This window comes from Balaenoptera acutorostrata, chromosome 14 (assembly GCF_949987535.1).
Source record: "Balaenoptera acutorostrata chromosome 14, mBalAcu1.1, whole genome shotgun sequence".
In the NCBI taxonomy this organism is placed as follows: Eukaryota; Metazoa; Chordata; class Mammalia; order Artiodactyla; family Balaenopteridae; genus Balaenoptera; species Balaenoptera acutorostrata.
This window is the reverse complement of record NC_080077.1, coordinates 34,736,296-35,553,360: the sequence shown is the minus strand read 5'-3', so window position 1 is coordinate 35,553,360 and position 817,065 is coordinate 34,736,296. Positions and strand designations below refer to the sequence as shown.

The 817,065-nt window shown below is 36.1% G+C and overlaps 2 protein-coding genes, 1 long non-coding RNA gene and 1 pseudogene across 7 annotated transcripts; 2 read left to right on the top strand and 2 right to left on the bottom strand.

Moving 5' to 3' along the window:
* Nucleotides 1–12,122: 12,122 nt before the first annotated feature.
* THEMIS (thymocyte selection associated) lies at nucleotides 12,123–175,662 on the bottom strand. Its single transcript, XM_057527630.1, has 6 exons — nucleotides 175,572–175,662; nucleotides 140,904–141,062; nucleotides 117,362–117,820; nucleotides 89,262–90,310; nucleotides 18,009–18,162; nucleotides 12,123–12,271 (listed from the first exon to the last, which is right to left on the bottom strand). Exons 1-6 carry the CDS (start codon nucleotides 175,660–175,662, stop codon nucleotides 12,123–12,125), a joined length of 2,061 nt encoding a protein of 686 aa, XP_057383613.1.
* A 37,325-nt stretch (nucleotides 175,663–212,987) lies between these two features.
* LOC103007620 (ADP-ribosylation factor-related protein 1-like) lies at nucleotides 212,988–217,388 on the top strand (annotated as a pseudogene).
* Nucleotides 217,389–235,161: 17,773 nt separating this feature from the next.
* On the bottom strand, nucleotides 235,162–797,902 carry PTPRK (protein tyrosine phosphatase receptor type K). 5 transcript variants are annotated; one of them, XM_057527724.1, is made up of 31 exons: nucleotides 797,549–797,902; nucleotides 672,927–673,049; nucleotides 589,720–589,991; nucleotides 509,282–509,363; nucleotides 506,662–506,777; nucleotides 488,607–488,781; nucleotides 452,073–452,366; nucleotides 353,357–353,659; nucleotides 346,229–346,338; nucleotides 344,569–344,770; nucleotides 340,951–341,056; nucleotides 331,080–331,353; nucleotides 328,021–328,057; nucleotides 278,365–278,503; nucleotides 270,090–270,250; nucleotides 268,227–268,262; nucleotides 263,780–263,964; nucleotides 261,996–262,083; nucleotides 260,822–260,898; nucleotides 258,038–258,074; nucleotides 256,315–256,412; nucleotides 255,767–255,883; nucleotides 250,833–250,987; nucleotides 248,031–248,166; nucleotides 247,690–247,839; nucleotides 246,630–246,803; nucleotides 243,594–243,725; nucleotides 243,328–243,453; nucleotides 240,557–240,720; nucleotides 239,887–240,022; nucleotides 235,162–236,628 (listed from the first exon to the last, which is right to left on the bottom strand). In XM_057527724.1, exons 1-31 carry the CDS (start codon nucleotides 797,643–797,645, stop codon nucleotides 236,575–236,577), a joined length of 4,356 nt encoding a protein of 1,451 aa, XP_057383707.1. In that variant the 5' UTR covers nucleotides 797,646–797,902; the 3' UTR covers nucleotides 235,162–236,574. The 5 variants fall into 5 exon arrangements, with proteins under 5 accessions (XP_057383707.1, XP_057383708.1, XP_007190887.1 ...); XM_057527725.1 differs by having other exon boundaries at nucleotides 278,365–278,500; XM_007190825.2 differs by lacking the exon at nucleotides 268,227–268,262.
* LOC103020653 (uncharacterized) lies at nucleotides 763,771–776,365 on the top strand. Its single transcript, XR_451816.3, has 4 exons — nucleotides 763,771–763,871; nucleotides 764,111–764,263; nucleotides 766,508–766,597; nucleotides 776,247–776,365. It is a non-coding gene; the product is annotated as an uncharacterized LOC103020653 (long non-coding RNA).
* Nucleotides 797,903–817,065: the final 19,163 nt, after the last annotated feature.

The window sequence follows — 817,065 nt, the reverse complement described above, 5'->3', positions numbered from 1 at the left end:
GCCGAGAAGGTAATGGCTAAGGAAAGACCTAAATGAGACAAAGATAAAAGCCATGTAGATCTCTGGGGGGAAGACTATACCACTTAGAGAAAATAGCCTGTGTTGGTGTTGAAGATGGAGCACCCCTAGCGTTTCTGAGGAACAGTGGGAAGCCAATGTAGCTAGAATAGAGAGAAAAGAGAAGTAGAGAGACCATTGGAGGACTTTGAAGAAAAGAGTTACATGACATGACTAAGGTTTTAACACATTCACTCTGGCTGTCATGTTGAGAATGGACAATACTGAGGCAAGGGCAGAAGAAGATTGACTGGTTAGGAAGCCAATAACAAGAATCCCGATGAAAAATGATGATGGCTTGGACTAGGTTGATAGCAGTGAACAAGGTAAAAAATAGACAAATTCTAGATACTGTTTGAGGATAAAGCCAATAGGGTTTGCTGATGGAGTGGGTGTGATGAAGAGAAGGGGAGAAGAAGAGACAGGTTGTTCACAATTCTTCTACTGAATTACCTTTCAAAGTGTCATCAAAGATCCCTGTATCACAATCACCCAAAAAACATGTTGAAAGCAATTCCTAGTTCCTTTCTCAGAACATCTGAATCAGATTCTCTAGAGCAGAGGTTAGCAAACTTTTCCTCTAGAGGGCCAGACAGTAAAAATTTTAGGCTTTGCATATGGTCTCTGTCAAAACTACTCAGTTCTGCTGATACAGCACACAAGCAGCCACAGGCAATGTGTAAATGAATAAGCATGGCTGTGGTCCAATCAAACTTTATATAAACTTGAAATTTGAATTTCAAATAATTTTCATGTGTCAGAAAATATTTTTTTTTCAACTTAAAAAAAAAAAAAACCCCAAATATTTTTAGCTTGGGGTCAGTACAATAACAGGCAATCGGACAGATTTGACCCACCACCAGAGGTTGCCAACCCCACTCTAGAGAGCACATCCCAAGAATATGTATTTTTAACATACTCATTAAGTGACTTTTTATGCACAAGAACTTAGAGACTCACTGAGATGAATTTTGAAAGTCATCAGTTCCTTTTTGCTTTGCTTAATTCGTTGGTCAAAATAAAGATGGGTCTCATGAATGAAGTAAGAACCAGAATTGACTGAAATAACGGATTTAAAAAAAGATTGTCACTTGCCAATAAGAAAAAAGTTTAGAAAAAAAAAAGGGAAAGGAAATTTAAAACGATAAGATTAGAAGTTATTAATAAGGAAAATTAGGAAATTGGGGAGAGGCTCAAGAGCTTATTATTTATAGGAAAACTCTACAGTTTCAAAAAATGCATTTACCATTAAAAAGGATCAATCAATGACTTGCACGTGACTCCATAAAGGTGAAAGGCAGAGGTCACCATATCGATCCAATCCCTTGTTCTACCCAAGTTAAGATACTGTCACTGGTCTTAAGAAAAATATTATTTTGCCATGTGAAAGAATAGTACCTATCATAATTTGCACTCCATGCACAGAGCTCCTGTCTGCTGTAGGAGCCCTGTATCAGGTCTCAGGTGTTATGCGTTTACACCATGACATCTCTTTTTCTGTTTTATCATCTGATGCTTCAATTGCTTTTCTTTCAGGTATTGCACACAAATCATAAAATCATATGGGAGAAATAAGAAAAAAGATATTTACTTAAACAGACTTGTTAATCATAATCATACTACTGAAAGAAAGATCATTCTGGGCTTAAGACGATTGATTTTGTTTCTTCATTTGGTATCTCTCAACTTTATCTCTACTTTGCTGCCACAATCTTTGCTGACAATCTTTGTCTCAAGATTTAACTCACCAAAGTTTTATTTCTAAGACTGAATCAAACAGAAATTGACAATTTTTATTTTAGAGAAAATAATTTTTAATAAACTCAAATGCAGTTTCAAGTCTGAATAGATAGACCTAAAACTATTAGCAAATAGCTTTTGAAGTTTTTAAAGAACTTATTGATGAAAAAAAATAAGTTTATAAGTATCTAGCGAGCATTATGAAAAATATGAGTAGTAATGAGAAGAGAAAGGAAATGAAGAGTAAGACAAGACTTCAACTAGGCTATCTCAATAAGGTGTCTTGGTCTCATATGTCTAACTAACTCCTAAAGCTGAAAGATATATTTCTTCAAATTTCTAATAGATTCTTTTATAAACTAATATGAGACATGGTTAATATTATGCCACAGCAATCAATATGCAGTAGGTGCTAAATGAAGGCTATAATAATGATAAGAATAATTTTCTAGTGTCTACACTGTGACAGTCTCATTATAGAATTTCATGTGAGGCAGGTATTTTTATCTTTATTTTACAGATAAAGAAACAAAATCCCAAAGAAATTCAACATTCTTTGAATTAGAGTTCGGTCTTGGGTCTGTCTGGTGGCAAAGCCTGCACATTTCCTCTATACCACACCATCTCGGCGAATGTTTCCCTAGTGGATAATGTTCCTGTCCAGCCACAGACTGAGGAGAGAATGAAGTGGAAAGAAAAGAAAAGAAAAGAAAAAGGTTACATTGCCTGGAGAATTGTTTTTCCCTTTCAATATGGTATATTGTTTTGCTTTTATAATTAACATTCTGCTGATGAGATCTCCCATTGGTGAAGGCTGACGAGTCAGATTTTCCAAGAAAAGCAAGCACTGCAGGAAATAAATTAATCTCTAGGGAAGAAGAGGGGCAAGGCTGTCAGTACTCACACAACTGCCTAATAGGAAATGATATTTCAGAATTGTTCAAAGAATGAAATGACTGCGGTTCTCCTTCCAGCATATTCTTAAACATTTAAGCCTTCCAAAAGGAGGGAAATAGGTTGCTATAAAATGAAGAGCAATCTTATAACATTTTACTTTAGGCTGTCAGTATTTCTAAACTGAAAACAGTATTCCCTGAAAATGTAAGGGAAATTCTACTGGTGTCATTATTTTGTTTACATTATGAAAAATCTGCATTGATGTTAAGTAGAAGAACAAAAGATATACCAGATTTTAGGATTACCAGTTTGAAATTATCCAATATCTTAAACAATGATTTATTTAGTCCTTAGGAGTAAAAGTAATAATTGTGCTTAGAATTACACATTATCTAGAATAACAGTGAATTATTGAAGTCCACATTTTTTAAAATTGAGAAGCAAGGATATATTTTACTATTTCTAAAGTACCAAACTCTTGATAACACATATACAGTCATTCAGTCAAGGTTTTTAAAATAGAACCTTGTCTAATTCTCAAAATAGTTTTAATAGAGAAGTGCCTTATGCCAGGAAGGGCAGAGAGTCCCATACAGGATAAATTCAAGGGGAAACATGCCAAGACACATGTTAATCAAACTATCAAAAATTAAATACAAAGAAAAAATATTAAAAGCAGCAAGGGAAAAACAACAAATAACGTACCAGGGAATCCCCATAAGGTTAACAGCTGATCTTTCAGCAGAAACTCTGCAAGTCAGAAGGGAGTGGCAGAACATATTTAAAGTGATGAAAGGGAAAAACCTACAACCAAGATAACTCTACCCAGGAAGGATCTCATTCAGATTCAATGGAGAAATTAAAACCTTTACAGAAAAGTAAAAGTTAAAAGAATTCAGCACCACCAAACCAGCTTTACAACAAATGCTAAAGGAACTTCTCTGGGCAGGAAACACAAGAGAAAGAAACGACCTACAATAACAAACCCAAAACAATTAAGAAAATCGTAATAGGAACATACATATCAATAATAACCTTAAATGTAAATGGATTAAATGCTCTAACCAAAAGACATAGACTGGCTGAATGGATACAAAAACAAGAGTTGAACATATGCTGTCTACAAGAGACCCACTTCAGACCTAGGGACACATACAGACTGAAAGTGAGGGGACAGAAAAAGATATTCCATGCAAATGTAAATCAAAAGAAAGCTGGAGTAGCAATTCTCATATCAGACAAAATAGACTTTAAAATAAAGACTATTACAAGGGACAAAGAAGGACACTGCATAATGATCAAGGGATCAATCCAAGAAGAAGATATAACAATTGTAAATATTTATGCACCCAACATAGGAGCACCTCAACACATAAGGCAAATGCTAACAGCCATAAAAGGGGAAATCGACAGTAACAGAATCATAGTAGGGGACTTTAACACTCCACTTTCACCAATGGACAGATCCTCCAAAATGAAAATAAATAAGGAAACACAAGCTTTAAATGATACATTAAACAAGATGGACTTAATTGATATTTATAGGACATTCTATCCAAAAACAACAGAATACATTTTCTTCTCAAGTGCTCATGGAACATTCTTCAGGATAGATCATATCTTGGGTCACAAATCAAGCCTTGGTAAATTTAAGAAAATTGAAATAGTATCAAGTATCTTTTCTGACCACAACACTATGAGACTAGATATCAATAACAGGAAAAAAATCTGTAAAAAATACAAACACATGGAAGCTAAACAATATACTACTAAATAACCAAGAGATCACTGAAGAAATCAAAGAGGAAATCAAAAAATACCTAGACACAAATGACAACGAAAACACGATGACCCAAAATCTATGGGAGGCAGCAAAAGCAGTTCTAAGAGGGAAGTTTATAGCAATACAATTGTACCTTAAGAAACAAGAAATTTCTCAAATAAACACCCTAACCTTACACCTAAAGCAATTAGAGAAAGAAGAACAAAAAACCCCCAAAGTGAGCAGAAGGAAAGAAATCATAAATATCAGATCAGAAATAGATGAAAAAAAATGAAGGAAACAATAGCAAAGATCAATAAAACTAAAAGCTGGTTCTTTGAGAAGGTAAACAAAATTGATAAATCATTAGCCAGACTCATCAAGAAAAAAAAGGAGAAGAGTCAAATCAATAGAATTAGAAATGAAAAACGAAAAGTAACAACTGACACTGCAGAAATACAAAGGATCATGAGAGATTACTACAAGCAACCATATGCCAATAAAATGGACAACCTGGAAGAAATGGACAAATTCTTAGAAAAGCACAACCTTCCGAGGCTGAACCAGGAGGAAATAGAAAATATAAACAGACCAATCACAAGCACTGAAATTGAAACTATGATTAAAAATCTTCCAACAAACAAAAGCCCAGGACCAGATGGCTTCACAGGCAAATTCTATCAAACATTTAGAGAAGATCTAACACTGATCCTTCTCAAACTCTTCCAAAATATAGCAGAGGGAGGAACACTCCCAAACTCATTCTACAAGGCCACCATCACCCTGACACCAAAACCAGACAAAGATGTCACAAAAAAGGAAAACTATAGGCCAATATCACTGATGAACATAGATGCAAAAATCCTCAACAAAATACTAGCAAACAGAATCCAACAGCACATTAAAAGGATCATACAACATGATCAAGTGGGGTTTATCTTAGGATGCAAGGATTCTTCAATATACGCAAACCAATCAATGTGATACACCATATTAACAAACTGAAGAATAAAAACCAAATGATCATCTCAATAGAGGCAGAAAAAGCTTTCAACAAAATTCAACACTCACTTATGATAAAAAACCCTCCAGAAAGTAGGCATAGAGGGAACTTACCTCAACATAATAAAGGCCATAGATGACAAACCCACAGCCAGCATCGTTCTCAATGGTGAAAAACTGAAAGCATTTCCTCTAAAATCAGGAACAAGACAAGGTTGCCCACTCTCACCACTGTTATTCAACATAGTTTTGGAAGTTTTAGCCACAGCAATCAGAGAAGAAAAAGAAATAAAAGGAATCCAAATCGGAAAAGAAGAAGTAAAGCTGTCACTCTTTGCAGATGACATGATACTATACATAGAGAATCCTAAAGACACTACCAGAAAACTACTAGAGCTAATCAATGAATTTGGTAAAGTAGCAGGATACATAATTAATGCACAGAAATCTCTTGCGTTCCTATACACTAATGATGAAAAATCTGAAAGAGAAATTAAGGAAACACTCCCATTTACCATTGCAACAAAAAGAATAAAATGCTTTTTGTCTATCTAAGGAGACAAAAGACCTGTATGCAGAAAACTGTAAGACACTGATGAAAGAAAGTAAAGATGATACAAACAGATGGAGAGATATACCATGTTCTTGGATTGGAAGAATCAACATTGTGAAAATGACTATACTACCCAAAGCAATCTACAGATTCAATGCAATCCCTAGCAAACTACCACTGGCATTTTTCACAGAACTAGAACAAAAAATTTCACAATTTGTATGGAAGCACAAAAGATCATGAATAGCCAAAACAATCTTGAGAAAGAAAAATGGAGCTGGAGGAATCAGGCTCCCAGCCTTCAGACTATACTACAAAGCTATGGTAATCAAGATAGTATGGTACTGGCACAGAAACAGAAATATATATCAATGGAACAGGATAGAAAGGCCAGAGATAAACCCACACACATATGGTTACCTTATGTTTGATAAAGGAGGCAAGAATATACAATGGAGAAAAGACAGCCTCTTCAATAAATGGTGCTGGGAAAAGGACAGCTACATGTAAAAGAATGAAATTAGAACATTCCCTAACACCATACACAAAAATAAACTCAAAATGAATTAAAGACCTAAATGTAAGGCTAGACACTCTAAAACTTTTAGAGGAAAACATAGGCAGAACACTCTATGACATAAATCACAGCAAGATCCTTTGTGACCCACCTCCTAGAGAAAGGGAAAGAAAAACAAAAATAAACAAATGGGATCTAATGAAACTTAAAAGCTTTTGCACAGCAAAGGAAAACATAAATGAGATGAAAAGACAACCTTCAGAACGGGAGAAAATATTTGCAAATGAAGCAACTGAGAAAGGATTAATCTCCAAAATATACACGCAGCTCATGCAGCTCAATATCAGAAAAATAAACACCCCAATCCAAAAATGGGCAGAAGACCTAAATAGACATTTCTCCAAAGATGGTATACAGGTTGCCAACAAACACATGAAAGGATGCTCAACATCACTAATAATCAGAGAAATGCAAATCAAAACTACAATGAGGTATCACCTCACACCAGTCAGAATGGCCATCATCAAAAAATCTACAAACAATACACACTGGAGAGGGTGTGGAGAAAAGGGAACCCTCTTGTACTGTTGGTGGGAATGTAAATTGATACAGCCACTATGGAGAACAGTATGGAGGTTCCTCAATAAACTAAAAATAGAACTACCATATGACCCAGCAATCCCACTACTGGGCATATACCCTGAGAAAACATAATTCAAAAGGAGTCATGTACCACAATGTTCATTGCAGCTCTATTGACAATAGCCAGGACATGGAAGCAACCTAAGTGTCCATCGACAGATGAATGGATAAAGAAGATGTGGCACATATATACAATGGAATATTACTCAGCCATGAAAAGAAATGAAATTGAGTTATTTGTAGTGAGGTGGATGGACCTAGAGTCTTACAGAATGAAGTAAGTCAGAAAGAGAAAAACAAATACAGTATGCTAACACATATATATGGAACCTAAAAAAAAAAAAAAGAAAAAATATTTCTGAAGAACCTAGGGGCAGGACAGGAATAAAGATGCAGATGTACAGAATGGACTTGAGGACACGGGGAGGGGAAAGGGGAAGCTGGGATGAAGTGAGAGAGTGGCATGGACATATATACACTACCAAATGTAAAATAGATAGCTAGTGGGGAGAAGCCGCATAGCACAGGGAGATCAGCTCGGTGCTTTGTGACCACCTAGAGGGGTGGGATAGGGAGGGTGGGAGGGAGATGCAAGAGGGTGGAGATATGGGGATATATGTATATGTATAGCTGATTCACTTTGTTATAAAGCAGAAAGTAACACACCATTGTAAAGCAATTATATGACAATAAAGATGTTAAAAAATAAAAATAAGATTGAATTAAAGCTCAGTATGAAGACTTCTTTACCTTCCTATAAATCCATTCTTTCTTTCTAGCTTCCATGTTGACCTCGGTGAAGAGCTTTTCCATGGAGCTTGTTTCCTGTTACCTGTTTAATTTTCCATAATAAGAATGTCCCTAAATGTGGTGAATCATTCCTATGTGGGTCTTATTTAGAGGTGAACAACAGCGCTATGACTCTATGATATCAGAATAGGCCATCTAATCACATGCTTTCACAATTGACAGGGCACAAAAATTTCCTGGGGTACCTCATATTTTAATGAGGGAAATATAACTCAGAAAAGTAAAATGGCCTGTGGAAAGACTGCACATCTAGGATGTACAGAGCTGGGACTAGACCTTATGGTACCTGCATTTTGTTTTCTGGCCCAGGGGTCTTCTCACTACTTGACAAGTCTAATTAATGGAAGATGAGTCTAAAGATGTAGGAATAATTAGAATATAGTGGAAGCTTCAAAAGCAAGGAAATTCCATTAGAGAATGTTGATCAGGAGAGTATAAAATTTACTCAGTAGAGAACATTTATGTAGAGTAAAACCAAATAGGTATATTTTAAAAGATTATCCTTTCTGGCAAAGATCGCAGTTTCTAGATAGACACATAAAGAGGAAAAAAGAAAACGGCCTTCTATTTAGCCAGTCAGATCACCAGAAGCAATGTCTGCAATTAATGTGTGACCTACATAATAACCAGATCCTTCTCACAACTAAATGATAATCCTCTGATACCAAATGACTTTGCCCGGGCTAAAGGAAGTCACCTTGCCCACAGTCATGCCCCCTTCTCAAAGGCAGCTGCTTCCAATGATCGACTGAAGCAGGGGCTATAAAAACCTGGTCCCCTCGCCCTAATACAAGACAACTCTGAAGAGCCACGCCAGCTCCAGAGCTCCCTGTGTGATCAGCTGAGGTCTTTCTTGTGACTCTGTTATGATTTCACTTCTCCCTTTGTTCAGACCTGCTTTCGGTTCCTCTGCCTTATGTGTTGTTGCTGAGAGCACTTCTCAATAAACTTTTCACTTGCAAGTTCATCCTGGGAACTGGACATAAAACAAACAGCTGAAAACAAACATTTGCACTTAACACATGTCATCTACCAACAATAGCACTGTCACTGATTAAACAGGGAAGTTCTGTGCTCTTCCTGAGCTACTGCAGCTGAGTTAAGGAGGGGAAGGGGTCCATTAGGGAGGCTCAGGGCTTCCACGTCTCTGCACAATTGTATTGTTTCTTAGACTCAGAGGACTCAGTGACTCATCTCCAAAAGATTTCTAATCACTTCCCATATCCATAGAATTCACAGAGGCCATGAAATTCCCAAGAGGATATAGTTCTCAAAGGAAAAAAGTACAGACAGAAACTCAGAGACTGCAAGAGCCACATCAGGTGGTCACAGCCAGCACTTTGCAAAATATACTGTCAGGAAGCAAATTTCTCCTTAGCCATCAACTCATAAATATGCAGAAGTTAATTAGAATAGCTATGATTCAACTGGAGTTTATTATGTACTATACTAACTTTAACCTATTTTATCTAATGTAGTTGTCAAAATAGCCTATGGTGTAGCACTATTACTAACCCAAGTTTACAAATAAAGAGATAGAGACATGGTACACAGCTGGCAAGTAGGGGAGCCAAGGTTTAAACCCAGCAGTCTTAAGTTCAGACTCCAAAAGTTAACCACTTAATCATCCTACTTTTAAAGAACTGTTCTTTTAGTAATTTATGGACAAAACAACGTGCAGACTTAATAACAATGTTCCCCAAATAAGACATGGGCCTTGTTGAGCAAACAGAGTGAATCAAGGACCCAGAGAGGAAGGTCACCCATGAGATCTGGTGAAGCATTTTCATCAGCTTCTTAACTGAAGAGGAGCTGGGACTGACAGCACCAATCCTGAGGTAGAGTTTCCTGTGCTCCTGGCTTCAACAGAGCAAACTCTCATTAGATAACGTGTTCAGCCATTTACAGCGAATCTTCTAGTTGTTTATGGTGAATTTCAAAATAAAGACTTCCCTTTAGTATAATTATTAGATACATATCTGAAATGGTTCCACTTCATCTAACTGAAAGAATAAGGTCTGGGTGTCCAGAAGGAGCAAAACTGGAGATACAGCTCCCCTGTCTTAATACGGTTTTTTTTGTTTTGTTTTGCTTTGTTTTCTCTGTGATATGCCACAGAGCCTCTAAAACTGCCATTCTCATCCAAAGAGAATTTAGGAAATGACTGACTTATGTCTAAAATTTAAAAAGAGGAGAAAGCTCAGAAAGAGTATGATTTGCTTATCCTGAACTCCAAGGTGGTTAATGAATATTCACAGATGAGCTATCCATTCCAAGTACAGTAAATGTTAAGTATAGATCAAAAGAGTTTTTTTAAAAAAAATTAATTAATTAATTTATTTATTTATTTTTGGCTGTGTTGGGTCTTCGTTTCTGTGCGAGGGCTTTCTCTAGTTGCGGTGAGCGGGGGCCACTCTTCATCGCGGTGCGCGGGCCTCTCACTATCGTGGCCTCTCTTGTTGCAGAGCACAGGCTCCAGACGCGCAGGCTCAGTAGTTGTGGCTCACGGGCCCAGTTGCTCCGCGGCATGTGGGATCTTCCCAGACCAGGGCTCGAACCCGTGTCCCCTGCATTGGCAGGCGGATTCTCGACCACTGCACCACCAGGGAAGCCCGAGTATTTTTTAATGAAGAAAATATACTATATTTCACAAGACAAAAATGAATTTTGAAGAATTATATTTTTGCTTTACTTTTGTATTTTTATGTATGGAAATGTCATTCAATTATAACTCATAATGAAGATAGACTCCATAATTTATTGTAATTTCAAATGGGAAAGCAAGTGAAAATGTTGCCCAGATCCACATACTAGGTAATTTTTAAATAAATGCATGTTGAAATTAAGGTAAGAAAGGAGATTTCATTTTACTCTCTTGAGTAAACTTAGTAAGTCTTACTACTAACCATCACTACTAAGTGATGGTTAGTAGAACCATCACTTTAATTTCAGGTCCTCTTTTTTTCTTAAACCATCACTAATAGGCAATAGGTTCAAAGCAGTTTCTGCCCTGGTCTGTAACATACTCTGCACTATTCATTCAGAGCGCAAACCTGGGGCTGTCACATAGCATCCCAGGAAGATGCACACCCAGGGGAAGATCAGATAATAAGTTTTCCTATGATTGAAACAAAAACTTTGATCTCAGCAATTGTGTTATCTGGTACCTTTTAGGATCCATAATCTTAAGGAAAAAATAGTTTCCAATGAATTAATAATAGCCTGAGACTCAACACAGTGCAGCAATTTTCACTGCAGTAGTTGTTTCTTTTATAGTCACACTTGGTTAGTATTTGAAATTTGGAGGAATTGCAATATGCATGGTTTTCAAAGCCCTTTACAGAATTTCATTTTTATCATTCAGAAAGAGTCAATGAAAAGGTAATAAGAAAAGCTCTATGGGATATTTTTATAGGAGTGTCAGAAGCCAGTAAGTTAACTACATGAAAGAACCCAGATTGTACAGACAGAGTTTCAGCAGAAACACTTCAGAGACTTTGTATGTAGTATTTTGACTTTCACATGCCCCGGGAGGAAAAAAGAGTGCTGGCTACAAAATCAAATAAGGAGGAGAAAAGAACAAATCATATGCTTAAGAATAATTACAGTTTCAACTTTTCTACAAATGAAATGTGAAGTTTTAAAGATGAAGTGTAATGAAATTGAGCTTCTTTGGTGTGTTTAAAATATTGCCAAGAAAGAAAATTCTCATTTCCGGTGCTAACTCATCCGAGATTTCCACAATATGGAAGTTAGTCTGGGTAGCTTAATTGAATGATATCAACTTCTCCACAAGTCCATTTGCTCTTGTTTTGTTTTTAGTAGAGATGAAAAATATCAGATCGCCATCTCTATAAACTAAACTACTATAATTCAAGTCTGCATTAGGTCACTCATCTGACACTTTTAAAATTAAAAGCATCTCAATTATTTTGACCTCTTCTCAAGCCATTAAACCTTCTTGTTAATTTTAGCACACATTTAAAAATATTATTGTCATGATAATAAAAGCAATATTAAAGTAGAACACTTCCTTGGCCATGAAAACCATAAATGAGAAGAAAAATCTAATAACAGCAAACAATGAACAGACCTATCATCAATATGAGTGCTAAATACTATGCTTCACTTAAAACTAAATTTCAGTGAGGGGTCCGGATCGGAGCCGGAGAGTCCCAGGCACTTGTCTCCTCAGTGGATTCCTCTCCGCCCCGCTGCCGCCCCGCGCCGCGGGACGGGGGAGACCGGCCATCCTTTTCAGCTGTGTCTTCTTCACTTATAATACTTATCCCTGAGGTGGGAGAGCCAACTTCAGAACACTGGTCCACAAGAGACCTCCCAGCTCCACGTATTACCAAACGGCAAAAATCTCCCAGAGATCTCCATCTCAACATCAAGACCCAGCTTCACTCAACGACCAGCAAGCTACAGTGCTGGACACCCTATGCCAAACAACTAGCTAGACAGGAACACAACCCCATCCATTGGCAGAGAGGCTGCCTAAAATCATAATAAGGCCACAGACACCACAAAATACACCACCAGACGTGGACGTGCCCACCAGAAAGACAAGATCTAGCCTCATCCACCAGAACTCAGGCACTAGTTCCCTCCACCAGGAAGCCTACACAACCCACTGAACCAACCTTAGCCGCTGGGGACAGATACCAAAAACAACGGGAACTACGAACCTGCAGCCTGTGAAAAGGAGACCCCAAACACAGTAAGATAGGCAAAATGAGACGACAGAAAAACACACAGCAGATGAAGGAGCAGGCTCAAAACACACTGGACTTAACAAATGAAGAGGAAATAGGTAGTCTACCTGAAAAAGAATTCAGAATAATGATAGTAAGGATGATCCAAAATCTTGGAAATAGAATAGACAAAATGCAAGAAACATTTAACAAGGATGTAGAAGAACTAAAGAGGAACCAAGCAATGATGAAAAACACAATAAATGAAATTAAAAATACTCTAGATGGGATCAATAGTAGAATAACTGAGGCAGAAGAAAGGATAAGTGACCTGGAAGATAAAATGGTGGAAATAACTACTACAGAGCAGGATAAAGAAAAAAGAATGAAAAGAACTGAGGACAGTCTCAGGGACCTCTGGGACAACATTAAACGTGCCAACATTCGAATTATAGGGGTCCCAGAAGAAGAAGAGAAAAAGAAAGGGACTGAGAAAATTTTTGAAGAGATTATAGTTGAAAACTTCCTTAATATGGGAAAGGAAATAGTTAATCAAGTCCTGGAAGCACAGAGAGTCCCATACAGGATAAACCCAAGGAGGAACACGCCAAGACACATATTAATCAAACTGTCAAAAATTAAATATAAGGAAAACATATTAAAGGCAGCAAGGGAAAAAAAACAAATAACACACAAGGGAATCCCCATAAGGTTAACATCTGATCTCTCAGCAGAAACTCTGCAAGCCAGAAGGGAGTGGCAGGATATACTTAAAGTCATGAAGGAGAAAAACCTACAACCAAGATTACTCTACCCAGCAAGGATCTCATTCAGATTCGATGGAGAAATTAAAACCTTTACAGACAAGCAAAAGCTGAGAGAGTTCAGCACCACCAAACCAGCTTTACAACAAATGCTAAAGGAAATTCTCTAGGCAAGAGACACAAGAGAAGGAAAACACCTACAATAACAAACCCAATACATTTAAGAAAATGGGAATAGGAACATACATATCGATAATTACCTTGAATGTAAATGGATTAAATGCTCCCACCAAAAGACACAGGCTGGCTGAACGGATACAAAAACAAGACCCATACATATGCTGTCTACAAGAGACCCACTTCAGACCTAGGGACACATACAGACTGAAAGTGAGGGGATGGAAAAAGATATTCCATGCAAATGGAAATCAAAAGAAAGCTGGAGTAGCAATTCTCATATCAGACAAAATAGACTTTAAAATAAAGACTATTACAAGAGACAAAGAAGGACACTATATAATGATCAAGGGATCGATCCAAGAGGAAGGTATAACAATTGTAAATATTTATGCACCCAACATAGGAGCACCTCAATACATAAGGCAAATACTAACAGCCATGAAAGGGGAAATTGACAGCAACACAATCATAGTAGGGGACTTTAACACCCCACTTTCACCAATGGACAGATCATCCAAAATGAAAATAAATAAGGAAACACAAGCTTTAAATGATACAGTAAACAATATGGACTTAATTGATATTTATAGGACATTCCACCCAAAAACAACAGAATACACATTTTTCTCAAGTGCTCATGGAACATTCTCCAGGATAGATCATATCTTGGGTCACAAATCAAGCCTTGGTAAATTTAAGAAAATTGAAATCGTATCAAGTATCTTTTCCGACCACAACGCTATGAGACTAGATATCAATTACAGGAAAAGATCTGTAAAAAATACAAACACATGGAGGCTACACAATACATTACTTAATAACGAAGTGATTACTGAAGAAATCAAAGGGGAAATCAAAAAATACCTAGAAACAAATGACAATGGAGACACGACGACCCAAAACCTATGGGACACAGCAAAAGCAGTGCTAAGAGGGAAGTTTATAGCAATACAAGCCTACCTCAAGAAACAGGAAACATCTCGAATAAACAACCTAACCTTGCACCTAAAGCAATTAGAGAAAGAAGAACAAAAAAACCCCAAAGCCAGCAGAAGGAAAGAAATTATAAAGATCAGGTCAGAAATAAATGAAAAAGAAATGAAGGAAACAATAGCAAAAATCAATGAAACTAAAAGCTGGTTCTTTGAGAAGATAAACAAAATTGATAAACCATTAGCCAGACTCATCAAGAGAAAAAGGGAGAAGACTCAGATCAATAGAATTAGAAATGAAAAAGGAGAAGTAACCACTGACACTGCAGAAATACAAAAGATCATGAGAGATTACTACAAGCAACTATATGCCAATAAAATGGACAACCTGGAAGAAATGGACAGATTCTTAGAAATGCACAAACTGCCGAGACTGAACCAGGAAGAAATAGAAAATATGAACAGACCAATCACAAGCACTGAAATTGAAACTGTGATTAAAAACCTTCCAACAAACAAAAGCCCAGGACCAGATGGCTTCACAGGCGAATTCTATCAAACATTTAGAGAAGAGCTAACACCTATCCTTCTCAAACTCTTCCAAAATATTGCAGAGGGAGGAACACTCCCAAACTCATTCTACGAGGCCACCATCACCCTGATACCAAAACCAGACAAAGATGTCACAAAGAAAGAAAACTACAGGCCAATATCACTGATGAACATAGATGCAAAAATCCTCAACAAAATACTAGCAAACAGAATCCAACAGCACATTAAAAGGATCATACACCATGATCAAGTGGGGTTTATCCCAGGAATGCAAGGATTCTTCAATATACGCAAATCAATCAATGTGATACACCATATTAACAAATTGAAGGAGAAAAACCATATGATCATCTCAATAGATGCAGAGAAAGCTTTTGACAAAATTCAACACCCATTTATGATAAAAGCCCTGCAGAAAGTAGGCATAGAGGGAACTTTCCTCAACATAATAAAGGCCATATATGACAAACCCACAGCCAACATTGTCCTCAATGGTGAAAAACTGAAACCATTTCCACTAAGATCAGGAACAAGACAAGGTTGCCCACTCTCACCACTATTATTCAACATAGTTCTGGAAGTCCTAGCCACAGCAATCAGAGAAGACAAAGAAATAAAAGGAATCCAAATCGGAAAAGAAGAAGTAAAGCTGTCACTATTTGCAGATGACATGATACTATACATAGAGAATCCTAAAGATGCTACCAGAAAACTCCTAGAGCTAATCAATGAAGTTGGTAAAGTAGCAGGATACAAAATTAATGCACAGAAATCTCTTGCATTTCTATACACTAATGACGAAAAATCTGAAAGTGAAATTAAGAAAACACTCCCATTTACCATTGCAACAAAAAGAATAAAATATCTAGGAATAAACCTACCTAAGGAGACAAAAGACCTGTATGCAGAAAATTATAAGACACTGATGAAAGAAATTAAAGATGATACAAATAGATGGAGAGATATACCATGTTCCTGGATTGGAAGAATCAACATTGTGAAAATGTCTCTACTACCCAAAGCAATCTACAGATTCAATGCAATCCCTATCAAACTACCACTGGCATTTTTCACAGAACTAGAACAAAAAATTTCACAATTTGTATGGAAACACAAAAGACCCCGAATAGCCAAAGCAATCTTGAGAACGAAAAATGGAGCTGGGGGAATCAGGCTCCCTGACTTCAGACTATATTACAAAGCTTCAGTAATCAAGACAGTTTGGTATTGGCACAAAAACAGAAATATAGATCAATGGAACAGGATAGAAAGCCCAGAGATAAACCCACACACATATGGTCAACTTATCTTTGATAAAGGAGGCAAGCATATACAGTGGAGAAAAGACAGCCTCTTCAATAAGTGGTGCTGGGAAAATTGGACAGGAACATGTAAAAGTATGAAAATAGAACACTCCCTGACACCATGCACAAAAATAAACTCAAAATGGATTAAAGACCTAAGTGTAAAGGCAGACACTATCAAACTCTTAGAGGAAAACATAGGCAGAACACTCTATGACATACATCACAGCAAGATTCTTTTTGACCCAGATCCCAGAGAAATGGAAATAAGAACACAAATAAACAAATGGGACCTAATGAAACTGAAAAGCTTTTGCACAGCAAAGGAAACCATAAACAAGACCAAAAGACAACCCTCAGAATGGGAGAAAATATTTGCAAATGAAGCAACTGACAAAGGATTAATCTCCAAGATTTACAAGCAGCTCATGCAGCTCAATAACAAAAAAACGAACAACCCAATCCAAAAATGGGCAGAAGATCTAAATAGACATTTCTCCAAAGAAGATATACAGATGGCCTACAGACACATGAAAGAATGCTCAACATCATTAATCATTAGAGAAATGCAAATCAAAACTACAATGAGATATCATCTCACACCGGTCAGAATGGCCATCATCAAAAAATCTAGAAACAATAAATGCTGGAGAGGGTGTGGAGGAAAGGGAACACTCTTGCACTGTTGGTGGGAATGTAAATTGATACAGCCACTATGGAGAACAGTATGGAGGTTCCTTAAAAAACTACAAATAGAACTACCATACGACCCAGCAATCCCACTACTGGGCATATACCCTGAGAAAACCATAGGTCAAAAAGAGTCATGTACCAAAATGTTCATTGCAGCTCTATTTACAATAGCCAGGACATGGAAGCAACCTAAATGTCCATCGACAGATGAATGGATAAAGAAGATGTGGCACATATATACAATGGAATATTACTCAGCCATAAAAAGAAATGAAATGGAGGTATTTGTAATGAGGTGGATGGAGTTAGAGTCTGTCATACAGAGTGAAGTAAGTCAGAAAGAGAAAAACAAATACAGTATGCTAACACATATATATGGAATCTAAGGGAAAAAAAAAAAAAAAAGGCCATGAAGAACCTAGTGGCAAGACGGGAATAAAGACACAGACCTACTAGAGAATGGACTTGAGGATATGGGGAGGGGGTGGGGTGAGATGTGACAGGGTAAGAGAGTGTCATGGACATATATACACTACCAAATGTAAAATAGATAGCTAGTGGGAAGCAGCCGCATAGCACAGGGAGATCAGCTCGGTGCTTTGTGACCACCTAGAGGGGTGGGATGGGGAGGGTGGGAGGGAGGGAGATGCAAGAGGGAAGAGAAATGGGAACATATTGTATATGTATAACAGATTCACTTTGTTATAAAGCAGATGCTAACACACTATTGTAAGGCAATTATACTTCAATAAAGATGTTTGAAAAAAAAAAATTTCAGTGAGATTCGCAGGTCAGGTGCATCACTTTGACTAAGTCATATATTCCAAATAAAATGGCAGTAAGAAGCTGTACATTGTGCATTTGTCATAAAGGCAGTTAAAACCAATATCATGTGGCTTAACCGACCTGTGGTTGCATTGGTGTCTGCTACTGCAGTTTCCCCAGTCTTTCTCTTCTCTTTCTCCAGATCAGCCAAATCATTTTGACAACCAACTGGTACTTTGGAATCCAGGCCAGCTTGATTTGAGTGCAGTTTCTTGGATCTGTCTACACGGAGGCTCTGAAATGACACAGGCCAGGGTGATTGATTTCACAAGTAAATTATCAGTCCAAACTAAATGTTTCCCAGAGGTAGGACAAGGATAAACATTTATCATATGGCAAGTTATTTCTGTATATCTGAAACAGAACATTCTATATGTCAAAGTGAGTTACAGATTATATCTTCATCAATTATATCTTCATCACCTATTTTGGTAATCTAGGTGTTGAATTTTTTAGGCAATCTAAGTGACTAAAATAAGAAGTCATCTCAGACACAGAATATCATCTTCAAAGAAAGACCGTTTGTGTATATTACTTTCTTCTTGTGGAGCTTATAAAATATTTTTATTTAGAACTTTTTCGCTCAGTTTTTATTCTTATAGTTTAGTAATCCAGCATTTCATTACATATTACATAATTATTTATTATATAATGAACAGGATTCATTTTGTATTATCTGTACCTTTTATATTATAAAACTAATCATAATATTTACTTTAAAATAACCCACATTTTTATCAGCGTTAGCCGAATTTGATAAAGCCCCTCTAGTAAATTTTAGAATGATAATTCATCCTAACAATGAATTATTAAGGCAAAACATCAATGGACTCTAAAACACATCTCACATATAAGAAATGTCATAGTGTTTGATGTAGTACTGACATATTGTATTCTTCAAAAGAATCATCAGATAGGAGCAAACACTAAAGACCTAAAAAGGAAATTGAACTTTCAGCACATTGCTTCATAGCGAAATTCAGAAAAGAAGTTTTTCAGTTTGAATCTGATTACAAAATATTCAGATTCATAGAGTCAAAAGTAGCCAGTCAATTTTGGCCATCCACACTAGCCGTTTTGGTTCCCTAAAGGATAGCATAATGAACAACTTTCCTTAAGTTTCTCTTATAGACCGTGTACAGCATTCAATTCATTAAATATTCATTAAAAGCTAGAATCAAAGGCTTTTAAAGCTTGGAAAGAGCCAATAAGGAAATTAGGGTCCAGAATGATTAAACAATTTACCCAAATTAACAGAATGAACAGTGCCACGCCTCAGGGATATGTCTCCCAACCCTTAGTCCAGTGTTCTTCCCATCACTCTGTGATCCATTTGTTCATTTATTCATTCAATGTGGTGGACCAGTTGCACCAGTGGCCCCAGTTCTTCACTTCTCTCTGTATCCATGTCCTTTCTGTGTAATCTTGCAGTGCCCTCCTACTGTGACTTTTGACTTGTCCATGTGACTTTTTCTGGACCAACGGAATATTGACACATGTGACACAGAGAGTTGAAAGATGCTTGCACAATTGGTTTTGCTCATTCTTGTCCTTCCCCTGTGCCATGAGAACATGCCTAGACTAGTCTTCTGGAGGTTGAGCAGGACAGAAAACAGAATCACGTTACCCTAGTCATCCAAGCTAAGACAACCAACAGCCAGAAGAGACTCAAATATTTGGGCAAACCCAACCCAGATCAGCTAAAACTAATTCAGGTCAGCTGAACCCCAGAGCCTCATGAAAAATGTGTTTTTTGCTGGGTGCCACTAAGTTTTTCTGGTGAGTATGCAGCATTGTGTGGCAACATATAACTGGTACATCCCAGATACTAGGAGTATTGTGGGAATATAAACATAAATATAACTTAGTCTCTAAATTGTTCAACTACAATTTCTTAAACTGTTTAAGCAGAGAATTAAGAGTGTGGTAAGTCATTTGTAGATAATTCTCAAATTCCTTCTTTAATGACAAAAGAGGGAATCCTGCCGGTACTACCAGGGACAACTCAAAAGATCAGAGTTTGAATGTTGATATTAACTAGAACTAACCCACTACACTTGTTTACATTTGACTCATCCACAGCCCACAAAAAGCTAAGTCCATCACTTGATATGAATTTTAAAATTTATTGTCAAGCATGTACTACCACATACCTTTGAAAAAAAATACTTTTCCTGATTTTGAATTAGATACTTTGGAAAAAATATTATTATTTCAAGTTATTAGATGAGTATTAAATCATAGTTTCTCAGTACTGAGCAATAAACTAGATTAAAGAAGGAATGTAGCTTCCTGCTTTTTCACACCAAATTCAATTGATGATATTAAAACAGTGAGGAATTGAAAATGTTAGAAAAAGTTCATTCAAATTATGTAATTTATAGTATATCCCAGACTTCAGAGAAGAAACGCAGAATTTAAATAAAATTGTTAAACCTGAAAGCTTAACATGAAAGGTTGAGGAGAGAAAATGAACTCTTGGTCAGAATGGATCAAGTATTGCAAAGGCCTGGTGCTTCTTGGTGCAAACCTCTGGCAGGTTGGGCATTTTATTTATTTATTTTTCTCTCTCTTTTTTTTTTTTTTCTTTTTAACATGTTTATTGGAGTATAATTGCTTTACAATGGTGTGTTAGTTTCTGCTGTATAACAAAGTGAATCAGCTATACATATACATATATCCCCCAATCTCCTCTCTCTTGCGTCTCCCTCCCACCCTCCCTATCCCACCCCTCCAGGTGGTCACAAAGCACCGAGCTGATCTCCCTGTGCTATGTGGTTGCTTCCCACTAGCTATCTGTTTTACATTTGGTAGTGTATATATGTCCATGCCACTCTCTCACTTCATCTCAGCTTACCCTTCCCCCTCCCCGTGTCCTCAAGTCCATTCTCTACATCTGCGTCTTTATTCCTGTCCTGCCCCTAGGTTCTTCAGAACCATTTTTGTTTTTAGATTCCATATATATGTGTTAGCATACAGTACTTGTTTTTCTCTTTCTGACTTACTTCACTCTGTATGACAGACTCTAGGCCCAACCACCTCACTACAAATAACTCAATTTTGTTTCTTTTTATGGCTGAGTAATATTCCATTGTATATATGTGCCACATCTTCTTTATCCATTCATCTGTCGATGGACACTTAGGTTGCTCCCATGAGGTTGGACATTTTATAATATTAGCATTTAATGCTAATATTAGCATATTAGCATTTCAACAGTTAAAAATCCCACTTTGCTAGAGGTAGTCCCCACATTTTGGTCTCCTCTAATGAAGCTCTGTCAGGCTTTCCAGGCTCTTCTTTGCTTTAGTTATTACAGCCAAGCTCCTGTTCCCAGGCCCTAGTGAGGCAGTCATCTCTTAAGCTACTAACCCTGACACGTTCTCCAATCCTTGTTTCCTTAGCCCTTCCCTCCAGGTCCCTGAGTCTTCAAACCATCTCCAGGTATTGATTTTCTGCTACAATAAAATTCCCATAATGCTCCATTTTTTAGTGCCAATTGCTCTCCACTGAGCACCAGTTCCCCACCCCCACCCCACCTCCCACTCTGCCCTCGTCTCTCTCTCCCTCTCTTCTTTCCTATCTTTCAGATCCTTCCACTGTGCCTTTGGAAATTTCACCGCATACTTAACTTTCTTTCAGAACATTTCCTCTACCTTCCAACCTTGACTAAAATTCCACTCTCCACTGAGGACAGCACTTCTGTTGCAAATGAAGATGGCTGCTTATTCCTCAACACCCTAGATACCCTCAGGCTGATGGTACTCTGGCACCTAGTGCTGTCCATTGCGTCCTTAGCTCCTTGCAAAAAATCCCTGCTGCTTTGACATTCTTGCCATCTAGCTATGCACTATCTCCTTTATTGTTGGTATCATTTACCTACTAATCTCTAGTCACAATTCATCCTTCATAAAAAGACTGGATTATTGTTTTCTCTTCTAGCCCCATGATCCTGAATGATGTTCACATCTACACAAACATTCCATTCAACACCTTGACTGGATCTCCTTATTACAAATGAACTTTTCATTTCTCTACCTTAGCCTTTCACTCCCAGAGTCACGTCTGAAACCTGACATAACCTGAACATTTTCCACTTTCAAAATCACTAAATGTCCTCCTCTCTCACCTAATCTCCTGTCCTCAAGTAGAGTGTCTCTCTCTACTCCAGGGAATGCTCTCACTTCCTAGAGTGCTTTTGCCACCAAGACTATACTTGGATATCATTGGGACCTCAGATCCACTAGCTTTCTAGAATCTTTTCCTTGTTTTCTCTACATAGCATCCATCCTAGTTCTAAAACTTAAGTCTGGTCTGTAATCTGTCAGACTTTACCTTTTTCCCATCAGCAGTATTTGCTGTGTCTAGTCACCTCCCTATGCTTGGCTTCTGACCAGTCATTCTTAGTCTTTTTTGCTGGTTCAACCTCCTTTACCTAAACATTGACTGTAAAAGTTTCTCAAGGTTTTGTTACTGATCCAGCTTTCTTTTTACCATCCCTAGGTAATCCCAACAATCACGTGGCTTAATTAACCATCTACTGTGTATGTTTATGATTCCAGGGGTGGGTGGGGAGAGATTTATGAAATGGGATGAGGCAGGGGTTTGTATGCCATGACAAGCACTCTGGACTCCAATTCTAATGTCCTTTAGCTCTACAATCCCACCCCTCTCCCCTCCTGTCTTGTGGCTCAGCTATTTCATTTGCCTAGAATATTGTTCACTAACTCTTCTTCCTTAATTTTACTAAGTCTGGGGCTCCTACAAGTTTCTCCTCAGCAATTTTCACAAATGCAATTAAATAATACCTGGCTTAAGGTTTAGTGTCTATCTTCTGATTAAAATAGAAATCCACTGAAAATAAAGACTATGTCTTTCCTATTCACTATTCTTAGTCCTTATTTCAGCATTTAAATATAGTAAATATTAAATAGCTATATATTAAATGAATGAAGAAATGCATGAATAATATACAGACTTAATTTTTATGACTTTTAAAGAAAAAGAGGCCAGCTTATCAATGACCAATACATAGTCACATGTTCACATGTTAGGAGTGATAGCCACTCACTCCTAACAGTCAAGCTTATTATATAGTTGAAAGGCACACACATTTTTAACTTCTTTTATCCATTAAAAAAACACATCGCAAATCCCATGCTTTTAAATGAACTCATTGCTGCAATCATTGCAAACACTATGGTTATGTAACATCGCATACATATGTGTGATTCAAGTTAGATTGGTCACTATCTATGGAAATTATAAATCAAATAATGGTGATGCCAGGCAAAGTGAGAACTTAAGAACTGAGTGTGTATACACATATTCCCGAGGCATGAGCTTGTGGCCTGACAATAATAGAAGAAATAAAACCCTCTGTCAGGCACTGCTGCAGTGATGTCAAGCTTTCAACCTGAAGATCAAGTCCATAGAAAAATGAGAAAAATAAGATGTGTGCAAAGAATAGAGAGGAACACAGATAAATTTGAACTGGCAGGCCTCGGACCTTTGTGACCACTCTATAGTACTTGAAAAATAGATCCTGTTCATTTTGTGTAATTTCCATTTAACTTGTCATTAGAAATGAGTCATTAACATCCTGTCTGCTAATATAAAATGACTATTAAATTATTTTTCATGTTATTCTTGGCTTGGAGTTTGAGTACGGCTTTTAGTGTTCCTGCTGAAAGCAATGATCCAATTACAAGGTACTGGATATTTTCCTCATGTACAAAGAAAGGAACAAATAAACACTGCCCCCAAAAAGTCAACCCAGATGTCTATGAAAAAATTTGAAAGACTTTTTCAAATCTACCTTTCATCTCATACCTCAGGCCATGTTGCTGGGTAAAAATTACCCTTTTCCAAACAATTTATTGAGATTCCCAGTTCATGATTACATTCACTTTGTGTCTTTTCTCCCCAAGGGTAAATAAGGCTTGCTTTTCAAACTTAGAAAGCCGCATAGGGACTGTCTTGGCCCAGGGACTAAACATCATCCACATTTAAAACAACATGAAGTATCCCAGATAATGTACTTTACTTTTTACTTTGCAAAAAATCAATCACTCTCCTAACAGACTAAAAAAAGTGACCTCCTTCTCTGCTTATATAAACAACTGCTCCTTTCCACTGCCTGTACTTTTTCATTTCAGAGTAGTAAACTCAAGGGATAGCTGAGAAGAAATTTCAAATGATATTCAGGAAAAAATTTCTCATGAACTTTCTTCCTCAGAATTAAATTCTACTTAAGACAAAAACAATAGTAACAATAATTCAGAGCCTATACATTAAAATAAAGGATCAAAATCCAATCACAAGAAATACAGGTTTGCTGTGCACATTCAAATTATCATTCCGGGAGAACATGTAATCCTCTATATAGTCTTTCTAATGTGTGTGCGTGTGTGTGTGTGTGTGCGTGCATGTGTGTGTTTGCATGTGTTTTGTTTTGTTTGTTATATGGTTGAATCACCATAAATAATTTAGAAGGTTATCAAGTGGTTTAGAAAAAGTAATAAATTCTCATTGTGCACTATACAGATTCAACTAAATGGAGACAAATGTTTGGGGTTTTTTCCTGAGGAAAATATTTAAACAAGCAAGAATATAAACTGAAAAATAATCTAAAATTGATCAATCCATATAAATAGTCCTCTCTTTCAGACGATAATCTGAGGCTTCACACAATTATCCATGTATACAAATTAACTGCCTTTTCTGCAAAGAAAACATTCTTCATACCAATTGAAAGAGACTGCTTTTGGGCTTGTTCCGCCCAATTCCAAAGACAAGCCACCTTTGACACCGTTTCCATCCCTTCCAGCCTTAGGCTGTTTGCGGGCAGGGGGTGGGAGGGCCTGGGGGTTGCCCAGGCCTGTAGTAGGCAAGCCTCATTTCTTCAGCCCATCAGAAGTCCATCTCCACCTTTCCCATTCCCAGAGCTTCAGGCTGTGGCCTTCCTGGGTGAGACCCTTTGCTGGCATCACTTACCCTCCTCAGCCAGGGCTCTTCCCCCCTCAACCATGCACACCTTCTTCTTCCATTGGGATCACACTGGCCGGGCTCTGAGCTGGCGACTGACTGGGGGCCTCAGCAACAGTCCCAGGTGCATGCATGTGGCTTGACACTTAGATGCTCTTGCACCTGATTGTGATTAACAGGTGGGACCAAGCCCGCTTTTCCCAGCCTGCTCCATGTATCATCAGAAGCTCAGACATTTAAAAGAGCTGGGGTTTTCTATTTGCCTTGCCCTTTTCTTTGGGTCAGAGAAGAGACAATTGGCCCATGGAAAAGAAAGATGCCTGTATCTGCTTCCCTAGTTGCCCTGATAAGAGATGAGAACCTTCCATCTCTGCCCTTCAAGGACCTCCTCTTCCTGCTGGACTTGCTGGGACCAGATCCAAAGAAGACTATCCCTTTTGGAACTGTGATTAGAGATCTTATCACCCATCATACATCATACATCACAGATTATACGACGTTTTCTGGGAAAGAAGCCCTTCATTTACTATTAAGCCTACTTTAAACCTTTAAGCCTACTTGCAAAGACCTGTTTCCAGAACATATTATGTACTAAAGGAAGATATTATAACTACTCACATATTTCAGTTGCATCGTTCTCTCTTTGCTGAAAACTGGCAACTAGACAATTTGACATCTAGAAGTCTCACCATCCTGATTTGATGTTGATTTGGCCACTGCCTTGGGAAAAATCAAATCCTAGCTTACAAATGCAAGAAGAACTCAATATAATCACACACCTTGATTGAAAGAAATTTAAGAATTTTCCTCCAGACTCTCAGGGCAGAGAACCTCTTTACACTGTTTTGTCGAGCTGAATTCAGTCTACTTCTTGCCACTCTAATATTCTATGAATTTAGCCAAAGATGAAATGGACACGAGGTAAATGCTTAACCAACATATCTTTATTTTAAAATAAGGTCAGAAGAGACAGCTAACCTGTACATTTGTTATTCTTAAGGAAATAAATGAGAAGTCTGACTGCCCTCAAAGATGTTTGCCTCATTAGATAATGGACAAGTGTGTGAACATGTTTGCTATTTTAGAGCTGCTGTGACAAGTGCATCCCCTACAAAATACCAAGGTTGCCTTACTTATAGCGTTGCTATTATGAACACTGGACTAGCTCTTTGTGTATAAATAAATTTTCTTCTTTTTCTTTATTTTGTCTTCCTGAAAATTTTAAAATAATTAATTCACATTATTATAACTTTCACGGCTCCTATCTTAATTGGAAAATCCTAACTCTTAGACTCTGTAAGGGTAATTTGTGGCCAAAGGGCAGGAAAATTAATCTTAATTTGAATTGGAGAACAGAAATTCCAGCAACATAAATTATGTGACACACTTTTTTTGTTTAGATTAGTTTTTGGTGAAATTAGTTTTGAATCAGTAGACATATGAATAGCATTTGAAAAATGTCCAGCAGAGCAATGCTTGCTGCAGATGGCAGATGGGGACTGCAGTGTACCATATAATAGTTCTGTATCTATAAAAAGAATTCTAAATTCATTTCTTAAAAATTACATTTGAAATCTTTTTAACCTTCTGGGTGTTAGAACACAGCCTTTCACATGAGTCTTTGAAAGGCATCCATCCTGGCAACCTGATTTAAAGCATTGCTATACTATTATTTGAGCTAGCAACAATTTTGTTGAGTACAATTTACTATTTCTTCAGCTATTTGCGTTATATGAAATGTTAAATGGCATTCTTGCCATCAAAGTGTTGCTAAAATGTCAAAATCCCCTGCTATTGTGAACAAGAGACCAACATAGGATGTAGTCCTCGAAGGCTGCTTCCCACCTCCTCACCTCAAGCCTGGCAACATTCCTTTGAAACCCTTTCCCATGAAGGCTGCCTTTCTGACCTCTTTCTACTCACACACCCTATTCCCCAAGCCCTTTATAAAGCATTGTCTGGCACCACCATCCAACAACTTCTCTAAATTTCTACACAATCCTGGCATGACCCTTCCATCATCTCCAGGATCCTCTCCCACTTTGCTCACAATGCCCTCTTCGGCTCCTGCCCTGCTCCTTGCCATCCCACTACCAGCATGACATCAGAGGACTTTCGTGCTCACACCTCTGTGGAACTTAATTTTCTACTCTTTTTTAACCTCTTGTAAGTACAGTCAGAACTTGGACTTCATTGTTCCTCAGAATTTCTCCATCATCAAGATCTTGAGTTCTAGCACTCCCCTCTGTGCTCACACTTGCTTAGCCCTGTTCTTTCCTCTCAGTCTTCAAGTCACTTCTTTCTATCAGCCTCCTCCTTGCCTCACTTGTTTTCCTACCCAAGGGGTCCTTAGAACCCACATGTTAACAGTTTTCTCACTGTGGTTGTGAGATTCTCATGTTCCATTCCACTCTCTTTGCCAATCCCTAATAGTCACTTTCTGTTCTCTCACCCACAAAGAGGTAGCTCATTGCTGGTTTAAAAAAAAAAAGTCTTATAATTTTCCTATTTGTCTCTGACATAAGTTCACGTTGCCTGGTGACATCGGGTCCTCAGTGTTGCTCAGAAATCTGAGGATCTCTGCTTCAGTTCCTTGCGAGGCATCCATAGACGATGTTCCAAAATCTTTTCCTCCTTTATCAAGCTCACAGTTGCAACCTGGCATTCCTCAATCATAGGACGTTATGTAATCACTTAATTTATTGATATCATGGCCATCTGAAATCAATTTCCACAGCTTTCTTGTCTTTTCTTAGAAAGTCACAATCTCTCTTCTTTCTTACTGACTTACAAAGCGTCCTGCCCTCTTTATAAAGTGCCTCTTCCTCTGACTGTGACCCTTTCTCTCCCACTTTCCCCTTGACTCAATTACTCTGCCCACTTCTACTGTATTCTCTGACTCTGCCTCTCCATTTCTTCATTCGTTTTCTGCCAAACTTTAGTGAGAGTGATCTATTCTTACTGCTCCTTTTCCTTCCCTCCCACTCACATATTAACTGGTATTTACTGCATGGAATCTGGTTTCTGTTCCTACCACTTGATTAAAAATATTTTCACCAATAATGTTCTAATCATCAGTCATAAATCCTATGGCCTTTATTCAGACCTCATGGTTCCCGAGCTTTCGGCTGCACATAACTGTTTACCACCTCACCTTTTTTTTAATACGTTTTTCCCCTCGGTCTCCAGAAACACTGTACTCTCTTGGATCCTCGTTCACTCATCTCTTTCTCCACCTTTTCTCTTTCTTACCGACCTCTAAATCAGTGATCTCTAAACCATTCTTTTTTTTTTTTTTTTTTTAAAGTTAATGGGTTATTTATTTATTTATTTTTGGCTGTGTTGGGTCTTCGTTTCTGCGCGAGGGCTTTCTCTAGTTGTGGCAAGCGGGGGCCACTCTTCATCGCGGTGCGCAGGCCTCTCTTGTTGCGGAGCACAGGCTCCAGACGCGCAGGCTCAGTAGTTGTGGCTCACGGGCCTAGTTGCTCCGCGGCATGTGGGATCTTCCCAGACCAGGGCTCGAACCCGTGTCCCCTGCATTGGCAGGTGGATTCTCAACCACTGCGCCACCAGGGAAGCCGTCTAAACCATTCTGATCGCGTGTTCATAACAAAAAAAAATTTAAGTATAAAACATAAATTTGATGCATGTGCCAATACCTAAAAGTACATATAGTTATGTGTATTTACTCTACTAATTCATCGTATGCATTATAAAACTCAAAGTAGAAACTTTAAAAATAATAAAGTTGAAGTAAAAATATTTTAAGCAAAATTTTATTTATTAATAATACTGAGAAAAATGATTGAATAGTTTTCATTATTTTCTAAATCTTGGTTTAACACTTTGTGTTATAGCAATTCATTTGTTTCCTTCACAATCCAGTTGATTTATAAACTGAGTTTAAATGGTTAAACTGAGTATAAACCACAGAAAATGATGCTTCACAAAAATACATTGATCCAAATGGGAAAAGTACATTGTTAATGGCTCTCACTAAATCATGAGGCATAGTTTTCAACAATGTCTACTAATTTTGCAAAGATAATGTTGAAGTTAGCTAGTAACACCCTATCTTCCCTAATGTACAACTGTTTTTAAAAACTAAACAGATTTGAGTTGATAGTTAATTAATTAATATTTTAACTATTGTGTTCAAAACCCACTGAAATTCTTTGGAAGAACTTGTAAATGGTTAAAAATTTTGTTTCTAAGTTTTTAAAGTTTGTAAGATGAGATGTTTTATATGTTGCACATTGTTTTCAGGAATGAAAGCACATAGCATTCAGAAATATTTCAAAACAATACATTTTTAAAATCTTCATTATAGATGATTCTTTTATGACAGTTATTATTTGTCCTTTTAATTGAAGGGCCAGCTCAATTGTGAACGTGTGTGTGTGTATTCCTCTAGGTTACAGACTATCAACAGGCACTTGGAGTCATGGATTAGGTAGGCAAATTTGAACACTTGACTTTTTGTAAAATAAATCTTAATACTAATAATCTTCAATTTTGGAAAAAATAATTTGTCATAATTTATAAATAAATCTTTATATGGCACAAGAGAATACCATAATCATTCCCCACCTCACAAAGTTTAATGAGGATACTACTATATTTTTTACTTTTGTTTCTATAAATTAACCATATTCAAAACATCCTGCAGGACTTTGTAAACTTCTGGCTACAATTTCTTTGCTATAGTAACTTGCGTATAATGACACTGGGAATGCATTTCATATGTGGATTCATCACTCTAACCTTCCTGTAGGATCACTTTTAAAACTTCTAGACAAGGCAGCTCCTCTATCCACTAGATGGACTTAGTTCACCCATAAATCAATGGTTTCACTAAAGAAGTTATTAAGGTATAGAATCATGGCTTCTCCATTGCATCAAAAAATACATTATGGGTCTCATTACTGAAGCACAATCTAGCAAATATAATAAACATGCATGTCAGGAAAAAACTGAACTCTCTTGCAACTTTATGGAAAATCTCCCTCACTGAGTCATTTGTTTGTACAAATAATAATAATAGCTAACATTTATTTTGTGCTTACTAAGTGTCAGGCACTAGTCTATGCCTGTTACATGTATTAGCATATTGAAACCTTCAGCATTTTTTGTCTATACATCTTCTAAGAGTATTTTCATAAAATGAAATGGTTTTAATTTGTCACCATATTGCTTTTTTGTATTACATTAGTCATTTTTAGGAAGAACTAGTTTACACAATAATATGTAATTCTTTTCTTTACTACTATTGGAAAAACTCAAAAGAGTTATTAACATTAATTTTAGTGAATTTTAAATATAATGAAGTACTGGATTTAGAATAACATAATTATAAACAGCACTGACTATAGACAATTGTCTTCATATTCTTACTGCTTAGTTTTAAAATATATTGTTAATCACTAAGGTTTCATTTTCTCAGTTGCTAATGTCACATAACACAGTACAAAATATGGTGAAGTTCGTTGTCGCTTAGAGTGGTTGTAAATCCTTATTTCAATCTTTCTGATAATTTCAACTTTTTGGCTGACATATTGATGGGGATGATTAACTCATCTTTTTTTTTTCCTTTTAATGTGGCTGATGGAGAAATATTAGAAGTGTGAAAATTGTCAGTTCTATTTTTTGTTTTGCTTACATTATAAGTACAATATTTTAATAAATTTATTTACTAAGGTATATAATACTTTCAGAAAAATGCACACATAATGACAGCTCAATGACTTGATACAGATTGGATGCACCTATGTAACCACTATCACCTATGTAAGATCTGAAAATAGAATGTTAATAGCACCTCAGCAGCTCCCTCATGCCCCACCCACTCACATTTCCAATTCCTCTTCTCCAAAGCTAAACACCATCTTGACTTCTAATATCATAGATTAGTTTTCTTTCTTGTTTGGAAACTTTATATACTGTGAATAACAGAGTATGTTCTCTTTTGTGTCTGGATTCTTTCTTTTTATCCATAACTACATAGAGTATTCTGTTGTATGAATATACCAAAATTTATTTATGTACTCTACTATTGAAGAACATTCGAGCTGTTTCCAGTTTTTAGCTATTACAAATAATACTGCTATAAATATTCCAATGCATGTCTTTTTGTGCACATATATACACGTTTCTTCTGGGTGCACATATACTTACATTTCTGTAGGCACATAATTGTTAGGTCATAGAGGGTGTGTATGCCCAGCTTTAGTAGATCTTGCAAAATGATTTCCCACATTATATTCTTATAAGGAGTATATGAGTTTCAGTTTCTCCATATTCTTGCTAAGATTTGGTACTGTCAGTTTTTTTATTTAACCACTCTGTGATTCTGTAGTGTTATCTTACGGTGGTTTTAATTTACATTTCCCAGATGGCTAATGAGATTAAACCGTTCTTCAGTGTTATATTGGTCATTGTGAAGTACCTATTTTGTGAAGTAAACATTCAAGTGTTTTGCCCATTTTCTCTACTGTGCTGTCTGTATTTTTATCATCGATTGGTAAAAGTTTTTTATATACTCTGAATACAAGTCTTTTTTACTATCCCTTATTTATTTTATAAATAGACTTCCTCACTCTGTAGCTTATCTTTTCACTCTTTTAATGTTGTCCTTAGTAGTATAATCTTTAATCTACAGTATTTTTTCTGTAATTTAAAAAAAATTGTCCATTTTGTGAGATTTGGTTTTGTTTAAACTGGAAAATACACTTCTCAAATACCTTGACCAGGTTTATCAAATCTGCAGTGTAGTGCAATTTCCTGAAATCAAGGGTGCCACTGTGTACCTAGGCAGGGTCCCATCTTAGGGATACCCACTCTCTGGAAACAGAAACAAGATCCAGTGGCCAGAACTGCTCTATAATTTGAGTTAACAATGATCATCAACAGCTGCTAACTTTATAAAAACAAAACAAAACAAAACTCCCCAAAACAAAAGACAACCAGATGTTATTTATCTCTTGCTAGAAATACATAGCACTTTTTTTTTTAAATATATATATATTTTTTTTAATTTTTTTTTTTTATTGATTAATTGATTGATTGATTGATTGCTATGTTGGGTCTTCGTTTCTGTGCTAGGGCTTTCTCTAGTTGTGGCAAGTGGGGGCCACTCTTCATCACGGTGCGCGGGCCTCTCACCATCGCGGCCCCTCTTGTTGCGGAGCACAGGCTCCAGACGCGCAGGCTCAGTAATTGTGGCTCACGGGCCCAGCCGCTCTGCGGCATGTGGGATCTTCCCAGACCAGGGCTCGAACCCGTGTCCCCTGCATTAGCAGGCAGATTCTCAACCACTGCGCCACCAGGGAAGCCCCATAGCACTTTTTATAGAGTAGTCTTTCCAAAAAGTCAAATCTGTATCTTTCGAGCTTCAAGATTCAACTATCAATGCACAAAAAAACACATCAGAACATCTTGAAAGGAAGCCCACTCACAGGCAAAGCAATCTTAGAATGTATGGCATCTAGAACATATTTCATCTAGAATATATCACATGTGGTAGACCAGGAAAAAAAAAAAAACCTGATATACAGAAATCCTAAGTGAAGTGTAAGAAATCTAAAAATAGAAGGTTTTGGAAAACAACAAAGGGCCCTAAAATATCACAGTTAATTCCAGTTTCTACACAAGTTGCTCTATGTAACTGGCAAAAGAAAAAGCATTTCCACTCCTGCTTCCCAGCAACCACAGGGAAACAATCGGCAAACTTCATGCTGTGGAAAACTATAGATCTAACCCAGTTTCTCCAACAAGTTGAGAAAAAACAGGAAGAAATCTATAGATTAAAAGAGACTTGAAAACATGTCATTCAATTGCAATGTATACACCTTATTTAGATCCTGATTCAAACTGTAAGAAAACATTTATGAGACAACCAGACAAATTTGAATTCTAACTTGCTATTTTATAACAATAAGGAGTTATTGCTAATGTTTTCAGGTATGACAACGATATTGTTTGTTCTAAGAATCCCTACATTTTAGAGATATCCACTGAAGTATTTGCTGATGAAATTAAGTAAAACTATGTCTGCTTTTTTTTTTCCCCCTCTCCAAAATATCAGTGGGGCTGAAGAGTGAGGGATATAGGTGAAACAAAACTTGTCTTGAGTTGGTAGTTGATGAAGCTGGGTGAGGGATACCGGGAAGTTTATTATGCTATTCTTTCTATGTTTGCATGTACTTGAAATATTCCAGAATAAAAAGTTAAAAAGTAGTTTGGCCTAACTTGAGATCAGGACAATAATAAACTCATGTACAATGTGAGTACACATGAAAAATATAGTGAATTTCAGAAAATAGGCTATAGTTTCTTAAATCTTCTTATCTCTCTAAAGTTGAGGTTGGTGGTTAGTTCTTGGCCAGGATGATATAGATAGGTCTCCTACAGTCTCAGAGGAGGAGAATTTCAGAGACCTGACTCTACTGCTCTAGGAGCTACACAAGAAATTGCAGTTTGGACAATGTTGCAGGGAGGGGGGAAGGGTCAGGGAGCAAGGCTGCAATCTAACAACAAGGCGGAGCGAAGGAATAAAAATAGGCTGCCTGGTGGCGTGTTCAAAGTCAACACTGGGGATCATGAGAGGCACCTCGAAGAACAAAAACTAGCCAGACAACTTCTGAATCAGGTGACACTGCGTTCAAGAGGCCCTGTGCTGTAGACCAGGGACAATCTGCCTTGCATATTGAGAGCCTCGGAAAGCCCTAAATGACAGTCACCAGGGCAGCTCCTCTGAACGGTAGGCATTAACAGGTGATGAAGCTGTTTCTTACATGGGCAACTCTGTGTCGCCTGCTCTAAGATGTGGAACACAGAGATGTATTTATTTCATGATGATCAGTGTTTCTCCCAAGGGACTCCAGGAAAATCAGCTAGTATGCATTCTTCTTGAAGATTTTGGGGGCACTAATCTTCTAGGCATTCATCAAACTGCATACATTCTTGGTTAATGAAATCATCAGTTAGTCCAGTCATATGGATCTGGACCACTCCGGGAGGATTTGTTAGTAACGCAGACCAGATCCTCCAATATGGCCAGTTCAACATTCATGATGGCATTTGTTCTTGGCTAATTATAGTGAATAAAGAGAGAAGAGAAGAATGTTTGGACCCAGGTGTCTTTTCCACCTATATCTGAAATTCTCACTTAAAAAAACCCCTGGGCTTCCCTGGTGGCGCAGTGGTTGAGAATCTGCCTGCCAATGCAGGGGACACGGGTTCGAGCCCTGGTCTGGGAAGATCCCATACGCCGCGGAGCAACTAGGCCCGTGAGCCACAATTACTGAGCCTGCGCGTCTGGAGCCTGTGTTCCGCAACAAGAGAGGCCACGATAGTGAGAGGCCCGCGCACCGTTATGAAGAGTGGCCCCCACTTGCCGCAACTGGTGAAAGCCCTCGCACAGAAACGAAGACCCAACACAGCCAAAAATAAATAAATAAATAAATAAATAAACACTAATTTAGACATGTCATATCTCTTTTGATATTTCAGTAATTCATGTCTAAAGTATTATACTGAGAGGAAATTAATTTTACTATGTATAATTTTTACACTGAGTGGAGAGACCTTAATTTCATACTAAGAAAATATTGAATATGGAGTACAGTTAACATACACACACTCACACATGCATACATACATACCATTTGAAATTCTACAGAAAATGCTTCAACTCACTTTCACATTACTCTGAAAAAAGAGTAATTCAGTAGAGAGTAAAATTGATGATAAGGGATATTTAAGTGATGTATTGATATGAGCTTTATAAAACAAAAATCTAGACCCAGGGTCATATAAGCACTTTTAAAATCTCTACACAAGTACATGATTTGTCATTATCATGTCAAGTTGAAGCTCAGTTGAAAGAGAAGCCATGAACCAAAACTGATAAATGAAACTCAAGTACCAAAAGATTAAAAAATAGCCTCAAAAGCAAACAAGACAAGAGAGTCTAGGCTAAAGGCTCATCATTATGATTCAGACCTATGTTCACATTACTTTTATTACTTGCTTTTTATTTATTCCTCTATATTCTTCTTGACCTCTAATGCAATTGTAGTTGTGTATTATGTCACCCTTATTGTCATTAGAAGGTTTGTTTCAGTTTCTGAAAATCAGAAAATGATGAGTAAGGAAAACTGAATAACCAAACGGGATAAAAGAAAAATATCTATCAGTGCCTTTCTTTTTCATGTCAGAGAAAAAGTAAAAGAGGAGAACAAAAAGCAGGAAGGGACTCGCAAAACAATAATAGTGTTTTGGTTATTAATTAAAACACTGCTCGGGGGTGTTTGATTTAAAATATCATTTTACTCTTTGCCTTACTTCACTCAGTATGACAAGTCAGACAGAGAAAGACAAATATCATATGATATCGCTTATATGTGGAATCTAAAACAGGGTACATATGAACTTATCTACAAAACAGAAATAGAGTTACAGATGTAGAAAACAAATTTATGGTTACCAGGGGCGTAAGGGGTGGGGGAAGGAAAATTGGGAGATTGGGACTGACATATACACACTACTATATATAAAATAGATAACTAATAAGGACCTACTGTATAGCACAGGGAACTCTACTCAATACTCTGTAATGGTCTATATGGGAAAAGAATCTAAAAGAGTGGAGATATGTATATGTATAACCGAGCCATTTGCTGTACACTTGAAACTAACACAACATTGTAAATCAACTATACTTCAATAAAAATTTGAAAAAAAGAGCCTTAAAATTTTAACTCTTGAAAAAAAATAAAAAATAAAGTAAAATATCATTTCACTCTTGCTTTAAAAGTTAGGTTGTAAGCAAATATTGATAAAGCAACAGGGAGGTTGTGACTGTGTTTTAGTAGTAATCTTATATTCCCACCAGATGGCAGTCTTCCCTGACTCTTCGCAGCTATCTTCCAGAGTCTAGCTGTTCATTGCTGACAAAGCAATGACATTACATCTATGTACTCGGATGGAATATGGGAAATCTGCCAGAACTCCATGGCTCCAAGATTAAATGTCTCATTTGAAGAGAGGCTTCCATGGGCAGAGGTTTTTAGTTTTTCAAGTGATATGTATATCTTCAGGACAAAGGGTATTTACATAAACTCTAGGCTTACATTGAGTTTCTCAGGATCACAGTTGGCACCTTTTCTTGATGTTCAGGATGCCAAGAGGCTGGTAAATGCACTAGTGAAGGTTTCGGAGTATTGTATTTCTCAAAGCGGAGCCAAGTAAGAAGTGTTCAAATGCCACCCGTATCTCAAGTATTCTCATCTAATCTCAGCTCCTATAGTGTTTACTTAAAACATTTTCATTTCCTTGGCAAGGAGCTATGTAAATACATTCAATTTTACCTCTTTTATACATATGTCCCTGAGACATTTTGACTAATGTGTTAGGTTGCAGAATTTTACTCTCTACATGTACACGAATATATCATAAACTAATTCTAGAATAAAGGGCTTATCTCAATGATCAGTGACATTTGCATTCAGAAATTACAGCAATGGAGAATTTATCCATTCTTTGCATTGCTAGCGAGAACCTTATTGCATTTTCAAACTTAATTATTTTTTATTTGTACCTATAACAAATTCACATCCCTGACAGGGGTATTAGTGGACTACTTTTTCAATACGGGAATTCACACAACCCCTATACTTTACATAGGGAAGAGATCTGGAATATTCTCACAGGGGCCTTGGGAGAAGAATCTTCTCAGTCAAGGGCATGATGGTGACTGCAGGAAGCAAATCTGAGGTTGGGCTCTGTCCTTTTCTCCTTGGGTCTTTCCTACTGAAGGGTAGCAGAACATGTAAGTTCAAAATACGACGGTAGGAGTTCAGGACATGCCACCCCAAAATATGTTGCTTTGGTATATTGATTATTTTGATCTGTGGGCACTTGAAAAATAGCAAATGCAGGGAGAGACTGTCTCTGGACTGCCCTTATCTGACTAATAGACAGATCCTCCAAAAGGAACTCAATTGTCATAGATTTCCCTCCCTAGGAGTTTCATCAACCAGGTCGGGATTGGCTCTTATCACAGAAGAGACCAGAAGTCGACAACACATTCAGAAAAACTTTGTCACAAACTGTAATAGCTCCCATCTATTCTTCTAAGGGCCCCTTCATCTTTCCTAAAAATCATTTACTCTCCCCTAAGGGGCCTATGTCGCCCTCCCCTTTCCTGATTAAGATGCTATTTAAACCTAAATTCTAAAGCTACCTCTTTGGGATACTCAGCTACCCTGGGTATCTCCTATGTACACATGAGGTCTACATGTTAATAAACTTCTGTTTGCTTTCCTTTTGTTGACCTGCCTTTTATTACAAGGGTCTCAGCCGAGAATCCAGAAAGTAGAGGGAAAATATTTTTCCTCCCCTGCACTGTTCACATCAACAGAGAAAAGTTCAACTACTGAACAAAGCTATGGGTAAGTCCCACCCTGCCCCAGATTCTCATTCTCTCCCCATCACCCCACTTCACACAACATGTCTGCTGCACATCTAGAGAATTTAAATTATTTTTCATATACATAATATAAAGCAAATGTTAGAATTCAGTATAAATTTAAGTAAAAAAAAAATTCATTACCCAGAACTAAATTCACAGTCATCCACAGAGAATGGGATTGTAATCTAGTTGCCAAACAATGTAGCATATGTGGATACAATCATGCATAGAAAAGGAAAATTTCCTCTGGATGGGGAATTGGGGACCAAATCAAACAGGGAAACAATGCAACAAGGAGAGGCTCTGGCATTGTTCATGAGAGTTGAAAACAGAGATATTTCTATTTTGTTCAACAGTGAAGAGTCATAGGTTTCTCATATAAAATTAGAGTTTTCAATTTAACTTCTCCGGTATTTAAAATTCCTCTATAAGCCCTATTCTATAGCCCAAAGGACAAATTCCGGACTACTTTCTGTGACCATTAAGATTATTTCTCAGCCCCATTTCATGCCTCTTCTTCTGTGCTTTGCTTTGTCATCGCACTAGCAGGCCCTGACATTGCTTATTTTCGAGTCCACCCTGCTACATAGTGTGCTGTTGGCAGTCTCTCTGCTTGTTCACCTTTGAAATTTCCAGTGAGTTCTTAATAAATATGTGATGGATTAGTTAATCAATTAATTAACTCATGGTTGGTTTTCTGACTAGCCTATTTCTGCAAAATTCTAAAATGCCTGGGAAATAAATGCCTATTCATTGTTCCCTGAGAAGCCCTGAGATACCTGGGTCTGATATTCATTCCGAAGCTCTGCTGTAGCAAATTTCCACAAACTGGGTGGCTTAAAACAGCAGAAATTATTCTCTGAAAGTTCTGGAGGTCAGAAGTTTGAAATCAAGGTGTCAGCAAGGCCATGTTCTCTTCAGAGACTCTGGAGGAGGAGCCTTTTTTGACAGCTGCTGGTGGCTGTTGATATTCCTTGGTGTTTCTTGGCTCATAGCTGCTTCATTTCAGCACCTGCCTCCATCTTCACATTGCCTTTTCCACTGTGGTTCTGTGTGTCTAAAGTTCCTCACTTTCTCTCTCTTATAAGATATGTATGATGTCATTTATGGTTTCCCTGTTAATCCAGGATAACCTCCTCCTCTCAAGATCCTTAACTTGACCACATCATTGCCATACAAAGAAATAGTCATTCTTTTGTCATACAGGGTAAGGGTTAAATTATCATGTGACTAAAATGTAGACATTTTTAGGGACCACGTGTAGCCCACCAAAACCTGAGAGCAAATAATTAACCATATGAGGACACTAAGTCCAAACTGGGTTCAGGGTATCTGTCACGAACACAATATTTTCTTGGATAGACCTAAGCCTAGGTGTTTCTATAACTCTGAAGAATAACTTTTACATATAGTACCCAGATGAATTGCTGTTGCTAAGTGAACTACAAATGAACTGACACCTCCTAGAGAACAAGAGGATGCAGAGACAGAAGTGAAGACCCTGGTGATAAAAGAGTAACTCGGGAGACAGATCTGATCGATGCCTTCTGGTCCTGTATATTGGACAGGCCAGTGCTGTGAACACCTGGGGATGGAGACCTCAAAATATGCAGTCCAAAGAGAAGCATTTGTGAGCTAGATCCAAAAGGTGGATAAGAAGCCCAAGACAAAAAACAAATTTTCATTTCCATGGAACAAAGGAGTTGAGATAGCAAGCGTGAGCAAACTGTGGGGCAAAAATAAATGAAAGTTACTTCCAACTAACTCCAAAGGCTAAGAATAAAGAAAAAAACAGCCAGTGGGAAGGAGGAGGTGGAATGTGAAACAGGGAGGGCCTGGGCAGCCTACTTAATGCTGTAAACCTAACACGTTGTTCCAAACTAAAATGAGGCTTTGTATAAATCTGCAGTCTGCCACTTTGCCAATATTCTTGTACTCTACGATTCTGTTATACTAATTGTTAAAAACATAAAGTAGCTTCAATATCATTAATTGAAGGGCTCACATTCAGCTGATGTGCACTGGTACCAAGCAGATCAGCATCTCTTTTCAAGTAAGACATGGTCTGAATGGCCAGTGCCCATGTCCATTTTCTCCAGTATCATCTGATTGTATGCATGGCCATGTCAGGACAGGGCTGGAAAAAGAACCACTGGAGAAGGGATCCTTGGACCTTGAGGCAGAGATTCTCCCCTGATTCCTTCAGGGGAAGGAACAGAAAAATAATTAGAGCTTTGGCAATAGGAACCTAATTATGGTTTTTTTTTCTGCTTAATGGGTCTTTTCTGGGAAGCTGGGAATATCTTATCACAAAGGACATCTAAAATCACTTAAAATACCTGTGAAATTAGGTGCTAGAAACTCAAACACCTTCAGAGCCCATAAAACAGGGCTGAAGATGAACAATGGGAAAAAAAAGTAAGGACCATATTTGTGACCAACTCCAGAGCTGAAGTTACCAGTTTGTGACCCTGTTTAATGACAGTAGCTTGTCAGACAAATACTACTGAAGTTTGGAAGCCTCTAGTGGATTTGAACATTGCTAAAACTTTTTATTGGATGTAAATTTCAAATTGTTCATAGTCATAGCCCAGTGGTTAAAAAAATAGAACAAAAGAGATTAATAAGGTTATTTTTTATAACCTTATTATTAATAAAACCCAATTGCACAGCCAATCCAATTGATTCTCCCCAAAATGCCTCTTAATTGGCCTAAAACCTCCCAATGGAATTTTAAAATGTTGATCATATGTAAGACCTGCCTCATTTTGCTGCATTGCTATATAAAGACATGAAGGCATAAACAACCTGACCATTTTTTTTTCTTTTGCTATTTAAAAAGAGAGCTAGTATGGTTACAAATGGCTGTGGAGAAGGGGAGGAATTATTTATTGAAGCAATCTGTGATGGACATAGCATTAGATCTCCAGAGAGCATTTATGAGTTACTAGGATTCCAAAATGCAACTATAAACCATTTCCTGCAATATTTTTTAAGAAATTCTAATAAGAATTTAGGAGGCATTTTATGATGTATACATGTGTATATATATAAAAATCAAAAGCTTAAAAAAAATTTTGCCTTTGTAATCATGTTTGAAAATATTTTCACCTTCTTTTTCCCCTCATTGTATATATAGACATTTGCACATATTTGCTTGCCCACACCTAAAAAGTACTTAAATTTTATACATATCATCTATGAGAATCAATAAAACCCTACAAATACTGTAACTCTGTAGGAAAGTCAGCTTTAAATCTGCAAATATACTATCTAACCTCACTATTTTCAACAAACATGTGGTTAATGGAGCAGCAAAAGATAACAGTCCACAATACATAAATTATAAACATATGGATAAGCTTACCATTTCCTTTAAACTTTGCTATTAATTTTTCTGGTGTGTTTTCAGTACTTTTAAAGGTCAAATAACCTACAGCTCATTTAAATATAAAATCATGGTTTTTATTTCTTTTGATATTTCTTCTGATCTTGAAAATAGCTCCTAGAATACCATTGTTTGCTGTTGCTTATCAAATTGCATTTGCAACATTATAGACTTAGAATCATAGAGGGAGGAAGAATCTCCCAGACATATTATGCACTCTTTTCCATAACAAAATAAAAATGCAAAATGGAGTGAATGAGGAGGATAAGCCAACAAAGGATTTACAACTGTTCTAGAATAAAATGTTAAGGCTTAAAGCATACAAAAATCTAGAGATGCAGCAGAAAGTATTCAGCTAGGAATTTAGAAACTGATTTTACAACCAGCTTCTCCCAATTCCCTAAGTGACATGTGGAAGTCGTTTATGGTTACTCTGCCTTTCAGTTAATCCTTAGCTATGCCAACTCATTCTCATAACAGACCTGCTCATCTAATCAATTTCTCAATCTGCAAAATAGGAATAACAGTCACTGGCTGACCAAGATAAGGGTCAAGGTTACACGAGGCTGCTCAGGCTCGATGGAACACAGAAGAAATCACTGGAACACAGATACTTTCCCATCAGGTGACAGTTGATCCCCAAGCAAATAATAAACTGACACCAGTGAAAAATGCCAAAAGAAGTGGTTGCTGCAGAACAAGTAAATGAAAACAATTTAAACAAGTTCTTCGCAGAGAAGCCAAGAGAATTACATGAAATAGAGGGGAGAAAAGTATATGGATCATTGTGGAAAACAGCATGGTGGTTCCTAAAGAAATTAAACACAGAATTACTATATGACCTAGCAATGCAACTTCTAGATATACATCCAGAAGAACAGACAGCAGGGACTCAAATAGATGATTGTATGTCAATGGTTATAGTAGCATTATTCACAGTAGTCAAAGGTGGAAGCCAAGTGTCCATTGACAGAAGAATGGATAAACAAAATGTAGAATATTATTCAACCTTAAAAAAAGAAATTCTGACACATGCTACAACATGAATGAATTTTAAAGTTATTATGTAAGTGAAGTAAGCCAGACACAAAAGAACAAATATAGTATGATTTCTTATATGAGGCACCTAGAGTAGTCAAATTTACAGAGGTGGAAAGTAGAATGGTAGTTGCCAGGGTCTGGTGACAGTGGCGGGGGATAATGGGGAGTTATTATTTAATGGGTACAAAGTTTCAGTTTGGGAATATGAAAAAGTTCCTAAGATGGATTGTGGTGATGGTTGCACAACAATATGAATACACTTAATCTCATTGAATTGTGTTCCTAAAAATCAATTAAAATGGTAAATTTACTTCATGTATATTTTATCACAATAAAAAAATGACATGAAGAATATTTCTTCCTGAGTTAAAAAAAATCATTTATTAAAAAGGCTAACAAATAAAAGATCAAATTACTCTTAAAATAATATACAATGTGTGAAAAGACGATTCACAAAAGAAAGGAGAAAGAGAAAGTGGCTACTCTCTTGAGGAAGGTCAGCATCCTAATAAGTGGTCCAGAGGAGACTGAAGGAAGGGCAAGGCAAGAAGCACCAGTAGGTGACTGTCTTCTCTAGGTTAAAATAATAATATCTCAGCTCTGGTGCTAGTTTCACATTAAAGCCTCTTAATTTCAAGTTTGTCACTTGTATGCTAATCTGGGCACCAAACACTGCAGATATGAAGTCTAAGACTGAGAAAATGTCATCACCCTCAATTTTTCTCTTATCCAAAGTTAAATTAAATGCAAAAGTCAGCTTAACATTTAGAAATTCGTGGATGTGAATGGAATGAAAGAAAGAAATTCATGTTAGAAATATGCTTGGTGTTTAAGAGGAGTTAAAGAATGAGATATCTGGGAAAAGAATAGGGCAGAACTGTAATGTTCAGAGGATGAGCTATTCAGTCTTTAAATGTAATGGGGATGGAGTATAAAGGTTTCTCAAGATAGACTCTCTTAAGAAAGATGCACAAGCATTTTCTAGTTGCTATGGTATTAGCTTTGTGGACAGATGCTGAATTCAAACAAAACTACAGACATCTTACTGTGTCCCAGGCTGCTTGTCATATGTGTGATGATGAAGATGAAGATGATTAACTCAATTTCTTTCATAAATCTTAACCCAAATTTCTCAGGTACACAATGTATCATAAAAGCAAATCTTGCATTTAGAATAAGTTATGTTGAAAATATGAATAAATAGTGAAAAGTAGTGTAAGTTTTTCAATATTATTCTAGTCATTTCTGTATTATGCCTACAAGTGTTTCCATAGGTAAAAGTACAACAGCTCACTAGGCTTTACTTTTAACAATTTAATATGTTACCCTTTGAAAATTGCTTTTGGCACCGAAAAAAAACTAGATAGTAAAGACAAATAACTGAGATCTGGAAATAAAGCTTTTATTAAATCATTGAAATTGACCAACTTTCCAAAATCTTATATCAGATACAATAATCAGAGTTGCCCCTAGAACAGACTTTTCATTGCCTGCTCCTGGCAATTATTCTTCAATAAGTTACAGAAGCTGAAAATGTCTTTATTGGATTTTCCAGAATCATCTGTTCACTGACCTCAGAAAGTTAAACAGTGGTTGATCCTTTGGAAATTTTCAGCAGAAACAAAATTTGTCTGTAGTAGTCTCTTTTTGCTCTCTTCCGCCTTCAATTTCCGAACTCCCCTTAATATCCTTATATTACCCCAGATCCTTCATATTGTATTAAATGTACAACTGAAAAGTATGGGGAAAAGACTAACAGAAAGAAACAAAACACAGTGGAACTTATGCCAAGATGGCTCCTGAGCTTTAGAGATATTTAAAAATAGTCCTCTAACTTCACAAAGCAATCAAGCAAGGTGACCAAAAAAGCACTCTCACACATACTAACTTGAGAGAGCTTAAATTATTCCCCAACTCTTATGGAAAGTGATTTGGAAATAGGTATCAAGGCTTTTAAATATTACTATAACCTTGACCCATAATTCTACTTGTGGGAAATAAGCCTAAGAATTAATCTTAAATATAAAATGTTTTATAGAGAAAAATTAGAAACAACCATTCAAATGACAATTAAAATTCCAAATAATGCAGAATAATTAGGGAAATTGTGGTGAATCCATAAGGTAGATAGTCATTTAAAAAGATGGCCTATAATACTTATAAATATCTTTATGCTATAATTTTGTATGGAAAAAACAACAATGCAGGTATGTTATACAACGAACTTGCACTACTGCATCAAACTATAAGTACTTAAAGGTATTATGTTAAGTGAAATAAGTCAAATAGAAAAAAATACAAATATTATATGGTCTCAGCTCTAAAGAACAAAACAAAAACAAACAGACAAAAAACACCACTAAGCTCATAGATACAGAGAACAAATTGGTGGTTGCCAGAGGCGGGGTGTTACAAGTGGGCAAAATGGGCGAAGGGGGTCAAAAGGTATAAACTTCCAAGTATAATATAAATAAGACATAATTATGTAATATACAGCATGGTGACTATAGTTAATAATACTATGTCACATATTTGAAAGTTGCCAAGAGGGTAAATCTTAAAAATTCTTATCGCAAGAAAAAAGTTTTTAACTATGTACTGTAACAGATGTTAACTAGACTTACTGTGTTGATCATTTCACAAAATACACAAATATAGAATTACTATGCTGTACACCTGAAACTAGTGCAATGGTGTATGTCAATTATACATCGATTTTTAAAAAAGAAACAAGGATGTTAATGTAAGTTCTGTTACTACTACGTAACATCTAGAAAGTCACAATTTCTCAGAAACTCATTTTCCATGTTAACCTATAATAATATAATTATGAAATGCTTTACTTAATTAAAATTTGATATTCATACCTCAAATTATTTCATAGTTAAAGCAGCCTGAATTGAAAGCCAGGAGATTAAATGTCCATTCTCAGTTTGACTCCTTTTTTATTGATTCCAGGCTAGACAATGTATTAGGAGCAAATAGCATATCTGTATATGAAGGATCCTTATACAGTAGCATAAGATGAACTTTAAGGTCTCACTCAGTTTAACATTCCATGATTCTTTCAGTATGGCCTCTATAACAATTTCATATGTCAGAATATTGCCATTGGTAAAAAATTTCCTCATATGTAAAACTTGATCCATCCCTGAGGATGTTATACCTCTTTGAATCTAGAGCTCACTGCAGGGTGAAAGCTATTTTTCCTTTATCTGGAAAAGCACGTAATAATTCAGTCTATGCCCCTCACCGTGTGAGCAACTTCTTTAGTCTCCATTGTTTAGATATGACAAGAGCATAAGGATATGTGGTGATTATAAACTGACTGCAAGCAAAGCAACTGAACTCGATATTTATTCCAACCCCAGGATTGATGCTCTCTATGTCAAGTTAATGGGGAAGAAAAGTCTTCATGAAACTAGATATGAAGCACTGCACATCAGCAGCTTATTTTGAAAGAATATTTGAAACAGAAAAGAATGATTTATACTCATAAAAGGGCTGTATCACATTTTCACTTCTCCCTCAGGATTTTTGCTTCATGTCCCATATGCCTTCACAGGAAGTGGCATCACTAAGGTAGCAGTAAACTTGCAGGTGAGTCTGAAATAGATGCCTTGATAGGACCGGAGATTTTTTTAGAGAATTTTTGAAAGGAGGTTAAGACTCCAGTTAAGCAATCTTATTCTATAAGACCCCGACAAAGCATTACCAGGCCATAGGGTTAAAAGTTCCTGGACCTTACTAGATTGAAGATGAAGTTTAAGCTGTAAAATAGGCCTTATCCCCGGGACTGATAGCTGAACTGGAAGTTTATTAGAGCATAATCCATCATGGAGAATTGCAGCCAGCTCCACTGACCATAAAAACACCATGTTCTGAGTATTACAGAATATAGAAATAGATTTGGAATTTTGGGTAGATCAAGGTATTAATAAAAAAGCACTTTGCTTGATCTTTTCTGGGATACTAATAAAAAGTCATTCCTAACCTCTGCTCATTTCTTTATCAAATGGGAGCACTATCCCCCAGAGCACTTGGAAATACTTGTCAAAAATGTTTACACAAATAAAGTGTCATTGGCCTCATTGTAATCACTGTTATTAGGAGATATTACCACACTTCTGTCCAGGTCTCAGTCAACTAACTCCATGGGACCTGGGTTGTAATGAGAAAGCTGTCCTTGCAGGGGAGAGAAGAAATTATTGGTATCCTTTCCTAAGTAATAGCATATTCTGATCACCTGCAGTTGAAAAAAATTTTTCTCTTAAGTGAGAGAAATGACATATTATGGTTTATATATCATCTTTTTGAGTCAACCATAGTTTTCGTCATAGCCTTGACCTACATGGAAAGTATCACCTCATATATATTTCAAGTACTGATTTTGTTTATATAGTCAATCTGAAAAAGAAAACACAAAACAACTCATTAATTGTAGGCACAATTTTATTTATGCCTAATCACAAATTCTAAATCAGGATGTCAATGCATCATTAATATAAGAGCTATTCTCTTAGTAAATGTTTGGATTTAGATTCTCAAATGGTAGCACAAAACATGGTCAAACTCAATCTTTTTATCTGATTTAAGGCAGGAAAAATCTGTTTGTTCCAAGACTGGATAATTACTGACACGATTTTAAGTTAATGGTTGAAATTTATGGGAAAGTTAAAATATGATAAAGAGGCAACTTAATATTCATTGCACATTACTTAAATGCTTTACAACACACAGATTACATAAGCAGTCCCCACCCTACAAAGGGTTGTAGTCCTACACTTGGGTAAGTGATTCAGAGAATTTTTCTATAAAAGTATTAACCATATGTCTAGACTTCTGGACTTTCTCATAACAGTTGTTTTAATGCAGCTGAACTTTAATACAAATGATATTTTCAAACTGATATTTAATACATAATTTTTACAGTGAAATGTGTATGAAGTTGCAACTCATGATGCTATGGTGCAATGATGCTGTTACGGACCCAGATTCTTGCTTCTCTCCACTCTGCCATTCTTAGCATGTTAATTCTGTCCACTGTCCAACTCTGGTCATAGTCACAAGATAACTACTAGCAGCAACTCCACAAAATGTTTCTTTGTTCACATCCACTGTAAGACAGAGACACCTCTCCCTCAACTAAGGAATATAATTTCCTCTCTTTGGTCTCACTGGGCAACCTTGAATCATGTGCCCATCTCCTGACCAATAATGGTTGATATGAAAATTGCTTTAAATGAATCATAAAATAACCTTGGAGCTTGGAACAGAAGTTTTAAAAAGAGTGTTATATTAGGAAGAAGGAAGACAGCAGTGCATTCTGGACATTCAGAATGCTGCTTCAGGGATTTGGGAAAGACAACCCTGGAGATAACAAAAACAGATGAGGAAAGAATGGTGAATTGTGGCAACTGTTCAAATCAGTTGAATTGTTTATAAATTACCTACTGACAATTTGGGGAATTTTCATAATGTGCATAATGAAATATGTATGTAGGGCTATGCTTCTAGCAAATATTGTAACTACCTGGAAAACTTTCCCAAGAAATCAGGTTAAGTGTTACCTTAAAACTTCATCACATTCATTCTTTTCAAAAGACCTCCTTAAAAAACTGTATGACAGCTTGTTATTTTGGTAATAGATTCTTTAAAGAAAAGTCTTGGTCTGCTGGTATGCGAGGCCTCTTTCTTCTAAAACTGCCAGCGTGTACAGAGCACATTTCTTCCAGGAACACATAATGCTCCCAAACTACATCTGGCATTAGCATCATCATCACCAATTAGATGCAGGCAATGCAATTCAAGGTTATAGCACATGAGAGGCACTAACTCCCTAAATGAAAAAGACCTAAATACTTTTCAAATTAAATGTTATTCTAAGAGATTGGTTAGTTCGACTTCCTGGTCTAAGCAAGTTTTGGATTTATACTGAGACAGCTATGGAGATATCAAGGAACAAGAATTGTGAGTTTTCCAATAAAATGTTTAACATTTCATGTTGTGATCCAAAATAAACATTTTTTTCCAACACCCTACAGAATGCTGGAAGAAACCATCTGGCATATCAAGATACCATTTAAAAAAAAATTTTTTTTTTACTTTGATATCAACTTACTCTAACTTTTAATTGTGCATTGTACCAACAATGTCCACAATCAAATGTCCACATTGTACCAACAATGTCCACAATCAAAGTAGCAGCACTTAATCAGCAACATTCTCACCCTACATGTCATGCTTTAGCAATCAATAGTCAACACTAACTCATCCAAGTACAGAAAAGGATTCATGGTATGTAACTAAGGTATGTCATTAAATTATCTTCCTTTTTTGAAAAAAGAAAGACTTTATCATCATTATCTTTAAAAAATTAGGAATTTCATTTCAATCCTGTTCAATGTAACCTCTTAAAAATCTACATATAAAACTACCAATATGCAAGCAGGTACTCATCTGTATGACTTTGTAAGAACAACTGTACAGGGCGGCTGTCAGGTTAAAAAGGTAGCACACAAAAATCTCATTAACTTGCAGATCAATGCCACAAAAGCAACTGTGAAATCTTGGACACATTTTACTATACCTAACGTTATTACTAATCAGTTTCACTTTTAGAAGCACAAAAGATGGAAACTATTGTGACATTTTCTAACAGAATATTTCCATGACGAAATTCAATTTTATTCAACATGGCTGAATGCCCATTGCCTCTAATGGCTACTTTTGACAAGATGATAATAAAAATAATAAGATGAGAATGATCAGTATACAGAACATTTCAGAAAGCATTCTGGCACTTTTAAATGAAGCTTTTGGCTTTTTCCTCTGACTCCCTTAACTGTCACTCAAATGCATCATCTAGTATTTTTCACTAATTATTAACTGTTTACTAAAATGACAGCTACCTCATTTAGCTGAAGAAATAAAGTCTAGAGTGATAGTGTATTTTGTAGTATTTTAATATACTCGTCAAATTAATTCTAAAAGTGAGTTCCATCAGAGTGGCTCACTATTTAGCTCTTATGGGGGGAGTGGTAATGTCACTTTGAACTCTGAAATATGCCTGCTCTGCAGTCCAATTATTTATATCCTAATAGAAAATGCCATAACAATTTATCTTGGGTTTTTCATCTATTAAGTGGACAACATATAATGACTTTTCAATTCAGATATTTCCTCATTAAAATGCTTCTGCCAATTTGTGACATTTTGTGGCAAAAATAATAATAAAATGGTGCCATGATCAAAAAATGGTCACCACTTTATTTAGAAGGAAAAGTAGGAAATCAAAAATATCTGTACTGCAAGTCAAAAGAACATTCTTTTATTCTGTAATAGAACTTTCCAACAGAACTTTCTGGGATGACAATAATGTTCTATATCTGTGCTATCCATTACACTAGTCACCGGCCACATGTGGCTATTTGAGCACTTGAAGTGTGACTAGTTGAACTAAGAAACTCTATTTTTAATTTTAGTTAATTTAAATTTAAACAGCCCCACATGGCTAGTGGCCATATTAGCTATGATGTACGGTATAATATGTTATTTGTTTCTACAATTATACTTGGAGTTACTGATGATGTATCTAGACCTTAGAAAAAATACATAAATTTATATTTTTGAATAGACGAAAATGTACTTAAAATGTAATCATCTCTAAAGGCACTAATATGTTTAGGTACTTTATATGTAAAGAGAAATCAATTCACTTATCACATAGATAGATAACAGATAAGATATACACACATACATGCATGTGTGTATGTATATATATATATATATATATATATGAGTAAAGTGTATTAGCTTAAATTAGTTAGTTGTGGTATCAACAATCACGAGCTCTTAGTGGGTTACAATATAGGTTTATTTGTTATTCCTGTTATATGCTTTTCATGGTTCAGCTGTAGCTAAGCTCTGAGACCAAGGTGAAGGAGTGGCTACTACCTAGGACTTACTAATTTATTGGCATAGGGAACAGAACAATGGTAGAACCAAGTACAGGCTCTAAAAGCTTTTGCTTGGAAGTGGCATATGTCACATGTGTCACATTTCATCAGCCAAGTCAAGACACTTGGACCAGTCTGATACCAGTGGTACCGAGAATATTATCTTCCTTCAGTAATAACCTGGTAAAGAACAATCAGATAGAGAAGGGCAGTAAATATTTTGACAATAATACAACTTATTCTCCATAGACACATATAGATGTAGATATAGATATATCCACAATATGTACATGTATATACCTAAGCATATATGTATATATACATATATACTTAGCTTCATCACAAAAGAGATCTGAATTGATTACAATTATATATAAAACCAACAGAATACAAAAAATTAAGAATTGAGAATACAACAAAATTAGAGTCAAAAAAGAGAGTATACAAACATCAAATCATAGGTCCTCTACAGTTGACAGAGTTGGATTGTAAAAAAGATTCTGAACTTCCTAGTTTACTAAATGAGGGCAACATTATCAATTCTAACACTTACATTAATCTTAAGATAAAAATAAATCAATTTCTTAGAGAAATATATGAAAATTTATGAAAATTCTATATGACAATGAAAGAAACTAATTCCTTAACAATTACCTCAAAATAAATACATATTTTAAATATATATCACTACAATAAATAAAGAACTCAAAGCCTAGCAGGCTTTCAACAGATATTTATTGAATTTAAAAAATAACAGGAATGTCGTGTTTCTTACAGCAGCAACACAAAAAGTCACTTAATGTGTAAAAAAGCTCAAAAAAGTAGAATATATTTTACAAGAAAGCAAGTATATGAATAATTGTGTGACTTGATACAAAGAAAAAGTTTAGAGTATATCGAAGAATGAATGGACTACAGATCATTTAGGTAATCATTCTTAAAAGAAAGTATTACTGGATCATTTTATGAAAAATGAAACTGGCTCTTTATTGGTAACATGATCAGAATTATAATAAAAGTTTACAAGACTTTTTAGTCTAAATTTTATATTTTTAAGCAGATACTTAGGTAGTTGGTGCAATTCTATGCACAATTTAAGGACGTATAAAATACTTAACTAACAAAAGAACTCAATGCTAGCGATTCAAGGAGTCTTGAAAAAAAGATATACTAAAAGCCTGAAGTCATATTAGATTTTCTCTTTTAAAATGACTATGTGTTACTTACAGAAAATGGTTATATTTTCAGAATTTAGGAAGAGTGCCTTTATTTTAATTAGTTAAAAAAAAGGAGTTTAATATTTAAGTATAAACTGACATAGGGTAATTAAATTAATACTTTAAAATAGAGGAATGTGATTGCAAAGAAATTTCTGTTTATCATTATTAAATAGAACATAGCACAGTACTCTCATAAATGTTAATCAAATTAATCAATGAATAATATTTATAAATAAATTTTGAGATTTGCTCAGTTATCAGTTACACATATATAGACTGAAGACACTCAAAATTACATCTCCAACTGTAATCTCTTCCCTAATCACTGGACTTCAATACATAATACATATTCAACTATCCTCCAACGGGTATAGCTGTATGTCCAAGGCATTTTAAACTTATATCTGAAACTTAATTGCTTCCCTCCTCTCAACCATGTTTCCTTACCAATCTTCTCTATCTCAGTAAATGGCAAGTTCTTTCTTCCAACTGCTCAAATTAACAACCTTGGAGTCATCCTTTTCTCTGTCTCATATATATCAATGAATTATGATGGCTCTATCTTCAAATATATCCAGCATCTAACCACGTCTCATCACAGTCATCCCTACAGCTCTGCTCCAAGCCACCATTACCTATTCTCAGGATTATTTAAAAGACTTTTTAAAATTTTTGTCTTTACCTTTTACGATCTCCTCTTCATAGAAAGCTAAAAGGATCATTTCAAAATGTAAATTAGATCATGTTACTTCCCTGTTCAAAACCCTCTATTAGCATCCTATCTTATTCAGAATAGAAATCTAAAGTTATTATCATTGCCTACATGATCTGGCTCCCTGCTAAACTTCAAACTTAGTATTCTACCTCTTATATTTACTCCAGCCATAACAAGAACTTTATCATCTCAAGGCCTTTGCATTGTCTGTTCCCTTGGCTTCTGTTCTTCTCCCAGAAATACACATGACTGCTCACTTCATTCCTTAACCACTCTAATTAATTAAAATAGCTGCACCCACCCTCCCACATCATTTTTCTCTACCCTATCTAAACAGTTTTCAATATTTATCAATCACTGAAAATTATATTCGGCATTGACCTTTGACCTTGCTAAGTTAATCATTTCTATCATCCCTTCTACATTATCTCTTCTTGCTGCTATTTCTCTCTCTAAGCATTTCTAGGCTAAATAAACAGAAGTAGGGCATTCAGTGTTGTCCACCAAACTTACTAAAATCATAAATATCAAAGGAAAACCTAATAGGCTCTTTATTGCACCGAAAAAAAAGGGATAGATAACTTCTAATGATTAGATAATCATAGAGTCCTTACAAAAGTTTGAAATATCTAAGTTGGAGGATAGGTCTTTGGTCCTAGCTTTGCTACTCTCCCTACCCATCGTGACCCATGAAAAAAAATTAGCTCATTCACTTGCAAATAATTGAATATACATAATTAGAGATGACTTCCTTTAGCTTAGTTTATTCTGTCTTTATATATATCTGCATCATCCAATATGTAACTAATAGTCTCATTGGCTATTGAATGCTTGAAATATGACTCGTATGAACCGAGATGTGTGTAAATGTAATATACACACTAGATTTTTTGAACTTAAAAAATGTAAATGATCTCGTTAATAATTTTATATGATTACATATAAATCAATGAAATTAATATTCTGTAAGTACTGGGTTAAAGTATATAAATCAAATTAATTTCACTTTTTTATTCTTGTTCTTTTTTTGATATGGTTACTAGAAAATTTAAAATTGCATATATGGCTCATATTTGTAGTTCACATTATATTACTGTTGGACAGATAATTCTTAGAGGGAACATAACAGATAAATCTTATTCCTAAAAGCTGGCTTAATTAGATTTAATTAAGAAAGATAAATGAGAGCATAAAGTTATCAATCACCAGTTTAGAAAAACACAGAAAAGAGTGCAACATAATCTGTATCCTAAGATTGGCTGATAAAGGCGATTGCTAACACTGAGTGCTTACTAAGTACCTGGGATTGTGTAAGCTTTATCTCACTTAATACTCACAAAATCACTCAGGACCAAAGTTATTTGCTGTATATTTTTCCATTTGGCATATTTGTCATTTGCCAAATATTAGCTTGTCTTTCTCTTTCATGTGGCTGAAGTCTACAAACTTGGGGATTTTCTACTCTAGTAGCTTCCCTTTCGTTTTGAGTAGAATTAATATTAAATAAATGTTAAAACATTAAAAAGTAAAAGTGCTTATGAAATGTATGCATGTAGGAGAATACTGTGATCAACAAGATTAAAGTATAAAATAAACTGCTCATTAAGTGTGTATAGAGATATCATAGCCTCAATGAGGGACTGAATGGGACTCTAGTTCATTAACACCTTCCCTTGTCTTCCTTCACCTTGACTACTTAAGGCTTTATTGTCTAAAATAATGCCCCTGGTAAGGATTCAGTACAGACACCCTGTGTCTGGCTCTACATGCTGGCTCTATCCTAAGGCAATGGCGATCATTGGTAATCACACCGTGACTCAGTGACAGCTTGTGTATTGCCTTACTCCGCACATTCTCTCATTTGATTTCTGAATATCTATATTTTCTTACTTCTTACTTAAAATCTCCAGAAACTGTTCCAACACTGCTTTTCCTGAAGAGATGAATATAAATGTTATTGTTTGTTTTGTCCTCTCTCTTTCCTTCCACATTATAATAAAATTAGACCCCCCCAACTGCAGTAGGAGTTTATACTTCATTTTGTTCTGACATCTCCATTTGTATGGGCCACCATGGGGAGGGGAAAGGGGGAACCTCATTAACTTTGAATTTCAAAGCTTCACGTAAACTACAAGTGTCCTATAAATCTATTCCTGCTACAGGAGACCCTAGCATTCTCAAGGGATACTCCCTGAGACTTTCAAGAATTTTCAAAGTCAAGAATACTATTATAGTACATAATTACTTCTTTAAAAATTCAGTAATACAGAATGAAAAAAAAAGATAAGTGGTTTCTTCAGACTCTTAACGGTCCTACAAACACAAGGCCAAAATCATGCATAAAGCTATTTGAGGGTTAAGAATTGCTACTTTCTTAGGTCTCTTTACTACTCACCAACATTATCAGTTGGCTATTTTCTGAGAAATATTTCACAAAGCAACAAAGTTTTCATCATGGAGTGTAGCTGTGTAGAAGATGATGAAAAGAGAACAATAAAAGCCCAAGTTGAGATGGATGGCGAAGCTAAGTACAGCACACTAGCTTCAAAACGTAAGAGATTCAATTTCAGTTGTGGTAAATTGCAAATTATTACATATTATTGTGCCTAAAGATTGTTAGCAAAATAATGAAGAGACTTTTTAATGCCAAATGAAAGAATTATAAAAGCAGTTTAATCAAAAGTATACTGAGTATATTTGAATGCTAACTGACCATTACAGTATTCCTTAAAAAAAATTGTAATTATCCTTAAATAAATCCTTATTGATACACAATCTAGAGCAAGGTTTTATTGAGGTGCTAATGTAGATGAAAATGGATCAAAATTTAGCCTGCAAAATTCAGAGCATCTGCCCTCATGACTTTCAATTTGTGGGACCCATCTGAAATCACTGTTTAATTTTCTCTGTCCATGGCACCTTAACATGAGAATTCTAACAAACTCTGAATCATCATCCAGTGGGCCCATTACATTGCAGTCTTAGCTCTTCTTAAGAGCGTATATCTTTATGACTCCCACCAGGAATCCCCTAAGTGAATTTCACACATTCCATATATTTTTTATTTCTCTGATACAGTAATGAATAATTTTATTGAATGTAACATAAACCATGAATTGAGTAGTATTTGGAAATCTTTGTTTTAAAAAATGTTTAATTTATACTATTGGTAAAAATAGTAGTTATTAGATACACAGTTGGCCTCTTTTCTATTCTACTTCCAGAAATAAGAGAATTCCCTTTCTCAGGAAAGTAAAAATGTAAAATTTATTCAACAGGTCCAATAAATTGGTGAGTTATTTATTAATGGTTTATGATAGAACCCCCAAAGGTCCATAAATATATCTTCCTATTTCCTCTTACAATCTCTTTCTCTGAGCACATGCACACAAACACACAAATTGTCTATTTAGTTCTGAGCTTAGCTACTTAATGATTTTTCCATTCATACAGATTATAAATTGGTAGAGGAATATGATGCTTCTTTCGTTTAATTAAAGAAGTGTACTTTCAGAGCAAAATAAATGTTAACTAACATTATTTGTATTCCAGGGATTCATCTTCCATTCCTTCTAACTAACTTAAATGCCATGCTGTGTTTCTGGATTCGTTAACAACTCCAGGCACATTTCTCTCCACTTGCCTCTGTCAACCCAGCAAGCTGTTCCTTCTGACTTCAAAGTGTGAATATTTTTGCTTCATCATCAGTTTTGTAGTCTGAAGGGAGACTTGGCTTACCTAAAAAGAATCCATACTTTGCAATGAAGACAACAGAATAGGGATGCTAATCACCACTTCCTTTTAAAATATGAGTATGCCTCATCCTCCAAAAAGAAAAAAGACAAGGGAACTTTCTTTTTTTGAAGGAATAAAGGCAAAATGTGAAAGAGACCTTCAAACAGTATTAATTGCATTTTTAAAATTCAGAATATTAAAATTACACAACACAATTATCAGCTGAATTATTTATGCATTCAGACAATTATTCAGATCAGAAATTTAACAGTTCCAATAATATTATCATGTTTCTAAACAAAAGTTCCCAAGTTACTCATCGTTTCTACAAAGTTACTTGGATAAAGCTCAGTGTTGAGTGTAGAAGTACCACTTTGGGCTCCTCTTATTGGCTTTGCTTTCTGCTAACAGGTTCTAATAGTTTTGGCAGTCCTGGTCTTACTTAGCTCCTGTGGCACAGAATCAGTCTTTCTTGCTTATCATATGGCTAACCCTGAAGAATCTTTTAACCTTAAACAATACAAAGTTGAGCTCAATTTAAAATGCAAGTATTACAGTGTTTCAAACATATCACAAGACAACGTTCATCTCTAATTCACTTTGCAGACCTTCCTTTACCAGGTGGCGTTCTGAATTCTGGTCAGCTTATGGCTCTACAGGGACATGGAAACATTTACTTATATTTAGAAGAATTATTTGATTTGCTAAAGCTACATTTCAAGTGAAAAGTTTAATGAGGAAAAAAATAGAGTGGAATAAAACTAACGTTTTTAAGGATTCCGTTAAATTGGGTTAATCATTTGAGTTAGTGCTCCCTGGCTTTCTTCACTTTGTTCTAATCAGTGACTGAAGATGTTGTTTTAAATTTCTAAGTTTGTTTTATTTATTATGAATAAATTAAAATAGGTATAAATTTCTGAGGACTTATGTGCTTGGCAGCATATGAAATATTTTCCTACAATATCTTCTTTGATCTCCCCCAGGAACGTACTAGGTCCATTTTACAAGTGAAGAAAGAGAGGAACAGAGGTGAAGCAACATGTTCAGTGTCACTAAGTCCATACACTCAGGCTTTGCTGTCTATTGTCCATCATGCTTATTGTTCTGGATTACAAAGATTTTACTTATACCCCATTAGATAATGGACCTTAAAAATTACATTTATATTCCATAGCAATCACTAACCTCACTTTGAAAGTTGGAATTATGAAAGTATTTGATTATTGTTTACCTAAGCATAGTTTAAAACCAAAAAAGGGATTCTTTCAAGTTGTACCTTAAATTTTTCCCATTCTTTTTATTTCTGTGTAATTACAGAATTAATATATGCAGAGCCCTTACTTCATTATTTTTCCCTCCTCCTGCCCCAGGGTCACTATACTCAGCATGGCATGCCTGTATCACATCACATATATGTATCAGAATACATATATGGTCATACGTGAATTTGTAGTTTTGTTTTGTGATTTTTTTAATAAATGGAAAAATGTGTACTTTGTTTTACAATTTGCTTTCTTCACTTAATAATATATCTTGAATACTTTTATTTTACAATACATCTACATCTGTCTCATTCTTTTAAAATGTAATTTGCAGCAACATGGATGGACCTAGAGATTATCATACTAAGTGAAGTAAGCCAGACAGAGAAAGACAAATATCATATGATATCGCTTATATGTGGACTCTAAAAAAAATGATACAAACAAATTTATATACAAAACAGAAATTGACCCACAGACATAGAAAACCAACTTATGGTTACCAAAGGGGAAAGGTTGGGGAGGGGTAAATTAGGAGCTTGGGATTAACATATACACACGACCATATATAAAATAGATAACCAGAAAGGAAGTTATAGCACAGGGAACTATACTCAATATTTTGTAATAATCTATAAGGGAAAAGAATCCGAAAAAATAGATATATATGTATGTATAACTGAATCACTTTGTTATACACCTGAAATTAACACAACATTGTAAATCAACTATACTTCAATAAAAAAAATTTAAAAGTAAAAAATAAATAAAATAAAATGCATTATGGATATTCTTAGATTATATAATCATCTCCTATTAATAGATATCTATATTGCTTCCATATGTTCATTATTTGAAACAATGCAACAATTTTTATACTTATGAATGCACATATGGAGGGATTTCTAAAGCCAGATAATGGTAAGTGGAATTGCCAGGTCAAAAAGTATTCATACAGGGCATAAGAGAACCTGTTTCCTCACACTTTTTTTTTTTTTTTTTTTTTTTTTTTAATTAATTAATTTATTTATTTTATGGCTGTGTTGGGTCTTCGTTTCTGTGCGAGGGCTTTCTCTAGTTGTGGCAAGCGGGGGCCACTCTTCATCACGGTGCGCGGGCCTCTCACTATCGAGACCTCTCTTGTTGCAGAGCACAGGCTCCAGATGCGCAGGTTCAGTAATTGTGGCTCACGGGCCCAGTTGCTCCGCGGCATGTGGGATCTTCCCAGACCAGGGCTCGAACCCGTGTCCCCTGCATTGGCAGGCAGAGTCTCAACCACTGCGCCACCAGGGAAGCCCCCTCACACTTTTTGATTAACTTATTATCTTTCTTTTTTTCCCCATTTTTGCCCCTAGTGAATTAAAATATCATATTTTTAAATTTGCATATTTGTGATTTTTAGTGAGATTAAGAAGTGTTTCACATATTTTTTGGTCATTTGTATTTCTGTAAATTTGCTATTCATATCATTTGCCCACTTTTCAGAGAGAGTGTTTACCTGTTCACTAGGGATTTTTAAGGAAGAGTCCTTATATCTGAGCTTAAAAAAAAAAATGTTTCTTTATAATTTAATTACCTAATGATTAAGCTCTAGAGGTTATCCTCTGGAAAAAACTTGGATGTGATAGTTTGTTTCTGTATAGCCAGAATCACTTAAATATTTTCCTGTTTCTGTCATTCCATTCTTCTCTTTAGTAAGTATACTTGCCAACAGATTCTAATTCCTAAGGCTTTTTCTTGGAAACAACAGCAATAACTTTTAAATCTAATGTCATTATGATGTGTACACTCTCAGAGAAGTCTAAAAATGTAAAAAGTTCTAGTGAATAATTTAGGAGTCTAATCTTTTCATTTAGGTAGCTCACTTAAGGGGGGGAGGTTGGAGAATACTCAGTCTCCAGGGAATTCTTGTTCTATAAAAAGTAAAATTTGTTTATTACACTTCTCTTGGCTCTGCCAGTCATGAGCTACTTAGCATAAAAATGAAGTTATGCTAAATCAAGTTGATAGTACTGGATAAATTCCAGAGTTCAATGTCTGTGTGTGTATAAAGATATGTTGATTCAAACTAAATACCAAAAGCCTGTAAGTTACTTTTTGCATGGTTTTGAGGATGAAAAATAATTAAGAAGCTAGAGGTAATCCCAAGATTTTGCTGATAAGAGAATAAAACTTTGGCCTGAAATGCAGTTCCTTGAGGAATAAGGCAAAGAATGTAGCTTTTTGTAATGGCCTCCTATAATTAAGCTAATGTGGAAGCATTGAGACCTATCAGCATGTTTTTGGAGTACCAACTTATTAAAGAATCGTTGTTTCTGATCATCACACATACTCCTAATATATTTCAGCATGACTAGTATGCCAAGTTCTAAGCTAGAAACTTCCAAAAGATTAATTTACATTTTTAGAATATGTTTGAGTCTCTTTATCTCATTTTCCATCATTAAAACAAAAACACTATTAAAAATACTTAGAGATCTCTTTAAAATACTTTATGCATTAAAAAAAAAAACTATCTGCTTTCCTGTGACTGATAGCAGATACAAATCTAAACTTCCACTAAAGGATGTTAAAAGATTTTTTTAAAGACAACAGAAAGATTATGAATATTTTCATCACATATGTGACATCTGGTATCTTCTTCACTGCCAAGATCTATAAATGGCTTAAACTTTCATTTAACTTTGTAAAAAGCAACCTTAAGAAAGAAGCTAGGGCTTCCCTGGTGGCGCAGTGGTTGAGAATCTGCCTGCCAATGCAGGGGACACGGGTTCGAGCCCTGGTCTGGGAAGATCCCACATGCCACGGAGCAACTAGGCCCGTGAGCCACAATTGCTGAGCCTGCGCATCTGGAGCCTGTGCTCCGCAACAAGAGAGGCCGCGATAATGAGAGGCCCGCGCACCGCGATGAAGAGTGGCCCCCACTTGCCGCAACTAGAGAAAGCCCTCGCACAGAAACGAAGACCAACACAGACATAAATAAATAAATAATAAATAAATTTTAAAAAAAAATTTAAAAAAAAAAAAAAAAAGAAAGAAGCTAAACAACCAAAAGCATAATAATTAATACAGCAACAGCTGTACAAGACTCAGTGGCCATGTAATTATATACCAGAGAAAAAGAGTTAACCTTAACTCAAGTTCAAAGTGAGAAAATCATAATTAGCCAATTTATTCATTTTTATTCTATAAAATCTTATCTTTAGTGGCTTGTATGAGTGTCTCAGTTATCTATTACTGCACAACAAATCACCCCAAGATTTAGTGGTTTAAAACAACCCCATTTTATTATCTTCACCATTCTGTGAATCAACTAAGCTCAGCTCTATGGGATGTTCTCTGGGTCTACAGCATCCAAGGTGGCACACTGTGTGTCTGACACTTTGGTGGAGAATGCTGGGCTCTGCTGGGATGTTATGACGATTGAGCATCCCAATGGGCTCTTCAACAAGAGAGCCAATTTTTGTACCTGGCAGCTCAGGGCTCTCCTAAAAAGCAAGGCAGAACCTCCGAAGACTTCTTCAGGCTTAGACCAGGAACTGGCTCAATGACACCTGTACTACATTTAGTTGGTTAAAGCAAATCACAAGGCTAGTGCAGATCCAGTGTGATAGAGGACTACAGAGAGACTTGAAGACCAGGATGTGTGGTTCATTGGGGGAGGTTATGAGTATAGCTAAACGACTCCATGGTATTGTTGTCTTGGCCTCCATTTTGTTTGGCCAAGCAGCCTGTGAGGGGCTTAAACTAACATCAGGCCTTCATGTAAGCACGTGTCCTAGATGACAGCCTGCAGAGTCCCAAGCAAATGTTAAGTTCCTGATATGACTTCCCCAAAGGCCCTTGTGATAAAGTCTCCTTTGCCTCCTAGGTCTTTCCCTTATGCACCCCACAGATAAGACCCCCATGGAGCTTACCAAACTTCACTTTTTTGGTTTGGCCAGTCCAGGATTAGATCAGAAACCCCAAAGCACCCCACTGGGACCCCAATAAAGGCATGTGCCCCAGTTCCTGCCAGCTCTCTCTGCTGCATCCTGCCTTGACCTCGTTATGTGGTCCCCCCAGGCTTGCCATGTACTTTCTCCAGGACCTGCGAGTAATAAATTTCTCAGTCTTAATTCTCTTGCAATCTTTTGTTGAACCTCAGCTCACCATCCAACAAGCTGGGACTCTATTTAACAAACGTTTATTTAATAAAGTCACAACAGGGGACATCTTTGGAAAGTAGCTACCACTGTTATTCCTCTGGCCAAAGATGATGCACAGTCCTCCTGCTTTCAAAAAACACTCACAAAACTCCCTAAACCCTCAAAGTTGCATCCCATTTCACCATCAGGATCACACTTTAAATCCAGGATCACATGATGTAAATCAGACCCAGGTGAAATTGACGTTAGTCGTGGGTACCTCTTCTTGATCTGTAGATCATGAAGTAAACAAGCTATGTGACCCCCACATACCCAACATACAATGGGGAGACAGGATCAGGAGAACTACAGTAGATACTTCCACTCAAAAAGAGGGGGAAAGGGCTTCCCTGGTGGCGCAGTGGTTGAGAATCTGCCTGCTAATGCAGGAGACACGGGTTCGAGCCCTGGTCTGGGGGGATCCCACATGCCACGGAGCGGCTGGGCCCGTGAGCCACAGCTGCTGAGCCTGCGCGTCTGGAGCCTGTGCCCCGCAACGGGAGGGGCCGCGATAGTGAAAGGCCCGCGCACCGCGATGAAGAGCGGTCCCCGCACCGCGATGAAGAGTGGCCCCCACTTGCCGCAGCTGGAGAAAGCCCTCGCACGAACCGAGGACCCAGCACAGACAAAAATAAATAAATAAATAAATAAATAAAATTTAAAAAAAAAAAAAAAAAAAAAGAGGGGGAAAAATTGGAGTAACATAGGGGTCACTGGTCTGAAAAAATTCTGAGATCCAGGCGAGCACAGTTGCCATTTCACTTTGCTCAGAAGGCAAATATGTTGATTAGGACCCAAATATGTTCCCTGGTGGTGGTCTTCTTGACTACTGGCCCCATACTCAGGACTCATGACACTACCCTCTGAGACATCGTCTTTCCTTAAGAAATGGTTCATGTTTGCCGCTGAGCAGTGTTCTCAGTCTCTTTCCTGCCAGGACAAAGTTTGAGGGCTCAAAAGCTTTTTCTGTTTTGAATAATTTGTTCCTTTCAGTCCAAGCTGGTATAATTCTTTTCAAAACCTGTGGGTTTGTTATATATAAATTATAATCAAATTCATTAGACAAAAATGATACCCATATATTTTCTAGGTGGGATCTTTATTTTGGGTCAATTATGAGGATGCAAAGGCTCACAGCAGAGAGGGTCAAAGAGGCATGTCCTCAAGATTCTTAGAAGTAATTTCTACTGAGAGGAAAAATGAGACACTCTTTTACAATTTCCTGAAGTCTCAACAGAATTACAGTCACACCTTTGGTCTGATCTTGAACTGGAGGCCACAATACTTTACTAGCAACACTCTGGGTTTGCCATTTTTCCCCTAAGAAAACAAAACTTTTAAGAATATTCCATCACACCCCCAAATTACTTCATGCCTTTTTTTCAGTGAATGTCTCCCACCCCTGACAACATACGATCTGCTCTGTTATGATAGATCAGTTTTCCCTTTCTAGAATTTTATATAAATTAGAATTATATAGTATTTACTCTCTAATGCCTGTCTTCTTTGGCTCAGCATAATGCTTTCAACATTAATTCACGCCTTTGCATTCCTTTTCACTGCTGAGTAAGGTTTCATGGTGTGACTATACACCAATGTGTTTATCCATGCATCTGTGAAATAACATTAGATTGTTTCCAGTTTGGAGTTACAGTAAATAAAGACTCTATAAATATTCTTATACATGTCTTTGTGTGGATATATATGTTTTCATATCTTTTTGGTAAGTACCTTAAAATGGAATGGGTAAGTCTTATGGAAGATTTATATATAATTTTTTTAAAACATCTGTCATATAGTTTTCTAAAAAAATTGTTTCACTTAATTCCCATCAGTAGTGTATGAGAGTTCCAGTTCCTCCACAAGCACATTAAAACTTGATATCGTTAGTCTTTCTAACTTTAGCTATTTGGAAATTCGTAGTGATTTAACTATTAATAATGATGATTTTAAATGTAGGGCATTTTTTCATATATTTATCGACCATTTAAATGACTTCTTTTGTAAAATGTCTGGTCAAATCTTTTTTCTCTCTTTTTTTCAATTGTGTTTGTGTGTTTTATTGTTGAGTTGTAACTTTTTGGAATGTATAACAGATACAAACACTTTGTCAGCTATAAGAACCTCTAATACTTTCTTTCCGACTGGGGCTTTTCATTTTCAATAGAGTATCTTTAAAGGAGAAGAAATTTTTAAATCTGAAGATTTTTTCCTTAAAATACAAAACAGAGAAAAGATATATGATAGCATAACCTAATAAGGACTAAATCATCATACAAATAATTATGTTTTTAATAAAAATAATAAAAAACAATTTTGGCTCTTTTGAGGATAGCATGCTAATTTTCTTTTAGACTATGAAAATTTATTTAGTGCTGGATCAAGAACTAGGTGAGTGCTGCTTACCAGATGATGGATAAACACCGCTGTGCTAGGGCTATGCTCTGTTACCCACAGATTCTTTGATATCTTGTATTCAATTAATAATTATTTACATGATAAAAGGGCTGGCTTTTTAAAAATATTACTTGAACTTTCTGAGTAGGATAATTCATTAAAGATTTCTCTTTTACTTTAGAGCATTTGTGGAAAGGACACAGACATCCATGAGTTTTGCAATTGTCTCTGGAGGAGCAACTAGGTTTCCTAACATATTAATCATCAGAATCTATTTGTCATGAAATCAAGACTGTAGGAATGCTGTTTAATTTACTATTACAGTGGTGGGAACTTGACAAATACACAAATGCAAACACACTAATGGGGTGCTTTCCAGAATTTTGTTGAGTATGTACCTACACTGAATGTAGAAATTTCAATGCATTCTTAATGCTGGAGGAATTACTGAGGGAGTAAAATAATAATATATGTAATAAATAATATATGTAATAATAATTGAAATAATAATATATATGCTAATGCTCCAAAGTAGCAAACCAGTTGGCACTATATAACAAACAGAAGCAAATATAAAAGAAAGATGCTTTCTCACAATTTTCCCTATAGCACAGAATATAGGAAATGAATTTGAGACTAAATTAAGATTTAGAAATGAGTGAGCTTTCCTTTTGTTAACTGCTTCTCACTCCCAATGGTGGCTATTTGTATAACCAATGAATACATATTTCCATTCTTCTACTTTCAACCTGAGTTATTATATTTAAAATGTATTTTCTGTAGACAATAGTTGGGTCTTTATTTTTTATTGTCTGAGAACTTCTGCCTTTTATTGGCATGTATACCCATTTACATTTAATATGCTTATTGATTATCATCTCTTTCTAGGAATCTAATTATCAGATAAAATCTGAAAATTTCTTACATGTTTAAACTTTTTTAATTTGCCAGCACCTTTACATAGAACAGGCAGAATGCTAAAGGTATACCAAGACAGTGATCTTTTTTGTCTTATATAAACCATTTCTTCTTTGAAACAAAATCACCAGAGTATAAGGTTTCACTTTCTATATTGTACAGAGCATACAGTTGCATTTTATTTTTTAGTAAGTTACAGAAGGCAGTACTTCATCCAACCAGATTAGTTTTTTCTTTCTTTCTTTTTTTTTTTTTGCTTCTCTCCACCTTTATTAAAGTATAGTTGGTATACAAAAAGCTGCACATAATCAATACATACAACTTGGTGAGTGTGACATAGGTATACACTCGTGTTACTATTACCACAATCACGGTAGTAAACATATTCATCATCTCTGAAAGTTTCCTTGTGACCCTTTGTTTTTGTTGCTGTTTTGTGTTAAGAACACTTAACATGATATCTACCCTCTTAACACATTTTTAAGTAAACAATACCTTATTAACTATAGGCACTATGTTGTACATTAATCTCTGGAGTTTGCTCATCTGTTTTAACATTTATCCATTGAGCAACTCCCCATATCCCCCTCCCCCATCACTGGGTAACTACTATTCTATTATCTACTTCTATATACTTAACTACTTTAGATGCCTCAATAAGAGAAATCAAGAGTATTTGTCCTTCTGTGACTCACTTATTTCACTTTGTATGTCTTTCAGGTCCATCCATGTTGTCACAAATTCATGTATTTCCTTCTATTTTAAGGCTGAATAATATTTCATGGTATGTATGTATCTTCTTTATCCATTCATCTGTCAATGGATATTTAGATTGTTTCCACATCATGGTTATTAAGAATAAGATTGCAACAAAAATGGGAATGCACATATCTCTGTGACAGCCTGATTTCATTTTCTTTGGATATATACCCAGAAGTGAAATTGCTGGATCATATGGTAGTTCTATTTTCAATTTTTTGAGGAAACTCCATAATGTTTTCCATAGCAGCTACATTTTACATTCCCACTATAATGTACAAGGGCTCCAATGTCTCCACAACTTCAACAATATGTAATATTTTTTCTTTTTTATAATAGTCATCCTAATAAGTGTGAGATGATATCCCACTGTAATTTTGATTGGCATTTTCATGATGATTAGTGATGTGAGCACCTTTTCGTATACCTATTGACCATTTGTATGTCTTCTGTGGAAAAATGTCTACTCAAGTCCTTTGCCCATTTTTAAAATCAAGTTTTTTTTTTGTTTTTTTTTTACTATTGAGTTGTTGGAGTTCCTTATATATTTTGGAAATTAAGCTCTTATCAGATATATAGCTTGCAAACATTTTCTCCCATTCCATAAGTTGCCTCTTCACTATGTAGAAAGTTTTCTTTGCTATGCAGATGCTTTTCAGTTTAATGTAGTCTCACTTTTTTGTGTGTCTATTTTTGCTTTTGTTGCCTGTGCCTTTGGTATCGTATCCAAGAAATCATTGCCAAGACTCATGTCAAGAAGCTTTTCCTCCATGCTTTCTTTTTGGAGTTTCAGATCTTACATGTAAGTCTTTAATCTAGTTTGAGTTAATTTTTGTGTATGGTAAAAGCTAAGAGTCCAATTTAATTTTTGCATGTAGATATACAGTTTTCCCAGCACCGTTTATTGACAAGTAGGCAACCTTGCCCACTTTCCAGATCTCAGAGAAAAAGCTTTCAGTTTTCACCACTGAGTATGTTAGCTACGGGCTTTTCATTTATGGTCTTTTTTGTGTTAAGTTCTGACTATACTTAATTTTTTGAGAATTTTGTCATAAAAGGGTCTTGAATATTGCCAATGCTTTTTCTGCAACAACTGATATGATTATGCAATTTTTGTCCTTCATTTTGTTAATATGGTGTATCACATTGATTGGTTTGCATATGTTGACCCATTCTGGCATTCCAGGGATAAATCCCACTTGGTCATGGTACATGATCCTTTTAAAGTGCTGTTTAATTTGGTGTGCTAATACTTCATTGAGGCTTTTGGCATCCATGTTCAGCAGTGCTATTTGCCTGTAGTTTTCTTTTCTTGTGGTATCTTTGTCTGGCTTTAGTATCATGGTGATGCTGGTCTCATAAAATGAGTTTGGAGGTGTTCTCTCTATTTTTTGGAAGAGTTTAAGAAGGATTAGTATTAATACTTCTTTATTTATTTTTAATTAATTTTATTTATTTATTTACTTTTGGCTGCATTGGGTCTTCGTTGCTGCGTGCAGGCTTTCTCTAGTTGCAGCGAGTGGGGGCTACTCTTCGTTGCGGTGCACGGACTTCTCATTGCTGTGGCTTGTCTTGTTGCAGAGCACAGGCTCTAGGCACATGGGCTTCAGTAGTTGTAGCACACGGGCTCAGTAGTTGTGGCTCGTAGGCTCTAGAGCGCAGGCTCAGTAGTTGTGGTGCACAGGCTTAGTTGTTCTGTGGCATGTGGGATCTTCCCAGACCAGGGCTCGAACCTGTGTCCCCTGCATTGGCAGGCAGATTCTTAACCACTGTGCCGTCAGGGAAGCCCCCAGTACTTCTTTAAATATTTGGTAAATTCACCTGCAAAGCCATCCTTGGCTAGTCCATGCTTTTGTTTCTTGGGAGGTTTTTGATTACTGATGCAATCTCCTTATTTGTTATTGGGTTGTTCAGGCTTTCTACTTGTTTTGATTCAGTGTTAGTAGGTTGTATGTTTCTAGGAATTTAATTGCCCAATTTGTTGGTTTATAATTGTTCATAATAGTCCCTTATGATATTTTTATTTCAGTGGTGTCATTTGTAATATCTTCTCTTTTAATTCTGATTTTATTTGAGCAGTCACTCATTTTTTCTTAGTCTAGCTAAGGGTTCATCAATTTTGTTTATCTTTTCAAAAAACCAATTCTTAGTTTTATTGATTTTTTTTGTATGTTTTCCTATTCTCTGTTTAATTTATTTCTGCTCTAATCTGTATTATTTTCTTCTTTGTGCTAATTTTGGCTTAGTTGGTCCTTTTTATAGTTTCTTGAGGTATAAAATTGAGTGGTTTATTTGAGATTTTCTTCTTTTAGTGTAGGTGTTTTTAAACTTCCCTCTCAGTATTGCTTTTGCTGTATCTCATTTTGGTGTGCTTTCATTTTTGTTTGTCTAAGATATTTTCTAATTTCTCTTTTATTTTTGACCCAATAGTTGTTCAAGAGTATATTGTTTAATTTCCACTAATTTGTGAGATTTTCCAATTTCCTTTTGTATTGATTTCCAGTTTATTTCCATTGTGATCAGAAAATATACTTGAGATAATTTCAATCTTCTTAAATTTGTTAAGACTTGCTTTGTGATCTAGCATGTGATCTTTCTTAGAGAATGTTCCATGTGCACTTGAAAAGAATGTGTAGTCTGCTTGCTGTTGGGTGGAAAGTTCTGTGTATGTCTGTTAGGTCCATTTGGTGTTTAGTGGTGTTCAAGTCCTGTTTTCTTAGTGATTTTCTGTCTGGGTAATCTATCAGTTATTGAAAGTGGGTTATTTAAGTCTCCTATTATCATTGTATTGCTGTCTATTGCTACTGTCAGATCTGCCAATGTTTGCTTTATATATTTAGATGCTCTGATGTTGGGTATATATATATATATATTTAAAATTGTTTTGTCTTCTTGTTTAACTGATCTTTTTATCATTATGTAATGATCTTCTTTGTCTCTCTTGTGACAATTTTTTACTTAATGTCTAATTTTTTGATATATAAGCTCAGATAAATATATCTATCTGATATAAGTATAGTCACCTCTGCTCTCTTTGGTTCCAATTTGCATGGAATATCTTTTTCCATCCCTTCATTTTTAGTGTGCCCCTCTGATGGCTGCAAGGTGACTGGTTTTTAAGTCGGCCACAGAGATGAGGAGAGGAGAAAGGGACTAAAGCCAGTTTGGGATGAGTTTTTTGGTACTAATAACTAAAAGAGTCTAATTATCATAGGGTTTACCTATGAAAGCATTTTTCTTTCCAAACCATCAGATAGCAAAGGCAGTCACACAATATCAACATATATATAAAATATCCATGGTACACATGAAAAGATTACATGAAATTAAGTAAAAATGTTGATTCTTAAGAAATAAATTTTTTTTCAGAATGATATATAATTACAAAGTTTTGTGTGAAGTGTATTTATCTCCCCTAGATCTGATTTGATGTAATCTTTAACATATAAAAATACTTCAAAAATGTAATAAGTAAAATATCTCAGTTGAGTCTTAAAGATGAAGAACATCTGGTAAACCAACATAGGCATCTTTGCTTGCTTATTCAAAAATCAGAGCCTTGAGAATACTGACTAAAAAAGTACATCCCAAAGGAAAACATGAAATGAATATTTACATGACTATTATGCTCAATATATTTATAAAATAGAGAGCAACTAACTGATGATTTTTCATAGATAATTATTATTGCTAAATAGTCCAAATTATCCATTTTAATTGTATATTAAACCCATTCATGTAATTCCAATTTACTTTCTCTGACAGGCTCAAGTTTGCTGACATTTAAGTCACTGAAAGAGCCCCATCTTCTAACATCCACTCACCCTTGGGAGGAGATCTCTTAAGGAAGCATCTTTGTTTGTCATTAAAATATTTCATAAAAACTTAATGACTTGATAACTCTAGGTATCTCATAAAATATAATAAATTTTATATTTTCATCTTGAGATAATCCTCTCAAAAAGATCAATTTTGTAAATCACATTGGAAAAAAGTACATAAATAAATGTAACAGGCTTATTTTTCTGAAGTAACAAAAGGCATAAGTACCCTGTTTTAGTGTGATTTTTCAGCCTACATATTTGAACAGTAAGTATAATCATAATATCTCCAACAGGTTGGTCATCTGTTATTGTTTCGAAAAGCTTTAGGGAATATTCAATGTAATGGAATGTAAATCATTAGCAACTGCTGTGGTATGAAACTTTGTATAATATAATCTATAAATCTATCTACCCAGATAAATGAATTCAGAAAAAATAAAATGTGATTATATTGTAAATATAAAACCAAAATTTAAAAGGGATAAGTCTGTTAATATCTGAACTTATGTATTTAAAATGAATGTAACTGATCTTGTTGGTCAGTGTTCATTGGGTGTTATGTGCCAAGTACTATTCTCAGTGCTTTTCCTCAATGGATTTGCCTAATACTCACAACAACTTTTCTGAGGCATGTTATTATCCCCGTGTTACAAATGTGAAAACTGAGGGGAAAATGATGTTAACTAATTTGCCCAAGGTCAACAGTTAGGAATTGTGGACTAAGGACCTCCAAGTTGCACTCATCCAAAAAAGCAATGAACACTGGCAAAAATCATCAGAATCAACTTTCTAAGAACTCTAGAGATTAATTAAATATTTTGCAAGAATCCAAGAAGTCATTATTCAAGAAAAATGACTGAATCTTGATGAGAACAGTGTGCTTTGTAGGGTCTTGACTTGCTTTAGTCCTATTTCTCTCTCCCCAGCTCTGTTGTAGCCTTGAAAACCAGCAGCCTTGCAATCACAGTAGATGTGAAAGCCAGCAACCTTACAGCCAGCAGAGTGGCACACTGGGTTTTGAGTTCCTCAAAAAATTAAAAATAGAACTACCATATGATCCAGTAATACCACTTATAGGTATTTATCCAAAAGAATTGAAATCAGGATCTCAAAGAGATATATGCACTCACATATCCATTGTAGCACTATTCTTAATAGCCAAGATGTGAAAACAAGCTAAATGCCCATTGATAGATGAATGGATAAAGAAAATATGGTCTATATATACAGTGGAATACTGTTCAGCCTTAAAAAAAGAAGGAAATCCTATGAAATTGTGACAACATGGATGGACCTGAGAAACATTATGCTTAGGGAAATGTCAGGCACAGAAGGACATGCACCTCATTATTCTACGTTTATGAAGTATCTGAAGTAATCAAATTCATAGAATCAAAGAGTGGAATGGTGGTTGTTAGTGGAAGGAGGGGAAAATGGGAATTACTAATCAATGGACATAAGTTTCAGTTAAGCAAGATGAATTAGTTCTGGAGATCTGCTCTATGACATAGCACCTATATTCAACAATTTTGTATTATACACTTAAAAATACGTTAATAGGTAGCCCTCTTGTTAAGTGTTCTTTCCACAATAAAGCAATTTTTTTTTAAAAAAAGAAAAAGCCTCATTCTTAGAGCATTACCACTATTACACCAATCTGGCAGCTCTCTGGCAAAGGTCCTTTTGTAGGACTTGCCATTCCTTGACCTGACTCCACACACTCTCTGGGAATAGCCCTATCACTAGGACTTTTATTGAAAACAACCATCAGCAATTATTCAGCATTGCATCTTCTTGAAGCTGTGATACCCGTTGTGGCAATCAAAATATAAGATATCAGGTTACCCTTTCATATTCTAAATCTCCTAACTTTCTTGTTTCATTTACCTCTGGCTCTCTCCATCACCCTTGCATGCAGATACACACACATACACACAAACACATGTATACCATACATACCACATCACCTTCTTTTAACCAGAAAGCAAAAACCTTGCATAGTTACTCATGCAAAAAAAAAAAAAAAAGCTCCAGAGATCACCAATCCACCGAGTATGCCAGCATGACACTCTGCTACACTCATGTCACCATGTTCTTTATATGACATCATATCTGTACTTAAACGTATTATGTTTCAGTGCAATTTAAACTCATCATCACAGCCAGGGAAATGTTTTCACCTATCCATCTGAACAGTCCTGCAAGTATGTGTGTATGAAGAACTCGATATGTGTACACACATTATTTCTGGGATCACTTTTTTGAATGTATCATAGAGAACAAATGACACAGAATATCTTAACAACTAATATCATAAAATGACTCTCATTCCTCATCAATACAAACATCACTATGGCATGAGCCTCATGACGGGAACACATCAGTGTTTAATCTGAAATTGTGATGGGTCTGAGACATTACTTATAAGATGAGAAGTCAGACTACCAATGTGATAGGTGGGTAGATAGGTAAATGGTAGGTAAATGGACAGATAGGTAGGGAGATAGATAGATCAATCGATTGATCGATCAATAGATAGATAGATAGATAGATAGACAGATAGATAGACAGATATCCTGAGAGGAAACACAAAGTCTACAGATCAGAACACAGTTTATCATTTACAGAGCATCTTAGTACTGGCAAGGCTATGGCAACATGATATTACCCTACACATACAGAGGGATTGTACCACAGACTCACAAAAGCGTGACACTTAGAGATTTGGCTGGCACAGTGGTCCATCCTCCCATCTGAATAGGGAGAGACTTTTACTCTGGGATATAAGCGAATATGTACAGGAAAGAGAAGTTTCATAATCCCTCTGAAGCAATATACTACCTCTTTATTCCAGGACATGGTTGTTCTTCAATCATCCTTTAACCAAGTTTGCCATTTGTCTTTCCTCAGAAAGTTTGGACCCTGTGGTAGCACAATAGCATTCACAGAGACTTGCCTTCCACTAACCAGATCTAGGGATTGAGGCTAAACAGTCTAGCGACCTTTCCTGATTTATTCTACAACTCTCTATTATTGAATAATAAAAGGTTGGGATACTAATGTAAAGGGGAAAAAGGTAAGATGCTTTCTTCATCATTATTGACATTTTCATGAAAGAAATCAATGATATTCATTATTATTGTCTTAGTCTGAACTACATGAACTTTTTTGAGAGTAATCATTTACTGGCAGTAACATGGTACTAAAATATATTTTTAGACTGTAGTATTCTAATTGAAAATAAGTTCTTTTTACATTTTATTCCTATGTCTTTTCTTGAAAAGATACAACAAAAATGATCATGTCAGCAGAGATTCTCCCTTTTTATCACTGAATAGACAGTACATTTTTGTATGTTATAAATTCTGTTCAGACAAGGTTACCTCACTCAATCCTCATTACCCTCTACCTGCTTGCCCAGAATATGACAAAATATTAGAGAAATAAAATTGACTTTATTTATTTTGATATAGTAAAAATATTTTCAAATAAATTTCAAAAGTATAATAAAATGGTCATAATATCTAGGTCACACTGTAGAAACGAAGCTTTGGTGTCTTCAGCATTGCTGATGTTAATAATTTGGGATCCACTTAGGGCCATAGTGATTCTTTTAAAGCATAACTCATATCATACCACATCTCTGCTCCAAACCCTTTGGTGGTTCCCTATCTCAGTCATAGGAAAAAAAGAGTCCTTTCAATAGCCTGTAATAACCTACATGGCCTGACCATCCTGGGTTATGGTTGTTTTTGTTTGTTTGTTGTTTGTTTTGTTTTGTTATACCTACATATTCCAACCGATAGACAGTTTGATAAATAATTGAGTATGATTAGCATGTAGCTTAGAAATAAGTCCTAAAGTTATTTAGCTTTGCACTGAAACTACATGAGTTCTGTATATAATTCAAGTGTTTTTCTCTGGTAGATATTTCAAGTACCTTGAAAATTTGTTCTCTTGTTCAGCCCTAGACAAAGACTTACTTAGCATCTTTTGAGGATAGTCATACACTCATTTGAAATATGGTATTTGGTGCACAGACTATGCCGGTCTAACAAAGGAGGTATGTATATCAATATTAATTTTAGCAAGTAAAGTAGTAAAATAAAAAATAAAATGCTAAGGAATTCCAAGGAAACTACGGCCAAGATAACTTCATTACTTGGTCCGAACTGGAAAATTCTCCTAAGTAAAGTGAGGAATACCCAGAAACTTAGATCTGCTCTCTCTCAGAGGAAGATGGAACAGAATTAGAGAGTCATTAATTTTATAAAGTTCAAAGAAAAGTTGGTAGCAACGCCAATATACAATCCAAGTGTATTGGCTTACCACAGTCTTTGTTCTTCTGGTTAGCACACAGAACTACAGAAACAGTGCAGATCCAAAGAGGAAAATGGTTTACAACATCCTTCTCTCCAACAATGTGTAGCAACAGCATTCTTATATAAAAACAAATATGTGCTTGCTTCTAAATTTATGTTACTGATGTACCTCATCACAATGCCTTTTACCTAAAGGAAATAACTTTATTTCAAATCATGAAATTTGCATATAAAACAACTGAAATTGAGCTTTTTAGGTGAGGTCATAGTAAGTCCCTTTCGATATGTTAATTTTTAGACGTGTTATTTTTTTAGGATTTTGTCTTTACAATCACCCTGTGATGAAGGTACTATTGCTCTGTTTTGCCAATGATGGAAAAATCAACATGGATTCCATGCAAGGAACAATACAGCAAAAAACTGATAGAGTCATTCATACACTACCTTTCCAGGAGGCATCATGGGACCATAAGAAGCACAGGGGCTCTGCTGATGGGAGAGCAGGAAGAAAACTTCGCCCTGACACTGACTGCAAACTGGGAACCTTGGGCAAGTCTCCTGAGCTATAAAATGGTGATAATGGTACCTATATCACAAGGTTGTGTTATAGGGGTCAAATGAGATGGAGTACACAAAACCACTGTGTGTTATTATTATAGTTGCTAGGAAAGACACAATTTGAAAATTTTGTAACATATTTATCAATAACCTAATGTTAGGAAAATTCTGAGAATCATCATTTTGAATTGTTTCTGGCTCTCTCAAAATGCTTCTCATTCTGAACTACTCCCTGAAAAGCCTATGTTGCCAATCAAATCTGAATTACTGCTTACCTATACAGACCACCCTCTTGAACACTGATTACCTTTTAACCATGACTCAAGATTCAGTTTTCATAATAGGAAATAACAGTTGTACAGAGTGGTCTGGCAGGGCTTTATAGAACAGCTTCAATCAGGCTGACATGTGCTTTTATTAACCATATTTCCTGTAGCTGCACAGACAATGAGAAATCCACTTCTGTGAGCTGAACCAATTATAACTAAGCAAGTATACTTTTTCCCTGCCCTGGTCATGATGTTAACTGTTTGATTAGGACGGTCTTGTGCTTTTAGCTAAATGGGAGTAAATTTCTTTCCATTTGCAAGAACAAGCTATTTCTGCCTTTCATTCCATAGCCTCTTAGTGTCTTAATTCTGGTCTCTCAATGCCAGATAAAGTCACAAATGTAACACCCTTGAGATGGGGAAAACAATATTGTTATATTCCTTTGAAAACAAATTAAGTTAGCATATGGAAGGACTAAGCTGCACCATTGCATAGAATCAGATGCATTGCATGATCTAGGTGAGAACACGAGACAAGTTACACACAAAGAATGGGTTCTAGTGGGCAACATGGGGATGGAATTGGTAGCCCTAGAAAGGAATCTCAAGAAGGGTGTCAAATACAGGGAAACTTTAAGATGAAGCGGATAAAAAGGTGATGGAGATATTGCCGTATGAATGTCTAATGGAGTGACACAACCACAATAAAACAGGTTTTGGAAGTGCAGGACTGAAATAGGGAAGGGTGGTTCTGAAAAAGGCAGTTCCTGGGAAAATCTTCCCAGAGAAGTACAAAAAGAGAAAAGAGAAAACAGGGGCCAAATCTTACTAAATGCAGAATTAATAAGCCAAAACAGGCCCCATTAAATCAAGCATTCCAGATAAGGGCTCCTCTTATAGGCAATGTCACCAGGGAGACCACCATCCCCCCAAAATACCATAAGCTTATTTTTGGATACTTCAGTTTCTTCTCTTTAAAATTATTTACTAATGGCAAAGCAACCTGTTGATATTTCATGGAACTCAAATGAAGATTTTCAGTTACTTTTAACTCTTTACTGACCAGTGTATAAATATGGAATCAGAGATTTGTAGAATACTTCAGCTCAAAGAAATGGTACTGATTATTTACTCCAACCTTATTGTACAGTCAAGGATGCTAAGATTACCCCAGATCACATGAAAAATTAGTAACAGAGCCAGGACAAGAATCATGTTCTCCTAATTTCCAGATTTTTTTCTGTTTTTTTTGTTTTTTTAAATCATAGCCATCTAAGATTAAATTTTCAATATTTTTAAAAGAGAATTATGTCCATATAAAGTCCAAGAGAAGAAAATTATGTTATTAAGAGAACCCAGGTAGAAATAAGCTAAATTTAAAAGGTCAGCAGTAGAGAAGTTATAAGATGAAGATTCCTTATTGAAAGTAAGAGGGAAAAACGCAACCCAGAAGACATATTTTTGGCTTTGCACTCGAAATACTTCTAGAACTCATCATTTCTTATTACCGCCATTGCTACCACCCTGGTTCAGGACAGCATGTCCCCCAGTTGCTCTCCCTGCTTCCATTCTTGCTCCCTTACTGTCTAACAGCATCACAAAAGTCAGAATGAGTTTAAAACGTTGTCAGTTTATGTCATTCCCCTACTCAATCCTCCAATTGTTTCATGTCTCATGAAAAGTTAAGTGAAAAATTGCTTTATTGTGGAAAGAACACTTAACAAGAGGGCTACCTATTAACATATTTTTAAGTGTATAATACAAAATTGTTGAATATAGGTGCTATATCATACAGCAGATCTCCAGAACTAATTCATCTTGCTTAACTGAAACTTATGTCCATTGATTAGTAATTCCCATTTTCCCCTCCAGTTCCACTAACAACCACCATTCCACTCTTTGATTCTATGAATTTGATTACTTCAGATACTTCATAAACGTAGAATAATGAGGTGCATGTCCTTCTGTGCCTGACATTTCCCTAAGCATAATGTTTTTCAGGTCCATCCATGGGCAGTTATTCTCTGAGTTTCAGTTTCCTTGTCTATAAATTAGGCATAAGAGTAACACTCATAGGGACACTGAAAGGATTTAATGAGAATTATTTAGCTATTTGGAATTTAGTAAGTCCCCAGTGAATAGTTGTTAAAAAAAATAAAAATAATAAAATTCCATTTTCAAAGATTGGGAACTCAGGAAAGAATCAAGTCTTTGCAAACTACAAATTCAGTATGGCTGAAGTGTAAATGTGAGGCAAGGTACGGAGAGGAGGAAGGCTTTAGAAATAAAGATGATAAAATATTCAAAGGAAAACCACAAAGAGCAGAAGAGTTACTCAGTAAGATTTTCCCTTTACAATGATCAATATATCAGTGATTTGTATAATATATTTGATAGTGTGACCAGAAATAAAGGTTACTATATTTACTATAAAAAAAATCTGCATACAAGTGGATGCACTCAATTCAAACCTGTGTTGTTCGAGAATCAACTGTAGTCAAAAGATGGTCTCAATAATCCATACAAGAAATGATGAAGACCTGAAGTAAGGCGGTATTTATTTAATAGATATTAAAGAAGTAGAATCTATAGAATTTAATGATTGATAAGTGGGAAGATGAAAAAAAAACAATTGTTCCTAGGTGTCTGGTTTAGGCTACTCAGTAGATGGTAGTGGCATTTGGAAAGATAAGAAATACAGGAGGATTAAATGTGATTAATGTTTTTAAAGACAGTATAGTAGTCGTATTGTTCACTAGTATCAGGTTTCCTTCTACTTCTAGGAATAAGGGAAGGTTACACTTTCTCACCCCAATTAGACATGGACTATACTTTTCTTTGGCTAATTAAGTGTGTGCAGTGGATAGAGCTAGAGCTAGAGATCTCTCATCAGTGCCTTATTCCCAGGTCACCATTCTCTAGCTTCCTTTATTTACACAGTGACAACCCGCCATGTTCCAGAAAAGGAGCCTCCATCAGTGAGGGTCCTTAATAGAGGATGCTGTGTTTCAGAAAATTTTCCTTTGACAATTTACAGTCCCGTGAAACTTTAAGTTATGTACAAATTAAGTACATGGATGATTTCTACAATTTTTTGTGAAGAAAAATAAAAGCATCAATCAGTCGTGGTTTGAATTTTGATTCTAAAATCACAAGCACTTTCAATGGCATTGAGTCTCTTTAAATATTGTTCATTATTTCTACCTGAAGGGTAATAATCCATACTTTTGGTCTTGGAAAGTTACACAATGTTGATGAGCCTTAATCACCTGTAGAATTGAGATAATAATTTTGGGACTACCTTCACTGGATTTTTGTGAGAATTAAATGAGTCCATACAATGTAAAAAAGTTCAGAATGGTGACTGATTCATTGTAAGCATTTAGTTAATAAAGTTCTGCAATTGTTTATTTTTAGGCTTTTTATGTACTTCTTTTGTCCCTTGTATGCTGGACTTCCTCACAGAAGTCCATCTTTTTTTCTCATGACCTACACACTCTCCAGCTTCATATAATCCTCTCACAGAACTTCATTTACCATTTATATTTGCTGACACTTGAATCATCAACTTCAGCCTGGAATTCTTTCCCAAGCTACAGACCGTTGTTAACTTCACACCAGACACCTCATCTCAGACATCTCACAGATATTTCTGAGCATACTTTAAGATAAACTCTCACCTTTTCCCTGCAAAACCATCCTTCTACCTATGTCCTGTGTTCCTGAGTTAATGAATTTCATCACCATCCACTCTGATGCTTATGTCAGAAGTCTGGATATTTTCCTTACACAGTGCCTTTCTTATTCCCTACATGTCATCAATCACACATCCTACAGATAGCATCACCTAAAATTCTCTTGAATATTTCTCTTTCAGTCACAGAGGCAATCATCTTCTATCTCTTATATTAGTACTTTAGCTTTCTAACTGGTCTCCCTGCCTCTATTTGAATGGATTATTTGCTTTATAATTAGAGTGTTTTTCTAAAATAGACATTTGAATAACTTTATTGAGGTATAATTGATGTTGTCACCATTGTAAGTGTACAATTCAATGCATTTAATAAATTTATAGTTGTGCAACTATTGCCACAATCCAGTTTTAGAACTTTTTCATCACCCAGAAAATTCCCCCATGCTGCCTGTTTGCATTTCATCACTACTCCTACCCCCCATCCTAGGCAACCACTTCTCTGTTTTCTGTCTCTATAAACTTGCCTTTTCTAGATGTGTTGTATCTAAAATAGAAATTTTATTGTATTTCCCAACTGGAAACCCTACAATAGCCTCCATTTTTTCTTTTAGAATGTCCAAATTCCTTAAAAAACAGAGCAGTTTAGAAAGGACCAGTCTTTTTTTTTTAAAATATGGAATACAACTGATTTTGTTTTTCTTCATTCTTTGGTGTACTAAAACAATGAAATGCAGTATTTCTTTTTAACAGTTAGGAGGATAAACAGAAAATAAGAACTAGTTTCTTTCAAGTGCTAAGATAAACGTTTAAGCTGTGGGTTTCATGGGGCACCAAAGTTTATTGTCAAAGAAGAGGTGAAAGTAACAAAAAAAGTACCTCTTGGAAAAACAGAAAAAAATAAATGATTAAAGGGAGGAAAAATCAGTAATGGTGGGTGAGGTCTCCAAGAACATGGTAATAAGCCTTAGGAAATTAGCTAAGAAGAGAGAGGTCCACAATCATGTAATCACCTGACAGTGGAACCAGGTAATAGATAGGTCGAGTAACATGAAAACTGAGTTCTGTCCATTGGGAAAGCGTGGTGTGGCAGGAAACCTAATAAGTCGGTATTGAGAAAGTCTCATTCTCCATCTGAAACAGAGTGATTAAGAAGTGAACTGAACAAATTGTGAACCCTGGGCTAAGAAATTAGGTAATGATCCACCTTTTACATCTGACCCTCTTTGGTCTTCTACCCTCATATTAATCACTTTTTTGCTACAGCCATTTTAAACGTCTCCTAGATCCTGATAAGGTTCTATCTCCATACTATTGCCAACACAGGATGTTCCTTCTGGCTAGATCACACTAAACATCACTTTACATCTGACTATTTCTACTTGTCTAAACTTACATATTTCAATCCAGATATTAAATATCATTTTCTGAGCTCAACCCCACATTTCAATAGGAAATCTTAATAAGCTGTCTTCCAAATCCCTATACTGGCCCCCTAATAGGACTCTTCTCTCCAGTTTCCATACTGTAATTGTCTGTTTTCCTGTGTCTAATCCATTAGACAGAAAGTCCACTGAGCACAGATACTGCATTTCATTCACCTAATGTGTCTCCAGTGCTTATCACAGCAAATGGCACATAACTAAGCCTTTGTGTCTATGGAACTAAAATAAGTGTAAACAATTACAATAATTATTTTTAACATTTAAAAATAATTATTGATATAAATAATTTAAAAGCATTGTATGTACAATGCACAATTAGAGTGACACTTAAAGAAATGCAAGCCAATAGATTTTTAAATCTTTCTCCTCAATCTTTTATTGCAATTATATAGTTCTAGTTTTCCTCTATGTATCAGTAATGTGCTTTGATTTTTCTTGGCTTATTAAGAATGTTTCCATTATTCTGAGATCCTTTACCCATTAACCCTTATTAGTCTTTTTCCTTTTATAGGTCCATAGCTCCCTTAATGAAGAAAAGGCTTCTTGTTCTCTCTGGATCTGTGTTATCACTGACTTGATGGGAAATTTCAGAATTACTAGTCCTAGTCCTAGTCTTAGTTCTAGTTCCTGAAGTTTATTGCAGCTAAACCTGAATTGTTACTGAAGAACTTTCTGCTGATGCTGGAAATGGCCTTAGACCTTCCTTAAAATTCTAACTTCTCAGATAATTCAAGGTATTCTCCAGCTTTTTCCCATTACTGGATCAGAAAAAAAAAAAAAATCCTGAGCGCAATAAACCCACATTTACAAGAATAACATGCTAGAAGGAACCGTCTTTCTTTATGTCATCACTTCCCTGACCTTTGACATCTTCTAGAGGTACGTGAAAAGTGTTAACTGCTATAGACCAGACACACTGTTATAGGCTGGCATCTCTCAAAGACTGAACTTTCCTTAAAAGATGACATCCAAGCACATTTAAATAGATTTTTTTAAAAACAGACAGATCATTTCCAGTTGCTTTCCTTAATAAATCCTTACACATGACTAATTCTACTGAGCCATTTTATATGTATAAAATGAGAAATTTGTGAGTATAGACAGGAACTTAAAAAGTGAGCATGGATAGAGAAGAGATTAAGGATTGTGTTCCAAGGCACTTGAACACTTAGACATGAGGAAGACCAGAGGAAGAACCAGCAAGAAGTTCAAAAGAAAATTCAACCAGTGCAGCATAAGGAAACCAGGAGGGCATGATTTTCCAGAAGACAAAGAAACAATTTCATAAAGTAAGGGGTTTGCAACTGTGCCATTCACTGCTTAGTATCTAAATAATATGAGAACTAAGGATTGACCATAAAATTTGGCAACCCAAGTGTCACTTGTAACCATGACCATTACATACTTCTCAGCCTCAATTACCTCCCCTGCAAAAAATAACAGGACCCATTTCATGAAGCAGTGTGAAGGATTAAATAAGATAATAATACCTGTAAGCACCTAGCATAATATCAGCAACAGAGGAAGAGCTCAGTAATGGGCAGGAGGTTTTTTAATTACTGATACAGACCAAAGCTGTCTGTATCATAGACCTTATGAAATTTTATTGAACACAGGATGCCTGACAACCCTGTGAGAGAGAATTTGGCTGGAGAAGAGTCCAGTGTGAATGGAAAAAGCAGAAATGATTACAGCTCAGGGAAGAAGCTGGAACCAGAGACAATGAGGAGAAAAATAGCTTGGGTAGGGCAATTCCTATCCTTGGATAGCAAATAAAGGAACACACCTCTTATGACTTTGTGTTTTATCCTATCTCACAACTGGTAATTGCATACTTTTTAAACATTAGTTAATATTTGGAAAGCATTTGAAAACAACAAACTTCCCTTAAGGACAAACGGTATGTAAAGTTCAGTCATCTAAATAAGCATAATGTCACAAGTTAAAACTCCATTCTTATCTCCTACAATATATATTGTCTAACTCCATAATTTTACAATCAGTCCTTTTACATTTTGTATCTGCATAAATAACTATAGACTTATTATACAGTTCTTGTGGTCTTTGATATATAAAATTATTCCATTTTGGCTAATTTTTTTTAATTAGTTAATTTATTTATTTATTTTTGGCTGTGTTGGGTCTTTGTTTCTGTGCAAGGGCTTTCTCTAGTTGCGGCAAGCGGGGGCCACTCTTCATAGCGGTGCGCGGGCCTCTCACTATCGCGGCCTCTCTTGTTGCGGAGCACAGGCTCCAGACGCGCAGGCTCAGCAGTTGTGGCTCACGGGCCTAGTTGCTCCGCGGCATGTGGGATCTTCCCAGACCAGGGCTCGAACCCGTGTCCCCTGCATTGGCAGGCGGATTCTAAACCACTGCACCACCAGGGAAGCCCCATTTTGGCTAATTTTTTAGTCAATGGCTTTCTGATTTTATAAGATTTCTAATTTTTTCCTCTCCTCATCAGATTTAAAATTAGCTATGTACTTGGTTCATCGTAAAAGTCGTAAACGATGGCATGTCTTACAAAATAACTAAAAGCAATTTGTGTTAGTAGAAGTGTTTTTCATCATGATCAGCATGACCAGGACATCATGATCATATTGAAGTTAGAGTCTGGATGAAGTATAATGAAAAATAATTTAATGCTGTAAAAGGCTGGTTGAAAGTTTGCCCTCAAATAATGCATTTGTATGAATCATTTCTTTCTCTATAAATTTTTTGAAAAAAATACTAATTTTTGGAAGTCTATCTTATGCATTCTTTCAGAACCATCTTACGCTCATTTTCTATCTTAACATTTACACAGGAAATTTGGTTTGCAAAGCAAAGCATATGCTCTCATTTATGTAGGTCTGACATCAGTGATTTAAAGTAATGGTTGACTTGCAAGAAACGTATTTGCTCAAATATATAGCTTATGTCTTATTAATTTATTTCGAGGCAAGGTTTTTATTCTAAAATAAATTCAGAACCGATAAATATAGTAATGAAAAACTCAGATAAATCAGTTTTGGAAACTGCAAAACCAGTTGGAACTTACCTTCTCTAGCTTTCTCCAACTACTCTTTGGATTTTTTTAAAACTTTAAAAGAAAATGAAGGTAGTGAGCTCAAAAAACAGCAGTTAAATATCTAGTGAGCCCACACTCAACTCAAAGATTCTAGACACTAAAATCAGTATAGGGATTATAGGAAGTTGGCAAGTCAAATGCCCTCCCTTCATACATACTGTGCATCGAACATTCCAAACTGCTGATTCTTCTGTTATGGCTGCTCATTTCTAAACAGCTTATGGACATTTAAGAAAGTGAAAACTATTCTAACCTTTGTAAAGGCCAAAAATTTAATGTGAAATTATTTACTCCAAATTTCATTCAATGATTTTGTAAATCCACTGGAAAAATAAATACCTTTTAATTTACATTTTTTGTGGAGCTAAAAAGTAATGCTAACACTGAAAATATAATAATCACATATTTGGTGGTATTTTAGTTCTTGACTCCAAAGATGGGAGAGAGAAGCAAGGAACAATATTAACTAATGTTTTTCATCAGCCCTTCCTCACTCCCCCAGTGAGAGCATTCTCAGTTGGTAAAAAGCTCAAAGACAGGTAAATTCTTGATTCATTCAAGTATTTCCAAGCAGGAGTATACTTCAACCACCCCAGAATGGAAACAATGTTCTCTGGACAAAAACTCTTTAGAGAAAATAATTTTTTTTATAAGTTTGATAGCTTGTTCACTTAACGCTTGTAATTTCCTTAAAATCAGGCAGTATTTTCTAATGTCTTACTTTAACCAATTATTTTTCATTTAAAACTCATCTAAACCATTCTTCGGCTATTCAGCTAGAATATTAAGGTAGTACATGTCATAACTAGAGTAAAAGTTTGAAAGTTCTGATTACCCTCCCACTTCCAAAAGCACCAAAAGAACTTATAAATATTCTGTGTTTCCCATTGGGCACAGATTTCTACCTGCAAGGTTTCAGTTGGAACTTGAGTTTGGCTAATTTTCAACTCAGCACTTCCTTTATTCATCCTTTGCCCGTTTCTCCCATCTTTTTCACTTCTTCCTACTATAGCTGGCTGTTTACAAGCTAATGCCATTTACTAGACCACAAACCGCAGGCAATTCAAAAACCATGATGTAGTAATCTGCCCTAAGAACAGCTTAAATATCTGCTAAAAAAAAATTGTATCTCACAGTTAAAATTTGTCTTTTTAAAGGAAGATCATAGATTCCCTTTACTTTCCTTGTTATTTGGATTTAAACCCCCAATTTTTTAAGTATGTCTATGCTTCACATTCTTTGCCTTTGGTGTTTGAAAATGGCTGAAATGTTAATTTTCTCTGTTCACAGGGAAACAGACTTTCAGCTTCTATGTTAGACCAAGAGGACACACCAAGAATAGACAGGCATCAGTCTTCAGAAGTGCAAAGTTGGTAACAAATCCGAACATGCTTAATGTCTTTACACCACATCAGGTTAACAAAAACAAAAACAAATCACACCCTTTGGGACTATATGCTATAGACAACAAATGAGTGGATGTCTCTAAAGATCTAGATTTAGCCTAGGAGTGTGGGTATCTTTACCACTTTTCAGTCACTCTAACTGTCACACCAGATCAGAAATGAGTCTTAGCACCCAGCAGCAGCTGCTGAAGTGTTCTCTCTCTGCACTTCCCAGAAACTATTGCTTTCCTTCTGTCTTTTTCAGCTCTCACGCTAATTCTGGTACAAGGTTTGTTTTCTGCTCAATTCACAGTACCTTCCCATAACTGCCTCCCGTGCTCTTTGCCTTAATGTCTCCCATGGGTGTTCTTCTCCGACAAAATCTAGAAATTCTGGCAGCAAAGTGGACACTTGGGCATTAAATGGCCAAACAGAGTTAGTGAAATGCAAGATTTCTGGTCCCAGATGCAGTCTCCGAAGGAGTGGAATATCTCATCTTTCAACCAAAGGTTTGTTTTTCTATCTGGTTATAGACTTTTTCATCAGAATACAGAAGTTACATTTCTCCTATGTGGCACTCAGAAGTCATAGCCATATATATCCAAGACAGGCAAAAACCCCAGCGAGAATATGCTCTTTCAAACTATCTGAAACTAATTCTGACATAGAAACTAACCACCAGGGAAGGAGAGTTTACCCCACAACATTGCTATTTAGAACAGAATTTTAGGCCCAGCCTCATTTATTTAGTCACTTTATAATATTGTTTTCATCTGATCAAGTATTAGAAGGTACTATTTTTACACTGTTATAAGCCTAAGAGGAAATTTGAAGGGTCACTTGATACATTCTCATCCCTTTTTTTAGACTTCGTACATTATTTTCCCAAACAGTTAACGAGCACATTTAAAAAACAAGAATAAAATCCTTCAATGTCAAACTTCATGGGCCTGGAAATGTGCAATCAATTCTGTTGAAATCCATCCCCCATCTCATCTGCCCCTGCTTATATCCAAACCACAATTCTCAAATTTCTAATACAGTTGTTTTTTTCTTATTTAGGTATTAGAGAACAGTTGACAATCTTACCTTGGAAAACAATTCTTTCTATTTATCCTAGTTCCAATAACCTGTCCTCAGATAGTCTTCATTTCTAAACTTCTTAGGTGAATGTGTAGGGTTCATAACCAACAATGGATACCTACTACAGGTGAATTTGGCTAACACTGAGTACATTTAGTTTCTTAATTAGACAGCCCTTACAACTATCCTATTGTGAAATGCAAGACATGATCTAGTAAAGCTAATGACACCAGGAAGACAAAAGTAAACTATATAATGAAGTATCTGATATTCTTCTCTACATATGTAATAAGGTATTTTAATAAGTTAAGCCAGTTTGAATAGTTAAACCCTGAATAACTGTTACAAATTGTTCTCTGAATTTAAAGCAATATTCCACATACAATCCAAAACCTTAGAGGCTGGTTTTCAGTGGCTGCTTCCTGCCTGCAAAGTGCTAAAAAAAAGTCTTATCCAACCACTTCAAATGCATACATAAATAGAAGAGCTTTAATGTAGATATCAGAAGAAATATAAAAGAAATATATAAAAGGATGACTGTGATCATAAGAAATGGTTGGTTGCAAGACTTTTCGAGTACACTATGCAGAAACTGACAGAGCTTCTGTTTAAATTTCAAAAACGATCTATTAAGTGGAGTCCTACCTTCATGGTAAGACAAATTGTTGAAAATAAGGAGGTCAGTAGGTCTGCACACAGGTAAATTATAGCATCCTCTGACACTTTAAACTGATTTCAGAGAAAATATAGCTCTTTATCGACCACACCAGAAATTATGAAACTTATCATAAACAAAGAATCATAGATTCTCAATCAATTGATAAACTTTCAACCAAGCAGAAATCTCCTGACACCATTACTGACCTAGGGTTTCCTAGCTTCTGCTGAACCCTTTTCAGGGATAAGAAATAAGTCCCAACATATTACTCCAAAATTGTCCTCCCTTTCACTCTCAGCTAGTGTTGTAATGGAAAATAAGAATGCAATCTTTGCCACAAAATAGTTCTTTAAATGTGTAAAGAAACTAATATCATCTAGTACCAAGTCATTCAAGTTTAGACTATCACTCAGTTCCCTAAACCATTTACAGAAGGAAATGGCTCCTGGACTTTTTAACATCTTAACAAACAACTCTTAATATCTTAACAAAGTTCAGGTAATCAATATTCTTTAGGAGTGGGACTCAGAACTAGACACAAGAATCCATACGGGGCCTGAAAAATGAACAAGTAGTTAGGAATTATTAAGTTGATCTGGAATCCTACGTGTATGAATTTAGTCAAAGATTGCATTTGTTTTCTTTCAGTAGCTGGAGATAATAGGAAATAGATGTATTGGTCTCCGCCCCTGGTTCCTGGCACCAAGCTCCTGAAGCCCTGGTAACTTCCTGAATGATAAGAGCACTAGGAGCATCTTCTTTTTTAATATTTGGTCTTTGACCCCAGCTTCTGACACAGGGCTCCTACATCTCCTGGAATTTTCTGGGTGATAGGAGTGTCTTTTGTTCTAATGAGGCGACTCTGGGTAGGCTCCCGGATGGCTCCTGGATTGGGGCTGGCCACCAGAAACACCAAGCCATAATTAGAAGCTTGGAATTTTCAGCCCCAATCCCCATTCTCCAGAGAGGGGAGAAGGGAAACTGGAAAAGGAGTTAATAATCGATCATGCTTACATGAGGAAACTTCCATAAAATTCCCAGAAGTACACGGTTCAGAGAACTTGCAGGTTAGTGGACACATCCACACACCAGGGGGGTGGTGTATCCTAACTCTATGGGACAGAAGTTCCTGAGCTCTCGGGACCCTTCCAGACCTCACCCTTCATGTCTCTTTATCTGACTGTTCATCTGTATTCTGTATCATATCCTTTAACTGGTAAATGTAAGTAGGTGTTTCCCTGAGTTCTGTGAGCCACTCTAGCAAATTAATGGAACCTGAGGAGGGGGTCCTGGGGACCTCTGATTTGCAGCCAAGTCAGACAGAGGCTGTCGGTAACCTGAGGACCTACTACTTGCAATTGGCATCTGAAGTGGGAAGCAGTCTTGCAGGAGTGAGCTCTTAACCTGCGGGACTGAGCTCTTAACCTGTGGGATCTGATGTTATCTCCAGGTAGACAGAGTCTGAATTGAGTTAAGTAATTGCAGGACACCCAACTGGTGTCAAAGAATCGCTTGCTGAGGGAAAATTTCCATGCATCTGGTGTCGGAGGTTTTGTGAGTGTGGCAGTAGTGTGAGAGTAAAGGAGAAACATAGGAGGAGGACTGAAGGTTTTTCCAAGCAGTAACCTAGATGAAACGTTGTTGTTTTGTGAGTTTCTCTCCTAATAAAATGCGTAGATCATTTTCAGTTGACATTCTTTCAAAGGGCATTTAAAATTTATTAAATTTATTTTTTTCTACGAATGGTTTCTTAGAAGTTTAGGATTTTTGATCTCTTCCTTTCTGATTGTAATAGGCATCTACTTTTTTATATCTCCAGACCTTCACATACTGTTATTTGAGACATATTTCTATTATTTGAGTCAACTACTCCTTATTCCCTTCCCCACCAATCCTGGCTGTAGCTGGGGCAGACAATGAATTGATTGAACCAAGAGATGGGCATGTGATCCAAAGTCCTTCCCTTTTTAAAAATTGGAACTAAACAAAGAGATTATGTTCTTCTCTAGTGATGAAACTACAAGATGCAGGAACTGTCAGAAGTAATGTCCAATGTGTGATGAAAAGGAAGACCCACTCTGGCTGTGTTCTACATCCTGTTTCCAGTTGTCCCTGAAGCCTAGCTGTATACCCTGAGGTTCTCCAAGGGTACCTGAGCTACTACTTTCATTAAAAGGAAAAAGGGAAAAAAAGCCACTTTGGCAGCAAAACAAGTCCTAACTTAAATACAGATTTTTCTATCTAAAGTTTTTATTTATTCCTCCCTCCCAGTCTTATGTCCTATGTTAGCTTTCTATTGTTGCTGTAACATAAACTTGGTGCCTTAAACAATACGAATTTATTATCTTGGAGTTTTGTAAGTCAGAAATTCAACAGGAGTCTCATTGACTAAAAGTAAGGTGTTAGCAGAGCTGTGCTCCTTTCTGGAGGCTCTAGGGAAGAAAGCTTCCTTGTCTTTCTCGCTACTAGAGACCGTCTGCATTCCTTGGCTCAATAAACCTTCAAAGGTAGCAACGCTGCATCTCTTTAACATTCTTCTGTAGTCACATCTTTCTCTGACCCTGACCTTAAGTGAGAAAGATATTTTAAGGACTCTTGTGATTAACTTAGACCTACCTGAATAATCCAGGATAATCTCATCTCAAGGTCCTTAATTTTAAGTACATGTGCAAAGTCTCTTTTACTAACCAATGTAGCATATTCACAGTTCTGGAGGCTTAGGTATAGACACCTTGGGTGGGGGTGAGAGGATGGGGGTAGGGGGATGGGACATTATTCTGCTTCCCACTAAAAATGACAACAGCATTCCATCTCTCACATCATTCAATTCAGTAATAAAAATATATTAAATAGGAGAAGCCAGGCACTCTCCACATTAATAGCAGCCTGTTAATCAACATTATTTGGAAAGAGTTGTTTAGTTTAGTTTCAAAATTGATTTTCCTGGAAAGGAAATTTCTGCTGGTTTTATCTTTTCCTGAGGATGAGTTTGAAGATGTTTACTGGATTTCCCCAGCATACAATCAGAATGCAATCTTTGAAATGTAGAATTAAATGTATTTCCATACCCACATCCTTGAAGCCTGAGGCTGCTATCATTCCTGAGTATAGAGAGTAAACACAGCATCTCTCTTTGTTTTACTAATTGCTTTGTTTCCCCAAGCTGCTAGCACAACATCTGCCAGAGCAGAATGCACTATTTCCACACACCAGAGAACCACTGCCTGCCAGATAAACGACTTAAGCTCCGTGGTGTAAGGGCAAGTGCTTTCCAGGCACTCAGCAGGCAGTTTTTAAGAGGCAAAAACTTTAAGCAGAAATGAAGCTGAAACCCCTCCCCTCCCATCTTCAGAGTGGTTATGGAGTTGTGGATTCTGTAATGATCTCATACTGCCTGCAATTTTATTGATTTTGTTTTTCAATAGAACTGTTAAAGATGACAATTCTCAGACAGGCAGAATGTGGGCAGATGCCCATGTTCTCACACAGTTCTGCCAAGATATTTTTACATCTTTCCACACATAAAACAAAATGAAGACATGTGCTATAGATGCATGCTACTGGTACCCCCGCCCCCAGAAGAAGGGAGTTGATTGTGTGCTCATTTCCTGGATGAAGTATTAAAACAACTCCACCTAGAAAAACATGAACAGCACTTCCAAAATAAAAGAGGTTTGCTTCTGAGGCACCTTATAAACCATTCCTAATTACCAAAACACACTGAAACAGCAGTTTGTAATCATGTGTCATCCCTGCTAGTTCTAATTCCTAAACTTCTTGTCACATCTACTGGTTAAGCATCAAAATACAAAACGCTGTAACAGCTTAGGCTCTGTTGATGTTCAATCATCTACTGTGCACCAGAAAGGCTCATTTCAAATATGGCATGAAAGGAAGAAAAGTAAGCAAAAACCAGACTCAGAAGAGACTTGAAATAACTTGCCCCCAGAAAAACACTCAAGAGGAAAAACTGCAAAATCATAGCCTTACCTTGGGAGACTTGGGCAGACCCACTGTCTTTTCTTCTGCTAAGCTGAGCAGGCTAAACTTTGTTTCCTCCACGGAGGGATGTTTGGGAGGGCGAGGTGGGGGGTACGAGAAAGAGTTTTCATATCTCCGCATCATATAATACTGTTCTTCAGGGATCTCTTCGACCAGAGTCCTGACTAGAAATGATCCTGGATCCCCAGACAAATTATTAACTAACTGAACAGTCATATTCACGCGGCCAGCAGGAATTTCCCAGCACTCCTTGGGGTTGGCAAAGTCACTTATGAGTAGATAAGAGTCTGTGATAGCTTCCTCCAACCGTAGTCCTGGTGTAGCAGCCAAAATGTCTTCTTCAGTGAAAAGATCTCTCACAGAAACCTTCACATTGAAGGGCAAGTGGAACTGTGCACAGAGCTCAGAAATCTGGTACTGCTTCTTATCATGAATCACCTCTACAAAACCTCCTTCCATGTACAAAGGGAGCAGTGCTGCCTCATAGGATTTTTTGAGGATTTTTTCACAAGCCAGAACGTTCACCACTTTTTTGATCCCTTCACAGAGGACTTCCGTCGTCTGTGAGTGATGCACTAGAAACTGGTCCCCGGCAGATACAGATGACAGCTCGTCATGGGGGGAATGAAAGGCTTTGGTGGCCACCACGTGGAGAGGCTCCTTTTCACTCTTTGCTATCTCAAGGTCATAGGGGGTTGGGAACTCCCGAGGTCGCCGCTTGAATTTGCCTTTATAGCTAGGGGGGATCAAGAAGTGTCTCTTAGGAAAATTGCTTCTAATTTCTGAAGCTAAGATCCTTGATGCCTGGCACTTTTTGTGGATCACAATGGTTTTCCCAGGTTGTAAAACGTTTCTGGGTAGCTGGTTTCCTTGGGGCGCTTCTATGACTTCAGCCACTATGGGGAACTCTTTACTGGTCATTTCAAAAAGATCTTGTGTAGATAACAGCTGAAGAAACCAGTTGGAATCATAACTGTCTGTAATGTCTTTGACTTCAACATCTAAACTGGGGAGGATACGGACTATATCCTTTCTAACTGGAAAACAAAAAAACAAAAAGACATTTTGTGTATCAAAATGTTGCTCTGAAGTAGTATTAAAATCAGTCCAGGGGTACCATAAATAAATTTCATTAAAAAAAAATCTCAGATGCTCATGATATAACATTTCTTATGTATGACTTTCCTTTTTTAAATTTAAAAATGAAATAGATGGTAAATAAAAACAATACCCATAAATCTGCCTAGTTTTAGAAGTAGACATTAACCAGTATCTTGGAGCCCTGCAAACCTCACCAAAATCACATCCTCCTCACTGCAACCTAAGAGTAATCATTCTCCTGATTTTGGTGTTAACCATTCCCTTGTTTTTCTTTGTAGTTTTATCACACATAACATACATGAATATATGTGCACGTGTTTAAACATATATGTGTGTGTTTTCCCAGAAAATTTATTAATCATTTTAGGTCATGCTTTTGAGGTCCAGATATTGCATGTAAAATTATCCTAGAAGAAAGATTGGGTACTCCAAGCAAGACTCTTCCTGCAAAAGGCCCAAGACACATTCTATATACAAATTCTATCCTGTGGGATATAACTGTATTGCAAAATCTTGGGATATAAAGTACTCAAGATTAATATATGGAAATGGATACCAAAATGCAGTCTTTTTCCAATGTGAAAGCTATTTCTTTCTCTGCTGGTGCTATATTAACATCTAGTTAGAAAAGAAGTGGCATAGGATGGGTTACAGTCAAAGGAGCCACTCAGGAACCCTAGATTTGCTGGTAGAGTGCTTACCAATGTATTCTTTGCCTAATGTGTCCCTGGGGACTAATGAATCTCTGTATTCTTTCCAAGAGCCCACTGTCTCAGAAGTCTTTCTTTGAGACTACAGAGACACTTAAAATATTGTCCTGAAATCCTCTGCTCTCCATATACTGTCCCACATAGTATCCTTATAAATGGTCTTACATTAAAAAATAAAGTTATATGTTAATATCAACAGGATTTTATAATGGTTTATATTTTCTTGACAATTTCCTAACACTTAATGTTTTATAGCCTTTTCACAATCTACCATTGTTTCCCAGTATATCTAGCCACCCGTCTGTCAATATTCTTTCTTCCCTGTATGCTTTTTTACTTGATTTTATTTATTTATTTATTTATTTTTGGCTGTGTTGGGTCTTCGGTTCGTGCGAGGGCTTTCTCCAGTTGCGGCAAGCGGGGGCCACTCTTCATCGCGGTGCGGGGACCGCTCTTCATCGCGGTGCGCGGGCCTTTCTCTATCGCGGCCCCTCCCGTCGCGGGGCACAGGCTCCAGACGCGCAGGCTCAGCAATTGTGGCTCACGGGCCCAGCTGCTCCGTGGCATGTGGGATCTTCCCAGACCAGGGCTCGAACCCGTGTCCCCTGCATTAGCAGGCAGATTCTCAACCACTGCGCCACCAGGGAAGCCCCTTCCCTGTATGCTTTTGAAAATTAATAATTTGGAAGATTTAGAAGACAGAATGTTTCTCGTATAAAACATTGCCTATATTATTACATTTTATATTACTGTTTATGCAGCCTCTGAAAACTATAATTTGTGTCATATTACTTGCACATGCTGTGTAACAGAGTTCCTAAAAACACAGTACGAAATTGCATTATTTTATTTTCTTGAACATAAAATAGAGAAAAGAAAAAAACCGATGGTTGCCTATAGGCTGAAGTTCAGTAAAAATTGTAAAGATTCTCCATTAAAAAAAGAACGGGGGCGGGGGGAACGCTAAAAAATACCTTTACCAGTTCACTTTATAAAGTTTAGCAAACCCAAACCTTTGAGATTGCTGCCACAAGTTTCCCTGAACCCCAAGGTAATTTTAGAAACTTTAAAACCACACTTATTTGAATCAAAATGAACTGTGTGGAGAGATTAACCAAGATGGCGGAGTAGAAGGACGTGCTCTCACTCCCTCTTGCGAGAGCACAAGAATCACAACTGGCTGCTGGACAATCATCAACAGGAAGACACTGGACTTCACCAAGGAGGATACTCCACGTCCAAGGACAGAGGAGAAGCCACAGTGAGACGGTAGGAGGGGCGCAATCAGAGTAAAATCAAATCCCATAACTGCTGGGTGGGTGACTCACAGACTGGCGAACACTTATACCACAGAAGTCCACCCACTGGAGTGAAGGTTCTGAGCCCCATGTCAGGCTTCCCAACCTGGGGGTCCGGCAACGGGAGGAGGAATTCATAGAGAATCAGACTTTGAAGCCTAGTGGGAATTGATTGCAGGACTTCGACAGGACTGGGGGAAACAGAGACCCCACTCATGGAGGGTGCACATAGAATAGTGTGCGCATCGGGACCCAGGGGAAGGAGCAGTGACCTTGGGGGAGACTGAACCAGACCTACCTGCTAGTGTTGGAGGGTCTCCTGCAGAGGCGGGGGCTGGCTCTGTTTCACTGTGGGGACAAGGACACTGGCAGCAGAGGTTCTGGGAAGTATTCCTTGGCGTGAGCCCTCCCAGAGTCTGCCATTAGCCCCACCAAAGAGCCCAGGTAGGCTCCAGTGTTGGCTTGCCTCAGGCAAAACAACCAACAGGGAGGGAACACAGCCTCACCCATCAACAGTCAAGTGGATTAAAGTTTTACAGAGCTCTGACCCCCACAGCAACAGTCAGCTCTACCCACCACCAGAGCCTCCCATCAAGCCTCTTAGGTAGCCTCAACCACCAGAGGGCAGACAGCAGAAGCAAGAAGAACTACAATCCTGCAGCCTGTGGAGCAAAAACCACATTTACAGAAAGACAGACAAGATGAAAAGGCAGAGGGCTATATACCAGATGAAGGAACAAGAAAAAACCCCAGAAAAACAACTAAATGAAGTGGAGATAGGCAACCTTCCAGAAAAAGAATTCAGAATAATGATAGTGAAGATGGTGCAGGATCTCAGAATAAGAATGGAGGCAAAGATTGAGAAGATGCAAGAAATGATTAACAAAGACCTAGAAGAATTAAAGAACAAACAAACACAGATGAACAATACAATAACTGAAATGAAAACTACACTAGAAGGAATCAATAGCAGAATAACTGAGGCAGAAGAACGGATAAGTGACCTGGAAGACAGAATGGTGGAATTCACTGCTGTGGAACACACTAAAGAAAAAAGAATGAAAAGAAATGAAGACAGCCTAAGAGACCTCTGGGACAACATTAAATGCAACAACATTCGCATTATAGAGGTCCCAGAAGGAGAAGAGAGAGAGAAAGGACCAGAGAAAATATTTGAAGAGATTATAGTCGAAAACTTCCCTAACATGGGAAATGAAATAGCCACCCAAGTCCAGGAAGCGCAGAGAGTCCCATACAGAATAAACCCAAGGAGAAACACGCTGAGACACATAGTAATCAAAGTGGCAAAAATTAAAGACAAAGAAAAATTATTGAAAGCAGCAAGGGAAAAATGACAAATAACATACAAGGGAACTCCCATAAGGTTAACAGCTGATTTCTCAGCAGAAACTCTACAAGCTAGAAGGGAGTGGCATGATATACTTAAAGTGATGAAAGGGAAGAACCTACAACCAAGATTACTCTACCTGGCAAGGATCTCATTTAGATTTGATGGAGAAATCAAAAGCTTTACAGACAAGCAAAAGCTAAGAGAATTCAGCACCACCAAACCAGCTCTACAACAAATACTAAAGGAACTTCTCTAAGTGGGAAACACAAGAGAAGAAAAGGACCTACAAAAACAAACCCAAAACAATTAAGAAAATGGTCATAAGAACATACATATCGATAATTACCTTAAACGTGAATGGATTAAATGCTCCAACCAAAAGACACAGGCTTGCTGAATGGATACAAAAACAAGACCCATATATATGCTGTCTACAAGAGACCCACTTTAGACCTAGGGACACATACAGACTGAAAGTGAGGGGATGGAAAAAGATATTCCATGCAAATGGAAATCAAAAGAAAGCTGGAGTAGCTATACTCATATCAGATAAAATAGACTTTAAAATAAAGAATGTTACAAGAGACAAGGAAGGACACTACATAATGATCAAGGGATCAATCCAAAAAGAAGATATAACAATTATAAATATATATACACTCAACATAGGAGCACCTCAATACATAAGGCAACTGCTAACAGCTATAAGAGGAAATTGACAGTAACACAATAATAGTGGGGGACTTTAACACCTCACTTACACCAATGGACAGATCATCCAAAATGAAAATAAATAAGGAAACAGAAGCTTTAAATGACACAATAGACCAGATATCTTTAATTGATATTTATAGGACATTCCATCCAAAAACGGCAGATTACACGTTCTTCTCAAGTGCGCACGGAACATTCTCCAGGATAGATCACATCTTGGGTCACAAATCAAGCCTCAGTAAATTTAAGAAAATTGAAATCATATCAAGCATCTTTTCTGACCACAACGCTATGAGATTAGAAATGAATTACAGGGAAAAAAACGTAAAAAAGACAAACACATGGAGGCTAAACAATATGTTACTAAATAACCAAGAGATCACTGAAGAAATCAAAGAGGAAATCAAAAAATACCTAGAGACAAATGACAATGAAAACACGACGACCCAAAACCTATGGGATGCAGCAAAAGCAGTTCTAAGAGGGAAGTTTATAGCTATACAAGCCTACTTCAGGAAACAAGAAAAATCTCAAGTAAACAATCTAACCTTACATCTAAAGAAACTAGAGAAAGAAGAACAAACAAAACCCAAAGTTAGCAGAAGGAAAGAAATCATAAAGATCAGAGCAGAAATAAATGAAATAGAAACAAAGAAAACAATAGCAAAGATCAATAAAACTAAAAGCTGGTTCTTTGAGAAGATAAACAAAATTGATAAGCCATTAGCCAGACTCATGAAGAAAAAGAGGGAGAGGACTCAAATCAATAAAATCAGAAATGAAAAAGGAGAAGTTACAACAGACACCACAAAAATACAAAGCATCCTAAGAGACTACTACAAGCAGCTTTATGCCAATAAAATGGACAACCAGGAAGAAATGGAAAAATTCTTAGAAAGGTATAACCTTCCAAGACTGAACCAGGAAGAAACAGAAAATATGAACAGACCAATCACAAGTAATGAAATTGAAACTGTGATTAAAAATCTTCCAACAAACAAAAGTCCAGGACCAGACGGCTTCACAGGTGAATTCTATCAAACATTTAGAGAAGGGCTAACACCTATCCTTCTCAAACTCTTCCAAAAAATTGAAGAGGAAGGAACACTCCCAAACTCATTCTACGAGGCCACCATCACCCTGATACCAAAACCAGACAAAGACACTACAAAAAAATAAAATTACAGACCAATATCACTGATGAATATAGATGCAAAAATCCTCAACAAAATACTAGCAAACAGAATCCAACAACACATTAAAAGGATCATACACCACGATCAAGTGGGATTTATCCCAGGGATGCAAGGATTCTTCAATATATGCAAATCAATCAATGTGATACACCATATTAACAAATTGAAGAATAAAAACCATATGATCATCTCAATAGATGCAGAAAAAGCTTTTGACAAAATTCAACACCCATTTATGATAAAAACTCTCCAGAAAGTGGGCATAGAGGGAACCTACCTCAACATAATAAAGGCCATATACGACAAACCCACAGCAAACATCATTCTCAATTGTGAAAAGCTGAAAGCATTTCCTCTAAGATCAGGAACAAGACAAGGATGTCCACTCTCACCACTATTATTCAACACAGTTCTGGAAGTCCTAGCCACGGCAATCAGAGAAGAAAAAGAAATAAAAGGAATACAAATTGGAAAAGAAGAAGTAAAACTGTCACTGTTTGCAGATGACATGATACTATACATAGAGAATCCTAAAACTGCCACCAGAAAACTGCTAGAGCTTATTAATGAATATGGTAAAGTTGCAGGATACAAAATTAATGCACAGAAATCTCTTGCATTCCTATACACTAATGATGAAAAATCTGAAAGAGAAATTATGGAAACACTCACATTTACCACTGCAACAAAAAGAATAAAATACCTAGGAATAAACCTACCTAAGGAGGTAAAAGACCTGTACTCAGAAAACTATAAAACACTGATGAAAGAAATTAAAGATGATACCAACAGATGGAGAGATATACCATGTTCTTGGATTGGAAGAATCAACGTTGTGAAAATGACTATACTACCCAAAGCAATCTACAGATTCAATGCAATCCCTATCAAATTACCAATGGCATTTTTTACGGAGCTAGAACAAATCATCTTAAAATTTGTATGGAGACACAAAAGACCCCGAATAGCCAAAGCAGTCTTGAGGGCAAAAAACGGAGCTGGAGGAATCAGACTCCCTGACTTCACACTATACTACAAAGCTACAGTAGTCAAGACAATATGGTACTGGCACAAAAACAGAAACATAGATCAATGGAACAAGATAGAGAGCCCAGAGATAAACCCATGCACCTATGGTCAACTAATCTATGACAAAGGAGGCAAAGATATACAATGGAGAAAAGACAGTCTCTTCAATAAGTGATGCTGGGAAAACTGGACAGCTACATGTAAAAGAATGAAATTAGAATACTCCCTAATACCATACACAAAAATAAACTCAAAATGGATTAGAGACCTAAATGTAAGACTGGACATTATAAAACTCTTAGAGGAAAACATAGGAAAAACACTCTTTGAAATAAATCACAGCAAGATCTTTTTTGACCCACCTCCTAGAGTAATAGAAATAAAAACAAAAATAAACAAATGGGACCTAATGAAACTTCAAAGCTTTTGCATAGCAAAGGAAACCATAAACAAGACGAAAAGACAACCCTCAGAATGGGAGAAAATATTTGCAAACGAATCAACGGACAAAGGATTAATCTCCAAAATATATAAACAGCTCATTCAGCTCAATATTAAAGAAACAAACACCCCAATCCAAAAATGGGCAGAAGACCTAAATAGACATTTCTCCAAAGAAGACATACAGATGGCCACGAAGCACATGAAAAGATGCTCAGCATCACTAATTATTAGAGAAATGCAAATCAAAACTACAATGAGGTATCAGCTCACACCAGTTAGAATAGGCATCATCAGAAAATCTACAAACAACAAATGCTGGAGAGGGTGTGGAGAAAAGGGAACCCTCTTGCACTGTTGGTGGGAATGTAAATTGATATAGCCACTATGGAGAATAATATGGAGGTTCCTTAAAAAACTAAAAATAGAACTACCATATAACCCAGCAATCCCACTACTGGGCATATACCCAGAGAAAACCGCAATTCAAAAAGACACATGCACCCCAATGTTCATTGCAGCACTATTTACAATAGCCTGGTCATGGAAGCAACCTAAATGCCCATCGACAGACGAATGGATAAAGACGATGTGGTACATATATACAATGGAATATTACTCAGCCATAAAAGGGAACGAAATTGAGTCATTTGTTGAGACGTGGATGGATCTAGAGACTGTCATACAGAGTGAAGTAAGTCAGAAAGAGAAAAACAAATATCGTATATTAATGCATGTATGTGGAACCTAGAAAAATGGTACAGATGAGCCGGTTTGCAGGGCAGAAGTTGAGACACAGATGTAGAGAATGGACATATGGACACCAAGGGGGGAAAACTGTGGTGGGGTGGGGATGGTGGTGTGCTGAATTGGGCGATTGGGATTGACATGTATACACTGATGTGTATAAAATTGATGACTAATAAGAACCTGCAGTATAAAAAAACAAACAAAACAACTAATACTAAACTTTCATTGGGTTATTTGTATGGAAATATGTTAATATAAATGTTTCAGACATTACATGAAATTTCTAAAAATCTTATATGTTCTGGTATAATGTCATAAGTCATAATCCTAGTTACTACTTTAAAATGTATATCTCAGAAATAACTAATTTTCTTGTCAACTGCATTATTATGAACTTTCATCAAATGTTTAACTGTGGTTATTTTTAAGTCTTTTGTCATTTACAGACAGTTCTGGGTGTACTCTGATGCTTTTGCAAATATGTTCCTATAAAAGGGTTTCATCTTCAAGAAATTCATGGAAAAGACTCTGACAAGTACAGGTTTCTGGTAACTGACTGTACTGCTGAACTGAATGAATAATCATTTTCAGAACTTTAATGAAAAACTGATGAACTCATAAAAGTGCTAACAAAAGATCAAGATGAAAAAAAAATTAATTACATGGGACTGAGTGAACTGATGAGGATGAGTATAATTTTTGTGACTTGCTGTTTGAAAAAAAAAAAATCCCACAAGGACTCAGAGGCAAAGAATATAGAAATCAATTTTCACTGCAAAGTAAAGGAGCTGTTACAGTGGAGGATTACTGGACTGAATGTCAATATTATGACATAGCATGAGTGTGTTTCATGTTTGGCAATTGCAATCATTGTTGCTTTTGTTGTGGTCATCCATGTACAATGCTTGGTGTCAGTCTATTTATCTCTTGTAAAAATAAAATACAGTGTGTGTGTGTGAAAAAAAAAAAAAGAAAGCAAATGCTAGAGTTACCAAAAGCAATCTGGAAATCAGTATCTTTGTCACATATGTAGAAAATATATTAGCTGGCCAACGGCAGAATATATGCAAAAGTACTGTGGATTAAAACCTTCCCACATTTAAAAAAAAAAAAAACAAAATGAACTGTGTTTAAGAATTGTAGAGCTAGGACTAGATGGGTTCATAGACTCAGGTCATTTCTCAAGTTGAGGGAACAACTTGACACTGGTAGAATAGATGCCATTAACAACTTTCTGAGGGCTTTAAATTGACCATAGGGACCCTAATGCAAGCTAGATCCCAGTCTGTATTTGGGCACAATGGGTACGGTGGGGAAGGAATTGTCTTAATAACTTAGGACAACTTTATTGCCAGAGAAAGCCTCCGGGCCAGGCTATCTAACTTCTGTTAAATTTTTATGTACCCAATTCCTGACCTATCTTCAATACTTCTGTACCAAATTCACTGAAGATGTGCTAGCCTATCTCATCCTACTTGATATATCAGCAGCATTTGACAGAGTAGATTCGACTCTTTGCTAGAGTTACCTCACTTATTTCCTTCTTATAATTCTTCTCAACTTTCTTTCTGGTTTCTTCTCCTCTACATACCACCCACTCTCCCCCCCACACACACACCTTTTAATGTTTCTTGGTTCTCCTCCTTTCTCTGTCCACACTCACACCCACATGATCTTACACAGTCTCATGTTTTTAAGTACCATCTGTATGCTGATGATTCCCCAACATGTATCTCTAGCCAAATAATTCTCCTGCACTCTAAATATCTATTTAAGATCTCCACTTGGCTATCTAATAGATGTCTCAAAATTAACATGCTTAAACTGAAATTCTGATCTTCCCAACCCAAACCTAATCTATCTCTTGCTCATTCTCCTTGTTTGGTGCAGAAATCTGAGACACCTTAGCTTCTCTCTCTTTTTTCCTAACACTCAACATCCATTACCTCAGAACCACTCTGATCTAAGCTACATTATTGCTTGCCTGGTTTATTGCAGTGGCTTCCTAAACAGTCTTCTTACAGTCAAATCTTTGTAGGGAAGCCAGACAGTCTTTTTAAATGTTAAATTGATCATATCTTTCTCCTGTTCATTGCCCCACAGTGGCAGTCCTTTTCACTTCAGTAAAAGTCAAAGCACTTAACCGAGGTCCTAGGTACCACGTTGATCTCATCTGCCACTGGGTTGCCTCATTCTAATTTACTGCTCCCTCCACGACCTCCTTGTTGTTAATCAGGTTTTCAAAAAGCCTGTTTCCTCTGCCTGCCACATCCTTCAGCCCGATATATTTATGGCCAACACCTCTTCTTCTTCATGTCTGCTTAAATGTCATCTTCTCCATGAGACTTCCCCAAAATGTGCTTCCCATAGTCTGAATTTTTGTTCCCCTCCCCCAAATTCATTTGTTAAAACCTAATCCTCAATGTGATGGTATTTGGAGGTGAGACCTTTGGAAAGTAATTAGGTAATGAGATTACTGCCCTTATAAAAGAGACCCCAGAGAGCTCCCTTGCCCTTCTGACATGTGAGGACACAACGAGAAAACAGCCACCTATGAACTAGGAAGTAGACCTTCACCAGACACCAAATCTGCCAGCACCTTGATCTTGGACTTCCCAATCTCCAGAACTGTAGAAATAAATTTCTGTTGTTTATAAGCCATCCAGTCTATGGCATTTTGGTATAGCCACAAAATGGACTAAGACAGTGCTCTATTTAAAAATGCAACTATCTCTGTCCTTTGCCCTTCTCTGTTTCTCTATTTTCAATGTCATCCTTTACCTTCAATCATTCCATATAGTTTGCTTATTTATTATTATCATTATTTATTGTTTGTTTCCCCAAAATGGAACTTATGCTCCACAGGGATAGGAGTCTTTGATTGTTTTGTTCACCAACATATCCTAGTGTCTAGCATGGTCCTTAGCACATAGTAGATACTCAATAAATGAATTGAATGAATGAAAAACAATTGCCAGAACAATGTTCTTGGTTGAGCTGTAAAAGTTGTGATCTAGTAAGCAAGTGGAGTTCCAAGTAAAATTTCACTGGGGGGAGAAAAGTTTCTACTGCTAAAACTCCAGCTATACATCATAGAAGGTATTGTATATTTCATTTAAAACTTGTTGCTTTAGGTTGTAGTTTATCTTACTCAATGACTTATTCAATACAATAAATAGTTTTATTGTTTAATTTCTACAAAATAATAATCTAGACATTTTAGGGTATAAAATTATCATGATGCATACCCTTTAAAAGAATATTCAATACAGGGAAATAGCACATGCAGTGAAAATCAACAACTCTTCTTAGATCTATCAGATAATTGAAGTCACAGGAAAAACTGTCACCCCCAAAACTAGAAAGATGGGTGAATACAGAAAGTTACAGCTTATAGGGGGCAGAAACCACTGATGGAGCCAGCGAAGGTAAGAACACTTTAAGAGTAACTGACTAACTGCTGGAGACTAAGCATGGACAAGCTTGAGAGATAAAACTTCTGGAGGGCCAGGCTTAGCAGGATCCCCCCACAGTTTCCTGAGTTTACGTCCAGGAGCCCCACCAGGTTCTCAGAGTGAAGATCTGAGAAAATTCCCCTCATGCTTTAGGCAGGGTGACGGGAAAAGTAACCATTTTGAAATACACTCAGATCACTCACTTCTCCTTAAAAAAGGCCTGAGTGAAGGAAAACTATTTTACCACAGCCTAACCAACTTGGGTTTTACCAGTCTAATAACTGATGTGGGGGAAAGGAATTACCCAATTCCAGCCCCCGATAGACATTCTGTCTCACTAAGGAGATGTGGGGAGAAAAGCTGAGAAGCAGGGTCAGTAAAAGACTAAGACCTAATTACAGGATTATAGCCTGCTTCCCCTCCCCTACACCTCACCAACCATATCAAGAAGACTTCTATAAAATAACATGAGATTACAATGGAAAGAATGGCACTTATGATCCTATTTAAGAAGGGATCTCTAGGGAAAGACAACAGGGAAAACAATAAACAAGGACATTATGTAAAATTTTAGCTTCTGACACCTACAGGTACAGTAAACAGTGAACACAGCCTAACTCCTAGCCTAAAACCTCACACTAAAGGCCTATTTACCTCAGTTTCTTTTACCCTATACATCATGCCTAGCTTTCAACAAAAAATTACAAAGTATGTTAAAAGGCAAACAGCATAGTCTGAAGAGACAAAGCAAGCATCAAAACCAGACTCAGATATGCAAGAGATTTTGGAATTATCAGACTGGCAACTTAAAATATGATTAATATATTAAGGGCTCTAATGGAAGAAAATGCAAGAAAAGATAGCTAAGGTAAGCAGAGGGGTGGAAACTCTAGGAAAGAACTACAAGGAAATGCTAGAAATTAAAAACACAGGAAAATAATTAAAGAATAACTTTGACATGTTCATCAATAGGCTATACATGGCTAAGGAAAGAATCAGTGAGCTTGAAGATAGATCAATAGAAACTTCCCAAACTGAAAAGCAAAAGAATGAAAGACAACAACACAGAATTTCCAAGACCTATGGGACAATTACAAAGGTTGTAATGTACACGCATAGGAATTCCAGAAGGAAAAAAGGAGAGAAAGGAACAGAAGCAATAATGAAGTAATAATGGCTGAGAATTCTCCAAAATTAATGAAGTTTAGAGAACAAAAAGCAGGATAAATACAAAAAGTCAACACCTAGGCATATCATATTCAAACTGCAGAAAATCAAAGAAGAGAGAAAAGTTGAAGAAGCCAGAAGAAAAAACCCACCTTGCCTGTGGAGGAAGGAGGATAATAATTACACTGGACTTCTCTTCAGAAACCATGAAAGCAGAAAGAGTAAATGGCATATTTAAAGTGTTGAAAGAGAAAAAATTACCAACCTAGGATTCTATATGTGACAAAATTATCCTTCAAAAGTCAAGGGTGGCAGAATATGCCATCCCAAAATATATCACTTTGGTTTAAGGATTATTTTGAGCTAAGTGCACTTGAAAAACAGCAGATTCAAAAAGAACATTCTAATCTCCCTTTTCTCCCTGAAAACAGGAGTTAAAAACTCTCATGTTAAAGATGCCCTCAGTACCAGGAGAAAGAAAACACTCTTCTAACAGGGAGTCAAAGCCAAGAGAATTCTGTACAAACAGACCTTGTTAAAATAATCTGTATCCTCTTAGGCCTCACCTCATAGTTTACTTTTCCACAATAGCTCAGTTCTTCAACCCAATTTAAAAGCATGCAGGTTTCACCATTTCTTTGGGTCTTCATTTTCTTATGAGGGCTTCCATGTCAAACTTATGCAAATTTGTATGCTTTTCTCCTCTTCATCTGTCTAAGGTCAGTTTAATTCTCTGGCCCAGCCAAAAAAACCCTAAGAGGGTAAACGTAAAATTTTACCTCCCCTACAAAAGTGAAAGAGAAATAAAGACTTTCTCAGACAAACAAAAGTGAGGGAATATGTCAACAGTAGACCTACCTTGCAAGGAATATAAAAGAAGTTCTTCACAGAGAAGAAAATATGTCAGAAACTCAGATCTACATAAAGAAAGAAGAGTATTAGAGAAGGAATAAATGAAGGCAAAATAAAATGTTTTATTTTTCTTATTTTTAATTGATGTAACAGATAACAGTTTGTTCAAAATAATAATAGCAACAATATATTGGATGATTATAGCTCATGGATAATGAAATGAATGACGGCAGTGTTACAGAGACCAAAGAGAGTAATTGGGAATACTCTGTTATAAGGTACCTGCCCTAGCCATGAAGTTGTATAGTGTTAGTTGAAAGTTGGACTTGGATTATATATGCATATTGCAAACTCCAAGGCAATGACTAAAAATATTTTTAAAGTATAATTGATATGCTGAGGAAGAAAGAAAATGGAATCATGTAAAAGGCTCAATTAAAACCATAGTAGGCAGAAAAAGTTGAATAAATAACACATCTAGTTTTGGGATGGGGATAAAGATAGATATTAGGAAAGAGGTGGCTACAACATGAGTCTTTAAGGATGGAGAGATATTACAAGCCAAGATAGGATAGCAGAAAGAATATCATAGGTGGTAAGAAAACCACAGGCATAGATAAGGAAGCAGACTAAATAGGATATAGTCAGTGATTAACATGTAATTCAGCCTCAGGATTTTAAACTAGAGCAGGGAATCGGGACCGGAGACGCACTGAAAGTAAGACTATGTCTGAAGATGGATCTGCCCCTGGAATATTTGAGATTAATAACAACCAAATTAAATAGATTTTGGCAGATTAATTTGACAGCACAATGGGAAGAGAAGCTGGATTCAGAGCATTTACCTTTCTCTACTAACTGCCATGAAGCCCATAGATAACCAGTATACTGACAACTCACTGTACTTAATTGTTTTTGCATCAACTTCAAACTTTATATATTTTACTGTTATGTTAGATAATACATTAAAACAAAACCCTTCTTATTGCTTATACTATTCTCTTTACTCTTGCACGTTTTAAGTTCTCCATAGCCAAAAGTTAAAATAAAAACATTTTTAAAACGTTACCTAGAGGTTATTTGCCCTGAGGCCCATTGGTGGGGCGAATGGTGGACTCCAGGAGGGCTCACACCAAGGAGTACTTCCCAAAACTTCTGCTGCCAGTGTCCTTGTCCCCAAGGTGAGCCACAGCTGCCCCCACCTATGCAGGAGACCCTCCAACACTGGCAGGTTTATTGTTAAGATTGAATGAGAAGACCAGTCCCTCCCATCAGGAAACTTGCACAAGTCTCTCAGATAGCCTCATCCACCAGAGGGCAGACAGCAGAAGCAAGAAGAACTACAATCCTGCAGCCTGTGGAACAAAAACCACATTCACAGAAAGATAGACAAGATGAAAAGGCAGAGGGCTATGTACCAGATGAAGGAACAAGATAAAACCCCAGAAAAACAACTAAATGAGGTGGAGATAGGCAACCTTCCATGACAATGAAAACATGACGATCCAAAACCTATGGGATGCAGCAAAAGCAGTTCTAAGAGGGAAGTTAATAGCTAGACAAGCCTACCTCAAGAAACAAGGAAAATCTCAAATAAACAATCTAAACTTAAACCTAAAGGAACTAGAGAAAGAAGAACAAACAAAACCCAAAGTTAGCAGAAGGAAAGAAATCATAAAGATCAGAGCAGAAATAAATGAAATAGAAACAAAGAAAACAATAGCAAAGATCAATAAAACTAAAAGCTGGTTCTTTGAGAAGATAAACAAAATTGATAAACCATTAGCCAGACTCATCAAGAAAAAGAGGGAGAGGACTCAAATCAATAAAATTAGAAATGAAAAAGGAGAAGTTACAACAGACACCACAAAAATACAAAACATCCTAAGAGACTACTACAAGCAACCCTATGCCAATAAAATGGACAACCTGGAAGAAATGGACAAATTCTTAGAAAAGGACAACCTTCTGAGACTGAACCAGGAAGAAAGAGAAAATATAAACAGACCAATCGCAAGTAATGAAATTGAAACTGTGATTAAAAATCTTCCAACAAACAAAAGTCCAGGACCAGGTGGCTTCACAGGTGAATTCTATCAAACATTTAGAGAAGAGCTAACACTCATCCTTCTCAAACTCTTCCAAAAACTTGCAGAGGAAGGAACACTCCCAAACTCATTCTATGAAGCCACCATCACCCTGATACCAAAACCAGACAAAGATACTACAAAAAAAGAAAATTACAGACCAATATCACTGATGAATATAGATGCAAAAATCCTCAACAAAATACTAGCAAACAGAATCCAACAACACATTAAAAGGATCATACACCACGATCAAGTGGGATTTATCCCAGGGATGCAAGGATTCTTCAATATACATAAATCAAACAATGAGATAAACCATATTAACAAATTGAAGTATAAAAGCCATATGATCATCTCAATAGATGCAGAAAAAGCTTTTGACAAAATTCAACACCCATTTATGATAAAAACTCTCGAGAAAGTGGGCATAGAGGGAACCTACTCAACATACTGAAGGCCATATACGACAAACCCACAGCAAACATCATTCTCAGTGGTGAAAAACTGAAAGCATTTCCACTAAGATCAGGAACAAGACAAGGATGTCCACTCTCACCACTATTATTCAACACAGTTTTGGAAGTCCTAGCCATGGCAATCAGAGAAGAAAAAGAAATAAAAGGAATACAAATTGGAAAAGAAGAAGTAAAACTGTCACTGTTTGCAGATGACATGATACTATACATAGAGAATCCTAAAGATGCCACCAGAAAACTACTAGAGCTAATCAATGAATTTGGTAAAGTTGCAGGATACAAAATTAATGCACAGAAATCTCTTGCATTCCTATATACTAATGATGAAAAATCTGAAAGAGAAATTAAGGAAACACTCCCATTTACCATTGCAACAAAAAGAATAAAATACCTAGGAATAAACCTACCTAAGGAGGTAAAAGACCTGTACTCAGAAAACTATAAGACACTGATGAAAGAAATTAAAGATGATACCAACAGATGGAGAGATATATCATGTTTTTGGATTGGAAGAAGCAATATTGTGAAAATGACTATACTACCCAAAGCAATCTACAGATTCAATGCAATTCCTATCAAATTACCAATGGCATATTTTACGGAACTAGAACAAAAAATCTTAAAATTTGTATGGAGACACAAAAGACCTTGAATAGCCAAAGCAGTCTTGAGGGAAAAAAACGGAGCTGGAGGAATCAGACTCCCTGACTTCACACTATACTACAAAGCTACAGTAATCAAGACAATATGGTACTGGCACAAAAACAGAAACACAGATCAATGGAACAAGACAGAAAGCCCAGAGATAAACCCATGCACCTATGGTCAACTAATCTATGACAAAAGAGGCAAGGATATACAATGGAGAAAAGACAGTCTCTTCAATAAGTGGTGCTCGAAAACTGGACAGCTACATGTAAAAGAATGAAATTAGAACACTCCCTAACACCATACACAAAAATAAACTCAAAATGGATTAGAGACCTAAATGTAAGACCGGACACTATAAAACTCTTAGAGGAAAACATAGGAAAAACACTCTTTGACATAAATCACAGCAAGATCTTTTTTGATCCACCTCCTAGAGTAATGGAAATAAAAACAAAAATAAACAAATGGGACCTAATGAAACTTAAAAGCTTTTGCACAGCAAAGGAAACCATAAACAAGATGAAAAGACAACCCTCAGAACAGGAGAAAATATTTGCAAACGAATCAGCGGACAAAGGATTAATCTCCAAAATATATAAATAGCTCATGCAGCTCAATATTTAAAAAAAAACCCAATCCAAAAATGGGCAGAAGACCTAAATAGACATTTCTCCAAAGACATACAGATGGCCAAGAAGCACATGAAAAGCTGCTCAATATCACTAATTATTAGAGAAATGCAAATCAAAACTACAAGGAGGTATCACCTCACACCAGTTAGAATGGGCATCATCAGAAAATCTACAAACAACAAATGCTGGAGAGGGTGTGGAGAAAAGGGAACCCTCTTGCACTGTTGGTGGGAATGTAAATTGATACAGCCACTATGGAGAACAGTATGGAGGTTCCTTAAAAAACTGAAAATAGAACTACCATATGACCCAGCAATCCCACTACTGGGCATATACCCAGAGAAAACCGCAATTCAAAAAGACACATGCACCCCAACGTTCATTGCAGCACTCTTTACAATAGCCAGGTCATGGAAGCAACCTAAATGCCCATTGACAGACGAATGGATAAAGAAGTTGTGGTACATATATACAATGGAATATTACTCAGCCATAAAAAGGAATGAAATTGGGTCATTTGTTGAGACGTGGATGGATCTAGAGACTGTCATACAGAGTGAAGTAAGTCAGAAAGAGAAAAACAAATATCGTATATTAACGCATATATGTGGAACCTAGAAAAATGGTACAGATGAACCGGTCTGCAGGGCAGAAATTGAGAAACAGGTGTAGAGAACAAACGAATGGACCCCAAGGGGGAAAAGCGGCAGGGGGGTGGGGGTGGGGGTGTGATGAATTGGGCGATTGGGGTTGACATGTATACACTGATGTGTATAAAACTGATGACTAATAAGGACCTGCTGTATAAAAAAATAAATAAAATAAATTTTTCAAAAATTAAAAAAGGCTTCCCTGGTGGCGCAGTGGTTGAGAATCTGCCTGCCAATGCAGGGGACATGGGTTCGAGCCCTGGTCTGGGAAAATCCCACATGCCACGGAGCAACTGGGCCCGTGAGCCACAATTACTGAGCCTGCGCGTCTGGAGCCTGTGCTCTGCAACAAGAGAGGCCGCGATGGTGAGAGGCCCGCGCACCACGATGAAGAGTGGTCCCCACTTGCCGCAACTAGAGAAAGCCCTCGCACAGAAACGAAGACTCAACACAGTCATAAATAAATAAATAAATAAATAAATATAAGAACGTGAATTTCTAAAAAAAAAAAAAAATCTTAAAAAAAAAAAGTAATCAGCATAAAATAATCCTTAAAAAAAAATTAAAAAAAAAAGTTACCTAGAATTTGGAAATGACATACTTAAGTTTTCAAACTGAAATAGGCTTAACTAATTTTTATGACAAATTTCATTATATCTGTGTCCAAAAGAAAGATAAATCAACATTTTTTGTTTTGGTTTTCTTATAAACAAGAAGTTACATGCTCTTATAAAAATATTTTTTAAAAATAAGAGGGGAGATAAAACATTACAATCTTTATCAGCTTTAGACTACCACTGCTTACATTTTGGTATATCCAGTGTGTGTGTGTGTGTGTGTGTGTGTGTGTGTGTGTGTGTGTGTGTGTGTGTGTGTGTGTGTGTGTGTATTATACATTTTTAAACAAGCATTTTTATCTTACAAGTAACCCTCCCTCCCACCACCAGAAATGAAAATGGTTATAGAAAATGAGCTAAATTAGAAAATTTCCCAAAAAAGTTATCTTGACTTCAAACTGATAAAGAGATAAGAAGACAGCAACTCGGAGCATGAGAGACATTCCTGATGGTCTTTATTACAAGTTTTTCAGTTTCAAACTAATCTAAAGTAAAAACAATATATACTCATGCAACCTTAGTTTACACTTCCCAAATTTTCTTCCTGGGTAAACATGAATTGTTCTGGCTTGGGTACGTTTTCTGGTTTTCCAAAGGGAGCTCTTGTGAAAAAAATTTCCATTCCATCTTCTCTAAAAAGGTGCATTAGTTTCTTCTCTCTGCTTCTGAGTCATTTCATTAAACATTGTCTTTCTGCCTATTCTTTCAGGGAAAGTCCCTGTACAGTTAGGGCTAACGTTAGTCATAATGTGATGCTTTTCTGCATTTCCCACTGCAACAACTCTTTTTAGCCAAGTGTGAATTTGGGGGACCCCACTAAAAATTATCTTTAAAGAGAAAATAAAGGTATACATTTAAGCTTGGTTAATGTTAGGCAATGCATGTTTCCTTGAACAGCTAATACTCAATTCTGGAATACTCTTTGTCTCAACTCAGCATTCAAGGACCTATACTTTGCAATTAGGCCTGAATTAGCAGTACATGGTAGGAAATCTACTGAGACAATCTTATTCAAGTCTTGAAGCAAGATGGTTGTTTCTACATATTTTTTTCTTAACAAATTTTGTAAATCCTAGCCTGCAGTTTTTCTCAATTTCTAGTTTCTCCTATATTATTATTATTATTAAACAATTCATGTATTTTTTGCAAATTTTCACTTTCTAAGTTTTTTTAATTTACTTTCCAAGACTATAGTTATTTTTCTCTAAAGTGCTTTCATAAATTTTGTCTCCAGCTCTCATTTATTCTGTGAATTGTTTTGTTTACATTTTTGCATCACATCATACTCTTCATTATACAATGGTTATTCGATGCACTAATAATTTCTGAACTTGCCTCATTCTAGACTTTTAAATTAAAATTTGCTTTGTAGTTCATCTATTTGGTCTCAATTTTCTTTACAAATATTCTGTGAATTAATTTTTTTCCATTTATTCAGTTTCATTTCAACTTAAGAGAAGCTACACAGTGAATTTCCATTTTGTTGGGTGGTCCTCCTCTGGTTCTACTTCTGTTTGTATTTATAATTAGATAAAGTTCCTTTTGGATCACTCTCCAACATGTGTAGCAGAAAAAAAATCATCAGGACTTTCCTTGAGCAATCTTGCATTTGATATGGCTTTATTTGTAACACTACTCTGTCTTTTACATTTTCATTCAGTTTATAAAAGCTAAGAAAAGTGAAGAGCCATTTTCTTATACTGAATGATACAATTAACATGTTTTCTTCATTGATGTGTCAACTTGACTGGCCTGTTGCAGCCAGCTATTTAATCAAACACTGATCTAGGTGTTGCTGTGACGGTATTTTGTAGACATGGTTACCATCCAAATAACTTGACTTTAAGTAAAGGATGTTACCCTCAATATGTGGATAAGCCTCATCCAATCAGCTGAAGGTCTAAAGAGCAAAAACAGAAGTTTCCCAGAGAAGAAGAAATTCTGCCACAAGACTGCAGCATAAACTTCTGCCTGGGTTTCCAGCTTGTCAGCCTGTCCTATAGATGTAGAACTTATTAGCCCCCATAATTACATTAGCCAAGGCCTTAAAATTAATTAAATAACTAATTCATATATAATCATGTATAGATAATATAATACAATTATATATAATATATAATATCAATTTATATAATATTATATACTTTTTCGCTGGAGAACCCTGAATGATCAAACGTTAATTATTGGTAGTTTAAGAATAAATAAATAAATATATATATATATATATGTATATACATAATATATACACACATATATAGTAAAAACTGTACTTTGCTTGCTGTTTGATGTTTTTATTAGCAGTAAGATTTCTGCCTAAAGGAAGAAAATGAAATGGAAGCTGGCTAGAGCATCCACGGGTTCTAAAGACCATGTTATGTCACAGTACTTTCATGGAAACATTAGGAAAAACATCACTAATAAAAATTGAACCTGTTATATAAGTGATATCAACTTTGGTGCTATAAAGTGAATATTCATTCTCCTTAGCTATTAAGTTCATAAATATGTCATTGTAACAAATCAAATCTGGATATGGTGGGTGAGAAAACCTTCTTGATACCTAAATAGGAACTTTGTACTGTACAACATATATAGACAGAAGCAATTATTTTAGTTGCTTCATTCATTCATTCATGTATTTAATTTATTGAATAACGAACATTTACTTTATCTCAAGCATTGAGAAGATAAAAAGAAATACATAAGAAATTGACTCAGATACTTCCATAAATTACTAAAAATTATGTTGTGTTAAAAAGATTAAGTTTATAAATTACACTTATCACTTAGTAATATTAGCAACCAGTCCTTTCAGGGTTATACTAGGTCCAGGAAAAACTCTGGCCTAGGACCAATTTCAGTAAGTAGTGAGGTTTATGGGTGAAATATGTTGCTTTTCAACTCTTTCTTCCCTCAAATTTGCCATAGGGTAAAAAGGAGAAAAAGAAAGAAAAAAGAAAGAGTTTCAATGAATCTAAAAGATGTCTGCAATCCTTAAACTAGATAAAGATTGAACTCAGATGGAAGAATGGTCAATGATTCGGTAGAATAGAAAAAGGAAAGCCTATGTGCCTAAGGAGTTCGAGTCCAGTGAAAAGTCAGCCTTTTTTGCCCCACACAACTCCCAAAAGGTTTTTGAATTGGAGGCATAAAGACTCTCTGAAGGTGGAGGAGAAGGTGGAGGAGAAGGTAGAGGACAAAACAAGGGCATTATGTGAATGTTTGAAGTGTGGTTAAATCAGGTCTTCAGCTTTAATTTGGGGAAGACAGGTGACAACCCCTCCCACCTCTCTCTCTGCAGGAAAGAGTACAGGGTCGTAGAATCTGGAAAGTAGGCATAGGTAAGCAGGGGAGAAGCATGGAACTGAAAGCAAAGAAGGGAAGTCTAAATCTATGGGGGAACAGTGAAAACCTCAGCAACTTCCCCACACAGTTACAATAGTTTCATAACCCCCAGGAGGTATCAAGAAGATTCTTTTCAGATGAAATTGAACAAGTCCTGGAGGAAAGACTCACAGGATCTGAATTTGGGGAATTCTCCAGTGAAAAAGCCAACAAAATGAAACCTAAAATTCATAAAACAAAGAGCTCGTATATCAATAGTGCCTCACTTGTAAATTAAATTAAAAATGTGTCTAACATGTAAATATGAACAAGTGGGAAATAATCACCAAGAATTTGAGGAAAACATTTAACAAGAATGACAGACTAAAACTTTAAAAAAGGCCAAAAGAGGCAGATAAAATGCAAGGAACAGTAGAAAACTTTAAGAAATAGTAGTATATTCTCAGAGAGATAAGATACTGAGTCCTTAAAACAAGAACGTGTTAACAGTTAAAAAATGATATAAGAAATAACTTTTAGAAATTAAAAATATGATAGCTGAAATTAAAAATTCATTAAAACAGTTGGAAATGTAGTTAAGAAATTTTCCCTGAAGGTAAACCAAAGACAAAGAGACATAAAATAAAGAAAATAGTTCTACATTAGTATGGGAGCTTCAACATGAGATTAGAAGTTACAGAAGGAGAGAAGAGAAAAAACAGTTGAAAGGCAATTATCAAAGAATTTATCCTAGAAATGAGGGACCTGAATTTCCAACCTGAAAACTTTCCTCACAATGAAAGAACAGACCTACCACAAAGCACATGACTGTGAAACTTCTGAATACCATGAATAATCTCTCAAAGGAAATATTGGAAACAATAAGTTATTTGAGTCCAGAAATTGCTAGTAAACACAGAAGCAAGTCAAAGAGTAACCACCAGGATGGTGTTAAACCGAAATCCCAGGACAACACTGTAATGGACTAAATGTTTGTGTCCCCTAATATTCATATGTTGAAACTCAACTTCATAATGTGAGAGGGTCAGGAGGTGGCATCTTTGGGAGGTGATTAGAATTAGATGAGGTCATGAGGATGGAGCCCTCATCAATGAGATCAGAGCCCTTATACAAGGCACCAGAGGCTTTGCTTCCCCTCTCTGTAAGGATACTGTAGGGATAAGGATACTGTAAGTCCGCAATCTGCAACCTGGAAGAGTTTCCTCACCAGAATTCCACAGTGCTGGCACCCTAATCTCAGACTTCCAGCATCTAGAACTGTAAGAAATAAATTTCTGTTGCTTATAAGCCACCCAGTTTATGGTATTTTTATAATGGTATCCCAAGCTAAGACAAGCACCTATGTATTAGTTCTAGAGAGCCACAAATGCAGACTGGAGCATGAGGTTGGAGGGTTCCAGGAGGAATACTTCAGGATAAAAAAAAATAACAGAAGAGGTAGATCTTCTGATAGTTTGGGCTCTGGAAAATTGCGTTGAATGGCTTTTTTTGTTTTCTTTTACGAAGATGTTGGAAAATACTTCAAGACTTAGGAGAGGATTGAAGAAAACTAAGAAATGAAATAGTAAGGTCATTATTACAGAAAAATAAAGTTATACAGAAATGGAATTATGGTCATTATCTACCACTTGATTCAGCAATGAACTGTCACAATAATAAAACTGCAAATGCTTAACCATAACTTATCATATACTGAGAGAATGGGGAAAGGGAAGAGGAAGTAGGAATATAAGACCTATAATTAAATCTTCATCACCACACATGTAAGTCAGTAGTTACTGTCTAAAACTGATCACTTGAAAAATAGCAATATCCATATATTATTGGAAATGTGAATGGAAATACAAGAAAGCAGGAGCAAAATATTTAAAGGAGTTACCTCAGAGTAGCAGAATGTGGGGGAAATTTGGGAATGGTCAAGGGCACAAGGTTTGTTGGTAACTTTGTCTTTTTACTACTATTTGACACTTTTGACTTTGATAAAAATGGAAATTATTTTTGAAAATACATGAGAGAAAGACAAAGTCTCAGAATACTAAAAGATCAATGTATTTTTTTCTTCTACTCATTTGTCACCTATTATACAATATTCAGATACTGCCTTTCTGATATCACCATTCTGCTCGTGTGATTTCAGCCCTCTGTTTATAAATGAATTATGTCATATACTTGGGCAGAAACTTTTTCCCAAATTTGAATGGCACTAAGTTTTTCTCCTAAAGCAAAATGCAACTTTCCAACTCTTAAAATTTCCACTAGTAAAGAACTACTTATCAATCAATACACCAAAACATAACTCCATTAAAAAGTTTTAAAATCAAGATTTTTTTGAAGCCGCTTTAAACGGCTGGCTCCATTTTTCATTTGCAAATATTATGCATTCCATTTGTTACACTAATATGAATTTTATCTTCCTGTTAAAGGCACAAACAGATTTTGCTATGACTTATATGAAACCAGTAGTTAGAGGTCTTGGATAGTTATTTATACCTCTTTTCCAAAGAGATTTAGTTTTTAAAAAATCACTAAGTGTAGGGTAAGAGTTAGAGGGGGTTGGCCTGTGACCGAGAGTTTCCAGGAACAAATATTCCATTTAAACACTTTGTGCTACATTTCTTTTTTATAAAGCCTAAATTTTCCCGTTAGTAACATTAAAAACTAGTACTAGGAGTAGAATATCTTATATTTCCTCTTTTCTCTATTTACTTGCTATGTACTCTTTTCCACAAATCAATATTTCATTGCTTCCTATAGTTCTCAGTCTTTTCCATCTTGCTTTCCCCCCTAAGGTTTCTCTAAAATCTCCAACCCCTGACAGACCTATTCTTTTTCTTGTCACTTTAGAAAAGAAGGACTCAAGTCAAGAGGAGTTTGAACTGTGCCTGACACTCAAAGTCACTGGAAAACAACTTAGCAGGCAACATGCCCTTGACTTCAAGGCAAGTATGAATCCTCAATATAAGAAAGAATCATGTAAAACAAGACCACAATTGATCAAAAAACAGTTTACATTTTATACTTAGAAGAAAAATGCCTATAACAACAATAATTTTTTAAATTTGACTTTTTGTGTTGGACACCCATCCTCTATTTTCAGGAAATATTCTGTAGTCAGTATACATGCAAAGCAGTCTCATACAGTATCTGTCCTGAAATTGCTATACAATGAGAACTAATGTTTAAAATAATCCCTAAGAAATTAAAGGTCCAAAATAATTAAAATCGAAATTCAATTTTAATATCATTAAAGAATGGAAATTGGACTAAAACATTTGGGGAAGGATTTTACTTCATCTAAAGGCTTTCTTCTGGGACCTTAGCTAGCATGAAACCATATTTAAGTCCATCTAAACACTTCTGTTAATATCCCCTGCTCTTCTGTCAATGTTTATATGTAATAAACTGCACCACCATTCAACCAGCAGATCAAGCCAGAAGCCTGGGAATCAGGTTAACTTCTTTCCCCTTCCAATAGACCTTCAGATCTGGCTAGCTGTACTTCTGAAATACCCATTAAGAAGAGCTGTCCCTCTTATATCACTATTGTATTAACCCCCCAGTACTCTGCCACAGAACCAGCGGCCTCACTACACTTCTCCCACCTTGTTTCTCCAGCTGAAAAACCATTATTAATTTGCTCTTTGGACAAATGTTAACCCCTTCACATATATTTCAAGACCCTCCATGACCGATTCCACTACCCCCTTGCATGTTTTGATCTCTGTCTCAGCCTGCCTCCTCTCTTTTCTCACACCAGGTGCACTGGAACCACCGTCTCTTGCTTACCTGCTTTCCTGCAAACTGCGTCTGCTTCCTCCAATGTTGTCCCCTCTCTCTCAGCCTGCCCATCTCCTATTCACCCTTCAGATCTTAGTTTAAATGTCATTTCCTCAGTGAAGGCCTTCGTGATCCCTAACCTAAATTCATTAAATGCTATAATCATCTTGTTCATGTGCTTAGGTTCTGGGTTCGCCTTCATTTGCATCTGCATGATAGGAGATGCCAATGGTTTTAGAAAAATAACAAAATTTAAAATGACAAAATGCTATCCATTATTTATGAAAACTAAGGAAAACTCAGTTATCAATTTTGATTGTACGTTCTGGGAAAGCTGACAAAACACTAATGTGAGGTCTAAAGTTTGCTTCGACTTCAATTTTTTGTCAACTGAAAAAAGTAATCATGCTGTGGCCTCAATTTTTTGTAGTACAAAAAAAATCACTACTTGAGTGGAATTCCTTACCTACACCTTTTGCTCAAATGAATTAATAGATTTCTGGTTAAACAGATGTATGTAACAAAATTTAACACAGCTCTAAAACCTACTCAAAAGGCACGTCAAGTTTTTCACAATTGCATGTGACCAACAATATTAATGGGAGCAGAGATCAATAGAATTTGAGATATCCAAGGGGTACTCTTTGACCAAACATTTTTACATATTGCTTTTTTTCTCGGGTGTATTACATATAGTATCTTAATAGAACCTTATTTCATTCTCAAAACAACTCCAAGACATAGACGAAAGGGATATCATCATCCCCTTTGTATAGACTCAGTCTAGATGGCTCACCCAAAGCCACCACCTATTAAGTTATTGACCAGAGTTAGAATCCAGGACTTTTGACTGCAAATACAGAACTCTTTGTTCCATACTTGTCATGCTTATGTGCCATAAGCTTAAAAAGTCAAGGTGTTAATTTCTTTAGGATTACAATGCTCTCTCCAGCTATTCCTATTTTAAAATGCAAAAATCTTATGAAGATTACATACTAAAATACACTTATGTGGGAAGAGGGAAAGGGGGAGGATCAGGATGGGGTATGGGATTAAGATATACAAAGTACTATGTATAAGATAGATAAGCAACAAGGATATATTGTACAGCACAGGGAAATATAGCCATTATTTTGTAATAATTCTAAAGGGAGTATAATGTATAAAAATATTGAATCACTATGCTGTACACCTGAAACTAATATAATATTGTAAAACAACTATATTTCAATAGAATCCTTTTAAACCCACACTTATGTGTGAATTAATTTGTCATATCATTTTCCCTTAAGTCAGAAGGACTCCAAACTAATAGGAGGATTTATGACCAATGAGGGATGGTGGGAAAAAAAAAAGAAAAACGGCTCTCACAAAAGTAGGAGTAAGGGACACATAAAGAAACTTTATACTCTTACCTCTTTTTTGACCACCTCCATACACGAAAGTTTCTTTCTAGCCAATTAATTCTCTATTCTAAAAAGTAGCTCTTTTCTGATCCTGTTTAACTGGCAGTGATAAAAATAAGTATTTTAATCTGTCTGTGCCTGACAATTACAGCATTTTACATTTGGATAGCACCACACAATTTAAAATATTTGCTTACATACATTACTGAATTTGAGTCTTGCAACAAACACATGATTTGCTTATTTATAGATGAGAATCTAACTCTCAGTGGGCTTAATGGACAAGTCAGGGACAGAGTTCCATTCTTTAGACTAAAGCTTTTCTCTTTCCCAAACCCCACAATCATGTTCATAAAGCATCATTCTCAGGGGATACTTACATTTCATCACACCTTGAATTTCATAAACAGGCTTGAGAATCACAGCACCATAAAAGCCTTTAGGGAATGGATTTGTTAAGTCCCACTTATTTGAAAAGTCTGTAAGTTTCACAGTTCGTGTTCTGTTCTTGGGGATCTTCCATTGGACAATTTCCTTTAGGGTGTAGATATGTTCATCATCACACTCATAGAACTCTCCTTCTTGTGACAAAGGCAAAGTAAATGAGTGATTTTGATGATTCCTTAGCACACCACAGTTCACCATTATTTCTCCATTGATCTCTTCGACTGAGTTGAGCATGATTTGCTCACCATGCTTTATGATGAGATTCTCTAGTTTTATATCCTTCTGATGATAGAAGCAAGGATGTCCCAGTCTACTTGGTCCAATATGGATGGTTCTTGTAATTTCTTCCATAGTGAGGTATGGAGTTTTATCAGCCACAATCTTAAAAAGACCTGAGAACAGAATTCTGTGAATTAGAAAGTTCTCATAAGAAAATCACAGCGAGAGAGTTATAAAACAAGTAAAACGTAGCATTTAAAAGTAATGTACCTTTTTCAAGATTAGAGATATTTGTTTTAATCTTGAATTCTTCTAGGTAAAAATTTAATATATTTTCAGTAGGTTACTGGATTGTCAGATCCAGACAGGCCACATAGATGGAAAGGGGAAAACAGCGTGAAATAGAAAAGGCCCACTTCCTGGAGATGCAATCTGCATGAGATACTGGCTATCTCCCAACCACATGTGTGATCTTGAGCAAGGCATTTAATCTCTCAAGATCGCATTTTTAATTTTTAAAATGAAAGGATTGGATTAGATCAGTATTTCCATATATATTCTCTGGAAACACCAAGATTAAAAGATATTCCAGAAGGAAACTGTTTCATGGTCAAATTAACGATTGCACAGTTATTACCTGGAACTAGACCATGGTGATGGTTGTAACGCATTGTGAATGTACATAATGACACTAAATTGTACACTTTAAAATGGTAAATTTGATGTTATATGCATTTTACCACAATAAAAAGTATCTACATATTTCCAAGTAATTTAAGATTTCTCAGAAACTTCAGATGCACTGTGACTCACAAGAGGGGAATATAACATGCAGAATTTCCAAATTTCTTTCATTCTAAAACTCTTGGGGAAACATACATAAATAAACTACAAAATAGTATGTCACGATATATTAGTGATCCACATAACTCTCCTTGAGAAATGCCAGGTTAGGTAGTTGTTCTGCATTGAATACACTTGATTATATATCATTCATTCTTCTCATTACTTTTCTAATTTTGCCATAGTTTCACTATTTGAAATATTTCAAATTTTTTCCTCTAATACTATTGGGATAGTCACTGATACAATGAATTTTTGTTCTTTAAGACACAGCTTTTTATGCTTGCATGTTTAAGTTTCATTCTTCTCTTTGAATTATTTTGCTTTTATTTTATAAGCACATCTGTTTTGTAGCACTTTCAGAAATTTATTTATTGAATAAATTTTAATAAATTCCAGAGAAAATAAGAACAAAGGAAAAATTAGGTAATTGCTTTATTAACCCCAAAGTAAATTAAGACAATTATTATATAATAGCATACACTAAGAAGGCAGTGTGTAAAGAATCCTACTAGAATGATATAGCTTGTAAAAGTTATTTATTCATTTAGTCAAAAATACAGTCCAGTTAAATTTATCTATGTATCAAATTATTATTAACCAGGTTACAATGTCTCTTATGTGTATTTTGGGTTATGGTACAAAGATTTATGATGTTATTTTTTAGTCGATCTTTGCTCAAACAAAAAAAATACAGGATTTTGGTTACTTTTAAATATAAATGTTCTGAAAAAGTGGGTGATACAATCCTGGCAAAGGCTGAGGAAGGTAGCATGTGCAATCTGTCCTGAAAACCTTTATAAATCAAATAGTGTTCATTCCCTGCATGGTGTGCTTGAAGACAGTAAGGCAAAGAAACATTTACTTTGAAGGAACTTCTTATTTTATTATGTCTTGTATCAGGGAAAATCCAATAAAACAGTACTCTCGAATTCTCCACAGTAACTGAATTTGTGTGTGTGTGTGCACGTGCCCGTGTGCAAGTGCATGCACATGTTTAATCTCATTTGTTTCCATGTGAAGATTTATTTCTAAGAGTCCACAGTCATCATCAGGGTATAAAAAATTCAGCAGTTTTTGTGAAATAAGTTTAAATAATAGCTACCTAGAATCTCATAAGCGTAAAGAAACATGGTTTCATTTCTATCCTCGCTATATTGATGACATAAGTCACAGAAGAATTAATTCAGCATCTTCTTTCCTGGGGAATTGGGTTCACCTAAGGTAATAACAGACCCAAAATGTTATGAAGTAGAAAAAGCCTGAAACCCTAAGGGCCACTATTATTTCAAGTTAATCACACACTTCAGAGCTGTCTTGTTGGATGTCTCTATTGCAAGAAAAATCTATCTAAGAAATCTGTGTGTTTTCCCTTAGAAGATGATTAAGGACACAGTTTAGCATACTAAGTGGCAGAGTACAGGAAAAATATTTTATTAACTTATTTCTTTATATGTTATTGCAGCCAGTCCAAAGAGTCCCTTCTTACAGTCACTCGATACCATATAAACTAGGGCAAGTATATACAGATATATATGTATATATACATATATATATATGTGAATGATGTCATATTGGAACTTTAATTTCAGAATAAACTATAGCACCATAGATATGATCAGCTTTAAATTCAACCAATTTTTTCTCCATCTTTTTCTGAAAGAGTGTAAAAATAGTTTTATACTAGAGAAAATATAATTTATTATTTTTTCAAAACACAAAACAAAACATACTTCAGGAGCTGAGTGATCATTAGAGAGATAATAAAATAAGCCAATATGTAATCCTCACAATGTAAGTTAAAAAGCAGAAAGAAAATAGATTTCTATTTCCAAATTTGATTGTCACCTATTAAAATGGATATTAGTGTTATTTTTACCTAGGAGAAATTGTTCATAAGGAGTATGTTCCTTGAGAAACAAAAATTATAAGGAAATGCAATTAGTTGATCTGTTGAAAAACAGTCAATAAGTAAATTTAGTCTTTAAGATCTTGTCCTTGAATCTCAGGCTTTTGGGGAGTTTATATTTTTATCCAATTCTTAATGATCTGCAATCATTATTATTAATAGTAAGAGTAATAAATGAAATTTGCTTAAAAAGTTACAAGCTTAAACAAATTTTTTCATATGCATCATTTATATTCTTTCAAGAACAGTAAAACAAATATTATTACTGGGGGATATAAAAACGGTCATGATTTTCATAGTCGTGGCTATAGAATCTCAAGTCAGACCTTTTAAATCCAAGTCTCATAATCTTACCTCCACCCCAGGCCACCTCCCTGTCACACAAATGACTTACAAGGACATTTCCTATGAGAACATGTTTATTCCAGTTCACAAGATATGTATGTGGTCTCACAGGTTGGCCCTCCCTTTGCATTGGTCAGCCTTTCCAGACCCTCCAGTATGAGAAGAGCAAAAATAACTTCCTGGTTCACCGTGCAGAATTTACACTCATCAGATTTTTTTCTACTTTTTTCTCTATCTCATCAATTCTCACACAAATAGGGAGTAATTTAAAAAATAAAAAATTTCCACCTGTGTATCACAATACTATTTATATACATAAGATCATTGTGTAAGATGTTATGTGTGAAAAGAGTTCACAATCTTTTTTCTTTGTCTAATCTCTAGCTTGCTTTCACAGTTCCAACCAAACATATTCCCTCTATCTCTGAGATAAGGAATCTTAGAGTGAACTTTATGTACTAATTCTCATCCTCCTCTCATATCATCAAAATTAGGATTATTAAAATATTAGCAGCTTAGAATGTGCTGGAAATTTACATATCTGATAGAATTCAATTTTCCAAATTACAATACGAGGTAGCTAGAAATAAAAAACAAACACTTCACAAATAACCACAGGAAAGTTTGAAGAGATACCATAAATTCTCTATCATCACACAGCTCATAAGATACAAGTAGGATTTTGTGCCTCTAAAGCTCAAGGGCTTAATCATAGGGTTACACATTTAAGCCTTTCATTATTATTGTAAATCGTAAATTGTTTGTCCAGCCTTTCACCCTCCTTTTGGGTGCAGAAATTCTTAGAACTTTTTAAAACGAGCAACATAAGAAAGTGAACTTCACTGATATTTGACATTGATTGGCACTAGTCTCATCTCCTCATACATCAGATGGCCACGTGCCTGGAGGTACAGGCACGTGGGAGGCCTGGGAACTGCACAAGCTGAAGGGGTTGACAGAGCTGTCCACAAGATCATGTTCTTTGAGTGTGCTGCAGACCACCTGGCCATATGTAAGTGGGTTTCCAGAATACATTATCACAGTTTTTTTTTTTTTTTAATTTTATAGCTACTTTATTTATTTATTTCTTTATTTTTGTCTGTGTTGGGTCTTCGGTTCGTGCGAGGGCCTTCTCCAGTTACGGCAAGTGGGGGCCACTCCTCATCGCGGTGCAGGGACCGCTCTTCATCGCGGTGCGCGGGCCTTTCACTATCGCGGCCCCTCCCGTTGCGGGGCACAGGCTCCAGACGCGCAGGCTCAGTAGCTGTGGCTCACGGGCCCAGCTGGTCCGCGGCATGTGGGATCTTCCCAGACCAGGGCTCGAACCCGTGTCCCCTGCATCAGCAGGCAGACTCCCAACCACTGCGCCACCAGGGAAGCCCCAATCACAGTTTTTAAATAAAGTAAATCTCACAAAATGGATAAATGGCTTCACACGTTTCTTGCAAATAAATCATGTATTGAAAATAAAACTAATATAAACACAAGTGAACAAAAAAAAAGGACGAAGTCGACATTTCTACTCTCACTCAATCTCTTCTTTAGCCATATTATGAAATAAAACAATGACACTCTCGTCTAATAAAATATGAAGAGTGGCTGAAACTTCTTTAACAATTTAAAGTTATCAAAATGTGGATTCACATCCACTATCATCATAAAGAAATTTGCCTTTGAGATATAGATTAACAACACATCAAATATACATGCATATATACACATAGCTGCCATAATTTTAAATACATACATATATATTTGAGATACTGCTCAAAAATTTCTAATGGACTGAGCTATGTGAAGGAGAAGATTTAGAGAGAAATCAGACTGCTACATATTTTTGATCATGTGTCTTGTCTCTCTGACAATAAAGCAAAGTGTGTTTCACTTATTTTTGTGAGTGTATGCCTCTGCCTCTTCAAAATGGCACTTTGTCCTGCAATCAAGTTCCTAAGCATCCTTGTTACTTTATACTTGCCTATATAGGTTTCTCATTCCACATTTTCCTATTATTTTGTTACATTTCCAAGACAATTCTTAGGTCAGCACATCCTACAAAAACTATCTTCTTCAAGACTATCCCAAATCTGGTATTTTGACTAGAATCTTAGCTCAAGCACCTCTATTTAATTTCAGATTAAAACGAGATGCATGAAATACCCTATCAAAGCAAAAAACTCAAAATTCTTGAGCAAAGTAATGAAACATATAATAATAATAATGTCCAAACTGTGAGAAAATTCTCCAGAGTTCTGAGATTATTGAAAATCATCCACTAATGAGTGATTCAAACAATCTTGACAGAAGTCTCCAAGAGCAGAAACAAGGAATGTGAGGAAAGTCAAATTCATAAGAAAATTTTGTGTAGTAATTTAATGGAGTATTTAGGAGGAGGAGAAGACATATCTAAGATGGTGACCAAGTTTGTTAAGTGTTTTAGATGCTAAGTGTGGCTGTAGAATTCCTATGTGTGAATGTCTTTACATGTATAATGAAATCAGAATTATCTATAATAGCTATTAACAATTTTTAATAGTTCTTTTACCTGGCAATAAAAAGAATAAATCGTAAAATCTTTTGATTCATTTTTACCTCAATGGTTCAACCACTGCATGAAAAAACCTTTATTTTCCCAGTAAGGCCTTGAAAGGAGTGATATGCAATATCTAATACATTTGAGATATTTAACAAATAATTTACATTAATAATGTTAGACTTTGAAATCAAATGATATAATTTGATATCAATGCCTAAATCTCTGTTATAATCATGGCTTTACTATTAAAAGTGCCATACATCCTTGTTCATGTTAAATCTTTCTCTCTCCTAAGCAGTGAGAATGAGCAATAGACCTAGGATGAGGCGAGAAGATGTCAGAAATTCTTCTTCTCATAAACCTTGGCAAGAGCACAGTTCTCTGGACTCTTACAGTTCTCCAGAGCACTGCCCCTTGAGAAGACACATAGAGGTATCAGGACTGGAAAGAACGCCCACAGACATTAGGTCCCCCAAATCTCTCACGAGGCTTTATTAGGAGACCGTCAAAATATCACACATTTACTACTCCTGGCTCTTGCTGACTTTAGGCAATAGAATTTTCAGGCCCAGCAACACACTACTATCCCAACAGGAAAGTGAAGTGGTTAAAAGTATGAATTTTTGATTCAAACAACCTGGGTTTAAGTTTGGTCTCAGTCCTTTCCCCACTGTGTAAACTTGAGAACTTAAACTCTCAGGGTTATAATTTCCTTTTCTGTAAAATGGAGAAAATTGTTTCATCTACCTCATAAAGTCATTGTGATGATTAAATGAGTCAATACATGTAACATGCTTAGATAGCACTTGACACAGAGCAAGCACTGAAAAAGCAAAATACAAGAAATAATAGCTATTCTTTCATATCATTTTCTTTCACTCTGGAATTCTAAGCCATTGTAGGATGGTTATAACATCAGAGAGATGAATACTTACAGGGCCAAAGAGGATCCAGTTTGGATCAAATTAGATGAGACAAAATATGTAGAATCCACAGTTCAGTATCTGACACAGGCTGAGCAAAAAAAGTTACCAGCTACCATTACAGATTTTGCCAGAGTGTTTGATTATGGAAAAGAGCCTCAGGTGACCTCTTTAGGTGGACTGCCTTTGGGGAAATATTTCCAGGTGGCTTTGAGGAATTTGTCTGACTCCAGGCTTTGATAAATTGCTTAGAATTTAACCACCAAAATTTTATGTCCATAATAAGCAGATTATAGGGAGATGTAAGCACATTTTAAATGCAAATATTGTGCTGGTTGTAGTTATTCACAAGGTATATATTATACACAGTTGCTGAAGTTCCCTTGAACAAAAGAAGCAGCAAAATGCCAAGGCATTTTTGAAAATGTGTTTTATTCATGGCTCTGAAGGGTAGTTGAAGCCAACTGAGGGAGGAGTGTACCCTCCCTCTATTTTAATGATCTTAATTTTGCTAATGGAATGTTAGTGGAAAGAGTTTGGGAGCCATGTGGTGCTGATTGCGTTGCTCAGTATTGATGTTGCTTGCAAATTAAATGTACCTAAGTAGCCACCTGTTTATGCTTATGATTATATAAAACCCCATATGTTTCCCTCTCTACACATGGGAGGTAAATATTGAAAAAATTATTCTGGTGTGAAGGGTGAAAACAGCAGCAATTCTTCTATAACTGTCAACATACGCTGTGGTGTTTCCTTTAATGTTGTGCTTTGTCTGACATATTTGCTGATTTTTACCATGCAGTGTTCAAAAAAATCTGTTACCCATGATTATGCAAAACAATTAAAAATCAGTTTACATTAAATTCAAATTAGGAAGAGAGATAATTTTCCAACGTAACCATAAGTTTTAAATGGATTTCAGAGCTTAAGATTTAAATAGATTTTGATCTGCACAATAAAGAAAACCAAACTTTTTTTTCCTAAATTCGCCAGCATATATAAAGGAACATTTTCTTCCTAAGCGCATCCTTTTGATCCCATATTACTAGGCAACCAAAAAACTAACTCGAATAACATAAATTTGAAAATCCCACCTGAAATTGGCAATAACTCTTCAACTGGCAAGCCCACCATCATTTCCACTGGATTGGCTCTGGAAAACAGTTTGCTGGACCTCATACAGAAGATCTGACTGGGTATTTAGTCAGCAAGAGCTCATGAGCAGTTTTTGAGATAAGTCTTGTTAGAGCATTGGGAGATCCGTCGCAGGTAACACCTTTGGAACTAGTTCAGACTATTCAGAGATTGGCCCCGACTATAGCTTGCAGGAAAGATCAGAGAGACTGGATTTGCTGTTGTTGATCACTTTAGACACTACAGATAGACAAACTGGAGCTTCATATGGTTAATATCTGATCAAGAGGGATTTAAACGTCAACTGTCTAGCAGCCTAGACGTGACAATCTCTAACTTCCCAATAAAGTATTGCAAAAAGACACAGAATATGTTAGAAAAAGATGAAAATTTACCCCATCATCAAAAACTAAGCATAATAGACCAGCTGCCCCCAAAGGCCAGAAGAATTTATTTTCATAATAAGGAAGATAGAGCTGAAATGAGAACATTAGAGGCCTAACCATGCTGGGTCTCATGAAACAAAGAAACCTCTCTAAAGATTTTTAAAGATATTTAACAATCACTGAGTACCCTCTACAGCCCAAAGTTTGTAGTAAGCACTTAACAGTTACCTCTTTTCATTTATTTAAACTCATGTTGCTAAAAAAAAAAAAAAACCTGAGACAGAGACACTAAAAACCATTAAACTGTATACTTAAAACAGCTGAATTCTATGCTATGTAAATTATAGCTCAGTAAAGCTGTTAATTTAAAAAATGGGAGTGAGGAAGGATGGACAGTTAAGTAATAGCTTGAAAAAAGCAGATAGATGGGCCCTGTCATTAGTTCCTGGTGGGATGTAAATTGGCAGAATCTTTACTGAATGTGATTTGGCAATATGCATCAAAAGCTTTAAAAACATTTTTACTTTTGAAGTCATAATTTTATGTATATGAAACTATCATAATAATCAGAAATGCAGGCAAAACTTCAGTTAAAAGTCTGTTCATTATAGCATAAATTGCATAAATGACCATGTTTGGAATGGATTTATTAATTATGGTATAAGCATATGATGGACTATTATATAGAAAATAAAAATTATGTTTTGAGGAATATTTAATGATATAGGCAAGTCCTCAGAAATAGGCTTATTTCTCATTATATTAAAACATGTCTGGGGCTTCCCTGGTGGCGCAGTGGTTGAGAATCTGCCTGCCAATGCAGGGGACACGGGTTCGAGCCCTGGTCTGGGAAGATCCCACATGCCACGGAGCGACTAGGCCCGTGAGCCACAATTACTGAGCCTGCGCGTCTGGAGCCTGTGCTCTGCAACAAGAGAGGCCGCGATAGTGAGAGGCCCGCGCACCGCGATGAAGAGTGGCCCCCACTTGCCGCAACTAGAGAAAGCCCTCGCACAGAAACGAAGACCCAACACAGCCATAAATAAATAAATAAATAAAAAATTAAAAAAAAAAAAAACATGTCTGTATGTGTGTAGGTGCACTACTGGAAAACAATAGAAGGAAACCAAATATTAATGCTAAATAGCTCTGGTGATGAGATTATAGGGTGCTATGCTCTCACCCCTGCATTTTCTTCCCTTTTCTAATTTTCTACAAGATAGATGTGGCATTGGTAAATTTGGGAAAAATCAACACATTTTATAACTTCAAAAAGTTGTGTTCCTTATGTCCATACAAAAATCTACACATGGACGTTTATAGCAGCTTTATTTACAGTTGCCAAAACTTAGAAGCAACTAAGATGTCGTTCAGTAGGTGAATGTATAAATAAACTGTGGTACACCCAGACAATGGAATATTATTCCGCGCTAAAGAGAAGTGAGCTAGAAAGCCATGAAAAGACATAGGGGAACTGTAAATGCATATTACTAAGCGAAAAAAGCTGATCTGAAAAGACTACATAGTCTATGATTCCAACTGTATGACACTTTGGAAAAGGCAAAACTACAAAAACAGCAAAAAGATCAGTGCTTGCCAGGGGTTGTGAGGGAGACAGGATGAACAGACCGAACACACAGGATTGTTAGGGCAGTGAAAATGCTCTGTATGATGCCATAATGGTAGATACATGTCATTTGTCTAAACCCATAGAACATACAAAAACAAGAGTAAACTACAATGTAAACCATGAACTTGAATGATTATGAGGTGTCAAGGTAAATTCATCAGTTGTAACAAGCGTACCACTCTGGTAGGGGATGTTAACAATGGAGGAGGCTATGCATATGTAGAGGTATATGGGAAATCATGGGAAATCTCTGTACTTTATGCCAATTTTGTTGTGAAAGCCTAAAATTGCTCTAAAAAATAAAGTCTACTGAAAAAAATCTTTTGTTCCAATGACAGAACCTCTAAACCTCTGATATGTAATTATGTATAAATACAGTAACGTGTTTTGCCAATGTCCACTTCAGGAAATGAAGACCTGAGTAGACAATTTGGTTGGACAGCCTGGTTCCCCTCATGAGAGCTCCTCCATGGTGATACTGTTGAGGCAACACCATAAAGAGCTTTGAAGGAATTGTGCGTGAAAGAGAAGGAGATGGTAAGTGCAAAAAGTGATGAGATAGATTTTTAGAAGATGTGCACAAAATATTAATACTATGAGAACTTATAGAACAGTGCCAGTTGTAGAAAAGCCTATTTTAAAATGATATTTCTGACAGAATTCTGTTCTGATTCTAAAATGTACATGGATGGGTAAAAAGAACATTTTGACCTAGAACTGCAGTCCATTTGTGTTCCAGATAATATATATTTTAGTTATCAAAAGACCAAAGACTTAGAAAAGAAATCTGATCATGTACTGAAGTGAAGAAAACATAGGCCAAAAAAAAATGGAACTAAAAATTAGTGTAAAAGTCTGAATTTGTTGTGCATTTAGATTACTTCACATTTTCTTGCATCGTATATGCAGAATACCCCTTTTTGTCTAGGAAAATATTTTGTATAATAAGCATAGATCAATCTATTTTGCTTAAGTGAGCACAGTGGGGAAGAGATGCCTTAAGAGAGGTTGACCAAGAAAACTTGGAAGAATGGTCCATGATTCCTTCAATAGAAAATTGTCCAAAAAGCAGGGAGCCCTATTTAGGGCTTTTCTGAATCATGTGTCATCATAACATCCAGATGGAAAAATAAGAGCAAATTCTGCCCTGTAGCTTACTTCTTTTAACATAAGTCATTTAAAAAACAGAAGACAAAAAGTTATTTACTATAAAGCTATCAAATATATTTTAAATATTTTTACATAATTTTCCTATCAGGTCCCTTTATAAACTGATATTATAGTCAAAAAATAGCTACAATCATAAAATGGCTAAATGTGAACGACTTAAGTCATTTCAACGGTACATGAAATATAATAAATCACCATTGAATGTAATATTACATGTTTTCCATCGATTAAGTACATAGTTTCCCAAATGAAACAATGAGAAAATTCGTTTTGAATTTTAAGTGAATTATTATTAAATATATTTAATGTATGAATGTACATACATTATGTATGTATTAGGTGTTTTGGTATCCATGCGTAAAGGAGCAAGTTTCATAAATTTTAATCATTTAACCTTAATCAATTTCTTGAAGAAATAATTATATTATTAATCCAATTTTGTCATTGGTTATTCTTACTACTTTCCTATATTTTTCACATTTATAATTAAAATGATTTTGGAAACAGTCTTACTGCTAAGGGATATAGATATGTTGGGAGATAATCCTCCACAGCATTTCTACATGCCTCAGAAACTGGAGGTAAAATATTTGTTTCCTGACCAGTATGGAAATGATAGGGAGTATCTCCTTCCTGAGAGGCATTCTAGGATACTAAAGTCTCCCTCCTCTCCTCCAAGGAGATTTTCTTACATCCCAAGGTAATAAAGACATGTTTTCTTCAAGGGCAAAGAATGGCAGATTGGCCATCAGCCTCTTATACTTTGGGGATTTCCTAAACTCAGTGTTCCTCCACTGTGCGTTGGGCACCCACCTGGCCTGTTCTATCTCACCCATGGGAGATGGGGCTCAAGGGGAACCATTAAAGCATGATGCTCATGCTGTCTGCTGTACCATGAGGAAGCAACTACTACATTCATATGGGCTTATTGTTTCATTACTGATCTAATTTATGAAGTGTGGCAAGTCGGCCTGGCAGCTGCGAGGCTACTTAGAGATGGCTTGACCTCTTGACAGATGAAATCCATTTTTCCATTTATCTGGTAGAAATTAATTTATGTAGGAAGCACTGCCTAAAGTTTGTCTTTAAAGCATGACTCAAATCCATTAAACATATGAAGGAAATTTTATAGTTAATAAATTTTCTAACATTCATTTAAAAATTCCTATGTCATGTTATTTAGGAGTAGCATTAATTTAGATTTTTTAACATTACAATGCTTACTGCATATAACAGGAAAGTTAGAAAGGATGCCACGTATCCAGGGGATTTGTGGATCCCCATTATAACACTGATGTTGGTTGACAAAAAGACCATCTCACTCTTTTCTATGATTAAGGAAGAAGTGCTTCAGAGCACAGACTCTGGAACAGTTTAGATCTGTATTGGTGCTCTCCAATACAGTACCACAGTTGGAGCACTGTATTGAGCATTTGAAATTTGGCCACTTGAAATTTGCATGGCCAGACTTGATATGTTCTGTAAGTGGAAAATACATGCTGGGTTTTAGACTTAACATGAAAAGAATGTAAAATATCTCAATAATTTTTCTATTGATTAGATATTAAAAGGATAATATTTTAGATGCATATTTTTAACTAAAATACATTATTAAAATTAATTCACTTTTTTTTGTTTTTTTATTTTTAAAAATATCTGTGTTAGGTAGCCTCTAAGATGGCTCTAGTGATTCCTGTCCCTGCCGCCTGGTTGTCACACCTTTGTGCAATCCCCTCCCAGATTGCACCAGCATGTGTCTGTCTGATCAAAAGAATATAGCAGAAGTGATGGTATTTCACTTCTGAGATTAGGTTATAGAAGACTATGGTTTCCATCTTGGGCTTGCTCTGATCACTCATTCAGGGAAAACCCTACGGAGTGGACCATGTGTCGAAGAAGTGAAGTTCCTGGGATAGCCACATAAATAATGTTGGATGAATACACATTATATTTCTATTGAACAGTGCTAGTGTAGATTTAACATAACCACTTACTTAACTATGTGATCTTGGGCAAGTTACTTGACCTTTCTGTAACTCTGTTTTCTCATATGTAAAATGTGAATTCAATTAGTAACCTATATATACATAAAAGTGTTTAGAACAGTTTTTTTTGTTTTGGTTTTTTTTATTTATTTATTTATTCTTGGCTGTGTTGGGTCTTCGTTTCTGTGCGAGGGCTTTCTCTAGTTGCGGTGAGTGGGGGCCACTCTTCATCACGGTGCGCAGGCCTCTCACTATCGCGGCCTCTTTTGTTGCAGAGCACAAGCTCCAGACGCGCAGGCTCAGTAATTGTGGCTCACGGGCCTAGTTGCTCCGCAGCATGTGGGATCCTCCCAGACTAGGGCTCGAACCCGTATCCCCTGTATTGGCAGGCAGATCCCCAACCACTGTGCCACCAGGGAAGCCCCTAGAACAGTTTCATATGCAAAAGTATTAGAAAGGTGTCTGGCACATCATTAGGATTCTCATTTGAGAGTGTGATGTGGTCAGGATAGACTGTAGAGTAGTAGAGAATGTTCCATGTCTAAGCTCTACTATCACATTTCTTACACATTTTGTTGCCTCCAGCAACAAAATTCCTCCACAATAATAAAATTCATAAAATATGATCTAAAATTTCAAACAGAAAAATATCTTCAATCTAGCCTTGTAATTTTAATGGTGGTTTTATAGATGCAACCACAACCTTCCTTGAACATATGGTTTAGAGATAATATGTAAACTTGCTGTTTAGAAATAAACTCTGTCCATCAGAAAAAGATGTATTGAAACTCTTTCAGGATATTTCTTATGTCTAAAGAGAAAGCGTTTATTATTCATGCTTAATAACACTATTAAGGAGGAACAAATATTTCCAAGAAGTAATCCAGAAATTTGGAACTTCATTATAACCCAAAAATTACATGATTTACTGATCTATGTGGACAACGCAATCAACTACCAAATATCAGAATGTATTTTTGTTGTGTTTGGCAAGAATGGCATGTTTCCTAGCTCATAAAAGGACTTAGCTATGAGGGCTGTCTTCTAAAATAACAAATTATGCTTTTAAAGCAGTATGTTTATTTCCATAAAGAACTGAAATGATTGCTTTTTATTTAATATATTGAACATTTTTTGAGGGGACATAATAAAGATATATGGAAACATAACATTAATATAGGATATGCAACCAGTTATGTATATTGCAAGTTTAGTTTCCCAGTCACATTTTAGTGAAAAATCACCTTCCAGTTTGTTCCCTTAAAGAGTCCTTGCCAAATTAACAAAGCTTTTCTTTCTTAATTGTTGCTTGAGTTTTCATTTGTTGGAGCTGCATCTATAAAGCTATATTTACTGGTTGAAGGTTGGATATCTTTCTTCAGTAGAGCATCTTTATTTGCAAAGAAAGGGTACCCTAGGTACCCTTTCCAAGGTTATGGTCATCTTCATCAAAACTTTTGAACTACCAATAAGAAATTAAGGATCTGTGTTCATATATTTTACTTCAATACAGAAGGGTGGATGATGTCAGTGAAATGGTGGAATAAGGACCTTTGAAAATTGTCTCCTCCAAAAAGCAGTAGAGAAACTGGTAAAAAAAAATCATCAGGATTAATTTTTTCAGAACTCTGGAAATTAACCAAAGAATTGCAGCAATCTGGAGAACATTTATTAATGAAAAAGTAGCTGAATCTTGGTAAGAACAGCAAACTTTGTGGCATTTTAACTTGCTTGTATTCCCATTCTTCCAACCCCCTTCAACTCCACAGTAGCCTTGAAAACCAACAGCCCACAATCATGGCAAAGCCAGCAGCCTAGCAGTCACAAGATGGAGGAGAAAGAAGTTGGAGTTCCTTCAAAGATCATTCTCAGAAAATTGTCATTATTTGATATGTCTGGTGACTTCCTGGAAGGTTCTATTTGTAATGCTGTCTCTATTTGATCTATTTTGAGCTCAGTGAGTGGAAAATACTTTTCCTCAGAGCATTTGTCAGAAACAATGAGAGGCAATTATTTAATTTTTGTGGCTGCCTGCAGTGGTGTATAACAGTTGGGGGAAAAAAATGGGCTAACCAAAAAGCCTAAAAGGAAAAGCTGAGGAATGAGATGTCCGTAAGGACATTGAGAAGTTCCAACATATTCCTGGAAATCTAGAAGACCACATACATGTATATGACTGTGCACATGCCCAGAACTGTGTGCATGCTCAAGAAAGACCTGAGAAGTCTGTAAGCTCTCAAATCTTGTTGACTTTGAAGCGCTCCATGAACAGGAAGTAAAAGCTAAGCAAGAATTTTCAATTGCCTGGTTGAGTGTTGAAAGCATGCCTCCAAATGAACACAGAACCTCTTAACAAAGACTGGAGACTTCTTGGTTCCAGTTGTTTAAGGAAATATCTGTCCAGACATTCATTGCCCACCAAGCTAATTGAGCAGAGACTTCAATGACCACACATGACTAAGAATGCAGACTTTACAGATTTAGTTCAGAAAAGTCACTAAACAACCAGCAAAAACAAGCCCTGAGGAGGAAGGAGAATGCAACTTCTAGAGCTGACACATTATATTGTTGAAAATATCCAGTTTTCAACAACAAACTGTGAGACAGGCAAAGGAACAAGAATATCTGGCCTATAAACAAGGGGAAAAAAAATCAATCAATGGAAACTGCTTCTGAGGAAGCCCAGACACTAGAATTCCTGGAGAAAGAATTTAAACAGCTATATTAAATACGTTTTAAGAACTAAAAGAAACTATGTTTATGAATGAAAAGGAAGTATGGAAATACTTAATAAAGTATTTTATTAAGTCTTAGCAAATAGAGAATATAAGTCAAATTTGAAAACAGGTCAATTGAGATTATCCATTCTAAGAAATAAAAAGTATGAAAAGAAATAAACAAAGCCTCAAAGACCTATGAGACACCATCAAGCATATAATACACCCTCTTTTTTTTTCCTTTTTATTGGCCGCACCCCACCACTTGTGGGATCTTAATTCCCTGACCAGGGATCGAACCCACGGCCCCTGCATTGGGAGCATGGAGTCTTAAACACTGCACCATCAGGGAAGTCCACCATTAAGCATATCAATATGTGAATAATGAATGCCTCAGAAGGAGAGGAGAGAAAAAAGTGTAGAAAAAAATATTTCAGGAAATAATGGCAAAAACTTCCAAAATTTGGTGAAAAACATTAATTTACACATTTAAGAATCTCAACATACTCCAGGTAGAATAAACTCAGAGTTCCATGGCTAGACACATCATGATTAAACTGCTGAAAACCAACAGTTAGAGAATTTTGAAAAAAGAAGAGAAGAAAAGATTCATCATGTACAAGGGTTTCTCATAAGATTAAAAGCTAATTTCTACTTAGAAACCATGGAGGACAGAAGTCACTGGGATGACATACTTAAAAGTGCTGAAAGAAAAGGACTATTAACCAAAAATTCTCTGTCCAGAAAAAAAAAATCCTTTAAAAATAAAGGAGAAATTAAGACATTTCCAGATAAACAAAAACTGAGAGAATTTAACACTACCAAACCTGCCATACAAGAAACACTAAAGGGGGTCCTTTAGGCTGAAATGAAAGGACACAAGTCAGTAACTCTATTCCATGTGAAGAAACAGAGTATCAGTAAAAATAACTCTGAAAGTAAATTAAAAGAAAATTTAAATGTATGTTTTGTTTTCAATTTTTTTCTCATATCTTATTTTAAAAACAATTGCATAAAAAATAGTTACAAATCTGTGCTGATGGGCACACAATGTATAAAGATGTAATTTTTATAATAATAAAAATTTGAACCAAGGGGTAAGAAACAGAGCTATATGGGAGCCAAATTTTATATGCTATTGAAATTAAATTCATTAATCCAAACTAGATTGTTATAAATTAAGTCATTAATTGTAATCCCCAGGCTACCACTGATAAAATAACTAAATATATATATGGGTATTTTTAAAAAACCACCAGATTTCTGGTTTCTGGCATGGCATATAAGGAGTTTGGAAGTTGTCACTCTGTCCTAAAAAAAAGTGAAAAGCTGAACAAACTGAAATATCAACAACTATTCCTAGATATATCAGAGAAGTGAGATCACAGGACAAACTACTGCCTCCAAAACTGGAGAGACAGACAGGCAAGTACAGAGAATCTCAATTTACCACAGAAGAAGTTGCTACAAAAACCAATACCAGGGTAGACAAATACGACCTGTAATTGATGAATTGCTAGAGGCTCAGAGTGGACAAGTCTGAGAGTAAAAAATTCCAGGAAACTTAGTCATAGGGGGGCCCACAATTTTTTAAGTTTTACCACCAAAAACTTAACCAGGCTCTCACAGTGAATATCAGAGAAAAATCCCCTCATGCTTCTGGTGGGGGGAAAGTAAAAGAAACCATTTTGAAAGAGGCCAGAGCATTCTGTTCTTAATAAGACCTGCCCTCGAGAGAAACTATTGGTGTTTTATCAGGACTCATTGACCCAGAGGGATGAAAATACACAACTAACACCCACTCTAGCCTTCCACTTAGGGAAAATACGCAACAAAAGCCCACTCTCACCTTTCCACTTGGGGAAAGGGAAATACCCAGCTTTAGCCTGCTCTGGTCTTCCACAGGGGAGAAGGGAAATACCCAACTCCAACCCACTCCAGCCATCCCGTTCCACCTAAAGATGCAGAGAATGGGACTGAGAAGCATTTGTGAAGTTCACAATTCAGAGGCACAAGCTCACAAAAATACTATAACAATCATAGGACTAGAGAATGTTTCCGCTCCTGCCACACTTTATTGCCACATTACTAAAGGCCTATTCACTACAGCTCCTTTTAACCAGTACATGATGCCTAACCATCATGAAAAAAAAGTACAAGGAATACTAAAAAAAGCAAAAAAAGACAATTGAAGAAACAAAGCAAGCACAGAATCAGACACAGATATGGCAGCAATGTTGGAACAATCAGACCAGGAATTTAAAACAATTATGATTAATACGCTAAGGGTTCTAGTGGATAAAGTAGAACTGATGGGCAACGTAAGCAGAGAGACAGAAGCATAAAAGAAAATCAAAATGAAGTGCTAGAGATCAAAAACACTGTAATGGAAATGAAGAATGCCTTTGATGGGCTCATTAGTAGACTGGACATAGCTGAGGAAAGAATCTCTGAGCCTGAGGATATATCAATAGAACTTTCTAAAACAGAAAAGCAGTGAGGAAAAAAATATAAAACAAAAACACAGAACAGAATATCCAAGTACTGTATGACAACAACAAAAGGTGTAACATATGCATAATGGAAATATCAGAAGGAAAGAGAGAGAAGTAAGAACAGAAGCAATGGGCTTCCCTGGTGGCGCTAAGAATCTGCCTGCCAATGCAGGGGATATGGGTTCAAGCCCTGGTCCAGGAAGATCCCACATGCCACAAAGCAACTAAGCCCGTGAGCCACAACTACTGAGCCTGCGCTCTAGAGCCCACAAGCCACAACTACCAAGCCCACGTTCCACAACTACTGAAGCCCACACACCTAGAGTCCATGCTCTGCAACAAGAGAAGCCACCGCAATGAGAAGCTGGCACCGCAACGAAGAGTAGCCCCTGCTCTCCACAACTAGAGAAAGCCTGCGCGCAGCAACGAAGACCCAACAAAGCCATAAGTAAATAAATAAATAAATAAATAAATAAATAAATAAATAAATAAATAAATAAAAGAAGAACAGAAGAAATAATGATTGATAATTTCCCCCAAATTAATGCCAGACACCAAACCACAGATCCAGGAAGCTCAGAGAACACTAAACAGGAATTTTTTTTAAAACTTCATAAGAACATCATATTCAAACTGCATACAATCAAAAATAATGAAAAAATCTTGAAAAAGGTCAGAGGAAAAAAATCTTACCTATCATACTTGTAGAAGAACAGAGGTAAGAATTGCATTTAACTACTCCTCAGAAACCATGCAAGCAAGAAGAGAGGAAGGTGAAATATTTAAAGCGTTGAGGAAAAAAAACCCCACCAACCAAGAAATCTGAATCCTAATATCCTTTAAAAGTGAAGGAGAATTAAAGACTTTCTCAGACAAACAATGACTGAGGGAATTTGTTCCAATAGACCTGCTTTGCAAGAAACGTTAAAAAACGTTCTTCAGAGAGAAGAAAAATTGTATGTCAGAAACTTGGAATTACATAAAGGAAAAGCAGCAGAAAAGGAACGAGTGAGGATAAAGTAAAAACTTTTATTTTCTTATTCTTAGTTAATCTTACAAATTTTGCTTGCTCATAATAATATCAACAATGTATTCAATTATAATCTGAAAGGATCAATAAAAAACTCCTAGAACTAATAAGTATAGCAAGGTTTCAAGATACAACGTTAATATACAAAAGTCAATCACTTTTATTTATACTAGCAATGAACAAGTGGAATTTGCAATTAAAGGCACAAAACCACTTACATTAGCACCAAAACAATGAAATAGGTATAAATCTGACAAAATATGTACAAGATCTATATGAAGAAGACTACACAACTCTGATGAAAGAAATGAAAGAACTAAATAAATGGAGATATATTCTACCTTCATGAATAGGAATATATAATATTGTTTAGATGTCAGTTCTTCGCAGCTGCATCTATAGCTTTAATGCAATGCCAATCAAAATCCCAGTAAGTTATTCCATGGATACTGACAAACTGATTCTGTGGTTTACATGGAGTGGCAAGAAACCTAGGATAGCAACATTAAAGGAGAACAAAGCCAGAGAACTGACAAGACTTACTATAAAGCTGCAGTAATCAACACAGTGTGGTACTGGTGAAAGAATAAACAAATCAGTGAAACAGAATGGAGAGCCCAGAAATAAACCCATCTAAATATAGTCAACTGATCTTTGACAAAGGAGCAAAAATTGTAATTTCAACAAATGGTGCTAGAACAATTGTACATTCACATGTTAAAAAAAAAAAAAAAAAGAATCTAGACCCAGGTCTTACATTCTTCACACAAATCAACTCAGAATAGATCACAGAGCTAAGTGTAAAATGCAAAACTATAAAACTCTTAAAAGATAATGTAGCAGAAAATCTAGATGACCTTACGTTTGATGATGAATTTTCAGACATGACACCACAGACAAAATCTATGAGAAAAATAATTGATAAGCTGGACTTCATTTTTAAAAAATTGCTCAGTGAATAATATTGTCAAGAGAATGAGAAGACAAGCTACAGTCTGAGAGAAAATATTTGCAAAATATTTGCAAAGGACATACCTGATAAAGGGCTTGTATCCAGAACACACAAAGATCTCTTAAAAGCCAACAATAATAAAACAAATAACCTGATTAGAAAGTGGGCAAAAGACCTGAACAGATGCCTCACCAAAGAACGTGGCATGGCAAATAAGCATATGAAAATATGTTCAACATTATACGTCATTAAGGAATTGAAAATTAAAACAATAATAAGATACCATAATTGTATGCATATTAGAAGAGCCAAAATCCAAAACACTGACAACATAAAATGCTGATGAAGATGCAAAGCACCAGGAATTCTCATTCATTGCTAGTAGGAATGCAAAATGATGCAGCCATTTTGGAAGACAGTTTGGCAGTTTCTTTAAACTAAACATATCCTTACCATATGGTCCAGCAATCATGTTCCTTGGTATTTACCCAAATCAGTTGAAAATTAATATTCACACAAAAACCTGCACATGAATGTTTATAGGAGTTTTATTCATAATTGCCAAAACTTGAAAGCAACCAAGTTGTTCTTCAATAGGTGAATAGCAAAATGAACGGTGGTATATACAGACAATGAACTATTATTCAGTGCTAAAAAGATATGTTACACACCATGAAAAGACAGTGGTATTTTGATATTGAGGAAGCTGTGCAAATTTGAGACAGGTAGTATAGTATATGGGAAGTCTCTGTACCTTCTGCTCAAATTTGCTAATGAACCTAAAACAGCTCTAAAAAATAAAGATTTTTTTTTTAAAAAGGGAAATAAAATTGTACACTAGAAAATATCTATTTAACACAAAAGAAGGCAAAAATGGACAAATAGAGAAACACAAAAGACCTAAGACATATGGAAAACAAATAGCAAAATGGAAGATGTACATCTTACACTACCAATAATTACACTAAATATAAATGGATTAAATAATTAAAAGGCAGAGGTTGACAGAATGGATTTTAAAAAAAAAGCCCATCCAACTATATACTGTCTACAAGAAACTTACTTGTAGAGCCATACTTCAGATTCAAAGACACAAGTTATTTGAAAGTAAAAGAATAGAAGAAGGTAGACCATGAACATAGTAACCAAAAGAGAACTGGAGTGACTACAGTAGTATTAGAAAAAAATAGATTAAAAAAAAATTGTTTAGAATATTATATAATGATAAAAGGGAAACTCCACCACAAAGAGGTAACAATTATAAACACATATATACCTTACATCAGAGTCCCCAAATACATGAAGCTAGAGCTGACAGAACTGAAAAGAAAAACAGACAATTCAACAATAACAGTTGGAAACCTCAATACTCCACTTTCTAAAAGGGACAGAACTAGACAAAAGATCCACAAGGACATAGAATACTTGAACAATCCTATAAACCAACAGACATCTGTAGAACACTCTATGCTACAACAGCAGAATATATATTCTTCTCAAGTGAACACAGAACATTCTCCAGGATAGGCCATATGTTAAGCCATAAAACTAGTCTCAAAAGACAAAGTATGTCTTCTGACCACAATAAAATAAAAATAGAAATCATAACCCCCCAAGAAACGGAAAATTCACAAATAAGGAAGGATGGCTTAAAAACATATTGGATTCTTTGAGTTTAAAATCTAACTGGGAATCTATTGCTATATAGGATGGGGTAATGAGGAGTAATTAGAATTAAACAAGGAGTAAGATTTCAGTTGAAAGGGATAAAATATTGGATCACTTGGAATAATCCTCTCCTCATACAGTTAATTTATTTTAATTTTCCAAACCTCAGCTCAAGAATAACATTCTCTGAAAAGCTTTCCCTGACTCCACCAATGATGATAATAATGTTAATAATGGTAATATAAGCTGACACTTTTTTATAGCCCTTGTTATATGGCAAGTATCACTCTAACCAATCTAAATATATTTCAATATTTAATCCTCCCAACAACACTAAGAGATAGTATTATTATTCCCATTTTACATGAGAAGAGGGTAAATAATTTGGCACGGTTACCTAACTAAGAAGTAACAGAGTTGGGATTCAAATATAATGATTCCGAAATCCATGCTCTGAAGCATAACCAACTGGAGTTAGATCCATCTTATCAAGACTCTCACAGAACCCATGCATACTTCAGTTATACCATAAACTACATTATGTTGTAACAGCTTACTAGATTGTCCTCTTTCACTAATCATTCATTCATAAACAATTATTCAACCAACAGGAAATTATTGAGCACATTCCCTGTGCCAGAAAATGTGCTTGTTCATAGAAATAAAGCCACATATGTCATATTTCATTTGTCAAAGAGTTTTAGTCTCAAGCAGAGTTCAGCAAACTGTAGTTCACAGGCCAAATTCTGTTGGCCACCTGTTTTTGTAAATAAATTTTTATTGAACCACACCTGTGCTCATTGGTTTATGTAGTATCTGTAGCTTCTTTCATGTTACAACATCAGAGTGGAGTAGTTGTTATGGAGACCATTTGGCAGGCAAAATCTAAAATATTTACTATCTGGTCCTTTACAGAAAAAGTCTGCCAACCCTGGTCTAAAGAATAAGACAAATAAGAAAATCATTAATTACTACCCAATAAGGTGCATGCTATGGTGCCCAAGATACTATGGGAACATAGAGATATCTAGATTAGATTATAGAGTCAGCAAAAGTTTTCTAGGAGACCTGATATCTGACCTAATCTTTGAAGATTAACTAGTTAAAGAAGAGCAGCCAAACTTGTCAGTAAGGCCAGACAGTGAAGTTTAGCAGTGATCCAGGGAGCTAGGAATAAAGAGGGTAAATATGTTTAGGAAATATTAATTAGTTCTATATATCTTATGAAAATATATCTTTAATTTCTTCATTCCCACTATCTGACACAACTAATGGTGCATATAGTTAAACTCACTAAATATTTGTTATCAGAAAATATTAAGTCCTAAGTAAACAATGTTTACTGAAAAGGGGAGAAAATATTTGCCTATTAGTCCTTAAAATCACTAAACTATAAGAATCCCGATTTTTTCATCCACTGCCCTAGAGTAAATAAAAACAAAAACTACCACTTTTTCATTGTTTTCAGTTGTAGAGACGTATATAACATTTAAGAATACAGTTTTACAAATGAGAAATGCTTGCAAAATACTGTACCTGGAAAATTCATAGGCAGTTCAAATGGTTGTGGAGACTCACACCCTTCAGTGTGCTCACAAATTTCAGCTATGATCTTCTTAATTTTGAGGCCAGTAATTTTAATCACTTCTCCTGTTGACAAACAGCATTCATTTCCAAACATTTCATAAATAGAACCTGGAAAAAAAAAACAGCTTTTAAAAAAATAATTCAATAATGAAGAACAAAGTAGGAGTCAAAAGTCTCATATGAAGTGTTTTTATTCAGTTCCTCTCAGATACCTGCTAAACAGGAATTTAATCAAGCTTGGCAAAATATACAGCATGTACCAGGAAAAATATTAGATTTTCACTTCATCCACTGGGCAAAGTGTAAACAATCTTATTTTTGTTATTATTGTAAATTGGATTTATGGTCCTCAGCACCTTTAGCTCACCTTTCCAAGGTCAAGCTACAACCATGTCTTCCCCTGCTGGGATTTATGATCTTTTTTTGGCTAGGTCATAGAATTAAACTCACATGAGTCAACAATGATCTGAGTTAAGTACTGCAAACAAGGTTGTAATACAATCTAACATCCAAAGACAGAGCATTTGTACACCAGGGCTTCATATTAAGAGCACCATATCTATTTATAAGACCTAGTTCTCTTCATCATCATGAATATAACATTTTGTCCATTTTATCTCTTGTTTTTGACAAGCTAGAAACAACTCTCAACATCTTTATGGCAATAGGGGGCAGACAAACCCAGATAAACTGAAAAGCTTCATTTTAGTTCAGGATTTCAGTCTCTTTCCTAACAAACCTTTTATCATAGATGTCAAAGCTAAATTTTTCATCCATTTATTTCCCTTTTATATCTCCTGATGGAGGAACACTGAGCAGTGAAATAACCAAAAGATTAGCAACAGGAAAGAGGAGAAGCAAAAGTTCTGGGTAATCTACCCCCAGTAAAAAGGAAACAACCCCAAAACTACATCTCTGGGATATTACCGCTTTACAATAAAGCAGTAAACTAGAGGTTGATGTAAATAAACATTGAAGAACTGTGGGGTTTGAAACATATCAATTTTTCCTTGCTTCCAATATGATTTATACCCTCTTTACCACACTAAAATGTAAATAATATGAGCACAAGATTTTAGGTTTGTTGGTTGGTTTTCTGAATTCTTCTGTTGAAACACCTCTTCATAGAATCTTGCCTGATATATAGTAAGTACCTGAAATATTTTTATAGCATTAATGGTTATCATAAAAGTTATTAAGCCCAGCATTCAATCTAGCTTTAAACAACTCTGTGGTTGTATCAAAGTCTCTACAGAGAGCAGGGGGCACACGCAAATTCAAACAATTTAAGGAGATTTTAACAAAGGGACAATTTACACACAGGCACAGACAGTTCTAGGCAACACAAGAACATAAATGTCCTGATCTCACTCTTTTTCCTCCACTGAATCATCTGCCAGGGCACCCCATTGCCCCAATTCAGCCAGAAGCCAGAGGACAATGGAGCTGCTGACTCCACAGAAGTCAGCCTCCCAGGCAGAGTGGAAATGAAAATTAGCACACCAACCTTACTGTCTATTATTTAATGAGGATCATTTTTGCAGACATGCTAGTATATGAGCTCCTTGTATACTTCTAAACTCCCTCCTTTTCTCATACTATTGCCTTAACTACACATGCGTTCATACTTTTTATTAACTCCAATACATTGTGTTGTCAGCCATCTCAAATCCCTCATGGAACAAACTGGTATATTAAAAAATAATAATAAATCCACAGTGACATTTTCTTCCAGTGAACTCAGAATAATTATTTTCTATGATCCTCATTCGGCAATTAATCACATAGTAACATTTTACTTCTACAGTATTATCTCATCCTGTACTTAACCTTTTACAACTTTAGTTTCTGTTACTCCCAATTCAATTTTAAGCTTCTTGAAAAAAATATTGCATTATATTATTGCATAACTACCAACACATCAACCTCCCTTCCTCATTCATTCAGCAAACTTTAATGAATACCTACTATGTGTCAGACATTGCAACTGGCAGTAGTACAAAATGCATATGCCTTCCCCGTAGAAGCACTGTTTTGAAGGGAACAGACAAGTAAGCAGACAATTGAAGCAGTTTATGAGAAAGTTATAATATAGAAAATACAGGGCATTGTGGGAGTAAATTGGAGGCATTTAATTAAGCAATTATATGGGAAAGAGATTAGGGAAAGATTTGTGGAGGAGATGACAGCCAAGCTGAGTTTTAAAGGAAGCATCACAAAATGTTAGGACAGGCAGAGGATATAGTATTTGCAAAGGCAGTGAGAAGCGAAAGAGTCTGATACATTCTGGAAACTTCACATAATTTGTTATGTCTCAAATATAAAGTAAGAAATGGGAACTGGTAAGAAAGGAGACTGGAGAAGTAGAGGGAATCCAGATCGTGCAGTGTCTTTATAAAATTACCAGTAGGGCTTCCCTGGTGGCGCAGTGGTTGAGAATCTGCCTGCCAATGCAGGGGACACGGGTTCGAGCCCTGGTCTGGGAAGATCCCACATGCCGCGGAGCAACTAGGCCCATGAGCCACAATTACTGAGCCTGCGCGTCTGGAGCCTGTGCTCCACAACAAGAGAGGCCGCGATAGTGAGAGGCCCGCGCACCGCGATGAAGAGGGGCCCCCACTTGTCGCAACTAGAGAAAGCCCTCGCATAGAAACAAAGACCCAACACAGCCATAAATAAAAAATAAATAAATAAATAAACCCAAAGTTTAAAAAAAAAATTACCAATAAACAAAAAAGCCAATCAAAGTCTGAAGCAACCTCAGAGTCAGAGAATTTACATTTCCAGTTATCAGTGTCCAGGAACTAATGACAACTTAATGAGAGGTCATATGTATCTAGGCGCTTGCTATCCAAAGTGTGTCCTGCTGCATCACCTGGGAGCTTGTTAGGATCTTAGCCAGACCCTAGACCTGCTGAATCAGAACCTGCATTTTTAACAAGACCCCCAGATGATTCATACGTACATTAAGGTTTGGAAAGCACTGGCCTAGACAACAAATGTATAACTGAAATAATCTCTGTTCTGAGATTGTTGCAAAACTCACCAAGAGAGAGAAGGACATGTCAGGTAGAGGAAGCACTCAGCGTCACTGAGATGGAGGATGTTGTAAGTAAGGACAGGGAAAGGGAAGGATTTTAAATAGCAAAGTGACATGGTAAGATTTTTCTGTGTCACACGAAATAGAATGTAATTGGACCTATCCTGTTTCAGCGGAAGTCTGTTCGGCTTAATTTCAACGTAACAAATGTCTAATTGCAGATGTAATGTATAGCAAACTGACTCACTTGGAATGCCATCTTTCTTTCAAACTTTCCATTGGAATTCAAAATTAAAAGATGAGTTTATGTGAGATTACATATCAATTCACAGGGGATAGAAGCCAGAGAATTCTAAGAGAAAATTCTGTGAGTTTTAGTCACCACACAAAAGGCTTTTGACACCTCAGGTCTCTTTCTAATCATCCCTCTCGCTTTGAAAAAAGAAAATCACTTTTTTCAGTCATGTAAGGAAAAGAGCCTCATGGAAATGTTAATCTTTAACATTTATCTTTAATTCTTTGTGACTTCCAATTTTCTCTAAGCAAGAAAGCTATTAATTCATTTTAATAAAGAGAGAGGTCAGTGACACCCAACTCTAGAAAGTTATGTCCATGATAGGCGACAAGAACATACAGCAAATCTCAAACCCCTGAAACTTGAAGAGTTCTTGTACATCGTTATCATCATTATAGTGTCTCTTAAAATACATTTTTTTCAGTGAAAATATAAAATGGTTAATTTAAAAAACAGCCAACTTTCATAATCTCAGAACAAGTACATATAATATGCCTAATTGCCTTTTAAAAATTTGCTGAGATGTGTGTCTGAACTATGTGTTTGTGTAAATATAGATATAAAAATAGTTTTCATTTCATTTTTAACCATAAGACATGCATTTTGAATATGCAAATCTAGAATCTATTAAATCTTTACAGACTGATTCTTTCCAAGTCAGAGCATATGTGTTCAGGATAAGGCCAAACATCAGAGAAAGCTGAACAAAGCAGCCTGTTTTCAGTGATCAAACATTGCCCCTGAAGGCTGTAATGAAAGAGTCATGTGCCTCTGAAATCACCTTTTCTGTAATGCTACTTTGCTCAATAAAAATGACACATTAATATCCTTTTATGAGCCCATCCCTTACTTGACAATCCATATAAGCAATGCTGTGATCACATGGAAGAAACCAAAACAATTGGTTCCATAGATTTTCTTCCTTTTCCTCTACAAAGTTGAAAATGTGTGGCAGTCAGGGAAGAAGAAACTTACATTGTTTAGAGGCTTTTTTCCCTTTACTCAACATATACTCATTTCTTCCATTCCCCACCCCACCATCTCCAACCCCCACCATACCAGCCACTCATCCCATCATCAGCCTGTCAAAGTTCAACCAATCCTAAAGATTCAGCTAATATTCATTGTCTTCTTCAAAGCCTTCCTTTATTCCCACCTAAGTAAGAATTAATTCTTTCCTCTGTGCTCCAATAGTACTTTGCATGTATCTCCATTATAGCCCCTATGTGATCATTATCACAGTCTGCTGTTAGGGTATTATTTTCTGACCATTGATATTACGTATACTTTAGAACTTATTATGATATCCTAAAGAAGAGACATCATCTTAACTATATTTATACCCCTCCTCACATACACACAGCTAGTTGCACAGTTTTGTCAATTAGTGGATCCTTAGTGAATGTTAAATTACAGCTTAGCTTTACTGTAAAATGACAATAAATTATTGTGAATACAGTAGGAGTCCTTCTCCATTAACAGTTTAAAGCATAGTCAACCCAAGGCTTTGGCATGGGTTATATCCTCATTTGGTATAACTAATAACAAATGTACAAGCATATGTGAGATTAGCTGGTCACCTTGTGAATTCCCTAGACAAGGAATATTAAGGGCAGGTAATTCTATAATATGAATCTCTGCTTGTTAAGTTTGCCATTTTTCATTATGTTTACCATTTTTATATTGCTGGACTTGAGGATGAGGCTCATAGAATGATCTGAGATATGTTTGGAGGAGTTAGGAATTTACTCTGTAAAGTAGGATTGATATTGTATGACAGTGTCTATAGACTGGGCTTGCTAGTAGAGATTTATCCTTGCTCCTCATAAACAATTGTGATTATTCTTTATTATTATTACATGGCCAGTATTCCATAAAGAGACTATCTCCGTCTCCTGTAAGGCAAAGTCATTCCCATGCACTACATGAAGAATATATCTAAAAATAGATGAACATGATATTTGAATGTAGTTTGCACATAAATAAGCATAAAACAGCAAGCTTGCAGCTTTACTAGGGATGGATTCTACCAGTTAGATACTGGGTATACCGCTGAGAGGTATATCCGAATATTGATCAAAAATGATCTTTCAAGGTCATAGAGACTCTCTTCCCTTCTGCCAAAATATCAATATAAAGAGGGCAAAACAGTAGCACCAAGTATTAAGGAAAATGATGGCCAACACCAAGTAGAGCTAAGGTATAATCTCTCTTACTTCTAAGAATATGGGGGGTTTTAATGTGAATTTAGGGTTTGTGTTATCCTGGAAATCAAGTTTAGAGACAGAAATATGCTAGAAACTATAGTGAATATTGGTGAGTCTTATAAAATTTGAACATGGGGAAGCAATGAAAACCACAATGGGTGGAAAAGGGTGGAGCCTGAGAGTCAATAAAGCAGGTTAAAATCATAGTGAGCCCAGAAACCAGAAAATGTCCAACTTTTCAACTACTCTGAGTGAACTGTGAGGCATTTAGATGATTAAGTTTTAGTGGTTGAGGAAGAAAGAGTAACAGTTTCATTCACCAGCTAAAAATTTGATGTTTGTTTAATGGTGGAATCAATTTAATAGATTAAATAAAACTGTACTTAGAGGGTTTGTAAGTTGGTGTTACGATAGAAGTCATCATCACAGCTTTGTGTCAAGAAGTATCAGACCAAACGGATTTGAGATGTATGAAATGAATATCCCTCCTACATATCTATGAAACATTTCCTTATGACGATGGAACAAATCAGTGATTCTGCATCTCCCGACATTATTATTGGCCAAATATTCCCCACGTTTTACCCAGATTTTAATTCTCAAAATTACATCGTAATTAATGTTATAATTTCTTATATGAACAATGTTGCATTGGGAGTTGGTTTATTGTTTTAGGAATGACTTGATTTCAAGTACATTTTTTATACTTTAATATAAATACTTGTCTATGTTTTATATCCTAAATGTTAAATAAAGCTATCATAGACCTCCATAGCCATTTAAAATCATAAAATCAATGCACTGATTGAATTGTTTATACATGGGCTCCAATGAACTATAATGTGTTTATCCAAGGCATACAAAATGAAGCTTCACTATATTATAAATTTTCCCTAAGTTCATTAGCATTGAATACTTCATTAGCTATTCTGCTTATGAAATATGAATTTTGAAGTTATTTTATGTTCATTGATTTAAATAATAAAAAAATGCTTGAATTTTGTATGTCTTTATTTTTTATTTTATTTTTATAATAATTCATTTGTATTACATTTTATTAAAGTACCAGTCCATAATGGATTGGGAAAAGAAAATAAATTGGACCTTCACTACAGATAGTTTGAGAAGCACTTCTCTAAATGGTTAAGTACAAATATGACCACAGTCAGTCAGCGCAGGGAAACAGGCTGTAGCCTCAGGGAGTTAGAGAGTTAGAGTAAAATTTGAACATACTGGAAAAAGGAAAGTTATAGCCTAATACACAAAATCTTAGTCAGTATTATTAACTCATCTATCTCAATGCCACCAGCAGCCTGAGTGCCCTGACTAAAAGACACAGGAAGTTTAATCAACTTGACAGTAATAGTCCTAATTGCAAATTACTACATTGGCATTCTGATTTGTATATTATACTCTTCTGAGTTGTATGAGGCAGTGCTTGGACCTAATTGAGCCCGGACACTTTGAACTGTTGGATCTACACAGTAAGAACCAAAGCCAGGAGCCAGGTGAAATCCCCTAAGAGATGAATTTTGTGAGTTCTATCTATCTAACTTGCCAGGTATTCTCCATGAGAGAGATGGCAAATATCTATACTATATTCTACCATTCTCCCTTCCCATCAGTAATCAACCATGGCACATTTCCAGCTGAATCCAGATGAGGTCTAATAATCCTCATCAACATAAAGTTCCTGGTGACTATCCATCAATTGAAGATGGCAAGCCAGGTATAAATTATTCCAGCCCAGTCCTGTACTATGTCTTTTCTTGCTTTCTTTAAGTCCTCTTGGGTGATATTTATTTTTAAAGATTTTAATCTTCAGATTGGGCTAATTTACCCTCAAAGGCTTAGTAAAAGAAATCTGGCAGAAGAATACAGGGTCCCTCAATCCATCATTTTTTTCCAGGCAGCTGTCTGAATTGAGGCATAAAACATCTAACTTGATAATAATCACAACTTTATATAGCCCAATGGCAGCTGTAGGATGGGTTTCAATTTCATTTTATATTTCTAAGCCAAGTGCCATTAATTCTAACGATCTCTTGAATCACTAGTCTTAGTGTCAGGAGCTTAAATACCATCACATCCTACTAACATATTAAAATGACTGAGTGTCTATACAACATCTCTACCAACTATTTGTCCAAACTATATCTGAACAGTTTCACTGATGGAATTCCAATTATTTTAAGGTGACCCACTCTACTTTTGAGCAATTCTGTTAAAAAGCTCTACATTTTAAGTGTAATATGTGTTCTTATAGGATATACACATAATTAGAACAATTTTTACCCTTAGAATCATACAGAAAACAACTATTTAATTCTTATACATAGCAGCCTTAAAATGTTTGAAGATAGCCTTCACCAGTTGCTCTTCATAACAAATCAATCTGTCAAACGGTTGAAATATGTTCAGGGCCACTGCTTACAGCATAGGTTGCCCATTATAAAACTACTAGAAGTACAAGTTATAAGGATGTCAGTGGCATTTTGGAGTTGTGTGACAAGGTATCATGCCCCTCAAAAACACACATGCCCTTGACTGTTTCAGAAGAGGTTTGATAGTGCCTTTTGGGTATGTTCTAAGGTGGCTGCTTCAGCTCCTACCATCATGTTTGAAATTCAGCTAGTGAGAAAGAGAGATAAAGAGAAGGAAACATTCCTTTTGTTTCAGTGGCATGCAATAGAAATTTCACGTGTCAAATACTATCACAACCCATTGGCCAAAACTTAATCAAGTGGCCACTTTAAGCTTCAAGAGAGCTGTGCAGCATCTTTAGCCAGGCAGTTGCATTCACAGCTGAAAGCTCTATTACCACAGAAGACCGAGAGAACAAATATAGTTAGGGGGGCAGCTAACAGTCTCTGATCCAAAAGGTGAGGGAAAGGTATGTATATTTCAGGATTTAAATTAGGTTGCATGTGCCTATAAAACTTACATTGTCTTATGAAGAAAAAACTGTATATTTTTATTTGAAACACCAAAGACAGGAGGTCTGTTGCTGAGGTTGAGACTGCAGGATGAAATTTCAGGGTTGAACTTTATCTCCCTTAAGAGATACAACTGTTACACACACACACACACACACACACACACACACTTCTCTCCATTCATTCCTAGGCATTTAATTAGGTAAAAATCACAGATAAGAATGGCTTCTCTAGAGTCAGTTTCAAAACCAGGATCTACATTTGATAAATGTGTGACTTCAGGCAATATCTTCTTCTACAAAATGGGGATAGTGCCTCAATTTCTTTATCTTTAAAATGAGGTGGTAATTTTACCTCTGATAGTTGCTTTGACGATCAAAGTAGATAATCAATTTTTAAGTGCATAGCCCAGAATCTGGCATCTATTTAGGATCCAGTAAATATTAGCCATTATTGGTGTCATTATTATTATTTCATATGATGTTGTTTAAGACCGAATAATTCAGTAAAATGTTATACTATTGAAACTGGTGTGATTTTCTTGGTTAAGATGAAAATATATGTCTTCTTATGGATAGGGATGGGGTTTTCCCTGAATAAAAAATTGTTATTTTCTTTGTCATCCTAAGAAAGAGAAAATTACAAAAGTGAAAATAGAAACTTGAGAAGATGGACTTGGGCTGGGAATAAAGATACATCAAAGGTCAATTTTTTCCCACCTTGTACCAACGAACCTTGGTATGCCACAAATGGGTTACAAGTATGCCAACATTTTGAAATCCGTCTTCCTTGAGGTGACCAACTAAGATAGGTCTGGGATGACTAGTGGCTTTGGCTGGTGGCTCTGGCTGCAAGTTACCTTGTTTATTTACCCCACCCAAACAAATACAGTTGACCCTTGAACATCGCTGGGGTTTGGGGCGCCTACCTTCCAGGTAGTTGAAAACCTGCCTATACTGTACAGTCAGCCCTCTGTATCTGTGGTTCCACATTAATATAATCAACAAATTAACTGAATACATGCTATGTGCCAAGCGAAAAAACTATGGTAAGTACTACTGATATAATGGTGACCAAATGATATGTAGTCTTAACCTTCACGAAATATTTAATACACTGAAATAAAAGGCATTAATCAAACAATCATACAAATATATGATTACGAAATGATAATTACTATGAAAGAAAACTGCATGTACTAGGAGAAAGGGCCTGGGTTTGGGTTCCATGAATAGTACATTTGTATTATATTTATTTATAAAACCATTCAACAAGTATTTATTGAGTGCTAGGTGTATTAATCTCAAGTTTATAGTAAAGTCTTATTAAAAGGCTTCAACTGGGACTTCTGTTTCTGGGAAGATGAAGTAGACATACATTTTCCTAACCTCATGTATTCCAGACTTGAAGCTGAAGATACTAGCAACCTAGAAATGCCAATGGGTACAGACAAAAAAAAATCTCCAATAAATCCTGTTCTCTCTAGCCAAAAATCCAGGGAAGGAACAGCCTAGTAAAACAGAAAACTTTTTGACAGTAATCACTCTACTCAAGCCAAATACCACAGAAAAATGTTTGGTTCCACAACCACCTACACCAGGAAAGGCTGAGTAGAGTCATTAGAATCTCACACACAATGAGTATAATAAGACACTCACCCACCCTTTGCTGAGGTGGTGTCAGAAAAGGCAGAGTTGAGAGATGGGACTTGCATCTTTGTGAGATAGTAATAACTCCCATTTTCTGTCAGGTAAACCAAGTGAGGAGCCTGGACTTCCAACCCTACCAAGCAGTACTGAGGCACACTTTCTCCTCCCCTTGGGGTGATGTCAGAGGATGTCCAGTGAAAAATTAGGACTTTTACCACTACCCAATGTAATAAGGCACCACCCCATCACAAGGTGTAACTGGAGGCCATGTGTGCAAGAGTAATAAGCACTATTATCCCTCCTATCAAGAGTGGTATCAGCGAAAGCCTAGTGAGGAGCCAGTACTCCCACTCTGACCAGCAGTCAGAAGGATCCCTTCCTTTTTGAGTGTCAACAGAGGCTGAAAGGGGAAACTGGGCTTCTAACCCCATTATTATGGCAATAATGAGGCCATACACCTAACCCCCTGTTGGAGAAACAAAAAACAGAAACCAAACAGAAAACTAAATATATAATAGACTTAAGCCTTGACATATCAATAGTTACATTAAATGTAAATGATCTAAATACATCAATAAAAAGAGATTGATAGAGTGGATTAAAAAAAACATGACCCAAATATATGCTATCTACAGAAGACTCCTTTCAAATATAACAATATAGGCAGGTTGAAAGAAAATGGATGGAAAGAGATATATCACACAAAAATTTATCAAAGGAAAGCAGGAGTAGCTATATGAACATCAGATACAGTAAACTTTGGAGTGAAGAAAATTACTAGGGTCAGAGACAGATAGTACATAATGATAAAAGGGTCAGTCTACGAAGAAAATACAGCAATCTTAAATATGTATATATCAAACAACAGAGCTGCAAACTATGCCAACTAAAACTGATATAACTGAAAGGAGAAATAGACAAATCCACAATTATAGTTGGAGACTGTAACATCCATCTCTTGACAACTGATAAAATATTAGATAGATTATCAGTAAGGATATAGAAGAACAAGGACACCTTCAAACAACAGGATCTAATCTACCTTTACAGAACACTATACCTAACACAGCAAATACACATTGCTTTCAAGTGCCCATCAGAACATATACTGAGATATCCTGTGCCATAAAACAAATCTCAACAAATTTAAAGAACTGAATCATAGTATTCTTTGACCACAATGAATTAAACTAAAAATAAATAACAGAAAGATAATAAAAAATTCTCCAAACACTTGAAAACTAAATACCATACCTTCAAATAATCTGTGGACCAAAAGAAAATTGCAACATCTCAAACCACAAATTTTCATAAGGATAAGGAAGTATTGAGGGGAAAATATATATTACTAAATGCTCATATTAAAAAAGAGCAAAATCTCAAATATTCTAAGCCTCTTCCTCAAGAACTTGGAAAGAAAAACATAAAAAAAGAGAAAATCAATGAAGCAAAGAGATGATTCCTTGAAAAGATCAATAAAGTTGACAAACCATTAGCACTTCTGAAAAAGAGAGAAGGTACAAATTACAAATAAGAGGACTAAAACAGAGGATATGACTACAGACCCTCCAGACGTCAAAAAGGAAAAAAGAGAATCCTACAAACAACTTAGCTTACAATTCAACAATTGAGGTGAAACGAACCAGTTCCTCAAAAAACCACAATATACCACAACTCACCTAAAATAAAATGAATAATTGGTTCAGTCCCATAACTATTAAGAGAATTGATTCATAGTTACAAAGTCCTAAAAAAGAAATCTCCAGCCCCTGGTTGTTTCACTAAAGAATTCTATAAAACTTATCAGGAAGTATTTTCATCAGTTCTACACAATCTCTTCCAGAAAGCAGAAGAAAAGAAGAGTATGTACCAACTTATCTTATGAATCTAATACTACCATTATACCAAAACCAGACAGACATCACAAAAAAGAAAACTGCAGACCAATATCCCTCATCAATACAGACAAAAAAAAAATCCTTCACAAAATTTTAGCTAATAGAATCCAGCAACATATAAAAAAAATTATATATCATAACCAAGTGTGGTTAATCCCAAATATACAAGGTTGGCTCAATATTCAAAAAGCAATCAGTGTAATCCTCTATATTAATAGGCTAAAGAAGAAAAAGCATATGACCAAATAAATTGATGTAGAAAAAGCATTTGACAAAGTTAAACACACATTCAAAATAATAAAAAGAACTCTCTGTAAAAGCCAGTGTGAAAAAGATGAAAAGACAACCTACAGATTAGGAGAAAATATTTGCAAACCATGTATCTGATAGAGAATTTATATCTAGAATTTACAGAGAATTTTCAAAATCAAATAGTAAAAAAATCAATCCAATTAGAAAATGGGCAAAAGGCATGAACAATCATTTCACTGAGGAAGATATACAGATGGCAAATGAGCTCATTGTTAGCCATTACTGAGCACAAATTAAAACCACAATGAGAGTCACTACATACCTATCAAAATGGCTAAAATAAAAAATAGTGACAACAACAAATGCTGTCAAGGGTGCAGAGAAACTGAATTACTTGTACATTATTGAGGAGAATGTAAAATGGTAGAGCCACACAGAAACACAGTTTGGCAGTTTCCTAAAAAAAAATAACAACATGCAACTACCAGCATTTCACTCTTGGGCATTAATCCCAGAGAAATAAAAAATTATTTTCACACAAAAACTTGTCTACAAATGTTTATAGTAGCTTTATTCATAATAGCCCTGAACAGGAAACAGACCAAATATTCTTCAACATATGAATAGTTAAACAAATTGTGGTACATTCATACTATGAAATACCCCTCAGCAGTAAAGACGAATGAACTATTAATTCATTCAAAAATCTGGATGAATCTCCAGAGAATTATGCTGAGTGAAAAAGCCAATCCCAAAAGGTTACATACTATATGATTCTCTTTATATAACACTTTTGAAATGGCAAAATTATTAAAATGCTGAATAGAATAATGGTTAAAAGGTGTTAAGGAGGAGATGGTGGAAGTGGGAAATGGATGTGGCTATAAAAGGGCAACACGAATCACAGGATGATAGAAATGCTCTGTATCTTGACTGCATCAATGTCGATATCCTGGCTGTGATGTTGTACTAGATAGCTTTGTAAGATGTTACAACCAGGCGAAACTGGATGAAGGATACATGGGATTTCTCTGTATTATTGCTTACAATTTCATGGGTCCACAATCATCTCAAAATAAAGGGTTTAATTTAAACATATGTGTGTGTTTGTGTGTGTGTGTGTGTGTGTACTATGCGTGTGCTGCAGTGCAACTTCTCATACCAGTGTCAGGCTGAGAAAGCCTCAGTCAAATACAGGAACACATGCAGACAAAGGGAAGCAGTAGAAGGAGCCTGAAGAAAATGAATAACCCCCAAACTGCAGTTGAGTCCTTAGGAGGGTCATGATAGCAGAAATAGAGGCAGTGGGTTATACTGATACTGGAAAAGATGTGAGCCTCTTCCTACCTTTGGGACTTCCAGAGGGACTCTAGAGCAGCACTGCCCATTAGAACTTTCTGCAAGGATGGACATATAATTTGAGCTGCCCAGCACTGCAGCTAACAGCCACATGGGGCTCATGAGCACTTGAAATGTAACTAATGTAACTGAGGAACCCAAAAATTTGTTTACTTTAATTAATTTAAATTTAAATAGCCACATAATGGCTAGTGGCTACCATATTGAAAAGCATTTCCTTTTTCTACTAAAAGAAAAAAAAAGCTTATACGAGAGCCTAGGTTTTGTTATTGGTAAAGTGCTTCAGAGCTTGGGTAATTTGGGCATCCTTGTATCACCTTGATTGTCCTCTCATACTAATGATGTCAGCAACAAACAACTTAAAGTACAGTCTTTTACATATGTAGTAGGTGATGTATGATTATGGCCAAACGGGGTCGATGTGGAAGGCTGGTTATTAATATTCATGGGACAGGCATTCCAGAAAGTAAAAATATCACTTTTCAGATTTAAACAAATTAATATGTATTAAAGAATTATCTGACATCTAGCGTCTTTCCAAGATGATCTGATTACAAAATAAAAAGCCAATGGTCGGAGAGAACTTAGAGCAGATTTGAACTGTAGGCAATATATTGCTATGGTTCTAAGAAAGTTCTCCTAAGAGCTGCTTGCAGAGTAACAAAAGACAGGAGAGGCAATGAGAAGTTACCAGGTGCCATGGGGTGTTAAGTATGCAGTGAAGAGAGCCCGAATATAATGGCAGCTGCAAACACTGAAATGGCCCTTCACAAACTGGTGAAAGAAAACCAGAAAAATGGGGCCAAAATGACTCCCAGACCACGATGCTGGGACACTAAGAGAAGGCTGGTGTACTAAAATGTGGAAAAACTGGGAAGGAAACACCGTGCTCAGTTTCTGATATATTGTTTCTAACGTCAAATGGTCATCCTTAAGCAGAGATGGTCCTATCCAGTTCCTCTTAAACAACTGTTTGCCAGCAGGCTGCACCAGAATTAATTGGGGAAAACTTTAAAATACAGATTCTAGGGCTTACTCCAAAAATTCTAAGTCAGATTCTCCAGGGTAGAACCCAGGAATATGTTTTCTTTTTTTAAAGTTCCCTAGTAGATTCCAAAGTTTACTTAGGTTTGAGAAATACTGTTATAAATCATGAAATAAGTAAAAGAAAATCAGAACTACATATGTCAACCTGGGAAATGATACAAATTTGGGAGTTAGTTAGTTAAATCTTCAAGAATAAAAACAAAACAAAAGCAACTCCGGATGGATCTACTCCCCTGAGAGTGAGAATAAAGTATCTGGGACACGTGCAAAGATAAATATTTAATATTATTACCTGAAATACGTCAGCATAGACAATGAAATACACATGTATGTGTTCAATACTTTTAACCTATAGCCCTGAGGAAGGGATGAGAAAAATGTTAATATTTGAAGTACACTAATCAGAAATATAAACCCAGGGTGACTAGTTAACACAAAAAAGATTAATCATAAGTTCATACTCTTAAAACAACTATCACAAGTGTCACCTACATTTATCTCATATTAACATAGTTTTCCTAATTAGAATAATGAATACCAGTCTTAAGATTGCCTTATTGGTGAAATGAGTGGTGTTTAAAATGTGTTGATTAGTTTCAAATGTAACACAGGAGCTCCTCTTCCTGCAAAGGGGTATAAGAATCTAGTGGGCCCAATACAGGCCCTGGGCTTCACAATCCTGGTTCAGCAGTTGATTCAAAGCAGTTTTGTCATCTAACTAGAAAGATAGCTGGAATATTGCTGCAGAAGTCTCTAATGAACCTTGCATGCAAGGTGCTGTCAGAGTATTTAAAAAGACAAATAGATGGGACTACATCAAGCTGACACACAGGTCATATAAGTGTTTTGATGCCTGCTTGCAAGTAAACATCTTACATTTGACAAAATTTCATTGTATGAGAGACCACGTACTTCCAAGGATTGAAGGCTACCAAAATCTACCAGAAATAACCTAATAATGGTGAATGACAAAATCCATTCTGGTCAGTTTGCAACAAAAGTCATTTTCTCCAGAAAGTTTGGCATGACTTTTTTTTTTATCAGTTACTCTTAATAAATAGGATGAAATTAATATTCACCATGGGTTTATTTCAATAAATAAGAGCTGCTAAATTTTACTGAGCATTGAGCTTGTGGTTTTTTAAAACATGATGTTCCCTTGAATAATTCTGCTTTGTTTTTTAGAGAAAACCGAATTAGAGAACCAACCAGCATGAAGCCCAACAGTAAAAATACAATGCTGCAGGTCATTTGTCAGATGAATGGCATCTATCAGTAGATAATTTCACTGTCAAAGTTTTAATGAGAACTTGCAAACGAATGGCTTATTGTTCCAAGTAAGAAGAGAAGAGAAGAACAGCAGAAATTAAAATTTCCATTCTTACTTCCATCTTTAGTGGTTTAAAGCACTCATTTAAACTTTAAAGCACATTGCAATAAGAAGTTGTTTACTAAATGTCATCTTTAAAGAAGTCTTCTTCAAAATAATGTTATTTCTATACCAAGAAAGTTTCCTTAGGTATATTATCAGAAAATTCCGATGTTCTAATTAGTAGTTGACCAAAAGTATATCATATATCAATCCAGGAGTGATCACACAACCCGTCAATCGTTTGTTAGTGTAGAGCACCACATGACACACCTTTGTAGCTGTTACGTCTGACTTCATGAGGATTCTTGACTTCTTTGAGAGGGCTATGGTGACTTAATGAGCTTTGTTACTGCAAATTCAGCATACTGCCAGGTATTCAGCAGCCATTCAGTGAATTAGCTGAATAAATGGATATTCTTGGAGATTTATTTAATCATTTGATTATTTATGTTTCCTTATAGTTAAGTATCATTAAGAAAGATAATTGTTGATCCTGTTATTTGAAAAAGAAAGTTTTGTTCTTTTTATTAATAATCAGTGGATAGAATAATTGCACAAAGACTTTGTGGATAGGTCTCTGCCTCTATAAAATGAGGAGGTTAATTTTGTTGATCCAGAATGCTGTCTTATTCTAAAAAGTGATTTACTAGAAATGTAGAAAATCACTTTTTTTTTTTAATGGACAAATTACGAGAGGGCAGGGTATAGAGTAAAGAAAACGAAAATGGATCCTTGGGGCAGTCAGCTGCTTCTCCTGTCGTGGATCTGATGCACCGGGAGAGACCAGACCGAGGCAGCCAGCGTGGGGACGTCAGCATCGCAATCGCACAGCCTGTGGCTGACCTTCCAAGCTGGGAGCTGCCCCCTCCGCGTCCGATCCGACGCGTCTCACTAAGCTGGTCTTCCAGGATTTACAAACCTCCCTCTCCAGGCCGGTCCCGCCATGGCGTATTTTCCTACCTGCTAACGGAAGCTGCACCTGCATTAACCTTCCTCGGGCGGCCATGATTTACACCCGACCCCGGAGCCCGCTCCCAGCCCGGTCACTAGGGTCACAGCCACCTCCTAATCCTGATTTTTTAAAGCATGCAGTGCGTGTATAGTCGACCTGGAATTCTTTTAGGTGTCTTCTCTATTATTATCTTAATTATATGTCCTTTCTTTGAGAGAAAAACTTGATAGCAGTGGATGTTATTTTATACGCTCCCCCGCCCCCCCCCCCCCGCTTCTGTTTTACTACAGCACATAACTGGTACTCAAAGTACATTACTGTCAAAGAGCATCTGTAAACGTATCCAGTTGCATATGACTAAAGTACAAAGGAGAATGGAAGGGAGGCAGGGAGGGAGGGAAGGAAAAGAGGAAGGTCCAGCCTGTGTCTGTTCTAAGACAAGTTCAAATTTTTATTATTGTCAAGTTTCTATTATCTCTCTGAACATGCTAAATCGTTGCTGAATTTTTTTTTAATTACTGGAATAAATACATACACTATAATATATTTAAATAGGGATTTATTTAAATTAGTAACTATGTTACTAATATTCAAAATCAGAGTGGTCTCTGATAATGAACACAATTCAAAACTCACATGATTTGATTTCACAAGTTCTGGGAAAAACTGTTTTAAATATGTTTTAGGGCTTTCCGGATGTCAATAAAGAAGTAACCAAAAAAAGTCCTTTGGTCTGTGGTTAGAATTCACACATCGTTTACAGGGCAGGTGTTCTTTCCTTAACTGACACAAGTGCTGAATCACTAAAACCAACCCTTCTAATCTAGAGTAAAACGGTTTAGACCTAATTATAACAATCAGAAAATCAGAAAGTTAATTTCATTATGTAGATTAGTAGAAGCCGTCCCCATTTCCTAATAAATTATTTTTCTTTAAAATAACAACAAAATCTTCTCAAATAATGTCTTTCGCCATTTAAAAATATTATTTCACGTGAAAAAGTTCTGTTTCATTTAAGTAAATTTCATCTAACAGCTTTGCTAAAATCTTAGTTTTAAAAAGGTGCAATCTTTCCAAATATTTATTAGAAGTAGAAAAAGTAGATGTCCCAATTAAAATGTAGTTTTCAAATTCAAGACTTTGAATACTGCATCAAAGATAGACATTTCTAAAAATAATTTTTTAGATTTTTTTTAACACCTTACTTGAAATTACCTTCTCTCCCGTTCTCAGTGCTTACTCACCAGTCATTTAGCAGGGCCTAACAAAATTTATTAGTATTATAGTATACAAAAGTATAAAATACTACATGTAAGGCAGTTTTTTCATTTTCTTTTCCTTTAGTAAGTGTTTTTCAATGTTAAATAATTGACTGATAATTTGTACCTATTCAAATGAATTTGGTAGTTAATAACCCTAACCAAAATGTCTATTTCACAGCAGTTGAAAATCTAGCAGCCAATAAAAAATACAAGTTTTACTTAATTTATTGCTTAGTCACTTCTTTATACTTATAAGATGAAGGAAGTATATGAATAATCTATATTTATATGATTATATGTAAAAACATAGGCTAGCTCTCCATTTTTTTATCTTTTTATTGCATAGTCAAGGTTGGTACTTAACAATTAAGTTAGAAAATTTTAAGTATGAACATTCTACAATAGATGTGAATAACATGTGCCATTGTACAAAAATGCCCACATTTTGGAACATTTCCACTTAAGTAAACAACACAAAAATTTTGCTGGCAGTTATTTTCCTCCACAGCTTTTGAAAATAATACAACTGATATTATCTTATCTGAGCTTCTTTTGCTTGTTTTTAATGTACCTATTTTAGGGATTTTTCTTAAAATAAGGCCTGCTTCAGCTAAGTTTTAGGGAAAAATGTGTTCCATTCAAGTACAAACACAAAACTGCCCTAAACTTTAAAAATTCTTTTACATTTTTAAACTTCAAATATTTTGATTCTATTTTTAAAAATGTAATGTTTAATTACACTGAAAGGGTAATTCATTGATCTGTAGTGTATGGCCTAAAGGCAATCTAAGAGCCAAATTGTACAGTAGCTACAATTTGGCTCTTAGAAGTGTTAAGCCTTAGATAAAAAATGATTCCAAAGTTTTTATAGGAAAAAATTCAACATCATTTCAAATAAGATTATGCCTTAATGAATGTAATTTTTGCATATTACCAAATCAACATTTTTTCAAATAAAACTGAACGTTTAGGTTTGCCAAATTCTATTCTGACAGTCATTTTAGTGTCCAACCTGCCACTGACACAAATAGAGCAAATTTATATTTATTTAATAAATCATATTATCAATTTTAAATATTGGGATATAATGTTTTACTTAATTTTAAAGCTTAGATATAAAAAGTATTCAACTTTCACTCTCTGTGAACTTAGGTCATCCAGAATCAAGAGCAGTTTTAAACCTGTGAAGCTCAACAGAATATGTTGTAAATATGTAGCAAATTTTACTTTAGAAATGTAATTCTTATCCTTAATAAATCGTGACAAATATAAGCTCATGTAGAGAAATACTGGTGCTGTTTTCAGTTAGCTGAAATTCTTTTTTAAGAATGTGACAGGCCATTATTTCATTAGATTTTTACATAATTTTATTTCTCTTGAGTCTGTATGAACCAATATCAATATTGTGAATTCATATTAAAAAGTGAAAAAAGTTTTCTTTTGTCCTAATATTTAAAGCCTATGAAATATGAATAAATGCAAGTTGAATACAATGCTATAATTTTCAAATTTTCACTGATTTTACTACCATATCCCTAGCTGATTAAATTAAGACTGAAGAAAATTAAATTCAATTAGCCATAAAAAAATTATGTTGGCATTAAAATAGCACAATTTTTTGCCATATGAACTCATATATGCATCAAATTAATAAAAGTCATGTTCATATAATGCATAATTCACTATGTATCATTATTCAATATATTTATCTAACTGGTTTAATTTTTTAATGTCATATTTCAATACTTATCAAACTGCAATTATAACCAGTAATCACTAATAAGGTATTAAAAGACAAAACAAATGTTTATCTCATACAACTTATTTCTTGTGTATGTTTATAATCCAACTGTATAGTCAAACAGTAAATAGTTATAAAATTTCTAAAAACATTGATGGTTCTCTAAGGATAGGATTCACTATAGAATTTTGTAAACTCTTCAGGTAGGCAAAGCAAGAATAAACTTCACTATGAGTTTTATCCCTGGGGCAAATAGGCAAACAGGTGACTTGAAAATGGAAATAATAATGATAATTTCAGCAGATAACTCCAAGGATTAAATATCTTTATAAATACAATTAATTAAAAAATTTAATAAGATTAAATATATATGTGTACTTGTACTAAATTTGTGTATAGATGAGACTATATAAAGTATTATTTAATTAAATTGTGTTAAATTAATGTGTTGTATTAGATATATTCACATATATTTATGTATAGACATATACATATATAAAATACATTTATACATGTATTACATATGCTTACACACCCAAATCTATACAAAGACACCTGGCCCATAATAATCCTTCAGTATTTAGAGCTATAATCATAATCACTAAGCTACCATAAACTATGTGCTGATAACAAACATTTATCTCTGACACTCTCTCATTCTAGTGCTCTAATTCATTTATTTTCATTGACAAACTAGCCCACTTTCTCCTGTTTCTCCTCCAACAGAGACTTTTTTTTTCTTTTTTCTTTTTTTTTTTTTTTTTTGGCTTGACCAACGCCTCCTATATCCATATTTTCCATGTTGGTGTTCTTTGAGATCCACATATTTCTTCTGACCTGACACATGGACTACAGGGCAATCCCTGAAACAAACTTCTTTCATGCACTTACTATTCTGTAATATTAAATCTGAGAATTTTACTATGCTTTTTACTTCAGACATACATTTTTGTGGGCTATTGTTCATCTGCATCTGAATGTCCTACAGGAGCTTCATACTCTCTGGAATGTAACTGAATCATGCCTCTATCTCCAAAACGACTGCTGCTCTTGTGGCAAGTCTTACAAGTAATATTTTTATCACCTACCACGTTTACTTAGCCCAGAAACCTCCAGTCTGTCATCAACTCCTCCCTCTTGCTCACAGCTTCTCATAAACTGTCAAGTTCAGAATATTCTACCCAAAAAGACCACCGATCCTGTCTTTTCCCTTCTATTTGTAGCTGCTATTAGCTCCTTGTTGTTTGTCTCATATCCATCTAGTAAACCTCTACTGGAATGGATGTCTAATCTACCATCTGAGATGATTTTTTTGCTTTAAACATTTCAGAAATTCTTTAGCTTTATCTACAATTTTCAAATTTACAATGAACATGATTTACTTTTTTACAGTCAGGAAAACCCATTATAAAAATAATATCCTTTTAAAGGTTCCTATTGATTACAGCATAAAAATATCCTTATTATAGTTCAGAAGCCACTTAAAATATGACCACAAATTATCTGATCACCTATTATTCCCTGAGCTGTTCTTGGACCATATTTTGAAATTCCAAACTTGTATAATGATCTGAACACTTTTCTCTCATTCTGAAATTTTCTTATTTGCCTGCTCATCTTCTATATAGGCTGCAGAAAAAAACCCACCACCTCTTGGTAAGTTTTATGTGTGGTAAGCTGTTTGGGTGGTAAGTTCCCAGTGTTCTCAGAACAGTTTATATCTATTAAAGCACCTTTCACATTGTACCACAAATATTGATTTTTTAAAAATCTATCTTCTTTCACTGGCCTAAGGAGTCCTTAAGGGCAAGAATCAAACTCTATTCATTTTGTAGAAGGAAGGATAGAAGGAAGAAATGAAGGGAGGCAGATATACAATTTAAAGGAATAATTTCCATGATTTTAACATATTTTGGCAGGAAAAAGAAATATGATATTTACTATATTCAAAACACAATATTTAAAAATATTACCTCCTCCAAATCTTACTTTTCCCAAGAGGGAAGAACATTTTCATGGTATTTAAAAATTGCAATAAGAAGCACTTTTGAACATTATATTTATGGGCTTATTTAAGCAAAACTATGCTCTGACTTCTGCAAATGTACACGTGGTTTCATCATTATTCTTTTTGATAAACAGAAGAAATGGCTAATGGAGTCTCTAGTCATAGTGAAGAGAAGAGTTCTAGCATTGCTTTAGTTGTTTTTGCTAATGTAGATTGATATCTCCAAGTTCCCAATTCTTCTAAGAGTAAAACTCGTACAATATCCAAAAGGACCATATATGGTTCTCCACCATTTCCTCTCTGATATCATTTCTGTTCACTCTCCTCCTCCTTCCAGCCTTACTGGTTTCTCACTTTTTCTGGAATATGCCAACACACTCTCACCATAACACTTCGCTAAAGATATTCTCTCAACTTGGAAAGCCATTCACCCAGGTATGTTTGGTTAACTCCCTCACCTCTCTCAGCTAGAGAGAGCTTGTTGTACTTAAATCATCCCCTGCATGCTTTGTAACTGTGTAGAAAGTTGATTAATTCTTCTGTTACTTGGAATTAAGGCTTTTGAAAATTCTGGCTAACTCAAATGGATCTTAGATCTAAAGATAAGATAAAACTCTTGTAAAAAAAAAAAACTGTGCAGTAATGGTTAACTATTACTTGGGGTGCTCAAACTCTGCACATTTCAAAGAAAGGACTAGCCCTTGCTTGGCTCCTGAGAGATAACATCTAAGCCCTTGGAATATCCTGCCAGATAGAGTGTTTCTATATATCTGGGATCTTGGGCCACACCAGATAGTTTATGCTAACAATGTGATCTATGGTGAATGCCTGTTTTTGTTCACTTGGGGTCCTGGATCATACCACTTAATCTCTAGAGGGCCTAGAGACCCAGTAGCTAAGGTCAGTCACACAAATCCTCAATGCCTATGTAACTGCTCCCATAAAAACACTGGACACAAAGGCACAGATGAGCTTCCCTAACTGGAAATACTTTGTCCTTGTTGTGACACATCATCACTAGGAGAATTAAGCACTATCCATGTATCTTCACTGGGAGAGGATAACTGGCAGTTCATGCCTGTTTTCTCATACACCTTGCCGTATATGCCTTTTTCCTTTGCTAGCTTTAGTTTCTATTCATTCCCTGTGATAAACCGTAACTCTGAGTATAACAGGTTTTCTGAGTTCTGTATTTCTAGAAAATCAACAAGACTGGGAGTGATCTGGTAGGCCCCCAACACAAAATAGGAGGAAATTTTTGTGACTTTGGGTTAGGTAACATGATAACAAAAGTATGAGCCCTAAAAAAATTGATAAATGGGCTTCTAAATTTAAAACCTTTTTGTTTCAAAAGATAACATTATGAAAGTGTAAAGACAAGCCACAGAAGGGAATAAAATATTTTTGATTATATATCTGAAAATATTTGCAAATCAAATATCCAGAATACAGAAATAAGTCTTATAGCTCAATAACAAGAGGACAAAGATTGGCAAAAAATTTGAAGAGACATTTTATTTCAAAAAAGACAAATAAATTGCTAATAAGCACAGGAAAAAATGTTCAACATCACCTGTCATTAAGGAAATGAAATTAAAACTACAATGAGATACCTTTGGCTATAATACAAAAGACAGTACCAAGTTTTGGTAAGGATTTGGAGAAATTGGAATCCAAATACATTGTAAATGGCAACGTAAAATGGTACATTATTCATGTTATCTTCAAAAGGGAAATAATACAAATGACCTTTAACGTGTTGGATAAACAAAATGTGGTATATCCATACATAAAATACTATTTAGCAACAAAAACACACCAGAATACTAATATATGCTCCAACATAGATGAACCTTAAAAACATTAAGCTAAGTAAAAGAAGTTAGTTTCAAAAGACTACATACTGTGTGATTTATTTTATATGAAATGTCCAGGAAAGGCAAATTTATAGATAGAAAGCAGAGCAGTGGTTGCCTGGGGCTGGAAATGTAAGCAATAATGATTGGCAAATAGATCAAGGGACTTCTTTGAGGTGACGGAAATAGTCTAAAATTGGTGGTGGTTGCACAACTCTATAAATTTACTAAAAATCATTGAATTGAACACCTATAATGGATGAATTTTATGGCTTAAAAAATTATACATCAATTAAGCTATAAGAAAAATCTAATGGGAAAGGATAAAAAATAAACAATAAATAATACCTACATGATATATAAGAAGAAGATAGTGTTTTGGTTCCAAAAAAATGAAGAATATAATAATGAGGATAGGGAATATAGCGAAGGAGGAACAGAAAATTTGCAGTATTAAATAGGGTGGTCAGGTAAGTCTCATAGAGAAAGGAGTTAGCCAAGTTGACATCTGGTTGAAGAGCTTGCCAACCCAAGGGAAGAGTGTGAGCAAAGCTTTAGGGCTGGAGCATATCCTCAAGTTTGAGGAACAGTGAGGAGGTCAGTGTGGCAAGAAAGAGAAGATTAGTAAACAATAAACTCAGAGAAATAATGGGAGTAAGGAGAGAAAAATAAAAGGCCTTATTACCCATTGTAAGGTCCTTATATTAAGAAAAAATGGGAGAGCCATAGGAGGTTCTTTAACAGAGGAATGGCATAATCTGGCATACCACTTAAAAGCATGACTCTGAATGCTATGAGAATAGACTTCAGGAGTGAAAGAGAAGTAAGGAGACAAATTAGGTGGCTATTTTGATAATCCTGGCAATAAGTTATGATGATTTGAACCAAGGGGGAAGATGGAGGTTGCAGTGCGAGTGGTGATATTCTGGATAAAGCATGGGGGGAAAACTGGCATCAATTTTTCTCCTTTTAAAAGTTAATTCATACTTTTATAAAAATTAGAAGATAATACATCAAAATGTTAATCATGTTTCTCTCTATTTGATGAAGTTATTGAATATTTGTGCTTCTACTTTGTTCAACTTTCTAGCCATGTGCACGTATTATTTCTATAGAGAAAAATAGAATTTTTTTCAATATCCAGTTCATTGAACAAGATCATAATGCAAACAAGCTTTGTTTTTGCAAAAATTTTAAGTCAACACCAAACTGGTTACATATATGAAGTAAATAGTGTTAGATGGTAATGTTAGCAATATGCAGAATAGTCAGAGAAGCAACAGATATTTCCTGAATACAGAGCGGCAAACTCACCTTTCCATAAACATGCGGTAACATTATTACCAACTAACTTTCCTGGCATTATAGGACTCTCTCCAGAATGTCTAATGTCTAATTTGTTTAACTGATAGTAAGTGCAGTTCCAGTCATAATAAATATAACTTGTATCAGTAAGGAAATTTTGTTATGCTGAGATAACGAACAACCTCAAATTCTCAGAGATTTAAGTAACAAAGGTATATTTCTCATTTCATTACATGTCCAGTTCAAGTGGGTGAGGGCAGGGTCTCTAATAATTATAGTTACTTAGGGACCCAGACTGTTGAAGGCTCCATTTTGACATGATCTACCAGGATGAAGTATGTTAAATTATGAACTAGTTCTTAAAGCATCAGTCCAAAATGATACACCTTATTTCTGCTCTCATTACATTGGCCAATGCAAGTCCTATGGCCACAAAAGTATAGGGAAGTCCAATTCTATGATGTACTTGAAAGAAAGAGAAAAATCTATGATAATTATTTTTACAAGATGTGAGATAAGAGAAGAAAATATTAGACCTTCAATTCATACTCATTTTTACATAAACAAAATTAACCTATACTAATATTTAATACAAAGGTTTTCTAAAATTTAATTTTAAACTCCATTAGTGTTTAATAATAAAGAAATCTTAATTTATTCCTACATAAGATGGTCACATGACACATATAGTCCACAATATATTGAGACAGATTGGGAATTCCAAAAAAATGAGAGTTAAAAGTATTGTCCTAATTCATTCATATACTTGCAATACCTCCATATAATGGATTTTACATGTGTCAAGTAAAGTTGTTTTAAGAATTACTATAATCTAATTTCAACTCGCATAAAATAGACAATAACTTTGTAAGATGCCTACAAAGACATTTGAGAATTGAAAATTGCAGACCCTATCAAGAAGATGGCAGAATGACACTTCTATTCCTAGTACAAACTTGTCATCAGCTACATACAATTGCTGTCTAAAGAAACTGCCAAAACCAGATTTATAAAGAAGGTTACTTCACATATGGATTGATGGCCACCAACATTAATGATAAATCTTCCCTAAGCATATATTTTATATGGTATATATATGCTGTATACTGGACCTTTATAAGATATCTTTAAGAGCTATTATTTACAAGTACTGAAATAAATACATTAGAGCTATGTCTTTGAATCACTCTATCACGATATTAAATCAACATTTTTACAAGTATTGAAGTATTCAGTAATGGAAATGTTTAATATTTTCAATAATGTTCAATAATAGTTAATATGTTATAACAAAGTTAACTTTTGTGAGAGAAAATGGGTTTTATTATTAATAAAAATTTAAATTACATTTAAATTTTAAATTTTTAAATTTAAATGTTTATGTTTAAAATAATGTTTATTTAATGTTTAAAGTACTATTAATTTTATATTTACTTTATCCTCTTACAATTTTAATTATTTTGTATGCCTTAGAATGACCATAAATATCAATAAAGAAACTGATATTTTAAGGTTTATATTATAAATAAAAATAAATTATATATAATTTATTTTTTCCACCGAAACTCTCTCTCCCCAGATCTTCACAACTTTGTCAAATGCACAAACCTAATCATTTAGGTCAAAGTCCTCCCATGAATCCTTTAGTCTTCCCCTTCCTCACACCTCATATCAAATCCATTAGCAAGTCCTGACATTTCTACCTCCAAAGCATATACTAAATTGGTCATTTCTCTTCCAGCTGAATGAAGGCACCATGATCTCTCTTCTGGATTATTACATGGTCCTAATGTGTCTCAACCCACTTTTGCCCCACTAACACCAGAGCAGCCAATGATTCTCCTAAAAAGGTGATCAGGTCCTGTCAATCTCTTGCTGCAAACTGGTCATTAGCACTGATAAAATCTAAACTCCTTGAAATGCTCTTGCCCACTCCTTAAACCTCTTCTCGTAAGATTTCCTCTCTGCTTTCTTCTGTATGTTCAAGGTACAGGGATATTTTTCTCTTCCTCAGACTAAGCCCCTTTTGGTCCCCAAATGTTTCCACTAGCTGTTCACTCTTTGAAACACTCATCTCCCGGATATTTTCTTGTCTGATTCCTTCTAAACATTCAGGTCTCTGCTACTAAATCAGCTCTTTAGAGTGGCCTTCCCTGATCATTTTATCTTAGAGGTCTCCACCTGCTTCCCCAGCCCCACTCTGTACTAAATTATGTGTTCCATGGCCTTTAAGGCCTACAAAATTTGTACATCCCCACGTCCTCAGCCTCATCTCCCACTACACTTCCCTTCAATTGCTCTGCTTTATCCTCACTGTCTCCTCTTTGTTTCTTAATTAGATGAAGAAATCTGTTATGTGGTTTGCACTTGCTCTGTTCTCAGCAGAAATGTTCTTCCAGAAATGTGCAAGGCTCATTTGCTTAGTTTATTCTGGCCTCTGCTCAAATTTCATCTCATCAGAGATATCTGCCCTGATCACCCTATCAAAAGATCATCTCTTCCCCTCTGCTTTGCTTTACTCTCTACCTATTTAGATCTTCATGGTACTTGTGTATATTTTAAACCTGTGGGTTGTTTGTCATTTGTTCCAGCCACTGGAACATAAGCTCCAATAGGGTAGCAGCTTACCCCATCCCCTCCATGATTCTAGCCTTTTGAATAATGCTTGATAATGTGTTATTGTAATTTATATAAGCTAGTCCATGCTGAGGCTCACTTGATGTTTGTCTATAAAACATGCTGCTATGATCATTGTAATATAATCATTTTTGCTTTTTGTAATTATATTTTAAGTTAATTTCTAGAGGGCAGATGTTTATGAACATGTTATATGTGGATGCTTATTGCCCAGTTGAGACCTAAAAAGTCTGTAACCGTTTACACACCCACAGCCTGTGCCTCCCCTCATTTCTGCACATTCACACCTACATTGGGTTTTGTGGATCTTTTTAATATCTGTGACCTAAGAAATGATTGAGTGATTTATTGCTTTATTTGCATTTTATTGTTAGTAAATTTGAAAAATTTTATATGATTCTGGCATGTAAGCTGCCTTTTATATCTTTCTCCCATTTAAAAATTTTATATTCATGTTTGTTTATTGTTATTTAATAAATTCTTTATACACTGAGGATATTTACATTCTATCTGCTATATATATTGTGAATATTTTCCCAGTTTGTAGTTTGTCTTTCATCCACATTTGTGTAATTTTTTTCGAGAAGGAAGTTTTCTATTTCATAAATTCAATGTTTTCATTTTTTAGAGTCCCTAGTTTAATATTCTTCTGTGGCTTCTTTGAGCATTTTTATTGTTAATATTTTAACTTTTAATATTTTTCCTCCATTTTAACTTATGTTGGGATATGCAGCAATAGGGGAATTCAAATTAGTTTTACTTTTTAGAAATGGTTGATCAGTTTTCCTCATAATATGCCAATATTATGGTAATCACAATAATAATAGTTAAGATTTACTGCAAGATTTCTATTAGTCAGCCATTTTGCTAACTATTTTATATACAATAGCTCAATTGATCTTCACATCAAAAAAAAACTTCACATCAATTTTCAAGGTTATGATGAAGCTTTCTTTTTTCTTAAGAGAGGGACAAAACAAATGTTGAATGTTGTAAGTTGACCATGAAGTCATCTCTCATGTGTAAACAGTCAGGAGGCCAAGTCCTGAGTTTATAGCACACAGATCTATGCCTTATCTCATGAGGTAGGGCAATTCAATAAGTGCCTGAGCAACATGCTATTGAGTGTATCATGCTGCCTATTATCACTGTTGTTGTAAACTGGGAGTATTCAATCCAGTACCACAGAACCTTACATGACTTCATGTCGCCTTCCTCAAGTTCCTTCAAACCTCCATTCCCCAAAAATCTCCTGTCATGGAGTCATCACCACAGCATGGGTGAAACCTGGTTCCCCTGCCTGCACCAACACGAGAAGCATGAAGAGGAGGAAGAATATGTTTCCTTGCACTTAAAACAAGAGACACCAAAAAAATGGAAATAAATGCTTAGAAAAAAATATTCCAAAAGAAAACTGGAGTAGCAATATGATTATCAAACAAAATAGGACTTAATAAAAAGCTATATAGGAAAAAGGATGATAATAATAGAGTTGAAGATATAACCCTCATAGCATAAGCGCATGCAATAACTAAACCTCAAAAATATGATGGAACAAAAGATAGAAAGAAATTAGGAGTGAACTAGAAAAATGAACTGCTGAAGGACTATTTCACATAACCCTCTCAGAAAATGACAGGTAAAGCAGAAGAAAAATAAGCAGTGAGAGCAAGATCTGAACAAAACAATTAAAAACAAGCTATTTGGTATATATAGAGAGACAGTGTACTAAACAACAAAACATGCTTTTTTGAGCTCATATGAAATATTTCCAAAATAGGACATGTTTCATGTCATAAAGGAAGCCTGAATCAATTTCGAAGGAACAATAATATAATACAGACTATTGTTCTCTAACAACATACAAGAGAATTAGTAATTAAAAGCAAAGAACAGCTAAAGGAAATTTTATATTATCAGTAAATAAAATAAATAGCCATTGGATTTAAAAGGAAAAAGTGTTCTTAGAACTGAGTAAGAGTGAAAATACTACATGGCAAAATTTATGGGAAACAAAGAAATATTTAGAGAAAAATACAGGTTTAAGCACACTTATCAAGAAGCAAGAAACGTTTTTAAAATGACTGTGAATTAAACTAGGAAGCTAGAAAAGGAGCAAGAGAGCAAACAGAGGACGCAAGAAAATAATGAAGATCAAGTCAGAAATCAATGAGAGAAGCAAAACAACAGAGAATTTTAACAAAACCAAATTCTGATTTCCCTCCAAAAAATTACATGTCCAGTAGTTCTTACAGAATTCTACCAAATTAAAGGAAGAGTTTAAAGCCCATTTCGTTTTTTTGCAAATACCTCAGAAAATAGAAAACAACAAAATCTATGTAGCTCATTTTAGAAAGCTAGTGTTATCTTGAATCTAAAATAGTAGATGAGTCTATTAGCTCATTTCAATTACGATCAAATGCAAAAATCTTAAATATAATATCAAACTCCTACACTGTATTTCAAATGTATATATGTATAATATGAAAGGATCCTTCAATTTGAAAAGTCTTTAAAGGTAATTTACATTAGCAGACTAAAGAAACCAAACCACGTTATTATCTTAGTCAATGATACAGTATTAAGTTCAATACCTATTTATTAAGAAAATACCTAGAAAGCAAGGAATAGATAGGAACTTGCTTAATTTAGTGATAGTTAAAGACCAGTTCTAGAGCATTACACTTAATGGAGGAATTTTAGACGCATTTTCTTTATGATTCAGAATTCCCATTATTTAACACAGTACTGGAGGCCCTGGACTATACTATGAAGGTAAGAAAAAACAGACAGTTGTTGAACATAGTAGGGAAGAGACACAACTCGATATTTTCTAATGACATCAATATCTATTTAGGAAAACCAGAGAAATAAAAAAGATAAACTATGAGAATTAATGAGAGTTCATCAGTACTGCTAATAATATTCACCTGCATTTTTCCATTTCAGTGGTAACCAGTGAGAACAGAGGAAATACGATATCTGTCAATATAGCAATATAGTATGTGTACGTGTCTGCACTCTAGGAACTAGCTTAGAATACACAAGATCTCTATGGAGACATTTTTTTAAACTTCTAATACATAATCCAAAAAGTGAGCTTTTTGTTTGTTTGTTTGTTTTAATGAGAGATAAACTATGCTCATGGATGGGAAGACCTTACTGTTTAAAAAACTGAAGTCATAATTAAAAACATGTCTACTTTAGAAATCCCAGCTCAGAATGGCTTCATTTGGAATTCTACTAAATATTTAAATAAAAAATGACATCTAATTTATATAATATCTTTAGAAAGAGAGAAAAAGACTTAACCCAAGAAGTTCTATAATTTCAACGTAACACAAAAACCTTGGTAGGATGTTATAAGAAATAAAAATTATAAGCCAATTTCATACCCTAAAAGAAATACAAAAGTTCTTTAAAATTAATAAACTGAATTCAGTGATACATCACCAAATTGATTTTATTCCACAAATAAATGGCTTAACATTCAAAAAAAATCAATGTAAAAAATCATATTATCACCACAAAAGTTATAGAAAAATATTTGATAAATTAAACATACATTCATGACTTCTTAAAAAACTGGTAGAAAACTAGAAACTTCTTTAAACTAAAACAAACATTATATTTAATGATAAATTATTAAAACTTTCTCTCTATGGTTGTGAGTGACACAAGGAGGTCCTTTATCATTACTCTTATTCAATATTATACTAGAAGCACTAGCTAGTACTTCAACTGAAGGAAAATAAAGTACAATCATTGGAAAGAAGAAATAAGATTCAATCAATATACAGAGAAAACTTAAATGTGTATATAGCAAATCTAAAATAATCTAAAGATATATTCTTAGAATTCAACAAACACAACAAAGAAAAAATGAAAACTTCAAAAGATACCACTTATAATGGAATTTTAAAAATCAAATAACTAAGAATACATCTGAAATAGAAATGTAAGAACTCCACAAATAAAAATTATAGAATGTTATTGACAGAAGCGAAAAGAGATCTATTCATATAACTAGACAGATATACTAGGCTCGTGGATCAGAAGACTTCATTTAAAATGATGTGAATTCTCTCTAAACCAATGCACTGCTAATAATAAATGGGAGAACCAATTTTACAGTAGTAGTTCTCAAACTTGGCTGCATTTTTAATCATAAGGGAGATTTTTTTAAAACCCAGTGCTTTATCAGTATGCCTTATCACTTACATAATTAAATCCTTGTCTTTTGAGGAGACAGCCAGGCTCTGAAAGTTGCTAAGAAAGTAAATCTTAGACGTTCCCATCACAAGAAAAAAATTGTAATTACATGTGGTAACAAATGTTAACTAGACTTACTGTGGTGATCATTTTGCTATACATACAAATATTGAATCATTATTTTGTACACCTGAAACTAATACAATGTTATATCTAAATTAAATCTCAATTATTTTAAAAAGACTGATAATATCAAGTGTTGTCAAAAAAATATGGGTTAATTAGAGCTCTCATATTCTGCTGGTAGGAATGTAAAGTGGTATAACTATTAGTACTTAGGAAACTTGTTTTCCATTAACTACCCAGGCTGAACGTATTCACACTGTGTCATGTGGCAATTCCACTCATTTATACACCCAATTGAATGCTATACACATGTGAACACACATGTACAAGAATGTTCATGACAACATTACTGTTGACATCTCCAACTGGAAATAATCCAAATGTCCATTAGTAGTGGAATGGATAAATAGTGATATATTCATCCAATGGAATATTATACACACTGGAATAAATAAACTATATAGAAGAGCATGGATTAATTTTACAAAGATAATGTTGAACAGATATGCCAAACATAAAAAGATACATATTATAATTTTCCATTAATATAAAGTTCATAAATGGGCAAAATTCATGATAATGGTTACTTTTGGGGAGGAACGTGGATAATGATTGAGAAAGGGTATAAGATGGAACTTCCAGAATACTTGTAATTTTCTATTTCTTGACCACGATGGTGGTTACATGAATGTACTTAATTTGTGAAAATTCATCAAGGTGTATGCTTCTTTCTCTTAATTGAGGTATAACATAATAGTAAAGTATTAAAAGATAAAGATAGTCTGAATACATGGACAGACTATGTTCTTTTGTAAGACTTAGTGTAAAACTCAATTCTTCCCAAGTTAATCTATAAAATCAATATAATCCAATACAAATTCCAGTTGGATTTTTAAAGTAATCAGTTGATTTATTTAAAGACATGTTTGAAAGGTCTATGAATAGCTACATCAACTTAGAATAAAGGAGTAAAAACAAGAGATTGGTTTATACATGAACTATTATTCCAGAGCCATAGTTACAAAAATAATGCTTCAACACAATTGAGAAAACACAGACCAAAGAAATAGAAGAGATATTTCAGAGACAGACCAACCCAGATGTGAGCATAATTTTAAGACAGCAACACAAACCAAAGGGGAAAGGATAACTAGCTTAGTAAATGGTGCTGGGAAATTGTGGTTACTATACGGAAAAAAGCTAAAATTGGATTCCTCTGCCCTTCATGGCATAGTTTAAAAATTAAATGTGAAATATAAAACTGTAAAGTTGATATAAAATAACAGGAAAATATCTTTGTAAACCGAGCATGAAGAACTTTCTTACGAGAAACCTCAAAAGCACAAAAAAATGAGACAAAAAAAATGACTTGGGGCCAGCTTAAGAACAAAGATACATTTCATGATATTATATATATGGAAAAATATGGTCTGGTTCAAAATAATCAATTTACAAATGAATTAAACAAAACGGTCTATATAAAACTGAAGGCTGCCTGCACCAATTCATTGCCTACAGGTGTGTGTATGTGTGCTTTTGTGTGTGTGTGTGTGTGTGTGTGTGTGTATGAACTGGGTCTGACATTTGTCAAGCTTTGTTTTATTTCATAATATAATACCTAAAAAATTATTTTGTCTATAAAAGGAAAAGATTTGCCTACCAAAAATTCTTCATCTTCCCAGTAGTTTGTCTGTATTTGACTCTACTACTGACTCATTCTACGACTCTTGGAACCAAAAATGCATTTTTGCCCAGAAAATGACTCTGCCTTACATGTATTCAAACCACTGCTTAAATATTCTAGGGTATGTGTTGTAGGTCTTAATGCTCTTTTACTGAATTAATACAGTAAGTTACACCAAAGCACACTAACTTATTCAATAATCTTAGTTGAACTCTGACTTTAGAACTCTGCCATAGATTCTTTAAAAATTATCTTGTAATTAGTAAACATTAACTTCTATACCTTCAAATAAGAATGCCATTATTTCAGAAATTGGAAGTTAGGCCACTACAGAAAGAGTGAGAGAAGCGCTGATACAAGCAACTTTTAGAAGTGGTTAAGAGTTTGGTGAAGTTTTCTTTCTAAATGCTGTGCTTTTAATAGTTGCTTTTTTTTAAACTATATTTTATATTCTAGAAACATAGATATGGAAAACTTAACTTTTCACTCGAGTTACAACCAATTTCAAAGAAAAGGCAGAAATAATTCATCATTCGTGTTGAACTATTTGAAGGCCAAGAAGCTTCACTCAATTCCTAGTCCCTATCCACCCCCAGAGTCCTATCTCGTTTCTCCGTTCTCCAACACTATTGGGTCTCTACCATTCCTCAGTTAATTACTTTCTCTGATGACCACCTTTCCTCTAACAGAATTCATATATTCTGTTAAAAATTACCCTAAAATTCCCAAGAGTATATACCTCATGAGCACTTTCTAGCCAGAGATAGGAAGGTGCTTACCTTCAAAATAGAAGCCTGACTGAATTTCTAGGACCCTGGGGAGGGTCCTGAGGTCAAGGGAGTGGATGAATTCTTCCAGCGACAATGCCATTGCTTTGGCTTGGGTCTTGTGCAGACCTGGTACTTACAGAAGCTTTTGGCTTCTGGGTGTCACTTGTCTGCAAGTGTAGTCTCACCTCATCATTCCTTTCTCAGGCAGGAATGTCACACTGGAGCCTGACTTGGGTGGAGTAGCTCTGTGTGGGGAGGGCAGTGAGGAGGCAGGGGATAAAAGGTGTTACAGCTCTTTTTAGTTCTCATTGTGGCTTCATTTCCTTCTAACACTGAAGTAGAACAGGATGGGGGTGTGGTGAGCATATCTGAACAGACACTGCCAAAAAAGCGAGAATTGACAAGTAGCTCTCTTTGTCTGTCGCTGGTCCAGGTGTGCATCTCAAGCAGGGGCTAGGATGTTTGAGGTCACAGTTGCTTGTGGCTTGTCAACCAGGAAAGAACAGGAATTCAGGACTGAAGTCTAATCTTAAAAAGGGCACCGTATTAATTCTTTATCTCTTTACTTCACTTCTAAAGTTTGGCTCTGTGCTTTATTTGCATACTCTCAGTGCTTTTATATTAAATTTGGTTACAAAAGTGCTTTGTGTCAGCTCTTTTCAGAAATCTGATACTCTGAAGAGAGAGGATCGAAACCACTTTTTATTCTTCCACATTAAAGCTGAATATTAAAGGAGAGTGGGGGAGGAGTGTACTATGCAAAGTGATACAGTAAATTAATATTAATTTTCTAATCGCCGCACTATAGTGAAAGTATCTAAATCCGTTATTAGGAAACCTGAATTTCCTGGGTTTAGCTCTGCTTTTGACTTACAGGTGACATCAGCCTTGTCTTCTCTGTCCCTCATTTGTCTCATTTATTTAATGGAGAAAAAGTTAGAGTCAAATAAATGGTACAATTTCTTCCAAGGCCAAAATTCTACAATTCTGATCATGAGGTCCAAATTTGCAGTGGGGAGGGGTGAGGATGACCAAAGTCAAAGGAAGAAAGAGAAGCCTCATAAAAGTAAATCTCTTAAAAATATTCCACTCTCTAGTCTTTGTATTTAAATAAGACAATATTTTAGAGCTAGAGTATACAGTTCAAGGTGATATTTTTTAAGTCTCTTTAAGGGTGACTAAAAGAACACTGGTTGGTATAAATACAGTGAAAGAAGCTAAGAAGCTGCATATTCTCCCTATAAATTGGACTCCAGGCTCCCTGTCTAGAAACTGTTTTAGCCTTAGGCTGCAAAGAGCATAGCCAGATAGAGAGGGTCAGAGCACATCCCAGCTCCACTTTCACGTACATATCTAAGAAAATAAAAAGCACTGCCTTATTTTGATATAGAGCTTATAAAACTCTTTCAGTTCTTAAAATCATATTTGATACTTGCAATAATCTGCCTGGCATCATTTCTTTCTTTACAAAACTAAAATTTATAAGGCCACATCAATAGTTTTTTCACCAGTAGCTTCTACTTCCTCATTTGCAACTTTTTTGCTCAAAAACCTCCTAAACTTGATCAGTCTGCCTTCTGCACCCCTTCTCCCAAGCTTAGGCCCTTCAATCGACTACAAAAATTGTTTACAGCCTAACTGTATCTCACATGGTTGAATATATGAAAAGAGCTGCTATGGACTGCTCCTTTAAAATTGTACATCTGTTAGAACTGGTACCACAGCAAATTTCATTTGATATCTAAACCAAACTGGACTTCACTTGATTTTTTAAATATTTTCCCACATCAACTTTCTATCTTACTAGTCAAAGAAGCTATTTCAAAATATTACCAATCTTTTACAATTGTCTTTGCTACTCCTGCTTTTGCTCTTTCAACAAATGATCTTCCCTTTCTGTTACATTCTGCTTCTTTCTTTCTCTCAATCTTAGTTAACGACACTACAATTCTCTCACTTTCTCAAGCCAGAAGGCTGCATCATGGGAGATGCCATATCCAGCCTCCAAATCCCTCAAGCACTATAGGTGGCAATAATCAATAACACTCACTTTGTGCTTGCTCTGTATCTCCACTATTACTACTTTAGTTCGGATCATAATCACTTCTGACACTGTAGGCAAAGAAATCCTGACATGAACAGCCAAGATGAAATTGACAAATAAGAATAATAAGAGTACCTGAACAACAAAGTAGTAAAATCAATTATTAAAGTTTAATAACTGAAACAGCAGATTACAGGTATAATAATAGTCTGATCAATGAGAATTCAGAAATAAAGCAAGGCATTGCCAACTAAAGACGGTCCCTCACCACCCAGTTTTACAAGAACTGAGTCATTAGCCACTGCAGTTGTTGGTCTTCAACACATCCTGAAAGGAGTTCAGGACGGAGATCAGGAATGAGGCAGTCGGTGCTGCGGGAAAACTGTCAGAACAGGCCTTCAGATAGTTAGGTATTCTCAGGAGAAAATTTTAAGAACTCACTGTCTTGCATCTTCCCATTCATAGAAAAGTACTAAAATCATTAACTGAAATATCTGTTCCTCATGACTAGCAGCAATCTTCCACTGAGCTGTGTGCTTGATTGCACGTGCGCCTTCTCCAGAATTACATATATGCTGACCTCCCACCCCACCCCTTCTGAGAAGTTCCTCAGAGCTATCTGAGAGGCTGTCTCCTGTGCTATAGTCCTCAATAAGTCCTCAAATAAAACTGAAACTCACAGCTCTCACGTTTTGCATTTTTATTTCAATCAACAGTATAGGTAATAATTTACTATATGAAAAAGATGAAATTTCAAAGCAGTAGGGAAAAATATTTCATCCAACAAATAGTGGTTAAATAATTTTTAAAATAAGTTTCCCAAAATTCTATGCAACAAAATTAAATTTATATCAATTGAAAAATTAAATTTAAGTAAAAATAAAGCAAAGGAAAAAATAGAAAAATATCTGAAGAAGTAAGGAAAGAACTATTTCTTAGCATCAATGGAAGTCTTAAAGGAAAAGACTAATAAATTTGACAACAGACATATGAAATACTTCTATAAATTAAAAATGAGCTTTAACAAAACAGAAAAAATACTTTAAATAAAAAATGTCCTGGATCTATAAAGATCACTTATTATTCACACAAAATAAAAATATTTAAGGACTTCTGCTTCTGGCTATGAGCTTGGATTTGACCAACTCTTCCACCAAGGACAACTTGAGAAGTGGATAATTTTTTTAAACCTGTTTTAAAGAACAAGAGAGCCATCAGGGCAGTCAGGACTTGAGAGTCAAGATCTTGAAAGGCAGGGGAACACAAAGTGAGGGGAATCCAATATTCTACACTTCTTTTCCCCTCAAGGCATTTGTGGATTAGTAGTTGGCACCAAGAGAGAAGCTGAGAAGCAAAGCAAAAAGTGGTAGTAAAGAGATTAGTTCAAGATGGTGGAGGAGAAGGACGTGCACTCACTCCCCCTTGTGAGAGCACCAGAATCACAACTGACTGCTAAACAATCATCAACAAGAAGACACTGGAACTCACCAAAAAAGATACCTCACATCCAAAGAGAAAAGAGAAGTGAAGTGAAGGTTCTGAGCCCCACATTAGGCTTCCCAACCTGGGGGTCCAGCAACAGGAGGAGGAATTCCCAGAGAATCAGACTTTGAAGGCTAGTGGGATTTGATTGCAGGACTTTGACAGGGCTGGGGGAAACAGAGAATCCACTCTTGGAGGGCACACACGAAGCAGTGTGTGCATCAAGACCCAGGAGGAAGGAGCACTGACTCCATAGGAGACTGAACCAGACCTACCTGCTACTGTTGGAGGGTCTCCTGCAGAGATGGGGGCGGCTGTGGCTCACCACGGGGACAAGGAAACTGGCAGCAGAAGTTCTGGGAAGTACTCCTTGGCATGAGCCCTCCCAGAGTCCACCATTAGCCCCACCAAAGAGCCTGAGCCTCCAGGGCTGGGTCGCCTCAGGCCAAACAACCAACAGGGAGGGAACTCGGCCCCACCCATCAGCAGACAAGCAGATTAAAGTTTTACTAAGCTCTGCCCACCAGAGGAATACCCAGCTCTACCCACCACCAGTCCCTCCCATCAGGAAGCTTGCATAAGCCTCTTAGATAGCCTCATCCACCAGAGGGCAGACAGCAGAAACAAGAAGAACTCCAATCCTGCAAGCTGTGGAATGAAAACCACATTCACAGAAAGATAGACAAAATGAAAAGGCATAGGACTATGGACTAGATGAAGAAACAAGATAAAACCCCAGAAAAACAACTAAATGAAGTGGAGATAGGCAAACTTCCAGAAAAAGAATTTAGAATAATGACAGTGAAGATGATCCAGGACCTCGGAAAAAGAATGGAGGCAAAGATTGAGAAGATGCAAGAAATGTTTAACAAAGGCATAGAAGAATTAAAGAGCAAATACCTAGAAGAATTAAAGAACAAACAGAGATGAACAAAACAATAACTGAAATGAAAAATACACTACAAGGAATCAATAGCAGAATAACTGAAGCAGAAGAAAGGATAAGTGACCTGGAAGACAGAATGGTGGAAATCACTGCCATGGAACAGAATAAAGAAAAAAGAATGAAAAGAAATGAAGACAATCTCAACCTCTGGGACAACATTAAACCTACCAACATTTGCATTATAGGGGTCCCAGAAGGAGAAAAGAGAGAGAAAGAACCTGAGAAAACATTGGAAGAGATTATAGTCAAAAACTCCCCTAACAAGGGAAAGGAAATTGCCAACCAAGTCCAGGAAACACAGACAGTCCCAGGCAGGATAAACCCAAGGAGAAACACACCAAGACACATAGTAATCAAACTGACAAAAATTAAAGACAGAGAAAAATTATTAAAAGCAGCAAGGGAAAAACAACAAATAACATACAAGGGCCCTCCCAGAAGGTTAACAGATGATTTCTCAGCAGAAACTCTACAAGCCAGAAGGCAGTGGCACAATATATTTAAAGTGATGAAAGGGAAGAACCTACAACTAAGATTACTCTACCTGGCAAGGATCTCATTCAGATTTGATGGACAAATCAAAAGCTCTACAGACAAGCAAAAACTAAGAAAATTCAGCACCACCAAACCAGCTCTACAACAAATGCTACAGGAACTTCTCTAAGTGGGAAACACACGAGAAGAAAAGGACCTACAAAAACAAACCCAAAACAATTAAGAAAATGGTAATAGGAACATACATATCATTAATTATCTTAAATGTGAATGGATTAAATGCTCCAACCAAAAGACACATGCTCGCTGAATGGATACAAAAACAAGACCCATATATATGCTTTCTATGAGAGACCCACTTCAGACCTAGGGACACATACAGACTGAAAGTGAGGGGAGGAAAAAGATTTTCCAGGCAAATGGAAATCAAAAGAAACCTGGAGTAGCAATACTCATATCAGATAAAATAGACTTTAAAATAAAGAATGTTACAAGAGACAAGGAAGGAAACTATATAATGACCAAGGGATCAATCCAAGAAGAAGATATAACAATTATAAATATATATGCACCAACATAGGAGCACCTCAATACATAAGGCAAATGCGAACCGCTGTAAAAGAGGAAATCGACAGTAATACACTAATAGTAGGTGACTTTTACACCTCACTTACACCAATGGACAGATCATCCAGACAGAAAATTAATAAGGAAACACAAGCTTTAGATGACACAATAGATCAGATAGCTTTAATTGATATTTACAGGACATTCCATCAGAAAACAGCAGATTACACTTCTTTCTTAAGTGCACATGGAACTTTCTCCAGGATAGATCACATCTTGGGTCACAAATCAAGCCTCGGTAAATTTAAGAAAACTGAAATCATATCAAGCATCTTTTCCAACCACAACAGTTTGAGATTAGAAATAAATTACAGGGAAAAAAACGTAAAAAACACAAACACATGGAGGTTAAACAATACGTTACTGAATAACCAATACATCACTAAAGAAATCAGGGGCTTCCCTGGTGGTGCAGTGGTTGAGAATCTGCCTGCCAATGCAGGAGACACGGGTTCGAGCCCTGGTCTGGGAAGATCCCACATGCCGCGGAGCAACTAGGCCCGTGAGCCACAACTGCTGAGCCTGCGCGTCTGGAGCCCGTGCTCCGCAACAAGAGCGGCCGCGACAGTGAGAGGCCCGTGCACCACGATGAAGAGTGGCCCCCGCTCGCCGCAACTAGAGAAAGCCCTCGCACAGAAACGAAGATTCACAGGTGAATTCTATCCAACATTTAGAGAAGCGCTAACACCCATCCTCCTCAAACTCCTCCAAAAAATTGCAGAGGAAGGAACACTCCCAAACTCATTCCACAAGGCCACCATCACCCTGATACCAAAACCAAACAAAGATACTACAAATAAAGAAAGTTACAGACCAGTATCACTGATGAATATAGATGCAAGAATCCTCAACAAAATCCTAGCAAACAGAATCTAGCAACACATTAAAAGCATCATACACTATGATCAAGTGGGATTTATCCCAGGGATGCAAGGATTCTTCAATATACGCAAATCAATCAATGACTGATACACAATGGTGTATGTGATACAACATATTAACAAATTGAAGAATAAAAACCATACGATCATCTCAATCGATGCAGAAAAAGCTTTTGACAAAATTCAAAACCCATTTATGATTAAAAACTCTCCAGAAAGTGGGCATAGAGGGAACCTACCTCAACATAATAAAGGCTATATAAGACAAACCCACAGCAAACATCATTCTCAATGGCGAAAAACTGAAAGCATTTCCTCTCAGATCAGGAAAAAGACAAGGATGTCCACTCTCACCACTATTATTCAACATAGTTTTGGAAGTCCTAGCCACGACAATCAGAGAAGAAAAAGAAATAAAAGGAATACAAATTGGAAAAGAAGAAGTAAAACTGTCACTGTTTGCAGATGACATGATACTATACACAGAGAATCCTAAAGATGCCACCAGAAAACTACTAGAGCTAATCAATGAATTTGGTCAAGTTGCAGGATACAAAGTTAATGCACAGAAATCTCTTGCATTTCTATACACTAACAATGGAAGTTCAGAAAGAGAAATTAAGGAAACAATCCATTCACCATTGCAACAAAAAGAATAAAATACCTAGGAATAAACCTACCTAAGGAGGTAAAAGACCTGTACTCAGAAAATTATAAGACACTGATGAAAGAATCAAAGATGGCACAAACAGATGGAAAGATATACCATTTTCTAGGATTGGAAAAATCAATATTGTGAAAATGACTATACTACCCAAAGCAATCTACAGATTCAATGCAATCCCTACCAAATACCCAATGGCATTTTTTACGGAACTAGAACAAAAATCTTAAAATCTGTATGGAGACACAAAAGACCCTGAACAGCCAAAGCAATCTTGAGGGAAGAAAACGGAGCTGGAGGAATCAGACTCCCTGACTTCACACTATACTACAAAGCTACAGTAATCAAGAAAATATGAACACCGACACAAAAACAGAAATACAGATCAATGGAACAGGATAGAAAGCCCAGGGTTAAACCTACACACCTATGGTCAACTAATCTATGACAAAGGAGACAAGGATATACAATGGAGAAAAGACAGTCTCTTCAATAAATGGTTCTGGGAAAACTGGACAGCTACATGTAAAAGAATGAAATTAGGACACTCCCTAACACCATACACAAAAATAAACTCAAAATAGATTAAATACCTAAATGTAAGACCAGACACTATAAAACTCTTAGAGGAAAACATAGGAAGAACATTCTATGACATAAATCACAGAAACATCCTTTTTGACCACCTCTTAGAGTAATGGAAATAAAAACAAAAATAAACAAATGGGACCTAATGAAACTTAAAAGTTTTTGCACAGCAAAGGAAACTATAAACAAAACGAAAAGACAACACTCAGAATGGGAGAAAATATTTGCAATAGAATCAACGGACAAAGAATTAGCCTCCAAAACATATAAACAGTTCATGCAGCTCCATATTAAAAAAACAAACAACCCAATCAAAAAATGGGCAGAAGACCTAAATAGACATTTCTCCAAAGACATACAGATGGCCAAGAGGCACATGAAAAGCTGCTCAACATCACTAATTAATAGAAAAATACAAATCAAAACTACAATGAGGTATCACCTCATACCGGTTAGAATGGGCATCATCAGAAAATCTACAAACAACAAATGCTGGAGAGGGTGTGGAGAAAGGGGAACCCTCTTGCACTGTTGTTGGGAATGTGAACTGATACAGCCACTATGGAGAAGAGTAAAAAACTAAAAATAGAATTACCATATGATCCAGCAATCCCACTACTGGGCATATACTCAGAGAAAACCGTAATTCAAAAAGGCACATGTACCCCAATGTTCATTGCAGCACTGTTTACAATAGCCAGGTCATGGAAGCAACCTAAATGCCCATCGACAGATGAATGGATGAAGAAGATGTGGTACATATATACAATGGAATATTACTCAGCCATAAAAAGGAACGAAATTGGGTCATTTGCAGAGATGCAGATGGACCTAGAGACTGTCACACAGTGTGAAATAAATCAGAAAGAAAAACAAATATCGTATATTAACTCATATATGCAGAATCTAGAAAAATGGTACAGCTGAACCAGTTTGCAAGGCAGAAATAGAGACACAGATGTAGAGAACAAATATATGGAGGGTGGGGTGGTGGTGGGATGAATTGGGAGATTCGGATTGACATATATACACTAATATGTATAAAATAAGTAACTAATAAGAACCTGCTGTACAAATAAATTAATTAAGTTAAATTAAAAAATAAAGTGATTATTGCTAAGTATGTCAAAAAAAGGGGGGGGGGGGTGGTAAAGGAGGAAAGAAGCCGAGTTTAGTCTTTAGCAGCTGCACATAGCTAGGGAGACAATAATTGGAATTTGGGGCTAGCAAGGCAGCCAGGGAAACTCAGAGGTATGAGTGGTTCAGCACCACGTTTCCCCTTCAGGGTTTGGTCCGTTCAAAAGCAGCACAGGGTTGACTGTATGAGACAGCAGCTAGAAAGTTTCTTCTGTAAGAAGCTGAAGAATCCAGCAGTGCTTGTCAGAATCTCATAGAGCTGGGAAGACAGGGCCTGCAGGGAGCGGCTCCAGCAAATGCCCTGTGTCTTCAGCAGGGGCCCCAGAAGACTGCTCCCTAAAAGACAGAGTTGACTATGAATAAAATAGGCCTCACAAAAATCGAAGCCCAGACTAAATTGAGATCAATCCCTGATTGGATTAAGGTAATCTGCCCATTTTAGCTGCCAGATAAAAGCTTCCTTAGGAGAAAAATAACCAGAACTCCAGAACTTCTAAATTTTTTAAAGATAACATCTAAGAGAAGGAAGGAAGGAAGGAAGGGAGAAAGGAAGAAAGAAAGAAAAGAGAGACTAAGCATGTCAGAAGACAGGACAAAGTAAAAAAAGAAGAGGCCATTAAAACAAACCCATCGGGGTCTCAGATATAGGAATTACTGGGTGTGCAATTTTAAATAATTTTTATTAACATGTTCAAAACTATAAGACAAGAAGGAGGAATTTCAGAAGAGAACCGCCATTCATAAAAACTATTCAATGAATATTCTAGAGTTGAAAAATACAATAATTGAAATTAAGAATTCAATAGTGATTTAACAGCAATGTGGACATATATTAGTAAGAGAAGATTGTTGAACTGGAAATAGGGGGAGTAGAAAATATCTACACTCTATCTACAGAGAGATAAAAATTAAGGGACCATTAAGAATAGGATATAAGGGATATTTCCACCATATTTAAAAGGTCCTTAAGTGCATGTAAATTGAGTCATAACATGAAAGGAGAAAGAGAATAGAGGGAGAAGCAATATTTCAAGAAATAGTGGTTGGAGAGTCTCCAAAGCTGAAAAAGACATCCATCTTTAGATTGAAGAATTGCCAAGAATACCAAAGAGGATAAATACAAAGAAAAATATACCGAGGAACAACATACTAAAACTTTTAAAAACCAAAGTCAAAGAGAATTTCTTAAATGCAATACGAAGGGAAAAAATCATCACCTTCAAAGAATTAACAGTAAGACTATAGCTGACTTATTTACAAAATCCAATAATGCCAGAACACATGGAATAGCATCATTAAAATGCTGAGAGAAAATGACTACCAATTTAAAATCCTACATCCAGAGAAAATGATCTACAAAAGTTAAAGCAAAACAAAGACATTTTCTGACAAAAACTAAAAAAATTTGTCTTCAGTAGACCTGCACTAAAACAAATTCTAAAGGGTGTTTTTCAGGTAAAATGAAAATAATCTCAGACCGAAAGTCAAAAATGCAAGAAGGAATGAAGAGGGTAAATACATGGGTTAACTAAATATCGACTGTACAAAACTATAATTTTAATGGTTTAAAAATTTTTAAATATATGCAAATTAGTTATAGTTCGTGTGTATATTGTAACATAGAACAATAATGCAAAAGAAAGAACTAGTAAATGAGTTTAAATATCCAAGTTTCTAGGCTTCTAGAGAAGTTGTAAAAGTAATTGTTAGCACTGGACTGAAATAAGGATGCATGTTATAATTTCTAGGAAAACCACTAAAATATAGTAAATGGAATAATAAAACTATTTTTTGATTAATCCAGAAAAAAAGGCAAGGAAGGAAAGAAAAAGGACCCTAAAATAGTTGGCAGATAATAAGGTGGTAGAAATAAACTCAAATATATTCTTTGTTGAATTAATTTAAATTAAATTAATATACAAATAAATATTAAATTAACAGTGAGTAATAAACTAATATTGGCAAATTGCATTTTGAAAATATATGTTGCTTTAAAAAGATATACTTTAATTGTAAGTACACAGAAAAGTCTAAAGGTAAAGGGATGGGAAAATCTATACCAAGAAAATATTAAGCAAAAGAAAGCTCAGGAAACTACATCAATGTCAGATAAAGTAGATTTAAAGACAAAAAGCATTATTAGACAGAAAAGGAACTTAATGAAAAACTGATCAACTCACAAGGAAGATGTCAGGTCTAAATCTGTAATGCACCCAATAACATAGCTTTAAAGTATCTAAAGAAAAATTAACCAAATTAAGACAAAGAATCCACCTTCACAGTAAGAAACATTTACATATATATTCAATAGCTGATGGAACCACTAAATATTTAACTCATGAAATCCACATTGCTGAGGGTGCAGAATATAGTCACTCACATATACTGAAAACTGATGTGATCTATCTTGAAATCCATTTGCTCTAGTAACTTATATTCAAAATAATTCGATCTAGTATAATCAGATATGCAAAAAAATTTATATCATTCATTGAAGCGCTTATTCTTTTTAATGGCCAAAAAAAGGCAAAAAAAACTTAAAGTACAAGAATGGGGAAGTACTTACTTCAATTATCCACATGACTATACTATGCTGCCACTAAAAAAAATTTCAAGGAAAAAACTGTTATGAGAAAATACTAACAATATAATGCTAAAAATTGAGGATAGAGGAGAAGCAGCATAAAAAAAAAGAGTAGGTAACAAATTTTATATTCTAATGTGTGTGAGTGTGTGTTTTTAGAAGAAAAAATTTTAAAGATTAAAAGTCAATGAACTACTAAGGTGTTTTTTTCTCTTGAACAAATAAAGATTACTTTCTTTTTAAATTCTGTGGTTTCTAGCACCTTTTTTGCACTGTTTACACCCAAGCCACCTATTACCCTGTTTCTCTTTATTATATCCTGTGGACATTTTTTATTCCTTACCTTACCTTCATATTCACAATTATGGCCTTTTCCTTGAAATATCCTTTTTTTGGCTTTCCTCATTTTTCATTCTATTTTTCTACCTGCCACTTCTTGGTCTTTTTTACAGCCTCCTTTCTGTCTGCTTTTTAAATATTGTAGTGTTTTCACTCACAACATTTGTCTTGGGTATTCAAATGCAAATTTTATCTTAAAAGTAATGTAAAAGGTAATATAAAGCACTGAAAGGTCTGAGTTCAAGAAAACAAGGCTGTTGCATCTCCAGCTTTTTCAAATTTTTCAAGAAAAATTTAAGATGGTGTTTTTCTTGTTAACTTACCTTTATATGTTTGCAACTAATACTCATTTTAAAAAATGATGCCCACATTATTACTTTTATGTGGAATTACCTGATCTCTACTAAATGTGTGTAACTTATTCTCAGAAAAGGGAATGCTAGCCAAAAATAAATATGACTGTAAGAAGTGGAATTACTTATTACAAAGGGTTTTGTAATCAAATTACAAAAGGGTTTCCCATTATGATCTTTGATCCTTTGATCTGAACTGGTATGGTGATGGCTTCTAAATATGTGTCTCTGGCCTCAGACTCTTTTCTGAGATCCAGATCTACATAAAACCTTTTGGATATTTTTCAAACCTTAAATTCAACATGCCCCAAATTGAATGTTTCATTCCTCTTGCTGTCCCCACTCCCAACCTCCCCACCCCCCATACACACACAAACACCACCCTCCATCCCACTTTCCAAGCCAGAATCCTGGGTCTTATTAGTGACACTTTCCTCTCTGCCGTCTGCTCTACCAAATGATCACTGAGGGAATCCAGGTCTACTGCTGGGACATTTCTCAAGTCTTCTACCTCTCCCCAAGCCTACTGTGCCTATGTAATGAAGGCCACCACCATCTCCTGCCAATATTAGGGAAAAAGCTCTTAGACTATCAAATTTTTAGAGCCTCCTTCCTCCCTGTTAAGCCTGAGTAATCATTCTAAATTATGAATCTTACCAAGTCATTCCCCTTATTAAAACTCTTCAGCATTTTATTCTTCAGTGGTTATTATCTGAAGTCTCTCCCTTGCAATAAATAAATTACAAGTGACAGCAACTCAACTCAAACAGCCTGCTCCACAGGACTTGTGGCCAAATTGACCCCTTTATAGACGAAGCATCCTGTGCATGAAATTTGGTCCTTTCTTTTAGGAAAAGAGGGAACAAATACTTGTGACTGAAAGGTTTTGTTCTCAAGTAAGCCTCATCAAATGTCTAATGGCATTTCTCTCAGAAAGATGCATTTCACATCATTCCAATAATTCAAACATGCTTCTAAAGTTCCTGTTGAAAAAAATCTATTTCTGTTGAGAAAACTCTCTGAGCTTGCTCCTCAATGCATTTACTAAAGAACAGAGATGGACCTGCCCATCAACACACCTCAAACGAGATATTAGAGTTATAGTTAGTGTTGTCATTGCCAATGATTTCTGCCCTAAGGAAAGTAATGCTGGAAAAAAAGAAAAATAAAGAAAAGCTAAGAACAAGCTTTGCATAAAATGTCCATTCCTTTGCTAATCTCTCTGTAGCTACTTTGTTAAAATGTGAGAACTACCCGAACACTAAAAAAAACAAACAAACAAAAAGAAACAAAAACCCCTCACTGCATGAACTACAAAGCAGGGATTTAAAACCAGTATTTTAATATCTGAATATGACATACTATTCCTTTGAGTGAAGACTCAATCTTAGAGATTATTTTGACTGATACATAAATCTCTTCATTTTCTAAAACTTTCTCTTCATTGTTTATTCTGAAAAATCAAAAATTTGGCCTTGCCTAGAAAAGAGGAATCACGCCCTGATTTTTGCTTAAAATGTGGAATGTATTGGTTCAAGTCATTGATGAATTAAGAAGTAATTCTAGCTACAGGATGGCTGCTTCTGGAGAGCTACACAATATTATCAGGGCATTAGGCTCAGCTTTCTTCTGCACAGGTTGCATTTCAGGTTGTGTTGACCCCTGGCAACTCAAGACCTACATCTTCATAGATCCAAGTGCAATGGAAAGAAACTACAGTCATCCCTCAGTATCAGCACAGGATTGGTTCCAAAACCCCTGATTGCCATACCCAAATCAGATGCTCAAGTCCCTTATATAAAATGGCACAGTACAATGAATACAGTTGGCCCTCCATATCTGCAGGTTTCCCATTCACAGATTCAACCAACTATGGATGAAAAACCTGTGGATGTGGAGGACTAAATGTACTTTCTTTTTATACCAGGAGAAGTCCCAAGATAAGCTCTGATTGATTCAACTTGTATTACATGTCTATCTCTAAACCAACTACTAGGACTTAGGAAATGGAATACACTAGTTTCCCAGATCAAGTTCATGTGCTCTACTCCAGATTTTATTAGGCAGTTGCCCCACAAAAAAGTCACAAAAAACAGAGTTGGGAGAGAACTCTCAAAGGAAAAGCAGTGTGATATTACCCAAAAAAGGAGAAATCGGTGTTCGATGGGCAAAATCATAGTATGTCTACCAAAAGTGTTCCCAGTGCCATAAATGGCTCCCTGTTTCCAGTACTTTGATCACCTTGCTTTTCCATCTCCAAGTGGAGATGTAATTGTGTACATTTTTAATTCAGAGAAATGAGTACAAATTATTTTAATAATCTAGAAAGAAAATTAAAATCTGCTATAAAACAACCTATTTATCTTGTCAAAATCCACATGGGCATCTTTAAAACTGCACATCTTTAAAAGGATTGCTGGGCTTCCCTGGTGGCGCAGTGGTTGAGAATCTGCCTGCCAATGCAGGGGACACGGGTTCGAGCCCTGGTCTGGGAAGATCCCACATGCCGCGGAGCAACTGGGCCCGTGAGCCACAATTACTGAGCCTGCGCGTCTGGAGCCTGTGCTCCGCAACAAGAGAGGCCGCAATAGTGAGAGGCCCGCGCACCGCGATGAAGAGTGGCCCCCGCTTGCCACAACTGGAGAAAGCCCTCGCGCAGAAACGAAGACCCAACACAGCCATAAATAAATAAAAATTTAAAAAAAAAAAAAAAAAAGGATTGCTAAATTAAAATCTTTCACCTTCCCCAGTGACTCTCTGTGTAAGTAACTCACAACCTTCATCATGGCCCCACTTTCAAAGTAGCTTATGCCTCCTAGCATTTTTATTCTCTCTTTGGATAAAGCTCAAGGCAGGGCTCATAATTCTTCCCAAGTAGGTTTATCATTCTGGTCATCCTGTTTTCTACCCTAATGCTTAATGCTTGTTCTTTCAGCAAACATTTGTTGACCCTTCCTCTGTGCCTTTGGTTATACAGGGCACTGAGAATATAAATAAGCCCTTAGATAGGTTACATTTTAGCAGACGATGCACACAAATTAAGATCACAACCCAGTGTATAAAGTTGTATAAAGTTCTCCGTAGAGATGAGGAGCCTACTTTATGGGAACACACAGGAGGGACACCAGACCCAAGACACGTGAAGAGTTAAGACTGGGTTTCCCTAAGGAGAATGTTCCTCAGGTTAAGCCGCAGTTAGGTAGCTAAACCTGCTCACCTTGCGGAGGCTTTATTCAAATGGATGGATTTCTTTGCACGGAGTTCTGCCTCTGGCCAGACAGTGCAGAGCAGGGGCAGCAGTAGAAATACGAATCTTGGGGAGAGGAATGACGTGGATGTTGGCATCATCATATGAATTCGTCGCTGGCATTTCTCCTTGCCATAGTTCTCAACCCCTCTCCTCAGAACCATAATGACTAATCAAAAAATAAAACCCCTCCACTAATAAAAGAGACTCCATTTTTTCTCTCCCAATGGTGCAAGTTCTGTGATATAACTCTAACGTTTTCTTCTGACGATATAACATTATTTAAAAACTTAACTGCAATATGCTTGCAGAAAGGATATCCCCACTTCTAACAGTTCTTTTTTCTTTTTCACAAATTTCTTATATCTGAAAGATAATCGAGGATGTCATGTTTCAGTGTGGTAATATCTTACAGTCTCTGAGAAACAATTCAGTCCCAAGCATTAATAAAAATAAATTTTTAAAATATTTAAAATAATTTACAATACTAATTAAACACTGATAGGTTGCCAACCTCTTTAAAAAGTCAGGACTTTTCTTTCTGAATTTGGACCTAAAACTAAAAGAATGTATTAAATATAAATTCATTATAAAAATTAAATATATTATCAAAATAAAATATTAAAATACATGTTAAATGTAAATTATTTAGCTTGGTAAATTTAACTTAGATTATGTATTTCTTTAACCCAAGTCAGTTTTTTGAGTAACAGACCTTTCTCTTCACCTGAAATTATTCTTTATAAACAAGTTCTTTTTGCACCTGTTGCCACCGGATTAAGGCTGGGAGGTAACAGGTGACCAAAACTCTGTAATATCAATAGCAAATTGATTATGGGGAAAGTGATAGAGATAGCAACAAAAACATACAAATGTAAAATAACAACCCCCACTAAAAATATATTATTATTTTTTGCATATACATATGCTAAAGAGAGAATGACCCAGGATTCCTATTTCCTGAAGTATTTAAATAACTGAAGAACCTAATTTTCTCCCTTGGCAGATAAGCAATACAGACTGAGATCATTATGCCTCTCAAAATTCTTCTATTTTACAAAGTAAGCACATGATACACAATTTGACTGAAATAATTTTCAAAGTTGGAAAAGTTACAGATTTTTGTGACAAGAAAACCCAGGGCAGGAACTACTTATGGAAAGAAGGCAATTTGTTGAGAAACTACGTTCCCTTACCCCACCCCTGTCAAGTAAAAATCTCAAAGAAAGGGACTGAAAAGGTAGCAACTGGAGAGGTTTACAGATTCACTTTGTACAAAAAGAATGACTTTAGATTCCATTACTTTCTAGTGCATCCAATTTCTTTAAGAAAAATTTTTTCCGTTTATGTGAAATAGCTAAGAATAAATGAAGTAAAAGGCTTGTTACAGATGATGATTCTTCACAAAAATTTATAGTCATAGTTCAAATTACCTTCTCAGTGACTATGTTTTCCAATTAAACTCTGAGAGCACTGTAACTGGCCTCATTATTTTGAGAGCTTATTGTTTTAGGAGACGTATTTATTTCATTCTTTATCTTCAAGAGTTTGTTATCAGGGAAGAAAATTCTTAACATCATGAACAGTAACAACCACATTATATGAGTATTTGTTTTCTGATGGTATGTATTCAAAAGTAATTTAATATTTTTAATCTATTTCCTGCAAAACTATTCCCAAAATAAAACTGTCTGAGTAGAACAAGGTGTGGGGAGCCAGTTCCTACCATCACCATGCCACAAAGAAGATCATTAGAGGACTTCACATTTAAAATGGAACTTATAAAGTAGAGCAACAATCATTTTTTGTATTTAAATAATTAATTTTAGAATAGGTTGTAGATCTACAGAAAAGTTGCAAAGTTAGTACAGAGATTTCCTGTAACCTCCACACCCATTTCCCCCACTGCTAACATTTTACATTGCTGTGGTGCTTCTGTCACAAGTTAGAAACCAATATTGCGATTAACTAAACTCTGTACTTAATTAGAATTTTATTAAATCTTTACTAATGTACTTTTTCTGTTCTAGAATCCCATCCAAGATACCTATTCACATTTAGTCGTCATGATTCCCTAGGCTCCTTAAGCTGTGACAGTTTCTCAAACATTCCTTGTTTTTGATGACCTTGCAATTTGAGGAATACTGGCCAGGTATTTTGTAGAATGCCTCTCAATTTGGGTTTGTCTGATGTTTTTCTCATGGTTAGACTGAGCTTATGGGCTTGGGCAGAAAGACCACAGAGATGAAATCTATTCCCACTTCATCATATCAAGGATTTATGCTGCTAATATGACTTGTCACTGATGATGATAACTTTAATCATCTAAGGTAGTGTGTTTACCAGGTTTCTCCAATTTACATTTCCCTTCCTTTCATACTATTCTCTTTGGAAGCAAGTAATTAGCATAGTCTACCCTTAAGGGGTGGGAATTTGCATTCCAGCTCCTTGAGGAGGGAGTAGCTACATAAATAATTTGTAATTCTGCTGAATGAGAGATTTATAAAATGTCTTCTCCTTCATTTATTTATTAACTCAATCATGTATTTACATCAGTATGGATTCATGGATATTTATTTTATACTTTGGGTTATACTTTAATACCACTTTGTTTTATAAACTTTGTAGCTCAAATTGTTCCAGTTTTGACCATTGTAAACATACATATCTATAAATATTTCTATATGCATTTGTCTGTATCTACATAAAGCTAGACATGAATTCATACTGATGTCTCCAACTCCAAACCAGTACTTCTAGTTTATTCTAGCCTTCTCCCCTTGCTCATTTGTAACCTTCCACTCCAAAAAGGAGAAATCTGCCTCCCACTATCTGCCATTCAATTACTTACTTGTTCAATCCCAGTATACATGTACAGAGATTTCAGATACGTTAACCCATGCACAGAACCACTTATTCTTCCAGGAACATGCCGCTAATCCAGTGGAAAAAAGATCATTATTGTGTGCTTTTCTCAGCAGTCTGGCTGGGTTATTCATCCATCCCTGAACAGCCTCAGCAGCCAGGAGACTGAAATGCTCTGACTGGCCAGGTTAGGTCTGAAGCCCATTCGGACACTGAATACAAAACACCTCGATGAAGAGTGAAATAGGAAGTGATTCCTCCCTTGGAGAAAGGCAAAGAGATGCTGGGTGAGAAAGAAATAATAATGTCTCCTACACTCATCTTTTAAGGTTCAGCTCTAATTCCTTTAGCTCTATGAAACCTTTTCTGATCTTTCAACCATTTTCAAAATCCTCTCTTCTTTCACAGAAGTCTCATTAGCCAAACATCTCTTATTAAGTGGTCTTTTGCGTACTTTTTTCTGTTTCTAGATTGTAAATTCCTAAGGGAAGTATTTGTGTCTAATTCAGCTACATGTGCTTCATAGTTCCAAGCACTGTGCTAAGAAATATTTTCTAAACGAAGAAATGAACAGCTTTCACATATTTGTATTTAATTAAATTATCTGAAACTGAAGCAGGTTAAGTTCTACTTCACCCTCCTCTTCTTTTTCTCAAGATGACTGAGTAAGGTCAAGACCAGACCTGGTCACAGGCCAATGCTAGGGCGTCTGTCTCAAGCAGAGACTCTCAGTTGAAGTAGGACTATAAATCCAGGCTTTGAATCTCCAATGCATTATTTAATCTGTCTTTGAAGCAAATATCAACCACATTAAGAGGTTAAATATTTTTTTTTCTGAATAAGATTTTATAGCTCATACCTTAGAATTCAGTCACGTGTACCATATTCCTGGACTACCAGTATTGAATCAGTGGTGACAATCAAGGACTGTGTGTTTCTTAGGACCTAATCTCGAGGAAATATTTTTCTCAGATCCCTTACTGAATAGTGGAGAAATGGTAGATGCTAAGTCTTATACTATTATTCCTATAAGGGCATATCTGTGAAGATACTAAGAAAAAATTATATTCCTTTTTTTTTTTTTGGTTACTTTGGAAATCCCTATGGCATGAATCCCTTATGCTATATATCATTTCACATAACAATAGAATTTTAAAAGTGAAAGGATCCTTTTCTACAGTAGTCAGGACATAGCTGTATAACCTCTACAAAGTTCAATTTTGTTTGAAATAATTCAGTATTACAGATAAAATTCCAAGTACAATATTTTATAAATGTACATGGTTTGGTTATCAGAAGAAGTGACTTGAAACACAACTTGACTTTATTTTACAATTACCAGTGAACCCAAAGAACTGCTAATTGTTGGTGCTGAACCATTTTTAGAATCAACTCTGTATTACTTGTTTCCAGCTTTATTGAAGTATAATCGAGAAATAAAAATTTAAGGTGTACAACACGTTTGATAAATGCATACAATGTGAAATGATTACCATAGTCATTAATTAACACAATCACAAACATATGCATCATCTCAAATAGTTACCTTTTTAAATTTTTTTGTGGTGAGAACACTTGAAATCTACAAATTTCAAGTATATAATACATAAATGTAGTCACCATTCTGTACATTAGGCCTCCAGAACTTACTCATCTTATAAGGGAAAGTTTGCACCATTTGATCAATATGCCCCTTTTCCCCCGACCCCCCAATTTCTCGTAACCATCATTCTATTCTCTATTATAATGAGTTCAAGTTTTCTTTTTCTTTATTCCACATGTAAGTGAGATTATGTGATATTTTTATTTGTGTCTGGATTATTTTACTTAAAATAATGTCCTCCAGGTTCATCCATGTTATCACTAATGGCAGGATTTCCTTCTTTTTTAAGGCTGAATCATATTCTACCATATATATCACATTTTCTTTATCTTTATCTGCATCCACTAATATACACTTACATTGTTTCCATATCTTGTCTACTGTGAATAATGAGTGGAAGTACAGATATCTCTTCAAGATCCTGTTTTCATTTCCTCTGGCTATATATGCAGAATTGAGATTGCTGGATCATGTGGTAGTTCTATTTTTAATTTTTTGAGGAACCTCCATATTACTTTCCATAATGTGCCAATTTCCATTTCCACCAACAATATACAGGGTTCCCTTTTCTCCACATTCTCAGCAGGACCTGTTATCTTTTGACTTTATGATAGTAGTTGTTCTAACAGGTTTGAGGTGATATCTCATGGTGGTCTTGATTTGCATTTTCTGGTGATTAGCAATGCTGAGTATATATTTTCATTTACTTGCTGGCCATTTGTATGTCTTCCCAGGAAAAATGCCTATTTAGGTCCTTTGCCCATTTTTTAATTGGGTTGTTTGGTTTTGCTTTAGTTATGAGTTGTCTGAGTTTCTTATATATTTTGGATATCAACCCTTATCCAATAGACATTTTGCAAATATTTTCTCCCATTCTGTAGGTTCCATTTTCATTTTTGTTGATGGTTTCCTTTGGTGTGTGGAAACTTTTTAGTTTAATGTATTCCCACTTGTTTATTTTTTGCTTACGTTTTTGGTATCAGATCCAAAAAAAAATCATTGTCAAGACCAATATCAAGGAGGTTTTTCCCTATGTTTTCTTCTAGGAATTTTACGGTTTTAGGCCTTATGTTTAAATCTTTAATTCATTTTGAGTTTGAGTTTTCTTTGTAAGTGTCCAATTTAATTTTTTTGCATGTGGCCATCCACTTTTCCCAATACCATTTATTGAAGAGACTATCCTTTTCCCATTGTGCATTCTTGGCTCCTCTGTCAAAAATTAGTTGACTGTATATGTGTGGGTTAATTTCTGGGTTCTTTATTCTGTTGCATTGCTCTGTGCCTGTTTTTTATAAAAAGTACCATACTGTTTTGATTACTATGTCTTTGTAATGTCATTTGAAATCAGGAAGTGTAATGTCTCCAGCTTTGTTCTTTTTGCTCAAGATTGCTTTTGCTACTTGGGTTGTTTTGTAGTTCCACACAAATTTTAATATTGTTTTTACTATTTCTGTAAAAAATGTCATTGGAATTTTTATGGGGATTGCACTGAATTTGTAGACTGCATTGGGTAGAATAGACATTTTAACAATATTAATTCTTCTAATCCATGAACTCAGGATATCTTTCCATTTACATGTGTCTTTGATTTCTTTCATCAATGTTTTATAGTATTCAGTGTACACATCTTTCAATTCCTTGGTTAATTTTTTTTCCTCAACATTCTATTCTCAACTCTATATTATTTTAATTTTACATATATTGAAGTCCCAATATAACAGTACATTACTGATGGATCCATCTTTTGCCCTATTTATAGAAAATGTACTTTTAGAAAAACCACAGAAAAACCTTTTAAAGCTTTTGTTGGGGTGTTGAATGGGGCTTAGTATTCCTCCCCTTTAGGAACAAACAAAACTGAAAGCAAACATAGGAAGCAAAGTGATGATGGCAGTATGTTATCTATTTGTTGTTTGTTTGGTACAGCTAGGGTAGAGAACAGATCTGTGAATATCGGCTAAATTAGAGCCTCCAACCACCTTCCTCCAAGTCCAGAGTTTGGAGCTGACAGTTGAGAGAGTTTAAGTTCCAGATTCTAAACTTTAGAAAATTCACAACCTCCTTCACAAGTCATACTTTCTGGCTTACCTCTAGAAAACAGGTCTTGGGCTCTGACTTGGCTGTGCTTACTAATTAAAGTGGGGCAAAGAAAGATAAAGTAGGCCACCTGGGGGCAGGAGAGAAAGAGAGAGAAAGAGAGAAAGAAAGCGTGAACCACACAGGAACCTTTATCCCAATCTTACCAGAAAAGGATTTTTTCCTGTGGGAGAAGCAAGTAAGGAAGATGAATGAGCAAACTTTTTTCCAGCATTTAAGATAGACTGCAGAAGTTCCTATTTTTATGGAAATGGGCAGAGTCAGAAAATTAGCTTTATATTTGTTTAATTTAAAAATTATTTCATATTTTGAAACCTAGAGAAAGTGTTAGAAAGAATTTCTATTTTTTTAACATTACAATCAAATTCTTTTATTGGAAAAAAAAATAAACTTAGGGAAAGAGTTAGAAGGATGACCAAAGTTAGAACCATATCCTCTCTGTGGAAAACTTAAATGTTGAGAACAATAAGATAAAGAGAGCAAGAAAAATAAAGTGAATGAAGTTCATTCATTTCGGTGGTTAACAACACTAAGACAAGATAGTTAATTACTTCCTGCTGCACTGTTAGATTCTAAATCTGATAATTCCACCTTCTAGTAGTCAGTGAACTCTCTAATAAGCTTAAAATAAATTTCCTTTTTACTTAAACCAGATTCAATTTCTGTTGCTTGCGGCCAAGGACCTTAAATAACATACTACCAGGCAATTGTTTCAGATTGCCCCAAAGCACAAGATAGAGACCATTAAGTTGTTGGACCAGTCAAAACATCTAGGCTCAGGTTCACTGAAAAGAAATTGAGACTCTCCGGCCAGAACTAGAATCCAAGAGTTTGATTCTGTAAAATCACTGGGTTTGAAATCTAGTCCATAAAGTCCAGGAAATGGAAATAGACAGAAGCAAATGACCAAAAAACTTTTAAAGAGTTTTATTTCTAAAGAAAACAAAGCCTGACAAATGACAAAGTACTGGATTACTCAAACTCTAAACTAATCCCAAATCTCACAAACTATAAAATAAGGTTTACAAAAGTGGGATGGTCTCCAAATCCTCCCAAAGCTATCTCAGATGTGGTCTGGAAGTCAGTCAAGAGAGCAGAATGGAGTTGGTCCTCCAGTTATACTTTGGGACTGTAACACACAGTAGCTGCTTCTGCTACCAACCTCTGTGTCATCTAGAGTCCTTTGGTTGCAAGTAACACTTATAAATGCTAATTAAAGCAATATGGAGGAATGTACTAGTGGAATAATGTACACAGAATTGACAGGATGCTAAAAGCAAGACAGGAACCAGGGCAGAAGAATCTGGAATGTATGAGCATTCTACCTAGTCTTTCACATTAGTCCTCCAAATTGGCAGTTCTAAGTGCTTCCTTGTGTCAAAGCTCCTCAGGATGATCATCGTTTAACATCCTTTTGATCTATCTGCCAAGCCCTTGCTCTTGGAATCATTAGCTGGGGTGCCTCCCAGCCATAATTGTATTGTATGATCACTTTCTGGACCATAGTTGATTGAGGAGGGACCAACATCCGTCCTCAAGGGATGAGACAAGCTGGGCCAATCAGATTCTTTTCCCCAGAATTTTAGATTTTGGACTAAAGACATGCTGGAAATTGGGAATTAAGTGTCTTTAAAGATAGAACTTTTGCAGAACTAGCCACAAACTCCTGCTTCTGAGATCTGCCTTTCCTGGTTTCCACATTTCAAAGGCCTAATGATTTTTAACATTTCCTTGGATCTTATGAGGTATCATAATATGCTTCTAATACTTTTCTCCTTTCTGCTGAAGTTAGCATGACTCACCTTATCTCACTGATATCTGAGAGAACCTTAACCACTAGGCTGTTAAAGTTCTCACTCCAAAGTTCAGTGATGGTTGTTAAGAATCATGCATGACTTGACTAAACTTAGAAGTCATTCTCTATTGGCCATTTTCTTAGACAGACCTTAATGGCAGTATAGACAGTGCCTTATCATTAAATCCAAACTGGCACTTAAGACTCCAAAGGACAGACTCCCACCATTAAAAGTAAATGAATAAACCCATAACACATGCCCTATGATTAGCATTTTAATCCTAAAGAAAGAGAAGGATTATCAACCTGACTCTGCTGGTAATGGCAATCTTTTTTTTTTTAAAGAAATTCTTATCTAAACTGTGTCTGGCTACTTGAATTGGCTAGTTGAAGGAAGAAAACCCTGAGACTATATATATATATATATATATATATATATATATATATATATATATAACTTGTGGTAACTATGGCCCTCAAAAGTCTTATGTAGAAGGTACTATTCTGCAAAGAGCTGTACATTTGCTCACAGAGGCTGATGTTAAGAATTATTATCTACGTAAGGGCCCTGGAGCAGCCCAGGTCTCCTCTCCTGAAGGGAAGAAGGGTGCCATGAAAGGCCCCTCCCCCTCACGCCCACACACCAGCAAAGGAGACCAACGTAAATATAAACCTTGTAAAGGTAAATATAAACCTTGAGTCTTCAGAATGCTCGATTTGTGAACCTGGTATGTCTACAAAGGGGGGTAGAGCTCTAAAATCTTGATGTGGTTAAACTCAGATTGGACCAGATTCAGTATTTCCTGCTGTGTTAGCTGAAAGTAACAGCAACCAATTCCAGTTAGATTAATCTGAAGAGTAAAATTATTATAAGCTTTCAGAATTGTTTAATGGCAAGCTTGCAGCTGGGGATCAGGTAAAAACTGGAACCACAAATCAAAAAGCCATCTGGAACTTAAAATGTTCGCTCTCCATCTTTCATTTTTATTTCCTCTGCATGTCACAAAAGAGTCTAAGTAACCCTCTCATGTTCACTCAGCTAGTTTGTAATAGAGGTGGAACTGAAATCCAAATCTTTTGACTTCTGGTTTTGAGCAATTTTCTACTTCACTTTACTCTCTGTTTTGAGAGCAACTATAATCAGCTATGCAAATCTAATGTCTTCCATGTTTTATAATTGGTAAATTGCACTGAATGAATACATAGCAAATGAGGTTGAATAGTTTCATGAAGGTCCACACATTTCCTTCCTCCTTCCTGTCTGCCTCTTTTCCAACACAGTGTAGTAGGTGGTGCTATTGACCATGAAGTCATTTAGTTCCTGTACTGCACCTCACCAGGCAGACCCTAAGCAAGTCATTTAAACTCTGCAAGTCTTGGCTTTCTCATCTTTAAAACAAGATAGTAATTGTATCACTCACAGAGTATTGCCATAAGAGTGAAATGACATATCACACACACCCGCAGTGCACCAAGCACATGGTGAACCTTTTGATGGTTCTAGAACTATTAGTATCTCTATTCCCATGTCAGTCCTCCAAACAGCTCTGCCATCTCATCTCCAGTTCTAAACACAAACACCACGGCCTTGAGCATTCTCAAAGTAGGGGTATTTATATTGATGAAAACAATCTTTTCGTGTTTTCATGGAGGAAGAAGTGAGGTGAACAGATGAATTGACACTCATTTGTGACCTAATCCACGTGTCAAAGTCTCGTTTCCCAAAGAGAACGGCTAGTATTTCTGAGCAGCTGTCAAACCTCCTTGATTTACACAAATGCAATAACACCTGCTGAATTAACCTGTGGCATCTGTCAAAACCCACCTCTGCCAAAAACAAATCTTTCTCCTCCTGGCATGCTGAATAAGAGACAGAGATGCATTAAACATTTACTGAGACACTTCAAGATAGTCTCGGGTAACAGGAAGTGTTGTGAGACTTATTTGGCATACTTTAAGTGCATATGAGACAGCAGGAGACACACAAGGAATGTTCCTGAGGTTTTTTCTTTCAATCAGCTTCCTCTGTGGCTTTTACACTATAATTTATTTTTAAAGAGGCATCATAGTTTTCTGGGTGCCATAATAAAATCTAAAATAAATGTTTTCACCCAGATAAGCACTATTAAAAGGAAAGGATACTGAATTCATTTAAATACATTTGCAAAAGACTGATTTTCCCAAGGGAGGGAACATATCCTATTTCTTTAATTATTCTTGAAGTTTTGCCTATCAACTGACAATTTCCTACAGAAAGGAAGCAAAACAGCCTGGCTTTCCTGACAGCAAAGAGCTATAATAATACTAGAATGAAAACGGACTTGTCACTTTCCTTATCTGTTCTAATGCCTGAGTTACTAGGAGTCAGAAATGAAATAACCCCCACTCTAGTGAACACAGTTGCTAAGAATATATTAAACTGAAAGTTAAATTCAAAGTCAACTTCTTCTAGTTTTTGAAGATCAGTGTATGCAGGCTTAACTCTAAGCAACAGGCATGATGAGTTATACAAAATTAGAGAAAATATAGTCATATTTTCTTCAATTTTCCAACTACTTTTCTACTCTTCTCTAAAGCCCAGCACCTGCCATCACGGCTGCTAACAGCAGGGTATCTGGGTGATACATAAGCACCTGATTAAGCGCTCCACAACCCTTGCACTAAGCCTAGGTCACCAGCCCCAAATCTTTCAGTCTTAGCACAGTTCCTCTTTAGACGCTGTGGTTTCTTCCTTGTCATTGAACTTGGTTCAGGTCTTCATGAACTGGTCCTCTGCCAAAAGCAATGATTTCTCCTGAAGAGTGGTGATCGTTATACAACATTGCGAAGGTATTCAATGGACAGCACTGTGAAATGTGCACTTAAAATTGATTAAAAATGGCAAATGTTACATTGTGCATATTTTACTGCAAAAAAAGTAATTATCTATAACTTTTATTTCTAGGCAGCAGAGGGGGCTTGCTTCCCAGAGGGTCCTGGCCTTTTTTTTTCCAACAGGTCCACCATCTCTATATTTTTGCATGCCAAAGGCAAAGGCTTTTTGTACTAATCACAGGTATACAAAATAAAACTGTGCCTTTATACCCTTTCCCTTCTCCTTCAAAAGATGGAATGTAATTTCCCCTTGAATGTATAGGGGCTCTCGAAACCAGCTGAATATGGGAGGTACCATGCTGTATAAATTGTGAGGATAGATGCCTAAAGGCATTTCACCTTCTTTCTTGCTTGCTCAAACTCTCATGCTGCTTCCCTCACCTACCACATAGGCAGTCCAACTACCCTGAGGCCACCATGCTGTAAGGAAGCCCAAACCAACCCACATAGGGAGACCAATAAAGAAGCCCTAAGACCACAGGAAGACAGAGGGATGCAGCTCTCACCTTCTCCGGCTTCAGTCACTGACTGCAGCTGCATGAGGCTCTGAATCAGAACTACACACTCAAGCCCTTCCCAAATTTACCACAGCAGAGAATAAAATTATTGTTGTTGACCCATAAGTTGTAATGCAGCAATAGAGAACTAGAACAGAATTTAATACCTGAAAGTGGGTACCACAATAAAAACCAAAAATATGTGACACTGGATTTGAGACCAGGCAGAAGCTGAAAGAGCCTTGAAGAGACTATTTAGGAAAGCCTAAAAGGCCTGGAGAAAATTTTAGTAAGGTTTTAAAAGACCTCAAGGAAGCTGTCTGTGGAAGCTTGAAGGAAAGTAAGGAAAATATTATTAGAAGGCTAAGGAAAGGAGATTCTTTTATATAGTGACAGAAAACTGAACAAAGCTGTCATCTGAAGTAACATGGAAAACAGAGAATGTACCTGATGAACTTGGTGATCTAACTAAGGAAATTTCCAGGTCGAACGTTGAGAGCGCTGCCTGGTTTCTTTGAGCTGCCTACGGTAAAATGAGAGAAGAGATGAACTGAAAAGCAATTATGCAGGTTTTGAATTGGATTTGAAGAGTATGCAAAGGCCCTCGAAACAGTCCTTTCAGCTGGCAAAAGCCGCTCAAAATAAGAAAGGGTCCCAAGCCAAAGATCAAATCCAAAATGTGACTATGGAGTATCAGAAAAACCTAAGGCAGGGCCTCTTGGCACCTTTTGGACAGACAAAAAGGCTGAAAAAGACCTTAAGGGCATGCCTTTCAGTTAAACAAAAGGATTTCTGTGAACCTTAAGAGCACTGTCCCTCAGCAACGTCACAGGTAAACTGAAGGTAGAAAAGGGATCCGTGGGTGTGGCTTTTGTCTAATGAAATAGATCAGAATTAATACACAGGAAGCCTATAATGTTTTAAAAGAATTGTGTTCGAGAATACTGAAAATTAAAAGAGGGCTTTGGACTTTTAATTTCCAAAGACTGAAAGCAGGATGAGAAAACTAATCAAATGCAAATACAAGCTCCAGGCTCATCTTGTATATTTCCTGCCCCAATCCTACAATCGGTCATTTCTCCAAGGAGTCCTAGTTCCTTTTATTGCAGGATGGTACTAGAAGCCAAGATCTGAGTACTAGGTGTACTCATTGCCTCTGGGATGTCATTGTTTCTAGGCTTATTCAGATGACAGAGCAAAGAAATATATCTATGTGTACAGAGTCCCTCATGTACATGCATATTTATAAATATTTCTATATATATATATCTGTATTTCTATTAAGCTAAACATGAGTTCATAGTGATGTCTTTAATGCTAATCTATTACTGCATGGATCATTCTAGCGTCCTCCCCTTGCTTATTTCTAACCTCCCACACCAACAGTGAGAGACTGGTTTTTACAACCACCATCCATTTAGTTCTTTCCCATGTGGGTATGGGATATAATTCTGCACTGCTATACATGTATATTGGTATTGAATGGTTAAGTAAATGGATGACTAATTTTAGGACTGGGGCAGGAACTATACAGGATGAGCCTGGAGTATTTCGTTGTGCCAGAAAGGAAGTACTCAAACACAACAAAACACAAACACACACACACACACACACACACACACTGATAGGGTATTTCAAAGGGACACAGAAACCAACTGAAAGAATCTCAATGGCCAAATCTAGAAACAATTTGAAAAAGAATATCGGATTATAACCCCAAGTAAAAAATAAATACTCATGAGTCCATACTGATATAAACAAATGTTTGAATACATAAATAAATGAAGGAAAAGACAAATATCTTATTCAGAACAACTGCAAATAATTTATGTAGATATATTCCCCCCTCCCCCAGGAGGTAGAGCATAATTCCCCAAGCTTTGTGTCATGTTTATAATGACCTCCTTCCAAAAAGTACACTTTGGAAAGGGGGAAAAGTTAACTCTACAGTTGAGAAACCTAACACTACCTTAACTAGATAATCAAAGTCAACAGTGATGTAATGTTGATCGCATGTACCCTTGATATAATGAAATACTAATAGCACTTCACCTCTTGAGTTTTCTTCCCCAAACCTATAGCTCTAGTCTAACAATGAGAAGACCATCAGACAAACCACAATTGAGGGACATTCTACAAAATATCTGACCAATACCCCTCAAAACTGTCAAGGTCATTAGAAACAGGGTAAGTCTGAGAACTGTCACAGCTAAGAGGAGCCTAAGAAGATGTCACAAGTAAATGTAATACAGTACCTTTGATGGGATTCTGGCACAGTAAAATAACATTAGGAAACAACTAATAAAATCTGAATAATGTCTAGAGTTTAGTTAATAATTGTGTATCAATATTGATTTGTTAATTGTGACAAATGTACATAAGATGCAAGATGTTAATAACAGGAAATTGGACATACATAACAATTTTCTGTATGATCTTTATGATTTTTCTGTAAATCTAAAACTATTCTAAAATAAGAAGTTTATTTAAAAGAAAAGGAATTACAGAAGGAACTGGATCATCCTAAGGGTATCACAGGGTTGCTATACCAATCCAGGATTACCTACTGCTAGATTTTTTATTGCATTGAGAAAATTTCTGTGTTGCCAATTACTCTTGATATAATTTTCAAATCCTTCCTATTAGAGCAAGAAAATGAAAAATGAGTATACTGGGTCTCAGAGGTGTGAGAGAAGAATGACAGGACTGAGAAAAGGAAGAGGCATAGAAAGAACTAAGTTCTTTCTGAAGCTGGGCTATTATCTTCTAAGAACCCAGATTCTGATATCATATTTGTGTGAGTAACTACACATTTTTACTTTTAACTGAAAGAATGATTCACCTTCCACAGCTGAAGAAAGATCTCTAATTGTTGTTGTGGGTTGTAATATGGGAAAGAAAAGGATATTAAAAAAAACAAACAAAACAAACAAACAAAAAAAACATGCTGGGCAGAATCTAAAAACAACCTGAGGTAGCAAACGAAGTTTGGTGGGGACCAGTGGGAAGAACAAAGTTGATAGAGTATTTGGGAAGGGATTTTTAAGATGTGGTGTGTTAGAAGGATAATTGGATATAAAAGGTGGTGTCACCTCAGTCAAGAATCCCTGTGTTACCTGTGATCCTCAGAGGATTATTCTTGTCTGGATGGCTGGAAGCCCCTAGCATCTGCAGGGCAAAGCGGGTGATATACCTGGCAGTCCTTTTGAGATTTTGTATATTTCTGAGCAGGGGACACAGAGGCCCAGTTCATGAGTGAATGTCTCGGAAGACTCCCCAGAAAGAGTCTGGGCCTCTTTGGTTAACTGGGTGGTTCACTAGTGACTGTCCAAGGTCAAGGATGCCACATCCACATCATCAATTAAATGGGCAATTAAGAATTGCATTTAGGTTAGAAACCCAGATACGTGTAACTGAGGAGACGCAAAATCAACAAAATAGAAATGTAATGAGATCAGAAATAAAAAGCAGAATGTGGTAACCAAGTAAAGCCCACGACCCCAGCAGTGGAGGTACAGTGAAGCGGAGAGGAGATTGTAATTTTTGTTCAGGGGTTATTAAGAAGAAACACCTGAAAACAAACCACTGCAAAGAGGATTTATTATCTGTTTGCTTCTGGTTATTACTCACTCTCTAGAAGCCCCTGAAGGTCATATCTACATCATTTCCCACAGGGTTTTAATGGGGTGGATATGGAGGTGAAATTTTGGTCCCCAAATTTGACACTCTAGGAATGGAAGGGATTCTAGAGACAAACTTTCATTTTATTTCCTTTCTCGGAAAACCCCATGTCTCATTTCATAAATTAAAAACTTGGCGTGATATATTTAATTGTAATTTCTTCCTCGGCCCATGTAAAGTTCAATCTGAAACAATTTCAGAGTGTTTCATTTTAATGACTGAAATGTGTATTCAATTCCTATAAAAATCCAAAGCTCCATTCCGAATGCAGTTGACATTCTCCAGCACATCATTTAAATTTCTCCTAGTAATTTTCTGCCTTCTGTGAGACAGTGATATTACACTGCCTCAAGGCATTTTGCATATTTTGTTGATTTTAACATTTAAAGTCCTGGCGGTTTTTACTCTCTCATTATGTCCCTGTTCATGTCCCATATTTTTCTCTACTCTTCTCTAAGAAGCAGTGAGGAAGTTGAAATAATTTGTGCAAGTTTAAAAAGCAATTTCTCAGAGATGGGGACAGAAGAAGGTTTGAGACAGAAGCATCAATGAACATATCAAGAGTCAAGGAGGGCTTCCCTGGTGGCGCAGTGGTTGAGAGTCTGCCTGCCAATGCAGGGGACACAGGTTCGAGCCCTGGTCTGGGAAGATCCCACATGCCGTGGAGCAACTGGGCCCGTGAGCCATAACTACTGAGCCTGCGTGTCTGGAGCCTGTGCTCCGCAACAAGAGAGGCCCGCGATAGTGAGAGGCCCGCGCACCGCGATGAAGAGTGGCCCCCGCTTGCCGCAACTAGAGAAAGCCCTCGCACAGAAACGAAGACCCAACACAGCCAAAAATAAATAAATAAATAAAATTTTTTTAAAAAAGAGTCAAGGAAGTTTGTTCTGGTTATGATGGCTATGAAATAACTGAATTCTTCTACCTACTATGTAGAAGTCTTCAAAATAAAATGGAAGCTGAGGTCTAGAATCACTTTCAGCATTTAGGGAAAGAAAAAAATTATAAAACCACTACATTATTTGAAATTTCTTAGGCAAAAGAATAGGAGAGACATGGGGGAAAACGGTAGAGTGCTCCAAGTCTCTGACTTTTCAAAAGTAAACTCTTAAGTGGAGAAGAAACACTTGAATGAAAATAGGAGAGAAGAATAAGCCAATCTGATCAAAAGGCAATGCCAAGAGCCATTATGCCTATTAAAATTTTCCAAATACCTCCATTCCAATGTATTAGTATGAAAAGGAAGAACCTGTGTCATATTTAAGATATGTATGTATTGTATCTTTTACCTATATATTTTCCATTGTAATATCTAGAACATGACACATGCTCCCAGGTACTTGTAAACTTTAACTAGTAGTATTCTTTGTAAATATTTTTATTTTTAATCTTTACCCCTCATTTCTCCTCATCCATTTGCTTTCTTTGGCCTAGATCTTTTTCATTTATCCATCCATTGATCCACCTATCTAACACTTACTGAGAAACTCCAGTGTGGTAGATTAAAGATGGCCACACATTCTTTGACACTTTTCAAATTGAGATCTGGTGAGGTGGCGGGGATGTCTATTTTCCTTTCTTTTGAATCTAGATGGGCTCTGCAAAAGCTCTAACCAATTAGAATAACTGACTGGGCAGAATTAATGTTGTTCCTTTTTTGAGCCAGGCCTTGAAAAACTGGTAGCTTCTACTTCGTATTTTTTGAAATGCCTGTCCTGGGGGGAAGTCAGTCACCTTGTGAGAAGGTTAATGCCCTTGAGTCTCACTGTATGAGGAAGCCCGGGCTAACCACACACAGAGGCCATGTGGGAGAGATGGCTGATGGGCCCTAGTGACAGACACGTGAGTGAGGAAGCTTTTTGATGACTCCAGCCACAGGCCATCTGACTGCAACCACATGAATGACCCTAAGAAACAACCAACCACTGAGTCTGTCAACACCCAGAAAAGACAAAAGATATATTGTTATTTTAGCAACTAAGTTTTGGAATGGATTATCATGTAGCAATAGATAACCAGAACAGCCATATCCCATGTAGAATGCTGGGAGGATACAGGGAAAAGTAAAACAAGAATCTCTTTCTCAAGGAAAAAGTAGAAAAGTTTTAATTAACATTATGAGAAGTACTTTAAAAGTGACTAATTCTACAGGAACATAGAGGAATAAAGGATTAATTATAGCTATGGTCAGGTTTTGTAAATGTTCATTGTTGAAGTAAAAGAGAGGTGATTGAACTGTGTGAATTATTTAAATTCTCTGAGACGCAGTTTCCTTATTTATAAATCTTGTAAGGATTAAGTAGATTAATCATGTAAAATGCTTAAACTATGGTCTGGCCCATGGTAAATGATCAATATATGTTAGCTGCTATTATTATTTTATTATTATTATCATCATCATCATCAACAGCAGCAGTAGCAGTGACAAGCATCTCCATCCCAAGATGTAAGTGAAAAGACCAATAACTCTGACAAGTTGGTTCTGCTGGCCGTTGGTGGTAAAGGAGTCCATAGTTACGCTTCTGCCTCTCACACTAATGTTCTTTTGAGCATCTCTGATCTTCAACAGCCATCAAATATTTGTATTGCTGCTAGTCACACTAGTCTGTCTAAAATCATTGTTTCTAAATGCTGTATAGAGGAAAGACACTATGGCATAATGTTTAATCCTGTTTTGCACATAAACTGGCTGTGTGACTTTCTGTGCTTCATATGCCTTATCTTTAAAACAAAAAAAATTGTTTATCTACCCCAACAAGTTGTAGTGAGGATGAAATGGGTTAATATATACATGTGGAGTCCTTAGCACATAGTGTTGAATAAATGTTAGTTTTTTTATTATTATTATTATTACTATTACCGCCACTGGCAAGTGAAAATAATACAGTCCCCACTATATGCTAGCTATTCTTATATATCACTAATGAGCCATTCAACAACATTTGACCATAATTGTTACCATTTCTGTGAGAAAACTGAGGTTCAGAGACAAATTATTTTCCCACTGTCACCTAGCAAGATACTGATAAAATCACACTTTAATCCACATCTAGCTGATTCCAAATCTCTTTCCTTTTCTTTTTTTTTTTTTTTTTTTTTTTTTTAAATTTTATTTATTTATTTATTTATTTTTGGCTGTGTTGGGTCTTCGTTTCTGTGCGAGGGCTTTCTCCAGTTGCAGCAAGCGGGGGCCACTCTTCATCGCGGTGCGCGGGCCTCTCACTGTCGCGGCCTCTCTTATTGCGGAGCACAGGCTCCAGATGCGCAGGCTCAGTAATTGTGGCTCACGGGCTTAGTTGCTCCGTGGCATGTGGGATTTTCCCAGACCAGGGCTCGAACCCGTGTCCCCTGCATTGGCAGGCAGATTCTCAACCACTGCGCCAACAGGGAAGCCCCTCTTTCCTTTTCTACTATGTCATTCCTTCTTGAAAAAATATTCATTGTTTACCTGAAATTCAAATTTAACTGGGTGACATAATTATCTGACAATCCAGTGTCTTTACATATTTTGTATATAGCTGTTAAACCTGAAACATTTTTTCTTTTTTGCTAACCACTGAAAATCAGAGATCTAGCCTTTTGACACTTATGTCTTCATTTGTTAGATGAAGTTTAGTTGAGGGAAGGAACACATTTTTGTATTAGATATATCCTACCCTTAGACCCAGAGATTATTACCCAAACAGATCGAAAGTGTTCCTTGGAGAAAGGGACTTTGTCTAACTCGAGTTTGGGTCTCCCAACACTATATATAACATATACGGGCTCTCAAAAAAATGCTCATGGAATCAAAACAGCAGTCAAGGGTTCTTAGGAGTCCTTCAGAGGGAAGATGTGTACAGTGAGAAAATGTTTAACAAATGGTGTGCACAGCAAACATGAAGCAGCAGGAACCTTGTGTAGCTGTTTGGCAAGTTAGAAATTAACAGTCATCTTTCTTCTAATACAACCAGAAGAAACTTCAAATCCACTTATCCAAGCCTTAGGGGTAAGTATTGTGACTACTCCCTATTCATGATGAAGCTCTAAATAGACAGACTTGACTGATACTAGCATATCTGGAATATTATATACTATGGCCAAAGTTTGATTCAAAGTTGTATTATAGTAGGAAAGTTTCTTCACCATCATCATCACGATCATCATCATCATCATCATCATCATCATCGTCATCATTATCATGTGATACCTATTTGCACACTGCATCATCTTCAGGATTACATTCAGTGAGAAAATCATAAAACTAAGGAAACCTTTTGGAGAGAGAAAGAGAAGGCCTGACTAAGGTTTAGTTACAGGGAAGGACAATGGAGAACCTAAAATAAAACTACCGCAAGAGACAGAAGCAGTGGATTGAAATAGAGGAAAAGGAAAAAATAAAATGTTTGATCTCTGAGCTGAAAAAACTGGAAGGCAAGTGGGGGCCACTCTTCATCACGGTGAGCGGGCCTCTCACTATCGCGGCCTCTCTTGTTGCGGAGCACAGGCTCCAGACGCACAGGCTCAGTAATTGTGGCTCACGGGCCTAGTTGCTCCGCGGCATGTGGGATCTTCCCAGACCAGGGCTCGAACCCGTGTTCCCTGCATTGGCAGGCAGATTCTCAACCACTGCGCCACCAGGGAAGCACCCCCCCAGCCAGTTTTTGCATGGAGATCTCTTGACACAGTATCTCCAGAGGAGTGGGGTTTATCCCCTCTGCCCAGGCCAGGAATCTGCTCAAGCAGCCATCAGCATGGCAAGAAGAGTGGAATAATCCAACTACATCTCTGTGAACTTGACCATCTTGATACTTGACCATCTTGATACTTATTTACTGTGGACAATTCTTCTGTTTTATGTGATCTTGTGTAATTTACTTAACATCTCTGTGCCTCTATTTTCTCACCTGTGAAATGAGGTTAATAATAGCACCTATTATTCGCTGCATGTCTGTTATATAAGCTAAGCTTAAAAGCAATGTAATAAATTCTTGCTGTTAATATTACCTATTTTTCACTGTAAACACTGCATTATGCAGTGACAACACTTTATTGTAACAAAAGAAGCTGTAGCCTTGGGAACCCAAAACAGTTTTGGCTTTGAACTTCTCTGACACTACACTGAGGGATGAGAGGGAGCTTCCCTCTTTGAAGGCCCATCTACCTGGGACAACAGGAGGAAGCACTCAAGCCTTGCAGTCCACCCCTATAATTCTCAGGCCTACAGGTCCACCAGAGTGCCAGAGTACCATAAAAAACCAATAACATGGTGGGTGCAGAGCATTCTCCAATCTCAGGGCATACACTGGGGGCCGGTACCAGCTCTGAGATCTCGGACTGAACAGCACTGGCAAACCTGGCCAACGCTAAACACACAAGATTCCTGAACATGGAAGGGGAAGAGGGAGTCTCTGACAAGGGCAGGCATCTGTTTGACCTTTATGCTTTGGTCACCACCTCAAAGTAAGATACTCTTCACCCAATTAGTCGCAGAAAATACAGACATACCTCAGAGATACTGTGGGTTCAGTTCCAGACTACCACAATAAAGCAAATGTCACAATAAGGGGAGTCACACAAATTGTTGGGTTTCCCAGTGTATATAAAAGTCATGTGTACACTATGCTGTAGTCTATTAAGTGTGCAGTAGCATTACACCTAAAAAACAGTGTACGTGCCTTAATTAAAAATGCTAACCATCACCTAAGCCTTCAGCAAGCTGTAAACTTTTTGCTGGTAGAGGGTCTTGCCTCGATGTCTATGGCTGCTGACAGATCAGGGTGGTGGCTGCTGAGGGCTGGGATAGCTGCGGTAATTTCTTAAAATAAGACAACACTGAAGTTTGCCGCATCTATTGACTCTTCCTCTCACGAACAATTTCTCTGTAGCATGCAATGCCATTTGATAACATCTGACCCATAATAAAACTTTCAAAACTGGAGTCATTCTTCTCAAACCCTGCTGCTGCTCTATTAAGTAAGTTTATGAAATATTCCAAATCCTTTGTTGCCATTTCAACAATCTTCATATCACCTTCACCAGGAGTAGATTCCATCTCAAGAAGCCACTTTCTTTGTTCATCCATAAAAAGCAATTCTTCATCCATTCAAGTTTTATCATGAGATTGCAAGCAATTCAGTTGCATCTTCAGGTTCCACTTCTAATTCCAGTTCTCTTGCTATTTCCACTTCATCTGCAGTTATTTCCTCCAGTGAAGTCTTGAACCCCTCCAAGTCATTCATGAGGGTGAGATCAACTTCTTCCCAACTCCTGTTAATGCTGATATTTTGACCTTTTCCCATGAATCACAGATGTTCTTAATGACATCTAGAATGGTGAATCCTTTCCCGAAGGTTTTAAATTTACTTCACCCCAGTCCATCAGAGTAATTACTATCTATGGCAGCTATAGTCTTATGAAATATATTGTTAAATCATGAGACTTGAAAATCAAAATCACTCCAAGCTTAATCCATGGGCTGCAGAATGGATATTGTGTTAGCAGGCATGAAAACATTATTCTCATTACACACCTTCATCAGAGCTCTTGGGTGACCAGGTGCATCATCAATGGGCAGTAATATTTTGGAAGGAATCTTTCCTCTGAGCAATAGGTCTCCCCAGTGGGTTTCAAATATGTAGTAAACCATGAGGTAAACAGATGTGCTGTCATCCAGGCTTTGTTGTTCCATTTATAGAGCACAGGCAGAGTAGACTGAGCATAATTCTGAAGGGCCCTAGGATTTTTCAGAACGGTAAGTGAGCACTGGGTTCAATTTAAAGTCACCAGGTACATTAGGCCCTAACAAGGGAGTCAGTCTGTCCTTTGAAGCTTTTAGGCCAGGAATTAATGTCTCCTCTCTAGCTATAAAAATCCTACATGGCATCTTCTTCCAATATAAGGCTGTTTTGCCTACATTGAAAATCTGTTATTTGGTGTAGCCATTCACGCAGTAAAGCATGCTTTAAATTTTTAGCAACTTAAATATGGTTGGGGTTAGAAGTTTGATAACAGCATCATGTAATATTTGCTCTTTTAAAAACATCACAGAACAATTCTCTACCCTTTGAGTAGACCTTGGTTAAATTGCAAGTAATTTATTTGGAAAAATAAAAAACCGAAAGAACAGAAATAATTCTATATTTGTCTTTCGACATTTTCTTCCTCCTGATGATTTATCTTAGTTTTGTTTTGCTGACTCACCACTTCTTTGAGTGTTGTGACCTTAAGGCAACTACTTTACTGTTTTTTGCTTTTTTGTTTTTAGAAAAATCCAGTCTCTTGGTTAAAGCACATTCACAGTGGATTATTTTCTTCTTTTCCCCATCAGTTCTCAATACAAATGCAGTACATTTCATAAAATGACAGTACCCACTGCTCTTTTCAACACTTTCAGAAATACATTTAGTGGTATGTTTGTGGATGACAAAATGATGTCAACGCATTTATCAGTCTGCCTTTCTACTAAATTGTAGATCAATGCAGGGCATTTGATGTATACCATGTATTTTAAGTGCTGTCCTCAACACTTCTGAAAATGGGTTATACCAAAAGCTTTAAGCATGAATTCATGACACTCTATTTAGAATTGGAAATCCACAAATTTCAGACTAGCTTATTCTATATTGATTCTCCTGTGGAAGAGATATAATGTTTAGAGACTACGTTGGCTAGAATTTTCTCTCTTAAAAAACAAGCAAACGAACCAAATAGCAAAAATCATTTTTTGTTTCAGAGAAACCCTTACAAGTGTTCCTAAGAACAAATAAATAAGACTCATCAAATAGGACTTCTATTTCTACTTCTGTTTATGATGTGTGATATATACATGCATGTATATGTATATACACATACATATATACATATGTCTATACGTATGTCTATATGTATGTATGTATATACCACACACACATATATAATTTTGAAGGTGCTGGAGAACTGCTGAAGCACAGAACTTGAGGAGCAAAGTCCTACAGCCACCACATAAGTAGTCCAACTGCCCTGAGGCCACCACGCTGTAAGAAGCCCAAACTAGACCACGTGTAGAACCCATATGGAGATACTCAAGACTACATGAAGAGAGAGGCCCCAAGATTACATGAAGAGCCAGTGTCCAGCTGTTGCAGCTTCCACTGTTCTTGCTTCACAGCACTGACTGCAACTTCATGGAATACCCTGAGTTGAACCTTTCCAAATTTTTTACCCACAGAAACTGTGAGAGATAACAAAATGATGATTGCTGTTTCAAGCCACAAAAAGAAAAAAAACCAAAGGAGATGAAAAACATACTTCCTTCAGGGAATCTGCCAATTTCTGGAACACAGTGAGAGACCAAGATTCTGTACAACGGGTCTAGTCAGGGGGCAACTGCAAGGAGTCAGAGAACCCACAGAGAACTTCTGAAAATATCAAGGTGCTGAAGAGACAAAACTCGGAGTTCAAGACTGCATGCAGCCAATATTCAAAACTAACAGGTAGGTTTTACATTTTATCAGCTGCTCTTTTCACATAACATGCACAAAAATGGCTAAATGGAAAAAGGCTGATCATAGCAAGTATTGGTGCGCATGTGGAGCGACTCAAACTCTCATATGTTGAAAGTGTTACAGCCACCTGCACGTCTATTTGGCATTCAGTATCTACTAGTGACAAATATGTATATTCCACTCCTAGATATAAACTTGGATATACACTTAGCAGAAACAACTACATATGTTCATGAAAAGGCATGTACACTAGTGCATAGCAGCACTCTCCTTAAAAAAGTAAAAAAGGAAACAATTCAAAGGTTCATCACAGCAGAATGAATGAATGATCTTACATTCATACAATGAAATGCTACGCAGTAATGAGAGTGAATGAACTCCTTCTACATGGAATAGCACAGTTTAATCTTACAAACATTATGTTGATTGAAATAAAGCCAAACACAAAAGAATTCCTTCTTTTTGATTTCATTTATATAAAGCTCAAAAATAGGCAAAACTAATCTATACTGTGAGAAGTTAGGATAATGACTACCTTGGAAAGCATAGTGACTGGAAGTGGTCATTAGTGGGGTTCTGGGACGCTGCCAATGTTCTATTTCTTGATCAGGTTGCTGGTTATATGGGTATTTTCTCTTGGTGAAAATTTATTGAGCTGTACACTTATGATTTGTGCATATCTCTAATAAGCTGTATGTCAATAATTATTCTTTTAAAAATAAGATCTTGCTCCTATACTTTCATTGGTTTTCATTCTGGGAACCCTCCAGGTTTTCAGTGAACAGCTATGAACTATCCCATCCTGGCTCTGGCAGGCGAAGGAAAAGTAATCATTTTGAAATACATCTGGAGCATTCTCTATAACAAAGGCCTACTCTCCAGGGAAAAAGACTCTACCAGCAACTTACCCTAGGTAGAAGGAAGGGTCTTCACCCAACTCCAGCTCCCTCTAGACTTCCTGTCTCACCTAAGGGGGAAAGAAGAGAGCAAAGAAACACTTATGAAAGTCAAAACCCAGGGACACAGGCCCACTAAATGACTGACTTTTAATCATAAGATTATAGATCACTTTTCCACCCACACACCCTACTACCACACCAACAGGACTCCAGTATAATAACAATAGATAACACTGAAAGAGCTGCAAGGTGCAGACTTTATCTAAGGAGGAATTCTTAGGGAAGCTTCCAAAAACAGGGAGACAAAAACAAGTACACTCCAGGAATCTGAAGCCAGTGGCACCTACGGCTAGAGCAAACATTAAACACAGCCCAACCTCTAGCCAGATTAACATAGAACCTCACACTAAGGGCCTGTTTATAATTCCTATTATCTCATGCCTGACCTTAAACAAAAAAAATCACAAGACAAGCTAAAAGGCAAGAAAAAGGAAGGTTTCCAGGCTGGACCAATATATATTTTTAATATACAGTATAAACTCTCTCCTGAATAACTGAATTAATCTACTCGATTCAAGGTAATTTTTTCCTTCATTGGGCATACGGCTTAGTTATCTGTTTGAGTTATAAATAGTATCACACTTTTGGAGATTGTAATACCGAATTTAATTAACACATTTTCTGCTAACATGCTGAATAACATTCTTTACCTCAGATCACTGCTCAAATGTCACCTCATCAGTGAGTCCTTACATCACTTAAAATAGCAGCACTTCTCCACACCCCTGATCCACTCCCCCTGTTTATTTTTCTTCATATCTGACACATTATAAATCTTATTCGATTGTTTATTATTTCCCTCCCCCCGCTAGAACATAAGCTTCACGACGGCTGATTTGTTCATTACCTCTCCCCAAAGTTCCTATGACAGTTAAGTGTTTGGTAAATATATGTTAAGTAAACGAACAAACATACACTCCATCAACATTTATTTATAGTGAAATAAAGATACCAGATTACACGATGGTGGCTCACCCTGATTGAATTCTTACCGTGTACGAAGAACTGTGCTGGGGACGGCCCTCGTGCCGTCGGGCGCGCGGTGGCCCCAGGGGCCAGGGGTGGGTGCAGGACGTCACCTGTACAAGGACATGCTTCTGAAGGACCAGTACTGCATCCTGATCCTGGGTCTGGACAACGCGTGAGGACTACTGTCTTGGAGCGGTCAAAAACCCGGTTTCATACGAACTCCAAGGGGATGATTCTGTCCAAAATCACCACCACCGCGGGTCTAAGCCTCTGGCACTGTGGACGCAGGAAAGGCTTGCCTCGTGCTGTGGGGCTTAGCGGGGGGCAGGAAGAGCTGCAGTCCTTGTGGGACAAGGACCAAGCAGAGGGCCACGGCGTCCTCTATGTCATGGCCTCCACGGAGGAGGAGAGACCGTCCGGGTCCAAGCGTTGGAGAAGACGGTCACGAGCGAGGCGCTGGGCCGCGTCCCCATCCTGGTGCTGGCCAGCAAGCAGGACGTTGAGACTTGCCTCTGGATCCGCGACATCCAGACTGCGTTCAGGGACTGCACCTCCAAGACCGGGCGGGCGTGCCAGCCTGACCCAGGCCTGCTCGGCCCTCACAGGTAAGGGGGCTGCGCGAGGGCGTCGGTGAAGCGCGCCGTGCGGAACGTGCGCCGGCCGCCGGCAGCGGGACGTCACGCAAGCGCAGCCACGCCCCCTGGCGCCCACCGCTCATCCCCGGAGCCGCGGGAGCTCCTGCCCGCCCGGTGCCACCCATCCTGGGGCCTGGGGTTGCTTTGCCTTGTGGTTTTTCCATTTGCTCTGTTTAAAAAAAAAAAAAAAAAGTGTGTTAAACAGCTATAGCTTTTACATGGATTACCTTATTGAAGCTTCACAACAACTCTATGTAGGTACTATTATCTTATCCCTTTTGCAAATGAGAAAGCTAAAGAACAAAGAGATAAATTATCCACCATACCCCAGAGATAAATTGAATTTTTTTTTTTATCTTTCAGAATTTTGTCTAAATTACCAACCTTATAAGTCATAAATGATAGGAACCCACTCAGCCTAAAGAAGGACCAATACACACATCTCTGAGGGGCTTTTTTGAAGGTATGTCAAATAATTCTGCCATCATCAGACCATCACCCACATCCAGAGAAGACCAGAAGTTAGGAAAGGGTTTCTTGGAAGTAAAAATAGTTGTCTTTTCAGATAGTCATTACTATGTTGAAGAAAAGGGCTGTGGCTTTTCCCATCTTCCTTTCTTCTTTTCACATTCCTCTTCTCCTCAAGAGCTGTGCTGCCCAAGAGAATAATCCAGAGATGCTCATCTCACTCCCATATTTGCTAAGCGTCAGAAACTCATAGACCCTCCCAAGCTTACTGCACCAAGCTGGGGTGCAGTGAGAGAATTCTCAGTAGCTTAACCTGTGTCCTCTGGAGTTTGGGAGCATACACAGACATAGAATCATATATCTACCTCGTATCTGGATAACGCTGAAGTTAAATGAAGCAGCCCCTTATTGCAGGGCCTGAATGTAGGGAGCCATAAACAGTCACAACTCCCAACAGTCTGCCATGACAGAGCCAGGATGAATCTATGTTGAAGGTCCCCATTTATGAAGGTGGATGGCTGGCGCAGTGGAAGCTCAAAAGTGAGAGACTGTGGAATAAACCCACCAGGTGTAGGGTCTGAGTTGGGCATGACAAGATGTCAGCCAGAGAGGACATCGTCGATATCATTAAACCATGCGGTGCAGAAATCCCCACAACTCCGCCAAAAAATGAAATGCAGCACAAGCTGGCATTTGGATGTCTGTCCCAGAGCAGGCATTGACAACCTATCAACAGTAGCCAAGAGAAAATAAAATTGCAGGACCAAAGAAGTAAAAAGTAAATTAAAAGCTTACACTTTGGTTCTAATCTCTTTTCTCCTTCACTGTGCTGCTTCAGATTTCTTTCATGTCAGGTAAGAGGGAGGAGGAATAAATGAATAGGCCCTCCACTAATTCAAGACCACAAGCCGCAGGTCAGCGTGAGTTAGGATAGGGAAGGGAGTTGCTTTTAAAAACTGGATTAAGATGTAAGTCATGTTGTAGTCTGTTGTGGAACTTATAACACATAAACTCCTTTTAATTGAAAGTTCTCAGGAAGCTATGACATCTGTCTGCCCTTCTTCATCAAGGGATGAAGAAGACTAGATCAAACCAAACAGGTTGAAAGCAATAGTGAAGAAAAATTAAACTTTCCTGCTTGTACCCTACCAAGATTGGATTATTCTGTAAACATGTTACAGTGATAGCACTCGTACTTTATCTAGCCTTAATATATCTAAAAATAAATAATTAAAAAGGAATATAACATAATCCTCATGATCTCTAAAAACACTGAAATATGGCAAAATCTGGGCTAAGAATCCATTTCGTATTTTGGTACCAAGGGTCTAGATTTGCAGTGTCAGTCCTGGCATAAATGGGTTATTTTTGGCACAGAGTCCACAGTTAATCTCAGTGAACCAGTTTGCATCTGCCCCAACAGCAATATGTGGAATCCGAAATATGCAGTAAAGACCAACACAACACAATAGAGAAGACACAGTGTATCTAATCTGCTAAGATACCATAAGATTATCAAGATTATGTATGAAGGGACAGCAAAACACCTACTTAGACAACAAAATAATAACCACAATCATTGATTGAGTGATGTCAGTCACCATACAAAGTACTTTTCTTAGCTCATTTAATCCTATCAACCCATGAGGTAGGTTCATTATCTTTCCCATATATTTAAATATGAGGAAACTGAGGCATAGGGAAATTTAAAAACTTGTTTGTCATCCAGCTATTAGGTATCAGATAGGACTTGAAACCAAACATTTAGGATGCAGTCTATGCTTTCTCTAATTTTTATGTAAAAGAGATGTCTCAAGTGGCAAAATGGAACTACTTAAAATTCTTTATAAGTGGTTATGAAATTATAAGAGAGTTCCCCTGTGTTTCCTTAAGAACCAGAACTCCTAGTGTCAGAGGTATCAGTTTTGAAAAATTTCCTCTGTCCAAAGTTGATTATAGCATTATTATAAAATCCTCAGTGCTTGTCTTTTCTGGGTCTTCAAACCTGGTATGGTGGGCAGGGATTTCTTTAAAGTCAAATTTAGCTGGAGGGGAAATATAAATCATTAAAGGTGGACTGGCCCCAAAGGCTTAGTGCTTCTGTTCTTTTATCTTTCCACTTCTTGTAATACAAATATTACAAGATTACATATTTCTGCATGTTTTCCTTTTTTTAAAAGCCTAAATATATATTGGTTTCATATTTTGATTATTACTTTAGTAAGTTTAGTAACTTTTTTCATACTTTTGATTATTACTTCAGTTGAAATAAATGTTAAGGGCTCAAAACTAATGCATTCATTCTCTCAGCTACTAGGAGTGTTGCTGCCAATGGCTCTCAACTGAGTTCATCTCTAGAATTATCCTTGGTTGAAAGAAATAGCCTTAGTCAATATTAAAACACTTCCTTGAGGGCCGCTTGAATTTAATGAGTAGTCAAAGTTGTGGTACAAAGTTCTTGATCCTCCTGACTCAACTGAGACAATTCTGAAGGGCTCTCCCAGTTTCAGAAATGTCCATAGGATCAGGTGAGGCCTCTGTTAGAAATAATCACAGTTCGGTTTCATCCTCTGCCCTGTTTTACCTTCCTCATCCCTCACTTGTGTTGTTCCCCAGTAAAAGCACTCCCCAATAAACCTGCATGCAGATGCTAGAGTCTTAGAATCTATTTACTGTGGAATTTAACCTAAGAGATTTGGTACTAGGAGTATACCTAGGAAGCAAACTCAGAAATGTGATTTTGGATCCAGATCCACTGCTGGCTATGTGGCAATAAAGACCCTATCATTTGCAGTGCAATTCTTAGAATTTTTACCAATGGTGAACTGGAATGAGATACTGGTGAAACAGTGCAGACTGCCATGTCACCCACTACTGTGGCACCAACACTCTTCTCTCATCAAGTAGCGATAGCTAAGTGAGAAGTGACCATCTAAAATTGGAGGAGAAAAGGCCAAGCTAAATTCATAAATTGGTTGACTCAGCATATGGGTATAGGCTGAAAATAGACAGCTATTTCACTACAGCCCCACTTAGTGGTGGCCTTGAAAGACAGTGGCTAGAGAAAATTATAGCACTCAATAAAGTTTTGGGCAGTGCTCCTGGTCATTGACTTTGTACGGAAAGAGAAATAGTCATGTATGAATATACATTGATTCATGGACAGTGACAAATGGCTTGGCTATTTGTTTGGGGCCCTGGTATGAGAAAAATTGGAAGACTGCAAGGAAAGATGTATTGGCTGTATTTATCAAGGGGGATACGGAGTATGAAGATCCTTGTATTGTATATTAATACCAGAGAATATCCACTACAACCAAGTGGACAGAATTCAACAGCTAATTGATGCTTACACAGCCTATGTCCTTAGCCACTGGCAAATTTCCAATCTGACAGCAACTGAGACCAATACTGAGCCTCCAATATGGTACAATCCCTTGAGGAGATGAACCAGTCATCTGGTGGCAAGTTGAGTACATTGGATTCCTTCTACACTGCAAAAACCAGTGATTTATATTGACTGGAACCAACAATTATTCTGAGTGCGGGTTACCTTTATTGCTTTCAAGACCTCAACCAGTATCACTATACAAAGATTTACAGAGTTTTTAATCTACCAACATGGGATCCCTCAAAACAACAAACAAAACCAGAGGAAACATTTTAAAGAAAAAGTGGTCCAGTCATGAGCACGTGGTCATGGGTTCCATTGGTCCTGTTACATTCTGTGTTACCTGGAAACTACCAGCTTGGTGGGGTGATGGAATGTGCAGATGAGACACCAGCTTGGATAATGGGGCACCATCCCTCATGATGTGACACATCCCCCAAATCAACATCCGTTATATTGTGCTGGGTCCCCAATATATAAACACCTGGACACAGGAACCAAGGAGTGCAGATAAGAGTGTCTCTAATGATAATCAATCTCAGAGACCTACTCGGAGTTTTGCTTCCTATAGCTTTAACTCTAGACTCCATGGCTCTAGATATTCTGGTTTCCAGACAGAGAACCCTTCCGCCAGAGGACACAGTAAGAGTCCCACCAAACTTTAAGTCAAAATTGACCGCTGGACACTTCAAACTTCTTGTACCCAGAGTTCAGCAGGCAAGCAATGGTGGCACCATCATGGCAGGTATAATTGATCCTGATATTCATAGGGAGGCAAGGCTGCTGGTACATAATAGGGACAAGGAAGAATTCATTTGGCATCCACGTGGTCCACTGGGGCATCTGTTGGTTCTCCTATGTTCATTATTGACAGTAAATAGTCAAGTACAGCAGTTATTGCTTGGGAAATGCACAGGACTAGGGGCTCTCATCCCTCATGGATAAGAGTCTGCATCACTCAACCACATACGCCATCAAGACCAGCAGAGAGCTAGTCAATGGTGAGGTAAATCTAGAATGAGTAGTAAAGGAGGGAGATGATGTATATCCCTGAACTTAGCTGCAGCAGTGGGGTCTTCAGTTTGTGCTGTTAACTCTTCTCTTGCATGTTTTCCTGGTAACGGAGGCCAACCAGAATCCTGGAAGAGCTGATTTCAGATGGGATAAATTCATTATGTGAAGTAAATGCATACAAGAGACACCCAGGGGTGAACTGTAATAAATGCTGCGGTGTACCTCCCAGGTCCCTCCTCGGAGCCTATGTGCCCATTCCCCAGTTGTCAGAAGTGTTGACTATTGACAGCTCTTAGCTGAACCCTTCTCTGAGAATTACCCTTGGTTTGTGGAAGCTTCCTCATCCAAGGTTACGTCCCTTCCCTCTGGGTAGCCCGGTGCCAGTGATTGGTTGATGCACGGGTACAAAACCTAACCTCTTTGCTTCTGTTGGGGCAACCTGCAACTCTGAAGGGCCATCCCAGCTCTGTTGCAACTGCATCATGGTTAAACTTTTCCCTCTGCTCCATCCTGCTTTCTTCACCCCTCTCATATGCTGTTCTCAAGACCACTTCTCCAATAAACTGCTTGCATGCATGTCTCTCAAGACCTGCGTGTCAAATTTCAATTAGCATCCTTTTCTTGCCTTCTTCATGAGATAAGATTGCCAGTGCTGGATACTGAAGACACAGCCTAGGAGATGTGGTACTTACTCATCTACTATTAAAAAGTGCCATAACCTATTTCCTTTGAAACCCCCGCAGCGGCTCTTTTTAATATGAAACAATGTAAAGTCTTTACCAAAGCCACCAATTTCCTGTATCTTTAAGCCTCTTGTCTCATTTCAAGAACCACAAAAACACTATCATTAACAAAAGCCAGCAGTATTTCTCAACCTAAATTCAAATTGGATATTTCAGTTTGTTTACTACAAAAACCATCTCCAGAAGTGTCTTTATGGTTGCCGGAATAATGTTTCATTGCCAACAAACTAAAATCAAAACCCTTGCCATGGTAGGTTCTCCACTTTGTCTTTAAATTAATCTCCACTATACTCTGCTCCAGCTACACTGGCTGATAAACAATTCACTAAGATGTCTTGTGCCATTGTTGGAGTGCCCTCCTCTCTCACCACTCTCCCACCCGCTAGTGAATCCCATCTCTCATGTCATCTCTTTCATAAAGTTTTCATGACCAACAGAGGTCATGAAAATGTTTCCCATAGTTCATGGGAGAAAGACACTAATCCTTAACACAGCCTAGAAGCTTCTGCATTATATGGCCTTTCTCTCTCTCTCTCTCTGTCCAGCTTTCTCTTGCATGTTGCTCTCGAAGTTTCAGTCCTACTGGCATTTTTCTCTTTATAGCACCATATTCTTCCTTCTAAAGGGTTATTTGCATACCAGCCCTCATTCCTATAACACTTCCTTTGGCCTGAAAGTTCCAGTCCTTTGCCTGGTTAATTCTTATTCTTTCAGATCTAAGATCAGTCTTCACTTCCTCAGGGAAACTTTACCTGATTTCTCAGAATAAGTAAGAATTCCTTTATTGTATGCTCTCACAGAACACATAATTCCAGTTATGGCAGCAGCTATGTGCTAGCTACTCTCTTTCCCTCAGTGATTCAGTGCTTTTCTTATTGGCTCAGAAAGGTTTGGGTAGAAGATCAGAAATACTTAATGTAGATACTTCCAGGAAGAAGGAATTAAATATGGGAATGCAAAGCCCACACAAGTCTTTGGAAGGGTGGGAAGAGTGAAGCCTAGGGGAAAATGCCATTCAAATTCAGGATACGATAAAGTACAGGAGTCACTTGTGATCTCTGCTGGACCTTTGTGGCTAATTCACAAGAGGAAGCCCAGAAGCTGCTAGCGACACCTCCTATCAGCTGTTTGCCAAAGCTCATGAAGTTTCCTAACACCTCACAGGAGAAAACTTCTGCTTCTTTTCTTCCTTCTAAATCTCCTATGAGAACCTCTCGTTAGTGGAATCTAATCTACTAGGAATTTTGGGCAACCTAGGCTTCCAGATCAGAGTCAACAAAATTTTTCTATAACGGGCCAGATGGTGAATATTTTAGGCTTTGTCAATGTAGTGTGAAAAGTAAGTACATAGAGACACTGAAATTTGAATCTCAGATAGTGTTTGCATGTTATAAACTCTTATTTTTCTTTTGATTTTTTTCCCCCCAACCATTTACATTTGTAAAAACCATTCTCAGCTTTGAGCAGTACAAAACAGGTGGCAGGCTGAATTTGGGCCACAGACAGTTGTTTGCCAACCCTTGTCCTAGACCCTGCAAAACAAGAAAGCTGGAAATGGTGCTGACATGTCAACAATCTGGCCACTGACTAATAAGACCACGATGATTTTAGGATCTCAACAAGGCCAGAAGAGTTAGGGAAGAGAAAGTGAAGAGCAGGAGGAGATGTCAGCGGAGTCTGAGCCATCACTCCTGAAATTTACTTGTGGTTTCTTGACCCGCTCAGGCTCAGTCTTGCACATACATACATACCAATCACATTTCATAAGGGAATGAATGCTGTTGCACACATCCAACTTCATAATGTCTTCAGTTGATGGTAGACATTCTTATAGTCCATTCTTAGAGTCACGTGCTGTTCTACACCATATTGGGCTGTTTCTTTTCTATTAGAGCCTAGTAGTAAACACAAAGCAGCTTTGCCACTGGAAAATAGTGGTTGGCAGAAGAGGAAATAGGCTTCCTTCCAAAACCTCAGGGATCTGCTTTGTGATGTTACTATTGCTGGCACATACTTCATCCCTTTCTGCCACAAATTTTTCAAGTACTACTCGGTCTTCTGGGTCACAGACCTAAGTGGCAGGTCACCTTGTATAAAAACTTGGACCTGCTGCAGACCCTCTCTTGCTCCACATATCTCTTGCAAGAGGAAGCCTTACAAGTTACCTTGTAGATGGATCAGAGCAGTATGCCCAAATATAATGCCGTAGATAAGTTAAGTCCTAGGGCTCTTTCCACTGTGGGCTGTGCAAAGTGAGGCAACTTGTCTCTCATTTAAGAGGGAATGTCTTGATGTTTTTATACCATTGTCCTACTAGAAACTTCATAACATCAGAGATCTGTGAACTTTCACATGGTTGCCTCCCTTCCTCAACTACGCTTTTTCTTCCTAAGGCATCTGGTTATTAGTTTCTTCCTGATGTCCCAACATGATACCCTGTTCCATGTCAAGGTAATCAAGGTCCCCCCAGACCAGAATATCAGCTATTCAAAGCCGTGGTCTGTGACAATGATGAAAAGAGCTTATACCAGAATGTAAATCAATGCACTGCTCCCTCATCGAAAAAGTCTTGCTAAGAAAAAATTGTCAGCTGAACAGAACAGTGTACTTAGTGTCATAGTTCACATTCTGGTGCAAGCTCCCTAATTCATTGGGAACTTGTAAGAAACATGGACCAGAAACTAGTTCACAAATGACACTTGGTGAGGATCACTGCTCTAGTCTAGACTATAATATGACAGAGATCAGACATTGCTTTGATAAAAGACAGCAAAGGTGTACTGCTGAACCCCTGGGCAAAGGTGAGATGTTGCAGGTTATACTTGCTGATGGAAACTAAAGGAAAGACATTTGCTAGTTCAGTAGGCACATATCACATGCCAGAGGCAGACTTGTTTTAATAAAGATACCAGCTATTGTTTGCCTCATATTACCAAGGTCCCATTTCCCCTTGGTGAAGAGTTCATCCACGCACTCATCAAATGTATAAATGACCTAATTCTGTAATCCAGTTTGATGGACTGTGTCTTAGGGCAACTTCTGGAACCAGTTAGTGTATCAGTCAAGATTTGGACAAGAAATAGATGGTGTACTCAAACAGTAAATTGAAAGATTTTTTAAAAAAGACTGTTTATAAGTTTTAGCAAGTTTAGGGGACCAACAAAGATTGGTAAAGCACCCAGGAAGTAGCAAGGGATGAAAGTCATTATCAGCTTGAGACCCAAAGGATGAAGCAGTGTTACTAGAATTTGGAGAGCTGAAGTCAGAGGTGAAATGTTGCCCTCGAAAAGGTTGGTAGAGGGCAGCCACTATAAAAAATGTGGACCAGCAGGGGGAAAGCACCACCACACTGTCCTCCTGCCACCTGGTCTCCCATTGGTGCCTGGCCTTGGCCAAACCCAACACTAAGTCAGAGAGCAAGGAGGTACCAGTGATGCTGTCCCAAGAGGTCAGCTTCCCAGGACACACAACCAGGTAGAGAAGGGCAGAGGATGACTCTTAAAAGATCAGTAGAGAAAAATATGCACTCTTGAAAGGCAAATAGAGAATAACATACATTCCTCCACGAGAGAAAATTTTGATAAAATAGGTTATATGTCTACAATCAAAGACCATATAGAAATTTTCAAAATTGAACTAGCTTTCCAAAGTAAGTAAATCTCAAGAATATAACAAGTGAAAAACAGGAAGCAGCAGCAGGATACCCACACTATAACATTTATATAATATTTAAAATCCAATAAAACCATATTTTATGGATACATAAATATGTAAAAAAGTTTAGTCTAGCAGTAACCACTGCAGATGCAGTTCTGTATACATCACTGTTACGGGATGACTATGTCTGAAAATATCTTCATTCCCCCCTTACACTTGCATAGTTTGGCTGGGTGTGTTAATTATCTATTGCTGCGTGTTGTGGCTTGAACTGTGTCCTCCAAAAAGACATGTTGAAGTCCTAACCTCCAATACCTCAGAATATGAACTTATTTGGAAATAGGGTCATTGCAAATGCAATTAGTTAAGTTAAAATGAGGTCGTACTGTAGTAAGGGGAGCCCTTAATCCAACGTGACTGGTTTCATAAGAGAAGAGACACAGGAGGAATACCATGTGAAGATGTGGGTAGCAATTAGAGTAATGCAGCTGCAGGACAAGGGGTGTTAAGGATTGCTGATAACCCACCAGAAGCTAGAATATGCAAGGAAGGATTCTCCCCTATAGGTGTCAGAGAGCACATGGCCTGGCCAACACTTCAATTTCAGACTTCCAACCTCCGGAACTGAGACAATAAGTTTCTGTTGTTTTAAGCCACCTGGTTTGTGGTTATTTGTTACAACAGCCTTAAGAATCTAATACAATCTCAGGATTCTTACTCGGAGTAAGTAACATGTTTCTCGACTTTGAGTCTCCATTAGGTATAGGTGGGTGATGCCATCTTTCAGTCAAGGGCAGGCTGTTCTTCTCCTGCCCTGATACAGTTCAGGCTCCAATATGCAGACACAGTGTGGTCTAAGAGCCCACAGTCAGCCCTGTGACTTCAGTTTGGGGCTGGCCCATCTTCCCTGACACCCCCAGGTTACACAGTTTCAGCCCCTACTCGCTGCTGTGGCGTTCAATATGCTTTTTAGGAAAGCCTCTGCATTTCTGATTGATGAGATTTTCATTTCCAGTTTTCATAGTAGCTTCTGCGCTTATATGTTTATATGTTGCTGTCATTTATGTGTTTGGACTGGAATGGAGGAAGATTTTGCTTATATTCCATCAGTGATATTGAACTGGATGAATTGCCATAGTCTCCTTAGACCCAGATTTAGTTTTTGTTTCTCACGGTCCAGAGTCAAATTACTCACTAAACAGTTCATTGAATTCATGAATACTACGTATGAAGTGCCAAAGTACTTAGGGGAATGAGCTACCTAGTGTACTCAAAGGAAAATCCTGGAAAGTTCCCAGGAGCAGATGCCTGTGGGTTTCATTTATTTGTCTGCTTTTTTTTTTTAGAATCAGAGACACTGTATGATGTTGTGAGGAAAACAGAAGGAAAAAGAGGCTTAGATTCTAGATCTGGCTTAAATTACACATAATAAACATTTATTGAAATCTGCCATGTGTAATACAATGCATTAAGCCATGGATTTTACATTTTGAGGGTGGAGAGAATGGAGGACAAAGATGAATAATATATCCAAACTCTTGGCTCTGGTTTACTAAGCCCACATGCCGTGGACCACTCTTGCTGACCTCACATTGTACTAGTCTGCTCAGTGGGCGCCAGCCTCACTGGCCACTTTGTCTTCCCTGTACACATCCAGCTTCTTCCTATTTGGGGGTCTTGGATTGAAAGGATTCTTTCCCTTATTATCTGCAGCTATCCAGGTCACTTGAAACATCGTCCAATTTTGTCACATATTTAGGTTCATTCACCCACCACCACAGGTAAGATACCAAATGGTTCCATTACCACAAGGATCCTTTATGTTGCCCTTTTATAACCACACTCACCTCCCATTCACCCACCACACCCACATTCCTAATTCTTGGTAACAAGTAATATATTCTCCATTTCTAAAATTCTGTCATTTCAAAATGTTATGTAAGTAGAATCATATAGCATATACCTTATTGGGATTGGCTTTTTAGCATGTACCCTACTGGGATTGGCTTTTTTCACTTATTATAATTCCCTGGAGAGTCTTTCAAGTTGTTGCCTATATCAGTAGTTTTTTATTTTTTATTGCTGAGTAGTGCTCCATAGTAGGGATATACCACAGTTTGTTTAACCACTTACCTGGTATAGGCTCTCTGGGCTGTTTCCAGTTTTGGGTTATTACAAATAAAGCTGCTATGAATATTCATATGTGAACATTAAGTTTTCATTTTTCTGGGATAAATGCCTAGGAGCATAATTCCTGGGTTGTATGTTATTGCATGTTCAGTTTTATAAGAATCTGTCATGCTCTTCCAGAATGGCTCTACCATTCTATCAGCTATATATGCCTGGTCCAGTTTCTCTGCAACCTCGCCAACTTTTGGTGTTTGATGTTGTCACTAAGGTTTGTCTTAGCCATTCTGATGCATGTGCAGTGACGCTCATTATGATACCCATTTTCCTAATGGCTACCAATGTTGAACATCTTTCCAATAAGCTTGTTATCTGTATATCCTCTTCAGTGAGATGTCTGTTCATGTCTTTGGCACATTTTTAAATTGTGTGTTTTTTTTTTTACTGTTGAGTTTTGAGACTTCTTTATATATTCTAGATGCTGGTCCTTTTACTGGATATAATAAAATTTGTAAATATTTTCTTCTAATCCTGGCCTTCATCCTCTTCACATGGGTTTTCACAGAGCAAAATATTTAATTGTGATGAGGCCCAAATTATCAATTTTTAGTTATAGGAATCATGTTTTGGGGGCTAAGTCTAAGAACTCCGCTTAGTCCTAAATCCAGAAAATCTTCTATTTTTTTTCTATAACCAATACTGCCCTCTTCCGATTAATATAGCAATATAGATGCCTCAGTAATGGATGGAATGATTCCCTCCCCCACACATTTTTATTCTTTGTCAAGATTATTTAGCTATTTTAGCTATGCCTTTCCATATGCATTTTAGAATAAGCTTGTCTATATCTAAAAAAACTGTTTAGAAAATTTTTATAGAAACTACATTAAACCTATAGATCAATTGAAAAGAACTGTCATTTTTACTATGTTGAATCTTCCAATCCCTGAACAAATGTATCTCTCCATTTGTCTAGGTATACTTTGATTCCTTTTATCAGAATTTTGTAATTTTCAACATGTAAATCCTGTACATGTTTTGATAAGTGTATATCTATGTATTTCATTTTCTTAGGAGCAATGATAAATGGTATTGTGTTATTCAGTTTCATAACTTTTATTTTTAATGTATAGGAATGCAATTGACATTCTTGTGTTGATCTTGTATCCTGTGAATTTACTTAACTCACTTATTTGTTCTAGGATTTTTGTAGGTTCTTTGGGATTTTCTACATAATCATGCCATCTGTAAACAGGAAAAGTTTTATTTTATATTTCAAATTTGTATGGCTTTTGTTTCTTCTTCTTGCCTTATTGCAAGCTAGAAATTCCAGTACTGTGTTGAATAAAATAGTGATATTTTATTTGCCTTGTTCTCAAGATTAGGGAGAAAGCATTCAGTCTTACACTATTTTTTATGAAGTTAGCTGTAAATATTTTTTAGATGTTATCAAGTTGAGGAAGTTCCCTTCTAGAGAGCTTTTATCATCCATGAGTGTTGGATTTTATCAAATGGTTTTTCAAATTAATATAATCATATGCTTTTTTTTCCTTTAGCTTGTTGATATATGATGCATAACATTGATTGAGTTTCAAATGTTGAACCAGCCTTGCATACATGGAAATCATCCCACTTGGTTACGTGCATTTCTTTTTACTTTATTGGATTCAGTTTGCTAATATTTTGTTGAAAATTTTTATGTAAAATTCATGAGATATATTTGTTTCTAATTTTACTTTTTTTGTACTGTCTCTGTTGAGTATGGTATGTTAGCACTTAAATCTGCCTTTTTATTATTATTATTCTGTTTATTTTGTCTAGTTCTTATTCCAGTTTTGCTTTCCTTAATTTCCTGTGTGTTGTGTAAACATGTTTTAAGATTTTATCTTCATTCATATATAGTGTTTTTGAGTGTATCTCTTGGTGTAGTTTTCTCAGTGGTTTCTCTGGGCATTACAGTATAAATATATGACATTATAATCTAGTGGTATCATTATTTTACCACTTACAGTAAAGTCTGGAAACCTTACTTCTATTTAGATCCCTTTTTCTTTCCTACTTTTAAATATTACTTTCTTGAATGTCAGATGGTATTGTAATTTTTGTTTCAATCATCAAATATAATTTATAAAACACATACATGGGGAAAGGGATATTCTATTGTATATACCCATAATTCTGCTCTTTCCACTGTTCTTCCTTTCTGATGCTTGAAATTTCCTCTTTTTTTAAATTATTTCTTTTTTTGTTTGAAGAATTTCCTTTAGCCATTCTCTAAGGAAGGTCTAACGACAAAGGTAACGAAGACCAACGGTGGGCAAAACTTAAAATATTTATTATCTGACCCTTTACTGATAGACATATGACTCCTCTAGGTTTTACTTTCTTAAACTTAACAATAAGGGCATTGGATTTGATCATCTCTAATATCCCTGTAACATCCATGATTTCATGTGGATTTCTTATGTGAAGGTATTTTTTTCCTCAATGACCACATTTGAGCACTCAGGCAATACAGAACTTAACACTGGAAAGCAAGTAATTAACAAATACTTACTCACTATCATTCCAAGAATATAACATGAAGGTGAAGAGAAATCCAGTCTGCTGACTGTGCGCCAGGTAATTAGATTTATGGAACTGGAGTTCAGGTTCCCACCGTGGGCTGGCAAGAGCCCAAAATGTTTTGCACCTGCCATGTAAGTCAGCATGTACCATCACAATCTGGAGTGTGGTGCTTCCACAGATGCTTTACTGCACTTGTGCTAAAACAGTTCAGGCTATCCCATGGCTCACAGAACAAGGGCTCCACTTTTGAGCTCTCAGTACTATTATTTCCAGAAGAATTATTTTCTAGTCATCATTTTGGGGGTGCTTATTAGGTGAAATGTGTGAATTACTTTCTGAAATATGCTCTTCTGAATTTAGTCCAGGTAGGAGGGAGCGGGGACATCGACCTTGTTTTTCTTCACCTTAAGAGTTAAGATTCAACTACATATATTTTTAAAATAGAAAAATATGTGAGAAAATAAGGTAAATAGGAAACCAAGAACAAGTATGAAAAACAGTTATGATAGCTATTTAGAGACAACTAAAACTCATGTTTCTCTAAAACACATTTTTAGAAAGTCGGAACAGTAAAACAACAATTATTCTACAATGGAGGTCACAAACTTAGACAACCAGATGCAGCCTTCTGACAGGTTTTGTTTTTCATAGAGTTGGGCCAGGGGTATATTTTTGTTTTTGAATGTAACTGGTTGCTAATATTCAAAAATTTTAAGAGTTCACATAAAAGTTTAGATTTCCACATCCTCTTGAGAGATGAGACACTGTTGGGTTGTATTCTCATGCGGCAAACACTGCTGGGAGATGAGGAGCGTTCTCTTTGGGCATCACTTGTACTTTCGGGTCCAAGTGGGAGTTGGCCTCCCCACATCGTTGCCTCTGGTCCCCATGTCAAACAACAGTTGTCATTTATCATCAGTTTCATGCTATTGTGTTTCTTGTAGTAGAGCTGAAGATGGCAGAATATCTACTATCCATATTTCAGTCAAAAGTAAGAAAAAGCCAAATGGACCAAAAGGAATATGTGTTTTAGTAAAAATGGGAAGCAGATATATTTTTGTTGAGATGAAAAATACCCCTATAGAAATCCATAAATTGAAGATGTCTGTTGTAATAATACAAACTGAATGACCATTCTGAAATATACCTGGCCTACTTCTCTCACTCACAATACCCGCTGGCTCCGCAGACATCTCCTCTTTCTCAACAAATAACAAGTGGATGCCATGACGATCTTGTTTTCTCTACTTTTCCAGTTTGATTTTGTCTCTTAGACTATGCAACATAGTGGGAACACATGGCCTTTGCCCATCTGTACATTCAAACAACTATTTAAGGAAATAACTCATTGGTGATTCAATTTAGATATTTTTGTTCTTCATATTCTGTATCTACAGAGATTGCATCTAAGTACTGAGGGTTTGTATTTTTGTCTTAAATGCTATATTTCCTCTATCTGAATTAAGACTGATAAAACTGATAAGACTAATAAGACTAAGTTGAAATGAACACAACTACATCAGAATAAATCAGCACACAATTTTCTGGGTTAGATTTCAGGTATCGTAGCTCCTTTTCTACAACTGGCAAGTGCATCACGAGAGATAGTATCTGTCATAAAATCTCCCTACCATTCCCACCCCGAGCAGATCTGAACATTAAAGAAAGAGCTTTCAGATATTCAACAGGGACTTTATGTTTGCTTCAACAGTTTAGAAACCCCTTCCATTGGTTTCCTTCGGGATGTGGTAACAACAGTGTCTCTCTGGTGTTTGTTATCTTCCAGGTTAGCATTTCAATTCACTTTGGAGGAAGCTGGAAGTGCGGAAGTGTTATATATCTACCACATTTCCATTGATTTTTGGACAATTTATATTCCAGAAGCCACTGATAGCTTATTTAAAGCAGATCCCGAGATAGAGCTTTTCTTTTTAGTTTCAGAGAGATAATTTTCTAATACTCTGCAGACCACTTAAATAGATCAGAGTTGTGAACAAATTCAGATAATATCTCTCCCACTCCAAGCCTCCCTAAGCTGTGGGGAGACTTTATGAAATAATATGCCGGGAACTTTTTTTACGGACACCATTTTCTGGCAACAGAGCAGATTTGAGAGGGAGCAGCTGTTGATGGCTGATCTCCAAGCTTATTACATGAGGACCTGGAACCCAAGAGATGGCGAGGTGAATACTGAATGAGCACATCAGTAGAGAGGTAAAAACGTCTCCTCTCCCTACTGGTCCAGTCAGAAATATCTTCCTTTTTGTTTATCTCTCAATGTCAGAGATCATTTGGCTGCAACACATTCATGCAAAACCCTTTTCTTTCTTCAAAGACTAAACATTAGAAAAAGGCTAGGCAGCACAGACAAGAAGGTTAACACTTATTTTCAAGATTGGTTAAAACTCGAATTCCCAGTTGCTGTGTGTCTCTGCCCACCCACTTCCAACATTTCCCTAGTGATAATATAGAGGAAGGGGATCTATAAAATTCCACGTCATGATAGCCATTTAAGGAATAACTGACATAGAGATAGGAGGCCTTTAACTGTGAAAAGCAGAGCACATTTTAAGAGTTCTACCAAGACATCTCCTGCCTAAAGGGACACAGCTGAGTGGGACATGGCCATGCATGGGACTACTCCACAACGGTATAAAGTATGAATTTTTGAATAAGAGTATTAAGAAAAACAGATTTAAAATCCCACCCTTCTCCCCCAGTACAGTTGTCTCCAGGTGCACTGGCCTCTGTGGTGGTGCCTGAACAAAGCAAGCGTGACATTTTTATTTTCTGTTAGAGAGAAAGAGGACTCTTTTTGTTCTTTGCTTGAATTTTGGAGGCCACACGGACCTCTGAGTTTTGTGGTAGGCGGTACTCAGGGTGATTTTGGTTATGTGTGGGTTTAATCCTGTGAATAGAAATGAAATCAGGGTCATGCTGCAAAGCAGAATCCTTCAACATCATGAACATTACTGGGTAATGCAATCTTGAGTGAGTTTGTGGATTTTTTGTTAAATGCATCCGTGTTTAAATGAAAATTAGTCTTCCTAGGAAAAGATAAGTTCTCTTATCTAAATTCTTACGAATGAAAGTCACAAATGTTCTAATAATGTACACAGCAAGTGGAAGTTTAAAGATACCCATAAAGATAATACTTTATGAGAAAATCAATTAATGAGGAACAATAAGACTGAAGTGCCAAATTTCCCTTGCCATGCCATCAGGGAAGCAGTGTGTTTACTGGAAGAGAGTGAGCTGCTAAATCAGACTCAGATTTAAATCTGTTGACAAATCACTTACCTTCTCAACTTCAGTTTTATCATTGGTAAAATAGGGATGACAATTACTATCTGTCAAGTTTGTTATAAGGAAGAAATAAGGAAATGTATATAAAGGGATAGTAACATATAAATATAGTAACTCAAAAAAAAAATCAATGTCAATCCCCTGGCTTTTTTTTCTTTCCACTCATTTGGAGTTTTTGAAATTCAATTTAAAGAACAAAAGTGAAAGAAATTACTGCTTGGACATCAGTTTTTTTGTGTTTTTTTTTTGGCTGTGCCACGCAGCATGTAGGACCTTAGTTCCCCCACCAGGGATTGATCCCACACCCCCTGCAGTGGAAGCGTGGAGTCTTAACCACTGGACCGCCAGGGAAGTCCCAAGTTTTACTTTTAATAGATTTTATGTGGTCTACTTGTATCAATGAGAATAAGGTATTTATTTGGGAGTGAAGGTATGAAAATTAAGGGGAGAAAATGATGTGCAAACAATAACTGTTGTAATTATAAAAATTTTATTTCACTCTTACTTTAATTAAATCTTCATAAGCACCATGTCATGAACTGGCAATCTAGAAAGAGGATACTGGAATGCTTTAGTCAATAACAAACTGCAAGCTGATGATATGAAGTTACAGCTACACGGAGCATGTGTACAAGACCACATTTAGAAAGGTTCACTTGAGAATCCCACGATGATGCACAGAACAGGATTCTGGCATCGATTTGTTCACACTTCCTATGCTCAGAACCCAAAGCGTGTGCATGTACACATCAAAAGAAACACTGGATCACCTTGACAGTTTACAGTTTGCTAACACTTGACCCTGAAAGCATAAATGTTGCCATCTTGATTTCTTGACCAGTGCGTGGTCATAGGCTGAAAAGACCAATTCCTTTAAAATTTAAATTATGCTTAAAGGTTATGTTCAACATTATGCAAGTCATCAGCAAGGCCTTTGAATGTGTCCAATTCTCATATATGATCACCAAACCATTACTGACCTAAGAAAATCGTGGAAAATTATATATTTTCAGCAAAATGTTTTAATTTGGTCCTACATTAAAAGACCCAATTGCCAAGGTGTTTTACATAAATTTAATTCACAAGCATGTACACAAGAGATTCACTATAAAGAACATTGCTTCCTGGTTTATGAATAAAAAGTTTATCCTCTACTTACACTAACCATACAAAAAATAATCTACAAAAATTGTTTACAGTTGATTTTAGTGAAAGAAAAAGCTTTCTTCAGAAAAAAAAAATGATTGTGTGGTGGTAGTAGTTTAGCCATCAAAAAAGGAATGTTAAGTAACCAATAAATATAATGTGCTTTCTCCATATAGACATATTTACACTTGAGTCTTTGGCTTATGTTGTTTTCTAAAAAGAACTTTAAATGATCCAGCCATCATTGCACATTAAAGGAAAATAAGCCAGTTATATATATTTATATATTTATATAGAGATCTGCTACACTTGAAACATATTAAAAAATGAACTTTCCTATGAATGAATTTGCACAGCTTTTCTTTCTTCTTCCTTGAAAGATTTAACATCTTTTATCTGAAAAAGGGAGAAAAATGCCACAGAGAAAGTATTGATTCATGCAACACGTGGTGGCTGCTCTACCAAAGCCAGGAGAGAAGAGGCTGCGTGTTCACTGGACAAACACTAAGAAGTTCTCATTTGCATCTGCTTCTTATTAAATAAAATTTATGTGGCACGAAATGTTGATGCTTTCGTACAATAATAGAAACTGAGTCCTTTTTATTAAGATACACAACTTCATAAGAAAAATACTTTTACCTCTCAAATGTAAAAGCCTCCCACCCCCCACATTAGAATCTTTCTACACAGGTGTGACACGTACAACAGCTGCTGGCTCAACAGATGAATGGGCTCTGCTTGGATGCACTTTGAAGTCTCCCCCAACTAAGATGACTCCAGGTACTCCAAAGCTACGTCGTAGCAGAAACGGTACTGCTCCTGAAAGATGTTAAAACAAAAGGGTGAAGCAAAGTTAAGAAAAAGGAGAAGAATGGAGAATAATAGCTATCAAATGAATACTTGCATTCAATTTAGATTTTTCAAGAATTACAGATTTTTTTTCTTTATACAAGTTTAACATCTAGGCATGCATATTTTACATTTGAGTCTAATGATTGCTGTTTAAGAAAAAGGAACTTGATGTAAAAAGATATGTTCTCTTTGCCTCATATTTTATATCAAATTTAAAAAATCTGCAGTATTATCTGATTATAATAGTAATACCTGATCAGTACAGAAAAATTTCCAAGTATAGAAAAAGATAATCAGAAAAAGTTTCTATAAATCTGTTATCAGAAACAACTGTTTTAAAATACTACCTTAGTGTTAATTCAGTCCATTTTTATGCATTGTTGAAATAATAATTACTTTAGAATAAATATTAATTGCTTATCTGTGTTTGGGGATATAACTTTATATTTTATTTTCTGTTGTTTAGCATTGTTATGTATCCTTTTCTTATGTTATTTAACACCTCTTTTAATACTTCATAAAAGTCTAATATGTGGATTGAGTGTAATATTGCATTTATTTTTTTCTTTACTATAAATAATCCTAGAGTGAACATGCAAATATTTTTCTCCGCACTTCAGATATTTTCCTTAGTGGTATTAAAAAAAGCCAGTCATTTCAGACTGCCACTCAACAATTCCAAATTCTTAATTTCTTCTTCCAGTTTTATTGAGATATAATTGACATACAGCACTGTATGTTTAAGGTGTACGGCATAACGATTTGACTTACATACGTGAACATCCAAATTCTTAATTTTTGACACAGTTTTTGGTCTATCAGAGAATTTAAGTAAATTTTTCAAAAATGGTTAGTGGTTCTTAAATATTTTTGAGCTTACTTTTACCAGAAAAATTTATTTCTTCTGCGTTTATTTAAGACAACTTGGTTGACAAAAATTTTTGAGTTAAAACTGCTTTTCCTCTAAGTCCATCTGTGTGTCGCTCCATTATGAAGAATTTAGAAAAATTCAGACTGCATTACAAATTATTACTTGCAATATGTATTAAAATCTTCCCAATTCAGTCCAAGTGGGTAAAATTCAGGCTGAATTAGAGAACAATCTAAAACGCGTATTATTTCAAAAGAGAACTTCCAGGTGTCTCCAGCAATAAATGAGGGAAATAAAAACTTTCCCCAAGAGGTCTTTATCAATCCTACCCTAATTATCAAGTAGGTGTGATTTAAATTAGCCTACCACTGTGGCAAGTGCATCTCAAGAACCAAAAAGTGCTTGGGAACTGTTACATCTCTTTAATCAGTCTCTAGCAATTTGGTTTACTCTCTAAATTTTCTTACCAAACTCGTCAGTTCAATTCAACAGCACACTGAACTAATCATTAACCTTGATTAAACACAAATTGGGTGTTTAGTCAGGATTCATGGGACATGAATGTAAAGGTAAATAGTAACTCTTAAGAATGTTCTAGAATGGCAGAGTTTAATCATAGACTTTTTTTTTTTTTTTTTAAGGAACAGTGAGAAATCAGAGTTAAATTTGGAAGTATGATTTGAATGTTGTGGCCAGGAGTGATCTTATTGATGATTTTGGAAGACTTGATCTGAGAGATAGAGGCAGAGTTTACATTAAAAACTCTTCAGATAGCAGAGAGTTTAAAGACCTAACCATTACCCGCCCATTTTGTAAAAAGACCTCAGAGTTCTACCTCAAAAATTCCTCAAATCTATCTCCCCACTTCCTCCAGCTCCATTGCCAACACCCCAGTCAAAGCCAGTATCATCTTATCGGGACAACAGCAATACCTAAGGTATGAGCTGGAGTAGAGGGGCTTTGAGGACTTGTAGAAGGGGAAGAAGTCTGTGAAGTTCTTCAAAGTGAAACAGTATAAATGTAACTCTTCAGATTTTGTCTCAGGAAGCAATGCACCTCCTGTGTGAACAATCCATGAGCAGGAAGTGGTGAAAATACTTTAAAGGTTTATTGAATTGCTCACTTTTGTTATCTGATCATCTTGATAAATGTAGGGCAAGCAACAATGATGTCTTGGTTTTTCTGGTTTACTTTTCTGTGAGCATAAACTACACAGCTGCCCCTGACCTTATCCTACCATGCACATATGTATAACCCACAGCCATCACTTTAGAAGTCGAATGTGCTAGAGAAGTTTAACTTTCTTCCTCTGCATACAGCTTCAACCAGAAGAGCTCCTACATACACATACCTCCCTGCTCTTATTTTGTAATCTGTGTTGTGATTTTGTGAGCCCTGGCTAATTCAAATAATATCACATGAACTACGTTCTAAAATTGGTAAAGCTGAAACTGTCAATGGCGATAGTTTAAAAAATTATAATTTGACCAGCAATGAAGAATTATAGATAATGACTAAAATAAATTTCATTTGCCCTTTAGGTGTCTAAAGTGCTAGATGCAGGGCTTCCCTGGTGGCGCAGTGGTTGAGAATCTGCCTGCCAATGCAGGGGACACGGGTTTGATCCCCGGCCTGGTAAGATCCCATATGCCATGGAGCAACTAAGCCCGTGCACCACAACGACTGAGCCTGTGCTCTACAGCCTGCGAGCCACAACTACTGAGCCCGCGTGCTGCAGCTACTGAAGCCCGCGCGCCTAGAGCCCGTGCTCCGCAACAAGAGAAGCCACCGCAATGAGAAGCCCACGCACTGTGATGAAGAATAGCTCCCACTTGCTGCAACTAGAGAAAGCCCATGTGCAGCAACGAAGACCCAACACAGCCAAAAATAAATTAAAAATACAAAGAAACAAACAAAAAAAAACTGATATAAAAAGTGCTAGATGCAACCTATGAGTATATCCCTCAAAATGTTTTACCAGTTAACTCAATATTGTTTAAGAAATAAAAATAAACAAGAATAAAACCTAGCTAGCAGGATTTTCTTATTATAGAACCATTTACCAAATTTTACTGTAGCAAATATTTATTGCTCAAAAGAAACAAACAAAAATCCTATACATTTCCCAAGTTAAATGAAAGTAGTTTTCTTCATCATTAGCAGTTTAGGCAATATGTGATTATGTTTATGTGGGTAAAGAGGGATACTTGGCAATTCATCAATTAAGCAGGAAAGTCCCCACAAAGACACATTTATACATATGATTCGCTATGTGTGTATCAAGTCAAATCAACAAGTAGGTATATGATTGACTAATCTCTACCCTCCCTTCTGCGTTCAAGACTGTGACTCACCGGGGCTTCCACCATGTTTGGCTTGCTGTTCCTTAGCGTCTTGACAGCATGGAACACATCGACAACATTTTGCCGTTTCACCATTTCAACAACGATGCCTATAGCACAGAACATGCCACTTCGCCCACCACCATTTCTAAAAGCAAAGAAAGCAAAGGCATTTTAGAGTGAAGCTTTTGGTGACCATAGGTCACACAATCATATGTTTGGGAAAAGAAAACATTATCTTTCAAATTTTTTCCCTTTGTGTTTTAATTTTGCTTCACATGTGTGCATGTATGTGTAGAGAGCAGAAAGGAAAGATACTTGAGGATGACATTAACTCAGTAGCTTATACTTAGGGACATGTTATAGGCATAGATGGCTGCAACCTAGATACTTTGAGATTTTGATAGATTTGTACACAGCATAAATCAGAAAAGTTATTCAGAGTAGTGTTCAAAAGAGTTTAAACTATATAATAACTATACAATAATCAATTTAAAAAATACAAAAGTTTAAGTTAGTAGTGAATTATAGAATCAAGAAACAGGAAGATTGTTTCAAAAGAATATCTAGTCAAGGTCTGTAAGATGGGAGTTGGCTACTCTTTAACATAGAAAACGTGAAGACTAATGAGGAAATGACCACCAAGACCCCCCAGATGGCCAAGCCAAGCCACCACACTCACAGGCAGTGGATGATTGTTCGGCCCTCCCCGTCCTCGCATTCCTCCTGCCATTTTTCCACCTGCAGTATCAGCTTCAAAAATGACCGTTTGGAGCCAGGCACTTCTCGATGAGAAGCCCACCCTAGATACTGAAACTGCTGCACCATCAGATAACCTTCCTGTGGCTGCAGAGGGAAAAGTATTTTTATGTAAATAAGTTGGGGCTAGAATTTTTACTAAAAAGTAAAAGGTTCATATCAATTTACACCATGACATAAATGACACTTACAATGGATTGAATCTAGCTGATGCAAGTCCAGAATATGTACATACCAGTGCAGAAACATTCTAAGTTACATGAGAATTATCCGTTATACAAGCTTCTCCCTCATGCTCCATATCCAATAATCAATTCCTATGTTTATACTTCTTAAATAACTTTCAAATTCACCTCCTCTTTATTGCCACTGACATCATTGCACTCTCAATCACAAATCATAATAATCACTTCTTAGTTGATCTCCCTGAACAAACTTTGATCTCCTTTCAAACCATTCTTACTGAAGGCATCATGATTATTTTTAAATGCAAATATGATCTTGTCACTTCCTGATTTAATGGCTTCCAAATGATCTTAGCATAAAACCCAAATTGCTGCCATGGCTTAAAAATACCTATATGATAAGGCTCCACCTCTTTCTCTAACTTCCCTTTATTCTAACAACCTATTCAAGTTCTAGACACACTGGCCTTCTCTTAATCTATTTATCAAGTCATTTCTTGCCTTGGGAACTTTGCACATACTCTCCCCTTCGCCTTGAACATCTCCTTCTTGCTTGCTTTTCTCAGTCCCAAACAGAGTGATCAACTTGTCTTGGGTTTGCCTTGGACTTTTCTGGTCTTTGCACTGAAATTCATGTGTTCTAGGAAACCTCCCTGTCCTGTGTAAACCAAGGTAGCTGGCTATCCCATGCCCAGAGAGCTCCTACAAATTTTTCAAATTTTGACTTAAATATCACTACCTCAAAGAAGTCTTCTCTGATCACCCAGCTATGTCAGATCACCCAAATCCTCTGTATTTTGTACTTTTTCTCTGTAAAATTTCATTTATTTGTAAATGATTATATAAGTTTTTTAATGTTTGTCTTCCCTGACAAAATACAAATTCTTTAAGGACAAGATAATCTCTTTTTCCCTTAAAATCTCTATCCTAGAACCTAGCAAAATACTTTCCAAAGAACAGTATTGTTGAATAAATGAATCAAGACCTTAAACCTTCATATGAAAATGTAAGGAAGAATTTGTAATGCACAAGTAAGCCATATCATAAGGCATCAGATCTGAAGCTTCACATGGCAAGGGCTCAGCATCTTTTGGTAGGACAATCTATACTATCTAGTATAACACCCAACCTCTAGTTGGCGCATACTAAATATTTGGTGAGGTGAATGATATTAAATAATGAGAATGGGAACAGAAAGAAAAATCACGCACTAATAAGGACCAGAACACCAAATATAGAGGAAGATAAATATGCTGACCAAAAAAAAATGTAACGCAAATTTCAGTTCCTGTTCCTAGAATATTTTTCATATAAACAGCTCAATTAACAGACAGGTCTTACTTTCTTAGTTTAGCAGCTACGGTTTCTCAGCTAAAATATTACTAGAACCATAATGTAACAGATGTGCAGACATAATGAGATTCCTTTAAATTAACATCTAAGATATGCATGAATATTATGACATGATTGAATTTATCCTTTTTTTCTCCACTGAAATGAGCAATAGAATTGGATATGAATTTCTTCTCTACTTATACACATATAGACTTATTAACCAGAAACACATATAGCCATTTTGATGTGAGAAACACTGAAACATGACAATTCTAATCACACACTTAAAACAAGACACATACATAGAATTGCTGCTCTAAAAAAGAGTAACCTAGCTCTTTAAAAAGACCATAATTCCATAGAAGTTACTACTGCTTTCTTTTCAAATTCTGCTTGCTATGTGGTTACATAATCTAAACAGTTTTTATTAGTACTTTTTGGTTTTTTGAAGGAGAGACCCCACACAATTTGTCACTGATGGCAAAACACATGAAGTGTCAAGGAAAGAAAGACTTCTGAAGGACACAGTTGCTACTTAGCTGCTGGGAAAAGGCACAGTGGTAGCAGCACTCGATCTAGCTATAGATTTGGGCAAAGCCAGATGCTGGGACATTTAGAAAGATGAAATTGTAGATGAGCTGTAGGAGGAGAATCGGTGATGGCTGTGATTTACTTTTTCCTTCATGCCTGGGGCCCTCTCTTACAAGCAGAACTGGAATAGTGACACGGAACCCTTCTACAATGGCTAGTCCGACTTATCACTTCCTCCTGTCATCAGTATTATATTCTTATTTTTCAATTGCATGCCTCTTCTGGGTTGGATTATCAATGCTAATAAAACATGCAGTCAACCTCGAGATAAGTCTACTTATACTCAGGGGCCAGGCACAGACAATCAAAGTCACTTGAACCTAGGAATCTGAATTTAGATTTCCATATAGAATACAATAGGCTAGTAACTGACCAGGAAACCTAGCTTCCAGCATTTCTGCTTTCCTGTTTTTAGAATGCATTTTTATTCTAGTGCTAAGGCATGAGATGATTACTAGCCTTGGGAATGATTATATAATGCTTATTAGTTTTACTCTCTCTTTTGTCTGAATGGAAACATACCCCATCATGATTATGGTCACCTGGTTCTGGATCAGCTCAGTTAAAATCATTAATGACTTACTCTTGTTAGATTGCATATCCTAAAAATCCGGTTTATCACATCACAGTCCATTGAACAAGACATACATTCCACTTGGATAGGGCCATATCGTAGCATCCCTTCTTCTGGCCAGTACTGAGGGCAGCCCTAGATGATGAATGTTTTGAAAGAAAAAGAAAATGAGCATTATTTTTTCTAACTAGGGTAGTATAAAGCAGATTTTACCATTTTATGACTACCTTATTAAGTTGTGCGTAAGTACACAAAAGCAACCTATAACCATTAACCTGGGACAAGTCGACTTCATTTAACATCACAATGGAGGTACAGCCATAATCATACACTAATCTCCAGAAGTCTTTCACAGTGTTTGGCAGAGGGTACTGTGTGACAATGAAAGCAGCTGGTTGCCTGTAGCTCTGTGAAAAAAACAAGGTAGATGGGGAAACATAAGAACTTCAAATGAATAATTAGTTGTACAAACAGATTCAGTACACTTCAATGTAGGGCCAGTAAGACACAACAGCTTCATATGGAGATGGAGGTTAAGCCTGCTGCTTAAGCCATGGAATAACAGGTTTGGACCATTGCAATATACTGCAACTAGTAATCAGTCAATCTGTTGTATGACTTTGATGCCTCAGCAGTAATTTAAGCCAATAATTTGTTTTATTTTGTTGATAAAAGTAAATATAGCACAAATACCAAAAAAAAAAAGAAAAAAAAAGAAAAGAAAACTTCTTGAGGCTAACATCCTTTGTGAGGTACCTGTTGGACTGTTTCAGTCTTCCAAAGTCTAAGAGGTTAAAGGCATAAAATTCCCTGGCATGTGTGTGTGTCTCCGTGTATCTATCTATGTCTATCTGCTATCAGCTGTGAATGGAACTTTTTGGCTCTCCTCCACTCCAAATAAGAAAAACCACATGTGCCTCAAACTCTTGTGCTTTTATATTATATCGACATTATCAACACATCTTGTAGGCAATCCACTTTCCATAGTTTTCTGGGCATTCTAATGTATATCAATGATCAGAATGATGGTTTCAATCATTTAAGATTTTTCAAGTGCCAAAGAGTAAAACCAATGCATTTCCTGGGCCCACATAAGAGGGAATGTCTCCTTGTTTACCAAATGCCCCTTGATTGGGACACAGCTCATTATCTCTTTCCAGAAGGAGAGGATAGGCTCATCTGGCCAGTCAATCTGTCATTCTACAGACTAATGATCTGCACTAAAAAAGAAATATATATTTCTATGAAATTAATGATTTGTAAAAATATAACTAGACAGTTGCCTGAGATGGATTTCTTTAATGCTGATAAAAATTGTCAGTGATCTCCTAACTCATTTGTATCATACTACTCTTTAAGTCCTTCAAGTGTCTTAAACCAGTGTAGAAATTGACCTTTAAACTTCATAGATCCTATCACCATTTGGGAAATGCTGCTAACCATAGCATTTCACTCCATGGAAGACTTCAGGATAAATCTGAGGAGATAGTAATTCACCGGCTGCTTCTACATGACCTTAAGACCTCACAAAGTCACACCCATAGTTGGGGTGAGTACCCTCCTAAAGAGGGTATGAAAGCTCATGGGAAAGGATCAGAAGAAAGAAGTAAGCTTCCCTTCCAATTAAACGTCTGCTCCATGGGAAAGTAAGTCAAAGGCTAAAAGCCTTTTATTCCTGTTTTGAGTCACAGGGGAGGGGATATAGATGAGGAGCAGATGATGTGGGAGAAGACTGAAGATTTCCTTTTTCCTTCCTCTCTAAGTGCAAGAGCACATCTAAGGCTTTGAAATCACAGGATCCTTGGCCTTACCTCCTAATTCTTCACAGGTATGGCGCAGGGTATATGCCCCTTTCGATGGGGGTAGAGGGCAGGAGAAGGTGGGGAGTGTTGACTAGTGAGCCCACTCTTATAAGCCAAACCCAACTGAAATTTCTGAAGCCCTAACCACACTACTAAATCCACAGGGCAGTTTCACCTATAAAATATATCTGTGTTGAATCACAGGGAATTAAACAGAGAATAAGAACAGGTAGAATACAAGCTTCAGTCTTCATATTGACTAGAAAACAATCTGAAAATTAGGAAAAAATTTGAAAGAAATGCCAAAGACAAAAAGTGCCTCAAACACATGCCTCATCAATATTCTTTCCTAATATTTTCTTTTTCCCTTTTTCACACGGCCTTTTTTCATCCAAATCTAAACTGGCTCAGAAACAAAAAGTTCTGTGTGTTTTCTCTGTATTTAGTATGTTTGCCTTTCCAGACAATTAAAATTGGAAGAAAAAGTACAATGAGGATCCAGTGTGATTTCAGGAGATATGAGTAATGACAAGGCAAGACTCTGGTCACAGCAAGAGTGGCATCTTTCTACTTGAGCTTGCCTTTAAACTATTCCACGCATTAGAATAAAAAGATCAAAGCAACTGGGTGAAAGTTAGAATTGGAATGTGGGCTTTTCTAAGTCTCTACTATCAGAAGCTAATTTTGGAAACACAATAGGAGCAATTACTTAGAAAGCTTCATTATTAGTCATCCAGGAGTGAACCCTGACTTCTGATTTCTCCTTACTACAGTTCCATAGCCTAAAGGGCAAAAACTAGAGATGCTTATGAATGAAGGTGATAAACTAAAAGGATTCTGAACTTGAAACCCTTCTTTCTTCTTCCCAAGGTAAGCAAAACAAGGTGGTCAAAGACTAATTTAAAATTCTCTTTCCGTATTGTTCTGTCTATGGGATGCTAACATGCTGAGTACATGCTCTACCATCTACAGTGTAAAGATTGGGGTGGGGTAAGAGAGTTCCTTCATTATGATCGATGTGTTAACATGATATCTTCCATGCCTTCCTTAGTTATTTATATCTAGTCTCTATTAATTAATAACCAATATAACAAGTTAGCTATAAATTATTGGAACATTAAATGTCAGAGATAAAAATTTCCAAACTAACACAATTTCAGTAGAATATGGCATTCTGTGATTTTAAAACTTCGAAATAGATAAGTATGATTCTCTTTCCTGAAAATAATTAGGATAAAAACTATCACCTGTAGATATTTCTTGTACAGAGATTTTATAATAATTGACAACCAAGTGCCAAACTTATAGTCAAGTCTAAAATTTATAGTGCCTAAGAATCACTGTAAGGGAAATTCAAAATCATTCTCTAAAAAAATTTGTATTTCAATGTAAGTTTCCAATTTTCCTTTTTAGGCCATTTAAATTTTCTTGAAAAGAGAACTAGCCAGTGTTCATCAATTTTGCAGCTTTTCATGACACTTTACACTAACAAAGAGAGCAGTCTCTTACGTCCATAAGAGCAGCATTGATGTAGTTACTACTCTCCCCATCAATTGTAATTAAAAAAGGCAGACATCTGTCAGGTGGCAGCATGTCCATGAAACGGTTCTTGTCATGGTTCCTTGGCAGGCAAGCTATACTGCAGTCCTCAGCTTGTAGTCGAGGGGTGACTGAATTCAAGGTCTGAAAAGAAAAGGGAACCCAGGTTAAAAGACAGTGACCCATTTAATAGCATAACACAGATCTATCAAGCATTTTGGAGGCCAAGTAGAAAGTGAAGGATTTGTGCAAGCCAATGGCATTTGCCACGATGACATGCTGATAGACTTTGTAGTTAAAGCTAATGAAGCCAGAGAAGTGACAAAGAAACAATACACACATTGTACAATGGGCCTCTTCTTAAAAGGGAAAGGGATGCTAAACAACACAGCAACCTGCAAAATGTATTGCCTAACCAAAGAAAATGCAATCAGAGTGGCCCATGATGATGACCCATCATAAAGTTATCATTTGTAATAACATTTTAATATGCCATATTTGAAGACGTGCTATTGCATGTTGGAAAGAGCACTGGGCAAAGAATCAAAGTATTAGGTTTCTAGAGTTATTCTTGACTTCATAGTCACATAGCTTTAGGGGTGTTTTAAGGGCAATGAAAACACTGGGGATTATTTAGAGACGATATTTAGCACAAACTCTATCTATTATTATTAATGTTCTTGATCTCATGTTGTGAGTAACACAGAAGGTTAAAATCCATAAGACTGCATTTGGAAAAAGGTTGTAAACACACCCAAATTACCACTAAATTTGACTTTTATGATACCTTTTCCCACACTTTTCCCTGAGTCTGAACTCATTTGCCCTTCAAGATACAGCAGATATGAGCTCATTAATACAAAAGTGACTCCGTAATACGTATAATGAAAGAGACGGGTATTATATTATACTTAAAATAGGGTCAAAGGTTATAAATTTGACTTGAAAGATGTTTCTTAGAAGAATTAAGACTGCCCAGAACAAATTGTAATAAGTTGTTCATAAAAGAAGCCGTAGAAATAGTAAATACCTGGAATTCATCTTTGAGATGTGAAGAGTTTGTCTGGGAGTCTATTCTAATCATATCAAAATATGCAGCTTTAAATTCACAGACAGGTATGGCAGTTTCTCCACATAAGCAGGCTTCTAAAATGGCATCATGAATAAAAATGTACTGTTCCTATCAAAAGAAAGAAAAAGAAAAATTTCATAATATTTAATATAAATGTTCTGTCATCAAAGAATTTTTTCTATATGACTTGATGAGCTAATATCGATTCTATGTGAAAAACACCTAGTATTTAGTTTGATAAATATTGGAAAGCAAACAACAAAAAAAGGCCACTAGAGGTTAATCAGCAATCAACACACCTCTGTCTGGACCATATTGATACGACGAGATCTTAAGGCTTTGACACAGTTGTAGATGTCAACAACACCCTCTCTTTCAGCCATGTCCAGCATGATGTCAATCACAATGTAACAACCAGTTCGTCCAGCACCAGCACTGAAAAATAAACAGACCTAAAGAACTGCAGGAAGCATGTCTATGAAAATTGAAAGATCCTTCTGATTTTCAAATAAGTGGAATCAAACTGATTTAACAAAGTACAAGACATAATTTGTACTTACTGTGTAAATGCTTATTAATGAACAAATAACTTCATGTAGAGTATCTACTTTGGTGTAAACTGAGGATTGGAACAAATGAAAAGATACAAGCTTTGCAAATCAAACTGTGTTTTGAAAATAATGTATATATGTCACTCAAGTTACATAGCTCTCTTACAGTCTTCACTTTGCATAAATTTCAAGCTCATAGAATTGATCAAGGAGTGGATTCGTGCTTTAAACTTTCACCTGAGACTGAGAGACTCACACTCACGTGGTTGTGGGCACTCAGGCAAAATGCAGGAATGCTGTCTTAGTCAGACAGACTCTTGTCAAGGCAAAAGAACATTAATTCCAAAACCTTTAAATGGAAAATCTGAGGAGTCTGAATTCGGGGGAAGTGTTAATAGTGAGGGTGGGGAAGAAAACGGCGGTTATCAATGGGGAGGAGACCAACAGTAAAAAGAATATTTTAATGGTAATCCAAAGAGAAAATGAAAATGAATTGCGAGGCATGAAATATAATTCTTAACAGGTCACAAAGATGCCACTATCTTACTCTATTTAATTCAGTAGTTGAATCATAATTCACTGTTGATTATTTTACCCACTGGAAATATTTCTCCAAATATTTCTCCAATTATAAATAGAAGTCAACGGAGCAAACATGATATAGTTGGGATTTTTACAGGAAATTCACTTTGTAGTTAGCTTCCTCTTTTCCATAAATTCAGATACCCAAGTATAAGTAGAAAACGACACTTCTGTTTCAAGTGAGTATCTGAGAATCTTGGAGCACTTCTGAAGCAAGCAATTCATAGGAAAGTAAACCTCTATGATAAGTCAGGACACCGCATAATTGAAAACCCATTTATCTCATTTTCTAAATGCATAGATAGACTATTAACATTATTTCTTTGTTGTCCAGATTTGGTCATTTCTCTTAAACTTACTGTTATTTAAGAAATTTAAGTAAAAGGTATTGTGGCTATCTCTATTTCTTTTTTTCGCCTACCATCTTCTCAATCACTGTTCCCAGGGTTTGAGACAAGAAAGTAATTGAAGAGTACATCAGATTTCTTGAGGAGGATTGAACAGATTTTTTTTGCAAGGTACACAGTATCTGATCCTAATGGGCCGCCTTACTTTTATTGTATTCTCTGTGCTTTATTTTTCCCCTTTTATACATGGTCATTTAAATACTGAATAGGCTGGATTTTCAGAAAGAAAAAAAATGCTTAAGCACAACCTATTATGTAGCTTGGAGGGGATAGTATTTGAAAATAGTGTGCAGCATTTAGGAAAAGCTTTTCAGATTCAGTACATATTTTTCTGTTCATATCTCAAAATGAGGCCATGTACTTTGCTTTTAGTGTCTCCAAGTGCTTGTTTTAAGAGAAGTTTCTAATCAGAAGAAAGTCTGGATAATCACATTTTTCTGGCATATATTTGCTGGATTTTACTGATGTAGTCTTCAAGGTTCTCTGATGGATGGCTTTTTAAAAAAAAAAAATTCTTAAGTAGCTGTCTTACAGCACAAATTCTTGCAATTTAGACCATTTAATAACTCTGTATGCCTCATATTTAGTTGTTTTTTTTTTTATTCTTAGAAGCTTTATTCATACTAACCAAAAATTGGCACCAAAGCCAATATTCATCAACAGGAAAATGGATAAACAAATTGTGATATATGTCCATAAAACAGAATATTATTTAGCAGTAAAAGGAAATAAACTACTGATAAAAGCAACACACTGGATGAATCTCGAAAATATTAAGTTGATCAAAAGAAGTCAGACACAAAGAAGACATAAGTATGATTCTATATATGTGAAGTTCAAGGCCTGGCAAAGCAAATCTGTGGTGATAGAAATCAGAATAATGGTTGCCTCTGTGTGGGAAGGACAATAAACTGGAAAGGGTATGAGAAAACTTTTAGCAATGATGGAATTGTTATCTTTTTTTTTTTTTTTTCACACACACACACCGTATTTTATTTTTACCAAATTTAGTTTTAAAAGCTGGGATTCTATTGGGAATTTACTAGATAGGCAAGAAATCTCTATCTTTACCTACCATTCCATAATATAATATGGGATTTGCAAAAGTGATTAAAAAAAAAAATCCACCACAACACACACACAGATGTTGCCACTAAAAGGCAGAGTTTCTACACTTGCAATTATAGACAATACTACACACATTACGATGAATATATTTATTTCTGAAGTTTCTATTTTATATCTTCCTTAGAGTTAACTTTTATTTTATTACTGTTTTACCTTATCTGTAATACATGAAAGCTGAAACCTTGTAAGCCAGCAGTCCCCAACCTTTTTGGCTCTCTCTCTCTCTCTCTCTCTCTCTCTCTCTCTCTCTCTCTCGCCTGCTGCTCACCTCCTGCCCTGCGGCCCGGTTCCTAACAGGCCGCGGACCAGTACCGGCCCAGGGGTTGGGGACGCCTGTTGTCAGTATGCATTAGTTTTTGTGGTTACAAACCTTGTCTGGATATTTTTAAAAAGCTGGCTGCACACAGTCAATGCCATTTGGACTACCACTTACCTGCAATGCACAACGATGGGGCCAGCGCTGGGAGGGTTGGAGAACTTGACCCGTCGGATAAAGGAAAGAAGGCCTGTAGCATGGTAGGGTACTCCATGGTCAGGCCAGCCGGTGAAATGGAACTGTTTAACTTCACGCATCTCACTGTATCCCCTCTGTGCAAACAGGTAAAGAAGTGTTTTCAAAAGGACCAAAATAGAGCCATTAAAGACAACCACGAGTACTAGACCTGACTGACAATGAAAAAAATGAGAAATTTATCAAAGATCATGCTTTTTCTGAAAAAGGATGCCGACATGGCCTAGGAGCTTACCTTTATTGTCAGACAACTGCCAAAGAGAGAAAATTAGAAGTCTTGCTCAGTTCTATAAGTCTGGGTAAATTTTATTTACCTTGACAGTCTGTTCCTTACTTGGAATGACAACACATAAAATGATTAGGGGAAAAGGAAGAAATGGGAAGTTAAAATGCTGCCCTACTGACCCAATGCACTGAGTTCTCAAGTGGTGTATAAAAGCAACTTTCTACTTCTCACCTCACAAAGAGATTTTGATGCCTTGCTTATCCATGTTGAAAATAGTTTTGAAGCATAGCATGTAGGGATTTTCCAGAACAGTACTACTCTAGATTGGTTTGTAAAAATATACAGACAACTAAACTGTTCTTTGGGCAGACTATTTTCCTAAACTCTGTGAAATAATTCAGCACACAGAGGATTATTTATGGCAACAAAAATACAAAATGAAAGAAGCAAAGCATCCATTGTTGTGTCTCTCTCCTGTTGGGTTAATTTAAGAGAACCCTTTCAATACACATTTCAAAGCTCTTCCCCTCCTTTTTGTTAAAAGAAGCCTGTAGATTGTAGCAGCAGTGCTTGGAGAATATAGATGAAATGCTGCGTAATTTATTTTTAAGAATCCACATTTGTAGCCCCCCAAACCCCACTATGATCCATATATTTCCAACTCTACTGTGAGATATCTGTGAATCTCAGTCTCACTTGTTCCTCAGAAAAGGTGGGAAAATTGCATTAAATAAATGAACTAAATTGAGAAAGTTTATCTTTAGATTCCATCTTAAACAGACTAATACCACCCAAACCTTGGAAGCCAGTGATCATATCTTATAATTCTTTTTCTTCCCCGTTCCTAGTACAATACCATACACAAAGCAGGGCTCAACAAATAAGTATAATAGTGACAATGATAAACCTCACCATGGAATTGTGCAAATAAAATCACTTTCTTAACTACTTTTCAAGTCAGCTCCAGTGAGGAATGCCATAAATTATTCAAAGATCTGACTTTAGACGATCACTTCATCTCCTCTGCGTTGATCCTTTTGCTGGAGTTGCTGTAAGGACCTTGCTCTTTTTAGAAAATTTTAATATCTGGCAATGCATGTTCCCTTATTGTTCATTTTACTTAAATATTCCTGAGTAATTTTCAAATATGTGATTTAAAAAAAAATCACTCTTTTTCAGTATTTTTTCTAAATAACAAGAAAATAAATTAAAAATAAAACCCCAATAATGTTACAATTAGTATTGTGTCAAATCCATAACAAGGTATTAATGCCAAGTATTCCCATTCTGAGACATGGTGCGTGTTTCCATTTATTCACATCTTATTCTGTGTCCTTCAATACATTTTTGTGGTTTTATTCACTTAAGACCAGTATCTTTCTTGTGAAATATATTCCTAGACACTTCAGAATTTTTTTATTATTGTGAAAGGTTTTTTAATATCTATATCTGTTTATTGCTAACATGAAGAAAAGCTAGGATATGAATATTTATCTTGAATTAGTCACTTAACTAAATGCTTATTAGTTCCATTTAAAAACATTATCTCCTGTTTTCTTGGTATAAAATCATTACACCTTAAAATAATTTTGTCCCTTTTAATAGTTTTGCTGTTTATTCCTTTTGTTGTCTTATTTCATTTCCTAGAGCTTCCAAAAATGTTGAATACTAGTGAGGATGATTATCCACATTGCATTTCTGACTATAACTTCAATGCCCCTAGTTTTTCATTCCCTAACATGCATGCAACTGATTATTGTTGAATCACCTTTATCATGTTTAGCAAGTCTCCTTATTTTTCTAATATAATTAGAGTATGACTATAAATGTCTTTTAAATAAAATTAAGTGCATTACAATATTTATTAATAAAATCATATGGTTTTGCTCCTGTAATGCACTGAAATAATGAAATATCCTGCTAGATTTCCTACCACAGTTGTAAAATCCTTGCATTCTTAAAAAACAATCATGAAAGATCATGTTGTGATCTTTTCTTAATTCACTGCTGGATTCAAATTTTCAGCATGTTCTTGAATGAAATTGGTCTGCAATGTATGTGTGTGTACATACTTGAGAAAGGGAGAGAGAGACTGAAAGAGAGAGAGAGACAGAGAGAAGAGCTTGAGAGAGTCCTGTTTCTATGTGGTTCTGTTATCACAGTTATGCTAGCTTTTAAAATACATTTAGTTGGTTTTAATGATTTTCTATGGCCTAAATAGTTTGATTAACTTAGGCATTAGCTATTCATTAGTTATTCTTTAAAGGTTAAAGAAACCTCAGTTATGAAACTGTAATGCAATTTTAATGGCAAATTTTAACACTCATTCTATTTTCTTTTACTATCTGTTCAGATTCCTAACTCTCTTTGAGTCAAATTTTGGAAGTTATTATTTGCTAGAATATCAGTGTACCTAGACTAAAATCTGTCTCCAAGTTCACACGTACTATTTTTTATAATTTCCCTAATAGCACTGTAACTGTAGTTATACACCTTTTGTGTTGTCTAATGTTGCATATTTTGTTTTGATTGTTCTTCATTTGGAATTGACAAGTGGTTTAGTTACTTTATTCCTCTTTTCAAGGAAATAGCTCTTTGATTAAATTTATTCTTTTTTGTTTGTGTTTCAGTTTTATATTTAATTTTTCCTTTGTTTTATTGACTTTTTTTCCTGATTTTCTAGTTTTATGAATTTTCACAAGATTTTAGACTGCCTTTCAAAATACAAATCATTTTTTAGTATATATTTTTCTCATAAGATAACTTGTGGGAAATTTTGACGTGAAATTGTTTATCTCTACAGTATAATTTTAGTTTTAAGACTATAGTTCAAAGATTATTCAAAAGAGGCTTTGGTGATTTCTGAGCCTAATTTGGGGGATCGTTGGTCAGTGATTTGTTTTTATTTTCCATTGGATTTTGGAAACGTCTTGAGTTTTTGTTATATATTCAGATTTCCTTTATAACTAAGTTCATGATTGATATTTTATAAAACTTTAATGAACTTACAAGAAGAATGTATATTCCAAATTCTCTCTTTCCATAATAATGGGATCTAGTTATTCATTAAATCATGCTTGATGGTTCTTTTCTTGAAATCTCCTATATCTTTGCTTATTTTTTTCTACTTGATTTGTCTAAGAAATTTTCATACATACTTTATAGTTGTGATCATCATAATTATGTTGTTCTGTATGATGGTACTTTCCATTTAATATTTCCCCTAATTATTTTTTATGATGGTAAAATTACTTATAAGTATCATTTGTAAAGAGTGGTATTTCCAGATCATAGATGTATAATTTAACTATCTATTGTGGACAGTTATGGTTATCTATAATTTTCTATGACTATATATGAGTCATTGTATTTTAAATAAATTTCTTAGGATAGATTCATAGAAGGTAAGTTTCTTGGTCAAAGGACATCAATATTTTAAAGTTCTGTAGATACACTGCTTTACTGATTTACAGAGGGTTTATGCCAATTTAAGTACGATCAGCTACATATGAAAATATCTGTCTCACCATATCCTTAAAACCAATGAGGATTATAATTCTTTTTTAAAAAGTTCTGGTTGATTTCAAAGTACGAAATGGTATATCATGAGGTTAAACATTTTCAATAGGCTGCTTAGCAGTTGCTTTTTTGGGGGGGGATTCTATTGTTTCCTTTCTATTTATATTAATGCTATGAATTAAGAATATTAAATAATCACAGATTTTTTTTGTTGTGTGTGCATCTTTTAATTAAAAATTTTTTGATACAGATAATTTTATACTTTTGTGTGGTCAAATTTATTAAACTTTTCTGCAACAATGTATGTTATTGCTCCTACATCTTACTTCAGTCCACTTACACTGCCCACTCTGCTTCAGTCTTTCTGATCCTGTTAAAAAAAAGTCAGATCATGTTACTCCTGGGCTTAAACCCTCCAATGGCTGGCTACTTTTACCTATAATACAAACTAAAATCATCATAGTAGCTCATAAGGGCTCACATATCTGGCTCTGTTATTTCTCTGACTTTATCTCATATTTCTTTCCCCTTCACTTACCCATCTCTGAATACCCTAGACTCCTGGCTGTTTCTCATGGTGAGAGGAATATCATGCCTCTAGGTCTCTGAAATGACTCTTCCCTCCATCAGGAATATTCTGCCTGGGACAACTTCCCTGGGTTATAATCCTTCCCTGGGATATATAATAGTTATATCACTCACTCCCTCATTTCCTTCAAGCCTTACTCATGTTACTTTCTCAACAACTCTTTTCCTGATCATTCTGTTAAAACTGTAGGCCATTCCTTCCTCTACCTCAGCAATTTTCCCTACTTCCATTCCCAACATTATTTTTCTCCATGGTACTTTTCAAAATATATGATGTATTTGTTTATTTGTTAATTTTTATTGTCTTTCTCCCCTCAACAGATTATAAGCTCCACAGAAGCAGGGATTTAATATGTGTCCCAAGATTTAGAAACATGGCCGGCACATGTTATGCTCTCAAATAAATATCTGTGGAATGAATGAATGAATAGATATGATAGCATCATCAAGACAAATCTTTAACATGGATTTAAAAAAAAAAAGTTTCAATATACATATTTTTGTAGAACTTTAGCGTACTTACCCTTTCCAGGGTGAATGTCCTGACTACATATTCAGCAAGTGGTTCCATTTCTACACAAGTTACTTTGAAGTCACCATAAACTTCAGTATCATCAGGCCAATACTTATAGCACTTAACCTAAACAACAAAAAGTATATATAGGTGAACCTGAGTATATAATACACATTAACCAAGATGATTTAATTTCGGTGATAACTCTTCAGGTCACAATTAAAAGACAGTGTAAAAATCTATAAATGAGATAAAATAATCTGTTACACAATAAACAGAAAGATTTTGTGTAATTTCATAAAAACATACAAGCCTGATAATGCAATTAGATTCTAGTATAAAATCAAAGCTTATTTTATTTTATTTATTATTTTATTTATTAAATAAGAAATAATTTCTTAGCAATCAAAGCCTCACTTAGGAGCACTCACTTGAAATGGTATGCCTAAGAATTTGTTTTCAAACAATTGAATGATATTCTATTTTAAGTGTGTTATGTTTTGCTATTCAACTTACAGTCATATTCTGTGACACACAGATTTTTTTGTGCCTCTTACCCGGCCAACTTCAACTAAATTTGTAACCATCACAATGCAGGCAGACTGCTCTTGCCAGATCATTCTCCAGAAATCATATACTGTTTCATGAACTGGGCCTATAAAAAATTAATTTGAATATTATGCTATCAGAGAAATTTTGTAGTTATTAAGAAGTTTAGATAAGATAAAAAGCAATATAAACTAAATGACCCAAAGAAGAAAAATTAAAGGTCTAACACAAAATGTCACTGAAAGTACTTAAATTCAGTTCATATCTAAATACACACTAAAGGCAAAAACATAGGCATGTACAAGTTTGTTTGTTTCAGTTTGCCTTCTATGTTTTCAAATTCAGAAGAAGAAATCACTAGTTTTTAGGGTACTTATAACTGTCTCTAAGTTACTTTAATGCATCTTCATGTACACGTCAAAATAGGAAGTCTTACACCACCATCAACCAAACAGCACATATTACCAAATAAATATACACACATCATTTATAAACAGTGCATGTTTAGGGGTTAATGAAGAACTATCATACATATAAGGACACATTCTAATCTTACAGTATCATCTCTGAACTGCAAAACCAGCTACTGGGCTCTACTCTACCCTATACCATGACACCAGAATATTATTCACCATGGATGATGTTTCTAACTTTTTTTTTTTTTTAATTTTTATTTATTATTTATTTATTATGTTTATTTTTGGCTGTGTTGGGTCTTCGTTTCTGTGTGAGGGCTTTCTCCAGTTGCGGCGAGTGGGGGCCACTCTTCATCGCGGTGCGCGGGCCTGTCACTGTCGCGGCCTCTCTTGTTGCGGAGCACAGGCTCCAGACGCGCAGGCTCAGTAGTTGTGGCTCACGGGCCCAGTTGCTCCGCGGCATGTGGGTTCTTCCCAGACCAGGGCTCGAACCCGTGTCCCCTGCATTGGCAGGCAGATTCTCAACCACTGCGCCACCAGGGAAGCCCTCTAACTTTAAAGAGTTTATAATTAAACTCAATTACACCAAAGATATGTGAAAAACACTTAGAAATGACCTCTGTCAAAAAAGCAAATTAACTTTTGTTTTACTTTCGTCTTTTATAAAATAAGATGTGCAGGTTTCTCTTCTGATGGTCAGTGGTCAGTTTGGGGAGATAACTAGAGTAGTTTTGGTGTTATTGTTAGTGTACTTTTATTTCCCAGTATGCCACTATAACAAGATTTCTTTACTGTCTTTTTATTTTCCACGAAGAATGAACTCGACTAAGTTCCCTTTAGCCCTTTGTTTTGTCTTAGTCTTGACTTTAAAAAAATTGTTGCAAGACAGTCCAGTATCTCATTATAGCAGTGTTGGTCTTGGGTACTATTATGTGCAGGCCGACAGACTCTGTTGCAAGAAAACAGGCACCTTACACAAGATGAGATCTAACTTGCTTTCATCAAAAAATAAGTAATTTCTCTGCCCATCCCTGTTGACTAGTGTGCTCTGGGACATCAGGATACTAAGAACCAAATCTCAAAACTACCAGCAGCTTCTCTTTTACTTTTAATTAAAAAAATAAATCAAGGTTTAATTTATATACATTTTAAACGGATAAAACAATTTGTATTATACAAATGAATAAAAAGCAGTGTTAATCAGAAAAGCTGATCTTTTTTTTTCAGTTAATTCAGATAAAATTACGAAAAAAATCACATGGATGATTTAAGCAAGTTTGGTTACTCTATTACATTTAAAAAGGCAAAGTTTTACCTTGAGTTGCAATGTAGTGGCTCGGTCTCTGGTAGCCCTAAAATAGGAGAACAAATTGGTCATCATTTTATATCAGTGTCAGAAATAAATGAATGAAGGCATAAAAAGATGAAGACAACCACCTGTTAAGATTAAGTTACAGTAAAAAGTCCAGAAATGAGTAGTGAACTCATAGTTCACTTCTCAAACCTAGGTTATCTGAAAGGTAAAAATAAAGCAAAAATTAAATATTTTAAGGGCTCTGATTAAAATATATATTACATAATTGAGTTTTGTTTGCTAGGAAATAACTTCATAGATTTTGTTTGGTTTCACTAAAATGTTTATGCCTTCATGTTAATCTTTAGTCATTCATTCCTGGCAAAATTGTGTTCAAAAATACTAATTCTTATTTTATCATCCAAAAGTACAACACACTGCATTACAAATAGACAACGACATATTAGAACCATAAAAAAATAACAACATTCCAATGTTAGAGCTGGACAATGCATGTGTGCATCAAGTCAAAGTCCTGCTGAGATTTTTTAGAGGATATTTCTGCTCTATAATATGTTCAGGAATCTGCCACAACTATTTTGTGTGTGCTGATAATATTAATTTACACACACATAATTATACGTACACACATATATAGGGAAAGAAATCTTTTAAAAAATGCATCTTATCCTGAACAAAAGGTTTAGTATTTCTTTCTTTCTTTTTTTTAGTGTGCCTTGAGTTCTATGTGGTTAAGCACTTAATATTGTTTCAATAAAGAAATTATTCCAGATAAGGGATAAGTTGTTAGCTGCTTTCAACTGGTTTGAATTCCAAAAGACCATGAATAGCAAAAATGTTAATGGTATAATAAGGTTAAGCTTTGACTTTGTTGTGTCTTGAGCAAAGGGCTTTAGTAAAAGCCTGAGTTAGCAATCTGGTCCTAACCAAAATATCCATAAGACATTTGGTCCATGTCAAGGTTCTTGATATTTACAGGATCCCTTGGTTGTGTCCAAAATGTCCACAAGACCCTTAGTGTATGCTGAAAGGTCCTTAAAATTTGGTTCTATCTAAAATGTGCATGAGCTTACTAGGTCCATGACAAATGGTTTTGGATGGCACCAAATATCAAAGACTTTTGGCATGGACCAAATGTCTCCATGGACATTTTGGACAGGATGAAATATCAAGGACCTTTTGGCATGGACCAAATGTCTTACGGATGTTTCGGATAGGACCAAATGTCCTGCCAGGGTCTTGGCAGAAAACCAAGGTTAAGCTAAATAGGTAAGAACAAGTACAAATTTGTCAGAGAACTGCTGATATTTTTATTCTAGAGAGTAGACTGTTAAGTTTAGTTTTCCATGTTGAGATGTCTGATAAATTTGAAATATTGAATGAGAGTAAAATGATGATCAGAAATTTAACCAATATACTCAGAGACTATACTTAATAATATTCATTAATTCAAATATATAAATAATGACAATTCACAAAATAACAGTAAAACATGAGTTTAATAAATGTGATAAAAATTATTTCTTATTTATAGAAATTAGAAAAAGTTGGGTCCTCATTTTCATATCTTTTATATATCTAAAAATGTACCATATATGCTGCAATACTTGATATTTCTACCTTTTGCCTTACAATTAATGCATATTTAGAATTAATTAATTTCAGAACACCTAGGTTTGGATTATTTTTTTAATAAAATAGCTTAAGTTTAATGAATGCTTAATATGTGCTAGGCATTGTGCTAAATGCTCAACATGAATTACTTCATTTAATTCTCACAACAAAATGATGAGGTTAGTGGTATTATTATTACCCCCACTGTAAAGATGAGGAAACTGAGGCACAGAGATGAATCAACATTCTCACAATTTCCAGTGTGATTCTGAACCAGGAAGTATGAACAGAGCCTGTCCTTCTTATATGTAATGTAATATATTGCCTCCTTAATATTTTATTTTATTTGATAATTACTTTCCATTAAATAAAGAATTTACATGTAGATATGTTTGTAACCAAAACTGAACAGCAGAATGTATGATCAAAACAAACTTTCATTTGTATGATTCAATATATATGTGTGATATGTGTATTTTACAAATGCAATTTAGTAATTATTTTGCCTAAGTAATTTTAATACTTTACAAACCAATACCACACACCACAAAATAGTCTCCCTACCCATTTTTAACATCAGAAGTCAAATGTGAAAAAGTAAAATTTCAGAAACACTAATACACATCATACTATCCAGCTTCTCACATATGTTTGGGGAAGGGTAAGGAATAAAAACCAGAAACAGAAACCATCAACAAATAAAACTCGAGTACATAATAAATTGTCAAAAGCTAAAAATGGTCCTGTTTTTCTAAACATAGAAAAGGGAAAGAGGTAAAATAGATCTTTACACATGTAAAGGAGTTACAAAAAAATGAACATAGGTATACTGTATGAGGCTAATTAGGGGAAGCATGCAGAGATAACTAGTAGTAAGCATTAGTAGTAACTGTAATTGAGTAGTTAACATTAAATATTTATAATAGGGTGCTGTTATTTACATATAGTGGTACTTACATCCCTGTACAGCCAAATCTACAGCCCAAACCAAAGTCAGGTGTGAAAGAAAGCACAACAACGTCAGTAAGTACTAGGACGTAGAACAAGGAAAAGTGTACAGTTTGTTCTTTATTTTAAAAAGCTAGCAATCACTTTATAGGTAATAACAAGCAAAAAGATTTACATATATAAGCCAACAAATTGGGCATACTGAAGGATAAAAATACTTACATCTATATAGTTGGCATTAATGTAATCTGAAGAAGGATCATCCTCAACAGGTTGCAAAATTACTCTGGAGTGATCATCTAAATTTTTTAAAGGATAAAAGAAAAGCTATTAAATTTTCCCCCTGTTCTGAGACAATGACCCTAGTAGAGACTTAAAATAATTCAGTGGTTAACAACTGATTATCCATAATATACTTTCAAAATTTCCTTGGATACCAGTCATTTGAAGAAATGCAAGAACATTAATGAGTTCATTACTTATTACAATGATAATATTCTGTTAATAAAGCTTCAATGGCTAGCATCTTTATAGTCGGGAAGCTTTTAGGGGACATGATAATGTCTGACAAATTATCATTTGAGTCATAAATTTTTCTAATGAACTGAACTTGCCTTAACTCCTAATTTTGCTTGTTAGGCATGATTTTATATGGGTGGGATCTTTTCTCCCCTTACTTTACAGCAAATGAGCCACAGAACTAGGGAGTGAATTTCGAACCCCTGCTCTCAACTTCTTATTTTGTGAGAGTCAAGGTTAAATTCTGATGTATTCAAAAGACAGTGTAAAATAATTTAAATTGAGAATAAAGTGGTCTAAGTTAATTAGCAGTTAGTTACAAGCTAAACTATCTGTTACTTTTCTTACTGCCCCTTTGGTTTCATATGATAATCAATTTATTTATCTCATGAATACATTGTAAAGACTTCATTAGGAGGAAGTCCCTTATTATAAGTAACATGGAACACCTGGGGTTCAGGCACTGGCTCCAAGAAAGGAAATATGGTATATGGAAAGAATAACACTCCCACCTTGAATATGTTTGGTGGAAGAGTTATAGCAATTTATCACTGAAAAAATCCTTCGTATTTGTTATTCTAATATTTTCAGCTGTTAATGACACCCCCATGCATTTATGTGCAAACATAAAATCAAGCGGCACGTTATCTCCACAGGGTGAAGAGTCTGAGTCAATTAATTAATGAGGATGATGACAATTTCTGAATCCTTGCCAATAGCCAATGCTGTTTTAATATTAAATAGATTATTTTATGAACAGATGTGCCACCCTCTGGGATTTTTTTAAAGTTTAAAACCATATAAGGAGGAATTGCAAATTACTCTTTATCTTCTACACACAGTATTTACTTTCACCAAGAATTGTAAGAGAACTTACATGCTATAATGTTTCCATATCGGTTTTTTGCTCTATTTTGATCTTTTTTAGCTACATCCCAAGATGCTGACTGTCCTTCAAAGAAGCTCTAGAAAAAAAAAGCAAAATTAACAAGCACACTGAATTTTATTCCTTTTCTTGAATCAGGTCTGTCTGTTCTGAAGACCAAAATAGTAAAAGCCATCTTCTCAGGGAGGAAGGGAGTACTGCAGCAGTAAACAAGTTCAATTTTCAGACCTCAAAGCTTGTTTGTTGGACTCCTACTTGTTCATCTTGGATTGGACTGAGTTCAAATTAAGGACAAGAAACAACTTTAGGGGGAAAAAAAGGACTTTGAAAGTATTTCAAATTTAAGATCACCATAACTTTGTGAGATGGAACTAGAGGAAGCATCAAAAACTTCAAAACTACTTTTAATGAGCATCTTTCAAAAGTATGCTTCCTTTAGCATTTCTAACAGGAAAAAGAAAACCTGTTTTCTCCCATAATTATTCATTAAATCGTGTGCAATACACCACATTTCAGTTTCTTTGAAGATCGTGGAAAGGACTGAGTCTCTACAAGAGACCATATGGAAATTAAAAAGAGTCACTATCTCCAAGAATCTTGGAACAGATGAAATTGTTGATTGGTTTAATTACCATATGCAGCAATTTAAAATATGGGTATAGATTTCTTTTTGCAGAAAAACTTAAACTTTGCTCAACACAGGAAATGGGGTCTTCAAAGAGTCAACCGTCTTTGAAGTGAGGTACACAAGAATATACATGTAATGAACAAAAAAAAAAACCAAAACCCCAGCTCTGGCAGAATATTGTAATTCCTTGCACGGTTTTGTTTCCACAGCATAGTGTTTCCTGCATATATCTAAAACCAACATTCAAAATTCAAAAATAAATTTATTCACTCCCAAACTAAGGTATAACAAGTAATCTTAAATAAAAGGTAGTGTTTAGAAGATTCCTTACGAAGTTAGATGTATTTTAGGTGGTCTTTCAAAGTAAAGTACTGCTTGTTCTCTTTTACTTTACATATGTGTGTATAGTGGTGGAGGAACTTTCTTCTACACCCCAGACTGATACTTCTCAGTAATTGAAAAGTGTCAGAGGGACTGTTTCTTTTTTGCTATACTATGTTTATTGGGATGTTTAGTTTAAATCACTTCCTTTGTAGTATAATCTTGGTATTTTGGTTTGAGTAGCAAGGGGCAATAAAGATGAAAGAAGAATTTCCCATGTCCTTTTTTGGGCTTCTTTTTGTTGCCTGGATTTTCCATGCTCTGTTTTTCTTCCCAGTCCCCCTCAACCTATAATCCTCAAAACAAAACTCAGAGTGACAAGTAGTACATTTAGGGCACAAAGCTAGATCTTATTTCTCAACAGAGGGTCAACAAGCAAAGAGGCAGAAAAGCATCCATTGCTTAGGTCTTTCAAATAGCAGAACCTGCAATGATACAATGGGACTCAAGGTATCTTGCTATGGATTTTTGAGTGGGGGAAATATAAAGTCTAACAAAGTGGTTTTTAAATAACAGTCAAATAAATTATGGGATCCAATTTTTTTTATTTCTTAAAATGAATTTTGACCCAGATATATCCCCAGGAAGTACCCTTTTCTTTCAATCCATCTACCTCCCTCTCCTCATATGTACACTTGATTGTACATTTGCAGAGAAAGGATTAGACAGTCTACAGAGTATTCCACTGCTTGCTATGTTAAAGCTGTTAAATGGTGCTGGGTATCATGGTTAGAAATGAAATTCAACATAGTATTGAAACTTTCACCTCATATTCCTCTTTGAACCCATAGCTGTCTGATGTCTTCATGAGATTAATGTGCTGCAGTAAGTCGGCTACCCTGATGGCTGGGTGCAGCTGTCCCGTCTGGTAAGGGGATTCTGTCCCCTCACACAGGTAGCGAGGTACATCTAGAAGACGACTGGATTCTGCTGTAGCACTGTGGTTCTCATCTGCCATTTTTCAGATTCCAGAAGATTAAAAAAAAGACAAAGTTACCTTGTTTAATATATATCTATGCAAATAAGATTTTAAGATCTTATGATCTTTCTGATAATAGGAGGAAGGGAAAGAAATATAGTATAGACCTAGGGCAGCATCCCTATAAAGACAAAGCCCTTTACTTCAGCTCAAGGTGGGAGGTCAGGGTATATCATGTGTATATCAGTAAGACAATACATGCTGTGAGATGTAGAGAGAGACACCTGATCCACTTTTAAAAACTATAAGTGGGAGATTTTGCTGAGTTCTGACTTTTTCTTGTACCTGCAGTCAGAGCAGTATAGAGTGGGACCAGAAGATCAAGTTGCCAACTGGACAGTGTTTTCATTGTTGATTAAATTGAACAAATTCTTTCCCACCCATATCCCAACCTCCCTCTAGGCAACCCATCCCCACAGGGCTGCTCTTCTTGCCCTGTGGCCGTACTATGCCCTTCCACCTCCGGCTTTTTACCACAATACACTCCCAGACTGGGAAACATGAACATTCTACAGAATCAGCCCCTGGGCCCACTACGTCTGCTAGCCAGGTTACATGTGCATTTATACTTGATCTCCATTCCCTTGGTTTATTATTATTGTTGTGTTTTTATTGCTGATACATTTTGACTTTTCTGGCTACTGTATAAAAGAAACGGGGGTATGTCTCTGGGGCAAAATATTTAGGAACTTCCTCTGGAATTCTTCCTCGGCCCATCGAGGCTGAGCTACAAAGCACCTGCTTTGTGTTCCCATGGCCTCCTGTTCTCCTACATTCATTTCACTTACAGTGTATTTTAATCATTTACTTACTGATCTATTTTCCTCACTAAACTCTCAATACTTAGCATGTAGAGACAACAGTCATATTTTTCTCCTTATTCTTAGTGCCTGGTGCAAAGCAGTCACTCAATACATATTTCAATGACTCAGTTAGTTAAAAATCCGTTAAATCCCTCACCACCCACATTTAAGTATAGGCCCCACCTCAACTGTGTTGTTAGCTTAAAATGAAAAGAAACTCTTAAGTCTCTGTCATAAGAAGGAAGAAAAGAACAAGAACATTTTACCTCTGAAAAATAAATATTATTTTAATGACCACAGTACTAATCATTACAATGAGAAGAAGCATGCTTATAGTCAGCACATTTAAACTTACCATGTTAAAAAAAAAAACAAATGTTTTAAGGGGTGTTACTTTAGAAAACATTACACTGCCATACTCATTAACAGAGGAGAAAATACACTCTTAGGGGAACTTTTGTTTTAATGATAATGCATACTGTAGAGAACGATATTTAGTTAACAGTTAAACATATTTCAAGTGCTGGTACATTTGCCTGTTCTATCACCAACTCTACAAATAGGATATGGCAAAAAATGAATTGTTGTCCCCATGATAAACATGTTTTCTTCCTGGAGAAGGAAAAAAAAAAAAAAAAAGAACCCCACAATCAGATTTGTATGCTTCTATAATTTAGCTTGATTGCATTTACTTTACTTTCTCTTATTAGGATGAATGCATTTTTTCTTTTTGAATTTACTTCTAAAACTCTACATTGAACTAAAAAAACAAAAAAACAAAACTCTGCTGGATTCTTTTGTGACCTAAAAACACCCAAATGAATTAATGCTCTTTACTCTGGTTTCCCACCCCTCTACACACAAACATTTGCTAGCAAACATGATTTATGAGAGTTTCCTGTTTTTTCTATGAGACAACACTCAATTGATCTATCTTTGCTAAAATATTGTAATCAATACACTGACATAAAGAATATATACATCTCCCCAGTAAAATTAAATTCAGAAGCCACCGATTTGGGCACTATCACAGAATATAAAGCTTAGGATGAGAAGTAAAGAGAACAACGTCAGGGAGGCAAAACTCAATGACCCAAGCTGGAATAAGGTAGTCAGTGCTCTGTGAAGCAGCCCCAGAGCGCACATTGCACCTGCTGGAGCAGTGGAATATTTACATTTGTAAAAGGCTCAGTGAGAAACACGGAATTCACCCATATTCCAAATCTTACATGATTATGTCTCAATATGAAGTAGACAGTGCCTTTTGTTTTGCATTAAGCTTTAATACAGTAGTACAATGAGCAGTATTTTTTAAAATAATCACACATGAATTATTAATCTCTATACATTTCTACCTCATTAAATTACCTAATAATGTGACTAGAAGTAAGAGTACATGTACTAAGCATTATCCTTATCACACATTTAAGAATAACTTCAAATATTTCCTTGATGGAAAGGTTTCCTAGAGTTCTTTGTAATACACTTACCAGTTATAGGGACTTTAACCCAATGAAGCAGTAGAACACAAAAAACAAAAATATGAATCAATACAAAAATTTCTAACTTCTTTTTAAATCAGTAAGCAGATATTAATATCAAGCAATATTTGAAGTGACTTCAAAAATTGCTTTATAAATACAAAATCAACTGGATGCAAAACAACTGTAAACACGGTGATTCCAAGAATGATGAAAAAATGCAACAAATCATTTCTAAATCTGGTATGATTAACGAGCTTTTTAGCTTTTAAGAAGAAATATAAAAAAAAAATCAGCTTGACTTTCAAAGTGAAATAAAATGCACAATGACCGTTTAAATGAACAGATTTTATAACTCTATTGTGTTAACTCTAGCCTTCCTTAAACAAAAATATCCTCTTTCATAGGGAAAATTATTACAATAATCTTTTAAACTTTATACATTATCTCCTTTTCTCTTTACTAAGCTCTGAGGAAAAGGTATGGTAAGAAATATTATATTACTTTACAGATGGAGAAGCAAAGACAAAGGTATTTTCATGAGTTCATACTGTGAGTCCACAAGAGGACTGAGACTTAGACCCAATTCTACATGTCCTTGAATATTACTGTAATGAAATTTTAACAGTGAGGTAACTATCTTTTTCCTTGAGTTTTTAATAACTTAATTGAATTTAACTTATTAGTTTGATGCTGACAGCATTCTACAGTGCTCAACAGAAGATGACATTTTCAGAGGCATTTGATGCCTCCCAAAGATCATGATTCCTGGCTCCTTCCTACGTGATCAGACCATCCCTTGGGGCAAGTTCCCCAGCTCACTTCCCTGCCATTACTGGTGTGGACATCAAAGGGAGAGTGCAATCAGAGACAGATTCTTTTAGAATATATTTTTATATTATAAAATTATAATTTTTAATAATTATTTTAGTGAAAAAGAGGTATATTTTGCTTAACTGAGTTAGTTGTATTGTTCCAACATATTTTTAAAATATAATTAAACATTGAATACATGGATAATAAAAACATGCGTAAGCTAATGTTTTATGTTCAAAGAAATTTAAATATAAAACATGAGAACTGGGAACTTTTAAGATACATTTATCTGGCAATTTCTACATTTCTCTGGTTAAATCTTAAATATTAGAAGCACGGGGATCAAACTGATACAACTTGCGAACATACGAGCAAGCTGGTCATGAATCATTGGTGTATAATCAGTCAAGGAATAGAGTACAAATTGAAATGAAACTCATTCTATTCTTAAACATACAGTTGGATTAAACATTATTTTAATTTTAGAGCTGAAAAGGTCTTATTCATCACTAGCAATATCAGTTGTCTTAGATGTTATATAGTGGTAAATCTTGGCTTATTCTAAATTTGTTGAAAGATAACACTTATGTAAGATGCACGTAGAATGCAAAACTCCATATCAATATTGTAGCAACTTTACCTCCATTTATAAATTCTTAACAAAGACAAAACTAAAGCACATGCACACATTCCTAATGTTTACTTGGAAATGTGTTCTTTAGTCGCTATAAAATTAGGAGGATTTAGAAAATCCCTTTAAATCAGGTAGATTTTTATATATAAACTAATTATTCAGGTAGCACTGGCCCCTGAAATGTGTGCATTTGGGTTCATTCTACTTACTTGCATATATAAACATTAGTTATATATTGGGGGCCCTTGTACTTTCACTCCAAATCTAACAGAACCAAGAATGAAAGAATATGTTGTTTTAAAAAAGCATACCTTACTAATTTGAAATGCACTAGATCTAATTGTGTTGACCACAGTTGCTCTCTTTGATAAAACCAGGACTATATTTTCAAAATCAAACTGCTTCCTGTGCTGTAAATAATTACTGCGTAGACAAAGCTATAACCCATGCAAGGAGGGGTGATCCATGCAAAAAAGGATGACAAAGAATTAGGGCCTCACCTAACACAGCAGTCGGCACAAGTGGATCATTGGGCACTGTAGGAAAACAAAGCTCATGAAGGAACATATTGCCCTAAAGTTGTATTTTATGCTCTTTTTTTGCTTTAAAATAGATTTATCATTTCTTAAGAAATATAACTATTAAACTTTCTTTGATTACTATAACCTGCAAAGGTAAAATACTCTTTTTCAAAGCTTGGGTTATCTCAAAATACCAGGAAAGGTGCATCTATAAATATATTTCAGTAGTCAGTTCAATTTTAAAAGCCAAGAAGATTCAGCATGACATTATAAAGATTATAAAATTAAGGGGGAAAAACATGTATTTTAGATTTATCAAGTGTGAGGTACTTAGAGAAGTAATTATCTTATATTCATTCCAAATAAATTTTTTTAGTTAACTTTGGGAAATAGATTTAATCCTTTCTCCAAGTTCATAAGTGTATATTTACAGTTATACTGCTAAATTCAAGCCTCCTAATAAGGTACACAGTCAGTAGATAGAAAAGCTTTGGAAACAAAAATCCTTTCAAATCCTTAACTGATTAATTTTTAAATCAAGTGGTTAGAGAGATGATACATCTATATTTTTAACAAAACTTACTTTCAACAATAATAAGATTTTATGTTTTTCTCTATCATTTATCTTATAGTGAAATGAAAATAAAATAGATCAGAAAAGCTTTATCATTATCAAAACTAAATCCAAAATGACTCATTACAACATTTCTAACTAATAATTTGGTGTAGATATATATGAGAGAAAATGATGGCCAATAATTACTAAAAGTTTTCACCAAGCTGAACATTTCAGAAAAAAATCCCTTTCTGAAAAGCCATAAATGCATACAAGCTACAAATACTTTATTTTCTCAATCTTACCATTCCATATGTTTATAATCTGTATCGAAAATAATACTTCTATTGTTTACTTCTTTCCTTATACATGTGCTTCCCAAACTGAGGTAAACATATCTCTGGGATCTGTGACAAAATGCCTCTGTGTACACAAAGCCAAGGATAAACAAAATTTGCCTTCTTCAAGTACCAATTTTACTTGGGGATTTGAAGAGACAGTCAGGTAATTTAACTTAAAGTAACAAAATAAAGACAGTGCTATAGAACAAGATATAAAAATCACAGAAAATTCGAAGATAAACAATAATACTGATTGTGAAGCAGTATACTACTTCAGAGGAAATATTTTAAGACAGTATTTTAAAAGATCTGCCTTCATAGATCAACATGAGGTATTCTTAACATGGATGGGTGAATGGATGGATTTCACCGTTCCCTGCCAATCCCTCAATTCAAGTAAACTTTTGGACATCACACGAGATACTTAAGAGTATGTAGATTCCTCTTTCCCCTGGTTAAATTTTTATTACTGAAATTCTCCAGAAGTCTATAGAATAATTAAATAGAATAACTTTCTCATGCCAATAACTCCCAGAAAGAATTATGATATTTCTTATCTCAAAAGGAACTTTATCTTACACAAAGGAAGACTCAAATGGCAAAACAATTATAAATAAATTCTGACATGAACTAATTTTGTGTAGGCAATCAAGTATATTTTAACCTAAAGCAATAACGTAAGATTTGGTGAGTGGTATATGGATATGTCTTATAACATAGTAATAAAATTCACACCGTTTGAAGTTCAACTAAATCCAATATCAAGACTGAAAATAAGCTTTCTGATAAACTCCATAATATTCTATATCACTTTTTCTCTTTCCAGCTACTTTTCCCATCTCTCTTTCTTATTTCCCCTCACTATTCAAAAGGTAATGTGTTGAATTCAGAGAGACATTAAAGAACTTTAAAAATCTTTGATTAAAATTTTGATGAAGAACTTACATCTTGGACTAAAATTATGTTGGTCCATGAAGGTGATGGAAAGAGGGTCTTCTGCATGCAGAGTGCTCTGATCAGCATAACTTCGATCCATAGCATTCACCATGTGCGTCATCTCCTGCCGGGTGTTCCCCAGAGCATCTTTGCGTTTTTTAGCAAGCTTGCTGCCAAGACAAACACCAAAGGGAAACCTTAGCGTGAGGCTTGAAGGAGAGTTGACACCCGCAGTAAACAGTTCAGGGAAGCCAGAGGATAAAAATACAGATTTGGTTTAGAAACTCTAAAAACATGTCATAATTTCAGGAATTAAGTTTGACATCCAAACGATATTTGTTGATTGCTATAAAATTGTTTTGTCATATGGATATTTCAACATTCAAGCTGTCAACCCAAATGCCTCATCACTTCTTGTATTTTATCATTAAAATAAAATATCATAAAGCATGACTATACTTTATTAAAACAGTAAGTAAATACTTCCTTAGTAGAGTTGCTCAAGGAAAACTTAAGCTAATGCTAAATTTTGGTTTTCCTCCTGGGTGATTAACACGCTTGAGCAACTTTTAGAAGTTCTTCTGGGGGAATAACATGACTACTTTTTCAAGTTTATTTTACTATAGTCATCCAACTAAAATAGATAAAGAAATCCCATTCTTCACTCTTTGTTCTACTGTTCAGTAAAAATGCAACATGTAGAATTAACATATGTAGCAATATATTTATAACATTAATCCAAACCTAACCTAGAAACTTGTAGAATCAACCACAGCTAGATACAATGCAAATACTCAGGAATATATGGGAAAATTATATACTTTATAAGAAAAGTACTTTGAGAAAAGTTTGGAAAATGCTATGCAGAGATATTATACAAATGATCATAATACTGAATGACAAACTTGGTCAAATCCTAAAAATGTGTTTCAGAACCCCATGGCAGAGTACCAAGTACAGAATGGCCTTACGAATGCAGCAAGGCAAATGACACAGGGGATTTGGAAATTAGCAGAGTTAGACTTTTGAGCTACTCAAACACTGATATCTTTATCTTACATACCAAGGATGTGAAATACATTCTGGTTCTTTGTGAATGTTACACATGATACATGCAATTAAAAACCTATTAAAGGCATATAAAACATTTATCTCACATTAAAAAGACGCTCTAAAAAGAAATAAAGAAACTCTAAATGCCTGTAGTAGCCAGATTATGTTTCTAAGTTTATGGCAGCAGTTTACGTTGCTTTGGAAGTATTTTTTAGTTGTTTTAAGAGTAACATTTCTCAGCTGGATTATTAGCTAGGATAAATTCTTCTGATTCTCATGAGTATCTGTACTAGAGTAAATATACTACAAATACCTAAAAAAAAAAAGACTTATTTAGTAGTTGTGTTTATGTCCAAAGGCTTTTCCTTTAGAAAATTAATCTGGTGATTTGAGAGCTACTCATGTATAGGATATTTTTCTTGAGAATTATAGTACTTGGCCTCAGGGGTACATACCCAACAGTACCCGATATATTGACATAGCAGATCTGATACCTAAGTAAGATAGTCATAAACTAGGCTTTAGGGATGGAAATGGCATTAATTTTTTTAGAAATAATAATAATGATAAGGACAGTATTATCAGTAAGAAAACAATGACAAAACTGTAACAAGAACTACCACCACCACCATCATCACTACCACTACACCATCACAACCACTGTCACCACCACCATCACTACCACTACACCATCACAACCACTGTCACCACCACCATCACTACCACTACCCCATCACAACCACTGTCACCACCACCATCACTACCACTATACCATCACAACCACTGTCACCACCACCATCACTTAGTAGCAATATTTGCTCTATTCACTGAAAGATCTCTTATCTCTTTTTTCTAGGTTAGGGGGCAAAAACCCTGTAAAACCCCTACAGGTTTCACACAGGGAATATAAATAGTGCTGTTGCCAGTGATGAGACACCACATGGTAGGGTGGGGACTGCAGAGAACTAGAGAGCAGTTTAGGGGGCAACTTGCCTAAGTGAGTATTGACATTTGATCCCAGAGTTGAGTTTCTCATTTTAAAATTATTTTTAAAGAGAAGTCATGACTCTGAATATTTATGTTAAATTTCCTTATTCAAGTGGTTCTATTTTTTGAAAGAGTGTGTGGGGCAAATTACACATCAGCAGGTCATATGTTAGTCTATAGGCTTCACTTTCCAAACTTACCTCTAAGACATTTCCAAACTTACCTATAGGATATTTGTTCTTTGACCTACAATGTTTTTTTACCTCTAATATCTGGTTAACTTCCATTCTGTCTTGCCTCATCAGGGAGACTTCTCTGACTGAACCCAATACAACCTGTCTCAGGTTAGGTTTCCCTGGTAGGTATTTTTATAGCAACATGTTTTCTGCCTATAATAACACTCAACACATTATTATTGTGAGTATCCTTTTAATTGTTTTCCCCACTGTATGTTCCATGAAGGGAAGAACCGTCTGTATATCCCTAGCACTTAGAGCAGTGTCTGGCATATAGCAAACACTCAATAAATACTTGTTGAATGGATGAATTAGGTCTGGTATGTGCTTGGCACTTGTCATTTGTTAACTCAATTAATTCTCAGATCAATGAACTGAAAAAGGCATGAGAATTCTAATTGTATAGATGAGCTCACTCAGGCTCAGACAAGTTAAATAACTTGCCCAAGGTTATTAATCTAATAAGCAGTAAAGAATGACCTGGTTCCAAGGCCTAAGCCCCTGTACTATATCCAGTTATTCACTTTTTTTTTTTAATTGCCACATTACCAAGTGTACTGTAATATGAAGCATCCACTGCTCTAGGAGTTAAACATTAGTTGTTATAAATTTGAGAATAATATCAATGTAGCGCAAATGTTTTGCCATTTTAAAGTTTAAGAAATAACTTCCAATCTTTGTTTCTTGGATAAGAGGAAAGGATGAATTCATTCCTCAAAAAATTTGAGAGATTGAAGTGGATAAAAATAAGACAACTTGAAATTTGGATGAAAAATAATGTAAAAAATTTGAAGATGGATAGTTCAAGGCAAGTGGAAAAGATGTTTAAATTTTGAGGCTTTATTTAAAACATATAATTTAAACATATTTTATGATTGAGGAAAAATAAGAAGTAATGAACTTGTCAAATGCATGACAGGCAAAAGTTTTCATGGCACTGAAGGACTTTTCAGATTCACAAACCTTTGTTAGTCGACAAATTATGGGTGAATATATATAACCTTTGTTAATATCTGCCAACTGTACACTATCACCTTGGTTCTTATACCTTAATCCTCACAACAACCCTGTGAGGTAGGCTTTAATTCAGGTTATTACAAAAGAAATAAAAATCAGCATTAGAGTTAAGTGTTTTGATCAAGAACTGACAGTTTACTATGATGATGCCAATGAATTTTAGTTCAAAGATCACACCTGGTTTTCTTTTAAGTTTTACTCTATTTTATTTCTAGTTTTATTTTAAAAATGTCTAATTCATAGTAGCTTCACTACATCTATTTAAGCAGGTTTTAAAAACATAGGTCTGTGGCATTTTTTCTAATTATGATTGATAATGCCAGTAACCCTAAGTATTACAATGACAGTATCAAAACCCACCACATAGTCTAGAATAGAGAAATGCTACCTATCAACTAAAAAGGCAATCCCATTCTAACATTATAGATAAATGGATGGCTAATGGTAAGCTTATTGATGTTCTCATAATTAAACATTTATTGATTCCTGCATGTTTGATGCTTTGTCTCTCTCTCAACAACCAGCGTATATAATGTACACTTCAGGACAGTTAAGCAAATCATTTTGCAACTCCTTGAGTTTGACAGATGTGCAAATGACTTTCATTATCAAAGCAGCCAACAGCATAAACTTCTGCAGGTGGATTTATGGGTGGGCTATAAAGAGGAAAAGTGCTCCATCATTGTATGAAATGGTACATTTAATTACCTTTGGCTTCATCAAACATGATTTAACAAGGATATTATGATTCATCACAATAAGCTAGGAGCACTGCTACTTTACACCTGCTTATTTTAGCAGATTTTAAGAAGCCAAATGTTTATAATATTTAAAATGTTGGCAGAATTCCGTTATAGTCATTGAGACGCTTACCAAAATTTTTAGTAAAGCTAGCTTAAATTTACCTAGTGAGATAAATATTGTGGGATATATGCCCCAAAAGTACTTAATCACCATCTTTAAGTCTCAAAATTTGGTGGATCAAATATTGATCAAGCACTGACCAAGAAAACTTTGTTGTATCATTCCTTTGGATTGGATGAATACCCTGGAATTGAAGGTAATAAACTGAAAATGATTAGTGAAACAGTGGACAATACTCGCCTTCGTCATCCAAAGTAGCATTTCATACCTAAGCATAGGAAGAGCTAAAACTTTGGAGGACAAAAGGAGATATGTGACACCTAGGTGTGTTTTGTGTAGGTTGACAGGTTTTCTTTTTCTTTTTTTGGTCTTGGTTTTACAAAATCATTGTCCTATTTAAGTCATAATAAACAAACTCAAAATTTCTTCTCTAAAAAGAATTTTTTATTTCTTTGTCACTGCAACATTATGCTTTTAGCAGACCAAAAGGTGTTCTGAAGTTATAACCCATCCTGGATTCCTGGAAATGTGGAGAGAGATGTTATCACAGTAAGACCTGACCTGATTCACATTCTGTGAAGGCATTTTGAATGTTCTTCTATGAATACATCACTTGGCTCATTTTGTCAAACATAAGTGTTATGTAAAGATAGGTATTAGTGAATTACAAACCCTATCTCTACTTAACCAGATAGTGAGACATCATATTGATAAGGTACAGGTTTGACTTAAGTAAATAAATGATGCTTTAGGCTGTAGACTATGGCTACTTATGGAAAATTGTAAATAAAAATTAAAAGTAGCTGAACATACAGAAATACAATATCCCTTTTTAAAAAGATTAACAAAATAGGTTAATAGGTAAACTTTATAGTTTCAGAGTCCAGGAAAACATATTTTTTGAAATGTCACCAAAATTGCAAACATTCTGTTTTTTGGTTTGGGTTTTATTTATTTATTTTTTTGAAAAGGGATACTGCATCTTTAACACATGTAAAGTCATATATCACCCATTTTCTACTTACAGGTAGTAGGAGTAAGAATAGTAGCTCCTCCTGGCAAGCAAATCACAGACAGTGGAAAAAGAGAAGCAATGGTGAATGAAAAGCGTGACTCTGTCACATTCAATAAAGCAGAAAAATGTGCGTTAAAAAATAAAATAAAATAAAATAAAATTCATGTTTTTTTGGTTTGTATTTCAATTTGCTCATGCATTGGTTAGATATCTTTTGCCATGCAATTAAACAGATATGCAATAGAAAATAAAATATAAAATACATAATTTGGAAAAAATAACATGCTGACTTTTTTATAGCCAAAAAAATTGAAAAATTAAATGGATTGTGTATTTTCAACATGCAGTTAAGCGTAATATCATCCATTACCATCTAAATGTCATGACAGATGGAACAGCTGTGTATAGAACTTCTACACTAAATTGACTATTTTTTTTTTAGATACAAAACATAAAGATCTATTAGGTTAATATAGAATATATGCAGAATGACACCTAAATTTCTATAAATAAGTCATTATATCTTATTAATACACAGGTACATAAATATATTATGTGAATATACATATGCACCATACACTATATATGCACAAAGATATTTCTACAGTAGATGTATGTGACCATGATATCACACACAAACATTTACTGTACTGAAGCATAATTTCAAATTTATGTTTGGAATTATTAATGTATTCATGCTGCAAATTTAAAATAATACATAACCAATGAAAAAATGGCATACATTTGGAAATAATTCAACAGTGATTAAATTAAAATGACATTGCGTTTTGAAAGATGCAATATCCCTTTTCTTAGCCTAAAAACTTACTTTATATATACCCTTAGCTGTAGAATTTTACTAAATTAAATTCCAAACCATTTCTTTATACAACAACCAAAAATACACAGATTTTTTTTTCAACATGAGAAATATACCTACGTATACTATTCCCAGTGAGGGATAAAGTTTTGAAAAACTTAACAATTTCCCACAAAAATAAAGATCCTAAGGGGCTAAAATAATTTGCTTTTCCATTATTTTTACTATAAATTTGTGTATTAGTATATAATGTAGGGAAACTACATTATATACTAAAATTGTTAACTTTGATATTAACCAATTCTGTTATATATCTATGCTTTTGTGTATGTATAATAAACATATTTGTGATTGTCATACACAATATATGTGTGACACACTACATACAACTAAAAGTCATTACAAAGTTTCTTAGGTAAGTAAGGGATTCTTAGTTATATTATACACTAGAAGGTAATATATCTAAACATGTAACTTCATCTATCTATAAAATTGCAACTTTTCTAGTCCTAGAGGTAGTGATGAGGAAGAGAAACAAAAGCCCTAGCATACTTTCTAGTAGAAGACAATCAATTAAAGCATAATTATGAAAACTCAAACATTAAACATTTTAATAGAAAGGCTCATTTATCCAACCATTTAAAATATGAACCAGAAAAAGAATTTGATGCATTAGGCAATTTTAGAGAGTTGTCAGAGCATTTTACCCACACAAAAAAAATCATGCTTAGAGATTGTTTTGGTGTACTTTAGAAAATTTATGTTTCAGTTTTTTGGTTATTTTTAAAACAGACGGCCACAGATAAGAAATGTTATAATAATAAGTAAGTGTTTTCAAATAATTAACCAATAAAATCAGTAAGTTTAACCCAATTCTAACTGAGTGAAGACATAACCAGAGGCCATTTTTATGTTTTCATATCCAATCTGAAGTGGCTGAGATAATTTTAACTCTAAAGCAAAGTTTAATTAACTCTCTAAACTGTTTAGTTTAACTCTCCAAATATAAATTTAAACTAAATAGAAACATAAGATCTGAAAGTTATATTCAAAGATTTTATTGATCTTGATTGGCAAATTTGTGTTAGTAAAATACTTAAATCTTCCTGTCTCAAATATGATGTATTTTCCAACCACAGAGGTAGACAACAGCAAAAAGAGAAAGCACTATTGGGGAAAGCACGTATGTAGCTAATTTAACACAAAACACTACAATGCATACCTAATGTTTCTAATGCAGATGTGTCTTCTCCAACATATATATCTCCAGGGGATAATTGTAAAGAGGCAATACATTAAAATAAACTCTCATGGAATCATTAAACATGTAGTATGAGTCTTATCTATATTATTAATGATTTATTTTGAGTACAAAATAACAATCAAAATAGTACATTATATGATTTAATATAATGTAAGCAACATCTTTTATTACATTCAATATAATTAATGAATGACAAACACTTCTATACACCAAAGTATTTTAGGACTATACTCTGTAAAGATTTGTTTTTAAATCCTTCCAAATTTTAATATTATTTAAAACATACGATTGGAAAGATTGGAGAGTTGTATTAATTTCTAAAACAATGCCTTACAGATAATGACACTTTATGGAATAGGAAAAAGTTCAAGTTATAAAAACTGTATTCTTTGAAATGTTTTCTGGTAGAAATATACCTTAATCTCCCAAATAGAATTCAATTTAAATTCCTGTAGGTCTTAATATCTTCATATAATTCCAGAAGATGGCGATATTGGTTGATATAGTATAAAAGACTAATGCTCAATTTAAAAAAATTGACTCTTCATATTAAAGTGCTGAAATATTTAGTCAGTGAATATAAATATACAATTTTGTAAAATAATGCCCATATTCTTCTTATCTTATTTGTAGCCAACATTTAGAAAAACAGAGTAAGAGTACAAAATAATTCATAGACCATAACCCAAATATCATAATAAACTCTTATTTTGCCATTCGCAATACATAATGCTTCAAAACATAAGATACGTTAATAACTCAAGTGTTCGAGGAATTTAAATTCATACATTAATTTCAAGGTTAAATTGACAAAAAGTATATTTTATATCCAAAATTAAACTGCAAATAACCAATAAGAATTTATTTACAAAGCATAAGAAATAGACCCAGATGCTGGCAACATTGTTAAAATTCAATTCTTGTTGTTTGTTCTAATTTAAAAACACTCAGGGAACAAAAAAAGTGCATCAAAACTAGTGACAGTGACATATGGTAAGTGAGTGGGACAGAACAAAATCAGGTCTTACCTCTTTTTTACAATTAATATGACAACTAGGAGCAAAAGGATGAACACCAAAATCCCAGCACTAATTCCTGCTATTTTCACCACTCTGTCTGTCTGCTTGGCTGGGTCTGGAATCACTTCTGGTTCTTCTGTTGCTGCTGCTAAATGAATCAAAAAAATAAGTTACTGAAAGCAGCTAATTATCACAGAAAGGAAAATTATTCCCAGCTAAAGATTACTACCAAAAGACAATTTATTTTATTTGAATAAAGATAACTCAAAAATATAAATACAGTAGCATGCTAAACTCCAGCATGAGAGACTTACGGTAAAGGGAAACTTTTGAAGAGAGATTTTGTTAATATAAAAAAATAAAAACTTAGAAATAACTATCAAAGGGAATGGTGAACTGTTTTTCTCCAAGTATCCTTAAAAGTAAGAACACAGGAGTTTTAGCAAATAGTACAGTGGAAAGAGACAGGGTCAAGTTTAGAGATTCATTCTTTTATCACTTCATTGAATAATCACTTCACTAAAATGCAAGGTGTTGTGCTTGGGCTTTAAAAGCAGTGTCAAGGGCATTTGTCTGGGACACAAAGGGTTAGGTTAAATAAATGCCTAGTCTAAGTGCTGGAGGTGTGAGTTTATGATGTGGTGGGATAGGGAGGGTGGGAAGGAGGGAGATGCAAAAGGGAAGAGATATGGGAACATATGTATATGTATAACTCATTCACTTTGTTATAAAGCAGAAACTAACACACCATTGTAAAGCAATTATACTCCAATAAAGATGTTAATAAATAAATAAATAAATATTAAAAAAAAAAGATTTGAAATAAACAGTTGGTTTGGAGGAAGACAAGAATAAGCAAAGGAAAACAGATTCATTAAGGAATATTTCACATTCTCTTAACAAATAAAAGCCAGGTAATAAACTTGGGAAACAGAACTTTGAGAAGATGAAAATTTTTTTTTTTAATTCTTTGTAATCGTCTCACTTTCTTTCTTTCTCAAAGCCACCACCATCCTCCACATACATACACAATTAATATTATAAATCCTACTCAATTTACAAGCTCCAGTAACCCTTGGAAGACATCTTCCTTTTACCTCATTTGCCGTGAAAACTGGCAAGGAAAGCATTATTATCTACATTTTACAGATTAAAAAACCTGAGGCTTAGAGATATAGGACAGATTAGAAATTGCTCAAGAACAGAGACAAAAATCTAACATATCTTCTGTCTTCTAAAGCAGCATTTCTCAATGTTTCCAGATCCATGGCCCCTCTTGCCAAGAATCTGTGTGACAGAGGACAGGTGATTCTTAGAATTAGGCACATTTGGGAAACTGTCTTAAAGTAGCCATCAGTGTCAAGAGATGATAGCTGAATGAACAAACAAAAGGATCCCTAAATCTAACCTCAGACCTTCCTAATGGATAATTTGATAATTCCCTTTTTAAATTAACCATTTTTCTACATACCAGTCCTTTCTTCTTTAGCTTCTCTCTCTTGGCTTCTTTACCCCCAACCTCTGCTTTCACCCCCAGTTCTGCACATTTAAATATCCACTTCAGTTTTCCAACCAGCCACAGTTTCCTCCCAAAGGGGATGGACACAAGGTCGTTAACTTTTAATTTTTCCAAGTAGGAAATTAAAAAGAACTAATATATCTAATATCAGTGTCATTTCATAAAATGGCGATTTAAAGGTAAACCAGTAGGAAACATAGTTTGAAGAAAAGTGTTAGGGAGAACACAGTTAACTTTGGAAAATAATTCACTATAACTGTCTTAATTTATCTATTTCAATTGGATAGGATAAAATCCCCATGGACCAGTATTTGGTAACTATAATTCTCAAGAAAGAAAAGCAAGCCTTCAGTTTGTTTCTTCTGGTAAGCAAGGGAGTTTTCCTTTCTGACTTGACACTTCCCATTACATCCAGGCTTCAGGGAATTTCCAATCTCAAATAGAGGTAGTTCAATGCTTACCACATTTCAAACTACATATTATGTTTCAGTTCATCAAAACATGCATTAAATATAATGGAGATCTCTTCTTTCCCAAGAGCAACTTTAGAAATACATACGTATATCAGTGTGTGTGTATGTATAAATGTATGTGTGTATTTATGTATGTATACATATATATTCAATAAAAACAGGGGGAGTATATTTCAAAGTTGGATATAAAGCTAAAAAGAGTATATTTATTGTTTGTAATTCTCAAATTGGATTGGTTTGACACAGTTACTGCTTGAAATAGGGAGACAATGATGTAGAAATCTCTAGAAAAAACTTTAGGGCATGCAACGAATCATCATTATTCACTACTTAAAGCTTACGCTCATAAGTTTCTGTGCTACATGTGGCTTTCAAAGGGCAATGATAATGATCCCTTCGTGATTTTCTGACTTAACTCACAGAATTAAACTTTCTGAAAGTCTTTGTAAGATTATTTCTTGTTCAGTGAGGTAAATATATTTTTAATATAACATTTTAATTCAATTAAACACATGCTATTATAGAATAACTTTACAAAGATATTATGCTGTAAGTAGCATATGTTATATTTCATAAGAATCTTCAGAACTGCTAAGCTCCACCAGAAGCAGACAACCCTCACAATATACACAGGTGCAAAATGGACTATCATCACGAAGTACGAATATCCAGCCTTAATACTAACTGTGATTAATTATTATATAAAAAAAGTGACATGTAGGTGATGGCTAAACAATTTCAAATACAGAAGATGAAGAATTTTTTAAAAGTCTCATTAAATAATATAGATTTGCTAATAAATTAATCTAAACATATTTCCAGAAAAGAAAAGCCAAATCTAAAAGTAAATTTCTGACTAAGGATACTGATAACCTTGCAGGTGTATTCAGGGTGCAAAGTAGTGAAACATTTATAATCTATTATGTAAAACAGTGTTACTACTATAAAGTCATAGAATATATGTACTTGTAAAACAATGGACTTCAATTAATATTTACCAAGTGGTTAAGAAAGAAAAAAACACCAAGTTCATTCATTTGAGTTGGGTAAGATTGCTAGTTTGTCATGATTACAACTCTGGTGCAAAAGAGTTATTCGTCAATGCTTCAAATCATTATAAATCTTGAGCATTGAAGGCTAATCAAATTCTCCAGGAACATATGATTTGGTGGTTGTTTTCCCTTGATTGTGAATCCTCCTCAAAGTCTTTAGCTATGAGTTATTATTATTATTACTAACAGCATTTTTATTAAATGTCTGTATAAATTTATTACATTAGATACCTTAATCACATGTATTTCTCCCAGTTCTTGCCCTGCTAAACCAAGGAACATAAATATCCTATTTAAAATCATTCAACCTTAGAAGATTCATTAATGGAAACACAAGCACTAGCCCCTAAGTGAGCATTTTCTATTTTCTTCAAAGAGAGCAAAAAGCTATTATAGTGACTGCACCCCTGAGCCCCGTTTATAATTTATGCACGTACACAAAGGCAATGTGGAGCACCTTTTTCAGAAATGCTTTCCTTTGCCATAAATCTTTACCTTTTTTATCTGCCAAAGAATATTCAAAGAATCCCCAGTGTTCTGAAGCCTAGAGCAGCATAATTTTTTGGACAGTGGGAAAAAAACTAAGGCAGTATTTTATTTTTATGGAGCAAATTTATGAGATGCATTTTTTGGGCAAAAATAATTAAAGCAACTTTATAAATTGTGTCCTTGCTCCCACTACTTAAAAAGAATTTACCTAAAAAATTTAGGTAAAAGGTTTAGGTAAAAAATATACAAATACCTAAAAATACATAAATTTAATTAAAAATTAAAATTACACAATAGCTGCAATCATACAAATGCAATCCATCTTCATGATGGATATTAGAGATAGAAGCCTCTAAGTACAATATATTAGGTGATCTCACAGCGGCTTTAGAGACACCATCGTCCTGTAAATTCTGCATATTCTCCAGGTATTTCACTAATGCTTTCTTTTCTCTTCAGTTATAATTCTGAAAAATTGTTCACACTCACTTTCCAATCATTACTTAAAATCCTATAATCAGGCTTATGTCTACCAATGCCACCAACCCACCATCACCACCATCTCTAATGACTTACTGGTTACTGAGTTCAATGTACAACTTTTCTTATTTCATGCAACCTCTAGATAGCATCTGACATTGCTATCCACTCTTTCTGTGAAACAGTCCTTTCCTAGGGCTTCCATTACTTGGCCATCTCCCAGTTTTCCTATGACTAGCTTTTCCTTTCCAGGTCTCCTTTGTGAGTCCCTCCCTTGTTTCCCTTAAAACTGGGTGCTGCTTTGAGTTCCTCAGCGACAACTTGAACCTCTTGATACAGTTTTCCATGCTTTCTGGCTTGGTAATTTCATCCACTTCTGTCACTTCAGTTGCCATCCATGCTGGTCACTCTCAAATCAATACACAGTAGTCACCCCTTAACCAGTTTCACCTTCCATAGTTCCAGTTACCTGTGGTAAACTGTGGTCCAAAAATATTAAATGGAAAATTCCAGAAATAAACACTTCATAAGTTTTAACTTGCATACTGTTCTGAGTAGCATGATGAAATCTCGCACCATCCCAATCCTTCCCACCCAGGATCCCCAACCATCACATCATCTGCTCCTGACATCCAACCATCGACTTCCTCATGGCTCCATGATTCAGGATCACCTGAAGCAGATGATCCTACTTCTGATACATCGTTAGAAGGTCAATAGTAGCCTAACACTAGGACACAATGCTTATGTCATTTACCTCACTTCATCTCATCAGGTAGGCATTTTATCATCTCACATCACTGCAAGAAGAAGGGTACATACAATAAGATATTTTGAGAGAGAGAGAGAGAGATACCATATTCACATATCTCTAACTAAGGCCTCCAACCTGAACTCCTGACCCATATAGTCATCTGATTCTTGTTATATGTCTGCACCTCAATGTAGGAAAGTCACCTTCAACACACTATATCCAAATCTGAACTCATAATCTTACCCTCACACCGGTTCTTCCCCTAGTGTCACCTTTCAGAAAATGACACAACTTTCTACACAGTGTTCAAGCCAGAAACCTGAGCATCATTCTTGCATCCTCCTCTCCTTACCTCTAGGATTAACATATAATTTATCATCCAAACTGGAATGCTTTTGAAAGTAAAGGGGGATACTCTTAATAATTATGACAGGACAAAAGGCAAAAACTAGAATTGTCCTGGGCAAACTGGCATGTATGATCACTTGACTTTTTTTCCTCATACAATTAGTTTCAAAGTACTACTACTTCCTAAATATCTCCTGTCTCTACTTTTTCCATCCCCACTGCTACTACCTTAACTCTGGTCAACATCATCCTTCACCCAAATTATACAGCTGCCACCGGTCTTATCTCCCTGACTGCATTCTCTAAGCCTAATCCACATCAAAACCAACATTGCAGCACATAGTCTTTCTAAGACTGTACCATGTCACTCCACTAATTAGAACCCTCCAACGGCTTCCCACTGCTGTTAAAATAAAGTTCATTAAAGCAGGGACCATGTTTATTTTGCTTACCATTGTATTTCCAGTAGGACCTGGAAAGGAGCAACAGTACAAAGTATTGGTTGAATAAATGAAAGAATAAAACTAAACCTGTCTATGGTTGATTGTAGTGGCATAAAGAAAATCTGTTGTCTTTTTTAAAAAACACAAGGATATATTTGACCAGACATATATCTTGTTTTTTGGGGTGTTGGCATAAGACGAACTTGGTACATACATTTCTAAATTGTCTCTAGAAATTTCGACCCCTTCTGCTAGCCATTCCTTCACAAGGCTAACCTTTTCTACCATCTGCCACATCTACCACCAAACCCAAGTGCAGGGAAATTCCAGCATCATGCGAAGTACAGGAGATTTGATATCAGCAAGACTCTATTTTAATTCTGAGTTCCTTCTCTTATTTGCTGTGTGGCAATAGCAAGTTAGCATCTCTTAGAGTTAATCTCATCAAAAAGTAAAAATAATAACAGTGCCTATGTTATATAGCTTTTAGAAATAGTAAGTGACATAATGACAGGAAATATTTTTTATAAACTGAAACACTTGTAGTGGAAAGCAGAAGTAGATGCTGCTGCCCTGGGTAGAGATGGCCTGGATGTTAGCCCTTTGGGTCCATCATATAAAAATTAAAAATTATGAATAGGGGAACTGACATTACTGAAAAAGTTTTTAAAAAATCTTAGCAGTCTATTGTATAAATATATAATGATGAGTTTTGTAAAGTGCATGTTATTAATTAAATAGTCTGCCGCAGTGGATGTCTAAGCCTTAAGGGCATCTTGAAGCATGCATTATTTAACTCAGTGATTCTTTGAAGTCACTTGCTTCATCATGTCATATGATCTTATGAAAATTGTCTTAGATTATTGAATAAAACACAGGGTCTATCAGAGTTTTATATTAGTGAAAAGGGAAAACAGCTATATGTCACACATTTTCTTTAAACAATAACTAGAATATAATTTTTGTTCTTGTTTAGTAAAGATATGGGTATTATCTGAAAATTTCTGAGGTGGAAAATAACAGTGCAGAAGTCTATGGAGGCTTTAAACAACTATGAAATTAAAGTATAGATTAATATTACAAATATTTAAACTTAATTTCACACTGCTTAAGGCAACTTTTTGTAGTCTTCGATTCTCTAAATTTGTTTTTAAAACCATAGTTCAAAATGTTATATAAAATCCTGAAGAAATAATAGAAATACTTTTTGAAAAAGCAAAAGAAATAAGTATCACATTTCAAGAATGTACTTAAGGGCTTCCCTGGTGGCGCAGTGGCTGAGAATCTGCCTGCCAATGCAGGGGACACGGGTTCGAGCCCTGGTCTGGGAGGATCCCACATGCCGCGGAGCAACCGGGCCCGTGTGCCACAATTGCTGAGCCTGCGGGTCTGGAGCCTGTGCTCCGCAACAAGAGAGGCCGCGACAGTGAGAGGCCGGCGCACCGCGATGAAGAGTGGCCCCCGCTTGCCACAACTAGAGAAAGCCCTCGCACAGAAACGAAGACCCAACATAGCCATAAATAAATAAAGATAAATAATAAATTGCCATATCTTAAAAAAAAAAAAAATTAAAAAAAAAAAAAAAAAAAAAAAAAGAATGTACTTAAAAGTCAAAAACCATGTAAAATATTATTTTTTATTTCACGGTAATTTAATGAAGGGCAAATATTTAATTTTACATATGGATTTTCCATTAAGCTTCCCCTTTCAATTTATTTAATTGGGTAAAGTAGAGACTTAGTGTGCTCTCTTACTTCTTAAACACAGTGGAGTCTGTCTACTAAGTTATCTCTGACATCTGTCCTTAATTCTCCATTCCATCTTCTCACTGCCTCAGATCAAGACCCAGTCATCCTGCTTTTTCACTAAGGCTTTCTGCTTCCCATGTAGGCCTCCTCAGATTTATCCTCTCTATTGCCACCAAAAGGAGTTTTCTAAGATGCAAATGTGATTAAATGACCCCTTTAACTGCTTTCCATTCAAGAGGAATGGCAAAAGTTCTCGGTATGGCATATAAGGCCTTTCAATATGAGGCTCTAATCAACCTTTTCAATCTCATCTACTGGCAATTACTTTAGGGCAGGGGCCACCAACCCACCCGGGCCGCCCAGCAGCAGGTGATCTGCGGGCGAGGGAGTGAAGCTTCAACTGCTGCTCCCCATTGCTTGCATTACCTCTTAAACCAACCCCTCACCCCACCCCGTCCATGGAAAAATTGTATCCCACAAAACCAGTCCCTAGTGCCACAAAGGTTGGGGACCACTGCTTTAGGGTATCTTACAACCCAAATCAGTTAAAAGCATCAGCCATTCCCCAAATACTGAAATACTCCTCCATCTATTCCAGGGTTTGGCAAACTGTTCTCCCTTGGATTGCATCCAGCAGATTTTGACTGCAACTATTATATGATTGCAAATATTCCACCTTACAAGATAATGCCAAATTGTTACTGATTTAACATACCCACAGCAGTGTATATAAACTCTGTTTAAATTACATCTTAAAACTTTGTATTATCAGACTTTTGTAATTTTTGCCAATTTAGTGCTAGAAAATGATATCTAATACGCATTTGATTACTAAAATCATCTTTGAGATACTTATTTGAAATATTTATACGTACTTCTTTTCTGAAATGCTTGGTGTACAACTTTGACCCATTTTTTCCATTTGGGTTTCATCTTTTTCTTATCTGTTTATAGTAATACTTTATGTGTGGATACTAATCCTTTGTCAGTTATAAGTGTTGCAAATACCTTCTAGTGGGTGACATTTGTTTCACTTTAAATATAGTATCTTGATGAATAGCAGTTCTTAATTTTAGTGAAGTCAAATATATTAATCATTTATTTGAATTCGTAAAAACAATCTCTTCTTTTTTCTCTAAAAGTTTTAAAACTGTGTATTTCATATTTAACCCTGGCTCTATCTGGAATTGCTTTCTGAGTATAATATACAGTAGGAAGGTATTTCAGGCCCCTCCCCCTCACATAAATATCCAGTTATCTGTGGACAAGTTTTCAATTGATCCAATGATCTACAAAACCACTTCTGTCCTATATCCAAATTATATAAATGGAGGAATTCAGTTTCCAGATTTTCCATGATTTCCCAAGAGGCAATATTCTGTACTGACATAACATGGTTTTAAGTACTGTAGCTCCATAGTGTGTTATAATATATGATGGGCATGTTTCCATGCCTAGTCCTCTTCCTCTGAAGTATCTTGACTGGTCTTTATGTTTTGCCACAGGTAACTTCTTCAGATTAAAGTCCAGCTGATAAATGATCCCTTCACTTCTGTTAAAGCTGCTGTCGTAGTAGTCCAGCCACAGCCAAAGACTTATTTTTCAATTCGAACAATTGTGCTTCTCTTCCTAAAAGTTCCATTTGGTTCTTTGCAAATGGTTCTTTGTTTAGCAACTCCTGATAGTATCTTGCTAATCTTTATGATTTCCACTTTTGTTTCTTTAAATATTTTGTACACGGCTCTTAGTGCTTTTGTATTCTGTACCTGACAATCCTAACCCCTGCAGTCCTTTGGGAATTAAGATCTGTTTTTTCTGCTATCCCTCACAGTGAATTACTTTCATGAATGCTTGGGGACCTTTGATTGTGAGTTAATTGCTTTATGATAGTCTGTGAGAATCCTGCAGACCTAAATTGATCATGCTTTCATCTAAAAAAGAGAACTTGTTTCAGCTTCTGCCAGTACCCATGAGGTGACACAGGGCTCGGACCATCTCTGCACCCCTCAAAAGTACCAGCTCTATATTTTTGTTATAAGAAAACAATTGATCTGGGTTTCAGTCCCAGCTCTCCAACTCACTAGCTGGGTAATCTTGAGTAAGTTATTTAACCATGGCATTCCTAAGTTTTCTTATCAGTAAAATAGAAATGATAAAGATACCTAGGTTCTAGGTCGATGGAAAGATGGCATGTGCTAAAATACATAAAGTCTTTAGGACAATACTTGGTACATAAGGTCTCAGTAAGTGTAATAATTAAATAAAACATAATTAAATTCAGATGAAACTCTTTTACCAAATCTAGATTTTTGAACCATAGCTAATACATGTTCAAATAAACAGCATCAAACGGAGAGAAGTCTAATTTCTAAAAATACAGAGTTATTAACATTACTCTTTATCACATCCCATATTTGTTGAATACCTCAGGGGTACAAAAGACTGTATTAGGCTAAAAACCAGAAAGATGAACAAATAATCTTCTTTTAGAGAGTATATAATCTAGAAGCAAAATGATAAGTACTTAAATAATTGTACTTATTAGCAGAATATGCCAAGTACTAAAAAGAGGAACAACCAGGGGTCCTGAATAGGGGCATAAAACTGTATCTGGTTTGTTGACATCCTAAAACATTTCTTAGAATTATTCCACATCAAAGTCCAACTCTGATTTTTAGATAAGGAAAAAACTCAGAAGAGGTGAATGGCTTTTTCATGGTCACAGTATTAGTTATTGACACAATTAAAAATATAGTTCATGCTTCCTGACTCCTATCTAGCACTTTCACTTGGGAGAAATGTGATTAGCCACCTATTTTAGGAATATTTTTTGCCACTGTGAACTCAAAGAGAGAGCGAGAGAGTGAGAGAAAGAGATCAGAGAGGTTATCAACTTCAATCACTACCTAAACATAAAGGAGTAAAGTTGGAGAGATAAAAATACAAATAAATTGGCAGTCAAACCAAATCCTTTCTAGAAAAAATCAGTCATGAGTAGATAGATGGATGAATGGAATCTTAAATCCAAGAAGAAGGCATGGTTTTCCTTCCTTTCATTAATAAATGAATTAACTGTTGTCCCTGGCATGTACCTGGCACAATTCTAAGCTCCGAAGATTCACCACTGAACAAGACAGAGAATATCTCTGCTCTCATGCAGTTTACATCCCTGTGTTGTGAAGCAGATGAGACGCAAGTAAACAAGCATCATCTGATAGTGGGAAGTTCTACACTGAGAATTAAAATAGGGGATGAGGCAGAAGACCATGGTGACCTCTTTAGATTCAAAGGTGAGGGATGATTTCTCTGAACAAAACTTGGAGGTAGATAGTGTGGCTTTTTACTGAGAAAAGGAAGAGGGTACCATATCAGTAGCAAAATGTTTTGAATGCCTTTTCTCTGTACTAGGTATTAAAGGGGGTTCAAAGATTATAGAGCTGTCTACCTGATTTAAAAAAAAAGGTTTTTTTTTAAACCTCAAGTAATACAGGTGATCAAAGAATAACAATAGAGTGAATTAAAATTAACTTGGGGAAGTAAAAAAATAAGAAGACAAATAATATAATGCTATGACCCTGGGGAATAATGAGCTGGCCAACATTTATGCCAAAGGTACAGGAAGTGGAAAGGAAAGTGTAAATGGTAAGGAGCTACACTTTCCACATACTAATTATTACATGTAGGACATCCAAGTAGTAGTGGCCTATTAAGAATAAAGTAGATTGAGCTGAAGATTACTGAGAAATAAGAGGAATAAATTAAAACAAACAACGCTGGATCATGTATCCAACGCACAGTGTTTATAAAAGTAGGCTACAGAACAACTAAACCTGAACCTTAAAGTGAAATGTTTATAAAGTGATAATGTAGATATCTGGTGTTGTCGGGGGAAGAAAGCTTCATGGTAATGTCAGTGATTTTTTTTTTCTCCTATAAACTACAAGATCAGGAAAGTCTCTTCTTCAGGGAAAAATCTGGAATATTAAAATCCAGGCACTGCATTTAATTAAAAGGCAAATGCACTTGACATTTTTGTTGGCACAGAACTCAGAATGCCAGATCTGGGCCAGTCATCCCAATATGTAATTTAGAGCACAAACAGGAAACACACACATGCACGCGCACACACACACACACACACACTTGAATGTAATATAATTTGAAATAATAGAGAAAGAAACAGAAACCAAAGAAAACCTTTATTAGTGCTCAAATGTGGATGTTATAAGGATGTGATGTAGTCTAAAATAAATATGACCTACCTTTAACCTATTTCCATTTTCATTATTTGTAAAATGGTGTTAAGATTAGCTGCTTTTTGGCTGCTTTTAGTTATGAATCCCACTTTCATTTTCAGCAGGTCATTTTCCACCAAGCCTTGGAAAATTCATTAATCTGGCATATCTCAGGAGAGCATGCAACGTGGTTTAAATCATATTAATAGAGGTTGCAGTGCAATTTTCACAGGTGTTTATTTACTAAATTATAGCCTGCCTTAATACTGTACAGAGGAGCCAGATTAAAAAGTGATTTTATTTGAGTTCCAACTTTTCTAAGATAATTGAGTATAAAGTCTAAATTATTAATAAATGTTTTAGAACTTGAGATTGGTTTTAATCCTAAAATATCTTTTGGCTGTGAGTGAACAGTTAGGAGGCGCATTTTTAAATGGTTCTTGATGGTCTAAAGTTATCTAAGCCCTGGCTATATTTCACAATTTCTACTTCTCAAAATATCTAGCAAACACTTAAATCCAAGATACTTTAATCAATTACATTTTGTACACTTCTAGATAATAAGCCTTTTTTTTTTTTACACTCAAAGCCCTCCCCTTGTCTAAATAGGACCCTTTCAATAGAAAATTTCTATCTCCTCAATGAAGGCTTCCTCTGTTCTTCAATCTCACCCTCTTCTGAATTTCTATGCCCTTATAGATTCTGTTTCTTACCTGTACTGTAAATCACAGCCTAATAGAGGTAGGGTGGAGTTTTGGGAGGAGCAAGGTTAACATTCACTGATTATATGAACTCGGGGGAAATTAGACATCTTCTCTGAATATCAGTTTCTTTTATGAAATGGGGCAATAATACTCTTTCATACATATTCTAAGGAGTAAATGAGATAATCTTAAAGAAAGTTCATCAAGGTTTGTTTCCTGTGTGTTTTCCATATCTTTTCTTCTTTGAGGGCATACACCAGCATCTCTCTCTCTCTCTAGCAAATAGTAGGGATTCAGGAAATACTTGATCTCCAAATCCCTCATAATGAGTTAGAGATTTAACCACGACACTGTTTGGGAGATAGAGTTTTATAGTGTAAATGCAAATAGGCTACCTAACCTTTTTGCCTATTATTTTAAAAGGTATGTATTTGGTATAAATTCATTCTCAGAAGAAGAATGCCCATCAGTGGTGGCTTCAGCTCTCCCATACCCTGAGAAATATCCTCTTTTCCTTTATCCTTTATCCTCGCTTTATATTCCACTGTGACTAATTTTTAAACCACGGTGGGTTTTTTGTTTTGTTTGTTTTGTCTTTTTGCCTGTTTGCCATCCCAACTGTTGGTCCCTTACTTTTCTTCCCTTAAGATCTCATTCTCAGAGCTCTCGAACAAGTGGCCTCATTTTTCTTTGACCTTTAGTATATTTGCTTTTTCAATTACCTCCAAGCTCACTGAATCCACTGCTCACATACTTCTTCCACTTTCTGTTTTGAATTCCTTAAAGCTGGTTTCTAAGTACCTCACTCCAAATGAGTCCTGCTACTGTCAAGGACTCCTAGCTTATGGGCAAAAAGAAAAATGTCATTTATTCTGAAGAGATCTCTGAGGCACTGTCCCCCAGTATCACCAGATCCCACAGCTGGGTTCCCAGTCCTCAATACTCGCTGGCAGATCTGCTCTTCTTGGACAATGCTGATCAACAACTCTTCCATTAACCTCAATGTGAACTTGCTCTTTTTTATGGGCTTATCTGAGCCTTAGATTTTATAAGCATATTTCTTTTTCAGTCCCCCCAACCTAATACGTTTTTATATTTTGGGGATATAGAAAGCCAAACGTTTCAAAGGAAAATTGTGCTCTTCTACAAAGTTTATACACACTTGGTAGATGATGTGCTGGATCCTGTCTAACCTTAAGTACTGGAGATCACTACATAAACCAACATGCTCTGACACAGAGATAAGACACTTACTTCATAAAATCCCATCCTCAATACACTGTTCTTCTTTAAGAATACTGAACTTCTCTTACCCGTAGCGAACTCAATAGTGGGATTAGCAGAAGCCAGGAAAAGGGCAACAGAGGTAAAGCAAAGATTAAAATCTGAACAACGAAGTATAATTTGAGGAACTGTGATCATTAAAGATAGTCAATAAATTATTAATAATAACATCATGTGCATATTAACAATTATTCCAAGATTCTTAACTGAAGATTGATTTCTAATTGCCTTGACAAAGAACAAGGTGAAATTACAAGCAAAAAATCAGGTAAAATCATAGGCTCTACTCTGTTTTTCTTATTGGTTTTTGCAGCATAATAATTCCTTCAATTTTGCAAGAATAAAGATTAGTGTCTGTTTTAACTCTTTCATTTCCTTCTTTCAACTTCTTTTCCTTTCATTTCCTCTAGATAAGGTTCACTTGGTTTGCTCCACATCTCTTTTCCATATCATATTAGATCTGCGAGATGTCTCCAACAGCTTAGTCTTGAGTCTGCAGAAAACAAGAGCAGTAGTGTGTGTGCATGTGTGTGTGTGTGCCTCACACAAGCTCTCCACTCTCACCTGCACACCCATGTTGCACCTGTGATTTCCAAGCTGCATTTATAAGGTGTGAACTGGCAAAATTCCACCCACTACTCTTTCATCAGAAGTGGACAGAGAATCAAAAGGAATTCAATCCAAATCGACACAAGACGGCTGGCCCCATCCCTCTCTGGTAGCAAAATGAATGAGCCTTCACAAGGAGTGTGAATTCGCTTGTGAACAGGCAGTTCTCAGGTAGCACAAACTTTTTGCTCAGTCATGGACATGTTTACCTGCTACCAATGGATAGTGGGAATGAGTAGGTCTGATTATTCTAAATGATGAGCCCCAAAACATGCTGATAGGAGACAAATTCAATCCTGGGTTTCAACTGTGCTGTGTTCGAAAAAAATATTCTTCTCTTTGCAAGGTATCCTTATATCACAGGGGATTTCATAAAAGGAACCAACCATGACACAACTCTCCCTGGAAAGGAAACTGCACTGGAATTAGGTTCCTCCAGTCATATCATAATCCACCTGAATTCACCTTCTCAACATCCTCTAACCTGCTTCATAGACCTGAAGAAATAGAACATCTGGCTAATGACTGAGGGCTCCATTTTGTAGCAGGAAAGAAGGATGCCAAGTGTGACACATTCTTCTGTGGGCACATTTGATGGTTTCTAAAAGAAGGAGTGAGAGTCTGAAGACTCTCAGAGTAGCTTTAAGAAGGAAAGAATGGAGAAGGAAGGAGAGGTGTCCTTAAAGGAAACCTCTTGTGGAAGGTCTAAGTATAGAAGCATGCTTCTCACTGATGGTAAAGGAACTAAGTATACTTAAGTCAGCTATAATTCCCCTATGTATCCCTTCTTCACCATTACAGTCTTCCTTCAGGACAAGACCTTGAATAACCATGTTGCTTGCAGTTTGAACCATTTAATCTAGTGGAACAAAATGGGGTGGTACATGGGTGGGAAGGGATGGGCCTGATTTGCTCCATTTCCTCGGATCTGGAAAGCCAGTTGGCTTTTAAAATGGATCAGCAAACTATGATCTTATAAATCCTCTTGTTTTCCAGTAACATTTTTAAAGAAAAAGACAAGATTAATGATTCCCTTTTATGTTTGCAATACAATAAATGTATAAATTTAGTATCAAGTTTTAAAAAGTGTTATTTTAATAGGGTATGAAGCTAGAATTACATTTTAACTAATCTCTGAAAACTACTAGAATTTATCAGAGAATTTACAGGCAATTTTACGCAGCACACCATGGTAAGAATAAACATATTTTACTGCTCTGCATAGCTAAGTGAAGAGACCCACCTCTGCACAGGAACAGAGAGGGTGCCCAGCTATACTAGTGTTCCAGTTAAGAACTGAGACAGAGGCAGGGAGCTTCTATCAGAGATCAGTGGTTACCACTCACTTGGGAATCTGTATGACTTAAACGTGTATACTGAAACCAGTACCCCTCTTTAGAGAGGACCAGACAACCTCAGACCCATTCATCTGTTCTGTAGCCCTTCCCTACTAACTTCTTATTGGTTCCATCTCTCTGGAGAACTCTGAGTAATACACTACCATTCATATTATTTCCAGCACTGAATTTGCCCCCAGCATGTTTGAACGTTCTATATTTTGCTATGGTTTACTATTAAAACTCTTCTGGGAAGTATTCTTTTCAAAAATATGATAAAAACAAAGAAACAATCACTTCTCAAGTAGTATATTTTAAAATAGAACCATTTAATCTCTTATTTTTGCAATCAGAGAACACCTCTAGGGCAATCAGATAATTCAGAGATTTTAGTCTCTGTCCATCCATATTTTTGTTTTCAAAACAGGCATTGAACCTACTCATGAAGTTCAAAGCTACTTAAATATTCCAAGTCATAACAGTAACTCAATCCTTTAAATACATAACATTTTAAGCCATATGAACACACTAAAATATTTCTTTGTAACAGCTGTGTAAACATCTGGATAAATCATATCCTATCATGTCACCATGTACTTTAGCAACTGAAAGTCGATTCTAAGCACATGACCACAACTACTTGCAATGTAACAGATGATGTTCTCAATATAAGACTATGTTGCTATGGCATCAGCAAACCACAATCTTATGAATCCTCTTGTCTACCCAGTACATTTTTTAAGGGAAAAGAAAATATTAATGGTTACTGTTATATGTTTGCATTTACAATAAATATAAATTCAGTAGCAGGAATGGAAATTAATAATTTAATAGTTTTGTAGTACATAAAATTAGAACTACATTTGAACTGATCTATGATAATTCCCAGAATTTACCAGTAGACTTTGCAGTACTGCCACTACATTTTTGCAGGTCATTAGCATGTATCAATAAAATGAATATGAAAGAATAAAATGTAACAGCAATATTTACCTTTTCAAGGAAGGCCACACAGTGCTAGTTTATTTTGCAGTACAACAAGCATATCTCTGACGTATATGGAATAAATTCTACAAAGCTAAAGGAATTTACCAGCCCTTTTAAATTACATTATCTCAAGCTATTTCCAAGTCCCCAACAAACATTGAAACAGAGTTTTGTATTCTGGGTATGTGAACTTGGCTAACAACAAAGATTTGCATAAGACATTCTTTCCCTATGAGGCCAAGTTTTGTTTTTCTTCATTAGTTTCTATAAATTCTTATTCCAAAGTCTCTGATTCAGACAGATTGTTTTCTCCAACTCTTGTAATATCAAAGTTATCTAAGCTGAACCTCAAAGGAGACAAGATATTCTTATAAATCTTTGCTAAATTGTCCTACCTTATAGAGAAAGACTACATAAACACATTTAAATAAAGATGAATATCAATGGTTTGTAGTTTAGAAAACACTGGTTATATCCTTGCTCAAAAAAGATAAAATGCCGACTAAACAGCTACACCTAAGAGAAAAGTTCATAAAATAATTTTCTATCTACATATTCGCTTCCAATGTTCTCTGTAACAAATTTACCACAACTTAGTGGCTTAAGACAACACCCATTTATTCTCTTACAGTTCTGGGGATCAGAGGTCCAAAAGCAGTATAACTGGGCCAAAATCAAAGTATTGGCCTGTTTATGCTCCCTCCAAAGGCTCTAGGAGAGAAGACCATCCTTGGCTCCTCCAGCTTTGGCGGCTGTTAGCATCACATCACTCCAACCTCTGTCTCTGTGGTCATGTTGTCTTCTTTTCTGGGTGTCAAGTTTTCTTTTGCCTCTTTCTTATAATATACACATGATTGGATTAGGGCCCATCCAGTTAATACAGGATAATCTCTTGTCAAGATCCTTAACTTAATTATATCTGCAGATATTCTTTTTCCTTATGAGGTAACATTTATAGGTTCCAGAGATCAGGACCTGATAGTTTTAGGTGGCCATTATTCAGCCTATTAAAATCTGTATGCTTTCTAATGTGTTTTAAAGAATATTTTTCAAGATAAACGTGGTAGGTAATCAAGAGAATCCCAAAGGAAAGAAATCAAAGTGATGGTGCTGAGTGGCAGGGAACAGAGAAGACAAAGATGACAATTTGCCACCTTTGACAGTGCTTGTCGCAGGTCTGCTTCTCTTCATTCCCACTGTTTAGTTATTTGTTTTTTTTGCTAACAGAACCTCTCCTCATTCTGCACATACTCACACACACAGTAGCTACAGAAGGGCCTGTGATGTGCTTCAAAACTTTATTATTCTATGTGTACATGTACCAAAATGGTCCTTCCTTTAAATCAGGTAAGATAACACAATGCAGTCATAATAGCTGTTTCTCAAGAGCTGAAGGGCTATATTTGGAAAAGGTATGAGAATCATTCATATACTCCAACCTTATTTTCACAAAGCCCTTAATATAATGAAAGGAGTCCAATACCCTAATTCCTCTCGTTTCTTCACATGTTCTAAACTCATTGCATCTCCAGCTGCGGTCCTGCTCTATCCCTTTGCTGCAAGTCCAATCTCCTTTGTTCCTTCAATGTCTATCTCAAATCCATCTTTTCCATGACGCTTCCACCACTTGCTCTGGTAACAAGTTACCACTTTATATATGAAAATCTCATGGTCTTTTTTTAAAAAAAATCTTTTTAAAATTAGAATCTCACTTAACGGTCTTTTAAAAAAAGGTCTGGATTATTCCTTGTTTCATACTTCATTAAATATACATACATTTTCCCCATTACACTGTGAGCTTCTTAAAGGCAAGGACTGTCTTACTCATATGGATCTATCCATCCATATGTTGCTAAAGAGACGTTCACATGGCTGAGGTTCAATAACTGTTCAATTAATTAAGCTTGTTCTCTACTTTGGGCAAAGTAGTTCTGACTATATGACTTTGCTTCCCCAGTCAAATTATAAAGGAGAAAGATGATCTTTTCTTAGTAAAAAGGATAGTTACTATAAGACACATAATATATATTTCTTAAGGATTTGAATGACTAAAGAGGGGCAAGATTTATAATTGAAATTGGTTATTTTAAATAGCTACCCAGAATAAAAATTATTGTTTCAAAGAAGAGAAATAACTGTTAAAGGACTACATTATAGCATATGCTTTAGTCTTTCAAATGATATCATTTCTCTGGGGAAAAAAATCTCTTTCAAAGTGTACGTTCAAATAATATGTACTATCAAAGAGTACATACATCATTTTTGAAATTTCAAAATATAGGAGATCATAGACAAATTTATTTTATCCAAGCCAAGAAGTATAGAGTCTTTATTTGTTCAACAAATACTTGAATACTTTTACATGCCAGGTGCTGGATAGATGCTGGGGATGTATCAGCCCGTAAGAGTTAGAACCTATCTTTTTAGCTTAAAGGGGAAAAGACAGTATACAACTAACTGTGATAAATCTTCCGACATAAAAGATAGGGTATTATGAGAAGATTCTAATCTAGTTTGGGGAATAAGAAAAGGATAATTATACTGAGGCTTCAAGGGTGTGTGCCAGTGAGACAAAGATGTTGAATGCATAGATACTGCTGTCATAGGGCTGTAACTATGCAGAGAGGTCAGAGATAAGAGAAATAGGTTTACGAGCATCCTACTATAGAATGTTAGTATACTGTAGTATAGTGACTGCAGCCACACGAAAATCTTGTAGCAAGAGTACAAGGAAGAGGGCCCAGATCCAAGCCCTGAGTAGGGGTTAAAAACAAAGGTAACAGGGTGGGTAAACATTTCAGACAGGTTCAAAGGCCTTCTTGCGACAAGCAATTAAAGACAGCTTAGTGTGGCTAACTAGTGGGAATTGACACAAGGCCGCACTTGAGAGCTAGGTTACAACCAGATAATGCAGGGCTTTGTAGGCCACACTAAAGATCTGAACCTTTATTTTAAGAGCATTTGGAAACCACAACGAGTATTTCAAACAAGTGTCGTAAACAGATTTTCATTTTTAAATGTTCTCTCTGGTTAGAATATGAAGAGTCAGTAGGAAGAAGGCAATGGCAGACCGGAAGGACCAGCTATGGTGATACTACAGCGGTGCACACAAGAGATGAAAGTGGCTTTGACTGAACTAGTAGCGGTGGCCATGGGGAAGAAAAACAGACAGATTTAAGAAATGTAGGTAGTGGATTAATAGTGTTTGATGATTGGTTGGATAGGGGATGGTAGGAAGAGAAAAGAGTCAACCATAATTCCCAAGTATTTGAACTACTCAGTGGATGGTAGTGATATAAACTGAGATAAAGAACACTGGAATAGAGGCAAATTGTAGGGGGGAAAGATCAGATTAGTTTTGATCTTCTTGAGTCTACGTGCCAGTGAGAAAGAGATATTAGAGCTACAGGGCTGTAACTCGGAAGAGATATCTAAGAGATACAGGTTTGAAAGTCATCCTAAAACAGAACATGACTGCAGCTATGGTAAAGTCTTGTACAGCAAATCCAAGTGAGAGGAGAAGAGGGCCCCTATCCAAGCCCCAAGAAACACCAAAAAAGGAGTAAAAGCTGGCAAAACATGCTAAGAAATTGTGGATGGAAAAAAACTCCCAACAAACCATGATAGTAGGTTATTATGGAAGAAGCCAAGGAAAGCAAAACTCTTGGTTTAGTCCTATTCTAAGTTTAGATAAACAGGGGAAGTATTTACCCAAAAGGTTATTTTTAATTGTTATTTTTCAGTATGAGAACTAGAGGGCAAGGAACATGTTTATTTGGACATTTTCAAATTGCACAAAAGACTTAAGTTCTTTGTAAAGTGAAAATATATATATATATTATTTTAAACCTCATGCATGGAATAAATGAGTTACTAAGTATGATACATCTAAAGCCTATAATCCATTAATAGATAGCAACTAGAAATTGACAAGGAGCATTTTGGGGACAAATTTGATAAAGCAGTTGACAATATATCAATAGTTCTCCAAAAGTTTATGGTCCATGAAAATTTTATCTACATATGTGGTTCTGTATTATAATGATGAAAATCATATTATGTCTAGCTTGTATTTTTATCAGATCTCTCTGTAAATATCTTAGAATGAGTTTACAGGTTTGTTTTACTGTTATTAGAATAGCCAAAGAACCAGGTATGACACCGTTTTACAGGTCAAAAGGGCAGCAGGAAAAATTGCTGTGTACTCTGGCCAAGTTACTCTGCTTTGTTGAGACCCAATTTTCTCAACTTTAAAATGGGATAAATCCTGCTCTTTAGGTTTGTTTTGAAGATCACTGAATACATGTTTAGATAATTGAATATACATCTGGAAGTGCTTTGCACATAGCAGGAACTTAATATATAGATTAAGTATTAAAATTATGGAGTAAAAAATTACTGGCATGCAACATACAACACACTTTGGCAAGATTACATAATTTTGCAAAATATTACTAGCATTTTTTTACATAGAGTGTCTCATGCAAACCTTTTAAAAATTATTTTTAAAATGGAACAGGGATTCAGTGGTAGATGAGGAAGCTATTAATCATTTTATATTATTTCCCTTCCCTTTGCAATAAACAGAACACATCTTCACACTGAAATTGTGGCTTACCCAACATTCTAAACATCTCCCCATTTCATTCATTCAGTTTGTATTTGTTAATTCATTTAATAAATGTTTTTGAGCACCTGCTGTGAAAGCGGCTGAGGGCAGACTCAAGGGGGACCCAAGCCCTGCTCTCATGGAGCCTACAGTCCAGAAGGGGAGACAGACGTTAAACAAAAAATTATAACTGAGTTCAGTGCCACAAAGGAAAAAGACAATTCACTTCTTTTCCAGACTTGACTTATTTTTCACAGTGCCCAGAGAACTCTGGATTCTTGAGGGACCTCACCACTTGTCTCATAATTTACAACAATCACTAGTCTGGCCCCATTAATGTACACAGCTAACACTTTCACTAGCAAGAGAAGAAAATACCTAACATCACCATGTGATGACTAAAGTATTTTCACTTATTCATCGTATCTTGGAATAGCGCATATATCATTTTTCTTAGTAGCAGACTCTACTAGCATGATTCCCAATAGACAGAATTGTTTGTCCATCTAGCAAATAGGTAATTATTGTCTGGCTGTTCATTAGTTCATTCATTGAAGAAATATGTACGCTGGGCAAAAATGTAAGTCAAATGGTATAGTTAGCACATGAAAATGAGTTAAGACAGCGCCTGCCTTCAAACAGTTCAATGAATCTTTCAGGAAATTGTGTGCCTAAAAGTCAAAGTGTCCTTCTAAAAATTTTTTTCACAACTTCCTCTGTTGAATGAATGATAACTTAAGAGCTTCTTAAATGCCAAGTTCTTTTGATATATTATTTCAATCAACTTTCACAAGCACCTATAAGGCTGGTGAGGCAGGTATTTGTATCTTCCTTTACAGATGAGGATGAAGACACAGAAGCTGGTATCACCTCTTCCCTGGTCTACCTGGCAGTGCTTCCCTTATTGAAGTTTCTGATTCCAAGTCCCACTCATCTCTATCTATCTCCAGCATTCATGTGTGGTTTTCCTACTATTGGCCTGTTTAATATCTTACAAAACTTTCAGAGAAAATGAAAATGAGAATGTAAATTAAATAACGGTATTTAGCCACCTAAACTGAAAACATATAATGTGGGACAAGCTCATGATACAACAGTAAGTACAAATAATAAGAAATTACAATTGTTACAATTATGGAAAATATTTATGTAAGCATTTGATAAGAGGAAGGAAACAAGCAAAAATGATAATAATTCTTTAAGGATATAGTTTCAAAACATTTCATGTTATAAAATTGTTTTAATAATTTTTTAAAGCAGAGGAGAAAATGAAACCCTAAAGAACTATTGATAGCTGGCTCCTGATCTCAAGATTAAGTTTAACCCTGAGTCTTACAGTCCTCCTATAACCCTGCATCAACAAGCCTTTTAGCCTAATTTCTCTACATAGTTTTTCCTGAACATTCCATTAACTTTGCTCATACTGGTCCCTATTCTAGATAAGGTCTCTGGTCTTTCCACCAGCCGATCGCAAGTGTCACTTTGTACAGCATTCTTTTTTCTGTCTTGGCACATTCTATCACAATTATTAGCTCATCTGTCAGGCTCTCTCACTATTCACAATTCCTTGAAAGCATGAGCCACATCTTATTTTTTTCAATGTGGCAGAGGGTAGGTGTGCAACATAACTATGTTAATTGAGTATTTTTGTACACTTCCATCAGTGAGAACCTCTTCTATTTGATATGATGTTTTGACAGTTTCTGATGGCAGGTTAGGATGGTAAATTGATTCCACTTTGACATGGTCATAATTCTGCTCCCCAATTCTGCCAACTTCCTAATTCTTTTAGTGAGCTAAGAATTCAGATTCAAAGTAAGGTTAAAATTGTGCTAGACTGCTTGTGACTTCAATTATCCATATTTCAGAGTGAGGACTTGCCCAATGCAAGGTCAAATTTCTTACTTTGCCCACTCTTCAAAATACTTGTGAGCGTGGTGTTCTGGATATGCTGGAGACTGAGGATGGAAGAGAGAAGATGACAGGATCAATGCTCTTCAATGCATCACTGCTTTGGGTTAGGTTCCCGAGAAGCAGAGCCTGAGAGAAGGATTCGGGTGCACATGATTGAAGGGAGTGCTCTCAGGAGAAAAGGAGAGAGGGAAGCAGGATAAGACAGGTAAGGCTGTGGTCTCAGCTGGAGTCTAACTTCAGACTGACCCCGAGGGGAAGCTCAGGAGAGTGAACTGCCCCAGAGCCAATCTCACCTTGAAATGAGGGAGCTGGCTTTTTACCTTCATGTCAGTTAGTTATCAGCTGTAAGCTGACAGAGTTGGGAGGTGAGCACATAAAGCCCTGGGAAATGTAAATGCTTTTAAACCAGAAATGATTCTGAAGAGCAGAGGGGAGTTGTGAGCCACTGGCAGCTACCACTCACAGAAACTTGGGAATGGGTCCACACGCTTGGTAAAAGACAGAGCACCAAAAGTGACAAGAATCATAAAAAAATACAACCTTCAAGTGACAGCATAACCAGCTCTTTAAAAAAAGAATATAAAGCAGCAAGAGACATTTTGAAAGATACACATCATAGGATTTCTAACTTAGCCAGCAGTGTTTCTAGCTCAGCCAGAGCTGTTCATATTTATCTGTATATCCTGACATTACCTGTAGAAGGTCCTTAAAACCTGATTCTTCCATTAGGTGACTGTGTCATGTGAGACATGGATGTTTCTTAGTTCCTGTTTCTAGCTGTGTGTCTTGAAATTGCTTCCTTGGATTATTTTAATCTTATCAAAGCCTTCATATGTGTGACTCAAACTGAAAAAGGAAGGTTTCTTCATTTCCACAGAATCAATCCTACATGGTTGATCAGATAGCAGTTGGATTATTCTCTTAAAAGCAGCTCATTCTCTGCACAAAGCACGTGCACATCAGGTTTGCTTCTTATTTCCCTAAGTCAGAGATCAAGTTCAAGAAAAATTTCAAGCTGACATGAAAGGAGTTCTCCTCAAAAGTCAAAAATGTCATTTGCTACAGGCTACACAAAACTTTTCACATGGAAATTGTTATGAACATCTGAACATTGCATGATTGAGTCACAGCATTCATTTTTCTCCCCTAACAAATATTTACTAGACAGTTACTAGGTCCAAAGAAAGACACTAAAGATATGTCTGGCAGATAAACTAAAATAAGATGAAACTCCATGTTTGGAAGTGATGTTAGACATCACCATATCATCAAAACTTTTAATAGCAAGGAAATTTAAAAAAAATTTTTAAATCCTATGTAGAAGCCCAAGAAAAGAAATAAATGAGAGGGCAGACACAGTAGCTGAAGCAGAGATAAGGAACTTAAGCTTTGAATGCTCTGACTTCATCTTGCCCCACATCCTCGAAAACCACTCATCTAACTGGATGTACAGTTTAGGTAACACTGTTGACTGGTGATTTGGCTAAGGCCACACAACTTGATTCGTAGAACCCAGATTATCTGATTCCAAAGCCTGGTACATTTTCCTTCACATCACAGCTAAAGGTATAGTTCCTGTCTTCTGAAACTTTGCACCTTGTCTGGAAATAAAATGCACAAAATCACAGTACAAGTTGTGTGACTATGTAAATGCTGCAGAATAAATGTTGGAAATTCAGAAGAGGAGAGATGTGAAATTGAACTCTCCTGAGTCATTTTCAGAAAAAAACTGATGCAGTAATTTCAGTGTTGGTATAAAACTTCTGTATGTTCTATGTAAGACTAGACTGTGGTAATTACCTTTATTGTGGGGTTTTGCAGGGAGCAGACAGATAATGAGAAAAAGCCAAGTACTCGAAACTTCAAATTCCAGTTTTAAAAATTGCCTATGCTTCTGTTCCCCAATAACCCATTCCTCCAAATGTTTCTGCAATCAAATTGAGCCCAGCCTTCTTTTCTCATCTTTCCTTGTCTTTTCCTTTGTCTTTCAATTTGTAGATTTTGAACTAAGTTAAGACAGCTTAAGAAACACTAAAATTTAAAGTGACTAAGAGATGAATCACCCCCTACTTTCTTTCCCTATAAGAAAAGCACCTGACCAGTTGGTCTAGTGGCCTGTCTGAATCAGTATCCTGGAGCTCAGGCCCTGTCTTTTCCTGCACCCTCCCCCCAGGTCAAGGCCTTCCAGGTGCGACAAGCTACCAAGCTGCGCTTGACTCAGCTTCCAGCTGGCGGCAGTCTAGTAGCAGTCACAAGAGCAGGGACTTCCTGCGGAAGGCGGGCTTTATTTGAACAGTTCAAGCGTTTCTTGTTTGTTGTGCCTGCTCCCATCTCAAAATCCTGTCTGATTTTGACCTCTGACCCGTTCCTAACTTCCAGCTTCTGCAGAAGGCAGACTCTGGGCGGCGTCCTCAGCTTATGCCTCTCACCTCCAGCGTGTAAGCTCTGCCTCCCAACTTAGTCTTCCCTGCAAGTCAGTACTGGTTGGTTCCTGCCCCACCCCACCCCTGCTTCTGGGTTGTGTGCTGTTTCTCAGCCTCCTTGTGGTTTCCTCCTTCTGGCTTCTGGCTCTGTGTGATGCGTCATGCTGATTCCCACAAGCTTAGCCAGTCACCTAATGAAGATCAGTAACAGGACTTTCCCTATTTTGTTAAAGGTTTGTAAAGGCCACCGCTCCAATAGCTTCATCAAGTCATACTTCTAGGAGAGTAATTCTAAACTCTGATTATAATCCAGGGAATTTTCAACCAAATATAAAGGTCATTATTTATAATGTCTTACTTGCCTATAAACTGATGATAATTAGATTAAAAAACCAAGCATCAAATATCAACAGTCAAACTATCAGGGTGAAAACATACAGCTCTCTAATAGGATGAACAGATGCAGTAATTCTGGTTTCCAAGGGTTGAAAGGTTATGTAGGTTCTTCAGTTTTTTATATTTTAAATCAGTCCCATGAAGAAAGGAGTCAGTAGCATCTGGCACAGATGTAGGTCTGGCTGCTGAAGGAAAATCGGCAGCAGTGAGGTTCACCAGGTGAAAAGCAAAAGCACAGTCACGACAGGACTGCGGGCACCTGGCACTAGGTCTTATTCCCTTGGATAATAAATATATTTTTTAAAGATTGATTTTGATAACCCAGAAGTGTACCTTAAACTAGTTCTAAGCTATGTGATCTTTCCAGAAAGAAAGCAGCTGAGTTTTTATGTCTGAAACTGATGGGAATGTGGGTGAAGACAATACGGGGCTTTTGGGAAATGGAGAAAGTAAGAGATGTGAAGAAGATAGGAAAAGACTGAACACATTTTCAGTCCTTCTAAATCGTTTCCAGTTGTTTGTATTCCCTGCTTAGTAACTAAGAAAAGAACTACAGACTTTGGTACATAAGGGGAGTACTTAGGACCTGACACAGATGCCAGAGCTATGCTCTTAGTCTGAAAGTGGATTTTGCTGGGAAATGTCTGGAGATACTGAGGTATACTGGCTAAACTGTGGTAGAAAGTAGCAGTTGTTGAAGTCAGATTTAGAGCATGAAAATCCAGCTCACAAATCTCTTTCCAAAACGTTTAGGACTATATTCGAACTTCATGAGATCATAGCTATGTTCACAATTTTCACCTTGCCAGATTTCTGAGGATTTTAGAATAGAACAGCATATGTCTGCTATTACTGCATTAAGATAAATTTTTGTTTTATTTTACTGACACAGATTTAGAAGTTAAATGAAATGGTGGTTTTATATTTAATGAAAGATTTTGTGCTATAAGGTAACACTGGTGATTAAAGGTCAGTTTCACCAGTCAGGAATAGTATTGTACACAATATTGGATCTGATTAGGGTCCTATGAATGCTAATGAGAATTTGAACCCCTCAGGTATCACACGTCTTCACATAAAAAGAAACACTCCTTTACACATATGACCAGTTTTTTGAATCCAGATGGGTTCTCCAGTACAAGCTATGCCCTGGTCAAAATGTACACACGGTAACTAAACCATTTTCAAAATTATGTTATGCATATTATTTTTTTATACAAAGGGCAGTGCATTAAAAAAATAAAATAAAATAAAAACAGAAAGAACTATGTGCACAGTTAAAGCCATTAAAGACTAAATGTGTCTCACTTCAGAGAAAGGCAGCTAAGGCAGCCCAATCAACTTCTTTAGGTTTTCAGGAAATAATCCAACAACATGATTGAAAAGCTATAACATGCATTCAAATTGATGGCCTTTTTGTGATCAGCAGCGTTTCAACCAAAGTGTTTGGTACAAGCTACCCTCTGGTAAAGGAAAAGAATCATTGAAATCCTCACTGAAGAAATATATTTACTTGTTTAGATTTTATATTTGCATGTTTAACAAACACATTTTATTCATTCACTCATTCATTCATTCATGTAGCTAGTACAAAAATAGTAAATATCCGAGGCACTGTAAAGTAAATGAGGTGATGTAGAGACTGATACCAAAGAAGACAAGGGATCTGAGTTGTGTGAAACCTATAGTCTCCACAGATTTCAAAACAGGCCTTCAAAAAAGTTTTTAACATTTTTAAATGTTAACAGTTTTAGCATTTAAAACTGTTAAAGTTTTATACTTTACAATTCCTCTTTGGAGAGTAGAGTAGTTGTGTCAGATGCTATTTTTGTTTTGTTTTTAATCTGAAGAAAAAGGATTGGGAAATCAGCAGTAGATGGGCAAGATGTGATGCTGAAACATGAACTCGAGATATGTAAAGTATATAGTTCCTTAATATTTGTGGACTGATTTGAGTGAAATGTTTAAATCAAAGTGGTATAAAGTGAAAAATTGGTAGAGAAGCACATATGTGAAGGAATGTCGTGTTTTGTGGCTATGTGAGCTGTGTGACAAAGAAATAGCAGCAAGAAGAAAGAGGAAAGTGAAATACACATGATTTTGAAATCACTTATTTAATGTTGCTTGTGCTGGTTAAAAAAAAAATTAGGGAGTTCTCTTTTTTTTTTTTGCTGTTTAAAATGCTGTCTTCCCACTCAAAGGACATTACTTATTAAAAACAATTATATTAATTCTCTTTTCATGAAACATTACCAAATCCTTCAGTGAGTGGTTTCTGCCAATACATCTGGACACATGATGGCAACATGGTAATGATACAAGGAAATTCAGATTTTCAATTTATAATCTACCACTTGAAGATATGCTCACTAAAATGTATCATGTCCAAGTGTGGCATGTCTGGGTTCTATTTTGGGAACTCGAAAAAGAAAATATTCTATGATTCTGTGCTCACAGAGGCTCCACAGCAAAGCGTTCCTTGGAGCAACCAAATAGAGACAAATGCCAAAAATATGCACTGGTATGGAAGGTTAAGTTCTATAACAGTGGTTCTCAGTGGGGCAACTAGTGACTTCTGGAAGCACCTAGAAAATGTGTAGGGACATTTAGGTCTCCCAATGATTACAGTTGAGGCTCTATAATATTTAGTTGTGGGAGGGCAGAGCAGTCTGCATTAATACATGTTGCAGTCTGTGATTCTAAGAATAGCAGCAAACATCAGAGTATTCCATATGTTTTTTGTGTGGTTGTGTCCAATCACTTAGGTAATGAAGTACACACTATCTTAAGTTATTTCCTTTAGCTCTTTTATATATTAGTGTTGGGAAACTTTATTGATTACTTTTAAAAATTATGTATGTTCGTACACTGAATGGATTTTGTTTCATGACAGTAAAGAAGGCCTTACCAAACAGTTGTTATTTTGAGGACTAGTATGGTTTGGGAATCTCTGTTCCATACAAATTCCTCAAAATATGAACAAAAAGAGGTCCAGGCAATTAAGGCACAGGGAATCCAAGGGCTGAGGGAGAATGAGTTCAACAAAACCACTGAGTTTTACAAGATCTTATATTCTGTGGTGGCCACAACATGGTCCAACATGGAGGAGCAGCTCCATTCAGGAGATCTTTGGAGACAAATAGTTTTTCAGATAACCAAACACTAAGTTGGCTGCTAGTAACATAGTTGTATAAAGAACACTACCTTTATAGGTAAGAAATCATTACCAAAAAAATATTTAAGAGGGGAAATGATAGATATAAGCCATAGACAAAAGAGAATATAAATAACCTTCATCAATGGAAAATGGCAAGAAAAAGAATGTAGAAAAGTAGGGTGTCAGTGCCTATGGATCAGTAAACATATCTCATTCATCTTTGTTCTCCTGAGACTGTTTATACTTAATACACAGCATGACACATTCTTAATAACATATTGAAATAAATATAGGAAATAAAGAATTAACAAAATGGCCAAAAAAAAAAAATAGGTACCTCACAAAATTATAAAGGTTCCTTGAAAAGGACTACCGATAATCCCTTTTTTTCTCTTTTTAAATTAATGACCTGATTTCTTTCAGTCTTCCTCCTAACTCAGTCTTTTAGTTGTGAGTCTTGTTCACAGTGCCACTCGCCCCCACCCTTTTATCTTGAGCTGATCAGATTTTTCTGCCTCCTCTCAGTAAGCAGTCCTGTGTATCTGATCACTAGACCTGGGTCTCTGATGCTCATAGATCCTCTTTGGGAGAAACAAGAGACATTATATACTAAGTCGTTTAAGTCATCCCAGATAAAGACTGAATTAATTTACACCTCAGGGGAAATTTGAAACTGGAGTCTCCTATCCTGAGGTTCTTCTACTTCCTGCAGAAAAGTTAATTTAGGTCATTTCCTGATACCCTGCATGATGAGCAACTGTTCCTGTGAATGAATCCAAATAAAAGCATGAAGAAAATGCAGGGCAAGTCAGTCTTCTGAGAGAGTTCTCCACCTGAGGCTCCAGACTTCTCAGAGTCTCCTGGACCTTGGCCTATCAAGGCTTAAGATGCTTACTTAAAATATTTAGAAAATCAAATTTAGATTTTATTATTCATATGACACTAACACATGTAAGTCTAGCATAATTAGGATTTTAGTACATATTTATCTCAATGAAGTCTTTATTTTGATACAGAAAAATAGAGAGAAGGAAGTCATGTTTTAGGCATCTGCAGAAATCATTTTTAGCATCATTTCAGTAAATAAATATCTTGTGATCGTGACAAGAGATCAGGGAGATGAGCACATCACAGGTTATTTGGGCAGGTCTAAAACTGAATTCCTCTGAAACAGAAGTAATCCACAGTTTAGCAGTGTGAAATATTCTTATATTTTCTCTGCAATATATTACTTTAGATGACTGTATATATCATGGTGAGATTTCGCTTTGTTTTTTAAGAATTTTAAAACAATTATTATATTGAGAGTAAAACTGTAATTTTTGCTTTACAATAAATTTCCATGTGGTTTTAACACCGATTCCCCAAAACATATGTTCTTTATCAACAAACAGGATATACAGCTTAGATGTTTTACAGCAATGTTTCACAGACATCATATATTGAACACTGAAAAAGATTTCTATCCAAACATCTGGTAAACACAATTCAAACTGAACTTAGCTGGTGATATGCATATTTTTCTAACTTTTTTTCAGCTTGGATATATATCTTAAAAGAGATGTAACCATTTTTTTTCCAGGAGAAGTTTAAAATACTAATGTACTTTATGTATTTTTTTATGATTGTTGTGACATTTGTCTTGTTGTCACTCTGCAAAGTATTGTGTGACTTTTTCAAATAGCTACTTTAAACTGGATTAAAAATTTTTCTTAGCAGTGAATTTAAAAATACTCTCCACATTTGCCTCTGCCAACCAGCTTACCAAATGAATCCTAACTTATTCCTGTGGCTACTCATGATTTCCTCCACTTTAATTATTTTTTGACACATTTTGTTTGCTTTTAAAGAATAAAACAAAGGACACTTTTCACAACTTCTATGAATACTTCCCCACTCACTGTGAGAATGTCTGAAGAATTCTGAAATCAGACGGTCAGTGATTAATAAAAGCATATCATAAACCAAGATGGTTTACAACCTATTGTAGCTCAGGAAATGTTACAAAACCGCTATGCACTTGAAAATATTTCAAAGCAAACTGAAGTATTTCCAGGTTTTCTCAAAGCAGCAGACTTCAATAAAAGACTTTGGAATGTTTGTTAATTTTTTTCATTCATCAACTTGAAACAAAATTCACCACATAAATAGTTAAATGTGTTCCTGTGATCATCTCTTCATTCTTTACAGGATGGTTTTAAAGCAACAATCAGTGGTATCATTATGTGGATCATTTAACAATAAAACCCATTAGACAAGCAAAATCTTAAAATACTGGTATCAGTTAGTAGTGATAAGTATATGGAGAAACCAGCATTCTAATATACTGTTTGAAATGTATATTATATAATTCTTTTTGACTGTAATTTGTAATATTTTAACATATATATATGACTTAGAAATATCACTTTTAGGAATTTGTCCTATAACAGAAAATATAAACATCTTAGCCAACAACGTTTAATTCACTATTGTATGTAATAGTAACACTTTTGAACATCCTAAATGTCCACCAATAGGGGAAGGATTAAACATACATTCACACAATGGAATATCTGTATTTTCTAAATTGAAAATATGTCCAAGACATTTTAAGTTAAAAAATGCAAGCTTCAGGGGGGGACTTTCAAGATGGCGGAGGAGTAAGAAGTGGAGATCACCTTCCTCCCCACAAATACATCAAAAGTACATCTACATGTGGAACAACTCCTACAGAACACGTACTGGATGCTGGCAGAAGACCTCAGACTTCCCAAAAGGCAAGAAAATCGCCACGTACCTGGGTAGGGCAAAAGAAAAAACAAAAAACAGAGACAAAACAATAGGGACGGGGCCTTCACCTCTGGGAGGGAGCTGTGAAGGAGGAAAAGTTCTCACACACTAGGAAGCCCCTTCACTGGTGGAGACGGGGAGTGGCGTGGGGGAAGCTTCAGAGACACAGAGGAGAGCGCGGCAACAGGGGTGCCGAGGGCAAAGCGGAGAGATTCCCGCACAGAGGATCGGTGCCGACCAGCACTCCTGAGAGGAGAGGCTTGTCTGCTCACCTGCTGGGGCAGGTGGGGGCTGGGAGCTGAGGCTCGGGCTTCGGAGGTCAGACCCCAGGGAGAGGACTGGGGTTGGCTGCGTGAACACAGCCTGAAGGGGGTTAGTGTGCCACAGCTGGCCAGGAGGGAGTCCGGGAAAAACTCTGGAACTGCCTAAGAGGCAAGAGACCATTGTTTCGGGGTGTGCGAGGAGAGAGGATTCCTTCCCCGTCTGCCCACAGAAGGTAGAGCACCGCCTAAATGAGTTCCACAGACAGGCGCGAGCTGCGGCTAGCAGCGCAGACCCTGGAGACGGGCATGCAACGCTAATGCTGCTGTTGCAGCCACCAAGAATCCTGTGTGCAAGCACAGGTCACTATCTGCCCCCCAACCACAACCCCAGAGCCTGTGCAGCCCGCCACTGCCAGGGTCCCGTGATCCAGGGACAACTTCCCCAGGAGAACACACGGAGCGCCTCAGGCTGTTTCAACATAATGCCGGCCTCTGCCGCCACAGGCTAGCCTCACATTCCAATTATAACTACCATACCCCTCTCTTCCCCCCAGCCTGAATAAGCAAGAGCCCCCTAATCAACAGCTGCTTTAACCCCGTCCTGTCTGGGTGGGAACAGATGCCTGAGGGTGACCTAGAAGCAGAGGTGGGGCTAAAACCAAAGCTGAACCCCAGGAGCTATGCGGACAAAGAAGAGAAAGGGAAATTTCTCCGTGTAGCCTCAGGAGCAGCAGATTAAATCCCCACAATCAACTTGATGTATGCTGCATCTGTGGAATACCTGAATAGACAACGAATCATCCCAAAATTGAGGCGGTGGACTTTGGGGGCAATTGTAGACTTGGGTTTGCTGTCTGCAACTGATTTGTTTCTGATATTCATGTTTATTTTAGTATAGTTGTCAGTGCTTGTTATAATGGGTAGATTTGTTTATTGGTTTGGTTGCTCTCTTTTTTAAAATTTATTATTCAAATTTTTAAATTTTAATAATTTTTAAAAATTTTATTATTATTTTTTCTTTCTTTTTTCCTGCCTTTTCTTCTGAGCCATGTGGCTGACAGGGTTGTGGTGCTCCGGCCTGGTGTCAGGCCTCAGCCTCTGAGGTGGGAGAGCCAAATTCAGGACACTTGACCACCAGAAACCTCCCTGCCCCACATAATATCAATCAGAGAGAGCTCTCCCAGACATCTCCGTCTCAGTGCTAAGACCCAGCTCCACGCAACGGAGAGCAAGCTCCAGTGCTGGATGCCCCAGCCAAACAACTAGCAAGACAGGAACACAACCCTGTCCATTAGCAGAGATGCGCCTAAAATCGTACTAACTTCAAAGACATCCCAAAACGCACCATCAGATGTGGCCCTGCCCACCAGAAAGACAAGATCCAGCCGCACCCACCAGAACACAGGCACGAGTCACCTCCACCAGGAAGCCTACACAAGCCACTGAACCAACCTCACCCACTGGGGGCAGACACCAAAAACAATGGGAACTACAAACCTGCAGCCTGTGAATAGGAGACCCCCAAACACTGTAAGTTAAACAGAATGAGAAGACAGAGAAATATGCAGCAGATGAAGGAGCAAGGTAAAAACCCACCAGACCAAACAAAGGAAGAAGAAAATAGTCAGTCTACCTGAAAAAGAATGCAGAGTAATGATACTAAAGATGATCCAAAATTTTGGAAATAGATTGGAGAAAATATAAGAAACATTTAACCTATAAGAACTAAACAGCGAACAAACAATGATGAACAACACAATAAATGAAATTAAAAATTCTCTAGAAGGAATCAGTAGCAGAATAACTGAGGCAGAAGAACGGATAAGTGACCTGGAAGATAAAATAGTGGAGATAACTACCACAGAGCAGAATAAAGAAAAAAGAATGGAAAGAATTGAGGACAGTCTCAGAAACCTCTGGGACAACATTAAACGCACCAACATTTGAATTATAGGCGTCCCAGAAGAAGAGAAAAAGAAAGGGTCTGAGAAAATATCTGAAGAGATTATAGTTGAAAACTTCCCTAACATGGGAATGGAAATAGTCCATCACGCCCAGGAAGTGCAGAGAAACCCATACAAGATAAATGCAAGGAGAAACACGCCAAGACACATATGAATCAAACTATCAAAAATTAAATACAAAGAAAAAATATTAAAAGCAGCAAGAGAAAAGCAATAAATAACATACAAGGGAATCCCATAAGGTTAACAGGTGATCTTTCAGCAGGAACTCTGAAAGCCAGAAGGGACTGGCAGGACATATTTAAAGTGATGAAAGGGAATAACCTACAACCAAGATTACTCTACCCAGCAAGATCTCATTCAGATTCAACAGAGAAATTAAAACCTTTACAGACAAGCAAAAGCTAAGAGAATTCAGCACCACAAAACCAGATTTACAACAAATGCTAAAGGAACTTCTCTAGGCAAGAAACACAAGAGAAGGAAAAGACCTACAAAAACAAACCCAAAACAATTAAGAAAATGGTAAGAGGAACATACATATTGATAATTACCTTAAATGTAAGTGGATTAAACACTCCATCCAAAAGACAAAGACTGGCTGAATGGATAGAAAAACAGGACCCATATATATGCTGTCTATAAGAGACACACTTCAGACCTAGGGATACATACAGACTGAAAGTGAGGGGATGGAAAAAGATATTCCATGCAAATGGAAATCAAAAGAAAGCTGGAAGAGCAACTCTCATATCAGACAAAATAGACTTTAAAACAAAGACTATTACAAGAGACAAAGAAGGACACTACATAATGATCAAGGGATCAATCCAAGAAGAAGATATAACAACTGTAAATATTTATGCACCCAACATAGGAGCACCTCAATACATAAGGCAAATGCTAACAGCCATAAAAGGGGAAATCGACAGTAACATAATAATAGTAGGGGACTTTAACAGCTCACTTTCACAAATGGACAGATCATCCAAAATGAAAACAAATAAGGAAACACACCTTTAAATGACAGATTAAACAAGATGGACTTAATGCATATTTACAGGACATTCTATCCAAAAACAACAGAATCCACTTTCTTCTCAAGTGCTCATGGAACATTCTCCAGGATAGATCATATCTTGGGTCACAAATCAAGCCTTGGTAAATTTAAGAAAACTGAAATCATATCAAGTATCTTCTCTGACCACAATGCTATGAGACTAGATATCAACTACAGGAAAAAAACTGTAAAATATACAAACACAGGGAGGCTAAACAATATGCTACCAAATAACCAAGAGATCACTGAAGAAATCAAAGAGGAAATCCCAAAATACCTAGAAAAAACTGACAATGAAAACACGACGACCCAAAAGCTATGGGATGCAGTAAAAGCAGTTCTAAGAGGGAAGTTTACAGCAATACAATCCTACCTCAAGAAACAAGAAAAATCTCAAATAAACAACGTAACCTTACACCGAAAGCAATTAGAGAAAGAAGAACAAAAAAAACCCCTAAAGTTAGCAGAAGGAAAGAAATCATAAAGATCAGACCAGAAATAAATGAAAAGGAATGAAGGAAACAATAATAAAGATCAATAAAACTAAAAGCTGGTTCTTTGAGAAGGTAAACAAAATTGATAAACCATTAGCCAGACTCATCAAGAAAAAAAGGGAGAAGACTCAAATCAACAGAATTAGAAATGTAAAAGGAGAAGTAACAACTGACACTGCAGAAATACAACCAATCATGAGAGATTACTACAAGCAACTATATGCCAATAAAATGAACAACCTGGAAGAAATGGACAAACTCTTACAAAAGCACAACCTTCTGAGACTCAACCAGGAAGAAATAGACAATATAAACAAACTAATCACAAGTCCTGAAATTGAAATTGTGATTAAAAATCTTCCAACAAACATAAGCCCAGGACCAGATGGCTTCACAGGTGAATTCTATCAAACATTTAGAGAAGAGCTAATACCTATCCTTCTCAAACTCTTCCAAAATATAGCAGAGGGAGGAACACTCCCAAACTCATTCTACGAGGCCACCATCACCATGATAGTAAAACCAGACAAAGATGTCACAAAGAAAGAAAACTACAGGCCAATATCACTGATGAACATAGATTTAAAAATCCTCAACAAAATACTAGCAAATAGCGTCCAACAGAACATTAAAAGGATCATATACCATGATCAAGTGGGGTTTATCCCAGGAATGCAAGAAATCTTCAATATATGCAAATCAATCAATGTGACACACCATATTAACAATTTGAAGGAGAAAAACCATATGACCATCTCAATAGATGCAGAAAAAGCTTTTGACAAAATTCAACATGCATTTATGATAAAAACCCTCCAGAAAGTAGGCATAGAGGGAAGCTACATCAATATAATAAAGGCCATCTATGACAAACCCACAGCCAACATTGTTCTCAGTGGTGAAAAACTGAAACCATTTCCTCTAAGATCAGGAACAAGACAAGGTTGCCCATTCTCACCATTATTATTATTCAACATACTTTCGGAAGTTTAGCCACAGTAATCAGAGAAGAAAAAGAAATAAAAGGAATCTAAATCAGAAAGGAAGAAGTAAAATTGTCACTGTTTGCAGATGACATGATACTATACATAGAGAATCCTAAAAACACTACCAGGAAACTACTAGAGCTAATGAATGAATTTGGTAAAGCAGCAGGATACAAAATTAATGCACAGAAATCTCCTGCATTCCTATACACTAAGGATGAAAAATCTGAAATAGAAATTAAGGAAACACTCCCATTTACCACTGCAACAAAAAGAATACAATACCTAGGGATAAACCTACCTAGGGAGACAAAAGACCTGTATGCAGAAAACTATAAGATACTGATGAGAGAAATTAAAGACGATACAAACAGATGGAGAGATATACCATGTTCTTGGGTTGGAAGAATTAACATTGTGAAAATGACTATACTACCGAAAGCAATCTACAGATTCAATGAAATCCCCATCAAACCACCAATGGCATTTTTCACAGACCTAGAACAAAAAATTTCACAATTTGTATGGAAACACAAAAGACCCCAAAGAGACAAAGCAATCTTGTTTAGGATAAACAGAGCGGGAGGAATCAGGCTCCCTGACTCAGACTATACTACAAAGCTACAGTAATCAAGACAGTATGCTACTGGCAAAAAAACAGAAATATAGACAATGGAACAGGATAGAAAGCCCAGAGATAAACCCACGCACTTATGGTCACCTTATCTTTGATAAAGGAGGCAAGAGTATACAAAGGAGAAAAGACAGCCTCTTCAATAAGTGGTGCTGGGAAAACTGGACAGTTACATGTAAAAGAATGAAATTAGAACACTCCCTAACACCATATACCAAAATAAACTCAAAATGGATTAAAGACCTAAATTTAAGGCCAAACACTCTAAAACTCTTAGAGGAAAACATAGGCAGAACACTCTATGACATAAATCAAAGCAAGATCCTTTTTGACCCAGCTCCTAGTGAAAAGGGAAATAAAAACAGAAATAAAGAAATGGGACCTAATGAAACTTAAAAGCTTTTGCACAGCAAAGGAAATCATCAACAAGATGAAAAGACAGCCCTCAGAATGGGAGAAAATATTTGCAGATGAAGCAACTGACAAAGGATTAATCTCCAAAATATACAAGCAGCTCATACAGCTCAGTATCAAAAAAACAAACAACCCAATCCAAAAACGGCCAGAAGACCTAAATAGACATTCCTCCAAAGAAGATATACAGATTGCCAACAAACACATGAAAGGATGCTCAACATCACTAATCATTAGAGAAATGCAAATCAAAACTACAATGAGGTATCACCTCACACCAGTCAGAATGGCCATCATCAAAAAATCTAGAAACAATAAATGTTGGAGAGGGTGTGGAGAAAAGGGAACCCTCTTGCACTGTTGGTGGGAATGTAAATTGATACAGCCACTATGGAGAACAGTATGGAGGTTCCTTAAAAAACTAAAAATAGAACTACCATATGACCCAGCAATCCCACTACTGAGCATATACTCTGAGAAAACTATAATTCAAAAAGAGACATGTACCACAATGTTCACTGCAGCACTATTTAACAATAGCCAGGACATGGAAGCAACCTAAGTGTCCATCAACAGATGAATGGATAAAGAAGATGTGGCACATATATACAATGGAATATTACTCAGCCATAAAAAGAAATGAAATCGAGTTTTTGTAGTGAGGTGGATGGACCTAGAGTGTCTCATACAGAGTGAAGTAAGTTCCAAAGAGAAAAACAAATACCACATGCTAACACATATATATGGAATCTAAAAAAAAAAAAAAAAAAAAAAAAATGGTTCTGACGAACCTAGGAGCAGGACAGGAATATAGATGCAGATGTAGGGAATGGACTCAAGGACACGGGGAGTGGGGAGGTTAAGCTGGGACCAAGTGAGAGAGTAGCACTGACATATATACACTACCAAATGTAAAATAGCTAGCTAGTGGGAAGCAGCTGCATCACACAGGGAGATCAGTTCAGTCCTTTATGACCACCTAGAGGGGTGGGATAGGGCGGGTGGGAGGGAGATGCAAGAGGGAGGGGATATGTGGATATATGTATACATATAGCTGATTCACTTTGTTATACAGCAGAAACTAACACAACATTGTAAAGCAATTATACTCCAATAAAGGTGTTAAAAAATGCAAGCTTCAGACCACTCTCTTAGGATGATGGCAAATTTTTAAAAAATCTATCTTTAGGTAGAAACAGAAATATAGATATGCCTCTATGATCATAAATAAGTCTGGAAAGAGATCCCCACATTAGGTAAATATGTAAAATTTTATATCTACAACACAACCTTAGGTTGGTGACTTGTTTCATAAAATCTGAACAAAAACACCTCCATAGTTTTCATACAGGAAGATGTTTGTTTAATGCAGGTTCTTAGTTAATTCTAGATTATAGCAAGTCTATAACATAGACTGTAAATATCCTACCAAAATGAAAAGAGAAGCAGCCTATTTCCAAGAACAGATCCTGGCAGAGTTGAGGAATCTCCCTGAAGAAGATGATAGCTCATGATTTAAGACAGATGTGGCCAATGACTATTTTTACCCCAAACCTGCTCTGCATAGTAACTGCATACAGGTGTCCTGCTCTCCATCCCACAACCCTCTCACTTGAAGCTCAATATCTGGCTGAGTGCCTGACAGAGAGTAAGCACACAATAAATACATTGTGGATGGATGACCAAATTCCCAATGTTTAGCAGCTGGTGGAACAGGTAGGTGTAGGGAATTAAGCAATGGACAAAGATGTAGTCCAGGGATGACTATTGGCCACAATGATGATGTGAAACTTAAATTTAAAAAAATCACAGACCAACAAAAGTAGTTGTTACCACGAGCACTTCTGAAAATCGATATGGTAGGAAGCCTATAGAAAAGCTGAATTATGTGAGGTGAAGTCTTAGCTGCATACCTCCTAGGACCTTTAGTTTTCTTTCTTCCTTATTTCTCCACAAAAATTTTCTTATTTGCTCTTGTCTTTAGTGCACTGTTATATCACCACCAATGAACCACGTTTACTTCAAACTATCTCCCCTACTGGCTGAATATGTCAGAAGAATACCTGGCCAATACAAAGCAGCTTTTTATAAAGGAGTCAGAAATGAGATGATGGTATCAGGCAGAGCAGAGGAAAGTTTTACTAGTAGAGTGAAATCCTACCTCAAAGGCATAGCCTAGTTGGATTTTCACCTGGGAAAGAATAGCAGCAGAGAGACCAAGAAAGCAGGCGGTATACAAGAATTGATGGTTTCCTCAAAGGCAAAGACTGGGACTTTAAAGGCACAGATGTAAAGCCAGGTGTTGTAAATAACAGCAACAGCCAGCAAAGAAAATACTGTCTTTTTGAATTTACAATATGGAAGGCACACCTGCACACACAAATCTATCAGGAAGAGTAACACTGGTTTAAAAGGACAATTTGTATATTTAATGAAAGGCCAGTGATACTTAAAACTGTAAACTTCCTTCTGCTACCACCAGGGATATACAAAATGTGGTGATAATCACTTTGTCACCTCTAGCATCATATTTACAAACATGAATTTCTGCATTTCCTAAAGAAAGGACGCGGAAGTGGTAATCTCTTTGCCAGTAAATTCAGCAGGGGTTCTTGGAATAAAGAGTAGACAATGAAAGAAGTGAACAAGATTCCGAATTTTAAAGTTCAGTTGAAATTCGAGTAAAAAACGGAAGGTGACAAATCTAGAACTATTTCGATGTTTGGGTGATAACATTCATTTTCTGTCTTTAAAATGAAAACACACTAAATTATACGTGTTCAAGTATGGGGCATTTTTTTATATCTCAATTTCACAAAATCTGAGAAATTTTTATTTTTAAAAGAAATTAGAATTTTACCATGATTTTTACAAGGGTAATAGGTGCTACATAATTTACTTGAGAAAACTGATCACAAAAATACCCACCTTACCAATCTAAAAGTTTTAAACACATAAAACAAATTTAAAAATGTCATTCACTGTCTTTTCCTCCTATCAATCACACATAGTGGTCACTGCTCATTCAAGAAAGATCCAATTAACTTTCTACTTTAATGCCATTTATTAAATCAGAGAGATAATCTTTAAAGTAATCCACATTTCATTAAAAACTGAATAGAATGCATAATTTCAGACACTAAACTGATAGGGGATAAAGAATACTTTGTGTATTATGGAGCAATAATCATAAACCAATGCTCTATAACACTCTGCAAATGTGTTTCAATGAGGCCAAACCGGATTTTAATCTTTTATTCCTACAATCGGATAAATACAGAAAAAAAAGAGAGGCAGAGCTCATGTTACCATAATACTGCAATAAAACTAATGTAATCCTTTTGATGTGGGGATTCACTCTAAAGACCTGTTTTTAATTACTAAGAATAAAAATAATTTAAGTTTTCTATTGTTTAGCATTTGCCTTGTTCAAAATCAAAGGATTAAAATAGGGAATCTGTACTGCCACTATATAAAGATAATAATATCAACAAATAATAAATGTGTGTGTGTGTGTGTGTGAACGTGTGTGTTTGCAGAAAGGTTGCACCTTCAACAGTGCTTAGAAATCTCCTCACCTACATATCCAAATTCATCGTTTACAAATTTTGCTTCCCATATAACTGCAGGACACAATTCAGCTAAATTTCTGGCACATAAAAAGGATCCTTTATTCTTCCAGTTTCCAGCAACATGTTCCTCGTTTTCTTCTGAGCCCTTGTCAGTAGACACTTCAGCATTCACGTTTCTACTGACAGTATGTTAAAGGCAATTCAAGCTTTTTCTGTCCTGCTCCTCAAAATTCTTCCAAGCCCCTGCCTCTGCCCACTTCCAAAGTCATGTCCATATTTTTAGGTATTTGTTACAGCAGGACCCCACTTCCAGGCACCAAAATCTGTATTAGTTACTTTTTATGCTGTAACAAATTGCCACGCATTCGTGAGTTAAAACAACACAAATTTATTATCTATGGTTCTAGATGTCAGAAGTCCTAAATGAATGTTATGGCACTGAAATTGAGGTTTGGCAGGCCTGTGTTCCTTCTGGAGGCTCAAAGGGGAAAATCGTTTCTTTGTCCTTTCTAGTTTCCTGAGGCCACCTGCATTCCTGGCTCATGTTAATATTCTGTATATAACAGGTGTGTGTATGTAAGCATTATTTTCAATTTCAAAAATAGTTTGTTACAAAAATAGAGGAAATGCTCTTGAAATTTCTAAAATGTCTGCAAAATAAACTAGTAATATTTTCTTAATGTACAACTGCTAAAAATTATAAGAAATAAGTATAATAATAAGTTAATAAAGTTCAATTGGCTTCTTAAAATGAATTAAAAATCATCACTAGCCAGAAATTTCCCATTAGTAACTTTTCTGTTTTTGAAAACTGCCCATTACTTTAGCAGAATACTTACACAGCATACATACTTAGATTACATACACAATTTTTATTCTAGTTTTTCTAGTCTTTAACTACTTTTTAAACCTACTCTCCTCATAAAGAAAAAGGTAAAAATTAATATAAGAAAAAATAAAATGAATAACTCAAGCAAAACTTTTCTTTCTACATAATTTTTTTTACATTCTAAGACTGTAGTATAGTTTAGATGGAAGGGAAGCAAAAACTGACTTGGAATACCAAGAGGGCAAACTTTTTATTCATTAATTTTTTTCTTTTTCTGTAGATTAAAAAGAAACACTTCAAATTATTACTCAAGTATGTCAATAAAACAGAGCCGTAGTAAAAGAAGACGACTAATATATCTTCAAGGCATTGAAAAGTGAAATAATTCTGGACAATAATATTCATTCATTCCAAAGAGACTGCATTTATATTAAATATCAGGCATGGACTTCACAAACATAAGCGGATGTTACCCCTACCCTCATAAACCTTACACTCCATCTAGACAGTTCTTCATCCTAAGAAATTTCGGAATAATATATAATTTGGAGAATCATTAGCCTTTGACTTCACTGTAGAATTATTATGCTTTTCTTCTACTCTAGTTTTTTAAAAGCAAAGGAATATTTTAGTTTTGCAAATAAGTTGAAAAAAATCTACTAGCTGTTAATTTTTAGTAACTTTCTCTGTATTAAAAAAAAAAAAGAATTTACAATGATAAGGCCTTTGACAGAGCACCAGGAAATATTGCTGCCTGACAGAGGTTAGTTCCAAGCCATGAATCACTGATTTAAGCTTTATTAAAATTGTACTTCCTCCCTGCTTGGTTTCACTTAGATATACTTTCGTTTTCCTCGGGCTGTAGTCTATTACCAATATACTTTCCTGCAATTCCCTCCCTTCTGAGTTGAAGAAAAATGAAACCCCAAATCAGATTAATTTTTGAAAACGAGTACATAGATACAATAGGCAAGAAGAATGATGCACATTCTTTTCCTTTGGGAGAGAAAGGAGTGTGAGTACCAGCCAAAGTACTTAGGCATTCAGAGGAAGAAAGAAGTTATTCTTGCTGATTACAATTTTTCAGAAGAGCTGGCAGCTTCCTCAAAGCTAATTCTATCCTCAGGACCAAGAAAAGCCCCACCCCTACCCAGAATTTCTTAATAGCCAGACTAAAGTATCACAGTTGACCTTAGTTTCCATCAGCATAAAAAGCGGTATAAATGGATCTGAAAATTTCTTCCTAATGCTTTACCATTTCCTTCAACATGTAGCTGGCAAAATATAAAGCATCTTCATAAAATTTAAGAAATTAAGGTTAGGATTTTAGAGCCTGAAATCCAATTAAATATATTTTTTTCTTCAGACCTCACCCCTACTTTCAAATCCCCCTTCTCTGCAGCTGTGAAGGATACTGCCCAAGAGTGCAATTTAAGAGCCGAGATTGTTGAGATGTACTCAAGTTCATGTGTGATAAATATGGTGGGAATGAATTCAGTCAGAAAGATTCTACACACATGGTACAACCAAATGGAGCTTCCATGGTATTACTGTAACTTCTTGACAGGCTAAGTGTTCTTTTTCTTCTCATGCTTGTTATTTTTGAATGCCTGATCACTTAAAATAAGGCACTTTCATCCATCTGCACACTCAGAGAAAAGGGCACCAAAAAAAAAAAAATTTGACAAAAGGAGCATAAGACAAAACTAAAACTATGAAGCAAATGTTTTTTAAGAAACTATTCTTTATCCAGTAATTAGGGAATAAATAGCAAAGGAAGGAAGAAAGAATAAAGTAAATAAAATATTACCAGTGTTTGTATGCTTCCATATATATTGGATAAAATCTTCCATGCACACCTACTCTTTTGTGACAAGCGAATTTTTCTTAATATTGGAATGCATGTTTAAAATGCATGCTAGCAGTGAAGTCAAGATATTTTGAGGGGTTGGCAAAGACCTATATCATCACTGTTTAATATAAGTAATATTCTGAATTAATAACGATCTGATTTAGACCATTCCCAGGATGGGAATATACAAAAGAGTTAAACCAACACCTTTCACAATCACAGGTCAACTTTGGGTTTATCAAAAGAATAAATAAGCTGATATTAAATGAATGGATGAATGGACATATGCTTGCTTTAGTGTTTGGAATTCTCTCCTTTCCATGGCTTCTAGAAGAACCATGTGGGTTCCTCCTTTCCAGCTCCTTCGAGGACCAAGTAAGGATAATCCCACCAAAGTACCTATGCCAAGGCAACAAACGGGTTCCTGATATTCTAGACTGACACCTAACAGGAGATTCCCTACTTTTAAAGGTCAATGATTGAGTTATATGGACTTTAAGTGCTCTCTTCCAATCGTTCCATGAAATAGCTGGTCCTTTATAACTCATCTTGGAACCAAACTACTATTTTTCATTACTATTCCTAAGGGGAAATAAAAATCAAATGTCAGTTCAGACACTACCTGCTGCAAGTAACAGATTACCCACCAGTAGTGGTTTTGATAATAAGGACATTTATTTTTTTCACACATAAATATTTGGAGTTAAGGAGTTCCAGCAATGGGTATCTCAGCTCAGAGTTGTTAGGGCTTTGAGTTGGCTTATTTGTTTTCTTTGATGTTCTCCTCTTTTTAGCCAATTTGGTTCTCAACTTTCCAAATATCACATCCTTACAAAATAATGCTCAAAATAAGATGGATGGGTTGGGGGTAGTCTCTGCTATCTCTCCTTTCCAAAAGTCAGGAAGAAAAAATTTTCTTGGAAGACCAGTGATTATCAAAGTGTAGTCACCTGAGCAATGGCATCAGTCTCAGCTGCAAACCTGTGAGAAATGCACATTCTTGAGCCCCTCTCCAGGACTACTGATTCAGAAATTGTGGAGTTGAGGCTCAACAATCCGCTTTAACAAGCCCTCCAGGTAATTCTGACTCAAGCTAAAGTTTGAGACTCGCCAATTAAGACCAATCTGATTCATCCCGAGTCTGAGCCCACCTTCCCTGAGCAGCGAAGGTACTTTCCCCTCAAGGTCTTTGCATGTGTTCCTTCTGCCGTGAAAGCTGCTCCCCTACATGGGTCCCTCCCTCATTTCCTTCACCTCACCAGTGTGTCTTTCTCTGATAACTGTATACAAAATAGCAGTGCCCTAGACACAAGTTCCAGCATTCCCTATCCTCACTTACTGCTTTATTTCTCTGCAAAGAATTTGTGTCTGGTCTGTTTCCCTCTACTGGGATTTAAGTTCATAGAAGTTAGGGCTTTGTCTATATTTATTTACTGCTCTATCCCCAAGGCCTAGAACATTGTTTGGTGTATAACAGGCATTAAATAAATGCTAAATACATGACTGGCATATTGATATCCAAATGAAATTGGAAGAAGTCAAAGAACGGTTAATGGGTAGACAAACAGCAGTTTGCCAAAGCAAACGATTTACAAATGGAGATTGGGAATAAAATCCATTCTTGACTTGAAAACTTAAGGGTTTGTCACAACATAAAAAGTAGCTGTATTTCATTAACTTAAGAAAAAAATCCTCTTTTTCACCTTAAATGCTATGTTCAAATAAATTTACTTATATTACACTTTTCTGTTCTATTAAACTTGATAGCTTTTATTGGAAATGGACAGATTTTACCAACATAGGAACCTCCATCGAAATTAAAATTTTAAGTTACCAGTTTTCTTCTAAAAAAAAAAAAAACAGAAATGCAGATGAGGGGAAACTGGACACAATCAAAATAGTTTCAAAATGTAAACTACTTATATAAACAGATTATAATGCTTTCAATTTCATATACTATTGGTCTTATTTCTTAGTTTTATTCTAGGGAATTATTTGATATCTTGATTACTTATCAATGCTTGCTTGCTTATAGAATAATTGTATGTAAATTGAGTGTGTCGTTCCATAAATGATTATTTATATATTGAGAACATTTTAAATGACATAATATGCTAGATATTATTGACCAAGATAAAATAAAAATTCAATTGAAATGCACCTCTTGTTAGTTTAATATAGATAAAGCATATTTCCTGAGAACTACTTTTGAAAACCCACTGAGTAATTTCTATTATAATCATATAATACTTTCATATTTAAATCTAACCATTAAAATATCACTCACTGAATAGTTTCCTTGAGAAAAAAATAAAAGTTATAGTGGTACACATTCTTTATAGCACCATGGCACAAGATTCTTAGCTGCTAATTTACAAATAATTTTGTGGGTGTATACCAGTTTCGAGCATTGTTATAAATTATATGTAAAAAGACATAAAGCAAACTGATATCAGTGGTCAGTTCTTTCAGTGGTCAGAGAGACTTGTGCCTATACATGTTGAGCATGCAAGTTGCATGACGCTCTTCACTAGACAAGTGACTTTCCAAGCTTGGCCCTTTTTCTTGATGTACAAAAGGAACCTTTCCTGAGACTTATTCTCCTTTTTGCTCTCCAAAGATAGCAGCGGACTAAATTCCTTTTCGTATGTTTGCAATTTTGGTTTTGGATATGCTATTTTATAAACGGTATGACTTTCATGATTTCCAGTATAATTTAGATTAATCCTTCCACTCCATTCCTGACACATATCTTCTCAAGGACTTCTTAACTAAATGTGAGTCAGAGAGCAGGACCAATGATCCCAACCGCAATGAACCTAACTCCCAGAACGCTTCTTTTGTCTCATAATATATATTCACATCACTATTTATTTTAGACATTATGACGTTGATTATTCATATGTTTTCTTTACCAGTCAACGTCTGTATTCTCTTTTTTTGTTGGCTACCAACAGGTGTGACTTCCAAGAAGGCAGGAAACAATCCATTACATTGGAAATTTTTTAGAATAATTTTCACAAGTCAAAATATTTTCAAAATGATCATGCTATTCTAGTGTGTGGGCTACTTGTTCTTGGCTTTTAAATTCTTTCACATTTCCCACAAGAATTTCCAGTGCCCTAAGTCAGTACAGTGCACACATTTAAAAAAAAATTTATTTATTATATTTTTGTTTATGTTTGGCTGTGTTGGGTCTTTGTTGCTGCGCGCGGGCTTTCCCTAGTTACGGCGAGTGGGGGCTACTCTTCGTTGTGGTGCGCGGGCTTCTCATTGCAGTGGCCTCTCTTGTTGAGGATAGGCTCTAGGCCCACGGGCTTCAGTAGTTGTGGCGCGTGGGCTCTAGGGCGCAGACTTAGTAGTTGTGGTGCAGGGGCCTAGCTGCTTCGGGGCATGTGGGATCCTCCCTGACCAGGGCTCGAACTCGTGTCCCCTGCATTGGCAGGCAGATTCTTAACGACTGCACCACCAGGGAAGCCCCAGTGCACACATTTTGAGTATACAGCTTAATAGGTTTTTGCCTATGTATACTAGACACCTGTGAAATATTGAATCATTCCTTGCCCAGAAGGTTCCTTCTTCCCTTCCTAGTCAATATGGTTACGTCATTTAATAAGTGTATCTTCAACATGCCCTACCAGAAACGTTTTAATTTTCATACTGAAAATTTTTATACCAAAGCTGACCATACTTGTATGCTGTTAGTTTAAAACATAGTCAGGCAAAAAGTAATTTTACCTTAATAATGTGGTTTTTTTCTATGTAGAAAAATGCTAAGTGTCCAGAGAAGGCATTACATTAGATCTGGATAGAAACATATTAAAAATAAACAAATTAAAAAAAAAAAACAAAAACCCTTACTTTTTCCCCAAGTAATCTCTATCATGAAAACTTAAGTTTCATTTCTATTTTTATTTCTTTCATTACTACATAACACAGATTATGTCCTTCTGAAGCAAGGTATGAAAGGATTATGATAATTATGGTGATGATAAAATTGCAGTTAACACTTAACTGATAGTTATAGTATACTAGGTACTATTCAGGCATTTTGTATATATAAATTATTTTAGTCTTCACAATAATAGTAAGGGGTAGGTACTCTATCATTCTTATTTTTAGAATGAGAGGTTAAATATTTTGCTCAACTTTAAAGAACAGTAAGAAGGGGCAAAGTCAGGATTTGAACCCAGATAGTCTGGGGCCAGATTTCTTTCACGCAGTAAACCACACTGTCAACCTGAGACCCAGATGTACAGCAGGGCTAGATTATTAGGTAAAGAAGAAACTACCACAAATGGACCCTATCTTACTACCTCTGAGTTTCTGGCAAATATTCTATGCCACATGGTAAATCTAATTTCCATAATCCCAACTCTCCTGCAGTCAAAATATAATATGATATTTGTCATCATAATTTTATTTGTATTGAGCGTGGGACAAAATGACACTTAAGCTTATGTAAATGCAAATAATTAAATAGCCGAGTAAGAAAATTTTAAATTTTAGAATCATTTATCCATATCTAAAAAACTTCTCGCAGGCTGACATGAGACCATTTTACATTTCTGGTTCTATTTCAAATCCGGAAAAGCATAGGTTCTAAATGTCTTCTGCTATTATCTTCTAAAAATTTCAACTTTAACTCTTGATCCATATGCCAAGTTTTTAAAATAAAATAAATGCCTATACATTATATGCATCTGTATATACTTTCTCTTTTCCTTCATTTAGGATTGCTTTATCGTTTAAAATATCATGAGGAATCTCAGTATTTGAATCGAAAAAGTGTATTTTTTTCTCTTCTGTGAAGCTTTTTTATTACTCCTCATGAGTCAAGGGAATAGTCTTTTGTTATTGCCTTTACAAATCAAGAGTATAAAACAAATGCTTAATTGAGCAGATTGATGATTAGATGGAGAAAAATGATGAAAGGAAAGATGCCAGCACAAACAGAATATGGCCATTCATTTTTACTCCAAATGAATCAACTACTGCTCATGAATGGGGGCCTAATACTAATTCTGGCAGCAAACCACCCAAAGCACCAACCCTCTGTGGAGCCCTACCTCTGCATGCGAACAGCTTTTTCTCATTTCTCTTGCTAGAATACATACACCAAGTAGCTCTCTCTCCCTTGTTGGCACAGTCAAATAACTCTTAAGTGAAGGATTATAAACATTGTGAATGTAGGAGACTTTCTCCCACTCTGAACTCTAAATATTCATTCAAAGATGAAAATGTTTTCTCTTAAAGAAACAAGGCAACTAAACTATAATATGCAATATCAGGAGGAACAGCCTTGGCTGTTCCCAGATCTAATTTCTTGGCATCAGTTGGATTAAAAAAATTTTTTAAATAAAAAAAAAGTAAAGCATCTTCAATCAAACTGCACTACCAATATGGACCCGTCTCTGTCCATACCCTTGCATATGCCGAGACTAGCTCCATCTTTTTGTGTTTGATTGCCTACCACAGAAAGTAACAGAGGTTTTTAAATAAGGAATATGCTATTTTCAGCTGATATTGCTGAGCTTTTCCTAATATGTTGGCTGATCAGCAGCACAAGACCTTTCAGATACTAAATGGCAGAAACAAGTCCTTCTAAAGTTTTCTAAATCTTTCCTATTCTCAAAACAAGACTCCAGTCAAATACTAGAGGATGGAAAGTATCACTCCATTACATGTTAAAGACACCCAAGTGAGTCAGAGAACTTGGCTGGCAGTTTAACTAGGCCCTACTACAAATACTCTGTAATAGAAGTGCCACATTTAATTAGCCCTGAAACAGGGAACAAAGCTCTTTCATTTTAGAAAGCTGGCGAATGGAATTTGGGGAAAAAAAAAAAAAGCAAACCTCTTACCTTTGGTAGCAATTCTTACACACTGGGTTTTAGTTTCCTGAGGGAGAAAAAAAAAAAAAATGAAAGAAAACGGTCAGTTATAGATATTTCATAAACTATAACTAGTATGAAGATCAATCTGGGGTTATAAAACAGGTTTATAAAGAATAGAATAGCGGTATTAAGGACATGATTTTTTATTTATGTTCATGCAGAGATTTTTTAAAAATCTAAAATAACTTTAAAAAATTTTAGTATTTTCTAAAGGTGTAGGTATCTGTCTTCACCTTGTAATGAAACAGGCTATCTTGTCTGGGACAAGCAGTATAGCATTCTATTTGCATTTACTGTACTTTCTGAATGATCAGAAAGAAAAATGTATTTGCAAAGCTAATACAAATCAGACCCAAATATAAATTTCTTTCTGTTTTTTAAAAAAAAATATTTATTTATTTATTTGGTTGCACCAGGTCTTAGTTGCAGCAGGCAGGCTCCTTAGTTGTGGAGCGCTGGCTCCTTAGTTGTGGCTCCAGGGTTCCTTATTTGAGGCATGTAGCCTCCTTAGCTGTGGCATGCGAACTCTTAGTTGCGGCAGACATGTGGGATCTAGTTCCCTGGCCAGGGATCGAACCCAGACCCCCTGCATTGGGAGCATGGAGTCTCATCTACTGCACCACCAGGGAAGTCCCCCAAATATAAATTTCATTTTCACCTCGTAGCTGTAGACTCAGACCAAAGCTGAACATTATATACTTTCACTTGGATCTCAGCATGACTAAAGAGCTAAATGATGAAAGTTAGAAAGATCATCAAAAAATTGCATCACAGTTGCAGCATATTTTATCTGTTCTTTTCTCCTTTTTAATTTAGTTGTTAGGGATTAAATATTTCTTGGTGGGATTATTTTCCTCCTCTTGCTAGACAGATGGGATTGAGGAAGTAGAAGTAGAAATGGTAAAAGACAAGACATTTCAGAATTTTAAAAATCTCTTTTTCTTCTGTTTTTAAATGTTGTGGGGTGGTACTAGGGTGTGGAACACAGCGCTAGGTCTGCACCTCATTCCTTCAGGATTTAGTTCATTCAGCTTATATCTTTGAATGTACAAGAGGTTGGAAAAGATGTTAAAGACAGTGAACAAAACAGAGGCTATCTGTTTTCAAGGTGCATTTGTAACTCCATCTTGAGCAGTTCTATAGATTGATAAACCAAGACTTTATATACTTTTTTCTTAGGCATTTATTATTTTTAAATTAAACAAAATAAAGCATTGAGGGGGAAATTAGTAATTAAAAATGAAAATCTGCACTTCTATTACTTAACTGTGACCTGAAGCCTTCCTAGTAAGCTCCAAGAAACTGTTTCACATGCCCATAAAGGCTCAAAGGGACTTTGATTTCCTAAAAGCAATTGCTGTTAAGTCTATCAGGATTACCAGCCTCTGCTGACAGGAGCCATGTCAATTTTAAAACTTTTTTCCAAGATAACTGTGAAATATATTCTTGCTACTCTGTACTTTGCTTAAACCACATGTAGATATATTAACAATCAGAAGAGAAAATTCATATCAAAGCTTTTAAAGAGTGCCAGAGAAAATTCTTTGTAAGTAACAGACATTCATTAACACTTCTCTCATACCATAGACCAAGTAACAAAAGTTAATTTGGAATCTCTCACCTTTCTAAAGATGAATACCCAAACACTGAACCATGCTACTTTATACCCAGAATGGAATAAAACTTCCATGGTTGTCTCTTTTTTGAGCAGTCCCATCATGGTAGTGGCATGGAATGATGTGTGGGTGGGAAGTGGGCAGCCAACTCCCACTTAGGTAAAAATAAACTAGAAGACGAGAAGAGCATTTTAAAACATGAGCAGCCTCTGGCTTTGAAGTACATCTTAGAAGATGCTGTGGCATTTTTCTTTCCATATACTGTAAACCAGCCATGCAGGTAAGCACAAAGATAAAGCTTTCATTCAAAAGCAGCCAGTCAATACCCTAAGTTCTCACGGCCCCTTACAGAAATGCAAATGGATTGTTAGATCTTCCAATGAAACTCTTCCAAGATATAATAGGGCTTTTGCAATTGGATAGCACATATTTCACATCTGCCAGGTACCCACCTCAGGGACTCAATTACCCAAACCCAGCAATTTCCTACAAAGCTACAAGTACATAAAAATGTCATTCTTCTATTGAATTTTAAGTTGTAGAAGGTTTCTACTCTCAACATTTTTTTTTCTACATCTCCCTGCAAAAAAAAAAAAAAAAAAAAAAAATTAAATAAAATATGTTTTAGGAAAGAAAATCTTTCAAGAGGAGAGCATGAGACATGAAAGGCCAGGTTATTTCCCCACGTATGGAACTACTGGTAGTGTCTAACTTCCTGTTGTGTTTCCCTCTTCGATACTCATTTGGGATCCATGGCAGTGTTCAAAAACAACTGTGTCCAGAATGGGAAAAAGAAGGGCAGCCAGGGAGACGGAAAACAGACTTCTTTAACCGCACAGCATCCCACCCTCGCCAAGCTGCCTTCTGTTTCGGTTTTGTCACGATATACCACAGGTGCCCTATTACTTTGTAATCAGAGGACTGTTACTAGTTATTTACTATTTGGCTTGTAACCCCTGAAAAGTTTATAAGGGTTTATTAGCCTGCTGTGGAACACGCATTCTGTTTATCCTGCAGTAAATTTAATCTTCTGAAGCGTGCCACTATTGAGCAAAGAAGACAAAACAATGCTCCATGTTTATTGGGGCTGGAGTCCCGGCAGCAGCACATCCACCTTTTCAAATCATTTTACTCACAATTGCCCTTGTGGGCTTTCCTGAAGAGGGCTCAAGGAGAAGCAGTTACTAGGAAACAGGAATGCTGTGCGATGTAATTGGCATGGGGCCCCAGCCCTACAGTAGGCCCCAAATCGTGCATGTTGCTGGGAACAGAAACAACACACCCCCTACACACCGATTGTTTCTCACTTTTTTATTTTTTTCACCTCACAAATGTTACTGAGTATTTATAAAATTTGACAGCAGCTTTTCCTCAGGTCAGTGAAAAAGCAAAATCTTGGAGGAAGCTCACCTTCTCCACACTGCTCATTGCCTGGAAATAGATGTTGTATCCTTTGCGTGGAGCCAAAGGGGGGTTCCAAAAGCCCTGATAGGTCCTATTATCGCCCACCGTGAATGGGGCAGGTTCGGGAAGATTCCCTGGGGGTAGTTCAGCAGCGAAGTAGTACGGTGCACCCCCATTCATGGCATTTTGGTATGTGACAGGAACCTGGTAGCATTCCATGGCTCTGGCTTCTCTCTTGGTTCGGTGAGGGTGCAATTCCTCCACAACAATCTGATAGGCACTTTTCGGAAAAAGAAAAAAAAAAAAAAGCACACATTTAGAGATTCTAGATAGTGAGATTTCTCAAAAAAGGAACAGGGTACTTAATGTCAACACGCAACGTTTCAAAGTCTTTCAAGTCAGACTTAACCTCCTGCATTCTGGTTTTCAAGCTATTTCACAGTAAAATAGAATTTCACATGGATTCTGCTTCCCTCTAACCCCAATGTAATTACTAAGGACCTGAAGAAAAAAAAAAATAAAAAAGACGAATCACCACAGAACTCTATGCATTTTTAAATGTTGAGAGATGAACCACCCTAATAAGGAACCTGACATTAAGCAGAGACACATCATACATTAAGTTCTTTGTCTGATATTTTAAAAGGTTTAAAGTTAACATTTTCCTTTGAAATCATAGTGTGGAAGGCCCAGCTCCAAGGTCCAACAGAGTGACTGCCTCAGGGAGGGGCTTGAAGCCCCAGTTTGTGATTGTCATCGTGTTAGAGACAGAATGTGCTGACAGGCTTCTCCACCTCTTGACCTTGCCATGGCATCAACTTCGGCTCAGAGCTATGCAGATCTAAAGCACAAGTGACACGCTGCAATACGGGCACAGATGGACAGAAATCTGTCCTCGCCACCGAAATAGACTGCCTCCTTCTGCTAGAGTTGTTAATAATAAAATGTTACAAATTGTAGGAACAGATGGCATTTGGCCTATTAAACCTCAAACTTAAACCTTCTAATACCTTTCTTAAAAGTCTTAAAACTTTTCTCTAATAGCTAATCTTTTATAGAGGAAAGGAGAGAGAAAATAATGCAACTTTAAAATAAAGATCTGCCTCATCACTAATTAAAATTTTAATCAATTTCTGCAACTGGTATATTAATAATTTTCTTTGTAGGACATTCTTTAGGCAAACTGTTTTTAGGTAATGTACAACTGAGAAAATTGACATTATCAATATATTTTTATATATTTTGTATATTACATATATATTATGAATTTAAAAGAAATATATTTTAAAATTCCTGACAATTATGAGAGAATGCACTATGGTCACATATAAATTAAATATAAATAAGCTGTGTGTAGGGATGTGTGTTTGAATCTTGAATTTCCAGGCAAATATGCTCATTCTATACAGAGAAACCAGTTTCTATTCAAGGGATCTCCAGCAGCAATAGAATATTTTCTTTAATGAACTTCCAAAAAATAAAGAAAGGCAAGAGAGAGATAAAATTTGCATCGAAGGCAATTAAACATTAAATTTTATGCCACTTTAGAATCTAGTATAAAACTCTAACTTAATATAAACTCTGTTATACCTAGAAACAGAAAACTTAACATAGATTAAGAGAAAGGAGCTTTATAAATTAAAGATTTTCTTTTCTTCCTAATTATTCAAGTTCCCATTTTCCATTAAAATAATGCTAAGAAATTGGTAGGTTGGTATCCATCTCCTTTCCTTTAGAAATAGGACAGAAATTGTACTAATGTCAGAAATTGAGATTTGGGCAAGTAACTAAGGCAGAATTCTATGTTATTTGAAATTATATGTACTGCATCATTCTCTATACCTTTGCCAAGTTGGGTCTCTAAGCTCCAGGGAACGCTATTGTCAAGATACATGCTCTCTGAGGGGTCTGTGGAGCAGGCACTTGTCACTTTTAAAATATAGGAAATACATAAGCATAGCCCTTGGAGAGAAAAAAAAAAAGGAGAGAGATCATAGCTGACATATGGTATGTTAGGCAAACCTAGTCTTTTCTTTTTCTGTTTATTTTTAATTTAGAATCTCTATTTGTATGTTATACATCTGTGTATCCTGTGGATACATACATATGTGTAGATAAACTCTCACATGCACACTCCTCAAATAAATCTAACCTTATATTCTTGCGCTAATGGGCAATAATGATAATTACCCATCCTTGTTAATCATTTAACCTAATCTTTAAAAATAAATTCCTTGTTAATTAGTCCATACCTCTAGAAAAATCCAGAACATCTGGTGAACATTCAGTCTTAACTAATTCTATTAAAATGACATAGGTTGTACATTCCAAATTAAGGAACTTCACACAAGACAGCTTGTCTCTTCAGATCTATTAAGAACAAAAGCAAACTGCCGATGTTAGAGGGGAGTAAAGGAAGAAAAGGTACGATCTGCTCTTTGGGAAAGATCTCATCGAACTTGAGATGGAGCCCCAAACTAGAAATTATAAAGTTCTTTTTAAAATAAATGATCTTACCTTCATTGTTCAATTTGTCTGAGTAGGTTGTTCTTTACCACATATTCCGCATTTTTCTAAAGTTGTTTTTTCCCTGCTACTTTCTTATTTATCAATACAAATTAATTAAAGGACAGAATATAAGGAATGGGAAATCAAATTAGAAGTGATTTGACTGATTACATGCAATGGGTCTGTGCTCTTTCATCCTTGTGGGGTCTAATTACCTAATGGTACTTAACTCTAGCAAGATCTAAATATTATTTGATCTTAGTACTCTGGCAAATTTAAATATTCCAAAGCCACTGGATAGTTTTATTCACTCTACCTATATTTCATATTTCCCCATTCCTTTTAATTAATTTGTAAAATATTTCTGCAATTAAGTTAAAATCAATATACTGGCATCATGAATCTTTACTTAACACTCAAAATATGATTTCTTTATGTCAAAAAACTAAAAATGATTTCACTATACTGTAATTTAGTTTGATTAAACATTGGTAGGTAGTCATTTTTAGTTTTTTAGGAGGCCAAATAATGACTTCTTATCATACAGTTTCCCTTCAGTTATATAAGACTGTAAAAAAAAATATACACAGGGATTTTGCCATTAGCTCAAAGCAATTATATGATAGACATGGTAGATATTCTTCGTTATTTAATGTTTAAAAATGTTGGAGATGAACTCAAAGTCACCTATAACAACCTACAATGGATTTTTTTTTTAACCCATTAGAAAGTATACCCTCTGTGATTCCGGTTTAAGTTTTCGCTTGTACAACTTCTAGGTGATATCAAATAACAAATTATACAATTGTATACTTCCTCATTTTTTATCTAAAATGTCCGCTTAAAGCTTCAGGAGAAAGTCCCTAGCTCCAATGTTTTACAGTTCCTCTCATCAATAGACTTCCCAAGATCTCATAACCACCATCGTTCCTACTGACTGCCCCAATGCCAACATTTTGATAATGCACAGAAGTAAAGGTTTAATGACCATTTTGGTGGACATCACGTTTCCTGCTCTCCATTTCTTCACTCCTTAAACATACAATCCAGGTCTATCACAACTTTCCTATTTCTGTAAGAGGAGCTATTAGTTCCTGAATCAACAAAGCTCAAAATGCTGGCATTAAGTTTAACCAATTTTATTTTTAATCATGTTCTAGCTCCCTTGCAATATACCATTTCTTTTCATCCCCATTGCTTCCATCATTAGGGAGGTATTTATAACTTAATGTTCATATTACTGGTCTAGTTTTCTTGCCTTCATTTTCTCCTTCAGGTAATCTAGGCACCCACCTACCTAACCATACATTCTGTCAATTATCTTTTGAGTATTCTCTGTATGCCATGAACTGTTCATGGAGAATGCAAAAGAGAATCATTTTGAACACTGCTGATATTTTCCTAAAACACCACTCTGGACATTAACTACTCTTCTCCAACATTCAGCTTTGTCAAAATTATGTGATGCTCTCCCATTATCAAAATCTATTCTCACTACACTGGGGTTAATATCTTACCACATCCTGGTATCTCCATCTTGCTCTCACTACCTCCTAATGTATATCATCCATCTCAAACTTGTATGACCATTGTTACCTAAACATACCAAATATACTGTCAAAGAGTTTCCTCCTTTCTCCTTTTCTAGCTTTTCTACTTCTGACATAAAGCCTTCTCTAACTAGTTCACTCAGTAATTACTCTGTCTCCTAAAGCCAATGGAAGTAATTCTTGAGGTAGAGGTAACAAAAGGGTGAACTATGGGTAGAACTCAGTCATGTGGGATGCCTTTTCAATTTAGTCCTTAATCCACCCACAAATGATAATGCCACAGATGCACTGATAGGTACCATCAGTAGTATCCCTCAGGAATTCTGGGGTTGAGAAAAGGCCAAGAACCACTGTCTTATAATATTTATTGCTTTTATCACTACCATGCTATGTTACAAATATTATCTGGTATTATACTATTATAATAGTATCCATGCACCATTTTAAGTGCTGAGGTTACAATAATGAGCATAGTAGTAAAAGTCTCTCCTCTCATGAAGCTTACATTTTACTAGGGAAATATAAAAAAATAAAAATAAATTTTTAAAAAAACTACACATATGTTGAAGAGGGGATAAAAACAATAAAGAAAAATAAATCAAGATGGGGCATAGGGAATGACAGGATGAAGAGTTCTATTTTATAAGCAGTGGTCAAGAAAGACCTATGTGCCCTTTAAGCAGAAACCTGAAGGAAGAGAAAGCTTCAGCTTTGCGGGTGCTTGTATTAGTTATCTCCTGCTGCATAACAAGTTATCCCCAAACTCTGTGGCTCAAAACAACAGGCATTTATTATCCCACACTTTCTAGGGATCAGGAACTTGGGAGTGGCTCAGCTAGGGGTTCTGGCTCAGAGTTTCTCAAGGTCGCAAAAGTTGTTGGCTGGGCTGAAGTCCTCTAAAGGCTGGAAAGAAGATTTAACACAAAGGGCACACCTCCTCATGGTTTCTGTTAGAAAAAAAAATTCTACCTACTATGATTCTATAGAATAAACATTAAGTTAAAATAACATCTATTCGATTTTATTTGGACCACATGACCTGTGTGCCCATAAAATGGGCCAAAAGGATTATTTCCATCTTTGTTTAAATTTCAAAGCACTTTTATCTGGAATTCAAGTAAGTTCTGTGTCATGACAGTGGCAAGAAAAATCAGATGCAACTATTTGATCTCTTTAAAATTCTCAGATGTAATGAAATATTCTGCAGATCTATGAGGACAGTAGTCCTAATGTTTCAAGCTGTGTATATGTGACCAACTGACCCAGGGAATAACTCCAACATACAAGTTTTGAACTCCAACTAAACTCAGTTCTATATTCTGATCCGTATTTCTGTTAAGCTAACACTGAGCATCAGACAATTTCTTTTCCTAATATAACTGTGGAAGAAATGATGGTTTTGATGGCATTTCATGACTATATCCTAGTTACCTATCTAAAAATATATGGTACTTAATATTTTAAAATGCAAGTTTAGGTTTTACCTACAAAATAAACATTTAGTTATACCCTAGAATAGATAGCTTCCTGCCAGCTTAAAATAGGTAGAGCTTATATTTGGAAAATGCTGTGATAAAACACACATTCATTATTACACCTTACAATAAACTGAGTTCACCAATGAGGAATTCTTCTCTGTGTTTTAGCAATATTCTGCTGCTATTTTCATTATTTGAAAACATAGTTACATTGGATCAATCTTTTAATAAATGGGACATTCTACACATTCTAATTTATAATTATACCTACTCAGGTTAGAACTTGAGTTCATTTAAGAAGAATATAAAATGTTTCAGAAAAAAATAAATGATGCATTCTAGGGAACTGATTCCAAATGTGGGTAATATTCATTTTGAATCGTAGTATTGATTGTCAAGTGAGGACAGTTTTCAGGCTAGATCTCAAAAAGTTGGTAAGGAGATTCAAAGGTCTAGTTAAGTCAACTTTCAACCTTTAGAATGATTATATATTCAAAAATTAATTTTGTCAAAGAACCACACTTGCCAGAACTACATTGCACAAGTTTTACGTTAGCATATGGACACCATCTTAATGAATACTGAAGAACAAAGTGGTTGGTGATACTGAGTTCTGCATTATTCAGAACAGGATTTTTCACTGGGGTGTACAATATTTTGTACACATCATGACATCTTAGAAAGAAAGCTGGGTTAAAGCATTGGTAAGATAGGCAAATATACAAAAATATTATATAATTTATAATATACCAAAGAACTCATTCCAAAGAGAGAGCACGCCTTTTGTTTGATTTGGGGTAGCAATCAAACAAAACAATAAAAATATTTGTTATTACTTAAAAACCTCAAAAAACCAATATCTTGAATTCTTAGATGACTTTTTGCTCTGTTATCACTTCTAGAATAAAAGCTACCATCATCTCTCACCCATAGTCTCCATTCTATCACTCCTCTCACCAAGCTTTATACACCCTACCACAGTAAAACCTTATATGGGAGGCATAGCCTCACCTGCATTTCCATTGCTTTCATTGTAGTGTGATCCAGTAGCTCTTCTCATTGAGACCATTGTGCCTTTCAGGTCTGGTTTACCCTCAGTTCATTCTCCATGTTTCTACTCAGAGTGATCTTTCTATGAATATACAATTGCTCAAGATAGTTTCCACTTAAAATCCTTCTGTGGCCACCTTCAGTTTTTAGACGGACAATAAACAGCCTCTTGCTAGGGCTCTTGCTTATTTCTCCAATCTCAGCTCCTGTTACTTCTCCCACACACCCTTCCTTCTCAATGACCTGAACTACTTGCTGTTCTATCAATAGAACACGCTACACTATATCACATACCCAGTCTTTCTCTTTGTGGTCATTTGGAAAGCCCATTGTCCCTTTTCTTCTGAGCAACCTCTCCCCTCTCCTCCAAGTGACCCTTGGCTAAGCTCATTTCTACTTCTCCTTCAAAACTCAGCTCTAGTACCACATTTTCTAACTGCTGTCACTTCACTTATCATACTGCATTGTTACCATTCATTTATGAGTCTACCACCTCCACTTGAGGGTACATACTACATTTCCTTTCATGATTTCTATTCTAAGTATCCATCTCAGCTTCTGGCACATATTGAATGCTATTAAATCAATAAATTTATATGGAAACCATTGGTAATTTTAGCTTTCTTGATACAACTAAACTAAACTAAATGTACAAACTCTGCGTAACAAGGATTTCCTATGCGCTATAACAGAGGCTTTGGAAATTGGAGTTTGTTTGACATTAGGAAGACCAGAGGAGAAAGATTTATATTTCCACTGGAGTTGGAACAAACTGATGGTAAAATGCAGTCTGGCAGAGGCTAGTAGTACTGTAAAGTAGGGGAAGATAGAACCTAGTATTTAGGGCCTGTGATAGCAGACAAAGCTAACAAATGGATACTCTAAGGAGGTTTAGCTAGGTGGTAAACAGGTCTGGCTTTTATCCAGAGGGGAGGTGATGGGCCACAGACAAAGTGGAATGGCAACAAGCATTAGCAGAAAAGAGATTCTGATAGACTCACATAAATAAAAAAGAAATTGGGTAGAAAGTCAAATAGTTTCAAGAATCTGAAGGAAGTGATGAGGATCCAATCAAAGATTTGAAGTACCATAAATACAGTGATATGAAAATGGATTACATCAAATTGCATCCTCATTTTCAAAGAAATTCGAGCATTGGACAAGATGAGCCTCGAGATCAGGCTCCAGTTACTGGTAGCAGTGCTGAAGGTAGGGGTGTGGTCAGAGGAAGGAAGACAAGATTACCCGACTGGATGAGTCAAACAAGCAAAGGAGGCAGGGCTCATCTGAAGCCTAATAGCTTGACTAGACCAGTCTGGTCCTGCCACCGGCCCCCACCTATGGGTGATCCCAGGTAGCTGGGCAAGTCAGTTGGGAAACAGATTTTTTCCTGGTAGTAACATTCTTTTAAAAAACTTTTTATTTTAAAAAATATTTAATTATTTCTTCTTGTAGTATTCCTGGAAATTAGAAATTTTGTGGTAAGTAAATGTAAATAAAATCAAAGAAAGACTTCTGACTTAAAAACATGTTATCGATAATATACTCACTAATACAATAAAGTTTGTGAACACCAACTATGAGCAAAGGATTTACAAGGCTGCCGGCCCCTCTCATCGTCCATGACAAATCTGGGCAAAGGTTTGTGTTTTGTTGTGATCATTTTATCTTTGATTTACAATGCTTAGCACAGTGTCTGGCACAAAATTCATGGTCAGTTAATGTTTGTGTAATAATTTGATTAAATTAATAAAGAGGGTAATTTACATTATGTAGCACTATTGTGCAATAATAATAATATACTGTGTGTGCAGCTCACATTAAGTAAAGCTGAGTTCACTCAAATATCTAACTCTTAAAAGATAATTGCAAGTAACTGGTAGCTCATTAAACAGTAGCAGAACTGAACAACTATGAAGTAAATTTTATCACAGGTAGGAACATGTGAATGACTCTGATTACTGGTCAATAGTAAACGATGTTGAATGCAGGCATTTTCTCTTCTCCTTTGGATCAGCAATCAGACTCACTCACAGATCACTCATTCATGAATAGCAGTATGGACTTTGCATTTTCAAGTAGCCAGTGTTTCACAAGTGTTTATATTACAAATGTATCCAATCATCTCTTTTTCTCTGGTGTGGTATTACCGTGATTTTCAGCCAGACATGAGGTAAGAGTCTCCTTTATGGACTCAGGTTCTTTTATCAATTTTTTTTTTTTAAAGAAATTCACGTTCTTTTATTTATTTATTTATGACTGTGTTGAGTCTTCGTTTCTGTGCGAGGGCTTTCTCTAGTTGCGGCAAGTGGGGACCACTCTTCATCGCGGTGCGCGGGCCTCTCACCGTCGCAGCCTCTCTTGTTGCGGAGCACAGGCTCCAGACGCGCAGGCTCAGTAATTGTGGCTCACGGGCCCAGTTGCTCTGTGGCATGTGGGATCTTCCCAGACCAGGGCTCGAACCCGTGTCCCCTGCATTGGCAGGCAGATTCTCAACCACTGCGCCACCAGGGAAGCCCAATTTTTTTTTTAATTAACAAAAATATTTCTTCCTTTCCAATGATATAGGAGTATTTAAATGGTTAATATGTGCTCATAAGGTCAAATGTATTCATTTTACACATAGAACAAAGATTAACTTTATTTTTTAATGAATATGTAAACAACTTGATATAACTCAATTATGAAATACCTGCACGAATTTCTGTGCCTTGATTTATTTCTCAACAGAAGTATGAAAACAAAAGTATCCACAAAATCTACAAGTTTCAAATGGAAACTTGCCTAAGTTTTGGACAATCTGTCTAATTACAAACACACAGGAATTAAAGTCGTTAGAATGATTTGACTCAATCCCTGAAAATAACATGGCTCATAATTTCTGCAAGATGAGGATAAGGTGGGAGATTTTAATACTGGATAGATAAAGTAAATGGCAAATTGAATTTTAATATTTACTGTGGAATCCCCGATAAGCAACAATTTAGGAATTATAGGTCACATAGGCTGCATTCATTTTAACTATTCTCCTTTTATTTCCTCAAAGCTTCCTATTTTTCAATCACTCATGAAATTATTCATAACAGATTTAATGCAATGGACAGGAGTTATTTTCTCATTCTATACCTGACAAATACCTTCGAAGCTCATATACCATAGATGCCAACAGAGGAAGGGAAATGAAATGGGACTAGAGAAAATAAAATCAAAGAGCAAAGCTGTTAAATGAAACAGCACAGAGAAGTGAATGGTTCAGTTCATGAATATCTCAAAATCCCTTCCCCTTCTTACCTGATAGGTGCACCTTTAGCCTGTGCTGGTCTCAACAATACAGTTATTGTGGTGGCAGTTTCATTGAGAGAGGCATCAACTCCTTCATAGTCAGGTAAAGTTGGAGCTGATAAATGATTAATGAGGAAAAAAAAGTTTCAATCAATGAACAGAAATATATCATAGTTCAAGATGAATAAATGATCCTGACTAAGGGAAAAATCAATACTTAATATCTAAACTGTACCTTAACATATGCCACTGAATGTTAACTCCAGGAACCTAAAGCAGCAGAAGATATGAAGCAAAGATTTGTTGTTGAAATTTAAATTATAATCTGGCAACTTGTGACACACACTCCAAACATTTTGTGACAATGTTTTAGCTTTTAGTGTCCTGAGATCGTGAAATCAGCATTGATGAGATGGGAGGAAGGTGTTAACAGCATAGGCCTGGTTGCACCTGGAGATATGGAGATAGAAATGGCAGGAACCTAGGTAAAGGGCTGCCTGGGAAAGGTGGTGCTGCTTATGACCTAATGGTTGTGGAATGACCCAGCATTAGCCTGGACTGCTTTCACCACTGTGGTCACAATAGAAACATATCTAGGAAGCATGTTGAATGGGAATGGGAACTTTAGCTGTTATTTACCATAAACTAGTGCATTAGTTGACGCATTCTTGAAAAGAAGAAACTTAAAATTTTTCAAAATATTTGACAATGCTTGGGGGTGAGAGGGCTTCCTAATCTTGAACTGGGTGAATAACCTCAAATGGCTTTTGATTCTTTCCATGCAGAAAGATGTTTAAGGGAGTATATGAACAGTGAAATGTGTGCATTAACAGAAAAATTGAGAACAAATAGTATTTAATAAAAATTTTAGAGTATTTCATTCATTCATTCAACGTTTACTGAATATTTATTATGTGTCAAATTTTACGAGACGTGCTATAAATATAAAAGCAAATGAAGTGTGGTTTCTGACATTTATAGAATTAAAAGTAGGGATTCACATTTATCAAGCGTGAGAGTCTTATAAAAAGCAAAAACATTACAGCAAAATTTAGGTCACCAAAAGAGGGGACAGTTAATTAGCCAACACAGTGGTTCTCAAACTAGGGAGATCAGAAGCACCTGGAGGGCTTCTTAAAACACAGATCGCTGCCCCTCTCCCCTACAGTTTCTGATTCAATGGGTCTGCGGAGGGGCCTGATAATGTACATTTCCAGGATATTTCCAGGTGATCTGGATGCTGGGGGACCACAGCTGTCTAAACTAGTTGATGCTGGGGGACCACAGTTGTCTAAACTAGTGTTGGGGATTGGGAAGATGAAACAGAAGACTTCACTGTTTAGGCAATGCTTGAGCTGAAGGTTAAAAGAAGAGTAAAAACTCATCAGAAAGAGAATGCATGGAATAATATTCCAGAGAGAGGAAACAGAATATCTGAAGATATCATCACGTGAAAGGACACAGAGTGTTCTAAGAGCTACAATTAGTTTGCTATGCCTGGAACTTTGGATTCATGGGTAGGAGTGGAGGATGGGAGGGGCCATAAAATGAAGGGCCACAAATGCTAATCATGCAAGGATGTTTGGGCTTTATCATATTGGATATAATATACTTGATTTTGAAAAAAATTAAGGAAGAAATATATGTTGTACAAAGATGAATAGAAAAAAACACTGGAGCAAGGCAAGTCTAAAGGCAAAGATGCTGCTTAGAAAGATATGTCAATGATCTGCTTAAAATATGATCCAGATGGAAAGAAAGAAACAGTTTAGAAAGAGGTAAATTATCTGAGAGTTATTTACAAGTAGAATCAACAGATACTATATAGGCATAATATGTATATGAGTATAATTTTATATGGGTGTATAATATATATGTGTATTATACATACACACACACACACACACATACATGTAAAAATACTGCCAAGCATCATGCCTCCAATAATTTGATTTCACTTTAATTTAAGTTGCTTTTAAAATGCTGAAAGATAGAATTACTGGACTCAAGGGATAAATAACAATATATTACCTTAAAAGTTCAAGTGAGCCTGAGAATCACACTAACCATAAATTTCATTAGCCTTAGCTTGATTACTATGTGTTCCCAAGATACAGTGATTGCAACCAAGTTTTAAAGTTCAAATCAAGTATCCATGTACGTAGGTGGCTTCAAGTGAAACTGCAGTTAAATAACTCAAAGAAAATGCTAGGTGGGTGTTCTGGTCTTTATAAGTTTTTTTACTCAATAAAAAAAAAAATTGTGTCTGAACCACAATAAATTTTGGCTCTCAATAATGTTCATTTGTTCAACGTTCTCAGTTTTATAAAGTTTATGTAAATTTTGTACATATCTCTGCTGAAGGATCTTATTTATAGCACTATTACTAATTCTAAAGGGTGGGAAATATGTTTTACTATATAATCATATCACCAAGTCATATTTTCTAGTAAAATAATATCAATAAATATTTAAATTGATGATTTAGAATTGTTCCATCAAGAAAAGAATTGGCAATTTTAATACCTTGCTATTTTCTAACATAATGAATACTATTTTAAAATTCTTTTTTATTAGACTATTAAGATATATCAAATGTGATGCAAAAGGAACCATAACTCATATTGGAATAATTTTTTCCATGACATAAATTTTTAAAGTTTTATATTATATTCGAAATTTCCAAATAAAATTTTAGACTTAAAAAAAATTAGAGAGTATGTGGTTTCTTTCTGATTCAAATTATGTATTTTCAGAAGAATGGTAGAGATTTTTTAATGATGTATTATGATATACCACCAATATATGCTATGTAGAACTATAATAAAATTGAACATGAAGGAACAAAAAGACTTTACAAATTCAAAATTAGTATTTTAATATATTAAGTGGTTGACCCTTTAAAACATTTATTTTTCAAATTTAACTTTTCAGTTACATAAGTAACATATATCCGTTTTAGTAATCTTAAATAAATAAGATAAAATATTAATACACATACGCTGGGGTAGATATAGGGCATATTGCAAAGCTAATTCCTAGCAAACTGTGAAATTGTGAACATAACATAATGTGAAATTTAATTGTATTTGTTAATCAACCTAAAATTCTCCTGCACATTACCATTCTGAAATTTAGATGAATTTATGTGAGATCTCTAAGAGAAAGAACAGTTCATATTTGTTTGTCATAAAATTATCAGAATGTCAGGGAAAAATGGAACAGAGAGACAAAGTATGCAGTACTGCAAGGATCTTCTACCATGCTTTTGATAAAATCCATTTACAGTAAAGATCAGATACCATTAATAATTACCAACTCCTCAAACGTATAATAGGTTTTTAATATGAACTTTCATAACGAACTTTTAAAAATTTCTAATTAAGATATAATATAGTCTTTAAAAATACCTTTGTCAATTAAAAATGACAGAGATTTTGAGATTTTGGGGGTTTGGACATACAACAAATAATAATCTGTATTCAGATAATTCTTTAAAGTGCCTTCAATCATGACTAATTATGTTAAAGATTCAATAAATGAGGTGAATTACGCTCAATGTATATGTGATTCTCTAGGACATGCTATTACAAACCAATTCTGTTTGCCCTGTATTCATTTGCATACCTGAGATATTGGTGGTCACATTGATGGCTGTGGCTGGCCCAAAGCCTTTGACTGTGCTGGCTCTTATGAAAAACTGGTAGGTGGTTCCAGGATGGAGATGCATGAAGACATGGTGTGTACTGTTCCATAAATTTGATACAGTCTGGGGAGGCCCAGCCACTGGAACTGCAGGATCAAATGATCTTATGCTGCTGTAACTGACCTGTTTTAAGAAATATATTTCCTATTACATATCCAATATAAGTCATAATACATTCTAAATAAACCCCCTTTAAGTAAGATAGCGTTCAAGGGCATCTGTGTGGAATGAATCACATTTTTTTCACTTCTTTTCCTTCTCTTTTTGATATGGTTATTTCACTGTCATTCTGTATCTATTGTCTGTCTGTCTATCTCTCTATTTATTTATCTATTCATCCACAGATAAACCTAGAGTTATCTGACTGGATCAATATACATCTATTTTCTTCCATCAAAAGATAAATGAATATTCTTAAATATGAATATATATCTATATATAATCTTACGGACATATATAATATAATGCATATGAAACCCAGAAAGTCCCACCAAAACTGCATCAAGAAGAAATAGATAATTTGAACAGACCAATCACTAGAAGTGAAATAGAATAGTGTAATAAACTCTCTGCACACAAAACTCCCCATTCCTGTGATGTCCTCTGTTGCCAATAGAAAGTAAGTATTTTATGCTATAATCAATATTGACTACCCAGGAACAGAACTACACATTTGTGCAATTAAAATGATGCTTTCTTTTCTTCTTTTCAGGTTCTCATATTTAAAAATAAGGTAATGGGGCTTCCCTGGTGGCGCAGTGGTTGGGAGTCTGCCTGCCAATGCAGGGGACGCGGGTTCGAGCCCTGGTCTGGGAAGATCCCACATGCCGCGGAGCAGCTCGGCCCGTGAGCCACAACTGCTGAGCCTGCGCGTCTGGAGCCTGTGCTCGGCAACGAGAGGCCGCGATGGTGGGAGGCCCGCGCACCGCGATGAGGAGTGGCCCCCGCTTGCCGCAGCTAGAGAAAGCCCTCGCACAGAAACGAAGACCCAACACAGCCATACATACATACATAAATAAAAAGAATGTAAGCAGACAAGAATAGCATTAAAATAATAATAATAATAATGCCTTCCCTGCAGAATACAGTACCCCAAAACTGTTAAAAAAAAAAAAAATAAAAAAAAAAAATAAAAATAAGGTAATGATTTATATTCAAAGTTGAGATGAAGCTCTGTAATAGTTAGGTTTATGATATATTTTGCTTTTTAGGTGTTTCTCCCCTACTCTGAAACAACTGACATTGAATGGCCTCTCCTAAATCATAGTATGAAATATGAGTTTCTTAATTTTATAAAAGTTTATTCTTTACAATCACCAGTAAGTCTGTTTGACAAGGCCCATCCTACTTCTCTAAAACAACAACATTTACTTAAGAATTTGAAAACTCTAGGTGCCATATAATATTTGTTTTGATGCTTAATTTTGGAATAAAGGAATTTATAAATTAAAACAGAGAAGAACTAATGTTGATTTTAATCCCCAATTCTCACTTACTTCTTTTCCAGTATTTTTCTCTAACATTTTCTTTTATTCTCCCCTTCAATCCATATTTCAATAAATTTCCTTATTTTCCCAGTACCTCATACTGAGTGATGATTCCATTTGAATCCAAAGGTTCTTTCCAGTTCAAGAAGATCTTATTTTCAAAGGATGTTCCTTGAAGAGAATTGACTGGTACAGGGCCAGGCACTACAAATAAATACATTTTTGGTTATAAGGATCCTTATATCAGAAACAGAAAAAGTAAACATATAAGCTAAACAGGTTAAAAGTAAATAAAATAAATAAAAATGTGTCCTTAAAAAGAAAATAAGCTGTATGGCAAGTTTTTAATACATGGGAATACATGGGAATTCAAAGTAAATCAATCTATAAGCTTCTAATGCAGATTATGTACAACTGCAAAGTTATTTTTATTCAGAAGAATATTCTATCACCTTAGAGAGCTGAATAAATTGTGTAGTCTAGTTTTCTCTGTTGTATACCTCTAATGACATGAAGATCTCATTTGTAATTCATTTCAAGAACAGAGCTTTCACTGAAAGATTTCCCTGAAAGAATTTTTGAAGATTATTATAAGCCCCTAAAGTGTCTCCATAAACAATGTTCATACAATAATAAATTATAATAATAATTAACACTCCTTAGACTCAAAAGCCAAACTATATAGTACTGAATTGAAATGTTCATTAACAGTCAATCTGACTTTTATAGCTATATTTATTACATTTCTATAACTTAAAAAAAGAGCATTGATTATTACAATTTTTAAAAAACTCCTTAAGATGAATAGGTTTTAAAGTCATTGCTTCAGTCTTTCAAATGAAATTCCCTTTTTCAAAGCTAAGAATTCAACCATTTTATAACACTGGACTTGTTTAGAACTCAACTATCAACATAACTGGTTTTGAAGTGTCCCCAGGTATGACAAGATTTGAGAAACCATTCCAGTCCTTATTTGCAAATGTCATATAACCCAGTGGCAGCAATGAATGATGTGTCAGCTTCTATAGACAAAATACAAGATACTTTTGCTATTGTGTATTTTCCTTGTATATATTTTATTTAAATATTCGGTTGCTATTTATTTACATAAATATCCAGTTTCTTGTTCTCATAATGCTTAAAAATATATCCTATCCATCCTACTTTGCTTAAAAATATGCTTTCTCTTGAAAATATCAACCCAATATTGGGCAAATATGTTTTTTAATTAATATTTTTCCTTAATCTAACGTTTCAGTGAACTTTACACATGACATTATCTAGAAATGTAGTTTCAGAGTACACAGCAATTTTGTGAGGACTGAAATAAATTAAAAATCACTGGATCAAAGTAAATGCATTGCAATGTGGCCAGCAGCATCAAGAAATTCTGAATGGTATGTCAAAAGAGTAAGATTTATTTCAATCTACAAGCAGACTATGAATGATGTTATGACCTCTGGGAGAGCCAACATAATTTGGCATATTAATAATGAATTCATAAAGGAAAAAATCCACAGTAAACAGAAAAGATGCCAGGACTAAACTCCAGAAGATATATTCATGCATCTAACAGCTGAGGGCTTGGGGAAAAGTTAACCTAAGGCATCCACTCCCCTCGACCCCCAGGTCCACAGTATTGGCACAGGCTATGCAGTTATCGAGGCAGAGGGCCCGTGATGGCCCCTGTGCGTAATCTGTGGCATCTGCTGAGGCTACCATGGGCCTTGGTTTGTTTCCTAAGAGAGTACCTGTTGTTTCCATTCCACTCAAGTGACATAAGCTTACAAATGTAGTTAAGGGAAAGTATTTATTTGCCTCTCCACACCTCTCATAGAGGGTGGCTGTTGGGGGGAGGAGGAAGTAAAGCCCCAACTAGTGAGTAAATGTTTATTTGATGGTATTATAATTACTACCTGTGTTCACCAAACACGATTTGGTCAAAAAAATAATATGAAATGGCATGGATATGTTTCAAATTGTTCACAAATAAGGATAGTTTTTATTTTAATTTATTTTTTTAAATTTTATTATTTGAAAGCTATAGATGGTATTTTATTTTATTCTATTTTATTCTATTATTTTATTCTATTTTATTTTATTTTTTGGCTGCACTGTACGGCATGCAGGATCTTAGTTCCCTGACCAGGGATCAAACCTGTGCCCTATGCATTGGAAGTGCAGAGTCTTAACCACTGGACTGCCAGGGAAGTCCCAAGGATAGTTTTAAATGTTTGTAAATTCTACATTGAGAGAAGGGTAGAAATGGAAAGTAGCCTTCCTGGAATTTGTGTATTTCTCTGCTCTTCTTATACATGTTCTACTTTGTCAACAGGATTCACTTCATATACTTATGGAAAAGTTTGTGGGAAAATTATAGCCAAGAGAGTTCCACACTACTGATCTTGCACTGAGACCAGTATAGTGAAAGAGAAAAAGAATTACACTTAGGTGAACTACAAAACACACACATAAAACATGTGGAGGAAAGGGGTGAGGGCACAGACAATTTATATTCAATAATTTTCTACAGGCAACCTGTATTCAATAATTTTCTATGTTTGAAGGAAGACAATTCTATATACAGACATCTATATGTACATATGATTTGTGTAAATACAACATGAAGTTACTAAGACCATCATCATGGCAGTCTTCATAGTGCAGGAAATGTCTTCTCACATTTCCACATCAACAACTTTTAATGGAGACAGAATGCTGACTTTTATTCCCCTTCTTGTAATTTATTTGAGAGCTGTTTCAGCTAAATTTTTTTTTTTTTCTGCACATAAAAAAGTCCCTTATAACTCTCAAAGTGGAAGAGAGGAAAATGAAATGTGGGTGGGGCAAGATTACATTAAATAAGCTTTACAGTCTTTAAAATATAATAAATGTACATTTAAAAATAGCTTTGTATTAGTCAAAAAATGTCCCCAAACCAGGCTTTTCTGCTGAGCTAACTTCACAATATTGATTTTTATGACTGCTAGAATAAAAAATGAAAACAAAATCTCTTACACAAAATTCTACCCGTGCATTAAAAAATACATGCAATAAATTAAATATAAATTCTACCTTAGGGTTCTGGTGGGAAATCATTCTAGCTTTGCTCTCATGGTTTATGGATGTACCCAGAATTCTTTTCATGAAATTATATTCTTTTATTAGATGGCTGATAATTTATTATTTTTCTATGTATATAGGGCAGCAATAATTTAGCAAGACTGACTTAATTAGATCATCGTAATCCATCGATCTTCCAATAGATTATGATTTAGATATTCTGTCACCCCCCCAATTCAGGAACATTAAGACACATCAAATACTCTATGTAGAAACTGGAGTTTATAATGAGCAGATTTGGAGCCTGAATTATTTGCAAATACTTCATAGAAAGCTTGTACTTCAATCATTTAGTCTTATATATAAAGCAAAAAATTTAAAAACCCTTACAGTAGAAGGAATTACTTTGTGACTGTACTACCATGAAATAATAACATGCACCTCAATATCATTACAAACAATAAAAAATTCTTCAAAACAGAGGTTAAAATAAAACAAAAGTAAGAAATATTATTGAAATTAGACCGAATAGTTAATGCCATTTTACTTTTACAAAACTATTTCTAGATGAAATAAATAACACAGTCATGAGTTTGATCAATTTTAGGACCTAATTTAAATTTCCATAGCAATTCACTTCCTGATTAGTAATCTAGTCATATGTGTATCCAAAAATACATTAAAAAATTTAATGCAGTATGAAAAAAGATTATATAAGCCTGACTGCATTCTTTGGTTTGTGGAAAGAAAAGCAGACTAAAAACTCATACTAAAGAATACCATCAAAATGAATTATATTGTTAGAGAATGATTGACTGAAGAACCACAAAACTCACATAACTGAGACTAACATTACCAATTAATAAATCATGTTTTTTCATATATATGGAATCTAAAAAAAAAAAAAAAGGTTCTGAAGAACCTAGGGGCAGGACAGGAATAAAGATGCAGATGTAGAGAATGGACTTCAGGACACGGGGAGGGGGAATGGTAAGCTGGGACGAAGTGAGAGAGTGGCATGGACTTATATATACTACCAAATGTAAAACAGATAGCTAGTGGGAAGCTGCCACATAGCACAGGGAGATCAGCTCGGTGCTTTGTGACCACCTAGAGGGGTGGGATAGGGAGGGTGGGAGGGAGACGCAAGACGGAGGAGATATGGGGATATATATATGTATGTATAGCTGATTCACTTTGTTATAAAGCAGAAACTAACACACCATTGTAAAGCAATTATACTCCAATAATGATAAAAAAAAAGAAATCTTTTTTTTTTCAATTTTAAGTGCAGGCAATAAAACATGTGAGTACATTCTTATTACTAAAATCACGGATTATAAAATGTATAGTGTACAATGAACAAATGGGACCTAATCAAACCTAAAAGCTTTCGTACAGCAAAGGAAACCATCAACAGAACTAAAAGACAACCTGCAGAATGGGAGAAAATATTTGCAAACAATGTGACCGACAAGGGGTTAATACCCAAATATACAAACTGTTTGTACAACTGAATGTCAAAAAAAACCCAAACAACCCAATCAAAAAATGGGCAGAAAACCTAAATAGACATTTTTCCAAAGAAGACATACATATGGGCAACAGGCACAGGAAAAGATGGTCAATAACCTAATCCTTAGAGAAATGCAAATCAAACCCACAATGACGTATCACCTCACAGTGGTCAGAATGGCCATCATCAAAAAGTCTGCAAATAATAAATGCTGGAGAGGGTGTGGAGAAAAGGGAATATCCGCACACTGTTGGCTGGAATGTAAACTGGTGCAGCCACTATGGAGAACAGTATGGAGGTTCCTTAGAAAACTACAAATAGAGCTACCATATGATCCAGCAATCCCACTTCTGGGTATATATCCAGAAAAGACAAAAACTCTAATAATTCAAAACGATACATGCACTCCAATGTTCATAGCAGCACTATTTACAATAGTCAAGACATGGAAACAACCCAAGTACCCATAAACAGACAATTGGCTTAAGAAGATGTGGTATATATATATACATAATGAAATATTACTCAGTCATAAAAAAGAATGAAATGTTGCCATTTGCAGCAACATGGCTGGATCTAGAGAATCCTACACTTAGTGATGTAAGTCAGACAGACACATACTATATGGTATCACTTACATGTGGAACCTAAAAACAATGCAAATGAATCTATATACAAAACAGAAACAGACTTACAGACACAGAAAACAAACTCATGGTTACCAAAGGGGAGATGGAGGGAGGGAGGGATAAAGTAGGAGTATGGGATTAATGGATATGAACTACTATACATAAAATAGATAAGCAACAAGTATTTACTGTATAGCACAGGGAATTAAATTCAAGATCTTGAAATAAACTATAATGGAATATAATCTGAAAAAAAATAACTGAATCACTTTGCTATCCACCTGAAACTAACACAATTTATAAATCAACTATACTTAAAAATGTCTAGTATAATATAGACATATTATTTTTCCCACTTTATAAAATGAGATAGAGATTTTTCAGAGCTTTTGAATCCATGCTTAGACTTCCCATTTTGATACTCTACCTATGAAACAACTACACGCAACCACTGTTTCTTTCATAAGCATGTGTTGTGTGTGTGTTGTGTATGTGTGGGGGGCAGGGGGTAATACGAGTGTTTGTGTGTTTATGTATAAAAGCAGGGTTTGTTCTTTAAAATGTTATTAATGCTTTGATTAAGTGCAAGTTCAAACATGATAGCTGAGGTGACTGTGTTTTATTGTCTCAAAGATGACAAAAATACATTTATCATGAATAAGTCTTAGGTTTATTCTTTGAAACTTTATGAATATGCATAATTTTAGGACAATATTGTTTCCTTGAAAGTCTGAGCTAAATGAGGTTAAAAGGCTTTCACTTCCCTTTATTACAACAAAAACAGCAGAATTATCCAAGATCATTTCCATTTTTCAGAGTGAGAAAGCTTGAAGTAATAAGGAGAATTTCTAGAAACTATGGAATACTGACCCACCTTATGGCAATCTCATACTTGGTAGGCATCAAAATATACATCTGAGCCTAAAGTTCAGAACTCGAGGGAAATTGGGAACACTTGGGTATCAGATACATCCTGTTTTCTGAAACCCAAATAAAAATGTAGATGGAACCTTAGACATCATCTAATTTAACCTTTTCATATAGAGTTGAGAAATAGAGAACTAGAGGGGTGAAAGGATTTGCTAAGGTTACAGAGTTATTAGAGCCAGGACTGAAAGCTCATGATTCCTGACTCCCAGTTCGGTTTTGCCTCAATTCACTATATAGCACACTTTTTTCCCCCTGCACGCTTTCATTCATAAAAGGAAATATTGCAAATGAAATGTCTTACATTGGAAGAATACAGTGTTATTATTAGATTATCATTTTTATATATTTTTGTCTAGGATACATTTTTTTAAAATCAGAAAATGTATTCAAATTCACATTAATGACATACTATAGTATGTGTGTGTAACTTATAATATTAATATAAATGTTTCTTCCTATTATTCAATAATTTAGAAGTAATACACATAGAAATTGGGCAAGTTATAATTCAATTACTTGGGTGGTAAAAAGATGGATAAAAGATGATAGCTTGCCAATATCTGATAAGGACCTTTATTTAGACTTAAACATATAAACTTTGACCTTCTTTTATATTTATAATTACATAAAACTATCTAAAAATGAATAGAATAGGTAAACAATGCTGCTTTCAAATCTAAAGGAAATGAAAGCTATTACTATTGATCTGTAAAATGCAAAAAACTAAAATTTTAACTAAGTGCATTTCACCAATAGGTAATCGATGTAGTGCCACAAATGGTGAAAATTATTTTTGAACATTTGATAAAAACTTTATTTAGACTTTTAGTGTAGTTGCTACTTTTCTAATATTGTATAAAAATGGAAAACAATAAAGGAATAGTTCATTTAGTATTTGATGCTACCCTGAAGAATATTAAGTTTTTTGTTAAAAGCAAACCGTTTCCAAAGTTAAACCTGTTACAAGTATTTAGCAGATTTCAGAATCCAGTTCAATTTTGGGGACTCTAGGCAAAACTGTAAGCAAGTACATAATTCTTGTCATATAATTCCCCCCTTTAAAAATAAGGAAGTATGAGCATACCATCTTCATCAGTTTGAATAATCGTCTCTTCACTCTCCTTCCTGCCTTCTGGATTGGTTAGGATCATCTTGAGGCTGACGTTTGTATAAGGTGGCAGATGGTTCACAACATGCTGAGGGGCTTTGGGGTCCATGTCCAAACAGTCTGCCTTGCTCTCATTGTGACCATGGAAGTAATGGTAGCAGATAGTGACATTAAAAGTGTGGCAACGAGTGATGTTGTAACCCAGGGATTCCCAGTCCACAGCAATGCGTCTTGCCTGTATCTCAGCAATCTTTAAAGTCTTTGGGGTTCGCATAGGTTCTGAAAAATAAATCAAAGACACAGATAGCTGTCAACTTTACCATGAATAATCTTGAAAAAATTTAACACTGAGCATGACATAGCATGTGTAAACCTAGGAAAATCTGGAAGTCATCGTTCATTCTCATTTTCTTTATTACTCATGATCTTATTCTTAAAGGTTTCTGTCAGGGCTATGATTTACCAATGGGAAGAGAAATGGGAAGTAAAATGTCCACAATCCATAGTACTCAGGAACATGGCAGAAAAATAAAAACCTGAAAATGTGGCCACAATGCTTTTATAGTTGTTTCTGTTGTTACTGCCCTATTCCCCATCTTTCTTTGGTCATTATTGAGCAAGTGAATTAGCTAATACATCACAATGGATAAGAGTCAACATGTTCTGCTCTCTGATTTGTCATGTCACCAAGCTATGCTGTATACTAATTAGTCTAATCGTAACACTAAACTACCATTTACAAAAATGGTGCAGATATTAACAATTTATTATTTCAGTAATGATGTTGTTCATCAAAGCAGAAAAATATCTGAGAAAAATTGCAAGAACACATGTGGATATTCACATTGTCATCTATCCTTCTTGATCTCTTTTTGTCTTTCTCTAGGAAATGCTCAGGTTTGACAATCCATTCAGTGTCACCGAAACCAAACTGGGAAGTGAATTTCCATTCAACTGGAAAATGCTGGCAGAACTAAACACTCTGAAGACTGGAATCCATCCATCACTGCTTCCCAAGTGTATACTTTTCTCATGCAAGACTAACTTTAATCATCTAACTTAATCAAAATAATTACCCTATGAAAGTCATGGCCATGGCAAAGTCTACACAGTAAACAAACCAATACACAGCAAAACTTTAATACATTGATTTGACAAAGAGATTAAAGTCACGGTCAAGGTTGAGGCCTTGTTGGTGCCTCCATTAACTCACTAGGGATTGTTAGTGCTCATGAAAAACAGAAATCAGTAGGGAAAAAGTGAAGAAAAATAAGTAATACAAAAAGTCCAATATGGGTGTTTTTATAAATTTTCATTTTTGAGATTAAAATCTTAGTTGTGTAAAAATAATCAGCATGGCACACAGATGGCAAACCCAAATTGGGATTCCAGTTCAATATATTTAATGTGCAATCTGAAATACACTCTGGTGGCCATTTAATTTAAAACCTCAAAACTATAAAAACACACATATATATATGCAAATTAATCTTTGGTAGAATCCAAAGTTTAGGTTTTAAATTCTGTCTGATCTTCTGATTGTTTACAATATCCAGTCCCCCTATTTTACCACTTTTGTTTCAGTGTTAAGTAGGCTGGAAGAAAGATGTGGTTTTTTAATCATTTTAAAAAATCTCTTTATATGTCTAGCGCTATGTTTTCATTTTCCCTGCCAGGCACAAGAGTGAGATGATGACATTTTCCTTTACGTCTAGTTAGACTAAAAACACAGTCTTTGGCATCACTGCCCACAAACTGGCTAGGCACTTATAGGTAGGATCATCCAAAAACTTCCCAGATAAACTGTGACTTTGCTGCCTGTTAGGTAGCAATCAGATACAACTGAGTGGCCACATTGCAGTTAGTCCATACGTTGTTCTAAAAGTGTCTAGATTGAGAAATTTCTCCAGAAAATACCTGATGCATATGAATGCAAATATCCCATACAGCAATAAGAGAAAACACCAATAAATATTTATTCCTCTGTTTTAATTTTTTTAGGTCTAGTAGTCATATACCTGTTTTCATACACCCTTCATTTTGAATCTGACATCTTATTCCTTTATAAACTTCTCTTTTTCCAAGTGATCATTCTCTTTCATACATCTTTTCATTTTATACCACTATTCAATTTGCACTTACCCTGCATTCTAATACAACTTTAAAAGACTAAGAAAAGCATAAAGAAATTGAAGAAGACACAAATGAAAGATATTCAGCACTCATGGATTTGAAAAATCAATATTGTTAAAATGGCCATACTACTGAAAGCAATCTACAGATTCAATGCAATCCCTATCAAAATTCCAATGGCATTTTTTCGAAGAAATAAAACAAATAATCCTAAAATTTGTATGAAACCACAAAAAAACCCCAAATAGCCAAAGTAATCTTGAGAAAAAAGAACAAAGCTGGAGGCATCACGCTCTCTGATTTCAAACTATATTACAAAGTTAAAATAATTAAAACGATATGATATTTGTACTAAAACAGACACATAGATGAATGGACAGAACAGAGAGCCCAGAAATAAATGCACACATATCTGGTCAATTAACTTATGACAAAGGAGTCAAGAATATACAATGGGGAAAGAACTATCTCTTCATTAAATGGTGTTGGGAAAACTGGACAGTCATATGCAAAAGAGTGAAGCACAACCACTGTCTTACACCATATACAAAAATTAACTCAAAATGGATTAAAGACCTGAAACCATAAAACTCCCCCCCCCCCCAAAAAAAGATGGTAAGCTCCTTGACACAGGTCTAGGGCATGATTTTTTTGAATCTGACACCAAAAGCAAAGGCAACAAAAGCAAAAATAAATAAGTGGGACTACATCATACTAAAAAGCTTCTGCACAGCAAAGGAAACCATCAACAAAATGAAAAGGTAACCTACTGAATGGAAGAAAATATTTGCAAATCATATATCTGATAAGTAGTTAATATCCAAAATATATAAAGAACTCCTACAACTCAATAGCAAAAAAACCCAAACAAGCTGATTAAAAAATGGGCACAAGATCCAAATAGACATTTTCCCAAAGAAGACACACAGATGGTCAACAGGTACATGAAAAGATGTTCAACATCAGTAATCATCAGGGAAATGCAAACCAAAAGTACAAGATATTGCCTCACACCTCTCAAAATGGCTGTCATCAAAAAGACAAGAAATAACAAGTGTTGGTGAGGATGTGGAGAAAAGGGATCCCTTGTGCACTGTTGGGAATATAAATTGGTGCAGTCACTACGGAAAACAGTATTAAGGTTCCTCAATTAAAAACAGAACTACGATATGATTCAGCAATTCCACTTTGGGGTGTTTATCTGCAGAAAATAAAAACACTAACTGAAAAGATATATGCACCCCCATGTTCACTGAAGCACTATTTACAAGGAAACAACACAAGTGTCCATCAAGGGATGAATGAGTAAAGAAAATGTGTTTACATATACATATCTATGCATATCTATGCATATATGCATATATACCATGGAATATTATTAAGCCATGAAAAAGAGCGAAATCTTGACATTTGCAACAACATGGATAGACTTCCAGGGCATTATGCTAAATGAAATAAATCAGACAGAGAAAGACAATACCATATAATCTCTCTTATGTGTGGGGTCTTAAAAACAAAAACAAAAAATAACCAAAACAACAAGATCATAGATCAGTTAGAGAGAACAGATTGGCAGTTGCCAGAAGCAGGGGATGAGGGGTCAGAGAAATAAGTAAAGGGGGTATAATGTATTAAAAAATAAAATGAAATAAAATTTTTAAAAGAATCTGTTTTACAGATGTATGACACAACTTCATTGGTAGGAGTGGAGGAAAATTTTACCTTAGTAACTTTGGCAATGATTAGAAACTACAAGACCAATAAAACCCCTAAAAACAGAACAAAAAACAACAAAAAAAGTGGATATTCATAGGAATGGCTTAAAGTTTACACATGACTTTAGTCATCACAGAGGGACCATATTTCTGAACAGCAAATTTAGAGGCATCTTTTAAAAAAAAGAAATAAAAAAAAGTGTACACACGAATGTGAAAAAAAGTGGAAACGCAAAATGGTAAAGAAAAAAAACCTACTTAACACTTCATGGACTAAAAGCCTCTACAATTTGCCTGTCAAATTACTGACTACATATTTACATTTTCTCCCAAACTAATAATAAAATAATTTAAAAAATTAATTTCTCTATTTATAAAGTTAAATAATTATAAAAATAAATAGAAATTTTCTTCTCCTAACTAATCTCATTATATCCAATTTCTTTTGCCTTTCGGCTTCCTTCATTCAACCCTTTTATGGAGCACTGAAAATAGGGAATGTATGTGCTATTCAATTTCTGCTCAGCTGCTGCAGCTAGCTGACTGCCTATTAGAACTGCCTGACGTTCTGAATAGCCCTAGAGCAAGTCAAAGTTTGGAGGAACTTGGGGTTTCTCTAGGCTTGGAAGAGCCAGAAGAGATGTAAATGTGTGCATACTGAGGGACTTGCTGTCAAAAGCAGAAGGAACTCACTACCCCCACTCTTTTTATTCTTGTATTTGAAATTAAAATTAAAAAAGTAAAATAAAAGCATACCCAGACACTGTGAAGGACACAATAGCTCTACATCCTCAATTATTCATTTTTAAGAGTTGACAAAAGATATATTTATTATGTATTGGTAGTATGTAAAAAAAATACATAGAGTTCACTTTGAGTGAGAATTCTGTTTTGGTGTATTTAAATGCTGCTAACTTTGACACTAATATAAATTAGATTTAAAAACTCTAATTTAAAATCTGGAAAAGGTAGCTTTAGAAATCCTATACATATGTGCATAAACCACAATCATAATATCAGTTGCCAACACTTTATTAACTGGTAAAAAAACAAAGATTTGTGAAAAGAAATAGCTTTTTAATAGGCAAAGAATCTTTCTACGAGGTCAATATGGTATTTAAAATCTATATTTTTCACAATGGCTTGAAGAAATGCTGCAAAATGAATTGTTATTACTAAAATAGTGACTTAAAATATAATCTTACTGCCACCTAGGGCAATATTCAGAAACCAACATACAACAAAGTAAACACACACACACACGTACACAGAAACACATCTAAAGTCAAAATTCAATTATTTTGAGCTCTAAGGCATCTGCAGTAATTCAGAGGAAGTCACTGTCTAATTACACTTATTTAATTGACATGTGCTGTATTTTTTTCCAGTTTTTATTGAGGTTGGATATTCTCAGCTATATTTACATATATGTTATAATCATATATATGTATTCATGCATGTACATCTATGTATATATTCACATATACATATATAAGCACATACACATATATACACACATACAATAGGCACTCTGCTATGCAACACCTCTGAAGTCTGTTAGCTCTGACATGGGCTGACAACCACATATACATAGATTTTTTAAAATCAGTATATAAACAGCAGGGACTTGAGACTGTTCTACTACTATGAAATCCATTCAAAGAAAATTCTATCAGACAATTTGACAAGAAAATTACCTAAATTCCTCACCCTGATCCATTAGTCTTGTGCCTCACCAATAATTATGTTGTATTTCTGAGATATGAATGCATAAGTAAAAATTTATACTTTTAAAATTGGAATAATTAACTTTTGTAGAATAAACGGAAGTAGAAAGATATTGCTCAGGACTCACTATGTTATATAAAGCTGGGCATAAGTGCTGTTTTAAGGATTAAATAATTCAAATAAATGACCTAGTACAGTGAATGGCACATAGAGGCGTCACAGTAAACAGTATTTATATAACAACATAGGTCACCACAATGATGATATAACAATGGGGATCACATTCATCAATGCACTACTTGTCAAGTGGTTTGAATTTTACTAAATGTTCTTTCTTCTTCCCAATTTTTTACTTTCCATTTTCAAATTTTTGTTAGGTATTCCATACATGTGTTTATAAAACAGTTCTCTTTCCTTCTCTCTCATTTTGATTTTCTAGTAAAAGGAAATTTGGGAGAGAAACAAGGAATTGGAAAAAGTTGTGGGGCAAAATTCTGGCAGAAACTTGGGAATAAATATAGCAAGGGAGTGACCTTCATGCAGCAAAGGATCATACTAAAATATTTTGAACAAGTAATCCGTCTATTGTGAAAAAAAATAGATTGCCTATTATATAAAGTGTATGATACCAGACACTGTGGAGGATTCTAAAGTGAATAAAACAATAGTAGACCTCAAGGAGCTTAACATTTATTTAGTAAAGATGATAAACTAAGAAAAAAAATTAAAACAGTATGATATAAATGGTATATGAATGGAATAAAATACTATAGGAATTCAAGAGAGAGAAACAACTTCCACCTGTCAAATGGAAGAGATATTTGCATTTGGTCTCAATGGGTAAGGCAAGAAGATCTATAGACATAGTTTGGATAAATAATAAAAATGCAGAGGAAACAAGATGAATAAATATGAACACAATTGGAAAAAATATGTAATCCCATTTGGTTGCTGTACAAGTTATCTAATAGGAGGTTATATAGGAAAAATTGGTTGGGAAAAGATTGGAAAAACTTTGGATGTCATGATAAGAGGTAACTTGATCTAAGAGCCAATGGAAAGTAACTGAGCAGGAAATTAACACAATTAATCAATTACTTTAGAAAAATTAATTTGGAGGTTTTGTCAAGTGTGCAGACACTGGAAGTGGAAAAATCCAAAGATTGCAATGTGTTAGGGGAGAATAAGGTGCCAAGAAGGAGTGTGACTTCAGTAGACAATGGTTTTCTTTATTTTTCTGCCAAAAGTTGATCAGCCAGGTTTACTAACTTTTCCCATTCCATTTTTCCTTTTATTGTTCACCTATTTCCTAGTTGTTACAGTGAGAAAAGCCACATGAAATCAAGAAGAAATAAGAAGAAATAGCAGAAAAGTTACATATCAAATCTATGACCAGTAATATACAATTAGCAGATAAATAAAGAAATAACATATCACTGCCCTTACTTAAATTCTAAACAGATCAAGCATGGAATTTATGCTTGTAATAGTTTTTGTGTCAAATATTTAACACAACTTGATAGGATAAAATGAAGAACTACTTAATAATTCTCTGAAGATTAAGAAAAATGAAGGCAACATGAGTAGACAGGACCTGTTGACTTTGAGTCACCTCTCAACAGCAAGATGATTTAATAAGTGGTTCTAGATAACAGATAAAAGGAAATTCAATTTTGGGTATTTGTTAAACAACACATGACATGACAGGTCAATATCCAGATCCTTCTCTAGTGATAATCTCTGGTTACTCTGAAAGAGTTGTGAAAACAAAAGCTTTAGCAGCTATAAGAGAATTGAGGGCAGGGATCACATTTCCCCAGAATCAGTTTTTAATGATAAAACTTATTATCCAGCTGTCAGTCAGAGAGAAATAGAAGATGTCCCAAAGCTCATGCCAAGAAGAAAAGGAAGATGTTGTCAAAGATGTCACAAACTAAGAACACTGAAGCATGACAGGGAGCATCGTGCTTCTGGCTGCCTTTTCATCAGAAACCTTAGAAGCTGACTGCAAAGCACAATTTCCATTCCATTTATCAAAACAAACACAAGGAAAGTGAACTTCCTGACTGTTAGAGAAAATATTTATTGGTGTAAAATAAAAAATAATTGAGATGAAATTTCTGAACAAAGTTGAATTTTTTTTTTTTTTAAAAAGGAAGAAAACATTGGCATACCTTGGGGGAGGAAAAAACTGAAATGCTTTGGAAGACATTGTCTTTACTTTTCTCTATTGATGCTTTGTATTTTTATTCTTTTCCTCATGGTAATGACTGAGGATAATCAAGGTTTTACACTGCACATCTTTTCAGTCTTACAGCATCATTAGTCTTGCCAAAAAGATTTCATCTCTGCTCCCACGGGTCAAATTGAGTTAATGATAAGTTGGTGAGATGACTTGATTAGTACTGTAATATGAGGGAGCCTCAGGTCCAGGAATAACCACAAACCAGCTGTCAGCTCTTTTGGCTTTCTGGCTGTGTTGCTGAAATGACATGTTTGCCCTCAGGGGATATAGAATGACAGGGGGTGCATGGCTCACTCAGCTCTCCTGCAGAGTCACAGAAATATTTACCCAGTACCTTCAGAACGATACTAAGCACATTATCAAATTAAACCAAAATATGTCATCTTCACTGCTCTCAAGAGTCTGACTGAAGTTCATCAGATAATTCTAATAACATTTGCATACTCTCTACAATAGTGCTAAGGAAATTGTTTGATTTTCAAAAGAACTTACTACCAAAGTGACATGGAAAAAAAAGACAAAAATAACTATTTTTCCAATAGATAAATCCTACTGAATGTCTTATTAAACCTAATTCTCAAAACATGGGGAGTTGAAAATTTGGGGGCTCTTTAATGTTTTTTGCTTAAATTTTTATCTAATAATATCAGACTGTGTTGGAAGAACCATGTAATTACAGTCAATCAATCCACTTCAATTCATCTCTCATACTGCATATTCTGCTTATATGTTATACTTTAAACAATGCAAAAAATAAAACATTTTTTATAGCTAACCACCTATATTGGATAAAACATAAAATAGAAAGAGAAAAGGCATTTTAAAAAATTTATTGAAGGAAAAAAAGCAGAGAATAATCTACCCCCTAGTGTAAAAACAAACTTTATTTTTCATAAAAATATTTAGCAACAGCATTAATCACATACAAAAAACGTACAGTGAGTTGTATATTACCCTAAAAAAGTAATCTGGAAAAAACTACTTCGTAATATACAGTGTATAAAATAAGATGACTGGAGAGGAGCTGTATACAGCAATGACAAAACTCTAGAGGGAATTTTCAATGCCTTCTCCACCCCTAAAAAGAAGATAAATGACACACTTCTTAGGTTGTACTAAAAAAATGAGGCAAATATTTTGTATGCCAAGCAAAGTGGTTGGCCCATAGTATATGCTTGGAAACTTCATTTTCTGAACAATAAAGCAACTAATTTTAATATGTTTTATGTTCAAGAGCTAATGAAAATAGAACTTAAGAACTCAATTCTGTGATGGCTCCAATTCATCACCTTTTTTTTTTTCCTATCAAGTTAGTATTTACTCTTTTTTTTTTTAAATTAATTTATTTTATTTATTTTTGTCTGTGTTGGGTCTTTGTTTCTGTGCGAGGGCTTTCTCTAGTTGCGGCAAGCGGGGGCCACTCTTCATCGCGGTGCGCGGGCCTCTCACTGTCGTGGCCTCTCTTGTTGCGGAGCACAGGCTCCAGACGCACAGGCTCAGTAGCTGTGGCTCACGGGCCTAGTTGCTCCGCAGCATGTGGGATCTTCCCAGACCAGGGCTAAAACCCATGTCCCCTGCATTGGCAGGCGGACTCTCAACCACTGCGCCACCAGGGAAGCCCCATCATGTCTCTTTGTATCCACACTGTTGGCCATGTGATTTTACAACCCTCCACACCAAAGAAGTGGGGTTAATTTCCCCATCTTCTGATTTGGGGCTTGCCTCATGACTTGCTTTGGTCAACAGAATGAGGCAAAAGGGGTGGTGTGCTAATTTTCAGCCTATATCTCAAAAAGTCCTGTGAGCTCCTCTTGCTCTTACACCTCCACCATCACTTCTGGGCTAAGAAATGCACGTGGAACAGAGCTGAGTTAGTCACCTCGTTGCACCAGCAAAGGTCATCTAGACCAGCCAATTGCCAGTCCACCAGCAGATCTGTGAGCCAGACAAGATCATCAGAGGCTTTCTGCCACTGATGAGATTTTGTGGTTAGTAATTGTTCAGCATTTTGATATAATCCCTATCCCTAATCTCTTCACTTGGTAAATTACCTAAATATTTTTGTGAAGATTATGTCAGTGACCCCTCCATAGAACAGTACTTTACAAATTTTATTTCTCTAATAATGAGTTGTGCTGAGCCACTACATGCTTATTCAGTATTTTGTATTAAAGTAAACATTTATTAAGGGCCTGGCATGTGCCAAATATTGTGGCAGTATGATATAAGATTTAAAAAACTACTTTAAATGAATATATTTTTGTCTTTATTTCCTGTATGCTCTTTGAGGGCAGGTTCATTTCTTCACTATGCTCCCACAGATACTAATATATTAAATATTGGACTAATAATTCTATGAGGTATAAGACATGTCAATACTTTATTCTAAGCTATAATAATTTAGAGTCGTTTTCTAGCACCCTAAGCCATCGCTGCAACACATTTATTAAAATATTTTAATTTTTATATCAATATAAGTTTACAGGTATATATAAAGTAAATCAGCAATATAATCTAAATTTCTTTACTTTTGAATGGATAGGTCTAACATAAAAATACATTTACATATATATTTTTATCCAAATCCCTCTAATACTACTTAGATGCAGAAATAGTACATGTTTTCCTCAACTACGTAACTCCTTTGTAAACATCTTACATCTGTCCTTGAATGAGTCAAGCCAGTCAATTCAAACTCGGAAATTATTATAAAGTATATTAGTAAATGAGAGGTTAGGAGGGCCCATTTTAAGTGAGGCTATTTTATGGCATGAAGACCCCCCAAGACCACCCAAAATAAACTACAACAATTACATTACAATGATATTCCAAGTATGTATGGCTCATTTCACTCCCAACAAAGATTATGATTTTAATACATCAACTAAGGTCCTTCTTTCATTCCTTCTGGAAACTTACAAAATAAACTAATTTGCTTTGGATCATTCTTCTGAAGAAAGATGAGAAAATTTCTAAATTATAATAGAAAAAGGCTAGAGTAATACAAATTTTGAAAGTGATAATGGCTATTGACACACTTTAATATATCATTTGATTTAATAAAATGAAAGTCTGGTAACATGCTTGCTTCAGGGGAACAGAAAGACAGATAAGGACTGCAGGGGTGATGATTATTTGTCCATTTCCTTTTCTGAAGCCACCATTTATTCTATGCTTTCATGCATGATTAACAGCTTGCAGATCCTTCACATGTAATCAATAGTTGTGAAGTTTTGTATCAGGTTTAGAGATTAGACAGCCTTGATTACAAATTTTATCGATTTGTACAGCTTAGCTGCAGAAATCCCTGTACATTTTTCAGAAATTAAATTAAAAGGAGATACATGCTCGACACACACTAGAAATGCCAGTGTGATGATAAGGTGTGACCTCTTTATACTCATTCCTCCAGATGAATAAAACCCTTCTAGTACACTAAAACATGAATCAGCATGTCAACAAGCATCAAGCTGAGATAGTAAACAGAGTGAAAATGTGACAAAAAGAATTACAAAACCACAAGGAAACCTGCCTAACAGTATAATTAATACAGGAGACTTGCAAGAATTAATTGCTTCAGCTCATTTGTAAATTAGGAAATTGACAGAGATAAGAATAATGAACTCCTTAACTTCCACCTGGGACAAACTGAGCCTATATTACAACTGAAGATTCACGATCTCTTTTAAGATAAAGGAACGAGGACAAATTTAATTACTAGAAAAATAAATATAATCATTTTAAAGTTAGCAAACAAACTAGTGAATATAAAATTCATATCCAAATCTGCTTTATGAATATTCCTACATTAAAAACTTTTAAGGAACTGCTGTATATTTTATGCCCACTATTTTAAGGTCTGAGATTGTCCAGAAAAAAAATCAATAAACATCTATAAACTCAGCAAATGCCGAGAGGGGGGTGGGTGCTAATATTTTCCACAATAAAAATCTTACTTTTTTAATGTTCTCTTACAGATTTCTGAACATTATTTCACCTTTATTCCTTTGTGAAATCTTTTATTATTCTAATTGAGTATGTCCCAGATCTGCATAAGTCCTATATATGATGACACATAAGGCAGAAATAAGTAAAAGGTGATTCACCTTGATGGGAATCCTGAAGAATTCCTCTCCTTATATTTGAAAAGTTATTCAACAATTAGTTTTAGAGCATGGACTGCCTTGAGCCAGTCTACACGGTGAGGCAAATGTTCCAGTGTGTTTTATAAGGGACTTGAAAAAAATGACATCCCCTTAAATTGTAAAAATAAAGCAGGAACCTATTTATCATACTTTATGCAAGATAGTTGATGAAGGTATTTGCTATTAAAATTTACTAATATTTTTAGGGGGACACCTTCAAGATGACAGAAGAGTAAGATGTGGAGATCAACTTCCACCCCACAAATACATCAGAAATACATCTACATGTGGAACAACCCCTACAGAACACCTACTGAAAACTGGCAGAAGACTTCAGATCCCCCAAAAGGCAAGAAACTCCCCACGTACCTGGGTAGGGCAAAAGAAAAAAGAAAAAACAGAGACAAAAGAATAGGGACGGGACCTGCACTGGTGGGAGAGGGCTGTGAAGGAGGAAAGGTCTCCAAACACTAAGAAGCCCCTTCGCGGGCGGAGACGGGGGGTGGCGGAGGGGGGAAGCTTCGGAGCCATGGAGGAGGGCATAGCAACAGGGGTGCGGAAGGCAAAGCAGAGAGATTCCCGCACACAGGATCGGAGCTGACCAGCACTCACCAGCCCGAGAGGCTTGTCTGCTCACCCGCTGGGACGGGCGGGGGCTGGGAGCTGAGGCTCAGGCTTCGGAGGTCAGATCCCAGGGAGAGGACTGGGGTTGGCTGCGTGAACACAGCCTGAAGGGGGCTCGTGCGCCACAGCTAGCCGGGAGGGAGTCCGGGAAAAAGTCTGGAACTGCCTAAGAGGCAAGAGACCATTGTTTCGAGGTGCGCGAGGAGAGGGGATTCAGATCACCACCTAAACGAGCTCCAGAGACGGGCACAAGCCGCGGCTATCAGCACGGACCCCAGATACAGGCATGAGACGCTAAGGCTACTGCTGCAGCCAACAAGAAGCCTGTGTGCGAGCACAGGTCACTCTCCACACCTCTCCTCCCGGGAGCCTGTGCAGCCCACCACTGCCAGGGTCCCGTGATCCAGGGACAACTTGCCCGGGAGAACACACAGCGCACCTCAGGCTGTGCAACGTCATGCCGGCCTCTACCACTGCAGGCTCGCCCCGCATTCCGTACCCCTCCCTCCCCCTGACCTGAGTGAGCCAGAGCCCATGAATCAGCTGCTCCTTTAACCCCATCCTGTCTGAGCAAAGAACAGACGCCCTCAGGTGACCTACACGCAGAGGCGGGTCCAAATCCAAAGCTGAACCCTGGGAGCTGTGCAAACAAAGAAGAAAAAGGGAACTCTCTCTCAGCAGCCTCAGGAGCAGCGGATTTAATCTCCACAATCAACTTGATGTACCCTACAGCTGAGGAATACCTGAATAGACAAGGAATCATCCCAAAATTGAAGCAATGGACTTTGAGAACAACGATATACTTTTTTTTTCCTTTTTCTCTTTTTGTGAGTATGTATGTGTATGCTTCTATGTGTGATTTTGTGTGTATAGCTGCCTTTTTTTTTTTTTTTAGTATACTTTTTAGCGCTTGTTATCATTGGTGGAGTTTTTTCATTTGGTTGCTCTCTTCTTTCTTTCTTTTCTTTCTTTCTTTTTTTTCTTTTTTCTTTTTTTATTACTTTAAAAATTTTTTTGTTTTTAATAATTATTTTTTATTTTAATAACTTTATTTTACTTTATTTTTTTCTTTCTTTCTTTCTTTTTTTCCCCCTTTTATTCTGAGCCATGTGGCTGACAGGGTCTTGGTGCTCTGGCTGGGTGTCAGGCCTGTGTCTCTGAGCTGGGAGAGCCAAGTTCAGGACATTGGTCCACCAGAGACCTCCCAGCTCCACGTAATATCAAACGGCGAAAGCTCTCCTACAGATCTCCATCTCAACGCTAAGACCCAGCTCCACTCAATGACCAGCAAGCTACACTGCTGGACACCCTATGCCAAACAACTAGCAAGACAGGAACACAACGACACCAATTAGCAGACAGGCTGCCTAAAATCATAATAAGGTCACAGACACCCGAAAACACACCACCGGACGCAGACCTACCACACAGAAAGACAATATCCACCCTCATCCACCAGAACACAGACACTAGTCCCCTCCACTAGGAAGCCTATACAACCCACTGAACCAACCTTCCCCACTGGGAGCAGAAGCCAAAAATAACGGGAAATACGAATCTGCAGCCTGCGACAAGGAGACCCCAAACACAGTAAGTTAAGCAAAATGAGAAGACAGAGACATACACAGCAGATGAAGGAGCAAGGTAAAAACCCACCAGACCAAACAAATGAAGAGGAAAGAGGCAGTCCACCTGAAAAAGAATTCAGAATAATGATAGTAAAGATGATCCAAAATCTTGGAAATAGAATGGAGAAAATATAAGAAACGTTTACAAAGGAACTAGAAGAACTAAAGAGCAAACGAACAGTGATGAACAACACAATAAATGAAACGAAAAATTCTCTAGAAGGAATCAATAGCAGAACAACTGAGGCAGAAGAACGGATAAATGACCTGAAAGAGAAAATAGTGGAAATAACTACTGCAGAGCAGAATAAAGAAAAAAGAATGAAAAGAATTGAGGACAGTCTCAGAGACCTCTGGGACAGCATTAAACGCACCAACATTCAAATTATATGGGTCCCAGAAGAAGAAGAGAAAAAGAAAGGGTCTGAGAAAATATTTGAAGAGATTATAGTTGAAAACTTCCCTAACATGGGAAAGGAAATAGTCAGTCAAGTCCAGGAAGGGCAGAGAGTCCCATACATGACAAATCCAAGGAGAAACATGCCAAGACACATATTAATCAAACTAGCAAAAATTAAATACAAGGAAAAATATTAAAAGCAGCAAGAGAAAAGCAACAAATAGCATACAAGGGAATCCCCATAAGGTTAACAGCTGATCTTTCAGCAGAAACTCTGCAAGCCAGAAGGAAGTGGCAGGACATATTTAAAGCAATGAAAGGGAAAAACAACCAAGATGACTCTACTCAGCAAGGATCTCATTCAGCTTCAACGGAGAAATTAAAACCTTTACAGACAAGCAAAAGCTAAGAGAATTCAGCACCACCAAGCCAGCTTTACTCAAATGCTAAAGGAACTTCTCTAGGCAGGAAACACAAGAAAAGGAAAAGACCTACAATAACAAACCCAAAACAATTAAGAAAATGGTAATAGGAACATACATATCGATAATTACCTTAAATGTAAATGGATTAAATTCTCCCACCAAAAGACATAGACTGGCTGAATGGATAGAAAAACAAGACACGTATATATGCTGTCTAAAAGAGACCCACTTCAGACCTAGGGACACATACAGACCGAAAATGAGGGATGGGAAAAACATATTCCATGCAAATGAAATCAAAAGAAAGCTGGAGTAGCAATTCTCATGTCAGACAAAATAGACTTTAAAATAAAGACTATTACAAGAGACAAAGAAGGACACTACATAATGATCAAGGGGTCAATCCAAGAAGAAGATATAACAATTGTAAATATTTATGCACCCAACATAGAAGCACCTCAATACATTAAGGCAAATGCTAGGAGCCATAAAAGGGGAAATCAACAGTAACATAACCATAGTAGGGGACTCTAACACCCCACTTTCACCCATGGACAGATCATCCAAAATGAAAACAAATAAGGAAAAACAAGCTTTAAATGATACATTAAACAAGATGGACTTAATTGATATTTATAGGATATTTCATCCAAAAACAACAGAATCCACTTTCTTCTCAAGTGCTCATGGAACATTCTTCAGGATAGATCATATCTTGGGTCACAAATCAAGCCTTGGTAAATTTAAGAAAATTGAAATTGTATCCAGTATCTTTTCCAACCACAATGCTCTGAGACTAGATATCAATTACAGGAAAAAAATCTGTAAAATATACAACCATATGGAGGCTAAACAGTACACTACTTAATAACCAAGAGATCACTGAAGAAATCAAAGAGGAAATCAAAAAATACCAAGAAACAACTGACAATGAAAACATGACGACCCAAAACCTATGGGATTCAGCAAAATCAGTTCTAACAGAAAGTTTATAGCAATACAATCCTAGCTCAAGAAACAAGAAAAATCTCAAATAAACAACCTAACCTTACACCTAAAGCAATTAGAGAAAGAACAACAACAACAACAACAAAAAACCCCAAAGTTAGCAGAAGGAAAGAAATCATAAAAATCAGATCAGAAATAAATGAAAAAGAAATGAAGGAAACAATAGCAAAGATCAATAAAACTAAAAGCTGGTTCTTTGAGAAGATAAACAAAACTGATAAACCATTAGCCAGACTCATCAAGAAAAAAAGGGAGAAGACTCAAATCAATAGAATTAGAAATGAAAAAGGAGAAGTAACAACTGACACTGCAGAAATACAACCGATCATGAGAGATTACTACAAGCAACTATATGCCAATAAAATGGACAACCTGGAAAAAAAGGACACATTCTTAGAAAAGCACAACCTTCTGAGACTGAACCAGGAAGAAATAGAAAATATAAACAGATCAATCACAAGCACTGAAATTGAGACTGTGATTAAAAATCTTCCAACAAACAAAAGCCCAGGACCAGAAGGCTTTACAGACGAATTCTATCAACATTTAGAGAAGAGCTAACACTTGTCCTTCTCAAACTCTTCCAAAATATAGCAGAGGGAGGAACACTCCCAAACTCATTCTACGAGGCCACCATCACCCTGATACCAAAACCAGACAAAGATGTCACAAAGAAAGAAAACTACAGGCCAATATCACTGATGAACATAGATGCAAAAATCCTCAACAAAATACTAGCAAACAGAATCCAACAGCACATTAAAAGGATCATACACCATGATCAAGTGGGGTTTATCCCAGGAATGCAAGGATTCTTCAATATACGCAAATCAATCAATGTGATACACTATATTAACAAATTGAAGGAGAAAAGATCATCTCAATAGACGCAGAAAAATCTTTTGACAAAATTCAACACCCATTTATGATTAAAAACTGGTGTTGATAAAGGCCATATATGACAAACCTACAGCCAACATCGTTCTCAGTGGTTAAAAACTGAAACCATTTCCACCAAGATCAGGAATAAGACAACGTTGCCCACTCTCACCACTATTATTGAACATAGTTTTGGAAGTTTTAGCCACAGCAATCAGAGAAGAAAAAGAAATAAACGGAATCCAAATCAGAAAAGAAGAAGTAAAGCTGTCACTGTTTGCAGATGACATACATAGAGAATCCTAAAGATGCTACCAGAAAACTACTAGAGCTAATCAATGAATTTGATAAAGTAGCAGGATACAAAATTAATGCACAGAAATCTCTTGCATTCCTATACACTAAAGATGAAAAATCTGAAAGAGAAATTAAGGAAACACTCTCATTTACCATTACAATGAAAAGAATAAAATACCTAGGAATAAACCTACCTAAGGAGACAAAAGACCTGTATGCAGAAAACTGTAAGACACTGATGAAAGAAATTAAAGACGATACAAACAGATGGAGAGATATACCATGTTCTTGGATTGGAAGAATCAACATTGTGCAAATGACTATACTACCCAAAGCAATCTACAGATTAAGTGCAATCCCCAACAAACTACCGACAGCATTTTTCACAGAACTAGAACAAAAAATTTCACAATTTGTATGGAAACACAAAAGACCCCGAATCACCAAAGCAATCTTGAGAAAGAAAAACGAAGCTGGAGGAATCAGGCTCCCAGACTTCAGGCTATACTACAAAGCTACAGTAATCAGGACAGTATGGTACTGGTACAAAAACAGAAATATAGATCAATGGAACAGGAGAGAAAACCCAGAGATAAACCCACGTACATATGGTCACCTTATTTTTGATAAAGGAGGCAAGAATATACAATGGAGAAAAGACAGCCACTTCAATAAGTGATGCTGGGAAAACTGGACAGCTACATGGAAAAGAATGAAATTAGAACACCCCCTAACACCATACACAAAAATAAACTCAAAATGGATTGAAGACCTAAATGTAAGGTCAGACACTATAAACTCTTAGAGTAAAACATAGGCAGAACACTGCGACATAAATCACAGCATGATCCTTTTTGACCCACCTCCTAGAGAAATGGAAATAAAAACAAAAATAAACAAATGGGGCATAATGAAACTTAAAAGCTTTTGCACAGCAAAGGAAACCATAACAAGACAAAAAGACAACCCTCAGAATGGGAGAAAATATTTGCAAATGAAGCAACTGACAAAGGATTAATCTCTAAAATTTACAAGCAGCTCATGCAGCTCAATATCCAAAAAACAAACAACCCAATCCAAGAAAGGGCAGAAGTCCTAAATAGACATTTCTCCAAAGAAGGTATACAGATTGCCAACAAACACATGAAAGAATGCTCAACATCATTAACCATTAGAGAAATGCAAATCAAAACTACAATGGGGTATCACCTCACACCAGTCAGAACGGCCATAATCCAAAAATCTACAAACAATAAATGCTGGAGAGGGTGTGAGGAAAGGGAATCCTCTTGCACTGTTGTTGGGAATGTAAATTGATACAGCCACTATGGAGAACAGTATGGAGGTTACTTCAAAAACTAAAAATAGAACTACCATATGACCCAGCAATCCCACTACTGGGCATATACCCTGAGAAAACCATAATTCAAAAAGAGTCATGCACCACAATGTTCATAGCAGCTCTGTTTACAATAGCGAAGACATGGAAGCAACCTAAGTGTCCATCGACAGATGAATGGATAAAGAAGATGTGGCACATATATACAATGGAATATTACTCAGCCATAAAGAGAAACGAAATTGAGTTATTTGGAGTGAGGTGGTTGGACCTAGAGTCTGTCATACAGAGTGAAGTAAGTCATAAAGAGAAAAATGAATACCACATGCTAACACATATATATGGAATTTTAAAAACATGGTTATGAAGGACCTATGGGCAGGACAGGAATAAAGACACAGATGTAGAGAATGGACTTGAGGACACGGGGAGGGGAAAAGGTAAGCTGGGATGAAGTGAGAGAGTGGCATGGACATATATACACTATCAAATGTAAACTAGATAGCTAGTGTGAAGCAGCCACATAGAACAGGGAGATCAGCTTGGTGCTTTGTGACCACCTAGAGGGGTGGGATAGGGAGGGTGGGAGGGAGACGCAAGAGGGAGGGGATATGGGGATATATGTATATGTATAGCTGATTCACTTTGTCATAAAGCAGATACTAACACACCATTGTAAAGCAATTATACTCCAGTAAAGATGTAAAAATAAATAAATAAAAAATAAAATAATATTTACTAATATTTTCAAATGATTCCACAGAATAACATAAAACGGTGACAACACATAGAAACGACAACCTGGGAGATTGCTTTCTTTTGTTTCCACAAATAAGTCCTAGTAATGCTAAATTTAGAAGTATTATGAAAGTTCCTAATTTCTAGACATTCACAAACTGTACATGAAAGAGAAAGTGTGTAAAAGTGTAAAAGCACTGAAGAATTATTTTTATGCTTTTCTGTGCATATGCTACTTTAGTCATCATATTCTTTCCATATCCAAATCCATATGACCAGTTCCAAACCATCTCTTGCTGGCTCTGAATTTCAATTGCCTGTAGATTTCCACCTGGATGCTCAAATAAAATACCTTTAAAACAAGATTTATCATCTTCTTTTCATGAGTGCCTCATTCTAACCTCCCTGCTTCTATTAAAGGCTTTAGTTCCTAGACTAAAACCTTGACCATATCATTGACTCCTCTGTTCCTCACATAGCCCCTCATAAATTACCACATCTATTTACTACATCATTTCGTAAGATCTATGGCATTTCTCAGACCCTCTCTTTAACCCAGGGCCTGAAATTCTTGTTACTACCAAGACTTCCCAGTGCCTTCTTCAACCAGATCTTCCAAAGTGCATTTCTAATTACGTAACTTGTCCATTCAAACCATTGTTGGAGGTTTCCTAGGTAGGCTAAACAAATATAGTTTAAAAAAAACAAAACAAAAAGCAAACAACCCAAAACCCAAAAAACCTTGTCGTATAACCCAAGAATCTCTTAATACAAAGTACATAGAAGTATTCCCTAATACAACTTTATATCATATACTTCTCCCCATGCCCTGCACTCCAGCCAATCAACTCATCAGGTACCAAAGCTAGTACAGAGCTGCCCAACATATGTACTATTGTCCGTTTCATTCCATCTATTTAGAATATCTTCCTTTTGTAGATCTTCCTATTGAAGTAGTTCAACATCCAGTTAGAAGTATACTATCTTCCCAGTGAAAGTTTGCCCCAGGAAGCCTGACAAAGTGATAAATGATCTTTAATTCTCAGAAACTTTTACCTGTACCTGTATTAAGGCATTTAATGCATACTATCTTCCATTCATTCTGTGTGTCTGTGTGTTCAGGTTTCCTATATTAATATGGAAACTTGAAATCAGAAACTATGCCCTATATAGAAATAAATAGTACATATAAAATGGGCCTTGAAGAAACAGTGCTAAATAAATAAATGTTAAAATAATTCATCAGCTAATACATTTGCCATATAGAGTCAATTTTTAAAACATAGAATAAACTCTAAAATCAGCTCTTACTAGAATAATTAACTTTAACAAATATTTAGCAAGTAAATACAAATGGGCCAGACTAGTTCCTTAGGATAAAAAAATAATTAAGACATGACTCCTTTCCCTGTACAACTCACAATGTGGTGAGGTACAGGTCCACAGGCAGGTAAGCTGTATCTTAATGTGCTAAGAATAAAACACTATTGGACCAAAGAGGTAAATGAAACTGTACAACTTCAATGACAGGAACAATCAGTTGTTTCACCATAGCAGTAACAGTCAAGCTCTTTTTTTGGATAACTAGATATTTTCATTGTGAAGGGAGTGGGTATGAAGGGCCTTCAGAAAAACCAAAACAAAACAAATGAACAAAAATAACAGGGTTGCAGAGAATCCTGGCTGCCATTTTGGACAGAGAAGAACTTCCACCCATACTTTATTTCTCCATCACTGTATTCATTCATGTAGGGAGAAGCAAAGTGTGTATGGGAAAGATAAACGCTTTTGAATATTAATCTCCAGCTGGCTCTCTCCCTGAATTCCAGATTCATATATCCAATTACCTTCCAAACATCTCAGCTGAGTGGTCTAATGGGCATCTCAATGTCTGCAAAACTGAGCTACTGCTATACTACAGCCTATTTATCCTTAAACAATTTATGCAAGTCTTCCCCATCTCAGTAAAATAACTCCATATTCTAGGTATCCAGGCCAAAAACCTTGGAGTCCTCCTAAGGCCTTCTTTCACCTTATACTTTACATCCATTTCATCATCAATTCTATTCCTACTCTCTGCAACATACGTTTAGCATCTGACCACTTATGGTTACTTCCACCGTTGTTATTTCTTTGATCTTAGCCACTATCAGCTGGGGCTGCAATCAGTGAAACTGAATCCAGACTAAACTGGAATGAACCCCTACTTCTTCCTTTGCTCCTCTTTCACACAGTTGTCAGAGGGACCCTGAAAAATCCTCCAGTGATGCCCACCTAAGTCAGAGTAAGAGTGAAAGTCAGTCATCACAATGGGCTTCTGGGTGCTGCACATTCTCCTACCCACCCCACCCCCAACCTTGCTCCCAGTCTGGCCTCATCTCCCACTACTCTTGGTCTAATCTACACAGTAGACTCCACTTAAACATGTCAGGCACATTTTTTGTCTCTGGCAGGGCCCTTGCACTTCCTCTTCTCTTTGCCTAGAATGTTCTCCCAGATAGCCATTTGTCTCACTCCATCTCCTGCTACGGGGCTTTATTCAAAGGTCACATGTCAGTGAAGCTTTCCTTGATCATATTATTTAAAATCCAGTGTCTGTTTACTGCTTCATTTTTCTCCCTAGTACTTAATGCCATCTAATATCATTTAAATTTTACTTTTATTATTTCCTGCTTTGTCATACTGAAATGCTTGGTACATAATCACTATTCAATAAATATTTGGGCTGATGAATGAATGAATGAATGATGAATTAATGGATCTTTGTATCTTCTGCAGTGAGTAAGTTCCTGGCACATAATAAATGAGCTACATATTTTGGCTGATTGAAGCTAACTTTTAATAACAGAAAAGCCACATTTAAAATTCTACATCTGAATTTAGCTATAAAATGAAGTGTAAACTACTGACCACATGCATCCTCTAGAAATAGCCTTAACATGTTTTCATGCTTAAGAAGCAAAGTAAAGATTTCAATTTGAATAATAAAAATGTCAAATTACTGGGAGAAATCAAGTGACAGGAGGGGAAAACGTTATTGCAGACCGAAAAACTAAGGTGGAAAATCTTTGACAGAGGAAGTGTTCATTTAATGTCAGAAACCTGAAAAGTACTTTAACATTTTTACCTATCATGAATATCAGGCTGGTTTAATGATATTCATTTTAAACTGCCTTCTATTGTTTTTTTATCTTTCAAGTATTTTTCTTATTTTCTCAACTAGAGAGCAAGTTTCTCCAGGGCAAGGAACATATTTACTACTTCACTTATTTCTTATTCAGTGCTAAGCATAGAATAAGAAAGCGATGAATATATTAACTTTAAGCAAATTTACCCTAAAGGGGTTGTTATGAAATCTAAGGGCTTTGAACACTACATATCAAAATAAACCTCATCAAGACAGAAAAAAGAAAATCCTTGAAGTCAATGGATGTTATTTTCAAAGCATAGGAAGAATAAACTTTTGGTAACTTAGATTATTTGATACTTCAGCTTAAAAATTAGATATTCTATATAAATTGAGCTTAATTCATAAATAATTGATTTTGTTTTAGGTTTCACTGTAGAACAGATGCTGTCATTAAACACATATTAAACATCTTTTTCATTTGCATGGAGACCTAAAGAATTAGTTCTTTAATTAGAGCCTGCCTCAGTATGGTACTGTTTACCATGAGTTTACTGTCAATCATGCTCTCTGATTCCTGGGGCCAAGTTCTTTTGGGCACTGCTTTTATTTATACTAGCCTGTTTATTTTAGTGACCTAGAACAAATTTCACAAGACTATTTCCTAGCCTCTATGTGTTTCTACATGTGGTACATTTCTTAAGTTACTGAATTTAGCCACAATAGGAGAACAGAGACCTCTGCTCGTGAATAAACCGTATACATATATGAAACAGGTTAAAGGGAATGGACTGTGGAATCAGACTTTTGGTTACCAGAGTGTAAGTTACTTAACATCCGTATGCATCATTCTCAAATCCACAAAATTTGGGAAAAAATAGTAACTACCTCAAAGAACGGTAGTAAGAATAAAGTAAGATGCTATATGTAAAGTGCTTAGAAAAATACCTGGCACATTTTATAAATAAAATGTAGCTATTAATTTTATTATAATTCTATATTGATGGTATACAAACATTATCACTTGTGAGAATAAAATCCCAGAGAAGTTTGGGAAGAAGTTTTCACCCCTCCCCAGCCTCGCCCCAAACTGGATTACCTGTCACCTATGGCTATTTATCCATCTTCTACTCTCCAAGAAGAAAGTAAAAGCATTCATTTATAATTTTCAAAATGTCAAGTTAAATAAACTTTTTAAAGCATAGTTTCTGGATTACTTGGCCCATTTTCAGGTACTTGGAGAATATGTGTGTAAGGTAGTAAGGAAAACATCAACTTGAAATAAAAACTAAAATCAAACAGAAATCTAACAGAGAACTTTACAAATGGATAGATAGTGCTGCTGAACATAAACTGAATCCCTTGAGCCTACCCACTCATTTTCACATGTGAATGCATACACTTTTTCTCTATAAGTGAAGTTTTCAATAAATAATTAAACACTAGGACTGAAAATTTCAAGAAATCTTGTTTTGAATGTAAAGCTATAGGGAGAGTTAAGAGGTTTTGCTGTTTATTTACCTTCTATCTGAATGGTTGCTTAAGGACATTTCCAACAACCAAATGTCATGATCAAACTTTAGCTATTTTTAATATTCTAATATACGCTAATGGTTTCTTGGAACATTTTAGCATGTCTTTTGTAAATGTAAAAAAAGAACTTGGCAAACCCAAACTATCTGAGTGCTTAACAAAAGGTACTTTACTATGAATTCTTCAAAATTGGTTTTAATTTAAAGAAATATCCAAGTGGTTAATTTTTGGAGTCTTCTGAAATTATGATAATTTGTCTTAAATATAGGACAATATATTCAGTCATCTACTAATACATTCTCATAAATAAACCACATATAAAAATTCAAATAATTATATTTCAACAATTAAGGTTACTGAACTTCACTTGCATGTAAGATTTCTGTTTGTTTTAAAAAAAATTATACCATAAGGGAAGGGCCTTTAAAAAACCATTAAAATCGGGCTTCCCTGGTGGCGCAGTGGTTGAGAGTCTGCCTGCCGGTGCAGGGGACACGGGTTCGAGCCCTGGTCTGGGAGGATCCCACATGCCGCGGAGCAACTACGCCCGTGAGCCACAATTACTGAGCCTGCGCGTCTGGAGCCTGTGCTCCGCAACAAGAGAGGCCGCGATAGTGAGAGGCCCGCGCACCGCGATGAAGAGTGGCCCCCGCTTGCCACAACTAGAGAAAGCCCTGGCACAGAAACAAAGACCCAACACAGCCATAAATGAATGAATAAATAAATGAATAAATAAAAAAAAAATTAAAAAAAAAAAAACCATTAAAATTAAAATGTAGTACTCAGCAACTGAGGTTTGGCAGTTCCATCTCATTCTTTTTTTTTTCCCCCCTTCAAGAATGCATTTTTGTGTACATTTTCTAAAGTAAAGCATAACTCATTTCTCTGGTTCATCAAGGAATGAAGTACATCAGAAATATACATGTTAAAGACATTTTGAAACATTTTCCTTAAAGCATTCCCATTTTGATTATTATAACCATTTAGGGAATCTTCTTTCAAGAATGTCATCCATATTTTCCTGACATCCTAAACACTATATACGGAAAATATTAACTAAAACAATTATTCAAGCTCATCATCATGGCTGTTACTCTCCTGGTAAAGTTAATAGTCTCTAATTTGAATATTTGCTGGTTTTTTAGAATGTCTTCTCTCTTCCAAGGGAACTATGCATTTTGTGAAGACAAGAGTTATGCCATATTTCTTTGCATCCATCATGGATTCAAGCACAATGTCACATAGTAAATACTTCCTTAAAATTAACCTAATGCATGAAAGAATGAATAACTTGCAGTAGTTAACACATTAAATCTGTTTCCTTTACACACAACCATCTCATTTTTTGATTGATGTCCCCTGAGTGAGCAAAAGCATGTAATAGAACCTCTAGTCCAAAGTAGTATAATACAAAAAAGTGATGGGGAAATAAATAATATTTATTCAATATCTTCAAACTTTATGTTCAAGTAAAATATATATAATTTTAAATAAAAGAATCATTAGTTATGTTTTCAAAGACTGAAACAAAAGTGTTAATAGTATATTATTTCATCACGTTTCTTTTAAAAATATGATGAAAATATCTGTGTTAAATAATCGTACTTGTGACAATTTGGGAAAGAAAGACTTTCAAGTTTCTCCAATAGAATGTGTGATCCCCTCACTGCTGCTCTGCATCACTGGGTGAGAACTCACATTGAGAGGCATAATTGAGATGGCATTTCCTGCTGAGCAAGATGCAGCCCCCTTCCTGGGCACAGGCCAAAGACCCTGCAGCAAGAGGTCTCTACTTTCCCTTTGACACAATTGTACTTCTTTTCATTTGTCAACCATCTCATCCCTGCAATTTTCTCTTAATTTTACATGAAGTTGAAAATGATCTCTCAACTAAAAAATTACAGTAAATTTATTGCTTCCTCTATTTGATGCTAAAATAGCAAATTAGTCATGTTGCTAAATAAAAATTAGCTAAGACAATTAAACATAGTAAAAAAAAAACAATAAAATGACAAAAGAAGCAAAACGAAATTAAAAATTTTTGATGTGGTTATAGAGCGCAGGAAAAAAATGCAGGCATCGTAGCATTAAATACATACTGCATGCCATGGAAAAAGCTTCAAGTATATTATTTAACTCAATGCTCACAGCAACTCTAAAAGGTAGATATTTTTTCCCCCAAATTTTATAAAACATGAACCTGAGACTAGGAGGGATATGAGTAACTTACTGATGGCTCAACCAGAATTCAAATTTTGGCGGACTCAAAAACAATACTAGTTTCTAACAGTGTACAGAATTTGTATTAAGGAATCTGCAAAACATAAGTAATGATATATAGAGAGAGAGTTTTCCACAGAAAGGGATTAAAATTTACTACAACATTTTAAAAATGTAAAATACCTACTATGTTCTAGTAGTTACATTTAATTTATACACTTGTGACCATATCTCTTTAAATAACATCAGAGTAGCTAAATGCAAATGAATAGCCAAACTACCCTTCTAAATGAGCTCATCCTTCCCATTCTTGCCCTTTTTCACATGTGTCAAAAGTTTGAAATATAAGGTTCATTATGATTTTCCGTGTAACCCACTTAACACCCTTAATAATTGTTACATTATTAATGGCACACGCCTGCCATAAGTACTGTGCTCGTCTAGTTCTCGCATCTATTTATTTTCAAGCTGTGTGTGCTATTATTCACACATGTTAAATTTTTTTTAATTGTTTTTTTTGTTGCTAAATGGCACCAATAAAAAATGTATTAATGTCTCAGAATTGGTTTATCGAAACCTAAAAACATAAGGAACAACACATCCATGTCCTTAAAATAAAGAGTGAACAAGATTCAAGTGTCAAAATATAATGTAAATCTCTTTGTGCTAAGACAAGCAGTGATTTAAAAAGACCAAAAAAAAAAAGTTATGTACCACTTAAGTACTTGAAACTTGCAGTTTCTTACATTTCTAAATCTCATTGTACTGTCTGTAATAAAATATTGTCAAATAGTGGCTTAGATCTATTGCCACGTTCTCAGCATTTATAAAACAAGCTCAGTAATCTCTGTAATAAACCAAACAAGTTTTTACAGAGTAAGAGCAAAATAATGCTTTCAGTGATGAAGTTGATAACTTTAGTCACCAAAGATGAGAGGGGACCAAAAGCAGATTTCAAATTCACACTATTTCTGAGAGGCTCATAAAGTCACTGAGACAATTAATAATAAATATTATACACTCAAAAAGTCAGGAAAAACTATTGACAAAATGTCTACACCAATGAACATTGTTAGACATTGCATAATGTTAACATGGAGGAACTCTATGATGTGGAAGAGCAATGCCTCTTGGAAGTAGTAACAGACATTCCATTCAACAGTTGAACAAATCACTGATGTGCAGAGGATTTGCTCTTGATGGATATGTGGAATAAACTTGAGGGCAGAATGCTCCATAAATTTGGGTACCAGTCGTCCCCCCAAACCAGGACTACATACAGATGTGGAAACAAGGCAGTGAATTCAACACGGTGGAACACAGCTAAGTATGCAGAGGGGAAAGTTGGCACTCTGAATAGAGAATTAAATAAAACTCAAGTGTCAGTATAGATATTTTATTCATTGATAACAGCCAAGAGTCAAGCATAATGCTACCAGATCTTCATTCAGTGTTGAAGGAAATAATAAAGTGGGGAATATAATCACGTTGATTTTCTGTGTATTGAGTGAAGAAATGGGCAGTGAATACGAAACTGTCCTGCCATACTGGTGTATGCTGACTGTCAAGGGGAAAGAGGCTCACACAGGTTTTCGCAATGAAGGATGTGATAAACACATTTCTTTCTCCACAAGACCATTTCAATGATTTCAAGTGGCATGCCCAAATAACCCAATTTCCACAATATATTCAATTTATTGAATAGTCTAAACCTATCATATCAAAGACAAAATATCACCATATTTAATTCTGAGGATCAGAAAGATTTCTTAAAATGACTGAATAGCGGGGCTTCCCTGGTGGCGCAGTGGTTGAGAGTCTGCCTGCTAATGCAGGGGACACGGGTTCGAGCCCTGGTCTGGGAGGATCCCACATGCCGCGGAGCGACTGGGCCCGTGAGCCACAACTACTGAGCCTGCGCGTCTGGAGCCTGTGCTCCACAACAAGAGAGGCCGCGATAGTGAGAGGCCCGCGCACCGCGATGACGAGTGGCCCCCGCTTGCCACAACTAGAGAAAGCCCTAGCACAGAAACGAAGACCCAACATAGCAATCAATCAATCAATTAATCAATAAAATAAATCTTTAAAAAAAAAAACTGAATAGCAATACAACAATACAATTGCTGCAACTTTAATCTAGTTCAACACATAATGGTTTTTTATATTTTTAGAGACAGAGGAGACAGAGGTTGGTGTCCTGTTGGTACATATATTTAAAAACATATCCAATGCTGCAACGAAACATGAAAAAAAAATTTCTAGTCCTGAATTCAACAAAAGAGTATATTAATATCAATTTGTCATTATGTCTTAAGTTAAAACATTTAATTGAACATTTAACTCTCTATCTTCTGAGTAGGATACACTTGCCAACTTAGACTCTGACAATTTGCTAAATGTATTTTCCAATAAAATATCTATTCATCATCTCTGGTTCCACATTAGCTCTAAACACCCAGAACTGAGAGCCACTAAACACTTGCTAGAGATCATTCCCATTGACCTATAATTAAGAGTTAGTACTTACTAAGTTAGAGGAAATAAGGAAAAGAGAAAACACAGAATGGATCTAGAACTTAAGATGTTTCTCAGAATATTCATCTTAAATCTACATACAAGTAACAATGAAAATTGCAATTAATGACATTTTTTCTAATATGAAACAAATATCAATTTTAATTGAAAATAAAGTTTTATTTTAAAATGTACCTATAACTGTGTTTTCTAAGTTGCTTTAAACTCCCACATGCTACCTGTAGATACCAAAGTTGTTAATAACACTGACCTAATCGGTAAAGTTCAAATTCCTTGGCAAAGTACATAATACCTTCATTGATCCAGGCTCCCCTTACCTCTTCACTGTCTTCTCACCACTGTTTCCCTTTTCATGTTTCTGGAACACCAAATTATCTGTAGTTCTTCATATTACATGCATCTTTCTTACCTCCATAATTCTGTTTTGCTGTGTCCCCTAATATAACACACTTCCCTCTCTGATGGCCCCTCCCTCTTTCAACACTCCATCTGGCTAACTCCTCCCTGCCATCCTTTAATATCACTTAGCTCAATATCATTTAGGTATTTTCTTTTTGTATGAGCTTAGATGTTCTCCAGGGATTTTTCCCTGATCCCACATCTTCTCCTTGCTCAGTTATCTGCATTTATAAGGCTTTGTGATACTCATATCATGGAACTTACACTTTTAAGTTATCAGTGTATATATTTATCTCTACTACTAGAATGTAAGCAACTCTAATTCTTTTTTGTTTTTATATTTTCAGAATCTAACCCAATATCTAATACACAGGAGATGTATCAAAACATGACTTACAATCAAATGAATGCTCAATTTTACCTGTAAGAATGGAGGAGAGGGTAATGGTAAAGGTTTCATAGCTTTAATAAAATTATTCTTCTAATCACTACTCTCACTATCCATGTTTGAGGAAGGTGAAGTAAATCGTGATGAGCCAGACAGATGGTTACGAGGATAGTTACAGATTTACTTAACAAAAAGTTTACTTTTTATAAATTGACTTTAACTTAATATTCAAACTTTTTAATATACCTATTTAAATTGTAGCTTTTAATGATGCTAAGCCCTTGCTTTCTGCACTTAATTCAGGTCACACTGAAAATGGAGAAAACATATTTTAGTAAATTACAATGAATTCTTATTGGCTTAGCAAAAGGAAAACATTTGTTTATGAAAACTGTGGTACACAAGAAGCATGTGATAGAGTCAAGATAAAGATAAGTTATCACAGATTCAAAGCTCTGGGATGTGAGAGTTCTTGACAGGTTATCTGGGCTGGCAATTCCCTTGCCTTGGCAAGATCATTTTCAAAACACAGCAGACAAATGCTTCTGTGTACGTAAAAAATGCCTCTAGGGGAAGAGGAGTCATAATCTCCCTTAATAATTCACTAAGCCTTTTTTAAACATGGTACCTAAAGACAGTTTAGCACATTGAGTTCAGAGGCCATATTCTTTTGCTTTCACTTTAGTGGTGAATTAGAATAGCCTAATTCACTGGGTAAATGTAGTCTGAGTTCTTACAAGCAACTCAAACTCATGTCAGTAACTGAACTCATCATTTTCTTTCCCTATTTCTCTTTCCAAACTGGTTCCTCCTTCGACATCACCCACCCATTTGCTCAAACCCAAGAGTCACCCTGTATAAACGAATTGTCCCCATCTTCCATACAGTCACATCAAATCAACTTCCAAATCTTACTATTTATTACTCTAATATTCATCCCTTCCTTATTACTCCCAGATCTCACTTAGAACAATGAAAGAGCCTCCTTACTAATCTCCTTCAGTTCTGCCTTCCCTTGTTTCTAATTACACAGGAAAATATATTCTTAGTACAACAGCCATACAATGATGGACACAAAACATATCTATGGACTCGTTTCAGTTAACCACACCCAGATACAATACACATATGTACACACAGATAGAAGAAAAATATCTAGAAAAAATTACAAAGTGTCACTGTTAACTTTTTCTGCACACACACAATAACAGATATACATATATATATACATAAATACATATACATACTGCCTTTATTTATATAATATATATATCCTACTGGTATCATATATTGTTTAATTAAAATTGTGATTACTGTTTTAAAGGTAAACTACAAGGAATTATGACAACACAACAAGGGAGCTTTGACTGGTAATAAGGCATCAAGAAAGCTCCCTTGAAGAAGAACCATGTCATTTGCACCTTGCAGGGGTATGAGAACTGATTTATCAGTTGTTGGTGTGTTCCCGGCAGGCAGCTCAGCTTGAAAGCCCAGAGGCAGAGCATAGGGCAGCCCAGGGAGGCCATGGAAATAAAGGCAGGTGTGGTGGCGATAAAGAAACAGGAGTGGCAAGTCCAGGCGATGAGGCTTATGAAAGAGGTGGTACCCACGTCAAGTTGTGCCACAGATAAAAAGACTACAGTCTTTATGTTTTTCTGCCATCACCAGTCTGTTTATGCATGTGCCTTAATTTGTGATTGAAAAAAAAAATGAAAATACTGTTCTCAAAGGTAATATTCCTAATATGTAATGCCATCATGTCAATCCTCTACTCCCTATCACATTCAGGATAATGCCAAACAGCCCTGAAAGCACACACACTCTGCTTTGTGGGCATGTTCTGATTATTGGGCTGCACCTCTCACCACACCCACAATCATGCTGGACTCTAGCTAACCTGAATGGCTCAGTGACCAAACACAGTCACTTCCTCTCTGTGTCTTTGAGTCAAACACACTTGTCCCCCAAGATCCTCTGGCTCATACATGTAGGACAATCAGAACTAAGCAAGTTCTCCAGGCAATACAACCTCTGTGCTCATGTATAAATTAGGATTCTCCACCCTGCCTCTATTTTCCCATGGGTGTTTCCCTCACACAATTCAACATATGCTTAGGTCAAAATGTGAAGAATATCAAAAGATATATACAGAAATGTATACAGCTACAAGAAAATTATTTTATCAAGAAAAATGGATTATAAAAATAAACTTTGGAAGTACCTGGTAAATAACAGAAACTAAGATTAATTAAAAGAGTGAGAGAAATTTCACACTACAATTTTACGGAAGCTTTTTTCTATCAATAAAATGGGAATACTAATACCTATCTTACAAGAGCTCTCAAGGCTGATATGATTATGACATTAAGTAATATATATGGAAAGGGATTTGAAAATATATATGTCTAAAAGTATATTTTATTATTAGTTTTGAGCTTAGAATTAAAAATCTCAATGTTCACATGTTCTTATACTGACCAAGTCTTACCTTAAAAATAAAATAGATGAAAATTAATTGAATATGTTATGCAATGCATATCTTTTTTACCCTTGAATCCTTAATGCATACTAGCCACAAGCTTAAAAAAATTTTTCATTGCAAAACAAATGCACAGAATGGTATACAATCACAAACCTCTCTCTACTCTCACGCTGAATTCCCACTACTACCTTCCCCAAGCCTAATCACAGACTACTGCTAATATATTTGCAAGTCACAGCTTGTTTCAATGATCTGTTGCTTCTCAAAAGATTTTTTCTGTCTTTGTTATGTTTTTAGGGAATCTATGATGCTTTTAGTTGTATCTTCGATACTTGATGTCCTAATCTGTCTTCTTCTGTCTACAGTATCTGTTAACTGGTGAGATATGGCTTAAGGTTAACAGGGATATAGAACTATCTAAATTTAGGTTTAGAGTCCATAACCTCTTAGAAGTTTTATATACTTCTTGTCTTTCCTTATTTAATTTATAATTAATTAATGTGTTCGATACTTAATCTTTGAAATGTAGTAGCAATATCATCTGATCCTTATTTAAAATATCAAGTCATTTGATTTATTCTTCAATTATGAAAAGGTCATGCTACAAGTTCATGTTAATATATTGATAATTATGTATCTGGAAGAAAATTAGGAGTCTTCTCTATAATAATCTTTCAAACAGATAAGACATGGCATAATCAAAGAGAAACAGGTAAGATGTGGCAAATAGCAAAGCTGTTTTGATGAACAATTCTATCTGAATTCCAGAATTATGGATGACAGCATTCATGATCTCCTAAAGTTCCTCCCAGAAGACACAGTTCTATAAAATGCAGTTTGAAAACCAATTTCTGTACTAAGCTTTGTGTGATTGTAACTTGGGGTAATTATCAATATATATTCAATAACAATTGAGCAAAAACAAATTGATTAGGTAATACTGCTAAAAGGAATATGACATTCTTAGTTGTGCAGACTTTCAAGCTTTAGAAGGAAGAATCTCAAATTAATAAGTTTGACTGCATTGTTTACAGAAATTGGTATTTCCCAAAGATGACATTTTATAATATTATATTTATATTCTGCAGCTTTCTCTATTTTATATCTCCAGTCTAATTTTTTTTTATCCATTAAGATCTACATAGCTTCTTTTTCAGTGTTATTTAGTTTGGGGGATATAAGTATTTATTGATATATTCTTGTTCCAAAGTTCTAAGATTCTTGTGTTTTCATAATTAAGCTATTTATCTGTGATTGAGCCAGAAAATGCACAAACTCCACAAGGAGGCTGCCTCAATGCAAAAAGTAGAAGGGATCCAGGTATCATCCAAAGGTTTTCTGATTACAACAACATTCACAGGCAAACAAAAATGATGCTAATGAATAATAATTATAGGGACCTATGATTTAAAATAACTCCACTTATTCTATCCATCAGACTTTACAGTAAAGGGATCTCTGACTTGACTTACATCCAATGGCAATAAATCTAATTACCATGGACTTGCATCATGGCATGCCTGCATTGAGCAAATACCATGGCACTAGCATCAGCTATCTAGTCTCAATTCAGGAATTAAAAGAAATAAGCAGTTTGCCCTAAATATAGTTTTGGTGTGTGTGTGTGTGTGTGTGTGTGTGTATATATATATATATATATATATATATATATATATATATATACACACACACACACATATACATATATATATATTATTTTTACTTACTATATTTTTCTCTAATATGGAGACTTCTTTTGATGAATAGGGAAAACAGAATTCAGAAAAGCAAGAAGAAAGCTGAATTACACATCATTTCTGGTATGTTAACAGTAAAGCTTGAAAAGTTTTCTCTCATCAGTTTCTTCTGAGTCATTAATATGCATGTATAGGACAGCCAAAAGTTTGGAATTCACTCTTTTGATTTTTATGTTTATAATGACCTATGAATTTTTTTAAATGTACCTTTATTTAAGCTATGTTCTTAATCTTTCCTTGTTTTATGATAAATAAAATGATGACATTAGCAAAACTTCTCCATCTTGTCGTCTAAATCATTAATAGATTTAATACCATCAGTACTAAAATTGATCCTGAGGGCACCCATTATTAACCTCTTTCCACTTGAGAAGTCCATTTATTTCTGGTCTTGCTTTCTATCAGTTCTACAGTTTTAAATCTGAGAAGGAAATTTTCCTGTTAATCCTTGGTCATCAGCTTTCTTTAGCTTTGTCTTGTAAAGAACTTTTTCAGAAGTTCTGAACCACACAAGCATTTCCCTTCCCTATACATAATTTTGCCAGTACACTTCATTTGTTGGATTTCTCTCAGGTAAGGGTCTATTTAGTCTTGAACAGAACAGTCAGGAACATAATTTAAATACCCTAATAGTATAAATCAGCTGCTTTGAAAAAGCCAGGCGAACAAATTAAAGTGACATGAGTAAATTTAAATTTCACCCATCTGTTAGACTCATACATAATCCATTAATTAAATGAAATCTAATATGCTAGTAAAGCATACTTATACGGGCTTGATTCTCTCTAGTAATAAAAACATATTTTAAAAAAATTTTAGCATGAAAATATAACTAAACAAAAAATTGACAAGCTGTGGATCTGTTAAAAACTTATACTTTTTGATTGTTATTCCCTTTAATTTTCAAAGATCAAAATGACATTCTATTTTAGATGGATTGTTACTTAAGTATCAACTTTATTCTCCAAGTGGAGAATACAAAGTCTCTTAAAATATAAAAAGGTTTTGAATATTTGCCTTCTTGCTAAAAACATTTCACAAACTTCCTTAGGTATGTTTTAAAAATTCAGAACTATATAATAGTGGCTTGAAAATATTTCCTCAAAGGATTTATTTCTAATAGTGATGCTGACTTTGGCAGTTATTTCCAGGAATAAGCTAAAGCTGTCTATGAGAAAATAATAGCTAGAAGAGTAAATTTACTCAGGACCAAATTGACTTTATCCCAAAAGAGAAAGACCTCAGTTTCATATAAGGTTCTCAATCACGGCTTTTGCCTGTTTCCAGATGAATTTTGCAACACCATGATGCGCTTAAGAATAAAGGAAAATCAGTAACTACAATGCTTATTAGAAAAGCTTCTGATGTATTTTTGCTAGACGTCCCCTGATTTCAATTGAACTACTGAACATATTTTAAAAATTAATTAATGACAGCATATATTAAAGTGGGTGTAAATCGGGAACTTATTTGCTTTACATATCATTCCCTTTAATTCCAACGACAACAATATGAGATTATTCCTATTGTTATATCCATATTAAAAATAAGGTTAAATGTTTTGTCCAAGGTCACAGTAATGTAGGAAGAATTCTGGTTCTTCAATATTGCAATCCAATAAAATTTTTTAAAAATGTTAATTGAAATAAATGTTCTTAATTTGCCAAAGACTTTCCAGTTTTATATTTTGTTATCACTATATAATTTTTAAACTTAATCCTACTTTCAAAGATAATACTATTAATTTTTTTTCATACCAATCCTAGTCTTTTCCTATACAAATCTCTTCTCACAGATGTGGTTAAAAATTGAGATTATAGTCCCAATAATGAGTTTGGCATTTTGCTCCAAATATTAAGAAATACTTGAAATATTATTCTTAAAAGTCTTCTATCAGGAAGTGCAACTTTTTTCTTTTTTTTAAACAATTTCCAACTCAGAAGCTTCTGAGCTGTTTCCAACCTAAAGCAAGAGTGTCACTAAACATAAATCTTTATCTCAATTTCAGATTATTTATCTTGAATACAGTAATTCCACTATTTGAAATCTATCAAAAAGGCACTGCATACACATTGCCATGTGGGTGGAGTGACAATTTTTTAATGCTAATGTATTACCAAAGTCATAACCTAGATACCAGTAAGAGTGGAGGTGTGTGATAATGATTGTATTTTATATATTTAATTGCTTTTGGAAAACTTTACTTATTGACTATTCACCATGATCAAGGCAGAAAAGTAAAACGTCTTTAACTGCACAAGAAGAAGGAGAAATTTAAAGCACCAGGTTTGTTGAAGAATATTTTAGACAATAGAAGTCAAATCCTGCCTTTCAGTTTGATTTTTTTTAAAGGATTTCAACACATAACTTAATTTCAACTGCTATCATAGGGAATATAATGTTAAAGGAAAATTATGAGCTATTTCAATAAAATAACATTTATATTACTAAAATCCAACTTCTCATTACAAGAGAAAAAAGGAATATACCACAATAAATACTTTCCTCCATACTAATCCACCTCCATACATTAGATGGACAACTTAACAACTTTAAAAATGTGTTACCAAAAATATACATTTTAAAGTACTAAATGAATTAAAGGAATATTTTCGCAATTTTTAGAGAAAAAACTCCATTCTGTTTTTCTTGCACAGAATTGAAAGAGAAGAAATACAATTAAAAATAGATTACTTAGAATGTTTTTATCAATTAATCAAAAACATTGATATTTATTGATTAATAACTATTTGTCCAGCAATAAATAAGATAATTGAGAAGAGCTGTATTTATGTTCAAGGACTTTACAAAATAGTTGTGAAACTATTACTTTGTAAAACAATAAAGCCAACAATTAGAAAAGCATAATGAAAAATTAAATGACAGTAATATAAATAAGCATTAAATGATGATGCTGAGTATAGCTCAAATTCAGAGATTCAGTGTTTCTAGAAGTTAGAAGGGAAGTGAGGAAATCTCCAAATTTTATCAGACAATATCATTCTTGGTGGGAACTGAGATTCATTTAACACCTCCTTGGGCTGATATAGCTGCAACTGATAGAAATGCTAAATGGAAGTGCCAAATATTTATTCTTCACAATACAAAAATAAAATTAAAATGGCAATGCTTGACTGACCTAATTTATGTATGTAAGTGTTTGTCTTTGTTTTCAAATATTTCTGGTCAAAATGATTAAAACATTAACAACATTAAAAGTTATATTTTCTCTTCATTCTAGTGTAATACTCTTAAGGCTATAATGAAATATATACAAACTTATCTACACAGAACCTTTTCTGAAAATAGTATTATAATATTATTTTGCGTATGAAACTTAGCTAATTTTTTAAAACTCAAAGGAATACTTCATAACAGCTGCCTCCTTTTCCCTAAATGATTGCCTTTTGGACTTTGTACCTTCCAAATGTTGAGTGAATTTTAAATGTCTTTTTATGCTCAGGGCTTTTTTTTTTTTTCCCCACCCCAGCAATCAACATTAAGATTACACCACACCTGCTCTCCTGTCTAAGTTTCACTTTTGCTGAACTTAGCACTAGCCTCCAAGAACTGAATTTAGTTCTTTGATTCATGTCTAAAAAAATGAGCCAAAAGAATGTTTACTAATTTGTGGCCATCAGTCATTTAACTGTGCCTCTCTAGTGTTCAGAGATGTCTCATTCCATGATAGAAGGGCAGTTAACACCTGTAAGGTAATTATATCTACCAAATGCTGTTGGCCAGGAATATGAATATATAATTGTTCCTACCATCTGTTAATTGTTCTATTTGAATCACTTATTTCATCATATACATTTACTTGGCAACTACCTACATTTATTAGCCTCTAGAAATGCTACATTTGCTTGCAGCAGAGTTTTTGTCTTTACATCATTAAGATGGAATTTTTAAGTTTTGGGGGGAAGACATGAATTAAATGGATAAAAAAGCATATGTGTGCATGTGCAGAAAGGAGGGGGAAGAAAATTATACTAGTGAGAGGGAAATCCAAATAAGAGAGTAAATCATTTTCAGAGGGAAAACTTGAAACTCCAATTATTTACTGTTGCTACAGAAATAAGCAACTGACTATTTTATATTGACCTTATATCATGTGACATTTTTATATTTGCAATTATTTCCAAGAGGTTTTTAGTAGGTCCTTTGGGATTTTCAACATAAATAATTACGTTTTTGAGTAAGGACAGTTTTATTTCTTACTTTACAGTCTGTATACAGGTTATTTCTTTTTCTTGCCTTACTGTACTAACTAGGACTTCTAGTACAGTATTCCCCCCTTACCCACAGTTTCTCTTTCCACAGTTTCAGTTATCACGGTCAACTGTGGTCTGAAAATACTAAATGAAAAATTCCAGAAATATACAATTCATAAGTTTTAAATTGTGCACGATTCTGAGTAGCGTGATGGAATCTCAAACTGTCCCACTCCATAACCCCTGAGACCCCAACCATCACATCATCTGTCCTGACATCCAGCCATCTACATCAATATGGGTCGATGATCCAGGATCACCAGAAGCAGGTAATCCTACTTCTGACACATCCTTAGAAAGTCAATAGTAGCCTAAGGCTAGGACACAATACCTAAGTCACTCACCTTTTTTCATCTCATCACATAGACATTCTATCATCTCACACCATCACAAGAAGAAGGGTTAAGAAGTACAATACAATATTTTGAGAGAGACCTCATTCACATAACTTTTATGACATAACTTTTTTGTTGTTCAATTTCATTGTTATTGTTGTTACTCTTATTGTGCCTAATATATAAATTAAGCTTTATCATAGGACTGCATATATAGGAAAAAACAGTATATATAGGGTTCTGTACTATCGGTGGTTTCAGGCATCCACTGGGGGTTTTGGAATGTATCCCCCCATAAAAAAGGGGGGAGGGACTACTGTATGTTGTTAAATAAAATTGGTGAGAAAAGATATCTTTACCTTGTTCTCAATCCTAAGGGAAGGATATTACTTTTATGTATGTTCAGTGCATTCAGTTAAATTTCAAACCAAGCTGAGGTACATATCTTTGGCTCATGTTCTTGTCATGGTGAAGATATTTTTCCTAATTTTTACCTTCCAACTTACTATATAATTGACTTATTTACTATATTATTGTCCCCAAAAAGCAGAGATCTTTGTTTTGTTCACCAACATGTTCCAAATACCTTGAACAACTTTCTGGCACATATGAGGGGGCCAATAAATACTTGTAGAATGAATTTAAACTATTGGGCTCAGTTGTGGGTACTGCTTATTTAAATTTTAATACTAAAATATTTCAAGTGATTCGAAATAAGTACTACTAAAAAAATTTCTGAAGAAATTTGATGCTAGAAGGGTCAGGATTGTAAGGATCAATAATAAGTGACAGATCATATTTGTACAATGTAATTTTTCAACCTGTGTAGACAATATTGACAACAGTATAAAAGCAGTATATCCAAAATTATCACTCAGAAGCAAAGGTTCATCTAACATGGAAAATATTATGATTACTTCCTGCCAGCTGGGTTCACTATTTGTGGCAATAACAAGTGTCTGAGACCTCAGTGTGTAGAATGCAGTGAAAACCTGAAAAATTATTTCAGGGACGAATCAAATTACAACATGACCATGGGATGAAACAAAGTTCTGAGTTTGTTTTAGCATATATTCTATAATGCCATGTTATTAAAAACCAACAGAATTTATGTCTGACATTAAATATGTACTTAGTTTTAATAACAGTGTTGACAGTAATGGCTACAAATTGTTGATTACTTACTGTATTAGTTTCTAGGGCTGTTATAACAAATTACCACAAAATGGATAGCTTAAAAGAACAGAAATGTACACTTTTGTCATTATGGCTAGAAATCTGAAATCAAGGTGTTAGGGGAATTGGTTTCTTCTAAAGGTTCTGAAAATGAAACTGTTCTGTGCCTTTCTCTTAATTTCTGGTGGCTGCTGGCAATCCTTGGCGCTTTTTCCTTGGTTTGTGTCAACGTAACTCCTACCTTCGTCTCTATTTTCACATGGCCTTCTTGCCTGAGTGTCTGTTCTCCTCCTACAAGTATATCGGTGATTGGATTGAGGATCCACCCAGTATGACCTCATCTTAATTAATATTCAAAAATACTATTTCCAAATAAGGTCTCAGTCACTGGTAATGGGGATTAGGACTTCAACCTATCTTTTGAAGGGGTGCAATTCAACCCTTTATAACCTACTATCTGCCAAGCACAAGGCTAATTATTTAATAGACGTTAGCTCTTTTAATCCTCACAACTATTATTATGAAATAGTACTAGGATTATGAAGTATTACTAGGATCATCATATTATCCAATTAGGGCCCTGAGCTATAGAGAGGTCTACTCAGTTGTCCAAGGCCACACAGGGCAGCACGTTAGGAAAATGCTACGGTATTGGTGGGAACTAGCGCAGTGGCAGCCTGTACAAAAGTAAAGGCTGAACTATGTGCAGGCAGCTGTGATGTGCTGTACTACCAAGCACACTCTGTTTAGGAAGGACAGCATCTTACGAAACACTGTGAGATAATGGCCTACAACTTGTATTTCATAGTCACGAACAGTGTTTAAATAAATTACAGCAGGGACTTTCAGAATTTCTTGTTACAAACCAAAGCTCACTGCTGCTCATGAGGCAAGGTGTTAATCAACCACTGGAAATGAGAAGAATAATCACTTTTTAAAATTTTTTCTGCTGAGGAGGCCTTTTTAGATAAATATCTCAACTAGGACAGAGATGCAATGTTCTGGCTTGCTTTTGGCTTAGGATTTTATTTAGCTGAACAAACTCACTTTCTTGACGCAGGGTCAAAATGTTACCTGCCAGGAATATCTCTTTGATGAAACTAAAACTTGCTATTTAGACTCAACGTACAATGTAAGGTAAAAATGACTTTGCAAACTTGTACTGAATATCTGACTGAGTAGAACCTTGACATAACTGAGAGTATTTTGAAATGGTACCCTACAGCATTTTGGTTTGCTTCACCCAAATTGAACTCTTTGCTAGTAAGCATTGTGAACAGCAGTTGAAGTCTCTTAGTGATTCTGCACTAAAAAAACAATTTCCAATTATTCTTTTAAGCCTCTGAATCAGCTTTATAAGAGATTATCCTAAGATTGCAAAATAAACTACTAAAATACATTTTTTCAATTACATGAATTATCTACATGAGTTGAGATTTTCCTGATACCATGAAACCAAAAAAGTGCAGAAATCAACCTGATGTTGAGGCCAGTAAGACAGCAGCCCTCATCCCAAACCAACAAAGTTCAATTTTTGTTTTTATCAAAATACCCTTGGTTTATAAGAAAAGTTTATAAACTTTTGAAATAAATGCATGTTTATAGAAGTATCTGTTGGGGTTTCACATTGATTTCATTTTTAAAAAATGACTTTCAACGCTGAAGAAAAACTTACTGTATGAGGACCCAAATCCTTAGTTTTCAAAGTAAGCCAAAAGGGTGATATCTATCCATCTTCCCATCTTCATCTTTAGATACTCTCACCCCATCCTCCAGGCACACTGCTTATGCAAGTGTTGGCACCTTCCTTGAGATTGGACGGTCTTCTCCTTTTCTTTTTCTCAGGGTACCAAAAGCACTCCTATCCTTCAAGGCCCTGCTGAAAAATTTCCTTCTCAATGGACACAGGCCCAGCCATCACCTTGCTTCCCAGAACTCTCAGAGTACTCAGAGCAAATGTTTCAAAACTTCATGGTAAAGTCCTTAAGAGCAACATCTGTATGATACTGTATCTCAAATGAGGGTATATGTGTGTGTGTCCACCAGAAACAGGAGGAACCACAAGTTAACTACGACCAACCTTCCTTGGATTCCAAAGATTTAGGGGAGAAATTACGTTAAAATGCCAGAAGAAAGAATAGAAAATTCACATGAATTTTTAAGACATAGCCAAAACTTTCAAAGGAATTGTCCTGTTGGAGATGAAGAAGTCAGGCTCTCCCAGAGGTTGTGGTCCATCTTCTCTAATGCCAGAGTTCTTTGATGGAAAAGTCTGATGGCTGAGTTACTTTGATATATTTACAAGCTAATATTAGGTACAAAAAAGATGTTTTTGCAATGGATGACAGATGACAGCTAAATAAGCCACAGAAATGACACGAACTAATACTTCAATACTTCAACCAAGTACTGCAACAAGAGTTCTTTCTATCAAAGATGTTACCAGTGCCCATTTTGAAAAATGAGGCTAAAAATGAACTACTGATTCCACCATGAAATACTTCCGCTAGTTGCATATACTGTTTATTTGACTCATGATTTGTAGAGCCAAAGATCTTGGTTTAATATGGGTCTTCATTCTTGCTTTGAAAATTATACAATTTTATCTGTTATCTGTTTAAGTTGGGTTGGGACTTTGCCTACATCTACTTATTTCTTGTAATTCTGATTATTCTACTCTTTGCTCAATGTCTCCACAAATGATTCTTCCATACCTCTCAGAGTAAGCCATCTCATCATAGCTATTCAAGATATAATATTTACCAGTATTATTCATGTGTGGTGCATGTTTTCAGTAATATATTGGCTTATATGAAAAATAAAAAAAATTTTTTGCCTTATCACACTAGAATCCATTGCTTCAATGTAATACTTCTAGTTACTTTTTTCATTCAATCACTGATTAGCTTTCATCACCAGGAATTAAGTATTTGCCGAAATTAGGTTGATGCTCTCAGATTCTTGTCTTCCTTTTTGTTACATTCATACAAGAGGCAGTTTCACAGTACCTTAAACAGAGACATTGCTCAATAAATGTTTGCTAAATTTAACTGAAGGGAATAAGAAATGCCATCACTTCTCTGAGACACAAGAGTCAAGGCAGAAGTGAGGTGATCTATCACTGCTAACAAAATCAGGGCATGCACATAAATGTAAAAACATAATAGCCCATTCAATCCATTTACAAGTTGAACATCATTACCTTCAGAACAATCTCAAACTATTAGTATTTAGAAAAAAATTAAGGTAGTGCATTTTATTAGGCATGTCCCTACTCCCATGTCGTATACTCTTCATTGTCATTTCATGACTAGATGTGTCATCATGTCAGTTGAGAACATTAATCTTGCTTAGGCTCAAAGAAAAAAAAAATCCATCCAAGGAAAGCAATGAAGCATTTCTCTATATCTTTTATGTTTAAAGGCTTTCTGAGTGTCATCAGATAATGTCACATTCAGACAATCATCTTGCCAGTTCGGAATGCACAACTCTGCTCCTATTGCTGGGTGAGAAGATTTAAGAGAATACAGCAAGAATATAATATGGCATATTTTGTCTAAATCATAGAATATTTTTAATGATAATAATGCATAAATTAAATAATTGCTTGGGTCAAAAGATTAAGGCATCTTAATGTGGAATATAATTTGTTCTAATTATTCTGGCTATAATTTTTCTAGCTCATACTTTTAAATTCAATTTCCTCACATAGCTAGAATACGAAACCTATTTCTGTAAACATTACATTACTTCTAAGGATGTTCTCTCAGTAGTAAATCTTGCAATGTACTGATTGACCAGCTTTCCTTCAATGCAAGAACAATAGGCCCACTTTGTTGCCAGGACATATACACCAGTGTCCCATCTCAGTGAGCTGTACCGTCAGCCATTAAGTTACAAGTTGGAGACCTAGGAACCTGGCTCACCTTACCTGCATATTCCTATCTAATCAAGTCCTATCAATTTTTCTTGTCTGTCTTTTGAATCTATGCAATTCTCTTATCTACACATTAATCCAAGATAGTGAGAAAAAAAAATAGGCATCATAGGGTAAAAGGGTTTGTTTGTTTGTTTTCTAATTTAGGAAATCCTGGGTTAAGCAAATTAAATACAGTTATTTACCAGAAGACTTATTGAGCACTGAACATGTCTGTTGTCATTTTAACTCTCCATGTCACATTTTGAAAATTCACTTGGCAATTAAATGCTTGGGGACTAGTTGAACACTGAACTGTTCTTCCACAGACAAAAGGATGGCATTGGTACAGAACGTATATGAAAATGGGGAGATTTCACCTCTAATTTAGAAGCCCAAGATTCTGGAAACAGACACACTAACTAATAAGGGAACACTGGATATGAAACACATTCAAACAACTGAATAACTGAATTATATTTTAAGGAACTTGCTTTGAAAGCTACAAGGTTCTGCGGTCAGTCTTCCACTCCAGAATTATATAATTTGCTGTTGCATGAAAGAGCAATTGTTGTCTTCTGTCTTATAATTTCCATCCATTTCACATCCTCATGGGATTGTAAATGCCTACTTTCTGCTCCTCTTTCCAAACACCTTGTGCACTAAATTTTTTTTCTTTCTCTCTTCCATTTCAAGAGGAGAGAATTGAGGGGAGGGTGTTATACTGACAAGAAAAATCAATTCCCTAAGATGCAGTAAAAAGCAGAACTGAAATAATATATTACAGATTGTGCCAGGACAGAGTTTGGAGCATTCAGTTCATGCCGTGGCTTTATTTCAAAGTCACTGGAAGATAAAGCAGCAATTGTGACTTTGGCAATCTTCCAAATCTCAGCTGTGTGTTACTTGAAAAACGACTTCTTGGTGGCAAAACATGGTGATCAGGTGGGGGGCAACAAAGGACACGTGACCTAATAAAAATCTATGGGGAGCCACGTCAGGTGAGAGACCACCACTAAGCATGCTCTCGTCTGCATCTGCTTGTGAGGGGATGGCAGGTGTGCATTTGGACACAGGTAGGCTATTAACTACTGCTCAACAGTAAAATTAGCTCTTTTCTGCTCCCAGACATCTCAGCATCTCAGTATAGAATAGATATCCAACTCTCACTGCTATTTTGGCAGAAAACCTTCCAGTGTCCCTCCAGCCAGAAGTAAAATTAGGACACCTGCAGAATAAAACGTCCTCCTTCAAGTCAAGTGAAGTTTTATAATCGTGCTTTTTTTTTTCTTTTAATGAGACTGAGTTTTAAAAGGGATATCCCCAAACAACCATCTCATAGTTTATAAGAAAGCATGATTAACTCTTCTAGGATTTTTTTCACTATTTTTATTTAATAATGTTAAGTTAGAAGCAACTAATGCTATGATAATGTGATAATGTGATTCAAAGTCTGCAAACTGAGTCATTAGTGTTTTTTAATTTTAGCTCTGATCTTTGCACTAAAGAAAAATATGATACTGGTTAATAGTTTGTATACAAAATATTTAAATAATTATTGCCATTGATGTCTTCAAAGGCCAAATACTTTTTTCAGACAAATAATTATAAACCACTGTACTACAAAATGCTCTACATCTACAATCGAAGCAGTGAAATAAAGCGCACACTAAAAATATTTTATAAGATAAAAGATCAAGAATAGAAATATTTACAGGCTGTGCAATTAAAACAAGAACTAGTGTCATCAGTTACAGCTGCTTCCCTGATTTTGGAGAATATTACTAATATCAAGCTTTATCATAGATCTTTCCAGAATCACACAGATGACACCACCACTACATGGACAAAAGATAAGCAACATTAGTTAAATTTATGGCATACTTGATTTTCATTTAGTATATGAATATCACGTTCATTCTATCTTCCACAAAAATTTTCCCACCACACACAACCTGAGTTCTACCTATGCTGATTTAAGTCTAATGATAAACTAGCAAATATTAACAGCTATTCTTCATGTCATTTTCTAAAACCTGATGACATGTAAACTAGAGAATTATGATTTTCCCATCAGCCAGATTTGAACACCTGGATGTCAACCTGGAACACCTGGATGTTCACATCTGGAACACCTGAATCACCTGGATGTCAACATCTTCCATTCCAGTAAGAGAGCAACTCTCCATAGAGAGACACTCAAAAGCTACCGAGACTGTCAGAGACTGACTCACATTATCACATCAGTTACAAAATGAAGTAGAACAGATACCTTTCTAACAAGGTGTCATTAGTCAAAATTCAATCTTAAGGATGAGAGGAACATGCTGAGAATTTTAGCTCAGAGTATTCATGTAGGAAGAGATTAAAAACAGCTATTTAGTATCAAATGTTGAAAATGACCATTTAGAATTTAGGCATATAATTTACAAATGAGTTTGATATCCCTTGCTCTATACAGTAACTTTCCTTTGGACACTATGAATAGAACGATGTGATTTATAAGACATGATGATCCTGACAACTGATCTCTAAGATCTCTTCCACTTTGAAATTTGTATCATTCTGATATCTAATGTAAATATCAGAAACAAAACATATTTTCGTACAGGACACATACAGATGATGAGCTAAACTTAAGAATATTAGGAATCTTGGTATTTCTCATTTGCCTGGACAAAATTTTAAAAACAAAACATGCAGTGACTTTAGATTTTTTTTTCTTTTTTACTTTGAAACATCCTTATGAAGGGATTACATTTGATTCAAGTTTATGTATCCACAACTGATGAAAAAATTATAAATGAGATAACATTTTTAAACTTCTTTTGGAGGATCAAAACGACAAGAGTTTATATTTTGAAGAAATGCATTTCACAATGTAAAAATTCAAATTGGATATCTTAATGAATATGCTGTTAAAGGGCAAAGCCACGGGCTTCCCTGGTGGCGCAGTGGTTGAGAATCTGCCTGCCAATGCAGGGGGCACGGGTTCAAGCCCTGGTCTGGGAGGATCCCACATGCCGCGGAGCAACTGGGCCCGTGAGCCACAATTGCTGAGCCTGCGCGTCTGGAGCCTGTGCTCCGCAACAAGAGAGGCCGCGATAGTGAGAGGCCCGCGCACCGCGATGAAGAGTGGCCCCAACTTGCTGCAACTAGAGAAAGCTCTCCCACAGAAACGAAGACCCAACACAGCCATAAATAAATAAATTAAAAAAAAAAAAAAAGGGCAAAGCCACAGGCAAGTATAAAACAGTAATACTTTCATCACTATCTGTATGCAATAATGACTAAAGGAAAATCTTCAAAGTAAAAAGTAATACACTGGATGCTGTGGATCTCAAATACTTATCGCAACTCTATGTCCCTTCTATTCCAGAATGGTCCCAATGCCAAACATTCTAGCTTTTTTCTACCTATAAATCATTAGAATGGTATAAAATTCCAGCTATTTTAAGATTCAAACACTGTTCACTGAAACCAAATCGGCAAAACAGTTTTGGCACACCATGAGTTCTGATTTTTTACTTTGAATGGTTTCAATAATAATATTATTGCAATACTCATTAATAAAACTATTCACTACTGATTAGCACAGAGTAAACTGCATTTGTGGTGATGCATATATTTCCATTTCCGCAGCCAAGTGCACCTCTATGATGCCAAAACAAACATACATGCATATTTATAGCTTCTCTTAAGCATGCATAACCTGAAAAAAATATTCCTGAGTTCTGGCTGCTCTTATCTCAGAGGCTTTATTTTTTTTTAAGTTGTACTAAGAATACAAGTATATTTTCCTTTTTTATTGATTTAAAAAAATTTTTATTGAAGTATATAGTTGATTCACAATGTTGTGACAATCTCTGCTGTACAGCAAGGTGACTCAGTTATACACATACAGACGTTCTTTTTCTATATTCTTTTCCATTGTGGTTTATCACAGGATACTGAATACAGTTCCCTGTGCTATACAGTAGGACCTTGTTGTTTATCCATTCTAAATGTAATAGTTTGCATCTACCAACCCCAAACTCCCAGTCCATCCCTCTCCCTACCCCCACCCCTTGGCAACCACACGTCTGTTCTCTGTGTCTATGAGTCTGTTTCTGTTTTGTAGATAGGTTCATTTGTGGTATATTTTAGATTCCACATATAAGTGATATCATATGGTATTTGTCTTTCTCTTTCAGACTTACTTCACTCAGTATGACACTCTCTAGGTTCATCCATCCATGTCGCTGCAATGGCATTATTTCATTCCTTTTTATGGCTGAGTAGTCAAATATGATATTTTCTGAAGTGTTTTTTATAATATTGTCCACACTGTGCTCTCCTCCTCCATTGTGAGTGTGGTATTCTTCATTCACCAAATTTGGGGAACCTTTCCTAGTCACCTGTGCTGGTTAATGTTAAGTGCCAACTTAGCTATGCTGCCATGGTGCCCTGTTGTGTGGCAAACACCAAACTAGATGTTGCTGTAAAGGAAGATTTTAGATGTAATTAACATTTAACTAGCAGACTTTGAGTAAAGCAGATTAATCTTCATTATATGGATGGGCCCCATCCAATCAGTGGAAGGCCTTAAGAGAAAAGACTGAGATCCCCCGAAAAAGTCTGCCCCTGGACTCAACACTGCAACAACATCTTCTGCCAGATTTTATGGCCTCTCAGCCTGCCCTGCAAGTTTTGGACTTACCAACCTCTACAACCCCATGAGTCAACTCCTTAAACATCAGTCTTTCTTTTTTCCTTTCTATCCACGCCCCTCAGCGCCCCCCCCCCCACACACACATTCAAATTGCTCTGTTTTTCTGGAGAACCCTGACTAATACATCACCACATTTTTTTTATTTTCTTCTTTATTTAGTCTTAAAGATGAGGGGCAAGTTCTAACCATGACTGATTGTGTTCACAAACAAAGCCTGTGTGACCTCCTCTTTTCACCCTCATAGTTCATGGCAACTGCTGTTGAACTCTGTTTCTTAACAAGTTGGAGGGGTATTGATGGAGAGTTGGAGCTCTTGGTTTGGTGAAGCCATTGTGCCAGGGTCCACCTTTCACTATGGCTTGGGCTCCCCCAGGTGGAAGCCATTGCTGAGTCTTAGCCACTTGTTGCTGCTTCTACAACAAAAAGCCCCTGTTGACTCTTTGCTTAAAGTCAGCCACGTGAAGCCAGGGTTTCTCAGAACTGCTTTTCAGTGCTGTTGAGATTCTGCCTAGGAAGTGACCTTGAACAATGTGATGCCCATCTGGCTGCTAGAACCCTAATACACTTTCAAAGTGGACACTCTGGTGGAGTTGCATGAGGGTCTGCACCATCCACTTTCTTTTAGAAGTAAGGCCTTCTTAGCTAACTTTGCATCTAGGATATTGCTGTGATTTCTGAGTCTCTCAGTGCTGCTAATTTACAAATGCTGCTGTTTTGTAACCGTGAACCAAGTCTACAGTATGTGCTCTGAGTTTGCCTCTGAGTGTTACACTCAGGTAAAGAAGTTGGCCATTTCTATCAAGTGCTCAAGAAAGAATAGCATCTGGTAGAGTTTTAAGAGGTCATCAGATACCTGATTAAATATGGTGTTATGGGCTGAATTGTGCCCCCCCCCAAATTCATATCTAAACCCCAGTACTTCAGAATGTGGTGGTATTTGGAGAAAGGGTCTTTAAAGAGATGATTAAGTTAAAAAGAGACCCTTAAGGTGGGCCCTGGGTGTTACAAGAAGAGGAAATTTGGACACACAGAGACATCAGGGATGCAGCAAGTGCACAGAGGAAAGACCATGTGATGACACAGCGAGAAGGCTGCCATCCGCAAGCCAATGAGAGAGGCCTCACGAGAAATCAAACCTGTTGACACCTTGATCTTTGAACTTCTAGACTCTAGAACTGTGATAAAATAAGTTTCTGTTGTTCAAACCATGCAGTCTCTGGTATTTTGTTATGGCAACCTTGGCAAACTCATACATGTGGTATCAGAAAATAAGGAAATAGTAGAACATCTGAGAAAGGCATTACAGACAACACAAAGTTCTTTCTGGGTCTCACCTATCAAACATACATCCCAACTAAGTTCCTCAGATGTGGGATCCAAATGTGTAAAGGAAGATGTCCAACTAATTGAATGTCATGGCATCTTCAGACTCTTACTTTTTTCATGCATGTTGTATGAGAGTGTATTTTCTAAATTCCTGCTTAATAAAAATGCCTTTTTGTTGCCTTCTCATATGAATGTTAATCAGACTGGTATAAAATTTCTGACTCACTACTTTTCCTCAAAACACTGTAGATGCTGTTGCATTTTCTTCAGGTATTTACTATTGTTGACTAATTCTATAGTATTTTTATTAAAAAAAGTTCCTATGCTACTTCTTTGTTTATGTATTTTTGGATAAGCCTAGAGCTAGACTGAACTTGGGGTGATATCTAACAAAAACAATGCATCTTTTGCTCTTTGTTCCACTCCATATGTCCTCTTGTGACGGCTGATCCCATGGCTATGCGATGGCTAGTTGATGTGCATGGTTCCTTTCCAAACTCTAGAATCTAGCTGACTATCTCTGGTGAAGCTCCACAGCCCTAAGGTGGATCTTATTCTTCTCCCATTCCGAGAAGTCTAATGTTCAGAACAGCTGGAATACCCTAAAAATGAGAAGCTCCAGCATAAACTGCTACCTGGGATTTTCCTCTTTTGTTTATAGTGTCGCACTTGCAGGAACTGTACTCTGCAGGGTGCAAAATATAACCACATATTCTCTCCTCCCTATTTCTCATTTATACTCTGTTACTTTTTTGAATGTACTTTTAAACCAATAAGTAGGTACTTGAAGATGGGGTTTACTTTGAAAAGCAAAACTTCTACAATATAGGAGTAGTTGCCCAGTTTTTCACTTTGAGAAAAATTTTTATTAAGTCAGGTTCAACATAGTTTTTACTTTGTGCTTCAAGCAAGCTTAGTTAGCTTTATCCAGAAGTACAGCACAGGTAACCCATCAACTGCATTTAAAAATCCAGTTCCAACAACAGAGCTATGGATATATGTATGACAAAGAAAGTAGAGTAACATGATAATAGCTGGTTAGTATACAGGTGTTCACTATAAAATTACTTCAACTGCTGTACTCTTGAAGTCTTCTGAAACCAAATACAGGAAAAACATCCAGAATTCTTCCCAAATTCTGGCAGCAAGTTGCCCAAAAGTCTATGCTTTCCATATTGTGAACTTTCATCTTTTTCTGGGTCTTTATAGTCATTTTGGTGGGAAGTTTAGAGATGTTATGTCCAGCGCTGCTAGCCAAACACCATTTAAAATAGAAATCTCAGTATCTCTTAACAGTAACAAATAGCTATTTACTGAACCCAAATGGCATCCAAGATACTCTTTTTGAAGCAAAGGGAGGCTCACAATCTAATGAAGAACAGCCAAAGTAATTATACTAAATGTTCCCACAAGCTAAAATAATATAGCAATGCAATATTTAGTAGATCACATGGAACTTTCCAAGCAGTAAATGCAAAGTTATATATCTCTTATGAATTATTTCCAAGAATACCAACTATTAATCAAGAAAAACAAGGGAGGATCATCTCACAAAATTGGTTATCTCCCCCTTCAGTTTTTTTCTTGTCCGTTTGAAACATAAACACCTGCTACAAATTCATTAAGCAACAAATATTTCATTTTCAACATATATAGTTTTATAAAAATAAAGGCTTATTATTATCAAGGGAACATGTGTTTCTGGATCTGGGCCAAATTACTTTTCTTTGAAAGAGCTAATATATACTCAGTCCTCAAATAAAAAATGGAAATCATCTACATCTTCTTGTTTAGATATTAAGAAATATAAAAGAGATGTTGAACATGTACTGTCCCTGTAAATACCAGAGATTGACCAGAATAATTTTATCTTGCCTACTAGAGATTGTTTTTTGGCCAACCTCATATGAATATAAAGTAGGTATACAAACCATATACAGTAGTTAAATTACGTGTCTCATTTTCCCTTTTTGATTCTTTCCTGCCTTTCAGTAGGGAAGATCCGATAGGCAGTCTGGGTACAGATTCCTGAGCAGTGATCAACAAAGATGGGGAAACCTCATGAAACCTCATTTACTTGCATATTTCCATAATTTCATTTCTTACTCAAAATGATTCAATGTTTTTTCTACATCTTAGAAATTATTGTCCAACTGACTTACCCAAAACTTCTTAAACTCTCCTTGATGCTTTTACCACCTTGACTTTTTTTTGAAAGTACTAGTTTTGATTATTTTCACCTCTCTTTCAATTAAGTGAAATCATGCTCATTTTTCTTTATTACTATTTCATTTGCTAATCAATTTCATTTTTATACTGAAACAATGATTTTTCCCACCCATTATTCAGGATTTCAGGGAACTAGACACCCTGTCTTTGGAGCACCAGCAATCCTGAGCCTTTCAGATCCTCTGTTTAGTTTTCAGCGTAGAAGCATAATGGGAGACAAAGTAAGGGTCTTGCATTGGGGAAACTTAATGGACATATTCTATAATCACTTGAGTGCTTTCTCTGCAGACAGCCTTCCTCATCAGAGCAGCGATGTGGGAAATAAAACAGAAATGACAAGGTTTCTGTCTCCCCAAGAGACTTAAATCAAACGGAGTGAGGGGTAGGCAACTAAGCAACACATGCAGGGGTATTTATCAGTGAAAGTTCAGAGAAAGGGAGAATCACGTGAGCTGGAGCAGTCTGGAGAAAACAGCATGAACAACCCTTGTGGTCAGGAGACAGTGTAGAATGAAAAGAATGTATCCAGGGGAAGTTTTGGCTCTGGTCAGAGACCAGTAGGAGGTAAAATTACACAGAGAACAGCCACATTATCGAGAATCTTAAATTCTAGATGAAGAATTTGGACTTTCTGCAACCAGTGCTAAGCCTTTACAAGTTTAGAGCATGGAAACCAAGTATGATAAAAAACAGTGTAAGAAAAAATAAATCTGTTGGTGTATAGAATAGATTTTTTTTCCTAGGAAAGTCTGGAAAAAGATAAGTCATCTTGAAAGCAGCTACACTGGTCCACAAGTGAAGTGATGAGAGCTTGAATAGCTTTATAGTTACGCAGACATTTTAAGAATAAAATGTCACCAAAAAATGACATGTCACTAACATGTGAAATGTGGAATTTCATGAAACTATAGTTTAAAGAGCTCCTATCTTCTTTTTGCTCTCAAAGGTCCCCTATTAAGATCATTATAGTTAGGAAAATAGGTTTTTACACTAATAAAGAAACATAAAACTTTGGGGAAGTCCTTTTGAATGATTAGGGTTCCTTTTGATCATGAAGTTAATGCAGTCAATAAATCTCTCTCCTCTCCTCTCCTCTCCTTTTCTGTCTCTCTCTTTCTAGCACTAATCCTAATATATAAACATACCTAAATCCAGGTCATCCTTCATTGACAGTTTCTGGATTTGAGAATCAACATCTGCAGCTCTGGGTCAACTATGGGGTACTGAAGAGCTAAGGAGAGTAGACTGCTTTAGTTCTCCAAATTCAACTGATGTCAGATACCAGACGCTTAGTTTTAATTCTACACTGTCCACTTAGGACACAGTGGTTTTGCTTTTATTTCTCTAGCAACGTTTTCTTTTAAACACAAATAAACCTGCATTGAGTAACTAAAATTAAAATTGAGAGAACAGAAAACAGAACTCCAACAAATGCTGTGAACAACCCTGACTACTCGGACACCATCATCCCATCATCCCTTTTTCTGCAGTGGAGGAAAACATATCCTCATTTCCTGTTCAAAATGCTACTGCACACTTTTCTTCCATCCAAATGCATACGTTGCTTCCTGACTCTTTAACACAGGCAATATGTAGAATTCATTGCACACCTGGGAATCTAGATGTATATGACTAACATTTACAACAGCTAAAATATTGTTCACACCACTTTGAAGAATAACCCTAAACATAAGGCATCATTTAGAATCAGATAAACAAAATGAGGAGACTATATTATAATGCTATAGGGATGAGATATAATTTGTACAAGAGGCCTTTGAAATTGGTGAATTAAAATATATATATAAGCATATTTACCTTTAATTTCAAACATTACCTTTGAAATAAATAACTCAAAGTATATTTAACAGCATGTCAAGACGCTTGTGGCATCTCTATTTTACCAGTCCCATCCTCAGCCTGAATTATTGCTATGGTGTCTTTTGGTTCCATGATTCTTACAACAAACGTGATTTGAATACATTGACTACTGAGTCTTGTACATGTAATTTTTCAATGATTTGTGGGAAAAATTGATTTTTTTTCAAAAAGGAGTAAATTGATTATTTGAGCTACTGAATACACTCTCAAGAATTACTATGACTAGAATTTAGGATGCCCATTTTACAGGTAAACATTTTCAGGAGAAAAGACCAGATACAAATGAAGGAGGTAGATAAATGCAATTGGTCTTACAGGTTTAAATTTTTTTCTTGGCTTTTGCATTTGAAAATACTTTAAAATTCATACAAAAGCTCAGTTTTCATTTTAACAAAATAATCTCATATTGGCAGAAATAATCTATACCCCTTAAATATGAAGATTAACTATGTAAAAAGGACACAGCATTTTGCTTTCACCAGGTAGCAGAAGACTGTATTTAGAAGCAAGGATCATAAAGGAGAATTGTTTCCATGGCTTGAAGCCTGTTTTGGTGTTCGTCACTTTTCTTCTAGTAAGCCTATTAACTGGCACTTTTACACTCAATGCATTTTGATCACCTATTAAACACAACTTGATTTCATGATTGGTAAGAAAAATTTAAGCATGTGAACGCTTGATTCTTGGTGAAATTAAACTACAAAGGAAGATCTAGATTATTTTCATTTGTGCAATATTTTATTAAATAGTATGTCAATTTATTGTACGATAAAGGAAACTTTGAAAATATATAACTAACATTTACTCCCCTTATGGCTCAAGGGAACAATCTTGACAAAGAAGCTTAAAATTTCTGTACAAATTATTGACTAATATTGTCATATCTCCAAAGATAAAATAATATTCTTCTATATATGTTGAGAAAAAGATACAGATTTTTAAAAATGGGACAAATTCTTATTTATATTTTCAACTACTACCAGAAAAGTTACAAAGAACATATTAAATAATAAGCTCTTCAAAAAGAAATAAATGTGAGAGGATGATTTTAAAATACTTTTAGTCCTTAACATATACCTTAGAACAATAAAAGCATAAACAAAACAAAAGAAAACTCCTCTACTAAAATTCCATGGTGTTTTGAAGTGTGGAGTCCTCAAACAGCTAAACGCAGTATCAGAAAGATACAGATCTGAGTGCAAACCTGAGGAACAGCTTTTGACTACCTTTAAAAAGCTTTCTTATGCGCTAAAGCAACAGTATTAATTCAACCTTGGCTGCAAAAGTATTTTATATTTATTTGTTTTGATTATAAAATTGTTCCCTCTCACCTTGGCCTTAGGTTTCTGATATTTTGCCCTTTTTTATGTACTGGGATGCATTTTAACAATTTGTTTAAACCTTCTTTCATAGAGAAGCCATAAGGAAAACATTTCAATGTTTTCCAATTTTACCTTTAATTTTATAAGACTGATCATTTTTTTAAGTAGAAGGCACACTATACTGCACATCTAAATTGAGAAAGTATTTTTTCTTCCAAGAATCAAATTCTTTCTGATAATCAATAACCAGCTCTTTTCCCTTACTCCTTAAATACCCCAAAGATACACTAACATATATGTGTGCATATAGTTACATATTATTAATGTGTATCTAAACATATAAGTATATGTATATGTAAATGTATGTGTATATGTATATATAAAGACCGTATAGATATAATACAGCCATTGTAAATGACAATCATGAACTTGCTTTCGATTCTTTAGTTATCATCCCAGAACCAGAGAGCCAACGTAGCTCAGAACATGGGCTCAACAAGCAACACAAATTCATTCTTTTTTATTTTAAAATTCAAATTGAGAAGCCTGCAGAGAAGCTGATAAGCTGTCTAGTAGAGTATAAAGTCTACCACAGGCCTTAAGATCTTGCACAGGTGGATTATGTGTAATGAAGTAAAAGGAATAAATATCATCTAAGGTGAACAAATCCACCACAACTCTCATCCAGGCAAGTCAAACACGGAAGTACACTGAAAGTTATGAATATAACATTCCTTTGGAGGTTATGAATATAAATACCACAACGCATATATATTACTTTCACAGACATGTGTCTTCCAAATAAAAATATATTTCTTATAGAGATGGTAACATAGAGGAAACTTTTGAAGTGCTTTTTTTATACAGAAGTGGACTCAAGAAGAAAATACCAGTAAATCTTAGTCTTTAACAAAAAATGAAGTCTAATAAGGCACGAATGCTCTTCTATTCATGCAATAACTCATCATCCAAGTATCCTGATATTATACATATAAATGCATATTTCACACACAGGAAGGTTTTGGTACTATCATATATTAAGCCACAGCAAAACAGAGACAATTTGGTACACTGCTTCTTAAACATAATTTTATATTATTGTTAATATAACTCTTCAAGACATTTATAGTCTCTGATCTAAAACACTAACTTATTCTCAAAACGCTTTTCAAAACCTATCCACGTTAAAGATGATTCAAAACGTTCAGTATTATTTTTCCAAAGCTGATTGGTCCTGAAATTTATTACACTCCCCCCGCCCCACCTTTCTCTCCTATCATGCAGATCCCTCCACTAGAAATGCCTCCTCTCCAACTCCCAGACATAGTGGAGCTAAAAGAAAAAGCAAGAGATTGGTATTAAGCTACATGATATCAGACACAAAGATTGTAACTCAACTCCTCACTCTCTCTTCCCTTTCTTCCAGTATATTGACTTATCACCAAACACAGAACAGAGTTCACCTCTCATAAGACACAGAAATGGAAGGGAACTATACATTCACTTAATAAGAGCAATTGATGAAAACCTTTTTAATGATTTGATTTGAAACATTAAATGTCATTGGAACAATTACGTATTTTTCTTTTTAATGGTGACAGCTTCACCTAAAACCGTGGTAGTGTAGTGCTATGGCAGTGTAATGCTATGTTGTCCTACATAAGCCTGAAAATGAGGCTCTTCATTAGTATTTTACCATATTACCATAATCACTGTGACCTCTTTCCCACCTCAATCATCACCAAGAATTGCAACATTTCCAAAACACCAATTTGGGCATGCCTCTCATTGACTATCTATTCCCACCTGTCAGGTCATGCTCTCCAATACTCCCCTTGCAGGACTGCTTTGACCTCCCTGGGACTCCTAGTCCACTGATCCAACCGTCTTGTCACTGATCATCATCCTCTTATGACCTCTCTTCCCTCCTTGCCCAGCTTAGATTCCAAGAACATTATTATAAGTACATCCTTTCATAAGCTCTCAATTCTTTTGTTCCTCTTATTATTTTCCTGGAGAAATCCCAACTCCCAGTTAAATTCCATTCTCTGCCTATTCTGCCCTTGTAATGAAATAGCTGAAATTTGCCCAAGGATAAAAAAAAACACAAAACCCTGCACAGGGGCTTCCCTGGTGGTGCAGTGGTTGAGAGTCCGCCTGCCAATGCAGGGGACACGGGTTCGAGCCCTGGTCTGGGAAGATCCCACATGCCGCGGAGCAACTAGGCCCGTGAGCCACAATTACTGAGCCTGCGCATCTGGAGCCTGTGCTCCGCAACAAGAGAGACCACGACAGTGAGAGGCCCGCGCACGGCGATGAAGAGGGGCCCCCGCTTGCCACAACTGGAGAAAGCCCTCGCACAGAAACGAAGACCCAACACAGCCAAAAATAAAATAAATAAATAAATAATATAAAAATATTAAAAAAAAAAAAAAAAAACCCTGCACAACCATGTGTGTCCTCAGAATAGCCAGGCAACTACTCTATTTCCCAATCTATTCACTCCCCTGGGAGGACTATTTCACACCTCTCTCCCCACATCTTTTCCATCTCCACTCTTACTCTTAGGTGCTTAGCTTGGTTCTTTTTGACTCAGGAGAACCTCTTCATTGTCCTATAGCAGCTCAGTGATCCAAGGTCCTCTCTCCTTACACCAGTGGTCCTTTCTCTTCCTCTAACGCAGTGTTTCTCAAATTATCTTGGGTATAGGACCAGCCCCTACACCCCAATCTAATGGGAACCTAAACTTCTGTTGAATACAATAAAAATAAATGATTAATACTGAAATAGAAAAGCAAAGACACACACCATGTATCAAATACCAGATTCAACACACACAATTACTATATCAAATTGCTATAAAAGCTCACTCTCACGTTCTCTCTTGTCTTGTTATACATCAGTGATAAACAGCTTGTCTCAGGCACCAGCCCAATGATCACACTTTGAACAGCACTGCTGGGGTCAGGCCTAGCTCTGGTTATTTCCCTTGCTGGAATATTCTTCCCCAGAAAGCCACATGGCTTGCTCCTTATCTTATTCACCTCAGTTCTCATGTCACCATCTCAGAGAGGACTTTCCTGACCATCACCTGTTATTTATCAAAATAAAACCTTGCCGACGCTTTCCATCCCCTTGCATTAGTTTTCCTCCTAGCTTTTATATTTTACTTAGCATTCTTACATGGTTATTTTTTATTGTTTGTTCTTCCAACACAAGTTCAGTTCCATGAAGTCTATAATTTTATTTTTTTGCTACTGAGTTCCCATACTACCTGGCACACAGTAGGTATTCAATGGTATTGCATAACTCTATGCATTTCACCAGATATATAACCTAAGACAACTAGTACGGCATTCTCACAAGTATTTGGATAATGGTGAAAGGTTTCTGTGGTTTTGTAAACATACATGTGTACTTTCTTTCACAATGATACACTTTTTAAAAATTGAAGTATAGTTGATTTACAATATTGTGTTACTTTCAGGTGTATAGCACATTGATTTAGTTATTGTTTTCTGATTATAGTCCATTATAGATTATTATAAGATATTGAGTATAATTCTCTATAATATACAATAAATCCTTGTTGCACTTCTATTTATGCATAGTAGTTTGTATCTGTGAATCCTATACCCCTAGTTTGTCCCCCCTTCCCTTTCTTTTCCGCTTTAGCAATCATAAGTTTGCTTTCTATGTCTGTGAGCCTGTTTCTGTTTTGTATATAGATTCATTTGTATTATTTTTAGATTCTACATACAAGTGATATCATATGATATTTGTCTTTGTCTGACCTATTTCACTAAGTATAATATACTCTAGGTCTATTCATGTTGCTGTAAATGGCAATATTTCATTCTTTTTTCTATCTGAGTAATATTCCATTATGTATATATATAACACATCTTCTTAAGCCAGTCACTGTCTGTTGAAGGGCACTTGCTTTCAGGTCTTGGCTACTATAAATAGTGCTGCTATGAACACTGAGGTGCATGTATCTTTTCAAATTATACTTTTAGTGTTTCTTTACCGTGTGCTCCAAAGTTAGGGAAAAAATAGCAGGCATGAGCTCCATCCCTCAGGAAGGGCAGTACCGTCATGACAGGGGCTAAGTTTTAACTGTTAGACATGTTGTTTAAAGTTTACTTCACAAAAGCTATGCAAGAACAAGTGTCTACAATTACTTTAAGATGTTTGGGATGCAATGACCTGTAACAAGCTTTATACAGAAAACCGCCTAATGAAATGAAATCATGAACAATTAAATCACATTGCCTTTCAAGAAAACTGTAAGTCAATTCATAAGATATTGCTCCTTTACTTATGAAGGGACCTGAGTCTCTTTGACTTTGGATCAAAGCTGATTTTACTGTGTACTCATTACATTAAACAACAAATATACTTAGGTGAGATTCAGAATATTTTAAAAAATTAAAATAAAAAAGTCATATGTTTTTTATTCTTGAGGTAAAGAAACAGGAGTGAAAAATCTATTTTATTTGGAGGAGTTAAACATGATCAAAAGATTACCCTTATTTTTTAATAAACAGTAAACATAAATTCAAATTATATGGGCATGATAAATAAATTTTCTTTTACATCAGATATATCTATTACCTTGCAACCTAGATATCTTACAGTTAGCATATTAAAAGTCTTTCCTATTTAAAAAAAAAATTGTAACTATTTGGTTAATTAATTTTTACCAAATTAGTATAATGAATAGACATTCATTATTTTATGTTCCTAGCACTCCAAGCCTGTGCCTTTGGGAAGACAAAGCATTTTCTGGGAAATGCTCTTTCTTTGATTTGGTTTGATGGGCGTCCCATCTCCTCACAAACCCAGCTTTGGCCACAGCTGGGTCAGGTGTGGTCCTCTGCCCCTCCACATGTGGTTATGGAGGGAGGGGTGGCCCCTGACCTAGGTCAGCTACTTCCACTGAATCTGGAGTTAGAGGTTTATTCCCTTTCTGGTTGTGGCTCTGCAAGAATGGAGACAGTAAAGCTACTGACATTGAAATGTGACTACAGAGGGGCATGAGGAAACTTTTGGGAGTGATGGAAATGTTTTATAACCTGATTATGGAAGCGGTTTGTGATAACTCATACGACTGTGTATTGAAAAGGGCAAATTTAATTTTATTCTATCTAAATAAAACCTCAACCTGATTTAAAATTTTAAAATTCCAATGACTTCTTTATATAATTTGTTGTTTGTTGGAGTTGTGTTTTACCATGTGGTTTTAATATGTAGACAAATTCAGCAAAATGACATTTTTCTGCAATCCATTCTGCAAATATGATATAAGAAGCCATGACAGGTATTAAAATTAATACTTTAATATTCTGTGGAGCAGTGTACAATGCTCAACAATTGCATATCTCACTTGAACAATCTATAAGCATCATATGATTGCTTTAACTTGGAACATGTTTTAATACAAATGAACAGCTTGAAAAAATGGGCACTTGAGAACTAAAGTGGGAACATTTCTTGTATTCCAATCTAATTAGATCATTCTTCTACCTCAGTTTGCTCTCCTGTTATCTTCTGAGGTATTGCTTTGTATAAAAAGAATATTACTTTCATTTTTTAACTATTTGCTTAAGTAGCAAATACACTGGTTTTCACTATATATAAAAATGTAATAGAAGTTTTAATATATATTGTGTAATATAGATCTACACATACTTTATATGGAATTTTTGCAGTCACTGATTTAAACTCAACATATTCCCAAAGATAATTAGATATTGACTATAATAATTAGGAATAATGCAATTTTTTCCAAAGTAATTAACAAGTGAAAACCAAATAATGCAAGTCTAAAGAAGAAACCAAGAAAAGAAAGACAAAAGAAAATAAAACAAAAATTTAGCTAACTCTACTCTTTGACAGGATTTTTTCAGGATGATTTCTATTAAGTGGTTTGGGGTGGGGTTTTTTGTTTGTCTGTTTGTTTTTGCATTTTAAATTATTTATTTATTTATTTATTTTAATTGAAGTATAGTTGATTTACTATTAAGTGGTTTTGAACAACCTAATTTGTGATGGCCTGTGAAATAATTGACAAAAGACAAAGAGATTGTCCAAAGACGACCATTGCCTAGAAAAGTCTGAGTGAAAATCATCCACATAATATTAAAATATATTTCTATTAAAGCAGTTCGATCTAGAACTAGTGCTGTACAGCCCAGGTAAATAGAGAGATCTCCAAGAATAAACATTTCTAAATTAAAAAAAAAAAGTATGATGTATAGAACATAACATTTACACATGGTTTATGCAAATAGATATGGGAAACATTTATGAATAAAAATGATAACATTTAGAAGTGCTTAAACATTCTAATAAAGTAATAATCTGCTTAAGGCTAAATAGTTATACTTTTTCTATAATTTTTGTATTTAAAATGATAAGAAACCAGTGACATTTTATGTTTTCAGAGGTAGCATTCATCCTTCTAGCACTAAACAGCAAAACACTAATTTTTTTTTTCCACGATGGTCCTTCAGATGGTCATCATTCAAACAAGTTAACCAGTGCCTCTCTTCCAGGGGAGAGCTATTTCCAAACATCTGTAAATTTTATAGTCTTAAGACTATACAATTGACAAAAACATAATATCATTAGGAATAAGCACCAAAGCTTAAGAAGAAAATGGATGCACAAAATAAAAGTCAATAGCTTTCAATACTCAAACAGAGAAATCTTCATTGACTGTGAGGGTTCAACAAAGAGCGCTACAGTTGTGTTTTAAAAATTCTCTCATATAAATGCATATGTGTATGCCCTGGCCCAACAACAGTTCATGTGAAAACAACATAAGATAAAGAAACAAACAAACATACAAACAATAAAACCTGAGAAATGAGACAGTGTTCTGCATAAGAAAATATGTGAGGGACCAAAACCATGAATGTAAGTTTATAGTTGTCCTTCCTCCCTACACCCACTAAAGCAAAGGCTGCTCTGCCTGCTCAATTCCCCCCATTTCACTGCTTGTACAGTGTGTGGAATCTTCCTTGTGGTGGAGAAGGTTAAAAGCTCAATTTATCTAATAATCATATGATGGAGAGAAACCACAAAAAACACACAGGAATTTGAACTGGCTGCTAAACTTGAGCCAAGAAACGGCTGCCAAGAATTGCAATGTAATCTTAGTGACCAGAAAAAGGGAGGAGAAAAACCTATCACCTCCAGAATTGGTTGAACCACTGAATATTTTAAGGGGGATGCTGATGAACTTGTTCGAACATCTGCAGGACCATCATGGAAGAATAATTAGGGTGTTGCTAGTTAGTGCCGAAAGGATGAATGAGAATACATTTTCTTCAGTAGGTAGATGCTGTCTAAAAATAAAAAAGGGTTGCTTTGTGAGGTAGAAAATCCTGATTATTTAAAAATATTCATTCAGAAATTTCATTAGCATATATTATCATATATTATATAGCATACACTATACAAAGGGCTATGCAAGGCAGTAGGAATTACAGTTAATAATTATAACAAAACAGTTCTTCCTTCAAAGAATTTCTACTCCAGAAATGATCTGGAAGGTACCACTAACTCCTGTGTTGGATAATTACATGGGGCAACCCTCCCTTGGTAGGGAGAATATACAAATGTTCTTCTATAATCCCTTCTGACTCAGATGGTTAAATGCTAACCATTAGCATTTTGTTATTCATTTCCTGAGAAGACTTGATATTCCTTAACAGGTTACCAATATATTATTAGCATTTCTTCAATGTACCAATCAGAGCAAAAACCGAGAACTGGCTGATTGTGCAGAAAGAATGCATTAGTTTTCTGTTTCTTATCTTTGCAAGACTTCCAAAACATGTTAGTATTATGAAAAAAATGTTTAAAATTTTTCTGATTAAAAATATTTCTAGCTACATTGATTTACTTAGTAAAAACAATTACTAGTATGTAAGAAATTTATTTGTGTGTTAATTAACTTTGTGGGAATGAGATCTGGTTTACTCTAAGAGTATATAATGTCTTTCCAGAAAAAGAACAAAGCCAAAGTTTGGGAAAATGACAGAACTAATTACCTGTTCCCATGATTTCAAGGGGAATTCATCTACCATATCTTACATAAATGAATGATGCATTTTAATCAAAGGGAACCATAAATTGAATCAGCCTGCTTCATATTATGGTATAGGCTGTCACTGAATATCAAACACAATCTTTATGACACAGCATAGCTAATGAAATAATAATACATTGATGATAATCATAAGATGAAAATACTATATAATAAATGTGAAATGTGCTGTAATGGTGTTTTAGATTTGTCTGACTTAAGAACACTATTTTAAACTTTTAATAGTTGTTATTTTGCAGTAGCAATACAGTGTTGTGCACATGCAGTAGACAGTTTTGGAATCTGATGAGCACAAAGTCCAATCTCGATCTAGCATTCACTGTGTGACACTCGCCTAATCTCGCTAAGGTTATAGCTTCACTTATTTTAAGTGGGGTTAAGGATATGTACATTCTGGGTAACTGTGAGAATTTAAATAGATAAAGCATGCAAATACTTGGTAAAGAATCTAGCACTTGGTAAAGTCTCAATAAAGGCAGGGGTGGGCAAAGTCTCAGTAAATAGAAGATTTACTGAAGTGTTGGGAGCATAACTTTATTTTTCGACAATGAAGCCCATTTTTATTACTCTCATCATTCCTCTCTCCCTCCTCCATTCTGCCAAACTAAATCAGCTTTAGATCTGTGTGCAAATACATGATAGGTAAGAGAAGAAATAATCATTGCTAAATGCCTTTAAAACTGAGATCACTTTCAGGTAATTATAGATGTTTGCTAGGTGGAAAGTTGTCTGGGAGTTACAACATGCCAGGATTTCATAAGAATTATGGGCTCTTCCTCAGTAACCCTAAGTGATTCTTATCATTCCACTAGGTGAAAGAGACAGAATGCATGCTCCTGGGCTAGAAGCAGGATGTAGTCTTACAACATTCAACACTATCAATTTGGGTTGCCGAGAATGCCAAGAAGTTCAGTGAATTTTGCTGTAATTTTTGATACAATCACTGTACAAGCAAGCCAAAAATAAAGCCCCCAGGGGTTGGGGTGAAGATGAGGTAACAGATCTATAATTACTGCACTGGGCCTAGTGCTGCTTTTTAAAGCTTTTAATATCACATAAAATCATTTCGGATTTTACTCCTTTGACTCAACACAAATATATACGAGGCAATAGGCCAAATAAACTGAGTGTTCAAAAAAACAAAAACAACTGGACGTGAGAGAGGAGCTATGTAACCCTTCCACTGTTTGTGAAGCAAACAACCAAAACCAACTAAATTGGTATATGCCCTATATTCTAGATTCACTGGACTCAGAAGGGGCTGTACTTTGCACTCACCATTCCCTCTCTTGGTAATACGATATCCCTTCCGTCCCCTGCCTGTCTTGCTCATCTTTCCAGAGGCATCCCAAATGCCGCTCCTTCTGTTCAGCCTTCCCTGCTTCACTGCAACTTCCAAACAGTTGACTGCTATCAATGCTTTGAAAATGTGCCTTGTTATCATATAACATAAACATCTGTTTATCTCTCCCTTCCTTCCTTCCTTGATCTCATATTTTTATTGAGGAGTCACAAGTTTATGAACATACAAATATGGAAGGAAGAAAATGCAGGCTATAAAAAGAGGCAAATTCAAGGTCAAACCCAGACTGTGTCTATGTGATCTCGGAGAACTAACTTAAACTTCGTATGTTTATTCATCACTACAGGAGAACATAACATCAACTTTAGTAGATTATTTTGTTATATTAGATACGAGAAGAAAATATAAATGGTAAAAGAATCCAGACAGAGATCAATACTCATCTAATGAGCTAATCTCCAACAAGTAGCAGAAAAAACAATAAATTCTTCATAGATGAAATTTTAAAACAAATTTTAAAATATGTATATATTCAGATGTAGCATAAATATATGCAAGCAATATGCATATTCTATAAATTTATGCTTACTGTATTATACACAAAGTCTTCTCCTCTAGAGAGGTGGTGTGTAAGAGGAAGGACTTGGGTTTGCCTATTAGAAAGTTATTACAAACTTCTAAAAGAGAAGTTTCAATGGAGTGTTCAAAGAAACAGCATAACAGATGATGAACGAGTGAGTAAATACTATACGGACAGAAAGGATAGTAGAAAAAGGCAACTCTTTTGAGAACTTTATTAGCGAAGGAAAAAAAGACCATTGGGCCCAAAATAACAGGGTTTTTTTCTTTGATAAAGAGATTTAAGAATATGAATATTTGCAGGCTGTCTGAAAGAATCGATGTGATGAATGAGAGAAACACATAAGACAAATTATTTGAAGGAAAAGGTCTCTGGAAAGATACAAGCAGCCAAGATTAAGTGGACTTGGAAAAGGGTTATTATACCTGAAAAAAACATAGGATGTACTTGCCACACGATCAGAAGGAAGGTAGTAAGTAGTAAATTCTGAAAAATGGTTACGTTCAGGAAAGAAAGGGAAGAAAGAGTAAATCAATTGTAGAGTTGAGATCAGATGGCTTTGATTTTTCTCACTAAAATCAAAGGTAAGATTTTCAAATGAGAGTTAAGAGAGTAATTAGGTGTTTGAAAGAAAGGGCCATTATTAGGGTCAGCATTTGCTCTCAGAAATGAGTTGAATAGAGTACTGATGAATGAAAGTACTGATGGTAAACTGGGCTTGCACTAAAGCCAATCAGTACAGTGAAAGAACTTCTGGTCACACGGTATCATGAAGGGGGAGACATGAAGGTTTATTCAACTTAGCCAAGGACTAAAGTGGTAAAATACTCAAGTAACAGAATCTGATAGAGGGCGGAGGGTGTGAACAAGCTGAGAGAGACTGAGGAATTGGGGTTTATAATGGGATAGAAAAAACAATGAGAGTAGTACAGAGGAAGAGGTTGAATTGATAAGTTTAATGCTAGAAATCAAAGGGTCTGAGGAATGCATGCACGGATTCATTTAAAAAAAGAAAATACTCTAAGAAATGAGTTACCTATCTGGCTAGTTAAGGCACCTAAAGTGGTAGTAGAGTGAAGTGTGGAAAAAGCATGACCTAGGTGGCAAAATGACGATGAAAAATAAGAAAAGTTCGCTGAGAGTTGGAGGATCATGACAAACGAGAGCAGCATTTATATGTTGTGACTCACAAAGAGGGAGCACCTAAGGAAAGACAGAAGGTGACAGAATTATCAGGCATCACTTAAGTCTCAGGGGAATCACCTAGTGACCTGCCTGAGACAGGTCAGAACTCAAACATATCTGAAGAACTGACACACGGAAGACCAATTGCTCTTTTTAAAATTAAATAACTCAAACTAGAATTTGTCATGTGCCTTCCATCTCTCTAAAACGGAATACAATAAGAAATATGGCCCAGAACTAGGACAGTTTTTGCCTTCAAGGAGCATAGAATGTGTTTGGGAAAAATAAAATAAAATACATGAAGAAATTAGTTGATTAACAAAACAAAACATAAATAACTGGTATATATTATATGTAAAATCAAAAGAAGATCAGAGACATGAGAAAAACAGAACTGCAATAAGTTAAAACTGCAAAGGTGGTGAAAAAAAGGCAAAAAAAGGCAAGATGGTGAAGACTGATAAAATGAGACAATTTTCTCAGTAAGGTACATAGCACAGTGTGCTGCAGCTGCTGGGACATGGTTGAGAAAGCTATTAATATATAGTATAAGAAAAATAATTAAATCTATTTAATCATGTTCATCTTTCTCCAGCATGTGGGCTTTCCCATTAGTTAGAGCATATTATGCATTTGCTATCAGAAGAAAGAAAATGTGTCTTCCAGAATTTGATTTAACTTACTTGGGTGTAAAACCATACTATCAGAAGGTGACTGGACCATTCAAACTACAATTAGCATTACATTTTCACCACAGCTCTACAGACTGAAATCCATCTTTCAGGCTACAATGACTATGTAAGTAAAAACATTGCCCTCCCCTTCAAGAATCAGCCAGTTTAGAAAGAATTTAAGATAAAAGCATTACATTGCTGTTCTGACAGACAACGACAACATTCTAGATACAATTCCTGCTAAATGAAAAATATGAACTTCATCAAGGCCTTGTTAATCATTTCATTTGATGGAAATGTATTCATGCAATATTCGCATAAAAAATGGACCTTTCTTCTAAATTATTAAAATAGCTAAAAAGGGTTTATGGCGACCAATATAAAGGTGCAGTTACAGCCTCCATTTATCAAAATAAGCTTCACTCTCCATGGTCCCAAGAAAAAAGTAAAACTCCATAAATACCATCAATAATGATGATGGAAGATTAGGAATTTGGAAACATGTATTCTTTAGCTAAGAACTGATTTATGAGTATGATAGAAAAATTCCATAAGAAGGAAAGAGAAAGCTGAGTCAGGGTTATTTGCTTAGACTTAACAAATGGGTCACAGTTATTATAATTTAGTGATCCCATTTGCATGTCACATCTCTTATAGGCATTTGTTACTAAATGATCAACATATTAATAATTAATTGAGGTACTGTATACTGACAGAGATAATTTAGTTCATAATAAATGTTAAATTACAAGAGTATGTATTTAAGACTATAGTATTAGAATATCAGCAGCAAAAAATATTAGTAAAAACAAGGAGAAAATGATCAAAATTTATTATTATTTTTTTAACATCTTTATTGGAATATAATTGCTTTACAATGGTGTGTTAGTTTCTGCTTTACAACAAAGTGAATGAGCTATACATATACATATATCCCCATACCTCCTCCCTCTTGTGTCTCCCTCCCACCCTCCCTATCCCACCCCTCTAGGTGGTCACAAAGCACCGAGCTGATCTCGCTGTGCTATGCGGCTGCTTCCCACGAGCTATCTATTCTACTTTTGGTAGTATATATAAGTCCATGTCACTCTCTCACTTCGTCCCAGCTTACCCTTCCCCTTCCCCATGTCCTCAAGTCTATTCTCTATGTCTGCATCTTTACTCCTGTCCTGCCTCTAGGTTCTTCATAACCATTTATTTTTAAAGATTCCATATATATGTGTTAGCATACGATATTTGTTTTTCTCTTTCTGACTTACTTCACTCTGTATGACAGTCTCTAGGTCCATCCACCTCACTACAAAATATTAAATTTTGTTTCCTTTTATGGCTGAGTAATATTCCATTGTACATATGTGCCACATTTTCTTTATCCATTCATCTGTCGATGGACACTTAGGTTGCTTCCATGTCTTGGCTATTGTAAATAGAGCTGCAATGAACATTGTGGTACATGACTTTTTTTGAATTATGGTTTTCTCAGGGTATATGCCCAGTAGTGGGATTGCTGGGTCGTATGGTAGTTCTATTTTTAGTTATTTAAGGAACCTCCATACCGTTCTCCATAGTAGATGTATCAATTTACATTCCCACCAACAGTGCAAGAGGCTTCCCTTTTCTCCACACCCTTTCCAGCATTTATTGTTTGTAGATTTTTTGATGATGGCCATTCTGACTAGTGTAAGGAGCTACCTCATTGTAGTTTTGATTTGCATTTCTCTAATGATTAGTGATGTTGAGCCTTCTTTCATGTGTTCGTTGGCAATCTGTATGTCTTCTATGGAGAAATGTCTATTTAGGTCTTTTGACCATTTTTGGATTGGGTTATTTGTTGTTTTGATATTAGGCTGCATGAGCTGCTTGTAGATTTTGGAGATTAATCCTTTGTCAGTTGCTTCATTTGCAAATATTTTCTCCCATTCTGAGGGTTGTCTTTTGGTCTTGTTTATGGTTTCCTCTGCTGTGCAAAAGCTTTTAAGTTTCATTAGGTCCCATTTGCTTATTTTTGTTTTTATTTCCATTTCTCTAAGAGGTGGGTCAAAACGGATCTCGCTGTGATTTATGTCATAGAGGTTCTGCCTATGTTTTCCTCTAAGAGTTTTAAAGTGTCTGGCCTTACATTTAGGTCTTTAATCCATTTTGAGTTTATTTTTTGTGTATGGTGTTAGGGAGTGTTCTAATTTCATTCTTTCACATGTAGCTGTCCAGTTTTCCCAGCACCACTTATTGAAGAGGCTGTCTTTTCTCCACTGTATACTCTTGCCTCCTTTATCAAAGATAAGGTGACCATATGTGTGTGGGTTTATCTCTGGGCTTTCTATCCTGTTCCATTGATCTATATTTTTCTTTTTGTGCCAGTACCATACTGTCTTGATTACTGTAGCTTTGTAGTATAGCCTGAAGTCAGGGAGCCTGATTCCTCCAGCTCCATTTTTCTTTCTCAAGACTGCTTTGGCTATTCAGGGTCTTTTGTGTTTCCATAAAAATTGTGAAATTTTTTGTTCTAGTTCTGTGAAAAATGCCAGTGGTAGTTTGATAGGGATTGCATTGAATCTGTAGATTGCTTTGGGTAGTAGAGTCATTTTCACAATGTTGATTCTTCCAATCCAAGAACATGGTATATCTCTCCATCTGTTTGTATGGTCTTTAATTTCTTTCATCAGTGTCTTATAGTTTTCTGCATACAGGTCTTTTGTCTCCTTAGGTAGGTTTATTCCTAGGTATTTTATTCTTGTTGTTGCAATAGTAAATGGGAGTGTTCCCTTAATTTCTCTTTCAGATTTTTCATCATTAGTGTATAGGAATGCAAGAGATTTCTGTGCATTAATTTTGTATCCTGCTACTTCACCAAATTCATTGATTAGCTCTAGTAGTTTTCTGGTAGCATCTTTAGGATTCTCTATGTATAGTATCATGTCGTCTGCAAACAGTGACAGTTTACTTCTTTTCTTCCGATTTGGATTCCTTTTATTTCTTTTTCTTCTCTAATTGCTGTGGCTAAAACTTCCAAAACTATGTTGAATGATAGTGGTGAGAGTGGACAACCTTGTCTTGTTCCTGTCCTTAGAAGAAATGGTTTCAGTTTTTCATCATTGAGAACGATGTTGGTTGTGGGTTTGTCATATATGGCCTTTATTATGTTGAGGTAAGTTCCCTCTGTGTCTACTTTCTGGAGGGTTTTTATCATAAATGGGTGTTGAATTTTGTCGAAAGCTTTCTCTGCATCTATTGAGATGATCATATGGTTTTTATCCTTCAGTTTGTTAATACGGTGTATCACATTGATTGATTTGCATATATTGAAGAATCCTTGCATTCCTGGGATAAACCCCACTTGATCATGGTGTATGATCCTTTTAATGTGCTGTTGGATTCTGTTTGCTGTATTTTGTTGAGGATTTTTGCGTCTATGTTCATTAGTGATATTGGCCTGTAGTTTTCTTTCTTTGTGACATCTTTGTCTGGTTTTACTATCATGGTGATGGTTCCCTCGTAGAATGAATTTTGGAGTGTTCCTCCCTCTGCTATATTTTGGAAGAGTTTGAGAAGGATAGGTGTTAGCCCTTCTCTAAATGTTTGATAGAATTTGCCTGCGAAGCCATCTGGTCCTGGGCTCAAAATTTATTTTTGATAATTCTATTATTAGCATCTCTAAAAGATCACTGTAAGCAAAAGTGACATAGCTGACCTTAATAATATAATGACAAAAGATTGAATTATAGTAAAATATCACATTTTAAAAGAGAATGCCTACATTTCACAGTACACATATCTGTGCAAAAAAAAAAAAGCATCATTTACTTGGTTAATGAAGAAAAGTTTAATAAATTCTGAAAAGGCATATATTGTACTATCTCATTTTGTGACCACAATGTAGTACACATAATTAAAACTAACTGGATATATGGTACAAAATAAATGATTCACCTAAGGAATTACTTCATCAAACAGGAGATAAAAATGCTCTTAGAGATAATTTCAAAAATAATGAAAATGATAACCCTATTTGTAGATATTATAAATTCTCATAACTTGTTACTTGGGTAGTGATACAAGATGAAAATATAGTTAGATGCACAAAGTTATATTTCATTTTTCTATTTATTATGGAAAATGTTAAACATATGGCAAAGTAGAATAATGTAATAAACCATCATGTACCTAGCTTCAATAGTTATTAGTTGATTTGTTCAAATCTTCATCTAATTTTGTTCTGTGTTTGGTCATCCAAGTATTTTTCTATAATCTGTCACAGAATTGCAATGCCTAGCATAAACTAATAATTTATACATTTTACCTGAAGTTAAAACACCAAATGTGGAATTTCCAGAAAAAGAAACTAAATATAAGTTATATACAAGTTGCAACAATATTTATTAAAATAGAGAATAAAAAACTTAGTTAATATCTATTAGCAACAAAATTTAAATGCAACATAAAATAGGTATTATTATAAGAATATAAGTTTTATTTAAAACAATCACATAAATGATTGGAATTTTCAGGACCCACCTCTAAATGGGTCTTGTTGCTTGCTTGCTTATGTGTAAGTGTCCCTGTCTGTACACATGCATGCACGTATGCACGTATGTATATGTCAGAGAAGCAGCCACAGCATCAGGGGTTACAATTAGGGATTGTTGGAGCCAGGCTGCCGTAGTTTAAATCCTGGTTCCTTCTTTTAATAACTGTGTGACTAAAAAGAAGCACCTAATTTCTCTTTGTTTCCGTTTCTTTGCCTTTAAAATGGGGTTAATACCTCATCTTGTGAGAATTTAAATGAGTTAACACAGGCCTATAATCGTTTATCCAAATTCGGAACGATGATGAAGTATTTATAGTGTTTGGTCATCCCCCTTCTTTTTTCTGCAGAGGTATTAATGTGTCTGATCACAGAATGTTGCTCTAGTCCCCAGTGGAGAGTTACTATGCTTTCATGTCTGAGCATAGGCCATATTTTTTACAGTCTCCTTAAACCTCCTGAACACTATTGCATCCTTTGGACACTATCACTTTTCCTTTTAAAGGGGAAAGGTACTTCAAGACTTGTCAGGATTATCTCACCTTTTAAAACATATAAATTATATTCTGTTATTTACTATCATTTTTGACATATATTTATTACATTAATTGGTATATATACATAAAGTAAACATATGAAGTACATCACATTTGACTAAAAACAACCACAAGCACTACAAAGAATGACATTTTTCTAATATCAGTGACCTGATTATTTGTTTTAGATTGTTATGACAATCACCATTGTGGAATGGTCAAAAACATTCCACAATCATTTGAATATCTAATTTTCTCTCTCATCCAAAGGCATTAAATATAAATACTCAAGAAAAATAATTTTTAAAGCATCCATGATAAAATGACAACTTTTTGATGAATGTCCTCTCCGTGTAGTTCTTATTGACTGAGTTGAGTTAACCCTGGGATGTGAACACACTTAACAGTAGAGGGGCAAGGCTTCTGAGGGAAGCCTGAGTACTTTTTCCACAACACACAGACATTTCAAGATAAATCGCCAGGAGTTAACTTACAGAGGTCTACATCTAAATGCACATGAAGCACTAGTGCTCTCAAATACTTGACTCTTTAAGTAACTTGAAACATATTTGCAGTGGCCACTTCGGATTTCTCTGTCTTCTTCGGAGACCTTTATCAAATGGTCATTTATTTTAGCTTTTTTTCCCTTTCTCTCCATTTGAACTGGAAACCTGTTTAATTCTTCTATTTCATTCACTTTGATATATACTACCCTTCTTTTCTACATGTATCCGGAAAATGTCATAGCTGGCAAAAGTCTCCCCTCACAAGTGATAATTTCTGAAGTTCCTTTGAACTCCTCAGGACTAATATACATGAAAATGATTTTGAGGGCTAAATGTGTTGCTTTCAATTTATTATATAGCATTCCTTTTAATTTCTGGACATAGATGGGGTCATCAATGAGGTCAAAATTAGTTTTAGGTGACAAAAGACACTGCCGAAATGCCTCTCTTAAATCTGAAGGGTTGTAAAATTCAGTACAGAACAAAAATAACTTTCATGAAAAATAGAAATGGATACTATTATGAAAGGAAGATTCTAAAACCTAAGTTGTCAGTTTCATCTCTGTGAATAATTGCATATAGAGCGTACCTCCAAAAAGGTATGAAAATGTTTCAAGATTCAGTTTTTCACTTTTTTGATGCAATGAAGTAGATCCAAGTCCCAGACTAGAAACTTTCCACAGACTACATTTGGAAGCTCCAAGTAACTTCTCTCACCTTCCGGTTTCTTGCCCAGTATAAGAACCAACCAGTGAGGCTTACTCCTAACTGCTATATTCCTACAGAATATGATAAAGCTGGATATGTTCAGTTAGTACAGTTTCTTAGCCAGTGGTACGAGCTAATTTTATATTTAAGGTATAAAATAAAAATTGTGTAAAACCAATTATTTTAATTCTTTATACAACATCACATTCCAATATGGTTATTGAAAGAAATCACAGAATGAAAAGCAAAGTTTATACACTTTCTAAAGCAGCAATTTGTAACTCTTGAATTTTAAAGGAAAATGAAGATGAACATAAAACAAGGTACATTATCTTTAAAAGTTTGCTGGTGCCAATAAAGTCTATTTTTTCCCCTGACAATCTCCTTATGAACCTGCTGTGAAGACAGAGATAAATGTAAGGTATCAATCATTTCTATGGTAATAGATTGTGATGTCAAAACAGAAAAGAATATAGATTTATAGTAAGAATGGGATGTCTGTAGATACAAAATTTGGCACAAGGTCTACAAAACAGACAAAAATGGCCATATCGCATTTACTTATGTCCTGAGGGGTTTTTTCCCAGTAGCACAAATTATATATTGTTAAAGAAGTATCATGTTTCACTTATGCCCTGATATTTATACAATTATTCAAAATTATTCTTCTTTTTTTAGGACAATGAAAAACTCATTTAATTTGAAAAAGGATTACTACCGATTTATTATTACTCCTCATACAACAAATAAACATGTCATTAATGTCAAGTAAAATAACTGTGCACTTATACAGTCCAAAAGACAGAGTAATAGAGATGTACCATATTCATTTTCAAGGGGAGCAATTCTACCCCAAGGGGATGAAAATTGGTTCTTGGAGGGGACAAAAAATATTACTCTTTTTTTTATATACAGTACATAAACAGGTATATAGTGTGTGTGTGGAATTAAAATTTCATGGGAGGAGATTTTAAAATTCTAAAATGGCTCTAAGGGGAGTGGGTGACAATGAGAAAGTGGTTGAGAAACATCGATTATACTCCCATTAGCTAAGGAAAGGAGTCAGTAACATGTTACAAAGTAGAGGAACCACAAAGCCATGGAAATTTAACTTAAAGAGGGAAGAAGGAGTTTGGGCTCTCACACTGAGGAGACAGTTCAGTGGAAAAGAACTGAGTCAGAAAAATTTGAATTAAAGTTATAGCTCAAGTTTTCATTGGATGTCTGTCTCGTCCACATTACTTTCCTTTGTTGAACCGGTGCAATAATGTAAATGAATACTTAGTACAGCATCTAATGCACTGAAAATAATCAATATATGCTACTAAATAAATATTAATAAATATGTAGTTTAACAAATTTATATTGACCACTTGAAACACTGAGGTGATTTAGTCTTCAAAAGCCTAGAAAATGACATTAGAAGATGGATTTAAATGAAAATAGTTTGAATATGAGTCCCTGAGCAAACAGAGTGATCAAATGAGTTACTGAAGGAGCTTTAGAACCTCTATTTCTATAAAATTTTAGGGGACTACACCTCCATCTGTTCAAGATGACTTTTATACATTCATGAGCCTTAAGGAAAGGGGCTAGACCAGATGGTCTTGAATTCTCTTCCACCTCTATTATTTTCAAACCTCAAATAGTTTGTATTAAATATGCTAGCTTAAAATCATATATACTGGATATAATTGAAAGGATAAGACTCTAGCCCATGTTCTAAAAGACACAAGCTTACATTTTGAAACAATTTGTTTAGCATGTGAAATTTTGTCAAAAATAACAAATGATGATTGCATTCATAATTAACAGTTCCAGGGCTTTCTTGAGTATAAATCAGAAGGAAATAATATTTGATTGGTGCATTACTGAAAGTTCATGTTCTAGTAGCCCTATGTGAATTGTCAGTGTGTATTCCATAGCTCGTTATGATTTATCTTCATCAGCCATAGGCCAAAATTACCAGACTCCAATTACTTTGCTTCCTAGATTCAAGAGAGAGGGAGAGAAATTATGTCATTCTACCACAGGAGATGGCTTAAAATGCCTGAGGTAAAGAAAGTAATCTACTGTTCTCTGACATTCACTGCCTGAAAGTCATTCACATTAACAACCATTCAAACTTGTTTAGTGCAAGCCAATTGCTTCTATTTCCCTCTTGTCAGTTACATTAGCTTCAATTCAAATTTAACTCTTATAAAATTAAAAAAAATAAAACTCTCAAAAAGCTTGACAGGGGCATATACGGGTCCTGACAGAACATAATGCTTCTGAATTTGCTAACTTTAATATAATAATTTTCAAATTTTGATTTTCACAAAGAACACTCTACCCTTTAGAATGCATGGTCATTTTCATTCTCTTATTTTTCACCCTGAACCAGGGTGTGATGATGGGCAAATAAATGTTTATCAAGATAAAAAAAAAATCCTTCATTTATACTAAGTACAGCATCAGCAAAAAGAAACAAATGTTCTTAATTTCAAGCAAGACTATGTCATTATTACGAGATAGAGATCAAGTTACATTTCAAACTGCATAACATAATCTAATATTCTTTCACTAAGAACTATTATACTCATATAACAGACCATTAACTTCCAGACAATTTAGAGCTCACAAGGTTAACATCAGCACTAGAAAAAGGAAATGGGGATGACATTTAAATAACAGTAAGTGAAAATATACTATTTTAGAACCTAATGGAGATATTAGTTTTGATGTTTATCTTTTATGTAGGACTGCAAGACTTCGATGTTTTGCAAGCACTTTAACTAATGTTTGATATTATTTAAGACATAGATTTTACATATGTGAATAAAAATGTATGCTATATAACACAACTACCAATGAACTGAATCTTAACCTTTTTTTTTCTAATTTTACTCATTTTATCTTGTTTTCTCCCCTATGTCTGTGGGTGTGTTTGTGAGTTTGTGTGTAAGAGAGAGAAAAAAAAAGATAATGGCCTAGATCTTTTAAGCTTGACCAAGTCTATCTGTGGTAGGAAAGCCAGAATGTGGGCATAGCTAATACACTCACTAAAACTGTCTTAAACTTGTTACATATAGAGAAAGAGCCTGAGGTAAAAGCAATAGATCCAATTATATTTAGAAATAATTGTCAAATCCTGGGCGAAGGCTGCATTTCAATTCTAGAATGAGCTAAATACGTTCTTATGTGTTCAATTAGTCAAAGAATGAGTAAACTCTCTTTCCAGTTAACTCTATCTGGGTGAGGTCCATTAATGTTCAAAATTGAGCAGTGAAACAAATTACAGAAAGCTGCAAATATTAATAAGATCTGCAGAGTGTCCTTCTCAGAGATGGTGATCAAGACCTCAGAAAAAAATAGTATGTGGACATCAACAAAGACATGCTTTTCCTTTTTCTTTTCTATGTGACTAGCACAATTTTAGGTGTTCTTATTACTTTATCACTGTATCAGTAATTCTTCTTAGAATTATTTCAAACCATCAAAATGAAACCTAAGATTATTAAGGAATAGAACCTGTGATGTTTCTATGCCATCATTTATTAAAACAAAATCCTTTTTTTCTAATGAGAAATTTTTGTAAATGCAGTTATCATTCTGCTTTTTCTCCACTGTGATGTTTTAAACGTCTTTGGGCTGGAACAGACATAAATAAGTTACCAATTTGTCTTTTCCCCTATTATTTGGGGTACATTTATTCCATAAAAATAAAACAATGTGATAAACAGATTGGTAGAAAAATATTTTTCAATTTCAAAGTTCAATTTCCCTTAGAACTTTATGCTTGATGGCAGAGAAAATGGAGAGATGCTGTCATATTTGGAAAAGGCAGGTTAAAAGCAAGCTGAGTTAGCTTACACTTATAGCAAAGGTTCCTATACTTTTTTATGTCATGACTCCCTTTGGCAGTCTACTAAAGTCCAGTCCTCTTATGAGAAGAAGGTTTACAAATGCATAAAACACAGAGAATTGCATTGGAAACAAGTTATAATGAATAACAGGTATATATTATCTTTTAAATATGTAATATAGTAATAAACGTGTTTAGTAATGCATTAAATAGAGACAGGTCTATAAACTACTGTAATTTAAAAGTAGTGGTAAGAGTAAGTGATATTTCAAGTTATCTACAACATCTGTAATGTGATATGAAAATATCTGTGATGTTTGTTAGAAATAAAGTCATCGATGTTACTAATACTATCATGGGTTGTGGCCTTTATTCACAATTAAAGGAAATACTCAGAGTTGGAAATTAGAAAAAATAAGATGTAATTTTTTTTTTTATGTACAAATTCTCCAGCAGTCTGAGTTCAATTCAAAAACACCCAGGTTAAGAACCCTTGTTTCAAAGGAATATTTTCCAGTCTCCTCCATCATCTTTCCTTACAACTCCCTCCCATCACACACATAAATCCCTCATGAATATCTCCAACCGTTGTCTTCTAGAGGACATGCCATAACCAACTCTACACATCGCCCAGTAATGGCCATCACTGAAGCTACTATACGGCACATCTTATACATAAATATAGACATCCATGCATAAATAAAGATATTTGAAAAGGAACTTTAATGATGATCAGAGACAGAGGCAATACTCTGACACAACTGTTCAAATTCAGAGGTGTAACTCTCATCATGGAGAAAGTATGGCATCTGTTCTCAAATAAAGCATGATCCTATAGTCTTAGTTATTACAAGTTGTGACCCTATGTTTACGTCTCAGCTGCTTTCTCCATAAAAGAAAATCTTTACCCACTAGTTGTTCTGGATTATTAATAGCTTTAAACTTTGAGTTTTATACATGATATTACATGAAATTGGCTGACCAGTATATTATGGTTTATTCTGGTAAAACTACAACTCTCCAGCACCTCCAACTTGTGATAAAAAATATGAGTCGGCTTTGACACCATTAATACAGAATTAATATCTCCATCTTAAAAAAGTTATTAAATACAGAACTGGGTCTTAATTTCTGCATTCTAATCATTAGTTGGAATGAACTAGTTTGCTGATGTGCATTTAATAAATACTGCTTTAAAAAGGCATAAAATAAAGATACAGTTGGGGATGGTGGAAGATTAAAAACATTTAGCACATCACTGAAGGTGGGAGGAAGGCCAGAGGAAAGGAACATTTGTAAAAAGGTAGACAATATACAGAAAAATGAAATTAGCTGAAGGAAAACAGGGAGACATTCAAGTGATTCCATATTTTCAAAGAAATTTCAGAGAGTAAAAGTGTTCTAATTGTAAACAATTAAAGTTCAAAGAAGGGGCTATAAAACAAAAGGAGATGAAAATTAAGTTGCCACAATTCACGAAGAAGGAAATCCAAATGATCAAGTAAGAAGATGTTCAAGCTTGGGTTAATTAGGTAAATAATTAAAATATGTAAATATAAATTAAAAAAACAAATTTCAGTTTTACACTCAGGGTGCCAAAAGTTAAAGTCTGACGATATCAAATACTAGAGAAGAAGTACAGAAGTTGGAACTCTAATAATTGCCGGTCAAAGTATTAACAAATATAAGACTTTGGAATGCAATTTGACAATTTCTAGTAAAAGTGAATATGGATATATCATATGACATTACCATTCCAATTTTAGTTATATACCATAGGAAAACTTGTATATTCTAGAAGACGACATACACAAAAATGTTCATTACAGCATTGTTTATAATTGAAAAAAACCTGGAAATAATGTAAATGACCATCTACAGAGGAATGGTACTAAATGACAAGTCACAGAGTGGAATAATTTTTCAGCCACAAACTAATAAACTGGACTGATATGGTTCTACATGGATAATTATCAAAACTTACAACTAAGAGAAAAGGTTATTTGATATATTTGTTCATACATTTAATACATTTTAAAAAATACCTTCAAAACACCACATTCTCCAAAACAATCTATTGGGAAAATTCCAGTCAAAAGGGATATATCAAACGAAAAACAAAGGAGTAGATAAATCATGGTAAAATGACTGGTTACAAGCACTTAAATGTGGAAGTAGTGTGAAAAAGCAATAAGAATTATGGCTACAAAATGAAATACAAATGTTACATAACATCACAATGTAAAATAACAATATTTCTAATACGTTATTAATTAATAATTAGTGGTAGTGAATTAGGATATTCATGTTTATAGCAAAAAGTCAAGAGTTACCATCCAAAATAAATACTGAATTTCAAAAAATAATGATTTTGACCCTTTAATATTTATTACGATCTATTTTCCTACCTCGTGTGATCTTTAAAACATACTTGACCTCATTGACTAGATTTGTTTTCCCATATTATAACAAACATAACACTCCTTCATACAAATCTCACAGATGCAATTCTACATGTTTTCATGGATATCCTATAAATTTTATGTGTGCAAGTTTATGTTTAGAATTGCTATAAAATCACCCAGGAATTTTTGGTGCGTTGCATTGAATAAAACTTCTATGAAGGAAGGAACCAAAGAAAGAATGGAAAGAAACACTTGTGATGGGAGAATTTTACCTAGCTGATGGTCATTATTTTAGTTTTACCTAGTTTCCTATTTTATTATATAAAAATTAATTAAATATTTATTGCTAAGAACTAGTGCATATGGAATACATTTTACAAGTTATTTTATCCAACCATTAACCCTTTCCTCTCTCTTTTTCCTCTTTACACACATATGCATACATACACACACATGCACATAGAAAGTGATGCATGAAATGAAATTCACCAAAAGTTAATGATCCAATTTTTTTTTCCTGCATGATAGAACATTTAGGCGATTTTGTTTTCTTTTCTTGTACACTTGATTTCAACCTTTAAAACTATGATTAGGAATGCAATAGAAAAATCAAACTGACTTCACGGGCACTAAAAACAATTAGGAAATACGAACCTTATTTTTAAAATATCTACATACATAAAGTAATACAAAGCAGACCCAAAACCTACACACAACTAGGTAAGTAAAATAATCAAGATTTTTGTAACCACTAATGAGGATATTTTAAAATTTTTTTGCATTGCCTTCACTAAGACAAACTTTCAAAAATACCTCTACCTTAGTAAAATAAGTAATAAAGTTTATTATAAAGTTCATGTGGTACTATGAATGAATATTCAAGGATTTATTAAAAATTAATGAAACTAAAACCTAATTTATCATCTTTGTAAAAGTTTATAAAATAGAACAATTATAGTTCGATAGGTAAAAGATGATAGAAAAGCAAACAGATATGTAAAAATGGTTTAAAACTATGTAATATAGCATTGGATATTTATCAAAATTCTGTGTGATAGATGAATTTCTAGATTAGGTATCAATTATATGAGTATTTTTTCTAGATCTTGATTAGGAAAAAGATACTAAAATTCTGACCAGCAAGTTTTCCTGTGGCTTTAATATTAACTGTTCATAGGAGACTAGCTTTTAGAAAATCAATTTGTTCATAGCCTCAAGACAAAATAATTTGGTAGCAACAAGAGGAAAGAGATACTCAAAAGGATTGCCTGAAGGATATGCATTACAGACAGTCCTCTAGAGAGGCTCCATTTTATCCTTAAACCAAGGCTGAGCTCCAGAGAAAATTTTTTTTTTAATCTTAGGCTCAGAATTAAGACAAGGCATATTTTCCTGAAGAAACTGACTTATTTATCTTATGAAAACTATGACTTCTGTGGATAAGACTACGGATCTTGGAGTCAGAAGTATCCAAATTCACATCCGAGCTCAACCAGTTAATAGCTGTATGACCTGGGACAAAACTCTTAACTTCTTTGAGATTCCTCTCTGGCATACGTAAAATTGAACAAATCACCACTTTGTGGGGCATTGCAATAACTAAATAACATAATTACGTGACAAATACTGAGCACATTTCTTAGAATGCTGTAAGTGATTGAAACATTAGCTTTTTATTATAAACAATATCATAGTTATTAACTGACACAGATTTTGCTTTTACTACTAATAAACTCAGAACCAAATCTATGGTCTCCCTAATAACACCAGATTCGATGACATAAATGTTTGTTTACTCTTATTACCCCCTAAATCTATCTGTTTTTTTCCCCTAGTGTCCCTTTTTCTCCCAAGTTACTTATCAATTCCTTTTCTTCTGTTCAATCTTGTATGTTCTAGTAAACCATCTCAAATTGTTCTTGAAATTAAGAAGGATGTAAATAGCACATATAATTGTATGTAAATATATAAATAATAAAATAAAGACTATTTGAATAATGTTTTATATCCTGTAAAATCAACACTGGTATTATGTTTTCTGTTACTTAAGTTCACTTAGGTTATCAATACCATCAATCAACAACTAGCCACTTCAGGATTAAAATATACAAATTTCCAAAATTAATCAACAATGATAACAAAAAAAAAACTTCTTTGGAATCATTGCAGTGTTTAACCTGAGACAAAGCCTGTACTGTGCCTTATAAATAAGTATATGTTCAAACCTCACCACAATACAAAATACTATTACAACTTGGTTGGTGAGAAAAGCAAAATGGCAGAATATGTACAGAGCCAGGAAAAAACAATCCAATTTTAATAGTAAAGATTTCATTAATATCGTGTTTGATGGCAAGCACTCTATCAAATGAAATCAATCTTAAAGGTACAAGTTTAAATTAAAAACTATACCAAACATTTTTCCCAAAAAGTTTATTACATTTGCTATTCGCTATGGAAAAAAGACTGTAATCATTAATTTCTAAATTAAAAATCATATATAAAATTTTTCTACTTGTTATTCTTGTTATGCTTTTACTCAACATAGGGTACTTCACTGAGAAAGAATGATAAAGAGGCTAAAGACATGAATAATTCCTTTGCAATCTTGTTTGGGAGTTTAGAAAAACTATTGATTTTAGTCTGCATTTTCTAAAGGTAATATTTCCTAACTCAGTAACTTTATTTAAAATACAAGCAAATCTTACCTGGCATATTAAGTTACCAGAGAAATGACCTCTTTCTCAGGAGTGCCACTTTGGGAGTCAGCAAAGAATTCATGTGTCATCTTTTAAAGTAATAATGTAATAAACCTTTCATTTCCTCTCCACGAGAGATATACCAACTAAGAAGATGTAGCAACTAAAGAAGAAAAAAAGTAAAACAACTACTTCCAAACCAGGCATGATTGCAAAGGACATTTTAGGAGTACAAAACTTGTTAACTATAACATCATCAAAGCAAAAAGGCTTTGTTTTTTTGTTCATACTTCACACCAACTCAGAGACTATGAATGACTCTAAGAGGCTACGGTTATAAAAACTATACAATAGGTCTTTTTAGAGAAAAGAGCCCCAGTAAGAAAGCAAAAATTTTGTGAATCCCTTAGACTGTACATTGGTGCATGTGGACATAGATGTGCATACACAATTGAGAAAATATAAACAAAGAAGCAAATTACAAACATACATGGAAAGCTTCCTTCAGTTTCACTGTAAGACATTTTCTGGATATAATGATATAGCTTATAAAGGAACAAGGAAGTAGGATGAATTTGAACTCAGGGCAAGAGTGAGGGTAGGCTGGGGTGGGAAGAGAAGAAAAGGAAAATGGAAGAAAAATAACACCTTAAATAAAATTTTACTTTCCTCGATACAGTTAATCCAAAGTCATTTCAGCCAGAGTGTCACAACCTATATATGTATCAACTGGGTTTGTGTGATGAAAATTTGCCAAGCCATAAGTGCTGCAGTATTTGTCAAAAAGATTGAATTGCCCTTTCATATTAGTACAGAAAACGACAGTGCATGATTATTGCCACAAGCATGAGGTTGTTTAGGGATAATGTGAGCGCCTTAACAGCAGGTAGTAATGGGAAATGTCTATCTCTTTTTCTTTCCTTTCAAGGTAGGCACTTTAACATGCCTTGTTACACTGCCAAACCATTTCTCACTCCAAACTTCTTAAATACCACCTGTCCAAGCCAAGGATATATTTTTAACTGAAGACATATGCACTATTCATTGCTAAAAACCATAATATAATAAATGGTTTACTAGTCCCATGAAAATTAAAATATTGTGTACTGTTTGTAATATGGGAGCATCTCTGCTCTACTCTTCTGCTGCATGCAGGTCCATGTTCATTTCTCTATTATTCAGACTTTTGATGACAGGTATATTAAAAGGCTGTGATTATACCCTCTTATTTTTTTTAAAAGAATATTTCTAACTCCTGAAGATTTCTGCATCAGATCAATTCATGATTTTAAATTTAAAATAATAGTAATATTACCCAATTTTAACTTTACTGTTACAAATATATGTATACATGTTTCTGTCAAAATATATTTCCAGGAGCTTAATACATTTCCAACTTTGACACTTTCTCTTGGAGTCAATTTCATAATAGAGGTCATACCAACTCATCTTAAAAGATAATAAAAGAATGGATTAACCAACTTTAGAATATATTTTGAGAATCCTTTCATTGAAATTGTACACAACTAAATGATTAGAATAAACAGAGCTTTAAAAAGGGCTTACTGATTATTTACAAAATTACAATTATAAAATATTGTAACTGAGAGAAGTGATCAGCTAAAAAAAGTAGAAATCCAATTAACCTAGTCCATATAATTAGCATTATACTCAAAGACTAAGGAATAGTTTAAGGAATAAATCACTAAAATTTCTGGTTTTTTTAATAATAGGTAACTGTAGAGTCATTTCCTTAAGAAGATATTTGTACTGCTGTTTTACAATACAATCTCAGTCTTGCCGACCTACTTTTTAGACTACAAGAACATTCCACTAAAATCTGACAAAGAAACACGTATTTTCTGCTATTCACTGAAATAGGTACTTCATTTCATTTGCTCTGGTGAAAATCCTTGGAAAGTCTAGTTATTTAAATTTGTCCTACAGAGGCTTCTGGTTTGAGGGTATAAAGAATCACAATGATTATTTTAGTTCATTTTCAAAGCACTCAAGTGTAGAATTTGATACAAAACTGAAAAAATAAGTTGTTATAACTCAAAGTTCTATTAGGATATCAGTGCAAACACAACTGTTTGTCGCATACTAGCATCCCAAAGAATGACCAAGCCCCTGCTGCTGTTAATCCCTCCTACACGTGCTCATGACCCTCTCTGTCATGGTGTGGAGTTCCTGAAAGGCATGCATTCTGCATAAGAACACCATGAATCTTTGAGATGAGGTACCAAAGGAGGTCAGAGAGCAAATGGGAAAGAAGACAGAAATGCACTCAACAGAGGGCAAGTTCACCTAGGATCAGCTGGTGAAAACCAAAACTAAACCACATTTTGATTCTGCCTTTAGCATAATGCTCTGAGCTACCCATTATGGGGAACACTTAAAATGTAACTACGGATGTCATAATTCGACAAACTAATCAGTCTTTTTAAAGTATATAATGATCAAGTTTAATGCATTTGTAAATAAAAAACAGCCACTGTATTTTTTTAAGTTGGTTCTACATGAAAACATTTAACAGTTTCAGTAATCTGAATAGTTCATGCAAAAAGATATTAACGTATAAAATATAATTCAACCCCCCCCCAAATTTTTTTTAAATGTGGTTGAACAAAATTTACTTGAATTTCTAATTCAAGAAAAGCATACCTATGACTCCAACATCACGAATGAAATGGTGATGACGCCCAAATCTGTATATCCTGCTCTCTACCCTCTCTATTGAACTGTAGATCCATGAATATAACTGCCTACCCAATATCTCATCTCTAAAACTAAACATAGCAATCTCCCTTCCAACACTTTCCCAATGTTTTACCCCTTCAAGTTAAAACCTGTCACTATACCTTACTTTTCCAAGCCAGAATTCCTTCCAATGTGTCACAAAATTCTACTGATTGCAACTCTCAAATCTCTTTCATCTCTGCCTCAGCATTGGAATCCTTATCTGCACTGCTTCAGTTCAAGCACTGATCCATTTTTTGCCTAGACTGATATTAGAAGCCTTCTAAATCTCCTGAACTCTCCTTTCAATCCTTTTCCCAACAACCACTAGAGAAATATTTCTAAAAACCAAACCATTCTAAACATTTCAGTAAAAATATTCAAACTACTTATTCTTTAACTATTTTTTAAAAATCACTCCCTTGAACAAAATATTCTAATGTATTAAAAAATAATGTTAAAAAGTTAAGATGTACTGATAGACGAATAAAAAGTTGGAAAGATGGATAGATATGTGATATAGGAAGTACAACAAAAGGAAAATTGTAGTGGTGTTCAATGCATAATTCTTTCAGATATTCTGCATGTTAGTAATTTTTTTAAATATCGGAGAAAAGTTGTTTTTAGTGCAATGGCTTGTTATGTAGAAATGGCTAATATTTACTGCGGGTTGTTTCTGCGCTAAGTAAGCGTTTTGCATGCATTATCTCTAGTGGTGTGCTGGAAAATGTTTAGCACTTTCAACATGGTTTTGGCTCTCCAGAAAACAGAGGAGGTGGTGAGGGAAAAAAGTCCTGATTTGCAGCATTTGCCAATCTCCATGCTCTAAGATTCCCACTACAGTTTTAAGCTTCCCAAGACAGAACTGGAAGAGATAAGCGTTCATGTGTCATATCTCCAACATACAGATAAAATAGACATAGATAGTCTCAAGAACATAGATAATAGTTCACTATATTAAAATAGTTAGGAACCTTTGAGTATGTATTACTTTTGTTTAAAATATAATTGTAAGTTTGTATGATTTATTCTTTAATAATGATTTTAAAACTGGCTGGCAGAATTCCTGAAAATTTAACAATCAGTTCTCAGCTTTAGCACGTGACTGATTATCTCACAAACAGCAAGTTGGGCAGGTACAATTATTGATCATAATTTTACAGATGACAATATGAAACATTAGAGAGATTCTTACTTGCCCAGTAGTAAATATTAGAGCCAGCTTTTAATCTAGATTTTACTGACTCACAAATCTCAGCTCATAATTGCTCATGATCTGCTGCTTCATAAAATTCTACTCCTACTTCAAGGCTCCTTTGTGCTTCCATAAATCCTGAAAGCACATCTATTATGCCACTTATTGGTCTAATTATTTACCTATATACCTATCTGCTAAACTCTCTGGGCAGCTCAGCAAAGATATGCAATCAGGCAGCCTGGATTTGAATCTGAGAGTTTACACTAGTGCCTGGTGCATAGTAAGTACTCAATACATGGTAATTACTATGATCATGATTCCCCAGATTTTGAGTGGCTGCAGAGCAGAGTCTTTGTTTTAGAATACCCAGCACTTAAGGCACTATCTGGCACGTAGGACACACTCACGTAAAAGAAAACAAGAAAATGCAATCTGTGGGACTTCCCTGGTGGCGCAGTGGTTAAGAATCCACCTGCCAATGCACGGGACACGGGTTCGAGCCCTGGTCTGGGAAGATCCCACATGCCCCGGAGCAAGTAAGCCCGTGCGCAACTACTGAGCCTGCGCTCTAGAGCCTGCGTGCCACAACTACTGAGCCCGTGCGCCCAGAGCCCGTGCTCCGCAACAAGAAAAGCCACTGCAATGAGAAGCCCGTGCACCACAACGAAGAGTAGCCCCCCTCGCTGCAACTAGAGAAAGCCTGTGAGCAGCAACGAAGACCCAACACAGCCAAAAATAAAAATTAAAAAAAATATTTTTTTTAAAAAAGGGAGTCACATGAATGTTTAAAAACAACAAAAAAAAGTGGAATCTGAATAATACTTTTGGTTTTCTCATCAAATATCTGTAAGATATTGATCAGATCACCTCACTAACTGAGTCTCTGTGCAGAATAGTTATGAATGGGGGACATGGACTTGATTAATTATAAAGTACTTTCTTGTGCTAAAACTGCATGACTGAATGCATGCCCTTGCTGGTCCATTAAAGTGTACTAATACAGTACTTACAGAGTAGCTGAAGAGTATGTGTCAAGTACTTTTCAGCCACGTAGAAAAAGGACAAGTGCATAATCCTCACTGCAACATTCACAATAGCCAATCATTGGAGTTAGCCTAAACTTTTATTAGACTGGTTAAATATATTCTAGCACATATATCCAATAGAATATTAAGCAATCACTAAAGATGATGGTTAGAAGGTCCTGTAGGAACATGGGAAATGAGTTAATATCACAGCAAGTAAAATAAGCAGAATGTAAACTTGTATATATCTTATACTTACATCTTAAAGAAAAAAGCATGGGCATGGAGAAAAATAATACTGCATTGACAAAAATGACAATAGTTGCATAAACACTGTAGTGTTGAAAATGCTTTTAAAAAAATTCTATTTGTGAAATTTAGTGTAATGCTTTGTTATGGATAATTTATAAAAACTATTTGGGTGTATGTATTCTAATGAAGTCTTTACGAAATCTGGGACTTCCAGTAAGGCACCTCCAAAAAAATTAAGCTTAGGGATAGTTAGTGCTCCCCTAGCACATTTTCTCCTCCTAAGCAGAGCAAAGCTGGTTATTTTAGAGCGCAGACACATGCACAGTGCACACATATACCTATGATGCAGAATTCACCAGAAGAGAGAATGGAGAAACACAAAAGGGAACTCTGGAACAATAATTCTGCTTTTCAGTATTCCTCAGTTATATAATTTTTAAGGCGGTATCCAAATTGTTAAAACTGATTGCAAAAGTTTTAAAGGGAAACCTAAACTGGTTCACTTAAGCTAAGAAAATCAAATATTAATTTAATACAATGAGCTGACCTGCTGTGAAAGTAACTGGTTCATAGCCTTACAAAAATGCGTGTTCCCATTGATGGACAGTAAGCCAGAAATAAAGAGGAGGCAGAAATTAAAGGATTATCTGAGCCAGCTGGAAGGACGACTCAGAGAAAAATTTTTCTCCCTGTTGCTTTCAAAAATAAGCAGAGTTCTGTATTCTACTGATGTACTTTATGTGAGTTGGAAATACAGAGGAAAATAACCCATTTAAGTAAAATTAAATAGAATGAGTCAGTTTCCACATTCTGTCACTTGTTAGAAGTTAACTAAGTTACCTGTTAATTTTACTTTTAAAAACAAGATAAATGAGAAAAGTTGTCATCTCTTCACTTTTTGCCCAGCTCTACCATAGTGCTGGTAGGAGTTCAAAATTCATTGACTAAATCAAGGACAACAGAACTGCTGGCCCAACCCATCAGAAAGTCTATGTTAATAATCTGATGTATGTAAATTGTGTTTTAAGAAAACAAAGCTTCATGCTCTACAGCATCATCACGTTTCATGATAATGCAAGGTGAAGGAACAGCTATTGTTATCTTCATATTGCAGTTCTTAAACTACTAGAGTGAGCTCCAACATATCAGTCCAAAATCACAAATTCATCAATATACCAATTTGTTTTTAAGTTACCTTGTTACATTTTTTCCCAAAAGCTTTAAAATGCCATCATAAAATGAGCGACAGCTTAAGATTATATTGTTCAGTATTGGAGAAATTAAACCTCTAAAACATGTTCTTAAACTTCTTTTATTGTTATAATTTACTGGATGGCAAAAAAAGAGTTAAAAAAAATTAATGAAGTATCTAAACAAACTTGGCAAAGAATACTGCCATTTATATTTCAAAACTACATATACATTCCACTATTCACCTGTAAGATATATCTTAGAGAAGAAAAAGGTCTAGCAAAGCAATATATTATGATTTCCAATAAATGTTACCATAAATTTTGAGCGAGCATCCTATGTATATGGTGCTCTTGACTTAAGAAATGCCTAATAACTGGCAGAGAAATTATTTCACTTTCCTTCTATAATTACTGTTAAAAGGGGATCCTATTATATATATATGTATATATAATATGTTAAAACAAAGGTATTTTGACAATAAAGTATTATAGATTCACATGTAACAGTACAAAAAATATGATGTTCATATATTTTAACAGTATCCGCTTAAAAATACAGTAACACGTAAAAATAAACTTTTTTAATGATTATATTTTTATTACGAAGTACTACATTGAGGTAGGAAATAGTAACAAAGCCAGAAAATGAAAGATGAGTTATTTTAACTCAAACTTCACCCATATTATTTGGCCAAGACAATTAAAATGGACATCACTCAATGATTTCTAGGCCATATCATATGTAGTGACAGCTGAATTTGCACGTATCTTGCTTAGGGTGACATGAACGCATGAATTTCTGCCCTTTGAAGTTCATTTTTTGTTGGGTTCACAAAGCGTAACGTAACTTACAATACTCAAGATTAGAATCCACTCATTATTTTTCCTTCAAATATGCTTTTTTCTCCTCTGTAGTTTATATACAGGTTGGTGGAAAGGAAAAAGGATGGAAAAGTCATCCTTACAGCAATTATTAGCTATAATAAGGCCGTATCTTATAGGAAGACAGTGAAGATCAAAAAATGAAATTCTCAGATGATGATCACATCCTCAGATTTTAAGAGTAAAGTTAAATTATGAAAATAACGAGATACATCTTTATAAAGTAATTTTTTCCATTCAAGAAATCATACAGAATGACCAACACTCTTCAAAAATACTAACTATAACTAGAATGGTTCTAAATAAGTGAGTTCCAAAAATAATAAGCTGTACTCCTCCCCCACCAAACCCTGCCCAAGAAAATGTGACTGCAATTTTTTTTTTTTGCCAAAGCCTGACTTTAAGAATTTTGCTTTTTATTCCAAAGCAAAGAAAATAAATTATAATTCAAATAAGGAAGTAAACAGGCAATGACAATTGAAGACAAAGGTAGGTTCTCTGGGTAAAAAGGAAGAAAATCAAGGACAAGTCTGTGTACCAGTGTAACCAAAATGGCACCATTGAAGAGGTCTGAAGTTCACAGGCTAAGTCACTTGAGCCCATCCTTCATACAGAACACATCCCTTAGTGTTTGATATCTTGACCCATAGCTTCTTAATTCTACCCATGTCGTTTTCTTCTTCAGATATTCTTATGTTATTATCACTTAAGACATTATTAAGATATTATTTTGCTACTATTTCTACTTCCTAATATCAAATAAAAGCCTAGGACCAGAGGGGATAGCCAGGATATTTAATGGAACTGATGCTGTTATTCAAATCATTTTCACCTGTCAGCTTTATTGCATATGCAAAATTCAATAAAAACAAATGAAGCCAATAAAAAGAGCACTTAATGATACTGTTAACAGACTCAGCATGTAGTAAAGTACTGTGGATAAATTAAAAGTGTCATTTTTTACTGGTTACCAAATGCTTTCTAGCAACCAAATAAGTCAAAAGAAGACAATTTTAAGCTGAAAGCAGCCCAACTCTATTTAATTAGTTACACAGCTATTAGAAAACATGCCATAAACTGTACGTATGGTTAACAGTACATCCCATGCCTGAGGCAAAAAACAAAAGGGGCAGTGGGAAAGAGGATTTCATATTTGTTCAACTTTCATGACTCTTATACTGGGGTTCCTAGCATTATAGATCACTAGCACAGTTAACAGAAGTTGCTTATATTATAAATTAATCTCTCTCTCCATTGAAATTTAGAATAACATTGCTATAATCTATGGGCCCCAGAGAATTCAAAAGCAACCACACAAATTACTTTGATAATTTAAATTAGGATGTGAGGGACTTCCCTGGTGGACCAGTGGTAAAGAATCCGCCTTACAATGCAGGGGACGCAGGTTCGATCCCTGGTGGGGGAACTGGGATCCCACATGCCGCGGAGCAACAAAGCCCGTGTGCCACAACTACAGAGCCCACGCGCCCTGGAGCCTGCGTGCCACAACTAGAGAAGAGAAAACCCGCACAGCACAACTAGAGAGAAGCCGGCGCACTGCAACTAGAAAGAAACCCCAGCGGACCGCGCGCCGAACGAAAAAGATCCCACATGCCTCAACAAAGATCCTGCATGTTGCAACTAAGACCCGATGCAGCCAAAAAATAAATAAATAAAATAAATAAATAATAAATCTTTTAAAAATTTTTTAAAAAATTAGGATGTGAGTTATATTTTCAATTTAATGCCTCCATTTTTGCATATAGTTTCCCTATGTGTTAGAAGAAAGGAAAAAGAGAAGGCAAATCATCCTTATGGTGACTACCGGCTGCACATTGTTTTATACATTATTTCACAGTTAAGGAATTAGGGATAAGGCTAACAAGTGTTAATCTAGCTGTGTTCAGGAAAGAACGGTTGATATTGTTTTCAAACATATTGCTTGAGAAAAATGGTTTTGGGGTCAGAAATTACCTTCTCATCTCTGGAGTTCCAAAGTGCTTCGTATTTTTATTATATAACTTACTATGTTTTTATTGGTATTATGGTTTCTAACACTAGACTGTCAGTTCCTGAAGAGTAGGAAGCCTGTCCTACTAATGTTGTATCTTCTACAGTCCTCAGCATGGCAATGTATGCAACTCCGACCTCAATAAAATTTATGAAATGAATAAATATCCCATCAAATACACAGTAGCTCTTGAATTTCTCTCCAATCCTTCATAATTTTCTCCTCTACAATAACGTATTATACCATGGATTTTGCATGTGCATTAAGGACACTGGTTGACCCACATATTTGAAAAAGAAAAGTAAATCAAACAATAAAGTAAGTTAGATCACCTATAAAATATCTTTAAAATCCCTTTAATGAAAGGAACTTTCTTGATTATTAGAAATGACAATATTTCCAGGAATTTATATATTTCCTATTTCTGATCTACAGTAAGAGAGACATGCTATAGTGAAGATAATAGACAGCATATTTTGATTATAAGCATGTTTTCATGGTCTTTCTGCTCCCAGTCTTTCCTTAGCTCTAACTCCTCTTCCACAGAGAGATGACCTTTCTAAAAGCAAATCCAGTAATGTCAATCTGCTTCTTAAAAATAACAGGATAGCAGCCTGGGCTACATTAGCCCTGGCCACATCCCACCTGCAGCTTCTGTTCTACCACAGCCCAGAGTCAGCCAATGCTCCATCTATTTTCATAATCCAAAAAATATCAGCAATGTTAACAACTGGGATATGCATATGGTTCCCTCTGTTTTTTATTCTATTTTCTGTTCTTTCTGCCTTAAAAACTCATAGTCAATTTTTAAGATCCAGTTTAAAAGCCATCCTTTCCTGGTGACAGCTTCTCGGAAACACTTTCTTGAAAAACAGGAAGAGCTTCAGTGTTTTCACTTTGCATTTTACTCTTTGTTTATAGGGCTGTCCCTCATGACTACTAGGAACTTCAGTGCAAGGCACTGCTTGTATAACTTTGAAGACCTAGTACTTAACCCAGTGCTGTTAACAAACAACAAAGCCAATAAAATTTCTCTGAATAGATAAATGTTTTCCAAACTGAAATATTCCCTACAGAATCTGAAAAACAAAATCAGGTTATTACTCACTAAAAAAGAAAAAAAATCTATAAGAGGGTTTTTTACTCTTTTAGATTTTTAAGAAAATTGAAGAACTGTTGTTTTCCATTACTTTTCTTATGGCTTTTTATATTTAGTTTTTTTGACTTCAATAATAATAGCATTGCCTTTTAAAATTTTTGCTCAAAAACAATAAAGAAGCCATGTAAAAATCATATTAATAAATTTCAAAAAAATTTTAAAACAAGCACTGATATAAGCCTTCAACTGAAATCAAACCATACGGCAACCTTACACTGTTAAACCATACCAATCCTTACAGAGCTGTTTATTTTGTTTTTTGTTTAACTGCAAGGCTGAGTTTCAATGATAAATAGTCTTTGTGATTGATAACTATCTTAGACTACAATAAAAATCAATATATGGTTCCACTTTGCTGATGATACTATAGCCAAAAGGCCAAAATTTAATTCCTTACTCTGTGGTTTCTGGTGTATGCCTGAGTATTGTTTTGTTTTGTTTCCTTCCATTTTGGACTTAGGAGAGAAAAAAAATTCAGTTTTAGTAAATGTTTACGTTTAAAATAAGACACTCTCTTTTTCACTGCTTCATAGATCTACATTTTTCAATGACAATTGCCAAGAGCACTGGACTTCAATGTAAGAGTAGAGAGTAGCTTTCCCAACTGTGTAAATATACTACGTTCTGGACACCCTGAACTCTTGACTTTCCCCATGAAGGAGATGCTGTTAAAATGTCAGTTAATCATAAAGCAGTGCCACAATGGGTTACCCAGAAGCAGAAGGCAATTTAAAAGAGCAATTTTAACATGCAATTGCCAAAGCAAGCAATGGAGACAATTTCTGATGATGGCATATTTCATTTCCATTTAATAAGAGAAAGAGAAAACTGTATTTTCTTAGCTTCTGTACCAGATGGTATATCCAGAGGAAACAGACACACTGAAGAAACAAGTATGCTTTCTTTGACTGTTCAATGGAGTTTTTGAATTACTTCCCACTTAAGACAATGTCACATTTATACCTTTTTAAAAATGTATAAAATGCCTGAAAAAGCATTATGTGAACAATAACATGGGTCAGGCTGTAAGCTAACAACTAAGTAATCATACCCTTCAGGCACATAGAGAAGCATGAGGCAAGTGTAGGTGGCTACAGCCACCAGAGGCTGTAATTACCACCTCTCCTAACTTGAGTAACCCTGAAGCAGGTAATTGCACTTACCAAATGATTTTAATGTACTTCAGAAATAAAACAAAGACACAGCTTTGGCAACTAGGTAGGACATTTTCAGAAAAGGATAGTGTAAAACATTTTTTACACTTCTTTAACTGTTTAAAATATCTAAGAGTGTACACTTGAGTGTTAAGCACACTAATCAATTGTGCTTTCAATAAAATTGAAGTTGCAAACATTAAGCTATGTTTTCTCAAGGAATAATTCAGCCATGAAGATTCAATTTTTTAAAATGTACATCCCTCCCAGACGTCATACTTTCATTTACTCAGGCTACACTCTTCTGAAAGGGGGGGGGGGGTGGGGGGGAAGATCGCCTATAGTAGAAGAAAGAGGGGAAAAAATTCAGGCTTTTCAAGTTCCAGAAAATGGGTGTGAGCCCCAGTTGCCCAGTTGGCTGAGGTTAGACAAATCACTGTTTTTTATTTTGTTTTTCCTGAATCTTAGATTCACCAGCTGCAAAATTGGGATAATAATATCCAAATAATTATAAAGCAGTACCAATTAATACTGAATTATGAAAATCTACACCTGCATTTAAAATACAAAATATACTCAATACATAAATAAAACCATTTCATTAACTTGCTGTAAAATTATTTATTGACAGATCTCTGCCAAGAAAGAAAAAGTTTACTATTGCCAGAAGTAAAATTTCAAAGGCTTAACTACATTAAAATGGAGTTTTTAAGATACTAAAAACTAACTAATTTACTCTTTGATAGGTCCCTAGTAGTCAAAAATTGTTCCTCTGTGATACACCAAAATAAGAATTTCTGAGAGACTGAAAGCAATCATCATCCCTTTGTTACCTATAAGAAATTCATGTGAAATTGATATCAGACACATACATACAGCTAAAAAATTTTATACTTATCTTAAAAGGTTTCTTGGTGGTCTAACATGTAGAATGCATTAAAATAGCTATTTCAAAACAATGAATATTTACTCAACCAGATGATATTAATGGTAAAACACTACCCTACAACATGACATTCTCCTAATATTTGTTAAAATGGAATGGTTTATAGAACCAGTATTCAAAGTTTGCACAATTTAATAGAATTAGATGGGAACTTCTCCAAAAGTTATGTTTGGTGTCTTAAAGGGATCATTTCCCCAGACTATGAAGAATTTTTGTACTAAATATCAGATAATATCATAGTGTAAGTTGTGTTCTATTTTGTTGTTATAAAACACCAGGCTGAGTCTAGTGATGATGCTGGTGCTGGTAGGGTCTGAGGGATCTTAAACTTGGGGAAAGGAACCTTGAAGAGAAGTGGATGGACATCATAAATTTAACCTTTACTGACTCTGTATTTAGACATGCAATGTTTATCAATTATATCCAACTTCTGCTTTTCAGGATTATTTAAAAATTAATAGAATATATAATTGCATAAGCTTTCCCTCTCTTTCTAATAATAGAGCAAGATTAGTAGACACTCCTATAAAACAGTTACCAGTTTCTCTCCAATCTACAACGTACCTGGAAATCTAGTCTATAAGCGCTTTTTTTTTTTAACCATAAAACCTGCATCAAACACATCTTATGAGGACATTAATAAATTAATAGAGATATGTGACAAAGACTTACCACATGTGAAAGATAGTTTAAAAAAGAACTTTTTACAGTTGGAAGTAAAACTACAGATGAGTGAGCTTGATATCATTTTATGCCACAGAGCCCACAACTTAAATGTTTCTCAAATAACATATCAGAAAAAAAGACCAGTATTATTTCAAAATGTAAGACATTTATAAATTTGAAAGCAGCTATGAGTGTAAGTTATTTTTACTCTATCCCCTCTCATACAGATAAGGTTATTCTCAAAGTAAAATACCTCAAAGCACTTTACAGTTCTATTTTTACTTACTGCAGCTCAATATGCATTCTGAACATAAGTATTCAATAGGGATAAATCAGTGCTCATCAACATGTTGTTTTCATCCACTTAATACAGCATAACTAGCCTTAAAACACAATTTCATTATCCATTCATCTGTCGATGGACATTTAGGTTGCTTCCATGTCCTGGCAATTGTAAACAGTGCTGCAATGAACATTGGGGTGCATGTGCCTTTTTGAATTATGGTTTTCTCAGGGTATATGCCCAGTAGTGGGATTGCTGGGTCATATGGTAGTTCTATTTTTAGTTTTTTAAGGAACCTCCATACTGTTCTCCATAGTGGCTGTATCAATTTACATTCCCACCAACAGTGCACGAGGGTTCCCTTTTCTCCACACCCTCTCCAGCATTTATTGTGTGTAGATTTTTTGATTATGGCCATTCTGACTGGTGTGAGGTGATACCTCACTGTGGTTTTGATCTGCATTTCTCTAATGATTAGTGATGTTGAGCATCCTTTCATGTGTTCGTTGGCAATCTGTATGTCTTCTTTGAAGAAATGTCTATTTAGGTCTTCTGCCCATTTTTGGACTGGGTTGTTTGTTTTTTTTATATTGAGTTGCATGAGCTGCTTGTATATTTTGGAGATTAATCTTTTGTCAGTTGCTTCGTTTGCAAATATTTTCTCCCATTCTGAGGGTTGTCTTTTCATCTAGTTTATGGTTTCCTTTGCTGTGCATAAACTTTTAAGTTTCATTAGGTCCCACTTGTTTATTTTGTATTTTATTTCCATTACTCTAGGAGGTGGGTCAAAAAAGATCTTGCTATGGATAAAGAAGATGTGGCACATATACACAATGGAACATTACTCAGCCATAAAAAGGAGCAAAATTGAGTTATTCATACAGAGTGAAGTAAGTCAGAAATAGAAAAAGAAATGCCATATGCTAATGTACATATATGGAATCTAAAAAAACAGTACTGATAAACCTAGTGGCAGGGCAGGAATAGAGATGCAGAGTAGAGAATGGACTTGAGGACACAGGGGGGAAGGGGAAACTGGGATGAAGTGAGAGAGTAGCATTGACATATATACACTACCAAATGTAAAATGGATGGCTAGTGGGAAGCTGTTCCACAGCACAGGGAGATCAGCTGGATGCTTTGTGACGACCTAGAGGGGTGGGATAGGGAGGATGGGAGAGAGGCTCAAGAGGGAGGAGATATGGGGATATATGTATACTTATAGCTGATTCATTTTGTTGTACAACAGAAACTAATACAACATTGTAAAGCAATTATACTCTAATAAAGATATATTAAAAAAAACCCCACAGTTTCATTTATTTGCCATCTCCATTGGCCCTCACACCAATGGCCGATTTCAAATAATTCCTAAGTTAAAAAATTACATTATATTAACAACACATTGTGTGGTACTGTGAATTTTTAAGGATCTATTTTGATGAAATAAAAAAATAAGAAGGCAGATGAGATATTTAAAAGAAAGAAGTTAGGGCACAAAAAGTCACAAGGAAGATCTCTGGAATAGTAAATTAACACTTATTATTTTAATTTGTATATACCTTATAAGGATTAAATATAGGCAGAAAAAGGTAATTTTATCAGAAAATATGTGTAGGCAATATCTTCAGTAAAATGGACATCATTATTCATCTTTTTATGTTAGCACTGGATATTAAATTTGGAAGAGTGAGCTACTTCTCAGTTTCCATATTGTCTCCTTTTTAAATTATTTCTCTGACTAGTTGAGGTTGTAGAGTTAAATTGTTTTTCCCCTCAGGAAGTTCATCTACTACAATAATAATAATTTGTCACATTATCTAGAATGAAAAGACTTAGCTGTACAACAAATTTGAAAAGCAAATTGTGTGATTTAGGCTGAGCCATGGAGACTTACCCAGTGTTTTTGAGGTTAAGCTATTTTTCAACCACAGGATAAATGTATGACACCAATCAGCAAATTACTAGACTCTCTATTGTCTACATCTGAGACTAATGATGGAGCAGTTAAGCTTCCTATTGGTGAGCATTTTTCAATATTAATATATGAAATATATTAATATTCACAATTAATATATAAATATTAACATATAAAATTGAGCCAGAATAAAAAATATTTACGGATGACAGTACATTAGGTAATTGCATGGATTTTGCTTTGATCTTAGATCAGTACTCTTTGCGGGTAGCCTCAGAATACTGTAACTGCTAAACAGATGTTAAAGAAATAAAAGACATTTTACAGGCATTTACATTTTCATAGATCCTCATGGTCTTAGTTCTCAATATTCAGAACCTAAATCTATAAATGTTCAAGATGCATAGACCCAGGTACTAACTTTGCAGGTGTTTCAACATAATGCTTGATGGATAAAAAATGTCTCTTTCACTGAACTAAAAAATTAAACTATTTTCAATAATAAAATAAACAGTGCACTAAAAATATACTCTAATAACTTAGACCAACTTTTCAGGGGCTTCTAATAAATAGCTAACATTTTCTCTCATTATAACAATTGTACAATAAGGAACTAGGATGTATGCTTTTATATTACTTTTTATTTCAGTTTTTATTCTTTCTTTGTGTTTTCTCCATGTGCTATTATTTTCACCACTCTGTTTCAGGCATTAGGAGGGCAATACAAGGCTTAAACATAAGGAAAGCCTCTGTATTTTACAGCTGGGTGCCAAGCTGCTGCATTAATCCTCAACAACAGGATTTTCTGAATTGAAGGGTTATCTTACTGAGGATTGGCTCAGAGTAACTTTTCTTATGTGTATTATCAGATATGGCCTCTGCACTGACCATAACAAAATTATCGAGGAAGACAATTTCCACATAGTAGAAAGGTATTCAACATTTGCTTGAACTGCAAAGGTTTTCTCTCTATATAATACATTCACCTGCATCAATCAGAGATTTTGGACTAAATACAAGCAAGCCGAGCAAAATTACCATGAAAGAAAAGACTGTGGATTCATAATACTACTGAAAAATAAAAGAGAAACACTCACACTGCCCTTAAATCAGTCAAATTTATGACATACTTAAGGTTACAACTGGAAGTCTTAGAATAGTGTGACTAATCATGTACCAAATAATTAGTACTTTTAATATTGTATGAATATTATATGTCTTATGCTAGATTCCTTCACTGGCAGAGTGGCCAGCTCTTCAGTCTTACCTGCACATTTGGTTCTGGTGATTAGTGGAGGTCCTGGAAGCCCTGTCCCGCCTTCACCAGGTCTTGTAAGTAGAACACGGATCTCATATTCAGTATCTGGATCCAAATGCCATAATTTATAAGTTGGAGCATTGACTGCATGGGTTTCTGTCCACGATCCTGATGTCATTCTGTACTCCACTTCTTTCAGAATGATGGGACCATCGCCAATGATGGAATTGGCATTTAGCTGAATCAGCAAATATGTAGGCCCAACGCCAAGCAGCTGGGGAGGAGCAATGGGTCTTGGTGGTTCTAGGAGAGACAAATGTGCAATTTCATTAGTTAAAAATCCGAAAGACTATAGTACATAGATATAGTAATATCTCTTTAAGTCTAAAGGCTTAAGGAATAATTTATTTAGGAGTTTATAATAAATACTTAAAATTGGGAATGAGTGGTCTGGAAACTGTACTTTTAAAGAGCAAATACTTTCACAGATGGAATATGACCCTTTTACCACAAGTTTTCTTTTATTAAAAACATACCTCTCCAGGAGACAAATTTGTAAAGACACGGTAACCAAGGGAAATAAAGAGAAAATATTTAGAGATGGATAGCTCTGATTAGCTACTAAACACAGTACAGTTGATCTTTGACATTCTTGGCGTACTAAGACATTTACAAATCTCCAAATTAATGAATACTGCTATAACTCATTTCGTTCATGAAATATGCCCAAGTATTGTTTTTGTTTTTGCTGGGTTTTTTTTTTTTTCTTTTTACTTCGGCAGACTTCCTGCAGATGAAATGAAAAGAAGGCAAAGCAAAGCTGAACTCAGGGGCTGATGCCCGGTGCTGACTTGTTTCCATACATCCACCTCTCAGTGTAGGAAACTGAAATTTACACGGAGGAAAATCACAAATCACTCTGTATCACTGGCCTTTGGGAGTAGCATGTGATAAGGCAATGCATCAAGTATTAAACTCAAATGTCAAAGGTACACTGTAATTTAATTTTAAATAGCTTAGATACTTTGCTTGAAAGAAACTTTGGGAAACATTATACCAATGTTTGAACTTATGGAAATAATGAATTAGAGCATTTTTTCCCTTAACAACAATGAGGTAAAATTTGATACTGAATTTTATGGACCCCATAGCTCTAGCTCTGTCCATATGGCCTCTAATTAGTACATTGCTATCAGGTGGGATCTTCTTTGAATCTCTGGAAGAACACTTATTGGTGAGGCCAAAAGACTTTAAAGGAAAGTGTTAATCTATAAAAAGTGATAACTGCCCCTAAATTCTTTTAAAGGTATTTAAAAAAAGAGTTAAAGTAAATTATATGAAGAAATACTATTAAATGGGAGGAGCTTCAAGATGGCGGAAGAGTAAGACGCGGAGATCACCTTCCTCCCCACAAATACATCAGAAATACATCTACATGTGGAACAACTCCTACAGAACACATACTGAACGCTGGCAGAAGACCTCAGACCTCCCAAAAGGCAAGAAACTCCCCACGTACCTGGGTAGGGCAAAAGAAAAAAGAAAAAACAGAGACAAAAGAATAGGGACGGGACCTGCGCCAGTGGGAGGGAGCTGTGAAGGAGGAAAGGTCTCCACACACTAGGAAGCCCCTTCACGGGCAGAGACTGCCGGTGGCAGAGGGGGGAAGCTTCGGAGCCACGGAGGAGAGCGCAGCAACAAGGGTGCGGAGGGCAAAGCGGAGAGATTCCCGCACAGAGGATCGGTGCTGACCAGCACTCACCAGCCCGAGAGGCTTGTCTGCTCACCCGCCGGGGTGGGTGGGGGCTGGGAGCTGAGGCTCGGGCTTCGGAGGTCGGATCCCAGGGAGAGGACTGGGGTTGCCTGCGTGAACACAGCCGGAAGGGGGCTAGTGCGCCACAGCTAGCCAGGAAGGAGTCTGGGAAAAAGTTTGGAGCTGCGGAAAAGGCAAGACATTTTCTTGCCTCTTTGTTTCGTGGTGCGCGAGGAGAGGGGATTCAGAGCGCCGCTTAAAGGAGATGCAGCGACGGGCGTGAGCCGCGGCTATCAGCGCAGACCCCAGAGACGGGCATGAGACGCTAAGGCTGCTGCTGCCGACACCAAGAAGCCTGTGTGCAAGCACAAGTCACTATCCACACCGCCCCTCCCAGGAGCCTGTGCAGCCCGCCACTGCCAGGGTCCCGTGATCCAGGGACAACTTACCTTGGAGAACACACGGCACGCCTCAGGCTGCTGCAACGTCACGCCGGCCTCTGCTGCGCGCGCAGGCTTGCCCTGCCTCCGTACCCCTCCCTCCCCCCGCCCCGGCCTGAGTGAGCCAGAGCCACCGAATCAGCTGCTCCTTTAACCCCGTCCTGTCTGAGCGAAGAACAAATGCCCTCAGGCGACCTACACGCAGAGGCGGGTCCAAATCAAAAGCTGAACCCCTGGAGCTGTGCTAACAAAGAGGAGAAAGGGAAATTTCTCCCAGCAGCCTCAGGAGCAGTGGATTAAATCTCCACAATCAACTTATGTACCCTGCATCTGTGGAATACCTGAACAGACAACGAATCATCCCAAATTGAAGTGGACTTTGGGAGCAAAAATATATATATATTTTTCCCTTTTTCTCTTTTTGTGAGTGTACATGTGTATGCTTCTGTGAGTGATTCTGTTTGTATAGCTTTGCTTTTACCATTTGTTCTAGGGTTCTGTCTGTCCGTTTTTGTTTTTTGGGGTTTCTTTTAGTATAGGTCTTAGCGCCAGTTATCAGTGGTGGATTTGTTTTTTGGTTTCTTGCTCTCTTCTTTCTTTTTCTTTTTTTTTTTATTACTTAAAACAATTTTTTTTTAATAATTACTTTTTATTTTAATAACTTTATTTTATTTTATTTTATTCTATCTTCTTCTTTCTTTCTTTCTTTTCTCACTTTTTTTCTGAGCCATGTGGATGACAAGCTCTTGGTGCTCCAGCCAGGCATCAGGGCTCTGCCTCTGAGGTGGGAGAGCCAAGTTCAGGACATTGGTCCAAAAGAGACCTCCCAGGTCCACGTAATATCAAACAGTGAAAATCTCCCAGAGATCTCCGTTTCAATGCCAAGACCCAGCTCCACTCAACAACCAGCAAGCCACACTGCTGGACACACTATGCCAAACAACTAGCAAGACAGGAACACAACACCACCCATTAGCAGAGAGGCTGCCTAAAATCATAATAAGGCCACAGTCACACCAAAACACACCACCGGACACGGACCTGGCCACCAGGAAGACAAGATCCAGCCTCATCCACCAGAACAGGCACTAGTCCCCTCCACCAGGAAGCCTACACAATCCACTGAAACAACCTTAGCCACTGGGGGCAGACACCAAAAACAACGGGAACTATGAACCTGCAGCCTGCAATAAGGAGACCCCAAACATAGTAAGTTAAGCAAAATGAGAAGACAGAGAATCACACAGCAGATGAAGGACCAGGGTAAAAACCCACCAGACCAAACAAATGAAGAGGAAATAGGCAGTCTACCTATTTTGAAAAAGTCTGCCTATTCCGAAAAAGAATTCAGAATAATGGTAGTAAAGATGATCCAAAATCTTGGAAATAGAATAGAGAAAACAGAAGAAACGTTTAACAAGGACCTAGAAGAACTAAAGAGCAAACAAACAGTGATGACCAACACAATAAATGAAATTAAAAATTCTCTAGAAGGGATCAATAGCAGAATAACTGAGGCAGAAGAACTGATAAGTGACCTGGAAGGTAAAATAGTGGAAATAAGTACTGCAGAGCAGAATAGAGAAAAAAGAATGAAAAGAATTGAGGACAGTCTCAGAGCCCTCTGGGACAACATTAAACCCACCAACATTCGAATTATAGGGGTCCCAGAAGAAGAAAAGAATAAGAAAGGGACTGAGAAAATATTTGAAGAGATTATAGCTGAAAACTTCCCCAATATGGGAAAGCAAATAGTCAATCAACTCTAGGAAGTTCAGAGAGTCCCATACAGGATAAATCCAAGGAGAAACACAACAAGACACATAGTAATCAAACTATCAAAAATTAAATACACAGAACAAATATTAAAAGCAGCGAGAGAAAAGCAACAAATAGCATAAAAGGGAATCCCCATAAGGTTAACAGCTGATCTTTCAGCAGAAACTCTGCAAGCCAGAAGGGAGTGGCAGGACATATTTGAATTGATGAAAGGGAAAAACCTACAACCAAGATTACTCTACCCAGCAAGGATATCATTCAGATTTGACGGAGAAATTAAAACCATTACAGACAAGCAAAAACTAAGAGAGTTCAGCACCACCAAACCAGCTTTACAACAAATGCTAAAGGAACTTCTCTAGGCAGGTAAAACAAGAGAAGGAAAAGACCTACAATAACAAACCCAAAACAATTAAGAAAATGGTAATAGGAACATACATATTGATAATTACCTTAAATGTAAATGGATTAAATGCTCCAACCAAAAGACACAGACTGGCTGAATGGATACAAAAACAAGACCCATATATATGCTATCTACAAGAGACCCACTTCAGATCTAGGGACACATACAGACTGAAAGTGAGGGGATGGAAAAAGATATTCCATGCAAATGGAAATCAAAAGAGAGCTGGAGTAGCAATTCTCATATCAGACAAAATAGACTTTAAGACAAAGACTATTACAAGAGACAAAGAAGGACAGTACCTAATGATCAAGGGATCAATCCAAGAGGAAGATATAACAATTGTAAATATTTATGCACCCAACATAGGAGCTACCTCAATACATAAGGCAAATGCTAATAGCCATAAAAGGGGAAATCGACAGTAATACAATCATAGTAGGGGACTTTAACACCCCACTTTCACCAGTGGACAAATCACCCAAAATGAAAACATATAAGGAAACACAAGCTTTAAATGATACATTAAACAAGATGGACTTAATTGATATTTATGGGACATTCCATCCAAAAACAACAGAATACACTTTCTTCTCAAGTGCTCATGGAACATTCTCCAGGATAGATCATATCTTGGGTCACAAATCAAGCCTTGGTAAATTTAAGAAAATTGAAGTCGTATCAAGTTTCTTTTCCAACCACAACACTATGAGACTAGATATCAATTACAGGAAAAAATCTGTAAAAAATACATACACGTGGAGGCTAAACAGTACACTACTTAATAACCAAGAGATCACTGAAGAAATCAAAGAGGAAATCAAAAAATACCTAGAAACAAATGACAATGAAAACAAGATGACCCAAAACCTATGGGACACAGCAAAAGCAGTTCTAAGAGGGAAGTTTATAGCAATACAATCCTACCTTAAGAAACAAGAAACATCTCAAATAAACAACCTAACCTTACACCTAAAGCAGTAAGGGAAAGAAGAACAAAAAACCCCAAAGTTAGCAGAAGGAAAGAAATCATAAAGATCAGATCAGAAATAAATGAAAAAGAAATGAAGGAAACAACAGCAAAGATCAATAAAACTAAGAGCTGGTTATTTGAGAAGATAAAGAAAATTGATAAACCACTAGCCAGACTCATCAAGAAAAAAAGGGAGAAGACTCAAGTCAATAGAATTAGAAATGAAAAAGGATAAGTAACAACTGACACTGCAGAAATACAAAGGATCATGAGAGATTACTACAAGCAACTATATGCCAATAAAATGGACAACCTGGAAGAATTGGACAAATTCTTAGGAAAGCACAACCTTCCAAGACTGAACCAGGAAGAAATAGAAAATATGAACAGACAAAGCACAAGTAATGAAATTGAAACTGTGATGAAAAATCTTCCAACAAACAACACCCCAGGACCAGATGGCTTCACAGGTGAATTCTATCAAACATTTAGAGAAGAGCTAACACCTATCCTCCTCAAACTCTTTCAAAATATAGCAGAGGGAGGAACACTCCCAACCTCATTCTACGAGGCCACCATCACCCTGATACCAAAACCAGACAAAGATGTCACAAAGAAAGAAAGCTACAGGCCAATATCACTGATGAACATAGATGCAAAAATCCTCAACAAAATACTAGCAAACAGAAGCCAACAGCACATGAAAAGGATCATACACCATGATTAAGTGGGGTTTATCCCAGAAATGCAAGGAGTCTTCAATATACACAAATCATTCAATGTGATACACCATATTAACAACCTGAAGGATAAAAACCATATGATCATCTCAGTAGATGCAGAGAAAGCTTTCGACAAACTTCAACACCCATTTATGATAAAAACCCTCCAGAAAGTAGGCACAGAGGAAACTTACCTCAACATAATAAAGGCCATAGATGAGAAACGCACAGCTAACATCGTCCTCAATGGTGAAAAACTGAAACCATTTCCAGTGAGATCAGGAACAAGACAAGGTTGCCCACTTTCACCACTATTATTCAACATAGTTTTGGAAGTTTTAGCCACAGCAATCAGAAGAGAAAAAGAAATTAAAGGAATCCAAATCGGAAAAGAAGAAGTAAAGCTGTCACTGTTTGCAGATGACATGATACTATACATAGAGAATCCTGAAGATGCTACCAGAAAACTACTAGAGCTAATCAATGAATTTGGTAAAGTAGCAGGATACAAAATTAATGCACAGAAATCTCTTGCATTCCTATACATTAATGATGAAAAATCTGAAAGTGAAATTAAGAAAACACTCCCATTTACCATTGCAACAAAAAGAATAAAATATCTAGGAATAAACCTACCTAAGGAGACAAAAGACCTGTATGCAGAAAATTATAGGACACTGATGAAAGAAATCAAAGATGATACAAATAGATGGAGAGATATACCATGTTCTTGGATTGGAAGAATCAACATTGTGAAAATGACTCTACTACCCAAAGTCATCTACAGATTCAATGCAATCCCTAGCAAACTACCACTGGCATTTTTCACAGAATTAGAACAAAAAATTTTACAATTTGTGTGGAAACACAAAAGACCCCGAACAGCCAAAGCGATCTTGAGAAACAAAAACGGAGCTGGAGGAATCAGGCTCCCGGACTTCAGATTATACTACAAAGCTACAGTCATCAAGACAGTATGTTACTAGCACAAAAACAGAAATATAGCTCAATGGAACAGGACAGAAAGGCCAAAGATAAACCCACGCACATATGGTCACCTTATCTTTGATAAAGGAGGCAAGCATATACAGTGGACAAAAGACAGCCTCGTCAATAAGTAGTGCTGGGAAAACTGGACAGCTACATGTAAAAGAATGAAATTAGAACACTCCCTAACACCATACACAAAAATAAACTCAAAATGGATTAAAGACCTAAATGTAAGGCCAGACACTATGAAACTCTTAGAGGAAAACAGGCAGAACACTCTATGATATAAATCACAGATCCTTTTTGACCCATCTCCTAGAGAAATGGAAATAAAAACAAAAATAAACAAATGGGACCTAATGAAACTTAAAAGCTTTTGCACAGCAAAGGAAACCATAAACAAGACCAAAAGACAACCCTCAGAATGGGAGAAAATATTTGCAAATGAAGCAACTGACAAAGGATTAATCTCCAAAATCTACAAGCAGCTCATGCAGCCTAATATCAAAAAAACAAATAACCCAATCCAAAAATGGTCAGAAGACCTAAATAGACATTTCTCCACAGAAGATATATAGATTACCAACAAACACATGAAAGAATGCTCAACATCATTAATCATTAGAGAAATGCAAATCAAAGCTACCATGAGATATCATCTCACACCAGTCAGAATGGCCATCATCAAAAAACCTACAAACAATAAATGCTGGAGAGGGTGTGAAGAAAAGGGGACCCTCTTGCACTGTTAGTGGGAATGTAAATTGATACAGCCACTATGGAGAACAGTATGGAGGTTCCTTCAAAAACTAAAAATAGAACTACCATACGACCCTGCAATCTCACTACTGGGCATATACCCTGAGAAAACCGTAATTCAAAAAGAGTCATGTACCACAATGTTCACTGCAGCTCTATTTACAATAGGCAGGACATGGAAGCAACCTAAGTGTCCATCAACAGATGAATGGATAAAGAAGATGTGGCACATATATACAATGGAATATTACTCAGCCATAAAAAGAAACGAAATTGAGTTATTTGTAGTGAGGTGGATGGACCTAGAGTCTGTCATACAGAGTGAAGTAAGTCAGAAAGAGAAAAAAAAATACCTTATGCTAACACATATATTATGGAATCTAAAAAAAAAAAAAAAAATGGTCATGAAGAACCTAGGGGCAAGATGGGAATAAAGATGCAGACCTACTAAAGAATGGACTTGAGGATACAGGGAGGGGAAGGGTAAGCTGGGACAAAGTGAGAGAGTGGCATGGACATATATACACTACCAAATGTAAAATAGATAGCTAGTGGGAAGCAGCCGCATAGCAGAGGGAGATTAGCTCGGTGCTTTGTGACCACCTAGAGGGGTGGGATAGAGAGGGTGGGAGGGAGGGAGGTGCAAGAGGGAAGAGATATGGGGATATATGTATATGTATAACTGATTCACTTTATTATAAAGCAGAAACTAACACACCATTGTAAAGCAATTACACTCCAATAAAGATGTTAAAAAAAAAGTATAAAAAAAAATTAAAAAGTGAAATCTGAAAAAAAGAAAAATGAGCAAGAGGTTGACACTTCAGAGAAGAGGGTACCAAATGGCCAATAAAAATATGAAAGGATGCTCAAGATCACTGGTTTAAAAAAAACCAAAAAAACTATTAAATGCAACCACACAACGCTTCTCTCAGCGTCCTCCCCTCCATCGCAGGTAGGGGTGGATTGGAGAAGATGCAGATAGACAGAAGCTAAGAAAAAACAGCCACTATTTTTTAAACTGGATTTTGTATCTTAATGGCAATGAATGTTTAGAATACGACAGTGCCAAAAACTCATAGACAGGTTCTACCTTCTGCTACAGGTTTCCAGCTGTAGCCCAGGATTTGCTTTTAAACTCCAAAGTATAGTTTCCACCTTATGAACCCCTGCGTTACAAACATCCTTAACATAAGGAATAAGACAGCTGGCCTAAATCTCTACACAGGTTAAAGTAATTTTCAAGAAATTTCCTCCAAAATTCATACGACAAATATTTACTGAGTAGCTACTAATTGCTAAGCTATTCCACACATTGGTTATTCATATAGTATGGCAAGGGAGACATAATAACAATAAATCAACAAATTCATTATTTTCAACTGAGAGTTATGTAGAAAACAGATACTGAGATAAAGAATAATAGATGGTGGGGTGAGAGGTATCTAGTGAGTAATACTAATTTTTTTCTCTCCAAAATCACTTGAAGAATATAAAGTTACTCCCATCAAAAATCATGGCTCATTATGACAACAGCTTTCAAACCAGTTATCAGTAAAATTATATGAACTTGTGCTTCACTATTGCCCCTGTTTAAAGTGGAAATAAAGCAGGACTTCCCTGGTGGTCCAGTGGTTATGTCTCCGTGCTTCCACTGCAGGGGGCACGGGTTCAATCCCTGGTCTGGGAATTAAGATCCCACATGCTGCATAGCACAGCCAAAGGGAAAAAAAAAATAAGCGAAAATAAAGCTAAGATTAAAAAAGATAATTCACATGCTATTTAAACTGTTTACATTTAGAATTATTTCTATTTCTATGGAAAAGTAGTTCTTAACACCTGATTTATAAACTTTAAGTACAAAACCTCTTCCTTATGGTTTGAAAATTGTTTCAACAATATATAGTCAAAATTGGGTAGAGGGTGAATTATTTCCAATTTCACAACTGACTTCAACTGAGAAGTTACAGAAGAAAATGTTTAAATAATACCAAAATAGTTTAGAATTTTCATTTATCAGCTAAAGAAAGATAAAGCTAGACAATTCATATCATGAAGTTTTACCAACTAGTCTAACAACTGTATTTCAAGCTCACAAAAGTTTTGGTAGACAAACAGAACACTGATATACTTTCTAAACCTTAAACTAAAATGAAACTGAATAGAGAAATGAATGTAACAGAAAAAATGCAAATATCTTCCCAGACTATCTAAATGTTGCACATATTTTAAGAAGCAGTCTGTATTTTGCGAATAAACTGAGCTGCCTCATATGTGCAATGTTTGTTTTCATTCCAGATGGCTCATATACTGACTAATCTAAGTAGGAAATGATGCTAAATTCACAGCTTACTGGGGTTCTAACCCAGAGCAGCAATGCCTCACTCAAATTACAGCTGAACAATAACCTGAAGAGGTCTGATATTTAACATGACATAACAATTTGTCAAATGAATTATAAATAACAAGCCTTGGTTATTAATATATAAATTTATGGGTATTGTGAAACCTGACCTAATAAGTGTATATTGAATGTTAAATCTCACCCATCAAAACCCCGCACATCACTGTCATGGAAAATAAGGAGAAAACAAAAGAGGAGAGCAGAAGATGGAAATGAGAGGAGGGGGAAAGCTACAGCAAAACATATTATTAGAAACAAGTGAAAAAGTAAAGCATAACATTTCTTCTATCATTTCTATCTTTAAAGAAATGACATGTAAAAGAAAATGAAATTTAAAATCAAGAGATGTAGTTTCAAAAAATGCATACACTAATAGCTGAGTAAACTTGAATTTGTTATTTAACTTCTTAGCATTACAATTTCCTCATTGGTAAACTAGGCATAATTTTAAGAATTTTAAAAGACTTTGCATTTCTAAATATGTCAACAAGCCCTATATTTGATGCTATTTTGCTTTGTTTTGTTTCTGCCAGAGAGCATATAAATTTTAAAATGGAAAATTAATATTCAACACTAGTGTTTTGTGTACATGAAGAACTGAGTTTGATGTAATCAGGTTCTTGGCCCAAAGAAGGGCAACAATTCACTCTGATCAGTTTTACATCTCACTTACTATGGTCAAGCCAACAAAAGGAGCAGTCCAGTAATCAAAGCAGTAGCTCAGATTTGGAACTGTGGCAAAGTTCAGAGAGGCTTAAAAACATATACATTGACTAACAGCATGATTATAAGTGAAACCTAGCATTAATGAGACTAATATACCAATACATATTAAATTTTTATGGTGGAGGTAAAAAGTAGCCTCATATTAGCATATGCATTTTGTATTTAGGCCCTTGAGAACAAGGAGGCTTATTTATAAAATCTCTATTCATTTCAATAAATTATGCATGAATTTTAATCAGTTAGCGAATGAACAAGTAATTGTTCAGCAGCAATATTAATATTCTTCATAACTTAATACACTATCAGACCCAGAGGTGTGGTGTGAATAAATCCCAAATGTACAGTAGGTAACAACTGAAGCATGCAATCCCCAAAATACAAGATGAACTTTGCTGATGTTACCAACTAAATTTCAATTAATGGCTTATATTCATTATTCTAGAGCTAAACCTATTATAAAATTGCACTTATACATTCAAATTGCTTTATTTGTCTTTTTTATTTCAAATAGTTTTTAAGTGTCTTGAAATCAAGGTAAGTCATTATGAAAGAATATTCTCATCCAATTATTCCTATTACAATGCTATATTACAAACATGTGTCACTTATCAACATCGAGTTAATTAATAAAATGCAAAATCAGACGTAGAAGCTATGAAGCTAGAAAAAGTCACTCAGCAAAGTAAATATCAAGTAAATGACACTTCTACATTTGTCTTTCCAAATAAATATATTAAATACCTCTCAATCCTATCTCCTCCCAAATTGTTTTATTTACTTGTCAAAGAAGCCTTGACAAAAAAGTATCTCGAGATTGGCCTTCTCACTTTAGAAGCAGGCAATGACAATGCCTTTGTCTCCTAAGGCCGCTGTAACAAATTAACACAAATGTGGAGGTTTAAAATAACAGAAATTTATTCTCTCATGATTCCGGAGTCCAGGTGTTCCAAATCAGTATCACTGGATCGAAATCAAGGTGGTACCAGGACATACTTCCTCCAAAGGCTCTAGGGGAGAATCAGTGCCTCGCCTTTTCCAGTATCTGCTAGCTGCTGGCATTCCTTGTCTTGTGGCCAGATCACTGCAATCTCTACTTCACTGTTCACACTGCCTTCTCGTCTTCTCTCTGTAGTCAAATCCATCTCTCCCCTCTACTTATAAGGATTCTTGTGATTATATCTACATGCAAGGTCCACATGGATAATCCAAGATACGCTCCCATCTCAAGACTCTTAAGCACATCCTCAAAGACCATTTTTCCAGATAAGGTAATAGTCATGGGTTCCAGAGATTAGGATCTTGTATCTTTGGTGCCATTTTTCAGCCTCTCGCTGACATGGACTATGAACTCATCCTTCCTCCTGGGAGACATCTCAGCTCCAACTTTTCTCCAGGTGGTAGGAAGCTAGGAAAATAATTCTCCTAGGAAAATTTCCTATCTAGGTTCAGAGCAGTGGAATTAAGAGGCAATAATGTAACTACATTGTCTGGTTTTTGCTATTTTTTTAAATGAAATGAAAATAGAGATGATAAAAGTTACTACGCAGAATGGCTACAAAGAGTCAATGTTCCCTTACTATGTCTAAATTCCTGTAAAAATCAAATTAGAATATTTGCCTTGGAGATAGATATTTTCTTATTTGCTATCATTTGTTTACTTAAATGAACAGATCACTTCAAATCAATGTTATTCTACTTCTTTATCATTCTTCTCATTAAAATTTTGATCTAGTTCCAGTTAAAGAAGAATATTCACAAGTTCATGCTTCATGTTGTTTAACCTTCTTCCTTATCACATATTAAATGCTCAAGTAAACAGAAAAGAACATTAGAGATGGAGAGCAGGAAGAATAACATCAGTGTACTAAATAATTCAAGCATTTATTTATCAGCTACCCTATAATAATTGTAAATGATCTTAAATTATGCCTCAAAAGGATAACAGTATAATTTAATGGTACTTGAGTGTTTCAAGAAACTTGAAATAATAACACTGATGAATGGAAGGTGGCCTTTTCTCCCATAAGACATGGAAAGCAGGTTATAGATAATTAGAAGCGGTGTTTTGGCACACTTAATGTCATATGTATGGCAACATAATTTGTTTCATTTTTGCCTTAGAGGCAAAAACATGAAATACATATTTGAAAATATTCAGACATATTCAACAAGGTTTCTCCTGCAGCCACATTTTATGAACTGTAATGCAGATTTATGAGAAGAGTAACAGTTCTTTCATGATTTTCAATCTGTTATCTCTCTGAAAGCTCAGATTTCCAGTCCTAACAAATTCCTTAGGAAGCCAAATACCTCTCCTTTCACTCTTTTGGCTACTATCTCATAATGTTTGCTCCTATTAATTAAGTAGTCAGTAAATTCTATAAATCGCCTTGCAGATAAATTACTATTTTAATTGTGTTTATACATTTGTGCATTGATAGATTTTTAAATCAAAAAATTTTATTTAATATATTAAAATTCTTTTAAATCCACCAATCCAATGAAAGATACTTTTTTCAAATCATATCATTCAGGTGGCTCATAAGCTTGAACTGGTCAAATAAAGTTAATGCTAAGATATGACAAAGTTTGGACGTTGTTAAACCTGAGGTTCCTATGCCAGCACCTAGACCAAGTATCAATCAAAAGGAGCCATTGTTACCTATTATCATCTCCATGAAAATTACATGGGTGTAGACCATGGAAAGAGTGTGTGCTGTGCCCCACTGCCCATACTCACAAAATTTCACATACACAAAAAATTCTGAGACGCATGAAGTAAGCACCCATGATTTTACAGCTATAAGTAGGCAGAAATAGTTTAAATAAAGTGAAAACATACAATTGAACAACAAAGTCCTTTTTAAATGATATATCATGTATGTTTATACTATGTGTTTTTATCAGCATTAATTATATCCATTTAAACAAGAGTTTCTTCATTCTCTCCCAGTGATTTTCCACTGACAGTAGTTGTTCAAATGATTGAGGAGTGTCACTTGCTTTGAGTAGGCTGGGGCCAGGATTACTTGATCATGAAATGCACAGGATAGGCCCACATAATGAAGAATCCTCCAGTCCAAAATACCAAAGGCTCTTTTGGAGAAACACCACAATGTTAAAAATAATCTCCCCTCAGCAATCCATGGGTTATGCGTACCTAAAATTACATCACTTACATTTCTATTTCTCAAAAGAGTATTGGAGCAGAATTTTGAAGAGGGTGCGAACCCTAAACATGTGATCATTTACTCACACAGGCTTGACCATTGTCAGTGAGGCACAGTTAAATGGGCATGTGAGTATACAACTTGCCCATCGACGGCTGAACTGACGTTTTTGGAAAATTATATATCAAGAAATAAAAATGTGTTTATAGACTAAAGTAATCCCACTTCTGGAAATTTAATGTAAGGAGATGATTAAATCTATATTTAGAAGAGCAAAAAATTAAGCAATCAAAATATTCTACAATAGGAAAATGGTGACACAAATTGTGGTATTTCAATAGAATTTCACCATACAGTTCAAGAACACAAGTTGTGAAGATTATACAACAAATGTCATTTGTTTTCATTTTAAAAAGTAAAGAGTATATCCCTATTAATAAAAGAAAGATGAAAGAAAGAAAGAAAGAAAGAAAGAAAAAGAAAGAAAGGAAAAGAGTAAAAGAAAGGAAGGAAAACCACCAACCACCACCACCAGAAGGAAATACACCAAAAAGCTAATAAGTGATTGGGGAACTGTGAGACCACGAGTGGTCTTGCTTTTTCTTTTTTCTCTATTTTCCAATAAAATTTGTAACGTGCTCATAAAACTTTCTCACTGTTATAATCTCAGTGTCTGTCGCAGTGCCTAAGTTCAATAATATCATTACAGAATGAGTGGCTGGCTCAACATTTTTTTTCTTGAAAAAAAAAGTTATCCATGCCACTGTAAGAAAAATTTATCTACATAAATTCTGTCTATTCCATACGTGAAAACACAGATTGCTACTTCAGTGTGAGAACCATAATTTGGAGATGGCAATAGTAAAACTTTGTGTATTTATCTATTATTTGTTTGTTTTGAGATGATGAAATTAAGTCCTCAAAATGTAAGATTTACCACCTTGAGCTCTGAACCATGTAGCTAGCCAATTGCTCTGACAGTGATACCCAGCACCTACAAAATGTTACTATTTAATTAAAGGAGTTAGTTGACTGGAACAAAGGAACACTTTCTAGGCAATTGCTTAGTGACCGAGTGGCATCAAATGATTTATCCAGCTTGTAAAAAGAGGCACAGTTACAAACCCATATAATAATTCTTTTTTGTCTTTCAGTCAAATCAAATCAATTAAACTTTAAAAAAAGATTTTCCATGTGAAGAAAAATTTCATATATATATACAAATTTGAATATAAAATATCAATCATTTTATCAAAATATACAATTGCACTAATAATAGCAGAATGTATACCAATAACTTGAGTTTCTTGAACAAAAATTTAATTCAGGGTAGGAAAAAATTTTGATACTAAATATGCCACTCTTCATATTAAACAGCTATTTTGTCTTTCAATCCCCATGTGATATGTATTCATTGTTTTTTAACTGCAAGGTCTGTGGAATTACAGTATTTAATCTCAATGACATGGCTCTTTCCTGCTGCCTAAAGTGCTGAAATAAGAAGAATCATTTCAGCAACAAAACTGCAAATTTTGCATACTGAATTTTATATCCTATACATTACCATGGCATTTTATTCATCTTGATTTGAAAACACTGCTGCAATAACTTTATTACCTGCTTGACATAAAAAGGCACAGCAGCAGCATACTGTTTTAGATCTGCCAGCAGAAACTAAAAACAAGGTTAGGTTCATATTTAGGGTATATGAAAAGGGATTTTTAAAAGTAAAGTTTATTTGCTTTTTAGTCCATGTAATATAAAACTGTGAGATAACTATACATTTTTATCTCATTTTGTCCCCAAACTATACTCTAATTATATCTATGCAATGAATTGGTTCAGAATTATGAATTACTGTAATAAGTCAACAACTTTACAAAAGACTCCATCACTACCACAGTCCATATGGCATGGCGGCAAACCTCGTATGTTATGATGAAAATTATAGATCCATTTGATTGAGTCATAAACTAATACAGAATATTTCTCTTATGGCTGTTTAATCCCTCATTTCAGCTTGGTCAGAGTTCAAACTGTTCATGCATTCCAGGGAAAGAACATCCAGTTGATTTCAAGAATAACAATCAGGTAAGTAGTAAAACTGGGAGAGTCTTCAACTCTTTGTTTGGATCCCTCAAGTCTAGGGTCATACACAGGTAATCACATCACCATCTCATCAGTCACCTTCATGAGGTAAGACAATAAAAAATATATGGTAGGAGAAAGGAGGGGAACTGTGTTTGGCAATGATAATATATGTCCCAGTAATATGTTAAATATGCCTAGAATTTAAATAGGCCAAAGGATTTGGAGTAATACTATTTATATTCATTTTATATTAATATGTGTAAAGACACAATGGCTGACTCCATTAAATCAAAAGATAGCAATTAAAAGAAAATCTCCACTGCAAAATCTCTGTAACTAGATTATAATGTCTCTTTTTTCTCTCTCTCTCTTTCTCTATCTACACACATATACACACATATATACATGTTTACATACATGTATATGTAACACGTATAACATAATCAAGAAAAGTATTATTTTAAAATATCCTGAATCTTCCAAATCTAGAATATTAAAAACATTTTTAAAAATCTCATGAATCTAAATTCCAAAATAAAAAAAATTTAAACCTATGAAATTAGAAGAATTTTCCAAAATTTAATTATAACCATACACAATATAAGTTGGCCATCTTGATCGTTGGGTTTAAATACTCTGCTGTGTTGACTCATTGTAATATAACACATAATAAGCATATGTTTGTTATGAATACGTACTTTGTGATTATTCCAAGTCAATTCAAAATGATGCATGCAGTTTTTATGTATATGTAGCCAGCAACAGATGGTTATTTTTTTTTTAGTGTAATGACTTAGTCAAGTAATGGGATCAGGAGATACTATTCACTCCCTCCATTCAATGATCCTGGATCCCAGGCATGTAAAATCTAACACTTTATTTACCCCAAGTTAATCAGGAAACTATCATTGACCCGTTATTTCTACATGACTCTGGAAGGAAGAGAGTGACCATCTTTTAGACAGGCATATTCCTCTATGTGTATAAGTGATATAGTTACTTTTTTATTAGAATTTGTGATAACATAGTAAAAACAATTAAATAAGACTTTGGTCCTATAGATAGCTCCTTTAGATAATAGGCTTTATGAATGTACTACTAACTCCAGCATAGTCATAATTTTTAGGATGCTTTCCAGTTCAAAAAGCATAAATTTTCAGACTTTCAAAATCTTCACGTCAAAGAAACTGTGTCATTAGCTAATACAGACCCAAGTCAGTTTTGTACTTTAAAGATTCCTAATATATATTCATTTCAAAGAACAAATGATATAAATTAGCAATTACAGAACATTTCCTCAATTCTGAGATTAAACAAAACAAAAAACAATTATGTGTCCTATGGGGTTAGATGCCCTTGATTAAATCAGGAAATCAAGAACTTTTGATGTGAAATGGGTTTATCAGATGTGGTCAGTGACTCCAGATCAACTCTTCCTGATGGCAACTTTGAAAGAGTCAGGGGATTTGAACAGAGGACCAGAGGACAGATTTCTGAACCTAGTCTCTGAACTAATAAAAGCAGGTTTTTATGGGTAACTCAAGAGTATACAGGTATAACAATGAACAAAAGGGAATGCCATACAAATAGAGCCATCAATGTGGTCACCATAATTACAAGGACTTCTGAATAATTATTTTAATCATCCCCATTAGTCAGAATGTCATCAAAAATAAGATAACCACACCTAGTTTTATAATCAGATGGAAATAGGAGGCTGGCAATAATAACTACAGACCTATCTGATAAAGTAACAAGATAGTGACACTTTAAAAATATTTAGCCATGTAAACAGTTACCTGCCCAAGGGCGTTTTACACTAGTGTGACAGCTCAGCCAGCAAGAGACCTGTTATTTCCATTCCATTCAACCACCATATTTCCACACCATAACGGGGCGTCTAGACATTCAGAATATCAAAATAAAGTATATTATCTAAACATAAAATGTTGGAAGGCAGTCCAAGTTGTAAACCATCAGTGCACAGCTAGGGAAAGTTTCTAGTGGTAAAATAAAGGGTGTCAAGACCATAAGTAATGCAATTATACAGCTAAGGGGTTGGGCTCTTCTTCCACAGCTGCTGCTACTAAGTGACAAGAAACCTCCCTTTTCTACTTTGATAAATATCACGCCTTTTACAAATAAGGGCATGAAATGGCTACTGATGCAAACTATTCATATATTCTTTCTGTGAACTTCAAATTTCCCATCCTTCTGCAACGTTAACCAGATCAATTGAAAATTTGGTAGGGGGAAGAAAACAAACATAAGTAAAATGTGCATACATTTTCATAGGCACCAAAGAATCTTATAAACAGTACCTCTATCAGTGAACTTAAGATAATTAGGTATTGAGTAAGGAAGCCTACTATTTTAAGTATTATAAAAAGGAGGAAAAAGTATCATGTTTCTTTGGTATTAATTTTTGTAAAATGACACACTTAAAAAAGTAGATAGCTGAGAGATCTCCCTGTTGTACCTGAAGGATACCATTTCTTGTTCCAAAACCATACACTTATATTTTTAAATGTATGTCTATGTCCATGTTTGCATTTTAAATTAAGAATCTGACATTGGGCAAAGGTCAAGAAAGTTATTTTGGAAATTAATCATAGAGCTATACCAGATGTATTACTCCTGTAAGGCATAATGTTATGTTTAAAATGTATAGGCACTGATTTGTGCCTGTTTATTTTTCATCTTGCTTCAAAAGTTATTTAATTTTAATATATAAATGCAAACTATGTTAAATGGATACTTTACTGATTGTAAATTCATATTCTCTTCCTTATGAAATCAAATGTCAATTAGGTGATAAGGAAGAAGTCAAAGGTCAAGCCTATGTACTCTATGCCATGGTGCCAGGTGTGGGATACGGGCAGAATGGCTAGGGAAAAAAATACTAGTTTCTGTGATTACAGGCAGAATGGCTAGGGGAAAAAAATATTAGTTTTTGTGATTATCACAGTACTATAGATAACACACAGGAAAATTTTTTTAAAAAACATAAAATAACATAGTTACTGTGGTGATTTGAAAACACGGCCACAAATTTTTTGAAAACCCTCCTTTTGAGAGGTTGCATCCATGTTCTGTCTTCTTGAGTCTGGGTGATATTGGACCTGCCTAAATATATAGAACACAGTGGGAGTGGTGGAATGAGACTTGAGGCTAGGTCACAAGAGACCACGCAGCTTCCCCTCTGTTCAATGGAACCTGGACTATTTGCTCTTGGAGCCCTGAGCCACCACGTTAAAAGTTCAGTTAGCTGGTGGAGTTATTCCAGTCCAGGTGTCAAACATGTGCATGAAGAAGTTTCTAGATGATTCTCACCTCCAGGAGTCTGAGTCACCTTCAGCTGTTCAATTTGAGTATTCCTGGCTGAGGATGCAAACATCCTGGGACAGGAAAAACCCACCCCTGTTGTGCGTTTCTGAATTTCTGGTTCCCAGAAGCTGTGAGCATTATAAAATGGTTATTGTTTTATGCCAGTAAGTTTTGGGGTATTTAATTATGCAGCAGTAGATAAATGGAAAATTATGTCTTATTAAGAGGTTGAAGGAAAACTCTGATGAAAGTTGCAAATTTCTTAACATAAAAATACTGCTCTTCCATGATCTGTCCTCTGCTTACCTGTCCAGCCTCACGTCTTACCGCTCTCCAATTCCAATCGCATGTTCATATATAACAACTTGTATTTTCTATGGGAAAATTTTCTTTTGTGTTCATCTACCTTCACCATTTATATGCTGCCTGAAGTGCTCTTTTACCATTTATAGACCTAGCAAAACTCCCAGCTCATTTATCACTGCCTCTGAGAAGCCTTCCTCAGCACACGCTCTCTAGCCTGAAATAAATGTACCTTTTCTTGTAAGAGATTCATTTATATTTTTCTCTCTCTCTCTTTAGTTATCGAGCTCCTTAAAGACAAACATTTTATATTGTCTTTAAGTCTGTGACTTCAGACTTCAGTGCTTAGCACATTAGGCAATCGATGATTGTTGAATAAATGCATTTATGAACAAAGGAAAGAATGAACATAAAAAGGTAATTTAAGGTAGGATAATATCTAGTGTTGGTGAGGACATGGAACAACTAGAACTTTCAAGCTGAAAGGTGGAGTATATATTGATACAGTAAATTCAAAAACCGCTATACCTACTGAAGCTGAACCTAAGCATATGCTATTACCTAGCAATTCCACTTCCAGGTAGATGCTCCCCCAAAATGAGTACAACTGTTCCTTAAAAGTCAAATGCCTATCATCAGTAAAATGCATAAATTGTAGCACATTCACAAGATAGAATATTTTACAACTATGATGTCAAATGATCTACAGATACATACAACAATATGAATGAATTTCACAATGCTGGAGAGAGAAGCCAGACGAAAGAGTATAAACTGTAGAATTCCATTTACCTAAGTTATTTATTACTATTAGAAACCAGGGACAATCATTACTCTGGAGCAGTTGGGTTAGTGACTGCAGGCGAGTGACGGGGGCTTCTGGGTTGCTGGTAATATTCTATTTTTTGATGTGGATTCTGGGTATATTTAGTTTGTGAAAATTCATCAAGCCATACATTTCTCAAGCTGTATATTCAATGCACAATTTTCTGCATATCTACACTCTACTTAAATAAGAAATTAAAAAATAAGTAAAGAGAAAGGTGGCTCTGTATCTAATTGGTCCCAGACTCCTGCCCAGAAACCCCCATGTCACCACACACACACACACACACACAACTCAACACAATACAATTAGAATCTCATCCTGAGATTTGAAATTTAAAGTCACTATTTATGGCAAAAATCTAATTAGGTCAAAATTTCTCTTGAAAATTCCTGAATCACTCACAAAGACTAGTTTATGTCTTTTTCCGTATATACATCATTGTACCAGCTCTTTTGGCTTGTAAAATGTAAGAATCTCTGAGTTCAAAAGAAACAAGAGGTATGTTTATCTGCAAAAGTTTAGGCATTAAAATCTTTCTGCTTTTAAGAGGAGTCAAGTTCATCTTGGAGGGAGCAGTTGAGTTCTATAGTCACCTTTGTACAATAAAACGTATTATGTGGTGACTACATTATACACAAGCATCAAGTGAACTTTTTCTGCTTTTAACTATACGTTCTTGAGAATTACTTATTTGAATTCATCTATATATGATATACTACTTTTACACAGTTTACACATTTCCCATAGCATCTCTCTATTGAAATTTACTGTTACTTAACATTATTCTGGAATCATGCCAATTTTAGGTCATTAGTGTCTTGACGTTATTTGAACTTCGATTGCATTGTCACTGTTAGTTCAAAGAAAAACTCTGTGAGCCCATCTCATAGCATCTCTCTGGATTTTTACTCAGCAAACACAGAAATGGAGCTACCCTGCAAGTGAATAACTCAAAAAAGAGAATCTGGTTCCTGATTTGACTTTCAATGTGAAGAGCTACTCAGAGCACATCCCTACCTTGAATATAAAAATAGAGTAAGTGGAGGAGAAAACTTCCTCCAGAGCATACATTAAAAGTTTTCTAAGTCCTACTTCACCAAGCTAAAAATGATAAGATGATAGAGGTAGTCTATAAAGAAAGAAATTTTTAAAAATATGAACAAGACTAAGAGTCTGAGATTTTCATCTGACTTGATCAAAGATGACTAGACCAAAGAAAAACCCACCTTGCTGAGTGCCATCCAGGAAGCTGCCTGAAGTTTTTAATATTCTTATGAAATTAAGGATAAGAGCTGATGGACTTTCTTTTACTACCAAGCACTGTACCCTCAGAAAGAGGACAGTCTATTGAATTTTGAATAATTTATTTTTTCCACAATCAAGGAAGCTTTAAAATCCAGAGAATCTTATTAGAGATGTAAAATATTTCCAAAGTTTTGTACAGCTACAGAGGCAGTTCATAATTCTTGATGTAAAATCCAAGAAGAATGTTCAGGGAAGAGGGGAAGAAGAATGCAGAAGGAATATCAGAATAGTTTCCTAGCTTTTCATAAACCACAGATGTGCAAGATTCTGCCTAGATTCTAACAAAGCCCTCCTAGGCTTGCTGAAATCTAGGTTGAGTGAGCATGTACAATTTGACATGTGAACATGAATGCACACAAATGTTTATGTTAGTACATCAGAATCTAGGATAGGGATATGTGTGGTGGTCACAGTTTTTAAAATACCCTGTATTTTATTTTAAAAGTGTCATACATTCCCTGTTCTTCTGTTGAGAATCACTGGTATAAAATGATAGGTTATAGGTATCACACTACTTATCAGGGCAGGATGCAGTTAAAAACAGTAGTCAAGCAGTATAGCACATGGCATAGCATATTGTTGCCACGGTGAGGTGAAAACAGTATGAGCTCTGGAGTTAGACTAGGGTTACAATCTGGGGTCAGCCCCTAAAGGCCATCTGATCTGAGCAACTTTACCAATCAGCCTCAGGTTCCCTATGGGTAAAATGCATATGTTAAAAGTTGTTAATATGAAATTAGAGAAATAATGCATGTAAGCCATATATCACAGCACCTGACACAGTGTAAAATTATTACAAATGGGTGCTTTAATTACAGGTTATACTGAATATTTATATTCTGATTTATTAAATTTACATTCACCTAGAAAGAAGAATAAATGGCTTACCCATGTTCACCATCCCCTTTTACTTCAACCAGTTACTAAAATAAGCTTATGAGTTGGTGCTAAGCTACACTGACTACCAGCATAAAAGGAAAGCGAAGTAATTTCAGGCACAAAAATTCAAGAGGAGAAACAAATCCCTAGGGACATGCTCTCCTTATTGACATATTTCAGTCAAAAGAAAAGTCACATTTACAGATAACTTTTTAATTTCCATGTACTTCTTATTAACTACATCTGGAATTGTTATTTTTTAGTTGGAAATTAAAAGGAGAGGCATAAACATAAGTTTTATTGGCTTCTTGGACCATCATGGGAAAAAAACTAGAAAAGAGAAAGGGATTATAGTATTATCATGCACACAGAAGAAGTATAATAATAAGTTATAATTTAAAGACTTAGATATCCCCATAGCTACATATAGAATTATAAGACCCTAAAGATCATGTGTCTGTTATTTTTATTAGTAAAAATTACAATGATCAGCCTATGGTCACTGCTCAAAAATGTTAATCAAATCAATGAATAAATTGGAGTTTTTAATGTTTATAGTAAAATAATATTTTTGTTATTTAAAGTGAATTGAAAAGAAGTGAGAGAGAAAGAATAGAAGTCTGATGATATTTGAAACAAACTCTATTTTATTTTAGTATTTCAGAGAAATTCTCTTATAGGAATCAAATAAAACACACACATTCAGCAAGAAGGTATAGTTCTAACACCCAGCAGAAAGAAATGTGCTGCTAATGACAAAAGGTATTCATAAAAACAGTTTCAACTGTATCCTGCACTGTTGCTAAGTCATACAATCAAGGCATTGGCAACAACAGAACACTTTATTTTCAGTATCAAAAGAAGATTATCAGTATCAGTTGGTTAAACCCATTGTAGATAAACAAGATAGTACTTTAAAAATATAGGCAAGTAAAGCAAGAAAAGAGAAAATTTAAAGTGTTGGAGAATTTTAAAAAATAATTGTGATAAACTTCTTATAAGTATCTTAAGAATAGTTTCATGTAACACCATAGGCTCAAGATGATGAAAGGTCCCTAATATATTGCCAAACACATTTTTATGGGATAAATTCAATTATAATTGCTGTGACTATTCCAGCCACAATTTAGACATAGAATCCAATTATCCATTTCATTTTCATTTATACCTCATGGGCTAGATCATTTATCATGTTTCATGATAATGATCAGAAGACACATGGAAAGTGATTTCTGGAGGTAACAAATTACCTACCATATTAGCATAGCTTATAAGATCCCGTTAACAACTACTATGCATAAATATGAGGTAATTAAATTTACAATGTCAGGAGTGTTTGATATTCTACTTGCTTCCTTCAGAGCTGCCAAAAATCTGGGTTGCTAAATGCAGCAAAACCATTTGGTTGCAAATCAGGAATCATTATGCCGCAGAACTCCAACAGGTAGCTGGTATGCTGTGGCTCAAGAGGCTGAGATGCACCTTTCATCATCTGGTATTATTACTTCTTGCCACCAAACCATCCATCATTGCTGCACAGACAGCTTGAAACGATAGTCCTGGACCCTCACATTACTGCTCCTTGAACTCTGTCTCATCCATCTTTTGCATCATTCTTGATTCACAGCTAAGTACCCTCTCCCAGCTGCAAAACCAAGTGTGAACCTGTAATGCCTTTAACCTACAGTGCCTCTCTAATAGTAATTGAATTCTCTTTATTACAGAGCCACAGTTCAGGAAAGAATACCAATGCTTACTGATGCCGAAAGATGATTTTTTAAAAATCCAAGATACAGAATTCCAATAATTGTAGGAAAATACATTATTTTGTTTTGTTTTGTTTTGCAAGTTAGGCTTCAGAATTGCATTAGTATTTCTACTTGAATATTTATTCATAAGACTCAGAAACACAAACAGATATAGACAGATATAGATGCCTCTGAGTGCAAAAGCACACAAGCCAAAAAGAAAAGACAGCCTATGATATGTACATAAATGCAATACTTTAATCTGAAAACTATTAATCAGAGTTTCAAATATACTTATTAGTAAAAATCAGAACTTTAATGTACTTAGTAGGTTGAAACTGCAAGATGTGTTTTCATCCTTGACACAATGCAAACAAAAGACAAGGATTAAAAGTTAAATGCAAGAATATTTGTCAAAACTGCCTTTTAAAATAAATCTCTCACCTACCCATTCTTTTCCTTCCTCACTGAATGCTAAGAGAACCTTCAAAAATGATACCAGTTACACAGTGGTTGGTGTACCATAAACTATCCAAGACTAAAAGGTTTTAATTCTGCTCCATCTGAATGCTGTTATAAAAGTTTAATAAATCAAAATGATCAAAATGTTCCCAGTGGCAGATTGGGATTCGGTTTCCAATTCAAATTCTCTTTAATATACAGCTCCGCTGACATCTTGCATTTCCACCATCCATGTTGAATCCCAAACACCCCGCTTTTCATCATTGTGATGCATCAGCCAGTCTGGTCATGGTAACTACTTTTCAACAATCCTGCACAATACGAAGAAATGTCAAACCTGGTGGGGGGGTTTAACATAGAACAATTATGGCAGGTGGGAACTCTTTATCTATCCTTAAGTAAATATTTTTAAATGACCCGCTGCAGTGAATGACATTCTTTGAGGATTGAGAAATGCTGTTGGACAAAAGTCTTAGAAAGAAAACCTCCCCCCTTCCAATGCTTTAAAAAATTGATGTAAGAAAAAGACATGTCTAGGAGCATGGGGGGCACTCAAATTCTGAAGAGCAGAGAAAGTGAAGTCTTTGGAGAGCTTGCTTTGTTTCTATGAAGTAAAAAGTTTTTACAGAGAACAGGAAAAAGATTTCCACTTAACAGATAGTCTCAAATCCAACCAGGAATCTACATCAAGCAGCAGGGGAAAAAATGTTTACACATGATATATCTCACATGTGTTTTTATATATGAATAATGTCAGGAATAAAGACAGACATTATATTTAATCATGTCAGGGTTCTCTTTCTAAATTTTCCACTTAACTGCATACATCTGCTTTTATCCTAAGTTTAACAACATGAAAAATTCTGATGATATTGGCTAAAGACAATGAAATGGAAGCTTACAAAATACGAAGAATTTCTATACACTATCTACTGTTTAATTTATCTTGTGTTGAATCCCCGTTTAATAACCTTCAACTAGTTGAAGCCTTTCCCACGTGCCTAAAGATTTAAAACCTGTCTCTCCAGTACCCCAATCAAGAGTTTACAACTAAAATTACCATCTATACTCTCAAATAAGTTCTTCTACAGGCCTTCCAAATTTTTGTCCGTAATACCATATTTCACCTAGTATCCCAGGCTGACTATTCTTTCCCCTGTCATTTCACAATATTCTTAACAATATCTCCACCATTATCTCTCAACCTTGACTTGCCCTTTCCATCACAATCCCCCTCAAGGATGCCTTACCATCTCAAGTTTTTAAGATTTTTAGAGTCCCCTAAACTTACTCCCTGCAAACTCATCATTCTCCAAATCATCTCTCATCCTAGTTCTCTGAGACAGATATGAATACATGAGTAACCTACCACAAAACTCCCAAAAGTTCCCAGATCAAATGACATAATAATTTATATTCCTTAGTCTGGCATTCAAATTGCTCCACAGTTAGGCCTCTACCCATCCATCAATGGTAAGATGGAACATTGCCTCTTCATCAGCTCATTCCCTGACCACTAAAGTCAAGGATGAAGCTGTTCTCCTCTGTTCTACACATGAAGACCATGTCATTGATATGGCACTTTACAATCTATGCTATTTTTTGAATTATTTGATTATATCTGCTGGGTATTGGCCATGGTGCTGGCTATAGAAATACAATAGTAAACAAGCAAAAAGGAAGAGTCCTTGACTTAATCTAGCGGTGGAGGCAGACGTTAGGAATGCAGTAATATACTGAAGACTTGTGAAGAGGCACTGCAGACAGAAAACACCTACGCCCTAAGGTTGAAGACAGCATAGCACGTTAAAGCAAGTGAAAGAAGGCCAGTTTTGCTAGAGTTCGGTGAGCAAAGGAGAATCTGGACTGGAGAGGTGGGCAGAGCCAGATGATGATGGGCCTTAGAGATTGCGATGAGACATCTGGGATTGATACTGCATGAACAAGAAGCCATGAGAATGGGAAGAGCATACACTGACTTACTTTGTGTGATATAGTCAGTCTGTCTACTACTGTGCGAAGACTGACCTGGAGGAGGCAAGTGCTGATGTGGGGAGACCAGTGAGCACTTTTAGTGAAGTAAAAAGCTCACAGATATAGAGAATAAACTAGTGGTTACCAGTGGGGAGTGGGGAGAGGGAAAGATAGGGGTATGGGATTAAGAGATACAAACCACTATGTATAAAATAAATAAGCAACAAGGATATATTGTACTGCACAGGGAAATATAGCCATTATTTTGTAATAACTTTAAATGGAGTATAATCTATAAAAATATTGAATCACTATGTTGTACACCTGAAACTAATATAATATTGTTAATCAATTATACTTCAATAAAAAATAAAGAAATTAAGTATCGGCACAAAAAATTTTCTTAATTCAAAAAAAGTAAAAAGTACAGTAAAAAGAAGATGGTGATATGGATAAAAGCAATGGCATTAAAGGTAAAGAAAGTGCTAAGCACCCAAAGGATATGTAATAAAATTTGGAAAATTAAAGAAGCAGTCAAATAACATTCATATTTCTATCTGCTGTATTTCACCCAACAATGTGAGTGTATTTGAGACCACTGTCTTGTACAAATATTTGCTCTGCACATAGTAATGGTAGGCGTTACATGAAGATCTTTTGAAAACTTAGAGCTAAATAACTCTGGAGCAAAAAATTGTAAAACAAAATCAATGAATTTTCTTCTGTACTAGAAAATAACTATCATTTGGCCTTTAGGTATTTTGGGAAGAAATGAGAGAAACCCGAATGAGATAAGAATGTGAAATTATACATGTATTTGAGGGAACGAAGAAAGTTCAGGTGGAGGAAACAGCAAGTGTAACAGCCCTAAGGCAGGAGTATGCTTGGAAGAGTCAGTATGCTTGCTGTGGATTAAGGAAGGCAGTGAGTGATAGGAAATAAGTTTTGAGTGGTACCCAGGGCATATTTCATTTAAAGCCTTTTGGACCAGGAAAGTGCTGTAATTTTTCTTTTTCCTTAATGTGAAGGAAAGTCACTGGAGGGAGTAACATGGTAACATGAGAATAGCAATGGTTTCTTCCATATGCATATGAAGAGGACAGAAAATGCCAGTGGCAATTAGGAAGAAGTAAATAACCATGTGGGTAAAATTTCTTTCTAACAAGCGTACAGGTTCATTCATTTGCAGTTTCTTTGTTGCCTTAACACAAGAACAGATTCTATGCCATTGTAACTGAATCTGATTTCGAATTGCACAACACTGCAGAAAAGACAACAAAATATGTTCTTGGTTTAGGGGTCAGAAAGCAGGAAATGGAGAGCAAAACAAAGTTATCTTCCAAATTATATCCTAAAGTTAAATGTAATCCTGTCCCTATAGCCCATAAGAGATCAGACCACCTCTGTAGGCCACTTCTCTAAAAACAAACATCAGAGCTAAGAGAAAGCTGTATAAGGAGAGGTTCTTATGGATTTATGTACGCACATACACTCCCAAAATTATTTAACCTCTGTCCAGTCCTTAGTCTCCAAATCCTCACTGTTAACACTAAAATGGTACAATTTTTTTTTCTTTTTTATAAAAACTAGTAACTATGAACTAAATAAAATCCATGCTGAGGACTAACAAAACATAAATGTTTACCTGTACTTATTTGTGTTGACCTTACAATTGTTTTTATTTCTTACTAGACTAAATGTTTCTCAGAAAAGGAAATAACATGATTTATATTAACCCAGCTGGAAAGAAAAGTGCTTTCTACGGTAATATGATAGACTTTGTTGAACAAGTTGGTTTTGACTGATTTACCTAATATTTAACTTCTACCTAACATTTCATGAGTGTTTTCTGTTTCTGTGTATTTCCTAATTTGTACTTAGTAAGTCAAGTTCCTGATGCCATTTTACTAGTAAGCGGAATGTGTATTAGCTAGCTTTTAAAAAGATGTGAACATCTAACTGGCAAATAGTTTATGTTAACTACAAAAAGCTAAACACTGAAATTCACCTGTCAGTCATACACTGGTTGGGAAGCCTGCTATTATCGACTCTCTAAGAAGATGAAGTGGTGGGAAAGTGGAAGAAACTCAAGTCATGTCCCACCACAATACTTATACCACCATCTATACACATTGTACCACTGAACACTATGAAGTATCTCTCTGACTTGATGACTGATTTCAATCTGTCAGCTATAGAGCTTCTGTTTATAATGGTATAAGACGCTATAGTACAACATTATTTACCAAAATAGTGCTTAATAAATTTGGTAAATACCCATTGGTATATTTTCTTTTTTTTTGGTATATTTTCTATTTGTTAGGGGATCTTATTTTTTCCCTCCTATGGAATTAAAAATGTGACCAAAATCAAAGTCAAAACTCTGTCAAAATATTCAAGAATTCTACATTTTCCTATACAATTAATTAAATTATAAATTGCTTGAGAGCTGAAACTATGTCTGAGGTTTCTTTGTAATTTCCTGGTGTCTATTACTTACCATTTTAAATACTCAATAAAGGCTGCTAGCTGATTTTTCAATGAAATTACAAATTGACTTCATTGCTTCCTTTTTGGTTTGGGGTAGGTAAGAGAAAGAAAAAGAATGAGCAGGGAGGGGAATATAAATCAGTTAGTCCCAAACTGTTAGTCTGGGAAGTTGATATATATCCTTTAGAACAAAGGAACGCAAATTACATTTATCACAAACCCCAAGAGAACAGAATTAAGAGGCTCAGAAGGAAAATATAGTGCTCTGAAATCAAATTCCCTAGAGTTCAACAGAAAGAATTATTCGGCATGCAAATCATTCTGCTTCCTCTTTGATCTTTCTCAAATTCTTAAGAAGAAAGCTTCAACAAAAGCAAAATCCCCAAAGACACACTCCAAAAAAACAGTGACCAGCAATTCAACTGCTAAACATTAGGTAGAGCTCTACGCGTGACTCACCAATGCAAACACACTCAGAAATCCTTTGGGAAAGAACTCTCATTGCATTTCCATTTTTAAAACAAACAAGAAAATAAATAGCATGAAAATAACCACTCGGGCAAGACAAGTGCTACACTCTACCATTTTCATCAAGTAGCATAAGGAAACTCAGAGGAGGAGAAAATTAATAGCAAAAAGTATTTGTAATTATGGTACACAAAAGTGGATAGAACAGAGTTTCAGTAATAATATACTATCTGAAATAAGGACCTCCAGTATCCTTTTGCTCATTTAGAATTTAAAAATGTACCAGACATCTTGTACCTTGAATCACCCGAATTACAAGTAGCTACTATGGATGAGAGGAGACTCCAAATGTTCCTTTTATCATACTCAAGGGTAGCAATGTAACATTTTTAGATATGCAACATCTGGGATCTCCTCCATATTTGAAACATTTGGTATCCCCTGACTGACTGCAGGTGCTTTCCTAGCGACGTGAGGGCAGTTGGGGGAAATTTCTATGTGGTTTATCCATGCATTCTTAGACTTTTATTATAGTTTAGATTTTATAAAACATAAATGTTTAAATTGAATTCTCCAAGATAACTCTAAATTTCCTGTCAGGTTGACTAGTTTTCACAATGGAAGCAAAGAAAAGGGATCTTCAAGTCACCATTAAGAAAAAGGACCTTTATATGAATTCAAGAGTCTGGCAGCTGTGCTATGAAAACTAGTTAAAAATCAATAGTGTGTGGTATTAAGCAGAATGCTGAAGGACTCAAGCTAGAAATTCCATGGCTTTTCACCACCAACTAACGAAAGTATTAATATGTCATGTTTTCCACTTCCCAAATGTCCTTGCTTCTAATATAAAAATACTAAAATGAGACCGTCAGATCTGATTTTTAACTGATATACGCAAAAAAATATAGAATACAACATATTAGTTAAATCAAGATTGTTTTTCAAGTGAGAAGAAAATTCATGCTAAACAAAAAGTCACCCTCCCTAGTTCATATGAGAAGGAAAGCGACAGGTTCAGACCCTACAAAAAACAACTGCCATCATCTTTTCCTGTATGCCAGCAATCTTCCCTCCATGTGTAGGTAAGGGCGGAATGCGGTTCATAATCCATTCCCTGTATCTTTTGGGGTCAGACCCACGCTCTGACTTCAACTACATTTTATTTATCGTCTTCGAGTAAAAAAATGTGCTAGGTGCTGTACCAAGCAAAGATGAACTAGACATACTCTAATGGAACATAAACTACACCCTTCTGCCACATTACCAAGTTCCGAACTCTGCATGTCCTTCAAGGTAAAGTTGTACCTTCTTTTTTTTTTTTTTCTATTTTTTTTTTAAACATCTTTATTGAAGTATAATTGCCTTACAATGGTGTGTTAGCTTCTGCTTTATAACAAAGTGAATCAGTTATACATATACAATATGTTCCCATATCTCTTCCCTCTTGCATCTCCCTCCCTCCCACCCTCCCCATCCCACCCCTCTAGGTGGTCACAAAGCACCGAGCTGATCTCCCTGTGCTATGCGGCTGCTTCCCACTAGCTATCTATTTTACATTTGGTAATGTATATATGTCCATGACACTCTCTCACCCTGTCACATCTCACCCCACCCCTTCCCCATATCCTCAAGTCCATTCTCTAGTAGGTCTGTGTCTTTATTCCCGTCTTGCCACTAGGTTCTTCATGGCCTTTTTTTTTTTTTTTCCTTAGATTCCGTATATATTTGTTAGCATACTGTATTTGTTTTTCTCTTTCTGACTTACTTCACTCTGTATGACAGACTCTAACTCCATCCACCTCATTACAAATACCTCCATTTCATTTCTTTTTATGGCTGAGTAATATTCCATTGTATATATGTGCCACATCTTCTTTATCCATTCATCTGTCGATGGACATTTAGGTTGCTTCCATGTCCTGGCTATTGTAAATAGAGCTGCAATGAACATTTTGGTACATGACTCTTTTTGAACTATGGTTTTCTCAGGGTATATGCCCAGTAGTGGGATTGCTGGAGAAAAGACAGCCTCTTCAATAAGTGGTGCTGGGAAAATTGGAAAGATACATGTAAAAGTATGAAATTAGAACACTCCCTGACACCATGCACAAAAATAAACTCAAAATGGATTAAAGACCTAAGTGTAAGGCCAGACACTATCAAACTCTTAGAGGAAAACATAGGCAGAACACTCTATGACATACATCACAGCAAGATTCTTTTTCACCCAGCTCCCAGAGAAATGGAAATAAGAACACAAATAAACAAATGGTACCTAATGAAACTTAAAAGCTTTTGCACAGCAAAGTTGTACCTTCTTTTGAAAAATTTCCTCAATTCCTATTTTACCTGAATAGAATTAATGACTGCCTTTGAATAGCATTGTTATGCTCTGTAGTCCCACTTACAGAAGTTCTCTACTGGCCATTCCAGTTGTCTCTCCATATGCAGCCATGCAATTTTTGATACCTGTGAGAGGTCGTAACCTCTCTATCCCCAAGTGGATGAGACCAAAGAAGTATGTAGCCATATGGCTATCCTATGACCATGAAGAGACACTGGCTTAGGATAAAACCAAAACTATGAACTGCAGGTGAAGAACTGGAAAGAACCTGGATCCTTCCTGACTAAATGAACCAACCCTGAAGCCTATCTCTGCACCTTCTAGTTATAAAAGTCAGCAAATACATTTTTATTTTTTACATTAATTTGTATTGTCTTACAAAGGGAAGTACCAACAAGAATCCAAAGTCCTTATGATTTTAAACACCAAAATTTGTTTTACAGGCCCACCTACACTGGTACATGTGTTGACATTCACCTCACTTTACAGCTAGAGGTCAGTGGTATTCATTAGGAATAGATAAAAATAGTAACAGAATATGTATGTCCAGAGAATTTTGATAATGGCTAATAGTTGCCACTAAAATTTTAAAGTCCAACCAACAACAAAGACAAACAAAATGCTATGCTTTTCACATTAAAGAACTTCAAAAATGTAATTGGAGTTTCACAGATAAAAATAATTTAAAAAGCACAGCTAACAAATGGGAATGGAAATTGAGTGTCAGTTGTAGCAATCAGAATTTTATAGTTCATTGTGGGTCAGTTGGCTAGAAATTTAGTTGGGTCTTTGATTCAGCCAGGTGGAAAAGAAAGGAGAAGACTGCAAATGAGATCAAGATTGAGAATCTATAACATAACTTAGACTACAAAGGTGGTGCTTTTAGTCTGAAGCTTGTAAACATCATTTCAACTATTTCACATTTTTTACACTTCCATTTTGTAGAAACATGGAGCAAAATATCTGCTCTTCATCTCATCTCTGTAAAAACTTCTTTGTCAATAAAGATTGGCTTTCACAAACAAAATGTTATCATTACTCAAAACGATCTGGAAGTAAACCTAAAGTCGTGATAAATTCAGCGTACTTTATTTTTTCTTCCTCTGGCTGTGGGAGCACAGGGATCAATACTCTTCAACATGAGAATTTTGCAGTGAAATTTTCATTTGTAACAAACAGCAACCAAAAAGCCTTAAGCATGCCCTGTCACTTTCAGTTTAGGAGAAAATGCACTAATAAACTCTTACCCTTGGGTCATCTTTGACAACAGGCAATACTATGCCAGATCTTTTTAAGGACTATTCATATCACTGCCCCAAAAATTTCCTTTAAAATTACCATCTTTTGTATCCATGTAACAGGATGTCAGCTTTGAAAGTGCCAATGAGAGACAAGACCTGTCACCATAGTTAATTCTCAGCACTATTTCAACACCAGGAGAGCTGACCCTGAAGGGTGTGTTTTGTGGTTAGCAATATTTATTCGGTGGTTATCTGGACAAACAAGAAAATGTATTGCTTTATATTAGTTTTCAAATAAAACACCAAGCAGAGTATCACCTGTAAGTATTAGATACATGACAAACTAAAATATGTTGAAAAGAAAAAGAAAACTGCCAAAACTATCAAAATACATTTCTAAAATGTTAACACACTCTGGAGAGTACATTCAAAGCGCCATCATATCTTAAACCAACAGGTACAATATAAAATCTAAAACAAAATATAGGTTAAATGCCAGGACTTTCTTAAAAAATAAAAAAAATTTAAAAAGGGAAAGAAAAACAGCCAAAACTTTCTATGAAACTCAAGGAGTGTCCTTTTATAAATCTTACTGAAATAATTATTCATTCCACAAGCGGCACTCCTAGAATAGCCATAATGGAGTTTCTCCAAGTAAAGAACACCAAGTTTTGATAAAATCTACTTTTCAGATCAGGTAAACAAGAGAAATCTAGCAATGCAAAATAAATCTCTTTTAAAATAAACAGGCATTAAATGGCTATCTGAAAGAAGGAAATTTATCTTTAAAGAGAACACCTGGATAAAAGCTTCAACTCTGCCTTCTATGAATTGTTGAATACATTGGGGGCCACTCCCTCAAAAAATTTTTATATTACGTATCTATATCTATATTGATATAAGTATATAACTGTAAGTTATTCAAAAGCACTCTAGCTGCACTATTAAAAGCCACCATCTCCTTCAGGGGCTGCACATCGTGCATGCACCTACAAGTACCGTGAAGATACAGTGAGCCTGATGACTCAAGAATACACCCACCTTCCTGTATCCATAGCATCTTAGTCACTCTCAAGATTACACAAGGACACCTTCAAGCTTTTCAAAAGTACCTTCAGGCTCAGGTGAGAAAGATGCAGCAAGAGAGCTCACCAAAGATGAATATACAAACATATATGAACATAAGTTAAACTGCCTCTCTATCTAAACACTAGAGTTAAATATTATCATATTTTCTTATTTGTCAGTGAATTGGGGCTATGATTTCATGAACTTAAGCAGGTGATATAAGCTAACTCAGGAGCCATGAGAGAAGTTTTATTTATAATAGAGTCCTATCCAATTTACAAAGATGAACTTTTTTTTTTTTGATGAGCTACAGAATCTCTCGTGACAAAAGCATTACAAGTGGCTAATAGCCTTATTTAATAATGTTAATGCGAGATAAAGCTGTGGTGGAAAGGAATGAGCCTGGCACCAGGAGTTAAGAAACATGGAATTAAATTCTGGCTCAGCCAGTTATTAGATCTTTGTGGCTCTGGGCAATTATCAAATAGTCTGAATTTCAATTTTCTTCTAAAAGTACTAAAGGTTAAAGTATTAAAATCAAGTAAATCTTAAAATGAAATCATACATGACATCAAGATACATTTGCTGTCAAGCATTATAAAATATATTAACTTGAATATGGATGTATCTCATTTTCTCCTTCCAGCCTCGAAGCATTGACACATGCTTTGCTCTCTGCTTGCTGGTCCTTCTTTCTCTTACCCCTGCCCCTCACATCCACAACCCTCATCTGGGCAACTTTTTCTCAACTTTCAGATTCTATCTCAAAGAAAGTCATTGACAAAGGCCTTCCCTGATGTCTCTGACAAATCTCAGTCCACTTTAGATGCTTTTGTTAAAATCTGCCAAAATTCTCCTTGAAGAGACTTACATGGTTTATAATTATTTTCATTTGTGTCATAATCGACTGATGCATGAGAGCCTATTCAACAAAGCCGCTTTTCCTCTAAATTTTCACATGGCTGATGTTGTCATTTTTTTAAGGTTTCAGCTCAGTTGTCACGTTCTCAAAGAGGCCTTCCAGATAATCTTAACTAAACTATCAATCCCTGTCATTTTGTGTATTTATTTTTATTCATAACACACACCATGACTTGATACTACATTTTCAACATCTTCCTATTTGATGTGCCTAATATACCTCAGTGTTAAGCTATATACGGGCAGAGTCTTTGTATTTTACTAACCACTGTATCTCCACAATCTAGAACAGTGGAATATATAGGGACTCAGTCAATTTTCAATGAATGTAATACACATTGAGCACTTGTACTTGTTTTTCCAGTATTCACTAAAGATATGTACTTATATGTCATAATCCCTCACAATTCTTCTGGTAGCCTTAGTATCCCAGTATACTGAGGACCTCTTAGAAAGTCTAATTTTCTAAGATTCCATAGGGGGCCAGAATTAGTGAACATCCACAACTGGGTTTTGATACTGGTAAAATTTACGGGTATACACGGGGATAGAAACTTTGACCTTGACATAATTGCCACAATGCTTTGAAAAACTAAAGTATCTAGAGAACTATTGTAAACAGGAAAAATCAATCTAAAGTTAAAATGCAAACTAGATGATGGCAATATGGAATAAAGTATTTTTTTATGTTTAGCCCTATTAGAGCTTTTAAAAATAGATTCCCTTCGATAGAAATCATTTGTTGAAAACTTGCCTGACAAACTATACAACTATAAACTTGCCTGACAAACTGTACAACTACAGTCTTAATTTGACCTTAAGACATTTTCAGAACTTTTATAATGATATGGTTTTATAGTGACTTGAGATGAAGAGTACTTGATTTAAAAATCGATCCAAATATCTACAAAAGTTGCATTTGTTCTAATGAAGTGATGTCATTTCATGAAGTGAAAGCAATTTTACTTTACCTCTTACAATAAGTTGAGCAAAATTGGACACACCAGAACCTCGTTCTGACTGAGTTACACAGCGATACAAATCCTGGTCGGTTTTTGTCACTTCTTGCAATCTAAAGGAAGCAGCAAATCTTCTGTGATTGATGTTCTTAGTCTGGGCTACTGGTATATCTTCTCCATTTCGCCTCTGTAAACAGAAACCAATCTTTAAAAAACAGGTTCTTAACATTTCCAGAAATCTAAAGCATCTTGGCAACGAACATCTGTGATAAGTTATTCTTGTTTGTTAAAATTAGGCAGAAAATATCTGTGTAGCCCCACAAATTTTTACCATTGTCTTTCAATCAGGAAAGGTATGTAGGTAAACACTGCTATCCTTTAAGGGGTGAAGTGCTGAAACTATATAATAGTAATCTCAGTTTTCCATAAAATTGTTATTAGCCCAGAGTATATGAATTAGCAGGACAGTTAATGGCTCTTTGGCAAATGATCCACTGCCCCCTCCCTTCTGCCAGACTCTCTATATATAAAGTCTTCTTTTCGCCCTTATACTATACTGCATGTGCTTAATAGGTTTGTCCCCTTCAGAAGACTGAGACCATGCCCAATGCATCTATTCTAAATGTGCAGCATGCGATCATGACTATAAAATACTAATGAATAATTTAGAGTCAAACCAAAATCTGTACTCTTTGCAAACTTTTATCTCTTTGACATTAATAACAGCCAATTTATACCATTTGAAAGAAATAATCAAAGGAACCTAAAAGTTAAAAGCATATCTGTCAACTTTTAAAATGAACTATTGGAAAAACATATTTACAGTATCAGGGTGCCTCACACAAGACCATAAAGGAAATGGTTGAAATATTCAACTATAATAAAATTTCTAACTTCTATATGTTGAAAGACATCATAAATAAAGTGAAAAAAGCAAGCCACAAACTGTAATAAGATATTTGTCATGAAAATAATCATCAAAAGATAAATAGCCAGGTTATGTAAAATTCATCTACAGTTCAATAAGAAAAAAGACAAACCACCCTATCAAAAAATGGACAGGCTATAAAAAGAGAAAATGTGTATGTCTAATAACCATGAAAAGAGATCCTCAACATAAATTTAAAAATTCTTTATGTCAAAGATAGCACAAAGGGCAAAGAAAAGCTACAACTATGAGAGAGAATTGGTCATGATCCTCATCCTAACTTCTTGTTGGTAAAATGCTAATTATTCCTGGTACCCTTTCACACTACTTGAAATATCATTTCATCACTACATATGGAAAACAGAACCGTAAAATTACTAGAAGTGTAAACGGTTACAGTCATTTTAGAAAATAATTTGTTACTATCTAGTAAAGTTGAAGATGCATAAAACTTAGGACACAACAGTCCCACTTCTACATTTCTATGTTCGGATCACTCTTCTATGTGTGATCACGCAGATATGTACAAGAATGTTGAACTCAGAATCGTTTGTAATAGTTAAGTATGGGAAAGATCCACATATTCCTGAGTGGTGGATAAATAAACTGAGATTTATCCATTCAGTAAAATTCAATGTGGCAGTTAAACTAAGCAAACTAAAACCAGTAGGGTCCTGGTAAAAAAAAAAAAAAAAAGTTGAACATCTCCTGCATTCCACTGAAATACATGTTTAAATCTTAAAAAAAAAAAAAAAAAAATCCTTAACAAAAATTAAGATAGGAGACAAAAATGAAAAATGTCAACTTCTATTAAATTAGAGTGGTGGGTATGTTAGTGATCAATTTATCTTTTTTTGTAATTGTTTTTGTATGTTTGAAACACTTTGCATTTTTTAAACAGGTAAATAATAAAGGAATCATCCTATTACTTTAATAATTTTTAAAATCCTAAAATCCACTGTACCTTTAACACCCTTCTCCATATCTGAAATGATATATATGTGCAAATTATGTTATACATATGCGTATGTGTCTGTACATGCATATATACCTAAGGATAAAAAAGTCCCAATTTTGACTAAAGTCAAAATTTTTCACTCATTCAGTGTTTTGTTGACTCTTCTTTCCTGACCCACATATTCCATGATTTTTGCACCAAGATCCCCTGCTCATTCCCTTGAATAATAATAAAGAGAAAAGGCAGCTTATACTCAAAAGCCCTAAAATATAAATCCATAAAATCTAGCCTAAATTCTCTTTCCCTATAAACCACATGAACAAACAAACAAACAAAAATTTTACACATGAGAATCTCAAACAGCATTTTTTTCAATTATCATATCATTTGATACCATCTTTCTAATTGGAAGGCAGACCATGACTCAGCACTGTTTAGACAGGTACATGCCCTCACCTCATCCTCCCCTAATTCACCCCTCCAATGGTGCTCTCCATCTTCCATCACCTTTCTCAGTTCTTCCTTTGGCAAGACCAGCCAACTCCTGCTGCCCGCCTTGTCTTCTAAATCATCTTGCTTGTGCACACACAACACTCACGTCTTTTAACACCATGTCTTTTTCAAAAATCCGTCTTCTCTTGTGAAGAGTTACTAAGTACCCTTAATGTTTCCCTCTGAATAATTATTATTTCATCTTTCCATCTTAATTGACATTCATCTCACAATAACACTTTCCTCCAAACTTTTCTCAAAGGAGGGCACATTTTCTTCTACTTTCTTACCCTTTATCCTGGTTCCTCACTTGCAGGCCACTCTTTCACTATCCCACTCAACAGCCTCTCAACTTCCAGAGTTCCCAGCTTGCCCAAATAGCCTTCCAGTCAGTTATCTATCAGGTCAGATTATCCTCTCCACCATAGTTCTGTGAATATTCTCAGTGATCCCAAAACTCACTCTGGCCTCAGTGATGCCCAACAGCCTTCGTTACTACCTTGTCCCTGTGCTAAGATAGTTTTCTCAGTCTGAATCACAATTGCCCGTGGCATTGTCTCCTATTGTTTCAATCTTCTGCATTGTCAATGAGACCTTACTTTCTGACCCTTTACTTTTACAAGCAGCCATTTCAGAGATTTTCACTAGCCTGAAAGAATTCTGGATTTTTAAAAACTTTCCATTGTTATACACTGCCAATACAGGATATACACTATTTCTTTGCAACAATTACAGGACCACTACTGACTTTTGCAATCACTCATTTGCTCTCATGAAAAATCTGAATTACCCAACAAGGGAGACCAAGAGCTTTTAGATATTCCTAGTTGATGCCCACAGTGCCACGAGCTATGAAATCTAACAATGTCCTCTCTGCCTCAACCTCACATTTCATCAACTTATACATTCTCTTCACTTTCCATTCCCACTGAAATTACCATGAATAGTGTCTCAAAAACTCAAAGATCATCATAAAAATGTAATCACCAGCATTTCTATCTTGAATCTCTTCTACAATATATTCTATATATGTCCTTTTACCTTTTTGTGTACTGAAATCATCCTGAAGGTAGGGCTCCAAATCTTGTATTTTTTCTTCCACAGCATCTTATATGTAGTATGTTATCATTATTTAGTGGGTACTCAAGTTCTTTGTTAAAATGAACTAAATTCGCTGATATTTTTAGAGACAAAAGTCATGTAAAACTTCCTTAGTTTTTCATAAATTTTTATAACAAAATATATAAAAATCATTAATTAAAATTAACAATAAAAGGAAGCTACAGAAATACAGAACCTCAAGGACATCTAGAGATCATTTATGCCAAGCTCTTTCTGAATTCAGAGATGTTGAGGACCATCAGGAGATCACAAAGTTGATTACATTGTGTTTGTATTTGTGTATATTACTATACTAACATAACTATATATGCTTATATAGGATATACATTGTTTCTATAATTAATGAGCATAGTACACTTAGGTGCTATTTATCTCTTGAAATAACAATAAAAATAATATAGAGTCATAATATTCAGATTTTTCTTCAAAAATCATTTAATAAGCACCTCCATGTACCTCATACTATATTAGCTATTACCTTGGTTCTGTCACTGTTCTCTATTACAAACCTTCTGTGATAGTCATTTCCATTTAAAGATTATAAAATCAGAATTCAGAAAGATTAAAAATGCGATACACAGCCTGTTAGTAGCAGGATTAAAACTCAAAACTAGGTTTAAAGACACAAAATCCAGTAGTATTTCCTCTAAAATAAACCAAAGCTGCTTTTTGTTTCATTTGTATCATAGGTACAGTCCAGTGAGTTGATTATTTGTTGTTGAGTCTTGATCAATGCATTGTATCAATGAGAAAATGTAATCTACTATATTAGACATTGCTTTATTTACTTTATTTGCTTTACTTACTTTCAGTAAGGCATTACATTTCAAAGTAGCAATTCATGATATGTACATTTCAGAAGTCAAAAATAATGATAACTTTTTCTTTTATAATCCAAAATAACAGGTCTTTGCCTGCCTACAAGCTATCAATTTAGCAGAGTGGGCAGGGCTATGGAAGAAGGAAATAAGAAGTAATGGTAAATTTATCTCTTATACAGCAGTGTTTGCATATAGTTTTCTGTCTTATATTCTTCAGTTCTGGGCTCTTTATCCTGCTTTCAGATTTTTATGTGATTCTCCATTTCAAAATCCCCAACCCTGAGAAATACTAAGAAATGAACCACAAAATTATATGATCCAAGGATTATAACCTAGCACTTTGTTTTTTCATTCCTCTCCCCTCCTCCCCGGATCCTTGTCATGCTTTCTTATTTATTCTGTCTCCAGTACAGGTTGCTGAGACTCGTCACTTACCAAGTAACTCTAGGCAAGTCACTGGAATTACTATTATGACTCCTCTAGTAAACTAAGTAAGCTTCATCATGCAGGGTGCATGCAGTATTTATTTGACAAGGTCAGTTCCTGGCATAAAGTAGTGTAGTGGTAATATTGGTTAATTCCCAATATCTATAATAAATTGTAGCATTAGGATCACCTGTCAGATTGTTACAAATGCAAAGTCTAGAGATCACTCTAGATCTAGTGAAACAAAATCTGCATTTTTACAAGATCCCTCGGTTATGCAGCAAGATATTTCAGCTTGAGACACTGGTTGAAAACATGATGGAGGTCCTGTTCCCATGAAAAGATGACAGGTCTAAAAATGGGTGTGATTCTGGCCAATGAGAAATAATAGGAATAAGCCAAGTCATTTCCAGAAAGGTTTCCTCACTTCTAGAGAAAACACAGTGAGTCCCCTTTTCTTTTTCTCAATGTCATGACTAAAATGCTGAGAATGGTGCATTGAGGAGAAAGACAGGATCAGGTTCTTGATCACGTCTCTAAAATGGTGTCGGCAGCTACTCACCTGAGTCTGCCCACTCTCCCCCTGAGAGTGTACTACCACTTAATAAACCCTCACTTTGTTCTCTTGAGAAAAATTTAAAATTGAAATAAAATAAAATGGTGTCAACAGCTCTTAGAGCCCCCTTATTTCTGGACTTCCTGTTAAGTGATGTAATACGTTTGGTTTTCTATTACTTACTTTCAACTTGAAATCCTAAAAACTAATGTGGTATGGTTAAAATATGGAACAGTTTATTTCAGCTTCTCTTTTCAAAGCTTGAGGAATATAATTAATCCAATTTAATTTTAAGTTCAATAAGGCAGCACTTAGAACACTTGCAGAGATTATTTCACTCTATTGGCTTGAAGAAAAAATTAAATTACAGTTATTGCTTTATTTATTTTTCACTGCCTTTCCTGGGCACACAATGATACATGTCTCCTCCATCCTCTTAGAGTTGGAGAAACTGGAAAGAGACTGTTTTCCTATGTTAGGTATTAAAGTTCCTATTGAATAATATTAAGAGGACCGCATATAATTTGTCAGTACTTGCCCTTTTTCCAAAACTAATGTCTGTAAATTTGCACACTATAATTAAGTAAGGTTGATGTGACTCATACAACAATCCAGCCAAATTAATTCCAAGGACCTGAGGGTTCCTTACTGGGGCTTGTCTGCCATATGAAATGTTTTTCTTTCTCATAGGTATGATAAAGCTATCATCATCATCATTATTATTGAACAATTAAATCAAAGAATTTTAGAAAAATGAAAGAGGATCATAGCAAACTTAAAGTTTTAGAAATTTATAAATTTCTAAAATTAGAAACACTGTTACTATTTTGAGAAAAGCACTAATTTACATCCGTTAGAAATTATTATATTGATTTCAATAGATTAAACAATAAGAAAATAGCATTCCTCTAGGAGAAATTACCCTAAAATTACAATACTAAGTTCACAACATATTTACTATACGGCAATAAAAGTACTGAACAAGGCAAATGATATTTGACACAGAAAAAGAAAGAGAAGGCAAATATTATAATTCTGATATAAAGTAGGGTAAAAATGTGCTGGCGATAGCAAATTACTAGAATCAGGATTATTAACCAAGTTTCACAAAAACTGTCAGGTATTAAACAAGAAAATGAACTTTAACCTAAGAAGTGAAGGTGTCTTTGCAATATTGGGACAAGGTGGCCAATACGAGGAGCCACACAAAGAGGGCAGAGTAAGTAGACCGAACTATGGGAGATGATACCTACGTTCTAGTCCCACAATGACTATTTATTAGCTTCACAGTTTCTCATTACTTCTCAAATCTCTGCCTTTTCATCTAAAAATGGGGATATCAATTTGTAACAGCTTATTCAACAGAGATGCTGAGAATATTAGGTGAGATAATTGTGCAAAAGTTCTAACTGCAAATCCTGATAATAGCAATATTATGAAGATAATAATCGAAACAATATCTAAGTGAATAATATATTTGATAACTGTCATGGTCTTTTAATGTATCAACTTGACTAGGCTACAGTCGCCAGTTTTTCAATCAAAACACTAACCTAGGTGTCTCTACTAAGGTATTTTTGCAGATGGGATTAAAGTCCATACCCAAATGACATTAAATAAGGGAGAATAGCCTAGATAATCTGGGTGGACTTGATTCAATCAGTTGAAAGGTCTTAAGAATGGATCGGAGGCTTCCCTGAAGCAGAAGAAATTCTACCTGTGAAGAGCAACTTTAGTCTGTGCCTGAATACTCCAGCCTGCCCTCTCGAAGCGCTTGACTACAGACTTCAGACTTGCCCAGCCAGGTTCCACAATCACATAAACCAATTCCTTGCAACAAATCTCTTGAAAAAAAAAAAATCTATCTATCTATCATCTATCTATCTATCTATCTATCTATCTATCATCTATCATCTATCTATCATCTCTCCTTCTGATCTGCTTTTCATGTTTGAACCCTGACTAACAGAGATGATTTTGTTACCAGAAATGGTTCTGGAGGAAAAGATTTTTAGGGATGAGTTTTCTGATTTGGTCTGGTTCTGGGTTTTCTGGAATTGGTTCTCTAATCTGATTAGATTTAAAGGTACAAATAACTCCAGTGTCATTGGTAAAGAAGACACTGCTAGTCCATAGCACGATGCAGTAATAGAGATATGCAAAATATCACCATTAGATAGATATCCCTGATCAAATACCTACAGAAGTTTAAGTTCTGGGTAACCATGTATTTGCTACCTTGATATAGATTCTTACAAAACTAAAATCTTTAAAGAAATAGAAAAAAAAATCCTTTGACTACCTAGAAAAGCAGGTAGAAGACTTATAAGGAAAAGAAAATTTATTATCAGACTTTGACAGCAAGGCTTTATGCCACAAGAAAATGAAGTAACACATTTAAGTTACTCAAGGAAAGAAAATGAGAATGAAGGATTTTATAACCTTCAAAATTGACTTAAGAACCAAGGGCACATATAAACTATTATCAACATCCAAGAACTCAGGGAATATTATTTACATGAGCTATTCCTGTGGAATCTCCCAGAAAATAAGTTTCAAACAACCAAAATTACTAAGAAGACATGACATACATACTGATGATGAACATTAAAAAACATAGCTACACATAGAACTAACACCAAATAAGGGCTAAATGGGAGAGAGTACAATACGCAATGGTTCTATGCTAACAATGGAGATAGGGTACAAGTATACAAAATAACATGAGATTTAAAAATGAGTGATTATGGGATATTCTTATTGTCTCTTTCTCTGTGTCATTGAGAACCAAAAATATTAGTGTGGAAAAAAAGAAGATGTAACTGACAAACTGTAATAAAGAAAACATTAAGTGAAAAACTTTAGGCTTGAATTTGAAATATCAATATAAACTAATAGTTATTTTACCTTTAAATATATGTGTATATTTTTCTTAGTTATGTTCACTGAAAAGATCTAGCAATGAATGCCCCTCATCATTCACATAATGGTCCTGAAATATAATTTCTCAAAATTGTAAAACAGGGCACCAGGTCTGAAAGAGAAAATGTGCAAGATGACACTGACATCAGATAGCAATACAAGAAAGCTATCGAAGACTACTGAAGTTATATCAAATGGACACTGGAGCCAACCTGGGATGATCTGAGTCTTAAAATAGTATTAATTGCAATGAATTGAAGTCTATTAAATATGCTTAAATCCATAAGTTCATGATATTAAAAAAAGAGGAAGAAGAATCAGTCACCTTTGGAGGATGACAGGAACCAACAAATTATATTGAAAACCAATAATTAAAGCAAAGATTTGAGAAGTTACCACGCCTTTCCTAAAATGAACTATGTCACTGGGTAGCCAGATAGGAGATGATGTTAAGTGTGTCTTCATTAATTAAACAAAATACAAAAGAAATAATAAAATTAGAATATCACAATTTACAACCACCAGGAATGAATATAGGCATTAAGCATCAATTGGTATCAGAATCACAAAAAGAAATAGGAGACATTTTGTGCCTCTGGTAATCACACCATACACCTCCTCTAGCATTGCCAGAGGATCAAACTTGACTCTAGATCTGGCTGCCAATTTTCAGGAAATTAAAAGGAACATGTTGAACTGAAGAGGACATTTGTATGCAATCAGTAAAATGCAGACTGTGTGAAAACTACAAGTCAAATGTCCTGGGTTCCTCAACAGATAAACTGTGACAAACACAAGAGAGGACAAACACACAGATTAAAGGGATTCTAAAAGACATATTTTAAAAAATAGACAAGACTAATCTATAGTATCTAAGGAGACTAAATATATGTAAGTGGAAAAAAAACAGGAAAAAAATACAAGGGCTGAAAGTCATGATAATTATTATTTGTAGGGGTAGGCTACAACTTATTATTTGTAGAGAGATGGCTCATTTGTGTCTGGGATGGACCACTTGGAAAGAGCCTCTACGATGGCTGGCAAAGTCTTTCTCTTGACCTGTGTGGTGGGTATCATAAAAATTCATTGAGTCATAGTTTTTCATTTTTGTGAGGTTTTCTCTATGTTTTATTTTAAAATAAAAGAATTTTATAAATATACTATCTTTAAATCAGACTGCTTTTCATAGAGAAGAAACCCAGCCCACTGCCAGAGCCCCATGTTGTAACACTGATCACAGGAGCTCAATGGAAAGTTGTAAAGTGCTTGACGTGACCTGAAAAACATACTGAAGGGGCAGCTCTGAGAACAGTAGGAGAGTGCATTATTCTTGTACAGAAAAAGTAGTAAATTGTTATTTATAGATATCGATAAGAAGAAATCCTTGAGCTTCTATGACTGCCAGGCCTTTAGAGTCATGTTCCAGGGATACATAAAGAAGATAAAGACTATTCCACACATCATTCATTTATAGTCAATTATGTAATCTGTAGACAACAAGCTCAGAGTTTATGAATTATTGAAGAAGGAAAAGAATGCATCATATCTTTAAGGCACTGAACTGTTTATGGTAGAAAGCCACACAAAGCCAACCAAAATGACCTCAGGAATATTTGGAAATTCTAAAAATTAAATACGATTAAACTTTCTGATGCTCATTGTTACATACATACACACCCAAAATGCCAAGGGTAAAAGATAAACATTACAATCCATGATACTTGGTCAGTGATTTTACTTCAAGACCAATGATTATAATTCTTTACATGAAGCCATGAAGGAAGAATATAATGCCATGAACTCGAATAAAACAAGGTCCTCAGGAAAAGCAGGACTGATAAGAGTGATAGCCATTAGCTACCAAATAGAACATGGTCTCTTAAGTGGAGCAGAATTAATTGTAAATCAGCACATACACAGAAAAAAAATCACTAATGCTTAAACAGGATAAAGAGAAAATTAGAATTAAGTAGCAGGCTAGTGTTCATCTATCAGTTTACAAGGAGTCAGGAAAGCACAACAGACATGGTTAATACTCTTCTCTGACACAGGTCCTGTTCTGTGAGCCACAAGTTACAGAAGGCAAGGCTGAAAGCACCAACAGCCTTCCCACAGATGAATTCTCCTAAGTGAAATCAGGAACACCCAGAGGTTTTTAATTTGGCCACAAGCTTCAAACTGTCTTGGTAAAATTTTTTTAAGGCTAAAGAGTCAAAAGGAATGGGAATGTCTCCTCATTTTTCACTCCTATTTAGGAAAACTCATATGCAATTATCAAGGCAGAAGGGGAAAAAAGTAAACAAATGCGTCGAGCAGGTAAATTAGTTCCCAGACAGAAAATGGGAAAACAAATTCACAGACTGGCTGTAAAAAATAAACGTTTGAGGAAATTTAAAAAGCCATCTTTACTATTTCACTCTTCCAAATTCTTTCACCTGGTACCAACCAGATCCAAACTCTGTGTCGTCTTTCATTGGTCCCTCTCCTCCCCTCCTCACATTTCTTCCAAATCCACCGGCATTGTCCAATCCTAGGCCTTCACTACTTGATGTCTGTACTGCCAGCAGTAGCTTCTTTCTTGCTTTTGTCTCCATCATGGCCTAGTCCCAACCCTGCCATAAACTATATTTACCTCTACTTCCCATTGTGAACCTTACACTTCAAGAAGATTCTTCTCTTGATGTTCCTACCCCACCAGCACACATGTACACTAAACTGCAGTGATAACCAGGCCCACTTAATCCTTGCTTATCCAAGTCCTATACGTCCTTCAAAGACTCAATCAAATCTTCCTTAATGATTTCACCAAACACTCCAGTCTGTGATGCTCTCTCTCAACTCTGAAAAAGCGCTGGGCTTAGACTCCATACGATCTTTTCTTATTCGGTTATACAAGCATCTCTCAGGGCTGAAAGGATCTTAAAAAAGCATTCAGCCTCATGCTTAAATGTCCTCTACATCTCTAGCAAGTACTTAACCAGATTATGCTTGGACACTTCCCCTAACTTTACTACCTCCTACAGTAGCTCATTCTAGGTTTCAACAGCCCTACAATTACAAAGGTCTTCCTCATAATCAGCTTATATCTCTCACCAAACAGCTTCAAACCACTAGTTATTATTGTACTTTACTATCTATAAAAAACAAACTAAATCCCTCCTGTATATTCCCAATATTCTAAGATTTTAAGAAACTTATCCAGTCTCCCACAAATCTCAAGATATATTTATACAATGTACCTTTAGCCATTCTGACATCATTTCTTCAACTTTACCAAATGTCCTAGTAATTATATGCTGCTGCCTTTTGTTATTCTAATATTTCAGATATGTGTCAGCCACTCTTAGGGCCAATCTCGAAAATGTCAGAACTTTCACCAAGTCTAGACATTAGGACAATTTCAAATTATCTCATTCCTTTCTCTCCCCACCCCCATGGTATCCAATGTGAGCTGATCATATATTAAATGTTTAATCAGTTTGGCTTTGAAATAGTCCTCTCAAATTAGTTCTCAATGAGTTGCCCACTGTAAACTGCATGTTTCTAGACATAGATAAATTTCCTCCAACATTTTCACTTCATTATAATAAATGGAAAATTACCAGATTTTTTTTTTTTCTCAAAAAGAAATAGTTTCAGGGATAGTAAAATCTCTTGTGGAAATTAAACATGATACAAGGTTCCAGGCACTTCATACGACAGTATAAACAGACACAAGAAAATATTATAGCATAGCAGCATCAAAAAGAGCTTTGTGAGCAATGACTAGTTGGCACTTGAAACATTGTACTGATATATTTCACCAGATAAAATTTGAGTACTTTTGTACTCAAATTATTCATTTTTTAAAAAATCATGCTTCTCATTTCCAATGCTACATGACGATATTCCCATGTAGTATAGGAACAAGGCTATTACATTTGCCTGGATAGATAAAACACTTTATGGCCAGAAGTTTCAGGCCAACCATTTTCATTGACCCTCAGCTGGCAACAGTTGGTACTGCAAAAGGTCAGCCTCTCTCTGGTTGTTTTTTAGAGCAATCTGCACCTAATTATACTAATTTTACTCTCAATGTATTGCTTAATTATCTATTGCTCCAGAAGGAATGACATTTCCTTTGGCTGAGAAACTAGCTGTATCACAGTACATTAGCAGTGACGAGCCTCACCAAGGGCAAAGTGATGGCTGGCTTTCCTGTTTTGGCAGGCCTACTCAGGAGGCGCCGTGTCAGCACCTGGGGAGATTACTGACAGACTGGCCCAACTGCCACAGCTTTGATGGCAAGCTGCATAGAATTACCAGTCACACATTAAACAGCCTCATTTCAATTCACCAAAATGAACGGTGCCACCAAATCTCCCCACACAATTCCCTGCTTTCAGTTACTCCGCTGGTGAATTTCTCTGTCCAACCCAATGATGCATGCCCACCAAGCCCTGTAATGATGGATGGAGTCATTAGCATTTTAGTTTCTACACTGAACCTGAGGCCAAAGCATATGGTCTGACAGATGTTCCAGCAATGGGTTCTATTTGATTTGTCATGTAGGTGTCCACCTACACCGGACCTTCATGAAAGAATACTAATTTATAAGTTACAGCCCAACCCGTTTCAACTCTTTCACATCCTCGAGCGTTATAACATGTTCTGATAATAGAACACTCAGAACATGCTTTATTCTATATTTCAGTTTACACTGATGATTAAAAATCACCCTTGAACCTAATCCAATTACTTCAAATGGACAAGATGGACAAAAATGCAGGTAATGTTTGTACTAGGCTATTGCCATCTACGGCAGGGGTCCCCAACCCCCGGGCCACAGACCGGTAAGGCTCAGCTCCCCATTGCTTGCATTGCCGCCTGAACCATCCCCGCCATCGCTCGCATTGCCGCCTAAACTGCCCCCCTCCATCCGTGGAAAAACTGTCTTCCACAAAACCGGTCCCTGGGGCCAAAAAGGTTGGGGACCGCTGATCTACATCATGATTAGTACTGCCAGTGATTTGGTTATTTGAGGAAATGTTTCATATACTCACTTTCTCCTCATTCATGGATAATTAAGGTACACTATATACAGCAAATTGGATAAATCTTAACTTCTGACAAATGTATATACACCCATAGACCCAAAGCCCCAATAAAGCTATATGACACTTTACCTCAAAAAGTTTCCCTGCTCACTTCCAGTTCCTAATCACCCCCTACCCCAAGTCAAATACTGTTCTGATTTCTATCACCATAGATTAGCATCTATAGAGTCATAAGGCATGCACTCTTTTGTGTTTCTTCTCTTTCAGAAAGCATAATATTGCTGAGCTTTATAAATCCTGGTATCAGTAGTGCATGCTTTCTAATTTATTGCTGAGTAGTGTGAATGAACCACAAATTGTTTATCCATTCTCCTGTTAACGGACATTTGGGTTCTTTACAATTACTGGTTATAATGAATAAAGCTGTTATAAACATTCTTCCACAAGTCTTTTTGTGAACACATGCTTTTATTTCTCTTATGCAACTACTTAGGAGTGGAACTGCTGTGTCATATGTTATTGTTCCCTTATATATTCACTTTTTCCTGTGATCACTTTATCTACTATCCATATTATTGTGTTGAAATAAAAAGGACATGACTAAAATTTTTAACCCACGAACATATGTAACCTATTTTTTTTCTTTCCTGTGAGAAAATTATCTGGTACCTCTCAGGAATATAAGCAGACATTTTTATTATTTTATTTCACTATAAATTGAACATTGAAAAACATTAAACATAAAATTATACATTAAAATCTCACTTATGATCTTATTTCCTATAACCTGGGTTTTATCATAAGCCTTAAGTTATGATCCACAAATTCTCTACCATTGGGGGTTCCTTAGGAACACAAAATGGTATAGTTTTAAAACTTGTTGTAAGCATTAAAAAACATCTGTTCGCATGGGGAAAACTGCAAATTGTAAGCTGAAAAAAAAAGTTGTGTTCATATCTAGAATGCAAGCTACTTCACTGAGTGTTACGAAAGAAAATGAATTTGGAAGTTCTCTAGGAGCAACTAAAGACTTTATCCTAACTCCCTTATCCAATATGAATGAACTGCATAACATACTTGCTGACACCAATGGACATTTTTTTTTACACTAGAGCATGATATATTTTATTGAAGGTATTTCTTTTGGTTGTGCTATATCCATTATGCATAATGCTACACCAATGGACTTTTAAAAACATTCGTCCATATTGTTTTATGCATCAGTAGTTCGCTCAGCATGTGCAAGGAGGTTAATTTGGCTTATATATTTTGTCATTGTTTTCTAAATGTCTAGAGTGAATGACCTTCTTTTAAGACTCTCTAATTTTATAGTCTGAGATCTTGAAGGAAAGAAAACTCCGTAAAGGGACTTCCCTAGTGGTCCAGTGATAAGGAATCTGCCTTCCAATGCAGGGGATGAGGGTTCCATCCCTGGTTGGGGAACTAAGATCCCACATGCCGCAGGGCAACTAAGCCCGCGCACCACAACTACTGAGTTCGCGTGCCGCAAACTACAGAGCCCACGTGCTCTGAAGTCTGCACGCCACAACCAGAGAGAGAAAACCTGCATGCCACAACTAGAGGAAAGCCTGTGAGTGGCAACTAAGACCCGATGCAGACAAAAAAATAAATTAAATAAATAAATATTAAAAAAAAAAAGAACACTCCCTAAAGATATAGCAGACCCACTATGATATGTCTTATGGACTATCCCAGATTATCTCAGGTAACTCACTGTCTGCTTTTTTGTGCTCCATTCTTTAATTTACCTAATTTGTATGTCATTTTAAACAATAAAAATGATTGAAATATCAATTGTAAGCTAAAGACAGTAAACAAGTGTGAAGTTATTCTCTAAATGTATTTCTATACATAAATTACTTTAAATGTCATATACTATCAGGTATTCATGGCAGTTGTAGTGTATCATTTTTCATTTAAAATAGAAAATTGGACGCTTTCTAGTTTTTGCTCTTTTACACCATATTCAAACAACACTTACCAATTGAAGCTCAATATTATTATATTATATAAGTGATTTGGAGGACATAAAAAGTTGATGGTCATTTTTATTACACCTGACCATGGCAGGTGTAACAGCTACTCCATTATTCCATTACTTTTGTAATAGGATGCAAAGACCTTTCATTCTGAGTTACTTCAGAGTACATTCGTTCACAGCAGTCAGCAGAGATTTTAAGCAGTTGTTCTCACAATGATACTTAATTTAACGAATGATTTTTTTCCCACACAAAACTAATAACTTAAAAATTTTATATTCCTCCATGAAACAAAAAAAGGTGATCAAGGCCATGTTTCAGACCATCGAAAATAATGTAGAGACCTGGTTTAGCATCTTACAGCTGTAAGGGATTTTGGTTTCTACCCACATCTCCTTTTATAGATAAAAAAAATCTATGGCCTGGAAAAGTTCAATGAATTCTCTAAGCCAATACAATTAACTGGGTTATAAGAATTAGAGTTAGAATTAAGGTTAGAATTAAGAACTGGGCCCCTTGACCTTTAGGAAGTTGTTCTACACCAAGCAAAAATAACTTGACATCTATCTGTGTGTGTTGGCCTGTAGATGCATTGTGGAACCAAGATTCTTCTCCCTTTATTATGTTTCTACTAGTTTCAGCAAAAGATGGATCATTTTTTTTAATCATTGGCCACTTTCTGATTCACTCACTCTATAGATGCACACATATCAATTATATCTATATAGCTACACCTTTATCTCTATATCTCAGTCTTATTTATTTGAAAACAACCCTAAACCAGGCAATTGATAATCTTCAATGTTTCTTAAATATGGAGAAGAATGATTCAAGAGAATAAGTTGAGGTAATTTAAGTGGTATTATTGAAAAAGGCAGGAAAGCTTTTTCATGAATAAGCATGTAAGTTGCTGAAGAATTGGGCAATGTCAAAATAGATGAGAAATATATAAATTCACCTTGGAAAATGTAAAGAGAAAGAAGAGGAGAAAAAAGAAAGCAGAACAGAAATTGAACAGAATATTTTTATCTCTCATCTTTATTTGAAAAATGGCAAGAGGAAAATTTTTTAAAACTATAATGAAATGAGCCAATTTACAAAAGTAAGAAACAAACAATAAACGAGTAGTATTTTGACTGCAACCCACTCAGACCAGCAGGGCCATAAAGTCTTTGTTGCCACAAGGCAGCTGGTGTCTAAGTACACAAAGCCCTTTTTATTTCAACGTCACATTAAATCCTGGGGTGTAAACCCAGGGGCAGACTGCGGAGTCTCTGGTTCTCCAAGACAAGACTATATAGATAACAATAAAAATCAAATGCCAAAAATGTCTCTACCTAAATGAAAAATGACTAGCAAAGTAATTAGAAAATATATCTAAACACATTCTTAATACTATCAATATATAGGCTGAGAGACAGAGAAAGTTAAGAGGGATTCTAACTGGATGTTTAGATGATGAAACAAGTTGTACATTATACAATACACTCTGCAGGAAGAATTATCTTATATTTAAATACCTGTAGTGGAAATTAGCATAATCACAGGGAAAAAAGGAGAGAGTTCATTTCCTTTTCACATATTCAGGATGGTATCCTGATATCCACATATCAAATAAAGTACAAAAGTAGCTATAATTAGATTTATATGAAATACATCTGTTATAACATCCGATTGGATGTGGGAATTGAATGAAAAAACACATTTATAACACCCAGTACAATATCAGGCATTATATTGGTATGATTTCAATAATCATTTATTATAATTATTACCCCAACTTCCTGAAACCTAATGATGATCCTTGACACTAATTTTCTCTCTCTAAAGGTATCATAAAATAAAGCCTGATGTCTATGTTCAAGAAACTAAGCTAATGATTTTCCTTTTTGGTCTCTATTGGCATTCTCAGGAATTTAAAATTCTAACTAATTAAATCCCTTTCCTCATTCTGGTGCAAACAGAATTAAATAATAATAATAATAATAAAGGTACTCAGAGAATATTATTTCTTACATTCTAGCTTCAAATATTTAGCTCAACAGTCATCTGCCCTAGGTCCAGCCTCAAGACTTTAGTTGCTCTTAGCTCCTCCCACCTCCCCACCCACCTCTGCCCCAGGATTGACAGATATTCTCTGAAGATACGGCACATTCCTTAGTCACTGTTTTCTCACAGATTCTTTTAAAGCTCTTTATATGCACCATTTACATTTCCCCAACACGTATGCTAAACTGCAATTCATTAAATACACATTTATTGCGGATTTAATATGTGCAAGGCAAATATCTTGTCCTCAGATCTGTGATTAACCCTTATACACAAAAATCCTGAAAAAAAATTCTAATTGGCTCTCTTCCAATTCACATTTCCAGAAACACTCCCAAAGGTTTCTTAAAATACTTTTGAAAACTTTATCAGAGTATGACAGTTCCTGCTTAAGTACTATGCTCTTGTAAGTTGTTTTCAAAATATTAAATGAGATTTTTTTCCTATTTTGAATGGATCTAGAAAAATTGTTTTTACAGTTTGGACATAACATTAGAGAATTATGATTCTCTAATGAGTTCATGAATAACTCACCCAAATACTTATTAACTATACACTGTTATATTTTTATTCATATTCCAAAAATAGAAATATCTGAAATGAATCTGCAGCAAATTAAATCAAACCTACACAAAAGACAACCTGTCACACACATATTCCACCCCCCACCCCCGCACACACATACACAGGGAGAAAGAATTTGTGATTTTTTAAAGCTCAAGTGTACCCTTTAGTCCAGCTGCCAATGTGGCCTTACCTGCAGCCATAACTTGTTATGTACAGCGTCTCTCCCTGTAGCGATACACTGAAATGTAGCATTCTGCCCTGCATTGACCTCTACGTCCCCCAGACGGAGGAAATGAGGAGATTTATCTGTGAAGGCAAGAAAAAAATGACTTTTTTCCACATGAAGAAAACATGCCGTGTTACTTTTTCCCAACAGAATAATGTTGTTCATACTTTTACCTTTGGCCAAGACTAATGTCGTATGAAAGAAAATTGAGTTTTCTCTGTGCTGAAAGACACTGTTGCCTCTCTCACGCTCAGTTCTCTTTTTTTAATAGCTTTATTATGTATCGCCCCATAATTGCTAGAGCAATTCTATACAGAGTGAGCACCCAACGATAACTGCTGGAGGACCCCCGTAGCATGTTGCATTAGGGTGATAATAAAACAGTTACAAGTCAAAGCAAACAAAAGAGATCAAATAGGCACAAAGCAGAGCGTAATAGAAAACTATAAGGAAAACATAGAATGACAGCTCAAAAGCTGACAAATACATGGCCGTTGAACTATTAAGTTACAATTTAAGCAGTTACATCTTTCTTTTCTTTTTTAAAGAAATTTCAATAACTATAATCCTCTAGTACTTCAAAAAACAAGGTAAGGGACTGTTCTTCTTCCTCTCAGAGTATTAGCTTAACTGTTGTTAAATCCACCTCCTATTCCTTCATAGTCCTAAGAAAGTTACCCAAAAGAAGTATTAGACCAACAAAAAAGTGATGACTGCCATCAAAATATACATGAGTTATATGACTGTCAAACAAGCATTCTCTATAATTACCTTTTAAAACTGAAGCTTAGTCATGTTTTCAACTGAAAGGAAACATAAACGGGAAAAGCTAAGCCTCAGTGAGTAAAGATAGTGCATGGAGGACCATATCACAATGAAACTACTGTTGTGCTCAATTTCTGTATTTTTTAACTTGTTTACTCATGAAAGCCTTTCTTTAATATCTTCTTTCAAGAAGTGTAAATGAACAGTAGATGGAAACATCATTCTCATATATGAATGGACTGAAGGAGCTTAGTAAACCAACTTGAACTTTGTGTGAGATACTTTTGTTCTCCTTTTTCTCAGAATACACCACATGTAATGAATCATTTGACCTTTGCCTGCTACATCTTTCTCCAGTGCCTCATCTCAGTAGGTGCTTCAGAAAAAGGAATGTTTGCACTAGAACACAAGCTAGAACAGTGGTTCTCAAATTGTGAACTCAAGACTATCCAGCATTAGTATCACCTGGGAACAACCAGAACCAGGCGAGGGGCCAAGCAATGTGTGATCTGCCACATCCAGTTGGTGATTCTGAGGCACACTAGGGTTTGACAACCAGTTAGCAGGAGCAGGAGCCTTGGCCCCTGGCATGGTGCCCCCTGTGCATGCTGCTTAGAAAGTATTAGAGAATTTCCACCAGGAGGGTTACTGAACAGATCATCTAGAATTCATGGGCCCTATAAATCACTGCTGTTGGGAGATATAGCTTAAGTCTGAATTTATACCAACAGTTTTATGCCTGGCTCTACTGAATGCATGCAATAATTGTCTTTCAGGGTATGTGATATAAACACAAATGTAGTTACCCCATCTGAAGACCAATCAATGTGCATCTAAGGACATACCAAACTATGTGTTAATAAATTGAGTTCCTTGTTTTGTGTGCTTTCTATTGCTTTGTTGTTTAATATGAATTAGCCAGAAATTTATTATGACATTAAAAAATTAGTCTTAAGTTTGGAATAAGATGAGTTAATTCATTTTCTTCATTTCACCCCAACTTTCAACTTAGCAGATCACATAAGTTGGTGAGGCTTCTTTTTACTTTCTTTTCACTGAACTGATGTGTTATTCTTTGCTTTCCTAGGCAATTTAATAATACCAAAAGATGGAACGGGTCCTACCTAGAGTTCCATTTACATTTTTAATTTTTTCTGTCAAAAATAATGTCAACTAAATAAACTGAAGATCTAACAGGCTTTATTAGGGGATTCATGAATCAGGCAGCATCCCAACTATTAACTATAAGACAGATCGAAGGGGTTGTACAAAATGGAAGGTTTTTATAAGAAGAAGAGTGGGGCAAGGGAGCTACTAGCAAAAAGAAAAGAAGTAATAATTTTTAGGCCAGGACATCTTCTTTGAGGAGCAGCAAGGGTTTTATGGTTCAGATCACCTCTTCTTCCTCTGGGAGATGGAGAGGGATCACAGGACAGATTATCCTACTGGTGCTTGACCATGAAATCCAGACCGGTCAATTAAGATAACATTTCTGGAAGAAGCTGAAACTGCAGTTGGATCAGGTATAAATCTAGGTTTTGTATCATGAACTTTTAGCATGAGTGATGCCATTTTGGGACTGTGGTTTTCTTTTGAACAGTAATTAATTAAAAGAATCCTTTAACATGTGTAGTACAAGTCTGAAAAATATTTGATTCAAAAACTCTAGAAATATTTCAGAGTTCTTTTAAAACTGAACAAAAGGCTAGGAGTAACAACAAAAGAGACAGCAATGACCAAGTGATAATCAATAGTCACTACCAATATAAGACAAGTGTTGAAAGGATATAGAAAAATACAGTTCTTAATCACAACCTACCACAAGGATAACTCAGGACTTGGATGTCATCAATGGCAATATAACCACTTCTCCCTCCTGAGACTTGAGCTTCAAATATTACCTGTCAGGAAGAAATAGAAAACACTTACAACAATCATTTTTAAGGAATTTTCACAGTGAAAGAAAAATAGCTATAACACACTTACGAAAATTAAAATTTAATTTTCATCCAATAAGAATTAAAATTTCATCTTATAATGTAATTTCCTAAACCTTGTACAGGTAAACAACATTTTTTTGAAGAGCAATTAAATTATTGAGGTCAAGCAGTTCTCACTAAATTTTTTAAGCAACTATTATTAAGTGTTGTAGATTTCCTGAATGGGCAATATACAGGCAGAATGAATAGGCAGATAGAGCAAATCTCATATCTCTACATTTTCCCTTATTGACTTTTTCCATTTTTGTTATTTATTTAACATATATTGAGCACCTACAAATGTGCCAGGCAATATGCTAACCAGCGAAGACATCAACTGATCTAAGCTTTTAAATAGCTGAATTTTCAAAGACAGAGGTCATCAGATAGATTAGTGTTACTCCAGGCAAAAGGAACCATATACAGTGGAATAGAACAGAACTCTGTGTTTGGCAAACCAAATGAATGTAATCTGTATAGTTACAAAGACTCAAGAGGGAAGAGATGAAATTAGAGAAGTAGGCATGGAAGACTTTGAATACCATGGGAGTGAAGTCAGGAGCATATCCTGTCAATGATTAATCAATTAAAAATATATATATTATTAATAAATATTTTTTAAAAAATCAATGTTCAAATATAAGCTAATATTTTAGAATTTTGTTGTTACAGTCAATCACAGAACTTCGTAAAGACTTTCCCTTAGTAATGTGTGCTGTGACTCTTTAAGAGAAAATGGATTAAGCATGCCACATTTCAACATTTTATTTGACTATGGGCTCCTTTATTCGTGGAGAGATATAGGTTATCTTTGGAGTGTTTTGCAAAACGTTTTAGGAAACATATTGGAAATTGATATTTAAAGTAGGAATAAAATATAATCTAATTGGTCTATTACAAATATATTTGGCTCGGGACTTCCCTGGTGGCGCAGTGGTTAAGAATCTGCCTGCCAGTGCAGGGGACACGGGTTCGATCCCTGGTCTGGGAAGATCCCACATGCCATGGAGCAACTAATCCTGTGTGCCACAACTACTGAGCCTGCGCTCTAGAGCCCGCGAGCCACAACTACTGAGCCCATGTGCCACAACTACTGAAGCCCGTGCGCCTAGAGCCTGTGCTCCGCAACAAGAGAAGCCACCGCAATGAGAAGCCCGTGCACCGCAACAAAGAGTGGCCCCCACTCACTGCAGCTGGAGAGAGCCTGTGCGGCAACGAAGACCCAACGCAGCCAAAAATAAATGAATAAATAAATAAATTTTTAAAAATAAAAATAAAAAAATAAAGAAATATATTTGGCTAAAAGGTGGAGGATGGCCCCAAAGAAGACTAGAAACAAACAAATAATATGCTAGTAGCAGTGAAAATAGAAAGATGAGAAGAAAAAGGAGAGATAAAAGAAATAATACTAAAGAAATAGACAAAATAGAAATTATTGATTCATTAGTTGTATAGAAATAATAGGAAAATTCTCATTCCTGGCCTGGGTCTCTAGGTAGATAATGCTATATTGTCTGTTGTCGAGAAGGAGGAAACTTCCCGCAGGCCTCATAGAAATGGGACCTAAGAAGTGGCCAAAGCAGGTAGCTTTTATGCTTTTTAGACAAAGAAACAATAAATTTGTGAGGAAGTGACAGGAAACAGTTTTGGGTGCTCAATTAGTGAAGAACCTGAACAGAGTTTGGACCTGGGGTAGTAAATTAGTGAAGTAGCAAGGTTTGTTTACACAGACTTTTCAGCTCCACATTCTCTATCTCTGATAAGAGATAAGGGTGATAAGGGTGTTCTTCTACCTCCAGATGCAGGGGGTACAACCTTTCACATGAGATATTTATTTCCTGCTTTCAGAAAGACAGAAAGAAGGGTCAGAGTATCCCTCTTGCACTGGCCATTCCTTAAGAAACTCATTGAAAATAATCAGTACACCGCTGAGGCACATTTTGGGGCAGCCTACCCCATGCCCCAACACTATAAGGATGCCTAGCCAGAACACCTGATACAGAAAAAGATACAAATTTGAGGGAGAAGATAACTAAGTACATTTCAGACATTTCAGATGCGATTAGCCTAGGATACATATGGGGTAAATGCTTAGGAGATAACTAGACAGACAGATCTCAAAGAGAAGAGATGGGTTTAAAATAAAGCTATATATTTGGAAGTCATCATCATGGCAGTGAGTAAGCTATAGATCTGAAAGTTACAGGGATTGGTGAGTAAGACGGCATAGAAGATAAAGAGCAGCAAACCATGACATGGAAGGCAAGAAGACAGCCAGCAGAGGTAAGGCCAACAAAGTACGATTCAGACAGAATGGTCGAGGAAGGCACTCCCCCCCGTCAGGCAGGTCAACACTCCCAACAAAAGGATTAGAAAAGGCCAGATAAATTACAATGACCATAATTTTAAAACATCAGATATCTGCGTAAACAATGGCATCTAGATGAGCACAAATTTTAGGAGGACAGGATCTCTCCAATGTGATCCCAGGATCTTCTTTCCCATGGGACTATTTGCCAGTTCTGGAATCAGGCTGTGGTTCTAGCTCAGCACAGATTGAGGGCCTCTATGGGAGAAAGTGAAAACACTGAAGCTTGATGTAACTGTGTAAAAATAGAACAACAAACTAGAAATTTAAGAGTCTGAATAAAATAGATGCAGACTATGGCAAAAAACATGAACTGTAGGAGAGAGGTCAAGGAAAACTAAAAAAGTATCAATTAAAGTTAGCCATTAAGGGTTCTCTGGTAACTTCTGACACAGTTTTACTGAAGTGGAGGGGGATAAGTTTGATTGTTTTTATTGTTTTTACTGAGCACTTACTATACTCAAGAGACTGTTCTAACTGAGCATGCTCATTCATGCTCACATCTGCTGTTGCTTCCCTCCTCTCTCTTTCTCTCTCTCTCTCTCTGCACACACACAAATTCATTACATCTTCACTACAATCATATGAGGTAGTTATTATTTTTATCCTCAATTTAAAGAAAGTTAAGTGACTGCACCAAAGTCTAACAGCTAACAAGTCGTAGAGCCAGGGATGGACCCAAGTCAACCTCCAGGATCTAATCTTCCATCAACTTCCCTACACTTCCTCTCAAGATCAAGAAACAAACAGAGTAGAACATTTCATTTAAATAGACTTTAAATTTCCTTTAAAAGTTTAATATGTTAAATTTTTAAAGTGTCATTTTAAATAGCAAACTAATTAGATATTCTATTGACTAAATAGTATCATCAGCATTACATCCTTCCCATTCTCATACCATATCTACATCCACCCCAAAGCCAATGACAATGGGACACAGCAGGCTGGGTGGGTGGATGGTTCACCTCCCCTCCAATCACTCCCATCATAAGCTACCTCCTGTGTTAGTTCTTTTCTACTTCAAGTTTGCCCTTTATGACTATTAATTTCCCTGGAATAAGTTAAAGCTGAGAAGTAGGAGAATGAGGTTTTTGGGGGAAGACAAATACTTCATGATGAAAGGAGGGCTAATCTATAAAGACAGAAATATATGTGTGTGTAGGTGTGAGTGTGTGTATACGTGAGTGTGTGTATACATATCATTTTCATTTCACATGAAGGTATTTGATATGAGAACAACTGTCATGTCACTTTCTAAATATTGGAACAAAGGTTTAGCAAGAAATAGATGAGAGAAGTAGAGACTTTAAATAATGTATAACTTGGAGCAACTGTGGTACAGGCCACTTTCTTGGGGGTGAGAAAATTTGTATTTGACACCCAACTCTCCTATTTACAAATTCTTGAGCAAATCACATAACCTTTAAGAGACAAGTCCCAACTCCATAATATGGAGATAATGCAGCTTTCATTATAAAGTTTTGTGAGGATTAAACAGTAGCATCTGTAAAAGTGCTATATAAACCAAAAGGTAAGATTATGAACATTGTTAATATAGGACATTTGTATAAGAATATCCCAGGAAAACAAGTTTTACTTGCTCGAATGGTAGTTCAAGGAAAGGGAAAGTATAGAAAGAAAAACTGAGAAAATTATTTTTGGAAAAAATACATTCTTATGAATAGACCACACAGCTGAATAATTAATCAGTTCATTATTTCAGGTTTGTTACAGTCAGCATTAATTAAATTATTTTAATTCTAGGCTTATCTTAGTTTTACTTTCTCAGATTGTTTTACTTCGTAGGTGGTAAGTTTAAACATGTTTACTACACCCCTGAGGAAAAGTTTCTTATTTGTTCATTTAAATTGAGCTTTATTCTGGACAATAAATTTAGGCCTTGATTTAAAAGGGAGTGAAAGAATTGGTTCTTTAGTAAAGAAAAAAAAAACTGTTTCTCTTTTTAGTGACCTCATTTTCCCTAAGTGTTGTCTCTGCCTCATTAACTAGAGCAAGAGGAAATTTCTAAGATCAGATTCCTTTACTGCTAAATATCTATTCAGCTTTATCACTTTAACAGAGCCCTCACCTTGTAAGTCTCTTCTGTCCACTCAGGGAAAACCAATCTCAACAGCTTAATTATGCAAAACTTGCTTGAGCTAATGCTCAGGTCAGAGCTAATGCTGGGTGTCAAATAGAAAACTAGGGCTTCCCAGGAGAAGACAGCAAGGGAAGCCGTACCAGATGTCAACTTGAACCCATCCAGGAGGCCAGCCTGAGAACAGAATGAAAGGGCTCTGCTTTTCACGCTGTTTCCACTCCACTCTGTTACCTGAAATACTGAAGGTGATGATTCTAATCAAATTTTTGCTACTCTAGCAACATTCTTGGATTATTAACTAAATAAGTGAAGTCAAGTCAAATTAAAGGAGGGGAGGCAGCGAACCCTAAAGAACAAGAACAACTTTATCTTTTGGCAAACTGAATTAATGCAGAAGAAGTACCTCATATAATAATGGAAAGCCGAACTCAAAGTAAGGAGCCTGGGCTCTGGTTGCTGGTTTGCTATCACATGTAACCCAGGCAACTAATTTAACCATGTCTTCAGAGCCTCAGATGGGCAATACTGGCCTTGCCCATAACTCAGGTTTGTTGTGAAGATTGAATGGTATATGTGAAATGATTAAATGATATATGGAATGCCATGTAAGACAAGACATTATGGACATGAGAAAAATCTGAAATAAAAACTTGCACTTAATTTTCTTTCAATATATCACAGTGTTAAAAGTGTAGGCTCCAAAGTCAGATATACATTGAGTTCACATTCTTTAAATGTTAACTTTAACTTATAGAAAAACATATGTAAAGTTACTTATGTAACTTTAACTGATGTACAGTCTAAACCTAAGTTTCTTTTTCTACAAAAAGAAACTATTAGTATCCACCTCAAGGTTAAGGGGGAATTAAATGAGATAACACAAGTGAACCATTTAGCACAGCTCCTGGCGCACGGTAAGCATTCTAGGTTAAGGGGCACCACTGCCATCATGGGAAGAAAATATCCATAAAGGACACATGTACTAAAATGAAATTTCTTCCCATTCCCTCCTCTCTTTTCAAAAACTTAACTCCCTGCCCTGAATTTGGAAAAAAAAAAAAAAAAAGCCCTAGAATAAACTGGTATTTTGTTCCCATAAACCTCCTCAAATATGTTTTCTGTGATTTGATGCTTAAAACACTGAATATTGTTAATGTAAAGTTCAAAGTAAATTACACATTTGCCTTCAAAGAATAAATGTAACAAAATGAAAACCTACAGAATAGAAATAGGTTTACTTCTATACGTTCCTGTCCAAATTTGGATAATGAATAAAATAGTCATCTGTAATAAAATAGTCACCTGAATAAAATAGTCATCTTAACCAACATTACTAAAGCTGCAGGTCCATCCGTATCAGTGCTAGTAAAGCACATACATCTACATCTCTGATGTCAATGTGAGGCCTCAAAGTAAGGAGTTGTGCTTGACTCAACTTTGTGTCCTCAAAGCTTATTCTTACTACCTGGCACATAGCAGACATTCAATAGATGCTAGCTGAACAACAACAATAACAAATTATATACATATATACACACACACAGTGTATAATATACATGAACATAAGTATGTTAGCATCATTACATATAATTGACTTCTCTTTCTCTCATGCAAACTCTAAACATTGGATTCTCAAGGATCCATCCCAAGCCACCTTCTCTCTTTTTGCCATACTTTTCACCCTGATAGGATAAAGGAAGATGAACCTACAAAAAGACAGAGGAAACTGAGGAAAAATGAAGTGTGTAGAGATATAAAAGGGAAATGGAGGTACATGGTATCATAAAAGCCAATAAAAGAATATCTAAAGGAGAATAGATGTCAGGACCAAATGCTGATCAAACACTAAGTAAGATGGAGATTAAAAACACCCTCATATATATCTTATAACTAGAAGTTTGTACACTGTGACCAACATATCCCCACTTCTCTCAAACCCCAGACCCTAGTATCCAACATTCTAGTCTCTGTTTCTTTGAGGGTTTTTTTTTTTTTTGATTCCACATATAAATGATGTCATACCAGAGAACACAAATTTCTGGTTATAAGATGAATAATTTCTGCGGATCTAATGTACAGCATGGTGACTGTGTTTAAAACCACTGTATTACATACTTGAAAGTTGCTAAGAGAGTGAATCTTAAATGTTCCCATGACAAAAAAGAAATGGTAATTATGTGACAGGGTGGTGTTAGCTAATGCTATAGTGGTAATCATTCTGCAATACATACTTGTATCGAATCAGCACATTGTACACCTTAAACTTACATAATGTTATATGTCAATTATATCTCAGTAAAGCTGGAACAAAATCACTCCTTATATGTAACACTGTGATTAAGAGTGACCAAATGAAGTACCATCGTATGAAGTAACAGAAATGGAAACCATATTAGACAATAATGAAGAGAGCAGAGGAGTGGAGATGTTTGTAACCCTCCTACAGGAAGTATGCCTGAATCAGTGGAGACATCTAACCAAGGATGGAAGAAGATATGGGGTCAAGGGAAGCGTTCAACTTTTTATTATCATTTTTAGGACGGAAAACACTTAGATGTTTTGAAGTTGATGAGGATGATTCAATTTGAAGGGGGTGTTTGAGTGTACATGAGAGAAATAACTGTTAATGTGAGATAGGATAGCACGGGATCCAAATCACAGGTCAGAGGAGGGGCTCTACTTCTTTTATAACATGAGGAAAGAAGGAGAGGATGAATGAAGATAAGAGTAGGATTTGTAGGATTGGTAGATAAGGGAGTTTCTCTTGTATGGCCTCAGTTTTCTCAGCTACAAGGGATGGGCTAGTGGGAAGGAGGAGCGGTTGGAGTTGGGAGAGAAATGAATGGAGTAGAATGGAGAGAAGAGGAGAAAAGGAATTGAAACAAAAAGTGTGATAGGATCTCCAGGAGTATTGTGGGCCCATCGGAAGTTAGTGACTGTGAATTTCTAGTGATCCTGATCTACCATGGAGCGTGATTCTATTTAAAATATAATTTGCTTGATTTTAAGCTCATAAAAAGTAGACAGAAAAAAAGGAATCAAGGAGTTTATGGAAATAGAAAATGTGACCAAAAAAAGATTACAAAGAAATCAAATTTTGATACAATGAGCAAATTGATGAATTAGCAAAAGACAGATGGTTTGATCAATGGATGCTCCCCATGAGGCTGATGGATGATCTCAGTGAAATTAATCAAGTAGAAAGAGATTAATTTATGTTATGGTCAGAAGGTGAATGCTTACATGTAAAGCTAGAACACTTGTGAGATATTATAAGATCTGTATAATAAGAGCAGCAGTTTAAAAAAGGTAGGTGATTTTTGGAGATGAGGAGGTGAAAGAACTACCTAGGGACTTTCCACAAATATACCAAAGCCATCAGGATAATGGTGGGCCTTGGGAGTGAAGAAAGCAAGTCTGACACCAGTACTAAAGTTCAGGATGAATAGAAGAAAATGACTTGGGATCCAGAGGAAGGCAATCATGAGAGTGATGGCATGGTTGAAAGAATTCAAAGGGGCAAGGGTGTTTCCCATCCATTAACCTGATCCTAAGTTGCAGGGTATTAATATCTGCCCTTTTAGAGACTGTTTGGGAAGAAGTGTCCTCAGTCTAGAGCCACAAACAGAGCATGATTATTATAACATAATTAATTGTCTCAATAAATTTTCAAGATGTATCTTTACTACTGAAATACAAGCTCATTGAGGGCAGTGACCCGTTTATTCCCCACAGCATCAGTGAACCACAAGAATCCTGTTGAAAACTGGGGCTTGGAAAGAGTTCCAACATGTTACAGAAAACAACCGTGCATCAGTTAATTCTAGCTAACAGTTTTGTTTTCAGGGGAATTATGGGATAAGGTATTTAATTCACTTTTACCTAACTCATAAAATTTTGTTGACATAATAAAATGACTCTCCCTTGAGAAAGTACCAGATAATTTTCCCAAGCTACTTTAGAAATCATGAAAACATAATTACTTCCCTTGAATAGTTAAATAATGCTGTGAGGAATAAATTTCTGCTTACAGGCCCCAGAAGATCTTAAACTGAGTAAGTCAAATACCTATGTGGAAACTTCAAAATATAGAATCCAGTTTCTTTTCAAGTGTGAAAATGTTCTATTTCTGTTCATACTTAAAAATTAATACACACATAACTGGCAGGTGATACCAAAAGTCCAGCGTACAGCTAGCCGTCACTGTCCCCCACTGTAGCTCCTCTCACAGGCACTGTCAGTCTGGGGTTCTGCTTTCTCAATAAAGATTTGCTGAAAGTATTATAGAAAAGGAGCTTCTCCCTGTTAGACCCTTACATGCCAGGCTGGCTTGCCTATTGAGTCATGTAATAGTTGGTTTCTAAGAGTCTAACACGTGAAAATGTCTTAAGTAAAGGCCTGGGGGTTTTCTGAAACAAATGCATTGTTAACAGCCCTTGCCTACTGCTTGCTTACTTGTTTATTTAGCTCTTGAAAAAGATAAATGCCTGCAACTGCAAAAGGTACCTAGAAAAAACATGTAAGTCAAAGAAATACTGGTATATTCTTTGGCTTTAAAGCTGCTTGTGAGAGTAATTAGAGGATTCTAATTATAATGCGTACTAAATATGGAAGGCAGTTAAGACATATAATATAGCCGAAATTGATTCTTCATCTAAAACCCTTTCATATTTCAGAGTTTAGCTATCCGTAGCACCTCCATGACTTACAGGTATGTAAAGACTCAAAATCAGTCATTTTCCTTAAGATGTCCTGAGATTAAATATGATCAGTTTCTTAGGAGGACTAGTCCTGTCAAGACTTAACATTAGGACTGTGCAGTCTGCAGAGAGTAATGAGGGTTCCAGAGATTCTAAAACCTACACTGTTACCTGAATACATACAGGTTTTTTGTATAGTTACAAGGCCTACCATGCAACAGAAGCACATGAACGTACGCACACACAGTCCTATCTATCCGCACACAATTATAATAATATAATAGTGACCTCAGTAGATTTTTGCATGCAAATTCTGTGTATAGTAGAGACAAGTATTCTTGAATAAAATGTCAATGTTACAAAAATATCCTGAGGTTTAAATTGCCTAAGTGATGAGAGGGACTGCTGCATTATCTAACATGGATGACAACAGCAAGTATAACAAGACCGCACTTGCATCAAAAGCAACTGCAATCCTTTCCAGAGTGGTATTGTGTTTGCCTGATAAAAAACAGAACATCAGTGAAAGCACATGCCAGTGTCCAGACAAAAGTAAAAAATGCAGGACCACAGATCAAAAGGAGAAAATAAAACCTAAGAGATTTCACACCAGAGTAGACTGTATAAAATAAAAGCCCGAAGAAGGCTGTCTGAGAAAGCTCCACACTAAAACGAATATGCAAGCATAGTACATTCCTATGCTTCAAATTAGCCCAGGGAGTTGGCTATCTCTAATGTAATCACCAAAAGTATCTAGAAGATCTAAATAAAGGAACTAATAATAATCATTTTTAGAGCTTAAACCAGAATGTTTACGCTCATAATAATAGTCCATTAGTTATTTAAATTAATTTTCATTCCTTAAACACACACTTGTAAAAAACTGTCAATGGTCCTTTTAATTTGAATAGGTATTGATGTACATTCATACGTATAAAAAACACATGACTCCATAATATGGCTAAGAGACACCAAAACTCCATCTCTGAAAACAGATAAACTTAAAACTTGAAACAAGAATAAATAATACTTACAAAATAAATGCAAGAGGAATTTTTGTGTTCTTTGCATGTTCTCTATATTATTAAGATGACTTTGGGGAGGAGGAAGGCATATACTGCTTTCTCAAAAAGCTTTTGAGGGACTTCCCTGGTGGTGCAGTGGTTAAGAATCCACTTGCCAATGCAGGGGACATGGGTTCAAGCCCTGCTATGGGAAGATCCCACATGCTGCGGAGCAACTAAGCACGTGTGCCACAACTACTGAGCCTGTGCTCCAGAGCCTGCGAGCCACAACTACTGAGCCCGTGTGCCACAACTACTGAAGCCGGCGCGCCTAGAGCCCGTGCTCCACAAGACAAGCCACCACAATGAGAAGCCCACACACCACAAGGAAGAGCAACCCCTGCTCGCCTCAACTAGAGAAACCGCGTGCGCAGCAGCAAATACCCAACACAGCCATAAATAAATTAATTTAAAAAACAAGGTTTTGATATGTCTTTTATGATAATGGAGACACACACACACACACACACATGCAAAACACAGATAAAAGCACACCAGCATCAGGCAGAGCCTCAACTCCGAGTCACAGACCTCAACTCAAATCCCTGTGCTGATCTCATGGAGTCATTGTGAGGATTAAAAGAGATTATACACAATTTGAAAGGTTCTCCATAAATGTTAACCCTTTCCTCCCTTTCCTATCCTTCTCCAGTGACTGATCCAATGGGCAATGCCCTAAGACCCCAGCCTTTGAGAAATAAGGCAAGAGGGCAGCTTCAGGTGGCAATGATGCCGGACACCATGAGGAAACAACTCTTACCAATTTATTTATTTTAACATCTTTATTGGAGTATAATTGCTTTACAATGGTGTGTTAGTTCATGCTTTATAACAAAGTGAATCAGCTATACATATACATATATCCCCATATCTCCTCCCTCTTGTGTCTCCCTCCCACCCTCCCTATCCCACCCCTCTAGGTGGTCACAAAGCACCAAGCCAATCTCCCTGGGCTATGTGGCTGCTTCCCACTAGCTATCGGTTTTACGTTTGGTAGTGTATGTATGTACATGTCACTCTCTCACTTTGTCCCAGCTTACCCTCCCCCCTCCCTGTGTCCTCAAGTCCATTCTCTAGTAGGTCTGCATCTTTATTCCTGTCCTGCCCCTAGGTTCTTCATGACCTTTTTTTTTTTCTAGATTCCATATATATGTGTTAGCATACAGTATTTGTTTTTCTCTTTCTGACTTACTTCACTCTGTATGACAGACTATAGGCCCATCCACCTCATTACAAATAACTCAATTTCATTTCTTTTGATGGCTGAGTAATATTCCATTGTATATACGCACCACTTCTTCTTTATCCATTCATCTGTTGATGGACACTTAGGTTGCTTTCACGTCCTGGCTATTGTAAATAGAGCTGCAATGAACATTGTGGTACATGACTCTTTTTGAATTATGGTTTTCTCAGAGTATATGCCCATTAGTGGGATTGCTGGGTCGTATGGTAGTTCTGTTTTTAGTTTTTGAAGGAGCCTCCATACTGTTCTCCATAGTGGCTGTATCAATTTACATTCCCACCAACAGTGCAAGAGGGTTCCCTTTTCTCCACAGCCTGCCCAGCATTTATTGTTTGTAGATTTTTTGATGATGGCCATTCTGACTGGTGTGAGGGGATATCTCACTGTAGTTTTGATTTGCATTTATCTAATGATTAATGATGTTGAGCATTATTTCATTTATTTGTTGGCAATCTGTATATCTTCTTTGGAGAAATGTCTATTAAGGTCTTCTGACCATTTTTGGATTCAAGTGTTTGTTTTTTTGATATTGAGCTGCATGAACGCTTGTAAATTTTGGAAATTAAACCTTTGTCAGTTGCTTCACTTGCAAATATTCTCTCCCATTCTGAGGGTTGTCTTTTCGTCTTGTTTATGGTCTCCTTTGCTGTGCAAAAGCTTTTAACTTTCATTAGGTCCCACTTGTTTATTTTTGTTTTTATTTCCATTTCTCTAGGAGGTGAGTCAAAAAGGATCTTGCTGTGATTCATGTCATAGAGTGTTCTGCCTATGTTTTCCTCTAAGAGTTTTATAGTGGTTGGCCTTACACTCAGGTCTTTAATCCATTTTGAGTTTATTTTTGTGTATGGTGTTAGGGAGTGTTCTAATTTCATTCTTTTACATGTAGCTGTCCAGTTTTCCCAGCACCCCTTATTGAAGAGGCTGTCTTTTCTCCAATGTATATTCTTGCCTCCTTTATCAAACATAAGGTGACCATATGTGCATGGGTTTATCTCTGGGTTTTCTATCCTGTTCCATTGATCTATCTTTCTGTTTATGTGCCAGTACCATACTGTCTTGATTACTGTAGCTTTGTAGTATAGTTGGAAGTCAGGGAGCCTGATTCCTCCAGCTCAGTTTTTCTTTCTCAAGATCGCTTTGGCTATTCGGGGTCTTTTGTGTTTCCATACAAATTGTGAAATTTTTTGTTCTAATTCTGTGAAAAATGCCAGTGGTAGTTTGATAGGGATCACATTGAATCTGTAGATTGCTTTCGGTAGTATAGTCATTTTCACAATGTTGGTTCTTGCAATCCAAGAACATGGTATATCTCTCCATCTATTTGTATCATCTTTAATTTCTTTCATCAGTGTCTTATAATTTTCTGCATACAGGTCTTTTGTCTCCTTAGGTAGGTTTATTCCTAGGTATTGTATTCTTTTTGTTGCAATGGTAAATGGGGAGTGTTTCCTTACATTCTCTTTCAGATTTTTCATCATTAGTGTATAGGAATGCAAGAGATTTCTGTGCATTAATTTTGTATCCTGCTACTTTACCAAATTCATTGATTAGCTCTAGTAGTTTTCTGGTAGCATCTTTAGGATTCTCTATGTATAGTATCATGTCATCTGCAAACAGTGACAGCTTTACTTCTTTTCTGTTTTGGATTCCTTTTATTTCTTTTTCTTCTCTGATTGCTGTGGCTAAAACTTCCAAAATTATGTTGAATAATAGTGGTGAGAGTGGGCAACCTTGTCTTGGTCCTGATCTTAGTGAAAATGGTCTCCATTTTTCACCATTGTGGATGATGTTGGCTGTGGGTTTGTCACCTATGCCTTTATTATGTTGAGGTAAGTTCCCTCTATGCTTACTTTCTGGAGGGCTTTTATCATAAATGCGTGTTGAATTTTGTCAAAAGCTTTTTCTGCATCTATTGAGATGATCATATGGTTATTAATTCTTCAATTTGTTAATATGGTGTATCACATTGATTGATTTGCGTATATTGAAGAATCCTTGCATTCCTGGGATACACCCCACTTGATCATGGTGTATGATCTTTTTTAATGTGCTGTTGGATTGTATTTGCTAGTATTCTGTTGAGGATTTTTGCATCTATGTTCATCAGTGATATTGGCCTGTAATTTTCTTTCTTTGTGACATCTTTGTCTGGTTTTGGTATCAGGGTGATGGTGGCCTCGTAGAATGAGTTTGGGAGTGTTCCTCCCTCTGCTATATTTTGGAAGAGTTTGAGAAGGATAGGTGTTAGTTCTTCTCTAAATGTTTGATAGAATTCACCTGTGAAGCCATCTGGTCTTGGGCTTTAGTTTGTTGGAAGGTTTTTAATCACAGTTTCAATTTCAGTGCTTGTGACTGGTCTGTTTATATTTTCTATTTCTTCCTGGTTCAGTCTCGGAAGGTTGTGCTTTCCTGAGAATTTGTCCATTTCTTCCAGGTTGCCCATTTTATTGGCATAGAGCTGCTTGTAGTAATCTCTCATGATCGTTTGTATTTCTGCAGTGTCAGTTGTTACTTCTCCTTTTTCATTTCTAATTCTATTGAGTCTTTTCCCTTTTTTTCTTGATGAGTCTGGCTAATGGTTTATCAATTTTGTTTACCTTCTCGAAGAACCAGCTTTTAGTTTTACTGATCTTAGCTATTGTTTCCTTCATTTCTTTTTCATTTATTTCTGATCTGATCTTTATGATTTCTTTCCTTCTGCTAACTTTGGGAGTTTTTTGTTCTTCTTTCTCTAATTGCTTTAGGTGTAAGGTTAGGTTGTTTATTTGAGATGTTTCTTGTTTCTTAAGGTAGGATTGTATTGCTATAAACTTCTCTCTCAGAATTGCTTTTACTGCATCCCATAGGTTTTGGGTCATTGTGTTTTCATTGTCATTTGTGTCTAGGTATTTTTTGATTTCCTCTTTGATTTCTTCAGTGCTCTCTTGGTTATTAAGTAGTGTGTTGTTTAGCCTCCATGTGTTTGTATTTTTTACAGATTTTTTTCCTGTAATTGATGTCTAGTCTCATAGTGTTGTGGTCGGAAAATATACCGCATACAATTTCAATTTTCTTAAATTTACCAAGGCTTGATTTCTGACCCAAAGTATGATCTATGCTGGAGAATGTTCCATGAGCATTTGAGAAGAAAGTGTATTCTGGTTTTTTTTGCATGGAATGTCCTATAAATATCAATTAAGTCCATCTTGTTTAATGTATCATTAATGCTTGTGTTTCCTTATTTATTTTCATTTTGGATGATCTGTCCATTGGTAAAAGTGGGGTGTTAAAGTCCCCTCCTATGATTGTGTTACTGTCGATTTCCCCTTTTATGGCTGTGAGCATTTGCCTAATGTATTGAGGTGCTCTTATGTTGGGTACATAAATATTTACAATTGTTATATCTTCTTCTTGGATCGACCGCTTGATCATTTTGTAGTGTCCTTCTTTATCTCTTGTAATACTCTTTGTTTTAAAGTCTATTTTGTCTGATATGAGAATTGCTACTCCAGCTCTCTTTTGATTTCCATTTGCATGCAATATCTTTTTCCATCCCCTCACTTTCAGTCTGTATGTGTCCCTATGTCTGAAGTGCGTCTCTTGTAGACAGCATATATACAGGTCTTGTTTTTCTATCCATTCAGCCAGTCTATGTCTTTTGGCTGGAGCATTTAATCCATTTACATTTAAGGTAATTATCGATATGTATGTTCCTATTCCCAATTTCTTAATTGTTTTGGGTCTGTTATTGTAGGTCTTTTCCTTCTCTTGTTTTACCTGCCTAGAGAAGTTCCTTTAGCATTTGTTGTAAAGCTGGTCCAGTGGTGCTGAATTCTCTTAGCTTTTGCTTGTCTGTAATGGTTTTAATTTCTCCGTCAAATCTGAATGATATCCTTGCTGGGTAGAGTAATCTTGGTTGTAGGTTTTTCCCTTTCATCTCTTTAAATATGTCCTGCCACTCCCTTCTGGCTTGCAGAGTTTCTGCTGAAAGATCAGCTGTTAACCTTATGGGGATTCCCTTGTATGTTATTTGTTGTTTTTCCCTTGCTGCTTTTAATATTTTTTCTTTGTATTTAATTTTTGATAGCTTGATTAATATGTGTCTTGGCGTGTTTCTCCTTGGATTTATCCTGTATGCGACTCTCTGTGCTTCCTGGACTTGATTAACTGTTTCCTTTCCCATATTAGGGAAGTTTTCAACTATAATCTCTTCAAATATTTTCTCAGTCCCTTTCTTTTTTTCTTCTTCTTCTGGGACCCCTATAATTCCAATGTTCGTGTGTTTAATGTTGTCCCATAGGTCTCTGAGACTGTCCTCAATTCTTTTCATTCTTTTTTCTTTATTCTGCTTTGCAGTCGTTTTTTCCACTATTTTATCTTCCAGGTCACTTATCCGTTCTTCTGCCTCAGTTATTCTGTTATTGATTCCTTCTAGAGAATTTTTCATTTCATTTATTGTGTTGTTCATCATTGTTCACTTGCTCTTTAGTTCTTCTAGGTCCTTGTTAAACGTTTTTGTATTTTCTCCATTCTATTTCCAAGATTTTGGATCATCTTTACTATCATTATTCTGAATTCTTTTTCAGGTAGACTGCCTACTTCCTCTTCATTTGTTTGGTCTGGTGAGTTTTTACCCTGCTCCTTCATCTGCTGTGTGACTGTCTTCACATTTTACTTAACTTACTCTGTTTGGGGTTTCCTTTTCGCAGGCTGCAGGTTCATAGTTCCCATTGTTTTTGATGTCTGCCCCCAGTGTCTAAGGTTGGTTCAGTGGGTTGTGTAGGCTTCCTGGTGGAGGGGACTAGTGCCTGTGTTCTGGTGGATGAGGCTGGATCTCATCTTCCTGGTGGGCAGGTCCGTGTCCGGTGGTGTGTTTTGGTGTGACTGTGGCCTTATTATGATTTTAGGCAGCCTCTCTGCTAATGGGTGGGGTTGTGTTCCTGTCTTGCTAGTTGTTTGGCATAGGGTGTCCAGCATGTATCTTGCTGGTTGTTGAGTCGAGCGGGGTCTTGGCATTGAGATGGAGATCTCTGGGAGAGCTTTCGCCATTTGATATTATGTGGAACTGGGAGGTCTCTGGTGGACCAATATCCTGAACTCGTCTCTCCCACCTCAGAGGCACAGGCCTGACGCCTGGCTGGAGCACCAAGACCCTTTCATCCACACGGCTCAGAATAAGAGGAAGAAAAAATGAAAGAAACAAACAAAAACTAAAATAAAATAAAGTTATTAAAGTAAAAATTAAAAATAATTATTAAAAATTAAAAAATATTTTAAGTAATTAAAAAAAAAGAAAGAAGAGAGCAACCAAAACAAAAACAAATCCACCAATGATAACAATTTCTAAAACTTATACTAAAAAAAAAAAAAAGTACAGACAGAACCCTAGGACAAAAGGTAAAAGCAAAGCTATACAGACAAAATCACACACAGAAGCATACACATACATACTCACAAAAAGAGAAAACGGAAAGAAATATATATATCATTGCTTCCAAAGTCCACCGCCTCAATTTGGGATGATTCGTTATGTATTCAGGTATTCCACAGATGCAGGGTACATCAAGTTGATTGTGGAGATTTATTCCACTGCTCCTGAGGCTGCTGGGAGAGATTTCCCTTTCTCTTCTTTGTTCGCACAGCTCCTGGGGTTCAGCTTTGGATTTGGCCCTGCCTTTGTGTGTAGGTCACCTGAGGGTGTCTGTTCTTCACTCAGACAGGACAGGGTTAAAGGAGCAGCTGATTACGGGGCTCTGGCTCACTCAGGCCGGGGGGAGAGAGGGGTATGGAGTGCAGGGGAAGCCTGCGGCGGCAGAGGCCAGCGTGACATTGCAACAGCCTGAGGCGTGCCATGCGTTCTCCCAGGGAAGTTGTCCCTGGATCACGGGACCCTGGCAGCGTGGGCTGCACAGGCTCCCTGGAGGGGAGGTGTGGATAGTGACCTGTGCTTGCACACAGGATTCTTGATGGCTGCAGCAGCAGCCTTAGTGTTTCATGCCCATCTCTGGGGTCCGCACTGATAGCTGTAGCTCGCGCCCATCTCTGGAGCTTGTTTCGGTGGTGCTCTGAATCCCCTCTCCTCGCGCACCCAGCAACAGTGGTCTCTTGCCTCTTAAGCAGCTCCAGATTTTTTCCTGGACTCCCTCCCAGCTAGCTGCGCCACACTAGCCCCCTTCAGGCTGTGTTCACACAGCCAACCCCAGTCCTCTCCCTTGGATCTGACCTTTGAAGCCCGAGCCTCAGCTCCCAGCCCCAACCCATCCCGGCGGGTGAGCAGACAGGCCTCTCAGGCTGGTGAGTGCTGGTCAGCACCGATCCTCTGTGTGGGAATCTCTCTGCTTTGCCCTCTGCACCCCTGTTGCTGTGCTCTCCTCCGTGGCTCTGAAGCTTCCCCCCTCCGCCACCTGCGAAGGGGCTTCCTAGTGTGTGGAAACCTTTCCTCCTTCACAACTCCCTCCCACTGGTGCAGGTCCCGTCCCTATTCTTTTGTCTCTGTTTTTTCTTTTTTCTTTTGCCCTACCTAGGTACGTGGGGAGTTTCTTGCCTTTTGGGAGGTCTGAGTTCTTCTGCCAGCGTTCAGTAGGTGTTCTGTAGGAGTTGTTCGACATGTGGATGTATTTCTGATGTATTTGTGGGGAAGAAGGTGATCTCCACTTCTTACTGTTCCGCCATCTTGAAGCGCCTCTCTTACCTCTTTAGTACTGCAGTAACACACCCACTACCTTACCCATTCTTAATCTCTAATGCAAAAAACATTTTAAACAATCCTACACCGGCATCACTAAACTACCCTTTCATGAAACCTTTTTTATCTCAACTGGAGGCCTACTATGGTGAAGCCAGCTGAGACTAGAGACCACAGTATAATGTGTCCAACTCCCTTCATTCTTTAGAATACCCAATTCCAAGACAGGCAGACAGACTGATCATCATACTATATTCGAAATGCCTTTAAATATGTATCAGAAATAAATTGAAGTAGGACCCATTATTCATGGCACAGCCTAATTTACGTTAGAGTATGAATTTAGCAATAAGAGAGAAAAAGTCAAAAAGGCAATTAGAAGAGGGAGATGAAATAAAAGTTAACTAAAATAATCCAAGATCTAAAAATGCCATTCATCACATTTTTCATCCTATGGGTCTGTCCTTAAATACATAAGCAAACAACTTACATCATAAAAGATCTGGTATAAAACTGAAAGTGGAGAGGCAAAGGGTAGCAAATTCATCAGCAAAATGTCATTTCTGTATCTTTGCTATCATAGCTCCACCATCTGGGTTATATTTTATAGTTAGTTGTCTGAGCCAGAAATAAAAGATGACTGGTTAAGGTTGCTATTTCTATCAACGTGACACTGAATTACAGCCCGATTTTTCCTTGCTTCTAGAGATGTGCCATTTGTCTTCCTGCAATCCACAGGCAGAACCTTTTAAATTTTAGCACCAACAGTCCAATCTCACACATAGCAGAAGTAGATCACTTCACTTGCACAACTATATCTGAAAAAAAGTTCTTTCAAACTAACACAGTAAGTCTTTTTCTCACCAAATATAAGTGACTCTCAAGAGCTTTAATCTATACTCATGGAGCTCAATTAAGAAAATTAAAATGAGCAGAGCAACCTATACGTACTATCACACTAAAAATCTATCAACATACAAAATCTGTTGGTAGTATGCATTTATATTATAGAGAAAAGCAAGCTTTAAGTGAACCAGGTAATTAAATACCATTCAACAGGTAGTATAACCAGATCAGACTACATCAAGGCAAAGTTCAACTGAATGCTAAACCTGAGCCCTCACATCACAAATGCAAACATATTAATAAGTAATTGTTTTGTTAAGACCACGTGTAAAAAAAGAACTCTTTATTTTCATCATATTGGCTTAAGAATTAAGTAATTTCAAAAGTACTACAAGTAACCTTTCCCTCTTGAAAAAACAGGTTACGGTTAGGGAAGGGAGAGATTTTTACACAAAGTTAATCAGTGTAACCAATTTGTGTACTTAGTTGAACATAGGGATAAATAACTCCATAAAATTTTTTCCCATTTTATTTTGCAGGTAAATGGGCAAGAACAGTGATATCTTTGGCTCTAAGGATTAAATAGTACAGATATAACTAGCTATTATATAATTTATTAGTGGGAAACTTTAGAAGAAATCCTAGCACTACAATAATGCTAGACATCCCAGCACTGCTGAAAAATGGGTGCATACACAGAAATGTGCAGACACATATCTGCCTTGACTTTTTTATTTAAAAATTCTGAGCTTAATTAACTAAAAGTATACATTTCGTTTAATTCTTTTCTTTAAAAAAAAGAATTCCTTTATATTTATTTATTTATTTATTTATTTATTTATTTATTTATTTATGGCTGTGTTGGGTCTTCGTTTCTGTGCGAGGGCTTTGTCTAGCTGCGGCAAGCAGGGGCCACTCTTCATCACGGTGCGCGGGCCTCTCACTATCGTGGCCTCTCCTGTTGCGGAGCACAAGCTCCAGACGCGCAGGCTCAGTAGTTGTGGCTCACGGGCCTAGTTGCTCAGCGGCATGTGGGATCTTCCCAGACCAGGGCTTGAACCCGTGTTCCCTGCATTGGCAGGCAGATTCTCAACCACTGCGCCACCAGGGAAGCCCTTCATTTAATTCTTTATAGAATATCAACTAAAATATTCGGTGACATAGTTAATAAAATAATCATGTGTCATACATCAGTGAAGGACACAGTCATACTTTAAGAATCTTTCTTGATAAAATTTTAAGACAAAAAGTTTTTATCTAGAATACTCAGAGATCTGAAGTTAGCTAGTACTGAAGTCTGAAATCTCAATCAAAAAAGGAAAATGGACTTCCCTTTTTATATTATAAAATCAATAATTTTTTTGAAGAATACTCATAACCCCTCAGGGTATCTGGAAATCAAAAAATGGGTTATCTGAGGCAGAGAATTTTAGAAATAACAATACTGATGAGAAAGAAATCATTGGAACTCTTTGTATAATTACAAAAGCCTAAAACTATATAAAAAATGTCATTGGTTCATAAACCATTTTTGTTACCCACAGCAGACAAAAGGAATGGAATAAAATTGGCCTTCACAGATAGATAGTGAAAGATAATCTCTATCTTTACTGTGACAAGGGAATGAGAAGGGAGGAAAAGCCTTAATTTTTTTCACAGGATTTAGTTATAGGTGAGGGAATGTGACAGACACTGTAATGACCAACTATGTTCTTTAATGAACAGCATAAACAATAGAAACCAACCTAAAGCGATTTAGGTGACCCGAAAGAGTCACTCAAACGAATCTAGAAGTAGATTAGAAATTTTTAAAAATCAAAGGCCTTTTCCAGAGACTTCAGAAGATATTTAACCTTCTTAAACTTTGCCCTGGTTCTGCACAGACATTAATATATTAGCAAATCATATATATGCTGAAGGTTGCAAAAATACCTTGGAGAGGCCAGGCCAATGGTCCAGCATCAACAACATCTGGGGACTTGTTAGAAATGCAAAATACTTAGGCCTCACCCACAAAGTCTCTCCAGTTGATTCTGATGCAGGCTAAAGTCTGAGAACCATGCATCTGAACTGATCTACCTTGGTTTAGAGATAAAGAAACGGAGCTAGAAGTCTTTGTCTTGGTCCTACAATTAGTAATGGAAGAGTTGGTTCTAAGAACCTGTCTTCTTGCTTCAGTATCTTTCTCTTTGCATGGAAAATCAATTCATGGTTGGACTCATGGGTTTTCTTTTTCAGATACCCAGCTAAAATTAAAATATACGAATGTCTGTATAAAATACTAATTTTATAAAGTTTAAACAATTGGCTACTCATTTATCCATCAAAAAAATGTCTGCAGTGAGTAATATTTGATAGTCACCAGAAAGAAAGAAGTACCTAATGTGATTGATTTGCACCTAAAAAAGGACACTGGCAGCAATAACTAGAATGAAGGACTGGAATCTCATCAGAAGGAACTAAACATCTAAAATTACACCTAAACATGCTTGGATATCACTCAGCCAGCCAAGAAATATCTATTGCACACATGTACAACAATGTGAGAAGATTTTTATCCCTATATTCATATATATATTTATGAAGAGAGCAAGTAGGTATTATTATATCTCCAGGAAAACGTGTGTGTGTGTGTAGTTTGTTTGTTTGTTTGTTTTTTTAATCCAAAATTTTACTACCAAACACCAGTGTTTAAAGTAAATAATCTTAGAGGCTTTACTTAAATTTGAGACTGAAAATAATGTCATAAACGTTGCCTTCACTCTGAGATTTATAAAACAGTAAGTGAAGTTCATGTAATAAAATGCAAAGTTTTTATTCCTTTCACTCTATGTTAAATCCAGTTTTCATAGATAGGAGAGGGGTGAAAATTCATCTTTAATTTTCCCTATATTGTATGTCACCAAAAAACCAACGATTTACTGAACTAATTCAAACTCTGGACTCTCAAAAATCAGAGGGCTCTCTGAATTGTAAATAGACCTAAACTTTACTGGTGAAAAGCTTGGCAGAAAGACAAATAGCCAGAATGTATTTTTTATTCAGAAATGAATTAGGACCACTAAGAATTACTTAAATATGATATTTTGAGGAGATGCACCAGGAGGAATTTACAGGAAATAAAATGATTTCCTTTTTACTTACACCTCAGTTTTCTTCATTTTTAAAAGATGCTAGTTTAGCTGTATCTATACTGTTTGTACCTATTTTCTTCTGCAAAAGGATAAAGGTTATGGGAAATCCCTTCAAATGTCTTTAATAAGATCACTGCATAATGCTAAATCAAGCAAGGCAATACATATGATTATGCTTAAAAGATCAAAATATTTTACACATACAATGATACCACAGAGTTAATCATGCATGGTTTAATTGGCTAATAGATTAGTGGGGTTTTTTTTTTTTTTTTTGGCCTCACAGCTTGTGGGATTTTAGTTCCCCAACCAGGGACTGAACCTGTGCCCTTGGCAGTGAGAGTGCAGAATCTTAACCACTGGGCCGCCAGGGAATTCCCAGCTAAGTCTTGATTTTATATTTTCCTTTCCCTTTTCCTGAAGTGCCCATGCTAATACTAGAGATAATTGAGAAATCCAAGGCAATGGGAAAGTAAAGGAGATAAATATGGAATTAAAATACTGGCTTCATTGTCTACTGACCCTTTTAGCATAGCATATGCATTTGAATGTTATATAGCTATCTATTAACACCTAAAAATGAACAAGAGATGAACAACATGGAAAAATTTGGTGCCTTCATAAAAAACATTCTAATATAGAAGAAAGACAATAAGTGAACATATGTTATGGTGACAAAGAACAGAGGATGAGACATGTGATCAGGGAAATCTCTGAGAAGGTAAAATCATGACTGTAATTTCATAGAAAAAAGTCTTAAAGCATATAGACCCAACCAATGGTAGTTACCTCGAGGGAGGTGTTGGGTAGAAGGGGTGAAATAATATGGAGGAGTTTCACTTTTTTATTTTTTCAACTTCTGTATTTGAATTTTTATAATTTATCAATATATTACTGACGTAATTTAGAAAATCTTTTTTAGGCCCATAGATTATATTATCATTCTCTGAACTACATTTTTGATGACATGGCTTCCTCAAAAATATATTTTAAAATCCATTTTTTTAAAAAGAGATCGGATTTTATTCTAAATGTAGTAGAACAGGCTTATAGCAGAGGAGAGACTTAATCCGAATTATGATCTAAAGAAACTGATTATGACAACTGTGGGGTAAGTATTTTGTGGGAGAGTAAGAGCCAGAAGCAGAAGCAATATTAAGGGGACCACTGCAGTTACTCGAGGAAAGGGTGACGATGGTATTAACTATGGGTATGGCCTATGAAATGGAGAAAATGGTCCTTGTCTTTGCCAGCCTCAATGTCCAGCATAACAAGTGGCATGTAGTATGCCTTCCATACACACATCTTCAGGTAGGAAAAAAGGAAGTGAGAGAGTTAGGGAGGCCAGCCAGTCATAGGGCTGTAGTGTACCGCTTTTCTAATTTGAGTTGGAGAGATGGGAACACTCTCCTTGGAGATACTTGTGTAACGTCCATTTCTGAAAGCAGTTTATTAATCTCCTAAGCAATTAAAGATTTATATAACCACTATTTTAAAAAATTATTTTCAACAAACTTCATTTTTAGCTCAAGTCCAGTATTAGAGTATGCTGTCACTGAAATTTCAAATACGTTAGAAGATTTTACAGAAAAAAAAAATAGGGTGTCATAACAAGTTACTCTAAAGGCACCTAAGAAACACTCCTTTAAAAGCTTAACATTTAATGGTATAGTTCCCCTTTAAATTGTGAAAAACAAAATATTAACCTAAATTACAAAACTGATTTGCAATCTCTTAGCTTTTCCACTTCTCTCGTTAGTTACAGGCTGAGGTCTCTAATCAATTTTTCATCCTGAACCTGTTTAGCCATAATTTCTTTTATACCCAACTTGATCTGTCACTCTATCCAGCTCTGAACTTCATTTTTCATTTTACCTGCACACATATAAATTCCATCTTGTCATAGCTTTTTTACTCTATATCAAACCCAATGCTTAAAATTAGAAATTCAAAACAAAACTTCAATTTCTTTTTCAACATATTAGACGATTCACTGATTTATATCCTTTGGCTCATATGATCAAAGATATAAAAACAGAAATCAATATTCACAGAGACTTTTCAATGGGTTGTATGGATTTGAAATTTGAAGATGATGTTTCTAGAGGGGAAAAATAATGTTACAAAAAACAAATAACAGTTAATTTTCCAAGCTGGTCCTTAAGTTATTTTAACAGGTAAAACACTATGCTGTCTTTATCATAGGTTTATTTTTATTATACTTTCTTTATAAGATACATTTTGTCCCAATTTTTGAATTAGCAAAATGTTTAAAATACAATACAATCTAGCCGCATGTCTACAGTTACTAAAGGACAGGTACTACATAAGGGAGATGCAGAGTCTAGAGCAATACCATCCAACAGAACTGTGTGCCACGTGGAAACGTTCTCTATTCATCCTACATTGTGGCCCAGCAACATGTAGGCATTCAGCTCTTGAAATGCGTGGCTGAGTAAATATATTTTTCTTTTTTAAACAAAGGAGTATTTGTTTTAACTTCTTAACCTTCCAGTTTTACTGAGATATAACTGGTATACAGCACTGTATATGTTTAAGATGTACAGCATAATGGCTTGAGTTAAATGAATCATGAAATGATTACCACAATAAGTTTAGTGAACATCCATCATGCCATATTGATTAAAAAAAAGAAAAGAAAAAGAAAAAAATATTTTTTCCTTGTGATGAGAACTCCTAGGATTTACTCTCTTAAAAGCTTTTATATATAACATACAGCAGTGTTAACTATATTTACCATGTTTTACATTACATCCCTAAGTACCTATTTATCTTGTTACTGGAAATTTGTACCTTTTGACTATCTTCATCCAATTCTCCCACCCCCACGCCTCTGGTAACCACAAATATTATCTCTTTTTCTATGAGTTTGTTTGTTTGTTTGTTTGTTTTTGAAGTACAATTGACCCACAATACTATGTTAGTTCCTGGTGCACAAAAAAATGATTCGATATTTCTATACATTACAAAATGATCACCAAGATAAGTCTAGTTACCATCTGTCACCATACAAAGATATTACATTATCATTAACTATATTTCCCACACTGTACATTTCATCGCCATGACTCATTTATTTTGTAATTGTAAGTTTGTACCTCTTAATTCCCTCACCTATTTCTCTAATCCTTCCCATCCCCTCTGGCAACCACCTGTTTGTTCTCTGTATCTATGACTGTATTTATCTTTGGTTGTATTCGTTCATTTGTTTTGTTTTGTAGAATCCATATATAAGTGAATACAGTATTCGTCTTTCTATGTCTGCTTTATTTCACTTAGCATAATACCCTCTAGGTCCATCTATGTTGTCAGAAATGGCAAGATGTCATTCTTTTTTATGGCTGAGTAATATTCCAATATATATCTATACCACAGATTCTTCATCCATTCATCTATTGATGGGCACTATGTTGCCATTTTTAGCTTTCATTAAATTTAAATAATCACATCTACCTAGTCACTACCTCATTGGACAGTAGAGTTCTGAAATATGCATTTCAACAAATTTGGAGAATAGCATTTAGGAGGTATATTAAGGATAGTGAAGTCAAAAGTAAAAAAGACATAAATGGAGTGTCACAGTAAATTTTCATATAAGAGCAATCTAAATTCCATAAGAATCAAGAATAGGCTCTACTCTTATGGAAAGCTTTGAGTTGAACCCTTACATGGTGGACTAATTATTTAATGGCACCAAACAAGCAAGAGTAACATGATGAAATCTAGAATCCAACACCAGTAGCTACTCAGCCTGAGAAAAGTCTCTCCATGTGTACAAATGACAAAACAGGTCAAGGGTGCTTTATATGGATCATGCAGTGCTGTATGGTTTGCTATTACAGTCAAATATTACTTTCCAAGTTTGGATTTCATCCCAATTTTACAGACGACAAAATAAGCAGCATGGGTGAAAGTTATACTACAACACAAAATTGTTGATACACCAATTTAATGTCCAATTTCCAACATGCTTTCTCCCTAGATTCAGTGTGAGACAAACTCAAGATTAAATTTTTGAAACCAAGTAAGTTTATGCAGTGAAAATGTATTATAAACTATACTCTCTTAAAAGGAGATTTTTATCTTAAGGGAATCAGATTGAGTCTTAAGTTAAAATACAAATGTTGATCATCAATATGTGTCTTACAATCCTAAATTTTTGGACCCTTTTTTTTGTAGGAGTGAATTCTTTGAAAAGTGTTAAACTCTCCACATACAAAGAGAATACTAACTTCCCAAGGAAAAGAAATGAGAGTGTTTATTTAAGTTTTCTTTTAAAAAGGTAAATCTTAAACTATCCCCATCTACAGGCTATGGAGGGTGGTGGGGCAGAGAAGAGGGGAGAGAGTAATAGACACTTTACCCAAAATCATCTGAACTGTTCAGTTGCTTTAGAAAATCAGTTTAAGAGCAGAGCCTTAGACAACAGAAATATCTACATTTTACTTTTATTAGTTTACATGTCAATATGAAACATCGACATGAAAAGTCTACTTTGTTAAATAACTAAAATATACAAAATACTCTGGCTCTTTTAGTCTTTTTTATAATAGCAGATTAACTGGTACTTCTTTTTTGCAAGAACTTGAAACTGCCGTACAAAACCAAAGGCAAAAAATGTTCTAAGTATACTTGACATTCTAGATAATTCATAAACAGTTAGAGCCTATCTTCCTTCAGGGTTTGCTGAACAATGGAAGGTCCAGCCCTACACAGCCCACTAACTTGACAGCCAGCTGATCTGACAAGGGAGAGAAATACATTATTGTCCATGATGGGCACCCCTACCTCTGTGAGGGAGGGGAAGCAGGGAACCTTACCCCACAGGAACCTTTCCAAGGCCAAGTAGAAGGAAGTTCTAAAAGAATCACTCATCAGGACTGGGAGTACCTGTGAGAAGGCAAATGGCTCCCAGAAAAATGCTTCCTGAGAAAGCCCTTGGAAGAATTTGGTAAAAATCACATAAGAATGAAGAGGAGATTGTTAACGGAGAGACACTTGCTGTGGTGGCCTACAGCGGTAGGATCAGAAGGGACCATAATGCAGTGAGCCCAGTGGTATGCTGGTAAATGTTCAACAACCTACTGGGAAGCAGGGGAGAGACAGATCCTGGCTTGTGGCACTTATTATTTCAGTGGCGAAAATACTCCCACCATCGCCAATTTCAAGCTACAAATGAGAAGTTACTGAATGCAGAGTGGGAAGAGACGTGCAGTAGCTTACTATTATATAGTATTTTCCACCATAAAAAGACAACAGATGCAAACAACATCAAGAGTATAGATAATAAAATGCAGTAAATTAACTAGGAAGTGATCAGTTTTAAATATTTATTACTTTGTTTTTAATATAATTTATTTGATTATTCACTTATATAATGTAATTAGTAATGGCTATGTTAACAGCAAGATCACAAAATTCCTAAAAATTTAACAATCAGCTTTTGTGAGCCAGTACAAGCCAGCTCTTGCACAGCACTAATGTGTCTGGAAGGTACAGGGGAGTTTCCTTGCTGTCCTGCGGACATGGGGGCAGTTCGCCTGTCTCTACACGGAGACTGTGGAAAGAAAAGGAGATGGTACTGGGAGCTCCAGGTCTCCCCAGGCAGCAGCTAAGTGAGGGGCCACCCTGGCTGGAAAGGTCAGAGTGGTGGACCATTGGTAAAGGTTTGGGAGGGACATAGTAGCCTCTTTCCAAGGGAGTCCTTGAGGATAGAGGGGGCTGGTGTGAAGCAGAATACCAGGTCAAGTAAATCATCCCTATGGCAGCTATGAGGAAAGCCCACACCCACCAGTGGCGCTCTGAAGCAAAGCGAAAAGCCATAAAAGAAGCAAACTCAGAGTAAAATCAGGGGTTCCTCCCCACATCTGACATAGGTCCAGTTAAGGAAGAAGACCTCTGCCCCCTTTATGTCTGCTTCCAAACCCAGTCCTGGCAAAAAGACAAAAGAAACAGTCAGCTGTATACTGACTTCTCTCCTTCAAAAGCTCAACTGCAAGTCTAGGTGACAGTGAGTGGAGGAAAGGCACAATTAGAGCATGTAAACTTAAACTGGGCTGACCTGGATTTTAATAACTGAAAATGACCAAAAATTATGAAATCTGTCCAAAGTATGAAAATAATGGCTAGTGGTTTCCTGAAACTTCTCATCAAACTGGTTTGATATAGCTTAAGGTATTTAGAGTAGCATGCTAGGTATCCACTGCTAACAAGAAAACCAAGATTTAAAAAATAACCTTTCCTTTATAGAAAAACAACCTGCTCTTTTAAACAATGATGCCACACAGTGGTGATATATGCTGTCCTGCTATTTCTATGTGGGCATCTTTCCTCCAACACAGATTAACAGCAAATGTGAAGGGCTATAAAGTGCTCTAAATATGCAAGTCATCATTATTAAGACCCACAACACTACAGTATCTTAATGCACTACTTTCTTTTATTTTCTTCACAGAAAAGAGATGCAAGGTAGGTAGGACGGTTATTAACAGTCATGCCCTACAGATACTAAAAATGAAGCTGAGAAAAATTAAATACTATGCTCTCCTACAAGCCAAAACTTGAATACACTCAAAGGCCTACACAGTTAGGTATGAGCTAAAGAACACTGGTTTTAGAAATCAGGCCCGGGTTCTAATCCTGGTTCTGCCACTTACAGGTGATACTGGGTCAGTGTCTCTGGGCCACAATTCTTTCTTCCATAAAATTAAATCACTGGACCATAATATCTGTAAAGTCTCTCTAGAATCATGATTCTAGCTCACCAGCAGATCACTACCGGAAGATCTGGTCACCGGAAGACCAGGGTAGTGATTACTCAACTAAGTATACAACGATGCCAAAGGGAAGGATTCAGGCAAGGCATACAGGGTGCCAGAAATAAAACAATCTTGTACTAAACCAAGTCTCAATTCAAAAGCTTTTATGTGCTTCTTGGGAATAACATTTCCAAGCATTTCCAAGTTTGTTTAACCAACAGGGCTTGCCTGTGGATGTAAGTGAAAACATGAAATTGAAGTAGAATATGAAGGCATATAGAAGAGTGTAATTTTGGGGGAAAATTGCTAAGCAATCCACTTGAATATTAGATCTCACTCTGTTCTAGAGATTATCAACAAATATTACAATGAAACATTTTATTATTTATTGTGAGATTGGCTATTATGTTATTAATCTTATAAAAGTACAGCTAATTAAATGCTACTCTTGATATTTAGATTTTCAGGAACAAGCAGAAACAACATATCCACATATTAATGCACACCCAGAAAATAACAAATCAATATCACTGACGAGTCTGTACAAACTAATGGGAAAAGGAGGAAAGTCTTTCATTCATCTACATGCCATAAATGCATCTTTGAACAGGCAAAAATGTAATGCATTTCTTAAACCCATTTACAGGAATGGAAGTCACTAGGCCAGTCAATAAAATATGAACTATTTTATGTTCTTTCTCTTATTTCGCTATCGTTTATTACTTCACCAAAACCTATTAACTGCTGTATCATTTAAAACTTGTGTTTCATGGGATGAAAAATCTCTCCTTTATTTATATATATTTTTCACATCTATAATAAAAACAAAGAATAAAAACATGTGGGCACATATATATGTAAAACATACACACCAAAAATAGCCATGATTAGGTTTATAATTCAGCCTTGACCCACCTGGGCTGGGATCTTGGGTCATCATTTACTGTGTGACTCTGAGAATGTTATATGAGCCTCTCACATCCCTTCTTCATTCTTTGAAACACAGGGCTGATTTGAGGGGGTCATGTGATAACATGTGAACTCTTCTAACATGGATTCAATACATAGGCATTCAATACATTCTTCATTTCCTATCAGAGTCCCATCAAGAAAGGTCATGGCTTCAGTGAGGCTTCCTACAGCTCTCAGCAAAGCCCTCCAGTATGTTGACAAGAAACAGTTATAATGACCTTTCAGGATTTCAGGAATCTCTTGAGTAACTCATGTTATCCCCAGGAATAGAACAATGCCTGGGTGTCTTTATTCGTGTCTCTATACAAAGCTATCAACCACTACCTCAGACCCACCCACCCGTTCAACACACATAGCCCAACCAAACTTATGAACATGAGGGCAAATATGAGATGGAAAAAACAAAGAACTACTATTCATTGAACACTCATTTGCCAGACAGTGCCTTAGGCCCGTCTGAAAAAGTCTGAGGTCTAGACGCCATAAATAAGTTTATAAGGAAAAAGATAGCTAGCGATTCAGTTGGGATTTTACTAGAACTGGATTTAATCCTAAAGCCCATGTTTTTTAAAACTGTGTGACTCTTCCCCCAATATTCAGCTACTACCAACAATTCACAAAACATCTTCCCCAGAAAAGTCTACACTAAGTACTTGGCCAAACAACCCACAAGACTCCACAGTTAACAGCAACAACATATAAAACTCCCTTGTCTGTGGTCTTAGAACCATGGCTATGTATGGCCCCTGAAACAGAGTAAAATGTTCAATTCTAGCTTAAATATCCTAAGAATAGTGCAAATCCACACACACAAGAATGTATATCAAAGCTGTCAGTAGCAATGGAATATAAGCTAAAATCTGAGATTTATGAAAAAAGATCTGGTAAGTCTTATTAGGAAAGGCATGAACAAAAGAGCTTAAAAAAATCTATTTTCTCTATTATATCAACTTCTTGGGCTAATGGACCATTCTGATTTCCTTGTGATTATAAGGAAATATACAGTTGAGCTGAAATATATACTGAACCATCATAAAACTACCAGCATCATATTTTGAGAAAAATTCTATTATTCCTCATTCAGCCTAATAGAGTAAGGGAAAAAAATGGGATACTAGTGGCAGGGAAAACTGGAATGAAGCACTCAGTTATTATGAAATAATCATCATGTCAAAGGAATAGATACATTTGTTTGCACCTTTCCCATTCTTTTTTTTTTTTTTTGCACCTTTCCCATTCTTATGCCCAGAGGTGTGTGATTATCCTATAATCATTGCTGTATCATTTTGCTTCATGATACAATTTTTTAAAAATGAAAAACATATTGCCAGAGGTGCTTGGTAAATTGATGGTGATGACTTAAATTAACCCACCTTTGTCACTAAATTCCAAGAGTAATCCGTTATTGAACACAAAAAGACATATTTCTTACATGAGAGGAAATATAAAATGCAAAGAAAGGGAGAGAACCATTAATTAAAGTTTATATAAGACAGAGAACTATTAGAAATACTTATGCTTTCAGTCTTCTTGGGAAACAGGGTCCATATTCAGAAAGGCAAAGCATCAAAGACAGACAAAAAGAGTAAAGCAGTTTACTTGTATTTGCCAGCTGCTTTACCAATAGAAACTATCATTATTCTGTAATAATCACTGTGCCACACTGAACAGTAAAATTATTTTTAACAATTCATTTGTTTTATAATCTCTAAAACACAATGGCTCTAGTTAAATTACTGTGCAATAACATGATCATCTGCCCCTAAATCAGTCCTTTATCTGGAGTACTAAGTCCTCTTTAATATAAATGTCATCTAAAGGAAAATATTTTCAGTATCTTGAACCCATCCTTAGTATTTTATTTTTTGCTACCTATATAGTCTCTTAAGACAAAATAAGATAAAGTGTTTATTAATGAGTCTACAAACAAAAGTAGAAGATTTAATGTATTGCCTTGAGAGATACTTTTCAGATTTCTTTCCTTACTTTGTTAGGAAAGGGAGAACTATATGCTTAACATCCTAAGGGAAATAATCATTAGTCTTATCATTTGCTTTCTGCCAATAAAATGTAAATATGAACTCAGTGAAGATGGCTTGTGACTGTTCATCTATTATGCGATCTTCTTCAGTCATTTCTTGTACTTTTGCCCTCATGAAAAGAAACAGTTCAGGTGAAATCGTATACAATAAGCTATCTCTCTGATGTTACAGACAGAAAAAAGAGATCACATCAATCATTAATTCCCTTGTCAAGTTAAAATCAGACAGGAGAGCAACGTGGTAAAAGTGTCTCAAGCTCACAAGCTCAGGGCTAATTAGTTCCAGAAAAGTCCCAGAGGGCAGGAATTTATTCCCTTTGATAAAACAAAGGCAAACAGTTTAATAAAATGGCCTGCAAAATTCCAGAGTTTATCAATCTTATAAAAAAAGAAAATGGCATCTAACTGTCCTGCAAAAATTTGTAACTAATCCAGTCATTAAATTCATTAATTTCTCCATTATTAGAATAAGAATGAAATTGCCTAATTGTAAGCCTACAGCTACAAGTAAATGCTGTAAACCTGTCACTGAAAATACATGAAGAAAAACTAAATTTCCACAATTACATGTATAAAAAGTAGTACGTGATATTTTAAGTACTAAAACTAAGAATGCTTTGAATAGGCAAATATCCGTGAAACAAAAATCATTAAATAGCTTAAATCAAAAATACAGAAGTACTTAAATTGAGATAAGGGTTCAAGTGGCAATTTTTAATTTTAGCAACTAATTTTGTGCCCAGCACTGAGCAAGACAATATGGAGAAGAGAGGTTACAGTAGAATACATGAATCCTGTGCTCAGCAGCAGAAAAAATAATTTTTAAAAGCATCTATTTATGTCAGGTAATGTATCAGGACATTGGCTACAAAGCTAAAATAAAGACAATCCGAACAATCAAGAAGCCAGAGACTAGGTAAAATGAAGGCAGTTACAAAACAAACTTATATGGGCTACGGTAGCTGTAGCTACATAGATCTGCTGAAACAGAGGACAGACTAAAAGTCAGGTAAAGCTGGAGAGGCTCCCAAAGTCAGTTTGCAGGATGCCTTAACTTTGGATACTGATGCCAGAGAGGCCAGTTAATCAGGAGAATGACATATAGAAATCTAGCTAATGGTGGGAATAAAGAATGTTACCCAGACATGAAACACATTACAAAGACAATGCAATTCAAGAACTGACTTTATCATGGAAAAATGAAGAGCAGATTGGGTTATGATAAAGTTGAATCAGTTTCAACTGCAAAGTTTCCAACCAGAGAGATTCTGAGAATGATGTGTCACTGATAGAAATATAGAAATTGGGACATAGTTGAAGTATAAAGAGTAAATATAAACAGTGCATGTCTAAACTATTGATAACTGAAAACATAAAGCAGCCAGCTATGTTTATGCAAAATCTTTGTTTATTTGCATGCATTTCCTTTACCACCTGCAAAAGTCCTAGGGATAAGAACTGACAGATGTTAAATTTGGGATCCTTGTTTTTAAGTATCTTAAAATCATTGGTGTAGTATGTAGAAGGTAATACATTCTCCAAAAGTAACTCCTCCTGTTTAATGAATGTGCTGCAGTTTTTCTATGTAATAAGGCAAAATCAATTTAGCATTCTCTGTGGCTACAAGAAAGTCTTTAAACCAATTAAATTAACTTCCCTTCTGCTGATTGCACTTTCTAGCCGGTTATCTTTAACCCATAGCAGGCAGTGCTTACTTTTGGGCCACGAAGGTTTCCTAGAAACCACATCTTACAGATGGCTGTAAAGAGGATTATGCTTTCCCATAGGAATAATGTTATAAGTTGGGTAGAGTTTCTGACATCAATAAATTATGACGATGTCAATCATACCTTATGAAAACAAAAGAAAAATGCAAATATATTCATACACAAATATAATCATTTTAACTAGTAAAATTATATTCCAAGTCATCTCCTAGAATTTCAGTACTGAGGAAACCTTAGGAAGTGTCTAAATTGCAACATCATATTTTTTTCAGATAAAAAAAGAGACACACGTAGATTAAATTGGATTCAAAATGATTTCAGTATATTAGAGACAGAAACAGGACTTTAACTGAGTTCTACTGGTTCAAAGGTCAAGATACTTAACCTTCATTCCCCAACTTTACAAAACCATATACAATGGCCATAAGTAATTAGTACACACTGGCCATAAGAGGAGAGCCAATGTGCTACAAAGTAAACGTATTCCACATAAAAGAGGCAATTCCACATATTCAGTTCTGAGCATTTTCCACATATGGAACAGATGCCAGAAATCTCAGAAACATCATATATACATGTGTCTCTAGGGAGTATACAGTATGAGCACCCAGGATTTTAGAATGCACTTTTGAAGATTATTTAGATAGTGCATATGTGTTTAAAATGCTACTCAGGACATTTTTAATTTATTTCTCCACCAAAAAAATAAAAATGAAACCATCTCAGGAAACAGTCTGTTTAAATGTAGCCTGTGTAGCATTTTGTCACACAGGAATCAGTGAACCAGTCAGGCATCAAGAAGCCAAGATTCTAACTCTTGCTTTGTTTTTTAGTATATATGCTATATAAAACAAGAGGGCAGGACTGGGTAGCTATGGTCCTTTTTTTTTTTTTTTAAATCTTAAAGAGCCAGGATTCTGACTTCGATTGCCAACCTGTGGCAAGTAAGACTTGCTTTATTCAGCTCCTTAACATCAAGAACAGCCTTGAAGAAATTTTAAAACAACAACAATAGAAAAAAACAGACAAAAGGCTGCATGAGTGCTGTGGTCTGTGGAGGGAGGGAATAGAAACTGCAACCCTTTGCCTTGATAACAGTAGGAGAAACACAAACCTCCAAAAACCAGTCATCTGAAGTTAATCCAAGGTAACTGAGATGGCTGGCAGAAACCAGGTGCCAAAGGTGCCACAGCAGTTGCCACGTTAATAGCAAAGGAAACATGGTACCCAACTGCCCTGGAGTGAGAGCAGTGATTACTAGTTAAGAGCTTTAAACTTTGACAGGGATGGACAGGGGACCGACCAGGTGTCCACACACTGTAGACGTGGTCCTCCCTGGTTCTTAAACAAATCATGATGAAAGCACCACAGGAAGGTGGAAAGCAGATGATTTTATTCACCCCCCACACTGTTATCAGCTTTACAAGAGCTGTAACTGGAAAGTGGCTGATAAAACCAATGTAGTAATCTCCCCTGCTATGCTTTGATCTGGTTTTCTGGCAGAAGCAGCTACTATCTACTCAAAAAAAGAAAGGTCTGATCAGGTGCAAATCTCTATTGGCATCCTGGCCTAAGCTCTGAAGGCCCCCTCCTCGATCAAAGTCTAAAGGATTCAAAAAAACACGAGCACACAGGTGTTCTCAACTTTAAAGAAATCATTACTCAAACTTGGCGAACTGTGATTACAGTATCTCTGGTTCTCTTCCAAGACTATTGTTGAATAATCTCTGGCCAATGCTCTGTGCCCTTAACAAACTTGACAGATTTATTCACTCTATTTGGGAGAGATGGAACAAATGCATGTAAAATTAATATCAAACTGAGTAGTTTAATTGGAAGTTTATCAGGAAAATAAGTATTATCATATTAATAGCGCCCTTAATTATATTAACAATTCAATCTTCTAAAACAAGAACCCTAATATCAACCATAATGTTTTGCATGTGTTAATTATAATGGATTTAACCACATATGCAGTAACCATGAAAATGTAAGTTAAATATAATAAACAATGGATTTTTAGTATGCTGTTAAAGAATATATCAAGTACTTACAGAAAGCAGTGGTATTTAATCTTTGTGAAGTCCCAAAACCCACTCTGTGAAAACCATAGATCCTCTACCCTAACAGAGTATGTAAAATTAAGTTTATAAGCAGTTCAAGATCAAAACTGGACAACCTAGTGATCCACAGACCCCGGATTTTGAACCTGAGGCTTCGAAATTCCTTCAAATTTACAATCTAACATGCAATGTCTTTGGCTGTAATCACTTCAAAATTGAACTCTAGACCAAAGGATGTCCATGTGAAATGGACCAACAGTCCATTTTGGATACAGGAATATCTAGAATCATCACCCTTGAATACATTCATGGAATTCCCAGTTAAGAAGAATTCTAGTAAGGATATGTGGAATATTAGTCAATGCAGAAGTAGCAATTTATTACTGTAATATCTCAAGAGCCCCATAATAGTATGAATTTTACAAGCTTTCTTCTCATTATCAAAATCAAATAATTATTCAGTGAATAAAATTTAAAACTATTATTATAAAGTTATATCCCATCTCTTTCCCAAATACATAGTCATATAGATAAGCCAGGGTTCCTTTTTCAATTATTAGTGAACATAGTTTATTGAATGTATTATAGTAAAGTGAAAACAACATAAACCACTAGACTAATGTCACTAAAAGATCAAGATCTTATTTTGTAAGGGGCAAATGTTTAAATTCCACTTTTACGATATAATTATAATTTTTAAAATGTTGGCCAATAGAAATAGCAAGTCCAAATAATGACCCACTATTTCAAATAAACAAGATTTTTACAAATTACAACAGCAACAGCAAATTGTTGGTTTTGTTGTTATTGTTTTTATTTTCCTGGAAGAAGTGCATTCCTAGGACACAGGACACTGGGTACAGTCTCCCTGCCCAGACTTTGTCTCTGATAACTAAATCAATTTTCCATCCCTTAAAGAAACTGCCATTCTATAAAAATCACAAAACTACAACTGTAATCAAATATTTGGCTAAATAAATTATTACTATGAGTCTATAAAGATACCTCAGTAATTATTAAAAACATAACTTGAAAATACTTTGGAGAGCATTTTAAAATCTACTATCGAGTCATAGTGAACTGCTTCCTAGGACTTAAAATTCTCCTAAATAAACTTAAAATTATGTCACAGTCCCATGGGCAGATATATCTGCAGAGGAAATCACTGGCATTCACACTCATATAAAAAGCCCAGGTTGTTCCGTTGGTCACCACAGAAACAGACTTGAAAGCATTTTTATTCTGGGTACAGACAAATGATTCAGAAATACCTCCTAAAAGTTACAAGTAGGTTGTCTCACCATTAAATCTGTAGGCCAGCTTGTGGAAGAGTGTCAAGTGAAATAGCCTGATCTGGATAAAATGAATACCTGTCTGTACCATTTTTGATTATCATGGAAAAAGTCAAAAGGCAAATTTCTGGTTTAAGCTAATCAACAAAAGCAATATGAATAAACATGGCCTTTTTGTTGCTGCTGAGGTCTGATAACTAAAATTATTCAACAGAATCACATTTGAAAGCACCTTGCAATACGATCAATTCAATTACACCATAAGCTATGCTAGGCTCCTGCTTCCCCAGTGAAGAATAAGTAAATCTGTGTGACTGCAATACATCAGACACTAGTATGAACACTTACCATGTGCACAAGTACCTTGTGCTTCAACAGCATGTGCAGCACATGACAGTGCTTCATTTTATTCATAACAACACACTTATGATGTAGGTATTATCCCTATTTTACAGATGAAGATACTAAGCTTCACAGATGTTGACTAATTTCACTGAGTTCACAGTAAATGAACTCAAATGATTCCAAAGCCTGTGCTCCTACTTTGCATGCAACACTGCAAGAAATATTTCTATATATTTTTGTTTACTTTTTTCAATGTGAAGTTGAATGCTCAGAGCCCTGAGATGGTTTACTCTATATATTTATTTATTTGTGGGGTTTTTGTTTGTTTGTTTGTTTATAACCAACAGGAAGATTCCATAATGTAACCTGAAAAGGGTAAAGAAAGAGTTTAAGTGCCTATAGCCCCCTCTGGGTCTATCTGTCTGTAAAGAGAAAAGAGGTACTAAACTGGTAAGTAAGGGCAGTGCGTTAATTTTAGGAATGGTTACAATAATGAGGGACTGAAAGGAGAAAAATACTGAACCAGGATTTGAAGTTTCTGATGGTAATCATCGGGTATAAGGATTAGACTACTCAACTCTATTGCAGGGGGTAAGCGTGGTCTCAATGAGTAGACCTTACAAGGAGATTTAATATTCATCTGAGTGTTCTGGAATGAGAATGGACAACAGCAACAGGAGACATGGCACAACACAAAGAGGACTGGTTACTGAGAGATAGGACTTGAAATCCCACTGTCAATAACCCATTGTACAATATCACATGAGTGGCAAATTTAGGACGCCAATTGTTTTCACCCATAAAATGAGAAAGCTGGACAAGATGCTTTCGAAGGTCCCTTTAAGTATTCATTTTTTCTGGGGCTAAAAAGATAACTTGTTATATTCAATAAATTATAAGTAACTCTTAAGGTTCTTTCAAGATTGAGTATCTTACTTTTCTTTGCCACATGATATATTTTTCTTTGTTTTTTGGGGCAAATCAAAACCAACCAACCCTCCAAAATGGGGGTATTACATATAAGCCATGCTTACTTTGTAGAATTTAACCAGTGTAATGGTACATGTAAACCTTTAAAGAGTTTTGAAATATGTACATAAGATAACCTTATTTAATTAAATATCAATTAAATATTAAATAATTAAATATTAAAATAATTTGTTAATATAAGATAGTATGTCTTAATTACAAATGCCAATGTACTAAATCACTGAATAAACAAGAGTGTAAGATTCTGCTCGAGGCAACATATGTAAAGTTTTATGATGTCTGTAAGTAATTTAAACATAAATTTATTTATGTCTACTAACAGCATTTACCAGTACATCTTAAGACAGCAAAAATATTGTCTTTAAACATAGAACAGAAGTTCAAAAGAAGTTCAAAAAGAAAACAAATTTATTTCTTTCCTAACTATTCTTTCCTGCTTACAGATGTTTTATATTTATTTATTTAGATCTGCCTCCTTTCTAGAAAAGACTAAAGGCAGCTGAAAAGATACATTAACTACAAGAAAATTCCACAAGTGTAAAATCAGAGAGAAAGAAGGAGAAAAATGAGAATAAAGACATCAATTAGAGCCAGAAATAAAGCTCAAATATGTTTACCATAAACATTTATATACTTCATATTAGCGAGCCATAAATTGGTTCTAAGCTTTCTAGCAATAAATGTAGCATGCAGCTCCCAGTGTAATTTGATTCACTAAAATAATTTCTTTAGGAGTCAAACTGACGTGTTCCTTGTGCTAGTCTCTGAAGATCTCGTTTGATTTGGAGATGGCTTTTAGATAATATGGGAAACCTAGAGGAAAAAAGGATTGCCTATCTTTCAAGCAATCTTCCCCAAATACTGTTTCTTTAAACTATGAGCTCCAATGAGTTCAAGACTGCTCCCCTCCTTGAAAAGGGCTATGGCACAAAACTATTCAACAATGCCAATCAAATGCAGCCACATGTTTCAACAAACTCTAAATTTTAAGAAATTATGTATAAGGAGTTCATATACCTTAATGAGAATTAAGGAATCTTGCCTTAAAAAAACTCGACCATGTCCACATGGGTGCCCCTTCGTTGTTGAGGGCAACACCACAAGAATAGAGATTTCCTTAGAAAAGTTTTTCTAAGTCTTCTCTAACTAAAAGACAGTGCATGATCTGCTGCCTGGAAAGTCTATTCCTTATAGCATGGCAAAACTGTGTGAACCTGAAAAAAAGTTTCACTAATGCGAAAGCAGCTGTCTGCTTCAGTTGACTGGAAAAAAAAAAAAAGTAATTCAGTAAAACAAACATAGGAAGTTTAAACTGGAGCTAAGCTTAAGAAATACTACCTGTGAAGTATAAACCAAGGTAACTTGTATGGGTCCTTCAAATAAATGTCAGTCACAGTACACTGACAAAAGAAAATAACACATTAACAGCTAGAGCAGTTGTCAATGTATGCCACTTTCAGATTGAGATAACAAAATGATGAAAAACTATCTATAAGAAAATGGTTATATTTTGTCCTCTATTAGAGAACAGGCTTGTAAGAGCTCTGTCAAAACACTGCGAATCAATTTAAAAAGAGAGGTTAGAATACAATCATATTTTACCCTAATGAAATATGGAACTTCTTCTCTCAAAACAATATTCTTGCTGACCCTGACTCTAGAAACAGTAATATAGAGACTGATTCTGAAATGAGATCAATAATTGGGGTGGAGAGTCGATGTCGAGCTTTGGCAGCCTAGCTCATAAGAGACTCCTGGCCAAAGAAGTAAAGGTTGAGGAAAGAATAGACATTAGTTTCTTTGTGGTTAGAATAACATTCTAGCATGATTTATGAAATGACCTCAGTCAATCGCTTAGGCTTAAATTAATAGCCATCTTGAATTAATTCCAGCCTCCTAGTCCAAACAACTTATACTCTTAAGTTATGGAGAAAACTTGGAGAGGTACATGGTCTCCTCTCTAGTACTTAAAACTACTTGCTGAATGAATGGCTGAATGATCCAATGTGCTATTTGCGAATACTGAGAATAATAAAAATGAGTGTAATATACAAACACAAGGACAAAAACAGTCCCATTATTTTACAAACTTAACATACTGAGTTAAAAATCCTACAAATCAACGTTTCCAAGTTCTCAGTGAAATTCTCTTAATATTTAAATGAATATTTTCTGAGTAATTCCAACAAAAAGCTAGAACTACCAGAATAATAGATAAAGGAAATGATGCAGTTCATAATTTGTCCATATTTCACTAAAGCATTTTTGGTAAAATCTCTTGTACTCCCCTTATGGGCAATATGCAGAAATGACAGATGGATAATAACATAGTAATGTCACTTTCTGACTAGTCTAACTTCTATACTGGAAAAAGAAGTGACTAATGCACTGTTATCAAGCAGGAAGAAGCCATCCTGCACAAAGCCACAGGGCTCAGTCTTTAGCCTTAGTCTATTTATTATTATTATCAAACACTTGAAAGAGAACATAACTAGCTAATACTTATCAAACACACACAAGATCGTAGAGAATACCTAATACACTGGCTGAGAAAATTAGGGGAAAAAAAATTCTTTACACGCTGGGATAATGTGATACATCTAACAAGATAAAATGTATTAGAGACAATGTACAATCCTTGGTTCAAACACAAACTTCCTGATTTCTCAGGTTAGTGCTCCTGCTACACCCCAACATACTCATACAGAACAAAAGAGTGGAGACTTCCAATCAGTAATAAGAATAATCCAGGAAGGGGACCTGGGCCAAGAGGCCAGGGAAGGGAGTAGAATCAGACTGGTTTGTTCTGGTCTTCAGTCTACAAAGTGCTGTGTTTACCTTTCCCACTCAGTCATTAATCACCCTGAGATATGGCCTAAGCACTTATTTAGACTAGAAGTAGCTCACACTGTGAGCCATTATAAGCTGAATATAACAGAATTCAGAGCTGGAAATCACACCAGTCCCTGGAGGAACAATTTTCCCAAATTTCTACTGAGGACAGATTTTTAAAAGCTGCCTGGAAAAAACTGCTTAGGGCTTAAGTCTGTTCTTTGAATGTGTTACAGCCTGATTCCGATTAACAACAACAAAGAAGTTAATGTAAATCAGACCCTACATTAAGAAAAATAAAAAAGAATTGACTTGTGATGTTTGAAAAATGGAAAAGCAACAGGCACTCCAGCATTAGACACCTTTAATTAAAAACACAAAGTAAAATGGACTCATTCCCCAGTGAACGGTTTTCCTTAGCAGACTACAGGATTGCTTGCCAGGTAAATCTGTTACAGCAACAGTCATTTGATAGGGATTGATGCAGTTGGAAGCCAAGTGGATATACACTTTAGCAGTAAACCAAAAAGCTATTTCCCCCCCCCCCCTTTTTTAAATTGAAACCAATGGAAGAAAACACTCTCAAGTTTCTTTTGAAACATTTCAGATAGTTAGCCATGAAAAGGAATGCAAAAATGCATCCCCAAAGTGACTATTAAAATATTACTTATTGTATTTTGAAAAGAATAGTTATATATGATTTCTGCTACACATTTCCCTCCTAAATTTTAGTCGGTGGGTGGAAGAAAGAATTGATGGTAAACACTAAAGCCTTTATTATTAACCACTTCTCAAATTCGAAGTCATTTCTTTTTTTTTTAGTTTTTATTTATTTATTATTATTATTTTTGGCCGCGTTGGGTCTTCATTGCTGCGCACGGGCTTTCTCTAGCTGCGGCGAGCAGGGCCTACTCTTCTTTGCGGTGCACGGGCTTCTCATTGCAATGGCTTCTCTTGTTGCGGAGCACGGGCTCTAGGCACGCGGGCTTCAGTAGCTGTGGCACGTGGGCTCAGTAGTTGTGGCTTGCGGTCTCTAGAGTGCAGACTCAGTAGTTGTGGCACACGGGTTTAGCTGCTCCACGGCATGTGGGATCTTCCCCGACCAGGGCTCGAACCCGTGTCCCCTGCATTGGCAGGTGGATTCTTAACCACAGCGCCACCAAGTTATTTCTAAGCATCTCACTACCAGCAAATTTGTAAATTATAGTTACCAGCAGGCTGGAAAAGCCCATGATCAGGCAGTAAAGCGTTTGTTAATTACTGACTTACTAGAAGAGACCCAGAGAGAAAGAGTCAGAGACATACAGACAAGGAGACATAGAGACACAGAGAGACAGAGACAGAAAGACAGAGAAACAGACACAGACATAGAGACACAGAGACAGACAGAGAAACAATGAGAAAGAGAGAAAGAAAAGCTTTTGATGCTTACCTTTATTAGTAGCAGTAACTTTTTAAAAATCATGTATCTATGATAAATATCAAGGCTTAAAAACAAAACAACCTCATATCCATCTCTTAAATCAGTCTGCTCTAGCCAGTGTCCCTCTGGGCTTGCAGGATTAGGGGCAGGGCTCTGCAGATTCATCCCTGGGGGCCTGGAACCCATTGTGGTGATAGGTGCTTAGTAGCTTCTCAGTGTCAGTGAAAACATTTTAAAATATATTTATATATGACCTTAGTGGCCATACAATTGTCACCGTCCTTCTCCTCTTTGTGAATGTACTATCAGGAAATTTCATCAAAGAAGAAAATAATACGACCTAATAAAACATATGTTTAAAAAATAACTTTTGGCGACACAATATTTTTAGAAAGCAATTTAACAATAATATAGCTCATGAGTCACCTTTTTTGAGGTCAAATGCCATCCTGAGGGAATTAAGGTGTAAAGCAATAATATAAAATATGGTAAAATAAAAAATGTATATGCAAAATTTGAGAAAAAATATAAAATCAACTGAATTACTAAGTCAACTATAACATTTTTCTCGAGTATTATCTCCAGTCTTAAAATTATAATCACAAAAAAATGTCAGAATGAGGTGGGAAAACTTTATTATAGTCAAACATCTAGATTTTTAAACTGGATATGATAGCTTACTTATACTATGACCACAACTATGAAACATACTTAGAAAAATCTAGAAAATGCTAATATAGTCATCATAGTTATGTTAGATGTTTAGGACTTAAGAGTAATTTCAAAATCTATTTTCCATACTTTTTGTAGCAAATTACTTGAATAATTATTTTCAAAAAAATGCTTTGTTCCTTAAGCAAATCAAACTTTCAAGGAAAAACTTATGTACTAATGATTTCATATTTTGATCGTTTAAGAGAATTAGAGTTGGTAAAGGAAATCTACATTTGCAAATATTCAGCCACATTTTACAGCACAAAAGCAGCAATTATTTCTCTACATCAACACAAAAAGATAGTTCGACATCGTGCTGACCCCACTAACTGGATCCACTCTGCAGAAGCCTGCAGAGCTGGTCAGGGATCAAATGGCCATCCAAAGCCAAGGCAGCTGGGGGGCAGCTGGGGCTAGGGTGGGGTAAATGGAGAACAGGGCCTGTCCAGACTGGGGTTCTCCAAACAAGGCAAAGACCAGAGGCGAGGACTGAGCTTTAGGGTCTAATGGCAAAGAAAACAATCTTTAGCTTTTGTCTATTCAGAAATGATCTGTACCTTAGACATATAAGAAAGATAAACCCCACTGCCCCCCCACCAAACATTCCCTCCAAATGCATGTGAAAGGGAGTTCAGGAGCCCAGCAGGAGGCTCTCTGAGGCTAAATGGTTGATAAATTAGTTTTCCTTTAATTTCACTTTTACTACCCCACTCTCCCTCTTACAAACCATCAGGAACTCCCTCATGCCTGGCACTTGAGTGGTCCAGAATCAGGGCCTTATATAAAATTGGAATCCTATTTCCCATAACTCCTTCCCAGTAAGGAGCACTTCCCTTCAATCTCAGTGATAAGAGAACACCTCCCCATCAACCTGGAGCCCATATGCCTACACTTTAAAACAACTTCTCGGACTTCCTTGGTGGCGCAGTGGTTAAGAATCCACCTGCCAATGCAGGGGACACGGGTTCGAGCCCTGGTCCAGGAAGATCCCACATGCCATGGAGCAACTACATGTCCATGCGCCACAACTACAGAACCTGTGCTCCAGAGCCCGCGAGCCACAACTACTGAGCCCGTGTGCCACAACTACTGAAGCCCGTGTGCCTAGAGCCCGTGCTCCACAACAAGAGAAGCCACCACAATGAGAAGCCTGCGCACTGCAATGAAGAGTAGCCCCCGCTTGCCACAACTAGAGAAAGCCCGCACACAGCATGAAGACCCAATGCATCCAAAAAAATAAATAAAATAAAATAAACAAATTAATAAAAACAAAAAACAACTTTTCTCTGCACTTGTCATCCTACAGATTCCAAGCCCACGATACATCCCTCTCTATTGTAATCCTGATAGAAGACAGAGAGGTGCAGAGTAGCGGCCATGTATCTACACACAGACTCAATTTTCTTACAGCTCCCAAGATTCTCTGATACACCCAAGAATCCCCACCAGAATTAATCTGCTATCTTTGTGTGTGTAGACAGAATGGGAATCTAAGAACAGTACTTTCCTACTTGTTCAACAGTTGCAAGAGTGGGAAGAGAAAGGCAGCATGCATAAATTGAGCAAAAAGAGAAGGGAAGAGATAGGAAGACCTCCCTTTCCAGCCCTCCCTCTCCACATCACTTATTTGCTATTTTCCCAGCGAATCCATATGATACAGTGGGGGAAATACTAAGGCACCTTAGAACTACGTCTTGCTTTTAATTAAGAAACATAGTGAAGCTTCCTCCCTTAAGTCAGAAAGTCTTTAGCACGATTTTGTTTTGAAAAAAGGGTAATCCAGATGAGCCACATCAAGCTCTATAAAAGCATAAACACCTGCCTTGGTTTCAATAAATATTATCAGTATATCAACACAGAAATACTAATTATATAAGTCAGTTAAGCTATTCTATACATGTACATGAGTCTCACACATGGCAGAAGAGCTTGCTGTAATTTTTAAATCATGATATCAAGAATCAGAGTTTGTCACTTGCTGGAATCCCAGTTCAGTAGCTCACGGCCCCACCTCCCCTCCCCTGGCTCCCTAAGAAACAAGATAAAGGAAACAAATTTATCCAAAAGGGGTTCACTGTGTGGATAGGAAATAATTCTGTAAACACCAGAAGTTGATAAACCATGCTTTACAATTCCAATTTTATGCCACAGCATGTTCATATTTTTGCTAAAGGATTCAGTTTACATCAATCTCTACAAATTTATGTACTCAATATATAAACATTTTAACATAATAATAATCCTCTGTCATAACAGAGAGATAGCATGGTCTAGTGAATTGTGTGCTGAAAACCCTTATCCAGCCCTATCTACCTCACTGGGATTCTGTAAAGATTAATTAGTAGATACCTCCAGAAAGCACTGAGTTCTTTTCCAAAAATACCTTACAAACATCATGTATTTACTATACCAGAAAAGAAAAAATAGGCAATAATATAGCTATGAGAGTAAAACGAAATGGCAGTTGGGACCAAAGTGAATGAGATACCTGCTGAAAGAGATTAGAGGGGAAACTAAATATAAGAAATATGGGTATATTAGTCCTACAAATAAACACAACAAAGACTGGTGCTTCTTCCATGGGCATTGCAACAAACCAGCCCACCACAAGGGGTTAAAACAGGCCACACTTTCCCTGGACAATGTGCCCCATTCCTCCTGGAAGGCAAGTACAGCCAGAACGCAGCTTGCATTCACCCATAGACTCCCTCCTTACCTGCCCTGGCTACAGAGTCCTGAGTGTGCAAACGTCCTTCACAGACCATTTCCTCCAAGGGTGCCCCCCTCAGTTTAGAAAACGACAAGGATGACAGGGAACCAAAAAGGAGAAGGCCTAAAGTAGAGCCCAATCTAGTCAGCAAACAGGAGTCAGAAATATATATTAACCTAGGAGTAAAAGTTATTTAGGAGAGCTAAAAATACAATTAGTACCTTTTTGATTTATGAGAGGAGTTTCACAGTTATGTAACCACGTAAAAGATAGTTCTTCCTTCTCATATCCGTAATATGGCTTTTGTGGGGGGAAAGCATTTTTAAAAGCGTGGAGTTTTATGTGCAAATCATTATTTTATTATTATTAATTCATAAACATTGCCTAGTACGTTAAATAATTTTCAATGTTCTACTCCACAAATTAATCATTCCTAAATGATCATTTTCTGATACAGGAATATAGACTGAAAAACAATATGAATAGAAGCAATATGCATATTTATACTAAAATTAAAATCAATAGCATTTATTAGGAAAATAGAATAAATAGTTACAGAAATAATTAAACTGCCCTTGAAGGATGCAGCAAAGTAGCAACTCATCAATCTAAGGATCCACTCATTTTGTTGTATAATATAAGCAGTTCCTAACAATATCTCTGATATCCACCCTTCACTTCTCTTTCACACTGTACTCCACTCTTTAGGCCCTTAGCACACTATACCTAGACTACTACAAGAGCCCACGAACAAGTCCACCTGACTCCTGACTCCTGTGATCTAGAAATGGCAGAAACTTAAATTTCCCTAAAGCAAGGCTCCGAAGATATTCATCACAGGTAAACCTTCAGAGTGGTTCTCTATTTTTTTCCTGAATACAGCTCAAACTTGTTAGCCTGGCATTCACAGGTCTTCACAAACTGGCCCCATTCAGGCTGTTATGTTCTGGCTCTCCATTCCAAAACTAATTCTAAATTCTATTAGTTTGGACTTTCCCAATTCATTGAAAAAGCCCAAACACCTTTTTAAATACCACTCTCTGTTCCCAGGAGTCAATCCTAACCATTCAAATCCCTCTTTAAAATCCTTAAAATCTACATCATGTTGATTAGATAGATACGCACCTCCATACTCAGCCTCCCTGCTTCACAGTCAGAGCACGTAGCCTGAGCTAATCACATGATACTTTTCATATACTGATGTGGCCATCAATACTGACCCATGTGTTTATTCTGAAAGGACAGAAACTCTGCCTTCTCCAACTCTTGGCCTCATGTGGCCCCTGCTTAAAATGTTCACTCAATGAATGGTATAGAATGCAACAATTAATGTTTCTACTTTTCAACAAGACTCCTAAAGATTTTTCTCAATTTTATATGAGTTTGGAAGGACAAAAACACAATGACCTATTTTTTTAAAATCGGCATGATATTTATAGAAGAGATGCATTTACAGAACATTTTATAAAGTACATGACATTTTATAATTATTGTTCATAATACATACTAAATAGGTCAGAAAGCAACATCTTCCCTTTCAAGTTCAGGAAAGTAGGCCGCAAATAATATTTCCAAAAGGCTCTACTATACAATTATTTAACAAAACTTCAGGCCATTGTGATTATTCTTGGCTGGTAAGTATGTGGGATTTGTTGCAGATTTTTTTAAATCTCAGTTTGTTTCTGGTATTAAAGAATTGCCACCAATTAAGAGAGCATGGAAAAGTTCATTAAATATCTTACTAAATCCCAAGTTATGGGCCAGGCACTGTGCTTTGCCATGAGAATATAAAGTTGAATAAAACAAATGTAGTCCTCATTCTTCCTGAGTCTATATGCCAATACTCTGTACTCATATACAATATTAAGAGGAAAGCTCTCTTCTTCCTACCAAAATTTTACAAGAACTAAAAACTGATTTCTGCCATCCCTGTGCAAATGTTGTAGCAAAGCACATCACTGTCCTGAGGCCACACTGGTCACTGTCTGAGATTCTTAGCCATTTCTAATATCAAAATGTCATAAATCAAAGTCAAGAACACTGAGGCTCTTCATTACAATCCTGGCACTCCTCAGACACCAGAGGATTAGTTTTCATAGTTCTACTCAATCTCAATGACTCCCTTCCCTCTCCCCCTAATCCCCCAAAAATGCTGTTCCACATGCCCTCTGGAAGATCCCTGCCATTGCTAAATTCCCCTCTATGTGGGACCCAGTCATCTAGCTCTGAATGCTGCTGGCTGTCTCAACTGACCCCAGGGTGAAACTGAAGTCCAGCTCTATTGTGAATATCTTCTCCCCATGGCAGAGAGTGGGGTTATGCCTTTTTCCTCTGACTGCTTTTAGAATTTTCTCTTTATCACTGGTATTCAGTCACTTTACTGTGATTGTACCCTGGTGTGGTTTAATCTCCATTCATTCTGCTTGGAATTCATTGTCCTTTTGGATTTGTGAGTTTATAGTTTTCATCAAACTGGGAAAATATTGGGCCATTAATTTCCAAATATTTTTCTGTTCTCCTTCTCTTGTCCTGTGGGACACCGATTACACATGTTAGGCTGCTTGATGAGACTCTGAGCTCACTGAGACTCTGTTCATCTGTATTTTTTCTCTTCTTTAGTTTTGATACTTTCTATTGCTATGGCTTCAAAACAACAGGAATATCCCTTGAAGTTCCATTTGGCTCGTTTCTGTATCTTCCATTTCCCTCCTTATCATCTCACATTTTCCTTTGTCTCTTGTGCATATGGCACATATGCATACAATAGCTGTTTAACAGCTTTGTCTGCAAACTGCATCATCTCTACCTTTCCAGGGTGTGTTTCTTTGATTATTTTTTCCGACTACTAGTTATAGTTCATAGTTTCCCGCCTCTTTGTGTGCAAGATAATTTTTTTATTGAATGCTAAACATTGTGGATTGTACATTTGGTGCTAGATTTTGTAGTATCGCTTTAAAGAGTATGGCGCTTTGTGGGGGGTGGGGCGGGCGCACACTATTACATGTGATTCGATATGATCCCTTGAAGTGTTGGTTTTAAGCGTTGTTATGGTGGGTCTCGAGCAGCCTTTAAAATAAGGCCAATTTACTCCCTTGAATAGGCAATATCATTCCGAGGACTCTACCTAATACTCTGTGTGTAATGAAGGCTCTCCATCCTGGCTGGTGGAAATGCAAATAAGCCTGAGCTCTGGGTGAATTCTGAGAATTATCTGTCCTACTGCTTTCCAGTGATTCTTCATCCTGCCTCTCGGAGTTTCACTCATGTATATGCCAACTTGCAAGGATCCTTCTGCAAATATCTGGAGCTCTCTCTCTCTGTGCATCTTTCTCTACACTTCCGTTTCCCACAAATTCTCACCACTTCAGCCTCCCCAACTCTGACCTCAAGTCTCCTGAGATAAGAGAGATCTCAGTAAAAGTGCTCGATTCTGTTTAGGGTCTTCTCCCCCGTGCCAGGATTGAAAACTACCTCCAGGCTATAAACTGAGACAATCTTAGGGATCATCTCATTTGTTCCTCTTCTATCAGGGATTACAATACTCTACTGCCTGATGTCCAATGTCTGAAAACTCTTGCTCAGGAGGACAACTCCTACAGCAATTAATCATTCATGGACAAAAGCAGGATTTCTCCCAAGGAACATAATTTAAAATTCCCCCTCGCTTTCTGCTTTTACACCTAAGAGAAACCTCCAATGCGCCAATGCTTTATTTACTTTAAACCCCACAGTTGATCATCTAAATTCCTCTCTAACTTGTAACCCTGATGCCTTTGCACTGCTTGTTCATCAACCTCACATACACAGTAAGCCTCTTCTCTCAAACTTTATCAAGAAAAATCAAAGAAATCAGACACCACTTCCTTTAACTTGTCATCAAGCTATAAATTTCTGTGCATGCCCAACATTGTTCCTGCTTTCCATCATTGTCAGACAATGAGTTCACCTCACCTTTTCATGGCCAACTCTATGCTTTGACTACTTGCTTTCCTGGATCTCATTTCATCTGTCAATTTCTTCTGTTATCTTTAGTATTTCCTTTCTATTTGTTCCTTTCCATTAGCCTTTTATAAATATACTCAAGTAGTTCCTTTCATTTTTAAAACCCTTCCCTGGATCATGATTATCCTGTGGCTACTGTCCAAACATACTCTTCTCATCCAAATTCCTACTCTCTACTTACGTTCTGTATTTTATAAATTCCAACTAACTTATCAACCCACTGAGATATGGCTTCTTCACCCGAAACTCTACCAGAGCCCTTTTCATTGAAGCAGGATAATTATTAGACACAAAGGTCATTCTTCAGGTGCGTGGCTTGCTTCTTGACATTGAAATGCCTTGGCTTCACAACAGTGAAAATTTTTAATTCACTGTACGCTCATTGGCTGTTCTCATTTTGGGGTTCATTTTATTTAATTTATTTCATAATTATGGATGTTACTCAATGCTCATTTCTTGGCCTTCCCCAATCCCTCTCTCTATATATACACATGCACGCACACACACACACACAGGTACACACAGACGACACACACATGTACACACAGACACACACACACACACACACACACATGCACCTTCTATGTCAGGCTCCTGACCTTTCTTCTTCCTTTTTATCACTATGTTGGCCATGGTCCATTTTCTATCTTCAAGGATCCATTCTTTCTCCCATCAAATCTATGCCCACCATCACTATAACCTAGACCAGTACTTCTCACAGTGGGGTCCCTGAGTAATTTGCATATGAAACATCCAAAATAAATGCTATAAATGAGAATTTCTAAATTCTACTGAAGATCTAGTGAGTCATCATCTCTGAGTGGTGGAATCCTTTGGACCTGCATCTTTAAGAAGCAAACCAAATGATTCTTAGGCCCTCTGACATTTACAAACCACTGGTGTAGACCCTAAATTCTAGAGATTCCTGTGCATATCAGAGTTCTGGGAGCTGTGTGTCACTCAGATCTTTCAATCAACATTAATATTACAACAAACACAACTCGTTAGCAATGAATTAATGTCTATTTTAAGGGACAGTCTTCTAGGAAATGAGCCACAAATCGAATTTATAAAATCCAACTCCAGTCTAAGTTCAAAAGTATTGAGAAAGAATGTTTGACTTAAATAGTTTAAATCACTCAAAAGTTCAAAGTGTTTCAACAATGCATTTGATTCTCTATTATCCAATCAATGCGACGACCTTAAACTTCTTAAAGAATCATGTTTTAAAAAAAAAAAAAAATTGATTCTGTACGGCTGAACTTTTTTAACAATACATGAAGGTTTTAATGACACTTTTCTGAGGTCTTTTTCCCTCCCTTTAAGATATCATTCTCTACCACATAGATAAATACAGAAAATTTGACCCGTGCCATCGTAATATACTGTATGAAGAAATAAGTTTCAGAAACTTATTATAGGGTTCTATAGCAAAGTAAATCTGAGTTTAAACATGGCACAAATTGTTAGGTATTTTATAGTACTATAACTCAAGGACAATTTCAAAGATGTGTCAAACAACATTATTAATTTAACATTTTATCTTTCATGAATAAAAAAATTTCGTCCCATGTTGCAAAATAATGGCACTATGTTTACTAACTTCAAGACAGTATTATTAAAAGACACTTGATTTGTGAAGCAGTAACACAATCAGATGGAGAACCATTCAGTTTTATGATTTTCACAGTTGGAAAACTGCCTGCTAAACTGACTGAAAAAAAGATGGGAAATAAGCAAAAAATCCACATGAATCCTGGTCAGATAGTCTTCCTTGGCTATTTTTTTTATATCTAGGTCCAGATTTTTTATATCTACTCCATGGTTATAATTTGTTTCACTTCAAATAACAATGTTTTAGAGACCATATTTGCATTCTGGATTTAAAGAAATGCTTACACGTTTCCATTAAAAATTAACACTTTCCACCACCACCCAGATCTTATCAGTATTTAAGGAGCTAACAACCAAAACAAAACAAAACAGAAAACACAGAGGTACACTTAGGGGCACACAGGAAGAAAGCCAAATAAACCCCATTTTCTTCATGGCTATTTTTAGAGCAGTGGTTCTCAAAAGGCAGTGGTTCCAGACCAACAGCATTCAATACCCCCTGGGACATTGTTGGAAATGCAACCTCTCAGGTTCTTTCCTAGTCCTAATGATTCTGCTCTGTGGATGGGGCCCAAAAATCTAAGTTTACCAAACCTTGCAGGTATTCTGATGCCTGCTCAAGTTTGAGAACAAGGTGTTGTTTCACGGAACAGGAGCATTAGGATATAGGATGGAGAATCAGAGGATGCTTTAAAGGATTCTACATATAAGCAATTTAATTTTTTAAGCTCTCAAAATTTCTAACTTATTTAAGCTCCTCTGTATGCTTATTAGTATGAAAGCAACACATCTGAAACTTTTAATCACCAGAGAAAACCTGTGAAGATTGATTTTTGAAATACAGAGCACAATAAGAAAGTGGAAGCGTAATAGGAAAGGCAATGCAGGAAACAAGAAATAACAGCAGATACCACTTATTGAATGCCAGCTACTATATACCAGGCATTAGACAAGGCACTTCATACAATTTATTGTTTTTGTTGTTAATCTTCACAACAGTCTCATTTGACAAATGAAGGAACTAAAAATAAAAGGTTAGTAGGCAGAATAATGGCCCCAGAAAATATCTACATACTAATCCCCAGAAACTGTGAATATGTTGTTATGTGGCAAAGGGGAATTAAAGTTGCAGATTGAATTAAGCTTGCAAAAGGGCATTAAGGTTGCTAATCAGCTGGCCTTGAGATGGGGAGAGTACCCTGGACTACTCAGGTAGGCCCAGTATAATCATAAAGAGTTCTCAAAAGTGGAAGAGGGACATGAAAGTCAGAGGCATGTAACTGCAGAAGAAATCAGAGTGATGCAATGTTGAAGGGTTTAACCCGCTGCTGTCGGTTTTGAAGATGGAAAGGACCAAGGGCTAAGAATACATGTGGGTAGCCTCTTGAAGCTAGAAAAGCCAAGGAAACACTACCTCCAAGAGCCTCTGGAAAGAAACACACTGCTAAACACATCTTGATTTTAGCCCAGAGAGACCACGTCAGACTTCTGACCTACAGAACTGTAAGATCATGCACTTGGGAGTTTTAAGTCACTAAATTTGTGGTTGATTTGTTACAGCAGCAAGAGAAAACTAATATAGTAAGCAACATGTTCAAGGCCACAACATTTGGAAGGGGGCTGAGCTATAGAATTTGAGCTCAGAGGCTCTCCATGGGGTGGTGTTGTTTTACCATCAATACCCATTGACAGCCAGCATTTAACAGCTCCTACAGCATACTGATATTTCTAATGCTGCTCTGGTTACAACTAGCCATCTCTTCAGGAGTACTACATTCTTTCTCAGTTGGAACACCTAACAGCAGTCCTTTACCTGAATCAATCTGCATATGTGTTGTGATTGACTGACATGGTGTGTTAAAAGAATACCCTCCCTAGTTCTCTGGTTCTGTCACTTTCAATTTTCCTACAACTGGTCCAGCTCGCACATCTATGTTATTAGGTTGGCCCTGATAGGCATTTGTTTTTACTTCTCTTGTTACAGATAAAGAGTGAGGTCCTCTCACCAGAACTTTTAACTCCTTGGACTACTTAGGGGAAATCTATGGTTTTAGAAGTTCATGCCAATGCACTATAGCATGAAAGAGAAATAAAATACAACATTGTTAGAGAGGAAACGATCTATATGGCATTCGTCGCAGAAGATATCATTGGCTACCAATAAAATACTAAAAAAATTTGAATTAAAAAGTTGGTCAGATGTCCATAAGAAAGATTACTATATATTTTATGAACTTGCAAAAAACAGTTGAGAATATACAGAGAAATACATTAATATCACTACAATATTTGTAGTGTATATTTGTACACTACAATAAAAAATTCACAAGAAAAATAAAACAAATATTAGTAACACATATACAGGTAAGTTTTATATAATTGTGTGTTGTTGACTTCATGATTGTAATCCATATCTTTCTCATAAAAATTATGCCATATATTTTAAACATAAATCTTTTAATATTATATTTGAAAAGAAAGTTCAAATGAACTTTTTAAAAAGACTTTGAAAAATACTGGTTTACACTGGTTTATATGAAGACCAGAATATTTTTAAGCATATTAAATAACATTCCTGTTGATATTCTAATTGCAATTTAATCAAAACTAAAAATTAGTATGTGTATAAATGAGAACTTAACCTATATTTCCCTTTCAAAACATTGACTTCTATGTCAAGTAGTTTTTTACATTTATTTTTCCCAGGCTCCAGACACAAAGAAATACAATTCCCAAAACATCTCTTTAATATTCTAGATTGATATGTGTTACATTCTCTGTCATGAACTTCCCCCTTTTCCCAAAAACAAAATGCAATGCTTCTTTCAGGACAGGTGCATAGTGCCCTATGAATTCTTTTGCCAGTCTCAGGCAATAGGTAATCATTTTGTGTTCCCTAATACACTGGCATACATCCATTATAGCACTTGAACTTTAGTGTAATTATTTATTGTTTCCTTTGCATCCCCAACAAGACAGGAAACTACTCTAAGGTAACAGCATTGGGTAATCCATATTTTTATCCCAACATCTAAAAGAATGCCTATCTGCAGAAGGAATTCCAAAAACCATTATTAAAAAAACAAAATGCCTTAGTGGTCAAAGAATAGCCACTGGAGTGTGATGGTTTGGGGTTCAATGCACAAGTGAAATTAACTAGCTTTGTGACCCTGGTTAAGTAAAATTCACTAAGTCTTTAGTTTCCTCCTTTTTAAATTGGACATGATATTTCACTTCATCCAGTTGTTGTGAAGGTCAAAGTATTGATAGATGATGCAAGTAAAATCTATCAGTATAAAGCAAGTAGAGGTAACTTGCTGTTACAAAAATGATTCTGTGTTTCAGACTTTCATAGAGCTATTCTCTGTTTCACGTGGCTGAGATTTCTAAAACCTTACCAGAAATACCAAACTCCATTCACCAGCCTATCTATGACAGAGGTAAAGTACCTAATAAAATTTAGGGAAAGTAAAACTCAGACCTCTTCCACAGCAATATAATAGATCAAAACATTTTTCCAGAAATTATCTGAGTTACAATCTGTTGAGTCTACTAAAATTAAATAACAATAATAATTAAACACTCTGAGGAAAGAGGAGGTACCCCACTGACTGAAATAGAGTTCGATTCATTTCAGCAACCTTTTTGTGACTGAGTAGCACAGGTAACTCATGTGCAAAAAGCACAGGGTAGATGCCCAAAAAGAAGGTAGACTCAGTTCCCTGCTTGCATTTTACATACTGAGTTTTATTAAGTTAATTTACTAAATTAAAGTTTTAGGACAAGAGATAAAGCTAATTGCATTTCATCTCTCTCATTTTGGTAGACAGACAGTATATTTGAACCTGGAGTATACCTGCAGTAACCAACAAAACTTTTAGATTTAGCTAAAAATCACATTGGCTAGGAGTCTAATTTTCACCTTATTCACTCTGATGGCTTAAGATATGCTAAATGTAGAGTTTACATAATATTTGTATAATATATATCCTGCCTCTGCCTTATCCTAAATTCAATTAAGTTTTGTTAAATAATTCATGACTGTAGAAATTATTACCATTCTGCAAATATGAATAAATGACAGAGGGCTGACCAACTCAAAAAGAAATCATACACCTCTGGGAGCAAAGCTAGAGTCATTAAAAAAATACATTGGTGCAGAATTACATTATGAAACAGGAAGTATATAATATCCTACATAAGCAAGTATATAACTACATATGTGATTTCATTATACTGTATGGAAATCCTTAGGTTATGAATACTGGATTTTCTTCCATAAATTAACTATATGATTAGCTTGCACTTGAGGCATAGACTATACAATAAACTATGTATGCATCGCCATATGAATATTTTTGAACCACTGTTCTTCAAATTTAAAATAATTTAATAGAAACTTTATGGCCCTGACTTGTTTTCACTGTTTAAAAAGACAAAAGGAACCTTGACCAGTCCAAGGATGAGATAATTCAGAAAAATAAAATGTAAAATACCATTAGTGTTATTAACCATTCAGTTTAACACAGTTATTTATATAAGGCAATTAGGAAGTTTCTGCAAAGGCATCTAAGTCAGGATAAACAGGAGTATATAGAAGATTTTATGTAGGAAGGACAGAGTAGGAAAGAAGGAATGGATATTTTTATATTAAAATACACTCAGATGTATGTTAAGAGTACAGTGTTTGAACTAGGTCTGCTGCTTGGAGCAGGCTGCTTTAAGGTTCACCAAAGACAACCCTTTCCACTTTCTTCCTCCAAAATTGGTTAATGATTGTAAGACAGGGGAAGTTCAGCTAAGACAGGCATTAAATTCAAGAAGGACCACTTTAAGGCAATGGTATAAAATGTGTTCATTCTGTGGCCTGGTTGGATTTGGATTGCTTGAGAGTAGAATCCAGAGTCTCAGGCTCCACCCTATACTGATGGAATCAGAACCTCTGAGAGTGATGAAGCCTGGGAGCCTGGGCTTTAACAAGCCCTCCAGGCAACTCTATGCGTAGCAAAGTCTGAGAAGCACTGCTCTGGGACAGAGGTCACCAAACATTTTCTTTAAAATGCCTCATAAAAAACACTTAAGGCTCTGAGGGCCATATGCTCTCTGTCACAATTACTCAACTCTGCCACTGCTGCACAAGACCACGGCCGTGTGTCAATAAAGCTTTATTTATGGACAACGAATTTTGATTTCATATAATTTTCACATGTCATAAAATAGTCTTCTTTTGCAAAAACCATTACTGGATCACGATGTACAAAAACAGGTCATAGGCTAGATTTGATCACAATTTTCCCACCTCTGCTGCAGGATATGCAAAAACCATCAGGAGGGAATGGACTATAAGTATCTATCAAGGTGCATATAAAGCAAGAATGCTTAAAAACTGATCCTGAGGAGGAAAAGAAGGATTGATTCTGATACAGTAATTAATAGGAAAGACCCAGTAGTAAAAGCAGTGATCCACTCAGACCTGGACAAAGAGATGTGTTAAAAATGCAGCAATGTAATTTAAGTGGTGAAATTGGATTAGAAGAAAATTAGTAAGGCACTGAGTACAAATCTGATCATAGTAGGTAGTTTTTGGTTCTCGCTTATAATTCTCATTTATATTCGGGAAACCTAAACCCTAATCCTAGCTGTGGCAAATCCAACTGAGTAATCTTAGGCAAATTAGTTTCCACGTCTACAAGTCAAGGTGATTATTTTAAATAAATCTTAATTTTCCAAAATTAAACTTTTAGGATTCTGAAAATGAGGCATATGCAGACCCGACAGACCTTAAACTTCAGGACGCTACAGAGTCACACAACAATTCCATACGTGGCCTGTAGGCTACACTGTAGCAATTATCTATAGCACACTGTTATAAACATTAACAAAAAAGTTTAAATCTACAATCTTATAGAGTATGTGCTAAAGAACATGAAAAATAATTAAACTCACCAAAATCAAGTTTCTCCTCTACTCAGAAGCTTCCAATGAATCTCCACACCCTCTACCCTCTGAGTAAAAGTCAAGTCCTTCCCGGGCGCTACAAGTTTCAAAATGAGTTGACCCAACACCTCCTTATAAATCTTACCTCCTTCTCTTCCCCCCGGTTCACGGCCCTCATTGTGGCCTCCACAGTGGCTACTCCTGAACACGCTAGGTATGTTTCGCCATATGACCTTTGCCCTGGCTCTTCCCTTACCTGCAACGCTTTTCTGACAGACAACCATAAGGTTTATACCCTTATCTTCTTTACATCTTTGCCCGAGAGCCTACTCAGTGAAACCCACCCAGAATATGGAGTGTAAAACTACAACCGGCCCCCGCCCTTCAACTTTCAACACCCCCTACCGTCCTGCTCTATTTTCCTTTCCGTAGCTGTTACTACCTTCTAGTCTTACTTATAATATTATTATAACTGTTTACTGTCTCCTGTGACCTGCCATAATATAAGTTGCTTCAGAGTAGCAGTTTACTTGTTTCTTTTACTCACTGGTACATTGTGAGTACCCAGAACAGTGCCTGACATGAAGAAGGCCCTTGAAAAATATTTGTTGAATAAATGAATTAATGTTTGCAATATTAGAAAGTAAATATCACTACTTTATTTTTAATATAGGCATAAAATATAGCAATTGTATGATTGTAAATAATTTTAGCATAGCTTTTAATACAATTCTATCTTTCCCGAAATAACAATGTTTTACTCAAATTATCTTTTTCAGATCTTAAAATTAGAAATTTTCTTGTCAGTTTTCTCAACTGCCCTGATGCTTGGTGATAGGTACAGAAACCAAAATAGTACTTTTCATCACTCTCTCAATATTTTAAAGTTGTTCAGTAAAAGTATGTTTCACATTCAAGTGTAGGTAAATTTTGTGTTTTAATCATTAGCTGCTTTAAAATAGAAGATAGGGACTTCCCTGGTGGTGCACTGGTTAAGAATCCGCCTGCCAATGCAGGGGACACAGGTTCAAGCCCTGGTCCGGGAAGATCCCACATGCCGCAGAGCAACTAAGCCCGTGCGCCACAACTACTGAGCCTGCGCTTGCTCTAGAGAGTCCATGAGCCACAACTACTGAGCCCGCATGCCACTACTTAAGCCCACGTGCCTAGAGCCCGTGCTCTACAAGGAGAAGCCACCACAATGAGAAGCCCACGCACCGCAACGAAGAGTAGCCCCTGCTCACTGCAACCAGAGGAAGCCTGCGTGCAGCAATGAAGACCCAACACAGCCAAATAAATAAATAAATAAATAAATAAATAAATAAATAAATTTATAAAAAATAAAATAGAAGATAAAGCATAAGAAGAGAAATGTTAAACACGAAAGCACGTTATGATTCCAAGCATAGAGTATCTACATTTTTTTAATATTTATTTAAATTGTAAAAGCAAATATTATGTTTTCTTCTTTTTAGAAAAAACATTTATTCTACAAATGCACATCTAACTATTATAAATACAGTTTATGGAATTTTGTCTTAATATACATACTCTTTTAAAAGGATCATCATTGCTGCTATTCTTTGATAACTAGACTGTCTTGTTTCTACTGCTGGAAAACTGTTATTATTTTATTCTTCTTTTAGGATAAGGATATTATCTCAATGATCTATCTAATCTAAAATAAAATTATGTACATTTATTGTCTTGCTTGCATCGGGTAGGTTATTTTGTAGCACATTCAGAAACATCTACTAAGAATGGCAGATGATGCTGATAGTTTCATTCATTTTAAGTTCCTACCACTAAATTAAAAATTGTGAACAAGCAAAAAAGCAAACAAAACAAACCAAAAAGAAAAAAAAAAAACAAAATCCCTCATTTTTATAAGAAGCCAGGGAAAAAAAAAAGAATATCCTCTGCCCCAGAACTATTTACCCTTCTTTTTCTCTATTTACTCAAAACATGTATTTAGAAGTTAAAAGTAAAGTCTTCCATGTTAAAGTCTATAAACCCCTTTTATTTGATCTTCTTTGAGATTTCTGCAGGATTTGATATTATCAAACTTCCTTGAAATGGTCTCTTCCCTTAAATTTCCTGTCACTCAATTTCATGATTTTCTCTTCATTCTTTGTATCTCCCTTCTTTCTCCTTTTCAGACTTGACTTGCTGGACTCTTCTACAGATTACCAATGTTTATGAAACTCTCTTCTTACTCAATTTATTCATCCTGGGCAATACTAGCCTCCTCTGATTTTTATCAGCATCTTCATGCTTATGACTTCCAAATCTGTTTTAAAAAGATCTTTCTCCTGACCTTTAGGATATCCAAACTATAAGTCAACTCCACATGGATGACCCACAGTCAACCAAATCAGCATCATCCAGGTCCACAACTCTCAGCATATACACACACACACACACACACACACACACACACTCAAACACACCAATCTGCCTCCTCTCCAATAACCCATATCACAACAAATAGCACCACACTCCACGACACCTGCACAATTAGAAAACACGGCATTACCTCTTCCTTCTTACTCTAATCCCACATGCCAAATCAACCTTCAACTCCTATCAATTCCATCTCCGAACCATTTCTGGGAAATAAATTGATTTCATTCAAGTCCGCACTGTCAGTCTCAGCCTATTTCCGGTCCTCTGTTTCTATCTCTGACCTAAACTACTAAAACGGTCTTTTAAATGGTAAGCTAATTCCAGTACCCTATCAGCTCTGCATTCCAGCTAGATCTTACAAAGTTAGTCCCCTTTTTCGTCCATTGAACTCTACCTCTAGACTTTTTTACTATGGATCTCTATTAGTGGTCTTCCTTTAAGGAGTTAAGGTAGCTGTCAATCTATAGGAAGATGCCCTTGGCTGGTGGAGAGGAATATGGGTGAAGGTATGCCTATGGCTCAAGATGGGGACAGTAATAAATATTTGGAGATCACATCCATTAGTGTATTTGTCCTATTACATTTTTCATCAATTCTTTTCCATGCCACTGCCTGAGTGTTTAAATATGGGTGGAATGCCATTCAATATTCACTCATATTACTTTGTTATAAATCATGTAGTCTCTAAGTAAAAGTGACTCTGTACTACCTCAAGAGGTTAACCTAATCTCTCCTATAAAGCGATTTTCTTAAGCTAGAAGACTTCAGTTAAAGCTGTGGCATTAAGATTCATTACTTAATTTTATTCCATTAAAATAAATTGTTCAAGCAAATCTCTTTTTCTAAAATGGAAAAGTTTTTCTTTAAAACGCTTGGACTATTTTTACACAGAATTTAAAGAGCAAAAGATTTCCACTGTTATTGCAGTTCCAAGAGTAGATTATCTCAACTACAACACTCACTTAACAATTACTTGAAGTCTTGATACCTGTCGAAATAACAGAGGTGTTTACAGTCAAACAACAAAAGCTGCACTGTGGTCAGAATAAAACACAGTCATGGAAGATCCAATCACAGCCCATGACTTATGCAATTCCGGAGCATTAAAACTACAATTAAGTGTGTTCCGTATTTTGCCTGTGGCTCACTTAAAAAGACTAAGAGAGCCACACCAGTGTTTTCTGCTCTTCAGTGGTAAATTCGGGATGACGTAAGGGCTCTTTCCACATAATCCTGCCAAGCAAAACCAAAGTATAATACTAAGAAAAAGGAACACAACTTCTTTATGGAAATAAAATATTATAGGATAACCTTCAGAGTAATGTATTCTTTAATTTATGTCAGTATTGAAGGTAGCAGCATTCATCATCAGGAAAGCAAAACATTACCCATATATTTTAACTTATTTAACTATCCGTGATTCATTATATTGTATAGAACAAGTCATTTCAAGGCATGGAAATGATAAAAATACACAAAATAATCTTTGACTTTAAGGGGAAGAAGTTACGTGATTGTGAAATGCTTAAAATAGCTAGTTATCTTGAAAGTAGTTGAACAGAAAGGGAATCCTGGCCCACTCAGACACTTTTCTCTGTATGACACGCACAGATCATGTAGCCTCAATGAGTCTCCAAAATCAGGGGGTTGGATAAAATAATCATTAAAGCTTTTCAGTTGAAAACATGTATAACTCAACCAATTACTAAGTTTAAAAGCCATCTTTATGTCTATTAAGAAATGTGACTGTGCACAAAAAAAAAAAAAATTCAAGATTTATTTGTTTAAGAGAATTGAGAATATTAAATTCCCAGAGAATTCATTTGAACATACAATCAGTATATGTTCCCTATTACATCTAGGAGGGTGGTAACAGGCTGATAATCTAAAAAGGTAAAAGACAAGAAACATGTGTTTTATAAAACAAAACTTATGAGAAATGAATCATTCTAATCATAGCAGTTTAAGGACTGGATTGGATAGCACAGCTCTATGCCTATTTTGCTATTTCTGTATTTCTTTTCTTAAATTAAAATGTTTCTAAAAATAAAAATAGCTCTATATTCTACCTGTCTTCTAAGCATTTTCTTCTCGATTGCTTTAGAGGAGACTTACTGTTTTCAAGTTTGAAAAGAGAGAAAAGAAAGGTTCATATGCCTTTCAGTAGATTTTTAAGAACCCCCTTTTCAAAGCCACCATTTCATTGATTTATCACTGCCATTTGGTGCAGAACAATTAACAGCTGAAATAAAATTGACTAATGGAGAGGCTTGAACAGATTTTCTGTTTTCTTTCCTTTTTTCCCTACCTTGCATGAATCACCAAAAAATATTAAATTCACTGTCTATATTACTAGCAGCTTAGAGGATTTAAAGTTTCCTTTTCTCCGCTATCTGGCTTGAATAGTTAGTCTAGGCATTTTTCACTAGTACTTAGACTGTTTATGGAAAATAGAAAGGAAAGAAAATGTCTGTTAGAATGTGGAAGGATTCTTTCAGCAGGGATACTGAGAAACTGAAGAAAGATACAGAAAAAAAACGAAATCAAGAAAAAAAATAGAAATTAACCACTTACAGTTAGCATTACAAAATACCTATAATTTAGGAAAAAAAGACTCTCCATGGAGACTGAAAAATTGGATCTCTCAGAAAAACATAGAGTCTGTCATTTTCCCAAATAAAATTTGTTTGATGTAGAAATTTTTAAAACCCAATTCCTCAAATCAAATAAAATTTTAAAAACTCACCCAGGACAATCCAAATACAATTGCATTGCATAAAATTAGTATCCTTCTACTAATCAACCCACCAATATTTATTAATTATCTATTACATGCTAAGTATTATGATGGGTGCTACAGGAAATACAACAAAATGATAAAACTTGGTACCTTTTGTTCAACAAAAACCTTCAGAAAGTTATAAGTCAGTGAAACACGAATGCCAAAATAATGATAGAAAGGGTTTGATTTAGGTTTTCCAAGAAATAGAACAATGGGTACAATGGAATGATGTAATGAATGAAAATAAAAAGCACCAGACAATCTAAAGAGAAACTAATTTAGAAGAAGAGAGATTTGTAGAGGAAGATAAGGTAAAGTAGAGTTGGGGCTAGACATAAGAAAAACTGGAAAGCCTTAGGGAGTAGACCCTTTAGCATGAGAACAACGAGGAGTTAATAAAGGCATTTTAATTGGAGAGACTCAAAGTCTTGCTTTAGAAAGATTAATACCAATATAGTGTCAGCACCCATGATTAGGTTAGGAAAAATAGAGATGCAGGGAGTCTACTTGAAACATTACAGAGATCTGAGGTTTAGGTCGCATTGTATGAAAATGGCAGTAGCAGAAATAAAAACAATCAGATAAAAACTCATTTTAAAGGAAACATTCAAAGAATTCAGAAACTTGTTAGATGTAGGGGTGAGGGCTGGGAAAGCGTAGGAAAAGGAATTCTATTTTAGATATGAGTTTAAGGTGATGTACATCAACATGGAAATTTTTAGCAGGCAGTTGGAAAGAGGGCTCAGGGCTCAAGAAAATATATCAAAACAAAATGCAAATATGAATTAAATACATATACACACATTCAGAGACAGAGAGGGGAGAATGCACATTCATGAGTTCAGCACCAATAAAGATGATCATAAAAAGCCCTACTTCACACCATATATAAAATCACTTCCAAGATCCCTAATACTTAAATTTTAAAGGAAAATCATAAAATGTTTAAAAGAAACATAGACAAAAATAACCTCAGAGTTGGGAAGGGTTTCTTAAAACGTTTTTTTAATCTGTACATGAAGTTTCAATAAAATCATCAACATTAAAGTTAAAATTTTGTCTACAGAATATACCAAAAGTGAAAACTTAAAGCCAAACCTGAAAAAAACACATTATTGTCAAATGATTACTATCCAGACTAAGTAATGTTTACCAATTAATAAGAAATGGATAAAACAGTAGAAAAATGGGCTAACGACATAAATAGGCACTTGAAGAAAGTCGAAACACAAATACAAACATTCGAAAATCCTCTCAACCTCAACAATACTCAGAAAATTTCAGAAAAAGAATTGCAAATTTCGATTACAATCTTACACCCACTCAATGGAAAAGGAAATCTGAAAAATCTAAAAATACCTTTCTGAAAAATCTGAAAATCTAGCAATATCAAGTATAGTTATTTTGGGTAAGAATATACAATAATAGAAGTGTTTACACCATGCTGGTTGGAATGCCAATATTCAACCACTTTGGCAAACAACTTAGGGTCATCTTATCAAGTCAAAAATGTATACTCCGTATGACTTTGCATTTCACAACAAGAGAAGAGCGTGTAACTGTGCACAAAGACAGAGGCACAAGAATGTACGCACATGCACCACATTTCTTTGTAACACAGCAACTAGGAAGCCCAAGAGCTACCCAAATATCCATAGGCAGAAAACTGGATAATTACTTTTAGCATATTCAAAAACAGAATACAATACAGCAGTGAAGAAGAATACAGCTACACAAAAAACATAGATGTTACGGATATTGAATGTTGTGGGGTTGGCAGCAGCAGTTAAGTGGCCCAAGATGCATGGAGCATGATTCCATTTATATAGTATCTCAAAAACATTAAAAATTTAATAAAATATTTGTTTTAAATAAGTCAAGGTAAGAAAAAGAAAGTCTGAATGGAAAGAGACTCTCAGAAGGGTCTGGTGATATTACTTCCGTTGATTTATGGGTACATGTACATTTGTTTTACTGTTCTTTGTATCTTGTGCATAGTCATATTTTTATAAAATATTTCATTAAAATAAATATTAATAAAAGAAAACTGACTAAATACTCAGAACTGCTTACATTTAGAAGAATTAGACAGAAAAAAAGACCAGAAAAGGATAAAGATGAATAAATGTTCAGAGACATTTAAAAAAAAAAGGATAATATAGGTTTTTAGATTTAAGGAAGAAAAAGAGAGTCCAGGAATGTCAAATGTTACACCGAAGTCAAGGGGAATTGGAACGGGAAACAAATGTTAGAGACATCATCTCAAGACAGTAATTTTCAGATGCATGAAAGAGAGAACAACCAAGCTATAAGGTATGAGAACACCTTGAGAGGAACCTGAGGCAGCAAGTAACAACCACCCTCTGCAGAAGCTGGGCTGTGGAGATAGCTACGCATGGAAGTACAGCACACATTTTTTTCAGCTGGATGAAACTTTGCATGTTTGCGGAGAGAGGGGCAGGCAAGTGGGCACATGGGACATACTGGGGTGGGCCTGGAGAGAGGAACGAAAGACACAGGAGAAAGGAGGTAACTGTAGAGATTATATGTCACTTTTAAATAAATAATATTATAATCTTGGGCATTAAAAAATGATAAGGTAACTATTCCCTAAATGTCTCACTCAACAGTCAGAAAATAGTCAATAGGCTATAAATTACACCTCTGCTACAGAATGGCTTCTTAGTTCAAAGAGTTCAACTTTCTCATCATTCCTTTTAACTCACCACAAGTCTAATCCAACTGAGCACTCCCTAGACTTTTAAAAATGGGTGTTATTAAAGGGTATGGCAGTGGGTATGGTCCCACTCCCCAATTCTCCTAGCTCCTGGTCCAAGGACAAGATTCTCTCCTAAGAGGGACACTGTTTCCGTTGGGACAGGGGTGGTAGATGCTACTGGGCCTCCAGAGCAAGGCTGAAGGCAGAGAGGGGTGAGGGAATCCAGAGTCTAGGAAGAGTCAAGAGTCTCTGGGAATGACCCAAACAGTAGGGAAGTGTCAGAGACCAGATGCAGAAGCCCTGGTCTATAAGTGAGGCTCTTGGACCCTTCACAAAACAACAGCTATGCAGGGATGCAGGGAGCTGCTCTGTAAAACAGCTTGAACTTCCTCTCACTGCAGGCACTGCCTCCAGAGTCTTTTACATCAGAAGGGGTAATTAACTTCTCATGGCCCTAACTGCTTTATATTGCTGAAGGAGAGAATGTGGTAACACTTAGAAATTAAAGCAATTTTGTGTGGTCCGGTTGTGATAAAAAGCCCAAGTGTCTCTCTTAATGCATATGATTCCCTCCAAATTAAAATATTCATCATTTTAATAAATTTCTCCTTCTCCTCAAAGTTAACAAACACCATTTTTATAGAAAATTTCCCATTTGATACCAATTCACCCCCTCCAGGCAATATGATCACAAATCATGGTTTAAGTAATCTCCCTATCCACTGTCTTTTTAGTAGTGGCAATGAGATTGGAAAAATAAAATAAAAAGTTCCAGTCTCTGCTTCTACAAACCAGTGTCATCCATTTATATGACTGCTAATCGGAGATGCAAAAGTACTGGATGAGGAACAACGCTTTCTTTTTCTTTCTTTTTTTAAAGTTAAGCGTGCTATCCCCTGTCTTGACTTAACCAGCACTATCCTCTACTAAGTTAGTTATACTCTTTATGGGCTTTTATTTGAAGAACAGAGGAAATGGATTGTGACTGTCCTTCTGAGTCCCAGTTATCACATAAGGTAGCTGATAGATAAAAGATCTCACCGGGTGTAAAGATGATTTGTTAGGAAGGTTTATGTTTCTGAAGTGAGAAGAATGTTTCTGCAACGTGAGTGCTTTCTGAACTAGAGTGGGGTTCAAGGCTGAAATTCAATTCAGGGCATAACCTCTTGACAAGGTAGCCCACTGAATTTAAGGCAGTAGAGTGATAACTAAGAAGCAGTGGGTAACTTTGCCTTCTGTATTATTTGCTTGACTTTCTTCCAAAAAGAACCCTGACCAAGGAAACTCCAAAAACAAACTCACTTAAAACTTCTGTGCCTTGGGACTTCCCTGGTGGCGCAGTGGTGAAGACTCCACGTTCCCAATGCAGGGGGCCCAGGTTCTATCCCTGGTCAGGGAACTAGATCCCAACATGCATGCCACAACTAAGAGTTCCCACGTCACACGTGGGGAGCCTGAGTGCTGCAATTAAGGAGCCAGCAAGCCGCAACTAAGGAGCCAGCGAGCCACAACTAAGACCCAGTGCAACCAAATAAATAAATAAATAATTTAAAAAAAAAAAAAAACTTCTGTGCCTTATAACTCAGGCCCCTGACTAAATAACTCAGCTGGCTCCAAACTGAGAAGTAAACAGCAAAGAAAAAAAGCAGAAAGGACCTTTCACTGCATCACAAAGGCAGCACACTGACAACTCTCAGGGGCTAGCAACCCTGCAAAAGGAAATCTCAACGTGAACAAGGAGCTTCCTGCCGCCAATCAATAGGGCACTCCTGGTTGTATAGTGAGCGAATGCCATTTACTAACTGGGTTGCATTAAAACCAGCAGGCCCGCTTGTGAACAGCAAGCCACTTTATTTTCCAGAGATCTTGGGTCATAGCATGCCCTTTTACGGCACAAGGAAACTTACTTTGTTGGCATATGTGACACAGAACTTGTCCAACTTGGAGCCACTGGTACATAAAGCAAATAAAAGATTAGAAGCCACCCACTGTAGGAGATTAAGGACTTAACGGGCAGATGGAGAAGAGCATCACCTGGACAGCCTTCATCCTTTATAATAAAGGAAAGTTCCCCTGCAATCCCAGTGGAAAGAATAAGCTTAAATGAACAAAATTTAGCAATTCTGTTGACAAAGGCAGAATCCTTGAATAGACATTTTTTTTCAAATGTGAGTTTGTCTGCCAAAACCTGATTACCTTTCATAATAAATAAATTTCTACCTAGCAGAAAGGGAACTAAATAACAAAAATATGCCTTGCCCCCCACAGGTCTTCATGCAAAAATGTTGAACATCACAACTTCAAGAGTCTGGTTTGAACATATGGAGCTTGAATAATAGCAGTGTGGGGATAACCAGCAAATGCTGAGTTAAGGTCCACCTTTGATCTGCTGAGCTTAGCCTTAAAAAGAATGACTTTTAAAAATCATCACTGTCATCACTCTGCTATGCTGATTATAGACTTTTCTGAGTGGTCCACAAACATTTAGGAGTCAAATTAACAAACAAATCTCACCACCTGGATTTGGAAACTTCTGAATAATAGGGTGCAACCGATTCAACATCATCTGTCACTCCTCTTCATGTCAAAACCCTCCACTTCAGCCAGACCAGTGTGGCTGTCCCCTCACACAATATGATCATTCTCATTTCTGACAGCAGAGGGCGCTATCTATGCCTGGCAATGAGGAAACCTAAACCCCTTTTTACTCCTGCTTTTGCATACCCAGATCCCACTCCATTTTTGTCTGACCACAGAGCCTGTGTGTTGCTTCCTTCTTGGAGCTCCTTTAACAGCATTGTTTTCTTCACTCCTTTGGCCATTTAATTAAATAACAATACAAGACCGCCAATATGGAAGTTTCATCTGCCTCAGAAGACTTTTTTTTTCCCATTGTTTTATTATGGCATTTTCAAATATATATAAAATTAGAGACAACTGTGTAACAGAACCCCATTTAACCATCACCTACCACCAAAACTTGTCAACACATGGCCAGTTTCCTGAGTGGACTCTATATTCCCTAAAGAAAGGTATGAAATTGTTTTCATACTTGTTTGTTTTCTCCCAGAGCCTAGATTAGTGCCAAGCATGTAATAACAACTCAGTAAATACTTGGTTATGGAAAGGAATTGAAATCCATTCCACCAAAGTTCTGAGCTGGCCCTTAAGTGTTCAGCTTACTTCATCCAATCAATTCTTGACAGACAAACCATACAAATATTCAATGTTTTTAAAGAAATATTAGCAAATAATAATAAGGAAGAACTTCCTGAGATATTGTATGGAAGTGAAATAACTATAACCTTACTCTTATCCCATCACTTAATATTTAATCAGCAAATCAAATTTTCTTTTGAGACCGAGACTGAAAAGTCATTATCAATAAACAAACAGACAGCCTGATACATAAGAGAGGAACTAGAATTTACCTTTAGGGGACCTAACTCAATTCTAGCTAGCAACATGACCTTAAACAAGTCACTTATCCTCTCTCAGTCCTTATCTCTAAAATAAAAATAGTTCTCCTTTTCCTAATGACCTCAAAATGCTACTGTGAAGATGAATTTTTTTTTTAATTTGTCAAACTGCTTTCAAAATACAAAGCACCACATAAATATTACACTGTCTTTACGGCACACCCGGTCCCTTTTCAAAGAGGTTCTATAATCCACTTGGGGGCACAAAACATAAAACTCTCTGAAATATTACAAGCTAAATGTCTAAATAGCAATGTAAGCAATACAGATATAAGGAGAAGTGAAGTGACTAACAAATGCTTCATGGTAGAAGTGGGCATAACGTTGGGTCTTAAAGGATTAATAGAACCTGGGCGAGGCAAAGGAAGAAACAAAGGCATTTTAGAAGGTATATATATAGTATATAATATATATTATATAATACTTATATATAAGGTATACATATTATATATTAGGTACATAGTATATATATTATATATTTATATATTAAGGTATTTATATATATATATATATATATATATATATATATATATAAACATGATATATATATCATATTTACATTCACATATACACGCAAAGTGCCCAAAGAACAATTAGAGCATCTTGCAGTTTGACTAAAGCAGAGGGTGCCTGTAAAAAAATATGGTAAAGAGATTGGAGCAGTTGACTGAGGCTAAATTATGAAGGACCTCAAATGAAGGCTAAACATTTTGCCTTTAAAGGAAACACTGGCAAAATCTGAGGAGGTCAATATCAGCAAAATACCATCCCCCCAAAAGTAACTGATTTATAATAGAATTGAAGGCAAGGGAAACAGAGAACTGTTACCATTATCAAGAGGGGACACAAGCAGAGCTGTGACTGGAGAGTAAGCTGTGAAAAGACTAAAGAAGAATATATATTTGGAACATTTCCAAGATGAGACCAAAAATGAGTAAATAGAATCCCTTTATAAAAATCTTTTTAGAAGTGTTGGAAGTCTTTCCTTGGATGACAAAGCTCCACATAACTAGAACCTGCCCATCTCATTCTAGAAAAGGTCTCCTTTGACCATTCCTCCACCTGTCCTCTATCCCTCCACGATGCCAATCTCCCCAAATTTAGGGCCTTGAATTAGCTGTTTGCTCTGTTTCTGCTGCATTTCCCTGATCTTTGTGTGCCTGGGTCCCTTTTGCCATTCAGATCTCCAGGTGAAAATCACTTTCTCCTATAGTTTTTCCTGAACCACCTGGTCCAAGATGGTTTCCAGGACTCTAACTCTCACATTATTCTATTTTCATTTTTTAGCACTTATTGCATTCTGATATTTTGCTCATTTATTTATCTATCTGTTTTCCCCCCTCCCACCCCTAGAGTAGAACTCCTGGGAGAATAGGAACCTTGAACTGTACATCCCCAGCAGCCAGAATAGTGCTTGGCATAGATTAGGTTGCTTTGATAAATACCTGTGAAAGGGATAAATTAGTGAGTCATTCACGGTGACATACAGAGAGAAAGTCAATGTTATTATTGCTATTCCAGGGCCCCTACCTTCTTCAGGCTTGGATATTCTACTTCCCTAACATGCTGTGACAGAATCCCAAATCTTTTCAATTCTATCTCTTTTTGACTTTGCTAGCTTTAGTTGGTACCTTTCATTTGTAAATAAGAGCATTAAAGAGAATACTTTGAGGCTTTCATTACCTCATAAAACACATGTATAATTAGTACACTAGCTATCATCCCATATTGTAGGGACTGAAACTCAAAAGGTCACACAAAAGAGCCACTCAGTGAAAAAGGACGTGATGATCAATGGACCTGGGATTGAACACAGACCAAAAGGCTTCTAATTTAAACCTTTACCCAATATATAAAATGACCTCAACTTTATTCTCTACCAACATAAAAAAATGAGACCATCTACTTCTAATTCTCATGCAGCATATCACAAAACCTAATGTTATAGACATACTCAAAAAATAGTTATTTGGTTATGTATTTATTGGTTTGCTTATAACTACCTCTCCCCAAAGGAAGGGGGTGGATAATACGAGGGGAAAACATAAAAGAAAAAGAAAACAAACAGCAACCAAAACAAAAACAGGACAGAAATTCACTCTGATATTTATGGGGCTAAACTGACTTCATTCCTTTGTAAGTTTAACATACTGAAGTTCACAACCAAACCAAAAGTGTCCTTTAATAAATATTAACCCAGAGAATCACTGTATCTGTTCCCAAGTATTATATTTGTGCTGCAGTTGCAAAACTCCAGGATCTAAAGATGTTGAAGTTTGAACCAATCGTTGATCTCTACGTGCTAGAAATTTTCCATTCTTTATTACTTTATTGAATTATTACTTGGTATAAATTTATGACTATACACCTTATTTTTTTTGATTTTTGACAATATTTTATTAAATACATAAAACAATTTTAATCAATATATAGGGTAATACAAAATAACTCACTCAAAAATTAAAATTCCTCAAATTAAGTTAACTCAGTCAATAAATGTATTTGTTTATAATCTGGGTGTCCAGTCATATAGATGTTTTTAAAATATAAGAATGTAAATATAATGTAAACACCTTATTTTTAAGCAAAAAATGAGAATTGATTTACTGCTTCCAGAAAGCTGAGAAGAATGATTTTTTTAAAAGATCATTCAAAGAATATTAAGGATCTAAATCTCATCAGGGAATTCCAGTGGTGTGTGCAGTGGTTATTTATGTAACTAAATGCAGAAATAACAGGTAGCAGCTAGTTTTATAAGGACAGCTTTAAAAATACCTTTTGAAAATCAAAACAGCTAAAATTAACCATAATGTCCACTAGATTACATAAGTGGATGTTTTAATTTACAGTGTCCAAAGTTTGCTTTCCTTTAAATTCCAACTTTTATTACTAATAACAGAATAATCAAAAGGAATAGTAAACTAGATACGAACTACAAATATGTCTCACATTTCCTTTATATTTCCTCCCTACCATACTCTTTCAATTGAAAAGCTTATGCTAAAATAGATAATTACAACCTTTCCTTTTTCCATTATGTTCTAAGAATGGAAACTGAAATCACCACAGCAAAAAAGTTAAATTTTAGATAAAAACATAATGTCACCCAGTTTAGTTTTGTTTTTCCCTTGAGGAAGCGATATTTTGTTACACACCACGTAAACATAAAATAAAGAAAAATCAGTCTTTGACATGGAAATGGACAAAGAGGTCGCGTAGAAATTCAGATTGTACAGAAAATCAAAAGCCCTTGGCGGGGTGGGGTGGGAATTCCAATTAACCATCAAAGTCAGCAGACAAAAATCACTGAACAAGGAATTGATTTTAAATTGTTATCTATATTTTTCTCATTGATATGGTATTGCATTAATAAATGGTACAGCATTGTCAGATTAAACAGATTAGAAGGAAATGGTTCTTATATTTTTTTGTATTTGGCTAGGAATCCTGCCCCAGTAGTATACATTTTTTTTTTTCATCTTGGTACATGAAGATCAGCCCATTAAATGTATGTAATTAATGGATACTGAGGTATGGAAAACAAAGAATCAGTAGTGTGTTAATTTGGATTCAACAAGCTGGGCTGAACGCAAGTGAGTGAGCAAGCGAGGTACGGGCATCTCTTCCACCCTTTGGAGCATCTGTCTTCCCCAGTCCCCTTGGATGAAACAAACTCCTAAGAAAAAGTCATAAGCTGAACAAACACTGCCTAACTCTGCTTACTGCTCATTATTTTTCAATCTGCTATTAAAAGGGAAGTGCATTAATTTCATGGAAATATTTCTCAAAAGAATTAGTGAAGGGACACTTGACAGCTCCTGCTACACTAAATGAAAACAGGTATGATTTAGTAGAATAAGAACAGACTTCTGTCATATGCTTGCAATAATCACTGTGTTAACAGGACTCTTTTTTTCATTTGTTTACATTTCTTTACACACTGTAAGTTTCATCAATGAATCAATGCAAACAGAGTCCAAAGGAAAAGTAAAGCAGGTGTTTTATAATAAAAGCAAATCACCATCAGGAAACAGAGAGAAGTCATCCTCATAGGATGATAAGTTTTAAGAAAACGATGACTATAATAACGTGAAAGTTTTTTCAAACCTATTTGGAGTACTTTAAATGAAACAAATAAGGAAACATTAAGAGTAAAAATGAGCAGCAAAAAGCTGCTTTGTTAACAGCCTATCAAACAGAAGGTATGGTGCCAGTGTAAAAATGAGCCAAAATGCCCATGTTAGGCAATTACTGTTACCAGAACTAAAATAAGCCTATTTAGTTATGAAGTTAGTCAACTTCAGATGTCACTGATATGGCTAAATTCCAAAATTTTAAAAGCAAGGTTAAATTAGTAAAAAGGAAAAGGGGAATAATTTCAACCACTTAATAACCAGCAACTTAGTCCATGTATGAAGATAAGAAACATTCACTTAGCACTTGATCAAATATTAAAACAAAGTAAAGATGACATATATGGAAGTATCCAGTTCAGTGTCTTATGCATGGTAGACACTCAACAAATTATCCTTCCTTCCTTTCGTTCTACTCCCTTCAGTCATTGACTCATTCTATTACAGTCTTATTTACATTTTCAGGTATATAGCTTTGTCTTCTCCCTGCAACTGGACTGAAAAATATTAATTGTTTCATTCATAGATAGATACGTATACTTTTAATTCTGCCATATGTCTCATATGTGCTATCTACAAACATGTGTTAAGAGGTGGGATTGCCTGAAAGGTCAACAAAGATGTGACATATTAGGGTGCTCTGGGCTGTATAGGAGAATACTCAACTAAAAGTTGTTTTGAAAGTTATTATTGTTATTGTTATTGTTGCTGGTGTTATTATTTTGTCTGAGAGTAGGCCCCTGGCTCCTTCCATACTTTCTTCTGTTACCCTCAGTTTGTTATCTTCTTCCTCAGAGTTACAAAATAACTACAGTAGTGCCAAGCATCATGTTCTCATGCAACCACATGTATCTCTTTTTTATCAGGGAATAACACCTTTCCCAGAAGTCTCCCAGCTGACTTTCCATCATAACTCATTAGCCAGAGCTAGTCACATGACTACTCCTACCTGCAAAGTAAGTTGGGAAAGTAAGTAAGGTGGGAGGGTACCTAGCCAACATGGAAAAAAGTGAGTAGAATGACTATTCAACAGGAAATTAATAATATCTGCAATATTGTCATACAAGATAATGAGCCAGAGTCATTTATAATGGTTATAAATGAAGTTACAGCTATAAGATATACCTAGTGCTATGCACTGAATTGTGTCCGCTCCCACCAAATTCATATGTTGAAGTCCTAATCACCAATGTGACTGTATTTGGAGATTGGGCCTGTAGGGGGTAATTAAGGTTAAGTGAGGTCAAAAGTGTGGGACCCTAATCCAATAGGCCTGGTGCCCTTTTATAAGAAGAGGATGAGACACCAGAGCTCTCTCTGTTCATTATGTGAGGACACAGGGAGAAGGTGGCCATCTGCAAGCCAGAAAGAGAGCTCTCGCCAGGAAACAAATAGACCAACTCTTTGATCTTTGGCCTTCACACCATGAGAGAAATAAATTTCTGTTGTTTAAGCCACTCAGTCTATAGTATTTTGTTATGGCAGCTCAAGCAGACTAGGAAAGAAAATCCATCTACAAAAGAAAAATCTTGCCACCCTCCTCTCTTCAGTGGGGCCCTACATGGTTGGATGAGGAGCAGTAAAAATTGGGAGCATTCCAAGAGCTTTGGCACAGGAGTGATATCCTCTTTCCTCACTCTCTGCATGGATGGTTCATGAGCATGCCCTTACTTCAGCTCCATCCTTCGAGATCAATCTTTTAGAGATGTTTTATTTAAGTAAACAGTCCTTTGGTTTAAGTCCCAATCTTCTTGGATCCAAAGCAGTAGCATCTCTGGAGTGTAACAAACATTTCATTGCCAAAATATCAGTGCAATGCATGTTAACATAAACCTTTAAAAAGGAGACAAAAACAAAAGACCCCAATGCTTGTCCAGTTCTTACAGTTTTTCAAACCAGTGAAAAATGTTAAGAAGAAAATGGGTGGCAAAAGTTCAGCATTTATTTCTCAGTGAATTAGGAGGTGAAGAAAAAAAAAAAAAAAAAGGCATATTCAGCTATATTATCACTTTCCAATTTCAGGCCAAACCCCTGTAGTTTTCATCACGCAACATTTTTGTGATTAATGATGTGCACCTAGTTAATGGAAACCAGCAGATTAGGTTTCCACTAATAGTTTTGGAAGTTATGTCTGCCTGCCTCATTTGGTAACAACCTCGCTGTTCAGTAAGAAACTAATGGATTTAATCCAAGAGCAGAATTTAGTTTCACACATACAAGACAGGTCAGATTTCCAGAGTGGAGAAAATAACACTTTTAGAGGTATGCTGATCTTCAGTTGAAATTTAACACTGAGATAATAACTCATAATGTTTGGGTTGTTGTTTTTTTTTTTCTTTTTACTTCTGTTTAGAGCAATTAAGAAATTTACAGTACTTATTTAAGGCCTATAAAAACAGGAAGAATTAGCAACTTGTAACCATGGCAAATAAAATACATGTAATATGATACTTTCTATAATTAGTATACTGAGCTAAAAAGACATCTATTGCTTCTGAAGACCCAGGTGAGAAACAGTTCCTTATATATTAGTTGTATCACTGCGATGCTTATGTCATAAATGCAATTTACATTTGCTTGTTGTGTTTCACTATAGAAAGTGTTCGTTCCAAATAACGGTGGTTTAACAAAAACAATGAGGTATGGTGGAAAGCAAACTCATCTAGGAATAGAGAAATCAAGCAACAAGAATTATAGTCCCATTTCTGCCTCAAATTACTTTGGAAACAAGTCTTTTGTTTTCATTTTCCCCACTACACTTTAGATCTGCCCCTCTTAAGTTATTTAATAATGCTACATTGTTTCAAAGTTTTATCTACATATATCTCACCTTCCCATGGACTAGGCTCCTTAAAGGCAGACCCTACATCTGATTTACGTTTTTATCTTCTACAGGGCCAAGCTAGACTGTAAGCTTCAAGAGAAGAAGGACTTTATCCCCAGAGGTTAGCATGGTGTGACCTCATGCTAATAATGTGCAAAAAAATCAGATGTTTTAATAAACAAAACACCTAAAAAAAAAGAGAGTAGGGATGGGGAGGAATGAATAGGTGGAAGACACAAGACTTTTAGGGCAGTAAAACTACTCTGATTCTATAATGATGAATACATGTCATTATACATTTGTCTAAACTCTTCGAATGTACAACACCAAGAGTGAACCCTAAAATTAACTACAGACTTTGAGTGATTATGATGTGTCAATATAGGTTCATCTATTGTACCAAATATAGGTTCATCTGTTGTACCTCTCTGGTGGGAGATGTTGATAATGGGGGCAGCTATACATGTGTGGGAACTGGGGGGATATGGGGAAATCTCTGTACCTTCCTCTCGAATTTGCTGTGAACCTAAAACTGCTCTAAAAAAAACTGTGTTCAAAAAGAAAAGAATAGTATGCTTTCACAATAGAAGAAAATGCTGAGCACTTATTAAATCCAATAGAGTTCACAATCTTTTTGTTTACTCATCATAACATCAACCTAGTTTATGGTAAACCCCTACTATGTGTCAGATACTTTTCTAAACACTATGTATTAACTCAGTACTTAGAACAACCCAGTGAGGTGGGTACTGTTGTGATCCTCATTTTTCAGATGAGGAAACTACAGTCAAAGAGATTAAAGAATATTCCCCAGGCTGCACATCCGCTAAATAGTAGAGTCAAGATTTGCCCAGGAAGGGCTGGTCCCAGAGACAAGGACCCTTATCCTGATCTTCCAGGTAACCAAAATTCATTATTCAGAGAATCATTTTTGCCTTCATTTCACAATTTCATGTATTTTTTTTTTCAAATCAGAGGTTAAGTTTCTTGGGGTTAAAAACTGGCATCTCCTCATTATTGAATAGTCCACAGCTTAAATAATTAAATTACCACATCAATCTTCTCTTTAGGCATCTGCTAAGATGGAATCTCTGGGAAGGGAAAATCACACCAAAGGTGTGCTATATCTTTTTCAGATATTTAGTTCAACAGAAAAATGGAAAAGAGAAGAGCTAGCTTGTAAGGAGTATTTTGTTTTCACTCCCAGGATCATGGTTTTTATACAAAAGTTATCCTATACTAATTAAAGGTAGGAGCTCCCTCAGCCTATTTTCTTTTTGATTGCTTCTGTTGTTATTGTTAAAGTTGGGTGAAAAGGGATTGTACCAAAGGGGTGGTCAGATAAGGAATGGCTCAAGCAAAGAAGAGAAAGGAGTCTTCACTAGACACACAAAAGAAAAATGAGAAGTTAAAAAACAAGATTAAAGAACAAGTTTGAAGAGTGTAAGATCTCTGGAGAAGAGAAGCTGAGTAAACTGTGGAACCAAGGAGAACAATTTCTATGAATATCATAACTCTATTTAGACTCTCTAGAGTCTGAGAACATTAAAAATATGCAGTGTTTCTTTAAGAATGAAAGAGTAGGCTTATAACATGGCACATTGCAATGGCTATATTTTAATTTTTAAAAATCCATAAAGAGTCTGCATTAAGCAATAGTCAAAAGTTTTTCATGCTATTTCCTAATAGCAAAAATGCTACATTAATATAGTTGTTTCTAATAAACTGATATACAGATACCACTAGGTATCTCAATGACAAAATCGATGAAAACATCAATCAAGTAATTTATTGAGCACTAAGCACATGAATAAAAAATATTCTGCTCTGTTATTTGCTCTCATTGATTGTTAAGTTTTGCAAGTTAAGGAAAAGCATGTGGAAGCAAAGTAATCACTTAAAAAATGACCTATTGCTCAAATTTCAGTCTGCAACAAAGAGACATTTACCCACAGGTTCTATGTATTTAGCAATCATTTTCTCTGACAAGAGATTTCCAAAAAGATCTCACTAGCCAGGCTGAAACTTGCACAGGTTCCTTTTGCACTGTTTGCTTTAAAATACCACAGGTACAAGTAACCTAGGCAGCTTTGTCATGCAAAATGAGACTGAACAAAGAAGCGTTCATCCAGCTCTTGGTACTATAACTCAACATTAAAATTAACATTCCAGAAATCTGTGCCATGAGAAAATGCTATTGGGGGGGGGGGGGGGGGTGAGGGAGGGATGGACTAGGAGTCTGGGGTTAGCAGATGCAAACTATTACATGTAGAATGGATAAACAAGGTCCTAATGCATAGCACAGGGAACTATATTCAATATCCTGTGACAAACAATAATGGAAAAGAATATAAAAAAGAATGTATATATGTATAACTGAATCACTTTGCTGTACAGCAGAAATTAACACAACATTGTAAATCAACTATACTTCAATAAAAAATAATAAAATAAAATAGAAACTACAATTTGGTAAAAAAAAAAAAAAGAAAATGCTGTTAATATCAATGATTCAAAGATAGATCTTAGCAAAAAAATAGGAAAAAAGTAATTACATGTATGCCATTTCTTAGTTACAAAGGATCAGCCGTATGATACCACAGATACATTATTTGCTGGATTTATCAAAATCTACTTCTATGGGTTTTATTTTCAAAGATACAACTAACAATTTGATTCTTTAATGTACCATCTACGCAGGTAGCAAACAACAAACAGGGTTGAATATATGCAACCTTACTCCAGAACCCAAATTTTTAATAATTTTGCTAGATTTTTTGTTATCTGAGCTTTAATTTCGTTTAAGGAGGCTGAATCTGTGGACAGTTTTACTTTGCTGAATCAGAGCTTTTTCTTTTTAGTGTTAGGTTAAGCTCCAATAACAGATTCTAAAGAAATCAGTATAATGATAATGTGCTGTAAGGGTGACCCGGCAATGAGAGTGATCAACCCACTGTTGTCAACAGATGAAGCCATTAACCTTGCTTCCGTGCTTCAGCATTAGTTTCACACACCTCCACCCACTCACCTACCACATAAGCAGCCCGCCCAGAGCTATGCGCCCTGAAGAAGCAGGTGGCTCTCCAGGACTGAAGGGAAACATCCTTCTGTTCAGGAATAATGCAATCAACTAGTACCTAATAAAAATCCACTGAAATCTTCATAGACACATAACCCTGAATGGAGAACCTTACCTGTATGAAGTAAGAGACTTTTAATAAAATAAAAAATCAACTCAAAACAAAGCAATTAAAAGAATGCATTGATTTCCTCTCCCCTCTTCCCTGGAATAAAGATAAGCCTAACATGCTTTTTTAAAAAGCAGAAATAAAACTATTAGCTTATAAATTACTCACCGACAATAATAAAAAATATACTTTTACATAAACTCATTCCCATTAGGTTCTATAAGCTACGAACAGGCAAATCTTTTAAAAAGTTTAAATCTCAAGATCTAACACAGAAGTGAACTTTCAGAAGAGGTAACTTTCTGTTACCAGGTCCTGAACCTTACAATGAAGATTACTGAACAACTTTCCAAACTGGCAAATGGACTTCTTTGGTTCAACCATATAAACTCTGTCACACAAATCACAATGTAGGTATTGACACTATTCATTGCCTGGTTTACTCATAATTAAATCAAACATTTCTGGGGGGGGAAGATCCAAAGACATGTGGACAACTTTTTTTGTTGGTTGCTTATTTTTTTTATAGTTGGGGCTGGAGATGCCATGATAGGCCATGTCAGGGAGACTTATGAGTAATAATAAGTAATTAGAGGCAGTGGGATGGAATGAAGCATTCACTTCGTCACTAGAATGAAGACTCTAAACTCTTACTGAAATTCTTTAGTGCTACCTTGAAGTCAAAACTGTCCCCCACTCAATTCTTGGTGAGGTTTTGTTTGCCTATTTTTATACTCCATGTAATTGACAAAAATATTTTAAAATTATTGAAAATGCCTCCCCCTTAGATAATATATTTCATGAAACACTACATTTCATGTTTATTTTTCAAATGTTATTTTCAAGAAGCCAGTAAACCAATCCAGTCTGAATAGTACACTCAACTCAAAAAGCCTATTTCTTCCTGAACAGAGACATAGAAATATATCTGTCAATAAGCAGCTCTTTGCCAAACAACCAACAAATTTTGTACCTAAACTACATTTTTCCATATGTTGAAATATTTTCTCTACTTTGAAGACTTTGTGCCAATGTAGTCAAACATTTCCTCAAGCATAGCACTGGAGGAGAGCTAAAGAAACAATCTCTCATCCCTATGGGGCTAGTATTTACCTCTAAGTATTACATACACAGTGAGATCCAATGACATCAAAGCATGAACCAGAAAAGAAGAGGTGATTACCTGATATTCATTGGGCCAAAAGGTGCTCACTGCTAGCTCAGCCCGAAGCCAGTCTCTACCTGTGAATCCGGTCACATTCCATATTGGATTGGCAAGAGGGCCTTTATTCACCCTAACCAGTATGTTCAAAGTGCCAGGATTCAACCCTTTCTGGCTGTATAATAGGTAACTGAAGTCGATACAGTGAGTGTCGTTCTCCTTCATTGTAGGCAGCTGAAGTCTGGCTTTTTCTCCAGGGTCATGATCTGAAGAATCCACTATCATATAGGAACCTGAAATGACATTACATAAAATAAAGCTAAATAGATATATAAGGAAAAGGGGAAATATAATAATAGAAAGAAAGCAAAAATACTAATCTATTCTGAGTATTAAATTTAATTTTAAAACACTATCTTCCAAAACAGAGGTATAAAAAGGTATCAAACAAGTAGGTAGATGAATTTATAGTGGGTAACAGACATTGTTCAAAGTACATAACGTGTACAAATTCATTTACTCTTCACAACGTTATTATTCCTATTTTACAAATTAGGAAATTGAGGCACAATTAGTAACTTCTTCTAAGTCAAACAGACCATGTAGAGCCTGGTTCAAGTCCAGATCCCACACTAAGTAATCTCTAGTCTTGCTAAACAAAGGTCTTTTATCAAACAAACAAAAAAAATAAACAAACAAAAGAAATATGTTATTGGCCTGGTTTACAAAGGGAGTGTATTTTTCCTTTTCCCCATTCATAATACTAATGCAGAGAGGGGCTAAGAGTGCAGGCTCTGGAATCATTTCTGATTTCAGATGCCAAGATTATCATTTACGCAAGTTGTGTGACCTTTTGCAATGTACTAGAACTCTGGACTTGTTCGGGGAATATGGATACTTTGCAGTGTAAGTGTGAGGGCTGATGTTTAACATGCCAAAACCTTTAGAGCTGAGACTCTGACACACAGTAGATTCACCTAGTTGAAGCCTCCTCCACTAACCTGTCAGCTAATCACCATTGCTGTTGTCCCCAATTCTGTAATAGTCCCTAAGTTCTTCTAGAGCCGCAAGAAATCTGGTTTGAAAATCACTAATCTACTCCACTACCTTTGGCTTAAACATTCACTGGTAATCTATCATGAGGAGGCAAAGAACATAAAGAGTCTCAACCTCCCAGTTCCTCATAGTTCCACCCCCAAACACACACTCTTGGCGTGGCAGGCAAAGTCAGATAGTGCTAAGTATATACATTAGCTGCTGATATTAGTCCTAGGACCTCTTCAGAAAAACAACCAGTTTTTCCCATGTCCCTTTGGATTTTAACAAAGACATGTATCACAAAAATGTAACTATTTACATTTTAAGTAATGACACCCATTTATCACACTTAAGGTAGAACACAAATTTTATTGTAAAATATCTTTCCCCAGGGTGTAATTTTAACCAAAATGTATTAGATGTAGTGTTACAGAACCCAGTGTTACACTTGGACCTCTCTTACTGATGAACTTGAAGAATTTTAATCAACCCTCTGTGTCTCCTCCTTAAAACACAGTTATCTGTTGCCATGACACACTAAACACTCATTGACTACCCATCTAACTAGTTCAATTAACCCCCAATAACAAGTTCAAATCACAGCAGATAAGAGGGCTTCAACTACTTAAGAAACTGAAATTTCAAACTTTACTAATTCCTGGTCAGTGGTACTTTACGGTTCAGAACTTTTGTGAAAATTTCATGTGATAACACTGTCAGTTACCAAGCCAAGTACAGAATAAACTTACTATAGTGACAGTAATTGACATTACTTTCGCTTCATTTTTCCCAGTTCTCATCTTCTCTTGTAACCTGGAATTCTTTTCTTTTCTCCTTTGTTCTCCCCTGATTCTCACAGATCGCACATTAATAGAATAAAATGGCCGTGTATATTTTGAAGAAATTATGTCTTTCTCTTTTAAATAGGATATCCTGGATCCCAACACAATTTATAGAAGCAGGATGTTTCTATTCTTGGTTATACACACATTCTGAAGTCCATGGCTGAACTGCAGAGATGTCTTTCAGATTTACCACAGCAGAACAGATCAATTATGGTTATGGCTTTTAAGTAGGACCAGGCCTGAGATCTTGGATAAGTTACTTCGTGTTATTGGGACTCAGCTTCTTCACAAACCTAGTGACCTATTTCTCCACGGCTATCACAACTTTTTTCAGTGACCTATTATGGCAGTAGTGGGTTTTAATTATTTTTACAAGTCTGCATCAATTATGGCTTCTGATTGTCAATTTTAAAGTAGTGCCCTCTAAATGATTTACAGGCTTTCAAATAGTTATTTTCTTCCATTGTAAAATAAATTTTGAAATAAAATGTTTTGTCTCACATTTTAATTATATAGTATGATATTTACCATTAAGACCATTTAGCAATTTTCAGCCAGTTGCACTTTTAAGCTACAATAATTTTCTTATTAAGAAAATGGGGGCTTCCCTGGTGGCGCAGTGGTTGGGAATCTGCCTGCTAATGCAGGGGACACGGGTTCGAGCCCTGGTCTGGGAAGATCCCACATGCCGCGGAGCAACTAGGCCCGTGAGCCACAATTACTGAGCCTGCGCGTCTGGAGCCTGTGCCCCGCAACGGGAGGGGCCGCGATAGTGAAAGGCCCGCGCACCGCGATGAAGAGCGGTCCCCGCACCGCAATGAAGAGTGGCCCCCGCTTGCCGCAACTGGAGAAAGCCCTCGCACGAACCGAAGACCCAACACAGCCAAAAATAAATAAATAAATAAATAAAGTAGGGGGGGGGGGAAAGGTATGTTTCAAAAAAAAAAAAAAAAGAAAATGGGATCAGCAAAGTATATTAACTTGTAGGAATTACCAATTTGATCATTAGAAAGACAAAAGCCACAAAATAAAACCTTGTCCAAACTATTTCAGCATTTCAAGGGCATTTGGTGCAAGTTAAATAAGTTTTTAGAAGTGTTGATATTTTATTTCTATAGAGTGTTTCTGCTAAATGGGCTTCTTTCAATGCAGCCTGACTATTGCTACATTTTCTGAGTGCTATGGAATAATATGTATTTATTTCACAGTTCCAGAAAGGAAGAAGCACTAGCATCAAAAAGCCATCTAAATCCTTCTGCCATCTGACTTCAAATAGTGGCAATTTACCCCGTAGGCACCATGGAGGTAGCTGCCTGTCTGACACAAGATTCCCTTCCATCATCCCAAACATAGAGAACACTATGTTATTCTTATCAACTTCTAAAAATTACTTCCACAGACTCCCAGGATAACTGGCTACCAACCAGTAGGGTCAAGAAGTGTGTAATACGCTCTTCCTTCATTCTTTATGTTATAATCTAAGCTTATTTACTATTGTTTTGTTATCAGCTAACTAATCCCTCAGATTTCTGATGAGTTTAGCTCTATTCAGTTGTAATTTAGCTATCTCAAGGCTTAATAATGAAGTATCTGTGTGTACACACATATAATGTACTAATTTTAATCAATGTAACTTCTTTAGTGTGGCCTTACAAATATTCTTTACAGTCTCTTGAGCAATAGAGTTCTCAAATATATCATTTAAGACAGAGGAGAAAAAAGTAAATGGTTATAATTATAATTTTTAAAAAAGTGTAACCTTCCTGTAAAGTAATTTGCCAATGAGAATCAAAAACCTTAAAAGATATATGCCCTCTGGTCTGGCAATTCCAAATCTAAGAATGTACACTAGCAAAATAATCATGTATATGACCAAAGATATAGCCTAAAAAAGATGTCTATCTCATCATTACACTGTTTAAAATAAAGAAAAGCAAAAGTATTTAAATGTTCAATAATAGGCAGTTTGTAAAATTATGATAAAATAGTTTGATGAATAATTATGAAGTCATTAAAATGATATTATTAAAACCATTTAATGGAAGATATAATACGTTAAGTAAAATATGCAGGTTATAAGATATTATACTCATTTATGAAAATATATATTATATTAAATAAATGCATTTGTGTAAGTGTGTGGGTGTATTCATATATGTACACATAAACATGCATTTGACTGGAAAAGAACAAAAAATACATAGCAAAATGTTAACTGAGCTATCAGGGGGAAGTTGTACTTTGTCTTCTGTTTTCTTATTTTTGTTCACATATATTCACTGCATGTTCTACAATGAACATGCATTAGATTCGCCCTTTTAAAAAAAAAAAGACTACATGAATGTTATCTTACATCAGGAACATCAAATGAATAATGATAAATACTTAGGAAATAAACACAGGGTTGTTGTTTTTTTTGCCTTTTAAAAATAAATCCTAGTTGAATCCTACAGATTAACAGCAACTTGGCTTTCAAAAACACACAATACAAAACCCAGGAACTTCTCATTTCTTTCAGTTCATTAAAAAAGAGAGAGGCTGCAAGTACTTAGACTAAGTAGCAGTTTTTATTTAAAAGAAGACACAAAGAAAACAAGTCCCATATTCATAAACACCACAGTCTAATATCTAGATAAACAAATAATGCCCAATGGATTTTCTGTACTAGTGAAAATTTTATCTTTAAGCTATACTTCTAGGAAAAACATAGTAACACAGACAATAGGATGAATTGTTAAGAAAATAATGAATGATAAATAGGTTTCCATACTTCTTCCTAAAACTCCTTTATTGTACATTAACAATATTTTTATTAAGTCAGTTTTATTCAATATCCATTGAATTTTCCCTAGAAAGTAAGCAGAGAGAAATTACTACTTCTCTGCTTAGTACTGACCACACTCCATGATCTTGCCCCAAAGTACTTTTTCCACATTACCTCCCACTACTCTTCACAAACCAGCTTCCCCAAACTGACAGAGCGGTCACTATTTTCTCCACATATCACGCCAGTTTTCTCCTCCAGAACAGGCTCATGCTCTTATAAGAAATCCTCCGCTCATCTCAGCCCCTAGCCAATTTTTACTCACTATTCTTCTTCAGCCCCAGACGGCCTTGACCTTTCCCTGCCTTCAATACACAGTTTCTGCCTTTCTGGTTCTATCCCTTCATTATACAATACAATGTTCTTATACAAATTTTAAATAATTTGCATAGGAACATTTATCTCCCACAGAAGAGTAATAATGTTCTCTTAGAAAGCACGTGATTCATTCAGAGTCCAATCAGAAGAGAGAAGTCACACAGTAAATGTAACAGTAAAAGTATAATATAAAGAATTATTAACTACAAGAGGGTAGAGACTTTAAAGGTATGAAGAGAACTCTAAAGGTAACCACAATACCCAAGGCAGAAAAAAAAAAATGTAGAAAAGGGAGTGAGGCTGCCTAGAATCAGATCCCCTTAGAAGGCGTGGCCGCAGCCCCCTGGGTGGTGAAGACCTCTGCTGGGCCACTCAGTCTAGAGCTGGTCCACACCTGCGGGGTAAGCAGGAAACGCTCCCACATAGCAGGGTCTGGAGTGAGCTGTGTGAATGCTGGGAGGGCCACGGCAAGGTAGTCACCAGGCCAGGGCTGGGGCTGCAAGCTCATGAGGCACTGCATGCAATGGGAGACGTACAGCTACGCAGGCCCAGCAAGAAGAAACTAAAATACAAACAAAGTTCAGTCAAGAGTAAAAGCTCCAGGGACTTCCCTGGGGGTCCAGTGTTAAAGAATACGCCTTCCAATGCAGGGGACGCGGGGGCCATCCCTGGGCGGAGAGCTAAGATTCCACATGCCGCGGGGCAACCCGTGTGACACAGCTGCTGAGCTCGCGCACCTCAACTAGAGAGCCCACATGCTGCAGACTACAGAGCTCATGTGCCACAACTAGAGAGAGAAAACCCACACGCCACTGCTAGAGAGAAGCCCGTGCACCGCAACGGAGAGCCGGTGCGCCACAACGAAAGACCCTGCGTGCTGCAACAAAGACTCAATGCAGCCAAAAAATTAAAAAAAAAAAAGAGTAAAAGCTCCTTCCCACTAAAATGCCCCCTCAGCACCCTCTACTGACAAAGCTTAACATTGTGCTAGTTACAGAGGAGAAATGCTTAAAGGGTCAAGCTCCACTCTCACACAGCAGGTACTGCAGGGTAGATTTAGAGCAGCTTAGCAATGAATTGACACTGCATTAAACAACAACTTTGCATACAGGAGAGGTTCAATGAGAACTTCTTTGGTTAATTGAATGACTGAATGAGTGAGAAGGAGACAGACTAGCTCTTAGAATATAACAGCATATAACTGTTGAGGCACTACCAACTCTACTTGAGATAAATTATCTGAAAATGTCAAAACAACAACAAAAATAAAGCAAACAACTGGAACTGACTTACGCTGCTTTCAAACAGAATCATTTGATCCAAGAGTATAATGTTTGGAAGTACGCATGCACTTAACATTTTTGTCAGAGCCACTCATATATATACAAAACCTCCTATTACAGCAATGGTTCTCAAACATTTTAGTTTTAGGACATCCCTTTTCCACTCTTAAAAAATATTGAGAATATCAAAGAGCTTTTGTTCCTGTGAGTTCTTCTCAATCAATATTGACCATATGAGGAATTCAAACTAAGAAATTTCAAAAACATTTGTTAATTCAGTTAATATTAACAGTAATACAGCCCTTATATGTAACCCAAATAAAATATTTTTATGAAAAATTACTACATTTTCCCAAAAAATATAGTATGGAGGCATATTTTTGCAAATCTCATTAATGTATGACTCAATAGAAGATACCTAGATTCTCATTTTTACTTCTTCATTCAATCTGTTGTAATATTACACATCATGTAGCCTCTGAGAAATTCTACCATACACTCATGAGAAAATGAAAGCGAAAAAAGGAAAAGGAGTATCTTAGTGTTATTTTGACAGTAGTTTTGACCTCACAGATCCTCTGAAATGGTCTTGGGGACCCACAGTGGTCCCTGGACTACATATGAAGAATCACTATATTTTAATATGCACAATTCTCTTTAACTTCATGCTATAATGAGAAAATTATCAGTGCACTTATTTATACTGAATCCACTTTCTCATTCAGTCACTGCATGGTTTAAAGATCTCTATAAAACAAAAGTCTTTACTGGGATGTTGGATGTCTGGAGAATAAAAATCAAAAAAACTTAATAGTTTTACACCAGTATTAATATAAAGGGTGTATTGATCAAGGTACATCAGAAAAACAAACAAATACACACACACACACACACACACACACACACACACAAAGAAAGAAAGAAAGAGGTTTATTGGACGGAACTGGTTTATGTGATTACAGAGGCTGAGAAGTACAGACCCAGGAAAGCCAATGGTATAGCTCCAGTCCAAGTCCAAAGGCTAAGTAATATTCTACCTTAATAAGAAAAGCATTTTTGTGTGTTCTGAAGACCATGTTGAATAGCTACCAAAAGCTACCAAAACACCCGCACACTGTGCAAAACAGTTAGCTCTTGGCCCTGAGTGAGATTTTCCCAGCAGAAACAAAGGACATGCCAGAAACTGTTGATGTGAAAAAACTAAAGACACTGAACACTAATATAATTTCATGCCCAGCCAGCTTAAGAAGCCATAATCAGGACCGCTGGATAGAGAGAATAGTGATGACTGAAATAGCAATATGGGTCCCAGTCCATCTGGAATGATTTTTTTCTTTGTTGTAAAATTAATATCTCTAAGCATTTATGTGGCCGTTACTAAACTGAAGGCAATGTCTTATTTTTCACAATATTTTTCAGCTTCTCATTTCCTTTAATCAACTTTTTTCTCCTCACCCCAATTTTGCTTCATCTGATTAGGTGGCAACATGATATACCAAGTAACTAAAGCTAAGAACCTAGAAATCAGTTTAAGGTTTCCCTTTCCCTCACTTTCCTCTTGTAATCCACTGGCAATTCCTATTGCCTCTAAACTGTCTCCTCAATCCATCCAACTTTTCTTCATCCTCACTAGTTTATCAAGTCCCTCTCACCTCTCAGGAGGACAACTAGAAGAGGCTCCTAACAGGTTTCATGAATTCCACACTAGCGGCCCTGCAGTAGTTTTCCACAGGCAGCCAGATTTTTTTTTCGAAACATACAATCTTTTCTCATCTCCACACTGCAGTGAGAATTAAATCCAAACTTTTTAACCTCTCAGCTTCAGTATAATCTTGCCCCTGCCTTCCTCTCTCACATTGTCTCCTACCCCTTTCTGCTTTTACTCAACATGCTCCAGAAACAGTGGACTTCTTTCTGCCTTTTAAAGATCCAAGCTTATGTCTGTGTCAGTGTTGCTACACTGGATTTTCCTCCGCTTGGAATACTCTCTCCTCAGCTGGCTTATTTTTATCATTCAGGTCTCATCTCAAATACAGTATGTTGGTGAAGCATTCCTTGGTCTGTTAAGTAGTTCCTTCCAAGATTCTTTCTAACATGCCGTTCTTTGTTATTGCCTTCATAGCACTTGCCATTTACCGAATCTAATTAATTTGTTTACCTGATTGAAAAACTCCACAAGAAAGTTGTACTTCATCTATCTTGTTCATTCAAAAATCTAGAACAACGTCGGGAGCCTTCAGCATGGAGTGGAAGGCTTTTACGACAACATTTGACAACCATCTATTCAGGTTTCCTGCTCTGCATGTCTGTAGCATTTCTATAATGCTCTCTTATGTACCACATATACCATATTGGTTGGTGCATCCCCCCAGCCCCAGCGCAATCTTTTCAAGATCAGAAACCTCTTTTTCCTCCTAGCACCTAACAGAGGAATTCTGCACATATAAACTCTTGGTGAACTCCGATAAAGGTGAGCAAAAATGAAGAATTTCAAAAATTGTAGCAGTGTTGTTTTTTCAAGGATAGAACAAAAAAGAAAAAAAAATCATTGAATCAAATAACTTTAAACAATGTTGTAAAAAAAAAAAAGAAAAAAACAATGTTCTCAATGTTGACAGTTCCCCCCAGAGATTCCATTATTTTGGTAAGGTTGACATAGGTGCCCTCACTTTTTTCATGGTCTATTATTATTTTCTTCAAACATTTACCTTCCATTATTTCTTAAGATAATGCCTTCTACTAGATTCACTCCCTACATTATAAAGTTTGTTTCTAAAGGACAGAATGAGGCACACATTTAGAAAAAGTAAATTCATCCCCCAAACTCCAACACAAAAGGACAGAACTTGCAACTTCACAGGATTCTATTCCAACAACTTTACTCTCCCGAAAATGTCCCTTCAATTGCCTTGACAAAACATAAAACATTTTCATCAACATTCTGCAGGAATAAAATTTCTCTTAATCCCTGAGTAAGGGCTTTGTATTTGTTCTAGGTAGCCAACTTACATTTGAAAATAAAATGTATTTTATGTTCAAGAACAGCATCTGAAACTTTCAGAAAACACAGAACTGTAAGAAGGTTTCAAGTAGAATAGCACAACATTTCTTTCTTGGGAGACTAGTCACCTCAGGAAGTTTACCTGCTACACATTAAGATCTAGGAACGAGGGACTTCCCTGGTGGCGCAGTGGTTAAGAATCTGCCTGCCAATGCAGGGGACATGGGTTCGAGCCCCGATTCAGGAAGATCCCACGTGCCACGGAGCAACTAAGCCCATGTGCCACAACTACTGAGCCTGCAATCTAGAGCCCATGAGCCACAACTACTGAGCCCGCATGCCACAACTACTGAAGCCCGTGCCCTCAAGAGAGAAGCCATCACAATGAGAAGCCCGCACACCGCAACGAAGAGTAGCCCCTGCTCGCCGCAACTGGAGAAAGCCCGTGTACAGCAATGAAGACCCAACACAGCCATAAATAAATAAATAAATTTATATTAAAAAAAAAAAGATCTAGGAACTGGGCCAAACACTGTGCTACAGTTTAATTTCCTTCCCCTACAACATCTTAGAAAGCAAAAACATGAACCTAATTGGCCCTTACTTTGACTACCTGAATTTTCATTTTCACCTGTATGACACAGAAAATCTGTGCAACCTATTATCAAAAAGACCTATTATTAATAATCACCCGCCCCCTCTTAAAGAGAGGCTAATTTTATAACCTGCTGTGCTTTTCTCATCAGGATCTTTTAGGACTCCAGTTTTCCCTACTCCTTAACCATCTATTCAACTCTCTAGCTTGGGCAAATAATTAAACCTCTCTCTGTCTTGGTTTCTTTATCTTGGAACGCCTAAACGCCTTAGGTCTGCTGTCAGGACTAAATGAGACTGTCTGTATGATGTGCTAAAACACACTGATTAGGCGGGTCCTTAATATGTGTTCCTTTGGTCATATTCATTCCTTTCTCTATCAAATAGTACATAGAATAAAACTGGAAAATGTATGAAAGAACATTTTCAAAGGTGAAAAATGAAATAACAATGTTAAAGAATAGTAAACTTTAAAACTTCCAGTACAGAAGCACTCAAACCTTTCTCAACCCTTCCCTTCAAGATTCTACCTAACTCCTTTCAACCCATGTGAATCAACCCTCTTTCCCATCTCCTTCTTGCCTATTTCTTTCTAACTCTACCCTTTTCACTTTTTATCTTTAAAGTCTGGTATAAATACACACTGGAAACACACATAGACATAACATTACCAACAGCTATAAAACTCATAAATCTAAGTTTAAGATCTTTGTTCTAAGATTTCTCTGATTTCTGAAATCTTGGCACTCCCCCCCATGGCTCTCCAAACTGTGTAGCTTTTGTGTTATGTGGTACTGAAATGTTTTGAGAAGCAGTTGCTAAAATGAAAAGCAACTTCAGAGAGAATAATCAGAGTTGCATTACCCCAAAAAGCAAGGGAGTCTTTATTCCGTAGCCAATTTTGTAATCATCACTTGCCTTTTCAAAGGAACCAAGACTGAAAAGAACACTGAAAGGTATGAGAAGATAGTATAGCCTGCGGTCTCTGGAAACTGCCTAAAGACTAAATATCACATTAACAATTCCAGCCTGTTGTCTGGATATAGCTTAATTCTGTTAATAATGAAAGACCAGAACTTAAGGTCAGTCCAGAATGAGCGTATAGTATTTACTTATTTCCATCTAAATGGATATTCCCAAAAACAAAATACCCTACTCAGCAGTCACAGTATGTCTAAGGGTACCAAAAATCTATTTTAAAATGTTAATATGCCATATACCAGAAGAATAAGACTTTATTTTGACTTAAAATTAGTAACAAGAGTCAACAACTACTGAATAAGCAAATGGCAAGCAATGATCAATCAGAGAACAACTCAGGTTGAGCAAAATTTCTCAGCTGAGTTCTCAGGTTCAAGGATAATCAGGCTACAAGAATTCAACTGGCAACCAAGGAAGTTGCTTCTTTTAGTAAACCCTAAAGTTCCAAATTACAATAGAAGACGCTTTATAAAAGACCTGAAAGGAAGGAACAACATTCATTCCACTCTCACCCAAAGGAAGTCATATTCCCATCTTTGAAAAGGTTAAAAATTCAGGCTCTGAAGTCAGAGACCTGATTCTGCAGCCTGGCTCTGACACCATTTACCCCAGCCATCCACCTCTCCTCTACCATTTTACTGATGAAAATCAGTCCCAGAAAAGATAAGTGTCATAGATATAATAAAAATACTGTTTGAGAGGATTGTTATGGGGATTACAGAAATAGGAACTATCAAAGTAAAAACATATTTTTATTTTTTTACTTACAATGTATTATTTAAACCAAAAATCTGTCTGCTTGTTTTTGAAAACAGTGCCTGCCTTAGAAGGCATAAGACAAAGTGTAAAAAAAGCAAAAGGGAATGAGAACACAGAACATGAGAGAAAAGTGAGAAATCGAATATAGAGAAATAAAGAAAAGAGTCCAAGTGAGGTGAAAAAAAGAGGAGAAAGAAGTGCTTACACTTTAAATGTAAAATTTGGAAAGACAAGAGAAAAGAGGCACGAAGGCAGTGGTAGAAAAAACTGGGGTTACATTTATTTTCTGTCTTCCCAAGTCACTTCATAAACCATCCAAATATGATAAAAGAAACTGAAGTTCCAGGAAACAAGAAAGCAAAAGCGAATGATATCATCACCTCAAATGCAGAGATTGTTGCTTTTGGTCACAAGACGATTAGTCTTCTATAATTCAAGGATGTGATATAAAATTTTTTAAAACTACAAGGCCCTTTTGAAGTCTCCTGAGCCTACATTAATTTAAGATAGCTCCAGTGGAATTAGTGGTTCCCAATACTAGAACAAAGCATAATACTGTTCTCTAGGATAAGCTATTCCATCTCCAATGCTGCCAATCCAGCTGCTATTAAAAGAAAAAAAAAATTTAAAAAGGAAAAAAATCCCACCAAAACACACCTGGTCAATTGTAAACTGCCGTATTGGTCAATGGTGAGGAAAGGAAGAACAGGCAAATACTTCTCTGACTGCTGAAATACGATTAATTCAACTTCCTCTTAGCACATATAATCACCCAAGGATATTCTTCCAACAAAACAGTCCTTCTAAACATAACCAGAAAAATTGCATGATGCAAGTGAACAAGTGACCTCCACTCCAACAGTGCTCTTGTTGCCCTAAGAGCAAATAAGGACTGTATTTTGTTTTCATAAATGCTAACTTAAGGCTCAATGAGTGAACACAAACATTGAGAAATTGTAGAGTTTCAGTTCCCACGCTAACTTTTTAAAGCTTCCCTCTGGGATGTACTGTAGAAGCTAAAATAGAAAATAGTTTCAGCCAAAACAAGTAACAGTGGGAACTCTGACCAACAATCAAGCACAGGTGTTTCCCAAACCACCATCCCCGCCCCCCGCAAAAGGAGAATGTGGAGAAGGGAAGAGGGAAATTTCAATAACTTCAAAATTTTGACTCAATCTACTATTGAGATGTACTTTCAGGATTTCAGTAATATTCATAAGATAAGTGGAAACACCTTAAGCACACAGAAGAGGATCAAGTTCTTCTCCCTTGAGGATAACCAGAAGCAGGGATAGGTCTCCAACATTTTTTCCTTCTAACTATAAAATTACCAAATATCTCCCTAAGAACTGTTTACATAACTTTAAAAAAAAAAAAAGTAATTACTTTTAAATGGTCCTACAAGTAGTGACTAAACTCTGCAGGTACCATGAACTGGCAGTGACACTCCAATCATGGTGTTACACGTCCACTAGATGTAACCAAGTGTATGCACAGACACAGATAATACCGTACACTTCATCTGGTACTCAGAATCCTCACAAGTATGGTCCATATAAACCTTGTGTTGCTCATCTGCCACGAATCACCAGCATGAACTCATACTTCACAATTCATAATGATACAACATGCTTTTTTGCCTTGTTTTACCCCTCCTTTTTGCTTAGAAGGCTTGTGGTCTCTTTTTCTCCCCTGTGGAGCCTAATTCCTACCTTCTCTAGGAATTCCTATGATTGAACATATAACTTTGTAGGTAATTAACAAATTTTACATTTCCTACCTTGGAGTTTATAATATGTAGAATTTTCCAAACTCAACAGTAAACTTCTTAAAGTTAAACTTCTACTGCCTCTGATTCTGCACAGTGATATACACATAGCAGATGATGTGCTACACATAGCACATGATGATGGGGGTTAACTGGAATATATTAATGGAACTATTTAAAACAGTAAAAATATCTTATTTAAATCATCCAACATTCCAGTGAGAAAGATATTGAATATGTAAAGTGCTTAATATTATACAGACGAATGTGGGGTTTAGAAAAGTAATTTAACTTGCTCAGAACTCAATCCAAATCTAACACTAAAACCAACTTCTTTAGCCTCTATATTATACTGCCTGTCAAAGAGGATAAGAAGAAGTTCAGTTTACAAAGGTAACACATAATTTAAATTTTTTTAATTGCTCGGGAAACCTAGTGAAATGTATTTAAAATGCTCTAACAAATATCATTTCAGTACTTTTCCTTCATGGGGCTTGTCTACATGGATGAAGTATCACAAAAATAATCAAAGGGTCAAAAAATATATGTCAAAACAAAACTCTGCCTCCTTAAAAAAGAGGTTGGCTGTGAGACTGTATAATGAGATCCTTTATCTCAGAAAAAGGAAAGGATGTGATATGAAGAAAGATCTGTGATCTGAAGCATGAGAGTTATAGCTGAAGAGAAGGAAGATCATTTAGGACAGTAGAAACAGCTTGCATGAAGGACATGGAGCACGGCAGAGTATAATGAATAAGAGAGACTGAAAGTTTGGCTGGGTAGGAGAAAGTGGGGGAGATGAAGATGGAAATGAAGGAAGTGAACAGCCCAAGAAGGCCTTATAAACAAAATGAGGACTTTCGCCTTTATCTTAACTGTTACAGAAAGACATAGAGAAGAGTTAAGCTGGGGCAAGCAGAGGTTGCTGTCCTAAATCAGATTTACATTTTGGAAAATCACTCTGGCTATAGTGTAGAGACCAGTTAGGAAATAGTTACAGCATCCCCAAAGAGAACCCCTTATTTAATTATGATAGTAGATGGTGAAGATAATGTGAAGCAACCATTCAAAACCTATATAAGAGGTCAAAATCACAAGAATTGGTGTTGCATGAGAAACAGAAGTGAAGAAGAGACAGGGGTCCATAATGTACAACTATGTTTCTTGCTCAAATACCCAAATAGACAGTAGTGCAATTTCCTGAGTCTTGGCTCACTAGACAGAGATCATTTTGGGGGGAAAGTTCAGTTCAAGATTTTTATTGTAAATAACAGAAGCTACTATACCATTTTCAGCAAAAAAGAAACCTATTAAAGAACATTAGAAAGCCCAGACGATGACCAAAATATACCCCAGGACCGCTTCAATGGAGACCCATGGTTCAGTGCAAACAACACTCCTCCCAACACCCAGGCTGAGTCCTATACATTGCTGGCCATGGATGTCTATGCTTCTACTCTCTGCAGAAGAAAACCTCATGGTGCCTCCTTTCTGCAGCCAATAGCTTCCTAATCAAACCTCCTTTGGGTGGTCTGAATGGTGGAGATTTGGTCACCTATCAATACCCTAGCTATAAGGATGGCTTAAAGGTGTTGGACTTCTTTCTGAAGCCATGAGAACTCATAAGGCAAGAAATTCACCAAATATAAGAAAGGCTGCCAAAAAGAATAACAAGTATCATCTAAGGAAGAAGGGGCATTAATTTTGTTGAAACATACCAGAGAAGATGTCAAGTAGGCAATTGGATGTATGATTCTGTATCTTAGAGGAAAGATCTTAGCTATAAACACATTTGTGAATTATCTCCACTTATATTTACACATGTAAGTAAATTCCATAATCCTACTGTGTTTTTTGCTTTTTATAAACTTTTCAACAAAATCTTAAATATTTTATAAACATGATGCTACAGAGTAAAGTTAATCCAATTAATGTCACGCCACATATTATTATGGAACACGGAACACAACAATCTGATTGCCAACCTTTTTATCACTAATGTTGATAGAAATACTTCAAAAGACAAGAGAGAAATTCATTCTAAACCACTAACTTATATGGCTATCTCTGATAACTACGAATGTTCTTACCATCTTTTACCAAAATGTTATTTCAATAGCGATTAGCCATTTCAGTGATTTCCAAGACCTCACAACAGATTCTGTCTGCAGCTGGATGAAAGCTACTTAATCTTGCCCTCACAAGCACACATAACTAGTTTGGGTATCTCGAGTATAGTCACCTCTTGACCTTCAATAAACACATCTTTGAATCTGAACAGTTGTCTCCAGATTTATTTTTTTCAAATACAAAACCAAAATTCCCTGTTGAGTGTGTTGTATATTTATCCTGAGCAGCATTCATTTTAAAAGACAATGTGTTCTGGGGAAGAAAAAATTGACAAGATGCTAAAACAGACAAACTTATCTAGAGAGGGAAAACTGGAACTCATTGTGATTGAAACACCATTGTGATTATCCTCTCCACAGTAGTTTTGGCCTAAAATTGCTTCCTGGAACACAGAAAAGCACATAAATGTCCTTCTACACCTGAAAAAATGAAAATAAATAAATAAATGAGACTCAAACAAGTTTATGGATATACTAGCTGCAGCGACATCTGCTGAATGAAGAAATTCACGCTAATATCAACCTTGGGCTTCCACAAAGGACACGGGGCTCAGGACTTCCCTTAGATTTAGAAAAGGTCCCAAGAGGGACATCAGTCTTACCACAGGGACTCAGATTCTTCTTTTACAGGTAGAAATGGCCTCAGGATCAAGTTCCTTAAGGTAGTAATGGAAAGAATGGTTCCACCCACCTTTCTAGGTGCCCAGCATCATATGTAGGATGAAATCCAAAGGTCAAAATTACTACCCCAAGCCCCATCCCATACAAAACAAGATAAAAAGGGTGGTGGTGAGAGAGCTGTAAACTGTTAAGGAGGTGATCAAAGGAGAGAGGCAGATGCCTGAGGAATCTAGTTCTCAGACCAGCTACATAGATTTGTTCAGATGGCCTGCAAGAAGGATAAGATTTCTCCAGTGGATACAATTTCCTCCTAAAATTAGTCATTTTGTCTAAGTACAAACTATTTCTTGGTTCTCTATCAAATCAGTAAAAATACCTAAGAGTTCATTGGTCTGAACAGTCAGAGTAAACCCATATGTCTCATAACATAAATACATAAATAACATAAATCTCATAACATAAATACAGAACCATATAGGATTTCAAGACTCTCTCTGTTGATAAACATTTGTTTCAAGCACCAGTCTCGGTATGCCAATCACATAAGGAATCCCCTCATTCTAGCAGACTCAGCAACTGAGTAAGCATTATTACTTTTACTTTAGCAAACTTCAAATGTGCAAGAAAGCATGGTCTGTTAAATCCCTATGGGCAGGAAACCGTTTAGGACTAAACCCCTAATTTGGTGTTTCTCAAACCTGAGTAAAATACTAATCTTTAAAAAGGAAAACTTTCTCACAGACCTCAGTGTTAAACTATGCACAGATAATCTCTGAGCATTAACTTATTATAACAAGAGTTTATCATACTCTTATCCATAAAAACAAATGTAAAAATCAATAACATTTAAATTAAAACTGATTTAATGTAATAAATTATGTTTTGTAGAATCAACATTGCAAATATTACATTTAATAGTGAAAACGTGTATACTTTTTTGTATAATTACATTTCACTTTTGGATTTGAGTCTTCTTTTGATTTTGATCACAATGAAACATCATTTCAGTCAGTGTTATTATATCTTTGTTATTTTTCTTTGATAGTGATTTATAGCCCCTGATTCATGTTTCTGTTGGGCCAATAATTTAACAGTGCATCCCAAAATACAATAATAGAAAAAACTTAAAGCCATTTATAAACATTTCTTTTCTGATTATTTACTATATTTATTGTTAATGAACTTTTTTCAAGCTAATATACACAAACTCAGGACCTACACAATATATATGGTAAAAAATAGTATGATATCAGCTAATATAAATGGCGCAGTTTACTATAAGCTTCTCACACTTATAGTATGTATTATCTGCCACATAGTAGCTAAATGCTCCCATCACTTTTCTCTGTGTGAACTACTGTTAAACCTTCATTTGTGCCCTAAACTGATGCAATTTGTACTTTCCCTTAGCAAAGATATAACATCAACACAAATGGAAATAATGCCTTTGAATTATTTCTTAATCATCTGCATCATCTTAAATATGTATAATATTAATTGTAGACTCAAAAAAGGCCATACAATTTTTAAAAGTTTCATAGAACTCAGAGAATGTACCTATAGATTGTAGTTTGAGAAGCACTGCCCTAGCTCACTTAATAATAAACTCAGCCTCAAGGAAGATTTATCATTTACAATACAGATAGCCATAAATGCAAATTTATCATTTACAATACAGATACCTGAAAGTTAAAGTTTCTTTAACTTTTCTAAAGAAAAACATTTTTCAAAAGGTATTCAGAGGGATTCACCCCCACTTTATGTTCTATGGTTTCCTCTTTGCCCGCAGCTTTAGAATTTAATACTAGGAAAGGCTTTGCTTCCCCTGAAAGTAGTAAAAACTAAATAGTTAATTATGTATTTTCTTTTCAAGTTGGTGCCAGGAAGGTTGCGTCTAATTTGAAGTTCAGCTATAACAGCAATGTAGGCCTCAGTGGCTGGAAAATTTAGGTTTATTGGCTGTGAACTTGATTTTATAATCATATTTGCTTTCTCACATAGCAGGAGTCTTTTCTCCTTATTTATCTTGGTCATTTGGGTAATTATCTTAGAGGTAAGCCACCTCTAATTATCTGTGTAACAATGAAAGTTATATGAAAGTGTATAAATTAAATAATGAATGATTAGTAAATGAAGACAGCCCTGACTTGTTACTAAGGTCAAGTTTTCCACACATGCCTATACCACTTTGCCAAAAGCCCAAAAGCCAATTCTACATAAAACTGTGAATGGAGAAGACAGTCAATTGTGATTGCCTGCTAAGCTAAATCTAAGAAGTAAAACCATCTACTGGTTATTTATCTCAATACTAAAACTGAACACAGTTACGTCAAGAAAAAAATGCCCATCGTGTAGTTATACCTCTGTCCCAACACAACCCCATCTTCCTTGAATAGCAGTGTGCTGGCTGTAGAACAGACTATTATAAATTGCATTAAAATGTATTATAAATTGTAAATGGATCCCCACTTAAAGCAAAGCAGAAAATCCAAATTGAGAACAAAATTTAAATGATAGAACTACAGTCAAAAGTTGTAACAAATTCAAAGAAGACTTTGAAAAATCATCTTTTTATTTTAACAAGTTCATTCTAGCAAATTTTCAAAGAAGAAATCTCTTGATTAAAAGAAATCTTTCTTATCTTCAAAAGCACAGCTTACAAAACCTACATCAATCATCATTTTGATTAGTAAAAATTCACAAAGATTCCTTTCAAAATCAGAAAAGCAAGAAAGATGTCCCCTATCTTCCTAAAGAACATTATTCTGGATATCTGAACAATATTGTAAGACAGATGCTATAAATGTCTATATAAAACATTTTAAAAAAATTAATAGATAGGGGCTTCCCTGGTGGCACAGTGGTTAAGAATCTGCCTGCCAATGCAGGGGACATGGGTTCGAGCCCAGGTCCGGGAAGATCCCACATGCCGCCGAGCAACTAAGCCCATGCACCACAACTACTGAGCCTGCGCTCTAGAGCCCGCAAGCCACAACTACTGAGCCTGCGTGCCACAACTACTGAAGCCCATGTGCCTAGAGCCTGTGCTCTGCAACAAGAGAAGCCACAGCAATGAGAAGCCCGTGCACCACAACGAAGAGTAGCCCCCGCTCACTGCAACTAGAGAAAGCCTGTGCACAACAATGAAGACCCAACACAGCCAAAAATAAATTAATTAAATAAATTTTTTTAAATCAATAGATATTTTGTTATCATTAATGAAAGTAATACAAGGTTTTCTAACATTTAAATAATAAAAGTAAAATAAAGAAATAGAAGATGACCTAATTCACATAAAAGGTTATTTCATACAGGCTATCTCTATAGTACAGTAAAACTTCCATTAACAAATTCCCTTAAAAACTTTTAAATAGAAATTCAGCTGTTAAACGCTTTATCGAAAAACATTTCATAAATTTATGTGAAACAGAGTTGTTTGCATTTTTAGCTGCTTAACAAAATATACAAGGGCAAAGTTCTTATTTCTCCCAAGTCCAGTTGAAATAAACAGGACAGATCTTAAACTAAAAAACATCTGCAATGTTGTCTATTTTTCTAAGCACATAGTTAAGAGAATGAACTCTGAATTCAGATCAAACTTGGTTCAAATCCTGGCTCTATTGCTTAAAAGTTAAGTGATTTTCACAATTTGCTTCCCCTTTTAGAGAACAGGGCTCCTTATCAGCAAAAGAGAGATAACACCACTTGCTTTATAGAAATTTTGGGAGGCATACATGGAATAGATTTGTCCCTTTAAATGTTTCAAATATTGCGTAGAAAAAACACCAACAAGAAATTTCTGCGCTTTGGTTTCTTATGTCAAAAATCCTTCATTACTCTTCTCACCACCCGCCAAAAAAAGCCCAAATCCCTCATATTGATTCTTTGTTGTAATCAAGTCAGCAACTGTATTCTGATTAACAGTACCAGGGTGAATATTTCTCTTATGCCATCTTCTCTGCATCCACTGAGGCTGCTCCCTCTCTCAGAAACCCTCCCATCACCACTCAGCCAAAGAAATCACACTCATCTTTCAAAAATAAACTCAAGTTACATTGGGATCCTTATCCTGAATTTGCTAACAATTGGAGAGCTGTGTTTACCAAAATATTGTAAAACATAAGGTGATACAGCACAATGTAGGACATATGCAGCCAGGCTCAACAAAATAAAACTATGATTATTCTCAGTCTTTCTTTCACTCTCTCCAATCACCCCTCATTTCTAAGGAGGACTTTTGTTTGTACTCCTCAGTTTTTGTCATACCCCTGTTGACAGAGAGAATAAATGGGGAAATTTTTTTAATGAATCTAGAGAAACTATACATTTGTTTATTTAACAAAGGGCAGAAAGTTATCTGGGGAACAGAAAACACTGACCCTGAATGTAAGTAAAAGGTAGGTTTCTAAATACAAAGCCAATATAAAGATTATTTTTTTGCAAAGACGCACAAAATTAGAGCCAAAATTAGTGATGTGGACCTTTGAGGAGCCATATAGAGTTTTTATAAAAGCAGTTTTTCCATTTATCATGATATGTATCATACACACAAACACAAATACATTGATACACACATACATACATACACATAAATCTGCAGGAGTCTTCAGTGAATGCATGCATGCTACTTTAAATGCTTTTTGATATTGAATATATGCTTCTCTTTGATGTGACACCAAAGGGAATTGAGCCTTCAGGTACGGACAAGAAGGTACATTTTTGTTCCCATTATATACATGAAACACTTAACTTTGAGACTGGCACAAAGGAAGTATCGAGTGGATGGTAGCTGCTTTCATCCTGTTGTCTATTCTTTAATTATTCTGTGTGTGTCCGCCATCTCCTCAAGAAGACAAGTCATCTTGCTGATGACAATACCCTACACTGCTTCAAGCCACAGCATCCAGCACTGTACTAAAGAAGGGGTCAAGAATCAATAAGTATTGGCTAATTCAATCACTGACATTTGAGAAAATCCCAACATCTGAGGCACAAATAATTAAGTTATGATGTGAAGCTCAGCTTCAGGAGAAGCAAGAATGTTTTCCAATTTATTTCTCCTCCAACCCTATCTAGGATTTCTCTTCAGTACCTAAGTCAGACTGGAGAGATAATATATGTGCTAATCACCATGCAAAGGAAGAATACACTACCTGCATTTGTATCCCTTCTCACTGATATATCTTGTTACCATGAAGGTGTTTAATACAGCCTTGCGTGTTATACCAAATGCTCTGAGATAATGAATCTAAATGTATAAGCTTTATTTCCATTAGAATTATATGTATCTAATCCTCAAAATAGAAGCACTCAATTTTAACTACAAAGGAAAGTGGTTGGTGTTCTTTTTTTAATACTTACTGTATCTATTTTTTTTAAGTTACATTTTAAAAGGACATATATCTCAGGCAATAAATGTCCTATTTATCTACTTTCACCTTTTTAGTGAAAAGCAGAAAAGAATGTACTTTCACCTTAGTATACACCTGCTGTCTCAGAAATATTCCGATGAATAACAGCCAGAAGCAGGAAAGAAAAGGGAGACAGAAGGGTATTATATTGCTGATGTTTCCCTGTTAGGCTCTGAGCGGCCACAATCTCACAAAATTCTGAGGTTTTAGGGACCTTAGAGATCATTTCATTTTGCCATATGTTTTATACATTAAAAATCTGAAAAACACTGAATTTGAGAGACATACCTAAATGACAAATATTTTAAATAGTCAAGGAAAACGGAAAGATGAACACTGAGAAGCAGTCTTTTATTTTTGCCTGACAGTGAGTAATCCTGTCATTAAGAAAGTTGGAGGTTTTAGCCAATTTTCTGATACATCCTATAGTATAATAAAACTTCAATTAATTTCCTGAGTATAATGATCTTATTAATAGATAGTCTGCTGTAAAGTCCCAATCCAAAACGTTTCATAAATTATATGAAATAGAATTGTTTTTCTTTTCAGCTGCCTGACAAATTAATCCAGTGCAGAGAATAGCATCAATAGATTATACCTTCTCCCTTGTCAAAATGGTACCATAAAAATGTTGCTAATTCAGGTAACTGAAAGATGGACTAAACTCATTGCAGAGCCAATATCTACCATTCTGAGGTATATCTAAACTTTCAGAACAGGAATTAAATCTATAGTGAAGAAAGGTCAATGTAATATATTGAGATTATTTTTCATTCATTTGCTTATGTTTCTAAGAAGCAGAAAAGCCCACCCTATATCAGAGACCTTTAAGTTTTTCATTTAATCTGTAAGTCTATATATGAGTATATATGAGATATGGAGGGGGCAGCAGGTGCATGCAAAGGTAGAGCAATCTCACACTTCATACATTTTTTAAGTTTAATTACTGTTCTTATTCTCATACAAAATACAGTTAAATATATGTACACTAATATTTAACCATGACAAATTCAGCTAGTGAATTCCATTATCTGGAAATAAACTCTTTAAGAAATTAAAAGTTTCCTACATTTATGTATTAATAACACTTCAATTTCTACCTTGTAATTGAAATTTAAAAGTGCAACCCAGCATCAAAACAATATTTCATGACTAAGCAACATGAATTAGCTGTTTTCATTTTTGCTCAAAATGTTGATTCTAAATTCTTGAAATCTTGCTTTGTCAGAGATATAGTAGCCATAGAAATTTGATTATGTCAATAACCCAAACATCATGACAAAAATATTAAGACATGGTTCTCAACATAGGTCATCTATTGTAGATTTCACACAAACACAGATGCTTTGGTAAAAAGCTGTGACGAAGAATAATATTCAAAAGTCACCATAGCATTATTAGTATGAAAACATCAAATTAAGCTATATGATTTCCAAATATGTATTTATTTACATAATTTGCAAATAAAACTCCCAATTAACTCATTATATGAAAAGAATGTAATATCAACTAACATATCTGATTAATGAAAGTTCCAAGTAGTAAAACTGTGCCAAAATTAGTTATTTTAGTCAAATGTTGATGAAGACTTCTAGTTAAACTTTTGAATTCCAAACCTACCATCTCTAGGCCAATAAAAAAGTACCCTACACTTGCAAATAAAATAGTTGTTCAATATATTGAAATGTCTCTTAGTTATACTAACATAACAAAACCCTTCCCCAAATCTTTAAAATATGATTGCAATTAAGACCTATGCTTATTGTATTTTATTCATAGTATTAAAGTCATAACAATTTATAAAAACTTTCTATGAGAATTACAATCCAAATATCCATTTTTAAATTGAAATACTTAATTTATTTTAACAAAATATACAATCAATTTTTATTTTTTCCTACTTGCATTATGTGAGAAGTTTTACCAGAAACAGAATCCTAGCAGTCAAACCGAAGAGAATTACTTTTCAGTTAGTTATTAAGTATTTTTAGCTATGCCATTAATAAGCCATGTATGAAAACTTGGAAGGTCTATAATTTAATTTCTAAAATGGAGGTGGAGCAAATCAAACATCCTGTTGAGCACTGATAAGCAAAATAATCACTAATTTGGCTACCAATGAATAAAAATATGTGGCACCACAGCACAGGAATGACTGTGTCCTTATTAAATAAGAAAGTAAATGAAAACCCAACTATCTAAGAACGATAGTAATTGCTATGGGCTTTTGCAAACAGAGATTTCCATACCGTACCAACCTTCCCTTATACTACACATGAAGGCAATTATAGGTAAAGAAAGAAATGAAGGTAAATGAGAAATCATGAAAAGACATATGAATAAGGCATAATAGAAAATTCTTACGAGAGTTCCAAAGAACTCAAGAACGAAATCCACAAAAAGGAAAAAAAATAATGCAGTCAACCAAGGGCAATGGGAATTACTACAGCAAACCTAAAAACATGTGATGTTACTTTTTTTTTTTTTTTTTTTTTTACTATTCCTCACACCTCTTAGGCTCTTTCACTTAGTGAAATGTAAGCAGGAAACAAAATTAGAAATAAATTTGCTCATAAGTATTCCCCAGAGGATTTTTTTCAAGAATTAAATCCCTGAGATAGTGCTTTATAATTGAATGAACAGATGCAGATGAATGAGAGATTTTATCAACAGGAAAAAATAGAAATTCATTCTAGCTTTATGCTTTCATGATCTCGGCCTTTTTATCTTCTTTTTATTGTATCAAATATAAATAAATGAATAAATGAAACATGCAGTGAAAGGCCCACTGAGACAATTTAGGTAAAGAGCTTCTGCTGTTTTACTGACTTAGTAAACAACAAATAAGCGTATCTTCAGAAGCTGATTCTGCTAAGAGGGAAAGGTAACACAACTATGTTCACAGTACTCAACAGAAATCAGTGGACTTCATGGGCTTTATTTGTAAAATACATGCAGAATTTGGATGAAAAGAAGTGCTGCTGAAAAGACAGGTGTTACATTCTGTCTTGTTTTACTTGAGCAATAAGGAAATTTTATGCATTTGAAATCTACTTGAGTATTGGAGTTTGGGCTAGGTTTCCAACAGTGGAAACTCAGTAACGACTGTAAAAGAAAAGGCCCAGGGTGACCATTTAAGACTTTCTCCAAACAAAAACACAGAGTGAAACAGACACTGTATATAATTATGCGCAGGTAACTAGTATAAACCAGGACTGTCCCAGAAAAATCAGGACAGGCGGGCAATCTACCCACCAGTTTCAGAACATGAAGCAGCATTTTCACTGTGGCCAGTACCGAGAGAAAACCATGTACCAAGTCCACGTAGGTGGACCTACCCATGCATGCACTTGATGGGGATGGCAGAAAGTAAGACCTAAAAACTCCAGGCAGCAGGAGAGGAGCCAGAAATAAGAGGCCAGAATGAACAGCTAGATGATCAAAGACACTAAATTTTTATAGGATACTCATAGACTAGCTCACAGTCAAGGAAGAAAGTACTGAAGGCACCAATCAGGGTCAGATATAAAAAAAGTTCTTAAACTTCAAAGGCTTCAGTCTGTTGTAAAAAAACAGCCCAGCAGATATTACATGTTTTGGGAGTGCAAAGGTGGAGGGTGGACAGGAAACTAACTTTGATAAAATTTAAGGACAAGTAGACTTATCAACATATCAAAATGCCCTTAAAGAAAAAGGGGACAGAGGGTAGGGATGAGCACCCAGAGAGGTATTCATCGATGAAACGAACATTGATAAAATCCAGTAATGTGTATTCTGGATCAAGGTTTTCAAACTGATAGATGAAGGGTGCAATCTGTCCACAGAAATGTTTTGCGTGGCTTACAGAGTGTTTTGTAAACACTTAAGCCAATGTTTTTTAAAAAAAGAAACTAACATAAAAATCAAGATTTCTAGCTTTTCTAGAATAACTGAAAGTAATGGAAGCACTGGGCCTATATTTCAGCATGACAAAAAACAAGCAAACAAACAAACAGAAAAAAACACTGTGGACTGGAATATTCTTTAATATTTAAACTTTAAATGGAAAAATTATCACTAAGCTCTTACTACCTATTGGCCTAGCAGATCTTTGAATTTGCAAACCGTGTTAACTCCTTAGGAACCAGAAAGCTAGTCTTTTATCTCCAATTTAATGTAGTACTCTTTTGCCCCTACTCTCTAATCTAGAAGTTAAAAAAAAAAAAAAAAAAGGTTTCAGCTCTATCTACTTTTTCAATTCTAGGGAACTTTACATAAATACAAGAATGCGTGACACTTTGCTAGGTATTGAATCACACCAGTGAGACAAATCCTAAAATCAGCCAGGATTCTAAAAATGGTTAAAAAATGACTCATTCAATCTTGAAGTTGTAACTTCTACCACGTCCTACTAATTGAAGTCCAAGGGCCTGAAGAGTGAGGAACTTGATCAAGAGTAAGGAATCTCAGAACCTCAAGGAAATAAAGGGTAGCACCATTGTGTCAAAATGAGTGGTGACTTGATATAAATGTAGAACAAAAACATCTGTAAATCCAAAAACAACAGTAGTCCTACTTTGTATAAAGGGATTGGTGATTTTATACCACAGAAAATGAAGTGCGAGTTTAAATACAACATGTTCATACAGGTAGGATAGAGAAAAATCATCACTATAATTCCGTCAAGATCTGACAGAAGATCTGATAGATAACTGTAAGGGACATGGCAACTTAAACTTCAAAAATAAAAGATATCTCTGAGGACATAATTTTCACAAGTCAAACTGATTAAATGAAAGTTCCTGATAGTTCATTTTCTCACCTAGTTCTTACTAAAAATGTATCCCAGTGTTTAAAACTTCCCTTCTCTAAATTAGAATTTACCAAGGTGAATTTCCAAAACGCTTAGGGTAAGGATTTTCGAATATTTTCTTAGGAAGATTTTTTATAAAAATGAACTCATGCAATGAAATTTACACAAAAGAAGTAAAAGCTAAAATGTCATGGTTGAAATGGTAAGGGGCCTCTCTGCCATGCACTCCAGCCTACAAGCGACACTGTATTCGAGGTTTGAAGAGATGCAGTCAAGATCTGATCAGAAGCAGGAAAGGAGAATCAGGTGGTGTTTTGGAGTCTGGACTATCCACCTCAACTTTAAGCAGAATAGCTCAACTTTAACCAGTTTTACATTTTGATATTAGGCATTTGGGTTAGTATATAATCAATTTGAACCATTCTGCAAACAAAAATCATCCACTACCCACAAACACCAAAACAAGCACAAACACTAGAACATCTCTGAATGTAGAACACTTCTATAAAGTATTTAATATTTTAGTTGTATTATCCTACAATTCATTTTCCATACTGTGGTCAAAGAGATCTCTGTGAATTTCAGATTTAACTGGGTCTCTCCCATGACCCCCGTATAAAGACCATGTGTTGTAACACAGATTACAATATCTTTCTGACCCTATCTCCTATCTTTGCAGCTTCTCCATAGCCCTTCTTGCACCATGCTTCAGCCATACTGAACTTCTTTTATTTCCTCTAAAGTGCTATGCTCTCTCATACCTCCAAGTCTTTGTATATGCAGTTCTCTCTGCCTGGAAGGTGGCCTTTCCACCTATCTCTGCCGGGCTAGCTCTTATCCACGTACAGATCCCAAATGAGACATCACACTCTCAAAGGCTGTGAGCTTCCACAGCATCGTGTATATCCCCCCTAACAAACCACATATCACATTTATAATGCTACAGACAGTCCTCAACTTTGCTCAGCAGTGTGGGGCTGTAAAAATTAGCATGCAAGCTAAACCTGTGCAAATAAACCTTTATAATCAATAAGGAAATTTATGATTATTCAAACATTCTTTAAAATTTTTTGTCAAAACTCTAAAAAATTCTTACTTTCAATCATAAATTTACAAGGAAATGAAAAAAAGTGAAACGAATAATTATTTGGTATACTCAAACATAAAACATTAAAAATGTTGAGAAAACATTAATATAAAAGACATTAAAAACTCAACAAAGAGACACCTCACTGAAGACATTTTAGACATGGCAAATAATCACATGAAAAGACATTCAGTATTACTAACCATTAGAGAAATGCAAATTAAAACCACAATGAGATCACTAAAAAACAATCAAAATGGCTAAAATAAAAACCAGTGCTAACACCCAGTGCTGGAGAAGATGCTGAGAAAAAGGATCACTCATACAATGCCAGTGGGAATATAAAATGGCTCAGACACTTTGTAAAACAGATTGACAATTTTTTATAAAACTAAACATTCATCTACTATACTATACAGCAACTGTACTCTGAGCATTTATCAAAAAATAGAAATTTACAGTTACACAAAAACATGCAGAAAAGTGTAACGACTTTATTCATAATAGCCAAATAACAAACAACAAAAATGTCCTGCAATGATAGAATGGTTAAAAAAACACTGGTACATACATACTACAGAATACTACTCAGCAATAAAAAGAAACTACAGATACACTCAGTAACACGCATGGATCTCAAGGGAATTACACAGACTTAAAAAAAGTACATACTGTACGTACACACACACACACACACACACACACACACACACTCCCTTTATATAACATTCTAGAAATGACAAAATTACTGAGAAGGAGAAATGTTTAGTGGTTCCCAGTGGATACTGATGAAGGGGCAGGAAGAGGTAGATGTGGCTATAAAAGGGTGGCCCAAGGGATACTTGTGGTGACAAAATTGTTCAATATCTTGACAAGGTTGGTGGTTATGTGAATATACACAAGTGATAAAATTGCACAGAACTGCCTACATACACACACATACACATGCATATGCACATACATGTGTGCACATGCACACATAGAAGTTCATGTAAAACCAGCGATATCTGAATAAGGTCAGGGTGTATCAATATCCTTTTCCAGGTTGTGCTACTGTACCATAGTTATGCAAAATGTAAGAGAGTATCATGGGGGTGAAATGGATGAAAGATTCAGAAGAGCTCTATTATTTCTTGAAATTGTATATGAATCTACAATTATCTCAAAACTAAAAACTGAATTACACAATTATCAAAAGTAGTTTGAGCAGGGCTTGCCTTCTTCATAAGTCTTATATATGGAGCTAGTGGGTATTTTATGCCTCCATCATTTGTCATATTCCTATCTAAATCTGGATTAGCTTCCAACATTTTATCCTTTGCACTTGTCGTGAAATAACTACGAGAATTCCTTTAATCTGAGTATTTTGCCAGTGTCACGTCTGGGACATCTTTTCCTTTATTGTCACAACCCCCTTTCTCATTTATGACAATATATTCTCCTTCAATAAGTTTCTCTGTCCATATATCTAGTCTCAAGAGCTGGAAGATCAACATTTCCATGGTCAGCAATTTCTTCTACTGACTCCATTTAAGTTCAATTCAAATTTTACTTCCAGCATTATCACTTTTTGTTTCTTCGCTGCACTTTCATCTTTGTCAGACAATTTACTCTTTAAATTACCCATTTCTATAAAATGTCATGTAGGTTGACCACAGGGAGACAAGGAGGCAACACAACTACATGCTTGCTGTCTGCCTGAACTGAAGACAGATGAGCAGCGACCGCTTACCAACAGATTTTGAAAGAAGGTACGTGATTTGTCATTGATCATGATGCACATGATCAATGTTATTTATATAATGATTTGTGGGCTGAACACCTAGCAGTAAGGTTTGTGTTTTATGCAACTACTCACAGTTAATAAACCAGAGTAACTGAAATTTGACCATGTTGCTGGTGGATTGGTAAACAGCAGTACAAGCAAATGGCTGCTTGAACTTGTCCCATATACCAACTAGTATGTGATCCCCTACTTTCCCAGGCATTATTGCCAAAAAATTCTTCATCCTATCCTTTACTTCCTCCTTATGTAGATATTGAGAGAGACTGTAATAAATGTTCCCAGTAAATGTGAACTCTCATAATATGAAAACATAAGCCTGAAAAGAAACCACAAACACAGTCATACTGGTATTAATAACCATGTTAATACTGAACTCTAGTGAAAGAACACTGTCCAAATTCTGGAGTTTAAAATCATCTCATGACTATCTACTGTTAATAATGTAAGAAATAAAAAACCCTCTAGAAATAATTTAGACATGGTTTAGTGGGGTTTTGGTTTGGTTTTGTTTTTATCTTATTTTAATTTTACTCTTCTTTACCCAGCAATTTCCATGCTAAAATGCTGCTTTTCACGTCTTGAACAGACACCCACTGACATTAGGATGAGCCATCTCAAAAGTGTGCTGCAGGGTAGCAAAAGAATCTTATCCCAGGATGTAAAATCTGCTAAAAACGTCCACTTAATTACCATGCTCATTGATTAAATCCAGAAAGTGCTTCAATTTTTTAGAAGGGAATTGCATCCCAAATATAAAAAGACTCATCTTGTATTCTTGTTAAACTTTGCATTTAATCTCCAAATATTTCATATTTAGAATGATCTGTATTATAACATTTGCTACATACATTTTACAAAAGTAATGCATGCTCATAGAAAATATGAAAAATGCAAAAAAGTTAAAATTAAAAGCACTCATAACCATACCACCCAGAGATAATCACTGTTTATTTACATTTTAACATATTTGTTTTTTCTATATATGGAAATGATTTTCTCCCAAACAAAGTTAGATTCCTAGGATACTCATTCTTATAAAGTGCATTTCTTTACATAATATATTCTGAATGTGTTATGGTTTTTATTCAATTTTCTTTTACTACCCAACACAGGAATCAATATAAACAGCAATAAGAATGGCTAACATCATTAGAAAGAGTAGGGCAATGTGCTAAGCATTTTATAAATTTTAACTCATTCAATTCGTATGACAGTGCGAAGGTACTATTATTGTTCCTGTTTCATATGAAATACGAATCCTAGACAGTTTAAACTAACTAAAAATTACACAGCTGATATATGATGGAGCTCAGATTCAAGCCCAGACCATTTTCATCTGGACTGCTCTGTAATCACATGCTTTCAGTCTCTCATGGTCCGCTCTTATCCATTCAAGTCCAAATTGTAGCATGTTTTAAAATAAGTATTTTTATTTCATTGGCAAATATTTAACAGAAATTAAGCATAGTAGACGTTTAAATGAATTTAACACTTTGTTGGAAGGTTAAGATTATTTTTATAGAAACAAAAGGCTATGTTTTCCTTATGGTAACAGCGAACTCTGAAATTCTTAAAGGTATATTGACTTCATTATTGTACACTATTTAAACATCCTCTCTTTAGCAGTGTTTACCCTCTGAATGTTATGTTGTGAAGATGAAAGAGTTTTCCTACACCTACACTCAGAACAACTGAGTTCAGTAAATTATGCTGTGTCGAAAAGTGAAACAGTATAGGCTGCAGCTGCTGGGCAAACCATTTTACCAAAGATAATAGAAAAGTACATTTCTATCCAGGATGTCCAAATTATTTGAAATTTAAAATAGCAGAATTGAAATACTTAAAATTTGATACTGTCGGTCTTGTACTTTCCCTTTCCATTCTTATCCAAGAAAGGTTTTTAAATATATTTAACAAGGCACAGTCCACACATATTTGTAGAGGGCCTAGAGTGTGTAGAGCAGCTGTTCTCTACCAATAATAATGTACGAGTCTGAGTGTGTATGTGTACCTATCATATTGTAAAATTCTAGCAACTGAAAAATAAAGAATTTAAGTAAATTTTTAAAAAATATTTTCACTAAAGTTCCCAATTTTTCTACACAAGAACAGTTTTTTCTGCTGGAATTTCATAATTTGAGATTGCTGCTGAATGCGGTTTTGCCCTAGTCATTCTTAAAGCATCCGTTGTTAAACATCGGTGAGCCAACTGAAAGGCAAATAGCTTTGGGCAAAGTAAATCAAGGAAAATCAGTCCACACAATGTGTTTAACTGAGCCAAATGGAGAAACGTCTAGGCCACAGGTGTTACTCATCCTGTTCAAGGCTAAGCCTTCTCTCTAGGTGCAGGGCCTCACTCTCTTCCCGGTCCTCCTCCAACAGTTATACCCATTCTCTCCTGTCTCTTTAGTCCATCCCTCTTGACTGATTAGCCCCTGCGTACAACCTCCTCCATCATCACAGCACCAGCAGCCCCTCATTTCGGTCCACATTCCTCTCTATCTCCTGTGTTTTCCCCATCTCCACCCAAGCTTACTGAAGGCATAATCAATGGGGTTCCCCACTTGCCCAGTGAGCTCACTTCACTGCAACCTTACTTTTGTCTGCTTCAGTGGGTAAAACTATTTCCACCAAGGTCACCAATGAGTCCTTAATTAATGAATCTATTGGGCGTTTCTCACCTTAGTATATCTTTCCATAGAAACAAGAGGAATTTACCATTCTTCTGCATTCTTTAAATTCTTGTATTTTCTGACACAACTATTGCTATTTTTCCTGCTACCTCTCTGATGATCCTCCTCAATTTTCTTATGGCCTCCTCTTTCTCTGCCGATAGCTCAATTAAAGATTTTCATCTGAGTTTCTTTCTTCACAACAGAAATTGCAATGTTTCATGGACAATCTACCACATAATCATGGCTTCAGCCATCAATTTGTGCTGATGATGCACAAATCTATATTTCTACTTCAGATCACTTTCCAAACTAGTATGGACAATGTAAGTCTGGAAATATTTCAGTTTGCTCTACATCATGAAGACAAACCAGGATCAGTGTTGAAACTATAAGCCATGATTTCTGACTCCACTTTAGTCCCATGCATTTTCTAACATGGTACATAGCTTTTCTAATTCTGCAAGGGAGGAAATGTTAAATTTCAAAGAAAGAGTAGAAGAAATGTGAATTTCAGGACTTTACATAAGGGTAGTACTTCATGGTGAAGCTGGGATTTGGAAATTAAGAATGTTTAAAATTTCTAGACACAATTTAAGAATGAGATGGAGCCCGGAAGTGTTGGGAGATGAGACAGGGTACAAAGATCCATTCCTCATAAACCAAAAAACTGAGACATTTTTCATCTTCCATATTTTCTTTTGCTATATTTGCAATTACAGAAGAAAACAATGCAAGGTAGCATCTATCATGCTATTAAATCTGAGCTTTAAGTGTGTTCATTCTGTAGTTGTAACTTAGAAACTATTTAACCAGTTATAGATCAGAGTTCATATTTTAATAGTCTCATTTGATATCACAATATTAAGCAGCAGGAAAAAGGCAAAGATAGAGATCAAGGACCTCTGATTACTGCCTTTTACAAGTTGTATAACATGATCTAAGAAGTAGTCACTTCCCTTAGAGGGCAAGAAAGGCAGGAGTAGGAAAGAAGTATGGAGAGAGGTCTATTTTGCACTGCCTACATGGGGAGCCCCAGCACCCAGATACCTAGTCCCACCATGTATGTTAAGAATTCAGCATTTCTGGCCACTGTCACAGTACACACTGTTCCCAGCCTCAGCCTATTTATATTTATAGACTAACTAGCTCTCTGTAACCAGAAAAAGAGATCAACACTACCCAAATAGTTATAAAAATGCATGCTTAAATAATTATATTCATAATTATCATTCATAATTATAAATTACAAATATTCAAGATCAACTGTCTTTATTTTTCAAAATGATAGAAAAATGATACAATATTTCCATTTCAAGCACTTTACTATAATTAACTTATTGTTGATCATATTGTATTGGTAATACGTCTTCCTATACTGGAACTATTGTTTATGTCTGTCCTCCTAACTTGACTATAAACATCTCTTTTACCAGTGCATTCTTTTCTAGAAATTTAAGATGTAGCATCACATTTAGGAATATATGAAGTACTGATATGTTTTAACACTAACTAGTAGTGATGTTATATAGCCTTTCAATCACCTCTCTTTGCCATGACTACACTCATGAAATTTCTGTGAAGTACATGAATGATTATAGAGAATAGGCCCATTCAAAGAGCCTGCATGAATTACAATATTATTTCAGACTTGTAAACTTTTCTCAAAGTTAAATTCAATGTATTTTTATAACCTTTAATACTCCAATACATCAAAATAGGTTTACTTATTCAGAAGTAAAGAGTGGTAAGAGCAGCCAGTGATAATCTAAGCAGTTGTAATAAAGCAGAGACCGAATTCCACTTGGTCCACAATAATCACTATTTACTATAATGGTCCTTAGCCCTGAAGGAGAGGGCATATTCAGGCCAGAGCCTACAATCCCATTCAGACACCATCAGTGGAGGAGGTGGGCGGTTCTCTCTCATACCTTTCTGTGCAAGTTGGTCCTTCCTCCTCCTGTACCACAGCTCATGGCTTCTGTGTCACCTGAAGAGTTCAATACCTGCTACCTATTCAGAACAACCCAGCTGTGTGCAGTTGAATGAAAACACTGCTCCAACCACAGAGAAATGTTAGTAGAAGGGGTTGCACGTCCCTAAGTTTCAGCCACAGTAGAAGAATGAGAAAAAGATGAAAGAAGAAACCTCGAGCACAGCTCTAAGGCATTTTCCAAAGACTGGGAGGTTTAGTCTACCAAAAATTCTCACTGGAGAGTGGAATAACTCAACGATACTGGGCTCTCCTCAGTAGCAGATTACCTGGAAGTGAGATGTCTTTCTCAATCTGCTGTTTCAAAGCAAATAATCATCTTGATAAATCATGCAAATAGAACTCTTGTTCAACTGAATAACAAAAATGTCCAGTGCATTATCTCAGCACATGGGTAGGCAGAAAGATAATACGAAACAAGATGCTCGTTTCAATTTTTAAATATCTGCAGGCAGCAGCTGGAAAGCAGCAATAGATTTCAGATGGGAAGAGTAGTTCCTGAAAATATAATAGACGGCTCAGATTTGAAGGCAGAAGGAGAAAAGTGGGAAGACTGATACACATATGGATAAAAGTCTTTACCTATGTGATATTTATGCTCATGGTTTCCACCACATAAGCTAGTTAGGAAGGATATGTGATACAGGCAATATCCTCTCTAGCCTTGCCTCATTAAGGTACATACTCCCCACGGTATTGGCACTCAAATATGGCACAGGATTCCAACTGGAGGGCAACCACACAACACAATGGTTGCTCATTAATAAGCACAATTTCCAGATACCACATTCTGATGTTTGGGCCCAGGAGTCTCCCAGTTAAAATAAGCGCCCAAAGAAATTCTGCTGTGTGGGGTCCTTGGGTCACACTTTGAAAAAGAGCGACAGGATTTCCTAGTACTCTGTACCCACTCCACCCCTGGCAGCCCAAGAAAACAAACGGTGGATAACTTAAAGGAAGCTTTAGGAAAGTCAGCTTATATAACACTAGAAAAATCACTGTCTTGCTGAATCTCAGGGAGATTTATCGAGTAAGAAACAGTTAATTTTAAGAAATGGTTTCCATTTTCCAGTTTGATAGCCACATGATATTATTTCATTTATTTTATGCTTGCATTTTGTGCCTCATGGATTACTACATTATATTGCATTTTATACACATGATTAAATATTTAAGAATCATGCATTTCAGTTGCCTGCAAAAATTCTTGTTTTAAATTTGCAATAGTACTTAGACTCTATAAATTTACTAACATTTTCATTTTATTTGATTTAAAAAGAATATTTTCTATTTTTGAGTAAATCTAATGTTATTCTCTATACAGTGGTATAATTCAATTTTCTCTAAAGAATAAAATTTTTATAACATTTACTAGCAATCCGAAAGTGAAAATTTATGTGTGTACCTTTGCAGATCAAAAAAAGTCTGAAACAGATCTGTGAGTGCCTCCCAACTAGCTCAATTGATAAGTGAGGAATTAGCCATAGGCTACACAGTAATATTTTAATGGACTGCTCAGCTGGAATTATCCTTTAGTATAGAATCAAGAGAAGGCTGGTCTCTTTCACACACATTTTCCACTGCTGTAGTTCAATTCACTGCTTCCTGAGGGATGTACGTTAGAGGAAAGGCTTCTTCATTAACATGCATTTATCTAAAATAAATAGAAATTTCTTATTTCCTTTCAAATATAAGCATGTTTACATTCATTGTTACTCAAGATTAGATCCTACAAAGTTTTTATAATAAAAAAAACTCTTTGAGATACGCATGATCTTTTGAGAATAAAAAAGTTTAAGAGAACATCCCATAAAATTCCCATCATTTTAATATAAATCTAAGAAAGTTTAAAAAACTTAAACTCCTCTTATTTCCCAGGGCTTGTTCACTTTACTATCAGAAAAACAACCAACAGTTATTGATCTCCTAATATGTATAAGGCCAGACTACTAAACCTTGCCAAATATTATTTCATTTAATCCTCACTTAATCTTTGTATTTCTTTACTGGCCCTTTGTATAAGGGCCAGTAAGTGGTACAGACAGGATTCCAAATCTTTGCTCTATTGAACAGCATCTTCTTGAAATTTCATCAGTCAGAGAACATTAAGACTTGAGGACAGCTGCTATTACATAACGTCAAGGTAAATCACTAATTAGCATTTGAGTAACACATCCAGAGTACTAACCTAATATGGATGGTAAGTACGAAGCCATTTACTCACCTCCAAATTTAGTCTATGTCTTCTACTTCCCTTGGCAGAACTCCTAGACTACTTCTCCAAAATGTTCATAATCTCTTGGACCCCACGTGATTCTCTTTATGTTGATTAGAGCCTTGGTAAAATGTCAATGTGCTTTTATACGCTTTTAGATAAACAAAGAGGAAACAAACAGCAAAGAAACTAAGCTGGGCTGGATGGCAATGTCATTCCAACGCCCCTTATGACTAAAATTAGCCTGAGCTTGTTTTCAACATAACATTACTGTACTAAATTTTTTTTTTTAAGTTTCAGATATATAAATACTGCCAATCCAGACCTCTGAGTAACATGAAATAACTTATGTCACAATTCTGAAATAATACAATTTCAATAAAAATTAGAGAATTCTGATATTGTGCTAGAATGAACAAATTTACAATGGTAAATATACAACAGGCTTTAAACTTTTTTGAAATATTGAAAATGGGACATAGGACACTCACTACCCCTATTATTTCTTTCTTACACTTAAGAATTCAGAGCATATTAAGAATCATTAACTACTTGAAATGAATATGGCCAAGTGTCGAGTATCTAAATCCATAAGGACTAGCTTTTCAGTTATTAAGAATGTTTCATACGTAGCACAGTTTATAAGGATTCCAGAAGTTATTTCAACAATACAATTTTTAACTCTACATATAGGTAGTCCCTGGACAAACCATACACATAAAATTACTATCTCAAGAAAGAAAAATATTTACCTATGAGAAAATCTGCTCTCCCATTTTGTGCCTAGGAATGGTTATTGTTTTCCTCTATGAAACTAAACCTCTATTTCTCCATTAAAAAACAACAACAAAACAATATCTAGCTACTACTTTCCATTATTTTGTTTGTTTGTTTTTAACTTTTTATAGCACAGGTTTGACTCTACAAGGGCCATTAAGCACAGTGGATGATCCCTTAACTTACGTAAAATTTCCAATAAATATGGAACATTTTGTATATTTAAATAGTATATTAAGTTGTTTAATTCATCTAAATAGAGATAGCTTTGTCAAATAAATGCCTTGCAAATAACACATTTCATAGTTTCCAGCTTATACCCACCCACTCATATACTACCTCGACATTTTAACAGAGTAATATATAAACCAAATTTTATTAAAATATATCCATATTTTATATCTTAGAGCATGGAACAGAATCTTTTGTGTACTTAATTTGTAAATTTGAGTACACAGATATAACCAGGTCATTTTAAGTATGTACTATTCTGGAGAGGATTTATAAACAGAATCTAAATTATACTCAAAGTCATTTATAAAGGAAACTCTTTTGATTCCTCATTAACCACTGAGGAGAATTAAGAGAAAGAATGGGTGTGCAACTTTTTGGTAAAGAATAACAGAAATCTTGGTTTATACATTTAAAAAAGACAGATTAAGGATCGTTGAATTGCCAGACTTACTGAATTTTAAATGTTGAATTAAAAATTTTAAAGACCCAGGGGCTTCCCTGGTGGCACAGTGGTTAAGAATCCGCCTGTGAATGCAGGGGATGCAGGTTCGAGCCCTGGTCCGGGAAGATCCCACATGCTGCGGAGTAACTAAGCCCATGCGCCACAACTACAGAGCCTGTACTCTAGAGCCCATGAGCCACAACTACTGAAGCCTGCACACCTAGAGCCCGTGCTCCGCAAAAAAAGAAGCCACTGCAATGAGAAGCCCACGCACCACAACCAGGAGTAGCCTCCACTTGCCACAACTAGAGAAAGCCCACGCTCAGCAACGAAGACCCAACGCAGCCAAAAATAAATGATAACAAATAAAATAAAATTTTTTAAAATCTTAAAAAAAAAATTAAAAAACCCAGTATCAAACAAAATTGCATTTATAAATGAGGGTAAAAACCATATTTAATGCCAAAACTGCAAAGAGAAAAATTACATAGTATAAATACAAATATGTGTGTAATATGTTTTTCTTCAAAGAGCACCAAAAGGAGGTCAAGCCAATAAATTTAAATGTCAGAGGGCAGACAGCAGAAGCAAGAAGAACTACAGTCCTGCAGCCTGTGGAACAAAAACCACATTCACAGAAAGAGAGACAAGATGAAAAGGCAGAGGGTTATGTCCCAGATGAAGGAACAAGATAAAACCCCAGAAAAACAACTAAATGAAGTGGAAATATGCAACCTTCCAGAAAAAGAATTCAGAATAATGATAGTGAAGATGATCCAGGACCTCAGAAAAAGAATGGAGGCAAAGATCGAGAAGATGCAAGAAATGTTTAACAAAGACCTAGAAGAATTACAGAACAAACAGAGATGAAAAATACAATAACTGAAATGAAAACTACACTAGAAGGAATCACTAGCAGAATAACTGAGGCAGAAGAACGGATAAGTGACCTGAAAGACAGAATGGTGGAATTCACTGCTGTGGAACAGAATAAAGAAAAAAGAATGAAAAGAAATGAAAACAGCCTGAGAGACCTCTGGGACAACATTAAACGCAACAACATTCACATTATAGGGGTCCCAGAAGGAAAAGAGAGAGAAAAAGGACCCGAGAAAATATCTGAAGAGATTATAGTCGAAAACTTCCCTAACATTGGAAAGGAAATAGCCACCCAAGTCCAGGAAGCACAGAGAATCCCATACAGGACAAACCCAAGGAGAAACACGCCAAGACACATAGTAATCAAATTGGCAAAAATTAAAGACAAAGAAAAATTATTAAAAGCAGCAAGGGAAAAACAACAAATAACATACAAGGGAACTCCCAGAAGGTTAACAGCTGATTTCTCAGCAGAAACTCTACAAGCCAGAAGGAAGTGGCATGATATACTTAAAGTGATGAAAGGGAAGAACCTACAACCAAGATTACTCTACCCTGCAAGGATCTCATTCAGATTCAATGGAGAAATCAAAACCTTTACAGACAAACAAAAGCTAAGAGAATTCAGCACCACCAAACCAGCTCTACAACAAATGCTAAAGGTACATCTCTAAGTGGGAAACACAAGAGAGGAAAGGGACCTACAAAAACAAACCCAAAACAATTAAGAAAATGGTCACAGGAACATACATATCGATAATTACCTTAAACGTGAATGGATTAAATGCTCCAACCAAAAGACACAGGCTTGCTGAATGGATACAAAAACAAGACCCATATATATGTTGTCTACAAGAGATCCACTTCAGACCTAGGGACACATTCAGACTGAAAGTGAGGGGATGGAAAAAGAAATTCCATGAAAATGGAAATCAAAAGAAAGCTGGAGTAGCAATACTCATGTCAGATAAAATAGACTTTAAAATAAAGAATGTTACAAGAGACAAGGAAGGACACTACATAATGATCAAGGGATCAATCCAAGAAGAAGATATAAAAATTATAAATATATATGCACCCAACACAGGAGCACCTCAATACATAAGGCAACTGCTAACAGCTATAAAAGAGGAAAACAACAGTAACACAATAATAGTGGGGGACTTTAACACCTCACTTACACCAATGGACAGATCATCCAAAATAAAAATAAATAAGGAAACAGAACCTTTAAATGACACAATAGACCAGATAGATTTAATTGATATTTATAGGACATTCCATCCAAAAACAGCAGATTACACTTTCTTCTCAAGTGCGCACAGAACATTCTCCAGGATAGATCACATCTTGGGTCACAAATCAAGTCTCAGTAAATTTAAGAAAACTGAAATCATATCAAGCATCTTTTCTGACCACAACACTATGAGATTAGAAATGAATTACAGGGGAAAAAAAAAAAAAACACAAACACATGGAGGCTAAACAATATGCTACTAAATAACCAGGAGATCACTGAAGAAATCAAAGAGGAAATCAAAATATACCTAGAGACAAATGACAATGAAAACATGACGATCCAAAACCTATGGGATGCAGCAAAAGCAGTTCTAAGAGGGAAGTTTATAGCTATACAAGCCTACCTCAAGAAACAAGAAAAATCTCAAATAAACAATCTAAACTTACACCTAAAGGACCTAGAGAAATAAGAACAAAAAACCCCCAAAGTTAGCAGAAGGAAAGAAATCATAAAGATCAGAGCAGAAGTAAATGAAATAGAAACAAAGAAAACAATAGCAAAGATCAATAAAACTAAAAGCTGGTTCTTTGAGAAGATAAACAAAATTGATAAACCATTAGCCAGACTCATCAAAAAAAACATGGAGAGGACTGAAATCAATAAAATTAGAAAGGAAAAAGGAGAAGTTACAACAGACACCGCAGAAATACAAAGCATCCTAAGAGACTACGACAAGCAACTTTATGCCAATAAAATGGACAACCTGGAAGAAATGGACAAATTCTTAGAAACGTATAACCTTCCAAGACTGAACCAGGAAGAAATAGAAAATATGAACAGACTAATCACAAGCACTGAACTTCCAACTGTGATTAAAAACCTTGCAACAAACAAAAGCCCAGGACCAAATGGCTTCACAGGTGAATTCTATCAAACATTTAGAGAAGAGCTAACACCCATCCTTCCCAAACTCTTCCAAAAAACTGGGGAAGAAGGAATACTCCCAAACTCATTCTATGAGGCCACCATCACCCTGATACCAAAACCAGACAAAGATACTACAAAAAAAGAAAATTACAGACCACTATCACTGATGAATATAGATGCAAAATTACTCAACAAAATACTAGCAAACAGAATCCAACAACACATTAAAAGGATCATACACCATGATCAAGTGGGATTTATCCCAGGGATGCAAGGATTCTTCAATATATGCAAATCAATCAATGTGATACACCATATTAACAAATTGAAGAATAAAAACCAAACAATCATCTCAATAGATGCAGAAAAAGCTTTTGACAAAATTCAACACCCATTTCTGATAAAAACTCTCCAGAAAGTGGGCATAGAGGGAACTTACCTCAACATCATAAAGGCCATATATGACAAACCCACAGCAAACATCATTCTCAATGGTGAAAAACAGAAAGCATTTCCTCTAAGATAAGGAACAAGACAAGGATGTCCACTCTCACCACTATTATTCAACATAGTTTTGGAAGGCCTAGCCACGGCAATCAGAGAATAAAAAGAAATAAAAGGAATACAAATTGGAAAAGAAGAAGTAAAACTCTCACTCTTTGCAGATGACATGATACTATACATAGAGAATCCTAAAGATGCCACCAGAAAACTACTAGAGCTAATCAATGAATTTGGTAAAGTTGCAGGATACAAAATTAATGCACAGAAATCTCTTGCGTTCCTATACACTAATGATGAAAAATCCGAAAGAGAAATTAAGGAAACACTCCCATTTACCACTGCAATAAAAAGAATAAAATACCTAGGAATAAACCTACCTAGTTAGACAAAACACCTGTATGCAGAAAACTGTAAGACACTGATGAAAGAAATTAAAGATGACACAAAAAGATGGAGAGATATACCATGTTCTTGGATTGGGAGACTCAATATTGTGAAAATGACTGTACTACCCAAAGCAATCTACAGATTCAACGCAATCCCTATCAAATTACCAATGGCATTTTTTACAGAACTAGAACAAAAAATCTTAAAATTTGTATGGAGACACAAAAGACCCTGAATAGCCAAAGCAGTCTTGAGGGAAAAAAATGGAGCTGGAGGAATCAGACTCCCTGACTTCAGACTATACCACAAAGCTACAGTGATCAAGACAATATGGTACTGGCACAAAAACAGAAACATAGATCAGTGGAACAAGATAGAAAGACCACAGATAAACCCACATACCTATGGTCAACTAATCTATGACAAAGGAGGCAAGGATATACAATGGAGAAAAGATAGTCTCTTCAATAAGTGGTGCTGGGAAAACTGGACAGCTACATGTAAAAGAATGAAATTAGAACACTCCCTAACACCATACACAAAAATAAACTCAAAATGGAATAAGACCTAAATGTAAGACCGGACACCATAAAACTCTCAGAGGAAAACATAGGAAGAACACTCTTTGACATAAATCACCGCAAGATCTTTTTTGATCCACCTCCTAGAGTAATGGAAATAAAAACAAAAATAAACAAATGGGACCTAATGAATCTTCAAACCTTTTGCACAGCAAAGGAAACCATAAACAAGACGAAAAGACAACCTCAGAATGGGAGAAAATATTTGCAAACGCATCAACGGACAAAGGATTAATCTCCAAAATATATAAACAGCTCATGCAGCTCAATATTAAAAAAACAAACACTCCAATCCAAAAATGGGCAGAAGACCTAAATAGACATTTCTCCAAAGAAGACATACAGATGGCCAAGAAGCACATGAAAAGCTGCTCAACATCACTGATTATCAGAAATGCAAATCAAAACTACAATGAGGTATCACCTCACACCAGTTCAAATGGGCATCATCAGAATATCTACAAACAACAAATGCTGGAGAGGGTGTGGAGAAAAGGGAACCCTCTTGCACTGTTGGTGGGAATGTAAATTGATACAGTCACTATGGAGAACAGTATGGAGGTTCCTTAAAAAACTAAAAATAGAATTACCATATGATCCAGCAATCCCACTACTGGACACATACCCATAGAAAACCATAATTCAAAAAGACACATGCACCCCAATGTTCATTGCAGCACTATTTACAATAACCACGTCATGGAAGCAACCTAAATGCCCATCGACAGACGAATGTATAAAGAAGATGTGGTACATATATACAATGGAATATTACTCAGCCATAAAACAGAACGAAATTGGGTCATTTGTTGAGACGTGGATGGATCTAGAGACTGTCATACAGAGTGAAATAAGTCAGAAAGAGAAAAACACATATCGTATATTAACGCACATATGTGGAACCTAGAAAAATGGTACAGATGAACCAGTTTGCAGTGCAGAAATAGAGACACAGATGTAGAGAACAAACGTATGGACACCATGGAGGGCAAGTGGGGGGTGGGGGTGGGGGTGGGATGAATTGGGAGATTGGGATTGACATGTATACACTGATGTGTATAAAATGTATGACTAATAAGAACCTGCTGTATAAAAAAATAAAATAAAATTGAAAAAAATTTTTTAAAAAGATACATGTACACCAAAAAAATAAAGTAAAATAAATTTAAATGCCCATATCAAATGTACATATACTTTCCCCTCAAACAAAGATGTCAGCGTGCTAATGACACAGTGTAAACGGAAAATTGAACTATCATGAAATAGGGCATCATAAACTGAAGAGAACTGGTACCAAAAAGAGAAATAAAGATAGGAAGGGGCTTCCCTGGTGGTGCAGCAGTTGAGAATCCGCCTACCAATGCAGGGGACACGGCTTCGAGCCCTGGTCTGGGAAGATCCCACATGCCGCGGAGCAACTGGGTCCGTGAGTCACAACTACTGAGCCTGTGAGTCTGGAGCCTGTGCTCCGCAACAAGAGAGGCCGCGATAGTGAGAGGCCCACGCACCGCGATGAGGAGTGGCCCCCGCTTGCCGCAACTAGAGAAAGCCCTCGTACAGAAACGAAGACCCAACACAGCCAAAAATAAATAAATTAATTTTAAAAAAAGATAGGAAGGAAAAGAATTACTGCAAATCCAGTAATAAAAGTCAAATCTTTTGTAGTTAATACAACTCTCTAAACTTAAAAAGGTAGAAAGAGGTAGGCAACCTTCTTCTGTAGCATCTCTGTCTCACAGGCAGTGATGAGCATCAGGCATTCCATCTGCTGTCCATATTTCCCAACCCACTTGTAGTTAGATGATGCAATGTGACTTTTTTGACCAATGAAAAAAGAAGCAGAATGCCCATGGAGATTTTCTAGTCACTGTCTTCCCTTACCACTGAGATAGAGAAAGTTCAGTGATCCAAACGGTGCAATTACAAACATGCAGAGCTTCAGTCAGCATGGGTCTCTGAGTTGTAGTCACTACAACTACAATTGGGTACAAAGTTCCCAATGACCTGCTATGGACATGTAACATTAGTAAGAAATAAATTGGTGTTGTCCCTGAATGCCATGATTAATCAGGAACTACAACATAATCTAGTCTAGCTCAACCAAAAGACCTTCCAAAATCAAAGAGATAGTCAAAACAATGGACTGTTCTAAACTATTTGGTATAATAGTATCTGCTGCCATTCTTAACTGCACATCTGGAAGCCTTCTTCAGGTCCCTCCCTATTATTGGGGTTCATAAATTGCAGTCTCACTAGAAACAGGCGTAAACACTATATCTTCTTTATATGGGGATCAGTTTCCTGGTCACTCATTTCTATCTATTACTTTTACCACTGATGTTTGGTCAATCATGGCGAAGTAAAAATATTCACAACACAATTCAAACAGTCCCTAGAAAGCCCATTAAAGAGCAAATTCCCCTTTTGTAAATCTGGAGAATTTCCTATGTGTTTCCTTCGGGCCCAGAATTTAAGTTTGTAACATGCTGCTTTTGATAGACAATACCTTTCCAATGATACTTCTATACTCATATTCATGGTTCATTACCTTATCAAATTTGCAGCATTTCAGAAGTAGAAGGAACAAATTATTTAATCAGTCCCCTTCCCATTATATAGATGAGGAAACCAAATCCCCCAGTTAGTAATTAACAGAGAAAAATCCTGAACTTTTTGGTGTTATCGTAACCTCCAAATTAGATATCTAGCAATTTATGCAATAAACAGACCATACTCAAATTTTATCATCTCATTATTATATAATTATAGTAACTCAAATGTGGAAACTTATACTGTGTTATATAATAAAAGTCTAACATATTGTGATTCAGAGTCACATGGGTTTGTTCAAGGCCTAATTTTTCTTAAACATTCTCAATGCTGACTTTCAGATTTTTATATATTTCTTAGAAGCAAACGGCATTCAAACAATTACATTTTATTTCTTGTCCTATTATGGGGGGAAAATGATCCATACATAAACCTGCCAGATAGTTGCAGAAGTCTGCGTTACTTTTACTGAATTCAACACATGTTGTAATACAGGATGACTGTAAAAACATATCATTAGAAACAGATAACTGATTTGTCACCTGCATGAAAACAGGTTCAATTTATTCTCATGAATATCTCTCACATCTTGATAAGCTTTTGAAAACATTCAAAAAGGAAAGTGAAGGCATTATTAAGCTTTTCAATAGAGTCAATAATGATTACTGACTTCTCCAAAACAAATTAAACAAACAAATAAATAAATAATACTTCCCAAGCAACAATGCTTAATTTACTTTAAAGTATATGGATAACAGTTACCTCACTTGTTTATTTCACCTATGTAAACACAGTTTACATGTGCACATTTTAATTTAAATATAGTAATGAATAGTCACATCATTTCTACCACATACTGGTTTTTCCTTTTAGGGTGACCCATAGGCCTATAATGTCTTTAATATTCTGAATCAATTTAAAAAAAAAAAACTTTCCTTTTCCTGTCATCTCATATATCCAAGTATGAGTTTATTAAACAGTACTGCTGTGATGGAATCAATGACTTCATCCTTTCCTAGTCACACTGTGATTATGATGAGCTATATTTCTGTACTGTTAGTGGCAAAATTGAGAATAGGTTATTATAAATATACTGTATCAGCATATATCTGGCATTAGATATATTTCAAAAATGGCAAAGAATATCTAATAAACAATGTGATTCAAACCTATCTCCAATTTCTTGGAAGCATCTTACAGAACCTAGCACAATAGGCCACAGGAAGTAAATATGGATGTGAATAAAAGCTTGCAGGCATCGTAGGCCACATTCAAGCTCTAATCTGGGGTATAACCCACATGCTCAGTTTTCTTTTTCCTAACAATCTTAATCTAAATCTCCACAGCCAGGAACAATCAAATGATATTTAGTCAGTTTTAAAGTCATTTCTAGGACTTCCCTGGTGACACAGTGGTTAAGAATCCATCTGCCAATGCAGGGGACACGGGTTCGAGCCCTGGTCCGGGAAGATCCCACATGCCGTGGAGCAACTAAGTCCGTGCACCACAACTACTGAGCCTGTGCTCTAGAGCCCGCCAGCCACAACTACTGAGACCGTGTGCCACTACTACTGAAGCCCGCGCACCTAGAGCCCGTGCTCTGTAACGAGAGAAGCCACCACAATGAGAAGCCCGCGCACCGCAACGAAGAGTAGCCCCCACTCACCGCAATTAGAGAAAGCCCGCACGCAGCAATGAAGACCCAACGCAGCCAAAAATAACTTAATTAATTAATTAATTAATTAATTAAAAAATTAAAAAAATAAAAGTCATTTCTGGGTTTAAAGTTTAAGGGTCTTATGTGTCATTTGAGACTATTTCATTTGAATAGAGGTAGAGGTGAAAGGAAAATTGAGGTGTTATTTATCTAAGAACAACTTTATTGGCAAAATGAAAGTACTTTCAGCGGATTAAAATTTAGATTATAAAAGTCCTTCCAAAGCCTTTTAGTGGAAATGGCTTTTCTTCTAGTCAGTGGCCATTCATACTCACGCGTACAAGTACCTCAGTGGTACATACCCACTAGCATGGTGTGCCTACTTCAGCTACTGATAGCATTTTGGCACTTTAGGACTGTGATTACGTGTTTGTTACATAACCTGTCGATATCAGTCTTTTAGAACAGAGAGAACAGGTCCCTCTCCTAGCTCCAGGGCTGGGTGTTTTCCAAGACAATTGCTCTGCGTAATGTGTAAGTTAAATCAAAAACAGGGAAAACCTGATAAGATTGGTTTAAACCCTATCAGGTTTGATATCCAAATGCCAAGCCATTCTTGAGTACTCTCAAAGAAACTATCAGTAGTATCTTAACTGTGATACCTGTCACCCATATCTCAAGCCACAGAAAGTAGTGTTTTCCTGGTTTCTGAATCTTTTTGCAAACATGGTGGAAGAACTGAGCCAGGAGATTTCCTCTGTGTTCAAATCAGTCACAAGATACAAGTTATTTGAGTTTAAGACAGATAAGCCTTTCCACAGAGTACACCTGATGGACTAGTTCTTCACCATTAGAAAAACTTGTCAGTATAGGAGTCAAAGAAGCCCAAGGTAAGCACAGAAATGAACTGAACCCTAGATGCTTCTGTGTAGCTTATCACTCTGACCAGCTCTTTAGCTGCTAAATTATAGATGTTAGGGCACTCTTCTGAAAAAGTCTGCAGAAAAGAAAGCTTGAATCACTTGGGCAAAAACATTGTAGCTATCCAAAGCAGTTCTAACTAATCCAACAGATTTAGTTAAAACACTTAAACCTTAAACTAAAGGACTTATAAAAATTATGTCTCACACCTCTTCTGTTGTGGTACATTAAAGTTCTTATAATGTCCCTATTTCTCGATTTTAAGTATTAAAAAAAAATTGCTGCTCCTTTCCATAATACAAATATTTCTGTTTACTAAGCATCTCTATATATACCAAGTACCAGGCTAAGGGCTTTATATCTGTCAAACCTGCACAAGATCCCTACAAAGTAGATATCATTTTATCATATTTATGGCTGAATAAATAAAGGCCTAAAGAAGTTTAAGGTAACAATCACTATAGGAGACAGAGTTGAGAAATGAACCAGGTCTTTCTGACCCCAGAGCCTTTGAGTCCACAGTGCCCTGCAGTTTTACAGCAATAATAATATACAATGAGGATGTGGAGGCAGCTCATGTACGTACTTAAATGGTATCAAATTAACTGTGTGGGTTCAAGAACCAGGAAAGATAGTGAATTAGAATCATTAGAATTTAAATGCAGTTTGCCTGCTTTTAGATTTAATGAACATGCATGTGAGACAGCAAACGTGGATCTGCTATACCCTTCATCTTGTCACTTCCTTCCTCTAGCTCACAGTATCAGCTTCTTTAGATGCAGAGGATGACTCCAGTGTCAGAAAATATGTGTCTTCATAGAGGAGGACTTCTAACTCCAAGCAAACTACTCATCTGATGCTCAGTTGTTCCAACAATAGGGATGTCAGGGGTGGGGGCATGGAGGATAGGAGCTGTGTTGGACCTACTAAATTAAAGTACCTTGGTCGTTATGCAGCATCTTCCTTTAAGGATCTAAACTCCATGGGGCAGAATAGTTTACTATCTTGTTCATTTTTCTAAGCCCTGTGTCTGATACATAGCAGGCCCTAAATAAATATTTGTTGATGTGATGTATGGTTAAATTAAATGCAGTTCTACTGCACGTGGTAGTCTTCATGCTGTTTTCCGGCATTGGCAATAAGCGATACTGAATTATCCAGGCCCCCCCAACCCTTCTACCATTGATTCTATCCAGTTTGACAATATTTACTTAAATAAAAATTACCAATATATCACAGGATTCTAGAATTTTAGATATCTGTAAAACACTCATGGGAATACCCACTTGGGCCCAAAATAGTACACTTCTCAAATCCAAATCTTGGTGAATTCAGAAATCCTCATAGTGTATCCAATATTCTCTGTCCTGACACACCTTGGAGCACTTTTAAAAACACCAACACTCTGGCCCTCTCTCTGGAGTTAAATTTCATTGGCCTCAAGTGGAACCAGCACCGGTATTTTTTTTTAAGCTCCCTTAGAGTCTAAGCAATCAGGGTTGATTACCACTGCCCTTTGCTGAATCTCTGAGTCGTGTTGACAGAGGCTCATATTAAAACAAATGATAATAGTAAGTATGGCAATAAAGAGTGTCTCTCCTTCTAGACACTCAGAAGTTGTTTCATATATAAATCAAACCCGTAACTTGGGCCTCATGAATACTAGGTCTCTACATCAAACACAGGTCTCTCAGCACATAATAGCAGTGCTAAAATGGAAACCATTAACTACTATAAAAAACACAAAGTAATGCCCTATTTGAGAGTTTGAGAGAAACTTCGGGAAAAAAATATTCTCACTTTGATGAGTTACAATGTTAGTTCAATGTTATAAAGTAATTAAAATGAAGTGAATCTAGCACCTAATTTTTATGATTTGACTCTCTAATGTGTATCCATAGCCTTCCCCACTTCCACAATCAAAACTAATGCAAAATGCATAGATGTCATCTCATTCCAGAATCGTTGTGCTTATTTTATGTCATTGGCATTAAATCTACAAATGTCAGGAAATTGTAAAATCAATTTCACTGAAATTTAGACATGGAAAAGGAAGCGTGTTGGGGATAAGGAGGGAAACAGGAAGCACAGACTGAAGGAAAGAATAGCTGAATTTAGGGTGACAGAGAGCAGAGAAAATAAATTAAAGGAGGGTCTGGGATGAAAAGAAAGGGACAGGGCCATGATCCACGCTTACTCTAATTAAACAAACAAAAGAAAATCAATTAGTGTAAGAGCAATTCCAATAAAGGGAGAGAGGTGCCTTAACAATTAACTCCTGTTAAAAAAAATAAAATAAAAATGCAGGCAATCTGTTGTTACAAGGCCAATGAGCAAGATCCTGTCTTTACGAGTTGCTTCCTCTGACTAGTTGTAGCTTCCTTTGAGTAATCCTAATTCTCCCCCAGTGAAGCTTTATCTTTATTTTCAAGTTACTTCCACTTTATTTTTAACACAAAGTAAGTGCTACTGACCCAAGATTCCTACTAACTGGAATGAGGAGTATCTGAGTCAGAAGTTCTTTTTTTTTAACTCTTTAGGGTCACAGGTTCAGAGTGAGAGACCAGCCAGCCACCACTATTATAACCGAACTCTAAGTAGCTCTATGCTCGTCACCAAACAAGTATGGCTAATTCTCTGGGACTAAATTTTCATATCCATAAAGTAAGGAAATTGAGTTAGGTTTCTAAAGCACTCCCTAGTTCCAAAGTACTGTAAGATTACAGACTACAATAATGGTATTTAAAATTCAGATACCAGAAAATCTTTCCATTATTCAGAGAATATATAAGAATAAAACTCTTCACTTCTTTCCGAAAGAACAAGTCACCAAAGAACTAAACTGCACAGTTGACTTAATTCACTTTCTTATAAAGAGCCTTAACTTTGCATGCAATTTAAATTCCACCACCACTTCACAAGTCAAGCTTTCTGCCTTCAAGATATAGTAGGCATTTCATCAAGGGAAAAAAAGTTACTGTGAAAGTATATTTATATACTGATTTTTGCCTCCTCACTGTCCCACCACTCTTACCGAAGTTTCACTGAATCATTTCCTACTTATATATTCCTGAAGAAGAGATGCAGTTTTCAAAAGTGCAATAATAATGATTTTACAAAGTAGGATATTTCCAAAGTACAGTTTAACTTCAAAGAGCTCTGAAGAGAAAATGAAAAGGTTCCATAGGTAAATAAGGTTCAAAACTGAGCATTCTAAGTAAATCCTCAGTAGATAAGCACAGTATGGATAGACATCTATAAGACATTCAAAATGTATCAGGCCATGATCTGATAAATCTAGATTTAATTTTGCCTTTCACCTGGTGAAATAAAATGCTATAGATGAAAACTGACTATTCTTCATCCTTAAATTCTTGACATAGAAGTGGATATTTAAAAGAAATTTAGTCGTATTACATGTCCAAGTACATTTAGTTGATTAAATTTTATAGAAATTACTTTCTTCCAAACTCAACATACATTTTTTTGAGAAATTTGTAGATTATGAAAATTTAATAAATCTTTAAAAAAACAAGCTTTAGAAATTCTTAAAAATTTATTTAAGTTATATCTCTTCTTTTGCATTTTAGTGTATACCTAATGTGGCCTATGCCATATAGATGTGGATGTCATATTTCTGAAATCTACTTCAGAACTGAGCATTTCATTCTGATGAGGGAAGGTAAGTAGAAAGTAGGGAACATGAGTCCCTTTTCTCTAAAGCCAACAGTTTTGTAGAGGGACAAACCATTCAAAATTTGGGGGAAAAAACTCAGAATAAAACAAAAGCACATAAGAGATTGAAATTTGAGGGTAAGGCACAGTTTAATCATGAAGGAAATAACAGTGAAGGCAAATAAAGTTAGGAGCTCTTGTTCGAAACGAAAGTCTCTCCTAATTCAGTTTGTCTCCCCCATACACACACACATACATACATTTTATGTCTTAAGGTATACTTATAAAACTACATCATTCATATTTATGGCCTAAATAAACATTTGCTGATTATTCCCATGTAGAAGATTCAAAGCAAGATCTTAAACAGACAGGATACAATAATGAGTAAAAAATGGAAGCAGCATTTCAGAGGCTTAGAATCTACCAGGAAGGACATGCCATTTGGTCTCTTGCACATAACAGACCCAAAATAAATATCTTTTTAAATAAACATTTTTTTAAAAAAACAAGCAGTTCAATGATAACAACTTGCGCTCATATTGTAGTACTTGCCTTCCCACCTACAGAGCTTAATGTACTAAATAAACATCATCATCCAACAGGGCATCCCTGTTATTGATGTAGCTGGAAAGTATTATTCATTCTTTACCCAAATGAGGAAATGGTTTTGGAAAGTTAAATTAGTTGCTCACAGCTACAGAATTAACAGTAAAATAGGGAATTGAACTCAGGGTTCCCTAAGCTATTGCTCCAAATATTTTTTTTCATTTCCTAAATAAAATATTTCTCTTTTATAGGCCTTTAGGGGTCTCAAGTAGTTTTTCATAGTAATATTATCCATGAAGCAGTGCCTTTTTAACATCAAGATAATTCATCCTATCAAGTTCGCATTTTTCTATTTTAAAACCTATTTAAATGGACACTATTTTTTCTGATGAAACTTTTCCACTCAAGAAAACTCTTAAGTTTTAAATTCAAAATTATCACCTGCAAATAAGTCAGGTGAAAAAAGACAAATACGGTACAATTTCACTCACAGGTGATATATAAAAAAAACTAATAAGCAAACAAACAACAACACAAAATAAAATAAATGAACAAACCAAACCAAACACATAGATACAGAGAACAGAGTAGTGATAACCAAAAGGGAAGGGGTGAGGATGGAGCAGGGTGAAATGGGTAAATACGATAAACTGTATGGTGACAAATGGAAACTAAAGTTTTGGCAGTAAGCACGATGTAGGGTATACAGAAGTAGAAACACAATGTACACTTGAAACATATATAATCTTACAAATCAATGTTGTCTCCATTTTAAAAATAAAAATAAAATGTGCCCTAACAGAAAAATAAATGAAATACATCAGTAGATGGTTTATTAATTTGTCTATCACATTTCCAAAGTATAAACAATGATCTGCATTAAAAATTAATCTGGTGGGGAAAAAAACCAAAAAATTATCACCTAAACATTTCAAATTTCGCTATAAAAGTACCACCCAAAAAGAAAATCACCATTTTGTAAACTAGTTCTAGATTTTTGTTACTATATATTTTTTTAAATCCATTAACTTATTAAAAAGAACTTTTATTACTTTAAGGATAAAAAGATTACCTTTGTGATTTATTACAAAAAATTCACTGTTAAAGTCTGTTTGCCTTCAAAATAATTTTAAGTATTTGGTTCGAGGCAATCACACCAACACAGCTAAATATACATCGTATTTTCTCATTTTGCCCTTTGTTAGCATAGGCAATAACTTTATGATGTCTTAGGGCTACTGTTTCAGTATAATTGAATTCTTAGAAGATTTCATTTGCCTCAAAACATTTCAAGAGCACAATATGAACAACTCAATTATAATCAGACAACTCAGTGAATTGAAACTGAATAAACAGAAATACTGGGATTTGTCTGTGAATTATACCATGCTCTTCCACACTCTGCCACCCCTACCAACAAGAGACTCAAAAAACATTTGCTTTCCCTTTGATTCTTGCCCCTCTCCATTATTATCCTCCCAATTCATTTTATTAGTTGCCTCTGTTTAATCAGTTTGGACTCTATCTGTACTATAATGTGGAGTTAGCTAGTAAAAATAAATGGTTACTTCCATATCAATCACATGAAATAACACTTTTATTGCAAAGCATTTCTAACCCAAATTGCACGGCTTCTTAGCATATGTTAATTGTATACATTCTCATAAAAATATTTGAATGCAATCTATTTAGATTTTGACTACTGTTGTAATATTGTCATTACTCTTATCTGAATGGTAGTTACTCTAACAACTGTAACAACTCAATGTCTCCTCAATCTGCCACTGTCCTTCTCACACCTCATCAGCATATTTCCACCCTAGCTCATTTCTTTGCTACCCAACCTCTTTCCTTCCAAAAGGTCAAAATGGGATACTGGGAGCCACTGGGATGTGGCTGTAACCACTGTAACCACTAATGCACCCAACCAAACACAAATTTTTGCTTCCCTGAATAACAAGTAAATGTGTACTTAACCCCAAGAAAGACTGGCCATTCCAGATTTCATTCCTCATCCCAAGTTCTCAGTTCTTTGACGAAACTGTTTAAGCTATGAGTTCAATGACATTTTATTGCAAGGAAACATGCGTAGAGATTACACACAGCTGCATGGAATGAACACCGTCCCAATTGTCCTAGGTTTGTCCCTGTTATTTTAGGCCTATGCAGTTAGCACGCCTTTCTCTAGCATAAATTAACTGGTTTACGTAGCCTGAAGCCCAAGTCTTCTTATTCTATGTCCAAGTTATGACTATAGAACTTTTAAACTGCCAAATAAGGTTTTCTAGAAATAGCTCTGCTACCAGGTGCCTATATCATAATAGAGGAATGGACTTCAGAGGCATGGCACAAGGATACTAGGTAATGAATGGCGATAAACACAAACTAGAAATAAGTAAAACTGAGGGAGAGTCTGTAGAAAAGATTTTCTAATGCTCTGGATGTGGTGATTCATACACACAGCCACAAGAACATCCAAGAACAAGAGAATTAAGCCAAATATTAGGTGTCAATCCATTCCCACATTCAATATACCCAGGAAAATCAAAGGAAAAGTGACAGGGGTACAGTAGGCACACTGTATACCTTGTTCATTTAATCCTTGAAATGAATTTCAAAGAGTTAAAGAGTAAGCCAGAAACCTAAGGACAAATAAAGGCTATCTGCAGTTGGCCTTTTTTACTTAACTTTAAGTTACTGAGGACAAATAATGATAACTAGGACTGACAATTTTAGTTAGGCTGTATTTTAAATGCTCAAACATGATATTCTGATGACTGGTACAAATGACTACTCCATCGAATACAGAATAGACACTTACTCTGCTCTCAAAAGAGTGTATCTAACTTCTTGGTATTTCACAAAGACATTTCTAATAAGTCAGTGTCATAAATTGTTTCAATTCTCCTTGCCAAATTTTGAATAGAACATGGAATGGGGAAATGAACAGAAAAGACTGGTACATCTGTGTATGTGAATTTGGGTGTGTATATAGTCCCATGTGGATGCACCATACACTGTAAATGTTGGAAAGTGAGACAAGCAATTGCAAGGCAGGAAATGGTAATCTAAGACTGGAAACATTCCAATATATTTTTAGTTAGTATTTCCAAGTAAAAGCAAGGTGCACAACAGCACACCATAAGTTCCCTCCAAAAATTCTGTACTAAGGCTGCTAGTCAACCAACTCAATTTGTTCCTACTGTTCATATGTTATTTTTAGAATTTTTCACCCAATGATGATATGCTTAAATACAATTTCAAGGCTTAGGCCTTAAACTTTATTATTCCCTGACTTTATGCACTACGCATCTATGTCAATTCACATTTTGATGTGCAGTACATATACATCAATCAGGCACTGATGCATCTATAACAAAACAGGATGGACCACTGTAACACAAAATGCTAGAAATGGTTTACACAAAACATACACAGATAAACATGCCCTTTGCTTCTATTACTTGATGTTTATTAATTTGATGTTGTACATTAGAATCTCCTGGGGAACTTTAAATAAATATCTATACCCTGGCCCTAACTCAAACCAATTAAACAAGAGTTTCCTAGGGTGTGGCATTGGTCCTTTATAAAGAATCCCAAGGGGCTTCCCTGGTGGCGCAGTGGTTGAGAATCTGCCTGCTAATGCAGGGGACACGGGTTCGAGCCCTGGTCTGGGAAGATCCCACATGCCACGGAGCAGCTGGGCCCGTGAGCCACAATTGCTGAGCCTGCGCGTCTGGAGCCTGTGCCCCGCGACGGGAGGGGCCGCGATAGAGAAAGGCCCGCGCACCGCGATGAAGAGCGGTCCCCGCACCGCGATGAAGAGTGGCCCCCGCTTGCCGCAACTGGAGAAAGCCCTCGCACGAACCGAAGACCCAACACAGCCAAAAATAAATAAATAAATAAATAAATAAATAAGAAAATCCTTTAAAAAAAAAAAAGAATCCCCAGATATTCTAAAATGCAGACAGCTCTGAGAACAAGCGTTCAACAATTGCTTTAATACATTCCCTAAATGTTACTTGAAATTATCTTCTCTTCTAGGCCTAGTATCCTAATAGTCCATTATGCTAATACTAATACATTACAAATTATTAAAGGCAATTATATAATAAATACATTTTCATATATAGTGATCGAGAATGTGGGGTTTTCCATCATCCAATTGCCCTTGTGTTAGTGGTCAGTCCAAATTTATGAGACAAACCTTTTGCTGACCTATGGGTACCCCGTGGTCTCACTACAAAAACTATCTCTACAAAAACTATCTCTTGAGTAGCAAAAATGTTTCTACTGCATGTATGATTACCTTTTATCACGTTGCAATTAATTGTATTTCATTTATTTATCTGCTGCATAAAAAAAGACAGAAGACAGCCAAAGAAACAATAATATAGTCCTTATCTTCCAACCTTCCAGGACCTCCCCAGTGTACATTTAAATTTTAATTTCACACCTTGTTTCATATTATTTTCCTTCTTTTATTGATAAAGATAGAAAAATAGACAAATTTTTATAATTCTATGCTACTCTAAATTCACTTGTATCATTCTCAGTATTTGTTGCTGTATTTGTCAATATGGGGCATATTCCTCTGATGACACAGGCCATTACTGCTTAGTTCCCTTTGTATATTTCTCTTCATGTTCGATCTCTAGTCACTGGCGTAATGCTTGGTTCAGATCTTGGAGCCCTTCTGCTCCCTATTCATACCTACTATTGTGATCGCATCTAGTTTTCATGGAAACTCCCAGATAGTCCTCTCCCCCAAATATCAGACTTGGAAAATATGTAGGTATTTCAAATACAACATCTCTAAACCTAACTCCTGTTCTTCTCCAAATATCTGCCCTGCCCACATTCATCATTATCTCAGTTCACATCTATTCCATCCTTCCAAGTGCTCAGGCCGAAACACTTTTTATTCATACTAGACACAATTAATCCAATCTGTCACCCAATCCCATTAACCCTAATGTTTAAACACCTCCTTTGACTATATCCTGGTCCCAAGCCACAATCTTCTCTCACTTAGATTATCACAACAGGCTCCTAACTGGTCTCCCTGTTTCTACTCTTGCTCCATTCCAGTGTCCACTCTTCACATCGTTCAGTCAGTTTGACCCTATCAAGATACAAGTCAATGGATAAAGAAGATGTGGTACATATATACAATGGACTATTACTCAGACATAAAAAGGAACAAAACTGGGTCATCTGCAGAGACATGGAGGGACCTAGAGACTGTCATACAGAGTGATGTAAGTCAGAAAGAGAAAAACAAATATCGTATATTAACGTATATATGTGGAATCTAGAAAAATGGTATAGATGATCTTATTTGCAAACCAGAAATAGAGACACAGATATAGAGAACAAATGTATGGATACCAAGGGGAAGCGGGGGTGGGAGGAATTGGGAGATTGGGATTGACACATATACACTATTGATACTATATATAAAATAGATAACTAATGAGAACATACTGTATAGCCCAGGGAACTCTACTTAATGCACTGTGGTGACCTAAATGGGAAGGAAATCCAAAAAAGAGGGGATATATGTATATGTATAGCTGATTCATTTTGCTGTACAGTAGAAACTAACATAACATTGTAGGGAACTACACTCCAATAAAAATTAATAAAAAAACAAAATAATTAAAAATAAAAATTTAAAAAAAGATACAAGTCAAATCACGTCACTCCACTTAAAATCATGCAAAGTCCTGTGGATGGTCCTATACAATCACCATTACTGCCCTGACTTCATCTCCTACTACAACCCCTCACACTCACTCTTCTTCAGCCCAAATGCTGGCATGCTCCTCCTTCAGAGATTTCCCACTCACTGACCCCTCTGCCTGGAATGCTTTTCCCCTGGATATCTGCATGGTTTGCTCCATCATAATCTTCTAAGTCTTTATTTTTCTCCATGGCACTCAGAATCACTGTATATTTTACTTCTAACTTTTTACTATCTTTCTTCCTTCAAAATATAAGCTCCTTGAGGGTAAGGAATTTCATCTATTTTGTTCTTGAATTTATCCCAAGTGCCTGGAAGAATGCCTGGCACATACGTTATTAAATGAATATTTGTAAAGTGAATGAATGAATGAGTTGGTAAGTAATAGGTGGTCATTAGAACTGACTGAATTATCTTCATCACCGTACTTAAATGTTATCCAAAATCTTGAGGAAAGTCAAAAGGGATCTGAAAGTGATCAACTTCATTAGAGCAAGAAGAAGCCAAAAAAAAAAAAAAACAGAATCAAAGTTTACTAGACAAAGAAAATGTACTTAACTCCAAAATAAATGAAAAACATGTCCTAATTAACATGGAAGGTCAACTAAAATGAGAACTACATGCAATTTCCATTCACTCTACAGACTTTAATCCATTTCAGAACTGTTATAAGCATATAAATTAGGTTGTATTTTAAATACGTTAAAACTCTTCCTTTCTTAATGTGAAAAAGACGACTTGTTTCTTGTCCTGTTTAACTCCAATACAGTCAAGAAATATGTTTCAGATGTAATCTGTGGACACTGTATGCTTTTGAGGATCTGAAGCCTCACAAATCTTTACAGAAATACAACAAATTAACTATACATGTTAAAGTGAAAGTTATATTTTAATAAATGAATTATAAGTTACTTTCATTTATATATATATAAATTATTACATTTATATAGTAGAGACTAAATAGTAAAGTAAGGTAAATAAAACATAAGCTATGCTCTGCCTCTGGACAAGACTGAGTAGTTCCTTTTTTTTGGCTGTGCCACGTGGCACATGGGATATTAGTTCCTCGACCACGGATCAAACCTGTGCCCCCTGCATTGGAAGCGTGGATTCTTAACCACTGGACTGCCAAGAAGTCCTAAGACTGACTAGTTCTTATTGAACCAACCTTCTCAAAGATGACAATTATAAACTATAGAAGTTTTGGATATTTATTGCAGCATTAATTATAATAATAATAATAAAAAAAGAAGGGAATATATATATGCCTGGTACTGTGGAAATATTTTAAAATGTATGTCACTTTCATATGGCAAAGAATCTTTATATGTAACCCATTCCAAAATTATCTTGAAAGATAAGGAAATACAGATAATATATTAGGTAATAAAAAAAAGGGGAAGAATCTTATATCCTATAGGGTCATTATTTCATCATGTAAACATACGTATACATACACAGAGATGTACACATAAACACTATGCTAACACAATATAATGTACATATACTCTCATTGGGAGCAAAATAAAAATAACATCAAATATTGATAGTAGTTTTCTCTCGGTTATGAAACTTATTTGTGATTTTTTAATGGTTTTCTAAGTTATTTAAATTTTGGAGGACTTCCCTGGTGGTCCAGTGGTTAAGAATCCACCTTCCAATGCAAGGGACTCAGGTTCAATCCCTGGTCTGGGGAACTAAGATCCCACATGCTGTGGGGCAGCTAAGCCCACGCGCTGCAACTACTGAGCCCGCGTGTCCTAGAGCCCGCACGCCACAACTGGAGAAGCCCGCGTGCCACAACGAAGAGCCCACGTGCCACAACTAAGACCTAACACAGCCAAATAAATAAATAAATATTAAATTAATAAATAAATTTCTGTACACTATACATGTATAGTTATAAGATCAGAGAAAAAATGGGCATGACAAATCTCCACTGAAAATACAGATAAAGAAGAAATGTTGAGAAAAACACCTTTCATGAATCTGAAAGCAAAGACTGTTCTCCAAAATAATTACTGTTAATGCATATGTAGAACCTCTCCTTTTTTTCAAAGAAGCCCAAATCATTCCATGAAATGTGCTACATAACTAAAAATTATATATATTCACTTTGGGGGAAATTTTACAGAGAATATTGTCACTTCCTGATGTCTTCTATTTTCTCTTTTAAAATGCTAGGGTTACTTATGTATAACTATCTTCTACCTTTACCTCCATTCCAGTATAGTTGTTACATTATATAAAGTTCAAATAAGATTGAAGATAACAGAATGAAATGATGAGTTATTTGTTACGACTAAAATGATCTTAGAGACTAAACTGTAAGAAGCTATTTTAAGTTTTGAATATTTACCACAGTAAAGTATTACTGTAGGCACTATTAGGAAAAAAAAGTAAAACATAGTACCTAATTATTGGCCACTTGCCTCATCTCCCTGAAAGTCTTCTATTAGACTGCCTAGCTTCTGACTAAAAGCTCTACTCTGTTCTTTTCGGAACTTAGTCAACTCCTATTTCAGCCACTTTATTTCCACATACTCCAGTGTACCTGGTTCTTGCTTCCCACTCTCTCTCTACACTCTGCCACTGCTACCTACAGTCATGGGATAAAATACCATGAATCAATTATATGAAATACAATGCACTTCTGGGAACCATATAATTCACTCTCTCCTCTGAAGTACTGGCTACTAAAATGACACGGAATAATTAAAGACACAAGACCAATCCATGTACGTTACCAACACGATACCCTTAGTACTTGTCGGGGTTATTAAAATCTACTTTCACTGTTTTCAAAGTATGTTCACAACCATGTATTATTTTGGTCCTTACAACTACCATCTTGGAAAGGAAGGGCAACTATTAATGTCCTGATTTTATCTTATTTTTTAAGATTTTTTTTTTTGATGCAAACCATTTTTAAAGTCTTTCTTGAATTTGTTACAATATTGCTTCTGTTTTATGTTTTGGTTTTTCGGCCCCGAGGCATGTGGGATCTTAGCTCCCTGAACCCGCACCCCCTGCACTAGAAGGTGAAGTCTTAACCACTGGACCGCCAGGGAAGTCCCATCCTGATTTTATCTTTAAAGACGGGGCCATTTGTCCAAATCATGTGGACTTATGTCCAAGTCGTAAGTGTTAGAATCTAGAGCCTCCATCTTCCAAAATAATAAGCTCACAGTAAAAATTGCTTTGATTACTTCCTTTTCCTCATAAGGTATTGGGTATATCTCCCCAAAACATTAAATCCTTTACAGGTTGTAGATATTCACAGACTCTTGGGAAATGCTTAGGAAGTCATATTGTCCTCTCTAACACTAGTTGGCTAGATCAGGGAGAAAAAGCTTTGAGTCCAAGGTATTGAGTCCAGGGTATTCACTTCACAGAGTGGAGAGCAAATCCCCTCAGTTTTTATTTTTTGTTTGTTTGTTTCATAATGTTTTGTTCTTATTTATTCCGCTTGTTTTTACTGATGGTTTTACCTGGAATAATCAACAATAAGTTGCAGGAAATGGAGAACACAATGAAGTATTTTATCTAAGCTTTCCCATGGACACGTATGTGGAAGAAAAAGTAGGGAAGGGACTTTCCAACTCCTGTTCATCCTGGATATAAACCTCTGAAAATAAGCCTTCAATCCCAACACCATGTGGCATGAAGAACATCAAAAATGGGTTCATCTAGTAACAGAATTAACCTAGGAACAGGTTAATTGGGAGGAAAAAAGTTTCAGAGAAAAATCCTTTGAAAATAAAGGATTTTAAAATCCTTTAAACTCTAGATATGACTCTCTTTGAAGTAGTCAAGATAAAATTAAAAGGACATAGGGGAAACTTTGTAGAAAGACATCATCTTTGATTGAGTCAGTACAAAATAACAGAGCAGGAGAGGAGCAAAGTGCGAGTTCTGTTCCCCATTAAAAACTCAACCTTCCCCTAAGAACTGTGCCTTAGAGAACTGTCCAATTTTGGACTCTATTAAAGAATTCTGTACTATTCTGTGTGATTTTTTCTGATATTCAGCATCTAATATTTCCCTGGAAAATCACATACATACCTACACACAGATGCAAACACCATATATACAATATGACAATTTTTAAAGGTTCATAAACCCCATAAAAATGCATTATTAATGCAATATGTAGATGGGATGTATAAAGAGCAGAGGGAATTGAACTTACCTTTCTCTCACTCTTCAAAAGAGGAAACCAAGGCATCAAAAGAGCTGACATAATCTATTTTCTCATTAGAACAAGAACTTACAACTAGCAACCTGAGCATATCTCTAGCCTCTGATAAAAGGTTAAACTTTTTCCCAAATATGTAGATGCTGAGTAAGTACTTGTACAAGTTTTATTTTAAGCTATAAAAATCAGTTTGCATGACAGAAAATTCAGATTTGAAAGATAACGGCAATAAACCTTATCAGACAGATTCAGATGCAATTTTTCAAATCTGGATATTTACTGGCGTTTGCTTGAAGATATTTGTATAGTTACAGACACTCAGTTTTGGTAGCACAAGACACTTTTTTAAAATGTTTCCAGTTTCACAATGTTTCAAATGCTTTTATGTATCTTCTTTCTATGCCTTTATGACATTATAGGCTGCAGCTGCTTTCAACATTAAATAAAATCCAAAGTAAAATGATGTATTTCATTTTTCAAATGTTAAAATAAAAATGATCACAGAGCAATTCAGTAAGCCAAATAGAGATATAATTATGTAGAAAGTCTTAAAAAGTTGAGAAAGAATAAACCTTTTCCAAAATTACTTCCATATCCTAAATATCCTATCCTTGTTAAGAATAATATTTGAGAAGTTCAAGTTGACCTGCAAATACTGTTCTGTGGAAATCATTTTCAGATATTATTATGTGTCATAGTGCAAAGCACCTGCATTAAGTGAACAATTATGTAGGAAAGGTAATTTTCTGAATTGGACATAAAATAATTCCTAATGAGCTGCTGAAAAAGTATAATGGGGAAAGGCAATTTATTCCTTGCTAAAAAAAGTAAGTGAAAGGAATTCAAATCAATTGCTTACAGATTAATGAGTTTACTAACCAGCCATGTCACCTTGGGCCATAGGGAAAAAGAGAAATAATATTTAATAAGTATCAACTACATGCTAGATACTATCAAATGCTGCACAGACATTTACTTCCACTGATACTGCAAAATTGAGGGAGGGAGGGAGAGAGACTGAGAGAGAATTTTATTATTCCAAAAGTACTGATGAGAAAATGGAAGCTCAGAAAGGTTCTGTATCATAACCAAATAGCAAGCAACAGAAGTTGGATTTGAATTCAGGTTACTCTGGTTCCTGTGTCAGTTAACCTATTCCTACACTATTCTATTTGTAAAATGAAAAGTTGGTCTAGAGACAATCTCTAAAGTCTCTTTTAGATTTAATGGAAACTCATTTTGATGATGCTAAGGGTACTAGTCTGGTGCTACCAACCAAGGGGTTTTTACAATACACTGAATTTGGGGATTTCAAGTGTCAAAATACAAGGAAGGGCTTCCCTGGTGGCGCAGTGGTTGAGAATCTGCCTGCCAATGCAGGGGATACGGGTTCGAGCCCTGGTCTGGGAAGATCCCACATGCTGCGGAGCAACTAGGCCCATGAGCCACAGTTACTGAGCCTGTGCGTCTGGAGCCTGTGCTCTGCAACAAGAGAGGCCGTGGTAATGAGAGGCCCACGCACCGCGATGAAGAGTGGCCCCCACTTGCCGCAACTAGAGAAAGCCCTCGCACAGAAACGAAGACCCAACACAGCCATAAAAGAGTAAATAAAATAAATTAAAAAAAAAAAAGAATGAATGAAGAAAATATTTTTTAAAAAAAATACAAGGAAAATTGAGCACAAAGGAAAATGCCTTCTTTAATGGTATACTATTATTATTATATTATTATAGTATAGTATTTCAGTAAAAACTTGTATAGTCAAGTATCCATTAAAAAAAAAAGGGTAGTGGATATTTAAAAGCAGCAAGAACCTATATGAAAATTATAAATCATTTCTGTTGACCACTCATTTCTCTTTATTCATTCCACTTAAATGATTTCTTAGGGCCTATAGGTATCCACTTTCTAAACACAGATATAGAGCATTTGAAATTCCAAACAACATTTGGATCACTGCCACTGGTCCAGTAAAAAATTGTTCAGCCTGCACAAACAAGAGAATAACATGAAAGCTGTCCTATTTTTTAAAACGGATTTCAGTACAAAGGGTTTATATAAACACTGTGACTAGACAGAAACCTGGACTTTATGATGAGGAATGTGACATATAACAGCAATAGTCAGCTCTTCCCACTGGCTTATTGTCTTCATTCATTTTAGTTTTGAGTAAAAGAGAACAGAAGAAATATTCACCTCTACCAAGCTAAGCAGACCCTTTCTCGATTTCACTGACAATGAATCTACATGAGCAATTCAGTAAAAAAAAAAAAAAAAAAATTAAAAATCAGTGCCTATCAAATCAAGCAAGGTTTCATTGTCACAGTTATACTCTCAGTAGCCAAGTTACACTATAAAACATAACATGAAATATCATCTTCCAAAACTGCTGCAAAGATCTGAAACTCCAAAAATTTCACATAGCATACACATAAACACAATGAAATATAATTATAGTGTTAACCATCAGAAAATAGTATAAAAATGACAAGAGAAGTACCAGAGATCATTTCTACATACAGAAAGATGAAATACAACAGGGTTGGAATTAAACCCACTCAGACCATCCTTGTAAGTACTAGATCCATTCCATTCATCTACGTGGAAATGTTTAAAAAGGCCAATTTAGCAACAGAATACATTAACAGCAGTTAATTCAAATCATTTTCTAAAACACCCCCTTTTCTCATTTTTTATCAATATTATCATTCCTTCTACTTATTTATGCAAAAATAATTTGAATTTCAAGATAATTAATATATGTGCTCAAGAAAAAATGTTGAGAAAACTCAATCATAGTTTAAAAGATTTTGAGTCATTCATTCAACATTTATTGCAGGTCTATGTAACAAAGAGTGCACGAAAGTGAATGGTGGTATTGTTTCACTTGATTCTTTATTTTAAGCTTCAGTCTCTTAACTTTATTTTCAAGAATTACATAACTTTATGAACACTACCATATCCTTTAGCTTTGTTTTAGATATCAATGTTTTAAGCCACAAAACTGAAAGTCAAGGGACTTCCCTGGTGGCGTAGTGGTTAAGAATCCACCTGCCAATGCAGGGGACAAGGGTTTGAGCCCTGGTCTGGGAAGATCCCACATGCCTCGGAGCAACTAAGCCCTGCGCCACAACTACTGAGCCTATGCTCTAGAGCCCGTGAGCTAGAACTACTGAGCCCACATGGCACAACTACTGAAGCCCAGGCGCCTAGAGCCCATGCTCTGCAACAAAGAGAAGCCACCGCAATGAGAAGCCCGCACACCGCAACGAAAAGTAGCCCCCGTTCGCCACAACTAGAGAAAGCCTGCGCACAGCAACAATGACCCAACACAACCATAAATAAATAAATAAATAAATGAAAGTCAAAATCAGCAGTAGGGTTACATTCACAAGTCTTTTACAGTTGGAACAGATTTTTATTTTCTGTAAAATTCTAAGTTACTTCTTAGTCCTGTATGGAGTAGAGTGAAACACTAGAACCATGAGACAAACTGAATACTAAATGCTATCTACAGTTAACACTGAATTTATTTCTTAAACATTTCAGAGAATCATCTATTTGTTGAAGTAGCTACTAATTTAGGAAGTATATTTGTACCTGAACAGGTTTGCTCTTTACCAACAATTAAATCAAGACTTTCAAATTAACTTATTCCTTTTCTAAAAATTACTCCTTTCTCATTAAAGAATAACTTTGTCTTAACAAACATGAAGATACAGAGAACAGGGTAGTGGTTACCAGAGGGGAAGGGGCTGGGGGTGGGGGGTGGGGAAATGGGTAAAAAGGATCAACTGTATGGTGATGGATAGAAAATAAATGTTCAGTGGTGAGCACACCATAGTGTATACAGAAGTAGAAATATAATGTTGTACACATGAAACATATAATGCCATAAACCAATTTTACCCAATAAAAAATAATAATAATAAATAAATAAATAAATAAATAAAACCTTTGTCCTGACAACCAGTGTCAGGTGAACTTCTGATACATTCCATACACAGGTGTTCCCACAAAATGTTTCCCTTGTTAACATTTTTATCAGTAGAATGATTCTTGGTTTAATATCCAACTTAACAGAGATACCTCTCAATACAAAGATTTTTGGTCAATATTTTTTCTGAAAAAATATTTTTACTTATGACTCAAAACATCAATATAGTTGATAAATAAAACTATGCATGGAAAGAGTTGTGAGTTACATCCAAACACAGTAAAACATCAGAATTGTGTAAATATTTTGAAAAGCTCAGAGTGACTACAAGTGGTATGTGTGCAGATATAATGACTATAAAGCAACGTATTCCATACAAAGAAACTGTAATAAATTTAGTTATTTGGATCATAATAATTTTTTTGAATCAGGAAAAAATTTTTTCAAGCATTATACCACCTACTTTGATAACCTATCATGTATGCTATATTTCAGCAACATTTTAATTAACTGATCAGGCATTTTGGTTAGCAATCTAACACATTACATTTTTTCCCATTTAAAATAATAGGAAATTGGGGCTTCCCTGGTGGCGCAGTGGTTGAGAATCTGCCTGCCAATGCAGGGCACACGGGTTCAAGCCCTGGTCTGGGAAGATCCCACATGCTGCGGAGCAACTGGGTCCGTGAGCCACAACTACTGAGCCTGCGCGTCTGGAGCCTGTGCTCTGCAACAAGAGAGGCCGCGACAGTGAGAGGCCCGCGCACCACGATGAAGAGTGGCCCCCACTCACCGCAACTAGAGAAAGCCCTCGCACAGAAACGAAGACCCAACACAGCCAAAATAAATAAATAAATAAATAAAAATAAATAATAAAATAATAGGAAATTGACTGCTTGTTATTTAGCATTCTCACAGAGAATATCTACTTTTCGGAAACAGAGTTTTGACATTAAGTGGAGATGCCTATGAACCAAGAGATGACCTATTATGTGCAAGGGTAAAGATAGAAAGTTTGTCTTAAAGGAAAAAATAAGTATGATTGTTTTAGAACATTGAAAGAAATTAGTCCAGGTAAAACTTCAGTGGATATAAGAAACTATAACAAGTTTGCAGAGAAAAATTTATTTATTTTGGAGTATTTTTGAAGTATAATACCTGCAAATAATGTGTCCTGAAAAGAGGTGATGAACTGTGTTGAAAACTTTGGCTCAGTTTTGACAGTCTTTTTTGTAATTTTTTCTTAGCTTTTACTGCCAAATATCACATTAATGCCAGACTAGAATTATGTTTTCTTTCTGTTAAAATAACAAATTGATCTTAGCAATTTCAATCTCCTCTTAAAAAGAAGTTGTAAAAATTATTCCCAACTTTCTGTGTAATTTGAGCATACAGTCTGTACCTCTACAGATAACTTCTTTTGTGCATTAAGTTGATTTTATTATGGTTTTGATTTTTAAAAACAAACACAACTTCATTACTTCTAGAAGAGTTTTCTTATAATTATATTCTATTTTATTTTTAAATACTAAATATTAATAGAAATTAATATAATTACTATGGTAATAAATATTACTATGAGTAATATTAAAATATTGATATTATTCTTTGTTCTCAGGCACCTATGCTACTATCTTAGTCAAGTGACTAATCTCCTGCAATAAATCGTTTGATTCTGCCTGCATAATAAGACCCTAAGTTCAGAAAAATAAAAATTTCAAAAAGCCTTTCCTCATAAACTGTGAAATTTCCTATGGGGCTTTGGACAACCACAAAGATTTGTTCCCTTAACTTATGAGACCACAGAAACTAAAAATAATTGTTTGGTATGCTCTATATATTTCAACCATCTTTTTTTGTTGTTGTTTTTAACAAGAATTATCTTTGGAGAGTATTTATGTTCATAAGGGGGAACTGTTAAAAAAGTTCCAAAACATGGAACTAGGCAAAAGAATAACTACATATCCTTCACCCAAGGATTAGCTGATTCTTTAATTTTATGTACCTTTGTCTGAGTCACTATTCATTATTAAGACATTTTATAAATCTGTGAGAGAAGATGTTAATTTGCAGAAAGCTCATGGCAATACAAACTTAAACGAGAAAAATACAAATAAATTTTGTCTAGTAGAGTGGCAAATGATTTCTGTTTGGTAGTAAAGATAACCTCAAAGGTTTCAAATGTATTGCCCTCCTAGACATTAATTTATTTAGTATAAAATTAGGAATCTTACTTCAGCATTCCTTCTTTCAGTGACTATAAATGCCTCCCTTGTTCCTATAATCTTTTGAACCAGCCTTACCATATTGCTGGTTCCCAAATTAATGAATTAAATATATCTTTAGCATGTGTTCATTTACATTATATAATATATATTATATAATACTTGAGTCATTTTTAGGTTTTGAGTTTTTATAAACTATGCTGACTTATTTCTTCTATGTCATAAGAAAAAAGAGAGAATATAAAAACTCTCAATAGTAACAATTGCGGTTAGAAAACAAATAAATTTACTAAGGCGGGAAGATTTCCCATTTCTCAAGTTTCAGATACAGTAAATGCTTTGAAATCAAGGAAAAACTGACACTAGGCTGACAAGCATTAGAGAATATCATGCTGCTATAATAACTGCTTTATTTGTTCACTCTTCTAAATCTCACAGCTTCTGAATTCTACTACCTATATATCTCTCCTACTATATCTGCATTAGATAGTTTTGTAATGGGCACCGTTGTTTACCTACCCAGTATCCTCCCGTCCTTATTCCATTACAACCTGGCTAGCCACATGTATCAGGAGAAACCGGCATTAACTTCAACCTCAGTTCCAATTAGGGGAGGAGGACAGGCTTTATAGTATCAGCCAATCATGTCTTATTCTGCTCATCACTGATTGGTTTAGGCATAGATATGGGACATAATTTTGTCCAACTGGACAAGAAGAGAAATCTGTTGATGAGTACCTCAGAAAAGTTCTTTATGTTGATTAAAAAAATAAAAACAGACATAATGAAGAGACAACTTCTTTTTCTTCATGTTAATACCTAGAATAGCTGCAGATCTTATACCCATGAGGGGAGCTAGCCTGAGGTTAAAAGATGACCTTAAGAGTAGAGGAGGAGGGCTTCCCTGGTGGCGCAGTGGTTGAGAATCTGCCTGCTAATGCAGGGGACACAGGTTCGAGCCCTGGTCTGGGAAGATCCCACGTGCCGCAGAGCGGCTGGGCCCGTGAGCCACAATTACTGAGCCTGCGCGTCTGGAGCCTGTGCTCCGCAACAAGAGAGGCCGTGACAGTGAGAGGCCCGCGCACCGTGATGAAGAGTGGCCCCCGCTTGCCACAACTAGAGAAAGCCCTAGCACAGAAACGAAGACCCAACATAGCAATCAATCAATCAATCAATTAATCAATAAAAAAATAAATCTTTAAAAAAAAAAAAAAAAAAAAAAGAGTAGAGGAGGAGAGAGACAAAAGAACCTGGAATCTTGAGGACATCACTGAACCACTTAATTAGACAATCCTGGACCTCCTGTTATGTGAAAGCAGCTTTCCTTATTTGTGGTTTAAAGACATTTTGAGTTGGGCTTTCCATTATTTAGAGCTGGAGAAAGCAAGAGAGATGTAACTTCTGCCATACTTCCAAGTCAGCCCTGAAGCTTTTTTTTTCTGTATTCTCTAAAGAAGGATCTGTACTCCAATTTGTTTACATAGAGTTCAAAATTGAGATCTTTCTCCTATATTTCTACATACCTGGATTCCCAATCTTGAGTTTCCCAAGACATGAAACCTCTGGAAACTTACTTGACCTCTAGGAACCTCAGTTCCCTCATCTATAGCAAGCGTTAATACATACCTGAAAGGGCTTTTATGAGAATTAAGTGAAATGTCATATAAAAATGCCTAGGAATGGATAGAATTGGTCAGAAAAGCATTTTTAAAAAAAATTATCTATTAAGTCTAACCTAGCTTGGATAAAAATCACACACTCAAAACATAATTTTTAAATAGCCAGATTTGCCATTCTACTTTTCTATTTAATTCACCAACTATTTCAGAACTGGGGAAGGGAGGGAGGTACAGAAATATATAATTGACTTCATGAAATTTGTGGAACTGTCCTATTTAATTTTATTCTCATAAACAACAAGAAGCAAGTCAGCATATCTTTTTATTGTCCCGAGGTGAAGATTTCATGATGCTGCTGGCATTTATAAGTTGTCATGTGCTCTAAATATATAAAACATTCACTTTTGTTGAGAAATATTTCTCAATCAATAATTTCCTCTCTGAAGTAGGGGGAAGAGGTCTGTCAACATACCACCATACTCTCGACATATATAAGGTTGGACTGACAATCTTCCAAGATTTCCAAAGTCTCTTTTTATGTAATGATAAATATATATGCATAGCTCTATATTTTTCACAATATTAACTATATGAGAAAATTAACATCATATATTTTTAAATAATCTCTAATTTAATCACTTAGATTTCATTGCTTTTTTGCATAATTATTTCCCCTGTCATTCTTCTTGTGTTTGAAGACAAAGCTTTTAAGCTGAGAGTGTCTAAGAGAGTTCTTTAGCCATCATGAGGCAAGTTTATTTTTAAAGAGGAAAGTATAAGGTCGTAACTGTACTTTCAGTCACACTCCCCCCAAGGAAAAGTAATTTTGTTTCCTTGGGCCATGTATTGATTTTAAGGCATATGTTAAAGGTGACTGCATAGTCTTCGAGATTACTCTGTATTCTTACCCCCAATTCATTTAGGAGGTTGGAAGTTCTCTAGCACTGACACCAATATTAATCTCTTTTCTTCCTCTTTTTTTTTTAAAATACTGGCCTGTTTTCTTCCCCTGAGATATATCGGGACATATCTAACCTAGATACATTTCATACTTGAAATAACAGGAAAATATTCCTGTCTCAGCATGCCATTTCTGTCCACTGTAATTTAGACATTCTTCATGCTGCATTTATGTCCACAAGGGTAATAGTACTTACATTAAAAACTGACCCTCATGAAGTAGCTCACCCTTCACGTAGTCCTTTATAGCCTTTCACTCTCTGACCCTGCACTGCCTCCAACTCCCACTGTTTTTAACAAGCAACTCAAATGTGGTAAACTGTCTTCTCTGTGCTGAGGGCAAAAGCACCAACAGACACATGATGACATGGTTTTGGAAGAGCACATGGAAATAAGCCCATAATTCTAGTCCTAAAATACCCCACTGCAAACAAAGTCTTAAGATTATTTTCAAACCCTAACCTTCAGTCTGAGTTCTTTAGTCCAAAAATTTTTCGTCTACCATACATGCTCTAATGAGACAGCAGGTAATATATGTGTTTCAAAAGGCTTGCTTAGACAGCCATGCAGCAAGTATTCATCAAATAACTAAAAATAACATACAGGTAAATCAAAAAAAGGACAAAGCATCTCACTAGGGGGTGAGAATGTCACAGAGGAAACCCTGAAGCTCGGCAGCAATTCCAAACAACAGGGGGTCTCAGATCTCATTTCATATGATGATTAAGACACAATTATTTAAAGCTTTTAAATTTTGTAAAGAAATAGTATTTTACATGAAGTAGTAGGAAATCATTGTGGATTAAATCTAATATATAGCTCACTTTATACAGGATTTAGAGATCTAAGACCAAGCCAAGGAAATTTATCAGCTACACTACAACTATGAAGCAGGATGGCACTGTGGCAAGAGTAACTGTGATATTAGACAGACAGACCTAAATTCAAACTCTGCCCCTCGGTTGCTTTCACCTAGTTATTTACTCTACTTATGTCTAAAATGTCACTAATTTTCTAGGGTTCATGTGAGGATTAAAAATATATCTCATGCTCCTGGTATAGTAAAACCCAGTAAACTACCAGTAAGTCACAGGTAATGGTAGCAAGTACACTCATTTCAGAGATGCTTATCTGAAAGTGGTGTGCATCTAACCATTGTTTGCAAAATGTCTCTTGGAGCCTGACTTCTGTAAGTGTTTTTCAGAGAAGCCATCTTGATGGAGCTGGAAGGTAGAGAGGAAACGGGTAGAGAAGGTAGGTAGGGAGTACAAAGCAAGCAGGTTCTGGAACCAGTGGCTCCTTGTTATGAATTTTACATATTTGAGTGCTGAGAAGTATTGCTTTCAAAAAAAGAACTCTACCATTTTTTTTAACCTGAAAATCAAATGATTTTGATGCATAACCTTCCAGCTTTAAACTTCTGACGTTTTCAGGCTCTGTCTCTTACCTTTTCCCTCTCTCTCCTTCTTGCCACCCTTCCGTTCTTCTCCCCACTACAACCCATCTCTCAAGTTCTCCTTAAGACAACAGCACAGGTTCATAACACACATTATCCTTGTTAGTATTCACAGACAATAATAACTAGATGACAAACAGAAAATAAACCAATATTTTGGCCTGATTTCCTCTATCCTGTGACATAAACAAAACTGGCAATAACACTGCAACTCAGTATCTCTTAACAAACACTATATGCACATAACTTCATTCTACAGTTCACTGCCATATTTTGACTCTGTTGGATTTGCTGTCAAAAAATTCTGTTAATTCAATGTGTGAGAATTTAGCAATTATGACCTTGTAGAAACACATGCCTTGAGAGGGCAGAAGCAGAAGCAAGAAGAACTACAATCTTGCAGCGTGGGGAACGAAAACCACATTTGCAGTATGATAGACAAAATGAAAAGGCAGAGGACTATGTACCAAATGAAGGAACAAGATAAAACAACTAAATGAAGTGGAGGTAGGCAACCTTCCAGAAAAAGAATTCAAAATAATGATAGTGAAGATGATCCAGGACCTTGGAAAAAGAATGGAGGAAAAGGTCGAGAAGATGCAAGAAATGTTTAACAAAGACCCAGAAGACTTAAAGAACAAACACCTAGAAGAAGTAAAGAACAAAAAAACAGAGATGAACAATACAATAATGGAAATGAAAAATACACTGGAAGGAATCAATAGCAGAATAACTGAAGCAGAAGAACGGATAAGTGACCTGGAAGACAGAATGGTGGGAATCACTGCCGTGGAACAGAATAAAGAAAAAAGAAATGAAGACAACCTCAACCTCTAGGACAACATTAAACACACCAACATCCACATTATAGGGGTCCCAGAAGGAGAAGAGAGAGAGAAAGGACCAGAGAAAATATTTGAAGAGATTATAGTCAAAAACTCCCCTAACAAGGGAAAAGAAATAGTCACCCAAGTCCAGGAAGCACAGAGACTAACAGGCAGGAAAAACCCAAGGAGAAACACCCGAGACACACAGTAATCAAACTGACAAAAATTAAAGACAAAGAAAAATAATTAAAAGCAGCAAGGGGAAAATGACAAATAACATACATGGGAACTCCCAGAAGGTTAACAGATGATTTCTCAGCAGAAACTCTACAAGCCATAAGGCAGTGGCATGATATATTTAAAGTGATGAAAGGGAAGAATCTACAACCAAGATTACTCTACTCGGCAAGGATCTCACTCAGATTTGATGGGAGAAATCAAAAGCTTTACAGACAAGCAAAAGCTAAGAGAATTCAGCACCACCAATCCAGCTCTACAACAAACGCTAAAGGAACTTCTCTAAGTGGGAAACACGAGAAGAAAAGGACCTACAAAAACAAACGCAAAACAATTAAGAAAATGGTCAGAGGAACATACATATTGATAATTATCTTAAATGTGAATGGATTAAATGCTCCAACCAAAAGACTCTGGCTCACTGAATGGATACGAAAACAAGACCCATATATATGCTGTCTATAAGAGACCCACTTCAGACCTAGGGACATATACAGACTGAAAGCGAGGGGATGGAAAAAGATATTCCACACAAATGGAAATCAAAAGAAAGCTGGAGTAGCTATACTCCTATCAGATAAAATAGACTTTAAAATAAAGAATGTTACAAGAGACAAGGAAGGACACTACATAATGATCAAGGGATCAATCCAAGAAGAAGATATAACAATTATAAATATATATGCACCCAACATAGGAGCACCTCAATACATAAGGCAACTGCTAACAACTATAAAAGGGGAAATGGACAGTAACACAATAATAGTGGGGGACTTTAACACCTCACTTACAACAATGGACAGATCATCCAGACAGAAAATTAATAAGGAAACACAAGCTTTAAATGACACAATAGACCAAATAGATTTAACTGATATTTATAGGACATTCCATCTGAAAACAGCAGATTGATTACACTATCTTCTCAAATGCACATGGAACATTCCTGAGGATAGATCACATCTTGGGTCACAAATCAAACCTCAGTAAATTTAAGAAAACTGAAATCATATCAAGCATCTTTTCTGACCACAACGCTATGAGATTAGAAATCAATAACAGGCAAAAAAACGTAAAAAACACAAACACATGGAGGATAAACAACACATTACTAAATAACCAAGAGATCACCAAGAGGATAACCAATAGGAAATCAAAAAATAGTAGAGACAAATGACAACAAAAACACGACGATCCAAAAACTATGGGATGCAGCAAAAGCAGTTCTAAGAGGGAAGTTTATAGTAGTACAATCCTACCTGAAGGAACAAGAAAAATCTCAAATAAACAATCTAACCTTATACCTAAAGGAACTAGAGAAAGAAGAACAAACAAAACCCAACGTCAGTGAAGAAAAGAAATCATAAAGATCAGAGCAGAAGTAAATGAAATAGAAACAAAGAAAACAATAGCAAAGATCAATAAAACTAAAAGCTGGTTCTTTGAGAAGATAAACAAAATTGATAAACCATTAGCCAGACTCATCAAGAAAAAGAGGGAGAGGACTCAAATCAATAAATTTAGAAATGAAAGAGTAGAAGTTACAATGGACACCGCAAATACAAAGCATCATAATAGACTACTACCAGCACCTCTATGTCAATAAAATGGACAACCTGGAAGAAATGGACAAATTCTTAGAAAGGTATAACCTTCCAAGACTGAACCAGGAAGAAATAGAAAATATGAACAGACCAATCACAAGTAATGAAATTGAAGCTGTGATTAAAAATCTTCCAACAAACAAAACCCCAGGACCACATGGCTTCACAGGTGAATTCTATCAAACATTTAGAGAAGAGCTAACACCCATCTTTCTAAAAATCTTCCAAAAAAACTGCAGAGGAAGGAACACTCCCAAATTCATTCTACAAGGCCACCATCACCCTGATTCCAAAACCAGACAAAGATACTACAAAAAAAGAAAACTACAGACCAAAATCACTGAGGAATATAGAAGCAAAAATCCTCAACAAAATACTAGCAAACAGTATCCCTCAACACATTAAAAGGAACATACACCATGATAAAGTGGGATTTATCCCAGGAATGCAAGGATTCTTCAATATGCACATATCAATCAATGTGATACACCATATTAACAACTGAAGAATAAAAACCATATGATCATCTCAATAGATGCAGAAAAAGCTTTTGACAAAATTCAACACCCATTTATGATAAAAAAACTCTCCAGAAAGTGGGCATTGAGGGAACCTACCTCAACATAATAAAGGCCATATACGACAGATGCACAGCAAACATCATTCTCAAGGGTGAAAAACTGAAAGCATTTCCTCTAAGATCAGGAACAAGACAAGGATGTCCACTCTCACCACTATTATTCAACATAATTTTGGAAGTCCTAACCACGCAATCAGAGAAGAAAAAGAAATAAAAGGAATACAAATTGGAAAAGAAGACCTAAAACCGTCACTGTTTGCAGATGACATGATACTATACATAGAGAATCCTAAAGATGCCCCCAGAAAACTACTAGAGATAAATCAATCAATTTGGTAAAGTTGCAGGATACAAAATTAATGCACAGAAATCTCTTGCATTCCTATACACTAACAATGAAAGATCAGAAAGAGAAATTAAGGAAACAATCCTATTCACCATTGCAACAAAAAAGAATAAAATACCTAGTAATAAAACTATCTAAGGAGGTAAAAGACCTGTACTCAGAAAACTATAAGAAACTGATGAAAGAAATCAAAGATGATGCAAACAGATGGAGAGATATACCATGTTCTTGGACTGGAAGAATCAATATTGTGAAAATGACTATACTACTCCAAGCAATCTACAGATTCAATGCAATCCCTATCAAAATACTAATGGCATTTTTTTTTTTTTTTTTTTTTTTTTTTACTAATGGCATTTTTTACAGAACTAGAATAAAAACTCTTAAAATTTGTATGGAGACACAAAAGACCCTGAATAGCCAAAGCAATCTTGAGGGGAAAAAACGGAGCTGGAGGAATCAGACTCCCTGACTTCAGACTATACTACAAAGTAACAGCAATTAAGACAATATGGTACTGGCACAGAAACAGAAATACAGATCAATGGAACAGGATAGAAAGCCCAGAGATAAAACCCATGCACCTATGGTCAACTAATCTATGACAAAGGAGGCAAGCATATACAATGGACTGTATATACATATACAGTCTCTTCAATAAGTGGTGCTGAGAAAACTGGACAGCTATATGTAAAACAATGAAATTAGAATGCTCCCTAACACCATACACAAAAATAAACTCAAAATGGAATAAGACTTAAATGTAAGACCAGACACCATAAAACTCTCAGAGGAAAACATAGGAAGAACACTCTTTTACATACATCACAGCAAGATCTTTTTTTGACCCACCTCCTAGAGTAATGGAAATAAAAACAAAAATAAACAAATAGGACCTAATGAAACTTAGAAGCTTTTGTACAGCAAAGGAAACCATAAACAAGACGAAAAGACAACCCTCAGAATGGGAGAAAATATTTGCAAACGAATCAATGGACAAAGGATTAATCTCCAAAATATATAAACAGCTCATGAAGCTCAACATTAAAAAAACAAACAACCCAATCCAAAAATGGGCAGAAGATCTAAATAGACATTTCTCCAAAGAAGACATTCAGATGGCCAAGAGGCACATGAAAAGCTGCTCAACATCACTAATTATTAGAGAAATGCAAATCAAAACTACAATGAGGTATCCCTTCACACCAGTTAGAATGGGCATCATCCGAAAATCTACAAACAACAAATGCTGGAGAGGGTGTGGAGAAAAGGGAACCCTCTTGCACTGTTGGTGGGAATGTAAATTGATACAGCCACTATGGAGAACAGTATGGAGGTCCCTTAAAAAACTAAAAACAGAATTACCATATGACTCAGCAATCCCAGTACTGGGCATATACCCAGAGAAAACCATAATTCAAAAAGACACATGCACCCCAATGTTCATTGCAGCACTATTTACAATAGCCAGGTCATGGAAGCAACCTAAATGCCCATTGACAGATGAATGGGTACAGAATATGTGGTACATATACACAATGGAATATTACTCAGCCATAAAAAGGAAGGAATTTGGGTCATTTGTAGAGATGTGGATGGACCTAGAGATTGTCATACAGAGTGAAGTAAGTCAGAAAGAGAAAAACAAATATCGTATATTAAAACATATATGTGGAGTCTAGAAAAACGGTACAGATGAACGGTTTGCAAGGCAGATATAGAGACAAATATGTAGAGAACAAACGTATGGACACCAAGGGGGGAAATCCGGGGGCGGGGATGAATTGGGAGATTGGGATTGACATATATATACACTAATATGTATAAAATAACTAATAATAACCTGCTGTATAAAAGAATTAAATTAAATTAAAAATAAATAAAAATCAATTAAAAAAAAAAGAAACCCATGCCTTATTATCAATTGTCTACAAGATGGTAACAGAAATATTAGGCAAGGTGATCCACTCATTTTAATGAGTAACTAAGGTTCCCAGAGAGATAGACTATAGGTTAGAAATGGAAAAACGCCCTTGAAATTTCTTAGATATATTAAAATATGATACACTGGATACTAATATTTTTTAGTAAATTTTGCCTAAGTCTTGTCTTAGAAAACTAAGAGACTATTATCATTACATAGAAAAACTTAGCTGAAATTCTGTTAGTTATCAAATGTTATCATATAAATCAAATATTTTATTCAATTTTCACTATATAACACTCTCAGAAGAAAGCCAGGCACAAAATCATGATACCCATGCATGCTCACTATTGAATACAAAACACATTTAGTTTCTCCAAATAGATATTGAAGAAAGCAAGCCTTATTTTAACAACCTGGCTAATAATTTATGTTTAAACTCTGGGATAAAAAAAAAAGAAAAAAAGGATACACAGTTCTAAAAATAATATGTAAATATAAAGGCACATTTCATTTCTTATCGTTCTCAGTGTAATGCAATTTGCTCTCTAAATTTTAGTTTGAGGATTTGCTAAGGGGGCAAAATTGAGATCTAGTAGGGCCTTAAACTACTGAATCACACCTCACTAAGCTTTACAGCAAAGGAGGAATGGTTTCTTACTTCAATCTTCGGATTAATTTAATGACAAAGGCCTTTAAATACACAGATAGATACATAGATACATAGACAGAAAGAATGTCTATTCTATTCCATTTTACAGATGGAACTCTGTATAGTGATTTACATTATTATCAGTGAAAAGTACAAAATTCAAGGTAGGATACAATGTAGCATAATTTTAAGCTGTCAAATGGGTACTCTAGAGACTCTAAAATTCAATTAGTCATTTTACAAAAACCTGTTAAAAAGAAAAAGCAGTTATAATTACACTTGAAGATAAATGTATTGAGATGTCAATCATGATCTCTATGCTCAGATCTAGGTCAGAACATGTAGTAAAATTATCCAATGAATTTGTTTCATGATGTCACAAGTATAAAGGAACATCTGACAAACAAGGTCATGAACACAGATATATTTGAGACAGAAGAACAATTTCCAGTTCCCTGCAACATTTCTCATTCTCTATGGATTTGATTTTTATAGACTAGACTTTTGAGGAGTAGAAGATTGGGATTAATTTGACTAGCAAAAGACAAAAGAAAGAGTGAGATCCTTAAAGGGAGCTCCTTCTTTAGTATTAATAACATTTAAAATTATATCCAAAATAAATAGGTGAAATCATTTATAAAGGCAAAGCTAAATATTAGTAAGTATGTGAAGGTCTTCTAACTACATTAAAATCTGAGCTGAATATAATATTGGGAAATGAAGTATTTTTTCTTATTCAATTAATTTTTTAGCAAGAGAAAGACCTTTTTTGTTTAACCCTTGACCAACATATTTAAACCACATGATATATAAGTTGACAATTTTCCTAAGTAAAATGAAATAGTGCCTTGGGAAATCAAAGATGAAAAATATGATTTATGTTCATAAGGACATTATAGTTTAGTGGAGAGAAGGAGGTATTTTAAAAAGTACTATCATAGCAATTGAAATACATACCAAGTACAGTGGGGAGCATATCTGAATGTGAAGATAGAAGAAATATTATATAAAAGCTCCATGCCAACCAGGAAAATCTTCCCAAAGCAGATGGAACTTAAGTAGACATAGTAAGAATGGATAGGAATTTGGTGAGTGGTAAGTGAACAGAGAATTGTCTCAACAGTGGGAAGAGAACATACAAAGGCTCAGAGATGTCAAAGAGCATATTATCTTTGAATGTGGGGGAGGGGGTCCAGGTTGGTGAGAAAAAAGGAGTTTGAGCCCATCTGAGGTATCCTATTATATACCTTCCATTCTAATCTATAACATTTTTTAATTCTTAGTCTAGTTTCCCCAAAGTATCCTTGCGAGTGTTGGTTTTATTTACTGTTTTTTGTCATTTTCTATTAACATATAAGATACACAGAGGAAAGTACACAGCTCATAACTGTACAGCTCAATGATTTTCAGTTTGAGTATACCTGTGAAAACACCATCCAGTTAAAGAAAGACTGTATTACCAGCATCCAGAAGCCCCCTTCATGCCACCTTCCAAGCACTAACCATCCCCAACCCCTGCCAGCCCTTCCTGGAGGTAAATAATACCTTGACTTTTATCATCAATTTGTTTTGCCTAGTTTTGAAATTTACATAAATGAAATACAGTACATTATCCTTTTGTGTTTCTTTCCCTCAAGATTGTGTGTGTGAAATTCATCCATATCATATATGGCAACAGTTTGTTCATTTACATTGCAGTGTAATATTCCATTATGTGACTAATCACCATTTATTTATTCATTGCACTGTTGACAGACATTTGGATTGTTTTCAGTTTGGGACTATTTTGGATACTGATGCTGTAAATACTCTTGTACATGTCATTTGGAAAACATGTGTACTCAGTTCTGCCAGGCATATACCCCAAAATGGATCTGTTGGGTCATTAGGCTGTACAAAATGGCTGTACAGATTTATACCTGACCATAGTACAGTATATGAAGAGTTTCACTTTCTCCATACTCTCACCCACACTTGAAATTTTGATTTTCATCTTTCTGCTCAGTGTGTAGAAGTTTCTCATTGTGGTTTTAATTTGTATTCCTTTGATGACTGAGTTGAGCAGGTGCTCATATTTTCATATGATTTTTGGCCATTAGGATATACTCATTCTTTTGCATGCTATTTTAAGCGTACTTAGCTGGCCTTTCAGCCACCATCATCGTCACCTGACAAAGGCAGTTTTGCTGAAGAACACTTTAAGCAATTATTGACAGCATTACGTCTTCAAATGAGAAGAAATAATTTCCTTCTTTTCTACCCATCTTCATTCTTTTCTTATTCTTTTCTCTGTCTTTATTTTTTTAATTAAGTTATTTATTTTTGGCTGCGTTGGGTCTTCATTGTTGTGCGTGGGCTTCCTCTAGCTGCAGAGAGCAGGGGCTACTCTTCCTTGCGGTGTGCGGGCTTCTCATTGCGGTGGCTTCTCTTGTTGTGGAGCACGCGCTGTAGGCGCACGGGCTTCAGTAGTTGTGACTTGCGGGCTCTAGAGCACAGTCTCAGTAGTTGTGGCAAGTAGGCTTAGTTGCTCCACGGTATGTGGGACATTCCCGGACCAGGGCTCAAACCCGTGTCCCCTGCATTGGCAGGCGGATTCTTAACCACTGTGCCACCAGGGAAGACCAATTCTTTTCTTATTCTAATCTATTTATTCACCCTCTCTTTCATCTTCCCATCTACCTTTTCATTCCAAAAAGATCAATAAACAGAAGTCAATTAACAATGTCCAAGTATTGTAAAGAGAGTTCAATTAACAAGTTTGCATCACAGGCCCAGCCTTCTTACTTTCGAGTTGCTAAATGTTTGAGTTCTCTTTTTTTAATAATTGAAAAAAGTAAGCATTAACATTTACTATTTACTTTAAAATAAATTTATCATTCATAAAATTTTAATAAGATAAATCTAAATGTCTTCTTTTTCCCAATTTATGAATAGATAATGTTCAGTGAGCATTTTAAAGGAATATCAGAAGGAAAATGAAAAAAACAGTATAGATTGTAAAAAGAGAACAGTGAAAGAAGAATATATACACGGATGCTTTCTTTCACCTTCTCTGAAAACCAAACACAAATTATATCTGGCAAAAATAAAGTGGCTGTGACCTTTTTCCCTCCTCTGCATGATTAATTAATTAATGTCCTATTAATTGGAAGATGTGGCTGAATTTCTAACACTTTCATTTTCTGTGCACATCATCCCGTACTGTAACCACCGATTAAGCTGTTCATCAAAGGTGAACCAGCAAGGTCACCTGAGCAGTATCTCTTCAGCTATTCATTACCCATCTTCAATAGTAATTAACAATTGTAACATTTCCATAAATCAACATCTTTCTGATTGTTCTCTGATGATAAACAGTCAAAATATGTGCATCCCAGCCTACCCTTTTTACTTTTATATAAAAAATTCAGTCTAAATATACCACAGAGAAAACTCAGGTGAAATATTACAGGAGTTTCTTTAATTAAAATGGACCAGAGAAATAAGGTTATGTACCTCTGAAAGAAAAATACAAACCTACTTACACAACTAAATGCGTCTAAAACAAACAACCCAATCAAAAAATGGGCAGAAGACTTAAATAAAGATTTCTCCAAAGAAGACATTCAGATGGCCAGTAGGCACATGCAAAGATGCTCAACACCACTAATTATCAGAGAAATGTAAATCAAAACTACAATGAGGTATCACGTCACACCAGTCAGAATGGCCATCATTTAAAAAGTCCACAAACAATAAACGCTGGAGAGGATGTGGAGCAAAGGGAACCCTCCTACACTGTTGGCATGAATGTAAATTGGTACAGCCACTATGGAGAGCAGCATGGAGGTTCCTTATAAAACTGAAAACAGAATTACCATATGATCCAGCAATCCCACTCCTGGGCATATATCTGGAGAAAACCATACTTCAAAAAGATAATGCATCCCAATGTTCATAGCAGCACTATTTACAATAGCCAAGACATGGAAGCAACCTAATTGTCCATTGACAGACGAATGGATAAAGAAGATGTGGTATATATGTGTATATATATACACATACACACACACAGTGGAATACTACTCAGCCATAAAAAATAATGAAATAATGCCATTTGCAGCAACATGGATGGACATAGAGATTGTCATACCAAGTGAAGTAAGTCAGACAGAAGAAGACAAATATCATATGATATACTTATATGTGGAATCTAAAAAAAAAATGATACAAATGAACTTATTTATAAAACAGAAACAGACTCACAGACTGAGAAAACAAACCTATGGATACCAAAGCGGAAAGTCGGGGGGGGCGGGGGGAGATGAGTGACAATTTAGAATAAAAAGTAGATTTAATTCACCCTACTCTCAAAGCGCACATCACAGTGTGTACCAATAAGAAAAATTAGTTATAAAGTGTTTATAATCATGATTAAAAGACTGAAAATATATTTTAAAACTTAAGTTACTAATAATAGGCAATCATTCCATCAATTATGTATGATAATATACTATAATAAAGTAATTACATATTATTAAGTAGTAACTAATGTATTACATTATTAAATATAATTATATTGCATATTATATGTGTGATCATACATAATTATATTCCATGCTTGTTTATTTCTAAATTTTAGAAAAATAATTCATTATCTTTAGTAAAGTATTTTAAAATTCCTGTCTGCATTTTCAATTTCTCAATTTAATAAGTGATTGGTAAACATATATGCACAGAGCTTGGAATTAATTCAAAATTAATATGCAGAATTGAAGGCAGAAACATTAGTCTGCTACTGTATAAAATGGTATGTATATGTTAATATCCTATGTCAGTTAAGAGAAAACACAGTTCAAACTGGCTTAAACAATAAGAAGATGTACTATTTCACAAAACCAAAATTCAAAGGATGTAACAAGGTCAAGGTAAAGAAAGTAGGGCTCAGCCCTATTTTTCTACAATCCACTCATAAAAGATCTCTCCATTTGACAGTTTGGTCTCCAGGCTGCCTCTCCTCAGAGCCACTGGTATGCTCATGGCCAGTGGAATGAGATAAGCTCTCTCCTTACCATGAAATAAAAATGTTTCCCTTCAGTCTGATTAGATCAAATCTTGTGATTTAATAGAATAGGTAGTAAGTGAGCTGAACTCATTTTTAGACTATTTTGTTTGTTCTTCATTTTATTTTTTTTTTATTTCTTGGTTTCATTTCCATTTTGCTTTTTATTGAACAGGGGGGAAAAAAACTAACGTTTATATTTTTCCAGAGTTAGAGATAATGAAGACACAGTGAACATTCTTGAGGAAAATAGGATTATATAAAGTTATTGAGGGAAAGGCAAAGAATCCATCGAGGGTCTTTGATGGGGTCAATCAGTTTGACCACACTAGTTTATTATAATAATTAAATTATTGTACTATACCTAACATAAGAAAATGCTACACATTCCAGAGGGATTTTTCCAACACTGGATAAACAGAAGGATTCTCACCTTGTGGCATCTCAGGTGGCAGATAATGAGGTTCTTGAGCACTAACATGAACCCATTCAAAGTCATCATATAGATCCTGGTGGTAATCACAAACTCCCGGACCATCATCAAAAGTACAGCCACCTGAAAGGGGAAAAGAAGAACTACTGTTACATTCTAAACAGTAAAATGTGCTGGAGAAGAAAACATTATACTGAAATGTACAATGTGGTACTCATAAATTTAATAATAAATGGTACTCCTATTTATCACTATTTTCATTAAATGTTCACATAAAATGAAATTTCTATCCGTATCTTGTGTGAATAAGATAGTGGTTTGAGCCTCAGAAGTAAGGCTGAGATTTTTAGATATGAATAATATTAGAAGATATATGTAATAGTGAGGCTTTCTGAAAATATACAAACCACCTGCAATCTAGTTTTTAACAACTTTAGCAGGGAGAAGGGGAGGAAAGAAAAAAGTGAAAATTGTCTTTCTTTATACAGCAAGTTCAAAAAGGTGAAGTTAATAATTAAATTTGACCAAATTTCTTGCTTTAGAAGAACACTTTGAAATCTACTCATAATAGCAAATGAAATACTTACAGCTTTATGAGGTCTAAAGTGTTTGAGGTCAGTGAAACATGCTTCCATACTTCATTTAGATTGCTTTCACACACAATTATGACTTAAAAGTGGGAAAAAACTGAACGAAGCATAAAACCGATCAGATTAGCCTACAATCACTCTCACTACTTCCACTTTATTTAATAACCTCTTTTTTAAAAATGAAGGTAGCCTTTCCCCTTTACATCAGTCATTTTTCCTGGCTTTATTTTCTGGGGTAATTGTATGGCAGAAGTAGAATAATTACTTTTGCTTCTCAGCCTACATATACAGGCACACACAACTCAACATATTTAGTTTATTCAATTCATGAAGATCAGAACTGGCCTATATGTCTAATCTTGAAAGAAAATGGATTAGAACTAATGAAAATTCAGCAGTAGGTTTAATGAGAAAAACCAATAACCTGTCTCCTTTCAAGTAGCTTATTTGTTTAGTTTCCATGGGGATCTTTGTGAAGAAACTCAGTGAATTCTCTGACCAAACAGCAGGCTAGGGGGTGGTAAACTTCAGGCCTATAAATTCTTCTCTGTAAACAGAGAATTCATTTTCCTCATCAAAAATTTATCAATCTGAATATGAAAAAAAGTTATATTCCTCACCAGTGACAGAGACAAGCCAGCATTACAGGCAAAGAAGGCAAAATCAGAAATGTCCAGATGACACTATGGCCCAAAGAACGTTTTTCAAAAGTGGAATATATATATATGGGTATCCTTGAATCACTCTTATGACCACATCAATCCTTTAAAATAACCAAACTTCAGCAGCTTGAAAGCTTAATGTTGCCTTTTAAATATAAAGGCCTAAAATAGCCCTTATATAAATGCTCTCATGAAAAATGATTTATTTTTTAATTTAAAATTAATCAATGAAAAGAGGTTGCTAGGAAATGAATCTTCACATAGCAAGGGGAAAGTTTTTCTCAAAATATAATTTGCTCTCACAATCCTGAAATTACTCACTGCTGTGCAACACATACCTTCAGGGCTTCCACTGCCCTTTGTAATAATGTGAGTGACCTCCGTATATAAATTTAAACTACCAATGGAACCTACATTGGCTCATTTGGAAGACAAATGGGATTAATTGCTGTCCTTCATAGCCATTGTTAATTTTAGACTCCAGGATTCTTATTAGCAATAACAACTAGGAGTAGCTATACAAAATAAGTGGGTCAACCCCTGTTATTTGCTGCACTTCACTGCCGTATCAGTCAAGAGTCTTGGGAAAAGTTCCTGGTCGATCTGACTTGAGTGATAAAAGAATTTTTTAAAGATGACTTTTTATTTTATAATTTACAATAAATTCTAATCTAAGAGGTACAATATATCTATCCACCACATGTGTAACATAGGAATAAATCTTTGGTAAAAGATGTTCATGAATCTTTTTGTAAAGAATTTTGTATTTCAAAGTTAAGGACTAATACAGTGTATCAGACTGGGTATAAAAAATACAAAAAATACTATTATTGGCCTGATGAATGGGATAGACAGACATGCATGGGAGCGTATATGTATATAAAATACAGTATGTTACAAGGGATCATAACAGTATGACCAAAGTCACAAAGAACACAAATGACAAATGAATTGGCTACCTATACCTGAGTTGGTTTTGGAAGGCTTCATGGAGTTAGGCCTAAGGATGAGTAAGGGTGTGCCAGGCCAGAAAGGAAATTGGATTGAAATTAGAAAAAAAGCAAAAGCAAGGGCGTAACAAATCTTAAGAAACATGAGATGTTGGAGAGTCTCAAATAATCTCAAATAATTCTGTGTAATGAGCATGAAAAGTATGTAGGGGACAAAACAGAAACAAAACTAAATATGAAACATTTTTAGATACTCTAGAACATTTAGATTTTATTCTATAATTGTATGAAGCCATTAAAGGATTTTATCCAGGAGTATGACACAATTCCAGCCACATTAATAATAATAGTGATAACAACAATAATAACAACAGCTATGCAGAGTTTAAAGAGTAATGAGGGAAAACAGAGGTAGATAATTTGGTTCAACCTTACAACAGATAGCACATAATATAATTTGAGCTAATTCCATTTTGCATAATCCCAGTTTACCATTTAAGGCTCACTAGAAAGCCCTAAAAACAAAGTCTTCTTTAATACATAGTCTTCTATACACATGCGCCTCTGTTCAGACATTTTTATATGTAGTATTACGATCTATTTAAAAGAGAAATAGCAAGGTTCTAATTCATAAATAAAAACATAATTTATGAATTTAAAGTTTCACTGAGCTAGACAAAAGGAGGCAATACTGAAATGGTGCTCACAAAATGTCCTGAGGCAGAGGGGATGAAAATGAACAAGGAAACACCTTACATTTTCAGTTTTTGTATTTGCTACTGGTGACAGGACTACAGGGAGTACAGCAAAATCATTTCAGCGAAACGGCAACTGCAAGTTCCTTGACCCTTGGAGGAAAATTACTTCTGAAGAGCCATTTCAGATTGCTAATTCCTCTATGCCAGTCAGTCAGCTAAAGGACAGATCTTTCACTGCAACGGTCTGCTTCCACTATGACAACCCATTTGTGGGGCTTTGCAAGCTGTCACCTAAAATAAAAGTCAAGCTAATTTGGACTTGCCTGAATTTCTTTACATTCCTAAGCAACTCAAAGAAAAGATAGGTATTAAGAAACATTAGGTACAAAAACTAGAAGTATTCCTATCCCCAAAATTATATTGCCTAAACATCTAGCATTTAGAGAGATTCTTGAGTATTTATTTAAACAGATAGCTCTATGAGAGAGTATGGAAACAGAGATTCTTTCCGTGGAATCATAAAAGAATGAATACTAAACTCAAATCCCTTCTGATATCCAACTTTTCAATAAAACCCAGGGTCAGGTTAATTTAGAACAAAGGTGAATTGGAGAAAAATAAAAGGTCAGTAAGGCCCTGGACAACTCTGAACATTTTATGGAGGACATTCTTTTGAAAGCTATTGTACTAGGACCTTCCACATTCTCCCCTCCAAGGCACCTATGCAGTCTTAATTTTCTGATTGAATCTAATAGCAAGAAACACACAGAATTATCTTTCATGGTTCTTTACTATTTGTAAAGAACAAGCTTCATTTAGCTCAAGATACAGATCATTTTTGTTTTTATTTTCTTAAAATGATTGGAATATACAGGGTTTTGAAAAGTAAGAGTAAAGTCCTAGACAAAATATGTTGGCAAATGCAATGTCCTTAACACTGCTGTTTTATGACCCTCAAAAATGGGCAAATTAATATTTTCCAATTGTGAATTAAGCTGTGACACACAACTTTGCTCATGTAAGTGATCATCAACTTTGAAATAATCTTTCTTCCATTAAGAACACAATGAAAGATTAATATATGTCACATTAGGACACATGCAATACTGAATTAAACTAACTTTGAATAGATCATCTTTGTCTATGCTAATCAGACCATAATATAATTTTACTGGTATAAGCCCCAAAACCCATTACAAAGAAACTGATACATTTCACACAAAAAAATTTAAAAGAACAGAAAAGTAACTTATTACTGAATCTCTTAAATGTAATTCCATTCATAATCTGAGTCAATATTGTCTTCTCCCAGAAAAGCAGATTTTTACAAAGTGTAAAAATTAATGCTTTTAAATAAAGTTCATATTTCCTCTGAAATCTACTGGGATATCTTAAAATATTTTTTTTTCCTTTCAACTTTTGGGAATATTGAAGATACAAAATAAGATTTGACTTATCATAGTCAATGCTTAGGAAGTTTACCTCCAGTCTAAGGATAAACAATGCTTGTTCTCAATTTAAGTACTGAAATTCAAATAGGAAAAAAAATCCAAGTAGATGCAAAGAACGAATGCCTTTGAGGTCATAAGTATGAGTCACTGGTCTTAATGCGTCACTCTGGTTCAATACCAAAGAAGATCTAATGAAGAAAAATAAGAAAATTTATGAATAAGAGTTCCTTAAAAGATAACAACTTCAGATCCAGAAGAAAACTCTTTTGCCCTGCTAGTAGTTAAGTAGTAGAAGAAAATATTATTTGAGCCTAGCTCCTCCATAAAGGCAAAGGAACTTGAAACACATAATGGAAATCCAAACCCAACATTTATTGATAGATATAAATGACTTTTAATGATGAGAGAAGAGCTCATTTCAAACACACCCATAAATTATCTAATTGTTCATCTCTAGAGTTCCATTTCTAGCCAAGAATATATGTTTAATACATACAATCCAAGATTATTTAGCTAGTAAGACTTCTATTCAAATTGCTTCTTCAAATTGGAGAAGCAAATGCTATACTCCAATTGACTGAATAATCTTTTAATAAGACTAAAATAACCAGAATAGAAAAATAAGTCTAGATTTACTCCCCTCCATCTTTGCAGAGAAGCAATATTAAAATCTCCTCAACTTCAATTAAGAAGACTTAAGGAATTTTAAGGAACTGGTACATACCACCACTTAGATGGCAGAAGAAAGAGACAGCATTTCTAGATGAAACATGGAGAGATGGCTAAGCACATATACAGCTTTCCTATTTTATTTCTTTGAGCTTCAATTTCCTTCCCAATAAAATCAAGATAATAATAGCTACAGTAAGTACAGTTGTATGAGGATTAGTGATAATGCATGTAAAGCCCCTAACACTCAACAAGTTTTTTTTAACAGCACCTTATTTTTTCATGTTCCATTCTTAACAGTGTACTCTGTATATATGCTATACAAATGCAAACCTATGCACATATTAAACAGCAAAAGTCGAAGAAAGAAACTTATGGTTTCCATATAGTTTATCCAGAAAGACTAAAGAGAGTTCCCATAAAGACAATATTACCATATTACCATTACCAGTTTTCCCTGAACACTCATCAGATACGCTTTCAAAAAGGAAACACCTTATTTTAGATCAAGGGTCAGCAAACTTCAACTGTAAAAAGCCAATTAATAAATATTTTAGGTTTTGCAGACCATATCATTTCTGTCACAACTACATAACTGTTGTCATTGTAGCAAGAAAGCAGCCACAGAAAATACCTAACAAATGGGTATGGCTGTGTTCAAATAAAACTTTTATGGGACTTCCCTGGTGGTCCAGTGGTTAAGAATCCACCTTCCAATGCAAGCAACCTGGGTTCAATCCCTGGTCAGGGAACTAAGATCCCACATACTGCAGGGCAACTAAGCCTGCACGCTCTAGAGCCCGTGCAACACAACGAGAGAGAAGCCCGCGCGATGCAACTAGAGAAGCCCACGTGCCGCAATGAAAGATCCCGCATGCTGCAATGAAGATCCTGCATGCTGCAATGAAATTCCCACGTGCCGCAACTAAGACCCGATGCAGCCAAATAATAATAAAGTTAAATTTAAAAAAAACTTTTATTACAAAAACAGGCGGCAAGCTGGATTTAGCCATCAGGCCATAGTTCACCAACCCCTGGGTTAGATCACTCTGATCTTAAGTATCCTTGAAAATTATAGGTAGTACACAGTCTGGTTAAAAGCTTACAAACAAGGGTCTTTGATTTCTGCATCACCTCCATATGACTTGATTTTCTTTCTCATATATCAAGACGAGTGGCAATAGGCCACAGCCAGGAAACTGAAACTGGAAATGGGGTCAACGACAGTTCTACGTCTAAAACCAAATCAGATTGTCTGGCTGGACAGAGGTCTAAATCAGAAAGTGAGAATATGAGAGAGCTGAAGACACTTTCAAGGTCCTCTAGTCTGGGCTTCAAGCTTTTAAGACAACAAAGGGAAATATATTTTACACTGTGACCCAGCATACATTGATACATGCATACATGCATGCAAATAGTCAAATATACAGTATGTGTGAACACAAATACATTTATTCACTCAATCATTTATTATCTCCAACTATGGGTCACTAGTCTGGTGCTCTTTCTATAAGTGAAATAAAATTAAGAGTAATTGCGTGAATCAGGGAAGTATTGGGCTGGCCGAAAAGTTCGTTCAGGTTTTTCCATAACGAACTTTTTGGCCAACCCAATAGATATGAGAAAAAGAAAACAGGATGGCAATCCTCTGTTTCCAATACACACAAGCATATGTCCATTGTGGGACGGTACCCAGAAGACAGACGTAAGCAATCCAAGTCTCTATGCCTTATTTTCAGGTCTCAGGTACAAGCTGAGGTCCAAAAATAAGCCTTTGAGACCTGGGCAGCCCTGACAGTACATATGTGACTTCATCCAACCTCATTATGGAGCTAATGGATGATTACATGCCAAACAGCCATAGAAATGATTTCACAGATGAAAAGAGGTTTATTAAAATGTAAAAGGAACATATTAATAAAACGTACCTCATACTAGAAAAAATTAAAATTTCCCAGAGTTACAGAGCAAGAAAGTGTCAGAGTCAGGATCTGAACCCAGGTACTATATAGGTTCTTTACTCTTGACCATGACATTAAATGGCTCCTCAAATGAAGTGTGATTAGACATCTTCAGAATCATACAGTACAGCTCCCTTCAATCAGCATAACCTCAAGCTATTGCTCAACAAAGAGAGCATTACCCATCTCACCCAGGTGATAGTACGGGGTGCTGCATCCTTTGTGGACAAAATGTAGTAAACTTTCAACCATATTACATGTCAAAGTCTCCTAGACTTGATGCCAGCAATAGGAAAGGTTCTTTATTGGACAGAGCTATAAAAGCCAGGCTGATTAACTAGTAACTTCAGCAAAGAATTTTATTTCAGTACAGTGACTTAAGGCTGAGAATGTATATGATCATAGCACTGTCCTATCACTCTTGTTTGGCAACCCTCACTTTCACCTTGTCTCCCCTAAAACACATATAAACAAGTGGCTTTTCTATCTTTAAAAACATTAAAATAAATCAAAAGCAACTTTGTTCTGGCAATTTTTGCAGTAGCCCTAACATGAATCCTAGGATAAGAAACCAGGTGTTTTTGCAAAGATCAATAATGTATTTACCCAAGTTTCTTTTCCTATTTTTCATCATTTTTTTCTATTCCAGTAAAATCTCATCTTTTTTGTCTAGCGTTAGATACACAATCTAGAGAAACCCATTGAACAAAGTAATAGAGAGTAAATGTACTGAAAAATAAAATTCACAACTGAAGCCATATTTACATTTTGGTAAAACTGGAAACCATCCAAGCTCACATTTAAACATTTCTTTGTTTTGTTTCGTTTCTCATGGAGGGATTCCTGGTGGGCTTCCACTTCACCCATATCAGACACATTCTGGCTTATTTCAGCAGTTGCTCCTGACTCAGCTCAAGCATGATGGGTGATGGATCATTTTTCATTTATGAAGGGAGTTCTGCAAAATGCTGAAGCCATGTAAAACAGAATTCCATAACCCAACCTCCTAGAGGAAGGGCAAAGATCTGCCTTGAGGTTTTGAGTTCAAAATTTTATAGCAGATTGGCAAAGGAATCAAATATTCTCAGCTACATTTTAAGAAGTTCAACAGTTCGGTTTTGTAAGACTGAAATACACTTCGAAAAAAATAACTAATTTAGGTAATTAAAATGCATCTTGAAAGTAAAAAGAAAAAATTATCTTTTTCATTAATTTGAAGCCCCTTTCCTATTGAAATGTTTCTAGACTTGGTGTAATATAGAAGGTGTACAGGTCAATGTTTGGGTTTTCCACAGTTCTTAAAATATATTCTTAAGAGTAAAGACAGTTCTTTCTGCCATTTTCTTTATTTAGGAAAAAAAGCTGGATATTATCATTTCTATCAGTATATTAACTACTGATTTCAGATGTATTAATCAGTTCTTTCATTCTAAGCATCATTTAAACAGTCAGTTTGGCCTTTTACCAAGTCCACAGCAAACAAGCCACTCAACCAAACACAAGGAAATCCTTACATTAATATTGAGTGATGTTAGAGACCTTGTTGTCAGAGATCTCTGCCCCCTTTCTCATAAAGGAAGTAATCGGGGCTTTAACCAATGTTTTGGTGAGACTTTTACTAGCCTTTAAAAACTTCAACTTCTGACCAAGTCAGTGTTGAAGGCTGAATTATAATAACTTTCTCTGCTCAAATTTCCTTTCTCAGGACAGTGCATATGGTTACCATTTAGTGGAATCACCACATAAAATAAAGATCCCTCAACCAGCAAAAACCAATGCTCAACACAGACAATTAAGTGATATGTAAGTCAACAGTCACTCTAACCTAATGAAGAGAGTCATAATTGGGAGAATGATGAATAAGGTTTTGCACAGGGCCTCACTGAGTGAGATTCAGGTCTGGCTGTATCCTTATTTTCTCATTTCAATACCAAAAAACAAAAACAAAACCATCCAATTTGGCTTCACTTTTCCATTTCTACTTCCACCTACTACATAGGAATGCTGTGCCAATTAATTTTAAAAATTTCTCCGCAATACCCTATGACTAGTAAAGCTACATGCTATGCACATTTAAGGCATCAAGTTTGGGCTTTAGTTCAGAAAACATCTAGGTGAGATCCTTATTATTGTTTCATATTCACATGACATTTTTAAAGTAGTATGACCAAAATTTAAAGGATTAGAAAACAGAAAATGAGCTTACAACAATATCCCATCATTCCTGGGCCTTTGTAAAAAGATAAAGCGGCTCATATGATAAAAAAATTCAGTTATATGTCAGAAATTCATGCCACCACTGACTCTACTCCCTAGCAGAACTCCTAAAATATAAACTACCACAATTCAACTATTCTTACATAATAAAAATATTTTAAAGATGTTGACTCTGCCTGTAATAGCATTTCATGTGAAATTCAAAAATATAAAAAAATGCTTCAGTGCAGAAAAGAGGTCTGGGCCTGGAAGAATAATTTCATACAGATAAGTTAACTTTCTTTTGTTGCAAACTCCACGCATATCAGCGGCTCTTGGCTCCCAAGAATAGTAGGTATAAAACTGTCTACAGACTTGAAATATCCTTGTCTCATTAAATTTGGATGATTGACTGAAAGCATTATATCCCATTTATTTAACATACTTACTTTAATTTTCCCTCCAGGTTTTGCTCTAAAACATAATGACCGACTTTAAATCCATTGAACTGTACAGTTTACAGATAAAAGGCAAGCACTTTTCTTCAGAATGAACCATGAAAACCTGGAAATTTTTTATTTTCCAATATGACGGGTGAGAAGCTGGCACACAGATTTGAATAATAGATTAAAAGCAGTTAACAGTATGGAGATAGCCTTTGAAGTATGGTATCTGCTGTGCCGCAGGACAGCTTTCCTGCCTCACTTCTCACCTCAAGCCATAGCTTGTATTTTGAAATTGTCAAAGCTCTAAAAGTAGATAAAATAAAAGACATTATTACAGTGCAAATCTGACAAGCCCATCCTAGCAAATAATTAGTAAAAACAAATTGCCCCTAATTAATGTCTTAGTAAACCTAAGGTTACCAGCCTCACTATTCGAGTAAAGGCAAATTGTAACAAAAGTGAGCATTTTTGTTCATATCATTTGCAAAACTTTAAAGATTAATAATATCTAGTGTTGACAGTACACGGGGTAACAACAGCAGAGCAAAAGGCACTTTTGGCTGGGGGGAGGGGGGACAATTTGGTTTTTAATCACTTGCCTTTCAAACCAGCAATAACACTTCTCGAAATCTACCCTACATAAATGTTCACATACGTGCAGTCCTCAGTCCTATAAATACAAGCTAGGCCAACCAATTTCCAAAAAAAAAAAAGCAAAACAAATTATGTATGGGTCTTCTCAATAGCATCCAAAGACAAGGACTACCTTCAAGCTTGAAAGGCACTTACAGCAAAATTACTCACAAATAAAATCACAAACTTTGTACTAATGAGCACTTGTAAGGTATTTTAATACTTAATTCACATGAGAAACGTAAATATTCAACACTATCGATTCATGAAGATAAAGACAAAGCATATATTAAGAGGCAATATAGAATCTACAATTATTTGGTAAATGTTAAGACAATAAAAAGATGCAAAGATAGAGGTAAAAAAAATGTTGAATCAAATGCACAAATGGAAAGACGAACATGTCACAGGAGATCAATGATATGAAAGTATCCCTCCGTAGCCACCAATTCTTTCAACTGGCTATTTAACCAGATTGGGGAAACAAAGAAAAACTGCTTATGAGAAGTAACAGTCTATGATAAACCATTCAAGATAAGACTGATTACAGCAATAGCATCGTCATTCCAAAATAAAATTATCTAAAAATTATCCTGTACTGGGTGGAGACTTGTACTCCAAAATAAAATTATCTAAAAATTATCTAAAATTATCTAAAATTATCTAAAATTATCTAAATTATCTTATCTAAAAGATAAGACTGATTACAGCAATAGCATCGTCATTCCAAAATAAAATTATCTAAAATTATAAAAATTATCTTTGAGTATAACTTCCTAGTATTCTCCTGACATCTAATAATATAACACGGTTCCTTTCCACTTATCACTTCAGTAAGTTCAGGCCTCATCTGAAGGTACAACCAGAATGAAAAGTAGATTACGGCATAATAGAGAGCTAAACATGTCAAAAGCTTTTCTGATGCTACTTTATCTGCAAAGGATGGGTTAATAACTTGGTCAGAGAATGCATACATACATATATTTCCATACGAAATGCTTGGATTATGATTATGACTATCTGGCTACTACTTATTATTTAATTCAAAATGTTTCTAATAATCTGATATTAGTAAAATAAAGCCTATTTCTAGAAAAGCACTTTCAATTAGTAGAATATAATTCAATCAGTTAGTGAAATCACATGTTAACCTTATTAGAGGAAATAGGAAAATATCTTCCAACTTCAAGTACCTGCCTAACCCCTCCTCTTATCTCTCAATTTTGCATTTAATTTTAGACTACAAGTTAGATGTTAACATAGATTTTAGTTTGATCAAGATGATGCATGGAGGAAGTAGAACTGGAGGAACTGAGACACGAAAATCATGGTTTAGAGCAAGCAGTCAGCTGATATTCCAAGTAGCTGTATTTGACTAAGATTCTTTCAGGAAATGCTCTATGGAGTGAGTAGTAACAGGGAGAAGGGCTGTTGGGTTACAGAAACTAGGTGACAGAGACTCAGAGGAATGAAAGCATCTTTTGGGGAAGAAACAGAAGAGACTTGGGAGGGGTGGGAGTGGGGGAGCTGTGCTAAAGACCAAGAGCGTGAAGGGTCCAAGGGGGTGGAGGGCAGGGGGCAGAGACCACTAACGTGAGGCCTAGATGGATATGACAGTGAAGTTTGTACCTGACTCAATCTAAGTGGCAAAGTCATCATTCAGGTATAAGTGGCCAACCACTCGTGATACCATGAATCGTATGAAGTTGCATCTCTTTAAGAACTGCCCACATACACACAGAAGTTTTTAAGACGAGTAAGAGGCATTCAGATTCTTGCTCAGCAGGTTTTAACCTCCAACCTGTTAAGGACTGCCACACGAAAGGGAAATGTGTGAGGCTAGGAATCTTCTCCTTGTTGCGATCAGGTCTACAAGCAAATATCCCCCCACAAGACGAGCATAATCCATTTACAGGATTCTGCAGTCCACCCCTACCCCACCCCTCAGTAGTCCATAAAAGGGATTGGCTATGCTTCATATTAGGATTTGTTTTTCATGTATGTGAAGCATCTTGTAACACAGACCAAAAGACTTATTTTTGCTGTGGGGATACTGGCTATAACATGGTCATATTTTCAAGAAAAATTATTTCTACCAAAACATTGAAAGTCATTAAAAGCTAGTGACTTGTCATGTGGCCTTGCCCCAGGCTGTGGCAATGTCTACAAAATGCGGTCTTGAACTGGGTTATCTGTAATTTCTTTAAAGACCACAAAAGCTTAATGAGTGAAAGACTATTGAATCTGACTCAATGGCAATAATTACACCTCCAAGGGTGAAGTGAGAATTGTGTGAGTCAAAGAATAAAATTTTATAGTACTATAAAAAACTGGTGTAGAAGGCGCAGGGGAAGGGAACTGCAAAGTGAGTAATTGAAGGCAGGAGAGCTGACTTCCTGCCCAATCACTAACTTGGCTGAGCCTTCAGTGGTCAAACTTTCTTCCCAGACTTAAATTTATAATCACAATAGCAACCACAGCTTCCAAAGAAAACCAATGAACACACCTCTCTTCTTCAACATCTAAGACACAAAGTAAATCTCTCTAAGGACACAGTGTGTCTGGCATAGCTTTTTTTTTTCCCCAAATCTCAATGTTACCATGGAGAAAAGGCAGATCTAAACCAGTCAACATGATTGTATACATTATACACCAGAACATATAAACACGTATTTTCATACAGAGAAAGGAGGAGATTTTTCAAGTTTCCACTCCAAAATTGAGAGCAGCTTTATTTCAATCCTATGATCAAAACTATTCTCTACATATTGACAGCTTCAAGCAGACATAAGTAATAGGAAATTACAATGTGTACCATTTGGTATGTATTTTTGCAATTACAATTTTTAGATGCATTAGAATTCACAAATAAAACTCAGAAAGGCTTCATGGTTCTCAGAGGAGATTAATGAAAATATTTGATAAGAATACAAACAAAGTGTAAAGCCAACAGCTATTTTTCACATGAAAAAAATATTTAACACAGTTCACAGCACATAGTAAGCACTAAACAACAGGTTTGGTTTTTTTTTTAATTAAAAATAATCACATATATTCCCACCAACCAGAGATAATCAGTGCAAACATTTTGGTGTGTATTTCTCTCTAGGCTTTCCCACATTATATTATCTTACTGCTTATTGCTAAGATTTAGGAAAGCTACCACTTTCCTAAAATTTATAGTACCCAGCCATTTTGCCAATGCTGTAAATCTAACAGTGTTACAATTCACGCTACCAGGACTCCAAAGTATAAATTCATAATGTCTATATAATGCTACATTTGTTCTCCTTTGTGTGTTTGTGTATGTATAATTATCTAAATCCACAGGAATTTCTAAAACAATATTTATAATGGTGATATTGAACAGATGTTAATTTCTTAGTGCTCTTCCTCTTAGCTGGCATGTTAACTTTTTTGGTAGATTACTATCTCTCTGTACTCACCTTCAATGCTACTACCAAAAGGGGATATTCTTTATATCTTTATATTCTTTATATATATAGGATATTCTTTATACAGAAGTATAAATGTGTTAGAAGTAGTAAAAGAAACACACGTCACTATAGTAGAGATGAAAACTGCACCGGCAGCAACAGCAATAATTGCAGCTAACTACGCCGAGTGGCTACTATGGACAAGGTACTATCCTAAACACTTTATGTGAAGTAATTCATTTAATCCTCACAGTAACCTGAAAAAGTAGGTACTATCAGTACTTCCATTTTGTAGATGAAGAAACTAAGGTAAGCTTAGTTTACCTGAGCTTCAGTTATTAGCTCGAGGTCACATTGCTAGTGAGGCACCAATCCAGGATCCAAATCCAAGCAAAGTTGGCATTTCTGAACTTTCTTCAAATGGATGGGAATAAGCGTTTCAAAGGGAAGAGCAGCATCAAACTTGAGGAGAAAAGCCAACAAGCAAGCCAGGTATTACCAAATCAAAATGCAGACTAAACAAGCAGTCGCAACCCATATGCCAGATAATACAGTCATTCCTACAAATGCAGGAAAAATCTCTAGAGAAATAAGATACATTTTTGCACAAACTATGATCAATTACAAGAGGTCCCTTAGGAAAAGCAGATTTCATGCTCCAAACACTCCCATGTAGTTAAGTAATGGCTTCCTCTCGGCCTAAGAATCTCATAGACTTCTCAAACCAGTGAATTTTAAGTAAGCTATTGGCACGAATTCTCTTTCACCTCTTTCTTCATTTCTTCTCTTGGAGAGGGGGAAGGAGGCATAGTCTCATTTTAGCAGCTGTGACTCAGCTGTCTACTCTCCATGCCCGCACCAGGAATTTGGACATCCCTTCAGAGATGCCACTTACAAGTGAGAAACTGTTGGGAGAGCAAAGATACATGCCTCTTTCAGCTAGCATCTCTTTTGTGTAATAAATATTTTTAACACAGTTTATTTCAGCATCTACAACCCATGTGTTTCTTTAGTAGTTGATGGCATTTAATTTACTAGAGCTAGCTATTTGAGGATGGTAACTGTATTTAAGCCTGCCTACATACCACTAAAGCAGGACAGGCAGTGACATTCTAACCTGACTCCTGACAGAGCTCAAAGCAATCCCATAAGGAAAAAGAAACTAAACATCAGGGATATCTGCCAAGTGTCTATCTGCATGGAGTGCTGTTTAGACCAGTGTATTAAGAGAACATTAATTTTTCCCTTACCTCAATGAAGTCCACCCTAGTTTTCTAGGAAAATGCAGGGCTCCACTTATTTTAAATGCTCATTTATTTCAAATCAAAGAATTTGGGAACTCCCTGGCCGTCCAGTGGTCAAGACCCCACGCTCTCACTGCTGAGGGCCCAGGTGTGATCCCTGGTTGAGGAACGAAGATCCCACAAGACACGCAGCGTGGCCAAAAATAAAAAAATTAAAAATAAATTAAAGGTAAATAAATGAAATAAAATAAAATTAAAGAATTTGAGAATGCGAGGAGCTGCAAAAGATCCTCAAGCTCATTGAGTACAATTCTCCACCCAGTACAGGAATGTCCTCTAGAGTCTCAGGACAGATGGCCTCTCTGCATCTGCTTGGATATTTTCATATCCAAGGCAAGGACCTCTGTGGTATCAATGGTATTGCACCATGATGGCTTTGAACTCCCTTAACAATTCTGATGGAATGGTATGACACTTTTGAGAAATTTTATCTTCCCAAAGACTACAGCTTATTGAGTGTAATAGAACCACTAAACTTCAGAATTGGAAAAGACTTTAATGACCATTTAAGCATAGGTCACTTTTTGTTTAATCTTGACCACAATTTAGTTAAGTAGGAGGTCTACAGGTGTATATATGTGAAGCTTAGTCTATAATGATCACTGTATGAGGACTGCCCTCCCCTACTGAGCCAACTTTTCAAAACAAAGCTTCATTTCTGTTGACTTTTTTGTATTCAAACTGGTCTATTCCTTAATTTTTCTCTTTCCATCCTATTGAATTGACCTTACAACCCTGATCCAAAAAAAAAAAAAGACTAATAAAAATTAATAGGTACCTAAAGGAAGCAGAAATTACAGTACTGAGATTCTGATGAGTCCATGGGTCACAACTTGGGGAAAAAAGAAACTGGATCCATTCAGCCTTTAAGAGAAACTGCATGTGGAGAAAAAAATTCTATGTGATACTTCCCAAACTCTAAGGCACAAGACTGTTTGTACTAAATATATTTGTAGTATTATGTAAAATGAATGTTCATAGAAAAAGACTACATTTTATCCAACTCCTGGTATGTAAGTATCAGAAGAAAAGGGACATCAAGGTTTTACCTTAATCAGTTCCCTACTTCCAGGCAGGAAAGGTATCCCAGCCTCCTTTTACACTGGGGACTCTCTAAGGTTAACTGACTTTCCCAGACTCAGTAAATGGTGAAAGAGACACTCAATCCCAGGATCCCTTTCTCCTTGTCCAGCAATTCTTTTTCCTCTATTACACACTGTCCTCCAATGTTTATTGTTCAGCTTTATCAGCCAATTTAATTTAAAAAAATTTTTTTTGCTAGCGTTCACAAATGAAATTTCCTCAGAATGGAAGAATTTTTTAGATAGCAGATATTGTATATCATTCACTTAATTTTTTTTTTTTAAATGAATCAAACAGAAGAGAAGTTGGATTGCTTTGCCACTAACTATTTTCAAAACTTCATTTTCTGGAGATTAGTTCTTTCACTGCCTTGTCCCAGTTAATCTATTGTAATAAAGCCATCTGTAAGCTTTTCTAAATGTGGTTTAGAATATGAGAAACCAAACAGTTCAAAGATCAAATTTTGAAAAAAGAAAGAAACTTAAGTATTTTTTGTAAATCACATATTATGCATCAGATACTGTAGGTAATACTACTGTTTAAAATTTACAAACATTTTTTAAATTTTATATAATTAATTGAATATTTACAAATATTAACTTCCAGATTTTTTCATTTAATATGAATACTTAATTTCATTTAATATCTACAAACAGAGTCAGTGAAAATGTTCTCATTTTCAGAAAATGAAACTGAATGGATACAGTTTCTTTTTTTCTCCAAGTTGTGACCCATGGGGCATCAGAATCTCAGTACTGGAGTTTCTGCTTCCTTTAGGGACCTATTAACTTTTACGAGTCTTTTTTTTCAGTTCAGAAAACTGAGATAGAGAACAGTTCATCAATTTGGCCAAGGTGCTGTAACTATGAATTGGTAAACTGAAACCTGTATCTCTTTCAAAAGCTTGTATACTTTTCAATCCATGTGAAAAACAAAAGCAACTGGGGTTTTGATGACATACAGGAGAATGAGGAAACAGCAGTAACTGTTCATAAGCACACAGTCTAGATTAGGTGTAAGTAAACAGGTAATCGGTTTTTCTTTGATAAAATTTCTTTAATTTCTGCTCACTTGCTCCCATGACTCAAGGGTCAGAACAAACTGGAAGAGCTATTCTCTGAATGTCCCCTTCCAAATCTCCTCCTCAACAACCTTAGAATTCTCCAATGCTAAGGCTTCTATGTGAAAAATTTTAAAAAGAGATTTTTCTCTAAGAATTTTGCTTTTTATTCTTGAGAAAAACCTGGATGAGGCATCATATAAAAACTTAATTTGTGCTTAATGCCCAAGGCCACAAGACAATTGCCACAATTAAAGAAAGCTTTTCCTTTCAATAAATAATAGTTTATTATTTTAATAAACACACAAAAAGGTATTCATATTTCAGTAGTGAATAAGGTTCCATTTGAGATGTACAGTAGTGAGGAAAAAAAACATTATTTTCACAAATCACTCTCACAAACCACTTTGGCAGAGATGACTCTTGAGGATAATTTCCAACTGTCAAGTCCCCTTCTCAATTCTGAGAGAACGGACAAGCTAAGGAGTTGCACCTGAACACAAGAGACAGCAGAAGAGCCTTGTAGAAGATAGTGTCATGGAAAAAAAAAACCCATAACCCAACAATTGTTACAATTACAGTAACATTAAGTCCCCATCTATGAGAGACTGGATTTTGTTCCCTCAATCACAGTAGGCTGTGTGAACATAGCTAGGTACATGAAACATAGAAAGGTTTTAATTAAAACTGTTGCAAATAATTGAAAATATAAGACGAAAAACCTTATTATTATATGTATGATTTTTAAAAAGCTTGGTTGTGTTAAGTTTGTGATGGCTGGGATTAAATGTTTGGGGCTGATAACATCTTCTCAGATAATATCAGAGCTCAATGAATCTAATTACCAGTAAAGAATTCAAATCAATAAACACTAATTGAAGTACCAGTAGTACCAGTACTGCATTAGATAATGGATGAAGTGGCTGCCATAAAGGGAGCAGGAGAAATATAAGTAAGCGATTACAATATGAGAAATATACAGCATACGTATAGCAACAGGAGAAGTGATTAATAAACACTATACTTGGGTAGGTAGTTAACAACGATTTCACAGAAAATCTGACATATGAACTAAGTTTTGAAGGAAGAATGAAGACCGCCAGACAAAGAAAACAGCAGGGGGCTTCCCTGGTGGCACAGTGGTTGAGAATCTGCCTGCCAATGCAGGGGACACGGGTTCGAGCCCTGGTCTGGGAAGATCCCACATGTTGCAGAACAACTAGGCCCGTGAGCCACAACTACTGAGCCTGCGCTCCTGGAGCCTGTGCTCCACAACAAGAGAGGCCGCGATAGTGAGAGGCCCGCGCACCGCGATGAAGAGTGGCCCCCACTTGCCGCAACTAGAGAAAGCCCTCACACAGAAACGAAGACCCAACACAGCCAAAAATAAATAAATAAATAAATAAATAAATAAATAAATAAATAAATAAATAAATTTAAAATTACCTTTCAAAAAAAAAAATCCGTTAGGTAAAAAATAAATAAATAAATAAAATCCGTTAGGTGACATTTTCTTAACATCGTTATAGTTCCTTCCAACTCTCCCCTCAAAATTCCAAATGTTCCAAATGAAGTTTTTTCCTTTAGGAAAAAATGTGGTTTGAACCAGAGACCATAGTCCTTATTAAACATTCTTCTGCATGTCCTGAAGCATGCACCACAAGCATATGTCTATGGCACCCATGCCTTGCAAACATGTCCCTTGCGAAACAGCCTGTCTCCTCCTCAATACCAGAACGCTACTAAAGAGCAGCAGCAGGTAACTTACTTGACACATCACAGTTCTTGCCAAATTTTAAAAGTTGAACAGAGTGTCTGTGACTTTTAATCAAACCACCTTTTTGTCTACACCATTCTCTTTTCCCGTCCCTATTTTTTTAAACTGAAGTACAGTTGATTTACGATGTTGTGTTAGTTTCTGGTGTACCGCAAAGTGATTCGGTTTCTTTTTCATATTGTTTTGTTTTGTTTTTTTGTCTGCACTGCACAGCTTGCAGGATCTCAGTTTTCCCACCAGGGATTGAACCCAGGCCACGGCAATGAAAGCCTGGAATCCTAACCACTAGGCCACCAGCGGACTCCCCTTTTTCATATTCTTTCTCATTATAGGTTATTACAAGATACTGAATATACTTCCCTGTGCTATACTGTAGGACCTTGTTGTTTATATATTTTATATATAGTAGTTCATATCTGCCAATCCCAAACTCTTATTTTATCCCTCCCCCACTTTCCCCTTTGGTAACCATAAGTTTGTTTTCTATGTCTGTTGGGTCTCTTTCCATTTTGTAAAAAAAGTTCATTTGTATCATATTTTGGATTCCACATATAAGTGATATCATATGAAATTTGTCTTTGACTTACTTCACTTAGTATGATAATCTCTAGGTGCATCCATGTTGCTGCACATGGCATTATTTCATTCTTTTTTATGGCTGAGAAATATTCCATTGTGTAAATGTACCACACCTTCTTTATCCATTCATCTGTCAATGGACATTTAGGTTGCTTCCATGTTTTGGCTATTGTAAATAGTGCTGCTATGAACACTGGGGTGCATGTATCTTTTCAAATTAGAGTTTTCTCTGGATATACGCCCAGGAGAGGACTTGCTGCGTCATATGGTAACTCTGTTTTTAGTTTTGTAAGGAACCTCCATGCTGTTCTTCATAGTGGCTGTACCCGTTTACATTCCCACCAACAGTGTAGGAGGGTTCCCTTTTCTCCACACCCTCTCCAGTGTTTATTTTTTGTGGACTTTTTAATGATGGCCATTCTGACCTATGTGAGGTGATACCTACTGCAGTTTTGATTTACATTTCTCTAATAATTAGCAGTGTTGAGCATCTTTGCATGTGACTACTGGCCATCTGGATGTCTTCTCTGGAGAAATATCTATCTGGGTCTTCACCCATTTTTTGGATTGGGTTGTTTGTTTTTTTGTTATTGAGTTGTATGAACTGTTTGTATATTTTGGAAATTAAGCCCTTGTCAGTTGCATCGTTTGCAAATATTTTCTCCCAGTCCATAGGTTGTCTTTTCATTTTGTTTATGGTTTCCTTTGCTGTACAAAAGCTTGTAAGTTTGATTAGGTCCCATTTGTTTATTTTTGCTTTTATTTCTATTACCTTGGGAGACTGACCTAAGAAAACATTGGTACAATTTATGTCAGAGAATGTTTTGTCTATGTTCTCTTCTAGGAGTTTTATGGTATCCTGTCTTATATTTAAGTCTTTAAGCCATTTTGAGTTTATTTTTGTGTATGGTGTGAGGGAGTGTTCTAACTTCATTGATTTACATGCTGTTGTCCAGGTTTCCCAACACCACTTGCCAAAGAGACTCTTTTTTCTCCATTCTTGCCTCCTTTGTTGAAGATTAATTGACCATGAGGTGTGTGGGTTTATTTCTGAGCTCTCTAGTCTGTTCCATTGATCCATACGTCTGTTTTGTGCCAATGTCATGCTGTTTTGATTACTGTAGCTTTTTAGTATTGCCTGCTATCTAAGAGGGTTATGCTTCCAGCTTTGTTCTTTTCCCTCAGGGTTGCTTTGGCAATTCTGGGTCTTTTGTGATTCCATATAAATTTTAGGATTATTTGTTCTAGTTCTGTGAAAAATGTCATGGATAATTTGATAAGGATCACATTAAATCTGTAGATTGCTTTGGGTAGTATGGCCATTTTAACAATATTGATTCTTCCAATCCAAGAGCATGGGTTCCTATCCCTATTTTTGATGCTTCCCCCTGCTCACTACTACTACACTCCAGTGATTCCCTCTAGCTCTGTAAAGCACTCTATTATGTCACCATCCACAACACTTCCTCAATATACTCAGTCAATTACATAAAGGTTTTGGCCTTCTTTCCTTCTGAAATGCTTATCAGGGCTTCATGGAGACATCTCCAAATGTCTACAAATAACTAGTATTCAATAATCCCAAGTAAATTATAAATAGTAGCACCAGGGTTCTCTTTTGATCTTACTACATGAAGCTCAGAAAACATTTGGGAGTAAAAAACATTTGGCGGAAAGGGGCTATTACTTGAAACATAGGGATCTATTCAATTTGTGTATTACAGACCAAGAAAGGAAGAAAATGGAGACTAAAAGGAGTAGATGTGGCTTTTAGTTGCCTCTTTCAAACAATGGAAAGTAGAAGAACAGGTCATTGGAATTCAATAGGAAATAGACCTGAGAACATGCTTAAGACTTCAAATTTCCAACAAACTCGCTGCCCTAGGCACCCCTCCCTACCAGTGCTGAAGAACCAGGCAAGAACAATTCTGGGATTGAAAAGGATCACATGTTCTTTGTGTTTTCGACAAAAAGCTGTTAAGCAAAAATGGTGAGAAAAACATCTGTTCACCTAAAATCGTCCCTACAGAAAAGAAAGTACCAAAGGATCCAAAAGTGTGCTTCCAAGATTCCCAAGATCAACACTTTCCTCTTGTGGAAACTCAGGAGGTTGGTTTAGCTAGGTATGAAATCCTTCACAGTAGATGCTTAGTAAGGAAGCCCAATTAATACACAGCAAATGAATAATCATGCATAACATTGAACATGTATAAGATCTACTTTGTCGTGAGTTTACGTCAACACATTTCCAAACACTGTTCATGTGTACTCACTCTACTTTGCCTATTGCTTAAAATATTGCTGTTTGTTCTCCCTAAAAAAGGAAAGGTCTTTGATATCTTTGGCTATAAAGTCTACAGAGAAAAACAGTCATCCCAAATGACTAACTCAAATTGAAAGATAAAAATATAACTTGTCCAATGAGGTTGGAATTCTGGGAATGGTCTTTTTTCCTACACATAGTGAAAGTAATCATTAAAATAAATACAAAGCTATAACTTTGCACAAATTTGCCTGAAAGTCCTCCTAGTAAAAAGCTAAAATGTATTATCTTTTTCCTTCTTTGATCTGTGAATCAACTTGCTTTAAATCAATAACTGTTTAATTACCACCTACTAAATCCAAGACCCTACACTCAATAAGTGGCTCTTGCTTTGATGAATGAGACCTTGCAGCTGCCCTCAGAGAGCTTAGAGTTGCATGGAAAAGCCTGGGCAAGGATACAAAACAACAACACAGAGCGATCTGTGGTAATTACAACAGAAAGCACAAGCAAAATTATGTAACTGCTTAGAAGAAAGCAGGAACACTTTCACATTTGCCACTTAATGGTCAGGATTTTATGGAAATGGCAGCACCAAGACTAAGCCTTAAAAAGATTCAGCCAACTAGCACTGAAGGAGCACATTCAGACTGTGAACAGCATAGGACAGAAAGAAACAGTGTGTGCAGCTTTTATCTGAAGGAGATGAAGACAAATTAAATGGTTGTTCTTAGAATAAATCATCCTCAGCTCTAGAGAAAATGATAAAATCCAATTTTGGTATTCGGAAGAGACTTTCTTTGTCCAGGTGAGATATCCTATCTTCCTGCCTCAACAGCTCCTCTGCCTCTCAAACTTCCACCCTGCCCTTCCTACATCAGCTTCTAGTTGCTCGTATATACAAATTCATTTATTCTCAGATTATTTTAAACCAATATTCATGAAACCAGCAAGTTTATTTTTCCCACTTGTCATTTTTAAACAAATAAAAGTTTACTCTATTTTAGTATATTAACCGGTAAAGAAAACTATTAAAATATTTTGTCTTAAAAATAATTACAGCAACAAAGTTTTTTTTGGGGGGGGGGAATCTCACCACATAAAATAAAGTTGGGGAATATAATTTTTGAGTTTATTAGTTTGGAAAGGTGGGAGTAAATGGGGGTATAAAAACAGAAAAGGGGGACTGGTTGTCAGAAATAGTCCCATTAGTATTTACTTATTTATTTATTTATTTATTTATGGCATTGGGTCTTCGTGGCTGCGTGCAGGCTTTTCTCTAGTTGCGGCGAGAGGGGGCTACTCTTCATTGCAGTGCACGGCTTCTCATTGCGGTGGCTTCTCGTGGAGTACGGGCTCTAGGCGTGCAGGTTTCAGTAGTTGTGGCACACGGGCTCAGTAGTTGTGGCGCACGGGCTTCATTGCTCCGCGGCATGTGGGATCTTCCCGGACCAGGGATCGAACCCGTGTCCCCTGCATTGGCTGGAGGATTCTTAACCACTGCACCACCAAGGAAGCCCTCCATTAGTATTTTAAAAGAACACTGGTGTTTGTGGCAGAAGATATTAGTCAGTTTTTTTTCCCTTTTTGGATGAAAGGAGAAAAAAAGTGGATTCTCACTTTTTTAGTGGAAATAAGGTAAGAGTGGGGAAATAAGTATTTATTGTTTGGTTGGGTTTTTTTTTTAATCTTTATTTTTTTTTTAATCAAACAGAACACTCTTCTGAGAGAGATTCTAAACGTCTTGAATAGTGAGAACATGATTTTTTACAAAGCATTCAAGACTATCTTGAATACTCACGCTTCCAGAGTTACAATCCATTTCAGGAAGGAAGGACTCAGTAACTAAACAAGATAGCACCTCTCTGCTTCCCACCCCACACAATATACCCAGAATGAGTTGCTAAACAGTAGAATTAGTATTGTTCTTTTTCAGCTGGAATCACAAAGATCTTCATACAAAAAGCAGAGAGTGAGAGGTTGATTATAATGACAGAATTATCATCAAATAATATTTCTTCAAGCTCTACAATAAAACTGAGAAGCTAAAATTCTGTTCTTAAAATCCTTCTGGTATAAAATGGGCCTGGGTTTGGTTACCGTTTTGGCAGGCTTGTAAGAACACCTTACTCTTGTAAACTAACAATTCATGATTCATGAGGCAAGATCCATTTAAACAAAAAAAACACACATTGCTAAGCAACATACAAAGGCTCACCCACCTCAGAGCCCAGGCCAGCAACCAGGAGCCAACAGAGCTGCTTTGTACCTCTATTCCGAGTTGCCCCTGCCTGCAACCCCTTTTTCATATTGTAGATTTCCTAAGTGTGCTGATAAAAGGTTAGGTTAGATTTTCTATCATGCATTATTTTTCCCCATGCACACATTTTTAATGTTATTTAAGCTATGAATTTTTTTAATACAATTTTCAATTTCTTTTTTTTTTTATTTTTTATTTATTTATTTATGGCTGTGTTGGGTCTTGGCTTCTGTGCGAGGGCTTTCTCCAGTTGCGGCAAGCGGGGGCCACTCTTCATCGCGGTGCGTGGGCCTCTCACTATCGCGGCCTCTCTTGTTGCGGAGCACAGGCTCCAGACGCGCAGGCTCAGTAATTATGGCTCATGGGCCTAGTTGCTCCGCGGCATGTGGGATCTTCCCAGACCAGGGCTCGAACCCGTGTTCCCTGCATTGGCAGGCAGATTCTCAACCACTGCGCCACCAGGGAAGCCCTAAGCTATGAATTTAATGTTGTAGTTCTTGTGTGTGTGCATACGTCTGTGTATAAATTGATTTTGATACCTTATAATCATTCTAAAATAAAAATCCACTCCTCTCCACCTTCTCCCAACAAATACAACTCTCTTTCTGTGAAAGATCTGAAGTACCACAAAACTGTCTTATACTCTGGAAAACAAAACACGTGCCACTAGGATAATTCACACAGATACAATTACCAGTAATTTATTCAGAAAATTTCAAATCAAGTACCATATGCAAGTCATTATTTTTGCCATGGCCACACATGGGATTTTTGCACAGCACACATCTGTAGGTCCTACAGCAGCCTCACTCCAAATCAACATGGTTATTCAGGGAACTGTAATGCCAGTTCCTCTGACCATTGCCCTTACCATAGTGAATTGGCACAAGGGTGGAACCAAACCCAACACATGAGAATTCCCTGCCTGGAATTTTGGGCCTGGTTAAGACTCACTCCGCTAATAGAAATTAGGATATAAAATTTAAGAACTTTCAACAGTCGTACTACTGTGTTGAAAAAAAGAATGTTCCTCAAAGAAAGAAGAATTAAGCCAACACACAAAGAAATAGAGAAATGAAATGAAGACGGCACCCTGAGGGGTTCTGTGTCCTGGTTTTACTTGTTCCAGAGGTCAGACTGCATGCTTGACCTCCCTATGACTTGTTTATTATGCAGTTTATCCTTGGACTTCATTAGATTCCCATGTAGTTTTCTAATACATTTCTTTTCCCCCTCAAACCGTCAGACCTTTGTCTATAACCAAACGATTCTTAACTAACAAAATATTGGTCCCATTCGTTATAGCATGGGAGAATGCTTTTTTCCCAAAGATCTCAAAATAGTTTATAACGTATCACAGATGTTTTTAAAAAAATAAACTGAGCATTTCTGATCTTTAGAAATGTTAAAAAACTGAGGTTAAAAACTTTAAGTGACTAACATAATAACCTGGGCAGTCAGTGGTATACATGCTGTGCTAAAATAAAAATCCTCAAAATTACTCTCTGTGTTCCCTAATCTCTGTGGTTCAAACTGAGACTAGCATACAGTCATCTTAAAACAAGTTCAGCTCTCTCTGGCAGTTAAAAACCCTTTGATGAGTAAAGTTGGGTGTGTTCTTTTCTGAGCACCTAAGATCAAATTAAAATGTCTGGCCGAAAAACCTTGGGAAGTCCAGCTTTTCTGATTTAAAAAGAGGAAACTGAATTTTTTTTCTCTTGCTGTTTTTAATGAGGATGTGACCATTGGTTAGTAATAACAGCTCTGTGACTAACAATAAATAAAAACTAGTTTTAGATTCTTCTCATGACCTAGGAACACTATCAATCTAAAAATTATAAAAGGAAAAAGAAAAGCTTAACATTTTATAAAGTGACTAAACTCCATGAAACCAGTATGGACAAGTTCTGGGACTTTAATAGTTTTTGTTGTTGTTTCATTGAGGTGGCAGGGACAGGGGAGTAAGAGAAGAAAAAAAATACAATCATGAGTTTCATGACATTAACATTTATGCCAGTATATAGAGTCAAACAATATATTTCAGAGCAATGTAAGAATTATATATTTAAACCTTATGTCTTTTCATAATAATTTGCTGGATTGATATTTCTGTTTGGGCGGGAGAGTTGGTGTTTTCTCTTTAATAAACATTTCTTGAGTTCTTCAGACTGTAAGAATAGAATGTATAGCGGTGAACATATGTTTTAATTTATTTAATCTTAAGGAAAAATAACAGATTAAATTACTCTTAAGAGAACTACAGCAAATAAAATGTGGTACAAACTTTTTATTTTTCCAGCAAGAGAGTAAAGATCTTCCGAAGGGAAAGAATGGCTACCACTGAAAAATCACTTTGAGAAGGGAAGTTTAAGCCTGTTATCTTGTCAAATTAATATCCAGAAGACTGAGGGTAAGGTCCACACCTCTCAAAAATGCAGCATTTAACCTCAAGGCACACTATTCACAGTGGCTGGATAAAATAGGGCTTAGAAAGTAAATACGTAAGTGATACCTGTGGAAGTTCAGAAGGACTCCCTCCCTTTTACTAACAGCTTGAAAAAGCCTATGGCAAAAGTCCTGAGGGAATCCTGGTTCTGATGCTCAGTCACTCCTTTTCTCTCAATCAAATCTGCACTTCCTTTGGCCCAAACGACTAGAGGAGACTCTTCTGGTATCCTCTCTCTTCTAAAAAGGAGTAGAGAACATTGAAACCGAGCAGGACCCCGTGGGGCTCCTGGGTACAAATCTCTTCTGTGTCCCCTACTTCTTGCTTGTAGGAAATAGGCTTCATTCAGCCTTCTAGACCCTCCCTGAGTTCTGAAGGGCAGATTCTAACAGTTGTTAATCAGGGATGGGCGGGAATGCAGAAACAAGGAAGGAGCAGTCAAGAAACAATAGTGCAGCCTTGGGGCAGGGTCCTGGTTCCTCCTCAAGGAATATATATAACAATATCTTTGAGTTCTTCTGCAGAACCAAGGGGCCCACCCAGGTGGAGGATGGCAACTTCAGGCTGAGGGCAAGATTCCTGGAGCAGCCCCTGCTACCTCACCACTAACCAATCAGAAGAAAGCCACACACCTTACAGCCCTCACCACAAATTCTGCCTATAAAAACGTTTCCCAAAAACCATCAGGAAGTTCAGGGTTTTTGAGCACGAGCCATCCATTCTCCTTGCTTGGCCCTGCAATAATGCAAGGCCCTGTGGCCCTTGGCCCTGTCAAGGATGCATTTCCCCCTCATGGCCTCCAATGTGCAATGGTATTTATCAATTCCAGGCCCAGTTCAAACACTAACTCATTTTTAAAGCTCTTCTTAAGGTCCCTCGCTGGAAGAAATACCTCCCAGAGAACACTGATTCTACTTTTCTTTCATTGTCTACCACCTTCTACTTTCTATTAAAGCTATTTTTCTAGTATTTTATTCAATCTTTATAATCCCTTTGAAAGCAGCATCTGGGCCTTATTCACCTTTTTATTCTTCTCAGCACCCAAGAGTGGGTTTTGATTATTTCTTAAGTGAAAAATTCAAATGTAGCCTAATCCTTATAACTTCTTATAACTCCCTATGACCCCTATCACACACCATGCTCCATCGAAAGCTTTCTGCTTTGAGAAAATGAATAAAAAGAGTCGGCACTTTCAATACTCACCACATCTTTAAAATTATATAGGAACAAAATCCAACATTTTCAAAAGAAACAGTTGTAGTTTTAAAGTTGTACTGAACATTTTGTCACTTTATCTTGTCATTTGTAACTAAAAAGGCTTTATAACCCATGTTTGGGGGGAGGAGGTGAAAACAAAAGAAAAGCATTTGTTCCTGCATAAGATAACCTTAAAAAGCCATTCTTTCTTGATGTACCTGAAATTAAATACACAGTGTTCCAATTTCAAATTAGAACTGTCAAGGAAACATTTTTCTTTTTTTTTAATAAACTGATAACACTCTGAAGATTTCAGGGCTTTGACTTTTTCAGGTATTCATCAATGTCAACCTTCCACAGGGAGTCCTCCACTTAGCCAGCATTGCAACTGCCAAAGCACAAGTTCTCCTTTCAAAACATAAAACCCCAATAAGTTGAAAGATTCTGACCATACTTTAATGTGTTTCCCCATGATGTGTTCTAATGTGCATCAGTACTGAACAGGCATGTGTTAAGGGTGTAGAGCTAGCACTGACTGTATTAATAGTAACAATTATTGCCACTCATGATGTGCCAGAGAACGCTCATGTGTCTTACATGCATTACCTCATTTAACCCTCCCCACAGCTCTACGAAGAAAGCACTATCATTATCTCCACAGATAAGAAAACCTAGCGAGGTGTTCCATAATTCACCCAAGTTCACACAGCTTGTACACTAAGGATAGTTCCGGGACTTTAGCCCAGGTAATCTGACTCCAGAGTCCAAACTCTTAGTCACCATCCTCTCCTACTTGCCTTCTATAAAGCACACAAGAAATACTCTGCAATTACATTCAGTGGTTGGAGAGCCACTCCTCTCAACCAGCACACTTCCTGCCATTACTGACAGTCTGAAGGTACGTCAAGATACTGGAAAATAATGTCTGTACTCCTTCATAGACAAGTGAAATGTGTTCTCTAGGAAAATGACAGCGTAAAAGACAAACATGATTTTCAAAACTTTTCATGATTTAATTATTTTTAGATTAAAGATTTAATTAATTTATTAATTACCTCTGTGTTCTTCAAAGTAAAATTTAAAAAATTTTGTCAGTTCCCAGATGACTGCCACACCAGAATCAGTCCTTTCTCCTTAACCTCTCCCTCCATCAGCCTCCCCACTTCCAGTACCAACCAGCACCAGCTAGTGAGACAATAAACAATAAAACATTTAGCACTGTCCTTTCCATATACAGTGAAATAAGGAATCATATAAGAATCTGTAGGCACTGTGGACTGATGAATCTTCTTCCTAAGGATTCACTTGCTCAGGGTTAACACTGAGTCTATTCAACAACTGAAGCTGCTTGGAATTCTAGAGCAGGACTGCACTATCACTGAGCATCATACCCCTAGGCTAGGGGAAAGCCATCCTAGCACTCTAAAGATGCACATCCGTAGTAGACCACTAAAAAGATCTTGGGCCTAACTATCTATACAAACTTTCAGCTTGTTCTGTAAATATTTATTAAATGCCAGGCACTGTTCTGAGCATTCCGGAAATAAAACACAGTGAAATATTCAGAGTCTACATTCCACAAGCAATGGCAGGTAAGTTTGGGAATGTAATGCAGAACAGTAGTGGGGATGCACACCTCCCATGGGAGGAGCTGTAATGAGTGGACGAAGGATTCCAGTGAAGATTTGTGGTGAAGAGTCATTCCAGGCAGAGCAAACATCAAGTACAAAATGCCTAGGTAGAAGCAATCTTTCAGGAACCACCAGGTGGTCTGCCAGGTAATAAACCTATGACTTCAAATTGACTACTACATTATTCCAAGAAACTGAGCTAATTACCAATATCAAAAGCTATTTGGATTCCTGATAAATATATTCATATTCCCTGATCCTATCCTACTAATTAAAAAATAATCTGGAAATAAGATCCTAAAACCTACCATTTTAACAGCAAGGGCTAGACTACGCTGAAACAAAGGTAACAGCACCACTTCCAAAGTGAGAGCAAAAGAAAGTCTGACAACTAAAAACATCTCTATCCAACTCATCTGTAAAATATATCCCCTTACAACGTATTCCAATGTATTCTAGTGATGAGAGACAGGGGCAGAGAAGTGTTTTAAAGTAAGAGGCATCACTGTGAATAAATAAATATAAATACAAATATATAAATGTGAATATCTATCTATCTATCTATCTATATATATATATACACACACTAGAGGCCCTTCTAGAAGTTTGCCTTAGTGATTCAGAATGTAAACTTTCTCTACACAACGCAGTGTATATTATTAATTGTATGACTTCTGTCTTGAAAGACTGAAAGTAATTAAGATCAAATACAATTGAGAACATCCACTATGATGAGATATGTTTGCATAATTTTCAACGCTGTATAAAGTTAATTTTAAATTATGGGTGCTGTTTTCATTTTTTAATTCACTTCTAAGGTATTTTAGTCATAAACAATCAGAATTCAATCCACAGTAGTTTGTAAGAGATTTTACATGTGATTCTGATGATGAAAAGGTTATTTGTAGGAATAATGGAATCACCTTGATAAATGAATGGGAAATTGGGTATGTTTTTATAATATGAGCAATTTAAGTAAAGAAACTTAGATTTGAAAATAGTAGACTCTACCATCTGAGCTTAGCAATGACTTAAGAAAGAAAAAGAAAAAAGCTGCAAAAAACCTCTCAGGAGACAGCTTAATACAGCTTTGATAGGAGACAAAAGAGGAGAAAACCTAGTTCTGTACTTGTCAGCCACTTAGTTTCCTCATTGAAGGTAAAAAAGGTAAAATAGGGATAGTACCTCCTCTCCCAAGATTATTTGAAATATTATGTGGCACTGAATTCTCAAGTAACTAATGAAGAGCTTAACATAGACTAGGCAATCAACACATGTTAGTTCCCTTTCTAAGTCACCCCCCTTTGAACCCTGTTAGGTTTTATTTGACTTAACAAGCATTTATTGAGTGCCTATTATATCAGGGAGTAGTATTTTAAAAGCTGGTGATGTAATGATAACTAAAACATGTTACATGCCTTTAATGATGATAAAAAAGACAGAAAGAACAAAAACAAGTGTAGCATAGTAGATACTATTATAAGAGTGTAACAAAACACACATAAAATATTTAATTCTGCTGAAACAAAAAAGGAAGGGAAACCACAAAGAGGTGGCTTTTAGATTTGACCTTGAAATATAAGCAAAAATTTGTCATGGGAAAAAGACAAGAAAGGCCACATTGAGAAAAAAGGAGACATTAATTCAGTAAATATTGATGAAGCAGCCTAGAATGTGCCAGGCCCTGGACTGGCACCAAGTATGCCTAAGCAGAGGTCTGGAGATGTGAATATACATGGCATCTTCCAGAAAGAGCAAGTACATACTAGGCCCTCCCTCCCCAATGCCTATCACACACTCCCACATAAAAATAAATATTAGTCAACATGGTGATTTTTTAAATATTCATTATTATGCAAATGTTTGGATTTTGTGTTTGTGTTGGGGAGGTTCTTTATAAATTTTAAACAAATATACAGTCTTAAAACACAAGTGTCTATTATATCTAAAACATATTTTGAAAAACAATACAAACTGTCTCGTGAGCTAAGCATTCTGAAAAATGTTTCATTTAATAAATAAGAGAACAGATTTCAATCTCTCCAACTCAACTAGTAGTCAAGGCTGATGATATCAGAATAAATCATTTTTTAAAATATGCTTTTAAACTTATCACATGCTACAAATAATGTCAAGAGCATATCAACCGAAAGGCAGTCCTCATTGTGAACTGGAAAAGCTCAAGACATGCTTATCTTAAACCATTAAATAGTCTAGCATCCTACTGGACCTAATTGCTTGTTTTTCTTTCCTTTTTAATGAAGCAAGAGTCTCTTATAAAACCTCATTTAAGTGCACAGTAAAACTTAACGTGAGATCTCCTTTTAAATCACGGATACCCAACAGTAAAACTGTTTCCTTATAAAGCCAAGAGAAATACCCAAATGAATAAGACTTGGACTAAGGACAGGGTAGAGATATCATGGTACCCTGACATTTTCATTAAAAAATTTACTGTTTTCCACCCCCTATCTTTGTAGAAATAGGAGGAAAATGTATTAAGTATTTTCTTACCTTTGATACAGGAAGAAAGGGAGGGAGGGAGGGAGGGAGGGAGAAAGGGAGGGAGGGAGGGGAAGGTGAGGAGGTGGAGGTACAGGGAAGGGGAGAGAGGAGAAAGTGTTGAAAACATAGTCCCTTACAGCTGTATGTAATATAATTTGTTAGAATTGTCATAAACCACCACAGATCACATTTATAACTACTATTTTCAAAGGATTTTGTTTTTAAAACCTCAAACAGAAATTCAAAAATCCCATTGAAAAATTTTTGAATTTCCCACAGAAATTCAAAAATCCTCACTTACCTAACAGGTAAATTGTGATAACATATTATATTGTATGCATACCCTGCTGTATTTTAAATAGGATTCAGTTTCAAAGGGAAAAAAAAGCTGCTGACGTAAACTAAACTTTTTAGGAATTATTACTGCAATATATAAAATCAAAGTGTGCCTTTGGTGCATTTGAAAATGCAATAATGTAATTGAGAGCAGTTCTTAGAGACAAAGGGCTAAACAAATGCAAGTTATTGTTATTGTAGAACTATGGTTATGTAGCAATTTAACATGCTTTATATAAAATTGTAGAACCTATCCATAACAAACTATAAGATTATCAGCTCTCATCTGAACCATACAAAAATATGCCTATGCTCCTATTTTCCTCCCAAGATGAAACTATTTAAGGTGGGTCATCAATTCAAGATTTCCAGAGTTGAACTAATATTCTCACAAAGGGCTCAGTTGTGTCATTTGACCAAAAGCATGAAACATGAGATTAGTCTAAACCAATGTTACCTCTAGCATATAGGTATGTTGTGTTTCACAGATATACACACACACACACACTCAAACACACACACACATATATATCAATGTAGTTTATTCAATTTAACTTTTATATTTTTGCTATAAACTTTTATTTAGTATTTATCTTGTTACTTTAAATTTTCTTTCCTTAATACTTTCCTTAATCAAAGTATTCATTTAGCTGATTTTGTAATTTTATTTTATTCTGAGTTTAATATTTTAAATATTTTATCTTTTAAGTATTTAAGTATTTTATCTTTTATTCTTTAATTATTCAATTTCCATAGCATTTTCTAATTTTTTTTTTTAGAAATTTCTAAGAAACTTTCACCCTCTTTTGAATAGATAATGAGGAAGGCACGAGAGCAGATCAGATAGTCACAGGAACACAATCCATAAGCCACAATAGAGAAGACAGAAGGACAACTTTCTTTTGAGAAGTTCCATATAGAGCCACCCACAACCCAAGTCAGAGATCTCCCAGGCAATCCTGGAGAATTGGATCCCAACTATCATTAGCAAGTAGCGGCTGACACACCTATTTTTTAATCCATTTAGACAACAGTCTAGGAACCACACAGGTAAAATCACTCCTTCAGAAGGATGACAAACTAGCCTACAAAACAGCCCAGGTGAATTGAAGTGACAATATTATATTAAGCGATAATATAATATTATATTATCTTCACCACCTCTCTGAGGAGACAGGTAGATATACTAAAACCCACAGTCTCTGAGCACAGTTACAGGATGTGGCTTCTTCTCCTGAGCAAACCAGCCAGGATAAACAAGAAGGCATACAGGGCTTTGCCAATAAGGTGTTTTACTTAGTTTCAAAACTACTCGTACTAAAGAGTACGGAGATACTTCTGAACCTCCCTTCCACCTTTTTTGGAGAGATATACAATACAGAGGGCAGTAGAGCAAAGTTGTCAGCAACAGTAGGGTAGATTTACCACTTAATAGCTATGTGACCTTGACCAAACTGCTTCACCTCCTGAAATCTCAGTTTATTTACTTGCTATATGAGTCAGGCATAGAACTTGCCATATATATATATATATATATATATATATATATATATATATATATATACATCGAAGTATTAAATGAGATTGTGCACATGGAGTATGATTGACACTTCAAAAACTCAGTAAATGTTATCTAATTTATTTTTACATATGTATACGTATAGCTGATTCACTTTGTTATAAAGCAGAAACTAACACACCATTGTAAAGCAATTATACTCCAATAAAGATGTTTAAAAAAAAATAAAATACAAGTTTAAAAAAATTTATTTAAAAAAAAATCAAATTCGAAGTACTAGAGTCTCTCTTATGCTGGTCCATTCCAAGATAAAGTTGAATAAATAGAATTATTTCACTTCAAGGAAGGAATTTAAATATTCCTCATGTGTAAACCTCATGTGTCTTTATTATAAAAATTTTTTAAATGCCTATGGTTGAAATTCTCCCGAATAGATTCCACAGTTGTTTAAAACAATTCCAAAGTTTAAAACTTCCAAAAGCTTGGCTTGCAATAGCCATTATGACCGGGTCTAATATTCTGAGTCCTACAAATGCGTAATTAAATAGCTTCTCCTAAAAATCAGCTGGACTTTTGAGGATGAAATAGTTTGACTGAAGGTATAATGTACATCTATCACCAATAATGATAATTAAATTTATTTATTTTCTTGATGTAGAAATGATCTCAACATAACTATCCAATGGCTTAGGTCTGAATTTATTATAGTACCCAGGAAGAGGCTGGGCAAAGACCAAGAGTCATACAGAACAGCCTGGGTCAGCTGATGAAAGTAGAAGAAAATGATAGTTTTCTATCTTGCTAGTGAGTGATTTTAAAGCAGTTCCTTATCCGTTACTTCAAAGAGAAATGCTGACCCAAACAATGATTAGAGACTATTCTCAAGGTACAAGTCACAAAGAGTTGACGGATCAAAGGCAGGAGAGAAATCATGACTATTTGTGAAGTAAACCCCTTTTGTATTGTCATAGCTTGGCCAATATGTGAAGCTGGACAAAAATTGTCAGAAGAGCCAGTACTGAGAAATTAGACTGTAAACAACCTCCCTTTCTAGTCATCCAATCGAGCTCTCACGTAACCAGAAATAAACATTTTGGCATTAGGACTGAATGTAGTTCAAGAAGAGAAGCCAACTAATTGGCTTGCCAAAATGAAAAAAATAAAAGATAAAAAATAAGACAATATAAAAGGCAAGACTTAGACCTCTTACAAGTTTTGGAGAGTCACACGTAGAGTAACAAAGAATAACCTCCTAGGCGATATACAAAAAAATCATTTGTAAGTTACTCTTTAAGGTCTCAACCAACATTTCTCCAAATCATTTAAAACAATGCTTACTTTCCCAGGATAGCCCCCTAAAGATTGGTAGGCAGTTTAAATCCAGTTTTAAAGTATAGTTTTAAAATTCTGCATTTAAATTAGAAAATGACAGAAAATAATAAAGTAGCAATACTAGCAATTAAAATGGTAAAGTAATCCAACTGAAGGAATCTTTCAAAATATATCTATCTCACCTGCTGGAGCTTAAAGAAAAGGAAATTTGAAAATTTGTGGAGGAGGCGTATTTGGAGATTATGCATAAAGTTTCTGAAGACAACTTTTGACAGTTTTGCTCACTTTAGAAAGTGTTGCAAAGCGACTTTCTCTAAAGCACCTGTTCTCTTCCATGCTTTGAGTATATACAGACCCTAATTTCATCAATTGAAATGATTTATGGCACATAAATGAAAGGGCACAGTGGCAGCTAAATAATAAAAGCTAACAATCAGTGGGTAACTTTTTGCATAAAATGACATGCTGAGAACTTTACATACATCATTTTATTTTAGCCTCAAAACAACCCTGTAAGGTAGGTATTATTTTCCCCATTTTATAGAAAGCAAAGACACAGAGTACAAGCTAACTTGCCCAAGACCACCAGGTAAGAAGAGGAATTAAAAACGCAGGCAGTCACACTCTACAGCCTTAACTTTTATGCCATATTGCTTTTGGGAAAGATTCTCCTAAAATTTAGCTGGCCAAATGTGGAAGAGAAAAGAATGGAGATAAAGAAGTTCTTGGGCTTCCCTGGTGGCGCAGTGGTTGAGAATCTGCCTGCCAATGCAGGAGACATGGGTTCGAGCCCTGGTCTGGGAAGATCCCACATGCCGCAGAGCAACTGGGCCCGTGAGCCGCAATTACTGAGCCTGCACGTCTGGAGCCTGTGCTCCGCAACAAGAGAGGCCGCGATGGTGAGAGGCCCGCGCACCGCGATGAAGAGTGGCCCCCGCTTGCCGCAACTGGAGAAAGCCCTCGCACAGAAACGAAGACCCAACACAGCCATAAATAAATAAAAATAAAAATTATAAAAAAAAAAAAAAAAGAAGTTCTTGCTAGAAAGAAATTGAATGAGATAAAATTAAATGCGGTAAGTGGAGAAATGATGAAGGCACACCCAAAAGCAACAGTACAGGCAGTGCTATTCCCTGTTGGGTAGTGCCATAGGGATACAGCACAAGGGCCCTGAGGAGAGTCAATGAGTGGAACTTATTGATAAAACAGACATTTCCTACCACCGGCCAGAAGGCGTCGCTATTGCTAGAAGTACTGGGTTCAATGGAATGTGTATGTTGAAGCTGATTCACTGTATAAACCACTTCACAGCACAGGGGATTCAGAAGAGAAGCTTGTCTCTGAGTGACCCCCACCGACATTTCCACCTCTGCTTAGGAGTGAAGGAATAAATGAAGATTTGGCATGCCACCTTTAAATGGCTGCCAATCCCTGGCTCTTCACTCTATCTACTCTTAACACACACTTTAACACTCTAAATCAAAATGATTCTTCTACTCTAAGTTTCTTCTTTGACATGGCAATTGCCAGAAGGGATTTCTCTAAGAAGAATGTGCTTTATCACTGCTGGGGCCCAGAGAAGTTTTGAATTAAGGAAACAGCTGGCTGCTTGCCGCAGGCAGGGAATAGAGAGGAGAGAACTAGTCAGCCTTCATCTCTCTACCTCTGTCCAACTACTTCTAGCTCTCTCCATCTGCCTTTATCTTACCTCCTTTGATTTGGGGATCAAATCAAAGAGCTGTAGCCCCACCTCCGATGCAATGCACTATCAACTTACAAAGAGATATAAATAGCCAACAAGGGCTGCTCCCGGTGCCAAGTTAGGCTGAGAAAAGCCTAAAGAGAAGGGAGATAAGGCTCTAAAGCTGAAATGTGAACATGTTACCAAATACAAGTACCGCCTCTTAAGCTCTAAGTGATCAGCTAGCTGCTTTTGAACTAATTATCAAATAATGGCTAGCATTTACAGAGCTCCTACTCTATGCCAGGCATACAATAAACACCTCCAATCTTCACATCAACTCTGGGAGGTAGCTTTTGCTTCCCCACTGAAACTAAAGTTCAAAGACAAATACTTAAATATGACCATATAATTAGGAAGTTATGGGTCAGTATTCCAATCAGATCTCCAAATCTTATGTTCTTTCCATTACACAATGATATATTTATAATATAAGGAGCACACCAAGATTTGCTTACAAAGTTCTTAGCAGCAATCAAGGAATTACTTTTAATTTAAATTTTAATTCTCATTTTAAAAATGAGAAACATTTCTTAAGAGATCAAGAGTCCAATAAATGGTGATAAAGTTCTTTACTAAACGTGAATTGACTACTTAGAAGAGAAACAATAGCTGAGCAATTATGCGTCTTTCACCTCTCCTCCTACTTCATAATATTTTACAATTAAATTACCAAAGGGCATGGGGAGGTGGTTATGAAGGAACACAAGAGATAAACATCTTTTTCTATAAAACTACAAATTAAATGGCACCAAAACTGTCTGATTCACCAGTGAATTCACACAGCCATAAATAAATTCTGCCCATGGCAAGTGTACAATATATTTTTTAATAAAAGAATAATTAAGAAAAATGAAAAACTGTTCACACGGATATAATTTGAAACAATCAGCCTTAGTACGTAGGGCTAATTCAACTGTGAAAGAATTATAGTAGGTTTACAATAACAGAATCTCCTTTGACATATTATCTTCATGATTTCTAGTATGATTTCAGGATTCTAAAATCTATGCTTTAGGGTAAAGAGAAAGTATGGGGGAAAAAAGGCCAAACACCAAAGAGTAAAGTCTACAATGAATGACAGGGTCTAGGGCCCTGCAAATTATTACATGCTACTCCTAATTAGTCTTCCAAATGTTTGAGAACTAGTTTGTTGAAGGTGAAAACTCATTGCAACCAGACTTCTAAACGTTAAGGTTCCCAGAGTAGATAATTAAATATATTTGGCCTGTAATATACCTCAGCCATGTGCTAATTCAAAGCTCTCCTTTAAAACTTGGTTCTGAATCTCATTTAAATTCTGATTCACACAAGAAGCAGGAGAGGGATAAGGAAGAAGAATGTCCCCATCCTACCTTTTGCTTTGCTTGGAGTTAGTTGGCTGTAAGCAAAATTTCAAAGTAATTTAAACTAGCCTTTGGCATCCTTTTACCTCCATTTTCCTGCAAAGCTCCTACTACCTAATTTTGAGATCTCCCAGAGGCTGCAAGATGTCCCCCATTGTAGGGAATGGGGGGGGGGGGTCTCCTGCCTCACCTGAGGACTGAATGCTAGGCAATTGCCACATTCCTCTTTCCTTCCTAATCAAAACTTTTCCCTCACCTCAGGGCAACTCATTTCAAGTAAGTGTTAAGAAGGAAACAATGTAATTAAATTATTTCATACTAAAGTATTGTTTTTTAAATTAAATTTAAAGGGCTTCCTTGGTGGTGCAGCGGTTAGGAATCTGCCTGCCAATGCAGGGGACCCAGGGTTCAAGCCCTTGTCCCATATGCCGTGGAGCAACTAAGCCCGTGTGCCACAACTACCGAGCCTGTACTCTGGAGGCTGCAAGCCACAACTACTGATCACGTGTGCCACAACTACTGAAGCCCACACGCCTAGAGCCCGTGCTCCTCAACGAGAAGCCACTGCAAAAAGCCACCGCAACAAGAAGCCCGCGGACCGCAACGAAGAGTAGCCCCCGCTAGCCGCAACTAGAGAAAGCCTGCACGTGGCAACAATGACTCAACTCAGCCAAAAATTAATTAATTAAAAAAATTAAATTTAAAATAGATAATATATTTGCGTGTTTCAAATTTTTTTTTAATTTAAAAGAATATAGTGAAAATTTCCCCTTCCACAGGTAACTGTAACCATTTATCTTCTGGATTCTTGCTAAGTTTTTTTTTATACGCATGTATGTGTGTATGCAAGCAAATGGGAATACACTTTATTTTCTCCCTTATTTAATAGAAAAGCCAGCAAATTATACATGTTGTTGGGTATCCTTAAAAAAAATTTTTTTTTTATCTTTAATAAAATGTCTTGAAGACCTTTCCATACCGGTATATAAAGGACTGCCTCATTCGTTTTTCAACACCTGGGGAGTATTCCACTGTATAAATGGACAAGTTGATTTAAGTAGTTCCCTATTGGTAGGCATTTGGTTGCTTTCAATCTTTCGTTATTAAAAACATACTGCAATGAACATCTTGTACATAGATTTTTTTTTAAAGGATTTTCTTTTTTTTTTATTTATTTATTTATTTATTTATTTTTGGCTGTGTTGGGTCTTCGGTTCGTGTGAGGGCTTTCTCCAGTTGCGGCAAGCGGGGGCCACTCTTCATCGCGGTGCGGGGACCGCTCTTCATTGCGGTGCGCGGGCCTTTCTCTATCGCGGCCCCTCCCGTTGCGGGGCACAGGCTCCAGACGCGCAGGCTCAGCAATTGTGGCTCACGGGCCCAGCTGCTCCGTGGCATGTGGGATCTTCCCAGACCAGGGCTCGAACCCGTGTCCCCTGCATTAGCAGGCAGATTCTCAACCACTGCGCCACCAGGGAAGCCCCCATAGATATTTTTAATAAATTCCCATGGGGGCTTCCCTGGTGGCGCAGTGGTTGAGAATCTGCTTGCCAATGCAGGGCACACGGGTTCGAGTCCTGGTCTGGGAAGATCCCACATGCCACGGAGCAACTGGGCCCGTGAGCCACAATTACTAAGCCTGCACGTCTGGAGCCTGTGCTCCGCAACAAGAGAGGCCGCGATAGTGAGAGGCCCGCGCACCGCGATGAAGAGTGGCCCCCACTTGCCACAATTAGAGAAAGCCCTCGCACAGAAACGAAGACCCAACACAGCCATAAATAAAATAAATAAATAAAATTTGAAAAAAGAAAATGCTCCCTATTAAAATAAATAAATAAATAAATAAATTCCCATGGGAGGTGTTATTGGATATACCCATCTGTATTTGATGGGCATTGCTAAATTATCCCCTATGGTGTGTGTTCCAACTTACACATCAAACAACAACATGTAAGAGAATGCCTGTTTCCAAAACCTTTGCTAACAGAGCATTATCCAATTTCTGGACATCTGTCAATCTGATAGGTGAAAAAAATAGCATTTCTCTATATTTTTAATTTGCATTTCTTTATTATAAGGGTAATTGAGCACCTTTTCATCTATTTAAAAGTTTGTATTTCTTTTTCTGTAAACAGTTTATTCACATCCTACCTACAATAGGAACTTTGGGTAGCCACTTAAACCCCTGAAAAGCATTTGATGTTTTTTTAAGTAGACTTAATCATTCACATTAGCCCTTAAGTGGTGCTATTTCAGAAAACATGAAAATGTGAAATGAAAACTTCAAGCAGTGCAGGGAGAACATATGATTGGGCAGAAGTAATCAACAAAGAGCTAGGTCAGCCTGGCCTAGGTGTTCTGAAGTTCTCTTTTATGAATAAGAAAACCAAAGATTAGAAAATTAAGTCAATTGATTAAAAGCACTTGTTTTCTTGCTTGTGACAACCAGAGTTCACACTCAAAGCTCCTCTTCCTAAGGCCAGTCCTGGCCTCCCTATATTAAGGCACTTATCTTTCTCCTCTAGACAACCCAGAAGAGCACTAATCTATGTTAGCTTGAGAGTCAGACAAAACTGTCTTCCATAAAGAAAGGCAAAATAATAAATGTATATAACCCAACAACAATCGGTTCCAACAACAACATAAAAAATAACAAGACAGATTCACTAATATTGACTTCCTAAAAGGTAATCACAGATTAGTAATTTAAGCTGACATGTATAGGGTGGTTACACATGAAAGCTAGGCAGCTAGTGTTATTCACTATTACAGTAAGAAGAAAAGGTTAAGAAAGCACAAATGGTCTGTACCATCATCCTAAAGAGAAGCCAGCAGAAAAGCCGAGAAACAGTTCAGAAGAAACCACAGCCACCACTAACACTCAGTAGCTACTCACATCTAAAGAACAAGCATAACTAACCCTTCAGAGACCTGACTTCCAAATCCAGACCAACCAAGGAACCAGCAAAAGTCAAATCTCAGTTACTAAAGATATTTGAATAAATATCAAAAAAGACAGACAAAGATGAATACTAGTGGGCATGTCCTCAATGTACTTTATAATACTATTATGCTAGTTACAATTCTGAATAGAGATGCAGATTTGTAAAAGTTTAAATATGCAAAAGTTAATTCTGGAACCCTAAATAAATGAAGCAGGTGGATTTTCCTCACTGAATTCTCTCTTCCCTGCCAGATAAAATGCTTCTAGCCTTACTGCCATAGTCACCTCACTTTTCTGTACACTGTCTACCCCCTTTTGTAACTCTCTCTTCCATTACTTTATCTCTGTCGTTTATCTCTTTCTTTCCTTCAGCATTGGTGGGACCAGAGTGTACGAGGAATATGAAGTCTAACCTCCTACCCCCTCCTTTTCTCAGGCCCCCCAAATCACCTCAATTAAACTACATTCCAAGTAAATAAACATTTGCTTGCTATCAAATGCAGCTTCATAACAAGCCCTTTGGCCTCCTGCCCACAACCCAAGGCTACCCATAAACCTCTCCCTTGTAGAAAACTGAGACACCAGTGCCCATAAAATATACCTACTTGTTTCTAACCCCACGTTCTTTTCCCCTAACAACCACCTATGTCATTTCTCCTATGCAGTGATGAGACTCCAATGAATAAAAGTATGTCTTCATACATACACGGCAAAAAAATATATTCAAACTAAAGTTGTGCCAAAATGGTAGGGCAGTCTCCACTATGTCCTGAGTAGAATAACTGAGGACAGGCACAGGCATACGAAGGGTTAACCGAGAGTGCCAATTCATGCGTTTCCATGGCTCTAATTAGTATAGCCAGTACATTAATACAGTATCTGTGAAGTAACGAATGATCAGGAGCCTTAATGACTAATTGAGAAGAAAAATCAAGATTTATTGTAAAAGCAATTCAAATTCTGATAGCATTGGTGAATAGTACACAAATGTGTATTTTTAGCAGAACTGTAAAGCTCAAAACTTTATAAGTTGGTTGCAATTTTAAAACAAATCTGGCAAATCAAGTTATAATAACCTTATAACATAGCAGGAGAGGCTACATTTCACAAAGATATAAATATAAGAAACAAATAGATTAACTTCTTTAAAATGGTGGCAGAGAAAAACATTGTCATTCTAAAAAAAATAACAAGATAATCTATACTTTTTTTAATAAGCTCAGTCTAAGTCATGGATAAGTACCACAGTTGAGTTAAAACACAGAAGTCTTTAACCATTCCATTCACCAGGTACCTGTAGAAGGGAGAGATGAGAAGATAAGAGAGGAGGAGTGAGGAAGATTGGAAAGGAAGAAAGGAAGGAGGAGATAAGGGTAGAGTAGACAGAGTACATGGGTAAAGGAAAAGGGAAGGGAGGAAAAGGGGAGGAGGAGAGGAGGAGGGAAAAAGAAAAGTAAAAGGATCATAATTGCAATTTAAAGATAACATACTCTATGAAGAATGGATTAGAGGGAACTCTAAATAAATTAGGGAGCAAATACAGTAGTCTCAGTGGCATAGACTAAAATGGTGAGGATGGGGTAAATGTAATAAAGTAGAAAGATCTGGGGACTTCCCTGGCTGCACAGTGGTTAAGAATCCGCCTGCGAAGGCAGGGGACATGGTTCGATCCCTGGTCTGGGAAGCTCCCACATGCCGTGGAGCAACTAAGCTCGTGTGCCACAACTACTGAGCCTGTGCGCCACAACTACTGAGCCCATGCTCCGCAACAAGAGAAGCCACCCAATGAGAAGCCCACTCGCCGCAACTAGAGAAAGCTAGTGCACAGCAAGGAAGACTCAATGCAGCCAAAAAAAAAAAAAGAAAAGAAAAGAAAGAAGAAAGATCTGATAATAGACTAAATAGCGCTTAATGCTTGAAGGCAAGGCACGAGGGAGAGGGAGAGATTAAGACTGACTCCCAGGTTTCCGATAGTAACCACTGAGTCAAGGCTAGCAGGGAGGGCTGGAAGAGAAAACACAGGTTTGTACAGGAATTCGATTATTTCAATTTATTATGACTAGGAAATAACCAAATGGAGACATGGAATGAGTGAAAGGAAGGTCCTGGAGCTTGACAGAGACGTCCCCTTGACCAAACTTTATACAGGCTCCTCTGAGCCTTTTTCTTGACTAGGCCCCATGTTTGCCAGACCTGCATAGCCCAATCTTAGCAAAAATCCTGCACCCACCCTGGAAATCTGATCAACCTCAATATCAGATCAAATTCCTCATCTTCCACCATTTCCCCTCATGATATCTCATCACCCTGGCCTGCCTTCAGCAAGAATCCTGCCAAGGAGGTTCAACCAGAATCCCCCCTTACTCCTGATGTTTCCTCTTAGTAATTTTCCATCCACTGACACCCACCCTACTCCTTGGCTATGAATCCCCACTTGTCCATGCTGTATTCGAATGAAGCCCTGTTCTATACTAAGGTCTCTATTTCCCTGTTGCAATAGCTCCTGAATAAAATCTGTTTTTACCACTTTAACTACTGTCCAACTCTGGTTTTAACAGGCTCAGAAGAGAGGTCAGGACTGGAGTTATAAATTTAGGGTAATGAATGGGTTTCTAGATGGTACTAGTAACTCTAGGATTAAATGATCAAGAAGAGAATATAGAATAAAAAAGAGAAGGCCATTATGAAGCCCCAAGGACATCAAACTAAAATTGAAATTTGAAGAGATAATGGACTTCCCAGTTTGAGCTAAGCAGATGGGGCTAGAAAGGTAGGAGGAAAAAACAGAGAATGAGATAATGAAAAACACAGGAAATAGCTTTTGAAGGAGCTTGTTGATAAAAGAGTATCATCCAAGTATTGTCCATTCAAAGAACAAGACAATTTCCTCCAAAGCCAGGACTTTCACATACCACTTAAATGGGCATTTAATTACTGACAGAAAAAACAAGAACTTGAGCCTCAACTCTTCATGTTTAAAGAATACTTTACTGGGCTGCTAAGAAAATTTATATATAGATACATATATATATAATATGTGTGTATATACAATGTATATATAATTTCTGGCACATACTGATGCTCAAAAATGAAAGTTCTTTTCTATTAAAAATTGAAAGGCTGAGAATAAAAATGCATTAAATGAATACAGATCTATTTACATTATACATTTTTTTCTTTCTACCATGTGGCCAACTTGTAGGAACCAAGCAAGGGCAATAGGTATGTAATATTTACATATCTTGATTTTTTTTTAATGAAAATATGCCAGTTTTGTTATTTTCTCTTTTTTTTGGTCCGCACTGCTCGGCATGTGGTATCTTAGTTCCCCGAGCTGGGTTGGAACCCATGCCCCCTGCAGTGGAAGCATGGAGTCTTAACCACTGGAGGTGCCAGGGAAGTCCTTACATATCTTGATTTTTTTAAATGTTTTGAAATTTTTGGTTTTGCCTTAGGAATATATACTGATGTCTATATTATCAGTACAATTATACAGTCCTGGTGAAAAAAACCAAATTAATAAGATTGTCTAATTTGAGAGAGTTCCCCAAATAATAATTGTTAGACGGGTAATACACTGTCCACAAATGCTGAATTCTTTGCCTCTCTTCCTCTGTGTTTTTGAAATTTAACAGCAGCTAACCTTGGTACAGTTGCCAGAAACCTCCAAGTGTAGATGGGCCTAACACGTCCCATCTTGTCGAGGTTAAGACTGGGCCCGTTTTCTTTGCTTAGAAACCTAGGCTGGCCTCTCACCAAAAAGACATGTTAACTGAAGGATCAGAAGAGAAAACAAAACAAAACAAAAAACCTCACAGATTTCTCTACGTAATGGTGATGAACTCATGTACGACTTTGCAACCTGTGACTTCTCACTAATGTCCTGAGATGTCTGGCTAGGTAAGAGATTTACAAATAAACAAGAGAAAGCCTAAGAAACCTCTTACAGAAAACTCCCTCAATTAGCAATCACCTTCATTTAGGAACAGCACCTCCACTATGCCAGCTGCAGGGGAAATTAATTAAATTTAATAGAAGCCACGGGGGGAGTAATTAAATTTAATAGAAGCCATGGATTCCAAATGAAGATAAACTGTACTTGTAATCAGACCTACTGTGTCACTTACTCATTCCCGGGTTTGTAAAAGTTTGAGCCAAACCACCTTCCACAGGGAACATCAAGTTACCTGGAATCACTCCCTCATTCTCACTTCAAAACGTAAAATGATTGATGTAATATGCTATGGAAAGCATCCCTAATTCTTTTTTTTTTTTTTGAAGCTCTTTTTTTCAAAATAAAAAAATCTGCACCACCTTAACATGTCAATTACGTGTAAAAGAGCAGATCTAAATAGCACAGAAGCCATAGCACAGATAAGAACTAATGAAAGGTTGGCATGTTTGCTTTGGGAAGGGAAACTAGCGGCCCATTCATCTAAATGCAGTTATGTTTCAATTTAACTAAATTACAAGGTTCGAAATTAGCAATGCTTCAAGCGCTCCAGGCTACCGTTCCCACCAGAACACTTCATCTTTAATACCTGCTCCAGCTTACAAATCAAACTAAGGAAAACAGTAGGGGAATATTCTCAAAACATCTTTTTAACAAAGGCCTTTTCTAACAATTACAATCTTACGGTTTTTTACCCCTCTGAAAATCTAAAGCTTAAATGAGACAAAGCTAAGTAATAATCGATCCTTTTTTTTTTTCACTGTATGTTCTATGCCTAGTTATTTAAATACTTATCTTACTTATGATGATAAAGTGTAAGCTTCTTATGGACAAAGATAATTTCAGTTTCCAGTTTCTTACCTCTAGAATACTTATCACAGCACTGTGTACACAGTGTGGGATTAGAAAATATTTATTATTCCACTTTAACGGAAAAGATTTGGATAGAATTACTCTCTACGAAATCATTACCAACACCAGTTTGAGCAGACAAGCTTCTCTTGGTTAGTAGCACGGGGCTAGGCAAGAATGCCAATATTTCCACCTAACCTGGGAAACAAGAAAGAAGTCCATTTTGGAGTTATTTTGAGGTCTAACTGCTAGGTGATTTGTTAAAGTAGTTTAAGACAAAATAATAATTGCTAACATATAACAAGCATCTACCACATGCCAGGCACCATGCTAAGCACTGTATGTAGATTATCTCATTAAATGCTCACTAAAACCCAAGGAGTTAACTACTATGTTTACTCTCATCACAGATGAAGAAAGTACAGTTTAGAGGAGTTACATAACTGATTCAAGAACCTAATAGCTAATTAGTGATGGGATTAGGGTTTGAACCAGGCTTAACCTGTTATGGGTGCTTGAAGGTAGTGGAAAAACCTTGGCCATTTTCCAGTGTGCAGAAGCAAGACCATGTTCCTTAATGATAAGAAATATGCACAATGCAAAAGCAAAGCCTCTCTCTCTTTTTTTCTTTTTAAAATTTATTTATTTGTTTATTTATTTATTTTATTTTTAGCTGCGTTGGGTCCTCACTGCACGCGGGTTTCTTTTACTTGCCTCAAGCGGAGACTACGCTTCGTTGCGGTGCGTGGGCTTCTCATTGCAGTGGCTTCTCTTGTTGCGGAGCACGGGCTCTAGGCGCAGGGGCTTCAGTAGCTGTGGCACGCAGGCTCAGTAGTTGTGGCACGCAGGCTCTAGCCCACAGGCTCAGTAGTTGTGGCGCACGGGCTTAGTTACTCCGCGGCATGTGGGATCTTCCCGGATCAGGGCTCGAACCCGTGTCCCCTACATTGGCAGGCAGATTCTTAGCCACTGCGCCACCAGGGAAGCCCCAAAGCCTCTCTTTTTATTTAGAAATATTGGTGTCATGTACATAAGAAAATATTCCATGACTTACTGAACATTTTTCTTTACGTTTTAGCAAACACAAATGTCTTATTGATCTGGCCAGCCACTGGCCATGTTAGATGCCCTTCTGCGTATTTCACCTTCACAGTACTTATTACTATATTATACTGAAATTATGTGACTCTCCCACTAGACTGTGACCCAGTTAATAATAAGGACAAGGCTATTCATGCCAGCAACACTAGGGCCTGACAGATAATAGATGCTATAGATGTTTCATAAACTTTTTGTGGACTAAACTAAGAACTATTAATTTTTTTAATAACCTTGGTTCTAGAGTCCTAGAGAATCAATAAATAATTCCTATTTATAATTATTACATCATTTGAGTACAAATAATTCCAGTTGGTCACCTGTTCTGCAAAGACTTTTCTGGTCTTTTGGCTTCACATACTCCCTTCTCCATAAAATTAAACTCTGAGCCCCCAGTATCTATTCCTATTATAGACCTCATAACACTTTTTCCTCACTTACATTCCCCACTGTCTCCCTCTGTTAAACTATAAAGACCTTATTATCTTGCTCCTCTTTTATCTTTAGCCCCCAGCACAAAGCATGGCATATATGAGGCACTAAATAATTATTGGAAATAAATTATTTATGTGTGTGGCTCTTTAAGATGCTAACTCTTTGCCATCAGGAATCAAAGATGTTTTACTCTGTATGTCTGGAGTAGGGTAGGGGCAAGAAATTACAAATATCATTTACAACTTCAACTGTAATCATTAACCTAGCACAAAAAAATATTAACCAAGTACAACATTTAAAAGTGGTACCCTGACAAAATATTTTGCCATGTGTCAGTAGGAAAGATCACATCAATTCTTGTGTGTTCCTTTCTTATGACATTCCAGTTTTAAAAATTGTGTTTAAATGTTTGTACTGAGTAATTTTTAAACATAAACATGCATATGCATCAGGAGGGGACGTCACAAAATTGTATACTGCACATAGTTGAAAACAGGCTCCTGTAAAACATTTTTAAAAACCTATTCCTTTATCTATGTAACTTTGCATTATTTAAAACACAGACTAATATCTATATTTTATTATTTCATTAGAATTTACTATTTTGGTCTTTCCTGGTATTTGATATCAACCTATGGAACTGTTTTAAGTTCTTGTATAACTTGAAAAGAAAACGCAGGGCTTCCCTGGTGGCGCAGTGGTTAAGAATCCGCCTGCCAATGCAGGGGACATGAGTTCGAGCCCTGGTCCAGGAAGATCCCACGTGCCGTGGAGTGACTAAGCCCGTGTGCCACAACTACTGAGCCTGTGCTCTAGAGCCCGCAAGCCACAACTACTGAGCCCGCGTGCCACAACTACTGCAGCCTGTGTGCCTAGAGCCCGTGCTGTGCTCTGCAACAAGACAAGCCACCACAATGAGAAGCCCACGCACTACAATGAAGAGTAGCCCCCACTTGCCACAACTAGAGAAAGCCCACATGCAGCAACGAAGACCCTACGCAGCCAAAAATAAATAAATAAATAGATTTATTTTTTTAAAAAGAAGAAAATGCATTATAAGCATTATTATTGTTAGAAGGACACTTCTCTCATGGTTCTAACTAATACTTTAGTATTATTAAATACTAAATATAGTATTTAGTATTATTTAGTATTTAGTATTAGTTAGCTTTTTTCCTCACAAGGGAAACCTGAAAGAAAAGGGGGGGAAGGAGAAAAACAGAAAGACATAATACGATCTCTGCTTCCCAGGTTAAAAAAAAAAATGTTTTTTTTCCCCAAGGTGCAATTTTTTAAATTGTTAACCAAAATTAGGAATAAATATTTAATACTTATGTGTAGATTAGACACTATGTGAATGCAGTAACTGAAGAGTCAAACACCCTTAACTTATTACCTTTAACTTATTATGAGACTGAGATATGGGGTGAACTAGCCACTCTTTTCATAAAACACTATTTTTTACTTGAATGAATAACTGAAGACAACCTATTCAGAATTGGGTATGACTAACATTTTCAGGAAAAAGAGCAAGTGAGCCTGTCACTTCAAGGAAAATAACTGACAGTGTCTGTTGCCAATGATAAAAACTGAACTTTTAAGTGAAAATTAATATCTTGAAAATTTTATCCACCATCCTGAGCCTGACAGCTTTCCAACACTTAAAAAGCCATCTTCTGATATTAAGAAATGTTATTGTTTGATTACACACATAATGAAATACGTCCACATCCAGAAGATCTGTACAACTTAGTGAACTGATATTTTCCAATTGACCAATGCATGATGTTACAAATCATGCATAGGTAAAGATCTATACAAAGAACAAAAATACCAACATATTTTACTGTAACAAAGTACCAAATTTTCATTGTAAAGGTTTCGATTCTTCTTCATTGAAACTAACCTTTAGGAAATTACAATCTGTAGAGGTTTAGTGCAGTATCAAAGAAGAACATCTTCTAAGTCTATTAAAATACATCTCCCTTTTCTTTCATATATTCCACCAAAAGAACATATTACAAGAGACTGAATGCAGAAACAGATACAAAAACCTAGTTGTCTTCTAATAAACTAGAAATTAAAGAGAATTGTAGGGGCTTCCCTGGTGGCATAGTGGTTAAGAATCTGCCTGCCAATACAGGGGACACGGGTTCGAGCCCTGGTCCGGAAAGATCCCACATGCTGCAGAACAACTAAGCCTGTGTACCACAACTACTGAGCCTGCGCTCTAGAGCCCGCGAGCCACAACTACTGAGCCCACATGCCACAACTACTGAAGCCCGTGCAACTAGAGCCCTGCTCCGCAACAAGAAAAGCCACCGCAATGAGGCCCGCGCACCGCAACAAAGAGTAGCCCCTGCTCACAGCAACGAGAGAAAGCCCACACGCAGCAACGAAGAACCAATGCAGCCAAAAAAATAGATAAAATTAAAATAAAGAGAATTGTAAAATATGTAGAGAAATGCCAGCCTTCTCACTAAATTTTTTGTTCCAGAAATGTAGGGGTTTTTTCCCACAAAAATGTTTTATGTTAACATGTAATGGATTTTTTAATTATTATTTTTTAAACTTCTCAGTTTTAATTTCTTACATGGTATATGGTATATATCGGTAGACATAACCTATATAAACAAAAGTTCTTTTGTGTCCCCAATAATTTTTAAAATCATAAATGGATCCTTATGGGTCCAAAAAGTTTAAGAACCACTGACCTAAACTAAAGGCTCATTAACTACTTTAGAACATAATTCTCCGACAGGATTTTTACCAAACCCCTAATAAAATTAAGATACGCTTTTCCTAGGCACACAACAGAGCCTATAAAATGCCAAGCACTATGTTAACTCCTCAGCATACAAGATGAAAGTGCTTAGTTCTTGCCCTCAAGTTGCTTACAGTCTCACAAGGAGACGTCCTCATCATCCCAGAACTGTCTGGGTACAGGACATGCGGCAGCTTGAACCCATGCTCAAAGTCAGCATCACTGTTCTGCCAGTTCAGAATGCAGAATGCTTCTTACCAGTTCAAGTTGCCACTATTAATTTCTGCTTATCATATTTCCTGTGGTTTTTGTTTGTTTTGGTCTCCCTTCACTTTTTCTGGATTTTCCAACTGTCATATAAAAGGTCCCCCTCACCTTTTAAATAAGCAAGGCCTCCCATCTGAGTCTTCCCTCCTTTTCACTTAAAGTATGCAAAAGTGCATTTGGTATAACCTTCAAATCACTTTTTCCCCCCGAGTTAATTTGTTGCTGGTTACTCTTTACTACCAAAGAGTATCGTAGGGATTCACTGTATCCTCTTTATAAGCTTAAAGATTTTTAAAACTTTAGATAAGGTAAAATTATGTACCTCTAAAACCTAAGCTTTTATCACTGGAGAAAATAATACAAGCATACTTTCTTAAGTTTAAATTCCACATATACAATGAGGCAAGCCACAGAAGAATAAGATACAACAAGATCTCTTTTGAGCGCTCAATTCCAAATAATGAGCAACACCTACTGAAAAACCACAGCAAAATTCTAAGCTGGTCACGATTAGTTGACACCTTATTCCTTCGCTGTTCAGCACTAGGGAGTAACTAAAAAAATGTAAACAGGCTACAGAGATATGACCAAGTTCTGACATTGAGACAGTTAACTGGATCACACTCTCTAAAATTCATGTTGTTCATTGCTAGGTAGGTCTCCTGTACTGGCTGAGAAACAACCTTAAATAGCTTCTGGAAAAGGTTATATGCTGCTCTCCAAACCACTCTTAATTCCTATTAACTCTTCCTCTACCTTATCAGCATAAGGTGGTTAAGAATAAACCCTGTGCAGAGGAGCCTTGGTTCAAAGTTCACTGTGTGACTGACACTGAACACTTAACTTCCTTAAGCCTATTTCCTCTGACATACAGAAGAACTAAAAACAACTAAAATGTAGACTTTATGATTGAAAGATACCATAAAGGTAAGTAACCACATTGTAACCATTCAAAAAATGCTACTTATAATGGTCTAATAAAATTCCAATCATCATATACAACTATACATATGACCATTTTTCTGTGGCATAATCTGAAGGTTAAAAACACAGAGTCATTCTATTTCTTTGCCACAGCATAAAAGTAAAAGAAATCCACACAAAGGATAGAATGGGATTAAACATAGGAAATATCCCACTCTGACAGGAGCAGAGAACCGGGATCCACTACACAGGCTCTGGGTCTCCCAGCTGTCTGCACCTATCAGCCCCAGCCCCACCCTTTGCTAATCCCATGACTTTAGACAAGTAGATATATTTCAGCTTCCAGTTCCTCCTCCACTGCATGAAGAATTAGATACTCTACAAGATGTTTTGAGGGTCAAATGGGCTAATGATTGTAAAGGGCTAAGCATAAAGCTGGGCACAGAATAAGCCTGGAAGAAATATTAGCTAGCATATTATTATTTTCAGGTTGCCTTGAGAGTGCTTCCTCTATGGTTCATTTACTTTGGTTTGTAATTTAACAAAAATAAACAAGCAACTCCCAGAACACACCTACATAAATTGCTTTGAATGAAATCCATATGCTGTGATAAAGTTTGGCAAAGGAATATATCATGTAGTAAGAACAATAGTTATCTTGTAAGTTTGCTCTTATAATAAGCAATAAGACTTTGGAATTTGAGATACATCCAGGCTCTAGATTGGTGCGTCTCGATCCTAGCTGCACATAAGAATCATCTGGAGAAATTTTAAAAAATACAAGGCATGCTGAGGATCCAACTTAGCATGCTGAAAACTGACACATAAGAGAATTGTCCCACCTTCTCATTATGAACTGTATTTCAAGGTAACCAAATGGCCCTAGCAGATTAAAAAAAAGTTCTTCTATAGAAAATATTTCTAGATAATATATGGAGAAGGAACGATATAATCAGGAAATCTCCATTTTGCAACCCTAAATGGAGTAAGGCAATGGTCATCAATGAATGACAAATGAATCATTAAGTATAAGGTCGATGAGAAATCCTATAATAGAACGATTAGGCTTTTACCACCTGAAGGCACTGGTCAATCTTACCACCAGTAAATGTGAGGCAATCAGTCCTTATATTCCTTGAGATATGGTGCAGTAGAAGTACTTGAGGGGGAAGAGGTTAGTAGGAAAGGAGGAGGGGTTTGAGGAGAGGAGGAGAGGGAAAACAGAAGAGGAAAGGGAAGAGAAAGAGAGAGAGAAAAGGGAGAAGAGGAAAAAGAGGTAAGAGTAAAGGCATGAAGAAGAACGAGGAAAGAGGAATAAGGGAGGGCAGGATACGAAGAGTAAGTCGTGATGGAGTCAGAAGCAGAAAAGAGGGTATGATGGAAGCAGACAAGGGAAAGAAGATAAACAGACAAAAAGTTCCTGACTAGTTGATCCTGAAACTCACCATGTTCTTGTTCCTTAGTAACTAGGCACCCCAATGTCCTTATAATGATTTTTGTTTCTTTGTTCAAAATAGCCAGTGCCAATTCTATTACTTACAATCTTCAGGGCTCTGAATACAAGTAGAATTTAGAGAACAGAAGAGGGATCTACTTTATTCCTATCTTAAAACACTGCAACAGTCAATTACAGGGACTACTTCAGATTAATTCTAGATAGATATTCCAAATGACAAAACACTAGGAAACAAATGCAATCAGTAACTTAACCACGTTCTAAAATAATCCGATCCAATGAGCATAAATTTGAATAGTAACAAGAACTTAATGAAAATTTTAAATGACCACCAAGAAAATTAAAAAGCAGAAAATCTGCCAAAGAAAAACACATTCCCTGCATACTTCATAATAAGGAAGGAAGGAAGGAAGGAAAGGGAAGGGAAGGGAGGGAAGGAGGGAGAGAGGGATGAATGAAGGGGAAAAACACAAGTTCAGATGCTGTTAAACAAACTTTGATAATTCAAAAATGATTGTCTAAACAGTATATATTAATGTATTGATAATAAAATGCCTCAAATGACACAGGTTCCAGACCAGGCTCTGGCTAACCAGCCATGTTGTCCTGAAGAAATCATTTTACTGTTCTCCTTTCACATCAAATTGACTAGTCTGAAAACCAAGGGTTCTTGTGAGTGTTAAATATAATGCTGTATATGAAAGCCTTTTACAAAGAACTGATCTCTATGTAGAAAATATCAGAGTAATTTAGAAGGCAATTAATAGCATAAAGAAGATTGAAGATAGAGCACTAATGTAAAATGAACTATTCTAGTAAGTAACTCAGAAGCTTAGTTTTTTCGGCTCCTAATTGATAGGCTAGTTATATGTATCAGAAAAATAATAAAACAATTTCTACAAAATTATTTTATGATTTAGACTTTGTTAATTCAGACAGGTGTTGCCCACAATTCTTAAATTAGTAAGTTTTTACTGCAACGCTATTAAGCTGCATGGAAAAAAATTAAATGATCCCAAAATGGGTATATTTGCTCATTTGAAATCTCATTAAAATTCTTATCATTAAGTACACTCATTTTCTTTTTAGCCTCATGCCAATTCTCTGCTTCTGTGACCTTGAAAGCAGGGATACTGCAGGTGTAGGAAACTACCGTTCCCACTTAAGCTCTCACTACAGTGAGACTTTCTCAGAATTTGGAAACAAGCTCACCTTCCAATACTGAAAACAATAAAAATTAACAACAATGAAACAACAAAAAAATTAGAAAGCAGCATATCCCACCTTTAAAAAAAATCTATCAACTTGGATATGAGCCCAATGGCAAGTGCCCTGACTCCAGAATCAGATTTAAATCCCAGCTCCTCACTTATTCCAGGATGTGATTTGAGGCCAGTTACTGCATGTTTCCCTACCTCTTTTCCCCACTCTGTCATATAGGAAAGCAAGAGTAGTTATCGCCTAGGGTTATTAAAACAATCTGAATGTGATCATGCACATAAAGAACTTAGCACAATGTCAGGTACAGAGTAAACCTTTGACACACATTGGCAGTCATCGTCGCAGAGTCCCAGAGTGTGTTCTCAGGAAAGTTAGAACATGACACATAAGTGAACTATTACAAGTTTACTCACACTCTATTGTCTGAAGTAATAATTAAAGCAAGGGCGAAGATATGCAAGCCATTTTCGGGGAAGAGAAGAACATAATTATTGGTTGTTGTATGAGTCAGGATTCTCCAAAGAAACAGAACCAATAGAAATACATAATATAACATATATTATGTATATTACATATAAATAACTAATTGCCTAATATTATATATGTGTATATACATACATATGTATACACACACTTATTATAGGAATTGGCTCACAAGATTATGGAGGTCAGGAAGTCCCATGATCTGCCATCTGCAAGCTGGAGAACCAGGAAAGCCAGTGGTATAATTCTGTTTGAGTTTGAAGGCCTGAGAAGAGGGAGGCCAATGGTGTAAGTCCTGGGCTGAGTGGGAATGTAATAGGGGCAGGGGTGGGCGCACAGCTGTTAGCTCAACCGTTATCGGGGGGCCTTTATCGTACGACAGTGCATGACCATTAGCGTGCAACCGTTAGCGCTGCGGTTAGAGGTCCTGCTCTGCCAACACACAGCCTCGCAGTGGTCCTCAAGGCCGAGAGTGCAGCGAGAGGCTGATGGAGGCGGCCTTCTCACCGGCGCCCCTCCAGGCCCTTTGGCCTTGGGGCCGGCCAGTGAACTGGGGGGCCCGGGGACAGGCTGAGGGCTGTGTCCCGCAGAGCTCCAGAGTCCTCTTCACTGCCACCCACTGGCCAGGCCCAGGCCTTGAAGCAGCAGAGAACCTCTCCCCCAGCGCTACCTCCGTGACCTAATGGTGGTGGCAGTCTCCATGGGTCACAGGGCATGGAGGCCTCAGCAGTTGGAGTGTACAGACACTGCCATCAAGGTAAGAGCTTCAACCAGCTTCAGTCTCTCCATTCAAGTTTCAAAACTTGGTCCAGCTTAGATCAGCCATCTACCCATAGGAGGTGGCCGGAGGTCAGGGTTAAGGTGCAAGGACACTGCAGATCATTAGTTCAGGTCCACCTCTGTGGCTGGGGCTATTCTCAAAGAAGGGCAATTGCTGTGAGCTGGGAGTTCACCTGATTGGTGTTTGCCACATATATTCCTATTGATCCTATACAAATGATTCTCTCCGGTTTAAATGAAAACCCTGAGAGCCGGGTGGGTCGTGGGCACCTGGCTCCCTCAGTGATGACAGCCGGGCAGGGTCTGAGGACCTGGCCCCGAGGGCGCCACCAGCTGGGAGCTGCCTCTTCAGCAGGGCCTGGGCACTGGCGGGAGGACCCAGACTGGGTGCTGGACAAACACTCCCGGTCAGGGCAACCGGCCCACGCAGGGACCCCTCCTCTTAGCCCAGGGCTGGACCTTGCAGAGTGAAAGTTGAGCCTTGGGACCTTGCCCCTTCTTGTCAGAACAGAGAATAACATTTGTTTTGGTGGAGGTTTCCAGGAACCTCGTGACCTGACCTCAAGAACAAAGGATCTGATGCCAAGAAGCTTGTAAAGACTAACCATGCCCCTCCCTCACCTTTCTTATAAAAGGGCTTTGCTGAAAGCTTTCAGGGAGTTCGGGGTTTTTTAAGGCATGAGCTGCCCGTCTCCTTGCATGGCCCTGCAATAAACCTTTCTCCAATCCAAACTCCGACGTTTTGGTATTGTTTGGCCTCACAGTGCATCCGGCACACGGACTTGCGTTCCATAACAGGAGGCTCAAGAACAAGGAGCTTCAATGTCTGAGAGCAGAAGATGGATGTCTCAGCTCAACCAGAGAGCAAATTCGCGCTTCCTGTGGCTTTTTGTTCTAGTCAGACCCTCAAAGGATTGGATGATGCTCACCAGCTTTGGTGAGGGTGGTCTTCTTTGCTCAGTCTATCAATTCAAATGCTAAATCTCATGTGGAAACACCCTCACAGATACACAAAGAAATGTTCTGCCAGCTGTCTGGGCATACCCTTAGCCCAGTCAAGTACACATATAAAATTAACGGTCACAGCGGCAGTGGTGTTTGTCCAGTACAGTTCAGAGTGAGAAAACTCTTTCATCCTAGACATGGTTAGCACGTAAGTCCAGAGACAATTTATACAGCAACCAAAATACTCTGAACACCTAATTCACCAAGTTCCAGCACTGGTTCACTTAGAAACCATCTAATCTATAATGATATCTCTTTCATGGACTTGGTCATCAAAAGAAATTAATAGAGAGACAGAATCAGGAAATTACCTCCAATTATACATCATGTCAGTTTCTTTGCAGTTCGCTTATGATGAATCAGTCTCCTAAAAACAGATTAAACCAAAATTTTAAACCTGCAAAACTCAAAACCCAGCAGTCGAATGGAGTGACATCGCCAAGGTTCTGAAAATCTGTATACCCTGACGATCCATGAGATCACATCTATTTTTCAACAAACAAAGTACCCACTGCCAGACACTGAGAGTATAAAGACATGGTCCCTGCCCTTCACTATATAGTCAGAGAGGTCAGAAGCCCAAACGAACTTGAATATGAGGCCAGCCTTATGACAAATTACACACAAAGGGCTATGGAACAGAGAAATGTCAGAAATAACTTTAGATTCAATAGAGAAGTTTGTTCATAGGGATCAAATCTAATTGTTTCCCCTGAGAGTTAGCAATTAAGAATGGGCAGAACTCATATCTGGAATAAGTAGTAGAATACTAAATATTCTTCAATGGAGCACAAAATGACACAAGAAGGAAGGCAAAATACCACAAAATCTCTGAAACTAAGCCATCCATACAGTGTGGAGGATCATCTATAATTATGATATCCTAAACCAAAGACGAAGAGAGTATATAATTTAAGGCTGAGCTACCACATATTGACAGTTTATATACATTACTTAACGAAAAGTAAGATGGTTCTGGACCTTTACTATTCTGAACTACTGACAACTGCCTGAGTTTCTAGTTTTCTAAGTTTCTGAGTGAACATTAAATCAGATGCAAACTCTTACTTGCAAATGTCACACAGAGAGTAAATGCCCTTCATTATCGCTTTGTATACATAGAAAGATAGAAGAGTATTCATATACTTTATGTATAGTTTTATACTTTCCTCTTTAAAAGTACACTTACTTTTTTTAAAATTTTATTTTATTTTTTATTTTTTTGGCTGCATTGGGTCTTTGTTGCTATGCGTGAGCTTCCTCTAGTTGCGGCGAGCAGGGGCTACTCTTCGTTTCAGTGTGTGGGCTTCTCATTGCCTTGGCTTCTCTTGTGGAGCACGGGCTCTGGCAGCGCGGACTTTAGTAGTGGCACGCGGGCTCAGTAGTTGTGGCTCGCGGGCTATAGCGCGCAGGCTCAGTAGTTGTGGTGCATGGGCTTTGTTGCTCTGAAGCATGTAGGATCTTCCCGGACCAGGGCTCGAACCCATGTCCCCTGCATTGGCAGGCAGATTCTTAACCACTGCACCACCAGGGAAGTCCCACTTACATTTTTTAAAAGCTTAAAATTATTTCCCAAAGATATTTAATTCTCTTTCTTAAAGACCTGGGCTTCAATAAGAACTCCCAATCCACCCCTGTAATCCAAATTCTATTTGGTCCTGCAGTGAAGTCAAATGTGAGATCCTGACATCAATTTGTTGCCATGGAAATAATTGAGATGTCAATGTTTCTGCATTATGACTGTACCATAGGAGCAGATGGGCTGACAAGGGGGGAAAATATCTTTGCAAATATCTCTCTAATAATTAACCAAAGTGTCAGGTATTATTTTAAATTTACATTATTATAAAAATTTGAGTTTAAGATCAATTTGAACAGAATACAACTAATTTCAACTTCTGAACATTTACTGAGGAAAACGTTCAAATTATACAAACAGAAGGGCTTGCCATAGTCTTTTTATCCATTTCAGTGTGTTTTCTTGCTTGTTGTATCAGTTTTGTGCTGTGTAAAAATATAAATAACCAAGTTCAGAATAAACCAAATTTGACAAAAGCAAACTATTTCACATAGAGAAGTGGTAACAATGTTAGATGATGAAGATACACACTCAGTCCTTAAACTTCTTTCCACCATCTATTGAAAATATTTTCCTTCTGAGGAATACTACACTTGGTTAAGTAACTCATACAACTAATCATTTACAATATACTTTTGCTATAAAAATGTTTGTGGGGTCCTCTATTTGCCACTGTCCTATGAACTTCTTCCAGAAAATTGGTTATTTGATATAAAGACCAAATTTGTTTCTGAATCCTCCACAGTACTTAGCCATATCTCCTGGACTAAGCTAAATTCACTTATAGAGAATTTTTCTAAATGTAACAAGGGTTAATATACTTAAATAAAATAGGCTTAGAGATTATGTATATGTACACATATATACATACATGCCTAAACCATTAAGTATGAAACCATCACTCTCCTAATCTTTATAAGATATTGTCATTCAGGACTTCCCTGGCGGCACAGTGGTTAAGAATCTGCCTGCTACAATGAGATACCATTTCACACCGGTGAGAATGGCCATCATCAAAAAATCTACAAACAATAAATGCTGCAGAGGGTGTGGAGCAAAGGGAACCCTCTTGCACTGTTGGTGGGAGTGTAAACTGATACAGCCACTATGGAGAACAGTATGGAGGTTCCTTAAAAAACTAAAAATAGAACTACCATATGACCCAGCAATCCCACTACTGGGCATATACCCTGAGAAAAGCATAATTCAAAAAGAGTCGTGTACCACAATGTTCATTGCAGCTCTGTTTACAATAGCCAGGTCATGGAAGCAACCTAAGTGTCCATCGACAGATGAATGGATAAAGAAGATGTGGCACATATATACAATGGAATATTACTCAGCCATAAAAAGAAACGAAATTGAGTTATTTGTAGTGAGGTGGATGGACTTTGAGTCTGTCATACAGAGTGAAGTAAGTGAGAAAGAGAAAAACAAATACCGTATGCTGACACATATATATGGAATCTAAAAAAAAAAAAAAATGGTCACAAAGGACCTAGGGGCAAGACGGGAATAAAGACGCAGACCTACTAGAGAATGGACTTGAGGACACGGGGAGGGGGAAGGGTAAGCTGGGACAAAGTGAGAGAGTGGCATGGACATATATACACTACCAAATGTAAAATAGATAGCTAGTGGGAAGCAGCCGCATAGCACAGGGAGATCAGCTTGGTGCTTTGTGACCACCTAGAGGGGTGGGATAGGGAGGGTGGGAGGGAGGGAGACGCAAGAGGGAAGAGATATGGAGATATATGTATATGTATAACTGATTCACTTTGTTATAAAGCAGAAACTAACACACCATTGTAAAGCAATTATACTCCAATAAAGATGTTTAAAAAAAAAAAAAGAATCTGCCTGCCAATGCAGGGGACACGGGTTCGAGCCCTGGTCCAGGAAGATCCCACATGCCACAGAGCAACTAAGCCCGTGTGCCACAACTACTGAGCCCACATGCCACAACTACTGAAACCCATGTGCCTAGAGCCCGTGCTCCACAAGAGTAGCCACCGCAGTGAGAAGCCCGCACACTGCAACGAAGAGTAGCCTCCGCTCACCACAACTAGAGAAAGCTCGCGCGCAGCAACGAAGACCCAGCACAGCCATAAATTAATTAATTAATTAATTTAAAAAGAAAAGGATATTGTCGTTTGGAACCTCTTACTCTACCACCCACAGTGAGCTCTTTTTAGCCAAACATGAAAACGTTGCTCTTCCCCATTGTGGGCTGATTACACCATCTGTGTAGCCACAGCATTACTGATGTTACTCCGTAACGTTTCCACGTGTATTGCCCTCAAACACCTTGTACTGTCAAATGTACAAGCGGCAGACAAGTGCTCGATTCCTATTCTCGACTTTCTCTGCTGGGGCAACACTATGCGGAAACATGGGCAGATTTCCAGCCATTTCACCTGAATCTAACGGTGCGAGTTGTAAAGATAAACAACAAAATCAATCCCCTTCCCTCATCAAGACTAAAAATTGGAAAAGATGTAAATGTTTTGGGGAACGGATGGAAACAAAGCCAGGAAAGGGAGGAGAGATGAAGAGTAACTCATCTGACAGGCATTGCTTATCCTTGAAATTAAGCCAACCAGTTTATCGTCTTTATTCTAAAATAAAGACAAAATGAAGTTAATAAAAAGCTACAAATCTCCTCACAGATTAGGAGTATTGTAGCCACACACCTGCAAGGCAGATAGATAGATAACTCTATACGAAGAAATTTAAAATACAACCTCAGAAAAGATCATAAATACACTAGATATCTGAGTTTTGACTAGAAATAAACGGTTATCTCATTTAAATTGTTCACAATAAAAAAAAACACACCACTTGAAAGAACCAGAGCATTTTTAAATGTAATCTTTTGTTAAACATATGAAAGAAATCCATCATATTCATCTTCTCCTTACTGTTCCCCACACCCATCTCTATCACCAGTAAAAAGGCAAACACATATTGATCAGTAACTTTTCTCATGGCCATTAAATAATAAACATATTCCTTTGATTATTAAAGCCCACTGAATTTTGAAAATACATGCATTTATTTTAAAATTATATGCATATAAAAATCTATCCTCACAGCTTGAAAGCTGGTACATCTAAAGGTGGGTACTATGGGTTAAATTTATCGGGAGTGTATTATAAAGGAAGAAAGAGGATGCTCAGTGTGGCGGGATCTTTGGTAGACTCCTCATCTGGAAAATCATGATCTCTATGTTCCTTAAAGTTTTAATATCCAATAAATCAAAACATCTCCTTGTCGTTAGATTATCACACTAACTAATATACCCAGTTTCTACAAAAGTCAGGACACGGTACCAAAACATGGCAAAGTTCACCACCCACTGTTACAATGGAAAAAAGAAAAAAGGAAAGGAAACCCACAGCCCTCAGGGCACCTTTTCCCACCTCACCAAGTTCCACCTTGGAGGCAAATGAAACAGGCCATCCTCACACCATCTGAGTGCTTTCTATGGACTCCGAAAAGATGACTTTGAAACCTTTGTAACCAGAGCTGCTATTAAAAAACAACCTGGGGCTTCCCTGGTGGCGCAGTGGTTGAGAATCTGCCTGCCAATGCAGGGGACACGGGTTCAAGCTCTGGTCTGGGAAGATCCCACATGCCGCGGAGCAAACAGGCCCGTGAGCCACAATTACTGAGCCTGCGCGTCTGGAGCCTGTGCTCCGCAACAAGAGAGGCCGCGATAATGAGAGGCCCGCGCACCGCGATGAAGAGTGGCCCCTGCTTGTCGCAACTAGAGAAAGCCCTCGCACAGAAACGAACACCCAACACAGCCATAAATAAATAAATAAATGAATAAAAAAAAAAAAAAAAAAAACAACCTGACACCCACAGCAACAACAGAGTCATTTGTACCAGTGAAAAAACAAAGGCCCTCAGGCTGGCCCCTCCCTCTACGGACTACAAGAAGCTGCTAGCATAGGCATATCTCAGAGAGATACCAAGAGTTCCGTTCCAGACCACTGTGATCAAGTAAACATTGCAGTAAAGCAAGTCACACAAATTTTTTGGTTTCCCAGTGCTTATAAAAGTTATGTTTACACCAAACTATAGTCTATTAAGTATGCAGTAGCATTGTCTAAAAAATGTAACTGTCTTAATTTAAAAATACTTTATTGCTAAAAAATTCTAACCAATATCTAAGTCTTCAGCACGTCATAATAGTAACATCAGAGATTAATGATCACAGATCACCATAACGAATATAATAATGAAAAAGTTTGAAACATTGCAAGAATTACCAAAAATGTAACAGAGACACAAAGTAAGCAAACACTGTTGGAAAAATGGCGCTGACAGACTTGCTCAACACAAAGTTTCCACAAACCTTCAATTTGTAAAAAATGCACTATCTGTGAAGCAAAATAAGGCAAAGCACAATAAAATGAGGTGTGCCTATAGTCTGTTACTATAATTCTTTAAGTTCCTCCAAGTGCTAAACCTTCATGGACTACCATTTCTTTTCTTTTTTTTTTTTTTTAAGGATTTTCTTTTTAATTAATTAATTTATTTATTTTTGTCTGTATTGGGTCTTCGGTTCGTGCGAGGGCTTTCTCCAGTTGCGGCAAGCGGGGGCCACTCTTCATCGCGGTGCGGGGACCGCTCTTCATCGCGGTGCGCGGGCCTTTCTCCATCACGGCCCCTCCCGTTGCGGGGCACAGGCTCCAGACGCGCAGGCTCAGCAATTGTGGCTCACGGGCCCAGCCGCTCTGCGGCATGTGGGATCTTCCCAGACCAGGGCTCGAACCCGTGTCCCCTGCATTAGCAGGCAGATTCTCAACCACTGCGCCACCAGGGAAGCCCTACCATTTCTAATAAATAAGGCAATAATGGTGTTTATCTATCAAAATAACAACATTACATTGAAGATAACAGTAATGTCTCAGTCTATTTGGGATTCTATAACAAAATACCGAGACTGTGTGGCTTATAAACAACAGAAATTTCTTTCTCACAGTCCTGGAGGCTAGGAAGTTCAAGATCAAGACACTGGCAGATCTGGTGTCTGGTGAGAACCCACTTCCTCGTTCATAGGTGGTTGTCTTTTCCTTGTGTCCTCATATGGCAGAGGTGGGCAAGGGAGCTGTCTGGGAACTCTTTTATAAGGGCACTAATCCCATTCACAAGAGTTCCACCCCCATGACCTAATAATAGCTCCAAAGACCCTACCTCCCAATACCATCACGCTGGGGATTAGGTTTCAACATATAAATTTTAGGATGACACCAACATTCAGTCAATAGCAAATAGTCTATAACTAAAGAGAAAAGATGCAAAGAGACAGAGAGTCATAATACATCACTGATTATTTGTTACATGGTCCAACTGTGGCTTGAAAACCATGAAGAACATCCTTTTCCTTCCAAAAGAAGCAATCATTAAGGATGATTATAGTTGCAGATTTGGGGGTTCCTTGCTCATTAAGCTACTGGCACAATTCAGGTGATTATAATATTCTTCACTTAGGAGAAACAAAACACACCTAATGTAGTGGAGACACAATTGCAGCTGATGGAAAAGATGTAAGAAAAAAGCTTCTCCATTAAAGACGCTGAACTTCTGTAAGAAATGATAAAACAGTCCAACTCACTTAAGGTCAAATGGATGAAAGGGGCAGGTAGCATCTGTCAAAATTTATATCAGTTTTATAACTGTTTACTTACATATTTATTTTGAAGGTTAGAAAAGTAAGCACCTCAAAACGGAGGACAGATATAAAATAATTAACATTTATAGGTATAAATATAAAAATAATATTTTCTTAAGATATTACAACTTGCAGCCATCTTTAAAGGAAAATGGTGAAAGAAAAAACTGCAGCTTGAAAGAAATTGTTTAAAAAATACTCTTTCAGACTAATCATTTTTCATTTTTTATAATGGACCAATTTAATCAAAATATTTCTCTTCAGCACACAGACCCATGTATTGTCCAGAATTGTTAGGAAAAAATACATATTTATGCACTTGTAGTATAAAATAGATATGTGTAACCATCTTGGAAGAAAAGATTTTTTTTCTCTTTTGTTACTCTTTTTTTATATATAAGAAATCCAGATGTCCTAATGAAAAGCCACAATTCAACAGACGTTGAAACATCATGGAGATACAAGGAATAAATAAAAGCTATAAGAATGCATTAAAATGATACTTAAATACATTTGCCTAACAAGTCCCCTGAGGGGGAAAACTGCATTAAAATAACTATTCTGCACACACACCAATTTTAAAAACGGATTGTAACTGCTTACAAAAGTTCCAACACATATTGACCTATTTTTTCCTTTTTTAAGACAAAAGCACCTGACCACTACTTACATTAAAAAGAACATACACTTAATTTCTAGGAAGGCTAAATTGATTAATAAAGAATATGGAAAATTTGCCCTAAGAAGCAGAAAAAGGAAAGCGGAGTACCAAAAAGACCAACCTCATGACAGTATGATGTGATGAGAATGATCTAGTTTTAACAGCTTTATTGAGATATAATTCACATACCACAAAATTCATCCTGTTAAAGTATACAATTCAGTGGTTTTTTAGTATATTCAGAGTTGCCCAACAATCACCACTATGTAATTTTACATCTCTTCTCTCCTAAAAAAAACCTAGTACCTACCAGTAGCCATTCCTCACAACACCTTCCCCCGTCCCTTAGGTAACCACTGATCTACTTTGTCTCTAGCGATTTACCTATTTTACACACTGCATATAAGTGAACTCATTTAGTATACTTTCTATTATGATTGGCTTCTTTCACTTAGCATAATGTTTTTAAGGTTCATCCATGTGGTAGCATGTATCAGTACTCCACGGCTCGTTATTGCTAAATAATCAATCTTTCTTTTTTTTAATTGGGGTATAGTTGCTTTACAATGTTGTGTTAGTTTCTGCTGTACTGCGAAGTGAATCAGCTATATGTATACATATATCCCCTTTTTTTTTTGGATTTCCTTCCCATTTAGGTCACCACAGAGCACTGAGTAGAGTTCTCTGTGATATACAGCAGGTTCTCAGTAGTTATCTATTTTATACATAGTAGTGTATATATGTCAATCCCCATCTCCCAATTCATCCCACTCCCCCTTTCCCCTCTTGGTGTCCATATGTTTGTTCTCTACGTCTGTGTCTCTATTTGTGCTCTGCAAATAGGTTCATCTGTACCATTTTTCTAGATTCCACATATATGCATTAATATACTGTATTTGTTTTTCTCTTTCTGACTTACTTCACTCTGTATGACAGTCTCTAGGTCCATCCACATCTCTTCAAATGACCCAATTTTGTTCCTTTTAATGGCTGAGTAATATTCCATTGTATATATGTGCCACATCTTCTTTATCCATTCATCTGTCGATGGACGCTTAGGTTGCTTCCATGTCCTGGCTATTGTAAATAGTGCTGCAATGAACATTGGGGTGTATGCGTCTTTTTGAATTGTGGTTTTCTCAGGGTATAAGCCCAGTAGTTGGATTGCTGGGTCATATGGTAGTTCTATTTTTAGTTTTTTAAGGAACTATACTTAACTATACTGTAACAGAACAGTAACTATACTGTTCTCCATAGTGGCTGTATCGATTTACATTCCCACCAACAGTGCAAGAGGGTTTCCTTTTCTCCACACCCTCTTCAGCATTTATTGTTGTAAAGACAGTTTCAGGAGATTTGTCATTTTTCTAATTTCTGACCTCTGAGAATATTGGGAGGGGGGCAATGAGGATAAAACAGGAAGGAAGGTGTCTGAAGAGGCTTAGTAAAAAAAATCAGTAAAAGGATCTAGAGAAGCACTTTCCAATAGACATATAATTAGACCCATAACTCTAAATTTTCTAGTTAGCTGCATTTTTTTTTTATAATTTTTTTTTTTTTTTTTTTTAATGAGGATCTTGAATCAGATGCGTATGTTTTGATTGATTGATTGATTGATTGATTTTGGCTGTGTTGGGTCTTCGTTTCTGTGCGAGGGCTTTCTCCAGTTGTGGCAAGCGGGGGCCACTCTTCATCGCGATGCGCGGGCCTCTCACCGTCGCGGCCTCTTTCGTTGCGGAGCACAGGCTCCAGACGCGCAGGCTCAGCAGTTGTGGCTCACGGGCCCAGCCGCTCCGCGGCATGTGGGATCTTCCCAGGCCAGGGCTCGAACCCGTGTCCCCTGCATTAGCAGGCAGATTCTCAACCACTGCGCCACCAGGGAAGCCCCAGCTGCATTTTATAAAGTAAAAATCATGACATTAATTTTAATAATATTTTATTTAATGCAATATATACAAAATATTACCACTTCAATATGTGATCAATATAAAAATGAAAATATTTTACACTCTTTTCTTCAAAACATATCCACTATGTAATGTACATTTATCTCAGATCTCAATTTCGACTAGCCACATTTTAAGGGCTCAAAAGATACATGTGGCTAGTTGCTACCATTTGGACAGGATAGATTTAGAGAGTGAGTAACAGGAGAGGGACATCAGAGAAAGAAGAGAATAATTAGAAACAATGAGAAATGAAGAACATAAAGTGTAAACAGAGTTGAGAATGGAAGACTATCAGGGGAAAAAAAAGACAGACATATTTTAATTCTAAATGAAACATTTTTTGAGTCCCACATCTATAGTACTTACCATGGTGTATGACACATGGGAGAATTAACCGACTAACCGGGTTACTGGGGAGACTAGAAAGGCAATATATGCCTGTCCTCGATAAAATATCACCAAGAAAGAGAGAGAAACATTTTTTAAAACTCTTAAGTTAGAAAGTGATACCCCCTATACGACAGATGCAGATGAAGTGACTGGAAATGGTTTAGAGGTGATGGAATTTATTCACAGCTGGGAGAATCCAGCACTACCCTTCCAAGTTTGTCTTATCCTCACTCTGTGCTCTTTTACACTTGAATTACCTGTATTAAAACAGTTTAAAATTAAAAGCCTGCTTGATGTTAGTGTACTCATCACCCAGTAACCTCTAGCATGCGATTCCCAGGGTTAGTAACCAGTGTAAGATTTGGAGCTCTGCTTACTTACATATGCATCATGTCTGTGATGCGCATTCTCTTCTTCAAACTACTAAAGCCTCAATTTACCTATAAACTATAACTTCATACCATATGTAGCCAACATCCACCAGCCACTCTAAGAATTCTTATTGGTATGTAGTGCTACATCATTAGTATTCTACCTTAAGTTGTTTTATATACAACAAATTTACACTTTAATTTTAAATAATGTGCCCTTCTAGATAACTACAACATAAAATTAAGGTAGCTATTAGCAAAATTTGAAACATTTTAATTCAAATTTTATTATAATTTCTACAAAATAATTCAGTCTTCTCTAGAAAAGTCAAACTTTACTTTTAAATAAATGATTTCACCTTTGAATTCCATGACAAACTTAGAGATAAACTAAATTATGCCTGGCATGCAAGCACCTATTCATTATTGCATAATATAGGCAAAAAGCCAAATTAAAATCAACACAAAAGCTTCCTGTATCTTTATATAGATAAATAGTTGCTTCAGTTGCGAAATCATTTAGAAAAGCACAATTATTAAGTCAGAGGGACAGTCTAACCTCTAGATGGAAAGAAAATGCTAAGCCACAAACTAGATAAATACTGGCATAGAAGCCAAAGTAAATTCCTTAAGATCCCTAGAACTTTTGAGAAACAGAGGCATGCATTAATAGCCCAAAATATCCATTTGTGTGATCTGCCTTAGTAGACATTAAAGAAAGCTAAAAGTTAATTTGTATAAAATCAACAAAGCAGATCTCTGAAATCAAAAGCAGTAACTTAGCAGTCTTTGAACATTCCCTTATGTATTTCACAAACAGCCCTTTAGAAACTTTGTTTTAGTTAAAACAACAACGACAGCTACCCAACGGCTCCAGCACAGTCCCCAGTAAGCAACTGGAACACCAGCATGATCAACTCTTCCAACTCATGACAAAAGAGAAAATGCAACCAAAAACACCAATATATTTTTTTAATTTAGAAATAAAGTCATTGAGGTTTGTTTTTTTTTTTTTAAGATAACAACAACATGACAAAAATATTGCTGGTCTACAGGAATGATAATAACAGGTCACACGAGCTATGGATGTAAAGATTAAATACAACTTATTCTCTCTTTCTCTTGGGTTTGATTTTTATGCTGAAAAGCGGTTTGAGAATTTGCCATGGGCAGCCCTACACTACTCTTATGTATTAAAAGGCCTTGTCCAAAGCAAATATGACCATCAGTAAAACAAACAAAATTTATATTTTCCAACAAAAGCAGTTTGATAACTTAAGTGCACTGAGGGTGAAAGAATGGCTGAGATGCACAATGGGGGTCAGGGAGAGGTAATGAATGATCGTGCTCAACTTAAAAATAAGTCTCCCGACACTGTCATGAATTGAAGTGCAATCATAATAAAAAAAAAAGATTATGAAGAAGACTTTTTATTAAACAATTACTATCAAGCAGTTTATTTTTCAAAAAGGGTAAACATAACTGTACAATATTTGGAATTAGTTTTGAAAATCCATATTTTAAATTCAAATTCCATTTGTTACTATTGTGAGGGTATAAATAGCACAGTTTCAAAAGTTTTTTTTTAATGAAATTTAAACGGAAAGACTAACAGCATGATCTGTGGAAAGACAACCACTATTACAAAATATTTGGGTTCTAAGTACAATGAAATCCATTCATATGCCATGTTTCAAAGAAAACTGTAAACATACAGAAAATGTTTTATTGATAATACTGTAACACAATAAGTTGCAAAGGTGAAGTTTGTTTCTGGGCACTAGTTCACTGTTAACAGTTGTCAGGGCCAACTACATAATTTGACCAAAGCAAAATGAAAAAGCAGAATCCTTTGTTCAAAAACCAGGAAATATTTCTTTTATCCTTCTTTCTTTCACAGTCTCAATATTACATAATATTTTTTATTTGCTGCTTAATGTCAAGCTCTCTTAGACGTGGGAATACTCATGGGGTGATTACAGCTCCTCAAATGTGCCTGGGCCCCTTTACTGTAACTCAATAAGCAAGAGGCACACTCTAGATTCAACCCTCCCTGCACCAGCACCCAAGCTCCCTTCAAGGGCAGAGGGTGAAGAATCACTGGAGTGGGCGGGGCAGAAGAGCACGTGTCCAAGAACCCAACCCATGGGGACAAGAGGCAATGGGAGGCGGACCACATGTGAGCTGAGGGCCCAAGCCTTACTTAATCTCCTGCTCCATTGTCCCATTTACAAAACTCAAATCAAAGATAAAATTAATACAAATTTCAAGACAGCAATCTCGGGGCATTAAACCCCAAGTGTGTGCCCTCTTCTGAATTTGAGGCCCTGTGTGACTGCACTGGTTGCCTGCCCATGAAGCAAGCCCTGACAACTGTGATTCAGATGAAGTGAAACAACTACTGAACGCTTCTTTGTAGCAGCTACTGCCACTTTACTTGATTCAAACTGCCTTCATAATATCTGCCTCCAAGTCTTTGTCAATGTTACAGTTACAAATAGTAGAAATCTAACAAGAAGAAAAATACACTGGCTATACAATATCTTACATATTAATTCATGTGTCAGACAATCCATACAAACTGCAAGTCGGTCCTGACATTTAAAGAAGACAATAGTATGGGCAAGAATGGCAAGTATACCAACAAATAGGGTTTTTTTTTTAATCTAAAAAATAAAACAATTACAGTTGAAAAGTTTCCTACGCATAATGTACAAGACTCCTACTGGCCCTAGGGTAACAACTGGCAGTAGCTGCATTTCAAGCCTTTGAAATATATTAAATGACTAGAAATTTTTAAATTTTTGAAAATCTTTGAAATGCAAAGTGATTAGAAACATGGGAGAGAATTAGGTTCCTTCCTAATAACCAGGGCGGGGAAGAGCAGCTATGGTCAGATATATAGACATTTTTTAAATAAATCATTTTTAACTGGGGATGGGAAAAAACTAATAACGACTTTGCTAGTACAGAGGAAAGGGAGTATGGCTCATTCTAACAAACAGACAACTGAATATGAGATTAAAATGAATCAGCTAGAAAAGGTAGGGTATACTTAAAAGCAACGCACACAGTACTTTCTTTGAGCCAAGGTATTTACTATACATAAAATTTAAATAAAACTAAGAGAATAAAATTACACAGATGAAATGTACCCTCAAATAATGTTGGGAGACTAAAGTTGTGAATGAACTAAGACTCCTGAGAGATACTAAAAATAACAAAAGATGCTTTTACTATTATATTTTGGACAAGAGGAACAAAGAAAAGTTATGTTCATATCAGGGCAAATAGTGCATTGTTAACAATGGCAAATCCTATTTTGGTTTTGAGAGGGTAAGTTAAATGAAGGAGGAAAAGAAGAAGAAAGTAAACCCTGCATACGGATGAGAATTCTATAAAATAGCAAATGACCACTTCTGGCAAGTTTAAGTATCCATTCCCAGAAGAATTACAACCCACCATAAGAAATCATGCCATTGATTCCACTTTGACTAAAGTCACAGGTGACTTACACATCAGCCATGCAATGCACATTTTTCAGCCTTCACTATTCTTGATATTTCGGCAGAATTCAATACTGATGACCACTCCATCCTCTTCACATTCTTGCTTTCTATGATGTGTAGCTACTATTTCTTCCAACTTTTCTGGCCACTCCTAAGTTTTCTTTGCAGATTCACTGTCCTCTCATTGGCTATTAAATGTTGGAATCTCTTATCAGTATCAATAGCTTCAATTACAAGCTAAAGCAGATGTCTCATAAAGTTCTCTAATCCAAACATTTCCTTTGCACTCTAGACCTATATATCCAATTGCCTAAGTTGATCTCTCAACTTCTCTGTCATAAAGACATTTTTGACATATCCATATCTAAGCTTATAATCTACATCCTCATCCTCACCTTCAAACGTGGTCCTCTTCCAGGGCTCCCTCTCTCGGTAAATAATACCTCCTATCATCCAGATTTACCCAGAAAAAAACAGGATACAGTCTTGACTCCACCTTCTCTCTCATCCCCCATTCAAACCATCACCAAATCTTGAGATTTTACCTTCTTTCTCTCAAGTCCATCCCCTTCTTTCCATATCCTCCAAGACAACCAAGTTACCAACTTCTCTCACCCATATAATTACAGAGGTTTCAACTCCTTTTTCTGTGCCACTCCTACCTGTTTCCATTCTTTCTACATTGTAGCCAAAATGATCTTCTGAAACAGAAATGCAATTTTATCACCACCATTACCACTCCTTTTTTCAACCCTTGAATGACTTCCTATTGTCCACCCTTAGTCTGAGCATCACCTTCCTCTTCATCTTCATCTCACTCAACACATTCTCCCACTCTGTACTCTGTGGATTCCAGCACCTTCAGTCACACAATCTTTGTAAATGCTGTTCCCTCAAACTAGAACACTTTGTCCTCCAATTCATCTCTCTTTACTTTATTAATTTATATTTGTCCCTCAAATCACAACTCACCTTTTGGGGGAAGCTTTTCCAGATACTCATAGCAGCATGTATCTTAATATTGTATATCTTAATTAATATGTATCTTCCTCATTAGACTATAAACTCCATGAGGTCAAAGACTAAATTTGCTTATATTCAGTATCCTCCATCTACCATCTGGCATAGTACCAGGTAATTAGTAGACACTCAAGTCCTTGTCAAATAAATAAAGACTGTTCTAATTTGAGAAATCTTACTTGATAATCTTTTTTATTGGTGATTGAGTCATCAGGACAAATTAATTTGGGATTCACACTTTCTACAAATATTAACAAGTTGATATTCCTATGTTTACTAAATATATATGCAAAATACACAGAACATTGGACAAATTTCAGTCTGGCAGCATCACACAAATCTTGAATTCCAAGGTTTCAGTTAACTATACTCTTCGGCAGGAGTTTATTAGGACCGTCATTTAACTGCCTGTCAACACCACCGCTGGACATTTCTTATTATATAAAGTTTATTTTCAAGTAATGTAATTTGTCTCTATTTAGACTGACTCCTTATTTTTTTCAGTGCTCGACTTCATATCACTGTTCAATCTATTATCTCTGACATAAAATTTTATAACTAAAAAATTCTTCTGGAATCGGTTTAAGGAAAAGGATTTCCTAACCAACCCACCAGTAATTCCATGACTTTCCATGGACAGCATCCAGACCTCCTCACTGGCCATTCATTTATAGACATCTCCACCTCCCCCGACCGGACACAAAGAAACATATTGCTACTAGCTCTATATTCTCCTACCTCCCACCTAACTAGTGTTTGTCACTTTCCTTTAATCAGATATTTCTCCAACCCTTTTAAAGTTGCAATTCATCTATCTCAATCAGAAATAATTTTCTAAAATCTGTGTACCAAACAGAAATACTGCCTCAGACTAGGGAAATTCAATATACACATTAAACACCTTTTCCCAAAAAAAGTCTTAATGTATCTGATTTCATCACCACAATGTAAGTTCCTTTCTCACAGAAGCTCTCTTTGATAAATACATCTCACAACTTTGAAACAAGGTAGTCTGTTGATAGCAATGATAAATGTACTTTTCACAGTTGTAGCAAAATAAGATCACAATATCCAGGGCAAGATTAACAAAACTAGACCAGTATCTAACCTTGAAAAAATAGAAATGACCGCTATAGATGAGTGCTTTCCTCCATTTATTTTATCTACCTAGAAAGCATATATTAAGCCATCTATCAAGAAACAAAAGGTTATCTTGTATGCTTAGCTGTAGATATACGCCAAGGGAAGTTGTTACAAATTATCAGGGTAAGAATCTGCCCGAAGAGAGCAGCCTGAGTTGCTCAACTCCCAGTAACTTGAAAATACCTCCAAAATAATTTATATCCTGACCTGGAAAGCCACTTCAAATCCAGTAAAACAAAATGCTGGCCATTTCTTATATTGTTGTTATTTATTAACACCCTAGAGTACCTTTAAGGAAATGCCCTAACATAAGGGTTGAGGATGTGGGAGAAACAGGAACATTAAACAATCAAATAAGTCTGTATCTGTGCCTCCAAACAAATAAGCATTTAGGTGATTCTAGTCACATTTTTATTTTAACATGAGTACTTAGATTAACACTTGTGATGCAATAATGACCCCCCAAAATGTCTATATCCTAATCTCTGGAAACCATGAATATGTTAGATTATGTGACAAAGAGGAGTTAAGGTTGCAGATGGAATTAAGGTTGCTAATCAGCTGGCTTTGAGACAAGGAGATTATCCTGAATTACCTGGTAAACCCAATGTAATCATTATTGTCCTTACATGTGGAAGAGGAAGCAGAAGAGGAGAACCAGAGAGACAGCACTGTGGCAAGTGTGTGGCCTGACCATGCTGACTTTAAAAACAGAGAAAGGGGACGAGGAGCCAAGGAAGGTAGGCGACCTCCAGAAGCTGGAAAAGGCAAGGAAATGGATCCCTCTCTAAAGCTTCCAGAAGAAATTCAGACCTGCCTTGATTTTAGCCCAGTGAGACCCCATCTGCCCTCTGACCTCCAAAAATATAAATTAATAAATTTTTGTCATTTTAAGCCACTTTGTTGCAGCAACCATAAACTAATATAATAAAAACTTTAAAACTAACAAAATATTTCATACATTCTGTTATTCCTAAGCATAACGGTAAAGTAACCACCCATGTAGTTAAAAAACAAAAACTCATGGTCTACTTCCGGCCTCACTAAAACACTTAGTTACTTCTCCTTGGGCCTCAGTGTCCTTATTTTTCATATAATGGAGTTTGTTGGAATGTTCTTAAGATTCCTTTGAGCTCTAAAGTTCTTTGTTTCCCTGTTTCACGAATGCTAATTATTAATTGTTTGAGTCTTGTTTTCTTTTCTATGAAATCATTTTGTTAACCTCTAATGAGCTTTTTAACAAAAATAATCATGTGAAAGTAAATCTAAGTTCACAAAATTATTCATTGTAACCTACTGTTTTTTACCTTTGGCCTCTAAACAATTTCTTTGTTTTACTATGTCACTTCTCTCATCTTTCAAAAAGACCAAGTTCAAGCAAAAGAATGCTTCAGTTAGTAGTTTCAGGCACCTTTTTTCATTGCTGTTATCTTAGAAGAGGCAAGGCAGAAAAAAAAAAAAAAATCAATGAAGAATCAGTGAAGAATTTTGCTTTTAAATAATTCTTAACATACAGACCTTTACAGGTTCAATAACGCATTATCTAGAGAAGAAACAATATCTCCTTTTTTAATGTCTAAAAAGCCTTTCCTGTAAACTATTACAAGTCCTGGTTATATGGCTTAATATCCACAGTTTAAAAAAAAAAAAAAAAAAAACTACTCATTTTCACTCTATTTAACCATGCAGTGAATTTCTTTCTCTTAAAAAGGACAGCGTGCCACCAAAATGAAAAGCAACCAGATTAGGAGAGTTAAAGCCACATTACATTAAGGGCTTACTTAAGTCTCCTTTAAGCTGGAGAGTCAAAATATCATATCGTTAGAATCCGTGATAGTGCCTTCAACAAACACTACTGAAGGACAACATTTAAAAACAAATTTTATGCAACAATGTTCTCTTGGCTTTAAATGAATTTAGTACGCCTGAGAGTAACTAACAATTGAGGCCAGCAGACAAAAACAGAGACTACGTATATATGCAACATTTTCCCAACCACTATCATAAATATGCCTAATTATAAAGGTATTTGCAGAATATCCAGTTTTCTGATAATTATGTGATTTTATGTGTGTGTATCTGGAAGCAAAAATTGGGGCAGGAAATGCATAGGAAAAAGAAAAATGAATGGGGCAGAGGATTCTAGATATTATGGAATATAAGCAGAAAAGGATGGGACAATCCTGTTCCAGAAGAAAAACAATGATGATAAGAAAAAAAAAGTCGTGGAACCACGACAGAGAACAGGACAGTGGTTTCCAGGGACTGATGGGGGTGGTGGGGAGGGAGGAAATGGGGAGGTGTTGGTCAAAGCATACACACTTTCAGTTATGAGTAAGTTCTATGGATTTAATGTACAGCATGGTGATAATGTATAGTTAATAATACTGCATTGTTCACTTGAAATTTGCTAAGAGACTAGATCTTAAGTGTTATCAGCACATAAAACAAACATGGTAACTTATGTGAGATGGTGAACGTATTAACTTGATTGTGGTAATCATTTCACAGTGTGTATGTATATTAAATCATCACATCATACATCTTTTAAAAATAAAATAAACACTGTTTTACATGCAACAAAAAAGGAAAGACAGCTGTCAAGAAGAGTTTGGTGCAAATGGGGCGATAGAGATGGGATAGGGACTATATCAGTGGGGAAAAGAGAGGTCTTAAAGGGAAACAATTACTAGTAAGTGAAAAATGGAAATCAGAAATGCACTTAATAGATACAAAACAATCTCCAGCACACACACACACACACCCCAAAAGCAGGCCAATCAATACAGAGAAAGTAGCCTGAAATGGACCAGGCTAATGGACTCACAGTTGAACCACATTCCTTCCTATTTTTAATCACAAGCTAGAGGTCCAGCAGGTATATGTGAGTGTGTGTGAGGTTAACACTGGATATTTTCATATTGCAGTTTGGGGGCTGGGTTTCAAATGCTTTGAACATAGTTGTACTGATTATGGTTTCTCTACAATGATTTTAACAGAGTTAAGGTATAAGAATATATCAGAAGCAAATCCATGTGTTACCTTATGAGAAGGAGGTGAAAAGCAGAGGAAGAGAGGAAGAAGACTAAAAACAGGCCAACAACAGAAACAAAAAGGGCGAGGAGGGGGTTGGGGAGAGAGGGCAGGAAAGAGAGACTGAGACCGGGAGGAGGATAAGGAAGGCAGAGCAAAAGGAGAAGCAACGCCTCCACATCTCCCTTTCTCCCCAAGGCTTTGTCCCTCAAGAGAGCATGAAAGCCATGTGAAATCAGGAGGTTGTGCTGAGCCTTTGTTCTTAATTCTGTTCTGTTTTTTCTTCCCTCATGAATTCTGCCTATTTTATTTGAATAGTCCCCCAGAAGCCTGGTTTTGTAGCTTCTGTTTATTCACATGGTTCTGTATGTCACAGATGGTGCAACACAGCCAAACACAGGGAGTGGCTGTGTGTGTGTGTGCCCGTGTGTGTGTTGACTGTTACTTTTGTTTTTTGCTTCCCTACCTCCTTTCAGTATCGGGAACTCTGTTAATTTGCTTTTACCTTTTTATTCTGAAATAATTTCAAACCTATAGAAAAGTTGCAAGAATGATACAAAGAACTCCTGTATATCCTTTACTAACCAAATTCACCAATTTTCAATATTTTGTCACATTTGTTTTCTTTCTCTTTCCATATATTTAATATTTATTCTATATAACTGTATACAATTTAGTTATGTTTCCTAAACAATTAGACAGTAGGTTGCATACAACATGTCCTTTACCCCCCAGTATTTCCATGGTGTATATTTCCAAACCACAAGAATACTTTCTTACATAACCACAATACTGTTATCACATTCAGAAACTTTAACATTGATACAATACGATTACATAATATAGGGTCCAGCAAACCCTTGAGCCGAAACTGACCTACAAGTGATTTTGTAAATAAAATTTTACTGGAACCCAGACATGCCCATTCTTTTCTGTTTTGTCCATGGCAACAATGTGAAGAACAGCAGAGTTGAGTAGTTGTTTCAAGAGAGACAGTATGGCCTGCAAAGCCTAAAAATTTTACTATTTGGTCATTTACAGAAAAAAAGTGTGGCTTATCCCTGATATAATTCATGCTTCATGTTCCACTGTCAGTTGTCTCAATAATGTCTTTTTACCTATATTTCTCAGTCCAGGATTCAATCCAGGAACATACATTGCATTTAATTTTCACATCTCTCTTCCTCCTTTAATCCAAAACAATCCCTCAGCTTTTCTTTGTCTTTAATGACATTGTCATTTTGAAGAAGTCAAGCCAGGTATTTCTTAGAATATTCCTCTATTTGGGTTTATCTGATGTTTCCTCATGGTTAGATTCAGCTAATGCACTTGTTGTCAGAACACTACAAAAATAATTTTGTGTTTTTCTTATGGTATCATACCCAGGTGCATATGATATCTGTGTGCCCCTCCTTAATGATGTTAATTTTGATGTTCTGTTTCTCCACTATATAAGTACTCTTATCTGCAGTGATGCTTCAAGACCAGGTAAACATTCTACCCTCCATCAAACTTGTTCTGCCCCCAATTTAACATCCACTAATGATTCTTTCCCAAGTCAATTTTTACTGATAGATGCAAAATGGTAATTTCTTAATTTGTTTGTAATATCACAGAATCCAAGATGGTATCAGTTTATGATCAGAAATCAATGTTCAGAAATATTAAATGACTCATCTGTTGCTAGTTATTTTTCAAGGAGCTCTTAGAGAATTTTAGAACTTCTAGAACTCTTAGTTTTTGATGGTCCTAAAGTCTCTCAGGCTCCAGAATACCAATTCAGCCAAATGTTCTCAACATTCAAATAATCAGAATCCCTTGCTCATCAGCACACAAAATCTATCTTGTACAGTTCCCACTTATATTATACAAAACCTACCCTGTGAATTACCAGTTATGTTTAAAAGCTATATTTTTTAACTTCCACTGTTTTCACTCAGAAATGAACATTGATTTCTGTAGAACAAAGTAGAAAAGAGACATCCAAGACAAAATAACACAAAAAAACCTCTAACATTTTGTGTAATCTCAATTGTGAGTCTGTGCATAAATCATTCCTTTCCACTTAACCTACCACGGCCACAGGGTTCAACTACCACTGTCTTGGGCTTGAGGAATTAGGGTACAAAGTTTAGGGACTATATCAGTTTATTAAGGCTGCCCTAACAAAATACCACAGACTTGTGGCTGAAAAGAACAGAAACTTATTTTCTCACAATTCTGGAGGTAGAAGTCCAAGATCAAGGATTTGGCAGATTGTGTTCTTAAAAGGCCTCTCTCCTTGGCTTACACATGGCCACCTTCTCACTGTGTCCTCACATGGTCTTCCCACTATACTTGTCTATGCCCTAATTTCTTATTATTCTTTTTTTTTTTTTCTTCCTAACCTCTTCTTATGAGGACACCAGTTGCATTGGATTAAGGCCCACTCATAATCTCATTTTACCTTAGTACCTCTTTAAAGGCTCTATCTCCAAATACAGTCACATTCTGAGGTACTGAGAGTTGGGACTTCAACACATAAATTTTGGAGGGACACAATTCAACCCTAACAGCAACCAATAATGAGGTTCTATTTAAGATATCTGCCACTGATATTCTAGGCGGCACTAAACCATATCTACTTATTGTATACTTGGGTCTTCTAATTCAAAGTGGGACCATGATGGCAAAAAAAAAAAACCTGAAAGTCATGTTGTGGGAGGAATCTGAATATGTATTTAAAAGAGAGATGACACAGGGGGACATGATGGCTGTCATCTAATAGATGAAGGGTTGTCATATGGAAGATACATTAGACATTGACTTGTTCGGAGTCATTCGCAAATGTTTGAACTATGACCGGGAAACAATACATTTTTCAATGGAAAAAATAATCTTTCTAACTTACCTGACACTAGAAGGAAAATCAGTGACCTCAGAAGACAGAGTAAATGTTTAGAATAAACTGTGAATTGAAAGAATGGTAAGGAGTTGGTAAAATGAGGCTGTATATTTGTATTTGTATATTCCTTTTCTCAAATCAAACTTTAAGACAAAAAGCTTTCAATGGCTCTGTCTATCAAAATTTAAGTTTTTTGAACTTCTGCAACAACTGAAAACTCATGATTGCCTGAGGCCGGAGCAAGAAGTGAAGAATCTTCATACCAATGCTCAGTGTCATTATATTTTTGTCTGGAGCAAAATGTATACCGCAAACGGTCAACTACACAAGGACAGAAAAGGACACCTCCAAAAAAAGAAAAAGATCATGTATGAGTGTGGCAAACACACATAAAATGCCTAATAACTCAACTAAAGCTGAAGCCATACAATGTACCTAATATTTTAAGAACCATTAGTAGTTATGATATACCAGCTCTCAGACCAAGAACTATTGCCTTTCCACACTAATTTTATACCATAAAATTTAAAACAATCACCTTTATAGGAAGTGGCAAGGCAGGCCACACACACAAGTGTATGAAGATATAAAATGAGTACATCCTCTCTCCATCCACTTTGGATTTCAAACCCTGCCTTTGTGAGAAGCTAAGAAGTTAGAAGCATCATAGCATAGTTTTTACAGACAGTGGGTTTAGCGTCAGGCTCCCTGGGCCGGATTCGGGCCCTGTCATTATCAGCTATGTGACCCTGGGCCAGGTACTTAAACGCTCTGTGTCTGTTTCCTCGTTTGTAAAATGGAGATAATATGGGTTAGTAAGTACCTCATTTACTTGCTGTGAGGATTATACAAGATAATATATTTAAAGAGTACCTCATACACAGAAACCATTTAAGAGGTAAAGCTATATTCCTTTGGCCATAGGGAAGCAGTGAACATTTAAGAAAGGACTCACATGATCAGATTTTTGTGTCAGACAAATCTCTTTGAGAGCACGGTGAAAGATGGATTGGTTAGAGGAGGTTATCTATGAAGCCAAGGCAAGAGAGCAGATAAGGAGGCTACTGCAATAGTCCAGGAAGGATATTTTGAGGGTCTTCGAAAGAGCAGTTGCAATAAGCAGGAGGTGCAGGTATGGGAAAATTTAAAGAGACAGTAGAGGGTTTGGTGTAAGGAAGGAAAGAGAAAGAATCAGTTTAGTAACTGGAACTCTGAAGGACTGGTATGAAGCATGCTTGAGAGCAAATGATACAGCTGCTTATAAATATGCTGAGATTAAGATAAACACTCCTGAGCATCCCAGTGGGTTATTGCCTTAAACAGATCTCAAGCATAGAGGTAAGGTCTGAGCTGGGATATCATTTTGGGTGAGAGTCAAGCATATTTCACTGATGAGAAAAACATTTTAAATTTCTTTTAGAGAAGAAACAGATGGCACTTCCTAATAAAGAGGGGGTTTACGGCCACATCCTAGTACCGTGTTCAGTGTTAAGTATTTCTGTACAGTATTTCATACTTACATCAAAGTCGTTCCATCAACATTGCATCAATTCTTCAAAATTAGCACCGGTTTTGACAGACAGATCAAAAGATTAGAAAAGATGTTTTCCCAACTTAGGTTTTCTGTTATGTTTCATTCATTATTTCGATCTGTAATTCCCCAAAGAGGGCACGCATAGTGCAGATTTAATTCTGCTGTCCATGAACTACACCTCCCAATGGTAATCCTTATGTTCACCGGCATCATTTCCTCTCACACCAAAAAGCAATCTTGTTTGTATTGGGGTCATGTAAACAGAACCTCAAGAACATCTCACATAGTATCCTGGTTGTGAATATGTCCAGCATGTCCTGTGCACTGGGGAGTATCCTTTTTGTCTGAGGTCAACTCATCCAAAACTACGTAAGCAGTATTGTCAGGTAGGTGTTAATCTTTGGATTAAATATGTATAAGTAATACACTAGAGAATCATAAAGTTATTTTAATAAAGCAGGTTTGGTTTAATAAGTGTATAAAATATGTAGATTTAGTTTTATTTCAATACTCTCTTTACTATGATTTGGTAGTCTTTTTAAATAATTTAGTTTCACTCATGGCTAAAAAATCATAATTTCATTTTGATTTGATTCAGCAAGTTACTGCATATTTTTCAGGTTTATGGTTTATTACTTCAGTCCTGGAAACCTGCAAATAATTAATGAGGAACTTAGACCATGTGATATTAAGGTCTAGATGATGATAAATGTCAACAAACATGGGTTCTTTCTAAACTGCTTTTTAAAAACATCACTCTTGAAATTGAAAAAAAAAATCAAATTTTACTAGGTTGTTAGTTACCACCAATACGTAAAATAAGAACGCTTCCATGTGTTTGGTTTTCCGAACACTTAATAAAGAGGCAATAAAAAGTTAAAACGTGATTTTAAAAAGAAACAGAACAGTCAAGAATGCCACATAGAATAAAAATGTTTACCCATTTTGGTGTGAAATTACCCTGCATTAAATGTTAGAAAAAGTAACACACTTACTGACAAATAAAGCAAGCCAATCTTATTTCAGGAAGCTAACAAATTCTATTAAAAAAATACACACAGTTACACTTAGGACTCTCTTGCAGACATATTATAGCTGAGAGAGAGAGAGAAAAAAGAAAAAGGTAATACCATTATTTTCATGGTTACAGTCAACATTTACCACAAAGTTGCAATCTCTTTTTTGTAACCTATAAAGTCTTAAAGCTAAACTTCAAGAGGAGTAACCACCATAAATCAACTATTATTATTTAAAAAACACTAAAAAAAAGAACACACTTACCTAGTGCTTTCTAAAACACTCGGAGAAGAAAAACTTTTGTGTAAAAAAGCAGCCAATATTTGTGATGTAAACTTGGCACATATAGAACATATTCAAATATACAAGTTAAATACTGCCTTTTTTTTCCATTCAGGATACAGCAAAGTTGATGATAATAAAGTTCTTATTCAAAAACCACCCTCATTTCATAGGTCTGAGGGAAGAGGCAGAGCTCAACTCTGAGACATTAATAGCTCCACTCTGCCATCATTCTCCATATGCCATTGCCACTATCATTAAATTAGAGAAAGAATGGGGCACTACATGTAAAGGGATGTGTTGATGCTATTTAAATAAAAGTAAATGAAAGAAGGGGCAAGGCATTCCTCCCAACTTGGAACTAAGAATGTAGGCAATCTTTGGAGACACTGTTTTGATATCAATCCTCAATGAAACAAAGATCAAAGAGTTTAAGAACCGGCACAATTTTGCTTGTGGTTCATGGATTCCTTCCCACCTTGCCCACATCTCTCCTCCCCATGCCTTTGTTTTCTGATAGCGATAACAGCATATACATAAGAACTTCACTTCTTCCTTCCTCACTGGATCCAGTCCAGCGCCATTATTGTGTCTGAGCTTTGGTGGCTACAATGGGATGCATGCACGGGTCAGAGGCAAATACTTGTAGTGGTTTATTCTCCCTCCCTGTGAACTGCCTCCTACCTGAAGTACTGCTGGGTACTTTTATTTACTTATGCTGGGACTGCTCTCACGTGCCTTTGGTCACCTATCGCCTCTGGAAAGCGGAATACATGTTTTCAGGGAAACCGAACATGACCTTTATCTTGACAAAGGCAAACAAAATAATGCTGCAAAACAAGAGTGTGGATACAGGCCATTTTGCATTTTTAGGATGCTTTTGCCACTCTAGGAAAGAGATGATCTCAAATACATGTGGGGTTTTGTTTGTTTTTCAGCAAAAGGAAAGATAATCGTGCCTTGGGTTTCTGTTACTTAGCAGAACATTTTCATAGTTCTGCCCACATCAAAGAAAAGAAGTATTATAGCTAGAAAAAAATTAGTAAAACAATTATCTTAAAAGTTTTGTTAATTTGCAGGCAAATTAAGAAGTACATTCAGGGACTTCCCTGGCAGTCCAGTGGTTAAGACTCCACACTTCCACTAAAGGGAGCACGGGTTTGATCCCTGGTCCGGGAACTAAGATCCCAAATGTCTCGCAGTGAGGCCAAAAAAAAAAAAAAAAAAGAAGTGCATTCAGTTCTAGGATAAGATATACTGTTCAGAATAAAATTCCTAGGATTCACAAGTCAGCAGCCATTTCCTACAGCACTTCCTCTTCCTGGACTAATGGGTGACTTGAGCATTTACCATCCTCCAGGGTTAATCTTCGTCACCCAAGGTAGTGGGGTACCCAATCCTTCCAAGAAGGCTACAGAGAAAGCCACATATTCTCAGTGGGCAGAAGGGTGGTTCTGAGGCTGGGGTGAAGCCTCAGCGAATACTGACTATACCAGAGTGGACCTGGTATAGTTCTAGATGGAAAAAAGACACAACTGCTCAGTGACTAGCCCATCTGAGATCCAGGAGACTTCTGGTCCTGCCACAATGTTAGTGGTGTACTCAATAGTCCAGATGTTCACTAGTGCTTTACTTCCCCAGGCTCAATAAAATGTATGGTTCCAGTGCCAAGTTAGTGAAACTAATTAGATGTCTCAGATGGGGAAAAAAAAAAAAAAAAATCTGCATTTTACTTCTGAAATGATTACGACAATGAAAATTAGCTGGGGGCAGGGAGGGAGACAGTAATCTTTGCCATTCTCGGGTAGATGTTACCTACTATAAATCCTCCTTCAAGTTCTTATTTACAAACTAAACAGCATCATAAAGTCCTGTATTGACTCAATCCCACTGTCCAAATTCCACTGTAACAAAATCCATCTGAACTCACACATAGTGTTTACAGATGGGGGTGATCAAACAAAGCTGGCCCAGGGCCTCTTTGTAGTAAACAGATGGGAGGCGGTATACTTTTAATCTCAATAGTTATGGAAGAGGATATGTCACACACAGGTTTCCTCTCTCTGCCTTCCTGCAAAGGATATGCTTTGTTTCAGTAAAGGGTAGTGCAGTTTAGGTAGGATTTGAAAAAGGAATGATTAGAAAGGATTGTGATTGCTCACTGAAGTCAGACTTAAAGGGGGGAAAAACATTTTTCTTCTCTCTTGGCACACTAAATTGAGTGTCTTGAATTTTACTTCATAATGTTTATTTTCCTACTTATTAGAACTTCCATATTCTGTCCTGTGGTTAAAATAGGGAGTCTATTCTTATAATTTCTACTTCTTCCATAAAATTCTTTCTTACACTTTAATATTCTGGAAATAGTACAAGGAGACTACCCGAGGTACCTACTGTCTCAAAACCAAACTCAGTGGCTTTCTCAACCTCTCAGGTCCCCTTGGCCTTCTCTCATTTCTCTAATTTATTATTGGCCTTAACTTCCACACCGTTGGCTATAAATTACATGAAGGATTTTCCCCCATCTTCCCTCCAACCTTAGGCCCATGCTCTTTTCTTCTTCCCATTTCTTCCTCAATGAGCTCATTCATTTCAGTTCTGAAGACAGTCTGTGGCTGACACCCAGGAGCCATCACCAGGCCTGACCTCTCTCATCCCTCTTTCACTCTGGTACTTCCAGATGCCTGCAGGACATCTCACTCAGATGTCAACTAACATTTGACATGTGAAAACCTGAGCTCATCTTCCCCTCAACAATAAGCAAGTGTTCGCAAATTTCCCATAACTGTCAACAATGTTCACTCCGTCCTCCCAATCCCCTAGGCTCCAAAATGTAGAGTTATTTTTGACTCTTTCCCTCTTCTTCATCCTCAACCTTCAACTCATCTGCAAACTCTGCCATTTCTACCTCTACCATATCTCCCGGATCTCTCCTTTCCTCTTCATTCTTAAATGTCATTCCAGCCCAAGCCCTTACTCCTCACACATAAATTAACAATAAGTCTCTAGCTCATCCATCCACCTTCGTTTTCTTCTTCTACAACTGAATTGTCGGAATCACCTTTACCAAATACCAAGGACACCTGACAGATCAGTCTAACACCCTTATTTTCCTGATGAAAAACAAAGGCTCAAAAAGGTGAAGTAACTTCCCATGTTTACATATATATCAATAGTTGGGAGATGGAGCTAAGGCTACAGAACACAGGGTTCATGACTTCCAGTCTAGTGTTCTACCCACTGCATCAGGACACTTCCCCAAATCACATCAACCACCATGGCCAAGGCCAACTCTGAGTCTTAATGCATCACACTATAGAAGGCCTAAAATCTTACACTGGTCCATTCAAGCCCTTAAACATACTTTCACTGTTTCTCCAAACTCATTTCTCATTACTCATCATTATACCCCTCTTCTCTAAGTCACTCTTTTTGTTATGCTCATACCAACATAACTTTTAACCCCACTGCTGAGTGTACATACAACACCCTGCAAAGACAATCCTCTATTTTTGACGCATGCTTGAGTCCTGACAACAGTTTTAAGACAAATATGGGACTCAATTAGCCTTGCATTTCCAATTCCAATTTCAAACAGCAAAAAAATTATTTAAGAGCCCTAATTACACCTTATCTTTCGGAGTAATTTTGAAAATGCATTTTCATCATCTCATACGAATTCTTTAACTTTGTTCTACCACAAAAACTAAATATACAGCCAATTACTTAAGCTCAACTGTTAACTGGTCACTTGCCTTACCTCATATGCCAATGGTTTTGTCAAGATTTAGAACACGAAATCCTTTATCTTTTTAAAATTTTGCAATTTTGCATACTAAATGTTTTGTATTTATACTGCTTTATAGTGTTGGATGCTTACAACCTACAACAATTGCTGAGAGACTAACCAGTCCAGACCTTGAGTCAGTGGGCTGACGTAAGATGAATGAATGCAGACTCACTTTCTAAGTGATGATGTGATTCATTATTTTCCTATTTCCCCATGCAACATCTGCAATATTGTACTGCAAAGACTATGGTATCAAGTCCCCCATTATTAAAAAAACAAACCCTTTCACATCTTTTTCTCTTCCAGTTCTAAATCTATCTCCTCCTTTCTTGACCAGATTCAAACATCACTCCTCAGTTACCTCATATTTTTGATCATGTTATATCCCTTCAGTTCATTTGTTTTAAACTGTAATATTGTTAACTTAGTGTGAGCTGGTCTTCAGTTTCTACCAAGAATTTTTATAAACAGACATTTCAAGAGTTGCCAACAAGATTTACATACTTAAAGGAACCAGGTCTTACAGGTCTTTTACCTCTTCCAGGACTATATAGCATACTATTTTCCAGAAGACAAGCACTCAGTAAAGGATTGCTAACTAACTCAAGAGTGGTTCTAAAATGGGCCAACTGGCAGCTGTGCATCTTCTTCTCAGAATATAATTTTGTTCTAATCGAATCACTGTCAAAAAAATAAAATACATAAAAATAAATGAATGAATACATAAATCCTGTTGCATGGATTTCAGGCATTAATACAAATCAGCAGTTTACAGGGATTCTTGTATGTTGTTGTTTGTCTGCTTGTTTTTAACCCTCACTCCTAGTGACAGAAAGCATGTTCTTGCTGTATTCAAACAAGAAAAGTGACTGAAGAGCCCTAATAAGACCTGGATAATATTGAACAATATTCCCCAGTCCTCTGAAGAAGTGAAGTACCAAGTGAAATAGCCAGAGCTATAATATCCACCCCAGCCTATAAATGAAATCAAAAACATATTCCTTGTGGTCTGGCAGTATCTATATTTTCTCATCATTCATATTACACTGCACTGTGTTTGTTTTTAGCCACAATGTATGGCTTAAACTACTCTGAAATGGGAACAGACTGAAAGAAAATCTGGACTATCAATGATGTGTGATCATAGTGATGAGAAATTAGAGGAGAAGGAGGTGGAGAAAGAAAAGAAAGACTAAAAAGAGAGACCTGTTTAAAATAAAAGGTATATTTCAGAAGAGACAAACAGAAACACACAGTAGAAGACAGGCTCAACAGAAATGCTAAAAGTGTACTGGCAATGTGGACATTTTCAGATACTGAGTGGTTACATCACAGTAATAAAGGACAGCCAAATCACAGAAAAGCAGTATCTTCTCAAAAGCCACTGATGTGGGGCTTCCCTGGTGGCGCAGTGGTTGAGAATCGCCTGTCAATGCAGGGGACACGGGTTCGAGCCCTGGTCCGGGAAGATCCCACATGCCGCAGAGCAACTAAGCCCGTGCGCCACAAGTACTGAGCCTGCGCTCTAGAGCATGTGAGCCACAGCTACTGAGCCCGAGTGTCACAACTACTGAAGCACGCACGCCTAGAGCCCACGCACCGCAACAAGAGAAGCCACCACAATGAGAAGCCCGCACACCGCAACGAAGAGTAGCCCCCCGCTCACCACAACTAGAGAAAGCCAGCGCGCAGCAACGAAGACCCACCGCAGCCATAAATAAATAAATAAATAAACAAATTTAATTAAAAAAAAAAAAAAGCCACTGTTATGCCCCTTCAGTTAGTCAGCCAGTGAACAGTTTCTGCTACCAGTGGGCAAACAAAAACAGAAAAAGCTGGGTACAAGAGAATACAGAGAATTCCCTACTGTTTGCAATCAACAAGACACCGATTGTTCTTGGTTGAATGGCTTATTCTGGGAATTCTTCTGACAGGAGAGATCAGATAGCATCTGTCTCTTACAAGTAAAGGCGTAAGCCAATGAACAGTCCTCATTATCCCAGACAACAATAAATGAAGTCAGAGCAAGGAGGAACCAGGTGGTATCCTGCTCGTAAAACCACTTGATGCATCGACATCACGTTTTTTTCCTAACTGAGCCAACTTAGGGCTAACTTCCTTAGATGCAAGATTCTTGATAAAATAAAACTTTATTAATCTGAATATCTATTATTAAGTATTTTGACATGGGCTCTTAATAGCACAGGAATACCAACAATACTAGGCTCAGTAATTTTTCTATTTATTCATTTTTAATGCTTGAGCAATACATTACCTTATCAAGGCCTACAAGAAAGGGATTTTTTTCTACCAACATATTTTATCCTATTGACTCATTTACATCTTATTTTCCACTACTCTGAGTGTTTAAAAACCAAAAAGCAGCCTTTCATAGAAGTAATGTAATTCAAAATTAATAATTCTGATTTTTCACTTCCTTTTCTTTCTCATCTTCTTTTCCTCATATATTATGAACAAGTGTAGTTTAAGTATAGTAATATTGAGCCTGACTCTCTTTCTGAGTAACTATTTACTCATAAAGATGAACAAGGGAACAGAAAACAACATAATAATGGGAATCTAATGTAGTAAAGGAACCCACACATTTCCCTAATGTACAGCTCGTGGACGCTGCGCTGTGCATTCAATGTCATTTTGCATGCAATCATGGCTATCACTTGATATGAAGCCTTAAGTAAAATCTCTATACTCTATCATCAGATAGTGCCTACAACTAGTTTATAATTATACCGTAATTAAACTGAAACTCTAATTAAAAGTACTAGGCTAATGCAATATGAAATGTCCTTGATCATCACAGACCAATTATGTCTCAGTTTGCCGTTGTCTTCTGGTGTGTATAGATTTTATCTTTTCATAAAAATAACGGAACACAGATTTGATAATGACATCCTGGGCAGGATGTCCTGGTAATTTCCAGAGTCAGTCATTTCTTTTTCAATTTATTTTCTCCTCTTCATGGTTTTGTTATATATCCCCAATGTCCCTGGATTCCTCAGAAACATACCCTGACTACTGACCAAAGTGTCCTTCAAATATAGGAACTGATGATACACATATTACAATGGCCATAATGGCCACGTTTATCAAAAAAAAAAAAAAAAAAAGCTGTTTTTTTTTTTCATGTGGTATTCATGGGCTTATCCATCACCCTTGGTCTTAAATTGTTTCCAAGACAGTATAAAACAGGTTTAATAAGCAGTAATCTTTTATCAAAGCTAGATTTTCCCAAGAATAAGTGGGTTTCAGTTCCACTAATTCTTCTTTCTACTTCCTTTTACAGAAGCCTTAACAGTAAATGCTTAGCAACATTCTTAAACTCCTAAAAGTAAAATTAAAATCTAAATCTTCTTAAAAAGTAATGCTTTCTACTGGTTGTTTTAATCCTGTTTATAATCTTAACTACATTTTCAAGTGAATTATTAACCATCAATAAACATCTATCTCCAAGTTTTAACAAGTTAAACAATCTAATACCAGCTTCAACAAACTTGAGTAAAACTGAATCTGTGACACTAATTTCATTGTTGTTGAGCCAGTTATCAAATGATAATACTAAGACTATTTGTTCCCAGGGTCAGAAGTAAACTAGGGAAGAAAATATTTCCTGAGTAATCCTTTGTAAAGTAAACTTTTAAAATGTAAATAAGTCATTTGTAAATGACTTTTGGTAATGCTCTATTTAAAACACAAAATGTTAAGAAAATACTGAGTTATACTTCAGTAATGCAGAAAGAGGCAATGGAAAATTATCCCCATCTAAATTTTTTCTACAAATAGTGTCCAAAAAATAAATTTATTTAGCAGAGTTTGTTCAAATCAAATCACGTTTTAAAACTCAATCGTTCCTTCCTTTCAGGAAATACAAATCAGGGCTTCCCTGGTGGCACAGTGGTTAAGGATCCGCCTGCAATGCAGGGGACACGGGTTTGAGCCCTGGTCCGGGAAGATCCCACATGCCACGGAGCAATTAAGCCCATGCGCCACAACTACTGAGCCTGCGCTCTAGAGCCCACGAGCCACAACTACTGAAGCCCGCAAGCCTAGAGCCCGTGCTCCGCAACGAGAAGCCACCGCAATAAGAAGCCCGCACACTGCAATGAAGAGTAGCCACCACTCGCTGCAACTAGAGAAAGCCCGCGCGCAGCAACAAAGACCCAAGTCAGCCATAAATAAATAAATAAATAAATTTTAAAAGAAATATGAACACAGAAAAAAACAATTTGATTATGAGTTTGGTCATAATTGATAGAAAGTGAACTCAAATTAGCTTAGGCAAAAGGAGAAATGTATTGACTTGTGGAATCAAAGGAAGTGTTGAATAATAAACCATAAGATATGCAAGGAAAAAGCTAGTTCTCATAAATAGTTGAGTTAAAAAACAAAATTCAACTGCTAAATTTTAAAGATCTTATTGACTTTATTCAACAATTCACAAATCAGCAGCACCCAATCTAGCAGATACATAGCAGCTCCAAGCTGCTGTACAAAATGAAAGACTTTCATAGCTCCTAGCAAGAACAAAGAATATTAGGCTAAAAAGTGGAATGGTTATTGCAATGTTACTTTCCTTAGGGTCTATTAGGCAGATTACCTAATTAGAGCTGATCAGGTGATTCCTGATTGACTGGTTTAAGATTCCACTTCTGGGAGATAAAACTGTAATTAAATCTTGGTTTGGTGACCTGAGGCTTAGAATAAGCAACTCCATTTGGAGCCTGTTGCCTTGGTTTTAATAGTCAGAACCAGGGATTTTTAATAGGGTGGGAAATCTTCAGTTCCTCTAATACTCTTCTACTGCTTTCTCTACAAGGCAGGAAAGATGGATGTCATGAGCTCTAACATTTTAAATCTTACAAATTCACCACCTGTTAGCAAATGACTTTCTTGTCTCACTTTAAGAAATCCTAGGGTAGGACGCTTATCTCCCTAATGTGTCTCAGCTATCCACCTCTGGATAAAGGACACCCTGACTAAAAGTTCGTCCAAGACTGCATACAATGAGGAGGTGTACTTTCACAATGCAAAATCTGGGTGCTGCTCTCAGAATGCAGATTAGATGCTGGGCATCCACAAACCACAGTTGCCTACTCTAGGACCCAAAAGAATATAATATTTGGAACCTAAATAACAGCACATAATTATCCTTGAAACAAGGGTTCCACCTCACCTTCCATGTTGAGCACCGTGATACTGTGATTTATAATATGAGATATATGTTGGTCTTCAGCCCTGTTTCCAGCACAGAGCTCCTAAAACACTTGGCATTTCCTAAGTGAAAAGAGCAATAAAGGTCTTGATATTCATAACAAATCCCTTTCAACCACACCTGAGTTCATGTTAATGCGATGACCTTTGAAAAGTACCTAAAGAAGGGGGCTGGTTGCCAGGGGAACCCATCACGTGATTGGAGGGTTGGAACTTTTCAGTCCCACCCCCTCACAACACAAAACACCTCTGGGGAGGGAAGAGAGGCTGGAGGTTAACTCTATTGCCAAGGGCCAATTATTTAATCAATCTTGCCTCTGTAATGAAGCCTCCATAAAAACCCAAAAGAGGGCTTCCCTGGTGGCGCAGTGGTTGAGAATCTGCCTGCCAATGCAGAGGACACGGGTTCGAGCCCTGGTCTGGGAAGATCCCACATGCTGCAGAGCAGCTGGGCCCGTGAGCCACAATTGCTGAGCCTGCGCGTCTGGAGCCTGTGCTCCGCAACAAGAGGCCGCGATAGTGAGAGGCCCGCGCACCGCGATGAAGAGTGGCCCCCGCTTGCCGCAACTAGAGAAAGCCCTCGCACAGAAACGAAGACCCAACACAGCCATAAATAAATAAGTAAATTAATTAATTAATTTAAAAAAAAAAAACCCAAAAGAACTGGGTTCAGAGAGCTACTGGGTTGGTGAAAACATGAAGATTTTGGGGGAGTGGGGTGCCTGGAGAGGGCATGGAAGCCCTGAGCCCTTTCCCTATACCTTGCCATGTGCATCTCTTCCATCTGGCTGTTCCTGAATTATATCCTTTTATAATAAACCGGTGATCTAGTAAGTAAAATGTTTCTCTGATTTCTGTAGCCACTCTAGCAAATTAATTAAAGCCAAGGAGGAGGCTGTGGGAGTCTATCAGAAGCACAGGTGACAACCTGGACTTGCGATTGGCATCTGAAGGAGGAGGGATAGCCTTACAGGGCTGAGCCCTTAACCTGTGGAGTCTGATGTTATCTCCAGGTAAACAGTGTCAGAACTTAGTTAATTGCTTGGTGGTGTTGAAAAAAGAAAAAAAAAACGCACATTGGAATTGGTGTCAGTATCAGAGGCCTGTTAGATAATTCCATGTTAAAATTGCTTGAATGCAAAGAAAAATTTTTTTAAAAACCTATTTACAGTTAGTTTTGCCAATAAGTAGCCCAGATTTAGCATTTCTGGGAGTGAGTATTGAGGGAATGTCGTTCAGGAAGAAAATCGTTATACTAACATTGTTACAGTGGTATTGAAGTTTTTCAATAAATAAATTTAAATGTCATTTAATTCTTTAAAATCTGATTAGAATTTTTAAAACTGAGTTTCATCTGTAATGAAACATGCAATAATTACTTTCTTTCGCCTTTCACTGGCAAATAAAATGGTTTAAAACTAGACCAAGCTTAGAGACATCAAAAAAAAAAAATTTTGCACTGACATAAAGTCATTGATCTCTAATGGGAAAGAAAAAAAATCTACTGTATATGAAAATAATTTTTCTCAAAAATTACATCCTTTTATTTTTATTGTGACTAGGCTTCAGAAAAGAGCATACTTAAAAAAAAATACAATTCATGTGATTCTCTAATATACTTTCCACAAATCATAAGCCTAATGTTTTGAAAATATTTCCACAGCAACCAATTTCAGTGACATAAATTGAGGAGGGTACATTCAGGTATTAAATAAGATAACTATTTTATAAAGACAAATATCTTATTTTGAAAATAAAATATATTTTCTACTGAAATTATACACAGAAATACAGAGATAACAAAGTGATTCCTTGATAGAAAAAAAACACTTCATAAATCATTCTAAGGCAGTTTATGTTTAAAGTTTCACACTTAAAGTAAAGCATAATACCTTGTTTCTTCCAATCTATCATAATAAAAAGTGAAGTGGGGGCTTCCCTGGTGGCGCAGTGGTTGAGAGTTTGCCTGCCGGTGCGGGGGACACGGGTTCGAGCCCTGGCCTGGGATGATCCCACATGCCGCGGAGCAACTAGGCCCGTGAGCCACAATTACTGAGCCTGCACATCTGGAGCCTGTGCTCCGCAGCAAGAGAGGCCGCGATAATGGGAGGCCCGCGCACCGCAATGAGGAGTGGCCCCCACTTGCCACAACAAGAGAAAGCCCTCGCCCAGAAACGAAGACCCAACACAGCCATAAATAAATAAATTAATTAAATTAAATAAACCCAAAAGTTAAAAAAAAAAGTGATATTAACATGATTTCAGAAACTATGCTTATCATGTAATAGTCAATCATATAAATTAAGTAAAATATAAAATCTTAACATTAATCACTACAGTGTAATTATTTTCATCTATGTCTAAATATCTGTATCAAATTATATTTATATGAAAGGCACCTGACAAAGTACATAAAGTAGTCTCCCTTTACTTACATCTTAAAAGGAAGATCAGGACAAGAGTCCAAGTATTCATTTATAAGTTTTGCTTTCCTATACAACCTACACATTTGCAAATGCATGGGAAATGGTTAATAAGCTCAGAAATAATTATTTCCCAGACCAATTCCAATGTAGCTATGTATGTAATCCATTCTGTATGTATTTTCAGGCAAGATCCCACAATGTACCTACCCTCAATGGTCACAGCATTTTTACAACTGCACCATTTCTTTAGGTTTAATGAGGCATAAGTAAATATCTACCAAAAACACTATCATATTTTAAAGACCATTTTAAAACATACAACATATTAAACATACTTTAAAATAATTAAAAAGCACTCAATCCATCAGTTAGACCAGTCTTGGGCATTAACATGGACACTTTTTTTTTTTTTAATAAATTTATTTATTTATTTATTTTTGGCTGTTCTGGGTCTTCACTGCTATGTGCGGGCTTTCTCTAGTTGGGGCGAGCGGGGGATACTCTTCATTGCAGTGTGCAGGCTTCTCATTGCAGTGGCTTCTCTTGTTGTGGAGCATGGGCTCTAGGCGCACGGGCTTCAGTAGTTGTGGCACTCGGGCTCAATAGTTGTGGCTCGCGGGCTCTAAAGCACAGGCTCAGTAGTTGTGGCGCACAGGCTTAGTTGCTCCGCAGCATGTGGGATCTTCCCGGACCAGGGCTCGAACCCGTGTCCCCTGAATTGGCAGGCAGATTCTTAACCACTGCACCACCAGGGAAGTCCCAACATGGACACTTTAATTCTAACAAATTTTCCTCTAATTTCTCCCTTTCCCTCTTCCTGTCCTTTCCCAGAAATTCCTTTCCAAAAGATGGCAATCAGGGATATACTACAAAAGCATCCTGTAACAGAAATAATGAGACTAATGCTGGGAAAAAATGAAGGTGAGTTTTGCTATCATTTGAGAAGTTAATGCATGACAAGAAAATTTCAACAGTGTTTGCTGACCCTGCTCATTCTGAACCATGAAATTGTTTGAGCCATGCAAATTACTAACCATGATAAAAATAAGGGATTCTACAGATATATCATTCCTATACAGTACACGCCATGGGTACTGTGCACTAGAAAGCAAAGAGGTGGGCAGAGGAAAGGAGGGAAGGGAAAATGCCAGAGGCAGTATGTAGTCACACAACCCAGGCCCAGTTAGTGGGAAGCTCTGTCCACATGAGAACCAGTACAGCATAGTGGTTAACCACATTGATTAAATAATCACACTTTCCAAGTGTGATTCCTGACTTGGTCATTTTCTAGCTGTATGACCTTGAGCCAGTTGCTTAATATCTCTGTGCCTCCATTTCCTCATATGCAAAATTGGTCTTTATTAATCTATAAGGGCTGCCATAACAATATACCACACACTAAGTGGCTTAAACAATACATTTATTTTCTTGAAGTTCTGGAAGTCCAAGATCAGTGTGCTATCAAGGTTCTCCTGAGGGTTCTCTCCTTGGCTGGCAGATGGCTGCCTTCTCCCTGTGTCCTCCCATGGCCTCTTCTCTGTGCACTTGCATCCCTGGTGTCTTTCTCTTCTTATAAAGACACCAGTTCTATTGGATTAGGGCCCCACCCTTATGACCTCATTTAACTTTAATTAGCTCATTAAAGGCTCTACCTTCAAATACAGTCACATTCCGAGTTAGGACTTCAACATATGAATGGGGGGGGGAATCACAATTCAGTTTCTAAGAGTGTATAACAATAATACCTACCCTCAGATGATGTAGTGAAGATTAAATGTGTTAATTTACATAAGGTGTCTGGCACATGGGACGTACTATATAAGTGCTTACTATTAGGCTAAGTTCCATTAAATTTACATTTCTAACAAGTACCCACAAATCACAGCATCAGGTGGATGAAAACAGACATTAGTAATCTGTCTTTAAAATGTCTTGTATGGGAATGGTGATATCTTCGGGGAAAATGTAGGACACATCTTTCTGGAAACATTTATCTCAATTCAAAACCAGGGTGGTTAATATAGAAATGTTAGTAGTTCCTAACCAGGAGCAAAACCAATATATAGGTTTGATTTTCTCACATTCCCAGTGGGACACAAAGGCTTTTTGTGTCTCAGGATTATGTACTGATAAAGAATGCGGAAGGAATGTTTATGAGGAAGCAGACAAAAGCAGCCTGACTCCCATGTATCCACACTTGGCAGCTGTACTGTAGTTTGGGTTATACCAATAATTTCCAATTATTTTACCTGAGGTCAATTCCCAAGCTGGAAAACAGTGATGAGAACGTCAGATTAATTTAGACAGACTCAAGTACTCATACGAACACCAAAATCTACCACCAACTTAAAATTAGGCTTACGTTAATATATAATTTTTTATCTTGTCACTTTTTCAATCGCCCTTCATGATCCTGGTCAGGGCTCTGTGTACCACAAACATGACGGGTGCAGAAGAAAATGGTTGACAGCAGAAAGGACAAGGGTAGCAAAAATTACAACAAGCACAGGATGCTAAAAGCTAAGCTAGGCTGCTAGGTAACTAAGAGCCCAAGCATTAAGGCAGGAAGAGTTCTAGGTGATGAAGCTTCCCCTGGGAATTGATTCACCAATGTTCCCAATTTTTTAAATGAATTTAACATAATCTTCTAATTGTGGAAGTCTGATCCTATCGCTCCCCTGCCTAAAACCCTTCAATATCATCAGGTTGTCTCCAAGATAAAGTCGACACTCCGTGGCACAAGACCCAAGGGTTTTCCAATCCAGCCCCAACAAATTGCCACATTCGCCTCTAGTGTCTTCAAAGACACCAGTACCAGTTCTTACTGCTTTATTTCTGGGCCCTTCACAGGCTACTCTCTCTGCCTAGAAAATCCTCCTCGGCTCTCTGTTAACCTTCTCATTCCTGCACGTCTTTAGATCTCAAAACTGCTATCACTTACTAGGTAAACTCCATCCAACCATCCCCAATTGAGTAATCTGGCTCTTCAGTGTGTTCCCACAATGCCAAAACCTAACACTATTATCGAATTTATCATACTGGTATGCTGTAAATATGTAAGCCACTCCCCTGTTCTTCATCTGGAAACTCCAAGGGTAAGACTTAACACAACTGTTCCCTCATCTGTGCTGCTTTTCTTGACTTTTCCAGGGAGAGCCAGTTTTTCCCCAGTCTGTTCTCTCTCAGCATTTCATTCCTAAGTGAGTTAGAATGTTTCTCAACAAGTCCATTTCTCTCAACAGACTGAAGTTCCTGGAGGGCAAAATCTAAACAGACCCCAACACAGTGCCTAGCATACACTCATGGCTTAACACATTTGCTGTTACTAACTGGCTATTCATGAATTTGCTTGAGGTTTTGCAGACTAGGTCTTACGCTGAAGTTCATCGTGACCAGTTTTTTAAAAGCATATAATAATTTAATTAAATCAGGTGTTATGTTAAATAATAAAATAAGCTACATTCTGGTAAGTTTTGACAAAGATTTTCCCTTCAAAATACATCTCTTACAATTCGTATTATTATACTTCAGACAAGACTTAGGAAGTTTTCTGACCAGCCAGAATTACAGTGTGTAAATAAGGAACAGCTTTGAAACCGCTGCCCAACAGCTGGAGGACTCAGTAGGAGCCCCAAAGTAAGAAAACACTTGTTTCCTGGGGGGGTAAAAGCTTAGAGCCAAACACAATGGTACAACAGAAACAACAAAACAAGAAAAAAACGTTTACAGGATTTATCTTGACTCTTTGGGAAAGAAAATAAAATATTACAAGCCTTCTATCGAAGGGGCACCGTGCCGTCATGCAATCCAAAAGCATTTTAAAGTCTGCCCATGATGTTTTCTAGTAAACATTTCCGAAAGAGCCTGAAACTTGATTTATGTGCATGAAAGGGAATTAGAGTATACCTCCTACACTTTACAATTCACGTTAAAATTGTCATAATGCCCTCAAAGTATGTGGGGAAAAATAAGAGTTGAACTCCTATTTTTCTGACTTTAGTAAGCAGCCAAATGGTAAAATCTTTGCTATTTTCCAAAAAAAAAGATTCTCAGTTCTCGTATGTGTCCATTTTCTAAGACAAGTCATTAAAGAAAGCAATTTTTTTAAAGTGTTCTTCCTTCCTCCATATCTTATTACACACCAACTCCATGCAATCTAAAAGAAACTGTGTATATATGTAAGGGTTGGGGCATACATATACAGATATATGTATTTATATATACTCTAAAGAAGAGAAAGGTTAACAGGGGAAGAACTTCGAAAAGAGTAAAGGTTATCACTCAAGGAAGCTAAAGTATAAAGGAGAGAAAGAATCAATACAGAAAGGTGCCCGAGGATAAGGAGCCAGCTGTTTGGAACTGAAATGGGTAATTTTCAATGACTAAGTTTTCAACAGACACACATGTACATATATTTACACATATCCCTTAAACCACAGTAGAAAGGGAAACAATTTTGAGAAGTTAGAATATTCAATCATGATGCCTAAAATACAATCAAGCAGGGGAAAAGTAACATGCAAATTTGTTTTTAAATTCTTAGGGAGGCAAAGGTCCAAAACACCCAACTTTCATGTTCTCTATCTTGGTAAATGTTACAGTTTAAACCAGGTGCTTAGGCAGCATCTCTCATCCTTTCCTCTAAATCCCCACAAATCTATCAGTAAGCTCTATCGTTCCTACCTTCAAAATACCTCTCTTACCTGTCCGTTCTCTCACCCTACCCTCATCCAGACCACTATCATCCCTGAGATTACCAGGATGTCTTCCTAACTGGTCTCCCCCAAATCCATATGGCCTTATCCAAACCATTTTTCACACTGTTCTCAGAGTGATCCTTATAAAATGAAAATCGGATGATGTCTTTCACCCACTTTGGTTCCCCCCTTTTTCCTTATAACAAAATCCTCACAATTACTTATAGCCAAGCTCCTCTTCACAGTCTCCTCTCCAACCACGGTCGGCTTTTGTCAGTTGCTACAAAATACCACCTTCTCTCCAGTCTTCATGCCTTCATGCAGGCTGTGCTCTTTGCTTGGTATCTTCTGCCCAGCTTTCTTAAAGTCAAGAATTCCCGTTCACTCTTGGGTTCTCAGTGACTTCAAGGCAAGGGTAATCTTCCTGAGAGAACTTCTCCTTATATTTCTCCCTACATTTCTTTATAGAACTTTACAACCTTATCGTTACTTAATTATGTATAAGTATCTGTTTAACATCAGTCTACCCTAGACTTTAAGGACCATGAGGAAAGGTCCATGATGTAAGGAACCATGTCCTCCGTCCCTAAAAACATGCCACGGTGAAGATGCTCAATGTATATTTAAAGATTCATTGAGTGTCCTCCAAAATCTTGGGAGAAGAAGCAGGCCTAATGAGGAAGTCTGAGCTTAGATTACAGCAATGTGATAGCTGGAAAAAAACAATTTCTTAAATCTTGAGGTTGAAAAGTAGGTTAGACAGAGAGGGAGCTAGTCATAAAATCCTGTCCTGTAGTAAAGTGAAAAACAAAGAATATTAATTATAAAATTCTTCCTATGATTGTTATATACTTCATCTAGTAAGGAATTTATCATATACTTTATATCTTGACAGTTTCTATCTAAATGCTATACATATAGTAGTATTTAATAAAGGACTATTTTTAATATAAACTATTAAGTCAAAATGAAATAACTTAAATTTAATTTAGGATCTGGGATTTTGAGACCAGGTCCAGATTTAATCTGTACATGGCCTTGTCCTAGAAGATCCTAAAGACAGCAATATTTAAAATAATGTCACTTCCTTTAGCTTGACCATTAGTAAAAACATACACAGCCTTTAAAATTATTACCATCCAGTGAAATTCATTATCTTCTAAACAAACATTGTATAAACCAACTCTGCTTCTAAATAAATGTTACACACGGTATCATAATGAACTAACGATGATGTGATGTGACATTTTCAGGTGCGGCTTGTGGAACTGCTCTCATTTTATAATAAAATCCTTCATAAACAGAAAAGATGATAGTTTTCCCTCAGAAATTTTTACTCAAAATATGTTTATAATGCATGGCATCACAGTAAACTAAAGAAGGCCAGAGGGGCTCTGGAATCAGTAAAACATTACAGGTAACAAACATTAGATTACTTATAAACTAAAAGGGATAATATCCGAAAAGGATAACAAAATAACCCTATGCCATAACCCTTCCACACACACAACAGCATGGGACTAATCACTTATAAAATTGCCTTATGGTAATTGTCAACATTGGAGATGACTGTATTCTACACTGCCAGCAGTGAAGTAAATTTTCACTTCAGAGGTATAAAATAAACATTCAAGTGCTAATCAGTAACAGAACACTAATCTTAATAGTTTTAAGCTGCCAGGGAATGAGGGACTGAATAACGTTAAACTCCCTTTTTAAATATTTTTAACTTAATTATCCCTGGCTATACACTGAAAAAATAAAACTTTTAAAACAAAGTAGACAGAAATAAAATTAACTCTAAATACTTGAGATTTTTATCTTGCTTTGAAATGAGTAAGTGTAAAATTTCACACTTAACCAAGTAACATCAAAAATGAGAGTTGTACACTTAAATACTTTGGCTTTCTTGTTTTGACTGAATCCTTCCCATTTCCCCTCCTTTATTTCTCATTATTCCATCACTCTTACACATTCTCTCCCAGTATTAATTCATGCATATTTTGAGAAGCCCTGTGCTCTTAGTTTAGATCCAAAGTTTAAGTGATTATCACTTATCAGAAGGGTTTTTTCCCCTCCCTTTCTGTCGATCTAACACAAAAACAGTAAAATCTCATTAATTGAAGGTGGTGTGAGGTGATTCTGTGAATCATTTTAAATTTTGAATTGATGAATACTTTAAAAGAAAAAATTTTTTATACTTCAAAGTACTGTTTCTAACAGTAAGTGTTTTTTAACATGTTGACTAACATTAAGTCCTCTAGAGGATTTTTCTCATGAATAGGTATGGGTGCTTTGCTATTAGCATACTGTTTATATCTGAAGTGTGAAAAAGTAAAACAATTAGTTCTCTTAGGAACTGTAAATAAATCCCCTGAAACTGTAGTTATCCTATTTCCTTAACACTTTTTTTCTCAAGTTGTTAAAAAGATAAATCACAGCCACACTTGCATTCGAAGGACCCTAACTTGCAATCTAAGGACAATTCCAGAAGGCCTGCCCCTCCCTGCAGGGGCCCAGGAATCCACATTTGGGGTATTTCTTTGAGAAATCTCAGCACTTGGAGTATGGGGGCTCTTCCTGCCCACTTCAACTAACCACCTCCCTCCAACCCACTCATGAGACGTTTACTCAGCTCAATAAACAACACTTGGCAAAGAGCCTGCCTCTACTTAATTTGCATCCCAATATCCTCCTGTGCTTTTAGTTAAGACTAGACTCAGGAGCTGCTGGAGAAGAGAGGCATCAATGCTCCTCTGTCCAGATAACTTCCTGTTCCTCTAAATGTTGAGAAATCTGCTTAATGACGATAACGTTCATAACTCTAAGCCTCTGAATGTATACTGAATTATGAGGTTATTCCATACTGACATACAAAATGCAAAATATGCATGTTTTTATCATTATATCCTGAAATTAGGCCACAGAATAAATACGGAGTAAAAACATACCAGATGGCCACATAGATAGAAAGACAGATGACTGGGGCGAGAGAGAGAGAGAGAAAGAGTGAAAGAGAAAAGAAAGAGACAGAGACAGAAGGAGAGGAGACAGGCAGTAGACAACTAGCTACTTTACTGGCTACTTGTATTTATTAAAATACCTCCACTCAAAAGTTTTATCATCAATTGGAGGTTTTATGTTTGCTTTCTGTTCCACTGCTGTTGTTTTTCTATACATCTTGGATATCTTTTTTTTTTTTTTTAAGGATTTTCTTATTTATTTATTTATTTATTTATTTATTTTTGGCTGTGTTGGGTCTTCGGTTCGTGCGAGGGCTTTCTCCAGTTGCGGCAAGCGGGGGCCCCTCTTCATCGCGGTGCGGGGACCGCTCTTCATCGCGGTGCGCGGGCCTTTCTCTATCGCGGCCCCTCCCGTCGCGGGGCACAGGCTCCAGACGCGCAGGCTCAGCAATTGTGGCTCACGGGCCCAGCTGCTCCGTGGCATGTGGGATCTTCCCAGACCAGGGCTCGAACCCGTGTCCCCTGCATTAGCAGGCAGACTCTCAACCACTGCGCCACCAGGGAAGCCCTTGGATATCTTTTTATTTAGAACTTTTTAGATGTTCCACTGAATATCACCATTGGTATTTCAAATTTTTGTTGAAAATCAAGTTTTATTTACACAGTGTTATTTTTCTTTTAAAACCAAGATGCGGGTTTATTTGAAGACACATGTAGATAATGAGCTTGTACAGGTATGTCCAAAGTACATTTGCCTTCTGTTGTTCTGTAAAGAATATCACCAAAATAGGAAAAGTAAATATAAATAAAAATCATAGCTACTTTATTCACAACATCTTGTCATAAACAAGAAACAAAAACTATTAAAAGTACTCGACAGGAATGATCTCTACTCATGAAACAATGAATTGGAGACTTGTGAGTTTGAAAAATACTTTAAAAGGCACTTAAATCCGACCATCTCTAGTCAAACCTGGTAGTCAATGAAGCCTCTGAAGAGGCAGAGAGCAAGTTACTGTACTACTAACACCTTATTTTGTGTATAGCTCCTTTAAGGTTAGAAGAGCATATTTACATCAATTACCTTACTTGATCCTTACAAGCCTGTAAAGAGTTAGGGTGGTGGTGGTAGCATTCTCCCCAACGGAGGGTAAGGAAAGAGGCCGGGGGAAGTTAAATCAGTAATTTGCCAAATTAAGCAAAACCTGTGCTCTTTGTAATCTGCTAGAAGTGCCACAACATAATAGCTAAAGAATGACCTTGGAGTTTATAAACTGTTGACTTTGGACACATCACAGACCTAGGATTACTTCATAGGATTGTAGCGAGCATTATGTGAAAAAAAGTGTAGAGGCTTTCCCACTTTTTTGGTCAGAGCCACAGAGGAAAATTCTTCTCACATTGTGACTCAGTACACAGAAACATAAAGATAAATAAATCTATGTAATAAAGGCCAAAGTTTCAAGAAACAATACTTCCTCTATAAGATACATGCTTATTTTTATTATTGCTGTTATTAATATATATTCTTCTATTTCATTTTTTAAAAAACTGGTTGCTACCAACTAAATTGAATTTGGTACCCACAAAATGGGTGGTCACGTGCATTTTGAAACTACTGAGCTGAGGCTTATAAAGTTCTTAGCTCAGTGCTGGACCCAGTAAACCCTAAAATGTTAGTTACTGAAAATAATACTTCTAAAAGTAAATGTCATCATAGGTTAGTGGACCTAAAACATTAAAAAGGATACAGCTTTTGCCCTTGAAATGACAGTCTAGACGTGACATGTAAACAACCCAGAGAAATATACACTAAGGGCTTCAGTTACTGACACAGAATCAGGTAAAATCCTGATGCTCAGGTAAAATCATTGTTGTGTCATGTCATCAGGCTTCAGTGAAAAAGTGGCTAAATATAGTGAGAAATGAATTACAGATCTTTATCAGGCTCTGCTGAATAAACAGTGTTGAGATACAAAATAATGCAAAGTGGAAGTTGTCTCTCAAAAACAGATGCTCTAAAATGGGTGGTCCCAGGTAATACAATCATGTGATTAACTCAGAATGGGGGTGGGGGGAGTCTTTCATTTCAATCACTGTGACCACTCTTGGTAAGCTTTCCAGCCTTATGAATTACAATATACCTAGCATAATTAAATCTTTGATTATACAGCTAATTCAGTCATCTTTGTGAATATCAATTAATTGCTAGAGTATTCTAGGCATAAAGATAAGAGACTGAGTTTAAAGTCTACTGATCCCAGGTCACACAGTAGAAATTGATTTTATAAAGTAAATCCCTGAGAGTTTATATGAACATATGCCTCTTTTCTATGACCATGTAAGTGCAGAAAACAGACGTTTCAATTACATACTACAGGCATAACTTGTTTTCCTGCACTTGGCTTTACTACACTTTGCAGATATTGAGTTTTTTACAACTTGAAGGTCTGTGACAACCCTGTGTTGAGCAAGTCTTTCAGCGCCATTTTTCCAACAGTATTTACGTACTTCGTGTCGCTGTGTCACATTTTGGTAATTCTCACAGTATTTCAAATTTTTTCATTATTATTATACTTGTTAAGGTGATCTGTGATCAGTGACCTTTGCTGTTACTACCACAACTCACTGAAGACTCAGAGGATGGTTAGCATTTTTTTAGCAATCAAGTATTTTTTAATTAAGGTATGTACACTGTTTTTTAGACATACTGCTATTGCACACTTAATAGACTCCAGTATAGTGTAAGCGTGTTTTATATGCACTGGGAAACCAAAAACTTCGTGTGACTCTCTATTTCGATGTTCACTTTATTGCAGCGGTCTGGAACCAAACACACAACATCTCTGAGGTACGCCTGTACACGTTTTGTTAATACTGAGTAATATTTGTCTCTTTTTTCCCACTTAGTTTCTTCAAGAATGGGAGACCACTAATTGAGAAGAATTAAAATCTATATTTTGTTTTGATCAGACTGGAAACATTTTGTTATGGAATTAGTTTCAAATTGTAAAGTTTGGAATGCTTCCAATTTCTCGAAATTGTCTTATATGAGGGAAGACAGATTTTCCCCAGATATGAGATGAAAGATTTCATATTAGATATACAGAGAGAAATCCATTTTGCCAAAATAAGTCACTTGGGCACAGTCAGCACTTTGTCATATTGCAAAACTCAGTGAACACATACATACATACACACATACACACCCTCCTATCAAAAAGAAAAAAACACACATACACAACATATTCACTATCTGCCAATTTCAAAAAAAAATCTTGCAATATACTCTAAAGTATGCATATCTTATTTTTAGACACTAACTTCTTTGTGGGCAGAGCCTAAAAAAGGCATACGGGCATGCACAGGAATTTTCATTTAGCAGGTTTAACCTATAGGACATTTTTTAGAACATGGAATATTCTTGCCTTATAGAAATAAATATAAAAGAGCATGTGTTAAAACAAACATTTCATTTGTATTTGACACTGGTAGAGATTAAATAATGAAAAAATGTTTAAATCAAGCAAAAGAACCAGAAGTAACTTTAGCTATCAACTGCATAATTCAGTGGAAAATAATAATATAAAATATCATTAAACCAAGACCTCAAATAAATTTACGATAAAAAATATATGCTTTACATAAAAAAGGTAGATTTTGTAGATGTTAATTTCATATACATCAAGAAAAAAATCCACCAAAGCAATGGAAAGCAGAATGTGATGCAAATCCATTCACTGTCACTGACATTTATTCTCTAAATATTTCTGAATACACAAATGCTGGGTGGGCCACAAGCAGTGTGTTATTACCAGGATTATATAATAATTTTCATGCTATACTGGCTGGAAACCCACTACCTACTGTGTAGTATTCTGGCAAAAATGGTGCTTAGCATGAAAATGCACATAATTCAAAGGCAATGACAAGCTTACTCTTTAAGTAGACTTAGCAGGGCTCTACATTAACAGTCCTTAAGGAGAGCCTGACTACTGACACCAACAACTTCCACCAAAGACGTTCACCCTGGGCAGTGAGGAAACTTGAGTTAAACAGAAACACAGTCTTCTTGGGACTTTTCCTGAGACTAGGCTCTACAGTGGATGCCCCAAAGCCTCTGACATCAGCATTTTATATCGATGAACCTAAACCTTCTTGATAACCGAATCCTCACTAATGGGTTTCAAGATGGACTTAGTCTTTCTCACTAAATTCTGCTGTTCGGAAACAGTGTTCTAGAAAAGCCCCATAATTAAAGAGGACCCACTCACTGGGCCCCTCACACCCATATCCAAGATTATAATGCACCACATGGTACGCTGGAGCAAGCCTATACCAGCACCTGACAGTCAGTTATTAAAATTTTCAGCAATTTGTGAGCCAGTTGTTAATCACAGCCATTAAAAAATTAAATTATAAAAACTTACATTTTGGGGCTTCCCTGGTGGCGCAGTGGTTGAGAATCTGCCTGCCAATGCAGGGGACACGGGTTCGAGCCCCGGTCTGGGAAGATCCCACATGCCGCGGAGCAACTGGGCCCGTGAGCCACAATTGCTGAGCCTGCGCGTCTGGAGCCTGTGCTCCGCAACAAGAGAGGCCGCGATAGTGAGAGGCCCGCGCACCGCGATGAAGAGTGACCCCCACTTGCCACAACTAGAGAAAGCCCTCGCACAGAAACGAAGACCCAACACAGCCAAAAATAAATAAATAAATAAAATTTAAAAAAAAAAAACAACTTACATTTGAATAAATTATATTTAAAACAGAGGTATTAACTCAAAACTCTTCACTTCCTAATTATTTTACTATTACTACATTTATGTTTTGAGGTTATCTCCTTCTCTTATGTCTGTATGGTGCAAATACCATACTGTGCTGTGCTACCATGCACCTCTTCCCAACTCTGTGTCAGTGACGTTGGTAATTTGAAATCAGCCATAGGGAGGAGTATTTACATGGTGGAAATTGGCAAATGCTAAAACTTGAATTTCCATGGGGGTTGTTTTTTTTTTTTTGAGAGTTGATTATTAAACATTTACCACCATCACCATTACCTCCTCATTTTTCCATGAGCATTGTGTGCCCGTTCTTGGGAATTCTGTCATGGTTGGCATTCTGATCCAGAAAGGCCTAACTAATCACCCCCAGAGTGACTGTCCTTTGTCCATGTCCTGATGGTCCTTGCCCCATGTCTCTCTCATTCAGAGTACCCCCTTACTCTGAATTATACCTTTTATATTTCTAGATCCCAACTAGTCTGTGAGTACAGGGACTTAGTCAACTTTTTCATCTTTCTGCCCTCTGGGCTAAACACACTGCTTGGCACAAAATGGACATGCATTAAACGCTTGGTGAACTTAACCAAATTAACATGAAAGAACTGAGACAAGCTCTGCCATATACATCTTAGTGAATCAAGAGGCCACTAGCTCACCAGCCTCTAACAGGGATCTTAATCTATCATATGAGTGCACATAACAACGCTGCCTGCCCCAACAAGGTATTGCTAAAAGGAAAGTGCTAATAATTTAGACTGGTATCTCCTACTTTAACAAGCTCAAAAGAATATTATATTTGACATGCTGTCATTAAAGTTTAAGTCTATTGCCATAATGTACAGAATAGACACATCCTTTTTGTCATTGCTCACATAAAAGACAACACTTGGTGTAGCCATAATCCCAACAACAATAGATGAGGGTGTCAACAACTATAAGTCTCCACCTCAAAGGAAAACTCTCACTGCTTTCAAGGCATTGGCACCTGAAAAAATAAATGCTGATATGACATCCTGCCCCTCCTTTCTCTCGTCCTCTTTACTTGACTATATTTGAAAGCAACATGAGACACTCTTAATAAAATTACATGCTTTTCGAAAATGTGTCCGCAACCAGGGAAGCTTGTGGTGTAATTATGAATGAGTGATGGGGTTGGATAGAGTGCTTCTATCTATTACTGTCCTGACTGCAAACTGTGAGCAAACTGTGAAGAGACCAGGAAAGATCTTAAATAGATACTTCAGTGAACAGCATGTACTTGTGGGAAACCCAAAGCACTGCCCTATGGATTCCTGTACCTAAGCTAAAGTAGTGAACAACAGCCCTCAAAGCAATTCCCAGGCCTCACCTAGGATCTGCACTCCTGATAAGAATGGGCCAGACGGTCCAGCGGTTAAGCCTCTGTGCTTCCAATACAGGGGACACAGGTTCGACCCCTGGTCGGGGAACTACGATCCCACATGCCAAGCGTCCAAAAAAAAAAAAAAAACAAAACCAGGATTCCTTATCAAATCCTCCTGGGTGAGGACACATAGTTTTCAAGGGCAGGAGCCCACTGTGTCCCCCTTTGCCTGCCAAGCAAAAAAGCTATCCTTTTCTACTTCACCCAAAACTCCGTCTCCAAGATTTGATTTGGCACCAGTGCACAGAGAAGCTGAGCTTTCAGCATCAGGGGGAGGGGCCCAACAGTGCCCAAGATGGATTTTTGTAGGAAGGATGAAGTCTTAGAGTCAGAATTAACTTGATTTAAGGAAAATAAATTTAGCAAACTAAGATTCATACCCAATATATTTGTTTGATTGTGTAGCTCCCTCTTTCTTACCTCTCCTCTCTTTTTTTTTTTTTTTTTTTTTTTTTAAAGGATTTTCTTATTTATTTATTTATTTATTTATTTATTTTTGGCTGTGTTGGGTCTTCGGTTCGTGCGAGGGCTTTCTCCAGTTGCGGCAAGCGGGGGCCACTCTTCATCGCGGTGCGGGGACCGCTCTTCATCGCGGTGCGCGGGCCTTTCTCTATCGCGGCCCCTCCCATCGCGGGGCACAGGCTCCAGACGCGCAGGCTCAGCAATTGTGGCTCACGGGCCCAGCTGCTCCATGGCATGTGGGATCTTCCCAGACCAGGGCTCGAACCCGTGTCCCCTGCATTAGCAGGCAGATTCTCAACCACTGCGCCACCAGGGAAGCCCCTCTCCTCTCTTAAAAGTGGATTACTGGGGCTTCCCTGGTGGCACAGTGGTTAAGAATCTGCCTGCCAATGCAGCGGGCATGGGTTTGAGCCCTGGTCCAGGAAGACCCCACATGTCACAGAGCAATTAAGCCCATGCGCCACAACTACTGACCCTGCGTTCTAGAGACTGCGAGCCACAACTACTGAGCCCGCGCACCTAGAGCCCGTGCTCCGCAACAAGAGAAGCCACTGCAATGAGCAGCCCGTGCACCGCAACGAAGAGTAGCCCCCGCTCGCCGCAACTAGAGAAAGCCCGTGAGCAGCAACGAAGACCCAACGCAGCCAAAAATAAAAATAAATAAATTTATTTTTTAAAAAGTGGATTATCATTTGTATAAGCTATAATATATATATACATATTTTTCCCCATATACCCCCTCTCCTCACACACTCACAGCCTCCCCTACTCTCCACATCCCACACAAGCGTGGTATGTTTGTTACAATCGACGAACCACATTGACTCATCATTATCACCCAAAGGCCATCTTTACTCTTGATGTACATTCTATGGGTTTTGACAAATGTATAATGACATGTATCCACCACTGCACTATCATACAGAATAGTCTCACTGCCTTAAAGCTCCTCTGTGCTCTGCCTGTTCATCCCTCCCCTCCCCCACTGCCCCACAACCATTCATCTTTTTACTGTTTCCATAGTTTTGCCTTCTCCAGAATGTTATATAGTTGGAATTATACAGTATGTAGCCTTTCAGATCGACTTTTCACTTCTTAATATGCATGTCTTTTCATGGTTTGATAGCTCATTTCTTTTTAGTGCTAAATAAATATCTCATTGTCTAAATGCACCCACATTTATTTATCCATTCACCTACTGAAGAACATCTTGGTTGGTTCAAGTCTTGGCAATTATGAATAAAGATGTTATAAACATCCAAAAAAAAAAAAAAAACGGACCAGGAAAGGTCACAATCTACTCTCAAAATCTAAGACTTTGCCTTAAGAGCAAGGAGTCAGAGCTCCTGGTCCTTCAAGAGGTATCTGCACCTGGTTACGGGCTTGCCCAATTCCCTCATGCAAAAAGATTGGAAGCCACAGTCTGAACCACACTAACTAGAATTTACAGTTCCTGTATAGATTATTATATTTAAGTATACAGTCTATTATACATAGGTCTGTCATTCTCAGTCTTTTTCTGATTCAATATCCCTTATGTTTGTTATGAAATATATAAGGATCAGTCTGCTTTCCAAATAACTGGGTCATGATTCTGGAGCAGAGAACAAACAGTCAAGGTACACATCCCCTTTTTTGAATGGATCTATATTTAAGATTACATGTGCTGGGACTTCCCTGGTGGCGCAGTGGTTAAGAATCCTCCTGCCAATGCAGGGGACACAGGTTCGAGCCCTGGTCCGGGAAGATCCCACATGCCGTGAAGTGGCTGGGCCCCTGTGCCACAACTACTGAGCCTGCACTCTAGAGCCCACGAGCCACAACTACTGAGCCCACGTGCCACAACTACTAAAGCTCACGCACCTGGAGCCCGTGCTCCGCAACAAGAGAAGCCACCGCAGTGAGATGCCTGTGCACGGCAATGAGGAGTGGCCCCTGCTCGCCGCAACCTGGAAAAGCCTGCACGCAGCAACAAAGACCCAACGCAGCCAAAAATAAATAAATTAATCTTTTTTAAAAAAACAACTCACTTAAGATTACATGTGCCACAGAAGTTTTTGGGTATTTTTTTAAATAAATTTATTTATTTTTGGCTGCATTGGGTCTTCATTGTTGTACGCGGGCTTCTCATTGCAGCGACTTCTCTTGTTGCGGAGCAGGGGCTCTAGGCATGCGGGCTTCAGTAGTTGTGGCTCGCAGGCTCAGTAGTTGTGGCTTGCAGGCTCTAGAGCGCTGGCTCAGTAGTTGTGGCACACGGGTTTAGTTGCTCCGCAGCATGTGGGATCTTCCCAGGCCAGGGCTCAAACCCGTGTCCCTTGCATTGTCAGGCGGATTCTTAACCACTGTGCCACTAGGGAAGGCCCAGAAGTTTGTTTTTTAATGCTCCTTTTTATTAAGACATGAACCTGGTCATACAGTGTACCAAAATGACAACATCTTAAGAAACTTACTTTGTAAATGGAGAGGAGCTTATGAAGACCTGCTACCACCAGAATCACAAAGACCCAGTCAGGAGGAGCAACCAGTGAGGATACAAAATTGCATTATTATGGTAAACTGAATATTATAAGAGCACTTATTTCTGCAAGATTCAAGCCTGCAGTACAAATAGCTTCTGACTTAGAAAAAAAAAAAACTGACAAGAATGTTTAATTATATCTGGGGAGCAAACATTTTCACAGATATAACCCATGGAAAAGGGAAGTTTATTTCAATTAAAGCTAGAAGAGATGCAGTAAGAAGGTGAAAGAGAACAAGAAATCCAAAGCTTGAATTGGACATGAAATCCTTGTTCAAGTTTAGAAGGCTTTCCTCTGCACTGACTGGCCAAAGGGCAGCTGTGCAAGTGAGCTAACAGTTGTCAAAAGTTCAACCAGCCCCACGCTCCATACAGCAGGACTCTAAAAGGGCTTTACCCTGTTGACAATGGCTTGAAAAACAGATTTGAAACTACCAAGGCTAAGGAGGACTAAAAAGCAACAAAAAGAAAAAGAAAACAAAAAAAAAAGTTATCTAAAATTCATAGGTAAATGGCTATTCTAAATGCCCATAATGTATTTACTTATCGTGTGTCAAGCAGTACAGATATTCTTTTCTATATCCTTTAGTTAAACAACATTCTTTAGGAGCTAAGGAGCCTCCCTATCTCTGCTTAATTCTAATAATCTCATTTCTAAATCTGAGTGCTGCTCCTAGACAAGACACTAGTCTCACTGGGATGGACACTTCTTGAAGTGGTATAGATCACACTTAACTTTCTGGTCAATTCTCATTTTAATCTTATTCCTGAATTAGAGTTTCCATATTTTAACTGAGATTAAATCTCTTCAGGGGGTAAGCTGTTTCACCAATGTCCCAAATTTCCCACCTCCTGCAAGCTCCCTAAAAAATGTTAAATGCATTTTCCACAGATTGTTTTAGGCATTTTACACCAAAAACTTGATCACATTCACTCTAGCTCCCACACCCATCACTTGATAGTGTTTTTTGGTTTGTTTTATTTTTGTCATTCTAAGATTCTGATTCTTAGGAATCAGTGTAAATTTGCCTATTGCTTTCATAAACACCGAATTATATTCTTTATAGTGCTTGCTGTGGTCTTTGTTAACCTGGCAGATGAGTTGATCTATTTCAGGCATCCTGTTATCTACTCTCTGCTGGTTTTATTTTAAAGTAAAAGATAATGCAGTCAGAAATTTTAAAAGATAACAGCATGGGATCAGGATATTCTGCAAACATTGTTTAATTTAGTCCAGTAATAATGATGACGATGGCCTCTCGCCTTCTGAGACGGCCCACATTCTGTCTATGGAGTGTGTCTCTCTAAATAAATCCACTTCTTACCTATCACTTTGTCTCTCACTGAATTCTTTCTGTGATGAGACATCAAGAACCTGAGCTTCATTAAGCCCTGAGACCAGGAACCAAGGCCCCCACCCAGGTGGAGGATGGCAACTTCAGGCTGAGCACAAGATTCCTGGAACACCGCCCTGTTACCTCACCACCAGCCAATCAGAAGAAAGTCATGCACCCTGCAGCCGTCACCCCAAATTTTGCCTATAAAAAACTTCTCCCTGAAAACCATCAGGGAGTTTGGGGTTTTGAGCATGAACCCCAAGGCCAAGGGCCCATTCTCCTTGCTTGGCCCTTCAATAAACATTTCTCTGCTCAAAAACAAAAAGATGATGATGATAATAATAAAAGCTAAAGTGGATGAATTTTATTAGTGTGCCAGGCACTCTTAAGCACTTTAACTCAGTATTCCTCAAAACAAACATCTGAGATAGGTACTTGAATCATCTCATTTTACCAGATGTGGAAACTGAAGGAATGTGGTTGGGTCACATAGCAAGGAAATGCCGGAACCAGTATTCACACTCGGGCAGTCAGGTTCCAAAGTCTGTGATCTTAAATATTATGCTATATATTCTGACTGTCCTTTGCTTAAATATGAAATGGGCATAAAATGTTAGTGACTAGACTAAAACAGTTTTCTAAATTTCTACTTTTGAAGCTTGGGTCTTCGTAATTTGGCAATTTTGATTTTGCTTCAAAAAAGTTTACACATTTCCAAAATTACTTTTCTCCTTCATTCACCCACTGCAAGTCCTGTGGGCCTCCTTTCACACAGATGTTCAGAATCTCCATTTCCTAGTAGGGCAACAGGTGTATTGAAATGACAGTACTGTTGCTCCCCTTCAAAATGATTGACCCAGGCGCCAGGAATAGAATTTGCTCCGCTTCCAGGATGCAGGTGCAAGGGCAGTTTGGGGGATGGTCAAGGTCCACACTCATTCCCAGCTGCCTCTCCGGATCCCCTCCCTAGTGGCTGCCCACTGCTCAGGACAACACGCCCCCCTGAAGCAGTAGAGAGGAGACAGGTCAGAGTCGAGGCACCAGCAGCCGTTGATAAGCAGCTGCAGGCACAGCGAGTATGAATCTGCGGCCCAAAATCCAGGGCCTCTGAGCAAGAATGTTGAGGTTGTGAAGACATATTTACATACACTGTCCGCTGTGAGGACGCCTCCCCACCTTCCTCATCCTGCCTCTAAAGGGAGAAAAAGTAAGCTTCCAGAAAACAAACGTGCTCTCTCCTCTGCCCGACTTGTTTACACTTCCGATTAGTCAACTTTGGGGAATTTCCACTTGGTGGAATTTTACTATCACTGCAGCATATCTGTGCGTATTTCTTTTTTGGTAAGCTTCTAGTTTTCTATGTGTAGAATCAAGGATATGGAAAGACTGCTGACACACTGCATTGTGTACCCACAAATTGTGAGAGACAGACTTCGGCTTTGAGACTTGCCAAGCCACAGGGGTAAGGTCAGTCACAAAACAGCTCCAGACTTCACCCGTGAGTTGCTAAATGCGGAGCTATGCGAAGGTTACCACTGCTTAATTGTCAAAAAAGTCATATCTGTGCCCACCAGCATACCCAGGCCCTGCCACAGTACTGACACATAATAGACGCTCAAAGAACTGTGGAGTGGAAGAGTAAATAAATCGATGCAAACCTTAGAATCGTGCTCTCTCTCACCAATTAAGCAAACCAGCTCAGACAGCAAGAGCATTTTTTCCTCTCTTCATGAAAATATTCAAGAAGAAAAACTATACACACAACTTGCTATATATGAGCACAGTCCTTAAAACACATGTTCAAAAATTATCAGTAAAAATATTTTATAATCACATAATCTTCATTAACATATCTGGCGAAAGTACAAAAAATGTTTTGGAACACAAGAGAGTAAAACTTACATATATATATGAAACTTACATATATATATAAAACTTACATATATATATGAAAACTTACATAAGAGTAAAACTTACAGATATGTGAAAATGGGGGCTAATTTTTATGATACATAACAAAATTACTCATTGTTCACAAGAATCTTACTGACTCTTCCATACCACTTTCCCCAAAAGCTTAGATATGCAAACAACTTAGATGGCAATGCGTAACTTAGATATGCAAATATACAAAGCATCTATTGTTTTCATTTCCGTTCTTCACCATGTATTTTATGCCTTCGACACAATAATTTCTTTATTATCCAAGTTTCTATTCACCCCCCAAAAATTTACATTTTTATGGTACTTTCCAATCAGAAAAATACTTTCACATATATTACTCATTTTACCTTTAAAAGTGTCCTATTGAGTAACTAGAGAAGCTATTAAAATGACTCTTCATTGTAATATTCCCATTTTAGTGATAAGGAAACCAAGGTCAAGTAGAAAGGAATTACTCCAAATCTCAGAGCCTGAAAGTGACAGAGCTAAGAGTGGGACACAGTCTTACAGAAGCCCAATGCTCTGTGCACTAAAATGCTCTGTACACAGACCTCCAAAGAATCCAAAGAATCCTCCTGCTCTCTCTGAAGCAGATCGCTGCTAAATCCTTCACCTCATGTACTCCCTAAGTACTTAAATACGAATTTAGATAAAGAGGCAAAAATGGATCAAGACTATACAGCACTCTGCTTCAAACAAGCAGGGTGTTAGGCAAATTATTACAAACTTCACCATTCAGGAGTCACAGCTATCACACCTGATGAAGGTATAATAAGGGGTAAAAAAAAGAGTCCTAGAGAAAACAGGCACACACAGAGAAGAAAATAATAATTCATTAAGTTCTTTAAGATAACAAAGGTGTGTGAAAGCAAACCTCCAGTGACAGAAGGAAGCATGCTGAACAAACAGCAGTCAACAACCTTCCTCCCTAACCACTGCCTTCACCCCTAAGTGCCAGGCCAGCTGCTCTGGCCAGAGAAGGGAGGACACTCTAGTCTAAACTGGCACAGCCACACTTGGGCGCCTGATCCTCAGGCACAGCCAGCGGCAGGCCGCCTATCTAACTCAGGCCCGGGAGATAAATCTCTCACCGTGAGAGGGGGAGGCTAGGCAAACAGCTGCTACTTCTCTACACTTCATTCATTATTCAGTACCTTCTCACAGCAACTCTGTCCAACATCCCATGTTTTCAGATATGCATTATAAAGTCAGGCAGCAAGAGGTGAGAAGATCAAAACTATAAACAAGTTCACCTTCACCTCTTGAGTTTTTCAAAATTTGTTTCCAAAGTGAAGAGTTAACTAGGTTTTCTCTGTGTCAATTAGCATCATTTACCATGGTAGCTTACCCTTTGGCATCTATTAAAAACAAACAAATGCATACATGCAAACACCTGTTTGTGCACATACATATGTAAATAAATCCTGCAGGATAACTGAAAAAAACAAGCAATTATCTAAAATGCTCTCTTTCTGGGAATTCCCTGGTGGTCCAGTGGTTAGGACTCCGAGCTTCCATTGTAGGGGGCACGGGTTCGATCCCTGGTCAGAGAACTAAGATCCTGCAAGCCACACGGCGAGGCCAAAAATAAATAAATAAATAAAATGATCTCTTTCATTCACAGACACACAACTTATTATCACCTCATACTTGGAATACTATTCTAATCAAAGCCAGTCAAGTAAGGTTTGCCTTTGGAAACACTGGTTTTAGAACTTCAGAGTACAGACTAAAATATTTTTTAAAACCTTAAATAATAACTATCTATATAAATAACCACTAAGAAAAAACAATGCATATGTTTTAATAACAGTGACCAAATAAATCAAAATCTCAAGTTTGACCTCAAGTTCTTTCAAGCTATATGACTTTGGGCAAGTTATAGCAAATTAAAATTGAGGCATTTGTTTCAAAGGTCCCTTTTAACACTCAAAATTCTGTCAAATTTTAATGTTGGACTTATTCAATACTGAGGCAAAGAGAATACAATCATGAAAATAATAAAATGCATGCTTTAAAGCAGGGCTTAAAAACCAAAAAAGAAACACTCCCTAAATGATGAACAGCTGATCTGCAATGCACACAAACCTGCCACCATCTGACGGCCTCCTTCCTCTCTTCCTCCTCCACCTCCTTCCCCTTAGAGACTAAGGCTTAGACCACCGTGTCTTCCTGATATTACCACCTAGTGGTCCAGAGCAGGGAACTATCTGCTCCATCTGTCTTTTCCCCACCACCTCCTTTCACCCCTGCTCAGAAGGATTATAAATACACACACACGTACACCCCTCTCTGCTTTCACTGCTCACGACTTATTGAATTCTATCTCAAGTAACCACACTGTGGTTTAGGCTGCTTTTCCAGAACCTATCCCTCTATCTGTTGACAACTGATAGTTTCATCCACAGTCCCCTCGCCCACATGACCTGGTTGGGGGACCTAGGGCTGAACCCAGAATGCTAGTAAACTAAGCCAATCAGCCTACTTCCCCTCAGGAGCTGGAGATATGATTCACTGAATCCAAGGCCAGTGAACCGCAGGGCCTTTTCAGGTGCCCAGCACATAGTTCACGTTTTCCTAAGGGACCAGAACCTGGAAGCTGCTGAAAGCACCTTGCCTCTACAAGAAGCCTAAAACCGAAGTTCTGGAGCACACCAAAGCTAAGTTGAGCAGGCAGAGAAAGGTCACATCCCAGTGGAATTATGTGAACTCCTAAGTAAAGCTCCACCTGAATTGTCAGTTAGGAGAGACAATAAATTCCCCTTTTGTTGCAACCAGTCTAGGCTGCATTTTCTGCCACTAAGTAACCAAAAAAATGTCTTATTGCCACATCTGTGTATATATTCAATAATGAATCTTGGCTCTACTAGTCCCTCACACTGTCACCTGAGGCAAGTTAATACTTAACCTCTCTAGGCCACAGTTGGCAAAATGGAAATGATGCTGATCTTAAAGGATTATGGTGAGGATTTTAAATTACGTAAAACACCGATCATAAGGCCTGGCAGGTTGTAGGCACTCAGTAAATGGCAGTTCCTATTGTTGTTTTGACAACTGCTTTTTGCTCTGTCCTCTCTAATGTGTGAGGGAATAAATGAACCTAATTATTGCTGACAAGAATACAAGTAGAATTAGTACAAAGAGCAAGAATTTGGTGTAAAACTAGAAAAGGTAACAAATCAGAGACTTTAAACTTTGAAGTTCTTCAAGATGTATGGAAGTACCTTTGAGAGTTTCTCTCCATCACTAAGTTCTCTAACACTGATCTGTCCACAATTAAACCTCTTCCTTTGAACTCTAATGTCTAAATCAAGTAAACACGGAAGTCACTGATTTGTATTCATTAACCCAGTAACTATATTTTGTGTATTTAAAACAATACAGGTTAAGCAGACTTTCACTTATAGTATCAAACATGTAGAGAATTCTGCTGTGCATTGCCCCAAACTCCATCTCCTGATATCACAATACAACTATTATGGGTTAACATTAATTTATATCTCTTGTTTTTCATTAATTTCTGCCATAACCATGTCATTATGCCAGTATTTTCTGAGTCGCTAGTGAATGGCAAAAACAAATAGAGCAATCGTGATTTAATCAGAGACTTCACTGTTCAAACAGCCAGCAAAAGTAGACACATTTAGAATAGTAAATGGATAACAAAACACACTTACAGGCTCATTAATAAGAAGGCAATTAGGTCTTCTGGGAAAATTCATTTTCTCAAAGAATGCTAAAGCAAGTTACAAAAGGCAAGTAAAACTGTGTTCTGATATGAACAGTGTACACTGTCTATTACATCATAATTTTTCTCTGGAGAAAACTGACAAGAATCTCTGTTAAATATGAGCACAAAGGATAGTAAAAAGAACACCAGTGATATTTAATGTATTCTACCTAACTCCCATTCATTAAATTTGACTGTCCTATAAATGAGCTCCTTATTACAAAAATCCTTAAAATACACTTAGAAGAAAAAGAGAAATATAAAACAAGAAACTGCAGTTACTAGTTAAAAAAAGAGGGAATTATCGTCTTCCATATCAACATGTCAATATGCAAAGTAAAAATGATTGGCATATATCATGTTTGGTCCCTCAGATGATATGTTTACCTTTAAATATTCTTATATAATACGTTCACAGCTAAAAGTATTTAGCCTTATGTTTATTCTCTCATGAAATATTTTTTTCAAAATTGTCTGAGTATTCTTTTTTTAAAAAACCTGAACAGTATTGTTGTTTTGATGCATCTGGGGTGTTAAATTATAATTCAGTAAATACTGATCAGAAATATAATTCCAGGGAAATTTGTTTCATGTTGTAATGAATCCTTTCACAGTACTCTTACCACTCTACAGTGAAGAGCATGTGTCAAATCTTTCCAAGCTGATCTTTCTTTTTTTTTTTTTAATTAATTAATTAATTTATTTATTTATTTTTGGCTGTGTTGGGTCTTCGTTTCTGTGCGAGGGCTTTCTCTAGTTGCGGCAAGCGGGGGCCACTCTTCATTGCGGTGCGCGGGCCTCTCACTGTCGCGGCCTCTCCCGTTGCGGAGCACAGGCTCCAGACGCGCAGGCTCAGTAGTTGTGGCTCACGGGCTTAGTTGCTCCGCGGCATGTGGGATCTTCCCAGACCAGGGCTCGAACCTGTGTCCCCTGCATCGGCAGGCGGATTCTCAACCACTGTGCCACCAGGGAAGCCCCTCAAGCTGATCTTTCTTTGTCCTAGAGCAGTGTTTCTCAAAACTTAAATGTTCAAGCAAATCACCTGGGGATTTTATTAAAATGCAGATTCTGAGGCAGTAGGTCTGGGGTGGGCTCTGATATGTGATCACAAGATCATCGCAAGTTCCCAGGTGATGCTGATGCTGCTGGCCCGTGGACCATAATTCAACTAGCAAAATTCTAGGGCATCTTGCCATTGATGAATCCAATGACCATGAAGCAATTAGCCATCAACCTTTAAATGGGCAGTGAGGGCATTAGAAATTCTTCCTCTCTCTACTCTTGAATTTGCCGGATGACCTAAGTCGAATCACCACATCAAGGAGCTGTGGCCGGTCTGCCACTTAAGCAGCTGCTAGCACCCTACCGTCCAACAAGGACTAGGGGAATTTCTGTAGCTGATCAGCTGCTGCCCTGGACTGGGTTTGGAGAATCAGCCTACAAGCAGCTGGTTAAGGCACAGGCTGCATTTGGAAGAGTTTATATAAATAGATACCAATCTATTGGAATTAGGTTCCTTATTATCTCCTTTAAAGTATAGTACAGTGCAGTATATTATATACTATATAGTTCATATATTTTCCATTTCAGTTTCTTCATCTATGAAATTGACAAAATAATTCTCTACTTTCAATACTCTATCTAGAATATAAGTATAGGAGTTTGATCCCATCTGTAGATATCCTTGGTTTCCTTCTCACTCGAAACTTTGGACAATGATGTTCTATCATTGTTAAGGTATGTGTGTGTGTGAATACACATATTTACATCTTTCAATTTTCTCAACAAAATAAATGCAAACAGTAACTCTAGACACTATTTTATTTGGATTTGTTTCTGAATTCTTCTTTTGAAAATAATTCCTAGAATGACACCTGTAAAAGGATTCAGCCAGCACTGCTCTGTTCATCATTTTTATTAACAGAGCTCTATCTACAATCATATAAAGTGGAAACATGGATTATTTCATTCAGGACCACTTAATTTGCTCCTAAAACAATTGTAAGTGACAAAATAAGCCACTTGTAATTTTTATGGATTACCAACACACAGAGGAGAATGCCAAAAAACGCAACCAGAGTTAAGTGGGGAAATGGCAATGTTCCACAACAGGATCGATGTGATTCTTACATCCCAAGCCCAATGTTTCCCAGAAGCTCAACCATCCGCAAAACCACACAAAACTTTTTTAATTATGTAAGTTCAGTTTTTATTACTAAAATACTAATTACAAATCAAAAGAATTCCCATAAGAATACTGCAGGAAAATAAACATACCTTTCCCAACAGAATTTTCATGGAATTAATAAAACCTTTTATGGGGAACTATGTTTAAGAGCATTTCTCATAAAAACACAATTTCCACTAAGACGGAATTTGAAGTTTGTAAACCATCTACCTCCAGACTTCTCATTGACATCACACATTCAAACATAACTTTTAAAGTTTTCCAAAGCCCAGGTGTATGTCACTATCTCAAAATAACAGGCAATGTGGCACTCAAATTTTTTCTAACCCCATTTACAAAAAGGAACTCAAAGTCTCTCTTCCATTGAGAGATATATAAGCACAAACAAATACTCCGTGACATTAAAAGATTATTTCATGGATTTACAAGTTTATTTCTACCTTCAGTTGAAATAAAAATTAGCTTGATTGATGTACTTACTTTGTTATCAAATACCCATTTAAGACATCATGAATTGACAAAATACCATTATTCAGAACTATGACAAACAGCATGAGTTTTGATGAAGGAAAAACAAGTCATGTTCAAAACCAATTATAACATTTTTAGGCAAAAAGAAACACCATCTGATAAAGGAACACAAACCAGACACATATGATCAAAGGGTAAAGTCTGAGAGGAAGACACAGAGGGAAGTTTTTACATCCACAGAATAAGAAATGAATGTGGGCCTTCCCTGGTGGCACGGTGGTTAAGAATCTGCCTGCCAATGCAGGGGACATGGGTTCGAGCCCTGGTCCAGGAAGATCCCACATGCCGCGGAGCAACTAAGCCCGTGTGCCACAACTACTGAGCCTGCGCTCTAGAGCCCGCGAGCCACAACTACTGAGCCTGCGAGCCACAACTACTGAAGCCCGCGTGCCTAGAGCCCCTGCTCTGCAACAAGAGAAGCCACCGCAATGAGAAGCCTGCTCACCTCAACTAGAGAAAGCCCGCACACAGCAACGAAGACCCAACACAGCCAAAAATAAATAAATTAAATAAATAAATAAATAAATAAATAAAAAATGAATGTGTTCGGGCAAAGGCAAAGGCTGATTCCAATAAACAAATCAAAAATATGGCTTTTTTCCCTCTTTAGAAAATTAAAGATCAAACACACACACACACACACAGATACACACACACACACACACACACACACACACACACGATCCCAGTGTTTTGTTTTGTCTTTAAGAACAATCTGTAAACTCCCTTGATGTTTCCTGCTCTCAGTCTTCCAACAATCCTCTTCCTGCCCTCCGTGAAGAGCAAGTAGGGGACATAGGAAGAGCACAAGGCAGAGGAGGACAGCATTTTCCATGCCTCAGAGAAGCAGATCCATATTTAGCATGACTTACACTGTCTTTAACACCATCTTGAGCAGACCTAGAACACAGCACTTCAAAAGCATTAGTAGGCAACAACCTAGTTTCTCTATACAGGACCATATCACATGAATTAAATGTTTGATAAAGGCCATAAAAACGTGTAGTAAACCATCACTGCCTAAAATATGAGATTAGGTGGGAGGATTGGCGTTTGCTCTGGGTAATAGTTGAGTCATATTTCCAGTTTCTAAGAACATGATCAGCACCAAAAGATATTTGGTGAAAACAAAAAGGCTGTGATTTTGTGTATCTGCACGTGGGGCTTTGTTGTTGCTAGAGGGGAGTGGGAAGGAGTGTGGGAGAGGGGCAGAATGGCAGAGGGGTGGATTTATTTTTCAAATTCACATTTATGAATACAAAGAGAAGAGCTGTCAGCAGCACACATGCCAAAGCCCAAATAGCAGCCAGACCTGCCTCTTCCCGTCTGGGTTGGCCAGACACAAAACGACATCTTGCAATGTAGGAAAATCAACAGAGTCAGTTATATGGAGACTGGTGAAAGAAAAACCAGTCCCAGAAATGTCTGGTTACATATTATTAATAGCTTAGAACTTGGAGTTTTAATGAATTGAGGGATCGAGAGATTCTGGCCAATCAAAACCAGAAAACCGACAGGCAAACCTTTAAAAAGCTGTCTCTCTGATGTATCTTCCCAGTAGAGATAATAAGTATAAGAGAAATTTAACTCACATACAGAGACAGCAAAGAGTGAGACACTGGGAAAGTGGCACTGCTTAGATGAGTTGCAAGGTTCTAAGGGATCAAGTAAGTAAACGCTTACAGTGTGACATGCCAGTGACTATATCCGAGGCAGGATCTGGAGTTGCATTTCCAGGCTCACATCATACTACAGAGACAATAGTCCCTCTCTAGGTCACTGATAAGACTGCATCTAAAAAGCCACATATTTTTCTCCCACTGAGATGAAAAGGGTGAACAGCCAATACAGCTAAAAAAATTGACTAAAAATAAATTTCTTCTATAGTTTGAATACTATGAATGTTAATAGTGACTCTTCCACAGGTTCAGCTCAAGTAAGGATTTACGGAAGGTAAGTAAAAAAAAAAAAATTAAAGGATAATTTCTCTCAATGTGCTGATAAAATTATGGTCTGGCCAATCTAGGATGTTTATATTTAACAACAACGAAAATGAATGAATGGCTGAGTCACACACACACACACACACACACACACACACACACACACTCCTGAACAGTCTGCGCTTACTAGGACAGACTGGGGGAGCAAGAAAAGACTGAAGTCAAGACACTTAGCTACTTTAATATATGATGATTACACCCCAGATAGCTGCATAATGTTTGATAATATACAGTTCCAGCTCATATAAACTATTTCACACCATCCTCATAAAAAGCATGAGGAAAGGTCAGAACAGGTATTATTATCCCCATTTTACAGATGAGAAAGCTGAGTCTCCAGGTACCTCATCTATGACTGATTTTGTCAGTCATCTGAGTCCTAATACAAAAAACTTTCTCACATTATATCAAGAGATGGCAACTACACAACCCAGTGAATAAACTTCAGCACATCCTTGTGCTTCTATGCCTCAATTTCCCCAGATGTAACACAGATATGACACATTTTTTTAGGTGTTAAGTGAGCCATCAAACTGAAAGAATTTAAGTTGAGATTTATAAGAAGCTCTGAAGTTCAGGTTTTCAAGAGGCTCACCATGTAGCATTTTTACACCTTAACCCCAAAAGCTAAGAAAAAATTCAAAATGACGAAAATGTTCCTAAACTGTGGTTTAAAGAAAGCAGACTGGATGAGTACATGATATATCAAAGATCCAACAATCTGCAGTCTTTCAAGTTTTGCTTTTGAGGCTCACCGTGTTAGGAAGCACACAATAATATCTAAAAGTGGAAAATGGCCTAATAAGTGTGATTTTTAAAACATATTTTAAAGTTCTGAACATGTATTTGTTTTACACTTTTAAAGCATTTTTATTTAAATTTCTCAAGAGAAATAAAAGTTCATCATTTAAAGTAGAATGTAAGAAAAAAACGCAAGAAAGAATACACCTCCAATCTCTGACCCCGTGTCTTTGCAACAAATCTGACTGCCATAAAATCTGATGACAGAAGAATAACAAATAACAAATAACAAAAGCAGAAAATGCAAATTTTTACAAAACAAAATAACAAAAGCAGAAAATGCAAATTTTCACAAAACAAAAGTTTACCTTATGGAGAAAGGCAGACCCACAATCTGAACTGTGGGAATAAAAGACATTCATTTCTGGGCATATATACAAATCCTGAATGGCAAAATTTTGAGATACAGTCCTGCCACAATTGCATTTGTTAGGACTGCACATTCTTTCACTTAACTATAAAATAAAGTCGAATGTTTTGCTTTGTCAAAAAAGAAAAGCCAGGCTTATTTAGTTAAATTACTTGGAACTGCATGTCTAAGAACATAACTGTTCATTAGAGATATCTGAACTCCAGGGATCAGAAAAGCTCATCTGTACATTCCGCTGGAGGAAATTTAATATTTACTTGCTCATTAAAGGGTAAATAACATTTGAAAAGAGAAAAAGAAAAGTTTCTTTACAGATGAAAATATATCCATCAGTTGTTGAGACATTAATAGTTGCAAATTTTGAATACATGTAAGTTTAATCATGCAACTGGTAGAATTCCAACTTTCAATTAACAAACTACATGCCTTTTCAAGCGTAGGCTCTCCGTGCATTGACAAACACTGCAGAAATCAATACCCACTCCAACTCGCCTGCATGTAATGTCTTACAACAAGCACGCTTCCAGTACCAACGGGCATTATATGTCAGACATGCTTGCAGTAATGCTTACTCCAGAAAGAATTAAAATTAGGCTATCGGATCACTCATTGCACATAGCTGTTGTCCTCTGTATACATCACCTGTGTACATAATTTTTCCTGTACTCGCTGCATTTCATAACCTGCCTGAGTGCACAGCACACGCTGCCATCTGAATTTGTTATCTACCTCCTTTTACAGAGTTCTGAAGGGGGGAAAGAGAACGGAAGGGAAATAAACATTACTCCGGAAAACAATTTGAGTTTACTTCCAGGAAACCAGGCAGCCACAACGAGAGAAACTGACAGTGCAAAGTTCGTCCGTTCTCCGCGTCCTGTGGCCTCAGCCAGGAGCGCGGCTGTCGCTTCCCCCGTCTTGTCCAGCAGCCCTCGGCCACCTCTGCGTCTCCATCTGCACCGCGAACCAAGGAAGCAGATGCGCTCGCCAGCCAAGCAGAGCTGGGTGGGCTGGCCAGAAAAGTTGTCTGGACTGGCGGGAGGCAGACGATCGCCCGGGAGCCTGCTCCCCAGCGTCCACCTGGTGAAACTTCAGAGCCCCCAGAGGAGAGAACGAAAGAAGCAACCGCCAGGAAGGATCACAAAACTGGAAGGGAACGGAGGACGGGACTGGGAGAAATGGGGTTTCACGGACTTCTCTAAGTGGTTTTACTAGAACCCAAAGGGCTAACTGGCGAGACCGCACCGGATGCCTCCTCTTGGGTTCTCTGGGCGGGCGGTAGTCGTTTGTAGCCCCCATCACGCAGGCCGGCTCCGGGAGGAGCTGGGCCAGCTTCGCGGTGGCTATGCCGGAGGAGCGGGCTCCCACACCGCGGGTCAGGCTTCCCGGACCCGGCGCCCAGACCTCGCTGCCCAGGACGGCTCGGCGTGGATCCTTAGAATCATGTTTCAAAACATCTTACAGGCTCCGCCAACACACACACGGAACCTACTCCGCGCAGCGCCCTAACCCACGGGGCGAACCCAGGAGCAGCCCAACGCTGGAGGAGGAGACAAGGACTGGGGGAGGGACGGGGAAGTAGTTAGACAATAGTCAGGAGAGGTTATTCCCGGGACAAAAAGCACCTGGCAAAGCGCGCCGAGGTCACTCCCTTCGAGTCTCCACCTTTCTGACAATGGCTTCCCCGGGAAATGTTTTTTGGAACGCTCTAGCGGCGGAGAGCAACAAGCCCGCACTACGAGCAACAGAGTAGCAGTCCCCAGAGTCGTAACTACTTTTTCCTTCTCTCTTCCCCGGCGCGGTGCAGCCGGCGCCGGACGCCGAGGCTCCCCGTTCCCCAAGAAAAGCACTGTCTCGCGCACTCCCGCACAGCCCTGCCCGCCTGCGCCCGGAGCGATCCTCCGCCAGGAACAATGGGTCGCGACGAGGAAACTTACTTGCCCCCGTGGCGCCCAGCCCGGTGCCCCGCGTCCCACCTGGCACGAAGTCTGGGGACATCTCTCCCTCTGCCCGGTACCCCCACCCCGGGTCGCGAAAGCTTCCCCCAAACCCTTGCCCCCCGGCCCTAGAGAGGAGCCGGCTCCACCCCTGGCGAGCCCCGGGTCGGGGGCATTCGTCGGAGCTCCGGACGCCTCCTCGGCCACTCACCTGCGGAGAACTGGCCTTGGGCCGACCCCAGGAGAGGCCAAGGGGAGAGGAGCAAAAGCGCCACAAAAGCAGGCAGCGCCGCCGCCGCTGTATCCATGTCGACTTTGGGAGAAGTTTCAAGCCGCTTTGCAAAGAGCTGCCGGGGGGAATCTCAGCGAAATCCACAGCTGAGGGGTCGGCCGGGCCCGGCGGGGTGAGGGCGGGGAGTGGACAGCCTCCCGCCCGCACTTTTTCCTGCTCCGCGGTCGCCAAACTACCTTTGGGGCGCCAGCGTCGCCCGAGTCGCCGGCCGGCCGCGGCAGCAGCTCTCCATGCTCGGCAGAGGCTCTCCTGTTAGTCAAGAGTTACTTTGCTCTGGGAGGGATGGGGGCGGAGCCGGGGGTGACGTCGCCCCGCGGGCTCCGGGCGCTTCTGAGGAATGCAGGCTCGGGCGCGGCGCCGCCGCCGCCGCCGCCGCCGCCGCCTCCTCCTGCCGGAGAGACGCGCGCCAACCCCGGCCGCGCGCCCCGCGCTCCGCGCCGCCTTTGTTCGCCGCCCGGGCCCAGCCGCCCGCCGCCGCTCGGGGGCAGCGGGCGCGAAAGGGGACCCGCGCCGTTGTCTGCTCTGTTTCAGAAATCGCAGTTCGAAAAGCGAGAGTTGGGTAAGCAGTGTGGCGGGACCCCAGAGGATGAACGCGGAGAAACCCCGCCGCCCAAGCAGAGGCGCCCCGGGGTTCTGTCCCCAAGACGGAGGTCCTACCGTATCGGTGGCCGGTAGGAAGAAGGGGGAGTGTAGAAGCGCCCAGAGGAAACACCCACCTGCATCGCAAACTCTCTGTTCCCTATTCGTGTAATAAGGAATGAGACACCCCACCCCCGTAGAAAACTTATTGTTCCTTCTTCATATAAAAATAAAACTTGAACCAAAATAAATGTTCAGTAACTTCCCAGTGTGAACAGCTGGCATGTCTCCTTTTTGGTTTGTCATTTGCCGAATATTTGGATTTACTCTCTGCTTCACTGACTTTGCTTGTAGTTCTGAAACCTTCCGGCCTCTTTCTACTTCCCTCCGGAAGAACCTAACAACTGCATCAGGGCTTATTATCCTTGCCTTACACGAGGGTATGCTGGAGTAGGAAAGGCTTTTTGTTTTGATTTTAATATCTAAGAGATATTTAAGACATAAGTATTTAACAAAAGAACTTTACACGGACAATGAAAACAGCAACAAATGATTTCATCCGGAGGAAAATAATGCTATATTATGACAGTAAAGTATTTTACAGTTTGCTGATTCTTCAGAAGCTTGAAGTGGTTTCACCATATGCCACATTTATACTTGCTTCTGTGAAAAGACTGTATAGTGCATACTTCATTCATTTTTGTAAAATAGCGAATAAAATAGATGTGGTCACAGAATAAACAATTTTTATTCAGAATTTTGGTGTCATATATACAATTCCTAGAACAATGGAATCTCTTGATTGACATCTGTCAGTTACTCAGACATCTTTAGCTTTTGTAAATCACGGACAATGTGACATTCAATTTAATATAATATTCACACCATTTACCAGGACACATATCCCTTTATTCAGATTAAGTATACGCTATTAAAGACCAGGTTTATGATAGAACTCGTTATATATATACACGCACATATATATATATACCAATCAGCAAGGAAAATACTTCTTTAAAAATTTGATAAGAATAGACGCTTGATTAAATATAACTGGCAGTCTCATAGCTGTCTCATTGGCACACTGACTAGCTCAGCACTTGTCAATTCAATTCAGCAATAAGTTCATTCTTCCTTAGGATGCAATGTAGATTACTTTTTAAGTCATTAACCTATAACTGTTAGCACATCACTGTTCCTATTTCTTTGAAGAATATTCCTAAATCCTAGGTAACAAAAACTGAAGGACATATATTTTCCTGTTAAAGGACTAAGCAGAACTTTGTAAAACTTAGCAATAATATGTCTCAGGAAAAACAAACACCCCTCCTCCCCCATCCATATACTAATTAATCTGTTCTATTCCTGACAGAGAGTTCATGACTTGGTAGGTTTGTTTGTTTAAACACACAGAAAGCTTGTTTAAAAATTGACATACAGTGCCAGGGCAAAGTGCACACAGTTCTAGCTTGCCCATTCCTTGGGTCAACTGACAGAAGATTCATCTCACTTTCTCCATTCAGGAAGTAATAACAATAACAAGTAATGTTTACAGAGTGCTTACAACGTGCTAGGCACTGGTTTAAAATACATAATGTCTCGTTGAGACATTAAGGTATACAAAGTCTCCTTGAGTTAAGACAACAATCCTATGACACCAGTACAGTTATTACTCTCATTTGACAAATGAGGAAACAAAGTTAGAGATTAATTTGTCCAACAGCACATATATGGGTAAGAAGTGGGGGAGGGGAAACAAAGAGGGACCAGGAAATCCTCAAATGGAGTCAGCAAACTAGCAAGGATGTCTTCTCACTAAAAAAGCAATGCAACAAAACTTTTGGACAAGTAAATCAGTACTTTTGTCCTTAGTTGTCACTAATGCTGGCCACAATACCTAATGCTGGCCATGGTATATTGAAATCATTTGAGTAGAGAATATATGTGTCTTTCACATAGTACTCGGCAAATATTAGGAATTTACTAGGTCTTTGTTAATTTGAAAGAATGGATGAATGTATCAAACAATAGAAGTGTAAATTTGATATAACAAAAAAAATTGTCAACATGTGTTCAAAAAAATCACTAAAATGTTTGTATTCTTTAATCTACTAGCTATTCAAAGGAAATAATCCAAAATATGGGAAGTGTTACAGACACAAAGATATTTATCACTTACAAAAGGGAAAACTGGAAATAATACAAAAGTCCAACCATAGGCAGATTCATGAGCATTATCTGTATTGAATATCTCACAACCACTAGAAATGAAGGTATTAAAAAAAGAGTAAGCTGCAAAGTGGGAAGATGTTTCTGATAAAATGTTGGGTGAAAAAAAAAAAGATCAGAAGACAATACAGATAAATCTTCAGTTTGGGAAGATGAAAAAGTTCTGGAGATGGATGGTGGTGATGGTTGCACAACAATGTAAAAGTACATAATGCCATGGAACTGTATACTTAAAAATGGTTAAAGTGGTAATTTTTATGTTATACATGTTTTACTACATTTAAATAATCGGAAGATGAAGTCAACATATACTATGATTACAAATAAGAAAAGAAAAAAGGCTGAAAAAAAACCCCATAAACCATAATATTGATATAATTAGAAGTAAATGTAGAATAGTAACATTTTATAACTGCCCTTCCCTATTTTCCTACCATTTTTGGTATGTGATTATAGTATATCTTTTTAAAGAAGACAGGTTTGTAGTCTGATTGATTGCAGATTTACCAAGAAGTAACTCCAGTCAAAAATTTAGATCTACATTTGACAAAATGTTTTCTGTAGAATCCCAGTTCTATCAAAATTTAGCAAGTAAAATTGGAAAATAGGGTCTTCAGATCAAATTAGCTTTAACTCTAGATTGAGCAAAGTTAAACAGGTTCCTTTACAATAGCTGGCTTCTTTACTGCAGAACTTTTCAATGGTTACCAGTATGGTATTGTACAAAGTGAATCTGTTGGAGAGAGGAAAAGAATACATCGTTTCTCAAAGTTTTGGACAACAGAACTCCTTAAAAGAGAAGTATTTCTCAGGATTAGGGTTCCAGGGAACAGAATTTGGGAAGCACTGCTTTAAGCAGCATTTAACATCTCTGTGTCTCAATTTCTTTCATATGAAACCGAGGCTTATCAATCAGATTTTTCAGAGGACTAAATGAAATATAGTATATTTTAATATGTATTTTTGTAAAGATGTAAATTTAGTTATAGGTATAGATATGAAAGGGCCCGGATGATATTAACTGCTGAGTAAATGTTCTTTTCTTGTTCACTGAAGGATTATGTACAAACATGTACCCAGCAAAAGCAAGGTTTTATTTACCCACTGAGAGACCATGAGTGTACCCACAGCATGTATTTATAAGCAATTAGATAATATTCTCAGTTTGTTAATAACAACTGATTGCTTATATTATGCTTTTCAGTTTGTAATGCCTTTTCACCCACATGATCTCAATCTATCCTCGCTCCAACCCTGCGAAGTAGGCAGGGCAGGTAGCATTATTAATTTTCACTTAACTGATAAGGAAACCCAAGTTTAGAGGCATTGAAATACTTGGCCAAAATTTGACGCTGGTCAATAGCAAAGCTGTCACTCTGAACTGCATATTCTGATTCTCAATTTCATTTTTCCCCCATTCCCCCAATATCTATGTACCTAATTCTCATCTCTAAAAACGTTCATTTGAATTAGTTGTCAAACTTCTCAATGCCAATTCATTAGATAGAGCTTCTTAGGCTAGTGGATGGAAATGAGGTTCTATTTTCTCTCTGAAAGCAGAAAAAACAAAACCAAACAAACAAAAAACTAAAAGCACTTCCTCACAGTCATAGCCTTGCATGGGTATGTATGTTGTCAGTAGAGTCCTCCAGGAAGGGAGGGGCAGAGAATTTCTGACAATAAAGCCCTTGAACAGAACAGGGACTCCCAGAAAAAAAAAGCGTGTTATGCCTTTGAAAGCTATTGTTCTGGATGAGCGTTGGAGACTGTAGGTCAAAGCCCATTGATCCCAGGAGTAGTGCTGGAACATGGCCAGTTACTACTGAGATCTTGACACCAGAGCCTCCAGAAACAAATGGAATTGTGATAGCTATGTGCTTATAAGTCTCTAAGGAAATCCTCCTCTCTGTATGCTCTTAGGAAATTTTGGATCAAATGGAAAGAAACACACTGTACGCAAACCCAGCGTTATTTTGTGAGTCCCTTGAACCCTTTAAAATATCCATAACTGAAGATTAGTTTAGAAAACACTAGTCAAGATAATGCATGATCCAAAGGTTTTATCCAGGGAAGGGAAAAAAAAAAAAATGTGAGCAGCTTGAGAGCTCAGTGTTGTCAATTTGGAAGAGCAATTTGCCTACAGCTGGATATAATTAACAAGCATGGGTCAAAAAGGAAGCCAATCATAAAAGTGTGAATTGGATTGAGGTGGAGGGATGGGACAGTGACAGTCACTTCCAGATCTGGTATATTCTGACTTCAGAGTCTCTCCCCATTTTCAAAAAGCCTAGTCTAATGATGTTAATAAAAGATTGAGGGAAAAAAATGTTTGGTCTTCATGATACCTTAGTATGTGTTTGATAAATAACTTTTTCTGGGGTACTATATGGTACCTATATGGTATCTACTATATGGTATCTATATGGTATCTTATTCAACCTTTATACTAGTGGGCAATTTCCACACCAAAAAAAGTGTCTTTTCCCCTGGCTCACTATAAGAAAAAAGGCATAAAGGGCACCAGCTATATAGCATCCCATTGAATCCTGTTTGAATTATTTTGGTCTGAATAGACAAATTATCCTGGGGTATTTTTTTGTTTTTTATTTTAGTAAAACCCAAGAAAGAGGATAACTCTTAAAACTAATTAAATACATCATGTATTCAATAATACATTTTGCAGGGTTAAAAGCTTGTATGCAAAGTTGCAGCCTGAGGAGAATTAATAGAGCTGAATGAGAAATTCTCTAGTGATCATGTTCCTTCCTTCCTCCCACTTACTTCGGAGGGGCGGGGGCTGGCTTCACATATGGAACCCTGTGGATCTTGCCATCTTTCTTCTTTGCTTATTCTGGTCTTGAGACAGAATGAAATAGAATTCTGAACACAAAATGTGGTGCTTCCAAAGCTCTAGCTAGAGATTTTTCTAATCCTCCAAATGTTCTCCAATAAAATCCTCCCTACACTGTTGGTGCTGCCACCACATTCATAACCAGGGGAAGTCAGACAAGAAAATGAACCATTAAAACCTACACACAAACATAGGGGCTCATTTCAGTGCTGAAGTCCTGTTTAACCAAAGCAAAGAACTCATTTTGTCACTTGAAAGCATTTATTAAGTGTACAACACGCTGCTAGTTACTCTATGAGAGATACAGGAGAGCAGTTTACATTTGAGATTAACAGACAAAAAAAAATAATAGAAAACAAATCATGCATGCGTGTGTGTGTGTGTGATATAATATATTCAAAATGTGAAGAAATAGATAGCAAAATATTAGGTCCTGATGAAGTGCAGTAGGAGGGAAAAGCTTTTGGGGATGACCAGTTTTAAGCTATATCTTGAAGAAAGTGATAGTTGTGACTGGCAGGGGGAAAAAAGGCATGAGATGTAAACTACTTTTCTGAGCTTGAACAGGCTTTCTATGAAGTAGTTTGCTCAAAATGTGCCTCTCATTGACTGCAATACCTATCTATCCTGGAAGTAAGTTCTCATTTCGTTGTTGAACGTTTTTAAACCACCTGAGAAGTTCTGTCAGAAGACGTATAAAATACCTTTATGTCGTTACATCCGTTTATATGCTTTTAAAGCTTCACAACTGCCTAAACTAAATAAACTCAGAGTTCATTAGGAAATAGCCGTACAAGCACAGTGGAGTATTAAAATCACCTGTAATTTCTTTGGGGCCATAATGAAATAGTCAATTAGCCCTTCACTTGTTGACAACTACAGCTGATATAAGCTAATGGTCCACTGATCTCAGCAGAAAGTCAAAGGATGACAAACTACAATAGTCTGGGAAAAGAATCAGAGGCTGAGTTGATTAAAACCCAGTTTTATTTCAGTTTCTGCATAATGTAAAATGGTCAGTTAACTAATTTTTATAAACTTTAGAGAAGCTTGGTGGTCAATGGGAATGTACATAGAACTAATAATATTAGCTAATTAAAAAAAACACTTTATGTGGGTTGGTAGGCAGAATAATGACAAGCTCCCACCCTCTGCCAAAAATCCCTGGAAACTGTGAATATGTGAATATATTCCTTTATATGGCAAATGAGACTTTACAGATGTGATTAAGTTAAGGATCTTGAGATGGCAATATTATCCTGGAATATCTGGATGGGCCCAAAGTAATTCACAGGGTCCTTATAAGAGAGAAGCAATAGAGTAAGGGAGAAAAAAATGGAAGGATGGAAGCAGAGATGAGAGACGAGAGAGATAATGCTACACTGCTAGCTTTCAAGACGGGGAAGGGGGCCAGGAGCCAAGGAATGCAGGTCGCTTTTAGAAGCTGGGAAAGTCAAATGAATAGATTCTCCTCTAGGCCTCCATGTGGAATGCAGCCCTACTAACACCTTCATTTTAATTAGTCCACTGAAATACACTTCTCTGACCTCCAGAACTGTAAGATAATAAATTTGTATAATTTTTAGCTACTAAGTTTGTAATAATTTGTTACAGCATCAATAGGAAGCTTAATACACATGGGTTATCTCAATTGATCCTTAAAGTTATTATACCCACTTTATAAGCTCAAACGAAAAATAAGAAAACTGGTGCTCAAGTAGATTAAGCAATCTGCTTAAGTGGTGAGCTAAAGCACAAATCCAGGCACTCTGACTCTACAGTCTGCAGTGTTAAGAAATATGCCATTTCAAAACACTCACTTTGACCACAATGAGTTATCTCCTCACACCTGTCAGAATGGCTATTATCAAAAAGACAAGAAATAATAAATGTCGATGAGGATGTGAAGAAACGGGAACCCTCGTATACTGTTAGTGGGGACATAAATTGGTGCAGCCACTATAGAAAACAGTATGGAGTTTCCTCCAAAAAATTAAAAATAGAACTACCATATATCCAGCAATTCCACTCTAGGGTATTTTTCCGAAGAAAACAAAAACTCTAATTAGAAAAGATACATGCACCCTTATGCTCATTGTAGCATTATTTACAATAACCAAGATATAGAAGCACCTAAGTGGACATCAATAGTTGAATTGAGTAAAGAAGATGTGGTATATATATATATATACAATGGAATATTACTCAGCCATAAAAAGAATGAAACCTTGCCATTTGTGACAACATGGATAGACCTAGAGGACATTATGCTAAATGAAATAAGTCAGACAAAGACAAATACTATATGATTTCACTTATATGTACAATGGAATCTAAAAAACAAAACAAATGAACAAACAACAAAACAGAAACAGACTCATAGCTATAGTGAACAAACAGGTGGTTGCCAGAGGGGATGGGAGTGTAGGATGAGTGAAATAGGTGAGGGAAATTAAGAAGTACAAACTTCAAAATGAGTCATAGGGTGAAATGTACAGTGTGGGGAATATAGTCAATAATAATGTAATATCTTTGTATGGTGACGGTAACTAGAACTATCGTGGTGATCATTTTGAAATGTATAGAAATATCAAATCACACTACATTGTGCAAAAGGAACTAACATAGTGTTAGTTATACTTCAAAACAAACAAACTCGTAGAAAAAAAGATCAGATTTGTGATTGCCAGAGGAGGGGCACAGGGCATTGGATGAAGGTGGTCAAAAGGTACAAACTTCCAAATATAAGATAAATAAGTACTAGGGATGTAATGTACAACATTATTAATATAATTAACACTGCTGTATGTTATATATGAAAGTTATTAAGAGAGTAAATCCTGTGTTCTCATCACAAGGAAAAAATATTTTTTCTTTTTCTTTTATTTGTATCTATATGAGATGATGGATATTCACTAAACTTACTGTGGTCATCATATGATGTATGTAACTCAAATCATTATACTGTACACCTTAAATTTATACAGTCTGTATGTCAACATATTCAATAAAACTGGAAAAAAAATAAAATAAACTTTCCTCCAAATTAAAAACTCCCGCTAATTTTGAATGGTAAAAATATATTGAAATACCATACAAAGGTTCACTTGTGGTAGAAAATTTATAAAATTTTAAAAGTGTATTTGTAAGCTTCTGTATTTGCTATGAATACATTTCTTAACCTTCTGCTACAAATCCTTTACTATAAATGCTAGCAATCACATTTTGGTTTGGTATAACTATATTCTTTAGTCAGAGGAACACATAAACTAGGAAATAGCCTTTATAATAGTTATCTTGAAGATTAACCATCATTTACATTTGGTATATTTCCTGTGGTAACTTTCACTGTATTGTCTTCTATAGATTATAACCTACTGAGAGGGCTAAGACTATATTTCCTCTATTTTCTACAAGGCCCACAGCCCATGTCATCATAACCACTTGCTTGAATCTTTTTTACATGAATCAGTTGGTCATTAATTCTAGGGATCATTGCCTCCTCAGAAATCAAACTTTTGTTTCATTGGTGCATAGGCTGTCACTCTAATTTGGCGGAAGTCAAGGATTGTGTATTGTTTATCATTGTATCTCCACCCATAAAATAATTACTGTCACATAGTTGTTCAATTAATGATAGTTGAAGAATGAATGAATGGATGCATGGAGTTGAGGAATGAATGAATGGATAGATGGATGAATGAAAAGACTTTTCAAGGTCAAATGGCTTTATAGTCTGGCAGGAAAAGATGTAGAATTCTGAGATAATGAAAGAACAAACCCCTGGAGAGAAGGTTTAAGAACAAAAGAACAGAGTAAGAAAATCTTAACTCCTATGGCATTGGAGTTTAAAACTATTATTCTGATGCAAGATATTGAAGCTCATTTTTTCCTTTATTTCATTTCTAATACATTTTTGTTTATAGCTACAATATTGACCAAGAATGCAGACATATTCGTTTATTTCTTTTTGTGTTCTTCCTGCTAATGAAATATTTTCTTTTGTGCATAACAAACAGCTGTCAACATCACTTACCTGCACACAGAGATATTAAAAGTTTAGGTTTACAACTCATCGTATGATACTCGGAACTCAGTTCCTGCTGCAGCAATGAGAGCTGTGATTCTAAATCCAAGGCATCCTGGATAAAGTGAGATTGCACCCTAAAACAGTTTAGGGCTGTTTAATTCATCTTAGATCTGAGTGTTTGAGGATTTTGTCCCTTTCTAGATAGCTTCAAGAAAGGAAAGGTAAGTTCATACCTCATATTCAGAATGTTGTCTTTCCATTGTAAAATATCTCAGTAAACAAATCGTAATCAGGTTGATAGCGTAGGATCCAGTTACTGGTTATACACCCTTAATTAGGGTGGTGTGACTCAAGACATCTCTCCTGTCAGCCTGTCCTACACAGCCTGATTTTTTCTTCATTTATTTAATAAATATTCACTGTGTGCCTCACAGTGCTGGGTACTATTCTGCTTAAACAACAGGGTGCAAAGTAGGCAAAAATCTCTGCACTGTATTTATATTCTAACAGAGGGAGATGGATGATAACCAAGTAAAATATATAGATGGCCAAGAAATAACTGCCATCATTACAACTGATATTGTGATATCTCAAAAATGTCACAAACATAGATAATTTTGTTGTATAGAAATAACTGCCATCATTACAACTGATATTGTGATATCTCAAAAATGTCACAAACATAGATAATTTTGTTGTATTTTGCATTTGAAACCAAGCCTGGGTTCAATTCACTTTGGTAATAATGTTAGCAAAAGTAAAATTTTTACTCAGTATAAGAAAAGATTGTATGATTAAGAGATAACATTTTTTTTCTTTGAAACCATGTCTTTTTATATTTTATGAATAATTGTGTAACTATCTGGGTTTCCATTTTTACTTTGGCTGCTGGGAAACTCAGAGCTAAATTTGTGATCATTATTTAGCAATTATGTACAACTTATTGGCCTACATTTTTATATACTCAATTTCCAGTGGTCTCATTTTACTCTTCTACCCTGGTTTTCCTTTTACCTTGATACATTTACTTATTTATATTTTAATGTATTGGTTTTATTTTTGTAAACCAAAAGCTAAGTCTCCCAATAAATAAGCAAAACTACCCCAGGAGAATGGGTACTTAAGTTTTGTAGATCTATAGCATAACTCAAGAGGTTCTACCTTCCTGCTTGGTAAATCTTTTTAGATGAAAATTGCCAAGTCACAGAAAGTTAAAGTGCCCTAAGAGTTAATAGTGCATCCTCAAGCATATGCTAATTAACCCCTTGTCAGGGTGAATGGTGCCAGGAATGGTATCTACGTAAGGAAAGGCTACTGGTTAAAATGTAACCTAGAACAGAAGCAAGAAAAACTACAGTCCTGCAGCCTGTGGACCAAAAACCACAGTTACAGAAAGACAGAGAAGATGAAAAGGCAGAGGGCTATGTACCAGATGAAGGAACAAGAAAAAAACCCAGAAAAACAACTAAATGAAGTGGAGATAGGCAACCTTCCAGAAAAAGAATTCAGAATAATGATAGTGAAGATGATCCAGGACCTCGGAATAAGAATGGAGGCAAAGATTGAGAAGATGCAAGAAATGATTAACAAAGACCTAGAAGAATTAAAGAACAAACAAACAGAGATGACCAATACAATAACTGAAATGAAAACTACACTAGAAGGAATCAATAGCAGAATAACTGAGGCAGAAGAACAGATAAGTGACCTGGAAGACAGAATGGTGGAATTCACTGCTGCGGAACAGACTAAAGAAAAAAGAATGAAAAGAAATGAAGACAGCCTAAGAGACCTCTGGAACAACATTAAACGCAACAACATTCGCATTATAGGGGTCCCAGAAGGAGAAGAGAGAGAGAAAGGACCAGAGAAAATATTTGAAGAGATTATAGTCGAAAACTTCCCTAACATGGGAAAGGAAATAGCCACCCAAGTCCAGGAAGCGCAGAGAGTCCCATACAGAATAAACCCAAGGAGAAACGCGCTGAGACACATAGTAATCAAAGTGGCAAAAATTAAAGACAAAGAAAAATTACTGAAAGCAGCAAGGGAAAAACGACAAATAACATACAAGGGAACTCCCATAAGGTTAACAGCTGATTTCTCAGCAGAAACTCTGCAAGCCAGAAGGGAGTGGCATGATATACTTAAAGTGATGAAAGGGAAGAACCTACAACCAAGATTACTCTACCCGGCAAGGATCTCATTTAGATTTGATGGAGAAATCAAAAGCTTTACAGACAAGCAAAAGCTAAGAGAATTCAGCACCACCAAACCAGCTCTACAACAAATGCTAAAGGAACTTCTCTAAGTGGGAAACACAAGAGAAGAAAAGGACCTACAAAAACAAACCCAAAACAATTAAGAAAATGGTCATAGGAACATACATATCGATAATTACCTTAAACGTGAATGGATTAAATGCCCCAACCAAAAGACAGAGACTGACTGAATGGATACAAAAACAAGACCCATATATATGCTGCCTACAAGAGACCCACTTCAGACCTAGGGACACATACAGACTGAAAGTGAGGGGATGGAAAAATATATTCCATGTAAATGGAAATCAAAAGAAAGCTGGAGTAGCTATACTCATATCAGATAAAATAGACTTTAAAATAAAGAATGTTACAAGAGACAAGGAAGGACACTACATAATGATCCAGGGATCAATCCAAGAAGAAGATATAACAATTATAAATATATATGCACCCAACATAGGAGCACCTCAATACATAAGGCAACTGCTAACAGCTATAAAAGAGGAAATCGACAGTCACACAATAATAGTGGGGGACTTTAACACCTCACTTACACCAATGGACAGATCATCCAAAATGAAAATAAATAAGGAAACAGAAGCTTTAAATGACACAATAGACCAGATATCTTTAATTGATATTTATAGGACATTCCATCCAAAAACGGCAGATTACACGTTCTTCTCAAGTGCGCACGGAACATTCTCCAGGATAGATCACATCTTGGGTCACAAATCAAGCCTCAGTAAATTTAAGAAAATTGAAATCATATCAAGCATCTTTTCTGACCACAACGCTATGAGATTAGAAATGAATTACAGGGAAAAAAACGTAAAAAAGACAAACACATGGAGGCTAAACAATACGTTACTAAATAACCAAGAGATCACTGAAGAAATCAAACAGGAAATAAAAAAAATACCTAGAGACAAATGACAATGAAAACACGACGACCCAAAACCTATGGGATGCAGCAAAAGTGGTTCTAAGAGGGAAGTTTATAGCTATACAAGCCTACCTCAAGAAACAAGAAAAATCTCAAGTAAACAATCTAACCTTACACCTAAAGAAACTAGAGAAAGAAGAACAAACAAAACCCAAAGTTAGCAGAAGGAAAGAAATCATAAAGATCAGAGCAGAAATAAATGAAATAGAAACAAAGAAAACAATAGCAAAGATCAATAAAACTAAAAGTTGGTTCTTTGAGAAGATAAACAAAATTGATAAGCCATTAGCCAGACTCATCAAGAAAAAGAGGGAGAGGACTCAAATCAATAAAAGCAGACATGAAAAAGGAGAAGTTACAACAGACACCGCAGAAATACAAAACATCCTAAGAGACTACTACAAGCAACTTTATGCCAATAAAATGGACAACCTGGAAGAAATGGACAAATTCTTAGAAAGGTATAACCTTCCAAGACTGAATCAGGAAGAAACAGAACATATGAACAGACCAATCACAAGTAATGAAATTGAAACTGTGATTAAAAATCTTCCAACAAACAAAAGTCCAGGACCAGACGGCTTCACAGGTGAATTCTATCAAACATTTAGAGAAGAGCTAACACCCATCCTTCTCAAACTCTTCCAAAAAATTGCAGAGGAAGGAACTCTCCCAAACTCATTCTATGAGGCCACCATCACCCTGATACCAAAACCAGACAAAGACACTACAAAAAAAGAAAATTACAGACCAATATCACTGATGAATATAGATGCAAAAATCCTCAACAAAATACTAGCAAACAGAATCCAACAACACATTAAAAGGATCATACACCATGATCAAGTGGGATTTATCCCAGGGATGCAAGGATTCTTCAATATACGCAAATCAATCAATGTGATCCACCATATTAACAAATTGAAGAAGAAAAACCATATGATCATCTCAATAGATGCAGAAAAAGCTTTTGACAAAATTCAACACCCATTTCTGATAAAAACTCTCCAGAAAGTGGGCATAGAGGGAACCTACCTCAACATAATAAAGGCCATATATGACAAACCCACAGCAAACATCATTCTCAATGGTGAAAAACTGAAAGCATTTCCTCTAAGATCAGGAACGAGACAAGTATGTCCACTCTCACCACTATTATTCAACATAGTTCTGGAAGTCCTAGCCACGGCAATCAGAGAAGAAAAAGAAATAAAAGGAATCCAAATCTGAAAAGAAGAAGTAAAACTGTCACTGTTTGCGGATGACATGATACTATACATAGAGAATCCTAAAACTGCCACCAGAAAACTGCTAGAGCTAATTAATGAATATGGTAAAGTTGCAGGATACAAAATTAATGCACAGAAATCTCTTGCATTCCTATACACTAATGATGAAAAATCTGAAAGAGAAATTATGGAAACACTCCCATTTACCATTGCAACAAAAAGAATAAAATACCTAGGAATAAACCTACCTAGGGAGACAAAAGACCTGGATGCAGAAAACTATAAGACACTGGTGAAAGAAATTAAAGATGATACCAACAGATGGAGAGATATACCATGTTCTTGGATTGGAAGAATCAACATTGTGAAAATGAGTATACTACCCAAAGCAATCTACAGATTCAATGCAATCCCTATCAAATTACCAATGGCATTTTTTACGGAGCTAGAACAAATCATCTTAAAATTTGTATGGAGACACAAAAGACCCCGAATAACCAAAGCAGTCTTGAGGCAAAAAAATGGAGCTGGAGGAATCAGACTCCCTGACTTCAGACTATACTACAAAGCTACAGTAATCAAGACAATATGGTACTGGCACAAAAACAGAAACATAGATCAATGGAACAAGATAGAAAGCCCAGAGATTAACCCACACACCTATGGTCAACTAATCTATGACAAAGGAGGCAAAGATAAAAAAAAAAAAAAAAAAATGTAACCTAAGTTTATTCATCTCTAAATCACAGAATTCTAGTAGCTTTTAAGTTTCTATCTCCTCTGTGTGACATTCTGCCAGTTATCCTTGGATTTTGGTGAGAGAAAGGTATTAGGATGACCTACCAGGTCTTCCAAATTCTTAACAAAACCATCAAGAAAAATAAATCTTGGTACAGAATCTATAAATCTTAGCAAATAGACATGTTTGAGGGGACTAGGTAAGACACTAGAAATGCCTTTAAATTACTGCGACCTACTCCTGCATTAAAAAGAAAGTATGTGATTCAGATCCAAAGTTATGATTTCTCAATGAAGAAAAATTACACCTGAGTTGGCAAGTGACAAGACACATCACAGAACTATTTTGTCCGGTAGTAATACAGCTGCTGATCAGTTTACTAAGGAGCCTGGGGGTAGATTAATCATTTAGCAGTGGAATAATTTGAAAAGTTGGCCCTAACTACTTCAATACAAATTGAAACACCAGACTCTGAAAAACTCTCAGCAGTTATCACAGAAAATGCAAGTGAATATGAAACTAGGTTTTGCAATTGGTCTGTCATCTCCATCTCCCTTTTCTTCCTCTTAACCTTCTACCTCCGTTTTTCCAACTCCAGCTCATCCAATTACCTCCACTCCCCCGCAGCCGCCACCCCCTGCCCGCCGGCCACCCCATACGCCCACTTCATGCTAATCAATACCTTCCTAATAGGGCAATTTCTCTCTGCATCTTTCCCTCCCTCCTTCCCCTCCCTTTCTTTCTACTGATATATTTAATGCTCTCTACCAGGCGCACAGGGTCCCATACCTCCAAGAGCTTAAGCTACCATCTAATGGTGAGTGTGGGGACTTGGAGGGTGACATGTGGAAAAGAATTAGGAGTAAAGGCAAAAATGATAGGCACAACTGAGGTACAAACAACCGGCTGTGAAAACACAGATAGAGAAGCAATTAATTTCTGTCATTTCCTAAGCAAGGATGGGTGACAAAATATCTTCACTCTGCTTATTCCCCTCCCATCTGTTTCTCTCACTTTTTATGGGGACAATTTGGGATCTGGGTTGTCTGTTTCCGCTACTGAAATGTGAAACTGGAGGATGAAATTTATTCTGATGTCAACCATAGAAGAGGCTGTATTTAATTTAATACCATGAAAGAGCAGTTTGGTGACCAAATCTCTATGAGGAACAGTGATCCTAGGTTTCCGTTGCCAGTTTCTGCTTTAGGACCTGCAATACTAGTTGTTTGAGCCATATTTTCTCATTTCTTCCTCTCCCTCCAACTTCCCAATGCCTTCCTAGGATTTCCCAGTGTTTTGCCTTACTAGTTCCTTTACCAGACTATTCTAGTCGCTGCGTACTTCAAGTACAGATCAGTCTGTGTAACAGGACAGCCTGGTTGCCTATGTGTTATGAATTATAGACACTCTCCAGAGTCACTTTGTCTAAAATGCCATCATTTTACTTGTCCTATCAAGCATTCAAATGTTCCTGTGAGGGTAGAGCAGAAGTTCTATCAGTCATTTATACCACAGTTTGAATTATTTTATCATATCCTTTTCCCCTAAACATCTAGCGGTCATGAGCTACCTTCGGGAGGCTAATTCACTCATTCAGGCTCTATTTATTTAGCATCCTATTTCAGGTTAACTTGTTACAAAAATGGAGAAGACTTGTTTGACTCATATGCCAGTTGGGGAAAGAAACACTACACAACATTAATAAATGAAAACTGTAAGGAACAACCACCAGTGCTGCCTTGGGAACTGGGTATAGGCTTCAGAGAGAAGATTACAGATTTGAGGTAAATCTTGAAGTTTAAGTTGGAGTTAACCAGAGCTAGGGAAGGAGGGAAGAATTTGGAATCCTAAACATTTTAAAACAGGGAGGTTTGGCGTGAAGGCCAGGATAGAGACTTTAAGCAGCCAGGAATAGCGAAAGACAGTGGGTAGTGGAGAAGACATAGATTCAGAATTTGGGAGAAAATGTCAAAAGGGAGATGGGGACAGGGGAAGATCATAAGACTGTGACTATTTTAGACTTTTGCTATTGAGAGTTTGTTTTAAGAGGCAAAGCAACAAGGCAGTTGGGATTCCACTAGTAGGATAATTTGGAAGGAATTAAAATATGAATAATGGAACTGACAGTACCTGAATCATGAACATTCCTTTTAATCAACCCTTCTCCCAGTCACCTAGGATCTTCATTGTTTGTTACACAGAAACATGTTGAAACGCACAGGAGTCCTGGTTCTATCATTAACTAACTGCTTGCAAGTACTCTAAACTTCCAGGAATCCATTTCTTCATATTTCATAGGAAATCACAGGAAAAGATAATCCTTAAGATCGATTTTAGTTTTAAAGGCTATGATTATTTTTAGGTCTCAGAAGAATTGTGTTTTGTACAGCACTACCTTCCTACTAGGAACATAAGCATTACCAGAACATTGACACCAAAGTACTCAGGAGTTTACTATTTTAAATTTTTAAAATAACTTATTTCCTCATTACAAAAAATAATATACACCCATGACAGAAAAATTAGAAAGAAGAAAACTTGTAAAACGTCACAACTCCTACCCACTTAGACACAACCATGGTTGCTACTTGGTGTATAACCTTACTAAGAATACTACTATTTCGTGTAAGACCGTATTAAGTTAATAGTGAATCAATCTCTACTAGAAAAAGCTGTTTGCTTCTTCTAGAGCTGAGAGATTTTTACACAAATAATTATTGAGCATTTCATGGGGTTCAACAAATCCAGGCAGATTTCATTTTCCCTAGAAACTCAGTCAATCTACATTAAGTAAAAACTAATAGAATTACAACTCCATACAAATGTCTTCCCTATGATTTCAGATTAATGCTTCCTTAAAGTGTTTCAAGGAACACACTAAAACATTAACAGGAGGTGTGATTTATGGGTACATGTACCATGTACCATAGAAAGCACAAGGTACTTTCTATGGGTTGTGTTTAAACCTCACAATAATACAATAGGGCAGGTATTTCGATCACAGTTTTGTAGATAAGATTTCAGAGACTTGGAGAGGTTAATTGACTTTATAATGGCCATATTGCAGTAAAGAGCTGAGGCAAGATTTGGACCCCAAACTGCCTCGTGCCAAATGCCATCTTCTTACCATAACACCAGCATTCATCAAACTCTTTTCCAAATGATACTAGTGTCTGGTGAGAAAATAAGACTGTTCCCTGAAAAAGGGCTTTATCATCAACTTGAAAAACATCAAGTTTTTGCTTGAAAAACATCACACCGTGGGCAAGAAACATATTTAACTTAATTTAATGCTCAGTTCCTTATTATTTGAACACTACACATATGTTTTTCACTAACAGACTTTCACCCTAGAGACCAAGGAGAGTAATAATGAATGAGGAAACCCAGGCTTTTTCCTATTCAGTACAATTTAAACAACCACTGCCTACTAGCAACATTTTATCCAAGTTTAGGGAACCCTTGAATAATAGAGTATAAAAATATCAACGGTTATTATTTTCTTTCTAGTCTCAACTACAAACAGAAATGGATTTATTAAAGTTAATGAACCTTAATCTATAAAGCCTCTTACATTGACCCCTTCCAAAACCATGGGAAGTCCCTAACAAGGTGCACATATCACCATAAGCTTTTTGTAAAATTTGTGGAAGATAAAAGTTATTATATGTGCAATTGGTTAAGATTTTGTCTCTTTCCTCTTCATCTTTCCCTGTGCCATGTTTTGCCCTACTGAGAGACATTGTAGTAGTAGTGAAGTTTTTTGGTATTCAGTTAATTAGATGAGCTGGGAACGCAATTGATTGTCTAATGCATTGATTATCAGCTGGGGACAATTTTGCCCATCAAGAGATATTCAGCAATGTCTAGAGACATTTTTGGGTTTCACAACTTGGGTGGGAGGTGGGAATGTTACTGGCATACAGAGGAGAGAGAGGCTGCCAAACACCTGGAATTCAAAGAATGTCCCTCCCTCCCACCAACAAAGATTTATTGGGCCCAAAATGTCAATATTGCCAGGCTGAGAAATCCTGATTTAGTGGAACACATTTTTGTGGTTTGCAATCACTTTCATGTAGAGTTAAGTTATTTCTGGTTGTCCTGGTGTAGAAATGGCTTCCATGGATAGTCTGTGCTGATACCCCCAGGGTCATGATATGAAGATGGAAGAGCAGAAATTGTATGTGAACTGGCTCTACAGTAATTGACAGTAGAGTATATAAGCAGGTTGCGGAGGAGAAAAGGGTTTTGCAATCTGTGGAGCCAGAAGCTAGCCTGAGATAACTTTTCCAAACATTGAATAGCGAAAGCAAGGGGAGGCTGACTACTCAAAACAGAAGTCCTCTTCTGTTGGAAACATACTAAATAACACAGCATACACAACTGCAAATGCACCATACATTTTTCTCTTTTTGATGAGAATTATGCAAAATGGAATTTATAGAACTCTTCAGATTGATTGTAGGGCACACACCTAAAGCAGTACTACAAACACTGTGTATGTCTGTTTTTTAAAGTCACCTATTTTGGGCATTCCAATATAGGGGCATCTTCGCATGACAATACCAA

Coding starts and splice junctions, on each gene's coding strand:
- THEMIS (XM_057527630.1), bottom strand. CDS start 175,662: ATGGCATTGTCGCTGGAAGAATTCATCCACTCCCTTGACCTCAGGACC. Junction 141,063..175,571: donor GTCAGGCTTCTATTTTGAAG/GTAAGCACCTTC, acceptor TTTTTTTTCCAG/GTTCTATTTATGAAATGTTT. Junction 117,821..140,903: donor ACTGCCTATGAATTTTCCAG/GTACAGTATTTT, acceptor TTCTGTTCTCAG/GTCTTTTTAAGATTGTGGCT.
- PTPRK (XM_057527724.1), bottom strand. CDS start 797,645: ATGGATACAGCGGCGGCGGCGCTGCCTGCTTTTGTGGCGCTTTTGCTC. Junction 268,263..270,089: donor ACATAATTTTAGTCCAAGAT/GTAAGTTCTTCA, acceptor GTTTTCCTACAG/TGCCCAATGATCCACTTGTG. Junction 236,629..239,886: donor CAAACATGGTGGAAGCCCCG/GTGAGTCACAGT, acceptor AACATCTTTCAG/GAGCAGTACCGTTTCTGCTA.